The sequence below is a fragment of the Melanerpes formicivorus genome, unplaced genomic scaffold (genome assembly GCF_026170545.1).
Source record: "Melanerpes formicivorus ecotype bairdi unplaced genomic scaffold, bMelFor1.0.p_v2 SCAF_6, whole genome shotgun sequence".
Lineage (NCBI taxonomy): Eukaryota > Metazoa > Chordata > Aves > Piciformes > Picidae > Melanerpes > Melanerpes formicivorus.
Window position 1 is genome coordinate 20,482,292 of NW_027142358.1, and position 1,074,484 is coordinate 21,556,775.

A 1,074,484-nucleotide genomic window follows, 5' to 3' on the forward strand; every position below is an offset into this window, starting at 1 on the left:
TGCTAGCTGCCTGGGAGAAGAGACCAACCCCCACCTGTCTACAACCTCCCTTCAGGTAGTTGTATAGTAGATTTACAGGACAATTGTGAAGCTTCTCTAGAACATTTGGGAGTTGTAGCCTTTCACATAAATCCACTTTCAGACTGTTTTGAAAGATATGAATACTAACAGTGATCCAACATGATATGGTTCTGATGTATCAGAAGCTTAATGTGAAAGCAGGTAGTATTGCTGGGGATTACTTCTCAAGCTGGCCTCCTGGAGGAGTTTTCTTTCGCTGTCAGCAGATTGAGTCTCTCAGAGCAGAAGACTGGACAGTGGTCACAAAGGTATAAAGCTTCATTCTTCCCCCTGAGCCATGCATCTTGGCCAAGCATGCACCCAGAATAGTGCAGTTTTGCTAGAGAACTAGCCACTTCTGGGTGGACAAGAAGATAGTGGGAATTCTCTGAACAATTTTAGGATGTTACCTCTTTTTATCTTTTCCTGGAACAGAAGGTTCAAATGGAAGTTCTTGTTTCAGCTGTGTTTTCAGTCTCGGGTACCTCGCTGAACTGATAAAGATGTTTTTGCTGTCAGGTGCACTGGCAGATATTCTGTCTTCTCTCATTTTTCCTTTTTGGATATCAGTAATTCCTCCCCTGAGTAAGCAGAAGTCAAAGCATACTTGGTTAGCTGGGGCTATTACCAGGCAAACCTGTGTGGCTTTCAGTGAAGTTTTAGTGTCTATTTTTTCTCATTAATGTGGTACTTACTCTTGTTTGAAGGGCATAGAAAACAAATGCTCAAAATGTAGAGAGGATTTAAGTGGCTGCTGTTCTGCATCAAGCCCTTCTTTATAGGATGGCTCATTAATTGAGTGAAGATAATGAGATGGGAATTTGCCCTGAATCCTGCTAACCAAGTGTTTTCCAAACCAGACCAATGTAATTCTTGACCCTGCTTCTTGTCCTCTTTTGTGTAATATGTTAATTTGGTTTTGGGTGAAGGATACCAGTGGACTCTTTTAGTTTCTTGTAACAGAAGACATTCATACATATTCTTTTTTACCTGCCTTAAAGTCCCCCTCTGTAAGAGACTTTAATTTGTTAAGATGTTTGCAGCATCAGTAGGTGCAGGTAGTCTCACTGTAAATTAAAGTGAAACCATTATAAATAATGCAGCGGCTTGAACTCCTTATCAGGGGTAGATTAACTTACTAATGCCACAAGGATCTTTATTCCAACTGTGAATATTGAACTTAATTTACACCTCTAGGTTAAGCCTTGGGTTGCCATGCTCTGTCTGTAACAACAAGCATCTGTGCTGATGCAGAGAGTAAGAAGCCTTGGAAAAAGCAGTCCTCATTGGAACGGAAGTAAACTACACTGGAGAATTCCCGTCTTCCCAACTGTCTCCCAACCCCAAACTTTTGGCATTATCTGGTACTCCAGGACTAAAGGCCAGCAGTACCTATGGCATAGACTCAAATTTCTAATCAGTCTTTGGTGCCCCAAAGTTATTTAGAGGAAGGTTTATTGATGGGTAAATATTACTGGAAGAGAAGTAAAATTTGCAGAGTAAAATTAGGTGATATGGAAATGAGGACTCTTCAGAGTAAAGGAAAGAATTGCAGGAATTTTATCCCACCTGTAAAGCTGACCCTGTGACTATGTCGTGTTCAGTGTTGGTCAGCTGAGGGAGTAGCAGTAGTTTGTGTGTTGCTCTTTTCCCTGAACCTCTCCAGCTGTGTCAGTTTACCCTCTTTAAGAGGATTAGAAGTGTTCTCACCACTGAAAATAAGGAATGAAGACACTCAAAAGAGGATGCTCTATCAGGAGAAAGTTCAGTCAAAGGTGCCCCAAAGAGTTTGTTTAATTGTGGAGATGAGTATTCACCATCTGGATAAATATTTCTGTTAAAGACCCAAACTAGTTGTCTTCTGCAGGTTCTTAACTCACATTGTTTTCTCTGAATTCACTGATGTTTAATCAGTAGAAGCCAAGACTTGAGAAAAGTTGCAAGGGCCACAATTCAAAGAAAGCTTTTAAATCCTGCAAATACTAGAAATAATTTTGCTTTTTTTTTTTTTCCCCCAGACAGTGACCAATGAAAATTTATTTAGGTGTCCTGTTTGATGGCATAAGGACTTGTGAATGTGGCTGTGATGGTATGTCCTGGTGACAGCTGCTGCTCTTTGGTTTTCTTCTGCAGTAGTGTTCTACTTGGTGGAAAGCAGATCCTGGTCAAAACAATGTGGGTATGTCTATGTGCACACAGAGGTGATTTTTCTCTGCTGTTACCAGTACCTAATGCATGGAAATCGAGGTAAAAGGCATTACTGCACAAGTTTGAATGAGAAAAGTAAGGAAGGAGTTACTTTTGCATCAAAGGAGACCATTCAGGAGCTATGCACACACTTTATTGCCTTTGGAAATTGTACTAAAGACGTGAACCTGAGTTTTTTCATGGATGTGCTGCTTGCCTCTTATTCTTATGCATTTCTGGGGCAAAGGGTTTTAAAATACCCAGTCTATGTTGTTTTCTGGTCTGCTATTTAATTTGTAGGCTCTGTTTGACTGGAATTTAAGTACAAACAATATGTGTGCAGTGATATAATTCTGCCTTACAGAAAGAGTCCAGCACAGAGCCACAAAGATGGAGTGGAACATCTACCTTATAAGGAAAGGCTGAGGGAGCTGGGTCTCTTTAGGTTGGAGAAAAAGAGACTTTGGGGTGATCTCATTCATGTTCATAAAGATGTGATGACCAAGTGTCAGGAGGATGGATCCAGGCTCTTCTCAGTGATGTCCAATGACAGGAGAATGGACAGTGAGTGTAAGCTGGAGGATAGGCAGTTCCACATGAACATAAGGAAAAACTTTATCACTGTGAAGGTGACAGAGCCCTGGAACGGGCTGCCCAGAGAGGTTGTGGAGTATCCTTCCCTGGAGATGGTCAAAACCTTCCTCCATGCATTCCTGTGTGACCTGCTCTGGGTGCTCTAAGCTCTGGCAGGGGGTCTTTCAAGGTCCCTTCCAAGGAATATTCTGTGATACAACTTTTCTCAGAGGCATAGGTTCAAAAGGTTGATATTCAGGTTACTGAGCCTCAAAAAGTAGTTCAGTAATGTGTTATATAAACTGCTATGTAACATCTGCTGTCATTTTGCTGGCTTGTAATTTGAACTTTTGCCACCATTAAACATGGAATTTTAAGGCAAAGGTAGCTTATCCAAATTAAAAATGCCATTGTTTGTCTTGGTTCAAGTGCTATAATGAAATTACACTTTAGCAGCAGAAATGGAGCACTGTAAATTCAAGAGAAGTGGTGCAGTTGTTTGTACTCTCCTTTGCCCTCGCTATTTTTAAAACCTGACAGTAAATTTTTAAGAAGAAAAATTTCATCTTCCTAATGGAAAAATCTAATTGGAATTTGCATGCTGAGTACATTTATGCATAACATGAAGTTTAAAATGGAGTTCTCATCTTGAAAAACACTTTTTACTTTGTGATACCTTAGATTACAATGAGAGTCTTAATGAGAATTTTGCAAGAATAGATTTGTAGATACTTGTAAAAATTCCTCCTTCCTTCCTTCATATAGGTTATAATGGTTCTTCAAGTATCATTTCAAATGTGAGACACAAACAAGCATCATGTAGGACTTCCAAATGTCATTTATATATTTCTACAGAATATCAGCTAAAATTGCTGGGACAAACCAGTACTCTAGAATGAGAAGATCATGGAACAGATCCTCCCACAAGGTATACTGAAACACAGGACAGAGAGATGATTTGAAACAGCCAGCAGGTCCTGCCTGACTGACCCAGAGGCTTTCTATGATGCTGTAACTACATCAGCGGGCAAGGGGAGACCAAGAAGTCATCTCTCTGGACTTTTGTAAAGCCTGTGATGCAGTCCCCCACAAAATCCTTCTAAGCTGGACCGATATGGGTTTGATGGGTGGACTGTCCAGTGGATAAGGAATTGGCTGGATGATTGCATCCAGAGGGTAGTGGTCAATGGCTCCATGTCTAGATGGAGAGAGGTGATGGAGTGTCCCTCAAGGATCTGTACTGGGACCAGTACAGTCAGTCTAACAGGATTTAGGTACAGAGTGAGGGCTTCCTCAGTGAGTTTGTAGATAATAGCAAGCTGAGTGGTGTGGTTGCTACATCTGAAGGGTGGGATGCCATCCAGAGGGACCTGGACAGGCTGGAGAAGTGAGCGGAGGAGAATCTGATGAGCTTCAATAAGGCAGTGTCCTGCACCTAGGTCAGGGCATGCCTTGGCATCAGTACAGGCTTGGGGATGATGAGAACAGCCCTGCAGAAAAGGACTTTGGGGTGCTAGTGGATGAGAGCTGGACATGAGCCAACAGAAAGCAAATCCCATCCTAGGCTCACCAAAATAAACATGGCCAGCAGATCCAGAGAGGTGATTCTGCCACTGTGCCTTGGTGAGACTTCAGCTGGAGTACCGTGTCCAGCTCTGAAGTCCTCATCACAGAAAGGACATGGACCTGATGCAGCAGGTCCAGAAGAGGACCACAAAAATGATCAAGGGCCTGGCACACCTCTCCTATGAGGACAGGCTCAGGGAGCTGGAGTTGTTTGCTGTGGAGAAGATGCGGGGGAGACCTAATAGCAGCCTCCACTACCTGAAGGGGGCCTGCAAGGCTGCAGGGGGCCTGTTTCCGAAGGCCAGAATGGATTCTAGTCTTTTCTAGCAGGAGGGGAAATGTCATCCTGATCTACTGAAGAGACTCTTTAAAGAGCCAGTGTTTCAGGATGCTGAGATTGTGCCCCTAGGTCCGGGGTCCTTCACAGTACTTGGTTTATGGCCCTTCTTTCATGGAATTACAGAATGTTAGGGGTTGGAAGGCACCTTGAAAGATCATCTAGCCCAGTCCCCCCTGCCAGAGCCTAGAGCACCTAGAGCAGGTCCCACAGGCACACACCTAGGAAGGTTTTAACTCACTAGGAATGGGAATTCTACAACCCCTGTGGGCAGCCTGTTCCAGTGCTCTGTCACCCTCACTGTGAAAGTTTTCCCCCCTCGCGGGAGCGGGGAATGGGTGGTGTGGAGTAGTGCGAAGCAGGCTAGAGAGCAGAGAACGGCTCAGTGCAGGCCCCGCCGACTGCCGCCGTCGGGCGCGCTGCTCACGCGGTCGCGCTGAAGCTGCCATTTCCTGATCACCACCTGCGGGGCAGGGGCGGTGGCTCCACAGCTGTGCAGAGTGCGGGGCGCGCACCGGCCCCTCCGCGGCGCTGTTGCCTCCAAAGCAGGGAGGGCGCGAGTTCCCGCTGCCGCCGCAATAACGGCTTTTGAGGCACGCGGCAGGCCCCGTCACAGCCTGTCTGAGACAACAAAGCAGTTGGTATCTCTCATCGTGCTAGTTCCACAGAAATACAGAGCAGACGTGAAGCTCTCAACCCTGAACTGTCGTACAATAGTAAGGACCAGCACTAAATGCTTCACAGAGTACCACACAGTAGCGGTAGAAAATAGGATGTGGTTTCCACAGAAGGGAACTCGCCAGCTGCGATGTCCAATTGTAAGGATACGAGAGCACAACTCCAGTTGTTTGAGGTGCTGTGGAAAGTGTGAAACTCTCATCTCTTGCTGTCAGTGTTTTAGAATAACCGTCATTATAAGCACTAAACTGCAAAGGAACAAACAGAAGAGTACAGCCCGTTTGTTCTTTATACTTGTAAGCAGAGAACCAGGAGGCTCAGCTCTGAATACAGCTTACCAAAACAAGCTCCTCAGGATCCCGAGCTTAATGCTGACAAGCATTCCTCTTGCAGGCTTCGTGTTGGCTTCTTTATCTTTGTGGAAAAACAGTAAGTAATTGTTGGAGTCCTGTTGTGACACTGCCTTCTCTGATCCCCCCTGCAGCCAGCAATAACCCTGAGAAATTCTCTTGCTGAGTTTCTGTGGCTCTCTGAAGCACCTGATGGGTTGTTGAAATACATCTGAAGTCCTGTCTCTGTCTTGCTCTGCCCTATGGCAGTGGGGTAGATCTGCCCTGCTATGCATGTATAAGCAAAGGAGGTAAGTGTGTAGGTGCACCTGGCTCCAGAGTTCCTCATTTCTGAAAGGAGCCTTGCATGGGGGAAGCAGCAGAGAGCACAGAGAAGCCCATTGCTACTGGTTTATGTTATCCTAGTCACACTGGCCGGGAGGTGCTCACATTGTCTCATAACAGATACTGCTCTCTAGTCAGACTGCGGAAGTGTTCAAAAGAGATCTGAGCATACAGATTGTTGTTAATAATGTGAGATTTGGAGCAATATGAGGTTTTATGAAAGACAACTTGTAACCTGCGTAGTGTTAGATGGATTATGAAATATGAGAAAAGCTACCACACCTGCCAGAGGTCACAGATGACTCATGAAAGAGATCATGCGTGAATGTAGGATCCTTGCAGCACTTCTAAACATAAGATTAATTAGCAAAAACACATCACCACAAGTGTTCTGGCAGACAATGGTCTAGTTTCTGTCGCTATTTGTTTGAAGAGGGAGAACATACCGATTAAAATTAGAGTTCTTGGAAACCTGGTGGAGGAAAAAGTGTCAAGGAGATGTCAGTGTTGAGCATGAACTGTATAGGTATGAAAAAAGCTGGTTATCAATGACTCGGGCCCAACTGGTATGGCCCAAGAGATCCTTAAAGCAACTTGACAATTGGCTATGGTTTCTAACATGTCACAGTGGCAAGTAGAGGAAAGACTGACCACAAGTTTCAAAAAACTTCAGAAACAGTCCTAGTAACCACAAGGCAGCAAGTTTAGCTTCATTCCAAAAGAAATTTCTAGAATTTATATGCCATAATAAAACAGGCCAAATACGGGGGGGAACCCGTTGCTGTATTATTAAGAGGAACTGTAAGTAAGGATTGCTCTTAAAACTCCAAAGGAGCTTAAAAATAAGCAGACAGGTGTGACACAGAAACTACAACCACACAAGTGTTCATTGTAAGGAATTTAGATTATCTAGCTCAGACTTGTGCTCAAAGTGAGGGGGGTGAACAAGCTAGTTCAGGTCAGCCATTGACTTGAAAATCTCTAGGGTTGGAGATTCACAGCCTCTGTAAATAACACACACCAGTCCTATACTATGGTGGAAAAAAATGTGTCAAAAACATTTTCCTAAATCAAAATTTTCACTAAAGCCTTCTAGAGATCCTAAGCTATGCACAGAGAGAAACGTCCTCTGTAAGACTGATAACCTTCAGTCCAAGGGCTTAAAAGCTGAACAGAAATAACAGTCCCATCTGTGTGGGAAAGGAGGATGCTGCTGAGTTACCAAGATATGTGGGCTGAGTACTGCACTGTTGCATGGGTTCATGATTGACTTGACAAGGGGAGTGTGGTGGGTGGGAAGGGTGATGGACTGCAGGTGCTTTGTCAGTGTGTATTTATTTATTCATGATAGTCAAACACAAAGTTGAATGCAAAAAGCTGTAGAAGCTGTACTGAATTGGGCATAGTGAAAAGCCAATTAAACTCAACCCTGATAAATGTAAAGTAATGCACACGAGGAAAAACAACTCTGTACCTAAATCGAGTTAGACTCCAAATTAACTGTTGCCACTAGGAGAAACAAACAAACAAAAGAAACCAAACAAAACCACAAAAAAGCCAACAAAGTTTGACTTGAATTTCAGCAGAGGGCAGAAAGATAACTGTAATATTAGGTGCTATTAACAAAACAAATAGAAGAAGAAAGCAGGAACTATCTTCATATCACAGGGTGCATCCATGCTGCTATTTAGAATGTGGCGTGGATTTTAGGAGATGGCTAGGCAGAGGCAGACATAAAACCCAGCCTCTTCCTTTCTTCTGTTCTGCACTGAATTACCAGCAATATGAAATATCTGGAAGAGGTTAAATAGCCCAGAATTCTTCAACTTGAAGAAGAAACAATGACTGGAGGTATATGATTGGGATCAAATAACTCAAATATGATGTGGAAAATGTAAATAAGAAATTACTGTTTCTCCCAGAGCTCTTCTTCATTCTTGTAAGAGAGAACCCAGTGTAATTCATAGTTTCATAGTTTCATTCAGGGTTGGAAGGGACCACAAGGATCATCTAGTTCCAACCCCCCTGCCACGGGCAGGGACACCCCACACTAGATCAGGCTGGACAGAGCCTCATCCAGCCTGCTCTTAAACACCCCCAGGGATGGGGCCTCGACCACCTCCCTGGACAATCCATTCCAGGGTTTCACCACTCTCATGGTGAAGAACCTCCTCCTCACATCTAGCCTGAATCTCCCCACCTCCAGCTTCATTCCATTCCCCCTAGTCCTATCACTACCTGAGATCTTGAGAAGTCCTTCCCCAGCCTTCCTGTAGGCCCCCTTCAGATACTGGAAGGCCACAATGAGGTCACCTCGGAGCCTTCTCTTCTGCAGACTGAACAGCCCCAACTCCTTCAGTCTGTCCTCAGAGGAGAGGTGCTCCAGCCCTCTAATCTTCCTTGTGGCCCTTCTCTGGACACGTTCCAGCACCTCCACATCCCTCTAGAACTGGACACAGTACTCCAGGTGGGGTCTCACCAGGGCTGAGTAGAGGGGGAGGATCACCTCCCTCGACCTGCTAGCCACACTTCTCCTGATGCAGCCCAGGATCTGAATGGCCTTGCGGGCTGCAAGTGCACATTGAGAACTCATGTTGAGCTTTTTGTCCACCAGGTTACACAATTTAAAATAGCAAAAGAAAGTATATTTTAGCACAGCATTATTTTTTTTTTTTTTAGCACATATTGCCCTGCAATACTGGGAACTGTTCACTCTGATCATTTTGCTACTAAGCATTAGCCCTTGCATACCAGGCAGCTAAAATTCTCAGCAACGCATGAGGGTATAGTGGCAGTTCTCTCCCCCACTCCTTACTGTACTGTTCATTTGTGCCAGCACATATGCTCTTCAGTGCATACATGCAGCAGGAGCTGCTTTACTTGGACTCTAATTCCTCTGTTACCTGGCAGTGCCCCAGACACTGCTATGCTTCAGGATTAGCTGGGCTTAAAGAGTCATGTCCCTGATTGACAATCCTAGACTGGCAGACTGGCCAGCCCCTGGCTCCTTTGTTGAGCAGGGAGAGGGTTTCCACCCCCATCACCAAGCACTCTCCTTCCTATGCAAGCATTTCCTAGTAGCTGCTTGCATGCTAGCAAAGCTCTGGGGAGGCCTTATAGCAGCATTTCAATATCCAAAGGGTACCTACAGGAAGGTTGGAGAACTGTTTAGAAGGGCTTGTAGTGATAGAACATGGGGCAATGGTTTTTGAAACAGAGCAGGATAGATTTGGTTGGACATACAGAGGAAGCTCTTCAAAATGAGGGTAGTGATGTACTGGAAGAGGTTGCCCAGAGACGTAGTTGAAGCCCCATATCTGGAGATGAAGGTCAAACTTGATGGGACCCTCGGCAACCTGCTCTAGTCAGAGATGTTCCTGCCCACTGCAGGGGGATTGGACAAGATAACCTTTGAGGGTCCCTATCAACCCAATGCATTCCGTGATTCCATGGCTCTATTTCCATTTCTTTCATACTTTTGATATGTATTTTTCCAGAGCTCACTGTATAGCCATTCATCCCCTTCTTGCTTTTCTTCTAGCTCTGATTTCCCTTCATCTCTTTGTTTTCTCCCAGCCTCTACCTGCCTAACAACCCCTGTACAAATAATTTGTATTCTTCTCAAAAGTAGTTTGAGTCCCTTCTGCTACACTCAGACTGCATTTCCAAAATTACTGAGAAAATGCCACAGATAGGGCATGGCAGCAGCTGTAGCTTGCATCTTGACCCTGTGTTGAGTTCCATCTTCTGATGGCTGGAGATGGTTTCAGTTCAGGTGTCATACTTATCCCCTTGAGTTGTTCAGGTCATATGAAACCAGGCTGGCTAGAAACCTCCTTAGCTAGCCTTTCTACTGCTTGGCACATTGCACATGCCTTTCATGAGAGCTCAGCTCTTCCTCTACTGCTGTTCTCCCTGTGGCTTCCTCAGAATGACAGAGCCATGAAATGGATGACCAGCCACTGAGATCAGTAAGGGGACAGCCAGAGCTGTGGGCACACTTCCATGTACCCTACAAAATGCTGGCCTCCAAGCAGTCTATATGCTGAGAACAGCAGTTCATATCCCCAGAAAGCAGCAACCCTGAGTTCAGTCCCCTGCACACTGCTTATTATGAGCCATCCAAGGATGGGTGAGGGCTTTAGCATAGTTAGGAAAGTCAGCCTTTAAACAGGACTCCCTACACTTAATTGCATGTGGAAGTGACTGGGCTTCAGAGAAGAGTCTGCAGAAATGTATACTGCTTTGGTGTCAGTCCAGCTCTGTGTTAATTATTAAGGAGTGGTATTTTTAGTCAGCATTTGCAATGGATTCCACACATCTGAAACCTTGTTCCCATGAAAGTTCATCACATTGTCAAGTATTTAATTAATTTTAATCTTTATTTTAATGGTACTACTGCAATTAGTAGACACATTTGTAGAAACCTCTTTGATTTCCTGTGCCCTCCCTAGTGGGAAGGCCAAACAATAGTGTGAGTTTTAACATGTGATGCTTTCTACCATCACAGAGCGGCAAGTTTGCCCAGGCTCTACATATAAATCCATAGAAGCAGCAAGGCAGGAGAGTTGGTTTACAGGAATATTAGGAAGAAAGTTTTGACACTGAGGGTGGTGAGACACTGGAACAGGTTGCCCAGGGAGGTTGTGAATGGCCCCTGCCTGGAGGTATTAAAGGCTGGGTTCGATGAGACCGTAATAAGAAAGCTGGTCTAGTGGAAGGTGCCCTTGCCCATGGCAAGGGGGTGGGAACTAGGTGATCTTTAAGGTTCCTTCCAATTAAACAATTCTATGAATCTATGAATATGGACATTCTTTCAAAGACATGTATAAATGTCTTAAATCCAACAAATAATCTGCTATTCTGTCAATAATAAATGTATACTTTTTAAAGCAAGCAAATTTTGTAAAAAATAAATTGCCACACTTGCAATCTTCCTACTAAAGAAATAAATCCTTAAACAGTTGGCAGCTCATAGAATCATTTGCCTAAATGAACAGACTAATTTATACATAAGAATATATTACCATGACAACTTTAAAATCTTGTTAAATTCTCTCCTTACTTCTTTATTTTTTTTTTCCCTGTGTTTTCTGCAAGAAAAGTGATCTGTAGTCTGGAACCTCCCCCACACACAAGGATCTTCATCCTGCTTCTCTAACTCTGAAGGTGCTTTGAGTAAAACTCTTGAGAATGTAAAGTAGGCTTAAAGCATGTTACCCTCAAAATCTTGTTTATGAAGATGGATCAAATCATACCTAGAAAACCAAGAATTTATTGGTAGTATAACTGAAATTTTAAGGCTAATCTAATTATTAGTCCAGATCTAATTATTGGAGAAAAAGGAAAAATGTCTATACAGAAATAATAATGATGATAATAAAACTGCTATACTCACATTTCTTAGCTTCTTCCCCCTTTCCCAGTGTTATGTTCACTCAGCCATTGTTTCTTGGGGTCGTCAGATTGGTGGCTTCAGCCCAGTGGTAGGGGTGCTAAGGCTGGTCACCAGCACATGGAATCATTTGCTGGGAACAATGTGATGTTGATGCCTGCATCTTTCTCACTCCAGGATCCGGTTAGGGTCTTTTTCATGTTTGCCAACAAGCTTTTGCGCATTGCTGATTAATCACTGGTTTGCAATTCCACATGATCTCCAAATTTACCATATGTGATGTGTCTTGCTATGCTAGAAACTGAACTCTTTTATCCATGAAAAGGTGGTTTTGTTTAACTCTAGGTCCATATTTCTTTTTAATGGAAAACAGTTGCTGATTTGTTTATAGCTGTGGAGTTTCCTGTGGCAAGACTCTGCCTCATCTTTTGTCATCTTGTGCCTGTACTTCACCCCGCTACATCCTGTGTCTTCATCTCTCAAGGCCTCTGCTATCATCCCAGGCCTGTATTTCCCCACACTACGTCACTACATTGGTTTTAAGTATCATGTTCTGCACAGAACAACTACTTGTTACTCCTGTCTGCACACAATACAGTGGTACCATACAAGGATAATCAAAAGTAGAAACAAATCAACTAGTGGTCAGAAGAAAAAAATTATGTTACAACAAAATGCTGTCAAGCCAAGTTGAAAAACAACTTGCAGGCAGGTCAGCAAATGTTCAGCTGAAACAAGCCTGGCGTGACTCAGGGAGGTGGTGGAGTCACCATCCCTGGAGGTGTTCAAGAGGAGATTGGACGTGGCACTTGGTGCCATGGTCTAGTCTGAGGTTTGTGTTGATAGGCTGGACTCGATGATCCTTGAGGTCTCTTCCAACCTTAGTTATACTGTGTGATACTGTGATACTGTGACTCAGTGCTCAGGCCTTGCAAACAGTGCAAACCATGTGGCCTGTTACTAGCAGTGGCAGTATCTGATACAGGGTTACAGGTTACGTGCAGGCAACTGTCACATCAGCTGAATGCAGCAAGCAATGCAGCAAGTAATTGATGCTGCTGCCTTACATTCCAGCTGCAATTACAGCAGTGCCTGCCCTGCTGACAACAATAAGGCTGTACAGGTGCAGAACAGCAACATTAATTACTGCCCTTACAATAAAAGAACCCAGCCTGGCATTATGTTCTCACTCCAAGTTGGCTGGGCAGATGCTTGAGAGGAAAAATAGCTTACTGGTGAGATCAGCTTGTTCAATGCAGGGAAGTGAGAAGAGCAGCTTGTTATTAAAATAGAAGGCAAAATGAGGCAATTCCTTTGCCTGTCAAATAACTGGGTAAATCTCAGAGTCTTTGCCCCACGTGCTTTGTTCAGTTTGGTTGTCTCTGTCCTATGAGAGTAAAAAATTGCTGGCAGAGGAAATGCTTCTTTCACAAGTACCAAGTGCCAAATTTTGAAAAATTAAAACTGTGTAGAAAGCATACTTTGTTTTCATGAAAAGTTTGTTGAAACAGCCCAAGTTTTTAAATAATACTTTGCATATTTTCAGGAACAATGGCTAGTTTTAACTGGAAGCACAGCGAGGCCAGTTATCTCTGAGTAGCTGCAGGTGAGCTTTTTCTCTGTAAAGGGGGAAGGGGAGCAGTAGCCTCTAGAGTGCATCCAGCCAGCAGGGTTCAAGGCAAGTGGGAGATAAGCACCTTTTTTGTGCTTGGCCAGAGGCTTCTCAAGTGACTTCAACCAGATGCCTTTGGAAGTTCCTTACCCTGGGGCATTCCAGAAAGTTCTGTTCATCCCAGTTAATGAAAGGTAGGCTGCATCGGTTAAAACTTCATTAAACCTGCAGAATGGATGCTAAGCCAATGCTTTACTTTAATTCACAAATGGGATTCGGTAAAGCATTTACCATCTCTCCCTGACCCAAATCCCCCTAGGCTCACTGCGTTTACTAATGAGTTGGAGCTTAAATGTCTCTGCAAGAATGCTTCTGAGCAAGGCTGGGAAATGAGGACGCGTACAGGGACAGGGCCTGTACGGGAGGCAAGAGGCGTTCCGGCGGCAGCCCGCCTTCCATCGCTGTCAGCCGGACAGCCTTCGAGACAGCCACCTCGCACCTGAGCCCTGGCACCGCCGTAGGGTCAGCGGGTCCTTGCCTTCCAGCAGCAAAGCGCAGCCGACCTGCGAAAAGACGGCCGGCAGCCAGTGCCCCGGCCGGCACGCACTTTCCTCAGCACGGTGGCCATCTGCCGGCTCTGCCGGCGCTTTTCCCCGCCCTGATTTTCATGGTGTGTGTGCAAGGCAAATGATGGGCTACTAAAAATCCCGATTAGTAAATAGCTTTGGCTAGCTATCAGCATGCTTATATCATTAAAAATATTTGCATAAACTAGAAAATGGCCTAACTTAATGCCACAGGAACTAAGCAAGTGATGGCTGGCGCTTAAGCAATTAATAAACATGAGATAAAGATACTACTTGAGAAGGAAATCAAGTGGCTGCTGAAGTGCGTATCAAGTGAAGGTGTGACTTCAATACTTTGTTACTGAGCTGCATTTTGGCAAAATACTGCTGTGTTGCAGGGTTAAGAATCTGGTGGAACGTATACTAACAGAAAGGGACCACTCTTGCAACTGTACTCCTTACTCATTTTTGGAAGATTATGAGGTTTTTGACTTGTTAAAGAATTTCACTGACAAAAAAAACCACTTTCTAATTTCTATGGTTAGATAACTTAGATGGAATGCGTACCTTGTTTTGTGGACTTTTCTTTTTTTCTGATTCTGTGCACTCCACAGGGAGTTAAAAGGGTTGTAAGCAGTTCCTTGCTAAAATCCAGTCACATAGTTTCTATTTTAAAACTCAAGTTTTAATGTTTTCATGCTACAGGCAGTACTGCTGACTTTGCTCTACCTATACATAGTTTTTTACCCTCTGTCCAAGACATTTTTAACTTCACTGATCAGTTTTAAAGAAAACTGAGTTAGAGAAGAAGCATTCTTCCAATTCAGTCTTTTTTTAACCTCAGTGAAGATGGAAATTGAAGTTGCTCTTGAGGGAAGAGCAGTAGCTGGACCAGAATTACATAATGTCAGAACCATAATTCATGCTGCTCACATCTTACCATAGAAGTGCAAATTGTGCTGCTCTTGCAATGTTAGTGTTGTGGGGTTTCCTCCATTTAAAACAGACATTCAGTCTCTTCATTTTGGAAAAGAACTTAATGTCTTCATTGCCTTCACAGTACAAAATATTCAAATACAACCTGACTTGTGTAAGGCCTATGAAGTAAATATTCACTCAATAGCAATAATTAAAAACAGGTTGGTGGGTTGTTTTTTTTTGGTGGTGTTTTTTGTTTGCTTGTTTGGTTTGGTTTGTGTTGGGTTTTTTTTGTGTAGTTCATTTGTTTGTTTGTTTTTTCTGGTTCATTTTTCCTATTCCCTAGGCTTCCAGGTGCTAAAATAGTTATTAACTTCTCATGTGTACTTATAGGAAGGCTTGTGAGTAGGCCACATTTGAGTTGCAATTGAGCCAAGTTCCTAAACATATGTATTTAATTGTTGTGATCCTGGGCACATCCCAGTTGCTGTGAATTTCAAATAGACCCTACCCAGTGGCATATCTTCCATTACCTAGTGAAGTTAGTAGGAGTTTCCCTTCTAGTGAAAATTACAAAAGTGAAAAAAAGAGGAAATTGTCCTCTCGTGGATCCATGTGTGCCAATTGTACTGCTTCCAATTGTTTATCATTGGTCCCTGGCTACACTTTCTTGCCTTCACAGGTTATTATTATTGACAGCCAACTGATCTGTCTCTGTACAGCTCTAGTTCTGCTTCAGAAAGAAAGGTCAGTTTCACTGTGACCTGAACAAAACCAACAGCTGATTTAATCACCTCTGCCCATCATAGATAAGATGCTGGAGCTGCACTCTACTCCCTGTTTTTAACTAACATAATTATGCTGTCAAAATATTGTCATGTAAACCAAGATGCAGTTTATTTGTAATGTTAGTGCTATAATGGCTAGTCTAACACCTCCTTCTAATTGCAGTTTGCATATTGGAATTACTTAAGCTGAAGAGAATTGGTAGGGTGAGCAGACTTGTTCCTGATCTTGGAGCTTCACCTTCCACCCAGATTCAGAGCTGTCTCAGAGGCTTTATTCATGGTAGAAGAGCATATGAGAGCCTTGTTAGGATAGTGGTTGTCAGTCTGGATGGATGTGTGTGTGGCTAGGAGGAGTATGATGGCAGTGGAGTCTGTGGTTGGCAGAACAGACACTATGTGAACCTCTGTGATAGAAAAAGCATAGTTTCTTAGCTACTTTCTTACGTGGCTGAAATGATTTCCCCCAAACACTAAAATGTCCTCTGGAGTAGATTGTATTAATGACTGCATTCTGAGATCTGTACTTCAGCACTTCCTGTACAATATACAAGGCAAATACTTCATTGTGCCTTTTGTGGTCATCAAAGACCTTCCTTGGAAGAGGTAAATACTGCTCAGACAAGCTTTACCATTTCTTTTGTGACGTGTTGTTTAGCAGCTTTGTCAGCAACACAGTGGGATTGAAGTATTCAGCAAGTTTGCAGATGACAACAAGCTGTGTGGTCTGGCTGATACACTGGAGGGAAGGGATGCCATCCAGAGGGAATTGGACAGGTTTGAGAGGTGGGCCTAAGCCATTCTCATGAACTTCAACAAGGCCAAGTGCAAGGTCCTGCACCTGGGTTGGGGCAATCCCAAAAACAAATAAAAGTAGGCTGGGCAAGGAGTGGCTTGAGAGCAGTCTTGAAGAGACTAATGTGGGGGTGTCATTTGATGAAAAACTCAACATGAGCCACCAATGTGTGCTTGCAGCCCAGAAGGCAACCGTGTACTGGGCTGCATCAAAAAAAGTGTGATCAGCAGGACAAGGGAGGTGATTTTCCCCCTCTACTCTGCTCTTGTGAGACCCCACCTGTAGTATTGCATTCAGTTCTGGTGCCCCCAGCATAAGAAGGACATTGAATTGCTGGAGCAGGTGCAGAGGAGGGCCACAAAGATGATCAGAGGGCTGGAGAACCTTCCCTATGGGGACAGGCTGTGAGAGTTGAGGCTGTTCATCTTGAAAACACAGCCAATAAAAGGCAGTACTATCTAACCACTGTAGTGAGCTTTTAAGCTATGTCTTTATAACGGGAATGTTGCTATGCATAGGTGTTGTTTAGGAGAGGTGTAACTCAAGTAATTTTTCACTTTGATGACCCAAACTCTTGTGCCTTCTGACAAAGATGATGTCCTTTCTTGAGGGAAAAGTCCTTCTTCAGAGCAAAGTTGCTGAGAAGGATCTGCAAACGCATATCTCCTTTAGCATAAATACAATGTAGCTTAAAGTTCAAATACAATGTAGCTTAAAGTTCATAGAGCAGTGGTAGCAGCATGCACGTGTGTTGTAGAGTTGGACAGCTCCTTGCTCTCTTCCTTTGCTTCTCATCGCTGTACAGACCTGCTCTTGTGGAACTCAGGCATATGTTCTGTCATGAGATCTATTGGAACAAGAATAGAGGTGGTACAGATACATTTTTGTGTGTCTCTCTCTCCTACCTTTCACCTTTTGTCTCCAAATTGCCATCTCCAGAGCATAAAAATAAAGTGCTTTTGTTTTGTAGAGAAAACATGATACAGAAATGATGCTAAATGGACAGATTCATTGGTAACCTGTTTATTTGGAGCGGATATTGCAAGACTAATTGGCAAAGGAGTGTGAAGCAGAACTGGCTGGCAGGGAGCCCTGTGATGCCCTGCACCATGACCCTTTCTGCCTTGCTTGGAAAAAAGCATAGTAACTCATATCCACAGCCTTGAAAATAATCCTATTAGACACTCTTCTGAAAAAAACCCAAGAGGCCTATATAGAGCTTTCCACTTTGATTAATCTGATACAAATCTATTGTGAAGACACCCCCTCCCTTTTGTGCCTCACATTTCCACATGCTCTTGAATAGAAACAAGCTCAAAACTCTTGGAAGTTTCAACTGCTTTAGAATTCTAGGAAGAGGTAGTGACAGCTGGGTCTGCCTCATTCAATGAAGAGACTATCCAAGGAATGAAGAGTTATGAGAGATCAAAAAAGAAGCTGTCACTGTCCCATTGAGTTTCAGATTTTCAGAATAACAAACTGCTCCCAGGATGAGGGTAAGACCCTTCTCCATAACTGAAAACACTCCAGCTACCATTTGTCCAGGCCTGTCCTCCTCTTCCTCAGACCCATACTAAGGCATCTGGATATTCATGGGGATCTCTTCTAAGGTACAGATGTGTTGTTACCACCCCTCAGGATGGACATGTCTTGCAGTGATTTAGTTTTCTTCTCTGCATTGAAAGAGAAAAACAAGGGATGAAGTGAAAAACTTTCATGCCGCTCAATGGACTGGGAAGGAGTGGAGCTTTTCTAGTGAATTTCCTGGTATTAATGGTTTTAGCTTGAGGAAATTATGTGCATGCTATTGCACTGCCTATCTGCTCAGTTATTCTCTAATACTGCACAAACCCATTTATTGTGAATTGTCTCAAAGACAGAGATTCTGTAAATTCTGTGAAAGATGGTGGTTGAATAAAAGAGGAAAACCCCAGCGTGTGCTCCCTCAGAGGGCAATGCTGACAGATTTCAAGTTGTCTGTTCTCTTTGGTGTCAGCCAACTGTGCAGGCAGCACAGACCTAATCCAGAAGTGACTGGCCCTTCCTGTGGAGTTATCACCAAACAAAGATGGAGCTGCTACTGCTGCTAGGAATGAGGATAATGGTGGTGGTCCTAAACCCATTGAAAACAATTGTTTATTTCACTATTTTTGTTGTTTCTAACAGAGCAATAACCTATTCTGAGCTACTTGATTTGAGAACTGAGAGTACGTTTAAATCAACCATGCTAACAACTTGTGTTTTCACAGTCTAACTCTCCAACACTTTGTTTTGGAAATTTTAGTTTGTGGGTTTTGTTGTTTGTTTGTTTTGTTGTTTGGATTTTTGTTTGTTTTCCTTTATTTTCTGGAATTGATTGTTTTGTCTGTTGCCTGAGGCTATTGTGCAAATAAGTCTTTAGGGTTTTCAATTTAAAAAATAATACAAAAACCCCATGAGAGAAGCCCCTTTGAAACACATCTCCTACATCAGAGAAACCCGTACAATATGAAAAAATACTAAAGAGTAGAAGGAAAATAATCAGCTTAGGCTAGTCAATGTTGCTTCAGTATTACTGTACTGACTGTTAGTAGTGGGAACTGCAGAACCTCTGTTTGTTTTTAAAGACAATTATGGCAATCTCAAAGACAAATTTCACATTTGCTTCAAACTGAGAGGTAATTATATCAGCTGAAGGAAAAGGATCACAAACTCTGCTATATCTGGGAGGTTTTCTGGAAGCAGAAAAATGGAGATTGTTTTTCTCTGTGTATTCAGCTGAAGTGATAAGAAGTGGATGTGTCTGCTGTATTTCAATCCATCCTCATTAGCTCTGCTCCCATTACAGTGCCAGATATATAGGGCTTTGAAGGAGGCAGTATTTGTGTTTCCTGTTGCCCTCTACAGACTCAGAAGTAAAACACCAGCTTAAAAATATGGAAATATGTTGCATTAAACATTCAGTAACGGCAATTTGCACACTGTGAGGAAGAAAACTGAAAAGATGTTAACAAACAACATTTACCTCTGAACTATACACTACTGCCTTTCTATGGCTAAGCTGGAAAACTGCATATGTAAGTAACTTATTGCTTAAACCACCTTTTAAATAACCACAATACTCCACAGTGATCCTACTTCCTGTTACCACTCGATGCATTGCCAAGCCTGTTTAGTGAGTCTGGAACAGGCTCAGATTGCTAACCATTCCCTCTCTTCCCTGGCCTGGTAATAGAGCTCTCATTTTTCCAACATTGCCACTTTAATCTACACATTTTTTTTTGGGGGGGTAGAAATCGACATATTCCTATCTGTCCAACAGTGCTTTTTGGTATGAATTTGACTCCACTTTTGAAGAGCTAATAACATTTGAATGCACTCCAATTTCCATTGTAATTCATGCTTAGAAATACAGCAGGCTGGAAATCTGCAGAATAGCTTGAGTTACATGAAAACAAACATTACAGCCCTGAACAGGAATGCAGTCCCTTGAAATCAAGAGGAGACTTTTTGTATTCACTTTTATGGATCCTGTTATTTGCCCTCTTTGGACAAAAGGTGTGTGATGGTTTAACTCACCCGCATCAACAAAAGCTTGGCTGAACTCAGTCTGGGAAGCAAATGAAAGGGGCTGTATTATACAAGCAATAATGGCATGCAATGAATATGCACAAAAATATACAGTATTTACAATATTGTACAAGTTTTTACAAAAAGCAAACAGCACAGAAGTCCTCCTTGGGCAGGAGGACGCTGCCCCACTCCCCTCCAAAACACGAAAGCATCATTAGAAAGCTAGTAATGCTTATCTCAAGGTTGTTAGCTGATAAGGGGTCTCTTTCCCAAAACAGCCAGCATGCAAGCAGAAAGACAGAATGAGAGAAGAATGTAAGACTGTAAAACTACATCTGACACATCTGACCAATTAAATTAATTTAGAATTATCTTTCTTGTTTTCTTTTTTTGCACTCAACTGTTCAGCTAGAGAATTTGCAGCTATCTTTCTTAAAGGCACAGCCTGAAACTATCACAAGGTGTCAAGCAGCTACTTGCACATTCACATTTCTGTAATGTTCAGTATGTCCCTGCTGGGCAGTTAGAAAGATAGGATAGGCTGGATCTTCTTCCCACAGTAAGTAGGGCTGGTATTACTTGGTATTACTTAACACCAATGTCTGTTACAATAGTATTTGTTAAGTAGTTTATAGCTCAAATAATTGGTCTGAAATTTTTCATGCCAGTGATAGCAACATATACAGAAATGTTTGGGATTTTGTTTTGGGTTTGTTTTTGGTTTTTTTTTAGTAATACTTTATTTTGTAACAGAGTCTTACTATACAGTAGAAATTCTGCTTCATATCAGGGAAAACTTTTTAACTCTGTACCTGACTTTGAATGAATTTTGAATTATCTAAACACTGTAATTATACATATTTCAGCAAAGACTAGCCAGAGCTTAACAGCTAAGATTTCTACCCACATCAAGACTTAGTTTGTACAGTACCTTGTGAGAAAGTAACAATAAATTCACACTCTCTAGTAATGTCCTGTGTAATCAAGCCCTCAAACTACTATAAATCATGTTGCTCATGAAGACAGAGGTTAGAAAATAAAAGTGTGCTAGGAAAATATAAATGAGAAGCTCTAAGCAGTATGATGAACTATGATATGTCTGTTGGCACAGGGTATTTTATCGCTAGACACTGCAGTAACATCAGAAGACCATTGAAAATCAACAATGAACTCTTTTATCTTTTGGACTTGAATAGTATCTGGCAATTTTCAAAAGGAAAATTATTTGATTGGTGCTTTTCTGAAGGCAGCATTTTCTTTTTCTCACATAGATGATTACATTTGTATGTGCTTATTTTTTAAACCTTTCTCAGCAACTTTGTAGTAACTTTTTGTGTTTTGACAAAAGCTGCATAGGGGCAAAAGGAAATAGTACCCATCAAAATAACTACCTATCATGTTGTATCATTATTAGAACAGGCTAGTAACAAGTGTCATAGACCTGTCAGTTATGTAGATAAGTTGCTGTTGACTTTCTTTCAGCAAATGTGCAGGTGCAGTATTTCTTTCAAGAAAGATTTATGGTCACATAAACAAGGCGCAGGGAAACTGTGGCAGTCTGTTTCTATTTATTCCCTGGCCAGTTTCAATCCTTAGGCCATTCTCTATTGGCTTCCTTATACCTGTTATTGCGAGGTATTGATCATAGGATTTGTTTTTCCATTGCAGTCCTCCTTACACTGTGAAAATGAGATAATTTTACTACCTTAATGCTTTCAGAACATGCACATTTAGAACTTGCAAGTATATATTTCAGAAGAGCAATTCAATTTCCAATTGTACTTTGGAAGAGAAGATCCTTATGTATCTTCTTTTTGTACTACAGTAGGTAAATCTGGGATACAAATCTTCATTTCCATGTCATGGCTGTATTGAGAGTGATATTGGAGTCACTATTTAAATCAGAAACAGATTTCAATTGATAGATATCAGCTATGATGTCAGGCTCCTACCATTACTTTGACTATACTGTGATGAATTAACCTATAGGGTGAAATCCTGTATTTACCCCTATTTTATTTTATTTATTTTATTTCTTAAAATATTTTTAATGATGGAACTGTCTATAGCTGCTAAACCATTATTTTTATGGGACAAATGTCTGCAAGTTATGTTAGATTTTGTTCCTTTTATTGACAGAATAGTTGTTGAACTTAGCAGATAGTGAGAGCCACTCTTTGCTTCTGCCCTCATTTGTAATCAAGAATATAAGGTACCTTTAAACTCTTTTCTTATCCTTCTTACACTGTGGAAGTGGATCAATAGAGAATTCTCTAGCCAGCTGAGCTTGTAGTCATAATCGCTACTAGTTGAGTCAGGTGAAATGAGTTCAGTCCAATTGCTTATCTGTTGTGCTTATTTTTTAAGAATTCTGCTTCAAAAATGTCTCTTCACATGAATATGTTTTAAAGAAGGTATCACAAAAATTTTGCAGCATAAAATGAGATTCTTTGACGTATGGGTGACAGCTGAATGCCGAATGCCAGATGGGGAAACACTTGTGGTCTCATTGGGATCAATTACAAGGTTCGAGTCATTTGCAGATGAGTAGCTGACTAAGCAGTTAATTGGGCAAATACACTAATAATAGGAAACTTCTGTCTCTTGTAGGAGGCTGAGGGCATGTAGTGGGCCTTGTCCCACTTGAATAGTTCTTATCAGTAAGACTTCTCTAAGCTTGCTTTCTCTTACATCAACGTCCATTGTGTTTCCTGGTGTCTTACAACTGATCTGTTTTTTCTTTGATTGTGGTTAGTTGTCCAGGGGTGGTGATGGTGGGGGGGGTGTCAGTGTTCTATGTCAGTGTTCACCTACTTGTTGGGTTATTATTAGAATAAACTTTATTAGAATAAACCAAACCAGGTTGGAAGAGACCTTCAAGATCATCGTGTCCAACCCATTAACCAATCCAACCCACCCAAACAGCTAACCCATGGCACCAAGTACCCCATCAAGTCTCCTCCTGAACACCTTCAATGATGGTGACTCCACCACCTCCCTGGGGAGCCCATTCCAATGGGCAATCACTCTTTCTGTATAGAACTTCTTCCTAACATCCAACCTGAACCTCCCCTGGTGCAGCCTGAGACTGTGTCCTCTTGTTCTGGTACTGGCTGCCTGGGAGAAGAGACCATCATCCGCCTGTCCACAACCTCCCTTCAGGTAGTTGTAGAGAGTGATAAGGTCACCCCTGAGTCTCCTCTTCTCCAGGCTGAGCAACCCCAGCTCCCTCAGTCTTCCCTCATACGGCTTGTGTTCCAAGCCCCTCACCAACTTTGTTGCTCTTCTCTGGACTCGTTCCAGCAAGTCAACATCCTTCCTAAACTGAGGGGCCCAGAACTGGACACAGTACTCGAGGTGTGGCCTAACCAGTGCAGTATTGTTTTGCTGATAATTGCCTCAGTTTCATTGTTACTAATTTCCATGGATTAATTGTAAATTAGGAGATTAGAAACAGAGCTGAATGTCAAATCTTTGCCAGCAATTAGGAGGAAGATGGAAAAAAAAGAAAAATCAAGATGAGTTCATACAAGTTGTAAAAAGCAAGATATAAACTGTGACCCTAAAGTAAGAACTTATTTTAATTTTTTAAAAGCTTGCTGCCACAAGTTGCCATTTCAGGCTTGGTATTAATTTTGAGGCTGCTAGATTAATTTGTTTTCCACTCTACTCAGAGATGCTGAATTAGTTCTGTTCAACCTACAGAAAATTTAGACTTTAAGAGAAATTTACTAATCTTATCACTCAGTTATTCACTCCAAAAGGTAGGCAGTGATTGTAATGGGTTGGGGCAGCCCCCCCTCCCCACCACGCGCAGAAATAACGACTCAGACAAACGGATTGCAAAAGTGATGGAAAGTTTAAATAGAACAGTGAGTGCGTGCAGAGAGCTAGAAACACAGTGACAAGAAAGAGACCCAAAACAGACCCAAAGAGAGATCCCATTCCCACCTGAGAGTGCACCCAAACCCCCAGGGTTCCTCCTTCCCCCCCCCCACTGCTAGGCTAGTCTCAGCTGGCCCGATCTGAGACTGCCCATCCCCCCGTGGCCTTGGGCCTAACCAGGCCCATGGCCGGGAGATCTCTCCCCAGTTACCGGGTGGCGAGGAGGAAGGAAAGAGGAAGTGCCAGACCCCGCCGTAAAACTTATAGTGGTGCAAGGGATCATGGTAGGAAATAACCTAATTTCCTGTGTCCACCCACTGGGCTGGACTTCTGGACACAGGAAACACCCCTGTAGCAGAGGGCACCCAGCCCAAACTATGACAGTGATGTAGGTATTTCAGTGTGTATTCATGGTGATTCACTTTGTCATTATAACCTCTTTAGGCTGAAGTACTGGAATATTTTTTACCTTTTGTCATCTTTGCTTCTTTCACCTACTCTGCACACAATTATAACTGACATAGAACATAATTGCTGAATTAAAAAAAATAGAAATAGAATAGAATTTAAAAAATGTAGAAATTAAAGTCTTTCTCTCACAAACAAACTTTAAGTTTCTATATTGTTCTATTGGCTAAAATATAGGAGAGAGTTAGTGGGGGTTGTTTGCAACAGCTGATTACCCTGCTGAGTTGTGATTTTTTTAGGCTTGAATGACTGTTGCTTCAGCAGGTATATTTCTGTAATGCATTTTTTATTTTAAACCTACTGAATTTAATTAAAACTTTGAACTGATCATTCAATGCTTTTTAAGTATGTGGCTTTTCAAACATCCACAAATGTACAGACTGTGCTAGAGGATTTTTTGCAGAAAAACACATCTATGTCTCAAGAAGCAGAAAAATTTTAATTCTTATAGACCTAGTCATGTGCCTGTGTTGTAGTTTGGGCTGGGTGCCCTCTGCTATGGGGGTGTTTCCTGTGTCCAGAAGTCCAACCCAGTGGGTGGACACAGGAAATTAGGTATTTCTACCATAATCTCTTGCACCACTATAAATTTTACGGTGGGGTTTGGCACTTCCTCTTTTCCTTCCTGTCCGACACCCAGTAACTGGGGGAGAGATCCCCTGGCCATGGGCCTGGTTAGGCCCAAGGCAATGGGGGGATGGGCAGTCTCAGATCTGGCCAGCTGAGACTAGCCTAGCAGTGGGGGGGAGGGGGGAAGGAGGAACCCTGGGGGTTTTGGGTGCACCCTCAGGTGGGAATGGGATCTTTCTGAGTCTGTTTTGGGGTTCTTCTTGTCACTGTTTCTAGCTTTCTGCACGCACTCACTGTTCTCTATTTAAACTTTCCATCACTTTTGCAATCTGTTTGTTTGAGTCATTATTTCTGCGCGTGGTGGGGAGGGGGTTTGCCCCAACCCATTACAGCCTGGGTATGCCAATCTAACTGTTCAGTGACTGTAGGCTTAACTCTGTCAATCTATTTAATTTTAAACTTGAAACACAAAGAAACAAAAGACTGTTTCATGTTCCACACTGGGCAGCTGTGCGAATTACCCCATTTGAGATCATACAGGTTTTCAACCCCACCACACCTGGTTATCATTTAGCCTTGTGCACTGATGCCACAGCCTTTCTTGGTGGGCACTGAAAGGCAAGTACCATGATTTGGCCGTTTCTGATTTTCTATGGTTCACCTCACCTGCCTTCTCTGTATTACTGTTGTGAAACACTCAGTAGAGCAGAGGAATTAATTGTGTTCAGTAGGGTAAAACTGATCCAAAATGCTGCCCCACTGTGTATCAGGGAATAAATTCAGTGTGGCTAATATTCTATTCCAAACAATTCAGTTTCCTCTCATGTATGAGTGGAGATTTAAAACTGTCCAATAAAACACTTCTCCCTCTCACTCTTGGCTTTTGCTGATCCTTCAGAGTGTTTTCTGAATTCTAACTCACCTGCTTGTGAGCTGGAACAGCATAAGATGCATAAACATTCTGTGAGTGCTTATATTTACAGAATAAAATTAATTTTATTTATATTCTGCAGACTTCCTTAAAATGTGCTTGCCTGTAAGCCAATTCAGTAGAACAATTGTGACATAAAACCACAATAGAACAGAAAAAGTAGACTTATTGTAAGACTGGGGTTTTGAAAAGCATGTAGAGAATTTTGGAAAACAAATCTCATTGTGAGAGTCAAAGAGGTTTTTATGGTTAAATTCTTCAGCAATTTTGGAAAAATTTCTTCTAAATTAGTAAATGTAGGGAAACTGTACCACAAATCAGTGTAGTGACTCTCAAAGGAAGAAAGCAAGTTCAGGAAATACCCAGATGCCATGTGAAAGCAGGCAAAGCAACCTGAAAAATTACAGATGGTGGAATTAAAACCAGACTCCTGTTCTCTATGAAAAGATGTCTCCTTACATCAAAGAGCTCATTTCACTCTGAGTAAGTGAATGAGGGACCAGAGAGGAGGGCATGATGGTCTGATCTGAGCAATTGGTTATAGACTTTTAGAAAGTGAAGAGACAACAGGAACAGAAATAGTCAGTTGGGAAAAGATAGCTTATGGTTTGAAGTCCATGAGCTTGCCTTGTGGTTGGGAGAAAAAGCACAGTAGGGTCTGTCCTAACTCAGAAGAGGTGGAATTTGTTGTTTGGGAAAAATGAAAACTGGTCCATAATTAAAGCCACAGGACTGAGCCACTTGACTGTCACAGAATTACTTCTGTATGTGCTCCACAATTTTCTTTCTATCTGAATTTTCCCTATGCAAAAGAAAAAAAAAAATCTGCTATCTCTCACTTTCCTACACTGAGACACTCATCAAGAGCAAGGAGACCAAAAGAAATAATTCATTTTGATATTACTGGGGAAAGATATGGTTAAGGAGCAAAATTCTTCATGTGGCTGCCTAACTGACCTTAGCACAACTTTAAAAGACAGCTTTTCACTGAGGAGATGGAAAAATTTTAATCTGTGAGAGGGAAAGATTTAAAAATGTGTTCTGGACAGTTTACTTCGTGGCACTGTATCTTGAAATGAGCTGCTTATCCATGTGATAGAGACTGCAGAGGCATTAGCAGTACAAACTATCCCACCTGCATCTACCAGTATGCCCTGGCATTACTGTAGGAAGTGAAAACCTCTCTGGAGGCATGGGAACAGCAAGTCTTCAGCACACTCTGACTTTCACAGCTTGTCTGAGATTGCCAGAAAGATACTAACTAGTGCCAGTCCTGAGAGGCTCTTCATATCGGGCACCCTACAACCAAGGTAAGGGAAGTACTTCATTTTTATTTTCATAGTAGTACTTCTAAATATATTCTCCTTCATGCAGAGGGGATAAAACTCCATCAATTATGCCAAGAGAAAAGGTTCAAGGAGTTAATATAAAAGTCAAGGGGAAGATGATCTGAATTACCATCAGATGATAGAGGCACACAGAATTAAAGGCAAAGGTACATGTCTGTGTACATCAGATCTTTGACTTTCTAATCCTGCCTATTTGCTGCAGTCAGGATCACAGAGATTATTTTTGCGAGCTATTGTTCAGCGAAAGCAAAACAGATCAACCATAGTTTGTGGAATTAGATCAGCCCTGTCCCAAGGCATCAAGTACAAAATACAAAGCTTCTGGCAAAAATAGAGAGAAATATAACCAGCTTGTCTTCCTTAAATCTAAGTGAGGAAAGTGCATCTGGTGTAGCCATAAAATAAGAACTGACTTGTTTTAAAAGGAAGAAAAGCATTAATTTGTCATTCTGGAACTATGCTTTGTGCAGTGCAAAATTGCTGTAGGGATCACAGTCAGGGATAGAGAAAGACTATAATTGAGTCCATTCCCCTACACTCATGGACATAATTCCCTGATGCAAATACATGGTTTATTAAGGTTGCAGTGTACTAGCTATGGGAATCAGACCTCTAATAACATCATCGCTCATGCTCTGGAGGAATAATGCTTCTTCCCTTTAGAAGTGTGCTGTAGGTGGATGAATGGCTGTCCACCGATGCCATACACTGGTAAAACTGACCACAGAACAGTAAGAAAGGCCATTTGAAATAAACCGCGAATGTTCAGGTTATCTACAAGTGTTAAATGCTTTTCAGATAGGTAAGTATTTGATTAAAAAAAATGAGATAAGTTGTCTTGAGACACGTATAAATTCTCCCAAAATATCCTGAATTTCAGGTCCTTTCAAAGTACACTTCAGCCTAAAGGGGAGAGCTGTGTTGGATGCCACAGAAAGACTGAAGGACAAGTGAAAAAGAAGATACAAATTTCTGGTTCTAATTAAATCTCCATCAAATAGCTAAATAGAAGACTGAGAGAATAGTTCTAGAAGCCCAGACTGAATGCCAGACAGAGACTTCTAGAGCTGGGTGGCTTTATTGTATATATTATGGAACATAATTCAGTACAGACTTTTGCCAAGTTTTCTGTCCTCTCTGTGGGATGTGGCTTTTGGTCTACAGCTTAGCTGCTAACAGCAGAATTGGAAACACAGCGTTGTTGTACGCACTTCTGACACTGTATTTGGCCCAAAATTTCTTTCCTCCTCCCCCCCATTCCAGTCTTCTGCAGCTGCTGTGGCTGCCTCATCTATACTAGTAGTCACAGTGGTAGGAGTTTGAGCTGCTGTGTTCTTATATGGCAGTGCATGTTGAGGGCCTAAGCTCTGAAACTTGGAGGTATAACAATTGCATCTGGGTAGCATCACAGGAGTGAGCTTGTGATACATGGCTCTTTTTAAATTGAGCTGATGTTTTTCAACACTAGAGATTCACTTAATTACTATAAACCCCTTGAATTACCTGCCCTATCCTCAGGGCTGCTTCACTTTTTCTGCTATTGTGGGAGAAGATGTCTTCACAAAGGCACATGCAATACAGCTGGGAATAGTACTTTTGTTTACTACCTGTGGTTTTACAAGTACAGTGTAGCATAGGACTATTTGGCTTCCTAGGATTTTGATTAAGGTTTCTGGAAATTGTAACTCCCCCTGGGTTTCAGCTTTACTTACTACCAAGGTCCATAAGCCAGGAAGGAAAGCCCTGATGCTCAGAAAAGAGTTCCTGGTGAGGATATTACATTTGCCATTCAAAAATCAAGGCACTTCATCACTAATGATTTGTTTGAAATATCAGTCTTTGCTTTAAAGCCTGCTTCTAATTGCTCACCCATTCATGTACACACTGTGTTGGAAATTTAGGATCACTTTAAAGCTTTGAGTTCATCTTTTAGAAAGTTAGTTACAGTCATTTTTCCCCTTCATAATAGAAATGTGAGAGGAAGCATCAAATTAGTCATAGATACAAAGGCTGCCTGTAGCAGGGTAGCTCATTAAGCGATTTTTTCCCAAGCTCTGTGTTTCTTTGAGAATTTTAATCTCTGTAGTATTTGGGTTTTGTTTTGTTTTTAGTTGGAGTGTGTGTATTATTCTGCAACAATAAAATGCTTTGCTAGGTCATTTATCATCCTTTGCCTTGAGGAAAGTCTATACAGTTATCTTTGGGCTTGTGTTACACTCTAAAGTTTTATAATCCAGGTGTCTGCAGGCTTCTGGAACTTGTGCAGTGGAAGATGCACATTAGAGAAAAAGCATGACTGCTTCTGAAAGCCCATCCTTGGAAGTCACATAGCTGTATTCCCTTAGACAAAGTAAACTCTTTATTTTCTCTCTGCTGTTATCTGGCTTATAGCACCACCTACAAGTTACTTTCAAATTGCAGATGGAGCCTGATCATCTTTGCATGTTAGTGTACTCACTTCCATGGAATAATAGAACAGTTTGAGTTGGAAAGGACCTCCAAGGGTCACCTAGTCCAATCCCCCTTCATGAAGCAGGGATATTCTCCATTAGATCAGGTTGCCCAGAGCCTTGTTGAGCCTGACCGTGAATATCTCCAATATGTCAGCTACCTCCTTGAGCAACCTGTTCTACCCTCATGGTAAAGAACTTCCTCCTGGCATCCAACCTAAATCTACTCTTCTCTAATTTGAAACCATTGCCCCTTGTTTTATAACTACAGGCCTTTGTAAACATGATGTAGCTGTGTCTGCCTCTTCTCCCACACCTTCATGAGGGCAGCAATGATTTCAGCCATAGCAATTTGCTGCTAAGGATATTTTGGCTCAGTGATTTTGTTTGTTTCTCAGGAATGACTGAACTCCATCCAATTCTGAAGGTGAATACAAGTCCCTGCATTTCATTTATTCCTCACATTTCAATTTTAATTAATGAGGGAGACTTTGGCATTAGGGATGGTCCAAATGCCAAAACATGGTAATCTAGTGTAAAAGGCTTCATCTTCTGCTGGATGGAAGGTCAAGTCCAAAGATAGTCACCATGGGCAAACAAACGCAGCCTTATTGTTCCTTATTGTTGTTCAGGTGGAGCTTCATGCTAAACCACATTTTTTTTTGTTTTGGGTGGGGTTTTTTTGTTTGTTTGGTTGGGTTTTTTTATGAAAATGAAAGGCACACACCAATACGAAGGCACTCTACAGCTATCAGAACAACTCATGCACGAATATTGCCACTGCAATATGAAACCTGAGCACGTACAGGTTATGATTCTTGCAGTTGTTAAGTAAAAGAGGCAGAAGATTATTTAATTCTATTTGAGGAAAATATTGTTTAATTAAATGCCTCCTCCTTGATGGTGTTCAAGGCCAGGTTCGATGAGGCTCGATGGAGGTTGTAGACAGGCGGATGATGGTCTCTTCTCCCAGGCAGCCAGTACCAGAACAAGAGGACACAGTCTCAGGCTGCACCAGGGGAGGTTCAGGTTGGATGTTAGGAAGAAGTTCTATACAGAAAGAGTGATTGCGCTATGGAATGGGCTGCCCGGGGAGGTGGTGGAGTCGCCGTCATTGGAGGTGTTCAGGAGGAGACTTGATGGGGTACTTGGTGCCATGGGTTAGCTGTTTGGGTGGGTTGGATTGGTTGATGGGTTGGACGCGATGATCTTGAAGGTCTCTTCCAACCTGGTTTGGTTTATTCTAAAGGTTTATTGTAATAAAGGTTGAACAGCTGAGTCTAGTTGAGAGGCATCCCTGCCATAGGGAAGTTTGAGTAGATGATCTCTAAAGTCCTTTCCAGCCTAGGCCATTCTATGTTTTTATGATAACCTCTTAATGTAAAAGGAACTATTAATTTCCCAATTGTATTGTTATTAGCAGTGGGTAGCTTATCAAATGACTCCTCTCTCTGGGTGCCTACTTCACCTTGTGGCAGTTACTGAATCCTGCTGGTAAAATCTGAAAAGTTTGTTGTGGAGCTGCAAGTCTACAGATACTTTTATTTTATTTCTCCTTCCTTCAATAATTTTTCTTTTTTTTTTTTTTTTTTTCTATGTCAGACACTTTTGCATGGGGACAGGATTTGGTATTTGAGAACTTACAGGCTCCTGCTGCGTCTTCCTTGACTGAAGTTATAATCAGCTTGTGATATCAAAGATGGGTATTGTAGAGTGGTTATGTCATCAAAATGTGGTTTCAGATGTGGAGAATAAATAGCAGGAGCAGAAGAAACATGAAGTAATTACAGAAGTTTCCTGTTAGCTACCATAGTAATACAATGAAAAAAACACACCTTGTCTCAGCAAAGAGGCAAATTGTTTCTAACCAGAGAATAGCTCAAAAGTTTTGATTGTCATGTCAGGTACGCTTGGATTCTGTTAATCTGACAACTGGATTAACAACTGGCAGCCAAAAAAAAAAATGTTTTAACAGTGTGTATTAGGGATTTTATTGATCTTTTTATTATGTGTTACATGTAAGAGAGAGGTAGATTTTTGCAACATAGTAAAAGATGACAACTCTAGTACAATAATTTTAACAATATCTGTTGCTCGAGAACAGTGCTTTATATGTCTGTGGGAACAGATGTAGTAATTACTTAATTCTTTTAGCAGGATACCTTGGTGTCTTGTAGAAAAGAGGAAAGGCCAAATGATAGCAGAACACCAGATGTGGAAGCTTTAATTACAAAGAAATCAAATGAAGGCTTTAATTTGGGAGTTTAAGATGATGGCAAAGCTTTCTGCAAACCTCTGCTGAGTCAGTCACTTCAGGAGAAAGTCTTGTGCTGTCCGTGCAAAAAAGACAGTTTCCTTGAACAGAATGTGAGTTTCTGCCAAGATCCCTTCTTTCCTCCTCCCTCTTCTTATTGCCAATAGAAGTAGTACTCTGAGGCATCAGCATCTTATCTTGTTCAATTAGCAAATATCACCTATTCTAAGAATTAATGTGACCATCATAGTTCTTTAACTAGCTCCAACGTATTGACTCCATCTCAAACAGTATTAATCTCCAGTTATCAGGGAGTAAATGATGGAAATGCTAATGAGAACCATTTGTTTGCATTCTTTTCCAGCTGCTCTCTAAATGAGGGCTCGGTGTTGCAGCTATTGTCCCACCTGGTCACATTTTATTGCTAGTATTGATCTATTCATATTGCTTAAACTGAATTACTGCTTGTGCACCTTGCATAGACATTGTGTTCACGCTGGAGCTTTTGAGTTGGTTCCTCAGCCTGAGTTTGGGTACACAGACCTGATCATAGCACCTGGGAACCATTTTTTTGCAGGTTATTTAAGTCCAATTAACCTGGATCCTAACTCAGCCACTAAGCACCCCTTGAGGGACTAGATGTGCTCTGCTTTGCGTCTCCATTTTCCCTCTTTAAAATTAGACTAGAATAAATTCATTTGTAAGATGAGGAATGCAAAGACAGCAGATAGGAATACCATCCACTGAATTCTCCCTCTTTCATTCTCTGGGAAGAGTTAAGCTTGCAAGGAAGGTGGATTTCTGAATATTTTATAACTATTTTTTTTTTTTTTAGGGTTAGTCTAGTAAAGTTTTAACCCACTGGGAACTGCAACTTTATCACCTAATACCATGGTTGGGATCAGACCACTGATCCTAATTTAGCAATCCCCTTAATTATATTATGAGGAACAGCATGTAACTTTAGTGTTGAGTCCGTCACAGAATGTCATGTTCACCTGCTGTCAGTTTAGTGATCCCACCTGCAGTACAAGGTTATATTGCTTTTATTTCTACCATTTTTTCTCTTTGGATACTGTCATTAAAAATGGGATTGTCTTCCCTACCTAACCATAGTGATAGTAATCTCATAAGATTCTTGCAGTTAAGATTTGCTTTTCTGCTAGAACAAATAAAAGGTCTTGGGTATTGTGAGCAAGGGAAGTTGTACCATAACTTTATTTTATTCCTTAATAAGTAGAGGGTGAAATAGGATGATCTCAGATGAGCTTTCCAACTAAATCCAGGCATTGTTTAATTTATTTATTTTTCAAGTATTCAGTATCTTTATATTGTATTTCAGGAAATAGTTTTTACTGTGTATTTCTAGTGTATGCAAGCCATGTAAAAGATGTGAATAAATTATCAATTTCAGAATCACCTGAATCACAGACTCACACAGAATCACAGAAAAGAGACTTCAGAGTCATCCAGTCCAACCCTTGACCCAGCACTGAACAGTGAATATTAAACAATGTCCCAAAATGCTGCATGCATCTTTTACGTCCCTGGAATTATGGGCTTTTGGAGTTATTTTTGTCACCTTTTTTTCTCTGTACTCACAGTTGCTATAATTTCTGAACATTGCTTGATAGTGACATCTTAGTCTGTCTGAATGTGTTACCCTTTGATGGTGAGAAGCTGGGAAAAAAATCCGAATAAGGTACAGATAAAAAAACCTCCTGGTTTCAAATATACTTTAACAAAAAAAAACAAACCAAAACCCCAACCCAAACCAAAAAACCAACCCCCACAAACAAACAAAAACCAAAATAAACCCCCATGCTTCTAAAGTCTTGGATTGCTTGCTTTCCTGCAGAGAGCAATGTGGCTTGAAAACTAATATATACTTCCCTATTTCCACTCTGCAGACCATGTGTGGGATGCAGGCAAAATCTGAGAATCTCTGAACATATTCATAGCTCTCTGTGCATGCAAAATGTGCAATCAAATTGATGATCATCACACCATCAGGTTCTGTGCTATGGCCATGGCTGACTCAAATGTATAGTAAATGCTAGCTTAGCATCTGACTTCTCAATCACCAAAATACTGCTGTCCTTGCATCTAGCTGTTCTCATATCATACAGGCTCCCTTCTCCCAGAACTCAATTTTGCTGTCACTGAACCAGTGATAAAACCTGAGCACTGACAGCATGAACAATTGGCATTCTTAAAGGTAAACATGAAGCCTTATCACTTGGTGGCTGCTGCTGCAGATTGCAGTAGGGAGATGAGTGCTGGATAGTGACACTTCAAGATGAGAGATTGCCACAAAGGGAGAAAGAAAAGTCTCTGTACTTAATAGTTCTGATTTATATATAACTTTGAGCAAGTTACCCCTCAGTCAAATGGTCACAGCTAAATACATTGCTAAACTGTCCAAACAACATATGACCTAACAGCATTTTTCATTTTCACCTTATATTAGCTTGGATATTTTTTGTAATGGTGTAAATGAGATGAATTTTTCAAGAATGTGGTGGGAAGGAATTCTGAATGGTACTGTATGAAGGGAGTGTGTTGAACTCTTCCAGCTGACTCCTTTGCTTAGCAGGCTACAAGTGCTAAAACTTGAGTACTTGAGTGCAAGGTACCTTGCTTTCTAATGAGACTCACCTGCCCTTTGGCCCTGGATTCTTGTTCATAGTTTCTCCAGCCCTAGAGAATATATAATACCAGATCTGAGGGACACTGTCAGTGCTATCTATGCTATTAGGTATTTTTGTTGTTGTTGTGCACCATGTTTTAATCTGCACAGGCTTTTTATACTCTCCATAGAGCTAATTATCTGAAGTGCAAATTCACTATTGGTGCAATTCTGTTTATACTTTCACATTTGGCCAGTAGGGCTCCTCATCTCTCTCCACTACAAAATCGATGCTCAGCTGCTGCTTATATTTCAGACCCATTTGCATCTCTGAGCTGTGCCACATATGAACTGCCTTAGAACTCAAACCAGGATTCTTTGCTTCTCCTACCTGAACTCCTCTGGGGTCTTCCCTCTATCCAGTTCATTTGAGACGTTCAGACGTGTGGTATGAGTCAAAATGGTGGTGAGGAGCATGGACATTCCCTTAGTTCTGTAGGTGAGTGATATTTTAGCCATTTGGGATGACAGAGTTATTCCCACTCTCTGGTCTATGGAATATTTGAATACTTTTATGGAGTGGAGCAGCTTTTACATAGAATAGAATAGAATAGCATAGCATAGCATAGAATAGACCAGACCAGACCAGACCAGACCAGAAGAGACCTTCAAGATCATCGTGTCCAACCCATCATCCAACACCATCTAATCAAATAAACCATGGCACCAAGCACCCCATCAAGTCTCCTCCTATACACCTCCAGTGATGGTGACTTCACCACCTCCCTAGGCAGCCCATTCCAATGGGCAATCACTTTTTCTATGAAGAGCTTCTTCCTAACATCCAGCCTAAACCTCCCCTGGCACAGCTTGAGACTGTGTCCCCTTGTTTTGGTGCTGGTTGCCTGGGAGAAGAGACCAGCCCCTGCCTGTCTACAACCTCCCTTCAGGTAGTTGTAGACATCAATAAGGTCTCCCCTGAGCCTCCTCTTCTCCAGGCTAAGCTAACCCCAGCTCCCTCAGCCTCTCCTCATAGGGCTTGTGCTCCAAACCCCTCAGCAGCTTTGTTGCCCTACCCGGGACATGTTCCAGCAAGTCGGCATCTTTCCTAAACTGAGGGGCTCAGAACTGGACACAGGACTCAAGGTGTGGCCTAACCAGTGCAGGGTACAGGGGCAGAATGACTTCCCTGCTCCTGCTGGCCACACTGTTCCTGATGCGGGCCAGGATGCCATTGGCCTTCTTGGCCACCTGGGCACACTGCTAGCTCATGTTCAGCCTACTATCAACCAGCATACCCAGGTCCCTTTCTGCCTGGCTGCTCTCCAGCCACTCTGACCCCAGCCTATAGCACTGCATGGGGTTGTTGTGGCCAATGTGTAGAACCTGGCACTTGGATGTGTTAAATCTCATACCACTGGACTCTGCCCATCTGTCCAGCCTGCCAAGGTCCCTTTGCAGAGCTCTCCTACCCTTTAACAGATCAAAACCTGCCCCCCAGCTTGGTGTCATCCGCAAATTTATTGATGATGGACTCCATCCCCTCCTCCAGATAATCAATAAAGATATTAAAGAGCATGGGGCCCAGCACTGATCCCTGGGGGACATCACTAGTGACTGGCTGCCAGGTGGATGTGGCACCTTTCACCACCACTCTCTGGGCTTGGCCCTCCAGCCAGTTTCTAACCCAGCACAGAGTGCTGCTGTCCAAGCCATGAGCTGCCAGCTTGGCCAGGAGTTTACTAGTACACCAGGAGTTTATAATCTAATTAGCTGGCCATGTGCCCTCAAATTCTTACTGGTACAATCTTAAATATCCTGCCCAGTGAGCGAGGAAGGGGATCACAGCTTCATTCTAAGAGGTATGCCACTCCCTGAGACCTGCAGTGGGTCAAAGAGGGTATTTCAGATTTCCACTGTGTCTTCTGGATTTTTACATTAGGAATCTCTTTATCATTAAGACCTTTTATCTCTGAGCCCAGCAAGGGTCAGGTGGATAAATGATTTGACAGATTCTGCATATCCAGAACTTAAAGAACATTTCTGTGAAATTTGAAAAAGACAGAGGGAAAGGATAATGTTAATTGCATTTACATTCATCACATCAGGAGCCTGAGTTGTTGATAAGGTGTTGATAGCTGCCATGTAGCATCCTATTTCTACTTACTGCTTTGCTTCCTAAAGCATTTGTACAGATTTCTTTCTTGACCTGCTGCTTGTTTGTATGAAAAAGGTAAGGGCTTAAAGCTATTTCCTCCACTTCACTAAAACATCAAGTTTCTGCCAACATTACATTATTTATGTGTATTTCTAGAAAAAACAACTCTTGCACATATACTGAATTATAATACAAGATATGATGATTTGTCTAACTAGTTCCTTGAACTTAAGGAATTCAGTTCTAGACTTTTGAAAATCCTCCGTGATGTCATCCTCATGCAGAATTCTGGTTTGTTTCCATATATAGAATCATGGAATCAATAAGGTTGGAAAAGACCTCAGAGATCATCAAGTCCAACCTATCACCCAACATCTCATGACTACTAAACCTTCAAGTGCCATGTCCAATCCCTTTTTGAACAACTCCAGGCACAGCGACTCCACCACCTCCTTGGGCAGCCCATTCCAAAGGCCAACAAATCTCTCTGTGAAGAACTTTCTCCTCACCTTGAGCCTAAAATTCCCCTGGCACAGCTTGAGACTGTGTCCTCTTGTTCTGTTGCTACAGAGCTCACATGAACCAAAGTAAGGTTCACAAACTTTTATATTAGAGTTTGGGATTTTTTTTGTAGTATGACTACACAGTCTACTTTTGTTAGTGATGAGATTATATGTTATAGATTATAGGCACACAGGCCTCTTCTGATAGTTCAGGGCCATAAGATGCCACTAGATGTCCAGTAAGGATGTTGGAAATACTCCTGTGGCTCAAGGCTTCTCACCAGGATCAAGCAATTGGTCTTTTTGGAGACATTTGCTGTTTCCTATCTTGTCTTGCCTCATGTGAGACAGAGTAGCCTGTAGGTCTTGGATTTGGTGTATAGCTCCTACTTGGTTTACTTAGTATTTAATTTTATAGCCAGGATAATTTGCAAATTAATTACATTCTTAAGTATTTTAAAATGATGGTCATCATCTTTTATTGCAGTTGTAATAAGAGCAACTTACTAGTGTCAGATATTACAAACCTTGCTTTGATGGATTGTTTTATTGCCTGTGGGTATAAATTAAATGTTAAAGTTATGTTAAATGCACATATGTAGAAATCACATGCACATTTAGAGGTGATTTCTGGGTGCCGTATTCACACAAACAGAGCTGGATCCCACAGCAGTGGTCACAAGCCCAAAAGAAATCAAAGGATACATTTCATATCACAGTATCACAGTATAACTAAGGTTGGAAATAACCTCGAGGATCATTGAGTCCAACCAATCAACACAGACCCCATGACTAGACCATGGCACCAAGTGCCACGTCCAGTCCCCTCTTGAACGCCTCCAGGGACGGTGACTCAACCACCTCCCTGGGCAGCACATTCCAATGACGAATGACTCGCTCGGTGAAGAACTTTATCCTCACCTCCAGTCTAATCCTCCCCTGGTGCAGCTTGAGACTGTGTCCCCTTGTTCTGGTGCTGGTTGCCTGGGAGAAGAGACCAACCCCTTCCCAGCTACAACCACCCTTCCGGTAGTTGTAGAGGGCAATGAGGTCACCCCGAGCCTCCTCTTCTCCAGGCTAAACAATCCCAGCTCCCTCAGCCTCTCCTCATAGGGCTTGTGTTCAAGGCCTCTCCCCAGCCTTGTTGCCCTTCTCTGGACACGTTCAAGTGTTTTGATGTCCTTCTTAAACTGAGGGGCCCAGAACATATTCACATCTGGCTAAATGTTGTTTTAAACTGATATCCTTTAGTATGCAGTTTGCACAGTCCAGTGTCTCCTGCTAGCTGGTGTCCTTTCAGGAAGGCAGTTAGGATAAGAATACAGGTTGCCTCACTTTTCTTCCAAAGATGGTACACCCTCTTTTTTTCCCTTAGTTCCTTTAGAAGCTCAATGCCCATCCAGGGTGGCCGTCTGCCCCAGCGGCTCATCTTCTGGCACATTGGCACAGCCTGTTCCTGTGCTTTCAAGAGTTCTTTCTTGAAGTAGGTCCAGCTGTCCTGGACCCCTTTGTCTTTAAGGGCTGTTTCCCAAGAAACCTTCTGAGTTAGTTCCTTGAGTAACCTGAAGTCTGCCCTCCGGAAGTCCAGAGTAGAGGTTTTCTTGCTGCCCCTCTTTGCTTGACTGCATACTGAGAATTCAATTATTTCATGGTTGCTGGACCCTAGACAATTTCCAACCACCACATCACCCATGTATGGTTCTGTTCACTTTTCTATGAGTGGTTTGTTGCTCCAGGTCCGAGTCCCTTGCATGATAGGGATGTGTTGGAGTGTCTAAGATCGGTTGTGAAGCTAAAGTGAGAAATTTATGCAAAGATGAGACCACCTTTTCCAAACAGACTGTTGAGGTAGACAGGTAAATTTAGTCAAGCAGAATCTGTAAAACAACCTTCTGTACCATCTAGTTAATTTTGTAAATAACATTTAGTGGCAGAGACATATTCCCACCTTTCTTGCCCAGGGCTCATGATCGGAATTGTATTATCTGTTCTGTGGCCATCACAGGAGCCAGTTCAGGAGGGCCATTGGGTTGTTTGGCCTATATTTTTGCCCTTGAGGCTGATATTCATCAGGGTACAGTAAGGCAGGAGAGATTTGGGCTGAGGTCATGGAAGTTTATTGGGCCACGCAGCTGCCAGCTCCAACACTGACCACAAGGGCTGCCATCAACAGCCACAACCAACTTCGTGTTGTTGTTGTGCTAATCCTTCTGCTAATCCCAGGCACAAATACAGGCTGGATGCAGAGTGGGTTGAGAGTAGCTCTCAAGAAAGAGATTTGGGGGTGCTGATTGAAGAGAAGCTCAACATGAGCCAGCAGGGTTCTCATGCAGTCTAGAAGGCAAATTGTAACCTAGGCTGCATCAAGAGGAGTGTGGCCAGCAGGTCAAGAGAGGTGATTCTGCCTCTTCACTCTGCTCTTGTGAGACCTCACCTCAAATGCTGCATCCAGTTCTGGTGTCCCCATCATAAGAAGGACACAGAGCTGTTGGCATGAGTCCAGAGGAGGGCCACAAAAGTGATCCAAGGATTGAAACACCTGAGGATAGAATAGAATAGAATAGAATAGAATAGAATAGAATAGAATAGAATAGAATAGAGCAGAGCAGGTTGGAAGAGACCTTCAAGATCATAGCGTCCAACCTATCATCTAACACCACCTAATCAACTAACCCATGCAACCAAGCACCCTGTCAAGTCTCCTCCTGAACACCTCCAGTGATGGCGATTGCACCACCTCCCCGGGCAGCCCTGAGAGAGCTGGGGTTGTTCAGCCTAGAGAAGAGAATACTCCAGAGGGACCTTAGAGCTGCCTTCCAATACCTGAAAGGAACCTACAGGAAGGCTGGAAAAGGACTTTTCATAAAGGTGTCTAGTGATGGGACAAGGGAGAATGCTGTTAAGCTGAAGAGGAGTAGGGACCTTAGGAAGAAGTGTTTCAGTACGAGGATGGCGAGACACTGGAACAGGTTGCCCAGAGTGGTTGCAGATGCATCCTCCATGGGGGTGTTCAAGGCCAGATTGGGTGAAGCCTTGAGCAACCAAGACTAGTTTTAGGTGTCCCTGCCCATGACAGGGAGCTTGGAGTAGATGATGTTTCAGGTCCTTTCCAGCCTAAGCCATTCTGTGATTCTGATCCACCACCACCTTCTTCTCCTGGTCCCTCAGAGCCCTAATAGTTTATTAATAGTTGCAGTTATACTGTTTAGATGTTGTTAACAGTTTAAAACAGTTGTATTAGTTATTATGATTGTGTTAGTTAGACATTGCTAATAGTTTAAAATTATTGTTATGTTTGTCCTGTTATTGTTAATCTCTTGTCAAAACCTTTCCACTCTATTACTCTGTTGTTAATATCATCACCATGGGGAAAGATGATGAACAGTGATTGCCATCAGAGGCAGGGGGAACATAGGATTCTGAGGCCAGGCAGCTGGTGAAGATCAGTTAGGTCTGGGGATCGTGGTCCTTACCAAGAATCTTTGTTGCAGGCTGGTCTTGGTCTGCTATCCCAGGATCCATTGAGGCTCAAAAATGTCATCTCATCTGGGTGCCTAATTTGTTCCTGAATACAGCAAAGAAACTCACCAAGACCAATGCTGGTATTAGAAAGCAGCATTCCTTTTAATTCATCGCTAGGCACACAGGGGGATTGTTCCATTCAAGTGTGTGTTGAACAAGTGTTGTACAGAGAATATATGCCAACACTCTGTGCACATTCACTACTTTTACAAGAACTAATTAACACATTCATACCTTTTCCTGGAACTCATTAATATGTGTAACTGACACCTTGCACATGTTCATTAGGTTGTTTGGTGTGATTCTCATACCTCATCAGCCTCAAGGTCAGCCTTGACCAATTTGCTTCCCCATATCTTCCTGTTCTTACATTTTTAGTAGCACAGGCTCCCTTCTGGGCCACCCTTATCTTCCTTCTCCACACACTTGATTACACAAGTTTATTTTATCTTGTCAAGCTCAGCAGTCCTTATCTCTTCAACTAGCAAGCATCCTTAGTTACATATTTCTTTAAGAATTCTTTGTGTTTTTCTACACAGTATCACCAAGGGCAATAGCACCATTAGCATGTGCTACATTCTAGACTTGCTTGACCATTGCATGGGATGTCTGATGCCAGGATGTGCTCCAAGTAGGATCTGTTAGAGCAGAGTTGCTGTGTTTGAGCCCCTCATAAGGTATACCCAAAGACTTCAATCTTCTTTTGAAACATCTCAGTATTTTCTTTATTGCGAGTGGCTCCTGCTGCTGTTAATTAATGTGGACTAAGCTCGCTGTTGCCAAGCAGAGACAGCAGTGTGATGAAGCCTTGCTGTAAGAATTACTAGGTAATCCACATCTGTTTTATAGTTGCTGTTTGAGGGGAGAGGGAGTTTTGGCCTTTTCTGCTAAGAAAAGAAACAGTGTGCTAAGCTTGAAATTGCAAAGGTTTATGTAGTGTTCACCTTTGACCTATGTCAGCCTCTGGCATAGAGGGACCTGGTTCTTTCTCTGAGGAATGTTTTACCTTGTAAAGAATGACCAACATTGACCAAAACTTCTGATGGATTTCAATTATGATCTTGTTAATTGTACTCAATCTAGGAGGATAGGCAGATTGGGATTGCTCTCCACAGGGTTGAAAATCAAAAGGACAATTTCTTAAACTGTTTTGGGGAAAACCTGTAATGTCTCCTTGTCTTTGAATAGGACCCAGTAAATGTAGGAACTCTGTGCTGCCTTAATTTCTCGAAAGACTAGTTTACATTGATAAAGATATTTTTTTAGGTAATAGCTGGCCAACTTGTATCTGGGGCATCTATTTTCTCTCTCATTCCATTTTTTATGTCTCTTGTATTAAAAAAGCATTATGTTATACCAATGTGAAATCAGCTTTTCACTGCATGGATTGCAAGGTACTAAAGAGTGAATGCATTGTCCTGTTCTGCCCTTTTGAATGTTCTTTATGGTAGTCTTCAGATTCATAATTAAGTTATATTAAATAACTTTTTTCGCATGTTTAAAAGAATTATGCTTTCATCTACAGACCATGGCAGCAGAAGAGACAATGAAAATAATAGTCTTTTGCTCATGATCAGCTCTCTTTCATGGTGTATTTGTGTGCAAGCTTAATAATGCCTTAACCTAGTTTTTTTGCATTCACTATGAAATAAGGTTCAGAGAGGCTCATAACAACCTCTGCTTTGCATCATAGGAGGAAGGGAAAACATGCCTTGAAAATAGTGGTTTAGACAATCAAATGCTAGATTTTCTTCCCTGTGTGCATGACTATTTCAGAAAATGTAAGCATATAAAATAATCACTGACTATTTGAGACACTCAGCAGATTAAAGTAACTTTCAACTTGCATTATCACATTATAAGCACAGTTGAAATATTACCTGAGTGTGGCAAGGAGAAGAGACCTGGAATATAAACTCAATTAAAAATTATTTGGTGATAAGTATTTCTTTACCTCAGGAACAAGAGGTCTACTTTCGAATGTTAGCCATACAGTGTGGGAGGACCCTGAAGAAGGTAAAAATGTAGCACCTTCATAGCTGGCAGGCCTGTTTTTGTGAGAGATTATAAATATGGATTTCCCAATTCTGTTATACAGACAGCAAAAATAAATATTTGCTGGAGAGCAAGAAAGAGTCTATCATCTCTCTGCACAATCCAGAAGCTCTTTACCAGAAGCCCTGTTTCCAAAGAATTGCTCGGAGAACTGGTATGCACATTAATGAACTGCAGGAAACCAAATCTGTAGATTATCAATTGTAATGAAGGAGTATAGTTTCAAGTTTGAGTCCTTAAATTGGATTTGCAGGACCAGATGTTCTACTGAGGCACTTTTCAGAGCACAACACCACTTCATGTTTACCCCTAGAGCTCTCAGATGAGATAATTTTCCATAAGACTGCAGAAACAAGACCAGAAATTGACCCGTTCGAAAGCAGTAGTCAAATTTTTGTCCAGTTCTAGGCTCCCCAGTTAAAGAGAGACAGATCTGGTGGAGGTCTGTGAAGATGGTGAGGGGACTGAAGCATCTCTGTTATGAGGAAAGGCTAAGAGATCTGAGGCTTTTTAGCCTGAAGGAGAGAAGGCTGAGAGGGCATATTATCAATGCTTATGTATATACCTTTAGATATTTAAATCTAAAGAGTGGGTGTCAGAAGAATGGGACCAGACTCTTTCCAATGATAGGACAAGGGACAACAGGCACAAACTGGAACACTGGAAGTCCCATCTGAAGAGGAGGAAAAAATCTCTTTGAGGGTGACAGAGCACTGGAGCAGGCTGTTCAGAGAGGTTGTGGAGTTTCCTTCTGTGTAGATATCAAAAACCTGCCTGGACATGATCTTGGGAAACCTGCTTTAGATGAACTTGCTTTGGCAGGGAATTGGACTAGATGATCATTAAAGGTCCCTTCTGACTCCTACCATTCTGTGAATTCAACTTAAGCAGTGGGATTTATTGAATATATCTCTTGTATTGTTTTGTCATAGATCAGTTCTGTCAGAGTGGTAATGTGACACTTGGACCGTTTGAAAACTCCTGCCAACAGAAAGCAACTCATTCTGAGCCTCATTTGGCTACTGGTTGAATTAATATCGTAGGTGAATAATAACATACCCAAACCTCTGAGATTAATAAAATGTCTCCTAAAACTATAATTATTCTCCTTCACTCTCCATGCAGATTATTAGGATATAATTAGTAGCTGCTCTTCACATGAACAACTATATCCATGTAACTTTTTTACCTTTACTCCTGAATGGGGATGACGATCATGATGAAAACCCCTTCTGAACAGCTCACATGTACAGAGAACGTGTTGCTGAGTTAAGTCTTCAAATGAGACCCAAATATGCCATGAATGTCTAAATCATTCTGTTGATTTCATGGCTTTTCTTGTCAAAGTCTCACTGGAAAAGTGCATCTCTGGAGTATGAAATTTGGGACAGCTTAGAAAAATACAGATCTGTAATAGTTGATGGCCCTTTCCTTCCTCCCATCATTAAAAAGAGCTGCTGCTTAGAAAAAGTAATTTTACATGGAATATTAATAAATGTTACGTAGAGAGTTATTTGCCAGGCACTAAACTTAAAATGTGTGGGAGACAGCCAGAAGGATACTGTGCTGAATGCTCATGCAGACCTAGTCTCTCAGGAGGTTAATTTAATAAATGCTTTAAACCAGCATTTTTTTAAATAAGGTTGAGATAATTGCTAATCAGGCTTTAAAATGTGCAGCAATAAAAAGTAAACTAGATCTGTTTTCCTTTCTCCTTCTTTTTCCTTGCAGGAGGAAAGAAATCTTCCTTATTTCAAAAGCTTTTAAAAACACCAAATCAGGATTTTTACCTGTGCACTCTGGGAAGTGCATGTGAATTGTTACATTTTCATCTTCTTAAAGGTTGATTGAGAGTAATTTTCTCAGCTTCTGAGCATAGGTTGTAACAGAAAACAGATTGGGCAGATATTACGCAGTATTTTGTTTAGATATTTTCAGTTCCAAGGCCCAAAGCACTGCTGAAAATGTCTTGAAGAAATGTACTATCCTGAAACAAGTGTTCTACACAGGCCAAATGCCATCCCATTTAAGATGGCTATCTTAGTCACACAATTACCTGGATTTGAGGTATTCCTTGGCGTGAGAACATGAATCACTTTTGATTATTTGTGTGGGTTTTTTGTTAGAATTATGAGGGATTGAGGTATAGGATCTGATGAAAGAACAGTGGATTTTTGCATGTATGTGAAGAACAACTATTTCACCTCCTAGCTCTGAAGAGGAGTTTGGTGAAATACACTGATAGTGCTACAAAATCCCATCACTGTTATGAATATTTACAGGAGAGCACACATAGGCACCTACAAAGTCATGCTTGAAGTCCACTGTTACAATTTCCCACCTTCCAGCTGGAAAAAATGCACTTATTTTTTCTGGATCCCACTTTTAGCTGAGACATGATGTTTTGTGTTCTTTCTAATGAAAACCAGAAGATGATTTATCATTATGAATTACTATCAGCAAAATGTTTTTGATTGTTTAAATGAAACTGAATATTCTCTATGATTTCTTTCCAAGTTCACAAGTATTTTAAGGGTTGGTGGGAGATGTGGTGGTCAGAGGCTGTCTGGGGTCCACCAACCATGAAATAATTAAATTTTCAATATGCAGTGAAGTTAAGAGGGGCAGCAAGAAAACCTCTACTCTGGACTTCTGGAGGGCAGACTTCAGGTTACTCAAGGAACTAACTCAGAAGGTTCCTTGGGAAACAGCCCTTAAAGACAAAGGGGTCCAGGAGGGCTGGACATACTTCAAGAAAGAACTCTTGAAGGCACAGGAACAGACTGTGCCAATGTGCCAGAAGATGAGCCACCGGGGTAGACATCCCGTCTCTTCTCCCAGGTAACCAGCACCGGAACAAGAGGACACAGTCTCAAGCTGTGCCAGGGGAGGTTTAGGCTGGATGTTAGGAAGAAGTTCTTCATAGAAGAAGCCACTGGAATGGGCTGCCCGGGGAGGTGGTGGAGTCACCATCACTGGAGGTGTTTAGGAAGACACTAGATGGGGTGCTTGGTGCCATGATTTAGTTGATTAGATAGGTTTGGATGATAGGTTGGACTCGATGATCTCAAAGGTCTTTTCCAACCTGGTCTGGTCTATTCCTATTCTATTCTATTCTATTCTATTCTATTCTATTCTATTCTATTCTATTCTATTCTATTCTATTCTATTCTATTCTATTCTATTCTATTCTATTCTATTCTATTCTATTCTATTCCATTCCATTCCATTCCATTCCATTCCATTCCATTCCATTCCATTCCATTCCATTCCATTCCATTCGCTTTTCCTCTTATTTTTTCTTTCTTTTTCCTTCCTCTACAATCTTTAACATTTCCTGCACTTAATTTCAGTTTATCTCCTTGCTGAGATTATGAGCAACACTGGTTGTGAAACTGATTGGAGAGCATGTGAATATGGTGTCAGTAAGGAGGTTTCTCTGCCCTTCTGTTGAGAGCAGAGCCTTTTGGTGATTGGAGACCACAGTAGTGCTTCTGTCTTTGGCTCAGATTGGTGTTCATCATGGTACCACCATTTTTTCAGGGAAGTGAGCTCTACATTACTGAAGTGCTGACTACTAGTTGTGAGATGTGCTCAAGTGAGGCTCTCTACAACTACCTGAAGGGAGGTTGTAGACGGGCGGATGATGGTCTCTTCTCCCAGGCACCCAGTACCAGAACAAGAGGACACAGTCTCAGGCTGCGCCAGGGGAGGTTCAGGTTGGATATTAGGAAGAAGTTCTACACAGAGAGAGTGATTGCCCATTGGAATGGGCTGCCCAAGGAGGTGGTGGAGTCACCGTCATTGGAGGTGTTCAGGAGGAGACTTGATGGGGTGCTTGGTGCCATGGGTTAGCTGTTTAGGTGGGTTGGGTTGGTTGATGGGTTGGACACGATGATCTTGAAGGTCTCTTCCAACCTGGTTTGGTTTATTCTAAATAAAGGTTTATTCTATTCTATTTATCCACTGTAAAGATGGGCACCAGATTTCAGTCTTCTAGCAAGTATTTCCTACTTCTTCTGTCATTTAAGATGTGTTCTCTTCTGGGATGTTTCAGTGCAATAATTAAAATGAAACTGGGAGAACTGAGGTATATATATGGGCCCTAAGTGGCATTACCTGTGAATGGCTAGTCATCATGGGAAATATTGCCAGATGACACACAAGTGATGGTGTGCCAGGTAGCATAGAACAGCTCTAGTTCTCCTGGCTACTTCTAAACCAGCTTTGTCAGCTTCATTTTCCACTTTTGGAAAATGAGAGAATGAAAGCGAGCAGGGTTTTCCTTGCTTATATGAATTTGAGGTTTTTTTTTTTGTGAGATATTCTTTGGTTGGTGTTTTTTGTTTGGTTGGTTTGTTTTGGTTGGGGTTTTGTTTGTTTCTTTGTTGGCTTACTCCCCTCCTCCCCACCGCCTCCGCCCCGCAATGTCCTTCTGTATCCATACCCTGAATAACAGTGAAAGTTAAGTAAAAACAGCTACTTCAGCTGCTTGATCTGCTCTTATGAACAGAAGTGTTTGAAAGCATTTCCTGTCTATGCATGAGACTTGTAATCCACTTACATTTTTTTTTTGTCCCAAACAAGGATAAAGTTAAATTTTAAAAAGAAACTTTTCTCTTCTGCTAAATGGCAATTCAGTTTTTGCAGTCATTGTCTAGTTAGATAAGACCTTAGGAAATTATGCCATTTTCACTAATGGATTGTTTATTTTGAATAATTCTGAGAGGCACTCTGGCATCATTGGATAGAAATGTTATGCGTGATGGTACATTTTTGTGTGAAATACTTGACATTTAAAAATTTGCTTGAAAAGGTAAGTGGATTAAAATGTTAATTTGTTACAATGAGTTTCCATGATGAAAAATTCAAAAGGTCTCCTGCTCACATTTTCAGGTCAGGAGAGAGCTTGACTTTTACCAGTCAAAATAAATGAGATTTCTACATAACATATGAATGATGTATCTTCAAAGGGAGCTTTCCTGGAGCAGAATTTCGCTCTCTCTTTGCCTAACTTCTCTTTACTGCAGGGGGTAGGAAATAAGGGAATAGGTCCTCTGTCTTGCTTGAAGGTTTAGTAAAATAGAATAGAGAATTTAACTTCCCAAGTACATTATCAGTTTATATCCGGCAGAACTCATCACTACTGAACATGGGTCTTTTGGTGATTCCTAGTGCTCTTTAGCAAGAGGAGGATGATCACAGAATCACACAGGAGTCACAGAATATATCTGTTTGGAGACCTCAAAGATCATCCAGTCCAGCCTTCAACCCAGCACTGAAGGATCAACATTAATCTGCGTCCCCAAGTGCCAAATCCATACAGTGCTTGAACACCTCCAGGGATGTTGACTCCACCAGTGCCCTGGGCAGATCATTCCAATGTTTGATCACCCTTTCAGTGAAGAAATATTTACTAATATCAAGCCCAAACCTCCCCTGGCACAGCTTGTAACTATTTCCTCTAGTCCTGTCACTTGTCATCAAGAAGAGGCTGGCTCCCTCCTTGGTCCAACCTCCTTCCAGATAGTTGTAGGGAGCTGCAGTGAACATCAGCTTGAGGTTGAGACTCCATTTTAAAATCAGTTAGACTGCCCCTTTGTTTCTGTTGGAAAGCTGCCATAGGTTTCTGTAGTGTCCTTCTTTCCAGTCTGCTCTGGGTTGACTTTCCTGCTCTAGACATAGAAGCATAATTTTCCTGCAGGGCAGACCTGGGATCAATGAACAATAGTTTGCTATAGTATGTTTGAATAGAGGAGTCCAGCATCAGTAGCAGATGTTGTGGTCAGTGAAACATATCAGATGGACTGTTGGCCCTGTGTGCATAAAAATAATCTGTACATGGTTCCAATATCTGAGGTCGTTTCTACTTTAGGAAATTGAGGGGGTAAATGCATTCTTGCTTATTTGGTTTGTTTTTAAAATGTGATGCCTCTGTAATAGGTGTAACCATGTAATTAGTTTTGTGGTGCTTGACCTCTCTTTAAATGTAGAATTGGAATCTAGACAGGTCTCAAAAAACCAAAACAAAGAAAATCATTAAGAAATGAGGAACCATTTAAAAATTATTTGCTGAATATTAAATTTTAGTTTTCTGCTTTGACAGTTCCTGTGTCAGTGATCATTCCAACCCTTTTTAAAAGAAATTTGGTTGTAAAGAATAGTTGCAAGATAGCTTCACGTTTCCCAGGGTTGGGCATCATGCGTGTAATTTTTCAGACTAATGACAAGACTTGGATAGAGTGTGTGAGTACTCAGAACAACAGTGTATTGTAAAAAGCCCCGTGTTTAGACAGTTTGCAGCAACAGGAGATTAAATTGCTGGATTGGCCTTTTCTGTAGCCTGATTGATGAGAAAACTGTGCTGCAGTATTCATTGTTTATCAAATGCCACTTGGCCACTAGCAAAACCAAATATTTATTGGATGCAAGATTAAGAAAAACATACTGCAGGAATGTATGAGCAGTTTCAGTAAAGATCTCTAAATCTGTAGGGGCAAAAAGTTAAGTTGTGCTGAAACAGTAATGAGAGGTACTGTGCAGTGTAACCACGGAAACACCAGACACTACCTTCCTTTTAGAAAAGAGGTTTCTGCTTGTGAAGGACATTGCAGGAATAACCTGCATGTGTTTATGAAAACAACTGCTTTCTCCAATTGTCTTCTTTCTGTCCTCTACTCCTTTCTGAAATAAACAACCCCAAACCTTGGTGGATGCAGCTTTCTCTGGGATGGGTTATACCTATACAATTCATACCCATCCAGCTGTTGCACTTTTACCCACAAGTGGGAATGGAAGTTTATTCATATGATTGTTTGGTGTAGGTATCATATATGTTGTTTTGATTAGTGTGGTGCTGTGGGCTACGTTATCAGAATGAGTGAGAACCTGAAAGGTAGATTGTCACAATGTTAACCATTTAACAAAAAAATAGTTCTATGGTGACAAGTACCTTGTGGACATGTTTGCATAACTGGCTTTCCCCCCAGTCCGTAGAACTGAATTTAGCAAATGTTGACTTTATAGAAATGTTGTGTGTGAACTAAGAAAGAACTTGGAATCCCATTTCCTCTATAACTGCACACCATGAATAAAACCCAGGGATTACCTACTCATTGGCAGGGGATCCTCCATGTCTTTGTTTTCTAGTTATGTTTTTTTTTTTTTAACATGTTTATCTAAATATAGTGTTGGTAAAAATGAATCTCATATTAGCTGTAGGTTAGTGTAATGTGAAAGACATGCTGGGCAAACATTCTCCAGCCAGTCTGTCTTGCAGCAGCTGTGATCTTTGAAAAGTTATCTTGGCTAGTTTGCATCATTCCTGGGTGAGTCAGTTTTTTTGAAGTCTGGGTTTTTTTTTGTTTGTTGGTTTGGTTTTTGTTTGGTTTTGTTTATTTGGAAGGTAATTCTTAATATATTTGTATTAATGAGGCAATGGACAGTAGGTATTTAACACCTGCTATCTATAAACTTTGTCAGTAAATCACCTTCTTCTAGTGGGATTTGTAGTTACTTCATGTTTCAAAGGTGAAAAATTCAAATCGTGTTTAGTTTGCTATGCTGTGAGCAGAGTTATGGTATGTGCCTTCTTTCTTTTTATTCTGATTTTAAACTAATACTGCTTCTTTTGTTCCAAAATGGAGAAAGGCTAAAACTCAGAGGGGTTTAGCAATTGTTTCATCCCATCAAGGTCAGAGGGGTTTAGCAATTGTTTCATCCCATCAAGGTCTTTGTCCTGTCTAAACCAGAAAAATGTGGGAGTGTGGGGAAGTAAACTAGGGGAAAATTAACTCTGGTTTCACCTTATTTACAGTGAATATTTTGTAGGCTTCTTTAGTCTCTGCATTGTGTTCTATTGATATTTTTGAAGATGAAGTGTCTACATTGGTGTGAGGCAAAAATGAGGTCTAAAGCTGTAATCACCAGAGGTAAGGTCATCATAGTTCACATTTGTGTCTGCCTAGCTCCTGCTGGGAGGTGTGACTTAAGGTCCTTTGTATACATCTTCAGCCCTGTTACAACTTCCAGTTCTAGTTTCATTCAAAAAGTATAAAGAAAGTATAAAATGGGAGACAAGAAATTTTAAGAGATACTGGTTTATCTCTTAGACCTGTCATTTGAAGTAAGGAAATGCAGCTTTTGTAACTTTTGTTGTTGGTTTGGTTTGTTTGTTTTGGTTTAGTACTTAGTCTGTAGAAAGAAAGTATAAGCTACATCCTCCTGCAGAAGTCCTGTGTTACATCCTGTCGTTTCAACAGTGGTTGCTCCAATGTTAATCAATAGGAATAAGTGAAACTCCATTACATTATTTCAAAATGACAAAATTGCTTTTTGGGTGAGAAAGTAATCAGCATAATCTGATACACAGTAGATTACTGCCTTCTCATGGTAAAACTATGCATAGAAATATTCACCTGGCTAATGGAATATTCTGCTATCTTGGCCCACATGATCAACAACCTGTTGTTGACTTCAGTCTATTCCTTAACAGGTTAAGAGTACTCAATATTAAGATGAATTTTAACTCTTACAGAGAAGGGAAAAATGTTTGGAGTGGAGGGGTTTAGCAGCTTTCTTTTCCCTCTTCCCCAGGAGACTGTTTATTTACAGTGCTTATTAGATTTTCAAAGCTGTGTAGACAGAATACTAGAAAAGCTAACCCTCCCTCTTCTGCTGGACAGAGGAAGCTTTCTTTATGCTCTTTTTATCATTTAGAGTAAAAGTAGCATTTACAGTCTTACTCTAGGTTTCTATCCACATTTTCAGTCTGTGGCTGAGCTGAGCTGAAGAACGGGAAGTCACTGTATGGTCCCACTTCCAGGGACATGTTTTAGACACAAGTGGCAGAGAGTATGCCAAACAAAAACTTAAAAGAGCTGTACCAGAAACATTTTGAGAAGGCAGAGAAAGGATGCTTTTTTAGATCAGGCTTGTAGTTAAGAAAGTGGGAGTTTAAAAAAGAGCATGCTCAGTGAGAGAGAGGTTTAGTAGCTGCCTAATGAAGAGCAGCCATGCACAGTGCCTGGGACAAATTCTGACCATATAGAAAGATTGCTGTATTGAGATGTTTCACACAGAAGCTGTAGATAAACTTGGAGACTGGGGAGAATAGCTGCTTCTGCAGGAGGAAGTCTGTAGCCTCACAGAAGCAGGAGGACAGAACATCTGAGGTGGCTGCACTGAGCTATGGATGGCAGGTCTGGTGGAAGAGTCTAAGAGACCTCATGGACCTCTAGCTCACACAAGTCATGCAGTCAGCACAGGAATACACTAGAAAAACTCATTTTGGGTGGTGGAGTACTGCATCCTTTTGAACTGTGAAACTTTGGTAACATGGCCATGTCAGGAAACTAGAGTTAGTTCTGTCCAGATGAAGGCTCTCCCACAAACAGAAAGGACATAGGTTTAGGGCCATGCCACCTCTGCAGTGCACTAAAACACACCTCCAAAAGGCAAAAAGCAAACTAACAGGCAGCTCCAGAGAAAACAGATTCTTGGATGATATATAAAATAGACCTCCAACCCTGCTTTACCCTTACAGCCCCAAATACAGTTTATGGCTGGTTAAATAGGAGCTTTCTATTACCATCTGTTGAATCTTGCAGTTTCTCTTCCCTCCTGCTCTAGCATCTGTGAATCTCAATAGCAGAGTCGTTGCCTGGAAACTCAATTGTCTTTTTGCATTTACTGTTAGGAATGAGTGCTCAATTTCGGTAACTTGATCATCACGACTTTTGCATAGATCTAAAAGTCCTTAGCAAAGGCAGTTTCTTAAGTGACAGGATAAATGCTGCAGATATACAAGAAGTGTTAAACAGTGTTTTCAGCAGGGGTGGAGTTGTTCTGATGTGAACATTTGTTGGTATCATAACTGAGGCATAAAATAATTTGCATGGCAACAAACCTATTGTGTATGTGTCAGTCTGTACTAATGTGCCATTTCTGATTTGGTGTGGTTTTCGTTTGCCCTTTTTTTTTTTTTGTTTGTGTGTTTTGTTTTGGTGTGTGTTTGTTTTTTCCCTAGGGAGTAGAAAACCGCCTGTGAGTATTCAGATTGCCATCATCTGACTGTGGGTAAATTTGGGTTGGTTTGTTTTTCTTAAATGAAACCTTAGTTCTGCAGTGTACCCTGACAACTTATTTTGTGTCCTCTGGAGAATTCAAACTTCTAATACTTATCAACTTGTGGTAAAGATTCAGTCACCACATGTTGGTGTTAGAAGACAATATGACAGTGTATGGAATCTTTTGTACAGACAGGTGGTTTGGAATTAAGTTTGAAAGAAAACAGTAAGTATGCTCTGTGACTCATTGTATCTAATCTCTTGATTCACATGGCTTAAGAAACAGACACTTCCTCTATTCCACGAGATTCATATTCCTAAATAAAAAAACTTGATGTCAGAAGGCTCACTCTATACCAGATTCACAAACAGTATATTTGATTTGACAACTGCTTTCACCCTCCATGCTCATTTAAGTAGGTGTGTGCCATGCTTGAGTGTTTGTCGGAAAGGATTCCAATGTCACAGGAGGGATTTTGAGTTGAGGAGAGTTTAGGAAGCAGTCATAATAGCACCACCCCTTTTTAATTTTCAAATTTATCACTCTGACTTTATCTGTTATATTTTGGGGAACAGGTAAAGAGGAGAGATTCTGAATTCCATCCTAACACTGTCAGTCAATTCAATATTCCACCTTCTGTTTGAATCCATTCTTTCTCCAAGGTCCTTTTTGTTCTATTCCCCCTTGAATTTCAGGAGCTTATTTGAGGAGTGTATTTTGGATAGGCATTCACAGCTTGAAAGAAGATTTTGGTGGGGATTTTTTGTTTGACAGAACACTTCTTAGCTTGATTTATTTGGGACTAATTTTTTTGAGGGATTGATTTGAAAGGAGGGAGAAGGAAACAGTGACAATTGCCTTGTATTCTGGGTTGTTTGGTTCTCTTCCGTCCCTGTTGCCTGTAGTTACATGATTTTCACAAACCCTGCAGAATCAATACTTACTACATACTAATGTGTTTTGGAGAAATACAGAGAAGATAGGTGAATGGAGAACATGAAGTGTCTTTGTTCGTAGTGTGGTTTGAGAGAAAAATAACAGAGCTGCAGTTGCCGTCTGGAGTTATGCTCAGGAATATTAGCATCTTCAAAGTGTCTCTACCAACACAATGAAAGCTTAAAGAGGGCTTCTGCTTTTATTGCTACATGAGTTTAAATATCAGATCCTATGTTGTGTGCTCTATAGTTCACTCAACTTCCAGGACTTATCCAGGACTTCATACTGAGCTAGATGCCTGAGTAGGCTATATGAAGTGTTCCATCAATACTTCAAATTGGCACATGTACAGACAGCTTTGAAAATGATGCACACGTGAGCATGATTGATAATTGCATTGAGAGCCTCTTAAGAAGCTTGGGGATTAATTTTGTTTAAAACGGAAGGAAAACAGTATCTGTGCAACACTATGTATTGCACTTTATGGTGAGTGTTACAAATGAAGGCTTCAAGGAGTATCTAAGTACTTTATGCTGTTCATTATCCTCAAAGAGTAACATGAAAATCAGAATTCTAGGTTACAGAGCTTGTGGGATGTGTTTTCTCTTAGGATGAAGAAGGACGACAGCCTTTGTGGTTTGGATAATGCCTAGATTTTATTTCATTTTTTAAAATGGCCATGGGGGAGAAGGGATTTTAATTAGCAATTGTATGTGTCTGGACTTAAGATATATCTATTTAACATGACATGAGCATAGGAATTCATACATTTGTGATGTGCACTTCTTGTAAGGGCTGGGTATGCACCAGCAAGTGTCACCACTTGTTCAGTATTTCCACATTACACCTCTTGCAAAGTTTGACTTTGACTTCGTTCTGCTGACCCATACAGGTGTGCAAAAGTATGAGATGCTACCAAGATACTTAATTACCCTTGTTATTCCACTGTAGTCAAAATCCTAGGCTGTTTGCAATCCTGAGAAAGTGATTTGGCAGTGAATTGGGACTGTAAAGAATTAAAGGAGAACCGTGTCCTGCTTGAGTACTTTGTCATCATGGGCTACTCTTTCTTCTCACAGATTTTCACCACTGAAACAGACTTACAGCTCTGCAGGTAGGGACAGCCCCTAGTTGAGGTCTAGGTTATTATGTTCCATTTGCAGCTTGGATGTTTTCAGCCAAGAGGAGAGCAACCTCCTTTTTTATTTTCAGGATTTGGGGATCTTCAATATTGCACCCTTAGGCTCTTTCACTACCACCGAAGGTTATTTATTGTAGGGTAGGAGTTAGAACAATCTTTGCTCCTGAAGAAGGCTCTTGTTAGACTTTGTTCTTAAAATTGATTTGCTACAAAACATTTTTGTAATGGACATGTTCCCAAGAACAGTTTATTATTGTTCTAACTTCCCATTGATCAGTTGAAGTTAATTCTTATAATTTAGTGTTGTGTTTGGTGATAGTTATTTTGTTCTTAAAAAAAAAAAAGTCACTGAAATAGTGGGCTGAAGATTTGCTTCGGTGTAACATGAAAGTGAAGATGATCTACCGTTTTCTGAAGCAGTTATTGATGCATTAGTTCAGGTGTGATTTTAATCATAGACTCATATAATGGCTTAGGTTGGAAAGGACATTAGATCATCTACTCCAACCTCCCCACCATGGGCAGGGACACCTGGCTGCTCAAGGTCTCATCCAACCTGGCCTTGAACACCCTCACAGAGGAGGCATCCACAACCTCCCTGGGCAGCCTGTTCCAAAATCCCATCACCCTTGCACTGAAGAACTTCTTCCTAAGATCCAGTCCAAACCTACTCTCCCTCAGCTTAAAGCCATTCCCTTTTGTCCTACTGCTAGACACCCTTATGAGTGCCTCTCCAGCCTTCCTGCAGGATCCCTTCGGCTATTGGAAGGGACCTCTAAGGTCTTCCTGGAGTCTTCTCTAGGCTGAATAACTCCTGCTCCCTCAGCCTATCCTTAGAGAAGAGGTGTTCCAGCCCTTGGATCATTTTTGTGGCCCTCCTCTGGACTTACTCTAACAGATCTGTGTACTTCTTGTGATGGGACACTAGAACAGGATGGAGTATTTAACTTCACCTCTTATTTGGATCTGCTTAGCAGACTGACTTCTTTATGTCTGAGTATGCAGCTATGTTGAAACCAGCCTACAAGAGAGCTGCTGTTGGCATGAAAGAGGCTGTGAGGAGGTGAGTGAGCAGAGGCTTAAAGCAAAACCATGACTTGCTGAGAAGTGCAAGCAGCAAACTGTGAAGTACATTAATTAAATGCTAGTAGTGAGCAGGTAGAGAGACTGCATGTAACAAAACAGGGAATTATGTAGGATTTTAAAGAGTCTAAACAAACCCTAGGAAATAAATAAGTTGTTTTTCTCTTTTCTTAACTGCAATAAAATTTGAAATTTACAAAAATACCTTTGCCTCCAGTCCAGAGGGCTTTTAGGACCTTTTAGGGCTTTTAGTTTCCTAAATCAGAAGCAGCCCCACACTTCTGTTGATATAAGATGGGGAGTGACAGTACCACTGGCCAAGGAAAAAAGATCATGCTTAGAAATGTGGCTGAGGGAGTGTAAGCACCAATGTAACACTATGCTGGTAACAGAGTTTTTTGCAAACAGGATGTTTTTCAGAATCTGTAAATAATGCCATCTGAGGCAAACAGACACCACACTTGAAAAGTTGTGGTGTTATGGGTTAACAAAACACTGTGGATGCTGGGTGGGGAGGATTGCATTTATTTTGTTGTTGTTGTTGTTGTTTTTTTCCCTAGCTTTTTATACTGCACATACATATCTAGACAATGTGCAGTGAAATACTTAACCTTTCATTTAAAGCCTTGAGAGATCCTGTGGCACTTTATATAGAAGTAATACGTCCACAGTGAGGGAGTGGGTGCATTTGCTAATTGAATTGGTTTATTCTGTGATGCACTTCTAAAAATTCTTTTACAAACTTCCTGGTATCGGAGAACAGACATATTTTTCTTTTAATGCTGGTAGATTCTGGGGTAAAAACTCTTTCTATCTTCTGGAACAGGATCTATGGCTGCTAGCGTAAGTATTTAAAAAATAGAACATAGAGAGAGACATGCTACACTCATAGGATATTTTACTCTTCCTTCTTGCTGGCTTTATCCTGAAACCTTTAGAAAGGGAAGTTCTCTGGCATCAAGATTGTTTTAGCTTTCAAGGAAATCATATGATTTGAGAACTGGATTAAGGTAGACCTTGTTATACCCAGTGCAGAAAGAACAGTATTCTACCCATAATCAACTAAGCGTGGGAATGAATTACCCATATAAAATTCATATGAATGTTTCTTTAGGAAATACTTTTCTTCATTTTTCAAATGGCAACAATTAATGTATAACAAGGGATCTGCAGGAAGAGGTTCTCTGTTTTACCTTTCTCTGCTGAAGCATTTCTCCAGTTGGCAAAGGTGATGGAAATCTTTAGGGTTTGGAGCTGGTTTCCTGTAGTGGCATCATGTACATTGCATTAACCATGGAAGAATGGAAGATTCCAAAGAATTTCCATGATCCTGGATCCAAATGTCACTTTTGTGTCATTCCTAATTTTTTTAGGTTCTCTTTCTAAGGAGTAGAAAGGAAATCTGCTGCTTTGGAAAAAGTTATTTTCAAAGTACCCTAACTGGAGAGAGATAAAGGCCTTTCATGCCTTTGACAGTTTCTAAGATAAAGAAAAAAATTAGGCACACCAGCATCCACAAAACTGAGATAAGAAAACTGTAGTTCACGTATGCCTCAGCTTTGTACTTCATTCAGTGAAGATGATAATCAGGCTGCTTGTGGTCATAATTAAAAATAGTATAGAATACAATAGAACTAACCAGGTTGGAAAAGACCTTTGAGATCATCGAGTCCAACCTATCATCCAACGCTATCTAATCAACTAAACCATGGCACCAAGCACCCCATCAAGTCTCTTCCTAAACACCTCCAGTGATGGTGACTTCACCACCTCCCTAGGCAGCCCATTCCAATGGCCAATCACTTTTTCTATGAAGAACTTCTTCCTAACATCCAGCCTAAGCCTCCCCTTGTGCAGCTTGAGACTGTGTCCTCTTGTTCTGGTGCTGGTTGCCTGGGAGAAGAGACCAACCCCTGCCTGGCTACAACCTCCCTTCAGGTAGTTGTAGACATCAATAAGGTCTCCCCTGAGCCTCCTCTTCTCCAGGCTAAGCAACCCCAGCTCCCTCAGCCTCTCTTCATAAGGCTTCTGTTCCAAACCCCTCGGCACCCTTGTTGCCCTTCTCTGGACACGTTCCAGCAAGTCAACATCTTTCCTAAACAGAGGGGCCCAGAATTGGACACAGTACTCAAGGTGTGGCCTAACCAGTGCTGAGTACAGGGGCAGAATGACTTCCCTGCTCCTGCTGGCCACGCTGTTCCTGATACAGGCCAGGATGCCATTGGCCTTCTTGGCCACCTGGGCACACTGCTGGCTCATGTTCAGCCTACTATCAACCAGCATACTCGAGTCCCTTTCTGCCTGGCTGTTCTCCAGCCACTCTGACCCCAGCCTATAGCACTGCATGGGGTTGTTGTGGCCAATGTGTAGAACCTGGATGTGTTAATCTCATACCACTGGACTCTGCCCATCTGTCCAGCCTGCCAAGGTCCCTCTGCAGAGCTCTCCTACCCTCCAACAGATCAACACCTGCCCCCCAGCTTGGTGTCATCTGCAAATTTACTGATGATGGACTCCATCCCCTCATCCAGATAATCAATAAAGATATTAAAGAGCATGGGGTCCAGCACTGATCCCTGGGGGACACCACTAGTGACTGGCTGCCAACTGGATGTGGCACCATTCACCACCACTCTCTGGGCTTGGCCCTCCAGCCAGTTCCTAACCCAGCACAGAGTGCTGCTGTCCAAGCCATGAGCTGCCAGCTTGGCCAGGAGTTTGCTGTGGGGTATGGTGTCAAAGGCCTTTCTGAAGTCCAGGTAGACTACATCCACAGCCTTCCCCACATCCACCAGGCAGGTCATCTGATCACAGAAGGTCAGGTTGGTCAGGCAGGATCTGCCCTTCCTGAATCCATGTTGGCTGGGCCTGATCCCTTGGCCATCCTGTAAGTGCTGTGTTGATGCCGAATTTTGCCCCAAAAGGCAAGAATAACTGCCTAAGAGACTCAGTTTAAGTCAGATAGACAGGAGGTATTTTATTAGCAACGCGTTGGAGAAATCACTAAATGGATTTCTGCCTTTCCCGTAACAAAAGCATGTCTTTTATACAGTTTTGGATGTGGTATTGCATCAGATCACATACATAATCATATCTCTGCATACATATTCATAAGAGGCGTGGTGTAGGCGGAGCGTGGGCAGGGACATCTCTTTTGAGGATCTTCTTGGTGGTCAATTCCCGGTGTGCCTGGCTTAGTTTTACTGACTGGACAAGGCTGTTAGGGTCAGTTTGACCTTTCTGGTTCTGAATCATGCTTTCTCCGTCAGTCCTTATCACTTATCTCCTTTTTCTGTCACAGTGTCCCAGGCCTTAGCGATTTATTGCTCTATGTGGTTTGTGCTTCCTTCAATTGCTTCACATTCTCGAAAGCTATCTGTTTTGGGGCTTCAGTGTGATTGCACTCAAGATGACCTGTTCCATAATCTTGCCTGGCACTGAGGTGGGCTGGCAGGTCTGTAATTCCCTGGCTCATCCACCAGGCCCTTCTTGTGGATGGGCATCACGTTGGCCAGCTTTCAGTCATCTGGGGCCTCTTCAGTGAGCCAGGACTGTTGAAAGATGACGGAGAGTGGCTTGGCCAGCTCATATGCCAGTTCTCTCAGAGCCCTAGGATGAATCCCATCCAGTCCTGTGGACTTGTGGGGATCCAAGTGGCTAAGGAGGTCTCAAACTACTTCCTCCTGGATCACAGGGAAACTATACTGCTCTCTGAATCCAGCTCAGGAGGCTAGTTGTCCAGAAGACAACCTATCCTGCTATTAAAATTTGAGGCAAAGAAGGTGTTAAGTACCTCTGCCTTTTCCTCATCTTACTATGTTCCCTTCCATGTCCACCAGGGAGTGGAGGTTGTCCTTGCCCCTCCTCTTGCCATTAATATATTTATAGAAGGATCTTTTGTTGTCCTTCACAGCAGTGGCCAGTCTAAGCTCTAAATGGGCTTTTGCCTCTCTAATTTTTTTCCTACATGAACTAGCAACATCCTTAAATATTCCATGGGCTACCACTCCTTTCTTCCAAAGATGATACACCCTCTTTTTTTCCCTTAATTTGCTCAGAAGTTCATCGCCCAGCCACGCTGGCTGTCTACCCCAGCGGCTCATCTTCCAGCACATTGGCATAGCCTGTTCCTGCACCTTCAAGAATTCTTTCTTGAAGTAGGTCCAGCCCTCCTGGACCCCTTTGTTTCTAAGGGCTGTTTCTCGAGGTACCTTCTGAGTTAGTTCCTTGAGTAACCTGAAGTCTGTCCTCCGGAAGTCCAGAATGGAGGTTTTGTTGCTGCCCCTCTTAGCTTGAGTGCATACTGTAAAGACTTATCCCATATCTCAAGAAGTGGTCCCTCTTCTGTGTAATAACTACCAAATAGTTATATCCTACAAAGGAACTCCACATGAAGAGAGCCTCAGAACTAACCAGGTAATTCTGTTTACCTGGTGGAAAGAGTTTGCTGTTTCTTGGTTCCAGGACATAATTTGGGTTCCATCATGTTCCTCAGCTTTATCCTGTAGCTATGGCTGCCTAAGTAAATTTTCTGTATGTTAGAGGCAAAATCCATGTATTTTCTTAGTTTAAATTACAAAAGGCCTCCTATAAATTCAGTATAGAAGTAGGGCTGCCCCTGTATGACATGAGGAATTCTTTCTCAGGAAATTTTGGAGAAGTACTAAGACTTTCTTGTAGCACAATCATGCTCTAAGAGTACATCTGAGAGAGGGAGCTTAACAAGACAGTATGTCTTCAAAAAGTGGATGTAATTTCTGTAGTAAAGTGAGCTTTTTTCACAGTACCAACTGATGACACCCATAGTGGTATCTCCTCATTAAACTGTGATTGATAAACATGCCTCTTTTGTATAAATGGCTATAAGTTACTCAATTTGTCTGTAGTTCTCTTCCTCATGAATGACTGGTCATCAGTTTTTGTTTATTTTGGATAGGCTGATCTTAAGTTCTTTCTGGTGTGAGACTTTCTACAAAGCCACTTGCTATTGTGAGTGTTTATAGCAATTAAAACTACTTGTTAGTTAAAGATAGTTAACTCCAGGTGGCTGTAAAACGTTTCATGAGGAAGAGATTGTATCAGCCTTCAGAAAAGGCAGAGATGACCAGTTATCTCTGAAGTTAACTACTGTGTGCTAACTGGTAACTCATTTACACTAGAGGTTAAATTTTGTTTTGGTTAGTCCCATCCATTTGTCTCCTTCCTAGGCCCTTGGTCTTTTTTTGTGGAATAGCTGTAGCTGCTAATTTTGCTTATAATAACCTGTTCACAACAAAGTGGAAGCTGACTTGTTTAGTGCAAGCTCCAATATGGCTATCAGGTCCTTCTAATATAGATAGGGTTTCAATAAAATGTTTGAGGCTTATGAAAATAAGAAATAAAATACTTCAGGCAATGTGTCTCATTTTTATTATGTTGCTCATTGAGTCGCTTTATGAGCTTTGAGCTAACACCAGCTGCAGATTGAAACTGGAACATTAATAGCAAGTTGAACCTGACATGCTGTCTGGTTATTTAGAAGATCATTTTACTACAAGGGTCCCTAAGCACAAAGACGAAAACTGAGGTTTCTTGGAAGTATTATAAGTACAGCGGTAAATGAAGAGTAAGTGTTTGTGGGTTTTCTACTTTTCCTGGTATACTTTTCTTTTGCACTGAATAAACATGAAAAGGACGTGTACATCCCAGCTTGGCAGGGATGATTAAGCTCCAGAGAAGTCCGATCAGTGATACCCACAAGGAGGGGCAGTGTGAGTGTAGATAAGCCAAGGGAGAAGCAGGTCACTGACATTTTATTTGTTCCTAATGAAGCAAGGGGATTAAAGGGCAGCTGCATAACTGCAAAATCTGCAGTTACATTGTAGCAACTTCCCAAGAGACTAATTGAAAGAGGCAAAACTATGAACTGCAGTTTATTTAAAAGCCTGTAGTTCCCTGTACTTGTTCAGTGGAAGTGACCATAATAAAGGTGTTGTGAAAACACACAGCAGTCTGGCAACCGCTTTAAAGATGGTTTTGAATTCTGCTGATTGTTACAGGGTAATCAGTGGAAATGGCCTCTGAGATCTCACAATCCCTTCAAGCAGTCCTGTGGTAGCTGCTTTTAGAGAATCTATAGTATGTGAGAGACTTCCCTCTGTTAAGAAGGCAGGGCTGCTCTTGGCTTGTAGGACTGATTTAGTAATACTCTGGAAGAAGAGAAGATTGGAGGAAGTCAGGCAAATGGCTCTGGCTTTACTTGCATTTAAATGGGATGTTTAGGAAAATGAGTACTAATAGTGCAATGTACAGGTTTTGTGGCATGGCTGCTATCAGGGGGAATTTTTTTCCTACCTGCAAACATGGATATCAGCATAAGAGTTGAGGGTTTTGTTTGGTTTTGTTTTTAATCTTTAGAGAAGGAGACTTGCAAATGGCACTGAAGAGATTCTTAACACTAGCAAAGAATGATCAGCTTGAATTTCTACTGCAAGTTGCATGGAATTGGTAACTGCATGACTGATTTAATGGTCTGTGTGTTGCTTGATTTCAGTTTCTTCTTGTTCTTGCCCTTATACTACAGAAAGGATCAAACATGTCCTGTCTGTGCCCTTGACCCATGGAAGCCCTTCTGGGAATCCTGTAAATGAAAAATACTAATTAGCTTTGCAACAGCATCCAAAATTCTGGTGAGAAATACCTTTGGCCAGACCTTTGACTGCTTACTCATAGGGTTTTTTTAGGACTCCTGGTTTGTGTTGTAATACTGCATTCTAATTAATTTCTTAAAATGTGTATGCTGAGTAGTGGGGTGTTATAGCTGGTACAGTGCTTGGACAGGCATTTAATAAGTGTTCCTTGCTTACAGTAGAAACAAGAGTGGACATGAAAAGCAGTAGTATAGATGAAAGGATTTTCTTCAGGGATGTCTACAGGAGTGTGGGAATTTCCTCCTTTCTGCTCACTATGGAAAGATGCAAACTGCGTTCCCTCCCCCAGACAGCAGGCAGAATAATATCCTGAACAGTGAGTTTAAATGTAAAATTTGTGGAATCTCGTGCAGTTTATTTTGACACAAAGTTGATGGTGCTAGCGAGAAAGAAACTTCTTTCAGAACTTAATTTGTACAGTGAAATTTGCCAGCAGTTTTGCCACAATGTACTGCACATGGCACTCACATTACCGCTCTCTGGTAGCCTTCCATCTAGGTACAGCAGGCACTGGTTGAACATTTTAGTCCTCGGCTTTTCTGAGAGCGAAACAATGACATTTGCAAACAGGGGATGGCACTATTGCACTGCAGCTCCTCAGCCTTCCATCCAAAATGTCTCTATTTATAAAAAAGGGCTCGGTATTTACCAGGGAGGGAGCAGATGAACCAAATGCATTATTGCAAGATTTTTTGGAAACAGTTCTGCATAAAATATCAAATTTGATTTACCAGGAATTTTATATTTTCATAAAAAAAACCCAAACAAACTGAATATGATGTGTTAGCATGCATCTAAATTGGATGTTAGCAGTAGGCATAGTTTAAAGCACTGGTATTTATTTTAAATTTAAAATCAAACACCTGCATGAAGTGCTGAGAAATCATTAATAATACAATAAACTCTCAGCACCATGGCAGTTATCATTTCAGTAAGAATTCAACCAGGAATCACCTAAAGAAGCTTCTTTCTACCTTTCGTTTATTCTGGAAAATGGAAACTTCCTTGCTCTGAAGCCTTAATATATTATTGTCTTCTGCAGTTCATCCATGAATTCCTTAGGGCAAGAGGCCAGCCCTATAGGATGCCCACTCCACATGGGTGGGTACACATGTGGTGGATATGGAAGCAGCATTCAGCTTCCTTGTTTTGGCACATTGCAGTCATGGAAACATGGCAGATAGAACATACATTTATTTATTTAGGATGGGGTTTTGCTGTATAAGGCAGTATAGATCTTGATCAGCACCTTCAATTTTAGCTGCTAGTTGAGTGCAGTCAGCGCCCTGATTTGAGCACTGACATCAGCACATGGCAGTGAGGTATCTAACTGCTGCAGTGATTTGATGATTTTCAGATGAGGTCCCATCTGGAATGTTCTGTTAACAAACTCTTGAGGTGAGGAAAGTGTAGGTAATGATGGAAAAGTATGCATTTCAAATACAGAAGGTAGAAAAATGTGATGAGGCTATTGGTGAAATATTCTGGCAGAAATTAACTAATGGATTCAGTTCATTTTTCTTGAAGGAGTTCAGCTACCTCTGTCTTCAACCAGTCCACTGTGACTCCCTTAATTTTACCTGAAAATGGGGCTGCCCCATTTTCACCTGCATCTTTATTTCAGCAAGGCATAGACACTAGTCTCAGCTAAATGATGCAAGCTGGGTGAGGTAAAGCTGACATGAGTCAATACACAAAACATCCTGGCATGTGTACTTCCTGTTTAGACCCCTTGTCACTGATCAGTCACTTCAAACTGGTGATGTAAAACCTCTAGTGCAGACAAAAAAGGCCATGTCTATGACTATGAGCAGAAACAGATGAAGAGAAAAGAATGAAACCACTCAAAATAAAGTCAGACTACAACAAACTCTTTACAAAGTCTTTACCTTTCTCTTTTTGACCCCCACATATTTCCCTTCCACTGCAAATATAGGACTGAGTCAATAGAAACAATGTGTGTGATGACTTCATATAATTCTCTTGGAAGGGTGAGGCAGGAAAAGATATAGATAATTTTGGTGAGACTTTCATTTGGCTCTGTACTTTTTAAAAAAAAATATTGTTTCAACGCAATGTTTGTAGTTTTAAAAGTAAACACAAAATATCCACCATACTTAGTTGAAGTCAACTCTCCCCATCTCCATCTGTCCTGCCAGCTGTGGGAAGAATTGAAAGTGAACAGCTTTACTGGAGCTCGATTTCTCACTTGAAGGGCAGGCCTCTTGAAGACCTGCCTGCTGAGGTGTGTAGGTGACTCAACTTTGGGGCTTTCCTACACTAAGGAAGTCAATTTAATTTTTGGACAAGATAAATTAGATTAGAGATAACCTATATGCTTCTGTGACAGTACCAAAGGCAGCCAATCAAGCTAATAATAGCAGCATTATTACAAAGTGTCTGATTCCCATCCATCACTAGAAAGAGATAATTAACTAAGAAGTCCTTTGGCTTACTCATAAATCCATACCTAGATTACAAGGGTAAAGTGAAAGGAAGGCCTGTATATGGTAAGAGCAATCTCACTGTCTGCCTTAGAAACAGCTGAAATGTTGGTTTGTTATTTTGTGATTCTCTAGCTAAAAGAGTGCTAATTAAAAAAAAAAAAAAAAGGTTATTTGTGTTTTCCCCTGTCAATCCTTGCATTTCAGGGAGCCAGTAAGCAGCTAAAACAGGCTAAGGGGTAGCAGAGTAGCCAGGGAGCTGTCTCAGATGATCTCAGAAGATTCATTGTCTAACTACTGGCCCTGAAGCGCTACCATGGTCATGTAGATGTGGTAGCCTGGGAAGAGCATGAATAGCAATACACTAAAAAATGTCCCAGCTTTGTTTCATTGGTGGGCTCGCATAGTAAAGGTAATATTTTTTCAGCTGCTGTTTGGACAGAGTTCTCTTCATTCTGCCTATTGTTTTGGCTTGTTTATAGAACTTAGAAGGATGTTCCTCAAAAAATACATTTGAGCAAATGGGATTTTCTGCCTTTATCTTCACCTGATCACACTATATGTGTTTGTATGGGCAGTTAGGTGGAGACTCCTTCCTGGGAGTTAGGATTGGTAAAAAAGAACCTTTAAAAATAGGAGTGCTAGTTGAAAGTTACTTCACTTGAGGTAAATGGTTGGTCACCAATGATGATGATTTAACTTGAAATAGCTAAAACTAGACTAGAAAAAAGATAATACTGTAAATTTAATAACACTGCAGTAATATAGGAATAAAGTGGAAGAATTTAAAGGATGAGATTGTTATCTATATTTGTAAAATGAAACACTTTAAAATTATCATTAACATGATTAAAGATAGATGTATCATTATTCCCATTTCAGCAAGGGAAATGAATGCACAGATGCTGAATGACTTGTTTAAATTTATTCACTGCATTCCTGTCAAGAGCAGGCCTCCTAATAGTAATATTAGATCATAACATTAGCTCCAGGAGTTAAAGAAGAGCTAAACTTTCTTATTTATCTTCACCAAGAAATACAACTGACCATACATATCAGAAAGCATTCTGTGGAATCTCATGCAAAACTCAGTGTTCTGCATTAAGAGCAAATCAAGGTAGATACGTGTTCTTTTCCTGACAACAGTGAAATGTTCCTGCAACATCCTATCTGAACCTCAGACGTCTTCAGCAAAGTTCAGCCTGTCATTCATGGTAAGGAATGTCCATGTGAAACTGATACAGGATATGTGGCACTTACGAATTTAGTGCTGCTGAAACTGGGCTGTGAGTGAAAATGTTGATGACCTACCATGCACTGAAATGAGGCTGATGATGTGTAAAGTGGTGAAATGTTTATTTCAATACTTAGATGATGATGCACTATTTATTTTAAGACTATTGAACTGTGTAGTTGTAATAAGGTTTTGAAAAGCAGTTAGGAAATGTTCTGATAGTATTTCTGCCAGAGCTAAAGATGAATCTGAACTTTGGAGGCAAACACTGCTGGATTTCAATTGTTCAATATCTAAACTTGGTTCTGAATTGTTATAACTTAGGACATATACTTCATTACCTACAGGTATGTATCTAATTATGTAGAATATTCCATTACAAAACATCATGGTTTGGACTTCAAGATTTAAACTCTTTCAAAACTCTGTTTGGATAAATATTTTGGACATAAACCTCATAAAGCCACTGTTGGATGGTTATCTCTGACTTTTTTATTCCTTTGCAGAGGGAGTATGCACACCCATAAGATTAGGTTGTGGATTTATGGATAAGTATTTAGAATTTTCCTTCCCAACAGTCTTGTGTTTGTGTTGCATCATCCATTTAAACTACAGACCTGAAATCTGAATATTTTTTTCCTCCTCTGAAGGTAAATTCCTTTAAATTCCATAGCATTTCTAAGCAGGATAACAAACTAAAGGACACTTTCTTGGAAAATGTTTGGTTATAAAACTCTAGGTCTGTGACTGTGAAATCTACCTTTTCATGGTTTCTCTAGGATGCTACAGATCCCCTAGTAGAAAACTGATGTTTCCCTAGGGAATGCGAGGCTTCCCTGGAGAGGTCCATTCTGGCTTTCTGCCTAGTAGGTAGTCTAGCACATGGGGTGAGTAAAGTCCAGCCTTTCTTTAGAATTGTGTGTCTGCTACACGCATCAGAATTCTGAGAGATTTTTAAAGTTATGTTAATTGAATAACAGAGTTTAAACTGTACTTGCTAAGGAGTTTTCAGAAGGGCAGATGAAAATATATTTGCACAGAGGGTGTAAGGAACAGAGCTGGTTTTGGATATGCTTTATGACTAGGAATAGTTACTTGAGAATATAACATACTTCTACTACTAGGAAACAACCTATCAGTTGCCTACTTTGGGGTTTTTTTTGTTGTTTGGTTTTTTTTTTTTCAGTTAGGAAAGTTTTTGCTTTATATTCTGCAGATCTGTGTGTGAGAACTAATACATTGGAGCATGAATTTAGAAATTTTCTGATGTGCTTTGTGAACTGTTTCACAGTGGAACCTCGTGTGGCCAAACGCTGGTGGACCATAAGCCCACTTTCTGCATCTAGATCCAAGCACCGTGTAAAAGATTCTGTTTCCTAGGATCTGTTTTCTTATGACTGTTAAGGAGATTGTGCTTTGTAACCTGTTAAAGAAATTGTGCTGATGCCTGGAGTACCTAACAGCATAAGGTATTTCACTTGTTAAACTGTATTGTAAATGAGAGATCTATGTCAAGAAACTGGTTGAGTGATCTCGTTTCCTTCTCTTGTTTGATGACTTGGTATGTCACATTGTCTGAAGGTATCAACAGAAACAAATGTCTTCCTATGCAACTGTGATGTCAACTTGTGAAAATGTGAGTGATGGCCAAATTAGTGATGGTTTTCAGGAAGACTTTTTAAGTAATACAGTTACAACTTGCAAATAAATAGGGGCTTTCTTTAAGCTGCTTTTGAAAATAAGATGTGCATTTTTCACTTCTTAGGATTGGAAGTAAGTGCTTTAATTATCTTTTCATTCACCTTACAGTGTTTGTTCCACAGTTAATACTGCTTATACTAAAATAAAAGAAGGATTTGACTTGTGTATCAAAGGGCATTGACTTATAGAGGCCCATAATGAAACTGTCTTTGGGGGTGATTAAAGATGCCAGGCAATAGTGGCTGTCAGCACTGTTTGGACTGCTAGATTTCTGCATCCTTTCTGTTTAGAGCAACTCATCAAAGGGAAAATTTACAGCAAAGTCACGTTTTTCAAGCTGAGAGGTCTAAGGGATGGCAGGTTCCAAAGTGTAACGTGCAGGGGCTGAGAAAAGGATGTGTGGGAAGGAAGTGTGTTAACCAGATGGCTCTGCTTTACTGTTTTTGGGAGCCCTTGAAAGAAGTGAGGGAGAGATCAAGGCAGCAAGTTTCTCCCTGAGCAGAGTTTCAGCCAAAGGGAGCTCTTCACCTAGTTGTTGAACTTGACAAGGCTCAAGGTATACCCTGTAAATAAACTGCCTTGTACTTTACTTTTCATCTTTCCAAGCATGCTACTGTTGAGTTGGACACTGTATAGTACTAGTGGGGGTCCTCTTTCTTGAAGTGTACAAGTGCCTGTTTGATTTTCTATTCAAGTGAATTGAAAAAAAAAAAAAAAATCAAATCCATTTTTTTGTGTCTGATTGCAGGGAACCTGTTTATTAGAAGTTGCAGAACCATTCAGTATTTGGCTCATTGATGTTTGTGTGCCCTGGATGGCCTTTAGAACAACTTAATTAAAATTACTCAAAATACCTCTAGTGACTTGTCAAGCTAAGTATGGATAGTAGAGTCCTCTAGGGCTCCTTTTAGGGAACTCTGTGTCTTTTTAAAGATAAAGTGTATGAGGACTCTAGGCTACTGCAAAAGCACAAAGCAAAATAGAGGAATAAAAAAATGTTGCATAACCTGTAACATTGCTTTAACAAACATACCACTAGTTATTACTGAAATACTCAGTATGAAAGCAGACTTAAATCTAACAAACAAGAGGAGAGGAAAAACAAGAGATATTATTAGCAAGCATAATCTGAATCATAACATTCTTCAAAGAGGTGAAAACAACATCTATTTGTGTTTCCACTTAAGGCAGATTTCAACGTGAGTGTACATTGATTATTTGTTTGCTGCACCTAGAAATAATCACCATTCATTTAAATCAGTTTGAACAAACTTTAAAGAGTAACATTTAAGTAAATTACAGGCAATGTTTTTAAATTTTCATTTTAGAATTTTGTGCCATCTGAAGGCATTTTTGTTCCTCATCTCAGCTCTTCTTGATATTATTCATTGTCCCTTCACTCGTTACTGCGTCAGATTTCACAAACTGAAGTTGCTGCGGTTTGTGTCAATATGGTTTACTGAATTGCTCTGATCTCCTGCTGGATTTGTCTGCCATTAGCTTAAGAGTTTCTGAGGTTTGTAAGGATACCTCATTGACAGTGGATTGCCTAGACAAACAACATAGTTTCCTTCATAAGGCATTTGTGGGACACAGATAGGAACTTCTCTGTACCCACTCCAAAAGTCCATTTGCACTTAGTCTTAATCTTCTGGCCAAATTCCAGTTTTTCCTGTAAACTCTGCCTCTGAGATAAAAGAGAACACCAGTTTGCTTTTTAGGTATATCACTGAAACGATCAGTATTGGAAGTTGTTTGGGTGCCCTTTCATGAAACATCTATTTTATTAATTTATATGTTTATTTGTTCTTGATGACCTTTCTTAGACTGAAACCAGACTATAAGCAGCAGATGCTGCTCTTTGTGTATCAAAAATGAAAATGCAAAGTTATTGTCAAAACTTTTCAGTTTCCCTCAAATATTTATGTCAACCTCACAACACTGAGAGATGCATTAAGCTTAACACAGCGACCTCATTTTTGACAGAAAAGCAGTGATTTCTACCATTTATCTAACATCCAAGAGGAAGGCAAATCCTGTATTCAGTGATGGAAGGCATTATAATCCTGTTGGTTCAAACATGAGACTGCTTTGTCGTAGTGCTGTAAAGAAATAGCAAAGATGATGACAGCTCCTGTGCTGGGCAGCTGGTGCTTCCAGTTATCTGACAGGCTATGATAGGGAAATACAATGAAGAACTGTGGCAAGGCAGGGGTGGAAGGCTGAGGCAACAGCAGGGATTGCAGTCAAGGTGAAAACAATTGAAAGTGGAAACAGAAATTGTATGTTGATACCCCAAAGAAACTGCCAAAATACAAATTGTCCCTGACAGTGCTTAGCTATTTCTTCCTGTGTTTGCTTGCCCTGTGAACAGTTTGGTGTTTATGGTTCCTGTTGGAATCTGTTGGGTCCTAGTTAGACTTCCAGCCAGTGACAGAACTCTCTCCAACTTTATGCTAATATGAATACACAGTGGCTTGTTTAATAAAAAATAAATAAATCACAGTTTCATTAAATGCATAGTAACCAGCTGCTTATGCACAAATGGGAACTAAGCTTTGGCTATTGCAACATTTGATGACTTAATTAGATATAGAAGTCAATGACAGTTGAACTTGCTACAGCAGACACACTCCAATATTGTTTCATTATGACTGCTCTGTGTTCATGGTTAATATGTATGAAAAACTCATGTTTTATGTACTGACAAATTTAATGCAGCTATATTCAATTCTACCTCTCAGTGCCTTCAGAAAGATTTATTTATTTTTAAAATTTATTTAATGCCTGTTGTTTTATTTTGCCTTTTGGAGAAAAAGGGTAGTTGTCATTTTGCCCATAATAGTTTCAAATCTCTGTAAACTTCTCACATGTCACCTTCTCTTGTGGAGATCAAAGAAAAATATTTCTTCTCTTCCATTTGTGGATCATTGCAATATATAATTTTGTGTCTGTTATGCTATTTGAATGACTGATCAAAATCAGTTACCTGAAAGTGTAGATTGCTTTTTAAGTTAGAAAAAGAAGATAGGAGATGCACTATTCAGGATGTCATTCAACAAGTCCAAGTGCTGAGTGTTGCACTTTGGCTACGGCAATCCCATGCAGAGCTACAGGCTGGGGTCGGAGTGGCTGGAGAGCTCCCAAACAGAGAGGGACCCGGGGGTGTTGATTGACAGCCACCTGAATATGAGCCAACAGTGTGCCCAGGTGGCCAGGAGGGCCAATAGCATCCTGGCCTGCATTAGGAATAGTGTGGCCAGCAGGAGCAGGGAGGTCATAGTGCCCCTGTACTCTGCTTTGGTTAGGCCGCACCTTGAGTACTGTGTCCAGTTCTGGTCCCCTCAGTTTAAGAAGGACATTGAAACACTTGAATGTGTCCAGAGAAGGGCAACAAGGCTGGGGAGAGGCCTTGAGCACAAGCCCTATGAGGAGAGGCTGAGGGAGCTGGGATTGTTTAGCCTGGCGAAGAGGAGGCTCAGGGGTGACCTCATTGCCCTCTACAACTACCTGAAAGGTGGTTGTAGCCAGGAAGGGGTTGGCCTCTTCTCCCAGGCAGCCAGCACCAGAACAAGGGGACACAGTCTCAAGCTGTGCCAGGGGAGGTTTAGACTCGAGGTGAGGAGGAAGTTCTTCACCGAGCAAGTCATTCGTCATTGGAACGGGTTGCCCAGGGAGGTGGTTGAGTCATCGACCCTGGAGGCGTTCAAGGGGAGATTGGACGTGGCACTTAGTGCCATGGTCTAGTCATGGGGTCTGTGTTGATTGGTTGGACTCGATGATCCTCGAGGTCCTTTCCAACCTAAGTGATACTGTGATACTGTGATACTGTGATATATCCAACCTGCTTCTTGATGTTTAATGGCTCATGTTCTCATAACCAAAGGCTTTAGTATTACATGTTGTAATACTATCAATACTGCTGAACTCTTCAAGTCAGAAATCCTATACATTGTAAAAGAAACCAACAGATGGCATTTTGTAAACCCCATGTTTCATTGTCCTATAAATAGAGATTATCAAATGCAAGAATAATATTCCTTCTGTGTTACCTACTTTATTAATCTTAAGCAAGCAACTAATTCCTTTTTTGCCTATTGCTGGTAATTCTGTTTGTAATATACATGGCATTATTACCATAAAGCTACCTTCATCTGTGAGCTAATATTTAAAGTTAGACAGCAAGGACACAGGCATCACCCACTTTTTTTTTTTTTCCTTCTGCTAATCATATTGTGCATATGCTGGCATTATGATTGTATTGTAGTTTACAATAAGGATGGATTTCAAATGGCTGGAAATCAGATTTTCTTTTTCTAGAAGGGAGAGTGGTAACCGGCAATTAACTTTAACATGAGTCTTTATTGAAAGAAGGTGAAAGAAATTGCTTTTAAAATAATAATAATAATGCCAGGTAGACAGAGATTGCTCATGGATGGTGTAACCAGCTGTGCAGGAGAAATGTCAAAAGATGGTTATGGGAGCATTTGGAATGTAGAAAAATCAGTCTAAAAGGGTATTACAGAAAAACCATACATTTTGTTCTGATGTTGCCTTAAGACTATTATCCTGTATCCTGTCATTATGAGATTCTTTCTGTTGTAAAATTACTGTACCCTCTCTCGTGTAGCTCCTTTAATGTTATAGATCGTCTTTTGTAGAAAGAAAGCAATGTGCTGCTTTTAGTCGTGTAAGAAGTAATGAACTAAACCATATTGTTAAAAAAAAATAGATCAGCAAATCAAAACTGTGCTTTGGAACAGAGAAGGTACTACAAAGAATCCTTATTATTTGTTACAACTCCTTTCTTTGTACATTTGAAGTCCTGTCAGCTTACTTAAGGCCTTGTTGATGCTTCATCTACGTAAAGGTTTTGGTTTTGCATGAGCAGTTCCTAGTGATTCCTTGGCAAGGAGTTATCTCTCCTCAGATAAGGGCTCATCTGAGATTTCCTCAGCTCTCAAGAAGACAGGTGGTTCCTACCAGCAGTTATTTTGGTTTGTGGCATTCTGGGGTTGATTTTTAGACATAGAGAGTGCTATTTATATTGGATGTTGCTGTATTTTTATTTGAGAATTTTTTTTTTCCGAAGGAAAATTTCTTGCAAACATACAAAGGGAAGCTTTGCTCTTTTGTGCATTGCATTGCATTGCACCATTTGTCAACAAATAATGTCATGAAAGGAATAGAACTGCCTCTTTGTGTTAATGAGGAGTGAGACCAGTAGCCTGATAATAGTTTCATTAATAGCTATGAGTTTATTAGTAAAAATACATAAAGAATTATTACAGAACTGGGATTTGGAACTGTGCCCATGGATGGCTACTTATGGGGAACTTGAGCTTCCACTACAGATTTTGTAGTGCAGACACTCTGCTGCAATAGATTGGCCCTTATATCTGTATTGGATCCTTCCTTGGAGCCAGAGGTTGTGCTGTGACTGTGAAGGAGGACTGTATTAATTCAACCAGGACTGTTGTGGGAGGAAAAAGAATCCAAAACCTGGGCTTGAAGATATCCCTGAGATGACCCCACAGACAGACTACCTGTGCAGTCAACCGCTTTCTTGCCCTTGTCTATGAAGGTGATCATTCCATCATAAACAAGGGATTGATTTTTATGTTCCTGTTGTCTTTTTAGACCAATGAAGAGATATAAAAGACTGGATTCTGTTCTAACTTAAAGTTACTAAAGACAGCCACACTTCTTTCATGCATATTCTTGATAAACTTTTCAGTGGTGGGAAAATGAAAAGAAATGGAGAGGTAAAATTATGAGTTACTGCTAAGAAGTTAGCCTGGAGAAATTCATGCATTTCAAACTAGCCAAGATTTTCTGGCTACTATGTGAGATAGACACCATGAAATAAGGTATTAGAAAGGTGAGCTTGTAATTTTTGTCTCTTGTTTTTCTATATTTTACTTTTTACAAAACTAGACAGACAAGTAAGAAAGGCTGGAGTGATTGCAGTGTATTTGTATAGTTCAGTCACTTTCCCACATCATCATCAATTTGAAGAATTTGAAATATTAAAAGAACAGCAAACAACAAAACAACCCAAACCCTAAATTCCATTACAGTGGAAATGCAGGCAGAGAAAGAGGCCAAAATGAATAATCCTGCTGAGAAAAAGTTACACTCTAAGTGTATAAATCAGTCTTGCAATGTTCTGTTGTGTACAGAACCATGTGTCACTAGCGGGTGTATGGACAGACCACCTCAAAATTTAGTTAGAGGAAATGTAAACACTTCAGTGAATTAGTAGATTGTTGAGGAGTAAACAATAAAGCTGAAAAGCTACTGTTGCAAGTCATCTTTTAGTTACTGTAAAAGAAGAATGAACACTGTGTCGTTATACATAACAATAATGAAGGATAAGTGGAAAGTGATACTGCTGGGAAGTCCAGCTTCATTGGTCAAGGACCTGGGGATACCACCCCAGTGTCAGGAAACTTCTCTTGGCTTGAATTTGAAGTCAGACTTGCTCTTTCATTTTGCTTCCTCACCTATATTTTATTGTCTCTTGATATCTGAAACAGTTGCCTGTGCTCCTCACCAGCATGGTATATGAGCTACATACAAGCTAGTGCTGGCTGTGGCCTTGTGTTGAAAGGGAGCTGGCTCTTCTTCTGAATCCTCTCTGTACAGCATAAATCCAGAGCAATTAATTCTTTTTGCTCTCATGAGCTGATTTGGTTATCTTTTGCTGTATTCATTTACTGATCTGATCCTGTGAACCTGTTGATTTAATTGTAACTGTTCACTCAGTTTTGTCCACTGCATTATTCTGTCTTTAATAGTTTAGTAAAACTGTATAGTGAATCAGTTTGGTACAACTCTGGTTATTTAAATGTTGGGGGTGTGGTTATGTTTTGTCATGGGGTTTAGTTGTTTTGGGTTTGTGGGGTTTTGGTTGGTTGGTTGGTTGGTTGTTGGGTTTTTTGGGGTTTTTTGTCTGCCTTGAAATGAACGCCATAAATGCACAGAACAGATTTATTCCACTACATTGCAGTAAGATGAGCTCAAGGTTACAGAAACTGACAGATGAGAAATTTACTTGCTCTTGGTATTGTTTCCTCACCAGTGTTCAAGAGTCACTTTTAGTCACAGACAGTATCTTGAATCTGTTTCCCCTCTATAAGCAATATGAAGTTTCATTGTGTGCTAATGGAAAAATCGTTTGAGGCAGCGTGTTGCCACCTTCATCAACAGAAGTGTGTTTTCATCCTGTGCACGGAATATCACAAGATTCACTCCTAGCTGCAAACAGTGAGAACTTCTGCTCTGGCATTTAGAAGTCTAAATAGATGGAATAGTTCACTGTGTTTTTAAAATACATCTTCCTAGTCTATAATGGCCAAAGCACAATACAATGCAGCCACTGAAGGAATTGAGGTGGCAGGCTGCTGCCACTGAAAGTGAGAGAAGCTGTGGATTTGTGCCTGTGTACCTGTTATGAAGGAACCACTCACATAACGTCTGCAGAGAGCAGAGCAGCTTTCACTTTCTTACTCTTTAATGCTGCTGGGCAAATTTCTAGGGTTGTTCTCTACTGAGAATTGGTTGGCCCTGTGGTTGGCCTAGACATCATGGTATGTATCCAGATAATCAAAACTCCTGATATAGTTATGAAAACACAACTAGTAAAAGTTATGTAAATATGAGTCTCTGACTTTGAAATACCTAATAGATTTTATTTCTGCTCATGGGGTTTTGTAGTCAGGCGATGATGTGGGTAGACAAAAAGAAAAGAAAAGGAATGTCGTCACTGATAGAGGGCTTCAGCTTCTGGGACTAAAAATAGGGTTGATGTAAACAATACTGCATGCAGATTATTGCACAAAATCCATGCATCCATATTCACTTGCACTTTGAGCAAAGAAGATAAAAATGTTTGTTGCTAACATATATCAAGTATTGCCAAACATTTTCTCAACTGGGCATCTTGGGGTAAAGACAAAAACTCTTGCAGGAAAAGATGTCTGTCTGTTAAATCAGGTACTGCACTACATATGCTTGTCATGTTTTCAGAAAACAGTTATAAGGTTTGTTTTCTGAAATGAATGTGAGGATATAACTGTGAATTGATTAAGTGTACCAAGAAGCATGATTTTGCAGGAATACGCACCAGACTATAGCAGCATTTCTCTTCAATGTGGAAGGAAAGGGAGGCAGAAATTCACTCAAAGGTGTTTCTAATGTATTCATTAAGAGTCTTCTTTTCTGTGAACCATGCAAAGGTGGTTGGTAACTAGTTTGCATTAAGAGGAACTTCTGAGATTCTAAAGCAAATCCAAGTAGGTGGCAACACAGTAGCAGAATGAGATCCAGTGGCTGAAGCAATACTGTCCAGGGGTTTTCTCAATGTAATTGTACTGAGACAACTGCATTCCTCTGGCTGTGATAAGGCTCTGAACAAATCCCACAGTGAAATGAGGAACCTGTGGAGAAATGACAGTTTAACTGTGGTGTTCCTAGGCCAACCTGATTTTCTTCTCTTATTGTATAGAAATTATGGTTTTGTCCCATGCTGAGAGGAGGGCAAGTCATTCTGTTGTGTGGACTATTCCTAAATCAAATGCAGAAGGTTTTCAGAAGGACTATGGCATTTACTGCTAGTCCTCCTGTGCCTCTTCTCTGAAAGCCCTGTTAATTTGGTTGATGTAAATGAATGTGGTAGAGCAGCTGTGGCTTTCATTAATTTCTTAGGACTGATTTGCCCTTAATTAAGGGGAAATTCATAAATGCATGTTGGAAAGAGAGGCTTGGAGTAAACAGTAGCATTGAAGAGTGGCAAATGCTGTTATATCACCTTTATTTCCTAGCTTGGTAAATTATGGGAACTATATGGAGTGATGAAACAGTAGATATATCTTCAGTTAGTGTTTCTCCTGGATTTCTTTGGACCCTGACCATATATCTGCCCCTTGAGGTGGAACCTGTCTAACTTGCTAAGCCTGAGTCAGGTGATGGAGTCAAAGTTCTCTGAACAAACCACTGAAGAAAGTAAAATATAATTTATCCTTAATGGTAAATCCATCAAATGTGTAAAAGCCTAACAACAATTTAGAGATAGTGCTCCAAACAAGGCTCAGAAATAGAATCTTGCTTTATTGTGGCATATGACATATAGGTCATATTGTATTGCGTATTTTATATTTTATAAGTCCTGAGAGTGAAACAAGGAATTTATGGTAAGAAGGATGGAGGCTGACTATTGGGTTTTGCTGCCTACTGTGTGAGGAAAAGAGTGTTTCTTTTTGGGTAACAGGTTATGTGGATCTGCAGGTAGACTAGCCCAGGTGAAGGTGCTCAATGGTCTTCCTGGCAGGAAGAAGCCAGAAGTGGGGAAGTATGATCCTTGTGTGTTATTGCAAGGAACCCACTTTGCAAATTGGGATTAAGCTGGCAGTAAGTAAGACTTTTACCAACTTGGAAACTATTGAGGATATGAGAACAAAAGCATAACAAGTCCAGAGAAGGGCAATGAAGTTGGTGAGGGGTTTGGAACACAAGCCCTATGAGGAAAGACTGAGGGAGATGGGATTGCTTAGCCTGGAGAAGAGGAGACTCGGGTGACCTTATCACTCTCTACAACTACCTAGAAGGAGGTTGTAGACAGGCGGATGATGGTCTCTTCTCCCAGGCAGCCAGTACCAGAACAAGAGGACACAGTCTCAGGCTGTGCCAGGGGAGGTTTAGGTTGGATGTTAGGAAGAAGTTTTATACAGAGAGAGTGATTGCCCATTGGAATGGGCTGCCTGGGGAGGTGGTGGAGTCACCGTCATTGGAGGTTTTCAGGAGGAGACTTGATGGGGTGCTTGGTGCCATGGGTTAGTTGTTTAGGTGGGTTGGATTGGTTGAAGGGTTGGACACGATGATCTTGAAGGTCTCTTCCAACCTGGTCTGGTCTATTCTATTCTATTCTATTCTATTCTATTCTATTCTATTCTATTCTATTCTATTCTATTCTATTCAGGTGATAAAGATTTTTTTGAATAAACAGCACTCCATTGAAGCTGGTCAGGTAGTGATATGGTTGTGATAAATCTGGAGAACTGCTTAAGAGCATGAAATCTCTGTATTGACTTTATACCCTCAAATATGTAACTTAAAATGCAGGTACAAGGAAATGCTGTGGGTTCAAGACTGACCTTCCCCCCCACACTTCCTGTGTATACTTTATCTGAAGTGTTCTTCCAAGAGTGGTTTGGTTTGCTTACTTGCTTGTACACTCTTGCATGACTCAGAATGATATGTGAAGAATCTGCCTGTGTTTCCAGGGAGCAAAAATCCTTACCTAAGTATGCTCTGAAAGGTCAAATTCAATTTAATAAATTTGTATCGCAGGAAAACAGGCATCTTTCTTAGCTGAGAGGGGTGGGGAGAGAGTAGGGGAGAGGGAAGGTTTTGTGCTTTAAAAAAAACCCTAAAGCACATTAAAGTTGTGTAAATGTGAACTGCTAAAAGCTCATATTACTGAAACCTTGCTAGTGTAAATCCTTGATACGTGCTGAAGTCAGTAGCATTACTCGTAATTCTATTATATAGTCTCTGTAAAGAAAGGAGAGCTGCTGGGAAATGCAATTCAAATTTAGTCTTAAAGTACTTATCTAAGGGCTGTATCCTGCCAGCATTTCTAAAACAGGAGTTGTAATCAATGCCATTGCTTAAAAATCAATGTTGCCTAGTATAGTCATGTGTGATAATACAGCACTGCAGCAAACAAAGCTATTTCAGCTGCAGACCTGCTTTTAGCTGGATAGTATATAGCCGTAGTATAATATACTGCTCTGTAGTGCAGTGCAGTTTGGATTGGAAGCATGATAGAGTGCATTTAATGATATTCTGCAGTTATTAGAGAATATGGGAGCTTTAAAATCTGTTGGTCAGTGAAGTTTCACAAGGATGGTGTGACAGGGACTGTGACTCATGGAGTACTGTATGCTTAAAGTGGTGCCTGTATTTTCTTCTCCCTGACCTTTGCATAAACCTTTTACTGCAAAATATCTCTGAGCTGTCAGAAAACCAGAAAAAAAATATTTGGGCCTCTTTATATTTGTCTCAGAACTTGTGAGTCAGATGTGTAGAGTAATAATTTTAAGTTTGTTTCTAGTAGTAATCAATAAAAAGAGGTAATTGTTTCCAGTACTTTCAGGTGTTGTGTTGCAGGAACTGAAGAGTTTTTGAGCTCCTAAATGAATTTGTATTTTTTCTGTGGCTTAAAAATCTATACTGTGGCAAAACCACCTGAATGATACAAATCCATGTAGTCCTGGGTTGCCTGTTATCCCTGGCCACACTATAAAGACTACTGAAAACTTATCTATGATGTAGACTTAAGTTTCCAGCTGAGGCTGTGTAAATGGCAATGGATAAGTGGTGAAGGGATAAGTATCACTAAGTTGTGGCTTATGTGACTTAAACTGTTGTGATGAATGCCTGGGTGTGTTCATAGGCAAGAATGCTCATGGAAATAGCTACTTTTCAGCAAACAGCATAAAATACCCACAGAAAAAAATCGTCCTGACATGAACAAGCTTCTTGACACAGAGAAACCCAAGTTCCTAGTCTGTTCATACATGCAAACTTCCTCTTCTGCCTAGAATTGGGAAGGAAGCAATCTGCTTTTTCTTTTCTTTTCTTTCCCCCTTTCTTACCAGTCGAAATGGAAATATTTCAAGGTGGTGTTTGGTTTTTTTTCTCTCTTTCTCAAGAGACGTGTATATTCTTCCTCTGCTCCTTCCCTGACAACTATTCATCAGGACTCTCCTTTCTTAGGTGGGAGACCTATTTCAGGTGCCTCAACAATTCAGCAGAATTGAAGAAGTGACTTGATTGTAACTAAGAAGTGATTATAACCAGCTTATAATTTTGGATGGACCTGTTTGTAGTGCTTTTCCTATCCATCTCAATATAAGATGTTGTTCTCTGCACCCTCTCACCAGGAAAAAAAAAAAAAAAAAATTAGAATTATTAGACCTCTGAAGAACTTTCCCTAAAGTCAGCAATGGACCTTGCATATGTAATGTTTGCATCCAGTCTCATCTATGTGGAATGGACTGGTCCCAAGGACCACAAAAAACATTTTCTGTTTAAAATAATTTGAAATATGAAAAAACTTTGTCTAGTCCCTGTATGATTTGCAGACTTTAAATCACTTAAAATTACATGTTTGACTAGCCAAAAATAAACCTACCATGTTTTTCCTACACCTCCTGGAGAGGTAGGACAGCTGACTGACTGCAGTAACTGAGGAAAGGAACTTAATGTTCTTGTTCACCCTTAAATTGAGAACTGAATACAATGTTCATGCAACAGTCCACTCAATTAGCCATGAAATGAATCGGTGACTGTGGTGGGAATGGAGCCCAGGAATCATGGCCCCTCTGCTCCAGTGGCTGGACTGCACTGCCTGTGAAAAAAAGATCCCCTTTTCTGAGTAGGACATTTAAGAAATACCATGAGAGTTTGTTATGGTGATGAGCTTGATTTTTTTGTAGCAAAGGCTTTGCTAAGATGCATTTTGAAGTCAGGCATATCATGAGATTCAAGCTGATGTTCCTGTTATAAAATCCTCATTTCATCTTTTCCTGAAAACATGACTATGAATTATGAACTTCATGACTGGCAGCCTTTTCCTAAAGAGAACACAGATTCCTGGGAGAATATATTTTCTTCTGCTTTGTGTGTGACTCCAGTAATGCTAGTGGAGTCCCTGAAAAGGCATATATGCCCTTGTTTGTACAAACGGCTGCAAAGTAGATGTTTCAAAAACATGCTGGAAAAAAAGCCTGAAACTCCAAGATGCAGCACTGCAAATCAAAAGAGAGACCTTACCAGCTGAGAGAAGTGGCCCATTGTGAGACAGTCATTACATGTGGTATTTTTAAAAACAGACTGTTGATAATGATCAGGTTTTATTAAATGTAAAATTACTTTTCACTAGAGTGAATTCCATTGGAGGGCTTTTAAAGGACTCTGTTCACTCAGACTGTATCAGTATTTAGAGGTGGCAAAGGACTGAGTTAGTGTGATTGAAAAGGTCTCTATTCTTTCCCTGAGATGCAAAGGGCAGCGCTGAAGTGCCTGGCTTGTAGCAAAATCTTTCTGCTTACATCACTTCTCATTGGAGTTTGCAGTGAAATAGGAACAAAACCAAGATCAGTTACTGTCTTGACTGGAGGGAAGAACTTTTGAAGTGACTTTTCTGGCTGTCTGCCTCACCATGCAGCAGCATCTACTTCACTGAGTTTTGGGTAAATTGAGAAGTAGCAAGAATATGACTTTTTAGGAGTCTTCAGCTAACTGAAGCAAACTGCAGGATAACTTCTAGTTAATTACTTTTTCCTCTGGCTGACATAGGTACCCTACAGTTTCCATCAGTTCTAACAAAGCAAGAATATATTTTTATGGTCAGGTGCTGACAAGTTCTATGATAGTGGGAGTATGTGGAAATGTATTCACAATGAAGTATCTATACAACATAGATGTCATTCTTGTCCTAGTATTATCTGAGAAAGCATGAGATCAGTCAGTGTGTGTATATATGGTAGCTACATAGTTCATGAGATCTGGGCTTGGGTTTTTTTTTAATTTTTCCTTTTTGGATTTGCTTGTCTCTTGGTGTTGCAAAAGTCTCCTGGCAAAGTCTCATCCGTAGAAGGCAGCCCATTGAACAGCTCATGAGACCGAACAGGGTGTGTAATGTGGATGAATCAATAACAGACATGCAAGATGCATTTCAGTAACTTGTAACCAGTTGGACAATGGATGCAGTATCACTTCCCAGGAGCAGGAGTTCCCCTTGAGAGGATTTAATCTGTTTGGTGGGGAATCTTCTTAATGCCTTTTCCTCCTCAAATGAGTACCAGGGAAGTTAGTTCAGGATTATCTTGAGATGGCTACCATTAAATTATTAATTAACAACCAATTTTACTTAGGGAGCTCAGATCCTTATGCATCTTTACTGTAACAAAGATGACAACCCTACCTACTTTTGCCCTCTCTTTTTTATTCTCTTTTTTTTTTTTTCTCTTTTTTTTCCTCTTCCCCCCCCCCCCCCCCCCCCCCTTTTTTTTTTTAATTATTTCTTCCTGCTCAGGAGAACAAGATGACAGAGTTTAGCCTTTTTCAGTCAGTGTCCAGAGGATATAAAGAAAAAGGGCTTGATTATCAGTGAAGGAGAAGAGGGTCTTTTCCCCTATAACTGAGTTACACTTGCATCCCAAATGGTAATGATTAATGATTCTTTGGCCACTTGTGTGTTAGAGCTCTCCATAAAATATATATTGGTAGTATTAAAATGTTGTGAACAAACAGATTACTTTTAAGTTTCTTTTGAATCAAAGTGTTTATTAAATACAAATGCCAAAGATGATACAGTTTGCCTTGGACTACATTAAGAGTATATTTATACAACTACAAAAATGTGGGAGAATGGGAAAGCCTATATAGGCCCTCACCTGTTGTAAAGAAAACACCCGTTAAAATAAAATAGGGTGTGAAGAAACACAGTTGGAAGACTGGAGTAGGGAAGTAAATATGAATCTTATCAATATGCAACAGATATTTAACTGATGGAATTAAGCAAACATAAGTATGAATTAAATCAAATCTAGGCTGTGTGTACTCTGCTGAATTAAATCATGTAAAACTCTGAAAATAATAGTGCTTTGCCACCTTCATGGCATCTTAAAGGGCATATCAATCCAAATAAAATGTTGACTGTAGCAAAGTTTCAGATTGTGCGTAGGCACACAACAAATTAATCAGGAATGTCAACTGTCCCACAAAGAACTCTATAACTCAGCAGTCTCTTCTTGCAGAAAACTTCTAGTCCATTTACTCCTGGAAGATTATCATACTGTACTATCAACCATAAAAAGAAAAGAGAAGATTTCAACAAACCGAATGAAACTTTGTAAAGTAACTTAAACTTTTGGCTGTCACCAAAGAAGAATGACAATCTAGTGAGTTTTTATGTATAAACACCCTCCAGAGTTAGGAATGTGTAGTAGATCTGAGGTTTAGCATTACTATTTCAAATCACTATTTCTGAAGAGAATCACAGAATCACCATGATTGGAAAAGACCTTTAAAATCTCAAATCCAACTGTTATCTAACTCTACTAGGGCTACTATTACATCATATCCTTGAGCAGCATAGGTAGAGGGCTTTTGAATACTTCCAGGCATGGAGATTCAACCACTTGCCTGGGTAGCCTGTTCCAGACTTTAGTAACCCTTTCAAGTGCAGAATTTTTCCCTAATGACTAACCTAACCCCCCCGCCCCTGGCATAACTTGATGTCATTTCCTCTTGTCCCATCAGTTGTGACCTATGAGAAGAGACCAACACTTAACCTCTCTACAACCTCCTTTCAGGTACTTGTAGCGAGCGATAAAGTCTCTCCTCAGCCTCCTTTTCTTCAGACTAAACAACTGCAGCTCCCTCAGCTGCTCCTCATACAACTTATTCTCCAGACCCTTCACCACCTTTATTGCCCTTTTCTGGACCCACTCCAGCACCTTGATGTCTCTTACTGGAGTGCCCAAAGCTGAACACAGTACTCCAGATGCGGCCTCACCAGTGCTGACTACAGGAAGCAGAGTTGTTAAATTTCTCCTTCTAAAACATAATGAAATGTGGTACCTTTTTTTTATTCTCCCCCTTCCCTCCTCCCCCCGTATGTGTATGTTAACTGTTACTGTGTTGTGTATTAGAATAGTTTTGATTTATTTTTTTGTTGCTGTTTGCATTCTTTCAACTACATAGACTGAGCAGCTAGCAACTGGAGATATTTGCTGCATCTTTCTATCTATCTGATAGAGAAGACCTCCTTTCACTTTCAGAGGGAATAATCATGTACAGACACAGATATATACACATATTTTATGGCCTAACTCTTACTTTAGCTAGATGGAAATGGATGGACCATTATGGATTTGTGCTGTTGGGGGAACTAGAGAATCACCACCAGCCCCCCTGTCCTGCTAAAGACTCTTGAGAAAATACTAGGGTTAGCCTTGGTGAAGATTATTTTCCCTGTCTATACTACCCAGACCAAGTCTTTTTAAACTTCTTTCCCTTCCCAGACAAGAACCATAATTTACTTACAATGCTTCTCACACTGTATCAAATGGTGTTGTCCTAATCTTTGTGTGGGGAAGCCTTTAGCTCAGCTATAGTGAATGTGTGGAAGTTAGGAGAGATATGAGAAATGCTAAACCTTAAAGTATTCCATTTATTCTGAGCATAGGTTATGATATCATAAAAGTCACAATGTTCTGGGTTTGAAGAGCTCCTGCTAATGAAGCAGCTTTGTAAATGCTCAATAAACACGAGGAGCTTTCCAGATACAGGCATATACTCTAGCCATAGTTCTGGTAATGTCTTTCAATCTGTACCTTGTTCTTGTTGGGGCAGCACAGTGGGGCAGAGCCCTGTGCACAAGGTGCTAAATGCGTCACTGCACAAGCATTCAAAGTTGCCTTTCTAGGATACTCTGTTTCTAATTGCAATGCAGTTTTTGGAGCCTTACTCAAGCCATTCCCTTGTGGTAGCAAAACCCCTTCCCTACAGGTTTCATACTACATTTGTTCTGACAGCAGAAACAAGCACAGCAATAGCTCATGATAGCTTAGCTTAATGTCACCACTAGTTTCTAAAGGTAATAGAGCTCTTAGAGATGTACACAGAATTGCATCTTGGAACTTTGAATAGTGTCTGCCATTGAGGGGTATTACCTTGAATATGTCTAATGAGATGTCATTCTTCCATTGGTGCAGTATATCCAGTGGTACCTTATATAATAGTCTGTTATGAGTTGTCCCCTACACAATGATAATGGAATATCATGGTGACTTATAATGTTCTTAATACATAAGATGTTGGGAAATGGATTAGCCTTTTAGTGACTAAACAACATGCACCCACCACAAAATGGCAGCCCACTTATGATTGCAAACAATGAATGGCAGACCTGAAATGAGGTCTCATTTGTATTTGACTTAGAAATGCAACATTGATAGCTTCTTTGGAAGGAGGAAAATAATAAGGAAAGCGGTAAGCATCATGAAAAACATATTTAAAGCCAAAGTTTGAAAATAAATAAAAAGGCAGAAGGGGAAGAGAAAGAAGAAAATGGAAAAGGTAATGAGGTAATGCAGCCTGACAAATCAAGTTTAAAACCAGACACAATGAAGTCTTGATGTTGCACCTCTCCATTTTGTAGATGATGCTGTGGCTGCAGTTCTTCGATATAGTGGGTCCATTTAGATCTGGTACTCTGCATGTAACAAAGCAGTTTTAATGGCATTTGAGACATCTTCTAAGCATTTTTCTTGTTTGTCATTGTCCTCTGGCTGTGACAAATAGCCTCCTGCCTTTTAGGGGTCTATGGGGGTCTGTGTGGTGTGTCTGTTTCAGTTGGTCTGTTACAGTATTCTGGGCTCTCCTGTCCTTCCCCGTCCTTCCATTCCATACCCTCCCCACCCCCACATAGCCATAGCTACCTGGCTGGGACTGGATTCTTTTCCACGTGCAGAGAGTTTGCTCATGGATTTCACAGGATATTTTGTAACTTCTCCAATTCACAGGGTTTAGATATCTAATATTCTATATTACCGTTTCACTATTTATTAAAATAGCTGCCAGATGCATCCTAGCTGAGGTCAAGACCTCACTGTACAAACTGAAGCAAGAGGCAAGCCTGCTTCTGAGTGCTTGGAGTGTAACTGACCAGCTATTCAGATGTCTGCATAAATTGCAAGGTTAATAGCAGCATATTTCTACAGGTTTCAGGCCCAGATCTCACAGCACTTTGGAGGGACAAATAAATTTAACCTCATTTCCTCTGTGGAAGTAAGATTGGTTTTGTAGTAACACATCCCCCCTCTCTAATTCCCACACATGTTCTTGTTACTGCAGTATCTTTACAGTGAGAGTGACAGAGCACTGGAACAGGCTGCCCAGAGAGGTTGTGGAGTCTCCTTCTCTGGAGATTTTCAAAACCCACCTGGATGCATTCCTGTTTTGACTACCCTAAGTAATCCTGCTTTGGCAGAGGGGTTGGACTTGATCTCTTGAAGTCCCTTCCAACCTCTAATGTACTGTGATACTGTGATATACATGACTATGGTCAATATAGGTGCTTAACTTTTTAAAGAGCATGTATAAGTCACTAAGTGCATATTGATTTGAAGCAAATGTAAATTAGAATTAATTTTAACTTGCTAACGTAGTCAAATAAGGAACATTTCTATTGATCTTTGTCCCAGAAGCCAATTATCTGGATTAAGTGTTTTTATTACATGAAATACAGAGTATAGTATTACATTCATTCTGCATTGATCAGTGTGAAATTGCATATTTGAGACAAGGGCTTTAAGTAAGAGTAGTTAACAAGTGATTTATTATTCAAAAGTGTATCTTGTCATATTTACCCCCCTGCTTTTCCCTGTTCAAAAGCTATGCTTGTAACTAGCACTGAATAGGAGGCTACTGAAGTATGGGCATCAACAGGGATTCTCATTCATATCATTTCCATGTCATCTTCCTTCCCTGTTGCTCTGTTCCATCTCTTCTGTGTTCCCTCCCCCTTCTCTCTCCCCAGCCCCTCTAAAGCTTGTCTATACTTCCTATGCCTTGGCATTAAGCAGTTCTAGCTATACTGTGCTCTGTATGAACAAATATTTTCTGGGTTAAACAAATACACAGCACTTCTTGCTTGCATGAGAGACGTTGCAAAGTACCTGGAGAATTCAGTAGGGCACGTACGGATGACAGTATAAAAAGCGTGCTCAATTTACATGACCGTGCTGGTGCAACGATGGGGGAAACGATCCGACCGCACCTCTGTGGCCGACTCCCGGCGGTATGCAGGCGGGGACCTGCTGCTTCTTCTGCCGAGTCTCCGAGTTCCAGCGTTACCTTCCCAGGAGCAGGATGCGTCCACACCGCTCGCTTACTCGACTTGCGCTTACAAGACGGCAACCTCCGGGAATCGTTTCTACCTCCCGTTATCCGAACGCTGACATTATCTATACGTATCACTGTAGCGCTCCGTGCCTCAGCCCCACAGCGCCTTCATAATCTTGGTGACATCCTGCTCCCAACTCATTTTCTTGGCAGTAGTTTTAATTACGTTTCGGGTTCCTGAATGAATTTGTTTTCTCTGGATCCTTGGCATATTGAGACGCTTGTCACGTTTGGGTGCCTGCAATCACTGATGCGTTTGTTTTAGGGAATGAATTAGTCTTCTGAGCCCGAGCATGTCCAATTTATGAATTAGATTTCATTGAAAGCTAGTACAAAACAAAACAAGAAACGGTTTTGCTGTACCATTTTTCTCGGCTACCTCCTAGCCCCCAAGGCGGTGGTAAAAAAAATTCTCTCATTTCCCTTTCGCTCACTAAACGCGGATCATGTCCCGGGCCCGGGAGGGTGGAATCAGGAAAGGGCAGCATCCCGCTCCCACCTCAGGGCCGTGCCGCCGCGCCGCTCCTGGTCGCGGAGTTCGGTGAGCGGCACTGGGCGCAGCCCCGCGCCCTTACCTCCGGGGGCGTCCCGCCGAGCCGTGTCATGCCGAGCCGGGCTGGACCGGACCGGGCAGGGGCTGCGGGAGGCCGCGTAATGCAAGACGCCGGTCGCCCTCCGGACGGGGGCTGCGGCCCCAAGGAAGAGCCTGCGCCCGGCTACAGCTTCTGCTCGCCCCCTCCTCCGCTCCCTGCGTTCGGAGCATCGGTCCCCTTCCTCTTTTCCCCGGGAGATATACATACATTGTGTATCTATCTATATAACGGAGATACTTGTATATCCTGGGTGTATCCAATTTATGTAATCGCAATTAATTTCCCTGTTCTCGCACAGCCCTCCCGCTTCCTGGCGGAGCCGCAAACTCCCCTCCTCGCCGGGCTGCCGCTGCCCGCGCCCCGCCGCCGCGCCGTGCCCCGGCGGCACCGAGCGCCGAGGCTCCGCAGTCACGTGGCGCGGGGGGCGGGCGGCGGCGGCGGGGGGGCCGCTCCGCAGTTCGCGGTCTGCCGGCGCCCCGGCACACACCGAGCGCTGGAGGCTCCGCCGCGCTGCCTGTCAACCCGGGATCTACCTCCGTGCGGGTTTAGCTCCGGCTCTTTTTTTTTTTTTTTTTTTTTTTTTTTTCCCCTTCTCCCGTCTCCCCGTTGCCCGTTTTCCTCAATTTTGGAAAATTTTTGGGGTTCCGGGGGATTTTGGGATTTTTTTTCTAAGGGGGGGGGGTGGTGGTGTGTCTGAGCATCTCTCCCCGCGCCTGCTGCCTTGCTTCAGCTGCCCTTGCGCCTTTTTTCTTCCTTTCCCCTTGTCTGTCTCTCCACCAAACCCGAGCTGATGTGCTGTGTGAGAGGCTGGAAATGGAAGTGTTGATTCTCTGGCTTTTCCCCTGGATATTTCAGTGCGTTTCGGTGCGGGCGGACTCCATCATCCACATTGGTAAGAGAGGGAGTGGGGAGGTTGGAAAGGGACGTGGTAGATAAATGAATGAAGAGAGCGTCTCGTTTAACCGCGGTGATGGCACAGGCAGCGGCTTAAGAAAGAAAGGCAGCTGAAGCCCACCCCCCGTTCTAAAGTTAGGGGCGAAATGCCGGCTGTGCGCTGGGCCGGGCCAAGGCTGCGGGGCCGGGAGCGGGCGCGGGGCGGGTGACCCGCCGGGGCCGCCGTTGCGGTCTCCCATGTGGCTGGGAAGCCTGTGCTTGGACTTGTTTGCGTGGAAAGGCTTTCTTCTCCCCCCGACTGCCCCCCCTTCCCTCCCCCCCTTCCTTTCCGCCGAAAACAAACAACCGCCCCCAACACCCGGGCAGGAGAGAGGCATAATCTGAACATGCTCGTAGGGAAAAGTTTAGGGGCGATAATCCCCTGGTTTCCATCCCCTGTCGTAGCAGGTGTCAGCGAGCTGGAATGCGGGAGAAGAACTTGGCTGGGAAAGGGTTAGAGAGGCGAGATTTGCAGCGGCTCTGTGTGTGTGGCAATGCGCGCAAGTGTTGTGGTTTGAATAAGATCTCATTAAAACCCCTGGGCAGCAAGAAGGCTGGGTCAGCAGCGGGAGGAAAGGAGGGATGAATAGGAGGCAAAGGAAAGGCTGATGTGAACTTTTATGGCTTCTGGGAGCATGGCATGTTGATGTCCGCGGGAAGCCTGGCAAGCAAAAGCGAGGCTCTGCAGTCACCTTTTGGCTGGTGTTGAAAGGTACCAGCAGGAAGGAAAACGAGGATGTTTAGGGGCGGAGAGGGGGGAGAGAATCACTTGTGGAGGAGGAGACGGGAGTACGGCCGGGAAATGAAAAGCCGTAATTCCCACCAGCCTTTTGGGGAGGATGGGAGATTTAAAAAAAAAAAAAAAAAAAAAAAAAAAAAAAGAGGCCGGGACGACAGCGATCCTGGCGAGAGGAGGCTCCACGGAAACGGGAGGGAAGTCCCGGGTGGACTCGGGGCGGGTAAAGGGAGAGATGGCCTGGCCCTATAACAAGTTTCCCGGCAGGAGCGGGTCCGGGGCTGGTGGAAGAAGCTCGGGAGCCCAGGGGCACAGCCAAAGCAGACAGCAATGCGGAGCCATTAAGAAGATGGGGTCAGCCCTGACCGCAGCTGGGACTCCGGTCCAGGGGCGCTCCCCACAGCAGGGCAGACCTCGGCGGCACTGGAGCCAGCCCCAAGGGAGACAGCGGGGCTGTTGGGCCGTCTGCGGGGAGTGCCCTGGCCGGGGGGAGACGTGGGGTGAGGCAGCCTCGGCTGCTGATCCTCTCGGCCCCGCTTCTCCCGCGGGTGGATGGTGTCACCTCGGCTTCTCCTCGCACGAGCTTCATCCCGAGTGGTGTTTGAGAAATAACTCTTCGCAGAAATAGCTGTCCGATGGCAGGAGAGGAGGGCTTGCTGCTGGCAGAGGTGTGATTTCACACGGGCGGTGCGCGGAGGCTCCAGCCACAGGCACGCACAGGGTGAATCAGCAGGACTTTTCCAGGCTGGGCGATAATGGGTTTTCGCTTGTTTTGTTGCCAGCACTGGAGATCTCCCACCGTTGCGTAGAGCAGGGCAGTAAGCCTGGCGTGGGCACACACACTCGGTAGAGACGGGATCTTATGTAACACACATCGCCAGATGTTTTCACGTTAACTGCATAAACAGGACAGTGAAATTAAAGCTCCCAGGTTACTGGACACAAACCCGAGCTTCATGTTCGCGTGTGCGTGTGTGCGTGTGAGCCCTAATAACACTACTGCCCGACAGGCAGCATTCTATGGAGCGGCGAAGCAGTGAGCAAAAAGTTGGTCCAATTCCCAAGCCTGCTACCTTTTCTGTCACTGACGGAGTGCCCCCCTCACCGCCGCGTGGCTCTGGCAGGGCTTCACAAGTGCCTGAGGAGCAGAAGTGGCCGGAGGAGGGTTGTGCTTCCTCATGCTCGGAACAAGGCCGCCCACGTGTGGGTCCTTGGCCCCACAGGTGTCCGGGGTGCAACCCTGCCTGGCACCGTGCAAGCCGAGTCGAGCGCTTCACGGCCTGGGGAGGAGCCCGGTTTCTGGGGTGGTGAGCGGGTGGGCCTAACCAGTGAGAAGCGGAGCTGAGCCCTCTTCACCTCCTGCCGCCTTCCTTTTTTCAGGTGCCATTTTCGAAGGCAATGCTGCCAAGGACGACGAAGTGTTCAAGCAGGCGGTGTCGGATCTGAATCTCAATGACGACATCCTCCAGAGCGAGAAAATCACTTACTCCATCAAACTCATAGAGGCCAACAACCCCTTCCACGCTGTGCAGGAAGGTGAGCGCCCCGGGGCGGCAGCCACGGCGCGGGCGGGCTGAGCGCCGGGCCGGAGTTGAGAGGGTCGACTACAGCTCGGCCCGTTGGCGAGGAGGCGGTTTCCGTGCCGGTGACGGCTCGGACTTGTCCTGGAGCTCGGTTGGAAACTTTTCTTTGGTCGGGGGTTGGCGCTGTCTTATAAGGAAAGGGGAGGGACGGCGCGGTGCGGCGGCTGCTGCGCCGTGCTGGTCCCCGCCGTGCCCAGCTATGCCAGGGGCGGCAGCCGCAGGAGAGGAAAGCCAGAAGGGTCAGGGGACTCCGGGCCGCTCTTGGATCAGCAAAGTCCCCTCTCTCCACCTCTGCGAAGGGAAGGCTAAGCCCCAGGTGCCACCGCTGCCCCTATCCCCCCACGCGTGGACATGGTGGGGCACGGCAGCCTAGAGGGGAGGGTTCGTGATGCGCCGAGGGGCCGGGCGGAAGGACTCCACACCTGTGGGAAGAGTTGCGGAGGGTAGCCAGTCATCTCTCCCCATGCATCTGCTCCCGCACCCCCACGGAGAAGCAGAGCTGGGGCGGCTGGCGGTGACAGTGAGCTCTTTCCCGAGTGGCTGGGGACAGGGTGAGATAGCCCAGTCGCCATCTGAAAACATTCCCAGACAAGGTCTGACAAGTAACTACATAGGTAAATAATTTCAATTAGATTTTTGCAACGGGAAACATTTAAATTAATCAGTTTGCCTTTACAAATAAGACTTAAAAAAGATATTGTGATTTAATGAAGCCAAGGTTAATTAGGGCCTAGGTTATTTCAGAAGCTGTATTTTTCAGTAGTAATTATTCTGGAAACAGAGAGCTATTTATATACCCAGACTAGAATATTAAAAAAAAATGATTCATCACCAGCCTTGCCCTTAGTTTTACAGAGCAGAGTGAATCTTCCCCTGTATGAGAATTTGCATGAATCCATATGCATTTATGTCTGAGTTGTGTAAATGCAAATTGTGGCCACAAAAGTACACCAAATGTTCATTTTCATGAACTCTGAACAATATCTTCTCTATTTTCTTCCTTGGAGTGTATGCTAGTTAATATCATTCACCTCTAGGAGCAACAGCAATATATACTTTTTCAATAGCCTCATACTATTGACAATAGGACTCCTCCTGCTGCTCTGAAAGCTTAGCAAGGTAGTACGAAAAAAGTCTTTATAAAACTGGGAAGAAGGAGACTTTGAAACAAAACTTCACCCACATAGTCAGCTACCAGTGGAAAAAAAATCTCTACATAATGGTGGGTTGATTTATTGGCAAAGATTAACTCTGAACTATTGGATCTTACATTTGCAAAAGCTCAGTGTCCTATATTGGAGCTTATTCATATTCATGGAAGTGACAGTAGTTGGCTGGCTGAACAATTGCTTCCAACAATGTCTCTTCTCAGAAGTAAAACTTTATGAAAATATTCTGAATGCACTGGGATTTGAGCTGACAGTCTTGTAGACCGAGTTCCTTTCCTTAGTTTTACTGAAAGCAGAAAAGCATGACCAAGTAGAGATTTCTTCTTGATCTACTAGTTTTTATTTTCTTGTTTGTTTGTTTTTTAAAATTGATTTATTTGCTAACATACCTTGAAGATTAGTTTTGCATTTATGAATACTACTAGAAAAATGAAATGTCTCTGTTGAAAATCTGCACTGAAATCACTGGTCAGACATTTAACTTTTTTATATGATGTCTTTGTGCTAGCTGAATATATAAATATGAAGATGTTTCTTCCTGCCCCTTTCAAGATACTCTTTCAGGGCTCATGCAGTTAGAATTGCTCTTTGATGAACTGATCCCATGCTGGAGAATTAAGGAAGCGGCTGGTGAATGTTCATAATTCCAAACAGAACCTTTTCTCTGTCATTGCTTCATTAAGGTACATGAATGTGTCTGCTTTTGGGAGGACTACAAAATGATCCTATCTGAGAGTAGAACCTTGACAGAGTAGGAGAGATAAGAGGAATGTATCAGGCTTTGCTCAGTTTCCTGGCTTGCTTTGTTGATTCAGGTCAGGTCTTTTTTGTTTTGTTTTGTTTGTTTGTTTTTGTTTTGTTTTGTTTTTAAAGCTTAAGTTCCTACTTTTGAAATTGTTGCACAATGCACTAACAGAATGATCCATGGAATGTACAAGTTGCTGGGCTGCTCTTACTGAGCAGCTTCTCTCTGCCCAGTGTTGCTTACTGTCATTCTGACTATTGAAAAACTCCCTCTACCACACTGTATGCATGTCCTGCTCATTTTTCGTAGAATATTGCCTATAGTAGTCAAAATAACCTGAAGCAAATCTGCTGCCCAGATTCTTCGCAGAATCTTGCTGCTGCTACATAAAATGCCCTGACATTCACATTATTCTTCTGCAGTGTCTTTCTAAGCAGTGCCATGGAAATCAATGTTGCAAGCATTCGTTTCACAGCCATGAAACTTTTTGTGATAAAAACCTACCTGGAGGACAAACAGACTATTTTGATACTACTGCTGGAATAGTTCACACAATCAAACCAATCAGAAATACCATTTTTATTTGAAGTGTCTTTTGTATAGTCTTGTGAAATGACATTGTAAATTATTTCTCAAGTCCTTCTAAAAGAGTGCTGCAACCAAAGACCTTCATTTCAATGATACTGTTCTGGTAAAACTATGGAAAGTCATCCCTCTGTGTAACAAGGTCTATCAGACTTTGGAGCAAGATGTTAATTACCAGTGGACATAGCTTGTGGCATGCTTTGACCTAGCATTATTGTGTAAGTGGAGAACTTTGGCATGGGTAAGAAGCAGAGAAGATAGTAACTGTAGGGCTTTGTCAGAAGGAGCAGTGCCTTTGCAGTACTGAAGGCCAAACAGAAGATACCTTGCCAGTTTTCAGTACTTGGAGGTGCTGAGATCATAAGATTTTGAAGAGAAAGCTTTAGGCTCTTCAGAGAGAAGGGCACTATAGTGATAGTTTCTAGTGAGTGAAATGGATAAATAAAATTCAGAAAGCATGATGAAGACGCTTGTGGACACTCACGTTAATAGTTTTGTTGAGTGCCAGAGAGCAGTAATTAACAAAAGGTGTAAAATGTGTTCTGTCTTTGTTTTTCTTTTTAATATCTGTTGCAGAAACAAGATCCTGTTGTGCTGATAAGTAAAGACATTGTTTTGGCTCCATGAAGCTCATACTCTATAACAGAGTGTGGCAAGTGGGTGGAAGGAACTCCAGTGGCAAGGGATATAACAGTAAAGAATAAACAGACTCTAGTGTATGGATAAAATAGGACATTGTCATTTGTCATCACATTTTGTATAATATTACTTTTATGTGGAAATTACTTGAGGGAAAAATTGTTTTTTTCACTAAGTGTCATGGGAGAATATACACACATATGGAATTACTGTACTTTTCATATCATTTTAAGAAAATGAGCTCAAATCACAAACACGATGTTAAATTATATCCTTGCTTCCAAAAGAGCTACGTGCTCGCTTTCTGTTAAGATGTGAGATAAGCGCTTCTTTGTGTGTGGTGTGTATTTAAGCTACTATCATGGTCACCTTTTTGTGATTCAAGGTTCCAAATAAGCTCAAAAGTACGAGAAACATTTCAACACTTTCATTTCAAATTGATGTTTTTTTAACCTGCCGGTGGTGTTGCAAAGGGACTGTGTATACGACACAAGTAAGGTTTTAAAATGCTGCTCTTGGTGGGGGAATAGTCATCTGTAAGTTAACACTGGGGTGCAGGAAACCTAATACTTAACTTTGTAGTGCTCTTTGGAGAAGTGATCTGGTGGAGACACTGAAACTGTGGAACTTTAAAACCTTGTTTTTCAACAGATGATGCTTTCACATCTATGGAGCTTTCACTGAGCTGAAGCCTGCTGTTCTCTCTGCATAGCAATTTTAAATGCATTGTTTCTAATTTGAGCAGCTTTGTATGTGTGCTTGTTGGTGTTAAAATGCTGTGAGCTTCAGAAACCAGAACAAATTTGGAAAATCAGAATGTGATTTGAGAGCAAGAATGGTGTTCCATAAATGAGTTTATTGTCAGACCCATGTGTGCTGCTGTGGTTTCAGAGCAACTCAGAGTTTCTGGGTTTCTTTTTGTGTCTATGTTGTGTACCATTGAATGAATCTGATCTCTTACAATAATCTATAGGAGTTGGTAATGATGTGTACTTGGCATGAAATAGAAGAAACAGAATAGACTATTTCAGTTGGAATTGACCTACAGTGGTCATCTAGTCCAATGGCCTGACCAGTTCAGAGCTGACCAAAAGTTAAAATATGTCATTAAGGGCATTGTCCTTATGCCTCTTAAATGCTGACAGGCTTGGGGCGTTCGCCACCTCTCTAGGAAACCTGTTCCAGTGTTTGACCACTCTCTTGGTAAGTAAGTGCTTCCTAACATCCAGTCTAAACCTCCCTTTGTGCGGCTTTCATAGAATGGTTTGCATTGGGACGGATGTTAAATGTCATCTAAGTTCCAATCCCCTACCACAGGCAAGGACACTTTCCACTAAATAACATGTCCTTGAAGAACGGGGACATCCACACCTTCTTTGGACAGCTTGTTTCAGTGCCTCATGAGCCACCTTCATGGTGAAGAACTTCTTCCTCACACCTAAATCAACCCTCTTTCAGGTTAAGGCAATCACCCCTTGTCCTATCACTGCATGTCCCTCTAAAGCTTTGTGCCAGCTTTGAACCATTACCACACTTCTTATCACTGGATACCAGGGAGAAGAGGTCAGCGCATAGTTGTGGACTATCTTGGCTGAGCCCATGTATTTCAAGTTGCTGCTGCTGCTGCTTTCTAATGGTTTAACTTGTTGAAACATGTGTAAGCTTATCAGTGTGTAAGTAACTAAGAAAAAATACAGAACTAGAGAAAAGGGCCTTGAAGCTCCATTGCTGCTGCTCTTACAGTCATTTGGTTAAAATCCCAAGCAGAACTATGCTTGTCACACATGCATTGCCCAGTGTTAGACAACTGTGGGGGAGCAGAGTGACTGCATGTTCAAAAGTGTGCATGTGACTTGGGATATTTGCACATAGAGTCCCATGTTTGCAGAAAGAGCGGTCTCAAGGTAGCACAAGTGCTGCCAGCTAGAAACCCACAGGTGGGCCAGAAGCTGTGTCCTGATTTTGGCAAAATACAGATGGCAGGCTTCAGTTAAAGGACTGTTTTCTCTGGGGGAATTTAAATTTAGGTGGCTATTAAATATAGAAGGGAAGACCTAACAACAACCATGAAAAGATACCTTTGCCATTGGGTAAACCCAGATACAGCACCATATAAAAGCTACATTGGACAGGTGTTTTTGGTAAATGAAGAGTGAGAAGTTCTGTTGAGTTGTAGTTTCATGTTTCACATGCCCCAGAAGTGAAGGCTGTAGTGTTTAGAGTTAGGATGTTTTAATGTCAGAGTGGAGGAGTAGAGAGAAAGCAAAAAGAAGCATAACAAATGGAAACAAAAATAAGGTGAAAGTTCCTAAAGCATTGCACATGTAAATTATTAGGTTTCAAAACCAAAACAAAATCCACAAAAAAACCCCAAACCTGAACCACCAACCCCCCCCCCCCCCCAAGCTTTACTTATTTGACTGCTAGAAATCATAGGCTGTACCTAGAGTTTTAACATAAAAGGAAAATAAAAATTATATTCTGATAGAATTGCAAAGAATTGGTTTATATCAATATACTGTGGATTAACTTTTCTCAAACTTTTCTTCTGAGTCTTTCATTGTCACATCTGGAAGTTTTTGACAGGTGGACTATAAGCTCTCCAGAAAGAAGAGTCTGATGCATTTTTTCCTAGGTTTAATCTGAGCTTTCAACACTCTTTAAAACCCAACCAGAAAGAGTGTGGGTAGGGATTCCCTCCCATGGTCAGAGAGACCTCGCTGTGCAGCTTCACTTTTTTACTACTAGTTAGCTACAGTTAAAAGCTGTTGCTCAGTAGGGTGAATGCACTTAACTATTTTACTTTTTTGTGCCCTTTGAGAACAAACCACAACTTGTTAAGGACTGCTACAGTGAAGACATCTGTGACACTGTCATCTCATTGCACTTGTGGTTTTATGCTCTATACTTACATGGCTTAGTGTATTATAAAACAGAGGCTTTTTGCGGAGCTACGTAAAACAGCAAATTAAAACATTGAGCTCTTGTGTTCTCGTGGTTTTGTTATACTCAGAGCAAGGACCTGCAGATGTCTTCACCAGGAGGAAAGGAGACAATAGTCCAAAAGGAGTCTTTTTGGTGCTGAAGATAAAGGCAGGCTGCAGACTGTGGGTGAACATCCAAATACACCTTTGTTTTGTTGCTTCATTCTGCTTGCGATGTATTACTATCCAGGTTCTGGTTACAGTTTAACTTGCAAGGGCAAAATACTACTTTTGGGAGGCCATCCCCCTGAAGCACATCCCTACCTGGGCTTTTTTCTTTATCATAGGATGCACTGGGCATAGTTTCTCTGATTTTGCAGAGGCTCTCACCATTCCATGCTGGGGCTGATCTTCCTGGGGAGCAGCTCAAGACAGTGGCAAGCATTGGGGTGCAGCAGGCAGTGAGGAGTCAGGGGAAGGAGGAGCTGCTGCCAGGGGCTCACAGCCTAGCATCCTGAGATAATAATGGCTTTCTTTTTTGGGAAAATCAACAGTGTGGATTAAATCTGTTCAGACCATGTAGTCCTGCCCCAGCTCAATGGAGGTTGGTGATAGAGTGGTAGCGTGCCCAGGAATCACTTGTTATTTTCACACTTTGCAGTTAAGTTTTAAATTTTGTTTGAAAGATTCCTCTCCTCTCCTCTCCTCTCCTCTCCTCTCCTCTCCTCTCCTCTCCTCTCCTCTCCTCTCCTCTCCTCTCCTCTCCTCTCCTCTCCTCTCCTCTCCTCTCCTCTCCTCTCCTCTCCTCTCCTCTCCTCTCCTCTCCTCTCCTCTCCTCTCCTCTCCTCTCCTCTCCTCTCCTCTCCTCTCCTCTCCTCTCCTCTCCTCTCCTCTCCTCTCCTCTCCTCTCCTCTCCTCTCCTCTCCTCTCCTCTCCTCTCCTCTCCTCTCCTCTCCTCTCCTCTCCTCTCCTCTCCTCTCCTCTCCTCTCCTCTCCTCTCCTCTCCTCTCCTCTCCTCTCCTCTCCTCTCCTCTCCTCTCCTCTCCTCTCCTCTCCTCTCCTCTCCTCTCCTCTCCTCTCCTCTCCTCTCCTCTCCTCTCCTCTCCTCTCCTCTCCTCTCCTCTCCTCTCCTCTCCTCTCCTCTCCTCTCCTCTCCTCTCCTCTCCTCTCCTCTCCTCTCCTCTCCTCTCCTCTCCTCTCCTCTCCTCTCCTCTCCTCTCCTCTCCTCTCCTCTCCTCTCCTCTCCTCTCCTCTCCTCTCCTCTCCTCTCCTCTCCTCCTCCTCTCCTCTCCTCTCCTCTCCTCTCCTCTCCTCTCCTCTCCTCTCCTCTCCTCTCCTCTCCTCTCCTCTCCTCTCCTCTCCTCTCCTCTCCTCTCCTCTCCTCTCCTCTCCTCTCCTCTCCTCTCCTCTCCTCTCCTCTCCTCTCCTCTCCTCTCCTCTCCTCTCCTCTCCTCTCCTCTCCTCTCCTCTCCTCTCCTCTCCTCTCCTCTCCTCTCCTCTCCTCTCCTCTCCTCTCCTCTCCTCTCCTCTCCTCTCCTCTCCTCTCCTCTCCTCTCCTCTCCTCTCCTCTCCTCTCCTCTCCTCTCCTCTCCTCTCCTCTCCTCTCCTCTCCTCTCCTCTCCTCTCCTCTCCTCTCCTCTCCTCTCCTCTCACTGGTTAATGACTTTTTTTCCATGCTGGTTTTGAATCACCTCTCTGTTTTAAAAGTCTCATACACAAGAGCAGCTGCAGGTTGGACTACTATTCTTTTTCAGTACCTAATGGTCTTTCCCACTGATTCTACTGCTGATCCTGCTCATTCATCAAGGAGCCGCAATTGGGTTTCTTATTCTAGGACTTTATTACAGAAAATCTGCTACCTCATTAACTACCATGATAGAAATTACTCCCAAAGAAATATCAGAAATAAGCAGCATTCATTAAAAATGTGGATTCAAGGTTAAAGATTTCCTTTTTATTTCTCTTTCTTGACTTTTTTCTTTCTTGAGGAACGTATTCCTCTGGGTGCTTTGTTTCTCTGTGACAGCTTTTATCCCAATTGTTACTATGGAGGAGGATCTGTAAATGTGAAATGAGTGCACAAAACCACCTCAGCCTCAGCTAGTTAAAATAATGGCTAAAGAAAATGATCTTGTATTGTGGAATACAGTCTGTATACATGCATATATATGTACACATGTCTGTATACCCCACACAAATAATTTAATTGCTAGGCTTAGTGTAATGTGTTCAGCAGGAAATATGTCATGAGCTTTTCTGTGTTCAGAGTCTCCCAGCCACAGATGATTAGAGGATTGCCTATCTAAGTATTACATTTTAAATAGCATCTTTATACTTGCAGAATGAGAGGAATTGAACATTTTGATGTGATTTATCACGCTATGGTTGAGCCATACCATGAAAGGACACAATCTTTGAACAGAGGGGATAGTATCATGTTTGTTAAGGCTGTTGATGGCACATTTGGTGGAAGGAAAACAAACCAAAGCCTCCAAGCCTAGCTACACAACTACAATAGTGCCTGATCATAATACTACAGCACACTAAGACTATGACTGAAATAGTTACTTTGGACTTAACTTTTTTTGTCATTTTAGGGGAACTATATTCAAACTCTTCTTATATTTTACATAAAGATCAAAATGTTTTTTTATAGTGTTACTAATAATAAATTCCCTCTTAGGGGAATTCCTGCTGTGTCTTTATTTGTCTTTGCTGTCTTATGCTTAGAGGTATTTTTTTCTATTTATCCCTCAGAGAAAAAATAATTACTTAGAATGTATTGTTGGAATCATGCTTCTTTGTGAGTCTTATAATTCTATGAAATTAAACTTTTTTTTTTTTTTTTTTGTCTTAAGCAGATGTCTGTTTATCTTAAAATGCCCTGCTGGGATCAAAATGGCCCACACAGCTCTTGATTTTCTGGCAAGAGATGTTTCTGTAACTTACAGATATTTCAGTTGATGATTTTGCAAAATGGCTTATGTGGTCAGTTTTGTATTTGACAAAGTTAAGCAGACTGCCTTACACAAAAATGTCTTGGCTCTAAAGTTGAAATCTTGGTGGTATTCTGAGAGTCCTTCCGTTGCACTGTTCACTGAGGAACGGGATGGGCTAATGCCCATCCTCATGTAGCTCTTCGGTTATTAGGATTCGTGTCCATGAAAAAAACAAAGTGAGGTTGTTAAACAGCGTGCAACATTTTGAGAACATAATTTCTTAAATATAATGTGTAGATCTATAATAATTTCAAAGGCAGATAATAATGATATGCTAATATGCCAAGATTTCTTTAATTTGCATAACTTTAAGGCAATAAATATCTGAAATGAGGAGTGTGTTAAAAGAGTTTCTTTTATGTCTTTCCTAATAGCTTGCATTTAGTTATAATTTGGGGACCTGATTGCTGTGCTTGATACTGTTCAGGTTTGTGGATTGGGAAGCCTGAACGGTTTAGAGGTTTGTCTTCAGAAAGAGGCTGTCTATACCAGGTCCATACTTGCTTCACTTTTGTGAAGTTCTGTTCTTTTGATCCTGTTCTGGCATCTTAATGACTGTCCTTTCCCCGCCCCTCCCCCCCCCCCCCTTTTTTTTTTTTTTTCCCCTTTTACTTCCTTTTGCCTATTATATTATCTATTCAGATATGCAGTAAGAATCAATATTGGAAGGCACTAACAGCCAGTGCTTAAAGGTAACAAGAACCAAGAAGCATTAATTTCAAGTGGTGTTTGGCTTCATTAAAACACACAGCAGGGTTTCTACTGCTTGACCTTACTGAGAACCATTCTCTTAGCAACCTTTCATTGAGGGAGTAAATGGACAGTAAGAAAACAATTTTCCCTTCTATATTCAATAGAATAATATCTAAGAAATTACTTTCTCTCTTAAGAAATAAACCAAGCTCAAGCAAAAGAACCTTCCATTGGGTCTGAGCTCTCATTATGTCTCCTGTTTCTCAGTCCAGTCATTTAGTCCTTTGCATTTTAATTTACTTCTCTGAGTCTTTGAGATTTCAGCTAGTAGCATTGCTGATGGAATGCTATCAATATACTCACAATCTGGTTTGTTCTTATTTAGAAAGTAAATAAAAGGATTTTCCATAGAAATGAATGTTTGTAAAGTTAATGAGCACTGTCTTTGTCAGCAGGTAAATGATTCTGTTTTATACCATCACTTGATATTTAGGAAATGCCAGTTATTTGCTGCTTGGTAATACTTCCAGTGGTGAAAATGTGTAATGATCTAGAGCAACGTTTCCATAGCCCTTTGTTTTCTTAACCTTTCTGCTTCTGGATAAAGGAAGAACTTTGAATGGTGGAATGAGAAGTTGGTGTACAGCAGTCAGAGCCTCTCAATGTAATTTCTGTGTGTTTTCAACTTAATTTTACATGTATTAAAAAAATATTTAGAACTCCAAGGGAAAAATCTGGTATAAACTAAGCATTGTCTTCTGTGGAATACTAGCTGCATCTTAACCTAAAGGACTAATACTTTTACTATTTTCTATCCTACTTGAGGATTTTTTTTTAAATTTATTGTTTTTTTGGCATGAGAACAATTGCCTGAGAGGCTCAGAGGGGTCAAAACACAGAGGGCTAGGATGTTTGAAGTGCACAAAGAATTAAAGGTAGCAACCCAATTACCTGCTTTAAGTTTATTTTTACTGAAACTTTATTTTTCATTCAGCTTACTTTTGTCCTGAAGTACTTCAGTTAGTTTGGAAGTAAAAGTGGTTTGGATGCAGGTAGAACTTAGTGACCTGAACAGAAATGAAACTTGTGCTTCCTCTGGTCTGAGTGAGATGTTTGCACAGTATGGTCTGGATTTTTAAAGAGGTTTGTGGTAGTGTGAAGGTTTAGTCCTCCCACCACATAAAGCACAGCTAAACTCAGTTGGAGAAGCAAATGAAAAGCTGTATTTTACAAGCAGAATGCAATGCAATGAATATATACAAAATATACAGTATTTACAGCATTTTATAGAAATACACAGGAAAGAACGTAACAGAGAAACACCCTCCCAAGGAGAATCCCCCCCCTGCGCCTTCACCCAGAACCCCTTTTCCCCCTTCCTCCCCTCTCCCCTAGTAGTTAACTGGGTGAAAAAGAATTAAAAAGAGAAATGGGTATTAAGGGAAAAAATGGTTAGTTCAAAGTAGTTGTTAGAGAAGTTAGTTTTCTTATCTCGTCAGTCCAAGGTCAGCGGCATGTACTCTGGCCAAGAACAGAAAGAGAAAAGCAGAACAGACTGAACTCAGACTGTAAGTTCTTAAAGTTACATTCTACTGATCTGCCAATAAAATTCGTTTAGAATTATCTGTTTTTCCTTTTTTACACCAAAACATTCAGCTGGAGTATTCTGTAGCTGTCCTTTTCTTAAAGGCACAGCCTAAAACTGTCACAAGGTTGGAGAAGGGCAGGGATGCCCCAGTAGGGCAGGGATGCCCCAGTAAGTAATCAGTCTGCAAATAATTGGCCCATGGCAGACATTTCCTTTCCTGAAAGAAGAAAAAGGCATTTCCAAATTGTGCTCACAGGACAAGATGGGGAAAGATACGGGCTAGCAGAAGTTGAGGTTGACTGAACCTCTGCTTATAGAAAGTCACTTGTTCAGGGCAGCTTGAAATAAGAGTGCCTGTATCTGGATTAAAAGTAATTTCATGTTTCAGCACTACCAAGGCTTTTTTTAAAAAAAACCCCAAAACACAAACCACCAAAACTCCAGCAATTTGTAATGGAGCTGATGAACTCTGTGGTAACTCTTAGGGAAGGTCTTGCAGCAAGGTTTCTGGACAAGCTGTGTCCTTAGCCATGAGTTAGTGTACCCATTAAACGTGTTACAGTGCCTCAGCAGGCAGTGGAGTCTTGCCTTGCCTCTGGATGGGTACTCATAAAGCCAGCTGCACAGGCAAGCAGCAGCACTGTTGTCAAGTGTGATTAGGGATAACCTTCTTAAAGCAGGTGGCTGGAGTAATGTCTCCCTCTCTTCTCTGCCCCTGGCAGTGGCACTGGTGTGGCAAGACTGGTTAACAAATGGATTTTTAAAGGCTTCATGCCCTGTCATGTGTTGGAAACAGTTTATGTTTCTGTGATCTTAGTGTGTCCTCTTTGCTCTTACACTGTTGCTTAAAAATAAAAACATGTCAGCTAAAACTCCAGAGTCATCTGAGCAATACAGTGACTAGGGATGCCTGATAGTTTTGGAATCAGATCTGTGATCCTAGTTCTCAAAAGACATTTTGCTGTGTTTCATTAGGTTTGGTTGGGGTATTTTTGTTTGTTTGTTTGTTGTTTGTTTGTTTTTCCCCTTTCCCCAGTAACCTAATCATTATCTCAGGAAGGTCTTCCTTCTGTTACCCATTTGTTCTTACAGTCTTACTGCCAAGTCAGGGACTGTACAGTTGTAGCTGATATATTTATGCCTGGGGTTCTTCACCAAAACTTCAGTTTTCAAAGGCATCCAGCTGGTGAGATACCTTCCTTCCTGCCTGTGATTTTCCTTTTCTGAGCAACCTATTCACTTCCAGCCATGTCGCATTTTATATGGACAGCAAATGCTTCATTCTACGTCATAGTGAAGTTTGTAAATAGAAATTATTTCTTTGAAGTCTGATTTTTTTTTTTTTGCCTGTCTTTTGTTTGCCACTGCTCAATGCAATAGATTTTATGAACATGCTTTTTATTTTGATTTGCTGGATTATTCTTATTTCCACTACATTTTAATCATCATGATGACAACATCTGTTGGCAGCAGTACACAGATGTTATTTCAGAGCATATCCTAAGGTTTGCAAATGGTTACTATATCTACATGAGAAAACAAAGGTTTTGTCTTTTCTGTTTACATTATAAGAAGTGGAGCTGCATTATGGAAATGAAATGTGTGTCTCTGGGAGAGTCTCCACCTTTCAGTAATTGCCAGGAGAAACCTTTAAGTTTCACACGGCTTCCTCTGTGTTACCTGCTGCAGTGATTTTGGAGTTTGTATTATGGAATTAAGTCTCTCATCCTGCTTTCACTGATATGGCAGCTAATCTTCTCTCTTTTTTATCTTTTTTTTTTTCTTTTCCAAACTTTTAGAATTTAACCTTTAAAGCTGTGTATCTCTGACATTATAAGGAAATGGAGAACAAACATGGACAAGAAGCCAGAAGTGCTCCTTGAGAGCATCACAGTAGCCCTAAGGAATAGCAAAATACCAGGAATGTCAAAAAGAAAGTGGTTAGTTCTATTTGCTGTTGGGCATTCTGGAAGTTAAATGCATTCAGACTGAAATGATAATTTGGTGAAAAAAAGCTTTATAAAATGTCCATTTTCATAATTTTAATGCCTTTTTATTTTCTTTCTGATGGTAATTATCTTCAAATAGATGTGTTCCTTTAGGCAGCTCAGCATGCAGAAAAGCACCTGATGGGTATGAAAGAGGTAACATTTGTTGATCAAAGATGGGAGCTCATGTCTTGCATTCACAGTCACAGTGAGGCTCTGAACAGGATGTTGGTGGCAATCCTGCTAACCGGTCTTTTATTGTTGGTGCCCTGTAGAGAGACGTAAACTTGTCTCTTGCCCTGGGGAAGTTATGGGTGGTTGTGTGAAATCAGTGGAAGTGGCATAACTCCTGAAAGATGCTGTAAGAGGAAGGCTTGGAGCAGGATGTTATTGTGTAAGATCCCAATCTGTCTGTCTCAGAACCCCCAGACTCTTACAGAAACCACTGTTTGGCAGAATTAACAGGACTTGCACAGGCAGAGGCTCAGAAACTTAAAACAATTGACAGGTTTAATTTATTAAAGCACCCAACACAACAGATTCAGGATTGCTGGTGATAAATGCACTATCTGCAGGTGATTGAGATCAAGTTAATAAATCCTGTGTAACATCCAACAAAGTTGAAGACACAAATCTTTGCAATAGCTCTAACATGTAAAAAGGGTCATCCTAGCAAAAGTTAAGTTGTATTCTGAATGTACAATTCTTAACAAGAAGGCTTCTCTGTTTTGGGTAGAGGAAAAGGAGCATAGCCTGTTGACTGTCCTTGTCTCTGTATTCCTCTCATAGCTTTTTTGTATCCTAACCCCAGCTGTCTCTGCCTTCTAGGTGACATTTACCATGATATATGTGATGAGTTGAGTAACATATTCATACATGTTTAGCATGTACTTAATTTAAAGGAAGAGTCTCAACTTTATTATTAAAATTAAAGTTAATTAGGCAAAGGTCTGCTTGGGCACTGTAACCTTCGAAATCTGTGTGTTACTGTTTAGCATTTGTTCATTAATTTCAGTCAAAAGATGGCCATCTTATCTTCACATGGCTTCCTCCTTCAGCTGTTTGGCAGGTCAACTTTATGGATCTGCATTCTCAGAGATAACATAAACATCTCTTGGTTGTAAGCATCTTGCCCTTTCTGCCATAGTGTCCTAAATGAACTTGTATTCCTATCCCATGGTAAGCTGGGCAGTTATCCCACAGATATGTGTGATGTTTTGGCTCTGAAATCTATTTTCTCTGAAAAAAAGTAGATAAATAAGATACTAGGTGTGGTAAGTAGTAGGGAAATAAATTGTTCTGGATCACTTGTGTTTGTAAAAAGAGAAAATGTAGTTTAAAATATTAATGTGCTTTTGGGCTTGCAGGGTAGAAAAGCTTGCTGTTTGTAATTGCGACAGACTTATAATATATAAAGTTTTGTTTATTCTACATTTTTTTTCAGAAGCAGCACTGCTAGTTGCCCAAGGGTGTAGTTTACCTCTGTACAAAACCTGTGCATAAAGTGTAAGTTAGCTGTAAAATTCATACACTGTAATATGCAGTGCATGAGACCAGAGAATGACTATTGTACAAGGCCCAAGAGAAAATTCTGTATCATACATACACATGACACTTTACCTGGTTAAATTCAAGTTAAACTCAGTCACAAGATGATCAAGGGCAGGAGAAGATGTGAGCCTGTATCACTCAGTTCACTTCCTAGGAGAATTCAGTGAACCAGTATGGGAAGATTGTTCCCTCTGAGGCTGAAGAAATAGAAGTTTCTTTGAATGTAGACAGCTGGAAAGGCTCTGTTGGCTTCAGTGCCTCTGGAAAGTGCCTTAAGGCAAAATGAAGGCTTGTGTCAGTTTGCCATTTAATCTGCTCCAAACTTTGTTGATGAAGTGTATTTGGCTTAGGAAATACAAATAGATATATGAATTTAGAGACTTCTGCATTTCAAAAATACATCTCCATCTTTTCAGGCTTACTCTGAATGTATGATTTGCTAATAGCTTCTCAGATTATCAGATTAGCTTGGAATCAGTCATAGGTCCTGGGACTTTTGAAAAATGTACTTTGAGAATTTTAAGTAGGATAGTCAAGATTTAGCCTGTTATTGAAATGTTAATAAATAGCCTGAGAATTGATCGGAAAGCTTACAATACCATTGATAAAATGCAAACCAGCAGAGGAAGCTGGTTTAAAGCTCAGATAAAGATGCATGAAGGAAAAGGAAGTTGTTCATAAACATAAGTGAACTTTTCAATTAATTTTTAAAAAATATCTCTGGTGATGTTATTTTGATGCTTAAAAAACTCATGCCCAAACAAACATCAATTCATTTTAACTTTTGCCCAGAAGGTTTTCTGACAGATATAACAAAATCATTATCTTCATTAAATCACAGAGACAGAGAAATGCAGATGTACTTTGGTCTTAGTCTTATCAATCTAATTTTTAAAAAGTCCTTTGAATTTCTTCATGAGAGGTTGTTAGTATGCAGTGTGTCTGTGTCCTTTCCAAAAGATTACCAGTTACATTTTCTTCTTGGGTATCCATATTTGCATGTAATGGTTCACATGGGAAAAGTGTGGCCATCAATGTAATAGAGTTCTTTACAAAATTGTGCCTGCCATGCATTCATCTGGAATAATACTAAGATATAAGATGAAGATGGGAAATATTTGCTGACAGGACTGGCCTCAAGGCATTCTTTTTCTTTTCTAAATGCTGATAAAATTGCTTGAAATGGTTTAAAGTATATTGAAGGTTGCCTCAAGATTGGCTGAAAAAGGATTATTCCATTCTCTCCATAATTATCTTTTTTGATCAGATTCTATAGGAAATTTACTTTATCTCTTTTTCCATAGAAAAATATTAATATAAGAAGTAAAATTGTTGAGTGTATTAGTTATCTTGATACAGAAAAAGGTCGATTGATTTTCTGGATGCTGGTCCCAGATTAAATTTTACATTGTGGACGTTTGACTCTAACTCTGGTTGCTGGTGAAGGAGACTTTCCGTACAGTGTGGGTTATGATCTATTTCTCAGGATTTTCTGAACTTTGCGATGGTTGTAGGTCAGTTATTTTCAATCTATTTAGATTTCTGTATCTCTGGAAAAGTTTCTGAGAGGGGTGATAATTTGAATCTACTGACAACAGGCTTGATAATTTTATTATTTTTTTTAAAATTTATTTTTATTATTACCTGGATTGAGCTCTGTACCACAGATTCAAACCTGTGGTAGAAGATCTAGGAAATAATCCTTGAAGGTCACAGGACTGATGTGCTCTTGAACCCCTGATTTTGTTTTCCTGTGAGTGCAGAGACTTTGAGACTTGGAGTCAGTGACCCAGCTGATCCCTCCTGCTTTTTCTTATTTTTTTTTCCCCACCCAGACGTGGAGCATAAGTATGGAATCATAGAATCATTTAGGTTGAAAAAGATTCTTTAAGATCATCAAGTCCAACCATAAAATGACAGTATGTTCACTGTCATTAACCTTATGATCATGTTTATTTTCCTTAAAATGGTCTGTTAAATCTTTATTTGATGTACTGAGGGTTTGTCTTATCATTAGTCAACCTTGAAGACTAGAAAAATTGACTCAATGACAAGCCATCAACTAATTGCTGACAAGCAGATGAACAAACCCCTTGAATTTTCTAGTCTCAGTTATTTTCTTTTAAGATTAAGAATCCTGGATATTTAGAGGTATAAGCCTCAGAGATATAAAATGAATGTGGGAATTCAGGGCATCTTGACAGCTATAAACTCAAATATTGTCCTGTTTGCCAAGCATGACTGTGCCACTGTCATAATGCAGACTAGAAATCTTTAATAGCTCTACTTCAGGGCTTGTAAACTAGTGAGTGATTATTTCATCTTCTGTTTATACCATTCATCAAAGCAGCTAGGGCTGACAAGGCCTGGAAAATTCTCAAGGGTTTTGCTGCTGCTAATGCAGCGTGCTACAATGGGTTCTCTCTGGTACAACAATGTCACTGAATACTTCCAGTATCATGGTCTATACTGGCACTAACTCACTGAATCATAGGAATTGCATATTCTCCCCCATCTGCCTCATTTGAACTGATTGTGCAAATTCCTTGGAAGTTCTTCCTTCTGTATATTGAATTAGAATTTTTGAAGTCCATTGTGCATGTTGCCAGTAATAGCACACAGTAGCTATTGGATGATTTTATCAAATCTCAGACAATTTACTTAAAACTATAAAGGATTCTTTTTGTGAGGATTTTGAAGAATTTAACATTCCCCCCCCCCCACCCCCCAAAATATCAGTAAATCTCTCCAAGAAACCACCGAATGTTGTAATGTTTTATTGCTCTAATGTATTAAATATGTTACATTCTTCTGCAGCTTCCTTTGATTCACAGAGGGTAGGAACCACAACCTGCTCACTTTCTACTCCTAGAGATCTGAAAACGTAACCTTGTAACCATCAATAACTCACAAATTTTTGGCTGGCTTGATCCTCCGACACATCACAGCAGAGGTTCTAGATCACATGTAATCCCTTGGCAGCTCTGATTTTAAACACTGCAAATCGTAGTTTTATTTTACAAGCAGGCTGAGAGTTTCTGCGTATAAAAGCTTTCCAGGCCCCAGGCATTTAGAGTAGACCTGTCACCGATACAGTGTAAGTACTGTGCAAATGAACCAGATGCAGTGCTAGGGGTACCCATAGGTAATGGTGCAAGCTTTATCTACCCTACCATGTGTAGTAGCCTTGTCATACACATAAGAATCTGCTATAGGATGCATTTTTCTTCTTTCCTTTCAAGTTATCTTAGCTCTTCAACCTCAGCAAGTGAACAATTAAATTGGTGTATTGCTTATTCTTATGGCAGTTCTCTGAAATCCTCCGCAGGTATTTCTCAAATGTGATACTTGGTACTTCCATAGGCAGATCTTGCACATGGAAGAAACTTCTTACATGCCTGAGCTTAAAGGCAGAATGGGTCAAGACACATGCAAAGCAGGCAGCTCCGGGTAAGTGTAGTGTCTTTAGGTCCAGTGATGAGTTTGGCTGCTCTGTGAGGCTTGCCAGCATTGCTGCTGCCCTAAGAGAAGGGTAGGGATTTGGAAGGCAGTTGTTGCTGGCAACCTTCTTTCTCAGCTAATATCAGGAATAGAATAGAATAGAACAGAACAGAACAGAATAAACCAGGTTGGAAGAGACCTTCAAGATCATCGCGTCCAACGTATCACCCAACACCACCTAATCAACTAACCCATGTAACCAAGCACCCTGTCAAGTCTCCTCCTGAACACCTCCAGTGATGGCGACTCCACCACCTCCCCGGGCAGTCCATTCCAATGGGCAATCACTCTCTCTGTGTAAAACTTCCTCCTGACCTCCAGCCTGAACTTCCCCTGGCGCAGCCTGAGACTGTGTCCTCTTGTTCTGGTGCTGGCTGCCTGGGAGAAGAGACCAACCTCTGTCTGTTTACAACCCCCCTTCAGGTAGTTGTAGAGAGCAATAAGGTCACCCCTGAGTATCCTCTCCAGGCTAAGCAGCCCCAGCTCCCTCAGACTCTCCTCATAGGGCTTGTGTTCCAAGCCCCTCACTAACTTCGTTGCCCTTCTCTGGACTCGTTCCAGCAAGTCAACATCCTTCCTAAACTGAGGGGCCCAGAACTGGACACAGTACTCGAGGTGTGGCCTAACCAGTGCAGTGTACAGGGGCAGAATGACCTCCCTGCTCCTGCTGGCCACACTGTTCTTAATGCAGGCCAGGATGCCATTGGCCCTCCTGGCCACCTGGGCACACTGCAGGCTCATGTTCATCCTACCATCAACCAGCACCCCCAGGTCCCTCTCTGCCTGGCTGCTCTCCAGCCACTCTGACCCCAGCCTGTAGCACTGCATGGGGTTCTTGTGGCCAATGTGCAGAACCCAGCACTTGGATGTGTTAAATCTCATGCCGTTGGACTCTGCCCATCTGTCCAGCCTCTCGAGGTCTCTCTGCAAAGCCTCTCAACCCTCTAACAGATCAACTCCTGTCCCCAGCTTGGTGTCATCAGCAAATTTACTGATGAGAAGGATAGGCTCACCTGAGTGCACCACCGGAACTTCACCTGCAGTTTGTGCCTTCATACTTATTTCCTAAGGCAGAAGCAGCCCAAACTTATCCCTGTGGCATCAAAATTCAAATTCTGCCCAAACTGAGATGATGTGACCTGTCTCTACCTAACAGTCCATATGATACGTTGTCTGCTTTGCCTGTGTGGGAACTGAGTCTGTGCTTCCAAAAGAGACATCCAGTAGAAAAATAATTTCAAAAATAGAGCTGCACCATGAACAAAGTCAAAAGAATACTGAGTGTTTTCAAAGTTACACCCCTTTAGCTCCAACACAGGTGATGGTATACCCAGCTGGCTAGATAAAGACTACCAGGACTATATCCCTAGAATGATTGCTTCCAGCTGAGTTGTGAGCCTCAGCAAACTTGACTGATCTGTAAAGACTTGAAGTAGTTCATTTCCAAGAGAGAGAACTGCAGTCTGATATATGGCATTCAATACAGGGACAAATAAAGACTGTATAGGAGAAAGCTATTTGTTGAAAATTATTCAGTCGCCTCTAGAAGAAATAGGCAATAAATCTGCTTGACTGTCTTCATTAAACCCAAAATCATCTGTTACAACACTTGTTATGGTAACTGAACTAGGTATTAAGTCGGACTGTAAAAGTTATAGAAAGCATAGCTTTAAAAATTCATTGCCTGTTTTACTGGTGATTGGCAAATAACATCTAAGAAGGGTCTTTAAAGTGTGTGGTCTGTGAAGTTCAGAGTTCTCAAAGTCTTGATTTTGTGTTTGAGACTCTCTTTCAAGGCGTCTGTTTGCAGCTCAGTATGAGATGTTGTACTAAATTCATAGCTGACTGTGACACACAAGTGAGCAGGAGCTAGTCAAATATGGACAAACTGAGAATGAAAACAGCGAATTCCCTGCAAGGTTCTTCCAGCCATGCATATGGAGATTGGAGCTTGTTCCTTCTTAGGAATATCCTGAAACTGTAACAAGAGAGACAGTCTACTTATGCCAAAATGCCACACTGTATTTACTAATTTACTGTAGCTTCAAAAAGTGAATCTAGAAAAAGCTATGAGGAGATACATGGCAGAGCTGTCGCTGCTGTTACTGGATAGTACAAAATACATGGAAGATAACAGTCCTGACAAAATAGACAAAATAGACAAAAATGGCTACATGTAGCACAGAATGTATTCTGTAGTTAATCAGAGATTCACCATTAGCTTTTAAGCACTCTCAGCAGCAACATGTGAGAACAGTCCTTTGAAAAGGCATGTGAGCATCTTTGCTCATCACCCTCCTGAGAAAATGTACATCAGAAAATGCAAACAAAATTAGCCTTTTTTTTTTTTTTTTTTTAATTCCATTGGATTTGAAAGAGCAGTTGGAAAAAGTCCTTTTTTCTTTTTTCTTTTTTTTTGAAAGCTGACCAGAATGCATTTTTTTCCTGGCACATATTTCTTCTTTAAATAAATATACCTGCCTCAGAATGTGCAGTTTGTGGTGGCAGTGGTGTTTTGCGTGATCTCTACTGACTCTTTCAAATGAAATCCAAGGAAACCCTTGCTGTCTGTGCAATGGCTTCTTTTTGTGGTAAGGGAAAGTTTAAAATTAATTAGCTGGGGCAGTGGAGGTCCATAGACAGAACCACGGCATTTGCTTTACCCTCTCTCACTCCCTTTGTTTCATGTCTTGAAAATACTTGGGAAAACCCCCTAACTGTAATAATCTCCAGAGAATTTTTTTGATGCATAGCTGGGTGTTTGACAACAAAGCTTCCTCTTCTTTTAGAAGACTTAATAACAATTGGAAAATATGTGACTTTTGCCTAAAAGCTTTAGTGGGCTTTGCAGACTACAGACTGTAGTTGCTGGATCCAGTGCTGGGCGAGGATACATTTAGAGCTGTCCCACTGGTGCAGAACTGCTTTACACCTGGCTGGGGGCTGCTGAGGCTTGCCAGCAGGCAGTCTTCAGACATCTCTGGTTCTGGTTCTGTGGGCCAGTCACAAAGAATATTCAACCAACTGTCCTTGGGACTTTTGTGTCTAATGAAGGAATGGGATATTTTGGGTTGCTTACAACTGATCACTGATTCTCTTTCTTGGGAATTGTTACTGAAATCTGTGTATGTGGGCAAAATTGCCTTCTAACTTTAGCAAGTAAAACAAAGAGTAAGGCAAGAAAAGTCCTGAAAGCTGGAAAATCAGCCCAATCAGTTGGGCTGTATTTATCCTACTTTTGTGAAATTCATATACACGTACACAAATTCTGAGTGAATATCTATTTTTTAAAATGGCTATTCACCATTAAATGAATGACCTACATATTAGGGAATGCTTCCTTTTCTTTTTGTGAATTTCCAGCTGTAGAAACTCAATACAGAGAGAAGGATGTTATTTTGTTATGATAGTCACTGTTCTTAGCACTAGTCTTTATTTTCTGCTGTCTTTCATGACATTTGTTTTCATGAAATTGTCTCCGTGTTTTCAGTAAGCGTTTCCTAGAAGATGTGTCTTGTTTTATGCTAAAATAATTGTTCATAGGAATTTATTAACAAAATCCTGGAAGTTAGGACAGGCTGATCACAGCCCCTGAAGAACATTGGACAGTAGTTTCTTCACCACTATGGTAGCTCTGCTGCAGGCCCAGCCTCTTCCATGCTATTCTTGGGCTCTAGATGACCCAGCCATCAGCTCTTGAGACACCAGGTCTCTGCAACACTTGCTGATGTGTAACCTTGTGTTTGCATTTGCACTGGAACTCTTCAATCAGGTATTTAAATGACCATCTCAGTGTTCTTATTTCTCACAGAATATTGAACCCTCTACTTAATATTTCCTTTCACAACAAAGGACTCTACACAGGCATTAGCGCTACTTGAATGCCATTAAGAACTGCTGTGATGCCTAACAATGTGTGTCTTGTATCTTGCCATAAAGACAGTTCCTGATGATTTGGTGCAACATAAAGAAGGCACATTTCCATTGCAAGTACTTTTCTTCTTGTCATTTCATCGCTCTGGTGCTTGAGTTTAACTTCATATGCCGGTGTTTTTTGATACTGAACATTTCCTGTTCAGAAATCACTAATTATCTAGAGGCCTAGGATAAAAGAAAGAGGTGTCAAATATGGTAAGAAAATCTAGGGAGGTTTCTGTGTACCTGCACTGTGTGTTTGATTAGAGAACACTTTCAAAGCATGGGAAACAGAGAGACTGTCATTTCTACCTCTAATGGGGGGTCTCAGAAACTGAGCTGTTAACTGCTGTACAGATGGTGCTGTGGATTTCCCTTTCAAAATAGTCTTGAGAGGTAGTGCCTCTTCCCCAGATCCCTGGCAACATGAAGGGCTCAGGAGTACGTGTTTGACTTGCAACCCTTCAAAGCCCTCTTATCTAGGGGAAATCTTCCCAAGAGTCTCCATAAAGATACTTCAACAGGAGATCACTTCTTGCATGGGGCCATAAGATCTCATAAAAAGGAAAAGCTTTGCAGAGTAGGGGATTTTTCTTTTTCTTCATACACGCCCTAATGATGGAAATTGGTAACTCTCCTCCCAGCCCACCACCCCAAACTGTAGCTTATCAGGCAGTAAAACAGGAGGATTTCACTGAAACAAAGTTTTTAGCTTCATATAAACCTCTGTGTTTTGTATGATAGCTGTGTGTCACTGTGAAGGACTCTGAAACAGATTTTATTAAGAAGGACTTAGATGAGTACTTGAAAGGCAAGGTGATGCAAGTACTGACTTGTTTCACATGTAGTCTTTGTTGTTTTAGCAATGTCAAAAGTTTCTTAGAGCCTGGATGTCTCAAAGCAGCAGACAGGTACATGTAAATGCATTGATTGCTCAGGATGCTTCTAAGTTTTAGGCTTAGTCAGGCAGAGTTTAAAAATCTTGGTCTGTGTTCAAAGCAGGAAGAAAAGACAGTCACTTTCCAAGAAATCTGTGTTTTCTTAAGCAGTTATATTTTTTGGATCATTTTTACTTGAAATAAATCTTGTCTTTCATATTAACTATCCTTGGTCTTACCGTTTTCCCCCCTTGCTTTTCTCTGGTTCTCTGTGATTAGCTACAGTGTTTAGAAGGTCTTTCCTCATTGGAAATTTTATTAATTCCCAGAAGAGACAGGGTCTTGCATGGAAGGAATTTATATGACAGTGATAGAAGTCTGTAATTTTGTAAATCTTGAGAGTGACAGTACCCTATCATTTGATGAAATCTCCCTAGCCAAGTCCATTAAGCCTTTCAATTCTTTTCTATCACCTTTCCCAGTCCTTTGGCTGGAAAATGCTTTGCGTTTTTCTTGAGAAAGATATGTAAAGGCATGGTTTGGCCCTTGATATCTGTCTGTAGTTCTCTAAAGGAAAATAAATGAAGACTGCACCATTTCTGTTTACCTTTTAGACTGATCTCCATTTGCTACATATCTTTGATAGCTGCCAGAATGCATTTCCAGGAGTTTATCTCCCTTCAGATCTCATTATGTTCTGCAGCTTCTTTGCCCTAGGAACCACATATGTGTGTATATATATATATATATATATATATATATATATATGTATGTATAATTAAAAAAAAAACCCAAACATTCATTTACACACAACATCTCTTCTATTTTCTCTCTTTTTGGAATGTGTGGAAAACAGCAGTTTTGCCAAACACTTGTTTTGTATTCTGTAAATCACTGCACCACAAGCAAGCTCCCTTTTTGAACGTATTGTTGTCTCTTTGGCACCTCTTAGTGTTGTCATCACATGTTCCTACATCGCAACTTTCTTTCTTCAGTCTCATCTATTTCCTTCCCTACCACTCCAGACTAGCTTTGTTTGTTTGTTTTTTTCTCATCTGTCCCTTTCCTTTTCCATGTCTGCCTTTACTCTTGGACTTCCCTTCTATTTCTTCTGTCAGTGCAGTGACAGTCATCAAATGTTTGTTGTGCAAGATGTCTGTTGCCTTAATTCTTTCAGAAAGCTCATGTGAAAAGAAAAAGGAGGCAAAACTGCACGTCACTTAGAGGTGAGAGTCCAAAGAGTCCTTGTGCCAGAAGAAAACCCTTGTGCTTGTCACTCAGGAGAAATCTCAGGACTTCACCAGAATGGAAATACTTCCCCCACAACTTTCTACTCTACTGCTCATGTTCCTCTCAGACTGTGTACACATATATGTGGCAAGATAAAGCATTAGCCATCTAAACTGACTCAGGTGGTCCAGGTGTCAAAAGCATTGCATCTATAACAATCATGCTTTCAGTCTTTATACAACTTGGAACATTGATATATTTTTTCCTTTCTATTTAGGCTATATTTCCTATTTACAGTGGAAGGACTGATGCATTTCATCCTTTAAGACTTTTTTTTTTCTCCTCTGTGCATCAGCACAGCTGGAGCTCTAAAGGATACACTTCAAATGAGCACTGCATTCTTGTATTGTTTGCAGCAACAAACACTACTCTCAAAAAATACTTCCATTATAGTCCCTAGCTTGACTCTTGCCTTCTACCAGCACCATAGATTTGCCTTTCATTTCTACTATTCATCCTTAAACAGCATATGTTATTTGATATACAATGGAGAGACGAGTTCTTCAGAGATTTATGTTGTAATAATGTAATCTGCATGCTATACAGCATGGGGTGGTGAGTATTCTGGAATCTGTCCTTCTGTAGGAATATGGTGGTATTTAAAATCAACTCTCTTTTGGAGAAGGAAGGCAGGGTAGAGCCCTGTTTTCCAAAAGAGTAAAGGAAATCTTCATGTTAACTAACTTGCTGGATTTTTATAAGTAAACATGGAATGCTCAGTTATTCTTGTGGACTGAAATAACTTAAATCTACTGTGTTTGATCGGAAAGAATGCTGTTTGTTTTTATCTAGGTCATCTAGTGGTGTATATCAAACCAGTAGTGCTGTATGTTCAAAATGTCAATCTCCAGTTTACTCACAAACACGTATCTTGAGCAAGATAGGGAGATACGGGATTTTGGTCTTCCTGAGATGAGTTCCTCTCTCACAGCAAGTGTGGGGATTCCACACACTATGGAAAGTACATTTAGGGCACACGAAAGGAAACTTCTTTGGATGGGTAGGGAAAGGAGAAAAACTTTAGTTTCACTTTTTGTTTCCTCCATTTGTCTGTGCACAATTTATTATATAGGATGAGTTTCCTTAGGTGGGAGGGCAAAGTAAATATAAATGCTCTCTTCTTGTGTACTTAATAGTTGCTTGTTGGTAAATTAACTGTCTGAAAATTGACAGTAGGCTGTGGTTCAGCTGTATGTATTCCTCTGTTCCTCAGTTCTCTGTATGTATGTATGTTTTATGTATTCCAGTAGCTTCAAGACAGATAATTCAGAGTCTGTTAGTCAAAAAAAATGTTTAAAGGAATTGTGCATCTGCAGACTAATGTTACCAGTTTGATTGAGGCTCTGGAGCCTGTGTTTAGTGCCATTAAACGAGCGTGGTGTGCAAGGTCTGGAAAATAACAAGTTCAGGCCCATGTTGCATTATGATATGTAAAATTTTGTAATGTGCTTTTCAGTTTTCTGAGGATTTGTAATGTTTCTGCAGGGAACACCTTATAACATCCAGTAGATATAAAGGCCTGTGGGAAATTAAAGTCATTGGGAAAATACTTCCCCCCCATCCCTACTTTGAGTCCCCTTTGCTTTCTCTCTGAGAGGGAAAAAAAGTGTCTTTTTTCCAGAAAAAAGGATTTGCTCTTACACTTTTTGATGAAGGCAGGGGTAGGATGAACATGGTGAAAGTTTGTTTTAAAGTTGCTGATCTGCAACTGCAGCGCACCAAGGCATCACCAGGGCAGCACACCATGTGGAGCAGCATGTCCCCCTCATTCCCCTGAGCCGGCTTTTCACTCCCGAGAGGCTGGCGCAGCACGGGCAGAGACTGCTGCAGGCGCAGTGCTTTCACCAGAGGGAGGGAGGTGCTGAGTCACCTGGGCTCATTCCTGAAGTGTTCTCCAGTTAGGCCATGTGGCTAGGGATAGGGATAGTGGTAACTTGCCATAAAGCTGTTTTCAAAAGATCTGTGTAGACCCAGATGGAGGTCGAACTTAAGCAGGCAGGTGTCCAGACAACTGGCTGCAGAAAGTGGTGGAGCCTGGCACTTGAAATGGAGGGCAATGGAGATAACACCTGCATTAGGTGTGAGCAGCTCGGTTATCTTCTTAATCTAGTGGCTGAACTGAAGGAAGAAGTCACTAGATTTAGGACTGTAAGGGATTATGAAAGGGAGTTAGATTTGAGGAACCAGGCTCTGCAGACTCCCCTAGCAGATGGAGGTGACCCAAGAAGCAGCAGGGAATGGATACAGATCCCTGTTAGGAGAGGCAAGGCAAAACCCTCATGGCTCCCTTCACCTTCCCAGCTGCCCTTGCAAAATGAGTATGGGGTACTGGAAGTTGAGGTTGAGGTGAATGAGAAGACAGAAGACACACCATCCTTGACATACAGCTGTTGGAGCAAGTCCAGAGGAGGGACACAAAGATGATCCAAGGGCTGAAACACCTCTGTTGAGGGAGCAGGGGTTGTTCAGTCTAGAGAAAAGGAGACTCCAGGGGGACCTTACAGCTGCCTTCCAGTACCTGAAGGGATCCTACAGGAGGGCTGGAGAGGGCTTTTCATAAGTGTGTCTAGCAATAAGACAAGGGAGAGTGGTTTTAAGCTGAGGGAAAGAAGGTTTATGCTGAATCTTAGGAAGAAGTTCTTCAATGCAAGGGTAGTGGGACTCTGAAATAGGTTGACTAGGCAGGTTGTGGATGCCTCCTCCTTGGGGATTTTCAAGGCCTGGGTGGATGAGGCCTTGAGATGGTGAGTCTAGCTGAGAGGCATCCCTCTCCCATGGCAGGGAGGTTGGAGTAGATGATCTCTGAGGTCCCTTCCGACCTAAGCCATTATATGATTCTGTAACATCTTGCTTTTAGAAATGTTGTAGTTCAGGATGAACCCTAGTAGTTGTATATGTAAAGGTGTGATTGGGAAGTTTCTATACATTTTGCCAACTTTCTTTCACCTTTAGGTATTGCCAAGCAATCTGTTCCATTTTTCATTTGCTCTAAAATTTCCCTAAATTAAAAAGGGAAATTGTATTTTTCTTTTTAGGAATAAGCCCAGCAAAATACAACTTGCATTAAACATTAGGTCTTTAAGGAAAAAAAAATCCTGCTTCTAAAAAACATTCTTTTCTTCCCAGTGTTTCAGTCCTGTAGCAGATTTTTGTGCTTTGTTTTGTTTTGTTAAACTTGGCTCCAGCTATAATTCTAAAAGCTGTAACTGGTAAATAATCATGGGTAAATGAAATATCTCAGCGTATTTCTGTACGTGCAGACAGCTTTGCATTCTAATATTCCCTTCGGGGAGGGAATACATTGTGAGAAATCAAGTCTGCAAATTATCTGCCATAAAAATGCATTATTTCTGGCAAAGCTACAAATGGGGTGCCTGTGTTGATGCATGCCCACAGTGTCATTAACCATGTTCCTTAATAACTATTAATTAGTTTCACTGGAGTTCTGGTAGTCCAGATTAATTGCAGTGGGAGAGCTGAGGGGAGCGAAAACTCTCCTTTATTTCCCTGCTGCTGAGAGCTGACTGTATTTATTAATAAAAGGCTGTCTTTAGTCATTCTGCAACTGTAGGAGTGATAGTTTCCTTGGATCTTTTTATCTCTCATTAACAGTATTAACAGCATCCAAAATTAGGATTGGAAAGAAGAGTAGTCTTTTTTAACTTTGCATGCCAGTATGTGGCTTCCAGGACTGCACACAGATAGCATGCAGGTAGCATTATGAGATTTTCCTTCAACCAACTAGTTTTCCAACCAGTGCCCTTTTTTGCAAACTTTGCAAACAAAATGAGGACAGAAACCCCACGTGGTATTGGGCAACGCCCTGAAGAACAAACCAGGAATTGCAACAAGACAAGTGGTAAGAATCTTTTCTTTTGCTCTTTGCACAAGTTTATCCCCCCATGAACCATACAGGGCCTCCCATTATACATCACTCTGCTTAGGGACTACTCTTAAGGCATAGAATTGGATCTTTTTTGTTTAACAGTTTTAAGAACTAGAAACCTCTGTGGTTGGTTGGTTTGTTTGTATCACTTGGGTCAGTTCTGCAGACCCAAAGAAACACACCAGATGGATTAGCCATAATTATTGTTCAAATGCATCTTAGGTTGGGGAATTTCAGTATTTCTCAAAGTATATCTATTTTCAGTTATTACCAAGCACTCTCTCCCTACAGAAATCAGCCACATTAAAAGTTAAGACATATTTTGCCTTTTTCCCCCCCTGAATAACAGTACTCTTCCCCCCTCCCCTATAATTTCAGAGTATCTAGCTCTTTGTATCCATTTCTGGATGAGTATTTGTCGTATTTTTGTTCTCCAAATTTCTTCAAGTGCAGGAGGCTTACCTGTTGTTATGTAGTCACTGATATCTCTGATGTAAATATTGTGTGTGGTTTGAAGAGATTATCACAGCATTTCAGCACTTGCAAAAGACTTGCCTATGACTCCTTTCTTGTCTATTGTATTTTCCAAATGCATTTTTCTATTTTATATTGTAGTTGAACTTTGGATAAAATACAGTTTAGACTCTTCTAGTTCCACTCTGTATGAACATCTCTCATCCTTTCTCTGAACAAGCATTTGCATGACCAATGGCTCTCTGTCAAACACTCCCCTGTTGATACACTGATGTGCTTTAAATGAACATTAATTACTGTGTTATTTTTAATCTGGTTGTTTGATAGAGTAGCATTAATTTGTTAAAGACACAACTGTCACAGCTTCTTTCTTGAGAAAAGTGGCTATGTTTATTAATTTTGCAATATTAAAGTTTTAATTCTAACTTCCACATCACTGTCAAGGTATTGGAAAAGTATTGTAATGTTTGATGGTTTGTGTTGCTTATGAGTTTGTGTGATGGGTTTTTTTTTTAATTAATTTTAATCTGGAATGGATAGAGAACTGGTTGATATGGTCATCTTGTAATTTATACAGTTGTAAAGGAACTGAGCTACAAATATAGGTCCAGAACTGCTTTAAATAAATAGGTTTAAATAGGTCTACCTTGGTTTAAATAAAGAAGTTACAGTTTAATCTTAGATTGCTTCATATAAAAAGAAAACACTGTTTCATTCAGGTTGCTTTCTAATGAGGCAGCAGGTTGGTTGGACTTATAGTTATTTGCAGGCTTCCAGTGCTCAAGTAAAGTGCTCCAAAACTTTTAATCTGGGGGTTTCTAAACAAGATTTTTATGCCACTTAGAATCCTTTTACTTGAAGAATTTTCAGAGGAAATAGTAACTCCAGAATTGCAACAAGTCTTTTTTTGATGGCATTTGCTGGTTGGCTTTAGAAATTCTTGCTATTTTCTGTGGTGTTTTGTTCTCTACAGATACTGTGCATTGACTGATCTTTTCAGAGGCAACCTGCTGAGAAGTGGAAGACTGCCAATTCTTTTTTATGTAGTGAATGAAATGTTTAGAGGTGGTTCAGAGTGAAAGTGGAGGAGGGAAGGGGATGTGAAGTGTGTTTAATAAAATCAACTGCACTCATATTTGGTCAGAGTATGTTCTCCCTATACAAGAAGAATTAAAGGATACCAGCTGTCTGTGACAGACTGATATGTTACTTCACAAAATAGTCGGCTTGAGCTTATTCACTGTGTCTTGAGATACTGATACTACTGATAGTTGAAGTAAATGTGAGGTCTTCTATATAGGCAGCTGGAAAATTGTCAGCTGTGGTCATTAGAAAGTTGATTGTCCTTGGCAGAAGCACACTAGCATTTGTAGTGTTTCTGTATTTAATTTGATGCATGCTGAGCTTGTTTCCTTCTGGTGTCTTTTACTATTTCTTGTCACATAATAAAGCAAATAATACCATAGTCTTATAATTTGGGTAAAAAACCCCCAAAAGTCTTCTCTCCAACTGGATTACTTTTATGAGCAATAGAGTTCGCCTTGTACTGTGAGAATTAGGTTGCAACCTTCATTTATGTGTGACATGCTTTTTCTAGACTTTATTTAATGATAGACTGAAATTTCAGCCCAATATGCCATAGAACTGGGTGTTGATGTTTTGGTTTTATTATAATAATTCTGGTCTTGTTTTTCATGTTTACTTTTAATTTATTTCTTCTCTGGTGTCTGAAAGAGTGGCCTAGCTGTTCTAATATCAACCTGTACCTGCAATGAATGCAGGATTGATCCGCTGCAGCTGGATTTCATAAGCCAATAAGGAGTGAATGGTCTTCATTGGGACTGCACCCTGTCTATCTGTGTGGGTGTGAAGCCAACTTAAAAATGATGTTATTGCCATAGCTGCTCTTCGTGATTTAAAAAATCAGAGTCGAAAACATTTCTTTGGGGAAGAAGAGACAAAGCTGTCTGTTCATGTGTTTGCATAGTCTAATGCTGATATGAAGTTAAATAAACAAAAAAGAAAAGCTCAAGCCTAAATTCTCCATTATTTCTAAGGAAGAAATATCTCAGGGTCTTAATAGCAGATTCATGTAAGGTTCAGAACTGCACCTTTCTGCACTCCATTCTACTGCACCTTTTAACTCAGATATGAGAAGACCTATTTTGTTCTCGATAGATTTATAATCCCGGAATTCTTTTCAGCACAGGTTGCTTAATGGAGCGAAATTATACCTTCATTAGATAATGTAGTAGATTTTTATCAAATTGAAGATGCAAGGATGACCAAACATGAGTATATATCACTCAGGGCTTTTAAAATTATCAATTAACTCTTGGCTGCAGCAATATAAAATGGATATTACAATGCAGTTTAGTGATTAATCATTGAGGTTTTCTCTGTTCATATATGAGATGTTTTTGGTAAAGTTGTAAACCTAATTCTTAGTACAAAACCATCATACATCTGTTGCTCAGAGTAGACAGGATGTTGAAGTTCCAAATAGGTAACATTCTTCAGCCTTACAATAAGCATAAAAATGTTTATTTGTTATAAAGTATCAGTATTACCTGGTATGAATATTTACTTATGAGAAAATCACACTATTGCAATTTTTCTTTAAGTACTGATCAACACTTGGAAACTGGAGAGGTGAACCCAACTTTCATAGTATCATAGTATCATTCAGGGTTGGAAGGGACCACAAGGATCATCTAGTTCCAACCCCCCTGCCATGGGCAGGGACACCCCACACTAGATCAGGCTGGCCAGAGCCTCATCCAGCCTGCTCCTAAACACCTCCAGGGACGGGGCCTCGACCACCTCCCTGGACAACACATTCCAGGGTTTCACCACTCTCATGGTGAAGAACCTCCTCCTCACATCTAGCCTGAATCTCCCCACCTCCAGCTTCATTCCATTCCCCCTAGTCCTATCACTACCTGAGATCCTGAGAAGTCCTTCCCCAGCCTTCCTGTAGGCCCCCTTCAGATACTGGAAGGCCACAATTACCAGGATGTTTTAGGGGGCAGCTTCCTACTCGCAGAATTGTGGTTCTCAATTTGTGTCTGTGTTACAGTGACACATTGTAGCATGTTAATGTGGAAGAGACCTACTTTTTGCTCCAATGGCATGTAATGTCTCTAGGATGTCATTTAATCCCAGCTGTTCCCAATCTGTAATTCTGTTGTGGTCATGACTAGCGGAGAAAAAGCTTGACATACGGTGGTCTTACTGGGCAGCAAAAATATACAACCTATTGAAAGAACAGTTTGCAGCTAAATTACTTCATGTAAAAAACACACACAAAAAAACCCAAAAAAACAACAAAAAAAAAACACCACACAGAAATAATGTCTATTTAGGCTATGCTTCAGTGTGGTGTAGGAAACTTACTTTGTCGCTTTGTGGCTGAGTCTCTGTGAGTGAACAGATGAAATTCAGTATGTGCTGGCTTTTAACCAAAGGAGTTGTAATTTTAACATTTTGTTACACTTAATGTTGTAGGAAAACTTGATCTTTGTGGTTTTACTAGTTCATTGATGCGTGTTGCAAAGCTGATGTTAACTTTACCTTGACACATACCAGTGAAATCTACAGAGGTCCTAATGAAAATGTAACCTCATCTTCAAAGCAATGTGTAGCCTAATGCTTAAAACTCATGTTGAAGTACTGTTTGGGGTGGGGTTTTTTTTTTAGCTTTGGTGTTTGTTGTTTTCTTTCTTTCTTCTTTTTTTTTTTTTTTTTTTTTTTTAATATTTTTTATTCTAGGAAGTGAGGTTTTTATTTTATCTAAGACATCACTGGGAGATGCAATATGGATTTGAGGATGAGATTCATTAATAACTTGCATTTAATTAAGAAGTGCCATAACCTGCATATGGTTCTCATCAACTCCATGCAATGTCACAGGCTTAGGGAAGACTGACTGGAAAGCTGCCTGGTGGAAAAGAGTCAGGGGTTGATTGACAGAGAACTGAATGAGCCACCAGTGTGCTTAGGTGGCCAAGAAGACCAACAGCAACCTGACTCGTATCACTTTTGCAGTTTCCTCCACACTAGGATCTTGGTGCTGCATACAGACTGTAGATCATCTTGTTGAGGGAAAGTGGTTTTCAAAGAAGAGTTTGCCTTTTCTCCAGAATTATATGTATGTAGTTATTTTCAAAACGGGGAACTGTTCTGGTTTGAGTCAGAACAGAACTAATTCTGTTCAATGACTTTATTTTCATTGGCACTTGCTGAAATTAATGGCATATTTTCATGGTTGGGGTGTCCTTTCAGCAGTGATAGTGCTTGACGTTTCTAGTTAGTGCCAAGGATTAGTGTGCAGACCAAGGTCACTGCTGAATCTTGTCTGCTATGTTAAGGTTGCAGAGTAAAGGCTGCCACACCTGTGGGGAGAAGCAGACAGGACAGGTGACCTTAAGTTGACCAGTGAGGTGTTCCATTCTGTATATGTCATATTTGGTATAAAACTGAGGGATCATGAGGGTCAAGCTCTCTCTTCTTCGATGACCAATGTCTGAGGAGGTTTCTGCCTATTGTTCCTTTTATCCTGTCCCATGAGTTCCTGAATCTGATTCCCATCTGCTGCTGAGTTCAGCCTGGGACTTCTGCCACAGCATCAGTAGTGACAGTGACATAATTGTCATTGAGAGATTGGGTTTGAGATTGGTTGTGTATATACTTGAAGATGTTTAACTTTATTATTATTATCATTAAAGTAATTTTGCTTTTCAGAAGTCTCTGTCATTCCCTTTTCCCTTTTTCAGAAGGGAGAGCTGCACCAGGGGAAGTTTAGGCTCGAGGTGAGGAGAAAGTTCCTCACAGAGAGAGTTGTTAGCCATTAGAATGAGCTGCCCAGGTAGGTGGTGGGGTCACTGTCCCTGGAGGTTTTCAAGAGGAGATTGGACATGGCACTTGAGGCCATGGTTTAGTAGTCATGATGTCTTGGGTAACAGGTTGGACTTGATGATCTTTGAGATCTTTTCCAACCTTATTGATTCTATGATTCTATGAGAGGGGTTAATAAGAGCATCTGGCAGTTATATAGATGCTGGCCTAGCCCTAATACTTGACAAAAACAAAGTCTTGGGATCTTTCCCATTCTATAATCTTTGTGTGAAGTATTTTGCATCTTCCTTGCATTCTTTGCATTGGGGAAAACCTGTGTCACAGCTGAAGGGGATGCAGGCAGCTAAGGAGTGAGAGTTGCTGGCAATGTTCTGATTCTTGGAGATCTGTGGTATCACTCTTTTTAGGCTCATCATAGGTCAAACTGTTTTCTCTGGCACTGTTTAGATATGTCCGAATCACTTTTCAGTATACAATATCTGGAGAATATTTAACCTTTGTTCTTTTATACTATTTACAGCAGTAAGCATGCTGGAAGATCTCACATGAATGTAATGTAAAGCTTTATGACTGTAGCTCCACTGTGATTACCTTTGTAAAAGAGGAATTATAAGCCTCTAAGTTCTACTGAATTCTCTTGTTAACAACCCCAATATAGTACAAAGCTTATTATACCTAAGGGAAAACTAATACATATGATACTGTAGTATGCCATTAACAGGAGAGTGGCAATTTTACTTGCACTATTAGTTTCAGGTTAAAATCTTGTAGAGCAAAATATTTCATATGCACTTGACTATAATTAACCCCTTCTATCTTTCCACTGTAGTCACGTTATTTAACAAAGCTCCATTTGCAGTGGCTCAGTAAAGCAGCATGTGCTTCTACACATGCAAAGACCATGTCAGTGATTCCCTTCCATTAGAAGAATGTTATACCATAAAGCAATATCCAGGATTAATTAGTCACTGAGTTCCTTAATGCTGTTGCACAATTTTAGACACTAAGACAGTAGGAAATTGTGCATTCCCAGAGACTGTTATGACATTTTGCTTTGAATTCTGTTGTTGTGTAAAAGATTATTGCTGGTTACTCGGTTTGTTCAGTATAAGGTTATCACATATAGGACAGTAAATGCTGTTTTTCAGGAGAAAGGAGAGTGCTGGCAAAGCTGGATGAAATTGAACATTAGTCATGTTGTAATTGGCATAGAGTTTGTATGCTGTCTATAAATTAAATGCACAGCACTTAGCTGTAGCCCCAATCTGTCCTTTGATGCTCTGACATTGAGGAGGGTATGACCCTTCGTCATTTGGTATACTTGAGCACTTCACCCCTTGTACTGGTGAACTGGATATGTAGTACACATTAATTAATGGAACAGCAGACTGCAAGAACAACACAACAATCACAATGCTGTTTTGAGAAATTTGTTTCTGTATTGTTTTCCAGTGTTGAACTGGAAAGTTTCTGTTTTTTTCCATTTGAATTGGAAATTCAAAATATTACTGCATGGTTGGATCACAAAATAAGGAAGGAAGGAACAGAACATTGAAAGACTAATTCCAATTATTTCTATTTAGGATTTTTTTTTGTTGTTTAATGTTTAAGAAACTGTATCTACTATGAACACAAGTAGCCTCTACATTATCTTCTCCTATTAACCTTAGTAATAGTTTGGAGCAAATTCTAGTTCATTGTGAAATTCAGGAAAGTAGCCAGCCCCCCAGATAATCACTAATTGAGTCCATCATCCGTAAATTTGCAGATGACACCAAGCTGGGGGCAGGTGTTGATCTGCTAGAGGGTTGAGAGGCTTTGCAGAGGGACCTTGACAGGCTGTACAGATGGGCAGAATCCAATGGTATGAGACTTAACACATTCAAGTGCCGGGTTCTGCACATTGGCCACAGCAACCCCATGCAGTGCTACAGGCTGGGGTCAGAGTGGCTGGAGAGCTGCCAGGCAGAGAGGGACCTGGGGGCACTGGTTGATGGTAGGCTGAACATGAGCCTGCAGTGTGCCCAGGCAGCCAAGAGGGCCAATGACATCCTGGCCCGCATCAGGAACAGTGTGGCCAGCAGGAGCAGGGAAGTCATTCTGCCCCTGTACCCTGCACTGGTTAGGCCACACCTTGAGTCCTATGTCCAGTTCTGGGCCCCTCAGTTTAGGAAAGATGTTGACTTGCTGGAACGTGTCCAGAGAAGGGCAACAAAGGTGCTGAGGGGTTTGGAACACAAACCCTATGAGGAGAGTCTGAGGGAGCTGGGGTTGCTTAGCCTGGAGAAGAGGAGGCTCAGGGGAGACCTTATTGCTGTCTACAACTACCTGAAGGGAGGTTGTAGACAGGTGAATGTTGGTCTCTTCTCCCAGGCAAGCAGCACCAGAACAAGAGGACGCAGTCTCAACCTGTGCCAGGGGAGGTTTAGAGTGGAAGTTAGGAAGAAGTTCCACACAGAGAGAGTGATTGCCCATTGGAATGGGCTGCCCGAGGAGGTGGTGGAGTCACCATCATTGAAGGTGTTCAGGGGGAGACTTGACAGGGTGCTTGGTGCCATGGTTTAGTTGATTAAGTGGGTTGGATAACAGGTTGGACGTGATGATCTTGAAGGTCTCTTCCAACCTGGTTTATTCTATTCTATTCTAATCAGAGGTATCACTGAGGGAGTTAATAAAGTAATGCTGTACACTGGAACCATATTAGTTGTCAGCTGTTCAGATTCCTCTGATCATCAGGTCCTAGACAAAATCCAGAACTATTTTGTGACTAGCCTGTCTAGACCAAATAAAATACTAACCCTCCCTTGTTCAGCAGCAGTACTAATATAAATATGCATGGGATATTCTAGGACTTGCAATCTTTTTTTTTTTTTCTTTTTTTTTTTTTTTTTTTCAGTCTAAAAGATTAAATCTTGTGTGGGGAATAGTGTACTTTATTTAAAAAGCAATTACAACAGCCTCTGCCTTCCACTTTAGTCAAAAGGAATAACTGATTCCTTTACTCCTCATGCGACTCTAGCTATCCAGAATGGTATTTTTTGAATTTTCATAATACAATTTCTAAAGTGCTTTATCATTAAGCTTAAAGGATGCTAGCTGCACCTCAGCTGCATAAGAAAAGTCACAGAAACTTGGATCATGAATTTATTTTCATTTCTCTTCCTCAGTCATTTTACAAAACCATACCCTACTCAACACAGCACTTTAGAAGGCTACAACAGGCATCTTCGTAGCAATGAGTTTTGAAATTCAGGTTTTCAGTCCTCTCCACCCTGAGTGATTACACCTCAAGAACACCTAAGACTTGTAAACACTATGTACCAATGACTTATACAGCTCTTGTATGTGAAAAGCCTGATATTTTCTTGTTTGTGCAGTACTTATGCATGAGAATACTTTTCTCTCTTGACAAAAAAAAGCTGATGCCATATGAACTCTGAATTAGAATGAATATTTAAAAGCATGTAAACAAAATCAGGGCAAACCAAACTTGTAAAGCAGGTGTTCTTTCCTCATATGGGAGGTGTTCCACTCCCTTCATCACCTTTGTGGCTCTGCACTGAACTCTTTCAACCAGTTCCTTGGGGTCCTTCTTGAACTGAGGGGCCCAGAACTGGACACAATATTCCAGATGTGTCCTCACTCGGGCATAGTAGGTGGGGATAAGGACCTCTTGACTTGCTAACCACACCCCTTATAATATACTCCAGAGGTGCAGAAGAGTTTATGACAGAAGCAGATTCCTGTTAAGTTTGGATTAACATTTCAGCACAATTTCAATTCCACAACTACTTTTTTCTTCTACAATATTTATATTTAATTTTTCTTTAATAAAGTTTAATAAAGTTATCATTAACAAAATTTCCCATCTGCCACTTGTGTACATTTCTAATGATTCTGCAGACTTCTAATATACTTTCTGTATTTTTTCTAAAGAGCAGCAGATATTTTTGTGGTTCTACTGCTAGCATCAGTCTGTAAAACTCAACCGTAAGTACTTTGAATTATCTGCCCTGAAAAAGGTGGTATCTTTAAAATTGGGAAATCAAATTTGGCTCCTAAAGTGTTCACATGAATCACAAGCCTGGTGATGATTCTGGTGCTCCCTGGGTTTCTCAGAGTGAAGTGAGAAATTCTTCTACTGCTGCCACTTAACTGACTTTGCAGTCTCTGCGTCTGCTTCTGTTGCCACAGTGAGAGAAATGTTTCAGGTAAAGCCTTGGCTAAGCAAACCTGTGTGAGGAGGTGGATGTTCCTGTTCAAGTGAGCTTCTCTTTTTGTTGTGTTCTGCTAAGTTATAGGATATCAGTTTACCTTCAAACAGTTCCATAATGTGTATTGGCACATTAGTAAAAAGCCACAAATTCTGCAACATAGTCAAAACTCCCGACTTTGATGAAGTGTGTTGACCACTTTGAAGACAATAAGCATTTATTGCAAAGTACAGGATACATGTCTTACTAGGTGAAGTTTTTTTCTAAACTCAGCTGGAAATCTAAAATATATATAGACTAAACAGCTTAAAACCCATACACCATAACCATGACTTCCATTAAGTGAGATGTTCAGTTTATTCAAGACTACTTTCTGCTCTGGAGGGTCTGAAAACACGAAAAAAAACCTGGTAGGATTCTGATGTTTACTGACACTGGGGTGGAAAGAGACCTAAATAAACTCAAAGTTCTTTGAAACAACACATTGTTAACGATCAAAACTATGTAAGCTTAAGCCTGCAAAAGATTGGTTTTATGTAATAAAAAGGTGTCAAGCTGCTGAGCTGGAGCTAAGAGAATTAAATTAATTAAAGGCAGAGAAATCAAGTCTCCAGTGAGTGTAAGCATCAACTAATCAATATAACATGTTAGAAAGTACTGGGGAAGGATCTTGATCTGTTCAGAATGCTAATGGAATGCAACTGAAACAACAACCGCTAGTTGTAGAGCTGCTTCCTCACGCTTCTGCATGTGCCCAATGCATTTCATGGCTACAGAGCCAAGAGTCTGAGCCTCTTTTGACTGCTACTAAACTGTGGAGGGAACAGCAGAATGGTGGCTATAATATGTAGGTTGTTAGTCCTGAGTTTATTTTTGCAGTAGGGCTCTTTTCCAAGTGGAAAAGTGTCTTTGTTTAAATGAGGCTTGGAGAAATTTTTCTGTATGACCTCAGTCAATTGCCTTGAGTGGTCAGATACTGCTGTCAGCCCAAGGAACCAAGGTTTATACCAGAACTTCTATATTTGTACATTTGATTTATAAAAGCTTTCAGGAATAATTTACTAAAGAACCATTCTTGACAGCTTAGTCTAAGACTACCTGAAGCCTGATAATCTGTGTGTGATAGGGAGATATGTGTGACAGCTAAATTATGCAGCTGGAAAGCTTCTGCTCTTTTCTTAAAGTGCATTAGAATCTGATTATTAAACTGATTATTCAGAATGCTGCTACCACTGAGCAGCCCCTTGCATTGACAACTATGGAAGTAATACCACAATTTATAAAGTGAATCAGAACTCTTGAAAGGGACATGGAGTAAACTGAGGTAATGATCTTTAGGAAGTTCTTGCCTGACAAAAATCTGTCATTGCCATAAGCCTTACACCAAGCCTGTCAGCCATAATACAGAAGTCTAAAGTCAGAGAGAACAATGTTAACAGTGAAAGTTAGAGACAATAAGAGTTATGCAAGTTTTATTGGCTATGTAGTGAGTAGGCATAGAATTAGCTGCTCAGTTATAACAATTTTAATAAATTAACAAATAAGATGACGACGGAAGTGACAATACACCTGAATGTTCCCTCAGAGATTAACAACAGGAGGGTTTTGTGTCTGACATTTTACTTTTGGGGTAACTGGCAAGTTGGTTGTTATTTTTGCCCAGTGTAGGTGGGAGGGGGCATGAGAGGTTTTGTGCTTGGGTGATGAGGGCTCTGGTTCCTAGAGAGGCTGAGGTTCACATCGGAGCATGCAGATTCAATTATTCTGAACAAATATGAATTAAAAACTTATCATCACTTTATTGCTTTTGTATCTAGAGATGGGTATAATAGTCTCTCTTACCTTTAGTATCTCTTAGATGAATCAACTGCACAAAATGTTGCTTGTTTTAAATTGCTCAAGTTCAGGGCCCCTTCAGACATGTAGGTAGCTGCTCTCAAAACATTTCAACATTTCTCAATGTGTACATGCATGAGAAACAGTTTTTAAAGAACTTGCCAGTGTCTTTCAGGGCGCAGTAAGAAAAATACTAGTGAAGAATTGCAAGAAGTACTATTTAAATGCATGTCTTGGAGGCAGAAACTTGTGACATTTAATCCCAGTACTAAAACTAATCCTTCCTTAGCATTTACTTATCCTAGGATTCTCCTAATCTTATTACTACAAAATTATTTTCATTACTAACTGTCAGGCACCTATCTTTAGGCTTTAGCAGTTAATCCCTACAGCTCATTGGACCCATTGTGCAGACAGAGGTGCTACCTTGCTACATTCTACCATAAACAAATTGTGGTTATGACTTGGATTCAAGGAATGCCCTAAAGTCTTTGGTCCATGATGTTTATGACTTGAGCTATACACATGCACACATTAACCGTATTCATGTTTGTCCAGGATAATGATTATTTGTGAGGCAAATGAAAAAGGCTCAATCCAATTTACTCTAGTGCCACTCAAATGCTAGTTCTAATGTATCCTCACAGTAATCAACAAAAAGTTACCACATTTATTCTTTTAAAACTATCTATGAGGTTAAATGACCAGTTGGTTCAAGAGACTACTTCTTTAGGAATGGAGTGTTGAGGTTCAAATGCAGTTAATTAAATACAAAGCCTTTTCTTAATTGTGCAGGAACAGCCTTGCTACTGATCCCCCTCCTAATCTTGCTATAACACTCTCCTGATAGGTCTCATTAGATATTCTTGTTAGCTGATACAGAGTCTATTTTGCAGCACAACAGACAGGAAAGTTAATCTTAAGTCAGTTGTAATGTGTTTCAACTGCTAAAGAGTTTATACTTTATGCACTTTTGTTTACTCTTATCATCTAGTTCTTTTGTTCTGTTGCTCAAAACAATAGATATATATGAAACCAGTAATTTATTTACTTTGTTTAGTTTTTATTTAATCTGTCATGACTTATACAATTTAATTACTTTTAAATCATTAACTTAAACCAAACAACATGAGGGGGGAGAGAAAAGCCCTGAGTGTCTTGTAGAGTGTGAATAGGACATGCCGTGAGCTAGTCCCTGATTTGCCACACTGCAGGGACTTCTTCAAACACAGAGTTGTAATCAAAGATACTCTCTATTTTGTCAAGAGAATTTGTGGAAATACTGTTAATTGATTTCCCCCCTGTTTTTAGGTCTTTTATTATTGAAAAGGAGGCTTTATTGCAAATCCTGACCTTCACTTTTTTGTGAAGGGTGTCTGGTGTTTTGTCTGCCTATTGTCCCACTAAAGTCCCAAGAGTGTGAGTTTTGACTTCACAGAATGATTCCATCACCCTTTAGATGATAAGAACCTCACATTCTTCTGTTTCCCAAAAATCATGGTAGTGAAGGTATCTTCCACTGCTGAGCTCTTTTCTCTTTGGTATCCTCTGCTTTTCCTCCTTCCAATGTATCCCTTGGCTTTGGAGTCTTAACTTGCACAGAAATTCTGAGGAGTCAGAGTCTGGGGATTTCCCTTGTCCTCAGAACTCTTTTGAAGAAATAAATGTATCCTATGAAACTCGTATGTCAAGCTAAATCGATCTCCACAAAAGACAGATACCCATGTGCAGTGCAGCATCAGATGTACAACCCATCTGTTCTGGCTACCAAATCTCCTTCCTTTTACAAATGTAATTTTACTCTCCTGTCTTTCATGCCCCATATTATATCTATGACAAATCCCCAGCTAGAACTGTCTCTCTGAGGAAGAATATAGGTGGAAAAAAATGATGGTATTCTTTAGGCAATGATACATGTTCACATTTATTATTCATTCTTGCATGGACACAGTTTTCTTGCGTTTGGACCTCCTGCTCTAAGCTTTCTACTACAGCATTTGTAAATACACAAGTGATACTGGCTCACTGTTCAAAGAGGGAGGAATGAGAGTATCCTTGGAGAACAGGGTTGGGAATCTTTGCCAAGTAGCTGTATGTTTTAAGGAGCAAAGAAGAAGGAGCTTGGCAGATGAAAAGTGGGTGGGCTGATTCAAGTGTGGGTGCTGGCATGAAAGAAGAAATAAAACTGAGAATAAGTACAGGAAACAAATGTGCAGGTAGGAGGGATGAGGGAACTGTTTACTCAGCAACCTAATAACCTTTTCAACTCCAGCATAAGCAAATAAAAATGATCTTGGTGATTTTGTCTTAACTGGCCAACAGCCACAAATTTATGGGCCAAGTGCTTTTAAAATTCAAAAAGTGTATGGGTTTACATGAAACTCATGGCATGTTAAAAGCCATATCTCACCATACTGGAGCAGGCTGTGGCTTCTAGTATGAAATATGATGTTTTATTTAGTTTGGATTAAGAGTGTTCACACAATTTGTTTTGTGGGTATGACTAAGTGATCAACTGTTCTTAGCTCTGTTCAGTCAGAGTTCAGACCTGGCCTAAAGATCAGGTGGCATCTAGAACGTGGTTAGGTTTCGATCTTCTAACACCGTGTTGCTTTTAATTTTTTTAACTTTGATTAACTTTTTTTTTTTTTTTTTCTGGATAAAGCTTTTTTTTAATGTTTTGTTTTTGTTCAAGCTTTGTGCATGGGTAAAAGTAATGGCAAATTCTTCCTTGGGACAAGTAGGTGGTCTCTTCTTAGTATATTCAGTTTTCAGAGACTGCAATTCAGCAATATATTGTACAAAAAAGCACCTGAGGAAATGTGCTTAAATAATGAAAAGAGAGCTGCCAAAGCTGCTTCTTGTATGTAGTGTAATAAGAACAAAATGCATGACTGATTACCTTTTTTCTGTCCTGAGAGTCTAGGGTTCTTCAAAGACATCAGGATATATTTACACAGCAGCCATCCCAGGTTCTGCCGTGTGTAATATGGGGGTGGTATGGACTTGCAGAATGAAAATGGCTCCCATTTCCTTGGTGAGCAGAGCCCTGTGGATATTCTGGCTATGAGCATATGATGGATTATTCTCTGGGGACAAAACAAATGTTTTCCTCAAGTCCATGCTGGATTTTTAACATGCATCTGCTACTTTACCAACAGCTTCCCACATGGTGCCACAAAATTACAACTTGCACATTTTGGTCTTGGAAGCAAATGTTTGCTATAGGCCTTGACATCTACCTAAGAGTCCCCAAGGGTGGTTATACAATGTTTGCATAATTAGTTTTTTTAATGGAATACAACTTTTGTTTAAATGATTTATTTAAATGTTACTGAATGTAATAATACCCAGGTGTCTTAAACTCCTTCTAATGGTAACAGCAGAGAATTCACAATAGTCCAGAAAAGACTGTCACTTGCAGGAATAGTGTGAGCAGCTCCTGCTTCTGCTGAAAATGCTTACATGAAGGCTGAACACTGATCACCTGTGGTTTCTGAGAGCCTGAGAGTGTTCAGCATCTCTTGTAGACACAGATAAGATAAAGTCCTTCATCTCACCTTGCAAAAGTTCAGTCATTAAATCAAGAGGCACTTCTGCTGTTAGATAAGCCCCCCAACAAAATGTGAGTGGCTAAGCATTTAAAAAACAGTTCTTTCAGTGTCCATAATCTGTAGGTTAAAAAAATAAAGGAGCCCCGAAATTAGGAGCTGATAGGTACCCCGTATTTTAAAGAAGAAACACTGGAAAATATATCCCCCCATTTGCTTGCCTTATTAAGTGCTGAGTTCTGCACCTCACACTGTCTTTATAACTGAAAATGTCAGTAATTAAAAAAGAGATAAAAACTGTTTATGCTTTCCAGTCATGGCCAAAAAGATATAAAAGAGCAACCTCAAATTTCTTTTGCAAATTATTATCACTCTGGTAAAGTACTAAAAGATGCAATGCAGAGGTAGCTCATTTCAGTGATTTCTAGACTAGATGCTCATGCCTGAGCCTGACCTAACTCCATCTGAATACAGTGGAGAGACTCACAATATCAAATTTTGTGGGAATTTTTGGTAAGATTTATCTCAGAAGTACTATTGCCAATTACAGGAGGAGTAGTGTTAAGCTTTCAGTGTCTTCTGTGAAGCCAGACAGCTCCATTGGCTTCCATAGTTATCTGGAACATAAATGATTGTAGCAATGATAGGAGTCTGGCTGTACAATCTACAGTGCAGTAAAAGAGGTTAAAGTGTAACAGCTAAGAAGAAATGTGTTGGCTCCTCAGCCAACACATGAAATCCAGGGACTGTTACTGCCTGGTTAATAAAAGCGCTTCCACTTGGGGAAGGAGAGGGATTCTTGTTCTAAATGGTTTTAATGTAGAGGCTGATAAATTGTCTGATCTGGCCCTGTTATTGCAAGTATTTTAAACAGTAAGATATAACCATATGCTAAATAACACAAAATTTCAAAGAGATGTAGGAAGGAGGTATTTACATTAATGGGCATTACATTATCAGTTTGTGGTTTTGTGTTTGTGGTTTTGTGTTGTTTTTATCTTTTTTAATTTTTTTTTTTTCATTTATTACCCCACGGATCTGTTTGGATTTGTGTGTGTGTGACTTTTGTTTTCTTTGTTGTTTTCCGGTATATTTGAATTCACATAATGAGTATAATTCTATCTAATTACATGTCATCTCCTCATTGAAACTTGTAATTATAGAATGGTGATGTATAATGACAACCATGGTAAATTTACTGGGGGAAATACAAAGGAAGACCATAGCAAATTGACATTAATAATGAAATTATAATGTAACACACACCCTCCAAAGTACTTGAATTTAACCAGTTGAATCTTTACTGCAATCTTGTTTAGAAAGTATTCACTCTTATTTATTAATTATTCCCCTCCCTGCCAGGAAAATTTTGTTCAGCTTCTTTTTCAGATAGTGTTTTACTTTCTCCAACTCAGAGGTTAAATTTCATAGTATCATAGTATCAGTCAGTCAGGGTTGGAAGGGACCACAAGGATCCAACCCCCCCTGCCACGGGCAGGGACATCTCACACTAGATCAGGCTGGCCAGAGCCTCATCCAGCCTGCTCTTAAACACCTCCAGGGACAGGGCCTCAACCACCTCCCTGGACAACCCATTCCAGTGCTTCACCACTCATGGTGAAGAACTTCCTCCTCACATCCAGCCTGAATCTCCCCACCTCCAGCTTCATTCCATTCCCCCTAGACCTGATATCCTGAGAAGTCCCTCCCCAGCCTTCCTGTAGGCCCCCTTCAGATACTGGAAGGCCACAATTAGGTCACCTTGGAGCCTTTGAGGTTTTTCCCTGGCCAATTGTTATGCATTATTTTGTCTAAGCATTTCACTTTTAATGTAAAACTAGGATATACCAGGGAGTTTAAAAGCTGCAAACTGTGCAAGAAATGCATAAATAGATACAGATTAAAGGAAAAGGTCTTTTGTATCTTAAAATCTTCTTCATCTTAAGGAAACATAGGTCTTCATCAGTAGTAAATATTTAATCAACAAACTTCTCTTAAGAACCAGAAATTCTTGCCTTCATTACCCAATTGGAAGGAATCTGTAGTCAAAGGCAAAACAGCAATTTTAGTGTTGCAAATGCATCATTAATTTCATCGCTGGGAACCCACTAAAGGATTAAAAAAAATTCTAGTCCTGCTCTAAATGGAATAGCAGCTAGCTCTATAGACATGTAGCAGCTGTGGGCCTTGGCAAAGATGTTTGAGCATACTTCTTTGCTTCTAGGCACTGTGTGGTCATCATCTCAAGAAGGTGAAGAACAGAGCTCAGTGACTCACTTAGCAGCTTTGTGTTGAAGGCTGAATGTCTGGATGTAATGAACATTGCTTAGTGGATTCATAAACTCTCAGGCATCCTGTGGGATTCTGAAGTACTTGTTTAGCTGCAGAGGCCTTTGGGAGAGCCACCATACAAAACTTTTCACTTGTCCATCTTTAGGGAATCTAGAACATATCTTGCTGGACATCAGATAAACTTAGTAAGGAAACTCTGGAAATTCTAGTTGGCAGTCTATGAAGAGGAATGAGATAACATTTTTCAGTTCAGCTTGGACATTCTCTGAATACTTAATGGAATATCTCTTAATTATTCTGGTGCGTCATATTTATGTTGTTCTAATTGATTGATGCTTGGTATGAATGAGAAGGGTACAGGGAAAATCCTGACATTTGGCACGTGAGGGTGAAACCCCCAAAAGGTTCTAACTGTCCTGTGTTGGTAGCTAATCCTTTCAGAAAGCGATGACAGTTACTTGCCGTCTTCTAAAGGAAGCTGATCTGGCCCAATTCCACCTTCAAACAACTCCTCTTCTATTGCCTCCTGAGAGCCTCTTTTGCCTCATCAGTGCAAGGTCAAAGTGTGACCTTGCAGTGAGTTATCTTGTGACAGATAATTCTGTTCACAGTGCATTCTTTCTGCAGCATGGCCTTGTCAATAGCCTCCTCTCTGAAAAAAATGCTTCCCGGGACTCATTTTGCAATCACCGCGCCATTTATAAATGGGCTTTTTCAGGCAGATGATGGCTGAGCTGAATTCTACCACAGTCAAATTGCATTGCTTGAAACATGAAAGGAATGTTCCTTGGTAGGGCTGAATTTCTGGACTTGTGTATTAAAACACAAGAATTAAATGCTGTGCTTCTCTTCCCCTTAGAATTTCTTTATGCCCTTCCCCTCTTTTCCATTTCTGTCATTCACAGCAGCAGACTCCTTTACATAACTGCCAGCAGCACACATTTTCCAACTGCACAAATGAAATGAAACCACTGAGCATGAGGCATGATTAAATACATTAAAAACTACCAAGAATAGGAGGAACATACCATGAAGGCATCGTCTATCACAATGTTTGTGGGGGTAAAGAATCTGTCATCTTATTCTATGTTAGTGCCACGATAAATTGGTACTTACACATGTGCATGTTTAGTCTCAATTTCTTTGTAAATAGTTGGGAACAGCTAAATGCCTGTGAAGACCTATTAAGCTAGTGCTCTGAAGGTAGCAAATTCTTGGCTCAACGTAGCTTTCTTGCAAATGAACTCTGAAAGCTGTTTATGTTTGACTGAAATACCATAATGGAGAACAAATGAATGACACATTTAATTACATCTGTGGAATTAAATAAAGCACAATGCTAGCACATATGTGTAAGGGTTGCAGCAGAGAGTTTTATTTTCTGAGAAATTAATTGGTTTATTTATTATTCATAAACTAAAATACACAGAATGGTATTTGATGTGTCTGGGCTCTTTGTCTTTAGCATATTTTAATTTTCCCTGAAACAAGATTTGTTGAAGGAGCTTTTGTCTATTGATGTTTTCAGGAGATACGTTCTGAGCAGCCCTTAGATATTTAATAGCAGCTCATAGTTCTCCACTTCTCAAGGTATTTTTTAATAAATGAGTGCATGTGTCTGCTATTTTGCAAAAAGTTACTTCATAAAATGAGCAAAATATTCATGCAAGAAATGGAAAAATTGATTATAGCTGGCTGTAACTGATATGTGATCTCACTGAGTAGTAGTAAGTAGGCATCTACGACTGAACACGTGTGAAGTTCAATTTTCTGCTTTGGTGTGGCTTTGTTGGTGATTGCCATGAAAATATAGTGTAGCCAATCCAGCCAGTCCCACCACGGTGAGCTGGAATACAAGCTGACAGACCAGTTTGCGAAGAGATCAGATGTCTTCAACTTGCTGACCAGACGGCTACTTATTGGTAGGTTTGTATTCCCACTACCTGCCAAACTTCAAACCCATTGTTTTGTCTTACTCTAACAGATGTTTTTTTTTCCCCAACTGCTTTCCTATCTACTTCAGCAATACAGCATTTCGTTATCTCCACACTTCTATCATTTCTCACGTGGTTCCAAGGTACAAGACATCCCATCACTTACCACCCTCTCTGCTCCCGCATAGACATGATGGCCAGCTAAATATTCTGTTAAATACTCCCTTGGGTTTCCACACTTTAGAGTATCCCTGTGTTTGTCCATTGCAAGCGTAGGATCTGGGATTGGTTTCCTTACCTCCACCTCAAAGCACTGAGTGGGAGATGACAGGAAAGCTAAAGTAGCAAAACTAATTTGTTGTTTGTGATACTTTGTCTGAGGAGTGCCTCCTGCAGCAGCCCTTGGTCAGAGCAGTTGAGTTTGCCCAGGTTCACTAAGAAGCAAGTGGGTTGAGGGGTAGAGGATGATATCCCTCTCCTACATGATGTTTTAGATTTCCTCTTGCTAGCTGTTAGTTTCTGTGCAATACATTCTTTCCCAGAACTGACTGTCTCTACTGTTTCAATGCAGATGACTTTTGTCTACTCACCCAGGTGTTAGGCAACAGATAGAACTACTCTGTTTATATATTCAGTGATGTGTATGTGGACGTTAGGCTATAATGTGGATATATGTTACTTGAATCTATGTGGACTGTTAACTGAGAAACAATAAATCAAACATAGAGAAGTTCTAGTCAGAAAAGAGCTAAAGGTAATCCTGGGCAAAAAGCAGGAAGAAAGGCATACATCACTGCTTCTGTGAATACAGGGAAGGAAAGAAGGAAATTCCCTTTGGAAGAAGAGAAAAAAAGGATGAATTTTTACCCAGATGTGTTACTTGTCAAAGCTAGCTGCATGAAGAGATCAAGTTGTGGCTGAGAGTCACTGAGAAGCAAGCAGACCTGAAAAGAACTGAGAGATGTAGTGGAGCAGAGCAAAAGCCTTAAGGCAATTGTAAAATACTGTGCTGCCATTCTCACTGAACCCTGGTCTCTCTGAGATGATGCAGTGTGGACCTTCTGGTTCCGTATTACAGTTGGAGTAGGAACTGTGATCTTGGAAAGTCACAAGGAAGGATCAGTGTTGACTGTAGGAATACGAATCATGTTTTCTGGCTTTTGTTTGGTGGTTTTGTTGTGTTGGTTTGGTGCTGTGTGGATGTGTACTGGTTGGTTGTTATGTTGTTGTTTGTGTTGTGGAGGTGGTGGGGTTTTTGTGTGGGTGTTTTTTGTTTGGTGTTTTTTTTTTTTTTTTTTTTTTTTTTTTTTTTTTTTTTTTTTTTAATTCCAGAGCTGCATATCTGAGGAGGGAAGAAGTGGAGGTGAAAAATACCAAAGCTGATTCCTTTCTCCTGCCTTTTATTCCACTCTCTTCCTGTAATCCACTGTATCTTGGTAGCCAGGCTGGCAGGTGAAACAAGTAAAAGCACAGGTCCGGAGGGAGCATTAAGATAAGGCCATTTACATAGCAGGGATATGTTCTGGGTTAGTAAAGCTAGTTATGTGGTGGAAACAGTATCAGTAGATATGTTGTTAATGATTTGATGTTAGCCACCACTGCCAATGGTTGAACTGGTCCATATTGCCTGTTTTAGGACAAAGCATTGCAGCCGTAGCCTAGAAAGGTAAAAGCAAAGAATTATTTTGAACCAATATTATAATTTCCCTTATGAGCTCCCAAATAATGTTAATAAAGTTCAGTCTTCTATACACGTCATTATTCAAGCTGACATTGCCATATTTTTTGACATATATTTTTCATTTTTTTTTTTTTAAGAGAACCAAGCTTTTTTGTAAGTGCTTAACATGGTGAAGTTCATGGTGAAGTTTTTCTCCTCAGACAGCTACAAGAAATATTTGACATGTCGGGCTCATCATGATGCTGATGAAGTCTGGGAGATAATCCAAAGTACACTGAAGTTGGTGGAGTTTTCAGTATGCTTACTGACAGGACCCTGACAAATACATTTTCTTTGGCTGATTTTCAGAAATAGTTAATTAATAATTAATACAATTTGATGTTACCTATGTTGCCTTCAAATGAAACCTGATGTAAAACGTGACACAAGTGAAATACTAGCAGTTAATAATAGAAAGACCAGGAACCAATAAAATCAGAATGTCCAGTACGCAACTCATGTGGCTGATCAAAAGGAAAACATGAAACTGAAAATGCAAGTTGAAATAGCAAAGATGGACAGAAAATCAGTGAGACTAAGTGGAATTTTTTTCATGCATCTCCATGAATCTAAATTAGAGATAAAAACCTTTAGAATAAAATTTTGTTTCTCCAACACTTGCAAAAAAAATAAAGATTGACAATGTAAATGTTAGGTCTAGGGCAAGGGAATTTTTTCTTCATACCTATCCACTACATAACCTTAGTTACCTGTTTCATATTTTTTTTATGCCAGTTTTCTGCAAAAAGGGTAACTTATTCCTTTTTTGGGCATTTCGTCAGAGAATAAGAGAATAATTATTTATGTGGAGACCAACCAGTTCAATTTTTAAGGTAAAAGTCACTAAGTACATGTGATCCACTTTCAAAATCAATATTCTTTCATTCAAGTTTTCTTGTATTCTAGACAATTGCTCTGGTTTTGTTACAGTGGCTCACAGTGACTTAAGGCTAACAAATCTTTCAATATGACAGGGTGCACTTGGTGCTCTGAAGACATAGAATGGGTTCTGTCTATCAGGGTCTTTAGGGAATTATATATATGGTGGAAGTTGTGTCAGGATTTGTCTTGGTCAAAGCTAATATTAAATTCACTGATAGTTTCCAAGCACCTCTACTTCATTTGAAAGTGTTGCAATTGGTTAACATAGTCATGTTTATTGATGTCAAATTTGATGGATTGTGTGAGTAAACCAAGGAAGAAAAATATTTAATATGTGTTGTGCCAGAGGTCTACATTTCAGTGAACTATGAAGAAATACCTGTGTCAAGTGTGTTATCTCATCAAGTGTTGGTAGTCACTGCACTGTATGTGAAATACAAATGTACTTTTGGTGCACTGTAATACTTGCAATGAATTTCCCTGGAGGGAAAAAAAAAGTGTATAGCCATAAACCAGAAAATAGTTTTCTTGTTTGACAGAGGTATCAAGTTCCATCCAGTAATGAAGACAAGATTGGAGGTGCATAGCCAACTTTCCTGATCCATGCATGTCCCAGCATAAATTTGATGTAGCCACAGTTTTCAGAGAAGTAACCTCATGTGTCGCCTTATTTAACCTGTGTAACTGAAGTAGATTCAATTACAGAAGAAATATGTTTTCAGCAGTACCTGAAGCCCATTTTATAAAATGTGTATAGGAGTAGGATGTTGCTGTTTGATTTCAACATAGAAGGTAACTAAAGGCACATTAATGTAGCAAGAATATGTTTTCACTGTGAAAAGTTTTCATTGCATTCATCTACACTGACTTGATAGAGGTGTCCTTGTAGCATTTGTTGTGACTACTGGATGCTGAACTGTTACAGTTTTTGACAAATAGGAGTCTTTGAAACTCTGTACCTAACAGAGCTGGGAATGGCACAGTGAATCCTCTGCATCCAATTTAAAAACAGAGAATAGCCTTCATTGTGATGAGGAGTGGAAAGCAGGTTGTACTGATGAAGTACTACAATATCTGGTCACAACACAGAAGCGCAGATCCAAATCTAAGCATAGTCATGCTTCTGAAAATTTTTGATATATAGTAAGCAACACAGTTTTGAAGACTTTCTTCTACATTGAGAACAGTTTTGAACAAAATTGGCAGAGTGACAGACATGTGAATAGCAGCATTGTATGTGGAAAGGATATGGGATGTTTCTGATACTATTTGCTGTACTGAAGTTAAGTGCTTGTGTAAGTGAAGGACATGAATTCAAGTACTGCATGAGCTGGTTTTACTCCTTTTCCCTGGCATGTCCCCAGAAGCCCAATCCTAAATGCAGAAGCTTCATCTTTGTTCAAACAGAAATAGGGGGCTTATTACCGTCTACTTTTACAGATTTTTCCCTCTTTATTTACACCTTTATTGGGAAAATGAGTGAGAGTCTCAGAAAAGCCCACCAGAAATGATCCTATCCAAACTTATAATGCAAGAAAGCCCTCTCTAGTCATTTGTAATCCTACATAGTTTTCTGCAAAAAATCTTGTGCTCATGATAGTTTTCTATCTACTTTTTGAAGAGAGATTTTGTCATTTACAGAGAACAGAATTAGAACTTAAAATGCATTAACTTTAAACTAATGTAAAGAAGCCTATTTGTTCTTTAAGGGTCATTTTAATATATCTTTTCATACTACTTTTTTATTTGACTGTCTTTAAGATGTCTTTAATGTTTTAATGGTTCTACCATGAAAGCCATCATAATCCAATTTGTGTAATGAATTAATTGCTAATTGCTAGTAATTGTTAATAAATAAATAAAGTCTAGCAATTACCCTGTGGTAAGAACTCTCTGCATAAGAGCAGAATTCCCACTCTTGTTTAGCTCCACTTGTGCATCTTGGAAACAATGGCCCTCTCTTTCATGGATAAAGTCTCCTCTTTTTGTGGGAAGGTATGCCAACATGATCTGTCATGAAGAGAGACATGTTCCAGATGACTATGTGCCTCTGGAGGGAGTTCTGTGGTTTTACTGCTTTCTAAATGTAAGTTCTCAAATGTGGAAATGTGTATTAGATTAGTGTGAAATTGATCTGATCTTAGAATAGGTGTGTGTGGGGGGGTGGGAGTAGTGGGGGGGAAGAGCACAGAAATATAATATCAGTTAACTTAGCAGTCTTAATTGGTAAACAATAGAACCTGTAACTACTTTATTTTGATTATATACACTAACAGAATAATTATAATTTTAATTGATATATATGAACAGGTACTTACACTGAAAGCAGTTTCAAACTAGGATGTGTTATGCTTGAAAACTAGCCTGGTTGATTATTCTCATTAGCCAAACAGATGGCTGGATGTTTGTTTGCCATTTTATGGAGAGAGAATTATAATCTGACAATATTTTACATAGTGTGAAGTATTTGTAAATCAATAAAAGATGGAATTTATGCTCAGTATTAGTGTCGAGTAAATGCAACTCACATGCTGGGGAATGGCACCTCCATGATAAATATCAAGCTACTGTTCCAATTAACGCTGTTAGAGAGTTTACTTTCAAGTGCAATGAGGCTAGAGCATTGACATGTTTAGGACCCTGTAGAAGGAGACCTTATGTTAAATGATGGATTTTAGCACCCTTCTCTGGACAGCATACATCTATCTGTTTCATTCCTGTCTACTGTCTGTTTTTGCAAACTTCAGGACTTCTTAGGAGGAGCTTTTTTTGCATCTCTGAACGTTAACTGGGCACACTAAATGTTGGCTTGCATATTTTAGCCTTGTTGAAAACATGGTTGTGTGGGGATTCCCAAATTTGTATTCTCATTTTTTTATTTGTTTTTTAGATTGGAGAGCCCTCTTCCGTTGTCCTCTGTAGAGTGTAGGGTAGTTCTTTGTAATCTGTGGAATAGCTGTGATGGCTGTATTGTCCTCCCTTGTCTGGATAGCAATATGGTTTTGATAGTGTTTGCTCCAGTATAATTTGAACTTCCTCTTAACTTGTTACTGTATTTGGCTGTGCAAAGATGCCTGATCTTGAAGAATTCTATTTTATTTCAAAATGAGTGTTTGCATATACCTTTTGCTCTAAAAATGGAGAGAGATATATGCTGTAAACAACAAGTGAAGGCAATCACCTCTAATTTTGTGGCACCAGAACAGAAATGTTTGCATTCTCTATCTATCTTCCCATGAGTTATAAGATACTGGGCTAATAAATATTTGTTGTATACCTTTTCTAGTCTTGATTCTAGATCCAAAAATCCTTTGCCAGTGATACTCTCTGAACTGTACAATGTCTCCTGAGATATCTGGCTTCCAGTCAAAACCAATCAACACCTAAAATACTAAACCCCAGAAAACCATATCAGAGATTCTTAACAGAGTTTGCTTGGGACTTATTATTTTTGAAGTTACAAAGGATTTTTGGTACAGCTGGTTTGGTGTTGGCCCAGCACCTGTTAAGGCTTTTAGGTATCATCCCCTGCTATGAAATTCTGTACCAGAATGAATTTCTTTACTTGGCACTGTTATACTTTCCAGAATGTTGACTGCAGTATCTGAAAAAGAAACAGATGACCAGCTTGAGGGATCAGCAATAGCTCTTCACACACTTAAGAGTTCTTAATGACTGCATTGTTTTAATATAATGTTCCTACTAATAAACATCAAAGAAAAAAAGAATTATGGTACGGTAGCATGAATAGAAAACTTAGAAAAACTAAATATTCCAAAATGCTGGTAACAATTTATTTTTTTCCCATTCAAATGCCATAAAAGCTCTCATATTAACTTTCCAGTTATGACTTCAAACCTGGAAAAAAGATATTAGGCATGTAGTAGGGCTTTTGCTTACCACTGGCACCAAAACAAAGCTGTAGCTGTCTGCCCTTTTTACCTCTTCCTTTTTATTTCATGTTTCCATAGCCATAGGATGAGCCTTTTTATTTCAGCCTTTATTTCAGCCTTGGGATCCAGTTGACCCTGCCAGGTATACAAAAAGCCATGTTGGCACAAAGATTTAGAGTGACATGGACTTCTCTTGGTAACACAAATAGGTTTTGCTGCCTTGAAATGCTTTTGCTGCCTTGAAAATACCTAATCTTCTAATGTACCTAGAGTTCTTTAAGCAGCAGCTACTGCCTCATTAGGGGACACACTACTTGATGAAAGGAACTGCAGCATTCTGTCCCTGTTGCACCAGGTGTTGCTCTGTTAAATAAGCAGCTGTGAATGTTAGATGCTATTGAGTTGAAGAAAAATGATTTTTAGCACTTCCTTGTTCTCCCTCCTGTATGGGTTGATGTCCCAAGTGTGCAGCTTCCAGTGATTATCCATAGCTGTACTGGTAGAGACTATATTTTGCCTGAGCGTTTGAAGCTAAGATGCAGAATTTTTTGCTTCAGACAGACTATAATGCTCAATGTATCTAAAATAAGTTGTCTCCTCATTGGTCCTGTGGGGCCAAGTGATCAGACATTTCATGCAAATCACTGAAGACACTTCTGGTGCTGAACAGCATTCTTCTTCATTTGTTAGTGCCATGGGCTTCAAAACAGTAAATAACATCAACAGATTTTCTCATGTTTTAGCCATATTGTTCTCCTGTCCAAAGACAAGGAAAAAGACAAAGCTAAAAAAGAGTTGTTTCAGTCAGAATATGATGAACAGCACACTTTTCTGAGACTCAGTTACAAATCATTCTGTCAACAAACTGAAGTCACTTGTCCTTCCAAAGAGGTGGTCACTATGGTAACAAAATATACCGGATAATTAATTTCCCCAAAAAACTTTATTCGTGTCATAAATGGAGTGGAATATCTATCCTTTTACTTAGGGAACATAAGAGATATATTCATCAGTGCTTGTTACCCACTGAAAGACCCTTACAAACTTGCACATTGCTGGGAAATGTTTGCTAGGGCAGGTATCCCTGCATAATGTCTATATGTGCAGAGAGACTCACTTGAGTGTGAGTTGAGACTCAACTCAGTAAAGCATTGAAATAGTCCATAATGACTAATTAATTGCCACAGGAGGTGAGAGGAGGAGAGAGGGGGAAGGGAATATTTGGTACTACTCATATATGAGTCCTGGAAGATAAAACCAAACTTTCTCCAAAGCTTGTTATCTTTATTTCCCATGGTGAATTTATCACATTTCAGTGGCCCAGAGCTCATAAAAACACACCTGGCTCTTGAATTGTAATTTGTGTATTGAATCCTGTTATTGTGAGGCTGCTGTTCTGGAATAGGCAAAGTTGTTTTACTGTTATTGTGGATGGAGTTATTTTTTTTGTTTTCTTTTTTTCTTTATTTAATCTGGAGCAGAATGTTTTTGTATATATATATTTATTTTTTTACCTTTATCGGCTCCTCACTGAATAGTAGTCCTTCACTTCATATTCCAATTATCCTAGGTAATACATGGATACAGAATGAGTCAGTTCAAACTGAAAATGGAACTTGAGCAAAGTTTCACATCCAAAAATATACCTGAGGGAAGAAAAAAAAAAACCAACAACAAAACAACAGGTTTGAGCACTGATTTTGCTTGAAATACTTCCACAAAATCTGTCACTGGAGTAAAGCAGAACACTGGAGAAAACATTGATAAAAATTGATAAATATTATGAGGAGCAACTAAGGGAGCTGGGTCTGTTTAGTTTGGAAAAGAGGAGGTTGAGGGGAGACCTCATTGCGCTGTACAACTACCTAAAAGGATGTAGAGAGGCTGGAGCTGGTCTCTTCTCACAGGTGATTAGTGATGGAACAAGAGGGAATGGCCTCAGACTTCGATTGGTTAGGTTTAGACTGGACATTAGGAAAAAAAATATTCATGGAAAGAGTGGTCAGGCATTGGAATGTGCTGCCCAGGGAAGTGGGTGAGTCACCAACCTTGGATGTGTTTAAAGGTGGTTTGGATGTGGTTCTTGGGGACATGGTTTTGGGTGGACTTTGTAGAGTAGGGTTATAGGTTGGTCTTGATGATCCTGAGGGTCTTTTCCAACCTGAATGTTTCTGTGGTTCTGTAGATACATAACCACCTGTAAATTGGCTTCTCTTTTAAGAAGAGAAACTATTCTAACCTAGAGAAATTGTCATCAATCTGAAGGAAAATGTTAGCATAGTAAACTTGATCACTTAAAAGGGAAGTTCACATAATTCCATTTCAATATTCAGCTGAACCACAAAATCCAAAACTTTGGAATTTATTAGCAGAAGAGGTGTCCCAGCTCTTGTCTATCATTCCTGTGCTTTGTCCACCCTGGTAGTAGATCGCTGCTATCTGTTGAGAAGTTGCTTGTGTGAGATGCTGTTAAGGGCATTTGGGATGCTTTCAATCCTATGTTTGAGTCCTGTAATCTGTTTTTCATAATCAACAAATGGACCTGGGTGGCAATATTCAGTATTATAAAAAACCACTCATTGCTGCCCATATGAATCAGTGAGAATGATAACAATGTTCATATTCATCATTTTTAAACTTTCAAGAGTGCTCTGAAATGATTCCTGCATGTGTGCAAGTATGCACATCTAGTCAAGGCAATGTTTAGGACTATCTGTTGGATTAATTTCACTTTCCTTTGTGTATCAATACAGATACAGAATCCTCAGACTGGTTCATTATTGGAGTAGTCAAGTAAGGTTCCTGATGAACATTGTTGTTTTCTTCTTGCATTCTGGAATTGTGCTGTCATTGATTGTTTTAATTTGAAAATGAGCTTCCATCTAATGAGATAATATTTCTAGTGGAATTGTTGTTTTAATTTACTAAGATCACAAATATTTGCTTTATTCTTCATATCATTCTAGTTAAAAGTGGGCTGTACAAAATTTACTTGGGAAAACATACAGTGAAATGTGAATGTGTTTTAAAAGGTTTAGATAAATATTTTCCTATATCTGTCATTGCTAGAAGGGGATAGAATTTAATGTATATGACAGAAAGACTGATGTGTAGCACAATGTAGTGTTGTTCACACAACACAAAGTAGTATAGCAGAACTTGAAACACTGTAGTGCAACTGTTATCATTATGTTATAATTTCCCCCTCCCTTCACATAATATGCATTAAGGGTTTTGACTCAAGCTGGGAAAAGAATAGATCCAGTATCATCTCAGACTATAATGTCTGGTTGTGTACAATAAGTTTTTGAAAGGTGTAGTTCCTGAAGGCTAGAAATAATTGAAAGAAACCTTAATTTGCATAAAAGACATTTTTAATACCTGTAAAATTACTGTCCAAATAAACTGGTTAGGTCTATGGGTGTCAAAAAATGGCACATTTGGTATCAATCACTTGATTAAAGAGCTTCCAGTGGGGGATGCATACTGCATGATAATAATATCTATCAGCAGGAAAATTTTGTCTTTTTAAACACAGGTACATTTAGCAACTGGGCAAGGATGATATTGGATCTTTCCTGACTGGTTTAGGGAAATAGCTTTAAGCAAAGATCAAAGGAGAATGTGAGCAGAATACCATCAATCTGGACAAGTGAATAGAGATGAAAAGCCATGATCTGACAGTGCAAAGATAATTTTCATAATTTACAAAAGATACTGAAATCAGGAAGCTGGTGAGATGCTTTTTAATGAATGATTTTATAATGGCACAGAATACAAGATTTGACAGACTGTAAAGTTGAAGTAAGGAGGCATTATGGGAAGTAAAACATTGGTGGATGTTCAGCAAAGTCTTGGAATTCATGAAGTCAGCCGGCTGACAAATAATTGCTTGTTGATTTATTGTTGATAGGGACAGTACAAAAATGAAAGATATTCAAAGAGCCTTCAATGTGGTCTAGGAAAATCCAATGCTGAGGATGTTAGGTTGGGTAAGAACTGTTAGAGGGACAGAGAAAAAGATATTTTAAGCTGTCAGACATAAACCATTACGATCTCCTGGGGGACAATGCGAAGAAAGCAGAAAGTAAGATGGCCTCCATTCAAATAAATGACATTAACAGCATAATTCAAAACTATCCACGTGTGGAAGAAGGATAACAAAGGAAGATTAAAGACTAATTTGGCTAGCTCTTTAACTCCCTACTGGCTTGACTTGGAAAATTAGTTCATTTACTAAGAACAACCATAACAGGCTAACACTGATTTATAGAGGGGCACTTAGTAAACCAAGGCTTACAACTAGATGCGTGTAGCAAGAAACATTATGGATGACAACAAATACTTCTAGAAGTGCTTTAGCATCAAAAGTAAAAGCTTTGGTTCTCTTTGTCAACAGAACAGATATTTCTCAGCAGATGGTTTTACGAAGACCAGTGTTCTTATTGTCTTTTGAAAGACATAAAATATAGAATAGAATAGAATAGGATAGAATAGAATAGAATAGAATAGACCAAACCAGGTTGGAAGAGACCTTCAAGATCATCGCGTCCAACCTATCATCCAACACCACCTAATCAACTAACCCATGCAACCAAGCACCCTGTCAAGTCTCCTCCTGAACACCTCCAGTGATGGCAATTCCACCACCTCCCTGAGCAGCCCATTCCAATGGGCAATCACTCTCTGTGTAAAACTTCCTCCTGACCTCCAGCCTGAACCTCCCCTGGCGCAGCCTGAGACTGTGTCCTCTTGTTCTGGTGCTGGCTGCCTGGGAGAAGAGATCAACCTCTGCCTGTCTACAACCTCCCTTCAGGTAGTTGTAGAGAGTGATAAGGTCACCCCTGAGTCTCCTCTTCTCCAGGCTAAGAGGGTACATAAGAGGGTAGGAAAATTAACTCTAACAATAAAACAATAAAATAAAATATCTCTCAGTTTAGGAAAGAATTTGCATTTAGCACTTTGACAGTTAAAATGTTTTCACATCAGCCCAGTATACCTTCAAGACATAATATTTAAAATATCCTTGAATAAGTACCAAAACCAGCAGTGGCTTTTGTTGGAAGTTTGTGGAGGGTGGCTGAGGTTGAAAGAAGACAGAGGTTTGTCTGTCTTCAAAAGAGGCCAAGGAGGAGAAGGAGAAAAGTGTTAATTTGGTCAGTTTGATTCCTACATACATTTCTGAAACATACAAGCTATTTGTAAACACTTGAGATTTGAGGAGAAGGTAAATAGCTGCCAGTCAGGTCAAATAAGCTTGATTTTGTTCTATGCTAGAAATATAAGGTATTGTATGCAGTGGAGAAGGAGTGGATACACTCAGTCTTGGATTAAAACTTTGACCACAGTCTTATCTTGCCCATTCACTTGTAAGCTAGAGAAATGGCCTTGAGAGAGCTCCAAAGGGGTGACTGTAGAGAACATAAAATTAAAATGAAGAATTAGTCATAGAATTATAGAACAGCTTAGGCTGGAAGTGACCTTAGAGATCATCTACTCAGACCTCCTTGCCATGGGCAGGGATGCCTGCCTGTCCAATAGACTTGGCTGCATAAGGTCTCATCCAACCTGGCCTTGAACATCTGCCAGTGACAAGGCATGCACAACCTCCACAGACAGCTTATTGCAGAGTTTCACCACCTTCATACTGAAGAGCCTCTTCCTAAGGGCCAGTCTAAACCTACTCTTCCTCATCTTAAAACCTTTCCGCCTTGCCCTCTTGCTATGTGCCTTATGAAAAGTCCCTCTCCAGCCTTCCTGTAAGATTCCTTCAGATGCTGGAAGGCAGTGAATACAGTATATGCACATTGGTTAATTTATCATGTCTTTAAATTTAGTATTTTTCTTGAAGAAGGAAACCAACTCAAACCTATTTGTATACATTTTTGGTAACAGTACTTGCCATGTCCCTCCCTCTGACTTTCATCTTTGTGGTTGTGGAATATGAGTGGAACACTTGTAGAGTCATAAAGTTACACTGCATCCCTGACATACTTCTGATTTCAGGTTTCAGGTTTCTGGTCAAAGTGCTGGAGTGAGAACCAGAGTGGTGTTCTAGAGAAAATCTGGGTTCTGCATGAACAAGCAGAGCTACTATAACTTAGATATTTATGACATGCAAGCTTCATTGGTAACTTAAAAGTTTACCTTTTGCATTCCAGAATTTTGACTTGTTAGATTTATAATCACTTGCATTCTAGCCACTTGAAGGTAACATTTTTATGTTACAGTTATTTCTTATATTTATTTCTTATATTTAAAACAGAACTTGAGCATATTTCTTTATGTTGGAAAAAGTTGTGGGTTGATTGCTTACTTGGATAAATGGTGTTTCTCATCCAAATATTTTTGAACAATTATTATGGTAAAGTTAGTGGTAAAAAAACCAACTCCACACAGCAAATTAAATTTAAATATTAAATATTAATTTTAACTATGTGAAATAAACAGGCTTACTGCAAATCAGAATGAAAAGAGAAAATTGACTTTGCACAGTGAAATGGTACCTCTGGTAGAGTTGCTTATTCAGTAGTGGTGTATGTATGAGATAAATGCATACATGGGATCTTAGGAAGAAGTTCTTCAGTACCAGGGTGGTGAGACTCTGGAATAGAAGAGTTGTTCCAAAAGCATCTTCTCTGCTCCCTTTCTTGAGGTCTAGTGGTGCCTTATGATGTGGAAGGCTCATGTGTGTTTTGTGGCTGAAATACAGGTGTCTTGCCTTTTGAGACCAAATTTTGTCTCAAGGTGGGTAAACTTACTGTCATGTGTTGGACACTAGGTAAAGATGAATGGGAGGCCCAGGTGATCCTCAATGAATGGGGAAGACATTACCATATAAAATATGAGTTATTTTAGACTCAGTTATGCTTAAACCTGGCTGAGGCTGCTGGTACATAATCTAGAGTTCATCCTCTAGAGGCTTCTGCCAGCTGATCCTGCATTTCAGGGTATGCAAGCCTAGATGACAGATTCTTTTTGGGAAAATGAGAAAACAATTGTATGGAACAAAACCTGCTATCTTTCTTATATGCCATTTTTTATGGTAAAATCCATCAGTCAGAACTAAAACATTGACAGTTTAATGGTTTGGAGATGTTTATTTAGATGCTTGTACCAGGTTATTTTGTCAAACTTTTAAACTACACAATAGCATCTTAATTTTTCCATAGGGCTTGTATTCCTTTCTGTGCACAATGGGCTGTGTGGAAGGTTTGTTGACAGCAGCAGCTGAACTTAGTTACTTTAAGAAACAGAAAAATAAAGCACTAACTTCTAGTCAATGTTAAATTTTTTAAAATAATGACAGTACATACAGTAGAGTTAGACAGCATGAAATTAAACTGCATAAATGTATAGAACTAGGTATTTAGTGTGAATTTTATAGCAATCACTTGCAAAATAAATCAGGAATATATATATATTACAGATATATATTATGGATATCTATTAACCATTGCATGGGAACTAAATGTCTTATAACTGTTCAATGTGTTTTAATAGTCATATATCATTAGCATAGTGATTAACATACTATTAAATCTTAAAAGTTAAGAAATTTAATCAGTTCAGCTGTACTCCTTTTCCTCCCCTTCATCACTGCAGCCCTCCACTGTAGTTAGCATTCATATTTTTATACAATAAATATTGCTGGCCTTTTCCCTTATGTGGTATCTCTGCTGTTTCCCTCCACGTGACCTTGTTTTTCACTCCATGTACATGCTTAGGCTGAAAAAGCAGTGTTGCAAATGTCTGGTAAGTATTGTGTGCATGTGCAGACCGTTACTTGCTATTACTAAATGTATACACTGCATGTACACAGTTTTATATTGGACTTCCCAGTAAATTAGCACTATTGACTTCACAGTTTGGAGCAGGATTGCTAATTGGGATATATCCCTTTACAGACTGAGTAGTTGAAGGTACAGTTGGGGATAAAAAGGAGAAAGAAAGGTGGAGATAAACCAATAAGGCTGCATTTTATCTTATTAAGAGAATCTCAGAGAATTTTTACTCTCACAAGAAGTAAGAACCTGCTGGCAGAAGGTAACTGGCTTTTTCTCATTTCAGTAAAAGGTAACATACCCTGTCCCTACAGACTCAGGAGCTGAATGAAAGCTGGGACCTCAAAGTGACTTCCTGGACTGGCTCTGTCAGGCTGAGGCACAGCTATATGAGTGCTGTGACCTTGCTGAAGTGACAGGTACAGCAGGAGACATGCTCATTGTGTCTTCTTTGACACCTCCAGGTCAGCATGGGAGCTCACCAAGATTTGCTGTGCTTCTCCCTTCTGCTACCCACTAATACACTGCAAGTGGCAGTGGCAGATAAGCGAGGCACCTTTGAGAGCAGTGATGGCAATCACTGTGGCCCTGAGGAAGAGGTCATATGCTTTGCTGGTGGGAGGCTGTTCCTGCTACCCGCAGGTTACTACCTGCCTTACAGGGCTATGAAAGTGCCTGGCTTACATTGTGATAATGTACATGAAAATATAGACCATCAGTGTGGTGAGAGCTTTCCCCCATGTGATGTGGCCACTTCACTCTGAGGACAGTGGCTTTTTTGTCATACTCCAGGGGAGAAAAAGGTGTCATTAGGAGGATGGGAAAACAATGATGACTGATGACTGAACAAATTGCCTACTCCAGATAGCACTCTGGGAGCCAAGCAGAACTGTAGAGATGAAGCCTCCACGTTGAAGGAAACTATAGAGAGAGTGAGGAGATTAGTGAGAGCTTCCTCCCAGGAAGAGCAGGAGTTGTGGATAGTTGTTTGCAGGTGCCTGTGGCTATTTTGGTTTTTGTTGTCGTTAAGGTGATGTTTCTAACCCATTTTTTCTAATTGAAGAAATGGTGACATCATACCAACTAATATTTAAAAAATTATTAAATAAGGCATGACCTTTTAGGGTGAAATGTAAACTTTGAGCTGTGGCTAAAGGAGAATCAAGCATCTAATTTTCAAGCATCTAATTTTTTAGTTTAATTTTACCCACAAGAATGTTTTTATGTTCTTTTAAAACAGAGCACTCTGGCATGAAAAACAAACTACACAAACAGGCTCAACATAGGGTTGCCTTTGCTCTTGTCTCTGATTTCTGTTATTGTTGGCCAGTTTGTCTTATCTTAGGACATATTTTTCTGATTAGTGGAAGTGAATGTTCTCATTGTCTCTCATGAAACTGGGAGGCTTAGCTGAAACATCTGATGGCTGTGTCGCTGTTCAGCGGGACATGGACAGACTGGAGAGCTGGTCAAAGAGGAACCTAATGAGGTTCAGCAAGTGCAGAGGCCTGCATCTGGGAAGAAATAATAAACTGCACCAGTACAGGCTGGGAGGTGATCTGCTGGAGAGCAGCCCTGTGGAGAAGGGCCTGGGAGTCCTGGTTATCCATGGGTCATCAATGTGCCCTTGTGGCCAAGAAGGCAAATGGTATCCTGGAGTGCATTAAGAGGAGTGTGTCCAGCAGATCGAGGGAGGTTCTCCTCCCCCTTTACTCTGCCCTAGTGAGACCTCACCTGGAATATTGCATCCAGTTTTGGACTCCTCAGTTCGGGAAGGACAGGGATTTACTTGAGAGAGTCTAACGAAGGACTACGAGGATGATTAAGGGGCTGGAGCATGTATCCTATGGGGAGAGGCTGAGAGACCTGGGGCTTTTTAGCCCAGAGAAGAGAAGACTGAGAGGGGATTTGTGCTGGGTTGAGGCAGCCCCCTTCCCCACCCCTGGCAACAATAAGCACTCAGACAAACGGATTGCAAAAATGATGGAAAGTTTAAATAGAAAGCAGTGAACTTTTACAGAAAAGCAAAAGCACAGTGATAAAGAAAAATCCCAAAGCAGACCCAGAGAGATCCCATCCCCACCTGAGGGTACACCTGAGATCCCCAGGGCTCCTTCTTCCCCCTCCCACTGCTAGGCTAGTCTCAGCTGGCCAGATCTGAGACTGCCCATCCCCCTGTGGCCTTGGGCCTAGCCAGGCCCAAAGCCAGGAGACATCTCCCCCAGTTACCGGCTGACAGAGGAGGAAGAAAAAAGAGAGAGTGCTAGACTCCACACTGGATCTTATAGTGGTGCAAAGGATTGTGGTATGAAATACTACATAATTTCCTGTGTCCACCCCTCTGGGCTGGACTTCTGCACACAGGAAGTAAACATTGCAGGGGGGCACCCAGCTCAAACTGCAACAGGATTTTATAAACGTTTATAAATATCTGAGGGCTGGGTGTCAAGAGGGAGGAGACAGGCTCTTCTAAGTTGCACCCTGTGATAGGACAAGGGGCAATGGATATAAACAACAGCACAGGAGGTTCCACCTCAACATGAGGAGGAACTTCTTTACTGTAAGGGTCATGGAGCACTGAAACATGCTCCCCTGACATGCTGTGGAGACTTCTCTGGAGGTTTTCAAGACCCATCTGGATGCATTCCTGTGTGACCTGCACTAGATTAGATGGTTATATGGTCCTGCTTTGGCAGGATGGTCTAGTATGAGGCCTAGTATGAAGTTGATAGGTTGGACTCGATGATCCTCGAGGTCTCTTCCAACCTTAGTTATACTGTGTGATACTGTGATACTGTGACTTGACGATCTCCAGAGATCTCCCTTCTAACCCCTAACATCCTGTGATCCTGTGATAATCAGAACGTTGTGTACGTCAGACTGCTGCTGCCAACAGAATTGATGTGGTTAAGACATGGAACTTACTTTTCATTTCTTTGGGGAGAAAGATACAGATTCAGCATGTTTTGTAGTATATTGGGAGTTTTCTAGTAAAATAATAACAGATGAACTGCAACCAGAAATGGCGTATGGCTTTATGAATAAAGTTGACTCAAATCTAACTTATGTTCTTGACAGAATCTTAGGTTATTCCCTTTAGTAGATAGGTGAGAGCAACATTAGGAGAGGCAAAGGAGTGACATCTGTTATACAGAAGATGGAATAAGTATGGCACAGAGGATTAAGACAGTCTTTGCCCAAGGTCATGAAATAATTTAGTCAAGCAAGTTGTGAGTAAATATGATATATACTACTCATGTGTTGAAATTTGACAAACCATTCCCTGTTTTTTTCACATTCATTATTGTTAGGCCTTTCTCCTGTCACTTGAAAGCATTTTTCCATCCCAAAGCTTTTTTGTCCTTTAGGCTATTTCTCTTATGACAGTTTTATGTCCACTTTATTCCATACACATTTATTACTGTGGTATCTGAACATCAGATACATAGATAAGTACAGTTGGTCCAGGAAAGCACAAAGAGCAAAACAAGTCCATCTTTTTGAGATTCTTAAAGTTTAATGAGGTTAATTAATTTTGAAAAGAAAATAAATTATTAATATTCTTTAAGAAAACAAAAATATAGTCTCAAAACTCTTTGCTGTCACTTAAAAAAAAAGGTAAGTTAAAATATTAAAATTAACTTTCCTATTTAGAAATTAGAAATTGGTTCTCCCGTAAAACCTTCAGATTTCAAGGGCTCAGCAGTCTCAGATGAAAAAAAAATGCTGCAGTAGTTAGGCTATCATTCTCCTTCCTTCTACCTTCAGGTTGCATTGCCATATTAATTTATAGCAATAGTGCCAAAGCATGGACAAAAGAAACCTGTCCTTCAGGAGGTTAGAGGTTGTTGAACTCTTGATATAAAACCAGTAGTGACAGGTTCCTGTAAAGTGGGCTGCTGTTCCTGCTGTATCATATTCTTGAATAAATCATGATCTTTGACAGCCCAAGAGAAATAATTTTCTCTTGTTATGTGCTCTGTTACAATGTGTTTTGTTTTACTGATTTCTCCTTTGTTGTACTGGCTGCATCAATGATCCAAGTTTTGCTTTGTAACTTGTCTCTACCTGTATTTTATTATTCTTGATGGTATTTTTGAGAAGTTGGTTGAAGCCTTTGTATTTGTCCTTGTACTGGGATAATTTTCTGGGACAACATATCTAATTTTTGCTCACCAGCATCACCTGATGGCATGGTCATGCCGACACTGTGTTGAGTTTTATGCTTCACTATGGCTGTACTTTTACATTTTTTTTGTTTTGATTTTCAAGTTAGATTTGCAATGCAGAAAATCAAAATATTGGTTAGTACAGAAGTGCTAAGCAACTGTCTTCTTTTTCTGTAATGAAAAGTTGAAGCTTTATTTTTCTAATGTTGATACCAGATTTGTGCTATTTTATCCATGTGGGAAAAAAAAATCTTTCAGACTTGGAAATATTTTTTTTTTTATTTAACAAATAAGGTACAAACTAGAGTAGAATTAAAGAGTTTAATTCTCTCAGGAATACTCTCAAAATTGAAGTTCACATGTTTTCATTCAAAACAGTATACATATTGAGCCTCATCCAACCTGGTCTTGAACACCCCCAGGGAAGAGGCATCTCCAGCCTTCTTTGGCAGCCTATTCCAGAGTTTCAGCACCCTTGTACTGAAGAACTTCTTCCTAAGATCTAGTCTAAGCCTACCTTCCCTCATATTAAAACCATTCCCCCTTGTTGTATTGTTAGACACCCTTATGAAAAGTCCTTCAGCCTTCCTCTAGGATCCCTTCAGGCTATTGAGGGCAGTTTTCGCACTGCATGTCTGTACTGCATTTTGTCATGTCTCAAATGTCTGTAATATCTTCCAGATGAGATGATCCTTGTTATGCCTCTTACACAGGGGAAAGGGTTTTTGGGGGATTTTGTTTGTTTGTTTATTTTGATTTGGTGGTTTTGTTTTGTTTCTTCTGCAGTATTTAATTCCAATCAATGTAACAATTTGCTCTGGAAAAAACAACTAAAACTCTGCTGCAGAGGATATGGTGTGTGTACCTAAAGAGGTCAAAGCACTGCTGATACACTGAGGAGCACTCTGCTTACCAGTGCTTTCCTTTGGAGATTTACAAGCTAAAAAGAAATTAATAGGAAGGAAGGGATGTTGCTGAAAGGTACTGATTAGTAGATAGTCCCTTAAGAAACTGCAACATCATGGCTATATGGGTCTAATTTTCCCCTTTCTGCACACACAAAACTCCATTTCCATTAACGAGAATTACATAGAAGTGTCAAGGGAAGAACAAAAACTGTCTGTAAACCAAGCCTCCTTATTTCTATGCAGAAGTGACGAGGGTAAGACTGTGCTTTACTGGGGATAGTTTCACTAAACTAAAATTCACTCTTGGCAGTGCATAATTTTGTAGCAAAATGTCCCAAGCTCTTACACATGTTTAGGCCTGTCCTTGCTATCAAATTCATAGCCAAATGTCAGGGAACAAACTGTCTCCCAGATCTTGGAAAAGGAGGATACTTTTGTTTCCAAGGCTTTTTTCATAATTCCTTAGTCAGGGCAGTGACCACATATTACAGCTATTACCTTCTAGCTCCTCCTGTGTGGGCAGTAAGTTGAATGGCACTTCTATGCTGAAATACTAACGTACTCATCAGCTCTGTTGTACCATTAGAACAGCAGTGAGACAGTGACAAAAATCATACAGCCTGTGCTGGAAACCCACGTAATCAAAGGAGACCAAATACTCTGAGTACTTTCCACCCAAATGCTTTACATTCTCTGTGCACTATATGGACAATTCTAGTGATTTTGTGGTGATAAAAAAACTATGAGCTTGTAACTGAAAGCAGGAATTCAGCCAGGTTATAATGTTGCTTGTTGTACTGGTGTCTGGTGACACTGAGTAGCTCTGAAGTAACTACTAAGCAATGGGAGGAGTCTGCATTTTGACTGAGGGTGCCTATCATATTTGGTTGTTTCGTTTTGTTTTAAAAGACTAGACTAGACTAGACTAGAATTAACCAGGTTGGAAAAGACCTTTGAGATCATCGAGTCCAACCTATCATCCAACGCTATCTAATCAACTAAACCATGGCACCAATTGCCCCATCCAGTCTCTTCCTAAACACCTCCAGTGATGGTGACTCCACCACCTCCCTAGCCAGCCCATTCCAATGGCCAATCACTTTTTCTATGAAGAACTTCTTCCTAACATCCAGCCTAAGCCTCCCCTTGTGCAGCTTGAGACTGTGTCCTCTTGTTCTGGTGCTGGTTGCCTGGGAGAAGAGACCAACCCCCACCTGGCTACAACCTCCCTTCAGGCAGTTGTGCACAGAAATAAGGTCTCCCCTGAGCCTCCTCCAGGCTAAGCAACCCCAGCTCCCTCAGCCTCTCCTTATAAGGCTTGTGTTCCAAACCCCTCAGCACCTTTGTTGCCCTTCTCGGGACATATTCCAGCAAGTCAACATCTTTCCTAAACTGAGTGGCCCAGAACTGGACACAGTACTCAAGGTGTGGCCTAACCAGTGCTGAGTACAGGAGCAGAATGATTTCCCTGCTCCTGCTGGCCACACTGTTCCTGATACAGGCCAGGATGCCATTGGCCTTCTTGGCCACCTGGGCACACTGCAGGCTCATGTTCAGCCTACTATCAACCAGCACCCCTACGTCCCTTTCTGCCTGGCCGCTCTCCAGCCACTCTGACCCCAGCCTGTAGCACTGCATGGGTTATTGTGGCCAGTGTGTAGAACCCAGCATTTAGGTGTGTTGAATCTCATGCCATTGGACTCTGCCCATCTGTCCAGCCTCTCAAGGTCCCTCTGCAGAGCTCTCCTTTCCTCTAACACCTGCCCCCAGCTTGGTGTCATCTGCAAATTTACTGATGATGGACTCCATCCCCTCATCCAGATAATCAGTAAAGACATTGAATAGGACTGGGCCCAGCACTGATCCCTGGGGGATACCACTAGTGACTGGCTTCCAGCTGGATGTGGCACCATTCACCACCACTCTCTGGGCTTGGCCCTTCAGCTAGTTCCTAACCCAAGGCAGAGTGCTGCTGTCCAAGTCATGAGCTGCCAGCTTGGCCAGGAGTTTGCTGTGGGGGATGGTGTCAAAGACCTTGCTGAAGTCCAGGTAGACTACATCCACAGCCTTCCCCACATCCACCAGGTGGGTCACCTGATCATAGAAGGAGACCAAGTTGGTCAGGCAGGATCTGCCCTTCCTGAATCCATGTTGGCTGGGCCTGATCCCTTGGCCATCCTGTAAGTGCTGTGCACTTGCACTCAAGAGGACTTGTTCCAGAATCTTGCCTGGCACTGAGGTCAGGCTTGACAGGTCTGTAATTCTGTGGCTCATCCAACTGGCCCTTCTTGTGGATGGGCATCACGTTGGCCAGCTTCCAGTCATCTGGGACCTCTTCAGTGAGCCAGGACTGTTGAAAAATGATGGAGAGTGGCTTGGCCAGCTCATCTGCCAGCTCTCTCAGCACCCTAGGATGGATCCCATCTGGTCCCATGGACTTGTGGGGATCCAAGTGGCTAAGGAGATCTCTAACTACTTCCTGCTGGATTGCAGGGGAACTATACTGCTCCCTGCCCCCATCTGCCAGCTCAGGAGGCCAGTTGTCCAGAAGACAACCTATCCTGCTATTAAAAATTGAGGCAAAGAAGGTATTAAGTACCTCTGCCTGGTTTGGTGGGAAGTGTTCCTGCCCATGGCAGGGGGGTTGGAACCACATGATCTTGGAGGTCCTATCCAACTCAAGCCATTCTATCATTCTATAATTCTATGATTAATTCTATAATCTGCTTCACACAGCAGAGTCCCACTGCCCATGATGCTGACAGGTTTGCCCACAGTCATTTAATAGCACTGGAGGGATGCAGATGTGCAACTAGCATGGGTAAGCCTAGAGTCAGAGGTCCTGTTGCAGGCACAGTGTGCCCCAGAGCAGTCACGACCCAAGTAGCCCATTCCAAGGGCTGCCTCCCCTGCACAAAGGGCAGTTCAGCTAAATGGGCTGTCCAGCAAATTAAACTTACAGGACATGGTTGCCATTGTGGTACAGTGTGACCTCAGGACTCCAGAGTAGATGCCACACATAGAATTATAGAATCAACCAGGTTGGAAAAGACCTCAGAGATCATCAAGTCCAACCTATTACCTAATACCTAACACCTGCTGACAACTATACCATGGCTTCAAGTGCCACGTTCAATCCCGTCTTGAACGTCTCCAGGGATGGTGACTCCACCAGCTCCCTGGGCAGCACAGCGCAATGACCAAGTACTCTTTCAATGCCTGTGCTTTGCCTCTGTGTCAAGCACAGAGTTCCTTCACTACATGGCATGGGTGAATCTCTCCCATTTGATAGGTTCTACATATAACAGCTGGGGCATAGGAGAGGAGCTCACCAGCCAGCACAGCAAACTCATTGTTGTCAGCATATCACTACTGGTTTTCTCCACATATCTGGCCCTTAAGGGAGGTGTCTGTGTCTAGAACCAAACCTGCATGGTACTTGAGGTAATCTTCTAAGGTGATAGAGTCATTGGGTGAACACAAATAGTGCCGTCATGCTGTTACTCTTGGGCTTGTCCACAGGCACTGGTAGTGAGCATATATGGACGTATATGCATATATGATTAGATAGTGTTGGATGATAGGTTGGACTCGATGATCTCAGAGGTCATTTCCAACCTGGTTAATTCTATTCTATTCTATTCTATTCTATTCTATTCTATTCTATTCTATTCTATTCTATTCTATTCTATTCTATTCTATTCTACTCTACTCTACTCTACTCTACTCTACTCTACTCTACTCTACTCTATTCTATTCCTCTTGTTTGTTACCCATCCTGCATGCATTAGTGTGCATGCACTTTAGCTGGGCTGCTGATTTACTGTTTTGTTTTTAAGTAGATAAGAGGTGAAATACAATGGAGGAAAAAATATTTTGGTTGTATATGCTGAGAGATCCAAATGATTAGCAACCTAATGATGCTGATCTCTTATTTGCGGTTCCTGTGGCAATAGGAACTTATAGCAAAAGAAACAGCAAAAGTGCCTGTTTGCTGCTTTATTGATTAGAGGTAAGATTCAATAGCACTGCTGTGTTGCAGCTGAGTAAGTTGCATTCTAGTGTGCTGCTTTTGGTTAATGAATGTGTATATGCTCTGAAAAGTAATTTAAGGATTATAAGAGATTCAAAGATTGGGTGGCAGCATACTTTTTGGTTCTTTTAATACTTTTTCAGAGAGAATTACTTTTTCCATCTTCAGTAAAGTTTCCTTGGAGTTAGAAGCTCTCAAAGTTGTATATGTATTTGCAGCCCAAAATACCAGAAGGCATAGTAGAGCCTTGAATAAATGTGTCTACAACTACTAATTTGAGAATGGTTCATATTGAAGGTGCAAACTTTTCCCTTTTATTCCCTTGTGCACTTGAAATCTTGCTTGGCAGTAATAGTCTCTAAAGAGAATAGCCCTATTTTTCTATAAAATACCTGAAGAGCCAAACAATACCAAGAATAGCACATCTCTTTCCCCATTCTCAGTTGTTTTTCGTTGGCTTAAATTACAGGGATTTGTTTAACACTGTACTTCAAATTGTATTTATAATAGAAAACAGGAGTTTGTAAACTAAAAGGCTGTGTAGTGCATTTCTTCCAGTTTTCTTTCTCTGTGACTTTCTTGCCATGTCAAGTAGATTTAAGCTTTGAACTATGATGGTGGAAAAATGTTGTACAAAGACATTTTGCCCCGTAATATACTGCCTATCTTTGAAGTTAACATAAAAACTCTCCATGGAATGACATGAAAATTCTTGTGTTGACTGATTGCTTTTTGACATACAGTACATTTATGTAACTTAGAAAATAATGATGTGGGGATAATAGTTGCAGAGACTGACAGGACTGCTATTCTGTGTTTCACTCGTGAGAGATGTATTACTAGAAGTTGTTTATGGTATAATTGTGTTGTATGATATCTGCCACAATCACAGAATCACTATGTTCTTCCAAAAATTGAGGTGTTTAATTTTCAATATGAGATAGTTTTCAATTTACTGAATCAATAAATACTCAGGCAAACATAACAAGTGATGTGCCTTTGACAAAACATTAGTTACCAGGTTATAGTTTCTAGCTCTTGCTGCTGCTCATTAAGCACAGTATTTTGTCAAGTGAAACTGTGCTGTGCAAGTTGTGTTCTGGGACAATGTTCTGGACATTTAGGGACATATCTTTGTGCTAGATGGGAATCTAATGATTACACACCACTACTTGGACTTGTGTTGTTACAGATCTTTAACTTTTCTCTGCTGGTGCTCTTTTCTGGGAAGTAAAGAAAACAGATGCTACAGCTACTTTATGGTGTTAGAGTTCTCAGCACTGGCTCTTGCCACTTACTTTCAGTAAGTTTCTGCATTTGCAAGGCTATTTCATCACCTCTCAGTATTTTCATTATAAGGCATGTGCTAGGGTACAATTATCTGAGTTTGTTTTAATTATTATGATAGGCCTCCTCATTTCCTGTCCTCCTGCAATTAAATAGCTTCTCTGCATCTCAGAGCTGAATGAAAATGAGAGACTACTAATGTGATTGTCAATCTTTACATGCGAGTAGTGTGACAACATTTTGAGGTGCTGGTGCCCTTGTATTCTGCACAGTTAAGTAGAGGTGCTGTGTATTTTTTGTGCTACAGAGAAAAATATTACATCCAGCTAAGAAAACGGAATTTATTAAATTTTCTGCTCTTATAATTTTCCTATTGGCCTGAGAGTTTTGAAGGTCACAAGCTTATTCTTCATGTATATTGCAACATGGATTTATATGCAGCTGGCTGTATTTCAGCTACTTTTGACTAAAAATCCACAGAGAAAAGAATAGAATAAAGTAATTGTTCTGTCAAGGCTAATGATCTTCATTAAAATTTGATCTATTTAGTGGCTATTTATTAGATTTTTTAAAGGCTCTTAGAAATCAGATTATCAATAGTGTGTTGTACAATTCTTTTATTAATGCTGTCAGTTCATCATTTCATAGAAAACTACCTAGCAGTCTGGCTGTTTCTCTGTCCTTTTACTGACTAGTGCTATTCTTCAGTAGAAAGGCAAACAGTTTACAGAAATTACAGTTCCATGCATTGCCTTGAAATAACTGTTTTTAGGCTGATCATTTGAATTTCTTTATTTGGTCTGATTAATATGTGGTTTGATGGTAAGAATTTCGAAATGCTTTGTTACCATAGCTTTGATTTATTTATTCTGAAAGAAGAAACCATGCAGTCAACCTTGAGACAATATAAGATAAAATCTATATTACATTCATCCCAGACAAACTAATCTTCAGAAGCATTCATGTGTTTCCTTGTCACACTTGAACCTCCTCAATGTTCATACATCGAAAGTCACAGAGAGAAAGTCTTAATAAAGCAGAATAGAAACAAATGGAATGGAATGGAATGGAATGGAAAGGAAAGGAAAGGAAAGGAGAAAGGAATCATAGAATCATAGAATCGATAAGGTTGGAAAAGACCTCAAAAAAGAGAAAGGAGAAAAGAAAGGAAAAGAGAAAGGAGAAAAGAAAGGAGAAAAGGAGAAAAGAGGAGCAAAAGAATAGAGGAGAAAAAAGAAAAGAGAAAAGATAGGAGAAAAGAGGAGAAAAGAAAAAAAAAGAAAGGAGAAAAGAGGAGAAAAGAGGAGAAAAAGAATAGAGGAGAAAAAAGAAAAGAGAAAAGAAAAGAAAAAAAAGAAAAGAAAAAAAGAAAAAAGTAAAGAAAAGAAAAAGAAAAAGAAAAGAAAAGAAAAAAGAAAAGAAAAGAAAAGAAAAGAAAAGAAAAGAAAAGAAAAGAAAAGAAAAGAAAAGAAAAGAAAAGAAAAGAAAAGAAAAGAAAAAAGAAAAGAAAAGAAAAGAAAAGAAAAGAAAAGAAAAGAAAAGAAAAGAAAAGAAAAGAAAAGAAAAAAGAAAAGAAAAGAAAAAGAAAAGAAAAAGAAAAGAAACAGCACTTTTCACAGGGTGTTCCAGGGGAAGTTCCCATTCCACTTTACTTTGTAGGAGAAGGGCTGTTTTTGGATAGCTTTAGAACATCTATGTTTTGCCCTTGAGTTAGGAATGCACACCTTATCAGTAATTGAGAGAAAGAAAGAGGGAAATGTAGGGGAAGATTTGCCCTTGCTTGAGTTAGAGAAGGCCATGTTTAATCTTTGACTTAGAAAAGAATGTAAGCATCTTGTAACTGAGGAGAAAGACTTGGCAGAATTTGGTTGGATGTGTTGAAATACTATTTTGCTATTTTAACCTATTGTATGGCTTAATTACATGCATGCCCATAGAAAACTAGACGTGACACATATGCATTCTAAAAGAGTGTATCACTTTGCTGTGTAATGTAATAAACATCTTCACCTGGTAACATCTTGGCCTGGAAGCTGTGCTTGTAGTGACTCTAGGGTGATGGAACACCAAAACCGCAGTACTACATTACTTTTTCTTAAGATTATGATAAAAGTTGAAAAAAGAGATTTGTTTTGGAGAAAGATACAGATATGATTAAATAGGTATTTTGTATGAACATGAATTTTCTGCTTTAAATTTGAATAAAAGTGGGATTTCAGTCTTTAAAAATGTTTTGGATTATCCAGTTATTTTTAACTTATTCCATTTTGTAAATATAGAACTCAGAATATATTTTGGTCAAAGAGATAGGCATGCTGTGCAGAGATTTTGTAAGGGAATGGCAGTGCAAGGCTGCACAGATGCTTGATTAACATTTAGCATCCTTTCTGCTATGTGTTTTTTCAACAATTGAGTGGTTTATCACCATGTCTGCAGTTCTCTGTGTTTATCAAACTCTCCTCATATTCCTTCTCAGTTCCTCCCTCCCCCACTCTGTTCCAGCTGTGGCCTCTTTCCTGACATACTCTTTCCCTTTCTCAATATACTGCTCTTCAAACCCATATCTATATCTGTTTCCAGCGTGCAGCTCCCACTGTCCAGAATAAGGCTATCTTATGTGCTTCTGTAATTGCATTCAGTGTGGCATCTTCCACCAATGATATTTCCTACACCTGACAACTATGGAAAGTGAATGTTTGACCTTATCTCGTCATGCAGGAATCAGAAGTGTTTAGATATATTCACTGGTTCTATGGCTACCTGTAAAAGATATCTGTTCAGTTAGATATAATTAATGTACTTTTGACCTATTAAGGCATCAAGAGCTGCAGAACTAATTAACGAGGAAATTATTTTTGTATGCATACAGGTGCACTCATTTAAATGTCACTGACTTAATTTAATAACACACTGTGGGTCTGAACAAACTGCCAATTTGATAGTTGTTTGTTCTTTAATTTATTCTTAGTGAGATTTTTTTGTTTAATCTCTGAAGATTTCTGATGATAAGTAATTTTTTTTCTCTTCTGAAAAAAAAGTGTGGGGGGTGTTTGGTTGTTTTTTTTTTTTTAAGTTGGTGAGCAGATTTATTTTTTTAAAGTAACAGTTATTTAGAAAAAAGTTAAAAAAAATGAAACTATTTCAATATTTGGACAACAAGAAGAGAAAAAGAACTACATCTTTCTCAGGACCAGTACTTTATGGAGAAATTTCTTTACAGTGAGGGTGATGGAGCACTGGAACAGGCTGTCCAGAGTGATTGTGGAGTCCCCTTCTCTGGACACATTCAAAACCCATCTGGATGCATTCCTGTGCAGATTACCCTAGGTGATCCTGCTTTGGTAGGGGGGTTGGACCCGATGATCTCTGGAGGTCCCTTCCAACCTTTAATGTACTGTGATACTGTGATAGAGAAAAATACTTGCTTTTAAGAGTGTCTCAGTAAAGCCTGAAGAGGTGTTGGTAGGTGTTGGTAGGTACATTCCATGAAAGTATCTATATAGTTACTCCTCTATGTGTTTTAAAGGAGGTTTTTTTCTCCTATTTTTGTGAGGGAAACCATTAATTGTGCTGATGGGAAAATAACATTTAAGTGTGTTACATATCTATGCAAGTCACCTAGAACCTGATCTTGAGGCAAAGTATTCCCTGCCATTCATTCCCAGTCCCAACACAATTCCCCAGGCCAGGCTTAGTCAGAACAAATGCCTGACAAACTGTACAAAATAATGATGACTGGAATGAATCCCATCAGGTATGCTGCAGGGCTCAAAGACCCAGAGGCTGTGTTTTATTCCTGTCCTGAAGAAATCAACCCTTACTCACTGCAAAGAAAAAAAAATGACTTCTTCTGTGTACATAATTGCAAAGTTTGTGTGACATTGCAAAGTCTGAAACAGTTCTGAGATGAAATGCTAAGACAAAAATATACTTGGTATTCTTCATGTATGAATTTTGTTGATTTTTTTGGTACTGTTGGTAGCTTTCTTAGAAGTAAGTTCCGGATGGGTTAGGGCTTTTAAATTGTTCAGAGGATTAATACAATGCTCTTAACATCTGGCCTAAGCACAGTTTACTTAAGCCATTAATTTCCACAGAAAGATAAAGTGCTTCTCCTTCCAATGAAATTGCATTGAGCTGAATTTCTACTTGTCTTTCTCAGCAAAAGATTTTATTGCCTACCGTCTTCACAGAGCACAAACTCTGTTGCACCACAATCTTTACTGCGTTAAGTTTCAAAGCTTACATACTGTAAGAAGTATCAGCCAGTGCAATGACACTTATTCATGTGAGGGGACAGTCCTTGACATTATCAGGGAAGATAATCTGGGGTGCAGAGGGAAGAAAATCTTCACAAAGACCTTTCTTACACTGACAGAAATCTGAACTTCTTCAAATAATATGACAATACTCAGCAAGAATCAAAGCAGCCTTTTTTCCCCCTCATCTTGAAAGGTATTTAAAGTGCAAATCAGGATAAAATAGGTTCGGTTTTGTAGTTCTGATATACTATCCTTACAATGTCTTCCTGAAAGAAACTCCCTCAATTTCTTTGGTGTCTTCTTGTTCAAATCTGTATCTGAGTTATCTACTGAAAATAGGTAGAACCCATTCAATTAAGGCACAAATCCTGTCTCTAGTACAGAGCATGTGTGGTGGTTTGAGTTGTAACTGGAGTTTAAGAGCTCAGATGGTGGCAAGAAACTGAGAAAAATTCTCTCCCCACCCCCAAAGAGACTGGAGGTAAATCTACCAAAAAATAATCTAGAGTTGGTTTGGAAGTAGGAGAAATATTTTTTATATATATATATATAATATATATGTATATATATAATCAATAACAGGATTTACAGGGGTAAGCAATAAGGATAAATACGAAAATATACCAAACCAGATTTGGATGGCCTTGTATCTCCCTTGATGTATGTGGATTTCAGTCCTTTAGAGAAACATGGATGTGGCAGTGAGATCAGGCCTGACCACATGGCAGGACCAAGAGGCCAGCAGCAGTTGTAGCTCCTTTCAAACAGTTGAGGCAGGAGCAAAAAGAAGAGATGGCTGCCATGCCCTCCCCTTTATAGTCTTGCTGAACAGGAAGGGGGAGCAGAACAGACCAACTTAGACCTGGGGGACCCCTCCTCCCAGGAGGGAGAAACCACATCCACCTGGACCAGATTTCTTTTGTCCCCTGCAGGAAGCAGGGGTCTTGCAACCCTCCCCCACCCCGGATTGGTGTAAAAGCCAGCACAGCATGGGTGTCCAAGAGGTGCTAATGAAATTCTGTAATGGGTCTGGCAGGCAGCTACACTGGAAGAATTCTGCCTTGCTCTGGACTGAAAAATATCAGTACAGCTCTTCCCTTGATAATACTTTTGGATTCACACCTTCAATTTCTTCAACAGCACCAATATTCATCCTTCTAACCATCAGGGATGAGTAACCTACCATCCTTAGGCTCTCTTAGCATAGATATTTTTTCAAGTTTCTCCTTTCCCCTACTCAAGTTGGGAATTGTTTTCCTGTTTCAGTGTTTTTGTCCCAGATGTCATTTTTTTCCCCTACTTATTTCATCTCTCCCTCTTTGTTTTCTCTAAAAAAGTAATTTCCTACCTCCTTCTCCTCTTTATTGCCATTTACCAATGAACATCCTTACCAACTTTTTTCATCCAGTCCAGTCTTATATCAGATGTTAAATGATGAGATATAAACCAAGATCTTATATTATCCCACATCCTTTTCTCCTTATGATTACTTAATTTGAAATGTATTTTCAAAGATATTTCCATCAATATTTATTATCAGTTTTGAACACAAGTGAGAAACCACAAAAACGCTAAGAAGATATCTAAATAAGTGGGTAACTAAGACTACATTCTGTAAAAACTTGGCATGTATTCAATTTATAAACACTAATATTTTCCAAGAACATCTTATCAACTCTTCATCAGTGATTTTTTTTTTTTATATATCAGATAATGGAAAGTTATAAAATTACATATAAGTTATTTACTATGAAATTTCACACAGTTTAGTGTGATTAAGCTCTGATCAACTTAAGGAATGAAAAATGAGCTTGTAGAATATTTGATTAAGTGACTTCATAGCTGATGATTATTATAATTTCATATTCATAGTAAGAGAAAATAGCATCCATGAAACTTTTGCTTTCATACTGATTAATGTTTTAAAATTGCATGTAATGCTGAGTCATCTTTATTTTTTTTTCCTTTCAACAGTGACTTTGCACTGTTGAAATAAGCAGGAATTTCATCTGTGAAAACAGGTAGGACTTTAATGGGCCCACCTCCTGTCAACCTCATGTTTTGATAGCTTGTTTCAGTCTAGTCTTCATGTTGCTGCTAGGGCATGGGGTCCAATGTGTCCTTGTCTACTTTGGTAGATTTTTCAGTATTGTCCAAGAGGCTATTAGGTTGAACTGTGAATTTTGTAATGAGGCATGCTGCTGCTGTTCTCAGATGAGGGAACAAAAAGGGTTGATTTGGTTAAGTACTCCTAATGGAGTTTTCCTTTGAGAGGTTTCCGTTTTTCATCATCCTGCATTCTCACAGTAAATAGGAATAATTTCTTCAATTCTCAAATGACCAGGAATGACTTAAGAATGTTTAAGCATTGCGGAAAAGTTTACTGTGTGTAGTCTCAGAGCTTGTTTCATGTTAGCATATGAAAATATACACGGCATTTGAGGACAGAAACTGTCAAAATTAAATTAAAAAAACCAACAAACACCACCACACCCCCCCCCCCCCCCCCCCCCCAAACCCCAAACACCTCCCCACAAACAAAACCAAACCCACCAAAAAACCCCAAACAACCAAACCCAAGCAACCAAGTGTGAGAATTTTGCATAGCTGAATAATCTTCCAATAGTGCTAACAGCCCAATTGGTTCTATTTTAGAATTGGAGAGACCACAACTGTCAAGTTTGTTCCACAAACTGTCTTACACTGGCTTTGTAATAGATTGCCCATTCTGAAACATGTTTTCAGTCAGCTGCAATATTTAATGTCTTTTTAAATAAGGATGTGACTCATTTAAGATGATAAGTACTTAATAAATCTAACCTAATAAATGTTTCTGTGGTGGCTGGTAGTCAGACTTTGTGCTTTATAGTTCTATTATGTTAGACAGAGGGCAAAGTATTAACAAAAATTTTGGTGGGGAAATAAGTGATGCATAGTTGCTAAAAATTAATCTAGTCTAAATTACTTACTTTTGGAATATCTTGACTAATGTAATAAATAGAAGTCTGTTGCTGAGCACTGGAGAATGTGAGGTTATATTTTTGCCCATATCTCTCATGGAGTATTAAGGATTTTGGAGGAGAGTCCCTCAGTTCTTTTGATCTAAAGATTATTCCAGAAAAGTGACATGAAAATTACCTTCATACGAGTTATAAGTTAAAGCTCAAAAATCATCTCTTGGTATGCTTAAACTTACACTGCCCTATCACAAATGTTTCCCTTCACTGCTATATTTTTTGTTAACTCTAAGGCTGCTCTCATATGATGCTACCTAGAGTCCTCAGATTTCCTTTACCCTTTTCAGGCTGTCATAAGCCCATGTTTTTCTTGATTTCTTCTGATTGGTGGACTGATGCCAGGTGCTTATATTGATTACTTAAACCTTGTAGCAATCTGCAATCTGCTTGAGGATTCAGGAGCATTTGGATGTTTTTCTGACCTTGTGTGGATATTTGGGTTCATGTGTAAGTATCTCCATTCTGTTACTTTATCAAGGAAGAATTCTTAAGTATGGAATTAGGCAGATTTATTGTACACAGGATGCTTTTTGGTCTCAAAGTGCCACAGTCATAGGCCATTGCTATTTTTGCTTAGATGCATTTGTGTTTGAGGTCGCTAGGGGCAATGATGGTATAGTGTGGACTGAATTGCCATAAGGAAGTAGATATGTGCTTCTCCTCACTCTCCCCATGTCATGAAACTTGAAAAGACAGTTTGTCATCCAGTGTGTGCTACAGTTTTTACCTAGGCGCCTAGCCAGAGTTTTACAGTAAAGGAATAAATGTGATTGGTGCAGTGTACTTCAAGAACTTTGAAGAGTTTAAAGCTAAACTATTTCCTGTAGTAGTAGTTCTAAGGTAGTGGATGACCGTGTTGCATTTTGTGTGAGAACGTTTGGTCAGAAATTAGGTGCATAAGTAGCTTTTTAAAGTGACATTATTTCGAAACATTGTGATGCTGACTTCAGTATTTGAAAGTAAAGGTCTGTTTATCAAGACCTATGCTTTGCTGATGGTCACCCTTAACAAGACACAATGGAACACAATTTTTTTCCTTTATGTCAGGAATGTAGTACTACAGGAAAGTAACTGAGTTGGCTTAGTCAAAGCTCACTTTCTATAATGCATCAGTGTCTGAATTCCCACCAATGGCCACTTGAGCTACTTGATGACAGTTACTGAAAGAGCACTGGGGCAATAAGTGCTTGTTCAGTGACTTCTGAAAAGCTTCAGGGCTGTGGTTAGATTTCTTCCCTGGTGTGCTTCTTATAACATGCCTTCATAATGATGTCTCCCTAAAGGAAAGGTTATGTAACCCTTTAAACATTGTAACCATTGGGTAGTCTGATAGCCACTTACTTTTCTGCAGAAATCCATTACTGAATTTGTTGCCTAGGTACCAGCAATACTAGCTAGGTGCAGTTGCTGTATGCACAACTTTCAGATGCTACTGTGTACAAGCTTACTCAAAATTCTTTGTCTCAGGCTTGCCTGCAATACTGGCAGCTATTCTGCATGAAACCAAGTCTTCAGCAGAAACTACGAATGGTGTCACATCAGGCGATGGTGTTGTGAAGTGCCATCCCTTCATTCAGGCATTTCACAATGTGAATTTGTTCCCCAGGGAGTGAAAAGTCCTCTGTATTCCACTGCACCAACAGAGACAGTAAATAAGTCCATGTAGTTGTACAGTAAAACTCTATTAGTCTGTTTTTCAGAAGATACATGTAGTTTACTGAAAGCCTCACCTCTGGCTAGGCTCCCATTCTCTTTTGGAGCATTTAAAACAAATCAGAAATAACTTCAAATGGGTAAATGGTAATAATGAGTCCCTTTAGTGCAATAGCCTCTGCTGTCAGAAAATTACCTAAGTGGATTAGCTGTTTGCGTAGGCAGGGTGGTTTCACTGTCAGTCATGAGTTTGTATCTGAAGGCAAGCTCTGTGAACTTAGAGAGATTTCATAGACATTTCATGCCTACCCACAACTCATTTAACTTATCTTGTTTTAAAGAAGTAGTTTAGCTTACAATGAATGCCATACCATGTGTGAATACTAATGTTTTATAATTTAGTTCTTAAAATGTAGTAGAGAATACAGATAATGCAGATAAGACATTGAAATGAGGGCGTGAGAGCACAATTCCTGTTCTAAAATAACTTTAGCTTCTTTTCTGTTCTCTGCTTTTCCTTATCCCCTTCTCCTGCTTCCCCCCCAAAAAGCCAACCAAAACTCAAAAGAAATTCTCCCCCCAAAACAGCAAACAACCAAAAACCCAAACAGCTTGAGACTGTGTCCTCTTGTTCTGGCGCTGGTTGTCTGGGAGAAGAGAGCAAATCTCCTCCTGGCTACAGCCACCTTTCAGGTAGTTGTAGACAGCAATAAGGTCTCCCGTGAGCCTCCTCTTCTTCAGCTAAACAGTCCCAGCTTCCTCAGCCTCTCCTCATAGGGCTTGTGCCTCTCACCAGCCTCGTTGCCCTTCTCTGGACACGTTCAAGAATCTCAATGTCCTTCTTAAATTGAGTGGACCAGAAGTGGACACAGTACTCAGGGTGAGGCCTGACCAGTGCTGAGTACAGGGGCACAATGATTTCCGTGCTCCTGCTGGCCACACTATTCCTGATACAGGCCAGGACGCCATTGGTCTTCTTGGCCACCTGGGCACACCGCTGCCTCTTGTTCAGCCAGCTGTCAACCAGTACCCCCACGTCCCTTTCTGTTTGGCAGCTCCCAATCCACTTCAGCCCCAGTGTGTAGCACTGCATGGGGTTGTTGTGACCAAAGTCCAGCACCCAGCACTTGGACTTGTTAAATGCCATCATGTTTGACTCTGTCCATCTGTCCAGCCTCTCAAGGTCCCTCTGCAGAGCCCTTCTACCCTCTAACTGATCAACACCTGCTCCCAACTTGGTGTCATCTGCAAATTTACTGATGACTGTCCCCTCATCCAGATCATCAATAAAGATGTTAAACAGGATGGGGCCCAGCACCAATCCCTGGGGGACACCACTAGTAACTGGCTGCCAGCTGGATGTGGAACCATTCACCACCACTCTCTGGGCATGGCCCTCCAGCCGGTTCCTAACCCAGCACAGAGTGCTGCTGTCCAAGCCACAGACTGACAGCTTGGCCAGCAGTTTGCTGTGGGGGATGGTGTCAAAGGCCTTGCTGAAGTCACAGTGTCACAGTATCACAGTATAACTAAGGTTGGAAAGGACCTCAAGGATCATCGAGTCCAACCTATCAACGCAGACCCCATGACTAGACCATGGCACCAAGTGCCATGTCCAATCCCCTCTTGAGCGCCTCCAGGGACAGTGACTCAACTACCTCCCTAGGCAACCCGTTCCAATGATGAATTACTCGCTCGGTGAAGAACTTCCTCCTCACCTCGAGTCTAAATCTCCCCTGGCGTGGCTTGAGACTGTGTCCCCTTGTTCCAGGCAGACTACATCCACAGGCCTCCCCACATCCACCAGGTGGGTCACCTGATCATAGAAGGAGATCAGGCTGGAGAGGAAGGATCTGCCCTTCCTAAATCCATGTTGGCTGGGCCTGATCCCTTGGCCATCCTTCAGGTGTGCAGTGATTGCCCCTAAGATGATCTGCTCCATAATTTTCCCTGGCACTAAGGTCAGGCTGACAGGCCTGTAGTTTCCAGGTTCCTCCATCCAACCCTTCTTGTGGATGGACATCACATTGGCCAGTTTCCAGTCATCTGGGACCTCTTTGGTGAGCCAGGACTGGAGGAAAATGATGGAGAGAGGCTTGGCAAGCTCATCTGCCAGCTCTCTCAGCACCCATGGACCCATCTGGTCCCATGGATTTGTGAATATCCAAGTGGCTCAGCAAGTCCTGAACTAATTTATTTGCAAGAGAAGCAATTTCTTAAGCTGCCATAGAATGGAAAGAGATTCTTTACAAAGTCTGCAGGAGATACTGGCCAGTGTTATTACCTTATTGTTTTATTATGAATAACAACAGTATGATATTGCAAAAGCTACATACCAATATACAGATATGTTATTAGCATGCAGTAAACTGTAGAGCTGACCAGATTCTCTGATGTGTTTGCTTCATTGAAGAGGCGTTTCATTGTGTGGAGCATTTTTATTTTATTTATTTAAAAGAAATCCTAACCACTAATTATTGTAAGCCATTTAATATATACCATGTGTTTAACACAGGCTGTGACTCTCCTCTAGCTTCTGCGAGTTCCGTGCTAATGTAATGCTATTTGTAACTCGAGTTGACATGCAGTTCTATAAATGGAGATAATTTGTTTTGCCTATTGAGACACTAAGCTGTCTGAGTTAGGACCATCTCCTACTATAAACAGTATTTAAAATGAGGTGAGTGTAACCTCAGCAAGTGTTTCTGGCTACTGTTGCATACTAATGCATGTAATATACATCAGTTGCCAAAAATGAAGGATTTTCTTTTGCTTTAAGGTCCTTTGCTGTCTAGTTTTCTCTCCTCTGTCTTTGCATATTCCCAAGACATTTTTGATCTCACCTCCTTTCTTCACATGATTTTGAATGTTCAGACCTAGTATATTCAGTAGGAAAAAGCTGAAGGCACCAGGGTTGCGAAGGTAATCAAATATTCATGCTCATTTCAAATATTTATTTGTACAGAATAAATTAGAAGACAGGAATGTGACCTTTTCCTCCTTGTGAATGTGGGCAGCTATCTGACATAGCAATGCTTCCAGTATGTCTTAAAAGTGCAATTGCATTTATCTCACACTTAATTGTCTGTTATTAATTTCTTTCTCCGTGGCCATTCTAGTAGAGAGCTCTGAGATTTTCAAACAATCAGGGTTCCTTTTATGTGTGAGGCCTTTGATAATGTGAGTTCTGAGTGAGCTAATTTTTTTGACAATGAAGTATGACTTTTAAATTGCAAGAGTTACATTTTTATATTTCCATGTGTATTTTCATCTCAAATCTTGTCAAAAGATACTTTTTCATGCTCAGATCTTTACTGTTAACAAGCTGCTGTTACATACTTGATTTATGAAGGCAGAGATTGATTTGATAATTTAGGGTTAATTTAGGATTGTAAAAGGAAATCATAAATCCTAAAATCATAGAATCATACAATGGTTTAGGTAAACCAGTGCAAAAAACCACTTAGAATCTCCCTAGTTATCCAAAGATTTCGTGGCATAAGCAGTTTCCAATACTTCTGAGCTTAATGGAAAGTGGTTGCAGAAATTAACTTAATTCCTGGATTGAGATTGTTTGCTTATTTCTTCAACAAGAAAAGTTGAAATTTGAATTGGATTATTCTGGGACCTGCGGCTCTGCACACAAATATCTTCCTTGGGATATAGTGTGGACCTTCATTTGTTTCCAAATTATTGTTTTGTATTTCATCAAGTGCTTAAGTTTAATGGGATTTTACTGGGTATTCTGGAAACTACAGAACTATGCTAGAATGTGTTCAGTGATCTTTCAAGTGTTTTTCTACGCCTATTAAGTTTATACAGACATAAATAGTAAGAGTTTTAACAACTCATTTGTTATTTAGATGCCAAGTCTAAAAGAACTACACTCATCCAAAAAGTTTGAGATATTTAGATTTTTTTAGAAGGACAAAATTGGAGCTATACGTGTATTGAGTTCTGTTATCAGAACCTCCAGGTGCATTCCATTCCCCCTAGTCCTATCACTACCTGAGATCCTGAGAAATCCCTCCCCAGCCTTCCTGTAGGCCCCCTTCAGATACTGGAAGGCCACAAATAGGTCACCTCGGAGCCTTCTCTTCTGCAGACTGAACAGCCCCAACTCCTTCAGTCTGTCTTCATAGGAGAGGTGCTCCAGCCCTCTGCTCATCCTTGTGGCCCTTCTCTGGACCCGTTCCAGCACATCCATACCCCTCTTGTAATAGGGGCTCCAGAACTGTTCTCAATTTTTTATTTTTTCTTCAAAACTGAAGTAGAGGCGTACAAAGGGCAGAAAGTGGAATATACAGGCAATATTTCCTTCCTTCTTCCTCTTCTCTATTGATTTTGGGGAGAAATTGATCAGCTGTCAAGCTTTTGTTGTATGTTCTCAAATTTTGCAGAGGTGGTTTAGATGTTCCAGCACCCTGGAGTGCCAAATATGTAAGTGGAAACTGATTAGTGTTCTTCCACCAAAAGTTGTGGTGGCATTGTTAGTTTCTTGTAAAAGATTCTGATTAATTTTATTTAGCTTTTTTCTCAGTAAAAATTTTTCAGTTTTGTTAGTTTCCTCTTCTTATCTCTTCACTTGCCTGCTTTGTTTTCTGAGTACCAGTGTATTAGGCAAGTGTGTTTTCAAAGCAGCTTTTCACAATTGACTTACGCTTTTGTTTTTCATTTGAATACCCCTTAGTACCACTGAAACTTCAGGGTTATGTCAAGGCTTGTTCAGCAGTACAGCAGTGTTGGTGAACAAACCTTGGGGCAGCCCTGCCAAACATGATTTGCACTGCTGTAGTGCCTGTACGTTCACAAAGTATTATTATTTTGACAGTGTCTTAGAGGATATGTTTTTGCCATAAAGATGATGACCAGGTAGCCCCAATTTGCCTCCAGATGGTCATGTAGATATAGCCCTTCATATCAACTTCTTTATTGACAACATTTTTCTATATGCCTTCAGGTAAAGGACAAACTTTGGTGTAACAGAAGCAAAGTCTAACTTGTCAAAGAAACTATTTGTAGAGGAATATGCAACTCAGAGTAAGGTCATCAACACGATTTAAAAAAATATTTGGAATATATTCAACACTTTATCAAATGTGTCTAACAAAGAATTTGCCTTTGGAATGTTGACAGTGTATGCATGCTCTTTGAACATAAATAAAAATCTTGGGATAGTTGGTTTTTTTTTCAGGCATCCTTGAAAAAGATATACTATAGCTGGATAGGAAAAAAATCTTGAGCACGTGGGGGATTTAACCTGTTTGAATGGGTTGAGATTTTTTTTGCACGTGGGGTGCTTTTTTGTGTGTTTGTTTAACTGTATTTTATTGTTTCATAACAATACTACGCCTTCTTTTCTCCCTTCATTCAAGCGTGTCATTGGTAGCTTAGAAAATGAAGCATTGTTTGCATGCTAGAAAAATGCAAATTTATGCAGAGTCACACTGCTTTAAAACCCCAAACTAACAGTAGCTTTTCCTGGCTAGAGAGAATTCCCCATTCCTTCTGGATTGCTCAGGGATGCCATTTTTCCATGTCATGGCAAAAAAAAATCAGACTTGCTAAATGGTGAAACCTTAGTAACAAAAAAAACCTTGATGTAGCAGTGAAGCTCTCCTTCCTGTATGTGATCTATTAGCTGTTTCACAGGTTGTTACTTCTCATTTGTTCCTTATCCTATTTTGTGAACACTGCTTTTAAAAAACAACATAAATAAAAGAAGAGATAACACCTTCAATGAGAGATGGGCTTTCATGTGGTTTCTGAACATTTATTCTCCTGATTGAAACAGGCATGTGCTCTCTGTCTATGCTGTTTTCCTGGAAAATTGCTAAGATTTTAGCACAACTTCAGTGGTAGTGCTGTTCTTCAACTTGGGCTGCAAACCCCAGCCTCGTCCCCAGAGGCAAAGTGACCAGCAATGCATGTCCAGAGTCCTGCTTTTGGACAGAGAGAGCCTGCTGTCTGAACACAGCAGTAGGTCTGTTGTCATTTTGCATACTTTCATACCTAAAGTAGTAGCTGACCTACTTTCTGGCCTTGATTTAAATCTATTCCTTTTTCCAACAACTCTTTTTCTTTTATCAGTGGTTATTATAAGTTCATCTAGCAAATCACCGTAGATATAATCCCAACTCTGTGTCTTTCTTTGGATTGCATCTATATTGTACTGAATCTGGTCATTTGCACCTGCAAAATTATTTGCTCCTGCAAAATTATTGATAGGAAGCAAAGAGAACTAAAATTAATAGAATGTATCAGAAAACAGTAAAGCATTTGGAAAGAGTAACTCTATTTAAAATTTATAGTGTTGAAGTCTCATCCTTATTTTTGTCTAGAACATGCTAAGATTATAAAACAGTTTTAGAGAAAATGTAAGGGTCTGCAGGAAAATGAATGTTCCAGTTTGAAGATGGTAGTTCAATCCTTTATTTGTTTGATCTCAATTATTTTTTGTTTTACAGACAAGCCCACCCCTGAACATACTGGGCCTCAGAAATGAGGTACAAACTTGGGACATGGAAGATTTGGATGAGAATATGAAGCTGATTTGTGTGTGTGTGTGTGTGAATGTGTCTCAAGAAGGTGGAGGAGGATGTTGAGCTTCCTATGACCCAGAAAAAAGTGCTATAATCATTACGTTTTTTAGAGAAAAGGCATCTCTGTTTCTAGATGTATCATAAACCTTCCAAACCACCAAAATATTTTCATGCTGAAGGTATTGGATAAGTTTTCCAATTTCCTTTTCCTACCATACTGCCCCCCCCTTCAAGGTTATTCTAGGAAAAAAACCATGAAAACAGGGAAAATAGCTCTTCCAACCTCCTAAATTTATTGCATGCCTTTCACAGACATGTACATATAAAATTATGAGAATTATAAATTCTGGTGAACACACTGTAGCCACTAAATTGCAAAGGTCTGACTTCCTAATATTGCTGGGTTTGAACAGGGAAGACTTTGTCATTGTTATACTTGTTACTAGATTTTTTGAGCAGGATGTACAAACAACATGGTAGAAATTCTGTTTTGGCATAGAAAGGAAACACAGTCCCTCTTTGTATATCTACTTGATTCAAATACCAAATCTGAGGATCTTAAACTTGAGTTTTATGCAAATTGACCAAAATAATAATAATAATATATATATATATTCAGTATCTTGTCAGCACTGAGCAAACTGCTCTGAGCAATATCACTGCCATTTTATTTTCCTTAATGCTAATGTACTGAAAAGGTATTAGTTATAGTAGTAGCAGAAGCTTTGCTACACTCAGTCTGTGCTTCTCTGGAGAGTTTTAAAACCCACCTGGATGCGTTCCTGTGCAGCCCGCCCTAGGTGATCCCGCTCTGGTGGAGGGGGTCGGACTTGATCTCTGGAGGTCCCTTCTGCCTCTAACATTCTGTGGTTCTGTGAGCCTGTGCTTATTTATTGTTGACAAATTGATTGGATGAGGATGGTAATAAGAAAAGAAATTGATATAAGACTGACAAATTAGCCTGGGTCATGTTTCTACTCTTTGTTAAAAAAGAGGCAGCTAACGCTTCTGTTTTGGAACAAAACTTGAAGTGATGTGCTTTCTTGTGTGCATGGCTCCTTTAGACTAAGCCCATTCCCATGCTTTCATATCAGCTGCAGTGCAGTGATCTTGTCTAGCACCACAGAATACACTGTGCAAGGCTTAACTATCACATCCATAGAGGTGGAAGAGAGTACTGAAATGTTGTGAATTGCAGACAGTGAAAAGACTTTGATTTATAGTCTTGTTCTTTCATCAGAGACATGAATGCTTCATTTGACAGAGTTCTATTTCAGATTCTGTGAATTGTGAGGGAGATGAGTGGCTTAAGAAACAAGACATTGAAGTTTTTAATCTCCAGGTCTCCATTTCAGATTCAGCATGAGTCAGTGATTGTAAAGCCTTGATACCAGATTGCTGTTTGGCCCACAATCTAGGGTCCTGTGTGCTTCTTATCCATGCTACTGGCTTGTATCTAATAATTACTGTGCAGATTAGCAATCTGAGCAATGACAAAAGCCAGTGTAAATACACAATCTACTTTTGCAAACATAAGGATACCTTTCTAAGTTAATAGCAGTGCAAAACCGGCACTGCAGGAAGCTTGTGCTTACGCTGTCTTCTGAGCACACAGGTTTATTATCCAGAGTTGTTAGGTTGGAATCTTTTATCAATTTCTTGAGAGAAAGAGTTAGTGATGTTTTGACTATGAGAAATTAGATGTATTTATGTTAAAGTGTGTTATTTTCTAGCTTAGAACCATTTGTCTTGACCCACTGTATTGCTTAGTGTTACATATCTGTATTCTCATTCTCATAGCTGAAGAATATGTGAATTGATTTGCAGCAAAGCCTACATGAAAAATCTCTTTCATAATGAGAATGGGCCAACTGAATGCTCTGGCTCCCTCTGAAGTTACCATGTTTGGTTTTGTGTATAGAAAAGATTAAAAGAAAGATGTTTCAGAGAGTGAGATGCTTTCTTGCTAAAGATGTCACTTCAGAAGTTTCAGTCATGGTAATGTGAGGTGTGGAGACTCAGCAAGTCTGGGCTGTACCAGATGGAATGCTTTGCTAATTGGTGAATTTTGCTTTAGTGCCTGGCCACCACTTGGCACCATGGCACAGAGAATTTTACATAGATCCAGCGGGGAAGCTTCTGCTTTTTATTATTCTGAAATAAGAAAAGAGCTTTGATGAAACAAACCTTTTCAGTGAGATTTTTCTTAAATTTATGATGTTCTAAGATCTGCCTCTTTAACCCTGCATATCTACAATCTATTTGAAGTTGAAACTAAAACTGAGTCTTTGCTTTTTTCAGGAGGATCTAGTAGTCTTAAGATCATGGCTGGTGATTCTGAAAGTGTAAAACAGCATTTCAGTAGTAGTGCTAATAATAGGTTTTATTTATTGCCTGTCATAACTACTGACTAATGGATCTGTGGACAGGCTGAGTGCACTTGGTTCTACTAATTCAATAAAGCAAGTACATTTCTGGGTACTGGGACAAATTTATCCTTGGAATTACTCCATACACTTAAATGCACTGTACTGGTTTAACATAGTCTGCTTTCACAAGCAAGCCCCACACACAAAGATGGGGAGGGAAAGTAACACAAAAAACCCTGGGTTGAGATAAGGAGTTTAAAGGAAATGTACAATTACCTTAGCCTGTTTGCAGAAAAGCACAGCAAAAGCAGAAGCAGCAGTGGAAGCCAGTGATAAAATGACTCCCTGACCCCTCAAGCCTGCAGCCAGCTCAGCGGAAAAGACCAGCAACCTGAAACCAGAAGTAGCAACCAGAGTGGGAAGCCTCTCATGTTACAGTCTGAGCTTCAAGCCCCACGATGCTTTGCTCCAGCCAGCACTGTCATTTTGAAGCTGGTGTGAGATCACCATGATATTGAATACTCATCAGCAGATTCAACTCAAACCACAATGTGCCCTTACGTCTGAGATGAATTTGCACCCTAAGGTCCTGTTTGGAGACGAATATTCATATTTGTTCAGTTATGATCACAAAGTAAGAGACATCTTTTAATTTTTATTCTTGTATTTAAAGACACCAAGAAGGTCACAGTATCATCAGAATTCCCAGCTCTGCAAATCCTACAGTGGGGACTTGATGGTGAGAAAAAAGGGAGCATCCATTTTCTGCAGATGCAAACTTGCAGGACACAATTTATAACAAAGATGAGTTACTGAACTAGTTCTTTCCTTAACTTGGCCATTCCTTCTGAGCTTTGGGAATGTATGTTTTCATTATTTAAAATGAAGCCACAGGTTTCCCAAAGGCTTTATTATGAATTACTTGAGGCTGAGAATGAACAATTGTACAAGGAAAATGTCTTGTGTAGTAGTGCACTTTTCAGCTACTCAGTATGCTCATGAGTATAAGCTGTGGGTTATATTATGCTCGCTTGCTGCCGTGAGCTCGGATTGATGAGGAATTAATCAATTACAAGTACCACAGGTGCCGATAGGTACGGTTTTATTTAATATAAGTCGTATGAGGCTGCGCCGTAGTGAATCCCAAAGCAAGGCCCAGCCTTGTGAGGTACCCATGAAACCCAAAAGTAGAGCCTGATCCCCAGCTAAGTGCAGCTAACTTACCCTAAGCACCCGACAGATACACAGCGGTACCGAAGATTGCAAAGTGGTGGAGCTGACCATCAACCATCCAGGCAGGCATCCCTGCGAGACTAAGTCTTATCTTGTTGGATCGGAGAAATTGTGGCCCCACAGTAGCGATCATCAGGTTTCTTTAAGGGCCCCATGGCCTATGACGCCAGGCCAGGGCATCACAGGAGGCTGGGACTTGGAGCGAAAGCCCCACCTGTATTTCACAATAGTGTTATGTAACTCCTCACCCTACTGCGCATAGCCTGCTCAGGGGGTCGCACGCCCCCTGCCCAGCAATAGCGTCCCTCATCTTCTTCTCCCTCAAGTCTGTTAGCAGTCAAGCAAGAGCTTGAAAGTCTTTCACAGTCATCCCAGGATGTCAACACATTCCTATCCCCCCTCAGTTTCATAAACAAAGGGGCCTACAGACAAATGTTATCCCTTACCCTTATCATGCACCTGGAAGCTTCTGGGCTCCCACTAAGTGTTCCCAGACACCACTGGGCAGCTGGGCACAAACACCAATTATTCCCAGGTAGCCCTTGGTGTCTGGCTATTTCTAATAAAACTCCAATTAATTTTCCCCTGGTACATTGCTATATTGCTAGAAAATAAAAATCATTAGAGACTTGAAAATGGAAGTGTATAGGAACAGAGGCCATGTTATCTTTGCCTATAACATGGAGCTTGGGTTTTAGATGGGATAAATCCTTCTATTTCAGTGCCATTTGCTACACTTCATTCAACAATTACAACATTCGGTTTGGAAGGAACATTTGAAGGTCATCTAGTCCAACTTTTCTGTAATGCGCAGGGACATCTTCAACTAGATCAGGTTGTTTAAGGCCCCGTCTAACCTGACCTGGAATGTTTCCTGGGATAGGGCATCTACTACCTCTCTAGGCAACCCATTCCTGTGTTTTACTGCACTCGTAAAAAATGTCTGCCTAATATCTAGTCTCAATCTCCTCTCATACAGGAGATTCAAAACTATCTGTAGTTTTAAATATATATATATATAAATATGTATATAAATATATGTATTTTTATATATAAACAATATAGATATACATTTTAAACTATATTGTCAAACCATCATCCCTTGTCCTGTTGCAATAGGCTATGCTAAAAAGCCTTTCTTTTTGTAATAAGCCCTCTTTCAGTACTAAAAATCTACAGTAGCGTCTCCTCCAGGCTGAACAACCCCAATTCTTTTAGCCTTTTTCATAGGAGAGTTGTTCCAGCCCCCTAATAGTTTTTGAGGCCCTCCTCTGAACCAACTCCGTGTCTTTCTTGTGCTGAGGACTCCAGAGCTGGACATCTCACTGCAGATGAGGTGTCCCCAGGGTGGATTAGAGAGGCAGAATAACCTCCCTTGATCTGCTGACCATGCTTCTTTCTATGCAGCCAGAGATACAGTTGGTGTTCTGGGCTGTGGTTGCATATTGGTGGCTCATTTCCAACTTGTCAACCACCAGTATCCTGTAATAATTTTATCATCTATATTTTAGTGATGACCAAAGAGAGATGTTGCAGAGCTCTCTCTTCAGTGAGATTTTTTGAGAAGAGCTAAAGAAGGCTTAAAAATAGCCCCAGAGAACCTCTAATATGCCCAAGTATGTAGTATGTATGCAATATTTTTAAAAGGAATACCATCAAACATCAAATATTCATGCACATTTTGTAGACAAACATGCATTACGGTTCACATTAGGTGTTTTTTTTTCCTCTCAGGCATGTCAGTAATCGTACTAGTAGATGATTCCACCTACAGTGTATTTACATTTTCTAAAGGCATTTCCAGTCTCAGTTTCTTGCAAATATTTTTCTGTTTTGATGGTAGTGGCAGGAAACAAAGAACCTCTACTCTGTGGTGAAGTCAGTTTAGAGATTTAAATAGCAAATTCAGATCAGAAATGAGACACTCTAAAGCCAACCTTTCAACAAGAATTACTTTCTGCAGGAAGATATATTTGTGTTTGTGTAGGCATGTACATGCACACATTTATATCTGGAAGCATAAAAAAATCCAACCATGAATTAACTATTAAGAGGAAGCTTTGGCTCATATGCCAGGACCTTATTGCTCTCTACAACTACCTGAAGGGAGGTTGTAGACAGGCAGAGGTTGGTCTCTTCTGCCAGGAAACCAGTATCAGAACAAGAGGACACAGTCTCAGGCTGCACCAGGGGACGTTTACGTTGGATGTTAGGAAGAAGTTCTATACAGAGAAAGTGATTGCCCATTGGAATGGGCTGCCCAGGGAGGTGGTGGAGTCACCATCATTGGAGGTGTTAAGGAGACTTGATGGGGTGCTTGGTTGCATGGTTTAGTTGTTCAGGTGGGTTGGATTGGTTGATGGGTTGGATTGGTTGACAGGTTGGATGCGATGATCTTGAAGGTCTCTTCCAACCTGGTTTATTCTATTCTATATCATCATATTAGCCTAATCAAACACTCTCTCTGCATATCTGCCTCATCACTGACTCTCTGCCTTAATCATTCTCTGGCATCTGGGAATCCTCTTTGGGAATCTTCTTGCCAAAGTGGGCAGTCATGACAGTAACTTTGTGGAGACCATAGAGCTAACCGGAAATAGGTCATCAGGTATTTATTAAGATAGGATTCCTGATGCTTTTGCCTAATACAAGCTGAGTTCTAATCAGCTATCTAGTAGGTAAACAGAGTTCATTTTCCCATCCCAGTCTGACCATTTATTTGTGGTTTTCTTTTTTTTGTGGTGTGTTGGGTTTTTTGTGTGTGTGTTTGGTTGTTTTTAACGGACAGTTGTAGTTATGTTCTCTAGAAACATTTTATTTGTAATTCATGATGTTTTGTCAGGAGGTGAAATAGAATGACATCTTGTTTTCTCTCTTTGACACTAGCGCTATGTGATTCCATTTAAGTCAGTTTAGAGAAGCCTTCTCAGTTTACAGAAGAGACAGCTGCAGCAGAATCTGATGGAAATCTAGAAAATCTGACTGACAGGGAGAGGAATCAGCTGCTCACTGTTTTTTCTAACAAAAGAACTAGGGCTCACCAGGTGACACTAGTAGGTGGTAAGTTTGAAATACATGGAAGACCATGGCTATTCTTGCTACAGATTGGGGCAGAGGAAAAATTTTGCATTGGAACAGGGAAATCTGTACAAAGTGATTAAAGAGAAATGCACTGAGAGTAATTAAATGCATCTGAAGTATATCCAGGTCCCTAGTCTGAAAAGTGTTGGCTTCCTGAGCTGTGAGTTAGGATGAAGTAAGGAATAAGTTAACTCTGTTCTTATTCTCTTCTGTGGGAATCCCTTCATACGACTCCGGCTGTGGAGAAAATGCAGCTAGTTGAGTGGGTGAGGGTATGGGTAGGAGAAAACATATCCTTTCTACCTGGAGAGATGATCAGCTTTTTCATGGCCAAACTGGTGACAAAAAAAACAGATATATCGACCCTTTGATTTGGAGGATATGTATAAATATTGGCTAGTCAAAATTTTTAAATGTTTCTGAGATAATAGTGAAATCAAAAGAAAGAAGTTGGTTATCTGTAACTTGTCAAAACCCACAAGATACAAAACATGGTTTTGCAAATCAGTAATTAAATGCTTTGGTACCTATACCTTCTTTATCTGTTACTGTTGGAAAAAGCAATGGTGGATTGAATTAGCTGATAAGTGCTACAAAGTCAATGATGCTCTAAACTGTTGAAGCCAAACTATTGTCAGACTGGAGGAGGATTATGGTTTAGTAGTGTTGATGAGATGGTGGACATTTTTGTGTTTCAGAAGAGAGCTTTAGAATAAATTGAGTACTCAAAAATGAATTAGGATGAGTATTTGGTTAATCCTTTGGAATTATAATCAGATATCTCAATAGATGAAATGTGTAACAGTGCTTGGGAAAAGTGTAGTAGAGACCATGCTTCTGCTTAGTTTTGGATTATATCTTGATTTTAAATATTGTTTCAATGTGAAGGAAAGAACAAATACATACAAAGAGTTTACACTCATGTTTCTTCCAATCCCAGTAAATAGAGCTAAGATTCTAGTGCAGCACTTGGAAGCCTCCCTGAATGATGTCCTGACAGAGTCTGCCATACATACAGCTGCTTCTGCTTATATTGCTGCCTAATTTGCAGAAATACTTGATTCAGAAAACCACAGAATAGTAGTGGTTGGAAGGGACCTCTGGAGATCATGTCGTCCAAACTGCATTCACATTTCAATTTGTTCTTCCCTTTGTAACTTCAGTAATCTTAGGAGACACCTGGAGGTCTTTCCCATGATCAAGAACGAATGAGGAAGAACTTAAATTTCTGGTACAGAAAGTAATTGCACACCACAAGGTGCTGTACAGAGCCTGACAAAGTAGTACAAAACAAACATGCCCTGAATAGGACCCTGTCAAAGTGCTTGTGAAAGATTTCAAATACCAGAGGGAAGGAAGCTTTGGAGTAGCTGCTTATCACACACACTTCTCCTTGCTCCTATTTAGAGATGCTTGCAGCTACTTTCCATTCAAGCCTTACAAGATGCATATTGCTTACAGGCTAGTAATATAATGCTTTTTTTTTCAGCACTGAGAGCATTGTATTAGCTCCTTTTTAATGCTGTGCATGTCTGTACCTTGCCCAGCTAATATTGACAACATGTTTTTTCCTGGAGAGCTTTAAGCAATACGAAGAGCCACTTTGGGAAAGCTTGTGAAATTCAGTCAATTTCTCACAATGTTTTGTAGTTTTATCACCTTAGTCAGTGGAGACAGAGTGCCACATACCAAAACAAAAAGTAACAAGCTGGAATCATCCTGGCTTTTACATGTTCTAAATAGTCCCAAACATGCAAACATCTTGTTAAAGGGCTGCCTGGAATTGACTGTGGTAGGAAATTCCAAAGACTACATGGCAGATAGGCCACCTAGACAGCACAACGTATCTCCAGGAGATTGTTCTTGTTTAAACTTTGTTTTGATAACTAAGATGATTATTGCTTAGGTGAGTTTTTTTAGCTTCTTTTAAAGGGAATCAAAATAAGTAAAACAAAACTGGGATGGATTCCTTTAAATAAATGCACAAATAAGGTGAGATAATGTAGCACTCAGCGAATTACTTGTGATAGCTTTTAGAAGTAAAACAAATAGCATGAGAATTTGGTAAATTGGTGCCTTTTGTTCTAAGGTTGTTTGGTAGACAGGCTCCTGTAGCTAAGAAGGATGTGGAATATGTAATTGCTGATTAAAAGGGTTTCTAGGATTTTTTTTTTTTGATGAATGTAGTTTCTGTGTGTTCGTATTTAGAATAAACTTTATTTAGAATAAACCAAACCAGGTTGGAAGAGACCTTCAAGATCATCGCATCCAACCCATCAACCAATCCAACCCACCTGAACAGCTAACCCATGGCACCAAGCACCCCATCAAGTCTCCTCCTGAACACCTCCAATGATGGTGACTCCACCACCTCCCTGGGCAGCCCATTCCAATGGGCAATCACTCTCTCTGTATAGAATTTCTTCCTAATATCCAACCTGATCCTCCCCTGGCGCAGCCTGAGACTGTGTCCTCTTGTTCTGGTACTGGCTGCCTGGGAGAACAGACCATCATCAGCCTGTCTACAACCTCCCTTCAGGTAGTTGTAGAGAGTGATAAGGTCACCCCTGAGTCTCCTCTTCTCCAGGCTGAGCAACCCCAGCTCCCTCAGTCTTGCTTCATAGGGCTTGTGTTCCAAACCCCTCACCAACTTTGTTGCTCTTCTCTGGACTCATTCCAGCAAGTCAACATCCTTCCTAAACTGAGGGGCCCAGAACTGGACACTTTGAAAGCCTCACATAAAGCTACAGACATGAACAAAGTACTATAGTGATTCTAAGCTAAAAGAAGCAGTATTGAGGGGACATTGTCTGGCTGGTTTTTTTCCTGTTCTCTTTCCACATTTTCAAATTGCATTTTGTTTTGTTTGAGTCTTAAATGGGCTGGCCTTCCTCATGCTCCACAGGACCCTAGTGGGAACCATCTCTTACTGAAATTCATGAAGATGAAAAGGAAGGTGTTATTTGTGACTTGATTTGGATGAAACCGCAAGATGAAGCAATGCCCATGGGGAACTTTTGCTTGTGTGGTAGAGTGATCCAAGGATACACCTCAAAACTCAGCATCTTATTTTTTAAAAAGCCTTTTATCCTTTGTCTTAGCTGTTCAGAAAACACCTCAAACAAATTTCTATTGTTTCCCCCCAGTAATACTAATCTTAATGTAATATATGACATCAGGCTTTCACTGTTTGTTGTACTCAAATTTTGCTGCTTTTGTGCAGCAGTTAGTCTGTGACAGCTATCTTCCTGACATCCTCTTGCTGTACTTGTCCCAGCAGATCTGAGTTTTCACTTCTGTCTTTCTTTCTTTATTTGCATACCGACAACTGTTTGAAGATATTCTGCAAAAGAGGAATGTCCAGACCTTCCTTGACCTTGACACAGTGCCATGCCAGTTTTGGTGTTCAGGCAGAGCTTAGGCTGCTCTTGCTCTGCAGCTGGTATTCATTCCCTTGCTGTTACGGCACTGAGTCCTCTCCACTCTCTTTATTTCAGTCAGAAAGCAACAGCTCTATTTTCACCATTCTTTAATCCTTTGCAGTTTCACTTGGAACTGAAACTCTATTTCAAGGCATGGAATATCTGCATAAACAGTAAAGCAATGTTTACAGGGGTTCATGGCCACAGAGCTGTCTGTTCCCCGGTCAGCTGCTCTCTGAGGGCATGCCACAGGAGCTGTATGAAATATGCTTGTCAATCAGTAATTGATTTACTGATCACTGTTTTTACAAGTGATAGTACATTACAGTTTTGTTAATAACATTAACTAGAAGTCAAAGTGGCATTCAGCAAAGAACAAGAAATCCCAAAGGTGGCGAAGAATGAAGCAACTAAAGAAATTTAAAATGCACTGCAGGTCTGCTTCACTTCAAATATTGCTTGTACTGTATTCTGAATTTATTGTCTGTTAGTAATTGTCATGGAGAGAAGAAAACAGAATGGAGGAATAATAGTTATCAGGTTTTTTTTTCTCCTATGTGAATATTGGTGGGCTTTACAGCATAAAAATTAACAGCTCTAAAGAGAAATAATTGATAGGCACTGTCCTTGTAGTGTTATTATTGCAATCTTGGAGTAGAATGAGTATGACTTGAAAAGAATACGGAATTAGAAAGGGATGTGCCAATGGGAGGAAAAAAATTGTAACTGAGTGTGATTTCCTGAGGTAGATATTTGTTAGCACTATATTCCACATGCAGAATAAAAATGGAAGGATACCAAATCTGAACACTTGCCACCTTTCAGCATATTTGAACTATAATGATTACTGTAGTTATTTAGCATAATGACTAAAATATCTGCACAAAGTACTTTATTTATAGCAACATTTGTACTTAGATACTTGCACATTTGTTATTTCAGACAGGAATGTCCTGTAGAGCTAACCTGTGTAGAATGAATTCTCCAATTAGTGAATTTACATATTGTGCTTGTTTCTATTAAAAGCAAAAAGAATTTTTCTTGGCAATTTTCATTACTATTAATTTTGCTTTTAAGGAAACAGTTTATCCTAACTCTCCTTTGCCATAATTAATTCCTAAACACAGTGACTGTATCCTCAGTGAACAAATATCACAGTTATTTTCCATCTGGGTCTCTCCAAATACTGTTATTTCATGGGGACTATTTGACATACTTATGGTCATGAAAGTGCTTATTTTAGCTCCTCTACTATTTGTTCTTCCTCCCTCCAAAAGAAGAAAATCTCTGCAATATCTATCGTAAAAAAACAGAGTTTTCTCTGTCTTTTTGCAATGTCAAATTAATGTCAATTAGCAAATAATAAATTGTTTTTCCTGACACACAAGGAATAGTATGATGAAGACTATTCAAGTGCAGCAGTCTAGAGACTGGTAAAGGTGTGCAGCTGAAAATAAAACTTTGTGTGAAATCTTGATTCAAGGTTGAACAAAACTCCTTTACTACCATTTAAAGTACCAAAGATAGGAAGCAAATTTAATGTTTAGATAGCATAAAGATTCTCAAGTGCTCTGCTGAAGCAGTTTCTAACTTCACTGAAGGGATGAAGTTTTCTTATGCAGATTCCTCTCAGTCCAAATTTCTGCCGCTGTTCATGCATAGGCTATTGTCTTGAAAGATGAAAAACCTGTGGTCAGATACTAGTTCCTCTGCTGATATCACCTTTCCTGGTTCCCAAGGGGCTATTGTGATCATTGATATGTTCAGTTTCAAGGGATCATTTCTGGCCTCTTCCTTTGTTAACATTTGACCATCTGAGATACTCTGTAGGTTTGATTCATACTTGTACTCTCTACAAGGCCCATAGACTTTGTAATTTGCATTCGTGGGTACTCAAGCTCCTCTTACTTGCACAAGTTGAGGAGTATAAGTGTTGATTGAAGAGCTCTGGGTGTCTGTGACATGTGGGGGAAATATCATCATATTAATAGGAAGGCTTGGTGAGATAAATACCTGATTTGAAAACTGTACACTGTCTTGCTGTGCAGTGTCTTGTTGATCTAAATATAGTTTACTACTTCGTTCAGATGTGAGTGACTGCCAAGGAAGAACAACACTATTTCAAGTTTTCCTTTCAAGCTCCAAAACACATCAGGAGAAATAGAGGAGGTGTGAAACTTAGAACAAGCAGTATCACCTAAGCTCCCATTTCCAAGTCATTTAATCAAAAGTGAAGGGATGGAGAATTTGCCATGTGGGAGATAAGAAGTAACAGTGATTCTGGGATCTGATCTTTTGGACTGGCTGCCTATTGGTAGTGTTCTACTTTTGAATAGGCTTAGTAGAATAGTAGATTTTGGGTAATAATGCTAACAATATATCAGTGTCCTTTATAGCAGTTTGTGTGCCTTTACTTAGGGGTGGTAGTGTCCCAGGTCAAATTAACAAGACCCCAACTCAAATACTGTGTCCAGTTCTGGTGTCCCTATCAGAAGGACACAGAGCTGTTGGAGTGAGTCCAAAGGAGGGCCACAAAGATGTTCCAAGGGCTGAAGGACCTCTGCTATGAGGATAGGCTGAGGCTTGTTCAGTCTAGGGAACAGAAGACTTCAGGGGGACCTTAGGGCTGCCTTCTAGTACCTGAAGGGATCCTACAGGAAGGCTGGAGAGGGACTTTTCATAGGGGTGTCCAGTGATAGGACAAGAAGGAATGTTTTTAAACTAAGGGAGAGTAGGTTTAGATTGGATCTTAGGAAGAAGTTCTTCAGTGCCAAGGTGGTGAGACTCTGAAATAGTCTGGCCAGGGAGGTTGTGGATACCTCCCCTGTGGAGATGTTTAATGCCAGGCTGGATAGAGCCTTGTGCAGATGAGTCTAGTTCTGAGGTGTCTCTGTCTGTGGTGGGGAGGTTGGAGTAGATGATCTCTAAGGTCCCTTCCAGCCTAAGCCATTCTGTGATTATTTTCTGAAGAAGCAGAAGAGATGGCTTTGCACTGCATTTCACACATGGCTGCAAAGCAGGAAAACAGAGGCTGTTCAAGTCCTGTACATCTTATGCTCAATCAGCTGAAGTGTTTCTTTAACCCTTAAAAACATAAGTAAGAAAAATGCATTTAAGCAGAAAATAACAATTTGTTGGAAAGGTGCCATTGCGAATAGACACCCAGGCCCGTAACAGAGTTTATTGAGAAGGAGACTGGTTCTAATTTCACACAAATTATAGCATGATAGTTGTGTCTAACCATCTAAGGAATTTAGAACTAGTTTGTTTGCTATTTTACTGGACATAGAATTTGATGTCAGGCTGTTTTTGGTTTCCTGTTTAACTATTTGGCATTGAACAGTTGCACAAAAGCTTGGCAACCCTTGGGCAAGAACTTGCTGGAATAGGAAACCTTTGTGTTATAAATTGGTCAAACTAAAGCTAATATGTAGACAGTATTTGAATGCTGTGGTTACCAGAGAAGTGATTGATCTCTGTGTTGTTGCTGATGAAGGTTTTCACCCCAAAGTGCATGATTCCAAAAATATTTTGAATATAGGGCATAGGTTTTTTACCTTACTTTATTAATGTGTGAAAGGCTAAAGGCCTACAGATGCTTTTTCATGACAATCTTGCATCTTTTGTATTTGGATCTTTCAATGACTCACAAAAAGCAGTGTTATGGTAAGGGAAATAAGGAAAATATTTTTGCCTAGCCTATATGTGCTCCTATTTGTTAAGTCCAGGATGTGATCATTTGCTCAGAAGACTACATTTTTTAGGCTTTATCTTGACAGCCAATTTCAAAGGCTGCGTTTTGGAGAGGCAACACAATATCTACAATGTAATGTTTTAGTAGCCATTTAAAAAGTAATGTGTGAACTCTGTGAAATATTCTTTCAGCTTACAGAATGAATGAATAAAAAACCCAATAATATTTCAAACCCATTCCCTTTTATTTTCCATGCTTTTCCTCTGAGCTTTCTAATGTGCTTGAGTGTTGATGCAGAACATTATGGTTTCCAAGAAAAGACATTGTATTAAAAATTATTGCACATTTCTAAGCAGTGTCATTTTCTTTTAGAATTCAGCTTATCTCACAGCATGATTGCTTTTGAAACATTGTACCACAACACAAATGTGATGCAAGGTAAGATGACTAATTCAACACAATTTGATGTGTAATTAATGTAATACTTCACAATATAAATGCTCTTTATAAGAAAGAAAAAATGCAAGTACAGATTGGAAGATAATTAACAAGTAAAATAACCTGAGGTGTATGCCATTTGGCTGTTTTTCTAGAGCAAACTATGGCCATTCAAGACTTGGTAATGTATATCTTATATACTTGGTAACTATGCAGGTGGTGCTATGCATAAGGGTAATGGAGGAATTGATGGAAAAACTGGGAAAAAATGGTAAATGTCTTTAATTTGGAGAAGACAACTGAATGTTTTTTGAAGATAGCAAAATAAAAGAAGATTTACTGGAATTTGTTATGAATAGCTAAGCATCTCCAGCATGCTGAGATTTATTTGGATTGTCAGGTAAATAGAAAAACATTTATGCTTTTTCCCAGTCCTTGGGATTTGGCACATAATTTTGAAACCTCTCTTGTAAAAAGTGAAAAAAAAAATGAGCAACCAAACTTGAAATCAAAGTTTTATACATGAGAAAAAACCAAATCTGTGTTCAGAATACAGTGTCTCATTACTTATATGTTGTTAATTACATGCAGTCTTCTGGTAAAAGGGATTATGTAGCTTCTCAACAATAGCAAATTTAACATTTCACTTAAAAAGGACCCAAACCTAAAATAATCCTCTGAATTTCAACTTCCCCAAAGATGAAGGTCAAAGCACCTCAGGAAAAATGCTGTAAGTGGTGAGGAGATGTTGGGGAAAGGCGGTATGTGCAGTTTCTGGAAATGACAAAAACCCTGCTCAGGTTGGATAGTCTTTACTTCTACAACCTATATGTTATATATGATGTGAAACATGGATGGGACTTGGAAAGGCCTCTGGAAGCAAAAATGCATGGAGAAAGCTGTCCAGGTCCTTGCAGCATTACTGATCTAATGAATTCTGTGTCTGCGGGATTTCTGTGGGAAGTAAAGAATCAGGACTGAGCACTGTACTAACACAGTACACTTCAGGCTTGAGAGGTGGTTTTGGTTTTATCCTAAATCTTGACATGAAAATGTTAGTTCTCACTCATTGTCTAGTATCAAAAAGACATTTATTCTTGTGGATTACTTGAAGAGTTCTCTTCTTCAAACACTGGTGAACATCAGTATCACATGCAGATTTGAATAGCTGATATGTTACATTGCAGATTAAACACTGTGTTTAGAATCATAGAATCATGGACTTGTTAGGGTTGGAAGGAACCTCAAGGATCATCTAGTTCCAAACCCCCTGCCATGGGCAGGGACACTTCACACTAGATCAGGTTGCTCAGAGCCACATCCAGCCTGGTCTTCAAAAGCTTCAGGGATGGGGCTTCCACCACCTCCCTGGGCAACCTGTTCCAGTGTCTCACCACCCTCATGGTGAAGAACTTCTTCCTAACATCCAATCTGAATCTACCCATTTCTAGTTTTGTTCTATTCGCCCTAGTCCTATCACTCCCTGACAACCTAAAACGTTCCTCTTTCTTGTAGGTCCCCTTAAGATTCTGGAAGGCCAGTTAGGTCTGCTTGGAGCCTTCTCTTCTCCAGACTGAATAGCCCCAACTCCCTCAGTCTGTCCTCATAGGAGAGGTGCTCCAGCCCTCTGATCATCCTTGTGGCCCTCCTCTGGAATTGCTCCAGCATCTCCAGATCCTTCTTGTCATAGGGGTTCCAGAACTGGATGCAGTACTCCAGGTGAGGTCTCACCAGAACAGAGTAGAGGGGGAGAATCAGCTGCCTTGACCTGCTGGCTATGCTTCTCTTGATGTAGCCCAGGATGTGATTGGCTTTCTGGGCTGCAAGTGTACACTGGTGGCTCATATCGAGCTTCTCATCCACCAGCACCCCCAAGTCCTTTTCTTCAGGGCTACTCTCAAGCCAGTCATTGCTCAGCCTATATTGGTGCTTGGGATTGCCCTGACCCAGATGCAGGACCTGCACTTGGTCTTGTTGAAGCTCATGAGGTTGTCATAGGCCCACCTCTCCAGCCTGCCAAGGTCCCTCTGGATGGCCTTCCTTCTCTCTAGCATGTCTGCCACACCACACCGCTTAAGAATGCCTTCCAAGTAAAGGTAACTTCTGTGCATCTAGCAGACTAAAAATACACTTAAATGAGACTTGCTTTCTATTACTGTCAGGAGACTTTTTTTAAGTGCTCAAGAGAATTCACAGAAAAGGTTGTCTTCTCTATTATAAACTCAAGCTGTTTCAGAGAAAGCATCCCAAGTGTGTGAGGACACTGGACAATTGTTAGAACTGTAGAAACTTTAAGATATGTAAAAATTGCACCTATCATGCTAATATAGTAAAACAGGGTCTGTGATGGGAAGCTGGCTATGATTGTCTCACAGATTACTATTTAGTGGTTACTTATGCACTTATACACTAAAAAATGCTGGCTCTGGAACCAACATAGCATTACAGTAAGATGGTTGAGAAAAAAATGCTGATATGTTTCTGCATTTATTTGTGTGTATGTCCCTCAACATGTGCTGGGAAGCAGAGATTCTTCTCCCTTTCCCAAGGACTTCTGTCTTGTTTCTGTTTGTTAGTCAAACATCTACAGACATTTGCAAACAAATTTCTCCTCTGCAACAGGCCTTAGATTAATAAAGCCCAGAGTCTTGCTGAAATTAGTAAGGCTTGGAGATACAACTACGTGAAATGTTGCCCTAAGTGTTTTGTGTTGTAGTCCTCTGCAGTGTCCATATGCCACATTCGTGATTTATATGCTACACACACTGATATCTTCTGTTTCTTCCTCTGTGTGTACCTGTGTCACTGCAGGGGTCCTGCTGCACTGCCCTTGCTCATGTTGCCCTACTGCATGGGAGAATGGGGCTCAAAATATAGTGCCAAATTGTACCAACTCTGCAGTTGGTTGAGTACATAGGTGTGCAAGGCCATGTAATAGCACTTGGCTGGGCAGCAACTACATAAAAAATAGCATAAAAGAAGGATTCATATTCTGAAGCTTTTACAGGCTGTGTGGTTCTGCATCTCACCAAAGCTGTTTCTTGCCATTCAGCCCTAGCAGCTTTCCAGATGAAGAAATCCATATGGTTGTAGTCTGCTTTTGTTCTGTGAATAAATTAACAATCACAATTACTTATATACTTGTCCTGGTATCTTCTATGCATGAACATGCAGGGTGAGGTTTTGTGAGTGTGTATGCAGCCAGAAGAAAATTTGCTCTAAAGTGAGAGAGATGTTATTTAGTGAAACATCTCTCTCTCTGTATTAGCATTCATACCGAAGAGCACACCTTAGCAAATCAATTAACTACCTTTAACTCTATATTTTCATAGTTAGCGAAGGATGCAACTTCTGATTTTTGCTTTATACCATTCATCCCTCCTGTGTCTTGTGCAGAATTTAAATGCATCTCATTCTGTTCTGTTATTTTCTAGAATATCTTAATTTAATTCCCATCCGTTGTCCCCTGTGGCCTCCAAAGAAAAGAAAATAGGTGGCGCAGACAAATTGGAAAGCAGGAAAATAGTTTGTGTCAGCTCTTCTGACTGTGTCAGGTGTACCACAGAAAAAAACACAATCTACTTCATTATCTCCTTGTTCAAGTGGAATACTAATCAATATCAAGGACTGAAAGAACAGCTTTTGACAAATACAGGATGCCACTTTTTAAAGTGATAATTTTTTAGTAGCAAAGTCGTGGTTAACAACGATTTCCTATGTCTTTTAAGTGGTTAAGGCTTTAGAAGCATCAGGTTGCTACTTATGCCCTTGAACAGGAGACATTACTGAACTGTCTTTTTGCCTTTTTGTATTTCCCCTCATCCACCCACCCCTCCCAACTTTTAAAATATATTTTCAGGATCAAACAGAGCAAGAAAAGTCTTTCTCATGTAAATATTCATTTAGAGAACAATCATAAGAAGTTCTCTTATTCTAACAGCTCTTCTTTTTTATGCTGTATTTTCCTTTCTGGACCAAGTTTTTCATATGTTTGTAATTATTAGTATATGGTATGTAGGGAATGCAGAAGTGTTAAAACAAGTTACATAGGATGGATTAGACAACCTCAGAAACAAATGACAGTGCATATGTCATCAGGGATATTATCTATTTTTTTATCATATGCAGGACATTTACTGTGGCCTAAAATCAGCAGAAATCTCCTCCTCTAGAAAACGTAATGTATACCACCTTGCTTATTTTTTATATGTTCTGAGCTAAATGTGAACTCAAATGCTCTCTTTCCCATTTATCTCTTCTTCATCAAGAATCCTTGGTTGGATTGAGGGATTTGGACAAGTGACAATGCACCTTCTTAGGCACATTCTAACTGTAAATTCAGCCTTGTGTTTTCAGTACCCAGTAGTGCAGATTTTTGACAACTCACTTTCCCCTTTAGGGAACATTACTGAGCAGCAATGTTTTCAGAGAGTTTAGTGCCCAGTGTCTGATGCTGTAACAACTGAGGTCAGATAATTGGCTTCTGGGCTTTTGTTTTCTGAAAACCTGCCTTCTTTATCCAGTACTGGGAGGGAGGACTTGAATCTAGTTCTGAAAATGCTGATCACACTGTTTCTGTAACATGGTACCATGTGGCAGTTAAATGGAACACCTGTGGCACTGAGCATAGTATTTTTGTGTGATAGACAGTGACTTTCTCTAGATGATTTCTCTAGCCAGTAAACAGTACAAAAGCCATTCAAAAAGCTACTTAATATTAGACATCAACTTGAAGTTCAAAATTAAGTCCTGTGTCTTTTTGGGTGGAGGTTTACATTCCATCCCTGCTGGTACACCTATGATGGCTGTCAAGAGGTGGTTGTACTGTTTGGTCTTCCTGTTCCTTTATGGGTGTCTGTGCTTACTTTCCACTTAAGAGTGGTCAGGCAGCTGTTGATGCCCCAGCACAGGATCCTTTATTAAGGAGTCTTTGGGAACATGCAGCCTCAGCTCCAGAGCCCATGTGCCACAGGGATCAAGCTGGAGTTGCTGCTTCTTGTTTGTGGATGGGAGTTAAGACAGAGCCCCATGTTTCTCTGCTGAAGGTACCAGCTGGTTCAGGAAAATATGAAATAGTGCTTTTAGTCTTTAATGTGCCTGATGACTGATTTTTTGTTGGATTTTTTTTTTTTTTGAAGGAGGAAGAGAAGAGAAAGAGAAGAGGCTGAAGCTCTTTTCCTGTTTTAGCTGTTCAGTTACACTTTACATTGCTTTGTGTTCTTCACCAGAAATGAATTATTAAAAAGCAGTCAATGGAGGGTCAGTGTGGCCCATTTAACACATATATAATAGAAAGGAACATAAAATCCATATTTTAATCTAGTGCTTATTGCCCTATAGATGATGATGATGATTATGATGTAAGTTAATTTATGTAATGTCCATGTGTATGGGCTGAGATCTCATTCTACCCATTCTTTAAAAATTGCTTAAGACTTATATCCTTCTGTATTCCATCTAGTACAAGTTGCAGCCATGAAGGTGAAACTCTTCAGGTCTCTTCCTGAACTCTCTATGTAGGATCATTCTTGAAAAAAAACAAACATTTCTTTCTTAGGAAATATTCTTCCCTGTATCTGCCTAGAATAAAAGATGTCTGCCTCCTCTACTCAAAATATGAGTTATTTAGTTTCTCTACTGTAATACCAGCTTCACATGGCTTAATCATTAATAATGACTGCAGCTTGACTCATGGTTCCACCTATGTCTGTTACCTAAAAAACCCACAATCAAACAAAAAATAGCTGGGAAGAATATTGGAAATCTACCCAGAAAAACCCTCTTTAAGGTTTCTGGCAGAGAGCCTGGAAAGGAAGAGAGAACACAGAATCAAAATAAATTACAAGATTCAGAAATGCATTAAATTTGCCCTAAGAAATTGCTTTCTCTTTGTGTTAGTGACTGGTGATAATTTGAAACACTTCACCCCCATCACTTTGTTGTTGTTTTAAAAGAAATAGAAATACAGATGCAAGAGCAAAAGGCATGACTAATGGGTCCAGTGATTGCATTCCAAAGTGGTAGCAGATCAAAATATTTTGATTAAGCAAAGAGTTAATTTGAAAAGGAGTAAGAAGAATCATGGGCCAATTTGGGTTTGAAGGATGTTCTAGAAGTCCTCTTGTCAATCCTTGTCTTCAGGGCTTGGCCAGTGGAGAGAAGGTTGCTTTGAGTATTTCTAAAACTGCAGATTCCACAACCCGTGTGTTTAGAGGGTGAGGTGCGCATTTCTCTGCATAGATCAGAGTTTTGAACCCTGGCTTGCTTTCACTCCTTATAGGTGCCTTTCTCACAGGTTTTTATGATGGGAGTGCACTTTGTCTTGATCTTGTTTTTGTATTTCCCCGGCTAATAAATAACATAGGTCTGTCTCTACAAAGACAGAGAAGTTGAAACTGCAGATGTTCTTTGTTTAAATCAATATTGTTTGGCCACTGTTCAAATGGTCTACTCTAAAGATTAGGAATCTCCCCGAAGACATTATGCAGGTTCAATATAAAGCAAGCATTAATAGTCAGTGTGTGTGAACTGACTCAACCATGCAAATCTGATCAGGTTATTTGGCTGCTGTGGTCATCAACTTTAAAATAATTATAGCTAGCAGTTTGAAGCTTGCCTAGTACAAACATGCAGATCTGTTACAGAGCTCTCCTGGTTGCAAAGTCTTTCCACTAGGTTACACTGGAGATTGATTTATTTATTTATCTTCCATAAAGTTGACTGTATCTATAAAGTAGGAAAAATATTTCAGAGAGAGCAAAAATTGCTGTAGTTTTCTCCATGACATAGTGGGAAAAAGATAGTGTTAACAAATATCATTTCTGGAGTATGCAGCGCAAGGAAGATACCCTCATTTCCTGTAGGTGAAGGTAATCCTTTATCTGTTGTGTAAATGTATAATCCCAGTGGTAAGGATTCGCTGCTGAAAGTAAAATATTCACTGCAGAGCAATAACTGAAATGATTGTCACTCCTCACAGATTTTATACAATTATTAACCATGGATTCATTGATAGCTACCAGAATCAACTTTCTGTTGTGCTTTGCTTGTCAGAAAATCCTTAAAGATATAACATTTCTAAGAATGTGCCATAAAGGCTTCATCAAGGTAATATTAAAGCTTTTATTCCATTGGAACCTCATAAAGTCCAAGGGGACTGTTTTGGAAAGGACATTCTTTGGTTCTTGTCTGCCATCCTGAGTATCTGAATTATTAGTTTTTTATTGACTGGTTGATCGATTGTGCCCTATACATGTTTCACTGGCTGCGACTATCAGAGGTGCCCTTCAGGCTTTGTTTTCCAGTATCTGTCTCTCTGTCTTCCTTGATGGTTTTATTGTAAGAGTAAGAAGATGCAGTCTATTTTCCATGCTTTCTCTGGATCAGCCTCCTATTGTCTTAGAAGCTGGAGATGCATCATGTAATGAGTGCAGTGACACAGTGGAAGAGACAGAAGAGCAGAGGTTATTTTCTTTTTGAGCAGAAAGGAATAGTGTAGACATGCCTGTTAGCACTAGGAGAGAAAAGAGTCTCCAGTGAGTAATTCAAAGAAAGTCTTTGGGAAAGCAAGGTGGCACATTCCATTCTATAGTTCATGGGAAGTAAAAAGAGCATAATCAGAGCATGACTCTGACAGCGGAGAGGGTGGGTAAATGACAAGACCCTACTTCAAGAAGGTCAGCGGCTAAGGCATTCCTAGTTGTTTATCAAGGAAATCACTGTGGTGCAACTCTGAATTAAAATGCATGTAGTCGTTCTACCCTATAGGTTTGGTTGTTTGTAATGCATACTATAGTTTATTTTGTTTTGCTTTTTGGGGGTTGCTTTATATTGAATGTTGCTGGCAATTTCTGCAGCTTGCAGCTTGTAGTTAAGATGTGTTAGCATATATCAATGTAACCTACAAATAAGTAACTTGAGGGAAGAAAGCATTTAAAATTTTTATATGTGAAAAATAAATGAGAGATTATTTGCAAAGAGAGCTCCAACGTAAGTTTAATTGAATATATTTACATTTAGAATGCAAGAGATTTATAACTGTAAAGGTAAGATTGTAGTGTGCAGTGGTAAGCTGTTTTTCAATGAGAATAATGTTTTGGAGAGATTTCTGGAAAAAGAAAGTCTACAAGTATGTTTTGCGGTATTTCTCTGGAATGACCACAATGCTTCCCAGGTTTTTGCAATCTTTTGTTACAGTTTGTCTCAGAACAAACTTCTGAGGAAGAAAAGATGCTATCCTTAGCAGAAAAGTGCTATCTTTATTTTAAAGCTGTGAAATTGAATCATGAGATGGTCTATGGCTTTCCTAAAGTGCTGGAAGATGTGTGATGCAGAGCAGGAAGTGGCAACTCGGTTTTCCATGTCCCAAGTTGGAATGCTAACTCCAAAACACATCTGCCTTTGAGATGCCAGTAGAATCTGGATAGCTGTTTTAGACACTGGCAGTGGTTTCTTTGGCAGAACAAATTGCAGTGCAGTCCAGATTACTCTGCCTATTATGTCTGTAGGTTATAGCCACAAATACTGAGCTTTAGGAAAACTCAGTTTTATATTCCTAGTCTAGCTAAAGTAAAGGCAAGTTTAGGGTCTGCCCACTACACTGAAGTGTGTTGTAGGATCAGACCCTATTGTATAAATGTATTGAATATTGTGGAGTGAGAAAGTGTGTTTTTGTAGTTTGTTACTGAGTGCAAGTCCAGGGACTTAATAGTTTAACTAGAGTCTCTTAGTTCTGCCACAGTTACATGGATGTGGAATGCTAGTAAGAATCCTTATTCATTGTACTCTGCAGTTCTCCTTCTGAAGGTGTTTTGATTGGGAATAAATTAAATTATAAAAATATAGTTATCTTTATTTTCCCAAAAACACTGCCCCAAAATTAGGTACAAAACTGGTTAAATTTTAGTTACAGGTTCTATTTGGTGGTGAATTCTACAAGGATGATTATGGGCAACTTTAGTACAATTTAGAGAATTCAGAAAATGGAAAAGCCACAAAATAGCTTTACCCCACTTAAAAAATCAGAGGCATGCCAGGACCCTAGGGAAAGCTGGTAAGTTGGATTTTACTCATGAGGACGGAGTAAGAATTTGGAGATGGTCCCTGGACCCTTGGCGGCAGCTTCCAGAATTGCAAGCTTTATAATCCAATTTGTGGATCATGTGGCATAAATCCAAAGAAAAAGGCCCCACCAAAGTTAGAGTGTCCTTAGACCCGGCTCCCACGAGGCAAATCTCGTGGAGCAGCACTGCCTTAGCAGTGCGAGAGAAGCTGCCCTGCGTGAGTGTTCCCAGCAAACAGCCACAGTTTATGGCAGGCAGGATTACTCCATTATGGGACAGAGAGCAGGACCCCAGGGTCGGCAGGTCTGGGGAGAAGCCAGGTCCAGGTGCTGCAGGTTAAACTTTCCAATTTTGCCCTGAGTGTAGTAAGTCTGAGCCCAAAGTGAGTCCAACATCAGTTCCAGAACCAGTCCAAAAATTATCCCCAGACCACTTTCTGGTCAATCTGTTTAAGATTTCACTAGACAGTGTGTCCAGTGCCAATATATACTGGGCATGAAGAACCCAGCCAATCACAACTCTTGATCCCAGCGTGGGCTTTCCCATGAGTGAATACACGTGAGGGACTTCAGCCACCAACAGAAAGAAAGGCACCTTTTATACCTTTCCCTGCTCAATCCCCCAGTGGGAAGGGAAAGGAAACCTCTCTCTAGCAACCAGCACCAGAACAAGAGGACACAGTCTCAAGCTGCATCAGGGGAAGTTTAGGCTCAAGGTGAGGAGAAAGTTCTTCACCGAGAGAGTCATTTGTCATTGGAATGGGCTGCCCGGGGAAGTGGTGGAGTCACCATCCCTGGAGGTGTTCAAGAGGGGATTGGAAATGGCACTTGGTGCCATGGTCTAGTCATGAGGTCTGTGGTGACAGGTTGGACTCTATGATCCGTGAGGTCTCTTCCAACCTTGGTGATACTGTGAAATTCCTGTCTTTGTTTTCCCTCATTCAAGCCTCCACAGATGGAGGTGGGGGAATGTGGGTTTGGAGCACCCTACCACAGAAGGCAAGTTTCCTTGCCTCTGGACAATGCCACAAGAATAAATTCATGTCTGTTAAATGCCAGGAGCCAGTGGGAAGACAATCACAAAACCACACATCTAAGTGCCTTAGACCATTGAGGCTTTTAGCTCTGTAGCAGACCAGAATGCTTTATTGCTGTTAAATACAAAACAAATATCGTACAACATCTGCATCCTGTCAATATCTAGAAATCATAGGATCATAGTAGTATCATAGTATCAGTCAGGGTTGGAAGGGACCACAAGGATCATCTAGTTCCAACCCCTCTGCCAGGGGCAGGGACACCCCACACTAGATGCAGTTCTGGTAGAGAGTAGAGAAGGATGAAAGTCAGATAGTTCTTAGTTTTTGAAATAGAATAATAAATTTGTTGTTATTGATCTGAAAGTAATCTCAGTTATTGAATTCTATGTGCTGTATGCCTGTCGCTGATTTTTACAGGGCTTAAGAACAGTATTATCAAATTTCCTACCTTTCATTAAATCCTCATCATTATACATTATTGCCTAAAATTCTGTTGTTTTCTGCTGCCCTAAAAGGACCCACAGAAGTTTTGTATGAGTGTAATGCCATATTCATGTAATTACCTGCATGTGGGTTGGCCAGAAGGCTGTATGCATGCATGGACACACATACACACCAAGAGACAGATATGTCCAAGGAACAGAGTTTTATCTGAGGAATGCTCTGCAGCCAGGAGTTAAGGTTACGTAACATTTAGTTAGTTGCTCTAGAGAGCTGCCAAACAGAAAGGGACCTGGGGGGACTGATTGAGAGCCAGCTGAACATGAGCCAACAGTGTGCCCAGGTGGCTGAGAAGGCCAATGGCATCCTGGCCTGTATCAGGAATAGTGTGGCCAGCAGGAACAGGGAAGTCATTGTGCCTCTGTTCTCAGCACTGGTTAGGCTGCACCTTGAGTACTGAGTCCAGTTCTGGGCCCCTCAATTTAAGAAGGATATTGAGACACTTGAACATGTCCAGAGAAGGGCAGCAAAGCTGGTGAGAGGCTTCGCGCACAAGCCCTATGAGGAGAGGCTGAGGGAGCTGGGATTGTTTAGCCTGGAGAAGAGGAGGCTCAGGGAAGACATTATTGCTGTCTACAACTACCTGAAGGGAGGTTGTAGCCAGGAGGGGTTTGCTCTCTTCTCCCAGGCAACCAGCCCCAGAACAAGAGGACAAAGTCTCAAGCTGTGCCAGAGGAAGGTTAGGCTCAAGGTGAGGAGAAAGTTCTTCACAGGAGAGTTGTTAGCCATTGGAATGTGCTGCCCAGGGGGGTGGTGGAGTCACCGTCCCTGGAGGTATTCAAGAAGGGATTGGACGTGGCACTTGGTGCCATGGTTTAGTAATCACGAGGTCTGTGGTGACAAGTTGGACTTGATGATCTTTGAGGTCTTTTCCAACGTTATCGATTCTATGATTCTATGTCTTTGAATAACTTCTCCCTAACTCAGCTAGCTAAAGGCTCTAGGAAGCATGATTTGCAGACCACCTTGTTTTAGAACAGAGTAAACAATCAATTAAAAAAAACTAAAGAATGGACAGATTTTCTTCTCCTTAAATGTTGTTATGGATAATCTTTCTGTAGTCCAAAAAAACTCTATAGAAGTGATGGGAAAAATGATCTGTGACTGGATGGCCATAATGATTGATAACAGTAATAGGATATTTCATATTTCTGTCATGTTTTAATCCGGAGCTGGTAAAAGAGTTACACCCTGACAGCTGCTGAACAGTCTGCAAAATAAAGCAGTGCATGTTTTCCAAAATCTAAAACCTTTGTGAAAAACATAGATAATGTGTTAGAATTACTTAGTAATACAAATATTTACTGTAACATGAGTGAGTGAGGGGAATTCTTACAGCCAGAATTTTAGAATTAAAAACATATTATTCCGAAATCAGAAAGGAGCCACTAGTATGCCTTATGAAAAATACACAATTTCGAACAGCAAAGATGTCATGAAATAAGAACTTGAAGAAGAATTAAACATAAGATTAAAATTCCATTGTTGTATGAGGAAATATTTTCTTGCTCTCTCAGGAGACTGAGTTATTTCATTGAGCGAGTTTTTTCATGCTTCATCAACAGATCTGTGACACTCATTTTGTTATCAGTGCTGTGTTTTTCTGAGCTCCACTGAGAAGGAGTGTGTTACATCTGAAACCTCATCATCTTTCATGACAATTTTTGTGCGTTATCCTGTATGTAAGACATTCATTAACACACAATGAAAGATGCAAATTAATCTAATCAACTAGGACAAAAATGACAGATCTCTGTCTTATGTGCCTAGTATTTGTAAGTGTGCCAGCATAGGCACTCAGCTCAGGCTTCTGTGCTGAGAGTTGTCATGAATTTCCAAGTAATTGTATAATTAAGTGGAGTCAGCAGTAAAGTTTTGATTCTGATTTGTTTGCTTTATTTTATTTTTTTTTTCCCCATTAATTACTAAGGTCAGAGTAAAAACCTCTGAGTAGGTGTGATATATTTTGCCCTAGAGGTATTCTTTGAAATTGTCCACTGTTTGCCTTTTCCATGTTTCTTTCCTGAGCAAGACTACTATAGAGGAGCAGCTCAGAAATTCACCCTGCAGTGATTTGTTTTTTTTTTCCTCTTTGACTGATATTGAGGAACTTCAAATCTTGGAATCTTACTGACTGATGAAAGCATAGTTTGCATTTCTACATCTCTTTTCTTGGTGTCAATGTTTGAAAGCAAGAAAGAACTCTATTAGTTTAATAGGTTTGAAAATGAAAAATGCCCCAAAACAGATATCTGAACAGGAGTTGAAAGCCTTCTAATTACCCAGGCAAGAGCAGAAATTATGCTTCATGAATCATTCAGAACAAGCATGCTTATAATCTGCTTCCTGATTATACTTTTCAGTTGATATGCTGGAAACACCCTCTTTCCTCAGCTCATTTTGTTGGCAATGAGTCTCTTTCTGCCACAACCAGAGCTGAGCTGCACCTTCCTTCGTGGTTCTGAAAGATTCATCTTTATTGGTTTGATTCTTTAATCATGGCAAATCTGCAGGTTTTTAATGGAAAGGAAACATGCCATCTTACATGGTAAAGGGATGCACAATTATGTCTCTACTGATTTTCAGTGAGCAAAACCTTTAATCTAACATACTTTTATGAAGTGAATTTGAACTTTTGCTGGCTTAATTTGGTGGTGACCTAATTACACAGTTTAATATAATGTAATAAGATGCAAGCTGAAGTGCAGGACAGTAGAAGAGTTTTCTTTGTGATTTAGCTGGCAGAAAACACTAATCTTTGTGGTTATCTGAGAAAGACATCTGAATCTACAGCAGTATTTGTCTTTTCTGGAATTCAATTCCTGTCTCTCTGTGTGTCAGAGTTTTGTTTATCATTTCCAGTTGTGCTGGGCTCCTAGCATTCATCTTATTTCTGTGTTGTGTTTTTGGTTTTTTTTTCTCCCCTCTGTGACTCACAACAGTAACTTATTTTCCTCTTAGGTTGGTAAACAACATACTGATATGTATTTGAATCTGTTGTAGAACATTTCTGTTAGATCAGAAGCAGTGACTGAGCTTTCTTTAGACATCAGGTGGCCAGTTGTTGAGTTACTTTGGCAGATGTCTGTTTTATGGTGAATATTGATGAATCTGATGCTGTTTAAAGAAAGCTTAAATAAAATGACATAGAATTTTGTACATAGAATAAACCAGGTTGGAAGAGACCTTCAAGATCATCGTGTCCAACCTATCATCCAACACCACCCAACCAACAAAACCATGCAACCAAGCACCCTGTCAAGTCTCCTCCTGAACACCTCCAGCGATGGTGACTCCACTACCTCCCCAGGCAGCCCATTCCAATGGGCAATTACTTTTTATTTTGAATGTTTTAAAGGCTGATACAGACACAACTGGAGGGAGAAAAAGTAAACTTAAAGAGTGACCTCAATCATTTGAAAGAGCACATTCTATGGTATAGAAAAATTTGTTTGTTACTCTATTATGAGAAGGTACCTAATGTAATGAATTCATCCTTATCATAGCTGATGAATATGTAAATCAGTAATACAATCAGCTTGCTTCATTTTATTACTGTATTTCATCTATTTATATAAAAAGTTAAGCACAAATTCCTCACTTGTTTTGGGTGTGTGCATCTTTTCTTGATTCTTGTTATAGAATGCTGGTTTAGACTGCATAAAATCAGCTTTTCCTAATAAGCCTGGACTGCTAATTAATGTAATATGATCTCCCCCTACTCTTCCATTTTTCTTTCTTAAGTGACTGAAAAGTGATGAATCTGAATCATCATTCATCACTAGCATAAACCTGTTATGGTAGCATTTTGTATTTCTTTTCTGGTTTTGCTGATATGCCTTGTATGAAGGCTTTAATGACAACAGAAATTAAAATAAGGGAAATCACAGTGACTTCTAGAGACAGATGGTGTTAATTGATTTCATTTTTCTCCTCCACTTCCTTTCTTAAACAGGAAGACAATAATCCTTCCTTACCAGAACAGACTTTTTCTTGTCACTCATATTTAGAGGGCATAATCTTAAAGGCTTGTGTGTTTTAAGATTGTAAGTAAGATAATACTGTCAGTGCACAACCTTAATATATGAAGACTGGCACAACCTATCATATAAGTAAGAATGTCCTTTCTATGAATTTGGAATTTCCACTTGCTTTTCTGTTTGCATGTTTGTGTTTTTTTTAAAGTGATTTAATTATGTTTAATCAGATTTTGTGGTAAAGGTAGCCTTCTAGGCATGGCCAACAAATGGAAACAGAAGAAGGTATATTTTTCCATAATAAATTAGGTTTTAATTTTACACAGGAATCAGATGTTATGTCTGGATTAACGATATGAGAACTTGTAGTGTCAAAGTAACTGAACTAAGGCAAAGTTGTGTTATGATCCTGATGTTTTCCTGATTATTTTTCCTTTAGTAAAGGGAAAATGTAAATTTATACTTGGATATGTTTCTAAATCTGTGGCTAGTTTTTTTCCTCCCCTATATCATGTATTTGATCTTTCATTCCTTGCAAATGAGTATTGTTGGAAAGGAAGTGTTATCTAATGTATATTATATCTGATATGCAGCAGTCTTTGCTGGCATTTGTCACCTTTGGAAAAACTTTTAGTATAAAGGGAAGAAGGTAATCTGATGTCATCCTTTAGACAATGTGTTGAAAAACATTTTAGGCTTGGTATATCACACCATTTATAAAGTCTTGTACTCTTTCTGAATTACTGTTAATTCCTGAAAGATATGCAGAACATATCAGCTTTTTGCCATTTCCACTTCAAATGTATTAACCTTCTGGCTAACTTAGCATCTGTTTCCTTAGTTTTCCTACCTCTACAATGACGTCTCCACTAGGCAACAGAAAATGAATTAAGAAGTGGAAAAAAGTAAATAAAAAACAATGAAAGTGGTGAAGCACATCTGTCTGAGTAAGTGCAGCAAGGATCACCTAATAAACTACAAAATAGCTACAGAGCAATGAAAGTGTCAAGGAGCATCTTTTGATGTCCTTATCTAAAGTAGGCATCTAAGGCATCCCAACAACATCTGTCGTAGGGCATAAGAAGTATTCTGTTGCAGTGAGATATTATGAGGTAAACCCAATAGTGGTCTGATGAACTTCAGAACTCACCAGTCTTTAGATTTAGATTGTTAGAACTGCCTATAACTTTTCTAGCTACATATTTTACTTATTTTTAATCTCATAAAGTGAATGTATATGTAAAACAAGCCCAACATTTCTTGACTGAGAGGTAGTGAATATATATATTTTGGGGAAGTTAAAAAGCAGTGAGCAATTTTGGTTTAAATAGTTATTTGGATAGTCTACAATTTACTTACTGATTTTCTTCCACCTTTCTGTTTGTCTCAAACAGTTGTTTCATCTTCTGTTTCTTGCATTTCACTGGCTGTTACACCTTGCCAGGAACTGACATATATTTTCTGTTTCTACAGGCCCTAGCACAAAAGGACCCAACCATGTCAAATTTCTGGTTCCAAAGAGTACTATTAATAATTAAAAATTACATGGGAAAATAGGATTGAGACTGGAGCTTGTGTGAAACATAATACTGAATATAATAAAAGAGAGTGTTTAATATATACATGGGTATGAGAAGATACAGAGTAATTAAGTTCACCTGTATGGTTTTTGTACTGTTCATGTCATGTTTCCCAAGATGCTTTACAGCACAATAATCATGATTAACTTTGTATTTAATCAGTGAACTAGTGAGATAATCCACAAAGTGGGACAAGGAGTCAGAAGAGTCTAATGTTGGTATAGGCCTTAGTGACCATGTTATAATTCATGAAGAGATGTCTGTGAAACCCATAAAGTCTGTGTGTGGCAGAGAGTACACGGGTAATCTATTCCATACTTCAGAAAAACAATTGGAACAAAAGTCAACAAATATTTCTTTAATAAGATAATAATCTGTGGATGGGAGATCAGGGTATGTGCTTTGTTTTAGGTTGTTACTGACAAATCATAAGGGGAATTTATACCACTTTCTCTTATATGCTTCAGTCTTGCTTTCATAAATGCTTATAAGTGCAAATATCTCTCAAATGTGAACTCTGTAAATTGCAAGTACTGGTTTCTTGGCAACCACATCAGGACTTTGCTATTTGCAGGTAGAAATGAGAGTGTATTTTCAAACAGACTGCAAATTTAGAGGTTATGATAGCATTGATGGAATGGAGGTTTATGGATTGTGTTTTAATTCTTTTTTAATCTTGCATTCTCAGTCCTCAGACACCTAAGTGCAAAACACCATTAACGTGGTGGATACCAAAGTAATCTGAAATTACCTTGGTAGTGGTAGTGAAAAACTGGTTATTAGAAGATAATTTCTGAAATACAAACCTTCCTTTTAAGGCTGTTTCATCACCAAGTGTATTAAATAAACTACCTGGATAGCGTGTTTCAAATGGCTAATGATAGGGACTAACTCTCCATGTTAGTGTCCAGTTCTGGGCCCCTCAGTGTAAGAAGGACATCAAAACACTTGAACATGTCCAGAGAAGGGCAACAAGGCTGGTGAGAGGCCTTGAACACAAGCCCTATGAGGAGAGGCTGAGGGAGCTGGGATTGTTTAGCCTGGAGAAGAGGAGGCTCAGGGGTGACCTCATTGCCCTCTACAACTACCTGAGGGGTGGTTGTGGCCAGGCAGGGGTTGGTCTCTTCTCCCAGGCAACCAGCACCAGAACAAGGGGACATAGTCTCAAGCTGCACCAGGGGAGGTTTAGACTCGAGGTGAGGAGAAAGTTCTTCACCGAGCGAGTCGTTCGTCATTGGAATGGGCTGCCCAGGGTGGTGGTGGAGTCACCATCCCTGCAGGCGTTCAAGAGGAGATTGGACGTGGCACTTGGTGCCATGGTCTAGTCATAGGGTCTGTGTTGATAGGTTGGACTCGATGATCCTTGAGGTCCTTTCCAACCTTGGTGATACTGTGATACTCTGAGACTGTGACAGTAGGAGCTGAGGAGAAAATGTACCTGCATACATGCCTTGGGACTAGGGAAAGAGGCTGTTCAGATATGGAAGGGAAGAGCCTAGGAGGGGTTAAGGTTATTTCACAGAGTTGTAGGACACAATGAATTTCAACTATAGTTTTCCTCTTCTTTCTACTTCCCTTCTTCATCTCACTGCCTCAAATCTGGGGAAGGTGTTCACTATCTCTGTAGATCAAGGAGAAACGTGGAGTGTAGGTAATAATCCGGTTGATAGATTTCAGGTATGTGATATGCAAGCAGTACAATTTCAAATCTTAAATATATTTTCCACTGTTGTTCTGTATGGCTTGCATAACTTGGCATTAAAAAGTAATAAAGTGGATGGAAAATTCCTTTGAAGTCTTTTATTATGGTGAACAATTAGAATGATTTGTATTGATTGTATTGCTTTCTGAGCAAATGAAATCTATGGTTATGAAAATCAGTTCTGATTTTGTAAGATACTGATTCTACTGCACTTCAGATGAAGAAAAGAGAAAGAGAAAGGAGAAAAATGAGGTATTTACTTTTTTTTTTTTTTTTCAATGGATGTTGGCACAGTCTTTAGGCTGTATGTTCTAAATCTGTGTTTGATTATGGTTCTAAACTGTGGGCTTGTAAGAGAGTTATGGAGAGAGTCAGGGAGAGGTTTTAGATTATACCATGAGGGATTTATGCACTATAGATTCATGTTGCCTAGCATTAATGAAACAGCAAAACTGTCATATCTGCATCAAAGATTATTATGAAGTTTCTCTTTTTGTGGCTTTGTCATCTAAATGCCCCAGTACATTTAACAAACGTAAATGAATTGACCTTTCCCATACCTTCAGAGACAAGATAATTTTCCTGTAAATAAGGAGCTCACAATAGAAGTGCCTAAACGAGTTTCCAGTCTTATTGTCGAGACATAGCTAGGAAGCAGATTTCATTCTTCATTGTCCTGACCAGTCTTTCTCCAGTCTACCCATATTTGTTATCATTTAGCTCTTTCTTTGGAGTTAGGCCCCTTCAAAGCATATCTATTACTTTGATGGCAGTGGTTGGTTCTTTGGTCTCTGTCTTTTCCCCCCAAAATCTCAACACATTTTTTTTCATCTGCGCTTATATACACTTCAGGGGGTTTAATAGTGTTGGCTGGTTCAAAGATGCAGAACTTACTGAGACAGGGAACACAAGGATTTATATATCCACACATGGAAGAAGAAATTAATACCTCCTTTGTACCTGGAACTTCTAATGTCCCCATGGACTACTGATGGATGCAGCCAATGCATCATGTCTTTCTCTAGCTCACTGTACATGAAGTCCACATCTACCTATGTATTTATTATTTATTAAATGAAATATTTATTATTTTACTTGCTATTATTTTCACAATCTCTTGATCCAATTAATGAATTATGTATATGACGAGTATGTTAGTTTGTGCAGAGGTAAAGACAGTACAGTATAGATTTCAATTTAGAGTTAAGTAAAATATGAAGAACAGCATACCCAGATGAAGTATCTATTGTGCTAAAGCAAATGGCGTTACCTGCTAATACTTCTCCCTGGAAAAGGATCGTATTTGGGAGATGAAATCCAGCATCACGAATGAATTTTTTATATTACTTGTATATAGCAAGATTCATTTTCTCCATTATCTAATGGACCATGTTTATTCAATCTGACAAACTTGAGAAACTGAGCTTTTAGATGTGGAGGGCGAGCAACTGCTTGCATTTGTTTGGCTTCATCAATTTATCAAGACTTTCATCTTGTGTAGACAATTACAGGTTGAGTTTCCATCCCTTCATGAAAAATTCCATTTTAAAAATCTCTAAAAACTAGCTTTAAGGAAAAAAAACCCCACCTTTTTACAAAACCCACCAGAAATACTGGATGGTGTAGAGTAAATGAGTTGTTATTGCATTTCTGTTCATTATTTTAATTCAGTGGAGGAGAGTATGACTTGAAGGAAAAATAGTCTTGATCCTGCTTTTAGCAATCTAAATAGCAAGCCTTCTGCAGTTCTGCCTCTCTTAAGGATATAGACACAGCTGTGCAGGCTAGAGCAAGATTATTTTCTTTGTCTGCGAAGAGGTTTTTGCATCTGTAGCAGTTCTTCTGCTTGAACTGTGTCTGGTAGTGAAAAGACCGATTGCTCCTGTTACTGTGGGACAGAAACCTGTCTCTTTCCTCCTGACACTCTCCTTTCTGAACACTCTGGAATATTGCAGCTCCCCAGCTGGAAAATTGACCTTACTGCCTTGAAAAACCCAGTCTACTGGAAGGTGTCCCTGCTCACGGCAGCAGAGTTGGAACTAGATGATCTTTAAGGTCTCTTCCAACCCAAACCATTCTATGATTCTATGAAATCAGTGAGGAGAGTTACTGCTGACTTCAGCTGTAGCAGAATCAAGCCCAGAGTTACACAGTCCTTTCCACAGATACTTTGAATTTACCACTGTTTCGTTATATGGTTTCTGTCTGCTTTACATGTGTCCTGGATATGCAGGGCAGTTATGGAGTGCATTTAGGAAGCAGCAGATGTCTCTTGGTGGAGAGTAGAGTGGAGAGCAGGTGTGGGCTTGATTAGCAGCAGAGAGGTACCTATTAAGGGGCACTTGGAAGGGAATTTGCAGCACCTGTGTGGAGGTGGAAAGCTGACAGGAAAATGGAGGTGCTCCAGTGAGGTCATGGTGAGCTGAAAGTCTGCGTTGGAACAACAGTATTCAGGTAGGATTTCTGCAGTTTAGCAGTTAAGGATATAGCTATTCTATACAAACAACAAGTAAGCTCCACCTCCATGCCTGGAAAGGTGATGGAGCAGCTTATTCTGGAGGTCATCTCCAGGCACATAGAAGAAAATGAGGTCATCAGGAGCAGACAACATGGATTTTCTAAGGGGAATCCATGTTTGACTAATCTGATATCCTTCTACAACAACGTGACTGAATGGGTGGATGCAGGGAGAACAGGGAATGTTGTCTTCCTTGACTTGGGTAAGACTTTGGGTAAGACTGTCTTCTAGAATATTCTCATTGGAAAGCTATTGTAGTACGCTGCTGTTGTGTCTTAATAGGCACTTAATTTTTCTTTTGCCTCTCTTGGATACCTTCTCCCTCCAAATCACAGGAGTTTGAAATGAAGTAAGGTGTACACTTGGGGACCTCAATTGCTGTTACCAAACAGGAGTTTTTGCATTAACTTATTGCAAAGGCTGCTGAGTAACTGTGCTGTGGTAAAGTTTGCTCTTTTCTGGTGGGACTATTTAAGCTTTTGAGAATGCTACTGACCCATTTTGAGTTACAAGAATTTATTTCAGAAACTGCAAAAACTGAGACATCTTTCAGCTGGGAAGGAGCTCAGTGTTCTATCAGTGTGTAAATGAACTCTAAATTGTGTTCTCTGAGCATTGTGAAATGCTGTAGCGTGCACATTTCCAGCTGTGAAGGATTATTGTTGATTCCACTAGCTCATCTAGGGAGAGGTTTTTATTTTAGCTCACACTTCGAATGACTGATTCATGTCTTGATGGTTTACATGCATAAATGTAACTCACTGATTACTTTAGTTCCTACTGGTCATTGGCACTGCTTATATGCTGCTTTATCATCCATAAACTTCCACCACAGAAAGCTCTTACGTGGAGTGCTGCTAATAATATGAAAGATTAATCCATTGTTAACTGTCTGTGGTGTGGTAGCATGGGTTGGTTTACCTTTCAAAAAGCCATCTGTCCTGGAGAGTGGATGGAGTGATGCATGCAATTGTCAGTAACAGCTACTCTAGTTACCTGGTACGAAGTTGTTGTGTTTGTGGTTGGTTCCCCCCCCCCCCCCCCCCCCATCCTGAGATGTATTTCTTGCCTTTGAAATCCATCACTAAGTAGCTCTGGGAGGGGAAAAAGTGCCCTTAGAACTCCAGCCAAGCCTTCAGCTCCTAATCAAGTAAACTTATTTCCACTTCAAACTCAGAACCTAAATTGAGGTAGCTCCTCTAGCCTGTGTTGGGACAGGTTAACATGGTATGTATTAGAATGAGTTAATTGGGAAATGGCCTGTTGTTCGCCCACAAATGTTTTAGACTGTGTAGGTATAACACACTACTCTGAAATAACGAGCTGGCAGGAGGGAGTCTTGAAGGCAAGGCTGATTAGGAGAGCATACAAGGACAACTGGGAAAACAACAGCTGGAACTTTAGTAGCCCTGCCGGTACCTGTGAACCCCCACACCTAGTAGATGGGCATGCACAGGAACCTTCACTCTTCTGTATGTGGAGGTAGGGTTTGGCACCTCTCCTTGTATGATCTAACCAAACATGCAGGGAGAGGGGCTGAACCACCATACAATAAAAGGGGAGACTTCACCCCAGGAGCTCAGGCAGCTGTGATAGAGTGACATCTTGCTCCCATGAGGACACCTATGAACAATTGTGCCTACTGGCCTTTGACCAAGCACAGCTGCAATGGCAAAAAGCGGTAGCACCTGGACCCTCACTTCTGTGGTTACATTTGGGTCAGTATGTACTTGGGAATCAACAAAGGGACATGCTGTATGCTTTGCTTATATGAGTGTGTGTGTGTGAATGCCTTTGTTAACAAGTCTGGGAGGGTCAGATGCACTTCAGAATCTAACTAGAACATAGTGCAAAATGAGGAGAAACAAACCTGATTAGCTGAAAACTAGTCTTGACTCTGTGGTTTCTTCTTATTGCCTCAAGTAAAAATGTAGAAAGGATGCATTCATTCAACTATTATAAAGTATGTTAAAGATTTACGCTCTCTCTCTTCACTCTTCAAATCTATGACTTGCATCTTCACGGGCAGATACATGCAAAATTTTAGGGCAAAGCATCAGGTATTACTAAGGGATACCACAGTCCATCTAGGTCAATATATGGGCAGTGAATTATTGGATATACTCCAGCACAAGAGGTTAGAGCTACCCGAAGTAGTGTCTTGTCCAGAATTTGTGGCAAGGCCTACTTAGATGCTGATTTTGTTTTTTCTACATGCTAGATGTCAAAATTAAATATGTTCTTAAAATTGAACATGAAATCACATTTTGATGTAAATTCTGAGAGTGATCAAGTCAGTCAAAAGTTGGAGTCATTGATGAGCTGTATTATGAACTGACAGGTACCTAAAAAGATATGATTGATTTCAACCATGGAACTACAATTTCTCAAGGTTTTCTTGTAACTACATTGTGTCTTAGAAAAATAAAGCCAGTGCCACCTCACAATATTCCAAAGAATGTAGAAATACATTCTGAAATACAAATGTTTTAACTGGGAAGAAAAATATATATATCATACATATAAGACCTTGTTGGGTTTTTGTTGCTTTTTTTTTTGAAGATGTATGGGTCTTAGCACATATAACTATACTTAGTAATTTTAGTTTTAGTGCACTTACACCTTCCTCTAACCTTTTTGTAAATTCCAGTTCAGGCTGGTTGGTGACTCTTCATCGCAAACTGTGAAGCAAAGGCCTACACGTGGAAGTTAATGTTAGCAAGGCAAAAATTGTTAGCAGTTTGTCTCATAAGAAATTTAAGCTCTTGACTTAATAGCTTCTTGCAAGTTACTCTGGAAGTGATTTTTATGCTTTAGAAAGTGAGAAAAACATCATGCAGTAAAAATCCAGGCACAGTGTGTGTAGGGGTTATAAAAGCAGCACCTGTGTTTTACCTGCCTTTGGACCATCTGGGATTGAGCCACTCCTTTGTATTTCTCAGCACAGGCGAGAGCTGTGAGAGTATTTAAGTTCATGTATGAATGAAGATGGAGGTATGAGGCACATTTTCTTGAATCACTTTCACACAAAAAGTAGAAATCATAACTGGGACTTAAGTGTGTGAATGTGTGTATGTGATTTTGAATCACTAGGTTAATTTTGAAACAGGTTCCTGCCCCAGTTAACACCTCTTGGTTTGTGTTGTGAAGCAATTTCAGACTGCACAAACTGGGCCTTTTCAGATTAAATAAAGCTGGAAGATGCTCTCTTTAGGGGTGCATGTGAAGCTGCTAAGGGGCAGTTAGCCCACAGCACTGGATCAGTGCTAGTCGTCATCCTAATATGTGAATTCTTGGTAATCAGTACCAACTGGTTCACTGCTTGCAGTGTGGGAACATCTCCTCACCTTGTATTAAATTACTTGCCAATATTGATAAAGCAGGGTAATAAGTATGTTTTTTGTGCAGTTGAAAAAGACAGGTGTTGCAGCCACAGTTCTGAGGACAGCTGCTTAGGCATGTGTAGAGTGCATAGTTCCTTAGCTGACCAATTCCTTAGCATGCTGCCTAGAGCAAAACAATAACATTCCATGTGTCCCAAGAACAACATCCTTGTGCTGGCACCCTTGGATTGGAACATGCTGCAGAAGCCACCTCTTATTGGGAAAAGGTTTTAGCTTATATACATGGTTTGGATTTTACTGGTTAAGGGATTGATAACAAAGAGTATAAAAAACAGCCACTCTGAGCAATAGCGATCTTCAGTTAGGGGCTTTGGTTAGGGACTTCTGCTTCTCTTAGTTAGCTACTTCTGGCTAGGACCTCTGTGTGGGGATGCTGCAAGGGATATGCTTGGGGTTTCTGCTAGCTGCTTCATCTGTTAAGGGCTTCTGAGACCTCTTCTGTAAGCGGGACTCAGACTCTGTAATGCAAGGGATTCTACAATGCAATAGTAAAGGACTTCAGAGAAGATTTCTGAGACTCTGCTCTCTGAATTTCTGGAATTTTGTTGCTATATGGCAACAGGGTTTGTGCCTTCATTCATCACCCAATGGCCCTTGAATTGGGAGAAGAACAGACAGGGTCATGTGAGACTGATGTTGAGGACTGGAGAAGTGTAATCTATTGATGTGAACGGATATAATTGGAATAGTAGTGCTTCTTATTGGAGTAAAACTTTGATGTACTTAATTTTTTATTATTTTAATGGGAATAACTGAAAAACCTACCTGTCTCACTGTTCACAAAGGCCAGGGGATGATTGTGACAGCATAGCTCCAACAGGCAGTAGTTAGTGAAACATGTTGAATGCTTTCCTGTTATATGGGAGAAACCTCTTTTAATCTCTCTTTTGATGAGACTTAGGCATCCCTCAACTCTTCCAGGAGCATGGTAAATGTCAGCTTTGTAAGTGATTGCAAGAGGGTTTCAGTATTTCCCATGGAAGAGTTCCACTTTGCATACAGTATGTTTGCTACATTAAGAAAGTCAGGGATAATGTCTTGAGACCTTAGTGCCCAGGTCCCAGTCCTTGCTCCAGTGTGAAATGGGGTAGCATTAGCAATTTGTGTTGCATGGATCTTGCTTTTAATAATGAAGATTAATCTAATTGAGTGATATATTCAGGACTGTGTTTATTTAAAAAAATCATGTAAAGAAAATGATCATTTTAATTTCACAGGATTAAGCAAATGCAGATGGCAAGAAAGGGTGAGGCAAGGCCAGACACAAACTCAGTAATTAAGGTTGGGTGAATATGCACTGCTTTAATCTTCCCTCCTAGTATTCCTATTTTACAGATTCTTTTTAATCTGCCTCCTGAGTGCTGTGGTTTTTTTTCCTGAGTTTGTTGTCCTATTATGACTGTGGAGGATAATGGACATGATTTATTTTATTTTTAACTCCAGCATTTCCCCATTAAACCTGACTGTTTTCTCCTTAGGTTATGTTAGTGGCTTTAGTTTTGCTCAGAAAGTGCTTTTGAGATGTTTTTTCCAATTGCTCCCATCCACTCTGCTTTAATTCATCTTGTGGGCTGGTTTGAGCCCAGGACTGCGCATCCTTGTAATGGAGGAAGTACATATGTAGTAGTGATTCCTGGGCAAGGTAATTAAATGTCAGTTCCATCCCCTTCTTTTAAAAGGTTCCTTTGTGTGTGTATATGTATATTTTCTGATTAGCATTTTTACTTGCCTGAGACAACTGAAAGTGTTTTTAGGCTTATGATTTTTCAGAGGTGAAATAATTCTGAACAGACAAAAGGGGGAGGTGTACACTTCATTTTGCCTTTTATATGTGAATATGATCTGAGACATTTGTGTTTAAATATAAATGTGAAGTTTAGCACAATTTTAATGAGGTCTTATAGCATATGCAGCATAGTATATATTTCTGTTTTATAATTACACTGTGTTCTATGCTAATTGCATACTAAGAGAAGCCTTGCATATTGCATTTACCATTTAATCTTGTTTTCCAAAGGCAGTTTGGGCTTATGTGTGTATTTCCTCTTCCCTTGTTTCTAGTTGTGTTTAATTTTAGCTGAACATAGCAGGAGGGCAAAATGTAAGAGGCTGGCTGGTTTGACAAGGTCCTATCAGCCTTTCTTGCTGGGAAGAAGCCTCTGAAATTCCAGGCAGGTGGACAGGTTTGTATGTTTCCTGGCTGTGAAAGACATTGTTTGCTGAAACAGATCATGCTTTAAATTCTGAAGTCAGCTTGACACAAAGCCATGGAAAACAACACTTGACTAGTTTTGCTGCTTAAAGAACTACTTGTTATACTTCCCTCTGGCCCCCTCTTGAAGCTTCCATAGAACACCAGAAACTTGCATTTGCTTTCAGAAAAGTAAATTACAAAATTGTGTTCTCTTAAAACAAGAAGTGGACTGATTTTTACAGACAGCATATCTTTAGTTAATTAAGCTTTTTGATCATCTTTTATCTTTTAAATTTTTTTTCTAAATTTCAGAACAATTGGACTATGTTACTTGAAGCAGTACAAGCAAATGTGTTAAATCTTGCTCTTCAAAAGTTTTTGCTAGGATATTTCAAAGTTGTGCATTGTTGACATGAACTTTTTACAGTTATTCTTTATTCGAACTGTGTGACAGTTTATCATGAAACCAGATGGAGCTGGTAGAAGCCTTTTGTGGTGTTTGATATTGAATGACATTAGTTAAACTATAAACAAAATGGCTTTTCTTTGGAAGGGAAATGTTATCTGGAGAAATAGTCTACAGTTATAATAAAGATGATGTATTACTATTTTGTAGTGGTCAGGGTTGAAAAGAAGGAAAGTTTTAATGTTCTGGAAACCACCCAAGGAATAAGCATTTCTGTGGTACTGATGGATTATTCAAGCCTGAGAAAAGCTAACCTTCTCATAAAGCAGTAGGAGAGATACTGAGCTGCTTATCATTTCATGGGACAATGTGTGAGGCAGATTACAAATTTTTCAGAGTGATAGAGAGTCTTGGATGTCAAACTGTTTGATAAAGTACGCTTGAGTTTAACTGACCCTTGAATATAAAACATCCAGCTGTTATATGCTGTGAACTGGTATGTTCTAAGTACCTACAAGTTGTATTTAGAATCAGTGCTTCATGAGGAACATATTAGGTCTTGGGTACAACACTGTACAGTGATTTGTAATATTCTGCTAAACTCCTGTGCTCTTGGCAAGTAAATATGGAGAGACGTAGTTACAGTTTTTCAACTGTGATAAGTCTCTAACAGTAATCATGGACAGAAGCCAACCAAAGATTAATATTTCCTATTCGATCTGATCTGAAAGGATTTTTTAGTATACAACCAGAATTTTGCATTTCTGTTGTCCCACAGCATGCTCCATGAAAGATCCTGGCTTTACAGAGCTAAGCATTTACACCACAATTCTGGAAACTGTTTTTTGTTCTTCAGAGAGGTACACTGATATCTGAGCCTGCCATTATATATGGTTATGTTACTATCTTTTGGTGAGGCAGTGAATAACCTGTAGTATGTTGCTGTCATTTTTGTTCATGGAACATAAGTAATGCAAATTTAATTTGGCCTTTTGGGTAATGAATTTGAAGGTTTATGTGCTTAAAACTTACTCATTTAGTTTCAAGAACAGAAATAAGTTTTTTTGTGGATTGAAGACTTCATGTAAATGCCCTCCAGAAAAGACTATACTGTATTTGTCCAGGCAGTGACCAGAGATGCAAGTCTTCACATTGTGTGAAGTCAGCTGGAGCCTCACATCTGAGCTTAATGTTTGGTTAGGTATTTTGAAGCTTTCCCGAGGAAAGGAGCCACAAGTGGAAAGATGATAAAAGAGCAGATGGGGAAATGAGCAAGTACTACTGAGGTTTTGCATGCAAAAATGCAATTCTGTACTTTGCTCCAAAACAGTTAGACCTCTTCTAGCTTTTCTCTCTTGTGTTTATTGCTAGAAAAGAACTCAGTCTATGTTTGCCCGTATGAAAGTTGGTTGAGCTTCAGTCTCTTGCAATTGTCTCAAAACTCCATTTATGTGAGTGGTACTGACTTACATTTTTGGTGTAAAGAATGCAATTCTATTTTCAAACATACCATGGTTGCAGGTTTGGTGTGTGGTGGTGGTTTTTTTTTTTAATGCAAAGTCTATTTTTTAATTGGAATAATCCATCCTTTAAAATTACTGTGCTTGATTGGGGATGTGTGACATTCAACTATTCAATTTAGTTTGAAAATACAGCTTCAGAGAATTGTCTACAACTTACTAAGAAATGGTTCTCAAATTCTCTGTTTGAAAGATAAATATAAGCATGATTAACTACTGGTTTTTGAGGTTTTTTTCCAAAGGTAGTAATTGCAGTAAGACATTTAAAAGCAAGATGGTTTTAGTGTCTTTACACTTGTTGAACTGTTCTTTTAAAAGATAGAGATGAATGCTGTGAAAGATAATGGTGAATGCTGCCTCAGTGAAATAAAGTAGTGAAGATTTTAAAACCAAGGAAGCTAATACAATAAAACAATTTTCATCTGCAAAGGCTTATTCTTCAAGATAAAGTATCTTAAACTAATCTGGAGACTAAATCTTGTTAATAGCAAAATATTTACTTAAAATTTGTGAAGCCCTCTGAGAAAAATAGATTAGGATAATTGAATTAATCATATATCAGTGTAGTTTAGAGGTAGTTTGGTCAAAGTGGGAACTCAGTAATGGTACTTTGTGCTTATTTAGCTGTATGAGGCATATTTATTTGCAGCACTGTACCCCATTAATATTTGTCCTCCCTCCCCTTCACCACTTAGGCCAAGCATTTTAAATAAAAAAGCAAAGGAATAAGAAATCATTCTAAAGATTCACAAATTCACAGATTTTATTGTGTTGTAAGGGATACTCAGAGGTCATCTTGTCCAACCCCCTTGCAGTGAGCAGGGACACCTCCATCTAGATCAGGCTGCCCAGGGTGACATTAAGTCTGATCTTGAATGTCCAGTATTTTATCGTTCTCATTGTAAAGAACTTCCTCCTTATTGCCAACCTAATCCATTGCCCCTTATCCTACCCCTACAAGCCCTTCTAAACAGTCTTTCCCCAGGTTGGGGGGAAAAAAATACATGGGATTTGTGTGTGTGTTTTTTGGTTTGTGGTTTGGGTTTTTGTTTTGTTGTTTTTATGGCTTTTTATTATTATTTATTACTAAGTATGAATTTGTGTGACAGGAATAATGTTTAGAACTTCATGTTATTAAAAAGTGTAAAGCTTATCTGTAATGTTAGGGGTTCAACTCTTTTGTTACACTTATAATTCTCCAGAAAGTTTTGCTTATCTGTTCAAACCCATTTGTTAAACAAAATATTCTATAGTTGTTTCTAGTTTGAACTACATACTTGGAATGAATGTTGATGTTTGGTGTCATATCATATAATGTAGGCTTTATATGGCTTCAGAAATGTCCAAAGGTATCTTGAATGTTTAAATACTGTGCCATACCACACTGTGATTTATTCCCTATAAGTATCCTCTTCTATGGAATCAAGGAGTTGAAAAACTCTACAGTGGTATTTTTCTGTTTGTTTTTAATCTGGTAACTTTCTTGTTTTGTGTTATTAATGAAGAGTGGCTTTATGTGTAACTGGACCACAAGGGAGGGGAAAATGAAAACCTACAAATTTTAAAACATCTCATGAAAGCAATCTCAACCTGTCTCATGGTCTATAAAAATGTTGCAGATTGTAAGTTATGCATACAGGGAACTTTCAGAGCTGAATGCAATTATTGCTGCTTATTGGACAGTTCCCATTTCTAATTGCATGGGGGTTTGTGATGCTAAAGCTGTAACCTGTAATTGGAGTAAGACTGAATGGGATCTTTTTGGAGCTGAGAGCAGTAGTTAGTTATTTTCAAATGTGGGGTTGAAACAATGCACAAGAATTAAAAATCCATGAAACTTTTCAGGGAATAGGAATGTGAGAGACGTTAGTATGAGTATTGCCTCCTTTGGATGGTATATAATAAGTGTTATGAAATGTAAACACGCTTAAGTGCTTAACTACATCAGACAGGATTCTTGCCCATTGTCTTCCTCTTGGTTTGATGGGAACTCCTGCTCCCACTTCAAACAGTAGGATCAGATGTTGTCTTTGCAATTATTAGGTCCACTACCCGTATTTATTTTTGCTTATATAATGTTACTTGTTAATTTTTTGCTTTATTAGTTTTTATTGCATTAACTTTTGCCGCCTTCAAAAAGGACTTGATTAACTAAAGGGAAAATCACAGCCTATGAAGCAAATATAGATTTAATCTCAGTTTTGTCAATGAGCTGCCTCAGTCCTTGGGGAATCACTTCAGAAGAGATTAAGTCACGTATTTGCTGGAGTCTTTGGGGAGCTGAATATAAAGGTGATGGATACAATGAGAGTACTTTACTATAGGTTTGTGCTCAGAGCAGTTAAATGCAATCACCCATCCCTTCAAAACATGTCAGAACAGCCTCCAGAGATAGAAGCTGTTGTGAATCTGCTGTCAGAGGTTGCAATCATTTAGCACCTCACAAGATCAGGTATCAGATTATTGCAACCTTTGTGCAATGTCAACATGGACAAAATGTAAATTAGTGACCTATAGGTCACTTTGCTGCTTTTTTGCCTTTTTTTTTTTTTTTTTTTTTTTTTTTTTTTCTTCTTTGTGGAATTTGTACTGCTGGGGTTTTCTCTTTGAAGCTTGGCAATCCTGGCGTCACTGTTTGTTTTTGCACTGCAGGCACAGCATCAATCTTCCCCTTGTATGTGTAAAGCAGGAAAAGACCAAGGCATGCAAGATCAGTGGCTGTGCTGCCCAGGACAACATCGGTCTGTTTTTGGATGGGAAAACTAAATCTTGAGATGATTGAGATTCAATCAGTCAAGTCTTTGATAGTTTTAAGATGTTGTATTTTTCAGAAGTCTTTGTGTAAATTTGTAGGGATTCTTGATCATTAATCAGTGGAGATGATATGGTGATGGGGAATAAACTTTCATTTGAGAAGCATTCATATGACAAATTGCAGAAGGTTGTCACTCTGTGAGGGTGGTGAGGGAGAATGGGTGGGAGTCAAAGAGGAAGAAGTCTGACCCTACGTGAAATTATATGGTTCTCACCACTGGGTGCACTTGCAATGTCATTGTTACCTAAGATGATAAGGGCGTTAAAGACAAAAGAACACTTCTGTTGTGCACTCTGAAAAATACTCATAGAAGTTCTAGTTCCCTCTCAGTTCAGTAGGAATGGGGCTTAAGATAATTCAGATAAGTGAATGTCAAAGAATTGTTTTGGTTGGAGAAGACCTCTAAGATCATCAAGTCCAACTATTGACCTACCACCACCATGGCCATTAAACCACATCCTGAAGTCAGTCAGCACTCCCAGATCCATTTCAGCTAGCAACTTTCAAGCCACTCTGTCCCAGACCTGCAGTGCTGCATGGGGTGGCTGTGGTCTGTGTTGCAGGACCAGACACTTGGCTTTGTTAAACCTCATACAATTGACCCTGGCCTGGATGATCTCTTTGCAGTCTTTCACTTCAGTTAGAAGATTTTTAGAATTTACTTGTTGGGAGACATTAGGACCATGTGGAATTCATATGTCTGTCTTTGACTTTCTTTTTTCCAAGAAGGAGAAAGTTTCTGTGCTATAAGTTCTTGGGTGTAACTCATTAACACTAATTATCTCAGCCAGGTGTGCTGTCCCTCTCCTTTGGCTGAACATCTGAGGAATCATCCACCCAGCTGTAGATAAACCTTCCCAACCCATGTGCTGAAGATGACACTGATGCGAAGTGACTAGCTCAGAAATTCTTTCACTGTTTGTAGTGGTTTTTTCCACCTAGAACTGGGGATGCATAATGGATTGTACTCTTGGCACATGGCTGTGACACAAGACAAGTTTATTGCCTTTTTTTGTTAAAGCAAGTACTGGCCATATATAAGTAATTTCTATTGAAATGAGTCTTCTGTTTACATCCTGGGAAAATGAAATGCAAGGCTAATCATCTAAAGAACTATACAGTGGAGTTGTATCTTGATATAATGCTCAGAAAAATGCAGAATTTGGGGGCTTTCCTCCTGCTATGATTTAAACAATTGTAGTCTCTCTTGGTTTTCATTGCAAGCCTGCTCCTGAATCTTCATCAGATTCCCTCCCAAAAATCCTTTTGGCTTTTGGTGATCTGATCTGTTCCTGCAGTGAATCAGACAGATATGAGTGATCTAGATTAAAAAATTCAAGGGTCTGGTTGGATATAACAGTGATATATACGTCTAAATGTATTGTTACTTCATATAGAGAACATTAGTTCAAAACTCATTAAAAGCACTATGCTTATCATTGATACCCACTTGTAGCAGTTGCTGAAATGTGACAGAAAACAACCAACCGACCTCTTCCTGTAATAAAGAATTGGGGTTTTTTAATAATTTTGCCTTTGGAAAGAGACTCTCTATTCTCACATCTATGGTGGTGGTGGTTCAGAGCAGCAGTATGCTTTATTGTCATCTCAGAGAGAACACTGAGGAATAACTGAGATGATGAAAGTACCAGTACCTGTATCAGTTATTTTTTTCATTAATATAACAAAGCTGCATGCCCAGTTGCAAGCACAGGGAGACAGACAAGCCAAAAGGTTAATTAGTTCTCATTTTCTTACCCTTATGTTTATTTCAAATGTTCATCTCTTTCAGTGCCTGGAGGTGGCCAATTAGTCTTATGTACCTTTGTTTCTACCAAAAGAATGGTTGTGGTGTGTCTTGCTGTTTTTCATAGAGGTGTGAAAAGTTCCTCACTGAGGAAGAATACCAAAAAGAATAGAAAATCACTTTGCTTTCAGAAGCCTTTTTGAGGACCTGTTTAAAGCCAAAACCTGTAATGCACTTGGCATGAAAGTTCTTCTATCAGGAAGACTTAGGGTTTTGCCTGAAGAGAACCATGGTGTTTACCTTTTTTTCAAAGCAGAGTAATTTAATTTGGCTGTATGAAGCAGGTGATGAAGCTTTACCTGATATTGCACTATTTATTTTCATAGTTCTATAAACCCAGGATATATTTGTGAGAGGTTCTCCTGCGGTGCCCTTAAATCTAAAGAAAGCCACATATTTGGGTTTCTTTTATGCTTATTGCCCTCTCCTGTATTTTCTGTCATTGCAAAATCTTTTCTTTGGGAAGCTATGTGGATGCAAAAAATTGTCTGGCAGTGATTCTTCCTGGCTTCTGCAGTAATTGTTAACTATTATTTCATATCCACTTAATTTAAACTGAAAGCAACTTAGTTAAAACAAATGTAAGAAAATATTTTCTCTTTTTAAAATTCCACATCTATTATAAAGAAATGTTTGGAAAATGGAAGTTTTGTAAGGATCTGAGTGGTTCTAGTGAACCTTCCCTGGATTCCTAGACCTATTTCTAAATCTCATTTTTACATTGTGTGCTTTACTTTCTCAAAGGGAAGGAATGGTTTCAGGTGAGGGAATGCTGAATTTGACGAACAAGCAAGTACCTGAGAAAATTGGTGTACTCTTCTTTGGATAAGGTGGAAGGCTGTATCCTCATCATTGAGAAACGTACTGTATGACTGCTTGCCTTGCAACATAGGGGATATGCTTTGTAGTTTATTCTGGAGGAAGGATATGGTGATAGCATGACTCTGGCACAGATGGCTTTCAGTTCTCAGATGGGCAGTGTGCTGATAGCTGAGGGACACTGGAAAGATTTTTGTGAAATATGTATGGTGTAAATAGCTATTTTCCAGCAGGATATGGCCTGGAGGGGGGTGGGGATGGGGGGAAAAGGCAGACAAATCAGTTTTGCTAGGCTTTGCTCCTTGCCTCGTTTTTGGAAAGCATTTAATAAGAAAGTATTTTTACAGTATTTGGTTGGATGTGTATTTACCCTTTGTTACTGCATTCTGATAGTTTAATTTGTTAAAGCTTTCTGTTAATAAATACCATTTACTGGAGTTACAATATTATGGTAATGAGAAGCATTTGGGGTAGTTTAGCAAGTAGAATACATGTACTCAGGAGATCTCTTCAGCTCTGTTTCTGCTTCTTTCACTCTCCAGGGCATGTCCAGTTTGCTTCTCCATCACTCTTTTTCTTCCTCTTCAGAGCAGCATTCTTAATGGGCTGTTCAGCCTAGAGAGTAGAAGACTTCGGGGGGGGGGAGTGGAACCTTGTAGCTTATATAATGATTATCATATTCAGTTTTAATTGAATGGAAAATCATGCATATTGGAAGCATGACCTGCACATTTTTGATAGTGTGATGATTACAAAGTTATTTTTCTGAACACTTCAAGTGTTAATTATTAAAGTAAAAATAAGTATAAATGTTCTGGGTTTTATGAGAACTGATTGTAGTCTAGCTTTCTTGACCCATCACTCCTCCATCTTTCCTATCATAAAGTAGGCTTTTAAGTCTGAATAAACAAGATGGATTTTTTTCAAGTTCTGCTTTTCTGAAGCACTGCCAGCCTGCACTTGGTAATCCCAGAAGAATTAATAGAAAAGGGGATGGACTGTGTCACATTCATTCACATCATCTCAGCTTGTCGTTGGGTCACAGGCTAAAGGGAACAATTGTATAACGCCTAAGGAAAAGAGACAGGCACCATCATTAAAGAGCTGTGACTCAAACAGGCTGCTCAAGTACATATGTGTACAGCTCTTGGGACGATGCAAATTGCTCAGATGTCTCTCTTTTGAAGGTTTTAAGTTGTGGAATCTCTGCATTCTGAAGTCACTGTGATGACACTACCCCCCCTTCCAATTTTTACTTTAATGGAATCAGAAGGGAAATCCTTGAATACAAACATTGCTGAGAAATGTGTCAACATCACTCTATAGGTTGAAAGTGTGCACTGCAGTGAGGAAGCAGTGCTTCTTATCTTGGAAAACCTCTTATCATATTTCCTTTACTACATGAGGCATGACCCCAACCATATACACTCTTACCTGCTTAGCTACTGTACACTTCACAAGATCTGAGCCTGAATCCTCATCTAGAAAAGCATAGCTTGGTCTTGCCCATTTTGGGGTTTCATGTACCTTCTGGCTGTGATGACGCGCAGATGAGAAGCCATTTGATGCAATTCTGGAAGCTCTGTGCTCAAGATGGATTAGCTGTCATCTTGTAATGTGGTAGCAGGAGGGATGGACTGGGAACTCTAGGAACAAAAATGCCCCACAGATCTGAGATTGCTTGTTGTCAGGGTTGGTCACGCTTGTTCCATTCATTCAGAAGCTTTCAGGTGTCTAACTGAATTAGAAGAAACAAAGCTGGGGAGACCTCCTGGGTGAAAGGGAAGGGATGCTCGTTGCAACTCTAAACTCTAATTATTTGCATCCATGTTACCGTGACCTTCCAGATGGCATGTTGCTCTGCTTTTTTTCCAGTGCACTGCACCCTTTGGGGAATTTTTCTGGGGAAGAAAACATATTTGGATCTACATTCCATCCTAGTACCCTGTGAATGCCTTGTAAGCAAGACTCTCTTGTCTGGCAAAAAGCCTCTGTGAATTAAGAGCAACTTGGGTCAGGAGTCTGCATGCCAAATTGACTTAGTTTCATTCAGTAGCCCCAACAGATTTTATTTAGCAGGCAGTCTGCTCTGCATTTGGATGATCTTCTGACATCATGTGCTGCTTTCTTCTAAACCATCCAGGATGAAACTGGGAGTTTATCATGCATTGAAAACATAAATACATTTACTCTTTTGAACCTACTAATGCAAGATGACACTCACCTCTTGTAGCTAAACAATGTCCCTGCTGACTGTGCGAAGGTCCTTTGGAGGTCCTTTCTGGCCTGGACTATTCTAGAATTCTATATTCATAACCAATCATCATAAATACTGGAGTCCAAGACATAGGATGTATATCAGCATTCATATTTGGAAATCTTCAGACTCTTATTGCAAAGTGTTTTGTATTGTGATTTGCTTGTTTAAATACAATTTCCACCACCCTTCTTCTTTTATTTCTTTTAAGCTTTCTAGTACTTCCCTGAAAGAGTTGTTGGCCATTGGAATGGGCTGCCCAGGGAGGTGGTGGAGTCACTGTCCTGGAAGTGTTCAAGAGGGGATTGGACGTGGCACTTGGTGTCATGGTTTAGTAGTCATGAGGTGTTGGGTGACAGGTTGGACTTGATGAACTTCGAGGTCTTTTCCAACCATATTGATTCTATGATGAGTGGAGACAGGCAAAGAGTAAATAGTTGCTTTTTGTGCTTGTTTCCCCATGTAAAGTGATAATCAGCTCTGCATGATATCACAACCTGTGATCTTAGAATTAGGAGATTTTGAATTATTTTTTTCTTTAATGGAAATGTACCAACTAGAACAAAATGTTTAGTAATGAATAGCCTGCTTTGCTCTGTCATATATTAGAATAAAATAGAAAAGTATTAGAAATGGTGGCAGCTCTTACATATAGGCATATTTCCACTGATAACTTTTTGGTTTATGATTTGAAACCAGTGGGCTTCCTGAAGAGTTTTTATCCAAAGAAAAAAGTACACGCTACATCTACACTTTGTAAGCAAAACTATTAATATCTATGTATGGCTGGTTGCTGGAGTTGGTTCCCCAGCCATAAAGCATTTTTGTTCTAACAGAGGCAGTTAAAATTGGTATAGTGGTGTTGTCTCTAGCTTTCCCTGCGTTCTCCTGCCTGCTTGCAACAGCAGCAGTGATACTTGACAGTATAATTTATTTCATGTCAATGGAATTTTTATTTTCCTTTACTAGATTTGGCTCCCTACTTTAAAAGGGCCCAAAGACCAGTATGTTTGTTTCATAACAGTACGTGAGGAGGAGAGTTCACCTTTTTCTGAGAGAGGATTTCCTACCCATGTAGTGCCTGGGCAATGGAATTACAAAATTGGAATTATTGCCTGACTATCAAAGGGATAAGTCCAATTTAAAATAGGGGATTTGTGCTCGTCCAGCTGTGCATCTACTTTAGGACTACCAGTTATTCTCTCAAGTAGCAGGCTTCTTAATGATTTGGGAAAGATGCTTTCATAGGAGGAATTGCACTGTAGCTGTCCTGTTTGCCAATTAATACAAACAACTTACCGTTTATCTTTCTTTCTACAATGCAGATAATGTCCATATAAAAGCAAGAAAAACTCCATCACTTTTCAATGTAACATCTGTCATGAAGGAAAAAAGTGTGCAGTTACATTGAATGATACTGGAATAGAACAGTAGGAGTATAAGAATTCTTGGTTTTACTCCCAATCCCCTGAGTTTTGACTAACATACAGTGGCCCTGAAGATCAGCCCCAGTAGTTTAGGACCCCCTCTTGAGTGGTTTAGCTCCTTAGAACAAAATCTGAGGCTCTCATGTTGCTTGAATCATGTACACTACTATGCTGTGATTATAGGGGAGAGGTTGAAGTTAAGTTTTATTTTCACTTGGCACCAGATAAAAATTCTGGAAGACTTTCTTCTTTCCTGTGCTGGGAAAGAGCAGAAAAATACTCTGAGCAGCAGGTTTGCATGTGAAACATCCTTATTACTGTTGAGGTGGACATAGTCTCCCATAGTGGGGATGTATAATAAAATTCCTGTACGTAGGATGCAATGGGTACACAAAGATTCATTTTTTTTCTTTAAAGTATCTGCTGAGAAATGTGGAAGCAGGAAAAAAGACCAAACTGTTCTATCTTGCCTTACATTGTTTTGTGCAGGAAGGTTGAACAACTGTACCTTTGGGAAAGGGCTAATATTTCCTCAAGTCAATCTTTCACCTACTGGGTCAGCTTGTGGTGCACTGAGGATGTTGCTTTCTGTATTTACCACGCTGGTGTTTGTCCTCTAGTCCTGATCTCCCCTCAGTAAGGGCAAAGAAAGTCCTCCTAGCTCAGGAAGCTGAAACTGTGATAGGTGTTGCTTTGTACATAGGAGTAGAGCAGAAGTGGACAGATAAATACTTTGTACTTATTTCCAATATTCTGCTCTCCCTTTCTCTCTCTCTTTCCTGCCTTTTTTTTGTATGAGGGGAAAAAACATAAATAGTTTGTGATGGTTTTAGGCTATGCCTTTGAAATTTAGTTACAGATCTCAAGTAGAAAACTATAAATAAATCACTTGGGTGCAAAAAGGAAAACAAATGATTATTCTAAACAAATTCATTGGATAAATATCTGGAATAAGAGGAGCTGTACCATAACAATTCATCCCTTTTCTCTTCTGATCTCGTCTGTTTTTGCTTCACTTGGGAAAGATAACGTGGGGTGGAACAACTTCCCTGCTCTCCTGACCAGGGCGGGGTTTGTGTTGTTTGCTAATTGTAAATATCTATATAATATTGTAAATGCTGTGTGTTTTGTACATATTTATTGCATTCCATCGTAGAGTGTAGATTTTGCTTGTAAATACAGCTTAATTTGCTTCTAACTGAGCTGGTCTGGCAAAAGTTAATGTTGGGGGGGACACTTCAACCCACCACATTACATAGTTGAACTCTAGCCTTGTGCCAGTGGGTACTGATGTGTTGCTCTGTGTGAATTTTATTGATGTCTTTGCATGGGATCTGGTTAAATGATATAGTCTACTTTATGCATTTTTGTCTGTGGATTTTGTGATCAACTGCTGAACATTAATGGAAATCTTCTAACCAGCAATATAATCTATGTACATTTTTTAAAGTGTTAATTGAAATGGAGGATGAATGATTAGAAGCTACCAGACAGTGTTTTATTAGGGCTTTTTATGCACTAAGCTGTGGTAGAAGTAGAAGAAGCTGGAAGACTTCACCAGCCTCATTTGATCAATAGTAGTAAGATACAACATTGAGTGCTTCCAGGTGTGGCCAGCTATTTTCTTCAATCCTAGCTAGATGCAGCAGCAGTTCACATTCTCACTGGTGGAATTAGGAGCAATGAAAGTTTCTCCCTTGATTGTCAGTGGTCATGTCAATGTACTGTAAAAATGACCTTTTAAAACTTTTTTTAACCTTTTTTTCCTCTGTGTACCTTTTACACAAAATTGTGTGGCGCTCTGTTGGGGATGAATATTTCTGGTTTTGAGACATTTTGGACTAAGTAAACCATGTAGTTTTCATTTTATACAGATCACAGAAGCCAGACTTGCAGGTGCATTTCCAGACATGAGAAATAAGACGGCAGGTATGCTACAATGGCTGCATTTTATAGACTCTCTGCTCTGTCTGTGAAGCACCAAGGGCACCTGTGGTATTGCATGCAGAACAAATTTGGCATAGAAAATACTTTGTAAATGAAATTACATGCCTCTTCCATTTTATTGTACTGAGAATTTAGGATAGCTAACTAGGACAGGAAAATTGTTCCTAGTTTGATTTGTATGCCATCCAAAGCGGGGTTCTCCATATGAACAAGTGTTAGGGCATAATTACCGGACAAAATGCATGAATTCTTTGAAAACACATCATGAGATTCTTTATTGTGTCAAAGTACTAGCATTTTTATTTTATTTTATTTTTAATAAACATTTTTTTGCTGTCTTTTCTGCGAAATGCTTTAATTCTGGTAAAGTTTTATGCGTCGTCCATGGAAGAAATCTGCCTAAAACCTGCCGGCAATTAGCACTGCTCATTCATTTTATTTTGGCTGTGGTGACTTGACGTTTTTGCATACTTGCCTATGCAGTGCTTAAGTAAAGGCCATAGTTCTTAATCAAGATTCTAAGTCTTATCTCAATGTACGCAATTTGGTAATTATTAAAATTATTTCCTTCCTGCCTGTTACTGTAATTCACGCTTAATAATTTGAGAGGTTGAGAGCTCTTGGCAGAAAGTCAGTGTGTACATGTATTAATTTACTGGTTTATTATTGGTGTTCTGTGAATCCGTGTAGTCAGTTCTGCTTCTTCTGTCACGAATTTTCAATCAAGATATAAAAATTAATACCTGATTACAGACATAGACATTCAAGAAGTTGATGACAATGCAACATAAACTCTAATATTAGGATATCAACCACCTGACTTAAATTCATCTGAAATAAAGAAATATGGGAGAGGCTGTTGCATTAGTAAGGCAAGTCCTTAGAAATAATCCTACTTTGTCTTTTTCTCTGCTTGTGTGGGAAGACCGTTGGCCTTCTGGAGTATGCTGTAAAGTACTGGGCTGGGCGAGGGGTGCAAATGTTTCCCAATTTATGTCTCGGAAGATACTATTTTCCAAGCGGTAAGGGGAAGAATACTCCTCTCTGTTTTAGCAGCCATCACATAGCAAAGGGCTTGTTATGACACTTGAAGTCTTAGCTCTTGGAAAAATATGAAGTAAATGAAAACCACAAAGGTGTATAGCTGCTTCATGGAAATGACCTGCAGGAGGGCGATGTGATGACGAAGTTCAATGTACAAGACAGTTCTTCAAGCTATAAAACGCATGCTTGTATTTGTTTGTGATGATGGTAGCTTGAAAATGCTACCTGCCACTGTGTTAAAATTTCTCAGCATTTCAGTTGTATTCTCATGAGCCAGCTAAAGGTTAGAGAGAAGAAACTAATTTATATCCCATTAATTAGCAGCACAAGAATAACAGCTAACATTTCTTTGAGGTCTAAGGTGCAGAATTAGTCAAAACTCAGGAGAATATCCTCTGAGACATAATATACCCCTGGGATTGCCTTAAATATATGGCTTAGGGTTAGCTGCTCAAATTATTGTGACTTGTTGACATTTGATTGTGGGACTGTTTCTGGAGAGTGTGCAAGGACATAGTGATACTTATACTGTAAAGTTTCTTTGTTTAAATAATGCAAAATAAAGCTCTTTTGTCTACCTTTTCAAAATATGACTTCAAAATTGCATTTTGAGTATTTATATCTTAAAATGAGTCTCTTTTTTTTGGGGGGGGGGAGGGGATGGGGGGGAGAAAAAGAGTAGTTTACTCACCATAGAGATCTAGTCTATTATCCTCCATTTGCTCTATACCCTGAGGTGTGTAGAATTTAACTGGGCTACTTCTGCTAAGCAAGAGGTTTCAGTTCACTTTGTGTACGTTGCCCTTAGAACGCAGCAGCAATCCCATTGTTTTGAGATGGAACATTAATTTTTCCCTTGCTCACTTCATGCCCAAGGACTGTTTCTTTCCCAAAGAAAACTCCCTGCTCATGTTAAAGAAATAAGGTGGTCTGTCAACTGTGGCAATATACAAAGACATGAGAATGCAGAAATGGGACCTAGTGTTGAAATATGAGCCAATGCAGTATGGAGGTTTGTTTGGCTTTTATAAGCAAGACATAGTAAGGCGAGAATCATGGAGTTTTGGCTGGAAAATACCTCTAAGATCATCAGGCATAATACAATGAAAATTTATGACTTGTGTTGCCTCCTGTTGTCATGCTGTTTGGCAAACACTGCCTTAGCTAGCAGCAATTTTAAGATTAGCTCTGGGAAATGTATTTGTTTGCCTGAAGACGACCATATGCATTTGTTGTTTGCTATGGAGAATAATAATTTTCTGCTTTAGGGCTGTGACTTGGTGAGAACATTATTGCTTGCTTTTTAAGTATGGAATAAGAAACTGGTTTCCATGTATTGAGGGTTGAGGGGAAGGCCAGGCCTTCTCCCCCCTCTGTAAAGTGAAGGGAAAGAAAAATGAAAGAAAGGGAAAAAAACCACAGCCGGATTAGCAAGGGGATTGTGCACTGTATTTACAAGCGGGGCTGCAGGATATATATATATGTACACAATTTACAGTATTTACAATATATACACAGAAATATACAACAAAGTAACACAAGAATGAGATTCCCCTCCCCCACCAGGAGAAAGGGTTTCCCCCTGTACCCCCTTCTCTCCCCTTTTTCCCCAAAGAGGGTTAGAAAGAGAGAAAAAGAGGAATTGTTAATTAAAGCAAAATATGTTTAGAGCAAATGTGTTAGTAGAGGCCTTATCTGTTCCAAGGTCAGTCTGGCTGAAAGCCCAGAAGCTGTGAGCTGTGGGAAGGAGGGGGGAAGAGTGCAAGACTGAGACTAGTCTCACTGGGAATCAAAACTCAGGCTCTCAGGGTTCGTGCACCATAGATTCCTCGTTGATTCTTCCTTTGGACGCAATGTAGCTGTACAACAGTTTGAAATTAAACTCTTTCAGCTAAAGTTAATGTCTTTGAATTCTCATGCTCTGGAAGAATTAATCCAAACCTCTATGAAGTAAATGCAAATACCCAAATGATTCCTCAAGATTTTGTATCATGCTGTGGAGCTGAGGAGCTTACATGCTTTTCTACTGACAGTCCTCCATGAGACAGTGAGTGAGGACTTATTTCCTGTCTTGGTTCCACAATTGCTCTTTGCACTGTTCAGGAAACCAAACTAATAACAAAACTCACTTCATCAGGAAAACTTCAGGGAATGCGTTCTCTGGCTATGCCCATTTGTACACTAATCAGTGGGGTTTAATAATGCAAGAAGAACACAGATTCATCTCGTTCTGCTGTTGATGATAGATGCGGAAGAGTGCATTGGAGAAAAGCCTAAGAAAATTTGGCATGGTATAACCCTTATCTGGAAAGGTCTAAAATATCTATTCTGAGTGGTTTCTCTTGGACTTCTCTTGAATAGACCTGTTGCAAGCCCATCAGTATTTGTTCCAAAAAATATTCACAGGAGTTAGCAAAAAAAAAAGTGTGTTTTTTTTTTTTTTTTAATAGTTTGATTTAATTGTCACTCTATAGTTCATTCTAATTTCAGGTTAATTGCGTTCAATTTTATGACAATGTACTGCTGTGTCTAGCAAATGCTCCCAAGTCTTCAGGCAGCATTGATCTTAATGAAAATGCCATTTGGATGGAGGAATGTGGTTTAAAAACAGAGGTCAATTTTGGCAGCTAATGAGTTGTTGTAAATGAACAGAAACGTCTTGCTGAGGGACGTTTGGTTTTAGGATAAGAAAACATTATTTTTTTTTTTTCTTCCCTCAGTCAGCCCTTGCTGTGACTTAAGGCAAGATGCTGTGACTTAAGGCAAGATCTTGTGACAATTTTTTAGCAAGTATTCTTCTGGCAAGGTTTCACGAGCATGCTCTATTTCTCTTGCAGATGAGAAATGCCCATTTTCTTATAAGCAACTGTTTTGTTGGCCAGAGACGTACATATAAGAGGGAGGGGGATGAAAGCAGCAGAGTATGCAGAATGGAAGCTCATATTAGTGCTCTGAGTAATCCATTGGGACTGAGTAATTATGTATAACTTCTAATGAGATGAAGTTGTTGATGTAGGTAATAGGATTTTTCTGAAGCAAGAAGAAAACCGATGTTCATCACACTATGAAAATGTAATGTGAAACTGTAGTTCAGTGCTAGGGTTTTGTAGAAGTCTACTAAGTGAAAAATGTGGAAGACTTCTGCACATGTCAAGTTAAAATAGTGTCAACTGAAAGGGTAGTGATTTCAGAGTTGTCTGTGGGAAATGACCTTGTTCCTAAAACAGGGATTTGTGTGTGTGGAAATCAGTCCCTTCTATTTTACATGGTCCTTCACCCTGTGCTTTTCATTTGACATTGGCCAGGACCCAAACAGGAATTGATCACTGTCTTATCTTGGACACAGGAACAACTTTTTTTCTGAAGTTAGAAACGGTTGTTTCTTAACTACCCACATGGAGGGGAAAAGTTTGTATCTCAATCCTCAAAGACTAAAGCACCATAAAGTGTAATCGCTTCCCAACGTGTGTCTATAGTATATTAAGCACATATGGATGAATTCAAATGAATGGATTATAAAATGTAACCAATTGAAGTCTTGGGGCATATCTAAAAAGTGCTTGTTTTACATTTGAGAAACAAATATAAAATAAAATCCAATGAAAATGGATTTGTACAATTAATCTTTTGCCCTCTCAGATGAACATAATTCCTTCTTTTGAAGAAAGTCTTGTAGCATAAGTAGCATATGCAGTCTATACCAATGATGTTTAATAGGTAGACCTGTTCATGAAGAGATTTTTCCTCCCGTTTTTTGGTGAGAAATTCTCTTGTAAGAATATTTAGTCTTATGCTTTTTATTTTTTTTTTCTTTCTAGATGAAACTGGGGGGGTTAGCTAGCATCAAAATATAGATTTTCCTGACAAAGAACCTTTGTCAAATGATTGAGCTGTGACTAGGGATTTTTCAAATGCTAAATGGGACTTAGGTGCCAGTTCTCACTGACTTTCAGTGTGCAACTGCCATTTGTTCTTTTGTTAATTTCTCTTTCTGATTCAAAACAATTGGCTTCTGCCTCTGTATCTTTATCTCTTTCTGTGAGGCATGTGTGAGGAGGAATTTTGGACTGCTCATCTAAAAGAGCATCATCCCTGTGTTGGCACTTAGCTGAACAAGACAGCATGCTGAATGTGGATTGTAGACCTGTAGTGTGGTAAAGAGTGAGAGCAGGATTCATCTGCTGGCCTTCTTATACTAAATATGTAGTAGGTAGAGGCTGGATTCAGTGGATTCACTGCAAGCTACATATTGAGTGCCAAGGCATGGCTGCTCCAGCTGATAACCTCATGTGGGGACTGGAACTAGTAATTTCTAAGTTCCCTTTAAGAGATAAGACAAAACAAAGAAGAGTTCTATTTTGAGGCCTGAAACTGTGGGATAAAACCTTTCTGGTATCTGTCTAAAAGGAGCAACTAGCCAAGATACTCTTGACTTTGTAAGATAAGTGGAAAGGAATGTATGCTTGTTTATTTTAGTGTAGCTGCAAGACTTGTTATCTTTACCCATCTATTATGCCAATTATGTTAGAATGAGCTAATTGGTACATCTCTGTAACAGAACGAGAGGATGCAGTCTCAAGCTGCACCAGGGGAGGTTTAGGCTGGATGTTAGGAAGAAATTCTTCACAGAAAGAGTGATTGGCCTTTGGAATGGGCTGCCCAGGAGGTGGTGGAGTCACCATCACTGCAAGTGTTTAAAAAGAAACTGGATGAAGCACTTAGTGTCATGGTCTAGTTGATTAGATGGTGTTGGGTGATAGGTTGTACTCGATCTCAAAGTTCTTTTCCAACTTGGTTAATTCTGTATTCTGTACATATTACGTCACCCATCTTTGGGCACATATAAAAGGACCCTCAGATGCTGTAATAAGAGTCTTCAATTATCATATTGAAGTCCATGATGAGTCTGCCATGACAACCTCAGATGCTGTGCCTCTCCTGGTATCAGCAAGCTTCTTGACTTACATCTGAGAAAAGAGATATCAATTTTGTTGGTCTTTCAAAACTTGAAACAGGTCTTCACTGCTTTGGAATGCGGGGGGGAAACCCCAACAATCCTCCCAAAAAAATCTAAGCCACAAAAATCTCTCAAACTTGAAGCTTGAATGGGGAAATGTTGGTGCAGTTATTTGAAGTGAGAATTTTTTGTGTTGAAGTTTCAAGTAAGTGAAAAGCCTTTTTAGTGCATTTGTTACAAGATTACAGTGCAATGCTAAGGATATGTCTTCACTCAGACTTTCTACATGTTGCTAATTCTAACTGGGTTGTCGTGATGTCTTAGCTGATTTGCAATTTATTTTTAACATTTGTCAGAAATATGGCTGGAAATTGAGCTGGGCTATGCAATAGATAATACTGAGGACCTGTGTCAGGGCTGATTTTATTGGTCTTGAACTGAACATTATTTTCTATATACACCATCCTGTGTATAGAAAAGGTGCAATAAGAGTGAAATATTTTTCTAGCATTTGATAATAAAATTAACACTATGCAAAACCTTGTAGGAAGCGAATGTGTGTTTGAAGGTAAAACTATAAAAGATAGGTTTTCAGTCTGCTCATTGAGTTCCACTTTTTTCAGCACCTTGGATGACATGGGAAGGCTTATGGGGGTGAAGTAGGATCATATAATTAACAATTGTATAGCAGTACTAACACAGCTGAAACAGTTCTGGTTATGCAATCTGTGCTGTGTAAATAACTTTTTCTTGTAGGGATGTTTGCAGAGGTGCATGCAGTTCTATTGCAAAGCGACTAACACTGGGTAATTTACAAATGTTAATTAAGCCATGTGTTTTTATAAGTGAATATTGTTCAATAAGTAAGAACTGTGTGGTGGGTTTGAGAGAAAGGCCCAGCCTTCTCCCCCCGCAAAGAGAAAAAAAAAACAAAACAAACCACCACCACAGCTAGCCAGCTGGAGGAGCAAAAGGGAAATGCTATATTTACAAGCAATTTTTAGGGAATGCAGGATATATACACAATTTACAGTATTTACAATTTATACACAAATATACAGCAAGGTAAAAAAAACAAACAAACAATACAGGAACGAAATTCCACCCCCCCTCTGGTGGAGGGTTCCCCCCCTGTACCCCCTTCTCTCCCCTTTTTCCCCAAAAAGGATTAGAAAGAGAGAAAAAGAGCAATTGTTAATAAAACAGAATATGTTAGTAGGCCTTAGTTTGCTTATCTGTCCAAGGTCAATCTGGCAGGGAGCCCAGAAACGGACAAGCTGGAAAGGAGAAAGGAAAGGAGCGAACTGAGGAAAGTCCCAGCTGCACCTAAGCTTAAAACTACCTTTTTACCAATCCACCAATGAAATTAGTTTAGAATATCTGGTTGTTTTCATTAACATTCCAAAACATTCAGCCATAGTGTCCCAGTACTGTCCTTTTCTTAAAGGCACAGCCTCAAACCGTCACAAACTGACATGTTGGTTGTGGTGTTTGAGGGTTTTTTGTGTTTCTGTTTGGGGCTTTTGGAGGTTTTTCATTGTTGGTGGTGGGTTTTGGGGGGATTGTTTTGTGCTTTTTTATTTTATTTTCTCAAAGAGCATTCAGTGACCCAAGATAAGTCAGTGCATAGGGAAATTCTCTCAGCTCTTAACTCATATCCATAACTTTGAGACAATGCTTCTAAATAGTAACTAAGTAACTTCTAATTTTTAAGCTGTCAACATTGTGCTGTTTCTCTATATTTCCTAGGTAATGTTTGAGTTGTACATGATAGAATTGTATAATCTGATTAATAAAATATATAGAAAGATATTTAAGTACATGCATTAAACTGGAGGAGTTGTACAATAATTTGTACAATTTTAAATTCTAGATAAGCTTTAAATTCTGGGATGGGTTACCTGTAGTCCTATGGGAATACTGCAATATGATAAATGAATCTATCTACTGTCTGATTCTGTCATATGGGATTCTTACTTCTTTTAAGAACAGTTAAACACTATGGGAAATATTTGTGTTTTGTTTAAAATAAGCAAACAAAACAATCAAACCTGCACACCCTCCCCCTCCCCTCCCCCTCCCCCCCCGCAAAACCAAGTGAAAATACCCCCAACAGTCAACCATGTAGTGCTTTAGGTCTACACTGGGCTTTTAGAAATGTGAAAATTCTGTGTAGACAGGTGGATGATGGTCTCTTCTCCCAGGCAGCCAGTACCAGAACAAGAGGACACGGTTTTGGGCTGCGCCAGGGGAGGTTTAGGTTGGATGTTAGGAAGAAGTTCTATACAGAAAGAGTGATTGCCCATTGGAATGGGCTGCCTGGGGAGGTGGTGGAGTCACCGTCATTGGAGATTTTCAGGATGACACTTGATGGGGTGCTTGGTGCCATGGTTTAGTTGTTCAGGTGGGTTGGATTGGTTGATGGGTTGGACGCGATGATCTTGAAAGTCTCTTCCAACCTGGTTTGGTTTATTCTATTCTAAATAAATAAAAATACTGACTTAAAGGATGTAGAGTTGTTACATTATTAGCTAAATTTAGCCATTCTGAAAATTGAAGAAATCATTTTGTATTGCCAAGACACAAAACTACTTATTTAGTGATTTGAAACATCAGAAAAAGTACTTGGGGTTGAATTAAACATTTTGTTTGACCCAGCTCGTAGTTTCATTATATTGATGTATTAGATTTGTCAGCAGATAAAATACATTGTAAATGAAGCTTTAATTGCTTTAAAATAAGTGAGATTCAAAGCTAAAAATGTGAAGGGATAAAAATCAATGAAAAATGGCAATGTTTTGCTAGGAAGAATTAACAAAACTTTGTGTTAAAGATGTGTAGGCAATTTGATTTGATGAAGGCAAATATGTTAAAGTCTTTCAGCATCATGTTGCCAAATCTTGGTGTTGCTTATATGTTCTTTTGGTTTTCCCAGTTGAGGAAAGCTTGTACTGAATGATGTGACCAGCCTCACCTTTGTATCCTCTTGATATAAGCATCTATTGTGGGAGGAAAAAAAATAGAAAAAAGCTATTCTGGCAAGTTCCAGATAATTTATTTTTGTCTTTGTTAAACTGGTCTCAGGATTGATAGGTCCTTCGAAGCTACCTAAGGGTGCATGCCAGCCTTTCCCATTTAGCTGCTTGTACTCTATATTACTGTTTTGAAAGAAACTGTGTTTTGAGATTGATCATACTCTGCTCTGCAGTTCTAGCCACTCCTTGCCTCGATTGTTTGCTGTAGCTTTAGACTGAGACTGAGGTAACAGAAGGATAATCAGGTTAACTTTGACCTGCAGCATGGGGGGGCTCTATGGGAAAGTGGCTCAGAACCAGTTCAGGAGCTTGGCACAAAATCCTCTGCTATTTCCTCTGGTTTGGAATTGTTGCTTGGCTTTATTCTTCAGAAAAGCAAAACCTTCTATAAATACTGATCTTGTAAGATACTCTGCAGTCTAACAAGTAACATACTGTGCCCAAGAAATAACTGGCTCAAAGTATATGTGAGTGTCTGGAGGCATTGAAAAACTGACAGGTTAAAATGTCTGACATTGACACCAGGACAGCTATGATACAGGGAAAAGGTAAAACCATACACCAGACCTATAGTACTTGCCTCATTGCACAAGAGATACTTTCAAGCCTCTAAGTGCCTCATCTCAAGGCTTTGTTTGGTATCTGATGTGCCGTAATGGCTGAATATCAACTCCTACAAAAGTGATATACTGTCTGAATAATGCTCCTTTTGCTAAAATCTGGGACAAGAAGCTCCTGCTGTGCAAAAGTCACATTAAGAAAGTGTGTTGCTGGTGATGAGAAAGCTGAGCAGGAACCCACTTAACTCAGATTGAGGAATCCTGTTCTGTTTGTATCTATAAACTACTTGAAAGTTCTTAAATTTCTAAAAGGCAAAGCCTACTTGGTGTGGGCTTGGCACTGGGAATAGAATATACTTCTCTCGGACTTTCAGACCATTCCTGTAGCATCAATGTAACCTGTTCTGATGAGTCTTTTTTTGTTGTTGTTGTGATTTAATGCTTTCTTGCCCCACAGTTGTCTGTTGCTCCCTCTAAGGACCTTCATCTCTGAGGCAAACACAAAAGGCTTGTGAAGGGCTTTAAGTGTTATGAAAGTTTAGCTAGAAAGAAGCATAAGGACAGAGAACTGCTTTGAGGTTCTAATCCTTTGTAGATGATCTTCAGTTTCAAACCTTCAGTTAATCAGTATTTTGTAGGAGAAAAAGAAAAAAGGAAGAGACTTTCTTGGTAGGGGAAACCATTTAGAACTGGGAGTGAATGGCTATAAAAGCTCAAGAACTCTTCTAAGCTCTTTGAGGGCTATGCAATTTAGGGTGCTGATCCTAAAGCCACTTATTCCAGTGAGTAATACTTGCTCTGATTTGGGAGCAGATAGGTAAAGTTCACACAAGTAAAGGTTTTCAAGTCTGGATCCATACTGTGGCCCATGCCAGCTCAAAAACTTCCCTTAAAACTACTTGCATGTTTTATTGGAACAGAAATTGGTAAAGTAGAAATCCTAAGTGGGAGCTCAGTGACCAAACTTTGTATTAATATTTTTCTCTATTACTTCCAGAAATTATTTGCCCTTAGGACAGTGTAATGAGACATTCCTGCATTTCTCATTGCTATGCCATTCTGCTGAACAGACCAGGATAGTGTCTGCATGCTCTAAAGCCTGACTTGGCTCTTCTCCTGGGCTTCTGCTGCCAGTTCAGTCAGCTGTGCCTGGCACTGCTGATGTATTATTTGCTTATGGCTAAGAGTGACTCTGTGGTCAGTATCCCAAGGTCCCTGCCCTAATCTGAGCCTTATAATATCATATTAACAGATAAATATTACTCCTGACCTATTTATTTTCAGAACCATTTGGGAAGCACTGTTGGTTGCGTGATGTACAAATCTAAGATTTAGAGGATTAGTAGAGAACATTAAATTGTGGCTGGATCACATTCAGTCTAAGAATAAAGACTTTTTTCCCTGGAAGTTGATACATCATTTAATTTTATTCTTAGTTATCATAGTCTTCCTGGCATTCATGGTTGCTTTGGTTTTTGGTTAGTTGGTTTGTTTGTTGTTTGGATGGTGGTTGTGCTCGTTTGGGTTTTTTTTTGCTGGTGTTATTTCTTTGTTTTATTTAATTTGGCTTCTTTTCAGAAGTCAGTAAATTCCTGATGATTTCTGTCAACTTGAGAATCACAATGATCCAAGGGTTCATGAAAATAATTCCTACTAAAAGGCAAAAACTTATGCTCCTTGTGTGGTGAGTGTTATCGGATCCTGTCTCACTGGAATTAAGACATCCATGGGAATAGCTTCCTAATGTGACACAGTTCCTTCCACTATGCTTTCAGCAGGCCACTATTACATGAATGCAAGTAGCAGCTGGAGGCCTAGTTATGCTGGGACTTGAACTCTGAGTAACTATTGATCTTAAACATGTTGGCAAAGTAAACGCTTCTCCACTATAGATGGCATCTGTGCCTTTAAAGTGTGTTAAGTTTAATTCATAGTGGGTAGGAAAGCTATACAAGTAATGCTTCCTTTTCTAGCCCAATACTTTAAAGGAAAGTGCAGTTCTGCTCCAAAAGGTAATCTCTACAAAGAGTCTGTTGGGCTCCGTATTACGTGAGTGTCATGTTTTCACTTAGGTGCTGTAGCATAACATATGACATTGTATCTGCAAAGTGTGCTCTTCCCTCAGAGTTATCACTCTAATTTTAGACATTTGAAAACAGATACAACAAAAGTAAAGATGAGGAGAAAAGGTGGGAACTGGATATATTAGATTAGTAAATATTCCTAATTTGTTCAGTAACACTGGAACACACAGAAAGAAGAGAATAGAAAAGAAGGAATCATCTTGGTTAGCTCTTGCTTAGTTGTCAGCATGAGAGGGGATCTGGAGGAGATGTTAAAAAGAAGAGCAGATGGGTATGCTGAGGGTATGCTGTACCTGAAGAATGAAAATTGGAACAAGAAGTGGAGTTTTTTGTGGGAGAAATGAGTGCTTTGTGGAGCTGGATGTGTCAGACCTGAAGTCCCTGAATACTGAATATTTGATTATGTTTAACTATGGATCTGGATGAAAGAGAGAATATGTACTTAAATACATAGAGAAGCCAAGAAGGTTAAGGCTAAAAAACAAACTTTATCTTCTGTGAAGAAAAGAGAATTTTTTAGAAGGACTTAACGTTGGCAAAAATCAAGTCAAGAAAATGTGGCGCTTAGCAGCTATATTTTTTTGGGAGCATGTCCTTGTCTTGAGCGTACAAAATGAGAAGGTTTTGCTAGTCAAATCTGTTTGATGAGGGCCTGGATGAGAGTTTTAACTGTCAGAGCTGAAAGAAAAGGTCACTTCCTAGACACTGTGGTCTTTGTCCTTTTAGTTTTGCTGTTAGTGAAAGCTCTAAATGAGGTAGTACAGGATGAATATGTGGCTCATGAAGGGTTTACAGTAGAGAACAAACTATTAAATTGAAATATGCATAAAAACAAAATTAGACTAGCTTATAAAGTGAAGTTGAAGCCAATTATGGAAATTAAGCATGATGTAATAGTTAATGAAACCAGTGTAGCAAGCATAGCGAAGCTATGCTGATTGCCAAGAACATCTTGCTTTTGCAGTACTTATGTAACCATCAGGAAAGACCTCAGAGTATTTTTAATAACAATAAGCCTTTTTAATAACATTTATTTTCAATTTTTTTCTTTTTTTTTTTTTTCACTGTGACATTTTGTGCTGCTGGTGGGGCAAAAAAGTTTATTTGTAATTTTCCCAAGCAGTATTCCAGGTTGTGCATGTATTTTTATTGCCATTGTGAGCTTCTCTGACTTGCATGAGTGTACTTCATTAAGGAGGAAAATTCTGGCTCCTGAGGACACTTATTGCCCTTAGAGTCTGAGTGGAAGGTTGTTGTGGCTGTCTGCCTTGATTTTCTTCTGTTTTCAGCAGTCCAAATTTAATTTCATTAGAGGAAAGGAATACTCAACAAAAATACAGAGCAATGTAATATTGTGTGTGTTCTCTTCTCCAAACCTTTACACTGAAAAAAAAAGGCGTAACATGGATATGATCATTACACAAGAGCTTGATTTGTCACTTCTCAGAATTTTTCAGCCTTATTCCCTCAACACAAAAAAAATATTTCACTTCAGAAACCCTTGTCTGACCAGTCACAAGAAAATATGCCTGATGGACAGAAATCTCTGTTTCAAAATAGAGATATGTTCTAGTATAGGCTGATATTGGAAGTTTACCTGCTACAGAGCACCTTTTATTCAGCATCCAGTGCACTTTAATTCCCCCCCCCCCCCCGTGATTTATGGATTTATAGTAAAATTCAAATTAACATGCTAGACTGGAATCTGGAAGATCATCTCTTCGTGACCTTCATGTAAGATCTTGGGTAATTTAGGCTGTATATAACTCGATTTCCTATGTACAAGATACATGTTAAAACCCAAGAGGTTAGATGGTTTAAAATGTATTCTGAATTGTCAAAGCCAACTCCTTGTAGAAATAGCAGCATTTGTCAACACTTCACACAAAAAGAGCAACAGTGGAGTAGAATGTGTACTTGGGTATGGGTAACTAAGGTGCTGGACTTTGCTCAGCCTAAACCTTATTACTGGCATCAGAAGGCGTCCTTGATATGCTTTTGAATCACAATTAAGTGATAGAGTGTGATGCTTATTTTTCAGAATACCCAAAGCATTCATGCTTTTTCATGTTCAGCTTTTTAAGCTTGTAACGATGATCTGCTGTTTGCTTTTGTCATCTGGAGCTTGTTATTGTGGTTATCCCTTTTGCTTTCTTTCTGCTTCCCTGATTTCAGAAAGCTAATGGAGAGCTTATTCTTTCTTGCATCATGTTGTCTTCTGGCTTCTCCTCTCACATCCAGATATCTGCTTCTTTGTGTATTTTACTGAATTAGCCCAATTTTGATGTTTGTTATTGGCTGGAAAACAGATCTGCAGATCTAAACTACTGAATGGAGCAAGGGACTTTGCAAAGAGCAAAGGGAGTATATTTAAATAGCCAAGCAATAATGTTTGTTTGCTTTAACATGGCACCATATACCGTGTTAGTCCCATGACAGAATCTCTTCATATCATCTGTGGATTAGAGACTGTTAGCCGAAGCTCCTTTAAGTGAATTCTTAGTGAATTCCTGAGAAATAGGAGGTGGATTAAGTAACTAAATAAATAAATGCCTGTCTCACTCTAGTTTGCTTACAAACATAATTTCTTAGTCGCCTGAAATGTTGAAAAATAATAGAAGGAAAACATGGCCTTTAGAGTTGGTTGTCTTGGCATCCTGTCTCCTGGGTATCTCTACTTACTCAGTACTTCAGGCTGTAGAGGAGAATGACGAAGTGCTTTGCATTGTTTTAACAGGCTCTAATAAATTTGTGTTAATATTGCACAATAAAGAGAAACTATTACTATGTACTTAAGTTCACCTGAGTTATACACATGGTAGCTGGATACACCAACTAACTAGTATTTTTATTATTCCAAGACAAATATATATCAATAGAATCAAACCTTGGTTTTGGTGTTTGAGTGAAACATTATTAGGTACAAAACAATCAAAGCCAGAAAAGTGCTGGATAAGGCTATGCTGCAAAGATGTCCAAGCTTTTAAAACTGAAGTCCTACTAAATTAAAGCTTTGGTGTTCTTTCTGGAATGATATTGACAGGGTTTTGATAATGGTACTCTTTGTGAACTTAGACTAGTTTCAATTTTTATTTTCTTTTTAAAAATTAATTAGATAATTTTCTTTCTTCCCCTCTCTCCTCCTGCTTAGGATTTGCCAAAGCATGTTAGAAATTATTTGCAAAATAATTCAGAGCTTGAGAGCACTGACTCTATTACACATAACTATCGGAAACAATGCAACACCTCATTGCATTGTATGTGTATTTTTTTCCTTGTCATCTGTTCTACCTCATAAATCAAAAAATCTCAAACAAAGGATAAAATAAGGGAAGGCATAAAATGAAAGGAGAATAAACAAGAACAGTAAAGGAAGAATATGGATTCATTCTTTTCTTGCAGAAAAAAGTGATTGTAAATGAGACCTAAACAGGTTTCTAAACACTGAATAGTGCTTTCTTTCCTATATTGACCAAACACAATAGCATTTTTGTATCTGCACAGAATCATCACATACAAAAAACTTGAGGCTACTGGTTTCTATAGTTACAATAAATATAATTACCAAGGAGTATCTCTTGCAGATTCCATTGTAACTTCAGGTAGCTAACAACATTTACCTTTTTTGTTTGTTTATAAAAAAAAGCAAACAAAACAAACAAAAAACCCCAAACACCAAAAACAACTGTCTGGGGCAAAATATTCATTTTGAATTTAACACAAGTAATACCCTTTTCCATCTGAGTTAAGTACTTTTTCATAAGACTTATATGTGCAGAGCTTGGAGTTCTGTCTGTAAGAATATTACAACTATTATTGCTTCTTATTTCTGGAAGGAAGGAAGAGTACTGTGCATGTCCAGAGAAGCTTCTCTTCCATTTCTGCTGTTTGCTACATACACTGCCAATTTAGCATGAAATCGCTGCAGAGATAATTTATACTATTCTCCAACATCCTGCATTAAAGCAGAGACCTCACAGAGATGCTAACATTATCTCTGGGAACACAAACTATGTAAATATAGACTTGGGACACTGGGTTGTGTTAGACCATGTAATTTTCTTAACAAAAGAAGATGAAACCAGGTAAAGGATGTTTATTTTTCTTTTGTCTATGTGAACTAACTTCCTAATTATTGTATGGGAAGAAGGAGACTTTTTTCTTTGTTTTAGGATAAGTTTTTGATGAAAAATGATAAATTCAGTGAAGCACAATTCAGGCTAAACAAAATTCTAAACTGTAGAATAGGTGGCATTGAAAAGATATGCATATGGGAGGAGTTTGTTCTGAACCCATGATGGACATAATAGCATAAAATAGATATCTGAATTTATCTCAAATGTGAAAATTACGCTGGAAGATTATATAATCTTAGTTATTTGCTCATAAGAACTAGTTTCCTCTCATAAGAATGTACTCTAGTATTTTCACACTATGCTAAAATTAAGGAATTAACTATTAGCCTCTGCTTGTGACTGGAGACAGGCTCAGACTATCATCAGGTCAGATTTTCCAGTTTGTAAGACTGGAGGATGTGATAGCATCCAGAGGGACCTGGACAGGCTGAAGCGGTGAGCTGAGGAGTATCTCGTGATGTTCAGTAAGGTCCTTCAGTATTACAAAACACTGATAGTACATAGAAAGCTTTTTGGGAGACCAGAAGTCTATATGGCCTGCTAACCAGCTAACTTCAGTGACCACCTTTCTTGTGCATGAAATGCACCTCCAAATGCATATGAATATATATATAGGTGTATATATGGAAAAAACCCCAATCTTTTGTACATAGCTATGTATGTATATACACTTGGAGGTGAGACTCCAACTCAAATACTGTGTCCAGTTATAGTGTCCACATCATAAGATGAACACAGAGTTGTTGGAGTGAGTCCAGAGGAGGGCTACAGAGATGATCCAAGGGCTGCAACACCTATGCCATGAGCATAGGCTGAAGGAGCTTGGTTTGGTCAGCTTAGAGAAGAGAACACTCCACAAGGACTTTAGGGCTGCCTTTCAACACCTGCAGGGGTCCTACAGGAAGACTGGAGAGGGACTTTCCGTAATGCTGTCTAGCAATAGGACAAGGGGGAATAGTTTTAAGATGAGGGAGAAAAGGTTTAGACTGGATCTTAGGAAGAAGTTCTTTCCCCACAAGGGTGGTGAGCCTATGGGATAGGGTGCCCAGGGAGGTTGTGGATGCCTCCTCTCTGGGTTTTTTTAAGGCCAGGTTGGATGAGGCCTCAAGCAGTGGAGTCTCACTGAGAAGCATGTGTCCATGGCAGGGAGGTTGGAGTAGATGATCTCTAAGGTCCCTTCCAACCTAAGCCATCCTATGATATATTTAATATTCATGCATTCAATTAGAAGAAAGTGTATTCTAGTACAGATAAATCCTTTTTGGGTATCTCAAATGAACTTACTGGCCTTGATTTTCAGTAAGTTGGCTAATGGTGTTTCTTCTGAGAAATTAAACTGCTTACAAACCCCCTAAGTTTATTGGATTAGTAGCTGAAATTTTATTCCACTACCATCTATGTCCGTGACAGTGTTTATTCCTGTCAGATATTTTCTGGTTTTGTTCTGTTTGTCATTTGGCTGGTTTTGAGAATTTGTGTGAAATTAGTGAGTGTAACTGGGACAGTATGGAGAATGGTCTGAACTACTTGGAATCAATGGACTGACAATGGCAGTGAATTTCATGGCCAGACTATGGCCAGATTTCCTAGCCATGTGCCAAACTGTATTGTGGCATGCATTCGTAAGACCTTGTAAAACTGGAAGACAGGAGTGCTCCAGGAGAGTTTTTAAAAAGCAGAATCTGATAGTGGTTCTTCTAGACTTTCAAGATGGAGTTGTAGAGTTTCAAGGTGGAGTTGTAGCACTTCCCTGTTGCTTTGCTGTGAAAGCTGACTAACACAAAAGTGGCTATGCCAGGAAAGTCCTGATGTTGATTCTGTGATTTGCTCTGGCATAAATAAGGGCTAGTTGTTGACCATCTTCTTCACTGCATGGTGAGAACAAACAAGGAAATTGCATGGCTGAAGCATTCAGTGGGCAGGGGCTGCTTGCATTTTGCCTACAGTTCTCTGGGCATCAAAAGGCATAGAACCAAGATGACAGATTGTTAATTCCTTTTTCTTACACATAGCACCTGTTATAAAAATAGAAAAGGAAGGGGGAGATTTGGACTTATTCCAGGCAGGATCCCAGCTCTCTCCGTTTGTTAGAGGGGTGATGCTTTCTCTTCTGGCACTCTGGGCTTATTTGAGAGGAAAATAGACTTGCCTACACGTGTGCATATGCACATAAAAATGTACGTCTTCTGTATGAATGCTTGGTGTGGACAAGAACGGGCGTGTTCCTTTTTACAGCGTGACAGTTGGGTATGATAGAAACATGGCATCTTGCCCCATGCTCAGCCTTCCTCCAGCACCCCTTTAACGTGTGGTGTTCACTCTGCCAGCTTGTTTGCTGGGTTGAGCAGCAAAGTGGATGCAGCCAACACAGTGGCTGGCAGAGGGGACTTAAGAGCCAGAAAAGGATGAAGTTACTCTTCAGAGCTGGTAATTCTTACTTCTTCCAGTAGGTACTTGGTGTTTGGGAAACTGAAAGCCCATTGAGGGCACATAAAAGGAAGACAAAGCCCAGTGGGCAACTGTGTCTCACCACGGCTCGCTCAGCTGTGCCTGTGCATTTATTTTGCATGCTGGCCATAGTGATCTGTGTACGCATGGCATCTATATAATGTGAGATGCAGTAGCTGCATCAGGTGTGGGTTTATTGTTGATTACAATGTAGATAGATCAGAAAAGCACTTTGAAATGCAGAACAGCAAACTGAAAATATTTTGATATTAATCGTATGCTTAAACAGTTCTTTCAGTAAGTTCATCAAGACAGTCAATATTGCCCTTACATGCTGATGAAGATCTGTCTTCAGGTTCTATTGAATACTTGAACTGTATTATTCAAGTCTTTTATATTGTTGTAATGACAGTTCTTGTAAATGAAACATCATGTGGAGAGAGAGAGGCTGGAATTATCTTGTATTCACATGTATCTTGTATTCTGATCTTATGATGATCAGAGGGCTGGAGCACCTCTCCTATGAGGACAGACTGAAGGAGTTGGGGCTGTTCAGTCTGCAGAAGAGAAGGCTCCGAGGTGACCTCATTGTGGCCTTCCAGTATCTGAAGGGGGCCTACAGGAAGGCTGGGGAGAGACTTTTCAAGATCTCAGGTAGTGATAGGACTAGGGGGAATGGAATGAAGCTGGAGGTGGGGAGATTCAGGCTAGATGTGAGGAGGAGGTTCTTCACCATGAGAGTGGTGAAGCCCTTGAATGTGTTGTCCAGGGAGGTGGTCGAGGCCCTGTCCCTGGAGGTGTTTAAGAGCAGGCTGGATGAGGCTCTGGCCAGCCTGATCTAGTGTAGGGTGTCCCTGCCCATGGCAGGGGGGTTGGAACTAGATGATCCTTGTGGTCCCTTCCAACCCTGACTGATACTATGGTACTGTGATTGCTTAGTTTGTGTTTGTTTCGTCGCAACAAATACCACAAAAGCAATCAGAGCTCAGATTTTCAAGTGCAATATCAAGATGTAATGCAAGAATAGAAGTGAGTATGGCATAAGAATTGTAATTGAGACAAGTCTTTTTTAAAGCCTGCAAAAAGCATAACCGGTTGTAAAATCACCTGTGCTGCTGTTTTAAACTCAACTGGTTGTCCTGTGTAATCATCCTGTTGTGTTATGTGACTTGTAGACTTAATGAAAGAAAGGAAAAGTGTTACAATATTCTATGACAGCTTCTTCAGCGATTTTAAATTAATCAGGTTAGCACTTCCACTTGCCTTTTTCTCAATTCACATTACCTTTTTTTTTCTTTTAAATTGAACTAATGAGCAATGTAAAAGGTAGACTGACAGCTGAAATGACAATTGTATAAAACTTTTTTCCCCCCTTCTCAGTCCAGTGAGAGCCAGCACTGGTCATAATTTTGCATTAGAGAAGTGTGGCAACCAGGTAAAGTGAAAGTAGTGGAGTTTTTATCAGCAACAGGGAAGCGGAGAACGTAGTTGTAAATCTTTCTGGGTCCTCCTGTTTCCAGGGAATGAACATGCCACCTTTTACAATTTGTATTCTGCTTCAACAGAGCTGGACCAGACACACTTGTTCATTCTTATATCCCACTGTTTTTCTTCCCATTGTTAACTTTGTTGCCAGACACACGTTTCCTGCCTGCTGTGTGCTTTCCTTACCTCTCTCTTCCTGATTTATTTCTACATCTTTGTCTTTCTGTCTTACAGACGCTAATTAGCAGTCTTCTGGAAGTTATATTGACAGAGATCCCTAAAACTGATCTCTGTTGATTGTGCAGCCAACAGACAATGGCAGAGCCTGGTCTGTTTGCAAGCCTTGATGTCAGCGTTCCTTGGCAATGTTACAGCAGCCAAGAACTGTCTGGTGGAATAGTTTTCAGTTTTGCAGAAATTAAACATATTTCTGAGCAACCCAAAAAAGCCTGGGTTTGATATTTTTAATTTGTTGTTGTTGTTTGGGATTTTTTTTTGGCAGTTGTTTTCTTTTGTTGTGTCTTTTAATAAAGTTGAATGTACTTAGATTGCAATTACAGGATCTGGTTTAACTTCTGGAAAATAACATTTCACCTGACAAAGAACCTTATTTGTCTCCATCAAATAGAAGGACAAAGCTTGGACAAATGCATCGTTGCAAAGTTCTTTCAGATTTCTGAGACAGGCAAAAGACTGTTTCATAGAAATTAATGTCTTCTATCTTGGAGGGACAACAAATGACAACCAGGGATTAGGAAATGCTTTTGTAAAGCTATTAGAGACATTTAAGTTAGAGAAATAGTTCAGAAAATGCTGGTGTAAACTGAAAGTATATTTTTAGAAGGGATGCCAGAATATTTTTTGCCACTGATAACACATCTAGTGTTGAGGATTCATTTGAAATGCAGAGTATAAGATAGGTCAAGTAAACTGGCCATAGTGTATTTGGGAGAAAAAAAAAGTGTAGCTTATTATGAAATGTAAAAATATAAAAGAATTTGATATCAAGATATAACTCTTAGCTCACATATTTCTCTGACTGCAATGAGTGTTGGGCACTGTCGTGGAGGCAGTTTGGTCCAGCTGAATAAAACTGGCTTCCAAATCATAGCCATTTCCTGAGCTGGCTGCTCAATAATGCTCCCACCAAGCTGTGCTCCCTGTTATTGCTGGCCCTTCTCCTGGGAGCTGCATTTCCTGTATTTAATTAGAGGAGAAAAAGGATGAGCTGTTCCTCTCTTTCTCCCTTCAGGCTCATGTTTGGAGGGTCTTGATTTCAGTGCTCACTAGCACTTCTCACTGACTTGGCTGTTAACCTGAGAGCCCACTTTCAGTGAGATCTGTTTTACCTTCTCAAGAAGAGAGTAAATTCCATCTAAAATTGTTCATCCATTAGTATGAAATCCAATGTGACTGGTTTGGAGGAAGAGTAGTGGGATGTTCCCAATATCTTTACCTTTTTCAGTACATTCACAGCTTTGATTTAAAATCTTTCATTTCTACTCAGTTACATCAACAGATCGGAAAAAATAACATCTCTAACAGTGAAATGAGCCCTGGCACCATTGGTCATTCACCAACAAGACCCAGAAATGGTTCACATTGGCCACAACAACCCCACGCAGTGCTACAGGCTGGGGTCAGAGTGGCTGGAGAGCGGCCAGGTAGAGAGGGACCTGGGGGTACTGGTTGATGGTAGGCTGAACATGAGCCTGCAGTGTGCCCAGGCAGCCAAGAGGGCCAATGGCATCCTGGCCTGCATCAGGAACAGTGTGGCCAGCAGGAGCAGGGAGGTCATCCTGCCCCTGTACACTGCACTGGTTAGGCCACACCTCAAGTACTGTGTCCAGTTCTGGGCCCCTCAGTTTAGGAAGGATGTTGACTTGCTGGAACGAGTCCAGAGAAGGGCAACAAAGTTGGGGAGGGGTTTGGAACACAAGCCCTATGAGGAGAGGCTGAGGGAGGGGGGGTTGCTTAGCCTGGAGAGGAGGAGACTCAGGGGTGACCTTATCACTCTCTACAACTACCTGAAGGGAGGTTGTAGACAGGCGGATGTTGGTCTCTTCTCCCAGGCAGCCAGTACCAGAACAAGAGGACACAGTCTCGGGCTGTGCCAGGGGAGGTTCAGTCTGGATGTTAGGAAGAAGTTCTATACAGAGAGAGTGATTGCCCATTGGAATGGGCTTCCTGGGGAGGTGGTGGAGTCACCATCATTGGAGGTGTTCAGGAGGAGACTTGATGGGGTGCTTGGTGCCATGGGTTAGTTGCTTAGGTGGGTTGGATTGGTTGATGGGTTGGACACGATGATCTTGAAGGTCTCTTCCAACCTGGTTTATTCTATTAAATTCTATTCTATTAAATGTTCCAACATCAGGCTACACGAAGCTTGTCTGGAAAGCCAGTTCTAGAATGAGCTAAGGTGGATCAGCCAAGTTCTTGGTTTCTCTGATATGCAAAGGTCACTAATTAGTACCATCTCAGCAGGCCTACATTTGAGAAACTTCGGTTAATCACCTGTGATGATACTTTGTAGTAAATTTTGTGCCAGTCTTGTCAATAAGGATTAAGGTTCAAAGACAGAGGTTGTAAAAAGGTTGATATTAAATGGGTCAGCTGCATTCAGTGCCTTCCACCCCACAGCTGAGGAGTGAGAGAAAACTAAATTGTACACTTGCCACGGTTACTGTTTCTCTCTAAGATGAGGTCTTCGCTGTGTCTGCTGCAAGTGTTCACCTTTGTGGTGGGTTGAAATTTCCTTCCCAGCATTAACTTTTAGCCACAACCCTGTTCTTAGAATGAAATACTAGTAACTGCAATAGATTCAGGAGAAAGAGGGGATAGCAAAAGCAAAGTTGAAGGGAGTGAAAGTATGTGTGCTATTTTCCCTGCTACTGTGAGTGATCCCACACTTTTTGAGAGCCATAGGACACCTCCTTCCCTGCACTGACCACATCGTGGGAGCCCTAAGGTTACACTCTTTCTACCCACTCCCATCTCTCCTTCCACTAATCCACCTTCACTACGATCTCTGTGTAGTTCTGCCATTTTTATATTTGTCCTGGGTTAACACAGCCTGCAATTGGGAGATAAGTGGGTAGGTAATTGAGAAGTGTTACTTCTCAGACTTTGTTATTAGGAAGGGAGTTTTTCAGAATCATAAAGGGGAGTTAGGTATCTGTATCCTACCCTAATCCCTTAGGAAAACCCTTGTCCAGTGCCTTGACTTGACTTGGATATAGCAAACTGGGTAAGACTGACAGGAAATTAACTTCAGAGATAACTGCTGCCAACTGTAGGCCAGCTGGAAATCATCGCCTCCTGGTGTTCTCAAAACTACCAGTTGTAAGATAATTCCTAATTCCTCATACCTTTAGAGAATTGGAGCACTGATCTAGTCCAAAACTCGTCTTCATTGCAGACCACTGTATTGAACATGAACTAACATTAAGAACAACATTGTGCCTACATTGCAATAAGTATTTGTAGCAAAGTTTACAGCATGCAGTTGTAAAGAAAGGATGTAAGTGCTCATTTTAGTTCATAATAAGATTCACTGTCTCTTGCCTTTATTTCATTTGATGCTAACTTCCAGTAAACACATCAGTGTTGATGTTTAATTCAGTAGTGTATTTGCTTAATACTTGCATGCTGAAGCATAAGAAAGATCATGGAGAATTTCTTTCTTAGCACCTGCCTTTGCTTAGCACATGCCACTTGTCAGATCTGTCTATTTGAATGGTTTTGGTGTTGTGGACATTTAAAAAAAGCATTAGAAAAAGATAAAGATAGCTCATAGTTCATTACAGGAGGGCAGTTCTGAACATAATTGAAAAAGCCAACAAAAACGTTGCCAAATGTTTGCTGCTGTGTGTCTAACTATGGTACTTACAGGAAACCATCACCATGGTAACTAAATCTCTGCTAAATAATTGCCAATAGACGACTTCTTTTCCTTTCTCCCTCCTCTTTTTCTAACTTAAGTTTAAGTCTAGACTTAACTATAATTTTAAATATGAGAATTCTGTGAACACCGATGTTTGCACAAGCCAAAGAACTCACTGTATAAGATCTGAGTTATTGCAGAAGTGGCTTATGGATTCTATGTGTCTGTTCTCTCAAATGAAATAACAGAGCAGAGCAATTTTAATAAAGGCAGTTTTGTTGTTGCAGGAAGATGTAGCTGTCGTTGACAGCCAGACATCAGGGGGAAAAAAAAACCTGCCACAACTACAAAACCCCCACGTTTTCCACAAAGCCCAAGCAGTTTCTTGAAAGACATTAGGTTTCTCTTTAATAATCAGCTACTTCAAGTAGTGGAACAGAAGTCTCTTCTTTGGCTGTTCCTCCCACTCCATCAGCAGCACTTGGGCAGTGTCTCGCTCAGCAGCAGATCAGTGCTGCTGCATATCGCCTGCTATGTTTTGGTTTCTTTTGCTCACTGCATAGTGCAAAACAAATATACAAACTTGGTTCAGAGGATTTACTGTCTTGCGGGCTATAATCTGCGTGATGAATGAGCAAAGAAGCCAGGTGTAGACCAATGTGTTTCTGCATCTTTATTCACTTTTTTCAGATGCTGGTGACCTTTTCTCTGAACAGTTCATGCTGAGTAATCTCCATATCTGCTTCAGAAGCACTCTGGAATACTGGAGTATTTTACAATATTTGTGCCATCTTATGGGAGAAGTGGCCTGCTTCTCCAGAAATTCTGTTCTGTGGCTGTATTTTGTTTGTAATCTTGTTCTTTGGGAGGAATCTGCTAGTGATTTGTTCTACTCTTAGTAGTGAGATGAAACACTTCTCAGGGTTTTCTCTGCAGAATAGTCTTAGTTCTTAAAATGTGCTCAACCCAAACAGTTTGAAGAGATCTAATGCGGTACATGGTCTTGCAAACCATTGCGTTTGGGTTGAATAACGATGTGGTGAAATTTTTGTGCTTCCAGCTGAGCTCAGTTTCATCTTGTTGGGAGATCAAATGGTTTATTTTTTCTAGCAGCTAACACAGCTTGGTGCTTTAAAGAGCTGTCAATGACATGATCTCTCACTTCTAGGTGTTATTTTTTTTTAAAGAGAGTTGTTCCTTATCTTAAACAGGCCATGAACCATTTAGGACCAGTTTTCTGAAGCTAGTAAAATCATTTTTGTGAAATTCTGGCGTGAGTAGGTGTAGAGCCCATTACTGTAGAGATCAGGTGATGTGTTTGATGTGCTTGTGGTTGGCTGGTTGTTGGTTGGTTTGTTTGTTTGGTGGTTTTTTATTTCTTTGTTCATTTTTCATACTACTGTGCTGTTTGAGCTAGTCCAGAGCACATTAAATATTTATCTGTTGGAGGTACAGGCATGAGGTCTCTAAAGATGCAGGCTGTGCTATGTGGTCTCGAGCAGAGAATATGGGTTACCCTAGAAACAGTAACAGTAGCTAGACTGGTAGGTACCTGTAGGTAGACTGGTGTTTTAAAAGTTACAGGGTTAACCTTGGAACTCTATTACAGGCACCTTTCAACACCATAAAAGGCATTTATTGCAGTAAAATGTATATATAAAATTGTATTTTTCTAACTATACTCTTTGTTGTACTTATACCACTGTTAAAACATATGTATGGAATAAGTTAGGAGAACAAAGAGTTATTTCAGAGCAGTTTTCCTGCTTCTGTGAATGTTATAGGAGCCAATGAAATGGACCTAAGTAAACTTATTGTATTCCAAGGAATCAAATTTGCATTTGTTGGCACTACCACTCCTTTGAAACCTATGAAGTTAAATATTCTCCTGAACTGCAGGTGGAACATCTCTGCAAATGAGAAAGTAGATGCACTGAATGACTTATGAGTTTTGCTACGCTTTCGTTCAGCAGGGTGTAAAATGTACATACATATTTTCAGTCGCTCAACCCATGTAACTAATAGCTGTGATAAGTACTCAGTTATGTAACAATCTTCTTAAAGGCAGTACGTCCAAATTCCAAATATTGTTATAATAGATGAGAAGAGCTTTTTCACTTCTGCAAATGATTCACTTTAGGAAATGCCCTTGAAAAAGTCTCCTTGCATTCTAGCAAAGAACGTGCCTATTAAGTTTAATTTGCAGTTTTTAATTCTGCTGTAGATGAAGATTTATGATCAATGTTAGACTAAACCATGGCAATATTCTCTTGGTTAGTATAACAGCAAAGTATCTCAGTGAGTTTTAAGCTACAGAAAGCACAATTGCTTGTTCATAGTATCTATCCCATTTAATTAGTATTGGCGAAGTCATGGATACAATGTGTCAGTCATTACAGTTCTTAACAGACAATTACTCTTCTACTGACTCATATTCTGTGACACACACAACTTGTTGATCTTCAAGCCACTTCCAGACTCTTAAATAGCCACAAAATGACATTTGAAGTAAGTGTGTGGACCTTCAGTTGTAGCTTGTATTTGAGTTTGACTTTTTATGTCAGTGTCTCCGATTACTTATTTTGGCTTGCATATCCTAGTTTTTTTTCCTTTTGTGTCTGCCATTGATTCCTTAAAAACATGAATGAATTTGTTTATTATTGATCCAAATTGATTTAGATTATATGATTACTACAATAAACACTTTTCTATTGCATGCTGAGAAAATATTGGACAATATTTTCAAGAATTAAATCTCACCCAACAACAGTTCTGAATGTCATGTGTTGCTAAATAGCAGTAAGTAGTTTGATGAAAGAATTTTTCCAGTTTCATCTTAAATATTTTAATATATTTGATCATTGGATTGTATGTAATAACATTTGAATATGTGGGAACTTGCATGAAATTATTAGCTATAATCCTGTCTATCATAATTCATATGATATATGCTTCACAATTTCAGGCTTCAAGATCATTTCCATTTATGTTCCACCAAAAGAGAAAAAAATACATGCAAAGTCTAGATTTGTTTCAACTTATTCTCTGACCTCCGTGCAGTGTGATTAGGAAAACCTAATCTGTCTGGATTTTGGCAATAGATTGTGTAACAATCGGTTGAAGTGATCAGCTATTGAGAAATGTGCTTTAAATACAAATATTTAGTGTTTATATTGCATAGTATCTGACAAGGAAAGCCTAAGAGTTTACCTGGGGGTTAAGGCAGCAACATTTTCATAATTTCAGGCACTTTATCATGAACTATGATTTCATGGGCAAGTGCAGAATTCTGTGGAAATGTTGTTCTGCTCTAATGTTCCTGAGCATCATTGCTTTCACAGATCCTTCCTGTTTTTTTTTCCCTAATTATGAGGATCTTTGCACAGGAAAAATTGAAGTGGTTTTGCGATTGGACATTGAGTGCCATATCAGCCATTTAATTGATATTTTTTTGATTAACAGCCCTTTATTGTGTCAGTCTTTTAAATATCATAATAAATCAGTCAACACTTGAAAAAATTGGGCCTTTGTGAGTTTATGGTAGATTTTGAAGTTTCCCCTTGTTCCCATGAAAATAATAGGATTCATTATATCTGAAATTTTCTAACTTATTGCCTGACAAAAATATGCATCTCTCTTCCAGGGTGATCTATGTGCCTGTTCTCTAGCAGCTAGTCACTGCAAAACCACTAAAATATATCTTGGTTTAAATTACAGGAAAGGTAAACGTCATGACTAAGTACAGCATGCTACATTTGTTGCAGACTGGAGCTGATTCTAAATCCAAATTTCTGACTTCCTTGATATGCTTATTAAAACTATAAAATTCAGTCATTTACCTGAACCTCTTATTCCGATCATTCATTTATTTCTTCTCCTCCTCCTTGTTTTGTGTGAATGCTCTGTATACAGTGAGAGCTTTCCCATTCTGTATTATTGTTATTTTCAAGTGGTACAGGAAAAACATCATGTTTCCTCTTGCTGAAATAGATAACATGAAAAAGATTCATAAACTAGTGTCATGGGTATTTCCAAGGGCATAACAGTGCTAATGTAACAAAGAACAAATAATAAAATCCACCACAGAGGGATTTCAAGTCTATAAAACAAACAACTTGTATGAATATGATAATAGACCAATTGGGTACAGAAGTGATTTGCATTGGTACAGCTACAGGTCTTTTTTGAAAAATGTAGCTGAATATTGGTGTGAATATTTTCATGATCTGAAAACATCACTGTCAACTTCTTTCTGTTCAGAAATTCTTGTGCAGGAATTGCAAGAAAGCTGTGCTCATACAGATAGGTTAGAAATAAAGACTGTAAAAAAGACTGCATATATGAATACAAACTTCTGAAGGATGAAAAGTAAATCACTATTTTTCGCTTCACTATTGGGAAATTTTAGCAGGAGAGCTGAAACTTGACGCAGAGATACGCCAAAAGATAGGCCTTTCATTAAAGACTGTGTTGGGCCTTGAACAATTTCTACTTTAGTAAAAGGAAGTTGGATGCCAAACATGAATACTTCAAACTGTTAGCTTTTACTGTGCTGTTGCCTGAACTGGATGAAGCAACAGCCTGCAGGGTGCTGGTAATTCAGAGCTTTAGGATGGCTTCATGTGTACTGGGATGAAATATGCTTATGCTTGGCCCCTTTCTTGGCCACAGTCTCCCTTTTCTGTAAGTGGCCATGCATGAGGTTAGGTATCTCTGTGAGATACTCTCTGAGAGAGTGAGATGTCCTTGCTACTGCAGCAAGGCTTCCTGGTTATTTGACCTCTGATCTCCTGTAGGTTGGAGGCCAGAAGCATAAGTTGCCCTAATCAGTGATGAAATACAGGACAGAAAGCTTCAAGTATTGCAAGAGTCTGTGTGTGTGTTGTTATTGTTATATATGTATTTTTTTAAAGTGTCATTTTTGCCACTGAGATGGTTCCTGATTTGTGCCTCTGTAAATGAGAGCAGATTATGGCCTCCTTTCTATTTGTGTGCCTGTGGCTAGATGAGGTTATGTGCCCATCATGTACATCCATGCAGCCGGGCCCTATATCTGCATGTGCAGTCACTTAGTAAAGTCAAATGATGAATGTGTATGTATACAATTTGTAAAACGAGATTTCAGCCTGATTAAAGTGGGCACAAAACAATTGAACTTGTTTTTCAGGTACTAATTCAATCCATAATACAACAAATCAAACAAAACTAATAGAAAAATGTTAATAAGAATAATCTTCCAAAGGGAAAAAACCAAAACAATAAAAGCTTTGAAGTCAGCCTGAATCATGGTTGCTGTAACACAAGTAATTAAAGAAAATAACTATTCAGTTTTAATTAATTTTGCAGCTTGAAAGCAAGCCTGTATCCTAAAGATAGGGGTTCAAATTTTGGTTGCACTACTGAAGTCTTAAGCTAGTTATTTACTCTATATTTTACAGTTCCTAGTCAGTAAAGTACTTTGACAGGATGTCAAAAATTTATTGTGCTTGTCTGCAGAACTCCCACCACTGGCTTGACCTTGTTTGGTTTGTTTAGGTACAGCTGCTTTTCAGTCTACTACTTCAAACATATTCCAGGCTAGCTCAGTTCTTTCTTCACAAAAATTAGCTCATTATGAAACTCAATTACTTCAACTTACTTTCTGCAATTCAGAACAATTGAACAATAGAATTAACACCTCATTCACAGCTCCAAGAATTTAAATGCTGACTTAAGGAATTTAAGTATTGAATTTGAATGTAGTCTTCTAGCGTTATGTAACCAAAAGATCACTTTAATAGAATTATAGCTCCTCAGATGATAAGATTTGTTCGATGTGACATACCTGTACAAACCCACAAAGGACAAACACAGCCAGAAAAAAATGCTTTGAGGAACTAGATTGGCTATATAACGCACAATTATGAGCAAAATCAAATGCAAAATGTCACTGTGAAAGTCAAGTATTACATCATTTTAGGAATATACCAATGCAAATTATCTGGAAGTTAATGAATGTTATGAGTGTTCAGTGTATGTGTGATTTGGCTGGTCTTTTCTGTGTGGATTCAGGGAGCTTCTGGGGGGTAAAAAAAAATCTGTCTAAAAACAGTGGCAAGTATGTACTGTAGTGTCGCTTTACTGACACAAGTGTATTTTTACAGTTCTTTTGCCTTTGGTGCTACAACTGTATTTGATGTTCAAGGTTTTACAGGTCTTTGGGGGGTGTGGGGAAACAGTGTGGTAAACTTGAATCTCAGAATTTAGAAGACAGTGTTATACAGAATTAGTAGTGACTGATACAATTCTTGGGGGGGGTCACATGTAGGGGTTAGTGTGTCTAACCCAATCCAAGCATGAGACAAATCTGCAGGGCATGCCATGATGATGATGTTTTCTTTGCAAGAGCTATTTGATACAGGTTCTCTCTGCTGGTTTCAACTGCTGCTATGTAGTGCCCTATAAATCTAAAACCTCTTTGCCTTGTTAAGAGTCATAGTTGGCTGCAGACCAGTGATCAAATCCCTGAGCAGACAAGGAGTACAAGCTGCTAGTGAAGAAAGAAGATATTATTGTCTGTGGCTGTGGAGGCCTAAGAGTGGCTAAGAGAGCTTGGAGATTGAGATTGTGGTTGATGAATATAAAGTAAACCTGGTTCCCCCAGGGCAGTCTTGCAGCAGGGTATAGGATAGGAATGATAAGTGGGGAAAACAGCTCCTGTTTTAAGAAAACTGATTGAGAAACTGAACCTTTTTAAACCATCATTGTCAGCTCAGATACTTAGCGGGCTGAGGGAAATTTGATTTAGCTTCATGAACATTCATAGTGGCAAGGGAAAATATTTAAACTGCTTCTTTTCCAGGCTATCATAAAGAAAATCCCAGAAGATTGCTTCCTCCAATGTAATCATCTGATCAGGCCCATGCAAAGAGAGTGAATTCCATAAATATACTCCTTGTTTTTGTGAGAATTATGTATATTGAGATTCCTGTTAGGTGAATCAGCTGTTTAACTCCAGCTCTAACATAGCAAATGACACAAGATAGTGTCTATCACAGAAACATTAGGTACATTACATGTACTTACCCCTAACAGTGGTAATGTTCCCAGGACTTACTCAGAAGGACTGACAAAATATCAGCTCCCATATAGTGAGTTTATTTGCCTCTAGGTGTGAGCAGCAAAGTGTTACTGGTGTGCTGGGGAGCAGGGTAATATGAACTACCCCATGGAATGCAGCATTAAGGATGGAGAAACTATGAATGCAATTATCTGTCAAGTAGCCACAGGTATCAGCCTGGCTCATGTGGCACTCACTGCCATGCTCAGCATTTTCTCTTTCCAGGTTACAGGTGCTAACCTAGTAAGCACTACATGGGACAGTGGTGGGATTGGTTGCATATGATTTTCAAATTCCCAAAGTGTTCTCAAAATCTGTCCAAAAAGAAAATCTTACTCTCAGTGTATTGGGCATGGCAAATTCCAGCAACTGCTAGATGGTTTGCAACAGCTAAAGCTATGTGTGGTGGTATGACTTTGAGAGAGGCTGTGTGGTCAGTACATATCAATTAATTCCCTCTACACATTTTGAAAAGAATCTTAGGGTCCATAATTGCTCTTTAAAAGCCCCTAGAGATCAGCAAAAGAGACCTTGTTTTAAGTACTTACCGGTAAGCCAGTACTTCTATCAGCAGTGCAACTTCTCCATGCTGTGTAGTGCACCAGCAGGAGTGCTTTAAGTGCAATTTGTTTTTTTATTTTTTGGGGAGGATTTCCACGTATGATTCCCTTCTAGTTCAGCCAGGCTGCTGACACCTCTCAGCTGATGTTGATGATGAAGTACTTAATACATTCTCTGTCTGCACTGCTGGTGCTGCTGGATTCCTAATCTTGAAGTGTGGGTAAAAGGAAACTGGCTTGAAAGATGCAATTTCTTTGACAAACTTCTTTGTAGCATACATTGTATTTTTGGAATAACAATACTCACAGGCTTCATTTACAGTTCATTCTGCCAGTTCAGTGCTCTGGATACGATACCGAAAGAATGTTCACTCTGCAGTGGCAACAGTAAAAATGCACAAATCTTTGTGAGATAAATGATAGGGTAGTGTGCGGTTGTAATCCTGGTTGGTTTTGCACGGAGAAATGACAGCATAGTGTGGGGTATTACACCCTATTGCTTTTGCACAAAGGAAAATGAAGACCGAGATTGCTGTGTGTATTCAGAATACAAAGGATTGAATACACTCTGACCAGATTGTGTTTTTGGAAAATGGTACATCTGATGAGGGGGTGTGTGCCCACCTGCATGCATATGCTTGTTAGGTATTTACTTAGGACTTTTAAGAAGGTTGTGGCTTTGGGGGAGAGGGTTGAGACACCTACATCAGAAAAGCTGTGTTTTGTATTCAAGACACTTTGCTAGGAATGTGGCATGGCCCTGGTAATGACTGGGTTATTCCTGAAAGCAAAGACTGGGAACAATTGGGCAGAGTGATTTTTGAATGGCACATCATTAAGGAATTCCCATGGTTTGGCACTATTATTAATGATTACTACCTTCCTAGGCCTTCACCATGAAAACATTCTCGTTGTTCCCGATGGTTAAACAGGCAATTTTTGAAGAAAATGGCTTGAGATTCAGTTACTATTGATTATCTCCTTTGTTTTTTGAAAAGAAAAAAAAAAAAAGGTTGTGTGTGTGTAAGTGTGTTACTCAGAGTAGATAATGTGCAGCTTAAAGAGACCCTGAAGACTTAGGTCAGTGTTAATATGAAAATTATTTTTCTTCAGGCAGCAGTGTCAGACTGATTTTTAGGTGCAAATGCTGGAAGGAAGATGCATCACTGAAAGGTGATTGTTTACTCAAATATTACAGGCTTATGTTCTGAAAATGCATGTTAGAATTCTGAAGCTCTGGTCTACTTAGGAGATGTGCTTTTCATCTGGGTCAGTGTATTCAGAGATATAGTGCCTATGTGCTTTTTCATTTTACAAGAAGAAACTCTCTTAATGAAAATCCTCTTAGTAACAGATATATAGCAAATAACAGCTGTTCACATTTGCTATTAAACTCTGTCTATGAAAGACAACTTTCAATCCAGTGGCAGTAACAACAGAGCTACTTTACTTCAGTAAGAAAACAAAGCTTCTGACCTACTGATGCTCTTTGCTTTGCACTCAGTGGGTACTTATCTCAGTAGTGTCTGAAATTTATGGTAAAGGTAGCCTACTTTTCTTTCTTGTGAGCTATGTGGTTTGTGAGCTCTACTGTGTGCTTTACTTTCATGCAGCAGAACTCTGTGAATAAATGGGACCTCACTATGGCTCACTTGGCAGCTTAAAGTGGCCTTGAACGAGTCACTTATAATACAGTCAAAACAGGAAATGTTTCTGTAAAGTGACAAATAGCCTTAGTTGTCAATAGGACATAGGGTACTGTCTTTGTAGTAGCCAGAGCCTATGTCATATGTCTTATCAATGTGTCAACTTGATTTGGAAGAGGAATTAGATGGTGAATTTGCAGATATTTTTCACATATTTTTCAGATCTTTTTTTTTAGCTGAAAATGAATTTGTTCTCCTTTTGAGAAAAGATGTGGTAAGGGAGTGGGAGGGATACAGGTTTTGAACTGTTTTTGAGCCTAATGGTAGAGGCCAAGCTATGAGCTCAGCATTATTACTTGCAGAGATGAGTAATGCTTCTTAATGTGATGTGAAGAAAAAGAGTTTCATTTTATGTTGGTTTCATGTTCTTAGACTTGTTGCTTTGTCATTGCTAATACATTCGTAGCAGCCAGAGACTTAAGTTTTCAGTTGAGGGGGGGAAAGCAAATGGAGGATTTGTGAGAACATGCACCAGCATGGGTGGTTGTTGTGACTTTTAAGGCAAATTTTAGACTCTGCTACCCTTCTGCGTGTGCAAAAGGCAGAGCCCATTTCCTTTCTTCATTTAACAGTGCATTTTCTAAAGAATTACTAAACCAAATGGTGAGGTTTTACTATAACCTAGTTCTAGTGGATGTCTGAGGCAAGTCCTTGTGGATGGCTTTTGAATCTAGGAGGATAGTTTTTACTTTCAAGATGAAGTAATATGAACTTCCTGGAGCAAGGGGAGCTGTGCTGCGGTGTTCTCAACTTCACAGTATCACAGTATAACTAAGGTTGGAAGAGACCTCGAGGTCTCTTCACAGACCCCATGACTAGACCATGGCACCAAGTGCAATTTCTAATCCCCTCTTGAACGCCTCCAGGGACGGTGACTCAACCACCTCCCTGGGCAGCACATTCCAATGATGAACGACTCACTCGGTGAAGAACTTCCTCCTCACCTCAAGTCTAAACCTCCCCTGGTGCAGCTTGAGACTGTGTCCCCTTGTTCTGGTGCTGGTTGCTGGGGAGAAGAGACCAACCCCTTCCTGGCTACAACCACCCTTCAGGTAGTTGTAGAGGGCAATGAGGTCACCCCTGAGCCTCCTCTTCTCCGGGCTAAACAATCCCAGCTCCTTCTGTAGGTCTGAAAGCATAGCAATGAGATAATTTTAAAGGCAATATTAGTAGTGGAGACAAGAAATTAGAGTACATACAGCTTCTTGCAGGGAACGAGGCAGAGACTATTGTCTTCACTTCTGCTACTCCAGTAGCAAGAGCTACTTACACTCAGCATTCCAAGCTCATGACCCTAGACTTTAGGCATGCAGATTTTGATCGCTTCAGGGATCTGCTAGCCAAAGTGTCATGGGACAAAGCCCTGGAGGGAAGAGGGACCCAGGACAGCTGGTCAGTATTCAAGGACCACCTCCTCTGTGTCCAGGAGCTCTGTGTACCAACAAAGAGAAAAGCAGGTAAGAATGCTAGGAGGCCTGCCTGGATGGGCAAGGAGCTACTGGACACACTATTACTTAAAAGGAAACTCTACAGGAAGTGGAGGGAAGGACAGGTAGAACAGGGGGAATACAAGGAAGCTGCCCGAGCAGCAAGAGTCCTGGTCAGGAAAGCCAAAGCAGAGTTTGAGTTGAATCTAGCCAGGGAGATTAAAGGGAATACTAAGAACTTTTACAGGTATATTAATGGGAAGAAGAAGACTAGGGAAGGTGTGGGCCCCCTCAGAAAAGAAAATGGTGACATGGTCACCTGTGATGAGGAAAAGGCTGAGGTACTTAATAACTTCTTTACCTCAGTCTTCACTGCAAGGGCCTCTAGCCACACTCCTGATGTTATGGAAGTCAAAGCCAGGGACAGGGAGGAAGAACTGCCCATTGTAAGTGCAGATCAGGTTCGTGATCATCTGAAGAACCTGAAAGTGTTCAAGTCCATGGGACCCGACGGGTTACACCCACGGGTACTGAGAGAACTGGCAGATGAGGTTGCTAAACCCCTCTCTATTATATTTCAAAAGTCCTGGCAGTCTGGTGAAGTCCCCACGGACTGGAAAAGGGGAAACATTGCCCCCATCTTCAAAAAGGGCAAGAAGGAGGAACCAGGGAACTACAGGCCAGTCAGTCTCACCTCTGTGCCTGGAAAGATCATGGAACAGATCCTCCTGGAGTCACTACTCGCTCAAAAGAATAGTGAAGAGGTGATTGGGAACAGTCAGCATGGCTTTGCCAAGGGCAAATCCTGCCTGACCAACCTGGTGGCCTTCTATGAGCAGGTGACAAAATTAATAGATGAGGGGCGAGCAACTGATGTCGTTTACCTGGACCTGAGCAAAGCCTTCGACACTGTCCCGCACCACATCCTGGTCTCCAAACTGGTGACACATGGGTTTGATAGGTGGACCACTAGATGGATAAGGAACTGGCTTGATGGCCGCACCCAAAGAGTGGCTGTCAATGGCTCCATGTCCCAGTGGAGGCCAGTGACAAGTGGAGTCCCTCAGGGATCAGTCCTGGGACCTATCTTATTCAACATCTTTGTGGGTGACATGGACAGTGGCATTGAGCGCACCCTCAGCAAGTTTGCTGATGACACCAAGCTGTGTGGTGCAGCAGACACGCTGGAGGGAAGGGAGGCCATCCAGAGGGACCTTGACAGGCTGGAGAGGTGGGCACAGGCCAACCTCATGAAGTTCAATAAGAGCAAGTGCAGGGTCCTGCATCTGGGTCGAGGCAATCCCAGGCACAAATACAGGCTAGGCAGTGACTGGCTGGAGGATAGCCCTGAGGAGAGAGACTTGGGGGTGCTGGTGGACAAAAAGCTCAACATGAGCTCTCAGTGTGCACTTGCAGCCCGCAAAGCCAATCAGATCCTGGGCTGCATCAGGAGAAGTGTGGCTAGCAGGTCGAGGGAGGTGATCCTCCCCCTCTACTCAGCCCTGGTGAGACCCCACCTGGAGTACTGTGTCCAGTTCTGGAGCCCCTATTACAAGAGGGATGTGGAGGTGCTGGAACGTGTCCAGAGAAGGGCCACGAGGATGATCAGAGGGCTGGAGCACCTCTCCTATGAGGACAGACTGAAAGAGTTGGGGCTGTACAGTCTGCAGAAGAGAAGGCTCCGAGGTGACCTAATTGTCGCCTTCCAGTATCTGAAGGGGGCCTACAGGAAGGCAGGGGAAGGACTTCTCAGGATATCAGGTAGTGATAGGACTAGGGGGAATGGAATGAAGCTGGAGGTGGGGAGATTCAGGCTGGATGTGAGGAGGAGGTTCTTCACCATGAGAGTGGTGAAACCCTGGAATGGGTTGTCCAGGGAGGTGGTCGAGGCCCCGTCCCTGGGGGTGTTTAAGACCAGTCTGGATGAGGCTCTGTCCAGCCTGATCTAGTGTGGGGTGTCCCTGCCCATGGCAGGGGGGTTGGAACTAGATGATCCTTGTGGTCCCTTCCAACCCTGAATGAAACTATGAAACTATGAAACTATGAAATTTAGTGATTACGGACCTTTTTCAATAAGCATTTCCTTGTGCTTAGAAAAGGCAAATAGTTGCTTCTTGATGTGGTATCTCTGACAGATCTGGTGAAGTGGCAGGGAGGCTGCATGTGGGTGATGCATCCACTGGCCAAGGGAACAATGGGCCTGTGACTGTTCTCTCAAGCTTGCATTTCTCCTGCCTAGAATGGTGTGAAGGCTCACCACACTGTTGCATACTGCTGCTTTGCCAAGAATGGTCTAGTAAAAACCTGTCTGTGGAGTCTAATGAGGTTGGAGTGTTGTGCAGTGGGGGAATACAGGTAATAAAAGGTCATGTTCCCGGGCCTCCACTGTGCTTTTTTCAAAGGATGCTTTAAAAGTTGTCATTAATCTGTCAGGCACCATGATGAGATATGGAGTAAACAAGAGTCTCTTTGATTACTTCACTGGTAAGGTTATCTGTATGCATGCCTGTCTTGTTTTTCTGTCCTTAGCCTTGGGCTTTATATACATATTGATTATTTATTTTATCCCCCCTGCTTGTTACAAGCTTTATGCTTATTCGGAGAAAGATGTTTTCCTAAAACAACCTCGCAGCTCATTGAGAATGTGATGTGTTCCTATGTGTTAATAATGACTGCTTGAATTCCAGCAAACAGAATTCCTTACAAACAGCAGGTTAGATATTCACAGCTAGTTCCGTGGTCCATCACAACAGTTCCTTTTCTTCACTGCACCTAAGATTAGCATTCAAAAGCTGAAAGCATGCTGGCAGAAAGCTACCTAAATATTTATGGACTATTGCTAGGGTCAGAGTAAGAAAGGCAGCCAATGAAATTAAAGTTTTACATCACAAACCAAACTGGCTTATCAAACACTCTTTTCCAAGTTCCTTCTGCTGCTCAAAGAAGAAGTTTGAATAGGTTTTTCTAAGAAGATTAAAAAAACCCCAAAACATTTGTCATGAAATTTTGATCTGTAGTTTCACTTCAATGGCTGCATCATTTCTTTCAACAAGTTGAGTGGGCGGAGATGTTGCACAACAGACAAAGCTATCTGCTACACAGCTTGATTTCTTAAGAACAGTACTCCACATCTTTTATCTGGGTATATCAAAGTCTTTACCAAACTTTAGGGTCATAAATACTGTGTGAGGAATGTAATATGAGGGGACAAACTGAGATGTAGCAACCTCTGTATAAAACTGATATAAAACAATGCCCTATGACTTAGCATGAATGATTTTTCTAGTTTTCTCTCAAAGTAGTGTTAAGTATTTATGCAGAATGAAGTGGGGTATTTTAGTAGTATATTGACAAACTTTTTTGTAACATTACATTTATGTGAACAGTGTATATATGTATTCAGGATATCCTTTGGTTTAGCTAGGAAAATTATAAGGTAGATCTGAATCTGCAAGAACAAGTGCATCTTCCAGTTCATTATTGAAATGGCTTATTTGCTCCAAGCAGTACGTATGTGTATCACAGCATCACCAAGGTTGGAAGAGACCTCAAAGATCATTGAGTCCAACCTGTCACCACAGGCCTCATGACTAGACCATGGCACCAAGTGCCATGTCCAGTCCCCTCTTGAACACCTCCAGGGATATTGAATCCACCACCTTCCTGGGCAGCCCATTCCAATGATGAATGACTCTCTCGGTGAAGAACTTCCTCCTCACCTCGAGCCTAAACTTCCCCTGGCGCAGCTTGAGACTGTGTCCCCTTGTTCTGGTGCTGGTTGCTAGAGAGGAGAGACCAACCCCTGCCTGGCTACAACCACCTTTCAGGTAGTTGTGGAGGGCAATGAGGTCACCCCTGAGCCTCCTCTTCTCCAGGCTAAACAATCCCAGCTCCCTCAGTCTCTCCTCATAGGGCTTGTGTTCAAGGCCTCTCCCCAACCTCGTTGCCCTTCTCTGTACACGTTCAAGTGTCTCGATGTCCTTCCTAAACTGAAGGGCCCAGAACTGGACACAGTTCTCAAGGTGTACCAATGTGTACCAAACCCATGTTAGTATGTGCAGTCGTGTTATTGGAGTAAGGATTTGCATTTTGCAAATGAAACAGATCTCTTTTGATGATTCACTTAAGCAGAGTTGCGCTGATAATCACCCAAAAGGGGATTTTGGATACATGTGGAGAAGATACATGCTCATGGCTACTAGTGGAGTGCTTCAGTGTTAGTATTTGCAAATATTGTTGTTTGCTGCTAATTTGTAGTTCTTTTGCTCTCCAGGGAAATAAGACCTAAAGAAGGTGAGACAAACAGAAACCTGAGAAAGGCATGGAGTATTTTTTCTCATAGTTATTCTATAAGGCCAAAAGATTCACAGAGAGGATCTGAAATTTATTGTTTCTAGATGAAGTTGCTGCTGTTGCTGCTGTTGCGTTCTGCCTCTCACCCTTTGCCCTGAGGAGCAAAATATCTGCAGTTTAGCTGAAATCTGCAACAGCTTTAGTCTCAATGTTGCTGAAAAAATTGCATCAGTGTTGAGAGCTTTAATTCAGAAAAGTAACACTGGGTACTTTTCAGTATTAAGTACATTGTGATTTAAAGTGTAATATTTTGCTTAGTATCACAGCAGTTCAGAGCCTGGATGTATATGTTATGGTACATCAACTGGGCAGCAAAACAAAGACATTCATGTCTTCAGAAATTCAATTTTTGCTGATGCTTAGTCTGAAAATAATTTTGACCAGAATATTTCTACTCCCTAGTCATTAAAGAAAGCCCTGACATACAGGTGCTCCAGTCTCCTTATTCTGGCTTATTGATATTGGTGTGCCATTATGTATGCTGGTGTGGAAATTCCAAGAACTTCAGTAGGTTCAGAGAATCCTCCCCTTGTTTAGCATTCATAGTCATGCCTGTGTAAACATAAGAGTCTTTCTTCTGTATTTTGCTTAAACTGTATCATCTTTTCCCCAGTGAAGAGGAAGGCTTACACAGCCACAGACGCCTGAATGACATATTCCTCTTGCTGCCCTGTGAAAAAATTCTGAAAAGTCCCTATCATTTCAGATTTTTAGGTGAAGATAATTGACACTAAGGATCATTAATAATAAATGTTCATGACTTTTTTATTAAAGATTGAGTTGGTTTCCTCAACTTTTGAACTCTGTACAATATCTTATTGGAAATCTTTTTTTCTCCTTGCCAAGATGAAGGGCATGTGACATTTCACTGCTATTTATTTTGGTTGGAAGAATTAGTTTAATCTTACATATGAAATAGATACTTCCTCCAGAGCTTATCTTTCCCTCACTCTCCATTTACCAGCTACAGTAAAGCATGTCTCTTTTAGTCTAGGAGGTGCTGACAGCATCAGTGTAATGTTTCAGTGCAAAGAACAAGTTGTACAGCAGCTTTAACTAGGTCTGAAGAATAGCTGCAGGGAATTATATGCTCGATTACCTTGTGGCACTGACCACCCTGAGTGATGTAAATACATGTTGCCAAAGGATGAAGTTTTATGCATTCAGGTACTTCATGCAGGACCCTAAATACAGAATCTTAGTTTGAAAAGGAATTAGGTGAAAAAAAAGTAATTGCTAGTGATGACAGTGGAGTTAGGCATGTTGTAGCTTTACAGCATAGAATACTAATACTGAGCAGCAACAGACTGTTTGAAAAGATGCGTGTGTATGTGGAATGGATTTCCTTGCTTCACTTTGTAGTAAAAAGAGTAAATGCACCCTAGAATACAGCACTGCAGATATTTTTAACTGTTTGTATAGCTTCTGTTTGCAAATTCTCCACCGTGCAGGCTGTAGTATGAGCTGTACCTTTAACATATGTCTTTTTTGGTATGAAAGTCTCCTGGGAACTCCTCCTGAGGGCTTTTCTTACTGTTGTGCTGTGTTCCTAGGTCTCAGGACTCATTTTTTAAGTTGAAATGGATTCTTCAACAGTGAGCTCCCAGTACTATGGGTAGTGTACTATACATTTAAACTCTGATTTTTGACTTAGCTGTTGTGAGATACTTTCCTAAGACACACATAACAAATCTTGCCTATGTGGAAGCTGTATCTGTATATAATGGGATTTTTAAGCAGACTTGGAAAAATTCTAGCAATTCCTGTGTATGATAAACCAAATACAATTTTGGTTCAATTCCCATCCACAGGTTTCACTTATTATGAAAACATATTTGACTTGCCTGAGCTTGTAGATTTGAGGGGGAGAGAAAATGAAGATACATTGAATATCTTGATATAACACTTGGAAGTGCACAATCTTTCTCTGCCAGCCTGATTTTTAGTTTCCATATCGTGTCTATATTTTTCTTAGTTTCCCAATATTGAGGCATCCAACAAGATGTTTTTACATGGAATTGCAGTTCTAACATGATGATGTCTACTAAAGGGAGTTTTAAACATTAGATGAACAAAGTGTTGTTTTCTGTTTGCCCAATGTAGGATAGCTCTATAGTTTCCTGAGATTAGTGGGAGCTTTCCTGTGGGGAACTGCAGCATGGACAAGAGTACAGGCAATTAAATATGTGTTAAGACATCCAGCTAATCAAGCTGTCCCATGTTTGTTCGCAAATGCAGCCTCACAGTAAGGAAGACAACAGCAGAGAGGGATGGCTTCTTGTCTGCCAGCAGGGAGTCTTGCTGTAAGCAGTGTCTCTAGTAACTCTTCAGGAGTTGCTCCTCAGAGTGGCATTTGGAAATCTCAGCCCCTTGAGGTGCCCAGTTGCCTTGGTCTTTGTGCTACATTACTGCAGTGGTTGATTGCCATCCTGGCTCACTGAAAGAGAAACAACTAGAGGCATCATCTCCTGGGGATGTGATTTGCATTTTGTGTTTAATTAAAGCATAACAGTTTATGCTAGAGGATGTTAAAATGTGAATTAGACTGCTCTATGCCAAATATTGGGATTTTATAGAGACTTGGAAACTCATTGGTAGAGAATTTTATTTATAAGTGTGCAGCCTATTTTGCAGGGCCAATTGAACTTGGCCTTGTTTTCTTTCAGGTTTGTCCCCCACTGAGTTGTTATTTCAGCCTAACATAATGTTGATAGAAATAACCTGCTCAGTGATAAAGCTATCTGAGAAACAGGGCAATAAGCAAAAAACATCTCTGCTAAGGAGCTGCTCCAGAGAACAGTTAAGGAGATGGATATCCTCTTCTACCCTAGGTTATAGGTTTCAGTTTGATCACATCAGTCAAACTTTAACCACCTGATAAGCTGTTAGGTGACCTGTAAGAAATGTGGGTAGGTACTGTACACTGCTTGTTTTGTTTTGAGTCTTTGGTTGTCTGGGTTTTTTTACAGGATACCTGGTGTACAAACCTTGTGTCCCTGACAACTTGATTTGTACTTTCAGAAGAGAAGTCAAGTATTAAGTGGGAACAATCATGTGGATAACTGCGTAAATACTTTGTACAATGGGTCAGCAATTAATAACAAGGCACAAACATTTATCACCTCCTTTTGTGAACTGGGACACAAACATTTCACTTTGGAATCAGCTATTAATGAATTGAGGTGAGGGGCAATGGCTTTAAGCTTGAGAAGGCTAGATAGATTTATACTGGATATTAGGGTGAAATTCTTTACAGTGAGTGTGGTGAGATACTAAACCAGGTTGCCTGCCCTTGAGGGGGAAGGTTTGGAACTAGATGAGCTTTAAGATCCCTTCCAACCCAAACCATTCTATGAATCTATGAATTTACTCAAAGGATCTTTCAGTTTTCGTTAAGTATGAAAAGTACTATTTTAATGAATGCTTAAATTGTCAGGGTACCTGAAATTTAAATATCTTTGGGGGTTTGTACAGAGGTTTACCAAGAGTCTGATAGAATTTACCCTTCTCTTATTTGTGAGGTGTGGTCACCATGATGTGAGTAATTTTGCCCATTTTCCTGATTGTGTTGTAAGAAATAGCCATAATTTAGTGTACTGCAGAGCTTCTCTTTGGAGACAAGCATAATTGGTCCATCAACCCTGTCTATGAGTTATTAATATGTAGGTTTAGACTTGTTAGAATTATTCAAAATTCTATTCTTTCATCAAAAATTGAGCTGTAAAACATGGGAAGAAGTGACAGTTTCATGCACATGAATTTAAAAGTCCTTTATGTTGTCAGATAACTTGTGCAAAGTCAGAGCAGAAGGCTACTGAATTTGCTATTGGGGGTGTGGGAGCTTACGTTGAGGATCAGAGACTGGGAAGCTATTAGTGAAGTGTTTGTGTGATGGGCTTCTCTTGTGATTCATGGCAGATACTCGAAAGACTGCTTGGTTTGCAAAGGGTTGATTTTTATTTTTATTTTTTTTTTTGAAGGTAAGCCTGAGTTGTGTGTGTAGTCATGCTAATTCTGTTCTCTATTGCATACCAAATGATGCTGAAGGGTTTTTGCTGTGGAATAAGAGAGTGGGAACAAATACCCACTCTGCAGGCTATTTGTATTAGACTAATTTATGTTAGAGTCCTTGCAATCCTAGGTGAGACATGAAATGCTAGAAGTTAGAGTAGCCTGGACCCTATCGAACTCCTGTTTAGGTTTCAGATTATTAGCAATGGATTCCAGTAAGGGATTCATCCTTGAGTTGTTAAACCAAGGAAGTATGAGTCAACCTCTGGTATGTTGTGTGGTCTTGCTTTACTTTGTGAGTATTTACTGTTTATAATCTTCAGTCTCTTTCTATTTCATGTTAAATTGTACCTATTTGATGTAGCTTGCTTGGCTGCACAACGGATAAGATTTCCTAGAAGGTGTCCCTCAAGGTGATATTTTCTTGGAGTGCTGGGAGAGGCTAGATTGAACATACTCATAGAACAAAGGGGAAGCCCAGAGAGAGGAAGCCTGCTAAGGTTTGTTTGTTCTCTACTTTTTCAGTTGTGGCATGTCTCCTGGTATTTCAGTAACACATCCTTTCAGTTCTAAGTGTCAGCTGTGGTAGTCATCATCTAGAAAAAGACAGTGGGTTTGTACTTCATGAATGTTGTCCCAGTTGGAGGCAGATCCTCTCTTGCCTCCCACAGGGGGCAGAAAAATGAGGCTCAGACAAACGGATTGCAGAAGTGATGGAAAGTTTAAATGGAAAAGCAGTGAGTGTTTTACAGAAAACCACAAGCGCAGTGACAAAAGATCCCAAAGCATACCCAGAAGCCTCCCAGCACACCCCCTCTCCTCACCTGAGGGTACACCCAAAACCCCCAGGGCTCTTTCTTTCCCCCCTCTACTGTTAGACTAATCTCAGCTGGCCAGATCTGAGATTGCCCTTCCTTCCTTGATATAACTCCCCCTCCATTACCAGATAGGGAGCATCTCCCATGGTAGCAGTGAAGGAAGAAAGATGAAGTGTGAGACTTTGCTGATAGATTTATAGGGAGTAGGACATCATGGGAGTGAAATACGCAGCTTCTTGTGTCCACCCTCTGGGCTGGACCCTGGGGGCACCGAAGGTGTATATTATGTGGTGGCAGCAGCAGGAGGCACCCAGCCCAAACTGCCACGGATGTTTACAGCTCTGGTCTTCAGAAAACTTCTTCTATATATGTAAATTCTATTGGAGACTGTGATTTCAGAAGGCCTTGGGAAGTAACAGTAACAACAATGAACTAGGTTTTTCTTTGCTATTACTCCTTGTAGTGAAGGCTCTCTCTTTTCTTGTCCTTTTGATTCATGGACAGTCTCCTCTTAAGTCTCAGCAGACCACAGGCAAAGCCCATGGTCTGATCCTTCTGGCTATGCTGCTGCCTGGTAGCTTCCCTTCATCAGCCAGAACAGTTGTTGGGAGTTCTCCAAACTGAAGCAGGGACTGCAAAAGCCTGTAGTAAACCCCCTGATTTGGAGTGATTTGTCATGAGGTCTGTGGTGACGGGTTGGACTTTGTGATCTTTGAGGTCTCTTCCAAACTTGGTGATTTTGTGAAAGAGCCACAATAGCAATGATAGATGCTTCAACATAAAGTTGAGATACCTCATCATGGACATGTTTACTCCTAAATGCAGATGCTTTATGCTAAGTTGGACTTTGAATTGTTTATTTTTTTTACTTAAGGCCTGAAATGGAGAGAGTTACGGTTGTACCTGCTATAACTAGTAAATATTAATGATTTAAAGTTATTTTTAGATTGTACCAAGGTAATTTCCTTTGTAATTAATAACACTGCTACAGATGATTACTTTTGTTCTTGCACTAGAATTGTCATGCAGTGAATCTCATGCCAGACTGTGATTTTCTGTTGATTTGAAATATTGTAATGTAATGGCCTACTATGCCTCTTCATGGATGTCCAGAAATAAGTAAATCAAAGGCAACAGTCTGTTAAAATGCCGTTTCAGCATAATTACAAACACTTCATATGAATTACTCTTTGTGCTACTTCTTGTAATCAAAGGATATGAAAGATGAGGATTTTAATCGGTTTCTGTGGGAGAGGCTTATTAAAAAGATCTTCAGGGATTAAAGAAGCAGAGCAGAAGAGATTATAGCTGCGTTAGTGAAGCAGCTTTTAAAAAAATGTCTTCATATTTTTATCAGACATATAGTGTAATCTGTGGGCACATGATGACTGCCAAACAGCATCCAGGGAATATCCTTTGAGTGCTGTTATACCTATAAGAGCTTATTTTTTTTTCTGTCTTGCATCTGGCTATATTACATATTGCTACGTTATATCACAGTCTATTACGTAACCTAAAGCCCCAACAATGAGTAAGGGGGTGGGGGATTGAGCAGAAGTATCTGTAATCTGACACAAGTATGGCTGAAAATTCAGCAGCTCAGATATTTTTGTGTGTAACTACAAATGGTTGAAACCCAGGCAGATTTAGCAGCCTTTGCAGCTGCAGTGCTAGAAATTTTCAATGATGGAGCAGAATTGCAAATGAGATATTTAGAAAATTGTTGTATGGGCTTTTTAATAGACAATAGTCATAGCATGTATTCAACCAAATTAGAATATAGAAAATAAAATTAGACTCAGATTATGGTTAATAGTTTTTCCAAAATTACATTTGGAAATCATGGGCACTGTACTACAGGGTTTTATTTTTTGTTGGTTTAGTTTAGTTTTCTGCTTGTTTATTTTCCCTCTTCTCTCTAGATATGGTGGAACTTCTTTAGCAGTATCAGTTGTTCTAAATTGCCTTTTAAGCACTGCAGTCTTGTACTTATGGCTCATAATGTAAGATCTCTGTGTCTTTATACAGTTAGGTAAGTATGCGTCAAGTAATTCTCACTAAAGTTATTCTGGGGTCTGATCCTGTAGATGTGAACTGCCAACACAGATGTTCTGTATCTTCTTTGAATAAGCACTGCTGCCATAAGCCATGCTGGTGGAATCAGAACTTTGACCTGGCCAAGGACAGCTGGATATTCCAAAGACTGGTGTATGTGGTTATAGGACATGTACTTACTACTTACTGTGCCATTGAGGTGACTGTAGTTCAGTGTGAATTAATACTAAACATTTTGTATTACTAGCAGTATTAAAAGGTGGTGTTTGTGCGTCTTCAAATCTGCAAGAGACGTTCAATTCTATTGATAGTACCTAAAAAGGTCAAACCCATATACCGGTGTGCTACAGAGACTTACTGTGTGACTTGAGGTCCAGAGCAATCTAATTAAAATACCGTGAGCCAGAGAGGCTCAGAAAATCTTTTAGGCTTCTCTAACTGGAAATCCACGTGGCTGTTTTGTTGTTATATAGATAGATATAGATATATATATATATGTATATAGATATAGATAGATAGTGAGTTTGGTCATTTTCTCTGTGGTCTCATATGCTTCAATCTGAAAGAAACCAGGCGGCTTCTGTGAGTCATGAAGGAACTTCTATTACCTGATAGCTTGTTCTGATTCTAGCTCAAAGGTAATTTTTTACCCAAACTGTAGATTTTCCTGTTTAAAAGAACATAATTGAAGTACACAGAGAGAGCGTCTGCATGCTTGAGAGTGTTTGGGGGAACAGGCAGGAAGCCTTTACCTGACTTTTTTGGTTATTTGGTGCACTCATTCTGATGGATCTCTGTCTCAAAAATATGGTGGATATGGTCTTGAGTGAATAAAATCTCTGAAGGAAACTTAAAATGCAGGAAGGATATTGAGGTGTTGGACTGTGTCCAGAGAAGGCCACTGATGCACATGGCCTATGAGGAGCATCTGACAGAACTGTCATTGTTCTGTCTGGAGGAGGCTGAGATGAGACCTTATTGCTCTCTACAAGTACCTGAAGGGAGGTTGGAGTGAGGAAGGGACCATTCTCTTCTCCTTGATCACAAGAGACAGGACTAGAAGAAAAGGTTATAAGCTGCACCAGAGGAGGTTCAGGGTGGGTATTAGGAAATACTTCTTCACTGAAACAGTTATCAAACACTGGAATGGTCTGCCCAGAGCAGTGGAGTCATCATCATCCATGAGGGTATTTAAGTGCCTTGTGGATCTGGCACTTAGGCATGTGGTTTAGTGTTGACTCTTCAATGCTGGGTTAAGGGTTGGACTGGATGATCTTTGAGGTTTCTTCCAAACAGATATATTCTGTGATTTACATTAAGCTATAGACAGAAAGTTGCATGGAAGTTGAATTCTGCAATGAAGTAATAGAATTAAGAGTTTCTTTTCACATAAATGCCCATTGAAAAGTAATTAATTTTTACTTCAGACATGGAAAAAATCATGTCCACAAACTTCCAACATACCTTGTCATTCAAATAAGCAGCCAGGAAATATGAGATACAGGTGGGAAGCTGTGGATTCAGACTTCCTGCTACGGAATAGATGTAAATATTATGCTCAGCGCCTTAAATGGGGAAGGTTAAAACATAAGCATAGAAACAAAAATTAGTGTATGTGCAGAGCTCTGTTAGCTTAGGTGGTTAGGACATGATAAAGTCAAATCTGGCCAAGGTGTAGGGCGCTTTTCTTAAATGTGTTATGGGTGGATTAGTATCATTCAGGGTTGGAAGGGACCACAAGGATCATCTAGTTCCAACCCCCCTGCCATGGGCAGGGACACCCTACACTAGATCAGGCTGGACAGAGCCTCATCCAGCCTGGTCTTAAATACCCCCAGGGACGGGGCCTTGACCACCTCCCTGGACAACACATTCCAGAGTTTCACCACTCTCACGGTGAAGAACCTCCTCCTCACATCTAGCCTGAATCTCCCCACCTCCAGCTTCATTCCATTCCCCCTAGTCCTATCACTACCTGAGATCCTGAGAAGTCCTTCCCCAGCCTTCCTGTAGGCCCCCTTCAGATACTAGAAGGCCACAATTAGGTCACCTCGGAGCCTTCTCTTCTGCAGACTGTACAGCCCCAACTCCCTCAGTCTGTCCTCACAGGAGAGGTGCTCCAGCCCTCTGATCATCCTTGTGGCCCTTCTCTGGACACGTTCCAGCACCTCCACATCCCTCTTGTAATAGGGGCTCCAGAACTGGACACAGTACTCCAGGTGGGGTCTCACCAGGGCTGAGTAGAGGGGGAGGATCACCTCCCTCGACCTGCTAGCCACACTTCTCCTGATGCAGCCCAGGATCTGATTGGCTTTGCGGGCTGCAAGTGCACATTGAGAGCTCATGTTGAGCTTCTTGTCCACCAGCACCCCCAAGTCTCTCTCCTCAGGCTGCTTTCCAAATACCTTGACGTTTCTCCAAACTGTATAGTGCCTTTCTGCCTGCAAGACAGTGGCAGAAGATAAATACAGCATTAGTAAAAATCCATTGTGGGAATATTTGTAGTTTTTATGAAAAAGTGTTTTCATTTTTGTTCAGGTAATAGTTAATTCTTTTGATTAATGTTAGTGCTTTGTTTATGTTCGTTACAGCATGTAGGTTTTTAGAAACTAATTTAGCTAACATTTCATGTTTGAGGTTTTGATTTACTGTTTTACACTACCATTGTGTAGTGCTATGAAATGAATATGACTTAGCATCCTTAGAGTTTGTCTTTTATTCTGATGTAGAAAAAATGATATGAAATGTGAGGATTTCCTACAGAATGAAAAATGTATTTCCAGTCCTATTATTTGCTTGTAATTGCAAAACAGAGGAGGATCTTTTAACATAAGTTGGAGGAGGAATAGAATTCCAGTGAAAGACTTGAATTTTTCAAAGGCTTAGTCTGAACTCTTACAGAAGTCTTGGGCGATTCATAATTGTTTAAGCTGTATTTTTCTGAGAAAAAGCAAAGTTTCAGATTAATCCATGTGAAGGTGAGACAGAATAACTTCTATTTTTGTGTGTGTAGAATTAAAAACTGAGGATCTGGCCAACTTGAACAGGTTAGGGAGCAAATATTGAAAGAGAGAGGGCATTGAAAAAAGGTGGTCAAAAGTACAGGTTGCAGAGGCAAGAGAAAAGGATGATGGGGAAGAGGAGTGGGATGGAATGGGAAAGGAAGATGAGTGGGTAAGCTTTTGGTGGGAAAGTTTGCCCTGTACGAGATGGAAGGAGCCAGTGCTTAGTTTTTAACTTTTTTGTCATGGGTTGTCTGGCTGGACACCAAGAGCCTACCAAATCTCCTCTATTACCCCCTTTTTCAGCCAGACAAGGGAGAAAAAATATAAAGAAAGGTGCATGGGTTGAGGTAAGGACAGGAACAGGTGACTCCACAATTAACATCATGGGCAGAACAGGCTCAACTTGGGGAAAATTAGTTTATTACCAATACAATCAGAAATGGATAATGAGAAGTCAAATCAAGTCTTAAACCCCACCTTCTCACCAGCCCTCCTATCTTTGTAGGCTTAATTTTACCTTCTTTCTACCCTGAGTGGCACAGGCAGATGGGGAAGAGGGAGGACTCCTCCCACTCTGCCTCCACTGTGGGGTTTCTCTCACAGGAGACAGTGGAGACAGTTCTCCACAAACATCTCTAAATGTAGGCCCCGCCTGTGGGCTAAAGCTCTTCCCTGACTGTTCCTGCATGGATCTCTTCCATGGGGTGTAGTCTTTTAGAAACAGACTGCACTAGCATGTCCCCCCAATGGTGCCACAAGTCCTGCCAGCAAATATGTTCCAATGTGGGGGTTCTCTCTCCGAGGGTCCACATGACCTGCACCAGTGCAGTCCTCTCATGGGGTACCAGCCTCCATCAGGCAGCCACCTACTGCTCCGACATGAGGTCCTCTGTGACCTGTAGGTTGGTATCTGCTCCACTATTAATCTCCTTGGGCTGCAGGGAGACAGCCTGTCTCCTCATGCTCTTCACCACAGGCTGCTGGGAAATCTCTACTCCAATGCCTGAAGCATCTTCTCCCCTCCTTTTTCACTGACCTTGGTGTTTGCAGAATTGTTTCAGATTCTCATTCCTCTCTCTGTTGGCCATTGCTCCTGTGTAATACTTTTGTCCTTCTTAAACATTATCACAGAGGTGCTAGCAGTGGTGTCTTGGCCTTGGCTAGTAATGAGTTCATGTTGGAGCTGTCTGGCATTGCCTCCGTTGGACACACAGGAAACTTCTAGCACCTTCTTATGGAAGCTAGCACTGCAGCCCCTGCTCCAACTGAAATATTGCCATGCAAACCCAATACACCTTACCAAAAAATCACAGAATTGTTTTGGTTGGAAAATAGCTTTAAGATCCTTGAGTCCAACTGTTATCTAACTCTACCAAGTCTGGTGCTAAACCATGTCTCTTAGCACTACATCTCAGTGTCTTGTAAACGCCCACAGGGATGAGTTTTCAACCAACTCCCTTGGGAGCATAATGTGATGTTTGAGAACCCTTTCAGTGAAGAAATTTCTTCTAATATCCAACCTAGACCTCCCCTGGTGCTACTTCAGGCTGACAGCAGCATGGTATTGAGTACCAGCAGCAGATTCAACTCAACCAGTGACACCCCTTATCCTATCACTTTTTACTAGGGAGAAGAGACCAACATCCACCTTGCTGAGCAGTGCCTTTCACTAAGGGGGGTACAGAAGTGGCAGTGCTGAATGCATCAGTTAGAATTGTTGGGAGGGTGTTGGAAGCATGTCCCAGGTTGGAAGGTCCCATGGCATGGACAGGGTGCTGTGAGGCTGTACCTGTGATGGAGAGGCCTGAGACATAGCAACTGAGGAACTCTGATGTGGGCAGCTAGGTGTGATAATTGAGAAGTCTGAACAAGGTCTGCACCATTGCAGTCAGTATGAAAGCTAGCATTAAGACACAACTGATTTTGTCATTTCTGGAATACAATATATGCCAGCTTCTTAATTTCTTACTGTTCATTGCCTCATTAATTTTTGTCTTAGGGCTGTGTAGTATTTTATTACCTGCTTTTGCCAATACTTGTTATAAACACCTACGGAATCTTCATATTAACATAGTCTTGCTGTTGGCATTCCACACTAGACTTCTGAATTTAGACTTGCCATAAAATGCAGTTTGTGAGATAATTATATTAGAGAGAACTGCACTCTGCAAAATGCTGCAAAAGCTGAAGTATAATTAATTATTAAGTGACCTCATAAAGAGAGTAGATTTATTTCTTTAGCATGAATTAATTTCCTGATAGAGATTTTGGATTGCCATCAAAACAGAATTGAATCCATCAGTGTCTGTGTCACTGCTACCACATCTACCAACCAACCTGGATGTGCTCCTGTGTGACCTACCCTAGGTCCTGCTTTTGGCAGGGGGTTTGGACTTGATCTCTGAAGTTTTCCTCCAACCTCTAACATTCTATGATCTAGCAGTATTTACCAACTTTGAAGTGATAGAAACTGTTCCATGGGAGACAGACCTGCCTGAAGGGCAGAGCAACCCTTAATTTCCTTTCTGAGTATCACAGTGGGGCTGATATTGATGTCTCTACTATAATTTATCAGAAACAGTAATGAGATTAACAGGTCCATTCATAGAAGTGGCCATGTGTCAGTGAGGAGGTATCAGCTGGTTCAGTCCTATTTGTACCAAACTTTAAGACTGAGATGACAGAGGTTTATATTTCTTTGCTACTGTGCTGCTTGGGACCATAGAAGTCATAGATTCGTAGAATGGTTTGGGTTAGAAGCGACCTCAAAGATCATTTAATTCCAACCGCCTGCCATGGACAGGAACACCTTCCACTAGACCAGGTTGTTCAAGGCCCCGTTCATCCTGGCCTTGAACACTTCCAGGGAGGGGACATCCATTAACTCCCCAGGCAACTTGATCCAGTGCCTCACCACCCTCACTGTAAAGAATGTCTTCCTAATATTCAGTCTAAATCTACCTTTGTCCTTTCGCTACAAGGCCTTGTGAAGAAGTCCCTCCCCAACACTCCTGTAGCCCCCTTCAGGTACTGAAAGGCTGTCCTAAGATTTCTTTGGAGCCTTCTCCAGCATAGCATTGAGTTTTTTACTATCTGTGTTGTATATGTGCAGGAAATGCAAGTCCTTCCATGGGTAAGTCTTGCTTTTGTCTGTTTCTTAAAGATACAGCTTCTGTATGTAAACTAGCTAGACTGTGGTTCTCAATTCTCCGCTAGCTGCTGATGTCTCCCACTTAAGCTATATTCAGGTGGTGCCCTGTTAAGTCTTACTGAACCATTCAAAAATGCTTGGCAATAGCCAGCTGAGATGGATTATCCTGGGCAGAGGCTGAGGCTGCTTATACTGATGGGTTAGACAATCTGATCTGAGGCTAAAACAGGTCTTTAATTCATGGGTGTGGCAGATGACTGCGGCCAGAATATAGTTGGGGAGTGGAGGGAAGAGGGGAAACATCTCACTGGAATTGAACCTCTTTGGAAATGTATAAAACAACTGTAGGAGATTTAACAGGCACTTCATCTGAAGCAATAGGTGAGCTGCACACCAAGATGGAGGAGGAATGGCTTTAATGAGTAGGAGCAGGTGTTGAAGTTTCCTGATTTAGTGGTTTTAGGTTAATTGAGGCAAGGAAAGCTAATGAGCAAAACCTGTTAGGAAAATCTGGAAACAAAAATATAAGAATTAAAGGCAATAGCTGGTTTAAAAATTTGAATTCTGAGATTCTATAACAATACATCCTCAAGAAGAAACTGGGGTTGTGGTTCAAATGTGCAACTTTATAGTACAGGGTTTGTTGGAAACCTAGAATTAATGCCTGATAATGTGTTAAAATTCAGCCAGCCAGAAGCAGCTGCCCAATCCAGAATGAAGGATGAGTAGCATGCTGATCCCAGGGACAGAATAAAAAACTGTAAACACTCCAGAGAATCATAGAATCAATAATGTTGGAAAACCCCTCAAAGATCAGCAAGTCCAACCTGTCACCCAAGACCTCATGACTACAAAACCATGGCACCAAGTGCCATGGCAAATGCCCTCTTGAACATCTTCAGGGACGGTGACTCCACCACCTCCCTGGGCAGCCTATTCCAATGGCCAACAACTCTCTCTGTGAAGAACTTTCTCCTCACCTCGAGCCTAAACTTCCCCTGGTGCAGCTTGATTCTCTGTCCTCTTGTTCTGGTGCTGGTTGTTAATATGGTTCAAGTAACCTTGAAGTGGAAAGGCGTTTAGAGCAGAGAGACATCAGGTCAGATGTCAGCTTTGCATATAGAAAAAGAGGAGAAACTGTGGTGTGTATCATGAATTTGCAAGGACAAATAAATATGTCCATATGACCAGGTAGAGATCTTGAAAGTACTTCCTTTAGAAGCAAAGGATGAAAAGATAGAAAAGAAAGAGTAGGATATTTATGAATTAAATGGGGTTTCTTCTGACTGTAGGGTAAATGTTAGTGCAGTACCAGGAAAAACAATATTATCTAAAGAGAAAAAGCATGTTGATGAAAATGAGGTAGAAGTCAAGACAGTGTCTAAATAAGAAATAAGAATTTTTGTGGTCATAATTGGCTTGAATTCAATCCTCATTAACGGGAAGGCAAAAAGCAAGTATGGGGGGAAATAATAAGACACATCCTAGGATGAGTGAATTTGGGACTGATCATGGAGCTATAGTCATTAAGCATCAGTGGTCACCCTCTGCTCACTTGTTCAGTGGAATAAATGAAAGTGAGAACACTTCCCACAATGTGGAAACTAATGACAGAGACTGAATTACAGACTTCCAAGGAGACAGAGAAGAAAGGTAAAAGCCACTTCAGCATTTTACGGTCTCAAGTACTGCTACTACTTAGGAAAGTGAGTGGCGTTTTTTTCCCAGACTAGAAACAAGGTTTGGAAACTGCCAAATTATCACAAACGTAACTGCATGGCCAGGTGTCATTTCAGTATTGGGCAGCAGTGAGGTTACACCATGTGGAGCATTGCTTAAAACAAACTGAAACAAAAGCCAGTAATTGAAAGAGTTCCAAAACTTTGCATTTGTCTGGGTCCACCTTGTGCTGTAGACTCCACTCATTTCTTCTGTCATCTGTGAGCAATTGTTTCTTGTGCCATTTTTTGCTGTGCTTGTGATGATAACTTGTGACATTGTACATCAGGCATGTGGGCATCTGTTTGTGTGAGAACACACACTGAAGGAAAACAAATCCATCCACTGAGGCTGGCACAGAGATGTCCTAGTTCTCATTTTGTGGTTTGGTCACCACGTGCTTCTGCTTTTTTGCCATCTATCAGCGCTGCATGTATTTTGTTTGCTCTTTCTCTTCATGTTTACATCACTATTTCAATTCATATGCACTCAATTAGGTGTTACTGTATGGTCTTTCTATACCTGGGGAATTGTTTTTACAGAAGTGTAGTAAATTTTGAAGTTATTCCTGTGGATAACACCTTTCTGTTAGCTTCATCACCCTGGGTGCCGTCTGCATAATCCAAACATTATGCTGTAAAGAGATGTTACGGAGTGGAACAGGAAAGATAAGATTAAGTGTTAAATTCAGAAGTGATGCTGTTGGTATAAGCCCTATATTGACGCCAAAGCTGAGCTGACAAATGAAAATATTCAAGTGACATTGTTTGCAATGCAATGCAGAGATACAGAACTTTAAGAAGGGATTGGGGGAACAGCAGTGATGACTTGATAGCTACTCAGTAGCTATACTAAATTGGGGAGCTGTCTTCTAAGAGGGGATTTTCTTGCAGTCTTTTTACCAAGATTTTGGTACCAATGAAATCAAGGATTAGGGTTGTGTGGATTGGTTGATTTCTTTTTCTTCTTCCCCTCCTCCCCCTTAGAAGGTCAGTAATTCTAGTGCCTCCTATGGCATGTGGAATAGGATTTGCTCACTAGAATTTACTCCTTTCGTTAGGTTAATCTGTTGAGTAATAGTGTTTTAATAGCCTATAACATACTGAGTGAGTGACTGCAAGTGAAATCTCATTAGAATTCAAATATCTGGTACTAAAATGGCTTGATGTAGTAGTAGTAAGGGCTAGGAAGCTGTTTGGAGTAAGATGCCTCCAGGAATGAGGACTGGGTAGCAGAGGGCTTTCAAAGGACATTGGTAGGTAATACAAGAGTATTTATGAAGCACTTAGCTCATATGACTTTGTGCATATCTATCCTTCAGCTTCTGTACACATAAAATAAATGTCTAGAGAGCACCTCTATTTACTGACTGGTCTTAATTTGTAAGGATGCTTTATTTCTGTGCTGATCATGTTTGCTACAAGTTGTGGTTTGTCTGAACAAGAGATGTAAACTAAAATCTTAACTAGTTTTCTGTTCTTTATTTTCTAGTGATTTGAGGATTAAAGAAGGTATCTCAAAAATTAAAATTAGATTTTCTTTTTTTTCTTGGCAGTAGAGAGCTAAAGCCTTTTAAAAATAATAATTGTTTTGAAATTGCATGTAATAGATATTCTCATCATGATTTAAACAGTATCCATGTCCCTTAATTGTAATATTATTAATCCTTCTGAATACAGCCAGTGCATCATTTGTAAATGCTTTTTTTAAAGCACTGTCAGTATGTTCTGCTCCTAGGTTTACCTCTCTAGTCAATCCTGGTATCACTGCCAAGTATATGGAATACACTTCATTGGTTTTTTTTCTTAATTTTTAGTGCTTCAACAACTTTAAGGTATTGTCTGTGAAGGTTTTAAAAGCATAAAAAATGGGAATTATATCACTGCAACAAATTGAAGTGTTTCTAGTTTGAAAACTGATTTTGTATGTTTGTTTTGGTGTGGTCAGTCAAAACTCCTTTCGAATGCCAAGAACAAGCTATCTTCTGCTGCACCCTGGCATGTGAGCAGCACAGAGGGTAATGTGTGCAGTGTGGGCACTACCAGAGAAATTGCTAGCAGTGATGTCAAATTTAGGCTGTCACTGTAAGGGCTAAGGAAGCCTGACATCATGATTTGGAGCATACCACTTGTGCTCAAGAGGAATAGTATCTGATTGCACAAATGCTTGCCCTGAGTGATGTGTGCTGTCTGGGAAGCTGTAATCGGCACAAGATGTTGCAGCAGAGCAGTGCTGTGTGGGGCTGTCTGTCCCAACCACTCAGCCCAGTGGTTCACCTCTTTCTATGTCAGTGGGGTTAGTGACTCTTCAGAGAGGGCAAATGACTCCTGCTTACCTGTGTTTCAGGAGAAATTGTCACTAAAGGACTCGCAGCAGTAAAAGCAAAAGAATGTAGCCAATGTGTGTTTGTTCTTTAAAAGACACATTTATTGTGGAGAATTAACAGAATTCAGAGTCAAGTGGATACTGAAGCTGATGGCATACAGCCCTGTGATTTGATTTTTGATCTATATGCAATTGTACAGATTGCCTCAAAGGCAGCTTAATCACCCTAGGTTTACTTGTATGTATGCTGAATCATAATGGGAGGCCAGTTATGTGGGAGATGAGATTTAAATGAGTTCAGCATGTGTTCACACAGTGAATTTTGCTGCACCTCTGGAACCACAAAACTATTTCTTTTCAGCTTTGCATGAACAGTAGTTCTACAGTTTGCAAGTCCAGTGTGATGAATATGTTTTGGCTAGAGAATGTGAAAGTTAAAAGTATGGCATTAAGGGCATATCAAGCTTGATTACCTTACTGCTAGAATTACAGATCTGGAGAATGAAGGGAATGCAGTAAATGTAATGTTATCTATTCTCCAGTAAGGCGTTTGATACTCTGTTTCATGGAATTTTACTTGAAACATTGATTCAAACTGACTGTGATGGAGGTGCTGCCATATGGTCTAAGAGTTGGCAGGGCAACTGTAAACAAGGAATAATGCTTAATGGAGAAGGCTGGAGCTTTGGGAAAAGCCTAAGCAGGGGATAATGCTATATGTGTTGTAATGTTTAATATCTTTGTTAATAGCACAGAAAATGAAGCACATAAACTAAATTCTGTTGAGGTACTGAACCATGATAGCTTCAATACAGAGAAAAGTAGTTAAATGACACAAAAGAGCATTGAGAGTTATTCAAAATGTGGTGAAGTATAGGAAGAGAAGATGCATGTTGAAAGGCATACTCTGAATCAAGACTGAAGGGAATAATGCATAATAGAAAATTCTGAACCAGCTCACAGTGAAACTCTACATGTTTTAGAATTCCTTCCCCCACACTTTCTAATTAAATGAAATTAATTAAAAATTGATTTCTTTTTTGTTCTTTGGGTCCTCTCTGTGTTAAGCACAAAGACAGGCTCTTTAAAAACACTAAACCAGAAAACCCAAACTGCATCTAACAATGAATAAAATAAATGAAAAACCCCAATAAAACAAACACCCCCCCAATAAAACTAACAAAAATTAAAACCAAACAAAAAACAAACCACAACAAAAAAACCTAAAGCAGCAGCAGCAAATCCCCACACCCCACTAAACCCAAAAAGATGCATAGTCCCGCCCTCAAGACCCCAGTAAAAGACTAAATCAACCTTTTCCTCCTCAGTTTACCAGTTGGAATTGAAATGTACTCATTGCATGTACTGAACTGGGAAGTGGATAAACTGATGGACAACTGAAAGCTCAGGTCCATGTTCTTGCGGCTGGGCCTGAAAGTGAGCCATTTATCCAGATGTTAATCCTTGCTGAATGTTTGGATTTTGTTGAATGCATGGTCATTTCGCTGCAAGCCACATTCAGGTAGACAATTGCCAACCAGCCCCCAAACCCTACATAAACAAGACCTTTTAAAAAAAGCTGTAAAGAAAATAAGTCATAACCTCCTTAATGGTCCTATTAGTGCTGCCTTGTGATTTTAGAATATAGACTAAACCAGGTTGGAAGAGACCTTCAAGATCATCGCGTCCAACCCTTCAACCAATCCAACCCACTGAAACAGCTAAACCATGGCACCAAGCACCCCATTGTCTCCTCCTGAAAACCTCCAATGACGGTGACTCCACCACCTCCCCAGGCAGCCCATTGCAATGGGCAATCACTCTCTATGTATAGAACTTCTTCCTAACATCCAACCTCAACCTCCCCTGGCACAGCCCGAGACTGTGTCCTCTTGTTCTGGTACTGGCTGCCTGGGAGAAGAGACCATCATCCGCCTGTCTACAACCTCCCTTCAGGTAGTTGTAGAGAGTGATAAGGTCACCCCTGAGTCTCCTCTTCTCCAGGCTAAGCAGCCCCATCTCCCTCAGTCTTTCCTCATAGGGCTTGTGTTCCAAGCCCCTCCCCAACTTTGTTGCTCTTCTCTGGACTTGTTCCAGCAAGTCAACATCCTTCCTAAACTGAGGGGCCCAGAACTGGACACAGTACTCGAGGTGTGGCCTAACCAGTGCAGTGTACAGGGGCAGAATGACCTCCCTGCTCCTGCTGGCCACACTGTTCTTGATGCAGGCCAGGATGCCATTGGCCCTCTTGGCTGCCTGGGCACACTGACAATATATCCAAATCTCCAGTTGTCTTATTTTTTTCAAGAATGTCAGAAGCATCTTGATATTTCTGCTGAGCAAATAGAAAAGGACATTTTTTGAAATCATCCTTTTGTATTTTCTCTTCTGTTATTAATGACTTGGTTTTTCAGTATGAGAAAAGCTGCATTGGAATGTTATGCATTTCAGTACTGCAATTGTTATCAGTGAACATATCTTTTGCAGGAAAATGCTCCCACTCTTAATGGTACTCCCATTTGAAAAGAAATTGGCAGTCAACACTGCCGAAATACAATGCCTAGGACAGGTGTAGGAGAGGCAAAGTCACCAAAGGTTTTGTCTAAGATTTTTTAAAGAGATTTATCACTTAGCAGACCACCTTTGGAAGACCCGTCCCCATTACAGGGTGGCTTCAAAACCTAAAATGCTATTTGAAAACTTATTTTTCAACCCCCCTAAAACAGACTGTCACTTTGAAGCCTATCAGTGAAAAAATAAATGTGGAAAATGTTAATAAAACCCACCAAACAAACAAACAAAAACCCAAATCCCAAAACACCCAAACACCACACCAATAAACAGAACTCCTCGACACTCCCAAAGGAAGAGAGGATTTGATTCAGCCCCCTAGTCTGATTATTAATATATGTTTTGATGTTCCCATTTAATAAAGAGGACTTTCAATACAGGACAGCCAGTTATCTGTGGGACACCAATGTGCCCTTGTGGATAAGATGGCTGGCCAGCAGCAGGAGGGAAGCCATTCTGCCCCTGTACTCAGCACTGGTTAGGCCACACCTTGAGTCCTGTGTCCAGTTCTGGGCCCCTCAGTTTAGGAAAGATGTTGAGTTGCTGGAACATGTCCAGAGAAGGGCAACAAAGCTGGTGAGGGGTTTGAAGCACAAATCCTGTGAAGAGAGGCTGAGGGAGCTGGGGTTGCTTAGCCTGGAGAAGAGGAGGCTTGGGAGAGATTATTGCTGTCTACAACTACCTGAAAGGAGGTTGTAGCCAGGTGGGGGTTGGTCTCTTCTCCCAGGCAACCAGCACTCGAACAAGAGGACACAGTCTCAAGCTGCACTTGGGGGAGTTTAGGCTCGAGGTGAGGAGAAAGTTCTCCACAGAAAGAGTGACTGGCCATTGGAATGGGCTGCTCAGGAAGGTGGTGGAGTCACCATCACTGGAGGTGTTTAGGAAGTGACTGGATGGAGCGCTTGGTGCCATGGTTTAGTTGATTAGATGGTGTTGGCTGTTAGGTTGGATTCAATGATCTCGAAGGTCTCTTCCAACCTGGCTTATTCTGTTCTATTAAGACAAGTGTAGTCCAGCAGGTCTAGGGAGGTTCTTTACTCCCTCTACCCTGCCCTGGTGAGCCCACACCTGGAATACCATGTCTCTTATGAAGAGACTGAGACCTGGGGCTGCTTAGTCTGGAGAAGAGAAGGCTGAGAGGGGATCTTATCAATATCTATAAACTGAGGAGTGGGTGTCAAGATGAAAGTGTCACACTCTTTGGTGATAGAACAAGGAACAAGAGGTACATGCAAGAACCCAGGAGGTTCCACCTCAACACAAGGTTACACTTTATGGTGAGGGTGATGGAGCACTGGAACAGGCTGCTCAGAGAGGTTGTGGAGTTTCCTTCTGTGGAGACTTTCAAAACCTGCCTGGATGTGTTCGTGTGCCTCCTGCCCCAGGTGATCCGGCTGTGGCAGGGGGGTTGGATTCAATGATCTCTGGAGGTCTTTTCCAACCCCTAACATTATGTAATTCTGTGATACCACTATGCTACTGTAAATAGTCTTAAAATAGAGTGTAGCTCAGGTCTGTAGGCTTTGTAAAGGATGTCTTCAGTATCAGGACAGTCAGGATGAATGTCTTCAATAAAGGTCTCCAAGGCTGATTTGAGATCCGCTTATCTATTTTAAGAAATTAAACCAGGTTTGCTTAGCTCAGAAAAGAAGTTTGACAATTTAATGACTTTGACACAATATTTCTGGTAGTGAGTAACTCTATAGTCTTGTAGAAAAAACCTTTATGAAATGGAAACTTGAAATTAGGAAAAACTGAGGCTGGAATAAAAGAGACTTTCTGAAACAGTAAGAGTGATAAAAAGTTGTATCAGTGAACCTTGCCAGGTGGTGAATTGTAGAAGCTACAGAACTTGATAACATTTCATAGCAATATGATGGAGCAGCTCCAACTAGGTGGCTATAATTATATCCTTCTGGCCTTAAAAAACATAAGAAATTGTATATAGATTGTAGTTATTTCTATTTAGTGAAGTGAAGTAGTCTGGTTTTTAAAGGGGGATGTATCATTATTACTGGTTTTATCCCTGGAGGCGTTCAAAGGGAGATAGGACGTGGCACTTGGTGCCATGGTCTAGTCATGGGGTCTGTGTTGATAGGTTGGACTCGATGATCCTCGAGGTCCTTTCCAACCTAAGTTATACTGTGATACTGTGATTTATTGAGTGATCAGTGCCAGCTGCATGTTGATGTGATGGTAAGTTTAATGTAGCTTGTTTGAGGGATATATAAATGTTACCGAGTTCAAGATTCCTACTATGGGGCCTGGGAAGGAATACTACGATAAAAGTGTTGCAATCTCCTCTGACCACCTACATATGACAGCCAGAGACTCATGCCCCAAACTCAAGTATAATATTGTAATACTTTTTTGTCAGATATTTGATATTGTGAAGACTGAGAATAGTGGCACATGTCCTTTCCGTAGTCGGGGGAAAACCCCCAGTCTGCTCAAAATGCTGCTATTATCACAGCTAAAAGTTGCATCTTCTGTTTTAAAGGTACAGAGAGCTGTGCCATTGCTGTGGAGACCACAGGAAGCAGGGATGTTATTGTGCCACTCCTATACAGAGAACTGGCCCTGACTGGCCCTTGGGTTGTACGTGGTGGTTCATGGTAATTGCATCTGTTTAGAGAATTCCTCTGGGGATATTTACAAGCTGCAGTGACCTGGGAATTTCTCCAGAGGCTTTTAGTGCACCTGCTCTTAAAACTGTCGCTTCCAGACTGTGCGGAAAAAAATCTTATCTTATTTTAAAAATGTGCATATGACCTCCTGCCTGAACATCAGTGCCTTTTTATGGTGCCTCGAATTGCACTTCTAAAGCTACAAGTTTCTGAAGTGGAGGTGTTGCTCTAAATGTTGAATTGCACAGGTATGAATTTATGGATTTTGCTGCTTTAGCTTTGATAACTAGATGATTTCTGCTCTGCTATAGGCAGTGGAGTGCACTTGAAATGACTCAGAATCAAGAAGCAGTGATTCTGTGACATGTTATACATCCTCAATTTACTATTTTATTTTTTTTTTTGGTGGTTTACAGTATGCTGATGTGCCCAGAAGCAAAAGGATAATGCATTTTGGGGATGGGTGAAAACATCAAAAATCCCAACCATCCAAAGCCTTTCCCCCTGCCAACTTTATCATAAATATTTTGAAGCTAATTTTTAAAGGATATAGTTTAGAAGTGCTCTTAAATTTGTTCATGATGCATAATCATAAAAAGCATATTAAAAATGTATTTAAAATATTATTCATGCCAGATTTAGTCCAAATATTACAGGCTTTTGAATGCAACAACGAGAGATTTTTTTCCAGGCAAAATTAGTTTCATCTGGTTTAAAATATTTATTTTTTTATTGTTTTTTTGGAATTCCATTCTAATTTATTCCCTCTCTGCTCTTGTTCATGGAAGGCTGCATTACAGTGTACTCATCTTACAATTGTTGCTGTCACTTCCATATTATTTCCCTGAACCAGATAAAACTTGAACCACTAATTTTTTAGTCAACTGTCCACAGGCTCTTAGGGGGCCCTGGGTGACTGCTGAGCTTTTCAGAAAAGTGCTCTTTGTGAAATTTCCAGTATCCCATCCCTCCACTGGGAAACCTTCTTGCAGTGTTGGAAAAACACTGGTTAGGATTAACATGACCAAGACTTAAAAATGAATAAGCCTTCCAAATGTCGATGACGCTGATTGAATGCTAAACATGCAATTTCTTTTAAAATGGCACTGTGTTAGTTTTCTGGAAAGAGGCACCACATAGCTGTGAATGACTGTGATTTACGGCATGACATCTAGAGCCTGTGTTGATCCCTGTGCCTTTTGGGCATCACTTGTACAGTCTTCATCCCTCCCTGGGTTGGAGCTGTCATTCTGCCTGTGTCTACTTGTCTCCTGATCTTCCAGGTAATGCTTTTTCATGTAATTGCATCTGTAACCCTGTAGGCAGGCATTGCAGTGGAGTTACAAAGCCCGACTAACTTTTCATAGAATCATAGAATCTAAAAGGTTGGAAAAGACCTCAGAGATAATCAAGTCCAACCTATTAAATATGTAATGCCTCATGACTAACTAAACCATGGCTTCAAGTGCCATGTCCAGTCCCTTTTTGAATACCTCCAGGGATGGTGACTCCACCACCTCCCGGGGCAGCCCATTCCAATGGCCAATCACTCTTTCTGTGAAGAACTTTCTCCTTACCTTGAGCCTAAACTCCCCCTGGTGTAGCTTGAGACTGTGTCCTCTTGTTCAGGTGCTGGTTGCCTGGGAGAAGAGACCAACCCCCACCTAGCTACAACCTCTTTTCAGGTAGTTGTAGACAGCAATAAGGTCTCTCCCGAGCCTCCTCTTCTCCAGGCTAAGCAACCCCAGCTCCCTCAGCCTCTCCTCACAGGGCTTGTGCTCGAGACCTCTCACCAGGTTTGTTGCCCTTCTTGCTGACAGGCCTATAGTTTCCAGGTTCCTCTATCCAACCCTTCTTGTAGATGGGCATCACGTTGACCAGTTTTCAGTCATCTGGGAACCTCTCTGGTGAGCTAGGACAGGTGGTAAATGATGGAGAGTGGCTTGGCCAGCTCATCTGCCAGCTCTCTCAGTAGCCTAGGATGGATCCCATCTTGTCACGTGGACTTGTGAGTATCCAAGTGGCTCAGCAAGTCTCTAACTGCTTCCTCATGGATTTCCGTGGTCCTATACTGCTCCCTGCCCCCCATCTACCAGTTCAGGAGGCCAGTCATCCTGAAGTCCTCCTTCCTTACTGTTGAAAATGGAGGAAAAGAAGGTATTTAGCACCTCAGCCTTTTCCTCATCTTTAGTTACAGTAATCCCCTCCAGGTCCAATAAAGAGCGGAGGTTCTTCTTGCCCCTCTTTTTAGCATTAATATCTTTATAAAAATGCTTGTTATTGTCTTTCACAGAAGTGGCTGTTTTCTCTCTACTTAGTATCTTTTCCTTTTAAAGTTGCACTGAAGTAAGCACAGGCATAGTATCAGTTATGTGCTGTGAATTGTGATGGGCAACACATGAGCTGAAGCAGGTACTCTTGAGATGCCATTTTGAGAAGGAAAATCATAGCATCATTAAGGTTGGAAAAGACCTTTAAGATCATTGAGTCCTACTGTAACCCAACTACCATGACCACTAAACTATATCCTGAAGCACCACATCTACAGCTTCTTGAACACCTTCAGGGATGGCAACTCCACCACTTTAACTTTACCACTCTCTTGGTAAAGTTATTCCTAATGTCTGATCTACACCTCCACTAAAAGCAACCGTACATAGATATCACATTGCTCAGAGAGATAATTTAGCTTTCTTGAACTTTCAGTGTGGAACAGTTCGGGTTTCTGAAACAAATGAATATGTGTTTCAGAAAGTATTTAAACCCCTTGAAACAGGGGCAATATATGGCTAAGGCTAAAAGGTTGTCTGGAGATTTAAAAAAAGATAAAAGTCTGCCAGGCTTTTGGCTATGTCTAAGTGTGAAACTTTGTGTTGCTTAGAAAAGCACACAAGATGCACCAAACAGATGTAGGGAAGTGCAATAAATTGATGTAGAAAAAAACCCAAACAAACTGAAAATTAAAGTTACTGAATCTGAAACTCCTCTTCCGTTACCCATTTACAGCACGAGACAGGCTGCTTCTGATAGTGTCTACGTTGAGGATTAAATTAACTTTTTAATTAGGGAGCATACAGAGGCCATTTAATAGGAATGTTTCAACTGATGAGTAGAAATTGAAGAAAACAAGACTACATATAGCCTATTCTTTACATCCTGCTAGGATTGTGCATCTTTCTTGTGTTAAAAACAAGCTCTGTAGTTGTTTGCTGCTGCAGTGTAGTCATTCACTTGCGACAACATGAAGTCCCACTATTCCTTTCTCGCCTTCAAATTAACTGTAGATAACGGAGAATTTATGCTGAAGGTATAGATTGTAAAATAGATTCAGGAAATATTTTTGCAAGGTGGTTAGGACTAAGATAAGCTTTCTTGGTTTCCTTTGCTTTGCAAAGCGACAGTTACTTTTGCCACTGTGTAGTTCTCCTTGAGCACTCAAGTTTATTAGTTGCTGGTTGTGGCTATGCCGCTGTTTTCCACTGCTTGCCCCAGCATTGTCGAGTGCGTTGCTGGAGCAAGTCTTGAGGAGAGGAGAGCTAATGCAAAGAGAAATCACTCTCCATTTGTGCAAATAATTTGCAGTGGCAAGTTTGTAAAATTGAATAAAGTAGCAAAGCAGGATGATAGATGCTAGGAGATGGAATCACCGACTGGAAAACAAAAAAGTTATTGCAGCAGATGAGCAGGTCAGTACAAAAGAACTTGTGATATAGCCATGCTCAACTGGGTGCAAATGGAAAAAAAAACCCTAATCAGAAAAGAGAAAACCTGGAAAGGAAATAACTTTTGGTGCCTCATAATGTGCTGTTTGGGTTCATTTAGATGGGTCAAGATGTTCCCATATTTTCTGAAAAACAGGAATTGAAAGGTAGTGCAGAAAGGTTTGTTGGTTTTGTGTGGTGTTTGGGTTTTTTAAAGGAATGCAGTCATGTTGGCTTGCAGTTAACAGAATTTGAAAGAATTCTATCATCATCCACAGAACATACTTCATTTCCCCAAGTTCCTAATAACTATGTTCATGCCTTCTCTCACTGGTGTATCCATCAAGGGTTTGTTAATAGGAGTGTTCATCCCTGCTGTCCTGTTCACTATTGTTATTTTTCTGGGTTTAGATGGGTGTATTAAAGATACACATGAAGATAAAAACAATTCTGCAGCCTGGAGGCAGGAGCCTTCAGTCAGAGCATGGATGCATGCACAACCACATGTTGATAGGCAGTGTGCTGGTCAGGAGGTCTGTAAGACAACCTTCACCCAGCTTTTATAATGCCCTCAAAATCTCATGCTACCTGCAGTGACTTACAGTGATCTTGGAGTGCTCTGGATCAGGCTGTAAATTAGTCTGGCAGTGCCTGAACCCTCTAATGTTAGCTGACAAAGCCACTTATTTGCCAGTTTGGGCTGAGGTGCTCTTTCTGTCTGAGCAGTTTGAGAGCAGTGACAAACTCCTGTCTACATGAACAACTATCTGCAACTTGAGTTGTATGGTGGGAAAAGCATTTGATGATGACCTGCTTATTAGCTGGTGAGGAAATACCTGTGTTTGACTTTTGGATGCTGGCCAAACACCAAATGTGTGTCCTTTTTGTTGACTCATGAAAACAGGGAAGGAGTTCTTTCTGTGGCCTTCTATGTATAATCATCATTTTCTGAGGAATGGACATAAGAATGGTAAGATGCATGTAGTTCAGTTGTTATTTTCATCTGGTATGACAGATTGTTTGTTTGTTTTTCCTGGGCATTTTGTTTTCTTAGCGTTGTGGGGTTGTCAAGAAGCATTTCCTCCTGCAGTATGCTTTGTGTGTGTTTCCACTTAGAGTACATAAGCGTTCCTGTATGCAGTAGGAAGTTCTAAAACTGTTATTACCACTTAGCAAAGAGATCTTGCATCTATTGTGTGTATTTTTCGGAAAACACTAGTTGAATTCTTGGTGACAGTAACAAAAGACAAGTAAATCTTAGAGATTCTTAGCAAGGGAACGAAGAACAAAACAACCTCATTTTTCAAGTGTGCTTCTGCATCTCACGTTCTGTGTGAAGATCTGATGATCTTGTCTCTCAAAAGTCCCAGTAAAACTGATAAAATCTAGAAAGACAAGAAGAATGCTTAAAGGTGTGGTGCTGCCTGTAAGGAAGGAGAAACATGAAAGATTAGGATTGCTGCATGAAAGGAAATGGTAATAACATAATAGTAATATACAAAATACAGATGGTACAGAACCACGAGTAGGGAATGAGATTTACCTGCATTTTGTGACATGGGAAATAAAGGGTGTCCAAAGGGTGGGAAAAAAAAAGCAGCGATAATTTGAAATTAATAAAAGGAAGTACTTTTTCATGGAAAACACAATTAAATTGCAGAGCTCATTACCACACAGTATTAAAGTCAAATTATAAAGACTAGCTCTTTTGTAGGAGACTTTAAAAGTGCATTTGAAGCTAACTCAAGTTAATTCTGTTAATCTGCTGGAACCACTGACAGTATACAGACAGGAGGGTCACACATTTCATGCTCTGCTTCATAGAGGCTTTCTGCCAGTATCAGCTGCTGAATATGGTTTATTTTCAAGGTGCAGGGGAAGGGAAAAGAAAAGGAAATTTTGGCCAGGTGGCTCCTTATTCCCTTTTAGGATATTAATTTCTCTGTTCAATGAATGTGGCTCCTTTGTGGTGGATGACTTTTAGTCTTTAATCATCACAATACCTAAAGGTATGGGTATTATTTTAGTTTTCTACTTTAAAATATAGTGTAAAAATGGTGCCACTTAGACATCACTTTCTAAACTACTGTCCAATATGTACATCTTTGCCATTTCAGGCTAGGAGGGAAGAAGGTTTCCTATGGGGTTTGTTCATGTTTTCTGTACCTCTGCTCAGAAACAGAGTTTTCAAAGCAATGGTAGGATACCTAGTGAACAGAAAAGCAACTGTCCCCACCAAAAAAACCCAATAAATAAAAGAAATCACTGGATAGATTAAATATTCTACCTAGTGATACCAACGAAGCTGTATATGAGGCATATGTGCTGTGAATGGTATGCTAGGTCTGATTCCCCACTTCTGCATTACATCCAGATATTTTAAATATAATATCTAAGATTAGGTGGTGTTAGCTGTTGCTACTGTTTCAAGAAAGCATCTTGGGACAGTGGTGTTTTGTTTTTTTTTTTCTATTATGTATTTATTTTTCTTGGATTTCCTTTTTTTGGTTTTAACCAAAACTGAATGTAATCAATTGCATCTCAATATTTGCTTCAGGTATAAGAAAAATTCAGAAGGTTGAGCAGAGGATGAATTTTATTTTATTGCCATGAATTTTATTATGCTGAGTTTAAATGCTTTTCTGAATAATGGTAAGCATTTTTATAACTTGTATTTTTATTCAAGCTCTTCTGTAATAATAAGAAAGAACTTCATATTAAAATATTTAACATCATCTGAAGTGATCCAAATTGTTAAGCCATAAACAAGTGGGTGCCTTCATTAACCTTGGAGGAAGGTAGACATCACAGTATCACAGTATAACCAAGGTTGGAAGAGACCTCGAGGATCATCGAGTCCAACCAATCAACACAGACCCCATGACTAGACCATGGCACCAAGTGCCACGTCCAATCTCCTCTTGAACATCTCCAGGGACGGTGACTCCACCACCTCCCTGGACAGCACATTCCAATGATGAATGACTCGCTTGGTGAAGAACTTTCTCCTCACCTCGAGTCTAAACCTCCCCTGGTGCAGCTTGAGACTGTGTCCTCTTGTTCTTGTGCTGATTGCCTGGGAGAAGAGACCAACCCCTTCCTGGCTACAACCACCTTTCAGGTAGTCGTAGTGGGCAATGAGGTCACCCCTGAGCCTCCTCTTCTCCAGGCTAAACAATCCCAGCTCCCTCAGCCTCTCCTCATAGGGCTTGTGTTGAAGGCCTCTCCCCAGCCTTGTTGCCCTTCTCTGGACACGTTCAAGTGTTTTGATGTCCTTCCTAAACTGAGGGGAATCAAGGATTATTATTTTTTTTTCCACCTTTCCTTTTAAAAGGAAACTTTCAGCCATCATTTACCTGCATAGGAAATAAAATGTAAAAATACAATTTGAAGGGTGACAATTCTTTCTGACCTCAAACAACATCATTTTCCTCAATGATTACAGGAGCATTCATTTGAATTTCAGATTTAATGTTCTCAAATTTTGGAGCAGGGTCTTCCACTGACCACCAGAAGCTAAAGCAGCCAGCAGTAGTTATTTGGACATACTCATAAAAAAACAACCAAATAAACAACTAGGTAGTAATAAAAAGCTGCAGTTTACTGAAGAGTATGAGGTATAATTGTGTCCTCTAAATTTCTCTTAAACCACAGGTCTGCCTTAAGCAAGGACTACAGAGACTGTTGGCCCAATTGCTGCTTGCTGTGTGTGCGTTAACCGATATTTCCTCTGTGTCAAAAATGGCATTAGCAGGGTGCTTTGCAGCTCGTTTAATTTCTTTGTCTGTGATTGCTTGACAGTGCCACTTCTCATGGAAGTTCTAGCTGGAGTGTGGCTGAGTGCATAGCCCACAAACAGCCAGCAAATCACTAAAGGTTACAGAAAAAAAAATTACGCAAGTCAATTGAATTAAAAATGTATACGTACACATACATATATATTTAAAAAAACCCAAAACCCTACGTTAATATAAGATCCTGGGTTCATTCCAATACAATGCCTTATTCCAGCTCTGACTGGTAAGTCTGTCTCAACTGCTGTAAGGTAAATTAGGTCTGAATTTTTGGTCTATATTCTCAGAATTTCTGACATGGAGAGGGCATTATGACAGTCTAACAAAGATAATGCAAACAGAAGAGTGTTTTGTTAGGAGTGAATGAATGCTTTTGTGCAAGATAGAATTGGTAGATCAAACAGAGTAAAATCAGCACTGCAAACTCTGAGTTGCTCCTCTTCAAAGGCAGGAACACTTGATGCTGTGGCAAGCCTCTGTTTTCCATTACTCATTGCACTATCTGATAGCATACATAAGCCCAGTGCTTTCAATTGATGGTTACGGAGGCAGTAAAATGAAAACTCTGACCTTGATTCTGCTCTTTGGTTCAGAAGAACAGCTTTGAGTTTTGTTTTTAATCTTTTCAAAGTTCATTCTTAAATGTACAGATTAAGTAGTTAATGTTCTTCAGTAATATATTGGGGTAAAAAAGAGTCAAGTATGTGATTTTTATTTTTTTTCTTTATCTCCATACATTTTACTGAATTAAAACAAATATTCTGAATAGAAAATTTGGCACTGTCATTAGCCAAGTAAAATATAAAACTTCCTCTAAGACCTGTAAAAAGGAGCACTGGAAAAGTTCATGATGGTATAATATATCATTCAGCATGTTAAAAAGATTGCATGTCCTGAAACTGCATTTTCATTTGAAGTGCCTTACAAGGCCAAAAGAAAGATTCTGGTCCTACCAACCAGCAGTACATGGTAATTTCTTGCATCTCACCCATGAGAAGAAGCCTTCATTTCCAGTTGGAAGTGGTAAATCCAATGTGAGACATGCTGTGGCCGGTTGACGTTGTGCCCTTAAGAAAGGGAATATGGTGGACGGAAGTTGGTAAACGGAAGGAATAGTCTAAACTAATTTCATTGGACGAGTGGGAGGAAGCACTTTATGAGCTGGGACTATACTGAGTTTCTCCAGCACCTTATCTTCAGTCTTGCTTCCGCCTCTTCTTCAGGCAACAGCTTTCTGTCCTGGGCTTTCTGCCAAGGCTTCGGCCTTGAGGCCGATAAGATACCAGGCCTGTATATTAACTCCTTTCCAATTAACACGAACTGCTTCTAACTTTTTTTTCCTCTCTTTCCTTTCTCTTTCTATCCCATTCTGGGGAAAGGGGGGGAGAGAGGGGAGAGCGGAGGTGGGGGACCCCTCTCTGCCGAGAGGGATTACTCTCATTTCTGTGTTACTCTGTTGTATATCTTTGTATATATTGTAGATATTGTAAATTTGTAAATAATCCCCTGCAAACCCTACATCGCTTTGTAAATATAGCTCCACTGCTTTGCTAATTCAGCTTGCGAGTTTTTTTTTCCTTTCCCTTCAATTTTTTTTTCCCCTTTTACTTTACAAGGGGAAAGGGAGGAGGCTTCTCGGCCTTGCCCTTCCACCCACCACATTTTTTTTATTGGCGCCCAACGTGGGGCAGATAATTAGTTTAATTTATTATTTGATTGATTTAGTGTTTTCTAGCTGAATTAGCAAACATGAAGTTATTGTGGTTTGTGGAGCGATTATTCTTTTCAATTTTTGGGGCTCTGGTTTACAGGTATTGTTTGGGTTTGATTTTGGATTACCTGGGTAAATATTTGGTGCGGACAATTTATATGTGGGTTATGTATAGAGTTAAATTATGGTATGGAAAATGTATTAATTTGTTATGGCCAGTGAGATACAGGAATGTTACCTCCACCACTCTCCCAATTGAGATAAAGGGTTTTAAGATTCCGCCTGAGGAGACAGTAACTTTAGGTGATGCCTGGGATCCAAAGGTGATTTATCTCATGTCTATAATTCTGCTGCTGGTGATAATTATCGCGCATCTCCTGATTTCTCTGCGGCGAGAGAGAAAGGTGTCCAGAGCTTGTTTTGTTATTAAAACTAGATCAAAAAGAAAACGCCGTGGCTCTCGATCAGTCCCAGAGTCATCTAGTGACGAGGACTGTGCAGAACCCATGTCAGTTAAAAAGAAGGCTAAAAAGTTAATTGGTAAAGCAGCTCTAAATGACTTTGCTGATTCTGGCAAGCAGCCAAGGGCATCGGCTGGTATCAACATGGCACCTACTCCTTCTCCCACTCCTTCTCCTTCTTCTTCTCCGTCGGCCATTAATGGAGCAACGTCACTTCCACCCACTCCCTCAGTGGGACCGGAAGTCACTGCCCCAGCAGCTGATTTATCTCAGGACCTGTCAGCTTCCATTAAGGTGGCTGTAAATGCAAACACAGCTCCAGTCAAGATGGCTCCTTTAAAGACTAGAAGTGGAAAGGCCCAAGATGGAGAAGAAGAGGTGGAGACTGATCCTGGTGAGGGGCCCTCTACTCTAAAAGATCCTGCTCAGGAGGAAGAGAAGGTTTGTTTTAAAGATCTAGCTAACCTAGTGAGATCAAAGCAGGATAGAGATGAAGCTAGGAAGGCAGCTGGCAAAGGTGGTTCTCAGCTTAAAGAGATCCTTAGGAGGATGACAGCAGGATTTTATGGGCAAAGAATTCAGGGAGATGAAGATCAAGATGATATTACAGACTGTTCGTCACCACGGGAGGAATTGCGTAATGTCCGTAAAGATTTCACCAGGGCAGATAAGGAACCAGTTCTAGCTTGGCTTAGTAGGTGTTATGATACAGGTGCTTCAGCTCTAACAGTTGGAGACAAGTCAGCAGCTCAGTTAGGAACTCTCTCAAGGGACAATGGAATAGATAGACATCTAGGCGAAGCTCTCGGTAAGGTTAATCTGTGGATACGCCTTTTAATAGCGGTTGCCCTGAGATACCCTTCCCGAGATGATCTTCCCTGGAATCCTAAACCCTGGACTACCATAGATGAGGGAATTAAGCGCTTGAGAGAATTTGCTGTTAGAGAGCTACTCTATGGTGAACATGAAACTCTGAATCCTGATGACATTCCTGTGGGTATTGGTCTTGCTAAGAAGATCATCAAACTTGCTCCTTCTAATTATGCAAACATTCTGGCAAGCAGAATTGTGTCAAGAAGTTATGGTGGAGCTTCTCCCACGGTTGGCCAATTCAGTGATCAAATGAGACAATTGGAGGATAGCATGACACGTGGTTCTTTGGTTTCGGCCATTAAAACGATGTCTGGTGATATTCAGAATTGCATAAGAGAGTTAAAAGATGAATTTAGAAATTCCATATCCCAATTGGCACAAAGGGATAATTTCAATTCTTCCTCCAGGTGGGTACAAGTCTCATCTGTGAGGAATACACGTCCTCCAAGGAGGTCATTCCAAAACAGGACATTCCAAAACAGGTCATTCCAAAACAGACCACCAAGGCAATCACGTAGAACTATTTGGATAACTCTGCGTGATCAGTTTGGTGAGAACATGAACCGCTGGGATGGCCAACCAACTGCTAATCTTTTCAGGAGACTGAGGGAATTGCAAAGTGGCAGAACCCAAGGTAGTAATACCAGAAGGGTAGCTGTTACTTCCACAGTTCCCCATAACGACTCGTATGGCTCCAACAGTGGCTCCAGTCATAACATGCAAAGTTATAACCCTGCACAATATGTGCAATGCACATGTGCGCATGTTCCCCATAACTAGGGGTGCCCTGCCTCCCGCCAGGGGGAGGAGAGGGATAACAGAGATAATAGAATCTATTGGGATGTGTACATCCAGTGGCCTGGCACTTCACAATTTCGGAAGTACAGGGCCTTGGTTGACACAGGAGCTCAGTGCACCATAATACCATCAAATTATCAGGGATCAGAGTCTATAACTATTCTGGGAGTCACTGGTGGATCTCAAGAGTTAAGTAAGGTAGAGGTTAATATAAGTTTAACTGGTAAACAATGGAGGAAGCATACAGTTGTGACCGGACCTGACGCACCTTGTATTTTGGGAATTGATTTTCTGAGAGAAGGGCGTTTCAAAGACCCTAGAGGTTACAAATGGGCTTTTGGAGTAGCTTCAATAGAAATTGATGGACAAAAATTGAAGCTATCTGCCAGACCTGAACTTTCTGATGAATCTGCAGTTGTGGGACAACATAAGATACAGGACATTAAATTGCCGGTTGCTTCTCAGACTGTGCATCACAGACAATACAGAACCAACCGTGACTCTTTGTTGCCCATTCAGAATCTGATTCGTCAGTTGGAAAGTCAGAAAGTCGTCAGCAAAACTCATTCACCTTTCAACAGTCCAGTGTGGCCTGTGCGGAAGCAGAATGGAGACTGGCGTCTGACAGTAGACTACCGAGCCCTAAATGAAGTGACACCACCTATGAGTGCAGCAGTACCAGACATGATGGAGCTACAGTATGAGCTGGAATCCAAAGAGGCCAAATGGTATGCTACCATAGACATTGCTAATGCATTTTTCTCTATTCCCATAGCAGAGGAATGCAGGCCTCAGTTTGCTTTCACCTGGAGAGGAATCCAGTACACTTTCAACAGGCTGCCAATGGGCTGGATCCACAGCTCAAGCATCTGTCATGCAGTGATCCACGATGCTCTGGAGAAAGGCGGTGCTCCAGAACACATCCAGTTCATCGATGATATCATCGTCTGGGATAAAACTGCTGAGGAAGTCTTCAAGAAAGGTAACAAAATCATTGACATTCTTCTGAATGCAGGTTTTGCCATCAAGCGAGACAAGGTGAAAGGACCTACCACAGAGATTCAGTTTCTGGGAGTGAAGTGGCAGGATGGACGCCGACACATTCCAGTGGATGTGGTAAATAGAGTCTCTACCATGGCAAGTCCCACAAACAAGCAAGAGACCCTACGTTTCTTGGGGATAGTGGGATTTTGGAGACTGCACATTCCTGGATACAGTCAGATTGTGAAACCTCTGTATGATGTGACTCGAAAGAGAAACCATTTCCACTGGGGACCTGAACAACAAGCAGCCTTTGACCAGATAAAGCAAGAGGTGATTCAAGCAATGGGTCTGGGACCTGTCCGAGATGGTCCAGACATTAAGAACATTTTGTACACGGCTGCAAGTGACAATGGTCCAACCTGGTGCTTGTGGCAAAAAGCTCCAGGTGAGACACGTGGACGACCTCTTGGTTTCTGGAGTCGAGGTTACAGAGGTTCAGAGGCTAATTATACTCCAACAGAGAAAGAAATCTTAGCTGCCTATGAAGGAGTAAAAGCATCTTCTGAAGTGATTGGAACTGAATCACAACTTCTCTTAGCTCCCAGATTACCAGTTTTGAATTGGATGTTCAAAGGCAAAGGATCCACACCACATCATGCCACAGACTCAACCTGGTCTAAGTGGATGGCTCTGATAACACAGAGAGCTCGAATGGGAAATCTTGAAAGACCTGGTCTAGTGGAGGTGATCTCAAGTTGGCCTGAAGGTATCAACTGTGCTAAACCTCCAGAGGAGAAAGTAACTCGTGCTGAGGAAGCTCCTCCTTACAATGACCTTTCTGATGATGAAAAGAAATATACTTTGTTCACAGACGGTTCCTGTCGTCTTGTTGGAAACAAGCGAAGGTGGAAGTCTGCAGTGTGGAGTCCAACACGCCGAGTTGCAGAGGCGAAAGATGGAGAAGGAGAATCCAGTCAGTTTGCAGAGGTAAAAGCTGTCCAGCTAGCTCTTGACGTGGCTGAACGTGAGAGATGGCCAAAGCTTTATCTCTACACCGACTCATGGATGGTAGCCAATGCTCTATGGGGTTGGCTAAAGAACTGGAAGAAGAGTGGTTGGCAGAGGAAAGGAAAACCCATTTGGGCAGCCAACCTATGGCAGGACATTGCTGATCGAATCGAGAGAATTCCAGTGAAAGTGAGACACATCGATGCTCACATTCCTAAGAGCAAAGCTACTGAGGAACAGCAACACAACCATCAGGCAGATCTAGCTGCAAGAGTTTCTCAAGTAGACATAGACTCTAATCTTGATCTCGACTGGAAACACCGAGGTGAGATATTCTTAGCTCGGTGGGCTCACGATTCGTCAGGACATCAAGGCAGAGATGCAACATACCAATGGGCTCGTGACAGATCCATAGACATTTCCATGGATGCTATCACGCAAGTCATCCATGACTGTGACATTTGTGCTGCTATTAAGCAGGCAAAACGACTTAAGCCCTTGTGGTATGGTGACAGATGGTCCAAGTACAAGTATGGTGAAGCTTGGCAGATTGACTATATCACTCTACCACGTTCTCGTTCTGGTAAGCAGTACGTGCTTACTATGGTAGAGGCAAACACTGGATGGTTGGAAACTTATCCAGTTCCACATGCAACTGCACGCAACACCATTCTTGGTCTGGAGAGACAAATCCTGTGGAGACACGGAACTCCAGAGAGGATTGAGTCAGACAACGGAACTCATTTCAAGAACAACCTTGTAAAGAGCTGGGCAAAAGAGCACGGTATTGAGTGGATATTCCACATTCCCTACTATGCACCAGCTTCAGGGAAGATTGAACGCTACAACGGTTTGTTGAAGACCACTCTCAAAGCCATGGGAGGTGGATCTTTGAAAAACTGGGAAAAACATTTAGCACAAGCAACCTGGCTGGTAAATAGTAGAGGTTCAGTGAACCAAGCTGGACCTGCACATTCAGATTTGCTACGGAAAGTAGAAGGTGATAGAGTTCCTGTTGTTAGAGAAAAGAATCTGTTAGGTAAAACTGTTTGGGTATTTTCACCCTCAGGAGAGGCTAAACCTGTCCGAGGGGTGGTTTCAGCTGAAGGTCCGGGTCACACTTATTGGGTAATGCAAGAGAATGGTGAAATTCAGTGTATTCCACAAAGAAATTTAACTTTAGCTGAAAGAGGTTAATTTTGAACTGCTGTACAGCTACATCGCGTCCAGAGGAAGAATCAACAAGGAATCTACGGTGCACGAACCCTGAGATCCCTGAGAGCCCTGAGTCAACTAAGAGACCCTGAGAATCCCTGTTTCCCTTTTCTTCGCTTCATCAGTGAAGAAATGAACTGTTTTCCATTTTTCTCATTTTCTGATTTTCTTGGACTTTTGAATCATCTACATCTGAGCATAGCCGGAATGGACTATGAGCAGCCAATGAAATTGTTTAGAAGGGGTGGACTGTGGCCGGTTGACGTTGTGCCCTTAAGAAAGGGAATATGGTGGACGGAAGTTGGTAAACGGAAGGAATAGTCTAAACTAATTTCATTGGACGAGTGGGAGGAAGCACTTTATGAGCTGGGACTATACTGAGTTTCTCCAGCACCTTATCTTCAGTCTTGCTTCCGCCTCTTCTTCAGGCAACAGCTTTCTGTCCTGGGCTTTCTGCCAAGGCTTCGGCCTTGAGGCCGATAAGATACCAGGCCTGTATATTAACTCCTTTCCAATTAACACGAACTGCTTCTAACTTTTTTTTCCTCTCTTTCCTTTCTCTTTCTATCCCATTCTGGGGAAAGGGGGGGAGAGAGGGGAGAGCGGAGGTGGGGGACCCCTCTCTGCCGAGAGGGATTACTCTCATTTCTGTGTTACTCTGTTGTATATCTTTGTATATATTGTAGATATTGTAAATTTGTAAATAATCCCCTGCAAACCCTACATCGCTTTGTAAATATAGCTCCACTGCTTTGCTAATTCAGCTTGCGAGTTTTTTTTTCCTTTCCCTTCAATTTTTTTTTTCCCTTTTACTTTACAAGGGGAAAGGGAGGAGGCTTCTCGGCCTTGCCCTTCCACCCACCACACATGCATAAAGAAAGATTTGTTCTGGGGGGGAATAACATCCTCTTCCATCTCAGCTGAAAGGTGGGGTAAAAACCTTGTTGAAGTTATGTAGGGAATTGTGAAGTATTTCTAAGGCATTTTTACTCCCTGCCTTCAGCCCATGAATTCCAGAGCAAGGGCAACAGCAAACTAGATCCACCTCAGTGCTGATTTTTTTTTTTTTCTTTTAATTTTTTTTTGGGGTGATATTTCCCTAGGAAATTATGTGGGCTTCCAGGGTGGTTTCTGTGCCTCTGAATCTTGCATTCCATCATGTTTTGCCATATTTGTTGGAGGAACCAATGCGGTATAACTACCTCACTGACTCTGCGTCAGAAATACATGAGACTTTAGCCAGAATGTCAGACCTCCTGCCCTACTTTGCATTTGTGAAATATGTGCCACTTAGGAGCTTGCCTGCACTGCTCAGTGCAGTGCATCACAGAGAAACCCAAGTGACTTCAGAATGATCTAGCTCACATAGCAGAAGCTGATGCAGCTGTAAGCTGTGTGTTGTAGACAAAGTGTAAAAGCCCTTCAACAGGTATCAGTTCTGCTTTTCTCATCTTTCCAAAAATGGCAGGCTTAGGTAGTACTAAATCTTTAAAACAGCAGAAACAGCTTTATAAGCTGCTCAGTATTCTTTGGAGTTTATTTGTCATCTTTTCAAGGAACTGGAATGAGATGCTCTACTGCAATGCCACAAATGCTATTTTGTTACAATACATCTGCTGCAATGCCTTTCAGGTCTTATGGAAGAGCTTTGTAGCTTTTGCTGAAGCCACAACACAGTTTCCCAAAGCAATACCCAATTAAACACAAGGTTGTAAAACAATGTGAACTTCACCAAAGGGAGAATCATCGGCTCAAAGGTATTTTCAGAATGTTCAGACAATCCTATTAGAGGTAAATGGGTTTCTATGTGGAAAATCCATAGCTGGACAAATGTTCTAACAAGCGCTAACAGAAAATCTAAGCTGTTCTATGGAAAGGGACAGTGGAGGTGAGAAGCCATCATAACTGGAGAGCTGTCTGTAAAAGTGTGAGATCAGCACCACAAAACCCTAATGCTAAGATTCCCACATGTTCTGTGTGGCAAACACTGTTCAATATTTTCATCTCTACTCTGGAACTGGCAAGAACTATTCTGTGTGGGTGACATATATTTAGACTAGAGAAGGCAGTAACTTCAGTGACTTCTGACCAGATTAGGGTAGCATGACGGTGAGTGAAACTCAGTGCTGAGACTTGTTGAGTTGTGTTCATGGAGAAACAATTAATTTAACAGCTTTATTGCAGTTTGTGAAGAGGGGAGGAAAAAAAAAAAAAGAAAAGGTCCAAGCATCACTGGAGAGAGGTCAATGTAAGCATGCTACAAACATTATGGTTTTCCTCTTTCCTTTCTAGTGATCATGTTCTGTGAGGATATGTGACATAGGCTTAAGTGTTTAGAAGGCATTGAAAGCTGATTAAAGATGTAGAAAAAAAGCAGTGTCTTGAAGCTCTTAGGAATATGAAAAAAGAAAGAAAAGAAAAAGGGGGCGGGGGGCGGGGGGGGGGGAAGAGAGAGGATTTGTAATTCAAGGAGGGATAATTGTGACAGAGAAACCAGGTGAGACCTTGTTATTTTAAGTCTATAGGAAGCAGGTTCAAGGTTTAAAAACAGACATTTCTGAACTCATGAAGTTAACACAGTGAATGCTTAGGACATTACGGTTTTGAATTTTTAAAGGACTGAAGACTATACAGAGAATTAGAAAACATACAACTATATTTGATAGGATTAAGAAATTACAAATAATTTAAACCTTCATGCTTTAGCACAAAACCTTGTGAATATGGTGGTATTCTCTTTGGGGAGTTCAATTTCACGTGTGTCTGTGGAAGATGTTACGAGCTTTGGTGAGACTTGTAGTGTTGGTGACATTATGGAAAAGATACTTGTCTGCACAGCCCTAGCTAGCTAATACTATAGATTAAATATTTACCTTTAGTGATTATGTTGTTTACACAAGGAGCACAAAACTGCCCTGACAGAGGAACAACTTTGTTATCCTCATAAAACAAAAGTTTCACCTTAAAAGAAACTCCATCCACAACCAATCTTTCAGTGAAACAGTGACAGACAGCTGCTAAAATGTAAATGTCATATTTTGTGATGGAAGGTAGCAGATCCTGAACTGCAGGAGAAATACACAGACAGGTTATTTACGTTAGAAAGAATTTATAGGCATTCAGATTTCTGGTCACTTTCATTTTACAGCATCTTCCACTGTTTTGCTTTCGGTTGCCAAAACCCAACATTATATGTGATTCTACTGTGCAGGGCCTGAAATGTCATGACAAGTATAGATTTCTCATCATGCTGTATTAACCACTCAAACAGAATACAATTGCACACTTCATGTAAGTACTCCAAGAAAACACAAAGACAAATAAACAGAAATTACTTCACAGGGGAAATTAGACATTGCTGTCATTCACTTGTCTGGATACCTATGTGCAGAGATCAGAAATAGTTTCTCAGCTAAATCAAATTGATTTTGTAGGTAACAAAAATTTAGTGTGTCTTGATTTGTGTAAGGATCTTAAAGCACTGTGTTTATTGTGGCACTTACCGCACTCTAAACAAACATGGGCATTCTTGGTGAAGTAGAAAGCCTGTTGTTTTTGAGCGACAGAGACTGGGAATTGTTTGACAGATTCAGTCACCATTTTAGCTGGCACGTACCCAAGGTGTAGAAGGGAGCCAGGCAATGCTTTATGCTAGAGGCTTTGTATAACTTACCCTTGAGAACTCAGACTCTTTGTAGCGAAGAACTGAAGCAAGAGGTTGCCAGCTGATGCTCACCCCCAACAGGCCAATCAGTTGCCAAAATTTTTTAGCTTGCAGACCCTTGAGAAAAGTGTCTTGTGGGATGAAGTAGCACATGGGCTGTATGAAGAATCGGATATGGGACAGGCTACTTAACTGCAGCTGAGACCCACAGGATCTCCTGGCTGCTCCATGGTGATGTCAACATGGGTCAGTAACCAGAGGGCTCAACTTGAGTCATGAAGTGGGGAGGGAGTGATGTGAAAACATGCTGGTGATAGGAGAAGGGTCATAGTTGTTCTGGCCTGGTGAGCTCACCTATCAACTTGGCAAGGATTGTCAAACCCTGTGGCCTCTGGCTGAGATGTGAATAATCTGTACCCCACAGAGATAGTCAATCTGAATGTAAGCCCATGAGGAATATAAAACTCTCTTGTGAGATGTGCACCCATTTGGGGGTTCATAGGGTAGCTTAGTTTACTATATAGGCATGTTAAAAATTGGCCTGCTCTGAATTTACCTCTCACTGCATGAGCAAATGCTATATGCATGCATTAGATAGAAAAAATACTGTACATGCACTTATGAATTAGTGTTGACCTGAATACACCCATGAGAAATCTTGTGATTATGAGGGAGGCGTTTAGCAATGCTAGTTTGCTCTGGAAAGACAGGAAGTGTGTTGTGGATGTATACATATACAGTCATCACTGCAAATCAACATCATGGTTGCAAAAACTCTTCTCCTTGAGGGCTTTAGATAGAATGTGAACCACTGAACTACTCTGCCCATTTTTTATTTGTGCTGCTCAGTGAGGTATGGGCAGGCACTAAAGGACTTCAGCGGTAGTGTAACCCTAATTGGCTGATAATGCACTTACAGCTGGTGTGGTGTGCTTCAACTGGGTCCTGCTGATTTTCAGTTCCAGAATCAAATCAAAGTTTTTGTGTTACATTTATGTTTTCCTTTTGCAGCTATTTAGGTTGTAAATAAATAAATAAAAATAAAAAGTTGTTACCTGGAATCAAATTTCAAGGTTTAAAATGAAAATTGTTTAATCTTTGTGTTTGCTTTTTTAGGGTTTTTTTTTGTTTGAAGAAAAGATTCCTACGTTCTTCATATGAAACTTCATGTGGTTGATCTTTTTACTTTGTAGAGTTTTATATTTAAATGACATTAAGAGTCAGTGGGCAAGAAACTTGTAATTTCCAAATACTTACTCCTCTTGGATGACATTTTCTTTCCAGTACATTAGCACATTGTGGGGCCCAAAGAGACCATTTAGCTGCTTATCTCATATGGTGCTCTATGCGCATCCCAGGTGCCTGTTGTCACTAGAGTCTGTGTCTGTGTTGGCTCCACCCATATGGTGCCATCCAGCTGGTTAGATTCTGAGCATCTTGTTTCAAATGTTAAAATTTATCTTCCAATGGATGCCAAACAGACAAAGTTAGTCAAAACCATCGTCTTTCTTTGTTATCTATTTATGTATGCTATACTTTATTGTAACCATCAGGTCAAGGTGAAAAAGAAGCAGTGTGTCCTTACAGTGAATGTTTGCCTTGGTCTCTGGATTGTCCATGCTGTATCTGGTATGTGGCAGCTACCCTGCTCTGGGAGAGAACTGTGAGGGAGGAGCATCTTATATATTTCTATTACACCTAGATGTGATGTGTAAAGCATACAGGAAGGAGTTAAATTTTCCCCCAACTTTAAGCTTGCTTCAGAATGGTGCTTCCTTAGGAAACATTGTGGTCAAGGATAATATATTATACCTTGGGCTTGTACACCTAAGGGACTCTGTTATAAGTGGTTATAAAAAAAAAAAAACCCCAAGCAACCAACTGTTAACTAACAACCATTAACCCTACTCTACCAAGTACACAACTAAACGACCTTTAAACACACCCAGGGATGGTGACTCAGCCACCTGTCTGGGCAACCTGTTCCAGTGCTTGACTGCTCTTTCAGTATTTTTTTTTTTGTTTTTTTTCTGAGTCTAACATGAACACACCATGGCACAGTGTGAGGCCATTCCCTCTTGTTCTATCAGTGTTCTATCACCTGTGAAAAGAGACCATCATCTGCCTCTCTATATTGTCCTTTTTGGGTAATTTTAGAGGGCAATAAGGTCTCCCCTCAGCCTCCTCTTCCTCAAACTAAACAGTCCCAGTACTTTCTGCCACTTTTCATCAGGCTCATTCTCTAGGCCCTTTGCTAGCTTAGTTGCTCTTTTTGCACACACTCCAGGCCTTCAATATCTTTCTTGTAATGAGGTGCCCAAAACTGAACGGAGTACTTGAGGTGTGTCCTCACCAGTGCCAAGTGCAGGGGACCAATCCCTTTCCCACTCCTGCTGACCACACTTGCTGATACAAGCCAGGATGCCATTGGCTTTCTTTGCCACCTGCACACTGCTGGCTCATATTCAGCCAGTTGTTGATTAGAACCCCCAGGTCCCTTTCTGCTGGACAACTTTCCAGCCATACTTCCCCAGGCCTATATTGTTGTGTGGTATCATTGTGGCCCATGTATAAGACCCAGCACTTGGCTTTGTAGAATCCTTTCTATTTGTTTCAGAGTCTCCATTTTCCTCTTCACTTTCTGGTGTGCTCTCCTTACTAATTTTGATATTCTCCTTTTCTCTGTGTCCTTCTTGTAGAGACACTTTCTGCTTCTCCTGCTCCTACCCTTGCCCTGCATGCTAGGGCCCATGGAATTTCTGACTAGTAGATGTACAAGGTCACTGTTTGCTAGACAGATGGTCTCAGGTTGTAGATATGGACTATATCAAAGTACTCTTTTCATGTAAAGATGGAGAACCTTTCTGTCAAAAAACCCATGAGAAATCAGCTGATGTGTTTTGCCGAAGGTAGTTTTCCTGGTTGCACAAAACAGTTTCAGGCTGGTGAGGGAATAAATTCCATTTGATTTCAAGTAGGTTGCTTATTCAGATGAATTTGCTCCAAAATGAAAATTGTTCATAGTACTGTACATGTAATAAATACAGTAGAAAATGTGCAAGATCTCTGTAGATCTCACTTTAGGGGATGTGAGAAGGCTGAATATGTGATCTCTAAAGTGTGGTTTTGCACAACTGTGCACTTGACTTGCTGAAGAACCTGACTCTCTATCAAGACTTAAAGAACTTTCCAAGACAAGGCACCAGACAGACCTAGCTTTGTCTGGTCCTACCTTTAAAATATAATTTGAGAAAAAGTAAGTGGGTTGTGACAAAGGTTGAAAGGGACAACAATAACAGAAGGAATTTAGATAGGCTCGTAATGTGTGTGCCTAACTCTGTGATTCATGACAAGAGCCTGAAACTACCATTTCTGGTACCACAGAGAGAGAAAGAATTTTCTGACTACATAAACCAATGTAAACATACCTGATAGAAGAAAAGAGAAAGGGGGAAACCAAAGCATAGCAAACGAGGGAGTTCTCTAATGATGAATGATGTACCTCAGGGGGAAAATGCATCTGCTGTGCTATTGAGTTCATATGAAAAATGTTGTGTGATGTGTGAAGAAGTTTAAGAAGGACATCGAAACACTTGAAAGTGTCCAGAGAAGGGCAGCAAGGCTGGGGAGAGGCCTTCAACACAAGCCCTATCAGGAGAGGCTGAGGGAGCTGGGATTGTTTAGCCTGGAGAAGAGGAGGCTCAGGGGTGACCTCATTGCCCTCTACAACTACCTGAAAGGTGGTTGTGGCTGGGAAGGGGTTGGTCTCTTCTCCCAGGCAACCAGCACCAGAACAAGAGGACACAGTCTCAAGCTGCATCGGGGGGGTTTAGACTCGAGGTGAGGAGGAAGTTCTTCACCAAATGAGTCGTTCATCATTGGAATGGGCTGCCCAGGGAGGTGGTGGAGTCACCGTCCCTGGAGATGTTCAAGAGGAGATTGGACATGGCATTTGGTTCCATGGTCTAGTCGTGGGGTCTGTGTTTATAGGCTGGACTCGATGATCCTCGAGGTCTCTTCCCACCTTAGTTATACTGTGATACTACTGCGAATCCTGTTATTTTGAAACTTCTTTCAGACCTGGCTTATTTATAATGTGTGATTTCTTTTCCAAATTGCAAACTCTGTATGAAGACATACAGCCACTGAAAACCCACTTTAAAATGGATATTCTGTTTTCCTTTTTTGTGTGATTTATGGTAGACTAATTTTTTTTTTAATAGACTTTTTCTGTGATTTTTTGATAGACTTTTTTTTTTTTTTTTTTTTTTTGGTGATCATACAAAAGTAGCAATGGAAAGATCTACAAACCACCTACGATTGTGGAAGGCCCTTGAAGCAATGGTTGGTTAGTCCTTCAGAAAAATTCCTAAAGACTCAGGACGCTAAGTCCTTAGTGGAGATTTCAGTCAGCTGAGGACCAAAGGGTTCTTCAAAAAGCTGACTATATTAGAAAAATGTTAGAAAATATTATAAAAAACAAGGTCTTTCACCGCTAGTTGTAAGGAAGGAGACATAAAAGGTTACATGTAGAAAAGGACTTTCTAACATTTGGCTAACGAATTTATTTACTTGGCTTGTGACTTAAGCATGAGATGTAGCGGAAACTTTCAGCGAGACACTGGTTACCTATGAATAAATAGACAAAAATCCTCATTTATAGTGGTGCTTCCAATAAGAAATTTACTCCTCTAATAAGTAATTTATTATTTTATAAGTGGTAACAAGAGAATTGGTATTTGAAATCAAGACCATTCTCTGACCTACCTTTTATGCTTCTGCGTTTGAGGTGCATCTTTACCTTTCCTTACAGTGATGCCTCTGAGTGCCCAGGCTAGAATTTGGCACTAGCTGCTTTGGTATTAGCTTTGTCTTGTGATTATAAGCACATTCCTTCCATCTCTGTTTAACTCCACACAAGCATAGTTTACTGGTGCTACAATGTCCTGTAGAAACGGATTCAGGAAGATACAGTATTGGAATTCCTTACTGAACATTACATGTCCTGTCAGGTATGATAATGTCTTGTAACTTTTTGTTCTTTAGGATTGGCTTCTCCGACCATAGATAGTACGCTAGTAGCTCTCTTGGTCTTCTGTAGTATTGATTCAAATCCTGTGGTAGAAGAATAGGATCAATATTATTTTGGGTTTTGTCTCTGGCTAAGAAAGTTACCTGGAGGTCTTATATAACGAAATTTTGTGGACACAAACATAACAGCCAGTTAAGTTTTACTAATAAAATTGCTTGAATAGCACCAAGTAATGTGTTTGTGTATAGATAATGTCATGGGGCTCAAGTCATCCTCTTATCCACTCTGGCCATGTGGAAGAATGTACCAATGTGTAGCCCTTGTGTGCTGGAGAAATGTGTGCAATAGAAGGAGAGAGAGGGAGACATTCAGAAAAATCTGTATTTCTGTTTGATGGGAATGTGAAAAGAATATCCAGCAAAGAGAGAGGCTTCCCCACCATTACACCACTCTCCGTTTGCCTTTTGCTGTGACTTTTCTTTGAATTTTCCCATCTTCACAGTAGGTGCAGATGAAAAGGCTACTTATAAAAGCCTGACCACCACTCCAGGGTAATTTTTAAACAATTTTGAATAATAGGAGACTTAAGAAATAACCTACATCTGTGCAAGTATGAGATGAACCTGGTTATCCACACTCTAATACTTGTTCATCTTCAGAGATGGAGATGGTGTTTAAAAAGTAAAAATAAACCACTTGAACAAAACCATGCAGTCAAAAATGGAAACAACTCACAGGATGTCAAGCCTCATTGAGGCATCTGATGTTCTGTTGTTTTACCTAGCTGCTTGTGAAAAGGTGCATAAAAAAATTGAAAATCTGTGCTAAGGTTCACTGTGGGAACTATGAAGTGTTAAACGTGTTTGAACAACTGGCAGATTTCATGTATTCATACAAGAACTTGTGAAATTTGGTGGGTTTGATGTTTTTCCCTGATTTGATTCACATGGAGATGAAGAGGAGAGAGTAATTTGGATACTTCAATAATTTAGTATAGCTTTATCAGGTGTTTAAAAAGTCGTGTGATGTCTGCAGCAACTGCTAACAGGAAAGCCGGAGAATGCACATTTGCAGTGTTTTAATGACGGCTGTTTTGTAGCACTGGGTGGTCATGGGGATTGGAGGTCCCCAAGCAAAGTGAGTTTTAGGTACTGTTGCTGAGTGAGGACAGGATCTTTTTCTTAGTATTGAGCAAAAATAATTTTGGAATTCATTGTGTGTTTCATGGATGAAGAAAGAAGAAAGTGTTCTTTTTAAAGTTGATTCTAGAAAATGAAATAGCAACTTTAGACTGTTGCTAGGCTTGGGAGATCTGCATAATCCTTGAATGCAATTCTAAGTATGTGATATGTTGCAGAGATCTTTCAATAGATCAACCCCTAAAACTTGTCAATAAAATAGGTTATAAATATGTACTGAGTCACAGCTAGCTTCATAAACACTAGAAGTCTTCCAGCAGTTGGCATAAATAAATAAATGTTTGGATAAGTTGGCTCCTTCACTATGGGCATGCTTCCCTGGATAAGTGAATTCAATTTCTGCTGTTTCCTCTGCTTTACATGATATTGCTGTCCTCATTGCTGGTAGAAGTAACAGTTATTGGAGGGAGAAGTCATAGGCAGGAGCATAGGGGTAAGTTTTAAGGTTGTGCATTTTTTCTGTGGTGGTCATTGGGTTATGGAAAGTGCTCTCTTTGCATGAGGCAACAGTAACTGTAGTGAATTTACCTTGAGCCTTGTAACATTTAGATTCTCATAAAGCAAGTAGCTTTCATAGTATTATGTATATCCCAGAGGCTCCCTTCTAACTCTCCTGCTTAAAGTTTAGGTCAGAGGATGTGAAATGGTGTTTGCAGTAGTTTGATGTTGTTGTTTTCAAGCAGGTGTTTTACTGATGCACAATGGCAGATTGTGGAGAAGAGACCATGCATCACGGTTTTGGTTTGCTTAAAACTTCAAAGTGAGTAGGAGTGTCCAGATAGTGGCATGTGCTCCTGACGTGCTTGAGAGACACCAGAAGAGAGAATTCTTTTGTAGTTAATTCAGAAGCACTGTTGGGATGCTTAGAGTGATGTTCATCTTTCCTGCCTTCAGTATAAGGCATGATAAAAAGGAGAACCTTTGGAAGGGGAGCCCCTCCCCCAGACTGAAATTTCTATTGGTACTTTTCATGCATCCATGTTATTGCTCCTGATTAGACAGGCAAGCAGGGCTAATTGGTTCCTTGCTTGTTGATGCTACTCAGAATCCAAATGCATTTCTTAATACTAAAGTAGTAGGAGGTTTTATCTGCTTGTCTAGAGCTGCAATGTTTGACTGCTTTCTGTAAAGAGCAGGAGAGTATTTTCCTTTTGTGCATGTTGGAACTGAGGCTGAGCCTTGCTGACATTAAAATAATACTCAGCATGTACATAGAAAACAGTCCCAAAGGGGGTGGCAGAGTCAAGCATCCCTGCAGAAAGCTAATGAAGGTGTGAAAAAAACACTTTCATATAGTGATTTGTAATGAAAGACAGGTGAAAGAAGCACAGGGTGAGAAAGTGCAGTTTATTCTCTGTTGAAGGGTAAAAGAAAAAAATAATTATTGAAGAACTTGTTAGGAACAGAAATCAAATATACAGTATTCAGAAAACCAGTTATGTCCCTTGAATAATTGAGATGGTTTGCAATTAATTCTCGGCCAGAACTGAGGGCGGAGGGAATTAAAAAGGCAAAGCTGATATTCAGGTCCACTTAATGCTTTACAAAACTATTGATTGTGATTAATGTGTAGCTGTGTAAAACCATACTCTGTTCAAAATTACCATTTTTATAAACATAAAATCATAGAATTGTCAGAGTTTGAAGGGACCTCAAGGATCATCTAGTTCCAACCCCCCTGCCATGGGCAGGGACACCTAGATCAGGTTGCCCAGAGCCACATCTAGCCTGGTTTTATAAACCTCCAGGGATGGGGCTTCTACCACCACCCCGGGCAACCTGTTCCAGTGTCTCACCACCCTCATGGTGAATAAAACTTCTTCCTAACATCCAATCTGAACCTACTCATTTATATTTTTTTTCCATTCCCCCTAGTCCTATCATTACCTGACACCCTAAAAAGTCCCTCCCCAGCTTTCTTGTAGGCCCCCTTAAGATACTAGAAGGCCACAGTAAGGTCTCTTCAGAGCCTTCTCTTCTCCAAACTGAACACCCCCAACTCTCTCAGTCTGCCTTCATAGAAGAGGTGCTCTAGCCATTCTATGGACATGCTCTAGCACCTCTAGATCCTTCCTGTAATAGTGGCTCCAGAACTGGATCCAGTACTCCAGGTGGGGTCTCACCAGCACGGGGTAGAGGGGGTGACTCAGTTCCCTCAACCTGGTGGCTATGCTTCTCTCAGTGCAGCCCAGAAAGCAAATCACATCCTGAGCTGTGATGTGCACACTGGTGGCTCATGTTGAGCTTCTCATCCACCAGCACCCCCAAGTTCTTTTCTTCAGTGCTGCCTCCAAGCTAGTCCCTACCCAGCCTATATAGGTGCTTAGGATTGCCCTGACCCAGATGCAGGACCTTACACTTGGTCTTGTTGAACCTCATGAGATTGTCATGGGCCCACCACTCCATCCTGTCAAGGTCCCTCTGGATGGCCTTCCTTCCCTCCAGCACACCACACAGCTTGGTGTCATCATCAAACCTGCCAAGGGTGCACTCAATGCCACTGTCCATGTCACCAACAAAGATGTTAAACAAGACTTGTTCTGTACTGATCCCTGAGGGACTCCACTTGTTACTGGCCTCCACTTGGACATGGACCCATTGACAGCCACCTTTTGGGTGTGGCCATCAAGCCAGTTCTCTACCCACTGAATGGTCCATCCATCAAACTCATACTGTACCAGCTTGGAGACCAGAATGTGATGTGGGACAGTGTTGAAGGCTTTGCTCAGGTCCAAGTAAATGATGTCAGTTACTTGGCCTGCATCTATTAGTGTTGTGACCCTGTCATAGAAGGCCACCAGGTTTGTCAGGCAGGATTTGCCCTTGGTGAAGCCATGCCCATTTTGTCCAAACACCTCTTCGTTATTCTTCTGCTTCAGCAGTTCCTCCAGGAGGATCTGCTCCATGATCCTACCGGACACAGAGGTGAGACTGATTGCCCTATAGTCCCCTGGGTCATCCCTCTTTCTCTTTTTTTGAAAACGGGAGTTATGTTCCCCTTTTCCAGTCAGTGGGGACTTCCCTGCACTGCCATGACTTTTGGAATATGATTGAAAGTGGTTTAGCAACCTCATCTGCCAGTATCCTCAGTACCCATGGGTGTATCCCATCAGGTCCCATGGACTTGAACACTTTTGGGTTCTTCAGATAGTCATGAACCTGATCTTCACTCACAATGAGCAGTTCCTTCTTCCAGTCCCTGCCATTATCTTCCATTATTCTGGGAGTGTGGCTGGAGCCATTGCCAGTGAAGACTGAGGTAAAAAGTCATTGAGAACCTCAGCCTTCCCCATGTCACTTGTCATCGGTTCACCCTTTTCCTTTCTGAAGGGGCCCACATCTTCCCAAGTCTTCTTTTTACCATTAATATACCTGTAGACATTTTTACACTTCCCCTTGATCTCCCTGGCTAGATTTAATTCCAACTGAGCTTTAGCTTTTCTAACCAGGTCTCTTGCTGCTCAGGCAGCTTCCTTATATGATCCCCATTCTAGTTGTCCTTTCTTCCTCTCCTTGTAGAGATTTTTTTGTGTGACTGTATGTCCAGGAGCAACTTACTCATCCAGGTAGTTCTCCTAGCATTCTCTCCTGATTTCCTCTTTGTGCGTATACTTTGTTCCTGTGCATGGAGAAGGTGATCAGTGAATACTGACAAGCTGTCCTGGGCCTCTTTTCCCTCAAGGGCTTTGTCCCATGATACTTTGGCCAGCAGATCCCTGAAGTGATCAAGGCCTTCATGCCTGAAATCCAGGGTTGTAGCTGCTTTAAGGTTTTGTTCCATGATATTCCACATTTTTTACCAATCACGTAGCTAAATTGTTGTCTGAAGTTTACTTTAAAATACATACCTTGTTTAGTGTTTCCTGGCTCTGCCTTCCAGATCCACCCAACTGCAAAAATCTCAGCTGTAAAGCAGATGGTTTGCTACAGTGCTGTTTCTGCTCTTTACTTTTCTCCTTCTTTGGAGGAGCTAGAGAGCAGTATCAGATCTGTCTTTTATTAAAAAAAAAGGCCATCTCTTATCTGTGACTAGTGCTTTCAATTAATGCACTTTTATCAGTGGAGTGTGCCTTGTACCAATTTCACGGTGATAACTTATCCATGCAAAATGTAGCGTGTTCAATGAAGATAAACCCAAGAAGCTTACTTGGAAAATAATTGGTGCGTTTGTTGACCACTTGATGGCATCACTCAGTTGTGGAGAGCTTAACTGCTTTGCCAGTAGAGCAGTTTTACTTGTGTGCTTGGTGTAAGAGGACATTATGTTTTGTTTCAGGCAGTTAAAGACTGAAGAGAGCTACTAATATGCTCCCATTGATGAAATAAAACCCACAGAGCTACTGTTGATAATTACTTTTGTGGTATATTACTTACTATTTTGAAGTAATTTCTTTACATGTATAAACACCAATGGAACAGTGGTCTAGATTGTTTCTCTTCCTGCTCCTGGTCACCTTTTTAAGGATGGTTTAGTGGGTTGATACAAGCACAAGGAATTTTGTCATCCACTGAAATGTCTTTTTAGTTTGATTTGTTTCCAGGGAAATTACTTTAAACAGCCAATTGTTGCCTTGAATATGCATTCTGGGAAAAGGATTTATGCAATTTCGTGTGTTATCTATAGCTCCTATAAAATAAAAGCCCTTTGCAGTCTACATACCAAAAGTAGGTGATCTGTGTATGTGCAAGCCAGCAAGGACAGTTCACTGAAAATGATGAACACCAGGGAAAAATAGGCGAAACAAGACACGGTGTATTATTTAGAGGTAAAGGACAGTTCTGGTAATGGCAAGGGAGCTTTGAGAATTTATAGATGCTAAGAAGTGATGCACAAGACATCAGGTAGTAAAACATATAGTTGAAAGCAACTTGGAAGATCTAAATACTGTGTCTTCTACACATCCAGTGCCAGTGAACAATAATGAAGTGCTCCAAGGGATGACACTAAGCAGGTAGATCCAGCTTCTAACACCAGAAGAGGTAAATGGGCACTGTGGACAAAGCAGAACAAGGAAGGAAATACCACCAGTGTGCCTCTGTTTTGTGAGAAATGGTCAGCATATTTCTGAAGGAAAAAAATAAATATTTATTTTAATTCCTCCTATTTTCCCTCCTTGTTCAGCTCAGCTTGTTCAGCTGCTTGAATACTGGGGTGGGGGGATGGTGGTGGGGGAAGAAAAGGAATTGTGGGTAGGATCTGTAAGAAAAAAATTTGCTGAATGTTTCCAAATATTTTTCTTTCCTTAGCTTTTGAGGTATGTTTTTAGAATCTCCTTCGTGAGGGATATTTGAATATCCAGGTTACATGTACACTTAAATATACACATTAATATGTATTCATACTGGTTTTCTTGTATGTGTGTGTTTGTTTTCTGGCATCTTTCCATCATAATTGATGCCTTACTGAAATTATAGTTGTTATCCTACAAACCATAAGCAATTATGCATATCTAATTTTTGGATCTCAAAGTGTTTTGAGCTGGCCTGCTGCTGAGAATTTCACCTAGATGGGAGACTGAAATGTCCAGTTAAAGGACTTGTACAATTTATGATAGGTTTTCCTAAAAGAAAAGATGATACTCTGCCTATCAACTGACTTGCCTTGTTTTATTTCATTTGATAAGAAAAGCTACCCTAAGATTTCCTAATTTCTTGTTTAAAAAAAAAAAAAAATAGATGAAGGATGGAGAAAGAATTCAATTACAGACTGAATGGTAATTGATTTTTTTTTTTCTATATATTATCTAGTATAATGGGTTTGGTAGTTCTTAGGACACTAAGTTGCAAAAAAAAAAAGAACCCAAACAACTCCCATAGAGAGCTTACAGTGGCAGATGTTACTCTGTCCATTTCTGGTGTACTGCATCCATTTCTGGGGTCCTCATCATAAGGACACAAAGCTGCTGGAGCAAGTCCAGGAGAGGACCACAAAGATGATTCAAGGGCTGAAACACTTCTGCTATGAGGATAGGCTGAAGGAGCTGTGGTTGTTCAGCCTAGAGAAGAGATGATTTCAGAGGGGCCTTAGAGCTGCCTTCCAATACCTGAAGGGATCCTACAGGAAGGCTGGAGAGGGACTTTTCACAAGGGTGTCTAGCAATAGGACAAGGGGGAATGGTTTTAAGATGAGGGAGAATAGGTTTAGACCTTCAGTATGAGGGTGGTGAGACTCTGGAATAGGCTGCCCAGGGAGGCTGTGGATGTCTCCTCTGTGGGGATGTTTAAGGCTGGGTTGGGTGAGGCCTTGAGCAGCCAAGTTTGGTTGAGAGGTATCCCTGCCCATGGCAGGGAGTTTGGAGTTGATGATATCTAAGGTCCCTTCCAACCTAAGCTATTCTGTGATTCCATTGCTGGCAAATGCTTTCTTCCATGTTTCCCCTAAAAGGAAAAATTTGCACTTGCCATAGGTCAGTAATGAGCTTCTCTAATTTTCATGGAGTCAGTGGTAGTCAGTGTCTTGCTGGCAGTGTCTAATCCGTGCATAGATGCTAACGGTTCTCCAGTTAGGTTTATACCTTTTTTTAGCTTTGGCATTATAAATCTCTGAATTTTAGGGGACCCTGCCCCCAGGTTTTATTTGTTTAAATGAAAATGAGGAAATATTTATTGTTCTCAAATATTATATCCAAGAAAAGTACACATCTAAGTTGGAGTAGTTAGTGTTCCAGTTGATTTGATTTTTATACCAAGCCACAGTGGATTAATTGCAAATTTCCTTTCTTATTCTGAGATAGTTTGCTTTGATTGAAGTTCTGTGTAATGGAGTAAGAAATACTCACCTTCACTTCATCTAAGGTGTTATGGCAATAAACATGCTGTATAAAAGATTTTTGCTTTCTACATTTGTTATCTTTTGTCTCTATTAACAGTTACACTGTGACAGGCAACTATAGTCTTGTTGTAGAGTTTTAGTCATAAAAAGAACAAATTCATATCTATTTGAAGGAACATAGTTCAAGTATAGAACATAAAAATATGCAAAAGCTTGCATAAGTGGAAGAGAGTGTATTTATTGATGAGTATCCAAAGCAAGGACAACTGTGTGGCACAGCATTATGTGACAATGATACAAATTAATTATTAACTGCCTTTCTCAGTTAATAAAAGAAGCTGAGCAGTAAGCAAGCTTCATGAAATGTAAAGCAAGGAAAAAATATTCTTCAGGAAACCCCATGTAATGGTGTATCAGGCTACATGAGTGCTTAGATGTCTAATTTTGACGTTATCCTTAATTCAACAACAGTAGGATTGAATCTTTATGTAGATCAGTATTTTTAATAGAAGCATTTTTAGTGATATAAAAAAAGAGAAATCTATAATTTTTGTCTACCTGATGGATTAGTTTTACATAAAAACATTTAAATTTTAAAGGCCTTTTGAAACCTAAAGGGGATTAAAATGTAGATAGGTAGATATTTTTCTGTGTGACTGATTTATCTGGGAGTTTGTGACCCAGCTTCACAAAATTTTCTCATGTACTGCAGCAAAAAGGTTTGCCTTTTGTGAATTTGCAATTCTCCTCTTCGTGATAGAATTGTATCATTCTTTAGATTTTGAAATATTGCTTGGTCAACAGCAGTCTTCCCCCCACTGGTTGTCATCCTTTCTCCTTTGACACTCAGGACAAACTTCCCAGAAGGACTTTTTCCATTTAATTTAAGGATACCTCTATGGATATGTTTTTCACAGACCATACATCTTGATTAAAGATACAGCTTATCAGTTTTCTGAACTGCTATCTTTATCTCCTAACTATCTGCTATTCTAGTATTTCTCCCAAAACTTATGTGTATCGGTTCATATATAAATTGGCTAATGAACCGAATTTCTGGTGAACTTTTGTACACACATTTAGTAATGCATGTAGCTGTTTGTTTATTTGTGGATAGCACATGATACTCTGCATCTGCTTGCTCAGACATTTGGTAGATTTGCTAGCTATGAGCTAGTTAGGATAAATTACAGGCCTTGATAATCTAGCCAGAATTTGTTTTGTTCTCTGGAATTTAATGTTTTAAGGATTAAATGATTCTTTTCCCCCTTCTACTAGTTTTCAAAGATAATGTATTAAAAAAAAAAGTTTCTTGCCAGATCGAGTGAGACATGAGTTCTAAGGCAAACATGAAGTTGCTCAGCTCAGCAGGATGGTAGCTTTGAAGCCTAGTCACAAACACTGAAGTGCCAACTTCATTTGTTATTTCTTTGCAGAGTACTACACCAGAAATATAAGGTATATGCAGTCTGGCTCAATTTCCATTTTATTTCCATACCTGAAGTTCTTTATATTCATTTGAAAAGCTTTCCAAGCAAGAAGGCAGTGATCTGTCAATTTTCAAACAGTGATATTTTTAAGATGCAACTAGTTTGTAGTTAGGATGGTTCTCCCTTTGCAGTGCAGTCAAGAGCTCTCCCTTTGCAGTGCAGTCAAGAGCTCTCCCTTTGCAGTGCAGTCAAGAGCTCTCCCTTTGCAGTGCAGTCAAGAGCTCTCCCTTTGCAGTGCAGTCAAGAGCTCTCCCTTTGCAGTGCAGTCAAGAGCTCTCCCTTTGCAGTGCAGTCAAGAGCTCTCCCTTTGCAGTGCAGTCAAGAGCTCTCCCTTTGCAGTGCAGTCAAGAGCTCTCAAGAGCTAGTCAAACTGAAAAAGAAGGACAAATTTCAAATAAAAATAAAATTTAGTTTGGAGATGATTTACCAAGTATGATCAGATGGTGTCCAGAGTGGTAGGACCAGCTATAGAGATACACAGAAGTGAGAGACAGAAAGGCATTGAAGTTTGAAGAGGCTGTGTGGATGCCAGTAGGTGGATATTGTTAGATCTGAAATTAGTGGCAGCTGGTCCATGGATAATTATGGAAACAAAGGAGTAAGTTTCTACTCTTCGTGGAAAAACAGGAAACCAATGAAAGGGAGACTGAAAGATGGTGGTACTGTCATGTTGCCAGGAGCAAGATAGCAGTTTTTCCTTGGAGTATTTCTTGGAGTATTTTGATTCTCTGCAGTTTGGAGAGAGAGGAATTTAATTACGAAGAGATCTGAGCTAAAGCTCTTAATGCAAATATCCCTATGAGGATGGTACAAAACAGGATTTTGCCATCTGCACCTGCCTTTAGAAATATGATGGAATACATGAGGCAATGGTAGAAAACCAAGATCTTAAACATGATTGTAGCAGAGCAGAATTCTTGCATCATCTCATGCACAATGAGATGATTAGAAAGGTTGTATGGGTAAGGTGCAGCCTGAAAAACAATAGTTGCCCTTCCTGGCTTAAGTGTGGCCTTAATGGGATATGACCAGATTTAGAATTGTGGGTCACACAATGAGAGAAAAGTTTAGTATGTATTGTTAGTCAAATATGTGTTGAAAGATGCTCTAAGTATATTCACCTTTGTTACTTCTGCCAGCATCTTGACAGAGATGACACAAAGAAGCTAAAGACAAAAAACAGGGCAATAGATTGAGAAGAGATCAGGTGGTGTCTTGTGAAACTCTGTAGAGGAAAGAACAGTTCAAGATGTAAAATATCCAGCAGGATAAATCAGTAATTTCAGAAATTTGAATGACTTTACGGAAATCCAAGTATAAGCTTGAGAGACAGGCTGTTGATGGAGGCCAAAATTAATGAACAACTACCATGAAATAATTTAATCTGCTCAAATACATGAAAGCAGATCTATTTTTTAGGTATGGCGATACTCATGTTTTCATCACATTAACACATACGTTTCCTACTGTATTGTTTGTAGGCTTTTGGTATCCTCTTAGAATGAAGTCTGATGGTGATAAAGGTTTTTAGTACAGTAAGCTAGTAACTATTGCTCTTCATGTAGCAATGAAGTCTGGAAGCAGGATTGTTTAAATGTTACAAATACTTAAAAATATGATTTCTTTACATTTATGTAAATATATCTATAATATAAATATGAAAGCATCCTATTTATATCAAGATATAATTGCTACAAGTGCAATTTTAGTAATTAAAGTTCACTAAAGATCTCAAGGCCTTCTGATTCCCATTTGCCTTATGGTAATAGGTTGACCTGAACCAAGGCACTTCAAATCTCTGTGTTTCAACATTCAGGAAATCAAGATGAAGGTTATGAAATTCATGTGCCATACAGAATTAGTGATTTTTGGAGTCACATAGTCAGGGATACTTGATTGTTGCTGAAAATCCATAGCTAGTATGAAGCAAACCAGAAAATTATAGACATCTTTTTTTCATGTCAAAGTTGTGCATTAAAAAAAATGACAACAACAAAAAAAGCCTGTGAAGAGAAATCATAAAAATCTTGCCACCAGACTTTTCTTCTGTGATTGTATCATCCTTGAACATTCCCTTGCAAAGGAATTTCAAATTGTCTTAAGAGTTGATGAGTTTTTCCATGAATTGGAATCTATGTAGTTGCTCCTTACTGTGTCACTCGGTTATAAAGAATACTTTTCTTCTTTATGTGCTAACAGCTTATTCTCGCCTGTCTGTGTCAGATGCGCATAGAGGTTGAACCTCTTGGAATCCATTGTATTGGTATATAGTGAAAGTCTTCTCTTAGAAATATGGCGTGTTCTGTAATTTGGCAAAGGAAAGCAATTCAGAAAGCATTAAAACTTTTTTTCTGTAGTCATTCTAGTTTTTTATTGCCTGCTATACTATCTCAAAACAGAGAGGCAAGTGGAGATAGCATTTACTGTGTAGCATATGCTTTCAGGCAGAACACAATCAATTGGTAAAATATCAGAATGTAGAAGTGTATTGACTAATTCTTCATTTTAATCCACTGAGACAAGCTACAAAACACTGGGAAAATGCCTCAACCACAACGGTCTTTGCTGAGCTACTTCAGCTGTGTTTGGTGGGCTGTGCTGAGAGATAAGGGGACCCATTTGCTGTGGTCTGCTATATCTCGGGTCTTTTTGATGCTAATATTGAGCAGCTTTTGATTAGTGTCAAACGCTGAATTAAGTTATCTCTTGTTGTACAACTCATGATCAGCTCTATATTCCACAAATAAATGTATCTCTGAATGCAGCCTCCCATCAGAAAGGGCTTTGTTTTATTTCTCTCATCCGCTCTGTAAGTAATTGTTCCTACTGCAGACCCATGTGGCTTGCTTCCTTTGCCTTCAGTGACAGCAAAGCTCACTGGCTGGTGATCTCTGCAGGGGTTTACAGCTCAGCTCTGCTGTTCTCTCCCTCTGTTCCCACTTCTCTCTTCCCTCCCCTACTGTGACTAAATAAATTACCTGTATGACATGTTCGGTTTTCTTTGGCAAGAAGCCTGGGAAATCAAATCTGTTCCCAAACCTGGGTCTCCCATTTGGCAAATGTAATGTCTCCCTGCTGTTAAATCAGGTCATCTCTTAGGAAAAACGAAGAACAATTTCATATAGCTATAATCAACACAGAGTAAATTTAGATAATCTGGCTGACATATGCTTATTGAAAAGGAATATTATTGTATCAAGGAAATAATTGTGAAAGCACTTTGTCTTTCTCTGTTGCATTTCAGGGTATATGTTGAAAGTTCTGTGCATAGACAAGATCAAAGGTTCTGTTATCCCATATCAAAGTGAAATATATTTATTTTCTGTCTGGTCTAAGAAGATGTTTTCTGACATCATTCATTGGTTGCATCCGAAAAAGTTTTATATGTTCAATTACTGTGGTTTCATGTAATTTATTTATAATTAACTGTTCATTACTATTAATTATTCATAACTTTGACTTTTTGGCCTACTTAGAAGTGTTTAGAGGAAGAAAAATAAATCCTTTTATTATGCTGTGTTCATATTTCTACCTTTCCCCTCAGTGCATGTACAGTGGAGGTGAGAGGCAGTGGGTCAGTGATAGGCAGGGCCAGTAGGTCTCTCTTGTGTATGCCTGGTAGTCCCACAGCACGCGTTGTGGGTAGCCTGTGCTGTCACCTGTGAGGCTGTCACCTTCTGCGGGGGAGGAGAGAAGCACCAGCAAGGGCTGACTCCCTTTGCCAGATGGAAAATGAATTGCTTGCTTAGCTACTCACCCTGGAGGGGTTCTGAATGACACTCCAGAGGCTCTCTTGTTTATCTGCTGTTAGCAAGGTCCTGTAGACTGCAATAGGACTGTGGAGCATCTCCAGTCACCTCCTGTCTGTCTTTATTATGCTGTGCCCCTGTCCTGGTGAAGCCAAGTAGTTGGCTTCCTCTGGGCAGGTTGTGTTTATGCTGGTGGTTGCCTAGGGACTGAAATAGCTGGTGAAACCCTGAACTGGCCCCTAGCCCTCTTCAAAGAAAGACAGGAGTAGAAACTGCCAAATGCCCTTGGGGAACCCTCAGGGCCAGTGTGACACTGATCTACAAGCCCCTGGTGATGAGTTCCCATGGGTCAACAGTGCTGCTGATCATTCAAGAGGTTTAGTAAAAATGGGCATCAACAGCTGCCATACAGTCTTACCACCACCACTAACTAAATAGCTGCTGAGCTGGGGTCATTGGCTGGAAACATTTTCCAACCTCAGCTAAGTATCAGGTTGTTTTACCTGGAGAGAGTCCTGGGAAAAGCTAAGTTGCAATCTGTCCTGAACAGCAGAGCAAGGCTGACCAGGGCCCTGCCCAGGGCTCTGCCCAGGGCTGCCCAACCTTCATGGTCTCTCAAACTCACATAAGGCTTCATTCTCAAGAGCAGATGGGCTCAAATGTATTTGCTGTGTTTTTAAATGGTACATGCTTTTCCAGAGCTTTTTAAAGATAGCTACAATATTATTAACAATTGTTTAGTCATTCATAAGTTGCCTTTGTTCTAACAAGTGCCTTTGTTTTTTCCTTGTTGCTCTGAGGCATGCAGTGAATGATTTTTTTTTTCTTCAGTTTAAAAATCCTTCAAAATGCTGTTGTGTAAGACAAATCCTTGAAACTGAAATTGCTCTTTATTGTCTGAAGTTTCATCTAATGTGCATAACAAATATTAAGAGGTAAAAGCAGTCAGTTGGAAAGTTCAGTTCCTGCTTCCACTGAGAATGACCTGAAAGAAGGGCTGTAATCTCCATCTGCATCAGCTTCTGTCTGAAGAAATGGTGGTTGTAATGTTATCTGTCTTCAACTTTGCCTTATCAGTACAGATTGCAGATATTGTCTCCTGCGGTACAGATACAGGACCTAAGTGAAAGGCTTCAGCTGATGCCTGATGTAATAGAATTAATTTCAGCCCTGTGTTAATGGCAAGACTGAAGCCTGTCTTGTTCCCTTCGCATCTAGGTTGGACAAAGGAATTGTTGAGCTTGTTCTAACCCTGCTTTATTTCCTGTTTTTATTTAGCCTGCGACCTGATGACCCTGGGGATCTTAGCCTTAGTGACATCCACTGGTTGTGCCTCAGCCAATGCTCTGCAGTCCCTGACAGATGCCATGCACATCCCGCACCTTTTTGTACAGCGCAACACGGGGGGCTCCCCACGCACAGCCTGCCACCTGAACCCCAGTTTGGAGGAGGAGGAGTACACTCTGGCTGCCCGACCACCTGTCCGCCTCAATGATGTTATGCTGAAACTGGTCACAGAGCTGCGGTGGCAGAAATTCATAGTATTTTATGACAGTGATTATGGTAAGTGAAGTGGATGATTTCAGATGCTATTGCATTAATTCCTTTTTAACTGGGAAGTGGACAGGAACCTATGGCAGGAGAGATGGAATATGAGTTCCTGGGTTTTTTCATTGACAAAGAGGCCAATGTTTTGAGTGGATGAAGGTCTTTGGTTTGAAACAAAGGTTGCTATGAAAGCTAGTTCTCAGACAAGCAGCCAAGTTGCTTAGCAACACCTACTAAGGCATCCAAAGTTTGAATCATCTCACACTTTATTGGTAAAATATTAATAAAGTGTTGACATTGATTGGCAGGGGTCACATAGCTGTGCAAGGAAGTTCAGCCTGGCCTCTTTGCATTCCCAGAAAACAATTTCTATCAAAGCTAAGTACTGTTCTCTTTAAAAATTAATTTTCACAGTAACTGTTATAGTTTCTTTTTTTCCACATGTTTTGTTACTCTATTCTCCATTTGGACTATTTCACAGTGATATACTTCCTGGCATAAAACCAAAAGGTAGAGTTAACATTTTCACAACATCTGATGCATTTCTGATACTTTGGGCTGAAACTTGCTGAAAAGGATACTCTGCCCAAGGAAATTTAGTACAGAATTCTGTAACCATCTTATATTACTTCCACAAGAAGGACTTCCATCATAAAAGACAGCTGAACCTTGCCAGCTCTGGGCAAGCATCAGTAAACAGGGGATAAATAACTTAGTTCCCACATTAAGCTCAAGTATAGCATCCTGGCTCCCAGAGCAAGCCCATTGCCCTCATTAATTAGCTTCAGCAGAGCTGTGCTTATGCATCTCTAGCAACAGTTCCCTGCTCAGTGTGCAGGAGTTGACTGCTGGCCATGAAGAGGCAAAGTCACTTGAAGATCATGTTTATGATTACAGAGAATTTCCAGCACTGAGCCTTTGTGGTTTACTGTAATAAAGGGTCCTTTTCTACGTGCTCTTTAGAAGTTCTACCATTCCGTTAAGTACCATTTTCATCCATTTGCTGATCTCTAAAAACCAGCTGATCCTTTGGTGTTCTCCTTCTGGAAGCCTTCAAGTATTCTAAAGGCAAAAGAAGCATTGTGCCGTAGCAATGCTGTGCTACACAAGGACTGAAACCTATTTGCTTCATTAATTACTTGTCTCTTATCAGGCATACATTTTGGATTACTATTTCTGCTCTGGCTAAGGATAAGCAACAGGCCTGGCAATTAGAAATACTGAGTTGTCATGCCCAACAGACCTCTTAACATTGTTGTTCTCATGATAAAATATGTTTTGTTTCACAGTGAAGCTACAGATACAAGTCTGTATATACAAGTTCAGTGAAGGAATGTGGGCTTTTCCAGTGAAATGCCTTAAATACTGTAACAAGAAAAGGAGAGGTTTCACTGGAAACATGCAAAAGTTTTAAAGAAAAAGAGAATGCTAAATGGAAATGGTAGAAGCAGGGTAACAAATGCAAAACTAGGTTCAGATTTTGTCATTTATGGTGGAGAAATGGATAATAACAAGAAAAAGCTTGGTTCTGGAGAAGTTGTTGAGAAGATGTCTTGAGAAAGACATCAGACCTGACAGTTACAGCATTCAAACTCTTATTGATGATGTACTACTCTGTTGAACAGTCCCCATGGGGGGAAAGGTCAGTGGATGTGTATCTATACAATTCTCCTGTATGTGCATATGAAAAGATAAGGGTTCATGCAGACACTGCATCTTCAGGACTGGGCCCTTGTTTTTCCACTTCTCTTATTTATGGTTTGTACATATTTTCAGAAGATGCACAGAAATCTACCCCTTATTGATTACAATGGGAGCTTTATGCTTATGAGCTAGCTGCCTGCTAAGAAAATGATGGGCTGGGCACTTCATGTAAGTTTTAGCTAAGATGGGACCAGTCTCGTGCTGACGTGTTGTTGAGCTGTTGGAGGTGAAGGCCAGAATGAGAACACTTTCTCTGTCCCCACTATTCTTTGCCTTGTCATCTCGAGGTGGCTGTAACCCCCTCTATGCTTCCCTTTCCCATCTGTGAAATGGAAAGAAAAACCTTAGAGCAAGTGCAGGGTCCTGCATCTGGGTCAAATAAGAGCAAGTGCAGGGTCCTGCATCTGGGTCGAATAAGAGCAAGTGCAGGGTCCTGCATCTGGGTCGAGGCAATCCCAGGCACAAATACAGGCTGGGCAGTGATTGGCTGGAAAGTAGCCCTGAGGAGAGAGACTTGGGGGTGCTGGTGGACAAAAAGCTCAACATGAGCTCTCAATGTGCACTTGCAGCCCGCAAAGCCAATCAGATCCTGGGCTGCATCAGAAGTGTGGCCAGCAGGTCGAGGGAGGTGATCCTCCCCCTCTACTCAGCCCTGGTGAGACCCCACCTGGAGTACTGTGTCCAGTTCTGGAGCCCCTATTACAAGAGGGATGTGGAGGTGCTGGAACGTGTCCAGAGAAGGGCATCAAGGATGATCAGAGGGCTGGAGCACCTCTCCTATGAGGACAGACTGAAGGAGTTGGGGCTGTTCAGTCTGGAGAAGAGAAGGCTCCCAGGTGACCTAATTGTGGCCTTCCAGTATCTGAAGGGGGCCTACAGGAAGGCTGGGGAAGGACTTCTCAGGATCTCAGGTAGTGATAGGACTAGGGGGAATGGAATGAAGCTGGAGGTGGGGAGATTCAGGCTAGATGTGAGGAGGAGGTTCTTCACCATGAGAGTGGTGAAACCCTGGAATGTGTTGTCCAGGGAGGTGGTTGAGGCCCCGTCCCTGGGGGTGTTTAAGAGCAGGCTGGATGAGGCTCTGGCCAGCCTGATCTAGTGTGGGGTGTCCTTGCCCGTGGCAGGGAGGTTTGAACTAGATGATCCTTGTGGTCCCTTCCAACCCTGAATGAAACTATGAAACTATGAAACCTTCCTCCTAGTGTGACTGAGCTGATATTTTTGAAGTTTCTTTAGAAATTATTTAGGCAGCAGAATTAAGTGGCAAATTCCAGTAAGACATCAAGAGACCAGGGTCATGTTACATTCACTATTCTACTTAAAATGTCTATGAAAATCATGGTATTTAATGTTAATTTTCTGGGGAAAAAAGTATTGACCTTAAGTTTGTCAATGATAGTCAGATGGTGTTCTGTGGTACTGTGTCTATCCACCTGTGAAAGAACCTCAAACAGAAATCAGATCTGTTTTGTCATTCTAAAAATATTCATCCGCACTGATGTGTTTTGAAGTCCTGTTTCCTCTACAGGATCCTCTATTGTGCCTCTACATACATGTGTGTAAACACGTGCTGGGAAGTTAAACATTTAAACATTTAATTTTCATGAGTTTCTGGATGTAGAAACATCACTGATCAAATTTGCTTAAGATACCCAAACCAAACCAAAACCTCCAGAAAACAAACAAACAAGGCCCAAAACCTTTTAGTGTTGCAAGTTTTATTCTGGTTGGTATAACAGAAGTTTTCTTCTGCTTTTTGCATCATTATTTCTGCTCTCAGACCCCCCACTTCACTAGGCCTGCCATATTTCTCTACAGATTTTTGAGTGAGCATGCCCATGTTTAATACAAATACAAGGAATCTCGAACCAGCTCCCGGTGTGTTGATATATGCCTGGTCAGCAAATCTGACAATGCCGGAATGTGTCAGAGTATTTCTGCATGTGCTGTGTTTGAGATTGCATATGCTATTAAAAATACATTTATTTATTTTTTTCAGTTGGTTGGAGCATACCAGCTGGAACTTTTGCAGAGAAGCAACAGGTTTTTTTGTGTTTGAATATTAAAATGGATAGCATTTTAGCAGGTGGCTGCAGAACAACATAACTTCTTTAAATAGTCATGCATCTGCACAACGACTTAGGGAAGGAATCCTTGGACGTCTGTTACAGCTGCTGTAGATTATAAAAGGAGGAAGTGACTAGGCCTAAGCACCTTTTCTTCCATCAAGAAGAATTTATTCTATGCAAATTCTGCACCACCTAGTTATTTATGACTAACCAGGGATGCTGAATGTCTGGACTCCAGATAATACAAAGTCTTAAATTTCTACCTGGGTAAAATGAAGGCTTCTCTGTGAAGAGAGAATCACTGATAATTTAGAACTATCATTGTTGCTGTGGAGAATGCCAGGAAAGAAAGAATTTGTCCAAGTTTTTCAAGTCCCACAGGGAGTTTGTGATGCAGTGGGGTAGAAAAAAGAAAGCAAATTGACCTTTTGACTTTTACATTGAATTTGATCTGGAAGCTATTGAAAAAATGGCAGTGTGTGTTCCCATATTTATCCTTGAATCACTAGTTTGACTGTAGCAGCACTTAAAGTAATTGTCCAATTTAAATTAAGCATGGATTTTTGTCATTTTTGATAGTGTTGTGGTTTTTTTTTTTTAAGTAATGCATCACAGTGTATAACACTAAAGGTAATTAAAGAAAGTCAACTTCATTTCAAATTGTTACTTATAAATTAATTTTAGTACTTTGACTTTTAACGTAGCTGAGTAAGTGTGCTAATTTAAGACTTATCCTTCTACAACCCCCTCATAATTCCTAGCAGGGCATGGGAGCAGTGGACAGAAGTTGTTTCCCATAAAAGCTATTCAGTAAATACTTCCAGGGCAATGCCTGATATCATATAAAAATGAGCTTAAAGTTATGGCACAGCCTTTGTTCTGAATGAACACTATCATACCATACCTGGAAGTTTAATGGTAGCAGAAGCCAGGCAGAAAACTTTGGTCAGTTTGGAGAGTTTCAGGCAACTTGCTCATAAATTTGAGGGAGGTTAAGGACATTATTTTGACCATTTTTATAGTTTGAAAAATGTTTTGCAAAGAGAGGATGCAATTTCTTTTGAAAAACTCAGTGCTGTGGAGTGTCTCTTTCAAAATGGAATGCTTGAGCTCTTTATTCAAAAGTTATTTCAAAGGACTTCAGAAGTGTATATGTGATGGTTTCTCCTGGAAAACTAAAATAAAGACTGTATTAGAAGCAGTTTTTCAACAGGTTGTCTGGTCAAAAGGAATCTATTCCTGAAAGCACTCACTGTGCATTTTTTACCATCTCTTTTGAAACTCACCAAGGTTGGAAGAGCCCTCAAAGATCATTGAGTCCAACCTGTCACCACAGACTTCATGACCAGATCATGGCACCAAGTGCCATGTCCAATCCCCTCTTGAACACCTCCCCGGACAGCCCATTCCAATGACGAATGACTCGCTCAGTGAAGAACTTTCTCCTCACCTCTAGCCTAAACTTCCCCTGGTGCAGCTTGAGACTGGGTCCCCTTGTTCTGGTGCTGGTTGTCTGGGAGAAAAGACCAACCCCTGCCTGGCTACAACCACCTTTCAGGTAGTTGTAGAGGGCAATGAGGTCACCCCTGAGCCTCCTCTTCTCCAGGCTAAACAATCCCAGCTCCCTCAGCCTCTCCTCATAGGGCTTGAGCTCAAGCCCCTCCCCACACTTGTTGCCCTTCTCTGGACATGTTCAAGTGTCTCGATGTCCTTCCTAAACTGAGTGGCCCAGAAGTGGACACAGTACTCAAGGTGCAGCCTAACCAATGCAGAGTACAGGGGCACAATGACTTCCCTGCTCCTGCTGGCCACACTATTCCTAATGCAGGCCAGGATGCCATTGGCCTTCTTTGCCACCTGGGCACACTGCTGGCTCATGTTTAGGCAGCTGTCAATCAGTACCCCCAGGTCCCTTTCTGTTTGGGAGCCCTCCAGCCACTCTGATCCCAGCCTGCAGCACTGCATGGGGTTGCCATGGCCACAGTGCAGCACCCGGCACTTGGATGTGTTGAATGCCATTCTGTTGGACTCTGAAACTCATTTTAACATTTTGGTGAACAGTCTCCAGGGTCAGTTTTGTAGAATCTAGTAGCTTTTGGTAACTCTGTTTTTTCCCTTTTTATACTCTGAAAGAGAGAAATGTTCCATAATGCAGCACACACTGTTGAAAGGAAGTGCAAAGCTCACCAGTCTGGAACTGAAGGGTGCAAATTAATTCATTTTGACCAGAGAAGTCTTTGAAAATTGTGTGTGTCATCGGAAGAAGGTCCTGAGTTCTTGGACTTTCTTTCCCTGACTGACTGTATTAGGAATCTTGACTTTTCACGCCATGGCATAAGGCTAAGCTGTTTGTCCTGGCATGTGAAAATGATGAAGTGAAATGTGAGGATGATTTGATGTACTTGAGCAGAGAATCTCAGGAAAGAATTCCAGAAGGGAGTCTCTTTAGTTCACATTTGTTAGAGAGAGAAGGGTTTTACATTCATTTAGAAATTGTTCAATAAGTGCATAGCTGGAAATTGAAGACCAGAACTGAACAGTTTGTCCTGGAGGATATAGATAGGGCTGCAGGCAGTAACAACATCCTTCTGAGAAAACAGTTAAATACCTCAGTATGTAATGAACTTGGATGAATGGGTTCCCAGTCTCTATTGTCTTTCATGACAAGTGGTAGGGAAGAGATACAGAATTCATATGTATGCGTGGGTGTCTATATACACATACATTTATGTGTGGATTTCAGGGAAAGTGCTAAAGAAGTGTGTCTATATTTCTGTATATGCTTGTGTGTAAATGTGTACAGCTATTCATATATGGAATCAAGGAAGCATATTTTCTCTTCTCCCTTCTTGCCTTTACCCAGTCCCTCTTAGTAGTCTTTCTGGTATAACTTTGGAGTTCCATCCTTCCTGGATGGAAATGGGTTTTATTTTGTTTTACCCAATTAAGAACTGATGTGGCTTCCCATCACTGCTTTACATCTTCCTTATTGAGAGAGAAATCCTATTCCTTCTCCTTCACATAGGGTGTTTTTTATTGTTTTTTGTTTGTTTGGTTTTTTTAATGGTTAAGTGGTTTTTTTGGTGGCTTTCATGGTTTTCTTCAGCATCCTTTCCACAGACTGGGGCTAATGCTTTGCCTGTGACTGTTCCTTTTCTCTGTTGATTAGTGATAAACAGTGAATGAATGTACTTAGAAAGATTCTGTTTCTCTTGTTAAGCATGGTGACTGAATATATTAGGGAAGATATAACATTATTAGTCATTGTTTTCATAGCAGGGATTAATCTTGAGGACCACAATGAATGTAAAACTCCTGAAATCATCTTAAAGTATGGTAGGGAATGTAATTTTTATAGAACCCTGAGGGTCCAAATGACTTTCGACATATTGTGTGGTTACCAATAAATATGTGCTATTACCATTCCTGCACAGTATTCAATATCCTTGTGATATATTCATATGTTTGCAAATTGGACTGCTGTATTTTTGTATATATAGTGTAGCAAAATTATTAGACAAAACCAGCCTTTTGTTCCACATCTGGGAACTTGAAAAGTCTGATCCATGCAATCCAAGATTACATTTAAAGTCACAATTTTTTCATTTTATTTTTCTGGGTGGGGGAGTGTCTCAAAAGACAAGTTAAGACTGTAAATAGACTGTACCACAGTGATCTTTCTGGAATATGAAATAGGTATCATTCATTCTGTGGAATGAAACAAATGCTGGGGCCATTCTCCTAGCCCTCATTGAAATGCAAGGTAATCTTTTGCTTTGTAACAGCAAGCAGGAAAGCAAGATACTTTTCCCTAATTAAAAAAGAAGGAGCAATAATCAAGAAGGGTAAGCGAAGCTTGCTTGGTTTTTGGGTGGAGGTGAATGCAAGCAGAGGTAAGGAAAAGGTAGTAATGGAAGAAATGTGAATTCTTGCCAGTGAAACGTTCTTGTGATTCATGAATTAGCTGATGTGAAACTACAGAGAATTCCTCAACCATGCAGATCTCAAGGCACTTGGAGTTACTCGGGCTCAGAGCAGAACCCCAAGTATCAGTATACTTAGTACTGGAGCCATCTGTGTTATACAATACCTTTATGACTTTAAACTATCCATTCAGTGAGGTTCTTTTATTGTAGCACCTGAACAAATCAGAATTTAGTGCATCATCCTACAAGATGAAGTAGCTGTACTTATTCCATTGTATAAAAATAGCAGAGAAATGGGAAGTGTTGGACCACTGAGATATTTGTGTGGCTATAAACTTATGTGATTATAAACAAGGCACCTTACTTTGATTTCAGTACGCTGCTGAAACTTGTCAATGTCTAGCTAGCTATTTACAGCTATGCAAGGATTCCTTCCTGGCCAAAGTCATGTAAGGGTGGCAGAGTTTTTCACTTCCTTGAGTTGTGCTGGGCAGGCCTTTTGTACCTTCTGCAGTAACTTTGAAGTGTATTTAATGTTTGGATCTATTGCTTTGGAAGTTATTTTAAGAATTTCTGCAATAATTTTAGAAGCAAATGCATCATTAGACTGAAGAATTAAGAAATGGGGGGGGAAAAAAAAACTTCATAGTTTGCACTATTCAGAGTCAGAGCCCATTAGGAATGTCTAAGTTCCATTGAAGAGTGATTTAATATTCCTCATGCCATTATAACATTTGTTTAAAAGGAAATCATTATTTTTTGTGTACAAGTTGAATAAATAGGATTAGTCTCATTACTGGAAAGCATTGAGTCCTATGGACTGGATATTTTGTTTTTGTATGTCTTGCTTTAGTAATCAAGAAACAAATAGCCCATTTGTAACAAAAGCATATTGGAGGATTGTGGGAAAGCTTAAAGAAAGAGACAAAAAATAGATTTGGAATATCCTTCAATAATTTAATTGATCATTCCTTGTGATGTGAGGGCTCTGAAATAAAAAAACACAGCTACTCTAACACTATTTGGAGGCAGTAGTTACTTCATCGATTTGGAAGGGCTTATAGGGTCAGGAACTATTTGACAGTCCTCATTTCCCATCCATCTCTCTCATCTGTCAGTATGAATTGAACCTTTGGCTGGATAAACCTTCAGCTGTTACATAGCATAAGAGGAAAGGAACTTGGGATAGGAATTCAGTTCTAGCGTATATTATGGCTGGCATGAATTTCATTTCCAAGGTGATTATTATTGCCTCTGGTCTGCCTCTGGCCAACATTTGCTTATATCATCAGCAAAATATCTTTCTGGCAAGGCACCCATGTGGAGTGAGGAAAACAGCCTATGCCATGAAAGAATGGTCATTATGTTTATGCCAAAAGACCAAGAAATATTCAGTCCCTGAAATACAATATAAATGCCTTCCTTGCATAACAGACCATAACCCAGAGATCTCATTCATTCTAATGTAACTCCTCAGTGCTTTTGAAAATAATTTTGTTTTGACTCAATGGTATTAACATTTGACAGTGCCATTAACAGGAATTAAGATACATCTTGTCTTACAGAAGTCATATTATAACAAGAGGGGAACTTTATTAAGAAAGGAAAAATCCATTAACTAGAATCAACACTTCTCTGTAATCACCCTTTTCCCTCCAAATATCAGAATCTTTACAGGAAGGAACCATCTTTCTTCCATTTACTTTTGTCAGTAGGAATGGGTCCCCCCTGCTATGGAAAAATAATTAAAGGTCAAAATCTGGTATTGTATTCATAAGTAAGCACAGCCTGAGCACCAACACCTAACTGGATACCCCACCAGGCACTTGTGGTGTAATAGAAAACCTGTTGACTGAAGTAACTGCAGTGTGGTTTAATTTTAAGTGAAGATCTTCCCTGTTGTTCTGCATTAAGGATGCTGTGTTATGATTACCTTGTATGGAAGTATATATGAGCTCATCAAATTTTGTTTAAAAAAAAATAAATTAGTTTGGGCTGCAGGTATTTGACTCCAAATGACAGTTCTGCTGCCCAAAGTGCTCTCTCCCTTTAGCAAGCAATATGTGGTGATATATTCTTTCTGCTGTGCAAGGTAGTGTCTGCGGGAGCGTTTGTGGTGGTTTCTGTCTTTTATTCTCTCCCATCTTCTGTAGCCACATAAGTCTGGAGAAGCTTTATTTAAGCGAAAATATATATTATGGTAATAAAACAGGAATAACAAGGGCAGCCATGGTGGAAGGGTGGGAGGCAAAAAGAGGAATATCTGAAATGTTGGATTATTGGCCAATTAGTGGGGTTGACTGAATACAATGACAAATGTATTTCAATTTTGTTTCTTTCAACTTCTACTTAAGCTATTGGGAAGGAACAAAATTCTAAGTCAGATTAGCAGAAGTGATTGGAACCTCAGAGACAAGTGAGTTTAGTGAGTGCAGCCACCCTCTCAGTAACCACAGACTGGCTGCAGAGAGATGTTACATTGGTGTGATGGCAATAATATCACTAGGGGTTGGAAGTGGTTTTTGGAGAATCTCAGACCATCTTCTTGTTTGGATTGCTATAATGTAGCCAGCAATCTTAACTTATTTTCTTTACTGCTACACAGTAAATTAGCCATTTTAGGAACTCTTAAATGCTTTTTGTTGTTGTTAAGTCAGAAATCAGTAAGCCAGCTAGAACCTCTTCAAACGGGTGAATCATTTGGTGGTGGATAACACAATCTGACTGAAAAAACTGCTGTTAGACTGAAGTGACAAAAGAGAAAACTAGTAAGTTAGTAGTAAGATTTGCCTGCTTCCCTTTATGGGCTTAGCTCATGTAGTGAAGGTGATGAAGAGCTTTGTTTCATGAGCTCAGCAACTTCATTGCAGTATATTATTATTTTTTTTAAAATACAGTGTAAAATTCAACTAAAAACAAATTTAAGGAGAGAAGATGGTATTTCCTGTAAACGGGTTTATGTTCATGTTTAAAAATCTGGATTGAGTTGGTATAAATAAAGAGGAGAACTTTATTACTACCCTCTTTCTCCCTCTAATTATGCAAGAATTGATGTACCAATGTAACTTGAAATGAGTAAAAAGTTGTCTTGAAAGCTAGATATCAGTAAGTAATCACAGGAAGGGAATCAGAGAATTTATAGCATACGTAAAACATTCAAACTGACTCCTGAGTTTGAATCCTGCTGCAGAAAAGTCTTCCTGATGTGATGAAACATCTGCATGAGGCACTTCTAAGCGACATGCCAGGAGATCCATGAAACAGTATTGTCTGCTCTCCTGCAAAATGCATGCATGTGCCAATTGTTCTGTCTGTCGGCTGAAGAGAAGGACTGTAAAGGCTAAATATAACCTCAAATTGAAACAGACATAACTGTGTACATAGTGAACTGTCTACATGGATACATGGACTAACTTGTTCAGTTTGTGTTGAATTTTGCTTGGCTCCTGAAAAGTACGGTATTTCTGATTACACACTCTAAGTGTGAGATAATCTGTCAGTCTGCTTGTGTTATGAATAATGTTGATCTTGTTAACCAATTTTAACTCAACCCAATATGACAGAAGCCTCAAGGCTTTTCTATACACTTGGAAAAAAATAGATGATCAATATAAGGGAGTGCTCCAAATTCTGGCTGTGCAAAAGGTTCACTGTGAACTCAATTGCAAGCTCTTGGACAGCAAAGTATCAACCCAGCAACAGCAAGCCCTTCATCGGGTTTGACATCAAGAAGTTCCAAAAAAAAAAAAAAAAAAAAAAAGGGTCTTATAAAATATTCAAGGGTGCTAAAAGCTTAATAAGACATTGATGAACGTGAGGTAATCCACACATACGACACATAAGTTGCAGGACTCATCGCTGCCATTGCTCAGGAAAGGATTTGTTTCTAATGTTCCAGTTTTTTTATCCCTTTTGCGTGTTAATTAACCTTCTGTGGTTTGTTTTCCTCAGCTAATGTCAGGAAGACTCATTTTTATTTTATATAATGGATTGGGATGAGTAAAGTTCTAAATCTCTCAGTCTACAGTAGTCATTCTGTTGTGTTAGGATCCATTAAAAAAATAAATACTTGGATCTTGTATTAACAAGGATTTAATACAACTTTCTCTTGTTCACTTTCAAAAATTCCTCTGAAGGTGGCCTTTTCCTTTGCTTGGGAGTTCATAAAACTTACTCTGACCACTGCGGCCATTAATCATTTTACAGACCTGGGACTGTTTAGCTTGGAGAAGTGGAGGGGATATTCTTAATGTTTACAAGTATGTGAAGGGTGGGTGTCAAGAAGAAGGGGCCAATCTCTTTTCACTCATGCCCTGTGATATGACAAGGGGCAACAGACACAAAATGGAATATGGAAAGTTCCTTCTTAACGTGTGGAAAACCCTTTCCACTGTAAGGGTGGCCAAGCCTGGAACAGGCTGCCCACAGAGGCTGTGGAGTCTCCTTCTCAGGGGACTCAAAATCTATCTGGACCTGTTCCTGTGTGCCTTGACCTGGATGATTCTGCTCTGAGAGGGGGTTGTACTTGATGATCCCTAGAGGTGCCTTCCAACCCCTACCACTCTATGATTCTATAGTAAAACCAGACAAATTTGAGACCCTGCTGCTGCACAAGGGCTGGCAGTGCCACCCCAGGAAAAGGAAAATCCTTACGGAACTAATAATCAGCTGGGGATGGGGGAGTATTTGAGAAGCTCTGACCCTTTGCAGAAGAGTGCATTTTCGTTGCAGGTAGGAGGAAAGAATACCCTTACTATCCAGCAAAGCAATAGCTAACTAGACCTTCGTTTCTTAATAACCATGAAACACTTAAGTGTTAGAACATCAGGAGAACCATCGAGGGATTCTGAATGGTTGTTTAGAAAATAAAAAGCCTTCTTGGATTGCCCCTCATTTGTGTCACTGTTGTTTTCAAGTATTGCTCCAGCAGAATCTATAAGGATCATTCTTGTTTTGTCACGCATTGATTAGAAAATTAGAATGTATGACTACCTATGAGTTTTGTATGCTAATGTGAGTGATTTTGGACACGTTTAGATCAATACATTCCTAAATGTTCTTATTTACCTACCTAAGTGGGGAGAAAAAAAACCAAAACACAACATCCCGTGGTTAAAGTGCTGCTGTGAGGAGTTGATATTGATTTTTTTTCTTTAGCAAAACATGGTAACAAAAATCAGCAGCCAAATATGTTGGGTTTGGGATTTTTTTTGTGTTTTTGTTTTTCATTACTAATGGTTTAAAGACTGGATATTGGCAAGCAAAAGGAGACTTATGGGAATATATACAAATAAATTTGTTTTCCCATTAGTCATGGGTGGGAGGATGGCTGCTCTTTTTAGTTCTTTGTGCTGAGGAGGTGTTTTGTTAGAGGAAAATTTCTTCTTCTTCTTTTTGTAAATGAAAATGGAAAGACTCTGATGATAATGACCTGAAAGAATGATTTTAAACATGCAGTGTTCATTGCTGTTCACTATTGTGGTAATCACATGGCAATGTGTGATGTTAATTCCTAGTTTATTTGCAACATGGAAGCACGTCCACAAGCAAACTTTTCATTTGAAAATCCTGTGTAGAACATAGCTGTTTTGTCAGAAACCAGAATCTCCCTACAGCCTGTTTTATTTTGGAGTGTCTCTTGCAGAACTTGACTTGTTGATATGAAATTTTTCATGTTTAAAGCAAAATGAAGCGAAAATAGCCCTTAAACTTAAAAGACCACAAAATCTGGTAAGATGCTTCATCTCTATGATTTGAACTTTATTTAATTTCCAGAGAGAAGTTTTTGGAGGTCCAAATCAGGGAGATGACCAAGTTTCATTGGCCTAAAAATGTCATCAAAATGCTTGGTACAGTGAATATTCTGCCTTTTGAATATGTTTTTATTAAGACCTTTTTCAAAAATGTGGCAAGACTTAATTTACTACAATTTGAGGGAATCTTCTGTATTTCAGTTCAGATCCTCAGGGAAAAGAATTTATATATACTCCTACTAACCATGTTTCAGGGTACATGTCCTCATCAGTCATGTTAATCCTGTCCCCAATTATTCATTAAAGTGCCTTGCTGTTATTAGTCATAGTATTTTTCACTTGGCCTTCATTAACCAGGTTTACATGCATGACCCATAACCTTCTGGTTATCACATGGATTGCAGCAGCCCTAAATCTAATACCAAGACCAAACAACATTCACATCTTTCTATGAATTTTCCACATCTTTTCTGTATCTCTCAAATGATCAAAATGTTCAGATCTCAGGTAGTGTATGATCTTTCAGATCTGTTTGGTTTTTAAAACCGGTATTTATCACAATGGCTATGGTTGATTAAGTCCAGGAATCCTATGAAAACAGCAGGAGCAGAATTCAACCTAAATCAAGACATTCATACACTTCAAGGAAACCTCTTGTGAATTCTTACTTTTAAAGAAACGGTGGTATGACCCTACTTTATCCATTTTTTGAAAGAAGCTCTGATTATTACTTCATAATAAGAGTTGTATTTGTTAGTATTCCTGTTGGAGAAGGCTCTTCCTTCTCTCTTTGACATTTTGACCCCAAGAGCTTAATAAGGCAAGGGATTATTGAACATTTTTTGTTTAATTATTGTTTTTTCAAAATAGAAGTTTCAAGAGGGGCTTCACTGGCAGTTTTGTTCTCCTTTAAGGGTGAGGAAGTTAGATCAGCATGTATTTACTTTAATGTGGCTTCCATGTTTGTGCCATGCTATGGGCTGGGGTCAGAGTGGCTGGAGTGCGGCCAGGCAGAAAGGGACCTGGGGGTACTGGTTGACAGCCGGATGAACATGAGCCAGCAGTGTGCCCAGGACACCAAGAAGGCCAATGGCATCCTGGCCTGTATCAGGAACAGTGTGGCCAGCAGGAGCAGGGAGATCATTCTGCCCCTGTACTCAGCACTGATTAGGCCACACCTTGAGTCCTGTGTCCAGTTCTCGGCCCCTCAGTTTAGGAAAGATGTTGAGTTGCTGGAACGCATCCAGAGAAGGGCAACAAAGCTGGGGAGGGGTCTGGAGCACAAGCCCTATGAGGAGAGGCTGAGGGAGCTGGGATTGCTTAGCCTGGAGAAGAGGAGACTCAGGGGAGACCTTATTGCTGTCTACAACTTCCTGAAGGGAGGTTGTAGACAGGTGAATGTTGGGCTCTTCTCCCAGGCAACCAGCACCAGGACAAGAGTACACAGTCTCAAGCTGCACCAGGGGAAGTTTAGGCAGGATTAACATCTTCTCAGAAAGAGTGATTGCCCATTGGAATGGGCTGCCCAGGCAGGTGATGGAGTCACTGGAGGTGTTTAGGAAGGGACTGGATGGGGTGCTTGGTGCCATGGTTTAGTTGGTTTGATAGTGTTGGATGATAGGTTGGACTTGATGATTTCGAAGGCCTTTTCTAACCTGCTTATTTCTATTCTATTAATCTGACAGTGATGCACTCTGCAGTTCGTGTGTCTATTTAAGGTACAATCTTTGTGCTTGCTTCATCCTGCAGTGGGGTAATGGAGCCACGCCTATTACTAGTAATGGTTAAGAAGCCATGACTACTGTCACACTGTACAATGAGGCTTATATCTCACTTTAGTTGCTGAGGCTGCATGTCAGAGACTTTGAAATGTCTTTCTCCTTTTGTGACCACACATTTCTTCAGAGGCTTCACTGGAACGTAAATCTTGTGGACTGTGTTACATTTCTGTCCTCCCACTTGTGAGCTTTCCTTCCTGACATGAAAAGCTATAGAGTCATTTAGGTAGCATTAATCGGGGGCTAATCAGGCACCAGTTGTCTTCCTTTCCCTGCAGTCTCCACAATTAGGGGCAAACCTCTTTGATAGTGGCTGTTTGTACTGTGACACAGCAGTTAGCAAAGCAGAGCTAGCTCTTTGAGGAAGTGCTGTTTGTTTAGCATGCCTGTCCTTGTGGCTCGCCACCTGTTGCTGAGACTAATTGGTAATATTTGAGGATCCATGAAAACACAGGAGATAAACCGATATGCCTACAACACCCATGAACATAAGTGCTTAGACTACTTCAAAGGGTGCATTTTAGTGTTTGTATTCATGTTCTTATATTGTAGAAGTGTGTAGTATCTTTATACATATATGCACACATATACAGAGCAATACACATACAATTGTGTATGCACCTGTGTAAACAAAGAGTATAGGCAGTTTGTGCTTACAGTGATGAATGGCAATTACTTGGAGTCTGTAATTAGAAATTAAGCTTTAAATACAGAAGTAGCATAGAGAGAGTCTCCAGGTAGCCCTGGTCGCTTTCTTTGCTGTTTTGCTTTTCTCATTAAATTTGCTGTGTTTGGTCTGTCCTGGTCAGTAAATTTTTTTGGCGAGGTCATGTGATGATTCATGAACATGAAGTGTCTGGCAAACCTAGAGAAGTTTGTGGTTTTAAGTACCGTGAGCTGACCTACTTCCTAGGATTTCCTTCTGTCCTTGCTTTTTCCCTTCTCTCTCTGGTATATCAAATGGAACATCTATGATTTCCATCATACAACACAGTGTGTGGCAAGCACTTGGTTATCAGGAGCTCACCAAGGTATGATAGCCGTGATGATGTCTTCTATACCATATAGTCAAAGTAAGGAGTTTCGTATGTCAGGCAACACTCTGTTATTAATGCATGATATAAAATGGGTCCTGCAAAGAAGCCCATGTTGCCTTAGTTAGCACTCAGACTTTGCTGAGAGCTTCTGAGACTTTAATCTGATAGATGGGGTATTTGAAGTTATCTCCATTTTTATTATAATTAAAGTCAGACCAGCTGATAAATATTGGAAACGGTTGGCTGTAAATCCTGATGATAGTCAAGGTAAAATATGTTGTAACCTGCATGATACTAGAAGTAAAATTAACTGAAGGACTTGTGTCAAGGTCAAACTAAACTTCTTTTCAGAGATTAACATATGTCCTGTGTTAAATTGAAAGATAAAAGTTAACTGTGATGGTAAGAAAAAGTTGTCAGGTAGTAGAATATGTTAGTGTATATTTAATGACTCTTTGAAGGACTTTTACCCTCAATGTCTGTATGCTGAATGAGTGCTTGGGAGACTATGAAGAAATACTGCTTTGCTGTGCTGGTCTTCCCTTTTAAACAGTCCTGTTTACTGTTGGGAATTTAAAAAAAAAAAAAAAGATAATGCCCCTCACAATTTTCTTTTTGTAGTGTCACTATTAAGGCAGTTGACAAAAGGTATACAGGCCACCAGACATGGGTGTCATACGGCAGAATGAAGATGGCTAAGCTAGTTCCAGCTCTCCAAGACATTTTGATAATTGACAACTTGTTTCTGCTACCCAATGCACATTAAAAAGGGCAATAATTACAGAATCTCAGTCCTGTGATGCTGTGTTAATTTTGAGTTCCTACTGTATCACTTTCTTTCATTGTACTCAGACACTTCTATGGCAAGCATTATGACTGAAGGCAATTCTGCTTCAGATAAAGCCCTTGTTCTCTAATGTCCTTGTATGCTGATGATTGAACGTTTAATATGTTTACACAGAGAGGTTTCCTGCACAAAAGTGATTGTATTTTCTTTTCAGAGTAGATTTGTTTAGATAGCAAATGTTTAATTAACGTTCCTATTTTATTCTTGTGATTGAAGATATTTTAATGAAATGCACCTATTAGTGAAAGGGGGAAAGAAGGACAGCAGGGTTGTTTGGTTGTGGGGTTTTTAGTATTATTATTTTGTTATGTTATAAAGAGGGTATCAGGGTATCAGCTGCGCCAGGGGAGGTTTAGACTCGAGGTGAGGAGGAAGTTCTTCACCGAGCAAGTCATTTGTCATTGGAACAAGTTGCCCAGGGAGATGGTTGAGTCACCATCCCTGGAGGCGTTCAAGAGGAGATTGGATGTGGCACTTGGTGCCATCGTCTAATCATGGGGTCTGTGTTGATAGGTTGGACTCGATGATCCTCAAGGTCCTTTCCAACCTAAGTTATACTGTGATACTGTGTAGGAAGTGGTTCATAATGCTCTGAAGGGTCATTTATTTATTGGAATATTGAACAACATTATTCCTGTGCAATGGGGGATGTGCCTGTCCCTTGGGAGTGCAAGGGCAGTGGCACTGCTGACAATGTTCTGCTTCATGCTGCCATGCTGGAGAAAGGCTTGGGTACCAGGGGGTTTGGTGTTCTGCCATATTGGTGGGCTCCAGGAGAAGTGCTGTCAAACCCAAACGGTAAAGACCACTCATATCTGTAGTGACAGGATGAGAGGGAATGGATCGAAGCTTGAGGAGGGCAAGTTTAGACTGGCTATTAGGAAAAAGCTATTTACAGTGAGGGTGGTTGGTGAGAACTGAAATAGGTTGTCCAGGGAGGTCACGAATGCCCCCACCCTGCAGGAGTTCAAGGCTAGGCTGGATGAGTCCTTGAGAAACCTGGTCTTGTGGAAGATGTTCCTGCCTATGGCAGGGTAGTGGGAACTAGATGATCTGTGAAGTCCTTTCCAATCCAAACCATTCTGTGAATCTACGAATCTATGAAAAATTACTCTAGGTCATGGAAAAAAAGGCATTTTTCCTAGAGCTCTCTTGTCCATCACAGGTCATTAGGAATGATGGATTGCATGCAAGTTGACCACACAAATGGACAGAGTCTGTTTCCAGTTTCACAGTGGCAGCCATGAAGAAGGCTGCAGATTTTGGTATTTGCATGGGAGTGTTCCTTGGATCCACTAATGGTTTCCTGGAAGTGAGGGCTGATGAAAAAACAGCTACAATATATTTCATAATAATTGAGACCTCCGTTATTTCTACAGTACACAATGCTCTCAAATCTTAGTAGTTTTCTTTTATCAAAGTGAGAAATAGTTTTTGTTAGAAATTCCTGTTCATCAGAAATACAGAGTCATTAGGATCTTTAGGCATAAGCAAGAAGCTGAAATTCCAGAAGTGGTGTTCTTTTTTCTTTTTTCCCTATTGTTTTTTCATTGTGACAATGCAGACCTGCTGCCAATAACCACTTGGGTTGGTTAAGTCTGTTGTCTTGATGGGGAAAAAACCCCCAAACTAGTATGTTGTTTGTGAGTTCAAAATATAAAACTTTTTCTTTTAACTTTTTTTTTTTTTTTTTTTTCCTTTTGGGAGCTTTTGAATTAATGTTGTCAGTTAGTACAATAAAGTGCTTCAATTTCTTTCCTTTTCTCCAACCCCCCCCCCCCCCCCCCCCAGTATATATTTGTTTCATCCTTAGAGAGAAATGTTATTCCTCTTGCATACATGCCTTTCTGAAAAACATTTAGGAGAAGAGGGCTAAATTAATTTTTAAATGCAGATGCTTATTAGGAGGTTGACTTCCCAGAAGAGCAATAATAACCAGTGATGTTTTGAATGCAGTCATCTCACTTCATCTCCAGAGCTCTTCTGTATTTTTAAATACTTCATATAAATTGAAAAGTGAATAGAAAATGTGGGGAGGGGGGTTTGCCCCAGCCCATTGCATTAGCTCTGGAATTATTTATTTTTTCTGTTTGTCTGTTTGTTGACAGGTAGGTACTTATAATTTCATTGCTGCACAGCTCCAGTCAGTACTTGATCTCTGTATTAAACAAGTACTTAGTACAAACTTTTCCAACATTTGACATAATTTTCCTTGTCTTAGTTCATCTAGACTAGAAGAACAAGTGCTTATTGCTGGCTTACTCCATTTTTTTAAACTGTAAATTGCTCCTCAAAGTGTTATACAGAAGTATAGCATGTCTGATTGACAGACGCCTAAACATGAGAGGGACCTGGGGGTGCTGATTGACAGCTGCCTAAACATGAGCCAGCAGTGTGCCCAGGTGGCAAAGAAGGCCAATGGCATCCTGGCCTGCATTAGGAATAGTGTGGCCAGCAGGCGCAGGGAAGCCATTGTGCCCCTGTACTCTGCATTGGTTAGGCTGCACCTTGAGTACTGTGTCCAGTTCTGGGCCCCTCAGTTTAGGAAGGACATCGAGACACTTGAACGTGTCCAGAGAAGGGTAACAAGGCTGGTGAGGGGCCTTGAGCTCAAGCCCTATGAGGAGAGGCTGAGGGAGCTGGGATTGTTTAGCCTGGAGAAGAGGAGGCTCAGGGGTGACCTCATTGCCCTCCACAACTACCTGAAAGGTGGTTGTAGCCGGGAAGGTGTTGGTCTCTTCTCTCTAGCAACCAGCCCCAGAACAAGGGGACCCAGTCTCAAGCTGCACCAGGGGAGGTTTAGGCTAGAGGTGAGGAGAAAGTTCTTTACTGAGAGAGTCATTCATCATTGGAATGGGCTGCCCGGGTAGGTGGTGGAGTCACCATCCCTGGAGGTGTTCAAGAGGGGATTGGACGTGGCACTTGGTGCCATGGTCTAGTCATGAGGTCTGTGTTGACAGGTTAGACTCGATGATCCTCGACGTCTCCTCCAACCTTAGTGATACTGTGATACTGTATTAATGAAAGCTAACATTAAACCTAAGCACTTCTCCTTTTATACAGATTTGTCAATGCATTTCTGCCCAGTTTGCAATATTTGCCATTTAAAAATAATAAATTGTGCAAAAGTATTTCCTTTGCCTGATTTAAAATTTTACCTCCAGTTTGGACATTCAAATTTGAGTTGTATGAATCAGTAATTTCCAATTAATTGTAAATCCTATTGAAGTTAGGTATCTACATAAATGTCTTACAAAAGCCATGTTTGAGGAATTCTTGGTTATTTATTTATACATGTATATGTATATGAAAGTATTCTGGGCAGGTTAAATGGATAGGCTGAGGTGAACACAATGAGGTTTAACAAGACTATGTACTGGGTCCTGCACCTTGGTCACAACAACCCTAAGCAATGCTAAAGGCCTGGGGCAGAGTAGCTGTAAAGCAGCCTAGTGGAAAAGGATCTGGGGATGCAGGCAGCCAGATGGCTGAACATGAGCCAGCAGCGTGCCCAGGTGGCCAAGAAGGCCAATGGCATCCTGGCCTGTTTCAAAACCACTATGTCCAGCAGGAGTGGGAAAGTGATTGTGCCCCTGTACTCAGCCCTGGTGAGGCCAAAGCCTGAGTACCATGTTCATTTCTAGGTGCCACATGATAAGAAAGACATTGAAGTTTTGGAGGGTGTCCAGAGAAGAGCAATGAGGTGTTTGGAGAGCATCATATGAGGAGTGGATGAGGGAGCTGGTGTTGTTTGGAGAAGAGAAAGCTCAGGGGAGATCTTGCTGCCCTCTACAACTACCTGAAAGGACGTTGTAAAAAGGCAGGTCTCTTCGCACAGGTAGTTAGTGATAGAACAAGATGGAATGGCCTCAAACTACGACTGGGTAGGTTTAGACTGGAGATTTGGAAATTTTTTTTCACAGAAAGAGTGGTCAGGCATTGGAATGGGCTGCCCAGGAAGGTGGTTGAGTCACCAACCCTGGATGTGTTTAAAGGTCATTTGGACATGGTACCTGGGGATATGGTTTAGGGTGAACTTTATAGAGTAGGCTTATCAGTTGGGCTTAGTGATCCTGAAGGTCTTTTCCAGCCTGAATGTTTCTGTGATTCTGTGATAATATATTGCCAGAGAAACAAAGAAAGAACACCTAGTATTTTCCTTCTAAAGGGTCAGTATGTTGCTGCATTTGCTTTTGAAACCAATGTGTGTTCCTGTATATCACCTGCCACATCATTTCAGGTCAGATTTGCAGGGCTATTTTTCACCATGTCAGGTTACACCATGTTCTGTTTCAAGCTGACAGTATGTGGCATTATGGGACTTAACCTGACATAACAGCAATTCAAATTCAGTTAGAGATACCATACTATTGTCTTGATGGGACAATTCAACAGGGCAATGAGCTATTGGTTTCATAGGCTGTTGTGCTCACAAAGTACTCTGTAAGTTGGGCAGGAAAACATATACTCTTGTTTCTAGTTGTATCTTCTACCAAGATAAGAAAATACAGTTCTGTTAGTGTCAGGTACCTGTTGGATTTGAAAATGGTTTGAATGTCTCCACTTGCCTCTGCAAAAGTTATCAGGTACAGGTAGCAAAGACTCAGTACTAGTATATTAAACTGCAGTAATGCCTAATCCTTTTAGTATGTTTACCCTAATATTAAAACAACACAAAACCTAGCAAAATAGAGTAAACAGAGAAAATAATAAAGTATGTATGGCAGGGTGTTGAAAGAGTGGGCCACAGTTGCCTGTTGATGTTGCCTGTGCTGTAAGATATTATGTCAATAGGGCTACATACTTAAAAGCCTTTAGTTCCTTACAGTTGTTTAGAACTGAATTCTGTGCTAAATTGCTACTTAACAGAAGGAAACATTTGATTAAAAAAAAACCAAAACAACCCAACACATTAGAACTTAATTTGTAGAATATAACATTGTAAGGATCCATATGAAAGGACTGTTTCTTGGCTGTGCTACCTGTTGTGTCATTTTCTACGAGCTGCCTATTCTACCTAACTACTTCTGAGCATTGACATTTGTCTTTTAAACAAGTCACCAGTACCATGAAAACTGAATCAAACAAGACTGAGATTTCTCAAACTGATGCAGGACAAATAATTCTAATGACTCTGTAGAGCTTCCATGCATTTTGTAATTTCCACAGTGAGGCATTGAGATGCTTTATGAGCCATGTGATCTGAGAGGAGCCACGAGAAATCCCAAGCTTTCACTCTATCTACAGATCTTCGAGTGAGACTCTGGACCTGAGTGCTGAGATGACATGCTGAAGTGATATTGTTTTGAAGTGATATGACACCAATAGCATCCTTTAATTTTCATGCATAAGTATCAGTAAACTTCAAGAGAAAGGAAAAGTTAAAGTTCTGAAATAAATGGCCTTTTTCTTTTTTTCCCTGAAGGGTATTTTGGCTGGTTTTCCCATAAAAAGTTGTTTGTTGTTTCTTTTTGTATACAATCTGAGGGAGTATGGAATCACTGAAACATCTTGGCCTCTCAGAGAAGAGTCCAAAGTGAGAGGCAGAAAAGGGGAAAGCCCCTCTAATTAGTGTAAAGATATAAGGAAAGAAACTATAAAAATTAAACTTGCCCTTTGTGTCCACTCATTTGTTAGGGTGCAGGAGAAAATGAGATTTTGTACAAAGTTATTTTTGGAGAGCCCCTAGTCAAGAATTATTTAGTTGAAAAATGTGTTTTTTAACACGGTAATTACTAGTCACTTGCTGAGACTGATTATGCTGTAAAGGAGCAGTCTGAAGGCCCAAGGTGAAATATAGGAATCAGAAGGAAAAAGTTGTCGGCCACCCATGCAGTCACCAGAAAGAGAACATTTTTACATGTATGTGGCAGTTTAGGCTGGGTGCCTTCTAAACTGAAGCCACAGAGTTACATCTCCACTGTCCATAGCGTCAAGCCCAGTGGGTGGTCACAAGAAATAGTATGTTTCTACCCATAAATCCTGCACCCTTATAAATCTGGTTGCAAAGTCATTCTCATTCTTTTTCTTCCCTCTCTGCTCCTGTGGGAGGTGCTTTCATATCGGGTAATGGTAGGGGAGTATCTCAGGCCTAAAACAAACTCATTGATGCTCAAACTATGTTAATTTTTTTTAAATATTTTTTTAAAGGGCTACTGGAAGAACCAGTTTGAATTAGTAAGTTAGTTGTAATATATGTTTTTTGAATGCTTGGGAAAGGCTTGATGTTTCTAGAAATCCAGTTTAGAGCAGGATTTGGTTGTACCACATCTTTTGAAGGCATGTATGGAGTTTTTATACAATTAGTTCAGATCCCAAGAATAACAAAAAACTGATTAGATCTAAGTGCTCTGTTTCTCAAGTGCAGTTGTCTTATGCTGATCTGCCTGAGTTGCAGCATTATCAATATTTGAATTGATCATTTCAAAGCTGGTTTCCATATATCTATGAAAGCTGCAGCCCTACATTTAACTCAAGTGCAGGCAATATAAGATATAACCATTATGGATCCAGCTGCTTGCTGTTGGTCAGTATCACATTCCTTCCCATAAGGGGAATGGGCTAATTTCCAGCTGCCAGAATTGCGTTCTGACAATTTAGGTCATCTTGGCAGCTTTAATTATGTGAGGAAGAAACTTTTCAAAACTATTCTCACTAGCTCACTCAAACCAAATCCAGGAATACTTGAAATATGAGTGCTAAGTTGGTCCTGTGTGTGACTTGAATATTTATTTATTTATGATAACAAGGTACAAGCACAGATGCTTCTCCAGGCTGCTATGTTAGATGTAAGGTGATCTTTAATGGAGAAGTTTGGGAAAAGACAGTTAAGCAGTAGCATGATCATCTCCTCAAGGAATGAACTTCAGCTCACCATGACTTATAAATTAAAGAATGAAGCTTTTAAGGTTTCAATGGGAAACATTATTCCTGAAGTCAATGTGTGGGAAGTTTTTCTCAACGCTTGATAGATGAGTTTTGTTCTATCAGCATCATTAGTTGAGCAAAATAAGCCATTTACTTCAATTCCAATTCAGAATTAGAATTAAATAAATATTTTCCTGTGAGATAGTGTCAATCTCTTTTTGTGTTTGTATGGGCTCTAGGAGTAGATGAATTCTTACTCAGGCCTAATCTGTATGTGATGAGAGCCCCTTGCTACGCTGTTAGGCACTACTAAGCCTTTAGCCAAAGATGGAGAAGTTTGTTAGTCCTTCAAGCCTTGAGTTTAGTCCCACAGGATGTGAAGGAAGCAACCATCTACCTAAATAACTTCAAAAATGATAGAATGAAAAAGGCTCAATATATATCCATGGTTAGATATATATGTAAATCAAAAAAGAAGCCTTGAGGTTGAGTGCTGTAGTTTTGACTAGCCATCAGCTGAGAAATGCAACTAATTAAATTCCACTGTCGTACATGTTAGATGAAATTAATTCTAAACAGCAGCAAAAGTGCCAGGATACAATGTAACTCTCTTATTTTTTTCAGAGCTCTTATTGCTCAATTTTTTAACTTTCTGAAACTTGGCAGGTTGCGGAAATAACTTATGTTGCAGGGAGCTTCAGGCATCAAAACAGTCAGGGATTTACAGATGTTGTGTCACTAGTAAGGAAGAAACATCATCTACTTTCTGTGACTACAAGGGTAAGATATACTACAGCACATCAGTAGTCCAGTCTTGGAACACACATTCTTGTGTGTGTGGAATGTGTGCGCTTACAAATACTTTCAAAGACAAAGGAGTGGGAAGGCTAGAAGAATCAAATGTTAGGGGAAAGGTGATTCAAGCATGCACCACCAATGTGGAAACTAAAGCTCAGGAAAGAACACTGTCACATTTCTTATTGTTTTTAAGTCTCTTTGCACTCTCTATTGACCTGAAAAAATAGAAAGTTACTGGCTTTTGTTTTGGTCTCTCTGTGAGGAACTGTGAGTAGGAAAAAGAAGATAACGTGCCTTGCTCATCAGCCTGTATCAGTGGTGTAGTTCTTTGTTTCAGTTTGGTTGGCTGTTAACTTTGCATCCGACATTTTCTGGGTGATCCTTCATACTGGGCATATTGTATGTGCATAAACTCTCACTGGTCTTTGTGCAAGAGCACAGAAACACTTATCAGAAGAAAAAAAGTTGATCCTAGACCACTGGTTGCCAAACTGATTTGAAGAATGTAGAAAGTGTGAATCAGAACATTGGGAGGTTGTTTTTGTACAATGCAAGGATGACAGCTCATTTTAGTATAACAGATGTTTGGCTGGTGATGACTTGAAGCATTGAAGTGCTGTAATGTTTTCTAGGTTTACTTTTTTGAAAAACTGACTGAAATACAGGCTTAACTATATCCTCTCCAGCAAACCTGGACATGTCTTAAGCCCCGTGTATGTTTGGTTGTGAAAACCTCAAAGTCTGATTTTCTACATCACCTGCGTTCCGTGTTTTCCTTCTAACTGTCACATTAAAAACATTATTGGCAACTCTTGTTGCACACTTCTGTCCACCAAAGCTCAGATCTGTATTTTCAACTTCAAAGGTTAAGTGCCAGATTTTACAGTTGGGACAACTTGGACAGAATACTAATCAACAGCTCTAGGAGCTCTGTAAAGGGCTTGTTATAGTCCACTTGAGGACTTCTCATTGTGAATAGCTGTTTCATGAATAGATAATTACCAGAGAGACATTTTCTAGTTTGTTACACTTTCCACTTAGTGATACTACAGAGAATTTCAAAGCTATGTTCTTTATGGCACATGTCATGGAAATATGGACACTGAATTAGGCTTCCAAATGAGATATCCACAACCTGGAGTGAATTATAATCTGATAGCTGTAAAAGTTCTTGGTATTTAAAGGAGTCCTTCCAGGCAAAAGTCTCACAGCTGTTCATATGCATGGATTAACATGGCTGTGACTTTCACTCCTGCAGGTGTGAGCCTTGCCCAAACAGAAAAACAGTAGTGTAACTGCTTTTGGAGCATCATAATTCCCACCATATTCATTTCTCCTTGTAACTCTTCCTCCTCTTTGTTTTCCAAAGTCTTTTTAGATGAAGCTTGTGTTAATTGCCTGTTTCGGTTCATATGCCATGTGAATCTGCTGCTTTATTTGTCCACTCTCTTCATGCAGAGTGAATATCTTTCTATATTCAGCCAGATGAATGTGACAATTGTAACTTTTGTGAGGATGGAAACACCTAGTGCTGACCTACATGGCTTTTTCCTTAAATCATGAAGTCAGTTTCCTGATCTTGTCAGCCATGGTAAATCTATTTTCTTTCAGATCTTTCTCTCCATTCATACAATATTTCTCTCTCCAGCTATGGAGTATTTTTCTTAAAAACAACGAACCAACAACAACAAAAATCCCAAACACACCAAAATCATCCAACTTTAAGATCAACCCTTTCTGGCAATCTTCTGTTCTTTAAAAATGTTAAGACTCAGTGCTGTAATAATTCCCAGTATAATTATTGATAATGCTTGAAGCTACTGGTGGTCTAATCCAGACCCATTAAGAAAGTCAAATCATTAAGAGATTGGACAACACACAAAGTAACTTTCAGTGCATTGTGACATAAGGAAGATTGATTGTAATGCATCTGCTAAAAGCTATGGAGAGTTCTTAATATAACTAGGACAAACATACATGTCCCCATTGCTTCCACCAAACGTTTCCTTGACTTCAATAAAACTGTGTGACCATTAACCACTTTGAGAAGCAGTTTTCCATTTTATTTGTTTGAAAAATGACTGGTGGACATTATGGATAAATACTGAAATGTCCTTGAGAAGATGAACATTGACTTTCCATTGAATGGATAATTGTCCTACAGTATCACATCTGAATTCATATAGATGGGTGGGCTTTTAGGTGTGTGTTACAAAGAGCTATTGCAATAGTTTCAGGTGGAATGCTTTGAAATTGAATGCAAGCAAGTTCAAATGTACTGCAGAACATTAATATATGTCTAACTTCTCGGCTGCCTCTCCTGGGTAATGAGTTGGAAATTAGGAGAGATCAGTCTTGAAAAGTCATTTGCTAAGGAAATGGTTTATTGAGAACTTTGTTTCAGCTGTTGCTTGTTTTGCTGTTGTTGAGGGTTTGGCTTTCTATGCTTTTTTTTTTGTTTGTAGGATGGAGACATGTAAGCTTCTGATAGTGGCTTCTTTCTCGTTCTTATTTCTTTCCCTGTCTTTTAATACTTTCATTTGTTTAATTTAAATGTGGCTTGTTATTTGGTTGTAGGGATAAGATTCTTAGATAAGTATTTACAACATTTATAGGTATTTACAATTAATAAAAAGCACAAGGACCCCACTGGCCAAAGACTGGGGAGCTGCAACAGCTTTTCCCTTCCCTGCTCCTCTTCCTGCGCCCCTGTGCACAAAGGGATAAGAGACCAGGTGGAGCAAAGTTGTTAATACCAGTCAGAACAAAGCAGTGCAGCTAAGGTCAGTAAAGCCAGGAGAAGCATCAGCCAGAGCTGAAGAAGTGAAGAGAGAAAGATTGTTTTGCAAACAAATCTTGTGGTAGATATCTTTCCAATGGGATTGTTTAGATCTATCAATATTTTCCTGTTTACACCCAATAGTGATTTATTTGCATTCTACCACTTTCTGTTCAAGATTTGTGGAAAATATTACAGGTATAGCCTAAAACTACCACAGGGCACCACTGAAAAAAAGATGGGTCTCATCTATCCTTTTAGGTATATATAAGCATTGATAAGATTCTCCCCTCAGTCTCTTCTTCTCCTGACTAAAAAGCCACAACTCCCTCAGCCTTTCTTTGTAAGGTAAATGTTCTACTCCCTTAATCATCTTTGTATCCTTTTACTGTATCCTCTCATGCAGTTCTGTGCCCTTCCTGAACTGGGGGATCCAAAACTGGACACAGTATTCCAGATGAGGCCTCAACAGAGCAGACCTGCTTACCTTTCAGAAGCTTTTACCATGAATTTCAATTATTTTTTAGTTTTTAACCTTAGCTTGGCTAAATAACTCTCTGCTGTCTTTTACCCATATACAAGAAGATTGTCTTAGAATCATAGAATCAATAAGGTTGGAAGAGACCTCAAAGATCAAGTCCAACCTGTTACCCAAGACCTCATGACTACTAAACCATGGCACCAAATGCCACGTCCAGTCCCCTCTTGAACACCTCCAGGGATGGTGACTTCACCACCTCCCTGGGCAACCCATTCCTGAGAAAGAGATAAAACAATAGTATCTATTTTTAAGGCTTATCGCGTTAAGATAGCCTTACTCCAGTTAAAAATTATTAGTTTAATAACTCCTAGTCTTTGAGTGAGAACAGAACTACTGTCTCAAAATCCCGTAAAGCATTCCAAACAGAATATATGTAGCCCTGTAAGATTTGGGGAATAAAAAAAAGTCCTTTGCTATTATTTAAATATAAAGACCAAATTGAAGAAGTAATATTGGAAAGCAAATTGAACAGCACAGCAGAGGTGTTATGCAAAGAAAGAAAGGTCTTGTCAATAAAGGACTGTGCAGTGAACAAATCTTTGCTTTCTCTTTGCTGCGTAGTTCAGGAAGTCCAAAGAAGCATGATAGAGAAATTTGCAAATCTATACTAAGATCAGCTTCCATGGCAATGGGATTGACCTTTAAGAATACATTACATTCAAGTTGTTAAAAACAAATAAGAAAAATAAAAACCAAATAAACAAAAATAAAACAACACCAAAGGTTTTATTTCTAACATAAAATGAAGTAGTAATTCCGTCGTACCAGAAGATAACCTATTTATTTCTTCTGTTTGCAGTGTTTAGCTTGGAAATGAACTTTGAATTTAGTATGCTATTTCAGTAGTTAAAAATTCTACTTAATTTTTAGGGATATGGGTGGTAAATGTCTATTGTCCCTGAGTTTCAGGTGGTCAGTATGAACAAATAATTATCTTCCTTTTTCACAGGAGTTACCTTACTATCTGCTTCTAAGGTACAAACAGCTCTACACAGTTGCTGCCATTAGGCATGTTTGCTTTCTGTGGTTTTTTTTTTTTTAATTAGGTGTGGCTTACATTTTTATTAAGTAGGTAGAGTAGCTGAAGAAGAGAGTCTTCCTGCATATAAAGACAGCTTATGATTATTGTTTTTTGCTTCCCTCTGGTTTGTCTAAAGCCTAGTGGGATGGTAACCAGGGTGCAAAATGAACAGAAAGCTCCCGGTTAAGTAATTAGAGCAGGAAGCAATGTCTGGGGTTATCAGTGGCTGCTTTAAAAAATTGTTTGACAGCCACAGATTCAGAGCCAAAAGACAGTAGTTTGCACTGCCTCACAAATAGAAAATTAGACCTGAATGTCATTGACGTAACAGTGATACAATTACAGTGATAAATTACAGACATGCAAAATCACTGGAGAGTGCCAAGGAGTTTTAGTTATCTATTTTTATATGCCTGTAATTCTTTTTTTCTTTTAGCCAGAGTAATTACTAACATTAGATTACAGTATAATATAATTTAGAGGCTGTTGTATGTTTGCACAGTGTTTTAACAATTCCAGTCCAGTGTTTATGGAAGGTAGGCTCTAGTGGTTGAACTTGAAGTGCTTTTTTTTTCCTCCAGTAAGTTAGCACCAGCCTGTCTCATATTTTAGGCTTAGGATTCTTTGATGATCAACAAGCAGAATACTTTTCTTACACAGGGCAGATGAAACCCACCCTGTTCCTTCCTACTTCTGACAGAAATTAGAATTAGCAATAATTTCTTTGAGGATGATTGCTGTTTTGAGCTACTAAAGCAGGCTCATCTGGAGTACTGCTTTCAAGCAGAGACTGAATCAGCCCCTGAGTCACTGAACTTTCTGTAGTAGCAGGGTTTTTTTCCCCTTACAGATGTTGGGGAAACTAAATCATGTGCCATAATCTCATGTTTTAATTATTTTGAATATAAGTTGGTAATATTGAACAGGTAGGTAATACTAAATACGGGTGGTGGCCAGCCAGGAGATAGAAATGCATTTTCTATGCATAGTTGTTTCCAGGAATTAGCATAAGTTGACTAGACATTCCTTTCTCTCTCTGGTTTTAGCTGTCATGAAGGCTTTTTCCTTCACCCTTTTCAACACTTTCTCCCTCCTTTATGAATTCTGCTTTGAAACAATATTTTATCACAAACCTCAAAGGGTTTGTACAAGTGGGTATAACATACTTTCATGGATGGATTTGCAGAACTGGGGCTGAAAATATTGTAGAGCTTCTCTCCATTTCTTCCTCCACTGTGATTAGCCACAATTAAAAAGAAAAATAAAAATTGTTCCTCTCAATTATTTCTTTTTCATAAGTAAAGAAACTAGAATTGATGTTTTGCAAGGCTGTGTTGATAACACGTGAAAAACTGTCCAAAAATATTTGGGTGGCCAGGAAGTAAAAGTAATTTAATAAAGCAATGTTTTGGGTTTTTATTTTGGGTCCTTTACTGGCCTCTTGCTGACCTTTCTCTGTGTTTTTCTGCTTTAGCTTGCTAAAGTTTGGGAAGTATCCTGAGTACTCCTTGAGCTTGGTGTCAGTATGGGGGAAATAAAAATCTTTCATAATCAGTTAATCTGCATTCCGTATTCGGCATCTCCATTATTTTAATGTTTATTAAAAAGGAAAATTAATGAATATGCAAACTAAAAAAAGATCAAGTGCTTCAATACCCAGGAAAAAAGAGAATAAAAGGGTAGAAAAATCGGGGGGGAATTGACTTTCTTGTCGTCTTCATCTGAAAGATTTTAAATTTTTCAGCATATATGTTTTGCTTTGTGGGAGTGATCACATTGGTTTCTTTCAATGCACATGATTTAGATACCTGGACTTTAGTGGCAGTAGCAGCTTGAAATCCGGATCATTTGGCAGCTATATTGTGATTGATTACAGTAGTCTCTTACACCACCAAGACTGAATTCTTGTTCAGAATGCACAATTCATTTATGTATGTAGAACTGCAGATGAATCATGTATAAGATAAAATAAAATGAAGGCAAAAAGAAAAATCAACCTCTTCTCCAACTCTTCTCCTCAAATATTATCCTAAAACTAGTATTTTTCTGTCTGTCAGGAAAGAGGTTGAGTAAACATATTTGGGATTTCTTCAGGCTGAACTGTCATCATCAGATCACAAAATCAACCAGGTTGGAAGAGACCTCCAAGATCATCAAGTCTAACTGATCACCCAACCTTAACTAATCAACTAGACCATGGCAACTAAGTACCTCATTCAGTCTTTTCATAAACATCTCCAGGGATGGTGACTCCACCACCTCCCTGGGCAGCCCATTCCAATGGCCAATCACTCTTTCTGTGAAGAACTTCTTTCTAAGATCAAGCCTAAATGTCCCCCTGCACAGCTTGTGTCCTCTTGTTCTGGTGCTGGTTGCCTGGGAGAAGAGACCAATCTCCACCTGGCCACAACCTCCCTTCAGGTAGTTGTAGTTGGCAATAAGGTCTCTCCTGAGCCTCCTCTTCTCTAGGCTAAACAACTCCAGCTCCCTCAGCTGTTCCTCATAGGGCTTATGCTCCAGACCCCCCACCAGCTTTGTTGCCCTTCTCTGCACACGTTCCAGCAACTCAACATCTTTCCTAAACTGAGGGGCCCAGAACTGGACATAGTACTCAAGGTGTGGCCTAACCAGTGCTGAGTACAGGGGCAGAATGACTTCCCTGCTCCTGCCGGTCACAGTGTTTGTCACCCAGGCCAGGATGCCATATTCCAGATTGTATAGATAAAATAGAAGTTTGCTTTCTAATTTATCATAAATTTCACAGGTGTAGAAGAATCTATCAATTTGAACATAGTAGATCAAGTGATGTTTCTTCTAAATAAAATTGGAAATATTTCTGGAATGATTCAAAAACGTTTGACCTTCTCCTAGTTCTCAGTGTCGATGATGGGTCGAGGATGGGCTTTTAAATATAATAGTGTTTATTTCATGTCCAGTGAATTGTGTTCTGATGAAAGATGAAAGATTTAAAGAGGAGGAATATGGCCATTCTTCTTTTTGTTTGTTTGGTTGGTTTTGTGGTTTGGATTATTTTTTAATTTATTTTTTTTTTTGTGTGCAAAAGCAGCACACTTCCTTCAAGGGCTAAGACTAAAACCTTAGGATAAAGTTGCCACTTTACTAATCACACTTGTTGGATGTTTAATCATTTTGTCATTATTTATTATTTATAAGTCTGCTTTGCTCCATTTCCTCAAATTGCTTCATGCATATTTACTTACCATCTTTTTTTTTTTTCTCTGTCTTGAAGTAAATAATTTTCTCTTGTAATGTGATAAGAATGATCAATACTGATTGATTTCCAGCAGAACTAGGAAAGTGATTCTGTCCCACTGTGCTTGGCCCTGGTGAGTCCATAGCTTGAGTATATTGTTCAGTTCTGTGCACCACAGTCTAAGACAGACTTTGAGGTCCTGGAGGGTGTCTAGAGAAGAGCAATGAAGCTGGTGAGGGGTTTGGAGGGTATTTTGCATGAAGAGCAGATAAGGCAACTGGTTTGTGGGTTTTTTTGTTTGTTTTTTTTCCCCAATCTGGAGAAGAGAAGGCTGAGGGGAGATCTTATTGCTCTCTACAACCTTGAAGGAGGTTGTAGTGAGGCTGGTGTTGGTCTCTTCTCTCAAGTAATCAGTGATAGGACAATAGGAAATGGTCTTAAGTTGTGCTGGGGAGGTCTAGAATGGACAAAAGGAAAAACATCTTTCCTGAGACAGTGGTGAGGTGTTGGAACAGGCCGCCCAGGGAGGTGGTGGAGTTGCCATCCCTGGAGATGCTCAAGAAGCTGTAGATGTGGCACTTCAGGACATGGTTCAATGGTCATGGTAGTTCGGTTACAGTTGGACTTGATACTCTTAAGGTCTTTTTCCAGCCTTAATGATTTTGTGATTCTATGATTTAGTGGAGTATCTTAGCAGTGAGAAGAGGAGGCAAAAGAACAGGATGCTCAGCTGCAACTATGTACTCTGTGGGGAGTGGCTTAAACATCTTAGCATTGAATCAGCATCAGGTTTGATTGTAACTTTAATCCAATTATGCAAATGAAATCCACCATTTCCTTCAGCTTGGTCAATGCAGCAGAGAGCAGACTTACCCTAAACACAGCACAAAGTGCCCTGAGCTTTAATCTTTTTGCTTCAAGACAAAATCTGGCATGGTGATTGTCTTATCTGCTCAGCTGCTGACTGATCTGGAAAGTTTTTTACCAAATACTTTTCAGCTTCTGTTTTTAACTCATGTTGTGGCTACTGCAATGACATGACTTTTTTTCAGAGCACTCATTTGCATAATTAGTCTTTCCAATGATGAGGTGTTCATATGTGGAGTAACAGAATTTATTATTTAGTTGAGTGTGTGGAAATACAAGAAGATATCTGTAAATGTTCTTTCTAAGATCCTTTGTATTTTCATAGTATCATAGTATCATTCAGGGTTGGAAGCGACCACAAGGATCATCTAGTTCCAACCCCCCTGCCATGGGCAGGGACACCCCACACTAGATCAGGCTGCCCAGAGCCTCATCCAGCCTGGGCTTAAACACCTCCAGGGACGGGACCTCAACCACCTCCCTGGACAACCCATTCCAGGGTTTCACCACTCTCATGGTGAAGAACCTCCTCCTCACATCTAGCCTGAATCTCCCCACTTCCAGCTTCATTCCATTTCCCCTAGTCCTACCACTACCTGAGATCCTGAGAAGTCCTTCCCCAGCCTTCCTGTAGGCCCCCTTCAGATACTGGAAGGCCACAATTAGGTCACCTCGGAGCCTTCTCTTCTGCAGACTGAACAGCCCCAACTCCTTCAGTCTGTCCTCATAGGAGAGGTGCTCCAGCCCTCTGATCATCCTTGTGGCCCTTCTCTGGACATGCTCCAGCACCTCCACATCCCTCTTGTAATAGGGGCTCCAGAACTGGACACAGTACTCCAGGTGGGGTCTCACCAGGGCTGAATAGAGGGGGAGGATCACCTCCCTCGACCTGCTGGCCACACTTCTCCTGATGCAGCCCAGGATCTGATTGGCTTTGCGGGCTGCAAGTGCACACTGAGAGCTCATGTTGAGCTTTTTGTCCACCAGCACCCCCAAGTCTCTCTCCTCAGGGCTGCTTTCCAGCCAGTTACTGCCCAGCCTGTATTTGTGCCTGGGATTGCCTCGACCCAGATGCAGGACCCTGCACTTGCTCTTATTGAACTTCATGAGGTTGGCTTGTGCCCGCCTCTCCAGCCTGTCAAGGTCCCTCTGGATGGCCTCCCTTCCTTCCAGCGTGTCTGCTGCACCACACAGCTTGGTGTCATCAGCAAACTTGCTGAGGGTGCACTCAATGCCACTGTCCATGTCACCCACAAAGATGTTGAACAAGACAGGTCCCAGGACTGATCCCTGAGGGACTCCGCTTGTCACTGACCTCCACGGGGACATGGACCCATTGACAGCCACTCTTTGGGTGCGGCCATCAAGCCAGTTCCTTATCCATCTAGTGGTCCACCCATCAAACCCATGTGTCACCAGTTTGGAGACCAGGATGTGGTGCGGGACTTTTCTGCTCCCACTAACCCTCATGGAAAAGTCTGGCTTCCGACTTGACTAGTTGGTATTATTTTGGACTGCCTGGGTTTTTGCTTTGCTGGACATACTTTGCTAGACTCCAGATAATATTTTCCTTAAATTCTTTTGCTATGTCTTTCAGCAACTTAAGCATTGATTAAACCCCCCCAAACTTCTATCACACTGTTGCCATATTACTCAATGCAGAAAAGTCCATTATACAAATAAGGAGACTTGAACATTAAAATGTTGTTTTGTTGCTTAGTGCCTGTGTTTCAACATGCTGATGTTGGGCTGAGGAGCTCTGAATATAAACAGAAATGGTAATGTGGAATAACAACACCCATGGCTGTCTAGGGATTTCTGTGTATTGAAATGGACTCAAATGGTGCAGCTGTCTATTTAAAATGTAACAATATTACTGTGTGCTAACCACTTCATTCTAAGTCTTTGTCCTTTTCCTTATATCTGAGTAACTGGTTGTTTTACATTTAAATGTGCAATTCTTCAAATCCCAGTTGCATATTCAGTGTTTGTATATTCCTATATTCCTGGCAGTATATCTTTTTTCTAGATTTGTTTTGTCTCCTTACTTTAATAAAGGAATCATCATGCAAGGCATCTCGGTGTCAAAAAGGGAGAAAAATTAACATTATGGTTCCTACAGTAGCTGCGGTGTAACTTCAGAAGGGATATAAATTCAGGCATAAATTTAAGTTCATAGAAACTCTGCAACACAAAATGTTGTGGGGCAACACAATGCCAGTAGTAATCATTTTACTGCTATTTTGTGTGCTTGAAATCTCTGCCACTGAGTTCTGTCTTTGTATCTTAAATACATTTTTTTTCTGTCATAAAAACTGTCTTGTATGCAATGGACTTTTAAACAACATAGCTGTGCAATTTTGAAATTGGACTGGAAAAATCCAGTGCCATAGGGGTTCCTGTGGATTTTGAGAATGCAAAAGATCTGAATTTTTCTTCAGGGAACTTGAGTTTGATTGGATTTGTTGGTGCTCTCTACAGACAGCATATTCTTGAAGTTCAGGAAGTGATTAAATGTAAATAGGAAATACTTGGAAGGTTTATGCCACATCCTGTTTTTGAAACCTGCTAGATACTGTTTAATTAACTATGGAATATCTTTCAGTGGTGCAAATTGTCATAGAAAGTTATAGGTTTTATTTTACTTTAGACAATAGACATAATGGTATTTATTCAGGTTCCTGGAAATAAAATAATATTGCAGAGTACATATTGATAGGAAAATGAGAATTATGAAGTTAAAATTCTTAAAGTGGTTATATGTTTGTGTTGAAGCCCTTGCTGCCCTGTAACTTCTGCTCTCTTCCTTCTCTACAAGTGCCTTTTACAAATTCATATATTTTAAGGCCAGAAGAGGATTATTTTATTTGATCTTATGCAGAGAAATGAATGAATTATAGAATATTTCTTGGAAAGGATCTTACCCTGAATAAAAGATCTGATTTGAAGAGGAGTCACCCATTTGCCTCAAGTAGATGGTTCTCATGGTGCAACTAGTTCATCCGCTCTTCGTCCATCTTGCCTTTTTATGCTCTGCACTTGGTCTTCTCTTCAGAAGAAAAGCAAAACCAAACAAAAAAGTTTTTTCTCACCTATTCTTTTCTGTCAGTCTTTCTGTTACCCTTCTGCACTTTATCATTACTTGGTGATGAATACCTCTTTTGGCTTACTTGTTCCGATAAGGGGGAAGAATTGATAGATATTCTTTCTTGAACATTTGCTTTCTGATCTACTATTGTTCTTTGATGTTTGGGTCCATGTGTGTTGGCCAAGGAAGGGCAGCTGCATGTCTTTTAATGTTTCCATGAAGCAATGTTGAAAACAGTGTTTTCATTGAATCATTTCTGTGTTCATCTGTTTTGATCTGAATCCAGGAGCACTGCACAAGGAGAAATAGGTTGCTGTATGGCAGGATCTTATAGCTAAAATCAAATGATAGTGATGTTGGCAGGAACATTACTGTAATATTCATCACAGTGTGGCAGGCTTCAAAAAATGAGTTTGGAATGTTCTACAGGAACCACTAATGGTGGTTCTTGTAATGCATACAAAAGCAAATGGATTGTGCAAAGGTCACAGAAGAACATTTTTGGTTCTTAGGCTTATTGCCGAAACTATTGCTGAAAATCCAGACTTGTCTTCATCTTGGTCTTTGAAATTTCTGTGCTATTGTAAATCATTCTGTTTGGATGCCCTTGTGTTGTATAATGTGCTCTGACTTTCATGGTGCTTCTGTGATGACAGAAATTCTTTTATGAAACTCATGAGAAGTCCTTTGCCACGTTGCACAAGCTATACTGTGAGATGATCACATGCACAAAGATTTATTAGTAGGGACTGTAGCTGATGTCATGCCTTGATTTTAATGTTGACAATTACTTTGGGTGAAAAATAAGAATAAAAGCAATGTGACAGGCAAGGGTGTTGGTTGGCTTAATTAATGTCTGTAAACATTCAGGAATCTTCTCCAAAAGGTGCACTAGAAGTGACTAAATTATAAGATCTATAAGAGACACATGTAAATACTGCATGGGAAAAAAATCTGATGAGATATTTCTCCTGTCCTTTATTTTATGCCCTGTATCATTTTTATTTCTCCTTGCTGTCTGCGCTCTTTCTGTTACTGGTTTTTTTGGGTGGTGGCATTTTTTTGGTTTGTTATCCTATACTAACTTCGCTTATCTCTTTTCCTGCATCAAGTCAAACTTAGCAGCTGCTAAGGAATTCCAGCAGAAGTGACGGTTGTGTACACAAGTGCTGTATTGTATGGATTGCGCTAGCTAGTTTGCAGCTGATTTATGTAAGATGCTTTTCCTCACTAGTGCTACGTACACTGTTATTCCCACTTACAACAGTCCAAAGCACTACAAGTGGAAAGAGGGTCATTAAGACGTCGGGTGGTTGTATGTGTGTGATCTTTTGAGAAAAAGCTGCAGCTTTGCTGCTTGAGAGCAAAAATACCATAGAGGATAACAGTTTCCAAATTTGTCAGAGGTAATGAAGTTACTTTGTTCACAATACACACAATTATTTTTATTTTTTCTTTCCAAGGTATCTTGCTGTAGAGAGACCTGTAAAATGTACACTGCTATGCCACTATTATTTTCTAGCTGACTGCTGTGTTGGATCTGCTGTATTAAGAGTTTTCCTGTGAGAGCGTTCCACTTTGTAGCAGTAATGCTCCTAGTATTGGGCAAATGGTGTATTTATGTCCTGATGTCTCCTACAAATTATTTAGTTTCAACTTTAAAAGTCTTCCTGACTTGCTAAAAGGGGTAGTAGTAAAAAAACAAACTATAATGTTCCAGCCTGCATGCTGGAAAATATGAGCAGATTTGAAAATGCGTGGGCTAAATTGTGAGCACCTCTATGAAATATGATTGTTGTGTAGACACCTGATAACTGTCGGTGTTGATCTCCTAGGCTGCTGATGTACTAATTTAGCAGAGATGAAGGTAAGTGTTGTGCTCATAAGTTATGTTGCTGTGCAATGAACTGCACAGAATGGAGGAACTATGCTTTTGAAAGGATAAATGACTATTACTTTTCTCTAAATATCTCATCATTTATGTCTGCACAAGGTAAAGTATAAGTCAAGTTTGGTTGGATGTTGAGCATCCTACTGCCATGTCTGCATACTGCTTTTTAGAAGGTGTTTGCTTCAGTTATGAAAAGGAGTTAATAAGGACTAGACTATGGTGTTTCACTTGGAACTTCAGACCATGCACTTATGCGTTGTACCAGGATGCTCTTGATACTTTTGTAATTAATTAGTTCAGAGTAATGTCATACCTCAGGGCAGCAGAAAAAGATAATTGAACACTGATTTAGAAGCAAATACAGTAGAAGCATTGAATTTATTTGGGATGGGGGAGGTTTTTACTCTTCTGCTTTAACACCCCACTCCCATTTGTCAATTGACATTTTCAGTGAACACCCAGAAACACCCAGCTCACACTTTTCTGTTAAGAGTCAGAGAAACAGTATGATTTTTTTTCTTTTTTAAAAAAACCTAGGTTAACAAATAGCATGAACAGAATGTGTAGAAGTTTTGTTTTGAGAGTATTTTACTGCTAAGCATAGTATATAGCAGGAGGTAACATCCTGAATTCTTCTCAAGAATAAAGACAGTGCGTTGAAGTGTTTCCATCCCTTCTAATGTGCATTTGCATATAATTGAAGCATCAAAGGAAGAAATGCAGCACTAGCTTTCACTGTATTTTGATTCAACACAAAAATCTTGTGTGAAGCAACAGGGAAGGCATCACTGCCCAAAGATTACTGGAAGGAAACTGAAGCCTGAGGTCCCTGTCAAAATGTAGAAATTGAGGTGGGTCTTGTGCTGAGCATCACTGCTCAGCCTATTGCATTAATTGTGTTAGTCCCTTTATGTGATCTGCTAGTGGACAGAATCACAGAAGCCAGCTGCACCTTCCCTAGAATAGCATCACTATTTCTGGAATGGCCAGCTGAAACCCAGGGCACAAATTTAACTGGCGATTGGCCTTGAGCCCAGAGCTTACACAATGTGTTACAATCACCAATCTCCTGAAGTTTTCTCTGATCCTCACATTTTCTTGCTTTAAAGGAAGACAAACCCTTATCCTCCTGTCTGCATTTTTTTACTTTTTCTTTTCTGCATTGAGATCAAGAGGATAGAGCATTTGGATCTCTGAGGTCCACCCAAACTGAGTGAAGTTAGCAGTTTAAAACACGTGGGAAATTTTATCTCAAGAAAGGTGACTTTACTGAACAGACCTAATGGACCAACAAAATACTAGTCCAGATTTTTTGATGATGATGGTGAATATATTACAAAGAAAGAAGCTTCTACAGCAAAAGAATAAATTGCATTTAGATTAAATCTAAAGACAAAAAATTATCTGTTTGAAGTTCCTTATTTTAAAAGGTGAAATTCTGAGAAAGTAATACTGATAACTGTCAAATATTGCTGAACTGAACAGCTCAAGAAGTTGAACGTGGAGTAAGCATGACAGCTCTCTAAAACAACACACACACTCTCCCGTTAACCTAGTTAAATGATCACCTCAAAGAGCACTGGGAACAAACAAAGGAGGAGAAGATTATGAGTGATGTTACATCTTAGAGGCCAAACATTTTAGAGCTAAATGAGAATTGGGAAATTCAAACTGATTCAATTCTTATAAATAACAGGATTCTCTAGCCAAATAAAAAGAAAACAATGAGAAATATGAAAAGAAAAAGATATTATCTATCTGGGCTTGCAAAGCTCAGTCAACATTTGTATTTGGATTTTAGAGAGATTGATGAATATTGATCACTCTGACAAAACTAAAATTCTATTCAAAGGGAGTGTAAGGCATTGGACAGCAGCAAAGGTAAATGCAGTGTGTACAACAGAGAGCTGCAAACCTCTCAGCTGGAGTTTGTAATGACCTGGCTTACAATAACACAGAAATACATTTCTAATCATTGTACACACTATTGGTATTGCTATGTGATTGATGAGTAACAACCATAACAGTGTATTTAAGAATTGTACTTTAGAAGTTTGTGTAGTGGAAGGGCAGAAGGGACAGAGAAATAGTAATCCAGAAAATAATAGCCTTTGTAGGTATGCCTTGAATAGGGAGAACAAATTTAGAGGAGGAGAGGGTTTATTTAATTATTGATGGGTAAAGATATGTACATGAAAATGAGATAAAACCAGGTGATGTTTCTAAAGTCAATGTATGCTAACATTACTGTGATATTGTCGAATCATAGAATTGTTAGGGTTGGACAGGACCTCAAGGATCATCTAGTTCCTGCCCCCCTGCCGTGGACAGGGACACCTCACACTAGATCAGGTTGCTCAGAGCCACATCCAGACTGGCCTTAAAATATTGTTTCCTTGATAAGCTCATTAATTGTTTAGGGAAAAATAAATTCAATTTTTCTTACATATCTTGGCTTTAGCAAATTTTTCATCCAAAGACCTGTGGAAAATTGTTGGTTTCAGTGAAGGCTGATAAAAAAAATGACAGCAATGACTGAAGAGGCTGAGGTAACCTGTTGTGCTGAAAGTGGTATGAATAGGCCAGAGTGATATTACGAACTAAGGATTCATTTTGGATCCAGTATTATTTTCATTACTGGCTTTGTTCTGAGAGGTAGCATAATGTGCTTTTACAAATGCAGAATTACATGGCATAGCAGGGATCTGAACAGGCTCTAAATGCTTCAGACTGCCTGTTTAACAGGGGGAGTCTTTATGCTTTTCCTGGTGTTCACATGTTCTGCCACTGTGACAGCTCACAACGTGGCAAAGTGTCATGCCAATGTGCTGCCAGTGAGCTAAGTCTCTTGACCTCACTTTGCAATACCTACTCCTCCTGCCTCCAAAACCAGATTGAGGCACCTGCCCAGCCCCTCAGAGGCAGCTTGCCTCCTTTCAGGGGCTTCTGAGCTTCCTCCCTGTCTGAGTCACTTGCTATTTACTGTGATCTTTGCTATTGTTCTCTACAGAAGAGCTGAATGGGGGCCAGGATGGTGAATGGAGAACTGACATTTCTAATAAAAGTGCATGGGAGCATCATAATGAACTTTGCTTCGGCACCTGTTTGTTGTCTAGAAATAGGCTTTCAGTTGTTCCCTGTGTGAGGATGTATGTGTTATAGAATGAGGAAGTACTTAATGTTAGGAAGTGCTGTTAATGCTTAATCTTCCTTAAAGGAATATGTAACAGCAGGTATGCTGATGACAATGGAAAGATAAAAATAACCTAGGCTTCACTGGGGAAAAAAAAATCGCACAGGATCACAGAATGTTAGGGGTTGGAAGGGATCTTGGAAGATCATCTAGTCCAATCCCCACCCCCCCCACCTAGGATCACTGATACCAGCCAGATCACACAAAAATGTATCCAGGCAGGTTTTGAGTATCTCCAGAGACTGACTTTTTCTTCAGGGGTTGTATCTAACATGTAAGCTTTTCTCTTCCACATGGGAGGATTGTTGCAGGTACTGCTTGCACAAAACTTGACAGCTGTTATTAGTGTAAAAGAGTGGTTTTATGTGATAGAGTTCATAAAGGATGTAGATGGATGACATCTTTCGCTCACAAAGTTCATAATCAAAAGTGTAATCCCAACCCACAGGATTTTTCCTTCTCTATACTGCTGGTAAACTCCCATCTTGAAGATCTTACCATGGGAGCATGGGAGATTTAAATGACTGCTCTGTGCTTTATAAGTAGAGGGATGGGCAGCAAGGCATTGCAATGAATTTTGACACATTTATAAAAGTGATATTTGGAATGAAGTGTTGAGGATTCAGCAAAATTCTGATCGTTATCCTCAATGGGATTGAATTTATTTATTTTTTTTTTTAAGTCCCCTGTCTTGTCAGCAGTGTATTGTTAAGTTCTATGAATTCATCAAAAGTATTGTGCTATTTGGTTTCTTCTATTCCCAGCCGAGCTCCAGGAGTTATGACAGAATGTGCTTATTTGTGATGCTTATGTGCTTATTTCTTTATTTGAGCATTTCCTCTGCCTGATTTTAGGGAGAGGAAAAAAGTTAATGCTGAGAAATCTAAATGTGATATTAAAAGAGGTTAAAAATAATCTTGCATATCTTTTCTAGCATTTTGCATTTTTAAAGTAAGCATTACTGGTTTTGGAGTCCCTATTTTTCTTTTCCTTTGGAGAAGTTCTGTCACATGAGTTTTGTTGCATGAAAAATGCATGCATAGATGTGTGGAAAAGAGGATGAACAGATGGCAGGGTTTGCATAGTCTTTACATGGACCATAGTTTAGTCTAGTCGTAGTAACTCCTACTTTCTAGATGAATATAATCCCCCTGGTATTTCCTTTGAGTTAGTGGTGCTGCTAATTTGTGTATGGGTCAAGGTAGCCCAGCCTGTAGACAGGAACCTGTAGGGAATGCCTGACGATGCATCTTGCTGCTACATGGGTATTCACACTTTGGATAACCAAGCACAGATTGCAGCCCAGACTCCTTACAGCAGGTATCAAAATAAATTAGAGCTGAGCTGATGACTATCAAGGGCAAGGGGCAACAAAATTCCATGATCACTGTATACCTTTGCAGATTCCTTCAAGAAGGATAGCTGCACTGGAAACTTCTGCTAGTTAAGGCTGTTGATGTGTATTTAATTTGTGATAATCAGGGGAAATGCACATGGTTAACCCATCCTTCCCTGCTGATTTCTTAAGGAGAGGTTCAACAGGGATTACTCACCATTACATCAAAGGGGTTTTATTTATTCTATGGTTGCTCAGCTATTAATGTTGATTTTATAGTTCTGTTCATAATCTGCACCAATTGATTCCATTGACTGGCACTGAAACTGAGTCACTCCAATATGAGATGTGGAATAGACTTAGAATATCTGAAATGATTCAGGCAGCAGTCAGCTCAGAGGGGTGAATATGATTGTGTATAGACAGTTTTGAAGTGGGGAAACTTGGGATAAATTGTTGTCAAAACAGTCTGAATCGTGGCTACCTCAATGAGCATCTTTAAAGTAGATCTTAAAAACTTGAAACAAGTGATATATTTATTTCCTCTGGGACTACTTCCCCTTCCCCCCCAGATTTTACAATACAGAAATTGTAGCAATTGTGTTAGTGAATGAAGATTATACAGGTGGAGATGATTCAGATGTTAATTCATATAGAAAAAAAAGCTGTTGCAATGTGATTTAAGTCTGCAAAGCACAAAAAATTTTTGAAAGCCACAGAGAGGCTTTTTATTTCCTCTCTGTAAAGAGCAAAATAATCTACTGTAGGATGCTCTTTTACGTTGAAGGAAAGGTCATGGCAAAGATGGTGTACTGTAGTTGTAAGTGTTTTTCTACATCACTTCACATAAGACACCACCATTTTTTAAAATTCTCTTTGCTTTGTTATGACTCTCTTTTCTGCATGGGAGACTAATGCTGTAGAATTGATCTCTGTGGAATAGATGTAATGTAGCTAGCTAGAGTTGACTTTAAGCTTCGAGGGACTCAGGTAGTAAAATCTGAGCACACTGTCAGTATAAGCCTGAGCAGTTTGTGGGAACAAACCATAATCTCCACCTGTGTCCACATGTTGCAGCCCATGCTGAAGAGCAGCCGGGCAGAAAGTGACCTGGGAGTAGTGGTTGACAGCTGGCTGAACATGAGCCAGCAGTGTGCCCAGGTGGCCAAGAAGGCCAATGGCATCCTGGCCTGCATCAGAAATAGTGTGGCCATCAGGAGTGGCATTGGTAAGGCCACACCTTGAGTAGTGTGTCCACTTCTGGGCTCCTCAATTTAAGAAGGACATTGAGATACTTGAATGTGTCCAGAGAAGGTCAATGAGGCTGGTAAGAGGTCTCCAGCACAAGCCCTATGAGGAGAGGCTGAGGGAGTTGGGGTTGTTCAGCCTGGAGAAGAGAAGGCTCAGGGGAGACCTTCTTGCTGTCTACAACTACCTGAAGGCAGGTTGTAGCCAGGTGGGGGGGGTTGGTCTCTTCTCCCAGGCAACCAGCACCAGAATAAGAGGACACAGTCTCTGGCTGCGCCAGGGGAAGTTTAGGCTGGAGGTGAGGAGAAAGTTCTTCACAGAGTGATTTGCCATTGCAATGTGCTGCCCAGGGAAGTGGTGGAGTCACCGTCCCTGGAGGTGTTCATAAAAGGATTGGACGTGGCACTTGAAGCCATGGTTTAGTTAGTCATGAGGTGTTGGGTATTAAGTAATAGGTTGGACTGGATGATCTCTGAGGTCTTTTCCAACCTTGTTGATTCTATGATTCTGTGCTAATATCCCAAAAAGCACATCTAAGCCACCATGACAGAGGAGGAAATTTGTGTCACCTGTAGTACCACATTAGATGGGCTTGTGATCAAAAGATAATATTTAAGCCTGCACTGGTGCAGTCTCAAGCAGGCTTTTCAAGTGATAGCAGGGTTGTGAGTGCCCAGCAGCAGATGAGAGCCTACTTATACATACTGCAATCATTTGTTTTCTTGGTTGTCTGGGCTCTGAGGGTCTGCAGGCATTTCATAAAGTAGTAGTAAATCTGCAGAATTCATTAAGAATGAGAAGAGAATTCTTGTGTGTCAATGAAATTGAATTAAGAAAAGTGCACTTTAAAAGTGATAATAGATTTTAACAGTCCCACAATCTGGTAGGAGGCACAGAGCATGACACTATTGCACAGCAAGACCACTGACATTCTTGTTGCATGTTCAGATAATTTCTGTACTTCCTGTAATTGGGTTTCCTTCATGCTTCATTTCCTTTAAAGAACTATATATTTTTTGGAAGTGAACTGCTGTTCTGAAATTTCATGCAGGAGATATTGCTGATTATAGTGGACTATGGACTGCTTTCCCTTTCTTGAATATTGTTCTTCTAATATGCTCCACTGCACCCATAGTTTTTCTTTAGAAAGCCAACCTAATACAAAGGAGGTAGGTAGGTATATTTTTATTGCAAGCTGGTTTGCTTTCTTGTTTTTTTTAATTGCCTGGCTAAAACCTCTAGCTAGCCAGTTTCTGTATATTGTGTATTCTCCCTGTTTGGTTAATTAAGTATCTCTTGATTGAAAGAGCAGCTGCTCCAACTGAACATGCTGTACAACCTCTCTGTCTTCTCCAGGAGGGACTGACATCATGAACAAAGCTCTAGTTAGGCTCATAACAGAGCCTATAATGAATCAGATAAATAAGGTTCCAGCCTTAGCTTGCAGTGTTTTTTTGATTATTGTTAAAGGCTGAATACAAACCTCTTGAGAGGATGAAGTTAACGTGGCATAATAGTTGCTGTATCAGAAATACACAGCTGAAAACTTTTGCAGCATTTTTCCAGGCACAGAATGTTCCTCCCCTGCTCATAGGTGGGAGTGTACCTGTCTTCACAGAACAGGGTATCTTGGGCCCATGTCAACTTATTTTTGTTTTGGGATGCAAACCCAAAGCTTTCTGAAAGGAATAGCCTTGCCATCACCTTGCCCACAGTGCCAGCCAGTGCTGTGATTTCGGGCACGGCAGTGTTCTCCATCACCCAAAGGAAGGGGTCATACCTGTGAATGTGGGCTTCTGGCTTGTGTCCTGCCCTGGAAATGGGGAAACTGGAGGGTTTTTGTGCTTGTAACCACTCATCCCCTTTCTCAAAAGAGAGCTTTTCCTCCTAATGGGTTAAAATTGCTATTTGTGTTCTGTCTCTTTGGATCAATGTATCTTGCCTACTTTTCAGTATGTTGGAACAGCTGTGGCAGAAGGGACTGACCTAAAGCAGTAAAAATGCAAGCAGACTGCGAAGGCTGCTAGTTGCTTGCCCCCATGCTGAGATGTGTAGATGTCTCAGTAACTGTACAGTGAAGCAGACAAATTTATTATTGCTGTAAAGTATTGGTCACTGCCCTTTGCAGAAACAATATGAAAAATAAGACTTGTGCTAAGATCTAATTATTCTAATACCTGTTGAGGAGAATAAGAAGTTTCCAGGTAAATACGATGGACAGTGTTTGGCACTCAGCAGTGTACACTGGCTCTATGCTGACTGGCAGCCAAGGGAGAAGGAACATGCAGCTTCATCATGTGTGCTAATGAGGTGGTTGATAAGAATGGGTCTAGGGAGGTATTACATTGAGACGCACACAACAAATGATACAGCTTTTAGATTGTCTGACTAATGGTAATGTAGACTTCAATTTCTTCCATTGTATCTGTAGAAACTACATAGTTGTGTGCTACCTCTGCCAGAGCATGGCAGAGCCCTACGAGTTGGGAAGTGTCATGTCTGAGCTGCTGCGGGTACCCTCCTTTACAATCTGTGCACTGGATGGAAATGAAGTTTGGTGCATGTGGTTACCTGCTCACCAAAGAGACAACACGCTTTACCATCTAAATAAATTATTATTTCCATGACAACTAGCAGCCAGTATCACTCTGAGAATACCCCCTGAGTATAAACTATGTGACTTTGTATACCACCTGAATCAGACTAAGAAACTTGTCTGTTTAAAAATACAGTCAGCTTCTTATTAGACTGTTATACATCATGTTGAAATCACTGGAAAATTTTCTCCAGTTTGTTCCTAGATTGCTGGGTTCAATTATTTTATCTGACAATGGCATTTATACTGCAAAGGTCAGCAAAAATAGAAATCAATGTATTATAAAGGACAAAAAAAAACCCAAACCCAACAGTGGTAAAAAAGCCCCACTGAACTGAAAATCAGGCTTTAAGAAGCAGGCATTGTTATTAGTGCTGAGAAGTTTCTACCAGTTTAAGGGCAGAGTTCTTAGAAAGAAATTTCTGTAGTAAAACACATGGAGAGAAAATTCAGTTACATTGATTTGAAGACAAATGGATGGAGCAGGGTTGTGAATTTTAAACATGGCAAGATATGCTGCCTTTATTAATAACATTTTAGACTGCGTAATTTAACTTGTGATAATCTGGTTATATTCAGAATGTATACATTTCTATTACGAATCAGGAAGCATTTGTTAATAACATGGATTTTTCTTTATGTACTCACTTTTTTCCATGCTAAACTGTGGTGGTAGCAATTAAACTGTGTTGCTGGCATTCTGAAGGGTTATGGATGGACTAGCCACTAGATGAGTGACAGACGCCACCTATTAATCCCTCTCCCTTCCCCAAGTGGAAGGGAGAGTGAATGAGAGAGAGGGGAAGACCTAAGGGTTGGCAAAGAAAACTAAAGCAACTTTAATGAAAATAATAACAATAAAATACATACTTGTCTAAGATCTAGAAAATGCAAGTTGACATGAACTAGCACACTGCTTTTAAAGTAGTAGGGTGACATGCCTTCTACATCCATTAATACGTTGTGTTAAAATCTGCATAGTGGCTAATACCTTCCAAGTTGTGGTTTAGAGAAATCAGTATATGACATTAGAGGAAACTAGTCTTTTGTTGCAGAAACAAGTTTATCTGAAAAAAAATCAAATGTCTTGATATTTTTGCCTGTAGTTGCCCTGCCAGTGTCCCCTGCAGGTCTTTTGTAAAACATTGACACCCCTGTGAATTGAGCATCTTTCATCTACCCCAAATTTGATTAAAATTAGTCACAATTTTTCATGACATTCACTCCAAGAGAACTAGAATCCTGGTACACTGGAATTTTATGAGGTCAGAACTAGAGTATATTTGCAGTATTAGAATCATTGAATAATTTAGGTTTGAAAAGATCTGTAAGATCATTGAGTTCAACCATGAGGAGTATCTCTTTTCAATATGCTGCCCTTTAGACAATTCTAACACTGCCTGTGCTGGTTACACCACCCTGGAGGGGAGGGTTGCATGAGCCCTGCTTCCCCCAGAGGACAGAAGAAACCTGATCCATGTGGATGTGGTTTCTCCCTCCTGGGAGGAGGGGTCCCCCGAGTCTAAGTTGCTCCCCTTTCTGTCCAGTAAGACTATGGGGGGTAGGGGGGAGGGACCATGGCAGCCATTCTTGCTCTTTGCTCCTGCCTGACCTGTTCGAAAGGACCCACGGCTGCAGCCAGCCTACTGGTTCTGTCACGTGGTCAGGCCTGATCTTCTCCCTGCAGCATCCATGCTTCCCTAAAGGACTGAAATCCATCCAAATTTGGTTTTGTATATTCTCCTATTCATCCTTATTCCTTACCCTTGTAAATCCCCCCCTGTTACTGCTATATATATTTCGTGAAAAAATTTACTTCTACTTCCAAACAGACTCCAGATTATTTTTTGGTAAATTAAAACTCCAGTTAAGGCTTAAACCACCACACTGCCACACAGGACAACTCTGAGTTTAGTTGGGCAGCAATTCATCCTATATTATCCACAGATTTTCCGAGCTGACATGTGACTTGTCTTGTGGAATGAATATTGGGAATTATGTATTTCTTGTTCTGAAAATGATTCCAGAAGACAAAGTTTAGCTGAATAGATTAGAAAAATGACCCATCTAAAAATAGTAAAACATGAATCATTCAAAATTCTCAGCCTATTTGAATTACGCTAAGACTGTCTGCTCAGATTATCAAAAAGCTTGCAGGAGAAGTATTTCTTTCTTTGTGTCTATGATCTGACTAGCAGGATTAAACCACCAGGCTCCGGGCTAGACGTGGTTATTATTTTTATATATGTACTGCCATCATTTTGTGCAGCTATACAGATGAAACTGTTAGTTACCTTCCTGTCAGAAATGAGCGCTACAGAAGGAAGTAAGCAGAACAACAGTTGTTCTTTCCAGGTCAGATATGAATCCTTAAGAAACTAGTCATCAAAGTGTGCAGAAGAGAAGTGACTCTTCTGGGGGAAAAAAAACACAAAAGGATTTTTTGGTTCCAAAACACATTTTCACTAAAACAAATTAAAAAAAGAAACAAACAATACCAACACCCCTCAAAAAAAAAAAAATAGCAAAGGAAGATAGCTCATCATGGATTCAGTTTTAAATGTTCAGACTCTGGGGCTTTGTGTAGTTTCAGTAAAATTTAGCATTTCATTTTCTGCCCCTTAGCTTGCTCGTTGTCCAGTGTGGAATATATTCCTTTCTTCTCCTTCACTGAACAAGATGATATTTCTCCATGTCATGGGTTAAGTTGAATATTTGCTGCTGTTATTTGAAACCATCCTGCCTCCTGCCATCTTCAATATGAAATTGATGGCTGAAGCAAAGTATTTTGGGGCTCGAGAGGTTTCCTGTTCCAGTTGCTGCTTTTGTATTCCAGGTTTTGGGGTGTTGGCTCCTCTGTTGAGAGGGTAGCAGGGCAGGGAGGGGTGGGGGAGTACCTGCTGGCTTGGTCTTTTAGCTTGCTTGCTGCTCTTTCTGCTGTGCTTTTTCTGCAAATAGGCTAAGGTAATTGTGCATATTATTATTATCTCATTTATTCAGTAAACTCTTATCTCAACACAGAGTTTTTTCGTATGTTTCTTTCCCCTCACTTTGGTGTTGTAGGGAAAAGGCTGGTTAACCTGATCAGGTTCACTATAACCTGTTACATTCCATTAGGAAGAAATACGCCTTAAGGTCTAGGTTGTGTAGTGAGAAAACGGGATCCTGAAATTCTGAACACTTGAAAAATTTGATCTTCCCTGGTGAGGGAGTAAGTGGAGAATGGGTTCTTTGTAAGCTGCACATTTTACATACAGCTGGTTCTTTTTGAGAAAGAAAAGAAAAAGTAATTTTCTATTTTGCCTATAATTTATTATCATTTATTTTCTGAGTATGCTTCAAAAATATTCTATTATTCTGAAGATAATTGAAGAGCACTAATTATACCTTACTTTCCATTATTAATTGACAGTATGTTTTCACCATCACTGTCTTAATACTGATTTCCATCTAGCCTTTAATTAGAGAGCACTTCAAGTCCATGATTAATACTGCTGTTTAATCAAACTGTGATGTGCAGAGTGGAGTTTTGCTATTTGTGGCTCTGTGAGCTGACGTTCTGTTGAACTCAGAATTATTAATTTGTTTTGACATTTGACCATAATGTGTCTTGAACTGGAGGTATGATCTATAAGTATCAGTTTGGTTATGTTTTGGGGTTTTTTTTTTATTTTTCAGGGTGTGTTCCCTGTAATTAATTTTTTATTAAGTCACTATCTCCCTTTGTGCAAGTGATTGTAGTTCCTAAAGAATGGTTTTGGCAGGAGAGCACTTAAAAGTGTTCACAATATGAAGGCAAGTTCACAACTGCAAAAAAATGCTGGTCCCGCTTCATGTTACTGAAACTTTGTGAAATACTGGGTAAGAAGTTGCACTTTGAATAGTGATTCCCATTTCTACACACATCAAAGCGTGCAAGCAATTCACAATTTCTTTTCCACCTGTCCCATATGAAAAATATTTTTTATGCTATTACAAAACCTCTTGTGTGCTACTCTTCTCTGGAGGGCTCAGAGTTAGGATACCTTTACAGTCTTTATACTTCTACTCACTTGAATTACAAATATCTTCCTGGTGCTTATGAAGCTTATCAGTATTTTTGAATTTCTAATAATAAATTTTGGTATGAATTTCCAAATACATTAAAGGTTTGCAGTAGCTTCATTTGATTATTTAAGTCTTCAAATGCTTGTATCCAGTAAAGAGTAAAGATTCCCTGGTGTGACTGTAGCAAAAGCGTCTTCCAAGCTTGAATGGGTGGTTGTGGGAAATATGTCATATGTTACATCTGAAAAACTTAGCCTCTGAGAAATTGTTTTGTGACAATTCTTAGTCCTCATGCTCATGTAATCACATTGATGTTATTTTTCCTGACTTTAGATGATGTCAAGGGTATTATGAGTGCATGGCATTACTATTTTAACACTCTCTGGCTATGGGCAAAGAGAAGTAAGCAAAGTGAACTCTTTTGTTGCATACATGTAAATCCATTTAACGTTAACAGGAAGTGCATGTACTTTGGCAGAAAGGAATAATATATGATTATGAAACTATGAAAACATGCAGGTAGTGACTGTGCCTAAAAATAGCTCTTGGTGCTGTTGTAGGTGCCTGGGATATCTACAATATCTCTATTATCTTCTATTAGGTCACTGTATAACAAGGGGTCACTTGCAGGCCCTGTGCTGTATCTCAAATGTCATGAGACATCTATTTACAAATGTCTGAAGTGCTCGTAATATGTCTTGATAACCAAAAGCTTCAGTTAAAGACGAGTAACAGATGGGGATATTTAATTAGATTTTTGAAATTTTTTGGGGGTGGACATTAATTTTAAAGACTGCAGAAAATGCTAAATGAGATGCACACAATAAAAAGACCAAGTAATAAACCTGTTTAGTTCTTAAATGGGATATAAATGTATTTCCTTGTTCTCTGAGGTGCTGAAAGGTGTGGTGAGAAGGGATAATCCTGACAGAATTTGATTTAACAGGAAAGACTAATGAACACAGTCGTTACTGCACATAGTAAGTTATGTGTGCAGTTACTGATACTTTTGTTTTCACTTCAAAGACTAATGACAGTGTTTCCTGTAGGCTCCATGTTCTGCATCAAAACCATGGTATAGATATTATTGCATGATTTGAGAGGACAGAATGTAGGGTATACTGAGTTTTGTTGTTGTCATTTCATTTGTGGTAACATCACGTAGAAAATTAGCATGAAAGAATTGCCCTAAATATTGACATATTCTAGCTTAGGTAGCAAGATAGAAAGTACTGTACTCTTTAAAAGGTTTACAAAGGCTTTTGGAGGTGTTTCTTTGCTGCATGTGTTAGAGGAAGGCTTAGTGCTGCGTTGACCACAATAAGAAGCTGGTGCCTGAGTATCATGTACGCTTTTTGCAGTGCAACTCAGTCTTCACTCAAAACCCCGGGTCCTCCTCTACAGGGCAGCTTTCTAACACTTCATCCCAAGTCTGTATTGATAGTGAGGACTGAAATAACCAAAGAACCACTTAAAAATCAGCATCAGCAGCTGTATATATTTACAAGCCCTCGGGTATTTTTTTGTTTGTTTGTTTCAATTGTTCACATTTAACTTTTTTAATAGATAGTGACTATTTTACTGTACTATGAAAACCTTGGATTAAGCATTCCCTATCTTGGACTCATACAAATAGTGTATAGGAATTTTGTGATAATTAGGCATGTCTAGAACAGTGTATACAACTGATTAGAACAGGTTTTTACGCTAAGGTGGTTTGCTGAGTTTGCTAGTTCTGACTCCTGGTGTGCAACAGAAAAATCTGTAGTCTTCAAATGTCCAAGTATCTAGTTTGAGTACTTATACAACTTTTAGATACAGGCTTTTATGTGTAGGAATGCTTTTCAAATTTTCATTTGTAGCACTAGGCATATTGTTATGTATTGGCAAGCTTTTTGTCCTTATGTGGCATTGATTAATGGTAATTTTCAAAGTACATGACACAGGTTTAATTATACACAAAGGACTTTTTCTTTTAGTAAAAATATTTATACTGGAAATTAACCTGTAACTAAGTATATGCTTGCCTTTTATGTATATGTATATACACATTTATACACACACCCTAATAAATTAACTTCGTACCTACCTATGAAATGATCCCTGTGGGTCAAATTTGAGGCATGAAAAACTGCACAATAGCAGCTGATGTTGGAGCATTTTGTGCTATGTTAATTCAAGGAGTAAGTAGAAAGCTTTAATCTTAAAATGCTGTTATCTTGGTTTTTTTCCTAGCTGAGATTGAGGAGCACTGACTGAAGGAATGACTTTTCTAAAAGTCACTTGAAGCTCAATAGTTTCCTCTGATCCTGGACTGCAGTTAGCACAATTGGACACAGTACCTTGACACAGTGGGTTAACGTGAAAGATCAAGACTAAATGTGTTGCAGCATTACAATGGATTGAAATGTGAAAGAAAATATTTTTGTAACCCTTCCAAAGCTTCACAAAGATATAACAAGAGGCTGCTCTTCTGTATTCCTCACGTGGAGTTATTGATGTCACTTAGTGGTGTTGTTGGTTAGAGCTAAAATAACGACTGTCAAATTACAGGAGTGTAAATACAGAGGAGGGATTCAGCAGCAGCAGTAGATTGCAGCTTGCTTCTTAAACCAGATAAAATTGTGCAAATGTCCTTTGCAGTGCTAATAGTTTAAGAGCCACACTGTGGTTAAATGCTTGGGGAGTGTTAGAACTTTTAAATATCATTTTAGGCTAAATTGTTTGTTATTTATGTTTCCCTTGACCTGTCAGTTGTGTCTAATATAAGTATGCTGATTTGTATCCCAACCTGCCAAGCAAGAAAGATGTTCTGATAAACTCAATGAGGCTTTGGTCCTTGGAACTGGAGAAGAACATTGTGTAATGGAGTTGATGGGATTTGTCTTCCAAGGGGAGAATTTTGGCTGCTTCACACTGCAGCCCTTCAGACTAGACAGTCAAATTTCATTTCCTGTTAAACACTCAGTTAATAACAACCTTCCCATCCTCCATGCTGGAGACCTCTGTTGATAACAGACTCCCATTTTGTACAGTGCAAAAAGTATATTTCAATTTTTGTTTTAGTTCAAGTGCCCACTGGAAACCTGCTTCATTGTGTGCTCAGGAAAGTGAAGGACTCATGTAACCTTTATAGACAAGATACTTTACATAGAGTTGTTTAAGACTTCTTATACAAGACAACAAATACCTATGATATTGTCAAAACACAGGAGCTTTTCATCTGATTGAAGTGTATTCTGTAGGGGGTTGTATGTTAACTTCAAAAGAGAATTGGCACACTTGCATATAAAGAGATCAGGGCAGAGCTTACAAACCTGTATTCATTTGTAGCTGTCAAAAGCTACATGCTTGTCTCCTCCTCCTCTTTGAAGCCAGTATTGTTCTTATGTCTTGCACTGTCCAAAATGTAATGCTCTCGAACAATTGCAAATTTGATCTAAAATTTATATAGATGAAATTAAATATCAATGGGCTACCTACTAAACCTGCAAAATTAACTATGGCTTAGCACTGTGGAAGTCTGGAGCTAGACATATCTGCTTTTCATATGATCTGTTATGCTGATCCTGCTAACACAAATGATTTTTTTTTTTAACTTGAGAAGCAAGTTCAGCTTTAGACTAACAGTACACGTTCTGCTTCTTTGTTTCGGTTTGGGTTGGAATGTGAGTGAGAGTGGGAATACAAACCAGAGTGGTACAGGAATCCTGGGGGAGTGGGAGGGGGGCAGCGCAGAGGTCAAGGCAAAGACAGGGCTGACTAAAGAGAGCAGAGGCTGTGCTGGGAGGGGCTAGAGGTAGCTTCATAAACTGAAGTCCACAAGGTAAACCAGTGTTTGTCTTCACAGCTCAGTTGTTATCCAGAGATTTCTCTGCTGATTTGTAACCACTGAAGAACACCTTGACCTTTGTTTTTGTGGCACTACCCTGTGCCTCTGGACAGGAACATATGAACACTTTGAGATAACAAAAAAATTGCAAGTACATTGTTTTGGTGCTCTGATGAACCTGTCTGCTGCCTCTGCCTGAGAGATACTCAGCAGGGTTCTCTATCCACATTTTTGTCTGTCTTACCTTGTTCAGAGGTTGACCCTGAAGCCTCTGACCTAAACTGATGTGAAGGACTTCTTCACTTCACCCTTTCCCAGTCTGGGAAAGAGTTGATGGAAAATAAAATTCTTCACCCCCACCCCCTCACTTTCACAGCATATTTTTCTAGTTTCTTTCTGCTGTTAGTTCTTCATGCTACAAGTCCCATTGCATGTTATTGAGGCTAGCACTTCCCCACAGGCATATTTAATTTTCATATAATACACCATCAGAATAGATAGTTGTACTTAAGCAAGCTAGGAAACTGGAAAAATTGTTTTGTATCTGGAGCCAAGCTCCTCAAATCAAATTTATTTCCAAAAGCAAATACTATGGAGATACTCTATTTTTCATTTTTTTTTTCTTAAGATCTGTAGCTCTTCCCTTACCCAGAACAGATCCTCAGCTGCAAGGTTGCATTATAAACTTCTCTGTTTCCTTCTCTGCCGTTGCATTTAGAGAAGAATGCTCTGGAAGCAAGTGTTGGACAAAGTTTAGAAGTAGAGGACACATTGACCTTTCTCTGTGTCTCAGAGCTAGCCTTGCTCCAATGTGCTGTTAGAGCAGTAATTGAATGGATCTCACAGTGAATAATAGGAAATGAATCATGTTTGTTTAATTTATTTATTTTTTTTTTTTTAACTCTGCACCAGCCTAAAAAGAAATTAATCTGGCAGAAGTTGCATGTATTGCCTTTTTTTTCCTTTCTCCTGGGCTTCTGTCTTTCCTGATTACCAGACAGGGCATAAAAATAATAAAGATCAAAGAACACTTCTGAGCTCTGGCTCTGCACGCTGTGCATCAGAAGCATGGCAGTCCTGCACAGGGAAGCGGAGTGCATCGAGTCAGGAGTTTGGGCGTGCAGTCATGCATGTAGGTGTACAGGGACAGGTGACTATATAACATGATGTCCCTGTTCTTGAAATTACATTGCCCATTCCAAAGGCACTGCAAAGTAATTTGGTACCATAAGTAGTGCAAACCAGGCATTTTTCTACTAGGTCTGACCTGGTTTTAGAGAAAGAGATGGGGAGAAAGAGAAGATTGATTTAGTCTCTGTGTGTCTGCCATATGCTGAGGGAGCATTAGTCTGCACTGGCAAGGTAGCAGAGTTTGAAGGTTGTGAAGCCTGGTGAAATAATGGGGATAAAAGGATGGCAGTTGTGAAACAATTCCTTTAGGAAGTCCGTGCAATGTGTGATGTATGATAAAATAGAACTTTATCTGTGTTGTTTATTGAATCCTTTAGGATGGTCATGCCTTCCTTTATTACCACTTATTTCAAAGTGAATATTTGTAGAATTATTGAGAAGTTATTATATGCTTAAACACTGTTTTGCAGCCATCAGTAAGAGCTGGTGCAGTCAGACAGGTGACATTAATCCCAAATTTTCAGACTTTTGCCTATGTTTTATAGTGTGCAAGCTTCATTAGAATCAATGGAAATCTTCAATACTACCATGGCATTTATGGCTAATCTTTTAGCCAGCAAAAGGAGTTTGCCTCATGAATGCTGGGCCAGCATGCTTGAAATAAGCAAAGCAGAAAGGAATCATCAAATATAGTTTGTGCTGAATACCATGGTGACAAAGACAGCATAAATGCTTCAGTTCAAATCATTAGCTAGTTGCAGAGTTGCTAGACTTTGCAAAGGGTTGTTTTTTTTTTCAAATATATTTAAAGCTTTTAAGGAGAAATAGTTTTAAAAAACAACTAGTAAGAGGACTTATTAAAAAAGCTCACATCAGGGATGAACTCTGAATATTAACCCATACCTTTGTTCTTAAATGATTAGATGCATAAAAGAAACATGGAGCCAAGTGTGTCAGTAGCAAACCTTGCTGGACTAGGATTGCTAATAGATGGTATTTGATTCTGCAAGAAGGGAGCTTGTTACTTGGTGAGGTTGAGGTAATTTTGGACTGTGGCTGCCTACAGAGCAGCTCAATGTTAGTTATATCTATATCGATTATACTGCTGTTAGGTGAAAGATTTCCTTCCAGTGATTTGTTGTCATAGGGCCATTTTCAGGAACAATCCTCTAGAAATTGCATGCTGAGCGGAAGTCAGTAAGGTAAAATGCAGGCAATAGTTAGGTCTTTCAAGTGGTCATTTACCCTTTATTTTTTTCTGTTCCGTCTGAAATAGGGAAGACATTGAATGAATGATGCCATTTGACTGAATAGAGTTTAAAAGTCTCGAGCTGTTGGGTGTTTTTTATCTTAGCAGAGAGATATCTTTTTGATAATGTACAGCATAGCTTTAAATATGAGGACTTCATTTTTCATATTGCTGTGTTATTTTTTAAAGTAGATAGATGTAATTTTGTAAAATATAGGATCTCACAGAATCACTTCATCTGGTGGCCTTAAGGCATCAAGCACAATGATAGGCTGGGCAAGGAATGGCTCGAGAGCAGTCTTGATAAGAAGGACTTGGGGCTGTCAGTTGATGATAAACTCAACATGAGCCAGCAATGTGCACTTGCAACCCAGAAGGCTACTGTGTGCTGGGCTACATCAAAAGAGGTGTGGCCAGCAGGACAAGGGAGGTGATTCTGCCTCTCTGCTCTCATGACCTGATGTACTGTGTCCAGTTCTGGTGCCCCCAGCATAAAATAGAGGTCGAACTGCTGGGGTGGGTCCAGAGGATGTTCACTAAGTTAATCAAAGGGCTGGAGAACTTCACCTATGGGGACAAGCTGTGAGAATTTGGGCTGTTCAGCCCGAAGGGAAAAAAGCTCTGGAGAGATCTTATAGCAGCCTTCCAGTACCTGAAGTTGGCCTACAAGAAAGCTTGTAGTGATAGGGTGAGAGGGAATGATTTGAAGCTTGAGGAGGGCAGATCTAGACTGGATATTAGGATGAAATTCCTTACAGTGAGGGCAGTGAGACCCTGGAACAGGTTACCCAGGGAGGTTGGGGATGTCCCCTCCCTGAAGGCGTTCAAGGCCAAACTGGTCTCAAGCAACCTGGTCTAGTGGAAAGTGTCTCTGCTCCTGGTGGGAGGATTGCAACTATATGATTTTTAATCATAGAATCAGTCAGGGTTGGAAGGGACCACAAGGATCATCTAGTTCCAACAGGGACAGGGCAGGGACACCTCACACTAGATCAGGCTGGCCAGAGTCTCATTCAGCCTGGTCTTAAACACCTCCAGGGATGGGTCCTCAACCACCTCCCTGGACAACCCATTCCAGGGCTTCACCACTCTCATGGTGAAGAACTTCTTCCTCATGTCCTTTTCAACCCAAAACATTCTATGAATGTTGATAAGTCAAGGTTTGTGGCTTCACACAGACTTCACTGAATCTTACAATTTGGTGCATTCTGGAGCGCATAATTATTTCCAACCTTATTGATTCTATAATTATTGATTTCACACCTTACTGAGAGCACCATCCCAAGTAAGGAGGTCCAAGTAAGGTAGTTAAGATGGTCTAAGGTAGTTCCAGTATCTTTCACGGAATTGTCACCAAAATTGGGAATCAAGCTCCTTAAAACGTTAAAGAGCAGCATTTCTTTATTGCAGTGCGCAGGGTGCATGGGGATTGCTGCACAAAGCGTGTCCACTAGCAAAGGATTCTTGTAGTTAGTTATACTTGAATTTTGCTTATTTAATGAAATAATTCCTCCTATCTGTTACATATTCAAGAAGAATAATTCAGCAAAACACTTGTATGTTTGTGCTTGGGGGAGTCATCTGGGCTCACCCCCTTCTCACATTATCCTTCTGTGATCCCAAGGACACTTTGATGCTATCCAGCTTGGCTAGTTTCTTCTACAAGATAATGATATTACCTAAGCAATCGTAGCTTCTTTCTTGTCTATCATTGATATACATGTCTCAAGCACACAGATGATCTTTGAGTTGATTAGCTGCCTGGCTGACCTCTCATATTTGCAGATAAGGATGTTCCTAAAACAATGTGAGACAAATGTTAAAAAAGCCTTATGCCAAGAACAAGGAAACTACGTAGTTACATATTGTTTCAGTCAAAAAAACCCAAACCAACTAAACAACAACAAAGCTTTGTACTTTGAAATTCAGGCGTAAGGTACAATTTCCTCCCTTTTGAGAATTCTCCACAGAATGATAGGTCTTGGAAGGGACCTGGAGATCATCTAGTCCCACCCTCTGCCAAGGTAGGCTGCACAGGAAGACGTGCAGGAGGATTTTGAAAGTCTCCAGACAAGGAGACTCCACAACCTCTCTGGGCAGCCCATTCCAGTGCTCTGTCATCCTCACAGTAGTTTTTCCTCACGTTGTGTGGAACTCTGATGATGCTGGTGCTCCAGTCTGCATGCATCACATTTGCTAACATTTACCTGACTTCCTTTTCAACTTTTTGAAGTAACATATGTAGCTATAAATAAATAAAGTGCATAAGAAGTCAGAAGTGTCATGTTCTGATAGCATAAAATTTTACCTGAAGTTCTTGAAAGTGCAGGAGAAGGTATGGGTGTATGGATATTAGAAACTTAAAAGCTGATGAATAAAATCAAATGTTTTTGATGAAGCAGTCACAGGGTAATGTAATCTGTAAAAGAATGGAGTGGAAAATGATGAGGGAACAGCATGAAGAAGGTCACTGCTCTAAACTTGAACTAATGGACTATCAGTTATACTGCTGGAAACTTTCTCACAAGGGTGGTAAAGTCTGAAAAATCTGGTGGGAAGATAACCAGAATTTTGTGTGAACTGGGAATAGTGTGGTAGCTCTTAAGAAAATTCCAGAGAGTACATATTCAATGTCAAAAAGAAGAGCTTATGTCACAGTGGTGACAGGAGGCAAGGAAACAGCAGACAGTGAAAATGTTACAAAGGAAGGAGCAACAACTTCTTGAATGACCTACTGTATAGGTCTGAAAGAATTTGGGAAACAGAAAGTAATTGCTCTTCTGCAGTTCAGTCAAAGAGCTAATGACCAGTAAAGATACTGGAGGACAGGCTAGCATTAGGGCAGGTCAGAAATATTAAGGCTTCTTTGCAGTAAAATGTCTTATTAGAATATGTCAATTTGCTTAAAGTAATTTTATGAACATGTTTTGCTGTAGATAATAAATTTTCCTGAAGTCATACGCTGGTCAAAATGACAAGCACAGTATTTCCCAGGTAGCCCTTTCCAAGATGATAGGAAGTCCAGGCTCAAGTTACTACATTGAGTTATCCAAATTCTTATGAATTCTTATTTTGTGACTAATTTGAGACAGTCTTGAAACGGTATTTAACTTTCTCATTGTGTTTAACTGTGTATTTTGATTGTGCTCAAATGTCCCACTTTGCATCAGAAAAGGAAGGAGTTAAAATGACCTTTACACAGGGACTTGGAATTTGAAGAAAGAGAATGTAGAATAACTACACTGGCACCACAATTATCACTGGCCTATAGTTCATGAAGGAGAGCAGCATTGCTGAAATTGAATTTTAGAACTCTTTTAAGGGCTTTGACACCTTACTTTGCCTGGTGAGTTACTGCCAAATAAATACACAATTGAATCTCTTTTATTCTAGGTGATGGGATTTGAAATCAAATAATCATATTTCACTCCTAACTGAATTTCAGTGCTACTTCAGGAGGAAAGGATTAATTTTAAATGCTTTCCTCGATACTAATTTCCTTTAAAATGGAAATTGCTATAATCAAAATGAAAACTCTTGATAGTGAATTTAAGTGTTCGTCTTCTGTTTCTCACTATAACTTTAATGGACATCCACAGTTTACTGGAGAAAAGCCATTCTAATTCCTTACAGGAAATGAAAGCAGTTTCTGTATTAAACTTTCAACCTGTGTGGTGAATGAAGGCTAGACTAACTACTTTGCTCTGAAATGGTGCTTCATGATTTGTTTCTTGCAATTTGTTTCATGTAAGTACAAGACTTCAAATAGACTGCATGAACTGTATGAGTAGACTGTGAAGAAGATTTATTCTAATTATCCAATTTAGATTTGTTTTTTTGAAAAATATGTAAGTATAAAAATCATCCATCCTGGTAAAGTCTTTCCATGAGGTATTTGACTAAAGCTCCTTGTCTTTGGCAGCCATCTAATAAGTAAAAGGTTGGTGATTCCAGACAGTGACCTACTGTCAGAATGCTTATGGTGTCAAGATATGTGGTAAACTACACAAATACTTTGTCTGGAATGGCTTAGCAAATTATGTAATGTGACATTACACACTCTTGAATTTCCTGGTCATCTGTACTGAAATTTTATTTTGGGAAAGGCTTTTCTTAGACTAAAACTTCATTATAGACCTGATGTGGATCAACTCTCTAACTGAATTCCTGTTTGTAAGTATGAGTACCCTGCAGTGGTTCTTTCTTATAACTAAAAAATGGGCAGATATATTTTGTTCCTTTATAAATTCTGACCCCAGAACCTGTGCTTTTTAAGGCTCCTGTAAAACAGTTCCCAGTTATATTCTGGTAATATGTCATTTTTTAATACCAGAATAACATGTTCAGAGCTTGAACTTCTTCCATGGTCATTTGCTTTCTCAATGCTTTTGTTTAAGTTTTTAATTTCCAATGTGGAAATACTTACCCTCATGCATGCATCTTAGGTGCCTGAGGGTAATTAGCTGACTCTCTGTGCTACTTTTCTATATATTTTTTTGGTTCACTTACTTTAATTAGTTATTGTATGAAGCTTTATTAGTCCTGTGCTTTCACTCTCACCTTCTTGTTTGCCACTTACTAATGTATAATCTGACATATATGTACTGAACATAACAGTACCATTCCCCCCATTTGCTCTGACTGTAACCATTGAATCATTTTCATGTTTCATTCTAAGTCTCAGCAGTGATTGGGGATGATGGATCCTGATGGTCATGATATTTCAGAAGTAAAGTTCAAATTATATTTTAGAAGAACTTTCCCCTCCTTTGAAGCAACACATTTGTAATCTTTCCGTAGAGTTTATGGCAGCAAATGATTATAGTGATTGATTCTTCCAGGATCTTATTAGACTGGCTTTATTTCACAAGTATAGCTTTCCAATTAGTGTGTGTTTTTTGGTTTCTTTTTTTTTTAATTATCAGCAAGTATTGATTTTTAGAAAAGAATCACTACTAATAGTTTTAATAAGTCACTTGCAACAGATATTAAATTCCTTCATGCTGGCAGTAAACAATGTAAGGGAATAGATTATTTTTTTTTGTCTCAAGAGTGCAAGTGGTTTTAATCTATCTATTCCTGCATATTAGAGATTTTGATATTGTTTGGTTTTAACTTAATAACTGAAATCTAGATGGTGTCTTGGTTTAAAACTATTTTGATTATCTTTTAGTACTGTGGGGTTGAAAAATCATCCTTTGGTAAAATTCTGGGACTGTTCTAAGAGGAGCAAACTTTGCCGGAAGGAAAATGCAGCAGACAACTTACTTGTGCAGCTCTGTGTGTGTGTCTGGGATGGAGTTTGATTTCTTCATAGTAGCCCAGTGCATTACAGCAGCTTATGGCAACACTTGAAGAGAATTAACCAGGTTGGAGAAGACCTTTGAGATCGAGTCCAACCCATCACCCAACACCATCTAATCAACTAAACCATGGCACCAAGCACCCCATCCAGTCTCTTCCTAAACACCTCCAGTGATGGTGACTCCACCACCTCCCTGGGCAGCCCATTCCAATGGCCAATCACTCTTTCTGTGAAGAACTTCTTCCTAACATCCAGCCTAAACCTCCTCTGGCACAGCTTGAGACTGTGTCCTCTTGTTCTCGTGCTGGTTGCCTGGGAGAAGAGGCCAACCCCCCACCTGGCTACAGCCTCCCTTCAGGTAGTTGTAGACAGCAATAAGGTCTCCTCTGAGCCTCCTCTTCTCTAGGCTAAGCAACCCCAACTCCCTCAGCCTCTCCTCATAGGGCCTGTGCTCCAAACCCCTCCCCAGCTTTGTTGCCCTTCTATGGACACGTTCCAGCAAGTCAACATCCTCCTTAACTGAGGGACCCAGAGCTGGACAAAGGACACAAGGTGTGGCCTAACCAGTGCTGAGTACAGGGGCAGAATGACTTCCCTGCTCCTGCTGGCCCCACTGTTCCTGATACAGGCCAGGATGCTGTTGACCTTCTTGGCCACCTGGGCACACTGCTGGCTCATGGTGAGCCTACTATCGACCAGTACTCCCAGGTCCCTTTCTGCCTGGCTGCTCTCCAGCCACTCTGACCCCAGCCTGTAGCCCTGCATGGCATTGTTGTGGCCAATGCGTAGAACCTGGTACTTAGATGTGTTAAATCTCATGCCCTTGGATTCTGCCCATCTGTCCAGCCTGTCAAGGTCCCTCTGCAGAGTTCTCCTACCCTCCAACAGATCAACACCTGCCCCCAGCTTGGTGTCACCTGCAAACTTACTGGTGATGGACTCCATCCCCTCATCAAGATCATCAATAAAGATATTGAACAGGATTGGGACAACACTGATCCCTGGTGTTGCACATTATTTCTGAAATAAGAAGCTTTCTGTAAGGAAAAAAAAAATACCTTTTTTTCACTCAAGTTTTAAGCATCTCTGAGTACAGCAGAGAACATTACCCTAGCCCAAGAAATACATAGCCCAAGTATAAATACAGCTGAAATGTTTTGCAAAACGAAACTTCATATAACAGGAGGAGCATATCAAACGTTTATATGCACTGTATGGAGATACAGTTGGTAGACAAAGCAAAGACAAAACTGTGTTTGTGTATGTCTTTTCCCTTTTGTGGTTGCCTTTGGTTATAGAAAACTGTATCGATATCCTAAAACATACTGAGATTTTTGCTCTTTTGTGCTTCCTCTCTTCTGAATCCCCAAAAAAAGAGGGTCAATGTACAACCGTCCTAAGAGCTACTTAAATAGACTTGAAGTACTCCTTTTGATACCTAAAAGTGAATATCCTTGTAACATCTCTTTCACATCTTTAATGGTATTGAGTACGTTGCTTGTTTCAGGTCTGACTACTAAGCATCATCTCAAGTCTTCATCCAGTATCTGGCAAAATAAAACCAAAATGTTTAGGTCATGTCTGCTAATGACACTTCCTCACTTCTAAATGAAGAGCAAAGCAAGTTTGTAAAAACTTGCAGTTTGTGCTCCTCCTCCTCCCTCTTAGGTCTTGTCCACTAAACAGCAACTTTCAGTGATCCTGTTGACGCATACTAACGTACCTTCTGGTCTGGGGTTGGCAAGAGAGCAGGAGTGACAAACAAACATGCCAAAGTTTTATCTGTTGCTTGGATTAAGTAGGACTGAGTTGTTTGAATCTGAAAGTTAAAATGCAGAGAGTTTCTGAGCTTTTAGATGTTTCTTAATTATCTGGTTAAAGTAAGAGAATATTGCTTCTGTTAACACAGAATAAAAATTTAGGATAATTTCAAGAATTTTGGATTTGCAAGACCCATGTGAAAAAAAATGCTTTGGATTTTTTTTTCTCCGTTCCTCACTTATCCTATCTGTTTGGATTTGTAATTCCTCTAAAAGGCAGTCCTCTCTCATGAAGTGCTGACAGGACCTGTTACTAGTTGGAGGACAGGTAAGCTAGGCCCTCTGTGTGCCTAATGAACAACAAAATAAATGCAAGATCATTTGATAGCAAAAAAAACACCTTGACAAGATGCTTATTCAAATGTGCCTTGGGTGTTAAGAAATTTTAGAGAAAACTGTGTGTTAGGCTGTTGAAAAGATTATTTTTTCCTCCAGTAACAGTTTGGAATTGCATAGCTAAAATCATACTTAGAGATATTACTTAGTATTATTTAGGCATTTTTAAATGTCAAACTGGAGTCTGGATGTCGTCGTGTTTTCTGACTCATATCCTTCAGGACTTACGGCTGTTGGGTTTTTTTCTGAGTACAATAATCACATACTCGCTTACACTGGTAATAAAGATAGGGAATTTAACATTCTAGTGCTACAGTTATTAACATGAATTGAAATTAATCTCTGGCAGTGGTATAAATCACAGTTAATACAGGTTATATTCTTGCATTGCCAGGAATGCTGTGGCTGGTGGCTAAGATATTAAACTCTCTACCTGTACCCTATCTGTATGTGATGGACAGACTCCATGTTCTTACAATTTAAATCAATTCATTTGAGTAGCCCAGTACTTTCAAAGTTTCTGCCTAGAATTATTAATCTCTTTCACCATGGCCCAGGCACTTGGTAAAGCCTAATATCAGAACTTAAATATTTATATGCATGATAATACAATTCCTTAGATGAATAATAAAAATGTGTGTATTTATCCAGAGTGTTGGATTTAATAAGCAGTACAAAAAGACTCCTTGCCAGTGCTTTCTTTATAGTAGTTCCTTTCCAAAACTGCTGCATGATGTTTGCTGAAATGACCACCTACAGAGAAGGGCATGCCATCATGATATTCACAGATTGATGAACACAGTTGGCTACAGAAGATTCAAGACCAAGGCAGCAGGGAACTATGGGGAGGGGGGAGAAATGAAAACATCTTATCTCTAGTCAAACGGATGGGTTTTGCCCGTTTCTTTCTCTGTCTGGAAACACTAGACCAAACTGTCTTTCCTGATCTTAGTCTTCGTCAGGCAAAGGGAGGGAAAGGGAAGGGGAATGTAGTGATCAGAGCCGGCACATACGGAGCCTTGGAGTCCACATGAGAGGTAGAGGGTATCATGCCGTTCGAATGTGATGTTATGGAATGTCACCTTCCTAAACCTGCAGCAGTATATATAAAGAAAACATAGTATTAAAAATAAAAATTAAAAACAAATAAACACACACACCCCTCAAACACAACCCTCTTTGGAAATTAATTCCTTCTCTATCACACCATCCCCTGCTGCAGGGGGATCTGAGCGTGTAGGTGTAGAGTTTATAGGAACTGGAGAGACATCTTTGGAGATTGAGGAAAGAATCCTGGCACTGCTGTTAAAACATTTGCTACAGTGTCACCTGTAGGAAGGGATCTTTTTGAGTAAACTGATCTGCAATAGTTAGAATGTACAAATTAGGAAGAGCTTTTGGGACTCTCTAGCTCCCTACTTGGCCTAGTCCTTTATCAGGCAGTTCCCACCTTTGCTGTCTTGCAGTGTTTGAGAGCTCTCCCTTCTTTTTTACTATACTCCTAAGGAGACCACACTGCTTTGGAGACACTTTAATGTGGAGGGCAGATTCATTTTTGGGGAAGGGCAGAAGGTGGTAGACTATTAATGATGACATTGGGGGAATGACTGCATGGTGAATATGGGGTGATAGCAAGGGTGGTCTGGTGTAGAAGTGGATAGACTGGGACAATCAAGTCCAGAGAATTTCACAAAAGAAAGAAGTGATGTTAAAATTTGGTAGCGGTTATTATGAAGAATACTAAATTCTAATGTTGTTATGTTTCCATTAATTATATGGGGGTATTGGAAGCAAAAGTACAAAGTTACTATTTTCAGTGTAGTGTAATCTGTAAAACTCAGAAAAGTTTAACAAACCTGCAAGATTTGGTAGTTTAAATTTTCAGTCTAACATAACTTTCAGCTACATTTAGTAGAGGCTAAAAAGAAGTTGGGCAACTTTAAAAAGAGCTTAACTATTTTGTTTGTAACAGTAATCAGATTATATGAAATCAATTAGAGAACTAGTAATAAAACATTCAAATTAGTTGAAGCACAAGCTACAATAGAAATAGGCACTGGATGTCTATTGAGTCTGAGGTGTCAGGCATCTGAATGTATATATTGACTTTTGGAAAGCCTTTAAGGAGAAATTGGTAGCATCTGTCTAAAGAGAGTGACATCAACCTTGGTTTTTAAATCTACATAGTATAACTTGTTCTTTTAAGTTTCCAGTCCTATTATTTATGTAGAAAACAGTCATAAACAGCTTCTTATATCTTTAAAGCCTGTGTCTGCAGCTTAGTTTTTCTTTCCACTACAATGTCACACTAAAATTGTAAACACAATTATAAGTAGAAGAAAAAGAAAGTTCAAATCCTTATTGTAAGTACTAAATATGAAGTTACTTTATTTGTGTGTGTGTATATATATGTATATATATTTATATGTGTGTGTACATATATAATCCTGTTCTGTTGGCTGAGGGGAATTCTAAATCAAAGTGACTATTTATTGCAATGGGAATAAGGAAAGAAAAGAAACTGAGATATGAAACATCAAAGATAGTGTCAGATAAAACAAACAAAAAAAGAGTTTGCAGTAGTGATTTATAAAATGAGAAACAAGGAGGAGTTTCTGATCAGTTGCTCTGTAAACTTTTCATCATGATATGTGTAAAATGGAAATTTTGGAAGTTGTTTTTTGGTATGGTTTATGTAATTCAAGTCATGTAATACAGTTTTTCCAGCACCCTGTCTGAATACCAACATAGATATTTTGTAAAAATGTTTTTGTCCTGGAGTTTTCAGGATATTAGAGTTTTTCTACTGCTTGTTTGGACCTATGTTTTATTTTAAATATTAGAAAAGGCAGATTTCCAAGTGAAGGAGGAATTAAGGCAATGGATATATGCAGCTCAGTTTTCTTTCTTTGGGATAGATCCTCTCTGGAGTTGTGACATTGTCTAATCATACAGACTGTGATACAGAGGCAACTGATGGTTCTGATGTCTGTGGTCAAGCTGTATGAACCCCTCATACAGATTAGATGAAAATTTCCATGAAACCTTCTGTGTACTTCCCCACTTTCACATGGGCACCTCTCCACAATGAGCACTATTGAGAATGTAGTTGGTTTTCTGAATGGGTTTATTTTCAGCTTTATCCTATTGCTTCGCTATCTTTGCAAATATTTTCCAAGCTTCACAAACTCTCATTAAATTCAAAATGTCAAAGGTTTCAGGTCATAATATTTTGACTCATGTTACACAAGCCATAGAATATCACATTTTAATTTTCAAATTAAGCTTATGAGCTCTTGCAGCTATTGCATATCTTCTAGAAAACTCTCAAGGGGAGCAGAGTAAACATCTAATCTGAACTACCATATCCAAAGGGAAATGATTCTAATAAGTTTAGTTGTTTTCACTAGTTAAAGAAATATTTTTTATTTGTTTTGTGATTGTTTCAGTTTAGATTCTAGCTAGCAAACCTCCCACTGCTGCTTTTCTGCTCACTGTAAGAGTTGTTTATCAGAAGCATTAACCTTGTTTAAATTTTCATTAGACTTAACCTTCTTTTCTGTAGACAAAGCGGATTGAAGCTCTTAATTCTCTCCCTATAAAGCACCCTTCCTAGATGCAGTAATTTCTGCAGATATTTCTTTGGCTTTTAACATTTGATATGAAGAGTGGACACTGGGTCTGCATGGTAGTACTTGAAGTAGCTGTTTTCCTTGTGCCAGTGGCTGAAGTGATGCCACATCTCTGAGCCTGCTTGATATTTCCTGCATACACATCCACCAAAGAAATCAACTCTTTGGGAGTGAAGAAACCTTTTCCTCCATTAGAACTAATATAAATTGGTAAAGATTGGCCAAAATAGCAAGAGTTTGTTGAGGGTTATGGTTTTGGTTTTGCTTTCTTTTTTTCCAGTTGGTCTTTTTGAAGACTAGGAAAACAGGATATCTAAGCTTAAAAAACCCAGTGTCGTTCAGAGTGGATGAGAGTTGTGTGCTATCCAGTTCTTTGAGACTGTGCACCTGATCCACAGGTATAGCAAGGACAGGTATGGTGGGAGGGGACCTCTGGTCTTATGCATATGAGAGAGAAGAGAAAAGAGGGGCAGGTGACATCCCTGTGAAAGCTGGGAGAAGGTAGCATGGAGGGCAGAATTTTCTGAAAGTGTAATTTAACAGGTTAAGGATAAGATCATCCACATTGGATGTTTGACCAGGATGACTGCACATTGAAATCTTGCACAGTGTAACTGATGGTTCATTTCTGAGTAAGTGTTCAAAATATCTTTTTTACCTCTGAGAGAGGGAATCCAATTGCTTGGATACAGAACAGATGTTATCACGGAGGGGTTGTCTCCCTCACATTCTTTGGTTGTTTGGTTTTTGGTGATGGTTTAGTTGGTTTTTTTCCCTTCTTCACAACCAGGTCAAAAATGTAAATGAAGCAACAGGCTTAAGGATACACTTCAGATTGTGTTGGCTTTTTACTTTCTATTCGTTAGTAATTGCTAAAAGAATTTGCCTCGGTATTCCCATGACACTCTTCAGTGTCCAGTTCTTTCATTTTCACAGTCAACTCTGCTATCTCTCTTCACATCTCTTTAGCCCCTGGGACTATGCACTTCACTAAATCCACTGCAAATTTCAGATGATTCATTCTCTTCTCCTCTAAGTAGGTTTTTTACTCACTGTCTCTTCAAATTGTCATCAGCATACTGCAAAGTTCAAGGTGCCTTTTTCTTAGTATGCTTGTTCTCAATTAACTAGTCTATAGTCATTCTAATATTCCTTCTTTGGCATCTGTGCTTAAATTGTGCCGTGGTTGCTCAAGGGAAATATTTTTATTGCTTTTTTTGCTATTGGTATGGCAATAGAGTCCTCTTAACTCTCCTTACCTCTCCTAATGAAGAGATTTAAAGAGATACTCATGGTTTTGAGAGGACTTTCCATTAGTGGGGCTGGGAAAGATGCACAGGTAATCCTCTCAACAGTATGGAATCAGTAAATCAGTCACTTCAGTTGGAAGTCAATGTGTGCTCTGTAAGAAGAGAGACTTACTCCAGTCTTTAAAAGTAAGTTTAAAGTGCACATTTTCATCAATGAAATATAAACCAGGAAATTTAAGATAACATAAATTCAAATGATTCTATTGTACTTGCATGATATAAAAGACGGGGGAGGTACTGTATTGGAAAGGACTGTGAGTACATGAGCAGAGGGAACAGGAAAATGTAATTATTTTTTTTTCTAACTTGGAAGACTTGGTAGTAGGGAGCGAAAGAAAGCATAAATCAGGATACTATTATAATAAGAAACTGATATTTTTAGTATTAGATTATGCATAAATAATGAGGAAAAGTAGATCCTGTTGTATAAAGAATATAAATCAGTGATCTGCTAATTTGCAAGAGCCTAACTTCCAGTTCTCTCTTTCTGGTGTTAAAGCACATTTTGCTGGTCATTCATTCATTCCACTCTTCTGAGCAAAAGATTTGTGTTCAGTGAGTGCTTCTTTCCAGGGGAAAAGAAAAATGATTCTTTTTCATGCAAACTGTAGATAGTGTAACGGAGCCTTGGAGAGCGTTGGGATGTGAGGTTTCAAATACTGTCACTAGATACACACAGCAGTGGTTCTGGGGACGCGTCAAATGAAATGAAGTGTGAAACTGTATCTGCAACCTCTTGCCAGAAGGTTTTGAAATAAGGGTGTTTCCAGCAGTTTACATGTCTCATTCCCTGAAGTTTACAGCTGTATTGTCTGCACCACTGGAGAAGTCATTGTAGTTATGTGTCAGGAGATGCATCTAAATAAAGAGTAAGGCTGAGAAAGGAAGAAGGTGCAGGTGAAATCTGTTAATATACTCAGTGACCAAGAGAAACCTCATGAGAGGGGAGAGGAATGATTATATGAGTGAATGAAGAGATTTGAAGACATACCTGAACTGGAAGTAACCTAATTTTTGCTAAAATAACAAAATCTGAGCTGAAGAAAATCACTCAGTCATATTTTGCCTTCCAGCTGCCATTCTTTGAGTGGCTGTTAGAAATCTTGGTCATAATTTTCTGACAGTTTTCTCACCCTATACCCTTCCAATATTAACTAGATATATTCAATATAATATATAATTATATTATATTTCAGAGACAGAGTGCCTGAATGTATTGTATATCATCAAAGCATTATTATTGTCATAATGATCAAACTCGAACATGAAGACAACTAAAAGAGGCGTTAGCTATACCTGTTGCATGAATGAGATAGTTGAATGAGCAAAGTTCGTCTTTATGATTAGCTTTAAAGAAGCAGTGCTTGATGTGTGGTGTGTCAGGAATAAAATCCTGAGACTGATTCTTTCTGGACTGAGAATGAGAATAAAAGATAAAAACAAAAGCAAAACCTCCGTATGTTAATTTGAAACCCTGGAGCTGGTTCATCTAGGGTTCAGATAGACTTTCCATGCCTTTATATTAAACCATCACATGATTAAATTGTTCTCGTGACCTCATGTTGTTTTGGTTGCTGGGTTTTTTTTTGTTGTTTTGTTTTGTTCTTTCAGGTACTGGAATATGTAAAAGCAAAGTGAATTTACTAGTTACATTTTAAAGCTTTTATATTTCCCTTCCGCTGCATTGCAGTGATGTAATCTTTTCTTAGGAGAGGGTTCTGGTTTTCTCTCTCCGGCAATTCTACAAGAACAGAAAAAGAAGTCAGCAATTACATTTATATCTTGTCTTTACCTGATTGATGGATTTTCAGATGCTTGGCAGTAACATATTATCCTATCCTTTCTGGCACAACATCTTGTCCTCTTTCAGGCCGTTGCTTTATTTAGAGTGACTGAAAGTAACACAGTGTCTGCCTCTGAACTAAATTGAGGTGGTCAGAACTGCCAGCACCCACCAAAGTTACCTGTACCTGTGTGTTGCTGCTCAGCCAGAGGTGTTCTTCACAGCCTTTTCTAATGATAATTTTTTTTTGTGGTGACATTCGGAATTACTTAATTCCTTTCCAGTAAGTTATAAAGCATTAACTAAGGAATTAAGTAAATTAGAGGAAGAGAAAAAAAGAAGACATCTTCATTCAAATGTTAACCTTAGGGTATATTGAACTTCTTAACTGGCCTTCATATTAATGGCTCTAATCAGGACCTAAAAGCTAGTCAGATTTGAGGGGTTTGGAACACAAGCCCTATGAGGAAAGACTGAGGGAGCTGGGATTGCTTAGCCTGGAGAAGAGGAGGCTCAGGGGAGACCTTATTGCAGTCTACAACTACCTGAAGGGAGGTTGTAGACAGGTGGATGATGGTCTCTTCTCCCAGGCAGCCAGTACCAGAACAAGAGGACACAGTCTCAGGCTGTGCCAGGGGAGGTTTAGGTTGGATGTTAGGAAGAAGTTCTATACAGAGAGAGTGATTGCCCATTGGAATGGGCTGCCTGGAGGGGTGGTGGAGTCGCCATCATTGGAGGTGTTTAGGAGGAGACTTGATGGAGTGCTTGGTGTCATGGTTTAGTTGTTTAGGTGGATTGGATTGGTTGATGGGTTGGACACGATGATCTTGAAGGTCTCTTCCAACCTGGTTTGGTTTATTCTACTGTTTATTCTATTTAGAGGGTATTGCACTGAAGCTTTGTCTCTGAGTCCCACAATCAAATTTCAGTTTGCTTTTACTTCAGTATATAGCTCTCTTGTTTCATTTACTCATGGATTTACGTAAAAGATGTGCTACAGTAGCCCCCATTTTTGTGTATGTGCATATAAACCTTCCTAGTGTCATCGAGGTAAACTGAGAACCCTGAATAATTCTCTTTTGAATGTGAGGTTTGTTTCCCTTGTCCAAACACTTAGATTTCTCTGAGTGTGGATTTCAAAATAACTTTTCTAGTTGGTCGTGACAAGAATTTTTTTTTTTTTTAGATTTGCTCTGCTGCCAAACTAGGGATGTTTTTTACTAGCAAACAAAGGACTTTCTTGCTGTACTCAACTGCTTTGATTCAAATAAAGATATGAGTTACACTTGTGCAGGGCATACCAATGGAGCCAGAAAAGTGTATGTAGCATTGCGCTTGCATTTTCCCATTTGCTTGCATTTTGTGTTTGCCTTTCCTATAGCTGAGTTTTTAATGAGACACTCTTTTCCTGGGGTTTTAAATACTTCTCTTTGCTGTTACTCTTTAGAGATATAGCGAAGAGAAGAAAATCTATTCTTAGAGATGCTTGTTAGTTTTCACATGGAGCTCTTCAGTGAAACCTGGCTATTTGCTCTTGCATCTAGGCACATATGAAACAAGTCGTGAGCATGCTTGTTGAGAGCAGGTTTGTTGTGCCTGCAGAAAGGCCACATATTTGGTCATGAACGCAAGCTGTTAAAATATCAGGTTGAAGTTTGGAGAGAAGGGTTGCACAGGAGGATTTGTTAGAAAGGTGGGAAACTTTTTGCTTGGGGTTTTTTATTGCTATTTTAAGAAAGGAGGGATTCACATGTGGAAAATTGGAAGTGCATTCTGCGCTTTGCATCCCTATGCATTTTTGTGCAGAATGTTATGGAGTTTCCATTGAGAAAGTGGGCTTAAAAAATAGGAAATTAAAGAAGGCTAGATATTTTTTTCTAATTTTTCAAATTCAGTGTCTACATGAAAAGCAACTTAATGAGTCAATCAGCTAGCCAAGGAAATTAAACTTCTGATACCATCATTCTCATTACAGCCTGATGGGCATCATTTCAGTAAAATAATGATTAACCCAAGTGTCTGTGGTCTTAAATTCCAAACTAAAAAGATAAATAGCATTGTTCTTAGCTTGGCATCTGGTAAGCAAATATTGACTGAGTAGCTCAGGATGGACTTGCCAGGACAGGTGAGCTCTGTGCAGCTCAGTGCCACACACAGTCTCAAAGTGAGATGGCATTCATATGTTGTGTGTGGAATGGTGATGCAGAGCCTGAGTGATAATTGCAGCCTGGTACTGACTTGGTCAGAGAGCACTGTATTAATGATGGTAAGACTCAAGGCAAGGGAGGAGGTTCAGTACCCTGTACCACTTTGTACTGAATGCTCTGAAAAGCGAGCAATGGAGTGAAACTGTGGCATCTGCTGAAGTGACATCTAGATTTCTCAGAGGAGAAGATGGAAGATAGTGTAAAAATATCAGTAAGGACTCAATTGTCCGAAATCTGAAGCTGGGTGAGAAATAGTAACCTTAAAGAGAATTTCTGTTTTCTCAGTGAAGACACCATCCCTAGATGGTGCCAACAACATAAGAGCTGGCAGCTGTGACAGTCTCTGTGCTACTTGTCTGCCTGACATTTACTTGAACCTACAGAACTGCTACAGTGAGAAAGTTTCTTCAGTAGAGAGCTGAATTATTATTTGCTGGCATGTAGTTAAGCAGGTATAACAGCAGCTCTCTTCTGTAATGTGTATTTGTAGCATATACTTACACTGTACCAGTGTTTAGAAAGAACATTGAGATCCACAGTCAAAAGCTGTTGCATAAATGCAAGCAGTAATTATTGTTAACATATGTGAAAGAATAAGGTCTTCCGGTTAGTAGCCTTTCCTCAACGGGGAATTTAATTTCTTTTTCTGCAGTAATTTTATTGTACTCTCTTAAGATCAGAATGTGCAGTATTTAAGGTAATTTTCATCAAGAAGGTGACTTACTTTACAATCCATTAAAACTGGAGCGATGTGCTTCTGTCTTTGCTGGATGCTTAGCACATGCAGAATGAATTCTTGTGTACATTTCTAATAGCCCAATTTATTTTTTCCTGAAATCTCTTATTTCTTGCTTTTCTCTCACCTCTTTGAGAAGGAGCTATGCAACTTCAAGATCTGAATGGCATTATCTAGTGCCTGGCTCATCAGACAGTGCAGATTACTGCTGCATTGCTTTGTGTTTGACAGCTATTAGTACAACTATCCAGAAAAGAAAGATGTAAAAATTAAAAAGAGGATAATTGAGTGAGATCCTGAAATTCACTCCCAGGTAATGTGCTGTAGGTGAAATGATCTGGATGCTCACAGTTTACATGGATTTAGAGGGAGACTGTGCTTTTCTATGGAGACAAAAGCCATTGGGGGTTTCAAGGCAGAAATACACTTGTGTGGTGCGTATAAATATATAGAAAACATACTTGCCTGAGGAACACTCTGCGCTGCAAAATATGAGGATGGGAGGATGTTGCCATGGGTTAGCTGTTTGGGTGGGTTGGATTGGTTGATGGGTTGGATGTGATGATCTCGAAGGTCTCTTCCAACCTGGTCTGGTTTATTCTAAATAAATAAAGTTTATTCTAAAGGAGTCTATCACTCCACAATTGCTCATGTTTAACACTATCAGAGACAAGTTATGAAGCTTGTCTTCCAGTACAGCTCTTATAAGATGAATAACAAACTAATTCCAATTTGATTAATTGGTTTATTGTACTTGCAGATATATGTACTTGCTATAATAACTATTGTCTAGTTATTGTCTTATTAGTTTCTTTAAAAAAAAAATAGGATGGACTGTAATTGCAGAGGCCTTTCTGTGCACTCAGGTGTATCTAAGAATATGAAAGAAGGAGAAGGTGTTTTAGTGGAAAGTTTTTGAAGTGGAACTTCATTAGAAGTGAGGTGACTAAATCATGGACACTACTTCAACATTGTGAATCCTAATGTTTGCAGAAAAAATGTCTGGCTAATAGAAGCACAGATTGTAGGAATACAGCATGCAGAGACACAGGAGATGTGCAAGTGAAGAAAGATGTTACATGCTTGGGGAGAGGTTGTAAGAACAGACTAAAAGTTGTAAAAATAGAAAATATACCTTACTAATAGAATTTCCCATTTCCACTGGGATCCAATAAACATTTACATTCTAATATTAATGTACTCAGACCTATTGTAACAGACTTTGTCATTTTTCCTGCTCTGATCACTCTATTTGAACAGTCAAAATCATGTTGTGAGTATTTTATGTTGAAAATTCTAGTGCTTGCTCCAAGTCTAATTCTTCCAGATGATTTCAACAGTCATACTTCTCTTTTCAAAGCATAAATACTAATCTTCCCCCTATTGATTGAGGAAGAAAATTTTGTTATTTATTAACTTAAGAATAAAAGCTGTTTCTGAAGTATGTCCGCTTTCAGTTTTCTAAAATACTGGAGTATATTCAAGTCCTTCAAGTAGGTTATTATCTGTAGCAAGGACCCAAAGATGGTATTCAAAATCATCCATTCAGAAAGCTTACAATGCAGCAGGAGTCTAATCATCAGTAAGTGCATTTCTGTTTCTTACAGCAGTCTTATTGTCCCTTGTTGTGTATGCTAACAATTTGCTGTTGAATAATGAGGGACAACAGCCACTGTAAAATAAAACGAATGAAAGTTATGAAACAGAAGTTGTTTAGGAAACCTGCTGTGGAGGGCTTATGTTTTACCATGTAAAGCAGTGAATCCTAGGTGGTTTTTATTCTGTCACAAGAAATTAAATAGTAAGTGGGAAGTATTCTGTCCCATTTGCAGTCAAGAGAGACAAACCTACATTAAAGCAAGGTGTCTTTGTATTAATGGTAACAAATAGCCGTTTTATTTATTCTCTTGGTGCTTAATTGTAAGGAAAAGTGCCATGTTAGTATTCCTAAAATGCCAGAAAATATATTTGTCATAAATGTATAAATACTAAGCTAATGAAACTATCTAAGTCTCCTTGACACTTTCCTCACTAGATATGTCTCCAAAACAATACTCAAGTAAAATTAAGACTGGTGGGGGGGAGGATGCGATGATCTTGAAGGTCTCTTCCAACTTGGTCTGGTCTGGTCTGGTCTAGTCTATTCATTCCCTATTCTATTCATTCCCTATTCTATTCATTCCCTATTCTATTCATTCCCTATTCTATTCATTCCCTATTCTATTCATTCCCTATTCGTTGAGCCTACAATCAGCAAATGAGAAATTTGAAAAGCTCAGCATTTCCTACCCAATCTCATTGTTTTTCACATTTACTTTTCCCCCTTACAAACATACAAGTGAAAGGATTGGTGTAGGTCATTTGAAAATAGAACTTGGCGGTAATACTTCAGTCCTCCCAGAATGTACTTGGTGATGGGTAGGAATGAAAAGGTGTGAAATTATTTCTTGATGCTTCTTTAGCTTTGCCTTCAGCTCCAGCTTGGTACTTAAATCTGCTTCCAGCTGTTTTCAACCCAAAGTAAAATGTTTCTTGGCCATGTGCTGCTTCTATTTCTGTCAAGTGGGGTTAGGAACTGGTGTTGAAAACACAATGTAAGGTTCTCTACCTTTTGAAAATTCCTTTCTACAATAAACCATCCTTAAAAGCTTAATAATAGCTTAAAGCTGCTTGTGTCAAGGCTGAGAATCAAATCCTGTAAATTTATGGAAGATGAATACTATATTAAGGTCTGCAAACTTTTTTTTTTTTTTTTTAATATATATAGGCAATACTATAGATAATACAATAAAAATTAATTACTTTGTAGATGACAATAAGCTTCACATGTAGGCAACTAATACCACATTTAGTATTATTATTTTGTGTTTGTTTTCCTGTCAGCCAGCATGGTGACCAACCTAACCTCCAGCAGGAAGTGATACATTGCATTATTTCTTATAGTAAAATAAACCCCTTATTTATGGCAAACGTAAGTTTTGTAGTCCGGCTGACATGATTCATCTCTTATCAGTGCATCGTCTTTCCTCCTCTCCGTGTAATAGTTATCCCTGAAATTGTCTCGTTCTTCTGTTGTCAGACCTGAACATATGGTATATCTGTCAGAGTTAGGGAGAGGACTCTCGGCCACAGTGATTATCTCTTCAGACAGATGTAGCAGAAGAGACACAAAGGTCATAAGAAGTTTCCTTTCTTATGAAGCTCTAGTGACTTACTTCCAGTTTCAACCTGCTAATTTCACATGATTGCAGTTGTAAACATGTCCAATTATTATATGGTTTTACAGGTTACTTTTATGAGAAAGACTGACCTAACTAAGTTATGTATAGTGTCTTTCTCCTTCTGGAGTGCAGATGTTGCCTCATCTTCAAGAGATGCATGTTCTCTACAGGAAAGGTTTCAAGTACTGTTTCTGAAATTATACATCTTGGGCACGCACAAATCAGGTGTGATTGTTACTGCTGAATATAGGTTACACCCTGAGCAAAAGTAAACATTTTGAAAACTGAAGGCAGAGATTCATACAATGCTTTAGGTTGGAAGGGGTGTTAAAGAGCATCAAATTCCAACCCCCCTACCATGCACAGGAATACATTCCACCAGGTTGCTTGAGGCCAGTTTGGCCTTGAACACCTCCATGAAGGGGGCATTCACAACCTCCCTAAGCAACCTGTTCCAGTCAGTGTCTCACCACCCTCACTGTAAAGAAACTCTTTCTAATATCTGGTCTAAATCTATCCTTCTCAAGCTTAAAGCTCTTCTCTCTTGTGCAGTGACTGTATCTTGTGTACTTAGAGTGGACTAGTCCTTCATGTGTCAGATGTTCTAGACAAGTGTTTTGAGTTTGGATTGCTATACATTTCCTACAGAGTATGAAATAAGTGGGCACGAGGAAGTACTTTATTAGTAATAGTTCACAATAACTCTGTAAAGTTAGAACCTGAAATTTCTATGTAAAAAAGTGAATGTTACAACTCTATGAGATATACATTTTAACAGACAAAATAATTTAGAGAATCCTTTATTTTTTATTAAATTCTATATGAGTTTTCTAAGACTCATTTTAGCAGTAAAGAAAATGAAGGCTTAACTGTCGTAAATTATGAGAAGTGGAGAGAAACTCTGAACTGTACCTGTGAATATTTCTGTTTGAACTGCCATGGAACAAAGCTCATTATTTTCTTTTATGTTACATGGATTTGTGATCTACTAAATGGAAGGGAAAATGAGGGCATCGAACTTGATTTTTTTAATGTGGTATGTCAGAGAAAATAAAACTGAGCCTAGTTCTTTATGGTAAATAAACAGATGCTCCTACATCCCATTTCTATATTCATATACTGATACAGTTTAATTATTGCACTCTTCAAAATGATTGCAATTAATTATTTGTGGGGGAAAAAAATTGATCCCCTTATGTAAACACCTAAAATTTTTAGTCATCTCTGAAAACCATGATCTTCAGTTCCTAATTCCATCTCTGAATTCCCACTAAGCCTTCTCCTCCTCCCTAGTGTCATGTAGGAACAGGCATGTCAGGAAGAAAGGGTCATGCAGTTCTTTCTAATTGCCAACACTGAATAAATTCACATTAACTTAATTTTGTGAAAAACTGACAGATTGTGCTTGTGTATTTGAGCCTGGACAGTCTCTTCCATCCCAAGTTTTGGTGTGTTGTGGTTTTTTGTTTTGGTTTAGTTTTTTTCAAGTTGGAAAACATCTGACTATTTTCCATTTTCTTAGACTAGGAAATAGCCTGTTTTCCTTGGGGGGGAAAAATGTAAGGGAATACAAAATGCTCCAAATAGCCTTACCATGTGAATCCAGTATTTTGTACTGGTCTACAACAACATTTCTAACCAGTAGTTCAGGAGGTCAGCTGAAAACATAAGGCAAAAAGCCCCAGAGCAATATCAGCACAGTTAATCTTTTGTAAACAGCTTTCCTTTTGTGCAGTGATAACTCTGCAAGCCTACACAAAAAGACAAGTCGTTACTGAACTCTGAAAAAGGGGGATTTTCTCACTGCTTGTCAAACACCACAGTAGTTTTGAAGGACTAAACATCATTCAAAGAAAAATTTTAGTGTTTCAAGTATAACGGATCCATAAAGTCAGTATAGGTATAGTAATGAGTGCTAGCTTTCTGAATTTAAATTAGCAAAATCCAAACTTAGGATGACAACTCTACTAAAATACTTAAACCTGTAAATAACAGTTGTTTGTCGCTGTCATTATGTCAGCACACTTGCAATATTTTGCAGTTATACAGGTTTTCTGGCTTTTTCTTGGAATGCCTGCAAGGAGTAATCCCTTTCCTTTCCTCAGTGACTCCAGTTTTTAGACAGTAAGTCAGTCTAGCAATTATTTGGCAGTATGATAAAACTCCTGCAGACTTGCCTAAGTCACTAGCAAAGCCCTCCTGAGCTTATCTTTCATGATGGAGGACACGGCTCAACTAAAGGCAAGATTAAAAAGGCAGTGAAGAGTCCCCTGGAGTTGACACATCCTTAGCTTAATTTATGTTATTTTCTGAAGTTTCTCTGTAATTGGGCTAGTTTTTTTGAAGCTGAATTAATCATGTTAATAAGCATTTCCGTGTTTGGACAGAAGTACAAAGCTTCTCAAGGTAACTTTTTTTGCTTTTCTTTTGGACCTGATGTTTGCCGGTTACCTTGTTAATCAGTATTGCACTTGTAGATGAGCTAAATTCTTTAACTGGTGTATCCTTGCAAGATGTTAGTTCTATCATGTTTCATACAACATTTTTTTAGGGGGAGAAAACAAGTAACACCAAGACTAGTGGTGCTCTAAGAACTCACTCACAGCAGCAAACAATGATATTGAGTCGAATCAGATTGGTTTTCACTCCTCTGACTTTAGCAGTGACTGTGGTTGTGGTGGGTTGGAAGGGTAAGGCCAAGAAGCCTCCTCCCTTCCCCCTTGTAAGGTAAAGGGAAAGAAAATTGAAGGGAAAGGGAAAAAAAAAAAAACTCACAAGCTGAATTAGCAAAGCAGTGGAGCTTTATATTTACAAAGCAATGTAGGATATGCAGGGGAATATATACAAATTTACAATATTTACAATATATACAAAGATATACAACAGAGTAACACAGAAATGAGAGTTCCCCCCCTTGCTGTGGGGGTTCCCCACCTCTGCTTTCCCCCTCTCTCCCTCTCTTCCCCAGAGCAGGTTAGAAAAGAGAGAGAAAGAGGAAAAAAAGTTAGAAGCAGTTTGTGTTAATTGGAAAGGAGTTAATACAGGCCTTATCAGGTTTGTCAGTTTGAAGGCCGAAGCCTTGGCAGAAAGCCCAGCACAGAGAGAGCTGCTGCCCAAAGAGGAGGCGGAAGCAAGACTAAAGATAAAAGTGCCGGAGTGCCCAGGATACCCCCTGCACTCCCAGTTCAGAAGGTGCTTCCTCCCACTTCACCAATGAAATAGTTTAGATTATTCTTTCCGTTTACCAACTTCTGTCCACCATATTCCCTTTCTTAAGGGGACAACGTCAACCGGCCACAGTGGTATTGATACTTAGGATTTCAGTAGAAGTTATCTCCAGGATTTAAAAAACCTGCATCTGATCCCACAATCTACTTTAAAAGACTATTAGAGTTGTAAGTAACATTTTCTGAAGAGCTCTTTTTTTTATTAGGGGAACAAGAAATATACTCTAATTTGTATCATTCGACTTCACCTGTGAGCTGAAATTTGATGATGCAAGTTTGAGAAATGAATGTGAGAAAAGATGGCTAAACGCTTTCATATTCAAGACAAGTTATACATGTTTCATGCAATATTAAAGACTCTTAATGAGATGGTACAAGTGTGATCAGGTCACTGCTAATTTTGAGAGCAACCTGGTTCAGTACAAGTGTTGACCTTTTTAATTGATCTGAACTTCATTACAAAATAAAACCTCAGACAGTTACTAAAGAAAATGCTGAGTCCTGGAGGCAGGGTACAGTTTCAATGAGCAGATTCCATATGATGTTCCCGCTGAAATGTGTGTTCCTTTATGTTAATGTCCTAACAAAAGTGTTTAGGAAAAGATGTGTTTACTTTTAAATTCAGCCTGAAACTCTAGGACAGAGCTCCCAGGAACAGGTTTTTATTCACTGAAATCCAAATTTTTACGCTGTAAAATATTCTGATGATTTGGCGCTGTACAATATTTTCACGCAAAAAGCAGGCATGATCTAATGCAAGTTCCATTGTGGTAGATGGGAAGAGGTATAGGGGCAAGTGATTTGTTTACTTTCTGATTCATCTGTTCCCAGATTTCTGCGTTTGAACTGTGATATTGTTGGGGTAGGACTGTCTTTTTATTTGTGAGGTGTCAAGCCCTGTAGCCTTGACCATCTGGAGAAGTATGCACAGCCATCCAAATACATGACCTGACTCTGCTTAAGAGTCATTCAGAGACCACTGGGGAAAGGTGGATGGATTTTTCCCTGTTGGCATTGGCTATGAAAGGGAGCTGTGGAAGATGACTGTGTACAATACTCTTCTGACAGCACTGCAAGACAAAACGTGATATGTGGTTTTCCACCTAATTAGTAACGCTTGCCTGATTGGCAAAGGTTGATGCAGTTTTTTTTTTCTCTCTTTTTTTTTTTTTTTGTTTTGTTTTGGTTTTTTTCTTGCTCTCTCTCACACCCTTTCCCCCCCTCCCCCCCCCTTTCTTCTTCATCCTGTGTTACAGATATTCGTGGTCTGCAGGGATTTCTCGATCAGGCCTCAAGACTGGGACTTGATGTATCACTACAAAAAGTGGATAGGAACATCAGCAGAGTCTTTGCCAACCTTTTCACTACCATGAAAACAGAGGAGCTGAACCGCTACCGGGACACGTTACGAAGGGCTATCTTACTTCTAAGTCCACGGGGAGCCCAGACTTTTATTAATGAGGTCAGTGTGCAGTTGTTTTTATCATCAATCTTTCAGGAATATACTCAATGACTTATGATATCTTGCCATGTTCTCTGTAGTGGTAGGTTTTAGCAATGCTGGTAGATAAATTTCAAATAAGATCATTAGATTCTAGTGCCAGAGAACTGAAATATTGGGTACTCCATGTAATGCATGTGTTGTGGTTAATGCGAATGGGAGAGCACAAGCCAGGTGAGCACTTGCAATATAACATACAGCTCTGTAGGGATTTTGTTTGTCTGTTTCTAGCTGTCTTCTGTACCAATACTTTTGACCTGGATTTCAACCACTGTTGACAAGTGTGGCAGTTTAGGCTGGGTGATTCCTGGACTGCCATATCAGTTACACCTCTGGTGTCCAACCCAGTAAGGTGGACACAGGAAACAGCGTATTTCATACCCATAGATCCTGCGCCCTATAAATCCATCTGCAAAGTCATTCTCTTCCTCTTTCTTCCCTCTCTGCTCCTGTGGGAGATGCTCCCTATTGGGTAATGGTGGGGGAGTATCTCAAGGCCTCTTGAGACTGCCGCCCACCTTCTTCTCCTCGCATTAGTCTCAGGCCTGACCAGTCTGAGACTAGCCTAGCAGTCGGGGGGGGGGGGAAGAGCCCTGGGGGTCTTGGGTATACCTTCAGGTGGAGAGAAGGGAAGTGCTGGGAGGTCTTTGGGTGTGCTGGAAGGGACTCTGTACGCTTTGGGGTATCTTTGCCACTATAGTTTGTAGCTTTGGTAAAACACTTACTGCTTTTCCTTTTAAACTTTGCATCACTTTTGCAGTCCATTTGTGTGAGTGTCATTATTTCGCCCCTCTCAGGGGCAAGAGAGGATCTGTCTGGCCTCAAACCAGGACAACAAGTGGCCAGAAAATCTACTATAGTCTATTAGAAATGGTCTTCTTTACTATGGAAATCTCCAAATTAATGTGAGAAGGGCACATTATTGATGTTTAAAAGCTGAATCAGGTTTTGTTGAGTATGAAGTAGAATTGTTTGTATATTTTATTTTTTTTCTTAATGGTTTCTTGAAATCAGGCAGGCTAATTAGGACAGGGAGGTAACTGTTGGGAAAACTTGTAATTAATGTTGTGCTGTGGGCTAATTTTTGGCATTAATGAGTTTTACCTAGCTTTTTAAAAAATAAATAATTAATTATTTTACAGTGCTTTATATGTCAGAGTTGAAAAGGAGAGTTGTATCCTCAGTATAAGTTCACGTATTTTCATTAGCTAAGGATTTTGCAATAAAGTAGGATTTTATTCTTTTAACAAACCAGGGATAAGACTGAACCAAGAAACTACATGTGGATGAGACCTGCTTCCAGTTCTCAGTTTTGCTGTGCCAAAGCCTGCTAAATTAAAAAAACAAACAAACCACCACCCCCAAACTTAAATTAGATAATGAAGTTTTTGATGATACTGTTAGAAGTAAATTCTCTATATTTAAATTTATAATTGATTTTTAAATTAATAGGATAAATTTTATCATATATAAATGAGACAAATGGGTAGCTTGGGAAGGACTAAGCACAGGAACAAATTCTGCTCATGTTTCTGCATATACAGGATTTTTCAGTAGAGAATAAGGGAGTATCTGCCCTCAAACTGCAGTGAACTCAGTCAGTGGTTGCATTTCCTTCATAAAAGACCTACAGAAAAAATCCCCGTTGCTTAGTTTTCCAATGAGTTGTAATAAAGTATCTACAGCATATGTTAAAAAGTAATCAACACATATATTTTATCCAGGCTCACACTGATTAGGAAGTCTGAACTCAGCCTAGAAGGCATATCATGTCCTAGGCTGCATCAAAAGAAATGTGACCAGCAGGATGAGTGAGGTGATTCTCCCCCTTTACTCTCCTCCTGTTTCACTACTCACTTCACCTTAAAGCAGTATGTGTTATAGGCATTAAGGCTAATGATCTTGATATATTTCCAGATTCCTGCAGGAGTTTAACTGTGGCCAGAAATGAAAAGTAATTCATTTGGCAATCCTCCTATACTGAATCGTGATTGATTCAGAAAAGCTTTATAAAGGAAAATTTAAATCTTAGAAAGGAGCTCTCTAAAGGCTTGAGGTGTGAGGTGAAGGACATAGGGAAGAATCCATTGCTAGGAAAGGCTGTGCTTATCTTTCATGGAAAGTAATGACTGTGACTTGGATATGTTATTGATATGATCATGATGATATAGGTGACTTCAATATCTCAGTCAGGAAGTGCAACTAGTTAACTGCAACACAATTTCAGACAGTCTAGAATAACAATTTTCAACTTTGATGACGTTTGAGGATCACTTCCACCCCAATACAATCTGGTAATCTGAATTTACATAAAATAGGTATTCTGACATAATTTACATAAATACATCATTCACATTGTGCAGCAGTAAGTGTCATAATCTTTCATCTTTCCACAGTTAGTAAATACTTCATTCTGTAGGTACTATACTGTATATTGTATACTGACCAGTGTTGTTACCAGTATCTGTATCTTGGAAGTTGTTTCAGATTTTAGAATAGAATAGAATTAACCAGGTTGGAAAAGACCTTTGAGATCATTGAGTCCAACCTATCATCCAACACTATCTAATCAACTAAACTATGGCACCAAGTGCCCCATCCAGTCTCTTCCTAAACACCTCCAGTGATGGTGACTCCACCACCTCCCTGGGCAGCCCATTCCAATGGCCAATCCCTCTTTCTTTAAAGAAGTTCTTCTTAACATCCAGCTTAATTTTGAAAAATTTGGCTTTTCAGTTTTGGGTAAAAACAGTCTAACCTGAGAAGAACAGGCAAAGATTTTTTTTTTTAATATTTGTCTTCATAATTTCTATTTTAGCTGAAGTTACAAATAAGAATAAAAAGAAGAAATGGGATTTAAAGCTTAATTTCCATAAATTTCTGGAAATGTAACATTTCATGTGAAAAAGATATTCCTTACCATGATTTTCATTTTCATTTTTGCAGGGGGAAAAAATGGTTAATAATAGATCATAAAAATCAGGTTTTAAGCACAAACCCTCCTGTGGAATGAAGAATTAAATGAAGAGACTTTCTTGAGCCCTGATTATGAATAGTTTAAGCAAACTTTTTTTTTTTACACAATTCATAGACATCAACTGTTGGAATCTTGTACAAGATATATTTTGCTTGTTTTGATATGGCAAGTAATACATATTTCTTGCTGACATTATGGATTCTGATTTCAGCCTTGCTTATCATTACTTAGGTGAGCCAGAGAGATCTTATCTGACTTTGGATATACAGAGTTAGGGGACTTGAACATCTCATACATCAAAAACTTTCTAAATCCTAGAACAACTCAATTGTAAGATAATTTCTTTAGTTTTTGTTTAGGCATCATTTTTACTTTGCTGGCTTTGCAACCTCAATGCCTGATTCCATCACATTTCAAACTTACTGCAGCAGAAATTACTTGCATTTCAGAAGTTTTCCGGGTTTATTATTCTGTTATAAAACTGCTTCGACCGTAAGAATAGAGAGAGGGAAAGAAGAAATAAAAATCTTTTCAGTGGCATAGGTATAAACATGGAATCAGACCTTACTCAGGAAACAGAAGGAAAATGTATTTATAAAATGTTAGCTTTGCTAGGTATACTGCAGTAAGAGGTCACTTTGGGATTAAAGTAAAGCTAATCTAAAGAAAGCATGTCCCTCCTGAATAATGTTGAGAAAAATCTTACCTTCCCCACCTGCAAAAATCCCTGGTATGTTTGGCCTGGTGGCATTTAGCTTATATGCAAAAGCAGACTCAGTTGTAACAGGTATGCACATAATAGAAAACATTGTTTTATACTTTGAAGACTATTTGATCTCCTTGCAAGACAATATACAGAAAGAGAAAAAAAACTATCAATTCAGAAAATGGAAGGAGATTTATTGCTTTCAGCTATTTTTTGGTCTCTTTGGCCTACATGCAGGATCAGAGACTCCAAATGTTCCCTTTTTGCAACAACCATGTTTCACCTGCCACTTACATTTACCAATAGATGTATTCTTTTGGGTGCAAGTAGAGATATATTTGTATTGAGTGCTTTTATCATTAAGGGCTCTACGCTATATAGTGACATGAATACATGTAAAATGGTCCGAAGAGAGGTGACAAAAATGATAAAAGGGTAGGGGAACATGACCTATGAAGACAAGTCCCAGGAACATGCTATATACAGCCTGCCTAAGGGAATATAACTGACAAATACTTGAAAAGAAACAGGAGTGGAGGAGGAGGAATTATTTAAGGTCATCCTGGGTGGTCTAACAGGAACTAATGACCTGAAGCTAAACAAGGAATGCTTTCTAGCAGGGAGGTCAGTCTGATAATGTGAGCACTTGGCAAGAGAGGTCAGTGAAGCATCATTCTTTAGGGCATCCAAGAGTTCGCTGGATAAAACACTCTGGTAACTTAGTCTAGCAGTTTTTCCTGAGCTAGATTGAAGGATGTTCTAGATGACCCAGGACTCCTTCTGAAGACACATCAGGAAACATTTGTTGGGTGAATAATTCAAACTTTGTACATGTATTTGAAGAGGAGGAAGAGATACTCTGTTTAGTTTTTTCTCATTTCTTATTGCAGATGTGTAGTAACTCAAATGTGGGGATTTGGGGTGTTTTCTTCACAGAACACGTGGTTTGTTTGAGATATATATTTTAATAAGATTTTTCTTCAAAACTATGTTATATGAATTGTTTCATAGACTTCAGTCATCCTACTTTTCAGTATCTTTCCAGTACCTTTGCTTTTGAAAACTAGTAAAATGGAGGCTGCAGCACAGTAGTATGTGGGTATTGATTGAAAACAAGAAGGAATTATTTGCTTTACAAACCTTTTACTAGGTGTTACTTGGTTTTTGCACCTTCACTGAAGTGCAGAATGTTTCTGTTTAGGTGAATCATTGAAAATGGTATCATTATTTGCGAGTCTGTCTTGCCTGTAAGCTCATAAGCTTACTGCAATAAGGTTGTCAGTATATATGCATATCACTGCAGCATACCAGCTGAAAACAGAACTCTCTGCATCTCTGGTATAGTAAACAAGTAGGAAAAAATTAAGAATAAAAGAGAGCAGATTAATTGCATTAAAAATTAATGCTAAAATCCCTGCATCATTGCAGCAGGGTTATCTGAATCACTGCAATTCCAATTTGAGCTGAAGCTCTATATTTCCAGAGTAACGTCAAGTTTGTTAAGCAGCTGTAATTTATCTCTGCCCTGTTTGTGTAGTGACTTCTTTGTCCTCACTGGAAAGCAAAGATTGCTCTCTCTTTCTCAAATATTTTGACTGCTTCTTTAAAATAATACAGGTATTCTCCTTTTGGTTTAAGCTTTTGGGATCATGTCACACTGATTTGTGGCCTTCCTTTATTCCTGGTCATTGAGGATGCTCATTGGCACTTGCATGTGAACCACACTCCAGACTTCTCTTTTGCCCTTCTGCAGCTGGTAACGTGCTATTACTTGACTGGAGCTGTAGGAATTATGTGTGGCATTTGAACAGTTTGCACCCACAAGCAGTTCTATAAAATGTTTTTTTCACATGATATAGAGACCTCTGCTTTTCAGAATTTAACAGTAAATAGATGAATGCTATTTAACAGGAAAAGTTTAATATTAATTTTCTGGCACTTGGCATTCGATGTTGGCATACATCTCTCTCTTATTTATGCTGCAAATTTTCAACATATTAGTACATATCTCTGTTTTATATACAATATATAAATATCTTGAAATATTGGTGAATAGCTTTAGTAAATATATATATACACACACACACATACCCCTCTTCAATTTTTAGAAGGCAATTTCTTTAAAGAGCTGGTGGTGATAACAGAACTGTAGAAAGAGTATATTCTTCTTTCAGTAGTTCAAGTTAAATTATACCTGCCTTATTTTTCCTAAATATTCCTCTGGTTTTCTCTTTCTTCCTCTAAGCTAAAATTGTGTCTGCTATCATTGACATTTGCAATACACTAAGATTCTTCATGCTTAAAGAGATAATCATTATAATTAAAAGCCAAGCAAACCTCATTAAACTGCTAAAACCAAAGTGAAAACAAAGCCTCTCATTTTGGGGTAAATTGGCTTAGAAGCTTGTTTCTTTCCACTGGGCAAATAAAAAATATAATTCAGAACACAAACCCTCCCACATTTTGTTTCACTATGATTAATCCAAGATGTAGGATTACTGTGAGTATATGGTTGGAACAGTTATTTACCTATGTTGCTACAGATTTGTAGGGACTGTAGAGGGGGGAAAAAAGTCATGAGCAAATCACTTCAGGAACTGCTTTACTTCTGCAGGCATGTTTAAGTGACATAGTGTCAAAGTGACTTTTTCTAACTCCAATACTAATATTGGATTAGAATTTGAACCTTAATATTGAAATAATGATTGTGACAGTTTTAGACTATGCCTTTAAGAAGACGCAGTTACTGGAGCACTCTGGCTGAATGTTTTGGTGTGAAAAGGAAAACAAAAGATAGTTCTATACGAATTTCATTGGTAGATCAGTGAGAATGCAACTTCAAATTTTAGTTTTATTTCAGTTTGTCTGTCAGTCTGTCTGTTTCAGTCTGCCTGGACAACTGCTTCTCTGTCTGAGCTGAGCTGACCTTGAGCTAATGGGATAAGAAACTTATTCTTTTCTTCCCTTAGCATATGCTTTGAGCTATCAGAATTTCCTCTTTAATAATTACTTCTCTGTCTCTAACCCTTTTTGGGAAAAAAAGGAGGAAGAGGAAGAAGGGGGCTTTGGGGGGTGGCCCTCATTGCTGGAGGAAGACAGGTTTTCTGTGTTACGTTCTTTTCTGTGTATTTTTGTATATATTATGTATATATTCATCTGCATTTCATCCTGCTTGTAAAATATAGCTCTTTTCCATTTTTGCTTCTCTGAGTTAGCCGTGGCTTTTGTGTGCGGGGGAGAACTGAACCTTCTTTCACCACCACAATGAGAAACATGAGGCTTGTATCCAATTTTGTACATCTCTAGCAATACCTGATAACTGACTTTGTGGGTCAACTGCAGAAAAAAAAGAAAATGGAAGCTGAATACATTGACAAGAGCTACACAAAGTCCTTATGAGTCTAGAAACTGCTTTACTAGTGGTCTTACTAAGTCCCTCAATGTCAGTAAAACTAACCTCCACCTGCTCTTTCAGGCTGCTTTTTTTTTTTCTTAATTATTTTGCTTCAGGCTTGTAGTGCCTTGAGCCCTAACTGGGAATCAACAGCCCAAATGGGGAAAAGGCTGAGTATCTCTTCCCCACTCCCCCCCCCCCCCAAACAGAGAGGGGAAGAAAAAGGGTAAGGAGCAAATCCACTAAACAACAATCTGGAGTCAGCTTGGAAGTAGAGAGGCGAAGAATTTTTCTTTAAACTATATATACGACAATAACAGGAAAAGTTCATGAGGGCAAGGAACAAGAATGGATGGGAGGGGGAACAGAAAAGAATAATACAAAACCAGTCTTTCTCTGAGGAGGCACAGAGGCAGCAGGGAAAAGGATCAGGTCCGGCCACGTGGCTGAGCAGGAGGGCAGCTGCAGTAGCTCTCATCCAGCAGAGGCAGGAGCCAAATGGAGATCCAACGGCTATGATGTCCTGCTTTTTTATACCCTAGCTGGGCAGGGAGGGGGGAGTGGAACAGACTCAGCTTTCCCAGGGGGAAACACCGTGCAGGAAGGGTAAAGTACCCGCAAGCCCTCCACCCTGCTTTGTTTAATTTTCAGAAAAGGGTGTTAACCCACCACAAGGCTGTTCAATGGAATCCTGGAATAGGGTGCAATGTAAAGATAAAGATTATATAAATGTATGTATTTGTAATGTAGTGGAAAGTTAAATTAAATACTCTGACATATCTATGGTCATTATAACACCTAAATACATGTAAAATGTTTCTCAAAAATACTGAAAATCTGTGGATGGCGTTATCATTGCCAGCAAGGATAATTTTCTGTGCTATTTAGTCACAATTTAGCGGAAAGCAGAAATTACTGATTACTTGTGGATGATTAATTTTGTAATATGCTCCTGAATTTGAATTTCATCATTATACCACTGTTTGCCTATTGTTAGACAGTAGCAGAAGAAATATAAGGTACATGTGAAAATGTGTTTGCCCTGTAAAAGTCAGAAAAAAGTAAAGGCCCTACAAAAGCTATTTGTCCCCTCCCAGTTTTACTTTTTCATATAATACCAATTAATTGTTCAGTTTACAGTGCTAAGGCAGATGGACTTTGAACACTATAAAAATGCATGCTGCAATTATTATGTACTGGATTGGTGAGCCTTCAACATCATAGCCACAGGTGGCCTTGTCCCATGGATGTCTTGGCGTACAGGGCTCTCACAATCAATCAACTTTCCCCTAAACTATGCTTTTAGACTTGGTGTTCTGGATTAAGACAATCACTGGCTCATTTCATTGGTTGCTTCAGAGGTTATAGAAAGCAGCCATTTATCCTTAGCATGGATCAGTAATAATTGCTAATAATAATTTGCACCTGCTTTGCATGTTTTCACAGGAGATTTTTAATCACACTTAGTAGGTGAAATAAAATTGTATTTACCCAAAACTTATTTTTAGTTTCACATTAATTTGGAAAATTATTTAAACCTTCACTAATTGCTTATAGAATACGGTATAGTGCTGTCTGTGTGTGAGAGAAAAGCTTGGGCAAGATATACCTCAGTTTGAGAAGACTGATCTGTGGCTATACATCCTGGAACTGATACTCTGGTTCTTTTAACATTACTGCTATGTGGGGCAGGCAGCACACAGCCTAGGTATGAGGGTTAATGTTGTTTAAGCAATACTAGCCAGTACGTAGGAGACAACACTGAATGTTAGGCCCTTTTCTTCACAGTTCAAAGTGTAGAGCTCTTAAAAAAAAAAATCTAAAATAGAAGCTTATGAGAACTCTTTGAAAATGTGAGGGAAGAAATATTTGGAACCTTGTTCATCAAGGACAAGCAGTTAGATTTGATTAAATTAAGCTTACAACTTGAGACAGTGCGGTAACTATGCAATAAGACCGTCTTTTTCCTCAGGCAAAGAGTGTTCTGTGTCAAATGAATAGAACAGTATATCATCAGCATAAAGCATGATGTGTCAGTTCCTTCATTTACCTTTGTACCTTGGAGGGTGGCAAACACCTTAAAAATTGGCAAAAGTTTAAGAGTTGTTTTGAAAAGAAAGTATAAACCTATGCTGATAATTTTTTCCTGCTTGTACTGTTAGTACTGCTGGTGCCATTATAACCAGTATGCTGTTTGCACTTGAGTGCCTTATCTGGAGTTGGGATGTTATTTTACTGCGTGCTGTATAAATATGTGTTAAAAACCCACTATATTTATAACATGCAAGAGGTGACAGATAGACATGTCTAGGGAGCAAAAGGGATTGAGGATGACTTGTTCAATAACATAATTAGCATCTTTATTACAAAATCTTTGGGGAAAAAAGATATTTTAAGATATTTGTGGATTTTTTTAAATTATAAATAGGTGGAGGTGAAGACAGTTCACACCAAGACCAAAATCTTGATGATAAATTAGAAATAACCTGGAAGAATGTAATAAAAAATACATGCTGTTGGAAGTTAAAGCTAGTTAGCATATCTTTGATGTGACAGATAACAAAGGAGCTATTGAAGCAGTGTGAAGAGATGAGTGAAAAGATCAAAGCAAGGAGTTAGAGATTGTCTTTGCAACAGAAATTTCAGTGAGATATGAGAGGAGCTTCCAGTTCTTAAGGTCAGAAAGATGAACTTTGTAGTAATCAATATGTAATGTCATCAGAGCTGAGAAAGGAGTTTTAGCATTACAGATGGGTAAAAAGAACTGTTTATTAGAAAGGTTATGTTTAATGAATCTGCAAGACTTTGGTCTTATGCTGGATGAGAGGCTTTGAAAGAATTAAGAGTCAAAGATGACACTTATATTGTAGCCCAAAGTGGCAGATCTGAAGTTCTGTCTGTCCATTTTGTCTGGGAAAAAGGATTTAATTTTCATGAAGAGAGAGGGTTGAGAAATCTCATTATCCATATAAAGCTTACAGTGTATTTAGAAAGCAGGCTTACAATTTAGACTGAACACAATATGAAAAATTGTCACAGAGAAGTAGATCAAGACTTGTCAGCATGTGCATGGCAGTGGATTTTTCACTAGTTTGCTTGCTGGATGTAGTATAAAGAGAGATTACAGAGTGAATGGGTGTGGGGCACCCCTTGGCAATTAAAAGAGTGGTACAGAAGGAAACCCAAGAAGGAAGTGCTGGGAAGAGGAGTTTTGTCAATCAGAAATATCATCAGCTGTATTACAAATATCTGGCAAATCAAAGAGAAGAGAGTAAAAATTTTAGAGTTTTGCTAAGAAAAAGTGAGTCAGTAGCAACAGTTTCAGTTAAGTGCAAAAAGTATAAACTAGACTGAAGAGAAATTAAACCAAGACCAGAAGAGAAGTTTTAAGGCAGTGTGTGTGCACCATGTCTTAAAGAGTCTTCAGGCAGAAGGGGGAGGAAGGATGGAGTGAATAGATGTAGAGCCTTGAAGACTGTGAAAAGGAGGGGTCTAAAATAGATTCTGGCCTCAGTGAAGAGAAACAGGGTAAGAAGAAACTCCTTTAAAGATATATAATGAGGTCTTCTAATTCCTGTGATGACAACTATGTGGAAGATGTCTTCAAAGGTACCAGAGACTGGAAGGCATGGCGCATATGGAGTGGAGAGACAGGCTGGCAGTGGCAGCCCTTTGTTGTGGGCTGGGTTTACATCATCTTTTTGAAAGGGCAGTGTGTGCTGTCCAGAGTGTCAAATTAGGAGCTGGCACTTTTTCCAGTTCCTATCAGATATGCATTTTGCTTGCTGTGCTGTCCTTCAACCATTGGAAAATTGCATATTACTAGGCAGTAGAGATTTTACTCCCTGTTTTTGTTGTTCCTTGTTTGTTATAATAAAGCAAACATCATAATTCCTTCAGATTCATCTTACTGAAAAAGGAGACGCTTTTCCAGGTTTTTGGATCATTGCCTTTGCAGTGTTGAGTGCTAAAGGAATAAAAGCAGTTCTGACAGCATCATCTGTGGGGAAGAACAAAAGCTCTGTGTCACAAGGACAATTTTTCATTGAGTTTTAGATTTTTGTAATGTCTATTTATTGAAAGAGAATTCATGCTGCAGTTTTCATAGAAGGAAATAAAATCAGGTTTCTGTAGATAGATTTTCTGGGTTTGCCATTGTTTTTGTTCAGGGTTTCGTTAAGGGATAACTTCTTAACTTTTTTTTCCAAGGATCACTTTCCAAGGGTGCTCTCTTTCTGTTTTTGGAGGCATCTAATGATTATCCCTACAGCACATAAAATGTGAAGGTGAAGGATTATTAATCTGTTTTTTTCCAACTTGGGCATGGGGGTACAGAGAAAGTAGGCAGTTTACTTTAGTTCACCTGAAAAGGGACCTGAACTTCTAAATGTCAAACCAATAACTTGCCCAAAACATCATCCTTTCATTTGATACTGCCATGTATGTCTGTGCCACCACTGACCCCTAGATGTTTCATTTGACAGAACTGATATTCCTGTCCCTCCAGTGATCCTTTAGTCAGGCATACAGCCTTTAACCCATACACACTGTGTCAGATATTAAAACTTTCTTATATAGTGCATGTCGGCTTTAGTTTCGGATAAATAATGCAACTTGCACATACAGTCCTGCAGAGCATTTAAAGAGCTGCTCAGGTAACTTCAAAAATCTATATTTTATTTATTGAATTGAACTCTTTCATTGTAATGGAGTTATAGTTTTCTATAGACCATGCTCTGTGAATGAAATCAATTTGTTTGCTGCTGACCCATCCATTCAACTTGAAGCAATCAGATTTAAAAGCTTTGTTCTTTATTAATGTGTGTGCAAACAGCAATTGGATTCCAAGGACACTCTTTAGGAAAGCACCTTAAGTGATTGTCTTGATATATAATTCACATTTTGCTTCCAACTTCCCAAAGGAAAAAAAACAACAAAGTTACAATTATTTTTAGATAACATTGAAAAGGAAAACAAAACAAAATAAAACCAAAAACCCCAACCCCCCCAAACCTTGAAGTATGGCAATGGCTATGTATTTGGTGAAAGTGTATTGACTCAAAAATATTGCAAGATATTCCCAAGCACATAAATATCCAAATCCAAATCCTTAACACCATAGCGTTCATTTTCTGAACTACCAACATTCAAGATATTTCAGGAATCTATGTCAGTTATGAATGCATCTTGATTTAAAGTCAAAACAATCTAGTAAATACAGCACTTCAGCCTGGGCACAGTTATGAATACTTAATTAATGTATACTGTATGTATACTGAATGAATTCTACTCCTGTACACTGCACTGGTTAGGCCACACCTCGAGTACTGTGTCCAGTTCTGGGGCCCTCAGTTTAGGAAGGATGTTGACTTGCTGGAGCGTGTCCAGAGAAGGGCAATAAAGTTGGTGAGGGGCTTGGAACACAAGCCCTATGAGGAGAGGCTGAGGGAGCTGGGGTTGTTTAGCCTGGAGAAGAGGAGACTCAGGGGTGACTTTATTGCTCTCTACAACTACCTGAAGGGGGGTTGTAGACAGACAGAGGTTGGTCTCTTCTCCCAGGCAGCCAGCGCCCGAACAAGAGGACACAGTCTCAGGCTGCACCAGGGGAGGTTCAGGCTGGAGGTCAGGAGGAAGTTTTACACAGAAAGAGTGATTGCCCATTGGAATGGGCTGCCCAGGGAGGTGGTGAAGTCGCCATTGCTGGAGGTGTTCAGGAGGAGACTTGACAGGGTGCTTGGTTGCATGGTTTAGTTGGTTGGGTGGTGTTGGATGATAGGTTGGACACGATGATCTTGAAGGTCTGGTCTGGTCTGGTCTGGTCTGGTCTGGTCTGGTCTGGTCTGCTCTGCTCTGCTCTGCTCTGCTCTGCTCTGCTCTGCTCTGCTCTGCTCTGCTCTGCTCTGCTCTGCTCTGCTCTGCTCTGCTCTGCTCTGCTCTGCTCTGCTCTGCTCTGCTCTGCTCTACTCTACTCTACTCTACTCTACTCTACTCTCAAATCAGACTCATCCCTGATAGCACAGATAACTAAGAGGGACCCTAACATGGGACATGCTGCTGTGTAAATAAGATGGCTACATCATCCAACCAAAGAAAAGGTGGAAATGTCCCATTTGGGAAATGGGTGGCATGCAGGAGTGATAAAAAGAAGAAAAAATATCAAAGTGAAAAAATTGTGGTAAAAGGAGGACTTTAGAGTCTTGATGCCAAGACCTCTCAAGTCACTGGGAATGTATGGCTGGGATTCTCTCTGTCTGCTTTCTTCAGTAAGAGACCAAAGTCAGAAACATGGCAGTGAATACAACTGAGCTCCAGGTAACTGTCATGTGCATAAGATTCTATGTGTCTTCCATCTTGCTTTGGGAAAACAATTAGGTAATACGTGAATCTATATGCAACAGAGTTTGCTCTTTATTTTGGTATTTCTTTAAAGAACTTAATGAAAGAGATTGCATGGGATTTGTCAGAAGGGTTCACACAGTCCAAACTGTTGGATGTTCAAGTGGCTATTAGGTTCCTGGTTTGGATACTGATAACTTCAGTTTATATTTAGATCTTCTCTCACTATATTTGGATATATTTGTCAAGTGTATCTGGAATTCAACAATGATACTATTTTCTGTGGTTAGGGATTACAAAGTTTTAAAATAATACTATCCATACATTAAAAAAAAACCACACACCTGTCCAAGCATCATCTAATTTTCACCCAAGTAAATTTTATTATATATTTACATGTCTCTCTATATATACATTATATATCTCCACTAGTGAGGAATAACACCAGGCATCAGTACAGACTAGGGACAGGCTGGCTGGAAAGCACCTCAATGTAGGAAGACCTTGGAGTCCTAGTGGACAGCAAGTTATCCATGGGACAACAATAGGCCCTTGTGGCTAAGAGGGTCTATGGCACTCTGGGGTGCATTAAGAAAAGTGTGTCCAGCAGGTCTAGGGAGGTTCTCCTCCTCCTCTGTTGTGCCCTAGTGAGGCCACACCTGAAATACCGTGTCCAGTTTTAGGCTTCCCAATTCAATAGAGACAGGGATCTGCTGGAGAAAGTCCAATGGAGAGCTAGAGGATGATTCTCTTCCATGAAGAAAGACTTGAGAGACCTGGGGCTGTTTAGCATGGAGAATTGAAGGCTGAGAGGGGATTTTATCAACATCTTTAAATACCTGAGGGGTGGGTATCAAGATGAAGGTGCCAATTTCTTCTCAGTGGGGCCAGTGATAGGGCAAGGAACAGCAGGTATAAGCTAGAACACAGAACGTTCCATCTCACACAGACACACTTCTGTATGGTGAGAATGACAGAGCACTGGAACAGGCTGCCCAGAGAGGTTGTGAAGTCTTCTCTAGAGAGTTTCAAAATCCTCCTGGATGAATTCTTGTGTGGCCTGTCCTAGGTGATCCTGCTTTGGCATCGGGGCTGGACTCTGCTCTATGGAGGTCTCTTTCAACCCTTAACATTTTGTGATTATGTGATTAAAGTAATTGTTAATTATTTAATACACCTAATTATGAATAATTATATTTAAAGCCACATATGTCTGAGTAAAATATGTACTTATGCAATATATGTAATACACAAAAATATGTATGCATTGTATGTAATATACATACACAGAGACACAACTTGCATACCCAGATCAGGTAGGTAAGAAGGAATTTACATGTTCTGAAATATGGAAGAACAGGGTAAATGTTTGTTTTGTGCAGCTGGAAAAGGAAAATAAAGATACTGGAGCAGAAATGAACCAAGAAGTGCAAGTTCATCCATTGTTTTGTTTCAGCTCATTGAGAACATTCTCATTTCTGATGTACTTCACTGAAATTTTTAGTGTCAACATCTTTCAGCGTAAACTAAGTGGAGAACTATATTTTGAAAGCCTGTTGGAATAGGTTTTTATTTCATGCAGGGGACTTGCAACACTGACCAAATGGAACAGAGGCAGTGTAGAAAATCCACTTCCCTAAGACTCATTGGCATTGAATTTTCTGTGGTTGATCAAGAAACAAAGAGTAAAATGAGAAAAGGTCAAAGCCTAACCACAAGACTGAGCAGGGGAAAGCTTCCCCAGAGCTGACATTCTCTCAAAGTGCAAAGACCACGTGGGGAATGTGAGGAGTGCTTTAGTGCTGTGTGGTGGTCAAATTTCAGTCCCAAAATACTCCAAAGTTTAATGGTAATTTGTGCAGAAGCTGCTATTTGTGATTTCTAAATGAAATTGGTGGAGTGCTGCAATCCCAGATGAAAAGGAAAAAAAATGTGAATGAAATGGCCAAGTGGGAGTATCAAAGCATCAACAAATTTGTGAATAACCTGAGGCTGAAGTCAGTTTTGTCATTTTGAGGCTTGTCCTCCTGGTGTCTGCAGAAGACCCTGTTGGCTGCTTGTGTTTAGTGGTTAATAAGAATGTGAATGTCTTAAGCTCTGTAGTCAGGAGTGTGTTTATATCAACCCAGCTATATTGGACAGCTGGCATTGCTGCTGGCGGCTGCCTTTATATGTCAGGAGAGTAGCAGTCACACTGATGTTCCCACAACATGGTCTACATAATCTTTCTCTCTGTTGTGGCTTTTACTACTTTGAAAAATGAAAACCAGCTTTTCTGAGCAGAGAATTTGTCATTGTCTTGTTCTCCTTATTTCATTCCCCTTTCAAATGCTTCTCTTTGTAATAAATCGAACTCACTACTACTAAGAAATAAATAGTTTAAGAGATTCTAACAGTAAATAATAGTATCACTAAAGTTAAAATGAGCTGCACAGGCACTTAATGAGATATGGTTGTGCTATCACAATTGCTAATCTAAAATTAGAACTAAGGATACATATAAATCTTTGCAGGAAGGTAATGACCCAGTTAAACAATTGTGGTATCAAGGTGCTTTGTGTATCTATAAAGCTGACGACAATTTTTTTCAGCTTCATCCAAATTTATAGAAAAGCCCACAGCAAAATAAACAAACAAAAACCTCCACAAACTACTGAAACTTTCATGTTGACTGCTGTAATTAAAATTGAATAATTTTGTCCCATCTGTTTTATCACATCACTGGAGCTCTGAACGCTGTCAGTGGCTGTGAGTGAACAGTTAAGTCAGGAGGTTAGTGGGATGCTCTGGAGGATAAAGGCAGCTCCCAGTTTCCTGCTCAGCTCATTGATACTGATTTGCAAATTAATCTGCTTGTTTGTTTATTGGAACCTCTATTGCTTCAGCAAAGTGTTCCAGCCAGGATGCAGCATCTTTTCAAAGGCTCTAGATTTCATTGTTAACACTGTCACTTGCTTTGAAAAGAATCAGGGAAACTAGCAGTAGGGACTTGTATTAACAAAAAGAATTCCAACAGACTAAACAAACAGAGTTAGAAAAAGTACTTTGATACTGGAGTTTTAAAAACAAGTAGATGTTCCTTAAAGAATTAGAGTGCAGCAATATTTCAGTTGTGTTTTAATAAAGACAGGGCAGTGTGGGAAATTATCACATGTATGTCATTGCTTTCCATAATGCTCTTTATTTACTTGTTAATGTAAGGAGTTCTGTCTTCAGGATCAAGACTAGAGAGATGGAGACTCTATTTTCAATATATATAAGTGTATGGATATTTCAAGGATAATTCCTTGCTATCACAGCAAAAATGTAAGGATGTAATCCAGTAATGCTCAGAAGATATCAGACAGCAAAGTAAAGAGAACAAGACGAGCTAAGTGGATGAATAATTTAGATGACTGGGCAACTCAGATTTGTTGAGTCATGTCAGTGCCTTGGCTTTGAACTATACATGTAATGAGTGTTTGAGAATACTTTGAAAGCACTTTTTTATTGATCAACAATTTGTTTAGTTATCAAGAATGACCACTTATCAAACAGTGTGTTAATGTAAGGAGGAGAATTGATGATTCAGAAGCCCTGCCCTTCTCCTGAACCCACCTATTTGGTGTTGTGCACATTTTTTTTTCTGTCTTGCACAATTTCTCTTGGTCCTGTGCAAGAATGAAGAAAAGGGAACAGTTTGTCTTTTTTAATGCTGGGCAAACTAAAATCTATATGTGAGATGAGAGAGATAATGAAATAGTGGAATGCTGCATTTATCTTGCCCTCATTCCAGTAGTGACATTTCTGCTCATCAGCCGGATCTTTTAAAGAATGTCAAAATGTTATTGAAGAAAAACCCATGCAAAATCCCTCTAGCTCTTTGTTGCTTTTGACAAGAGTACATGAAGTCCTTTTATGTGCCAAAGAACTATATCAAAATGGCTTATTTTGTGCATTTCCTGTTGCTGTTTATTGGCATTATGGCTTCTGAAAAGGTTAAAGTAAAGTCTATTCATCCAGAGTTCTGGCAGCAAAGGTAGCCAGAGATTTGGTGCCAGTCACCTCCTTTGAGCTTGACCTTGCTTTACTCTTGGTGCTTCATGCATACACTGCCTCTGTAAAACTCTGCTGTTCCAACACTAGAAATCTTTTTGGTGAGAATCCTGGGTTTAACTGAGTTTGTAGGGGAGCTCAGCGATCTCTGCAATTCTGTGCTTAACCTTTTTGAGATTATATATATGCTGGAAAATACTTTTGTTTTCTTCCCTGGTGGTAAGGTCCTGTTACAGACCAGTTTTTATTTTCAAATGCATTTAGTTTTCAGGTTATTTATAGAATAATCTCTTGAACTTTCTTGACTACAAGCAATGACTAGTTCCTGAGAAAGTTTAAATGTTTCCACTTTGGAATCAATCTCAAAAGCAGTTTACTGTGAACATACAACAGAGTAACACAAAATATCATTGTTTCACGATAACTAAGAGGAAAAAACAGTTGCAGTTTTTCTATGAAAATGTGGAAAATCTCAAAGTCTCTCTCTGATTTTTGAGTCATGTCATACTGTCATAAACACAAACATCTGTTGAAATGAAATTTAAATAAGGACATTTTTCCACTTTTGGCGCAGTGTTACTTAATCTTTTGGTTTGAGACAATGCGAAATATTTGATTCCCTCCTTCCCTCCATGTATTGTAACTATGAAATATATAGTAAAATCCTTCCATATAGTGTCATTTCATTTTAAATGATCCCAGACTTAGATCCATTTTGTATACAAAATTCTTTTAAACATCAGAGTGGGTCAGCTGATTTACCACTGAGTACAGTTTTTCCACTGTATGCTGTAATATTCTTTGCCTTCATTTAAGAAACTCTTGCAAAAGGTATTAAATCTTGGTTTTGCTTGATTGCTTGAAATAATTGCTTCCATGGCTGATCCTTGAGTAGCTTGTTATTGACCAATACATGCACAAGGCTCCAACACAGTGATGATGGTGGAAATGGCTTTTGAATAGAAAGTTTTGGTTAATAAGTTGGGTGGTTCATTCTCATAGAACCCTGTTGTGCTATTTCCATCTTTTGTGTTGCAGTAGTGGTATATATGTGTGTGTGTGTATAAAAGGAAATAAATACAAACACTCAATCTTGAGTGACAATGGTGATGGGGTGGTGGCTGGATAACAGACAGTTGCTTCTACTGCCCATTGCTGAATTGCCAGCCATTTTCTCCACAGGTATTTTAAGCCCCTGAGGTACCTGTGCCCTCTGTTCATTCCCTAGGTTCCTATGTTAGTCTTCAGACTAACTTCAATTCTCCTGTTCAGCACCACTGCTTGAATGTAGAAGCCCACAGGATACCTGTCCCCAAGTTCAGTCTCCAGGTTCATAATGCAGTGTAAACTATTCCCATCCCTAATCCCCCCAAAAAGTGATTTTTTCAATTTTATGGTTAATTTTTTTTTAAAGGCATGGCTCAATGGATGCAAATGAATATGAGTACCTGTTTAAAACCAAATGCAAACAAAAAAAATCACCTCTCTTCCCTTTTTAAAATAAGCATCATTAGAGGCTTCCAAACCTTGTGATAAAATCTGTACTTTCCTCTAGCTTTGTATCCCTTCTCAGATTCTCTGTCAGTACATGGATGTTCAGAAAAGCAGGCTCCACCACAGGCTTCAGGCTCCTGATATAAAGTGCCCCGTTTATTCTAGGCAAGCTGTAGAATGGCTATGAATTTCTCAGCATATCTAGAGAGAGTGGAAATTGCCACTTTTCCTGACGGTCTTTTTTAGGCTTTTGTGCTCACATTGCTCTTTTTCATGAGTGTATCACTGTTACTGGATGGCAAAACAAGATCTCTTATAGACTGGAGTACAGGTGAGAGCTGTCTTCTTCCTCTCCTTTTCAATTTAGGAAAGTCTCTAATCAAAGGGAACTTTTAGGCATCTACTTAAAGTGCCTTCCAGTTGTGTATTTATTGCATTTCTCTTCAAAACAAGAGTGGCTTTTTTTTCTGAGAGCAAGAAAGGAGTTGTTTTTCCTCTTACTCTCCTGATGCATTTCCCAATCATTTGGGAGCAAATACTTGAAAAAATCTGAATGTACATCAAAGATAAAATCAGACCCCATGGGACAGCAGCAGAAGAGAAAGTATAAAGTAAAGGTGATAATTCTGAGTGTGCTCCTGAGGGTGCTTGGTAGTGCCTAAAGAAAAAGATGAAAGCAGACTAAGGATCATGTACGAATGCTGCAGGATCACAGGATTTTGTTAGAACTACGGGAAATGCTTTTTGGGATCAAGAAACACTGTCTGCAGATTTATAAAGCTAATATTGAGGACACCAGAAGGATTAAATGGGAGGCTAACTGCTTAAACAAGAATGAATTTCACCATCAAGATAATAGAACTCAATAGGAGTCCTAAAATGTTGAGACTGGAAGTTTAGTGATGCTTGTTTTATGTAGAAGAGTGTGACACTAGTGTACAGATAAAAGAGTATTTGTTAAGATACCAAATATCATACTAAAAATGTGTCATAGAGGGAGAGTGTTCAGCAGCCATATTGCATTTTCCTAGCCTCTGTTTGTCCCACATATTTGCATGTTGCTTGCACTATTGTTCTGCTATTTTTTATGTTTATGTATTCATTTATTAATCTAAAGCATTTAGAAGGCATAGTTGTGATAAAAAAGTGCTTGGTTTGAGAGCGTGCAGGGACTTGCATTTGCTTTCTGACAGTATTTTGTCATGCCTTGCAAGAATACAGTTTGCTTTTAATTTAAATATTTATGAACAAATAATGAATTTTAAAATGGAATTTAGTGAGGAAGGTTTGAATTAGCTGCTAGTTCTACCAGTAAATAGTAAATTCCCTTTAAGGTTACTAAATGAAGTATGATTTAAGCTATTAAAAATACAACTGATAGAAATCTAGCTCATTAGCATATGTTGCTAAGGCTACAAATGAGTTTCCTCAGATTTGTAACCAAGTTCTATACATGTGTATATGCAACTGAACATCTATTTTTGTGTATTGGCTCTAACTGGATATAATGGATGTAATGTATATTTACTCTATTGTAGTTAAACAGTATGAGTATAGGTATATAGTATGAATTTGTAAGCACAAACCATAATGAACTGTAATATTTATAGATTTTTAACATATTTCAATAACTGTGCTCATAAATTGGGTATTGGACATATAGCTACGTTGCATTTAGACAGGTTATCAGTGTGGTTAGAAAGTTGTGCTCACAGCTATTTATTTTTTTATATATAATGCAAACAAAAAAAAAAAATAAAAAGGAAGGAAAATTGCATATTAAATGGAAAAAGTATAAACCCACCCCAATATTTGCCAGAGTCCAGGATTACAAAGGATAAGATGCAAGAGGAGAGTACCCATTGAGAAAGATGATTATTGCATGGTTTACCTGGGTATATGTCTGTTCTTAGATGCGTGTGGTGGTTCTGTATCTCCTTGGTCTTCAATGAGGGACCTCAAGATTTGTTTTCTTGTTTGTTTGGGTTTTTTGTTTTGTTTTGTTTGGATTTTTTGTTTGTTTTTATTTTGTATTATCTAACCTGGAGACTTCCCAAGCTCATCTTTCCCTGTTTGCACTTAGTATACGTTGATTTTTCTATGCCACTGCATAGTTTTAAGAAAATCTTTTACTCTAGAGTTGCTTTGGAATAATACATTGGTGGAGTCTAACAGAGATTTCTCTGTTTTCTTTGCTTGATGGCATCCCAGAATTGGTTGGATGATCCTTACTTATAGGATCAAGAATGGTTTTAGCCATGTAAATGCTAATTTTGAGATAAGTAGGCAGTTGAAAAATGTTAGGAGCTCTATTTAATGGCATGTCTCTCAAAGCAAATTGATAATAAGCATTTAGGTTGATACTAATTTATCATTGGGTTAAGTCATACTTAGGATCATTAGATGTCAAACATGTAGTTGTCATATCTCTATTGAGTCACCTACAGAGTGTATGCAGAGAGTGCTAGACATATTTGAAAGATTTTATTTTACTGCTTTACTTTAGTGGTTTATCACAAAGTGTTTTTTCTTAATGAGAAAGTTGACAGATTAAATTGATTTTACTGCTTTGCTTTAGTGTTTTATCATGAAGTGTTTTTTCCTTAATGAGAAAGTTGATAGCTAGATTTTACTAGCCTAACTAATCTCTGATTTACCCTTATGGCTTGTTATTTCAGCTTCTTCCATGACTCATTAGTTGTCCTGCCTGCCCTTAGTCGCTTAGCTAGGTCTCAAGGAAAGTAGATCAATAAAAAAAATATATAGATGTACAGTCATTTGTGGATACAGCTCTCTCACATGTGGGCAATTTTGAACCTTAGAGTCTATCTTTACTATCACTTGCTTGATTTGTAGCAGTGCTATCATTATTTCACATTCTTTTAATGGCAAAGTGCAATTCAGATGTTTTATCTATTTGCCAATGAATGCCACAGGCTTTGAACTGATTGTACCGTTGCTTTGGAGAAATGGACTGTTGACTTAAGTCAAGAGGACTCTGGTTTACAACTAGCATCCCTGCTGGAGTTACTGACCAGCAAAAGGTATCTTTTGTAATGCAAAGATGTATGGTTATTGTGGAAGATAATTTAGATGAAATGGGGCCCTGTATTAATCAGAAGACTATAATTCAGTTACTTTAGTTTACCTTACAGCATTGAATTGTTTTTCAGTGCTTTCTAGCAAACGCCTTTGTCATATTATGTTAGCAAATTGGTTAGAGCTGACTCTGTGGCATTTAAAATCAACTTATTTGTCTATCAGAGATAAATGCCATTGGAATGAAATTTAAAGAAATATTAGAGGAGGGGAATTTCAGCCATAGGATGACATTCAGATCTTGTATACCAAGACTTTCTTCCTGCCACATGTAGAAAAGGAGTAATGGTTAAAGGAGTGTGTATAGATGGACTCCTAGCACTTACCCTGGAGTGGCATATGTTCTTAAGTAACGCTACTGATTTGTGTGATAAACAAAACTTTTCCTGCTCAGATACCAATGCATCCAGGACTGTGGATTCTAGAAATGTATTCCCAGAAAGGACTTGGGGGAATTCCCAGTGCCGTATTACTCTTTCAGTCTGACTGCAGGCTCAGGGGAGTGCTATATCATCTCACACGCTTGGTTCATGTACTGAAAGCTTGGATTTCATCACAACTGGTAGAGCTCATTATTTTACTTCAGCTGTAACACAGAGAAGGATTCCCTTTGGCCTCCAGGCCCTGGACACTTCAAAACTTAGCAGTTTCTGCCTCTATCAGGCTGTAGGAAATTCTGACCCTTCAATCTCAGATCTATATTTTCACATCTACATCAACTCAGGTCTAAGACTCTGCACCTTTTGCTGTGTCATTTGTTTCCCAGGGCTTAGTTTTCATTCCTATAAAATGAGATCATACTGAAGCCGTGGAAGTCCTCCTTTTAACTCTTTCCTTCTCATGATTACTCCCAGGCTTCCTGGCTGGGGTGGGGTGTCTCAATTCCCTCAGAAATCAAATTCCCATCATCATTGTGGCAGGGCCAGTCTTCCTTCTGTAACAGTGAACAAACAAGGTAATTACTTCTTAGCAGTGTGCTGGTTTTAGGCAAACACTTGCTAGACTGCTGCAAATAAGTTGCTATTGACCAAAAGTAATTACCTCCTGAGAGATATCTAGTGTGGCAGAATGCTCGTATATCTGAAATCACCCTGATGTTCCCTGCAGAGCATACAACAATTGCTAAGACCCAGGAAATTAATCATTATGATCTCACCCACCCATTTCTGATGGCCTCAGATGTCCTGGAATGGGTGAATTGATACTTTTGGCTCTGAATCCATTGCAGCGTGGCAGTGATCTAGCCATGCCAAATGAAAGCTCTGGCACAGGTAAACCTACATGCCACTCTTTGAGAGTGGACCCATAGCAAAGTTTGCAATTGGCTCAAAAATACTAATTACTGCTCATTTTCTCAATTCTACATATATTCTATGTCCATTTTAGTGCCAGTTTTAGAGCTTGCTGAATTCTTGATCCCAGTGATTTCTGTAATAAAGTTTTAATTTACTTATGTCACATGACAAAAATGTTCCTTTACTGTGCTATGAGACAATAATGTCACAAAGGTGCTTTCTGTAGATCATTGGTTCAGTTTGTTTTTATTACATTCCCTTTTATCCATCATTTTGGTAAATACATTGAGTCATTTAAATTCTTCTTATTACTAATTTTCCCTGGATTTTAAGAATTCTTATAATTTTGAAGTCTTCAAGTTTTACCTAATATAGAAGTACTGTGGCTTTCTGTCTATGCTGTCCTGCAAACTGACACAATTTCTGACCTCTAGGAAAGTTATTTACTTTTTAAATATACCAATAAATTGAATAAAGGAAGCATAAAGTGTGTGTGTAACTTACCTAATCACAAAGTGATGAAGCAAGGTGGTCAACGGTACAAAAGAATCACTGGATTCAAATTATCTGATGGAAAATGGTGTAGCACAGAAATTAGCTCAGCTCAACTTTCTTAAGCTGTTGTCTGGTTTGAACTGGGAAGAGAATCCATTAACCAATCAAAGACAAATACAAGCTTTTATTAAATACTGTGACTTTGTTTTAAATAACTCAGTAAAGACTGATGGATTCATTCAGATGTACTATTTGTCTTTGTGGCTTCTATCAATGAATCAATGTCCTTTATTTGACTGGCTGACACATTTAATTTGGTGTAATATATGATACATGGAAAATGCCTTTCAGTTTGGAACATTAATGACTGATAAGCTACCATCATTCAAGTCCTGCCTGTAACAATTCAGGGTTTTTTCTCTGCTCATCAAGTTTACTAATAATGATTAAAGATTTTCTTAGTTGCATTGTCTTTGACAGCCCTGATGATTGAAGACACAGGCAACTTGTGGTATGGAACAGTACACTTCTGTCCACCATTGATCTTCCTTTCCATATTATCTGCCAGTTACACCTAAGGAGGAGCAAGGTTATTCAGCACATTTGAGTGAGTTATTGACAAGTAGACATTGGTTAACCTAATAAAATATATGTTTTAAAAGTGGTAATCAAAGTAATCATATCTCATGCTTATGAGAAGATTTGCATTACATTAGAAATTAGATACAATTAAGAAAAATAATGTATTACATTAATAATATATAATACAGTGACAATATCTAGGTTTCAAATTATTTAAACTTTCACTTTACAGTATCACAGTATCGCTAAGGTTGGAAGAGACCTCGAGGATCATCGAGTCCAACCTGTCACCACAGACCTCATGACTAGACCGTGGCACCAAGTGCCACGTCCGATCTCCTCTTGGACACCTAAAAAAAATATTATTTTTTCCTTCCATCTCTTCAGTCTTATTGCAGCTTGTAAGGTTACTCATTTTTTCTGAGGCAAGTCAGAAGTGGGAGAAAAACCTGCATTTAGGGGAGATGAGGCTTGAAAAACAGAGCCCGAGTCCTGCTCATTTGGGCAGTTTCAGGGTTTGGAGACTCACAGCACAAGCCTCAGACTTATTCCTGTGCTTTGGGGCTTCAGATTGGGCCCACATTGCTGTTCCTGGGCTTAGCAGCAGACCCCCTGTCTCATGTCTCTGGGCTCAGCCCAGCAGTCCCTCGAATATTGCCCAGCTGAATGTCCCACTGGGAACAACCCAGGGCCAAAAGGTGCTTTGAGAGACCAGACGAATCCTCCCCATCCTGGGTCGGTACCCTGGTTCGCCAGCCCCAAGCCATGGTGCAGATCAGGTTTTTATTTGCAGTTTAAAACTTTGTGGTGAATTGTCTATCTTGTTACATAGAAATCCTACCTTTTTAGGTTTTGTTTGATTGGGTTTTGGGGTTTTTTTTGTTTGTCTGGGTTTTGTTGCTGTTTTTTGTTTTGTTTTCCTTTGTGTTTTCGGGAGGAGGGAAGAAATGCTACTCTTCTTTAACTATAAGGCATAGAAAATAAATTCCATAAATAAACAAAAAGCCAAAATATTGAACATGATACACAAAACTAGTCTGGAGTTTTCTTTCAGCAATGCATGCCCTTGGTGTTTCCTGGCTCAGATGATAAGCGCGTGGCTAGACTGAGCTTGGTTTCAATTCCTCACTTGCTAGCTGACCTTGGCAAGCCGTCACTGTGACACGTGCCTTAGTTTCCAACAGTGAGAGTGATCTCCTCCATAACATGCATTGAAGATCAAACACATTCTTCTGAACAAGCATAAGCAAATGGTTGCTCTTTGCACCTCTGTTTAAACAAAGACTCTACCTATTCACACTCATACAAGAAGAGTCTTCTGGTTGGTCGCTGATACAGAAATTAGTGCTTTCTGTTCCAGGCTGTCACAGAAGGTTTTAACTTCAGGAAATTACTTTGTCTTGCTTCTGTTTTTCCTATTCCCATCTGTCAAATAGGGATCCTCACCTTTGCTTTAAAGTAGATTTCAACCTATAAGAACAAAATGCTATACAAAGCTACTATGTACTAGTGCTATGTTTTGGATTTTGTGCCCTAAATGACTTAGGTATATCAATATCTGGGAGGTTTCCATAAGTTTTTCAGTTGTAAAGGAGTAATTGGATGCAAATATTGCTTCTTAATGTTTAGATGAAGTTCTGTCATGCACCATTTTTTCCCCTGTGGTTTGGTTTGGTTCCTCCCCCCCCCCCCACTTTACAATACTAAGCTTCAAAACCTTCCTATCTTCCTTCTAATCCACCATTAATACTTCTGATTCAGTAGTTTCAGACTGAGAAATGTAGCTTTCTGGTTAATGATTTCTGTCTGGTTTCACATCTTAGAAACCTATCTTATTTTTGTAAATACGCTTTCTGGCAGAGTTGAATACTAAATATGATAAGTTTCAGAATTATTTATCTTAATTAATAATCAGCCTAATGCATTCAGAGATGATATTTCATATTTTCATGTTTTCTTACAGATATTGGAACACTATTTTTGTGTGTGAGTGAAGATTTTATATATGTGTGTGTATATATGAAAAATATATTATGTTAAATGTAGCATTTTCATATTAAATATAAACAATGCACATATTACACATTCAATAGGGTATAATATATTTAATCAGTGTATATTTTTCCATATATTTACTTAATTCTATTAAAAAAATATATATATTTAAGAGAGCTGTAACAATGCAAATTTTAGAATCTTGCGGTGGAAATAGGTAAAAAATCAGCAAGTACACCTCTGTGTTACTACTTTAGATGTGCCTTTATGGTAATTATTCAGCAAGCTTTGTTTCCTGTGTTTAAATTGCCTAATTTAACAGCATGGGCACCTGTGTCATAGTACAAAGATGTTGGTGCATTCTGTGAGTCTCTGTGTTTGTCAGACGAGCACATCTTCTGATTGTGGATGTAGAAATACTCTCTACCTCAAGTGGATCTTCATGCTACAATTCAGCAATTCACTCCATCCTCTTCCTAGGAATTGACCAGATCATCCTAATTAATAAAGTAGAATATATGATTATGTCTTTATTTTCTATAATTGTTACCTGGTTCCTTGATCTTGTGTGTCTCTCATGTAAGGTTGAATATGAACCAGTCTGTTTTCAGAGTATTTATCTCTTTGGTGGCTAAGTGCCAGGCTACTCCTTGCATTACTGCTGACTTTCATGCTTCACCTGCAGTTCTGACCATGATTATGTAATATTTCATATGATGTGTAGATATTTCAGCTGTATTTTTATATCCATGGAATCATGCCAGGTTTAATACTTGCTCCTTGCAATATGATTGCTGTAGTACATTTAGAAATGTGTTAGTTGCTAATATTCTAGAATACATGAAAAACTACAAGTCCTGAGTTAACACAGCCTGCTCTTACAAGCCCCCACTGCTTCCCACAGAGACAGAATGGAAAGTAACATAAAAAAACCCCTCTGGGTCGAGCTAAAGAGTTTTATCAGAAATATTTTACTGGAAACCATAGAATGCTCAATTACCTTAGCATATTTGCAGAAAAGCACAGCAAAATGCAGCATCAGAAGCCAGCAACCTTCCCCTAACCCACAGCCTGTGCAATGGAAAATTGGAAAATGTTGCCTCTGTAAGCTTCTGTGGAAACTATTTCTAGTTCATGGCCCAAGATGTAAAGTTTCTATGGGCAAGAAAGGGCATGTTAGAACATATGGGTATATGACCTTACCTGTCTGATCCTGTTATGAAGAAAGCTAGCTTTTAAATGTGTGTGTCTAACTCAAGATGATGAAAGATAGACTGATCGGTAAAGAAAGGATTTGGCTTTTGGAATTTTGTTACCTGTAGGAAGATTTTGAAATGTGACCTTTTTAGAAGAATGGAGCTGCAAATTATCATCCCTAAGGTAATTAACAAAACTCTTGGAGAAAACAATGCCCCCAACCCTTGGCCATTGATTATGTGATCAATCTGAAAACAACTCTTCTGTTGATTTGGAGGAAGAATCTGCTTAATTTTCACCAATCTTTGTATGTTGATTTAGAGTACAGTTTTTAGGGAGAATGTCACAGCATGCAGTATCACAGTATAACTAAGGTTGGAAGAGACCTCGAGGATCATCGAGTCCAACCTCCTGTTGTGTAGCAAAAGTAAATAATTCTTATTGTACAGCTCAGCTTCCTGCCATGGGTAAACTGTGGGACATTCCTACTTTAATCCTTGATTTTTCTTTACTAACCTTTTGATGGTGGTCTTTCTGTGGTGTTTAATTCTTTGTTATATTTTATTTTACTTGTTGACACTTCTGAGGCATGAAATATTTTGTAAAGTGGGATGATGCATGTCAGCTAATTAGCCTTGCAATACTCTTGTGAAGAGAAAGGAACAAAGAGCGTGTAGCTGGAGACTCTTTTCCTTTGCTATTAAAAAGCTTTGAGAAAAACATGTTCATTTGCTGGTCTGCAAAGAAAAAATACAAATATTTTGAATTCAGCTTTGTTGTGGGAGAAACGCTTGGCCAAATTATTATAAAGTGATAAAGGAGGCATTTATCTTCTGAAACGAAGGCAATAATTTCATTATATACAAGTGCATCTCCCTACATTAGTAAGGCATTTAGGCAATTTGTTCTTATTATCATGTCTTCTTACACCCAGTGCCTAGAATTAAGAAATTTGGATTTTTTAATTTTTTTTTTTTTTTAAGTCAGTTTCCTTTCCATTTTCTCTTCAGCAAACTCTTGAAATAAGAACAATGAGTAAGAACATCAGTTGCTGACGACCTTCTCAGTTTTTGCAGATAAACACATTTCAGGACTGGGACCTTACTACTCTCACCTGTGTTTCAGCTATAACTCCATGTTTAACTCACTGATCTGTAAAGTACCTGCCTTAAGTAGGAAAGACTGTACTGGAAAAAAAAATAAAAAAGGGAACTGCCATCTGTCTGTCCTCTGTCTAAAGAACGGACAAAATATTTGCTCTATAGGGCTATTTCTAAGTGCTAAGATGAGGTACGGGGATCTGATTATACGCTGTAGTAATTAAATGGAGTTAAGTGCTTGCTTCTGTTCCTCTTGTGACTTTTGTGTAAAATTCTTCTGAAAATACCAAGTGCCTCATATCCAGTGCAGACCATTCAGAGCCCTTCCTCATTCCAAATGTACAAGCTTATTCATCATTTTACCTTTTGTACAATAAATGCAGTTTTAAAGGAACTGGTCATTCACCGAAGTAGTGGGATGGATTAGTTTAGTGTAAGGACACAGTAATGGGTTTCTCCACCAATAAGGGACATTACATGGAGTTTATCTACAGCAGCAATGAAACAAAAAGGCACATATTTTTCAGGCCATAAACCTCCTTATTGCTGTTTCTACATTTCAGCTGCAGGCTCTGCATCAAACATTGTGAGAAGGACTGCTTGGGCTTTTTTTTTTTTTACTTTTTTTTGAGTCCCAAGTCTCATGAAGAATTGTAAGTCTTTTTGTCCAGCTACAGGGGAGAATTCAGTACTCAGAATGCAGTTGTGTGCTCTTGTCAAGGCATTTCAAATACAAATGTGTAGCACTGATGCAAAGAACTGACCAAACAACTGGCATGGGTTCAGTTTGGTGGACTATAAATGAACTGTCTGAAGTGCAGGTAGTTGCCCAGTTTTTAGCACTGGTTTCAGCTGGGCCTGTAAAATTCTGTGAAGTGCTAGGTGTCGGCTCTGTATTTAAAAAACAAAAGAAAGTACAGCAGAGTATCATGTATGTATATAAAAACATTTATGTTAAGTATTTAATGTGATAATGATCAATACTTCTCCTTTGGTTAGCATTTCTTTTGGAGGAATGGATGATGTCAGCAACCTCACAATGAACATGTTCTTGTTTTCCAAAAATGGTTTGTTTCATTTTTTTGTTTGTTTGTTTTCTTTGGTGGTATGTTTCTGCTCCAGAATGAAAGTTTTAGTTTGTCTGGAAGGATGTGAGGATAAATACTGTTCTAAAAGCCACAGGAACTCATAAGCTTGTTTCTGAAACTGTCATTATTAGCTTTATTCCTTCTGTTCCAGAAAGTTTAGAGAAGATTGCAGTGAGTTGCCCAAGGCCGTTTGCTTGATTAGTGGAAGAGTGAAAGAACCAGCTCTCAGCTGTTTCATCACAGTCCAATGCAGTAACTGCTAGATTGCCTTGCCTTGTCACAGAAACCCTTGCTAATTATATTAGAGCTCTTGGCAGACTTCAAGGATTTGACAGCAAGGATTTGTTGACTCCTTCCTAGAAGGGGTTACCATGGCGTTCAGTGAGTTTGTTTCTTTTCCTGACAGGTCATGAAAGCTGCTAGTAAGATACTATTCTGTGGGTACCAGTGTGTGTTCTTTTAAGTCTTATTGGTGCTGGTAACTGAATAATCATCTCTGTTATAAGTACCCTCTGGAAAAACTACGCTGTTCCCAGGAGACTCTTGTCAATTGTATGTTACGTTTTCCTGCTGGAAAATAAACAAAGCATAGAGGCGAGATTGAAAGATACAGAAATCCAGAAAACATTAAATAACTCAGTCATTTTAGATCATGTAAGGCTGAAACTTATGCACTGGGAAAAACTCTGCTAGTTAAATACTGTGTTCTCCTGCAGACTCTGCACAGGCATTGGAACTTCTATGGTGTTTAACTGTGACAGGACCCTGTCTTACTGTGCACTGTATGTGTGGGTGTTTTCGTTATGGACTCACTTGTTTGTTAGTTTTTGGCTTTGCAAGGTTTAAGGTTTCATGGAGTTTGCTCAAAGACTGAAGTGAAAAAATGGGGAAAATAGTAAACGTAGTTCAGGTTTTGCAATGCAGAATTGCCACAGGGATTCAGCTGAATGACCTTTACTCCTGTGAAATATAATGTGTGGGTCCTTGCTTTTAACATCAATTATTTGTTTGATGCACACTGAGCTTTTGAGAGACTGCCTTTGATGTTCAGTGGTAGCTGTGTCTAGTGTGACCCTTAATGTTTCTTCATGGCTGAAGGAAAAATTGGTTCTGAAAATGTGGACAAAATCCTATTTAAGCTCATATGTTTCTATTGAATTTTTTGTTGTCCTTCTGCATATGGTCGTTTGTCTTACAAGAACAATCACACAAGAAAGCTGAACATACTTGCATTTCTTTTTCTTTTGTGAACTCTTGACTCTTTCGACTTGGTGTAGTCTCCTCTTCACACTCAGCTACCCAGCAGCAGCTTTATGAGGCTTCATCAACTGATATTAATAAACTTCCTTTAAAGTTTTGAGAACATCACAGATTTTAGGAATTGATGTTGTATTACTGAAGTAAACTTGCATTTTATGTTGATCTCAGAAGATGTATATTCCTAGCTGAAGACAGCAATGTTTGCAACATGGCATAAAGGCTTGAATGAGGAAATGGAAACTAGTTTTCATCCATTTGCCATGCTATTAGATTAATAATTTTAAATGAAGCTGTAAATCAAACATTTACCAGTATTAATGTTTTCTGGATAATAAATCTATGCTGAAGCATGTTGAGCAATTCTGGCACTGGTGCCATATGCTGTACAAACACAGCATTACAAATAGTTGCAGTTTCAGCCTTGTAATGAGGTAGCCACAGGCAACAAAACCCATCCCTACTCTCACATCAGTATGCATTCCATTTCAATATGTCCTTGTAAAAATTATTTTCTCATGATAAAGAACAAAATGAAAATTTCCAAAGCTCAGTGTCAGTGGATATCCCTTTGATTCCAAAGTGTGCATCATTTAAGTGAAGATACATGTTAATGGCTCTCATCCTTTCAGGCAATAGTGATGGAAATAAAATTAGCTACAAATAAGACATCCAGAGAAGCTGAACTGAAAAAAAACCAAAAAATAAGATGACTGACAATTATTTTGTGTCATGGATTTGTATCAGAAAACCAGAAACCAGCCTGGTAGAAAACAGGGTATTCTTTCCCTTTTCGATTGAAAGTTTTGACAGCCTTATCTCACAACATTCACAAGCTGTATGTTGGCATGTTGAAAGTGGAAAATAAAGTTCATAACTTTAGATCTGGACATCTTTAGGAGCTTGGAGAGTACCTGGATGAGCTTATCAGGAGCAAGACATTGGATGAACAGCTGTTGAGTTCACTTACAAGTTCTTTGCACTTTCTCTGACTTTGTGTTTTAGTTGAGTTTACTTTTGTTTATAAGCTTTTATGTGTGATGTCTTTTACTGCAAAGGTTGGGTTACAGCAGAGTTCAGGTGAACATATCTATTTAATGGGCAATTTATTATCATCAGGCTTGAAATTGTATATTCTTTTAAATGTGCACATTCCATCATTACAGATTATTTTCTTCCTTCTAGTTGGAATTGAGGTTGTAGTGATGTAGTAAAATTGTTTTTATGCCTCAGCTGCATCAGTCACAATCACAAGCAGTGATATGGAATGTGACTGGCTCCATTGCTCAGAGTGTACTTTAGTAAGGAATTAGTCTGAACCCCACCTTGCAGGCTGCAAATTTGGTGTTTATTTGAAGGAGACTTCAACAGGGAGAAACCAGGCACTGATAGGTTAGCCACGTTTGACTGATGTCAGTGGGACTGAAAAGAGACCTGCTGCACTGATGTCTGATATATTACGTGAGAATTTTCCATGTGGCTTTTCCTACAAACATTAAGACTTCAGACAGATATGTTGGCAAAGTTCCAGTAAGTAATCCTTCAGCCCTAGTACTATTCCTTCTAGTGTTAATTTGTGTTTGTTTTTATCTTCAGCAGTTGTTCATTTGTATGAAAGTCTCCTGGAACACAAAAGCTCCAGGGAATGTGAGTTTCTATGTCACAGGAATGAGTTGTTAAAGTTATCTTTGTAAATACTCCTGTCCCAGAGAGGAGGTTGTCACAGAGCCCTTCAGTGCTGCAGCAGCCAGTTACACCTAGGCTGGCTCATGCATTCATCAATGAAGACTAGAGCAAGGTATGTACAAGAGACTGAATATTGTATGGCATGCTGAGACACTCAAAAGGTCAATATGAACTATACATCCTCAAAAGGAGGATTTCATATCCAAGGAAAAGCTCTCGCTTCTATGTCCTCAACATTTTTAATCTGACATTTGAAAAAAAATGGTGCTAGGGTCCTTGCAATCCCATCAGCAAGGAAGCTCAGGGCTCAGTGAGGTCTGGGAGCAGGTGCAGAACAAACAGCATGCCCTTTAGGGAATAATTAAGACCTCCAAGGGAATGTTTTTTCCTAGATTGTCTTGACTTGTTTTCATCTTCTCTCGTGAGATACAGGAATATGCAAGTTCTGGATAGAATAGCAGATTGCGTGTGGTTTATACAGATTACATTTTTATCTTGAGAAATAGAAGTAGAGATATGTGACTAGTGGCTGAAAGCAATTTCCAGTACAGTCTGAACAGCGAACTGAAACAAACATCCCCTGCACAACAAATAGAAAATGAATGGAGGATGCATAATAAACTCGGTAAAAATTTAGAGGAAGGTGAAGTCACGTGTAAAATACCATCCCAAGAGACAGAGAAGGGGCCCGTTTTAACTGTCTGAGCCATGTTCAGGGCACAAATGTAAAGTGAACCTACTATATGAAGCTCAACATAGCATTTGAAAATATGAAGGATTTAAAGACACCCTTGTTACTTTTCCATGTTTGAGTCAGTTAGTTCTGACATCTTTACTCAGGTGCAGAGAATATCTTCAGTGAGGATATACTTGGATGCCCTCCAGTGTACCCATAATCAGTTCTGTAAAAGAATTATGTCTATGTACAATAAATATCTTCATATGCATTTTAAGGTTTTCCATTCTCAGTGTGGGAACCAGGAGCAGAATTAGAACTCTCACCAGAAGACTGATTTTTAATGAGAAAAAAACCCAAAAAAGTACATGCATTGATAAGACAGTAAATACTTTCAGAGCAGTACATTCTTATGCACGCTGGGGATGCAATCAAATAGAGGTAAGTACAGAACTTAGTAATCAACTGTTGGCATTTGCTGAAAGTGAGTCTCTTTGATAAATGTTTTCCTATTGCTCTTTCTGAACAGCTTGTTTATTGTTTATTATACACCATGTTTATTATAATCATAGTGGGGTGAAAAGGTTACTTGCATTCAGTTACACAAATCATTTTGCATACCTTGAGTATGTGAAAATGCTTGTGTTTATATTTGAAGCTTATCTAGGACAAAACCTTTGTGCAAAACAAAACATTCCTAACATTGTATTTGTTTCTCCTTATTAACTGGAAAGAAACTTGTGTATAATATGAACCCAGATGCTTGTTACTATCACAAATCACAGCAGAGCACAGAAACAAATACAGGTGTAATTAAGGAAATAATGGAGCTAGAAGTTTGGTTGAGTAAATTTTCAGGTAAATGAATCTCAACATGAACTGTATGAACATAGAATGACACCTTATTTGTCAGAAAGCTGGTACCTATTGAGGAGGACAAACTGCTTCATTGCTTTGTTTTACTTTGCTTTCTCTTTCTGGCTTTCTCTTGTGCTCCTCCTCACCCAAAACACACATCTTATAGTAAACAGTCAAATTCTGAACACCCGAATGACAGGTATGAAAGACTCAGGAACTTGGTGAAATAAATACTGATGAAGAAAGAAATTCAGACCCTAATAGCCTTGCAAATACACTGCTTCTAAGTGTTGAAGAGGATAACATGGCCAAAACATAATACTTTCATTTCCTTGATCAAAGAGTTCTCATCCAGCCTGCTCTTAAACACCTCCAGGGATGGGGCCCCAACCACCTCCCTGGACAACACATTCCAGGGTTTCACCACTCTCATGGTGAAGAACTTCCTCCTCACATCCAGCCTGAATCTCCCCACCTCCAGCTTCATTCCATTCCCCCTAGTCCTATCACTACCTGAGATCCTGAGAAGTCCTTCCCCAGCCTTCCTGTAGGCCCCCTTCAGATACTGGAAGGCCACAATGAGGTCACCTCGGAGCCTTCTCTTCTGCAGACTGAACAGCCCCAACTCCTTCAGTCTGTATTCATAGGAGCTAGAACTGACCATTCACTTCCAGTTCAAGGCAGAACAAATATATAACTGAAATTATTTGACTTTTAGAAAAAATGAACAAATTATTCTAGCGATGAGCCTATGAAAACATAATGCACACTCAATAAAGCACTGAATAAGATTAATCAAAACTTCATCTTGGATGAATCAAATTATATTGGCTTCAAAATGTAAATTGTTCATTTATGACAACCTCCTGCTTTCCGGAAATTCAGTCTCTGGGAATAACATCAACATGTCAGTTAAGCTGCTCAAAAACAGACTTATTTGAGTATTAAGTGACTTCCTGTTATTTACCTCTTATATAAGTTATTATATACATATAAAAAGGTTATTTTTAATATACTCATATTGGTGCATGCACACACCACATGAAATCCATGTTCTTCAGTTTCCCTGAACACTGTTTTCAATGTGTGCTGTGAAAGGCTGTTAGTACTTGTAAGACTATGGCAGGTTTTTTTCATTGTGTTATGATGTGGCTTCTTAGTATGTAGTTTCCTGGTGTTCTTTTTCAGTTGGTTTCTTTCCAACAAAGCAAAGGTTGCCCATGTCGAATTCCTAATTGTGTATATTGGTGTTACTCTTCTTGTAAACAGCAATCAAAGTTTCCTATGATTTCCCTAATAATGGAATAAATGTGTCTGTATGTACATGCTTTTGCAAGGAGAAAAATGTGGATTTTAAATAAAAGAGGCTGGGATGAGTATTTAGAACTAGGGGTCCAAATATTTTGTAGTGAAAAAGGATATATACCCTATTTCTCACTTTCTCCAAACCTCACTGGGGCAAGTCTTAGGAAAAAAGTGGCAGGCATAAATGTAGTGGAGCAGGAATGGTGTGTGGAGAGAGGGGAATAGTGCCAGTTCTTCTGGGGATTGACAAGAATAGGAGATTTTTTCAAAACAAAAGATTGTAATTCTGGGTAATAAGTGTATAATGGAATATTTCGTATTATATGATGCCCATTACTGGAAATAATGTTTCCAGTTTTTCTTTTTAACCTCCACCTCAGTTTAAGAAGAACATCGAGACACTTGAACATGTCCAGAGAAGGGCAACAAGGCTGGTGAGAGGCCTTGAACACAAGCCCTATGAGGAGAGGCTGAGGGAGCTGGGACTGTTTAGCCTGGAGAAGAGGAGGCTCAGGGGTGACCTCATTGCCCTCTACAACTACCTGAAGGGTGGTTGTAGCCGGGAAGGGGTTGGCCTCTTCTCCCAGGCAACCAGCACCAGAACAAGGGGACACAGTCTCAAGCTGCGCCAGGGTAGGTTTAGACTCGAGGTGAGGAGGAAATTCTTCACCGAGCGAGTCATTCGGCATTGGAACGGGTTGCCCAGGGAGGTGGTGGAGTCATCGTCCCTGGAGGCATTCAAGAGGAGATTGGACGTGGCACTTGGTGCCATGGTCTAGTCATGGGGTCTGTGTTGATAGGTTGGACTCGATGATCCTCGAGGTCCTTTCCAACCTAAGTTATACTGTGATACTGTGATTTGTTAAGATCAAATGGCAGTGTTAAACATCTACTAGAACAAGGTGATGCATACAGTTGCATTTAGAGCGTGTTTATTACCTGTTAAGTAAATATAATATCGATAGTAAGATATTCTAAATTGCTAATGTTACAAGTCATAATGTAGGTGTAACTTCTTTTAATAACCTGTAGACAGTTGTCTCTGGGAAGAATGAAAAGAAGTAGTGACAAAATCTCAGAGCATTAATAGAAATAACAAGCTAAGTATTTAAGATCACTCCTTAGAAAAACATATTAAAAAAAATTAAAAAATCAAACCACGATCCAGGGGAGAATCAGAACTGGGGAAAGAACAAACATTTTCAGACTGATATTGTTAATTAGTAGGATTTGGAACTCTAGTAGAATGAGGGTAGGAAGGAGAATGTACTTCAGAAAAAAAAAAAGAGATAAGCTGTTGCAAAAGAAAAAAAAAATATTTGGTATGAATGCACCTGGGTATCAAAATATTTTGAAACTTAAAAGGATTTCTTTTCTTTTGAGGTTACTCAAACCAGTTTCCAGTGCATTATAAAACCACATTGCTAATTGTTTCTCCCACAATGCATGACAGTCAAATAGACTTTTAAATATGCTTTCCAATTACTGCCACAAACCCCTTTATATTCTGTCAGTACAATGAAAGAGTTTTTATTGCCACTTGTTATGATGTAGCAAATAATGTATACTGTATTTTCTACTTTACGGTATTCCACCATTGAGAGACCCTAGGTCATTCACTGAAACAATATTTCATATAAGCTGACAGCCTGCCTTCAGATAAGTTGGTGACTTTTGGAGGGTTAGTCCTGCAGTGGCTGTAGGATGTACCAGTGAAGCCAATACAGCAGTGATCACAGGATCAGCACAACTTTACTCTCTTTCTGTTCTCCCCTTATGTGAAGGCAGGAGTATTTCAGGCAAAATGTGGATCTGACTGGGGGCCATTTCAGCTGCTGTCTGAGTTAGCTTTCTCTGAAGTAGTGCTTTCCCATTATAAATGTTTTGGGCAATTAATGGCCTGGCATTCTCAGGGAAACATCCTGCTGTGTGTTGGGTTTGTGCTACCGGGAGCAATGAGGGAGCAGAGACCCAAAGGATCAAGCACAGTCAAAAGATGTAACCCATGTTTCAGATCATTTTTAATTTAGTGTTGTGTCAATGTGATGAGGATGCAAAAATGGAACAAAGAAATGAATGGCAGTGCGGTAGAATAGTTAAACCTCATTTCATCATGTATTCCCAGAGAGACCATGAGGTTACAGGTCAGCAGTGACATTGAATCATTGCTTTGTTCAAATATAGAGAAATCTAATATTTTCTTTGTCCTCTGCTGAGTTCAGGACAGCCCAAGAATTGGTGTTCATGAAGGATATTGATTAGATTTTGATTTAGCTTCCATTTTACTCTTATGATTAGGAAGGGCAAGAGCAGCTGTCAGTTCAAACTTCCTATCTGATTTTTATCACTGGTTCATTGCAAAGGCATCTGACACTTAACACATGGAGTTCTTTTACAGGTTTTATTGTATACTGCAAGAAATATTTCAAATAAAGAATTATATGAGATAGACCACTTTAGAGTGAGCACTTGGAGTATTAGGGAGGCTTGTGAATTGGTGTATAAAACAACTGGAGTCACTTCTGTGGTTGCCAAGAACATCAAGAGGGAAAATAGACCATCCCAAGACTAGTATGGCATGTGATAATAGAAAATATGGAATGCCCAATATCATAAATCCCATGATGGAGGATGCTCTATAGTTCTAAAAGCATCTGAAGCTGGTTCCTTGTACATAGAGACTCTCATCTTTCATATTATATTAAGAAATTTTTATCTGATACAAATACAATGCAATGGAATAATGTACAAGATGTCATGCAAGAGATATGTGTTGTTGCCTAGTACATGCTAACATCTGTTTATCCCATATGGAAAGCTTTAAAGCAGTCTATATAGAAACAATTCTGCTAACTGAACATACTTTGTTTCTCCTGACTCATTATTTATTTTAAGAATGTCTGTTGGTATAGTGACTCCTCCTTTCTTGAGAGCTTCTTCCCTCATTGTAATTAATATTTGTCTATATTTTGTTTTAATTTGTGAGCTATTCTTTTCCACAACAGTTATTGCATTCTCTACCTGTAGTGTGCTGGAGAATGGGATCTTTAGATGAGTAGCTGACAGTGGAAATAATTGAGCTTCTGATCATGACTGGCTAATGGCATGAGGCCATTCCAAGAGCTGTTTTGGAGGCAGGCTGCGCAGAGAATGCAAGAGCTGTTTTGGAAACCAAGATTTCACTGTATATCACCTATCACAGCACCACGCTGGGTTGTGATGGCAATAAGCTTGTTATAAAACTTGGTTATGACCTTGCTTATGAAAAAAAAATCGTCCATAACAAGGTCTTATACTTAAAATAGTGGATTAATAGAAGGATAATAGCATGGAGATGATTTCATTCCAAGCTTGACAGTGTTTGGTGTTAGACATTAATCCCTATAGGGAGTATATATAGACTAAAAAGCCTGTGAAAAATGCTGGGGAAAACAGGAGAGGAGTCCCCAGCAGGTGCCTGACCTGTGTTGCTCTGTTCAGGTACATTACACTCTTATTTGTTGTATCTCAAACCATCTGCCCTGGTTGGTCATGTGCCTGCTGCAAGCTGCAGTTGAGAGCCCTGCTGCCAACACCAGCAACTACTTATTCTGCAAGAGTAGGGGTGTATAAGGCCAAAGTTCCTTGCAGGCTGGGTCAACTGTGGTCAAGGTGCTTCAGGTGTTGTGGGGTTATGTAGGTGAGGACCCTGCTCTTGTTGTCACTCCTGTGCTGCTGGCTAATGTTTATGGACAGGTATTTTCCTCTGTCATTCACTCCCACGTTTTGTATCTCCAAATCAACACATGATGCTCCTTAGCCCACCTGTAGTAATTTTCCATGCACTCATCCAGCTGAATGTTCATCTTTAGAATTTCTCTTTTGCAGGGTCCTTTTCTGTACATTTTCATGCAGAAGCAAACTCTGTAACAAGAAATTCTGTGACTCCATTGAATGCCTTATCCCTTAATTTAAGAAAAAATAATAATAGACAAATATCTTTTGCTTTGGAAAGCTAACATTTGTCAGCCATTGCTTCTCAGTTATAGCATGCAGCTTCTACTTACGTATAGGTTATCCTCTTGTAATCTCTGATCATTTTGCATAAGCACTAGAAAATGCTGACCTTGAAGTGGTGACTGTTGTATTTATGAATGGATAAAAGATTGCTCAATAAACCCACCCCACTGACTCTCCATAAAAATGCAAACACTGTTCTTTTATGCCTTGCTAATGAAAAGAAAAAAAAAAGAATTTTCATGGTTCAAAAAACCATAACTGGAACAAAATATGGAAAGTGTAAAACATTCTAGGTCAAAGTTAGTGGTTTCATAAAGAAGAGTCAATTGAAACTCTTTTACCAGTTTAGTTTCATGTGTATATATTTTAATGAAGTTGCTCCCTAATAGAATAGCCTTTTTTGTAAGACTAAATTAAGATGTAGCCAACTATATCTCAAACCTTTAGCTGAGTAATTATGTACATTTTAATTTTAGCTCTGGTGAAGTTTTAGAACTGCCCTTTGACAAATACTTTTTTTCCTAGTTGTCTGTCTGGAAACATCATTGTGTCAATGACAAAACAATAGAAGACAAAGGCAAACAAGAAATGCTAGCCCTTTTTCAAAAGAGTAGGAAGATACTGCAAAGAATTAACAGAAGAGCTTCATTTTTGTGTGACCTGTGTAGAGGAATGAACTTGAGGACATTTGTAGTGGAGGTGCACACTAGAGGGTGCTAGTATTTAGCCTCATTACTATAATTTTTATGCTTCCACTATAAGGCAATAATCGTGGGGTTCTAAAGAGTTTCTTACATGATGTGCAACAACTTTGAAATTCCTACCCAGAGTTTGCTGTTTTGTTCTTGCAGTATGTTTTCATTTTGGAATTCAGTCGAGTATTTTGAGTTGTGTTCATTAAATATTTGTGGCATGACTTGTTCAAGGCCTTTCCCTTTCTTGGAGAGACTTTGCTTGAATTTCAGTAAAATTTTAATTTAGTAGATTGCATATTTTTAATAGTCACTCCAACTTCCTCCACTTTGATTTAGTAAGGCGTGTGCCTTCTGGCTTTAATGCCTACCCTACGAAAAGCATCATTAAGAAAACCAGGGTAAAAAAGTCTTTGTCTCAGTATTAAGAGTATGGAGGTAATGGCACAGGATTTCCTTTGTTTACTGCCCGTCTCTGCATTTACTCTTTCTTTTCTGATTCTTTTTGCTTATAATTTAATCCGTGATCTTGCTTGCCTAGTCTGACACTTTACCTCAGGACCTAATTTATCTGTCTTTAACTGCTACCTTTGAAGGTTACACTGATCAATTCTACAATACCATTAGCACCTCTGGCCAGAAATGTTTTGCTTTGGTGAAATGTCAGAATCTCAGACCAGGGAAAACTGGTAACCTACCTTGTAGCAGATTTAGAACACATTTGCATTTGCCTGTAGATCAAAGTCTGGGTTTTTTTTTTGGTGGGTGTTTTTTATTTTTTTTTGGTTTGGTTTGGTTTGGTTTTGTGGCAACAAAATGTCCTTAACCTTAATAGTAGTTCTGCTTTAGTTCATGCCATAGGTGGAAGATAGAAGAACACATGCTCATATGTACATCTGCCTTTGGGGGATTTGACTGGTACTGGTCTGGCCTGGGGGACAGAGTCCATCATGATCAGGACATGCCCTACCTACTGGATATTGTGTGGGAGTGTCTGAAGTGTGGAAGGGGGTGCACAGAGCCCTTGTAGAAAAGATGAGATCATTCTCATGGGCAAGGTTTGGGAAGGAGGGAAGGGGGTGGCACAAAGATGGTCATACTTACAGAAACCTCTTGAGGAATAGTTAGGCATCCTTAGGTGATGGGGGAAGGGAAGACAAGCTCACATAGGAATGTATGGAATTGAGAGGAAAGGGATAAAGCAAGCGCTGCTGAGGTATATTTAAAGAAACTTTGGGTTTGAAAGAAGGTTGGCTGTTAGTGGTGGGAATTGACAGGTCAGTGTAGGACCTGTGATTATAAGGAGCATGAAAAAAGAAAAACAGTGATTAGAGTCCGGATACTATGGGATGTTGGAGGGCACTCCTGTCAGAAAAGGGGCAAGTAGATACTACAAGAGACCCTAGAGTGAGATGTGTGATGCATGACAGATCTGGTCTGTAAAACAGAGCATGGCCTCATTTGTTCTTTTTGTTCTGCCTTTGTCTTGCTTCACTCCTCTCTCCATATTTAACAGAATCACAGAAATATTCAGGTTGGAAAAGACCCCCAGCATCACCAAGTCCAACCAATAACCCTACTCTACAAGGTTCAACCCAGAACCATATCCCCAAGCACCACATCTGAACGACCTTTAAATACATCCAGGGTTGGTTCCTGATACTTGCTCTGTCCTGCAAGGCTCACCTTGCACATTCTACCGCTGGTGGGTTGCCAGCCTCTGCTGTCTCTAGAGGTACCTTTGCAGTCGTACTGCTTTGTAAATCACATGAACCCATCACAGGACAGCACAGCAGAAACTGGCCTAGAAGCTTAGTGCTAAACGATCTCTCTGACAAAGCTTCAGGTGAGTGAGGTAGCTGCAATTTTTTTATTCTTTGCATTTGGCCTCAGTCACTTGCTGTGTAATTACTGAGCACCTTGTGTAGTGAACCGTACAACTGCCCTTTTCAGTCATCCTGTAATTCAGTTACTGAATCACAGTATCACAGTATCCTTTTCCTGATGTATTTATGAGCTAGCTATGTTGTGCCTGAGATAGCAAAAGTTAGAACTTGTATTTCAAAGCTTATGAGAAATTTCAATTCTCAATTATTTTCTTGTGTCTTCTCCAAAAATAAGGCTCATTTGTGATTCAGTTTTCTTCTACTTTATCATGATAGTTTTGTATATGAATTGTTTGTCTCCTCTTTTAAGGGAGAGATGAACTTTTAAAGGTGCTGTGTATGTGAAGAAATGAGAAGATGGATTGTACAGGGAAGTGGTACAACAAAGCAGCGCCTGTCAGCATTTAGCTTGCAGGTGTAGGTGTCAACTTTGAGTGTTAAGTGCCACACATTGTAAGATCTGCAAGTTCAGCAGTGTAAATGCTAAATCCAGAAGTGCCAGTTATACCACTTGGTTTCAGAACAATGCTTAATTTAGTCAGGGTATTGCCTAAATATGTGACATCTCCTCATTGTGGGTGCTACTTATAAATGTGTATCTCCTGTGCATCAAACCTTGAGATTGTTCATTCTCAAATCCCCTACTTGGTCTCAGTGTCTGTCACTAATGGATATCCTGAACAACTGAAAAGCTCTGTCTCTTCCATCTAATTACAAGGACAAATAATAAAGGGCTTTAAAAATCCATCTCTGTTACTCAACCCAGCAGCCAGAAAGTTAGAGCTTGTCTCATTGAAGAACATTTAGACTGTACTTAAAGCAACATTTATGCTGTTCTCAGTCACCTATTACTAATGACCTTCAGCTTCTAATGAGAGCAGACTCTTTTAGGGTATTGCCAAATTTGATTATTTTTTTTTTTCTCCTGCAAAAACTTGCTTCCCTCTATAACCATTGTAAATATATTTCTAGTCTGCTTCTTGGTTTTGCCCTTTTAGAAGGTAAAGTGCAATTTCGTGCTGCAGTGTCTAAAAACATCCACTTAAAACATAAGTTTTTAATTACATGGAAGCAAAGACTTGAGAGCTTTCTGGTGAGTTGTGGAAATCACAGGTATTCCTGTGTTTCAGAAGATCTCACAAAATAGGCATATTTGGAGTGAGGGCGAGGGAGGAATCCTCTGAAACCAGAAGACTGCTTCAATTACCTTAACTATTTTGTCACTTCAAAATCCTACCCTTGGAAAAATGTTAACAAATGTGTAGTAAATAACTTGAAGTTCAAAATGCTCCCCTGCTTTATTAATTCATGATTCTTGTTTTCCTTCTAACAACAGATTTCCCCACCATTTGTATTTCATCCTTCAGATGCATTATTAGCTTGAGCTTTGACAACCAAAAATATTCTGTCACCAGAGAATTCAGCAGTATAAGTTTGGGTGTTTCATTATTTTATATCTAGTAGATGGTCACAAAGTGTTGAGGTTTTGTTTGTTTGTAAGAAAATGGCAGAAGTTTAAAATATGTTGAAGTGAATGTACTCAAAAAATGAAGTGTATACCGTTATTGTCTTAAAGGCATTTGCTCTGCATTTGACATCATTGGAGAAGAATGAGAGGAAGTTGTTTACAATTCCACATCAGATGATGCTCTCTAAACTTTTATCACAGGATTCATCCTTTTTCTCATAGACTTCTGCTATTCCTACCTACACAGTGTTTTTGCTTTTGGAAGACAGGCACAGTAGTCTGTTTTGGCCTGGAAGACACATGGCACTGATGAGTTTTTAGTTTGTTAGGGTTGCATGTACTTACTGCTCCTAAGCAATGACATGATTTTCATTAGCTGCCTTAAGAATCTCTACATGGCATCTTTCTCTGTGCAAGGACATCCTCTAAGAATGATCTTGAGCAATGATTCTTTTCACTTCCTGATTTTAATGTGTTCTCTTTCTTCTCCTGTTGACTACAAGGCTTTCTCTGACAGGTTTTCAGACACTTTGGAATATACGTTCTGTGCTCTTGTCCACACTGCAACCACAACTGTTACCACAGGCTGGGGAGTGTCTGTTATAGGAAGGGTTTGTGTTAGCTGTAAACTGTAACTCTTGTGAGCATGCTTCTTGTAGCTTGGAATGATAATTCAAGATCCAAAACTCTCAAGGTAATTCAAGAATGTCTTTAGGGCAAGCGGTCAAATTATCTGCCACTGGCATTAAAGTCCTAAAGCACAAATTAGTTTGACTTTTCTATGAGCAGAGAGGTGTGGTAATAGTAGCTATTTGCCCTTTTGATTTCTAGACATAAAAGCAGGAACCAACACATTACCAACTCTTTCAGTGCATTTCCAGGCTGCTGGTGATTTCAAAAGTTTGATGTGACTGTCAGAAGGGAGCTGCAAACTATGCTGGGAATGCAGGTTCAGTTAGGTAGTTGCTAGAAGTTAAGTGCTGTAACAGCTACCACTTGTACTGTGGTTTGAAGGCTGGTGAAAATGTACTTTGAAGGAAACTGTATCCAAAGAAAGCAATATGGAGGTCTTCATGGTCCTCTTAGTCTTTCAGTTTTTTTATTTTCTTCATTCTTGTACCTCTTGACAATTTTTTAGGGCAGAATTGAAGGGTTTTCTGTCTCAGGCTCTACTGTGATCCTGTGGAGTTTGATCCTTATAAAAACATCTGGGAGGCAGATGTTTGTCAGTTGCATGCTCTTGTAGCAACATTTGAAGAGCAGAGGAAATAGTGAAGTGTGGGTCATGGTTCACTTGAGGTCATGAAAATGGCTATGCTAGAGCACACCAGAGACTTAACATGATGGGCTGCCCTCTGGCTGCTGGCAGCGAAAGGGAAAAATAACCTCATAGCAGGTGAGGTGTTAGTCCCTGAACATGCAAACTCAAATTTTGGATTGTATGAAGAGATTTGTGAGCTTGGAGTGTCCATAATCATCATACCTGAAGGTTTCAATAGTTCACTCTCTGGATCTGATAAAGTGTAGCAAAAGAAATGTTGTGCTCTAGCATTAGACTTAGAGAATACTGTGAGCAATGCTGGATATGACCTGCTGGCTCTCCAGTTTTTTTTACTAATAGATACACATGAAGAATTCTTTATAAATTGCTATGAAAAAAAAATAGAACGTTTTGAAGTCTTCAAATATATTTTATTTCCAAGGCACATACTATGAATCACTCTTCATTTACCCCCTATATTACGTTCTATACTAATTTGTTGTTTTGTTTTTTTTGTGGGTGGTGTTTGTTTGTTGAGGTTTTTTGGTGGGTGTTTTTTTAATTTTGTTTGATTTATTGTTTGGGGTTTTCTTTTAAGATATGTGGTATCTGATCCTGGTGTAGTGGTTTGGAAAAAAAAAAGGCTAATATATCAGAAATCATAAATTTACAACGTTTTATGATGGTAGGGTATTACCATCCTGGATAGGGGATTCTGGGTCTCTCTCGCTTTCTGGGCCCTAAGTGTGCAGGTGCATTTTTCTCTTGTGTTCTGGATGGTGTTTCCCCTTTCTCTTTCTTTCTGTTTCATATATATATTGATATAATCAGATACCTTTTAGTGGAGGAGTAAAACATTCTGTGTAAGTCAAATGGAAAAACTCTCCCTGCCTTTCCTCCCTGTCTTATCTCTTAGTAAGAGGGGAGGGAAGAGGCAGAAGGAAGAAAGGGAGGGGGCGTACTAAACCCATAACACCTGGTTATCTTCTTTTAGGGCTGTCTTCTTTTAGGGCTAAAAGAGGATAATAAAGTTGTGATGCAGGATAGCAGAAGTGATTAATTTCTCGCAGTCACCAGGTTCTGTGTATTGCAATGAATATCGTAGATTAATGCAATAAATTAAGTGAGCCAAAAGGTTTGAAATTCTTCACTTTTCATTTAATCATAACAACTGCAATATTTGTAGTTTATTTAAGACTTTTCATTAAAATTGAGATTTTTTCCCCATTAAGGCATAGTGAACTGTTCAGAAATGAACCTCTAAAAATACCTCTTAAGTGATCAATTAATAATGTTCACACTTTAAGCCTTTTAAAATCAGTCATTCCTCAAACTACTTCTGGGAGATGTGTGGGTAAATATATTAAGTCTATGTAATTATTATGAAATGCCATTAATCAGTGCTGAATGAATGAAAAAAAAAAAAAAGAAAAAGTTTAATTTTTTCAGTGTTTTAATTTTTTAATTTGTAAAAACCGAGGTTTAAAACTGCACTTTGTGTCAACAAACAGACAGAAAAATATACTCATGAAAACATTTCCTGCGATCCAAATGAGGCTTTTCAAACTGAATTTTAAGCTAACTTTTCAAATTTGTTTTCCTGCAATTGTGATTTCATTACTATTGAGGTGAAATAACAGATCACCAGTCCCCAGTCAAGCGACAATAGTTCTGATTCAAGTGGGCATGCTGGTATAGAAGCATATTAAGATATTCTACTTATAGACCTACCTATTCACCTGAATATATTTTCTGTCTTATTCTTGTGAATTTGATTATTTTTTTAATGGTGTTTTGTATAAATTGTAAAAAGTTTTTATGATCTCCCTGAATAATTAATGGAGGTTTGTCAAAAATAATTTTCATCTGTTAAAATCCCTTATGTGAGTAAACAGCCAAGAAAATGAAAAGGGAGGCTCATTATTCGCAGAAAGATTTCCTGCTGTAACACATGAAATGTTACATGGAATACTTATGTTTGATCTAGTTTATATCAAACTGTCAGCACAAACTCTCTTGACTAATGCAGACAAGACACTGAGAGCTATTTGCTTGGCAAATTAAAATGTCTTGACTTTGACTTCTGAAAGAAGATTCAAATTAATATCTAATTGTTATAATCCATGCATGTTTTTCTGTATGATTCATAATTTAATTTGAAATCCATGAACCTAGGATTTATCTTCTCAGTTGTACATGTACCGAATATTTTCCTGATTGTCATCTTTCTACCTATAGATTTTCTCCTTTTCTTTAAACTGGATAACCTGCTTAACCAAATCTTCCTCAGAAGATTGTAATAGCCTGCATGTCATGACTGTCATGCATGAGGCTGGTGAAAGGCCTCAAGCACAAGCCCTGTAAGGAGAAGCTGAAGGAGCCGGGATTGTTTAGCCTGGAGAAGAGGAGGCTCAGGGGAGACCTTATTGCTGTCTACAACTACCTGAAGGGAGGTTGTAGCCAGGCGGGGGCTGGTCTCTTCTCCCAGGCAACCAGCACCAGAACAAGAGGACACAGTCTCAAGCTGCACCAGGGGAAGTTTAGGCTCAAGGAGAGGATAAAGTTCTTCAAAGAGAGAGTCGTTAGCCATTGGAATGTGCTGCCCAGGGAGGTGGTGGAGTTGCTGTCCCTGGAGGTGTTCAAGAGGGGATTGGACATGGCACTTGGTGCCATGGTTTGATAGTCATGAGGTGTTGGGTGACAGGTTGGACTTGATGATCTTTGAGGTCTTTTCCAATCTTGCTGATTCTATGATTCATGGTACAAGAAATGCCTGGCTTCTTGCTTTGTATTGCTCTTGGGGTTGGGAGGTGTGTGTGTGGTTTCTTTTTGTCTTTTTCTTTTTTTTTTTAAAGAGCAACAGCTGAGAAGAAAGGAGAATTGTTGCAGGATGTAGAGAGGAGCTAAACTGTAGTTAATGAGAGGAACCTAGGGAGCTGTCCAGGATCGTGGCTGCGACATAGGAGAACCCTTTCCCTCAGCAGAAGGCACTGCCCTACTCCAAAATTCATACAAATGGGAGTAAGGCTTTTTGTTGCTTTCTTAATCACTGGTTTCAAGAAAGACCTCCTTTAAAAAAAAAAAAATCAGTATTGAAGAAAAGAATCTTTATGGAATGAGAGTTGTAGTTTATCTTTGAGAGGGGGCAGGCAGCAGGTACAGTTGTTTTCCATAGTGTCAAGATAGCTGTCATATATTTGAAGTCAGATTACTTTTTCCCTTTGCCCATTCTAATGTGTATATTTTCACATATTGCTGACCAGGTGACTTTAAGCAGGAAACAGACTTTTTAATCTTTCTCTAGAGAAAGGAAATGTGAGCCCCTACAAAAACTGGTTTTATAGAAGATTTTTGGATACAGTTAAGTGTACAAAGACAGAATGGATTTTTAATAAAATACAGTGCACTTTAATAAAATAGAGCACTTGGAGTGGAATATTCCAGGTTACCTCTCCTCTCACTTAGACAACTGGCCTCTAAGAGTCTGCATATAACTGCTATTAAATCAGATGGTGCACCTCACTTTGCTTCTTGTGGATGAGTCCCTTGAATAGAATAGAATAGGTTGGAAGAGACCTTCAAGATCATCGCATCCAACCTGTCATCCAACACCACCTAATCAACTAAACCATGCAACCAAGCACCCTGTCAAGTCTCCTCCTGAACACCTCCAGCGATGGCGACTCCACCACCTCCCTGGGCAGCCCATTCCAATGGGCAATCACTCTCTCTGTGTAAAACTTCCTCCTCTCCTCCAGGCTAAGCAGCCCCAGCTCCCTCAGCCTCTCCCCATAGGGCTTGTGTTCCAAGCCCCTCACCAACTTTGTTGCCCTTCTCTGGACACGCTCCAGCAAGTCAACATCCTTCCTAAACTGAGGGGCCCAGAACTGGACACAGTACTTGAGGTTTGGCCTAACCAGTGCAGTGTACAGGGGCAGAATGACCTCCCTGCTGCTGGCCACACTGTTCCTGATGCAGGCCAGGATGCCATTGGCCCACCTGGCTGCCTGGGCACACTGCAGGCTCATGTTCAGCCTACCATCAATCTCCATCTTTAGTATGGAGAAATATTCTTTCTCAATGATAGGTTCAACAGAAAGCCCAAGTGACGAATTGTCAGTTGTGTTGAATTATCTTTGCTCTGAGAAGAGGCTGGGTTTTATCATTGTGGAATAATATTGAGAGGGAAGTAAAAAAGAAAGATAAAAAAGTGGTAGGAGATATGTTTTGTTTGTGCTATCATTGGTACTATAAAATTACTGATGGTGTTAAGGGTTCTTTCCTTCATACTACCTTTACAAATACTAAATTCACTTTGAAGTGGTGTGAGTGTTCCCTCACTGAGCCTTTATATGCTGAGTTTCTGCCCAGAGTAGATCTTTGATTGTTTTAAGTCCTTAACAAAAAAGTTTCTGCAAGAACTGCTGCCAGAGATTTAACTGGAACATCATGAATAAAGTTGCAAAGGAAAGTATGTTGAACAGAAAATCAATGTTGTGAAGCTTGTATTGTGAGGAATAGTTTCCCCAATGTTCCTACAGTAATAAAAAAGAAATGAAAATCAGTGCCTTATTTTTAAAAGAAAAAAAAAGACAAGATGTGGTCTGAAAGACAAAGGTGTGTTGATATGTCTTCTTCCTAGCACCCATAATCCATATTGCTGATAAGATTTGGCAACAACCACATCTTGCTTAGGATTCAGTTCACGTTCATCTGCCACATTCCGCAGCCATTGCATTAGTTGCGGAGGCAGGAGTGACTACAAATAGTATCAGAATGGAGCAGTCCAGTGATTGACCTGGGAGATGACAGCTGCTTCCTGAAATTATTCAAAGAAAAAGTTGCTTGTCCCTACCTCACCACCTCCACAAGAATCTCCTCCCAAATACACATATTTGGCAGGTTTCTATCCCCTTCTATAGGAAATCATCCTTGATGGTACATAAAGGAAACTGTGGGGCGATGTTACATCATCTGTATTTCTGTTACACTCTTTGGGATGAAGGATGTGTAAATGTGGTCCTTATGTTCCAAAAGTGTACCAAGTAATGATTTGCTATACAGGCATAACATAAAAGGGTGCTTTATTCAGATTCATTCATATAAAAGCAATTGACAGTTGCTAGCTCTTTTTCATGATTGAGTCAGAATCACTAGTGTTGCAGTTATTAATGCTCTGTCTGATTTGCTGAGCTCCACTTTATTTATTTTATTTTGATTGGAGTAAGACTGACTGCTACTTTGGAAAACAAAGTTGTCCTTGAATGACACTATTTAAGTATTACATTCCTCTAAAGTGTCATTAAGCATCATGCCTTAATTAAATTTAAGTGTTACCAGTAAGTATCAGAGGTCCTGAAACAGAAGAAACAGAAATCAGACTTTTCCTTCTAATTAGAAAAAGTCTAAATTGCTGTGAAGAAAGAAGCCAGTGAGGGTTTTGAGGTTTTTGAGAGGTCAGATACATTAAAATATGACATTTTCCCACCTATATATTCCTCTTCAATTGTTAATGAAAAACTCTTTAGAGGGAAAGTTTGTTTTATGAGTGCATACATGTCTGTTGCTTTCCTGTTCTTCCATGATTCTGTGAAAGCTAATGAACTTGGGGTGAAATGAGGAAGCCAGTCTGACAGGCTTCTGTTCTAGATTCATAAGGTTTAGACTCTGTTTCTACTACTTACCTGCTGCATGATGTTGGACAAATAATTTCTGTTCTTGTATTTCCTCTCCTGCCTGTTCTGCTGCTGCCTTGGTTTCTTTTTAATGAGAACTTTGCTGAGTTTGATTGAGTTTATATATTGTTTTCTTCCTTACTCTATGTACAGTACATTGTGTTTGTTTTGTGTGACATCTCAAATTAACTTCTCTAATGGTTTTGGCATGTCCCACATACCTCTGTCAATCACCACATTGCTACTTCTCACTCATCAGCGAAGATTCACTTCTCTTCACTCTGTCACACTGCTGTCATCCAATATTCAGCTCATGTGAAGAAAGAGCTAAAAATATCTCCTTTTTCTGTGTAGAGCTCTTTATCTGTAGATCTAGAGCTGTTAAACATTTCACACTTCTGCTTCCCAGTGTCATTACAGCAGTACAAAGAAACACCGACTGACTTCCCAGGTCACATAGCCAAGTTAAGAGCAGAATAAAATGCTGGAAGCAATCACATGGCTTGTCCTGCTGGCAAAAAACTCTGTGCAGAGGCAGGTACTTGATGTGTTCCATAGCTCCTGTTCCCTAGGATGAATAAGACTATCCATTAACAATGCATTTACTTCTGTCTGCACATATATCATAATTTGAAAGCATTTTACTAATATTTTCTGCCTGTGCTTACTTAGGAAATTATTTATTCTACAGCAAAATAGCTGCTGTTGAGTCAGCAGTTTCTTAACGTGATGTAATAATAGAGAATGTAAGAGATTCTGGCAATAATAATTTGCTCAGTGTGTACTGTTTTATGATTAGAGATGGCACCTGGACTTTCAGGTAAAGTGCTTAAGGAATTTAGATAATAAAATACTATGTTTTGTGGAATTTTGTCTCCTTAAAAGTGACGTGTGTTAGAAATACAGTAGAGATCTTAAACAACTACTACTACTACAACTGCTTTGGTCCAGCGAAGTCTGGAAAAAATACAGAGAATTCTATCTGTTGCCCTTTTTTAACTTACTGTTGCTCACTCAGGTGAGCAGACTCAAACGTTACACTTTTGGCATTTTAATTTACCAACATTGCTAAGACAGCCATAATCAGAATTTGCTAAGATTTTCCAACCCCTTATCAGGGCTTTGGAAGGCTCAGCACATTTACACTCTTTTTAGCATTATCACATTTTGAGAAATTTGAAAACAGCCTGAGCTAAGGTGCTCTCCATGACTCATTAACTCCTCAAAGCTTTGACAGAGTGGCATTGGTCCGATAAATCAACGACATATACTAGTTTTTCATTATATGACTGCATTCATGGATGAATGCAAAAGCAGTTGCTGCAGAGGCAATCCATGTTTATAGAATTATTACTGGGTAATGGCAATTACTGTGTGGAAGCTTTTCCAGTGAAGTCAAGTTATGAAGAAATAAAATACCATGATGGTGTAACTTAAAACAGTAATGGTTGTAACTGGTAAAATGCCATGTAATTTGTGACAATCACATGAAGAATTCTGGTACACACAGAAAATAGAAAAGACCAGATGAGTTCAGGCCACGAGATAGCTTTGTCTTACAGTGTCCTCCTGGACAATGCTTAGATGAGTGTGTTTCTAACAGAATTACCAACACCCGGTGAAGTGAGCATGGCCTTTGGATGATACCACAGGCTGTGAATTTTTACCTGCTTCATTTGAGGTGAGTGAGAAGAGTGGATTTGGATCTTTTGCAAATGTTCTAATGTTTTGTTTTCAGATTAAATCCCAACTCAGGCAGCCTTCTGTCTCATGCTGACATACCTTCATTTCTGAGAAATTTGACTTCTCTATTGCCTTGAAGTAATTTTGGACATTTCACCAACTCAACCCCTCCACCTTGACCTGGCAGCCAGCAATCATGTGGAGTGATTCTATAGATGGCCCCAAGTGGGTGTTGAGACAGTTCTGTACTGGAAGCATGACTTCCCAGGTCAGATTGTGCTCATGTTACTGGGCCAGGATCTCTGACTGCACTAGCCTGGAGCTCTCCACATGGCTGTGTTGTGCACCATGGGCTTGCCCTTGATTCCCTTTCTGCAAGGTAGGATTCTCACTCAGTATTGCAACACTTTACAGAAAATTCTCAATTATTTTGATCTTTTATAAAAATAAATTCAATGAATTTTTCCTAATACAAGGGTTTCTTGTTTTAATTGTTCCTTCTAATGCCTGCCCTTATATAGCAGTCACTGACCAGAGCTGCCAGCAGTCTTAGTCTGGCAGAGTGCTCCCTGTTCCACTCAGCCATAACTGGTTGTTCTGCAATTAAGTTCATCTTTCTTAGGAAAATGAAGCAGTCAATAATGCCCAGAAACCATGACTAGTCCAATGCTGGTTTTGTCATGCAGGGTTCATTATTCAGGGCACTAGGGTATTGTTCTGGATACTGTGGCTAGATGGTGCCTAATGCTGTCCAAACCCAAGGAAACCAACTTGCAAATTCTTAAATTTCTACTATTTTGTAGCATGTATCAGTACAAATGCAGCCCGCAAAGCCAATCAGATCCTGGGCTGCATCAGGAGAAGTGTGGCTAGCAGGTCGAGGGAGGTGATCCTCCCCCTCTACTCAGCCCTGGTGAGACCCCACCTGGAGTACTGTGTCCAGTTCTGGAGCCCCTATTACAAGAGGGATGTGGAGGTGCTGGAATGTGTCCAGAGAAGGGCCACAAGGATGATCAGAGGGCTGGAGCACCTCTCCTATGAGGACAGACTGAAGGAGTTGGGGCTGTTCAGTCTGCAGAAGAGAAGGCTCCGAGGTGACCTAATTGTGGCCTTCCAGTATCTGAAGGGGGCCTACAGGAAGGCTGGGGAAGGACTTCTCAAGATCTCAGGTAGTGATAGGACTAGGGGGAATGGAATGAAGCTGGAGGTGGGGAGATTCAGGCTAGATGTGAGGAGGAAGTTCTTCACCATGAGAGTGGTGAAACCCTGGAATGTGTTGTCCAGGGAGGTGGTCGAGGCCCCGTCCCTGGGGGCGTTTAAGACCAGGCGGGATGAGGCTCTGGGCAGCCTGATCTAGTGTGGGGCGTCCCTGCCCGTGGCAGGGTGGTTGGAACTAGGTGATCCTTGTGGTCCCTTCCAACCCTGAATGAAACTATGAAACTATGAAATTAGCCATTCTTCAGGTGCTTTTTATCTGGGTAATTTCTTCTCTATGTCCTGAGCACAAATAGACAGAGCTGTTTCATTCATGCTGCCGTTGAATGACATTGTTCCATTTGAACATCCTCTCCACAGGTGTGGGGGTTTTGTTGGTTTTCCCCCCATGTATATATATTAGCCTTCTATGGAATACAGACATTAAACTTTTAATTTTGTCATCTAGCTCTCATCTTTCACATGTTGAAACTGCTCTAAACTTCTGCTATACCATTACATTAAATATTTTTTGGTCTGCTTTAGGTTATTCCCTATGCCCTTCTAGCATCATCCCATTTTCATTCCTGTATCATTCTCTAAGAGTCTACTTTTCCTTCATAGCAGAGAAAACCTGAACATTTGGTTGCATAATTTACATGGTATGTATTTTCAGGTCTCTATAGAGTGTTTTTCTATATGCATTTATAATACAATTTTACTTCATCACTCCAAAGCAGATACTGGGTCTATGTTCCTTGTAATACCTCAATTTTAACCTCTGACATTACCTAGATTCTGTAAGAACTACCACTGAGAGCTTTTGGAGGTTTGACAATAGCTTCAGCTATGTATTAAACCTGAAACTATGAACAGTCATTTAATTGAGTTGAATGCATCACTAATAGCTCAGCATGTCTGTGCACAGACTTCAGAGAGGAATATAAATGATTTTGTATTACCAAACCAGTGGTCAGAGATCGAGTCAGTAACACTGAAACATTGATATTAACTGCGATCATTGATAGTCAAACCACAATTGCCCTCTGTCTTCCAGTCTTGTAGGTTTTTATGTCACAATATGATAGCTTTCCAAAATCATGTTTTAAGAGTAAAGTGAAACTTGGCATTAAATTTAATAAACTGATTTGACTTTGCAGGAGCAAATGTAGTCCAGCCTAAGTAGGTTTGCCCCTCTCCATGGCTTGCCCTGTGCTGGGTAATGCAGAACACATTTGATGCTTCATGGAGGACCTGGTAGAGAAAGAAGAGTCAGACCAGAAGCAGACACCCTTGTCCACATCTTAAACTATAGCAGATTTAATTTTTTTTTCAGATGTGTTTTTCCACATCTGAATCTGTATCCTTTCTAATTAGTTAAACATAATTCCATGTATGGATTTTCCTTGTATCTCCTGGCCCTTTATTACCACATTAAGAATCTCTTGATCTTCTTTGGTCTGCTTATAATGATAATATTGACTGTTCAGCCTGTTGTCCATCTTAATTCTGAGGTCTGTAGGTATATTAATGGTCAAAAGAAGATTAGGGAAAGTGTGGGCTCCCTCAGAAAGGAAACAGGTGAACCAATGACAAGTGACATGGGGAAGGCTGAGGTTCTGAATGACTTCTTTACTTCAGTCTTTACTCATAAGGGCTCCAGCCACACTCCCAAAATAATGGAAGATAATGGCAGGGACTGGAAGAAGGAACTGCCCATTGTGAGTGAAGATCAGGTTTGTGACCATCTCAAGAACCCAAAAGTGTCTAGTCCATGAGACCTGATGGGATACACCCATGGGTACTGAGGGTACTGGCAGATGAGGTTGCTAAACCACTTTCAATCATATTCCAAAAGTCATGGCAGTGCAGGGAGGTCCCCACTGACTGGAAAAGGGGAACATAACTCCCGTTTTCAAAAAAAGAGAAAGAGGGATGACCCAGAGGACTATAGGGCAATCAGTCTCACCTCTGTGCCCGGTAACATGATGGAGCAGATCCTCCTGGAGGGACTTCTGAGGCAAAATAATAACAAAGAGGTATTTGGGCACAATCAGCATGGCTTCACCAAGGGCAAATCCTGCTTGACAAATGTGGTGGCCTTTTATGACAAGGTCACAACATTAACAGATGAAGGCTGAGCAACTGACGTCATTTACCTGGACCTGAGCAAAGCCTTTGACACTGTCCCACACCACATTCTGGTCTCCAAGCTGGTGCAGTATGAGTTTGATGGATGGACTATTCAGTGGATAAAGAAACTGGCTTGACAGCTGCACCCAAAGGGTGGCTGTCAATGGGTCCATCTCCAAGTGGAGGCTAGTGACAAGCAGAGTCCCTTAGCGATTAGTACTGGGACCAGTCTTGTTTAATATCTTTGTTGGCGACATCGACAGTGGCATTGAGTGCACCCTCAGCAAGTTTGCTGATGACACCAAGCAGTGTGGTGTGGCAGATGTGCTGGAGGGAAGGGAGGTCATCCAGAGGGACCTTGGCAGGCTGGAGTGCTGAGCCCCTGACAACTTCATGAGGTTTAACAAGACCGAGTGCAAGGTCCTGCAGCTGGGTCGGGGCAATCCTGAGCACCAATATAGGCTGGGCAGGAACTTGGCTTGAGAGCAGCCCTGAAGAAAAGGACCTGGGGGTGCTGGTGGGTGAGAAGCTCAACATGAGCTAATAGTGTGCATTTGCAGTCCAGAAAGCAAATCATATCCTGGGCTGCATCAAGAGAAGCATAGCCAGCAGGTCAAGGGAGGTGATTGTCCCTTTCTACTCTGCTCTGGTGAGACCTCACCTGGAGTACTTCATCCAGTTCTGGAGCCCCTATTACAGGAAGGATCTGGATGTACTGGAACCTGTCCAGGGAAAGGACATGAGGATGATCAGAGGTCTGAAGCACCTCTCCTATGATGACAGACTCAGAGAGTTGGGGCTATTCAGTCTGGAGAAGAGAAGGCTCTGAGGAGACCTAATTGTGGCCTTCCAGTATCTTAAGGGAACCTACAAGAAAGCTGGTGAGGGATTTTTTAGGGTGTCAGGGAGTGATAGGACTAGGGTGAATAGGAAAAAAAAGTAGAAATTCAGACTGGATATTAGAAGTTCTTCCCCATGAGGGTGGTGAGACACTGAAACAGGTTGCCCAGGGAGGTGGTGGAAGCCCCATCCCTGGAGGTTTTTAGGGCCAGGCTGGATGTGGCTCTGAGCAACCTGATCTAGCGTGAAGTGTCCCTGCCCATGGCAGGGAGTTTGGAACTAAATGATCCTTGAGGTCCCTTCCAAACCTAACAATTCTATGAATTTGAAAAACATCTCTTCCTGTTAGTTTTAGATGATTAGTCTGAATTGTATCAGAAAGTGTTAGGCAAGGGAAGCTGCTAGGTTTTAACTGTCATTAAAGTTGAAACATTTCACTACAGTAGCATCTTCTAATGGAAAATAATTTTATCAAGGACAGACCACTTTGAAATATGTTTAAGCTAGCACAACTAAATGTGTGTGTTTTCCTACATGAGTTAGTACTTGTAGTCTTGTTTTATGCAAAGGATTGCAGAATTTCATACTTTGAAAAAAAAGTTGAACTCTTTTCAAAATGTTCTCTCAATCAGAAAATGTTGTTAGCTGAAATGATTGCTGAAGAAAAATCTACATGAGTTCTTCAGCACTAGAGAAATCTGAACTGAATAAATTTCATCCCAACTTCTGTTGTTTAAATTGAATTTTACTAATCGGAACTCCAATATAACATACAGAGTGTGGATAAGAACTTCCAAATGGGTGACATTTCTAGAAGGCTTCAAGGATATTTGACAGGCTTGACTGAAAAGTAAATCAACAAGATAAATTAATTTATTAATAATTTATGAAATGGAACAACTTATTTTGGAATTCAGTAGCAATGGAATGCCTTCCACTTGTGGAAAATATTTCTGTGTGAGTCCTGGAGGACGCTGGCTTTTTTGAGTGGCTCTTGATGAACTCTCACTAGATCTGGTGTGAAGCTTCAGCATTGTGTCAGAGGCAAGACACAACCTTGACTCTGCCCCCAAATACTCTAAAATTTCTGTCCATTCCATCATCCTTCTGTAGTATAATGAAGCTAATTCCAAATGGACTGGGCAGTTGAGGATATGACCTTTCTCATTATGGGTGACTTTGAGCCTGGCATGATAATCTTTTTATCACCTTTTGACAATTGATAGGTTTAGGTATTTGGTGTATTTTCTTTCCTAGTCTCTCATTATTCTTAAATTAATGAGAAACAATTCTGACAAGAAAAGAATGGAAGAACATGAATCTGTTGTTCCATTCCCTCTTCTCTTCTTACCTGAAGTAAAATCAAACTGTTCTTGCTTTGAATGTTTTAAGAGGCCAAATAGATTTTCTGAAACCTTTTGAAATAAATTTTACCTGTCAGCAACCCAAATAACCAAGCAAAAAGATATACAGCATAAATTCTATCTGGGGACTACAATAAGCTTTCAGACATGGGCTTTTCTGATGAAAATTATTTTCCAACTATTTGTCTAATGCGGTGATTAGCTTTGAGGATATCAGTAAAATTAGAAGGCTTTGGCTCTGCTTTAGCTTTTGTTTAACATGGTTGCTTAACACTTTGATCTTTAAAATATCCTTTTGCTTATTGCTGCTTTTAAATATTTATGTTTTACAAAAAAAGAAGAAAAGAAAAGACCGTTTAACTTGCTAATAATACAAACTCAGTTGTTCATCATTTAACACCATTCAGAAAATGTAAAACGGATGTCATCCTGTGAAGATAGCCAAGAAAAATACAGGGGCGGGAATAGTCTGTGGTGTTCTCAGCTTTGAGTGCTCTTCTCTGCCTTCTCCCATACTGAGCCTAAATGTTCTCAAAGACACGCTTCTCTGCTGTGCTTTTGTCCATTTCTGCATGGTCTTTAAAGATACTGGGACAGTGGTTGACTGTAGTGCTGCCTTTCACGAACAACAATTGATTCAAGTTTCTGTTTTGTAACTCTAAATGGGGATATTATGTAATATGTTAGCTATTATTTCTGTAAAACTATGATGACAAAGGCTAAATCAGCATATACCAAGTTAATAGTTAATGAGACTGTCTGCATAAAGCACTAGTGGTTATTAAAAAGTAAATATTTTGTATGTGAAATAGTTCTGCATTAATATAGAAAACATCCCTTTTCCTGGGAGTTTACACTGGGCTTGTAAAACTATCTGTATTCACTTGTATGTGCTGCAGACAGTTGAATTTGAAATGCAATTTAGATTTTTTTGACCTGAGACTTAGCACAGCATATGTGTCTGATAGATAGAAGAAAAGGTGATAGGGAGAACTTTTGAAGAGTGAGAGCTAGAGGGTTATTAGAAAAAAAGAATGACGTTTACTAGGCTGAAAAATAAATTATGTCTGGAATACCTCTGCTATGAGGATAGGCTGAGGGAACTGGGGTTGTTCAACATAGGGAAGACTTGGGGGGGACCTTATAGCTACCTTCCAGTGCCTGAAGGGATCTTTCAGGAAGGCTGGAGAGGAACTTTTCATAAGAGTCTCTAGCAATAGGACAAAGGGGAATGGTTTGAAGCTGAGGGAGAATAGGTTTAGGCTGGATCTTGGGAAGAAGTTCTTCAGTATGAGGCTGATGGGATACTGGAGTACGTTGTCCAGGGAGATTGTGAATGCCTTCTCCCTGGGGATGTTCAAGGCCAGGCTGGACGAGACCTTGAGCAGCTGAGGTAAGTAGAAAGGCATCCCTGCCTGTGGTGTGGAGGTTGAAGCAGATGAGGTCCCTTCCAACCTAAGCCATTCTAGGATGCTATGACACCAGCAGGACTTGAAAAACATATAGTCACTGGCAAAGGGAGAATTAAGAAACCTTCACACCTTATTTTCTGTCTAATTTTCATAATTTTGTTAAGTTTTCAGTATTTGAAGATTGCAAATGTTGATTTGAGGTGGTTAGAAAAACTTCTTGAATGACAATTTTTAATAAATGTGGGTGATTCACTTTACTAATTGCAATTTACATTGTAACAATGGAACTGTTGGAAAGCTGATGAGACTAAGAGGAGTTTTTAGAAATGTAATGAAACTGTTCCTTAAGAGTCTTAATTAGCCTCCAGACTGTATGCACTGCCCTTTTTGCAGCAAGTCTTTTTAACTTCATTCTTCAAAAGAAGCAATTGCTTATTTTTCACAGTTGTTATACTGTAGCAAAGGGCCAAAATCATTAATCATCATAATGCAGCATAAGTGATTCCAAGCTTGTGTTTTTACGATGTGTGTTCAGCTCATTGAATATGAGCCTTCCACTTCACTTATTTCTGTATGTTTGTATATGAACATATCTGCATGTTGATTTAGATTTGTGTCTAGGTACCATGATGGCAGAGCTCTCTACATTACAAGGTGTTTATCTGCACCCAGGAAGTTCTTTATTTGATAAATAAATTTTGCGTGTTACTTCTCCAACAGAAAATACGCGTGTGTATTCCACAGACAAGTTGTGGTTGAGACTAAGTAGCTGCTGTCAATCACTTGTTCTGAAGCTGAAAGTTTGGGATTCCAAATCTGAGTTTACATGTCTGCAGCTATCCAAAGAGTGGCTGAGAGCTCTAATAGCTCTAATATGTGGTCCAAATTTAGGAACATTTGTTACTAATTTGTTTTCAGGCAAGTATTAGTGTTGTTTATTCCAGAAACAGAAAATGAAGCTCCAAACACCCATAAAGAACCTTTTGTAAGGACAGCATACTTTTAAACAGTAACTTGTTTATAATTATGCATATATTAAAAGTATATTAAAAACAAACAAACAAGGCAGCCTGTTGGATTTTGAATCGAAGCTCATGGGGAAATGCAATTTGAATGCTGCACAGATTCTCTCCCTGCAGTGTGAATATGTAATTCTGAGGTGCAGTTCAAGTGTGTTTTCACCATTATGGCTTTCTCTGATGTCTTTTCTTTCTTCACATCTGCTGCTCAACTTTCAATATTGATTAAATGGCAACACTGTCTTTGCTGTAATAAAATTATTCAGTAAGTCCTGCTAAAATTAATTTAAAATAATTTAAAAAGCTAAACTGGTTTTGTTATGAAAATGATTAAATGAATAGTCAAATAGATCATGGCATGGTTTTGTGTGAGCACAATATTGATCAGTGCAGGAGAGTGGAACAGAACTTACAAAATCGCAGTCCAGTATTTTAATTGTATTCATAAATAAGTGTGAATATTATATGCAACTCCTAAAAGAAATGCAGAGATTATTTCTTTGTGTATATATATATATATATATATATTTATATTTGTTATTTCTCATGGATAGCTAATGAATTTAAGCAGTAGTAATCTCTGGTTAGGGGAATGCATTATTTCTCTTTTATAGAAGGGAACTGAAATGGAAGTGAAATATTTTTTCTTGTTTTATACAGATTCTGTGGTACTGGTTGAATTGAGTAAATTCATTACTGTCTTTAGATGTGAAAAATGGATTTATCTCTTCAAGTCTAAATATAAAAGCATTTTTCTCTCTGTATATTTGAACTACATCTGTGCTGGTGATTTGATCTTTGATAGTGCAGCTTATTTATTGTTTTATCTTTTTTTCCCCCCCACCTAGCTTTGTTCTATTACCTCATTTTATTGAATATTCAAACTCATTTTGTGCCAGGATCTTAATGTAGTGTTTAAATGTAAGCACATGTAGAGCTATGTTGAGGTCAGGGAGCTATTCCCGTATGATGAAAACAAGCAAGAGAGAAATTAAACCGTATGGCAAAAACCTTTGTGGCAGAGATATATTAGGTTGCAGAAAGTAATTTTAGGGAAATATTAGAAACCCATTCACTTGAGACTTTCATAACTAGAATTGACAAAACAGTGGAAAATGGTCCGTAGAGTGAAAGTTGTGCAGCACAGAGAGCTAGATGAAATAGGATAATGGAGCTTTTCAATCTTGGAATTCAATGATTTTGGATAGTGAGACCAATCACACATCTGTGGCATATACTTCACTTTTCCATGTGTTATCATCACCTATCTAAAAATTGACCCATTTAGACACCAAATATCTAACTTGCTTTTCTTGTTCTCCCTTGATAGATAGCTCGAAGTAGTTTACAACACATGATGGTGTGTTAAGGAAAGATTTGTGAAGAAAAGCATCCTTGTATTGATAGACTTTGGGATTTTGTTGTTTGTTTGTAATTTCCATTTTTACCTTTTACTGTGTTTCTAAACTGCTTATTGCAGCCCTATTTCCCTTAAAAGTTCAAGTTACGCCATTAGATGGTTCACATTACTTTGTCAACAGAATTATCTATAGGTCTATAGACATTTAATCTATAGAAAAACATAAGATCAAGACCATTGGTAAAAAAGAAAAGCTTACTCACTGCAGTGACTTCTAAAAAATATTCACATTATTTCTGTGGTGTTTTGGTTTGGTAATTTTGGGGGGCTTGTCCTGTTTTGTCTTGGTTTAGGTTTTGGTTGGGTTGTTTGTCTGTTTGTTTTGGGGGGGGGGGGTGTTTGTTTTGTTTACTTCACTTTTTTTTTTGGTGTGGGGTTTTTGTTATTTTAAAATGGAAGAAAATGGGATTTTTCGGGAACTCTCAATTTCATTACTCTTAAGAGCCACTGCAGCAGTGATTAAAACTCATTGCTATCATGAATTTGATGGGTTTGCTGCAAAAGTTACACAAAGCTTTTAGGAAACAATTCTAGAAGTTGTGAAGTCTAAGGCTTCAAGCTAAGACTTGAGATATAAATGCCGTTAAGGCATTTAAAGCAAAATTGGCGTACAGTATAAATGTTACTTGCCTGTAAAAGCCTTTCAAATAAGTGTTCTGAAAGAAAGTCTGTTTAGTTGTGCTTTAGATTTTAAGGTTACTTTAATGAAAACCTAATTTAGAGCATTGCTGTGCTGGTGGTATTTTAGTACAAAAGCCATGGAATTTTGCCTTAAGTTAAAAACTGCAAAGAAATAGGACTCATTTGACTATTTGCTCTACTTATATTTTCTTTTGATCCCTGCAGACCTTTCTCGTGCTGAACTTTCATTTGCTGCATATGATTTTTATCTAGCTGAGATATGGGGTCAAGTTCTGATACTATAAATCCATAAATAAAAGGAAAGTGCAGGCCAGGGTTATTCTGCTGATACTTGGGTAACTTTGCAAACTCAGCACCTGGAGTGCTTCTCAGATTAAAATGGATGGTATTCCACCTGGCTAAATCAGAAGCAGAGGGATTGTGGTTAAATTCCCAATGTTACTGTGAAACCTATATCTTCATATTGGAAAAGCAAATTATTTTCAGTATTAGACATATTTTATTTGTTGGATTAGAAACTACATTGGACTAAAGTCTGGATTTACATTTCTGCCTGGTGGTAGGAATCTCCCAACTTCCTACAACAGAATTCAGCCAAAAGTTTTTGAAGAGGCTTAATAATGAAATTTTTCAACATTGGAAGGGAAAACTCTTGGTAGCTGAACTGTTATTTACTGTTTCTTGTCACTATTACATCTGTATTTTGTATAAATTAGCATGAGCTGTTGCTATTTCTTTATCCCTTTTTGTGTGTGTACTTAAAACTTTCCTTAATATTCTGCAGTAATTCTCTGTCTGCTTCAGGAAATATGTCTAAAGTGATTTTGGGATAACAACAACCACAAAATCCTGAATTGTACTGTACATCATGTCTGCATTGTTTACATTAGGAGTGCTTGTCATAGAAAAGCAAACCATTGTAGTTGATGATTCTCAAATGGCACTGCAAAATATTGAGTTAGTTCTTCAACTAGTGACTAACTGTAAAATGTAATTTGTTACATTCATTTGGGTAGAAAAGAGTATGTATGTATATTATTTCATTTCCTGAATGCTGGTTTGAATGTATCGTGCCTTCTGAACATCAGGGTTAGTACATTTGTAAAAGGACCACACCGCTGTTGTCAGAACAATTGTTTATGTGTAGGTGTGCATGTGTGCACATACAGGTAGTGACAGTATTGATCTTTTCACCATGTGAGACTCTAAATCTTACTGTTATAATGCAGAATTGATAGGTTTGAAAGTTAGGCTGCCAGTTATATATGTTTCATGCGTTGCCCTTGTTTAAATCATTCCCAGAGCACTCCACTCTTCCAGAAATCTTTCTTCTGCAGAAGAATTTGAACTTGTAAGTTTTTCTACTGCTATAAATCGTTGTACAGTTCCAATGTAGTTAAGATTGAGTCAATTCTACCAAGTTAATGTATTCCTGTATAGTTCATTGTCTTCACTATTTGTGTTAAAGCACATTGATGAATAATACAGTTGATATTAAACTGGCAGAGGCTGAAAACTGAGAGTTATTTGGCGTTATGTAATCTGTCAGATATCATGTACCTTTTAAGAATGAGCACCCTGTAGATAAAAATGATTACTTGTAGATTTGAATGGCAGAACTAATACTACACTGGCATCATTTTGCATCTGTTCACAACTTTTGAAAGCAGCAGTTTGAAATGTGCCATCTGTAATCACCAACTGCTTAAAGAGGATAATGAACTGTTTGCTATAAGCTGTTAACCTGGATCAAGACATTTAAAAGATCTTGTGAGCCAAGCTGTGTGACATTTCGTCATGTAATATTCAACTCCTTTTGACCAGGAGTGAGCTGTAGGTACAGTATCACCAGTTCCATGTCTCAAATCCTTTCTCTCCTACAGCTTAAGTACAATAGCATAGGATTTTTTTGTTTGTTTTGAATTATTTGAGGCCCTACTGGATTAATTAATGCTTATTTTCCCAATTTTTTGTCACCTCCTCCTGTGATTCTTGCTGAGATGCTTATGCTCCTAATGGTGTTACCCAGTGCAGTTGTGTGTTCTCCGCCTACTTGACATCTGGTTTGGTTGCTGGTTAGCAGCTCTGTCTTTGAACATCTGCTTCTGGTGGCATTAAATTGCTGTCTTAGTTGCACAGTTGAAAAGCAGGTCAAAACAATTTCTCCATCATAGAAAATAAGGCTAATAAAGTGAAAAAAAACATGGTCCATAGACATAGTTTTCTTCAGAGGCTTAAATTTCCTTCTGTAATCAAGAAAGGTCTTCTGAGTTTTCTGGTGACAGAGGTTTGTGAAATTGAGTTTTGCTACACATCAGAGCTCAGCAGCTAAAGCTGCATTTAGGTCTCCAGGTGTGACCGTTTGAGGTGGTGCCTTTAACAAAGGGACACCGAATGTTTTATAAACAAGACAACTCTAAACTAATTTCGTTGGTGGAGAAGCAGAGCACTGCCTTAAGTTTTGATTCCCAGTGGGACTAGTCTCAGTCTTGCACTTTCTCCTTTCGCAGCTTGCGGCTTCTGGGCTTTTGGCCAGACTGACCTTGAGCAGATAAGGCCTCTTCTAACACATAACTGCTTTTAATTAACAATTGCTCTTTTTTCTCTCTTTCTAACCCTCTTTGGGGAAAAAGGGGAGAAGGGGAGAGAAGGGGGTACAGGGGGAAACCCTTCCTCCTGATGGGGGAAGGGAATCTCATTCTGTGTTACTTTGTTGTATATTTCTGTATATATTGTAAATACTGTAAATTGTGTACACATATATATATCCTGCAGCCCCGCTTGTAAATACAGCACATTCCCTTGCTAATCTGGCTGTGGTTTTTTTCCCTTCTTTCATTTTTCTTTCCCTTCATTTTATGGGGGGGAGAAGGCACCAGGTCAGCTTTGTGATTTTAACACTAATTTTTTTAAATTTTTTTTTTTTTTACATCATAAACAAATGTTAAAAATCCCACTGGGGTATACAGCAGTATTCTCTAATCAACTCTTTCTGTTAAATGATTGGTGCAGTTACAGCAGTCCTGGGAAATGATCATTTTGACCTAATAGATGCAGAATACCTTTTTAATTCTATTGACATATATTAGACTTTGTCTTCCAAAAAGTCACTTTACATGCAAATATTTTGGAATGTGGGGCATACATAGCCTCTCCGTGGCAAAATAGATGTGAATCTCATTGCTAGTATGGATATTTTTTTTTTTTAACTTTAATTGCTACAGGAATTCATAGTATGTTGGGAAAAAAAAATAAAACTAAAACCTGGACAAGTGCATAACAGGCAGGTTAAAAAGGAAAGAATTCATTAGAATGTCTTTCAGGAGATCAGTATTTGCAAAGTCTTTGTTATAAATCTACAAAAATCACTTCCATACAGGAGAATTGTACTTCCACGTGGAGATTTATGTCACAGAACTAGGAGGGCTTAAAAACAAATTCATAAAATTTGGTTTTGTTAGGAGGTCATGTTTGCAGGTATTTGGCTGATGCATGATTGTACAGTGTAGGGAAGTATCGTACACTTTTCTCTAGATTAATGCCAATCATATAAAACACATTAGTGTATCTAAATAAACTGCCTCAGTTGATCTTGCAAGTGCAGCACAGTAATGCCTGCAGCATGGCAGTCAGTAATAGATACAGGGCATGTACGTAAGTAAAAATGGATTTATACACCTATAAGCAAAAGGGAGAAGTTATGCTATAAAGAAATCAGGGAAATTTTAAAGATAATTGTGAAAGGAACCCCAGAGTAATGATATGAAGCTTTTAAATTACTAGGAGCAGCCTGGAAAAGCAATTCTGAGAGCCAGTAAAATTCATCGACTTGTCAGTGAGAATGTGAGCAGCATATTGCAGTGCTGTGATTCCCTGTCTATTCATTTTAAAACCAGTTTGGGGGGGCAGGACGGGGAGTGGGGCAGTTTGGTTTAGGGTGGGTTGTTTGTGGTGGTGTTTTTTGTTTGGTTGGTTTTTGGGTGTGATGTTTTGGGGTTTTGGGTGTTTTTTTTTGGTGGATTGGGGAATATTAATAACAAGAAAAGTCCTGGAGAAAACATTGTTGTAAATATCTTGTGGAGGGTGGTTTGCAGTGACTGCTGAGGAAACATGCATCAGATGAGAAATTATACATTAAAAATCTGTCATCTTCCACCTGGCTATTTTTAACACACTGCTGAAAATGTGACTGATTCTCCTATCTGCTCACACTTCTCTTTGAGCTCTAAGTGCCATAATCCTGTCACATGTACCACATTTTTCATAGGTTGTCTCTTTTTTCCCCCTGTGTCTCCTCTTATTACTCCATTATGATGATCATAAATATATGAAATTGTTCTCAAAATAGAACTACCCAGTCCTATTAACTTTGCTGACTACAAGTAGTATCTAAAGCTTTTCACTTTCATGTTGTTATTTTGAGTTTGATTCCATTGTAGTTGGGTTTGGGATTTATTTTATTTGAGGTTGTGTTTTCTTGTTTCCTAGTTCTGACTAGTTCTTTCACTTTCTCAAAGAATATTGACAAGCACAGAAATAAACTTGGTTTTGCCCTTTTATTATGGAAAATATGTTTTTGTTTTCTAAACTAACCCCGAGATGCAGTCCTTAGCCAAGAGATGATGTTTTGGTTTGTGGTGCAGGACTGTTTTAGTAAATCATGTATGCAACAGACATTTAGAAAAGTAGCAGCTGTTGTTATAAACAAGTTATGTGGGTTCTGTTTATTATTGGTTGTGGAAAACTGAAAATATTTGCTTATGAATAGTAAGTTCAAGTGCCCATTAGATAGCTGCCTGTGTTTAGAAAGAAACACTTTTACTAACTTTATTTATCATCATATGTGGGACAACAATATCTGTGCTTTTTCAATTCCATCTCAATGTGTTGGGTTTTTTCCACAGCTGGTTTCAATTTTCCATTTGTTTGTTTGGTGGTTTTGGGGTTTTGTGTGTGTTTTTTGGTTGTTTTGTGATTTTGTTGTTTGTTTGTGTTTTGTTTTGTTTTTTAATAAATGGTATCAAGATAGGAACTACTTCTCCTTAGGTAATCTCGACTCTTTTCACTACACTAATTAGCTGTTATTGATTAGTACAGCATGCTGAAAATATATAGTATATCAAAATCTGAGCAAGTCCCATTTATCTATACAAGCACTGCTATTTCTGTAATTTTCATCAAGATTCAGTTTCACTTGAGAAACACTATTACCTGGCTCTAGCTACGTTACTCTCTATCTGCAAATATTTTTAAAGCATGCGATAGGAACTTATTAATATCAATGGAATGGTCTTTTCCATTGTCTTTGACAAGATTTAGTTTAGGTACAGAATATACTGATAATACTGAAAAAAATAAATATTATACCAAGATACTGAACTAGATTGTGACCTGACTCTGTTTTGAAAATATGAAATTGCCACTCCATGTGGAACAAAGAACTGTGGCAGCAGAGATGCTAATTCCAAGTCAAAGACCATCTTCTTATCTAAGAGGACAGAGCTTTGGTTAGAGAAGGGCAGTGGCTGCATGCCAGCCTGTGTCAGACAGAGTAGCACCTTTATGGCTATTAATATACAGACCACTTAGAGCTAATCCTAGAATTAGAATTTTTAAAGTAGATTTTATATTTGAATTTGTAGTAATACCATACTACTACTGCTACAACTACTGTCTTCATTTGTCCTCCATTATTTTCCATCATTCACTAGTGGAGAGTTAACACCTTTGTTCACTAAAAAAGCACTTCTTTGTATTGGGTGACTGTTCTACAGTCAAAAGGACTTTGAAGTAGCAGCGTTCAGAGTTGATTACTAAACATTGCTATCTGGGGGGAAGGCAAATTCCAAGAAAATAACCTGTAAAATGCCTGTGCACTTACAAAATATTTTTAAATAAGCATTATCTACAAACCAATGCAGAGCATGAGAATTATTTTGTCAGCAATTCCTTAAAATTCTTTGAAGGTAAAATATTATACATCCACCAGCTGAAGTAAGCAGGGACTCCTGTTAATTTAATGTGTATCAGCAACTCTGAAATATTTATTAATTTTAGCAAATCTGACTTGAAACCAGTCATATTTTGTCAGGTACTGTTTCTTGACTCAGAGTAAGGTATCATGCACTTTTACTTCCTTTAAAATCAAATTCAATTAGACAATGATGCTTTGAAGCAATCAAGATTAAAGTAATCATCCAGTGGAATTAGTATGGTCACCATTAAGAGAAATCACTGTTTTGGTTTCAGATCTATCGTAGGCTGCAAATGGGAACTGCAAGACAAAAAAAAACATTCATGGTGAAGTCAAAGAGGGAATGCTGTCAATAATGGGACCTCTGAGAGAAGCCCAAATGGGGATTGTGATGGCTGGCTCTGACTGGATTTTGAAGTGTATAGGGAAAGGAGAATCTTTCCTTCTGTGGCCTGATTTGCTCCCAGGTCAATAAGGCTGTGATTGCAGTGCTTGTGTTCAGGAGGTAGTGATTTAAGGAAACAAGAAAACCAAAATGAAAACAATCATACTGAGGTGTGTCACCATTGGCCCTCACCCATGTAATACTTTTTGTAGCAGTAACTCCTGCCTACACACAGATGCCATTGGAAGGATCCTCTTTATCTTGTGAGGAGCAGGTTTCTGCTGTACTTTCTGTGAACTCACTTTCTTTAGGCATGATAGAGCTGACGGTTGAGGTTTCTAAAGTTAACTATAACACTTCAACATATCTTTCATTTTGATGGCATTTTGTTTGAATTACTTGGACAATGTTGACATCCTTGGCTATAAAGTTCCAAATATTGAGCCCTCTGTTCTTCCAGCTTTTCCCCATTTAAAACCCAGATGGCATACACCCCCTTAGTACTAACAAGAGAAATGTCTTATCTCTGGTTCCAGATATTTGCTGTCCTGGTATTCAAACATGTACCAGTGGTGTAATTCAGACTGACTTGGGCTATCTTTTATTGGTTCTCATGAGTGGACAGCACATACATCCTCTTCCTTCCCCATCCATCCACAGTCATGCCCTACTCAGCTTTCATATTTGGGTGATAGCAGGGATTTTTGAGGAGCTGGATGAGGCAGAGTGAGAAAGCTGATCACAGGGTTTAAGCTTTTAATGTGTCCTCACTTCACCATCACTGTGGTGTGCCAGAAGTAAGGCCACGTGTGCCCTACCTTGAAAAGCCTTTGCAAGAGGGACAAAATGAGGAAGTGGTGGGATCTGCCATGTCAATGGCAGTAGAACTTGTTTGGCCTTCTTGGGAGAAGTCTAATAGAGTAGTTTGTATGTGGCTGAGGAGGCTGAGATGATCATAACTTTCCCCTATTTATTTCCCCCTACAGATGTAAAGCTTAAAAACATTCTATAAAATGGCAAATTATTATGATAGTCTGGAGGTTCTTAAGATAACAGGGAGTCTTAAAACACATTTTTTTTCCTGGATCTGCATATTTCTTACAAGCAGCCTGCTGATTGGAGAGACATCACACATTTGTGTCAGAACCTGAAAGTATCTTTTGGCAAAATTATAAATGGAAGCAAGAATAAAATGATTATATTCTAGACATGCAAAACAAAAAAGTCTTTCATTTTGATATGGGTAGCAGGTAGAAAATGTTTATATCTCTAACACAGGTACTCATCAGAAATAATTGTCTTTTTAGTTGTTCAGTTCTTGCTGTAAATTATAGACTCAGATCCTGTGATATATTTCAACAACTGCTTTAGTTATGTATAGGCTTACACATTGTGCAATGTCTTATTGTTGAATGACTGTTGTTTTAAACTCTTGAATGATTCACATTACTCTTTAATTTAAAATAATTAGTATTTTATAACATTTTCATGTTTTTGGAAATAACTAAGTTCAACACAACTCCAATCTAGCTAATTATTGCAAGGTGTAGAAAAGGGGAATGTGATCAAGAGACTTATGAAGATATGGATCTAGGGTGTATATCTCTATATTAAGCAGAAAGCCATGAAGACATCTTGTTTCTGTGAGTGTATTTCATGAGAGGATCATCAGTTGAGATAGAACATGGTTTTACAATAGAAAGGATTGTGTGGGGGAAAGTGCTGGGATATCTGATAAGGAGACAGGAGTTGAGAAAACTGGGTTTGATAATTCAGGGGTAAAAAAAAAAAATAAAAGACCATGGTGTAAGAATTTGGGATTACTTCTATGACACTGATATAAATATAAGATGTCTTTCTTTTTTGAATTGTTTCTTCATATTTCTCTGAAATGCTGCCATCAACACCATCTCTTTATTGCTGAAGTTCATCTGTTGAATAAAATTCCATTATTTAACAGCTCTGTTCTAGGCATTTTTTATTAGGGATTCTTAAATGATGTTCAGCTTTAGAGAGGGAGACTGATTTATGCTTTTTCTTTACAAATCCTACTGTTTGATGGTGGTCTTAACTTTTCATTGTGCTTTGTTTTTTTGTTTTTTTTTTTTGTCCTGGTACTTTATTCTTGGCTGTAGGAGTTTGAATGCATAAATAAAAATCCGCTGTTCCTCTGCTGTTCTGCTGCCATTTAAGTCCCTATTCATCTCACTTTAGGATGCCAGAGAGGAAATTTAATGTTGAGTATTGGTTCAATAAATGCCAGGGAGGGCAGGTAGTTTATATTATCTTTTGCAATAAATATTTAGTTCTGACAAAGGAAGCATCAGAATATTGGGAGGGAAAAGCTGGTCTAGTGGCCTCTGCTTCTTTTAGCAGCTGAAAATATGCAGTGATTATGATGATGGTGCGCAAAAGCTGAACCTTCAGCACTGTCAGGGATTCAAATGCTTTTCTGATAAAAGTAAGAAATTCTTGTTTAGGAAGTTGAACTATACGAGACTTGGTCTTGACAAATGTCAGTGCAATTTTCTGCTCAGCTGTAAATATTGTGTAGGTTTAAACATTTAGTGAATGTAGTATTGTTGCATGTATTACTTTGTGTATACTTTGTTTGCACTGCAATAGAAGACTATAACATGTCTTATCCTTCAGGTTAGTAAAAGGCATGAGAGCTATTGGATAAACTTGCTTGTACTTAGTCCAGTGTGCATGTTACTTAGGAAGAGATGGAAGTCCAGACTTGGACTCTAACGTCATGCAAGTTATCTAAGCATTCTTACTATCTTAGGTGAGTTAAGGTGACAAGTTTAGAACTTGCTATGCAATTATTTATTTTATACATACATCTTTTACAGTGTACAGTGAAGAAATTAAGGCACATATGGAAATGAAGGCATTTTTGCTAAAACAAAGTGTTCATTAGTTGCAAGTACTGAAGTTAAATCTCTTGGGTATGAGGTAATTGCCACATCTATCAAAATGTTCCCTTCTGCATTCATCAGGAGACTTCAGAGTGACTAAGCCTCATTTCCAAAGGAGCTTCACTAAGGTGATGAGGTGGTGCCATTAACAGACATAAAGACAACTGGACAAAGCTATATTAGGATTTAAAAATTACCCCATATGCCTACAGACCTTCTGTGGTGCACTGGACAAGTGCAAAATGTGTCACCGTTTGCAAAGTCTTACAGCATTAAATATGTCATATATTGGAAAAAAAAGCAAGTTCTGTGATAGTTGGAAAAATGTAATAGCAACACATTTATGATATTTTTAGATCAACTCTTAAATCACATCCATAATAAATGCAAAATATATAGTGATATATAATATGCATTGTATGTACATTTTGTGTACATTACATATCCTATTTCCATACCGATAACAGAGATACCAATAGGGTTTTTTTTTAATACATATAATTAAAAATTATGCTGTCTTCAAATCTAATATTTCTCATCTTCACATATCCTTATGACTGGTGTTTTTTAATAATCCATTTCTTTCTGATCTTTTCTTATGACTTTTCTGCTTGTACTTATATTTTAAAAGCAGGCAAAACCCCCCTCAAAAATTAACCCTGGAAATTGAATAAATAGTCTCTCTCTGAAGTGTATTTCTAATTCTTTTATCTGTAAGTGTAGAGAGTTTTGTGCTAAAGCTTCTCTGTTTTAAGGCATGTTTCAGCTACTCATTAATTAAATGAAAACTGAATTATCCAAGGAAGAATTTTAGTCCTTTTGTCCTTGATAAACTGCACAATTGTAAGCAGATGGTTAATATGTCTAAAAATACCTGGCTAAACAGCACTTTCAGCCTAGAAGAAGAGGAACAAAGAATTAGCAAAACCTGTCTCTTTAAACTTCTCCAAGGTGCTTCAAAGTGGATGAAATCCCAGAATATCAGTTTATTTTTTTTCACCTTGGCAAATACTAAAGCACTGGAGAGCCGATTGGTGTATGTAGAGCTGATTCGTCTCAACCCACCTGTGCCTGTATTTAAAAAGATAAAATACCCCCATATTGAAACCAAGTTGCTAGACAGGTAGCTGTCAATGGGAAGGAATCTAATGCACATGCTGTGTCACAAGCTGCAACATGCAGTCACTAGAGCAGAAGATGATAGGCTGAGAGTTATGGACAGTATCTCATGATGAGCAGTATCTCATGTAAGACTTGGAGAGCAACTCCTCTGTGCTGCTCAGCACTGGTGACACCTCAGCTAGGGCACTGCAGTACCCCACTGCTTGGGAATGACCCTGAGGGGAGCAGAAAGAGTGGGCTCATCTGGAGCACACTAGCCTTGAAGGAAAAATTGATTATGTAGGATTTATCAGACTTTACATAGGAAGTCTGGAGAAGGAGGAGGACTATGGTATAGTGTTTAAGCATGTTGAATGCCTCTTGCAGAGAAAAAGGAGAGGAATGGTGTGACCATGCATTGACACAAAGTCAGGTACGGCCATCATGCTGTCTCAGAAGTCCCTGTTGGGCTGGGTTAAGTAGTGAGAACCTGTCAGATTTATGCAGATAAAGAGCTGCTTTCTGGACCTGGATTTAGGTGAAGTAGGAATGGCAGATCAAAAATGCCCTCAACAGATGCAGAATTTTGAAGCACAGGGAAACACGAAGGCTGTGGAATGTGGCTGCTGAGTACCCTGGGCCACCTCATGGTCAGTGTCAGGACTGTGCCTGCAGAGTGTAGTAATGTCTGTCTTCTGTCTCTGCAGTGCTCTGTATTTATTGATTTTTCTTGGACCTAGCCCTAAGCTTTCAGCCAACAACAGCCATATACTAAATGTAATGATCCTGTTAAGTAACTATCGTGCAAGCATGTCATTCAGGCTGTCAAGAACACGGAGGCCAAGCATGATCATTTTTTCTCCTCTTCCTCTTGTTACATCTTTTTGATAGTTTAATCATTGAAAGTTGTGGTGATGAATTTTGACAATATGCAAATCAGGGATGCCATCTGTTGATTAATGCTGCAAACTCCCCAAGCTCAGCACAGTGGTAAGTTAGGTGTAATTGCTTTACTTCCCTTGCATATGTGAGTAATGACAGAGGGAATCTGATTCATAAACTTGGAATGTGATGTCCTCTCTTCACCCTCACAATGAGTTTATTTCAAGGAGCATCTTACAGATACCTATTCCAGGACAACCAGGTGATCAGGCACAATCAGCATGTGTTTCTGAAAGGTGGGTCCTGCTTGACTAAACTGGTTTCACAGAATCACCAAGGTTGGAAGAGACCTCAAAGATCATCAAGTCCAACCTGTCACCACTGACCTCATGACTAAACCATGGCACCAAGTGCCACATCCAATCCCCTCTTGAACGCCTTCAGGGATGGTGACTCCATCACCTCCCCGGGCAGCACATTGCAATGGCTAATGACTCTCTCAGTGAAGAACTTTCTCCTCAGCTCTAGCATAAACTTCCCCTGGTGCAGCTTGAGACTGTGTCCTCTTGTTCCTTCTATGACAAACTAACCCACTTAATGGATAAAGGAAAGGCTGTGGATGTTATCTGTCTAGGCTTTAGTAAAGCCTTTGAGGCTGTCTCCCACAACACTATCCTAGAGAAACTGGCTGCTCGAGGCCTGGATTGGCACATGCTTTGCTGGGTAAAAATCTGGCAGGATGGCTGGGCCCAACAGGTGGTAGTAAATGGAGTTAAATCCATTTGGTAGCTTATCACAAGTGGTACTCCCCAGGGCTCAGTATTTAGGCCATTTCTGTTTGATATCTTGATCATTGGTCTGGATGAGGGGATTGAGTGCACCCTCAGAAAGTTTACAAATGACACCAAGTTGATCTGCTTGAGGGTTGGAAGGCTCTGCAGAGGGATCTGGACAGGCTGGATCAATGGGCCAAAGTCAGCTGTAGGAGTTTTAACAAGGCGGAGTTCTGGGTACTGCATTTGGGTCATAACAACCCCATGCAGTGCTACAGACTTGTGAAAGAGTAGCTGAAAAATTTGCCCTGGAACAGGACCTGGGGATGCTGGTTAACATCCAGCTGAACCAGCAGTGTGCTGAGGTGACTGAGAAGTCCAACATCATCCTGGCCTGTATTAGGAATAGTGTGGCCAGCAGGAGTAGGGAAGTGATCATACCCCTGTACTAGGCACTGGTGAGGCTGCACCTTGAATATTCGGTTCACAAGAAGGACACTGAGGTCATGCAGAGTGTCCAGAGAAGGGCAAGGATGCTGGTAATGGGTCTAGAGAAGTCTTATGAGAAGTGGCTGAGGAAACTGGAATTGTTTAGCATGGAGAAAAGGAGGCTGAGGGGAGACCTTCTCACTCTCTGCAATTACCTGAAAGGAGGTTTGTAGTGATTTGGGGGGGGGTTGTCTCTTCTCCCAGGTAACAAGGAACTGAAGAGGAAATGGCATTAAGTTGTGCCAGGGGAGTTTTAGATTGGTTATTGAAACAAATGTCTTCGCTGAAAGGGTTGTCAAGCACTGGAGCAGGCTGCCCAGGGAAGCATTTGAGTCACCATCACAGGAAATATTTCAAATATGTGGTGCTGAAGGACATGGTTTATTGGTGGACTTGGCAGTGTTAGGTTTATGGTTGAACTTGATCTTAAAGGTCTTTTCAAACCTAAATAGTTCTATGACTCTGTGATCTTACCGTAGCCTTAAGAAAAATGTAGCTGTGAAATTACTGTCTTCTCTTCACTCCTGTAACTAATTCAGCTGAAAGTTCTCTCTTTGAGTGTGCAGACAGGGCTCTGCTAAGATCTGCTAAGCTGTTTCTCCTGGCCCAGCACAGAGCTATCCTTGCAAAGGGAGGCAAGCACCCTAATTAGAAATTTAACATCTGCTATTATGAGTTGGAGCAGTGGCATATCTAGGCCTCTGTGTGAAAGCAGCCTGTAATAGATGCCTGAGAGCAAAGGCAGTAGGCACGTGAAAATGTGCTCTCTGGGCACCTCGTATTTTGAAGTTTCAATACTCCTGGAGCCAGGAGTTTCATGAGAGTTGGAGGTAACCTTTGAGAATGCGTCTCCTTTCTTGAAAGCAGCTCTGCTTTTGATTTCTGCTTTTTCTTTGGAGGTCAGTTACATACTTTAATGTGCTTTGTGTGGAGAAGTGCTGCTTTTTTCTTTTTTTTTTTTTTTTTTCTTTTTCCTTAAAAACTACAATCTGATATCAATTTGCTCTGTCTAGGTCTTGATTTGTGAATAATCATTTCCTATTCACCTTTTCCAGGCTATTTAAAATTTTAGAGCTGCTATTCTACATCCTCTCAGTCATACCTTTTTCCAGCTGAAAAGCTGTATCCTATTCAGTCTCTTCTCAGGTAAAGGAGTCATATCACTGACATGGCCAACTGATTTTAACTTTCCTCACTGAAAAGCCATTGTACTAGAATCATTTTAGGTCATTAAGGAAAGAAGTAACAAAATTGCCTAAAATATTGTACTATGCAACAAAAAATGTTTCAAAAATGGTATAAAATCCTGAAGTGCTGCTTTTCCCCAGCATCACCCCCCCCTCCCCAAAGAAAAAAGACCCTTGTACAGTAATTCAAAAGGAAGTCTTACATACAGTAATTCTCTGTGAGGATATCTGTTCCATCAGGGCTGTTCCCACCAAGACTGATGCCTATAGCTTCTGTTGACATTTAGCAGAAATTGTTGCTGCAGGTTGAAGCAGAATAGAACACCCAAATTTAATACTAGTTGTTTATGGCTAAAATCAAGGTGTATTTTTATTTGTGTTTCTGATTTTGATGTTTAAAAAAGAAGTGTTTGGGGTTCTTTTGCATGAATAATAATATTTTTACAGTCTGTGTTTACTTTCAAGTGCATTTATATACATTAGTGCTCAAAGGGGCAACTTCTGATTTAACTCTTGTTTAAAAAAAAAAATATATATTAATGTTCAATATTTTAATACTTTGATTCATCACCACCAGTAGTTTCTACTTAGTTCAAACCAAGTCACATGTCTGAGTGTATAGAGACAATCAGGAGTCTACACTGTACCGTCTACATTGAGGAGAATTTTTCCCTAACTTGAAATCTAGTAACCTCTATACTTTGGTTTTCTGCATTGATTTCTGGTGTTCAAGGGAAGTAAAGAAAACCCAGCTGTACTGTTTGTCCTGAGACCAGCCTCAAAGTTCCTGCTATGCTCTGCTAGAGCTAATCATCACTGCAGAAGCTGGTTCCTTGTGTCTACAGCAGAATTTATTTTGAAGCCGTGCAGACTAGCACACATTTTTGGTTTAGTGTGTCCTCTTTCATGACCTCCTTGACAATTTGTTTCTCTTGTGCATGCTTGAGGCTGGTGAGATACCTTGTTAAATAGTTCTTTGACTGCACTGAGGACTGGGCAGAAGGAATGTAGTGTATTAACTAGCACTTTTTGGGTTTTTAGAAGCTGGCTATGCACAGTACTCCACATTTACAATGGCTGATAGAAGACCTGAAGTACAAATTCTCCTGCTGAAACATGGAGGATTTATTCTGTGAGGACTGACTTGACCTTTGCTATTGTTTTTTAGTTAAAAGAAATGCAGTTCTTTTACAGTGTAGAGTATGGCAAACTGTTATATACTTTAAATTGCTCATTTAAAAACCACTAAATTGAACATGGTTTCTGATTAACTATTTTATTTTTTTTTTGGTGATATGGTCTTACACAGCTTCTAAATTTTTTTGTTAAATAGGATTTCTATGGAGAATGACTGTTTTTCATGTTCTTTAGGAGCTGAATTTGTACTAGTATTAAATGTACCTGATTAATAATGGCTTATAAAGATGACAGAACCCTGGTATCCAAAGGACCAGCTGTGTTTGAAACACATACTAAATGCTACTTATGAGCATATATAACCTACAGGATTTATTTTTTCTCTTATTTTGAAAACATTTGCTTTGCTTTTCTTTAGATTATATATAAATTTAGACAAGGGAGTTCATTAAATTCATTAATTTAAAAGCAGTTATTTTTAAAAGAATTAAGTTTTTTAACATAAGTCACTTACAAAGCAACAGATGCAAATGCAAAGCAGCAGAGATTCTAGTGTGTGTTTGGGGGGTTAATAAGGAATGGGATAATGAATGTCTATAAGATATGTCCAAACTGATCAGACAGATGTTACAGCTATTTTGCCCTGAACACTGATACCAGACAAATTATTTCCTCCTCATCATACAAGAATGAAACAGTAAATTCAGCATGCTCTTTGTTGGCTATTTATCCAGATCTCCTTGATTAGTCTTTCTTGGAAGAATGCTGGTATTTTCCTTTGACTAAAATGGTTGTAAATCCATTATTCTGCTATTGTGCTGCTTTCAGCCTTCTGCCATGGCTTATTTACCCTAAATTTCCAAAGGTAGTTTTATTCTGACTCTTATGGATCACATCTTACCTTTTATCAATTGACTTATTCACTCCTAATTTGTACTGTGAAAGGTAGAGTGATAGCATACTTCTTCTACTGCACTGAGAGTTCATTGGTCAGTATTTAAGTCTGTATAATACAAAATAGTCAGATAAACTTTGTGAAGTACTTGCACAGTGTGTTTAGCTAATCACAGTACCTGCTGCTTGAAGGCATTCTTTTTAATGACATGGAGGTAAGACACAGCCTTGCTACTATTACGGTGCTAAAGTGTAAATAGGCTTCAATTCCGTTCCTTCAGTACGGTAATATTCTCCAGACAGTAGTGTATTAGGATATCCTTTTTTGCTAATAAAATGAGAAAATCATACCTAATAATGTGTCAACATGGTATATGCTTTGGACAGCTCAAACTTTTTGAGAAAAACAAAGATGAATAGAAATTGTGTGTGCTTCCTTCCCACCCCCACCCTCCCCCGGATTTTAAATTGAAACAGTTTGTTTTAAAGCAAATCAATATCCCTGAATTTGTTGCAACCCAGCACAACATTAGAGAAAACCAAACAGAGCATAAATATGCCTGTTATTCATTTTCTTTGGCAGATACAAGAGCAAGACACAAGGTAAACTAGCAGTAGTTCGTAGAATGGCATTTATTTCTTCGCGGTGTGACTTTTAGGCGTTGCTATTCTCCTAAATTCAGAAGAAATCAAACTTACTTACTCCTTTTCCTTTTCCTTTTCCTTTTCCTTTTCCTTTTCCTTTTCCTTTTCCTTTTCCTTTCCCTTTCCCTTTCCCTTTCCCTTTCCCTTTCCCTTTCCCTTTCCCTTTCCCTTTCCCTTTCCCTTTCCCTTTCCCTTTCCCTTTCCCTTTCCCTTTCCCTTTCCCTTTCCCTTTCCCTTTCCCTTTCCCTTTCCCTTTCCCTTTCCCTTTCCCTTTCCCTTTTTTTTCATTAGACTGTGGGAATTTACAGCTTGTTCAGTCTCTTGGTCAATTCCTCAGTCTCTGAATCACATTAGAGCTGTTCAGATTGTATAACATTCCAGGCAGACACTGTTGTCTCTGCATGCCACATACAATGTATTTTCAGTATTTTTCCTTATCCTTGCTGTAATTACCAGAAAAATTTCCATGAAATGGGCTTTTATTTTATAAGAATTTACCCACTTGTGGTTTTAAATCATTATAGTGAGAGCATGAATGGACATTGTCAAGGGGATAAGCAGCAGGAAGAAACGAAATCTTACGATAAAAGCATTCTATTTAAAATGAACCTGAATATATGCCCAATGTATTTTTAAATTCCCTGCACAGGTGAATATTGTACCCTTACTCAGTTTTCTTCAGGGATCTTCACAACAAGATGGTTTTGTTCTCTTTTATTAGCACAGAGAAAATAGTTATTGCAGCATTAGAAAGAACCCATTAATTCTTATCTTTATTTGTTCAGCATGTAATTTCAAAAGAAAATTATTTCATTAAAATTGATATGAGCTCCAAGAGTGGATTTCTCCCTCACCTTACTTCTGGTTTGCAAGTCATCATGCTATTGTGACTGTAGAATAAAAAGATGGGGAAAAAAGGAAATTCAATACCTGATTAATGTGAAAAATGTGTGAACTGTTTATGTCCTTTTATGATTTGCATCTTTGTCTTTTAGCACTTTAAATCCCACCTTTCACATCTGTTCTTCTCTACCGGGTTACTACTGTGAGGATGTTCTTGTGCCAGTACAATGCTGACAACTTTGGCTCATTGCAGAATGGCTATGGAGTCAGTGGATAAGAACAGTTTATATAGTGTCTCAGAATGTCTGTAGCTACTTTTCCAGAAAACTCACTGCTGTCAGCATTGGAGAGAAAAATGACATTTCAATGTTAGAGGTTGGAAGGGACCTCCAGAGACCACTGAGACCAACCTTGCTGCCAAAGCAGGGTCATTTAGGTCAGGCTGCACAGCAATGCATCCAGGCCACACAGGAACACATCATTTGAAAGTCTCCACAAAATCTCTGGGCAGCCTGCTCCAGTGCTCCATTACCCTCACTTTAAAGAAATGTCTTCTTGTGTTGAGGTGGAACTTCCTGTGTTCTAACTTGTATCCATTGTTCCTGGTCCTATTACTGGTCACCACCCAAGATTAGCATCTGCTTAGTCTTTGGTTATGGTGCAAAATTTAAAAGCGACCTAAATGGTGATAGGGTATGCTCTTGTTCACGTAAAAAACTTTCAACTTGTTAGAAATCAACAGTTGAGACTATTTTACTGAGCTAGTGCATTGCTACCAAGTATTGTTTCTATTTATTACATTTAGCAATGTATTCTGGTTTTCCCTTCCTCATTTTTATCTTTGTAAATCTTCCTTTTAAGGGTTGAAAAACGTTTGGAAGTTTTTGCTTACAGCTATAAACAGTAGAGAGAAGTAAATCTGAGGTCAAAGATTTTACTCTTTGATATGTTGGCTATCTTATAATTAAGGTTGGCTGCTCCAATTAATTACAGTGTTCCAATTAAGATCACTTGTTGCTATGGTTAGCTCATTGTTCCAATCTGTTGGCATCCACTGTGTTGCTTCTTGAAGGCTGTCAGCTGCCTTGCTGTGAACTAACTTCACACTGCTCAAAGTGACTGAGAAGTTGTCCCAGAGTGCTGTTTTGCAATATTCTCAGTAACTTAAACAGCACAGGGGAAAGTATTCTTTATACCTTTAAAACAGGAGATTTTGCACAGTGGGAGAGGCGGAAAGAAACAGCATATCATGTATCACCGATGCTCTGTATTATCCGCTTAAAGTATCTGTTCATTAAAATAATTCTGTACACACCCCTTGCCACAGGGTTCCTCACAAATTTTTATGTTCTTAACTTCAGTGCCTGACAGAGATTACTGCCTCTTCAATGAGGCAGCAGGGACAGAGACAGCAAAAAGGCAATAAGAATCACATAGAGTACATCTGTAGTTTACTAATTTGAGCTGCCTTTTAAGTCCCAGACCAGCATTTCTTACCAGCACAAAGAGGCTTGTGGTCACTATAGACAGGATTTTCACAGGACTGCCGTATGCTAAAGAGTTCTTCCTGTACTAAAGTGCTCAGCATCTTCAGAACTGAGTACATTTTTAAAATCATTAATACATTCAGAGACTGTTATCATCCTGCTTATGTTCCATTAGAGAAATGGTGGAAAGAAAAATTGCTGTTTCTATTTTTAGAGTGTTTTCAGTGAGCTTAGACTGAAAAGTTTGCCTGTATATTCCTGTAGTGCCTTGTGCCAGGGGATAGGGTCTCTAGGCCCTACCAAAAAAAATGAATAGTATTTCCTAATTATAACCGAAACTAAGGATTGTTGGATGTGGAGTACGAGGCTCCAAAGTAAAGTAGATACTATTTAACATCTACTTTGCAGTAGCACTTAGAAACATTAAGATTGGACTGCTCACTAGACTAGACAATTTGCAGAATCTGAGTGAATTACTGTCTTATTTCACTTTAATAAACTCAATGAAAAAAAAATAAAATCAGAGCAGTCGATGCCCTCTGCACAATATAGGTCTATTGCATTTACATTTATTGAGGGCATATTTGCAATCTCTGTGCAGTCATTTCCTGAATGTGTTTTAATAACATCAGAATGTTTTTCACTGGTAGCTGTGATGATATGTGCTACAGCTGACTTGTTTGTCCATGTTTCAGATGCTGTGCTAGCAGCTCTTTTCTCACATGTAGCTGCAGTATTAGCAGATACTGTTTGAAGAATGATTCCTATTCTAGAAGGAACTAACCTCTTACAGAAAATCGTCTGGGTTGGAAAGGACCTCAGAAAATCCTTTCATTCCAAACTCCCTGCCACGGGCAGTGTCATAAATTGACCGGTGAAGGGAGGGTTCGCAGGAGGTTCTTTAGTGATATGTGAAGGGTGAAGTGAGGCAGACACTGAAATGATTGGAATACCTGTAGATTTATTGATTACACATTCGTGCAAGTGCTCTGAAGGCAGATGAGGCGATTACCTATTGCATGACAGAGAGAAAGAGAGAGAGAGAAAAGAGTGAAGAGAGTAAGAGGAGAAAAGTATCACCACTGAATTCCAGCAGCATCCTGCATGATTGATGTCATCTTGGTGATGTGTATACATCTGACAGTTTGTGGTGCTGCCTTTTTTCTGTTAAGCTCCTCTTTGTTTCATACCCAAGGGAGGCAGTTGGTAGACATGTTTCCATAGAGAGCTGGGTCATGCACGTCTTGTGTGATGATACAGGTGCATTAGGGCTTCCATTTAGCTGAGTCATTCTTGGGGTGCCTACACGTGGCCTTGTGGTGGTCACAAGATGGAGAGTGTTCCCACTGTTCTGGATGATGGCTGCTTCACCTTTGTTGTGCAGGATCAATTTTAATGGAAGGTGGCAGCAGCCACCCTGAACTCGCACAGGCACCCAGCCAATGTAAGAACCACAATGACCTGTTCCAGGAGCAGAACAAAGGACTGTAGTGTTTGAATATAAAGAAAATGGAGAAGAGAAGCAGTCTGAGACAGACATCTATGGCAATGAAGCTTCCACAGCCAGGGACACTTTCCATTAGACCAGGTTGCTCAGAGTCTCATCCAACCTGGCCTTGAGCACTTCTAGAGATGGGACATCCACAGCTTCTCTGGGTAACCTGTTCCTGTGCCTCACCATCCTCCTCTTCTCTGATTTAGTCTTAAAACCACCTGATCCCTGCAGTATCATTTTTTTCTTTGTGTTTTTTCATTTGCTAAGTTTATCCTTGTTGTTTGTATTTGTAACATGATTGTGTTCACTTTGGCCTCATAACTCACTATCCTGAAATTACTCTGAATTGTTTAATCATCTCAGATTAGTTTAGGGGTGGGGAAATAATTAATAGGTGGTGGCATTGCTTTTATTCTCCAGACATACAATTTGTACCAGTTTGTTGCATGATACTGTTTCCAACACTGGATTTCTCAGCATCTCAATTTAAATGAAATTAAAGAGTCAAGTCTAAAAGTGTCTTTTTTCAGATACACTTTTGTTTTGTGCCTTACTCTCTTTGCATTCTGGAAAGGTTTGTCTAACTAGAAGCATTCCAGACTTCATGTACACTTATGGATGACGTGCAGGTAAAACAATCTACTTTCAAAAGTAGATTTTTTGATTATTTTTTTTATCCTGAGTTAAAGTGAGCTCAGGACATGGTCTGTCACTTTTGTTTGGTGACACTTCTTTCTCAGAGTGATGGGCAAGAAATGAAACCTCTTCTGACAGGAAAGGAAATGCTTCTTTATCATCAGCTTTATCACTACTGATAATGCAATGCTCTAATCTCTCCAGATTGTGAAAGAATATGTATTCTTTTTTTTTTTTTTTTTCCCATTTTTTTCCCTTTTTTCTTGTGGGACAATGAAGCTCTAGCCCTCTGTGATCAGTGTAAGTGGTGCCTTCAATGTGTACTTAAACTGTATTGCTTCCATTTGAATGAAAGCAGCAACAGAACAAAATGACTCTCACCTTTTTAAGTGTGACTGCTTTTGTACACAAAGCATGATCTATTCAGGCTGTGACCTCTATGAATATTTGGTTGGAGTAAGAAGTCATCTTCCAGGCAAGTGATATGAAGCAAATTCTGGTACTTAAAGACTTTTCCTTGCAAAAGGCTATTGCTCTGCATAACCTCACAAGGAATGGTTTTTGGCTGTTCAGAACTCACATAAAGTGCTTTCATAGAATTTGGAGGACACTAGGCTACTTGGACTTGATGATCTTGGAGGTCTCTTCCAACCTTGGTGATTCTGTGATACTTGAGCATCTACTTGTTTTATCACAAATAGGGCTTTACAGGTCTGTATGCATCTTCTACTTGGTATGTGTAGATGTATACCTTGGGGAAGAATGGCTTCTCTAATCTTCAGTCCTGTGTCTGCATTTGCTCATCTCATACTGTGTGCAAAATAATGTACTTTGGAATGTACACAGAGGTTTCCAACAAAACATCTGAAATCTTTGAATCTTAAAGCATTAAAAAACTTTCAAACTGGGAATTAGCAGAGCTGTTTGCCATGCTGGAGAAAGAGGACAATATTCAGATTTCAGCTTTTTCACCAAGCTGCATCATTGAAGCTGAAAGTCAGGGTTTTCGGAATACAGATTCACAAATTGCATTGTGTTGGAAGGGACCCTCAAAAGTCATTATGTCCAACCCCCACGAACTCAGCAGTGCCACCTCCAACTAGATCAGGTTACACAGGGCCACATTGAGTTTGATTCTGAATGTCTTCAGAGACAGGGCCTCAACCATATCCCTGGTCAACCTGTTCCATTGTTTGATCACTCTCATTGTGAAATGCTTCATCCTTAGGTCTAACCTAAATCTACCCTGCTCCAGCTTAAAACCATTTCCCTTTGTCCTACCACTACAAGCCCTTTTAAACAGTCCTTCCTCAGCCTTCCTGTAGGTCCCCTTCAGATACTGAAATGTAGCTATTAGATCACCCCAGAGTCTTCTCTTCTCCAGGCTGAACAGCCACAGTTCTTTCAGTTTGCATTCATAAGAGAGGTGCTTCAGCCCCCTGATCATCTTGTTGACCTCTTCTGGACATGTTCCAGCAGGTCCATGTCTTTCATGTGTTGGGGGCTCCAGAGCTGGAGTACTCTAGGTAAGATCTCACCAGAGCAGAGTGGCAGAATAATTTCTCTCAGTCTGCTGGTCATGCTTCTTTTGATGAAGCCCAGAATATGATAGTCCCAGCAAAAGTGTATAGCTTCCTCTTTTTCTGATGTTCCAGTAGCCCTCTTATAAGAAAACTATCATTCATTTATTTGGCTGTATGTATTTGAGAAATAGCTAGTTCTTATGTATATATGTTCCTATGTTTGGAACATATATTTTGTAAAGATTATGTATATACAAAAATAGATAACTACACATTATAGAATATGTTCTTTATAGTTTGGTTTTTTTTTAATCATTTTCTGATCTGGAAGTTAAACAGAACGAAAAGCTAGGTACAAATTCATAGTATCATAGTATCATTCAGGGTTGGAAGGGACCACAAGGATCATCTAGTTCCAACCCCCCTGCCATGGGTAGGGACACCCCACACTAGATCAGGTTGGCCAGAGCCTCATCCAGCCTGGGCTTAAACACCCCCAGGGATGGGGCCTCGACCACTTCCCTGGACAACCCATTCCAGGGTCTCACCACTCTCATGGTGAAGAACCTCCTCCTCACATCTAGCCTGAATCTCCCCACCTCCAGCTTAATTCCATTCCCCCTAGTCCTATCACTACCTGAGATCCTGAGAAGTCCTTCCCCAGCCTTCCTGCAGGCCCCCTTCAGATACTGGAAGGCCACAATTAGGTCACCTCGGAGCCTTCTCTTCTGCAGACTGAACAGCCCCAACTCCTTCAGTCTGTCCTCATAGGAGAGGTGCTCCAGCCCTCTGATCATCCTTGTGGCCCTTCTCTGGACATGCTCCAGCACCTCCACATCCCTCTTGTAATAGGGGCTCCAGAACTGGACACAGTACTCCAGGGCTGAGTAGAGGGGGAGGATCACCTCCCTCGACCTGCTAGCCACATTGCAGAGTTTGATGCATGTGATGCACAGTAAAAAACCCTCCTAGCACACCTTCTTAAAAATTTGCTTGATAAATAATGCCAGACCTCTTGAGTAATTTTATATTTACTGCAATAAACTAGTAAAGCATTAAGATGTATCACTCAACTATGTGAAGGATAATTTAGGATAAATAAAACTTTTTGAACTTTCAGTGAAAAATATGAGTAATAAAATTTTACTGTTGGTTATATATCAGTAGGAAACTTTGCCTGCGAGTATTTGGTAGTGATCTTGACAGTCGATAGAGAGCCTCCAGCAGTAAAACCAGTAATTTTGAATTCCCAGCATAGTGAAGTTTTGTGTTAAGTTAGAACACATCTCTTTCTGCTGTGTCCTGCATGACCTATATAGGACCAGTTGTCCTTTAAAATTATGCCTAATATTTATAGACATAGAGGAGAATCCTCAGACCTGATATAGTGGAAAGAATCTTTTATTGCCTCTTTTCTGATATACTTATGTTTTTCTTCTACTTGCTTTCTCTTACTTTTGACAGCTGTTTTCTGTTCAGCAAAGAACTCTGGAATACATTCAGGGACCTCCTAAGTGCTACTGCTCATTGTTTGTGTGCGAAGTGGGTGCTTCACATACAGGCATATGAACATATGAAACATAGCTCTGCCTGTTCTGAGAGTAGAAAAGCCTGGGCAGGAGAGAAAGACCTCCAATGTTGTGTGTGTTTGTTTCCTGTACTGTAAGAATGATGATCACCTGAGGGAAAAGACAATATCAAAGTAAACACTTTACACATAATTATGTATCTACAAGTCATAGCTTCAGCTGTAGTCATGAAGCTTTGTAAGTTTTTTTTGTTCCACATTTCAGATGCTACAAATGTGCTAAATATTATTTTTAATTCTGTATGTGTTAACAGAAACCACAGAATCCTCCTCTGTCACTGGTGAACAAGGGTTTTAGGCTATAGATAGAAAGAATGCAGTATTTTCTTTTTAGAAGGTTTACAGTTGAAAAGGTTTAGTTTTGTTCATTACATGCTTGAGGCAGTATGTGTAGTAACTCTAGGGAAAGAAAATATTTCACAGCAGTTTAAAGCCTCATATGAATTAAAAAAAAAAACCACAAAAAACCAAGAGCGAGGTACGGTCATTTTTGTAGTGTAAATGTTCTTTAAGTCCTCGGGTTAGAAATATGGTACTATTACACAGAATTGCAGAATGGTAGGACTTGGAAGGGACCTTAAAAGATCATTTAGTCCAACCCCCTTCCTAGAGCAGGGCCACCTAGAGCAGGTCACACAGGAACACATCCAGGTGGGTTTTGAATGTCTCCAACAAAGGAGACTCCACAACATCTCTGCACAGCCTGTTCCAGTGTTCTGTCACCCTCACAGTGGAAAAGTTTTTCCTTATGATTTTTGGAATCTCCTACACTCCAGCTTGTACCCATTGCCCCTTGTCATATCATTGGACATCACTGAGAAGAACCTGGCTCTGTTCTCCCAACACACTCACCCTTCACATCTTTATAACCATGAATGAGGTAACCTCTCAGTCTCCTCCTCTCCAGCTCCCTCAGCCTTTCCTTGTAAAGGACATGCTCCACTCCCTTAATCATCTTTGTGGCTGCTATTGGGTAAGGATATTTGATACTTGGAAATGATTAAAGCATGAGCTAGTGGAATATAAGGCAAAACAGTCAAAAAGGAAATATTTGCTTGCTATTAGTTTTTTAGTTTTTTTAATTAGACCCAGCAGGTGAGAACATCTTACATGTAGTTTAAAAAGTGTGCATTATATTATATATTCATTAAGGAGTTGTATAGGAGTAAAGATCTATAGCAGTAATAAGGAGAAAGTTCTGGTAAGCTTTTCTCCAAAAGAATCATTGACTTTTTACCTCAGAGCCAACAGTAGTGAAACTTATTCTTTCCATTCTTCAGAATCATTTATGATATATTGCAGTTTGTAGTTGTAAATATAGGTCCCCCCAAAAAGTACTTCTTTATCTTGCAATTTATTTTTCCTTCTTGATGTTCTTACTGCATAATAACATATCAGCACTGGAAATTCATGCCTGAAAGAGATCCTAAATAAACAAACACATAAACAACAAAGATAAGATGACAAAGAGGACATTTAAAATAGCTGAATTTTGGCTTAGCTCTTTAGAGGCATTTTAAAAGATCCTTTTCATAAAGAAAATAAATTAACAGTAATTTTTTACTTAAGTGAATGACTGGAGTGTGGAGTGCCAGTGCAAAAAGAACAAGGACATAGGGGTGAAATCCTGATCTTGTTCAAGATTTTTATGGCGGATTTACTGTCCCTCTTTAGCCTATTGTGGCCTGGACAGACTTTGCCATCTAGTTCTTATCTCTTCGGTTAACATATCTTTAGCTTTCAGCCTCTTGAATCTCTGTGATTACATAGTTTGTTAAGTCCACAAGTTTTGCTACAGAAGATTTCTAACAATTATCACCTACTCCAGAGACTCAAGGGTGGAATGATATATGTGAAACTCAATACAAAACGGGTTTTGAATGCTCTTCTTACAGTATCTAGTGAAATGTATTAAGCCTTGAAATATTCACCTTGCTGCAGCATCACATCTAACTCACTCAGCCTTCTGAATTCCTCCTAGGGAAGCTCTTTGTGCATTGGCAGAGTGATGCTCTGCACTCTATCAGAGTTTCTCAGCTGTGGCTAAAGAAGGAAACAACCACTCGTTCTTCTCAGGCTAAAAGGTTGTGCCAAAAATCTGCTAAGTTCATTGACTGAATTTCAACAGAAGCCTCTTGGGTGTCACCACAAGCTGCTCCTGTGCACTACAACGAGCACATATAAAATATTATGATACCTTTTTCCTGGTGCAGTTAGTACTCCAATATTATACTGTGGCTAAGCTCAGCACAGATATGAGGAAAGGAATGGAAGGGGTTTATCTACTTTCTAAAGTCTGGTTGTAAACTGCTTGGTGGACTTTTATAGTGTTTTTAATTTTTGAATTAGTTGTAGCTGAGCTAAGGACAGACCTGTACCAAAGCACTGTCTCCAGCCATTTTTGCCTTATTTACAAGAATATTATTTATTCATTTTTCTCTAAACTTGATTTTGTTTTATATCTGTGTAATTGTTTTAAGTCTGCAAGTATAGGGCCTTTGAATTATACAATCATAGAATCATAGAATTGTTCCAGTTGGAAAAGACCTCTAGGATCATCAAGTCCAACTGTCAACCTAAGCTCACCCTGGCCATTAGACAATGTCCTGGAGTGTCATGTCCACACATTCCTTGTACGCTCTCCAGGAATGCTGACTCCATCACCTTCCTGGGCAGCACATTCCAATGACTGACCACTCTTTCAGCAATTTTTCCTAATATCCAATCTAAACCTGCCCTGGCATCCTGTTTTTTTAATTGAGTAACTTGAATGTTTGCTATTAAGAATTAAAAGCTCTCCTCTGTGTTTTTATGGGACAAGCACATCTCACTGCCCACAAACCCATGAGACTTTTTCCTCTCCAGGCTTCACCTGAGGCTTGCACCATCCCTGTGGGGCCAGGAGCCCTCTAATCAGGTGAGGCAGACACCCCTGGCTTCTGTGTCATATGATATTTTTAAATTCAAGTCAGTATCTAATAAGCCATTTCTATTTGAAAATGTTTATAATTAATTTTTCCAAATTCTATGTATTTTTTTCCTTTCTCTGCTGTACTAACATGTAAATACAAAAGATCAGGAATTTCAATCAAAATCCAAATTGTAGTTTGGTAACAGTACCTAAGTGTATAATTAGCTGAAAATAAACAGAGACGTGGTTTCAGAAACAAGACTGGGAGATAACTAACTAATGATTAATTAAGAACTTTGCTGGATCATGGGCAGAGCTGGCAGTTCCGGTGTGCTTCAAGCAGGCAGGAATAAATTTCTTCAGTATGCTTTATCATGTAGACAGTCACAATAAATGATCTGCACTGAGAGTTCCATTGTATGACTCATACCGCAGTTGGATTTTTTTGCTAGTGTGATTCACACCCATGAAAGCACTGTGTAAGGCAAAGGTATCCTCTGTGAAATCACAAAATGGACAGCTTTTCCGTGTTTGTTGGGTTTTTATTTTTCTTTTTTAATTGTATCTTCACTTCAATAATCAGCTCTCTCACTGTTTGAAGATTTTTCAGCTGTGTATTACAGAAGTACACAAGTATCTGTTCCAAATGGTCTTCATATTTTGTTGCTAGTTTTAAGAGACCATTTGGTCCCTTCATTACAAGTCCCTCTAGAAAGTCTCTGGCTTTTGACTTCTGTTAACAGTATTCCCCTGGAACTCATTGGATCTGTAACCTAGAGGCTGGGATGCCGAATCAGAAGTCCTGCCATTAAAAGTGGAAGAGCCATAATGTAAAGACTTTCAGAGAACGACGCTTATTGCTTTTACTGCCATCAGAATAGCTGCAAGAGATACTGTCAGCTCATGTTTCCATGGCAGCATATTCCCTCCAAGTCCTCTATCACCCCTTCATGTATACAGTGACTATGAAAGGTAAATTTGACATAAGCAGAGCAGGCTTTATCATCACTGCTGCTTTGCTGCTGTGAGTAGTGTGTTTTCTGCACCAGTCATGGCTGAGGAGCTGAACTCCTTGCGCTGCTCCACCAGGTAGTCGTTGGACTAGTCATGGCTTGCTGACTTACCAATCTTGGTTGGAGCACCTCAGAGTTACAATAAACAAGGACTGGACAAACAAGGAAAAATCTATAGTAGTGTGGCCTTCTCTAAGCTTCTAATCTACATTTCTTCTCTAATCAAAGAAAGATACCTTCAAAGGGTGATTCATTAAACCTATCTTGAATAGGATAAATTATTTCAGAGGTGTATATCTATTGACTTTGCCTTCTAGTGACCTGCTTGGATTAGGCAGCTGATTTTATATACCTAAAGTTAGCTGAGGTAAATCTCATAGAAATGCACAAGAAGGAAAGACTTCTGTGTTCCTAATGCTGGAAAAAATTGTTATTGAAAACAAGATGTTGCTTGTTACCACATTTAGCTTTATTACCTAAATGAAAAATCATTAAGTGACACTGAGTGCAGTACAAATCCCTACAAGGGTCTGTGACTTAGCCACTTAATGGCATGGGATATTCAGCCTGACAGTAATGATAATTTTGTGAAAATTGCTTATAAAAAACGAAGTATTGGAATCATAGCATCTTAGATACTAAACAAGGCTGCCTCAAGTACACTAAAAAGCTAGTTCCACTTCAAGAAAATATCCTTGACTTTATAAGAAGGTTAATATTATGAGTCACCACCACTGGAGGTGTTTAAGAGGAGACTGGATGAGGCACTTGGTGCCATGGTTTATTGATAGTATTGGCTGATAGGTTGGACTTGATGATCTCCAATGTCTTTTCCAACCTGGTTAATTCTACTCTATTAGTGATAATTTTCTGAGTAGTCTTTTTAAAAGTTCCTGAGTGCTGTTTGAGTGAAAGGACATTATTTTCTGTGAACTAAAGGACTAGCCAGTTAAGACTAAAAAGCATTTACATGGTCATTCAGACTAAATGCAATTTACTTTTTAAAGCAAATGTTTGTGGGTCAGAAATTGGCACTTTGAAATAATTATTTTTAGGACCTTTTTGGTGGAGTGGTCAACAATTTAAGGAAATAAGAATGTGTTTTGTTGTTGTTTTGTTTTTTAAAGACAAAAGAAACTTAAGCCCCCTCAACCACTCCATTAGTAGATCTATTGTTCTTTATATGTCCCACACTGATTGTCTCTGACCTTGGAAACATACACCATGTGCCTTGGTTTTGAATGTGTCCTTTGCTCTACTGTTACTGCTCTGAACTTCCATAACACATTGCAGAAGTGTAGAATGATTTGCCCACAAAGGTCTATATTTCTATCAAGAAACTGGTGATCTCACTCCATTAAGGGACAATACAGGAATCTGGATGCCGTGTAACCCAAGAGCATAAACTTCTGTCCTGTCTCAAAGACTTGAACGTGTTTTCCAAAATGCTCTGCCATCAACAGCAGAGTTTAGTATTCCTCATACTATGACATTAATGAGCACAGACATCCAACAACACTATGCAATGGAGCTAGAAGGTTATTCAGTTTTGAACATTGCCTTTTACTTTCTCAACATTGACTGGACAGATTGAAATAACTTGGGAGAGATAATGTTAGAAACTGTTTGAATGAACATTGTTCTTTTTGGATTGAGTGAATTTGGTCCCTCTGTATTTATAAGCTGATGTGATCCCAAGTACCAGAGTACTGAGATACAGTGTTGGAGGTTCACAGAAAATGTTAGACAAAGATTATAGACTGGATTCTGTAGAAGAGATAATCCAGAGGTCCCATCTAGTCCTGTCAAGAAGCATTCATACCCAAATACTACTTGGCTGTTCCTTGTATATGACTTACAAATGTGTTAAAATGTAGCCATTTATCTTCAGAATATAACTTTATATGATTTCAGCCAGCCAAGATCTCATCATTACCAGCTGTATGATAAATGCTTAGTATTGACCTAGACTGAATTTGATCCTGAGTTGGATGTGAGGAAGTCTCCATAGAGTACAGAAATTTTATAATGCTATTTTACTAAGTCGATTTTCATAAGTGATATGAAGTCACATTTTGTCAAAATATTAAAGACATAAAGTATATTCATGTAATTTATTTGTTCTTCCTTTTTTATCCAAAGGAAAATTGCATTCTGTGAGGCACATTATTTTCTTAGAAGGATTTTCTGCCAAAACTCCTGCCAGAGGATTTCTTTGTTAATGATACATAGAATGATTTGAAGAGCAAAGGCTCACACTGAGAATAAATGTTTATTATAAAATCTTAATGTTATACTACAAAGAATCACTTTATGATATAGTAAAATAATAAATGCTTGCTTTCTATGGTTTATGGGATAATATTGACAATTTCAGTTTTCTCGTGTCAAACTCAAGAGATTATTTTATTTATTTATTCCCTGCCCATTTTCTCTGATAACATGAGTGACATGCAGATATATCCCTCAGAACTTAACACCATTTTTCTTATCTCTCTAAATGAGGTAAGAGTCTGTGCTGCAGAAACAGCTTTTCATTTTGAGGTTTGTTTTTGTTTATCTTTCCCTACACCTTATAAAGAGAGAGAAGAAAGTTTTCTCTTGCCACACCAGTTAAGAGAAAGTAATAGAGCTCTGAAATGTTAAACAGAGTGCTTTATATACAACACTATTCAAAACAGAAACACTAGTGTTGCTGTTCACTCCTGCAGCTGTACAGGCTTCCAAATATTACCCCACAGTGTGTAGGTGTTTAGTTGGCAGTTTGTTACAGTGATATAAAGGGAGTAAAACCCAAAATTAGGGATATTCAAATAACAGAGGAATTGAAGAATCTGTAGATAATACTGAAAAAAAAAAATACTTAATAGTATTAGAATGTAATTTAGGACATATTTTTCTCTCTTGAAGGCACAGTGTTCAGTGTAATTCTGTGTTGCTCTCTACTAAAGCTTTCAGAGAGTGAGAAAATGCATATGTGCACAAACACATTAACATATGTAAACAGAAAATATCTGTATTTGTTCCAGAGTTCTGAGCAATCAAGCACCAAGTTTTCCACAGTCTTGAAACGGCAATAATGCATCAGTGTCAGAGTAGCAAGCATACAGGTGGTAAATATTAAAACTTTTGCAAGGTATAAACATTCATAGACCTATTCAAATGGTGCTCAGCCACAGTCCACAACACCTGAGTGCTTGCTTGACAAAGAAGGAGTCATGTAATATTCGTCCACTTCCAGATGATGCATGCAAACAGAAAAACTTTATCAGCACTGTCTTCTCTCTGGCTTTTCTTTTCCTCCCTCAGACATTTTTTCAAAATTAAACTGCTAGTGATCCTAATGACTTCTGCCATTGTGTACTGTATCAAATCTTCCTATCCATCCTGTCACTTTTAAGTATTCGACATTTCCTTTCGTACATATTGGTTCTGGAATACTAATTTTTTCTTTTAAGAACATTGGCAAGTGCTGGAGGGATTGTGGCCTTTGGATCAGCTCTGGAGTCAGTCAAGTGTGAGTTGGCTATGATCCATGCTGCCAAGTCTGCAGGGGAATCCAAAAGGTTCATTTTAATTTCCTGTCATGAGTAAATTCTCCAGGGATTTGTGCATTCCTATTGGCAGAGATTGACTTGTTCAGATGATATTTTAGTATGTATCAATTCACATCCAGAAGCTTCTTCATGTGTGATTTTTCTATAAAGTCTTTTTTTTTTCCCCAGTAATCCTTATGAGGAACATTTTCCTGAGAATGATAATTTAGCTGTTAAATGAGGTACTTACATTTCAAACGTGTTAGACTTCTGAAAGACCTTCCATTACTCATGTCAGCTTTCATCCATTTGAAAACCTTTTTTCACGTATGTAGCTTTAAATGAATGCTCTTAAAGGAGCTGCTGTTGGAACATCCAGATCAGAAAGCGTCCAAGTCTCACTGGAAAAATATTCCAAATTCATTTCTTAATACAAACTTTTTAGCTGGGGAAGCTCACAAGAGCTTCTGAAAGTCTGTTCCAGAATTTAAGCTTCTTCCAAAATGAAGTATAGCAGTTGGATGAATGTTGGGTAGAATTTTGGAAGGGGGGAAGAAAAGGGTTTAAGAAAAAAAAAAAAATCCTTCCAGCCCTTAATGGGCTTTTTCACCTTTCATTACTGATTGTTGCAAATGTGATGGGTTGAGTTGGTTGCTCTGTTAAAACTGATATATTTTGTGAAACATAACTGGTTTGACCAAGCTGTCTTTAGGAATGTGCTTTAGGTGCAGGATGAAAATTCTAATTCAAGAAAGGTAGAGCGACCACCTCTTTCAGGTCAAAGCTAGTAGTTCTCAGATCTACAGTGAAAAATTGAGTTATCTATCTGTTCATTATTCTGAAGCTCTGGAGATACATCCTTCACGAAAACAAGTGAGAGACATTTAATTTTCTGTCATGTGAAATTGAAATAAATGTGTCACCCAGGGTGTCAGAGACATGGGTTGTTCTGGTGAGCAAACTTCATGTTTCTCAGTGCAAACAGAAAGAAGTATCTTAGCAAATTCTGCTTCAAGAGTATACTGCAAGTGGTCTGAATCCATTAACACTCTTATGCTGGACAGGCTAATGCTAAAGGTTGCATTGGTTGACGTGTTTCTGAGTTTACCTCAACAGTTTATAATTTCACAACATGTAATACGAAGAGCTACCAAAAGTAATCTAGCCTTTTTGGTTATTGCAGGCTGTCTAACTTATTCCACATTGATCAGAATTTGCATAATGATAGGGCAAGGGGAGTTAAACATTCTCTAATCCATCCACTGTTTGTTGTCCTAAATCCACATAAAAACCTCTATTAAAAGATCAAACATTGGATAGTACTAAGTTAGATTAGTCACTAACTTGAGTTACTTGAAGAGTTTATACCAGTGATTTTCTGCATCTTACCAGGACAGAAGTGGGGAAGAGATGCTAAAGCAAAATTTAGGAAACAATTATTTTTCCTACAGGAACGGAGATAACGTGAGGGATTTGAGTTTCAATTTCAACCTTTTGTAGAATTTTGTAGATAAACAATATATTTGGAGGAAAATAAGAGAAGCATTTTGCCCTTTAAGAGAAAACCGTATTTATTTCAATTCTAATGCACGCTGATACACATAGGATGACTAAGCAAAATAAATGTCAACCTCACTGTTACTACTTTTCTATTGACAGTTTGTCAAGGGCATAATGACAGAAGCCTTTGAATGGATTTGAAGGACGATGAGATCTTGGTTTTACCTTCACAAAATACAAAATGTATTTTACATTTGTATGCAAATGAGAACATTCTGCTGTATGACGAAAGGAGAAAATTGTGTCAGTGCTTTCTGTTTCAAAGAGGTGTTTAATGATTTATCACATTTACTGCAGTATATTGTTTTGGCAAGCACTCTGCCTACTTAAAAAGGTATAAAATCCTTTCAAATTTCTTTACAATGCTTGTGGTCAGTCTTGCATGAAAAGGCCATTTGTTCTCCAATATTAAAGCTTGTGCTTTCATGTAGTTCTGAGAATTTTCTATTACTGTAAATTAATTTCACTTCATTAAGTGGTTGGGTCACAGGCAAAGGAATAATAGCAGCCAGAGACACAGGAGATCACTAGTTTGAATAATTGTAAATTGGCACCCGCTTGTTTTCTCTCTAATATTGGGAAGAAGCTTCTGGCTGTCAAAGCTATTTCATTAATCAAAAAAGCCTATGAATGTGAACTTTAAAGTTAGACAAGATAAAATTATTATCTACATGAACAATATTTTACAGTGTGGAACAATGTATTCTAGTCCCTATGGGAGACAATGTGACACAATGGTAGAGATTCAGTTTTAAGTGTTACATTGCTGTTATTTCAGGTCACTTGAGATTATTCAAAGTCATCCACTCAGCAGTAGAACATTATGCATATAGGGCTCAGTTGTGACGAGATGACTCCAGAGCACAGAAAGTTTATCATTTAGGTATTAATTTGTCCTCTCATGTAAATTGTTTCGTCTGCCAAGATATTCATTAAGGCTGTTGTGATAGTTTTCTCCCAGAGGAAAAAATGATAAGGTCTAATGAAAATGTTTTAATGAAAACAGATAATTACTGTTCATTTCATATTCTTCCTTCTACATCTTGCCCAATGCTTATTTAAAATGACTGGAGAGTCCTACTAATTTCAGTATATTTCTGATCAAAGCACTGATGTCTCAAGAAAGCTGAAGAGAGTCATCTATCCAGGATCCACCTCCCTGTATACTGAATAAAACAAATGAAGCAGCATAAAAGACCCTGAAACCCACCTCCAGTGAAGAGGTTTCTTCAGAGGACTGTAATACTACTCTTTGAGGAGTGAACTGGAAACTACATGGTCAGAGAGTCTGTGTATAGGATATTGCAGCTGCAGGGAGCTGCAAACAAATTAGCCAGGTATGAAGAGCTGTTTGAATTGTGATGGACAGCCATGTAGCATTTTCTCTGAAACCTTACATGAGGCATAACGGTGGTGTGGAGGGGCCTTCCTGTCATGAGTTTTAAATCCTATTTACTTAAGAAGTATGGTAATAAAAATTTACACACATTTTTTTGAGTTGCTATTACTTACTTAAAACTTTGACAGAACTTTGATTTTTGCATCAAATAGATGTTTCTTGCTTTTTTTTCCCAAGGTTTCTCATTTTCTGTGGTAGCACTTCAAACAGTGATAAGAACAAGACATATAATTTCAGTTATTACCACAATTATTCATCTGAGACAGGCTTTGAGCCATCCCTGGCAATAGGATGGAATAGTAAAGCCTGGAATTGTATATATTGGTTTCCCAAGCTGCACAGGCATGTAACCTAAGAGCAGGACTTTAAAAGCAATCAGTATATTGAGCAATTCATCATCAGATATTAAATTTAAAAGAAAGTTCCAGCTTGGTAAATTAATAATGCTCAGTAGTCACAGAGAAGAATACAGGCCCCTGTGAAGCTTGGGAAAGCTCTGTGATATCCAAGTTGGGTTTAAATTATATATATGTTTAAAATCCATGATGGGATTATGCTTTTTTGGTTGTTGCTCTTAAACCATCAGGTTCTTTTCTCCCTATACTCTGCCCCAGTGAGACCACAGCTGGAATACTGTGTCCAGTTATTCAAGAGAGACCGGGATCTGCTGGAGAGAGTGCAATGGAGGGCTACAAGGGTGATTAGGGGACTTGAGCATCTCCCCTGTGAAGAGAGACTGAGAGACCTGGGACTCTTTAGTCTTGAGAAGACTGAGAGGGGAATCTGATCAATGTGTATAAATATCTGAGGGGTGAGTGTCAAGTGAAGGGGGACAATCTCTTTGGTGATGCACAGTAATAAGACAAGGTACAGTGGATACAAACTTGAACATAGAGGAGAAACTTCTTTACAGTGAGGTTGATGGAGCACTCAAACAGGCTGCCCAGAGAGGTTGCGGAGTCTCCTTTTCTGGAGACTTTCAAAACCTGCTGGGTTGCATTCCTGTGTGGACTACCCTAAGTGACCCTGCTTTGGTGGGGGTGGGGGAAAGGTGTTGGATTCGATCTCTGGAGGTCCTTCTAGCCTCTAACATTCTGTGATTCTGTGATCATGAGTTGTAGTAGTGGAATTTCAAATGAGAACAGTGTAAGATTCCAGGATGCCAATGTTTTAGTTGTTCTTTTGTTGTTATTATGTTGGCATTTTGAGCAAGAAGAAATTTTAAGATGAATTTATGGCATGTGGCTTCAATGGCAGCTGTACCCTGTGACAGAAGGTACATGGAAGCATATGTATACACACTTGCATAGCTCTTGCACAAGTAAGACTATGTATCTGCAGTTATGCTAAATGAAAATCAAGAATTGCAGTGGCTATTTACTCCTGTTTACTAAGGCAAAGAAAAAATGCCCTCCCCATTTTATAATTATTTAGGCAGATAAAATATTTTTTATTGGCTTTTCTTAGTTTCTCACAGCATAATTTCCAGTGGTGCAAGGTCACATCCCCAAAGAACAGAAAGGGTGAGAGCAGGTGAATCCTGCGATTGGCTCCACCCCAGTATAGATGAAGAACTACTTAAGCATGAAAGCTCAAGAATGATGAGAAAAGGTGTTGGAGTAATAAAAACTAGGTTAAAAAAAAAGGCTTGGGTTGGAAATTAAAGTATTTTTGACTATATCTTAACAACTCTAATATACCTTATCTATTCAACCCCCAGAAAACAAGGGAGACACACAGCTCAAAATACCAGGTTCTGTCTTCCATTTGAAAAAGACCAGGGTATCTATGTGTAGGGCTTTTGCACAGCTGTTGTAGACTCTTCAGTCTGCCCAGTGAGGCAAGTGGAAAAAGATGGTATAAAAAGAGTTTTGTGTTTGTAGAATTTTATCTACAGACGAGGGCAAACAGCTCATGTGTCTTTGGCTTTGGAACAGAGGAAGTAACTGGTGAGGGTTTCTAAATAAGGACTGGTGGGGTATTTGTAATTATTTGGGAAACAAATCTTTCTCTGAAATAGGGAGCATGGAGTAGCATGGAAAGAGAAATAATAGTATAGGAGTGTGCTGCAGTCTGCTCACTTTTTCTGTTTCAGCTGTGCAGCATAGATAGGTGAATAATGTCATGTGCTTGTTGAAAGAGGCAGGAAGAGGACAACTAGCTGTAAGAGACACAGTCAAGACAGAGTATTGGAGAGAATTGCTGAGTAGACTTAATGAAAAGAAATAGGAACAATGAGAGGTTAGGGAAGGGGATGTTTGAACATGGTACGTAGGCTGCTGTGAAAAGCAATTTGCACAGAGCTCAGCCACGTGGTATCTCATCTGACACAGACAGCTGAAGTGGTGAGATGTGCTCTCACAGGCAAGGCAATACTAAATCTAGTGGGGCAAATGACTTCTTGCCATGTGTTCCAGAAATGTTGCCCTGGGTGGGCAAAGCACTTCTGCACATCAAATGACGACAGAAGTATATATATATTGAAACTATTTCGATAGGACTGCACTCCCCTGTTTTCATATTCATAAAGGTGTAGAAAGGAGGACATACATGGAATCATAGAATTGTTTGGGTTGGAAAATACCTCTGAAATTGAGTCTAACCATTGACCTAACACCATCGTTGCCATTAAACCATGTCCCAAAGTGCCAAATGACGTATAGGTAGAAGAGACACATGCTTTTATATGTTATTTACCAATTGCCAGGTAAATGTTTAATTTGACCAATAAATCCTATTTAGATACAGGCAAATGTGATAATCATTTGCCAACACATATGCCAACAATTTTTACTTGTTAGAACTAATACAATGCTGTTGTTCTAGATGATGCAGGTCCCGAAGACAGGTTTGCTAAAGAGTGGTTTGCCTACCTGTGTCAGTTTAGGATTTACAACATTTTATGTGTGTGTGTATATGTGTATATCTATCTTAAATGCAAAGTTAGTTATTCCTGTACATCAAATTTGGGAAAAAACCCACTCATATTTCTCCAAGAATTTTATGATAATTCCAGGAACAATTTTTTTGAGTCCTTATTCAGTGCAATGAGTAGAAAACTTTGTCTAAAATACCATTTACACTTGGAGCTGGATGGCTTGGATGTTACTTCTGGCCTGATTTTTTTCCCTCCATTTTTCTTTTTCTGTTTGTTTCACGTGCCTGTCCCTAGACATCTGTATGAGTGTATGTATGTGCGGGAACATATCCACAAAAATTTGCGCATAAAGACATGGGTATATCTACTTGGGGAAAGGCAGGGTGATTCTGGGTAGTGGCTGGACAATTCTGGTTATAAGCTTCAGATTAATTAAGAAAAAATACTTCTGCCACCCTCTGGCATTCAACTGAAAACAATCAAAGCACAATCAAGAAAGCAGAGCCTAAGATTTCACTTATGTTTGGTGTGTATTTGTTTGTAATAGATAGTCTAAGTAAGAAATTGTTAACTGAGTTACTTTACTAAATCATATGGACTAACTGGTTTTAATATAAACTTTAAAACTCATCCATTTTGGAGGATTTGAGTCACAGGACTCCAAAGAACGACATCCCATATTACATTAATAATTCTTGGGTTTTATGGTTTCCATGGAAAACCATCTTATTCTTTTTTTTTTTTTTACCCAAGTACTTTTGGCTGAATTAATCAGTCTTCTTTTTTCAGTCCCAAAGTCAGAACATAGCAATTCAGCTACCTAAATAGGCTTTGAAAAATTAGTTCCCTTTGTCTGACAGCCAAGCTTTAGTAAATAATAAATATGGTAGACAATCCTTATCACAATGGTAAAGGATTACTGCTTTTGTATTTATTGCTTTAAAAAATTAGAATACTTTAGTCTTTTAAAAACTATTTGAGTTTGGAAAGGCAAGTTCCAGGAGATGCAATTTGGAATGTCTGAGATATTAAGTCTTGAATGCCTGAGTTCCTAATAGAAACAGGAATCCAATGTTACTAACTTGTAACAACTCTGCTGTAGTCTATAGTGTATAAAGTGCATATTTTTATGTCTTTCTCATAAACCCCAGGGGGCTATTGCTGGATTTCTGTACTGTCTCAGGGGTATAAGATGAAAAATAAACTCATGGCTTACTTGCTCCTCTCTCCTGTGAACAGAGGACACCATAACACATAGATATATCTTCCATAATCACTTCCATAAACTGGTCATGTGCTCTCTTGATATCCAACTGTGTGTATTTTGGCCTGCCACTACCATTGTGAAAATAATTCTGAATCTTACTATAATACTTAGAAATCTTTGCATTCTCAGTCAGAATGTATCTGTAAATCTACTTTTATCCACATGTCTTTGTGCTACCACAGCCATGTGAGTTCAGCACTTGGGATGTATTTTTTATGTTCCTGAGGCACTGAAAATACTACTCGAAATACATTGGGCACATTATCTTATCGTCCCACTACTAAATTATCTGAATACAGATTCTACTCTCAACCTGCTATTGAACTGGTGACTACAGGAGTCTCTCTCTATTGGTGTTCATACTTCCTTAGTCTATAGGCAACATTTCAGCTAATATGCATTTGGGTCTAATTGGGTGAACAAATTACTATATCATAGACAACAAACCTCTGGTAAGCCTCTGGTGGTTTTCAATCTGATGAAGTTTCAAAGAAAATATCTTTTTTACTATTATTATTTGTGTGTGTGTGTGCTATGTTCTCTGACTCCATGACCTTTTTTTTCATAGTAGCTAATTTCACCATAATGGTATCTGGTTTCAGAAGTCATCATCTTCATAAATGCTTTCTAAATACCTCTGTATTTATTATACTTCCTAGTTTACTATCATAGATAATTCCTTTAATAGTATTTGTCAGGATCATTGCTGATAATATCTAATAACCAACTAAAGTTCTCAAGTTCAGCAGGAGTAACTGCTGAGAAAATAGGATAACTAAAAACCCCTCAAAACCTAAGGATAGCAGAGAAAATTTGGATTTGTTCAAGGTCCTCTGTTATGAAGCTAGGAACCTTGTCTATACCTGCCTTCATGCAATTCATGATTGCTCCATCCAACAAGATCTATTTATTATTTATTTGTTCACCTCTGGCACTAAGATTTTAAAATTTATTAAAAGCACACCACCCCTTCAGAACTTTTTTTATAGGTGAGTGTTTTTTTTCTGTATTTCAACTTTGAATGTAGGGCCACTATTTCATGAATTCTTTCTTTCCTTTATTATGCTTCCCTGACATTACACAAATTCAGCCTGTTTTACCATGATGCCCCTATTTATTTCTTTGATGTCTGTTATCTTCCTATAAGTGTAATTCCATTTCTGAATATAATGCCATGATTTTGTATTCTTCACATTGCTGACATCTTGCAGTGCTCTGTTTGGACATGGCTGTTGGTATATCCTCATTACCATGTTTTTAAATTTTCACAATTTCAAAGTAGTTTTAGAGACTGTGAGCACAATCTGTTCTTTAATGTTTAATTTTCTCCCAGTAGTTTCCAACATTGTCCCTCAAGGCCATCACTGAAAGTCTTAACTGAAAGAATCACCTAAGAAAAGTAGCTTTTAACAAGAGTACTTTTCAGTGATTGCATGTACTGTTCCTTTTTACCAAAAGTCTTTTTCTGTCTGTTCTGCTTCATTAGCTGCATCCTGTTTTAATGTGTACTGTACATCCATTTCATCTATGTATAAATATTACTTTATCCACCAGTAACTTTCTAATGACACACAGCCTAAGTGAAGAAAGATTGTTTTTTCTTTCTTTCTTTCTTCTTTTCTGCCTCAAGGCCATGTTTTTTGCCCTAGCTTGATGACCTTTTCCTTCTGTGCTCTCTGATGTCAGGCCAGTCAATTTGTCCCTCGTTCAATTTAACAGTTCCAGGGATAGTGTGAGTTTCAAACCTTCTCAATTTTACTTTTTCTTCATCTGGTTTGTGGTTGCTTCCTCCCTCCCCTGTCCATTTCCCCCTCTCCATTTATATTCCTTAAACTTCTGTATGTAGTTCTCATCATCCATAGGTCTCAGACCTTGGATTTTATCTTCCTCTGTGCTCCTGGGGTTCCTCTCCTTTTTTGCTTGTTTGCTTTATGCAAGCATTTCTCTTTCTCTATGCTATCTTGCTCTGTTTTCATTTTCTTGCTGTATTTGAACACTCCTCTGTCTTTGTGCTCATATGCTCCTGGCCTTTGTCTGTAGGTACTTACAACTCACATTATGACAAATGAATATTTTATCTATTCTGTGTGATCCTTTCAAAACACTTCTGAATTTCTTCCATGTCTCCAGATGCACTTCTAGTCCTTCATTCATTCCTTCCATTCTCTCTCTCAGGTGATAGCGTTATGTTCCCATCTGTCACGGTCCGGAGACATTAGATGTCTTGGTCCAGAGACACAGTTCTTTTAAATATTCCCGTGTTGTGAAATTAAAGGCACAAACAAGGCCAAAGTATCAACAGCTAGACTATTTATTACGTAAATAAAGTGGACATAAGAAAGGAAGAGGGAGAAAATAGAGAAAGTGGACATAAGAAGGGAAAGGGAGAAAAGAGAGAGAGAGAGAGGGACGAGAGATAGAAGAGGAAAGGAATTATATTACCACACCCCTCATCCCCCCCAAGATAAAGTCTGTGGAGGAAAGGTGCTGCAGGAGATGTTGGGTTTGTAGAGACACCGTGGTGAGGCTTTTGCTGGAGAACAGCTGTGGTCCTCTGGGGAGATGTTGGGTTGATACAGGAACGGTGCTGAGGATTCGGCTGGAGCTGTGGTCCTCCGGGCAGCTTCTTTTCTCCGGAGCAGCATCGTCCCGGCTTTCTCTTCTCAGCGGCCTGGCCCGTCTCCTGTGTTTTCCTTCATCTCCGTTTTTCTCCCCGTTTTTCTTCTCTGTTTCTCTCCTCTGTTTCTCTCTTGTGTTTCTCTCTACAAACCAGTAGTTGCTCAAGTCTTTTATACAGTTTTTTAGTCCTTAGGTATGTAGTCAAAATATTGTCCCTCAGGAATTCCAGTGGCAGGAAATCTGTGTGTTTGGGCAAGACCCTGGCTGGAGGAGGGGGGAATCTCCGTCTACCCTGTCTCCATCCAGACAAAGCTCAGGAAACAGGTGGTGATTATCTTGCCCTAAAGGTGTGATGGCTGGGTCCTTGGGTCCGTTGTTGTAGTCCCGTGTTATCACGATGCAATCACAAGCTGATTTGCATCCAGGATTGGTGGACAGGATTCTTTCCACCTTCTTTGCAGTGGCTCTGCTATCACTTTATCTTTGTTGACTCACATAGAGAGAGACAAACTTATTAGACCCTCACACCATCAAGGAACTACTTAAGGATGTGTCTTTATTCATATTTTCAGCTAGTAATGTTTATTGAAATGTTCTTTTCAGTCTCCTGTAAAAACAGATATAACCTTGATAGAAAAAGACAGTTCATTCTGATCTCCTGTTTTTTACCTCCTCTCTTTATCATTACATTTAATAATGTTTCACAGACTTCTCCTTTTGACACTTTCTGCTTACTGACTTTCCAAGACATGGTCTTTTGAAAATTTTCCCTGGATAAAATATTTTTTTTTTCTCTTCTTTTTTTCCAAGTTTTGAAATGAAACTTGCTCACTAGCCAAAGCTGAAGAGAGCTACAATATGCACTCAGATACATGGTGTTTGTCTTGCTCAGTAGTTTGGTGTGTCTAAGTAGATTCTGCAAACTGGGAAGCTTGATCGTACCGCAGACTTTATGAGCAAAGCTATCACCTTGCCATACTCTTCTGAATAACTGCATGCAAGCATTCAGGAAAAGTAAACATGTTTTCCAGTCAAATCTTCTTATGCCCCATTTCTGTAATATATCTGTTTAATATTATTCTTGCTGCCAAAGCTGTAGCTGATAAAGACTCTCAGTAATGAAATAACCACAGGGGCTCTAGTCCATGTCTGCAAGCTTTGAGAATGCACAGGTGCAAAACATCGTGGGTTTAACCCAAATGGTAAATATTTGAACACCTGCTTGGAAGAAAAATCTGTGAACAAAAAGTAAACTTGTTTATGCTTGCATCCCATTGGGGTGTATTGCCTATGTACACTGTGCTAGGTGTCTGCTGCCTTTGCTTAGCTTTGTTGAGCCTGCAAGGCTTTGCATAAAGTCATTAAGATTGTGGACTTAAAAAGGAAGAGGTAGCCCTTCTATTACCACCCTTACTGCTCCCAAAGGGTATCTTTCTCCCTAAAGCAGCCTGAAAGAATTATCGCTTGGCAAGTACACGGAAGTATCCTGATGGGTTACAAAGAAAAACAAATATTCTTTCCTTTTGGCAAAGATGATGAGGAAGAGCCTTCTGGTTTGATGTGGGTAAGGTGATCTTTAAGGTGGTGCCTAGTGCTCACACAGCCTGTGGCACTGTTTGTGCATGTAAAATGCACTATGACTGACAAGAAGGTTCTCAAACCTGTAAGGATTTTGCTTTATTTATGTACTTATTTTGCAATTTAAAATAAGCTTGCTGCAGGCAGAAGAGGACTGGATTGGAAGTGATTATTTTTGAGGCTTGAAAGTGATTATTTTTGAGGCTAAGACTAGTGTCATCCTCTTTCCATTAAAACCAGACAGGATTTTAAAGGATTTAAGAAATTCCATGAGTGTGACCAGATTAAAGATGGACAATGGGTAGGGTAAACTTTGATATAGATATACCTTTCCAAGTTCACAACATTTAAGAATCCATAGCCTATGTAAAACAGCAGCCTTTTTGCGTGGTAGGCAGCTTTGTGCCAGAGGCAATGAATCAATATTAAACCCATAAATTCATGAAAATCAAAGTGGTTCCTTCACCCAGTAGCTGATTCTTTCAGTTCAGAGTTTATGAGCTCTTGTGCTGTCAACCTGGACAGACTGGAGAGTTGGGCAGGGTGAAATTTAATGAAATACAAGGACAAGTGTAGGGTCTTGCATCTGGGAAAGAACAACCCCAAGGACCAATATGGGTTGGGGAGCAGCACAGAAGAAAGGGACATGGGAATCCTGGTGGACAACAGGATGACCATGAGACAGCTATGTGCCCTTGTGGCCAAGAAGGCCAATGGCATCCTGGGGTGCATGAGAAGGGGTATGGCTAGTCGGTCCCGCAACATTCTCCTCCTCTTTTACTCTTCCATGGTGAGGTCACACTTGGAATATTGTGTCCAGTTCTGGGCTCTTCAGTTCAAGAAAGGACCTCAGGTCAGGCCTTGAGAGTCCAGTGCAGAGCTGCAAAGATTATGAAGGGAGTGGAGTATCTCCCTTATGAGGAAAGGCTGAGGAAGCTGTGTCTCTTTAGCTATGATGAGACAGAGAAGTGATTTCATGTTTATAAATATGGGAAGAGTGAACATCAAGAGGAGAGAGCCAGTCTCTTCTCAGTGATGGGCCATGGGTGCAAGCTGGAACATAGGAGGTTCCATGTGAGCATAGGAGAAACTTTTTCACTGTGAGGGTGACAGAGCACTGGAGCACAGAAAAGTTGTAGTCTCCTTCCCTGGAGATTTTCAAAACCCACCTGGATGTGACCTGCTCCCGATGGTCCTGATCTAACAGGGAAGTTGAACTACATGGTCTTTCAAGGTCACTTCCAACCCCTAACGTTCTGTGATTCTGTGAAATCAGGAATATTTAAATTGTGTTTTGATTGTTTGGTGCTGTGTGCATGTTAGAAAGCTAAGGCATTTGGATCTTTCTTTAATGACCTAGTGGCCATATGCTCTTTATACCTACAAAAATAAAAGTCTGGAAAATGCCATGCAGACTCTGTGAAGTTATATTGAACTTCCAGTGCAAGATAAAGTTTGTGCTTAAGTTGTTTCTGAATAGAGCTGAAATATCAGAGTGTGTAATATTGGTGGTGTGCATTGAAATGTATTATACCCTGACTATGGAATGACTACTCATTATGAGCATAGAAACCAATTGTACATGCTGAAAATAAGTTTGTTTATCTAGGGCCTATGCCTAAAAGACTTTTTCAACATTCATGTTTATGTTTATTCAACCCAATGTAGGCATTTCAAACAAAACAGGGAACTTGAACTGCTAAATTGTTGCAGTGGCAATTTCTTCTCTGAATGGGAAGCAGGGGAATCAAAGCAAACCAACCAATGAAACCCAGGCTCCAAATGCTGGCCAGTTTTAATTTGTTCTCTGAAGTTTGGCTCTTTCAATAGTACAATTCTTAACAAAGCATTACAGAATTAGGAAGGCATTCCAGAAAGGTCTGGACAGGATAAATCAATGGGCTGAGGTTAATGGAATGAGATTTAGTAAGACCAAGTGCTTAGTCCTGCACTTTGGTCTCAAAAACCCCAAGCCATGCTACAGGCTTGGGGAAGAGTGGCTGGAAAGCAGCCACCTGGTGGAAAAGGATCTGGGGGTGATGGTGGATGGATGGCTGAAAGTGAGCCAGCAGTGTATCAAAAACAGTGTGTCTAGCAGGAGTAGGGAAATGATTGTGCTCTTGGTGAGGGGTCACCTCAGCCTTGGTGAGGCCGCAGCTTGAGTACTGTGTTCACTTCTGGGTGCCACAGTGTAGGAAAGATATCGAAGTTCTGGAGGGTGTGCAGAGAAGAGCTATGAGGGTGACATGGGATTTGGAGGGCATGGCATATGAAGAATGCCTGATGGAACTGGGGTTATTTAGTCTGGAGAACAGAAGACTAAGGGGAGAGCTTACTGCTCTCTACAACTACCTCAAAAGAGGTTGTATTGAGACTGGTGTTGGCCTCTTCTAAGTAGTTAGTGATAAGATGAGAGGAAATGGTTATAGTTTGTACAGGAGAAGTTTAGATTAGACATTAGGAAAAACTTCTTTACTGAGAGAGTGGTGAGGTGCTGGAACAGGCTGCCCAGAGAGGTGGTGGAGCTGCCATCCCTGAAGGTGTTCAGGAAGTTGTAGATGTGTCACTTCAGGAGTTGATTTAGTGGTCATGGTAGTTATGGTTGGACTTGATGATCTTAAAGGCCTTTTCCAGGGTAAATGATTCTATGAAAATTGTCTCTGAAAATCTGAGATGTTATAATAGGATATAGACGTACAAGCCTGTTATCTCCACAAAGCAATTCCCTGAGAAATTTGGTTAATCTTTTAAAATATTTCATTGTTTCTTCAAAGTCATTTCAGCATGTGGCTTTGGTAGAATTTTAAGCACAGGATTTATGAGACATTATGTTCTTTAGTTAACATTAGATTTATGTCTTTACGGAAATGTTGCTTTCTGACAGCTGGGCAATTATTTGGTGTCACCACTGTGCTGCGTGGTTAAACGGTCAACAGTTATCACGTTTATAAATAGTATGTGACAGGTGAGCTTTGAAAAGTAAATTCTTACTGAATGCATTTGGAAGAGTTCCATATACTGTACTTTACTTTCATGCATCATGCCATGCGTTAAACAGAAAGGCAACAGAAACTGACTATAATAAGCATTACCTAATAAATGGAATAAGATTAAATCGAAATCCCAAAGCATTACCTTGAAATGATTAAGGCTAAAACAGTAGGCAGTGTCATATGTATTAAAGTAATTATTCAAGAATATGACAGCCATGTAGATAGGAGGATTTCCAGTGTATATGTCGTCTTCTCGTCTTCTCCCATTTTTTTCTTCTTATTTTCTTAATCTTCAATAATTCTTTTGATTCACATTTAACTTTTATGTAGGTTTTCTTCAGTGTATATATATATATATATATATATATATATAAAAAATTATTTTTTTCTGATCATTTATGACCTAAGTAACTGGCAACATTAGTGCAATACAAGGTTTAGAATTTACTAATGGTATATTTCCTTTTGGATTATTCTTAAAACACATTGTGCAAAATGTCGTATACACCTGCTGGTTAGCATTCATCAGCTGCAGTGGTGTGTGCTAAAAGCTGATGAAGATTTGGGTCATATTTACTCCTGGTTCTGTGAAATGTGTTATTAGCAACTGAAAATAGAACTCAGTTGTGGATGGTGTTTGGGACTTTGCTCTGATTTGTTGTTTGTTTGGGTTTTTTTTCCCTTGGAAAAACATCCCCACTGAGTCAGGTTTTTAGTAATATGTTGTGATAAGCTATACCCATCCTGGAAGCAGGGGGGGAGGGCTTGTGAGAGCTTTTGAGCTTTTGCCCTCCCTGGAGGGTGTTTTCCCCCTGGGAAACTAAATTAGTCTGTTCCCCTCCCCCCCCCCCCCCAACCAGCGAGGCTATAAGAAGAAGGATACTGCAACCATTAGCTCTCTTGGGCCCTGCCTTTGCTTGGATGAGGACTGCTGGTGGCTCCCTGCTTCTCTGCCACGTGGTTGGGCCTGATCCTTCTCCCTGCTGCCTCTTCAGAGAGACTGGTTTTGTATTCTTTTTTTTTTTTTTCCTCCCTCCCATCCATCCTTGTTCCTTGCCCTTGAGAACCTTAGCTGTTATTGCTACATATATATATATTGTTTAAAGTAAATTCTTTATCTCTCTACTTCCAAGCTGACTCCAAATTATTTCTTGGTGGATTTGCTCATTCCCTTTCTTTTTTTTTTTTTTTCTTTCCTCTCTATTGGGAAGGAGGAGGGGGGAGCTGGAGAGGGATTCTTAGCCTTCCCCCCATCTGAGCTCTTAAGTCCCAGTTAAGGCTCAAACCACCACATATGTTCATAAAGCGTAGACCAAGGATGAAGTAATAGGCGGAATGAATTATCAAGAAATGTGGATGTTAAAATCACAGTATGCTTGTGGTTCATTAATCACTCTTATGCAGCTAATATGTACCCATATTCAGAACTGACAGCTTGTGTTGTAAGTGTAGGGAAATTAACTGTATCATTGATGTGAAATAGTAATCACTGAAACATAGGGACTCAGCGAGCCTGCTAAGTGGCTTTCTTTAAGTGTGTACATGTCTTTAGTTTCCCACTTTACCATTTAGAGAAAGAAGGATTTAATATTTTTACTTTCAAATGATATTTAGAAATTTTAATTAACATATATTAAATGAGAAAAGTAAACTTACAGTCCTGATTCAGTTTACTGCAACTAAGCTTTTCCTCTTCTAATACCTGAAGGGATCCTACAGGAAGGCTGGAGCGTGACTTTTCATAAGGGTGTCTAGCAATAGGTCAAAGGGGAATGGTTTGAAGCTGAGGGAAAGTAGGTTTAGACTGGATCTTAGGAAGAAGATCTTCAGTACAAAGCTGGTGAGACTCTGGAATAGGTTGCCCAGGGAAGTTGTGGATGCATCTAGCTGAATCTAGTTGAGAGGCATCCATGCCCATGGTGGGAAGGTTGCAGTAGATGGTCTCTAAGGTTCCTTCCAACCTAGGCCATTCTGTGATTCATCTGGCGTTGGGATGTTGTATTGTGGCTTGGAACATTTCAGTTTAATTCCTGTATTAATTGTATCATTACTTATTAAGCTTTAGAACCGATACCAATTTGGGGTATTCTTTAGTACAGTATAGATATTGTAAAGAGATATTTTTTTTAAACTTATAAATAGTTTATTGTAATGCTAATTTATTTAATTTTAATCTGTTAAACATTATAGGATTTTGCTCCCCTGGACATACTGGGCCAAGAAGTATTTGTTTTTAAAAGTCAATGGAAAGAAAGGTTCTAATGAAGTGCAAGAATCTCAGTAACTACTACAGAGAACATATTTTTCTATGACTTCCTATTACCCATCTGCTCTACCAGAGCCGACTCTTTCCAATCTGCTGTCTTAACTTATTTACATTCAAGACATACACAAAGGTTCTCAAATAAACAAGTGCACTTTGATACTATCCCAATTAATTACTGTCAGATATATAGTGCTGGAAACTTAGTTGGTATCTCTTTTTTTTTTTTGCATCTAAAACAGTACACTGATTCCTAGGATGTTTTCCTGGACATTTAAATAAAGGACGAAGCATATTAAAAAGGTAAAAGTTCATCTCCTGCAATGAAAGTCAGGAGCTGGAGGTAGTTGGGCTTCAGCTTACAAAATGCTATAAAAATGATAGAGACATTCTTTCCCCCCCCCCCCCCCCCCCCCCCCCCGTTGTCTTTTTACTGTAGTAGATGGTTCTGAATATTTTTTCCTTATATTTTGTGGGGAGTTTTGAGTAGTTGAGTAAATTTTTCACAGATGTGAAGGAAACAACAACCACCACCAAAAGCTACCTTTGTAATCAGGTCACTGACTACAAATTTCCCTGGGATAATAAAATCTGGAAACTTTTCCTTTTGAAGCATCTTCACTGGCAAATATTAAGAGATGAGGTAATGAATTGTAAAGGCTGAGACTGATTCCTTATGAAAGATTTGCAAAAATCTGAGATTTAGGCCCTCTTTACTTATACCTTCATTATGAATAAAAAAAAAAAAATAGAAGAAAAAAAATATATTTATCTGTCATTATCATACCACTTGATTTAGAAATATCAAGGGGAAGATGACAAATGACCCCAAAGAATGAGAGATTTGTGATATATGACTGTGATAAAGGTGTATCTGTTTCTTTATTTTCCTTTATTTTGTAGTAATAAATCTGACCTTGAGTATTTCTTAACCTTACCCCCGATTGTCTTGCTCTCTAAAAAGAGCTTGGGTCTCCTACAAGCTCTTTCTTCAGAAGCAGCTCACAAGTTGCTGTGTGCTTGCTTTTTTGCTGTAAGAGTCCTGGGGCGCTGGCTGTTGCAGTCTGGCTGGCAGGGGTCTGTAGCAGGTTGCAAGGTGTAAGACAGCTGCGTAGGAGGAGCTTTGTAACAGGGCCTGGTTCCTGGGGCTGTGGTCTTGAGATGGTCAGGTGTATCTGCCAATGTGTCTACAGAACACTCATCATGTTGCAGGTGTATCTGCTCTCTATTGCCAGCCATAATTAGTCATTGGTTGGCAACAGCTTTGGGTTTGTGCTCTTTATGTATCTCTTGGGGAACTCTTTCCAAATTATTTTGTAATTGTGAACTCCCTAGTTACAAACCACCTCCTCTTTCACCCCCCCCCTTCTAGAAAGCTATTATGCTCTTTATCATTATCTGTATTAAGGTAAAGGATGAGCTTTACTACTTTGATCTCCCTTCTAGCCAAACACTATATATGCTCTGTCATAGATTTTAGGGAGGCAGCTCTTGTTTCCAAAAATGTAGACACAACAGGACCATCTGTGTTTGCCATCTGCAAGACATTTCCTTCTAGGGTCCTAGGGTTTGTTATGGGGTTTCCAGACATTTCTACTGCCCCTGGGAACACAGTAAGGAAACAGGTTTGTAAATTTAACATAGAGGCATGTAAGCCTAAACTCTTCTGCACACCATGCTGTTACTGGAACACAATCTGCCTGTCTCTGAACACCCACCAGCACCTCTAAGTTATGTCGAGCCACTCATTCCTACAATTCCTTTCTACACGCTCTGCTTTTTCCTGTTCTTACCAAGGCTGGAAAAGCAGCCAGGTATTGTAGGAAGGAGATTTTCCTGTTATTTGCCAGCTATTACACACTTAAAAATGCTTCTACTTGAGACTTTTTGAGAAGGTCAAGAAAGGATTGTCTGTGTTGGTTTTGGTGTTTTTTCTTCTCTGCAGAACTGCTTTATTTCTGACCGTAGCAGTATTTATTGCTAACTTTATTAACTTGTTTTAATCCTGTAACTACCATTAGACAAAATAATGAACAAATTACTTATTCATAGAGGCAATGTAAGAACTGGGTCTCAAATGTATTTTAATAAAATAATGTTGTCATGGATTATTGGCAGTAAATTATTTTAAGTTATAAAACTTTAGTTAGAGGTATAGGCTGGGGTCGGAGTGGCTGGAGAGCTCCCAGACAGAGAGGGACCTGGGTGTGCTGATCGACAGCCACCTGAATATGAGCCAGCAGTGTGCTCAGGTGGCCAGGAGGGCCAATAGCATTCTGGCCTGCATTAGGAATAGTGTGGCCAGCAGGAGCAGGGAGGTCATAGTGCCCTGTACTCTGCTCTGGTTAGGCCGCACCTTGAGTACTGTGTCCAGTTCTGGGCCCCTCAGTTTAAGAAGGACATTGAGACACTTGAGCGTGTCCAGAGAAGGGCAACAAGGCTGGTGAGAGGCCTTGAACACAAGCCCTATGAGGAGAGGCTGAGGGAGCTGGGATTGTTTAGCCTGGAGAAGAGGAGGCTCAGGGGTGACCTTATTGCCCTCTACAACTACCTGAAGGGTGGTTGTAGCCAGGAGGGAGTTGGCCTCTTCTCCCAGGCAACCAGCACCAGAACAAGGGGACACAGTCTCAAGCTGCGCCAGGGGAGGTTCAGACTCGAGGTGAGGAGGAAGTTCTTCACCGAGCGAGTCATTCGGCATTGGAATGGGTTGCCCAGGGAGGTGGTTGAGTCATCGACCCTGGAGGCGTTCAAGGGGAGATTGGACGTGGCACTTGGTGCCATGGTCTAGTCATGGGGTCTGCGGTGTCAGGTTGGACTCGATGATCCTCGAGGTCCTTTCCAACCTAAGTGATACTGTGATACTGTGATAAATTTAAACATAAACAAAGCCATATATATGAAAATATTTGCAACCATTTTTCATGAAGCATCTTATTTTCTTTATCATTATTGGGATGAGATGTTGAAAATCTTAATGCTCATATGTTGATTTTCAGTGTCTCCTTAACTCATTTCTATTGCAAATGCATTCTACTAAGAGCTTATAAACACTTTTCCCTGTTTAGTGCTTCCTTTCCCCTCTTCCCAGACTGACAGTTCTGCTAATATCATTTATATGCTGTCATTAATAGTGGTCCACTGAGTTAATTAATGTTCTCTTAATTTTGTCCTGCAATTTAACATTTGGCCATTGAAATATATTTGGAAAGGAAGAAGGGCATGCAGCCTCAAAAAACTCCTCTCTTTTTCCAGTGTTGCAGAAGCTGTTTGCCAGCCTAAGAGAAAATACAGGGAAGATGGATGTTCTTTAATTTCTAGTGTGCTCTTTATCTCAGAAGAGGATTTTCTGTTTGATAGAAGTGTTGTGAGTCATTACTCCCAAGTTATCAACTAGATTCTATGTACATATATATTATATAAAGAGCTAGGGTATTTTGCACCCATAACAATCATTTTCTACAACGAAACTCGTAACATATGACTTCTGCCCCAATAAATGGCAAAGGTTTTCCTCAGCCACAGCAATCACACACATTCCTAGGGTACTTACTTCAATACAGGGTGCATTTATGAAATAGATTACATAGATTTTATTTGGTTTTCTTTTTTAATGGATGAAGACATAAGTTAATACAAATGGCAAGATCTTGAGGGCTTGAATAATTAACAACTAATTAAAAGCAGGTGACCATCATTTTCCATGTGCTGATACTTTTTCCTCTTTATACAGAAAGAAACTCCAAAACTCCTTATGCTATGAATGTGTCATTTCTTACTTACTCTGAGAATTCTAAATCAATTGTTTGATGATATCACAGATCTCCAGGACCTTGCTCTAAACAGCTCTTAACTACCAATAGCCTCCAGCAATTCACCTCTGATACACTAGTGCTATCAGGAGGTTGAAACCTCCAAGATATATCTTTCAATGGTTAATTTTCTTTAGGATTCTTTAGGACAGCAAGTCTGTAAATATGGTGCAAAATCTGAAGCACAAAATGCAAGAAGTTTCTGCTTCCTCTCAGCATGAGTGGGGTTTGAATAGTGCTTCATCCTATGTGTTGCAGCTGTAAACGTATCTAAGTATCTGTAGATATTTAAACTTGCCTACTTACTGTGAAGTACATTTCAGGCTTTTAGAGTGCAGCTTTGTCTTTGGTAGGAGGTGCTGGATGGTCTAGCATGCTGAGGATTCTTAGCAACATCGGTTTAGGCACCTCATGTTAAAAGCTTTGGCTCAGATATGTGAACCCAGAAGAATGAGTTGCAATAATTCATTTCAAATTCCCTGGCTTTTGCAGCTGCCCAGACATAGCATTTATTCATACAAATTGCTCACTCTTGCAGATAAATCACAAAATTTAGCCAATGCAATAACTCTGCACCTGAGCATTATTTAGTTCTGCTTTGCTAATGTTGGCAGCACTTTACTTTTTCTCTACATGTTACAGCACCTGGCTATTTTGGCTTTGTCTAAACATGTTAGAGGGGTGAATAGGGAGAAAATCTACAAGTTTCTGCCCTTATTTTCATTACTGCTAGCTTTCTGAATAGCTGCAATTCCTCACTTAGGTGGTTAGATTAATTCTCCTGCCAGTTTAAAAGTAATGCAAGGGATACAATTACCCAGGGAGACAATTTTTCACTGCACGCTTAGGAGACAATTACCTTGTCAGAAGTATTGTTACTATTGGTTCTCATCAGCTGTGACACCAGTGATAGTTAATTTTCCATAATTCTCTTTGTGTTGCTGGTTATGATACTGTGCCATCTCTGTGTTGTTTTTTAACTTCTTTGTGATTACTCTTTTGGGCTGTTTGTCTCTCTAAATGAAGTACTTGACCTTGTGGACAAAAGAAATAGATTGAAGGATGTGTTTTGCCCACAGTTTTCTCTTAGCTTTGTGTAGGTTGCACAAATAAGTTTTAAAACACACTTAGGCAAGTAACTTAAAATTTGGGTGGTTGGTTTTTTGTTTGTTTTTGGGTTTTTTTTAACACTGTATAAACTAGAAGTACTGTTCAAAATGTTGGTGTCAGTTACTTAGCCAATTTTTGGTGTTGGTTTGTTTTTTGGGGTGTTTTTTTTTGGTTGGTTTGGGTTTGTTTTGGTTTGGTTTTCTTTTTATTGGCTAGGATCAGGTAACAGTACTCCCTTTACCTACATTAAGGATTGATATCGTCATCTTTCACTGCTGCATTATATGTTGTGGGTGTTTATTCTAAGACAGTCATCTGTAAACAGTGTCATGAGAGAAAGTGATTCATCCCATCTGACAGTAAATACCTGAGAGTTTTATTATGCAGTGTGTTCTGCAGAGGAAAGTGGTTGATGATGTTCCTACCCAGTCCAGCGCTGCAGTCTACAGAGACTGTCTGTACTGGTGCAATTTTATTTGAGGCCATACAGCACAACAGAGTATCTGTGTAATAAACGGGGTCATATTAGCACAGAAGAATGCGGTGGTAGAAGGCAGGGACTTTCAAAACTTGACATACATGTGTGCACTGGGACTGTCCTGTTTTACTAGGTGTGATGAATCCACAATAACTGTTAATTTTTTAAGCAGGATATTAAGAATATCATTATTTCTAGTATAATGTATACCTCTTAGTGCTTGATACTGCTTAATTAAAATATATTTATCTGTTCTGACCAAAGAGTGCAGTTAGAAACTTCTGTGCATATTGCTAAATCCTTACTGTGAGGTCCACAGTACTAGTTGGGCTGTTTGTTCTAGCAAACTCCCCCAGTTTCAGCATCTTAGTGAACCATGAGGGTTATATGTGCATGGATCAATATGCTGTCTGATGAGATGGACTGTCTCTTTCTAAAATGTAGTGATTGCCCAGGTCAACACCAGGAAGCCAGAAAAAGTGTTCACGCAAATCCCAACTTTCTCCTGTGTCTTATGCAAATATAAAGAGAGGATGATTCCTATGAACTTTACCTGCATGTCTCAGTGTGGTTTTTTTCATTAAGTAGGTTAGCTGACAGTTAAACTGAGTTCTAATGAGGCAGAGGAAGTATATTTTGGGAGGCATACTGAAACAAAACCCAGCTTTCTAGCGTGCATTAGATATATATTATACGCAAGTCAAAGCTGAAGAACTGCCTTTTCCACTGAACATAGGATCATAGGATCTGTTATCATGTTGATGTACGCCCTACTTCAGTATGCTGCTGTGGTACATCTAGGGACTATCTTCATGGTACAGTGTACTTTGGTTTAGATACTAAAGCCAGAAAAATGTGACTACCACCAATAAGATGCTGTTCCATGAACCAGCAGTGGAAGAAGTGAAAAGAACTATACTGAAACAATGCCAACAGTGTTTTTTAAATGTAAGGTCTTCCAGGAATGTTTCACTTGTTTTATTTATTTTTATTATTATATTTCTTTTTATTTTTGTAGGCTGTGGAAACCAACCTTGCATCAAAGGATAGTCATTGGGTCTATGTAAATGAGGTAAGAAAGTCAAAAGGGACAACATAGCTTGATACGTTCACTCATCACTGTCTTTTGTTTCATGTGTTTTGACACACCAAACTGAGCATACACTTAGCATTTTTGCTTTTCAAATGGTACAAGATGCAAACTGTGATGCCATTGCTTGTCAGTCTCAGTTTAATTGGCACAGGTTGAATACACAAAGGTCAAAATAAATCTCCCAATATACCTCACAGAAGCAGGGAGACTTTATTTTTACCATCGTGTTGACCTTACCTCACTAGCTATTTAGGAAGCAGAGAACACAGCAAAAGAAATCTCATGTAGATGCCTGTATATCTGCCAGAATCTCACCCTTTGCTGCTGTGAAAGCCTGCACTCATATATCAGGACAGGAAAGATCACTGGAACTGGCTGCAGGCTTAACATGTTTGAATATGCATTTACACAACATATGGGTTGCAGTACTTTGTTGATGTTTTGACCAAGGTCCAGGATAGCATAGATTTTAAATGTGATATTTCCCCTCTTCAGCAAATCCTGTCCTGCTACTATGATAATTTATTGTACCTTAGTACCCTGATGCCCCATTGGGAATCAGTGCAGAGTCATATTTAAAAAGCAATGGACAGCTTGAAGTGTTGTACCATATATAATACTTTATAAATCACTGATTGTTCAGGATAAATTGAACTATTTTATGTATTTCTGGGTTTAACAGTGGTTCATTAAGAGATAGCAAAATATCTAAGTTTAAAAGAACTGTGTTCGCTGTTTTATTTTTAAATTATAAATGCAGAACTTCTAATTTAGTAACCCTCCCTTTGTTAATTTCTCATTCCTTTCTTTGCATCTAGCTAATAATTTGGATAGGCTACTTTTAATAGCATCTATAAATTGTATTGTGTGACACCAGAAAGGCTCTGTAATTAAATAGAGATTAACAAAAGTGAGTGAAATTTCTGCTTATAAAGGCTTTAAAAGTTATTTCTATTCCTTGTTACATTTAAGTACCTCCTGATTTGCCAATTGCAGTAATGACCCACTCCAAAATATGAGCAAGATGCCCAAAAAGCCACTGTTTATATTTGTGAATTTGTTATTGCTGCTGTTCAGATATTAAGCCCCTTTTCGTGAAGCCTGAGTCTGTAACATCACGAATAAAACCGTCCAGCACTTGTACACAAACTTGTGCATATATATACATGTGTAGACACTTCACACAGGATGTCAATTCTGGTTTTATTCTTGGAACTTTTTTTTTTTTTAACTCATTTATGGCTAGAGACTGGATAGGGAAGATATGATAACAAAATGTAAACCTAAAGTGTAGCTTTTTAGTGAAAAACATTAGTATGCATAATCCTAAATACCTCAAAATATTGAAATTATAGAAGGAAATGAAACATTAGAGAACACTTTGACAAAAACAGAAGGAAATGTCTTCATTATTCTCTTCTTAATGGAAAAGTGTTGAACTTTTTGTGCTTAAAGGTACTGTGGAAAGATATGTTAAGTATGTTAAGTATCCACATGGATGTATCTGTAGAAAGATGGAGGTTCCTTATGGCTTGCTTCTTATTTATAATTATGCATATCCCTATGCTAGCAAGAGAACAGACTGATCATGCTTTCCATGTACATGTTTCTGCTTGGTATCAGTGAGAACTGCATGGATACTTAATGGAAAATGTATTATTATTTGACTGGCTTTTGATTAGTGCTGAGATTTGCAGAATAGAATTAACTTTCATTCCTAACAGTCACATCAGCTCTCTTTGATATAATTGCACACAGAATCACACAGAACATTAGGGGCTGGAAGGGACCTTGAAAGATCCTCTAGTCCAACCTCCCTGTCAGAGCAGGATCACCTAGAGTAGGTCACATGGAAGACAACCAGGAGGGTTTTTCGTGTCTTCAGAGAAGGAGACTCCACAACTTCCCTGGGCAGCCTGTTCCAGTGTTTTGTCACCCTTACAGTGAAAAAGTTGTTCCTTATATTCATCCTATGCTCCAGCTTGCACCCATTGCTCCTTGTCCTATCACTGGCTCTGTCCTCCTGACACATGCTCCACTTGTATTTGTAAACATTGCTGAGGTCACCTCTCAGTCTCCTCTTCTCGAAGCTAAAGAGACCCAGCTCCCTCAGCCTTTCCTCGTAAGGGAGATGTTCCATTCCCTCCATTATCCTTGTGGCTTTGTGCTGGACTCTTTCAAGCAGTTCCCTGTGGTCCTTCTTGAACTGAGGGGCCCAGAACTGCACACAATATTCCAGATGCAGACTCACCATGGCAGAGTGGAGTAATTCCACATAAGTAGCAAGCCAAAAGTAGTCCATTCTATAACTGAATCAAACACTTCGACCAAATACTTAGCCAGATTTCTTTTCTTCCCAGGCAGAGTGAAAATCCTACACTTTTCTCTTCACCTTATGGTCTGTGTAACTTTATCCCATTGCAAGGACAGAGGCACAGTGGCCTCAAAGAGCAACAGATGAAAAGGACACAGTGACAACTATTTTCATTGAGATTTATCATATGAAGAGCATTGGATTATAAACAAGGCCTTTAGGCCTTTCTAATTTCAGGGAACCATTTAAGGGCCTGGTACAGGTTAGAGTGCTGGTCTTGATCACTTTATTGCAATCTGCACTGTCTCCCACCTCTCATCAAGCCAATGACGATCTGAATCTTGGACTTACCTTGTTATAGACTGTACTATATAGTACAGTCACATTTCAAGAAAAGATTTTATTGTTGTCTTACTTGAATTAAATCTACTCTCTTTGGTTGTCAAAATATTTTCCTTGTGTGTCTGTCACCTACATATTTTGTTAGGTAAGAAAAACCACCAAGTTTCTGATGAGTTAACTTTAAACTGTATGGCTGGTAAGTTTATTAAACAGGAAATGAACCTATGTGAAATACAAGAGTTGGCCTTAAATTCCAAGCTGTAATGTTAAGATTCTGCGTTTTCTAAATTCCAAGTATCTAAGTCTTTGTGCTGAGTTATCTGCTCAGCTTGGATGCTATTGCTGATGCAAAAGGACTTAGTTCTACCTTTAGAAAAAAAGGTGGTGAACTGGGAGTTGAAGTCACTGTGTGGAGTTAGAGGGCTGAAGCATTACATGGCCAATCTTTCAGGATAAGATAATACAATGGGATGGGTCTTTGCAGGCAATATCATACCCTCATATGTCCTCTTTGAAGCCAAAGTCATAAAAACCTTACTGCTGTAAAAATATATATTTTTAAGTATTTCTACTTTTCTCATTTCAGACATTTTATGTTTCAGAATTGCATACCTGTCAAAAGTAGTGGAGATTTGAGGGGGAAAAAAGAAGTATTTCTAACCACTCTTTCCCTTTAAAAGTATATTTCATCATCTTCACTTTTATTCATCTATAAATACTAAATCATTCTTAAATTCATTTAAGAGTCTACCTGAATGCCATAGATATTCAGAAGCAAGAATATTCGTGACTTCTATATAAATCCTTGCAAAAGGAAACAAGTATTCAGAATAATGACTATTCCGTGCTTAGCTTTGTCTCTAGAATAATCTGAAACCTTTTATTACCATTGGGAGTTGCCAATGACCAGCAATTTTGACCCTAAAGAAGATTTGTTAGAGGATCTCTGGTGTTCTGCTGTTTATGCCTTTAGGAGTTGATGAAGTAACCTACCAGCTTTGCTAGTATATGCTATTTCTTCTTGTGGCATGACTGGCAGCATTGTAGAAGCTCTCCCTTCTGGGGTGTTTATTTTTTGCCTTTTTCTCCTTTTGATTTTGTGGGGTGGTTTCTTTTGCTGGGTTGTTTTTTTTACTTTATTTTTATTTTTCTCTAACATTTCTTTCTCTTTGTTGCCTGACATCAAGCATCTCTGTTGGTTTCTCCTGATATTTTTCATTCTCCCCTTTTCTTTTTCTGCCTGTTTGGTGAAAATGCTGTGCATTGCCCAAGGCATATGTCTGTGGGAGAGGCACATGAGAAATACTTGAAAGTGAATTTGTATGTGGTTGTACTAGGAACAACAGTTTAGGATTCTGTGGTTGCTTTTTCATTAAGAGCAGCAGTGGGTCTGGGGGTATAAATAGTACTAGAAACTGTATGTCCCTTTCTGTGGGATATTTTGTGGGTTCAAAATGCTCCAAGCAGAGAGAAAAGGTAAAGGAATTGTTCAGGAAAATTGGAATTCAGACAAAAAAAAAAAAATTAAATTAAACACAGTATTTTATTTCCTGGGTATTAATCTATTTAATTCTAATCCCAAATTTATAAAGATCATTATTTTCACATGTGAATTAGTAAATTGCACAAAGCAATCAACTACTCTTCATGGAAATGGAGTGGGTACTGAATTTGACTGATAATTCAGATGAGTTGTTTCACTGTTTTCATTTCTTTACTTTCTTTTGCAACAAAATTTGATGACTATTCACAAGCTTCACTCAAAGTTTTATGACTTGGTATGACAAAGCCCAAGGCTACTGGTGAACTTAGATAATATTTTATGGAGAACATACAAGGATGAAGAGAGGATTGTGTAGCACTGCATGTGCAAACCATACCCACTTCCTCTGAAGCTAAGGAATGGTGAGGGTCAAACTTGTTGAATGGAAATACACAGAAGACAAATATCGAGGAAGACTATTTTTAGGAAATGCATTTTTCATAGAAATTCCCCAAAGACCAGAAACTGAGATAATGGAGGATTTTAATTGCCCTGGCAGTTGAAAAGATAATGTTGGGACACAGAGAAGGCTTCACAATTTCCTATGACTAACAACATTATCCATACATGTTTAAAAAGTTAAGGCATCCATCAGTTCAGATTGCATAATGGATAAGGAAGAGCAGGCTAAGGAAGTCAGAAGATAATTGGTGCAAAAGTGATTGTGAGAGGCTAGCCTGAACTGGTGAATAAGATGAAGGGAAATAAAGAGAATAAGGATAATGAACATAAATAAAAAGATTGTCCAGTTCTACAAGTTTAGAGAACTAGTAGTGCTTTTGGAAAGATGTATAAGTAAAGGATAGCAAAAGAGCTGTGGAGTTCTATCAACTTGAAATCAGAGAGGAATTCTTAAGAAAAAGTGATGAAAAAAAATAATGGCTGGGGAGGAGTGTAAAAATGTAACACAATAATCATGAAATGAGGGTGAAGTGCATAGTGACATACAAGGGTTCATAAAAAGGAACAGGAAAAGTTTAGATTATAGGAGAAGATAAAGGAAAGTTTAAGGTGATAATGGAGAAGTCAGGTTTAAATGCTTTTACTGACTTAGTTGATTCTAGCTTTGTAGAAACAATTAATTGTAACCATATTGCTAAAAACATAATTTAGTAGCTCCAGTTTATTTAGATAAATCTGAGGCACAGCACCAGATAAGATTCAATATAGAGAAGTGCTAAGTACTTCAGATATGTCTACAAAATGAGGTATAGATGGTCAAGGTCTGCAGGAGCAACTTAGAATCCTTGTGGATCAAACCCACTATCAATCAACATTATTGTGATCTTGCAAAACAAGCAAATTTACTCCTCAGCTATGTTGTTGGAAATAAACTCTGTAAGATAAGAGAAGCAATTATTTTGCTTCGTTTGACATCAACTTGGCATTAGTGGAACAGTTTTTGTTATTGGTGAAGATCTAATTTCAGTAACAAATCTCAAAATCATGAAGCTGTAGAAAATAAAGTATTCAGTGGTTGGAAGACAGTTAAAATTCTTGTAAGCTTTAATTGAAATATAAAACTAAACTCTAAGATACATAAAATGATGCTTTTGAACATTTTCTCATTTCAATCCACAGCGAAGATCCTGATTTGGAGAAGTTGGAGACAGTAAGCACAGAGAAACTACTATAGCAATTGAGGCTGTAAAGTATTTGGTTAAATTCTAACCAACTGTGAAGATACCTGTGAGAAGCTCTTAGAGCTAAGGAGAAGGGAGAAGTGAAGCAGGAAGGAAAGGTCTTGTCATTTCTGTAGAAGGAATGGATAAAAGATTTGGAAATTGGCAAAAATACACATTAAATCAGTATCAAGGAGCCTTAGACAGAAAGCAGAGTGCTAAGGGACTTGGGGATCTCTGAGCTACGTTATGATATCCAGGTCACTTGAATGCAAGTCAAATATTTAAGACAGCAGTTGACCTTATTCCTTTTTGGACAGATGATGCTTTCCACATGATGCTGGTATTGCTGCCAGCAGATGAATTTCTAGATATTCTGTAAATAATAAAACTTTCCCAAACTGAACCTAGCTAATCAGTCAGAACAAAGTGCAGAAAAAGATTATTGATGGTTTGTTTTGGGTTTTTTGGGTATGTGTGTGTGTTTTGTTTGTTTGTTTGTTTTTGTTACTTTTTTTCCTTCTTTTTTTTTCATTTTCCCTTTCAGAGCATTCAGTCAAAACATATTTCCGCTACTCCCTTTCTGGACACTAGCTCAGTTATCTTTTCTGCTGTTTTCATCGGTCTCTCTACAACCCTTTTTCACTGTCTGCAGGATAAGAATGTGTCCCATTATCTCTCCCCTGGTGTGACGTATTTCTTAGTTTCCATGTCTATCCTGCAGCTCAATTGCTTCTGCCAATAGTTGTTTTCTGTCCTTTCACCTTGTCAGACATGCCCAGCATATCCATAGTTACCCAATCTCTTGATTTGATAATCAGAGGGCTTCTCAGCTATCATCATCAAATAGTTTCTTATTTTCCTCTACAAAATCTTTTTTAAAGGTTGAGGAAAATGAACAGAAAGTAGATTAGTGATTGCCAGATAAAATCTATCTCAGCAACCTACTTTTCCCCCAAGGGTAGAATGCAGGAAAGTGTTAGGTAATGCATGATGAACAGTGTTTTTAGCACAGGACTTGTAAAATAATCTTGGGGAAACACGAATTTGGATCCTCTTATGAATTCAGAGTTTGTTCTTCACTTTTGTTTAAACTTCCCTTTCCCCTTTCCCCTTTCCCCTTTCCCCTTTCCCCTTTCCCCTTTCCCCTTTCCCCTTTCCCCTTTCCCCTTTCCCCTTTCCCCTTTCCCCTTTCCCCTTTCCCCTTTCCCCTTTCCCCTTTCCCCTTTCCCCTTTCCCCTTTCCCCTTTCCCCTTTCCCCTTTCCCCTTCTCCCCCTTCCCCTTCTCCCCCTTCCCCTTCTCCCCCTTCCCCTTCTCCCCCTTCCCCTTCCCCTTTCGTTTTCCCTTTCCCTTTCTTTTTCCTTTTCCCCCTAGAAATTCCTATTTTTATATGTGCATCGTCTGATGAACACTTAGACCCATCAGCATGGACAATGTTTCATGGTTTCATTTTCACTTGAGTAGAACCAAGACTTCTGCTCAATCTTTCTCTACATATGGAATTTCCAATAGGGTTGTTTTGTTGGTTTTTTTTTTAAACAAAAATGTAATACATTTGCTATTCTTTCTTTTTTATTTTTACATTTCCCTGCACCACCTTTTTTTGTCTTGAAAAAAAAACCTGGACTTTGTAATGATAGTGCACAAATGCAATTAGAGCAAGGATTCCAAAGTCTTTTCAAATGACACAAAAATGCAGACTAGAAAAAAAGAAATCAATAGAAATACAAGGAAACAACTGCACGGAACACACTGTGGAAAAATTCTTACGATTTAACAAGTGACTTATTTCAATGCAAAAATTAACAGTGTACAATTACAATATCAGTTTTAGTCCAGGAACTCTATATTTACTGCTTGTCAAAAAAAAACCCAAACAACTTACTACTTTTCTGTGGGCTGTTTTTTTGACAGTGCAGAATTGTATTTTATTCATTTATTTTCACAAAACTGCATAATTTTCTTATATATGCCTGAAAGGTATGCATATACAGGAAACTGTACTGCATCTGTAGCTGCATCCTGCACAAAGAAATTCACAGGCTTCAGAATTGGCATAATTCTAATGCTGCTAAACTGCAAAAAAAAATAGCCTTAGTCAGCTAGTAGCAAGGTGAGATGAGCTTTAATGAGTTGTTTTATGAGGGAAGTCCACATTAAAATCAATGGAGACTATTTTGTTTTGTCCAGCTTTTGATAATGAAAACATTTGTTGTTTCTTTTTTTCTTTGTGAGATAACTCCTCTTTCATATTGAACAATATTTAGTTAAATCAGAGGATCTTTTACTGTATAAGCACTCACTACAATCTGAGACAGAATTCTGGGCACCCTGTGCAGTCCTTATACACAGAATTAGAGATAATTCAATAAAATTATAAATACATTCCTGAAGAGATTTTTAGGAACATCAGGTTAAAGGAAGAGAAGTGAGGTAGTGTTAGATATATGGGAGCACAATGAGAGTGGGAGTTGGGTGCTTGCTTGTATTAGAATGTATTTTCTGTGCCCTGCTGAGGCCACACCTGGAATACTGTGCCCAGTTTTGGGCTCTCCAGTTCAAGAGAGACAGGGACCTGCTAAAGTCCAACAGAGAGCTACCAGGGTGATCGCAGGACTTAAACATCTTCCCTGTGAAGAGAGACTGAGAGACCTGGGGTTGTTTAGTCTTGAGAAGAGAAGGCTGAGAGGGGATCTTATCAACATCTATAAATATCTGAGGGATGGCTGTCAAGATGAAGGTGCCAGTCACTTTTCAGTGGTTACCAGTGATAGGATAAGGAACAATGAATACGTGCTAGAATACCGGAGGTTCCATGTCACACAAGGAGATTTTTTTTTATGGTGAGACTGCCCAGAGAGGTTGTGGAGTCTCCTTCTCTGGAGACTTTCAAAACACACCTGCTTGCATTCCTGTGTGGCCTGTCCTAAGTGATCATGCTTTGGCAGTGAGGTTGGACTTGATGATCTCTGAAGGCCTCTTCCAACCTCTAACATCCTGTGATTCTGTGATTGTGCCGTGGCTTTAAAGAGTTAATGTTTATGTATATGCATGTGTATGTCTGTTCATGTGGGATGCAGAGGAGCCAGCATAATATCAAAGTTGACTAAATCTGTGCACAGGGTAAGTTGTCATGATCATTTTTAAAAAGGATGTTTTCTGGATTTTCAACAAATGAACAAATATCTTTTTATAGATGTACATATTGCACTGAGGGGAATTATAATGACCCAACAAACACTATCCATCCTTATTCAAAAGGTCCTCCTGAATCTGTAGCTTGTCTCCGTGAGCATCCTTGTCCTTGTTGCCATTCAGTTTAATCCTCCAGTTTTCTCAGAGATGTGCTTTCTGGAAATCTGTTTTGGTTCTTTAAATTATTAATGTCATTAAAATTTATAATTTGCTGTCATTACCTCTAGGAAAATAGAGATTGTAATGCAAAACATAATTGTCTCATTTTGCAATTTGTGTTATGATACTCGAGCAAAACTAGAGCATGTTTAAATGTTCCCCTGAGCAATATGGCTAGGTACTGCAAACTAACTGAAGTTCTTTGTGTGCAGATAAATAAATAGATAAATGAATTCCCCAAATAAATAGATGAATGAACACCACAAATTCTTCCAGTGTTAAGGCAGGAGGTGAGAACTACTAGGAGCCTGGGTGAATAGTTAGTCTTACACTTATGTTTGCCAACCAAAACTTCTAAGTGCTCCCTGAAGTATTTCAAATAGCCAAACTCCTTTCCTCAGTAAAGGAAAAATCCAGGATAAGGGCACTTAGATGAGAGAACCTATTTTATCCCTGGGGAAACTGCTCTCTTCCCATCCTCATTCAAGAAAACTCAGTATTTTCAAGCCTGAGCACAAAATATTAAAGTTGCCAAAGAGTTAAACTCTTTAGCCTTCCTTAAAGCACATCCTTGAAATGAGCAGGAGCAGGAGTCTATATTAAGATGATGCAGTAGCAACATCATGGGATTGTGAAATCCAAAAAAAGTGGGCATGTGATATGGAATTTTGTAAGGAGCTAAACTGCCTGGCTGAACCAGCTGATAGCCTCTGCTTAGAATACAGCATTCATGCATGGTGTGAATGGTAATCATTGTGTGTTGTCTTGTGCTGTGTAATGATCCAAGAACAAGATTGTAAATTTAGTCTACATTTCTTTAAAGGAAAAACAACAACAAACTCTCAGAACAAATTCATCCATCTGCATAGTTGTCAGTTTCAGAGTGTAAAGAAAATTTTCATTTCGTGTGTGAGAAAGAAAATGTGTTGCTTTTAATCAAATAAGTAGATTAACAGACTTTAATTGTAAGGATGGTGTGAAGTGGTTTTCCCCCTGTGACTCCAATGCATAGAACTATTTTTTTAACATATAACTGTAATCCTGATGGCTGTAAGAGCCAAATTCAGATATCCTTTGTTTTGCTTTTTTGCCTTTTTGATATTTTTTTTTTTCTCCTGTATTTCTCACAGTCAGAACATGGGTGACCTTTCTGCATGTGACATTTAAAGTTTCACTTGATGCTATGCCAGGGCCATGAGCATTCTGGAAATGCATCTGTGGGCCTGTCTGTGCCAGGCAAGAGAAAGGGGTGCAGTCTTCCGGCCAGGGAAGCTTCAGTCAAGCTGCTCTGTTGTGCAATGGTAGTGACCTGCTCTCCCCTGCAGTTGAGGCACCTGGCCACGCTTTTGTGCTCCTGAACCTGCTGGAGGTGCCCTGTGCTGCTGTACCACCCTATGAACTGGCATGGAAGAGCCCTTTAGCTTTTAGAGCACCAGCTCAAAAATGTAGAACCTTTTGTTCCCAGCTCTTCCAACAGTCTTTTTTTTTTAATATGTATTTACTTTTCTAAAAAGCAGCCTGATTTCTAAAAGGAATAGATTATTTTAATGGTATCAATGTCCAGCAGCAGAAAAAATACAGGAGCTTTGTTCCTTTTGGTGTTGTATACTGAACTGAGGCATTAAAGGGTTTGCCTACTGTCATATGTCCCCACAGAAACAGGTGGCATTTTCACAGCCAAATTTAGCCCAACTTAGATTCTAAATTTCCCTCCAGAGGCTCCCATTTTTCTTCTTCGTCTGTAGAGTATCTATGCTTTTATGTTCAGGACTCACTTGGTGCCCATAGCTAAGTGGGAAGAACCTGGGATAATGTGTGTAAAACTTTAATCTCCACTACCTTACTTCAGGAAATCCCATGAAAGAAGCAATTCTGGTCTGTTACACAGAGGTTTGTGTGTCTCAGTTCAAGCATTGACAAAGGTTATGAGATGGCTTTGAAAGGCAGTGCATCATTTGGGGAGTCTGTGATGTGAGTTGAACTGAAAACTGGGATGATTTGTGACTTCTTTTTCCTTCTATTTCTATCCACTCAGCCTGAGCTTGCCTGCCAAGGGATGCAGCCTAGGGGGTTATGAGTTAAGGCTATCCCATAAAATTACACCTCCCTTAGACCACAGTGCAGACACACTGTGTGACTTTAACAACCCTCAGACACACAAAAAAGAAGTCTAAGGATGCAGTCTGGTAGGATCTCTAGAACGTGTGTATTTCCTACAGTGTGTCCCTGGAAGGCTATGAGTATTATCCAGCATTTTCTATTAAGCCTCAAAATCTTTGGCTTCTATAAGAGTATATTTATTTTCTGATATTCTGTTTTCATGCTACACCAGTTGGTCTGCTGTTAATGCAATGAATTTCACTTTCTGCAAAGTTAAAAATTCATGTTCCTAAAGAATGATGGGAAATCATCAAAGAATAACTAAATTGAGCCAAAGCTACAGTACTAGTGAACTGTAACAAGTAATTATAATAACCCCATGGTCATTTCACTCACAGCTTGATAGAGTAAATGGCAAGAAAACAATTTATTTTTTTAATTGAATGTTAAAATTATGGGGCCAAGTTCACTACTGTTGATGAGACACACTGCAAGGTGTCAGCCCTGTTGAGCAAGTAAGTATAGCAAGTAACACAAATTATTTGCAGCCCCCTAACCTGCAAGGAGCTGAGAGCAGCCCTGTACAGGCTGATCAATGAGTTGGCCCAGCTGTGCAGCCAGTGTGTGTGCTGTGGATGGGCAATATGGCTTGCAGATGCTACTGGTGGCCATGGTGAGGAGCTGAGATGTTAAGCTGCTCCCCACAGCGGAGGCATGTGGGGTAGTGAACGCACATGGGGTAGTGAACAGAGTCGTCTGTGCTGCTACCTGACTGCCTGTCTTTCCTTGCAGTGAACTCCTGGTTAGAAATAGGCACCACAAGCTATACTGCTGTTATGATTTCAGGATCAGTCAAGCTTGTACTTTTCAAACTGTTTATTCTGGGGTAAAAAACCAAAGCAAACCAACAAGCAAAAACAACCAAAAGGAAGAGCATTTGGTTCTGTGAATTTTGTACAACACAAAACTCAAATAGCATGTATTTGAGTTGACTTCAGTTGCACTAGAAGAGTAGTAGACAAAGGCTGTGTCCCAGGATGTATTAGGAGGCTGGAACAAGAAAAGGTCCGTGAAAGAAGCTTTAGGTAGTGCAAAGCCTGGAAAGAAGAGCAGCTTGTCCTTGACATCTCATTGTATCTAATCCCAAATTATTCTATGTGCACAAACTTGCATTCCTAAATGTTTCAGCCCCTTCCATGAAGTTTCTCCTATTTTTTATACCCAAATACAGACAACCTCAAAAGACTTCCTTGAAACGTTATTAGGATTAGTCAGCAGAAGTTATCTACTGTTCTTAAGGGAAAAGTACTTTCTTGTGACATTATTCTTAGGTGTAAGGGCCATATTTCCTAAAGATGGTTACATCATCCATATGTTATTTTGTTCTGGGGATGTAGTGAAGTTCTATTAAACTAAAATTCTTTCTGCATATATTTGGATTGAAGGCTCTTGTTTTATGCTTAGAAACTTATTGAGAACATCTCAGTGCTTTTCTGTAAAGAACCACCTCTTCAGTATCTTAGTATTGCTGAGATAGATGATGCTATGTTAAGCTGGTTTATTTTCTTTCAGATGATGTGCAGAAAAAAGTCAGTGTTGCTTTGAATACAAAATAAGAACATTTGGCATAGACTAATCATGTGCATCTGTAACTTTTTCTTCTATATAGGTTTTTTTTTTTGGTTGGTTGGTTTGGTTTTTGTTTGTTCTGTTTTATTTAAATATCCAACAGTGAGAGGAAACTATAAAATGTTTGGACAAATGCATGTTTTTAAAAGGCTGTGTCTCCATTCTCAGGAAATCACTGATAATGAAATATTAGAGTTGGTGCATAGTGCGCTGGGGAGGATGACAGTTATCCGGCAAATTTTCCCTCTCTTAAGAGACAACAACCAGAGATGCATGAGGAACAATCACCGAATATCATCGCTGCTTTGTGATCCACAAGAGGGTTATCTTCAGATGCTGCAGGTCAGTAGCTGTGCTTAGTAGGAAAGTCCATATTAGGTATTTGACATAAGATAGATTTCTGTGATGCTATTACCTTTGAGGAAGAATAAAGTAAGCACAGATAAATCTGAGCATGTAACCTTTGATAACTTTTCTTGACTTCTTTATTTCGCAGGACTGAGTGCTTTACATGTTATGTCTATGAAGCACCAGCAGCTGGTTGCACTGAGAGCTGATTTTTCATGTTTCATTCTCTTAGGAACTTTCTGTTTGAAAAAAGTCGTGCTAACATAGTCTTGTGGTGTTACTGCTTGTTTATGCTTATTAGACATCTGTTGTGAAAGAGTTAACCTGGGAGGATAACAGAACTCTGGTAGGTATTGGGCTGTGGAGCATTTCACACTTAGTTAAATGGACTGAATCCAGCTGATGTTTTCAATCTGTCCTGTTCCAATAGTCTCAGAAGTCTCTAGCAACAGATAATTGTCTGAGCATATGAAATACGCTCTACTAGTTCATGTTCCAGATTTTGGAAACAGATTTGGCTCTGGTATAAGCAACATCTCAAGAATTCTTGGCAATTTATCCCAGATAGCATTTTTTCTTGCAGTAATTTAAGTATAATTTTAAGTGCTATCTCCAAGGATAATGCAGTAATTTAAAAACACAGGTCTTGGACTGTTGGTGGGATTCCATGTGCTTCTGGTTTACTTTGGACACAGTTAAGAATCTCATTTGTAACTGTAGAAGCTGTTGGATGAAACTGAAAACTTTACTGAAACTGAGAATATAAGACTGATTAAAATCTTTTGATTGCACATTTAATCCTGAGATAGAATAGAATAGAATAGACCAGACCAGACCAGACCAGGTTGGAAGAGACCTTCAAGATCATTGCGTCCAACTCATCATCCAACACCACCTAATCAACTAACCCATGGCAACAAGCACCCCATCAAGTCTCCTCCTAAACACCTCCAATGATGGCAACTCCACCACCTCCCCAGGCAGTCCATTCCAATGGGCAATCACTCTCTCTATGAAGAATTTCTTCCTACCATCCAGCCTAAACTTCCCCTGGTGCAGCTTGACACTGTGTCCTCTTGTTCTGGTGTTGGCTGCCTGGGAGAAGAGACCCCTACTGGCTACAGCCTCCCTTCAGGTAGTTGCAGAGAGCAATAAGGTCTCCACTGAGCCTTCTCTTCTCCAGGCTAAGCAACCCCAGCTCCCTCAGTCTCTCCTCATAAGGCTTGTGTTCCAAACCCCTCCCCAGCTTTGTTCCCTTCTCTGGACACATTCCAGCAAGTCAACATCTTTCCTAAACTGAGGAGCCTAGAAATGGACAGAGTACTCAAGGTGTGCCCTAACCAGTGCAGTATACAGGGGCAGAATGACCTCCCTGCTCCTGCTGGCCACACTGTTCCTGATACAGGCCAGGATACCATTATCCCTCTTGGCTGCCTGGGCACACTGCAGGCTCATGTTCAGCCTATCATCAACCAGTACCTCCAGGTCCCTCTCTGCCTGGCTGCTGTCCAGCCACTCTGACCCCAGCCTGTAGCACTGCACGGAGTTGTTGTGGCCAATGTGTAGAACCTGGTGCTTAGATGTGTAAAATCTCCTGTACTTGGACTCTGCCCATCTGTCCAGCCTGTCAAGGTCCCTCTGCAGAGCTCTCCTACCCTCTAACACATCAACTCCTGCCCCCAGCTTGGTGTCATCCACAAATTTACTGATGATGGACTCAATGTCCTCATCCAGATCATCAGTAAAGATATTGAAGAGCGTGGGGCCCAGCACTGATCCGTGGGGGACACCACTAGTGCCTGGCTGCCAGCTGGATGTGGCACCATTCACCATCACTCTCTGGGCTCGGCCCTCCAGCCTAGCTCCTAAGCCAGCACAGAGTGCTGCTGTCCAAGCCATGAGCTGACAGCTTGGTAAGGAGTTTGCTGTGGGGTACAGTGCCAAAGGTCTTGCTGAAGTCCAGGTAGACTACATCCACAGGCCTCCCCACATCCACCAGGCGGGTCACCTGATCATAGAAGGAGATCAGGTTGATTGGGCAGGACCTGCCCTTCCTAAATCCCTGCAGACTGAGCCTGATCCCTTGGCCATCCTGTAAGTGCTGTGTGATTGCCTTCAAGATGACCTGTTCCATGATCTTGCCTGGCACTGAGGTCAGGCTGACAGGCTTGGAATTCCCTGGTTCATCCAACTGGCCCTTCTTATGGATGGGCATCACGTTGGCCAGATTCCAGTCATCTGGGACCTCTCCAGTGAGCCAGGACTGTTGAAAAATGGTGGAGAGCGGCTTGGCCAGCTCATCTGCCAGCTCTTTCAGTACCCTAGGATGGATCCCATCCAGTCCCATGGACTTGTGGGGTGAACTATAGTGCTCCCTGCCCCCATCTGCCAGCTCAGGAGGCCAGTTGTCCAGAAGACAACGTATCCTGCTATTAAAATTTGAGGCAAAGGTGTTAAGTACCTCTGCCTTTTCCTCATCTGTTGTTACTATGTTCCTCTCCATGTCCACCAAGGACTGGAGATTGTCCTTGCCTGTCTTCTTGCTTTTAATATATTTATAGAAGCATTTTTTGTTGTCCTTCACAGAATTAGCCAGTCTAAGCTCTAAATAGGCTTTTGTCTCTCTATTTTTATTCCTCCATGCCCTAGCAACATCCTTAAACATTTCATGGTTTACCTCTCCTTCCTTCCAAAGATGATACACCCTCTTTTTTTCACTTAATTCACCCAGAAGTCCATTGTCCATCCAGGCTGGATGTCTGCCCCAGTGGCTCATCTTCCGGCACATTGGTACAGCCTGTTCCTGCACCTTCAAGATTTCTTTCTTGAAGTAGGTCCAGCCCTTCTGGACTCCTTTATTTTAAAGAGCTGTTTCCCAAGGAACCTTCTGAGTTAGTTGCTTGAGTAACCTGAAGTCTGCCCTCCGGAAGTCCAGAATAGAGGTTTTGTTGCTGCCCCTCTTAGCTTGACTCCATATTGAAAACTCGATTATTTTGTGGTTGCTGGACCCCAGACAGCCTCCAACCACCACATCTCCCACCAGCCCTTCCCTATTTGTAAAAAGAAGGTCAAGCAAAGCCTTACCCCTGGTAGGCTCACACAGCACCTGGGATAAGAAGCTATTCTCCGTACACTCAATCTCCTAGACTGCCTCCTCTCTGCTGTGTTGAGTTCCCAGCAGATATCAGGCAGGTTGAAATCGCCCATGAGAACAAGGTCTCTTGAGACAGCCTCTAGCTGCCTATAGAATCAACTTCTTCATCCTGGTTGGGTGGTCTATAACAGACTCCAACCAGGATGTCTTCCCTCTAATTTTCACCCACAGGCACTCAATCCACTCATCCCTGATCTCTAGTTCTATGGCATCTAGTGCCTCCGTGATGTACAGGGCCACAGGAGAGATGGATTGAGTGAAGTCACAGTGGATGAGCCTGTGAGTTGGCAAGTGTGGGTATTGTGTGTTAAGAGTGAGTCCAGAAAGGGTTTGGTGAGGCTGTGAGGAGGAGGCCGTTGCCTGTCTGGGAGGGAGATTCTCAAGCAGAGAATTGAGTAGATCAAGACTTTCCAAGGAATATGGATGGGGATATTTGTATTACTTATTAGTGCCCTATTAAAAAGTTGTAATTGCAGAGACTGAAATCCTCTGAGGAAAGGTTATTGGATGCTTCCTCCTTGAAGATCAGGGAAGTTTGGAAAATGCTAATCACATTCACTGTTGTTCAGAGCACTGGCATATTCTTTTTGGACCAGGGCAAGTCATTGCTAACTGAGGACTTTTTTGACTTTTTTTATCTGTTAGTAACTGTGAGGTATACTGTAATGAGAACAAAGGCCACTCATTTCAGAGGATCAAATCAATTTCCAGTATGTTGAAAAAAATAGCCATTCTGCACCAACAAATCACTCATTGGGGAACAGTCTTATACTACAGCAGGATTGCTTGTCTGTGCTGGTTTATGCACAGTCATGATTCAGAGGCTCATCTGAAGGGCTCTCTGAGCAAGTTTTTATTTGCTGAAACAATAACTGATTTACTAACAATAACAGCCTCCTGCCCTATTACTGAATTTTACTAACAAGGACTCTTTAGGAAGGGACATATAAAGTAATGGGAAGGTATAAAGCTCTCCTTTTAGAAGTCATGTCCAGTCATGCTAGAATGAAGTATCATGAAAGGTGAAGAACATAATATGAGAGCTCTCAAATTAGCTGCTCCCAGTATATTTTGTGTTATCTTTAAGTTTCTACAGGTTGCATATAAGATGTTTCTGGCATGTGGAGTTTTATCTGAAGCATTCCATAGCATCAGCTTTTTCACAGGCTTTGCCAAAGCATCTGACGTAACAGAGGGCATACATTTTATATCAGTTTCCAGGTAGGACTTGCATATTATTAATGGTCCTTCAATTCAGGTACTTCAAATCTCCTGTTTCCTTTTTCCTGCTGAAAAAGAATAGTTTTGACCTTTTGCTGTACAGAAGTACATCATTAAATTACCTCTATTGCCAAAGGCTGCAGTAGCTCCTAGCACCATGTCAGGCTGCACAAATCCACCACAGGCAGTTACTGCTTTCTAGCACCAAGCCCTTTTGTTGCTTTGAAGCAGTTTGATTAACACTACAGTATGGAAATCCCTGGCTCTTTCTCCCTTGATCAATCTTGTATTAATAATTATTTGTTGTCAAGGTAACCTACTAGCAATGTTTTTTGTTATTTGTTTAATGACTTCAAAGAAGAATAAGGTAATCTCTGTCAGCCTCTAGCTGTAAGGTTTTATAGGGGAGAATTTAGCATTTTAACAAGCCAGTAAAGAAAGAAACATTTACATCATGGATTGTTAACTTTGTTCTAGCTAAATTAATGAAAATCGTTTGGAATTATTTTCTTCTCTGTGTCTTTAGTACCATATCCTGGAAAGTTGTTTTTCAGTGAGTGATCATCCCAGTTTGGCATTCTGACAAGGCTTTTAAAGATCAGGCTGTTCTGCAAGCTCATCCAAAAACTCATCTGTTTGGAATGCTTTGTGGAAATTCAATCTTACTCCATCAACCAACTTGTCAAAATTTTGCACGTGCCCTTATTTCTTGCACATATAATGCACACAGCTGGGTTTCTGCTTCAAATGGAGAAAAAGCCTTATAAAGTCTCCTGTCTCAACCATTTCACTTGACATCAGAGGACTACATTTGCCTCTTTCTTATTTTTCGTATATGATTTTCATATATGATATCTCTCTTACCTTTATGTAAGTGGCGAAAAGACAGTTTAGAACTTGCTGCCTTCCATTGGTGATGGGTTTCCTGTGGTTTGGGCTATGAGCATTGTCAGAATTGACTTGTCTGGAAAGAGAATACCTGAGGCACTTCAGGATTTCTAGGTAAATCTAGTTAGTCCTAGATAGGCCTACTATGTACCTCTGCATGGCATTTGAAAAGTATTTAGTGGAATTATTGCTATTAAACTGTTTAGATAATTTCAGATATAGTCTTACAGGATCAGTTTGAAAAAATTTCAATGCATAACTTGCTGCTTTTCAAAATCTTCCTCTTTCAATTTTAGTTTTGAAGCCCATCTACAAATCTGAATTTCAAACCTGAGGTGAAGATCTTTTTTCTTTCATCAGGTTATTCACAATGTGTTAATAAACTCAAAATCAGCTTTTTTTTTTTTCCTCCTTCTGTTTATATTTTTTTAAGATTTCTCTTTAGAAATGCAGTTGCCATTGCAGATTGTTTATTCCCATATTTACCATATAGACAGTTAATAAAATCAATCTATGTGAGATTCTACTTATACTAAACCACAGCACAGGGGCATGTATCTGAAAACATTTAACATGGTACAAAATATATAGTAAGAATAAAAGCACAAAAACCAAACCAAAACAAAGCCCAAACCAACCAAACAAAACCAAAACAACAACAAAAAACACCCCAACCAGAAAATTAATGAGGTTATTCCTCACAGGATTCAGAGTCCAACCTTTCTACTGAAGAAGTATTCCAGGAACTTCTTTGACTTACTTGAAGATGTGGAGAAGTGTGGGAAGGTATTCATCGAAACAGCTACTCTTCTCCTTGTGTAAAAATTCCATTCTTCAAAGACTTGGCCTTCCAATATCTTTATAGATGTCACTTAGCTGTTGCTCCCGCAAAGCTGCATTTGTATTTATGAACTGTCTTCTCTTTGGGAATGACTGCAATTTAACTGCTGTAAGTGGAGTTATTTTTTGGAGATGTATTTGACTGCCTAAACTTAAGGGCCTGATCCCACAGTTTTGTCCAAATAAATACCCTTACCCTCATTTGACCTATTTACACTGCTGTTCTTCCACAGATGTTAAGTGCTCCTGGGGGCAGTAAATATTGATTAATCCCCATTAAAGCATTTACTTTCTCCCAAAAAGGATCAATGAGTCACACTCTTCCTTTAATTTCAAAGCAATATTTGCATGTGTCTTTAGCAAAGTATGATTTGGACTTTTAGCCAGATATTCCGTCATGGTGAAACTATTTCCAAGTATTAGCACAAATGAAAAATATCCTTGAACTGACTTTACTGACTGTTTCACAACAAAATCTCTCCCTGAAACCCAATGGAATATGTTTTCTACAAGATGTGTTAGCAGAAGAATTGATTAAACCCCCCAACAACTCTGGGTGTCTTCTGGCAATGTGGGATTTTGTGAATACTCTGGAGACTAGAACCCTGAGAACCCTGAGGTATGTCCTGGAATAAACTTTTCCTTTCTGCTTAGATTACCTCTTTTCACTGCTGGAGGTCTCTATTAGCATAATTCATTGAATTTTTGTTCAGTCCTCTATCAGGGAGAGGACAGCAGTGACTAGAATAAAAGGGTCACTACTTCAATTTTTTCATTTATTATTGTGTCTGAAACCTAATTTGCACCCATGTTTTTTTTATAAATGAGGTAGTGTAAAATCACTGTCCTCCTCCTCTTGTCCTACCTGATTTTTAGTTGTGTTCAGTTTTCTTTATTAAATGTCTCCTGCTAGACTTTCCTTGGACAGCAAGCGTTAGCTGTGCCAAATTCTTGAGATGTTTAGTGAGTGAAGCCAATACCTGTAGCTAATGAGCTTGAGCATTACAGGGTAATCCAGGCCTTGTATTATTGCTAACATGTTGTTAAAAACCATACTGAGGAAGAAAACCCTCATAATTATGATAAATACTCACAATAAATAGCTGAGGGGTGAGAATAGGCACTATAGGTAGGGAAAAGTGGTGTGAAGTATGAACCTCAGTAAAAATGGGGGGAAAATAATAAGGAAAGAACAGCTGCTTATCAATAATAAAAAAACCCAAGATTGTGAGAGTGCAGTATTGCAAAGAAAACTTTGGAAGCCCCATTTTTTTGAGATATTTTGAACTAGAATGGGCAAAGCACCAAATAATACACAAGTTAGATTCCTTACTCTCAGAAGATTTGAATAAATGTACAACTGAGGTCTGCTTTTCTGTGGTTTTAGGAAACTTTTATTCAGGCTTTCATTTGCCTCAGTGACAATAAATAGACCTTTGGAAGTCTGAAGCTGACATTTGAGTCTTTAATGAAGGTTTGGGCTTTTTATTCTGTTTTTTTGTTATTGTTGTTGTTTGTTCGTGGTTGGTTTTTTGTTTGTTTGTTTTTAATGAATGACAGACTTCTGGCTGTGATTTTGTTCCCCATGAGCAGTGAAGCATGTATTTAAAACACAGGCATTCAGGCAAAGTCTCACAATGGTCTCTGCAAACTAATTTAAGAAAGTGAAATAGGTCAGATTTTCAGTCTCTTCACTCTAACAATATCCTTGTAAGCATACCCTTATACCATAAGTAAGCCACTGATCTTCACTGCTCCTAGTAAGACATCCTGTCATTAGAGACACAAGTGCATAACTGCATGTGGCAGTACTTGAAATTTGGAAGTTGAAACACAGTTTAAGGGCATGCTGGTGTGTGCATACGCAAGCACAATGATCTCACTCCCCAGGCAGCAAGCGCTTCTGCTGTTGGCATCCTGTCCTCAGTCTGAGTTCCTCTTCCATCTGCTTCATCCTTGGAGCTGAGTGCTGTGGCCACTCACAGGACGATTTTGGCATCAGCAGGCTACAGATGCCCAGCTTGGGTTTTGAAGCACTGGCGTGTGGGTGTCATCTTGTCTTCCCAGTTGGTCTCTTTGGTGGTCCTGTCTGACTAGAGTTCTGGCTCAGTTGACAAGTCAGAAATTGGGGTCAGTCTTTGTGGCTTGCTGGCCTCCCCAGAATAGCACTTGTCTATAATTAGTGCCTCTGAAGAAACTAAAAGCTATTTTTGTATATAACTTTAAAAGTGAAATAACTATGGAAAATCTCATTAAATCCACATAAAACCCCCTATATAATTACATTTAATAATGTGATATGGAGAGATTTCTGTTGTCATTGAAAATTTCTGAAATGCTTTACTAGTGGATGGTGGATTTTTCCAACATTGGAGGGTAAAAAGTCAAAGTCTAGAATGATTTTCAGAGGATGTACTGGAACATGCCTAAAATTACTCACATACAGGGCATATTCTTTACTGTATTGGTCAATCAGTCACCATAGTCCATACAGCGGATTATAATACTCACAATACCTGCAGGTTTTACAGCTCTCAGCAATGAAGTGAAAGAGAAACTGAAAATTACTCTTTTCTTTCTCCAAACAGGACAGAAATTAAACACTTTGTTTTAATCTAAAAATGTTAGTTATATGAAGGAGAATCCCTGTGGGCAGATGTATGTTCTTACTTCCTCTGCTTCCCTCTGTGAATGTATGAATAAGAGTAATAAAAAATTCTCCAGAGCTTGCAAAACCCAAAGTAGCCAGATACATTGCCTTGGTTTTGCTTCTGACTTTACCACCAATCCTTAATGCTACTTGAAGACTAATTTTAAAATGTACTATTTTCTCATTCATCTGACAGCCCTGGTGGAAACAGAATGTTCCTGATGCCTGGAGTATTCCACAATTCCCTTTCAGTCTTTGTACTCAGAGGGTGTTTGATAGCTGAAAATTAAAATATGTGAGCAGTTGCAGCAGAGAGTGTACACAGGCATTGTTGGCCGAATCCTTTCTGTTTTCACAGCGCTGTTATTCTGGAGATTACAGCAAATTCATATTGCAAATGAAATCCAGTGCACATATAGTGATTTTGCTGTATTAAAATGAATATATTAGAAAAAATAGGAAGAGTTTACTGTGAGATCAGGTCAGAGTTTCTGTGTCTTGAGTGACTTTTTCTCTACAAGAAAATACAGGTAAAGTTTTACTTTGTGGTGGATATCACTGTATGACAAAGATCAGCTCATCTATTGCTGTCTGTATCTTGGTATGCAAAATGAAACACATAGTTGAGAATTACTAGGGTGTTGTTTTCACTATAGCCTTTGCGGTCAAATATTGTCTTACATAAATTAAAGATAAGGGAGGCTAAAATACATAACTATAGAGAAAGTAGTAACCAGTCTCAAGTATATCTGACGGAGAGAGATGATCAAATCACAATAGTACTGTCACTTCTCCTTCGTCTGTTCTACACTGTTGCATTAGTGTTACATTTTGCTGCCAGAAATTACCAAAGAGGTTGCTCAAATGAACAAAGAGGAACTTAATGCCTTTCTATCTTTTTCTCCTTGCTGAAAGGACTGACAAAGCAGCAATCCTTGCCTTTCTTTGACAGACAGCTGTACTCACTCTACAGCTTGAACTTGTATTTGAACTGCTGTTTCTTATGCCATTACAGCTCTGCAATGCAGGGTGCAATGCAAGTGTGCCAGAGTCCCTTGGACAGAAGGGCCCAGGAAAGAAGGTGGAGTGAGCACTAGTATTTGAAATAAGGTGCCTTGGCTGTTGCTTAAGGCAAACACTCCCAGCTTTTAGTATTTATTTGTATCTTCCTGAAGTTTTTGTTTGCTGGTTTTTACAATTTGTTCCAAAGGATGCTCAAATAAACAAAGAGGCTCATTTTTATTATTGTTTGCAGGTTTCCAACCTGTACCTGTATGACAGTGTGCTCATGCTGGCCAATGCTTTCCACAGAAAACTGGAGGACAGGAAATGGCACAGCATGGCAAGTTTGAACTGCATGAGGAAATCCACCAAACCCTGGAATGGAGGACGATCCATGTTAGAGACTATTAAGAAGGTGAGAACAGACAAACCACTGTGCTATAAGCAGTTGAAAGGGTTAGTTCATTTCTCCTTGAGATTAGCTTTTGAAGAGGATTTTGACCTCTATTCAACTTTTCTTTGACATATTGCAAGTGATTTACAGCCACCAGGAGTAATCTACAGCTATTAAACAAGCAAGTGATTTATTACAAACAAATTGCATCCACTGCAGTGGTGTTCCAGTGGTGTGTGTTCTGCTTCTGTTGTTCTCATAGCTACCTGCTGTGGAGGTAGTGTGATTAGAAATAGTCATAGAAATTGAAGTGTGTATGCATCATCATAATTGCCCCAAGAGAAGAACATAAGGAACTCAAGGTGGATAGCCAGCTATAGGTGTTGACTTACATTCTATTTACTAAAGCTCAACTAGTTTTGTAAGTTAGCTGAGCATTAGTAAGTACATACTTACTCTAGACTAGAGCAAAAGGGATTTGATTTATCCAAGTTATCACCAGCTGTTGCCCTGTCCTTTCACATGTTGAATTGCTCAAACAGGGACAGTATGGTGGGTTTGCAGATGCATGGTAGATTCTTCCATGAAAGCTATTTGATCACATATACCATTGTAAAAAATTGTGGTGGGTTGATGTTTCCCCCCAGCATTAACTTTTAGCCAGACCAACTCAGTTAGAAGCAGATGAAGCTGTATGTACAAGCAAAAACGACACTCTACAATGGAATGCAATGAATATGTACAAAATATACAGTATTTACAATACTATAGAGATATCTACAGTTAGCAAACAACACAAAAAATCTCCTGGTTAAAAGAGCCGGGAAGCCACTCCACTGCCCCCCTAAACCTCCCTGTCCCAAGACAGAGAAAGGAGGTGAGAGAAAGCAGTGGATTAGACTTATCCCAAGGCCAGCCATATGCATGTTATCTTCTCCCAAGAGAAACAAAACAGCCACGATCAGAAGAGAAGAGAAAAGGAAATGGGAATGGGAAATGTGAAGAATTGTTATGGTACAGCTTCTTTTATCCCAGACATTTATCCAATGAATTTATTTAGAATAACCTTTTGTTTTCCTTTTGACACCCAATGATGATATATTTTTCTACTTTTCTGCTCAAAATCTGCAGCTAAATTTTAAAGGCATAGCCTAAAACTACCACAAAAATATTCATATTTTACTATAAAAACGTTACCAATTTTTTTTTGGGGGGTGGGAGGGAACCACACATTTCCCTACAAATATATTGATGAAATGGTTTTCCTGTAGTAACATGATTATGTATTTTGTTGCAGTGTGACCACTCCTAATGAAATAATCTCTTGTTGCTATATTAATTCAAACTGCAGTGTCATTTCAGGCTTCTTGGCTGCAAACCCCAAATATTCCATATTCTGTGATACTTTCACCAAGAAGCTTTAATAGTACTTAATTTATTAATTTTTCTTTGCCTCTCTTGGGAGCACAACAGGCATATTCTTACCTTTGGACCTGGAGTTCATGCCTTGGTATTTAACCACAGCTAATGTACTGCCCTCAGTTACACTGATAGGGCTGCTGTCTCATGATCTACCAAGGTCCTTCTCTTTTGTTTCTGTGACTGCTGAGGACTTGATGCTTTTTCCTCACAATACATAGTGAATATGTTAGTGGTAATTTTCTCCTGAAAAAATCCCAAAGCAAACCAAAAAGTCTGTTGTCTGAGCTAGGGAACATCATGTAATTGCAACATTTGTGTTCACCGTGACCACTTTCAAATCAAATTTTGCATAACTTTAATGAAGAAGGGTGTTTATAAAGGCAAATTTGTTCCATTATAAAATTTATGAAACTTCCTTCCTTAGGGCCATATAACTGGGCTTACTGGTGTTATGGAGTTCAGAGAAGATGGAGCCAACCCCTATGTTCAGTTTGAAATACTTGGCACCAGCTACAGTGAAACATTTGGCAAAGATGTGCGGAGGGTAAAGATATGCTGCCTTTTTCTCTCTTTTGTTTTCCTCTAAATTATATACATTCCATTTCACAGGATAAAATGTTATTCATAAAGAATGAATTAGTGCTAAACTGCAGAAGAAATATGCCATAAGAAAAATATTTGCTAGTATCTTATGTACTTAAACCTGGAAAACTAATTTTAAATTGCTAGACAGGAGTGCTGCCAGTTGTTTCAACACGTGCAGTAATGATGCAGTGCCATAATTCTGTGAACATAATAGTGAAGACTGCTCAATTCTGCTAATATATTTTAATGTTAGTTAAGATATAATTGATATTATTGGCATTGTCTTGCTAAGAAAGCTTAGAACATAAAATACCTAAATACATGAAGATGCTTTGAAGTATAACAACTGCAAAAATTTGAGATAAAAATATCAAGAGAACATAATTTCTAAAATGGATGATGCTGTATTGTGTAAAGGCAGGGATGACCTACCAGTGGTAGCTGGTGGAACAAGGACTGATGGGAATGAGAGAGCAGTTAGGGTGATTCTATGGGGCTGCTGTGGTGGCTTAAGAAGGCTGCCTTACATGTTCGTATGGAGTGGGTGCTCAAAAAATATCTGAAACTTTCAAGGAACAGCAAGATTGGAAACCAAGCTGCAAATGTTCCTCAAGTGGTCAACTGGTTGGAACTGTATGGATGTATTAATCAGAGCTGAACAAAGAGGATTCCATGAGGAGTTAAAATTTCTATTTTCTCTTTCCATTTTACCTTTGGTTTCTGTCTTTTGTTGTCATTCACCTGAATTACGTGACTCTAAATGGAAAAACAAGCAAAGAATTTGTGCTTACATTATCAACTTAAATAGCTAATCTTGAGATTCTTTCAGAGTCCAATTTGGCACAAGGATTCTGGATGTGGAGCCAAAAGCTTTTACAGTGTCTATTAGAAATTCAGTAGAAAGAAGAGAAGTATTTGAAATGCATAAATGTCCAGGAGATATAATTAAAAAAATTCTCTTGCCAAAAAAATGTCTCTAAAGAGTTGAGCTTGGCTAGGCAAGCCTCCTGTGTTGCAATGACCAGAAAAGGCTATTTCTCAGTCCTCTTTCATTTCTAGAGGGTTTGTGCTGCAAACGAAGAAGTGTAAGTTCCAAGCACTACCTGAATGATGAAAAATTATCTTCAGTTTGGAAACAGCATTGCTTATTTAATAAAACAAAGTTTCCTAGGAGATACAGGAAGCAATTCTGGTTCGTAAACAGAAGTATGCACCTTACTCTATGCACAAGTATGCAAACAAGAAGCATCCAGTGCCATGTGAGATGCCGTGGACTATTGTACTGTATTTACAACTGCCACTACAGAAAAGAATGAGTGTACTGTCAGTCCCTAGCAAATTGATGCCATGAAGTGTTTGAGTTTGATTTAGTTTTGTTACAGAATTCCCAAGTGACTTTGAGTAAGTCACATAATTGCTTTATGCTTCAATTTACTTTTCAGTAAAATTGGCATGATTGCCACTCAGAACAGATTTGAGGCCTTAAAGGGAAATTATGATGTGTGAGTATACATTATTACTTATTTCCGTTGTACATTTCAAATATGGTAACACATATACAAAAGCTCTCACTTCAGTACGTGTGGCTTACTGACCAAATTGAGACGCAATCCAGATGTGTGAAGTGGAGGTAGCTAAAATATCATTCAAAAGAGACCACAAGGCAAAGAAATAGGTAAAATGACTAAAATAGCTGAATTGATATACTCACATTAGGGATCACTTTTGATCCCTAATGTGCTGCTTTTGGATTAAATGGTTATTATAGGAAGACTTAACTTTTTGGATGTCAAATACAGGACACTATACAGTTTCCAAATGAAGGGGAGTAAAATTCTAAATTCCACAGCTACTGGCTGTGGAATACTACTCTGTGCTGAAATGAAGTTCTGAAATTGATCCTTTTAGCCTAATATATATACAGAGTAAAAAGTCAGCAGTATGCTAGAGAAGTATATAGAAGAACTTGGAAGAGATAATATTTTTTAGAACAACATTACCATAAAGCTATTGGTATTCAATTATTTAGACAGTGACTTTTTATTATTGCAGCAAAAATATGTTACAGCTTCGAAGTGCTTTTAAAAGCTCAGAAAGTCATGCTTGTCCCATTTATATTGCTTAAGTGAAAGATCAATTCTGATTTATTGTCAATTGTTTCCATATCAGCCTTTTCTCAGATTTAGCTGTGGAAGAGCATAGATTTGATGAAAAACAGAGTGTTCTTTCTGCATGGTTTTATTTTCCCTGTATCTATTCATTCCTGCCCCAACCCTACAAAAACCTTTGCACTGAGGACCTGTAACAAGGTAAAGCAAAAGAGTATAACACTGTGTTGAGCCTTAAAAGGAGTCTAGTCAAAAGCTAGTGTCCTTATAGTACTCAGCATACCTTAGAAAGTTTCTCAGGGATCATTTCCATCAGAAAGACTTCTAGGAGAATGTTCAAGATAATAACACAAATTTGGAAGTAATTTTCAGGGCCTTTCTGAAGAGGCATCTTGACTTTTCCCAGTTGTCCTGAAATCTAGTCTTTCTACAAACACTTGTTCCTTCCACTACCCGTAATCCAGTTATGAAAGCGAGTAAACATATTTATTTGTTTCCTTATTATGCCTCCCCTTTCATTCCACAAGTCCATAATTTGTGGTTAAGTTTGACGGTAGTTTTTTCATATTTTGTGTATGTGTCGTCTTCTCCTGTTGTTTGGACATAATTTAATGTAAAGGAAACCTCAGAAAATGCTCTAATTTCTTGGACTTAAACATAAAAGAACAGAATATGTCCCTTAAGTTATGCCACCCCACCTTGTTTTACAAAAGGCTCGGGTGATTGCCTTCTATTCACTGTGTGCATGTGGAGGTTGAGGAAGCATGGTGTTTGATGCTTGAAAAAGAATTCTATATTGTTACTTATCAGGGCATTTGAAAGTTGCAGGACAAGATTGTCAGAGAAACTGAAAAGGCTTAAATGCCTAGTGCTTGATGATTGCCAGGATGGTTTATGTTCCTAAAGTCTGTAACCCCTTTAAAAATAGCAACCTGAGTATTTGTGGTGGTGTGTTTTGGTTTTGGGGGGAGGGGTTTGGGGGTGTTTTTTGTTTTGGTTTGGGGTTTTTTTTTTGGGGGGGTGTTTGTTTAGTTTTTGGTTTTCTTTTTTAAGAAAAAGAATTGGATATAAACAGAAAAGGGAATTGGAAAAGGTATGAAATATAACAGAATCAACCAAACAAAAAAGTAAGAAACTTTAATGCCTGATGCCACACTAATATTTTAAATTGAATTTAATTGAATTGGATTGAAACAAAGAATTAAAGAGAAATTCTAACTTGGAAAAGCAACAAAAAGTGGCATAAAGTGTTCAGGTGAAGTGCATGGAGCAGAAGTAATGAAACTAGTAGCCTGTCATGTTCAAAAGCTTTTGAAACTTTTGAGATTTGCATTTGTAACAATAAAAATTTCTTTCTTCTCATTTCACCCTTCGTGTCCACCTCCCATGCTATTGGGTATACTCATCAAATTTAGTACCAGCCTTAATTCCTGCAGTTGCTGGGTCTTCCACTGAATTTATTTACCAATATGCTGCTTCTTTTTCTCTTTTATATTCTTATTTATTAATCCTTTGTGAATTTATTTTATTACCTATATGGATGTGTAAAACCTCTCTTCTGTGTTTATGTTTTTATGTCTTCTACCTGAAGCTTTCCAAGCGTTCCATTTATTCCCAGCAGTGGAAGTGTCTGGAGTGATTGATACATCCTTGTGCTTCATTGGCTCACTCTCCCCACCTGTAGCATGGATTTGAGGCTACTTGCCTGATTTGTACAAAGTTCTAAAGTCTGATAGAAAAAAATATTCTAGCAAAAACATTTAGCTGTTAACATTAAGAAGTGGAGTGAATTATAGTGCTAAAAATTTGATTCTAACTATATGAGACCATGCTTTCAGAGATTGTCGGGAAATGTCAATAGAGAACTGTGTCCCACTTCCACGGTAAAAGGGACATCAAAGGAAAGGAGGTCAAGGGTACATTAATTTCTTAATACATTATCAAGCATCTATATTTTTAGTTCTTATTAATGGGCACCTTGCTGTAATTTCCAGAACACCTGATCTGATTCATGTATCATATTTCTGCAGCTGTATGGATTCCACACAATATCATGCAGCCGTCAGAGTGAAAATGAGAGAGTCAGGACTCCAGGATTATATTCCTAGCAGCTCACTAACTCACAGTGAGCTCTCAAAGTGTAAATCCAATTGCTCTTGTTTGACCATGTGTACAAAGAATACCATAACAGCTTACTGCTCTTGCAAGGATGTGATTAGCCTTAGTTAGATAATATCTGTTTATCTTCATCCTTGGCAGGAAGATCTTCCGTAAGTGTGAAATGATGTTGTTGTTTGGGTTATTTTATGACAGGGATCATATTTTTTATAAAGTGATCTGCATTTCTTTCCCAAGTTGGCTATAATGAAGGCAGAATTAATGGTTTACACACATGCTGTATTTCATAAGAAACATTCTGTTCAAAATGATAATGTTTACCATTGGTTATTCATTTCTGTCAGTTGGTGTGTTTTAATTTTTTTTAAATTAGATTTTCTTGAAACATCATCTGCTTCAGAAACATACTTGTTTCCTTCTTCACTTTTGAAGCAGATTGCTGAAGTCACTGTAAGCAGTTTTGAGATATGCCTGAAGTCTGATGCAGTATTTTAATTGGAAGTATTACTTTTAGACAGAATCTCATCCTTACTGTGATGAGCAATCCTATGCTTCTTATTCATTGGAAAAAGGAAGTGTATTTTCAGGGGTCTGCAGTATTAAATGCTTTCATCTGCAAGAATGTAGCATAATGACTTCATATGCTGCTAAAAGATAATAGAATCATAGAATGGTTTGGATTGGAAGGATCCTCCAAAGGTCATCTAGTCCTACCCGACTGCAGTGAGAAGGGACATCCTCCACAAGATCAGGTTGTCCAGAGCCCTGTTGAGCCTCACCTTGAGTATCTCCAGGGATGGGGCCTCTGCTACTTCCCTTGGCAAACCTGTTCCAGTGTTCCACCACCCTCACAGTAAAGAACTTATTCCTAATATCCAGTCTAAATCTACTCTTCTCTAAATTAAAACTGTTGCCCCTCGTCCTATCACTACAGGTCTTTGTAAACAGTCCCTTTCCTTCTTGCAGACCTCCTTCAGGGACTGGAAGGTCGCTATTAGGTCTTCATGATGCCTTCTCTTCTATAGACTGTGCAGCCCCAGCTTCCTCAGCCTGTCCTTGTGGCAGAGGTATTCTAGCCTTCTGATCATTTTTGTGGTCCACCTCTGGATCCGCTCCGTTAGGCCCATGTCCTTCTTGTGTTGAGGGCTCCACAGCAGGATGCAGTGTTGCAGGTGTGGTCTTACCAGAGCAAAGTGGCAGAATCAACTCTCTCAATCTGTGTGCCATGCTTCTTTTCACATAGCCTAGGATTCAGTTGTTGTGGCAAGCCCAGGTGTGAAGACAATTAACCTAGGAGCTTACTACTCTACTTGAATCAGTTTTACTTATATGGAAAAATACATAATTGCCTGAGTTTGGCTGTAAACCACATGCCTAGCTCCCCTTTGAGCACTTCATAAAGGGACACTTGGGCATAATAATTTGGTTTAATCTGTGTTGCTAAGGTAGCTTTCAGCTGAAATGTAGGACTGATGTCTTGGCTACTTGTGATCACTAAAGATCCCATGTTACCTTGCAAAGGGAAGGGCTAATAGTCTTCTCATACTGGGTAAAATACAGGTCACACTGGGTCTAACTTTCTGCTTATGTCGATTGAGTGTCATGGTACAACAATTTATAAAAAGTGTATTGTGGACATGGTTGTTGGGATACTGTTGAACTCGATGACCTTGAAGGTATTTTCCAAACTTAATGATTCTGTACCTGACACCACCAATCCTTGGCATCAAAGCAAAAAATAAACAAACCTTCTTTTTTTTAAATTTTGATTTTATATAGAAGATGGATGTGAGGAGTAACAGTAACTATATTCTTGAAAATTTATAAATTGAAATATTCATGGTGAAAAATATAGCTGAATGTATAGGAAATTACTATGATCATTTTTTGAACTAAAGAGTACTAGAGAAGAAACATGAACCTGAGAATTTTTATCTCAAATGAGATGAGGATCCCTGTTTGCCCTAAGTCTGGTGTTTTGGTGATTGTTTGTTGGGTGGTTTGTTTTGGTTTGTTGGGTTTTTTTGTTTGTTTGTTTTGTGATTGAAAAGTTTTATGTTCCATATGCATTCATTGTAAAATTATAGCTGAATTATTACAAATAGAATAGAATAGAATAGACCAGACCAGGCTGGAAGAGGTCTTCAAGATCATCATGTACAACCCATCATCCAACATCACCTAATCAACTAAACCATGCAACCAAGCACCCCATCAAGTCTCCTCCTAAACACCTCCACTGATGGTGACTCCACAATCTCCCTGGGCAGCCCATTCCACTCTGACCCCAACCTGTAGCACTGCATGGGGTTGGTGTGGCCAGTGTGCAGAACCCGCACTTGGATGTGTTAAATCTCATGCCTTTGGACTCTGCCCATCTGTCCAGCCTGTCAAGGTCCCTCTGCAGAGCTCTCTTACCCTCTAACAGATCAACTCCTGCCCCGAGCTTGGTGTCATCTCCAAATTTACTGATAATGGACTCAATCCATCCTTTTCCTCATCTTTTGTTAATGTGTTCCCCTGTGTGTCCACCAAGGAGTGGAGGTTGTCCTTGCCCCTCCTCTTCTATTAATATATTTATAGAAGGATTTTTTATTGTCCTTCACAGCAGAGGCCTAACTGAAAGTAGAAAGCAGGTTTGGAAATGCAGGTTTGGTTGCAAATATGTGATACATAGTTCTTGTAAAGTTTATTTTATTTTATGTTTTTGGAAAACATTGATATTGGGACCCATGCTTTTGAGTAAACTGTTACTTATATTTGCAAACACCAAATGCTGTATATATTTGCAAATTATACCAGTGTCAACCCTAAGTAAAAGGGATGTCTTGCAAATTTCATTTGGAATTCCTCCAAGCTTAAGATCATGCTGGTCTTCTCCTTTAGAAGACTGTTCATCTGTTTATTTGACATTTTCACAGCATGAAGCTCGAGGCTGGATTTTAAAAAGCAGCAATATCTGAGTTATAAGTGGTTCCAGGATACCTACAGAAATTAGGACACTGCTGAAGTTCCCACAGCCCACATGCACCGCTGCCTGTATAGTTAGAAATTCCATTTAATTCATGTCACATACTACATCATACTTACCAGATTATAATGAATCTTGTGCATAACATTCTCCTTTTTAACATGTATGCAGTATTGCATAAAATTGGGATGTTAGGAGTGTTAAAATGAGTCTTCTTAAAACAGTCACATCTTTAATTATGGAGTTTTCATCAAAGCTCTTATAATTTATTGATTAATCATAGGAGAGTATTCAGAATGGAATGAAGAGAAAGCCCATTTCTGTAGCTCAGCTCACAAGGAATTCTGTGCTCAATTGTGCACACTATGAAGAAAAATATATTTCCATAGGGAAACTGGTCAAGATTTTCTGATCTAAACACCAAAGAAACTAGAAAATGTTTGGGAAAAAAAATCTTCTCTTTTACCTCTTTGGAAATCTAAATACAGAGATTATTTGCTATTCTCTTTTGCCCAGAATCAATCTTGAACAAAGGCAGTAAGCCTGCTGCTCCAGAAAAGGGGGACAGTCTTGTTGTAATTTCTTTCCCCATGAAATAACTTTGAATCATGAATGTTGTTTAAAAATCACACCAAAACCAGAAGAACTTTCTGTTGAGTATTAGAACAGCTTTTTAGCAAAATCACTGTCAAAGATAATGCCAAAATACAAGCTCTGTTGTTTTAATAACAAATCAAATAGGTGTCTTCTTGGCTTTCCTAAGTGCATAAACTAAGAAGTTCTAACATCTCTTCATTTTTAGAATGATTTCAGTGTTGAGAAGAGTTACAAGGACTTTGTGTTGAGGGACACCAAGAATAATTTAATTTCTGTAGTGTTTGAAATATACTGAATTCTTTTAATGTAGTAAAACAACTCCAGCCTACTGACATCTACTTCACTCACTACTACCTTTCCATAGAAAGGTAAGTTGCAAAGTCCCGCAGAGTTTATTGATGAGGTCTAAAAAACTTGCATGTATTGGTCTTTGGTGGAAAGTGGATGTAATGAAGAGTGAAAAAAATGTATAATGCAGGGGCTCTGTATTATAGTGGAAGAGTTAAGGAGAAGTATGCTACTGCTCACGATTGACTAGAGCAGGTAGCTATATTCAGGCTTTCTTTTAGGAAAAGAAACAGCATGAAAATTGTTAAATCTGACATCAGTTATTTGTTTTAAAATTGTTTATCAAGGTCAGTTTCCCGGAATATGACAACTATAGTGAGGAAGGAGAGCCTTTGTGTTTGTAGTGGTAAATTCCCCTCAATTAGAATATGTGGTAGGTTGAAATTCCTCCCTCCCACACACTCCCCCCTCACCTCCCACCCCCCCATCAAACCATTAACTTTGCCAGACCAGCTCAGTTGGAAGCAAATGAAAGCTGCCACAGATTACCACTAAAAGGTCCCTTCCTAATGCTTTACTCAGGACAGCACTTGTTCCTGCTCTGCCTAAAGCTTCTGTGCCCTCTTGGTGGCCTCACTGTTTCTCCCATCATACAAAACTTAGGATTTGCCTCCTCACTTGTTTCCCCTTTCTTATGCATATGCTGTTTTCTGGTGTAACACGTCCATGGTGAAAGTGGGGATGACTTTTTTTGTATTAAGTGGTGATTTTACCAGCCCATTAAGTGAATCATTAATTTCAGAGGGCTAACCTCTGTATCTCCCTGCATTGTTCATGGTAAAGTCTCACATTCTTAGATCATTAGGTTTTTTTTTGTTTTTTTCCATTGATAAAAATTGGTCACAATGATATGAGAGAAGTGGGTATGTTTTAAAATAGTTGTGAAGGTATCATCTTGGGATGCTACCTGGCTGATACCAGTTCTTGGGCATTTGTTTTGTTTGTAAGTAAGGACTGTTATCTAAATATACACAAGGTTGTCAAAGTTCAAAAATAGGTATTCTTTTACAAAGACAGCTAAAGCTTTCCAAATACAGTGTTTAGGCAGATAAGTGACTAAAGGTATGGAAGCACTTGGAGCCTTACCAGAAAATAGTCATGGACAACTGCAGGAATTGACAATTGCTTACATGAAAAAGCTAGTATTCAGTAATTAGGAATGTGAGTGATATTTAATAATATGAGAACATTTTACTTTGAGCAGTTCTAGTACCATCCATAATTTTCTTAAAGCTTTATGTGTGATTTGTTCTGCCATAAGATTAATAAAACAATAAGGCATAAGTTAGTAGAGGTTCACATGACTAGTACCTTCAGGCTCTGCTTTTGTCACATCAAAGAGTTGCCCAGGTTGTTAACTATATTAGTATCATGTAATACATAAACCATGTGGTTGCGTGTTCAGAAACCTGCTATTGCAGTTTTGCCATCTTGACAGAAAAACACTGTGGAAATCTAAGTTTTGAGAACATGCGGTTTTGAGATTTCTCCAGGGTGTTTGCTAAGCAAGAGATGAATAGTTTTGTTGGATCCAGGTGTAAAATATGTTTTTCAGCCTAGGTGTAGCAGAAACTGCTTCTCATGTTTTAGACCCTAGGGAGCAGCCCACTTCTGGGGTTGAATCTGAAGCTTTGTCTGTGTTTTCTTTCTTTTTTTCCTCTCCTAAGTTTCAAAACGAATAACTGGAAGTGAAGTATTTCTTGATAGGTTTTCTGAGCTTGCTCAGTGATATTGCAAGGCAATTTCAGTATAAATTTTAAAGAGAAATAAGCGTTGTTTCTCCATGTTGTTATTAGGATAAGTGAGGGCAAATGAAAGCACAAAATATGTCCTTTATGAGCATGAGGGAAGTGCACTGAGATTTTGTTGTTATTTTTCATTAAGTCTGATTGGTTTCTGAGTGTTCAAAGGGGGACTTTCCCTTGATAGACTCACTGAAAAGACATAAAGCATCTATAACTCCTTTCTTTCTTTTTTTTTTTTTTTTGTTCATTTGAATACAAATAGGAACATAGTAATCAGTGCAGCAGAAAACACAGGTTTGCTGCCTGATCTAACTTAAAATGAAAGACTGAATTTGAATCTAGGGTACAGCCCACAGAGTCTGCTACTCTAGTGTTGTTGTCATTATGGAACTCATTATAGTGTCTTTCTTAATTTAAATGAAATGTTAAATCTTCTCAATCAATCAAGATGAATGTCTTATGTCAGGGGCTTGCTTTCTCAGTTTGCTTATTTTCCTCTCATGCAACCCTAGTTCCATTGCTAGGTAGATGGTCCTGCACCCTGGAAGCTTTTCTCTGTCAAGGATGGCCATTTGCTTCCACAGACGCCACTATTTTCCCTATGTCTGCAACCAGTTCAGTGTGACCTTACATGGAGTCTGGCTTTGAAACATTGGTGCTTTCCTCTGTGCTGTCTGAGAACAACATTTTAGTATAGCACAACTTATATTCACACAGTGAACTGAGAGATTAAATAGATGTCATCCATTCCACAAATCAATATGATGGAGTAGAATTCAAATCAATACTGGTTTCTTCTCTCTTTCTATTTTGAATCCTGATGGAGGGTTTGGGAAAAGAGAGATGAATTGTTCCATGATCTATAACTAAGTTATTTTAACTGTGGTTTGATGTAATAAAGTAGTAAGGAAAAATATGTAAAGAAATGTTGAGTGTTAAATCTCAGAAGGAAGGAAGTAGTTTTCATATTTGTTTTCATTATTTATATAATGTATGTCTGTATATGGGTGGTATTACAAGATTTTTTATGCTTCTACTATGCTAGCCATGACTTAGCATCATGATAACACTTTATTATCCATTATGAGGGCTGCTTAATCTTTTTAATTATCTGTATACCATGACCTTGCTCTATTTCTTCCATTCCTGGGATGCAATGAAAAATAGTCATTATTTTTGGAGCCAGTAAAGATCAACAAACGGAAGATGTGGACTGGATTTCCTTTCATTAATGTATGCAGCTTTTGGAAAGAGTGAGATTGTGTAAGGAATGGAATCCAGATTAGGCAACTAATTAAAATGTTAAGGCATTTTAAGTAGTCTTGGCTTTGGAATAGTGTAGAAATTGTATTAATTTTTCAGCATAATTTATTATGATTTTTCACATTCACAACAAAAAACTTACTGCAGTCCTAGTGCTGTGTTTTAACAAGCACACTCCAAGCAAAGCAATGTCCTTTGTGCTTCTTGACAATGTATTACTGAACCAGCCATGAGGGCAGAGACACTCAACATCCTGGCAAATCATGCAGTTTCACCATTGCTGACTTGGTGTGATCACTCAGGTAAATTTTTTGAGTAAAATATGGTTCAATATTGGACAATTTGATGAGGATATGAGAATATTGATTATCTGATGGCTAAGACATCTGTGAAAGGTCAGAGCCACCATCATTAAGACCTCTATGTCTGCCACAGAGGGACTCTGTTTTGGAAAATAAATAACCTTCATCTTAAAGGAAGCTTTCTAGTTGGAAAGGGTCAATATTGGTGGAAAGAACATGGCTGGAAATTCCGCTCTCCATCTCTGTCGTATGTAGGAAGCACTTTAAGCTGAAGTCTGCTGACACTGTGTAGCATAAAGCAGCAATCTTCTATTTATTATTTGCATTAACTGCATGCTTGTAATGCTTAATTGCTTTTTGTCTCATTCAAGGAACAATGCATTGCCTGCAAATTTTGTTTATTCTATATGTTCTTTGTAGCACAGGTTGGTTATGAAATGCCATACAAATCTGTTGCATTTATAGGTTGACCTATACGTGCCTTAATTCTAACAAAACCAGAAAACGAATTTCCTTGCTTAAAATGCATCAGATGCCCTTACTTTTCATATTCTCTGGCTTTCACTGAGAAGAACATGTACAGCCTGTTTCCTGACCATTTACAACTCTTCAGAGAAGATGCTTACTGCTCCTGCCTCTTGCCAGATTATCTTTCTCTGGTCTCACAGATTTTGAGCAAAGCGTACTTTAAGAACCTGGCTTTGCTGGTGTCTCTGTTCAAGAGGATTTATGATAGGTGTTTTGAGTATTGATACTGGATTTTGAAAAGAAATTGCTCTGTTTTCTCACCCTTCATGAAGCAAAGAAAAAGCACTAGTAGAATCTCCTGGAATGACAAGAGGAATTGGAGCAGCAAGGATCTGTTCAGCTCCCTTCCCTCCTGTGTATCCCAATGCAGCCTGCCCGTATTAATATACTGATTGCTGCATGGTAGTTAGTCAAGATGCAGCAAAAAGCATTCTTTCCTGTGACTGAAATAACTTTCCAGATACAGGTGGTATAAAATAGGTACATCAATGTACCTACCATCTGTTCCGAATTTGTACTGCAAGCATTTCCAAGACTTTCCAATTGAAATGATGTATTCTGATTTTGACTTACCACTAAGATCTCTCACTTCTCTAGTTCTGGCTTGCTTGTAGGTGTTGTATGATCCAGTTCAGAAAGAGAGTATATAGATTATTGTTGCACCAGATCAATGAGTAAAGGATGTGATTGTTTTCTTTTCTTCTTCTCCACTAGGAATAGACACACCTTAAACCCAAAGCCATTTGTGTACAGCCCATTGTCACTGCTTCAAATTCTGTGGTGTTCCTTGTGCTTCCAGGATAGAAACTGTGATGTCTGTTAGCTTGCTCTTAGTTACAGAATTCCTTTAGTTTCTCAAAATGCTGGATGCTAAATGGAGCACGGGCCCAGGAAGCAGAGCAGTGCTCTGTGGGGCCTACACAAAGAGCACAGGCAGTTCGTCTGAGTAATCCCAGAAACCCAGGCATGAAATGATGAGAAAGAGAAGCACCTCTAGTCAGCTTGCTTAAGTTACAGGCTGGCAAAATCTGTTAAATTAAATGCTAGTTTGACTGACAGCAACTCCACTGAGTTGCTACATGAGAGCTAGTTCTATTGCCTTCCTGATGAATATTTATTCTGAAGTATGCCTGTTCTTGAGTATCTCAGACATTTTATGTCTCAGTATGCTCAGCTGCAAATCTAGATGTTCTCCTTTTGTTTGTTGCTGTATATTGTTTACATAAAAATACTGAGTCTTTAAATTGTGAGAAAGACTATAAAATATGCAAGCCCCTATATATGCACGCAGGCACATATGGACTTCACTTTGTCTTAATTTCCTCTGTGGCATAACAGAATCTACTTTTCTTGTCAGTTACTTAAATAACAAACAAAAAAAAAAACCCAAGAGTTTTTCTAGGGGCCTTCTGAGGGCTTTACATGGACACATTTAAAGATTTTTTCCATAATAAAGCAGTGAGATTTAATTTGGTGTCCTGAGTAATGCTACCAAAAAAGCAGGTGTTGAGAAACAAAATAAACCCATTGGAAATGAAGAGACGTGAAAAAACGCTGAAAGAATGTATGAATAATAATCATCAATAAATCTGACAAGACAACATAAGTACTTCCTTTAGCTGATTGCAAGCTAGAAATACAATTATGCTTTGCAGACTGTACATTAGGACTTAATATTGCTGTGAGGAAGAGTCTTTCCTAATTTTCTCTACATATTATTTTGAAGATAATCATGCAATCTCCTTTCTAGTGCTGTGGGTGAGCCCCAGCTGCCTGGTCTGAGCTCTGGCAGTGCTCAGCCTGCCCTTCCTCTCAGCAGTGAACTGAGCTCATCACCCATCAAGATAGCACGCCTGGGTGACACCTGGTCTGGTCACCACACAGGGATAACAGCCTCATGTCTGCTCAAAGGTTGGACTGACACATTGAAAAATACTATAAACTTGGTGACACCTGGAATACTTCAGTTACAACTATGAGAAATTGGAAGTGGCTGCATCACATACCAACTGGTCAGCATTTGATAGATATTTCTGGGCAATGCCAAACAATTGGTAACCAGTTTTCTGATAACAGCTCAGAATAAGATATAGAGAGCAAATATAAAGAAAATACAAGCTAGTTTAGTGTATGAAGAAATATTTCTTATTTAGATTGAATGTAATTTTATTTTCAAAATGGTAGAGGTTTTTTTGTTGGTATTTTTTTAACACCCGGGGGTGTTCAAGGCCAGGATGGATGAGGCCTTGAGCAGCCAACTCTACTTGCAAGGCATCCCTGCCCATGGCGGGGAAGTTGGAGTAGATGATCTCTAAGGTCCCTTCCAACCTAAGCCATTCTATGATTCTAATAGTTACATTCTAGGTTAACCTTTTACTCCATTTTTCAGAAAGTTAATAGTTCTGCTATCAGTCTCAACATTTTGATTTTCTGTTTCATACATTAATTATGTCTATAGATACCCTCTAAGGTATGGTGGTCTTTCTGCACTTTCTCTTTCCTATCATAGCCTGTTTCCTTTACAGGTATATTGACCATAATCTTTTGCTTAACTTACTCCCTTATATTACACTGCAGATTAGCTCATTTGTGCCAGATTAGTTTCTTCTTGACATTTATTTTCAGCTTTATTGTTTTGCTGTGTTTGAGGCACATTCTTAGCTTTGTTAGCTAACGCATGACATGAATTGACTTCTGCTGCTTCTACTGAGATAAATATAAGCTGCTAGTATCCACCCCCCTGAAAACTACCTTTACTTTCTCCCCTTCTCCAACTGTTGTGCAGTTTGAAATAATTTACCTGGCATGTCTTAAGCTGTTGACATTATGAAAGAGTTGTTACATTTCACCACAGTAATGATTGAACACGTGTGCAAAAAGATTAAGGGCCCTTTAGGATGAAAATCACTATACCACAATGATTATTCTGAATGATGAAATTCTAAACTGCATGTGGTTCTATTTTTTCTTCTGAATAAGAAGAAATAAACCCCATTGAGGCATTCAGACATTATAAACTTCATACGTGGTTATTTTATTGTTTGTTGGTTTTGCTTTTCTGCCATTTCCCCCCCCCCCCCCCCCCAATAAAGGAGCAGACATCTACCTCAATTAGGTTTTAAACAAACTTTCAGCCTCAGGACTTTGTAACATTATGCCCTCAGGAACCTATTTTTATTATAATTATATTCCAGAGCAAATATTCTTGAACAGAAACACTTTTCTATGGTAATAGCTTAGTAAACATTATACTGAATTGAGGATTGTTGAAAAGTTTTTTACCAGTATGAGGTAGAATGGTCCAACATCTTTGGAACACGATACTAACTTTGGATTGAATCAAGAACTGTAATAAGGGACAAATATGTTCTCAGGAAAATTGGTAGGTTGAGGATGAAAAGACTGAAATTATTAATAAAAGTTTTTCTTTCATTGCACAAGAATGTGCTGTTGGAAGTTCTGCGGTTAAAATGAAAGGATTTGTGTTCTCTCATTGCTGTTCTTCTGTTGTCTGTTACTCTGATAGTGGAAGGCTGCTGCTGGGTTCAGTTTCAGTAAATGCAAAGGGTTTTATTAACGTCTAACAGGAAGGCTGGGGAAGGACTTCTCAGGATCTCAGGTAGTGATAGGACTAGGGGGAATGGAATGAAGCTGGAGGTGGGGAGATTCAGACTAGATGTGAGGAGGAGGTTCTTCACCATGAGAGTGGTGAAACCCTGGAATGGGTTGTCCAGGGAGGTGGTCGAGGCCCCATCCCTGGAGGTGTTTAAGAGCAGGCTGGATGAGGCTCTGGCCAGCCTGATCTAGTGTGGGGTGTCCCTGCCCATGGCAGGGGGGTTGGAACTAGATGATCCTTGTGGTCCCTTCCAACCCTGAATGATACTATGATACTAAAGTAGTTTGACAATTATCAACACCACAGCCATAACAATTATTCTGTATTCTAGAATTTATATTGGAGTCCAGAAGAGTGGCGCTTCCAAATTTGGGAAGATAAGATAACATGACTCATGTGATTAGTTACTGCTGTATGTGACTGTTCTGGACTTAGGTATTGTCTGTGCACTTGTAGTCTTCTCTCTGATCTAGACAAGAGTCAAGTCAGCAGAAAGTATATTCCATGCCATTAAGCTAGATTTGAGGGACAGCATTTGTGTCTTTCTTTTGTTTTATTGTCTCTATACTTCCTTTTTGGGCAAGAAACTAGGGTAAAAACCAGACAGAAATTAAGGGGGGTTGCATATTTTTTAGCAAATACTTAAAAAACTTGCAGAACGTTCTCATCTTATTTACTGTGTAGACTGATTGTAAAAGTCATGTGGATTATTCTGTTAGTGTTTAATCTGTTTAGTATCCTGTTTGATATTAGATGTGTCTCCTTTGGGGGTTTTGTGTATTTCTGACTAAAATGAGGTAAATCCCAAAAAACAAATTGATAAACCCCAAATCTCTTCTGAATTGTGCTTGCTTTCTTGGGGAATTTTTGGGTGTATGTGTGTTTGTTATTCTTATACTTTTAGAAAGGAGTAAAGTGTATGAGTCTTCTCATCGTATTCTCAGCATGAGTATAAGTAACAATTTAATATTTTTTAATAGATATGAAATACCTATGAGTTAATTTTTGAGCTTAAGTTAAATGTCTAATAACCTGCTGTCATTTTAATAGAAGCTACAGGTCTAATTGTTTATTTTCAATCCTTGTAGTACAGGAATCCAAAGTGGGGTAGTCATAGTGATCTCTTCTGTTCTTACAATCAAGTCTAATTGCTCCAAAATCAGGTAATGGAACTGGCTTTCACCATTGATCTCTGTCATGAGGAAAACCCAATGTTTTGGATTTCAGTTACCTCTGATTTACCTTTCTTGATGTTCATCTGAGAGTCAGGTTCAGACTTGTGAATATGACCATTAATGTCCAAATGCATTTATTTATCACATATTTTTCACATTACTTGTTTCAAAATTAGGCATTCTCTGTCTGAGTGTGTAAGACTGAAGGAGTACTTGTCTCAAAAATACTCATGGAGCTTGGGTTTAGTAAAGGTGGTGTTGACTTTTTTTTAAATCAGAATTTGGGAACCATTTACTTCACTTGTTTTCATTTTCACTGTGACAGAACAACCTGAAACAAAATTCTGACAGTGCCTAATATCTGTATATTGATAGTGAAAACTAAATGTGAGTTTGTCAAGACTTCTTATGCTTCAGACTTGGTATAGGTTTTTAATCCCGTGGTTTTGAATATTTATGTACTGTTGAAATGTAAGAAGTGAAAATCTGGTACTAACTTCAGTGGTGTTTTATATCCTCTTTCAAAATTTTGCATTGTTTTGTATATTTTCAGCTACAGCCATTTTTCTGTGTGCTGTATCTGCCATGAATATCTTGTTTTCTAAGAATATTTACAGACGTCACATGCCTGGTGATGTGTGATTTATATGTAACTGTTCAAAAAGTAAACTTAATTGACCACAGGAGTACAATAGGAGTTGTATTTAAATATGGAGTAAATAGCCTGATAAATAAACTTGAGTAATAAGGAGAGAGCAGTATATAGGAAGATACAAAAATGACTGTAAAGGGAAGAATAGAGCTGGGAATAACTTGAAGTTAGAAAACAAAGGGTAAGTGGCAAATACTTGTATTTTCATATCAGAATGTGGTCATTGTTTATAACTATTATGATAGGTAATTGAACCAGTGGCTGAAAGAATAATAAACCTGAAGAAGGTGAAAAAAAGAAAGATGCCAGCCATAGCTGTAATAATTACTGGAATAGCATTTTGATAGACAGATCTAAAATTACTGTTGGTCTCATTTATTTAGGTAGTAATAGAATGTTTGTCCCATGTCTATTACAAGAGATTAGGAGACATTATTGACTGTCTGTCCACACAAAAAACCAAACACCCTGATAGCAACAATTGCCTGCAAGGGAAAGTTAGACTCCTTTAAACCAGATGACTAAACTTGTCATATTCTGCTGGTACAGTGGATAACCCTGTGAGATGTTTTTGAAATTCTTTCTGTATTAACATATTTCAATTAATGAAGAGGAAGGAGATCATTCTAGAATGGAAAGGAAAACCGCCACTAACTTCTTCTTATATTCTTGTGAGCCTACAGTATGTCTTGAACAACAGTCACAACCTAGTAAATCACAGAATCACAGAATAAATATTACATTTAAGATCATATTTGTCAAAATTATTTTTTCATTTATTAGCCTGTGGAAATCTTGTAGTTTTTTGAAGGTAAACATAGATTTATTTTGTACTATAGTTTGAATTGTAGTTTTCCTGTGCTCTTACTCAAAAGGAGAGACTGTATCTGTTGAATTATTCCCTCTGATATTCTTGAATAAGGTTTTCAGGATAAAAATTTTTACCTGATGTATCCAGGTGTAAAAGATGACTAACAATTTATTGAATAATGGATGATTTTGTGGCCTGTCTTGAAGGGGATATTTTGGAAATATTTCTGTTTCCTTGAGCTTTATACCACTATTTGCATACAATAAAGTCAACCTCAAGAGGGTTCACCTGGAGGTGAGGGAAACTGCAGGTGCACCTGTACAGCTATGTAATGGAATGGTGGGAATTCATCTCTTACACCATCTGTGGTAAATTCAAGACTACAGGGACTTTGAATACTAGAAGGTTCTGGTCTAGCATCATTTTAGGTCTCTTGTGTTCATATTTTACCTTAATCATGATCACCATTAGAAGGCATAAAGATCAGTGGCATACCAAATTCAAAGTGGGCTTTGGTCGTTGTTTTGGCTTTTTTTGTTGTTTGTCTTTTTTGGTGGTGTTGGTTTGTTTTTGGTGGGTTTTTTTAAATACATTTATATCATTCACAAGATTCTGACTATGCAAACCCAGCTTTATTCTGCATTGTTTCTTCATGTTGGATTTCTCTGGATGCCAGAGGAATTGTCTAGACAGCTCATGAGAAAGACTAATAATAACAATACTTATTTGTTGTGATGCTTTAAATTTCAAGAAAGGGATCCTAATGCATTGTAGCCTTTAGCCTGAGGCTAATCCAATACTGAGAGTGACTGTTGACATGCTTAAATTCTTTGCTGAACTGAGGCTGAAACTTTACCCATTGCTAATATATAAAGTCCTTGTTGGCTGCAGTGTCCTCATGCTTGTGTCCAAGGCAGGCTGGCTGGCAATACATAAATTCCAGCCTATAGAATTGAATGTGATGACTGTCTCAATGTACAATGTTGTGATTATCTTGCAAGCTTCATTTATCACACATTGGCATCTCTTGAAATGAAAATATAATACTATTTGTGTATGAACATGAGAGAATTTGCCACACTTGTTTATTGTATCATGGGTTAAATTATGTCAGTGCTAATGTTGTAGTTAATAAGCATGGCTTGTTCAAAACTGTACAACATCTCCAAATCCTAAGAAATCAAGAAAAGACAGAAAATGAACAGAAGTAGCATAACCATAACACATCTACTGTTTTCCTTTATATATTTATTTTGCAATAGTATACTGAGGTTGTATAATGTAAAACATTAGCATACTTGCAGATATTATTGCTTGATATTTTATCATTTGGAGTTCTGCTTACTCTGCTATAGATAAATGTTTATGTTGCAATAATCTTTGTCAAGTAATTGGAGGTTAGTCATATTATGGGATCTGCAGAATGGTGTGAAGGAGACTTGAAAGGGTCTTTACGAGACAGCTCATCAGAGATGCAACTAATAATATTTTTCCGTGACATTAAAGGATGTTCTGGGAGGATAAAAATCTCTCTTTCTAAAAGGTGCTTTTTTGCCTAATATGCTGATCAGCCTGAGAGGTGCTTTACCAATAAGTGATGCTTCTGGTGACTGCAATCAAGGAGAACAAGCTGCACATCCCTGCTTGCCTGCCATCACTCCTGCACCATGGCATTCTTTCTATTCAGTCCTTAGTGCCTTTCCTTTTCTCTCCCTCTGTGCATCTTCCTCCCACCTTTTGGCCTACTTGCTCATGTTTTTTCCTGGGCATTCCATTCTCCTCAACCCTCTGTACACCTGCTCTTTGAGATTTAAACTGTGTCCATACAAACATGCATATTCTCTCTTTTATGTCCATCATCTATGTAGTATCATCAGGTGTATTAAGTCCATGCAGACTTCCTGTCACCTTTCTTTTTTGAATGTTTCTATTTTAAAAGCTGTTATTTTCCATTGTTACATCTGTAGTAAACTGGTATCAAGACCGTCAGTGAGAACAGAATTTGGTTTTTTGTTTGTTTGGTTGGGTTTTTTCTTCTTTTTTATTGTTTTTATAATTTTTTTTTTTAATTTTACTCCACACCTGTAAGTTTGTCTTATAGCTAGTTTGGTTTTCATCATGAAGAATGTTTGATACCCACTTCTGGGAAGTGACCTAAGTCTACAGATATGTACGGTCTCAGGAGACTGCCTCTATGGTGTTGGTTTATAGATGAAAATACAGTTGAAAATTTACAGAGTGATTGATTTTAACTATATTCAAAGTTAATATTTTAACATGAGACTTTCAAATTATTCATGGAAAGTTGACAGAGAAGCTGCAAGATGACATACAGTGTGCAACTGAGATCTAACCCAAAGAGAAGATGGCTTTTGAGCCATCTGAAGTTTAAAATTTTTTCTTCACCGTATTTAGTCTGTATTTAGCTTTTTCTAATGTATGAGTTGTTGTGGCCAGATCTTTATTGGGGTGAAAGCTGATAAAACAGATAGTATTATTGTTTACATTCAGCCAGAAATCATACCCCACAGATTAGGAAACTAAGTTAGCTACTATTAGGCACTTCTGTTTCCCCCTCTAACTTTGCTCATTTTCTTTTCTTCATTATCATACACATTACCTTAGAGTAGAGGGTAAGCTGAACTTTGAACAGAAATCTTGTTTACCAGGTCATTACTTAAAACTTTCTTTCTCTCTCAGCAAATGGGTTTGATACTTCTTTGTTTACCAGCAAATATTTCCCTTTATAGCTTTATGCAGAAAGGACATGAAAATCATTTTTTATCAACTTGATTGCTTTAAGCAAAATTATAAGGGCTTTTTAATTTGCCCAGGTGTGGCTTCATTTCTCTTCAACACGGTCAGTCTCTTTCTTTAGCTATGAAGGCTAGAGAGTTCTTCTTTAATATCAGAGCTATGATGGCCTTATAATCGTATGCCTCCAGCATCTGGAGACTTCACAGCTTTTAATCAGACTTGCTGGCAACATTGCAGTTAATGTTCACAAACTAATTCATAAACTAGCTAACCTTATACATGATGCATGAGCAGACTTACTGCCAGTGCTTGGCACCAAGTCTATAGTCTTATGGTTCATTTCAATAAATTATTTTGGACAATAAAAGATAATTTATACACTTTCTGAGCAAGTTCATGTTCTACCTACTAGATATCAGACATGAAATATGCAGATTTTCTCACACTTTGCCCAAATAACTTCTGACCCATTTTCAGTACTGCATATTACAGAGTTTCCTTGAACTCTCACCTCTAGAAGCTCAGTAGCCAGCATCCTCAGTTGCACAGATGACCCATGCTGACATTAAAAAGTATTGAGCTTTGATAGTTCAAACAACCCATTTAATCATGTAGACTGAATGAAGCTGTTTTACATAGTACATAGATCATGCCAATAAAAACAAGCTGGTAGTTATAGCTTGCTTGCAGTTTTTCATTGGAATGATCTGCTGGTGGTTAAATTTGCATGGTAAGCATTTGTGTTGGTAAAAACCTCTTACATTGAAATTTACAATTTTTTTAACTGGCCTTAAGGATTTACTTTTAACAAGATACTAAACAACCCTCTCAGTATTGAACTGATTTAATATCTTTTGGGTTGTGTTGTGGGTCAGGTTCTCTTGCATATTTCTGGTTCATGGTAGTCCTGAGGGACTGGAAAACATTTCAGGAATTTATTCATTGGGATATATAATATGTTTTAGCAACTGTCTGACAGGATGAAATTGAGAACTAGGATTCCTAAATTGAGGGGAATGCATTTTAATAGTGGAATGGATGAGATCTGCAAAGGATTTTTCCAAAGATTCCACTGCGTTAAAATATTTTACTTGAATTCAAAATGTCTAAATAAAATGTTTTGGCACTGCCAATCTTAGATTTCACTCTGGAAAAGTTCAGCTCTACACCCCATTTCAGGAGGAAATCAAACTGCCTGATTTCTCTTATGATAATAGTTTTGGTCTTAATTCTTAAGTCTAGTTGCCATGCCTCCTTCAAATGTATACATAAATTAATGTAATGTTTCAGACAAGCTTGGGCTGCTTCTGGAAAGGCCAGCACTCTGCCAGAGGAAGGATGATACATAAATAGTGGAATGGCTTCTGAAAGTGTTGTGTAGAATCCATGTTTTGGGAACAAAGCAAAAGTAGAAGGCATCAAAGTGGATTTTGTTAGATTCCTGCTGTGTTTCTTTCCCATTTCAGTAGTCCCATGCAGCATAGGTTGACTGTTACACCAGGGGTGTCTAATTCAGGAGCATTTTACTAGTGAATTACTGTTAACAAAGGAAGGCTGTATTAAAGTGTGCATTTGGGACTTTGGTTATTATAAATTACATTCTTTGAAATCTCATTTAGAACCAGGAACTAAAATTATGTTGGAAGGCTCAGAGGATTAATTCTTCCTGAACAATAGACTGTCACTGATCACTCTGTAAAGTAATTATGCCAAATTTAATTATAATACAAGCACATTGTACGATAGTCATGGTGTGCTCAAAAGAGTTTGAGAAGGTGCCTCACAAGCATATGGACTAGCTCTGGGAGCACACTGGCAAATTACACATGTTGTAATTGAATACAACTTAATATCAGGCTTTCTCAATTAAAGGTTTGGTGTTGTGTGGGGTGGATTCTGGCTGGCACACTTTCCTTTTCAATATCATCCTCATCATGGAACAAAAGAACTCTTACCTGCCCATTTTACAGATTCTGCCAAAAGCCTTTAAAATTTCCAGTAGCATTAATGTATTTCAATCACTTCCAGTGTCACCATAGTGGTGAGCCCAGGAGTGACCAAATTGTTACGGGAATGGAAAAATGACTGTCCCTTTTTCTGTTACTTCAGGTGCAGGATTTGCACTATCATATCTTGCTGACCTTACAATATAGGCCCTCATTTCACTGTTTAAGTCTTCTCAGTTTTATATCCATCTCATGTGGGATTTGAGCTAATTATGAAAATACCATTGACCCTTTAGCTATAGAAATGAGCATTTTACAGTTAGGTTCCCATGACAGGCTGGAGCCTAAGGCATTCACTAAACTGAGGGAGACACTAGGGTCACAGCCTTAACAGTCCAAATTTAGAATAGCATTAAGGTGCTGCCCAGAACCTTTTCTTGCAAAAAGCAAAAGTTGAGCGAGTCATACACAAGTAAATTAAATGACTGCTAGTGCTTGAGAAAACAGTTCCACAGCTGGAATGATATGGTACAATAAGCCTGAGATGAACTTTCCCTTATGGTAGGGCAAGTATCCTGAAGAAAGCTAAGGAGACCTAGAGTAGGGATGTCCAAAGTAATGAAGCAGAAATTCTGACAGCAAGAGGTAGATGCCTTTGATGTGTATTGCAACATAGGATGTTTACTATAAAGCAATCAAAATGGTTAGGACTACAGGTCAGGACTAGCAAAATTAATGCAGATCTGCTGATTTTCTTGGGTTTGTATTTGCAGCAGGCTTCAATTTGGTTTCACATCTCAATGGAAAAAAGCTAAAATTGGAAAATATATGAAGTACAGGAAAGCCAGTCTAACCTAATATGCCTTTCCCCCACCCCCACCCACCTCCTTCTTTGACCTTGTTTCTCTCATATGCAGCCACTTCACTGCATATGAAATTTGGTCAAGATACATGTCTGGTGTTAGCCTTTCCATGTCTAGCCCAGATAGGACTGTCACCCATATAGCATAACTGCTACTTATGCAGGATGGTGCCAGCACATGCTCTGGACTTTTCTTCTCCTATTCCTCCCTGACCCAGAGCTAGTGAAACTATTAAAACAAAAAGAAGTAGGAAAATGGGGTTTCTCTGTTTTGCTGTTATTGTGTTTTTCAAGTCTTCTTTTATATTTTTAGAGTAAATGCAGAAGAAAATATGTTTAAAAAAAAAAAAAAAAAGGGAAGAAGATCAAACCCCCTATGTGCATTTTGGTTATTTTGCTTAACAATGTGATATAAATATTCACTGGAAAATATTAATAACCAGACTTCTGCAGCAATTTATGCAATCATTGAAATGTTTCTCAGGTGCTAAGCCATATCTGCTACTGGAGGGAAGAGTGTCAGTTTGTTTTATTAAAGAATATTGAATGTGAAATCTTGCAGGAGCTGTAATGTCAGCAGTTTTCACAACGTCCACTAGGTGACAATTAAGGTGCCTGTGAAGAAATCTGTTGTGGTGGGCTGTCGTGAGGCTAGGAATGACGTGCTGGTGGCTACCATTGTTTTATGAAATTGCTGCTCTTAGGAGTTTTTGACACACTCATACGCAATCCATTTTACAAATAAGCCTTAGTTCTCTGTAACGTTACCAGTCTAATGTAGACTGAAGTCCTGATGAAAGTCACTGACATCAGATTTATCCATACAAATAGCAAATTCCTGCTTCTTAAGAGGTCCGATATTCTTTCCTGTACCTGAAAGAGTACAATTTCAAAAACAGGAGTCTTGGTATAAGCGGATTTAAGTGTCCCAGAACAAGTAGCTAGGTTATAAAACTATGAAAACGGTTTAAGATTTTTTTTTTTTCTTTCTAAGTGTTTTTTTTTACATTGTAGCTCTCTGTAGTGACCGTGGCATTTAGTAATGAAAGGCAGTTTAAACATAGCCACATTCTTATGAGAGAGAACCGCACAGGCTTCTTCATGCATATATATATAGATACACACACATATGTCTGCAAATATGTATATGATTATATATATTCATGTGTATATATATATATTTATTAATGCTAGCTGCACTAAAGTAAAGATGAAGGAAAAGCATTTTTATGACATCTATAGGTGGATACAATGAGGGATATATTTTTCAAGAACACTTTAGCTAGTTTAGTTATAGTCTTAGATTATTGAGTTTATGTTACTCAGCAGGGCGAAGGCAAAAGCCTTCACTGAGGAGTTGTCTCTAGTCGGGATCTGCCTTTCAAAGGAACATCTGAAGAGTTACATTTTGTCATTCTTGGGATGCAGCACTTGTGTAATCAATCCATCAGTCTATTCAGGCTTTTCAATATGTTTTGGATGAGAAACAGTCAAATCTTTTCCCCTTCCTGTACTCTAAAAGTAAGTGAGTTCTTGTGCTTGTAACAGACTGACAGCCCTCATTGTAGGAGCTCTCCTTTTGCCTCCAAGCAATCAACAGATGTAGCTTTCGTGGTCTGAGCAGCCAGTTCTGGAAGGACATTAGCCATCAGAGTTTCTTCTCCATTCTTGACTATGTCTGTTCTGTGTGCGCATCTGAGCACAGGTTGTCAACTAACTGTGACCTTGGAATTGCTAACTAGCAACATTTTAGTAGCATCCCCTGGGCTGATAGGATATTTGTCAGCTGTTCATTCATCTGTCCCTGTAGTTGCTGTAGTTACATATTTGTCATGAAGCTAATTAATCTCCCTCCTACTCCAGTAAGGACCAAGTTTTCACTCAGTTATCATGAGCTACTAAGCTGATAGACAGCCAGCAGATTATAGAGCCTTTCAACCACTAGTTCTTGTCCTAAGACTGCTCCAAAGCAGCTAGGAATATTGTACCATGGAGATGTGGCCAACAACCCATAATTATTAACTCACTGTTAATTTTGATTCTTTGAATTAATTTTATTTGTGAGCACAATCTGTGGCCTTCAGACATTCTGAGACCTGCAAGACAGTTTTGTGAATTACAAAAAGAATCTGTGTTGGCTGAAATGTTTATAGAGCCTGATATGCTTTATGCAGACAGAAAAACAGTCTACAGAAACACTGAAAGTTCATCAATTGCTGCAAATTCCTCTTAGCTTTATGAAGAGTTGCAGGCTGCCAAATACCAACAAACAATTCATTATACTCTGAGCCTAATGAGAGAAGAGATTATTGCTAGCTCATAGCTTTCTGTTTTATGTATGCCACTTCTTACTTTTGTAAGGAAAAAGTTTTAGGAAGAGTTCCCAACTAATACAATGGAGGCTGTCATAATTTGTTTTTCTGCTGAATGGAAATGTATTTTTCTAAGAAACATTAAGTAATTCTGTATCTTACTGTGCATATAGTAGGTAAGCATTTATTTTCTAAGTGTATCTAAATGTATTCAATTTCTGTTGGCAAGTGACATTTGTTTTCCACTTCCCTTATTCAGCTGTGCCTGTATTTTAATGGTGAAATGCAATGGGTTTTTTTAATGCTGAAATGCAGACTTTTAAGGCAACTCTTCTAAGAACATTTTAAAATAAAGGCTTAATTCTGTATCAGAAAGTTACCTTTCCAAAGCAAGGCCAGTCTGTATTATTTGTTTTAGGTTTGATGTCTGTTTGTTTGCTGTGTGTGTGAAATTTCTGGAAGAACCAGAAATGATACAGAGGAGGAAAAAGGTGATTGAAGATATCAATTGCTACTATATGAACAGCCTATAGAGACCATAACTCTTTAGCTCAGAAGGCAGACAAAAGTGGGTAGGTGTTTATGAAACAAAGAGATGAAAAGATGAAATGGCAACAATTATTCATTTTTTCTCATATCAGAAACCTAGAGGATACTTAATAAAATGAAGAGGTAACCAGCTTACAACTAATAAAAGAAAGTACTTTTTCAGAGACTGTATGCTTGTATTTTGGAATTCATTGCCACAGAATGTGGGGAAGAGAGAAGTTTAAATGGACTCAGAAGACCTTAGGAAGATGAATGCCTGATGGATCCACTGAGGAAATTGACTTTATATTGCTTTAAGGAGATATTTCTCATACTTAGAATTTCATAAGGTGGAATACTGATTTTTTCTTTTAATATATAAATGGCTGGATAATAATTACCATGGCAACAAAAAGAATATCAGGTTAAAACAATAAGGAAGGGACTTAATGAATGTAATGTGTGGGGTTTTTCCCATCTCAAATATGTTTATGGTAAGTCTTTGCCATACTTTCACATTCATATTTTGACCAATTTGTTGCATACAGTGACCAAAAATAATTTATACTGTAGGAATAACTCTTGTAAGGTTTTAAACTGAGTGATCTGCAAATAAGATCTGACTGGTGGGTCATTCCCCAGAGAGCTGCTGCTTTACACCAGTGCAGGTGCTCTGACTTGTCTGTGGCCTGCTGTGAGCTCAAAGAGTTTGTCTTCTCCCTTTGAGAAGTTTGGACCCAGATAAATCACAAATCATGTCTTGTCTTCTAATTTGATTAGGTTTGACCTGTCTCAAAGCTTTTAGCAACACTTTGGGAACATCAAAGCATCAGCTATAATATTAAATGAGCTTTGCAGTAATTACATAAACTTACTAATTACTAAATCCTTCCAAACACAATGTAGGGCTCTCATGAAGCTTCTTGGAGATCAGTGTTTATTTTTAAAGCTACAGTAAAGAGTCTGAAGGTGAGCCTCTAAGCATTGCACATAGTACAAACTGTCTTTTGTTACCTGCCTTCATTTCTTATCTTTGACTAGTTTGCTGAAATGACCACATCCTTTCTAGTGATGGAGTTGTACTGGTAGATGTTAGTTTGTAGAGCTGGGGAAAAGTATTTATTACTGTAATCTTTCTTATATATCCTATGTACACTATCTGTCACTGTCCTCAGAAGCTAAAAATTCTCCCCAGTGTTCATTTGAAGTGGGGAAAAACATAGGAGGGAAAACACTTCTTCAGCAAATGTTTGTCAACAGTAACATCCGTAAGCATTTTCCATGCCTACCATGGTTTCTTTATGGAGAATAATCAAAGATTGGCTAAGCATATTGTTACATTCCTTGTGCATGCTTAACACCTGGTATATAGTTTATATAATGATAATATCTATGGATATAATGTTTGTATGTTCTCTGCTAAATGACTTTGTAAGCAAGCTGATTTTATTTGCCTTTACAAAACCTGCTCTACATACATAACAAAGCCAGAGGGATAAATGTATTTTTTAAAACTGTCTCAATATAGCTTGTTGTTAATTAAACCCATTAAATGTGTATCATTGCACAGAGGAAAATACATATTTTCCTTAATACTATCTAGAGTTCTTCTGTTTCTTGGAAAGGTAATTATCCCTTACCAAGCACCAAATTATGGGTTTTTTTTCCTCAGCTGTTTTCTTTATTGTAGAGAAGAAAAATGACTGCAGATTGTTGAAGCCGGTTTGTGTCACATTCCATGTGACAGGGATAAGGATGAAGTCATGTTGTAAAGATCAAAATAAGGGAAAGTTCATTTAAAACTAAATTATTATTAAATTTAAAACTACATTTATTCCAGGAATTTTCACTAGTCCATAGATAGAGGTCTACATTTTGGTGCTAATAACTAGAGCTGGTCAAACTTCACTTAAAACCGTCATCAGGGAAACTTGGCATTTAGGGTTGTTATTTAGAATGAACCTTTATTTATTTAGAATAAAGCAAACCAGGTTGGAAGAGACCTTCAAGATCATCATGTCCAACCCATCAACCAATCCAACCCACCCAAACAGCTAACCCATGGCACCAAGTACCCCATCAAGTCTCCTCCTGAACACCTCCAATGACGGCGACTCCACCACCTCCCTGGGCAGCACATTCCAATGGCAAATCATTCTTTCTGTGAAGAACTTCTTCCTAACATCCAGCCTAAACCTCCCCTGGTGCAGCCTGAGACTGTGTCCTCTTGTTCTGGTACTGGGTGCCTGGGAGAAGAGACCATCATCCACCTGTCTACAACCTCCCTTCAGGTAGTTGTAGACAGCAGTAAGGTCACCCCTGAGTCTCCTCTTCTCCAGGCTGAGCAACCCCAGCTCCCTCAGTCTTTCCTCATAGGGCTTGTGTTCCAAACCCCTCACCAACTTTGTTGCTCTTCTCTGGACTCGTTCCAGCAAGTCAACATCCTTCCTAAACTGAGGGGCCCAGAACTGGACACAGTACTCAAGGTTTGGCCTAACCAGTGCAGTATACAGGGGCAGAATGACCTCCCTGCTCCTGCTGGCCACACTGTTCCTGATGCAGGCCAGGATGCCATTGGCCCTCTTGGCTGCCTGGGCACACTGCAGGCTCATGTTCAGCCTACCATCAACCAGCACCCCCAGGTCCCTCTCTGCCTGGCTGCTCTCCAGCCACTCTGACCCCAGCCTGTAGCACTGCATGGGGTTGTTGTGGCCAATGTGCAGAACCCAGCACTTGGATGTGTTATCTATATCACCAAAGAATTTTAACTTCTAACACCAATTATGATTAAATATTGTTTTTTTTAAATGTTCATTTTAAAGCATCAATATTTAAGTCTTTGACCTCTTTGTGTAAAGTTTTTAATTTCTTATGCAAATTGCATTCATAAATCCATACCTTTTGGATTAAAACATGAATTGGGTATCTGTTGTCTTTTTTGTTATATCAAGGCTGACACCAAAATAAGTGACACAAATAGATAATAGCAATGGGAGGACAATGAAATAAAATAACAAATGTATACAAATTTCTTGAAAACAGTAGGAAGCCACTGAGTCTCAAAGCTTTGCAAATAATAAAAAAAAATAGTAAGAATTTTATTTTCAAATAACTTTCTACAGAATGTACTCTTGACGTTGTGGAGCTTTTCAAAACTATTTAGTGTTTAAGAAGAGCGTTTTTCAGCACAGGATTGAGAGCTAGCTCGACAGGTGATACCAAAGAGTGGGCTGAACTTCACTTTCATTCTGAGATGGCTCACTATCAGAAAGTGAATTCATGATGGCCAAGCTTCAGAAGGTTTGCAGCTGCTGAAATTATACAATGATCTCATTCTCACGTGATCCCAGAACAGGCCAGACTATGCAAAGTTCACTTGGTACATCTGCAGATATGCATACAGATTTCTTGAAGGCATAGTGAGAAGTCAGAAGCATTCAGCTTAGATAATATTCAAGAATTCAAGCAACAACCTGTAGAAAAAGAATAAATGTTTTGACATAGCCAATTGTAGTGTGCAGATTCATTTGTAAGTGCAGAGCTCTTGTGTACAATGATTGGAAAAGATACCAGGCCCTGAGAGTTGTCCAGCTGTATAATTCTGGTTTTCTTTCTTTGACTGCTAAAATTGTCTGAACACCATTACAGGGAGGAATTTGGTTACTTCACTGCACAAAACAGGGGGAGAACCTTTAAAAAACAACATGAATTTGGATTTGTTGTCAGACACATTTCAATGATTTATTGTTCACAAAACAGTCTGCTGAGTTCAGTATTGCATAGATAACAAGGGGAGTTCTGCTGTCAAAAGCTAGTAACTTCCCACCAAAAAGCATTTGGAAGCTCTGAAAAGAATCTTTTCTCTGCATGAAATGGATTTGTTTGTTTTACCTACACATAATTAGTAATGGCAGAGGGAACTGGTTCAGTGGCTGCTCTTACACTACCTGGCTTTCAGTATTTAACAGCAGCATTCAGAATACCCTTGGAATCCAGCACCCACCATCTCTCACCTGGTAGCAGATTTGTTTGCTTTTAAAACTTCAGAAGAAAGATGCGGAGCTTGTTTGTCTTCCAAACAGGTGACCTAGTAGGAAGAGGCTTATGCTGTTGGGTTTTTGAGCCAGTCACTTGTAACATCTGTTGTGAACTTTATATTTGGTCTGACTTTTATGATTACTTATCAGTTTTAGTTTTATGCTTGGAGGCCTGGTTGTTCATAAGAACTGGTAATTTACAATGTCCCTAGGAAGTGCCTGGTTCAGCAGTATCTCGGGTACTCACAGTTAGTTTATTCAACCCTTAGAGGAATTGTGATACTGCATGTACATCTTTTGCTATAGCAACACTGCCGTCTGATTCAACAACAATATTGCTATGTTACAGCATGTTGTTTATATCTTAAAGCCTTGAAATGTGGAAAAACTGTAGATGGGCCAGATGCCACAAGGCAGAGGTGGAGGTTATCTGCCTGCTTTACAAGACAAAAGCCTATGAGATCCTAGAAGAAAATATCTCAACTTTATTATTAACACCATTTTTGCCACATTTTGATTTTGTGTTAGGGAAATTAAATGCAAAAATTTGAAGAGAGTAAAGTGCCTGCATTTTATAGAGAAGCTATCAGAGGATAATGCTCTTGTTCATATTGTTTTCATTGCTCTTATGATTGCTTCATTTAATACTACATCTTTTCCAGTGCCTGTGTTGCTGTACTAATAACATCAGCATGTTGCAGTAACTGCTTCTTCAAAGACTAGTATTAATTGAAGCAATTTATTCTACCAGAGCTGAGGATGGCCTATTTATACTTCTATGTAATGAATACCAACAGGTTACATTTATCTTGCCATGTCTTGTCAGCTCCTTTTTCTGCTTCATGCAGATTTACTGCCCTGTCCACACTTTGCTCAGGCTCAGCACAGTAGAATATTGGTGTTTCCCTGTTCTTCCCCATGAGGGTGGTGAGACACTGGAATAGATTGCCCAGGGAGATGATAGAAGCCCCATCTCTGGAGGTTTTTAAAGCCAGGCAGGATGTGGCTCTGGGCAACCTGACCTAGTGTGAGGTGTCCCTGCCTATAGCAGGGGGGTTGGAACTAGATGATCCTTGAGGTCCCTTCCAGCCCTGACTATTTTGTTTCTATGATTCTGTATTATTAAATGTGATATGTATTCAATGTGAAACATAAAGTATATGGTTCTGATCCATTCCCAAGAAGTATGCAAAGTTTTACACCATCAATAAAAGCTGTAGGACTACAGAAAACTACTGCTTAAATTCTTCTTGAAGCTTCTCAGAGTACTGCAGAAAGCTCCTGTCTACACAAATGCATGTTCAGGAATGTCTTAGCTTATTAGTAGTAATGTGTCAAATCTTCATTTCTGTGGTAGAGCTCTACTATCTGTAAAATAGTTTGCTTTTAATAATATAACCATTGCATTTAATTGAAGTAATTTCTGACTAATGAAACATATAAAGGAAATCACTTCCTCTCACTTCAAAATATTTGATAATGTGTGCAGTGAAGAGTCATAAATATAGTAGAGAGAGATATTGCTGAGTTCTGCTAGGTAAGGTCAAAATAGTTCATTGCAGTGAACAGTAGAATTTGTAGAGCAAGAGCTGAATAAATGCACAGGCTTCCAGAGAATGAACTATACTAATGCTGAAATACCTCTACCAAAGCCTCTCTTTGTAGTCCTCTGTTCTCCTAAACTACCCCTGCAGTTCTGGACTAGGTGTTAACAGATATTTCCCCTCTAGGCTTTTCCTATCCATTATATAGAAATTATTGTAAATGACAACGGGAGAAAGATTCTGTATTCCAGACTTTAATTATTCTCTGGCTGATAGTTGATTTAATACTTAATTGATCTTATGTGGCAAAAACACTTTTCTGATACTAATTTGCATTTTGTTTTAATGTAATATTTCATTGAGTTTGAGCTCTTTGAATTATCTTGAAATTTTCATTCTAATTTGTATAAATTTCTGCTTGTTACTATGCAGCTTCTTGCTAAAGTACATTTTGTTTGCAAAATAATAAGAATTCACAGGACTACTTATACAATAGTGGCTCAGTTAATTCTCCTTTTTTCTCTTAATTTTGAGATTCCTTACATGGTTTGAAGGGCATAATGCTACTTGAAGGGCAGTCTTCATGTGGCATCTTAATTCTAGACTGTTGCTATTTATCTTGCTGGCTTCTCAGAAGAGCAGTGATGTATATCTGTTTCCTTACATGTGCCAGTTCAGGTCAATTGTTCTTTCCTACTCAAATCTCTCATTCTGTGTTCTTGAACATTCTTAATTTTCTATTCTAGACCTATGCTCAATTAACTTTATACAAATGTAACTCTCAGGATTCAATGCTATTATGTAGGTTTGCTAAGTTAAATCACAATTAGTGGTGATAGCCTGGGACCTTAGATTGTTCCTGTGAGCTTTCTAAATAGTTTCTCCCTGCTTGAGTTCTAGGAATGGCTTCACTTCAGCAGTAGGGAATGGATTTTTCTACTGGAGATTAAAATATCTGAAGTTTTCAAGTATATGGGAAATATGCCATTCATCATGCAGGCTAAGCCAATACCTTTGACCTTTGTGAATGACAACATGCCTCCATAACTAGTCTTAGATATGGTGATTAAACTATTTACCTGAGATATGGGAAACTGATGAGATCACAGGCTATGATTTGCCTCCTGAAACCTGAATGAAGTTGTCCCACATATGAGAAGGTCCTAGTAGATAGCAGTACTGTTTAGAACAAAGTCCCATACTGCAGGTTCAAGAGGCATACTTTAGATTGCATGCTTGATCAGTTGATGTTCCTAGGTGGTCTAGCCATGTAATTGGTTTTGCTTGTGTGCTGAACGTGTGTGTTTGGAATATACATTGCTTGTGGAGGTTGAAAACAATGTTAAAATTGTGACTTTTTCTCTCTATGCTTAAAAGGCTTCTCTCTCTATGACTAAAATGTAGTAAGTGTTGATAAATATCCAAATCATGTCTTGAGACAGAATTTTCCACCAAATTACCTTTTTGTCTGGATTTCACATTTGTTTCCTCCGGTTTGTCTTTATTGGATGATTTAGCTTCTGATGTCTTGAACTATAGGATTCCCAGCAATATGGCTTGTTCAGAAAAAGAAGCTAGGAAGTAGGTTTAAGTTGAAAAGCTTTAATAAAATAGCTGTTTTCAAAAGTGACCTCCCAAGGAACTGGAGAATAAATCAAAAAAAAATAAAATTAAAAACCAAATCCAAGCACCCACCCATTAAATGTGTGTTTGGGAGACCACTGGTTTTGGAAATACATTCTGTCAGTGCTGATTCTGCAAGCAGTTGGTTGTCATAATCAGATCTAAAAGACTTTTATCTCCTATCAGCTGGTGGCTGTGCTATAAACTTTGGCTTCAGACTTCTGGTAGGAACATGGTACATATTTCTACAAAGAATGAAACTCTAACAGCCTTATCAAATAAAAGCAGTACTCATTGTGTTTAACAGTGCTGGAAATTAGTTTCTTAGGCACTGATCTTGACAGGTCAGCTGTCATAAATTGATAGACTTATCTGTAAATATATCAGTCCTATAAACACAATTCTGTCTGCAAAAAGTGGAACTTAAATTGGCACACTTGTGAACAAATTAAATGTTCTGAAGCACAAGGATACACAGGACAAATTCCTTCTGGAAATCATTTTCCTTATGTTCCATTGATCAAAGTTTGTTTCTCCATAGAAAATATTATGGAGTTCTGTGTTCAAATGAAATATGCTCCTTCTCCTTCCACTTACCCCTACTGCACAAAAGAGAAATCTTTGTCTTGCTCCTTTTCAAAAAAAGAAATTAATGTATGATTTTGCACTGACCTGACTCAGTTCCTCTTTGGAATTCTCAGTGTCAATGCAGAATGTGAAATATAGAGTCTAAGGCCTTTTTATGAAATCAGAGTTTTTGAAAGGAAAAGGAGTCAAAGGAAAAGGAGTCAAAGGAGTTGAATCCATGATGTAATCAATTGATGTGTTATGTTTCCCTTTTTTGAATAAATATTTAATCAGCATCTGTAGATTGTGCAAACCATTTTTGCCAAAACCCTCCATGTATCATTATAATATACTTGCTTCATAGGGCAGATGGAGAAGACTTATACAGTGAACTTTCTTTACAGAGACACAATATATACTGCACACACATTTACTAGTCTTTGAAGTCTGTTGAACCACATTGATTTATATTAGATGACAAATTTGTCAGTTTTCTTTGGCAGCAGCAAAACCTAAGAAACATCAGAACGTATTTCCTTAGCAAGCGTCTGCTTTCAAACTGAAAAGATCCCATGGCTATAGTTATCAGCTGCAGACCCATTTGTGTGCAGAAACTCACCTGTCATTCTAAGGTGGCATCATGGGGAGAGTTTCCAATCTGAGATACTTTTGCTTTCGGGATTGTCATTAGAAAGCTGAGTATTTTTCAGTCGTTCCTTTCCACTGTCCTCCAGATCTGGATAAAAGGAGATGCAGCTTAGTTGTTTGCTCTCTTGTGTCTCAGCTTTGAAAATTTATTGACTGTAGAATTCTAATCTGTTGGGATAGTTATGGTGGTTGAACATTCACTGTCTGTCCCACTCTTTTGTAGTTCCCTGTTGATCAATTTAGTGCAATGAAACAAAAATAAAACTATACAGATATCTCCCATCACATTTCATTTGTTGGTTTGCTTTTGAGGCTTTAGGATAAAACTGAAGTCATAGAAATAAATCATGTAGGACAACTAGCCATAGGCATTTTCAGTGAAATAAGTTCTTTCCAAGAAGGTTTTGACTTGTTACATGAAAATTAGCTTCTGGCAGGAAGAAGCCACATTTCACAGATCTTGGACTATGTTTAATTTCTACAGGGCATGCCTTCAGCTAACAACACTGCTCCCATGTATGTGAGCATAGGATTGGTGTTTGAGTAAAGCTGGGGAAAAAAAAATAAGGAAGCAGTTTCTACTTGATACTGTTTATGACACTTCTGAACAAAATGACACCATGGATTCTGTTTGAAGGCAAAAGGAGTTTTTGACTGCTGCTGAAGAGCACATTTAGTTTGAATAATCCAAAGGTCACTTAAGATTGACTTTTTTATTGAACTTTTTTTATTGGATTTTACTACATTTCTCTTCAGAAAATGCAATAAAATTGATTTTTAAAGCAGTACATTTAACTGAAAAAATAAAATATTTAGATGTAATGTCCAGAGAGATGTCCTGAAAACGTTTATTCAGGTAATTCTAGCAGATGCATGACAGACTGTTAGATATGGGGTATCTGTTCTTCAGAAGCCTGGGAACTTGAGAAGCTGTCATTGTTTTACTGATGAAGTAGAAGTAGGGCAAGAACAAAGAAAATTTTACTTTAGATAGGATCTGAGGAAAGTCCAAGAGACAAGAGGAAACAGTTTGACACCACAGAATCTGTGTCAAGCATTTATGACTATCAGTGAGCAAGAAAGTTGTGCAGCAGGAATAAAGGTTGGTCTTTGATAAAGCAGTAGGGAGTAATTTGGGAAGTAGGAGAGGATCTCAGCAAAGAGGGAAATATAGAGTAGTGAGACCACAGATAATTCTGAGGACTCTCAGGCAATATAAACTTATTGAAGAGAAATGTCAAATCAGAGTGATCTAAGTGAAGTAACATGACAAATACTACAAATAATAGAGCAGTTATATTGCAGGCATAAATGAAAATACATTCTGGCAAAATACTTGTTTATGTCTGTCCACTGAATCTCACTAATTCTGATGCTGCATTAAAAAAGAGGCCACAAATATCTCATCCTGTCTATATTAGTTCTGGATTTGGTCTGGATTTGGTCAAGCTGCAGTTAAATCTTTATGTAAATGCCAGAAGATTTCTGCCTAACAGTCCTTCAGATTTACTGTACTTTCTGTTCTAGCTGGCAACGTGGGACTCTGAGAAAGGACTGAATGGTAGCCTACAAGAACGGCGTCTGGGCAATGACTTACAAGGATTGACACTCAAAGTGGTGACTGTCTTGGTATGATCCTATTTGAGTTCAGGAGACAAAATGCTCAAAATAAAAAAGGGATCTTACTGAGTATTTTGGGCACTTCCCGCAGTATTTTTCCCTATCACTTTCAGTTCTGTATTTTTGGATGATCAGTTATATAAGCAAAGAAGATAGATCATGACCTTTTATTATTTTATATGAAGCTGTATGCTGACAGAGATACTGAGCATTTGTTTGTTTGCTTATGCTGGTTTTCTGCATTGCAATTTCTACTGGGCATGGAACCAGCACAGAGCTGGAGTGCACAGGGGTGCATTCCAGATACTATGCCTTAGCTCAAATATCCAATTTCCAGCATTTCATGGATTTTAAGATCAGATGGGCCAATTATGATAATCTAATCTTGGCTTCTGTACACCGCAGGCTGTAAAATTTAATCAAGTGTTTCCTCCATCAAGTTCTTAAATGCCCATTGAGATAAACTATATCTTTTAGAAAGGCATAGTCTTTCCAAAAAATCATTAGGCTTTTGGGACTACTATGTGTTTGTATCCAGAGTAGCGGCAGAGATCCTGTTTGGTAAGTGCTAAACTGTGGGCAAATTATGGCATGCATGCATTCTGGCCTAAAATATGGTAGCTTGCAGAGTGCAGTGTGGTGCCTTTTTGTGTTGTTTTGGGGGGTTTGTTTAGCCTTTTTTTTTTGGGGGGGGGGTGGTTATTCCTCTTCTTCTGAATCAGGGTGCAATTAGGAAGTGCTGCATAGGGCATTCCCCCAAGTCTCCAGTTTTCTTTCCTCTTTCTGGTGACAGGCAATGTTATGCTGCAGCTTATGTTGGAGCTAGCAGATACCTTCAACAAGATTGTCAGCACGGGCTTGTAAAGATGGTGAACTGCAGTTGTTATGCCACTGATAGGCCTGGTGTTCTCCTTCACAAGAGCAGGACTCCCATGCCTGACAGAAAACATACCATCAAATGCTACATTTACTTTGTCCCTAACCATACTTTGATTTAACATACTCCAGAAACCAATACCCATGAATGCTGTTCTTTGAATTTCTTTTTTAGATTTTAACTATTCACAAAATTCAGCACTTGTTTTAGTACGTCTCCTGGATAAAAGATTAATCATTGTCTGTAAAAGATGGCTTTCTAACCCTAATGATCTGAGATAGATGGACAGTAATAATTTTCCTAAGACTTGTGCTCAATTTAATATCTATGTTCTAGACAGCTAGTTAGGATGCTAAGGTACGTGTCTGTGCCCTCTTCATAGTCAATGACAAAAGGCAGGTACTTCACAGAGCACCAGGAAGCTGCTGTATGAGATTGAATTCTCTTCTTAGTGTCCTTCTATTCTCGAGAACTGAAGAACACCTAAGGTCATGGATAGGACTCAGGTGCTGAGGCAGTAGTATCTGGTTGGGATGCCTCATAGTATTCTACATGGCCTACAGTTTTTGCCCCAGAAGGTCATGTCTCAATATTTGTGCTGTGCTATCCAGAATTAACTCATGAAACATCCTTTCGCTAGGAGAAGCAAACTAAACAACTTGTTTCAAATATCATTTAAGATACTATTTTGTTCTCAGGAAGAACCTTTTGTGATGGTGGCAGAGAACATACTTGGACAACCAAAACGATATAAAGGATTTTCCATTGATGTCCTGGATGCACTTGCCAAGAATCTGGGCTTCAAGTATGAAATATATCAAGCTCCTGATGGAAAATATGGACAGCAGCTCCAAAACAGCTCCTGGAATGGCATGATTGGAGAACTCATTAACAAGGTATACAGAGAAGAAAGAAAACCAAAACAAAAATGAGACAAAAGCAGCTATTATTTGGAGTAGAGTGTCAAAGATTTGTAAGGAAATTGTTTTCATTCTCATTTTCCTCAATTCCAAGCTTCAAGAGAATGAATTCAGGATGAAAGCACCAGTGCAGAATGCTTCTTACCTATGGGTGGTGTGATTATCGTGTAAACTATGCAACTTAGGACCCTATATATAGGATAGGAACTATAAAACGTCTGTTGTTTTATTTACTCCTAACTGTTCTGTTCGTGATTTATGTTAGTGTAAATCTGTGTGTTTAGGTAGCTTTAAGAAGAATAAGAGAGGACATGTATGAGATTGAATGACCATAGGAAATAGAGGAAAAAAACAGTATATCCTTTTTAAAAAATTAATTCCTGTTATTTTAAATCTTGTCATTATGTCCTTGCTACTTGTTTCTAGGTGTGGGTTTTATTTAGGTCACTTTGTGACAGTGTGTTTGACAATGATCCACTGTTTGACTTCAAAACAGAAAAAGCGTCCCTAGTAATATACATAAGGAAGTGTTTTAAGGGACCAGAACTTGAACTAATCTCAAGGTTATTAATTCACTTAAAACAGAGAGGAACAAATTTTTTTTTGTATTTTTTTTTTTTTAATTACAGTCTTGCAAATTAGGAGTAAGTTAATTGAACTCCATTGAAATAAATGGGGATAGTTCATAGTTTAGAATCTTCCAGAGAATTAAATTAGAGTGTGTTTTGTTCATCTTCACACTATCTGACATGGGACAAGTGTTAATCAAGAAGGAGAATCAAAGGAATTAATATTCCATGTTGCTGCCCTTTGCAGAGAAGGTTACTCTTCTGCAGTGAAGCTATTACTGAAAGTTAAAGCTTGCTCATTATCTAGTAAGCAGGCAGCTCAGTATCTGCTAAGCAGATATTTAGGAAGAAATAGACACGATGAAAGCAATAGCAAATGTGTGTAGGATAATGGGATATTATTGGTTGGTGCTAGGAAAATAAAAGAAATTTTTACTTACTTTGCACCAACATAAGCTGAATTTCATTGATTTGAAAATGCAGTAAGAAGTTACTTGGAAATTGCTTCCTCTGAAGAAACAGAGTCTATTATGATATTTTATAATGGTATTTCTGCTACTAGCTTTTCCACTGGCTCCAAAGGATTTCAAAACCAACCTCCCTCACCCAGCATGTGCTTTACCTTCTCAATAAAACACAGTGTTGAGAAACAAAAAGTAATTTTTTTAAATTTTTTTTTTTTAGAACTGCATTTATCAAAATGGAAAAATATTCAAAATTTAATTGCAGCTCTTCAAAAGTTTTGGGAATCTTATTTATCCACTCCTGCTTCATCTTCCATTGAGTTTACATACTCTTTAAGGACCTTCTGTGTGTAAAACCTACTTGTTTTAAATGTTAAGGTCGAATCAGTTTCAGGAGCTACGTTACCTTTGATGCACTCTTTACAGTTACTAGTTTTTGCAATTGTTTTATTCATTGTAAAAACCAAACAAAGTCTTCCCCCCAGTTGTCATATGTCTATGTCATAAATATGGGAAGTTGGCAACCCTGCAGGGAGAAAAACAAATATTATCTTTTTGCACCCTGCAATGAAATACAGAAGATAAGTAAATGGTGTTTCTTTTTGATTGCAGTGTACCAGGTTAATATGGTTTGGAGTTTTGAGCATCCTATGGTAAACAAGTGAGAGATGAAGGTTAAATAAGTTCCATTCATTTTAGAGAGAAGTCAGAGTGACAATTTTTGTTCTAGAGCACCCGACACTGCTTTAGACTGTGCAATTAACTAAATTTTGGATAATGAAACTGATTTTATCTTTTTATATTATATTTTTAGACAATTTATTTAAATTTGTCTAAATATATTCAGTTATAGAAATAAATATATGGAGTCAATTGGCTCTTAAAAAGTTTCTCCTTGAGCAATTCTTGGTGAAAGGAAGAGATCTGATCTGTTGCATTTGTGTTGCAGAGAGCTGATCTAGCCATCTCAGCCATCACTATAACACCAGAACGAGAGAGTGTTGTGGACTTCAGCAAGCGGTACATGGACTACTCTGTGGGAATCTTAATCAAAAAGCCCGAAGAGAAAATCAACATCTTCTCTCTCTTTGCTCCTTTTGACTTTGCGGTGTGGGCCTGCATTGCCGCAGCCATCCCTATAGTTGGTGTCTTGATATTTGTCTTGAACCGGATTCAGGCAGTCAGAGCGCAGAACACTTCCCAGCCCAGCCCTTCTGCTTCCTCCACACTCCACAGTGCCATCTGGGTGGTGTATGGCGCCTTTGTTCAGCAAGGTATTACTCTATTATACACACCACTAATGGATGTTCAGAAATGGTCTGTCTTGAATAAAGCAGGTCAGGACATGTTAGTCTTGGCCAGAATGATTTAAAGATGGAGGAGAAAGCTTGTGTGGAGAGGCAGTGTGTTTTCACATTGTTTGTAATGTTATGAAGAGTAACAAGGAATGACAGTCTTAGCAGATTTGAATACAACACAGACAGTACAAAAGTCATCGGAGAGTTTTGTGGGGTTTCCCCAAATCTAAAATGGTCATTATATCCTAAACGCTTTCATGGTTTAATTCATACATATTAGTTGTGCTTCACCACAAAACTTTCTTATTTATAGTATTTATCCTGTTCTGTAGATTCAATCTTCAACAATTCTCAAGGGAAGTATTTTGGAAGATGATTTTCTAGAACAGTATCCAGGGCAAGAGACGAACTGGAGAATCTTGTGTGTAAATAATCAGTTTTAACAGAAGCAGTACTTTTCTCACAGTGAAAGGGCAATCTGGAGGGGAAGAAGAAATGCAGAGAGGTAGCTCCAGCAAAGTCATTCATACCAGGGTGCACAGAGGGTGGTTGTTGATGGAAGCTGCTGAGAGACCCTCATTTTCTCTGTTGGTTTGTAGGAGGTGAATCTACTGTTAATTCTGTGGCTATGCGCATTGTAATGGGAAGCTGGTGGCTCTTCACCCTTATCGTGTGCTCTTCCTACACAGCAAATTTAGCAGCATTTCTCACAGTGTCAAGGATGGATAATCCCATAAGGTAAGAGCCTCTTCTTAACCTGAAGCTGCAAACCTGGATTTCACAGAAAGGTATTATCCATTTGAGCACTCATTATTGCAAGGAGATAACTCTCTAATAAAATACTGTGCTTATTTGCAGTGGCTGCTCCTTTCTTTCTCCCTTTCTTTCTCCCTTTCTTTCTCCCTTTCTTTCTCCCTTTCTTTCTCCCTTTCTTTCTCCCTTTCTTTCTCCCTTTCTCCCTTCCCCCCTTTCTCTCTTTCTCCCTTCCCCCCTTTCTCTCTTTCTCCCTTCCCCCCTTTCCCCCTTTCTCCCTTCCCCCTGTTTTTCTTTTCCTTCTATCTGTCTTCACCTTCACTCCAACAACCCCCAGGAAGTTTTGACAGGTGTGTGTTGGGGACAATGACACTTTAACTGTGTATTTTTTCCAGAAGAAACATCTTTTATGTTTATATGTATTTTGCTTAACTAGACCTCTCACTGATTCAGCTGTCTTTATTTCTTTGCTGAATATGAGAGGGAACTGCTACCGCTAGGGAACTATATAACATTTCACTTTTCCTTTGTGTGTGTAGATTTATGTTCTCAGTATTTTGATATATGCTGTTATTTATACTATTGTTTGCATGTAAGGTAAAAGAGGTGGTCTTTTAAAATATAAATGGCCAAAATATAAATGGCCAGATTCAATGGCATTATTTGCAGAAAAAGCTTCTTCTCAAGCAGGAAAAGATAATCAAACCTGATTCCAGGATAATAGATGTAATATAGCAGTTATTTTATTAAATTTATATATATTCTCTACAGTTGTGTTGGCAATATTGTGATGATAAATTATGGTTTCTGTAACAAACCTGATATATCTGGCACCTTTCACTTCTTTTCCCTGCTGTTTGCCTACTAATCTATACCCAATGAGGCTATTTTAATAAATCAGGCCTCTGAGCAGCTTCAGAGAGCTGCTGGTTCATTGGTGTCAATTTGTGTGTGTGTGTAATTTATCTTCCTTCAGAAAAGTTAGACTGAAGAATATTTTTTGTTTTGTTATTTTCCTCTGAAAACACAGACAACATTTCCACCTTCATAATGAAATGGAGTACTGGGAGAGGTGTTGGTCTTATACAGTCAATGCTGACAGGATTAGAGCCGAGTATCTCATGCCTGACCTGATGGCAATAGAGTAGAAAGGTGGCCAGAAGACAGGCAGTGGTATGCAGGCTCTCCTCCTAGGAAATGCTGAGCCAAGGATTTTAGGTGCTAGAGAGTGTCACAGATTCTCTGTCAGTCTCATTTAGGGTTGTACTGGGAAAACTGGACCTGTAATATTTGTGCCTGGCTCCTGAAACCGAGGCATTGACACTTACATGTGGCTGGCACTTAGAAAAGCTGCATTAAAAAATGCATTTCTCAGAAGCACAAGTTTAGCAGGACCTCCATTTCTTAACCTGCCATTGTGTACTTGCAGGTAGTGTAGTACTTTGTATGTATATAGTGTTATAATAATGAAACTAGGCCAAAAATGTAACAAGAGTTTGGTTTAAAATTAATTTTCTGTTTGGCCAAAATAGGTATTTTTTAACAGCAAAAGAAATAAGAACTTCAAGCAATTTCTGAAAATAACATGAGAGAGTAAATAGTATGAAACTACCACAAGAGTATGTGTGAGGCCTGTCCGTAACAGAAAGAATATTAAGCTCAATGAATAAATTACTCTTGAAACACAAGAGAGAAATAGCTATCTGGAGAGTCTGAATAATGATCTCCAGAATTTCTGAAAGTTCTAGTTCCTTCATGGTAGAAGAAATTGTCCATTTGATCACAGAATCACAGAATTAACCGGGTTGGAAAAGATCTTCGACATAATCAAGTCCAACCTATCACTCAACACAACTGAGTACCTCTCAAAACTTTGAGGCTGAGATGTTACAACATCTACATGGGGGTTTGATTCCCTTTCCTATTAAAATGAAAGGACATTACTAAGAATCCTGAGGACAAGAGAATTTTTTTGGCATAAAGGAACAGTTTGGTGTTGCTTCAGGACTTTAGAGACCAGACACAATTTTATTGTTAGACATGGCAGCTGAAGAATGACAATTAAATGCCTTTCTGTAGGTAATGGTTGCTGCCACTTTTGAGGTTCCTTGTACAAGGATATAGAGGATATAGTATGAAGAAGGCACTCTACTGCGACCTGCCAGCACCAGCAGATAAGTCAGGTGCCAAGTCATAAACATCTAAAGTAACTTAAATTGCCCTAAGGTTCACTGCCTCTGCTCCAGCTACTTGACTACAAGGGCAGGGGTCACTATTAGGTGTATTCCTGAGGTAATCTGAAATGGTAGCTGTCTGAAAGCTCTTGATTTGATGACTGGTTGGCATAACTGAGGCTGTTAAAGGACTTGCTTGTGTTGGCTTCTCTATGGCTATTTTACCAAGTTTGCAGAGTGAGAGAGAGATCTGGAGTAACCTCTCTCATTGAAAACTGGGGCCTTAGGAGATGGGACAAAACTAACTTTTTTGAAATTGTTGAGTCTTCATCCTTTTCTAAGTGACGATGAAGATATTTTCATGTCCCCATTCTTTAAGAGAAACATAAAATGTGCCAGATTTAGAACAAATAATTTTTCTGAATATATCATGGCCTAGTGTCTCAGTTCCCAGTACTGCTTAGAATAAACCTTTATTTAGATTAAAGCAAACCAGGTTGGAAGAGACCTTCAAGATCATCGCGTCCAACCCATCAACCAATCCAACCCACCCAAACAGCTAACCCATGGCACCAAGCACCCCATCAAGTCTCCTCCTGAACACCTCCAATGACGGCGACTCCACCACCTCCCTGGGCAGCCCAGTCCAATGGGCAATCACTCTCTCTGTATAGAACTTCTTCCTAACATCCAACCTGAACCTCCCCTGGTGCAACCTGAGTGCTTCAGCCCTGTGTGGTGTGGATTTTTACCTTTCTAAATTTGCCTCCTAGCTTCCCTGCATTTTATCATTCATGGACCCAGGAAGGAATACTTATGTCAAATCCATTTATCCCCACCCAAAAAATGCACAATGAATTATAGCTGCAAACGTGCTTACCAGCTGAGAACTACCCAATTTATCTGTGAATACTTCTGGTGTTAAGAAACCAACCCCATGTTCTCCCAGTAAATACGTGCTATTATCTCTACCTCCATAGAGAAGTCCTCTGGTATTCAGTACTGCTGCTGCTAAGTTGCCAGCAGGAGAGAAAATAGTATCGTGGTGCTGTGGTAGCTGCAACGTAGCTGAGATTTTCATTACAAGACTGACTTTCTTCCCTAGCCCACTGCAAGATGCCTAATAATAGTTGTTTCAGCATCACATTTAGCATGTGTGGTCTGTGACTAGCAGAATAGGCGCATGCTGGATTGAATAACTAGGTATCAGTCAGCATGATGATTACCTCCACAATTTCACTTCTAAACAAGGGTGTCATAGAAATCATAAATGGTATTTGTTAGAAGGGGCTTGGTGAGACATTCCCAGAAGCAAAGTTGAAGTGTCGGAAGGCAGATTTTTATAATTGGCACATCAGAAGAAAGCCTGCTGATGAGGGAATACTTTTTTACAAAAACTGATACTGGCCACTCTCACAAGGATTTTCCACCCTGCTATGAGTTTCAGGGACTCCATGTGTCTCACAGAAAGGTGAAATACCCGGAGCAGGAGGCACCTTTGATATGCTGTCTATGTTTCTGTATTTCCTGTCAGAGACTTCCTAAATCCCAAGAGGGTTCCCAAGTGCTATGCTTTCCAGGTGCCCAGTTCACATGTAAGAAATGTGTCTGTCTTGGCAAGAACAAAAATCCTTCTTAGATTTTCCCATACCCTTAAAGGCTTCATCATAAGGCTGATAATGGGGAGAGGCACTGGCTTTCTTATCTGGCATAACTGTGCATGCTGCCTTGCTCCTCACGTCTTGTGTGCCTCTTACTTATCCTAGTGGTGCAGGGTGATAGGGAGGATCAAAATACGGTGTTTGAGATCCACATCAAAATATTTGGCCCCTCAGGATACTGAGGATAGCAGAAAATAGCATGAACCTTTCTTGGGTGTCTCACATTTTCCGGTTGCTAGTGGTTGGTACATCTGCACCCCTTTGCTCTTTTAACACTGCTTGTTTGAGGCCTCTGTCCAAATTATTTCTTGTGTTCTCACCTTCTCTCTGTCCCAAACTTACAACCAGAGAATAAAGGCAATGAAGTGGTTACATCAGAATTTCTGTATTCATGTTGATTCATAGGCAGGGCAGTGAACTATCAAGCAGATTTCCTGATTGTATGCGAGCAGAGGAGCATGATGTTATCTAGTTCCAAAGGAGAAGGCATTTTTTGTGCAGATGTGTTGGTGGCAACCACATTGCAGCTCAGGCTAGGAAACTGTGATCCATGTTTTAACTTTGTAAATAAGCAAAACTTCCTTTTTGTTTTTAACTAGAAATCTAGGTAATGTTTATCACCTGCATTAATCCTTGACAAATTTATTTAAACCCAAATTATTTGCATTTACTCTTTTAATGTCTGCCTTCAGAACTGTATGCCACTGAAGAGTCTTCTAGTGGGTCAGTCTGTCAAGTAAGGGCTGAATTATTACACATGAGTTTGTTCTTTCTTTTGTCTTATTAAATTTCCAAACAGCCCTTGGATCTGCTGTCTGACCTTCCATTTGTAATTATGAGTTTAATTAGCAGTGGCTTAACTTCCAGCTTCATTTCTTGTTAACAAGCCAGCTACATGCAGTTCAGTAGTTGCACAGATATTCTGAAACTCAGGTTTAGGAGTACTTGTCTGACAAGAGGTTAAGAATCATGCAGGAAAAATAGGACATAAAAATGTAGGCTATTTGCAAATTCAAAGGAGTTTAAGATCTTATCAAATTGATCTTTAACATTTGCACATGCTATGTATGGATATTATGCATCTCTATATAGGCAATCATGAACTGCATACAAATGTTATATCTGCTTTTGAGTTCACAGCTGTTGTTTGATGATTTGGGATTTTATAATTTGCATTTTAATCCAAAATTTCACATGTTTTGGTGACAGGTGAAGATTTACTGCAGCTTAGTTGAGCACTTGGAAGACTTGGGTGCAAATTCTATTTCTACTATAAACTTTGATCCTGTCAAGCTTAGCCTCCTCTCTGACTCAGTTCCCCTTATGTATAACAAGTAACAATCATTTCGTGTCTCACATGGCATATTGTCAGTTTAGATGCTTTAAAGATGATGTCCATAAATTACTGTTTTACAATAGCTCTGCAGGTATCTAAAAAGGTAGATTTTCTGACTTGCATACAAAGCAATACCAAAATATTTTAAAATAAAATGAGTAAAGTATTTAGAAGATGTCAGCTAGAGGAAAATGGACAAAGGTTTCATCTGTTGCAGTTAAGTGGATTTGATAGGGTTGGTAGCAAGAACCTCACAGGAAGCCCTCTGTATTTGCAGTGATATTTGCCTTGAAATTCCTTGTGACTGAAAACAGCCTTTCTGTTGTTAATATTGTACATGGCTTTTTAAATATTGCATTGGATTTTCCTTTGTTATGTTTAATTTGTATTATGTTTTACAGTGCCTGTGCAGCACCTCGGGCACATTGGCAGGAGGCATGTATGAATGAGCATGATAAAAAATAATTACCATGATTATTATTTAAGGCCTTTGAGCAAAAGCTTCAATCATTAAATAACTAGATTAAGTTCATCCATAAAAATGAAGGCTAAAAATGAGTGTAAGAAAGATGCAAGTGAATGAGCAAGGGCAAATACTCTAAACCTTTTTTTTTTTCTTTCCAGAACTTTCTCTGTTTAGACCACATGGAGGAAATCTCGTGCAGAATGCTCTGCAGCCTGTGCAGCAGGATAGCACTGCTCGAGGGCAGAGCTAGCCAGCTGTTTGCCTTTGGGCATTGTTCAGGACAAGATACTGTGTTATTGTCAGCACTAGAGCCCCCATTGTCTTTTCATTTCACTTTCTTTGATGGTGTTGCCTAGTGGCTGCTTCTGGGAAACCTGGAGCTTCACAAAGTCTGAAACCTTTTAAAAAGCTTCCTGAATGTGAACATATGCCATTCAGCCATGGCTTAAAATGGATCCTAATTACTCGTAATTGAGCAAGCAGGCAAGCATAGAAAGCCAAATATTTCCCAAGAACATTTTTCTGGGAAAAATGAGAATGCACAGCTGAAAATCAAGCCTGCAATCCATCTCTCCAGTTGCCATTCTAAAAATGTGGCTTATACTGGAGATCAATGGCAAACCAAGAATTTTTGATTGCACCCCCTCTTCAACTCTACTTTAACGATGCCTATATTATAGCATCACTTCATTTATTCTTGTTACTGGGAAGTTCTGTGACTTCAGTGAGTTGAGACATTAATGTTCAGATGCACACACAATTTAGAGAAGAAAATGATTTGGATATGACATTAGCAAAATCTACCATCTGTGCAAGTAATAAAATGATTTAATTATTTCTTTTTCTTTTTATCTTTTTTTTTTTTTTTTTTTTCCCTTCTCTTTTGCTTTGGAATGGTGAAAATTTAGCAAGAGCAGCAGTTCTCATGACAGCCCATCAAAACACACAAGCTTGGTTAGAATCTGAGATTTGATATGCAGTCTCCTCAGCATAGAATGAGTCATCTTTTATGTCAGATTTTCTCGTGTTAATATAGGTTATTCACTGGCTGCCCATACAGTAGCTTTATGCTTCTTGCATACATGAAATCTCACTAGCCCCTGACTTCCACATTCTTTGTTGCCATATGTGGTTTCTTCTTATTACACGGATACTACCTGTGGTTTATTTTGTTGGGTTTTATTTTTTGACTTCTAAGGCATAAACAATACAAAATGAAGTAATAGAAGATTTTTTCCTAATAGGATATTTATATTTCTATTGTTTTTCTCTAAAGAACCTGATTTAAAGTCTTCTATGAACTGATAACAAAATCTAACATAAGAGGATATTAAAAAGGCAAAAGTAATGATTACTATAGCAATTCAAATAAAGATGGCATTAAAGCTTCAGACATTTCCTAACTGTAAAGTCTACTTCAACTCTTCATTTTTTAAGGACAAAAACAGGAATAGGAAGCAAATCTTTGGGGTAAATTTTGTTTTGGTAATGGATTGTGGGTGTGGAGAAGCCACTAAAGCAGGCTGGCCAGTTTGAGTTCAAGTGTTTGAGCATTTGAGTTTTACTCCTGCAAAAGCATTAATATTTTCTTCCACTGGATGAGGTAGATATTAATTTAATTTGCAAGTGCAAAATGACCTAATTGCTTGGCAGTGTACAATTGTATGTGTTTGCCTGTTGGCAGTATTAGCCAACATATCTTTTGGACAGACAGATACTATTGCATGCCCCTATGGTATATACCTTTGTCAGAAAAATATTTAAACAAAGAACTTCAAAGTGGGAAGCCAGGTAGAAACTGAAAATACATAAATACTTCATGACACTTGCTACTGAAACTGCTGCCTGGAATAAAAACCAAACCAACAAACCCAAAATAGTCTGTAAAGTTACTTGTATTTTATGCCATTTATCCGTGCTGATCAGAGTAATTCGTGAAACAGTAGGCCTGTTTCCTTAATTGCTGTCAGCTCAGACAGGGCATACATGAGCTTCCAACTCTGCTAATCTGTTGTGTATTTTGGGAAGCATCATCATTTGCTTCTCATCTTGCACAATTCCTCACCAATATATCCATGTGAGCAGTGGTTCTGTTATTCTTGTGCCATGGTTGTGTGGCACCAGAATTTCTCACCCACCTGGCAGCAAAATAATTTTCCCAGCTTCTGCTCATTACCATATATTCAATATCAGCAGACTGACTATGAGTATAAGGAATATGCACTGATTTTTTATATTATTCTAGAGGAAGGGAGGAGAGGGGAATAAAGGAAAGTTTCCAGCACAAGCAGAGGAAAATTGCTTGCCCAGCCATCCTCCTGGAGCAATGGTGTGGGTGACAGTGACTATAATCACCATGCTATGGCCAGCCCTGTGCTTTGCCTTAGTCTTTCACTTTTCAAGGTTTGAATTAATAGCCTGCCAGAAAACTTAAGTAATGAATGTACCTTCTATAGCCAAGAAGGTCAGTTCATACAATCAGTCTAAAAAGTGATCTTTGGGAGCAAAGTTCAGCAGCCATTCTCTCAGATTCTAAAGACTGTGTATGCCTGTGCTGTTGATTCCACAGTTAAGAGATGCATTTTTGTTGATCTTAGTGCAAAGACATTTGTTTCATGTTGTGCTAATGAAATCACACATGGATCAAGAAATCAGACTTTGTGGGGGATAGCTGAGTTTACAGCCATGTGTCTTTTTGCCACCTCTGATGTGGACACAGGAACTTCAGCAAAGGGATGACACAAACAGTTTTGTTGAGTTACATCTTAAATCATATTAGCAATATTCATTCATGTTGTGAGAAGGATTTATTTATGATTCCCTGACTTTTTTTTTCTCCTTTGCATTTGTACAAGTCCAATGTATTTTTAGTTTGTATGCACATTTAGTCAAATGAATGCATTATTCTTTTATAATCACTTAGAGAAAAAAAACCCACACTTTTGGTTTTCTGCTGGCATATAAAAGCTTCTTATAATTTCTGCTTATATTCACTCATGTTACAATAGTTTGCATCTGTGTCTTTAATACAATCTCCTTCAGGAACTGCCAGAACTTCTGTAGTCATTTATCCTTTAAATCAGCTTCTCAAGAAGCTTTCTTCTCTGGTTCCTGAAGACTGTTGAGGTCTGGTCTTTTGAAATTAATTGTTTTTATATTGTTGCTCTTGTGGTTTGTTTTGTTCCTCAGGATAATGAGCTCCATCATCTTGTAAACACTTTCAATCTTCTTACTGTTCTCTTTGACATATTAATTCAAATCTAAAATAGCCATTTCCTTCCTAAATGTCTCAATGATAGAATATCATTCGTTCTCACACCTTAAATGATACATAGGATGGTATTTTATCTTCTGAAATAAAAGTTGTTCTGATGCCTTCTAACATCTTGCCACTTAAAGAAAATTATTTTAAAATTACTCATGATGTAGAAAAAAATAAAAGAAATTAAAAGAAAGGGGAAACAGAAAAGAAAGGCAAAAAAAGAGAAAATAAATATAAGAAAATACAAAAAGAAAGAAAAAGTAAAGGGAAAGGCAAACCACACTTTCAATAAATGTAGTGTATGGGTGTTTAGCGATTCTTAGTTTTCCTGAATGCTCAGATGCTCCTGTTTGTTACCATGATTGCTTTCCTAGTAGTTTAGTTCCTGTGTTGCTAAGGATTTTCTAGAGGGAAATAAAACTATTCTGGAAGTAGTAGTGTGTTTATAAGGACAGGATTGCACATGTTCTTTACACTTCCTGGGCTCATCTGCCTTACTGAGCAATGTCCTCTTCTGCATCTGTGCCCCCATGTAATATAGGTACAGGAGTGTTTCCAGACTCATCTGGATATGATGTAGAGAATGGTGTTGTCTTAGAAAAGCAACTCTGATACAGCTGCCAGAGTTCCATTACAAGAATTGTAGTCGCATACACTAAAGTTATTTGCCTTCTAAACCATTAAAACCAGCCTAAGAGAATAAGCCACTGATTTAATGTAATTGATTTATGAATAGTTACAGCTCTCTACAAAAGAATAGAAAACCATCAGTCAGAATGGGCTGGATGTTAACTACTATGCTTCTTTCATATGGCAGTAATGCGATTCCCAAGCTCATATTTCAAGGTATGTAATTAGGCTATCCAATAAAAGAATTAATCTCAATAAAAGGAGTAGCTAGTTGTTTTTGATGCAGCACTGTCAGTTTCTCTAGTATGAAGTTTGGTGTTCAGGTGAGACTTGTGTTCAGGGAAAGGACAAAGAGGCAAAAGGGCAAAGTCTCATTTTTTGTTTACCTCATTGTATGTCAGGATGAGGTGGGAAGTACACCATATACCAAGTGCTTGCAACCTAGTCTTCTGAGAGGTAGGCAAGTGGGCCTCCAGACCTTAAAATAAGCATACATAATGTGTGCACTTTAGACATCAATAATAACTGATGAATGCTCTATGTGCTGTCAGTATTAATGAAGAGCCTATGTTTTGATTTCCCAGGAGTACCCAGCACATGATCTAGCAATCAGGATGCCTCTTCAGAGTCCTTTTATTTTCTTCTCTTCTTTCTGTCAACATTGATAGCTTGTTTTCCTCCCTGTGGTATGGGAAGAGTGTGAAGCTGTTTTTCAGCATCACTTTGTACCTCTGATACATCTGAGCTCTGAATTTTTCCAGTCCCTCCACATGGGCTATGGAACTGCTGACACTGGTGCAGACTTTCCACACAGAGGTCTTTGCTCTTGAAACCTGCAACAGCTCCTAATAAATCAAAACTTAATAAAGAGTCGTGTAGAACCTTAACACACACTGGGATTTCATGAACTTTGATGTAATAAATACTCACAGTATAATATACCAACCTAACAGCCATGATATAAAGTACCACTTACCCTGAGTAAGGGCTTTATAAGCCAGTACCAAGCTTATCCATTCCCCACTCACTTTAATTAAAAATCTACTCTTCATCACCTGAGTGCAAAACAGAACAGTGGTGCGATCAGTACTTTTAACACCAGTTGAGAAGGCAGACAGCAATTTCTCTCAATCTTAATCATTAATCTTCATTAGGATTTTCAGCTTCCAAATGTGTGTGGTGGATGACAAGAACGTAGCAAACAATTTAAAGTGCATCTGCATAAATAACAGAGGTAGTTTATAATTTTCATTATAGGTAAAAATGTGTGTCAGTTGCCAGATGTGTTTGATTCAGACAATATGATTTTCAAGCCAACTTTATGATATGTTTGATTTAGGTGAAGTGACTAAAACCTGCTGTTGGGACTGAGTTGCTGTTAAACACCAGCTGCAGCTTTAATTTTAATTAATACTTTAAGGAGTAGAATACCTTGCTTTATTTGACATTTTAACCCTTCAAGCTATTCAGAGAAAGGTTAAATGGCAAAAGGGTTTAAAGGTAAAGCAACAAAATATTCAAAGGCGGTCCAGATTTTGTACTTTTGTCCCCTAAAAATGCTACAAGCTGTTTAGATCATAGAATGGGCTAGGATGGAAGGGACTTTGGTGATCATATACTGCAACCTCTCCACCATGGGCAGGGACACCTCTCAACTAGACTCAGCTCCACAAGGCATCATCCAGCCTGGCTTTGAACACCCCCAGGGAGGAGGCATTCACAGCCTCTTGGGCAGCCTATTCTAAAGTCTCTCCACCCTTGTACTGAAGAACTTCTTTCTAAGATCCAGTCTAAATGTTCCCTCCCTCAGCTTAAAACCACTCCCCCTTAAAGTCCCTCTCCAGCCTTCCTGTAGGATCCTTTCAGGCATTGGAAGGTAGATCTAAGGTCCCTCCAGAGTCTTCTCTTCTCTAGGCTGAACAACCGCATCTTGGTCACCCTATCCTCATGGCAGAGGTGTTCCAGCCCTTGGAGCATCGTTGTGGTCCTTATCTGGACTCACTCCAACAGGTGTGTGTCCTTATGATGGGGACACCAGAAATGGATGCAGTATTCAAGCTGTGGTCTCACAGGAGCAGAGGAAAGAGGCAGAATCACCTCTCTTGCTTTGCTGGCCACACTCCTCTTGATGCAGCCTAGGATATTATTTGCTTTCTGGGCTGCATAAGATGTTTTTCCTATTTCTTCTTTGCATTTTGCTTTCTTCCTCACTGTTGAATGGAACATGTGTGAGTTAAAGACCCTGACAAACCTGAATTTTTTTAGCAGGACTGATTATTGTAGATTTGCATGATGAGCAACAACTACTCACACCTTCTCTGAATCCCTTTCCAGGCATTTAACTGAATCTGTGGACATCTTCCAGGTGTGCTGTTGTGCCAAATCTTTCCTTGATCAGTTCTGAAAATTTGCCTGGTCATGTAGCAGCTTAAATGTGGATCTGAGATTAAAAATTAAAGCTCCAGCTTTTAAAAACCTGGACATGCATCTTAAAAAAAAAACCCAACCATCCTCTAATGTGATTACTCTGAATGTTCTGTCAGTCTATTACTTTCCATTGTTGAACTGCAAAAATGGTGGCCAAAATGGCCATTATCTCAAGGATATTCATTGCATTGAATCATAGAATTGTTTTTGTTGGAAAAGACCTCTAAAATAGTGGAGTCCAACCATCAAACTAACACCACAATGGCCATTAAGCCATGTCCCAAATCCCCATGTCCACATGTTTCTTGAACACCTCCAGGGACAGTGACTCCACCACCTACTCGGGCAGCCTGTTCCAATGCCTGACCACTCTTTTTGTAAAAAAAATAATTTCCTAATATCCAATCTAAACCTCCTCTGGCACTATTTCAGGCCACTTTCTGTAGTCTTACCACTTGATACATGAGAGAAGATTCTGACCCCCACCTCACTACAACCTCCTTTCAGGTAGTTGTAGAGAGAAATGAGGTCTCCCCTTCAGCCTCCACTTCTCCAAACTAAACAATCCCAGTTCCCTCAGCCATTCCTTATAAGATTTGTTCTCTAGACCCTTCATGAGCTTTGTTGCCCATTCTCTGGACACACTCCAGGAACAAAATGTCCTTCTTGGATTGAAAGGCCCAAAACTATTTTGTGAGAAATATGGAAAAAAGGTGTGGTGAAGAGGGGTCCTGTAAATGTCCTTTGTAAATATAAAAGAAAGACTGATGGCTGCACCCAAAGAGTGGCTGTCAATGGCTCCATGTCCCAGTGGAGGCCAGTGACAAGCAGAGTCCCTCAGGGATCAGTCCTGGGACCTGTCTTGTTCAACATTTTTGTGGGTGACATGGACAGTGGCATTGAGTGCACCCTCAGCAGGTTTGCTAATGACACCAAGCTGTGTGGTGCAGCAGACAGCTGGAGGGAAGGGAGGCCATCCAGAGGGACCTTGACAGGCTGGAGAGGTGGGCACAAGCAAACCTCATGAAGTTCAACAAGAGCAAGTGCAGGGTCCTGCATCTGGGTCGAGGCAATCCCAGGCACAAATACAGGCTGGGCAATAACTGGCTGGAAAGCAGCCCTGAGGAGAGAGACTTGGGGGTGCTGGTGGACGAGAAGCTCAACATGAGCTCTCAATGTGCACTTGCAGCCCGCAAAGCCAATCAGATCCTGGGCTGCATCAGGAGAAGTGTGGCTAGCAGGTCGAGGGAGGTGATCCTCCCCCTCTACTCAGCCCTGGTGAGACCCCACCTGGAGTACTGTGTCCAGTTCTGGAGCCCCTATTACAAGAGGGATGTGGAGGTGCTGGAACGTGTCCAGAGAAGGGCCACAAGGATGATCAGAGGGCTGGAGCACCTCTCCTATGAGGACAGACTGAAGGAGTTGGGGCTGTTCAGTCTGCAGAAGAGAAGGCTCCGAGGTGACCTAATTGTGGCCTTCCAGTATCCGAAGGGGGCCTACAGGAAGGCTGGGGAAGGACTTCTCAGGATCTCAGGTAGTGATAGGACTAGGGGGAATGGAATGAAGCTGGAGGTGGGGAGATTCAGGCTAGATGTGAGGAGGAGGTTCTTCACCATGAGAGTGGTGAGACCCTGGAATGGGTTGTCCAGGGAGGTGGTCGAGGCCCCGTCCCTGGAGGTGTTTAAGAGCAGGCTGGATGAGGCTCTGTCCAGCCTGATCTAGTGTAGGGTGTCCCTTCCCATGGCTGGGGGGTTGGAACTAGATGATCCTTGTGGTCCCTTCAAACCCTGAATGATACTATGATACTATGATTCTGACTTAAGTTCCTCAATTAGCATCAGATAAACTCATATGTGGTCATAAATGCCCAGCCATGAAACAAACTTCATCCAGGCATCATAAGCTATGGGGCATTAGTGGATCCAGTTTTAAGTTGTAAATCCTCCATTGCTGCTACTATTAATGGAGTTATTTGTTGCACTACTGGTTGTTCTTAGAAACATTTGCAGTCATTCCGTCAATTCGTAACTTCAATCCAATTTTAAATCTTTTATCATAACTTCTACTGTAAGGCCCATCATGGTTCCTTTACCATATGGTAATAATGCAGAAAATACAGGACATCCAGAAAGAAAATATTTATTACAGATAATTAAAAAACATAAATAAATCAGCAATCTAAGTGACTTATGCTCTTATTGCCTGGAGGAGGTTTGGAGAAGAGGAGGGTTGGAAGTATAGTTAGAAACATCAAACTGGCAATCAAGAGATGTTTAGCTTATTTCTAGCTGTTTAACAGATTTCTTTATGTGCAGTGCTGGAACAGAGCCAGTGGCAGCTCTAGGCAAAATAAACTTCTACTATCCAGTGACAAGTCGCGTAGCACTTGCACAGATCACTGCGGATGATTGGAGTTGCCAAGGTGGTCCTAAGGGCATCGTTTAGAAATAGCAATGGATAGGAATAACCAGAGGTCTAATTTTGTTTACAGAACAACCTGTTTTACTGATGATGATGAGAATCCACTTTGATTTTTGGATCCAAATTTGAGTCTCACAGCCAGAAAAACTTTTAAGTTCTGATTTTGGTTTCTTTTTTTCTTTTAAATGGGCATGTTTCCTATACAAAAAACACTGGAAAATATTAAGTAATTCTGTGAGCAATGGGACACAGCTTTATTGTATGGATATTTGTCCTACATTCCCCACCATTTGCCTTTAGCAAAAATGCTCCAGATTGTCCAGAGATCAGAAAAGTAAAAGAGAGATCTCAGGTGACAAGTAATATAGCTTATTTCTGCTTCATCTTAGACTCTTAGAAACTACACAATGATTACAAATGTTTTGCCAATACAATGTGTGTAGCTAGCAATTAATTACTATTAAAATCATAAACATGACAGTGTACCAGCTATTTATAGCTCAGCGGTCTTTGCATTTCAGTGGGTATAAACATACTGCTTGCTCCTTTCTTTAGAAACTTAACCATGCTCTAGCTCTGCAGGAACTGAGACTCGGTGAAATCCCATCTGCAGTGACATTGTTACTGTAGGGAGAATTTAGGAGATATTTTAGTTTAGGTTTTTTTGCCTTTCTCTTTTCATGTGGGAACTGAAGCTGGTGGAAGTTGTTTCATAGAAATGAAATCATTGTGGAGGCTGTACAAGTTCTGTGCTTCTAGTACTTTGTGTGTATATTATTTGGCTATTTTGTTTTGCCGTTTTCTTACTGTCCATATTTCTGTCTCCTAACTAAGAACACATAAGTGTGCTCTCAGCAGTACTGGCCTACCTTTTTGCTGTTCTAGGTACCCTAAAAAAGGAACTTCTTTAGGACAGCAGGAGAGAGACTGTCCTGATCTTACTCTGGAAGCAACAGAACTGTTGCTATCACATGTGGTACAGGGAGTATGTAGCAAACCCCCTCCTCCTGTGGCAGAAATAAAGCTGGCATTAGCTTTCTTCCCCCAATGAATCCATAACTGAATATTGTATTTTGGTTGCACCTAATAGAGGGCAATGAGTCCCAGTCCACACAAAGGCTCACAGATGTCACCACACTGACAGCAGTTGACCATTATTGTCATGAAAACATCTGCTGCAGTGCCCTTACCTGCTGAGGAGTTCAATCACTGTTTGTTTTAAATATACTAAAAGTATGTAGTTGGCATGGCAACGTGTTCTGTGACATATGCCAATTGATTATTTTTTCCACTGGAGGAAAGTCCCTGCTTCTTTGAAATCACATATAGCAGCTGTTCCTGCTCCACTGATGGCAAGCACATATATAGCCTTAACTGCACTGTTTGTCTCCTTCTGTGAGTTGGAAATGTTTAGTCCTGGTGTGAACGGTTGCAACTGCATTGATTCAGTGTAGTTTAATCTGTCAGTGCTTATGGCTTCCCTTGTAGAAACTCGCATGAGGCTTTTTCTGTTAAGGCTTTTGTTTAAAGCAAATGCTATTTTTTGTGGACAGCCAATGAAATGAGTTTTATATGAACTACAGGATGATATATTTACTGGTGAAGGGCTTGATCCTGCAAAGAGTATACTTAGCATGCAAGAATTGCTACTAATATCAGCCGGATACCTCCATCAATAAAGTTAAGATTTTGCTCAGTGTATTTGCACATCGCTGCTTTGCACATTCACTGCATTGAGACAGAATTAAGATCGTTAAAGTGACTTGATTTGCAGTGCAATGGAACAATGCAGAATTTGATCATGTCACTATAGAGAAGCTGGCAATTTGATGATTGATTTAAGAGCTCAGCTTTATTATCCATAATTTCAATGTAAGTCAAAGAGATGTGCAAATTAAAACCAAGAATCTAATTTTTCTGAAATCTGAGATTATTAGATGTGGAGATAAACTTGCTTTCATTTTAATGTCCTCTGTTCCAAGGCTACTGCCATTCTAGCAGTACTTTGAACAATTTTATTGAACTCACTAAGAATAATATTTAAATTGGACAGTGTTTCCACAGAATCACAGAATGTTAAGAGCTGGAAGGGACCTCGAGAGATCATCCAGTCCAACCCCCCTGCCAGAGCAGGATCACCTATACCAGGTCACACAGGAACTCATCCAGGCAGGTCTTGAATATCTCCAGAGAGGGAGACTCCACAACCCCGCTGAGCAGCCTGTTCCAGTGTTCTGTCACCCTCACAGTGAAATAATTCTTCCTCCTGTTTTCATGGGACTTCCCATGCCTCAACTTCCACCCATTGTCCCTTGTCTTGTCATTGGGCATCGCCAAGAAGAGCCTGGCTCCATCCTTTTGGCACTCACCCTTTTTATGTATTTATAAACATGAGGTCACCCCTTAGAGTCCTCTTCTTCAAGATGAGAAGCCCCGCCTCCCTCAATCTCTCCTTGTGAGGAAGATGTTCCACTCCCTTAATAATTTTCGTGGCTCTGCACTAGACTGTTTCAAGCAGTTCCCTGTCCTTGTTGAACTGAGGGGCCCAGAACTAATTGAAATATTCCAGATGTGGCCTCACCAGTAGAGAGGGAGGAGAACCTCTCTCAACCTACTGACCACACCCCTTCTAATACAACCCAGGATACCACTGGCCTTCTTGGCCATATGATTGCATTGCTGGGTCATGGTCAACCTTGCATCTACTACGACTCCCCAGCTCCTTTTCCCTTTCATTGCTCTCCAGCAGGTCAGTCCCCATCCTATACTGGTGCATGGGGTTGTTCTTTCCCAGGTGCAAGACTCTACACTTGCCCTTGTTGAACCTCATCAAATTCCTCCCTGCCCAACTCTCCGGCCTGCCTGAGTCTTGCTGAATGGCAGCACAACTTTCAGGTGTATCAGCCACTCCACCCAACTTGGTGTCATCAGCAAACTTGGTGAGTATCAGGTCCAGTAACACTCCTCTCCTAGTTGGTTCCTCCACCATTTGCATCAAGAAATTATCATCAATGCACTGGATGAACCTCCTGAACTGTGGGTGGCTGGCTGTGTAGGTCTTCCAGCAAATATTTGAGTAAGTAGTTCAAGTCCTCCACGACAACCAGGGCCTGCGATTGTGAGGCTGCTGTCAGCTGTCAATAGAAGACCTCATAGACTTCATCATCCTCATCAGGTGGTCTGTAATAAACACCTACAACAGTGTCACCCATGCTAGCCTGCCCCTTAATATGTACCCACAAAATCTCAACTTGCCTCTTACCCCTTAATACGTACCCACAAACTCTCAACTTGCCCCTTATCCACCACCTCGCTTTTTTGACCTGTCTTTCCTGAAAAGTACATAGCCATCCATGACCACGTTCCAGTCATGTGAGCTGTCCCACCATGGTTCTGTAACCCCTTGACTGCACAAGGATCTCTAACTCTTCCTATTTATTGTCCATGCTGTGTTTGTTGTTGTACAGACAGTGCAGAGAGGGAGCTGAGCACACCGATTCTACCCTGGGGGGTAGGAGTCCTTCTGGTCCACATTAATACTAGAACACTGCCCCACTGGTGCAAGCCCAGAAACAGCCCCATCCCCCTTCGCCTCTAGTTTAAAGCTCTGTAAATGAGCCCTGCTAGTTCTTGTCCTACAATCCTTTCCACCCTGTAAGATAAGCCTCTCCCACATACCAATTTCCATCCTGGTGTCCCACAAAACCAGTCATTATCAAAGAACCCAAAGCCCTGCCTGTAGCACCAGTCTTGGAGCCAGGTATTTACAGACTGGATTCTTCTACTCCCATGTTGTGGCTGAGTACTGGAAGTAGTTTATGCATCTTACATCCAGCTTACTACACAGTAGTACCATTCCTGGAAGGGCATGGAACAAATGTTGCAAATGTATAGAAATACGTTGTAATACTTTTGTGGGGTGAGGGTTATGTTTTGTTTTGCTTTGTTTTGGTTTTGGTTTGTGTGTTTGTGGTTTTGTTGTTGTTGGTTGCTTTTTTAGGGTTGTTTTTTGGGGGTTGGGTTTTTTTTGTCTGTTCATTGGTTTGTGGGGGGTTTTTTGTTTGTTTTTTTGGTTGGTTTGTGTGTTTTTTTTATTGGATGGGTGTTTACTTTTTAGGCTGCAGATGCTAAGGAGAGGTCAAATCTAATGTTATCTCACTATTTACTTTGCTCTTTCCAGTATGACTGAAGGTTTATTAAGTATTGGTAATGTTTAGGGACATTGGCTAGTATTCTTTCTTCCATTTTTAAATGGAATTGTGCTTTTGTAACTTGGATTCAGTAAGACAGCAAAACTTCTCTCTGGTTTCCAAGTCAATGAGACTATCATCCCCTAGTGGTAATTTATATCCATAACAGCTGGATTTTATTTTTTTTTTTTTTTTTTTTTTTTTCTTGGTCTTCAAGCAGTTAAATTATTCAGTTTGGGTAGACTAGTCTAAAAAAAATATTTTTATATGGACTTTGAACTCAGTTTCCAATGTCTTAAGCCATGCTCTACTTCACATAGAACTGAATATCTGATTGTTCATCTGTGAATACCAGACTAAGGCTCAAATCCTTTGCTGCTTCACAAATGGATATAAGAAGCAAGCAGGACTCAGGTGAGGATTCAGATTCTACACAGAAGGCTCTTTTGCTCATGAGGAAATTATTCCTACAAGCACAATACCACACACAACACTGATTTGGCTTTGCAAACATTGTGTATTAGGAAAAATTTCCTTGCTGTGAGAGTGGTCATAGGAACAAACTGCCCAGGAAAGTGGTGGAATCACCATCCCTGCAGGTCTTCAAGAAATGTGTAGACTTGGCACATCAGGACATAGCTTAGTGGTCATGGTAGTGTTGGGTTGATGGTTGGACTTCATGATCTTAGAAGTCTTTTCCAACCTTAATGATTCCATGATTCTATGATCTAGGCAGAGCAGTTTAAAAAGTCTTATAATCTCTGAGACACTTTATCTTGAGAGCAGCCATCACTTAAAATATTATGCTGCATTAAGCAAAAATTTCTTAGTACTGGTTTCTTTGGGTAAAAGAAGAACATAGCTTTCTCTGCCAAATATGGAAAAAGCAATCTGTATGTTACTTAGGAATTAATATTCATTAGGACACTTAATTAATTTTAGTTGAAAGGAATTTTTTATATTGTATCATTTGACAAAATGCACAGTGCTGTGAAGGGAGAGGTTACTCTGAAGTGTACTCACAATGTGTAAGAACAAAGGTAGAGCGCTGATCACTACTTGTATATCTGACCTTAAGCTTTATTATTCCTAATGGTATCCACACAGATTAAAAACCAGGAGCTAAGCATGAAACATCTTGCATGATTTAGAACTGATACTGTGAATTCTGTATTACTGAAATATTATTTTTCTGTAAGTAATAATGGACTGGAAAATCTCCAGTTTTACAGTGTCAGAACATGGGTACCTGTGAAAAATAAGGAGAAACTATCTCTAAATCAAAGAGTTGTCAGGATTTCCCCATTATGGTTTTTCTCATGTTAAGGCCAAGATAAAAACCTACATTAATTGTTATGGTGTAAAAGATCATGGTGCTGAAAAGACTATTGGCCTCTTTACATAGTATCATAGTATTAGTCAGGGTTGGAAGGGACCACAAGGATCATCTAGTTCCACCCCCTGTGCCATGGGTAGGGACACCCCACACTAGATCAGGCTGGCCAGAGTCTCATCCAGCCTGGTCTTACACACCTTCAGGGACAGGGCCTCAACCACCTCCCTGGACAACCCATTCCAGGGCTTCACCACTTTCATGGTGAAGAACTTCCTCCTCATATCCAGCCTGAATCTCCCCACCTCCAGCTTCATTCCATTCCCCCTAAACCTATCACTACCTGATAGCCTGAGAAGTCCCTCCCCAGCCTTCTTGTAGGCCCCCTTCAGATACTGGAAGGCCACAATTAGGTCACCTCGGAGCCTTCTCTTCTCCAGACTGAACGTAACACACAGCAGTTCAGATGTGAAGTTTGCTACACATTTTTTTAAAAAATGAACAATAAGGATGAGGAAAAACTCCATCAGACAGCATTTTCAGCCTTTTTTAATTCTCATTTTGTTTAAAAGATCATCTTTTAATTAACAAAAAACTTGCTATTAAAAAAAAAATCAGAAAAATCCTCCCTGTATTTTTTTAATTATTATTTTAGAAATAACAGGACTCTATTTGTTGGTTTTTTTGTTTTTTTTTTTAATTCATATTATTTCTCAGAAAGTCTTGGTTTTAGAGCAGGTCCAGTGTAAAATAAACCTATACTGGCAGTATATTTTTAGTTTCTATATCTACAGTTACATGAGTCTTGCACTAGTAAGAAAGCATTTTCAAAAAGTGTAGCTTAACTAATACTGCTATTCTGGCAACTATTTCTAATGGTCTAATTATGAATGCTGGTACAGTTACTGTCTGACTGCTTATTCTGCAGTATATGGGCTATGTCCTTATGTTTCTAAAAAAAAAAACAAGCAGAGAGTCCAGTTTTCAGGTGATGCTACATGAAGTAATTGCAACTCCACTGAAAATTATGTATCAGTTGTTGCATTTATCTAGCAGGCATAACTAAATGCATTAAATATTTTGGCTGGTAATACAGTTTAAAAAGAAAGCATTTTTGTTTAGATTGGCCACAGACACATTTACTTAAATTGATTAGTTTACATGCACTTTTCTATTATAGCAGTTAGAGTGGATGTATTTATCTACAAATTGAAGTTCAGCTCCTACAGCAGTAATTGAAGAACACTGGCTGTTTCTGCTTTACTAGCTTTATCTTTAATCACACTTATGGGGAGCCCTTAATGAGTTGTGAGATCAAATAACTGAGGATATAAGGTTAATGAGGCATCTTGTTATGCTATATATTTTTATTGCAAATAACTTTATTAAATGCGTTAAATATTTAGCATAGGAAAGTGAGACAAGAATTTCAAGGGTTAAAGAAAGTGGGCGTGGATAATGGCTTGCAAAAAGAAAGCTTAAGAATGATGAGAGCAGCTGCCTTTAAAGAATGACAAAATGGCAAGATACAACCAGCAGGCAAAATGTAGCAGTGAATGATTGTGTCTAGCAATGGCATATCTGAAGGACATCAAAGAACAATGTTTTAAAACTGCACATGGGATTACCTTCATTCACCCACTAAAACCCTGGAGGTACTAATCTCCATTCAGTATCTTTTATATATATGACTGTATCTGCCATGCCCAGATCTTTTGACCACCTCTCTGTCCATGGAGATACTGAGCATTGCCTCACGTTTCAGTGCAGAAATACCATACAAACATTTTTTATATATATATACAAAGTAAGAACTGTGATCTAGGCCACTCCTTGTCAAGATAATTTCTGAGATGAGTGTTTGATTAAGCAGTCCATTTGGTAAAGCTGTAAGTTTATATTCTCACTTCAACACCATCTATCCAAATTTATGCTACAGGGACTGCTCACAAAGTTGGTTACCTACTGTGCCACTCACTGAATCCTTTGACAACCATCTCCCTTCTCAGAGGATATTTCCAAAGGTGGTGCATAGATAATTTCCTGTGGCAGTAGCTGTTCCTGTGATTTATCAAACAGGGCACTGCAAGAAAAGCACGTGTAATCCTTAGGACACACAATACTACACCTTATCTCTCCCAAAGAAATTCTGCCAGCTGAAGAGGCAGCAGTTGCCTTACTCACCACACCCAGGCAAAAGCTGTGCTTCCCTCCCTGCCACCAGTACTGATTATCTGTTTATTGCAAAACACTTGATTCAAACCCTGAATTTGCTCTCTGTGCCCTTGGAAAGCAACATGCACTGTGCTTTTGTACAGTACTGATTGTCAATAAAATGTAATTTAGCTAAAGCAAAATTAATGATTGCCAATAAAGTGCAATTTAGCTAAAACAAAAAAGCATATTTCTAACAAAAAGCTTCCACAGCAGCAGGGGCAATAGAATTGGTCCAGAAAATACTGACTGTATTAAATCTGCAGGTTTAATTACTTTGATTTTAATTACCAAATTCTTGTGTTCCAACTTTCAGGTGGAATGGCAGCAAGAGCAGTAAGCATTGGTAAAGATACCACCTGAAAGCTATGTTAAAGAGCATTAGCTAAACATGTTTCTACTTCTGTGTTTATACCAAGCATACAGTCTAAACACACCAAATCCTAGTGTAAATAGGGTTGCCACAGAAACCCTCCTGTGTGTATTGAGTACCATTCTTTGTCATTTGTACGTAGAAAAGATAGAAATGTGTCTTTTAAGAGCCAGATAATCCATCTCCAGGATATAAACAATTCTGTGAGATATGGTGAATGCTGTTTCAAAAAAGGAAGTCAGAACCAAATGTAGCATGTAATCATCTAGATCAAGACTGGAGGAAAAATAGTTCTGTTCAATGAAATGTACAGGAAGCATTTAGGAGAACACAACTTTGGGGATTATTAAACCAAGGGGGGTGGGGGGGAATGACATGAATTCTTTACTTTTTCATTAGAATTTGAAATTTCTAGCAACCTTCAGGGTGTTTATTTTGTATTTTACCAAAGTGCCATATATAGAGCTAGGGAAATAATGAAAGGTTTGGAGTTTGATGAAACTCCCTGAGTTAGTCCGAATCCACAAGTGTGCAATGTACATAGAGAGAAATCGTTCACACAGTCTTGCTTCAAGCTGCTTAACAGCTTAAAATGATAAAAAGTCCTTAACACAATTTAAGAACTTAAACCACTTAAACTGTCTGAAGCAGCTTGTGAGTTTTAAGAGTTTTGGCAGGCATGGAAGAGGCATCCCTGCTGAGCTACAGCGCTAGGGACAGAGTGGGCAGGATTACCACATGGTGTGTCCTGGCAAAGGGGCTGCCTCGGAGCCAATCTTGGGAGGCCTGGAGGTGACATGATAGAGAAGATGGAAGAGTTTTTATATATATATATATATTTATATAGCATTGTGTATATACTCAGAGTGCTTTGTTTTAAAATTCTGCCGGGAATCTTACAGGGATGTGAGGTGTAAGCAGTGGCACCCACCAGTGAAACAGGGAAGAGGATGGTAGAAAAATGTTGTCTATGACAAGTCTTTAGCTGTGGAAAACAATTTCAGCTCATGGGCCAAGGGAAGACTCTTCAGGAGCATTGTGAAGAATTTTTTTGTGAGAGCTGCAAGACTAAATGTTTTGCTTTTGTGGCTCCAGGAGCTGGAGGCAGGTGGGAGGTGATGTGTGTAGGCCTTTCAGATGATTTGAGGAGAATTATTGTTTCTTTTTTTCTGAAAGGTTGTTTTTTGGGGAAAAAATGAGTAGGGATGGGGGAGGCAGGGAGAGTTGGTTTAGTTTGACCAGACTCGAACATCTTTATTCAGTTGGTCCTATCAGAAGCATGTCTTTGTTATTATGGGAAGTTACATATTCAGAGAATATAAAATAAACCACTATTTATGACTAGTTTGGTCCCTGCTGCCACATATGGTGGTCAATGGTTGAATGGTAAAATTTTCTTATGGCAGTGATGCCACCTAGGTGTTTAGAAACTTGTCCTGGTTTTCATTGGTGCAGGCAGTGATTTACACGTTTCTGTGCAGCAGAGGCTGTAAAACAGGAGTGAATTACATTCTGTACAATTTGAAAATAAATGGTGCATTCACAGCCACTCCTGTTGAGGCCCATTTACACTTCCAGGGTGGTATGATGAGTAAATGAAAGTTCTGCCTGTGTGTGAATGAAAAATGCCTGTTCTACCAGAGGCTGTGAAAAGAAAGAGAGTGAGAGAGACTTGGTGGAAATTGGAAGCAAGACTTTTATTTACTTGTTTAAAACAGTCTTATTGATTTGGAGACACAGGGAGCGTTGGTATAACTGCAAACTAATACCACTGAATTCTGCAAGGTGTTTCTGGAGATGCTGATGAGGCTGTAAGTTTACATTTATAATCTGAGTTTTTCTTGTGCTTGGTCTTTGTTGCATGATGTTTTGGGGCAAACTTGGCATCATAATATGTTACAGGAATGATATCCAAAAGTATTCTTTACCGGAGTGAAAAAGAGCTTGAGTATAGTTAAGTTCATATGACCTCAATACAATCAATTTATTCCTTGATTTTCTCTTATGATGAGGAGTAAGATCCTGCAAATATTATTTGGTGAAGGTAAGTGATTTCTGACATACATAGGAAGGAACCATTTAATGAATGAAATCTTGGTAATGTACTGTGTAATACTAATATCTCAATATCACTTGAATTTCAGAACATTTCAGGATCTGTCCAAACAAATGGATATATCTTACGGTACAGTCAGGGATTCAGCAGTGTATGAATACTTTAAAGCAAAAGGGACCAACCCGTTGGAGCAGGATAACACATTTGCTGAACTGTGGAGGACTATCAGTAAAAACAACGGGGCAGATAATTGTGTATCGAACCCTTCTGAAGGTATCAGGAAGGTAAGACTGGGTCACAAGGATTTTAATTTCATTTTTGTTCTGTATCAATGTTGTTTGCATGTAGTTTATAATGTTAAGTCACAGGAAAGCAGCTATATAGTCACTTTAAAAAAATAAAATCCATATCTGAAGTTCCTTTTTTATTAACTCAGTGGCAGATAAGACTCACTATTTTGGAGTTATGGTTTTGAATTTAAGTATCTTAGCTCTCCCTAAGTCTTCAGCACAAAAATCCTTCTTCGGCTTTGGCCATAAGGTTTCTCAGTTTATTTACCATTTTGAATATCATTCTTTACATTATTCAGCTACTGACTCTTGTCCTTTGCTTTTCTGAGTGGGTTATTTTCTGAGTTGGTGAATTGAGCTTATTGGAAACATGCATAAGAATCAAGGGATTGACTGAACATATACTTATTTGTCTTAGAAATGAAAATTTAATGCAAGATTTTCTTTTGTTTATTCCAAACTCTTTGCATGTCATTGTTCTTTCACCTAACTTTTCTTTCCCTCAGGTATGAGTACACTTTTGTGTGTGTGTGAAACTGACCATTGATGTGGGATTCAAGGACTGATCTATAAACAGTTGAGATCCTACATCATTGTGCTAAGCCCTGGTTCAGATCATGCACATACAAGTGTCCACACTTTCTGACTCTAAGTTTTGCCTCTCTCCTCTGCTTCCCGTCTTGTGGCACAGCAAGACCAAATAGTAAATAACACCAAAATGTGTGTCCAGGAGTACATTATGGCAGAAGATCTGCAGACACGGTGAAAGCTTAGTATACTGCTCCTTCAGTGAAAAAAAACCACCCAACTCTTTATTTGTCAATTGATATTTTTTCCATAAAGTAAGCTAACAGCTGCTATTAATATAGTGATTGTTTGGTCAGAGTTACTCTGCTGTCAGTGAAACACTGATTCTGAATAGATATATGACTAGTTCTTTATGCTTTTGTAAGTGGGAAATAATACAATTGTTGAGGCCTGAGTTTCTGAGTTGTTTGAATTTTTGAAACCTTCTCTGAAGAGTTAAAGGGAAAAACATCCAAAATTTACTGGTTTTTACAGTTTTTACAGGGGGTAAACACAGTAACACAGGCCGCCCCATTTCCCAAGTCAAAGTCCTGTAAAATAACTTCCCCAAGTGTTTGTGTGACTTTTGGGCAAAATCCTTTTCCAAACACTCTTGTGTCATTTCAGCACAGGAGTATTTAGTCAATAGCTTTGGTTCACCCTGCTTTTTCCTCAGTCTCCTAGATGAGCTTTCTTAAAGCCCTCAGCTCTCAGCTCAAATAGCCTTTCCGCCTTGGTACAAGATAGAGCTCTGGCAATGGCAAAGTCTGTGGTGTATTGTAAATACTCTTATTCTGTAAGCCTACTGCATGATATGCCTAAGTCAGAAATGTATATTGACAGGCTATTTAGAATACCAGTTATACTGCCTGTATGGAGCTAGCAGCTCCATCCTATTGACAGTAACTTTTCATATCTAGTTTGATTTCAGTGTTGCAGGGTAATTTTTATGTAACTTGATCAGCTTGTTCAGATAACATAAACAATAACCAAATTAATTTCAACCCCAAAGCTGACCAGGGCTACTATTTGATTAGACCCCTACACGGATTTGGCTTAATGTTTAATAACATTGTCAACTAAACTGTTGTGTTTGCAGTTTTAATGTCACTCTTCTTAGCTCATTGAGTTCTCTGAATAAACAGACAAGTTTTCCATATGAAGTGTTACATCTAGAAAGTCTGTTTTTTCTAAAGGAGAATTGATGTCAGCTAAGGAAATGGGACTTTCCATCCATAAACACATACTGCTGCATGAAAGAGATGTAAATGTCCCTTAAAAATGTATCTTACAGGAAATGGGAAATCTAAATATCTCTAGTATAAAAAGATCTTGAAGATATTGTTCTGAATAAGGACTTGGCCAACACAATGCAAAAAAATATCACTACTACCCTTCCTTCCCTCCCAACATCATAGTTCAGTTGCAAACAGATCAATATTGCTTCAATGCAAAACAGGAGAGTGATGCTTATTTATGGTACAGCCAGGTATTTCAAATGTTTGCTTCTATTCTATTAACCTCACCTGCAGATTTTACTACTCCCTACCTGAAAACAAAAGGACAGTAATGGAAGAAAGTCCTGAAAACTTCTGTGGCATTTAGTTGCCATGGCAGATGTGCCTTTTCAGATACAAGATAGTCCCTGTGGCCACAGTGACCATCTCCCATTGTCAGTGCACAGCTTTTGCAACACTGGAAGAGTCACCTAGAGGGCCTTAATGCACTGCAAAGTCACGTCAGTGGCAGAAGGATGTTTCAGAGCCAGAGTGAGGAAGTTCCTTTTGCCCTGCACACAAAGCAGTTGAAAGTGATCACTGCAGACTGAAAAATCCTCCTATTTATCTTCCTATTCCTACTCCACCTTGAATACCGTGTCCAGTTCTGGTGTCTTCATCATACAAAGGACACAGAGCTGTTGGAGCAAGTCCAGAGGAGGGCCACAAAGATGATCCAAGAGCTGGAATACCTATACTATGAGGATAGACTGAGGAAGCTGGGGTTATTCAGCCTAGAGAAGAGAAGTCTCTGTAAGGACCTTGTAGGTGTCTTCCAGTACCTGAAGGGAATCTATAGGACGGCTGGAGAGGGACTTTTCATAAGGGTGTCTAGCAATAGAACAAGGTTTAGACTAAATCTTAGGAAGAAGTTCTTTAGTACAAGGGTGGTGGGACTCTGGACAGGCTGACTGGGGAGATTGTGGTTGCCTCCTCCCTAGGCGTGTGCAAGGCCAGGCTGGATGAGGCCTTGAGCAGTTGAGTCTAGTTGAGAAGTGTCCCAGCCTGTGGCATGGAGGTTGGAGTAGATGATCTCTAAGGCCCCTTCCAACCTAGGATATCCTATGATTCTGAGATTCATAAATACCTCTGGAGAGCACAACAGGTTACCAGACAAATTACCAGTACGGTACAAAATGTGAATGCATCGTCGATTTAGGCAATGGCTCATTCCTCCCCTTTTGTGCTCTCTTCAAAAAGTTTTCTACCTTAATGAACACTAAACATTAAAACAGAGTGTTTCTTGCCAGTCACCTCTCTTCACTTTTGTTTTGAGAGTAAAATTAATGGAAAAGTTCAATGAATAGGGTTTTTAAAAGTTTTTTTTTTAAATATACTGTTATTTCCAATAATTTATGACTTTTAACTGTAGTCACTCACCCATATTTTTTCATGGGTCCTTAATAAATTTTGTCATTTCTTGACCCATCAGCCTTTGGAGTAAAATCAAATGTTTCTTTAATGTCTGGATATGTTAAAACCATAATAATATTGATTATATCATTACTGCATCCTTAATTATATTAATTTTTAAATAATTTGAACAGGATTGAAAGACATATTGTCTTTTTATTGCAACTGTGTTGTTTCGCTTCAAGCACTATTTGTACATAATCAATGTTACCAAAGGATGTTTTTGAGCTACTCCATTAATGCCAATGTAAAGGTTAGTTTTTGGTATTTCTATGGTAGCAGCCGTATAATGGGATCAGCTACCATGACACTCTGTTCTGACAGTAAATTAATGATGAATGTTGCATTATTCTGGCACTTCAGCATGGTAGCTTCTTCATATGAGTGACATTATGAGGTTGCTTACTGCTTTTCTGAAGTATTACTATTCTTGTTCTTATATCTAGGAAAAAAATCTTCCTTGTCCTTTTATTTTTTCATGATTGTGAAGTAGAAATATTTTTAATATAATTTTTACCTATTTTTTTTCTCTTAAATGTATCGTCTTAAACCTGTTCATCTGGTGTCTTAGTTATAAACCACCGGAGTTGCTCTCAGAGTTGGAATTAATTAGTGCTGTTTTGCTTGCATTTCTGTTAAAGTGGTTTTTCAAAGTTTTATCAGGGCATTTTTGCTGTGTTCTGCAATATACTTACATGCTGAGAGTTGCAATAAGGCCATAGGGAAGGAGAAAAATGTGAAAGTAAATTAAAAATTAGAAGTATAAATTTGAGCTTATTATTCCTGTGTTTAATTTCATTCTTTATTCAAGATATCTTACCCTAATGGCTGTTATATGCCACATTCCCTCTCACCATCTCTGTATGTTATCTTTGCAATGATATCTGATCACTAGAACATTTTTATTTTCTTTTGGGACCAAAAACACAATGTAGGCTTTAGATGGCTGTGCTGTGACTGCAAGAGCAGGAGAATATGGATATTTGCTGTCTTGTGATCAAGACATCTGTGTTACATGCAGCTAGGGAGGGATCCTTGATATGTTTCCTGCTCATATATCCCTGTGTCAGTGCCCGGTGTTTGCTGCAATTTTTAGTCTTCCTACTTCCACTACCCCTCTGGTCTGGAAGCTTAGGAGTATGCATGCATGCACAAATACATTCTTTCATGTGACAAATATGGAAAGTTTAAACTAGACTTGAAATTTTGGGGTTGATTTTTGGTTCAAAACAAGAATCAGTTTGATTTAATTTGGCTTTTACTGCTTGCCTAGTGAAGAAAATAAAAAGTAAACATATCTTCCTTGTGAAGGATGCTGAATTTAGACAGCAACTAAACATTTGGTCATGAGGAAACTTTTCATGAAATGAACATGATACTGGATAGAATGATTTATGTGATAAGAAGTATTAAATTAATATGAAGAGGCCTGGGTAGACTTTGTTTTCTGACTGCTTACCTTTTTAGGACATTACTTAGGACAGCAACATTGCAAATGCAAGAAAATAGACTTTTCCATGGCTCTTCTGTCCAAAATTGAAAGACCATGTAAAGAGCTCTTCTATATAAAATAACATACAGAAAACTGAGGTTTGAGCAGTATATTCGATAATGTGATTGGTCTGTTGACATTGCCTTATAATTGAAATCAAATATTTGATTAAGACTGTTCTTCAAGTGTTACTAAGTAAAAAATGAGGAATGTGTGACAGGATGCCAGTGGGGTTTTTGCCTCTCTTTTTTTTTTTTTTTTCTTTTTTTCTAAAATGTAAATTTGAACCATCCCTGGGGGTGTTCAAGAGGGGATTGGATGTGGCACTTGGTGCCATGGTCTAGTCATGAGGTCTGTGGTGACAGGTTGGACTCGATGATCTTTGAGGTCTCTTCTGACCTTAGTAATACTGTGATACTGTAAAAGATGATTTACAGATCAGTAACAACAAAAACCTATGAAAAGCACGTTAGCCTTCCAAGAATCACAGAATCATAGAATTCTTTGGGTTGAAAGGGACCTCCAAAGGTCATCTAGTCCAACCCTCCTGCAGTCTGCAGGGACATCCTCCACTAGATCAGGTTGCTCAAAACCTTGTCAAGCCTGACCTTTAATTATCCCCAGGGATGGGGCGTCAACTACCTCCCTGGGCAGCCTGTTCCAGTGTTCCACTAGCATCATGGTAAAGAACTTGCTCCTAACATCCAATCTCAATCAGCTCATCTTTAATTTCAAACCATTGCTCCTCATCCTATTGCTACAGGCCATTGTACACAGTCCCTCTCCAGCCTTCTTGTAGCCCCCCTTCAGGTACTGAAAGCCCACTATTAGGTCTTCCCAGTGTCTTCTCTTCTCCAGTCTGGAAAGCCCCAGGACAGGGGCTCACAGGAGAGGTGCTCCAGCCCCCAGATCATTTTCACAGCCCTCCTCTGGACCCACTGTGTCGGGTTCTTGTCCTTCTAACGCTAAGGACTCCAGAGCTGGATGCAGTACTTCAGGATGTAAGAAAATAGGCACCTGGCTGAATGTAGGCTAGATGCCTTAAGGAATCATTCCTTTCCCATCTTTACCTTTTGCTCATCCTTATGCTGACAAGTTATGAAACCTTTTTTGGCTGTTGCATGTAGTCAAGAGTGACTTGTTTATTCTTTACTCCTTTGTTCTAACCCTTGGCACTTTAGGTAGACAGCCAGGTAATATAATGCAGACTTCTCTCATCTGGTTTCACACAGTGATATTGAAGTGAGAGACATTTTTATGAACATGCCAGTTTAATAAGTTGTATCAGCTATGAATGAGTTTAACAGTAGAGTCCTGTGGCTCCTATTTGAATAAATCCTATAAGGCCCATACTGTAGTTTAGTGTTTAATGATGTTTTGTACTAGTACAGCAATAGTTGTCTGAGGCGATATGCATTAATTACTGCTACTCCAAACTGTCAAAGGAGATGGCAAAGGAAAAAGTGGGGACAGTTCACAATGGTAGCATGCCCCTAACAAAAAATTATTTTAAAAGTGGTCAGTACAAGCTCATTTAAATGTTACCAAAGAGGAAAGATACAGCATTGTTAGTCTGGTTTAACTCAGAAGCAAATGAATTTGGAGATCTTCGATTGCCTTGATGAAAATAAAAGGGAAGGGGGAGGGAAAGTGGGGGATTGTGGCAAGTAGCTTACAGAAAATCCAAACAACATAGTTTTAATCTTTGTTTCCCTGGATTCTGGCCATTAAAGGATAACCACCCATTTGATTTAATGTTGTATTTAAACAACTGTCAGGGACATCAAAAAGCTGGGATTCATATCAAAGCACAGTAAAGTAAAAATTGCTTAATTGTTCAACTGAGGAATCCAATATAATAAAGTAATGAAGGGACACTTATGGGCTTAAAGGTGAATTCAAAACTGAGCATACACAAAGATGGAAAATATGCAAAAAGATGAGATAATTCCATGTCAGAGCGGGAGCCACTTGCTGGGGAGGAGCTTGGTGATTTCATTCCTGTGAAAAAATATACTCAGGACTTCAGTTCCCTGCTGTGTTTTATTCTGACCTAAAGAAAGATCTGAAGTCACTCAAAATTTAACTAAAAAGACTTGGAAGTCTACATCCGTGACTAGTCATTTATTCGCATTAGATGTTCCAGCCCATCTGTTCCACTGTGCTCTGTATGTTCACTAGAGACTTAAAAAGCATACTACTTAAATATATTAGGAGACCTATGATTACTTTAACCAAACAAAATAATGATTTTTTTTTCTTTATTGAATCTCTATCCAGAGACTCCTGCATCTTATGTTAAGTGATTTATATTCATCGCATGCACTGTGTTCAAGCATTGGTTTGAATCCAAAGGTATTTAAGGACATCTGCATAGGTGCATTCTAAAACAAATATTTTTCCCAAAATCTGAAGTAATACTGAAGTAACAGGAGATGCTGGTGACTCTTCTTTCCTTTGAGGGGAAAAGAAAATAAAAAAGAGGACTCTTTAAATTCCAAGCATGCCTTTTGTTACAGGGCTATCAGAACTCTCAGTAAGGACTTTGTTTATTTACATGTGTATATGAGAAAAACTGCAAAGTTATCATTTTGGTGACTGTGGTGACTAGGAAGCACTATCCAGTGCTCTCACAGTACCCCTCTGGTTACATGAACATATGGAACAGGTCATATTCCATGTTTCCTAGAAAACATACATCAAAGTTCATCAACTAAGGCAATAACTTTAATTAATAATCTGTTATGTAAGCCTTTGACTATGCTTACAGTTGGCTATGTCATCCTATTAAAATGGAAGACATTTTATCAAGGTTCAAAATAGATCACATACTACTGGGAGCAAAGAGTGTTAGAAATGTATTAAGATGTTGGAGGTCTGCAAATAAACTGTAACCTAATGAAATACCATCTTGGAGTAGTGAGACACTCAGAGATTGTCTGTTTGCTTGGGGATTGTCTTACCTAAAAATGTAGCATACTTTAGATTGTGTTGTGTTTATGTTGTATTTACAGGCAAAGAAAGGAAACTATGCTTTCTTGTGGGATGTGACAGTGGTGGAATATGCTGCTCTGACAGATGATGAATGCTCTGTGACAGTCATTGGAAACAGCATCAGCAGTAAAGGATATGGCATAGCACTCCAACATGGAAGCCCCTACAGGGATCTTTTCTCCCAGAGGTAAACTGAAACAAAACTTATTTTATGGGATTCCATTCTACAACCACATTAATTTTGGCAATTGTTGAGTGAAGGACAGTGAATAAGCAACAGCTGAGTGGTTAGGAGTTCAGGCTTAAACAAATCTGCTACTTCTGCTCCAGGTACATCTGATTAGGGAGAAGGGGACTGGAGGTGTTACACGGCCTCTCACCTCCAGGCAGAAGAAAGACTGATGACCTCAGAGCTTCATATGAGCAACATGGAAAATTGAAGAGAGATCTTTGAATCATGACTAAGAAGCAATCTGTAGCTTCATATAGTAATCAAGTAATAATTCCCTGATTAATCCTTTAGGGTAGAGAAACATGTTGAAGACTCACAGTGGTACAGGGAAACAAGAATTTCTGAGTATTGTGTGGGATTGCCAAAATTTTGAGACTACAAGACTATGCATTTAGTGATCTCTGAGCCATCAGATAGAAATGTCTTTTTTTATATGAATGTGTACACTAAAGTGAAGTCATGTGATTGTGCAGACGTGTGTGGCCTTAGCAGAAGGTGAGCGGGTGCTTTGCTCCAGATATGGAGCTGAAGCAAGATTGTCTCATCTTGCCCTTCTTTATGAAAAGGAGCAAAACTCCAGCTGCCTAACCAGACAAAGCTGCCTCAAGAAAAATATTGTTAGTAAACAGTTATCAAGCTAAATCCAAAATGAATCTTTCATGGAGAGAAGGGGCACTTCACAAGAGACAAAACAATGATTAATTAGCAACTGTTAACACAGGAATTCAAGCATGAAGTAACAGCAGTGAAGTAAAATCTTTTTGAATAATCTACGTTTGCTGAAGTAAATGAGATGGTTGCTTAAACAGATTTGTAGTAAGTGGCACACAAATAGTAGCATGTTTAGTCTCCCATGATTTTGAAATTATTGTGGGAGAACAGCAGTGGAGTGGGTTGACGATTTTGCTAGAGGGACCAGCTGTTACAGCTGAATGTAGCAAGGCCAGCCATGACTAAGCAATATGGTGAGTTTCCTTGTAAACACTTCTTGCATTGCAATGGAATTTTTGACAGCCTTCTTCTTTTTCAAAAGTTACTCAATGGATTTTACCTGCTACTGTGAGTAGAAAGAAATCTTGGCATAATGGAGTTTCAGGTGAAGAATACTACACTGTGGTGGTAGGATGGAGTTTTGAATTGTGGAATGGCCGATTTTAGAGTACCGTGACATAAAAGACAAAAAAAAAGTGAAAAGATATCATTTAAAAAAAATAATACTTGTCTTTTGAAATTTGTACAGGATCCTAGAGTTGCAAGAAAGTGGAGATTTGGATGTTCTTAAACAGAAATGGTGGCCACGGATGGGACGCTGTGACCTGAACAGTCATACCAATGCACAGACAGATGGGAAGGCGCTCAAGCTTCACAGTTTTGCAGGCGTTTTCTGCATTTTAGCAATAGGCCTTCTTCTTGCTTGCTTGGTAGCAGCACTGGAGTTGTGGTGGAACAGCAACCGTTGTCATCAAGAGACACCGAAAGAGGTCCATAACTTTTATTCTTATCACAATTAAAAGTAGAAAACACAAACAAAAGAGAGAGCGAGTGGAAGTTGTGGGATTTTAGGTGCTCTCATTTGACTTATTTTGATTTGACATACTAAGCTTTGCATATAACTTTTTGGGTGGTTGTTTCTGAACAAATAAATAATAAAAAAAGGTGTCTTTTGTGCACATGGAAGGTGCCAAACTGACAGCCCTGGAGACTAAAGTCCTCTATTTATTTATAGAGCAGATACAGCATGGGCAGCAGCAGTGCAAACTTCCCCACATTGCCCCACCAATGTGCCTCAACCCTGACCTGGAGAGACCACCTTTAGGGGTAAGAGAGTAGTTCAGAAACATGCCCTCAGTCTCTCTGCTGTGAGTGACGAGGAGGCCAGTTACAGGCACCCACTTGTGCCATCTGTGCTAATGTTTTCTCTGATATGAGACCCCATCCATCAGCTGTGACAACCATGTCCATCCTGCACAGGCTGTGCAGCTGCCAGCCAGTTGGTAGCTGTTTTCCTTCATGGCTGACCTAGACTGAGTTTGAAGAGGTACATGATCAGTTTAAAATAAAAGATCTAGTTATTGAATGAATAAGCCATATTGCCATGACATTGTTTAAATGCTTCCTTTCTTTCGAAATCAGTTTTATTTCTCAAAGTAGGAGCTTCTGAGTAAACTGACCTTCACATGACCTATTTTAATTAGGAAAATACACATGAAAATTTCTTGGGTTTGAAGTTTTCATGAACAGCACTGAGTAGTAGTTAACAATGCTGTGATAGAATAATAGTCCATACTGAGATCTGTCTTACTTAAAGCCTGTATTTGTTTACATAGATTAAATGTTTAACAAACTAACCTCTTGTAGTTTTGGAGACACTGAGGTATTTGTAGGTGCTTTCATCTTGGAACAGATGTTTGTTACAAGGAAATAATAGCAGTGAGCTGCACTACAGCTGGAGATAGTACATAGCCCATCAATTCCAATCTATGTTCCTCAAGTTGCCAGGAGTACTACACTAATTGACAGACCTGTCACCTGTAAGCAGTTCTGGCAAGTGGGACCTGGAAAGATGTGCTGCGTTCTGTAATGTTGTGAAATATTTATCAGGAAGATTGAGTTCTTCTCAATTCTTGCTTCTCTCATTTAAAGTCATCCACCAAGTGCTTGGTGATAAACACCTGTATCATGTTTATGGGACAAAGCTGCAAATTCACTTTCCTGTTGCTCCACAATGTACAATAGCAAAAGAGAAATTTTGGTAAAATGAAGTAGGTCTCCACTTTGCACAATGCAGCATTCCAAAAGCAAGCACAGGGAGAGCATGAGTAGGTACTCCTGCTTGTAAAGAAACTTTCATATGAATAGAAGTGCACATGTAATTGCTTTTTGGTTAAATACCGTAGCATTTTGTCCTGCTGCCTTGTAGAAGTAACTCTTACTGTAACCCCAAAGACCCCTACTCCTTTGCATTGCCAAGGCCTAAACCCTACCAGTAGACAGTTCACCGCCTTGTGTGAAAGCCTGACAAAGTCAGGAACAGTGATGGTGTCTGAAGCATCCTCATGCTGCATGTGTACAAGAACTCATCTTGCCGTACCCTGCAGTGTGTTCCAGTCTCTATGCTCAGGGACTCACACTTATGCATCTTTGTAGCAATGAGAATCTGCCTTAGAGGCACTTTCATATCGGTAAGATGAAATAATTCACCCTTTTATTGCTCACTTTAAAATATTTAGTTTCCATCTTTTAAAAAGGATCTGTCTTCCAGAGTTGAAATATTTTCTTTTTGCTTATCCCCTTTTCTTTTTATATTTGGAAGAATAATTATTACAGATCCCTGCCTATCCCATTCCATCTTTTCTCCCCTTCCCATCCCTCTCCCTCTCCTTCCCCTTCCCTCCAGTGAATTCTTGTTTAGGGTTGCTCTGTACATCCTCTTTCATAGTTTCCATGACAAACAATAGTATATGTTTAAGCTTTTTTTTTTTGCCTTTTTTTTTTTAACCGTACTAAAACTACCTATACAGTAAAGATGTACTTGTGAAGATCACCTGCGTGCATGGCTGAGTCTGCCCTTAGAGCTTAACCAGTAGGTGTTGGGGGAAGCATATTAGGCTGAGGCACAGTGCACACAACAGGCTCAGAAAAAGGTCAGTGATATGGGTGCTGCCAAGAGAGAGGCTACAGAGTCAGTGTGAGCCCTGGCACAAGTAGGTGTTAAGGCTGAATGAGAAAGTGAATGTTTCTGGGGAAAAGGCATAAGGATGAGGGCTCACAGGCTGAGCTGTCCTGGAGGAGAAGGTAAGGCCGGTGGGACGTAACATAATGAGGGGTCCCTGAAAAGGACAGCTGTGTGCAAGGAAGGGCTAGAAACACTTTTGGATCAGGTCAGAGCAACCTGGAGAAAAGAACTGCCACACAGAGTCATGACTGGGTTGGGTCTCCAGGGATCCCAGTCTAGAGTATGACACATCCACATTGTTGTTACTACCTGAACTCTTTCCCCACGGGTCCCTTGCTGACATGTTAACCATGGCCTGAGCTGCAAGCAGCACACTGAATGCCACCCCGGACCCAGAGACTGTTACCCAGGCCTGGGACTCCCTCTGGGGGCCCTGGACCCTCCTTCTGGGCTGGAGAGCAGGCAGCAGCAGGTGGGGTGTGTAGCAGCTGTACAGGATGGGACACTGGGAGTGGGAGGAGGGCCTCCGATCCCAAAGATCACTACATCCGCTCAGATAAATTAGCAAAAGAACGTAGCAGATGTTTCTCAGAAGATTAAAGTGCAGATATATTTCTTTGTACACTACTAGTGAGGAGGAAGGATTGGAATGGAATTGCTGATGGCTGCTGTAATAAAGGTAGGAAACTGTTTCAGGAGAGATGGTGTAGATTGTCTAAAGACTTTCAATATATTTTAGGAGAACCAAGTTTCAAAACTTTGGGAAGAACAGGATCCAGGGATGCAGGGAGCTCCTGGGGACTCCTCTGAGTCAGGAGCAGTGGATGAACACTTCTTAAGGAGCCACAAGCAGAAAGAGAATTTGATCTGAGGTTCAGTGTATTCAGGATATTTCTGTCACTACGTACTATCTAGCATTTCTATAGCAATAGCCATAATAACAGAGCTACAGCTGCACAGCATATACAGAAATGTCTCTTAGCTCCATCTGGTAGCCAAATTATTAGGTCAGTAACAGCTGCAAACTTCAGACATGCTGCTGATTTTCTACTTTTGGAAAAACTTTTCCAAAACACAAGTGTAGTGGTATCAGTGAAAAAAATTGTGGCAACTCTATAGTCTCTCACCCAATTTCTTATGTGAAGTGTAGAGCTTGTGGAGGATTATAGAAGGGGCTGAGCTTCTTGCAGCCTGAAGGCAACACTTGGTGTTGCCTCGTGCATCATGAGGTGATGGACAAGGAGGCATTGTTTGGCTTCTGTTACCCTTACCCTGTTAGGACCTTTATAAATACATTGTAGAAAATTATAGTGGATTCAGGATTGAATGATGAATTGTCATAATTTGTGGAGCTTTGTCTTGACCCACTTGGTAGGTTGTATCATGCCAATAATTGCCAATTTAAAAACAAAGAGGTGTTGGGAAGATGGATGCACAATTGTTCTGGCTGCAACTGCAGCTTGCTGGAGAGAGAGAGAGAGAAAGGGTTTTTTTTTTTGGAGAATCCCATTTTGTATGTTGAGGTTCTGTGAAGTCTGTAGCTGGAAGAACGTGTACAGCCTTTATAAGCGTGGGAAAGTGTTTTCAGCTGATACTAAGATGTGGGTATTTACCAGTTGTTGTCCTTTTCCACTTGGTATTCCTTTGGCTTTTATGCAGGTTAGCCTGAGCAAATACACTGAGATTTTCAAGGACTAAAGATGTCTGTGTGGTATGAATCACAACCCTTAATTAAAATGAGTGTGAAAAATATAGTGTTAAGTATGTTACTAGGAGGAACAGGAGGCTTGTCTTGTGAAATCTGATAGCATAACTTGGACTTTGGCATTAATCTGATCTACAGTTGAAGAGCCTTTTATAGGAAGAGATTTGTCAGATGGAGACATCTTCCAATTGGAATATTTTTTTATTATTCATTTGCAAAGAATCTCTGCCCCGCTCAAAAAAGATGGTGTTATTTATATCCATTCAGATAAACCTATAGAAAAGACAGACTTTATTGTCCCAAAATGAGAGCTGCCATTGGTTCACAATTGTACCATGCAAGGAATAGTGAAATTTCTTACTAGTAGAGTGAAGGCCAGGTTGTTTTTCAGGATGTTGACATAAGATATTTTAATTGTATTTGAAGCAGATTTATAAAAACAATTCTAATGAGTTCTACTGTAAAAATCTTAATGTTACCATTTTAATTGTTCAGTTAATCCTTATCAGATTAAGAAAATAAAGATTAGCTCCAACATCAGGAAAAAAATATATAGCTGCAACAACATGCCACATTCCTCTGTTAGGAGGCTCAAGTTTGTAATCTCTTTAAATTAGAAAAACAGATAATAATGTTTAAATGTCCTTACTATTTTCTAAATCAGAAATGTTGAAATTTGGTCATCATTTTCATCATCCTCTCCTAAGTGCTGTTAATACTCATCTATCCTATACCCACAGTGAAATCTAGGCAGCTCATACATCTAGTGTGCGTGAAAAATCTTGAATTACATAGCTTCTACTCAGACTGCAATACTGATACCTAATCTTGAGCTTCAGAAATTTGGAGAGTTGTGAAATAAGAAATTAATATTTGTTCTGGAATCTCTGCCCAGTCACTCAGTGTCCCTTTTGAATAAGTGAGCAATCAGATAAAGTTATTGAAATCTGGTGCTGTAGAAATTATGATATACTGTTCCCCTTGATAATTACTTCTGAGATCTCTTCAGAACTATTAAGAGAGCACTCATAGTTCATCCACATACTTTACTCCTAACCAATGAAAACTTAGAATAATAGATAAAATATCATATTATTTATGGAGACAAAATTGAATTCCCTTATTTTTCAGTGTGCATATGATGTATTCCCTGAGAATGAATTAATGGGCAGCCTCATATCAAAGAAAATTAGTCAGTTATACAGGATGATTTTCTACTGGGGACTGATAACTTTTGCATTTTCCATAAAATGTCCTCTAGATGGTTTTTATTGTTAACATAACTCTTCAAAGACACTGTTAGGGTTGTCTATCAAAAGAAATCTTTGATTTGATTATTTTTTAACTCAGCTAATCTCTATTATAAATCAGAAATGTTGTTTTCTTCAAACTGGCTGTGCTACTCCTAACAATGTGAGTGTTTCAGAAATTGTACTCGGTGTGTTTGCAGTTTTGTAGTGCATGTGGATTTTGATTAAGGAATAGCATAATTTTCCACTCTCCAAGTTGCTCTTAGTCTGTGCCTCATAACTTGTGTCAAATCTATAATTCATTAACAATCACAGTCTTCACAGCTTGGTTTGTGATTTCCTAACTTTCTCATGCCTCTGCAGAATCACTTTATTCAACACTTTTCACTTTTCTGTTCTCACTTTTTACTTTTAAATTATCAAAAAAGGGGCAGCAGTTCAGATGCTGTCCGGAGTGGGAACAGACTTGTGTTCTAGTGACAGTATCTTCTCATCCCTGTTTCCTACTACTCCCAGTTTAATAATGTTTTAAATGTTACTGAATCTCCCAAAACCTAGATTCTGCAGTACTTTCTAGCTCTATCGAATAGTGTGAGGTAGCGAAATTACTCTAAAAGTTATTGCAAATATATTGGCAGTATTCATGAAAAAAGAAAGGAAAACTGAATTTCTGGCCAGGGCATCTTTGATCTGCCTTAAGTTCCCTTGTTTCCATGTTCAGTGATATGTAAATTTTAGCCTACCTCGAAAATTCCAGCTTTAGCAGTCATGAAAGTTACCCACTAGGATTGTCCTCTAGTATTAGAAGACTCTGGAACTCAATGTACCTTAGATGTGGAAACATGAGCTAGCAGATATAAGCCCAAGGATCAAAATTTGTCACTGCTAAGAATTGTGGTTTGCACCGTATGCATCTCACTTTAGTTCTCCAGACACTTTTTCCATGGTAATCCAGGCTTCTGTACCTTCAGCATGATGTCAGCAGTGTTGGTTTTGATTATTAAAGAGTCTTATGCTTCCACCGTTATTTTCACTTTTCTCGTCTTTTTCTTTGTCACTTCATTTACCTTGTCTTTTTATCTGACAATTTGATTTCCCCTGGGATGGTTCCTTTTGACAGTGAAAGGAAACATGACATCATCCAACTGATATTTTATTTTCTCTTCATTGCATGTTCTCTATATTTTATCTTGGTTTTATTTTAAATTATTTTTCTGTATTTTTGTCACATGTCCAAAATCTTTGTACATTTTTTTTTGCTCAGTTGCATATAAATGATCATTTGTTTGTACCACTGTATTGTATTCTACTTTTCTAAGAATAAATAAAGTCTTTTGGGGAAAATAAATCATGCAAATGCTGGCAAAATAATGCATTTTGATGCCATCTAAAAATCAGTTTCAAACTATCTTTGGATATAATAAGCTGAAAAACTTCATTTAACTAGCATTTTTAAATCAGCAAAGTGCTGTTAGGAGTCAATCATCCCAGAATGCCAAGTTTAATGTTTAGTGATGAATATAAACTGGAAGAATCAGTAACAGAAGGGGAAAAAAGGGGTGGTGGGGGTAGAAGAGTGGGAGATATACTTTATAAATTTCCTTGTATAAGAACTTACCATAGCTGGAAAAACATCTTAACTAACTCAGTGTTGTCTACATGACTGAAGAAACAGAATTTTCTCTTTAGAGGTCCCTAGCAGTGAAGCAGATATTCTGTGGTATGTGGTCACAGGCAGCATGCTCATCCAGAATCCAGTGAAATCAGCCAACTCTTGCTATTGATTGCCATAGATTTAGGTCAGGGCTATAATGGATTTAAAAGTGACACGTCATCCCCATGATTAATGACACTGGGCCCAGGCTTCTGCTACCAAAAACTGTTGAAGCATTCAGATTTGGTTCCAGCATATTTCTCTAGCTGCAAGGAGGGGATTTTTTGTGTTTGATTTAATTTTTCTTTTAGTGATATAAGAAAAACCTGCTAATGGGATTCTGAGGGATATACACTGAATTTACTCAGCATGAATCTTAAGAGGGAGGGACAAAACTGAACAGAAATGAGCTTAAAATGAATGTTGGTGCGCAGAGAAGTCAGAAAGAAACAGCCTGTTCCAGTTTGGTAATGAATTTAAGTACTTGCTTAAGTTGTATTACATCATCTATCCCAGAGAACTTCTGTGGTTACTCATGTGCTTAGCATGAGCTTATGCATTGTACTGAATTGGAGCTTTAATGTATTAGATTCTTCACACAATATTTACAGAGCTAATGTTTGTGTATTTTATCCCAGTCTAAAGTGGTATTTTGAAGTTGACTTTTTGGGAGAGGAACTGAGTGTTTGCTAATAACTAAATCAGAACAAGATTAAAATAATAAAAGAAACCCAAAAAACAAACAAAACCAAAACTCAACACATAAAATGTGACTGTTTTCTCCATATTTTTTGTACATTTTTGTGATTTGTAAGTTGCTTTGGGCCTTGATACAGCTAAGCATTTAAACATACACACGAAATTAGAGTTTGATCCTGATCTCACCCAAATCACCAAAACACTTCCATTAATTTCAGTGGTGTAGGATCAGACTTGATCTGCTTTGAAACCGACATGAATAGAGCATAAAATAGAAGTTATATGTGCATCAAAGTGATCTGCTGAAGTTTGAACTTACCACACAGTAATAGTAACAAGCAGTTTATAAATCTACTTATCCTTTGAATCTAAATAATTTTATAATACCTGAAATAACCTGTGGTCAACATTAGCAAAATATTAAGGAATCAGAGGTATCAGTATGGTGGCATTTCTTTTTTTTCTTTTAAACCAAATATCAAATTGATGGTTTAGTTGTGATGTTTCCATAAGTTCAGAATCATATTTATAAGCAGATATAGAGAAAAGACCTACTCAGGCTTACCTTAACAAGAACTGTTTTTTCAGGAGTGTTCAGTATCCAAAAGTTCTCTTTTGGGAAACTGCTGACCAGATTTTCATTATGCTGAGCTATTATTTGGCTGGCCATGGTTTTTCTCATGTTGAAATAGGAGTGTGGGCAGTTTACAAAATACAGCCTTGAATAAGGGTGCACAAACCTTTTCAAACTTCATTTTTTAATTAAAACATTTATGACTAAGTCAGGAGTAAATGTTTTCTAAGACTTTCACATATCTGGAGTGGAGAGGCTTTCTTTGCAAGGCAAGTATTGCTGGGAAGTTGTAGAAGCAAGTTGTGTCTCCTGTGCCAACTTTTTGTTTTACTCTTCGCATGATAGTAAAAAGTGGGAACTTTGGCATTTTGGTTTTAACCTGTAATGGCAAAGAAGGATGATGATAGAACAATCTGTCATGCCTGATGCTCCAGCAGAGTAAATCAAACCATTAAAGGGTTGCATTGCTTTGCTTTGGGCTCAGTAGAGTGAAAAATTACATCCCTTATGGATTAGATAATAATTTAGGATTTAAATGTAAAAGATCCATTAATTTTTAGGGAGTTTTGGTACAGAACATTTGTGAATTTAATCTTTATTTCATAAAAGAATCATCTGTCACCTCTCAGGGTCATTTTAGATGTAGTTCAATTCTGAAAACACCACCCTTTTCAGGGTCATTCTCTGCTTGCAGTAGCTAGAATTTGCTATTTCAAACAACCTGGCCAACATGGCCTAGTGGAAGACGTCCCTGCCCATGGCAGGATGGCCGTATGTAGATGATCTTTGAAGTCTTTTCCAACACAAAGCATTCTATGGTTCTGTAAACCAGAAGTATGAGAAGTAATACGTATATATTTGCTAAAAAGATTGACATTAATTACATTATTCACCTCACTATCTTGATCCTTTTTTCTCTTCCCACATCTTTCTTTCCCTTTCTATCTGGAGATGGCCACCGGTGTGAGGTTGGGCCTCAGAAGCATGGTGAGAATTGATAATAAACATATAGATAACTGGTTTGTTCTTGAAAATGCTTGCACAGATGAATCCTTGCTAGTTTCTCCTCATACTTACCTCTTCCTGGAACTCCCCTTGAACCTAACCTTTGTGTTTTTGGAAATGCCTGTAAATACAATATATGCTGTACATACAATGTGTGCACAGTAAAAGTTTCTCCATGTGCAAGTTCTCCTTACTTCTAAAAGAGATCCTAAGCAGAGACATTGGCATGCTCATCAACCAGCACTCACTCATTACTGCATTTTGCTGCTTGTGTTAAATATTGTTTCCTTGCATTCTCTTACTGTCCTGTTGATTTTTAACCTCATGAAAACTGCAGGAACATCTGTATAATGTCAACCAGTCATTTTCTTTGTAGTTGAGCTCCAACTTCTAATGGTTGTGAAACAAGGTTGGTAAGGACTTTAAAGGCTGAATACCTCAGCACCAGGCTGAACATCCCCTTTTGTCTTGAGTAACAAATGAGGATGCTTTTTCAACCTCTTATCTTGGGGATTTGAGTCTGCTGGTGGTTTTGAAGACTAGCCAGTGTTTCTCTATGATTGCACTTAGTTAATGGATTTTGATGAGTGTTGGAGTGGATCACTGCAAGAGACTGTAGGTCTGCCTGTTGTCACCTCATGTGGTACGCTTGTCCCATTGGTGCTGTTTCTTGCATATCTTACTTGAAGAGAAAAAAACAATATAGATGTTTAGCTGGTTTAAATTGGTGTGCATAATCAGCTTCAATGGCCTGGTGGGGAGCTCAATGTCTAATACATTTCTGGACAATGCTCACAGGCACAAACCATTGGACAGTTGCAGCCATGTTAATAATTAAATCTTTGGCTAGCTGTGGTTTCAGATTAGATAAATCCAACCTGGATAAGGGTTCCCACGTTAGTGTGGGAAGATAGAAGCTGCTTCATCAAGCTTCTTGCTACTTCTAGAAATTCTGCAGCAAGTCACTGTTACTTGATTGCTTTCTAGTTTTTTGGTTTCTTACATTCACCAATTCCAGATATTTTTGGGACACGGGGTAGGTAGGAATAAACTTTGGTAGTCTGTTTCAAACAATTTTCTATCACATTAACATGATCATTGCAGTATTCTGTTATTTCTCACTTTTTTTCTTCCAGGTTTACTTAGAAGGGAAAAGAATATTACTGTCTCTTCAAAAAGGAATTTCTGCTCTCTGGTGAACGAGAGCATCTCCTAGTGAATAAGGTGGCCTCTTGTACATATTTTTAAATGAAGCTTTATTTCTTTGAAGATTGGATGAAATTAACATGTTGCAAAACTTTTATCCAGTCTTCAACTGGACCTCAGTTTATGTCAGAATGCATTCTTATAGCAGATATTTTATGGATGATAGCTTAGTTAACTGTTAATTTAAAACACATTACAAGTTTCCTCTTACAAGAGCAGTAGCTTGATTGCAAAGCTAGGCCTATTTATAAAAGTATTTTTTCAAGTGGACTCCTGAGGTGCATCTATACTTCATTCTAATAAGGCACTGTTATGGTCAAACCGGCACCTAGCAGAGTACACTCAGAAACCACTCAACAAATTTTATGTAACATTAAGTGCTGTTTGACTAGGTCAGTTGCCTGTGTTAAATTAATGACAGCAAACATACATCATCTCTGCATCTGTTTACACGTCTCTCTGCATTTCACTGCATTGTCAACTGCGGAATCTCTAGAATAATGAGTGTGGCAAACTGAGTTTTATTAAAAAGGGGTTATTTGTATTAATATAACACCATACTCTATTGTCATTCTTTTGCAGCACATGCATTACATACATCATCGCTGTCTTTTCCTCTCAGGCAAGCCAGATATGCCTGGTTTTGCCACTCTGTCAGAATCTTCTGGAATAAATTAAAATTACAGATTTATGTATGCAGTAGCTGTAGCTGAGAGTAATGATAAATATGCTTAAACAAATGTACATGTGCAGAACTGCAGCTTCTTCATTTCTCCTTAACAAGCTAAATGGTTCAGTCTGTGAACTCCAGCTGGTAGCTGGGTGGAGCTGTGGGGTTTGATGCTGAGCTAAGAGGAGACTACTTTCTGGGTACCTGAGCATGGAAATGCCATTGTTTCAGTTTTATTTCTCTGCTTTGTTTTTCAGTTATGCAGTGTGTCTGTCTGTGCATGAAAATGCCTCAGAGACTTCCTTTCTGCCCAGGTGGATATATGTGTGCCTTCCATCCTCTGTGCCTCATCACTGCTGATATTTGCATGTTGTAACATATGTGTGTAGCTTTATACGGATGGTAGAAAGACTGGCATGTAATTGAATCACAGTCAGAACATGAAATGCCTGTCTGAGGGTGGGGCTTGACTCAAATTTTGAACCCCTGTCCTAATCACAAAATTGCCTTGTTTTTAAAAGTAGTTCTTTCCCAGAATGGAAATGCATCATTGACTTACATGTCTCCCATCAAAAGATAATGCTTCATTCATATCTTCACCCAAGACAGAAACAAACCAACCAACCACAAATGTGGCATGCTTGATTATTAATACTATATTACTTTAAAAACATTGTTTTCTATGTATCTCCTAAGACTTCTTAAGAACTGCGTTAGAAGGATTTTAATACATGGCACAGTAAATCAGCATCTGACCAGGAGGTATTAACACATCCAAGATAGTCCCTCACTGTAGGTGCCTGTCTGCTCTTATTGGCTACGTTTCTGAATTTTCACTCCTTGATATTTTGTGTCAGAACCAGTAGACTTTCTCTTCTGTAGTGTGCTGTGGTTTTGTTTGCACATGTGATGCAGATGTTAACTTATCTAAGTTTTGGCATAGTTTTAGCATCGAATTTCTGCAGATGCTCAGCTTTGCTTTTGGGGCATTTCTCTCCCTTTTTGGCCATTTCTCTCCCTTTTTGGCCTTTCTGAAACTGCTTCATCATCTTGTAACATTTTTATCTCTTTGATTGTCTTACCTTGAAGCCAATTTTTGATTGGGATTTTTTGATAAGATCAGAGAAATCACAAGTAAGAACAAGAGACTACATTACTCTCTTTAATAAAAATATTTTTTCTCAAAGACCTTTCCTTTGGAAAAACCCAACTGTTGCGAGCCTGACAGCTGAACAGTTTTACCTTTTAATTAACTGTGTTTAGAGTGTTGTTGGCAATTTCTTCAAAACAGCACTCAGTATTTCCTTTCCAAACAAAGATGTCTCTCAAACTTGATAATGTTAACTGACTCCAAACCTTCTGAACAGTTTCATATTTTTTCAATCTGATTATCCATGTGCTTTTTATTGTTGCCAATTGTCAAACATCACAGAAAATAAGCTGGGGGGAGGGGTGTGGGTGTGTGTGTGAATATTACTTTGCAAATAATTCCTTCTGCATTTATATCTTGCCATAATTTCTCTTCACACAAGGCCAAATTTGCTCAGTCCTGAAAGGGATTTGCACCTTCTTGCCGGTGTGATTGTGCAGGTTTAGTGGTTCCTAGATAATTCTCCTAAGTATCCTTCAAATCCACACCAACGGTTGCGGCGATGTGTTTCTGCTGTCAGTCACAGGCCATTGAACCTGTCACTCATGATAAAGTCCTTGGGACATATCAGAAACATGCCCTTCATTCATTCTTTCAGAACTCAGATTCACTGGGGAAGAATGACATTTAAAATGGTATTTATGAATGAGAGAATTTCCTGACTAGAAGCAATGTTTGGTTAGTTAGCTGTTTCCATTAAGCTTGAGTAGGATAAGCCAGTATTTATAATTAATTTTCCTTACACATTATTTTTATTTTTCTCTTCACTGATTAATTTTTTTCGAGGGATCTGTTTAGAGTACAACAGTAACATGGAAAATAGAATTATGAAGGTAGCAAAGGAAAAACATTTGATCTCCTTCTGGCAACACAACTGTATGTCATTTGTCCAATGTAACTGTATGTGAAAAGAAAAGTTGAATTGGCATGAAACATCACATCAGAACTGTGATATTTATAATATTAACTAAGTTTTCCATATTAAACACAAAAAAAGAAAAAGAAGAAACCTGTGTCTGTCACAGATACTGGAGTATTAAGATTGGAGCTCATTCATTCAGCTCTTAAAGATATTTACCTGGAGCTAAATGAAGCTGAAACTAGAACCCTTTGTGGAGAGAAGCAGTAAAGCATCCCCCAGCAGGCTGTCCTTTGGGTAAGGAAAGTCTCAGCTTCTATGGCTTCTGGTTTTTCCATCTAGCTGCCAAGTCTGGTGCTTCTGTCACTCTCTATCTTCAATCCTCAATTTATTATTTTCTAGTAATTTATTAATTCAATAGTTTTGTCATAAAGATGCAAACAAATAGATAACAGTTACAGCATCAGAAAGCCTTAAAATTTGTAAAATACTACAATAACACTTCACAACTACAGCAGCAAAGCCTCAGGAAATGGGAAGAAGTGCAACCTAAGGAAGTGCTTAAAAATTATAACAACTAACAGGTATTGGTTGAGAATTGTAGAACAAAAATAGAGGGGAACACTGAGCCAACAAGGGAGGAAAATATCTTTAAACTCTGAAGAGAGGAAAATATCTTTAAACTCTAAAGAGTTTAAACTCTTAAGAGTTTAAAGAGTTGTTTTTCTGACATTATTACTGTTTAACCCCTTTTCCATTCGCCTTTTCAGTACTAAATAGTTTGTTACTGAATTTTCCAGGAGCTCATTAAAAGAAAATAAATATGAGTTTATAGAATTCACAAATTCTGAAAGCTCGGCTTGTCAAATAAAGGTATCCCAAAGAATTAAATTCTGACGTCTAGGGCTTCAAGGCAGTTTTATCGTATGTAACAAGAAACTAATCTTTTCAAGGCTGTCTGATTTTTATCTTTTCTTTCTTTTTTTTTTTCTTTTTTGAAACATTTGAAATATCATTTGTTCAGCATTAAGATAGTTTCATACAAAGCTTGACATTTAGTTATTTAGCTCCTCTTTGTCTAATAAGACAAAGGATAGGGAAGAACCTTTAAAAGTATGGTGTTATTATTCCTCAGAGACAGAGTTGTTTTCTTTAACCTTTACAAACATTTTATTTTAACAACAAAAAGAAGGAATGATGTGAACTTCTGGGCTCTGGAAGCCGTTAGAAAGCTTTCTTTGACCTTAATAAGCTCAGAAAGGTGTCTTTAATGATGAAAAAAGAATTAGAAGTAGGCAAAGGAAATTCACACCCCTGCCTCTTAAAAAAGCCCAAAACCTCGAACATTTACTTCTCTACTTACTTCATAAAGTGTTATGTTGTAGATAAAATGTGATGTCTGTGTGCAGGAAATTATAATGAAAATTTTAGCACAATGAAACACAATCAGATCCACCATTTTGTGACTAATGCTGGCCCAGCCTGTGCATAGTAAAAAAGATATAGAAAGTGGGCAGTTCTGCTAAGCCAGTAGTAGGGATTTAGCAAGAATATAGATTTCAGATAACTAGCATGCCAACCTTGGCGTCTAAATCAAAGTAATCAGCATTTCTGAGAAAAGAAATAGTACAGGGTATCTAAAGGCACGTTATATAACAAGCTTCTGGAAGTCAGCTTCCTTAGATATCACCATATGTGTTGGTAGCTGAAGTTTGTGGGTAAGCAGAACTCCGCATCAATCTTTCACTGGGCGGCAGGTGAAGAAAACACAGCTGGATGTCTGTGTGAAAGAAAGCCCATAGAGACTCAGTCCTTATTCCCAGCAGGGGATAATAGAAGAACACTTCTCACATTTGACAACAGTCCACAATTTTGCTTCAAAAAATCAAAATAAATAAATCTGCTAATTAAGTCTATATCATTCTCTGGCTGTTATACCACAAATCTTTAATTTACTTACCTACAGACTTTGTGACAGAGGCTCTGAGTTCTCATCAGCTCAGTGGACAGTCTGTTTCTTGAAGTAAGAGCCCAAAAGGTCAGGTATGACTGTTGGCAAGAAGGACTTAATGCAGCTAAAGGGGTTAGCTGGTCAAGTATTATGTGGTTCCTTTCTGCCACAAAAGTTTCTTTTTTATTTAATGTCCATTGATATTTTTTCTAACTCAAAATGCTTTGTTTAGAAGACTTGGATGAAAAAACAACCTTTTTTTTTGGAAAAAATAATTGTTTATTTAGTGAGGAAGATGATATCTCCTGGGTTTCTGGGAGCTTGATTGAGGTTTTAGTGAATTTGTGATGTAAATTAAATAGGAATTAAATTTCTACTGATTAGCAAAGGAGGGACAACTTGCAGCTCAGCCCTGTAATTGCTGAACAGTTTGTACTCCAGTTGGAATCAATATGGATTTAGCCTAAGCTAAGGACACTGATTTGGGTCCATCATCATGTAACACTAATTCATTTCCAGATCCACTCAGAAATCAGCAAATCCAATGGTTGTTGAGTAATGTAGAAGTGTTGTTAAAACACTCAAATCTGTTGTTGACATTGACTGGAATTAAGGAATTTGGAGTTGGCTTGTCCATTTACAGGTGAAAGCAAAGTTGTATAGCAGTGGATACTGCTGGAATTCTGTGCTCCACATCAACACCAGTTCTAAAGATCATGAGGAGTGTGTGGCAATAGTGACTGATACTTCTCAGTTCACATAACCTAGTTTTTGGTATGAATCAGAGAAGCTGTAAGACTGCTGGTGTTGGGTTTAACCAACATTTAAACACACATTGGTCTGCAGGCAGTGAAGTATTACTGGAACACCAAAGTTTTCAGGCTGGACTCTTGCTAGTTGCTGAATGTAATTACAGAATTCTGTCAGATCAGGAAATTTCTCCAGTTCCTGGGTTGTTGGGCTTTTATAGATACTTTGCTGCTAGTCTGATTGTATATTACACTTGCATTAAAAAAACTACAACTGCAGGTCATAGCTGTTCCTTATGAAATATAGATAAATGAGGTAATAGAATATCTTTTTATTGCTAATACAATGCTACCTATTAAAATTCCAACATACAGTGTCCTAGATGATTGACTCTATTCTGCCAGTTTTGTAGCTTTCCAATTTGAGCATCCTGAATGCTGCACCAAGATGATAAACAGCCCATTGCAGGTCTCTGCTGCTCCAGGTTTTAAAGACGACTTCTTTTGCAGTGTTTCCTTATGGAAGCTAAAACCTGTTGAGTAAGTGGTCCCAAAAGTCCTTTGAAAACACCACTCTGGGACCCTTAGGCATCACGTTCTCAGAAGATAGTGATGTATTAGCATTATTTTCCAAAGCTCTGGCTGCAGCCAGTCTTTTACCTGATAACATGTCAAGATGATAAACAGCTTATAGTTGGTCACACAACTGTTCAAAACACAAATGAGCAGTCCTCTCCCCAGGGCTCCCAGAGCCCGTCTGTCTTAGTGATGTTCCAGTAGGTCTATAGCCTGTGCCACATAGGCAGCCCAGAGTTCCTTCTGGGAAGGGAAGATGTCACCTTCACAACCCCCAGCTAGTAGATTTTGTCACATGGAGCAACTACCCTGGAGTCAGCTAGGTTGTGCACAATGTTTTAGTGACACATTCCTTGGAAAATGCACTCAACTAGATGAGATGGTGGTGCACTGTCTTGTGGTTACAAGGTTGTGAGCTGTGAGCTGCTCACCAGCTTGCTTGTTTGCCTGCCATATGATTTGCTCTGGGCGTGTGCAAGGTGAGCTGAGAGTTTGTGGGAAGTGCTGCTCCCTTGTGCCAGCTCCTGTTAGACGAACCAGAGTCTTCAGCTTACCTCCAATGAGGATGGGATTAACAACATCAGGGGATTTTACAAGCTGAAATTCAGCTGCTAGTTTTCTTCAGCGTGTATTTTTCAGCTGAACATGTTTGGCAGACCTCAAGGTTTTGCATAGGCACAGATGAAATCAGTGTGATGTAATGAGTGAACATCAGCTCCTGTCACACAGAGGAAGTGGAGCAGGGTGCAGATAGGATTGGAGATGTGTTTAGACTGATTGTTCTGGTTTCTTCCTCACTAGGACAAAGAAGTGAACCTGGAGCAGGTCCATAGACGCATGAACAGTTTAATCGATGAGGACATAGCCCACAAGCAAATCTCTCCAGCGTCCATTGAAATCTCAGCCTTGGAGATCGGTGGCATGCAGCCAGCTCAGACCCTGGAGCCAGTACGCGAATACCAGAACACACAACTTTCTGTCACCACCTTTTTACCAGAACAGACAACTCATGGTGCCAGCAGGACACTCACAGCTGCCTCTGGCAGCAACCTGCCGCTGCCCTTGAGCAGCTCAGCCACCATGCCCTCCATACAGTGTAAACACAGGTCACCAAATGGAGGACTATTTCGTCAGAGTCCCGTGAAAACCCCAATCCCAATGTCTTTTCAGTCTGTGCCGGGGGGAGTGATTCCAGAAGCAATGGAGCCATCGCATGGAACATCCATATGATAAAAACAAACAGTAAAACAACCAGCAAAGCTTTTTAATACAAAATTTAAAAGGAAAAAAAAAAATACAGAACAGACTCTTACATTTTTTCTTGTATATACCTGTAAATAATGAAAGAATGAAGTGGGGTAAAAGTGTATTTTGAATATTCCCAATTTTCAAAATCAGTAAAAAAAAAACAAAACAAAAAAACAAACAAAAATGTATGAATGACTTTGTAAATTTTGTTCTATATGAATAAAAAGGCAAACTACTTGTGATCGTTCTCAAGTGCCAAAGAAGATCAGTTACTGGGACTGAGGGCCGTACTTATTTTTTCCCATGGATTTCAACACTTACTCCTTTACTGTTCTTTTGTTTTTGTTTTGTTTTTATAAGAGAAAAAAAAAAAATCTGTTTCTTGCTAGAAAAGTTCAGAATGCTCAGATCTCTCCCCAGAACCGCATTTTATAGTCAAGGTGGCAATTCGCTCAGAGAATTTAACAGCCGGTACTAGCATTGCAGTAGCAAATGTTTCAAATGTAAAGTATAACTAAAATCCAACAAAAAATAAACAGAAAAGAAAAAAAAATCCCTACTTTTTCCTTCTAACAAGGATTTAAATTTCCACACAGTTTCTAAGTTTAAGCACAGGGTTATTGAGTTGTGTTTCTATATGTCTGCTGCACTGTGTTGTGCTTTTTATTTAGGCCTTCTGTGTGTTGTTATATATATAATAGATATTTTATATCTACTATATATATGACGTATGTATTACACATATAAATGCTTTGAGACACAACAGGCTCTAGGTTAAGGAGAAAGCTTTTACGAACAACAGATCAGCATTTTTTTGTGTGTGTGTCTTGTGTACATGAGTGAAAATAGGGGGGAACCAATGGCTGAAAGGAGTGAGAAAAGGGAGAGCTTTAACAGGCAGGAGATAATGGCATTGCAGTGTCTGTGCCCTCTGGTGCCGTATCTTTCTTTAAGATTTCAAGGAATTTGCTGCATAATGGATGCACCATTCTCTGTTGAAATTATATCCCTGAATGACAAGGCTAAGCTCATGACTATAAGCACAGTTCTGCTTTTTTTCCCATTGATTTTGTAAAGAGAAACATTTTAATGGCCGTGTTTATAATCTTAGTAGAAATGGTTGAATGGTTGTAAAATGCGCATTTTTTTTTTGTCTGTGAGACACAATCTGACAACAAAGACAGAGCAACACATATAGCAAACTTAATGTCTTGTTCTGCAGTTATTACCAGTGCAATTTCACATGACAAAAAAAAAAAGGCAAAAGAAAACCAAACCAAACCACATTGTTTCCTTCCCAAACAGCATGTCCAATATGATTGATCCTTGTCTGCCTTGCCTGCAGTTGCTAATGGACCATCACTACCTTTCAGAACTGGGATAATTTGGTGTCTTCTCCAATGTATCCCTGTAGCTAGGCTGTAATTTCCTTTTGTATCCAGATTTCTTCCCTTTATTAGAACACTGCTATTTGGAAATGCTGTAGATCTCGGTGCAGCAAAATCACTGCCTACACTAAGGTGAGAAATTGTGTTTGAAGAGAGGGGAAAATATATTCACATCCCAGGAAAAGTCAGCAGGCAATCTGAGTCGGATTTTTGGATAAATAAACATTCCATTGACAGCATCTAATTTGATTTGCATAATTATGCCACAGGTATCTTTTTGGGATGACAAAAGTCTCTGAATGTTTATATTTCTGGTTTAAGCTGTAGGGAAGAGAAGTCAAACTGTGATACAAACCCAGCCTAATGGAAGAGCATACTCAGCATCCTACTTTTTTAAATGAGGAAAACTGATGGTGCACTTACAGAAGGAGTGCTCTTGCAGGGATTAATTTGTCTCTGTTGTCAAGCTGGTTCCTCATGAAGACAGCGTGATTTTGCAGCTTGGCACAAATGGCACTATTTGCTTCAAACTAATTAAAAATGAATAATGCTCTAGTCAGCTGACTAGATTTATCCTATTTAGAGACTTGGCCCATACAATTCTGGGAGTTTTTTCTTTCTTCTTTTGTCATACTTATTGTTATCTTAACAAATCTATGGTCATAGGAAAAAAAAAAGACATTTTGTGCCTGATTTGTTCCCACCTTCCACAAAGACACTAATTAGTTATTGCAGACATAGCTGTGCAAAAGGACTGTGCACATCTAGGTACCTGTAAAGACACTTAGAACAAAGTGTGCAACTATTTGCTTTGGAAATATCCATAATTTTTATTAGCAGTTCAAGATTTTGGTAGCAACAGAGGAACATGCTCCAGAAGAGGGGGAAGAAGATGCTCGCGTAGCTACAAGGTTACAATCTGCAAGCTAAAGCTTGGCTGGAGTGAATATTCCCTCTTCAGTGCAACCAGAGCAAGGAGGGCACTGCCCCTTGTCCTGAGCATCCTCCAGAGATCCACCAGAGCACAGGTGGGTGGGCAGCTCACTTGGCCACCTTGATTGCAAAGAGAATTGCCCAGCCGCAGCCTTCTGGAAGGTCAAAAGCCACGGTAAGCTGTGGCTCTGCACCAATACTGTAACAAAGATGGTCTGAGCTGCTCCCTGCTGTTTCCCCACTAAGCATGCTATTTATTTGCAAATCTCAAGGCAGGGGATTGCAAGCATCCTTTACTGAGGCATCATTGCTTTCATAAAACATATTAGATCTTTTTCATATGATAGTCTAAACTACTGTACTAAATAAACCAAACTGCATTTGTGGACTAAACCGTGAATACAGTTTATTTTTACACTTAACTTTGAAATTCTCCATATTCATTGTTCTTCAGGCTTAGTCTTGCCACATGCTGGTATGTTTGGAAGTGTGGTTTAACTTAACAAACTCTGTAGGTCCTCACTGATTCTTATGCATAGAATGTGACTCACCTGTTTGAATACTCTGCAGGATTACATCTAGAATGACCGGAATCTTGAAGAATGAAACAACACAGTCCTCTTTCAGAAAAATATTTAATCGTGTGTAAGCCTTATAGAAAGCAGCTGCTTTATGCACAGGTTAAGTGCTTTGCTGATTAGTGATGGAGTTAAAATTCACCTCTCATTAAATATATGGCTAATTTTAAGCAGGTGAGCGAGCTCATCAAAATCTCTGGGACTATTCAGTCACCTAAAGTTAACCATCTTGAGTGCTTTGCTGCACCAGGGCCTATGCTGTGAACGTAGGAACCTGCAATGGATCTGTCACTGTCTAGCAATTACTTGTTTATATAAAAATTAGCAATTCATAGCTTGAGCTTGTCAATCGTGAGAGGAAGCTGTTAAATGTTTCATGTGATGGTGGTTTGGTTTTAGGTTATTTAATCAAATCGCCAGGTTCTCCTCTAACATAATCGATGTTTCTTTCCCCATAACTTTCAGTTTTCAAAGTAAATGCAGAATGTATGATTTCCATATTCTGTCTCCTGTTTTGTATTTATATCTTCATTTTGACAGATCAAAGCATTCACTTTCTATATAATGTGTATTCACCAGACACTCATGCATATATATATCCTCATACATGCGCAGTTACTCACAGAAGAAGTGAGAAATATCATTTCCATGTGATGTAAATGAGCATAAGCTCAAAACTGTCACAGAGCTGTGCTTGTTTACACCATCTGCAATTTTGACCCTTCACTTTTAATGCCTGGCAAGTCAAAGTAGAAAAAACTACAGAAATTCCTGAAAACTTTGAAGACCAAATTGTGCCCTTGATTTTCAAATGGAACTTGCCCCTGAGTGTGTTTAAAAAACGGAATAATGTATGATCTCAAATATTCCAGCTCCTCCAGGAAGTTTGCGCTGCAAAGGTGGCGGTACATGGAATGGAATTTGAGTGCCTATACTTTCCTTTTATTGTGCTCCTTTGCTGATGAACTTTCGCGAGTGGCACAGCACCTGTTGTGTGTCTTGTTCTATTGATCCATTAGTTTTAGAAGTTACTTTTTTTTTCATCAAAAATGTAAATCTGTTTCTTCTATTTGCTTGCAATCCACGGGCAATCTGCTTACATTCTGAAGAATGCATTGCTCTTATTTCTTAATATGTCATGTTTCCTATTGCAATGGAGAGAAAGAAAACGTAATTGTGCTTTTTAATTTCAGAGTCTAAACTTGATACATCTTTATGCTGAGTTACAATTACATGTGTGCAATATTTGTCTTGCATAGTAAAATTCCCAGTATCTGCCTTGCTTTGATAATCATTTCTGCACTGTGGATGAAGTCTCAGCAAAGCAACTCACTTTCTCTTAATCTGCTGATAAAATAAAACACTTAAACCTGGGTTCTCACCTGTGTAAATCAGCATCCCTCCAGAGTGAAAGGGTGAAGCCTACTGAGTAGGTGAAGATTCGGCTCTTAATGTCAGACTTGAGAGCATTGTTTCCCAGAAAATTGTAATCAGCAATAGCTCTGAAAAGGAAAATCTTTTGAGAGTCTCAAAAATGAACCTGAAAGAGGAACATTTATTACAATTTTGAACACTTAACATGGACCTGAGTTAAAACTATATCCTGAAATAGCTTAGAGAAGAAATTTCTTCTTAAAATGTATTCAAATTTAGGTATGCCTCTCCTGTTGGGTTGGTGGCAAGTGGAGCATTCCTTTCAGAAGAAATCATGTCACTGGAGCAGTACAGCAACCACAGTGCTCAGACCTTTTAATTTTAATTCATTTTGCTTTACTTCCTCAAACTCACATTGTGAGCAGCTAAAGAATGACACAGATCTACATAGATTTAGGGGACTTTGTGTGAAATTTTCCAAAGAATCCACATCCTTTGGTGACACTGGGGAAATAAAAAAATTAAAAAGGAGAAAGTTAGAAGAAAACTCTGAAGAGAAGCAAAATTAAAGGCAAAAATGAACATGTAGTGAAGGTGGAGGGAGGAAGGGGTGGTTACATTTCATGTGTCTGGCAGAGCTGTGTTACTTGTATGAGAAGCCTAGATTCCATCGTACAAGCAGTTGACTTGGTTACTTATTATTTGTCTTAATTTTAGGAAACAAATAAAACCAGCTTTTGTTCTACCAGAAACAGTTGTTACATTATTGAAGAATTAGAATTGTTTGGTGATGCCAGGGTTTTTTTGCTTCATTCTCACTCAGCTGGGGAAAATGAACTTTGATTGGTGATGTGCACTTAGGCCAGCTGTGGGCTATTTGCTGAGTGACCCTCCCAGATCTGCAGCTGAGGAGTATCAGCCTCACTCCACTGCTTATAAACCTCTAACCTCTCTGGGTAAGAGGCATGCTTCAGCAGTGTCAGACATATACGTATTTGGATTCCTGGGAAAATATGCTACTTGGGTAGCATGTTGAAGAGAAGCAGCATAGAGATTGGACTTCTTCAGACTTGCAAGGTACCCTCAGTCTCTTACTGAGTTTTATTTTCTCAAAATTTTGTTGTTAGGCCTATTAGAGGAACACTTTCATGTATTTTTTTAACTGTACACATAGCAGGATGCTACTTCAATTACTTTCTTCATTCTGCTCCCCCCCCTTAAACGGACTTTAGATAAGCTGCTTAGAAATCAATTTATGCTGGTAGTAACTTCATGCCGTGTTGTAATGGAGCACCACCAGAAGAATGTTGTGTTGTCTTTTATGTTTTCTTTCCCTTTTTGGTAAGGTTCATTGGAGGTTGTCTCATTTCAGTAATTGTTCAGTTCTTTGGTTACAGTTGTAATGCTCTGTAATTTTTCAGCTATCAAGGTTTCTTTCTGTTTTGGTTCCCATAAAACATAAGGTGGGGGGTGCAGCAGAGGTGTGGGGTAGAACAAAACCACAAAACCCACAAAGAAAACAACAAAAAAACCACTTTAAAAGTGTTTGCATGTTTTGCCAAAACTTGAACCCTTTGAGTGCCTGAGTGAGACAGAAACTGATTTCTGGATAATATGTTACCTGTGCCTATACTGTTGGATTGGTCTCATCCAGTTAGTTTTCAGAAGCAAAATGTCCCAGCCTGCTGAAGTGCATATTTGCAAATAAAATTAGTATCACCTGATGCTAAATGTGGAAACTTGGGTCAGACTGATCCTGCCATGTGGAGAGAACAAACAGTGATCGTATTGGGCTGTGAAAGGCTTAAGTCCACATGGTTTGATTCTCCTCTTGTGCTTGCTCATCTCTTCTGGCCTAAGATGAGTAGTACAGCATTTACCCAGTGCTTTGACAGCGGGAATGTGGTTTTACAACACACGAATGGTTTCCTCTTGAGCATTTGCATTCCTGGCTTTGTCTTGTCCTTCATGTCAAAATGTCAAACAGAGAAACATGCTTTCAAATGGAGTTTCTGCAAAACATTTGGATCGATAAAGACTGTCTGTCTGCATATTTGTAACATCTGCCACGGAGGAATATGAAGATCTATCAATTCAGGGACTTAGTAAACCATGTTTTACTCCAAACTGTAGCTCGTTTACGTTCAGTGACGGGGGGAAAAAAATCAGGGTCTGGACACTGGTCTACTGTAAAGTAAGTTCAGCTTTTTGGAAAGTAAAATGTGTCATCTTTTGCATGGAGCAAATGCCTGCCATCCTGACAGGCCATGATATTGATCCATAGATGTGTCACTCTGAAATCCTGACAGCTCAATGCAGCTGCTGGGAAGGCTGTAACTGATTGTTCTGTGACAGTACCTAAAAAAAAAAAGGAAGAGAACCACCTGGCTGTGGACAGCAAGAAGGGTTTGGTGTGTGTGGACAGGAGTGTCTGGGCACAGCCCATGGGTGCAGTGAAGGTGTAGATTTCCCTGCACTTTGCCTAGTGGGGTTTGGAGGATGAAGTGCACCTCTAAGGGCTGAAATATCATAGCCAGATGATGGTGGTAGAACGAAGTAGGAGAGAGAGCTCAAAAATAAGGAGAGATGGTATTGGATCATCAGGCAGGTTAACAGCTGGCTTGGCCCCAGAACAAAACTTCTGAAGTGATGTGGGTAAGTTGCTGTGAGAAACCATGATGTGGCAAAAGAACAACCTTATGGTGCCAGCTTGGGTCTTAAGCAGTTGGGCAAGTCTCAGACCTTCTTTTATAAAGCTGCAGTATTAAATGTTGTAAAAAGTGTATTAAATCTTTTATTAAGAATTCAAGCAGCAGACAATGAAAGCACACAAAAAGTGTTCAATTAGACTGTCAATATGATTATTCTTTACTATTTAATCCCTTTACCTGTGTGCCTGGTTAAAGACAGATCCTCCATTTGAGGAGGAAGAGTGGAAGGCAGCAGCAGCCCTCAGGGAGGGAGGAAGAGGAACCAGGGAATGCAAGGTTGGAGGCAACTTCTGTTTGCAAGAGACAGAGCTGAGCTTCAGCTGGATTAATAAATGACCAGAGAGAGAGGGGAGCTGACAATGAGGGAGGAGTAAAAACTTGTTCTGCAGTGCACTGTTGCTGGCTTTCCAATTCAATGTGAGCAGAGCAAGGGCCAAGGCAGGGTGCTAGGAGACAGAAATTTCACAGCTCTTGAAATGAGACTTAGTGGTTTGGTTTTACCTGAACATTAGGAATGGAAAGTAGTTTTACAACATGCAGGATGTGTTGGCAGCATCTGCTGGGGTCCACTTGTGCCGTGAGTGGTGCTGCTAGCCAGTTTGGGGCTGGCAGTGAGTTAACTTCAGTGGTTGGGACTTTGTTTTTCTACTTGACCTTAAACTGTTATAAACAAGCATTAAGATAAGAAGAAAGATTTAATAATACTTTCAATAAAGCCTAAGCGAAAATTCTACGGTTTTTTTTTCCCTCACCAATAATGTGCTAATTTTCTGAAAGATAAAAATCTTCTGTATATGTGGGATTTGATGAGCAGATAAGTATGTATTAAGAAGAAGGGAGTGGGGGGTGGAAGTCCTGCTCTGACATTTCTGATGCTTCTGGAGGGTGTTTGTTGGTTTGGTTTGTTTTTTCATTTGAAAATATTGTTCAAAGTTTTCTTGAGTTGAACATACATTGGAACCGAAGGTCTCTAATTCATCTCGTTGGGAAATACAAAGGATTATACATAGAATTTCACATTTAAATTAGCTGGTCTGTACTACACAAATGCCGTCAAAGTCAAAATGACTGCCTGGTGAGTTGCAAACTAAGTGTCTACAGTTAAAGAAACACTGACATTTCATTTTGCTTTTACTTTTAAAAGTAGTAATTGGAAATAATTAGCATGAAATTACTCACCTGGCTTCAATTCTGGTGTGTTCATTAAGTTATTATTGAGAGATTGAATGGTGGCGCATGTTGATTGTTTAGACGTCAATTGTCTTGGGTTTCGTCAAGCACTAGAAAGAAATAGTTCAACTCTTCTGACAGCAAAGAAATAGTAAAATGGTGCTACAATTGAGTCTAAATCATTAAAAATCTCCAAACTATTACATTTCAGTAGGACTCACAAGCTTAAATCCACAGAACCCCTCTGACAGTCCCTGATCAAAGTAGAAATCAGCTCACCATTATTTTGTGCATGTCATGTCCCATGCATAGATTGAGATTTCAAAGCTGGTTCACTGTCTTGGATGATTAATTCAAACCCATACCCTAATATTTGTGGAAGGTTTTGTTTTTTTACTTTGATCAGTTTTGAAACTTTCATTATTTTGAATGTGCTTCCATCTTAACTGAAAAAAAGTCAAACAAGATTTGCTTTCTTCTTTTTGGACAGAAGAACAGTGACAAGGGGACTTTAACCCCAACCAAGACACACAAAGCACCTGCCATTTATTTAGTGTGGAGTCTCTGATCATCTTCTGGGATCTTGTCTGTTATGGTCTTACAGATAATATAGAAAGAGGTGTGCATTTACAACATTCCGACAGTGTGAAAGTTTCAGATTCATCAGATCTTCAAATCCTTAAGGTTTATTTTATTGATCTTCCATTAGATACTCTGAGTAACCCACCTTTGTGGATCACACAGACTAAGTCCCATGAAAAATAAACCACAATACAGTTCAGCACTGTAAATAGATGTTTCTTCAGTTATAATGTTGTTTACAGAGAAGACTATGAATGCAGAGGGCATTAAAGAAGCTGCTAGCCAATGCTGCTTATACTCTGTTAATGCTAACGTAATTTGTATCTTCCAGTCTGCTTTGGTTAATTTACTTCAATAATTCATGCAGCATTATGCTATTATATATATATATATATATTGTTTTGAAAGATTGTATTTCTTAGCATGCACAAAGGCAATGTTATCTCTTACGCTGGGAGTAGGGTGATTATTTTTATCCACATTTGCTGTGTTACAGCTCTCATATTCAAATTGCAATAACTTTAAAAGCACAAAGAATTATCTTGTGTTAGTGAATCAGTCTGAGAAACTGAAAGCATTTTTGAGGAATTGGGCACAAAACAGGGTCCTTCTGCCTGCCTGGAAACCTTGAGATCAAAATGTTTTATTATTCTCAACAACAACAAAAAACCTGGTTGGAAGTTGAGAAAAGCAGTGGAAAAGAGAAGCATTCAATTCATCCTAATGCAATGGTGCAGTGTATTTCTAGCATATCAGTTGTGATGCCTTACTGAGGCTGCAGGTGACTGACATATTTGTAAGCCAGGCTTGCTAGAGCTGAAGGTCTGTCTTGGTGCCCCAGCAAGATGGGATTTTTGACTGGTATTTTTCCTTATCCTTCCTTCAACAGTCCTGACCACAGATACCAAGGAGAACTTATCAGTGCTTTATAATTGCTCTTTGCTTCTCTTTTTGGGACTTGCCTGCATGAAACCCCTTTTCCATACTGAAGGAGTGGTCCATTCTGTATTTGATGTGACTCCTGTAAATGATATTTCCTCTCCTGGGCTCACATTTTTTTGTGGAGTAACTTGGTAATAGCTATCTTCTTGCTGGCTGACATACATTTGTGTATCTGAGGGAGATGAAAAATGAGAGGCTTGGGGGAAATCAGCAGACAATGAAAAGTAAAATCCACTGCTGGATGAATTGATAAGCCAAGTAAATTGTCAGACTTCAAGGCACAGCAACTGCTGCTTTACTATTCTGGGGCTTCCCCCTCCAGTAATTTTTCTTCTCAGCCATTGCTTATTGCTCTCTACTTTGCACGGCACCATTGGCAACTCGTGGCCAGGACTGGAAACATGGGTGTGTCTGAGCAAAGGCTCAGCCCTAGCTGAAGCTTGGCCAGACTGGCTTGTGTTTAGGGGCTACTGTCCACTTGCCTCCCTGCCCTGCAGTGAGAAATACTCGTGGTCTGATTTCTGCTAAGCTTCTATGTTTCTCGTTCCTCACAGCCTCTCTCATTTAGGCACGATGAACCTGTCTTTGTGCCTGCAGATACCACAGAGTACAAATGCATTGGGGCATCCAGAAATGATCCCACCTAGGAATGCTTTAGTACTCAGGCTGTTACAGAGAATCACAGAATGTTAGGTGCTGGAAGGGACTTTGAAAGATCATCCAGTCGAACCACCCTTGCCAGAGCAGGATCACCTAGAACAGGCCACACAGGAACACATCCAGATGGGTCTTGAATATTGCTAGAGAGGGAGACTCCACAACCCCCCTGAGCAGAGGATGGGCAATCAGCCCCTGTCAAGTTTTGAGGAGACAGGGGAAGATTCAAACCATCTCTGCCATCCACAATTTAACTTCTTTAATCATGGCATATAATTTTTCTTGCTTTTATGTTCTATTGTTAGCAATTATAAGACACAAATGAAGTCACAGACCAGGAACAGGTCTGTGTGTTAACAAGAATCTATGCAGTGTAACTCAGTCTTGTTTTGCACACTGGGCAGCACAACTTGCTGGTGTGAAATGCCCAACTTCTAGTCGTGTGACCTCTTTTAATTATCTGGCTTTTGCATGTAAATTGGTTCTGTGTCAGCCAAATACTACCTTAATTGGAAAACAAAATGTGCAGCCTGGCACCTAATGTTTCCATTAGCTTGTTCAAATAGTCTGCAGATTTGGAGTTGGGCCAGCTTGTTTATTCAGAGTGTGGTTTTAATTGGATTATTGATATGTAATAATTGATATATCACTGATCCGTTATGAAAACATAGATGTCTGAAAGTGTTCTGACACATCCCAGTGGAGTTTAATTGAAGCATTTACTCCTATAGAGCAGTGCAGGCTTGTCAACTTGCAATACTAAATAATAAAACCCAAGTGGTTTGATGGTATATTTAATATATACCACTCCTTGTCAAAAATTCTTCTTCTTCTTCCTCAGAATAGAAATGTATCTCTTAAACTTTTTTTTTTTTTTTTTGTGTAAAGAAAGCTGTTGTTTTCCTCTAAATCTTCCTGAGGTTGTTTTGTTTTAGTAGGAAATTGAAGTAAGGACTTTTTGTGATCAGCTAACTGGGATTTTTTTTTTTTCCCTTGGAGAGTGCATTTCTTTGAAAGCTAGCCAGTTGTTTATGCTTTCGGTTATTGTCTTTTAGTCGGGTGTGAAGAGATGTTACTGAAAGATAGATCCATTCTTTATCAGAGGGAAGATCTCTTGCTAACACTTAACAACTGAGCTGCACCAAGAAGTGCTTTTGAGGAACGGCTTCAAGTGACTTATTTTTAAATACACTTTTATTATGTCAAATAGGCCATCCTTTGTGACCTTTTCTAAAGGAAAATAGGCTTAAGCAGCGTGCTTTTACCTTCAGGAAAAACACTGTGGTTAATGTGAGGTTTTTTTGGTCTGCCCTTCCCACCCAGCACCATCCCAGGGCACACATGATGTTCTGTAAAGCATGGGCTGTACCTGGTAATTTGGCAGGAGGAGACTAGAAAGTGAGCAAGACCTGAAGCATGCCCTTCGCAGCTATGGTTACCCTGGCAGTTTGCAGCCGGGCTGCCGTCTCTGAGACCCTTCAGATGCTTGCAGAGCTGAGCAGCTGAGAGCCTACAAAGGGTCTGAGATGTTGTCTCTGCTCCTGCCCTTGCAAAGCCCAATCCTGTGGGATCTGGATCAGCTTGTCTTCACCTCTGTCGTGATGTGTGCTCCGGGACATGCCTCTCTCTGTTTAGCTCAGTAATGTATAATTCAGACTTGAAGTCCATGCAGAAAGCTACTGGTGAAAGATAAAGAACTAAAACTATTGGGCAGGCTCAATCCAGCTGTACGTAATTGAGAGTCCATTGCTTTACTCTCAACCTTTTTCTGGCTGTAGATAACTCCCACCCCATAAGGCTTTTGTTGTCCTTTGAACCAATTGTGTCAGTGGGTGCCTTGGAGGTTTCTGGTCCCAAGGACTTGCTATCTCAGACCTGAGCCAGTCTTTGAGAGACGGATTCTTTCTCAAATCTTTGTTCTCTATTTTTTAACTGCAAGGATATAATCATGCCTTGTCACTCAGAGCTGCTCTGTATTTTGAAGAGAGTGATGACATTTCACCACACTTCTCTTCATGAGTGATGTGCTGAATTCTTTTTTTTCAGTACATTTTATGAGAAAGCTAAAACTGTTTTAAACAGTCATTGGTTTCCAGTAACTGTTATTTGCCCAGTTGGAATCGGATGTATTTTGATGTCAGTGTCCTTTGGAAGCAGCTGTATTAAAATGTCCACCTAGTTAAAACCCTTACAGCAGATTTTGGTAGTTTTTTTCCCGATGAAATGAATCTGTGCTAAGGACTGGACTTGTGGGAACAGCAGTGTTGTATGCTGTCCCTAGGGCTTTGTTGAAAGCCCAACCCAAAATCTAAAAGTCTGTGCTGTGCATCCTTGAGCTGAAGTTCAGCCTGAATAACTGGAGAGAAAATGGATTTGCTTTGTGTAGCGTCAGCTGTTATGCTGATGCTTATCTGTATGCCTTAAAAGAAAATTTCCCTCTGGCATCCAAGCCACACCACAATTTGCATTGCTAAGTCCAGAGTGACCTAAGGTACCCATGCAGAGAAAGTGGCATGCAGCCCATCTGACACTTGCTGGTCATCTTATAGAATGAATTTTGGAAAATTTTACAAGGCTACAAAGTGGTTTTGTTGTCCTCCTAGGCTGCTTGTATTTGAAGCTTCTACCCCTTCCTACCTTGTGTGCCTTGCAATCTTTTTAGAGGTTTACACCAACTGCGTCAAGATTCTTTCACAGTTTTCTTTAGCTCACAAATATTTTAAGATTTTAAATTAGGGTAAACCCTTTGTTTCCAGTTCCAATTTTGGTCGAATACAAGAAGTCCATTCCACAATATCAGAAGTTATCCTCTCTTGCAAAGTCACCAGATTCTTCTAATTTGAGGCACGTTTAAAACACCTACCCTGCTGTAAAGGTCAGTTATGAAGGAGTTGCAGCTTAGGGTCATTTCCTGCTTGGAGTCAAAAAACCAAAATCCTACCTCTGTTGCTGGTTAACTCCCTGTCCTGGCCAGGATAAAGTCATCTTATTTGCCACTTGTTTGACTCAGGTTTCCACTGGCTAGAAATAGTTCATAGTTGTTGCCTTTTCTATCCTAATGCAGCTCTCTCAAAATCTGAGGATGTCTGTACACTGAGCACCCATAGGCACAAGCTACTTGGTTGTGTCTTAAAGCAAGAGACCTTTTCCCTGTCTGAGATTACAGGTCAATCAATGTCACTGTGGTTCTTGCAATTGCAATAATCCTTATGGATGTCACAACTGAAATATGGCAAAGGTGACCCTTCTGGTTGCTACTAAGTCACTGTGGAAGCTGACTGTATATTTAAAATAAAATAGAAAACTCGGAGAGATCTTCCTGAATGTGTTTCTCTGTTAGCTGTGAAATCTGGGCTTTTATATGACTAACAGCCACAATCAGAGTACTTCCATAGGGTGGGAACTGTAAGAAAACACAAGCATCCCTAGCATACAAATAGCCAGTACAGTGTTATGTTATTGTGATTCTTAAGCATGAAAAACAAAACCAAACCACCCAAACAAACAAACCCCAACAAACAACCAATTTCAGTGTAGATGGAGCAGAAATGCCCTGGAGGATTTTACAAATAGAGGTTTTGGCTCTTACCTCAAGAAAGTGAAAGAATGAAAGCATACCTGAGGCAGTGCTTTTCACATGTGGAGTGGATTAACTTATTTTACCTGTAGTATTGCCAATAGTCAGTTTGAATTCTAGGTCACTTAAAGGTAGGCAAAGGATCAGCTTGGGATTTCTAGGAGGAACTGTCTTTTTGCAAGAAACTTGTTTCCTGAAGAAGTGAGCAATTGATGTCTAATACTCTATTTATATTCCCAGATACTAGTGTTCTTGCTATAATGTTCCAGGAGCAATTTATCCTCATGTAATTTAGTATTTATTTTCTTTATTTTTCAGTTCCCATGCAGAAGAGGAGGTATAGTTAGCAAGCATAGCAAATAAGCCTTGTTTTTAAAATGAAGGGGCAGAAGATAGGAAGGTTTTATTTCCTGGAGAAAAATTTACCAACTCTGCCTTTACCAGTCACATATTTCCTCCTACAGGAAAAAAGACCTCCTAATAATATCTCTGAAAGCCCCTGTGTCTGTTCTTCAGCCAGGATTTACAGCCCCTGGTAGATTCTCAGCACCAGTGTGCTATTTCTTAAATGAATCTTAAAGGGCTCATTTCCTTAGTTATATTCCCATTCTATTTAATTACACTTTCTGAAGAGAAGCCATTCCATTTTATGTTTAACACTGCTGTCTTCATGAAAAGTGAGAGGTAGAGAGAACTGATAAAACTCTGTTGGAATTAAGCTTTTCTTGACAGTACTGAAACTGTGATAGTATCACCATGATAGCTGGAAAATGCAACTCGATTCTTTGAAGACTTCCAGTAGAGCATTTTATAAAAAGAATATTTATCTTTAAATTTCTTTTGGAGAGTAATGCTGCTTTTTTTTTTTTTTTAATGGTTTTGTTAGTTGCAAAATTTCCTGAATCTTGCTCCTTTGTCTGAAAAGCTTGAGATGACTTTAGTGTTGCTGAAATAAATTGTTCTGCGAATCCAAAAGTGAAAAAAGTGTTTGCTCCAAGGGAGACAGTTTTTAACCTTTTACTTCAAGAAAGCAAGCTGATTAAAGGGAAGATGAGTGATCTTTGAGATGCCTCAACTCCAGGTCCCCCTGTCTGAATAGGAATTCAGTGTGGGAGGAAGGGTGAGGGAAAGCAGAAAATTTCATTGCAATTTCTGAAATGCCTCTTTGACTCTTACAAGTGTTTGGTGTCACTTTTTCTAAGGTGGTACTGTAGCCCTCTTTGTTCAACTTGGGAGTATTATTTCTCCTTCCTTCTTTCTTCCCCCTCCCCCTCCCACCCCCCAGTCTCAGCTTGTATAATACAAACAACCTTAGTGCAGTAAACCTATTGTGCTTTCATACTTTCATTTTTTTAGCCAGTTCAAAGGACTGATGTATGGGACACCACTCTGGTACTGCTGTTGTAGGTACAGGTGGTTGAAAAGAAGTAAAGACATAAAGAAGTAAAAGCATGAAAATGGGTTGCTTGGTTGTAGCAGTCATCAATGACAAAACAAATGACAAAAATGTGGTCTTTTACCAGTTTGTTAGCTTTTCTATAGCCTTCCCACCACTGCATACTCTTGTTTAATCTCAGCCCTAAGAGATATTGATCAACAAAATTACTTTTCAAGGTCACTGTTCTGGACAGAGCCTTGCACCAGAGATAAGAAGCACCTGCTTTGCAGGCTGAGTGATGCCCAAGATAGTTGCTGGAGGAGCAGATCTCTCAGACTAAAGAGGCTGTGACTTTCCTTGACAATGCTGAAGGCTTCTGCGGGTTGTTTGGGTTGCCAAAACGCTTTCTGAGAGGAATGGAAGCTTGTGGCTTTGTTAATTTGAGCTGCATGGAGTAACCAAAGCTTTACCTGAATTTAAAGACACCATTTGGACTTTTTTTGTGATTTTTTTTTTTTTTTTTTTTTTTGCCTGTGTTTAATGTGAGATTCTGAGGGTGTGTTTTGAGCTTTGTGTTGGGGTTTTTGTTTGGTTTACTGTACCTGAACTACTTGATCTTTTACAGTCAGAGTATTTTCTGTTTAAAGTTCTACAAGTTTCATGAAGAATCTTATAAACAAATGGTGCCTATGCAAAGTTTGTTTAGAGGTAAGCTGAGTGAGTTTAGTCACTACTGGGAATTGCTTTCTAATTACATTAGTGGAGTGAATTTAATTTGTAATGAATACAAAGTACTGGAAAAATTATATTGCTACCAATGGGACTGGGGGAAGAAAGAAACAAAAAACCCCCACCAAAACACCCAACGACTTTCAAGTATTTTCTGTTTGGTAAATATCACTTAGTTTCAAATGAGGAAAAACTCTTCAACACCAAGGACAGCTGAACTACATGGGAAGAGATGCTGGAATGATTTTTGTCTACAAAAGACTGAGAAGCTGCTTTTTAGTCAATAACAGATACTTGATATTGGTAGCAAAGATCTTAGAATTTTGCTCAGTTGCTAAAGGTTTGGGAGTTACCCAAGCGTGCTGTTTTGGTACCTTTAGAATCCAAACTACTTTGTTCTTCCTTTGGAAAAATCACAGTGATGCTATCTCCTTTGCACCAAAAATATTCTGAAATTAGTCCAAGCTATTTGAGTTTTCTTCTTTTGGGTGAGCTGGATGTATAATAAAAGTCCTAGGTTAATTGTCAAAACCAAAAAGGACTAGGCAATCACTTGATGAGCAGTGTCTTTTTGTAAACTCCGATTGTTTAGTTTTGCAGTGAGGGACCAACTGCTCAATAAATGGCAGGCTACAAAGCAAAGGTGAAAAAATGAAGCTGTACTGAGCTCAACCTCTCTCTGAAGCTGTCTCATTCTACTTTTGGGTTGGATTTAGGCTTAATATGTAAGCAGCGTGTGAACCCAGAACCCATTTGACAGGTTTGTATCTGGACAAATTCTGTTTTCTGGGGCAAGCTGGTGCATCTTGTGGTTAACAAGTCTGAAGGATGGGATGCCATTCTCTGAATAGGCTGGAGAAGTGGGCTGAGGAGGATCTCATGTGATTCAATAAGGCTAAGTGTAAGGTCCTGCACCTAGGTTGGGGTAATCCTAGATACCAATACAGGCTGAGGGATGATGAAATTGAGAGCAGTCCTGCAGAAATGGACTTGGGAGTGCTGGTGGATGAGAAGCTGGACATGAGCCAACAGTGCAGCTCTGGGAAGACCTAGTAGTAGCCCTCCAATACCTGAAGGGCACCCACAAGAAGACTGGAGAGAGAGACTGTTTGCAAATGCCTGTAGCAATAGGATGAAGGGCAGTGGTTTGAAATTAGAGAAGGGCAGATTTAGACTGGATGTTAGGAACAAGTTCTTTACCATGAGGGTGGTGGGAAAACTGGACCAGGTTGCCCAAGCATGTATCTCAGGCCTCACCCTTGAAGATCCTCCAGCTCAGGCTCAGCAGGGTTCTGAGTGAACTGCTCTAGTGGAGGATATGCCTGCTTACTGCAGGGGTGTTGAAATATATGATGAAGGTCCCTTCCAACCCAAACTATTCTATGATTTTATCTTCAGTGATGCTGTAATTTCTGTTTATCTATACTGGATGTTCATGTTTGCAACAGCTAATGGAGTTTTTTGGGACCTCCCCTGCATCCCCAAGGCAGATATTTTCCTTTTATATGCCTGCCCTGTGAACATCAGGGTTAGAGTTGGCAGCCTTGAGTAAACTTTATAAGTACACTTCCACTTATGTGTGACAGAAAAATCAGCTGATGCATAATCAATTTATTTCTCTGGTGCAAAGAAATAATAGGTTGCAACTGGTTACCATTTTCTAATGATCTCTGTGCACTGAAAGAGTCATCAGCTTTGTTCCGTATAATTGCATTCTTTAAATGTGGCTATTTCTGGTAGATTATAGCTTGCAACTACAAATACATTTGAGCAGACAGTAGATGAAGTCCATTGGTTCTCCTTTTAGCCTTATTCAAGCACATTCCTTTGAGAGTCATGTCTGAGGTATGCTTCAATTCCATAAAAAATATCCACTTGTCTTGCCTCAATTCCTCTATTTCTTGAGTGATATATCAATATAACTGCAGAACCTTCAGTTTCCACTGCTGTGAAATGCTCCTTAGAAAACTGCAGAATTAGCAAGGAACTCAATGAAAAATATTCAGCATCTTTTCATTATGCACTGCATATTTTATACAGCATCTAAAATAAAACATATATTGAAAACAAACAAATAAGAGAACCCCAGACAAACTCTTGTACTAGTGTAGATTTGTTGGATCATTTGAAAGTCAATGCTGATCCCTTTCTCACTGAATCAGTTAACTTCTGAACCCAAGGAGCAGGAGTTGCCATTTTTAACCTTTAGTTCTGATGTAGCAATATAGGTTAGCTATTTTTTTCCCAATTTATAATAAGACTTGGGTGGTAATTCAGTCTTCATGCTAGCTTAAGCTTCAGCTCTGAGATTGCCAATTACAAACAGAAACACACTGACTCTGCTTTAGCAATTAGAAATGAGAAGTCACTGCTTTTGTTTCAAGGTGCCCAGGCCTGAGACATGCAGGAGTCTCTTACAAACATTGATCTTACCTCACTGAAAGAGCCATAACCTTCAAACTTTCCCAGAGTCTTAATGACCATCCATCTCTTCTTCTCTGCCTCTCCAATACTTGCTTCATCTTTATTTTCACATTGAATCCTTTTGGTGTAGTAGAACTCTCATCTGTGTGTCAGAGAATGTGCTGAGTAGATGCCTGTGTATGGCAAATGTGAGGCTGTCTCATACTGAGCTCATGGTGAACCTCTCCCATGAAAGTAACCAGCACACTCTGTCTTCTTGCCTGTAAATGTGGCTATGTGTACATACACACAGTGTATTTAGAACATGGTTATTCTCTACATAAATAAAAGTTTTCTTCACTATGATGGAGCTTTTTCATCAAAAACAGACAACATAGCTCACATGTGCAAGTGATGGGTCAGGGGATGCTTCCCATGTGGAGTGATGATAACTAGCAGTTATATTTTCTGCCTTAGTAGTGGTGTTGGATAAATGTGATCTCCAGAACATGTTCAGATACTGGAACAGGCTGCCCAGGGAGGTGGTTGACTTGCCATCCCTGGATGTGTTTAAAAGCCATATTGTAAATCTGGTGCTTGGGGACATACTGTGGTTACGGACTTAGTGGAGTGGGTGAAGTGGCTGGTTTTGATGATCTTGGAGGTCCTTTCCAGCCTGGATGATTCTATATTCACACCTGCATTCCTGCACAGCAGTAATCAGTTGATACACATTATTTGAAACTGTCTTGCATACAGGAAAGTGGAATTGAGTATCTATCGCCTCTCATAGGCTAAAGGTCCTCTCTTCTCACTGAAAAGTAGAGAGGATGACAAGTAATGTCCCCTTTTACTTATTTTCAAATACTGTGGGGTGTTGCTTGCTCTCAGGGAGTCATCTCTTCACACAGGCTGTCTCACTCTCTATTTAGTGATGACCTTGGCTCATAATCAGGAGACTTGTGTTTACTCAGAAAGGGAGGCTAATTTTTTACAGCCCTAAAGTAGTGCTCCACTGAAAATCATCCCTAATTTTTGTGCAGAACTAGTATCTCTGAAAGGCAAGTTACTGGAGACCCAGAGGAAACAGTAATAGTGTCACTAAAAAGGGGAAACTCAAGGGTTGTGCTTAAGGAACTCTGAAATGTCAGGTTCTTTCAGGGGCACAAAAAGAAAGGTAAAAGAATATGCTCCTCTGAGGCCATGGTCAGCAATGCATTATGCACGATCCTAGCACTCATGAACCACACATCCTGTCTCTTGAAGCTGCAAGCCTTAGCTTCATTTCTTCCCTTCAGTTTGCTACTGATGTATACACACATAGCTAGCAAATGCAGCTTGTTTTTTATACAATCCTGCTAATAGGATATATGGAAGAAGATACCACTTTCAGCACGTACAGTCAATTTAGGACCTTTTACAGTGAAACATCATTAGCAGATGGCAGAGGAATATTATGAGCTGCATGAAATCCAGAGGCAGTAGCTAAGCAACTGCCTTGTATGCTTCTTGCCCTTTGGAGAAAGAACTCATGCAGAGGGGAGAACAAGAATCCATGTTCTAGTCAGAGTTGATTTGGCTGACTTCCCCATCCAGCTCCTACTCTTACTCTGTTGCAGATACCTCCATGTTCAAGGGCTGCTTTGGGGTGCGCCATGTGGTGCTGCTAGAGCTGTGCAGCCATGTAGTGGGTAGGACTAGATGATTCGAGGTCCCTTCCAGCCCCTAATATTCTGTGACATAGGCAGGTGGCTGTGGTGCTCAGGGAAGTTCCCTGTCCACCCGCTTCTCCTTGTATAGTAACATTTGTGCTTGTGCAAGAGAACTTGTATTAATGGTTCCAGCTCTTTAAAATTTGGTCTGTTCTAGTTGAAGTTTTAGTGAGGAAAAGCCAGTTAAATAACTTCTGTTTCTGCCTCTTGATTTCCTACTCCTCTAATGCCCTGTGCACTGAAGTGACTGAATTTGTATTGCATGTTTGATCAGAAGAATACAGATGTTCTTCAGCGTTATGACTTTAGTCCATTGTTAATAGTCCTCTAGGTGACATGGGAGGAATCTCTGGGTCCTGTGTATGTGCTCAGACTGCTGTCACAGGTGCTGCTATGGTAATTTTTGGGAGGCAGACATTAGCCTCAGGGGAACAAATTAAATTCTTGCAGGTCAACCAAAAGAGAGATTTCAATACTGTCCATCCGATGTGTTTGAAAGAAGGCAGAGAAGCAGGGAATGAGATAACAGTGCTGTGGGAAAACATATTTGCAGACTTTCTTAAGTTATTCCAGTGCTGCCACTGCTGCTTGTCTCTGTCCTGGCAGTGCTCCTCAGGGTGCTGTGCCCATGTCCTTGTCACTTCTTTCATTCCTGGGCAAGTGGCTGGCTTTTAAGGTATTTGGAAAGTCTCCTTTGTTCGTGCAGCTTCCAGTGCTTGTGTGTGAATTATCCTCTTCAGTCACAGGTCCCTTTCAGGATAGGTTGCTCACTCACCCCTTTGCCTACAGTCTTCAGCAACTTGGAGGAGGGTGGCAGGTATAAGGAGGGACTTCAGGAGTTTAGAGCAAATGTGCCAGTGAGAGCAGCACTCAGAAAATGGGAGGAAAATGGAAGGGAAAAGGGGAACACCTATGCAGAAGGAAGGTGCCCTAGGCTTGGAGGTGGCACCGCTGCCTGCAGGATGAGCAGGCAGCAAAGGGACAGAAGGTGTCACCTCAGCGTGCTGTGAGGCCAACTAATTTGCTGCTGTAACATTAGTAGAAAGTTCTGTTATTTGGCCTTTCTTTGTCAGAAAAGAAGGGTTTTGAACAATTGTAATAAATTAAAAGTGAATGCAGAAGTGACAGAGGGAGTGGTTACCTGCAGCAGCTGGGAAGAGGGGGAGGAAACAGGTGCTGTCTGAAATGGCTTGTATCCTCAAAGTCTCATTGTTACCTGGTCTCTCATCCTCTATTTTTCCTTCTCTGTGGTTTCCATTGGGCTTTGCTCCTTTTGTTGAAAGTAGGCTGTCTGATCATTAACAAATCCTTAACATTAGATTTCATGGGATCAGTTGCATAGCTGGTGTGCTGGACAGCACCTGCTACAAGGAGCAGAAGAAGAAACTGCTGAAAACACCATGAATATGGTGTCATCTAATGGCTTTGAAGGTGGTACTGTGTCAGAAGCTTTGTGTATAACTACAAAAGTATTCCTTTTGGGATGCTCAGAGTGATCACAGAGTGGCAGGGGTTGAAAGAGACTTCTGGAGTTCACCTAGTCCAATCCCCCTGATAATGCAGGTTCAATTAGATCAGGTTGCACAGGAACGCATACAGGTGGGTTTTGAAAGTGGGCAGAGAATGAAACTCCACAAGTTCTCCATGCAGTGCTCTGCTCAAAGCAAAGTCAGAATGTTATTCAGCTGTAGCTGTGCAGTAGTGAAGTATGCCAGAGATTTGCTGATCTATAAACTACGGCAAGTTTTAAAATTCCTCTAAACTTTGTAGAAAAAACATGCAAACAACTTCTCACAGGTTTGCTGAGAAACCAAATTGCATGTGAACAGCCAGCATCTTGGAAAATCTACTGCAAACCTTGCAGAGGAAATTCACAGATGACTTTTATCTTAAAATACCCTTGATGTCTGATAGGTAGTTATCAAATTTGGCACCACTTCTCTTTAGTAAGTAGGTAAAGGAATAGAATTAACTTAGTCTGAAAAATCAGACTTCACGGGGGGGGGGGGGGGGGGGGGCATGTGTAGAGTTTCTCAAAACACTGCACCAAAAAGGTACATACTACAGAAGTACACTTGACAAATGAAGTCATCTGCTTTCATGGAAGCTGTAATTTTACAATGCTAAACCCTTGGTGAAATGCTTATATTCATCCTTAGTGCAGGAAAGGAAGATCAGAGACATTTCTAGTCAGTGTTAAGCACTGCTATTTCTTGATGCTGTTAAATGCTGACCATAAATACTGCATATTGCTTCTAATTATTCATGTCAGCTTCAAAATCAGTGAAACTGTTCCTATATATAATTAAGGAAGTAATGCTATAGTGTCCCAGGAAGATACCTCCCAGAGTTACTGTCTACCTTTTCTAGCACATGCATGAAGCAGGTCACAGCCCTTGACAGACAGGAGCCTATCAAGATAGATTACCAAACACAAAATAGATCAAGCAGAACAAGAACACTGTTTGAGAAATGTTATATGAATGCTTCACCAAACAGACCTCATTACTGTAGAATACTAATAAATGAGGATTTTTTTTTTTAATTAAATAAAGGGTAGGTGGCTGTGGATGAGTGTCTATATCTAGATATATATACTACAGAAGAGTGTTTATTTTATATCCCTTTATGGAAGATAAACCCCTGTAGCATTTGAAACAGAGGACTCTCTCTAAATAGCTACAATCATCTGCTACAGTGGTGCCCAAAGTCCCCTCAAATACTATGCAAGATATCTAAGTAGATTATATAGTAATATTGTAAGGAATTGGAATGGAGTTATCACATTCTCCAGGTTGAAGAAAAAATTAATTGCCCAGCAATAACACAGGACTTTCCAACTCAGTGTTTGCCAGATAGCTGTAACTAGATGGAGATGACTTCAGTAAGTCTCTCTTAAGTGACCTGGCCTGCAGTGTTTGAGAGCGCTAGGAAGAATACCTTAGCATGTTCAAGGCTTCACTTGAAAGAGATTCACAGACTGAAAGCAGTTTGGCTGCACTACTAAGCTGGGCCCAGCAGTGGCTGACCTTATGATACTATTCACAGACACACAGTGTCCAGTGTTTTCCTTTTGGAAAGGAAGATGAAGGAGCAGATATCAAAACATATTTTTTGCTATGCATTTCTTATATTCACAGTGAGTCCATTTGGTCACCAATTGTATGTGATTTATAGGTACCGTGCATCCGTGATGTGCTTGCTCCTGCTCTGTAAGAGTGATTCTGTGACATTGGCAGCAGCATAGAAGGCTGTGGGTAATCCTGGTAATCATTATGACTCGTTTATGCTGTACATATTTTTCTGTTGTAAGTGTGTGTTGTATAGGTCAGGAGTTCAACAGAGGTGAATTTGTGTCTAGCCTTGTAATGCCATAACTGCTACCAAATTAGTTCTGGGGAGCAGAGATCTCTGCAACCTTAAATGCTGCTGGGAGTACTGCTTATTAAGCCCTACTAACATTGCAGTAGCCTTCTCCATGCAAACAAATGTTCCTTACTCAACATCGGATAGATCATTTGTGATTGCGTGTTGGCAGTAAATCTTAGGAGGTGATGTACATCTTGAGATGGTGGCTTAGTGTTATATCCAGCTGCAGCTCAGCCTATGTCCCTGGCTGGCAGAAGACTGTTATCTAAGTTGTCTCAGGCCACCTGCACACCTATTTCAGAGATCTACAGCAAACTTGTGTTCCACAGAACTGAGAAGGGGTTTATTAAAGACACTTGAGTTCCTGTTAGCCACAATAAGGGTGTTATTGCTCATAATCCCATTATCATCAGATGAATTACTAACGTGTTATTCAGCAGCAAGCAGCACGTGCCTATTGCTGTGAACAGTGCAGAGCTGGCTGGTGGCATTTGGAAGCCTCTACAGGAGGCAGTTAAATGGCAGATATTTAGAGATGAACTTGTCTTTTGGCTCAGTGGAAGTTTGTTTCTGAGACACATGAAGGCTCTTCAATGCTTGTTTGTTTGACTTCACTGGAATGAAAACTAGGCATGTAAATATTCAGAGGCCTGGGGGAAGTCTCTAGAAACAGCATAGGAATTTAGAGCATCCCAGGGATAGGGATGTTGTGTTACTAGCAGGTGGCTTTACGTCAAGCAATTTGGGGTTTTAGTTGTTTCCACTCAGTTACATCTGTGGGTTCTTTTCAGTGGGGTAGGCACTGGTCTTCCTTTAGAAATGCTGTCCAAGTAGTGTTTTCAATAAATCCTGTTTGAACAGGGAAGAAACAGCAACTTTTTTTTTTTTTTGTTAATGGAAACTTTCTGACCCCCTTGATTTAAGAGGACTTGCTACTGTGAAGGCCTGGATGCTATAGAAGTAAAGTTCCTGCTATTACTTCTCATTAGAGATCCTAAAGCCTTTAGCACTTGAGAGATGAATCAAAGCTCATCTCCAGTGAGTCCGAGGCTTTGGCTGCTGTGTGATGTGATGTTTCAGAAGCACCTCACTGTACATAGGGAAGCCATGGGTAAGCTGTGATTGCTGGAATTAAAGGCCTGTTTCAAAGCTGAGTAACTTCAATGAGTCTCCAATTAGCCCTTGTGGTGTGCTTGTCTCTTGATGGGGAATTGGCAAAAGGATCATAAATAAAACAGCTTGGGGAGCTGCTTTGGATTTAGTTCATGTGTGGGTGAGTGCTTTCACTCTTCCAGCAGGCTTTTCCCCTCTCATGATAGAATATCCAAAATCTACGTGCCACATTTAGGAAAAGGCAACTTGTGGCCAAGTTGATAAGTCAAGCCCCATGGCTCATTTGTTTGGTGAGCTGCAGATCCTTTTATTTGCTATCTACAGCCCCATGGGAGAGTTTATTTGGAAGCTGCAATGAAATTAAAGCTGGAGAAACAAGTTGGCTAAAAAGACTGCACATGGGATGGTCACCAAACTTCGAGGAGGCAGAAGGGTTGCAGCATAACCAGCTGCTCTCTGTACAGTGGTGTTACTTGTTAAGGGATTAAGCACATTTTGTTAGGTTGATGTAGAAACATGATGAGCATCTGACATCTCCTGTGGGGCTGGAGTTGCGCAGAACCTCCTGGCTTTAGTTGCAGTGGGTGCTTAGTTGATGGGCACGATCAGTGCCTGTCGGACTCTGCTGCTGTGTTACTCAATTGGAAGGTGCAGTAATGCAACATAATCTGTCAAGCTCACTGATTTCACTCTCACAGGAGGCATAGCAAAGCTGTAATTTGCATGTGCACTGAGTTGCTATCTGTAAAAAAACACCTGCTGAAATAGAAGCATCAGAAAGCTATATGGCTTTTGGTTAACTCTTTGGTAGTGTTCAGCAATAGCTAAAAGACGATCCTTTGAGGTTGGGGTAGGTGTGTGTTTTCTTTACCAGAGGGAGAGAAATGAAAAAAATCCTGCTGCTTTGGTAGCTGATTCAGGTGAGGAAACAGTCAACGTTGCACTAATTTGCCACTGGAGCAGAAATGTCAGAAATGATTGTGAAAATGCACTGAAGATAGCAATTATATTGATAACCTACTATTGTCAGAAGCAGAGAAATCAATCTTGCACTGACAGTACTCTGACAAATTTCTATGAAAATCAGAAAAGCATCAATATTCATTGTGTGATAGGACTTCCATGGTTTTGTTTGTTTGCTTGCTGGCTTGTTTTTTTCCCTAAACAGTACCTTGGTTGAAAACACTGTAAATAAAAAGAGACACACTTTAAGTGTCATTAGATATGTGAGTGGCTGCCTGCCTAACGTGGCTTTCTTTAAGCGTAGCGATATGTAATATTTGTAATAGATTTGACATTTAGCAAGAGTGCTAAGTCCCTTGCTCTGGGATGAGGAGTAGGGGATGCAGTTACATTACTGATGTTGAGTCTTATACTTTTTCCTTTTCCCTGACCGCTCTGCATCAGAGCATTAGAAATAATTACCTTTTGTCCTGCCCTTCATTGCTCTCTTAAAGGGACATACTTCTAAGACTTCATTTCCTTGACTGATTCTTTACTTACAGCTATGTGCCTTCTACAACTACCTGAAAGGTGGTTGTAGCCAGGAAGGGGTTGGTCTCTTCTCCCAGGCAACCAGCACCAGAACAAGGGGACATAGTCTCAAGCTGCACCAGGGGAGGTTTAGACTCGAGGTGAGGAGGAAGTTCTTCACCGAGCGAGTCATTCGTCATTGGAACAGGCTGCCCAGGGAGGTGGTTGAGTCACCGTCCCTGGAGGCGTTCAAGGGGAGATTGGACATGGCACTTGGTGCCATGGTCTAGTCATGGGGTCTGTGTTGATAGGTTGGACTCAATGATCCTCGAGGTCCTTTCCAACCTAAGTTATACTGTGATGCTGTGATATTAATTTTATTTGGCCTTGATGAAAAGCCTTGATAAAACCTTGATGTTCCACAAACTTGTCTGACCGTCACTATTTTTTTTTCCAGTAGCACTACAAAAACTTATCCCAGTTCATGATGTTGGTCTCTTCTCCCAGGCAGCCAGTACCAGAATGAGAGGACACAGTCTCAGGCTGCACCAGGGGAGGTTTAGGCTGGATGTTAGGAAGAAGCTCTATACAGAGAGAGTGATTGCCCATTGGAATGGGCTGCCTGGGAAGGTGGTGGAGTCACCATCATTGGAGGTGTTCAGGAGGAGACTTGATGGGGTGCTTGGTGCCATGGGTTAGCTGTTTGGATGGGTTGGATTGGTTGATGGGTTGGATGCGATGATCTTGAAGGTCTTTTCCAACCTGGTTTATTCTATTCAATGATCCTCTCAAACTGTGGTTTCCAGCCATTCTTTGTGTCACCAGCCATGCACTGCATTTTATTATGGTTTTCAAACTGTACTGGCTTTTGTTTTAATTGTAACCCATTCAGAAAGGGAGCATGTGAACCTCAAGAGAGCTTTCCAATTTTGAAATAAGTGAATTTGTGATTGGGAAACTGAAATAAACCCAAAGTTTTTTGAATGCACTGAATTTCTACTACACCCCCACCCCCCTTCAGATGCTCAGTTTACTCCTTTGAGATGTTTCTTTTTTTAACCCAGCTTGGAGTGGAGAGAACTGCAGAAATGTTTTGACACCTGTGAGCTGAAATAGGTAATGCAAATATACAGTGATGCTAACCATACAATCATAGAATGCACTGGGTTGGAAGGGACCTCATCAGGTCATCTAGCCCAATCCCTGCTGCAGTAAGCAGATCAGCTTGCTTAGTGCCACATCAAGCCTGCCCTCGAATGTCTTCAGGGACGGGGCCTCCACCACCTCCCTGGGTGATCTGGTCTAGTGTTCCACCATCTTTGTAGTAAAGAACTTCCTAATGTCCAATCTGAATCTACTGTTCTTCAGTTTAAGACCATTGCCTCTTGTCCTAGTGTTACATGGCTTTGTAAATAGTCCCTCCCTGGATTTCTTGTAGGTCCCCTTCAAATAACAGAATAATGTTGACTGTCCCATCTACATTCTGCCTTGTTACTTGCTCTGCTGAGAACAAAATAATGAAATGTAATATTTATAGGGGGGAGGAAAAAAGAAGTAAAGCCAGTGTGAAACCATCTGAATCCTACCAGATTAGAAAGGACTGCAAAAGATATGAAGGAGATGGTTAAAAGTCCATGAGCTGAAACCAAATTGCATACCATTAATTGAGAATCTGCACCTTTCAGCAGTATGTGCAAGAAAATCGGAGTCTTTGGAATATATTAGATTGGGAGCATTAAGTTTTACTAGAAATTGCTAAATTAAATGTTTAATAAAATCTCAGTAAGAAAAGAAAGGACACTTTGCCCCTTGAAGCCATATCTCTTAGGAAATGTATATGAACCAAATATCTGGGTAGAGCATTGACCGTGCATTGCAGATTTGTGTCATGGAGATGGGTAATGTGAATCTGAGCTGATAGAGAGCCAAACCTGCAAAGGTTCAGAAAGGACCAATTTGATCTTGCTCTGAAAAATAACCAGGCCAAAATCTCACACTGTGCAGAATGCCACATTTCCACAAAAAGTGGCAAAAGGACAAGCAGAGAGCTTGCTTGGTCATTTTCATACTAAGTAAACATTATAAATGTAATCATGAAGTTCTACAAAGGTGTTTGAGGAAGAACACCTACCTGATGCTACTTGCCTTCTCTCTTGCTGTGTTCTGTGAGAAGGGCAGTGAAAGGCCCAGACTGAGCTCTTGCAGGCATATCTCAAGCCTGCAAAGCCAAGGACCCGGAAATGTTCTTGGGCTGGGGCTGGTGAGGGGAATGTGGGCAGGATGAAAGTGCATCCTGGGTACATCCGTGGTTTGCAGGGTGCCTATAACGGATACAGTAGCTTGACATACAGTGCCAAGATTGTGTTTTCCAGGAGCAAGATGATAACCTTGATATCCAGTATCTGCTACCCTCTCTAATTCTTTCTCCTTTGCCATTCTAACAGTTGAAAGTTTTAAATAAACGTGGGGAAGCGATATCATGATGCTGTGGATGTAGTGCCAAGAGGGGTGGATAGCAAATCCCCCTTTGTTCTGCAGTAAATACATTTAAGGGACATGTACTTGCAATAATTAGAATACTGTAACAGTCTTTGCAAGTCTTAATTAGCACCAACAGATTAGCAATTCAAAGAAAACTGTAATGCCAGCACTTAACAAGCTGCCCCAGTCAGAGGAAACTGATCTTGAATTACTCCTAAAGGACATGCACACTATGAGCATAGAGCAGGGGAAAGGACTCTAAAAAATGACTGGGGAAAAAAACCCAAACAACAACACACAAAAGAAATGCCTCAAATGCAAAACCAATTATTCCATTGGAACTGGGATGAAATGAATCTAGTTTGCCAAGGAAAAGCTTGTACATCAGAATTCCTCTTCAGATTCACAGGCTGGCCTGCCTCTGAAAAGTTTTGAATAGAACTGTTCCCACTGAAATGTGAATCCTATGATGCAAAGAGCATTATTGAAATGAGAAGATTTTTGTTCTGGACTTTGAACTAACATGAGCAGCCTGGTTTAGAAATTTTGTTAAGTCTAAAATACCCATCAGTCACCTAAATCAAGGTCACTTACAGATTTCAGTATTCATTTTCTTTAACTCTAAATTAACCTATCTTCTGAAACAACCACAAGAAATACATTCTCTGTCAAAAGAAATTGTGTTTAGCAGTGTCAAAACACCCCACTCTCTCAATTTTGATATTTTCTGAAAGAGAACTTGCAAATGACTGACTGTCTATGAGTAGCTGAGCTTTAGCAAAGTGTAATTTTCTGGTGGAGAAATCTTTGTAAAACTCTCAACAGATTTCACAGCAAATAATGTTCCATAGGAAGTAATGTGTTGTGGTTTGGCATCCCAGTGAATTTTTTTTTGTTTTTTATGCTTTCAGTGAAGCAATATATGTGTCGAGCCAGTCATGCTTGGAATATTCCATGTCATGTGAATGTTCCTGTTGTGCAAAACAATAACTTATGTGTTGATGAGAGACATTGTTTGGGTTTGAGGCTGAGGATAAGGCATATGTTATCTTTTTTTTTTTGTTGTTTGGTTACAAATGATGTTTGGCTTTAGTTAACTTTGCATCACAGGGAATGTTTTGTTTCATGCTGACAGCTTTGTCCTGTTACTGATGCACTATTTTAGCACTCTGCAGACAGCATTTGGGCTCTAGTAAACCCAAAAAAAAAAAAGGGAAAATTCAGAATGTGCAGTCTAATCCAACCTCCTGCACATTCAAATCTGAGTAACAATCTTGAATTATGCTGAAATTTCTCCATGTGTTTGTGTTAGACCTTGACCACCCCCTTAAATGAAGAACACTCTTCTAGTTTTTCTAGAGCATCTCCAGTTATTTTTAAGAGCACAGGTATGAAAGCCACTTGATAAATCCTTCTCTGTCTGTTGACACTGACCATCTCTGTGCTTGTGAGGTATGGGTAGAATAGTAGCACCCTTTGAGGAATCACTGCATATGGTCTCAAGTATTAATCCTGAAGCAGACATGGAGCAATTCTTCACACTTTATACAGCTTTGTGTAGCTTTATGACGAAATCTTTCTGCCCAGGTTTGAACTAAAAGTTCTTAAATATCTCTTGTTTCTGTTTCAAGAAATGGTGATATACTTTCTTTTTGGAATGGCTTTCTGAGTAGTCAACCATATGCCTCATTGCTTACAAGAATAATAAATATCTCTGGGCTTTGGCAAATCCTTACCTAAATGACCCCAGGGTCAATTTTCTCTAATAGACTTCAGTCACTTGATGCATGCTAATTTTTGAAGGAAAAAGAACAAAGTTGGTGTATATTGAAGAGAGACTTTATAGCGACTTTCACAGGAGTAGAACATTTCATTGGGGGGGGGCTCGGATCCCTGTTTGATCTGCCTTCACCTGACCCTTCTTAAAAGAAGTTCTTAGAAGTGTGGCAGTGATGGTGAGTTAAATGCAAGTGTCCACTAACTGGCTTGCTCCCTGTCAGTGTAAAGGACCCAGGTGTACGCCAGAGGCTGTTACCAATTCTGTCTTTTGTTTGTCACTGTGTTTTGGGCTTTTTTTTAAGCCTGGGTGTTCAGACAAATCAGACCAAGCTCATCATGGGTGCCTCACCATTACCTAAGAGCAGGATCTGAGCTTAGTGTTACCCTTCCCTGTCCCCATTCTGCCTCGGGAGGTCTTTGAGCCTTGCACTTGCCCTTTGGACAAGGAAAACAAGCTTGTGTTTCAGCTGTCTGTGTCTTTGTTACTTCTGCTTTTCTTGACTTGATTAACCCTCGCTTTTACTTACTCTTGCAACTTCTCTTTGTAAGGAAAGAACAAAAGCAAAATGCTTGCTGGCTTGGCTGATGAGCTGATCATAAGGAGAGCAGTGACAAGTGACTGCATTTACTGGGAAAAATGTGATACTTTGCATTTGATGGTGGTGTCAGAGGTTTTGTCAAGAACAACCTGAAGTTTCAAAGATGCTTATGGTGGTCAGAGATTGTCAAATATAATGTATTTTCAGTGAGCAAGCCACAGCTTCAAAGTGGTCTTTCTCAGGCACAGAGAGATGATACTCAGTTGAGGTGGTCCAGATGTCCTTTGGTTGTAATCTTGTAAGATAATTAGTGATAAAAGATTCAGAATTTTTCCTTTGTGTTCAAACTTTTCTCTGTCTAAAGGATACTTTTATTGGACAGAAACCTGAAACAGGCAGAAGTATTGGGGCTTGAAGGACAGTTTCTGAATGTCTATGCAGGAACTGGAAACATTCTCTTGATTTTTCTTTCTGAAGCAGCACTCCAGGGGGGAACAGCTCCCTCAGAGGTCAGTGACAGTGGGTCAGTGCTTTCAATGTCTGAGTGTCCTTAGACCTAGTCCAAAATCCCTCTGTGCAATAGGACTATGCCTGTGCATGCAGATTCAGCGGGATATAATTTTCCCAGGGATATTATTTTGATTGATGAGAGGCTGACAGACTCCTCTATAGCCTCTTGCCAGTTTGCTTTTCTGTGTGAAAGCCCAAAATAACAGAAAGAACTCCACAGAGGCATCAGCTCCAAGATTTCCCAGTTAGCTGTCTGTCTGGGAGTGAGAGGCTCACTTCATTGCTGGGTTAAGGGGGAGGCACAAGTTCAGAAATTCTGAAAAAATGTCTGGGGCCTTGGGGTCCTGGACCATGATGGTTTATGACATTTCCAGACTGGAATAATGCATAATACTGAAACTCCCCAACTCTCTGGGAATTATCATTCTCTGCACAGCTCCCAGATATATTTAGAAAAATAATTTCAGGCTCTTCTGGTTTCAGATTTTTCCTCCTCTTTAAAAGGCCCCAGAGCTGAGTTAACTTCTAGGATCTTCAGTGTGAATTCAGCCCCTACCACCACTATAATCACCAGATTGAGCACCGTGTGAAATGAACCCTTGGTCTCACATGGGTCTTCTCATAACAATAGTCATTGTCTCACCCGATGCATATTTTCGGCTGGAGTCTCATTAGAGAGCTATGAATAACAAATGAGTCTGGGAGCTGAATCGTCCTTTCCTTCCCATTACAGGATAGGGCTGGGTAGGAACTGAATGTCTTCAACAGGACATCAAGACCTGCTCTCTAGGTAAATAAATTATTCCAGCTTTGAGAGCTGCAGGTGTAAAGTAAGCAGAGTGGGTAACGGTGCGGAGCAGTGCTGAAAGAACAAGGAAGCTTGCAAGCTCTCATGCTGTGGTTTGTGTGCAAAGTGTTTCTTTCTCCTTCCCTTCCTCCCATCTCTGACCTGGGTTTGACAGTGTGATATCTCATAATGATATTGTAAAGGAGGACTTGCTCCATCATGGAATGGTATGGGAGAATTCTGAAGCAAATATAACAAATTATAACATCAGATATAATATCTGGGAAATTGATTGTTTTAATAAAGGACAGTATCTTATTTCCCTAATGAATTTCCCTGGTGTTTCTGAACTGACCTGTGGTAGAACCAGTTACATTAGAAAGAAGAGCTATGTTCTACTTCTGCTTTCCAGTAACATGTCATATATGTGAAGAACATTTTCTTGAGAGCATTTGGAAAGGAAGACACCAACGTGATGGCTTTAGATGGCATCAGGGAATAGGTGGGTTTTGTCAGCACAGAACTGTGGTTCCATGAAGGTGCCCTGCATAGTCTCTAAGTTACTTATACACCTTCACTGGCTATACAGGAAATTTAGGTACTGAGTGAGTTTTGAAACTACAGGCACAGGACATTGCCTCTGGCACAGTGAAGGCACTCTGACCTTCACTATAGCATTATGGGTGTGATAGATGACATGATGATTTTTGATCATTCTCTTTTCTGTTAAGGTACAGCTGTCATAGAGGAGTAGAAAATGGATTTGTGGTAATTTCCTATTATTAAAGATAACTCATGTGCAACCTCATTTATACCCCAACCACCCCTCGATGTGGATGGGCAGAAGCAAAGATTTAGCAGTATCTGGGGAAAGGCATCAGAAGATGTTATTTTGGTAAATCTCCTGCTCAGGTCAACAGGGGGAACTTTTCCCTCCCTCTCTCTTCCCCCCTGCCTTGTGAAGTAAGGAAAAGGAGAAAAACCTGACAGCAATTACCTGATCTGTATAGAAATACCTCAAATCTAAATAAAATAATAACAATGGCAATAATATTTCTTCAGATGTTCTAAAAAATATGTAGAGAAAACAGGATAAGATAAGGGTTGAAGCTAGACTAGAAGGGTTCCTCAAAGAAGGTTGAGCCTTTTGTTAAGTCAAGAAAAACTCTATGCTCAAAAGACATGCTCACAAAAGAATTCACTGAAAACCAAGGCATACCTTACAAAATAAACACTAAAGCACCACTGACTAGAATAATAATTGAAGCAGTGTGGTTCAAAGGAAGCAAAAAGCTATGAAAACCAAAGTTCTGCTAAAATAAAGGGGGGGGGTGGGGGGGGTGGAGGGGAGGAGAAGCCAGTTTATAGGAAAGCAGAGGGCAAAATAAGGAAGTTTGCATTTGTTAGACTTTTTAGTAATTGGTGCAGAGCCCTGGGTCTGCTCCTGGTGAGATGGCATGCCAGGGCAAAGCAGAGTCCCTCTGCATGGACTGCATCAAACACAGACATGTCTCAATAACTTGTGAATGCTCTAAAGGATAAATAGGAGTATTCCTGTGAGAATGACAACTGGGGAGTTTCATCCCAGGGTAGATAGAGTTTGCTGATTGCAGGCAATGTGGAGAACCCCCCAAGTGACTTAGGAAACAAGTTGAGTTGGGTGTGACCCAGTACTTGCCACATTGACTGAGGTAGGATTGATCAGAGTTCACACTCATTCAGGATCTGTGCAAATAAATATTTGCCTTGAGAGCCCTCCCTTCCTGACACTGCTTTAAACTTAATACAGGGCAAATGGCTCCAGATGTTGCTCTGCTGGAAGGAACTTCTGTGTTCCTTTATCTGTTTTGGGAAATAAGGCATCATGTTGACAGGTATTATCAACAGTCAAGCTTCTCAGCCTCTTAGGCTACATCTTGTGGAGGATGTTGCTCATGTCTTTGGCTAATAGATAAGAGTTTCTCAGACATCGTAATGCTGGGGGGCACTTGTGCAGAGGAGCAAATTTTTTCCTCATTATTGTGCATATGCTAAGGCACAGAGCGTGTGGCCTTGCAGGTGTAAAGGGAGATATATTTAGTTCTTGCTTGCTTGAACAGGCTGCTCTTTCCTGATTGCATTTAATTTTTGTAAGGTTTGGAAACTAATTGTGGACTGTATTTCTTTCTTCTTGACAAGAAGCCCCAGGCTATGTTATTCCTTGTGATACATATTTTGCTCACCAAGACCATGACAGTGCTTTGATCACCTGCTTTGCTCAAGTTATGCCATGCTGCCTTACAGAAATGACAGGGTCAGCTGGGTTGTGGAGAAGAGGAAGCTCAGGGGAGACCTTATTGCTGTCTACAACTACCTGAAGGGTGATTGTAGCTAGTAAGGGGTTGGCCTCTTCTCTCAGGCAGCCAGCACCAGAACAAGAGGACAGAGATTCAAGCTGTGCCAGGGGAAGTTTAGGCTCAAGGTGAGGAGAGAGTTCTTTATTGAGAGAGTTGTTAGCTATTGGAATGGGCTGCCCAGGGATGTGGTGGAGTTGCCATCCCTGGAGGTGTTCAAGAGGGGATTGGATGTGGCACTTGGTGCCATGGTCTAGTAGTCATGAGGTGTATGGTGACAGGTTGGACTTGATGATTTTTGAGGTCTTTTCCAACCTTGCTGATTCTATGATTCTATGGGGGGACTGCTTTTAACCCAGGGTGCCCAAGCATCTGCAGGACCTGTATGGAAGAAGAAAATGAAAGACCACAGGGATGGAAGACGTATGATGCAGAGCAGGGTGGTTTATCTTTTACTGCAGATTGTTGCAATGAGGAGGAAAGAGCAGCAAGGACATTGGTTTCAGAGGTGACAGCAGGACTTTATTTGGGTCCAAAGTGCACTGTGCTTTCTAGTAATTCAGAAAGTTATCAAACAAATAAAACCAAGTAATCTGCCTAAAAGGACAAAGCAGGGGGGAGGAGATCTGGTCAACTTTCTGGTTTGGTTTTGTTTTTAGCTTTCATTTTAGCTTTTTTTCATGAAGCTCAGCAAAAGATATTTGTAATCATATCCATCTCTCACTTTCAGCCAATTCAGGGCCATGGTAAATACACAGACTGCTCAAAGCAGTAACTCTTTCCAAATGCCCCAAAAGTTTATTTGAAAATAACTGTCATGTTATATGTAGCTAAGACAATGCTTAATAGTGCTTGTCTGCTAGAGATGCAGAATAAACTGGGAATGAGAAGTGAAAAGAGGAACATGCTAAGCAGAACAATGTTTAAAGAAATCAGTATTTCCCACTTGTGCAGTTTCCACATAGGGAAGGAATGTTAGTGATTTTTCTCAGTTATTGTGAAAAGCAAAAAAGATAATAGTTGCTGCAATGAGGCAAGCATTTGAAAGAACTCATGGGGAAATTCAGAACAAGGCAGGCTCTTGGTTGCTCATTTCAGCTCTATAGGTGGTCCGTAGCTAGAATACATGCTCATCTTACAGGTCCCTCACTTGGTCCTCAACTGAGTCAAGGTTCATTTCTTTCTTCTTATTACATGATTTCAAAGTGTGACCCATTTAACAGGTTTAATGTTGTGATGAGAGAACATTTGCCACTACAGAGATCAGGTACACTGTGTGACCAGTGAATTTCAAGGGTATTAGTAAAAAGTCTTACAACAGTTAAGAATGAAGGAGGTTTTGGACTTCCATAAATTATAGGTATTTTCTTCTGGATTTCAACTGTAAGTTAGAAATTCTTAACCGTAGGGATTTCATATTGTACTAAGGAAGCACTATGCACAAAAGTATTCTCTTAAAAAGAATAATGCAGCAGCCTTATAGAAATCACTGGCAGAGCCTCAGTACAGTGGGTAGTCACAGGCATTAGCAGATAAGCCGCAATCAGAAGATGGCAAATGATCCAGTGATTGTTGCAAGTGAGTACATCTTGAAATATACATATGAAACAGACAGTAATATGCTTTTCCAGCATGCCTGGCTTAGGTCCTTCACATTATGGAAAGCTGAAAGGAATATGAGTGCTTAGCAGACCAGATCACCTTTTCAAATCTCTGCTTTTGTTAAAATGCAGCAGGAGGGTAAGTAATCAGAATAAGTCATCTCATTCATAGCTTGTTGATCACAAAGAGAAAATATTTGCTGATAGTTGTATGATTTCAGCCTAGGGACAGAAAAAGAATTGCTCAAAGGAAATGCAGCAAGAACAAAAATTAAACTTCCCATAGCTTGTTCTGTTTTACATTTCTGTCTGAGACACATGCAAATTAAAAAAAAAAAAAAACACTTGAAATTTGTCCAGTTGAACTTTTCTTTACTCCAAATCCAGAAATTCTGGATTAGGTTATGTAATTTGGGAGATAAAAATATGCCTAAGTCTGGATTCCTTAGTTTGCTCAGGGAAGGAAGAAAAGGAGGACATGAGAACTGTCTAAAGCATTTTGTCCCTGTAATGCTGCTTTTGGCTTTTACAGATTCACAAATATGTGGGAACCATCTGCATAGACTGCAAAAAGTAGTTTGCCTTTTTTGCAGAATAAATTATTTCTTGTTAGATTAGAAATCAGTTCTCCAAAATCCTGCCTTGGGTACCTTTGCAACATGAAAGACGTTACCAAGGTTTTTACTTTCTCAGAAGAATTGTACACAAACTATTCAGGCAGAACTTAGAGTTTATAAATAAATAATTGAAAGCACATGTAATGGAAATTAGTTTATTTTTTAACTCTGTTCCAGGAAGGGCAGTCTGAAAAGTACAGCAGTCTTGCATTAAAATTCTTGGGTAAAGAAATCAGGCTATTTCCAGAGCTATTGCTGAAGTAATAGTTTGCATGAGTGAACAACTCTTCTCAGCCTCCCAGAATTTTTTAATTTATTTTTTTAAGTGTTTGGCTTCAGTCACATAAGACTTTACTTCTTTTATGTCAAATGAGAGTGAGGGGAAAAGGCTGCTCTAAGCAGAAGAAGGGAAAGAAGAAAGGCTGTTGCACTTAATGAGAGCTCTCTGCCTACCTGGCTGTGCAGCCATCCAATGAGATATGGACAGGCTAGAAAGCTGTGTGCAGGCAAACCTCATGAAGTTCGATAAGGACAAGTGTAGGGTCCTGCATCTGGGGAGGAATAACAATATGCACCACTATAGGTCAGGGCCTGCCCTGCTGGAAAGCAGCTCTGCAGAGAAAGACCTTGAAGTCCTACTAGACAGCAAGTTTGCCATAGGAAAACACGCCCTTGTGGCCAAGAGAGTCAATGGTCTCCTGGGGTGCATCAAGAAAAGTGTGTTCAGCAGGGCTAGAGAGGTGGCTCTTGCCCTCTACTCTGCCCTGGTGAGACTACAGCTGCAATACTGTGTCCAGTTTTGGGCTCTCCAGTTCAGGAGAGAATCCAACAAATGCCATGAGGATGATTAGTGGACTTGAGCACCTCCCCTATGAAGAGAAACTGAGAGCCGTGGGGCTGTTCAGTCGTGACAAGACTGAGAGAGGATCTCATCAATGTCTATAAATATGTGAGGGATGGGTGTCAAGTGGAGGGGGACAATCTCTTTTTGGTGGTATGCAATAATAAGACAAGAAATAAGGGGTTCAAGCTTGAACACAGAAGATTTCACCTCAACATGAATAGAAACTTCTTTACAGTGAGGGTGACTGAGCTCTGGAACAGGCTGCCCAGAGAGGTTGTGCAGTCTCCTCCTGTGGACGCATTCCAAACCCATCTGGATGCATTCCTATGCAGACTACCCTAGGTGATCCTGCTTTGGCAGGGAGGTTGGACCTGATCATCTCTGGAGGTCCCTTCTGACCTCTAATGTACTGTGATACCCTACAGGTGTCTCTAGTCATGTGCTTCCAAAGACCCTGGGTACAAGGAGAGCTACTGTGATCTGCTCTTAAAGTAACCACAGAGCTACAAAAACGCAATGGTGCTCTTAAGCTCTGGCCCAAGGCTATGCACAGTGACAGGCTCCAATAGTCCTAGTGTTGGGCTAATTTCTGCTAAAATGAAGGCCATTTGATCTGCATGCACACATTGATGCTAAATTAGGTCCACTGTGGTTTTCTGCATCTATCCAGAGTTAATAGTGCCTTTGATTTTCTTTTTTTTTTTTTTTTTAACCATGTATCAATATCAAATTTCTGGAAGGGAGCTGTTAGTGTAAAAACAGCCACATTCATGTAATTGCACAAGATTCACAGGTTACCTGTGCATGCCCCAGAGTAATAAATAGGATAATTTAGAAGGGCAACCACAGAAAGAAGCTGTAGGGAAGAATTTGTTCCTGCCATGTCTCCAAGGCTTGGGAGGGCTTTGGCTGGCTGCCATTTCTCTTCCTCTGTTGTTCAGTTAAATGCTAACAACACTGGAGAGGGTGTTTGTGTTTTGTCTGTGAAAAGTGGGCTCCTAATAAATGGGAAAGCGGTCATGCTGAGACCACATGATCTGTGGAGAGGAAGTGCTCATGGTGAGAGTTTCTGGTGGATGTCCCCTTGCCCATGTTTGGCCTTTCTGCTCTCAACACTACAGTGTCAGGCTTGTGTTATTATGACATCACTTAGACATTAAAGGTGAATTCTGCCAAGACTTGCAAAAATGTGATGAGAAACAGGCTCTTGAAGGACTTAAATCTTGACAAGAAAAACTGTTGACGAGCATGAAAGGACATGGAGATACAAAGCCTTACACTCACAAAAGGTCTCACAGAAGGGTCAATGGCAGAGGTGGCAATTAGAGTTGGTCAGAAAAGTCAATTTCTTTCCCAGCAAATGTTCTCCTTGAAGGTAAAAGGTGAAATTACAAGAGATTTCAAGGAGCTTGCTGGAAGCTAAACAGCCTGACTTTTTGCCTTCTCAGTTCTCTGTGGTCTCTTGGCTATTAGGAAGGTATCCAAACCTTGATTGGGAACAAACCATCCCAGCCTATTGCGTAAAATTGTACCAAATAGCATATGGCAGGAACACTTAGAGTATTGCTGTTTGTCAGGTAAATCTCTTTGCAGATGCCAAGAGTAGTCACTGAATACTTAGCATCTTGACCACTGGTCAGTCAGCTATGCTGTCTGGGTACATGCATGGTTTTTTGTAGGTGAGGAAGTATTTTTTTGTCATCTTACTGGAAACCATCTGGTTGTACAAGGTGAGTGAGATACCTTTTCTAGAGGGTTCTATTGAAGATTATCAACACAACTGAGCTAGCACTGCCCAGAAACTTAAGGAATAAGCTAAAAACATACACTAATAGCAGAGCCAATGAATTCTCTGCTTGAAATTCATTAATTGAAGAGTGAGAAGAAGAAAAGCACTGAAGAGTGACAGAGGAAGGGAGCATAGCAACATCTGGAAAATGTGCCTTCATATTAGGTAAGCAGACTTCACCTTGTTGAGCTACATCTGTCTAGAACTTTTGGCCTGGGACTCTTACCACATCTGGGGGTGCCTGAGGACCTTGTTAATTATGCTTAATTCCCAAGGATGGGAGAATCCAGATTAGACTACAATTATTCTTCAAACAGTGCATTATTTCCTGTTTTCCTGCCACCTTACCCCAGGTGAATGTAGCCTCAATGAAATCATCTGATGTGCAGGAAGGCTTGTGTGTGAGTTCTGGCCTTAGCTCTTCCCTTTTGGCAGTTGCTTCATCACAGCAGACCTTGTCCAACTTCCCACCCTACTTGTAGCTGATCCACAGGAGCCAGCATGTTTTGCCTGTGTACGGCTGCCTGTTCTTGATGTGCAGCTCACAAAAGAACCTCCTGCAACCCTCCTTGTGTTCAGATGGTTTACAAATCAGCCTAAATCCCCACTACAAACATAAGGTGCTCCTGGATGGAATTTGCAACTTTTTTCTCAGTTTCACAAAGCTGCTGCAACAGAGGATGTTGACTTCTGTGCAAGGACTCTGTCCTTCAAAATTTCTGGGAGGCACTGCGCTCTGCTCTCTTGCCTAAAGACATTAACTGTGAGTTCCCCAGGCTGTCTAAGGCTAAGATCTGCCTCTGCTGAACAATGATTTAACTTTATATTTTGCTCAGGCATAAAGAAGTATAATCCTGTTTAAAAGGGGGGGGGGAAAAAGTGCAGTACTTCTGTTGAAGGCACATATCAGGTTTTCCTTGTCGCCTTTTATCTTTCTTTTTGTTTTCTGGGAAGGTCATTAAAAATCAATAGCTGTGTTTTAAATTTAAGCTTTTAAAAGTGCCCACTTTTGTTGATACAGTGTTTCTGCTAAGGAAGTCAGTGAAAATATTCTTCAGGGTGACAGGGTGATGTTTTGGGCACATCTTTCAAGTATTATATTGCACCTTATGCTAGACTAGAAAATATTTTTTAGCTGAATCTATTCTGAGTGGCAAAAAGAGTTGTGATGTGGGGGAGGAGGGGTTTGTGATGCATGTGTGTGTGGGGTTTTGGGTTTCTTTTTTGCTTGCCTTTTCTCTTGAACATACTTTGCAAAGTCTGTTTACTCTGACAACTCCATAAAACCGTATGAACAATTTTCAAGAAGTTTGTAATGGTTTCTAGTGGAAAGCAGAACTTGCTTTCTGTCTTTAGTTTTTGGAAGACAGACCAAGCAGTAACTTACCTCTTCAGTGAGGAAGAGTCCCTGGGAATTTTTATTTTCCTTCTGGTGTTCATTCTTGTTTCTCAGCGTGTTTCATGGGCAGCTGTTCTTGACCATCTGTTGTACAGTCTGGGGTGCTGCTTGTGCACATCAAGATTAAGATGTGGTAGTTGGGATTTGGTGGTTTGAATGTGAGTATGATGCTGAGCTCATAAGACCTGAAACTTAAGTGCATGGCTGGTGTTTGAGAGCTGGGGGTGGAAGATCAATAGATGAAGCTTTGGATGAAGCAGTTCTGTGTCTGGTTTCCACAATCTATTGAAGATAATGTACTTGTTGGGAATAACTCAACAATTTTTTCTAAACTTGAGACAAATGCTTGATTTCACTGAGCTTTCTACCACATGTACATATACATTCTCTGCCTGTGGTAGCATGACTAGAGTGGTGCTAGGCCTGGATTTCTAGGCAGAGATTTCCATTTGGAGGAATAAATAAACTGCCCCAGATTTAGAGCAGTGACAAGCAGAGGCTGGTTGCTTGTCTCAAGAAATACCAAGCTGCTGCCTACCATGCCTGTCACAGCCAGCAACCTCTGCCCCAGGGCCTGAAAAAACCTTCCTGTGGTCTATATCTGCTGCTCTAGATAGGGAATGTGTTTTCAGGACTTACCTCCCTTTCAGTTTCCTGTAAGAGTGATTTCCATTTGCCTGAGCTGCTTAATCTTTTGCAAAGGTTGTGGGGATCTCTGAAGAAGGACTGTCTTTCTTAAAACAATGCCACTGCTTACAGCTGACCACAGACTGACCATAAAATGTCTCAGATTAATCTGGCTGAGTTCTTCTCAATATATTTCCTTAATGGCAAGGATGTGGTTCTCCTTTCTCATTAGATTTCTTATTTTTGTTATTTAAGCTATTGTAGCTTGGTAGCTTGCCCTGACAAGCAAATCAGTGGCTGCCACTGCTGATAGACAGGCAGGAGTTTCTTAGATTTTTAGAAAAGTTCAGGGAGGTGCTAGAGCTATAAAGAATTATTTTAAAACCAATGAGTGAGGCAGAATAATTGGCATAAATACAGTCAATGTTTACAGCCACATTTATATGCAGACGTTATTTGGGGTCACTGTGGAGTAAATAACAATGGCATAACTAAAACGTTAACGTTCTCTCTGTTTCCCTCAACTTATTCTCAACCTTGATGGCTGTGCTTCAAATCAGGGCAAATAAAACAGGGAAAAACAGACAACAGATTTGAAGACTGAAAAATACAATGAAAATGTCTGGGGTGCAGACTATAATGTAGTTTATCTTTGAACTCCAGACTTGGTGGCTTGATTACTGTCCAGAGTTTGTTAGGTAAGGCAGGCTGGGCATTTCTAAAGTACGCTGCAGGTAGGACAGCTCTCTTTGCTGCCCTTCCACATCTGAACTGGAACACAGCTAGCAGCAGGAAGTGGATGGGGCTACAGTACAAAGAATTGCATGTTCTTCCAGTTACTTACTATGTGCACCCCTGTTTGAATAACATAGGTTCGGCCTTGGGAACTTGAATATGTCATGTGGACAGGATAGTTATCATACATTGTGAGTTATAATGGAAAGGTGTGAGAATCAAGCCCCTGCTCCAAGCATGCTCCAGGACTTCATTAGTCAGTTTACAGTGAGAGCAGAAGTTACTGGACAAGCTGTGTTTTATTTTAACTGTTGAAGAGGCTGTTAAAACTAGACAGATACAAAAAGGCCTATTCAGCTTGGCTTCTGCAGGTAATTTAGGGGTTTAGACCTAGGGGTAAATGGAAGCTATGTAGATGCTATATAGGCATTAGAGCAGCCTCAGACTGCCTGGTGCAGTCAGCTCTGTCCCACTGCTGCCAGGAACCACTGAAGCACAGTAGTGTCTGGCCTCTGCTCAGTGCTGGTTCAAGCCTAATTTCTCTCTACTCTTAGAGAGTGGGGTTTTTTTTCTTTTCATTTGTGTTATTTAAGGGATTGGAATCAGGACCTAGATAGCAGGACACTGTTGCAAATACCAAAAGGTTTTGGAGATAATGCCTAATATTTATCATGTCTGTATATTCCTCAAGCTACATCATGTTGTTCCTGTAGGACCTACATTTTCAGGTTTAGTTTGTGGTGTGTTTTGGTTTTATTAATTTTAATGTTTTTATTTATGTTGGTAGTGTGCACTTAAAAATAAACAGCCTACAACCTTTTCTGATTGTTTCCAAGTTCAACTCCCTACTGTTCTCCACTTCCCACTAACAATTTTTCTGCCTCCTGATTTAAGTTCTGTTAAAACCCTGCAGCCCAGACATGATTCATGTTGCTTTCCCTCCCCCTCTTTCCCAAAGAGTTTATGCAAGTATCTAAACTGTACACGATGAGAGCTTGCTGTGACTGATGCTTGAAGGAAGCCTCTTCTCAGGTATTTCCAGATTTTGCAGACCAGCACCATCAGCATTCTGAGCTGTTCTCTTGTTATACAGGTGACTGTTGCTTCACTTCAGGCAGAAAGTCTTAAAAAAAATGTATTCCTAAAAATATAATTTCTGAGACAGTCAGCAACTTGTTCATGAGGTGGAGTTTGGCCAGTGATGTAGATCAAGAGGGAAAGCATGAGGTAAAGACGGCAGATTGGAAGAAAACACCCAGAATCAGGGATTCTGTTTTCATAAGAGCCTGGGGGAATAGTCATTATGAAAACAATGGAAATTGCTTCATGTGCTCATGGTTTGGATGCTGTGTCTCCCTGTTGTTAATCCTGAACGACTTCCTATTGCTAACATGAAAGATACATATAGGATTTAAATGATGGTCAGCTAAGATTCATCAAAATCTATAAGTGATTGATTAGCAGGGCTCAGTCCATGCCAATATGGCAGAGATTACAGCCAGATTAGTTCATAGCAAACTAGATCCTACTGTACCTGCTGCCCAGTGCTATGAACTAAACATTTTCTGCTCTGTATCAAAGGAAGATGTTATCAGCTGTCTCTGTAGCCAGCAGCACAGTTTTTGTAGAGCTTAATTACCTTGCCTGCCTGGCCAGGCTGTCCAGCTGTCAACCTGGGCAGAGGGGAGTGCTTTACCAGGTCTTTTATTTATTTAGCTGTTGGATACATCGTGCTCTTCTTTTATTACCTGTCGCTTTCTGCCCCTTCTTGCTTTAAGAGGAGACTGTTCCACAGCAGGACCCTGGTCTGTCTGGCAGGAAGATGGAGGTTTCACTCCTCACAGTAGTCAGAAGAACGGTAGGAGCATGGTGCAAGTTTGGCATTTCTTTCTTTACCCCTACTGGATGCATATATTATATCTTGAAAATCAGTGGTCAAGACCACAAGAGTCCAGTTAAGCATCTCAGTGATAAGACAAAAAAACAACTACTGATGGCTTCAGTAAATTATGCCTGTAAACTTCCTGAGAAAGTATTGCTCTGGGGACACAGAATTAACAACCAGCAAGGAGTGCCAGAGCCTACAGCTTTTTGATTTGTGGGTATTCTGACAACAGTGGCAAATCTCCTCAGAAATCAACATGGGTGAGCAAAGGACATTTCAGCATTGAAACTCATTTTTGAAAAAAATAAAAATCCCTAGGAAATATTTTTCTGTATCTATCAGGTACATCAAATTGCAGTCCAAACTGCAGAGCCAGCATCAGCAGAAGCCATGTCGTTGACTGGAGTGCTACTTTCACCAGAAAGAAAATTATGGGCAAATTAACTGCTGACACGTACTGTGCAGAGTCACTGACCTAGCAGAGGCTGAATTGAAAACATTGCCAAGTTAAAAAAGTGTCTGAGGACTATTTTTACATGTGTATAAGTGGCTGTGTGTGGATGAAACCAGTGGAGAAGCTGGCAGTCAGCATTAGGCTCTGGGCTGGATTCATCTCTTCCAATCTGCAAATGCTTGAAGGGCAAGTTGAAAAGCTGTTGAGAGGTTCTGCGGCTGTGGGAAAGATCACTTCCAGAGCTCAAACTGCTTACTTCAAACTAGTCTGCTTTGGGCAGGGATTAAATTATTTTCTTTCTTCAGCAGGGAATAAAGGTGTGTAGAGAACCCATGCAAGTATATAAACTTATATTTAGACAAAGGAATGGCACCCAGTGTGCCTGCAGCTCCCCTGAAAACAGTGCAAATTACCAGCTCCTGGGTGTTTGAGCCTGTGTTTCAGGGAGGAAAAATACCTGCAAGAGTTCAACCCTGAGAGGGGTGCTGGGAAAAGTCTTTTATCAAGAAATATCCTCACTATCACAGTTTTGATAAGTAAAATTAAACTCTTCTGTAATGGATTTTATTATTATTATTATTTAAATAAGTGTCCCCACTCATTCTCTTTAACCTCCTTCCCCCACTTGTGGAGTAAATTAAAATTGAAAAGGGATCAATAACTTCCTCATTAACACTCATGAATCAGCCTCTCTAGGTTTACCTAGAATGACAGAATCATAGAATGTTATGGTTTGGAAGAGACCTCTGGAGATCAAGTCCAAGCCCCTGCCAAAGCAGGATCACCTAGAGAAGATGACACAGCAACACATCCAGATGGGTCTTGAAAGTCTCCAGAGAGAGAAACTCCACATCCTCTCTGTGCAATCTGTTCCAGTGCTCTGTCACCCTTACAGTAAAGTTTTTCCTCAGGTTGAGGTGTTCCAGCTTGTATCCATTTCCCCTTGACCTATCATAGGATACCACTGAAGAGAGACTAGCACCTTCTTTAAGGTGCTTCTCAAAGGCTGTTTTTTGAAGGTTTGGGGGTGAGGTGGTGGTGGTATGTTTTTTTGGTGGTGTTTTATTTTTTTTTTTTTTTAAGTATTTTCAGATACTTTGGCTTAAACATAACATATCCTTTTTCTTCTGTCACTTTCCGTCCTTTAGACAACTGTAATGACTAATGTTCAGAATAGATCATATCTGATCCTAGATTAACAATAAGCTTATTGAGGCTCAGGGGTGACCTCATGGCCCTCTACAACTACCTGAAGGGTGGTTGTAGCCAGGAAGGGGTTGGTCTCTTCTCCCAGGCAACCAGCACCAGAACAAGGGGACACAGTCTCAAGCTGCACCAGGGGAGGTTTAGACTCGAGGTGAGGAGGAAGTTCTTCACCGAGCGAGTCATTCGTCATTGGAACGGGTTGCCCAGGGAGGTGGTTGAGTCATTGTCCCTGGAGGCGTTCAAGAGGAGATTGGATGTGGCACTTGGTGCCATGGTCTAGTCATGGGGTCTGTGTTGATAGGTTGGACTCGATGATCCTCGAGGTCCTTTCCAAGCTAAATTATACTGTGATACTTATGATGTACATGGTCATCTCGAATTGTACCTAAAAAATTATTCATCTTTGGGAAAGGGGAAGCTAGAGACAACAGTTTCTTCAATCTTTTTGGGTCATGAGTTCTGAGAAAGTAAAAGGTACAGGAGTAAGTTTGAGAGATACTTGGTTTTATATGCTTCTGAGCCCAGTACAGTGTGGCTTATTTTAATTAAAGTCTAGTTTGCTGTGGGGAGAATAGAAGAAATGGCCCCCATAAAACTTTTTAAGATTCTCTAAAAAGTGTCTTATTTGGCATTTTTCCCTTCCTGTGAAATAAGTTGCATATGCAGAATATATGACAATCTCATATAAAAAGGTTTTATTGGTACTTGTTGTAATGATTTTTTGTAACTTATTCATGAGTTCACTGCTCAGGAGTAATTTGGTCATCCACAATACAGGCCAATAAAACTTTTATCTCATACCATACTGTCAAGTCTTCTACACTTTGAGTGGGTAGATAAGTGAAGATGCACCAGAAATGTAGATCTTTTAAGATAATTAAAATAGAATACAAGTTCAGCCAGCAGGAAAGATGAGTGATTAGATGAAGAAAACCACCAAGACTAAAGCAAGTATATTTCGGTTTTGACCTGTTAAAATTGATTATAGCTTCTTTTAAGTGTCTAGGGCTATGTGTACTTATGGATCAGAAGCTGGTGCTTGTGATGTTTGTTGCTTGTTCTTCCATATTATTCTTCTTTCTCTTCAATGTTTACATCTTTCTGCCTTTTTCTATTAATTAATTATTTTTTTTCCTTGTTGAGAGTGGCAGTGGGACACTTCTTGTATAACTAGAGCTGTAATACACTAGACTTTTTTTATGGTCCTCTCGAGGTGTGTTTGGGAGGGAACACTTTAATGCAGTTGGTGCATAGATCAGATGTAAATCTAAAGTCAAGTTGTCTGCACACAGAGAAAGCAATTGCCTATAAATCTAGTTTGACACAGCTCCCTATTTTTAGTTCTGTATTACAGTATCTCATGACTAAGTGCCCCCGGGGTATCCACTGCTCCCAGAAAAGGCGACTCCCATCTCTGCAAGGCAGGCTCATGCTTATTATGCTACTCAAGAAATATAATGAACTCCTGACTAACATTCCATTTTATAAACAGGAAAGCTTTCACATACCTGAACTTGGAGATAACATACTGATTACCACTTACTTAATTTCCCTACTACTTAAAATTTAATCATCTTTTTCTGTCAGAATGCTTATGCTTTATATGTCTCTTTCTTGCAGTATAACAAGAAATATGCTCATAAACTTATCTTTTTCCTTTTTTGTTTTTTACAAACAAAAAGAGAAGAGAGAATACACACACCCCCATCCCTCAAACTCCCCTCCAAAAAATACCCACAAACCATATACTGTCCATATTTCCTAACCAGAGCAGGGTGGATGCTTCCTTTGCCTTCCTACCCATGTCTTAGGCAGAGGATGTCCCTTCTGATGTGGGGAGCACAGCTGTATGCCTGGTACATTTGCAATAAGAATATTGACACTTTAGCAGCTTAGCACAGAGCTGTACCTTTTCCGTAAAAACAGTGTATAGGGAAGCATCATGCCTCTTGACCTCCACATATAAAGCTGGTAAAGGTGCAAAGGGGAAGGGTCTGCTATGCATAAGTCCCATAGATGACTGGTTGCAGAGACACTTTACAAGGTGGGAATATTTTTCCATCCTGGTTAAACAAGCTGATTTACACTCCCTCTTATTTCCTATTGAGCAAAACCCCATCTGAAACTATTCTCTCGGAGGTGACTGGTATTCACTATCCTGAGTACACTGGAAACAAGACCAGCCTGCACAGGAAATAGGCTGGGGTGAGAGAGTGGAAACATTTAATGGTAAGGACCTAATGCAGTAAGAAAGACTGGTTGACAGATCTTCTGATAATTAAGAAAATGATACAACTTTAGGGTCACCTAACCCCATAAGACCTCAGTTCTTGATTGAAGACAAGCCTTGTGATGAATATTCACTCAATTGACAAAAATATTAAGGATATTTGTCAACTCAAATACTTTAATGATACTTTACCAACCCAGGACAATCACAGAAAATGCCTGGCTTAACAAAGCAGGAGCCTAAACCTTTGTGTAAGGTTCTCTCAGTCTTCAGACTGGCAATTCCAGTTCATGCAGTGTTGTCCATTGAGTCCCAAATGCATATGTGGTAGTTGGAGAGATTTGTAACTTAGGAATTTTTAATGAATATTCTAGCTAGTGAAAATGCTGCCTAGTATTGCCAGTGCTGTTACATTGGGCTCATTTTATTCAAACAATTTTTCAGCAAAGGAGACATTGTCATCTATGGCTCCTTGAATTATTGCACAAATATGCACAGACATATACTGCTTCCAGTCCCTTTTTTTTCCTTCCCACAGATCTATCATTAACCTTTGTCCCTTACAGTGGTTCTAGCAGAAACTGTGTCGTGTCCCAGTTTTACTGCAGTCTGAAACATGAGATAGAATTGTATGCTAGCCAGTTTGAGTGTGTATACACACCACCACAGCCTGTGAGTTAAAAGCAGAGGGACACAGGTATTCATGTTAACTATTCTTATGCAAGGTTTTAAGCATGTACTGTTTAATTTATGTTATTTACTGTTGATTCAGCTAAGGAAATGTGTGTCTCTTATGCCTGCATTTAGTTACAGCTAGTGCCACTGCACTTAACAAGGTTGGAGGTCCCATCATTTATATTTTTCAATGCATCCGCATGAATGCTACAGTACTCAGACTTTTACACCCCACTGCTAGCATGGGAAGTTGATTGAGACTTGTACAGTTGTAGAACTTACATTTGCAGGTTAAAATTACTATAAATTAATTATGTCTTTCTGGAAGATGGGGAGAGTGGATAAATTAATTTCCACCTTCTTGCCTTTCCTCCCTACATTTTCTTAAGGTCAGTAATGAGGGGCAAACTGGCTATCCTGTTCCTTTGTTGCATAAGTACAAATATACTTTTTCTTTGTTTGTTTCCCTGTGACTCTCTGGGAATGAAGAATGGGGAAGGTGTGTGGAGTGCTAGGCACAAGGCATATGCAGGTTTACCCCAAAGCAAACATCATCCTTCATTTCCCACTGCTTTTGGACTCTGTACTGGTAACAAAACACTTCTCTAAATAATACTAAGATTAGATCTACAAGGAGAAAATACCTTGCTTAATGGCTTCTCTAGGTGAAAAAGCCCAACATATAAATGAACCATAACCTGTTTTTCTCCACCTAGCTCTAGACTATAAATTGTTCTGGTGTCCATGATTTTTTATAGCAAAACTCCCATGTTATTTACAATTTTGTAAGAGGTTAGCTGTGACTACAAGACTGACAGCAGATGCACAAGCAGAGCCTCTCTGCTGTAAATACAGCTGCATTCAAAGCAGCAGTAGGGTGCGCAAATAGTGTGGTTTATTTAATTATAACATATACAGGTTCTTTAGGATTCATAGATTCATACAATGGTTTAGATTGGAAGGCACCTTGAAGACCATCTAGTTCCAAACCTCTGTTCATGGAAAGGGACACCTTCCACTAGAACAGGTTGCTCAAGGTCTCATCCAGCCTGGCCTTGAACACCTCCAGAGAGGGGGCATCCACAGCCTCCCTGGACAACCTGTTCCAGTGTTTCACCACCTTCATGGTAAAGAATTTCTTGCTCATGTCTGGTCTAAATTTATCTTCCTCCAGCTTCAATCCATTCCCTCTCATTCAAACATCACAAACCCTTGTATAAAGTCCTTTCCCAGCTTTTTTTTGTGGGCCACTTTCAGGTACTGGAAGGACACTGTAAGATCTCCCTGGAGCCTTGTTTTCTCCAGGCTGAACAGCCCCAACTCCTGTAGCCTGTCCCTACAGAGTGGGTGTTCCAGCCTTTTGATCATCTTCACAGTCCTCCTCTGGACCTGCTCCAGCAGTTCCATATTCCTCTTATGCTGGGGCACCAGAACTGGACACAGTGTTCCAGGTGGGGTCCCCAGAGAGCAGAGCAGAGGGGCAGAATTACTTCCCCCATACAGGTCAGGACACGGTTGCCTTCTGGGCTGCAAGTGCACTTTACCAGCTTATATTTATATTGAGGTTTTCAGCAGCTGAGACCACTCAAGGTCTTCTTGAGACTGTCAAACTATTCTTCACCCAGCCCATATTTGTGCTGGGTTTGCCCTGACGCAGATGTAGGACCTCACACTTGGCCTTGTTGGTCTTCATGAGGCTGGTTTGGGCCCAATTTTCAATCCTCTCCAAGTCCCTCTGGATGGTATCTCTTCCTTCCAGTGTGTCAACCAGTACAGGTCCCTATTGATGGTGATAAATGTGCTAAACCTCGGAGTAGCTTTGTAGCTCTAAATTGAGGTTACAATCACAAATTTGATCTCCTGGGGAAGCACTCAACTTAGCTGATGGTACAAATCTTACCAAAAGGTGTCCCTTTTGGAGAGGGTGAGGAGGACAAACCTATAAATCTGTCCCTGGCATTTGGCATTAAACTCTCATCCCTGCAGTTAGGTATAAAATCGAGGTAATACTTATATCTCTACTATTGTGCAGTGTGTGCGTGGGACTGCGGTCAAGCCATTGTTCTTTTATTAGTTGAACAAACCCTGGTCTTGCTGTCTTGTGGGTGGGAGTGGAACTACCCAGTCCTTGCCTTCAGCCCCTGTTCCTCCCTGGTGCCATGGGAACACAGGGCACTGCATCTTCAACCAGCCTCTCTTTGCTCACTGTGTGTTTATCCATACTGTTTTGTGCTTCTGACACCCACACAAGCCATGTCAGAGCTCTATAGAGCCTCCTTTGTTAAAGGCAATCTGGGCTGCTTCTTCCTCACCCATGTGTAAACTCTCTTATGATTCAGCTCTGTAAAAATCTGCACCAAGCCCTTTCCAAATTTGTCTTTTGAAGATGTCTTTTCGTGTGTGTGTGATGGTAGTGATTATTACATAAATTTTGGCATGTTAAAGTGGGAACATTACCACATAAAGTAGCATCTTTATCAGGGCATTCGGCGAGTAGCTCCACTGCAGATAGATATATGTAGTTGGACATTTCTTCATCCATAGACACTAGATATTTGGTGAAATTCAATGTTGCTAAATTGCTTTTCCAAGAATAGCCCCATTTGGTGTGGAATGCCTAGTGCTTTCTGAAAATGAGATCTAGCTCACAACTTCAGTTGTTGCTGAGTAAGGAGTACTTGTTATTTTAAAGCACAACTTCATGAAAATGATTCACTGAGGCATATTAAGATACGGGGAAAAATCCCTAGATAATTTATATTGTCACTCCCTCAGTAAGTTGCTAAACGTATTTCAGTGGTTTAAGGAGATTAGTTCTTTCACTTTTTCATACAAACCATCTCACATTTATGATCAATCACATTTGTCAAGAGTTTCTTCCTCCTTTAGAGACGTGGTTATGTTTGCTTGTAGCTTGCACACTGCAAATAATGGATGTGGTAGTAATAAAGTTTATTATCAACAGCTCATGGAATTGAACCTTCTCTTCCAGAAATACTGCAAGTTTCTGCATATTCTTCAGCTGTTACAAATGCTTCTCAGCTGGTGCATAAATGATAAAAGTGACAACTGGGAAATATGGGACTTTCTGTAAACATTTTTAGCTGGAAATATGTTTTTTGTTTGTTTTCATCTTCATACCTGACATATTCCAGTTGCAAATACAAAAATGTTTTATTTCTGAATTATCACTGTTTCCTCTGGGAAGGTGATTTAGTTGTCGCGTGTGTGTGTGTCTGTGCTGTTCTCAGGTTCTAGCTGCAATGGTGCATCATGTTTTTTTCTCTTGTGATGGAACTTAGTGCAGTGTGGTACTTGATGTGTGAATATAATTTAATGGCAGACAAAGGGAGAAAAGACACATTCATTTTTCACAAAGCATTGATGAGTTTTATTTTCAGATTGAGATATTTTGCCATGTTCTTTTGATAAAAAAGTGAACTTGACAAGGGTGCTGCCTGCTTTGGTAATTTACATAAATAAATATACAAACAAATACTTAATCTCAGTTTAAAACTCAATATTGAACAATGTTGACTTATCACAGCAAACAAGAACACTGAGCTGTAAAACCACTGTCAGTATGCAGAGCACATCTTTTGGTCATAATACATATGTATGAGAAAATTAGCCTGTGAGAGAGAGGTATATAGTGAAGAGATCTTGATTGCTTTCTGGTGTCACTTATGTATTTAAATTAGATAGAATTAGAAAATGTAGTATATGCAGAAAACAAAAGGGATATTTAGAATATACTAAAACATTATGATAATACCATTATTACTAATGATTACTCTGTTGAAAATCTGATTCACTTAATTCATACAAGTATGAAAAAGATGAGAAACAAGACATCATGGGGTTTATTCTTTTTTTTAATTTATTTATTTTTTTTTTACACCTTTGATACAAAGCAGATACCATCTCTTAAATGTAATTGGCTAGCATGGAAGTGTTACAGCAGGCTCAGAAGGAGAGAGGGGAAAAAAAGGATGTCTCACGGTCAATCTGTATTGTTGGCTCCAACATGTTGAAAGAAGTCATTCAGTGCTGACTACCTTTTCAAGTAATGGAAAGAAAACCTGAGTGCAATGGGTGTTAAACAAATACAAAATGGGCCCTGTGTCTCCAGGCTGAGAGTCCTCTGAAACACAAGTTGTGAAAACCAGAGGGAAATGGAGAGGTGGTCTGCTTTGCCAGGCTCTGGAAGGAAATTCTTTATTATCCCTATTTATTATAGAATGGTAGCTAAGATGATATGTTCTTATTTTTTTCAGTCTGTATTTGATATTGCTGTTTGTTTAACTATTTCTTATGCTGCACTTTCTCCTCCCACTGACATCAATTTAGTCATTTCAGGAGAGGGGTTTTGGGAAGCTTTAATCAAGTGAATTGATTTATATGTAGCACTTGTAATCACATTGAAGCAGATGCAAGAAGGGTTCAGAAAGGACTTTCAAAGTGCCAGTTAATTGTAGGATATAGATACTGGATGATGACTTATGCATTGCTGAATAAATCAAACTGCAGCACTATAAAAATCAATTTTGCTTCATGTCGTTCATAAAACAATATTAACAATCTGAACTGAAAACTATAAAATCAATTTTGGATCATGTTGTTTAATATGAACAATTTGGCTGCAAACACCTGCTGTCATATAAGCCACTGGATCATTAGCCTTAAAAACACCAACAAGCCTCTGGCTATTTAAATTGAATTGCCAGGTGAGGTAGCACAAGAGAATAAGGGTTTAGGTATTAGCATTTTTATAGGCTAATGAAAGCATGTGGCAAAAATGATGGTCAGGATCAAAGTGAGCTTCATTGCCTGTGCTCTACCTGCCCCTGCTGAATTTGGGTTGGACCACTCTGTGCTGGGTAATGTCTCTGCTGCACTGCAGGCATCCCCATGTCTTCCACAGTACAGCCACTATCGCTCAAGAGTCTCTGCCTTGGGCTTTGTAGATTGAAGCCCTTCCTGGAGATTTAGCTTGTAATTTCTGTTTTTTGTACAACCTAGACACTGTTCAAATAATTTAATTCAGGCTGTGTTAGCAGGTGTAGTACTTGAGGAAAAAAAAATTCCTTTTATCTGAGAGTTAAATGGGTAGAAGTCAGGGGAAGGAGTTCAGAAGAATTTGTGGGTGCAGAATAGAAATGCTCACAGAAGGCAAAGGCAATGGTAAACAAAAAGAATGAAACATTTAATCTCAGATCTAATTTTGCCTTTCTGAACTACAGCAGTGACCCATTAAAGTCACTTTCAGTAGGAGGGTAACATGTAGGATATACAGTCTGTAAATAGAAAATCCAAGGAGGCAGAGGGCTGAGTGAAAGTTTTTGCAAGGAACTTTGCAGCAAAAGATGAAAACTTGATGACAGTGAAATGTTTTGTTAATATATGTCGACTTCAGTAATTTCTATTTTCAATTTCTGGAAGATTTAAAATTCTAGTTTCAACATGCCTTTAAAGAACATACTGGCATAAGGTTATATATAATTCATATTAGAAAATATTTTAATATTTTGAAATATGTGAATAATAGAATGGCTTAGGTTGGAAGGCACCTTAGAGACCATCTACTCCAACCTTCCTGCCATGGGTAGGGATGTCTCCCAATTAGATTCAGCTGCTCAAGGCCCCAGTCAACCTGGCCTGAAGGAAAAGAGTTATAGAATAACAAAAACATCACATGATGTGATAATTTGGGGTTGTTTTGGCAACAGAAATTTGGCACAGATATAAAAAAATTATATCACTTTCATCTAGTTTGTAATTTCTGGTATGTAACTCTTAAATTTTGTTGTTGTTGCTGCTTTGTTTTATTTAGTACTCTAGGAACCAAGCAATCATTAGTCAAACAAAAATAAAAAGAAAGTTTCCATGGAAAATGCTGAAAGGAGAACAGTACCATGCCTGATCTTGTACAGTGCTTGTTCATACCATGTCTTAAAAATCTCCTTGAGAGTAAAACTTGTCAGTATGTGAATGTATCTCCTAATTGCAGTACTTAAGGGCTGCAGATGTCACCACCGGTTCTGCTGATCAGCAGAGGAGTGGGGATGGCACAGGATGGCAGGAGCGGTTAGAAAGTGTTTTGGCTGCTAACTTTGCCCAGAGCAATTCCGTTAATGTTGGATTTCTAAGCATTTCTCATGGTGTCAGTAAGTCTGTGCTTGCTGCCTTGCGGCTGATCAGGGGGACCCCGGAGCCTCCATCTATTTAACAGATTCTTCGTCCTCTTGTTTCCCCACAGAGACTGGGGGTGGGGGCAGGCAATAAAGCAGATCTCTCACTGAAGGAGTGGGACATACTCCAAAGGCTTTTTGGGCACGATGACAGATGTGGCAATGTGTCCTCACATCCCCTGGAAAATCCTTAGCTACTGCCACGGGCTTGCCAAGGTTGCTTGTGGTACTTCTGGATGAAGGCAAAGGGAGACTGTCAGCTGGAAAAACTTCCCCATCTGGAGGGTGTTTTTGTCAGGCAAGGCTGATACAACTGGTGGGTCAGTACCACTCTTGCCATAGGACTGGACATTAAAGAACTGAAGCGAAAGTTGTGTACTTAGCTTTCAAGAAACCTGTGCCCAAGTGTGGGTGTAGGCAGAGTGCACTGTTTCAGGAGTTTGGGAGAGAAGTGAGGAGAGCTGGCAGTATGGCTGATGGTGCCAGTGGGTGGGGGTTCAGTACAGGGTCCCAGAAAGCTGGGGAGCCCTGTTCTGCACAAACCCTATTACTGCAGAAAAGTCTGAAGAGGAAGATTTATTTTGTGGTGATGCAGGTCAGTGGGTTAGCTGATTGTTACTGTAGGCTAGATTTGCTGCCTTCTTGTATTCAGGGAAATATATATGTATCTACTTATGTTAGCTCATCCACATCTGATTTGGGGATTCATAGCATGATCTCTCATTGAGAGCTGCTCTGGGTATATTTATAGTGCAAATTTCTCAGTTAAATATAAATTAATTATCATTTATATTACAATGTTATCCTTGGGCCCCCAAAGCTGCTAGTTCTGCACAATTTATACTGTAAAAATGCTTCATTCTCAAAGAGGCTACTGTTATTATACATAAATCTGTAAGACAAATAATGTCTAAAGAGAGATTATAATCTATTTTTTCCCTCATCCTTTTTGCAGATAGGAAACCTGAAATAGGTTATTTATTTTTTTTCCCATGAACCTTAGAGAATTTCATAGGGGCCTGGGAATTTGGCCAAAAATTTCTCAGACTTCAGAATATGTCTGTAAACAGTTTACCAACAATCCACATAGGTATTCACTTTGAGTGTATGTAAATAAGTATAAATAATAATAAAGCCATGCAGTAACTGATTCTGGAGCAAAGAGATGATAGTGGTTTAACCTGCAAGTCTAGAATCTAAAAAGTGCTTTCTCTACCATTTTACAGTTATTAAAGTTGAAGTCAAAAGTTCAGGTTCTATGTCCTGGGTGGAGATCTAAATTAATGAATATATGCTACCTGAAGCTGAACCCTGAGCTTTGCAGAAATAGAATGTATCCCTAAATATAGCAGTCTCTTTCAAACTGATGATGTATGTGCATGCTATATAGACTCACCTGAAAGCATTTGCAATTATGTCGATTGCTGATGTTAAAACCTTTGTTTTTGGATGTTACTGTTACTTCAAGTAACTTTTACTAAATGCATTGGAGATTGGGTTTGGTTCAGGTTGGCTTTGGGGTCGTCTGGTGTTCTGATGAGGGACTGTGATCCTGCTGCAGGGAAAGCAGTTCCTTGTCCTGTGGTATTTTACCCTACACGATAGGGCTCCCAGTCTGGTCTTCACTGTAGAGCCCTGCTCTCTCCAGTGGCGTTTGGGCTGTGTATCCCTGAGGATCAATGGGAGGCACTCTTGGGTCATGACTGGCTCTCAAGGCTGCACAGGACAGGAATGGGAAGCTCCAGTTATCTGAGGATCTTCAGTTAAAGATAAATATTTTTTTTCTACCTGCTTTCAGTAGCCATGGGAAATCTTACAAGTCCTAAGTTTCAGTCTAACTTGAATAATATCTATGAAGAATGGGAACAGCCTATACTAAACTTTGGATCTCTGTGGTTTTTAAGCCACAGTCAGTGTCTTGTTTATAACTGTGCTAATTGTACTTTACCTATCAATTTTAACAGATCCTCAGGAAAATCTGAACTGAAATCAGCATGAGTAATCTATGTCAGGTACAACTCAGGTGGAGATATGTGTGTTTCTGTGGGAAAAGGACAGAAGATTTCTAGCTTAAAAAATTTGCTTGAAAGAATATTGAATTCAGTCTGTTTATTTTGTTGGAAGGGAAAGGCTGATCACTGAAACCTGGAACAGGTCTGCAATGAGTACCTGCATGAAGGGAACCCTGGCATGATGCAAAATGAGTGATGCAGTATGGCCCTCTGTTGTGGTTTCTCTCATACTGGCATCACAACCTCAAATTACGCAACCTATTTCACTTGTACACAGCAGTTACCTTTTTACTTTGGGCTTTTCCCTGAGCAACATATGAAGGAAATTATTATTACTATTGAGGTCTCCATCAACAGAAGTACAGTTAAGATTTGCAGAGAAATAAACTATGGTAATCAGTTTTCACATTCCTCTCAAGTCCTTAACACCAGACAGAATATAGCTGAGGTTAGGTATCCTGCAGACCTGCCAAAAAGAAACACTTATTTTTGGCTGATTTTCCAAATAAAGCTTTAAATCTGGAAGGTTTAAACATAATCTGTCTGAGTAATGGTTATCTTTCTTTGAAAAATTTTTAATGAGGAAAAGGGGAACATCAGGAGGGCAAAAGGCAGCGTCAAAAGTTGCACTTACCGAAAACTGAGCATATGAAGCACTGGAAATCTTCCTAATTCTAACCTACTGGTGTTGATGAACTCCTAACTTGAGTATCCTTCTGAGCATTGAAATTCAAATATAGCTCTGTGCTGGATTGTAGCTGACCACCAGCTGCTTAAATGGAGGGTTCTTGCACTGCTTTCCAGTCCTTCAGAGAGAACTGCTATCCTCAGTGTTATTGAAGGAGATTCTATTTATGAGGAGGACAGTGCATCTGACTTCATGTAAATGAAGTTCACAATAGTACTCCATGCAGGCTATGCAAAATATGCTCTTTTCTCTGCAATCTGCACACAAATAGTTATGCTGTTCTTGGAAAGTATAACCTGCAGATTTTAAAAGATGGAAGTTAATTAATTATATTAAGTTGACCCCAGGATAACTGATAATGAACTTGTAATGTAAACTAAATGAAATTTGACCCAGTCCATGGTTACTTTGCCTAACATGCACACATGGCTTTGATCAGCATAGGGTGCACTGAAACTCTATATTCCCATTGCATCTGTCAGCTGAGTCTGGAGATGGACAGGGAAGTCTGAAAACACCTACCAGCAAACCACAATGTACTCAAGGGACAAAGAGAAGTCAAAGTATGAGGGGTTTTTTCCTTTGCACCTATCACAGAGTTACTGTCACTTGGCATTGGAACACAAGCCCTATGAGGAGAGACTGAGGGAGCTGGGGTTGCTTAGCCTGGAGAGGAGGATACTCAGGGGTGACCTTATTGCTCTCTACAGCTACCTGAAGGGAGGTTGTAGACAGGCAGATGTTGGTCTCTTCTCCCAGGCAGCCAGCACCAGAACAAGAGGACACAGTCTCAGGCTGCACCGGGGGAGGTTTAGGTTGGATGTTAGGAAGAAGTTCTATACAGAGAGAGTGATTGCCTATTGGAATGGGCTGCCCAGGGAGGTGGTGGAGTCACCATCATTGGAAGTGTTCAGGAGGAGACTTGATGGGGTGCTTGGTGCCATGGGTTAGTTGTTTAGGTGGGTTGGATTGGTTGATGGGTTGGGCACGATGATCTTGAAGGTGTCTTCCAACCTGGTTTATTCTATGTATTGTAGTGAACTATCTTTAATGAGACTAGTGTATGCTTTCTGGCAGGATGATGCTTTCTCATGTCTAGCCTTGGACACCTGTTGGATCTAAAGGCACTAAGCAAAGTCTGTTCACAGAAAAGCAAGTGCCTGAATTTCTGCATTTCATCACATACATAACTGCCTGAAAGTTCATCTATGTGGTTGTATGCAGTGGCAGAGATCTCTTGGCAGTGAACCAGATGCTTTCTGGGGCAGGTCAGCACAACATGCTTGCTTCACACAAAGCAGCCCTAAGCTGCTCTCCTTTCACTTAATATCTCAGCCCTTAAGGGACTTCTGGAGTTTGCAAAGGTGTTCTGAATGTCATCTCTCTCTTACCCAGAGCTGTGTTTTCAGCTAAAACATAGTAATAAACTTTTAGCTGGGAAGAGCTCTTAATTCCTGTATGCTTATTAATGACACACATCTTCTCTAAAGAAAGTTTTTGTTTTTATGAAGTGAGCTCCTCCTCACCTCAGCATACATCTCTATTATAAAACACAAAGAACATGGAGCATGCCTCAGTCCTCAGCATCACATCTTGTAATGAGGAAGGTAGAAGTAATGTTCTCTTCATTGGAGGGCTCCTGGGGAGAGCAGCAGGCTTTCTGCTGCCCTGTACCACTGGAGATGAGATTGCTTAGGCTGGTGGGAATTAACTAAATGTTAAGGCAACTATCTCTGCTTCCTCCTTCCTTAAGAAACCTGAATGATGGCTCCCTTGCTGAGGTGTGCTAAAGACAGTTGCTGTAGCTAACTTTGTACCTTGAGAGCTCATCTGCAGACTTTATTAGAGCAATTACTAAGGATCATTTGACTGTAAATGCTGGCACTCTCTTGCTATGAATCAATCAGTCATTAACCTTCGCAGTATTGACATATTCTCACTATGCATTTCAAGCAGATTAATAAACAAGAGTAGAGTTAAGAGCCTGTTCTGCATGCTGTGATGTACTCCTGTGTTACTGGATCTGGATAAACACAGTGGCACTTCATTGTACTGGAGAGATTTATGAAGGGACTACAGTGTGGAAGAGAAGAGGAAAAGAGAGGCTCATGCTGAGATGTGCCAATAAAGGAAGGAAGCCAGACAGAGAAATGGGAACAATGTGCATACACATGTGCATCTGAAAAGCAGGCATCTGACAATAAGCTGACATCTGCTAGGCAGGAATGGCTTTCCATTTCATCTGCTGTGTCATTGTGATTCTTGATGACTTTGACTTGTTCTGAGAATAATCAACATCAGTATGCTTAAGGAAAAAGGGGGAAAGAAACAAAGAAAACCAAAAAGCATATTCATGCAGGTAGCTCTTTTGATGTGTCTTTTTTTCAGGTGATCAAGCACACCAAAGGTGTGCTTGTAACATGCCAAAATATAATCCTATGTATTATGAGGTACTTGACTATTTTAAGACCATCTTTAGTAATAATTAAAGCCCCCCAAAATAGAACAAAAAACAGTCATTCAGAAATCCAGTTTATGATGACACATAAAAAAAAAAATAGTCTTGAACATTTTCATTTTCCCCCTGCCAATTCTGGGTCAGCAGTCCCCAAGCAGAATGTGATGCCCATGGGCCTCTTAGATATTTGCTGGAACAGTGTTCCTGAGAACTGTCCAAGTTGAAGAAATATGACGTTATGTGCAAAGCTGTCATTGCTGAGGATTTCTGCTTGCAACAAGAAACTGTTGGGGATCTCTGCTTCAGGGCAGCCCAGCTGGCAGGTGCAGTGAGGATCATGTGCGGTCCCTGGGAGCAGGAGCAGAACTGGCCATTGCAGATTAGTGCGAGTGGCACTGTCAGCAATGCTGGTATCTCATCAGGCAGCAGGATCCTGTGGTGGCAGCCAGAAATTTAGCAGGGCTGTGAGCAGTCTGCTTTTCATTACCTGACAACTCCTGGGTAAATAAAGAAACGGAAGTGGCAAGTACAGCAGCTGACTCTGGGGCCCTTCACTCTGGGTTTTGCAGCTGGCTGCAGGAGCAGCCAAGCTTTCCAGCTTCAGTCATCAGAGAACAGTCACCAGCTTTGTAACTACCTCAAACAGGAGGTCTCGAAAATAATGTCCTTCCTAGGAAACATAAAGCGCTTCACCAAACCTCCTGCCTAAGGACCTGAGTCTGCAAGTCATCAACCTGGAGCAGCCTTTGTGAGTAAACTGCCTCCACAGAGTAACCGCAGAGATAGGTGCCCAGCTGGCATCTAGAAAATCTGCCTATTTCATTGCCCATGCACCAGGCATCCTGCAGCTTGACAAGTCACCAGAGGGCTCGGCAGCTTCATTTTTCATAATTCCTAACATATGTAGAACTTCAGCTATGACACAATTAATTCAAGCTATTAGTGAGAGCTGGATCTGGGCTTTTGCAGAGCCAAATGGCCTATGTTTTGTGGTTTAGAAATTAAACAAGGGTAATAAAGGGATAATATACCTTTAGATGTATTTCCTCAGCCAACTTTAAGGTCTGCTGCTAGGTGAGGTACCCTACATCCTCTGCATATGGTTCTTGGAGAGATTCTGTAGCCCACATAGGAGTTAACAACTTGCAGGCACAACCCCTCTGGAGAATTTCAGAGAGGGAGCTATTTATAGTCAGACTAACTAAGTCTTGCTGTTGTCACCTTTATTCATCTTTTTAAGCATGTTTCTTCAGGTCTCAGCTAAGACCTTATTAATGATCTCTTGTTAGCTTCTCCTTCATGAATATGGATAACTTAGTGCAAAGTTTTGCACATTCAGTTTCATAAAAACATGGCCTTTAAAATCAGCAACTGTGGTCTGGAAGCTTTAAACAGTTTTCATGTGTACTAAGGAATTTCAGCTTACTTGAAAAGTTCCTAAGTAATACTTTTTACTTTCTGAATGAATACTTTTTTTCTGATGTGTCTTCCTGAGTTTTAGACTTTTTAACCAGTTTTATTTTACTGTCTCAGACTATATAAAAGCATATATGTTAGATGTATTTCTAGAATAGCTAGCTATTACAGCTGAGCATTTGGAGCACAAGCCCCCTGTGAGGAGAGGCTGGGGTTGCTTAGCCTGGAGAAGAGGAGGCTCAGGGGAGACCTTATTGCTGTCTACAACTGCCTGAAGGAAGGTTGTAGACAGGTGGGGGTTGGTCTCTTCTCCTAGGCAGCCACCAACAGAATAAGAGAACAGTCTCAAGCTGCACCAGGGGAGGTTTAGGCTGGATGTTAGGAAGAAGTTCTTCACAGAAAGAATGATTTGCCATTGGAATGTGCTGCCCAGGGAGGTGGTGGAGTCACCATCACTGGAGGTGTTTAAGAGGAGACTGGATGAGGCACTTAGTGCCATGGTTTAGTTGACTAGATGGTGTTGGATGATAGGTTGGACTCAATGATCTCAAAGGTCTTTTCCAACCTGGTTAATTATATTAAATAAAAAAAGTTATACACTTTTTCTACTTTAATTAAAAAACAGAGCTTTCTTTATTCATGCATTACTTTTATGTAGCTATACAGGTTGATTTGGAGGAAAAAAAAAAAAGAGAGAAAAAAAATCCCTCTGTGAATATCTCAGTGTTTAATCCATCTATACTGATTAGTTGTGTTTGGTCAGATGTGTAATGTGACATTGTTCTGCTGCTGCGAGTAGATGAATGCACAGATTACCATGATATGAATCATTACATTTCCAAAATCTATTTTCTACCTATGCATTTCCCATGAGCACTTTTTATAAAGATGAATTACTGAAAGGGAAGACTTTTTTTTAATATGTTGGCCATTTTTAGGTGTCTCCCTGGAACAGCTTTAGAAGTTATTTGCACTTGATTTTAAAGAAGGTGAAGGAGCTAGGGCTCTGACTAGGATCCCACAGGTGTGACTTCTCCAAGTCTTTGTAAAAGAAGGTGATTGAGTTGAGGGGAGGCCAACCTGGCCTGCCCTATCCAGTCCCAAAGCACGAGGACTGACCTGCTCTGGAAAGGTTCCTCAAAATGCATGTGGGAGGGTAAGGGTCTGCAACCTGCCTCAGTGCTGAGCAGCAGGTCCAGAGAAGCACTACTCCCATGTGGCTCCCAAGAGACAGCACTTCTAGCAGGTCACACCTTGGTGCAATGTATGGCTAATGGGGCATCTACAGGGGCACTTCAAAAGTGCTCTCCTGGTGTGAACTAAAACACTTGTGCAGCCGTAGTTTTGTACCAAATGTTTGTGCTTCTGTAAGTGAAGACAGTTTAATGAATGGTTTCCTGCTGGCTTCCTTACAGAGGGCAATGCTGGGAGTGAATATTCCTATTTCATCAGTGTTTTCTGCCTGAACTCTCTTCACTTCAGAGACTTTTTCTCATATGTTTTTTGGGGATCTATTTTCCCCTGTAAGTTTATTTTGCCAAATATCCAAGCTCATAGCCTGTGCAGGTTTCCACATGGATGAGAAGATGAAGGAATCGGAATTGCTGTAGCTAACCAGGATCAAGCCCATTTCAGATGCTGTCTCTGGTTTCTTGTATTGAGCTGGACATGCTGGGAATTGGTGCTTCTCTCAACCCACCCACTCTGTCTGTCTAGGTTGTCAGATGTGCACAGTAACAGGAACTGTTTAGGTAGAGCATCTGCTGCAACAAGGTATTATTAGACACGACTGTTATAGTCAAAATGACAAAAGCAAAGTACCAGAGCAGAGAATAAGGCACACATAGAATTACAGTGGTGGTAGCCTTGCAAGCAAAGAGAAATTCTAGCTCTTGTTTTATTTGCAGTGCTGATAATGTCTTAAGTATGTCTTAAAGAAACAAAACAAAAAGATGAGAATTTCCTAGATGTCATTGAAATTTTTCCCAATAATTGAAGAAAATGGATGAGGAAGTGTTTGGCTGTGAGTATACACAGAGGTGAATGCATCACCTGTTGGTACATCCTGAAGAACAACATCAGGAAACCAAGTACTTGAATTAATACTACAGAAGTGGGATAAGGCTTTCAAAGATCTTTTAGGCAGTTAAATGCCTTATCCTGCTGTGGATTTAACCTGAAGTATTTATGGATTTATAAAAGATCTTGTTCTGACTAGGGAGGCAGAGCAACATCACCCAGTGGGAGCTCTCCCCGTGGTGGCCCAGACATGTGCTCTGCAGAAACCAAACTGAGCACACTGGGAGAGCTCCTCTGGATTGAGAAAGTCCTGGCAGAGGACAGACACATGGAGATTAAAACACTAATTAGAATGTTCTTATCCTATCTTGCATGGAGAACAGCAAAAGGAAAAAAATAATTTTAAATCCTGAAGAATGAGATAAAGTAAATTAAATTAGTGTATGAAAAGAATGATGTCTGGTAGAAGTGTGAAGTGTTGATCTTATGTATTTTTTGCACATTGTAGAGATCCTTAAAGGCTGTCAGCATTTTAATTAAATATGACAGCTTGACAAAAGGAGCAGCTAGGTGTGAAATGCATATACTGCTGGAGGGAGGCTTTCTGCACAACAGTGACCTGAAATCAGGGAGCTGCTGACTGTGACCTTCACTGTGCTTTGCAGAGCAGCCAGAGCTGCAGGCGGGGTTGTCAACTGTGCAGTCCCCAAAACTGACACACCACATTCATTACTGCGTGACTTGGGCACAGAGAGAGCACTGCAACCGTTGCTTGCTGCTACTCATGCTTCCCATGAGTGAGTAGAAATAAGAGCTGACCCTTCCCCTTCATATGAAAGCTTGGTTTCTTGTTGCTACAATGGACCTCATCTGAAAAACTGCCGAGAAACTGCATTTTCCCCAACCTTCTTTCTGTTGGGGGGGGGGGGGGGGGGGCGGGGAGAGAGAATAAATCTTAGTTGTAGGATTCTGACACCTAATCTTCTTCTTATGAGAGATCAGCTGTGACTGTAGCCTGTAACTCGGCGCTCTCTAGCAATAGATGGCTTTTCCATTAAATACTTTTGCTATAAGGCTTCCTAGCTCAGTAATACTTCACTGCATTTTAGGTGTCTCTATTATCAATTAATTTGCTATTTACTGTAATAAACCTGTCACAATTAATTTATTTAGTAGTGTTCATGTATTATGTCTTCTGGCTGTATTTTCTTAACTGTTCCTGTTGTGGGATTTCCCTGCTGTGTCAGATCCTGACCTGCACTCTGTCAACAGCAGCTGGCTGGAAGATGATTGAAACACACTCCATAAATGGAACTGAAAATGCTTTAAAATTTTCAGTCCAATTTGAGATTTTGAAAGGTTTGGGTATTTCAGAATTTTTCAAGATGAGAATCAAGTCTGTCTCTTTTTCTTTGAGGATTGGGATTCTGTATTGAGAGCAGTCCTGCACAGAAGGACTTGGAAGTACTAGTGGATGGAAAGATTCTATGATTCTATCATGACCAGCGAGCTGAGGGAGGTGATTTTGCCTCTGTACTCTGCTCTGGTGAGACACCACCTACAGTACTGTGTCCTGCTCTGGAGTCCTCATTGCAGAAAAAAGACACAGACCTGTTTGAGTGGGCCCAGAGGAGGGCCATAAAACGGGTCAGAAGGTTGCATAAACATATGGAGTTGTTCAGCCTGGAGAAGTCTCCAGGGAGACCTTACTATGGCCTTTCAGTACTTAAAGGTGCTTTATAAGAAAGATGTGGACAGATCATAGAATCATAGAATTGTAAGGGTTGGGAGGGAACTCAAGGATCATCTACTTCCAACACCCATGCCATGGGCAGGGACACTTCACACTAGATCAGGTTAGAGGTTTTAGAAGATCTGGTTTTGATAGGGTAATGGTTTTAAATTAAAAGAGGATAGATTCAGGCTAGTTATACAAAAGCTAGTTTTTATAATGAGGGTAGTGAAACACTAAAACAGGTTGCCCAGAAAGCTGTTAGATGCCCTGTGCCAGAGCCATTCATGGTCATTTTGAACAGAGCTCTGAACAACATAATCTTATTAAAGATGTCCCTGTTTGCTACAGGGCAGTAGGACTACGTAACATTGAAAGGTCCCTTCCACCCCAAACTACTTTGATTCTACGGATTTTGTGTCTCTTGGGAAGTTGCAAAAATCACAGTCAGACATAGCTTGGCAGTTAGGTGTACTCTGGCTCATGAATCTCTCATATTATTCTGAACTCAGATCCTAAGATCCACTGATATAACTTTCATGAGGATGCCTGCTGACAATATTTCTACATTGTAATATATTATGGAGGAAGATTTATTTTCTTCCTTGTAATATGTGAAGTAAAACTGGGTTTAGATTGAGAAAATACCTAGATCACTCTAGAGTGGTAGGTTGCCCATTAGCGTATTGCGCGTCTTGATTATAGTGAACGTTATTTTAGGTAGGGGGATGTATTCAGAAGAAGAGTGTATGTTTATTATCATCCTGAAAAGGAACAGGAGGAGAATTCTGTACAAGATAACTTTGTAGTTGTGCTTAGGTGAATAAAATGGAAGTGTATTTCCATGGTGCAGAAATAAACTTGTGCCTTGAAGTAGTTGAAGAGTTCAACTAATTCCTTAAAACCACATAATATTTTATCGTTAGTTATTATCCCAGTGGATTTCTAGCAGTCATTCTGCCATAATTTGTCTCACTCGTATCCTGAAGCATAAACAGTCATTGATGTACAAAGACTTGAAAGAAACATCCTTTGAAAAGAGAGAATTAAACATTATTCAGTGATGCTTGTTACGGAACAGTAAGTACATTGTTTAATTCCCAGCATCAGCATATAAACAACGTGATTAATGACAAAATCAGATGTTCCCATTCTATTGATACGCTAATAATCATACCTCGAGCATGACTTGTTACTAAGGCTCAGAAAAATGGTGTGCAGCAGAGACAAGTCCAGCTGTGATGTTGGTGTTGTGCAGATGAGATGGACAGAGTTGGGAAATGCAGTGGGAGCTTTGTCAAAGATCTGTCAGTTGTGTTAGATATAGAGCCCCCTTGGGGCTGGGCCAGTACTGCCAAAACCAGCAGAATTACTTAGTACTTGGAGGCTGTCTGGCCCACACATCCCTGTAGCCATTTCAGAAACTTGTATAGAAAATTGAACAGCACTATATAACCTGGCATGGGCTAAATCAAAATGCGTGTTCAGCAGGATGATCAATAAATGTATTGCAGTGGGGCTTGATAACCTAGCTGGTCATTTTCGACCTTCCTACTGGAGAAAGAATGTTTTTAGGGGAAAATGCCCCAAACAACAGAAATATCATTTCCCTGATCCTTTTCTAAACCTGTAAGTAGATTGAGCTTGACAGTAAAAAAACACAAAAAAACAAACAAAAAAACCCACCAAAAAACCAAGGAAACCCAAACACTTCAACTGTGTCAGCTTTCACACAACCTTAGATTGTGAATTTACCAGGTGCATTTCATTTGTCAAAATTGTTGTTACTCATTTTTGTAGAATTATTTATAGAATGACAGACTGTATCATTGTGCTCTCTCCTATCATCAGGAAGATGGCCCCTTATTGGGGCTCCTCTCATCCATCTACTCCCACACTGGTACATTTAAAGCCAGGAATTTTTCATAGTACGTTATTGGTTGTGATGTATGTTAAGTGCTAAAGCAGTTGGGTATTTAGAAATCATAAGGTACGTAAAACAAATACTAATTCTATCTCTTCAGCTCTTATCCTGAGTACAAGTGCATATTTTGAGTTGTGATTACAGGCTGTCATTAGCTGCATGTGAACTTCAAAGTCAATAAATTCATGGTTTAGATTGCTCCCCTCCCCATCTTTTATTTTACTCTTCTGCATTCTTCACACAAAGAATGTGAGGTTAAACACACTTAACCATGCTACCTGGGGTGATTTCCTCCCAGTGGCTCTGTGGGTTAAGCAGAATATCGGTAATGATCTTCTCTATGTATGGACCTAATCCATTTTTTCTGGTTTAGGGAACAGGGCTCAGTAGTCATGAAGGTCATGCAGATGTTTTTGGTTGGTTGTTTTTATGTTTGTTTTTCCCCTCGGTTTTGTGTGCCTGACTGCATTGGTCTAGTGTACTAAAGAGGAAATAGCTGCTGTCACAGGCAGCTGGTGAAAACAGTCTGTTGTGGCAGGACTCGGGTGAGAGCTCAAGTACCTCAATTCTACCTCATTCTTCTGGCTGCAGAGGAGTGTGCCTGTGAGTCCTACAGTTCCTGCACACCTAGTTAGCTGCTATGTTTCTCATCTTACAGTATGATCCAGTTCTAGAAGAACTAGATTATACTTTGTATCCCATCTTTAAGCACTGGAGGTTTGCTCAGACTGAAACTTGACACTTTGAACTTCTGGAGGTCATTTCTTTTCATACCTGCTGGTAAAACACAGTTGAACCTCTTAGGAAAATGTTAGCATTTATACTATTAGAATAACATTATTGGAACAATAATATTAGAAATCAAAGCATGTAGAAAGCCTAATATATAGATATCTGAAAATACTATTTTTCTGTCTTCTGCTGTCTTGTTAGATAGTGTTGAGTGCTTTCAAGGAGCTCAGTACAATGTTTAGGAAAGCAGAAGCCTTGTATTTGTTCCGATGTATTTAAAAGCTGCCAAGGAGGTGTTTGTTGAGTGGTGGTTCTGCTGCTGAACAACATGGATAAAAAGAAAGGGGGAGGTGCAATGCTTATCACAGTCTTTACTCCAGAATTTTTTACAGTAACCCATTCTTCTTACCCTCCAAATGTCTCCCATCTAGGTTTTCTTGAAGTGGAAAGACTACAAAATCTAGTTCTAGATGAACCTTAGCAGTAAAGGTTAGACTGGAAAGAAGGCTGGCCACCTTTTTCAGTTTAGATGGGTATTTTAAAGTAATGGCTGAGCCAGAATTTGCATCAATTGATCCATACTTCTCAAGATGGTAATACTTTGTATCTAATTGTACCATTTTCTGCCAATAAAGAAGTTGTGTGTGTTTTTGTTTGGCTTTGTTTTGTTTTCTCCCAAGAGTCCAAAAGCCTATAGGAATGTATTGAATTCATGAAAGATTTAAGGAAAAAGGATTCTGTTTCTTTCATTTCAGTGAGCTTAAACTGGCTTGTACCATCTCTTCAGTTGTCTAATTAATTCCGGGGGTTTTGATACCCGTAGCATATTTCCTTCCTTTTCTATGGCTTCCTGAGCCACAGTTTATCTTCCCAAACTACCCCATCTTCCATTGCTGTGAAAAGAAATCATTAAATAAAGATCATAAAGAATAAAAGTACTTCCCTTAAGAGTATCTTCTAGTTTCACCAAATCACTTGTGGTGTGTGGAGCAAGGTAGCTACAGCTCGCTCTGTCCCCAAGCCCTGAGGAAGGAAACTCATGTCTTGCATCTCCACACAAGCACTTTTTGGGCCTTCACCTTGTAGCTCTGCAAGAAGGATGGATGTGTATGTGAAAAATAGTGTCATGTAGTTAGAAGCAGCCCAAGAGTGATGATTTCTGTCCCCTGCATAGCAAGTCTTCAGCAAGCACAGCAGCAACTTTTTACTTGTTGCTGCTGCTCTGAGCCCTGGAAGACAGCCAGAAAAATATCATCTTGAAGTGATTTGCAAACCCTGTTAGAGTGCTACCTAGAGAAAAATTGTTGGCTGAAATTCTGATCTTGCATGAAGTCTCTGCATTTAGCTTAGTACAAACAAGATATTTTCAGGAGGCTGAGCAGACTCGGATTAATTTTCAAGGCCAAGGAGGGAAAAATAACAGATCTCTATGTTCTTAATGGGTGAACTTAACTTTGTGTGATTGGAATTTTAGTTCTTTCTTGGCAAGGCTGAAAGAGATTCTGCAGAAACTCTCTGGGAAAAGATGGGTCTCAGACCCCACCTCCATTCTTGACTCCTGAACTCTGGGGAATATATGTGTGTCAAAGCATACTTTTTCCTAATCTTGACTGCAAGCCTTGAGCACCCTTCTTTAGGGACATCACAGCTAGGGAGAGTTTCTGTTTTGTCTCTAGAGTGATAAACTTATATGAAAGCTGAAACCGCTTTGAGGAATACCAGAGAGGAACTCAGAGGCCTGATCCATCACCTTTCTTCCCATCTTCTGGTTTCTGTAAGATGAGGGATTTGGGTAGTTCTGCACCTTTTTGCTTCTAACTTCAATTTATCTAAAGCCATGTAATTCATACTGGACTGGAAGGAAATATTTTTGTAAAATATTGAGCTATCCAGGGAGCGAGAATTTTACTTATACTGGCAGAAACATTTTCTGAAGTTAACTTGCAATGATTGAGGGTTTGGGGCTTTTTTTAATCATAGTTAATAGATATATGGCAGTGGACCTGTTGCAACACACATTTATCTGAACAGAGCCCTCCCAAATATTCAAGCAAAACTGGACAGTTTAAAACAATAATATTTAGAAGAAAAAGCCTCATCTACTGGAGGGAAACATTTTTTTTCCCAGCACTGGAGTCTAGTCCTGCTCTGGGTGCCTTGCGCCTTTCACCTTTGTACCTCATCCCACCCTAGCTGTGCTCTTGCAAATGTTTTCCCCAAGCAGAAGGACCTGCTGTTATTTGCTCTGAGTGAGCAAATAACAGAGTCCTCTCTATGCACAAAGGTAGGTTGCAAGATTTGTCTGCGTGGCTTCTCCAGGTACCATTGTTCTTCCCATGTACAGCAAAATAACTGCACCCTGGCACAAAAACACCACAAACAAACAAACCCCTATAACCAGAGCTTTTGTCCTGATCTCTTCCTAACTCTGTTTTCTTCCTGTTCAGTTGTGTTTGAAACAGAATTTTCCCTTAAACATTAAAAAAAAATCTCCCCATCTCCTTCCCTCATCTTCAATATTTTTGTTAAACAAAACCCCTTATTTTTAAAAAAATCTCCACAAAATGATTTTCTTTCCCCAGAAACACACTTCCAGATATGACAGAGGGGTCTATTTTGAAGAAAGGGGAAAGAAAAACACAAACCCCACAACCAGTGAACCCTCAGGTGTTTGAAGTTTCAGATCTGATTTTGGTGTCTTAAGTGCTCTCCCAAGAGTCAAGACAACATCTATCCCTGAGGTAACAATTACAGATGGAAACTTTAAGTGGAATTAAACAGTTCCTAGTGAAAGTCTGACTCTTCTTTAACTAATTCTCCATGTTATTGGACAAGTCATTTAGCAATCCCCATTACTCTGGATTGTTTTTTAGACTGATTGTATGGCTTTTTGCTACGTTCATCACCGTATTGCTCATTCAACATTCATTAGGACTTTTTGTCTCACTAGGAAATATTCCTCCCTCTCTGTCAAGCATCTAGTCATTGCAGTGAGTAATTGAAAAATTTACTTTTTTTACTAAGTCTTGTGCAAAGCAGTATGCAGGCTCCTCTCCAAAAAATCACCTTCCCAGCAGATGATCTGAAAACGCTTCTGTTGGTCTACCTCTGTCCCTTTTTAAATAAGAAAATAAGCATCAATTACTAACTCAGAAGAAACATGGGATCTTGAGGTTCATGACAGTCTCTCTGTGTGTATAACAAAATTGAGAAGGTTCTGGAGGAGGTGGCACTAAATGAGGGATAGATGTAAGTTGATTTGTGTGACATAAAGCATATTTTTTGTGTTGTACTTGGGTAACTTACCTCTCGGTAACCTGGTAGTAATATACGTGTTAAGGTATACCAGAAAAATATGGTAGATTTTGCTGCAATTAGCCTATCTCCAGTCATCAAACGTTGTGCACTGTATACCACAAAGCAAAGGCAGCCCATATCCAACATGTATTTTGGTTAATTACCAAAAATGCCCCAAAGTGTTTGAGATTTAAAGTCCGCAGTTGTCAGAGGAGGAAAAAAAGAGAAATAAAAAGCAGCCCCTTACAATAGATGGTAAAGTCCTGAAGACTTTGTGTGATAACATTAGATAAGTACACATAGATTCATAGAATGGTTGAGGTTAGAAGGGACCTTAAGGATCATCTAGTTCCAACTGCCTTGCCATTTGTAGGGACACTTTCCACTAGACCAGGCTGCTCAAGGCCTCATTCAACCTGGCTTTGAACACCTGCAGAAGGGGGCATCCGTGACCTCCCTGGATGGCTTGTTGCAGTGTCTCACCACCCTCAATGCAAAGACTTTCTTTCTAATGTCCAGTCTGGATCTACCCTTCTCAAGCTTCAATCCATTCCCTCCCATCCTGTCACTACAAGCCCTTGTAAAAAGTCCCTTCCCAGCTTTCTTGTAGGCTGCTTTCAGGTACTGGAAGGACACTCTAAGGTCTCCCTGGAGCCTTATTTTCTCCAGGTTGAATGGCCCCAACTTCTGTAGCCTGTCCCCATAGTGGAGATGCTTGAGCAATGGGTGCAAGCTGGAGCACAGGAAGTTCCATGTGAACATAAGGAAAAAAGTTTTTCATGGTGAGGGTGACCAAGCTCTGGAGCAGGCTGCCCAGAGAGAATTCTGAGTCCTCTTCACTGGAGACATTCAAAACCCTCCTGGATTCATTCTTGTGTGACCTGCTCTAGGTGATCCTGCTCTGGCAGGCGGGATAGACTAGATCACCTTTTGAGGTCCCTTTCAACCTCTAACATTCTATGCATGCATAGGGGAGCGTGGGCTGTTGGGAATATGATACTGATCCTAGTGTCTGCACTGCTATTAATGGTTTATGCATGGATTCAGACATCTCCCTTTTATTTCAGCCATTATCCAGGCAATGGTATAGTTTGTAATACTGATTCCCACCTGTGCCTCCTAGACTTCAGAATAATTTTCAAAGTCTTTCAATCTATTTCTGGTCTATTGTTTCTCCTCACCTCTTAAAGTATTCCTTCTTTAGGCTTAGTTTAAAATGCCAAAGACAGAGCTTTTATTAAGAGCACTGCAGCTTTGAGCTTTGTTTTGTTGCTTTTCATAACTGCACTTCTTTAAAGCATATATGCATTAAGCAGAAATGTCATGTTCCAGTAGACTTCAAGGAGAGAGAAATTTTTAGTGCAGTATGCTTAGGCTTGCTTTCACTTGAGTGGGTTAAATAAAAAGTAATCAGCATTTATATCTGACTGGTGCTCCAAACACAGAGCAAACCTTTCAGGGTTTTCAGAATTGTTTGGTAAGAGCTGAGAGGCATTCTATGTTTTCTGGTTCTGTGAGTGTCTCAATTTTCTGAAAGGGAAGTATTTAAAAAAAAAAAAAACAACCAAAAACATGTCTCTCCTTACAGGAACTCTGACCTGTCCAAAAACCAGCAGCCTCAGGTTCGATTCCTGGACAAGTTTTTCATACAATCTGTATCCATATGCAGAGCCTTATGCTCTCCAGAGAAGAGTGGGCTGGTGAGCTGATAGCTAACCAGAGTTTTAGGTGTTTATCCTGAAGGAAGTCTTTGAAATTAATTTGGGACTCCTGCACTGTAAAATATGATGCCACACATCATGGAAAATCATATGGCAGAAATTTAGAAACTCCAAGAGGGGAAAAAAGAAACCTGAGTGGAAGTACCTGTTACATCTTTAATTGCATCCCCTGCAAGGATCTATTCCTACAAGAAGGCATAGGATAATTAGCATAGAGAGGCAAAGTACAAGTGAGAAGTCAGTGTAGCTGTGTATAAAGAGGGATATGTTTCCTTTATACTTGGTCGGAAAGCCCTTTTTTGAAGCATTTATTGCAAAATTTTAAAGACCCATACAACAAAGAAATTTTGCTATTAAAATAATGACTTTATAGTGTATTGTTTGTCTTTTGTCATGGTAAAAATGCTCACTGTGTTTTGGGGGCCGTGCATATTTCTCTGTCTTTCTACTCAGGACATGTCAATAATCCTTAGAACTAGATGAAAATGTCAGCAGTGCTGTCCTTAGCAAGGATTACATATTTCAAGAAGTCATGATTTTTGGTATCTCATTGCAGAGACAAACAGGTATCTGAAGCCTGCAAGCAATCTGAGGCAGGGTTTTACAGTCACCAATGCCAAAATTCACATCCCCCCCGCCGCCGCTACTTTCCCAGCTTTGGACCACTAATTATAATTGAAGTGTCTTTTCCTTTTTTTCCAAACAGATGGGAAAAATCAAAAAGCTAAGTAGTTTCATTTTCACCACACGGCACTTTCCAATGCTTTAAACTTCTGCATGGCAGCCAGCTTGTCAGCTGGGCTTTTCTCCTTGTGTTTAATCCCTACAGCTCTAATGGCATGAGAAGAGAGTTCCATGCAACTCCCTTAAGCACACCTTCCTTGCTTTCTCTGCTGCTCAGTTAGCAAACTTTACTTAAAGTAGGTTAATGTTTCTGATGCACAGCAGGCTCCAAAACCAAAGCTTGATTTTAACCTTTTTTTTTTTTTTTTTTTTTTTAAAGCTGTCAACACTCATTCGTTGAGGGAATTATTCTATTTCTCCACAACAGACATTCTAAAATTAAAGCCCCAAAGACCTAGTCATTATTTTTAGAAGACAGAGCGGTTCCTTTAAAGACAATCAGGCATTTTGGTTTTCTGCAGTGACAATTGTGATTTATCTTATGCCTAAATATGGCTGTACTTATGACAATTTGCACGGGGAGTCATCCAAGAAAAACAGGAGGCAGTGGGACTTGTATCAGGAAGCAGGTGTATTTTCGGGTAGTCCTTGTTTAGCATCTCCCCCATACCATTAGGCTTGCCTAAACTTTTCAGACTCTGACAACTTTGGACCTGGGCTTCTGATCAAGACTCTACTGTAATGGGGATGGAGGCAGATGTGTGGTTCTTTGGGTCGAAGAGAAAGGGGATGCAGCATGGAGGAGGCAGTCAGTGCATGTATCCACAGCATAGCATTTTCTTCTTTCTTTTGAAGTCACAGGTATTGATTGTCCCCTTTCCTTTCCCTATGTAAAAGTGGCTCAGGCAGGTTTGCTGGTACGACAGTGCCAAGGGATATGTTTTCTGTAAATTTCTGTATGTTTTGTGGCATGTGCTTTCTGTTAATTGCCAGACTTGTATGTGTTTATGGTACCTATATGTGTCCTAAGCAAGTGTTTATAGTGTTTAGGATTCTTCAGGCAGTGCATATTGAAACTAAGAGCTGGATTTTGAGAGTAAAGGACTCTCTCAGACTAAGAGGTGTACTAATTTAATATGTGAAAAAAACAACCAAACAAAAACAACAAACAAAGTGCTTGCTGCAGTATGTCAGGAGATAGAAACTGGGAACTATTGATGCAAGCACGTGGCCTGGAAGATACATTGAATGATCTCCTAACTGACAACTTTAAGGGAGTTTCTATTGCTTATGTTATTTGTAGTTATGTGTCTGACATTGATGGCAGGTGTTTCTCTCTCTGTTACTGTAGTGGAAAATCACAAGGAAGTTTCTTCATTCTGGGACAGGAAGAGACTTGATTCTTCACATTTTAATATGAAATATGTTACAACTGGGGTGCTTCTCCTGAGAAGGCCTAGAAGCAGCAGAGTGGTTTTAAAGGTGGGAAGAGAGTTATAAGTGTCAGTGTTAAAAAATGTAATCTGTGTAATCTGTTTTACAACTGAAGTTATGCCAGGCTGTATCTTACCTTGACCTCATGCCCCAAATTGCACGTCTATAAAGCACTGCAACCCTTTCCTTGACACATTTTATAGTAAACTTCTGCTCTGAGGGGAATGACCTAGTTGCAAAAATTCTTCTGTGAGTCCTATGGTCTGCCTTGTCAACCTATGGACAAGTGGACCTATGAGACTGTCTCGTATGTAGGATGAGAAGTTTTGGGGGCTTACATGCTTGATAGCATTCATAGTGAGGGGTGGGTGTCAAGACAAAGGTGCCAGTCTCTTCTTAGTAGTGCCCAATGCTAGGACAAGGAAGAATGGGCACAAGTAGAACACAGGAAGTTCCACCTCAACATGAGGAGGCACTTTACTGAGGATGATGGAGGACTGGAACAGACTTCCCAGAGAGGTTGTGGAGTTTCCTTCTCTGGAGACTTTCAAAACCCACCTGGATGTGCTCCTGTGTAGCCTGCCCTAGGTAGCCTGCCCTGGCAGTGGGGTTGGACTCAGTGATCTCTGGAAGTCCCTTCCAACCCCTGATATTCTGTGATTCTGTGAGGTGCGCTTACTATTCCCAGTTATGATAATGTGTAGCTGTACAGTAAGCATTTATTCCCCACTATCTTGTGATGTAGTTATCCAGGCTATAGTGTGTCACTGATGGTGCATAGCCTTGTGAAGTTGCAATGTCTGGTGCATAGACTAATCAAAATTAGAAATATTTCTATCATAACAGCAGCATCTTCAGCTTAGAGAAGGTGCTTGCAAAAGATGAGTTGTTAGCTTCTAGACAGGTAAAGCTAGGGCTGAAATCATAATTCATGTGAATAACAACACATAATTGATCTTCCACATGCTGTGGCATTTGTGGCATCTTAATTTTGAGTTCCTACATCAGAACTCCTTCAATGGTTTTATGCATCTGTAATTTGTATGCATACAAAACCCTTCCAGTAGAATCCACCTGGTGCAGAACCCTGAAGCTTCCCTGCAGAGCACAACTGTCTGCAAACATTCCCCTAAAATGCCCTTCAGATGCATTTCCCTGCTCACTGTCCTCAGTGATCTGCATGAGAACCTCCCACAGCACGTCTGCACTTTTACGTCTGATCCCAGGTGGATCCTGAGTCACACAAGGAAGAGGGAAAATGGAAAGCTAATGAGTAGAGGATCTCAAAAGCAAACTGCATGATCTCTATGAAAGGCTTGATCCTCATTGCACTGACATATTTCTTGCAGTGCAAGGGAGGAACTGATGTGTGAATTAGAGTAATTTATGCACATTTGAAGAACATTATGATTCTGTAATTAGATGGGCATCTCTACAGAAAGTACTGTCAGCAGCCTAAATGAAAGAGATGGGAAAATTGATGTATTCTATGTTGTCCTCTCTCTTTTTATAGAACCACTACACAATCCAGCTAAATGTTTCTCTAGATTTTCTTTCCCTATGAGGCTCTTACTACAACAGTATCCTATTAAAAGGGACTTTTTATTATTATTTTGAGATGCTTGTGTGCACTGGGATAATGCTGTTCTATAAATAGAATACTTTTTACTTTGTTTTAAATATAGTTTTCTGCTTTTAATAAAATAGTTTTAAAATAGTTTCTTGCTTTCAGAAGAGCAAAATACAGCTGTTACTGGCATCTGATTAATGCTTTCTGTTTCATGATAACTGCAATTAAATTCAGTTAATTCTCCACTGCAATATTTATGGAAAATGAGGACCAGAAGCTGTAGTTTGATATTTATGCTGAAGAGTATCAAAGTACAGGAAATAACTATGAAAAGTTGTAGGGCAGGGACCTGGGGTGGCCCAGAGAGAGCCCCATGGCTTTCTCCTTTCATTGTATTGAGTAATGTGGAGCCAGTTAATGCCCAGTTATGCCCATCCTCCCTCAGAATGTTGTCGTCTTGCCTTTGTGTTTTGTTTTTTGTTTTGTTTTTTTCTTTTTATGAGGGATGCAGCAGTACAGAAAAACAGTCTTAGGGCTGTGTTACAGAAAGGATTTCTTCAAACTCTGCCTCAGCCTTCCCTGCTGTGGAGATGCCCCTCTGACTGGGCAGCCACCAAGGGGGTTAACAGCCACCTTTGTCTGCCTTCAGTTTAAGATTTAAGGAAAGAACAGAGAAATAACATCTCCCTGGAGACTCCTCTTTGGTAAAAGCTTCTGAAATACCCAAGCTCTGACAAACGTATGTGGTGGTAGTTCATGGGTATATTAGTGGTTACAGAAGTGCCACTGCTCTAGCCTCATCACATGGACATAAAGCAATGACATCCAAATGATGACATAACTCCTGCTCTTTCGCTCCTCAGTAGGCAACTGTTGTGTTACAATCAAGATGTCACTGTAAGTGTTCCCAGGATGGTGGTGATTTGCACAATGACAGGCAGGAATCCTCCACAGCTAACATAGCCTGGGAGAGTCTGATGGCAGGGAAATGGAGAAAAGCGTTTGTACACCACAACTAATGCTCCTTGGGTTTGCTAACCTTTCCTGGAATTAACACCAAGAACATGTACCAACGCAGCATATCTCGAGCATGAAGACAGAGTCTGTTGCTCAGAGAACAAACAATTGCAATATATTATTGGGACAGAAAAATGGAGCATTAACCTTGCAAACACCCATGGGGTAAATTTAAATGATAATCTCATCATCTGCTGTGCTTAAACACTGATGATAAATTTCCCAAGCTCAGACCTCCAGAGTGTGATTTGTGAGCAAGCCTTTGAGCTGGTCTCACCCAGAATACGAGCTTTTTCTTTTGTACAAATGATGGATGCACGTGAAAGCTTGAAATATGCCTCAAAATGTATGTGCCCTCCTGTGCCAGAGTGTGTCTATAAGTGTACAGAGGAAAACACGTCATTCTGGTTACATACTAAGTGAGTATCTTTTTACACAACAGGAGAGATGCCAAGGTATGGGGTGCCTGAGTGTTTCCATAAGAGATGACAGAGGCCGCATGGTCTAAAAAGGCTGCTCAAGTAATGATCTTCCAGCTATCAACCCTTTGTCAATGGTTTGCAAATTCAAATGTAACTATAGGCTTGCAACATTGTGCCTAGGTTTCAGCCTTGCAATAGAATTGTGGATACCAGTTACCCAAGTGTAATATGGGGATTAAAGTAAATCTGTTTAAAAAGTTTCACTAGGCTATTTACTCATCCAGATAAAAACATCCTTTCCAAAGTGAAAAACAAAAAAACCCAAACCACTACCACCAAAACCCAACACCATCAGCAAATATTTTTTGATAAGTCTGGCAGGTTTAGAAGAGAATATTTCAATTTTTAGTTTTGGTTTGGTGGGGTTTTTGTTTTGTTTTGTTTCCAGTGCCCTACTTTCTCAGACTTTCTTATAATGTTATTGTGTGCATCTAGGAGAGAAAAAGCTTGCTTGTCTTCCTCAAGTTTATTTAGAGCTTTTCATTGACTAATGCCTTTTGTCACTAGTGACAGTGAAGGACCTGTTCCGTAATAGAGATCAATGGAGATGAAGGTGACATTTCAGAGCAGCATTTTAAAACTACTGCATTGCTATTTGTCTCAGCACAACACCTAGGAACACTGGCTCACAATCTAAGAGCATCATGACCCTGTACTTTCTTTCCCTGCTCTCCCCTTCCTAAAATGCACATTTTGTTTTTCTGTCATTCTTCTCCAACTCAGTACTTTTCAAATTTTTTCTTACCTATTCTAGAAGACTCTTTTTCAGTCTCTGGCCTTATGAATTAGTTATCAACAAATTTCTCACACAATCAACATGGTTTAGTTCCTGTTAGCAGAAGTGGGGCTTTATCAGGAACAGATCAGTGACTTGCTTCCCCTGGGCTGCAGTTGCACCCTTTGATTTTACAGGGACACCACCTTTGGTGGTGGAGAGGTCCAAGGGCTTGAAGGGTGTCACTTCCTTTTATTGCCACAGAGAAAAATGTGGAGTTGGCACTGAGTAAATTAAGGAAGTGTGATTTCATGCTCCAGCTCTCTACAAATTTGAATGCACTAAAAGGTGCTTGTGAAAAGTGCTGAAGTGATAGACAGTGAAGAACACAAGGCCTCTTTTTGCTTGGAGAAGTACAGCAGAAGCTAATTGTCATCCTGTATTACATACGGAGGCAATCAGCTTTGAGTATACAGTATAGTTCAATTCCTAAACATATTTAGGATTTAATCCATACTTTCTTTGTTAAGAAATGCAGGAAGGGTGGCAGTTTTCAACTCTACAGTGGTCGGAGACCACCATATTTTGAAATAAGATTCAAAGCAGCTGCCATATTAAAGTGCTGCTAGTTATGACCGGATTTGAGTAAACATTTACTACTTTGAAACCAACTACTCCAATCTCTCTACAGATAAGCTTACCGTCTGTGTTCAGAAGTACTGGCTTCTGTCATCTGCTTGTCCTCCACTGCACTTAATTCTAGAAGGAGGAGGAGATAATGCATGATGTAATTACATATAAAGCACAATCTCAGTAACTCTGTATGTAAATTTAATGAAAACATATTGATAGCCTACCATGCATTCTACCTGATTGTCTCACACTTTGTCATAGCAGGGCATTTACTACAGAATAAACAAAAGAAAGATTGGTTTCCCAGAATTCACTCAGTTAATGGATAAAAATCCACCTCTGTGTAGGCTAGCTCCAGCAGTTTCTCAGAAATATTAATATCTCAAGCTCTTATGTCTTTAATAAAATAAATGATAATGTATTTCAGTAGAAAACAAATTCTTCATTTCTCTCCTAGCATTTGTTGCAGCTGAGAGCTGTGGTAGTCGTTTCAAGCAGAGCATGCTGAGCTAATTATATTTCTTCTAAACACCGTTGATTTCCTGATTGCTAATGTGGTATTTGAGAGTCAGTGGTTCTTAAATGTCAGCTTAAGAATCCATCTTTACCAGGCTGAATCCCCTAAATGCAGGTCTAGTTTACCAATATTCCCAGTAAAGAATTATTCTCTCTGCTGCTTGTCTGGCCAGTGAGACAAATAACAATTTCCAAAGGCTGTATTTTTTCTGCAGCATATTTAATTGGTGGGAACATGAAGACATAGAAACATTTTCATTAATGCTTCATTATTAATCAGTAAAAGATGGATGCAGCACTTGAGGGAACCTCAGACTGCTGAATTCCCTAAACAATTTACTGTAGCTTTCTCCAAAGAAGCAGCTCTTTGAAAAAGATGGACAGCCCTATTAGTGTACATGTTGCAAACATGTAAGTTTCCAATTCTTTATTCCTGGTGTAATACTTTATCTGTTGTAATACTTTATCTGTTATTTCTTTTTTTACATGTTATGGTGTTGTAAACTGATAATAAATAAGCATGAGTTTGTTTAGCTGCAGCCATCTCTAGGTGTCCTGCAATGAGTGTCTACCATCTGAATCCCCCATACACAGAAGAAAGCCTCACTGACTCTGTTCAGAAAAATAGTAGCTCTTGTCCCTAAACTTCCTGTAAGCATGCAGCTGAGCAATGTGCGAGGTCTCAAGCAACAATAGCACGGACTGTGAGGTGCAAAGCCACATTTGTATGGGAAAAGAGGGAGGAATAAAAATGGGTCCTTGACTGCTGGCATGAAAATACAATACAAATTAGTGAAAAAAAATCCAGATTGTTTTCCAGTCCTTGCTATAAATTTGCATATTTGGAAGTCAAGTTACAACATGGGAGAAATATTCCATTATCCTATTGCTCAATGAAGCATAGAATGGTTTAGGCTAGAATGGAGCACCAAAGGTCATCCAGTCCAACCCTCCTACAGTGAGCAGGCCCATTCTCCCCTAGATCAAGTTGCTCAAAGCCTTGTCAAGTCTGACCTTGGTATTATATACCAACATCTGTAGGTTTGTAACCATTTTTACCCCTTTGGATGAAATAATTTAGGAGTGGAGAAACTGAGGAATGCAGGCAAATTGAAAATATGGCACAGTAAATATTCATCCAATATGGAAGAGCACTGACTGAGTTAAAAGAAAACAACATTTCTTTTTGTCTAGTTTTCTCTGTCACAGGATTTACTTTATCAGCAATGCAAATCAAATCAGATACATCCACTAGACAATTTTCTTCTTTCAGTTCAAATTGGAGAGGCAGCAGGTAAGAACTGGTATATTTATTTTTTGTTTAACAAACTTGAGACCTATCATGATTGACATAGCAAGTCGTTAGATAATTGCATGGAAACTCCTCTTACTGAAACATCTGTGTTAAAATGTGCATGCTAAACGGAATTTGAATAGGCTATGAGTATAACTCCCTAAGCTTTAATTTGATAGCAGAAGAACTTCAAGCATTTTCAGCATTATTTCAGCACTTTAAAGAGATCCCATTACAGGTCAAGAACTTTTTGAGAGCGCCATTATTTTGCTTTGGCAGCAAAGCAAATGTTTGATAAAGAGCTGCTTATGACATAAAGAATGTGTACAGTTTCAAGTTATAATGTCTCATGAGTTCAGTTTCAGCCTTCCTTTCCAGTTCCATCTTCACCTTTCTGCCGGATTTTCAAGTGTTTCTCTCTAGTTTCTATGTTTTGTTATCTTCTACTGGCTGGAGAACAATCAAGCCTCTGCATTATTTATATGCTTCTGCAGTCATTACCCTTACAGGTTTCTTAGCAAAATCCCAGCCTACAGATGTTTGGTCTTCTCCCATTCCTGCATTCCAAAAAGTCCACGTCTTTTGGGCTGTGCTGACATTGGCAAATGTGTGCCACTTAAAGGAACAGAGTGGCAGAGCTTGGTGGTTGCTGTGCAGCTGATGGTTGACATCACACCGTACAAATTTCAGGTGATTTTGCTTTAGGCAAGTTTTTGGCTGGTTCTGTGGTGACCAGCTGGAGGATGCACTTCACTTTAATTTCAACCATAAGGAGCCCAATTTGGATGCCCTGAGACTGCTCACTGAAGGAACCCAAAGCATAGGGACTTTCAGAGTTTGAAGGGCAGTCTGAATTAAAAGTCTAACACAGATGTCCCACTCCCTCTTCTCTAGTTTTGCATTTCAGTGTCTGTCCTTTCTGTTATCCCTTTGTCTGGTCAAGGGTTTGGTGCTTTTTGTTTTGTTTTCTTTTATTATTTTTTTCCCCTCTTTTCTATCTCTTAGGTCCTGTTTCATTGTGCTTAGTAAGTATATCTCTTCCTGAAATGAACCTTGCTGGATTACCGTTCTCACTTCTTGATGCATGAAATCCCACAGGAAGAGGAGGAGATGCTCTTCCAATGTAGCACTTACCATATAACAAGTCCCATAGGCAAAATCCTGGCACACTTGACAACATACAGATAATCTCTTCCCATTAGGAGTCTAGGTGTAGGACTGCATTTATATCCCTCCTTCAAAATCATGAAGGATATAAAATCTCTCCATAAAGTAGTTATTAAAACAAGAGTTGTGTCTTTCCTTAATGTTCCATTTAGTCTGATTTAGTACTTTTTAAAAATTTAGCCTAAATCAGGAAAAATTCTTCTTGACCCTTAGCAGTTCAGTCATAGTATGAGCCCTGAATGTACAAATCTCTGACAGGAATTAGCAGACACCCTTAAACATCACTTTTTTTTTTTCCTTGTTTTTGATACTGCACCTTAGGAATTCTCCACATGACACAGATCTAGAGCTGAAGCTGATCGTACTTTTGTTTATGTTTATACAGCAATATAAATGTGTTAGGTTTCGGTATTTTTCAATCAAGTCAACACACACAGCCTCCTCTGTTGTAAACCTGTCAAAAGTCCTCAAGAGACTTTGACTCACAAGGCTCCAAGTCTGAGGTGCTCGCAGTAAAAGCTTCTTCATGAAAATAAATTGAATTACCAACTCTCCTGCTGCCTGTATACAAAGATTAATAGAATGGTTTCATACATTGGTAATTGATGTTGGTATCTGCATGAAGTGCCTTTATCTGTTAACTTCCCTTTCTCGTTTTCTTTTCTCTTTCTCTCTGTTTCCTCCCACCTAAAGGAATACACAAATTTTTCCAAGGCTATAAATCTAGGAATTTTTTGTCATCTCTGACATAAACACATGATGAAATGTTGCCTCCACTGCTGTCTGCTGTTTACCCACTAGAGTAAACTCTCCCATGAGGACATTCTTCTAGCCAAGATCCGAACAGCTCTTTTACAAGTATAAACTCTCAAGTACCCTATGATAGCTGCTTCTTTTTCTTTTTTTTCTTTCATATAAAATGTAAACACAACACATGGAGAGTGTAATAGCTACATGAAAATAGGGGGGAAGTTATAAAACGTTCCCATGTGTCAAGAAGAGTCCAGGATCTTTGGAAATTGTGTCTTGTGTGAAAATGACAGCATCAAAATTCTTTCTGGGTAACAGTCATATTTAGTTATTTTGCTTTTCAGTGCAACTGTTGAAATCTTTTGACACATGCCATATAACAATTTTCTTCGTATTTCTTAGACTAATTTCCTTGTATCTTTGTGAAACAAAGCTCTTAAACCTTGCAAAGAAATTCCTTCTTTTTTGATTCTACTTGCGGGAATGTAAGATTTATATACATTGAAGAAACATAGTTAAATAAAATTCACAAAATGGCATCACTGTTCAAAACCTTTGAGCATAGCATTTACTGAACTAGCCAATATTAAAAGAAAATGAAGGGACAAATAATAAGCAAACATTTTTTAGATGGAATCCATTTCTTAATAATAATAATTATAATAACAACAATAATAACAATAAATAAACCAGGTTGGAAGAGACCTTCAAGATCATCGCGTCCAACCCATCAACCAATCTAACCCACCTAAACAACTAAACCATGGTACCAAGCACCCCATCAAGTCTCCTCCTGAACACCTCCAATGATGGTGACTCCACCACCTCTTCAGGCAGCCCATTCCAATGAAGAAGAATCACCTGAATAATTGCTTTCATACAGAGACGAAACCATAAGGCAGTGGTACAAACCCCGAAGGTAAAATAGCCACCAGCTCTCTGTGCATAACAGAAAGCAATTAGAAATATTAACATTTATCAGGCCTTTATTAGCCATGAGACAATGACAATCAAGATAGTCACAGCCAAGAAAAATCAAACACCATCTGATTAATAACATTTTCTTGCAAGCTGTATTGATTTTTCTGTTGCTACATTATTTTCTTCATGGCCAAACAGGCAATGAGAAACAGAAAGACAAGCCTGATCCTTGTATCAAGGACTCTCCAATTGAAGGTGCTGGATCTTACAGTGGCTTATACACAGAACTAAAACATCAGGGTGAATTGCTTGCTGTGTAAATGAGTTCTTCCTTCCCAGGTGAAATCTCTGGATCAGGATGGATGCATTAGATGCACCTAGCAGGGGACACACAGCCCAGCCATGCAGCTGCTCCCCTGCCCACGGCCCCTACCCCAGAGTAAGAGAGAGGAAAGTGTGTCGTATGCCATCTCCCCCACTGCAGAGGAACTTGCCTGCTTTACCCCATTTTCATGCTACGCAGACTGAGTTACTTTTTCCAGTCCCCCTCCCTTGCTATCACATTGTCAGTTTCATCATCTCAGACATTATATCATCTGTAGAAGGTAAGCCCCCAGCCTGGGCCACTGCTGCCTTGTGGAAACATTTGATTTTATCTTGTCTGGTGGTAAAGGCCATGCTTGCTGTAGCTGGCTTAATCTGAAACCAAATTCTTTTAGTTACCTGATTCATAGAATATCAAATTGAAAGGGACCTCAAAGGTCATGTAGTCCAACCTTTCAGGGTAACAATATAGTTTAAATGAGATGGCCCAGCACATTTTCAAGCTGAGCCTTGAAACTGTCTAATGTAGGGGAATCCACCACCTCCCTTGGGATTTTATTCCAATGTTTAATAGTTCAATTGGTGAATTAATTTTTTTTCTGGCATCTGGTCTAAATCTCCCCATTAGCAACTTGTACCCGTTACCCCTTGTCTTTACTGTGGGCCTCTTTTCAAAAGGCTTTGTTGAACCAACCAACAGCACTGAGGTGACTCCCAATTTGCAAAGTCCACTTGTTTATAGTTCTAGAGAACAATCCATTATGAATGTTGTCCCTTAGTAGATTCTGGGACAAAAATCAGTTGTGCAATATACTCTGGAGAAGTTTTCATTGAAAACTATTAAGAGTATGTGAAATGAGTATGAAACGATGCGGTGGTCCAGGCTGCTCATTCCCTGTACATCCCTGTTGATTCCGGGCTGATCATCTGCTGAGGCAGATGTTTTCCTCTGCATGTTCATACGGTGCAAAATCAAACAGGATTCAGGTCTAAAGCACTTTCATTAGTGCTAAATTGGATTATTTAAATTGTTAGCCTAACATACTTAATTTGGCATTTGTGTTTTCCTAAGAGGCTGGGGTTTGTTTAATTTGTTTCCTTTCATCCTGTACCCAGCTGTCTGTAATTTTAATATCAATTTCTATACTTTTATGGTGACTTAGATAAATACTACTAAATTATGGAGAACTTATAAAAGCGAAACAGGTAATGCCATTAACCCTCAGCCAGTCAGTAATAATCCTATTAATTATCAAATTGCCACATGACCACTATGCAGGCAAGCTCACAAAAATTAACTGTTTCACTACAAAGCAGCAAATCATAGACTGAATATTTTTTGCCATTCATTGTTATAATAACATGTTACCACAGAGCTAGAAGTGGGTAGTGAAATAAATATCTTCTGGTCTGAGGCCCACCTTGAGGACATAGGTGGATTTTGACACCAGCAACCACCTGCATAAATACGCAATGATATTTGTACTTCTTGGCTCTGGCCATGGGAATGGCTTCTGCAAAGACCTCAAAGGTCAGTTACATATGAATTGAATTTTTTCTCCTGTTTTTCTACTGAAAAATATAAGACTTAGATTAATCAAGCTATACCTGCTCAAGACTCAAGTAAAGCTATTGGATTAGGAGGTTGAATCAGTACAAAATATTTCTGTATGGAGGTTTGTATTAATAGCTTTACATTTTTATTACAGTGGGATACCTCTTGAAGCCTCAGAAATATTGATGAGCTGAAGAACCGAAAGAGAAGTTGGTTGGTTGGCAATTTCTGCTTTGTAGGGATTTTCTACGGGCTTGCTTCATTCTCCGAGTTCTGGCTGATTAATCCTGCATCATGGGGGCTGCATTGTATGATGAATGAATCTAACTGGTGCCTGTCAGAGTCTCTGAATGATTTGGACCCCTACAAATCTGGTGAGTTTGGTTTCTTTCAGGTTTTCTTATGGCTTAATGTTTCTTTTTGTAAATGGGAGGAATCACAGCTGATACCCATAATGTAGTAATTGTCACTCCAAGCCCCCAAATCCCTGGATGATAGATCAATACATCAAGTGACCTTGATCTCTGTATGAACATTGTAAAACAATTAGCCTGAAGAAAGATATGTCTGAAAAATGTTCAAAATGCTCCAAACTCCCAACCTGGATAACTAGTGCCTTTTTCTGCCGGGAACATACTCCTGGTTAGTTCACAGTTTTTATCTATGAAAAGCTGTTAGATGTAGGTCTAGACTTCTGTGTGGGCATCTCACATCCTTACCTAACTCTCCTCCCCACCCGAGTGTCTAGCCAAGCAGCAGCTGGTCATGTGCAGGTGGGTGGAGGCTGAGATTTCAGTCAGGGAGCTGTTCCTGTTCTCTTCAGTTTGTTTTCTCTCTGTACCTAACAACAGGCAGTTCAGGCTTGAATTTTATCAGGGCTGTCCCCATCTCCATCATCTCTGAGGAAACACAGGAGGAGGGAAAATACCTGTCAAAATAAATATACTGGTGAAGGGAACAAGAGAATTCCCAGCAAGAAAATAAATGTTCAAGAGATGCAATGGAGGAAGGGGAACAAAAGACTGGAAGAAGATAAAAAAAGACAAATATAAGGGGGCGTGTAGCGTATGAGTGTGAGAAAGGTGGGTGGAACAAAACCAGACAAAAGGAGACATGGACACACGTACTGAGGTGGGGTATGAGCCACCCAGGATTTTTTTATTACACTACTAAGGGAATTTAGCAGAGACAAAACCCATAGGAAATACTAATTCTTCCCTCTAGTTAATTATGACATGGGTTATCAATGCCCAGATTATTTCATACAATCTTTTCTAGCAATAATAAATTTTGCTTTATTCAGTATTATACCTGTGGTTTATGTCTTCTGTTCTTGTGGTAAGTACTATTAGGTGAAGCAAATGCTGGGTTTTCATTATGAATGTAATTTTTGTCTCCTGATTTCTGTTAGCTGTGACAAAATGTAGCTACCCTTACTAGTGGAGAAATTGCATCAGTAAAGGAGCAAAATCTGCTTGAGAGTTGTGCATGCAGAATGAACACACAAGGCCTCTAAAATATCTCTTTAGGATGGGAGTTACAAGGAATAAAGAATAGTACAGTACTTAGCACGGTACTTTCAAGGTATAATACCATCCATTTAAAGTTTAGCAACCAGCCTGTTAAATAAATCCTTTCTTTCAGTACACAGAGTTAAATGTTCGAAGCACTGCAAACCCCCTTTCGTTTTCACAACCTATAAATCATGTGCAATATCTCTGCATTATATAGCTTCCATCATGCCCACAATCATGTTGTTGAAGCCTAGCCTCAGTGCAATCATTACCCAGCATCCGTCTTATCTTTCACCGTGATGGAAAAAAACCCACATACTGAAATTCAGAAATGATTTTATCCATAGAGAAATGAGCAGCTCCAAGTAGTGTCACTGTTCCCAGCCATTCTTCTTGCATTTAACCTACACTGTTGTTCTTTTTCTGAGGGGTATAAAACACATGTTTTCCTTACAGCAGGTCTGAATCAAAAATAAATCTAAATGTGCTTGGTTAGTTAGCTGAGAAAGCTTTGGCTCTCAGGGTAGACTACTCCTACTGACTGAGGTTACCTTTATCTCCATCCTCTGCTGATTAATTTTGGAGATGCCATAACACCACAGCTGATCCCACACCTACACCTGGTGGGCAGGTGTGCCTGCCTGCTGAGGTGAGAGGCCTCGAGCACAAGCCCTACAAGGAGAGGCTAAGGGAGCTTGGCTTGTTTAGCCTGGAGAAGAGGAGGCTCAGGAGAGACCTTATTGCTGTCTACAACTACCTGAAGGGAGGTTATAGCCAGGACGGGGTTGGTCTCTTCTCCCAGGCAACCCGCACCAGAACAAGAAGACACAGTCTCAAGCTGTGCCAGGGGATGTTTAGGCTCAAAATGAGGAGAAAGTTCTTCACAGAAAGAGTTGTTAGCCATTGAAATGGACTGTCCAGGGAGGTGGTGGAGTGACTGTCCCTGAAGGTGATCAAAAGGGGACTGGACATGGCACTTGAAGCCATCCATGGTTTAGTAGTCATGAGGTCTTGGGTGGCAGGTTGGATCATCAATCCTTGAGGTCTTTTCCAACTTTATTGATTCTATGATTCTCTTCTGGGCTGCTCAGCATTGGCACAACCTGCTGACAGGATCCCCTTAGAGTATTTTCCCAGAGGTGTTCCCTCAGACTGTGTCATTCCAGTCAGCTGGTCATATGGGAATCCACATTCCCATCTGACAAAGAGGTCCAATGTTGTCTGTCTTTTACTGAATTTATTTTCCTGTTGCTTTCCCTCTCTAATTCTGTATGGTGGCCCTAAACTGAATTTCAAGTTTTCCTTCCTCTTTTTCTCTGTAGGCCATGCCATCTTTCCAAAAAATCACTGTTATTCCAATCCCATGTATTTCCACTTGGGATGACCTATATTTTGCATATGGGGATGCATATGTCAAATGTGATACTCAATTATCTGGGCCATAGACATTTATACTCTGTTAAGCCCTTGCAAAAATTTCCAAGATGCATAAGCATTGTCAGATAAGGAATCAATGGACCACCATAACTGAGAGATAGAGAGAAAGCCAGTGGAATCCTGGGAAGCATTAAGAGGACCATGACAGCTCAAAAGATGTTCTCCTCTTCCTCTGCTCTGCCCTAGTGGGGCCACACCTGGAGTACTAGGTCAAATACTGGGCTCCCTAGTTCAGAGAGATAAAGAACTACTGGAGGACTTATGAATATGCTAAAGGGACTGGAGCATCTCTCTTACAAGACAAGGCTGAGAAGCTTGGAGCTGGAGAAGACCATGAGGTGATCTTATCAAAGCTTGTAAATATCTAGAGGGCAGGGCTCCAAGGGGAAGGGGCCAGACTCTGTTCAGTGGTGCCCAGTGACATGACAAAGGGCAGTGGGAACAAACTGGAAAAGTTTTTCTTTACTTTGAGGGTGACAGAGCACTGGAACTGGCTTGCCCATAGAGGTTGTGGAGTTTATTCTCCAGAGATACTAAAAACCTAACTGGACATTATGCTGTGCAATTTGCATTAAAAGGATGGTTAGACTAAATGACTTCTGGATGTCCCTTCCAAACCCTGCCAGTCTGTGATTCTGTGATTTGTTCAGAACATGCAAAGATGGTGGAAGGAAGACTCAAACAGGTTCTTAACGTACTAAACTGTCAAATGGCAAAGGGATAACATAGCACTATCTCTCACTGGAGCTAGGACTGAGATCATGTATTGCCTGATTTATGTAGTGTTTGTTTTGCTTTTGCTTTTCTGGGTCCCTGCCTGATTTCAGGATTCTCTCTGCACCAAGCTCCAAGCATACCTCCAGGCATGTGTGCTTAATCTAAGGAGACAAGATAGGGAAGAATTGCTGTTACACTTGAGATGGAAATACAAGGCAAGGGTAGGTAAATCTGTGGTTTAAAGCATTATTTGGCTCTTAGTTTAACCTGAGGTGATATATGAAGTCTAGGACAGAGAAGGAAGATGAACCTTAACCTTCCCTTCAAGTGCATTTAAGCATAAAACTGTCATTTGTCATAGCATGCACGATGAATGCACAAATACCACTGCTTTCTACATTGCTCCTCATGGAAGATTTTGCAGTCATGACACTGTACAGGGATCAACTGGCTTGATTTAGTTCCCTACATCTGTTGTACAGCCTCCTCAACACTGTGAGGAACCAGCCCTCAAGGCTGACATGCCTCTTCTGAGACATTGCAAAAATGCACATATATGTGTTTTGAAAGCTTTGTGGTGGGAGGATGCTGGGGCCAATGAATTAGATAAATATTTTTAAACCACTTTGTGAAAATCTTTCTTTAGAGTATTCAAAAGCTCTCTTAAGAAGTTAGACAACCAACACTGTCTGCAATCAAGAAGTCAAATTAAACCATATGCAATATTAAAAAGTCAGCACACCAAATCAGAACAGTTGCCTAAAGGAGTTGTGCCTCTGAGCTTTGTGTCTTTCAGACTGGATACAACTCGAGCCAAATGTCTCAAAATAGCTGCAGCCTCAAGGGCTCAGTAGACTTTAGTGAATAGCTATTATCATATTATTCTTTTAACTTACATCTTTCTGGCCTTTAGCCTGAAACCAATGTGACATTCTGAGCTTCCTGGAGTCAGTTAAAAATTTCCCTTAACTTCAGTGGGCCAATAGCTGGGTTTCTAGTGCATGCCCTCACTTGTCTTACATATCTTAGAAGGAGGGTGCTGCACAGTGGGCTCCTTCCAAGACCTTGTATGTGCCATGCTTTATTTACCCCATAAACATAGACCTGGTTATCCAAAGGGTCGCTGGTGATTGCTGCTTTTAGGTCTGTGAGTGATGTGATATATGCAATGCTAACACTTTTGCAGCATCACAAATAAGGGTACTCTTCACTTGAAACTGGGCATTTTGGTTTGAATTGTGTCAGTCCATTTAGTTCCAGTGACCTGTTTTGTACATGGTTAATGGCATTTTCTTCCAAAAGCTATAGTTTAGCACCTTACAGTAACTCCTATTACATGGTATTCAAAGCTTTTTACATTGTCCTATTATCACATCCAAAAAGGCAAATTATTCAAAGATTCTATTCACTGTAGCCTTGGGTTGAAAGCAAATATTTGTCCTCACCTTTTTAAAAACCATAAGGCATCAGCCTTCATGCAGCTCAACACATTTCCTCACGTGGTGACATAACATGTCCAATGCTGCAGAATGAACTTGATATGCATTTCTATTCGATGCACTCAGCATATTGAGTGTTATTCAATTTTCTAATGCTGTATGATTGAACACACTGCTCATGGAATCAGAATGCTTATTCAGCTTTGCATACTTCCAGTTTCCTTTGCTCTCTCTTGGATGTTTTTGGTGGGGATTTTTTTCACATTATTTTCCATCCCACATCAGAGGACTGAGTACTCCCTTCCCATGTGCTAGAATTTAATTCCCAGGCCAGGATTGCACAACCCTGCCTTCCAAACAGCTCAGCAAACATCTCATCCCATGCAGCAGCCCTTTCCCTCTGCACCTTAGACACATATATATGTATGGATAGAAAAGCAGAAAAAAGGATAGCTTTAACCCATCTGAGATTTCCAGTATGGGCTATCCCCAAGGGACTTCTCTGGCCATAGCATGAGGGATGACAGGATCACAGGATGTTAGGGGTTGGAGGGGACCTCTGGAGACTATCACGTCCAACCCCCTTGCCAAAGCAAGACCACATAGCCATATAATCAAGTGCAGGTCATACAAGAACTTATCTAGACAGGTCTTGAAAGTCTCCAGAAAAGGAGACCCCACAACCTCTCTGTGGGGCCTTTTCCAGTGCTTCATGACCCTTACAGTAAAGTTCCTCCTCATGTTGAGATGGAACCTCCTGTGCTGTAGTTTATATCCATTGCCCCTTGTCCTATCACAGGGTGCAACAATGAAGAGCCTGTCACTGTCCTTCTGTCCCACACTTCCTGAGCTTGCTCACAAAGATGTTATGGGAAACCGTGTCAAAAGCCTTTCTAAGGTCAAGGCAGACTACATCCCCTGGTCTCCCTACATCTACCCATTCAGTTGTGACATCATAGAATGCTATCAGATTAATCAAGTATGCTTTCCCCTTGGTAAATCCATGCTGACTACTCCTGATCATCATCTTCTCTTCCAAGTGGCTAGACATGACCTCCAGAATGAGACATGCCATTTTTCCAGGGATGGAGGTGAGGATCACTGGTCTGTAGTTTCCTTATACTTGTCTTTGAATCTTTAATAACAATGTCATTGTTGTCTCTTTTTACTTTCAATATATGTCTCTAAAATAAATGTTTTCACATATATCTTAGGGTAAAATTATTATGGAGAGTAACCTTTGCACTGTTCCTTATATTCACCTGAGTCTGAAATTATTACAGTTTGATTACTGTAGATTATGTTTTTTTTAACCTGAAAAATGGCTAAATACCAGGATATTAAACAATGTTCAAAAGGAATAATTTCTATTTGGCCTGTTTAGACAGTTATGCTTCTGGATGGATTATTGGCATGGGTAGATGGTTTAGCGAGGTGTAATTCACTGCCCAAGTAGCATGGATTTTGATCTTCTAATTCTTGGTGTGCTCCAAAAGTTAATGTGTCTAATCAGAGGAATTAACTCAGTGTACAGCAGTTTCAGAGTGTGATGGGTTAATGCCCATCCTGAATCAAGGTGGGGGGAGGGCTTGGGGATGCTTTTCCCTCTCTGCAGGGTGTTTTCTCCCTGGGAAACTGAGTCTGTTCCACTCCGCCTCCCTGCCCAGCTAGGGTATATAAAACCTGGTAGGGTTCACAAGGGTAAGGGATAAGGATGTGAGGGGAAGGAAATACAAACCCAGTCCTTTGGAGTCCTTGTGGATGTAGCAGGGAGAAGGATCAGGCCTGACCACATGACAGAGAAGCAGGAAGGCAGCTGCAGTAGCTCTTGTCCAGGAAAGGCAGGAGCCAAAAAGAGAGCTAATGGCTGCAGTGTCCTCCCATTTATACCCTAGCTGGGCAGGGAGGGGAAGTGGAACAGATGCAGTTTCCCAGGGGAAACCTCCCTGCAGGGAGGGCAAAGCACTTGCAAGTCCTCCGCCACCTGCTTCCAGGATGGGCGTTAACCCATCACACAGGGTTAATGAAACATATTCACCTTATAAAGGTCCTAAATAAAATAAACCAGAGCAATTCATATTTCCACAGTTAGAGCAAAGGACTCTTACAGTCTTTTCACAAGTGGTTGTGTTTAGTTCTGGTATAGCCCTGGTTGTTGTCTTGCAAAGATCTTCTCCTGGTGGTGCGTTTCACATTTCAACTTTCTTTGTGAAAGGTCCTAGTTCCACAAACCCTGCAATTACTTTGGGATTCTGCTTTTCCACAAGATCCAGCATGCACTTTTCCCCATGTACTAGTACTGGCTACAGAAACAGAGCAATAGGTGCAGCTGGCTTAGAGCTCCTCACTCACACAAACAGCCCCTTCCAGCTTCCTCAGACTGACATTGAAGTTAGCTAAACAAGATCAAAATCCCATAGATCCAATTCAAGACCTGAATCAAATCCAATTTACTCTGTTATTGATCTATACTGAGTATACTTATCTTTAAAAGTCAGGTCCCTATTTTGGATATAAAAACCTCATCCTTCATAGTTTTTCCATCTATGCTTCTTCTTTTCTATTGCCATTTGTCTTTATTAGTTTCTGTGGCATTATGTCCAGAACAGGAGCACATCCAGTCTGTAGTGAGGGAGTGAAAATGATCACGCAGGGATGCATAAATTAAGGAATGTACAAAACAATTTGTTTGCTTTTGGCATTTCTCACCTCTGGTGTAGTATTTTTGAAGATATTCTCTTAAATCTTCATTCTAGCCTTCAGAAACATAGTGTTTTCTCTCATAAGGTGACTGTAACTTCTAGCTTTATACAACACGAAGTACAAGATCCATTCCACATTCACTGCAGTGATTTTTGTTGGTTTGTTTGGCTGCCTTTTTCTTTTTCTTTTTTTTTTTTTTTTAATGCAAACTATATTAGATATCAAAATGATCACCAGAATGAGAAGAATTATACTGCACACAGAGAGTGTTATAATTCTACAAGCAGCATGTTTGTTTGCACTGCCCTTTTGTCATTGACATTATGGTGTGCTTTAAGCACTGAGAACTAGGATTTCTAATTGTGATGAGACCTTCATAAAACAATAGGTGAACAGCAAATATTACAGGAAAAAAACAATTGAAGAAAAGTTACACTGCACTTGAAGTCTCCTAAAGTGACAGGCTATTATTATTTTTTAGCATATTGTTTAGTTCTCATTATATATTCAGCCATCTATTTTCTTTTTTCTCAAATGAAAGAAAACTACCTCCTTCAAAATATGAAGAAAATACTTCCTAAGGCACCATGAATGTGTAAATACAAGAGAGAGAAAAGATTCAGCATGGGTGAGTGAACACAGGTCTATTTTCTTGAATAAATGGAATAGTATAAACAGATTAGTTTGAGACTATGTAAGAAATAAATTATTCCCCATTAAATCTTTGTGCAGACTACTTGGCATAGGGTTCATTGCAGTTAGCATACAAGGGAAGGCGTGGATGCACTTTCAGTGTGTTGGACCAGAGCGTGAGAAGAGAATTTGGAGGAATACATCAAAGCTATGGTGCTACTTAACTACCCATTCAGTATAACTGGGAAACTTTAAATGTAGCACTCATAAAACATGTAGGAAACCACTGACTGCTGTGGTAAATCAGGACCAGGATTGTGAATGCAAGGGATCTGCAGACTTACTTTTATGTATCTCTATATTGTTCCTGTCCTAGTGCAGCCCTGTACCAAAGGCTGGGGCTCACCCAGTTTAGGCTGATGAGGAGGTTATAGTAAGACCCATGAAAGAAGTAACAAATTAGGAGGTTAATCTGCAGTTCTTGAATGAAGACTGTCTTCTGTGTTTGGTATTGGAGTACGGCAAAGATCTTGTTAGAAATTCTTGATTTTGAATTGTTTCTCTTTTTTTTCACTCAGGAGATTTATTTATTTATTTATTTATTTTAAATGGAGTGACATTTTCCTCAGTGCGTTGGGATCTTGCATTAATTGTGAGCACAGTCAGCAGCAGAACTGGAGGTATGCTGCATTCCCTATTTAATCCAGACTATCTACTGAACAAATTTGCACTTAACATCATGACCAAGAAACACAGTTTAACAGAAACATATGCATGATGATTTTAAATAGAAAACCAGTTAGTCGAACAAAATTGGAACTGAACTTTAGGATATTCAGAAATCAGATTCCTGATTTTGTGCTATTAATAGATCTATCAAACTTTCAAGCATTCGCATGAAACACCAGTGCTAATTGGTATCTGCATGCTATAAGAATAAGAATTTATTCCAGCTCTTCAGCAAAATCAGTATCTTTGTCAGAAGCATAAGTTTCATTTTTAAGGGCAGGATTGTGAAGGAAGATGGTTTGTGAGAAGAATCTTGTGAAGGGCTGATGGTAAAATGGGCCAAGGGTTCAAGCAAGAAGCTCAGGGACACATCAGACTGGTGCTTGGGAATGAAGACTAAGGAAGAAGCAGGAGATGGGGTTATAACAGTGAATAGCTGTGTTAACTACTAGGGTAAGCAATAGGCTTGATGCCAGGGCTAAGAGGGAAGAGTTACACACACCACTTGGGCTAAAGCAGCATTGCTACTTTACTACAGTGCATGACGCCAGATCTCAAGCTGGTACACAAACCCGCCGGCACAGAGCAACCATGTCGTTTACATCTGTGCTCACTCGTTACGCTTGCAACTTCTAATCAACAACCAAAAGTCCCAAAAGACAAATAGCACCACTATAATGGACATCAGCTAGCAGATTCCCTGAATAACTGCAGCTGAGAAGAGGGGAGAATGGATTTCATGAGTATTTATTGGACATGTTCATGAATTCTTCTCTTGGGGTAGTGATAGGTTTAGAGAAATTCAGCAGATTATATTTACACACTGAAAGGTGAATATTAAGTGAAAGTAAAATATTAAAGAAACAGAAAGTTTTGTTACGACTATGCAACTCAGATGTTTCTGCTCTCTCAATACTAACTAAATCACATATGAAAAAACAAACAGCAGTCAGAATTAATTACCTCCTGCATTCACTGAGGCAATAGAATAGAATAAACCAGGTTGGAAGAGACCTTCAAGATCATCACATCCAACCCATCATCCAACACCACCTAATCAACTAAACCAAGCACCCCATCAAGTCTCCTCCTAAACACCTCCAATGATGGTGACTCCACCACCTCACGGGGCAGCACATTCCAATGGGCAATCACTCTCTCTGTGTAGAATTTCATCCTAACATCCAGTCTGAACCTCCCCTGGTTGAGCTTGAGACTGTGTCCTCAAATACTTGCCACACATGCTACAGTGCTGTGAAAGTATTATTTGTCATTTTGGGGAAATTAATCACACAATCACAAAATGTTAGGGGCTAGAAGGTACCTTGAAATATCATCTAGTCCAACTCCCTGCCAGAGCAGGATCACTTATACCAGATCACACAGGAACACATCCAGGTGAGTTTTGAATATCTCCAGTGAGGGAGACTCCACAACTCCCTGGGGCAGCCTGTTCCGGTGTTCTGTCACCCTCACAGGGAAAAAAATTTTTCTTCGTGTCTGCATGGAACTTCCTATGTCTCAACTTTCACCCATTGCCCCTTGTCCTGTCATCAGGCAGCACCAAGAAGAGCCTGGCTCCATCCTCTTGGCACTCACCCTTTACATAAACATGAATGAGGTCACCCCTTAGTCTCAACTTCTTTAACCTAAAGAGTCCCAGCTCTCTCAGTCTCTCCTTGTATGGAAGACGTTACACTCCCTTAATCATTTTTGTGGCTCTGCGCTGGACTCTTGTAAGCAGTTCTCTGAGCTCCTTCTTGAACTGAGGGGCCCAGAACTGAGCACAACATTCCAGATGCAGCATCACCAAGGCAGAGCAGAGAGGGAGAAGAACCTCTCTTGACTTACTAACCATACCCCTTCTCTTGAGTCTCAAGAGCAGAGGCTCAAAGCTCATCTTGTGTTGGTACCTGCTTGCTGGAGGACATCAAGAAATAAGGAGAAAAAAAAAATCCTTTTAGTCTAGGAAACTGAAAAAGTCTAGTGCCCATGGAGTCACTGGGACATTTTCTGTTGAGCTGCAGTTAGGCCCTGCATGACTTAGATAACAAATTACTCCACTACTGCCCAGAATCAATTCTTGCACTGGTTCTTCCCCTTCACTGTCAGGGTGAAGGGGTGGTTAGTTTCTAGCTGAACTGTGTGCTCTGAACCATCACTGGAAGCCCTACTCCCCTTAGTTTGCTGCCATGTGCTGTAGATTATCTACAATATTAACTATTGCAGCCTTCATGTTTCACATTGCTGATGGTGCTCTACTAGTTTAATCACTGATATATATTTTACTGAAAATTGATGAAAGTACCACATCACTGAGGTTTCATTTTAGCCTTGGCTGTGGATGATTTAATGTAGAAAGAAATCAGGTTAGAGAAAGCTCTGAATATGTATTTTCTAGGGGAAACAAAAAAAAAAGAGAAGAAAAGTTTTCTCTCGCCTCCTCTCACTGCTGCTCAGTCATTGAGAGAGAGAGAAATGATGAAAATGACACATGAGCTGCCTCAAAGGCTAAAATAAGACAGCTTTTATTTTATATTTGGAAAGGGACATTAGTTTGCTCTGTGGCTATTTTTCTTATCTTTAAACAAGGTGGCATTTAAAGTAGACATTCACTACACCAAAAAAAAAAGAAAGCAAACAAATTTCCTGCATATTATTTCTGAGGAGATGGACAATGGAAAAAGAAAAAAACTGGAAGAGAGGGAGAAAAGGAGGGCACTGTCAGGAACATGCCTTTGTGGGGGGTGGGTTTAGTAGTTTAAGACAGTGAAGCAGTTAATCAAATTTCTGCACATTTACAGGCAGAAATGAAGAACAGCCTTCCTTTTAAAAGGAATTACTTATGAGCCATTCTTGGTGCTAGTATTAGGTAGGCAGGACTGAGGACACTGCTGGCAGGAGACTAAATGTTGGAGCATTAATTGTCACCAGACCAAATGTGTAACCTTCCAGTTCAGCAAAAGTAAAGGTCCTGAGGTTAAAAAAAGATGATAACTGAATGGTAACGGATTTGGGTTATTTTTTAGACTACGTCTATAAAATTGGTCCTGCACCTTACAAAGAGTTTTGACATTGGTCTCAATAACAAACTGCAGAAATAAAAAGAAAAAAGAGCCACCAAGTTCATGCTTTGAAGTTCACTAGGCTTAGCCACACAAGAGCAAATTCCAGGAAGAGAAGGTAATCAAAATGCAGGCAAGCAATTAGATCTGCATATTAAGTATGAAAATACACAGTGCTGGGTTGCATATTAAGCTAGTGCAGTAACCTTGTGCTTCCGGAGCTGCTCAGTGAGGTTACTGTGCCTTATGCACCTCCTGAGGGGCAAACTGCTTTTCCTTAGCTATAATCATCAATATGTTGCTGTAAATGTACTTTGCTTGAGCACAGTTAGCAACTGGGCTGTTGACAACAGGCAGCAGCAAGCTGTGCCTGGGCTGTGGAAAGCTCAGGCTGGTGTAATGGGCAACAGTGGGGCAGGGCTGCAGGAGCCCTGTTTGTGGAAGATATTTGTGTAATGGGGTGCAGGGAGGTTTGTGGGGCATCTGCCTACACTGTGCTTGTCTCATGGCTCTGCTCTGAGTCTCTCACTTTACAAATCATTACATTCACTTCAGAAAAAGAAAAGCAGCCTAGGGATTTTATATTTTTTTACTATTGCTATTACTGTGGTGGGATTTTATTGCAGTAGAAGAAGCCTATTTTAATTTTGGAAGCCAATGCTGCTGGAACAAACTACATTCTATCTGTAATTATTATTATATTTTTTTCCCTTCTCTCTGAGGATAGGGATTTTCACAAACTCGTGTAGCTTTGTTGTGCTCTCCCTGAGCTCTGATGTTCCTCACTGGCAGTGATCACCCAACTGGCAAAAGGTCTGGTCATCCAGGCACCCAGCCAGGCCTCTTGTTTTTCATCATTATCAGCACAATTCATGACTTTCTAAGGTTAGAGTTACCTTACTTGTGGAGTTTTATCATAGAGCTGCTACCCTGTGCCCATCTCCTGTCCTTAATCATCTGTGCATACCCAGTAAATACCAAATGTTAACTCATAGACACATTTTCTTACCCAGAATACAAAATTAGTCTGATAGTTAGGACCCAAGAAAAAAAAGTGAAAAAAAGTTGAAAAAAAAAAAAGTGCTAATTGCCCATCTCATTTTGAGAATGGCTTGAGTGGCCAGTGGATCCAAATGGCACCCAGGAACTCCCAGCCTGTTGGTCATTTAATTGCTTTCTAAAGTCCATTGGCCAACTTCACATGGAGCATAACTAGGTGCTTCCAAAGGAGATTTACCCTCATCCCACAAGAAACACTGTCGGCTTTTAGCGAGAAGTACAATCACAATGCAAGTCTGAGATTGTGCAACAGTTTATGTGACATGGCACACAGAAAAAAAACAAAAAGTCACTCTGTCTTCCTACCCAAGTCCTTAATTTCTCTGTGTACCTCTAATCATTCCACTTGTAAAAACTGCTTAAAGATGAGGCACTCACTCCTCCAAAGATTTTTTGGGGTTTTTTTAAAGAACTTGGTGTTGTGGGAGGGAAAGGAAATAATAAAATAGGGTAGGAAGAATGACCACCTCTTAGGCAAGCAGCTTACTGGCTCAGAAACCAGGAATAATCACTTTGGATGAACATCAAACATGAACCACAGCCAAAATAGTTTATTATTTTTTCTTATTTCCTCTTTAAAATAGCACCTTTGACAAAGCTGTCCCTTTAAATCTACTCTTTTAAGTTTCTCACTTCCCCAAGTTTGAATTTGTTATATTTCTCAGCCCTGTGTTCTTATGTGGGTGTCAGAAAGAGGCAGGTGATGCCATTTTGCATTCCCTAACCCAGGGTTTAATTGACAACGTCATTCCACACTCCTCTCACCCTTCTTCCACCTCTTTGGTTTAAACCTTTTTCTCCCAGGTCTTTTGGGTCAACACATTGCAAAAATGTGTTGCCTCCATAATTTAAAGTTTTCTCTAAGGAATGGAAGCTTCATGACGCCTTTTCATTTTCACATCATGTTTGATATAAATAGGAAAAATATGGCCAATATAAGTTTTACTTTAATAACCCTATCCAGTGATAACTTCTTTGGCATGCAAAATGAAGAGATGGCACAATATTGGTGCTGGACAGCAGAAAGCCCATAAATGCACTTTGAATTGTGAAGATTTGTTTCCATAATTGTACTATATTTTGAAATTCAGCAAACCAAATCTTTTGTAAATTATCCCTTCTGTATAAAATTTTATGTTTGAATATATATATATATATTTTCTTTTTAATATAGCTATATTAGATAAATCATGGCAATAAGCCCTTGGGGAAGGTATTTTTGTCATACCTTTAATTTTCTCAACAAAGATTCTCTGGTAAAGAGTAAAAGTTTTACCTGGGACATTTTTGTCTTTTTTACCTCCTAGTGGGATATGTCATTACTAGAGCAAATGCAAGTTTAGAAAAAAGGTTGAATGAGGCCTTGAGCCTATGTGTTCTTCTGCACAAGACAAGTCGTCTCCAAAGGAAAAACAATTCTCTTTCAAATGTGATTTGACTAATGTTTGAAACTACTGCTGCTTTACAGCCATGGTTTTTTGAGTAACAGGTTCAAAGAAACACGACACCTAACTCCAAAGTTCATCAGGAGTTGGAGAGAGGAAAGTCTCAGTTGGAAATTGCTTTTCACTACTTTTTTCCTTACCAGGAAAAGCTGATTTCCCATGGACTCCACACTTCACTCTGCAAGGACTCTGGTTTTACTGAAAATTCAATTTCTTTACTATCATAGAAGCCCAGCTGAGTTGCCATCCATAGCAGCACTCAACTCACCCAATGCAAATACTCTGTGATTCACCCATTATTATCAAATGGTTTTTCACTTCTATACTTTGGGGGGAAAAAAAAAAGAAGAAGAAGAAGAAAATAGGAAGAAAAAATAAGAAGGAAAAAAAAAAAAGAAGGAAAAAAAAGAAGGAAAAAAAAAGAAGGAAAAAAAAGAAGGAAAAAAAAGAAGGAAAAAAAAGAAGGAAAAAAAAGAAGGAAAAAAAAGAAGGAAAAAAAGAAGGAAAAAAAGAAGGAAAAAAAGAAGGAAAAAAAAGAAGGAAAAAAAAGAAGGAAAAAAAAGAAGGAAAAAAAAAAGAAGGAAAAAAAAAGAAGGAAAAAAAAAAAGAAGAAAAAAAAAGGAAGGAAAAGAAAAGAAGAAAAAAAAAAAGAAAAGAAAGAAGGAAAAAAAAAAATAGAAAGCGATTAAACTCCCTGTAAGGGCAGATGATCAGATTCAATTGTAATGATGAGAAAGAGGAATAATTACAACTCTAAGTTGGACTGAGAAACAGCTGCGACTATTCTGCTTTCTTTTTCAGTATTACTTAGACTTCTGTAATTTTGTTTACAGCACATGTCAAAATAAGTTGCCATATGGCTGTAGATGAGTGGGTGCTAATGAAAGCACATATGAGACCGTTGTGTCTCTGGGTACTGCTTTCCCAGTTACTCCAGGAGCACATGAAGTTGAGGCTTCAGCCTAGAGAAAACTGAATTTGTTGTAGACTTTTCCTGGTACCAGCTCAGGTATTTGGGTGACCATCTGGCACATGAATAAATTTAAGAATATTAAGACTACTCCAAGCCTACGTCTTTCAGGAAGGTGTATTATCAGGTTGCTTTGTGATACTGTTAAGTACTACAGAGGATTTGGAGGTTTTTAAATCTCAGATCATCACTGCAAGATGATAGTGCAGGTCTAACTTCTCATCCACACTTCAGCCACACAGCCAAATCATGGCAATGAGACCGGGAGCTGCCCCTGGAAAGCCAACTGATTACTCTGTCCCCATCCCTCCTTGCAGTTCAGGAGCAGCTGGGCTGTGACAGCCAGCATTGGCATTTACTTTTGTTTTATTTCCCAGTTTTTCTTGGGCATCTTGCTTATCAGGTGATCCTGACACCTCAGTCAGGGACTGTGTTAAAGGCACAGTCTTCTTTTTCTTTAAACTATTCCTCAGACCCTCCCAGGTATACTGCCCATGTATCACACATGTGCATCTGAGACATTGCACATATCAGCCTGAGACAGAAAATCTCTCTGGCCTCTGCTGTTGTTATAACTAGAAAGCACCATTTAGTAATGCTGATCCAGATGGAAGCTTTACTAGGTATATTACACACATGCACACACACACATTTCATCATTTTCAAAGACATAAGACTCTAAAATGAAGATAAATCAACATTCAATGGAATGGATATTGATTCCTTGTCTTTGGAACAAATACTTTCTCCTCAGTAACCAGCTACAGAGAGGAAGCCATTGTTCATCTCAAACAAACAATGCTTAGTAAATCTTAATTGTTCTAAAACATAATTCTGAAAGGATGCCAGAGGTATGAGCATTCAGTACCTCTGCAACCAAACTGATAGTGCATTCCTCTTTTACTGTTAGGTTTGGGCTATATGTGTATTGTTGAATTGTTTAAATATGGGGCTATATTCTCATTTTAATAGAAAGACTGTTTTCATACTCTTCCATTTCATCTACTTATTCAGGAGAATTCCACATTTCTTTCATTGAATGGCTGACTTCAATCCATTGCAACACCTAACTTATATCATTCTTGTCAAGGCTGACACCAATTGTAAAAGCTTCCAGCAGAATATCTCCATGAGGCTGGATCAGAGGTCCATATGGTCTGCTACACTTGCAAACTTCAAAGTACAGAACAAGCATATGGGTACCCATTTGCAATAGTCTCCCTTCTTCTGGGCATTTTCAGGTCAGAAGATTGCCTGATTCAGATCATGCATGCAGAAACACTCAAAAGATTTCCCTTCTGTTAGCCCTATCTTATATCTGACCCTTGCAAACTTCTTGAGATTGCTGAGAGCAGATTCAAGCCATTTAAGAGTCTAACTTGCTATTAAATGCAAACCAAGGTTTTCAAACATCCCAACCAACCAACCAAATGAAAAAACAAGGACAATGGAAAGTATATTTAAAATGTTATGGTAGGTTGATCTCATGAAACACAGACAAAAGAAAAACAAAGCCAGATGAAGCACAGAATGGTTTGTCTTTGTGCTTACCTGACTTCCCGTGGGCTGCTTTTCTATCTCTGCTGAGGTGAGAAGACAGCTGTCAGGTATAGCTGCACATCCATGGCTTCAATCAGTGAAAGCCGCCAAAGCCTGGACAGCACAGAGAGCCCCAGTGCCAGTGTGCTGAAAGAGGAGGCATCAGGGTCCACAAAAATGCAGTTGCTACAACTTTATAGGAGGCACTATTACCAGTGAGTCTCCATTGCTGGTGTTCTGTGACCCTGCAAAGAAATGGTGGAATATATCAATAGATCATCTACACAGACATTGAAACAACAATCACACTTCCAAGTTTCATCTCAGCCCCAGTGACCTGATTTCTCAGATGTATTCGTGTATCCGGGCTGCTGAAGACCTAGGCTTGTCTCAGGAATTTGTGGATCTGTAATCTGACTGCAACCATATGTTTAAAGCTGAAGAAATGTGGCAGTAAATTCCAGACTTGGGCCCCTATTCTAAGTTCATGCTAACAATATTTCTTATGAATATTTTACAGCCCTTTGAAAATGTATTCATTTTGCACAAATACCTTTTGTATTTGCTTCTCATGAATATTTATTCAGCTGGCTTTTACTATGAAAAATCTGTATGGAAAGATGTTTTAGAGCACTCTCTGGGCTGCTCACACTGGCACTACCTTCACACACACTTCCCATCAGTGAGCAGAAAGTCTTTTGGGATCGGCTGCTGCTCACTGCTGGGAGCTGTCTCAGGTAGCAGTGGCTTCCTCTCAAATGCGCATTAAGTCTGATAATCCTTCCATGTTCCCAGGCAAATAGCATCTGTGTCTGCCTTTCCAGCTAGTGAATCAGCTGATAAAAAAAGGCAAGAAATGGCATTCAAAACAATTGCACTTGGATGATCCTCGAGGTCATTTCCAGCCTTAGTTATACTGTGATACTGTGTGACTTCCCCCTCCCCCCCACCTCTCCGCTGTGGTTGGGGGTGTTAGGAGCTGCCTGAAAAAGGCTCTTATTCAAAGCTTTCTTTTGGACCTGCCTTAAGACATTTGCAATGTCAGAGCATTTCAATTGTATACCAGAATGACACAAAGATAATCTGTGCCCAGTAATCCACAGCAATTTTTGCCTGCTGTTATTCAGTCTTTATTATTCTGGCAATATACTTCCTTGAAGCCAATTATGGAATGACCTGTGCATGGAAGAGCTTACTTTTTATCCATGATAATTATCAATTAATATACCAAATAGAACACAATGGCCTCTCTCTTCTTCTGTACACATCTTTTGTATGTGTGTGTGTATAAATGTATCTGATTTGTATATTTTATAAATATCTCAGAATAATTAATAATATGCTCTGTTCATTTAAATATTTAGAAATATACCTCAAAGATATATAGACTCACATAATTGAGAATTGTATCAAGACTACATAATTATATTTTATGTATCTAGGGATTTCTCCTCCTTCTCTACTCCACCCTGATGAGACCCCACCTGGAATACTGTGCCAGTTCAAGAGAGACAGGGAGACTCCAACGGAAAGCTACAAGGATGATTGTGAGACTTGAACACCTGTCTTATGAAGAGAGACTGAAAAACCTGGGGCTTAGTCTGGAGAAGAGGCTGAGAGGGGATCTTATCAATGTAAGTAAGTGGTCCCTGACTGGTCTTGCTTAGTATGAAGCACTGAATATCCACTTGGCCAATAGACTGGGGCTGACTTTTTTAATTTTCTTTTTTCTGTGTTCACTTCAGTCTGCTTAAGTGGAGACTGATTTGAAATGAGATTTAAAAAAAATTATTATTTTTAATCTGCATTTTTTTTCCAGGCTTACTGTTTTCTAACTTGATCAAGCAGCAACATCTTTTAATATAAGACTTCTGTCTCTGTCTTTCTGTGTGCTCCCTATCAGGTTTTGCAAGAGCTGCTCTTTCATGCTGCAGGACCAGCATGTTCCTCCATAACAAGGAAGTGATGAGACTGCCACAGCTTCTTATGCAAGAGAGAAAGACCTTGCATGTCTCTGACACCAAGGCACTGAGATGTTTCTCTCAGAAGCTCTCAGGCAGATGACGATGATGAATTTCTTGTTAATGGCACACAGAAAACCAAGTAAGCAAAGACAATTGCTCCAAAGCTGTATTTGATAACCAGAACAGCAAAATGAAAGAAATGCTTCTTAGTGAAGTTAATGTTGCAACGACCTGTCACATACCACATTGCTTCCAGAAACAGACTTCAGGGTTCCCCCTCTGAAATGGATGACACAATATACCTCTGTTCAGCAGTGCCACAGACAGCCTTTACCCATACAATTTCTGCTCATAAACTGATGGACTGACATAGTGTTTTCATAAAGAAAAGCTGCTTGCAAGGTTAAGTTGTTCACTTTAGCCTCACAACATCTCACTTTGGCTGTGTGATTTGAAGAGGCATCCCTCTATCTTCAGAGGGATATAAGGAAGAAGTTCTTCACCATAAGGGTGGTAAGACACTGGAACAGGTTGCCCAAAGAGGTGGTGAAAGACCCATCCCTGGAAGTTTTAAGGCCAGACTGGATGTGGCTCTAGGCAACCTGGGAAGTGTCCTTGCCCATGGTGGTGGGACTGGAACTAGATGTCCCTTGAGCTCCCTTCCAACCCTGGTAATTCTATTATTTTATATTTTTCTGCAAATGGGTTGTTATGTATACTAAGTCTATAGTCTGTAAAGGGAAAAGAAATTCAAGTAATGGTTAAAAAAGAAGAAAATATGTAAAGAAAAAAAAAAAAAACAACAATCAAGTGCCTTTTTAGACTCCTTTACCTACCAGAAATGCATGGCAGGAAGGTTGTGTGTGGTTTGAATCTAAAAGCTCTTGCAAAAAGTAGCAAACACACTGTAGGGCCTGTATTCCGCCATGGCTTTGGTTTCAATGACTTTCACACAGACAAAATGTTTTGACGTTTGTTGCTGAACAGAAACTAAGCTACACTTTCAAATCAGGGTAAGTATGCTAAATGACCCATTTCCTCCTTTTACAGAGCAGCCCTAGGTATAGGTCTCCTGTAGGGAACACTTGCAACATTTTCTGTGCTACAGGATTGCAGCCTTTTTGATGTTCTTCATTTTAGAGAAGTGGGTTTTTGTGGGTTTGGGTTTGTGTGTGTGAATATGGTTTTTGTTTTGTTTTCCTTTTTGCAGAGTGCACATTAGTGTCAGCTGGGATACTAATGGACATCAACATAAACATCATCTCCAGGGCTATTCAATGAAACTATCTGAGGCTGATTGTCTTGAAATTAGCTTGACTCATATCTGAAAATTGCTAGTGAATAGCTGATTATGATTTGAATTGAACTCAGATTGCTACAAAAAGTCATCCTCAGATTTATACTAGTAAATGATGCCTCAAATACCCCGGTTGCTGCCAGCACTTGCATTAGGGATGAAGGTCTATTACCACATCACACTGACGGCAGTCATTTTAAAATATATATTCTGCCTGGGGAGAGTTTGCCTCCTGGGTAGAATTCTGTCTTTTTACTTTTTAACCTACTCACTAGATGAAGGAAAAGAAAAAGAAGAAAAAAAAAAAAAGACAGACATCCAAACAACAGAACAAATTGAAATATTCTTTCTATGAAAGAAACTCCTTTCCCTACAGTAAATACAATTAATACAAATCAAGAGTGGTCCAATCCTTGTGTCTCACTAGAAATCATCCCTTCTATACTGGTGGTACGTGACATTTAAAGTAATTTTAAATACATTTAAGGACCAGTGCTAAAAATGTTGAGAGATGTCAGGTCTATTAAAAGAAAGACAAAACAAAACAAAATAAAATGTTATTTTGTCATAAAGTTCTGTGATTGTTTTTGGTTTGATTAATTCCAGTGGTTTTGAAGACTTTGATACAGGGATAGAAGACCTTATCAATTTTCCTGTCCAAATCTGCACAGACATACATTTGTCACACGTTGTCAATTTCTTAGAGTCACAATAAATACAGTTGAGCTTAATGAAAATAATAAGCAAATCCCTTGCTTCAAAACTAGTCACTCCTGAGCAATGTCTCTGCGTGGCTGACAGTCTGCTCTGCTCTCAAGTGCCTAATTTTGTTTTCCACCCCAGAGAAAAGTCCCTTATAGTCTTCAAATGTGAAAATGTATTTGAGCTCCAGCCCTTCATGAATTACCAAATATATTGCAAAGGTATATATTCAAACAGCATCTGCAAGTCAAGAGTCATACTTCATTCACATAAACATGGGTGACAGGATACTGTCAGTGCATTTCTTGCAGGTATTTGGTTTAGAATATGCGCAATTATTGCGCATATCTTTTTGTGTTACATATTGCCTTCCCGCAACAAAAACTTTGTTCCTTGGTATCTTGGGTGATGTGAGAAGATGCTTATGAGAGTCCTGTGCTGGAACTACTCATTTGAGACAAAGTTTCGTGTAGGGATTAGGGAATGATAAAGACACTGTTAGGCAAAGTTAGTGGCAGAAACCATCATGCAACAAAGAGATGAACGTTAATTACCAGGACCAGGTGGTAGGCCTGTAAGACATCTCAGTTGGGAAAGGACCCTAGAAGGCTGCCCTGCTCCAAACCCAACTCTGTGCCAGCCAGCAATGATGACAAATCAAATTGTTCTGTGGTTGTCACCCATTGCAGGAACTCAAGGATGGGATGTCCGTACACCTGACAGACATGGCTTAACACTGTCCTGGAAGTAGAAACTAGAAAATTAATTTTTACTATTTCCTGGCATAACCCTGAAGAACTGGGTGTGGTATGACATGTGTCAACTTTTACTGTAGAGATAAGAGCTACAGAGAGTTTTCAGGAATCAGTGCATGTGATGCATCACACGTGATGAGTGACTGGAAGCTTGGACATGAAGCTAAAATGTGAGCTACTTGCCGGTCAGAAGGCAACTTTTCATTCACTCATTTGAAATACTAATTTTTAGATTCAATTGCAACATGAAACAGCTGTGGATTGCAAGTGTCCAACCAGGAATTAATGACAAGCTAGCTAAAAGCTAGTGAAACACCAAAGAGGAGTCCTAAAATGCCAGTAGTGAAGCAGGCTGCTGCATGGTAATATGCCACTCTATTCACATCACCTACAACTGCTAGCCCATTTATGCACAAAGACCAGCTTAGCTACTGCCATTGCATCCTGCTGACTTTCCCAGATATTGCTGGAAAGACCACAGCAAGCAAGCCCTGGTCTATTGAGTCACTGACCTTCTGGGTGCCACCTTTGCTATTCATAGGAGACAACTGAGGGTTCTCTTCTGTTGCAGCTTCATAGCACCTGAAGATGTTGCTGTCTCAGTGGCCACCTTCACTTATCTGCAATACTTGCTAACCTCTCAGTGTATTCTGCAGGAATGGCCCTTTAATTGCTATAAATGAATGATGAGTTAGTAGAAAATTTCATGCTGACACACAGTGGGTAAGGCCAAGCATGAGACGTTCAGCTGTTCATGTTGCAGAGACAGCGTATTTCATCCAGGCCAGGAGGTAGATTATACCCTTGTTAGGTGTCACAACAAAGTCCACCAGTGAGGCAAAGACCTAACCTCCACCACTAAGTTGTCTAACACATAAAGAGAGATAATGGACTTTTAATAAAATCCTGCATTAAATACAACATGCTTATGTAAGCTGAAATCTATATGCTAAATATATTAATTTTCAATAGTCAAAACAGTGTTTGCAGTCCTACTGCTTACCTCATTTGCATCTGTTTGATTAGGAAAATAGACCTCCAGCATCTCTACTGTTTTTTGTATTTCTCATCTTCATGTCATAATGCCTGAACTCACAGACAGCCTCTCTGGGGCTTCACATTCCTCTTAGATGTCTATGAAGGCATGGCAGCTTTAATGCCTGCTGGAGGTTGTCAGGAAAACTTGTCAACTCAGTGCACCTCCTTGTATCATGACTCCTCTCAAAGCCCTTGTACTCCCTTTTCCATACAGTACAATCTGATTTTCTGCTCCTGGACAGATACAGCCTGTAAGTCAATGGGACACTGAAGGAGACTGCTTATTTCCCTGCTGCTATTTACTGCTTGAAAATACCATACCTTGGGCAGCAGCCCTGTCCCCAGACACTTGCCAAGTCATTTTACGATTATTTCTGTTCTTTTCCCATTAGAGAAAAAAACAACAACAACAACAAAAAAAAAAAACCCCAAACACACACACACACACACAAAAACCCACAAGAAAACCCCAAACAAAAAATAACAAACCCCAAAACAAACAAACAAAAAGCCCCAAACACCAAAAAACCACACCAAACTTTATCCTATCAACCGGGATTTTTTATCCAGGTTATTATCAACTGGATTTTTTTACTTTATGTTCAATTATGTTCCCAGAGAAAGAACAAATTATGAAAGTGCCTTTTGGACTACCATCAAATGTATTTCTTGATGAATTTTAATCTGGTAAACTACTTGGAAGCTTTTGAAACCTAAAGCCTATTAAGCCTTTCAATACAATAATGCTGTAATGTACTGGGGTTTTCTTCCTCCAAGGATGACAAATAGTGTAATGTCTGCTACTGACTGGACCTTGTCAGTGTTTGGATGTTTGTTTCCAGCCCTATTTTTCACAGGATCTCAAAAACCCCAAAAAAATAATGGTGGACCATTACTGTGACAAATCCTACCCAAGCAGCCCCCATGAGCCACAAGAGTAGCATCTACTCTGCCATTGAAGGGGTGATCAGGCCTTGGTTTTTAACACAGCTCACTAAATCTGCAGTCCACAACTAAGTAACTAATCGAAAACACTTACCTCCTTAAACTGAGGAAATGCACCCATTTTCTGGGATCCTTCAGACAAGGACACTTATCCTGCAGAACAGTCCTTCATGTGTGTCAGCTCACATCTTTCAGAACCCAGCCACACCTCTGTCTTAAACCCTGTTGAAGATTCTGAACAAGAAATACCTGTTAAAGTTAAAATATTGTCTGCTACTTGCCCTAAGTATAGATGTTTAAGTTCTAGTTTGGCTGGAGTATGTGACCTTATAGCAAGACTAAATGACTATCAAAAATTATGAGCAATTTCCTGCAGTAGATGGAGAAATTAAACTTTGCCTGTTTTCAGTTTCTGTTGTAAACACAACTTTAATATTAACCCTAACATAGAGGGAAACCAGGCAAGGGACTATAACCTCAGCTCTAAAAATTTTTCCCTAATGTGTAACAGAGAATGCCCTCAAACTTAAGAAGGTATTTGCAGACCCTTAGAAGATTTTTTTTTCAGGGCAGCTACAAAATTAACTCAACCCTAATTCTGGCTTCTCCAGCAGGAATAAAAACATGGAAACATCACTTTTAACATACCGTGCAGAGCCTGTGGCTTCCCCAGAAGATGTTGCAATGGCTAGAGAGGGACTACAAAATGGGCAACGTTGTCCAACTAATTGCAACATATGGTTGAAACATTTCCTAAACCTGTGTAAGAACACAGAAATATATTTGAACTTTATTTTCTTATTTACTATGGGTTGGGATGGGGTGGTTGGTTTTGTTGTTGTTGGTGGTGGTTGTTGGTTTTTTTAAAAGTGCATTGAATTAAAATTGCATTGACACAAACTGATAAACCCTTCTTAGAAGTAGTATTATCCACTGAGTTGTAGAGTTGTAAGAGGCTAAATTTTGTCTTTCTTGATACGAATAAACAAAGATAAAATCACCTTTGCTCCTCACCCAGTTAACAGCTGCCCAGGAGGGGATGGTGAAAAGACCCTCCGGAATGTCCAACAAAAGACAAGATTGTTATTATTGACCTGTCTGATGGGATAGCTCTGGCTACTGATAGCACACCTGGCAGTCACATTGGGCCAAGGGAGCTGTGATTAACTGAATAAAAGACACTGAGTCTTAGCAGCTCAGACAGAGAAAAACCATCACCATGAACATTCAGCCTGGAAGCAGTCCAGGAACCCATCCAGGAACTCTCTCTCTACCACCACCAGCAAAGCCATGCCCTAAGTTTTGCCTGCTGTAAGAAGAAAAGAACTGGAAAAGAGAAAAGACATCTTACTGAAGATACCACATGTTGGAGGCTGCTCAGAGAAGGACTTGGACTTTAGTATCTCTCCCTTCCCTCCTCCAGGGTGGACAGCACAAGCCAACAAGGATGCAGCAGCACCCTTCCTTGGACACAAATCATCTTGGGACTGGCGGAGGAGGGGGTGATATAATTCCTTTCCTGCTCTCTCTCTCCTTCTGTTAATAAATTGCCTCACTTTTGATATTTTGGCCTCATTTGTGCCTTTAATTTCACAACATGGGAATGTTCAAAGAGAACCAAGTCTCTCCCTCTCCCTCATGACCGAAACAAGAGTTCGCCTGTGTTTCCCATGGACCGTGTAAATGAGGTCAGCTCTGCATGTCGGAGAAACTAAGATCAAGACAAAGTTCAGTTACAACCTTTTCTCCCAGACTTGACTACTTTCAGGATTGAGTGCCACAGATTAATCCCTCCAAATAGCATTCCCATTTTCACCAGACGTATGGCTGGACTAATGAATTTTGGGCAATGATGAGCTGGGTAAAGTACAGTTCAAGTACATCACTAAAAATGCTATTTTTTCAAGGTGGGCTTTCCAAGCAACATATGCACGAGGCTTAAAACCAATAGTAATAGTCATCTTTATGCTTAGGAAGCTAAATTAGGTGATTGTTGTTCAGTGAATCAAAACTATCTTCTGAACAGGTTAAATCCTTTGAGATTTACATTTGAAATGCACTGTCTGCCCTCAGTGCACTGTGGCTCAAAACTCCAATGGCCATAAGCATCATGCAGATAGAGTTATAGGCCTCTGAAGGAGTTCTCTCAGCAGGTGATTATACAAAGGAAAATAATCAACTCTATCAGCAGATTGCTATGCAAAGGAAAATAATCAATTATATAAATATGGGTACACCTCAAACAACAAAAGATAAAAGGTCATAACAAAACAAAACAATTCAACGATGATCCCCATGAGAATAATGGTCTGAAAATGGTCAACATTAATGTCATCTAACAGCATTTTCATTTTTATTCTACTTGCATACTCTAACAGTCAAGTAAAGAAGGTAGAAAATCAAAGTGTGCTTAAAATTGCTGGGGTTTGTTGTGTGCATATAATCATTTTTTTCTTCTCAAAGTACTGTGCCACTTTGACCAAGAACTAGAGAAAATACACACATCTATCTATAGATCCTAAGAGGAATCAAAACCTTAAATCAATAAAAGACTGCTTGTGGCTGAGTTGTGATCACCTGGAGAATCTAGGCAGATGATGTTTGTTGTGTGGTTGGTTTTGGGTTTTGTTTTGTTTGCCAGGACAAGCTCACTAAGAACTCTTGAAAACAATTTCAGTTTACACCAATAAAACGTGAAGATTCCAAATAATCAAAGATGTTAAGTGAAGCTTTAGAGGAGGTCACCACAAACATTTTTGATGAAGAGAAAAGAAAGGGGAAGGAGTATTCTTTTAAAGTGTACTAGGAAATGAAAGTACAAATACAGACAAAATTTATTTGCATAATCTTTCTACTCATCAATCTTTCAAATGATGCCCTGGATTGCCTGCAGAGCTTTACAGAAATTCTTAATCAATTGTAAAGCACTATTAAACACAAAAAGGGGAATATCCTTGAAAAGATGCAACTCTTAAACGGTAGCCACTTTTTCATCTGCTTTCCATTTACTTAGTTTTTTTCAAAAGAAGATTTTTACAAAGGTACTTCTTGGTGAACTTCAACTGTTTACTGAAACCTCAAGGCAACAAAGAGGCAGCACAAATAAGCTGAAGAGAACTTCCTACTTAACATGTAAGAAGCAGAAATCAATAGAGATGGGTTAGACAGTAATAACTATTTCAATAGGTGGGGAAGAAAAGCCTTTCTGACTGCACTTCTGCATTTAGGTCATTGCATTACCAGATTTTTGGTTCCATTAATAAAAAAAATGGCATTTAACCCTGCATACAGTGTGGGAGACAGGAAAGAAGGAAGTAAGTGGCAGATCAAGTAGCATCTCAGAAGTTTATGGAAATGAATAGAACACTACCATACCAAATACCAAAGACTATTTCCTTGTTGCAGTACATGTCATTATTTATAATTACTTTTTTTTTTTTTTCTGCCTTGTTCACTGATGTTGATTCTCTGCTCTCTCATGCACTAGGATTTCTCCTGGTTTCAACATCAAATGAAGAAACATCTGGGTAAACCCCGACCAATCAGTTTAAGCTAGCATCTAAAACAGAGCTCCAGTTGGTTTAGCATAGTCAGACCAAAGATTTGCTTGAAGACTTGCTCATGGGGTCTGTGCATATTATGCTTATTGTGAATTTAGGGTTGGAAGGGACCTCAAGGATCCTCTATTTCCAACCCCCCTGCCATGGGCAGGGACACCTCACACTAGATCAGGTTGCTCAGAGCCACATCCAGCCTGGCCTTAAAAACCTCCAGGAATGGGGCTTCTACCATGTTGAAGCTTAAATCAATATGAGCAACAAAAAGGCCTTAATATCATGTACTAAAAGCGTGATGTGAAAACTTTATGCATGAATCTCACATCAGCTGTTAATTATCAGTTCTATCAACACAGACGTGAAATTCTCTTAGTTATGTTTAAGACAAGCAGTGTGTGAAATTCTACAACTCATCCCCCCATCCTCTCCTTCCCCCCAAGTACTAGTGGCCAGCTTGTTTTAGTGTAAGAGTATACCACAGATTACATTTTTTAAAGAGATTGTGTAGAAAACCAAATCATTCTTTATAAAAGACATTCTGTTTTCCTTGTTTTATCTGGTCCCTCCAGATCAACTTCAGCTTTTCAAAGAGGAAGAGAGGATACAGTGGTCTCTCTGGAGCCACAGAATGTGCTAGTGCTCCAGGAGCCCCCTGTAAAGCGAGTGATCCCACCTGCAGAATGCACAAAAGGAGGAGAGGAGATTGTCACCATGGAGACTACACTTAGAGCCAGGTGCAGAAAACCAGAAACTTTTCTGAAGTCACTGACAAGTCCCCAAATGTGATAGATACAGAAATACAGGCAATTAAAATCTTCACATGGTGGTCAGGATAGGACTGGTTTTCTGGCAATTCAGTTCATCTCAGCCATCAACCCAAACTACAGAGTGGGTTTATTCCAATTTGTTCTACTATCTTACTAAACCCAGAGGATCAGAAAGCACTGAGAGAAGGACCCATCACAGTCCTAGTCTTTAACTGAGTTTGAATTTCTGTACTGTGAAACTCCGACAGTTATAAATTATTTTGTAGGAACTGATCATTAAAAGAGAACACAGAAAAAACAATTTATTCTAGAGGTTAAAGTGTGACTAGTTGTTTTAATTTGATTAGTAGTCTTCAAAGAAGCAACATGTTAATATAAGGGTCAACTTGTTCTGAAAGGCTAACCAATCATGTAATCTAGATAAGTCTCAGTCTAAATAGGATATAGATTGTCATGCATAATTAAAGTATTCAAAGGCACCTTTCTCAGTTCATTGCAAGCTTTTGGGATGTCGTGAACCATGTTAAAGGAGCATTCATTGAAGCAAATAGTTTTAAGAAATCTATCATATTAGTATGGGTAGTGAATCCTATTTTATACTAGGAACTAATTTTAGTATAATCATCCCTACGTGATGAGAATTTGTAAAAGAAAAAAAAAGGTTTGATTGCCTCTACTTGAGAAAAAAAGTGTTCCACGTTTCATTCACAAGTTTAACTCTATCAGTTTCTCACAATTCTGCTTTTACTTCCCATAGCTCCTCCTCTGCTAATGTCACTTGATAAAGCATAAAAGTTGCCATAGTTCTGCATTTAACTGAACATCAAGAAATCTAGTAAATTAATGAAGAATGGATTAGATGTTATTTTTTATTTGCTTTGGTACTTTCCAGTACCTTTTTTGTTAGGTGCTTAGCTTGCACATAAGCACCTTACTGTAATGCAACTTTCATGTCATTTTTTCTTTTTTTTAATATTTCTCAAAAGCAAGAATTGTCCTGAAGGAAAAAATAAATAAATTATAACCCTGCATTTTGAAGGGGGAAAAATAGAGAATTTAAGCTATTGTTAACTTCAGACCTATCAACTATACCTAAGGGATCACATACTTTGTCTGCCCCTCCATCTTTAATTAATTTTTGAGTCTGCTGACCAGTTTACTTCATTTGTACAGAAAGTGAGGCAACAACAGTTTCTTTCCTATTTCATCCTGACTATTTAGTCGGAAGTGGAAAACCAAACACATATAGTGAACACTTGTTGGCAGCACAATATAGCAAGTTGAATCAGACCTTTGATCAATTAATCTGAGTCCCAGAGCCTCAAAAACTAACCCCAAATCTACCTTTCTCTCATGAACACATTGGTAAAGGAGGATTTATCCAGTCCTGGAATAAATGGCTGGTGTAATATATAGACCAAGCACAGTCTCATGCCGTGAAGGGAAGCTGGTGATGTAAGAGGGAAGAGGATGGTTTATTTTCAAGTAGTAAAACAGAAGATAATACCAGAATGTAGTCACAGCTGGCATGGCAGTAACCTAGAGATTATTAGTAATTTCTTGCTTTTTCTTTACAGGCAAAGAGGAGAAGGATAATCTTTACAGCAGGCATAAGCTATGCTTGTGATTAACTGTAGTCAGCCCATTTTGGAAGCTTGGTAAGTTACCAATACTCTGCCCTTGATCCCCCATTGTTGTTCTCAGACTTCCTCCATGAAAACAGAAAACTGTCAGTTCTCTAATGAGGCAGCTTTCCATAAACCAGAATAATGTTCTGTACTTGCACATAATGCTGACAAAACCCCAGAACCAGACACACTTAAATTTAAACTAAACACTGACTACCTTAGTTCTTTGCTAACTACTTTCTGGTGCTATGTCTTCAGAAGAATGAGAAGTCGTGTTACACTTAAATATGACCAACATAAGACACAAATGTCTTATGGGTAACTAATGGATTTAATTTGTGTGAATATGACCTTAAATGGGAGCCAGATTCATGTGTGGAGGTGGTATCTCTCTTTAGGCCAATTCATATAACTCAAAAGCACAGAAAATGTTACACTGGTCCTTCTTCAGGTCTGAAAGCTCTTTTCAAGGTGAGTTGAGGCTGAAACCATGCTCTGTCTCCAAATTCACTGTGTTTTATATAGGTGCCTGCCAATGTTGTGATTTGATGGTGAGCCTAATTATGATAGATATGTTCCCTTGTATATTTAAGATACCAAACAAATTAAATACTGTAATAATGTTGACTCCTTTCCCCAGTGGTCAATTTTGGGAATTCCACACTCAGCATACAATTGACAGAACAAAATCTGTTATAGCAAAGGGTTTATATTAATAATTAAGGCCATTGATAAAAGCATAACTACAGTTGTATAACCAAGCTCTTTATGCTACTAAAATTTATAGTGAGAAATATTAATTTTAACAGCTATTTTATCTAAAGCAAAGTCCATGAAATAGGATGACCTTTTATCTATTACCGGTTGGGTTTACAGCATCTATGACTTTCAGACTGATGAATTTCAGACTCAGGTCAATTTCATTCCATGTTCTATTTATAACACACTTCCTTTATTCCGGGATGCTTGTTTTCTTGGTAAAACAAAACTAATTGAACAAAAACAAACAAACGAAACCCAAATCAACAAATAAAACCCCACAAAGAAAAACCCAAACCCAATCCAAACCAAAACAATTGGTACTACAGTCATATATCAATCCAACTAAGAGATGCATAGACATGAATCACAACTAATGAGAAAGGGTTACTTTAAAATATGATGTGTGGTGGCTTCTAGAGCACATAGAGAATCTATAACCACTTTGCTATGTTCTCGTCTCAGAATACTGCTGGAGTATTTTCAAACGTGCTCTCACAACACATCTGAAAGTCCAAATGAATTATAGAATACATTGGTCATCCTGTGTTGGAAGAGTTTTAAATAAAATTGACTGCTAGAATGATCTACTCTTTCTCCTAAATTATCTTTATTTCCTCTCTGATATCTGCAAATTATGCCTCCCCCTACTTTACTCTCTCAGGTTTTCTATTGAAGTACCAAAACTTTAATTGGAATATTAAGTGATCCTTTATAGTCCCAAAGTTAACTACTGATCATTGGCCTCTTAAAGTGCTTCAAATGATAGAAGCATTGCTAGATATCTCCATTACATCTTGAGACTAGCAGCCAGCTCAGAAAACTGAGGCCTTTTGTATTTTTTGTAGATTGAGGACTTCATGGTTTCTGTAGGAGAAGATTTATCAGCCCAAATGCCTCTGCAGGTTGAGGAGTAGCCTCATGATAAGTCAACTAAAATTTATTTGCCTTCTTCACAACATTCTGTCAAATAATGAAAAATTAAGAAGAAACAAACCAACCAACCACAAACAAACAAAAAAACCCACCCAAACCCCCACCCAATAAGATAAACCAAAGAAAAGGCCCCAAAGGAAAATAAACCACAATAATTCTAGAGAGCTAGGGCAGAATAAATACTGTGGCACCTATTTCCCTCAAAACAAGGCCTGAAATGGACATTGTGCCAGCTCTGACAGAGGGAGCACAACTGCAGATCAACTTATGTCTATCAGAACCAATCTTCTGTCATAGTTGTACTGTATGTTTGACATGATAAATTAGTAAGCTCATCCTGTCTGTATCAAAGAAAGGTTCAAGAAGCAAATCTATAATAGGACAGAATAAAGACAGACCTGAACAGTGAAAGGTGCTACCTGTGTTAATCACTAATAACTGTAGGAAGAACATGTGTTTTATAAATCCAAATAAACTATAACAAAAAGAAAAAGGGGAAAAAAAAAAAAAGGTGGGGGAAATAAAAAAAGAACTAAACCTTTTAAATTGCAGCAACATAAAGCACAATGTGAAATGGTATAGGCATGCTTAAGCACACATCTTCAGCAGGTGTAGAACTCCCACACAGTGTTTCACACAATGAGAGAAGTCCTGAATTCACTGCTAGATTAGCTTTATGTCAAGCCCTGCTGAAGATACTGGGTGATAGCTAAACGGTGTTGAGCACCCTGATCTAGCCAGGGATGTCCCTGCTTACAGCAGGGGAGTAGGACTAGATAAGCTCTAGAGGTCCCTCCCAATGCAGTGCATTCTATGGTTTTATAATTAGGGCCACAGTTTATTGATCAGGTTGAAAGATTAGGGTCACAGCCTACTGACCTGCTGAGAAGGTTGAAAGTTTTGCAGACAAGATCATTGATTTATGTCAGTGAAAAGAGCAGTCATTTTTTCTTGGGTGCTTGGTAATGGTTACGATCCAATGTAGGCAACTAGCAATATTAGTCAAAAAAGAAATTACGGAATTTTTATATCATCCTTATTATGTTACCTCTTCTGAATTAAAAAACCCAACCCAAACCAAACCAACAAAAACTCTTTACACAGTTTAACTTCCTTAAAAAAACCAACCAAATGAAAAAACCCTGTCAAGTGAACTGTTAATCATATACTATACAACAGGTAATTCTAACCTGGAAGATTAACATTAATATTGTTCCTGGGTACAACACCCCAGTATGGATAAAGCCTAATGGTTCACACATACCTGTAGTCTATTATGACATTATTTAAGTGTTTAAATAAATGGTTTCACATTAAAAAGCTCTGAATACCTAACAGTAGCTCATGCTGGCTTCTGACTTGCTTTTAATATTCCTAGGGCCTTCATTTCCACAATATTTTGAAGCAGAACATGCTAATTTTTACCATCCACACCAGTGGTTATGATTTTACATACTGATGATAGCCTGCTTTGTTTTAAACCATCCCACTACTCCCTTACGTATAAAACCATAAAGCTTTTTTGGATTACAGATTACTTCTCCTAAAGGGCAGTGTAGCATAATTCCTAGGAGAAAGGTAGAATCTGCATAATATATATTTCATAGTTTCATAGTTTCATAGTTTCATTCAGGGTTGGAAGGGACCACAAGGATCATCTAGTTCCAACCCCCCTGCCATGGGCAGGGACACCCCACACTAGATCAGGCTGGACAGAGCCTCATCCAGCCTGCTCTTAAACACCCCCAGGGACGGGGCCTCGACCACCTCCCTGGACAACCCATTCCAGGGTTTCACCACTCTCATGGTGAAGAACCTCCTCCTCACATCCAGCCTGAATCTCCCCACCTCCAGCTTCATTCCATTCCCCCTAGTCCTATCACTACCTGATATCCTGAGAAGTCCTTCCCCTGAAGGATTTCATGACAATACAGTTGCTCACATTCTGAAATACTAGTGTTATACTCAAGTGTCAGCAATGGCAGTGCAGAGCTTGCTGGTTATTTAACAAACTTGAATTAATTTGTAGCTGTCAATCATGTTTGCCAGATTTGCTTAGATTCTGAAATTTATTGACAAGCTATAATAACTGACATTTAAGTTGTCTGTTCTTGTAGAAGCAAACATGAAGCATGGACCTAAAATATGACATTTAGTTCTAATCCCTGTTGCAAATGGAGAAGAGATATCATTTGCTGCTTCTGCAGTTCTTCTATTTAAAAGGGATATGCTCACATAGTCCAGCACCCTTTTAAAGTACAATTGGAAGATCTTAAATATATATCTTCCTGAAAGATTTATATCTATTTCTCCATTTTCTTGACTGCAGTTGATTTTATTCCAGCAGACAAGTGCAAAAGAGTACATGCATCCCTTTCTGTACCTGTACTACTGGCTCATTCAAATCATAATTAGCAGGCAGTTTGATGGTAAAGGGATTGAGGGGTCCTGGCTGTGTGATGTTTGCTTCTACCACATAGGAATGTGATGTTCAGTTTCTTGTGTGACACTTTTTTTCCATGCATGACTGCCCTGATGCTCATACGTTCACAGTGATGGGGAAGGAGGCGGCAAAAAAATCCATCTTCCTCCACTCCTGCAGCAAGGTGTTTGAGGGCAGAGAGCACGTCTGAAGACAGCTTTGTGCCATGGTACAGTCTATCATAATGTGGCCCTGATGATGTCTCAGAGGTACCTGTGTAATTAAATAGTGACAACAATGCTTTTGGCACACTATGCAGCAAGCATTAAACAGAAAAACAAACAAACAAACCCCCACAAGTTGTAAAACTTTTTTGTTCTTCCTGATGCCAAATTCTCCCTATAAGAGGAACAGCTTGATGAGCTGGCCATTTTCTCGTGTGCAAACTTCAGATCCTTGCCTGACTTCAGAAACAATCAAAACCAGAAAGAAACATTATGATCCTTTGCTATTTTAAAATAAATACTGCACTGTAAACCATACCAATATTCCACATTAGAAGTCTGTCCTTCTGTATAATCTATATAAATCATCAAACTTGAATATTTATCATAGATAGCATTACCAGTCCAAAGGGTTTGGCATAGAGGTTTAGGTCAAACACAGACTTGGAAGCTCATTAGTTCAACTGAACTTGAACACCTAAGCAACATAGTGCCTCATGGCTGTGAAAGCAAATGGAAACAAAATCACAGGAATTGAATGTTCTTCCTGGATTTTGGACATTTGGTTTTTATCAGAATCTCAGACTATGCACACAAAACAAAGGGAGAGTCAGATTAAATTGTCCAAGAAAAAAGTAATCTGAAATTAGAACTGGGAGATGAGGAGAAGGATGATGTCTGACCTGCTCCACCTTCCTGGATAGCTTTTTTGATGGCTTGCTGTTTGAATTGCTCTGATTGTAAGGTCCATCATGTAAAAGCAGACCTTTGTGTAGATCGAATTTAGGTGATTATTGTGAAGAGACCCCACTTCAAACAAGGGGCTAAATCCTCTTTCCATTACATGAGAATGGTTTCCTTTAAGGGTTTTGATTGGCCTGGTGCTCACATATTCACTCTGTGGAGAAGGACTGGGGCAATGATTGCAAAAATCACACCCAGCTCAGCTCCTTTAAGTGTACTATTGTGTCAGAACACAGAGAACAAAACCAGCCTCTGGTTGCCTAGAAGTAATATTTTTCTTTTTTTTTTTTTTAAATAGTGGATACATTTTTTAAAAGCAACAACATCTGATGCTTTAAGTCTGTCACTGGTCCCCTAATGATGACCGACCAGAACATTAAAGCATCCTTGGCTTCCCTTCAGGCCTTCTAACTACTCCAGCTGGTCACTAACTGCTCTGTAAAAAGACCTCTATATGACAGATTTGTACACAATATGGATCCTGCAGGTTCTTTATCCCCATAGCACTAGTTAGGCAAGTCTTCCCTTCATATATTGCCCTACCTTTCAGGAAAGTAGATACCCTTTTTTTTTGCCAGCTTCTCTGACTTCTATTTTTAATATTCAGTTAACTTTCTAGAAAGTAATTATATTCTGCTCATTCTACACCAGCTGGTATTTACTTCATCCTCCATCAGGCATCAACAGAGCATGGGACTGCAAGACAGAAATATTACTCTGGCAAGCATAAATATTTCATTTTTCACACCACAAATGCGTTGATGATTTATTAATTAGCCTAAAGGCCTGCTGCTTCTGCATAGCTGAGCAGCAAAACAACTCAACTACGATGACAGAGAAAGTCTACGGCTCACATCCCACTGGAAAGCTTTGACCAGCAGCATGTCTGAAGACTAAAAACATTTCCAATGGGCCAAGATCAAAATTACCAAGATAAATCTTGGCCATTATAACCTTTGGACTGGCTTTGGAGAAACATCTTGTCAAATTTCAAGCAGTAGCAGCTCAGATGTCGGCCTTGTGCCGGTTCTGCAGAGGGAACCTGTCTGGCTGCTGTCAAACACATTCTCAGCAAAACTGATACTCTACAGAAGCCATAACACTCAAGGCAAGCCAATAAAAGCAGAAAACTGAGCAACAGCATTTTATTGTTCCTTGGTGTTCACAATTTCAGATCCAGACTGGCAGCAATATTTGGCTTTTTACTTTAACACAAAAATATTTTCTGAAACTCTTTATTAAAAATTCAAAGGATCATTCTTATGTCTTAGTATTACTGTCCTGTCCTGCTCTCAAAGTGTCTGCTTAATTTTGTTTTTTAAATGCAATAATCTTGAAGTTGATTCTAACAATTTCTTAATTTTAAAAGCAGAAAATGAAAGGTTAATATATCAGAATAACCTATACCAGTTTTAAAGTATGATGAAGAACCATTTCAGTTCTGGAAAATATGCCTACTGTCTTACTTTGATTCTGTTTGCGTTAAATTTTAATTACATTAAAATAGAAGTCACATGATCATAATACAATCAATAGAACAGAATAGAACAGAACAAACCAGGTTGGAAGAGACCTTCAAGATCATCGCGTCTAGTTATGGATGAAAATCTGAACGGGACTGCTGGGTTTGAGTGGGCAGTGATTCAAACCAGTAGCCAGTTATAAGTGGCATCTTCAGAAGTCAGACATGGTGCTGACATATCTCCATCATGGCCCAAAAGAACTAGAAAAAAGGCTCCCTCCACAAATTTGCAGCTATACTACGATTTAGTGTGGTGTAGCAGGCTGTAAGGATAAGATCCAAGAGAGTCTCAAGAAGCTCAGCAAAAGCAAACGCAAACCCTGCATTCTCATCCTGGGCAGCTTTGCAAGACGGAAGCCAGCAAGTTAAGAATTAATTTCTTCCCTCTACTAGGCAACTGCAAGGCCACATTTCATGTGTGATGTCGCAGACACTGTCCCTCCCTTGGACAGAGACACTGCTACTCCATGGAGGAGGTTGGAGCACACAACATATAGGAGGGCCTGAGGGATCTGGTCTTGCTCAGCCCTAAGACAAGAAGGAAAGAGAGTGAACTGCTACTGTTCTCAGTTTTCTAGAGGGCGGTCCAGAGAACAGCGATTCAGATCCTTCTCAGAGGTGGTTAGTGACAGGATAAAGAAACATTCATATGCCACAGAATGAGGAATTAGAGCTGGATACAAGGTAAGAGGGGAAAAAAAAAAAAAATCCAAGCAAAACACCATGAAAAGCTTAAGCCTTGCAAGAGTTGTCCAAAGAGGATAGGGACTCTCCCTCATTGGAGGTGTTCAGTGCTCTAGATGAACTGCTGAGTGAGCTGATTGCTCTTTGAAGCTAGCCCTGTTTTGAACAGTAGGTTGGACTATTTAGCCCTCCCAGCGGTCCCTTCTAACATAAATTATTCAATGATTTCATGATTGAAAGAACTTAGAAGTAATTGCTATTTATACAGACTACTTAATAATGGATGCTATTTGATGTTTATATCATCATGTTTTGACCCTATTACAAAAATATATCCTTTCCCTGCAAGGACATACCTATTACACTCTGGCAAATGGTCTGACATGACCAAAATGGCAGCAGTTCCAAATACATTAGAGAAGAATTTTAGAGTAATGCTCTCAAAACATAGCCTTTTGTCCCATTTGGATTGAAAACACCTTTTAAAGTATCAGAAGTTTCCATGGAGTTAAATTCTGCCTGTCAGTTGCACTGCGTGCACAAGTATCACTTCAACTTTTGCTAAAATACAGCCTGTGCTTTTGGCTATCTTACTCTCTTGCCTCTTATCAAGACATTTTATCAACATGTTTTGGGAAGGGGGAAAAAAACAAATATTCATGTCATGAAAATTTTCTCCTTAGTTTTCCCTTTTGCATCTAACTAGAGCTCCCAGTCAGGACCTGTTAGGTGGTTTAAAAGTGTCTAGCAAAGAGCAATCATTGCCCAAGAGAGGTGGTGTATGACATGCTAGGTACATGGTGGAAGGGTTAAAGGGTTTAGGAGAGGTACCAAAAGCATCAGAGCTGGGAATTCAGTCTCTGTCTCTGGGTCTCAGTACAGTGCTATCTGGTAGAAAAAGATGGCAGGGGGGAAAAAATACCATTAAAAAGTCTCTTGCTGACAACAGTCTGCCTGAGGTTAAAGATAGAACAAAGGCAGTGTTCTTCCCAAGAGTAATTTTTAAGGTTAGTCTTGCTTGCTAGACAAACATCACCAGCTGATAGGACAGGAAAAATCAGACAGACACTGCTGTCTGCTTCATTCATATGATGGTGGCAGGAGACAGTTGGCAGCTAGGATAGTGGGAAGAAACAGTGTTTTAACCTCTGGCAGGTGACAATGTTTACCACCTGTCTGGCTTCCCTGCTAGTGGGGGGTACCTATGGCTGTGAACATGATCTGGCAAATGATTGGGCTGATGGAGCTGGGAAGCAAATCAATGCCAGCACCAGATAGGTGGAAAAGGGATGGGCATTTAAACTGCAAAAAACAGTGGTGATGGGATTTAGAAAAGGTGAGAAGGAAAAACTCCTTTTAGAGGATTTTCTAAGTGGTTTATGCCTTGTGCGGCAGAGAATTCAAGGTTTACTAAGACTTCCCTGAACATATTTTCTCTATAACGTTCATAACAGACTTAGCCAGTGCTGATCATTTTGTTACCAGTAATTTTGGGCATGCTTCATTAAAGAGCTTGCCCAACTGAGCATCTGGGGAGCTGAGGGCCAGTATTTCAATTTCATTATTTTTTTGAGAATATTATCTTTAAGACCATGCTTATTCTTCACTTTTATATGCCGTATTTTGAGCCTAAAAACCAAAAAAGCACCCAAAAAAACCCAAAACAACCAAACAGTTTTGGCCAACCTAAACATATTTTGTTCCAGCAGGGAATTAGAACTAAGGTTTGTCTAGAAGAGCTTCTGACAGCTGTGGTTTAATGTAGGAAGAACTGAGTTACCCTTGACACTTTCTAGCAGCTCCTGTCAAATGCTGCTTGAGGTATTTGTATTATTTCATTTTATTGCGCTTTAATAATGTGTGTGTTATCAACATTGTGAATAAATGTAGCTTTACTAATTTTTTAGTTTGTATTACAATGAATGTACATGTAAATGTACCTGTGATTGAAAGGGCTTTTTAGATGGACATCTGTACATCAGTTTCTTAAACAAGTGATACCACCACCTCCTTAACTTATATAAGATGACAGTGAAGGTTGAACTCCCGAGAAAACATTTTTGGGTAGTTTTTGCTTGGTTTTGTTTGGTTTGGGTGTTGTGATTTGAATTTTTTTAAATTGATGCTGTTGATTTTGTTTGTTCCAAACTTTTCATTTCAAGTTGCTGCACAGAAATGTCTGAGATCTCACATATTTAAGACATCATCATGTTTTCTGCCAGTTTTACACTTATGAGCCAGAAGGAAACTAGCATAAGACATAGGTTTGTTTGTTTATTTTTAACTAAAAACATCAATAAAATATGATAACTTATATCTGAGAAATCTGTCTCTCTGCTGCACACATGCAATATTTTACATGATTCTTCTAGTCAAATTGCTTGTTCTGTGATTAATTTTCTAATGGTAGGTGATATGGTAATTATCTCATGAGCACCTTTGCCATTCCTATCAACACTGGTTGCCTTATTCCTTAGAAAACACTTTGCTTATGTCAGGAATTTGGAATTATTAATTGTCAGTGTGCTGACATTTTGGGCTGCCTTGAGCATATGTCACTTATTACAATGTATAATGCATTGTAGCTGTGAAACGGAGCACTGTAGCAGCAAGGGCATGTAGAAGAGGGCTATTAAAACAGAGAAGTAGGTGTGACAGAAGGCCTGGGGTTTTTCAGTATTTCACACTTCATGGGAAGAGGAAATTGATAAAAGGCATTTAAAAAGGGGTAAATTATTTCTGTGATCACATAATACATCCTTCATGAAGATGTAAACCAACACTTCTAATAAAAGGTAAAGGACACAGAGTTCAGCAGTTGATCACTTCAGTTTCTATTTCCTTGATGTTCCACAGAAATCAAAATGAAATACTGTCCTTGAGGGCAAGATGCAATAAGTAGCTTCTCAGAGAAAGAACGGAAAACAGGCAACATGATAGGGATAAAAGCATTCAGTGCTCTTGGTCTGACTACGACATACTATTGTAGTGCTCTCTTGTAACTCAGACAAGTGCTTGGCCTCACAGAAGCCAGGCTGAAGGACACATGACAGGGATGGAAAATATTGGAAGGGCATCAGTGACTGACAAAACAGTTCTGAATTGTTTAACTCTATAGTGATACTAGAAATCCATCAGAAAGATCAGGCTGTATATCAACAAAGCCAAAACTGGACACCATATATGGTTGGTGTGTATATACAGGTCTTCAATACCAAAGCAGACATTACTTCCCTGAAAAGTATAATTTAAGGGACATAACAGTGACATGATTAATTTTTTATCATAGCAGTTGTCTGTTCATAGTATTTCATTAACACACTGTTAAAAACTGCATGAATGTGTTCTTTTCCCCAACTACAACCTGGTCTGGGAAAACACCTTTATAAAAATGTTGGGTTTGGTGGATTTTTTTCTCTGTTGTTAACAAAGAAAAACGTATTTCTAAACTGGTGTAACACAAGGTATACCACCCAGAATTTATAATGGATGAACATCAAAGAAATGTATCTTTCCCACATACCGCACATACAGAAGTAATAGTCACAGCGCCAGCAAACAGGATATCCCCAGTGATAGCTACAAAAGAAAGAATGTGATAATTGTGTCCTGCCAGTTGCAGTCAACAGTGACTGCAGCCTTTGCCTCTGACATGGCATGACCTCAGCCACGTTGCTCCACAATTGGATGAAGAATGAAAAAAAAAATGCTTTTATGGGAGGTAGAGAGGCCTTGATACACATTCCTTGTGTTTCACTTGCTTGTTGAAGTTATAGTAAGTATGGATGATGCTTTTCACCCAGTGAGAGAAAAATTTCCAAGTTGGGACAAACCTGTTGTTTTGACATGTGTGTATTGCTCATCCGATTCCATGGGACTAAAAGCACCTCATATCATGCCAGCATGGCTGAAAGATTGGCAGTCTTGTAGGAATTAATTATTCATGAGGAGTGCTGCTGGAAATAATGGAAATATTTAGGTGGATGAATACTATCATTGGAAGAAGACAGCCTAGTATAACAGCAAATAAAAAATAGTCAGAAATTTTTTTAAAAAGTGAAAACCACGGAAAAATTAATAGATAAGTGCCAGGAGACCTGTGTAGTCACAACAATGTGATAAAAACTCCTCTTAGGGACACCAGATTCACATATCTTCATTGGAAATGTAAACACAAAGTCGAGGCAAAGAAAAAACATAAGAAAATGAAGCAAACACTGAATTAAGAGGCTGTGGGGAAATTCCTTTGTTAAAAACACATTTCCAACCTTATTTAGAGAAATGTAGTTATCCACCAAAATCTTTAAGTTTTTTCTGAAGTGATATTGCCAGTGGAAGCCTTCAGAAGATGTTGAAAAACCCCTTTAAGACAGGGAATAGAAAAGTCAACCTAAAATTAGATTATTTGCTTGAGTGTATCCAAATGAGATTATGGTGTGAAAACCTACATATGTTCATTTTTCAATGCATCACTAACTAAAACATGCAAGACTTGCAACATGAAACTAAGGTGAACAACTGCTGTAAAACAAAAGATTCTCCCTCAAATGTATCTCTATAGCTGGAAATAGATTTTGCTTTGTTATTTGTTCTGCTTTAAAATCTTAGGTACATCCTCTGAATTTTACTATTGGTAAAACCCTAAACTTCTATAATAAACTAGTATTAAAAAAAAATACTCTACTGTTTTAATACAGAATAAAATTCTTTGAGGTCTGTATCATAATCTGCATGGTCAAATATCTCAGATCTCTTTAATCTCCTATCTGACACTGGAGCAAACCATGTATGACAAGTGAAGGCCCACCCTGAAATTGGATGGAATATTTTTTTATCCTCAGTTTATGTGAAATATCTGGCAAGATAACCTTTGCCCTCCAAAATTAATAGTCACAAAAGCTTCTAGAAAGCATCTGTTGAAGCATTATATTACTTTAAGTTATTAAGGATTTCAGCAAGCTGAGAAATAGTCAATTTAAGGTCTATCATAGACAAGGCCATGTTTCTTTTACAAAGAGCTGACCTGCTGAAGGCCATAGAGGTGCAGATAGGGACTTTGCACAGGTTGCCTGAAATTGTGTTTGAGAAATAGCTCCTGGTACTCAGAAGACTCAAGGTTACACCCAGTTGCAAATTCTTATGGGATTACTGAACCCATTTTCTTGCTATGTATGTAGAAGTAGGGAAAGAAGCAAAGAGGTTTGATGTTAGAACCACATAATGATGCTACATCACCACTTTTATCTTAGATCAAATTTAGTGACTGAACATGCCCATATTTCCTAGCTCTCAAAAGTCAGGAATTTCCTAGGAATGTTATAGAAAGAAGCATAGAGGAGGAAAGATGGCAGTTTACAAAATTCTGATGATGTTCAATGTTTTTATCTATTTTCTGCAGCTGAATATTGCCAAATATTCAGTGATGGGAAATGGGGGAAGGCTTCAGGGAAAAAGGCAAAGAAATTTTTTTGGTATTTGTGGAGTTTGCAAAAATCTCCATCTATAACCAAGTTTAAAAATTAATTGACCCAGGTGACCCAAGTCCAGAAAAAAAGTAGTTTCCTTAGTTGTACTTGTTTGGTAGCTCCCTTTGAGAGCAAGCAAGGTTTGCGCTGCAATTACATGTAGTCTGGACCAGCATGAAGGTGAATGGATAGTGCATTAGCCTGAGGCACCATTAAGCTTGTGTAAGCACACTGAAGGACGTAGCTTTAGCATAGAAAAGCTTTGTAGGGCTTGCTTTTAAAGTTTTGCATGATGTTACATTTAGATAAACATTCCTTTTGCATTTGCTGAGTCTGAACAATGTACATCTCTCTTCCTTTGATCCCATGTCCTAGTCCCCTTTCCAGCATCCACAAAGACTGCCCGGAAGTGTATCTGTAAATGATTTCTTCAAAATTGGTCAAATGCATTTTCACAGAAGATAATCCTATGCAATTTCATTGTTATGCAACCTTAAAGATATGGTAGCAAAACCCCCAAGTGGAAAAGATTTATATTGATAACACTGAGATTGGTACTAATAGCACTGCAATAAGAAAGTTAACAAGTTCATGACCAGCTAGCTCTCTCAGACAGATGGGCACAAGCCAGCCTTACCAGGCTGCGTCTGAAAGTCATGCAGACTTTCAGAAGTAACATGTTAAACTGCTTGTATGTTGCCAAAAAGCTAACTGCTGTCTCAAGTATCTTATTATTGTCTTGCTTTGTTCTTCTTAATGGCAAATGTGCTTTTATTTTCCCTAACACAATGGCCAAAAAGTTCTACTGGCAAGAGTTTTGAGAAAGCATAAAGTGGCAGGCGCTCCTTAGAGGAGTAATCCATATTTCATTCTTGGCTTTTTATTGATTTTAAAGTTGCAGAAAATTATGTTGAAAGACTTTCATTTAGAATCAAGAGAGCTTATTATATTATGTTCTGACAGAATGGAAGTTTAGAGTACAATTGTCTCATCCTTTGTTGTTTCTATTTCAAACTAAACATATTTTCTTCTATTTCTCTTTCTGTATGCATTTTTTTTTACATAGTATTTCACACTCAGTGAGACTGTTAACTTACTAGCTATTAATTGCCTCCCTTTTATTCATTATTCATGCACAAGTTTACATTTAGATTATATAGTTTTTGCTTTTTTGTTGAACCAATTTGCAGTGAAAGCACACTTGATATAATGCTTACATCCAAATATAAATAAGCATCAATAACTACTCATGATTTTCCCAAGCCCTACAACGACAACAAAATGTTCTGCATTGTGTCACCTCGGTAGGATTATAATCAGAAGCAGACTGAGCCAGATGTCTGAATCTGTAAGATGGGGTAGTAGGTTTAACTAAAACCAACCTATAATGAGCTTTGCTTCATTCCATAGTACCACCTTGCCTTTGGAAAAGCTAAATATTCCTTAGCAGTCTTGCTGTTTCCTGCAAAGGCAAATATCTCCAGTTTCACCATAAACATAATCCTTCCTTGTCACAAATAGTCAGAGTTCTTAGGAGAGCTAAAATACTGTCCATTAAGGTGAGCTGCAGACAGTGTCTTAGACCTTCAACCACTGAATGACTCTGCAAACAAAACATTTCTTATCTAGCAAGCCAAGAGAAATTATGTGTATGCTAGCTAAAAAGCCTGGTTCTGGAAAATGGGAAACCAAGTCTCCTGGTTGTTTCCAATTCTTAGTAACCTTTGATCTCAAACTATATTTGTGCCACCTATTGAATATGAGCAGAGTGTAATAATTTCCAGAAGCAGCAATTAGCAAATAAGCCAAAACTCTGCCTGAACATCATTGTGTTATCCACTGAATTACTGAAACTGTTTCCTTGTTAGCATCCAAATGATGGTGCTGTTCAAGTTACATCTTTCACAGAAACAAATGCTTGGTTTTCCAATAGTTTTTCATACACACCTGGTCCCCATCCTCCTGGAAAATTCCACAGGAGAGTTTTAAAAAACTTAAACCCTAAAATTTTCACTGAATGCAATAGAATCATTGAAACTTTTTTTTGGTGGTTGTTGCTGCTTTGTTTAATCTCTCTTTTAAATACCTCTAGCAACCTCAGTTTTGAAAAAGGACAACTGCAACGTGGTAAATTTCCCAAAGTTGAAAAGCTTTCTTCACCCAAGTTTCATTTTTGCAACAGAAATGGAGAAGGGTTAGAAAAACTGCAGAGTAGAAACAGAGGAGGAAAATGGGCAAGAAGATAAAAATAACCAATAAGGAGGAATAGATATCACTTACTGCACACCATGTCACAATAGAAAATGTGTGTGTTTGTGCCTATGTCATTCTCAGGGTTTGCTGAAAATTAAATCCCAAAGCACCACAAGATATAACTTATTTCAAATGTTGAGTTGATAAAGCCACACACACACACATGAAAGTAGGATATAATAAAAACAGAGGAAATTAATAATAACTTGACATAAGGTAATAAACTCTTTTCACAGAGTTTGTCTGCAGCGGATTATAATTTTCAAATGTAAAAGCCGTTCACTGAGAAAAGAAATCAAATAGAAGCATACTGAAGAATATATTCCCTGATCTTTTCTCAGGAGAAGGAAAGAAAGTATATTAGAGCCAGCTGAACAAATTGTAATGAATAATGGAGCTGAAGAATTCTACCTTTGCTGTTTGTGTGTACTGTCAGTGAACAGTGGGTTTCTCAGATGTTTGCTCATTATTCGGAAAACATTTGTCAAACAATTCATGTGCACAATCAGTTCTCAAACAAAATATGTTTTTAATACGACTATGCACTTACAATATAGAAAAAAATACTTGGGCACTGCAGGTACTTTTCATGGTGTGCACAAGTTGCTCAAAGTAAAACTTGCACGTCCCTCAAGCAGTCACTCAGTGTCTAGGGTGGCTGAGACCTGCCTGCTGAAGAGGGCAAATGAAGCAGTACAGCTTGAAGTGAGCTTTGTGCCAACCAGGTCCTGTGCTCTCAGGCTGCAAGCTACTGCTCACTAATGCAAGGAGACCTCTCATGGCTCTGCAGTTAAGCCCAAAAGTTTAAAAAAAAAAGTCACCACAAAACCAGCCAACTGGCTTGAACTCAACATAGCCACAACTCCGCAGGGATTTTCTCTAATGACATAAAGTACATCTTATAGCCACTACTCTGCTGTTTTTCATTATTTACTTCCCCTTTCTGACCTTCAGTGAGGAAATGCTAGTTACTTCTCTCCCTACTATTTCATTTCAAGTCTAAGCATGTTACAGACACTTCCTGAGCTAGAACCTCTTTCTTATATTGAGCAAACAACTTACAGGCCACAAAACATTAGTGCTCAGGCACTAATGCATTGGGCAATAGTCCCCATTCCTACAGTCAGCAAAGATGGGACAAGGGTTAGGTGCAAGGGTGTCTGTTTTGAGGATATAAGGATGTAACTGCAGTGTAACGAGATATATCCCAAATAGGCTGTATTTCCTGTGTGGGTAATCCTGCCACCTTCTCCAAGAAACTGTGATCTAGCTTCCAACCACCAAACTTCTATTAGTTTGTTCAGTCATTTGGACCAACTCTACAACTTACTGTTGTTTTATACTACCTCTGAAACATGACCTAAGGCTCTATTTGTGCCATGAATTAAAAAAGATTAACTAGAATGGACAGTAAAAAACTGTGGAAGCAACCCCCAAATTTCAGATTTTTTTTCAGTCTACTGTTAAATCTGAAGAGAGGACAAATCCAGCCTATAGAAGCAGCACATCAACCATTTTCTTTTGCTTTCATCATGGGGAATGGTTAGAGGAAAAACAGACCTGGCATCACCCTCCATTAGCAGATTTACCACTAGCTGGAATAGATGGGAGTACCACAAACTGATTGTGTTAGAATGGAATAATTTTCTCTTTTAAGAAACACCATGGGCTTCAGAGATAAATCTAATATTATGAAGAGCAGCACTATGTTTTCAGAACCCCATTGGTTGGAAAGGTCAAGAACAGCAAATAAGGGTATAGTATTCCTGGTTTTATTACTAATATTTTGGAATGCAAACTCTTAATCCTGTTGCTGAACTCATCAAGAAAGCACTTGAAGGGTAGCACAAAGGTACTAGAACAGTAAAGGACAGGTTCATTTCGTCCTTGACTCATATCTGCAACAAGCTTTGAGGATGCATAATAAACTGCTTTTCATAGTATCATAGTATCATTCAGGGTTGGAAGGGACCACAAGGATCATCTAGTTCCAACCCCCCTGCCATGGGCAGGGACACCCCACACTACATCAGGCTGGACAGAGCCTCATCCAGCCTGGTCTTAAACACCTCCAGGGATGGGGCCTCGACCACCTCCCTGGACAACCCATTCCAGGGTTTCACCACTCTCACCTTTTGTGCTAGACCAAAATGATTTGAAGAGAAAATTCAAGTTGAGTAACTTATTTCAGTTTGCAAAAAATAAACAGATGATTGTGCATTTAGAACATCAATCTTTGTTGAGTGAATGTAGAGGTAGATCCCAATGCCAAGCTGTTTTAGTAAAGCTGCTCTGATGAGAAAATTGACTCAAATGCACATTTCATTCAGTCATTGATCTGTTGCTGTTGGTCTTCATTACTAGTCTTCATGTCTTCTGCAACTCAAAACTGAGTAGCAGTAATGTTTAACAAGAGTTGTTCCACTCTCAAGACCTGGGCATTACCTTAAGTAAATTCCCCCCTTCCACCCCCCTTACCCCCCTTCTTTCTCTTGTCTTTCCCTCTTCTGGCCTTCTTTGCTCATACAGCAAATAGGAAATTTCCCAGTTGAAAAATATGCTGAGAGTAAACTGGAACTTGCTGGGTCCTATTTCACCAAGTAGCTATTGTGCCACTTTATATTATAAGTGACAGGCATGAAGCCTCTAAGAAGCCCATAGTTGCCTTGGCCTTGAATTTTGTTTGCCTGCTCTTGAAGCATCTTGCCCCAAAAAGTTCTTCATAGAAAGACTGATTGGCCATTGGAATGTGCTGCCCAGAGAGGTGGTGGAGTCACCATCACTGAAGGTGTTTAGGAAGAGACTGGATGGTGTGCCTGGTGCCATGGTTTAGTTGATTAGATGGTGTTGGATGATAGGTTGGACTCAATGATCTCAAAGGTCTTTTCCAACCTGGTTAACTCTATTCTATTCTAAGGTCCAACTATTATTCAAGAAGCTTTTTACGTTAACTCTGCCTTCTCTGGGTTGTGGAAGCATGACATTTTCTTTGTGAAATGGTAGCACCTTGCTTATTTGATACAGTAAGAATACACAAGTCATCATTAGTATTAAGCTGTGGTGACCTTTCAAGGAACACACAGAAGTACAGTAAAGTTCGATAAGAATTTGATACAAAGCTCTCAAAACCCACTCCAGAGACATTAAATATCTCAGAGCTTTTTGCATTTGAAAATTTTTGTCAGGGACATAATCTGTCAAGCAATTTGCAAACTAGAGCCACACCTACATGCCTTCAGCATTTATATGCAACTTCTAGCTAAAGGTTTATGGTGGCCAAACAGACCAAAGTTGGATCTGAAACAGTATTGTTGCCAGTTGTTAGACTTCATTTTACTATCTTCTCACTCACACCTTCACATGTAAATGCCACCTGTGCCCTGATGATTGAAATTCATACTTAATTTCTATAAATTCCTTCCAGCTTTATGACAGGTCTGTAGGTTTTACTCAGCTAAGCCACTTTTGTGTCCAATTAGTTTTGTACATGCTTACAGGAATTGCAGCCACATTTCCCAGTTTCCATTTGTCCAAACCTGGCTCAGCTTGAGCCACCTCCCTGTATAGCATGTTAAAAGTGGATTTCCTATACCCTAGGGTTAGTTTTGTCAAAGTTCACACTTTCAGCTTGACTTTCTGAGGCTATAACATGTTAGAGACTGATGACCCTAGCCTACATTTGTTTCAGCAGAGCAACACACAGAGAAGATACAAAGGTTGTTTTTAGGCATCTACTTTATATTCTAAACTTGATTTACCCTGAATGTTCCTTTATAAGCCATTTTTGTTTCAAATTTAAAAATACAACAGTGCCAAATTCTTCTGTCATCTAAGCATGTCAGAAATGGAAATTAGATTGTTTTTTGTATGTCTTTTAACATACCAGCTCAACTCAATGCCACACACGAAAGCTCAGTCACTGCTTTCTTCTAGCCAGAGGCATTTAATCCTCTTACTGGGTGATTCACAGATATTATGTAGTCTGGTCAGATAGGAAATCATTTGTGTAGCCAAAGAATTACAAGTATGCAACAACACCACATGAAACTACCTCAAGTATTTCCACATGAATCTTGCCTTCTACAAAAGCCTCCTACCTCATAAGTCCAGGGGATTCAGATAACATATTAACGAACCCTGATGTTTTTACTCTTTTCCCCTCTTCATTAAACAAGACAGATACCCAATTTAAAGTTACTAGTTAAAAGCTAAAAGCAACTTTTATAGGTTTTATAGCATGTAGGAGTGACAAAAACACCTCTTCCATCACTTCCTGTAGGTCAATAAAATATAACATGATGAACCATCTGCTGCTTGTGTAATGGGTAAAGGAAGGAATAACACATCAAAACTAACCTAGTCTTTTCAGGGTTGTCTTGATGATTTTTAAATGTAACCCTCCCACTTGCTTCATGGAAGAGCTTCTGACTTCACTCTGGGGTAGCTGAAGGCACTCTCTGCACTAACAATCTTCTCTGCTTCCATTCTTACTACAACCAGCTTGCCAGGCAGTAAAAATACTAATTAAATTAGCTAAAGCACAGTTACATATTTCTTACAAGTCCCCAGAATAGACTTGTAGTTTAACAACACAGGCAAAGAGGTAAAACCTGAAGATTTATTAAGGGTCAAAACATGCATTTGGGATATTCACATCTGGGAGAAAATTTGAGAATAGCAAGTCATGGTGCTTCTGTATTACGCTGAGCCAGATGGGAGGTGGATGGTGTGTTTCGCAAGCAACAATAGGGCTGTAGGAAGCTGTCTGGCTTTGACAGGGATGCATGTGGCAAGGTGCATGTTGTGAACAGGTAAAGGACATCCTAGCCTCCTGTTTGGCTCCAGGAGCACTGAGGTCCAGGTGTTTCAGCTGCACACAATAGATAATACAGTAGCTAGCACTCATCCCAGACATGCACTTCAGCGAGTCAATCAGGAAAAAGCACAGCACCTTGCTGTGAAAACAGCCACCTTTTTAGAACCTGTCCTGGCCCATGTCAGTGAAAACTCCCACAAGCTGCTATATATGATTATTCCTTACCTGTCCTGGTGTCATAAGACTCTGCAGGGAATACATGGTCTATAGGGAAGACTAATAGGATTTTCCATGATGCTTTGTAACACTGCTGCATGCCTTTTATTTGGTGCAAAAGTAGAAACATTGCAGAGATTAAACTCCTGCTGTTTTTTATCTTCTGAAGAATAAGGGAGGGGGTTTTCAAAATAAAGAGCTGCAATGTAAAAGGATTTTACTTAGTTGTCCTAGCTTGCTCAGCTGTTAAAATTACATTTCATTAAGAAAACAATAATCATCTTGAAGAAACATTAACTTTAAATTAATAAAATCCATGAAATATCTTCAGTTTAACTTCCAAATACTATTAATTAATGTATATCTTCTGATACCAATTTAAGCAGAAAATGTAGTCTCTTGAGGCATGCTGGACAAAGGCTCAAACATGAGCATCAGTATCTCCTTATTTCCACAATTATCTTCATTAATACTTGTCGGTAATCAGAATCACATATATTACTTTATCCAGGTCTTAGCTTTCTTTGACTTTCTCACTTCAGATCAAATTTAAGTGACAAAGTGAAACCCATGATGTTCAACTAAACCAAGTGCAGTGTCCTGCACCTGCACCAGAACAATCCGCATTACCAGTACAGGCTGGGGGATGAGGTGATAGAAAGCAGCACTGAAGAAAAGGACTTGGGAATTCTGGCAGATGAGAAGCTAGACATGAACCAACAATGTGCACTTGGAGCCCAGAAGGACAATGGTATCCTATGCTGCATCAAAAGAATTGTGACCAGTAGGTTGAGAGAGGTGATTCTGCCAATTTGTTCTACGCTGATAAGATCTCACCTGGAGTACTGTGTGCAGTTCTGGCACCCTTAATACAAGAAGGACATGGACCTGATGGAGCAGGTCCAGAGGAGGGCCACAAAAATGATCAGGGGGCTGTAACACCCCTCTTATGAGGACAGGCTGAGGGAGCTGGGGTTGTTCAGACTGGAGAAGAGAAGGATCCAGGGAGATCTAATAGCAGCCTTCCAGTATCTGAAAAGTGCTTACAAGAAGGCTGGGAAGGGACTGTTTAAAAGGCCTGTAACAATAGGATGAGGAGCAATGATTTGAAATGAGAGAACAGTAGATTATGGTTGGACATAAGGAACAAGTTCTTTACCTTGAGGGTAGAGAAACACTGGAACAGATTGCCAGGGGAGGTAGTTCAGGTCCTGTGTTTGGAGGTATTTAAGGTCAGGCTTGATAAGGCTTTGGGCAGCCTGATCTAGCAGACAATGCTCATATTCACTGCAGGGAGTTTGGACTAGATGACCTTTGGAGGTCCCTTCCAACACAAGCCATTCTATGATTTTATAGTTAATCCAACAAGACACATAAAAACAACATGGCTTCTCCCCTCAAGAACTGTAAAACTACCAAACCAACTTCACTGAAAAGAAAGGGGAATCTCTGCAAACGTGTGTGTTGTAAGTCACAGGGGTTTTGGTTTCTCACTTTATTTCATCCCATGTACAGGAAAGGCTCACATTAGCTGAAGGCAACCTGTTTAACGTACAGTTAAACTGCGGCTTGCTAGAAGGACAGATACTCAAACTCTTTCAGAGACATTTCTTATGAGTTATTTTCTCCCTCATGTGGATATAAACCTAAGTTTTAAAAACATTATGTGCTTGTATTTTTGAATGTAAAATAGGACTACTAAATGTCTCACCATTTTCATTAGATCTTACTGTCCAATGACTTCAAGGGCTGCTTGGGACTGAAACTGGGGAGAATGCTTAGATTAGAACTTTACAGATAATAAAAAATCTTAACTGATTGATGTAGATTTTTTAACTCTTCATCTCCCACAACCCTAGTCTCAAAGAAAACAGAAACCAATGCATGGATTTAAGAACAGGAAGGTGTGTGCAATAAATTGTAGCCCAGACTGACAAACAGCAAGTCATTCAAACCTCATCTGGAACAATCTTCAAAACACTAACATCAGTAAAACACAGATCAGTTTCTGAATGAAGTTTACCTAAACTCAGATGGGGTAATCTCATGCACATGAATGAAACTGTGGCAGTGACACACCCTTCCAAGGCAGAGTCCTAAAAGAGCTTTCCACCTCTAAACATGAAGTGCCACATGCACCTAGCAAAAGTCTCATTTCAGGGAAGAAAGAAGTTTCACATTAGCATAAAACTATGTCCCTTACAAAAAGCATACCTGATCTACTAAGAATCAAGATGATGGTAAAAATCCAAAACAATGGCAACCCAGTGTCACTGTATCACCTGTCTTTAGTGAGTTGGCTATTCTTACCATAGCTGACAGAAGCTTTGGGCTTAGAGCATGCTCTGAACGTGACTGTGACTTAAGGACTATTTTCTGTATTCCAAGCCAAGGGTGTGTTCTCTGCTTTGTTTTTTTCTTCATATATAACCTTAATGTTAAACTCTGTCTTTAACCCATTTAATCTACCCAGCTAAGGCACATGGATCTTGTGTCTCACACTGACCTCCACATTTTGGAATAAAGTGCAACTTGATATAGTCACTGCTCACCTGCAATTATGTATGCCCTAGTACATTGCATTTTAGGGTGTCCTTCTATCTTGTGCTGGACTGTCATACACTTCTTCCCACTCTACTATGCCCTATGTTATTACTCCATCTTTCCATCCCAGCAGGGCTGCAGGGTGTCAGGAAGGCTCTGTTCTCAGAGCAGGCATATTTTTTTCAGAGAGCAGAGTAACAGAAGCTACTGCTTCTTCTGTGCAGAGACCACTGTGGATGGAGAGCACCCTGCCAGGGATAAAGTAATACCTGTCAGTTGCTGAGATCCAGATTCTGGGCAGTATTCTTTACAAAATGTGGTCGGTTGGGTTTTTTTTGGTGGTTTTTGTTTGTTTGTTTTCCTAGACAGGTTTGTCCCTCTCAGAGACTTTCTCTCAGATGAATTCAGGCAATCCCATAATGTTGACTAGTCTTAGGAGAGAACCAGTATTTAAACTGACAAAATATTGGCTATCATAGTATCAGTCATGGTTGGAAGGGACCACAAGGATCTAGTTCCACCCCCCCTGCCATGGGCAGGGACACTCCACACTAGATCAGGCTGGCCAGAGCCTCATCCAGCCTGGTCTTAAACACCTCCAGGGATGGGGCATCAACCATCTCCCTGGACAACCCATTCCAGGGCTTCACCACCCCTAGAGGAGACCATAACACTGCTGAGAGGGTCTTGTGTCATACTCCAGTAAAAACAAAAATTGATTAATTTTAAATTTACTTGTAAACTTCCCCCCACCCCAGGAAAGACCTCTTCCTTTTCAGGACTTTCATCCTACCGAATGAAACATGGGTGAAGGCCCTTTCTCCTCCCCAGGAGAAATCTCTTTCCAGACTAAAGAATTGGACTGCTGCACTCCAGACAGAAGGTTTAGGTGGTAGGGTCCTGGAATGGCCACCCTTGTGTGCTCTGCATGGAAGCTGAGCTGACATACATTATTCTTGTGGCTAAAACCATTTTGTTGCTTTTCAGAGGTGTGATATGTTGTCCACAAATAATTGAATGCTTTTCTTAGGAGTATGTGGAAAGAGCAGTTCAAAGACCAAAGCATTTTAGCTAACTACCCACACTAAAATTAGAAGCTTATTCCCAAATCATAGTTTGGTCTTTAGACAGGTTTTCTGAACATTTAGTAGTAAGGGATATTATGTACTCACATAATGGAGATATTCTGCATCAATCGAGGACAATGTGTAATCCAGAGATTTTTGAAGCTGAAGGGAAAAGGCAAGGAGATTAACATCTCAGGACATCGCAGACCTTGCACATGTATCAGCACCGCACTGGTAGGAGTCCCAGACCAACAAACAGGAGAGCCCACTACCTGAGATGATTATATACCTCCTACCCCATCATTGGTTTTCCTAATTAGGGATGATTAGTGCTTTTGCAGCTGAATCTAGTTAGATTTAGGCCCAGTTCTGAGGGCAACTGCTGTGCTCTCCGTCTCCCATTCCCTTGCAGCTGTTGTCATGCTGGTGAAGAGTGCGATGGGAAATTCAATGTGCTTCTGTGTTTGATACTAAGCTATGAGCATGTCTGTTTCAGAGCAGGGAAAGCAGTGCTATGCTTTATGCTCATTTTGAGCTTAACCTGCCATCCTTCTCTTACACATAGGTATATAAGGCATACTGAAAAAGAGACAGAAACAAAAATAGATCACTTGTAGATCTGATATAGAACTCTTACAGAAATATGAAATTATACTCATGCCTTGGCTTGTGAATTCTGAAGAAATGCAGTTGATTTTCCTGGGGGGGGATAACTGGATCTCTTTAAAAATTAATGTCTTTTTCATGTACTTTTTTTTTTCTTTCCCCATAATTAGTAATTATTTAAACATGGTTCTGTTCAGAATCTGACACTCTTGTGAAGTTGATGAGTCTGTGTTGAAAACACCAAGGTAAAAGCAAGAAGAAAGAAAAATGAAGACATTTCATATTACTTTATTTCCTCACCTACAGAGCTGTGTGCCTGCTAATCCATTGATATTTTACTTGTTTTTATTTAATATGCACCTTCTACATCTTAGATAATACCAAAAAGATTGGAAATTTATTTTGGTGTGGGGGTTAATACCTGCTTCTGAGTGTTTTAACTAGGAGTGTGGCTTACATATCAAGAGTGGAAAATGCCTCAGCATTAAAACCACAATAAGAACAATTTTAAAGCTGATTATTTCCATAAAATATTTATATACATTTCAAAACTACATTAACTGCTGATGAAAGAGCTGTTTTTACTGTTATGTGGTAGCAGAGTACTCCTTATTCAACCATGACTCTCACTGAAATGTAGGAAAAAAATTTCTGAGTCAAAACAGCAGGATTCAGACCCAGGGATTTTTCTGTAAAGCCCTAGAGCCAAATACTTGATTTAAATCAGGCCAGAAAAACTGAAGTCAATAAAATGCCAGCGACTTAAGTTAGCTCTTATTTATTGCTATAGCACCCATGCTTACTTCTATGCCCCCATTGTAATCACTCTCCACCATTCATTAGGTGCATACAGAAAAACTGTCACAAAGCACTAGCTCACCGCTCTTTGTAAAACTCTGAATATCAGATTTCCCTCATTCACAAAACAGGATCATGGTCTGACTGATAAGGGTGGAAATAAGGATTCCTACCACTCAGCCCCATGCTGCTCCATTGGGATGAAAGAGACAAAAATCAAGACTGAAACCAGAGATGATTTCGGCTCCTCTGTGCATTACCTGTTTTGTTGCTTTGAGGTGCAAAATGCAGGGAATTTTAAGGTGTAACTTTGGTTCTATTTAATAACGTGAAACCTCCTAGTGTCATTTCTAGGCAGATTCTGTGACATTCCCTCCTGAGTTGCTTTAACTTTTTGCTTTCATTGTTGTTCCACTCAAAACTTATTTACATCAAAATTTCCTGCACATTATTTATGCAAAGCAACAAATTACTTCAAAGATAGAATGAGGGTAATGCCTATGCTGTGTCCAAACGAGTGGTGTGCTGCAGACTGATGGTGCAGCTGTGAAGTGGATCCCCTGACTGCCCTTTGATTCAGTTCTCAGTCTGGTTTGGTGCCCCCAGAGCAGATTAATTTTGGAAGGAACTCAAGTGATTGTTCTATGCCACAAGCCATGCAGTCCAACAAGCTCCACTGCCCCGATATGGCTCTCAGTACTTGCCTAGTAGTCCTTCCTTCCATAAAGCTCTGAAGCACAGATCCTAGAGGCATTTATACCCCAGGACAAGATTATATCTCATTTGGAGTAAAACCTCCCAAGCCATATATGACATACATATATAGCAATACTGCATGAATTATTTCAGTCAGCTGACCCACACAAACTGGATTTCTGGTAATACAGAAGAAACCACTATCACATGAGTTTTCAGGTTCCTTCTCCAGAACCTCCAGTGAAACTCAAATTTAATTCATAATGGCCCTGCTAAATTCATAAAGCAATAACAAAAAAGTTCCTCCTGACTTACACTCCGTGTAGGAATTTCTACCCAGGTAGGCTGCTGTCGTCTTTAATTTTGTCTAAGTGCTTTCTAATAGTACCAAGATCTAAATTTAATAAATTGATCATTTATCCTTTACTCTGACTTCTGCTAATTTTGAAGGAACAAGAAATAGTAAAAAATATAGAGTTATGATTATAATCTTCCTTATCTTTTTTGTTTTCTACCCCCTGGAGACACACTACCAAAGATCTTTTCTTGTATCCCACTGCAGCACAAAGAATTACTCTCAACTATGCAGCACGTGACATTTAATTTCTTAGGTATTTACTACTTTAAATAAAGAGACCACAGCTCCAAAAGAAAATCTAGAACACTTTCAACCTGAAAATAGTCTTACTTAACTGATAGAGTCATCTATGACATGGGCTGAAGTACAAAACCTTTGGTCTAAGTCCATGAAGTAATGCTCTCTTTCTCAAAAGTGCTTTTTGTTCGATGCTAGCCTGTTTTTTCATGAACACATCACACTGAAAGATGGACAGATTGATTGTAAATAAATGAGTCACTATGTAAGAAAGATGATTATTCTAGTAATTAAGTGCTATAAACCAGGGGGAGGACAATGGAAGCCTCAACTTAAAAAGGTTCTCCCCCTTTTCAGTCCATCTAGTTATAGCTGAATCAAAACTACAATCCTCTAGGTGTGTTTCAGTGTGTTGGGCTTGATGCTGTGTCATCTGCTCTAGGTGATCCTGCTCTCTTGGGGGGTTGGACTAGATGACATTTCAAGGTCCCTTCCAACCACTATCATTCTGTGAATCTGTGCTTTTGTTATTCTGATTAAGTCAGCATAAGGATGACATAATCCAGCATTTTGTCCAGCACCAATGTTTTGGATGTGGTATAAATTCCACTGACGTGAACTTGTTTTCATTGCCTTTATCATTGTTTTCCATGTGATTTGAATCAAAGCATTTCTTACTGCCTTGAGATATTATTGAGCCAAGATGCTATATAGATACTTTAAAAGTCAAGACACTTAAAAGAATATCTTCTGAGCACAACAGAGCTGGGTTGCTCTTTTTTCTTATTCAGATACATATCTAACTATTATTTTTTTTTTTAATTTCACTGGCAGTTCACTTGTTTAACGTTTGAGTCAAGGAATGTAATGTATTAAGATAGATTGATTCAAATTTGTTGATTTCATGGAATATCAATATTTGTAATGTGCAAGGGTAAAGATACACACCTAAAGATATGTTCTCTCCAACATATGTATTAAATTGTCTTTTTTTATTATTCTGTATCCCTTGTAAATGTGAAAACTTTACAGCTGTCAACTTAGCTGTAGACACTTCTAGCTGAAATTTTGTATTTACTACTTTTTATTGAAATTGAATGACATGTAACTTAATTTAAAGATCAAATCCCTGTGCTCCCTCTCCCAGTGACTTTTTGTACTGTGAGATTGCTTCTACTAATGCTTTCCCCAGAAATGGCCTAGATAAAGAAAATAAGATCAAGATGTGGAAGCTTAAATGAAGCCACTCATCCAACTGTCTAAACAGGCTTCATATTTTCAATCACAGTCAATTCATATTTACCAACCTTTATTTCCTAAGACACTTCATATGCATAGTTCTCACTAAAGCAAACAGAACATGTTGCACATCATCTAAGAGACAGTGTCAAACAAATTTCTCTGTACAAGTTCCTCTATTAATCTAGTAATCATTCCTCAAGGCTAGAAGTTAGAAGCTCTGCTGCCATATGTTTATCTGCAGGGAGGAACCTTGAAGCTGAATTTGGTAGTCAGTACTTGATTCATTCACAGGAGAAGGCTTCACAGAAACACATAAGGATATGTAGTTAATACTCATGAAGGAACTGCTATGTTTCTCCTACTGCACAGAGCTGTCACCTTTGCTGAATCACTCACTATGATTGGACTCCCTTCATTAAACAAACCAGGTACCTATCACTCATTTCATTGCAGTTTGGGTTGCATTTTTATTCTTCTGAAATGACTTCTATAATCACCTTAGCTCTGTTAGATCTTTCTTGAATTCCTTAAAATATTTCTTAGAATCCATAAAGCGAATCGATGTGTATGGCAAGGAAATGGCTGAAATCCTCTTGTTCTTGCTACGCATGGCAGAGAACATGTTTGTCATTCTAAACAGCCTGTGTAATCTTGAATACAGTCGTGAAAAGACATGTGGATAATGGCTTGCACCTGAACAGAAGGCATTAAGAGAACTAATGCTATCGCAGAAAGGAGTCAGTCCATGGAAGAACAGACAGACGTGTCAAAGGCAGGCTCCAATACATCAATGTATTTATAAGCATTTGTCTGCAATGAGGAAAGCCAGCTGTGGAAAAAGGGACTGCTCCAGAAGATGCACGACAGGTGGGCTGCCTATACAGATCAAATTCACTGAAAACAGGGTGGAAAAAGTCACTGGATGTCACTTCTTTGCAGAAATCCAGCTGAGGGAGCAGTGTTCCATCTGGTGCAAAAGTACTCAAATCTGCAGAAGAGGAAATGTGACTGTTCACTTGGGAGAAGCTGAGACACACATCTAAATATGAAAAGCCTTTCACGAGAAAAGTAAAATTTAATTTCTTGCTTAATTTTCCCATTTTGTTTCTTTCTTTTTCTCATGGGTGTGATTTTCTTCATTATCACTGGCTATTCTGAAAACCATGAAATATCTAGAGCCTTCCAATTTTACCCCTAAGGGTCATGCCATCTCAAAAGGCATTTTATTATCATCATATGTAATTTCATTTTATCATTTGCTTGGCTCTAATTGTGATATGCATCTTATTCATTTTATTAATCCTCTCTTGTTCAATTTTCTTGTATATACTTGAAGTGACCTAAACACTTCCTGTTTGTCATTTCTTTATTCTACTCTGCAGCAGAATAAGAATTAGAGAATGTGACATCTTTTCTAACATGATGTGTTCTCTTTTCTTTGTCATATGCAGTGCTTTCCTGCAGCAATATGTAACAACTGTGACTGATTTCATAGCTTCATAGGATAGTTTAGGTTGGAAGGGACCTTAAAGATCACTTAGTTCCAACCCCCATGCCATGGCCAGGGACACTTTTGCTTTAAACTGCAGCCTAAATCTTCTTTAGTTGTCCAGCTGCCACCACCCTTTAGTTTCTGTATCTTGACATTTTCTCCAGGAACTTGCTAAACGATTCTCAAGAATCCACATTTTGAAAATTCTTCCCAATGTATCTTTACTATACTGTACTTTATTGATATGCAATAATAAAATATTGAGTCAGTAAATAAAAACAACTCTGAATTATCCATAACCATTAAATAAATTAAAATATTTCTTCCTTGCATATTGCTAGAGACTAATGAACTTAAGAAGCACATACTTGGCTTCAACCAAAATAATACTAAGTATCTCATGTCTTCATCTTGCCTTAAAAGAACCGTAGGGAACATGGAGACATAACCACCAAAATTTATGGTGGCACTGAGAGCATGTTACAGCTATATAATACCTTATTATATTCAAGATACTGTCATCAGCATGATACTTAAATCAGTTTCCTAAGCATCTATAATCATGGAATTTTTATGCCTTTAGCTATTAGCAGGTGAGACCAGTAGATGTGCCATTCAGCTGAGAGAAGATATGAAAAATACTATCTCATCAAGACCTATTGCTTCTGATTTTGTTCAGAAAGTTAAATCCTGGAAGGCTTAACAGCTTCCATTTGTATGCCAATTTATTGTAGAAGGCCAGTATCAGAGAAAACCAGAAACAAAAACTGTTAGCCAAGACAGTTATGTGTCCAGTGAGCGTCATGTTTCATTGATGAACACAAAGGAGAAGCATATGTGAATTTTTCCTTATTACTCTATTTCAGGCAGGACAAAGCAGCCAGTGTATCCAGCTTTTGCAGCAGCAAGGATGTTAGTCTTAGAAACCACTGTGATATCACATGAAAGATAGGAAGCAGTTTAGAAGCTGATGGCAAAGGAAAGAAGTCACACGACTTTCTCATTTGCAACTTCTGTGCCTGATAAGAACAATCTCAGGGCAATTCGTACTGATGGATGAAGTGTGAGTGATCCCACAGCCATGAAAATGGTTTCTCTCTCTCTTTCTGCCTCTCTTTTTTTATTTTTTTATTTTTTTAATAAAAAGGAGAATGTCATAAAATTGAAATGGGAAGATTCATCTCATGATAAAATCTTAATCCTCTTTCTGAACCATTTTGCTGCAGTTTATTATTTGCATTTTGTGATATTTAACTCAAAATGAGATATTGATTTATTTTAATCCCCAACTGAAAAGGGGCAAGCAGAGGGAATGGGGGAAAAGAAAATAAATTAATTATGTAAGATAACCCAACCATGCTTTGCAAATGAATAATGCTAAGCACAATGCTCAGGTGCTGGTGACCCTTAATACATTGGATTATAAAATTGCAGAGTTCAATGAAGGTTTTGGATTAGACTAACAGAGGAAGTGTTAGTTTTTGCTCGTAGTAATAGACTAAGGGAGAAGAATCTCTCAAGAATCTCTCTGAAGCTGAAAGAATGAGTCCCAGAAGAGATATTAAAATGGAGTATTGCTTGACCAAAGAAATACAACTGGTACTTTGCCCAGTGCTCAGTTTGACTGAAACCTAGGTGGGTGCATTTAACCAGGAGAGAACTCTTAAGTATGAGGTTAAGACTTCTAAAAACAGAGGGAGGGTGTTAACTGCAATTGGCAGGAGTATCTGGTGCATGGATAAATCAATATGCTTTCTTGTCTCTCTCTAAGAGCAGATGGATGAATCAGTAGAAGACCTGAAAAATTGGTTTCTTATTGACTAGGATTTCCAGGCCTTTAATACTAATTTTTGCCTTTGGTGTTATTCAATATGCTCTATTTCAAAATTAATTGTCAGTGAAATGAAATCCTTTGGGCAGTTTGATTTCAAAGCAAAAAATGCTTATTTAAAACAAACATTTGCACGTTCACTTTCCAGCAATTAGTTGAATATAAACATGTACAAAATCAACATTCACAAAGTAACCTGAAACTTTCATTGTGTGTTCACACAGGAGGAAGTCCTCACTCGAGACACTATTATTTATTTAAGCAAGACAAAGAGTAGAGTAAAAGACTGTGATTTCTGTCACAGTGGTAAAAACAGGTAAGCCTGGAGAATTAGACACATTGTTAATTGTTGCAAAGGGAATATCTGAAAAAGCTAAGAAATTTTCAGTGCTAGCCTAGTTGTTTTACCTGAGGAATAAATTTCCCCTTCAGCCTTGGATGTTTTTTTTTTCAGTCTGTGCCACTGAAGTCAGCCTAAGACTAAATGAGAAAAAAAAATTTTTAATTATACAAAAATTTATCTATTATTATTATTATTATTATTAATCTTTGAGCCAGGTGGATTATCTGAGGTAGTCAAGCCTCAGAAATAATTCAGTTAAAATTTTGTTTAAATTCCAAGTATAGAGGAGAGTTATTCTTTGTTTTACTCAAATTATTTCATTTAGCAAGCCAGGTGAGGTGAAGGATGAGTGACATCTATACTGTCCTGATACTACCCTGACACTGGTCAGAAATGCTACATACGGTTTCCACGTGCCTCATTGATCTGCAAATGCCTATCCCAGCTTATCGTACCAACCTATTATGTTGCCTTGCTGCAACATAGGTGAGAAGGAACCTGCATGGAAAAATCCTTCTGGAAGAGGTAAGGAGAAAGAGAACAATTGTATCTGTATTCTCACGTAATCCCACATATCTTGTGGAGATCAATAAAAGCCTTATTGCAACTGCTTAGAGTCATAATAGCAATTACAAGAATGTCGTTGAAGAGAAAATTTCCATCATCATCATGATTACAGTTCTTAAACTCAGTTTCAAACTGAATTTGTACTTCATTTCAAAAAATGTCCATTTGAAGGCATCTGTATTTGAATAATAATGCCAAATTCTCAATCCATTAAACCATTTACACCTTAAATAGTGGGATTTAGACGAAACTGCTTACACAAAACCTCCAGGTTATACTTGTGCCTTTTTTAAGAGCAAGAAAAACAGAATTCAGAGAGATCAAATAATTTGCTCAGGGAAACAAAACTAGTCCACTGCTGAGCTGTGAAGAAACTTATTTTGCCTAGTGGCCACAAACCAAGATGATTCTGTTAGCTTTATACAAACAAACTACCTTAGAACACAGTGCTTCATAAATAATTTTGTAAATGCAGACAACAGCATCATCAATAGGAATATATAAGGAACAGTAGACATAAAGGCTGACAGCAAATGGCTGTGGTTTGTGGGGGTGGGGGAGAGGGTGCTTCATGTCAAAATTTACAATTTTCTAAAACAAAATGGAAAGGTAATATTCATTTCTTACACCTCTCTGTCTATAACATTACCTTATCTGGGGTATAATTTCTATTTATAAAAGATATGACATTAAATAAGGTGATAAAAATCTGTCTGTATAATGAAGAATCAGTTACTCAAGTGTAGATCCCAATCATAATACAGGTATGAAACCAGCGCTTGATCTGATCTGTTTGCCAACACCTAAGTAAACATGTAGCCATAGCACTGTATTGACATCTTCTCTTGGATGATAAGGAAAAAACCCAACTATCCAAAAAATAAACCAAACCAACCAAACAAAAAACACAAACAAACAGAACAAACCCCCCAAACCAGAAAAGCTGATTTGGTTGTTGATGGTTTGTTTATAGAAATAAGGCAAAGTAAAGAATTAACAAATAATTTTCTAGACTGCTCTTTCCTTGATATTTGTGCGGGGCAAACTCATGACCAGACTAGGAAAAATAAAATCTCTGAAACACTTTTTCCCCATAAAAATCTGGGAAATTAAAACACATGTGTCTATAGATGGCTGGATTTTGGTTTCCTAGCTATGTAAAAGGCTTCTGGCTCTGTGTTATGAAATCAGAAGTCTAGTTAAAGCATGGAATACTTTTATTAGAATGTTTTGGCTTTGAACATACCATCTGATGGAAAAACAATAATTCTTCCAAATTCTGAGAATCTCTTCCACAAAATATTTCTGTCTTATTGTTCAAAGGAAGAAGTTACACAGATCCTTCTCTCTCCTATCTGCTTGTGAGCAGCAGCAGGGAAGAAGGAAAATAAGACCACTGCACCTTTCTCCACGCCATGCTACTCCAGTCCTAAAAAGAGGAACGTGCTCTCTGCTGATAAAACAGCCTGTTCCTTTCTCTCCTCAGAAGGCCAAAAGATAATAGACTTTTCTTGAGAGGAAAAAGATACAAATTCTGCTAGGGGAAGGTGCAAAAGAAAAGTCCTAAATATCAATTCTTAGGTAAAGCATAGAATTCAAATTAGGATCTTTAATCATGGGGACCATTGGTTAAACCTGGATTTAAAGCATTCAGGGGTCTCCAGGTGACTCTGTCAAGAGAGCTATTAATAAATGATGGGTTTCTCAGATACAGTACACAGAAACACGAAGCTGCCTGCTGCTCATCTCCACACTGCTGAGAGCAAAGCATATTTACACAGACGGTTTTTGGCACTTCAGAAGGGAAAAACCTAGGGTTTGTTCTGAAAAGTGAAATGTTTTGTTTCCAAATCAGCTGCTGATATCACTCTGTTCCTAGCAGTAAGAAAATGAGGTTTTAAATATTGACAATAATTCTTACATTCTGCATGAGCAGTAAGTGGACACACTCCTTTCTCTCCCCTTATCCTTTTCTGCATTAGCTTTTGCTTTTCATAATGATGTTTGTTTCCATTTAAAGAGCAGAAAAGATTAATATTTTCTCAGTCAAAGCAATATTTATATTGAATACCTCCTCTAGTTTGCTTCACAGTTTCAAATTGTCTATTTAGATTTATCTCCTTGCCTTCCTAATTCTCCATTTTGTTTAACCTGCAATACACAGGAGGCTAGTAGGATTTCAGAGGAAAAAAAATGAGCTGCCTAATGTAACCTGAGGAGGGTGTGGCAAAAGGGTACTTTTTGGCAAATTGATCCAAAAGGGATTATTTTTAAATCACCTTTTCAAAAACTCAATGGAATTATCCAGATGTCTGATATGTATCTGGTTTCACCCAACCTTTTAAAGACCCTTGCTTGCCTATGATATCTTTGTTTTGTAAAGGATACTGCAGCTTTGATATTTGTTTTATTTCAGGGTAAATTCCATACAAAGTTAAAGGTATTTTAAAGCTGTGGAAAAGATGTCCAGAAATCAGAAAATATTGACATTGTGGCTTTATAAATATCCTCTTCCATTATTGTTTTCTTTATTATTTATCTTTGCAGCCTACAGATGGAATATCTAAGAAAGTAAAACGCTTTCCCTTACATATGAGATTGGCCACTTCATGAAAATCGTATGTGTTCCTTTGAAGTCTACAATAACCATAGAATCATAGAATGGTTTGGGTTGGAAAGGATCCCCAAGGTTCATCTAGGCCAAACTCCCTGCCATTAGCAGGAGCATCCTTTGCAAGATCAGGCTGTTCAGAGCCTTGTTGAGCCTGACCTTGAAGAGCTCCAAGGATGGGGCCTCATCTACCTTGCTGGGACACCTGGTCCATTGTTCTACCACCCTTGTGGGAAAGAATTTTTTTCCTAATATCCAACCTTAATCGACTCTTCTCTAATTTCAAATCATTGCTCCTCATCTCATCACTACAGGCCTTTGTAAACAGTCCCTCTCCAGCCTTTTTGTAGGCCCCCTTCAGGGAAGGCTGCTGCTAGGTTTCCTGGGACTCTTCTTTAGGCTCAATAGCCCCAGTTCCCTCAGCCTGAACTCATAGGAGAGGTGCTACAGCCCTCCAATTAGTAAATCCTTCACATTTAATAAATATTCATGAATATTTGATTCTACTATCGGTGTGTCAGAAGGTGTGTCAATTAGATGTTAATCACATTTTAATAAGCATAGTTTGCACAAAGTTCATCTATAGTTAGCCTATAAGCACTAAACCCACTTATTTTGCCAAATATATTTGGTCTGTTTAACAAGACAGACATACCTCCTCTTTCAAGGATTTTCTTGTCTCCTTGTTCTTCAAGACCTATGTCCTTCAGCAATCGTTCATTCATTCCTACCCTTGACCATGGAGGCAAAACTATGATCCATTGAGTTTTCATCTTCCTAAATATTTAATAATTTCACCACTAATCTTATTCATACATTTTCTTCTCAAGATTCTTTGTGCAGCATATATTTTATACTGTTTAGCTAAACAATATGATAGTTGTGGGGACAGAACAAGGAGAAGTATTTCATAGAGAATGATAAGATTATTATGTAAAAAGCAGAGGCAAAATAAGTCTATTTATTTAAATTTTACAGTGTCCCACTTTTTTGCAGGAGTCTGAGCTAAAGAGGCTAAACCAGTGGCCATTCCCAGAACAATGGCCTTAGTTTACTTCACAAATGAGATGCAAGAGCCCCGGAGGCAGGGAAAAAACATGAGATAGGCCAAGGGGAGGTTTCAGTGTAATTAGTTCTGCTTACTGTGCTTTCAAATTTAGTGTGGGGTTCAACTCTTCCAGTTCACCTTAGAAAGGTAGCAGGGTCCTTCCTAAGCTGCCAAAAAAGATTTGGCTCAGGTACTAAGGGGCCTCCTGTGCAAGTTTACACATATCATTAGAAAAGCCATTTCCTTTTGCGTATGAGTCTAATGAAAGCGCAATTAATTTGCAGTTTGGTATAATTATAGATCTTGATGAGACAGATGAATGTGAATTCAGTATCAACTAGTGAGTTCATCATTCCTTGTATCATCCATTTCTCAATTATCTCTAATGGTTGTCTTCAAGAGATTTATATCTTGCCATTTTTCTGCTCACCTGTGGAACTGCACCACTAATTTGTCCTAAGGAGACCAGTTTTAGTGTCCCACACTGTGTTTCTGAAGATTAGGCTTCTAAACACTTCCACATTACCTTCAGATATTTCCACTTTAGATAAGATTTCCTTCCAACTCATCATACTCTCTTTTGCTTTCCTGGAAGCAGTGCCCCAATACTTGGCACTGGTGAGGCTGCACCTCAAATACTGTCTTTAGTTTGGGGCCTTTCACTATGAGAAGGACATTGAGGTGATGAAGCACATCCACCTTCTGTGGTGGCAACAAAGCTGGTGAATGGCATAGAGAACAAATCTTATGAGAAAGAGCTGAGGGAACCGGGATTATTTAGGCTGGAGGAGAGGAGCCTGAGAGGAAACCTCATTGTTCTCTGCAACTACCTCAGAGGAGGTGGTAGTGAGGTGGGGGTTGGTCTCTTCTCTTTAGTAACAGGTGATAGGAGGAGTGGAAATGGCCTTAAATTGTGCCAGGGAAGGGTTAGGTTGGATATTAGAAAAAATTTCTTTAGTGAAAGAATGGTCAGACACTGGAACAGGCTGCCCAAGGAGGTGGTGGTGTTCAAGAAATGTGTGGACATGGCAGATTAGGATGTGATTTAGTGGCCATGGTGATGATAGATCGATGATTGGACTTGATGACCTTAGAGGTCTTTTCCAACCCAAACCTTTCTCTGATTCTATAAGAGAACAGGCAGGCATTCCAGCACTGATATCTTCTCACTGCAAATTTTCATCCCCTTCCTATGAAATCTTACTCAGATACACATTAGACCTTAACCGTACAGCCAGTGATTTCTAAATACACTTCTCTTTTTTAATATTTATTACCATTTCCTAAATTTTCATTGGCATTTTATAGTTCTCTGATTTCTTTTTTTCATCTTATGGCCTCATACATAGTTCAACGGCAAAGTGACCTCCACTTTGTTTTTTGGGCTGTATATCACAGGCACCTTCTGGTTCTCTCATTGCTCCTTTTGATCATACTAATCTTTTCCTTACAGTTATGTTCTTCTGTGTTTTTTTCCCCACCAATCTCTCATTAGGAAAGAGATAACCTGAATCACTCAGCTACAAATAAAAAAATATTCCCAAGTTTCTAATCTCTCCTTCACTCTTCTTGTGGTCATCCCCAGATATTCAGGGCAAGGAGACATTCCACTTTAAAATGTGGAAGAAGTAAGCTCACATAATATGGTGGGTTTTCTGTGCTCATTCATCTTGCTGACTTTCATCTTGAAAGCTTTCAGGATTAACTGGGAACACTTTTATTTTTTTTTCATACTAAGGTAATGGAGGAAGCAGCCTTAGTAGAAACAAATCCTTTTCCATCAGAAGGAGAAGTGTTCATAATGGAGCTCTGTTTATCATCCTACAAAATAAGAAATATTGCAGGTGCTCTGTCAGCCACGTTGAAATGTTCAGAACCATTTATGCTTTGTCATTGCAACACCTACCATTATTTTCTGGACCAGGAAAGTATTTCAGTGCTCTCATGATAACTATTTGGTTATGAGCATTGTTAATTTTGCAGTGTTTGACATAACTGAGTTCTGTTAACCACCATAAATTGTGAGGCACTCCAGGTATCAATCAGCATCCTATCCAACTGGGAAAATGTTTTTAGGTATATATTTCCCCCCCAAATTCCATAAATATAATTTTATGAAATGCAATGTTTAGAGATAGGCAGTTTTGAACAGGCTGAAAAGGCATTAAATATATAAGGCAGATTGCATCTTCCAGTGCAAGAAAAGATACAGGTTTCTTTTCATCATCTGCTGATCAACTCTTATTGTATTGCAAATGCTGAGGTAACTTCATTCAGTTTTATTAGCAATAAGATGCATGCTCAAAACTACAGAAGACTGGGTAAAGATAAGGAGAGAGCAGTGCCTTTTCCGGAACAGAACTACTTGATAGGGCTGGCATTGCCCTGTCTTTCTTAGACAAACTCTGATTGATTTAAGAATAACCCTAGACCAGAAGCCACAGTATCACTCTACTCTTCCAGCAGCTGCTAGGAAAGAACATTTCCTATTCCACTTAGGAATGAGGCAGAAACAATAGCTTACAGGCTCATAGGATAATGAGATTACCCAGGGGCTCTCATAACATCCTTATTGCTAAGTGAGGGTAGCCCTTGAATGATATTTAGAGTAAAGGCTTATATGAAGAAATTCTGAACCCTAAAGTGCCTGACTACAGCACACCTACTTGGGTGAGATCTTACCCTTCTCAATGAATATGGACTGGCAAGTGGGTAAAGGCCACATGTCATCATGTTCTCACCTATCACAGCAGCTTGGCTTAGACAATTTCTGTCCTCAGATTTCTTAATTTAAAAAATGCTGTAGTAGTACAAACACAGAAATGAAGCATAATTCAGTGAGATATAAGTGATAACAAAAAAAGTATTGCTTAAGAAGAAAAATGTGCAGTTACATTAATGAAGAATTATGAGAAGAAAAATAATTACATGGAAAAAGTATGAATTTTGATGAAGTTTTTAATCGCAAGGTAGAATACAGATTTCAATGTAGTTTTTGCAAAAAATGTGTTTACGGCACTCTAGTTTAGTTTGGTGGCAATTCTTGGATATGTCTGGCAGAAAATTGACCTCAGAAAACATTTTTAAAGAGAAAAACTTGGGGTTAGGTCTTTGGCTACAGCAGTTTCACAATTCTAATTAGGACAACTGAGTCTAACTCACTCCCTCCAGCACAGGACCAGTTTCTCTGCTCTGTTACAATCCTGATAACCAAATAGAAACAGAGATAGAAAAAAAAAATCTCAAAGAATCTCAGAAAGAAGTGGTATAATTCTTGGGAATTGCTCAAGCAACAACAGTAGCACACAAAACTAGATTTGCGAATTGTATAAACATCCAACTTCTAAGCGATGCTTTACTTCTGCAGTAAAAGTGCTGCATATTTGAAGAAACATGTAATGAGAAGTGATTTTTCTTAAACTGAGAGAAGTACTGCTCAAGGTATAAGAAGATCAGCAGAACAAAGAGATTCCATGAATCACAATTTCCTCTGGTTTCATCTTTTCCTTTTTCCATTTATAGAATGAAAATATCAAGCATGCAGATAGCTTACTCATATGATGTTTCATTTCATATGTTTTTGAGAGAAGGCAACAGAGGAAAAATATAACAATCACATTTTGCCTGTCATATCACATATTATAAGCTGGAAGATTTAGAAAGGTGAGTAAAAACCTGATATGTTTAGAACATTGTAGCACATGGATGTGTATGCACAAAAGAAATCATTGACTAAGAAGTGATGTTTCTCAGTTTTATTTGCTAAAATGTAGTGCAGACAAGGGGATTTCTATGTAAAGAAGAAGCAATAATCTCTCTCCTCCCAACTGCTACAAGGTTTTACAGCCATTTCCACAGTAGGAATTTCTTCTGGATTTGCTGACCTCTCCTCAGAGCTCATCATACAAATTTCAGTAATTTTACATAGCTTTGTTTTAGCTTATGTACTGTGCTCTCAGCAGTATTGGCACACAGTAGCAGCTTATATTATAATAAGGTGTTAATTTTTGCTTGTTTCCATGTCTGCTGCAGTCTTTAGTATGGATAATTACTATATTCCTTTCTCTCTCTCCCTTGCTTTTTTAAGCCTGTTGTTCCAGCTTCTGGCAATGGAGGAAATGCTCAGCATGCCAGGGTTGCCTTCATTTTACTGTTGTACTGCTCTGACTCTGTTTCCATGAACTGCTTATTTCATCTCCCTGCTGCCCAGGGAAGATGTCCAGGACTAAAGGGAGGGATGGTGGAACAATGGTAAATAGCCCTGGAAAGAAGGAAATTTGTTAGATCATTTGGCCCCATTTTGTGGGCAAGACTTCACAGTTTCCAGTGATTTTAGTTTCATGCCCTCCTGTAATTTTACATCTCAAACTTTACCTTGCTCAGGTGAAGGTTGGAAAGATCATCTGAGCTACCCTTAACTTCATTTCTTTAATTAAGGATTTAGGGAGGAAGAGAAAACCACCACTTGCTTGCATCAGCAGACCCAGTTAATGAATCCCATTTTGACATGCTATACACATCTTTACCTTGGAACACACTCCTATTTCTTATTCTTTTTTCTTCCTTATTGACTTAGTGCCTGGGTTTTTCTCTTTTGGTAGACTGATAGAAAGAAAAAAGAAATATTTCAAAAACACAGTATTAAAATGATCGACTACAAAAGTCATGCCTGGCATGAGATATGACATCATCACTGTCCTGAAACTAACTTAAATCCATCTTTCTCTTGAAACAATGGGCTCTGGAGAAAGCCCTCCAGCTCCATATTGCTTTTAACTTTTTTAATCCCCACTTGCTTTAGCACTGATCTGACAAACTGTTCTTCTAGTGCTGAACTCACATTTAGTGAATGATTGATTGACAGACCTTCTCCCTTTTGAGATAGCGTGGCTGCTGCTAAGCCTGTGCTCCTTCGGCTAAAAAAGGACTGATGACTTCAGAGATACTTTGCTTTCCAAAGAACCTCTTTATTATCCTCCATCTCTTCTGACACTTTAGAAATACAAAGTCACTTTTCCCCTCTGCCTTTTCCCCATTTGAAACTATTGTTTTGTTGCCTTCTGGCTGCACACAATATTGTAATTCAAAAGTAGTACTAACTCTGTTAAATGAAAGATAGTTTTTAATCTTCATCCTTTGGCATTAGTGTACCAGAATATGAAATTTCACCAAGTGGTGAAGATTAGAATGGGAGTGGGAGCGTAGCTGGGCTGAAGATAGATCTTTTACACCTCAAATTCTCAATGAAACCTTGACAGTGGAACAAAAGCAAGGTGTTGGTTTAACCCAACTAGAAAGAAAGCTTTCATTTACAATAACTGGATCAGGATTCATTTTTGTTGTGGGCTTGGGGTAAAACTTCAAACTTCTTTAATCTTTTTTTCCTCCACATTATTATTGGAATAAATTATAAGGGCCCCAAAGACATTAGATAGTGAAACACTACTGATATGGATGCTTGAGATTACTGAATCCATAGACACTTGCTTTAAGTCCACTTCCATAAATGGACTTAAACAAACTTCTCCCCTCACCCCCAAAATCACAGTTGCTCTATTCATGCCAGGATGTTTAATAGATTTAGCAGTGATGCATATATGAAGAGACAGCACCTGAGCTTTTCTGAATTCAGTCTAATGCAGACTGTTCTTTATATATGAGCACATTTAGCCCCCATGTACCCCCTCCAGAAGAAAAGTATGTTAAAAGAAGTTCTTAAGTGATCAGAATAATGTTTTAGGACTAGTAACTTTCATTTCAGCAGCTATCAGCTACTATTTAAACAAACTTTAAATGTGACACTCATATGTATTCAAATTTTACTAACACAGAGCTACTGTCCCAGTTCATCCATTATTTACATTAATAACAATAATAAATATTTTGTCCTCATCTTCAGCATAGTCTATATTGAAATACTTTGAAAAGTTTGACAAATATTAACAGTTGTACATCTCTGTAAGTCTGCTAGATGTTATCATCCTCCCTGTGAAGGATACGAATGCCCAATATATAAGTGATTTCTTCCAAAGTTTCTCTTTGAGATATCTGATCCCTTCTAGCTTATTGTCCATTCTCTTAACAACTGTATTTTATTGATTTGCGAGTGGCACCTTAAAACTCAAGGTAGAAAATAAAACCCAAGTCTGTTTATGACATAATAAAAAGGAAAGTGAGTTGGTGCTCTTCTGCTCCATGGCAATGCTGCTATTTTCAAATGTCTTTATCAGATAAGCACTGAGAAACAACACAGTGTGTGTAGGCAGACTAATTAATTTGTTAGTAAGGTTAACCACTGCATCAGTATGGTATCCTAGCCTCCTGCTTTTACCTACCCAGGAAAACTGGCAACTTCACTTAGATGTGGATTTTATTTTATATTAGGCTACAGCTCTTGCCTTTTACCTTACACATGAGAAGTCAGATTTTAGAAATATATTTTAGATTGATGGAGAAATGAAAAGAATATACTATGTTGATTTATGTGTTTAGTACTGTTAGTGGCATTTTCTGGAACCAAGAAGAGAGATCAGAACTGAAAGAACATTTCAAAAAATGGTTTATGCTGCCATGGATTTGACAACTGAAAAACTCCCACCATTTTTCTTTCAAGTTTTCCTTTGAAACAATGTGGCTGGATATCTCCTTCTGCACTAACTTCAACAGCAATTTATTGTTCTCTGTTCAATTTCTGATTATATTTTTTTTTTTCCTTGTTACAACTTGTCAAACGAGGTGTTTTCTGCTTCTTTTCTCACATTTAATGGAAATACACAACTCTCTTCTGTTTTATTCTCCCCTGGCTCCCTCTGCCATCTTTGCAGAGTTACTTTGTCCCCTGACTCCTTGAGCAGACCTATGACAGGCTGAATGAATTGCAGTCCCCTCTAGTGAAGACCATCAGTGTTATAAGATGGTAAATCTAATTTATGATTGTAAAAATATTTTTCATGAGATTGCCTGGATTTCTACTTCACCCATTTCACCACTGAGCTTTGAGGTCCTACACTTCTTTACAATCTACTGAGAAAAAAGCACACACACCTAAGAAACATGACTAAAATATTCAACCACACTAAGATTTGGATACAAATACTAGAAAAAGACCAAAGCTAAAAGACTGAAGGAAAATAGTGTAGAGCAGAAATGCCATAACTTTGAAACTATTTTTCATGAAATAATACTATGTTTGAAATTTGTGTTTGAACACCAAGGTACTTTGATAAATGGAGGATGCAATTCTGTTTCACTTGCGGGAAGGGGAAACAAATTCTTAGTGATGCATTTTATTAAAATGCTGATTTTGACTTTTTGCCTATGACAGGGCAATCTGTAAGAGAAAGTCATAAGCCGGTGAAGCTTTACATTTTAATATCTCTCTTCCTCCTCTTTCTTTTCTTTTCTCCCATCCCGTAGGATTGGATGACTATGACTCAAGCATGTATGAAATGAAAAGGTTTGTAGAAAATGAAAAAGCTTACCCTTGTGCATTTACTCATTTATCTGCATAGCTATAAACATGAAAAAATCAATAATCCTAAGAAGAGGTTATCTGAGAGTACCAATAGTGTGGTTATATGACTCTTTTCCAGAAAACTGACTTAAGTTGATACTCTTAGGTCATTCTATAGGAAATCCAATCACCTTCAAGTTAAACTCCTGTCACTTGGTGCAATTTCCTGATGTCTGTTTCTTCTTAGTGTCTCATGCTTTATATTACAGGTCTAACGTCTCGCAGAAGTGTTATCTAGTGGATTTAGAACAAAAATGAATGAAGAAATATCTCCCACACTGTGTATTCATCAGGTTTTTTAAACTGAAAGAATGGATTTTTTTTCCAGTCAAGTGTTGCACTAAAAGCAGATATTGAAAGACAGCTGGTGTGAAAAGAACAGCCAAACAAACCAATAAAAAACCCAACCAGGAAGACTCTAGGCAGAAAAGACTGTGTTGCTATTAATAACGTTCCATTTTAAGATTACTGTACTAGGACTTCAGCACAGGAATGTAGTATTTTTTTAGAAGTAAACAAAGCAAAAGCTTGTGAAAGAGGAGTATCCTAGGACCTCACAGTCGTGCCTTAGCCAAAAAGTTGATGCGAGACCTTGGATAAATCCCTTGTCTGATTACATCTTGGGAAATCAGCTGGAAAGCAAGTATAAAGCCTGGCCTCCCTGACAAGATGTTTTGAACAAACTGAAGTGTGCTCCTGTGACATTCCTTATTGACATTCACTTCTTTAGAGAGAGTATTATCTAATGGGTACATTAAGAGGGAAAGAGAAGAATAACTAAACATGACAGATACAAAATGTACCTATGTTCATTTACTGCACAAAAGGTCACAGTTCTTACCCATTTAAAGTTAACAGCCGTACAGAGGATAAGATAGCAGAAGGCTGGTAGCAAAGTTGATGTTTGTCATACATATTTGCTTTAAAATATTAAAAACAAAACCAAAACCAAACAATCTAATAAAACAACCAGACCAACCAACAATACCAAAAACAAAACAACAACCCACCCCCCCAAAAAAAAACCACCCACAGCTGAGTAGTTGACAAAAGCTTCACAACTCAATTGAATTTTATCTCAAATTGTTCCTCCATGTCAAATGTTACAGCTTGTATATGTGGATCAAAACATATCTCATATGGACACAACTAGTGAATATGAACATTCTGGCAGATGAAGCCTTGCCCACTGTTTTACCCAGTGCACACACATCACTGACCCTGCAGTGATTCATCACTCTTCGTATGAATGAAATACTGATTTTTTGAAAAGAGCTGGGAAACTGGAGAAGAGGAACAGATAAAACGGATGCTGTGCCTGACTAGCTGCTAAAAGATGTTTCAGGAAACTTGAAAGGGGAAAATATACCTTTTATGCAGGTAAGTATATTTAAGCATTAAAAAATACACCATACACACTATGTTCCTTGTGACTCCTTAACATTGGTGCTTTACTTTGTTCAGCTCTGCTTCTAGGAGCAAGGGTACATATGCAACTCGGCAGTTGCTAAGGTAACAAACATTTAGGAGAAAAAGAAGAGTAAAATAGACTTACAAAACCTACATAACATTAACATTAAATGACAATGGCTTCCCTAGCCTTCAGATTTCCCTAGGTGTTCATGAATATGCACATCTAACGCAAAGTTTCACAGGACTTACCTGTGTTTCTGTTTTGAAGGCAGTGGCACTTATAATTATTCAATAAAGAAAAATATGGATTAATAAAGGAAATATACTTTTGTCTAAACCCATCACCATTTAGTGCTGTAACACAAGAAATATTCACACACATCCTCTGCCTGTGTTTCTTCCTTAAAGGGACATTCCTCAGCACAGCTTCAGGGGCTGCTGTGGAACCTGTCACCTACTTTTCTCACCCTTCAGCCTACCCATGCTCTGAGGCACAAGAAGCATTAAGCCGTGACAATCATTTCTTCCTCCCCTGGCTCTTTTCATCATACCCACGCATAAAACTGTCATGATGAGCTTGGATTTTCTTATGCTGTCTTCTTTCTGTAATCCCACATGTTTCCCTAGCAGTGTGAACTCCAGACAATTTGAGTGTAACTGGATACTAGAACCCATGATATTTGAAATAGGGCACAAGAACTCATACTGCCTTCTCCATTGCCTTCCAAACTTTAGCTTAATGAAAAAAATATATAGGCTGGTTAAACTACTGAAGATCTTTGGAGGCTGCTTTAGTCAGTAATAGGCTGTATAAGGATGCTCCTTTTAAAGTAAAATTTAGAATTGAAAACTGAAGAAAGTCATACATGTGACTTTATTGTTTATAAGCTTGTCATATTCTCTCTGGGAGCCATATGACTCATCCTGTAGATCTTATATCAAGTCCTACCAGCCTTAAAGGATGCTTCACTGTTGTCAGGAAATCATTCATCCAGGAAATCTTTTCTTTACATAAAACATCTGCATAATTTTTTGGTGTGCATGAGACATGCAATATTCTTAGACAATGATGATTTAGATCACACTTCTATTGTATTTGTCAGTAAACTAGCAAATACTAAAAGAAAATAAAAGGAAAAGGGATTCTTCTGTTAAGGAGTTGCAAACACTTTCTAACAGGAAACAACTCATCACAGTCAAAGTGTTTGGGGTGAATATTCAACACTGGTTACTTAAAGGCTCACTCATCATTTTCTCATAGGAAAGCAAAAAACAAGGTTGATCTCAGCCACATAACAACTCTAAATCAGATAGAAGCAGAGATGTTGACTGTGTACAAAACAAGAAAACAACCATGCACCTAAATACTGAACAAAACTCTCCATCCTTTAAAATAACTATATACAAGGGCTTGTACTCCTCTAACAAGAGACACTTAGGCATTCCGGTTTGTGTCAATAATCAAAGAAAAGACAGGAATAAAAAGCAGAGTGATTCCTCTAGCAAAGACCCACCCTCTAGAGAAGGAATCCAAGGAATTCAGGGTGCTAAGACAACTCAAAAAGCACAATAAATTCAAGTCATGATGTTCACTGAGAGCTCTCAGCAGCTCTTTGGACTTTAAGCTTAAATCTAGTAATTTTTTCACAGATGAAAGATCAGTTGCATTGATGTACATATTTCATTATTGGGAAAACCAGGAAAAATGCAAGTCTTCAAACTATATCCTTCCCAGATGTAAGACCGTACTTGCTTTTAATAATGACTCCATTAGGACAGACATATTTTTTAAATGCTTTTGAACCTGTTTGTCTACCTGCAGGGTAGCCCAAACAAACAAAACCACCACCACCACCACCAAAACCCACAAACAAAAACACCAACCCACAAACAAAAAAACAACCAACAAAAACCAGGGCAACTTTCAGCATAGAAAGATGGCCAACAGCTGAATAAAGCCTCTCTGAATCTAGCTTGTACCTTCAATATCCCCAGGGAATCAAATTGTGTCGAGTGTTGTCGATCTTGATTCCCTGAGTGCCTGTCTGTGACTCTCAAATAGTGATTTCTAAAATGTTAGCCCCACCGGCAGGCTCTGACAAAGGCTCCCAGGGAGCAGAACAAGCAGTTCTACTCCATTTTCAGGAAAGAGCTGTGCCCTCTGGCATACGCCCAGTGCACAGGAGAAGATCACAGAGGGGAGGGAAAGCAGGCGCTCACGCTGTCCGAAGAATGAGCCTTTCTTTAGTGTTTCCTCCCTCTGGCAACCAGAGCAGCAGCGATGTGTTTTCTGGAGAAAGAGGCATTAACAGTCCCAGTTAGCAGGCACCCAGCAGGATGCTAGAGAGAAGAGGTAGTTTGGAGATGCAGCTGGGAAAGATTCCTCCTGCCTTTTTTTTTTTTTTTTTTTTTTTTTTTGTCCAAATTCATAGCTTTTTACCTCCACAGACTTGAAAAGTTTGGCTTTTTCATGTGTTGACATGTGCAGAAGAGGCACTTGCCTCACGAAAACATGAGGACCATCAGCACAAGAAAAACTTTTTTCTTAAACTGGCATTTCCTCCACTGAGAACAATTTTTTCTCTTTACTAGCTAGTGTGCTCAGTGTCCTCTGCAAGGCTTTGCCTAATAAGGAGAGAAAGTCCAGAGTACTGCATAAAACACTGGATTTCACACCTCACAGCAGCTCTCTCTCTCTGGGATTTTACAGCTGCTCTTCAAGACAGGCACAAAGCAAAAAAAATAAGTACATGTTTGTGCATGGGGCAAAATATTCCACTCTGTGATACGCTGATGAGTTTGTAACTGGGCATTAAATCTCAGAGCAGACAAAAGATGCCACTCATTACTTCTGTTTTTCCTATAATTTCCTTCATTGCATTTTAATATCATACCTGTCTATGAAAAAATAAAATAAAAAAAAGAAATTATGGGGACAATTCAAGTACTTTCTTACCGCTAGCAGGAAGGGAAACCTAGGATGCAAGGCAGTGCTCCAGAAGGATTTCAGTGTATAAATTAACATGTGCAAAAAAACCCAAACAAAACACCCAACTAAAAGCCATGCTAAACAAAAGTCAGATGACACCAAAATCTGCAAAACAGATCAGAGTTACAAGAGCAAAAAGCATCGTAGCAAGCCTGGGACAAAAAGTCCTCATGAATCTTTCCTGTTTCAGTCCAGGATAGGCCCAGGAAGTTTTTCACCCTCTTAATGATCTCTGAGTCACCATAATCAAATCCAAGTATTTCATTAAAGCATTACTTGGAAAAGGCCAGTGAGTCCAAAACTGTCTTCAGATGTGAATTTTAACAAAACTAGAGCTACTCTTTTGGAATATCTTGGACACAGCAATGAACAGTGAAAATATTATTCTTATGGCAAAACAGCGGTTTTCATTGTAATCAAACCATGTGTCAAATTTTATTCTTAGGACAAATAGGGGACTAACAAGAGGAAAAAATCACACAGCACAACAGTAATTTACTATAATTTCCATAACTGACAAAGCTTTTCTTGAGGTCTAACAGAGACATCTTACAAAAGATATCTACTAGGTGCATTATGACTTGCTTGGAATCTTTCTGTGGACTTAAATGTAATTTTTCTTCCATGAGACAAGCACAAATGGGTGTCTTTCTGAAGGAAAAGTAACATTTGTCTCTTAGCCAGGAACAATGCTTGCAGTGAATACTTGCACATCTACAGGGTTAAGGGAAGCAAATAGGCAACTGTACTGCAGGTCCTCAGGGTTGCTCAGGATCCATTCAGAAGAATTGACCTTTACAGCAAGAGTTGGTATCTTGTCCTGTAGTTGAAGGTGGGAAAATCGACCTGTGTAATACTTCTAGCAGGATCATCAGGTATGTAAAGAAGCAGACTCTGCTAAATCAGTTGTGAACCTCTGGCACGCAAGTCTGTCCCTCCTGAAATTATTAAATTCACTAATGGGATCCTTCTCTGTGAGGAAGGTGATAAATATCCAGACCATTTATCACAATCAGATTATTAAATATTTTAGAAGTGACATTAAAGGGGATGATACTCAGCCTAATGCATGTACCAGAACTGGCAGTCCAAAATAGTATTAGCAGTCCAAATTGCTAAACCCTGAATCTAATGTGCTGGGCTGGAAGTCTGGTGAAAATGAACAGCATTTGCCGGAGGCCTTGGTGCTGCAGTTTGACTATTCAACACTACAGTAAAAGCAGTCAAACAGAAAAATCAAACCAATATTCAGGAGAGCTCTATGAAAAACCTCAGATCCTTGACACAATCACTTTGTTGTGGTATCATCTGCATTTTTTAGCATAGCTCACAGAAGAGGTTTTTCTTTTTGTATCAGCCTGATGACAGTTAATTAAATAAACATTTACCTGGATCCTGATACATATTTTATGTGATGAACTCGTTCAAAGAAGAAATGGGTTTGAACTCTGATGGTAGATGGATGTGGGGAGTGGAAGCCTTTACATAAATAATCACATCATTTTATGAATCATCACTTAGTGATCTCACCTCCTTCTGGTATTTGTTGTCTAGAAGTCCATTCTGTTTGCTTTGTTAAATTGACATAGGAACAAATCAATCTGTCTGCTGCTCTGTGAAGCTAAGCCCTATGCATCTGTTTTCCTTAAAGCTGAGTTACAAATGAAGAGAGGAGAAATTCCTTCTGGAGTGCATGAAGAAGATTTGCTCCTTCCTCCCCACCCCGAAATTCAGTTAAACTGTAAAGGACCATTTATTAGGTTGTGATGCTGGATTTTGGAACAAAAAGGCTACTAATTGGAAGCACTAAATACCATAGGATCACTTAAGTGCCTTGACCTCAAAAGGAAAATCAAACAACTCTTTAAAAATAAATACAAGGCAATAAATGTACTGCACCTCTGAGAATAACCACCCACAGAAACTGTGGAACTCTGCTGGGTAATTTAAAGGAGGCTAAAGAATCACTGGACTCTTACTCATCTTTTCATGACCTGAACTCTAAAGAAGGGAATGAATGTGACAGTCTGTGAGGCAGGAACAATCAGGAACTTGTTCTTTGTAATTGTCTTCCCATTGTTTATTTTCTTGAAAGACCAAAACAGCTCCTACCTGATTAAGTTTAACTTTGTGGCTATGTAAAAACCAAACCAAACCAAAAAGGCAGGAAAGAAAGCGTTATTCCAAGTAACAAGCCAATCACAATGATGTCACTTCTGGACTACATTCCAGAGAAACATCTATTTTTACATTTTATGTGGCTGGTCACAGAGAACACATCAGGGGTTTCCTGACTAGGACAGCAGCTGGTGAAAGGGGATTACCCTTCCCCGGCCACCAATGACTTTTCTCTTGTGCTGAAAACTTTGATTCCTGTTATATCATTATAAATATATTTTTAATATATATAAATTATCAACACCGTGGTAAATAGAAGGGGAAAATTTGTGTAATAAAGATGGCAAAAATGCAACGGATTTAAATGATGAGGCAAATTATTCTGTCAAAGAAAGAGGAGGATAAGCCTCAGATGGTTTCTTCTGTAAAATTTAGGCCCGCAAACTTCACAGAGACTTCTGTGATGAGCCTAATAACTTAAACTAAAGCATCTGCTTTAGAGAAAGCCAAATCTTGCAGCTAAGAGAAAATTTACTGCATCACTTTTGCAATTACAATTATCCCCATTACAAAAGTGTGTTCCTCCTCATTATTTTAGGTGCTGTTGTTGAAAGCTTAATTGTTCACAATCATTTATATGGAAAAAAATAAACAGTTTGTTATAAAGTATGGAACTATGGTATAATGCTCAAAAAAATTAGTTCAATTTTAATGAGACTGCAGAAAAAGTTATGTTTTCATTTTATTCTGGCTAGGAGCTGAAATCCAGCTGTAAAGGCTGTTCCAACCTAAGCAAACAGGCTTAGCTGAATTCTCCCACAAAATGCTGCCCTCTAAGGAGGCAATGATCAAATTTTCATTAAGAACTTTGAATCATTTTGTTGAAGTCCTTTAGACTATAGAAAGATCCAAACCAACCTACTTTTAAACTGTGGTATTTAACCTTGAGGGGCTTATTAGATATGAAACAGCACTGCTTTTCATATTTAAAGTTGGTCTAAAACTATGTATTTGAAAAAGAGCTTAGGCCCCTACGTTCATGTACAGAAGACCTTGGAAATGAAAATACAGCTCCATATTCTTTTCCTACAGGTGGGAAAAGTTGATCACATTCAGGACAGCCCCTAAATTTTAACATTCAGTTTTCACATGAGTCTTTGTAAATTGCCAATATTTACCTGAAGGTAACAGCTTTCCATAATGTCACAAATGAAAATGGAACTGTACAACTGAAACAAAACAAATTTGTTTTCATGACACGGGATTTTAAAAAATGAAAAAACGCTAAGCTAACATTTTGTTTCAGTGCTTCATTTCACATAAATCTGTGCCAGAGGAATGATAGCTTAGCATCACAGGAAGCTGAACAGATGTTCATTTCTTTATATTTCTCAGCCCATCTCTGTGGTACCTAGTTTCCTAAAAATTCCTCCTTTCCACTTGGAATTGCACTACACTCTCTGCCTTGACATTCATGACCCCCATATATTACTGTAAAAATGAAAAAACCAAAGCATATTGTTTTTTCTTACAATGAAAGAGAAGAAGAGAGGCTCTTAAAAGATTAAATCTCCTTTTGTCTGTGCTTCTACAGGTACATAAAACACATGCAGGCCAGTACTCATAGATTTTCTGGTATCCCACAGCTTCACTCTAAGCCACACCAGCTCAGAGAAGAAACAGGCATACTCCCATTGCATGTGTGAGTTGCTAATCACATAATCCATCTAAACAACAAAATGGAAAGATGTAACAAGTTCTAGCCGTACCTATGCTAGTCCCCTAGGGAGAAGCCTTTCTTCAATTATACTACCCACTTCTCAAGGCTGCTTTGTAGTTTCAGTGAAGTTTCTTTCATTAATAAGTGAATAAATGTACTCTTCCAGTTTCCTCAGATTGTAAGTAATTGCTGCTTTGTGATCTATACTTCCAACTGAGATTTTCAAAGGAACAATTTAACTTCAGCATCATTTCCCCTCTGTTCTAAGTTGTTGAAATAACCATCTACTCAAGATCTGCAGTATAAAGAAAACGTCACGAACACTTTGGAGCTCTTGCTGAAGCAGGGCACTGGCTAATAGATGTATTTCTGTGTTCCTGGATTTTTTCTGTCTCTTGTAGTCTTGGGAAGAAAAGTGGGACAGGTATTTAAGAATAGCATAGAATGTGCAAATCACACTATTTGTGCTTCTAAAACTAGTGTCATATGGCTAAGATTTATTCTGAATTCTTGCAGCTGACCTTGGGTACCTTTTCTTTACCAGTCTCCCATAACACAAGATACTGATCAAGAGTCAACATTTACTCAACTTTCACACCAAAAAGGACAAAGAGTCTTGGGGGCACATAGCAGTGAAACCCTAACTAAAATAAATCCCACCAATGTAAACCCAGAAATGTTTGTATCCATTTACACAGGTATAATTCCTCATTTTCATTTGCCACAAATAAACCAAAACCACAAATAAACAAAAGAACAATGACAAAAGCACCTAAAAAAAATAAAACCAAAACAAAAAACACCCCACAGAAAATCAAGCACTGCTCTTTTACTAAATTGTGCTCAGTCATCAGAAAACATGAATGTCATTTACAGCTTTTCTTCTTTCCTGTGCTGGAACATGCAGGGATTCCTCCCAGCATTACCTTTTTCCCCAAAATGCTGAATAAAATCATATTTAAGATTAATTTTTCATAGGCAGAGGTGAAAACCATACGCTTTGAAAAAGAAATGTAGTGCATATATTCATCATATAAAATAAACAAGCAGGTTCAGTTTGAATTTTTTTCTTATAGTGGAAACTGAGGCTGAATTTAATGGTTCTACTACGTTATACAAGGGTAAGTGTTGGGGTTATTTCTGCTGTATTTTGTCAAAAATCAAGTTCTGCATAGAATAGTGTTCCTAATTTGAAGACAAAAATTTACTTGCATAATAATCTTTAGGTTCTGAATATTTTCTTAAAGCACTTGATGTAAGGTATACCTCAGCAAAGGTCAGCTCTTGCTTTAAGACTCAAGTTGAGAAGGTTAATTTGATCAGATGAATTCGGACTTCACTCTGAAACTCAGTTGACATTTTAGATGAAAAGTGAATGATGGTAGTAAGGGGGAAAAAAATCAGTCTAAGTTGCTTCCGTTCAGTCACCAAGGAAATCAGGAAGAGGGTCAACATTAAAACTCTATATTTCTCAGTTATTATCTCTATATGGGAGTTCTGGAGCTCAACAATTTGAAAGAATTTTTTCTTCACACTGTAACAATAGTAATTCATACATTTCTGCTACGGCCGTAGTCTTGGCACCTGAGAACAAATAATTGTTGATGTTATGCTCCCCATCCTTGTATAAATTCAGCAGCCAGTTAGGAGCAAGAGAGATGGATATTATAGGGTAAGTGTGTCTTTCCAGAATAAGGCAGGAGCCCAGCAAACTGCAGAATGGACTTGCTGGGCTCAAAGCACTGACAGTTACAAACAAAGAGCAGAGAAGAAAGATCTATACTATAAGAACTACAATTAGAGTGTGTGGTGGGAAATAATCAATATTTGGAGGAAACAAGAGGCATATGTGTCTCTGCATACACATGCACTCATGTGTGCATATATATACAAAAGTAATACATATAAACACATACCCACTCATGCATACATGTAAAGGAACTCATCCAAAAATTCCTGAGAAATGCTTGCTGTTTTATAAGACAATTATGAATAGTTAAGTTTTCACCTACAGCTCACAGTTCACATTTGTAGCACTGTGCAATTTTTAAGCAGGCACATTGCCACATTAGCAGATGGATAAGCATGAAGCCATGGTAGAGAACCAGCCTGTCCCTGAAGTTTGAGACTCCCTGGCCAGCTCCCCAGCCCAAAATGCTTGAGCAGCATTCATTGTTTCACTTCTGTGGCTAGCTGGGATGTGTCACTGGCTGAATTTGGAGCATGGATTAACTTTTAAAAATCTCCTATCAGCAAAATAAAATATTTATCCTGTGAAGTAAATCCACCAGAGTTTTTTGCGAGAGTAAAACAAGAGAATAAGCTACATGCAGTGTTATGTGCTACCCCACAGAATATATCTGGTTGGAAGAGGCCTCAAAGATCATCTAGTCCAACCCTTGACCCAGCACTGAAGGGTCAACATGAAACCATGTCCCTAAGTGCCAGGTCTAACTCATGGCTTGAACATTCCCAGGGATGGCACCTCCTTTCAGTGAAGAAGTGTTTCTTCATTTCCAGGCTAAACCTCTCCTGGCACAGCTTGTATCCATTTCTTCTAGTCCTGTCACTTGTAATCAAGGAGAAGAGGCTGGGCTCCAACCTGCCAGGAGGGGTCATGCCTTCATTAGGAAGCAGCAAGGGTTTTGGTGTTAGAGAGAAGGGCACAGCATGACACTGGCACAACTGCTGTTTCTCCAGCCACCTTCAGGGCTTGAGCAAGGTGGCACAAAGCCTCTGGAATATCACTCATGGTTTGGCAACCTCCAGAGTGTCAGGGTGGTAGCAGAAGTTTGCTACCCCTGACCTCGTCACGGCAGGACTCTGCTCTGCTAGCATGATCTCAATTGGTGGGTCTGTGGTAGCAGACATCTACCCATAGGAAGCACCTGAAGATTTTCTTGGCTTTTTCTACAGAGAAGCAGTAAGGCTTTTCACTATGTATTTTTTTCCCAGCACTGCCTTACTATGAGAGAGACAGAATTTACATAAGTTCTTTAAAATCATGTGAAAATGTGATAGAAAACATGTATTTAAATTCATTATTACTTAATTCTTTGTAAATAGCCAGAAGCAGTACCAGTAGCTGCAGGTGCAAAAATTGAAATTCCAGAGATCATGCAACTGCAAGAGGGTTTTTTAGTCTTTGTGATCAAAGCATATTAGTTAAAAAAAAAAAAAAAAAGATGTGTTATAAATTACTCCCACTGATTTCACTTTGATTTAGGGCATGGTTTTCTATTGAGCAAATCCTCGCCTGAAAGAGAGGAAGAAAGCCACAGGTAAGCTGTTTGAGCTGAAAACCATTTGTCTTTTCTAAAGTGCTGATGAATGTACCTTTGGAAGTGTTTACCTTAATGAGAAAGAAAATAAAATAGTCAGAATGCTTCATGTACTCTACAAATACAGCAATTTAATTAGCATTGATTTAACACTGAACTTCCTCTGCAAAATACAACCATTTAGCACTTTTTTACTGCCAAAGATGCATATGCTGCAAAATGTTTATACAAGTGTACACATACATGGACATTCAAAAATACATTTTTTTTTTTTATATATATATATACAGATACAATTTTAGCCTGACTTTACTATGCTAATAAATGTAGAAACATGGCTCATATCTGGATATGTCATAATTTACCTATAAATGGGCTAGCTGGACAGAAGCAGCTAAACATTTTCCTTCAATCACGGCTGTAATTAAGCAGGAAGAAAAGTGAAACAGCTGAAAGTTCATGCTAGAAGACTGACATGACATCAGGTTTCATAAGTAGTAAGATGTGGAAAATGTCAAATTATTGCTGAGGGAGAAAAATGTCAAGGATGTACTTAAAATTAGACTTGTAAGAGTCCCAGTAAACGAGAGGATGCAGAAGAAAGATTATGATCAGTGTCCAGATGCTGGCCCTAACAGGACTCATGTCTCAGACTCAGGCACACAGATCTCTTTCATTTCTTCATTTGCACTCAGGAAATGTTTGAATTACATCTCCTTTCCTAGCTGTTTCCACCAAGAACTCAAATTCTTTATCAGAGTCAAACCTGGGGAATGCCTTCTTTGAAATACATTCTGTCAGCTTTTCAGCTGTCTTTTTTTGACCTGACTTGGCATGGCTTCGATGGAGTCATTGGAACCACAGCCTTTAACTCTGGCTGAGGATTTGTCCCCTTTTTTTGTGTGTTTTTCACTTTGTTTCTTTCTGGTGTTTAAAAACAAACAAACAAAAAAACATTCAGAAGAACTTTTGAATATGAAAATGCTGCATTTCCTAAGATAACATATTCTGAAATTATATGTCATGCCAAGAAACACTTAATGGCTCACAGGAGTGGCATGCCCCAGTTTTGGAGTCTTCAGTAAGGAAGGGCATATTGCAGTCAATCCCCTCAACCCTCTCTGATCAAACTACTTGAAAGTGAGTGGATAGCTTTTATCAGTAAATGCTTGGTTTTAAACCATAACAGCTATTCAGGTTTCTTTGTCCTTGTTTGCAAATTGCCTGCTTCTCCCCCTCAAATGTTCCAGATATCTACCAAGGGAAAAACTTTAAAACTTTGTGGTGCATCTGAGTGGATAATCAATCAATCCTTGAACTTATACCTTGAGATCTACACAGCCACAGAAGATAGCTGTCAGAAAGCATTAAATCTGTGCAGCTACCTATCATTCAGTACATATTTCTCCTCTTCCCAGTCACCATTAGAACTTCTGTAGCCATTTTTTTAGTTTATTATTGTGTTTTAGAGCCATATTATCTATTGGAAACTCTTTTTAAAACACCTGTGGGTGCTTGTGTCCAAAATTGGGATTTTTCACATTTCTTAGAACGCTCTGTCTAGATGAATTTCTGAAGTGGAAGCCACAGCTTTCTGACAGAAGGCTAATATCAGTAAATGGGATCAGGTTTGTCCTGAGCTGCAAAGGGACAATAAATGCATTTTTTTCACTCTGCCTTGTCAAGTTCATATTACAATTTTGTAACAGTTACTGCACATATTTTCTGTAGTCTTAGAGGAAGGACAGGAAAGTGCCCATGAGGGCCAAGAGGGGCAACAGCATCCTGGGGTTCATTAGGAAAAGTGTGTTCAGCATGTTCAGGGATCTTCTCCTCCACCTATACTCTGACCCACCTACTCACACCTGGAATCCTGTGTTGAATTTTGGGCACCTCAATTCAAGAGAAACTAGAATCTGATGGAGAGAGTCCAATGGAGCGCTATGAGGATGGGACTTCAACATCTGAGAGATGAGAGACCTGGAGTGTTTAGTGTGGAAAAGAGAAGAAAAGAAGAAGAAAAAAGAAGGCTGAGAGGGGATCTTATCAATGTCTATAAATATCTGAGGGATGGGTGTCAAGATGAAGGCCCCAGCCTCTTGTCAGTGATGCCCAGTGACAGGACAAGGAACAATGGGTACAAGCAAGAACACAAGAGGTTCCACCACAATACAAGGACAGATTTCTTTACAGTAAGGGTGACTGAGCACTTCTAGAAAACTCTGCACATGCACTGTTTGTTCACTGAATTTCAAGAACCACAATCAATCTGTCTTAAAATTACACTCAACTACTTAAGTCTGCAATGCTTGAATATCTTAACACTAGACATATTCTCACTGTTATTTGAACATAAGTAGTGACACGTAACACTGATTCCTCTCTGAATGCTGAGTAATTTGGACTCATATATTGGAAGGCTCTGTAACAGAAAGAATAACTGGTTCAGAGAAAGTGCTGTATAATGGAGAGTAAGATACTCCTAAATATTTTGTTGCAAAAACACATGTCATTTTTACAGCTGAATATTCAGTGTGTTTAAGGAGAGTGAAAAAAATCAGAATGCTCATGTAATCGCAAAATATTTCATTTTAGACAGTATTAACATCATCTGGAAATTAAATATGACTATATATGCATTGAAATAGCTGGTGTTTAAAACAAAAATCCATGTTTTATTATGATTTAAATATTTTGTAGCAACTTTCTTAATGTAGCTTTCAGTGTTCCATAATTTAATGTATCCTCATCTGTTCTTCATTAGGGACAAAATAATTTATACCTTCTTCTTTCCTTCCTAATATAATTTGAAAAATACATTCATCAGTAGTTAAAAATATTGTTTCATTTTTACATCAACTCAACACTGAATTATATGTGGATTTTTAATATTTTATTTTTTTTTTTGGTAGTGAAAGCAGGTGTACTGCTGTGATATTGAGTAGGGGTTAATTTGCTTGTTATTACTAGAATGCCTGGCTATCAGAAGGTCACTTTTACTTTTAAGTGTATTTTATTACTTAGTTGACTTTCTAAAAGTATAGAAAAAGTAACAGAACCCCACGACCCAACCAAACAAAAAAACAAGACAAAACCACCAACCAACAAAGCTCTACCTGGTAACACGGTAAAAACTCTCTCTCCACCTATGTGTGCATATATGTATATATATGTGTCATGAAATTAATCTTTTTTTCATCCCTAGCATAAAAACAGAAAATCCAAAACAAGAACCCGTAAAAAAACAAACCCTCATGATAGATCTTTGGGTGAAGCCTCTTTTTTCAGAGCAGCAATTCAGCTCTTACTTACCTTTAGCAGTGGGTAAAATCTCACTGCAGTTAGCATTAAATACTTGTTAGTTAGATGCTTTCCTGTATTAAAATGGGTTTAATGTAGTGCTCAACTGGTCCATAAAGCTCTGACCAGCCAAGTGTCCTCCTATAAACCTTCATGGAAGCAAGCTGTGTATTGCTATATCAAATCATCAATAAGCATATGCAAGGAGCTGCTGCATGATGGAAAGCATGAAGAAGGGCATCAGGGAGCAGAGGGACTAGTACAGCATTAGAAGGATATAAACCATTCATACCATAAACCTGCAAGTTTCAAATGGAACCATTTTACCAAGAGAGGTCAGAGGACAGTTGCCCCACACCTTTGATATAATTACCATAAGTAAGAACAGTCTTGCTGCCGCTGTTGCCTGGGAAATACACCTTCTATATATGCAATTGAATATTCTCTGACCTATTTTTAGGTCTTTAGATAACAAGCTGAGCAAGTAAAGCTTTCCAGCCTATGCTCTTCATTTTCTGATCAGATAATTTTCATTAGATCAGACTAAGAACATAATTTTACTGCAATCTTCAATTTACATCATCCAAAAATATCACATCATCTGAAGTACATATTACATATATACAAAAATTGAATGAAATATAGGTTCATCACAAGAAGTAATGATCTGAGTGATGTTTAACTGGACGTCTCTGTCTCACTGGTTAAACAGTATATTATTATGTGCTGTGATCTCTCTTATCTTGTTTTAACATTTGTCTACAAGCCAGATGTTCTGAGAGAGTCAGTCCAATGAGTTTGGTCTGACAAAACAGGAAAACTATTTTATATTTCCAAGAATTCTGAATTATACTTAATTTTCACTAGTTTGGACCAAAAAGCTTTAAGCTGTGCAAGACAATTTGAGCCCAAATCTTTTAATCTTTATTTAAGCTGTATGACTGCATTCTATTTGTAACTTTTGAGTTATTAACCTTCTATTTTCTTTTTATCATAACACAGTCACTTCTTTGATGCTTTGGAATGTGTCTGTATATGGAATATACAGGTCTGTGAGGTTTTTTCTTTTCCCTGGATTATTTGCTTTGTTCATCCCTACCATGTCCACTCTCCTCTTATGAAGTGTAACATTAAGAGATTGTAGTAACTGAAAAAGGAGACCAAGAAAAAAACAACTTTTCTCTCTTCTACTGCTGGGCTGGTTATAATTTGTTGATTGTCTTTGGATTGTCAGGAATTGTTACTGTTTTCCTTTTAGATTCTTGTGGCTTTGATGGACCTAATCTGTGTTAAGATGTTGAGACATTAAGCCAAGAAGATACACCAAATGCCAATGAACAGCTTTGGCTTTTTGACATTCGTACCATCTTGCATACCACTTATTTCCTTATTTCACCACACTTTCTTTATTAACAGTCTCCTTTACTCTCCATGATTGGTATGCTCATTGCACTGTGGATTTTAAAGAAATCACAGGGTCTCATGATTTACTGATTAAATTATTGACAAGGATAGGATGCTAGCCAAACTAGTGAAGAGGACACTACTCAATGTCTAGTCAACCATGATAGAATAAAATAGAATAGAATAGAAATGAATAGAATAGACCAGACCAGGTTGGAAGAGACGTTCAAGATCATCGTGTCCAACCCATCAACCAATCCAACCCACCTAAGCAACTAACTCATGGCACCAAGCACCCCATCAAGTCTCCTCCTGAACACCTCCAATGATGGTGACCCCACCACCTCCCTGGGCAGCCCATTCCAATGGGCAGTCACTCTCTCTGTATAGAACTTCTTCCTAACACCCAGCCTAAGCCTCCCCTGGTGCAGCCTGAGACTGTGTCCTCTTGTTCTGGTACTGGCTGCCTGGGAGAAGAGACCAACATCCACTTCCCTTCTAGTAGTTGACAAGAGGATGCAAGGAAAATAGAGGTTGTGAACAGAGATTTACTAGATTGCCTTGCAGGGATTAATCTCACTAGAAAAAATTTAAAGTAGCTGTTACCATTGCTTTGTAACAACAATTCTTTTTTGCTGCATGATTTGGTGATATGATTTCTTTCCTCACTCAGCTGAAAATATTCCAGAAAGTTTTCCTTGGGCTGTATGTAAGCCTATGCAACTCACTTGTCTTGGGTACTAAGCTAAGTAGCCGCCTCCCTTTTGCAGCTGACTACATGAATAGCTGTGGCACAGAGTGACATCTGCTTTTTTTTAAATTTTATTTTTTTTACATGAGGTCACTTAAGGGCTGGACTTTCATGCAGCTAAATGTGGACATGCACTTCCCCACTGCTGATCACCACTGGTACATGTATTATCTGGTAATAGTACCCAGCATGAGTAGTTTTGGTGTTTATCTGCAATATAGATAACTAACATTTGAAATTAACATATATGGTCAATCACAGTAGTGATTCTGCTTACAGTAGAGGTGACCAGTGCACAGTGCCACCATGGAAAATAGACCACGAAACTTCAAGATTGCTCATACAGGCAGAGATTGGGATTACTCTCTGATCCTTCTACTGCCCTTTTACTGGCCAGCACACTTTTCTGGGCTCTCTATGGAAATTTATTATCAAAGATTTATTTTTTTTTCCTTTTTTTCTCTCTCCTAAATGTTCCAGTCACCAAGAGCAGGGTACAGAACATGAGCTGCGGTGCTGCTGATCAAAGCAAGCCAAAATACCTTAGATCAGAATTTGATCCATAACTGTATGTAGGTAAGGTATGGAGCGGTGTCAGCAGTTTAAAAAGAATGATAATTAGAAGGTGTTTGAAATTCCAGATAGCAATGATATGTGTTTACTTATTTATTTTCAGCATGGTACTCTTGTCTAACAAAAAGAAAGATTTACAAGGCCCAGTATGCAGAGAGAAAAGTCATGCTGTCAAGGTAAGAAAAAAAGAGAAGCAGAGACCTTTTGAAAAAGTGTATCTAAAGAAACTGTTTTAGTTTCAGCTTTTCACAGTATTTTATCAGCATTACAGAAATAGCACTCATGGAGATTTAAAGCCCTGAAATTATACATCCATCTTTACAGCATAGTGTTGTCTGAGATTCACTCAGGCTTTCCTCAAGACATTATATTAATCTCCAGTGTTCCCTGATTGATGTGCATCTTTGAAGTCCATCTCTTTTCAAACAGCTTCCCAGTAATTGTATCCTTCTGATTTGCTACAGATAGTTCCACGCCAGCTGCTCCTGCTCAAACTCTTCATGGATCTGTTGCAGGAAGAGGGAATTGTTGTGCATGCTAATCTTGCATTACTGTCAACAACAAATCCATCATAAACTGATCTGGCAGAATTTTATTCAGAAAATATGTTCCTCGATTAATTTCTCTATTTTGTATTTCACCAGTACAAATTGGCTTCTGTTGTACTTGACAGAACAGCTCTTAAATAGATCCAAGACTGGACCAAACCTTAGCTTTTCATCTCATTGAGATTTCAATGAAGTTAAATTATTTTGAACTCACTTTGAATAAAGTTCACTTGTCAGTGAATATTTATTAAACAGAGCTTGAATGCAGGAGTGAAATTCAGCAAGCAATAAAACAGCTGTAAAAATATTTTTTTTTCTGATAAGAAGGTAGTTCATATATCAAAATGTCCCACTTAGTGCAAGAAACACTTTGAGAGACACTAGAGATTTATTCTGTTCTCTGTGAGACATGAATGTTTTTCTACATCCTCAGACATGGAAACAATATAAATGTGACCTGCACATCAATGCCAATCAATATGAATTGTCTACTAGGAGTGAAAAACACTCATCACTCAAAATTTCCTAAAATTTTCTTCCACCATGTGGAATCTGCATCCCATTGTGGTATTTATTTTTAATACAGGCAAAATCTCATGCAAATAGAACTATTTATTTCTAGGTTATGCACACTGGTCCACTGTTTCTTACCTTATACCTTGAACTTCAGTAAAGCCCCAATTTACAGTGGAATCTTGAGAAAAATGAGCAGCATTTCCAGAGACAGAGTGCTAAATGATATCTGTTTTTCCCCACAGAAAAATGGTTTTCATCCAGAAATAATTTTGTTTGTCTTGCCACCTTTCTATTCAGCTTTAGTCCCTGGATCCCACAGATCCAGTCACATGAAAAAATAAATAAAAAATTCAGATGTATTGATTTTTCTTTCTGATGGCTATCATCAGACAGGTGTGGGAATCTCCTACAGAGCAAATGATTGACTTTGCTGACTAATTCAAGCTGCAGTTTCGGTTTTATTTTATTTTCTTACAAGCCATGCCAGTTTAACCTGAAGATAAGCAGGAAAGGTAGTGAATTGTAAAATACGAAAGCAATTAATTTGGCCTCTGACCAGGCACACAACACTTGCTGTCTGTATGCCAAGTTTGTGAGATTGTGTTGTATTACCTTCTTGTGCCTTCCAGTCCCTGAAACCCTCCTGATATTAAAAGGACCACAAGTAGAAGAAAAAATACTCTCCATCTTGAGAAAAAAAGAGAACAATCTGTCCTTACAGGTGAAAAGACTTACTGAGAGCATTGGGTTGTTATTCCACCTGCATCATTTTGAAGGAAGTAGAAAGGCAATTACACATTCAACATGCATCTAACTCTGGGACAGAGTGCCAGTAGCTTTTCTAAAAAGTGTTACTGCTCAAATAAAGCTGATCTATGAGCCTCACAGCTTGGAGTTTTACAATGCAGTCAGCACTTTCTTCTTTGTAGTCTGGATTGAACAGTCATAGATTTAAAACTGAGAGATTTAACCAGACAGCATAGGAAGGAATACAAGGCGCAGGATTTAGGTATCCAGAGCAGAGCCATACATCCCATTACAAATCATGGAAGTCAAAAGACAAAAAGATTCAGGGTCACATCCTGTGTAAGCTATAGGTTTGTGGGAGAAGGAAGTAATGACTGCAATGAGTAGTCTCAGCCAAAGGGGCTGGGTACCGCAATAAAACCTAACCCACCGATGCCAAGGGCATCCTGACAGTCACTGAGCTAGGAGGCAGACGTGCTACTTCCCTTGCCACAGCCAGGGAGTGATAACGCATGTGAAAAACTGACATGAATCAACCACAGCGCCAAATGGATCGATCTAATGCTGTTGTTAATCAGATGTGACTTGAGGTGGAGCAAATTTGTGGCACTGATGCTAAAGGTTGGTTTAAAGTGGTAATTCCACTCAGTGGAATTCCACTCTGGTGCTCAGAAACCCGAGTTCTGAAATAGATGCTAACCATAAACCAGCAATTTCTTTTTGTCTTAATAGAAATTAATGTAATTTGAAGTACCTATCGTTGTAGTCTCTGCATAAAACTGGCAGATTAGAATGGGTTGCAATCAGCCAGGAAAGTTCTTTTTAATTCATAACAAGATAGACACAGTTATCTGCATTTAAAAATAAAAATCAATCTGAACATTTTCTTGGAAGAGAAAAACCATTCTGAATACTGAAATATTAGACTGGCAGCTTTTAACTGCCACTTTGTGAGATATAAATTGAATATTCAACTCAAGTCAGAAGCGAAAATGAGTGCAGGGGCTTTAATCACTATGCATTCTCCTCACTAGAGCTGTGATCCACAGAAGGGATCGGTGCTTTATATCATCACTGAAGTGTCCTGGTGGACACCTGGGGAGCCAGAAGTGAGAAGTTCAAGCCAGGGTGATCATACATCAACAGCAAATGTCAAAGGTACTGCCACAATGCTATCTCCAATGCTAGGCTATTAAAATTTCTCCCTTTATTTATTTATTTTTTATACATGTCTACTTCTGTGTTTTTATTGTTTGGTTATTTGTTATATATATTTTTATTTTTTTTTTTAGCTATCTTTCATTGTGATAAGAAGAAAAAAAAAAAAAAAAGGCAGCCCTGTGAAGATATTAGAGACTCCTCCTCCCACTCAGATCAATAGGGAAAGCTAACTTTTGCCTTTTTTTTTTTGTTTTTTTTTATCAGTGTCTATTTATCTACTTGAAAGCTGTCATATGCCAACAGTCTCTCTGTATGACATACTGTGTATGCCCTCTCTCTGCCACATTGCTCATAAACCCATCCCTGCCTCTTTCTGCTCCAGGAAGACATTAGATGCCAGACACATGAAGTGCAGATCATTGGCGGCTTCCTAGATAAATACAAATCAAAACACGCTCCTGTGCCTTAACAGCTGAATGCCTTTCTGTGTCTAGCATCTGGAAATATGTGACAGCTGGGGACAAATTCCTGCCCAGCAGAACAATGCTGCTGAAGTGATGCCCAGCCCAAAAGCTCTGTGTATCAGAGGATTGTTCTGCATCTTCCTGTAGAGACATGGCTTTGATGTCATGTTTGTTTCATCACAGTACCTTCCTGAGGTAGAATTTGAAGGAAGATTTATAATGGTTTTGCTGTGTAATGCCTAGCCTAGAAAGCTGATACAATCCTGTTACTCCTGGCAGATGGATTCTCACCAAGGCTTACGAGTTTAGGCTCAAAAGCTGCAATTATTTTCCCATGTTTATGGTGGTCTATAACTGTGAGGAATGCTGTGGTCTTAGTATCCCATCTTCTTTTGGACAGAATGGAAAAAACAAAACCTTTAGAAGGTATGTCTGGATCTTTTTTAAATAAAGTGTGTGGCTTAAAATGGACCATATTACGTTCTCTACATCTATGCAAAAGATGAACGTGATGTGATAAGCTCCCTGAGTACACTGATCACAGCAGAAGAATCTGTTGTCCTGGAAAGGTGGCAGGAAACATGGGTCCTTGCCATCAAAGATGAAAACTGTGAGATGGAAGCCAGATGCAGAAGATCTGATATATGTTGAACAGAGTCAAGGGGCATAGATTGACTACAAATGCCAGAAATCATGAATCAGGTTTTGCTGCTCATGAAGCAGATCTCTTTTGCTATGAGGAAACAGGGATTTTACTAGTGAAGAAACTGATATTCTTATCATTAAACTAATTAGTCACAATGCTCCTTCCACATCCTCTGTTTTCCATGGAAGTCTCCTGCTTGAGGACTGTGATATCTGGTGAGATCTATGGGTTAATACAAAGAGCAATAGGCACTAAGCTGTGTCTTCAATTAATTCAGGATCCTGGGGCTGAAAAAATATTTATACAACAATTGGGATTCTTGGAACACAACTTCTTCCCCTCACTGTGCAGAAAATCTCAGAGATATCAACTACTAAGAAATCGTTGTGCATACAAATGTTTACCACAGAGCTGTTACCTCTTTTGTAACAACATAAAAAATAAAATAAATAAATCTGTCAAAGTTTGAGACATACTGTGATCTTTATTAGCTAGCTAAGGCAGTAACCTTAGCAGGGTAAGAAACAGTTCTCCTACAGGAAAAGGCTAAGCAGATTATCCTTACTCCAAATTGGAAAGTTAAGTGAGGAAGACATGATACAGGTCTGTAATATCAAGAGAGCAACTGAAAAGTACACAGAAGACAGTTATTAATTTTTTCTTCTAATGCAAGGATTAAGGGGAATTAAATGAACATACAAAAGGTTTTAGAAAGCATAAGAAAAACACCCTAAACTTCACCTAAAATGTAATAAAAACTGTGGATCTTATTACTATATGATGGTGGAGATGTGACAAGTTTATGTGAGTGCAAAATGTAACTTCAAAGCATCCTGGAAGAAAAATCCATTAAGGTTTCTCTCCATGCAGCTACTGTATGTGTCTCAAGATTTAAGCTTCAATTCACAGGAGATTCAGAGAACACACCTTGGAAATATTATTCTACCTTAGATATCCACTGTTTTCTACTGTAAGAAGTAAGATATATTGTCTTGTATAGTTTCAGGATAGCCTGTTGCCATAATCTTCTGTCATTATTAATAGGTTTGCAGACACAGAAAGCTGAAACAAGACCATGGATACTTAGCTATAATGGAAGATACCATGACTATTGTTGTCTCCGTGAATAAAGCTTGCACAGGAGCATCTCTCACTACTAAACACCATGCTTCTAGGAAAGAGCCACAACAACATTCTGGTTATCAGCTTGGACATCTCCCATTTTCCCTGTATGTAAATAACTGAAAGAATTGATTTGATTTTAGATTTTATAATTCTCCAATAAAATGACTTGAAGATGGAAAATTAACTTAAGTGACTTGAATGGTAGAAAATGAGGTAGAAGATGGTATAAGATATTGCCCAGCAGAAACCTGATAGATAATTATACTCTAATACAGACAACCTGAGCAGATACAGACTTTAACAAGGAAAAGAACATGCTTAATGTGATTTGATTGCACAACAAATTGCACTGGGATGGAGAAGTTTATGCCCTATTCAGCTTGCGTTACTGCAGCTTCCAAGGTTATCAGGTTGTCTCCCTTTGGTGTACATTTCGATGAAGAACTTTAAAGATTAGGAAATTAGAACCAGAACCAGCTTAAATTTAATACATCAGAAATTCTCACCTTCCAGTAACATTGTCCTTGAATCAGAAATACAGCTATTACAATATATCAAAACAATCTGAGTCTTCCTAACACTCATTTTTCTCTTTGTCTACTTTTTTTACTCCTGATTTACATGAGTGAGGCTGAAAAGATAATGAAGTGTGTTTTTAGGATAGATAATTCACAAGGCAAGGGTTGCAGAGAGAGTGTTTATAATTGTGATGTGCAAAGTGGCTGCAGCAGCATGTACAATAGCCCAAGAATTTTTCTGCCGCCTCTGTTAGACGGAAGTCTGTTGCTGTACTTAACTAGATGTATTCAGTGCCTTTTAACATGGAGAAAAAGACATTTAGGTGCTTATTATGGGAAGTCCATGCTAAAAGATTCATAGCAGCAATTTTAGCCATCAGTGTGGTCTCCTAGTAAACATCCAGCAATCAATTTAAAATAAAAAGGGTGATGGGGAATGGATCAGAACCTGGGTTATTAATAAGTAATTAAATAAAGATTAAAGATGTATTAACCCAGAGTCCAGTCATGGATATTTAGCTGTCAGATGTTGAAGCTGTCCGTGCTGAGGCAATCTGATGAATGCAAACTCATGGGAAGCTGTCACAATGATGAAACAAGCCCAGTCTGGGTTTATAGATTTATCTATTTCTACCTGGCAGATTTTAATAGGATCTGGAGTCATCCTGCTGATCAGTGGGTATTCTGTGGAAAGCTCATCACATAAAGAGTTATCGTTATGATCAAAAGGAAATATTTTTTGGAGCTAGATACCCAGAGACATCATCACTTGAAGGAAAGCAGAGAGGGAAGACTGCATGTTGGGGTAAAACTTGTAACAGATTGTCAAACCAAACCATCTGTGAAGTAGCAGCTAAAATAGCTGATGTGCTGCTGTTGCCTGTTCATGAAGAATTCCCATAGGAGCTTCCTTCTCTTCCCATTTCCCGGGGGAGCTAACAGTGCTGTAAATCTAGAGCTGCATATTTTTGTCTGAATGTGTAGACATTTTGAGAAGCTGAAATAATCAGTAGTTCTAAAAATTCCAGCTGAAATGCTGGAGGAGTCAGTCGACTTCTAATTTTCTAAAGGCAGGTACTAACAGAGCTCACTTGAAAAGCTGGAACCAGTGTCACTAAACAGTTGACTCCAATAAGAGACAGGATGACAGCACATGTAATGTCTCTATTATGTCTGTGTGAAACTAAGACCTCTTTTGACAACTTTGTGCTGGAGCTTAGGGTCCTTCCTAAATGAAAAGATAAATCAGTTCAGAGGACAGACCATATTTATATGAGATGTCTGTCAAAATCACACTGTTCAAATCTTGGTAGAAGTTGCCAAAGCCATTACATTTTGATTTATTTTTCATAATTTGATGACTTCTTTGGATCCTCCCCTCATCAGTTTTGAATAATCCCTTGCATGACAGTAGCAACCATCAGCACCAGAACAATAAGTAGCATAGCTGAAAATCCATGAGTGTCTACTATGATGGATAGATGGAAGCTGCTTAAATACTATTAAAAGACAAACAACACATCAAACCCCAAACGAACAAAGGAATAAATAAAAATAATCAAAGGTTCACTCTAAAGTCAGTATTTTCAAATGGACTTTGCATGTGTGGAAGGGAAAAAGTCTGACAGAAAGATCAGTTCCACTAAAACTGCTATAGTTCAAAAAATGAATGACCATGACACTGTTAGAAAAATGGCACCAGAAAAAGCAATTCCCCCTTCCAAGATATTTTAACATAAATAAGCACAACACAGAGTACAATAACATTATTCCTATTTTTCAAACCTATTTTTCAAACTGAAGTAATGCTAAACTGTTGTGTACATAAAACACCAAAGAAGTCTAGAACAAATCAGATTTTATGTGAAATATGTATGAAGTTTTTTGTCTTGCTATAGTATATTTACAGTCATGCTGTCCAGTTAAGAAATAAAATTTGTGAACAATAATTGAAGGATTTCAATTAAGATATCAACGACAATAAAGATCAAAAGCAGGATTTTCAGAAGCTGCAATGTAAAGAAAATTGGTATTTTGATAGGAAAAGAATGTGCAAGTCATTTGGAAACTCTGATTTCTTTTCAGTGGCAAATATTACTATTGTATTACTATTATAACACAGTGTTGTAATCCACAAGCCTTTCACTCAGTGACAAAAGATAAGAGGCTCTGTAAAACTGGATCACTCAAATTGTGACATATAGATGTTCATCTGCTGCCCTGAGTGGAAAAGTATGTTTGGAAAACAGAGGCAAAAGCAAATTAGAATTGTGGTGTCAAGGAAGAACTCCTCATTCAATTGTTCTCTGTCAATAAGGGTCTGCAAAGACCGTGAGGCTACAGATACTTCCATGAGCACTTCAGACAAGCACTTGGACTGAAGACCAGCTTCTTCACCTCAGATTTGCTTCTCAGTGTGAAATGCCAGTGGATCTATTAAGTGGGCAAACAATACACAGTTTTAGAGGCAACACCGTATTTCCCTATGTCTTCTCTGAGTGTAAAATGACACATTCTTCCTCATGCTTTTCAGTACCTGCAATACACCTTTTGTTGGTAAAGTGGCTTGTACTGAACAAGATAGTTAAATCTCATTTATCCCTGGGCTCGTGTCCTTCAGAGTAAAAACTTAGGATTTTACTGCTCATGTGGGATCTGAGTCAAAACTCCTTACTAAATTCTGTTGGTGTTGGACCAAGAGGCTCTAAAATGTAATAGAGATAAACAGAATCTCCTGGCTACATTCTCATTGAAAAAAAAAAATAAAAAATCATATGTTTTGTCATTTTAAATACACCCCTCTGGCTTTGGACCAAACCCTAGCTAGTGTAAATGAGCCTCACACCACCCTGTATATGTAGTGGAGCTACACAAGCTAATAGCAAGTTTGAAATTGCCCAACTGCAAATTTGCTTCTTTGTGTACCACACTACTAGTTCCTGTTATTGCTTTGTAAAGTGTTTTGGGAAACTAAAGGAGTAGTAAGAGATACCCCAAATTAAATTTGGGTCATACAATCTGGCCTTGATTTCACAGTAAAAAGACTTCTAGATTCCAAATGCTGAACAGTAAGTTTTAGTAAAGTATTCAAAGTTAGATGCTTCAGAGGCTCTGTACTATACTGTTCAGAATCATATGGGAAAATCTATTGCTGGCATATTGTTTCTCTCTCCTAATTACCATTAATGTTAATTAATAAGTTTGTGTCAGCTCTATCTCATTGTTACTCCATAATGTGTACTTAAAAATTATGATAATGAATTCCAACTTCATCCAAATGCAATAAAATGGTGATTAATGTCCCCCAGGGCTAGGATGGAATATGATTCAGGGTAATCCAAAATAGTTGTAAATGAAAAGTTTTATATCTATCAATTACTGAAGCTGACACAGTGAATGTAAGGCGTGATTAACAATGTGGTAATCAAGCAGGTCACCACCCACAGATCATAAGTACCATGGCCACCATGACTTGGTCAGAATTATTTTGCTGAGTATGGAAATGTAGTATCCTCATTTTCCCTTTGTGTCTCTCTTACTCTTGAAATCTGCCAACTTCTGTATGGAATGAAAAAAGTAAACCTCTCACACTGTTAAACAGAAATTATGTTTCATGGGCCTAGATAGGATGTACCGTTATCACAATAGAACAGAAACTGAATCATGCTTAGAGACATCCAATATCTTTTTCAGTATGCTTACAGTTAAAAATGTCAGGCCCTATCTCAGATACAAGTGTCTGTCATAAACGTTACTCTCTCATCATAGTATCCCAGAAAAAATTCATATGCAATAAAATATGAATGGACTTGTGAAATTATATTAATGAAGAATCAGCAGGGAGGTGTCCATGTGAAGATACAACAGCCACTGGTTCTGAAAAACTGCAACAGATGGGCCAAAACCACATCACTAAGCCCTCTTCTAGTGTCAGGTTTTCCAGATCAAATATGAAGATTGCTTGCCAGAGGATGAGTAACAGATTGAACACTCATGAATATAAATGCTGTTATAAAAATACATACTTTCTGTTATGCCTCCAGTATTGCCAAGATGATATTATCTGTAGGAACTGCTGGAGCAAGTCCAGAAGAGGGCAACAAAGATTATTAGGATAAAATAGAATACTACGTTAAATATAATAAGCAGAAAACTTGAAAGAATAGAATAGAATTAACGAGGTTGGAAAAGACCCTCGAGACCATCAGGTCCAACCCAACACCCAACACCATTTAATCAAGTAAACCTTCCTTATAAGGACAGGTTGAGAGAGTTGGAGTTGTTCAGGCTGGAAAAAAAGAAGGTTCCAGGGAGACTTTATAGCATCTTTACGGTGTCTGAAAAGAGGAATGCTGGGAAGCATCGGGGGGGGGTGCATGCGCAGGTGTGGTTGTTGGGACTAGACCTTCGTCAAGATCTCTTCCAACCCAAACTATTCTATGAATCTATGAACAGAGGAGGTACAAAAGCAGGAGCTGAAAACAATAAGAATTTATATCCTAATATTATCACTTCACATGATCCAATTTACACAAACATGTTACTCTATTCAAATGCTGCTTTGCCTGCTGCAAAGGAGTTATACTGGTGGAGAATGGGTAGAAACCCACAATGGATCCCATCCGAAATAGTTATGCTCTCAAACTACATTTTACGCCTCCATCTACCTTCAGATTCCGTAAACAGAGAAATTTTAGGTTGACAGAAGAAATGAACAGAAATCCACAGTTCCTTGCAATATTAGCTTTATAGACGCAGCTAGATCTTTAAAATGAAAATGTACATGGATTCATCTCTCTGTTTCAAATGCAGAAAAAGGAACTTCTAATTTAAAAACCACCAAACCCAACATGCACCCTCAAAACCATGAAATGACCTTAAACCCACAGTACATGAAGACATGGTAACAGGATTGCCTTAATACTATAAAAGGATATTTGACTGTTTTTCAATCTTTCTATCCCTCATTTTCCCTGAGTATAAAATGAGAAAATCTCTTTAACAACAGCTTTAATGTAGCATAAAATATGTTATAAGTGCTCAGATGACATGGGGTTGTATGATGGAAAACTGAAAGGCATGAAGTATCTACAGTGTGTCTGTGAAGAAGTGTCACAAAAACATTACCCTGTGTACTTTTGTTTCTTTGTTAAACAAAATTTCCCTCTCTTTCTCTCTCCATACCTGTATGCACAGAATGGATGATGAGGAGTTAGAGTGCACCATCAGTAAATTTGCAGATGACACCAAGTTAGGTGGGAGTGTTGATCTCCTTGAGGGTAGGGAGGCTCTATAGAGAGATTCATATTGGATCAATGGGCTGAGATCAATGCAATGTGCTTATAAAAGGCCAAGTGCTGAATCTTGCACTTGGACCACAACAATTCCACACAACACTACCAGCTTGGGGAGATGTGGCTAGAAAATTGTGCAGCAGAAAGGGGGGTTCTAACCAACAAGCAGCTGAATATGAGCCAGCAGTGTGCCCAGCTGGCAAAGAAAGCTGTGGCATCCTGGCCTGTATCACCAACAGTGTGACCAGCAGGAGTAGGGAAGTGATTGTCCCCCTGTACTTGGCACTAGTCATTCGTCATTGGAACAGGTTGCCCAGGGAGGTGGTTGAGTCACCATCCCTGGAGGCGTTCAAGAGGAGATTGGATGTGGCACTTGGTGCCATGGTTTAGTCATGGGGTCTGTGTTGATAGGTTGGACTCGATGATCCTCGAGGTCCTTTCCAACCTAAGTTATACTGTGATACTAGTGAAACCACACCTTGAGTACTATGGTCAGTTTTGGGCACCTCAGCGCAATAAGGCCATTGAGGTGCTGGAGCCAGTGCAAAGAGCAACTAAGCTAGCAAAGGTCCTAGAGAATGAATCTGATGAAGAGCAGCTGAGGGAACTGGGACTGTTTAGTTTGAGGAAGAGGACAATATAGAGAGGCAGGTGCTGGTTCCCTCTCAGAGGTAATTAGTGACAGAACAAGAGGGAATGCCATAAGATGCATCAGGGTAGGTTTACATGAGACATTAGGAAAAAAACTTTCACTGAAAATTCTTTGGAGCAGGCAGCCAAGGGAGGTGGTTGAGTAAACATCTCTGGATGCATTTAAAGGTTATTTAGATGTGGTACTTAGCAATATGGTTTAATGGTGAACTTGGTAGAGTAGGGTTATGGCTGCACCTGATGATCTCTAGGGTCTTTCCCAATCTGAATGATTCTGTGAAGAAAGTTACAGTTGTCTTGCATCCCCTAACGGTACTGCACATCCATATAATAGAGGTGAATTTACCAAGGGGAAAAGCACTCTTGTCACATGTCACCTTTGTTTTACAGCACTCCCTGCACCAGCTGCAGAAAGGCAGTGCAGATTTCATCCACTGTCCTACCACAACCTAGAGAGAAATTGGAGAAGCAAATACAAAGCCCCACTCAAAGATGGCATTCCACCTATCTGTCATCTTCCCCCCACCTCCCCTGGGCCCTGAGCATCAGGGAGGTATAATAACATTCAAAACTCTCTTTCATGGAAATCTCTTCTTAGAAGAGAATAGATTGAAGTAAACCAGGGCAATGGATTTTTGGTGTTTTGCTGTTTAAGATCTTATTATCTAAATCTGAAAAAACCTAAAAGGGAAAGCAAGAACTTGGCCTGATACAGTGCTCTGAAGAAAAAATTCCTGTTAGAATGTGAGGTGATGAGGTGATGTTTTGTGGATGAACAACAAGGTGAAAAATATTTAGGAATTATACCAAGGCTGTTACAGAGGCCAAAGAGGAAAAAAAGAAAACAACAAAAACATAAAACCCACAACTTCACTGCTAGAGGAGAAATAGAAGATTTACATGCTTTTAAATAAGGGTGCAGCAAACATCACCGTATTTCATCATCATTTTATGCAGCTACATATTACACCATGCTTTCCCCATCAAACAGAGCTATAGTCACATCATAGGTTTTGCTATAGTTCTCCTGTGCAAGGTCAGTCACTGGCCCCAAATGATTTGCCACAAACAACTGCATTAATTTTTTATCTCCAAGTAAAAGAAATTTGCAAGTATGGTATTTATCTTCTCAATTGAGTATATTAACAAGAAAAATAAATACTTTTTTATTCTACTGAATATCTCATTCCAGCTGAGCTTAATACAATGCAAATCAATAGCCAGTGCTAAAGAAAAGCAATCAGAAAAAAAAAAATCCAGAAATAATATCTACAGTACATCCTCCAGCTAATGGCACATATTTGAGCTAAGTGAGAACAACTACAAGACTGCTCAACAGGTTAGAAGACATTTCAACAATAAATATTTTCAGTCACTTACTACATCTTTCTGAAACATCTAGTAACAAAGTCAGAACAAGTTTATCTCATGATCTTGCCTGACCTTGATTTCTTGACAATACAACTTACTGAAAGATAGAATCCAGGAGCATTTCTGGATGCCCTTACCCTCAGACAGCCCACAGGATCAGACTAGACATAATTTGAACTGCAGCTTCATAAGATGCCAATTTTGTTGACACCAGATCTTCAGCACCTACTATTTTGCATTATGAATCTGCTCATATTTGTCCACTCTACTTGCCAATGTAGACATACTTGGAAAGACACAAAACTATCTGTGCACATCTACCCCACAAAGATCTCTGCTTTTTTTGGGTTAGAGAAAGTTAGAAGTTACTCTTAAAGTAACTGGGAAGAGATTTTGCAAGAGAAAGCTCCAAAGTTTCTGCTTCAGTTTTGCTAACACTGGATGTTCTGGCGCTGGAAATTTAATTTGACCATATAAGTTCACTGTCATATATTAATTATGTTTATATGTCAATGACTTAGTAGCCTACTCAAAAAAGATTTACTTCCTGCCTACAAGGCTCAATTCATAATAACATAAATAGAAAAAAGCTGAGGTGCACTTCACATGATTATTTTGACTTGCACTTCAGTGTGGGAGAAGATTTTAACCAAGCAGCTGCTGGTGTAGTAAATAGTGAAAACAAAAGGGAAAAGTTAATTGTGGCTTGGCAATTAAATAAATACCCTATAAAAAAAGAAAACGGGAAAGCAAGTAAAGGCTGTCAAGAGGCAAGAGTTATCTTTCAAACACACAAAATAAACTAGAAGATAGAAGTCTGTAACAGAATACAGGTCCAAATTCTTAAAGTTTACCCTGGTCTGAAAGGAATGACTTTTTATACATGAACTCAGTGCTGCTTAATACAATATGCTCTTTCGAACATAATGCCTGTTCATTAGTTTTATAGAATAGAATAGAATAGAATAAACCAGGTTGGAAGAGACCTTCAAGATCATCACGTCCAACCTATCACCCAACACCAGACTTAGGCTTTAGAAAATGTATTTATTTAATTGCTACACGTTACTGGTTACAAATGATAAATTAATGCACTACAGAATATAATAAGATAAGATATCTGGTCAAATCCTTTAAATAAACAATAGAACTTGAGATACCAAGAACAAAAAGAAAATCACTAGGTACTGAAATGATCTAAACTAATAAAGAAGCAATTTTAGTAACCTTGTAAATTACTTTGGATGTTGTGGAAAGCATAGAAATAATATTATTTTTTTCCCCAAAATATCTTTCAATAAAGTGCCAGTTAAATGTGTGATAGATAGCCTAGGGGAAAAAACACAACAATACAAAGCAAAACCAACAACAAAACCAAACAAACTAAAACCCAAAACCACCGAATAAAAGAAAAAGCAGAACTTCAATGGAGTTCAACAGATCTCACTCATTACATCTTCAGCAGAAGACAATGAAGAAAAGGACCAGCTTCATAGAACTTTCTGCTGTTATTTCAGATAACAGAACTTCTACTGTGGGGAAGGGAACGATTTTGGTTACATCGCTAAAATATCTACAGATTTCACGTGCATTGAAGCTAAGTGCACATGAGATTACAGCTGTCGAGGGAGAACACATCCTGACTTACTGACGTGCCCTGAGTTGCAGCCAACAATTTCTATCTGATTTTCCAACAGAAGATGAGCTGACAGGCAGTGTTCACTAGGCACATATCTTCCTTTGGAGACTTTGTCCACACAGAAATGAAGGGCACTGTGTGCTGCTCAGGTACCCAAGCCACATGCCAGTATTCACCTCCTATTCCTCATCAGCATTTTGAGCAGACTCCCAGATGCCAGATGGCTGACAAGCAAGGAAAGAAGGAGCACATACATCAATATTTCAAAGCTCTACCTTCTCAGAGAAGACAGCACACAAACAGGCAACTACAGAGTGTTGTTACCTTTCAGGCAACACATTGATAAGTGAATGGTGTGCCTAAGCTAAAGTACTCTGTCAATAATTATTTAAGATAGCAGTATGGCAGCATTGCTGGTTTGTGTTTATAAACGCTGTAGCCTGAATGAGTATTACCAGTCCTCTAGAATCAATGGAAAACCAGAAGTGCTTCCATTGTACAGCTCAGAAGAACCACTGAACACTTAAGCAAGAGTAAACCAACTTGCCTGGTTTGGTTGGGGGTGTTGGTGTTTTTTGGTTCTGATGGGGTTTTTTTGTTGTTGGTTTTTTTGGGGGGTTGTGTTTGTTTTTAAACAAAGAATGCTTTTGCTACTACCTGTGTTCCACTTAGTGTTATTTTTCAATAATAATGGAAGGGGGGTTTAAAACCGTAAAGCTATTACTTCAGAGTAAGACTAGGACACTGCTCCAGCACAAGTAGATGCCACAGAAAAAGCAATACACATTAAGATACAAACAAAGTCTCTTTTGAGCATAGACAGCATGTACAAATTAATTCTATTTAAAAAGCCTTAATTTGTTTCTTTGTGAAGGTGAACCTCACAATCCTCTCACAGGATGCCCTCTCTAAACTGCATTCCCCTCTGCTCTACCAAGACATAAAAATTCATTATTCCAGTTACATATGGAATAAAGTATAAATATTGCAGGAGAGAAAGCAAAGCTTATGATTGTTACATACGTGTTGCTTTATGCTAATAATCATTGGAATTACTGAACATTTCATGAAGCTGTAGTTCTGAGAGAGCTGATGGTAAAGGGTGGTTGGTGTGGCATTTTCCCAGTGGAGTTACTGAGGTGAGGGCTCTGGGGGCTGTGTGGTGTCCCTCATTGTCACTTAGTCTTTGGTAGTGCAAGAAGCCTCCTAATTTTGCAAACTGTTAAAAATCCAGTCATGATTTCCAGCAATAGGGACAAGTCAAAAACAAAACTGTTGTAAACCCTCTAATTCATACAAAAAGAAACACTGAAGTCACAAAGGACAATATGGTGTTTGTTACATAACAAGTTTGGATTAAGCTGAAACTCTACAGACTGTGGTTTAAAGCTTTGAATGAAGAATCGAGATAGCATTTTCACGATTGCTAAAGAGAATAGCATAAACTGAGAAAAAGGAGTTAAATGCCCTCTTTCTGCAGGCCATACACATAAAGCAAAAGATTTGCCCACGTCACATGTGCGGTACTTCACACACTTGCAGTTCTCCGTCTTCTGTGCCCTACATCTGCTCCCAGGAGTGTACACAAGTAATTTTTGAAGCTACTAATTTTGGCTTTTAACCTTGTCTGTTCCAAAATTTTTCATATTTATGTCTTTCAGTGTAGATGAAATGCAGGAAAGAAGGATGACAGCCAACAGACATCTACAGGCACAGACCACAAGTGTGCAGGGCATTGAAGGGAGCTGCTTCAAAAGAAGCTATAGATGTCCTAAGACAGAAAGGGGTCTGATGTTTGGGGCAGCAAATCAAAAGTTATTGTTTGCTGCTTCTGTATGTGTTTTTTGCAACCACCTCACTTCAAGGTGTGCACACAGAGGAGATACAAGAGCATATGAGACAAATGACTGAAGTGAAACAAAACACTCCTTATAGCATGGGTTAGCGGAAACTCAAGAGGCATAGAGGTACATCAGCCATGGCTCCAAGAAAGTTGAGATGTTTTCCATATGGTTGTTATGAAACTGTGAAGAAATGAAGACTGCAAATGTTCATGGTGATGCTGCTTTTTAGATGCACAGACAGCTCTAGAAAATGAAAGATAGAAGAACTTCTTATGCGACATTTGAATGACTTCTGTTTAAAAACAAATTCCTGGGGAAATACAGAGGCTGTTCCTGTGCTTAAAAAAGGTGAAAAGAGTTAATCAAAACTCCTACCAGGAAATAGGTGGATGTAAGGTAACACTGTTGGGTAGACAGTGACATCTCATGCTCTGTGCCAGGCCAACAGGGCTTAGAATGGGAAGGGGGGGTGGGGGTGCGGGGGCTACACCACAGACTTGATGCAGCAGTTTGACAGATTCCCAGAAAGATAATCAGGAAAAGGTTCTTTGATAAGCAAGTGTCTTTAGTTAATCTAGTTAGCTAAATGTATCCCTGTCTTGTTGGTCATAATCCTAACACCACAGCAGAGGCAAGATGTCAAAGATACTGCACACGTCTTCTGGGCAAACACATTACAGTATCTGGAGCTATGCGTTTGAGCACTGTGGGCAAAATTCTGGAGGGCACCTGGGCTCTGGTCAGACAGTAAATATTCATGGTCTTCTCTCCTTATTGGCAGGAGGAGCATTCCCTGGCTTTGAAACCCCAACACTGTTTGAGCAAAATTTTCCTTATTTTACAGTGAAGCTTCAGCAGCAAGCATCCTTTTACAGATAAAGGGGTTACAGAGCTGAGATTAGACTGGATCACAGTGTCCTGGAAGCTAACCCATCTAAGACATAGCAGAATTTCCTCCTTCGGTGAGATGAGTAGTTTTTAAATCAGCCAAAGCTTATCTTCCAGTTGTCTTCAGAAACGTTTAAATGAGAGGCATGCCTGCTTCACTGTGCACTCACTTCCAAGGCAAATCCCTTTTCACTTGAAGTTACTTGTAAGTTGAATTGATTCAGTTTACAGACCCTGAAGCTGAATTACTATTTCAACAACCTAATGTACGTTAGTCAGTTTAAAATGCAACTTGTATTCCTGCTGAGGGTTCAAAATGTCAGGAAATAAGTCCTTGTCACTGACCATCTGGAATTTCCATTGTTGCAAACTAAGTCCTGAAGAAATTTCCACAATATGTAAAACTAAGCCTTTAACCAAGCTGCTTCACTTCTCAGTCCTGTGTTGGTGGAGTGCTTGGTGTCCTATGGGAAATACAGGGAAACAATTACCTAATTCTCCTCATAAGGTCTTGTAATCAGAAAGAGTGTAGCTCAGATGCTAAACATATTTATTTAGATAAACTTAGTCATGAGGTCTGTGGTGACAGGTTGGACTCGATGATCTTTGAGGTCTCTTCCAACTTTGGTGATGCTGTGATACCACAAGTGTGTGGTAAACTAATTATTTTTCTCTGCTCTCCCACAAAAGCCTACCTAGACAGTAAGGCCTACAATGGCAGTTTCACAGAAATTTGAAAAGCTTTCCTAGTAATTTGATTGTTTTGTTAGTTTTTTTTTCCCCAAATGTTTTTGTTGGTTTTATGGTATTGTTATTGGTTATTCTCTAAGTACCTAATCCTATAAAAATAATCAAACTCTACTCCACAATATTTGTTACATCTGTGAGCTTGTTATCAAGGTGCTAGGATACCCTAGGCAACTGTAGTTTTAGAATTAACTGAGACAATATTTATCATGTCATCTGGAAATGAATGCTAAATCCTCTTCAGCTTTCAAGAAAATAAGCACTTCTTTCAAGGTGTGCTCTCCATCCTTTCACCCTTATCTTCCTAAGTACCATAAACTGACTCTTGGCAGGACTGGGGTATACTGATGTACTGAAGTTATGTTTCTGAATATCTTCTGTGCTTGAAAGAGTCCAGTGCAAGGCTACAAAGATGATAAAGTGAGTGGAACATCTCCCTTATGAGGGGAGGCTGAGGGGTGACCTGACTACTGTCTGCAAAGGTGTCCAATAACAGGATAAGGGGCAATGGGTGCAAGCTGGAGCATAGGAGGTTCTGCCTAAGTGTAAGGAAACGCTTTTTCACCGTGAAGGTGAAAGATCACTGGAGATCACTCTCTGGCTCAGAGAAGTTGTCAAGTCTCCTGTACAGACATTCAAAACCCTCCTGGTGTATTCCAGTGTGACCTACACTTGGTGATCCTGCTCTGACAGGAGGGTTGGACTGGATGATCTTTTGAGGTCCCTACCAACCCCTAATGTTCTGTGATTCTGTGAAGCACAGATGCTGTCTCTTTAGCGTGGAGATCCATGTCATAACGGCTATAAAACAAGTTTTCGTTACATTTTTCCTTCTCAGACTTCATTGCCAGATTTCACCACAGTTCCAGAGATGGCCATTTTTTTTTGATTGAGAACAGGTTTCTAAGATGTTTTTAATCATCCAAAGTCTAGATAATTTTAAAGAAATTTCTTAGGATTTGAAATCTCTTAAAGTTTATAGTCATAGAAGGCTGGGTTTGAATGTGATTGTCAGAAACTTATCTATTTTATTACTTCCAAGAGGATTGTCAGCTTTCTACTGAAACATTGTACAGCAATTGCATAGTGAATATAAATGAGAAGGTAACCTTTTATTAGCACTAAATGATCAAATTGATTGACATTAGGGATTCTCCTTATATACTTTCATTGACAAAAGCATATGCTGGAAGGTGTCTTTATTTTTCCAATAGCAAATTTCTATACCTAATAAAACAAGTCAGTAAGCTAACACAGTATTAAGCTGTCATGTTACCAATCATGAAGGAATATGGCTCTAATCTAATTCCTCCTACCAGCCACATAAAAAGTGTGTTAACTCATTTTCTCTTTTTTTTTCTCTGAAAAAATACTTAAACCAAAATAGTCCAGAGGTCACAGAGCTTGCCACAGATTCACAGGTTGCATTGCATGGAACCTTCAAAAGTCATCTTGTGCAACCCTTCTGCAGTGAGCAGGGACAGGTTCAATTACCAGGCTGCCCAGGGCCACAGCAAGTCTGATCTTATTAAAAAGAAACAAGTAACAGGCAATTAACCAACCTCCAAAACCCTCAAATAAAATAACCCAACAAAACAAAGAAAAACTCCCACAAACAAGCAAAAACCACATAACCCCCAAAAAACCCAAACATCAAACCCCTCAAAACTCAAAGAAACAAAACATACAGAAAACCCCCAAACCAACAAATAAACACACTAACAGTACCATTGGCCTAATGTCTGCACTTTCTGCAAATTAATTTCCAAAGTGTGTCTTTCAATTTAATAGATTTAGCTTTCAGGATAAAAATAAAACTTTGATTGAAGAATAGCTTTTGCTTCCCTCAATGCTTTTATTATTTTAGTTTAAAAGCAGCATTTAAGAATGCATAGAAATCCCAGAACCTATTTCAAATCTCTGAAGAAATAAAGTCATGTGAAGTGCAATTGTGATTCATCTAATTGGGTTGTATAAAGAATGCAATAGTTTCATGAAGATTACTCTAAAAACCATCACATTTAATTTTTTTATAAAATGGGTGGGAGTTGAATACGAACATTGCTATTGCATTAAAGCCTCTCTCTGGGATTTCTCTGACGGCGTTGCTTTTGAACAGAACAGCCCCATAGCTCAGGCAGTAAAAATACAGGAGCAGCTAGCTAGTTGCAGAAATGCTAGCACTCATGGCAGGCAGCCTTCCCAAAGCCAAGTTTAGACTAAGGTTTTCATTCAGAAGAAAAACTGTCATCCTTCTTACCTCCTATTTAAATGCAACGCAGTTCCAAGGGAGTGGGGGGAAGGAGGGGGTTACGTTAACACCTAGGGTTCTTTGCATTTTTGTAAAGTGGATATGTGAAATCAAAATACTACAACACATCTCAAAGTCTTTCAAGTAGTTCTCATTTGCTACAGGGTTACCTGTTCCAAGTCTTCCCCCTTTCTTAGCTACTGAGCCTCTCAAATATCCAGAGCTGAAACTGCAACCTCAGATCACGCTGCCTGCAAGCACCGTGATAAGTCTGGAAATGAGGAGCAAACTCCTCATTCTGTATCTCCTGGCAACATTTCAGTGAGCCTTTTGGGTTAAGAAATAATAATAAAAAAATCTGAACAGGAGACTGATTCTTTGCTCTACAGAGAGTTACCTGACAGAGTTGTGATTTACAGTGGAAAACAAAAGTGTTTTTAGTTGAATCATGACTTTTTAAAATTGAATATATCAGATATGGTGTTTTCAACACCGTGGCTTTATTTTATCCTTTGCTCCAAAACCTGAATTGTAGTTGTATGTTCTGCATAATGACAGGACTGGTGCTGGGACACATTTATGTAAGAAGTCCATACCTCAAAGAAATAGTCGAAATACAATAATGAAAAATCTCAGAGATAGATGCCCAGTAGCTAAGTAAATAAATAGGCATTATTAAAGCAATTGTTGTGAAATGAGGAGAGCAAGATAAAACTGGTAGAAGTGTCATAACAATTGTTTATAGTAGCTCATGGGATGATATTTCCCTATTTCACTCATAAAAACCAAGAGAGAAAAAGATACTAGAAGAGAACAGGAGATTTGAAAGCAAGAAAACTAAGAATAAAGGTAAGAGAGGAGAAAGCAAGTGTTTGTAATCCAGGAGGGATAAAAATTCTTCCTAAGATAATTTGTTGATACTCTTGTGGGGAAAGAAATGGACCTGAACTTAGTTAAACTTTATGGAAGGTTTACTCACTGGCATAGAACAATGGTAGTCATAAGAGCAATAGTTAGAGATACAAGACAGATTTATTAAAAGTTAATAAAAGTATTTCAGGAGAATGATAAAATTTTGCCCTTTCTCCCTAATGATCACTGTAAGAATTATCAGACTTTTTACACAAAAGAAACCTCAATCTGCAAGTACTCACAGAAGCAAAACCCAGCTCTAAAAGACCAGAAAGGACAAACAACTAATGGACTCCAATCATAAGTTTGAGTTTCTTACCATGACGGCAAATTGCTTTGTTGTGTGCAAAATCTCCTCTATGAGGAAAGGTTGAGGGAGCTGGGTCACTTTAGTTTGGTGAAGAGGAGATTGAGAGGGGACCTCACTTGTGTTTGTAAAGATACGAAGGGCAAGTGTCAGAAGGATGGAGCCAGGCTCTTCTCAGTGACGTCCAGTGATAGGACAAGAAGCAATGGGTGCAAGCTGGAGCATAGGAGGTTCCATACAAACACAAGGATACACTTTTTCACTGTGAGAGTAACAGAGCACTGAAATAGGTTGCCCACAGAGGTTATGGAGTCTCCTTCTGTGGAGACATTAAAAATCCACCTGGATGTGTTCCTGCATGACCTGATCCTACTCTGGCAGGAGGCTTAGACTGGATGATCTTTTGAGGTCCCTTCCACCCCCTAACATTTTGTGATTCTGTGTTAATTCCCCTGTCCTGTGAGAGCCCAAACTGATCCATTATTCCTCTCTCTTACATAGCAAATGCATCATTCTTACTCATGCACTAATGAATATGTTATAAGTTGTGACTAAATGTAATTATGTAAATGATAGTCATTTGTTTGCTATACAGATTAATGTTCTGCTTCACTGGGGTCCCAATATGGAGCAGAGAAAGTTTGAGCTTTGCAGCTGTGTCTCTGTGTGGTGCTCCCTCTCATCTAAAAATTAAAATGAAGATGAAATTTGTCTTTTACTTAGCCTGAAAAAAACCCAAAACCACACCATCAGTGCGTTACTTAATATGTTATCTATTATTTTTTACAGGTAGCAGAATCAATCACCTTTCCCAGTGGTCAGACTCCTGGGGAATAATTCCATACACCTACAGCTCTATAATACAACATCAAAGTGTTAATTACAATTCCTATAATGGTTTTGCTTTTTGTAGTGATGCTTTATAAAGCTAATTTTCCTTTGTCAAACTGGGACCTGCCAAGAGGAATGAAAAATAAAGTGCTGTTACACTAAGAAGATTCGGCTAATAAAGATTTATGGAAAACGCATTTCCCATATCTTGCACATTTTTCTTTCTTCAATTAACAGATTTTCCCATTTTGCATCAGGATTAATTTGAGAGCTACGGGTGGGAGGACTGTCCAACAAAGAAAACCTCTCCTACAAAGTAAGTACTTAGACAATTACTATACTTGCATGCACATATGCTTCCCTTTAAGATAAATCATACTAGAAATTCTCTGTGTTGATGGCTATTTCTCCTCTCTCTTGCCCTCTCTCTCTAGAAATTGAGCTGGAAAGGTTTTTCAGAACGAAGTTACAACACTGCTGTTAGGCTGACAGACTATGTAGGAAGATCCCAGACCAGACTAGTTTCCAAAAGTTAGTCTTTGTCTTGTTTAAACCAGTAACATAGTATGCAAACTAAACACAGCTTCATTTATAGTAACAGTTTCAGTGCTTGTAATACAGTTATCCCAAAGTGTTTATATATAATTCAAAAGACATGATTAAAAAATTGAATATGTTTCTACCTAATATAGAAGATGCAATTTAAGTAGCTCTAGGGAAGAAAGGAGACGGAAAAAAACACCACACACACAAAAAACCAAAACACAAAACTGCCAGATCTAAAGATATTTATAGCAGCTACTTTATAAAGAGTGAGTTCAAAAGATATGCAATTCTCTTGCAAAAATTCCTTTAAATGGCATCAGTTCTAAGAATTGGTGTATAATCAGTACAGCACAGCAGCAGATGCAGGAATAGACTGCCCACACACTCTAACAATTTATTGGTAAGAATCTAGTATTCAGAAAAATGAATATTTTCTCACAGGGATCTGGCATCTAGCAGCAATGAAAAAAAAAAATCACTGTTCTGCACTTCAGATTCATGGCATCACTCAAACCTCATTTGACAGAATTTTAATTCTTAGCTACTTAATCAGTTTTCTGTTATTTACACATAGAAGAAAATTCCAAATATTTTTCTACTACTGTTTAAACTTCATGCAACAATTCTTCAACCATGGTTGAAGGAGGAATGGTTAATTTTGGGATCTCAGACCTCTGGCAGTGCCTGGGAAGCACTTGGTGATGCAGACTTGAGCACAAAATGAATTTAGATCCCCTCTTGAATTCTCCTGGGTCATGAAGCTGCATCTTCTGCTCCTTCAGAGTAACTTCAGCACAACCCTCACTGTCTTGGTGTTGTTAAGAAATTGCATAGGAGCTCCAATACAGCAACCCATGCATATCCCTGAACTGGACACTGTTGTCTTATACTGACTTTCTCAGGTCATCTACCTCCCATTCTAAAAACAAATTTCTGTCTACACATTTGAAAAATCAAGACACAATTATCTACATCATAGAATCATAGAATTGTTAGGATTGGAAGGGACATCAAGGATCATCTAGTTCCACTTCCCCTGCCATGGGCCAGGACACCACACTAGATCAGGCTGCTCAGAGCCACGTCATGGTGAACAGTTGTCACGGTCCGGAGACATTAACTGCCTTGGTCCGGAGACACAGTTCTTTTAAATATTCCCGTGTTGTGAAATTAAAGGCACAAACGAGGCCAAAGTATCAACAGCTAGACTATTTATTAGATAAATAAGAAAGGGAGAGGGAGAAAATAGAGAAAGTAGACATAAGAAGGGAAAGGGAGAAAAGAGAGAGAGAGACGAGAGATAGAAGAGGAAAGGAATTATATTACCACACCCCTCATCCCCCCCAGGACAGTTAAAGTCTGTGGAGGAAAGGTGCTGCAGGAGATGTTTGGTTTGTTGAGAAACCGTGGTGAGGCTTTTGCTGGAGAACAGCTGTGGTCCTCTGGGGGGATGTTGGGTTGATACAGGAACGGTGCTGAGGATTTGGCTGGAGCTGTGGTCCTCCGGGCAGCTTCTGTTCTCCGGAGCAGCATTGTCCCGGCTTCTCAGCGGCCTGGCCCGTCTCCTGTGTTTTTCTTCATCTCCATTTTTCTCCCCGTTTTTCTCCTCTGTTTCTCTCCTTTGTTTCTCTCTACAAACCAGTAGTTGCCAAGTCTTTTATACAGTTTTTTAGTCCTTAGGTATGTAGTCAAATATTGTCCCTCAGGAATTCCAGTGGCAGGAAATCTGTGTGTTTGGGCAAGACCCTGGCTGGAGGAGGGGGGAATCTCCGTCTACCCTGTCTCCATCCAGACAAAGCTCAGGAAACAGGTGGTGATTATCTTGCCCTAAAGGTGTGATGGCTGGGTCCTTGGGTCCATTGTTGTAGTCCCGTGTTATCACGATGCAATCACAAGCTGATTTGCATCCAGGATTGGTGGACAGGATTCTTTCCACCTTCTTTGCAGTGGCTCTGCTATCACTTTATCTTTGTTGACTCACATAGAGAGAGACAAACTTATTAGACCCTCACAACAGTGTGCCTTACTAACACTTGTTTAGCTATAGATGATGTAGCAATACTTTCGTATCTCAGAAATAGTCCTGCTTGTAAATTACTCTTAGGTGAAGGAGGACTTTAACCCAGAACGTAGTATTTATTTTAATAGTATATTGAGGTCACAGCTACTATCCTTTCAAGATTTATCCCTTTGAAGACGTACGGCCAGGGCACATGGAATATTTTTAGCATTTCCTGACTGGTTCACAAAGATTAGAATGCACTATTTCATTACATACACACAGAGTGAAAGTTGCAGGACAATAATTAATTTTATAATTAATCAGAAAACATTATAGTTTCATAGTTTCATTCAGGGTTGGAAGGGACCACAAGGATCATCTAGTTCCAACCCCCCTGCCATGGGCAGGGACACCCCACACCAGATCAGGCTGGACAGAGCCTCATCCAGCCTGGTCTTAAACACCCCCAGGGACGGGGCCTCGACCACCTCCCTGGACAACACATTCCGGGGTTTCACCACTCTCATGGTGAAGAACCTCCTCCTCACATCTAGCCTGAATCTCCCCACCTCCAGTTTCATTCCATTCCCCCTAGTCCTATCACTACCTGAGATCCTGAGAAGTCCTTCCCCAGCCTTCCTGTAGGCCCCCTTCAGATACTGGAAGGCCACAATTAGGTCACCTCGGAGCCTTCTCTTCTGCAGACTGAACAGCCCCAACTCCTTCAGTGTGCCCTCATAGGAGAGGTGCTCCAGCCCTCTGATCATCCTTGTGGCCCTTCTCTGGACATGTTCCAGCACCTCCACATCCCTCTTGTTAATAGGGGCTCCAGAACTGGACACAGTACTCCAGGTGGGGTCTCACTATTATCCTCATTTTATTCTTCCCCTACTTCTATGCACAGAATAATTAGTGTACAGTAAAAATCTGCCTTCAGCCACCTCAGAACCATCTCTCACAGTACTTGCACATCACAGAGAAACAACTGTATAGCAAGAGTGACAGCGACAGCATATCTGACCCACTATGATGCACCATGAGTGCAACCAACTGAAATATTCATAAAGCAAGCGTGGCAAGCACTTGTCTCCCATCAGGATTTTCCCTTTGACTGGATGTAGATTCCAACCATGATATGCCTTCCTGCAACACAACTGTAAGCACAGTTCAGGAGATGGAAATAGGAAGAGTGATCAATGCTACGACTTTCTATATTTAGGAAATATTTTCTGAAGTTATTCAGTCACACTTTTATGTTTAATAATATTTTGTGAAACAGCAATATAAATCTCTAATCTCAGTTTTTGTGGAATTATGCTGCTAAAAATATTTCGTTGTTAATATTATTCTTTGTTTCTTTGTAAAACTCTTTGCCATTTAACAATGTTTAAGTTGTTACACAATAATGCAATTTTTTTATATGTCACTCCTCATTTCATTACAAAGAAAAAGTGCATTTCTACCAGTGTGAAAGAAAATAGTGACAAGTGCACTAACTAAAAGTTGTTCTGGCAATAAAAACTTTTTTTGTCAGAAGAATACAGTTAAAACTCCATTTCAAAACAATTGCATTCTAAGGGGTGTGCTGAGGTCACTGGTTCCAGGTTATAGATTAAGGAAGGTGTAATAGATATTGAAGACTAGCATGACCAGCTAGTGTTCAGACTACAAATCCAAATTCATAAATCAGCAACAACCCTTTAAAATGAAAAGGAAAAAAAAATAATAAATGTAAATAGCAGTATTTGGCACTGTGACAGAATGCTAAAGTGGTCATACACTAGAAACATTACACAAGCCAAGCTATAAAACTGCAAGCCAGGCCTCTGCATACTGTCTTGCCAATATGTCTCAACACTTCTCTGGAAACCAAATCATATTGATGTTAATTCAGTCCTTGGCTATTAGCTGATTCCTCCTGCTATCATAAAGCAAATTCTTGTCGGTACTTTGGATCTATGAGGTCTGAGACATTTTCTCAAGACCAAAAGTCAATGGTGCATCTAGAAGTGGCACATAAGTATTTCTGGTGACCTGGTATGTAATTGCCTGCTTTTGGTTCAAGACAGGCTTGGGATCCTGGTTCTCAGAAACTCAGGACTCAGTTTGGAGAATAAGGGCTTCCTTGCAGGGAGGGAAAAGTGTCCTTTTTAATTCTGCAGGGCTGACTTTAAGTTGCAAGTATAAATATATTTGTGATGGTGATACTGGCTCATTTAGTAACAGAGGTGAATCAATGCCAATGTGAAGATGCTGCAGAGAAATAGTAGGCTGAGAAATTACTTTAGGTCACCCATAAAGTGACAACTCTGAATGGTCACTCACTGGAGGGCTGATAAGCTTCCCCAGAGTCTGTTAGCAATTTAGCTGTCCAAGTAATATTGCTGCCTCCCTCTATAAAGTCTCCCTGTTCCCCTAATTCCCTTGAGGCTTGGCTTTGTCTCTTTAGCAAACTCACCATGCCAGCAGTGTGGAACTGTGCTTTAAATGACTCTGGCAAAAGGCAGCTGGAAATGGCTATTTTCCTGTAGAGAGGTTCATGTTATGCATTACTGATCAGACACTGAATGAAGCAGACCTCTGTTAGGCACTTTGGCTCTATGAATGGGAAAGTAGCAAAGGAAAGCATTCCAAATGGAAACAAACTCAGAACAGTAACCAGCTATGCCAAAACTAAGGGGGGAGGTGGGGTGGGGCGGAAACAAACTCTTCAACAAGACCAGTGACTAGGGAAGGTTAAAGACTTCTAACAGGGTCTGAAGAGCAGTCTTTGTGGCAGTAAAAAGGAACATGCACATTACAGGATTTAACTTGTTATAGTGTTTAGAAGCCTAAGGTACATTGCACTGGCATATTTTGAGGACTAATGACTCTGTGAAGATAAAGAAGACAAGTTTGGTTTTTTGTTTTTTTTGTTTTTTTTTTTTGCTTTGTCTGTTCATGTGAATTAGTGAAGGGTAAAAAAACAAAAAACAAACCCACACCAAAAACACACACAAAAAACCCCAACAATAAAAACACCACCAAAACAAAACAGGGAAGAATTTCTGAAGTTCAGAACCCCGTCTTATGAATTCGGGAGCCTAAACAATTCCATAATAAGAAACTTGGCTGAAAACAATGTGCTGTCTCAGTCTAAAAGTACAGTCATGAGCACAGGATTCATAATTAAGTTTTTATGAGGACATCACAGTTTTTCAGCAAGTCACCTACAAAGTTCAAAGTCAGGATCTACAGAAATGGGAGTAGCCTCTTTTGTAAATAACACCATCAGCCAAGAGACTTAATGAATGGAAAAAATGCTGTGGGGGATTCTAAGGGGAAATAATGTTTGAGGGCACTTGTGACAGAGTTCCACCACTGCTACCTCACACATCTCAGAAACAAGGCACATGCAGGGGATGAACTGAAAGTTAGAAAAAACCCTGGAGAGGAAGAAAAAAAAATAAATAATAAAACCCCCACAAAACTAAGATAAGTGAGCCCTGAGAAAGGACAGATATTAAACCAACGGAATAATCTTTTGACAATAATATCATTGTTGTCTAAAAGTTCACCTCTCCTGGATCTCAGAACACAGGCACTGTTCTTAATAAGGCGCTTATTGATATTTGGAATAGCAGGTACTACCTTCTGGGTGGCTGCCACTAATATTATGCTTACCTTGGAAAGAAAATACTTAAAAGTTACCTAAAGCAGTTCTCATTTGCTGTGTTGTGCAGTGGCTCAGATGCACAACATGGACTGGCTGGAGGCAAACACTGCAAGAGGCAAATTTCTGTGCCTTTGAGTAATTACAGTGCTATAACTGAGACAACAACTTATTTTCTAACAGGACAATGGAGAAATTGAAGACAATATGGGTATGAAGTATGTATGTTAGGTATAAGGGAAAGAAAAAACTTCCCTGTAACACCCTTAGCCAAAGTCAGAATTGCTGTCCACTCCTGTGCATGGTATAAGTTCCTTTCATTTCCATGCCCATATTAACTAGATGATTACAGAGCAACAGTCTGGAAAAATGTTGTAGGCACTAACTTGAAAATAGCAACTTCTGTGTTCATCAATGTTTTAGTAGGTGATAATCCCTTTCTTCAAAGTCTGGGCAAGGAAAAAGACAGTGAGAGTCTGATATGTCACAGCAGGTTCCCATTATGAACAAAAATGAAAGCAGGCGAACACAGTAGAGAAATATTCTAAGTCTACTGGTTAAACACGCTTCAACAGTTGGGGTCTTCTCTCTCCGCTGGGTCTGGCTGCCACTCCAGACTCTCTGCTTGTTTGACAATGGCACTTGCAGCACATGCAGCCTCTGTTAGCCACTTCCCCACTAACTTCTCAACATATCCCTTTTCCTTTAAACCTTCGTTTTCAACCTCTCAGCTTGAGCTGGCCAAGCACAAGGGAAGTAGCACTCAGTTCTCTCCCTGCAGCTAGCCTCAGAGAAGAGGACTTGGGTCTTTAAGAGATTGCCTTTACACTCAGCTACTTCTGGCAACACCCCATTCACTGCCGCTGCTTATGTGGAAAGTTATACTTGTTTATTTTAGTTGTGTAAAAGAAGTTGATTTCAGTATGTGTAAATGAAAGCTTACAAGACAGAAAGAGGCAGCAGATCTTTCAAGTTAAATTTGCCCATGATGCAGCTATTAAAATTTAATTTTCTCTATCAATAAATATTCATAAGCCCATTAAATGAAGACCTAAAGTCTTATATTTAATATTCTTGCTTACTCCTCATCCCCTACCTCTTAAGACTATCCCTAATGACTGTATTTGCTCTCCTAGACATCACAAATATATTGCATTCCCCCAAAGTATCAGACAAACATTGATGTGTGCAGACACTCTTTGAACAAAATTTCTTCTTTAGAAAAAAGAAAAAGGTGTTTTCTTATTCTTTCCAACACTAGCATCTTCTCTATTCTGATTACTATGGTCTCTTCATTTTTATTAGTTTACTTTCCTTGTTACCAAATTTGCCCTGCAAACCTACAGTGATTTGAAATAATCAAATAAATGCTTTCCAGGAGTTTACAAATGACTAGGAAATACCGCTGATGTACAAAGGCTTCCAGCAAAGTGCAGAGGTTGTAGTCGTTCCCTGGGCCATGATATCTCCCTCCCATGGACGCCAACATTGCTGTAAGTGGGTGAGGATTAGCTTCTTCTTAAAAAATAGCTAGGTGGGAACTCACAGGATTCTTAAGCACAGTTAGTGAGCTGATGCCAGACTACTGAACGTAAAGTGGCCAATCTAAAGCAGAGACAGAAAAACAAGGGCCTGATTAAATGAATTTGAAGTTATCACAGTGGGCCTAAGTATAGGCTATCCACTCTTGGAACACAAGCAGGTAGGAGATGTCATTACTAATGAAGCTGTGTATTAATCTTATGTAGAAGCATTGCAAGGTTTTCACTCTTTGGGCCAGACTGCAGGGAGTGCAGCTGCTTGTGTCTGAGCACATGACCATCAGTTGCATCTAAGGCCCATAGTGGCAGTTTTAACTGCATAGTCTTCTCTCTGCTTAGAGGGTGATTTGTAACAGTTTCTTGGGATCACAGTAAGGGCTCTTTTCTCAGCTGTTTCAGCACCTCAGGCCAGTATTTTCATCATCAAGTGAGGCTGCACTAATAGGAACAATCATAAGGTGTCTGACATTACTTAAATAGATGCTTCCTCAACTTCACATGAATTCACCTTCTTGGTTACTAAACTCCAGCTACATCAGCTTCTTAGCTCTACTATGAAGTTTCTTAAAGATTTCAGAGTTAGGCCATTTTATTATAAACTGTATCTTTATTATCTTCCTCGATCCAACTAGCTCTTATTTTGGCATAATTGGTAATGGTGGTAATCAGGATTGATGCTTGCAGACACTATTGATTTCAACATCATGCTCATGATGTCAATAAGCATAGGTGAAATTCTGACTACACAGGTGAGGCGTCAATGCTGTGCAAAAGCTAGGGAAGGATTTGAACTTCATCTCCAGCCTCGTTCAGGACATACTTTGCCAAGCCTTGCCTTTAGCCTTCTGCTAGCCCGTGGAAGGATGAAATGATTGCTGCTGAAATAATTCAAGGATACATGCATATAGACTAGCCATAACAAAAATGGTACTGCATCTGGTGAATATTACTTGGCATGAACTCAGAAGAAATCTTGCCTCAATTGCTTCTTTCAGGGTAATTATATAAATATCTTATCCATTTCTTTTGCTATTTCTGAAAGCATCTTTACACAGAATTATTATTGTATCTCATTCATGTGTTCCTTTGGGTCTTCCATGCTTTATCTTTTGTTCTTGTTTGTTTTGTTTCTCTCTTTGAAACAGTGCAGGAACTGATCTGCTCCTGGAAATTCTTTTCAGGACAATATTGCACCTCAGGCTTCCCCTTTGTAGCATCAAGATCAAACACAGGAATCTCAGCAAAAAAACTCCTGTTGCTATGTTGAGAGTATTTTTGTGAGGTTTGTGATAAATTTTAGCTTTACAACCACACAATATACTCACCCTGCAGACACCTGACATTTCTGACATCCAGCGACAAGAGCTAAGGACAGCAGAGTTGACATTTGTACTCATGAGTCAGGTCTCACCAGAGAGTTTTCTTGCAAGAATAATTCTCCAGCTACTGCTTCTGAAGCATTTATTTTTAGCATATCTAACCAAGCCTTGTATAAATAATTGTTTTAGTACTTTTATAAAGAGCTTCCAATTGTTTGGATAAGTTCTGTCATTTCAGTATCTTCACTTTTGAGGGTTTTCACAGGTCTGGGGATCACATCTTCATTCTTTCTTACTTTAGCTACACATTATCTCAAAACTTCCTTCATTTTGTTATCCTGCTTGTTAAACCTTACGAATAAGAAAGAGTCTCTTTTGTACTTGGAGCTTCAGCAATGGCTGACTACCCCAAACATACGCACACATAGAAAAGTCACATCTCCTACTCCCCACCACCCCACACAGCCCCACTGCCTTTTTTGTGATGCATGTGCCACATAACACCTAGCTGGTAACATTTTCTCTTGTGCTTATCAGTGCAGTTCCCTGACATGCAGAGAAAACAGTTTCCTTACCACATCTCAATGAAGATGCGACAAGATGAACTTTCTTATCTTTCATATCTTGGACTGAGTTTACCTTTGTCTTGACATCAATCAAGACCTTTATAGATCAGAAAACCAATTTTTTTGTCTGTTTGTTTGTTTTCTTACCCATTCATTTCAGTCTTTAGTCAAAACCAACTCTCCACAGCTACTTAAGCTAGCCTGGATAACCTGCTTTTCCTGTTCCCCTAGGAGCAGTGGTTTGCACTGAAGTCTGGTTACCAACTTGCAGGTCACATCTGCCTGTGCCACAGGTCATGCCTGCTGTGCACTGATGACTAGGTCCTTCCCAGAAGCTTTGTGCAGGTCATGGTCAACTCCAGATGCATACATGCAATTTCTGGATGTACTTCAGGTTTATCAGATACATCCAGACTGATTCTAACAAGAATTTATTTATATCTATTCTGTTCCACTCCTCATTCTTCAGCTACTCTGATGACTTGTTCCTAATGTTAAATTGTCCATTAAGATCCCATCCCTCAGTGTACCAGTCCTACCCACAAAATACATTCTTCATAACTATACACTTTCCACCTCCTTCAGACCTTCCCTGACTGCCTCCTGTAGAAAATTTATTTTCTATGAAGCTGCTACTCTTGGGTAAAAGTAAGCTTAAGTAATCAGCAACCTATCTAGATTTCTCCTGTCTATTGACATAAGGCTGTCACAAAACGCTCATGTTCTGGAGTGTAAGTTTTTGAAAGTATGCAGATTTCTTTGAGAGCCTACCCACCTGCCTCAGGATATGGCCACTTACTGCCCTTCTTTGTAGTTCTCCTCAGTGCTTTTGGTTAAAGTCCATAGGATACACTTCTTTGTCTTATTTACACAAATGTTCCAGTCTGGTTTTCCTCCTTATATCACACTATTTTGATATCTTCCAGTAGCAGAGATAAACAAAAAATGGGATGATCTAAGATGGCTCGTATTACAACCTCCCTAAACAATTCTAGTTTCACCTGTGCTGCTCACTGCACATCTAGGGAGTGACCAAGCTGTTAAAGGTTTATGTCTCTTCAAGAAGCAATATACCTGTACAGAGACTAACACACACCTGAATAATGTGCTATTGACTTTATGTTGTTGCGATGGTTTTTTAGGTCACCTACAGCCACTACCCTTGGGCATCTTCTAATGTGAGTTTCTGAATAGAAAGCAAGATGGGGATGCAGTGATGAGTTTTATGTTTCGCAGGGGGCTACTGCTAAATTACAGGTGAAGCACTTCTGTATTTAAATAGTGTCCTTACACATGCAAATAAAAGATGTGAACACTGATTCTATTGCTGGTACAGAATAACTGGCTTACACTACTAGAGGGATGACAGTAGGTGAATATTCTCATATATACAGATAACTCAGTGTTTAATGGAAGCACAAAGTCAAAGAACACAATGTTCTGGATAAAATATTAAGGGGTTAAATAGTGAAAATATTTGGATGTGTCATTCAGAAGGAATTTGAATTTATGGGAAACAGTTACTCAAAATATTACTAAAGAGCAATACCTTAAAATTGACAAGCACCTGCTGGGATATTGCTATGACAAAATAAATCACTTTTAAAAAGTATCCTCTATAAAAATCACCCAAACATTTTATTGATCAAAATATCAAGGAACACCTGCTGATCTATTGCTGTTTGCCCTAGGTACCTTAATACCAGCCTAGACTGCCTTATCAGAGATGTTTGCCAAGTGGTGATTCTGAACACCTCAGATAAAAGCTGAGTCTTTTTTCACTGACTAACCAGAAAGTCTTTGAGCTACACTCTGCAAATATCTATCTTTAAACAACTTAAGGACTGATACTACTAAAATACCAGTGGATTCCTCACTGACATCTAACAACCCATTTCTTATCGCCCCCACCAAGAGAGCACTCCTCTGTATAAAAATCTCAGTTAAAACTAATTGCATAAAGATATTTTGGGTTGAACCTCTTTCTCATAAAATGCTATCTAACATTAAGGCTCTGAACTGTAATATGAACAGGTTGATTTCAGTGATGTTTGAGCTGGTGTGGCTTATGGAGGCAGGAAGAGGGAACTGGCTGAGACAATCCTCCTTCACATCAGGTAACATATTTCATTTTGTTCAGCATTTTTTAGGTTTTTACTGCAAATCTGAGCAACTAATAGTTAACAGAGGAAAACTGGGACTCACAGGGAGAGCTATCAGAGCTTAGTTAGGAAAAACAGCTGTCACAAAGACCTGTCCTGGCTTTCAGAGTGGCTAACGCAGTCCTCAGCCCATTAGGCAAGAAAATTCTGCAAAGTCTGCAGTCAGACATTGGAGAAAACCATGGCAGAAGCAGCAATGTGTGCATTAAAAATTGGTCAGACCCCCAGTTCTGAACAAGCAATTGAGATGCGCCCTACTTTATAGTCGATCTCATTTTGGAGAGGAAGGCAAAACTGAGGTAGCAGAAATTTACCCATGTATCACCTTTCCTTCCCAAGACGGCTTTCTCCTTGTCACCCAGGAGTGCTGGGAGGTAACTGGTATATATGTTCCTAAGAGCCATTACAAAGAGACAACAGGTCATGCAGGATGGATCCAAAGTTTGTATTTCCAGATCCAAGCAGTTACCTAGTAGTGTTTTATTATCTGGCAATACCAACTTCATAGCAACAGAGCAAGCTGACAAATAAAATTCCCCATTACAGTTGACTTGAAGCTTTTTCAGTAAAATTACAGGTTTGGTAAAGATCAAGTTAGTATGATGTGCTAAATTAAGACACAATGTATTGCTGGCTGCTGCCTGGACTTGCTTATTTGCAGAAAACAGGAGTGTGGTTGCACTGGGCTTTGAGTGCCCCTGGTGCACAGTTGTCTTTTTCCCAATGTCATCCTGCACCAGTCAGGCATACACTTCCACTAGTCCTCTTTGCAGGTGATGTGAAAGCATTTTGTGCTGTACAAGTGTTTTACATCAAGGTACTCTGTGTGTTGGTTGGATTTCCATTAGCCTCATCCTCCCAATAGCCCAGCATCTCAGTTGCATTATAGCTGTCTGCCACATAAGACCTCTACTCAGCCAATGGAATTCAGAAAATGCTGATACAACACTTCAAATACTAAAGAGATATTGCCTAACTAGAAACAGAGAAGAGAGGAGGTGATGTGAGCTGCCAGATGCAGCTATACTGAGATGTGCTATACTGAGTACGCACAAAACCCAAAGCACATCTAGGAGAAGGTATAGGTGAAGCATTTTCAACTTTTACATCAAAATACAGCTTAGCATCTTTAGAACTTATTAAAAAAACCCACACCCAAAAATCTCAAGAAAAACTACAAATAATCCCACAAAAAAAGAAAAGAAGCCAAAACAAAGCTGATTTTTCCCACAAGCTTTCACTGACATCAATGGCTGCATACTTACATACATGTATTTGCATATTGGCATCATTCAGCCCCATTACAGCACACAATTCTCTCAAAGCCTGTGCACTAAACATTAGCAACCAACCCTTACACCAAAATATGCAACACAGACCGTGCTTATTTCTATATTTTTATAGCAATCTTTCTTCTTTTAAACCTATTTCACTTGAAATACTGAATTTTATGACAAGTAGCTGAGGGAGCCTGGGTTATTTAGTCTAAGAAGGAGGTTGAGGGGAGACCTTATCACTCCCAATAGCTGCTTGAAAGGAGATTGTAGTGAAGTGGGTGTTGGTCTCTTCTCACAAGTCACAGCTGATGGGACAAGAGGCACTGTCATCAAGTTACCCAGAGGAGGTTTATGCTAGACATTAGGAAAAGCTTCTGTACTGAAATTGTAACAGGCTGCACAGGGAAGTGGTCAAATTACCATTTAAAAGCTGTCTAGATATGGTGCTCAAGGATATGGTGTAGCAGTGGCTGTGGTAGAATTAGATAATGGTTGGACTTAATGATCTTAAAGGTCATTTCCAACCACAGTGATTCTATGATCAACAGGGTGTACTTAACCTTTATGCAACTGATCACACTAAACAAAAAAAAAACCAACCAACAACTAACCCCACCCCCCCAAAAAAATACCCAAAATCCCACCCAACACAAGAAAAAACCCACAAAAAAAAAATCAGCAGTGTAGTCTATTGTATTTCTTGGATTCTACTTAATAATGGCCAGCTGCCAGAACAGGAGAATATTATAATTGAGAAAGTCAAAGAACTTTCACTTGTAGACAGCTATTTAATTATGCCCTAACTGGTAATATGTAGCATGTAATTATTGTCATACGTAAAATGCTGCATTAAACATTAATCTGTCTTTGCAGATTTTGTGAATAATCATCTCTGTGCTTTGAAAGAGGACACAAAACCCCCACAGTTAACTACCTTGTTTTTGAGAAATGAGTAAAAGTCAAGATGATGTAGTCCACATGAATTACTGCATCACTAGCAGCCAGAAAAGCCAGGGGCAGAACCAGATTGAATTTGTTTAATTAGGTCAAGACCCAGTGAAATATATACATCTCTAAGCCAGTGAGGGAGTCCATGGACAGCTAATAGAATAACTATGGTAAAAGAGAGCATAAAACTAAATATGGCATGAGTTTCAGCTTTGACATGCAAATTCTCATATGCTTGGGATTATTTGCATCTTGCACAGACATTGCCTTGTCTCTTGTCAATGAATTGCCTGGTAAAGTCCTATAAAATGTTCTTGAAGCTGATTAACACCTCATTTGCTTCCTTCTCATTCATCAGTCGGTTTTATAAAAGCAAGTATCCCAGTAAACAAAGAAAGCAGCTCTCAGGGCTGCAGACTGATGGAAACAACATCTATGAAATTATGAATTTAGAAACATCTAGAATCTCAAAGTATCCCTATTATAGTTGAAAAACACCAGGCAAGGAAAAGTAAAACTCTTTGCTAATAGACAAAGCAGAAACAACAAATGTTATCAACTTGTTGGTGACATGGGGTTAGAGCTATTTCCTACCTGCAGAGCAAGACATTCCCATTTTGGTATTTTCTTGAGATAAGACATACATCTGTCAGATTATAGAAGTGAAGGAAAATATTTTCCAGTACCAATTATTTGACATACTGTAAAGAAATTCTTGACCAGAAAGAATTCCCCAGATATAGCAAACCAGGATATAGCTCTGCTAAGGGCCAAAGCCTATAATAGACATTATGCTAAGCTGCAAAGAAAGTCACTCAAGACAGTTCAAGTTATACAGAAGGACAAAACCACAAAAACATGAAAGAAGCAAGAGTTCACAGGCCAGACACCCATATTGATTTAGACAGGTGACAGAAATTATGCTTGACCTACAACAAAATAATCATTAACTTCCAATTTCCTTGCTATCCGAAAAACCACACTTCTACATAAAAGAAATATTTCATCTACATTGACTTCAAGAGATTCCAATAATGTGATTCAAGAATTAAGTCTAGAGATTTCAGAGCAAAAAGGTGAGATTACAGGATAAGCAGTATAAATAAAGAGCAACATAATCCAAGATATTTGTCAAAACTTTAAGATAAAAAGTTTATATTTTCAGATATACCTACACTTTGAGGCCCTCCTGAGCCTAGAAACACAAGAAAAAGGAAAAAACGTTGCTCCTGGCAGTCAGGAGTCTGAGGACATCATTCATTTAGACAAATCATGTTAACCACAGAGACTGAGGGGAAACAGCCAGCTGAATTTTTATCCTTTTGAAGTTTGCAACTGTTTTGAATCACAGTGTGCTTTAATAGACATCTAATAATTTTCTGGTTTGCTGGCCTTGAGGAATAAACAGATTCTAGCTGATAAAGGCTGAGTATCCCTGATCCAAATAATACCTCTTGATAAAATTATGGACGCACAAAAGACAACATTTTATTCCAGATATTTGCTCAGTTACTTCAGTTTTCTTAAAAAGGTGAATGTGTCTTTAAAAACTAAGTGAATATATCGAGCCAGCTTATGCTGCAGTAGCTATGACAACAGACTTTGAAACAAGCATGGATAAAAAATGGACCTGAATCTTAATTTAATTATTTGTTCAGTCTACCCTTCACATTCACTACTTTACATTTTACTCTGAAATTCTACAGAAATTTATTTAACACCAGATGTATAGCATCTTATGTAGCAGGTTCTGTAGAGGTTATTTACCTCTGAAAAGAAAATGCTCAGCGAATTAGTAAGTATCTCCTCATGTCTTCAGATGAATGCCAGACTGCTTTCTGGGGAGCATGCCGGACTTAGTGCAGATGGGTATTTGCAAGAGATCTGATTTCATGGAGGAATTATCATCTAGTAGTACACCGTATCATGTTGTCTATTAGAGGTGATTTTTTTCAAAAACCAAAAGAAAGGAGAAAAGGTACATGTGTCAGATTTTCAGTTCATTCAATAACTGGGCTAAAGTGAGAAAAAGAGTTCCAATCTACCATGTCTTTCTTTTTTTCCCCTCTCAGTTCTTCCCATCTCCATCAGGCCAATCTTTTATAGATGATACCCACAATGATGGGTGCTATCGGTGTCACTGAACAGATGATCTGGGTCCTTGTTCACGTTTCCCTTCCCATTCCTCAATATCTTTTCTAGCAGAAGGCGCAGAGAGCAATTCCTCCTCCATCAACCACAGCAATTTATAGATCAAACCCACACTTTTCTCAAAAAAAAAAAAAACAAACCCACAACAAACCACCTCAGACCACTACTACCAACATCTTACTCTATAAATGTTTCATCTGCCCTCTCTATTTCTTTTGAACAAGTCCAAGGCTTCACAGGAAGGCCAAACCACTTTACAGCCACAACTATATAGAAGAGGAGTAATCTTATCCTCTTGATAAGTGTATTGGTTTAAGCTGACTTCTGTCACTAGAAAGAGTGGGGCTACCACCCCCATCTCCTCCAGTGGCACAGTGCAAGCTGAGTCATATGTTCTACAGCATGTTATAATCATGCTCACTGCATGACAGCAAGGAGTTGCTCAGGGCTCATGGGACTTCAGATATATTCTATAGTTTATAAAGTTTCCTGTTCTGAATATTTGGTGGTGGTGGGAGGGCTTGTGAGAGAAGGCTGTGTTTACCTAAGACAAGTGACTCACATCATCTGTGCTCCCAAAGCAACTTGTTGAACTACAGCCACCCGTAGGCTGACAGAGCTGACCAAAGACATTTTCCAGCACTTTCCCTCTGTCCCAGCTCAGCATGGTGGGTTGTAGAGCACCATTGCAGGCATCATGATGAATGCAAGGATAAAACACAGAAACAGATGATCATCATGCTACTAATTACTTATTAATTCCGTTAGGAACCAATTGCTGAGTAATTCATCCTCATAACCTTCCCAGAAATAATGAAAAAAAAAGGTTACCTGACTGTTCCAAAAAAATTGTACTAGTACAGATATATTCATAAGTGAAGGCTCAGCCCTTGTTCACCAGGCATCTCCATCCATTCAGGAGCATGGCCTGCCCCACATTCAAATACACAACTCCCTTTGTGCTCTAGACAATTTTGAGATACTTACAGATTTGATCTGCAGCTGAAGGCTACTATCACACCAATTCCTCAGTCAAAAGAGGAGATTCAGGCTTTACTGTCTGCCATAAAGGAAGTAGATATTTGTGTAAGTATTAAGAAAGAAGAGGCTCGAAGGATTGCAGGAAACAAAAGCCTCTAACCAAGCATAGCCCCATAGGCACCATTTCCACTTCATATGAAGACTCTCTAGAAAATCTTCTTTAAAGAAGGTCTACTCCCTGCCACAGCTGCCACCTTTTATACTAATTTCTCACCCTGGGAGTGGAGAAACGGCATTAACCCTTCAGCACCTGGTTCAGCAAAGGTAGGGCAGGGTGTAGTGCTCAGAGTATTTCTTGTTTGTGAGATCTTGCCATCTCACCTGGAAACTTTTTCCAAAATATACTCAACTTTTGCTCTCCTTGCTTCCATAAAGAATAAAGAGGAAAGAGTCTTGCTATACATTTTGTTCCAAATATGTATTGCAAATAGCATTTACTAAAAGCATCTTTGTTTCTGCATCTACTACACTCAGCACATAAAGCATTCATTTTCTTTCTGATGATGAGTCTTGTGAAGTGTATGAACAGTTAATCTCAAATTCTTTTCATTTAAAGCAGATACAATGATTTAAAACCCTTTTCCATTGACTCCACTGGGCACTGAATGCTAGGGATGTGAAAGAGAGGACATCTGTTACTGGAGTTGGTATACTCTTTCCATTTTTCCTCTCTCCTACTGTGCAACACTATTGAGAACCCTGTTTCCGTCTCCTGTGTCAAATTTGAAAGTTTTTGTGGTGTTGGTTTTGTGTTTGTGTTGGCTTTCTTGGGTTGGTTTGTCTCTTTGTTTTGGTTTTGGGGTTTTGTTTTTTGGTTTCTTTGGGTTGTGTTCTTGTTTGGTCGGTTTTTAGTTTTTTGTTTGTTTTGATTTTTTTTTTAATCATGGAATGAGCCATGGGCACTTGAAGTCCAATAAATTCCCAGAGTCAGGCAGTTTGGTTTATTTTCAGCTCTGATGACCCACAGAGGGATATTTTTTTTTTTACTTTTTAGCCATGGGAATATGAGGATTTATTCCTCATTATATGTAAATAATCCCCCTAACATAGGAGAGAAGAAAAGTTCATATCAAAAGAGAATGTTTACTAAAATATCAGCTTCTCCCTGCTACAGGAAGATTATTAACATCACTGAATTCCTTCTCTGCTCAAACAATCTATTGAGAGATTTACTAGAAAAGCCCTTTTGTGATTGTTGCTCCTTGATAGCAAATGTCTGGCCAGTTTATCCTTTATGAGAGGACAAAGTTATCTGCGTATTTTCTCAACAGGTACTTTGGACAATCCCAGATGTCCTTTCTTTGAATCTTTGCCTTCCTTGAATACTGTGCACAACCAGTTTGTGATACTACAGAAGGCCTCACATAAGGATCTGTATTTCCTCTACACCATTTTTGTTTAGTCAGTTTTGGTTTTAATGTTTGGGTTTTTTTTCATTGAGTTTTCTGGCCATTGTCAATGTGTCATTTTGATTCTCTGTGCCTTAGCTGCTTAGAAGAGATGTTGTAAAACCTTATGTATAGAGTGCAACTTACAGGGATATCCTTTTATTTTACTCAATATTTGTACAGCACATAGTATGAATGTTTTATTGGTTTACTACTTTTGGCTGTATACTCAATAAGTTGTGAAATGTGAAATAATATTGAAGTTCTGAAAGAAGTTGTGGTTTATACAAATGTACTTCAGACCCACTTGTGCTCTCCTCTAAAAGAAAAGACCTAACATAAGAGAGCTGAAATTTTCTTATCTCAGAGCTGTTCTATTTTCTGACAACCAACACATTGACTGTTCAAAATGACCATAGAAAGCACCAACAGCCTTGTCTTACACTTTTCAGAGTTCTGTAAATACAAATTTTAGGTAATTTATAATGAATTAAGAGGCTGTGTATGCAAGGTGGGGGAAAGAATGATGGCTTTGAGAACACCCAGCTGCTTTGTGCTGGCTTTATGCTGCATCTGACATTCGATGGGTACTAAACATAACAGAAAATTTCTCAGTCTTGGCAGAAAAACATGCTATGTCTTCCTAAGAACAGTTGGGCCATTAGTGGTCATTCAGTCAGACAGACCGAGGCTGTCTCAAAGCTATTAGGTAGATGGAGATGTTGGTTGTGACAAAATGTTTTACTGGAGGATCACACTGAGCAATTACTTGGCTCAGCTGTGTGCAGAAACACAGCCCCTGCTGCAGGGCTGGTAGACTGGTGGAAGCCAAAAGGGAAATCAGCACTTCATAAAAGTTAATGACCAAGGATATACCACTTATGAGTCCTGATGATAGCAGGATTCAAATGCAAAGCACAAAACTATTTCCTCTTCTATTGCTCCCTCCCTTTACAACCAGTTTCCCAATCTCTCTATATTTTTAAATTTTTTTTTGTTACTGTTTTTAATATAAGCATTTGTGAGAAAGCCCTGAATAAGACAACCTCCCTCGTTTTCTTCCACTTCACTATCAGATATGACTCATATCTGCTAAGCCATCCTTTTAATTTTCTGTTTTCCCAGAGGTATTATCTCAAGCAAGGTTAAATGTGCTCTTCCAGATGGCCCGTTCTTGGTAAGAAAGTTCACGCATGAAGCCCAGCATTGGTAAATCTTAAATCAGCATCTTTCACAGGGGGGAGTACTGGCATTCTCAATGGTAAGCATTTTGACTACTACTATCATGTTGTCTCTACTGACATTTATTCAAATCAAAGATAATTCTCATGAATGCTAAGCGCTGTGTGATCATGTAATCATGATTTATTTCCTTTTCTATTCTCCTGTATATATCTTTCACACCTGACATATTTTAATGCTTTCCTATTCTGTAACCAGCTCGGCAGGTGATACTCACAGTTAAGCCCTGTAAGTCAGCAAGGCAACTGAGATGAGTTACTGTGTTTATTATCAAACCCAGGGTCAGAAAGAAAGATTGTGCCTTAGAGAGGAGGGCTTAACATTGATAATTTTGCACCCTGCAGGAAGTGCCCATGTCACCTTCACAACTAAAGCACAGTGTTTGGGTCTGCACAACATAGCCCTGAAGTCACCAAGTCTGGTTAACAAATTTAGGGTTTTATTCCAGACTCTGTGATCCAAAACATTTCCTCTCTAGTTTTCCGTTTTCCCAGTTGTTAAGCATGCATAAAGATGCTTCTCATTTGTAAGACATTTTGAGACTTATGGGGGGAAAAAAAAACCCTGAAAAATTAATATCCCATTTTGATTATTAGGATGAGTAGTGTAGGGCAGGAAGAAACCTAAGGAAAAATTTGCTTGTAAGTATGGTCCTATAAGCAGGCTCTGGAATATGTAAGAAAGAGATAAATCTAAAAACAGGATAATACCAATAGAGCTTGTAAGATAAAGAATAAATATGAATATACTTGATGTATTCTGCCTTCTCAAAGCTGCATTTATGTTGGAATAAAAAAAATTATTGTATTGCTAAAGGAACAGTTATAACTGTGAGGAAAAAAATGTTGAATTATTATGGCAGACCACACAGCAACAGTGCATTTATGGCTCTGCTCATGGCAGAATGCTCAGTCAGGATTTTTCTCACAGGTATTATCAAATAGACCTTGTATGTACATGCAGTTTTGCAGAGTTCAGGTGATGAGAGGGCAAGAGGGGGGTAATTCTTCTTATTGCTATGGAAACCTATTTGTCATCCAAGTCTAGAATTACTGTCTTTTTACTCTAGTTAGAAGTTTTAACTAACCTCCACCTAAGGTTTTCTTTGCCACAGCTTCTGCAGTAGTAGAACAAATTTCAGTCTTGAGCAAGAAAGTGAAAGCAATAAATAACATTTGCTGAGATCCTGAGCTGCTACTCTGCCTTTGGATTTATGTTTTCCCATGCTAATAGCACGGGAAAACACAGTATTAATGCTGCAAAAATCTAGCTTGAAGGCAGGTTTTAAAATATCAGTAAGATTTTTGTGGGTGCAGATGATATTGAACATATGGTGTTTGAAAGCATGGCCAATATTACAAAAGCCTTTGGAATCATCTGATGTTTTATTTTGTGTTTGCCCACCCTCAGTTTTTAAGTCTGTCATATTTTCCTAGTAGCGACAGAGTGACCCATTTATGCCAACAACTGCACATACAACTCGTTACTAGTGATGTTAGTTTTCATAGTGAAAAGGAAAGATTCAAGAATGCAAATATGAGCCTAAATGTGAGAAAAAAAAATAATATATGCAGTGTTTATGCTTAATTGTGTGGTCTGGATTATCTTTCCATAAAATGCAAAGATTACTTGGTAGGCAGAAGTTGACTATGCATGTTCACGGCTCATATGCAGCTCAAGCAGAAGTCCTTTCTTGTCTGTGAGTACAGTGTTCTAGATATTGCAGGAAGAGAGCACAATATTTTCTATCACTGATGTGAAATGTCAATCTGAACTGGGAAGTGCCATGGAGTGAGGAATCCCCATCATTTTGCCAGGCTCAATAATGCACGGTGGCTTCATCTTATGCTATTTTAACTTGTGCCTGTGTTATTAATTTGCTTAAGAAATATCTTAAAGTAAAACTTAAAAAAAAATAACACTGGCCTGTTTCCTTCCTTTTAAATTTTATGCAGGTTTTCTCAACTTTATATTTAAGTGAATACTATTCTTTCTCAACTCATGCATTATACTGCTCCTAACTCTCTCCATGCATCATCTGCCTGTCACGGTCCGGAGACATTAGATGTCTCGGTCCAGAGACACAGTTCTTTTAAATATTCCCGTGTTGTGAAATTAAAGGCACAAACGAGGCCAAAGTATCAACAGCTAGACTATTTATTAGATAAATAAGAAAGGGAGAGGGAGAAAATAGAGAAAGTGGACATAAGAAGGGAGGGAGAAAAGAGAGAGAGAGAGAGAGAAGAGGAAAGGAAAGGAATTATATTACCACACCCCTCATCCCCCCCAGGACAGTTAAAGTCTGTGGAGGAAAGGTGCTGCAGGAGATGTTGGGTTTGTAGAAACACCGTGGTGAGGCTTTTGCTGGAGAACAGCTGTGGTCCTCTGGGGAGATGTTGGGTTGATACAGGAACGGTGCTGAGGATTTGGCTGGAGCTGTGGTCCTCCGGGCAGCTTCTGTTCTCCGGAGCAGCATTGTCCCGGCTTCTCAGCGGCCTGGCCCGTCTCCTGTGTTTTCCTTCATCTCCGTTTTTCTCCCCGTTTTTCTCCTCTGTTTCTCTCCTCTGTTTCTCTCCTGTGTTTCTCTCTACAAACCAGTAGTTGCTCAAGTCTTTTATACAGTTTTTTAGTCCTTAGGTATGTAGTCAAATATTGTCCCTCAGGAATTCCAGTGGCAGGAAATCTGTGTGTTTGGGCAAGACCCTGGCTGGAGGAGGGGGGAATCTCCGTCTACCCTGTCTCCATCCAGACAAAGCTCAGGAAACAGGTGGCGATTATCTTGCCCTAAAGGTGTGATGGCTGGGTCCTTGGGTCCATTGTTGTAGTCCCGTGTTATCACGATGCAATCACAAGCTGATTTGCATCCAGGATTGGTGGACAGGATTCTTTCCACCTTCTTTCCAGTGGCTCTGCTATCACTTTTATCTTTGTTGACTCACATAGAGAGAGACAAACTTATTAGACTGTCACACCACCCCGTCAATCAAAGATAAAAGGAAGAAAGAAAGGAAAGAAAGGAAAGAAGTGGAAAAGGAAGGAAAGAAGTTTTAAACAATTTTTGCAATAGACGTAAGTTTTGATTGGCTAACAGCACAAATCTGTTGTACACCATCATTAGACACAAACTGCATGTTGGACACTACATGTTGAATCACTGTATACAACAGGGATTTATACAAGATTGACAATGCTAAGAAAATATAACAAAATTAAACCAGGTAATTACACAAGGTGAAAGCATCCTTGTTCCTCCTGGAAGCCAGGAGAACAAACAAACCCATACCCCCCCACCCCGTCAGTCCTTCAGTTTGGAATTGAAGTGAGAGCTTCAGTCCAGATCTGAATGTCTGCGGGGTTATGGAAAGTACAGTCCTTGAAGAGATGTCTTCTGTGATGCAAAACTTGAGAAGTCTTCCATATTGTAGCAAGACAAGTCCTTCTGACAATACATCAGGTAGTCTTCAGCATTAGAACTTAAATTTAGCATTAGAACTTAAATAAGAAACACAAATAAGAAACACAACCTTGAAACATACAAAACTGGTATTTCCAGGTTACCATTCAGAGCCACCCTCTCAGGTGATAATTACTTTGAATGGGCCTGTAAGTATCGTTGATTGTTTCAGGTTCTCTCAAAGCCAAGCTAAACACAAACAAAAGCCTTTTTCCAAACCAAGTACAATTTTTTGGTGATCTCCTGACTCATGCTTCACCCCCCAATTCACCGCTGGGAAGTGAAGCCCTTAGTTGCCCTGGGGGCCATATCCCTCCCCTCATCAAATGGTCCCACCAAGAGGGGAGCAGTGACCTCAGCCCTCTTTTTAGGCTCGGGCCAACATTGCACAATGATTCGTAATTGTCTCGTGGCTACCCCATCAACCACTTCTTTTGGAATACCTTTCTCCCGACCCACCCCCCACCAATATTGCCGGGTATTCAAGTGTTCCCTGCCCCCAGCCAGGTGCCTACTAGGAATACGGCGCATCTGGCCCTGGGGGCTTGGTGGGTGAGTCATTTTCACATGTCTCAAGCCTCTAGTTTGAGGTTTTTTCATTTCCTCAGGTACACTATACTGCCTAGCATAATCTAATAATTCCCTCCCCACATCTTGCCATGTCCTGGAAGAAAGTGGGGTATTAGCTATTTCTTTTTGAAGCTGGATACCTCTTATTTTAAGCAAGTCATTGAGACCCCTGATCAAAGGAGTCATTCTGTTTGCATCCACCAGGACAGAAAGAGGGGATTCAAAATGATGTTTTAGTTCCCTTTCATATATCATCTGCAGGCATGCAGCTTTTTGCACATTCTCCATTATCTGATTCATCCCTCCCCGCAGAATTAGGGGTTCACCCCTCTCCTTTGGATCAAACCCCCCTGCCCAATAGGCAGCTCTTTGCGTAAGGCTCCAGGGTCCACTTCTGTTTTTTGTAGTTAGAAAAACATTATCACCCCAATAGCCCATGGCTTCAGCTTCTGTTAACAGAATCTGATCACCTCCAGTTTTTGAAACTCGCCAGACATATTCCACCTCAGATTCCCCAGCAGAGCGTGCAAATTCTTTACGAATTTTGGCCAATTCAGTTGAGGAGAAAGGTGTTTCTTTGGTTGTGATAGTGGGGGTAACCTCCCCATCCTCATATAAAACTTCAGTTTTAATGAGAGGTCTGATATGCGCAGCAGCTTCCTTAGCCGCTGTCAATTCTGCCCGAGGATATATGGGGGCAGGCTCCAAGTAATTCACACCCTCTTTTGAGTCCAAATACGAATTTTGCCTCCTCTCCTTTTCCAATTGAATTTTAAGATCTGCCACTACGTCTTTCAAAGTGGCAACATGGCTTTGTAGTGACGAAACTAAGTCCTGCAAAGAGGAAATAGTTATATTTTCCTGTTCATGCCATTCATCTTTCTCTCTCACTGCAGCTGCTAAACAGGCGCCTAACACTGCACAAATAAAAGCTTTCCCTTTTCCGGTTTTTGCCTTGGCTTCCTTTTGCAGAGCCAAAATACGATCAGCCACACTCTGGAAATTATTCCAGTTTTCATAAGCCCAATCAAGACCTTGTATAGATGGGCGGGCCCCGTGAATTTCTAAAAGGTTAAAAAGCCTCTCACACCGGGCCATCTCTTTTGTTTCACAAAGCATTTCTTAATGGGGCACTAAGTTTCACAGCGGATTCAGATAAAAACACTGTTTGTACCAGCAAAATCTTCTCCAGGAAAAAATGCACAATAGATTTCCCAGGAGAGGTCACACACAAGAAAAAACAACAACAACTTGGGCTTCTCAAGGAAGTCACACTATTTCCCTGAGTGAACCCACACTTGCAAAAGCTTCTTAGCTTTTGTACCTCAAATTTTTTTTTTGTTACACTAGGATAACAATCTTGTGATTCTTAGGGAAGAGTTACTCTGTTTCCCTGAGCGAACACACACCGGCAGAAGTTTCTTAACTTTTGCTGCAATACTGGGCTTCTCGGGAAAGCCACACTTTACAAATATCACCAACACTGGGTTTCCTAAAAGAGGGTACTGAGAATTCTCGGGGAGGTCACACTATAAAGTCAACAGTTGTACCCCAGATAATCTTCCCCGGGAATGCACACACAAATTTAAAGCAGGGTACAGAGGATTCTCGAGGAGGTCACACTATAAAACCAACAGTTGTACCCCGGATAATCTTCCCCGAGAAAGCACACACATTTAAAGCTTTTGAGAACTCCCACACAGTCTCTCTGAAAATTTCGCTTCGTCCTTCTCCGGCCACTTCCCTCGCGGGCGAGTGGAAACGCGAATCTGGACTCCACTCTCGCTTCGTACTAAAAGTACGTCTCAGGCACACACACACATTTCGGGGTTCTCAGAAATGCAATAATTTTGCTGTGATACTTTTCACTGCACGGGAATCCTGCCGACTACGCCATTTAAATGTCACGGTCCGGAGACATTAGATGTCTCGGTCCAGAGACACAGTTCTTTTAAATATTCCCGTGTTGTGAAATTAAAGGCACAAACGAGGCCAAAGTATCAACAGCTAGACTATTTATTAGATAAATAAGAAAGGGAGAGGGAGAAAATAGAGAAAGTGGACATAAGAAGGGAGGGAGAAAAGAGAGAGAGAGAGAGAGAAGAGGAAAGGAAAGGAATTATATTACCACACCCCTCATCCCCCCCAGGACAGTTAAAGTCTGTGGAGGAAAGGTGCTGCAGGAGATGTTGGGTTTGTAGAAACACCGTGGTGAGGCTTTTGCTGGAGAACAGCTGTGGTCCTCTGGGGAGATGTTGGGTTGATACAGGAACGGTGCTGAGGATTTGGCTGGAGCTGTGGTCCTCCGGGCAGCTTCTGTTCTCCGGAGCAGCATTGTCCCGGCTTCTCAGCGGCCTGGCCCGTCTCCTGTGTTTTCCTTCATCTCCGTTTTTCTCCCCGTTTTTCTCCTCTGTTTCTCTCCTCTGTTTCTCTCCTGTGTTTCTCTCTACAAACCAGTAGTTGCTCAAGTCTTTTATACAGTTTTTTAGTCCTTAGGTATGTAGTCAAATATTGTCCCTCAGGAATTCCAGTGGCAGGAAATCTGTGTGTTTGGGCAAGACCCTGGCTGGAGGAGGGGGGAATCTCCGTCTACCCTGTCTCCATCCAGACAAAGCTCAGGAAACAGGTGGCGATTATCTTGCCCTAAAGGTGTGATGGCTGGGTCCTTGGGTCCATTGTTGTAGTCCCGTGTTATCACGATGCAATCACAAGCTGATTTGCATCCAGGATTGGTGGACAGGATTCTTTCCACCTTCTTTCCAGTGGCTCTGCTATCACTTTTATCTTTGTTGACTCACATAGAGAGAGACAAACTTATTAGACTGTCACACTGCCTCACACTGAGGGACTGTAGTTGAGACAATTGCATCATACCACAAATTTGATTTTCTATTTATTCAATGGAAAACAAACAAACAAACAAACAAAAACAACACCCAAAAACCAACAACCAGCAACAAAAACAAGCAAACACAAAAACTACTCTGGAATAGTTTAATTCCCTGGTATTATCTGAGTATCTTGCTATTCATGAATTCAGGCTTCCCAAACCTGTCTGTATAAAAAAAGAACATGCTGATCCCAAGGTGCTAAAATTCAGGTTTGAAAAGTCTATAAAATTTAGCTTTGAGCTGTACTGAAAACCTGAACATAGTACTTGGGGCATCAAATTCTCAGTGTTGACCTTGCATGTCATGAGACACTATTACATTTTAAAGTCAAGGGTGGAGGGGAAAAAAAAAAAAAAAAAGAAAGAAAAAGAAATAATAGGATTATTGCAGCTTCTGAAAAGCACTTTCCCCTGCAACTCTTTTGCAGCCAAAATTATACTAAAGGGATTGAAGCAACCTTAACATTGCTCCATAGCAACACCAATCTTCTGTCTTCCTTTCTTCCAGCCAGGCAGTGAGATTGTCTCGGGTATTGTCTCACCTATTCAATAACACAGCCAGGGAATGAAGAGGGTGAGGAAAAACTGCAGAATGCAGAGTACAAAAGATGAAAATTTTACCAGTAGAAACAGAATATAGGGAAAGCAAGCAAAGAGAGACTAACGTTGCAGTATGCATATCTTTAGTCATGACAGCCTCACAAAAGTGAGCAATGCTGCCCTTTTTTTCCTGTGTTAGCCAGTGATGGAAGTTATATCAATATCTGTTTGATGTCCAAGCCACCCTTTACATGTTCTGTGGACTTTCCTACAATTTATTCCATTTCCCATATAATTTTATTCAAGTTACAGTTCAATAGTGTAGTTAGTTGCAGTGTAACAGCTTTTGAGCTGAGATAAAATGTGGCAAAAGATGACATAAGATATGTGAAATTGAACAGAGGGGATATGTTTGTAAACAAGGGGGGGATCATCAAATCCTTCTCTTGGAATTCCCATGAAAACTTCAGCTAGAAAGCAGAGATCTACGTTTCTACAACATGGAGGTACTTGTGTTGCTGCAAAGCAACAGAATAACACCACAAAAGAAACAAAAACCCAACCCACAAATCCACAAAAGAACATTTCATCTCTTCACTTTATGCATCTAAAACTATTCCTTTGTGGAAAACGCAGTTTGCCTTCATTGTATTACTGAAATAAACCCAAGATCTCGTGTGACATTTCAAATAACAAGTACAATATATTTCTCCATTACTTTACTTACTTTAAGCACATGTGTTTTGTAGTTAATGTAGTTCCTGGTGTTATGAGAGAGCAACAAAAATAAAATCTATGCTTAATGCACTGAACTTTGACAAGAGCAGCTGCAACTCAAAATTAAAATCCACTTCTTTGCTTTGCTCTAAGGGTCTGAACCAGCTTTAGGAAACTGCTGCAGTGCACTGTGAATGAGGATATCTGAAATGAAAAATGCCTGTGTGTCTGCCCAAAAGACAGATCAAATGACCAAAAGCAAACAGTGATGTGCTAGGTTGTTTGCTGAATACTCAGGAGGAGTCAGACAAAACCTCTAAGCCTTGGAAATTTCAAGACAAAAGAGAGATACTGAATTTTTGTCATCTACTGCAAGGCTCTAATCATTGAGATAAAAGTTGTGTTTATACTGCATAACTTGACCCAAAAGACAGGGGAAGCAATGAGCACAGTGAGGTTTCTGCCATTGGTGTCAGAGTACTTTAGACCTGGCCAGAAGACATACCTACTTCAGTTTTAGACTGAGTTGTTTTTTTGGGGGGTTGGCTTTTTCATTGGTTTGTTTTTAAAAACAGTTTGTTTGTTTTGTACTGTTTTGGTACTGACGTGTTGGTTTTTCTTTTTCAGACAATAGCAATGAACTGAGCAGTAGTTATTTTTTCCGTGACCTTGTGATATCTTCTAGATATTTAGCTGCATTTATAATGACTCAATATGTTCAGGTTTTGTTTATTTATTTTCTTTTTCTCCATATCATAAAAAACCTGCTTTGGATTTCTGGTTGATGTAGGAATTATGCAAAATCTACTCTGACTCTGAAGGGAGGATTCATTAAAGTTGCCTTTGCTGGGTGCCTGGCAGGCTTGGGTCTCAGCTGCCACTCTGGCTGAGCAAGGTAAAATCCTCTCCAGGGGTTTTCTTCAAGTATCTAATGACGGGACAGTGGGATAAAAATCCAAGGGAAGAAGGCTACCCAGATATTATAATCTTTAAGATTATGAATGAGGACTGGCAGAAAGAATGAGCTGCTGGTGCCACACTTGCCTGCTCACAGAGGATGGCACCCATGCAAGACAGGACTCACAGCTTGAATGTGGATTCTTTCTACCTGAAAGGTGGTTGTAGCCGGGAAGGGGTTGGTCTCTTCTCCCAGGCAACCAGCACCAGAACAAGGGGTCACAGTCTCAAGCTGTGCCAGGGGAGGTTTAGACTGGATGTTAGGAAGTTCTTCCCAGCAAGAGGGATTGGTCATTGGAATGTGCTGCCCAGGGAGGTGGTGGAGTCACTGTCCCTGGAGGCGTTCAAGAGGAGATTGGACATGGCACTTGGTGCCATGGTCTAGTCATGGGGTCTGTGTTTATAGGTTGGACTCGATGATCCTCGAGGTCTCTTCCAACCTTAGTTATACTGTGATACTGTGATACTGTCTGTCCTCCACAGAATAAGCAGGGGTTTATCATAGAGCGGAGAGTTCATGGCATGAAGTCACTCCTATAGGGATAAATGGCAGCTAGGGAAATAATGAGACTCCACTGAGGCTGGAAATTGACATGTAAAGTTAGTCACTTAAAATGAAAGAAAGTAGCAGGGTTTACAGCTGAATTATGTTTCTATGATGTAAAACATTAATGATTCAGTTAAATAATAAAGTCACATAACTGAATGTGTTTCTTATATGTTAATCACAGCAACATAAATATCTTGCAGATCTTTGTGTGCCATCCACCATTCATTTTCAATGCAGAATAGAAGTAGCAGGAGTCAGTAAGTCTGACTCTGCAAGCTTTCGTTCTTCTTGCATTTAACTTCCCATGTATTGAAATGCTCTGAATACAGATTGAGTTGCTTTGTTCGATATTTATTATTGTTCCATCTGTGTCAAAATGGGAACAGCAATGGCTTTGATAAATAGATTCAAAGGCAGTCAAAATTCATTGTGCCTTTTAAAAAATGCTTTTGTGTCCTCTGCTGGAGTTCTTTTTGATAACCTGTTCCAGCAAGACACCTCTTGAAATCTAAACAGATATATTTCTTGCTTCTATAGAACACCAGTGAAAAAACTTTCATTAATTCAGATTGTCCTGTGTCATATATATGCCCAAATTTTTTGCTTTTGTTCCAAGAGCCAAAGTCTGTTCCTTTTTCTCATGTTCACAACAATGGTACAACTTCTTAAATCACGTACATGATAACCAATAGATAATTTAAAATAAAGGTGTCAGAATCTGGCAGTATGACTTCATTAACCTTCCAAAGCATACCTAAAAATATTCATTATCACAGTGTGAAGTATCATAAATAATTAGCACTAAACCCACACATGCCAAGTGAATGATCAGTATGACTTCATATTGTGATTGGCTTGGCTGTTTGTTTTATTACTCTGTTCATTTGCATGCTCAATATTTTGCCAAATTCTGCCATTCACACTAGTTCTCTCAGAATTTGTGTGAAGAAAGAAAAAGCCACCAAGATTGCCTTTCTGTTTTCCTAACTCAGGACACCAATGAACTGTCAATATTTCACTGTGCAACAATAGCACAATCTTTAACTCATCAGCAAGTCACTTCACCCACCAAGAATATATACCTCCTTTTTTTAACTTTGTTTGTGATAGCAGAATGAGTTACAGTTGTAAATTAAGACAATACTAATCATAACATTGATACAACCCTTCCTAAAAGGAAAGAAGCTGAGATTAAAGATGTATATTGCATGTATAAAGTCCTTTGAGAATTCACGTTTGTGCCTGTTCTGTCTTCCTTTTATTCATGTACTGAATAAGGCCTTTTTTCTCCCAAGAGGAGAACAGCATGCACAGAAAAAGAACACCAAACTGACTTAGACACACATATACAGAATTTTTATGTAAATATGCCTTTAAATTAGTTTCCAAGATCATCTTTATCAGTAGCACATGATGTACCTTACTGAATAATGAAAGTGTGGCAGCATTAGTTTAAAGAGATTGTTGTGTTTGTTCCATTATTAAGTTTTGATGTGTGGTGCTACACGGTAACGCAACATGACACGGCTAAGTGGTGAAAAGAGCAGTATGAAAATTTAAGCTGAAAACAACAGAGCATGAAGGATCTAAAGCATTTGAAAAGTAAACCAATGAGCAAAATAGTACCTTCATCCTATTACACCTACTTTCGTTTCTTTCACCACAGTACTCATATACCTTTGTCTGAAATACACCTTCTGCTTTCACCTTCACTTCAGATTTAGTCTAAATATGTCTCTTGGACTATCCTATTTATTAAAAGCTTGTTGGTGAATTTATCATTACTGACAGTTCAACTAACTGGAGCCCCTTGATATATCCAAAAGACAGGAAAACAGTTGTTTCATCTGCTGGTGAAGCCTCCCCCAGAATATGCAGGGAGATGCTGACAGCAAGAAATTTGGGGAAGCAGCTGGCTCTTGCATTGCACTCAGGCCTCCCCCAAGTCTGTGTTTGAACCATGAAGTCCTAGTCTGCCTGAGCATCAGCCTAGCATTTGGGACTGCAGCACCTCATGCTTAGAGAAATCATGGTTACACCTCTGAAAGCCAGGTGCTTTGAAGCAGTCAGAAGTATTCCTTGTGGAGTTTCCAAATCAGCTAATACAATTCTTCTCCAGATTCCACAGAAAACTAAATAACAGTTTCAGCTTGTTTTTTGTAAGACAAAATATATTAGAGAGTCTAGGAAGATGTCATTTTTTTAACTTCACAATGTCCTCAAGCCGGCCCCTCAATACTTCAGCTGGCCTGGACAGTTCCCCTTGGCTCCCTCTCTACCATCTCCTTGGGGAGATATATCGTAGAGAGAAATCAAATCAGAATTTATTGCAAGATGAAAGGCACTGGAGATCAGAGTGAGCTGTAAGGAACAACTGTGCATTAGATTAATACTCAGAACAATGCTGCTTTGAATTCCACTCTAGCTTCACAGATTATCAGAGAACAATAGTAAAGTTGAAACAAAGCCATTTCCTCTTAGAAGCCATCACACTTGGCTGGAACCTTTTCAGTCAGTCTGCACTAATCAATCACTTCACAGTTTGCCTGGCACCCTCTGTAGCTGCCCCTCACGCATAGCCCTTTCTTCCTATCACATGTCACCTTCTTCCTAAATTCTCAGGCTGGTAGGAAAGAGCATAGAGGACCATGTAACTAGACATGGAGCAGAAAGTTAGGAAACAAAAGGCTATGCTTGAGCACAATGTAAAATTTATTTTATGGACTCATTAGGCTGTCAATCTACTTTGCTTCTCAAGGTAGATATCTCTATGCCTTTGCATCAACAACCTTCAGCTCTGCTTGCTTCCTTTAATTTCTCTTCCTGTTGTACAACAAAAAAGGGCTTACTCAAGGCCAGTGATAAGAGAGAGCAGAGTCTTTTAACTATTGCACATCTTGCACAGCATTTTGCTGACTCCTTTGCTAACAGCTTGTAGGAAGGAGAAAGAGACAGGGAAGGCCATTCTCTCCTGGTTCCTTTTGTTTTTCACTACTTTGAGAGTTCTGAATATTTTCACATGACTACAGAGTGAACAAAAAAGGCAAACAAAATACATTTTGAAATGTGAAAATTCAATATAAGAAATGTGATAACAAAACACAAATGTTTGAAAAGGTTTGCTGAACAGGAAACATAGGGCTGTTGCATAGTTACTGCACAAGAAGAATGAAGAAAGCAGAAGGGGTAGGCTGTGGGGAAACAGAGCAGCAGATAGTTTGAGATCTTTTTAACTGAAAATTGAATCCAGCTTAATTCGTTATATATTTTTTTATGAACCTTTGGAATGATAAAGAGAAGATTTCAATGAAACAGGGGGCTTTCAGCTTGCCCAAGAATATCACAAAAGCCCTTATTCAGTTTCATTGAATCCAAGAGAAGCAAGTCTTTTCTGGTTCAATTTTCAGCTCTTTTAAACAGAAATTCACTCTTTTATGTGTCCCTACCATGCCTGTTGTAATAGGCTTCCTGTCTCAGCAGGGGCTTCTAAGTGCTATTGTAATAAAGTTAATTAATCATAATTTTTAATGAACTCAATATTTTCAGTATCATCCTTGAGAAAAAGAAAAGTGTATGCAAGCTGAAAAGCATGAAAGTTTAATTTAGAAAATGATAAAGAGAACTTTTTCCTATAAGAAAATCTAATTCAAAAGCTGGCAAAAAAAAACCTGTTCATACTAAGCAGATGCAGATGCAGTGTAACAAAACACAAATCTAGACTTTATATCTATTCACAGAATAAAAATGAAGTGTAAGATGTGTGAGACATGCACTTGCATTTAGGGATGCTATTTATGACTTTAAGAAGACAGAAATGTACTATTATCTAGCTCCATCTGCATGGAAATGAAGGGCCACTCGGAGGCCGATGTGTAAATCTTCCTGATGTGATTCCTCCCTACTCTTTTGCAAAGTAGCACTTAAAGTTGACTTCTGTACTCCTAACATGTGACCTCTGAGTTAGCCATTGAAAAGAAAGGGCCAGCTCAAGTCTCTCACTGGCATTGGTTCAGGTTGCAAATGTGTGCAGACGCCGCTGCATCACTCTGCACTTCAGTAAATATTTTTAAGGCTTATTTTTCACAGCATGAGCAGAAATGAAAAACAAGATTCAATTGTACATGTTGACAGCCTGGGAGAAATGCCAGTATGTCATAACCCCATGTACGAGCCCAACCTCTTTACTTTGTAAAGTACAATTATCGTAAATTGGTTCACTGCCTTGCAAACATATCAGAGGCATATGTATGCCACTCTGTAAATATACATAGATAGTATGCATAAATGATGCAGTTTTCATATTTATTCTGGTAAAAAGAAGTTAAAAGCTTCTATATGAAGTACTCTTTTGCCTCAGCTAGGGCAGATTTCTATCTGAGGTAGTTTCTGTAGGCTCTTTTTAAAATTGATGAAAAATACAATCATGGCAGAAGTGACTCATCTTCCTTTGCAGGAGACATGAGGCTTGAGCACTTACCATTGAGTAACTCCATATCAAAGAGCAATAGAATAGAACAGAACAGAACAGAGTAGAATAGAATAGAATAGAATAGAATAGAATAGAATAGAATAGAATAGAATAGAATAGAATAGAATAGAATAGAATAGAATAGAATCCAGGTTGGAAGCTACCTTTGTGATCATCGAGTCCAGCCCATCATCCAACACCATCTAATCAACTAAACCATGGCACCAAGCACCCCATCAAATCTCTTCCTAAACACCTCCAGGGATGGTGACTCCACCACCCCCCTGGGCAGCCCATTCCAATGGCAAATAACTCTTTCTATGAAGAACTTCTTCCTAACATCCAGCCTAAACCTCCCCTGGCACAGCTTGAGACTGTGTCCTCTTGTTCTGGCTGCCTGGGAGAAGAGACCAGCCCCCACCGGGCTACAACCTCCATTCAGGTAGTTGTACACAGCAATAAGGTCTCCTCTGAGCCTCCTCTTCTCCAGGCTAACCAACCCCAGCTCCCTCAGCCTCTCCTCATAGGGCTTGTGCTCCAAACACCTCATCAGCTTTGTTGCCCTTCTCTGGACATGTTCCAGCAAGTCAACATCTTTCCTAAACTGAGGGGTCCAGAAATGGACACAGGACTCAAGATGTGGCCTAAACAGTGCAGTGTACAGGGGCAGAATGACCTCCCTGCTCCTGCTGGCCACACTGTTCCTGATACAGGCCAGGGTGCCACTGGCCTTCTTGGTCACCTGGGCACACTGCTGGCTCATGTTCAGTTTACTATCAACCAGTACCCCCAGGTCCCTTTCTGCCTGGCCACTCTCCAACCACTCTGTCCCCATCCTGTAGCACTGCATGGGGTTGTTGTGGCCAATGTGCAAAACCTGGCACTTAGATGTGTGGGTTAGACTCTGCCCATCTGTCCAGCCTGTTAAAGTCCCTCTGCAGAGCTCTCCTACCCTCTAACAGATCAACACCTGCCCCCAGCTTGGTGCCACCTGCAAAGTTACTGATGATGGACTCAATGCCCTCATCCAGATCATCAGTAAAGATATTAGAGAGCATGGGGCCTGTCACTGATCCCTGGAGGATACCACTAGTGACTGGCTGCCAACTGCATGTGGCACCATTCACCAACACTCTCTGGGCTCGGCCCTCCAGCCAGTTCCTAAGCCAACACAGAATGCTGCTGTCCTAGCCACAGGCTGACAGCTTGGCCAGGAGTTTCCTGTGGGGGACACTGTCAAAGGCCTTGCTGAAGTCCAGGTAGACTACATCCACAGCCTTCCCCACATCTGCCCATCCGTCAGGTGGGTCACCTAATCATAGAAGGTCAGGTTGGTCAGGCAGGACCTGCCCTTCCTAAATCCATGCTGGCTGGGCCTGATCCCTTGGCCATCCTGTAAGTGCTCTGTGATTACACTCAAGATGACCTCTTCCATAATCTTGCCTGGCACCGAGGTCAGGCTGACAGGCCTATAATTCCCTGGGTCATCCAACCGGCCCTTCTTGTGGAAGGGCATCACGTTGGCCAACTTCCAGTCTTCTGGGACCTCTTCAGTGAGCCAGGACTGTTGAAAAATGATGGAGAGTGGCTTGGCCAGCTCATCTGCCAGCTCTCTCAGCACCCTAGGATGGATCCCCTCCAGTCCCATGGACTTGTGGGGATCCAAGCGGCTAAGGAGGTCTCTAACTACTTCCTCCTGGATCACAGGGAAACTATACTGCCCCCTGACTCCATCTGCCAGCTCAGGAGGCCAGTTGTCCAGAAGACAACCTGTCCTGCTATTAAAATTTGAGGCAAAGAAGGTGTTAAGTACCTCTCCCTTTTCCTCATCTTTTGTTACTATGTTCCCCTCCATGTCCACCAAGGAGTGGAGGATATAAATCTATTTAAAATAGCTTTGGTTTATATAGAGAGAACTGCCAATTTTGAAGTCTGCTGTCTGTGGTAATTTGCATCCAGAAGTACTAGATTCACTGAACAATACAAATACTTGCCTTTTGTGATTAACAGTTATAAAACACAACAAATGGTATAGCATAGAAACAAATAAGCTTTTAAACCAGAACTTAACTGTCTGTATGCAAGACGTTGAACAAAAAAACATGTGATAGAATACCAGGTTGGAAAGAGACCTCATCTGGTCTTGGAAAAAGTGTGGTCTAGACCCTGTCCAGACAGATCTTAAATATGTCCAGTGTTGGGAAATCCACCACTTCTCTGGGGGGATTATTCCAATGACTGGTTGTTCTCACTGTGAAAAAGTTATTGTATCTAGTCAGAATCTCCCTAGGGGTAATTAATACCCATTACCCCTCATCTTTTCTATGTGATTCCTTGTAAAATGGAAGTCTCCATCTTCTTTATAGCCATTTTTTAAATACTGGAACCTGGTGATAAAGTCTTCTCTAAGCCTTCTTTTGTGAAGGCTGAGCAGCCCAGTTCTCTCAGCCTTTCCTCATCACCTTCAATCATCTTTGTGGTCCTTCTCTGGACCCTCTCCAGCCTGTTCACATATTTTTTTGTACAGCAGGGACCAGAACTGAACACAGTATTCCAAGTGTGGCCCAACATGTGAAGAGTAGAGCAGGATAATGACTTTATCTCTGGGGGTGATGCCTTTGTTGATGCAATGCAGCATCTTGTCATCTTTCTTTGCATCTGCAGCTCACTCCACACTCACACTGAACTTCTTGCCCACCAGAAACCCAGGTCCCTTGCCACAGAGCTGTTTCCCAGCCAGGTAGGTCCCAGTCTGTTTTCCCGGGTACAAGACCTTACATTTGTCTATACTGAACTTCATCAGGTTCTTGTTAGCCTACTCTTCCAGCCTATTCAGGTCATGCTGCAGTGTGGTGCTCCTTTTCCAAGTGACTGCTTTCCCACTCAGTTTGGTGTCATTGGCAAACTTCATCGAGGTACACTTGATCCCACCATCCAGATAATTTATGAAAACATCGAATGCCCATCAAGCCTAATATCAATCCCTGGGGGACCCCAATATGAAGAGGAACTATTACCCACCACCCTCTGAGTTCAGCCTGTCTGTCAGTTCCACATCTGCCACACAGGCTGCTTGTATAGACCATAATACATAATTTTTTCTAGGAGAAGGCTGTAGGAAACCATGTCACAAACTTTTGTTAAATGCAGGTAGACAACATAGAATCATAGAATTGTTAGGGTTGGAAGGGACCTCAAGAATCACCTAGTTCCAACCCCTCTGCTAGTTCCAATCCCCCTGCTAGTTCCAACCCCCCTGTCATGGGCACGGACACCTGACAATAGATCAGGTTGCCCAGAGCCACATCCAGCCTGGCCTTAAAAACCTCCATGGATGGGGCTTCTATCACCGCCCTGGGCAACCTGTTCCAGTGTCTCACCACCCTCACGGGGAAGATCTTCTTCCTAACATCCAATCTGAATCTACCCATTTTTAGTTTTGTCTATTCCCCCAAGTCCTATCATTACCTGACACCCTAAAAAGTCCCTCACCGCCTTTCTTGTAGGCACCCTTCAGATGCTGGAAGGCCACAATAAGATCTCCTCGGAGCCTTCTCTTTTCCAGACTGAATAGTCCCAACTCTCTGTCTGTCCTCATAGGAGAGGTGCTCCAGCCCTCTGATCATCCTCATGGCCCTTCTCTGGACCTGCTCCAGCATGTCCAGATCCTTCTTGTAATAGGGGCTCCAGAACTGGATGCAATACTCCAGGTGCCCAGCCTATATTGGTGCTTGGGGGTGCCCCAACTCAGATGCAGGACCTTGCATTTGGTCTTGTTGAACCTCATGAGGTTGTCATGGGCCCACCTCTCCAGTCTTTCAAGGTCCCTCTGGATGGCAGAGAGACCTTCCCTCCACCATGTCTGCCGCACCACACAGTCTGGACATCTACCACTTGGCCCACATAAGCTGGAGGTAATCAGGTCTGTAAAGCATGATTTGTCTCTCATGAACGCATGATGGTTTTCCCAGTCATGTGCTTTATCTGACTTGTGATAGCACCCAAAAAAGATTCATTCCATGCATTTTCCAGGGACTGAAGTATGACTGTCAGGCCCATAATTTCCTGAATCAGTCTTTAAGCCCTTCTTACAGATGAGGGTGACATTCCAGTCTTCTGGGATGTCCCTCAATTTCCGCAACTTCTCAAAGACTGGAGCCTTGCAATACTGCCAGCCAGCTCTCTTTACAGCCTCAAGTGGATACTGTCAGGGCTCACCATCTTGTAGGGGTCAAGCTCCTGTAATAGTTCACAAAACTTTCCCTGTCTTTCCCTGATGGTGGGTATGTTTACATTGACCTGGATCTTGGTAAAGACAGAGTTGAAGAAAGCTTTGAGACATTCATCTTTTCAAAATTTCTGGTGACTAATTCACTCCTCCTGTTTAACAGTGGGTCAGTATTTTCCTTCTGTTTGTGCTTGTTGTTTATGTACCTGAAGAAGCATTTCTTGTAGTTTTTGACATCTCTAGCCAATTTCAATTCAAGCTGGGCTTTTTCTTTCCTAATTGTGTCTCTGTATGCTCTGGCAAAGCCCTTTCAGTTTTCAATGGGTATTCACTCTGCTTTTCCATCTCTGGTATGCTTCTCTTTTGGTTTCAAACAGATTGAGAAGTTTGCAGTTCAAATATATCACTGAGCAGAAAAGCTCATATATGGACACATAAAAGGAAGCATTTTTTCTTCCTGAAAACTGTTTCTCAAAAAACATCAGCAGTGTGGTAAAGCTGTGGGATTAAATTAATTTAGTGTGCATCTATAATTGTCTTATCACATGCCCCCTCTCTCAGGACTAACGCTAGTGTTCCAAACCTCTAAACATCTTCAAATGGCAGGTTTTTTCAAGTCCCAGATTTATTTTCTTAGCTTTGACACATAAATACATTTTGTATCTACTACATACAGGTGCTGCATTTATGGAGAGACCGCAAGAGTGCATAGCTACCACCACAACCTTACAGTAAAACCACTTTAAAAAGTAGGTGATTGTTTCTTATTAATGCTAAGTGCCCCTGAGAAGTTAAGACATAACTCAGATATATAGATGTGTACTGTTTCTATGCCATAGTTAAATGAAAAGATTTTAAACAAGGAGACATTACTGGATCAGTGCTTTGACTGCACTTAATCAAGTTATTCTTGTAGCTAGCCCAGTACTTCATGTTTAGTTTGGTAATATCTGCCCCAAACAGTCCAGTTCTTTATTTGACTATTTTAACATGAATTTACATTTTTATAGTTGCCTGTACCACTCACATTTCTTATACAAAGCACAGGTGTCTTTTTAACCATGAATATTTCTTATCAGGAACCCCTCACCCCTTGGTGAGGGGATTGGAACACAAGCCCTATGAGGAAAGACTGAGGGAGTTGGGATTGCTTAGCCTGGAGAAGAGGAGACTCAGGGGTGACCTTATCACTCTCTACAACTACCTGAAGGGAGGTTGTAGACAAGTGGATAATGGTCTCCTCTCCCAGGCAGCCAGTACCAGAACAAGAGGACACAGTCTCAGGCAGTGCCAGGGGAGGTTTAGGTTGGATGTTAGGAAGAAATTCTATACAGAACACACTAATTTACTTCCACTATGTTCATACTTTTTGTGTATATTTCTAAGTAGGTGAATAAAATGCATCATTCAGAAAGTGGTAAGATTATTGCCTCTGTTCTCACTATATGCAGTGCTTTACAACACATATCCATCCTATTGCATTAGTATTGAATCACAATAGAACCACGCTTCATCCCTCCGAGCATATAATATGGGCTTATCAAAAAGAGACAAAGTGGCAAACGATGTAAATGCATGCATGTGTAAAAGTAATCCTCTTGAAGCTCATGACAACTGAACACGGAAGAAATACTTTGCCACTTTGAAATCCACCTGGATGAAACTCTTGAAACTGTAGTCATTTATGTTGGAAAAGGCGTTGTTTTCAAGCCTTACCGATAGACAATTTGTTTATAACCTAACCAATCAGTTCAACTTATGCATATGTATTTTTTCTAGAATTATTGGTTGTGATTTCAACTTTATATACCAATAAACATCCACGATGATTTATCTTTTCATTACATGTTATATTATGAGCTACAACCTACACACATCAGAATGAATCTAACTATAATCAAACAACTCCTCCATCACCCTAATTAAATCAATCTTCTACAACAAACATGAGGAACTGGATGAAGCCCTCTCATCACAGTCCATCATGACGGTGAAGAAATACATCAAGTATTAGGAAGAGTCAGGAAGCACAAAGAACACCAATGGAGGAAAGTCCTATTTGGAGGAAAGTCCTATTTGGAGGGAAGTCCTCTTTGGATGGTTTTAACTTTTATCTGGATTTAGTAGAAAGATCATTCTGAAGAGTTTAATTGGACAAAGAGCAGACTGTTACCTGGCCTGTTTGAATGTAACAAATACAAAAAATCCTAAGTAAAAAAATTGTTTAAGGAAACTAGTCAACATATAGTTAAAATAACTACATTACATTCACGATAATTTCAATCTTGTTATAGATGACCGGCAACAAAAAGAAGATAAATTATAAACTGAATTAAAAAAAAATGTTCCTGACAAGATATTTTTTTTTTTTTTCTCACAAGAATCATAGAATCATAGAATCAACAAAGTTGGAAAAGACCTCAAAGATCATCAAGTCTAACCTGTCACCCAAGACCTCATGACTGCTAGACCATGGCACCAAGTGCCACGCACAATCCCCTGTTGAACAACTCCAGGGATGGCGACTCCACCAACTCCCTGGCAGCACATTCCAATGGCTAACAACTTTCTCAGTGAAGAACTTTCTCCTCACCTCAAGCCTAAACTTCCACTGGTGAAGCTTGAGATTGTGTGAGAAATGTGTACCATGACTTTACTTAAAATACAGGTCTTGGGTAATTTCTGATCTCATGACTAAGCACAGCAAGTGATCAGCAAGCTCTCACTGAAAATGAACCCATGAGCTTGCTCAAAACCATAAGTCATATGAAAGCCCAGCAGTTCTAGGCATGTAGGCCAGGAAACAACAGTAACTGCATTTATTATTTAAGGAAAGGGGTGGTGAAGCACATCTTGCAGAAGGTATCTGAGTCTTTTGGGAGGAAGCAACATGTCCTAGAGCCCTCTGGCACCAAGTCTTTTTACTTCAGCAAATGTGCCACTTTGTTTCACCAACATATGTGAGCAGTCTGGAAAAAGTCTGCTGGGGGAACAGTTGCTGCAAGTCATCATGTTTTACTGGGATCGTAAATATTTTATTTTAATCCCTAACTAAAATATATGCGTGATGAGCAAGACAAAGCAAACTCTTTAAAAACTTGTCTCTTATTTTTTGACAAGCAAGCGCTGACTTACAACACATGGCAGAAGAAAATCAGCACTTTCCAAGATGGCCCTTCTTTAAAATGACATCTTGCTAACATAATTTTTATTCTGGTTTCCAGCAAAACCAAGGCTTGCACTGTCTATCTACATGTGTCCGTTCCAATCTCTTCACAACTCAACAGAGGTAACTTTCAAATATACCCAGTTCCTCAAAACATTAGCTAGCAACTGTATCAAATAGACAAAATTACTTACTTTCTTGAAGAAAGTCAGTTGCAATTCACTGTAGATTTATCCTTGCCAAAGCCAGGAAGCAGACAAGAACTTTCATAGTATTCACTCAGCAGCTGAGGGGCATGTTAGCTACAAGAAGCAAGGGGAGAGGACAAATAAGTATTAGAAAAGCATTCAGTATGAGCCCATAGAAAATCATATTCCATTAGATTATAGAACATTTCATTTTTAAGGACTGATCTTTTTTAAATTTCTTGTGCAATTCTTCTCATAAATTCTTTAAATGCATTTTTAATTGTTATATATTGCTTTTTTTTTTTTTTTTTTTCCCTTTTTCTTTCCCCCTGCTTCTGGACTCCTACAAAAGTACCAGCTTAAAATGACTGAATTACCCCTTCATGCTTTAACTGTATCAGCACCTTGACTTCTCAGAGCTCTTCTCCAGTCAGACAGAGATGTAAGTAAGGACCCACAATGTGAATGAGAATTTGTCTTATTTCTTCTTTCTATTTCTAAACTAATTTTTGTTTGTGTGATTCTCACTTTTCCTCAGGCTATTTAAGATGACAGCAGCCTCTGTGCTGCAGAACAGAAACTATTTTCAGAAGCAGTAGACTTAAGGAATAAGAAATAACATCTATAAAACTTGTCCAGTTGGTTTACTTGATCTGTGTAATACTTCAAGACATCTATTATTAAAGACTTACTGGACTTCCTCAGTCCCCTTGAACACTGCATACTTGCTATCCTCCCCTCCCCCGCCTCTTCTTTATCATGATAAGAAAACCAACACTATAACCCCAGCAGCATTTTTCTGTGTATCTTTATAGATTGTACTCTGTGATCCTCTCAATCCAGAAGTGTTGCCTGAGTAAATGTTATTGAATCTTGCAGCTGTAATGCTACTTCCCCACCATATGTATTTTCTCTACAAATCATGGCCCTTTTCTCACTTCTTGCACAAAAACTTGCCGAGAATGAATGTGTGGAAGGGCCATGACATCTCTCTTATTGCTTATAGTATTCTCTTTCCTTTAGCCCATGGAAGTCTGCAACAACCACAGCTGGTAAAGGCAGAAAGAAAACATGTTACAGAATAAAGTAACAATGCAACAAATACACTCAGGTGAGAGAAAGGATGTGTTATTGCAGGAAGGCAATAGCTTTGTGTGGTGCCTGAGGTCAGACTATGTGACAGGTTAAGGCCCATCCTAGAAGATGCTTGTAAGAGCATTGTCGTCCCTGCAGGGCATTTTTCCCTGGGAAACAGTTAATCTGTTCCACTTCCCCTCCCTGTCCAGCAAGGGTATAAAGTGGAGGACACTGCAGCCGTTAGTTATCTTGGGCCCTGCAGTTGCTTGGATGAGGACTGACACTGGTTCCCCTGCTTCTCTGCCATGTGGTCCTCTCTGCTGTGCCCACGCCTTTGCAATGGACTGGTTTTGTATTTTGTATTTCTTTTTTTCCTATCCATCCTTGTTCCTTCCCTTGTGTGTTTAAAGAAAAATTCTTTATCTCTACTTCCAAGCTGAATTCAAATTATTTCTTGGTGGATTTGCTCCTTCCCTTTCTTTTTTCCTCTCTATTGGAAAGGAGGAGGAGGGAGTGGGGGGAAAGGATTCTTAGCCTTGCCCCCATCTGAGCTCTTAAGTCCCAGTTGTGAGGGACTAATAAGTTTGTCTCTCTTGGTGTGAGTCAACAAAGATAAACTGATAGCAGATCCACTGGAAAGAAGGTGGGAAGAATCCTGTCTACCAATCCTGGATGCAAATCAGCTTGTGATTGCATCGTGATAACACAGGACTACAACAATGGACCCAAGGACCCAGCCATCATGCCTTTAGGGCAAGATAATCTCCACCCATCAAGTACCCTGGGCAGGGTGACACAATGGTTTTTACCACCTGTTTCCTGATGTGTAAGGAATGTGGGGGGGCTTGTCGGGATGGAGACGGGGGAGATGGAGATTCCCCCCCTCCATCCAAAATCTTGCCCAAACACACAGCAATACACAGAAAGATTTCTGGGGAAACGATACCTGGATATTTACCTAAGGATTATTTCCTGCCCCTGGAATTCCTGAGGGACAATATTTAAATACATACCTAAGAACTAAAAACTGTATAAAAGACTTGAGCAACTACTGGTTTGTAGAGAGAGAAACAGAGGAGAAAAACGGGGAGAAAAACGGAGATGAAGGAAAACACAGGAGACGGACCATGCCCCTGAGAAGGGAAAGCCGGGACAATGCTGCTCTGGAGAAAAGAGGCTGCCCAGAGGACCACAGCTCTTCTCCAGCCAAAGCCTCAGCACCCTTTCTCTACAGACCCAGGCTGCCCAGATGACCACAGCTATTCTCCAGCCAGAGCCTCAGCACCATTCCTTCACCAACCCAACATCTCCCCAGAGGACCACAGCTCTTCTCCAGCAAAAGCCTCAGCATCATTTCTCTACAGACCCAACATCTCCTGCAGCACCTTTCCTCCACAGACTTTAACTGTCTTGGGGGGGGATGAGGGGTGTGGTAATATAATTCCTTTCCTCTTCTCTCTCTCTTCTCTCTCTCCCTCTCTATTTTCTCCCTCTCCCCTTCTTATGTCCACTTTATTTATGTAATAAATAGTCTAGCTGTTGATACTTTGGCCTCGTTTGTGCCTCTAATTTCACAACACGGGAATGTTCTAAAAGAACTTGAGTCTCTTTCCCTCTCTGGACCGAGACACCAGTTAAGGCTCAAACCACCACAGAATGTATGGTCATAAAGGCAATTCCTGGCTTTCTGACCCACCTACCAGAGACTCTGCAGAGGAAATCAGAAGCAGAGGAGAACCTCACTGTGGCTGGTCTCAGGGCATCAGTACATTGATGTAGAGAAACTGAGACAGAAGGGTTACAGGGGGGTACCCAGTCTACCACACTTCTATGAATCCCATCAGAAGAATCCAGAACTTTAAAAGCCAGAATATGTATAGCTTTTGAATTACTGAACAGAAAATAAATCCTGGAAGCATGAGAAGGGTCTAGGGAATCAGGACAGGAAATGGAAAAGAAAACAACATCTGACAACAAAGATTCAGCTTCTTGTACCATTGCAAGATTTGCATAACTTGTCAAGATAGCAAATAACCTGATCAAAATGTGCCAACAACCAGCATGGCAAAACCAATAAAACTTAGAGACCATCTCTTGGGTTGTTATTGCAATCTATGTAGTGGAGAAGGTATGCAGCATTTGGTCAGCTGATTTGAGCTTTCTTTTTACTTAAAATTCTCTCTTCTTTATTAGTAAAACTTGCAAATTTGAGATTAACACACTTCTACTTATCAGCGATATAAAACTGGACAAAGAAAAGGCATTAGCAGCATTTATAGAGGCTACTTTTCTGCCAGTTTCTCAAGGGATGATTCCTTTGAGTCATCCAGTAGGATTGAGTCAACATCACAGCTTTCCCAATAAGAGGGCATGAATGTATCTGTGTACATTGACAGTAACAGAGTTGTGTGAGGTCTGTCCTGCTGTCAGGCTAATCAGGTTAAATGCTGAGAGGCAAAGGCATGGACTTCAGGCATAACTAGAGATGGTAGATTTCTTTAGTATATCATCATAAGACTAGTTTATTAATGATATAAAACCATTTTTTCCTAAATCATTTTGGCCATTTAAGCAGGGTGCCTCCTAAATTGAAGCCTCACTGTTACACTTCCAATGTTCAGAGTGTCCAGACCAGTGGATGGACATAAGAAATAACATATTTCTACCCATAAAACCTGCACCTTTATAAATCTGGTCGTGAAACCATTTTCTTTCTTTTTCATCCCTCTCTGCCCTGTGGGAGATGCTTTCTCATAGGGTAAGAGTGGGGAAGTATCTCAGGCCTGTTTAGGCCTAAAGCCAGGATACCAAGGGGGGGCAGGGCGATGGTGTGGGGTTTAGTTTCAGGCCTGGCCGGCCTGAGATCATGCGGGCAATGTGGGGGAAGAAAGAGCCCTGGGGGTCTTAGGTGCACCGTAGGTGGGGAGAAGGGAAGCGCTGGGCTTTTTGGTGTGGTGTAAAGGAACTCTGTATGCTTTGGACGTGCTCACTACTAATGCTTTGTAGTTTTGTGGTATGTTAATTGCTTTTGCATTTAAACTTTCAATGACTATGCAATCCATTTGTGTGAGAGTCATTCTTTTGCCCCTTTTGGGACAATAGAGCATCTGACCCGCTCTAAACTAGGACACTCCTATCTGTTACTTAGGGCTAACCTGATAAATTGTCACGACTTTCAAATACAGTTCTCTCTGCCACTATGAGATTGATGAGTCTTTTAATGCAAATTCTTCTCATTATCGGATTGATTCCTCAACATCTGATGGCCTTTCCTTCTAGCTAATTAGATGGTTGAAAATATTCTGATTAATCTGTGTTTAATCAGCCAAAAGCATTTAATTAGAAAACGACCCTTCCATGAAGTTTCACCAGATATAACTTTTTTTTTTCCCCTGATGGGAATTTGTCTGATTATTGACAAAATTCCATCTCGTCTCCTACTCTCCCTCCCCCATCTGCATATTCTGAGTGGTTCAGGTCCTGAAGTGCAGGGTAACTTAGTGGAAAGCTATAGGGAGCAGCATTTCTGAGACACAAATACAGGACAATACTACAGGACAATACTCCAGGACCAAGAAACAGATTCTAATGAGTCTGCAGTGAGCAAACTGCTCTGAGGAAGCCAGTCCAGGGCCTTCTGTAGCTCATCAGTGACATCATAATTTTCAGTTATGGTGACCCTGCAAAAGACTCTCATATGTGCATTGCATATCTTTCACACTTGCCAGGGCAAAATGTTTAAAGTAGTTAGATGAATCCTAAGCTATTGAAAAGTGACTCTTGGTTTAGGTGGCCTTCAGTTTGGAGTTCCCATTTCTCAGAAAGTAACTTTGCTTTCAGGTATCAGGCTTTCATATATATAGAATAAACCAGGTTGGAAGAGACCTTCAAGATCATCGTGTCCAACCTATCACCCAACACCACCTAATCAACTAACCCATGTAACCAAGCACCCTGTCAAGTCTCCTCCTGAACACCTCCAGTGACGGTGACTCCACCACCTCCCCGGGCAGTCCATTCCAATGGGCAATCACTCTCTCCGTGTAAAACTTCCTCCTGACCTCCAGCCTGAACTTCCCCTGGTGCAGCCTCAGACTGTGTCCTCTTGTTCTGGTACTGGCTGCCTGGGAGAAGAGACCAACCTCTGCCTGTTTACAACCCCCCTTCAGGTAGTTGTAGAGAGTGATAAGGTCACCCCTGAGTCTCCTCTTCTCCAGGCTAAGCAGCCCCAGCTCCCTCAGTCTCTCCTCATAGGGCTTGTGTTCCAAGCCCCTCACTAACTTCGTTGCCCTTCTCTGGACTCGTTCCAGCAAGTCAACATCCTTCCTAAACTGAGGGGCCCAGAACTGGACACAGTACTCGAGGTGTGGCCTAACCAGTGCTGTGTACAGGGGCAGAATGACCTTCCTGCTCCTGCTGGCCACACTGTTCTTGATGCAGGCCAGGATGCCATTGGCCCTCTTGGCTGCCTGGGCACACTGCAGGCTCATGTTCAGCCTACCATCAACCAGCACCCCCAGGTCCCTCTCTGCCTGGCTGCTCTCCAGCCACTCTGACCCCAGCCTGTAGCACTGCATGGGGTTGTTGTGGCCAATGTGCAGAACCCGGCACTTGGATGCGTTAAATCTCATGCCGTTGGACTCTGCCCATCTGTCCAGCCTGTCGAGGTCTCTCTGCAAAGCCTCTCTACCCTCTAGCAGATCAACTCCTGTCCCCAGCTTGGTGTCATCAGCAAATTTACTGATGATAGACTCAATGCCCTCATCCAGATCATCAATAAAGATGTTAAAGTGGATGGGGCCCAGCACTGATCCCTGGGGGACTCCGCTACTGACTGGCTGCCAGCTGGATGTGACACCATTCACCACCACTCTCTGGGTTCGACCATCCAGCCAGTTCCTAACCCAGCTCAGAGTGCTGCTGTCCAAGCCATGGGCTGACAGCTTGGCCAGGAGTTTGCTATGGGGGACGGTGTCAAAGGCCTTGCTGAGGTCCAGGTAAACTACATCCACAGGCCTCCCCACATCGACCAGGTGGGTCACCTGATCATAGAAGGAGATCAGGTTGGTCAGGCAGGACCAACCTAAATCCTTCCTAATCCATGTTGGCTGAGCCTGATCCCTTGGCCATCCTCTAAGTGCTGTGTTAATGCACTCAGGATGACCTGTTCCATGATGTAGATAGATATATATATATATAATGTAGTTTTCAGATCCTGAAAATTTTAAGCAGCTGTTCTGTGAAAATCAAAACTCCCAGGAGTCTCTAGTGTCAGAAGCCCAAAGTGGAAGTAACCAGAAAACTCATGCTGCTTTGTAGCAGCAGTTTGTTCAGCTTCATGGTTTCAGCAGTTAGATAATTGAAAGTGGCTCACGATTTCCTGAGGGATTAAGGAGAATGAGTAGGAATTCTCATCATTCTCAGTTAAAAAAATTCTTTTTTTTTTTTTTTTTTTTTTTTTATGCTTTCCTAGAAGAGAGAAAACTTCAGTTTATTGGGAAAAATCAGAACCATTTTAGTAATTAGATATTCTGGTATTTGAAATATTAAGAAGCAACAGCGATTACTAAAAAAAACACAAAAGCATTATAAAAACTATAGAAATAGGGATCTATATACTTTGTACAACATAGAATGGAAAAAAACCCAAGCCAGCACATTATGATCTCATAAGAGTTAATATACTTTTTATTCTCTTGCTTTTAGACTAATTGTACCTGATTTAGAATCATATGATCATAGAATCAAAGAATCATAGAATGGTTTGTGTTGGAAGGGACTTCCAAAGGTCATCTAATCTAACTCCCCTGCAGTAAGCGTCCTCCACTCAATCATGTTGCTCAGAGCATTGTAGAGCCTGACCTTGAATATCTCCAAGGATGGAGCCTCAACTAGCTCTCTGGGCAACCTCTTCCAGGGTTCCACCCCCACTATGATGTTTCTGACATCCAATCCAAATCTATTCTTCTCTAATCTTAAACCCTTGTCCCTCATCCTATCACTACAGGTCTTTGCAAACAGTCCCTTTTCAGCCTTCTTGTAGGTCCCCTTCAGGTATTGCAAGGAAGTTACTAGATATCCCTGGAGACTTCTCTTCTTTACCCTGAACAACCACAGCTCCCTTGGCCTGTCCTTGTAGCAAAGATGTGTTATAGCCCCCTGATCATCTTTGTGTCCCTCCTCTGGACCAGTTCTATTAGGTTCATGTCCTTTCTGTGTTGAGGGCTCCAGAGCTGGACTATACAAGATTATAACCTGGTTCATAAGTTACTTCCCAGTTCTTTCCAAGATATTTTTGGGCAGAGGACTAGTGACTCATTTACCAAAGAAAACAAACAAACAAACAAACAAACAAAAAAGGGGGTTCTAGTCTTGCATTGTCTGTGTGAGAATTCATAAACAAAATTATTTTCAAAGCAAGACATCACAACACTAAAAACTAATTGTAGTTTGTGTTCTTTTAATTGCTTAGTGTATTAGTTGGTGAGAAGTTATAATTGGTTTTCAAATTTTTCTTGCTTGAAAAGGAAATGAAAGCCAGAGATTCTGGGCAAATTCTGGACTTACAGAGAATACCACATATGGAAAACTCACAAGAAAATTACAGGTCATGCCAATGCTGCCCTTTTGTATTGCCTGGTGATATGAGGAAAAATTGAATTATCTTTGAATACACTGTGGTTTATTCATTATTTCTGTTAGTACTGTACAAGTAAAAAATTATATAACTTCCTTAAATATCTTTAAGTTGATACAGTTATTGTTTACAGCAATAGCAGTTATTGCTACAGTACCGGGAAAAGAATAAAGAGAAAAATATGTTGATTCATTTTGCACCAACCATCAAACACCATTCAGCTGTCTGTACTCCTTTACAAAGCCAGAAGAAATGCAAGTAGAGTCTAGTGATGCTCAGCGTGTTTAGGTGATCATTAGAGATCTTGCTGAGATTGACAGCATAAAAACATGAGTTTCTTTCAAAGAGGAACTTTGACTTTAAATTGTTCTGGTAATCACAAAATGTTGTATATGATGAAGTAGAAGCAATTTTAAACATGTTTCAGCTGTTCAGTAGTTCTGTTTGTTAGTATGTAGCTGCTACAGAATGGAAAAGAAAGAAATCTGGTTTAATTAGCACCATCAAATAGGTATTAATATTAACTTGGCAGGAGGGATAAAGTTAACAAATCTTAGCCTTTTGTCTCTCCATATGATCAACACTCATATACCAAAGTTATTTGACCTGTTAAAAGATGCATATAACTACACCACCAGCCCTCCTTTATTGTAGCTTATAGTCTTGAACACCACAGGAAGAAAGACAAAACAGCAGTAATGTGGTTTAATTAGGCCAGATCTTGATTAACTTTGTGCATTGGGGATCTCTTCCAAAATTCACTCATCTAGTACAGAGATTGCTCATTGGTACCATCTGGTGGAAGGCTGCCTACTGCCCTGCTGTCCTCTGAGCACTTAACCTAGCTTGGCCTCACTGCAGGGAACTGGCTACCTTCAGTTCACACAGGAGCTGAGGGATGAGAGGGAGAGTTAGGATCTGTGCCCTATCAGTCAGAGAAACTCTGTAACCTTTCTACCTGCTGCATTTATACCTCTCTAATATTACTTTAAAGTCCTGCTCACCATGAAATCCAACTCTTGATTGACAGTTGCCTCAGTGGATAAATATTCAACTGCAGAAATATGAATATAACCTGATCTGTATTACTTTCCATCATCCTAGTTGAATGAGATTGGAAGAAAACAACTCTTCATCCCATTTAAAACCACTATAAAATATCTTTGTAGATTAGAATAGTGACATCACTTCCAGAAACAATGAAATAAATATCAGTTTCTTGTTAAAAGTAATTAAAAACACAGGGTTTTTTGTTGGGTTTGGTTGGGGTTTTGTTGTTGTTTTGAATTTTTTGTTTGTGATTTGGTTTTGGTTTCTTGTTTGTTTCCTTTTTAATTTTGGTTTGGATTGTTTGTTTCATTTTTTTTTCTATTTGAAGACATGGCATCTCCTTCTCTTCTAAAATCAGGCCAGATATGAGGGTGTTTCCCAAAGAAGGGAGGGAATGTATGCATTTCTTCCAAACATTCCATTTTTATTTTCCTTTTGCTATTCCCTCTTTCTTTACCTGGCATAAAGATTTTATTTTTATCAGATCAAAAATGGTACTTAAGTGTTGTATTTTCTAACACTGAACTGTATTTTTTTTTTTCTTCACAGGAATGTGGCCTTTTTACTCAAAGAAATTCTAAGTCAACTTGCAGTCATGCAATATTTCATATAATTGGAAAGTCTTTTTCCATCTACATACCTGAGAACAGTAATGCTTAGTATGTTCAAAGTATACTTGTTCAGTGTTAGAGGTCTTTTCCAACCTGGTTAATTCTGTATTCTGCATTCTGTATGATATAAATCTTGTAATAATAAATAAATAAATAAATAAATAAATAAATAAATAAATAAATAAATAAATAGATAAATAAATAAATAAATAAATAAATAAATAAAAGCTTGTCTTTTCCATCTACTTTTTTCTTCAAGCAAGAAAGATGTACTTAGACTACTACATATAATTTATCCTGAGCAAAATACAGCATGTTCTATGGTGTGAGCATTGATTTGTTTTTCTTTGCCCATCTATTACCTCAATCAGAATATCTGGAGAAGGTACAAGAGTAAATCAAGCTGTAGAAATGATCCTTGAATTAAGCTGAGAGAGAAGAGGATTCATAGCATTGTCATCTGGGCACATATAAGAAACTGAGTTATTATGCTAACCTTCTCTATTAAGCCAGTGTACTAGAAAGGTCTGATTTCTTATAAGTCATTTCACAAATACATTATTATCTATCAACAGGTAAAAAAATCCCATGACTGTCCATATTATCCACACTTCAGCTAGATTCTGGAGGGCAATGCAAAAGGAGAATGGATAAGCTGACAGACATGATACATCAAAGGAATTAAAAGAAGCACATGGCAGTGAATGTGTATTTTACAGCGGCTTTCCGGTCTGCTCCAGACAGTGAGTGAAATCACAGTGTAAGGAAAACTCCAGATTTTGCAACCTACTTTGTGATGGGAATATGGTTGCTTTTGTAGTCAGTATCTGTCTGCTATTGCCTGTCAGCTACATCATTGCAGTTTTGTGCACTTCCCTTAGTTATGCCTACCAAATGCAAATCACCTCATTTTTTTGAGGAGGAATAAAAAAGTTTCCACTTAGCTCTTGTATAAGGCTATGGAGGCACTGGATTCTTACATTGTATCTCTGATGCATACAATTCAAAACACTGAATTTTTCAGCTCTTCACCGTATGCAATTTATGTGTTCTCAGGCACACAAACTCAAGCTTAAGTTAATTTGACTAGAAAATCCATTTAAATTGTTCACAGAGTAAAAGATTATTTCAGAACAAGGTGTCCAGACAGCACTTCAATTTAACTTCTGGAGTTATCATTCTAACCCTGCTTCCAGTGCTTGTCCAGGGGATTTTCATCACAAGTTTTGCTGCATGAAAGACTGTGGCTACATCAGGGTTTTATTCTGATTTTTGATGACAGAGACCCTTGTAGCTTCACTAATCCAAGCCCTGCTGTTTACACTGCTTGAGATTGCTCTGAACTGGCAGTGGGTGAGTGACATAGGAGCAATGAGCAGCTCTGTGTGTCTATGTGGTGCAGTCCCTGCAATCACAATGCTGACCAGTGCTGGTCAGTGAACAGTAAAGAGAGGAAAAATATACATCTCTAACATTTCTTCATATTGATGATAAACACTGTGATCATTTCTAAGGTGCAAGGAGGTCCTACTTTTGTAGTTCTTTCACAGAAATAATTGGGAATTAAAGCTGCTTGATGTCAGTGCTGTGCACTGAGCACTTTCACAGTTGCCAGTAAACACCTCAGTTGTAAAGTCATCAGAAGGCTATGAGGCTCTGACTTTACATTCTTAGTCAGGGGGCAAACTGATAAACAGAGGACCGTTCTACCCAGTGTTACTCTCCCAAGATCTCCGTTACTCCAAGCACTTGTCTCTTTGAAAACAAATGCACTGTGCCCTGTGCATAAAAATCCTACCGATTGCATTTGCAGAGCTGGGTCCCAGGTGCCTGCTGAGGGGAAAAATATAGGATTTCACTCTCACAGGGTGTTTCCAGGAACTGAATTTAAGCAGGAAAACTCATTAGCATATATGCACAAGTGTGTTTTCCAGATGACACATAAGAATACTGTAGCAGTAAGGAACTCAAGAAAGCTTTCTTTCCTCCAGTTTGTAAATCTGTCAAGGTGTCACAGAGGAACTGAAAGTATTGCTTTGGTGATCATTTGGGGGTATTGTAATTATGATACAAAACCATCTGCTTTTTGGGAAGTCTCTAATTACTATCTGTCAAAATGAGGTTAAACATCAATTTCCTTCCATCCCATTCCACCCTTATTAAAAATTGCTATCTGATATCCAAATCATTAAAGAGAAGCAGTAGACAGTCTTATAAGAAGTAAGTTTCTTCATTTGTACTCAACTCTACCATCCTTTTTTAAATGAGTGGCCATTCCTCAGAATTTATCACGGAGTCATCCCTACTTAACTACCATGTTCCTCCTGCTTTGGAAATAGCTTCTCAGAGCTTGTGGCACTGTTGGCATTTCTCTGACAGGATAGGAAAGCTCCATTTCACTGTTAGGGTGTCAGGGAATGCTTGGGCACTTTCCATGAAAAAAAGTCCTTCAAGGATAAATTTAAAAAATTAAACCTGTTCATTAAGCCTGTAGTTGCCTAAATTTGTTAAAGGTTAGGCTTCAGGTAAATCTTGCTTTTTGACACACTTCCCTGACAGCCTTGCTGCACATTAAGAAATTGCTTCTATCTGTCAAGGAGAAATACAGTGTAGTGAATTTCCCCACACTCATAGCTGATCGCTTTCAGTACACTGCAAAGTTTTGTAATGAAACGGGCTACTACAATGTACAAATGACTGAGAGGAAATAAAAGTTCATTAAATTCCCTACCATTCTTCTTGCCTCCTTCCTTTCCTTTTTGTCTCCATTGCCTCTTTTTTTGTTTTCTTTTCTTTTTTTTTTTTTTTTTTTTAACTGCTTTGCATTTCATTTCTTCTTCCACTACTACAAATAACATAAATTATTTGGTTGTTCCTTTGCTACGTCTATGCATAACCAATTGGTTTCTCAAAATAAGAATACTGAATGGTTAAGAAAAAATTGCTTACTTTTAAGTAGAATCTGATGGATAAAATTTCTGTTTGCCTTAATGGGGAAGGGGATATGTGTATCTTAAAAAGTAAGCATTTATTTTCTTTCAGGCTGATCAGAAATACAACCTATATTATGGTTTAACCTGTACTAATAACTGAGCACCACACAGCCACTCACTCACTCCTCCCCACTCTTAGTGGGATAAGGAGGAGAATCAGAAAACATCTCCTGGGTAGGAGATGAAAAAGGTTTAAAACCAAACTAAAATATAACAACAATAATAATATGAATATAGAAAAAAGAGAGAAATAAAACCCAAGCACATAGTAAGTGACGCACAAAGCAACGGATCACCACCCACTGACCAATGCCCAAGCAAGGAGCTAGTCCTTGCAGCCAGTTCCCCCCAGTTTAACTCATGAACGTGACAATCTGCGCTATGGAAAATCCCTTTGGCTAGCTGGGGTCAGCTGTCCTGGCCATGCTCCCTCCCAGCTTCTTGTGTGCCTGCTTGGTGGAAGAGCATGGGAACTGGAACAATCCTTAACTGAAGATAAACACTACTTAGCCACAACTAAACCAGGAACATGTGACCAACATTGTGCTCACACTAAAATCCAAAGCACAACACCCAGGCACCTACTAGAGAGAAAAATTAATTCCATCCCAGACAAAACTAGGACAACCAAACAAACCCTTCATGCCACTTTCAGGGTTCAGGTTGCCCAGGGTGGCAAATTCAGCATAGCTTAACCATTAGTAGATTTAATCTTCAATGAAAGTATGTGACAGGCATACATTTTAAATTTGCAATTTGACCTTGCATGTGAACAAAGGTTAGAGAGGTAAAAATGTATTAATATAAGAGAGTTTTTTTTCTTAAGGACTGTATGATCTCTCATAAACCTGTTTGTACTAATAGGATTCATATATCACTCCCAGTGCAATGCAGGGGACAGAATTATCTGTAATTCTTCCTTTTTCTTTTAAACAAGAATTATGTTTTCAAAAGACAACAGATACACAGCAGTAGGAAGATATAACCTCTCTTTTTCCACACATAAGAATTTACGAAGCTCACGGTCTGTTTTTCATTATATTTCATTGGGATCCTTCAGCTTTGACCTGTAAGAAATGGTTCTAATGGTGAAAGGTTAGGGTTTTCTCCACATCTGTTATTTGTAAAAGTGAACTAGTAAGAAGATGCAGTAAAGATGCTAACTGTGTAAGAAACACAACTCAAAGGAAAGGGACTGATTTTCATATGCAGTAACTAGTCCACGCATGAGTCGAATGAGGCTACCAATGTATTGAAAAATCTTTATAAGAGAGTTTGCCCTCAAAATTACCTTGAAATGTCACGGTCTTCAGTACAGGCACATAAGGAGATAAAAAAAATCCTTATTCTTAATTGCTTTGGCAACTATAAATATGTTACTTTTCTCTGTGGTTTGCTTTAGCTGCTGCTGAGATGAATTTACAGGCATGATACAGTGGGAAAGTATGTTTGCAATGGAGAATAATCACATATTTTTATTTTATTTTACCTTTTTTTCCACTCTAGAGTAATTATTTCTAACTAGTTAAACATATATTAACATGCAATATTCATGTTGTGGTATAGAATGTATTCTGCTTTTATGAAAACAAATAAAATGTATCTGAAAGATTTTTTCACAGTTTATCCTACAGATTATGCTGTTTAAATCTGCAGTATGCTGCTCCCCAGAGCCTTAGGAAAATGCATCTTACTTTTATTACTTTCCTTACACACAGAATTCTGTATAAAAGAGCACATTCACACAACTACACTTCCCTCATAACGAAAACATCAAAATCATTATACTTCTTCTATTACTAGAGCAATTTCCATTTTGGACCCTACTGTTAAATGGAAGACAAGGTTATGACTTCTGAGAAGAAACGAGTTGAGTCTAAAGTAATAGGACCTAACTGTGCGTCTGCTAAAGAGAGCATGAATGTACACACACTGAAAACTCACATTCATACCTGTGCTCCACAACAACCACACAGAGCTAGCTGTTTCACCCAATTACCCTTTGTTTTGTTTGGCTTTGTATGTGATTGTGTGTATGCAGCTAACATGTTTCCAGAATATTAATAATGATAATGGCATCTCCCCAAAATAGAGATGGACTTGTATTGTGGAACCAGGGGCAGCTATCAGTACAGAATGCAAGAACTCATAAAACAATTCAAGGACACCCATATTGTGCTTAAGGTGAGGAACTCTGCCTAGGATGGCCATGCTGTACTCTGCCATATGGTGGATGCAGATGTCAGCACCAGCTACTGCATGTTCCCAGGAAAAGAGCACATTGGCTGCAGCTAGCTACCCTCCATTAACATTTACACAAGGATGACTATGCTGTCCCTGTTAATCTCTTGATGCTGCTTCCTAGGACACTCTGTGTGTCTGAGCTGTTGCACAGTAACTGCAGAGCTCTGTGTGTTGGTGATCACACAGGCTTAAAAAGAGGACAGCAACATTTGCATATTCACGTCACTGTTGTCATAAATACAGGCTGTGGTAAGAGTCTGCCAGTGTCTCCTTTGACTCAGAATGCAAGTGCTGTGGGACTGTGCAAAGTCAAAAGTCTGCAGAAGTGTTAAGAGAATTTATGAGCTGTAAATGGAATTCAATCAATGTGAAATTGCATAGCTGATCATTTCCATGCTACTTAATATCCTGTTGGTTTTGTTTGGTTGTGGGTTTTTTTTTTTGTTTGCTTGTTGTCTTTTTTAAACTACCCTATTTTTACACAAAGTTTGGTTATTCACCATGTAGAACTATTTCCCCCCATATTATAATGTATTTGTATTATGTATATATATTATATATATCAGAAGTCCATCAGAAATGCACATTGACCCATAGAATTTTTGTAAAGTGACTTCTGATATCACAGTGTTTTAAAATTATGTGGGTGTATTGAATTTTCAAACAGCATTCCCTGTCAAGGCTCTGAGATGATGCTGTGGAACCACTGTGGCAGCCTAGTAATGATGCACAAGGTAAAGAAACCTCTGCCCCATGCTGAGAGCAAATGAAAGCATGAGGACAGAGCAAGACAGTCCAGATGCACAAAAGATTTGTTCAGAGGACTGGCAAGCAGTTAATGTAGATGAAGTACTGGGCTTATGATTTGGATTGTGAGCGGCTGTTATTCATAGCAATATGCAGGTGATCATCACAATAAATTGGTAAGGTTTTTTACTTCAGTAGATGACAGCAGCATGGTTCTATTGATTCAGACAATTGGTCACATTTGATTACCTTAACTACTTTAAATCAGAAATAAGAATTCAGAACAACCATTTATAACACCATGATCTGAAAGGGGAAATTTTTTCAGGATGGCCTCCCTTCTTCCTGCCCCAGCATATCTCCACATCATCCCTGCTGAGGACAATCTCTCTCTCTTTTTTGACTCATTCTTTTCATGCTGGGGATGTTCTCTGCCTCTCAAGCTTTGCTTTTTTCACCTCTGCAGGTACTCAATGACAACTTCAGTCCCCTGAATCCCTCCCTAGACCTTCACAGTACAAATCTCTTGCTTTTGTCTAGATTAAGTCCCTGGGGCTTTTCTCAGAAGCAAGGCAAAGTTGTAGCATATAAGCAGTTCTACTGCTAAACACAAAATTCAGAAAGCATACAGAAAAAGAAGTAGTCAAGAACACGAAGGAAACAACAGTTTTTCTGCTGCTTACTTTGCAATCTCATCAAAGCAGGATGTGAATACTGGTCAGAGCCTGAGTGACTTGCTTTTTTTCACAGCAATTTATTTTAAATTGGCATAGTGAGCCAATTCTGTGCCTTTATGAATGCACACAGCTATAGCAATCTGCTTGAGCAGCACAGAGTTGTAAGAAGGCTTGCTGGAGACGGACGCTGCACAGGAGGCATCCCTCCTCAGGTGGGTCAGAAAAACACTGTCAATGACTATAATGTGATGTGAACATTTATCTACTTTTCAATGAAGTCATCAAGCTCCCAGCCCCAAGAGTGTCTTTACCTGGAACCCACAATACATTCAGACTGAATACAAATTCCTGTTTGAAAACAGACACATTTCAAAACATTGGCGTTATGAGTATAGTCTCAAGGCTGCAAACAGAGGCAATGTTAATGTCAAGTGATAATTTTCAACAGACAAAAAGTTCCTGAGAGTGGTGTTGGGTTTTGTTATGCTCTGAGAACCCTTTACTCTCTCTGAAAGCAATGTGAATTTGGGATATTCAAACCACAGAGATCCTGACCTTTCCCTGACACAGAAGTGTTTCCACACATATCTCAAATCAGGGCTGGCTGCAGGACTTCTTTAAAAGGCTTGTTTTCAACTGACTTAAGGACACAGATGAACAGCAAACATTTAGAGGTATTATACTTACACAATGGTCTGAATGGAAAAAAAGACAAAAAAAAAACCAAAAGAAAGAGATGTGTAACTGGAAGAAATTCTCAAATTTTTTTGAAAGATATATTATTCTCATCACTTCTTTCAAGATAAATTTTCTTCAGAAAAATTCATCCTAATTTATTCTGGAGTCTATTCATAAATTTGAATTATTAGCAAGTCGTCCTACATTACTTTCAGTGGTTCATCATCTCTCTCCCCAGCAATATAGTGAAGCTGTTTAAAAAAATATATAAAAATGAAAGAAAAGCCAGAATTTGGCAGTGGGAGAGGATTTGGTTAGATTCCCCTTTATCTATTTTTCATATTCACATTGTTTTTCTTTCCAAACATTAAGAATACTTCTCTGTTAGCTTTCTTTCATTTTGATAGGAGGAAGTGTTGAGAAAGAGAGAAGCCAAAACCCCCGTTACAAAAATACATGCAATGCATTATCCTGCAAAGGATAACACATAGGAGAGACCTCAGGCTTCCTTTTTCTTTTAGCCACTGCTCAGAAACCTCACAGCTCCCACATCCTCACAGGGAAGTCTGCTACCACAAATGTTAGACAGATGGTGGTGAGTGTCTTTCCAGCTGACCCTGTTTCTAAATTCTGGTGTCCAACAAGCCCTCCTGGTGTGCTTTGCAGATCTCTGGCCTTTACTTAGGTAGGCTGATGAAGACAGTAAGATTCTGGCCTTAGCTAATAAGCTTTTGAAAAGATTTCATAGGTCATCAGAGGGAAAGAGAAATTAGAGAACACAATTTGTTAGATTTGCTGCTCCATGTTACCAAGTTATCCTGTCACAGATATTTGACCTCAGAGGAAAGTTCTGCAGTCTTATTTTCACCAGTCATTGTACCAATCATGACTTAGTAGATTAACATTTAATAAGAAACAGTGTATAAAACAAATAAAGAAGAAAAAGCCTGAATAATGGAGCAAATGGAGCAAAAGACTGAACTGAGATATGATGTTGTCAACCACAAGGAACACTGAATGAGCAAAGGCCAGCGATCAAACATGCTACTCTGCAGAGGTGGCAAACTGAAATGGGGACAGCAGGGGAAGTCATCAGACCTGAGCTTTGTTGCCTAGTTCTGAGGATTCAAACCAAGATATCCTTTTCAGATGTGCTCATCTATGATCCACATATATCTTTTGATGAACTGGAGTTTCTATAAAGAAACATCCTCCTCTGCTCCCAGCAAACAAGGTGTTCTTGGGTGTGCGAGCTCTATGCTGTGTATCTGGATGATGATGACAGAGCCGCTCCTACTAGAAAAGCCTCAACACATGGAAGTTGGAAGGGGCTACCAGAAATCTTGAGATAAAAAAACTTCATACCATAAAAGTCAGCTAAAGATTTCCATGGGAACAGTAAAACATGGTAAAGTCTATATCTGTAACAGATATTTACTTGCTCTTTCCCTCATTTTTTTTACACATTTCCTTTTGTTGTACCTCTCTCTGCTTCAAACACCACTAATGCTTTTGCTTTTTTTTGTTTGGTTTTTTTTTCTGGCAGATGATAAATTAAATCAGCAACTCTTCAGTAATTTGTCAGAAATTACCAAAATAAAGACAATTTTGCTGTGGTTCTGATGGACATTTTCCCCACTAACCTTCTCTCTTGCCTCTGGGAGTACATGGCTCTTGATGCTTTAATACAATCTTAAGTCCATGTAACTCATATGACCACTGTTGTACTGACTATTGGGTGGGTTGGGAAGAGGAGGGGTGGCATTTCAGTGTGGAATCCGTGGGCATCAGGCTGCATGCTGAAGTGTTGGATTTGATTGCCCTCATTATAGTGGTTGGTGTTGCTCCCTCTGATTACAGCCATAACATCACAAAGACCTTTGCAAAACCCAGAGTTTGCTCCTATGATCTCCTGTGGTGGTAAATTATAGTATGAATACACAATGTGGCAGAAAGTAATAATCTTGAGTAATGTAGCTGATTTTATTGCTCTTTAATTTCATTAAGTGTATTCTTGTCAGGCAAGGGACAGGCATTTAGCTCCTACGAGCAGATGCTCACGTCCTAAAGCTGGACCTGAAATACTCATCATGAAGACAGAGGCCATTTGCACAGTCTGGACCCAAATGAGGAATGTTGCTGCCATTTTTTGGATTTAGAATAATTACTGTCCTGGAATAAATGCATGAAAGAAGACAAGTTTATGGTCTGTGCATTTCTTACAGACCAACATCTCTTCCCACTCTGTTTGTACAAATCCTTGGCAAGTAGTGCCCAGCAGGGCACACCTGGCAGAGGTGAGCAAGGCCTTATCAACAGGAATGATTTTGCAGTCAGCTGCCCAGGAAGAGGACACTTGGAGATAAGCCTTTCTGTGTGCGTCTGTACTTCAACTCCTGTCAACGGCAGGCTGATCCCACAATGTCACCAAAGAAGAAAGTGAAACCACTGCAGAGAAATGTGTGTTTGCACTGAAATGACACATGTGACACTGAAGAGACTCAGAGAGACTCTTATTGCTGACTGCCCTGTAAAACATCTGGGAAAACAATGAAACAAGAAGTATTATTTCTTAAACCAATGAAATAAGGTTTCTCAAAGCTCATCTGTAGGCATATAGCTCCATCATATTATTGATAAGCACCTAGATTCTCTCTCTCACTCACTCAGAGATAGAAGCAGCCCATAAGAATTTTACAGGAAAACAATACACTGGAATGAAGAGAATACTCTCTTCATAAAGAGAACAAAGAGTTTTGCTTTCAAACATCTCCTTGTTTATATTGGTTACTGTATAAGGAATGTATTTTTTCATTCTCAGGGCATGTAGAAAAGGTTACTGCAGGTTATCCAGTGAAGTGTATCCCAATGATGAATAGACTTACTTTGCTTTCCATGTGACTTTTTTTCCAATTCATGTACTAAGGAGTCTGATAAACTCTGTAAGTCCTTTCCCATACAACCCTCTCCTTAAGTCTGTCTTCCAAGATGACTATAAAACCTCTAGAAGTCTTTTGGAAGTTGAATCAAAGGTTCTTTATGAAATTACAGAGAAGAGAAGCACCTTTACAGATTATTTTAAAAGATGTATTTTTTTCTCTTTCAGAGCAAAGTGTGCATTTCACTGTGAGGCACAAAGATCACATGAGATGAGTTCCAATAGCTCAAGATGAGACTTCAACTCCAACCTGCCTGAAAGCCACTTAAGATCTTGCCCAATGGGACTATGACACCCTGTGGAGTTGGAGTTATATCGGGCTTTAACTGCTGGTTCCCTACCAGATGAAGAGAGAGATCCTGTGCCCACGGTTCAGTGCAGGACTCAGGTTTTGTTTATTCTTCCAGTGGAATAAAAGGGTCTCAACCTGTGCTTAAGGCATCTTTCCTTGCTGCCTTGCCTTGTCCTGGAGGGCAAAGGCAAGACTTTTGTATGTCTTGATGAATGTGAAAATTGGTAAAGCAGCTGTGTGGCATAAGATGGGACAACAGGTACTGAGGATTGTTCAAACAGTGTTCATTGTAAAGAATACGTGGGTATATTCAACGTGTGTCTAGTGTTCTTTTCTATCACCATCTTCAGAGACTTTAGCATTTATTGGATAAATTATTAAAGTTTGATCATCCATTCTTTACTTAGAAGACATTAAAATCTGTGATATGGTCAGGTATTAAGGTAATAAGCTATTTTACTTCAGAAAATGAGTAATCTTGTACTTTTTTATCTATCACATAAATATTACATCAGGAAAAAAATGGACTAGATTTGAAAGAGGAGATGGAAAAAAAAAAAAAGTTGAAGGAGATCCTGAAGTTATAATACATCTAAGCACACTCATTCACTTTTGTGCCCCCAGTGTTGTAATCAGATTGAATTCTGAAAATAATATTAGTTTACACAAAAAGACCGTATATAAAGTCACCATAGAAGCAGAAAGCTTTATTCTGCTAGCTCATTAAAAGACTTTTTCCATAGCTCTTTAATCTAATTTTTACGTGTTTCATTAATGGGTTCTTAAGGAATAAAGCATTTTAAATATATAATACCAAATAAATTTGCTTCAGGTTTGACAAACCGTTGACTATACACAAGATGAAAAGTATTGAGAAGAATGGGAACACCAGCAAAGTCTAAACTCCATTGTGTATAGCTTAGTTATTACAGTAATACTGGAGAAGGAAAGCAATAATTTTAGTGGATAATTCCCCTAAGAATAATTGAGTGTAGGAAAGTAATTTCTCATGCGTGTGCAATATTGCTCTCTACTGGCTGCTGAATGGATAAGAAAAAGCAGAGTTAAGCATAGAGGCTTCATGTGGTCTATCAAATCCTAAATCTATCTTTAAGCTGACAAACTAATTCCTAAGAGGACTGATCACCCAGCAGTATCAGCCTGACTTTCAAGAGAGCTGCTGGATAGCTAGCTCCTTTATTACAAATATTCAATAGAGATTCAAGAGTGAAAAATGTAGGTGATGCAGTCTTTGAAAATCTTTCCAGTGGCTAGCAATCTAAGAGGAGATGATATGACATTACAGTCATAAGAATAATACTCATTGTGAAATAGAAATGAACTGTATTATTGATATTAGTGAAAGGAAACCTCTTTTCCCTCACATGGGAATTCAAATTCTGTAATAAATACAGTACAGTTCTAATCGCTGGTCCCCAGGTACAAATGTATAATTTACCTGAGAACTATGTCTGCCATCTAAAGCTTTGACATCAGTTCAACATTCTGAAAAAGCCATAAAAATATTACTGAGTGGAAAAGAGCTTTGAAGGAAACAGATGAGGTGGTGTAAATCCCACTTCTGTCTTCACAGAATTTCCCAGTGATTTCTTAACCTCAGAGTTATCTAAATGTTATGCTGCTGGAGATCAATGAAATACTTGCCCCTCTGATGGACGTCTGGAACATTAACACAAATTTTTAAGAAATGTGCAGGTGCTGATAGGTACAAGGTGTAAAACAGAGGTATTTCCACTGTTTTTCTTCCAGAACCCCAGCCACATTCTGACCCAAAATGCTAAATGAATAGCAATGTGTGCTCTCAAAAATCCAGATGAAATCTAACAACAGTGATTGCCCTCAGAGAAGCCAAGAAGCTTACAAACCCGTTATTGACTATCATGATGAAAATAGGTAGTGAAAGCACAAAGAATTTGTAAAGATATACATAATGAAGGAATGCTTCTAGGATACTTGCTGGACTGCATAGATAAGCTTGGCTAGATAAGAGGAACTTGTGCAAACAAGGATGCAGGGGAGAGTAATAAAGGGGAGGGGGGGTGCGGAGGGGCAGGGGAGGGGCAAAGGAAGCCTGTGCCATCAAGAAAGTAAGGATAGGAAGATAAAGAAGAAACAGAATGGTCAAGGCTGGCTTTGGTGCAAATAAGGTATATGAATCATGCCAGACAACTCTTGAGGAATGCTCAAGGGGCTAGTTCAAGGACATAGTGAGGAAGAGTATGGAATCTGTCAAATGCCCACTGTGGGACTCCCAGATATCACCCCAGAATTCAAGAATGCATGAGTGAGGGTATTTGCATATGTTTGCATATGAATTCCAGCAAAAAGTATAAATATATTAATAAATCCCCTGAAAGATAGTGAATATACATAGAATGCTGACATATATTCTCTGTAAGAGGCTCATTTGGGTACACACTTGGGTGGTATGGTCCCCCTGTGTGTCTGGCTGTCAATACAGGAATGTCTGCTCTCTAAAACTGGCATTGGTCTTAGGGAGTTTACTTGACATATTTGAAAACAATAGAACCACACAATAGTTATGGTTGAAAAAAACCTCTAAGATCATCATGCCCAATCATCAATCTAACATCACCATTACCATTAAACCACGGCCTGAAGTGCCATATTTACAAATATTTCTGACACCTCCATGGATGTTGACTCCACCACCTTACTGGGCAGCCTATTCTAATACCTGAACAAATAAAATCCTCCTACAAAAGCAAGGAAAAGAATTAATCATATTCTTGGGCACAGAGGATGGTTTAGGATAGTTTTTCCATTTGAATAACTTTCCTGAAAGTGTGGTAGAAATAGGAAAACTGTATGGAAAAATCCATATCTTTTCGATTTTCACACTATTCTTTTTGAAACAGAGACCAGAACATCATGCATGCATACAGTGCTCAAGTTACAAGGTTATCTGGATAGTATTTTGAAACATAAAGATATTCTCCATTTTTCTTTCTAATGAAATCCTCATCATTCCCAATACTTTTTGCTGGTTTTATTGTTTTCTTTTAAAATATTTTTAAAATACTTTAAAAATAGATAAATTCTTTTTAACTACTGTGGAGCATTGATTAGACTTTTTCATAGAACTACCATTTCTCCAAGCTCCCATTCACAAACAGTAGTGCTCAGGTCAGACCTATTTTTACATGCAAGACCTTACAATTATTTATACTGAATTTTACTTGCTAATTTAATAACTGCTTATGTAAGGGTTTCACAGCAAAGCACCATCTTTTCACCCTCCTCAATTTACCAGGATGAGCAGATTTTGCCATTTTAGAAGTAGTTCTTTTCATAAATCATTTATAAGTGTATTGAACAGAACAGATCCCAGCACTTGTCTGAATGTGTTTCCCAACTTTTAGTCATTATTTCAAATCCATAAATTACCCTCCCTTTTATTCTGTAGCACCTTTGTTTCCATAAGAGCTTTTAAGAGCTTTTGCTGATAAACCTAGTTGAAAGCCTTCTAGAGTATGTTCTATACCAGCCGGGCTTTGCAGTATTTGCACATAAAACCATTACAGAGCGAGGTAGAGTAACAACATACAACCTGGGCTGTTGCCCTACATCTTGACGACCTCCTCAGTGCAGCCAGCCTCCCATAAGGAGGACAATGAAGATGCTTGACTGATAGCCTAGAGCGGCAGTAAAAAAAAACAAACCAAAACCAAAACATCTTTGCTGAGTTTTAAAAGATCATCAGTTTCAGTATTTCCTTCTCAAGGGAAATAGTTTCAGGACCAGTCAAAATACGACCCTTAAGGTTCACCTAACCTTATCCAGAAGACTGACAGAGCTCATCCATTCACACAACCTTACTTCAGATTTTGCAGAGATGTGTGGGAGTATAGTAAAAGGAGTTGGCAAGGTCAGGGGACATTTTAGAACATTCTCTTGGGTATTTAGAGGATTTAAATATCAAAACTGAAATGAATGATGATAGCAGTGGTCACAGCCAAAGTTCACACTTCTTTCTTATTTTTTTATCAACCAAAAAATTCAGTTGATAAAAGCCATTTCTTTCCCACTAAATTCATGCATCAGCAGTATAAATCATTCTTCCAGGAGCTAAACCTGCTACAAAAAAACCCCAAACCCACAAACAAATACACAACCCCCCAAAAAAAATCCCAAAACCAAACAACAACAACATAAAAAAAAGACTTAAAATACCAAAACCGCAGAAATTCTAGGAAAAAAATTACTTGAAATACTAAAAAAGCAGAAATTCTAGAAAAAAAATTCTCACTGAACATCTCAGAGGGTCTTGGTTTTGACTGAGGTGGTCATTGAGGTCACTGTTTTTGCTGTTTGATTTACTACTGTGTACCTCTAAAGCTTAGTCTAGAAGGAAATCAAGTAGCCTTCTGCAAATAACAGGTGACTGAGATGGCCTTTCTGAAAACTAAGAAGTTGCATGTGAAGAAAGAAGACAGGGACAAGATCAAAAGTGAATGCCTTGTCTCAGGAGACATAAAAAAATATGGCTCTTTGAAATGGTAGAGACAGTTTAAGAAAGGACACATCAGACAAACAGATACTGTTGGCTGTCTGAGGAGCTTGCACCTTACTGTCTTGAAATGCTGGACTGATTTGAAGTATGATGTGGCTATGACTTATGAGAACTGAGTAAATGGAGGGGCTGGTAGGGATGAAGGTAACTTTACAAGAGAAAAATCAATCATTACAGGGGAAAGAATGATAGCATCTTTTGGTCCAAAAGTCTACAAACCATCCTGGAAGACACAAACCTTGTTTACTTCCGGTAAGAAGGTCAGGTGACAGTCAAGGAAAATGTCACAATCCAAAAATGTGATACATTTTTAATTTTTAAAAGTAACTTAATTCTGTCCATCTTGTATAAAGCCAGTTATCCAAATATTCACGATGTACTGATTGGAAAAGCTGGATTAGAAACCACTACTTAAAATTATTTCCTTCTTTGCAGGTCTCTTCAGGTAAGTCAAAAGAAATCTGCAAAACTCTAAGCTTTGCTAAAATACATTTGAGCTCTGGAGAATATACTCTGAATATAGAAAGAATATACAATATTATCTGCATTCATCTTGAGACTGGACTGGTTCTGGTAGGGTATCTTTCAGCATACTCAAAGTGAGTTACAGAAAAGTGCAAGATGGACAGCCCTAACAGCCAGCTCTCTCCTTTTTCTTTCCTATCTCAGAACAACATTATCCCAATGCACTTGTCCAAAGCTGCTGCTTTAGGAATACAAGGCTTTAGTATTCTTAAAGATAATGAAATCATTATAATTTTGTCCCTTAAAGCATCACCCATTAAAAATTCAACTAAAGAGGGAGGTGTTAATTACTGCCAAAGTGAAAATGGATGATAAAATTTTTATTATGCATTTCTGTGCTGGATTACACCCATGCTGGGGGAAGGGCTGCAAGACTCCTGCTTCCCCCAGGGGACAAAAGAAACCTGATCCAGGTGAACAGAGAGGGACTTGGTTTCCTCCTCCCAGGAGGAGGGGTCCCCTGGGTCAAAGGTGGTCTATTCCATTCTCCCTTCCTGTCCAGCAAGCCTATAAAAAGGGGGACACTGCTGCCATTTGCTCTCTTACTTCTGCCTCGCCTGCTTGAGAGGACCAACAACTGCAGCCAGTCTCCTGATTATTCCACGTGGCCTGGTCTCTCCCTACTGCATCCATGCTTCTCTAAAGGACTGAAATCCTTGCACATCCAGGGAAATACAAGACCATCCAGGCTTGGTTTTGTATATTTTCCTATTTATCCTTGTTCCTTACCCTTGTAAACCATCCCTGTTTGTTAAAAAATTTACTTCTCCTACTTCTACCAAAAATAATCTGGAGTCATTTGGATTTACTTCCTTCCCTTTTCCCCTACCCATTTTTTCCCTTTCTCTCCTTATCAGGAAAAAGGAGAGGGCAGGGGAGGAATTCTTGGTGTACTACCATCTGAGCTGTTAAACTCCAGTTTAGGCTCAAACCACTACAATGTCTCAGTTTTTAATTTTAAAATTTGGACTAGCCCTAAAAGCTGGATGAAAAAAAATCAGGGCAGCCTGGTTCTATGCACAGGTGTACACTGGGGTGGCTCCTTGTCCCTTCTATGGGCAGGCAGAAGTGTGTACTACTGCTCAAAGGAGAGAAGACTGGATGGAGACCCAAGCACTCCTGTTCTGGGAATGCAGAGCCAAGGGGAAGCAATAGGGAGTCTGAAGAGTCTGGTTGCCTCTCCATGAGTGGTGCAGCGATCCCTTCCTTCCCATCCCAACTTTTCCCAACAAGCTGAGGCCCGGCTGCACCACATCACTTCCATATCCCTGCTGTCCATGGTTTAATAACCCCCAGAAGGAATATGACAATGTCAAAAGCAGACACAGAGGAAGCAATTAAGGTTAGTACGATGGCATTTGCCTCTGCACTACTAGTCTCTGGTGAGCATAAACTAAGACTTTTAACATAATTTTTTCCACACAAGTTTTGCATTTAATTATAGAGTAAGGGCACTGTGTGTTTCAAGAGCAATCATCTTAGTGACATGTTATTCTGAAGCCAGCCTTCATTCAGCACGACACATGCTGGTTATGCACTACCAAATAGAGCTATAATGAAGTGAAGCTGAGGAAAAATACATTGGAATCTGAAGTAATGCCAGCTAAGAAAGCTTATCTCTACTTCATTATTATTATTATATTTAATAAACAATTTTTCATGCCTGTAGAATAAAGAAACAAATGAGATCTTTCTAGGGCAGACATAAAAGCCTTGCATAAAAAATGTGTTTACTGAGTTGTAAGTTGCTCTGGAAAAAAAAAAAAGTAGGCTGACACAAATGGAAAAGTTTATAATTACAATGTGAAGAGCAACAAAGCCCTCTTAAGGTAGAATAACATGTTCCAGGACCTGACTTATGAGCATCTTTGGTCAGGATCCAGCATTCTGTAAGAAACTGGTTATAATATTTATAATATTTGGCTTTCACAAGGGGTATTACTGGGGACTGTGGGGCTCGATCGTTGGGCTGATTGGTTGGTTATGGTCTGTATTGTGTAGGGTATTGGGGGAGAAAGGTGAGGCGCCAACAGGTCTAAAGACTGGCCAGGTCAAAAATGCAGGTTTTGTCTCAGTCCTGATGGAGAGGGGTGGGAGCGTGCTGGGGAATATATGAATATGTACGTTTTAATATATTGACATGTATGTTTGCCGTCTATATAAGTTCACCTGGTGTTGTTAGGGTGTGCCTCTAGCAAACTCTCTATACGCCCAGCACTGTGTTGCCTTCATTTTATAATAAACTGGTTATAAATTTTCAGCAGTGAGTTTGTTTCTCACAATTCCAAATCAAGTGCTTCATGAGCTCTTCTATTTAATTGCAGGTCCAATTTAAAGATCTATTGAAGAACCTGGCAAGACTTTATAAAATACCTAAATGTTGTGTCTGAGTAGCTTCAATGGTGTGTTTCTTTTTGACATGTTCAACAAATAAACCTTCTTAAAAAGATGTTTTAGTCACTAGCTATGAAAATAAGGCTGCAGGGTAGTAAGAATCCTCATTCTTTGCTAGGTCAGCTCAGTGAGTTGAAATGATACAGCTGGTGCTTGTTAAGCAACTTGTGAGTTGTGACTGCATTTTTCACTGAAATCTCTCCATTTTACTTCATAGAATCATAGAATCAACAAGGTTGGAAAAGACCTCAAGGATCATCAAGTCCAACCTGTCACCCAAGACCTCATGCCTACTAGACCATGGCAGCAAGTGCCATGTCCAATCCCCTCTTGAACACCTCCAGGGACGGTGACCCAACCACCTACTTGGGCAGCCCATTCCAATGGCTAACAACTCTCTCTGTGAAGAACTTTCTCCTCACCTCAAGCCTAAACTTTCCCTGGTGTAGCTTGAGACTGTGTCCTTTAATATTTTGCAAGAATTAAATATTTTTATTGCACTTCATCCCAATATGTTTCTAGATAGATTCTATCTGCCTAATTGTTGTCCTTAAATTCTTTTCAGATTCTTCTAGTCACCCTTTCTGTTGTGTTGATGCCTTTCTAATGCATATGTGATAAGGCCTATGCCTCTGTATGTGGACTCAATCCAGTCTAATTCTGACACTTGTACTGTCCCCTAACAGCCACTACAAAGTATATCCCTGTTGCCTAACAGTTGCATCCTGGCTTGCTGTGGGGCTTTGTTGAGTAGTACAAAGTGCGTTATCACCACAACTTTCTCAATCACAACTGAAGCTTAAGCCCTGTTACAGTATAAGGCTTTTATTTTTTTCCTAAAGTACAGTAATTGCTGCATTTTTTTTTCCTTCAGATATGGTAATAGAAGCTCTAAAGATTTCAGTTGATTGTTGTTCTCTCTAGATTTTGAGTGTCCTTCAAAATTTCCATGACAAAATTTGTCATGGAAAAATGTATTGCTCTTCTAGTATAAATAAATAGGCAGAAACCTTGGTGGTTTTTGTTTGTTTGTTTGTTTTCAATTCATAAATTGTGTAACACTGATCTTGAAATGGAAAAGATCTCATCCATATTTCCTAAACATAGGTTTTGCTCATCACTCTGACTCACTGTGGGTAAATACCCAGCTACCGACACATTAAGAGCTCTTGAGTATGTCTGTAAGTCTCTTTTTCCTCTTTTCTCCTTGTGCCCACCTAGCGTGAGTGCATTCATTCTATTGGTAAATCCATTTGTGACTAATTTAGGTTGTTGCACAGCGAACTTAGGGCAGGTTAAAGTTTTATGAGAGCTCTACAATGTACTTTTTTTGTTCACAAATCTACTTTTTATGGTTCTTAGTATAAAAAGACAATCCATAGATTATTTTGAATGTTCTAGCTACACTCAGAGATGTATTCTTTATTAATTTCCATAATACACTTCACATCTGGAGGATATTTTTTGCATAGCAACAATTTCTGCCAAGAGTAGCATCCTGTATGAAACTCCAAAAATATTAACTCACAGTAGAATTTTATAGCAAGCTCAATGTGACTGCTACTCAAAAATAAAATAACTTCCTTAGCAAGCATGCTGACTTTTGAGCGGTGCCTGGAAACACAGCTTCTTGGAGCAGGAACAATCTGTTTGGAAGCCGACTGTGTTCCTGTGAGGACACATAACTCACTGCCAAACTGGTTGTACCCTTAATTAATTTGCAGTCTGTATAGGCCTGCCCAACAGTTGAATAATGTAGACAACTCCTTTTTGCTTTGTCCAAACGGCATCAGCTCCCTACATTTCAGTAATACACAGCCCCAGTGTCAGATCTGGGGAATACTTAACAGCCCTACAGACTCTCATCTTGGACTCCCATCTCTTGATGAGAGCTGATCCAGACTACATTTGATCCTTTTACCAAACTTGATTCAAGTTATTAGGGACCTACTTCAGCAAAAGAATGAGACAATTATAATATTTCTTTATTATTAAAAAAAAAAAACAAAACAAATCAGCAAAACCAGTTTTGTGTTATGGTTTTGACACAAATTCTTCTTTAATATTCACATGTCCTGGCACAGCAAGAAAGTCTTCTGACAAAAATATTGCCATGAGGAAAGCTTTAAACTTTGTTTATCTTATTATAAAACAAAAATAAAAATATATAAACCCCTCCCCAAAACTCATGGCAGCAATCTGAACAAATCAAAAAACAGGGATTTTTTTTGTCCTTTTCTAATCTAACAGTCATTATAATCTTTTGAGTTATGGAGTAGCCTTAGCAGGTTAAACTATAACCTCTCATAAAATAAATTCCTATGTCCAAGTGCTCCTTACTTGCATTTCTACAGGAAATTTTCTTGAAGACACCGAAGTTCTCAAAGAAGTTGACACTCCAATGTTTGCTAGGGAATGTAATAGCAAAAAGAAAGATGCCTGAAATACCTTCACTAAAATTCTAGAGATGGATCTCATTACATTTAAGTTTGCACATTAAAACAAATCCAGTATTTTGTGACTTTGTTTTAGTAGGAATAGGCAGACCATGTTGTTAAAAACAAACAAACAAACAAAAAACCAACAAGACCAATGGTTTAGTTAGAAATTATATCTGTGGGAAATAAGCAGAAAACTTCTCACTGTCATGAGGAGACTTTTCCCTAACTAACCATTTCAGAACTCCAGAAAAATCCTGGAAAACACTTGCTGATATCCTGTTTGCTATAAATTTGCCATGGTATTAGGCTTCACTGCTGCTTTCCTTTTCCTAAATGAAAGTGAAACAGATCCTCTGTATGTGCTGTGTTCATTAAGCTGGCCAAAGATGTTGATAATTTTCCAACAAATTGTTGTAGAATCTTACAGAATAAGAAGCAAAATTAAGAAATGTTCTGTAACCACAAATCCAAATAATTAAACCTGATTAGTGACTGCATCATATATGCATATACATACTATATTTATGTATATATATTTTTTGAAAGATGTTCAGTATTATTCTCCTACAAGGACAGGCTGGGCTTGTTCATCCTGGAGAACAGAAGGCTCCAGGGAGACCTAATAGGGGCCTTCCAGTACTCAAAGGAGGCCTGCATGAGGACTGGAGAGGGATTGTTTACAAAGGCCTGTAGGGACAGGACAAAGGACAGTAGTTACAGAAGAGTGTATTTAGATTGATTGTGAAGAATGAGTTCTTCAGCATGAGAACACTGAAACAGGTTGGCCAAGGAGATAGCTGAGGCCCTATCCCTGCATATACTTGAAGTCAGGTTCAATGGGGCTCTGTGCAACCTAGTGGAGGATGTCCCTGCTCACTGCATTGGGCTGGACTAGATGAACTTTCAAGGTCCCTTCCAACTCAAGCCATTCTATGATTCTGCAATAATCAAAATGATTCTTGCATACAAATATCAGTATTTCTATATGTACAACCATTGTAGATTATAATAGTATAATATTCAGGGGTGCTTATGACAGAGATGATTAAAGGCAGGGAGATAAGGAAAGATTAAAGTTTGAGGCCATGTTCACAGTGGTATGGATTCACATATCTGCTGTCCAAGTCATACTTGGCTTTCCTGGCCTAGCTTTCCCTTCATACAAAGTATCTTTACCCTCATCAGCCTAACTTTATTTTTAGAATTTTAGAATAAACCAAACCAGGTTGGAAGAGACCTTCAAGATCATCGCGTCCAACCCATCAACCAATCCAACCCACCTAAACAGCTAACCCATGGCACCAAGTAGCCCACCAAATCTCCTCCTGAACACCTCCAATGACGGCGACTCCACCATCTCCCTGGGTAGCCCATTCCAATGGGCAATCACTCTTTCTGTATAGAACTTCTTCCTAATATCCAACCTGAACCTCCCCTGGCGCAGCCTGAGACTGTGTCCTCTTGTTCTGGTACTGGCTGCCTGGGAGAAGAGACCATCATCTGCCTGTCTACAACCTCCCTTCAGGTAGTTGTAGAGAGTGACAAAGTCACCCCTGAGTCTCCTCTTCTCCAGGCTGAGCAACCCCAGCTCCCTCAGTCTTTCCTCATAGGGCTTGTGTTCCAAACCCCTCACCAACTTTGTTGCTCTTCTCTGGACTCGTTCCAGCAAGTCAACAACCTTCCTAAACTGAGGGGCCCAGAACTGGACACAGTACTCGAGGTGTGGCCTAACCAGTGCAGTGTACAGGGGCAGAATGACCTCCCTGTTCCTGCTGGCCACACTGTTCCTAACTCAACCCACCAGTCAAAGATTTTTTCAGACTCGATTTTATACCGCTGGCAAGCAGTATTTTTGGGTTCATTAGTAGTACCTCTGGCAATCCTATTACCTTTTTCATGCTAATCAAGGCTTTAATATCCACAGGTACAGACTCCAGGAGCTACTGGCTCACAGTACATCCCCAATTCTAGCTCCATTTAGCTGCATGGCCTGCCGTAGAACACTTTTATATTTCAGCAAGCTGTTGCATATCCCAAGACTGCTTGAGTTCAGACTGTTCAATCTAATCAAATTTGTGGATATAATTACTGAAACCTGTTGTAAGAGGGAAAGTGATAAACTTGGCTACACAGCTTGTAGTTGTTATGTGCTTATTGTCATAACAAATGATAATGTGAACTCAGTTTTTTCCTATTTTTCATCCAGAGCTTCAAAGCTGTTCAAGGCACTGTCACCTGCTGTGGAGCTCTGTGGAATACATGCTGCTGCTACTAACAGACTAATTAATCCTTCTCTTTTGATGGAAATAACATTTTGATATCAGAGTGTCAGTGTCTGATTAATCCCTACAGCAGTGGTAAGAATAGCAACTGACATCGGAAGAAAAGCAAGAACTGGTCACGTAGTATGGTCCAGTTAAGCAAATCTCTTTTCTGTGTATCTTAACCACTCAGCACTATGCAACCACAATCTTGTTTTCTTGGCTTGCTTGCTTGGTTAAACATGACTGGCAGTTGCAAATTGAGTTGCTGCTAATTGGTACATCTGAAGAAATAAACTAAAGCATTTTTACTAATTTCAGTGACTCAGATGCTTCTACATGAGAGAAAAGAGACATAACAAAAGAAAATTCTTCTATCGGCAGCCAAATTGCATAGCCTTGATAGTTTCCAGAATAGAGATATCTTCACAACACCACAAACAAAACAAACAAAAAATGTCTTTGTTGGAAATGGAATGCTCATATGGTCTGAATTCATTAAGTTCTCCATGGTAAATTGAGATAAACTTCTATTTCATTGTTGCAGATAAAGAAAAGGCAAAACCCCTTCCCAGACAAAACAATATACATCAACCCCCCTCTGTCACTTTACAATACATCATAATCAAGCTTTGCAAAAGAAACATGACTTTTCTTTCCTAAAAAGTTTTTAGTTTTTAGTTTTATGTAAACACTTCAGCTCTAATTCATGTTGTATTCCTTTCTTCCTTTCACCAAATGTCAGTTGCCTCAAATATTCTCAATTCTATTGTGGAAAAGATTATTTTGTCTTCCATATTATACAGAAATGACTAGCATCTATGAGAATAACAAGAAAATGCAATTGTTTCAACTGCAACAGCCACATAAATTGCTTTCTACCTACCCAAAGCTTTTGAAAAACCCCCTCCCCCACATTAAATTTCCCAGACCAGCTCAGATGGAAGCAAATGAAAGCTGTATTTACGAGCAAAACTACAATCTACAATGGAATGCAACGAATACGTACAAAATATTTACTATATTTACAGGCATTTGCAATTGATAAACAGCACAAGGATCCCCCTAGCCCAAAGACCTGGTTGAAGCTGATAGCTTCTCCCTGCCTGCTCCCATCCTTACCCCCTGTATATAAAAGGGAAAAGAGGAAGGAGCAGAGAGACATTAGACTTACCCAAAACAGTGCAGCCATGGTCAAGCAGAATTGAGTTAGTACCTCTCCCAGAGAGCAGAAGTGAAATAAGAAAATAAAACTGTTTACATTACTACCCTAAGTCCATTATCTTTCCAATGGGATTTTTAGAACTGTCATTATTTTCCTTTTTATGCCCCATAGTGATTTATTTACATTTTACTATTTTCTGTTCAAAGTCTGTGAAAAATTTTTGAAGTCATAGCCTAAATCTACCACACCCCTGATATATGCAAAGATTCCTAATGGGACATTTCTCCATATGAAGGAAAAAATAGCTAATGCAGAATAAGTGGTGGAAGTTTGTGTATGTGATTAGAGAGGAGGCCTTTCGTGAAAGTTTCTTGCTAGGGTAGTGAGAAAAGTTCAATTCTCCCCCAACACACAAACCACAGCTAACTCAGTTGGAGAAGCAAAATGGAAAAGAGCTATATTTTACAAGCATAATGGGATGCAGTGAATAGATACATAATATACACTATTTAGAAAGAATAGAATAGAATAGAATAGAATAGAATAGAATAGAATAGAATAGAATAGAATAGAATAGGCCAGACCAGGTTGGAAAGGACCTTCATGATCATCATGTCCAACCTATCATCCAACACCACCCAACCAACTAAACCATGCAACCAAGCGCCCTGTCAAGTCTCCTCCTGAACACCTCCAGTGATGGCGACTCCACCACCTCCCTGGGCAGCCCATTCCAATGGGCAATCACTCTCTCTGTGTAAAACTTCCTCCTGACCTCCAGCCTGAACCTCCCCTGGTGCAGCCTGAGACTGTGTCTTCTTGTTCTGGTGCTGGCTGCCTGGGAGAAGAGACCAACATCTGCCTGTCTACAAACTCCCTTCAGGTAGTTGTAGAGAGCAATAAGGTCACCCCTGAGTCTCCTCTTCTCCAGGCTAAGCAGCCCCAGCTCCCTCAGCCTCTCCTCATAGGGCTTGTGTTCCAAGACCCTCACCAACTTTGTTGCCCTTCTCTGGACACGCTCCAGCAAGTCAACATCCTTCCTAAACTGAGGGGCCCAGAACTGGACACAGTACTCGAGGTGTGGCCTAACCAGCGCAGTGTACAGGGGCAGAATGACCTCCCTGCTCCTGCTGGCCACACTGTTCCTGATGCAGGCCAGGATGCCATTGGCCCTTCTGGCTGTATATACAAAAATATACAGGAAAGAACATACCACAGAAAACTCTCCCCCATCAATAGAGGAGGGCTCCCCCCCAAAACCTCTTTTCCCCCTTCCTCCTTTTTTCCAAAAAGGGTTAGAGAGAAAAGTAATTATTAGAGGAAATTCTGTTAGTTCAAAGCATATGTTAAGGGAAGAAAAGAATTAGTTTCTTATCTCATTAGTCCAGCAAGCACAGAAGAAAAACAGCTGTCCAGACTCAGACTGCACAGACTGATCTAAAACTAAAGATCCTTAAAGTTACATTGCTACCAATCTACCAATGAAACTCATTTAGAATTATCTTTGTTTTCCTTTTTACACCAAAACATTCAGCTAGAGTGTTCCAGTAACTGTCCCTTTCCTTAAAGGCACGGCCTAAAACTGTCACACTTGCATTTCTAGGAAGGCAAGAATGTTAAATTATTTCGATCATTATCATTATCACATCATCGTCATCATCATCTTGAGGCATTTATAGATATTTCCATTTCCCCCCTCACTCCTTTTGAAAACTTCCTTAGACACAATACTGTCCAGAAAAAATCACACATAGATAAATCCCTTCATTATCAGTTACTGGTGGTAAATACTGATTACCTCTAAAATATAGCCTATGAAGTGGCCAAGCTTTGGTTAACCCCAAAATATAGAAAAGTAGGGTTGGCAACGTCCTTCATAAATTACCCACTTTAACATCCCAGTTTCCAAAGATATATCCATTATTCCCTTCCTAAAAGGTTTTTTTTTCAACCTGCCCCAAAATATCTGCAGTTTTGGAGTTCCATCTCCTTCACATACTTTTACAAGATAAAAGCCTGCTCACCATATTTATGTATTTACTTTTCTCCATTATTTGAGACCTCAGCAAACGTGAGAAATTTCATCTGGGAGACGGGAGGCCTGGTGGTGAGCTAGTTGAAAACAGGGGTATTTACAACCTTCTGGACCTGACCCATTTCACAATTCAGTTTGGATTATGGACTTTGCTATTATTAGTTTTCTTAGGAATATTTTTCAGTTGAAGACAAGTAATTATTTGCAACTTCCTACTGCAGGAATCCTTAATGGTACCTCCTACTGTGACCAGCTGGCCATCTTTTGATTTTTCTCCTAGAGACTACCTTTATTTGAGGAAAATTAGCATTTGCAGATAGAAGTTTACAAATAATGACAGGAGCAAGCAGTTGCATAATTCTTCCCTCTTCAACATCACAGGAAAATCTATCTTCCTAACATTTCTCACTCAGTGGGGAGCAAGAAAAATGAGAGATCTCGTAAGAGTAGCTGAGATCAAGATCTTCAGATCATTACATATTTGAAAAGACCATCTTATCTGTAGAGTGGCAGTAGACACTTTTTAGTTTTTCTCATCCATAAATTCAAACACCTGTTTGCAAAAATTCACTGCCACACATTCTGCTAACACAATTATTCAGATAAGAGGAAGAGATTTGATACATTTTTTCTTGACATCTAAATCCCAATTAAGAAGACAACTTTCTACAGGACCCCATCAGCTTCCTTGTTTTCTTCTTTGGCTAACCCTAATTTAGCCAAGGTTTCCTTTAGATGAACTTTGTAGCATTTCAGGGAAGGAATTTCCATTCATACTCTTAACAATTTTGGGGATTATATTCAGATTCTCCATGTGTCTCAGAGCATGGACTGCATCTGGCTGGTATGTCTTCTGCCTTCTGATAAATCCAGTACTGCTCCAGCGTCAGCTCTTAGTAGCAAATGCCCTGACTTGCTTGGTCACCAGTCTACCAGATCTGACACAGACAGAGGTGCTTCCTCTAGGTGGATTGCAATATATGGTACCACACAAATACACACACACACATAACCCACTTATGACACGTTTCAGAACCAATTATTTATCTCCTTCTAACTTTTTGAGCTAGATTTAGCTGAGGAACAAAATGATGTACTGGTTGAACAGTCCGGAAAGTCTCACAATAAAAATTGCTGTGTTAGAATTACCATCCAATTAAAATTCAGTGCTGATCTCTTCATTAATTATCATCTCTAGCCTTACAAGTCATGTTTTGTAGATCATGTACCTATCCTCCCCCTGCCTCGATGTTGAGAAAACCATGGCTAAATTGTGTACTCCAACAACAGACACTGGAGCACGTAAAGGCCCTGGTTTACACTCTCAGCCTGTTAATAACCCCTTATTGTGACTTACAAATGCTCAAAACTCTCCACTGAATTCAAGCAAAGTTCTGTGGACAGCAATATAAATGGAGGCCCTGGTATCAGCCCTGAAGAAAAGGACCAGGATGTGGCTCAGTTGGTAGCACATCAGACCCTTAATGGGAAGGTTGTGAGTTCAAGCCTGCAGTGGGCAGTAGTGTCCTCTCTAGTCATGAGGTCTGTGGTGACAGGTTGGACTCGTTGATCTTTGAGGTCTCTTCCAACCTTAGTAATACTGAATACTGACTTGAGAGTGCTGGTGGATGAGAAGTTCAACATGAGCCACCTGCAGCGCAGAAAGCCCCTCAAATCCTGGGCTGCATCAAGAGAAGCATGGCCAGGGTGATTCTCCCCCTCTGCTCCACTCTGGTGAGAACCCACCTAGAGTACTGCATCCAGTTCTGGAGCCCCTGTTACAGGAAAGATATGGACATGCTGGAGCATGAGTCCAGAGAAGGGCCATGAGAATAATCAGAGGACTGGAGCACCTCTCCTATGAGGACAGTCTGAAAGAGTAGGGGCTGCTCAGTCTGGAGAAAAGAAGTCTCCAAGGAGACCTTATTGTGGCCTTCCAGCATCTGAAAGGAGCCTACAAGAAAGCTGGTGAGGGACTTTTTAGGGTGTCAGGTAATGGATAGGTCTAAAGGGAATGAAGCAAAACTAGAAATGGGTAGATTCAGATCGGATGTTAGGAAGAAGTTCTTCCCCTTGAGAGTGGTGAGACACTGGAACAGATTGCCCAGGGAGGTGGTAGAAGACCCATCCCTGGAAGTTCTTAAGGCCAGGCTTGGTGGGGCCCTGGGCAACCTAATCTAGTGTGAGCTGTCCCTGCCCATGGAAGCGGGGTTGGAGCTGGATGATCCAACCCTGACAATTCTGTGATTCTGTGACAACTCTGTATCAGGATTCACAAAAGCTGTTATTAAAGACGTCTAAGCCTACAGCTGAAATCTCAAGGCTGTACAGTCATATTCTGATGCTGCATGAACTCATCCTGCTGCTTCTAAAACTGAAAGATTTTGCTGAGTTTGCTCCGTACCAGTATGCTTTATGTCATCTCTACCACAGGGCACACTACTTTAACCTCAATTTTGGAGGAGGTTTCTCCTGTCCAAGGACCTGTGGCAGGATTGTGGTGGCATGTGATGATTAGTGCTCATGTCCACCCTGAAGGGTCAGGAAATTGTGACTTCAGGCTGTGTTTACTAACTCAGGAAGTCACTGCAATTTAACAATTTACCGATTGCTAAATTCCCAAGGCAGACAAAACTATAATTTACCTTATATTATCAGACACACCTGGTATTTCACAGAGAATAGCTTGCTTCAAATTCTTTAGTGTTGGGGTTATTAATGCCAAGGTCTGCCTGAGCACCATGCTTTGAATTAGCAGGGATCAGACCAACACATGTATATTATTCAACTGTGGTTGCTCTAATGCTTCACTGTACAGAGCAAGTACTTCCACAGGTTGTTGCCTAGTGTCACACATGATTTTTGCCTTATCAGAGCTTAATCATCCTTACTCGCACCAACAAAAATATGGTCACAAACTGAGCAAAAAACCCCATTTCCCTTATATCCTCCTCATTCCACAACTAACTAAAATGTCTCATCATTCACACTGATCAACTGTTGTATTACAACTTTTTTTTTGGAGCAGCTGAAGTAGCTGATTTACTGATTCAGCATTAACTGATTTTATTTGGTCTAATGCATTATTCCATCTCTAAACAGCTGGGTAAAATAATAACACATTAGCTCTGTAATATCTTTCTTTCTCCCTATTTTGTTTAAAGTAAAAAAACATAGAAGCAAAAAGGATTATTTTTTTTTCACCATTGAGGAACAACATGGATCTAACCTCAACTGACATATTTTCCAGCAGCTTGACTATTATTCTAAACTAGTAATAGTTTAGACTAGATGTTGAAGACCCAAAAGAATTCAATCATCATTAAAATAAATACATAACCTGTAATAAGAGAACAATGTGTTGCAAAAGGGACTACAGGAAGAGAATGAATAAACAGAAATCTTTCTGCCTTAATAACACCTGTCAATTCTTCTCTTGTATTTAGAAGCTAAAGATTAAAGTATCTGTCACTTGGACAGGTTGGTAATGGGGATTGCAAAAACTGCAGGCTCACATGGAAGTGTGGGAAAACCATACTACTTACTTCCACACCACAGACCCAAGGGAAGAAGGCTATAAGTATGGTTTTAGACCGCATCACAGTTCCCTCAGGGATTCCCATAAGCTTCCTCCCTTTCTTCATGCTGGGCAATATTCCAGTCATATCTCAGAATGTTATTGAATGTGAGGACACAGATGTGTACCCAAATGCTGAGCACATTATTTTTATTCCTTTTTATTGCTGCCTGATTTTATCTGCTGCTCTGTACCTGTGATTTAAAGGTGGTTTCTGTTCATCAAAGGGCTAAGATTTACTCTGAATTAAACATGATTCCCAGGGATTGGCAGAGCTTTCTTCTCTAATATGTATATACAAAACAAAAATAAAGTTTAAAGGAAAAGTCAGGGCTAATTAGACAAAACAGTGTCATAGATACTGGCAAAAACAGACCCATCAGGTAGCATATATAAAATGAGATTCCTAGCCATCAAAGCGCTCCTTTCTAGTCACAAACTGATTTTCATTTCTTCCTCTCTGGCACCGAAGCAGCAGGATTTGGAATCTTGCTGCTTTTTCTTTTAACTTTACATTGGTTATAATTTTGGACAACATAAAGGTTGATTTTACATTTCTTTCAGCATACGGCCAGCCAGCAAAATCAGCATGTCTTCCAAAACCAGAGTTAGCTTTCTCTCTTTCCTCAGAGGGGCTGTAAAGTGTAATTAATGTTTGCAAAGTGCTAGAATATTCTTGCACAAAAAACTCTAACTTACTGCCAAGTGTTTAACACAGTGCTGGTTCTGTCAAAGTTCCCAAATGTGACTCAAGAGACAGATCCAAAAAGGAATACTGACACACACGAAAACCAGCTGTGGACTTCAAATGCACAGACTAAGAGCCCCCAAAACATCTACTCCAAGGCTACTCAACTCTGTAAGTACAAAACTCACCAAGCACTCTTCATCTGACCTCAGAGCTCTCTAGGCTGTTTCTGAATTTACTCTGAGCTGTATAGTCCTGGCCTGAAGAGCTACACATCTAGCTCCTAGACACACATGAAGCAGACAGGCACCTGAAGGAATTTAGTTTTCACTTACTATGTTCAAGACAATTGTAAAAAGAAATATCTCTGAGAGAAGGCAGTGGTATTCTTTGAACAGTTGAGGAAGGCGGTTCTGTATTTCTATGTCATTTACAGCAATTATTTCAAGTAATATGAAGAAGTGGTCTTCAGCAGAGATTTGGCTTCCTTTAAAATACCACCCCCAGATATGAGGATAAGACTAGCATTGTCCTCCATTTACAGATTTGCTTGTACAACAACAAGAAGAAGTTCTATACAGAAAGAGTGATTGCCCATTGGAATGGGCTGCCTGGGGAGGTGGTGGAGTCGTCGTCATTGGAGGTTTTCAAGAGGAGACTTGATGGGGTGCTTGGTGCCATGGGTTAGTTGTTTAGGTGGGTTGGATTGGTTGATGGGTTGGACACGATGATCTTGAAGGTCTCTTCCAACTTGGTTTGGTTTATTCTAAGTCTGGTTTATAAGTCAGAAAAAAGCCTTCCATTCCATCTGGCCTGTCCCAGTGGATCATGAACTCTGAAGTCCAAGAGACTCAATACAAAATTACCATACCACATAGTGCAGGCTGCAAGAGTTAAACATGACTACTGGTTGTATGCTGAAACTGTCATTCTGTGCAGTTCTGTTTCCAGTTGCTGTTTGAATTAAAGATAACACATAACATGAGAAATATTAACTGTTTAAAAAAAAAAAAAATCATATTAACCATACACACTCTCAGATCCTGAACAAACCAAGTTTCATTTGGTTTCTGTAGCAGAAATAGTTTCACAGTGAAGTTTCATGGTTGTCGTGAGTCACAGATTAGCAGGTGGCATGTCTTGGGAAGATAAGCCATTTAGGTGCAGTATATGATCTTTGCAATAAGTGAGGGAAGCATGATAAAAATAGTACAGGCTATTTACTAGAGGTCAAATTTTTAACACAAAATATTGAAGGCATCTGCCCTACAGCTATTAATCCTTTCAACCAAACCAAAATGCACTCAAAAAAAAAAAAGGGGGGGGGGGGGGGGGCAGTAAATTAAAAAAAATAAACACTCCCACTAAAGATTTGATCTCTTTGGATGTCTTAAAAACAACAGCAGAGAATAATGAAAAGACAGAGAACTGAATTTGTTGGCAGACTGTCAGCATTTTTATCAGCCTGGGGGCAGTAAGTTTGTTGGAAAGATGCAGGTCTTTGTAAACCTTCATTAGAAGCTGACGTTAAAAGAATGGGATTATAACAATTGCTGTACTGATCTAAGTCAGAGGCCATCTAGTTAAATGGTTGCATCAGCTTTGTCAGAAGAAAAGCCAACAGCATATCCTATGCTCATCAAATTATTGTATTTGACCTTGGTCAAAAGGAAAGCAGAGAGGCAAATCGTAGGTGAGAGAGGTCTGTTTTGTTTATAGAGGGAGGTGCTCCGCAGTTCAACGGTAGTGTCAAGGAAGCTAATCGCTCTAGGCTTTGTATGTTGCCAATAAAGAGACAGAGCTGCTTGGAAATGCACCCTGGAGGAGCTTAAGCTCAGAGCACAGGATCTATTCTCTTTTGTCTGGTTTTATCATTGGATCTTGCAGTGGTTAGTGCCCAGGCTCTGGATTGGGGTGCTTTTTGGTGCCTCTGCTTGATTCCTACAGCCAGAGTGAGCTCCATATAATAGACAGCAACAGTGCCCTCAATATGCACAGTCACTGTTTCTGAAGTGTGTAATAGTCACTGTGTATAATACAACCTCACTGCAACAAGAAATATGTGGCAGGGTAAGATCTTTAATTCCTGGGAGCTAAGCTCTGGAAACTGTTTATTTCCATCCAGGATTTGCAATGAGACCTGAATAGAGATGTTGCCATTGTTCTCAAGATTCTACAAATTTAACTGACATACACTGCAGAGTGTGATCCTACCCCAGAGACTGAGAAATCCTTCCTGAAGAAAGATCAAGGACAGTGTTTATGCACACTCATGCTTGAAGCATAGATGTGTAAATGAAGTTACATTTCAATTTAGATTAGAGGAAATCCAAGGCAGAGAGAACCATAAGTATTTTGAGGGACACCAATAGATTTAGATACAAAGCAGTATATTAATATTTTAATTGTCCTTTAGAAATGCGTAAAAATATTTAAATTTTTTCTCTGTTCAACTAATACTTGATTTTCTAAGAATTCTTGTTACATATTCTATAAGGCATGAATGGAAACTGACATCTGTTTATTGAGATGCCTGTTTATTGACAGCCACCTAAACATGAGCCAGCAGTGTGCCCAGGTGGCCAAGAAGGCCAATGGCATCCTGGCCTGCATTAGGAATAGTGTGTCCAGCAGGAGCAGGGAAGTCATTGTGCCCCTGTGCCCTGCATTGGCTAGGCCACACCTTGAGTACTGTGTTCAGTTCTGGGCCCCTCAGTTTAGGAAGGACATGGAAACACTTGAACGTGTCCAGAGAAGGGCAACAAGACTGGTGAGAGGCCTTGAACACAAGCCCCATGAGGAGAGGCTGAGGGAGCTGGGATTGTTTAGCCTGGAGAAGAGGAGGCTCAGGGGTGACCTCATTGCTCTCTACAACTACCTGATACTTTCTATGATACCTGAATATTTTTCAAAAATTCATGACATTTATAATTTGTTTTAATATATATATTTGTGCATATATAAAGTGTAAGGCATTCTTATTGTATGTCATTGTGAAAGAAATTATAATTTGAAAAATGTTAGCATTTATAGAGAATTTGGTTTTGGCCAGAAGACTGCTCCATTTGCCTTGTAATGAGATCCCTGAGTCTGAAACAGAGCATTAAAAACAATGACCCATTAAGGAAACCAGCTGCATTTTATCACAAGTCATTTATGCCCTCAGACTTGCCCAGGTGAAAAACTTCAATGATGTGGTCTCTTGTATAGGAACAAGTCTACATTCTTCCATAATATAAACCAGAAGCAAAATAGTGTTTTGAAAATTGGAAACTGGAAGCAAGCTGATGCTCTAATTCAGTGCTTTGAAATATGTGTAATACATGAAATGTTTGAGTAGCAAGGAGATCATCAGGGATTGGAACTAGATGACCCTTGTGGCCCCTTCCAACCCGACTGATTCTCTGATTCTATGGATCTGTTTGTCTCTGCCTAGAAAACATATGCTTGGGGCAGACGCACTGTATTTGCTGGCACACAGATCAGGATATTTTGTAAATGTCATTTGAGTTGGAAGATAGAAATGTTTGTCAAATATTTCAACACTTCAGCTACGTCCATTGGATCAAACATCATTCTTTTGTCACATTTAAACTCAGTGAATCAAGATCACTGTGCTAAGGCAGCATTTGTTTTTGAAAGAGCAGTGTGACTAGCTAAGACAGTTGATTTTAAGGAGCAGGTGTAAAAAATAAAGTAAAATGTGGTATTCATTATGAAAAACCTTGGATATGTTCAGTATTATATTCATATACTTTGGTTTGACTATGTACATTTCATGCCAAGCTGTCTGGGGTTTGCGACTTTCTTGGCAGAAAACAAGATTAATTGGAGGGGGTGGCTACTAACATGCTAATACAAAATCCCGGTGAAGTGAAGGCGGCAGGTGAAGCAGCATCTCAGAGATTTGGAAGGAGTACCTTAATGTTCCAGTAAACCCTAGGGGTGAAATGACAGTTATCACATAGTTAACTGAAAATGAAGAAATCCAGGTTATAAGAAATATAGTATGTCTGTGTGCTTTGCTGTTTTGTTGGGTTATTTAGAGCCTGGCTTGTTGAGTTTGTCAAAGACAAATCTCAACCAGATTTCCAGCCACTTTTGCTCATGTATTGTAGTGGGAAACTGAGCATGTACAAGACAGGTTTTGATACATTAACAGCTAGACCACAAAGACTGAAGAAAAATTGCTCATTGTAGCCATATTTCTTACCAAGGAAGAAACTAGGTGCTCTGAACATGAAGAGAAATGGTATCTAGTCTTACAGTTGTCATGGACTAGACTACCTTGCAATTAAAATGTTTGAAATCTGTTTAAGATTATGGCACATGAAATGGATTACTTCCTAGTATGTCAAAGATGCAAAAAAGTTTTAAGCGATGTTACAGAACATTGATTGTAAATAATTTGCTAAAGCCATTTTGCCCAAGTGCACATGAAAGCCAAATGAAGATGAGATTTTTCTTTCCAAACCACAGAAATTTTCAGTTAAAGAAGGAAAATGCAATGTTTAAAATCATATATTGATATTTCATAGCAGTAAAACACTATTGCACTTAATCTCTTTGTTTCTAAGAGTCCTGTAGCACTTTGCTGGATGTAGTTACAGATGAAGCAAGTATTCTAGAATGAAAAGTACTGACCCATAGGACAGTACAAATACTTATTCATTTAACCCCCCCTAGATTAAAGACAAAGCAAACAAATAACACCCTCTTCCTTTCAGTTAGCACTGGCGGACATAAAGAGGCAAAAACATATCCTAAATACTAAGATGGAAAAAAGAAACTCGAATCTTAATGGGAGGAAACATGGATTAAAGGGAAATGTCACAGGATGTGTACATGTGCCTCATACAGCTTTGGAGGAATACTTCATATGTGAACATAATTTTACTTCTCCTATGTTTGCACTCCATCTACACTGTGTCTCCAGGAAACACGGACGAATGCTACCTGCATGATTACGCCTACCTGCAATTTCCAAAATTGTTGGGAGAAATATTTTGAGAAAGTCAGTTGTATATGAAGTATCAAGCATTAAAAAACAATAATTAAAAAGCCCCACTAGAACAGCAACAAAAACAAACAGACAGACATACCCAACAACAACAAACTAAAAAAAACCAAAACCCTGAAGTTTTGCTTTTGAGAATGTGTGGGTGAGCAGTTATATAACATCTAATATCATCAGTTTGTTTATTTCTTTATTCCTTTCTAAATATCCAGCAGCTTCAACAAATACAGCAACACTAATGAAGATGTACTGGAGTACTAGTAGATTTACAACAATATTAGCATGTATAGTGATTATGGCTGCTTCAGAGCAATAAAAACAATGATATTTGACACTGCTTGTGTCTGAAAAGAATGCTTTTACTAAGCCTCATGCTGAATTCTTGGCCAAGAGGTCATTAAAGGAATCAAAATCTAATGAATCGAGGACACCAATATTCCAGCTGCAATATTGCTAGAATTGAGTGTTTTGGATGTGGGATGTGGATAGGATTGAAAGGGAAATATTTAATGAGATTCTATTTTGTTTGTTTATCAATTTTCTCTTAAAAAGCTCCAGTAGTTAATAGTCTTCCTGGTTATGCAAGCTACGTGTCCTCAATGACTTCTTTATAATGAGGCCAAAGGAAATGAAAATATATGGTGAAAAGAAGTGTCTAGTGAATTTTAATAACAAGAAAATTATGTGTATGCATGCTGTATGATAAGCATTAATGTAAGAACCTAACTCAATCAGAGAGCAATCTGCAGATGGACACTACACTCAATTCAAAGACAAGGAGGCTATATTAATCAAATCCATTATCTAATGAAAAAATGTACTCAATTCCAATAATTCTTACGTCTTCACACTGGTCATGCAGCTACTGGCTCAGGAACAACCTAGCAGAGTATGCTAAAGTGAATGATTTTAGGGGAAGTTTTCAAGTCAGTAGGACCATACACAAGAAAAACTCACCCTGAATACATCTTAAGTACCCTCAACTCCCAGCCAACTCAGCTGAAGCATGAGGTCGGCAGGGGGTAAGGGTGGGGGTGTTAGGATTAGGGTTACCCTATGAAATGGGCATGTTTATATAATTTCTGCCCTTCTAAGACCAACAGCATATTTCATAACTTCAGCAAAGCTGACTTGCTTACCTCCAGTCACCAAAAGAGAGAAAGCAATACCCTGACAGTCCAGTAGGCTAAAGTGGGCTGAGTTCAGTTGCCAACCTGTCTTTCCATCTTACTCTTTCTGTGGCAAGGGGTAGCAATAACCCATTTACAAGAAGAGAGCAAACTCATGAGCTCTTAGCTCCAAATGAGAGCGTCAGCCTTCATATCAAATTTCATTTCCACTATAATGGCATTACTAGGCTGTTCCATTCTTTCCATTTGTTTGTCCATCTTACAATTTTGTGTTACAGAAGATCACTCTTTTGTTAAAGTTGCACTAACAGTGGAGCATTGGAAAAGCCTATTGTATTAGTGGTCTTGTCTAGGAAACCTAATGCTCAACTCAAAATTGCATCTCAGAAGTCTTCAGGCTCAGGCAGTTGGTTTTCATAGTTCCTGGTTTATATTTTCAAGCCTTTCTTCACAATTGCAAAAAAAGCAAACCCACCCAAAGAGTTCCCAACAGTTACTGCATTTCAAAACTTAGTTTGTAAGCAAGGAAAACTCTGCCAGCTGGGTTGGACTTTATCTACAGACTGAAGGGGTAGAATTGTTCATTCCTGACTCCCTGGCCTAAGTCTATGTAAAAATCTTGGAAGAGACTTTAAGGATTTTACAGTGTTTGAGGGACAACTGTATTTTTCATGACATCAGATTTATTTCAAGATTGTTCTCTGGCCAGAAGGAAAAAAAACAAACTGTTTTCTACTTCTGTACCCCTTACACAACTGAAGAAAAATGCCTATGATCTTTCCATAAAAAGTATAGTGGCTTGTATAGAAGATGAATTCATACTGCAATAAACACTGTAGCATTTATTCTAATGGTATTTCAGCTTCCCCAAAGTTAATTTTTGCCAAACCCAAACTGAACATAACAATCTATACAATGTCTTCTTTCCTCAACTGCATAAATCAAGCAGTTCTTCAAAAAAACTCTGATAAAAGAAGACTCAGCAGAGCCTTATAGCAGCCTTCTAGTACCAGAAAGGGGCCTACAAGAAAGTCAGGGAAGGGGCTTTTTACAAGGGCTTGAGAGGGAACAGATTTTAGCTTAATGAATGCTCATTTAGACTAGACCTTAGAAAGAAATTCTTTACAGTAAGCGTGGTAAGAACTGGAACAGGTTGCCCAGGGAGGCTGTGGTTGCCCCCTCCCTGGAGGTGTTCAGGGCCAGGCTGGATGAGGTCTTGAGCAACCTGGTCTAGTGGAAGTTGTCTCTACCCATGGCAAGGGAATTGGAACTAGATGATCTTTAAGGTCCCTTCCAACTCAAACCATTCTATGAATCTATGACATTAAGTTCAATGTGACATCGTATTAGGACTTATTATATGACTAAAACATTCTGTGAAACAAGATTTTTTAAACAATTCATGGCTTGCCTTTTTCTTATCCTAAGGCTGAGGGCAACTAACATCCTTAATTTATGTAGGGTAGGGTTCAAAGTAGGTATGCAACTGTAAAGGTGGATGCATGCTGCTGAGATAAGATGCCTACTGCTGAGCAAAGACTGTGTCATAAGAGCAGATGTCAAAGCTGTTTAGGATGGGCTACTTTATACTTTAGAAGTGTTTATTTTCAATGTATATAAACAGAAGCCTAGATGGGTAGCTAAGATATGCAGTAGGTGTCTGGAGGTACAGTAATAAATAACAATACAGTGACTACAGCTTCCTGCAGACATTGTGTCTGGGAACTATTGAATATTCAAAGGAAAAACAAATACAAACAATAAATACAAGCAAAAATTCATGTTCAGGCAAAGAAATTGAGAACAGTTTTCCAGCAGCAGCTGTAAATGGAGACACATTCCACTGGCTTTGCAAACCATTAACAGTAGATTTCCTTATTGTGTAAGTTTTCTGAGATCCATTTATACTGCTAATGCAAACTCGTGCTCTGCTCTTAAACAGTATTGTCCAAATGGTTTTCTTGATGGGTCTAGTTCCAGAGGCAGAGGAACAACACTGTTGAGTGGAGCTCAGAAATAATATAGACTACCTCACTGGTGGGAGAATATGCAAACTTATTTCTGTTCAGATAAGGGCCAGGCAGGAGAAATAATCTCTGAGAACAACTGAAAATCTGTGGTAGTCAAAATGAGTTACAGCATCATGCTTATAATATGGGAAGTTCACAGCCTTCTTACCTTAAATAAGATTTCCTGTTTCAATTCTTTATTAGATGACATGAACTGCCCTCAGCAAAACAATTTCTTATGGATAGCTGCTATAGGGAAATGTCTGGGAAAATTAAACAGTTCACTGTACTATGGTAGCCTTAGATCAGGCACTGCTGGGGGCTGCAACATTGTGCCTTTAGGGACAAAAAAGGGGAAGACGACAAGAAGAGAAGTTCAAAGAATAAAAATGGTACAGAAAAGACAAACAATACAACAATCAAATAGAGTGCAGCTGGGGACACAGAAGGAGGTCTTAAAGCATTATATTGGGAACATAGTAAAGTGTAAGTCATTGGTGCAGAGATGCTTGGCCAACTGCAAATTCAATGGATTCTGTAAAGCTGTCTGGTTTCTACAAACTCTGACATAAGCAAGCTTCTGCATGGCAACTTGAACTGTGGTTTAATTTACCTTTCTTATGGGATAAGAGACAGTCCTTGCCATGTTTAATTGGCTCAAAATTCTCCCATATTATTTAAAACAAACAAACAAAAAGAAAAGACATTTTGAACTACCTTCTTATTTAGCTCTGTTGTTTGTAGAGGAGAAGATGGACGTGTTGGGTAAAGTTCTTGCAATATTTTCTCTTTATATTTGATGTCAAGTAATTAAGAGCTTAAGAGAAAGTTTTTACTAAGTTCAGTGTCTTTGAAAAAAGCCTGTTGCTCAGTTGCTTACAATAGTCTGGAAACTTCACACTTTGTAAGCCTTTGTAAACAAACTGGCATGGTCTGAAACTGTCTTGTTCCTGGTTCAAGGAAGGTATTGGGTAGGATTACTTTCTGAAATCTTTTTCAATCTGAATTACTCTATGATTCCATCATCCATTGGATTGCTTCATTTGCTGACATTTAACAATCATCCTCTTTAACTTTGGAATGTAAACCTTCACAGAATCAGAAAATCATAGTATAGGTTTGGATGGACCTTTGAGGTCACCAAGTCCAACTTTTAACCCAGCACTGACAAGTCCATTACTAAGTTGTGTCCCTAAATGCCCCACCTCCATGTTTTTAAAATCCCTTCAGGGATGGTGACTCCACCACTTGTCTGGGAAACTTGTTCCAATGCTTGGTAATCCTTTCAGTGAAAATAATTGTCCTAATGTCCAATCTAAACCTCACTTGACACAACTTGAGGACATTTCCTCTTGTCCTATCACTTGTTACTCAAGAGAAAAACAGTACAGAAGAACCGTGGCTGTGTACAAAGAGGGTAATATCATCTTTGCACTGCTTAGCTGGGTAATTAGACTCCAGGTCTTCTCAGAGTTTTTGTTTTATTGGCAGTTCCTGGAGTAGAAAGACTCAGCTGCCAAGACTTTGATGATTCAGGAGAAAATTAGCTTACTTGGCAAATTTCAGCAATCAAGCACAGCTGGTCGTAAACATGGGCAGAAACATTGTATCCACCATACTACTTAGTGACAACACTCTCAGAACATGCTTGAAAAGCAAAGCATCACCAGACCTTATTGCTTTTCCAGAAAGAGACACATAGAAGAACTGTACATAATACCCTTCCCTCCTCTTTGCTTACATTTCTGGTAGCTCATCCAGCTCTGTACTTCTTTACATTAAAGGTTTTTCCAACACTTAAATGTGTTGGAGACTTCTAATAATTCCACCCAAGGACAGTTACTCTCTTAATTTCAGAAGATATTGCCTGGTGTTTAATTTGACTAACAACATTATTTTACTCATTTTTCCTACCTTTTCATATACATCCTTTTCCAGTGTGTCTTCATCTTTCTGACATAAATTTAAATTTTCATCCCTTAGCCTGTCATTGTCCACATGTAATTCTACTATGTGGACTTATGTCAGCCTTTTATTTGTAGGCCTGTCTTAGCCATATGCTTCTTCTTGTCTGCTCTCTTTAGGATTGTTTAGTTGGGGTTTTTTTAGTTGTTTGTTTGTTTGTTTTTTTCCTTTGCAGGTGTTTGCATATTCCATTGTGAGAACACAGTGAATTAGTTTAGGTATTTCACTCTTAGAGCTAAAGAAAGAGGAGTAAGTATGTCATAGCTGTGTGTTGAGAAAGCTACATTTGAAACATAAAATCCCATTGTGTTTTTTCCCCAGCATATCATCCTACAAAATCAGATCTATTTTACTGCTGGCTATTTCTAGCTCTCGTTTTCAGCATTACTGATTTCCATGTTCCTCCTTCCCATTGAAGAGCAATGCTTCAAATTGTATCCGTTCAAGTTAGCAACACTTCCTGTAGGAATAAGAGTTACTGGTTACCACCAGCTGGCCAGCAAGGAACATAGCCCTGAACAGTGCTTGCTACCTTTCATGTAGAACTCTGTGAACACAACTGTCTTAATTTAACAGATATATTCAGACCTTCTGACAAGTTCTTGAGATGAAACTGAAAAATCTATAGAATCAAGTTCTCAGATGTAGATAAAATGAAATTTTAAGGATGTTCAAACAGCTGCTGTGTGAACTTCATCAGATACCACTGGCACATAGCACAGTAAGACCTACACACAGGAAAACAAAATCTCAAAATGTCTGAAAACTGCTGTTCCTCATGTAACTGGAGAAGTTGTGGGATGCTGGAGTGACTTCTCAGTGTGCAGGAATAATGCATGACTTTCTTGGTTATGCAGAGAAAATGCCTTGTTAAAGGGTTATGTCTTTTCTTAGTATCATAGTATCAGTCAGGGTTGGAAGGGACCACAAGGATCATCTAGTTCCAACCCCGCTGCCACGGGCAGGGACACCCCACACTAGATCAGCCTGGCCAGAGCCTCGTCCAGCCTGGTCTTAAACACCTCCAGGACCTCCAGGGATGAGGCCTCAACCACCTCACTGGACAACCCATTCCAGGGTTTCACCACTCTCATGGTGAAGAACCTCCTCCCTACATCCAGCTTTGTTCCATTCCCCCGAGTCCTGTCACTACCTGAGATCCTGAGAAGTCCTTCCCCAGCCTTCCTGCAGGCCTCCTTCAGATACTGGGAGGAGTCCAGTGAGTGAGTGAACTAGATTTTTTTGTGAGACAGAGAGTATGTTTCATGCACTATGCAGATCAAAGTCTCTGCCCAGTACAAAAGCATAGGTGGAAGGGAGAGATGAGACAAGCAGCTACTGCAGAGTGACTTAGAAAGAGATGATAACAGAAGAGAAGACGTAGCTGAAAGGTGAGATGTAGCTAGCGTGAACACTAGAAGCATGAATCTGGGGAATAAAAACGGGGAAAGAAAACCCAAAGCACAAATAAACCAAGATGGGATGTTCAATTGTAAGCACTGAAAAGGCACGAAACTCTAAGAAAAGGTTCCTGTCATTTCATGACTTTGTATACTGCTCAGTGCTGAACAGCTCTGTGCAGGAGCCATTCCTATTCAGGATTTACATTGCCCTTCTGACATTGCCGAGATGGTCATTGACATCCTAGGTGGTGGTTTCTCCTGCAATTTTCTGATTTTCATGCCTGACATGCATGCAAACAGAGAATAAATGTTAATTTAGAAAAGACCAGTATTTAGTATTCAACAATATTGTTTTAGTGCCTGCACTAGAATAATTTTTCCTGATAAAACTAGAGCTAGCAGATGATGTGACAGAATTTCTAGGAGGATGTTACATCCATTTCTGTGTAATGTCTTTCAAGGTCTTCAGAGAAAAAGCAGTTAAATGCTTGTTGGTGTTGTTCGTTCCAACGGTACTTACTGGGATAGCATGTAATTTTCACAATAATGTCAGTGATTTTATTGAAACTGACCAAGCTGTATTCCTACTGACTGCTCTATGCATCAACAATGGTATGAACTTTGTGGCTTTTTCATTGTTTAAGATTTTCATCTATGACTCATGAATGACTTCACTGGGGTATAGAAACACTTCCAGAGAAGAATGGTTTCTTTTTTCTTGTTTTTAATTGATAGCATATTAGTAGAAAAGCAGCACATGCCTGGGTAAACTCATTGAAGGATGAGATTCCCCAGTCTCTGTTCTGTTATTTTATCCAAATTTCCCATGGTTTTTGCAAATTAAAGTTTCTGAGAAAATGTTCATCATCATACAGATATTTAACATATAGAAGAATTAACTGATCACTCTGGAGACAATTTAAACTGTGTGAGATTAAATTAGAGCTATTAACATGTGTGCAGTTGCTTAGATTGAGTGGAAACCTTGACATCCACAAATCAGTTGCTGCACAACACCTAGATGTCTTTGCTTGCCATGGAAGATATAGCCTGGTACTCCAGAACAAGTTACAAGATCTCATGCTCTCATGGTGCCCTCTTAGAGGTGTCTCCACCCACACCTGAGTTCCAAAGTGCCTTCTTTGAGCTTTCCCTGCTAGGCAGCATGGCTGCATGGTAGTTATCCTCCCCTTAAGATGAGATATTATTTGTTAGCTTAAATAAAATAGTTTGAATGAATTCACTTTAATAACTAAGATTTAAACAGAATGAATCAGAGTTACAGTGCTGTGTGATTTAGTATACTGTTTGCTCAGTTTTACTTAGCATAAGTAGCTTGACTTGCTGAAGCCTTTTGCCACAAGCTGTAAAATTTCATCTAGATTTACTAAATGTGTAACTACTTAAGGGTCTGCAGAGAGAGTACAGACCAGAAGATAAGGAGACTGCAGTCATCAACAGCAACTGCAACTGCACAAGAGAATAACCCATCCAAAGACAGTAAAGGAATCCAATAATGAGTCAGAAGATCTTAGACCAAGTGCATTGAAGAAGTGGAAGAGAGTGTGAAGAGTGTGTAGAGTGTTTGGGGGCAAGTGAATGGTCTGGGTATAATTGCCCAGGGATGTTTAGTGTCCCTGTCTGGAGACACCCAGCTCAAGCTGTTTCTGCTGCTGTACCAATCCAGAAAATTATTTGTTTTTATAGGATTTGATGCTTGAGACTCTTCTTTGGGAAACCTAGGATTCAAACCTCAGAGTAAATTAACACTGGACAGCCAGAGAGGAGGGATGCTTCTTTAACAATGAGGTTTGAGATTCCTTACCTGAGACTATGAGATGTTTCCTTACCTAAGGCAGACTCCTTATATTTGCAACAGTTCCTGGATAAGTGAATGCTGGATGAATGTTATGAAATCAAATTAGTTAATTCCATTAGCAATAAGCCATTGACCAACTCTGGAACTAGGTCTGGACCCAGCCACAGCTAGACTCTTCCATGATGAGGAATTTAGAAAGCAAGATGGTCCATTCTGAACCTCATGACTCAATAGAAGGTTTTCTTTGTCCTTTGTATCTTTTCCATTAGACATAAAGTATTGACCAAGTCAGACTAAGATTGTATTCATCAGCCCCTAAGTTCCATTGAGAGTTTGTGAAGCAAGGGGATCCACTACTAACCTCATAGCTGAAAGGGATGGTCTCCCTTACATTTTTGGATCTCTAATCTCTGCATAAATCATTCCAAATTGTTTTTCCTTTGCATATTTCTTCCATGTAATAACCAGCAGAGTGAACCTTGCCATCGAAATCTGTTAAGTCACACTTTTTAAAAGTCACATTAAAATCACTCTTGCTATTACCTTTGATGAGGATTTTTTAAGTGGTCTAAAATGCTTGCCCACATCACAGTAGTGTAGTCTGCAGGATGCTAAATCAGGGTCCAAGACAAGAGGAGCTGTTCAGATATTCTGTTCAATTTCTTCATTTCCTCTCTTGTTATTGTATTCCTGTATTCAATTTCATATTCATAAATTAACAACCTCCCCATCACACTAGGGTATAGAGCAATAATTGCTATCCAGAGTTTACTTCACTTTTTACTGTTTTCAATGTGGAAAAAAAAAAAAAAAGAAAAAAAATGTTTAAAAAAAGGAGTAATTCCGTCTGTGCTAAGGTTTGAGCACCTCACTGGGCAGTTAATGAAACTGCACCCTTGGAATAAGCCTATTAATCAGAGTTTTCATCCTAAGTACTCATTTGGTTGTGGATGCCTCCTCCATGGGGGGGCTCAAGGCCAGGCTGGATGAGGCCCCTTGAGCAGCTGAGTGTGGTTAAGAAGCATACCTGCCCAGGTTGGAGTAGATGATCTCCAAGGCCCTTTCCCACCTAAGCCATTTTATGATTCCTGCATTAATGAAATGACATTGATGTTCTCAACTCTGCTTCATTCATAATACCACATAAGCTTTTCATATGTCCATGCATGGTTCCTAGATATGGATGCCTATCCACAGCACTTTATAGTGAAGCCACTGTAAATCATTTTGGCTCTGCCTATTCTATGAGAAAGCTTTTCCATGACACTTTGTGATCTTCTCCCTTTAAATTTGAGTAGAAACTCCACCTGTCAGAATAGGAAGATATTTTTTCTATATCTCTGTGTCTTTGGACCAGAAAATAAGCTTTAAAATCCTTACCAAACTGATGTGAACAGTTTGTAATCTGGTGAAAAGTTTCTGTTTGAGGGAAGAGGGTCCCTATTGTAGTTAACTTTCTTCGCTCTACTTTTGAGACTACATGTCTACTTCTCTTCTTACATGTCTCTTTTCCCAGATCTTCTTCTGTGACTAGGTTAGGTCTCTACAAAGGTATCATAAAATTATGATTTTATTCAAGTTTTCTGAGCTGTACAAGGACCAAAAAGGCAGGATAGGGATATAAAAGAAGAGAATAAAATAACACCCTTCAGATTTTTTTTCCCCAGAAATTGTGAATAATATCATCACTCTGCTTTCAGAAACAGAATGAGTGAGCGTGTGAGTATGTCAGATTTGTGTTATTCTTTGTGTGTACAGAGGAGACTTAATCAAGGGGGAAAAAGGGAAGAGTGAATAGCGTGCACCAAGGGAATTCTGCTTTTCTCTCCTCTCTCTTCCCAATATGACTGAGACCAGAATATCATTTCTCATCAAGACAGCCTTCCTTCTTGATATTCTTTGTATACTATGTCTAGCACAAGAAAATACTAATCCCAACAGGTTCCTTCATGGATGGCTGTAATAAAGGCATGTTGTCCTATACTTCCTCATGCGGATACCAGCTTTTCCCCCCCTTAACGTTCATGTAAATTACAGTCCTGTTTATCTCATTATATTAAAATATAGCAGCTAGAAGAACTGTCAAAAACAATTCCTGTTTTCTTGTACTAGAGTTTCAGCATGTGATTTTCAGCATGTGATTTTCAGCATGTGATTTAAGGTTAAATTTCATTAAAACCTGTAAAATATAACATGCAATGTCACTGGGAGATAATGAACTGAATGCTACCCTAACATTGCAGACTTAGAAAATGAGATATCAAGCATAGGGAAGTACACTTATTATTGCTTTAGTGAGAGAGACAGCTGGAGCTGATCCCTGCTGTTTCTCCATAAACAACCTGAATAGAAAGATACGTCTCAGGCTCTCCTGAACCTCCAAAGGGTTAAATATCACTTCAGCTGGTGTAAAGATCTCCCACTGATTTACTTTACTTATTAATTTCTTTGCAGCTCAACCTTTCTTAACCACTTTGCAGCTAAAATAAAACATGCAAGCATCCTTAGAGTACCACTTTTGAAAAATTAATTCCAACAGATACTCCTCCAATTTTCTGAACTACTTTTATACATGTGTATAGCAAGTCCAGAAAATATGCACAACGCATATCAGATCAATCTGTGGTTATCTTAATAAGAAAGTTCTAAAAACAGTGGGATGGAAGGGGATTAAGATACTAAAGTCCCCTTGATAAATGCATGCCTTGGTCTCCACTATGTTGTCAGCACACAGCTTTTCCATTAATAGAATTTTACTTCATCAATTATGGTATTTTCTCCCTCTTTTTTACAGGAAAAGTTACTCTATTTCTAAAAGAAAGAAAGAAACAACCAATAAAAGTGCATTGTCAAACTCACTCATGAGAAGTTAAACAGCAGAAGTTAACGGCAACACTGACCTTTCACAAAAGTACTTCAAAGAGATAGTATTAAACTTCATTCAGAAAGTGGCAGGTGTCAGTTTTTTATAAAATCCTTAAGTATGTTCATCTAATTAACAGTCTTCATGGTCTGTGTGTTTACCATGGTAAATGGACTCCATTGCCTGAGTAACAAGTCCCCATATCATTAATGGAACAGTTCAACCTTTATATCCTACCAGGATTAGAAACATTTTACAGATTAACAAAGACTGTTTACTTTAGACTCTTCAGCTTTGGAGATCCCTTTTTCTTATTTGTCATCTTAAGTTTGGACTTGCACATTTCCAGTGGTTTATTTTGTCCAGCTACACTTACATTTATCCTACATTTTCTTTCCCCTGTCTGAAGAGCACAATTTGTTAGAAATTCTTTATTAGTAACTGAAATATACTAGAGTACAGAAGCAGCCTAAACACTTTATGATGTGTATGAAGAAGGCAAGTGTCTTGCTAGCCCCATGTTGGTGAAATCCATCAACTAATTATCCCTATATGGGTCAGTTTTCACACAAAAATTTCTTCAAAGGAAACTTGGAGATCATCATAGAACTTTTGATGCAGGCTGTGAAACTGTGCAGAAATCAGACTCTTGGCTTTTGAAATTTTGTCACTGGAAGAGCTTCCAGAGCTTTCCACCTACAAGTTACCACCTCTTGGTACTGTCTTACATTAGCTCCCCACAGAATCCATTCTCAATGTGCTATTTACCTCAAGTAGATTTTTTTTGAGACGGTGGTAATATATTTTTCTCATTTAATTGAATCAGTCTATTTCTTTTTGCACTGCCAGTAGGATCAGCAAACACTTCTCAAAACCCCCTTCTAAAAGCTAAATGAAGCACAAGAACACAGTAGCAGGGCTACTCACGTGCATTCTGCTCATTCTCCATATGGAATGATAATCCCCAAATGCCTAACATTTGGAAAAGTTTCATATCTTTGAATCACTTTTGTTTAGGCAGGTGATTTTTGGATTGCTCTCCAGGCTGAAAGAGGGCTTAACACATGGCTAAAAACTAAACTCATAGCTCTGGAATTAATCTTTTTGGATAACTAGTCTCCAAGTGCCAAGTTTTTGCAACCACAGAATTGAGCAGGTTAGTGAAGACAGTGAGACAGCTATCCTACCCAACAGTAATCCCAAGGCAGCTACTTTAGAATGTCTAGGCACATTTTTACTTCATAATGAATGTGCTCATATTCTCTGATATCAAAGCCCATGCATGAGGTTAGTCAGTTTCAATCAAGAGCTGCTTTTAAGGATAAATGCTCAATTGAAAAGAGGTGAGGGCAGAAGAGAGTAGAAACAAAGCTCCAAAAAATCACAATTGTCCTCCACACTTCTGAGTCAGGATCACACCTGGTAAGGGCTGGTACCTCCACTGCCTCTGTAAAAGTAGATATTCAACCTACCGGTTCTGAGTAAAACAAAGTATCTGAATATGGGTGAGGATGCAGCAGACAAAGAAAACTTGCCCATTTCACACCCGCTGATACAGGACATTCCCACTTCTTTCACTTCTGTGTAAATAACAAGGTTTCCTTCAAATATTTTAGTGGAGTGACTTCAGTCTCACATCTAAGGCTTCAGCTGTCATCTTTTCTCTTTTACTGAGAATAAACAATCTATTATCTTTATTTGTAGGTAGGGGGTGGTGGTGAGAAAAGTTCATTTCTCCCCCCTCACCCCAAACCACAGCTAACTCACTCAGTGAAGCAAAATGGGAAAGGGCTGTATTTACAAGCAGAATGAACTGCAATGAATATATACAAAATATACAGTATTTACAGTATATACAAAAATATGCAGGAAAGAATGTAACACAGAAAACTCCCCCCTTGACAGAGGAAGGTTGCCCCCAAACCCCCTTTTCCCCACTTCCTCCTTTTTTCCCAAAAAGGATTAGAGAGAAAATGGATATTAAGGGGAATTTTGTTAGTTCAAAGCCGTTGTTAAGGGAAGAAAAGGATTAGTTTGTTATCTCATTAGTCCAAGGTCAGAACTGCCAGGAACAGAAGAAAAACAGCATCTGTCCAGACTGAGACTGAAACAGACAGAACTCAGAGTAAAACCTTAAAGTTACATTCCCACTGATCTACCAATGAAATTCATTTAGAATTATCTTTATTTTCCTTTTTACAGCAAAACATTCAGCTAGAGTGTTCTATAGCTGTCTTTTCTCAAAGGCACAGCCTAAAACTGTCACATAGGGGCATTTACCTATGTAGTTTTCTGGTATTTTTAGTTTTCCTATCACACCTCTTATCCTCTCTTCTTAAGTCTTTCCTTACATTTATGACAAAGAATAGAAATACCACAACCTTTTTTTTTACTTTAATAGAGAACATTAAGTAATTCTTCTAAATTGCATTTTCCTCTGCAGTATCAGAGGTTTCTATCTACCTTTCAGAATGCAAGAAAAGGTAATTTGGTTTGCAATTAAAAAATAGCCTAAAGAAGAAAGCTTTGAATCTTTTCTCCATTTTGATATCAGCCACAAAACCACTCCATTAAAAATCAGCTTCCAGGCAAACTGATGTTTTCTTGACATATGTTCCTCAAAGCTGTGCCAGCTGTAGTGCTCTCTAAAGCCAATCACTGTGTTAATTGAGGTAAGCAATGAAAACATAAACACCTAAGTTACAGCAGCTTCTAAGATATTTAAAGCTGACTTGGATAAGCTATGTTAAACTATTGAAATGGTGTCTTGTGTCCTTTTGTATTTAAAGTAATGAAAGTACTGCTGGTGGCTTTGTTTTCTTGTTACAGCTTGTGGCTCGCAGGAATTAGAGAGACATCAAATGCTCCAAATGGCTTTAGCAGTGCTCACTCTAAGACCCAACCTGATATATGAAGTATTTGAATCTTTATCATCATCTTCTTTGGTCCAAAGTGATTTTGCCATTAGTAATTTCAAATTAAATAGGCATTAACAAAAATAATGCAATCTTTCCTAAATTTAAGAAACTTGTCAGGTTTATGAAGGACCACTTTCCTCTCCAGCATTCAAGGGTTTGATGGGATTTAACGCATTGAAAGATATTCTGTCCCATCATCCCATGTAGTGGATCAGATATTGACCTACTTTATGCATGTGGGCCCGAGGGAGGATATGATACTACAAAAAAACCCCTGAAATTAAAAACCAAAAAATCCTTGTTTCCTGTGTTATGAATTTCAGAAATGAGCCAATAACCTGGAAGAGAACTACCTAATTCTGCTGAGAGTGATAAACCAAGAATCCTCTTCTAAACAACCTTGAAATGCAAGAAAGCTAAACAGCGTATGCCCAACCTGTGAGGACATTTTCATCAGTGAGGTGGTGAAACACAACCATGTCTGTAGCTTTGAACAGCTGTTACGAGAGAAAGCCCAAGAGTAAAAGTAAAATACACAGTGACAGACTGGCTTACCTTGAGAGCCCTAGACCACCATTTCAGCTTACAGAGAGAAGCCAGTCTCATAGGAAACAGCACTAAGGAAGCTGGGAGAGCTGAGAGAGGCTCAGTCCAGTCAGGGTATATATGCAACTGGGTTTTAGGTGGTCTTTAAGTAAAAGCTTCAATTCTGCGTAAGCCCTCATCTTTTTTTTTCCGGTGAAGAACTAACCCTCAGTTGTTAGCAGTATGTAAATCTATATAAATGGGGGTCTTTGCCCTCCTGACATTTTTTGTGTTAATATTTCACTGTGTCACTTGTTCCTAGATGACTAGCCCAAAGATAGGCTGTGTTTTTACATAAAGTAAAAGCTGATTAAAACAAAAGATAACTTACATGCAAAATATTTTCCTGGAAAAGAACAAACCTTTTTTTTTTCACATTATTTTTAAACATATTTTTCAAGAACACATGGAAATCCTAAAAACCCAAAGAACTTTTCTTCTGTACCCTTTTAAAGGTAAATGATTGTATGACAAGGCGTAGCCCATTATTTTGTAACTAGTCATTTAAATCCTTATTGGCTGCGATCTCTGAGATGCCATGTCACTTTGAACTACAAACCCAAGTTATTAACATGAGAAGCAAATGAACACAAACTACTTTCTCCTAGTCTGGGTTTCTGTGGTGTTTTGGGGGATTTTTTTTTTTCCTGGGGGGTGTATGAGGGGTGTGTGTGTTGTGTTTTTGGATTACAGCCTCTACAGTTCCTGAAAAATATGGTTTTAAACCAGGGTCTTTTGACAGCAAAAGCAGGCCACGTTTTGTAACTCCCAGAGCTGTATATAAGCATAAACCCAGACGGTTTCTGTCTTAATGTGCTCCGGGACACAGCTGGCCCAGTTCTCAGTCATATTACAACCCCTGTTGTGCCATTTCTCTTGTGCAAAGAGGCTGTAAAGCCATCTTCTGCAGAAGTCCCTTCAGCAACGGGTCAAATGCTGAACAGCACAAAGCCAACATAACTTTCATCACCCCATCCTCTGTGGTCCAGAGCCTTAGGAGTTGCAGAGCTTTGCTATAATGTTACTTGTCTGCTCTCTCCAGAATAGCTCATCTACATGCCACGAAACTGGGTTACTACAGTTTTTGAGGTATTCTGACTTTTATGAGGAGAAACAGCCTCATCTAGCAGATACAAATTATTCTTTTCATAAAAAAACCCCAAACAACAACAAAACCCAAACCCCCAAACAAACAAACAAACAAATTCACATTGTATTCTCTTAGGGAGCTGTCCCTGTGCCAGAAAATCTCCTAACACAAAAGCTTGACACAGTGTTTTCTTCCCTAGGCCACTGCAGTCATTTGTTACTAATTAAAAGGTAAAGGTGTTTTTTTATTTTTTTTTTCATTTCTCCCTTAGTGGATTATATATTCCACAATCATATGCTCAACCTAGACTAAAAACTAAACAGAAATATTACCTTCCAGGCATGTTATTTCTCCTAGACTGCAGAGAAATCACTCCATAAATATTCACTGTCACTTTTTAGCTTAAACAGGGCAGGAATTAAGTCTGAGTCATTCTTGATTTTGGATGGACACTGTTGGAGCAACTTTTCAGGGAACATGCAGGTGGCCTGGTGATTACTGAACATCACTTGAAAAACTGGAATTTTTGGTAAAGAATGCTGACAACAGAAAATAACTGTTATATATTTTTCCCCCCCATAGATTTTCCAAGAGGAATAGAATAGACCAGACCAGGTTGGAAGAGACCTTCAAGATCATTGCGTCCAACCCATCAACCAATCCAACCCACCTAAACAACTAAACCATGGCACCAAGCACCCCATCAAGTCCCCTCCTGAACACCTCCAATGATGGTGACTCCACCACCTCCCCGGGCAGCCCATTCCAATGGGCAATCACTCTCTCTGTATAGAACTTCTTCCTAACATCCAACCTAAACCTCCCCTGGTGCAGCCTGAGACTGTCTCCTCTTGTTCTGGTGCTGCCTGCCTGGGAGAAGAGACCATCATCCGCCTGTCTACAACCTGCCTTCAGGTAGTTTCAGGAAGTCCCTTCAGGAATGTCTGAAAACAAATATTTAACCTGAAACATTAATTATGTCAGCTTTTTAATTTTTAATTCAGAGGGGGAAAAACTGGGAAGGAGATCCTTCTTATGAGGCTTGAAAAACAAAACAAACAAACAACAACAACAAAACCCAACCAAAACAAACAAACCCATAAAACCCCAACAACCAAAACCCAAACCAAAACAAAACCAAACACAAACAAACAAACAAAAATCCAACAAAACCCTCAACCTCCCCCTCCCAAAGAAACCCCAACCCAACACCATACATAGAAACCCAAATTTTTCAGCACAAGGCAGTTTCAATATAAAATTTCTGAGGACATTTCTCCAGCTCAGCTGCAAGTTCTTCCTTGGATTTTTTAACATCCCTGGTGAAGTTACTTAATTTCTCTATCTCAATGGGATATTTGAAAGTGACTAAGATAATACTTTTTCATCCATCTTTCTTTGCGTCTTGGCTTTGAGGATGGGTATTATCTAGTTATTTTCTGTAGGACACTGAATCGCACAATAACTTATCACCTGTCATTCAGATTTTCTAGGGATAGCCTTAATAGCAATGATAAATTAGAGTAATCAATTTTAACTGAATGTTTTCCCCCAGGTTTACTTGTGATTTTCTAAAACTATCAGTACATAATTGTAGAAGCAGAGCTGTATGAGGATTAGTTGCTTGCTCTTTAAATTAAATCAGCCTGTTTCCATAGTATCCTTGAATATGTTCTGATACTTGTGTTTGAAAGTTTACAAGCTGAATAAATGAATAAATTGTATTGCAAAGTATATAAGACTCAATAACTTGAAATTTTAAACAACAGTCAGCCTTCAGGGATAAAAATAATTCATTTTTTAGTTATATCACAGTGGTTTTGTGCCTTATATAAAAACGTATTTGTTCAGCTTGCTTGCTGCCAGATGAACTCCAAGATGATAGTTTATCATGGTTGACTGAACATAGGAGACCTGTGCATATGCTTAAAAGATAACCCTTCCCATGGCATCTTTGATTTTTGTAAAGGTTAATCATAGTTTAATATTGCTTATCATCATGAAACAGGATATATTTCTTGTTCTACATCTGTGAAATCAGCATGGTTAGTAACGTGGCCCATGAAATAAACTTCCATGAGTGTCAGATTTCTGGCAAAGATATTGTCCTCTGTATTACACTGCAATTTAAGAATGGCCTAAGATGCCTTGTGCTTCTTTGGGTGAAAAGGAAAGGATCCCTATGTTCACAGCACAAGAGCAGCAGTGTACTCTGAGTCCTTTGGACATGCCCTAAGGCAATCTAGAACTTTGAGTACCAAGCTGGACTTAAAACTAACGCAAACCATAATGCAAACCAAAATCCATTCTCTTAAAGTATCCTATCAGAAGTTATTCAAAATCCTTTCTTTCTCATCAGCACATTCTAGGAGAGCCTTAGTAAACTGAGGTTTGGCACAGGGAGCTCCTGGTTAACATAGAATCATAGAATCAACAAAGTTGGAAAAGACCTCAGAGATCATCAAGTCCAACCTGTTACCTAATACCTAATACCTCATGACTAACTAAATCATGGCTTCAAGTGCCACATCCAACACCTCCAGGGACGGTGACTCCACCACCTCCCTAACATGGTGGATGACTCTGGAGTTTAAGCACTTCACTATCATACAGAGAAGACATACATCTGCTGTGTATGAGGTGAGGGAAGATATTTTACCCTGGTGAGTGCTAAAGGGGCTGCAGGAATGACATTTGACTGTCATGCCAGATACACACAAAATAAAGGACAAAAAAAAATAATCTCACTGAGGCATTATCAATTCTCACTGAAAGACAGGCTGCCAGACTGCTCACTCTTCCATCTCAGATGTAATATACAGATTGTGAGAAATAAAGCAGATGCCTTGGAATCTTACACAACTGGAGCTGCACATAAACAGTTTGTGTAGAAAATGGGGAACAGTATAACAGATGCTTGATACAGATGAAAAGCTGAAAAGTGTTTCTTAAGTGTAAAAGAAAGAGTATGCTGTGTTTCTTGAGAGCTGGGCATAGTAGAGTATAAACAAAGAAATCTGAGTCCAGGGGACTTCAGTAGAGGGATAACATAATGCTTACATTGCCCAACTGCACTCATGCAAAGTCAGTGGTAGAACTCATGACCTTATGCTCCACAAACACAGACCACTAATAAAGTGGTGACACTGCCTCATCTGGCAGAGAGAACCAACACAAGCAAGCGGCCTTGTGCCCTTTCCTCTCTGGAGAACAATATGTTGGGAGTCAGTATATGACAAAGGCTTATCTCCCAGACTTGCTGTCTTCACTTCTGAATGTTGCTGTCAGTTCAGTGCAGCAGTGGGACAGGATCACTGTATGGAGCAACTGGAAAATCTAGAGGAAAGACAGCCACATGGAGATTTCTGTGTCTGGCTTTTAAAAGTTCCTTAGCCTAAACCTCCTAGTTTAGGCTGCCAGCAGCACAAGCAATTGCAAGCACAAAGCACTGCAAACACAAATGATACATTGGGGATAATGTTGCTGTAGTCAAGATGGTCTAAGAACATTGGTGATAGAAGGTTTATAAGTACAGGCAATGTCTGGCATAATGAAGATTTACAAATGCCTACACTGTCAACAAATTGCAATAAGAAGAATTGAAAAAGGGTCTACAGGCTATCCAGAAAGCTTTTCCTTAGCCAGAATCTCTTTGAGGGTGGAAGTCCATTACATGCTGCAGTGAGAAAAGAGTGGATGTTGCACTCTTGGCAGGGGTGCTTTTACTCACTAATGTAAGCTCAGCAGTCTGGAGAGGTGAGCTCTGCCCTTCAGCCTCCTCCTTCCTCAGCAGCTGCAGGCACAGTCCCCTCAATTTTCCCTGAATGCAACCCAAATAGGTTTGTCAAAAGACAGCTTCTGTGTCATCCTTTCAGCTCAGATTTAAAACTAGATTTGGAGCAATTATGTGTCACATAAGAATAAACCTGCATGTTGGTGCATCTTTCCTGTCACCACAAAATAACAGCACTACACTCTCTCATTTCAGTCTTTTTTTTTTCTTTTCCTCTTTCCTTTCTGCAAAGATCAACAACTTCTGCAGCAAAAGGACACAGTATAATCAGGAGATCATCAGCTTAAAATAAGTAAAGAACTTGCAAAAATTATTCATTCTGTAGAGAAAACTGATGCTTTTTTTAACATCCGGGCACACAAAGTACAAGGTCAATTTCATCTACAAAATAAGTCAATCCAAGCCTCTCCATATCACCAGAGCTGCACTTAGTGATGAGGAATACACACACACACATACACACACACACATGTATATGTATTCTTTCCCTTAAACCACTTATTTTTAATATTGCTGATGATACAACATAGCTGGGGCTGCTTTTGTGGCTACTTTGTTTCACAGTATTTATAGAAGCTTTGCTGAGCCTGGTTCCAGGCATCTGCATCAATAGCTAAGCTTCTGAGATGTTCTGCCTTTCCTGTGTTTTGGCCAACTATTTAATATTTCTAAGCTGAGGAATTATCATTTGTACGGAAATGACCATCTCACGCACAACAAGTGGTCACACTGCATAAGGACAAAGCTCGTTCACAATTTTCCCATCCATCGACGTGCTAAGAAAAAAGCTGTTGCAATTCCTTTTCATGTCTTGAGATAATTGTTGTTATTTTATTTTATTTTATTTTTAAATAAGGAGCAATGCCTGTCACTCATTCCTTAAAATAATATTCTGCTTTTCCTCTCCCAGAAAAGTAATTTGTCATTTTCTTTAGCTAACTTGGATTGTTTCAGGGTTTGCTCAACATGTTTTCTTATTTTGAAACTGGAAGACCTTCATATGCAATTAGGTTTATATTCCGGCTTCATGATACAAGAAAATATTTGAGCTGCCTGCTGATGGAAGTTCATAGTGACCCAAGGAACCATGTGTGAGAGACTAAATATTGTTTCTCTTGATGTGACTCAACAAAGATAAAATCACCTTTGCTGCTTGCCCAGACAATAGCTGATGTGTATTGGGCAGTTGCCACTGGATAATGACTCTCTGGAAGGTGCATAGATAAAGATGGCTCACCAGACTGCAGCTGCCCTGGAAATAATGGGCAGAGGCCACTGCTATCAATACTCTCTGGAATATACATACCTAAGAAAACTATATAAAATATCTGAGCAACTACTAGCTTGGGAGAAGAAAAACACGAGACAAGGAAAAGACCAGGGCAATGCTGCTCTGGAGAAAAATGTTGAGAATAACAGGAGAGAAAAATGATAGAGACATCACCATGTAGCCTGGAAGAAGCAGACCAAGGGGAACCCTCCTCTACGTCCTAAGTTCTGCCTGCTACAAGTCATGGAGCTGAAGAGGCTGCTCAGAGGACAGCACAGACAACAAGGACATCTCCTCCACGCCAAAGCTGCAGCACTCTTCCTCCACAGACCCAAACTGTCCTGGGGGGTGAGGGGATTGGTAATGTAATTCCTTTCCTCTTCTCTCTCCCTCTTCTCTCTCCCACTCTCTATTTTCTCTCTCTCCCCTTCTAATCCATCCACTTTATTCTGTTAATAAATAGCCTTGCTGTTGATATTTTGGCCTTGTTTGTGCCTCTAGTTTCATAACACAGGAATATTCAAAAGAACTGAGTCTCTTTCCCTCTCTGGACCGAGACACCACGCATTGTTACCATCCTGCATGAACCAATACATCTGTTTCTATAAAGGAATATTTTGGTAAAGAAAGTTGTCAAGAAACTCCAATCCTAGCTTTAAACAACTTTGTTGTGGCAGCAAGTAACTTTGCAGAGTATTTCACAGTACCCCACAAAGCTGTGTTTTAAGTTGATGAGATTTCTGTGTTACTGACACATATAATGACCACTGAATGTGAACTGTTGTCTGGTCTGCCCAGAGAAGAAAGTTTCTGGAAGATACTTTCACGTGGATCACTATGCATGGTAAAAACCTCAGCTCATCTCTGGGTGAAGAAGTCAAAAAGGGAGGAACTTGAAATGCCAAAGGTACGTAGAAGGGCAGCAGTACAAAACTTCAGTGTCAGTGAAACAGATATTATTAATATGAAGGCAATTTGGCAGGAGTTATGTCATACCTTAGCGGGATCTTATCCTGGCTTCCTTTAGAGTGGTAAGTCCAATAACACTGCAGGAGGAGCAGGAGCGGTCAAAAGAAAGCAACGGCAAGGAAAAAACCCTTCTGGTGTTTAAGCTCAAGAGCTTTTTTTTCCTACTGAATTATTATATGTCTAGTTTTTCTAAACCTTGGAACTCTAAAAAGAATAAACACTCTTTCATTTATAAATACAATTAATAGATAAAGTTACTCCAGCCTGTATGATCTCAGTTTATGTGCTTACCATGGCTGAGCATTGCTTGAACAGAGTGGGTGGTGGTGTTTTTAATGGTAAAAAGACCAAAAATATTCACAGAGGGGTGCAAGATGATGTGCAATTACAAAGATTTCCTGCTGAGTACATTAGGTCTGCAGGTTCATAATGCCTTTTAGATTATGTATTTTAATTACTGGTCTTGAAATAGCCTGAAAAAAAAATCCCCATATGTCCAAAGTCAAGAGCAGAATGTTGTTTTCTTGAACAGGAGAGATGATTCTGTGACCTTGCCTTTCTTAAAGATAAAACTATTGCCTGTACTTGTGCATTGGTACTGGTCATAGCCTGACAACAGAAGACCTCAGGTAGACAGATGCATCAGCAGTTTTATAAGGCCAGATACTCAACTGGTATAGATCAGTGACCTTACATTGACTTCAAGTGTTACCATGTGGCATAAGAGCTGCTTTTACCAGTTGGCTGGCCTCAAGCTACTGTTTTGTAAACTTATGCCACTACAAAGGAATCATCTACAGAACAGCAGGGAATTTCTCACTGATTTCCTCAAACACTGATGGAGCAGAAGAAAAAGGGAAGGAAAGGGAATTGTAACTGTCCAGAGCAGTCAGAACAGAAACAATATATCCCATCTCTGCAACACCTGGAAGAGTTAATTATAACTACAGATGCCAACTGCAGTGACAATAACACAAAAACATGGATAGTTCTTTAAAACAACAAAAAATGAGCTGAAGTAGTGCTATTGATCAGTATGATTAGCAGAGTGGGTCAGCATAATTTAAACCCTTTCATTAAGGAGCAAAAATGGGTTTTCAAGATAGGGCATCCATGCAATTATCGAGCTGACTAGGAGGTAGAAATGTAATTATGTAAACTAACTAAATTAAGAGGATTGCACAGTTCATTAGAGTACATTTTTTTGGTCAGCATTTTGGTTCACCAGATGCCATAGAATTTCATTTCCATTAAAAAGCATTCATTGCATCTCTTCTGTGAAAGCAGAGCAGTTGTGCCATTGTGAGCAGCTCCATCCTTGCTATTCTAATGCAGGTGTGGAAATGGCCTTCTGCTCCCCGCTAAAGCTCAAGACAGCCCATACTCCCTCACTGAGCCTCTGAAGGGACAAAATACTCCTGCCAAGTATGCCTACAATCATGATAGTTAGTAGGAACTTGTATAGTTGATATCATTGAGGATTTAATGTGATTTAGTCAGGAAATATGATTGAAGAGAGCATCCGAGTTTGCTAAGTCGTATTTAAACACAGAGTGGGGTCCTTCCCAAAGGAGATCTCTGTGGCCAGAAAGAAGAGAGTGGGGAAGCTTAGTCACCATATGTTACACATACTGAGCTGAGATGGAGAGCTTATTTTAGTCTGGGACTTTCAAACAAGCCTGAGAGAGTTGTGCATGCTATCCCAAAAGTTAATTGCAGTCAGGCATCAGTCACCTGTTTTCCAGAGACTGAAAAATCCAGCCAAGAATAATTCCCTGGAGTATAGTTCAGAAATGTGGTCTCTATCACATATCCATGCCATTGTCACCTTGGTCTAACACTCCACTGAAGTAATAAATGAGTCCCTCCTGCTAGATGAAGATTATGAGAGCAACCTGGAAATCTATAGGCCAGCCTACATACAGAGATTTTTATTTCACACTTTTCTTGTCTCTGTTGTTACTATATCAGAGTGTTACTTTGGGGTGATGATACTAAGGTATGTCCTGCCAAATAAATGCAAGCCACACCTTTGGCCCTCAGCACAAGAGGAAAAGGAAAACTAAAAATCTTAATTCAAAACTGGAGACTTTGTTACTTGTTGGCTATACAGTAGTTAGTTATGTTCTCCTGACCGCACAAGGAGATCTCTTTGTCATCAGTCAGTCACGAGCTGCTCTTCTGTCTCCAGACAGGGTATTCAGACTACAACAGGGAAATCTTGTTCCACTTCATACCTGCCAGACTGTTTCTTGAACTTCTGTTGAGTTTAGGGTCTTCTATTGTTTTGAGATTTTCCCTAAAGACCAGGGATGCTTTTAATGTATTGCTTTAATACACTTTGCCTCACAGACTGGTCACTCAAGCTCTTTATATATGATGGTTAACACTGAAGAACTTCATACAGACAAATCTCTGGTATGTATAGAGAGTGTAAAGGGATACAGCATGGTCAAGAGGGTGACCAAACTGAATTTATTTACTGGAGAGTAGGTTAAAACCTCCCTAGTACTGCTCTTCTGCAAGGAAACCACTAGGTACAGAGACAGATGTTTAAAAGGACAAGCACAGAAGTTGTTTACATAATATTTTTCTGTATGCAAGGCTGTAAAGAGGCTTTGGATATACTTGTAAAAAGATGGATGCTTGTGCTGTGTGAGTCTGCTGTATTTTATACATATTTTATTTTTGTATCGACTAGATTCTGAACAGTCTTTACTTGCAGCTTCAGACTCTACTTGTTCTTTATAAAGGAGCATCCTGCAGCTGACTATCAAAAGGAACCTGTGGAAACCTCCTCTTACAGCACAGAAATCATCATTGCAACATTTGCTTTCCCTTTGCTGACTGTATTAATGTGTTCCTTCCCTAGACAAATTAGGGATTCAAGAGCAACACATTCAGCAGGCCTTGGTCCAACCACCTACACATGCCTTGCTGTGGCACAAAGAGCAGTGGGTGTGCAAAGCGGAGTTTACTATGATGATTCATATGTGAAATATGGATGTGGTCACACAGAAGCCATTGGGGTGCATTTACAGCATTCAGACCATCAACACCATACCTACAGATTCAACTTTGGTATGCCAAGGAAATTCATAAGGTCTTGATAGAGCACTGCTGTCCTAGACTTGGCAGGTAGTACACATCTGACACTTTTACTCAGACCAAGTATCTCACCTCTATAACCCTACCATTTCCACAAGATTTCTTAAGATTTCACAGGAATTGAGCTGGACTGCATTTTTGTTTTCAAAAGCAGGAGCTAAGTATGGCTAGAGAATGGCAGCAGAAGACAGGAGGGGTGAACTACTATCTCTCAGAAAGAAAAAGCCTGCCAATTACACTCTTGTCTCTGTGCCAGGCAGAGGCTTGTGGGCCCCAGGGTCAGAGCAGCAAAGAAGGATCATGCATTAAGGTGCTGCTCAAAAGCCACAGCAGCGAAGCCAGATTTAGGAGCTAGAAGCCATACACCATATTCTGCACATGAAGTATTAGGTACCTCACCCTGGAGCAGCAGTAGCATCACAAAATCTGGCTTGTAAGTGCAACAACCTCAGCTACACAAAAAGATCAAATTAAGAGAGAAGTTGTAAAAGAAGAGGCTGAAGATGTCCCAAAAAGAAGCTGTTCCAAAAAGCTTAACATAGATCTGTCTCTAGGTGAAAGCTTTCTACTAGTTACCGGAATGGCTCATTCACCATAGAATGTCATATCAGGATGTATCAATACTGTAAGATTCTCGTATTTAAAAACAAACAAATCAAACCAAACCAACCAAAGAAAATAAAAATACATGGGGAGAAGAGAGACAGAAAAATACAATCATGTAAACAAGAGAAAAACTATAAAATAACAAGGTAATACTAAAGAAAAAGAAAACATTTTCAATACAAACCAGAGAATTAAAATAAGCCCTCAGTCTCTCTTGTTTCCCTGGCTCAATGATAAAAATTCCCTGGGAAAGTGTATATGGCTAAGTTTTAGAGGAACTATTGAACAATAGTTCTGTAATTACTTATCCCTTTAGCTTTTTCTGTCCAAATAATGATTTCTTCAGTTTATCTACCTAGAAGATATATAGCTTCCCAAATGACTGATGCTAATGCAATTGGCAAAAGGTTTGAAAATATTTGATTTTCCCTTTCCTTTTCATTTGTCCAGATCCATAGTCTTATACATTCTGGCTCTATATCTTCATCTCCAATGGTACAATAATCAACAGATACCTCTTCTCTAGCAGTAGAAATCCACAGTACAGCTAATTCATCCATTTATAGGACTAGTGTTAAACAAATTATTCATGCAGATTGTGGCCATTTCTTTACAGCTTTCCCTGGTTTAGAATCAAGAGGAGAAAGCAGGCTGCCCTAGTAGTATTTATTGATATTTTACTTAAACTTAGTATGTTGGGTATATGTAATTCCAAAAAGAGGGAGTGAAGGTACTTCCAGGATTTTTAATTCACAAGATCAGTCTTGACTGCTCCCATACATACACGGATTTGTAATAGCCAGATAGTTCTTTCACTCCAAAAAATCACAGCTAGATTCTCAGACCCAGGTAACTACACTGTTGTTACTTGCATCCTAACTTTGACTAATACAAATTTGATGCTATGTTTTTGACTTAATTCCCCACGTTGCTTGATCTATAAAACAACAATTATTTTTCTTCATAACCTGAAGCGATTTCTTCATAATCAGACCAGAACCAAATGTCAAAGCAGTAATCTTAACTGAATCAATATTACTCCATTCCCAACTCCATTCTAGTTTAGAAATATAGAAAATTGATATGAAAAGAAGGAAGAAGATAAAATTTTTTTCCTTGTTTGAAATAAATCCAAATTATATTTTTAGTTCAAGGGACAAGTTCGTATTCCTTTTCCATAAGATTAATACTAAGCATTTCAAGGCCCGTTGCTCCTATATCTACAGAGGTCAGAAACAATCAAAAGCTTTTATACTGATTATCCTTTCTCATTTTTTTGTTTACCAACAGCACAAAATTTAAATTTCCTGAACATCTTTGATTACATCTTTTCATCTCATGTGAAAAAGACAGACTTTAACAAGTCTGGCATTATTACCAAACAACTGTGGCATTGCTTTTGAAAAGACCTTTTCTCTGCTGCATTATACTGTGCCATCAGGACTTGATTGAAAGTGTCAAATCATACAGTTCTGCAGGAACAGTATGAACACACAATAGTACAATCCACAGTTCTGTCATATTTATGTCTTGGAACTAGGCAATAAATTAATAATATGTTCTACTGGTAAATTTCACTTTGAAGCATTTCTGAGAAGCTGGCATCACTTAAGTGGGAAGTAAGCCTATCACAGTTAAGTAAAATGAACTGCCAGGGCTGGAGGCGTCATTCAGAACAGATGCACCCTTTCTAGCAGAACCACAAAACAGCACATGTGTGCAGCAGGTAGTTCAGCATTATGATCATTATTGCTAGTCATGCAGCTCTGGCTCCCCAAATCCATGTACAGGGACAGAAGGAAAGAGTTCTGGATGAGGAACTGAACAGAAGTGTGTTTATCACTGGTAGAGAAGTGTGTAGCATCTGGACTGCTTTCTTTCAGAGTATTCTGTGGGTAGGTATGGAACATGCAGTACACCGTTAGAATAGAATAGAATAAACCAGGTTGGAAGAGACCTTCAAGATCATCATGTCCAACCTATTATCCAACCCACCTAATCCTAGTGCTGCATTACTGGCTTTCTTCAAAGCAATATAGATGAGCTGTGGCACATGGAAGCTACACAGTGAACAAACTTGCTGTATTTCTTATACCATGTGTTCATATGAAACGAAGTGACCAGCCTGCCACAGGATAACATAACCCTCTAAGGTGTGCCTTATATAGTTTCTTTTCTGAATCTCTGACAACATCAAGAAGCTGCAATTCCTCTTCTCAGTTCTTCATTGCACAGATACTAAAATAAAACTTGTGATTTGCTTCCATATAATTTTTTGTTTGTTTGTTATATAAAAAGGTCACGTTTGGAGGGCAAGTTTCAGACTCATATAGCCAAGACTGGTGAACTCAGAAATAATCAAGATAATCTAGTCTTTGCATGCTTGACTGACAGATGCTCTCAGCCTTCAGAATTGCTGCAGAAAAGAAGCCCTCAAAACTGCCTTTGAAAGTCATGGTCATAACATGAACAGCACATAAACCCCCCATGTATTAAACTTTACATTAGCTTAAATTCCCAGGGAAAATGAAACTATGAAATGTATTACATACTGATATTATTCCTTGCTTGTACTATGTTCTAATTACTAGATATGCCTCAGTACCTTTAATTGTTTTAGAAGTCAAAATGACATGGGACATGTAAGAACAAGATGAAACATCAACTCCAATAATAAAAAATAAAGCCCAAACTAGAACCTTGAAAAAAATTACACTGGAATTGGGACTTAAAATTTAGCTACTGATGCTTTTCTCAGTTCTTTCTTCAACTTTATCTGACAGAAAATCTGCTGCAGAATGGCTTCCTTTTTGTCCTGTTACTTCAGCATTTTAGGGTGAGGAAGGAACCATCATAGAAAAACACAAGACTTCAGCAGGACAGAGAAAAGATCTCTCAAGTCTGTTGTCCTATATTCAGTAGTGGGTTATGAAAGGTACTAAGGGAACTAATAAACTAAAACTCACAACAAGTTGCACACATCCAAAGAAAAAAATAACTAAACTGTGGAATATTTTGGCCAAAATTTTACAATTCTGCTTCAGAATTCTGCTTCAGAATTCTGCTTCAGAATTCTGCTTCTCATCAGGGAAAAGCCCCTCAAGAGGTGTTTATCTCACACCAGTGGCATGTGGTGTCCATCTACCTAAGGAATTCTGCAAGAGACTACTACTAATTCTGTGGAAAATCATCTGTTGCACATATGCAGTGTGAAGTTCTCAAACACTTTGCAATATCTGAGACTTTTTTTTTTTAAGTGAGTCAAAGCCACTTTTCCTCTACTGAGAAGCAAGCTCATGGCAAGACAGATGTTCTAAAATAATCTGAGTTATTCAAGTCAATGTATACACCCTGAAGGGCTTTTAAAGGATTTTTAACAAACCCTTCTTAAAATAATTAGAGAGAATGTATGTTTTGAATCAAACTGGACAAACAGATTTTCATAAAATGTAGCAAAAAGCAAAAATTAAACAAAGATTTTTAATTTTCTTTTATTATTAGGGTTTTTTTTTAAAAGAAAAAATAGTAGAGTTGAGATAAAGTACTTTAGAAATTGTTAGTGGGCTACCAAACTAATGTTTTTAAAAGAAAAGTTCTGACTCAAACTCCAGTAGTAGAAATTACTGCAGGATTTCCACTTTTTAGTAAAAAGCCTGGGTTTTGGCATAAAGTTATCAGCAATGAATATTCTCCATTGATCAAGACTCAGGACTTGTCTAAGGGGTAAAGGAGCTCAGATCCAAGGGCCACCTTTATATCGTGACACTGTCTGCATATTTTTTCTAAACCTGGTATCTGAGGCTGCACCATAGAACAGCAGTAAATATCCAGGCACATGCTATCCGTGCTTAGGCATAGCATAGTTACAGTGACAAAGGCAGCTGAAGCAATACAGTCATTAAGAAAGTATTATTGGAACATAAGCCCTATGAGGAGAGGCTGAGGGAGCTGGGGCTGCTTAGCCTGGAGAGGAGGAGACTCAGGGGTGACCTTATTGCTCTCTACAACTACCTGAAGGGGGGTTGTAGACAGGCAGATGTTGGTCTCTTCTCCCAGGCAGCCAGCACCAGAACAAGAGGACACAGTCTCAGGCTGCGCCAGGGGAAGTTCAGGCTGGAGGTCAGGAGGAAGTTTTACACAGAGAGAGTGATTGCCCATTGGAATGGGCTGCCTGGGGAGGTGGTGGAGTCGCCGTCACTGGAGGTGTTCAGGAGGGGACTTGACAGGGTGCTTGGTTACATGGGTTAGTTGATTGGGTGGTGTTGGGTGATAGGTTGGACATGATGATCTTGAAGGTCTCTTCCAACCTGGTTTATTCTATTCTATCCTATTCTATTCTATTTATTCTATTCTATTATTTGGTGGCAGTGTTATCACTGAAAGTTGTTTGTTTGTTTGTGTTTCCTTGTTCACATAATATTTGCAATAGCTTGGAAATAAAACAAAATGATAGAAATAAATCCTTATTCCAGATACGTAACAAAACTCTCAACTAGAAAGTCTCTAACTCCTCTGGGGCATGGTTTGCCTAGTTGGTTTTGTCAAGACACATCCCCAAAAATTATTTGGAATTATTTTGAGAATTATTTGGAATTATTAACATTTGCATAACAGCAGCAAGCCTGCTGTAACAAGGGTAATACCTTGCACTTCCCTGGCTATCTGGAACCCCAAATCCAGTGTATATCTTCTTGTGGTTTAGAAGTGAAGACCATGGATTTCAGTTGTGCCCTAACAATGAAACATGACAGAATATCATTATCTGAATATTGAACCAGATTTTTTGGGAAGCTGCCTGGCTAAAATATTGCACTTTTATTAAATTTGACACTACATGTAGAGATAAATACAGTCATACAATTATACAATGGCTTGGGTTGCAAGGGACCTCAAAAAGTCATCTAGTCCAACCCCCCTGCAGTGAGCAGGGACATCCTCCACTAGATCAGGTTGCTCAGAGCCTTTTCAAGCCTGACCTTGAATATTTCAGGGATGGGACCTCGAATATCTTCAGGGATGGGACCTCAGCTTCCTCCCTGGGCAGCCTGTTTCAGTTTTCCACCACCCTCATAACAAAGAAATTGTTCTTAACATTCAGTCTAAATCTACTCTTTAATTTCAAACCATTGCCCCTTGTCCTGGCCCTACAAGCCCTTAAAAACAGTCCCTCTCCAGCCTTCTTATAGGCTGCATAAAGAGTCTCCCTAGTCAGTGACTACCTTTTGTTATTATGGTTAAAAAAGATTGCTTTAATATGAAGCTCCTGAATTGTCTAAAGGTCCAGGCGGTGCTAACAGGATATATAATTTATATTGCTCTGTTCCTTGGATAAGGTTGCTGGAATGAATGCATGGGGGCAAAGAGATACCACTCAGCATAGGTTCTAATAGCTCAGTCAAAGAATTATTCAACAAACTAAAGTGTTATTTGGAGTGAACAAAAGAAACAGTTTAGTCTTAGAGTAGTATAGAAGTAGTACAGTAATCTGGCCCACAAGTCAGGTTAGGGATGAGGTATGTTGGTGGTATTTGTGTCACATATTCTATGGTATTTATCCATAAGGGTAGATAGTTATGCACCAGTTCTCAGCAATACATTTATTGAATGAATTCTAGTTTACTGCTCCTACTAGATATAAGATACATGGACAGCTTGCATATTTCACAAAATGCAAGGTACTTCAATTTCTATAGTGTCAGTAACAAAGTTCTAATAATCCTCTCCTTGACTGAAGAGCTAGTTCAGGTGGTTATTTATTTCCAGCATTTTTGTCAGCAGAAAGTTTCCAGGCATTATTAAATTCCTACTCTCTAACAACTAGTCCCCTATTATTAACATGCATTGGCAGCCCACTTGCTACCTGTAAATGTACAATGTATTTGGCACCAATCAAGCTCTGTTTGCTGCCTGAAAATATGGATTTAGTTTGATAGACACTATGAAAAACAAGCCACAGAACTGCTTGGGGCCAGGTAATGCAGATAAGCCAGTGCAAACTGAAATTTCATCTAACAGCAGGAGAAGTGAACTGGACATCATCACACAGTGCTGCACAGTATAAGAAGGTAGAAGCAATTGACTGCATTTCTAGCAAATTACACTGTATTTTCCAGGCTCCCAGAGATTTTCCACTCCATTATCAAACAAAGAAAAAAAAATTATTGTGAAAATTGAGGAACATATCTGTATTGTTTGTATGAATATTACAAATACATTTGTTAAGCTGCTTATTGATGCACTGATAATTAATGCATTGGAGCATTAAACTGAGAGGTCTTTCCAGGTAGCCAAGCATATATACATCAGTTTGCTTATCTAACCATCAGATCTCAAAGTAGACCCATTTGACAGTCCCCCTCATGGCCCACTGGGATAGTTGTGCTCCAGGGTGGGGCTGGGGAGAGTTGCCCTAGTTTGCAACGTAAGGGACCTTCCTCTGCCTTTCCAGGAACTGAAGTTTTGAACACATAAAAGATTAAGTCATGAGAAGTAAAAAGGCAGAAAAAAATTTTTGTGAAGAAGTCTATCAGGTTAGTCATCAACCAGCTAGGTCTAACCCAGAGATGAGCTGAGTATACCTAAATTCTGAGGAAAACACATAGCTTATAAAATCTGTATCATATTAATAATTTTCCCTCTTCTAGCTGGAGTCTATACAGTACCATCTTTCAGATAATGATCCCTCTCTTATTCAGTTCCCATAATATTTCCTATCCACGAAGGGAGTTTATATCAGGGAGTAAAGTTGGCTAAAATGGTGAGGTAGAAAACTAATGAACAGGAGGCAGACTGAGCAGGAAATATGATCTACACACTCAGGAAACTGTCAAGTTCCTTGGCCAAGAGAAGTATAGGTAGTAAATCTTGCACTTAAAAAAAAAAGGTTGGGTTTGTAGGTGCTGTTTTGGAAAGGATGTACTGAGAGATAAAACGTTGGTACTGGGGTTACTATGAAAATAATATAAGGAACAGCTGTGAATGGAGAACTGAAAGCCTCTTGAGAAAAATATATTATTCTTTATTTTTTATTTTGTTTGCAGAATGCAGAAGAGGTGTCCTAACTTTTCAGCCATGGAAAAAGCCCACAATGTTTGCTCTTCATAGAATTTCCAGCAATGCAAACAATCAGTAAGTGACCAATTTTAATGAGACCTCCAAGAGTCATTAGAAAGCTAATGGCTTTTCAGATGATATCATTTTGTCAGTTGATTGCCTTGTTTCACATTGGGAGTACATGTGATTAGTGACTTGCAGGGATCAGCATCAGTACCTCTCTTAAACCACAGCAAGTAGTGGAATGTCTGACTCATGCTCCCTACTTTCCCTGGGCTTTGCCCTCAGCTAATTCCCAGGCACCCAGAAGAGCTGATGTTCACCTTGGCTCTGCTCCTTCCATTTCAGGGCCAGCAGCTGTTTCATACTCATCCTGTCTTACTGTTCAACTAAAGTAGTAAGTGCATTGGGTGGCTGCTGTGGTTGGCTCAGAGAGATCTTATTTCACGTAACACTTGAGCCTCAAGAGGAGAATAAACATGCTAGGAAAATTGAATTTATGTATTTTGTGTGTATTGATCACCATTTTCTGTGGTGCTTAGCCCATACAACACAGCACTAGTATGTACCCAGTATGACAGTTACTTATTTGGAGTATGTATGTGGCAGTTTGGGCTGGGTGCCTCCTGTTCTTGCCACATCAGTTACACCTCTGGTGTTCTGAGTGTCCAACCCAGTATGGCGGACACAGGAAATAGCATATTTCATACCCATAATATCCTGCACCCTATAAATCCATCTGCACTTCCTCTTTCTTCCCTCTTGGGTAATGGTAGGGGAGTATCTCAAGGCCTCTTAGTCCTCGCTATGCCTAATGCCAGGAGGAGAAGGGTGGGGAGGGGGGGCCAGGGGACAGTCTCAGACCTGGGCAGCCTGAGACCAGCCGAGCAGTGGGAGGGGAAGAAAGCCCTGGGGGTTTTGGGGAAAAGGGAAGTGTTGGGAGGCTTTTGGGTGTGGTACAGGGGACTCTGTGTGCTTTGGGACTCTTTTGTCACTATGCTTTGTAGCTTCTGTAAAACACTTGCTGCTTTTCCATTTAAACTTTCCATCACTTTTGCAATCCATTTGTGTGAGTGTCATTCTTTTGCCTCTTTCAGGAGCAAGAGAGGATCTGCTTGGCCTCAACCAGGACAGTATACAACAAATTTTTCTCAATATAATCCCAAAAGAAAGAAGAAAAAAACCCAACCAACCAACAAAAAAACCAACAACAAACAAACAAAAACCAAAAACATAAACAAAACCCCCACAACTTTGCAAGTCACACTGCTACCATTTCTAAGGGAGGATCCTTGTACGTGTGATGTGTGCAGTATGTAGTCCTTAGGCAGTACCATTCTTTGTTCAAAAGCTGAAGACAGACCTTTGACAAAAGCAAATCAAGGAGATTCTGAACATGTTTATAGTCCAGTTATTGAAAATAATAGTATTGTCCTCAAGGCTTTGTAAATTAAACATTTTACATTTATGAGAACAAATGTAGAATGCCATGAATATATGTTTGCAGATCTTAGCTAATAGCTAAAAACTGAATCAGTTCTATTATTGCCAGCAACTGTTTCTCCCTAAAGATGTGTAAATAACTGCAGCCAACATAGCTGACAGAGAGGGAAGAGAAACAAACCAAAAAAAGAAAAGTGCCTCTGGGATGTTTTCTGGCCTGCTGATAATAAATTTCAAAAATTGCTGCATTCTAATGGCAGGTGCTTAGACCTTGGACTAAGAATACAGTACTGTATTATAGATGTTTCTTTTTCCTTTGTATTTATACTGCAAGAGGTTTGTGTTGCTAGTGTTTCCAATACCAGGGAAGTTTGGTTATCCGTATGATTATTCATAAGAACTGTAATGATGTCATATTAAAAAGTATGAATTTGAAGACATTTATAAAGAGGAGATCTGATGAACAGAATTATCTTTCCAATCACTTGTGCTGAGAAGTTAAGGAGAGATAATTTGAAGCCCTGAGTTAAGGGCTGTACTACTCTGGATTTGAAATGATCCCAGTAAAGCCTCCTCTGAATGCCATGTATTTTGTACATTTGGAACACCACAGCTGGCTTTTTTTCACAAAGAATAATTTAAATATAGCAGTAAACATGTTCTTCACTCAGACCTATCTTTGTGCATTATGAGTAGAGTAGTGACAATAAAAAAGAAAGCTCAGTCAAGTGAAAGAAAGTGGATTAGTTATTTCACTTATTATATTTATTACAGTCATGCCCAAGGACATGACAAGTCTAGAGCCCTGTTATGCAAAAAATCACTGTGAAACACAGGGTAAGAGCTGGTGTGAGTTCTGAAAAGCTTGAAGTCAAATAGACAAGACAAAAGCTGCTGCAAAAAGCAAGCACACGAAAGGACTGAACACAGTAGTCCTAACAAATGCCTTCTCAGCATCATAGGAATTATCTTGTTATTTTCTTAACTTCTTGTTTCATTGTGGATTGGGTGAAGGCACAAACTTCTAGTGGGAAGGACTAGCAAAGTGGAAAACAAAAGGGACAGACAATGAGGAGAGAAAGGAAGAGGAAGATAACAGTAGCAGAAGGAACAATGGAAGACAAGACACTGATCCACAAAGAATCTTTCAAGGTAGCTCTTGACCTATGGACTGGGGATAGATACAGGTATGAAGACAGATGTCAAAATATTTATAAAAATTGTAGAAGAACAAATGTCATATTTAGGATACTGCTGTTTGTGTGAATATCATTCACTGATTAAAATTCTGAACACCAATTCTACAGCAGAACTAGATACTGACAAATCACATGGCTGAATTGCTCTCATTTTGCTATTTGTGAGATTTTCCTGTTCATTAAAACATCTCAGCTCTAGTTTTGCAATTTTGTTCCCAGTGTGTTGTAGTATAGCACACAGACAGGTACTTCTTGTAAGAGGAAACACCATAAGGGCTTACAGATGAGCTACAAAATTAGTCTTGCCAACCAAGTGCTTTCTAGTAGTCTATTGTTATCATTGATTCAGACACTTGTGAGAAAATATTACTAAAAAGCCATCCAACAACATTAAATATCCTCATTAAACACTGCCATGCTGATAGCATTAAGTTACAAAAATTGATCAAATGTGTTTGACAGAAACGTAGGAGCAGCAGAACTCTTCCAAGACATTGCATGCTAAAGATGGAGCATCTACAGCACTGTGATTTTCTCAGGCCCCAAACTTTAGCAGGGATAATATATTGTAACTGTTTAAATGGATTTTAGAGCTGTTTTGGAACTGTGCATGGGAAGAATTCTGAGACAACTGGAAATAAATTGGTGAGCTTATAATTGCTCAGATCTCAAAGGAAACAAGAATCAGTTTTGCACACAAGTTTCTACTAACTTTCCAATACTTAGAGACCAGTTACAATAGCCTAGCAATATGATAGTTTATGCTAAAAACTAAAAGCAGAAAAAAAGATAGTTGTGCAGAAAATAATCTCCACTGCCATCCTCAAACCCCAACTTAAGCAGTTTCTGTTGAAGATACAGCCCTGCAGTGTTAACAAGGAGTGTATTTGAGTATTTTCTTCCCTAGATCACACAAGACTGATGCCAAGTCCTGATGTCTTTGGTCACTCACATCTCTTCTGGGCTCCACTGCTATCAGGACAGCTGCCCACAATCTCAGAAGCACTGCTACGACCAGTGCAACCATCACCCTCATTTTAATGTGGCACCAGCTTGAGAGCTGAAAACAGCAGTCTGGTTTCCAAAAATGTTTTAATGATATTCATCTTTCATTTTTTTTCATATTTGAAGATTTGCTTATGGTTTCTCATTTCTAGGGATCTGGCCTTGATAACAGTTAAAAGTTCTGAGGGAGAAGCTGGGAGCTGAAAAAAGGGACAATATATGATTAAAAGTTTGGGAATTTCACAGTATCACAGTATAACTAATGTTGGAAAGGACCTCAAGGATCATCGAGTCCAACCTATCGACACAGACCCCATGACTAGACCATGGCACCAAGTGCCACATCCTGTCTCCTCTTGAACGCCTCCAAGGACAGTGATTCAACCACCTCCCTGGGCAGCCCGTTCCAATGATGATTGACTCGCTTGGTGAAGAACTTCCTCCTCACCTCGAGCCTAAACCTCCCCTGGCACAGCTTAAGACTGTGTCCCCTTGTTCTGGTGCTGGTTGCCTGGGAGAAGAGACCAACCCCCTCCCGGCCGCAACCACCCCTGAGGTAGTTGTAGAGGGCAATAAGGTCACCCCTGAGCCTCCTCCTCTCCAGGCTAAACAATCCCAGCTCCCTCAGCCTCTCCTCATAGGGCTTGTGCTCAAGGCCTCTCACCAGCCTTGTTGCCCTTCTCTGGACAAGTTCAAGTGTTTCGATGTCCTTCTTAAACTGAGGAGCCCAGAACTGGACAACTACTGTTGAACAAATTACAGAAATAGATCATATTCTTAAATATATTTTTCTTTTCCAATAAAGGTAACTAAAAGGTTGTGGGAAAATAAAATAAATTAGAAAAGAGAAAATTCAGTTGCTTCCTTTCCTCTCAAAGTACTGATGAAGGGAATCAAAGCAGAAGTCAGTGTCCTGCATCATCTAGCAAAAGGCGGCTTCATTTTTCAGCCATTAATCTTACTATCAGTTTCCCTGGAGGTTTCATCATTCTTCTCTTTACTCAGAAATATTTACCTTAGTTTTCAAACTATTTGAATTTAGGAGGAAAAGAGCTCTTCATTTTGCCTGTAATTTCAGCTGAAAATAATTCCAAAAAGCTTTGGTGATAGATACTTAAAATTCAACTTGTTTAGTGCAGCAAAACCTGTTAAATTACTGCTCAGGAGACTGACAGAAATTGGTTGCTCAGTGAAGGCTGTCTGTCAGTTGGAGTGAAACAGACCTAGACTCAGCAAGACACTTTGGGGAATACCAAGAGAGGGACTTGGTAGCGTGGAGAAGTTCATTATGGTGGTCTCATACAAGTTCCAGTACTTACACAATAAAAATTTTCCTTTGTCCCTATGTAGGCCACAAGAATGAATAGGTTTTGCTATATATTACCAGAAAAGATCTTATGATATTAATTATTTCCAAATGGCATAGAAATTCTACTTAAGAATACCTTTATGCTGGAGATAGCTGACAAACTGGCCACCGCTTTCCCCATCAGGCAAAAATATGAATAAAATATACCTAAACCAACAAAGGATGGGCAACCTTGCCTCTCAGACATGCAGTTCAAAAAGAAATTCATATCAATACAGGCTGAGGGAGCTGGGCTTGTTCAGCCTGGAGAAGACTCCAGGGAACACCAAATAGCAGCCTTCCAGCACCTGAAGGGACCCTACAAGAAGGCTGGTAAGGGATGGTTTACAAATATGTACAGCAACAGGATGAGGAGAAATGATTTTAAATTAGAGAGAAATAGATTTAGTTTGGAGGTTAGGAATAAGTTCTTTACTGTGAGGGTAGTAGAACACTGGAACAGGTTGCCCAGGGACTGTTGAGGACCCATCCTTGAAGATATTCAATATCAGGTTTGCCAGGGCTCTGGACAGCCTGGTCTAGTGGAGGATGACCCTGATCACTGCAGGGAGGTTGAACTAGATGTCTTTTCCAGGTCTCTCTCAACCCAACCCATTCTATGATTCTGTGTTTGCTTTTGCTGGCCTACCCTGCAGCTTGAAAGAGGCAATGGTAGCTCAGATACCTCTCTAGCTACTTACACAACAGGTAAAACAGTATTGACACAGTAAGAGGAACAGAAGTCCCCAGGGAAGAAGCTTCAACACTAACATCAAAAATGACACTTGTTCACAGAACTACTGAAAAACCCCAAATATGAAGTGTCTGGATGAGGCCCAGGCAGCCATCAACCAAATGCACAGAGGTGAAGTCATTCCCCTGGTGGTACACCTGGCTGCTAACATTACTTGTTTGTCTACAGAACTCAGGCATTGATTAGCCCTGCAGGCAACAGCCAGAGTTTAGACCAGAAAGCACAGAGAGGCAAGGAGGGATTATAAGGCAGTACATAGTGGAAAGGACCTTGTTGATGATGTTCTTGACTTGCACAGGAAAGCTGTGTTCACTACAGTGAAACTACACACCAGCCTTGATGAGAGCACAGATTTCCAGAAGAAGTGGAAGATGCTGTGAGAAGAACAACCCAAATGTCAGGGACTTCCATTTTTGCCAGAAGGACCCATGTCAGCATGGAGACCAGAAGATGACGTGCATTTGCCAACACATCTGGACAGCCCATAGCACCAGACTCTTAGCTTGACCCGGCCTGCCTCCACTCTTTGACCTGCTTGTCTTCCTGTTCTGTCTTCCCATGGCACACAAACCACTTCTGAGGTACTCCATGGTGCTAATCTGAAGGAGAAAATGTCATTTAAGATGGTCTAGTTAAGTGGGGTGCACTGCATACGTCATCTCAGTGCTGTGTGGGCTGCTCAGGAGTTGGACTCTGCATTGAGCTCATGTTCTTACACAGAGAGCATACGTGCTCACTTCTCCCTTTTGTTACTGACAGTGAATATTAATCACTATTACTTGATTTTCAAGCAACTGTCTGCTTCATGAATTAGCCAGAATATGGTTGCAATTCAAAACACACCACTGAAAAACAGTGCAACATGGCCTCAATGGTCTCCCTTTAATTTATTTCTTTCAAGCTAAAATATGTCTCATTTCAGTTTCCTGAAGTTGCAGTAATAAGAGCAACATCCCCTCCACAGCTGGTAACTATGGTGACCAACACTAGTGTGATGAACCCACCTTCTGTTCCAACAAAAGCCCAGAAGCACTGAGGTCAAAAAAACGACATAAAACTAAGGTTGAAAAGAAAACCAACATACTACACTGGCAAAACTTTGTCTAGGTTTTAAATTCAACACTATGGAATACATTATTCATTAATGCCTGTATACTTCCATCTCTTACAGTATTGTGTCCCTTCACCATTTAAAAATGCCAGATTGAACCAGCAAAGTATATTTCTTTGTATTTAGATGGAAAGAACAGAATAGACTTATTGCCGCTGCTGATACACATGCAAGCACCTGTGAACACACTTCAGCTAGCAGCCAGTTCCTTCCTTGCAGAATATTATTACAAGTTCCAGATTTAGTAATTTCTGCTATGTGGCACAAATGCAAGAATAAGCAGATGCAGACCTGGAGGACTTAACAAATCTGTTCTAAAGCTGTGCATGCAATATCCTGATATGCAGTAGGCATGTTGTGCTGGAGAAGGAAAGGCAAGATTTGCATAGTGGACAATTTGCAACCCAGCCTCCCCCAGTAAGTATGTGTTCAGCTGCTTCCTGCCTGCTAAGAGCTCATGAGCTTCCCTTTGAAACAAAAGCAATGACTTAGAGCAGAAGCATGATGGTTCATGAGACTGCTTAATATCACACAGGAGAGGTGTTGCCCATGGTTATACACATCCACACTGTATTTGTGTGCACAGCATGCAGAGCCCTAAGCTTTCTCTTAATGCTAAAATCAAGCATGGCTTGGAGGTGACTTTTCTATCTGGGAGAAAGAAGCGTGTTGGGACTTTCTTTCCATCTGAATTCTGTCTCAGGGTACTCCAGATTGACACTGAAGACTAAGCTGAAATGAAATGATTTACCAAAAGCCTGCATAATAAAGAACTTTGCCAGAATTAGAAGCTATATTTTTTTTTCATCTCCAGTTAAGCAATGAGCTGTCATACATAATTCAAAAGCTTCTTCAGAATATTTCATACATTAATTAGTAGTAGTACTATGAATATTCTTCTCATTGTATCACTGACAGATTTTGCTGCTTCCCAACTGTACAAGAACTTTAATCTCCGGAACTTACACAATACGTACATGGTGTATCTCTATTTTCCTCTTCCACTTTTTAAAATGTGCTTCTATTTATCCTAGAGTTTGTCTGAAAGAAATTTTCTACATAGCTGGCACCTGGTTTGGTGTAACATGGCATTTCACTAGTCGTATTCTAGCCAGGCATAGAGTCAGAGCGCAGAGTGGGAAATAATCAGACTGATTAGAGTGATGTTTTTAAGAACAACTTGCTGGTTTATTCCCAGTGAACATGTGGAAAGCAAGAGCTACGAGTTAAATGTACAAGAGGAGAGGTAAACAAAGAGGAGATAATCATTTATATCAATATCTCTCCTCACAGTCAGCAAGTTTCAGGGTGCTTGCATGTCCAAACTAATGAAATGCTAGTTTCTGTGTGACTGTCTCTCATCTCCACTCGAGACCCCTCAGAGCTATTTTCACCTTGCTGAAAGTATTCAGACACAAAGCCTAGAAAACTTCAGCCATGCATGTATTTTTGTTGGTGAGGAGATAGAACAAACACCAGTGAACATTTTGTGCTTCTTTTCATGTATTATCTCAAGGCCTCCCCTGTCCCTCATCCACAATGCAGTCCCTTCTGATGAAACATACAAACAATAATCCTCCTTTGCCCTCTTAAAAAAGAAAAACCACAGCAACTTTGCCTGAGCACATTACTTCTAAATACTCAGCTCTGCCAACACTTGTTTCCCCCTGTCTGCAGTTAAAATTGAAATGCCCTAGAATACTGAGAGACCTTGTCTAAGTTTTTTAGGGAGCAGACGGATACTATTTATGCCTCCCAGAGGAGTAAAAGAAAATGCTCCACACAGGATTGGAAAGAATTTGAAATTTAAATGGAACTATTCACAAGTATATACCACAGTACAAAAGCATACACAATACACAAATTCATATTCAACCTCAGCCTACTTCCCTCATCTGAGCTTACCGCAGAACCTCATTAACCCAAAGCTTTCCAAAGCCTCTGCCCAAACCAGACCAAAACCCAGGTCTCAAAGCCTCGCCCTGTCTCCCCCACACACACCAGGCTGAATGGCGCAGCTGAAAATTAGCCTTGCCAAGGCCAAGCCAGGCAGCAGACCTCCCCTGCAATGAGATAAGAGGCCAGCGCTGCTGAGAAGGAAGCAGAGAAAGGGAAAAAGGGCAGGAATGACTCTGCAGTCAGTTTATATAGGGGGGATGCAGGCATTATGGGATGAAATAACAAAAGATTACATTTTTCCAGTGTCCACCTCCCTGCAACTCTCTGGTGCTTGGGGGACTCATCAATGGTTAAACCCTAAACCCACAACAGACCTTCTACCTGTTTTTAGACAAAGTCAAAGAGCTTTTGCTTGTCTTTCTCCAAAAAATACAGGGAACAAAGCACTTGTTATTTTTAGATCACACAGTTCCAATCCTGCTTGACTCAGCACAGAAGAATCTCTTTCCTGGAAAGATAAGGATTCTCATATGCAGATTGAAAAATATTTATTGCACTGCTGACTTAATCATTTATTTTCAGAGTGCTATGTTCAAAACCTGCTAATGGAAGTATCCAACAGCTAATTGAAATTCCTGCTTGTCCAAGCACCTAAAGCTGAAAGCCTTCTCTATCTGCTGCATAAAACTCTTCTTGTCCTTATAATCCCATTATTTCCAGCCTCAGAATTTCCCTCTCTGTACCCTGGATTCTTCTGACACCCCAAAACACACTGAAGTTCCTTGAGGGTTAAACTTTACCCTCTCTGTAATTTCTAAAGGATCCCACTTCAGAACTAAGCAGTTCTCCACAGTTCTCACTCCTGCATATGCTCTGTGAAGGTATTTTCCACATCTGTGTTACCATGTAGCAGTGATCACATCTAATGCCACTTCCTAGGAAAGGCAAGCTATTGGATTGCAATCAGCAACAAATAAAAGGTGGCTTTAAAAACACAAGGTCCCTGGCAAATTTAGCTCCTTAAGAGATGGCTAAGGAACACAGAAAAGGAGTGAGATGCAGGATAAAAATCTGAAGGGTGGAGAGGAATGGCAGAGTTCAGCATTTTTCAGAAGAGGAGACTGGAAAACACTCTGGTGGAGCTAAATCTATGTCACACTGTATTTGAGCACTAAGGACCAACTAGGGCTGCTTAGGGGATAGTGATGCTCACAAGACCACATAACCTGCCAGTGTGTATCTATTCTCCCTGCCATTGTCTTTGGAAGCAAGGGAGACATCTTAAAAATAAACCAAGTAAGCAACCAAAACTACTTTCAGAAATTTACTAGTTAGGCACAGGATTGCAGAAAAAGAATCTAATTAGCAGCTTCTGGATGATATTTTTAGAAAAGATCCTAAACTAAGAAATAAGAGAAGTATTTGTGGCCTTCCAAGTATCTGAAGGGGGCCTACAAGAAAGCTGGTAAGGGACTTTTTAGGATGTCAGGTAGTAATAGGACTAGGGATAACAGAGTAAAAATTATAGGTAGATGCAGATTGGATGTTAGGAAGAAGTTCTTCACCCTGAGGGTGGTGAGACACCAGAACAGGTTGCCCAGGGAGGTGGTGGAATCCCCATCTCTGGAAGTTTGTAAGGCCAGACTGGATGGGACTCTGGTCAACCCCATCTGGTGTGACATGTCCCTGCCCATGGCAGGGGCGGGGTTTGAACTAGATGATCCTTGAGGTCCCTTCCAGCCTTGACAGTTCTATGATTCTGCAATTCTACTGGATAATGATTATGGTTATGACTAGAGGTACTGATGTCAAGGGAATGAACTGTGGGCTGGAAGATATGATTACATATGACTGAATTATTGGATCAAAATCATCATCTCTGCAATATGGTGCCTCTTTTAAAATATCATCAGCACATTAACTCCTTGTATAAGTATTCTACAGTTGGAGCCAATTAGACTGTACATATGGGACCATACAAATGACATGACATTTTTCAAGACTGCACATCAGATCAGAGACATGAAATTACATTATTCAAGTAATTAAGATTTATATTTTCACAAATCTTCACCTTTTTCCAGAAAATTGCATATGCCTTGACTCCAGAAAATGTGATCTTTTTAAAAATAATATAGCTTCCTTATAGCCCAAATACTTTTAATCACTAGTACATACAGCTTTTAGCTATAAAACAATTTGTAAACTTCAGAAAAGTATATCTTTCTCTACCATTACTTCTCCCTCCTTAGGTAATCAGCATTAGTAGTAATTTAACTATTTAAGCAAGAAACCCTCAGCACTCTCCTACAATAGCTACTAAAGCACATAGTTATCTGTGGTTAGTACACAGATTTTTAACAAGTTACTTAAAAAATGATCCCTCTGAAAAATTATCTATACTCTGTTGTACTACAAGCAGAATGAAATCACTCTCTTAGGGTATATTTCCACATTAGCATTTTCAAAGGCCAACAAAATTGAGATACATAAAAAAGGAACTTTCCTTAATCACTCTTTGAGATATCAAAACATTCTTAGCTTGAGTTGTGAGCACATACTGGAGGCAAAGTATGGCCTATTCAGAATGGCTTCCATGTTCCAAAAGTAATAAGCTTTATTCTTTTGATACTAACACGAATTTAAGGAGGAACCACATCAAAGTAATGAACTAATGCCAGTATGGCACGAGAATAGAACCCAGTAACATTTTAAAAGAGGTTTTCTCTGCAGTTGTAATTTGAGGGGTAAATAGAAGAAAAAACAGCAGCAAAAAAATATTAGCAATCTCAACTCCTGCATGAAAATTTCTGTCACGTTTGAAACTCAGACTGATTTTACTAAGAAATGAACACCAGCATTTGGGGATGCTACATAGCAGCTTTGTCAGGATGGCTAAGGAAGAGGCTTGGAACATCCTCACTTGACTCGATGTGTTGTCACAGCAATTTGGACCGATGGCAGTTTTGAAACCTGAACAAAACTTTGTACCTTGACACTATCTGGAAAGTCAAGATGTAGTCAGAACAGCTTCATCCAATGCTCACAACTGCTCAGATTAAATTAATTTCCATCCACTACCTTCTATCCTCTAGGTCTAACATTATGTTAAAAAAATAAGGTCAGTGGTGAAGTGGGGTATTAAAGAAAGCTGATGTCCTGGAACAACTCTTAAAAAGCACTATTGAGGTAGTGTTAGTGATCTAGAACAGTTACACAGAATGCTGGTGCATCCATTAACCTCATGGCCTGAATGTAGTAGAGTTTAAGATCTTTCTGATCCATTTCCTTTCTTTCTTCTGTGTGTCTCTCCTTTTTTAAGTGTTTTTGTTTGTTTGTTTTGTTGTGGCTTTGTTTTTTTCTTTTTGGGGGGGGGGGTTTGGTTGGTTTCTATATATCTTCAGGTGCTGACATTGAACATACGCTTAGAAAAAAAAGAAATTACAAAAAGTCTCAATCAAGAACCAGAAGATTTTGCCTTTGGTAAAGGATTGAAAAATCTACATAAGAATCGCTGATTCTTAAAGATTTCATTCTGTTCCTAAATTTTACATAGAACGTTATTCCAAAGCACTGGGCTACACAAAAAAAACCTTAGGCTTGATGAACTCTGATGGAGCTCACAAGTTAACAACTCATTCTTTACGACAAGCCTGAGAAAATCCACTCTCTTTTTTCAAGGGGGAGAAGAGGAGGAAGCAGTGTTACATTTAAATATACCAGGCTAGCCACTGTATCCAACAGAAACGAAGTTATGATTAAATTCATTTTTCAAATCCCCATTGCACAAGAAATACTACACAGAAAAAAGAAGAAAATGTCATTTCCTAACAGCTGAAACAGCCATTACAATAAAGAGCTCCCTGAATGTAAGGAACTGCATCACTCAGTAATGACAGCGTAATTTCTAATGGCAGAGGGAAGATGCATCTGAGGACAGTTGGGCATGGCTCTTTTGGCATGACACATAGCCTTTTTTAGAAGAGTGTAGACACACAATTGGACAATCATCTCTTTCAGACAAGGGTTGCATTAACTCCCAGTGCTGAGACACCATCACGACTCCTTTTTCCCCCCTCTATTAATTTCAGTTGTTCTGTCCTGCAGCCTGTTCATTGTAGTCTATGGAAGGTTTTTTCCTCTATGGGAACCAATTCATTGCCCTTTATCTCCTGCCTGCTGGGTTTGGAAGAGAGTAATCCAGTTCTCCACAGTACGTACTCAAGTGATGTGACGCACACACACTTATAGAAGGCTACTTGTTTGCAGCCATGACTGCTCATTACAAATGTGCACAGCTTCACTTTCATGAAGTAATTGCAGCTTCCAGGACCTAAAATCATAGTGAGTATTTTTGTTTTGTCTTATCTGTTGCTCTGCATATCTACAACTACCCATGAAATTCTGACATCTGCTTCTAGCAGCCCAGACAACTTTGTTTTCAGTTTTCTGTTGAATAAGACGTCAGCAGATGACAACCCATACTCCACTGATGTCATTCTGTAATAAATATGGGTCAGAGTTTGACATCCATCAGTTTTTTAGTAGACACTTTATTATTTTGTTTTCCATCAACCAGTTCGACTAGTGATAATGGGAATGTGCTGTGCCATAATTCATTGCAACAGTTTAAACATATGCTCATGAAATGGCAGCTTGTTGTCAGACATAATTATGTCAGGCTTATCACAGTTAATAAAAGCAGATTTAGTGCAAACAATCAGCTGCTGAACTCTACAATCTTCTAATACAAATAGTCTAAGAGGCATAGTCATATATTAGCTGAGAAGATGCTGAGGTTTGCTCCCCATGATATCTGCACGAATCAGCCTGTATTATTTTGTCCACTAGACCAGGGTTTTCCTCCTGTAAAAGCAGCAATAATAGGTCTATGACTTGGCAATTTCATCTTTTTTACTGGCATATATGGTAAATCTTAATCTCTTCCTGAAAGTCACTCTTCAAGGGGGATCATAACAAAATTCATATGGTTCTTCTGAAAATCCCCAGTTATTAATTGATCTACCTGCCTACTACATAGAGACACTTGCTAGTAAAACCTTCAGAGCAACCACCCTCATGTCAGAATAGAGGTTCCTGCAGAACAGGTAAAAGGGACTATAAATGCTCTAAGGCCCAACTTCCCACAGCTATTTTGAGAATTGCTACTGAAAAACAGGATTACTTTCCCCTTTTTTAAATAGATGAATGTTTATGGTAACTCAATAATGCAGCAAGCAAAATGGTTAAAAGAGTAAAAGATAGAATACTAGTTATGGTGCATAGCTATTTGTATGATTTATGGCAGAAAGCAAACCTCACTATTCTCACCTCATCCTGAGGTTTTGATTGATTCTAATGATAAAAGGCATCTGCTATGTCCACAGTATCCTTTCTCTGGCTTTTGATATCGGGCCCTTATTCAGGCAAAAAAATAAAATAAAAGTCTTGGTGACCCTGTGAAAATCCCTGAAATATCCTGGAAGAATCTTGGAGCCCAGTTCATCTCACAGATTCAAATTGGGACGCCTTGATGCCTAACATCTTAGTGAGTTTGAAAGGAAAAGCAAGCACCTGCTGGTGCAAACTCTTAGCTGGGATGATAACAAGAGGCAGCCTCAGGCTCTACACTGCAGCAATTGAAGTAATCAGATAAAAGATTGCTCTCCCAGAAATACAGAAATTCAGGACTAGTGAGGAAGATCTATGTCTGTCCACAGTTTCATTCCCACTTGGCTTCAGAAGAAGTCTGTGGAGAACTTGAGATGTGTGGGAATCTAAAGTAGGAGAAAGAGAAGCAAAAGAATGGCTAGACCTTCAGAAAACCCCATGTGGACTGCAGCTGCCATACACTTACTAGTAAATAAATACGTAGCATGTACTCTACAAAGTTTGGCAGACATATGATCACAATCACACACCCATGTCTGCTCAGGTACCTCTCAGAAACCCAGCAAAGCACAGATGGGGTGTCAGTTCATCATGAATGATAGCTTCACTTCATTCTGTATTTCTTCTGTGTATTTCCTCTCCTTTAATCTCTTCTTTTGTAGTGGGTGTCCTAGTAATTTAACTTTTTTCTTCTACCCCTTCAGCTCCATGACATGGAAATAATCTGGCATTTACTGTCACCAGTTTTCTCCTTTCTCTTGCCAACACTGTGATCTACTGTTTCCTCTGCTGTAGCTCTTTTCTCCCTTCCAGTGGTGAACTGCTCTGTGCAGCAGCCCTCTGACCAACCTGTGCTCAGATGGCGGCACCAAAATAATAGTAGGAATTTACTGTGCACAAACACAACCACAGCAATATTAATAATTATTTACCTGTGATATATAAACAGCAAATACCTAACTGCCCATCTTAGATTTTGTAAGATAGATATACCCACATTTGCAGAAGGCTGTGGAAAAACTTTAGTTTAAAGCATAAAAGACAGTGAGATATGACAATGTGGAATGCTTTCAGCAGCAAGTGGGAACTGATGCCTTCCTTTACCCATTGTGCTAGAGCTGTTTGGGTGTGCTGGGTTTCACATGCCAATGACAGAATCAGATACCATTGCAGAAGTTGCCATGCTGCTGTTATGCCCATAATCTGATCTCATTTCATGTCTTACGTCCTCTGAATTAAAAGTTGAGTGGTGTTTGAGGCATTACCCTTTAAGGAGCCTTTCTGCAGTCTCCGAGGTATCCTCCTTAGCTGAGCGCTTCAGAGGCTGTGAATACAGCCATTAATTTCTCTGATAAATAAAATAAGGACACAGGAAGAGAGATGGAATTGGCACCACTGTGCCAGTTATATTACTTAATTAAATGATCCTTTTACTTTTCAGAACACAGATTTGCATCCTCAACCTTGCAGGTTTAATTTGCAGCCTCCCTTTCTGTGCTGTGACTCAGGCCTAAAACTACCAAATGACTAACATACAAGAAGTTTGGAAAGAGAAGTGGGTTTGTTTGGGGGTTTTGTTAGTTTGTGGGTTGGGGTTGGTTTTTTTGTTTGGTTTGTTTTGTTTCTCCCTTTCTGACTGCTGCTTTGGAGGAGAAGTATGTTATGAGTTTTCCCTTTACTGTCACTATCCCTAATGTTGTTTGAGATCCTGTATTGAATGGTTCACATGCAAAAGTAAAGAGCTGTAAATAGATGGCAGGGGGGTACGAGCTAGATGAGCCTTGTGGTCCCTTCCAACCCTGACTGATACTATGTATCTTCGCCCTTAACTCAGATGTATGTCTACAGAAACACTCCCTGATGTTTTATTTCCCCTTCAACTCATTTGTAACTTCCATTTCTCTCCATTAGTACTCTCTGCTTTTCAAGCATCAGAAGCATTTTTTCCTCTGGTTTTATGCATTTAGAACACAAATTTGTATTTTCAGTGAAAATTGATGTGAACCTTTTTTTTTTATCTGATACCACCTTCAATACACATATCCTTTTGTTGAAAACCTATTTATTTTTATGCCCAAAGAAATGACACTGGCACCAAAGTGGCAAGACTTTGTTTGTTCTTAGCACTTGAGGAGTTCTTTAGGGCAACTGCTCTACAGTCTTTAAAAATAGTTCTGGAAGTCTCTCAGTGTGTTTGTTATTGCACAAAATCAGTGAGAAATGTTTTCTCCTGCTCTTGGAGAAACTTCTTTATTTTTTTTACAATACTCAAAAAATACTCCTTTTACTGTTTCAGTTATTATAAAATCTTTCCTCTTTCAGTATAACATAACCTAGGAGATAACCCAGAGCATCCCATTAAAGTCTACCAGGGTTTCTTTAATCTACTGCCACACAAATCACATAAGAGGCAGCACATTTTCCCACCACCCTTGGAAAAGTTTTGTAGAATAGAACATATTTAAGTTTTAGTTCTTAAACATAATTTGCACTAATGACTGGATCACCTAGGGTGAATTACTGAATGCTGGAAACTAACAAAGAGAAGATATCAAATAATTTTGAAGGCATAATGGATTAAAAATGCACTACTTATGTACTTTAAGGATGTTATTTTGTTTCAATTATTTATAACCACAGTGTAGTAGCAAAGTATAGCTAGACATATCTGTACAGGTAATGAGGCTAAAACCAAGCCCCTGTAACCAGGTCTATGCTGATGATCTTAGTGTAGTGAAGTATGGGACAAGGAGGGTCATCTGGAGTGTCATCAGCCATGGTAGCAAGTGAGCAAAAGTCCGAAAAAGTAGGCTTCCATTTCATGAGAGGACAGTGGAAAGGGACTCAAAGCTGCTGCCTAGGAAATGCTTTCACTGCAGAAAAAGAAATTGCAGCAGTTTTCAGAGCTCTCATTGAAGCTCTTTTGCTATTGCTAAGAGTGGTTTAGGATTTAGACCCTCTGTGTCACAGAAGTGTGCTAATATTCTACAACACACTCGCAAAGGACTCAGTAATACCTCCAAGATGATAGCTCATCTTCTCAGCTCCCAGAGCTCCTGGTACCACAGCATGCTGAAAGAATTTTATCAGAAGGAGGCAGTGTTCTCTTCAGTAGGAGTAACTCCTGCTGTAAGCCATTTGTGTCCTCATGTAGCCTCAAGGCTGTGGCACACAGACTTTTCCTACTGACAGATAATGGCTCTGTGCCCTTGATAAAGAAGGAAACAACTCTACAACCATTAAAGATGATCCCCCCCTCCCCTCCCCTCCCCCCCGATATGCCTCTAATACTTCATAAAGTAACATCAACCCACTCTCAGCACTTTGGTGCCATTAACTGCCAGAGCTGTCACAGGGCACCCCTACATGGAATGTCAGAGCTGGATGGAAAGGGTGAAGATGCACATATGAGTTGACATGAATGAATCTTTGAAGTCATATTTATTAAAAAATAATGTTTAGGAAAGACAAATGCAACACTACCCTAAAGTCTGCTTACTGAAACTGCATATCCTGCTGCTGAGCCTTCCACCTCTGCAGCAACTCTTTAGACCCCTTTAAACACTTGCTACTTTTGCAGTTGTGCTTGAGCTCCTTTAATGTCACACTAGCTTTCAACTTCACTGTGGCTAGCCCTCCTCATTTTCAATGAAGTCAAACACCAACACCTTTAATGCATTTCCAGCTGTGTTTGAGTGTGTTGCTAAAACGACACTAGTTTCCCAAATTACTCCTGTTAAAGTAAAAATTGTCATTTTTTTCTCCTTTGGTGAGCATTGCATCTTATTGTGAAAATAACTGGGTTTACTAGCAAGGAAGAAAAGCCTGACATTATTTGGCCCAAGCATCATTAATAGCTCTGAGTCTGTTTCAGATCAGACATGGCTATCTGCAGCAGCTGGGAAGCATAAATTGTCTCTTTACAGAACATGAGGGTAGAGCTGAAACCTCACCAGGAAGACATCTGCTGGCTTCAGGTTCTCAGCTATGCTGAGAGAAACTTAAGGTTTCCTAACAACTTCTACAACACTGTGTAAAAGCCCTGTATTTTGCACAAACAAGGGATTGCAGTTTTGTAGAATCATAGAATGGTTTGGATGGGAAGGGATCTCCAAAGGTCATCTAGTCCAACTCCTCATGCCTGCATGTTTCAGAAATCATGTTGATCTCCCTTGAAATGCTTCAACCTATTCAGTCTGAGGGCTGGTCTGCATACTTGCATTTTTTATTAACCCATTTTGTTGCTGGCTAAGTCCCTTGGCTGTCAGTTTAAATCAGAAATAGGTGTTACTGAAGATCTCCCCACAGTTTAATTGAGAATATCTGGAAAATGGATCCTAGCTGGTTGGGCTTGGACTCGATCTCTGGAGGTCCCTTCCAACCTCTAATGTTGTGTAAAACAAACAAACAAAAACAAAACAAACCACAACAACAAAACAAATAAACAAACAGGACAACAACAAAAAATCAACCAAACAACCAAAAAACCTTAAACAAACTAGTGCAGGCTTCTCAACATGTTATTCCTCTGGTGTGCACAAATGTGCTAAATTATTTGTCCTTGCTTTTACTTTTTTTTCCCAATTAAGATCTATAATTTTCCCAATTATCTTTTATCCTGGCTTCCTAAAGAGACAATGTTTGTACAAATCAGTTGGCAGACACCCAGCTCTCAGTCTGGAAAACAAGTTTAATAATGTTTGCAAGAAAAGCAGAACTCTCAAACACACCACTGGTTCTGTGAAGAATAGTGTTTGGCTGGAGGAGAGGGACCAAGGCAGGGAGAACTCAGCTGCTACAGATATCCTGCTCAGTAGTAGTAGGCTCAAGGTGAGGAGAAAGTTCTTCACAGATAGTTATTGGTCATTGGAATGTGCTGCCCAGGGAGGTGGTGGAGTCACCGTCCCTGGAAGTGTTCAAAAAAGGATTGGACATGGCACTTGAAGCCATGGTTTCGTTAGTCATGGGGTGTAGGGTGATAGGTTGGACTTGATCTCTGAGGTCTTTTCCAACCTTGCTGATTCTATGATTCTAAGGTCTTTCCTCACAGTCTGATGAAAATCCTCATGTCCTGCCCCAACAAAACTACAGATTCTTTATCTCAGTCCTTCCCTGCTCTGAGCTGCCTGATGTTCCTTCACTGAGATCTATTCTGTGAGGATGTCAGCCCTTTGTCAGGTTTATATCCTAGTAAATAATTCCAGGTCTCAGCCTTTCTGGTTTCACTTCAGCATGTTCATGCCAATCATCCTTAGTCCTGTGTCTTATTTACACTTGATTATTTTTTACCTGGTTTATGCTTCTGCTTAGTTGTTTGTCTTCTCAAAACACCTGATGGAGCCATACTATTTACTACAAATATTCTGTTTCTCCTTCCTTTGCATTAGTTACTGTTTTCCTTCCAGTCTAATCCTTCTGAGTAACTGCTGGGATTTTTTTTGTACACTTCAATCTACCCTCCCCATGCTCCTTCTTCACCCACCCACCCCAAAAAAACCCAAGGGCAGTAAACTCAATTTAATAGCTGCTTGGGTTTTGGTTTGGTGTGGGTGTGTGGTTTTTTATTGTTTGGTTTTGGGGTTTTTGTTGTTGTTCTTGGTTGGTTGGGTTTTCTTTAATTTGTTTCTGTGTTTTTAGAGTTTTGTTTAGAGGAACCTTTACATTTAATTTGCTGTTCTCGTTCCTTCCTTTCTTACTAAGTCATTTTGTAATCACAGTCACCAAAGTGATTTCTCACCATTGAAACTAATCAGATAGTCACTTTCTAGTGATGAGGGGGAAACCTAAATGAGTTACTGGTCTGGAATCCCTCTGCCTGGCAGGGAAAGTCATCTGACACAATACAAGAAGAACATGGTAAGCCATCAGTATCCTGTCATGTGCTATTTCTAATTTCTACCCAGTTAATTAACCTCATTACTGGGGTAAATTAACCCCAGAATCCCATTAGCATTGTATTCTTCCTCTGAGAGTCTTTTATCAACTGCTCAGAAACCCCCACCTTCATCTGAGGCAGTATCATGTCAGAAGTATCACTTAGCAAAAGTGTTAAGTTACATGGCACATGTCACAAACTGCAGCAGAGCCACTTCTACAGGTTTGTTGTGATCCTACTTGGGAGGGCCACATGAGAAATGTAAAAGCTTTTATTTAGGAATAGGGTATCACTGCTTGGCAATTGGAGAGTGCAGGTCATTGATGGGGGAAGACAGAAGGGATAAAGCAAGGGAGGGGAAACTAGTAAGAGAGCAAGCTAACTTACTCCTTCCAATGATCTATTTGTGCTGAAGGGCAGTTAGAGACTATCTCCACTTGCTTCCCACCCACTTCTCCCCACTTTCACTTCTGAAGAAAATGCAAGCCTGAAGAATCTCAAATCTTAGCAAATATACAAAGCAGTGATAAACAAAATGTGCAGATGATTTTATTTATTTAAAGAGAGTGATGTCTTGTATCAAGATCTCATTTTTTACAATCCTTTCCTTTAATATGTGCAAAATGTTTGGCTTTTTTTTGCTTGTTTTTGATATAGATATATATATAATGTCAACTTTGTTCTCATCTATGGTATGGGTTCTGTAGAGATTGCCAAGTGGAATTTACCTGTGCAACTGAAGAATTTTAGCCAGAATGGCAAACAGGGTATCAAAACACTTCAATGCTGATCCTTGAGGCTGAGCAAAACCTCAAGGCAGTTTTGACACAGTGAACTGGAAATATTTCTATATACCTTTTCTCCACAACTGCCAACTTAACACTGGGAATGAAATTATTTTTGGTTAAGTTTGAAATGCTAAGAAATTAAATATCTCCATATGACTTAATTTTTAATAAATTTTTAAAGTCAAATGTAATCTTTCTTTATGCTTTGGAAGATGTTCTGACATGCTGGCATTTTTTATAGGAAATCTGACTGCTCTCACAACACTGGTCCTCCCCTCCTGCTTCTAACCCATTTTCTCTTGCTCTTAATAACTATATGTTCCTTGGGGCAAGGACCCGACTGATCATTATTCTCTCTCCACCTGAGGCAGTACACAAACCTTCCAAACTTTCTATAATGTCTGCATTAACAGCATCTGCCAGAGATTTTGTGCAGTGATGTTAATGGAAGCTTTGAGTTGACTTCACCTGACACTACGGCAACTTCTACATGAGGCCAGATCTCAGTAACAATAGTTTAATGCTAGACATAATGCTGTGCTTTTTCACTATAATTAATGAGCTGGTACCAGCTCAGAGACAATGTAAAAACAGAAGATAAACTAAATCTATTGTGGTTCTATTATGCTATTAGATAATTATGCCTATTAGTACATTCATACTACAATCTTTTCATCCATAATAAAATTACAGTTTACTGGTGGGAGAAGAAATTTTCACATGCATTAGATTAAGACAGTAAGTGAATAATATTATCCATCTTGAGGGTTCAAAATTTACTTATCTGAAAGACCACAAAAGACTACAAGAATTTCTGTCCTGCAAATATTATGATACATTTAACAATAATCATGCTAGACTTGTTTTCCAGTGTGTATGAAAGATGTTACTGCCACAGCAGAGAAGCTTCACTTCATTCAGAGGTCTTAGCTCAGTTACACAGTGGTAAAGCTAAGCTTTTGCACTGGACACTGTGCTGCTTCATTGTTTCATGAAGAACAATGAAATTACTTGAAGAATTTCAATTTTAGTGAAATCAGAATTTATCAGTGGCCAGCTGATAACCCTTTTTGACAGAATGTATTCCTGTGTAAGAACTGTGTTCATGATTAGCCTGTGCTCTCAGTCCCAGATCATACTCCAAGAAGACACAAGGAAAAAATCAGAAGATAGCAGACTTCATGAAATTTTGAAAATATCCTGATATAAGAGTAGATCATTGGTTGAATTGCAGAAAGTGAATTATCTTCCATTACGCTGAAGAATGGACCGGAGTTTCTACCACATAACTTCACCTAATTCTTAAAAAAAACATATTGTGATGTAATCTCCTGCCCATAAATTATTCTGTATGCTGTTATGAACATTGTTATTCTGAAAGTCTATCAGATCTTCCATGACTTTTGCAAATGGTGATGGTTTATTCCCAGACAACTGACAAGCAAAAAACTGAACCACTATTCCTGATAGTTGCCTTGATAATCAAACACTCAGATACACTCAGAAATGCCATGCATGCAGGGTTTCTTTTTTTCAACAATAGTTTCTTCCCACATTTGATTCTAGTTATTTCATTGCAGGAAGATCTTTACAGGATAGACAAAATTTTTACAATAGAGACCAAAGAAAACAAATTATCAGTTTTCCCCTAATGTTATGGGTAGATTATAGACCATTCCATTTAATTTTGTGGAGCTACCAGAGTATGAAATTATATCTGGTATCAGTGAACTACCATTATATATTTAGTAAAGGACTGTTTTCACTGATAATTCAAAACCAGCATTTGCACATACGCACACAAAAAAGGGCTTGCTTTCAAACACTTACCAGTTTTTTCTTAACAATAAATGACATTTTCAACACTGAGTTCATACTGCATTATTTGCTGAGGAAATGTTGTATATATTTAAGTATAACTGTACATCTAAATGCATATTTGGTACATGCTATATGAAGACACGGATGTACCTCCCAAATAACTTTTCCAGATTGTGCACTTAACCTTGAAATGACAACAGTTTCTGGATCAATGGGCTCAGCATCTGATAACAGGTTAGATCTGAGCTGCCAAAATGCTCTTTCCAGCTGCCTCTGAGAAGCACCTCTTTCACTTACACCAGCTGCTGAGTTGATGTCAGTACCACAGAAACTGGTTTCAAATGCAGAGGACAGAGCAGAGCCTACAAGAAGCTGAGGTGTGAGTAAATAGTATTCTGAGCTGCAATGAAGTCCCTTAAGGGCTGATTTTCCAAGCTCTTTAATTTTTTTCTGCCATGAAAAAATGTTTCTAAGACCAAGTACAGTCTCTGCCTCACCATTAGCCAATCACCCCCCAGTACTATCCAGCATTTTAAAGCTTTGTGATTTCTTGGAGCTCTTCCTGCGCTAGATCCAAAGACCACAGAATTTAATGGTCACTGCTTCTGTACCTCACATCAGACACATAGCTACAGCAAAAATAGTCTTGCCTGAAAAACTAAATAAATCAATAAATATTGAGGTAAATTGCCTTCAGCTATACATATTGAACCTAAGTGTAATCATGAATAACTCAGTGCAATATCTTGCATTATACAATTACCACCCAGGCTTTTGCAGACTGGATGATATCTCGCTGGATACTCACCCCATCTTATGCACTATGTTCTTTCTGAATAGGTACCTGGGGGTTGAAATTCATGATGCAAAGGGCAGGTCCTTGCAATTTTTCAGTAGGGTCCAGGTACCAAACACTTCCCTTGAATAACTGCACTTTCAGTACATGCAGACTATTCCCCTCAGCATACCAGGAGAATTTTAAGGAAAAATGTGATATATCAATTTTTCTTTGCACTTCCAACATATTGAGGGAACGTGCTTAGTTTTGAACCACATGCCTTGGAGTAGAAGGGCATGTATTCATATTACTATGAAAAAAAGACAAGACAGCAAGACACCAAAAATAAAACTCTCGAGTTCTCAATTGTGTCCCAACTAAACTACATCTGAGATGGACAACCAAGGGCCTGTGATTTCATCTGTTGTGTGCCCCTAGAAATGCTCTGTTTTGGCTCATCATTCTTTCACCCATGCTACTCAGAAAGCCACACAGTTATGTGCTGTAAACAATTACCCCAGAATGAGTTACACAAATTTGTGGCACAGCAGACAATACTAGGATGGCAATTTTTTTTGCTTGCTATTACAGCCAAGAGATGCAAGTCCTGAACTCTTCACAACTTCTAAGGTTTCTAACAATTTTTTTTTTACCACAGCAGCTTGGAGCAGACTAGATATTAATAAAGGAAACACCACTTAAAAGTTTATCCTCTGTGGCTTAGTCAGTCACAAGAAAATTGATCAGACCTCAAGAGTCTGGGTTCATGTTCATTCATTAAGTGTAAATATCAAGCAAGAAATTTAAACAGAAATACACAAATTCTAGCAAAGGGAAGAATCACCACATTCTCTGAAATGTCAAAGTTCTTACAGATTAATTATGCAACTATAAAAAACAGTAAAACTTTGTTTGCTTGAACTAAAGAATAGCTACTTAAATGCCAGAAATAATAAAGGTGGCAGATACAACTGTTTACAGATTATTATTTTTTTTTTTGGCATTTCCAAAGCTTTACCAATAAAGGAATTTTAAATTACTTGATTTTATCCCTTGTAAAGATTACTGGTTTTCTATGAAATAAGGAAATTCGTATACTAGGGTAACCTAAACTCTGATCTGAACCCAGAAGAATGAACGTTTCCTGCTCTAAATGTGTGAAAGTTGGGTTAATATTAGGCAAACAGAAATCCACCTAGTTTCATTAGTAGACCATGCTGCATCATTACATGAATTCCTTGAGTTTTTATTCTTGTTTGCCTTGCTTGGAGACCTGTTTGTGTACCTGTTTACTCGGTGATAAAAGGAAAGTAATTTCCATTCATTGCTAGGATATGCACTAGTAAATGAGAACCTGGAATATTAGATGGCTCTTATACACCTGAGAAGAGCTAATGTCTGTCCCCATTGAACTATGCCAGCTCTTGTGTTTTATAGAGCAAGAACAAGCTTATGTCATCCTGACATTCTGCCATACATTCACAAGGCTTTATTATGGTTTTTATGCAAAATAAACACTATCTTTAATACAAAGATTATGTCTTCTTACTCACAGCTAATTCTTCCATCAAGTAAGAGCTACTATTTCAGGAACAAGGATTAACTCAGGGTGATCTCACCTTTCCTTGCAAGTTAACCTACTTTTGGCATAAATTCTGATGTACAACTGCTGACTGTTTGCACTGTCACACAGCCCAAGGGTGTAGAGTGTGGAATATTCCACATTCTGACAGTAAGTATGCCCAGAGCATGTTTTGCATTTGACCTGAACCAGATCTCACTGTCAGAAGCACTGTATCCATTTATGTTTGGATGGTGTTGGGTGATAAGTTGGACTTGATGATCTCAAAGGTCTCTTCCAAACTGGTTAATTCCATTCCATTCCATTCCATTCCATTCCATTCCATTCCATTCCATTCCATTCCATTCCATTCCATTCCATTCCATTCCATTCCATTCCATTCCATTCCATTCCATTCCATTCCCCTTTGGATTAGTACAAAGGAATATAAAGCCCTTGTCCAGACCACAGACATTGCATTTTCTCAGTTCTAACCTATGAGATTGGTTTCTACCAGCTGACTCAAAGGAAAGTTAAGATTTGTTAGATTCGTAGGTCAACATGAGATAAGCATGTTGAATAAAAAGCTTTGAACTATTGGTTACCAGTAGAAATATAATCAAAGATACTGAATCTGAGAGCCATAAAGGGGATAGGCATGGGGACCATCTGGTCCAAGGGAAATATCCAAGCTCAGGAGAAGACCTTGGAAATCAGCTGAGAGAGACAGATGAGTAATGCACAAAGGTTGGAGAGAAAAGTGCAGTAAAATGAAAGGCTAGAGACAAATAGGAGCAAAGCTGTATGAAATCTTTGAAGAGAGCATCTCTCCCTACATGTCTAGCGAAGTGATCATGCCCCTGCATTTTACACTGGTGAGGCTGCACATCAAATACTGTGTTCAGTTTTGGGCTCCCTACTACAAGAAGGGTGCTGAAGCCTGTCCAAAGAAGAGCCACAAAGGTCATGAAGGGTCTAGAGCAACCACTGAGGGAACCATAGTTGAAATGGAGCTTCAGACCTCATTGCTCTCTACAGCAGCCTGAAAGGAGATTGTAGCAAGGTGGGCATCAGTCTGTTCTACTGAGTAAAACATGATAGGATGAAAGGGAAAGGCATCAGGTCACATCAGGGGAGATTTAGGTTGGATATTAGGAAAAAATATTCACTGAAATGTTTATCAAGCATTAGAACAGTCTGTCCAGGAAAGTGGTGAAATCACCATCCCTGAAGATACTTAAAACATGTGATGCTTAGGGACATAGTTTAGTGGTGAACCTGCAGTGCTAGGTTAACAGTTGGATTTGATGATCTCAATGGTCTTTTCAAACCAAAATGATTCTATGTGTTTTTTTAAGCATCAGCTATATAGGTATTTAACTTCCAGAAGGATTATATAAAGAATAAAATGTTGAATTACAAAGCAGACTGGAAACCAGTACAAGTATTTAAAGATGGGGGATTACATCTTTGAGGCAGCAAGTAAAATGGATGATTTTATCTCTGTCGTAGATTTCAGGAGATTCTTGTTGGCATCAAATGAGTCAAAAATAGGGAAGATTATAGTTTTCCAGGCACTGAAAGCACAAACTTTTTGTTGAAAATGAAAGGGACAAATTCTGCCTTCTATCACACTGATTTATACCTGGAGCAACTCAGCTGAAGTCAGTTTTGTCAATGGAAATTAAGCCAGGGATGAGAGACCAAAATTTAGCTCACAACCTGTGCAACTAGCATTGAATGGACAGCAGACTTTCTGGAAATTGGAACTCAAACAATGAAAACACCTCAGGGCAAGTACTTAATGAGAATTTGTCACAGAGAACTGTAGTTCTGTGAGGATGATAGATCCCCAAACATACTCAAAACCTTTCTGAAACCTAATACTCTAACAGCTCAGTGTATCTGGGAAGCATGCTCTGTGCAGTGGTGACTGAGGCTGCAATTACACCCAGTCAAAAAACCAGTAAGTCATTTTCAGAAACAAGAAGAAAAAGTATAATGCAAGCCAGCAGCCTGTCAGAGAGAACAGCACTGTATACTCAGCAATGAATTTGGAAGTAACCAAACTATTCAATGTTTTTCTGATTTTCTTTATATTCTAGCAGTTACTCACATGCCAGGAATGTCTGAAAAGCAACATTTCAGCACTCCAGTTCAGGCAGAAGTAGGAGCTCCAGCAGACAGGCATAAAGCAAGGGCAATAATTCAAGGAACAAGACATACCTCATGTGCATACTTCAAAAGCAGGGTTTCAAAGAACTATAATAGATGCAGGATGTGCCACCATACAGCATCTAAAATGAACTTAGGGAGGGGGTTACAGTGGTTTCCGTTCACTCCTAAGCCCTTTATGGCAGTAATCACAACAGTCACTAGTGTTCTGCTAACAAGAACTCTTGCCTGAGCCTGAAACAAAAAAAGACCCCTGCTAAATCCTTATCCAAGATACAACTAGTCTGCAGTGACACATCTTATGCCCTGAGGACCTCTGAAAAAAAGTTGCAGTCAGGGCTGACCACTGCTGCACTGCTTGTCTGCTCATCCTGAAACAAATGATATCTACTGTTTCTGTCCTGGCAATGCAGATGCTCGGTGTTGTCTTTGCAGCAACATTGGATTCCCAGAAAATTCAAGCACTGATGAAGATGGGAAACGGGGACTTTTTGAGACTAAATAAATGAAAAACAAAACCACAACAACCACAAAACAAGCAAGCAAGCAAACAAAACAAATAAAAAAACCCCACACAACCAAACACACCAAAGCACAAACACATCTTACGGTTGGTCAAAGCCAGTAGTTTGCACAAAAGAGAACAGAGTGGATGATACTTTTTCCTCCATCAAGAATTTGAATATTTCAGCAAAAGCAAAACATATTTGACATAATGATGATGTGTGGACACAAACACAAATTTAATGTGTATTTGTCATGTGTGACCAGTTAGTATCTTAATCCTGTACCACATTAAAAACTTGAGGCATCCAACTGTCCCCTGGGGTGAAAAGCACACAATGAGAAAAGATCAGTTGAAGATTATAATATCAGTAATCAGGCAACTAGGCCACAAATGGTACCACGCTGCTATATATGCCAGTCCCAATTTATTTACTGAACATTTGGATTTTTTTTTAATAATCTCTTAAAAGTGTTTGTGGAGATCATAGAATCATAGAATCATTTTGGTTGGAAAAGACCTCTAAGATCTTCAAGTCTAACCATTAACCCAGATAGGTCACCACTAAATCATGTCCCTCAGTACCACATCTGCACTGGTTAGGCCACAGCTCGAGTACTGTGTCTAGTTCTGGGCCCCTCAGTTTAGGAAGGATGTTGAATTGCTGGAAAGAGTCCAGAGAAGGGCAACGAAATTGGTGAGGGGTTTGGAACACAAGCCTTATGAGGAAAGACTGAGGGAACTGGGATTGCTTAGCCTGGAGAAGAGGAGACTCAGGGATGACCTTATTGCTCTCTACAACTACCTGAAGGGAGGTTGTAGACAGATGAATGTCGGTCTCTTCTGCCAGGCAGCCTGTACCAGAACAAGAGGACACAGTGTTAGGCTGCACCAGGGGAGGTTTAGGTTGGATGTTAGGAAGAAGTTCTATACAGAGAGAGTGATTGCCCATTGGAATGGGCTGCCCAAGGAGGTGGTGGAGTCACCATCATTGGAGGTGTTCAGGAGGAGACTTGATGGGGTGCTTGGTGCCATGGGTTAGTTGTTTAGGTGGGTTGGATTGGTTGATGGGTTGGATGCAATGATCTTGAAGGTCTCTTCCAACCTGGTTTGTTCTATGTAATTCTATTCTACGCAATCTACCAGGCTTTAAAACTTCTCCAAGGATGGGGACTCCATCACTTCCCTGGTAAGCCTGTTCTAGGCCCATATCCAGTGCCTGAGGTCATGCCAGTGGTTGATAGCACTCCATTTATTTACTTGTGTAAGCCTAATGCTTGTACCATTTCCCAAGAGCCTTTGGTTCCTGGTACATCAGGCTGATGATGTCACAAGGAACTGGGCTGGCTCTTGCCAGGCCTGAAACAACTGCAGAAAGTTGGAAGAGGTGAGAGGTTCACCCACTCCAGGAGCCAGAGGAGCTAGTGTCTATGCCTTCAGCATCTCCTGTGGCACTGTCAGCACAGCAGCATTATCTCCAAATGGCCTCCATGGGGAAGGGCAGTGAAACAGCCTGCCCAAGCATATCTAGCGGGAGGAGCATGAGTAGGAGAGGATCCTGCTGCTACCTTAATAGTACCTTCACAGAGAACTATTGTTTAAGTATTGCATATCTATCATGACAATAATCCTCAGGTTTTAACAGTAAAGACAAAGACCATTACTGGAAAGACAAATTATATGAGCTCTTGATTTTCCTGTTTGAGGACAGGCAATCCAAAATTCCCCAATTCTGTTAAACATTCTGAACATACCACATTCAGTGGCACCTTTGCAATGAATTTACTGTCAAAAACAGAGAAGAGGCACCCCAGTTACCATTGGACAGTACTTACTTCAGTATTTGTTATCTCCTCATCACCTATGCTGAATGAATTACACAGACAAAACCAGCAGAGATTATCCTATTTCATGCTCTGTTTCAGTTTTCTAACAGCCACATTTTCTGAAATCCAACCAAAATGCTAAGATCTTTACCTCTTTTATGAAAACAGGCTGAAAGAGCTGTGATTGTTCAGCCTGGAAAAGAGAAGGCTCTGAGGAAATCTTCCAGAACCTGAAGGGGCCTACAAGAAAATTGGGGTGGGAGTATCTACAAAGGCATGTAGTACTAGGAAAAGGGGAAATGGTTTTAAACTAGAGAAGGGTAGATTTAGGCTGGACATTAGGAACAAGTTCTTTGCTATGAGGGTGGTAGAATACTAGAACAGGTTCCCCAGGAAGGTGGTCAATGCCCCATCCCTGGAGACACTGATGAAGGCCACACTTGATGGGGCTCTGAACCATGTGATCTAGTTGAAGATGCCCCTGCTTACTGCAGGGAGGCTGGAATAGATGACCCCTAAAGGTCCCTTATAACCCAGTGCATTCTAAGATTCTATGGCCCAATGATCTTCCAAACATCTGGGTATTTGCTTTAAATGGCAGCTATGGTGTTAATGCTCTCCATGCAATTAATGTACATTGTGAAATAGCTGATAGTTATTAATAAATTTCTAAATAGAATCAGAAATTCTTTTTGTTAATGCACTGCTATTTTCTGTATATGATCAGACACTGCACATATATTTTTAGCTGAAATTATAAATAGCATTATAAACATGGTACATGTAGTCATACCTTAGTCTACATTCTTTTATTTGGCTGTTATATCCTTTCTTTTAATCTGTTTCCAAAACTCTAGGCCTTTATCATCAGTTCTAGAATCATCAGCGTTGGCACAGTGAAAACATTTCATAACTATTCCATAACTCTTTCATATTTAGAGAACAAATGAAGGTTGTATTAGCTGCAGGACTAAACCTCAGTGACCCTTTTTATCACTCATATTGCACATTTTCAATTACAAGTGCTTCCTGTTTTCCCAAAGAATATTACAGTAACAGAGGCATTTCCCATGTGCCTACTGCTTTCAATGCATCCAAATTAATATTGAAGGCAAACATTTCTTATACTGTGCTGAGGGGATAAACCAAGACAGGCACAGAATGCCTCTACTGTTCATTGGACTGCATGCAAATCCAGCTTCCTTCGGTGAACAGCGTTGAATCATAGAATAATTAATGTTGGAACAGACCTTCAAGATCATCAAGCCCAGCCATTAACTCAGAACTGCCAAAGCCACTGCTACACAATGTCCCTCAGTGCCACATCCACACATCTTCTAAATACCTCCAAGGATGGAGACTTAACCAGATCCTCCTGTTTCAATACTTAATAAACCTTTCAGTGAAGAATTTTTTCCTAATATCCAGCAGAAGTCCTCAGATTGGCCAACTCCACTTCCGAGGATTTTCCTCTTCCTTTTTTTCTAGGTTTTCCTGGTTTAGCCTTCTTTCCGCCCCCCTCCCCCCCCCCCTTTTAGTTTAAATTCTCCCTGTATTTTTCAGCCTAGAACAACTTGTCTTTATTTTCATAAACATCCTTATGTTAACTATGTGTCTTATAAACCCTTAATCTACTAACATTGCCCTGGTTCTGCAGTAAGTAAGAATAAAGTCCAGAGAAACCCACTCATGTAGTCCAGGACAAAAATGTCACTCTTTTCTATATTTGTTTTCCATTAAAAGTGTCCTGGTTGTGCTAATAAGAGAACTCAGATTTCAAGCTAAGCATCCAGAATTATTGTACCTCATTTTTTTAAATGGCATTTGAAATGTCCTTGATTCATCAATAATCAGCATCCTTGCCATATTTTTATTTCAGGCAGAAACACTCTAAAGTTTGCACTGAGTGAAGGAGGGTGGAAGAGTTGAGAAAACCTGAAAGAAGAGTGTAAATTATATAAACAGACAATATTTTCTTTTTCCATCAGAATGTGTGTATTTTTTGTGATTCTCTGCATCAGAGATCATCTTATAGCTATAGATCTCCATTTAAATCAAGAATCACTTGTTAAATAAAAAGGCAGAACTATAGACAACTAAACAAACTCCCATATATATTGAGTTCTACCACTGTGTTTCATCTTTGGCATGGTGAAATGTGTAAGTTCATTTCATTAGTACAGCTAGCTTGAAATAACTTTTATTTCACCTTTGGACCTTATTTATTCTGCACTTCCTTTTATCAAACCTATGCAGCATACTAGCAGTCAAGTCTGTTACACAGTGGACGTTAACAACTTGATCATTCATTTGCATGCTTATTCAAAAATAGATCATTCTAATGGACACAATCTAAATATGCATCAGGCCTGTTAACATATACATTCATCAATTTGGCTCAGACCTCACTGGTCCATGCCTAAACAGCGCATCTAAGCATTGCCAGGCCATTTGTTTCTCCAGCTGTTCAGTGTGCCCACACTTACAAAATTTAGTTCTGAAAAAACAAGGCTGTTACTAATTGTCACTGTACTAATGCAGACCCGAAGTCCCAAGACCCCTCTCATAGGCCATCACGCATTCAATGTACCTTTCCAGCCTTCATCACAACTGCTAGAAGAGAAAAATAGAGAAAACTGAAAAAAATGCTTACTGAAAAGCAAAGCAGAACAGCTAAATCTTCAGTGATCTGTCCACTTTTCCACATAAACTCCTGCTTATGTAAAAAGTACTTAAAGTAGCAGGCCTCAGGTTCACGCAGCCTTATCTCTGACTGTATCCCCTTGTCCCCAAATCACCCAGGGCATCCAGACAGACACAAATTCCAACTGACTGGGTGAAGACAACTATTCACCCAGCTCTTGGAAGAGCGAACCACATTTTTGACACTCTAGTGAAATAAGAAAGCTATTTTCCAGAATGAAAAGGGAAAAAAAATAAATGTTGGAATTCAGACTTGAAAGTTCCTGAATTATATAGCGTATGTAAAATTGCTGATCGTCTGGCAGCAATAACTTTCTTCTCAACCAACCTCCCCCACCTTTCCTTCTTCCTAACAGCCTGTGTAGGAGCCCTCAATCCAAGCAGAAACCATAGGTGCTGCCACTGCAAGGTCAAACAAGCAATACACAACTGTGCAGAAAGCAATTCCGCTGCACAAATTCATATTTTACGTCACATCCGGTAAACAAAAAAGAACAAAAAAAGGAAAGGAGAGGACTGCAGTCTGGGCCATCAATGGTTCATGAAACCTCTCACATCCTCCCTAAAAATGAGAGGATAAAAAAGATCCAGTTATTAAAATTCAAATAAGTGGGCACTGCCTTGGTGTTCTCTGAATTAAAATTCTGAACTAAGCTATTGGTTTGCAAAAAAATGCCTCTCTCAAAATTCTCTTGCATCAGTGTCTTAAGAAGGATCTAATACTTCAGTTACTCCAGGATCAGTAACAAGTGCCTATATAGCTCATACAGGACTCTTTGCTGCCTTATGGGGAAAGACTTTGTTCTGATACAGTGCCACAAGCCCACATCACTCGTACAGTCCCTGTAGAGTGAGGTGTACATGTAATTGCAAAGTCTTATTTACTTTTTTGTTTAGCAAGTATAGTAAACACTGAAGTCGGAGGAAAAAGCGTGAAGTGTTTGCAGGTGAAGCTTTCCTCTACCTTTGTACACTTTAGGAGCCATTTGCAGAGGAAGAGTTTAAGAATTCCAAAAATGATTGATACTTCCACTGTGTGATTTTGCAGTAGTGTTACTAAAGCGATAAAAAGGGCAATGTAGATAAAAATCAGGCCTTCTTAGCAGAACTTCAAACTTGTGAAGCTTTAACTTAGTCTTGCTTTTATGAAATGGCTTTGTTTTTACACTATTAAGAAGGCTAAATGCTTTCTCACCATATTAAGCTTTACATAGTGTTCATATTTAGAAGGAAAAAAGATCATGAACCAAGAAAAACTTTTGCAAAACTGTATCTGGTGAAAATGATTTTCAGATTTTGTTGAAAGTTGGAAAACACTAAGCTTTCCATCCCTGGTTTTTTGGAGATTTTAATTTTGTAACCATTTCCTGCTTTAAACACAAGATTTTGGTAGAATACAATAAACCAGAAAAATGATAAATTACCTATTTACATTTAACTGGAGCCTATAATTTACTCCACAGAGGTACAGCCTAGGCTGATTCATCACCAACGCACCAACACCACAAGACCCAGGCCCAGCATACATGGCAGAAATGATTTTTCTAGTCAAGCATGAGCACTAATGAAGAAAGGAAAATTTATTCCATCAAAAATCAAGTGCATTTCATAAGAAGATACAGAAGGAAATAAAAGGGAGAAAATGCAGATTTTTTAGACGTTGGTCTTCCTTTAGAAAAAATATGATTATTTGTTAGACTTTGTTGTATCTATTTTAGATATTGGATAGGTATACAGCCAGTCACTAGTGGTGTCCCCCAGGGATCAGAGCTGGGCCCCACCCTGTTCAATATATTGATGATCTGGACATCATAAGAAATTTGCAGATGACACCAAGCTGCGGGATGGTGTTGATCTGTTAGAGGGTAGAGGGGCTTTGCAGAGGGACCTTGACAGGCTGGACAGATGGACAGAATCCAACGGCATGAGATTTAACACATCCAAGTGCTGGGTTCTACACATTGGCCACAACAACCCCATGCAGTGCTACAGGCTGGGGTCAGAGTGGCAGGAGAGAGGCCAAATAGAAAAGGGACCTGGGGGTGCTGATTGATAGTAGGCTGAACATGAGCCAGTCTCATGTGTGCCCAGGTGGCCAAGGAGACCAATGGCATCCTGGCCTGTATCAGTAACAGTGTGGCCAGCAGGAGCAAGGAGGTCATTCTGCCTCTGTACTCAGCACTGGTTAGGCCACACCTTGAGTACTGTGTCCAGCTCTGGGCCCCTTAGTTTAGGGAAGATGTTGACTTGCTGGAACCTGTCCAGAGAAGGGCAACGAGGCTGCTAAGGGGTTTCGAGCACAAGCTCTATGAGGAGAGGCTGAGGGAGCTGGGGTTGCTTAGCTTGGAGAAGAGGAGGCTCAGAGGAGACCTTATTGCTGTCTACAATTACCTGAAGGGAAGTTGTAGCCAGGTGGGAGATGATCTCTTCTCCCAGGCAACCAGCACCAGAACAAGAGGACACAGTCTCAAGCTGCACCAGGGGAAGTTTAGGATCAAGGTGAGGAGAAAGTTCTTCACAGAACCAGTGATTGGCATTTGAAATGGGCTGCCCAGGGAGGTGGTGGAGTCACCATCACTGGAAGTGTTTAAGAAGAGACTGGATGGGGTGCTTGGTGCCATGGTTTAGTTGATTAGATAATGTTGGGTGATAGGTTGGACTTGATGATCTCGAAGATATTTTCCAGCCTGGTTAATTCTATTCTATCCTTTCTTGACATTGGATAGGTATAATCTTTTCTTGGAGAGATACTAAAAGGAAAAGATCTTAAACTGGGTTCCTTGTGCAACTACGTATTTTGTCAGCACAGAATTGCACTGGCAACCTTCTGTGATCACTGGCTGTAAGAGAAATCCATGGGAACTGAATGTGCACCTCTAAGTTTTTGGTGTGTTTTAGTATATTACCTGTGATATATTGGTAACTGAAACAATATAGCATGTTTGTAGAGCATGTAATAAATCACGTAAAGACTGCCTAAAGTAACAACAAAGGCAAACAATTTACATGACTTATGATTTTCTTCTAGTGATTAACATGACACATCTCACTGGTTCACAAAGCTTATGAAAATTAATAACAATGTCCTGCTGCACTAAATTCAAATAAGAGCGATCAGAAAGATCTCTCCGTGCAAGATATTCACCACTACCAAAAAAAACCCACTTCACAGTCTTCTGTCCAGCCCTGATCTAGAGGATTTTCCTCCTTTAAGTGAATAGGAAACTGGCTCTCACTGCCTATCCAGAGACTGCATGGTGGGAGTTTATTTTGTCCTATTAAATATGGTGCAATCTAACACTTGGATCATCCTGAAAGAAGCTGGAATTATAAACAGGGCCTCAGGTTCACGAAAGCCAGTATACTACTGTGCAAACACTTCATGTCTGATTTAAGGTTCAGTGTGAAGTGCAGATTTTTCTTTATATACCTTCCCCTCCATTTAAATGTTTAGATGAGACCTGAGTAGCAAAGAAACTTACATTCTGTTAAATTAATTTTTCCCTGAAAAGTGCACTTGAAAATACTTTCAAGTGTGTCTCTGAATATCTGAGAGTCATTCTTCACAGGCAAAATACCCAACAATTTCCCCTTACACTAGGCATGTTATGCAATTTATGCTATTGAAAAGGGAGCTATAGCTAAAGTTTGGTAGCATTTTAAATGATTGAATTACGGAGAATGAAAAGCCTATTATTATAAAAATGCAAATTATTTGCTTTTTAAGATCCTAAGCACACATTGAAAACAAACTGAAGGACTCTTGTCTACAGTAATTTGACAACTCTCCCGGCTTTCTAGCCACGCTCAGATAACAGTTTGCATTTGTGGCAGGTCAGTATCATTTTAGAAAACCTCAGACTTTGTGAGATTACCAAAATTTCTCCTGGTTTTGCAATATTCCTATGTTAAGTGGGTGACAGAGGTATTATGAGCTATGTAAGATACATAAACAGGCACAAACATGCAGAGTCTTCCAACTTTCAAGACTGCATCGATCTTCTGGATTTTTTGTCAAATTGCAGCTCACCTATTTTTGCAAATACAATTCTCCAATAAAAAACAATAGAGTTTGCTACTATGAGCCTATAAAGAGTAGAAACTAAAAATACTAGGTTTGAAAATTCCAGCAACTTGAAAACTGACCTATATTAAAATGGCAAATGTAAGACCACTCATGGAGAGCAGAGATAGAATTATCAGTATCTCCCTGAAGTTCTATAGAAATAATAGATATTTAGGGGGGGCAATATAAAATTAAATTTGGAATAAAAATAAAACAAACAAAAAACAAACAATTTTGTTGCTTTTTCATATTAAAACCTCAGAATATTTGAAGGAAAATCTTTGTATTACTCTCCTCACTTTTTTGGGGGGAGGGTTGTCTCTTTGGTTTTTTTTCCTTGTTGGTTCCCTCCACACACATGAGAGAAGAGGCCTGGGACATGAAGAAAATGCTTGGTCCCAGAGATAACCTGGCAGCAGTCTGCAGATGTCATGGTATTTTTATACCTGCTCCTTGAGCACAGTGATATTATTTGGTATTTTTAGCAGGACTTGCAAGAGCTCATGACATACTAACACCCAGCAAGAGGTTGAGGCAACTGCTATTCAAAACAGCATTTTTTTTCAGTGAACAGAAATTAATAAATCAATATATTCTACTTTCTCTCTTTTTTTTTTTTAAAATCTTTGACAGAAACAACATGTACCCTGAAAAAAATGAAACAACTTTGCCTATATGCCTGTACAGCTGACACTGAAGTAACGTTTGTCTAATAAAAATAAATTTCTCCCTGACCATAGGCAAGATCTTGCTCAGTTCAGCCCATGAAATATGCTCCCAGGGAAAGACTTGAGACTATGCAAACTATATTTTCGAAAGTCAGAAAAATTCTTCCTGCTTCACATTTTTTTCAAATTAAAATGTCACCAGAGACTATCACAGATGTCTTGTGGGCAACAGGCTAGGATCAGCATAATAATGCATATACTAAAAAGGTGTTTGCTGACTTTTCTCCTTCTGTAACCATATTGTAGGAGAGACAGCTCCGTTAAAAGCGCTCCCACTATACCTACCACACTTTCCATTACTTACTCGTAGCAAAGAATAAAAATCCCTAAATATCTGCACAGTTTATGCCCTTTTTATTTGTCTGAAAGAAGGTCACACAATTGTTGATTACAACAGGCACTGAGGAACATAGATAGTGCTCCTGAAAGTGGCTGTTTGTAGATGTATAGAGCACTCTTACAGAACAGAGACATCTCCTCATACGCTGTGAAATTACGAGGGGTTTGCCTGTCGGCTGTCCTCTGCGAAGTTTTCTGGTGAAGTGCTTCCTTTTTTAATTTTTTTTTTTTTTTTTTATGTAGTCCTCAGCTTTGGTAAAACATTTCCTGAGACCTGCCACTAGGCTTGGGCAGGAAGCAGATGTGTCAGTATATTCATGGAATAGGCATATCTCACCCTGAGCCGCAGTTCTTACTGGATTTCAACTGCTGACGCTACGGAGTGAAGGAAACGCAAAGGAGTTCCACCTCCAGCACTGGTATAACTACTCATTTTTCTTGTATCTGAATTCAAAAGGGCAACAAGTGGTGACATTTAAATGCCATTCTGCCTGTTTACAGTATCATTTCCTTACAAACAAGATGGAAGAAAAGATAAATGTGGATAGGCAGGAATTGATAGTGTGTTTGAATGAAGGATTAAATAGTCTCCTAAGTCCTTAAATCCCTAACTCTCTTCACTGCTGCTTTCAGACACTCTAGCTTGCTTTTCCAGTGATGTAACCTTAGTAGTTTTGCTCCCCTGTGCCAGTCTACTCGAAGTGGCATTACACACAGAGAACTGGTCCACAGAAGTGAGTCAGGCAGCCAAGTACAACTCTCAATTTTAGCTAAAGTATCATTTGATCTTTTAGTACCTCAGATATGTAGCAGTGTGTGTTTACTTCTGAGACCCCCTAATCAACTCTCCCCAGTAACCCAGCAGTCTGAAAGAGATTTATCTTCCTGTCTCAGGTCCCTGTATGCCAACCCTAAAGTGCAGCCTGTCCATCTGTGACTCTCAGTATTAGCTCATTCACACAGCCACTTTGTTCGGAAACATGCATCAAGATACCAGATAGGGAAAAAGAAATGTATCTTAAAGCAAACAAAATAACCAAATAATGCATAAATATGACTGAAGTCAACAGCAGGGTAATTAATAATGCAAGCATCAGGTGCCTTTCCCCAGAAAACCAGGAAGCAAAAAAAAAGTGTAATCTATTATAACAAATTAGGAGAGGCCATTTTTCATCTGCATGCACCTAATACCCTTGCCTTCTTTAGTACAGGGAGCAATACATCATTATCTTTCACAAGGAAACAAAGAAATAAGGACCAGCTATTTATTCTTTCTCTGGAGTTTGAAGTACCTATGTTCTTACACCAACTAAACATCTACAACAATCAGTTTTGTACCAGTGAAGCTACATTTCAAATTAAGTGTGAAGGGTAACACGTTCACCACAATCAATTACTAAAATATTCATCTGTGTTATATGCTTGCTTAGACAGCAATCAGGAACTTCAGTCAGAAGGGTGTTGCACCAAGTCTGTTTGGGATATGGAGAAGGTCTTTCAATCTAGTTTGCACAGTCCATAATTAACAATGCTTTTATATTTTAGTTATTATTGTTAAGTGGATTAGTAAAATGATGGTGTGTGTTCATGGAACATAACTGCTAGCCTCAGAGCTACACGGTAAAATTTAATCACCCAGTCCCCGTGCACTTCCTCTCCAGTCTTTCAATTCTGGACTTATCCCCCTAAAATTGCTTTTCCTGAGAATTTTACAGCTAGCTAATTGACTCTCTATTCCTTCTCTTGCATAAATAAGGTCTTTTCACAGTTCTGCTAGCATCTTTTTAATAATATTGCATTGTATTCATAAAGCAGACAGATGGAAAGAAGGTTTTCAAAAAGCACAGTCATATTTAGAAAAGGAATAATCATTGAAGAGATACTGAGCATTATATAAACTTTACTAGATCACATTTTTTTTCCTACCACTGATCTCAGAATTACATAAAAAACAAAATTTTGCATGGCATTTGAGCATTTTTCCATCTTGAATTCATTCAGAACAAGAAATTGGACCTGCATATGATAGAAAGGTGACCAACTGAGGAAATGCTTTCCTGCTTCCCCAAGGAGGTTTCTACTGCACAGCTCAGACTGTCTTGTAACTCTGAAGGAATGGCCAAGCTAGATCTTCCTGAGCTTTTGGGCATTCAAGATGAGGTCTAACACATAAAAGTGCATGGATGTGCACATGTATGAAATTGCAGGCATCTGAAATGAAGATTTAGCCCAGAGTATTCAGTGTGTGTGAGCTCATTTAAACTCACGGCTAGAAACTGATGAAGAATAAAGCTCTTTAAAGAGAGCTTTAAAAGCAGATACGAGAATTCAGGAAGTTGGGGGTTTAGAGCTGTTACTACTTTCCATGTTTATGTTCAGTGTGGTGGCCCCTTCCTCCTCCAGCCCCCGTAAGAGCTGTTTTGTCCTTCTGCTATCATTGCAGATGTTGAAGGACCTGTTCTTGGACTGTTAAACAATTCAATTCCAAGTTCAATTCACAACCAGTCTATGCAGACTGGTTCTAAAGAAAGAGTACTAGAAGAGGAGTACTAGAAAAGCTGTGGATAGAAGGAAAGCAAACAGACCAAGAAAGCCTCAGATGCCCAGATCCATACCAAATTAAAAATGCCAGAGAAGTACCTTTACTACCATATTCTGTATTTCTTCACAATTATATGCTAAATTAATTATTTCAGTTAATATATTGTCCCTTGTGTTTATGCAAAGTACCAAGCTTTCTGTTCTTCCAAGAATGCTAAGAAGAAACTTCTAAATGTAAACCCAACAGAACACATACAAAAAATCCCTTGCATTTTGTATCATCTATTCTCTTTCCTTGTCCACATATACATAAAGCCAATTTCTTTATCTTCCCCCATCTTAGTCACTTGGTGTGAGCATGAGATACCAGACTAGAGCAGAATGTCTCAGAAGATTTTAATGGGATCTGCTTTAGGACCAGCCCAGATGGGAAAAGAATGCAAATTTTTTCCACCACACTGGATTTTTGGCAGCCTGTGAAAAATGACTAAGCAGTTGCTATTCACTTCCTAGAAAGGCTATTGCTTACATTTTCTGCTCCTGTGTAATGGAGCAACCCTGAGATGTACTCAAGTTTTCTTTTGACGTTCAAGATTAACATTCATTGTGAGAAAGCCAGCTTAACATCAAAGAGAAAAAAACAGGGGTAATAGTTCAGCTTTTTTTGATGGCTGTTTTAAATGTAGGTTTGAAACATGAGTCATAGTTTCATAGTTTCATAGTTTCATTCAGGGTTGGAAGGGACCACAAGGGTCATCTAGTTCCAACCCCCCTGCCATGGGCAGGGACACCCCACACTAGAGCAGGCTGGACAGAGCCTCATCCAGCCTGCTCTTAAACACCCCCAGGGACGGGGCCTCGACCACCTCCTTGGACAACCCATTCCAGGGTTTCACCACTCTCATGGTGAAGAACCTCCTCCTCACATCTAGCCTGAATCTCCCCACCTCCAGCTTCATTCCATTCCCCCTAGTCCTATCACTACCTGAGATCCTGAGGAGTCAGATCAGGCCATGCTTCCTAGCGGGACAGAGTGCCAGCATTGCTGATCAAGTGGTGTCATGTTAAATATTATAATTTGCTCAAACCAATGCCCTAATAACAACACTCTTTCTCCAGTCAGCATCTGATCAGGCATATTTGCACAGCATAGAACATGTGTGACAATTTGGGTTAGACAATAAAATGAAATAGTAGATAAAACTCATATTTGTGATATTTACTTGTTTGAACATTTTGAATTCAACAGTAGCTAAACTTTCCAAGTTGCAAGCTATTTTGTCTTTCTTGCAATCTCACCAGAGTCTAAGAGCTGAGAAAGCACAGGAGATGGTTTAATGTCTTTTCTTCCAAACTGATCTCTTCAGATTTATGATGAGTAGAAATGCTGAACCGTTGTGAGGACACTTTCACTACCACCACTCAATGTTTTATGTGATGTTATGTTGGGAGCTAGAAGATCTCAGGGTCTCTTCCTTACAGTGAGGCATTTTTCACCAAAAAATGAGGAAGAGAATAGAAGTCATGGACAATAAAATCAATTCACACTGAAAAGACAGATGAAGCATTTCATGACACTGCACAAGTACCTTCATCAGATTTGGTTCACCTCAAAGACAAGAGCTACAAAGATAGCTTTTTTATTTGATAGCTCACCAGCCAGGAGGTACCAAATGGCCAAATTAATGATATATATAATTCAAAAACACAGTTATTGGAGCATGCATGGAGAGGTAACATCACGACTACAATGTGCAGCCTGAAATTTTTAAAGTCTCCAGAATAAAAACAAATGACAAAGTTTATCAGGAAGAAAAGAAGGTCAAGAACGTGCTGATGTGTTGTGTGAAGGCAGTAAGATAGAGCACATCAGAAATATGGCACGAACAAGAGCTGATGGAATGACACAGGAAGCTATTGAGATAGTGTCACTCCCTAAGGAGCCCAGGTGTTTCTAATGTGATGTTATAAAAAGAAAAAAAACAAAAACAAAACAAAACCAGACACCCACCACCTTCTATGTGGTGGGTATTGTCGAAATATTTCATGTTAACTCTAGCTCTAGTATTTAGTATTGGAAATATATGCAATTCCTGCAGATGAGAACAATAGTCAAGGACTATGAGAACAATACAAGGACGTACATAGTTCTTCAGAAGCCAAACAACATAAAGACAGAGAAAGCAAACAGGAAAGAAAAATGTTATCTGCTTTGTTTTTATCTGTGTAACGACTTAAAAATCCCTAGTCGTACTGCCAGTTATACCTATGAAATTAATTAAAGCAGTGCAGAAGAGCTGGCACTCCTTTACTTGCCTTTTTCTCCCTCACATTCTAAATATTAGATTATTTTTTGTAAGTTAAAAGATGTTCTGTACTTGACTAGAATCCAATGATTCATGCATCATGAAAACACGGGTTAGGGATTTGGAATTTCACTCAGTATGAATAGTGTAGTAGAGAACTTGTGAACTTGTTAGGGGAAATCACAGCTGCTGGTCTTCATTGCTTGTGTAGACAAAAGGAAAAATAAATATGTCTTAGCATGCACTTGATGTCAACTAGAGGCTTCAGAACAGGTACTGAAATATGGAATTCACATGCCATGTTAATTCTTTGAGCATATGTTAAATAACCCTGTGTCCCCATTCCTGCCCCCACTAATCTCTTCATCTATCCTTTGTGGAAATTTCTACTAGTATCATAGTATCAGTATTTTCTTCCTAGAATTTCTGCTCCAGAAAAATGAAAACACAACATGAAACAACAGTAACCATTGTAGAAAACAAGCCATTTTGACAATGAAATCCAAATCCCATGTACCAGAAATACTTGTCCATTATCACACACTGCATTTGTTTTGCTTGCTTAGCCTTGCTGTGGCACTACTTGCCACAGGCTTACAGCCGGACTCCCTATTGCTGATCACAACTGTGAACTCTTGTTGAGCTGGTTGAAATTGATCAGCATTCCCTCTGTTGAGGCCACTGGCCTCTTTTCATCTTCATTTCTGCTGTCTGAAACAGTCAAGCTCATCAGCTTGCTAAAGAAAGGAATTTAAATAACATGGGGCTACTGTCTCTCAAAGATCCTACAAGTAAAGGGTTGAAGGTACCAGGTGAATTCCCATACTGCAGTTTCTTCCCTGCATTCTGAATGTCTTCAGCGGTTTAGTTCTCATCCTAATAGAGGAGGAATTCGACCTGCAGTTCTTAGCTACACTTAAATATGAACTTAAGGATAAGGAAAAAAAGTGTGCTGAAGAAAAGTGGTTGAAATTTCAAGAGCTGCAAAAGGTGTATGAAGATGCTTTCATTTCTGTCCTATCACTTTTGTGTCAATTACAGAGGGAACATGCCAAATAAAATCAAGTACAGTCAGCTAAGACTTAGGGAATATGTCAGCAATGTGTCATCACCAGGTGGGACCAGCAATTCTCTCTTGACTCAACCCTGAGTCATTTTTCATTGGGCTTTGACTGACATTGACTTTACATCATATTCATCTGAATGAGGAGCCTCTGCCCTTTCAGCTAATCACTAAAGTTACAGAGACAGAAAAAACAGAGGAAGAAAGAGAAAGGTGAAACTAATCTAGCTAAAATTTGTCTTGTAACAGAGTACTACTAAGCTTCTGATGGGGCACATTTCCTTACTTCATGGAGGATTTTGTTGGTGTATTTTAAGAACAATAAATAAATGGGCTGCAAGAAAGAATGCCTAAAGCATTGCTTTTCTCCTGCTTAGTTTGCTAATGATGACATTTTTTCATTAATTAAGAACTTAAAGACCTTAAAATCATCTTTGAATCAGTTGTTTTAACTGCAGGAATTCTCAGAACTGCTCCAATGTCAGCTTAGCCTCACTTTGCAGTGAATATACTCAGAAAGGGCAGGATTTCTGTGTCTGACTGTAAATACCTTCCCTAGCAATATGCCTTCAGGAGTCACCAATCCTCCATCTATGAGTTTTTGCTAAGAATGACTTGGGCATTTCAATTTCCACAAGGAACACTGCTTGTAGCACATAAAAATGTAAGAAAGTCTCACTAGTCAGATTTCCAGCTACCAGTCAGCATGGCTTATTTCTAGGTTTCATTTTATGAGTATTTGAAGCAATGAGATTGAGAAGTTATCTAAAGAAGCTATACAGGCACAGCAAATTAGTTTATCTGTGCAAATCCCTAATGAAAAAAAAAACTGCCCCATGCCATTACAGTAAATATTTAAAACCACCTCCCCATGATATATTTGCATCAGCTTCAATGTATGGCATGTCATTACTGAGACTTTGTCAGCAAAATCCAACAAAATGCTTTGCACTTTCTCATCTATTCATAGCCTTCTTGTTTGTTTATTCTTACACATACAAAGATGTCTACAAATCTGAACTCACCCTGTCAACCAGGCTTGTATCTACAGGATACACGAGAAGCTAACTTCAGAGTGAATTTTTAATCATTTCTTTTTAAAGCTGAGATCAGAATGGATCAAACATTGAATATGCTGTAATTTTCCGAGTTCCTCTTGTAGGTTTTTTGACTTCTAAGTGAAAGAATAACATATTTCTCAGTCCCTAGTTTTTCATCTTCAGAAATATGAAATTCTCCTTGAGTTGAAAGTTGTTTTGCTACTGGGACTCAAGAAAACAAATCAAAAAACCCTCAACAATCCAGGATAAGTTATTTTCTCTTTTCACAAATACGATACACCATAATTGTAATTTTTATCTCTTCTTTAAAGTCACACATGGGTCGTCATTTTCATTTCAATAATGAAGTAAAGAGACAATCCACTTCCTTCTTATTTAATATACATACTTCCTTTAGAACACATGAAGATCACCAGAAAACATAGTCTACACTCCTGATGACTTCCTGAACCTCTTAAACACCATGTATGAGGAAGCGGTTACTCTGCTTTAGATGAGGCTATAGATAATAATGTAAAAAAAGTAAGTATCTCCTGGCAATTCTCTTCCCTTCCAGTCTGGATCATGGCATGGTGTGCAAGCAAGACTGGGCAAGCAACATGGTTGTCAAGTGAAGCATAATAGTTGGATTATAAGAATATTAACTAATAATAAATTATTTTTCATCTCCTTAGAAATATCTCTGAAAATACACACCCTGTGTCAACCAGTTATGAATTTTTAAGTGGAACTTTACCTTACTCATTTATTTTCTATTTTAACATTAAATAATGTGCATAAAAATCCATAACATAGTATAATTTTATAGTATATATAATATACTATAGTATGCCTTTCTAACATATATATAATTTAGCCTTTGTTTTGATTTACTTTGGTATATATAATATATCATAACTTTAAAATATATCTTCCAAAGTAAATCAAAACAAAGCCTAAATTATTTTTATGATAAGATTATTTCATCCTACTTCCCTCCAATTTACTCAAGCTCCCTTGTTTATATAAATCTCACTCTTTATTTTCAATGTATATATATTTTTGGGGGGTATAGGATTGACCATTAAACAAATTGTACTGAGTTTCAGGGGGCTTAATTCCACCTTTTATGTGAAAAAACACAGACACACAAAACCCAAACCAAACCACCCAAACAAAGAAGAAAAAAAAACCCCAAAAAACACAACAAAAGGAATAAGAAAAATGTGGACTTTTTTTCAGCTTACTGAGATATCTGATACGTTATTTCATGTGTGAGTTTTCCTCTTTAACTAATACAGAGGAATGCAGAACAATATCCTACAGAGAAAAATTGACTGAACTGGCCAGCCACTGGTGGTAAAAATGAGTCTAGCAACAGGAAATTGGCGAATCTGAGAATGAGTGATTAAGATGTTAGTAATTATTATTTCAAGTAAAAGAAACAAAGAGCAATTTCCTAGTGCCTTGGAACCCGCAAGAAAAAGATTGAGATAATATGAATTCAAATTCTATTCTATTCCATTTTATTCTAAAGGAAGCAGACTCAGTGGTGAGATAGAAGACAGAATGGAACACTTTGGGCTAACATACGTAAAAGTGAACGTGTTTGAGATTTGTTCTTAAAGATTAGCCAGAAATGTGAGTAATAGAACAGACTAGAACAAACCAGGTTGGAAGAGACCTTTGAGATCATTAAGTCCAACCTATCATCCAACACTAATCAACTAAACCATGGCACCAAGCACCCCATCAATTCTCTTCCGAAACACCTCCATTGTGTAGTATTCCAGTGATCCTGCAGAAGTGTGTTCCTTTATGGAATGCAATCATTTTGGAAATACAGACACTTACTCAGAATTGGAGCCATGAAAGGATATATAAATAGTAAAGTGAGAACAATATCTCTATGCAAATTCAGATGTCCACAGTCTTTAACCTTAGAATTTCCTTTTCCAACAATCCACGATGGGAAGTAATTATTAGTAGTGGAATTTACTAAAGGGAACTGAAGCCCAGAGAAGTCAGAGTGAGGGGAACTATACAAAGTAGCTAGTATTTAAGTGTTCTAGACACCCATTTAGGGGTGGTCCATCATTCTCCTCAAGGTAGAAAAGAGTGCATGAGTTCCACAGTACTGCTCTATACCCACTGCAGCAACTTTCTATGATAGCACTTATTTGATGCTAGTAGGACAATCTGTAAGGACTGGTATTTTATAACTTTGGTACTATATCCCAAACTTTTGCTGTGATAAAAGTCAATTGGGTCATTGCCTGGTGGTGAACCAAGTTGTGCTTCCCTTTCAGAAATGCTTCACAATCTTCATAGGTCCAGTCCCAGAACAGTCATCAAACTGAGCAGTAAGCTTTCCCTTTCTAACACAGCTGAACTCTTTACTTAAATACTTGGAACTCCCATCCTCACAACTATCTCAGAGTGGGATTGATGACCTCTACAAGATTTCTAACCTTAAGAGAATTTGTAGGAACTTTCCTGAGCTCCCACATTTACTGATGCCCATGGCAATGTTCCCCTGATGAGGAATCTTTGAGATGGGACTCGCACTGCTGAGCTCTCACCATTCCTGTAGGGAATCCTTTTGTTCCTATTGCTGACATTGACAGCACAGCTCTAAGAAATTAATAAATTTGGGATTACAGAGGAGAATAGCTACAAGGGAAGCAGCAGATTGGTACGCTCCTTATACTCCTTATTGGCAACCAGTCACCCAGTCAGTGCCCAACCTCTACAGCAAAGCAATGATCCAACCTGAATTAGTTAAACCCTTACCACTCAGTGGTATTTACAGAGGGTAAGGCATTTCCCACTGGAATGTCTCTCATCACTCAGGAGTCATAAAAGTAGCATGAGAAATTCCTGGAAATAGGAATCTGGTACTAAAGAAAAATACAAAAATGTTATTCTGGATTATTTGCTAACTATTTGGTGGTAAAGATCCTTACTTTCTGAGCATGACTTTCCACAGTATTTGGCTGTAAACAAGCCTGTAATGTGAAGGTACTAGACTATACTGAAGATACTGAATCATGTATTCACTGTATATACTTTTTCACATCGAGCTGAACTCTGAACAATGCACCAGTGAGAGAATATTTATTTCAAGGAGTGTGAAAGAACATAAGAAAATAGCAGGGTTTTTTATTTTATTACTGACATGTGAAGAAAATACCTCAAGCTCCTCTTCTCTCCTGTTAATGTAGTACTGCTCAGTGGTCTGGAATAATATATATGTATCACCCAAGTAAGAACTGAAGTTTGGAGAGATTTGACAACACTGTTGATAAGCCAAGATTCATGTTCTCCTGCATTTGCCTGACATGCTGAATCCAAGAACCCTCTTTCACCTGCAATAACTGTTATTGTCCAAGGGAAAAAAGAGGATATGAGACAAAAACAATGGTTATAGAGAGATTTCAGACAAGAATACAAGGAGGAAGAGGATGTGACAAAATAGAAGGCTGTTGCTACTCTAGTTATTTATTTATGTTGAGAAATGGCTGACCCAGCATGGTATGGCAAAAGGAACCAAGTAAATATAGTTTATTTGTATGTGAAAAGCTCAATTTTCCTAAAGCTTGCACATTCACTTATACAAACATGCAATAAAGCCAGAGATATGGGTTTACTGAGCTAGTCCTTCCAAAACAACTGTTTTGCCTTATTTGTCTTTATCTTTGATTCAAAACTGAGTATTTTTTTATAGATGGGACACTGAAATCCTGATATTCTGACTCTATAATGAATCTTGTAAGCTATAATAATTTCTGTGGAACTAGGATTGATTTTGTTGTTTATCCAAACCCAAAAGGATTATAGCAAGAGCATTGACAGATATGATTGCCTCATGGGAAGAAGGAACAATTAGGATTTGTTTTCTGTAGGTTAACTCCCTGACCTCTCCTGGAAAGCAGAAGAAAAAGGAGTGGCCCTGGTGTACTGTTGATAACCTCCAAACCACCTGCATGCATTCATACAAACTCCTTTGTCCGCTCTACAGCAGCAGTTTCTTTATTCCATGTGATCTGAAAGGCTTAGGAGCATGGCTAGAATACATTTTCAACAGATGTTTGTGAATGCTTGCCATGACAACTCAAAGTTTGTACACTGTCTGGTATGAGGAATTCTGTGCATCTCTCTTTCCAGGGGAGATACACATATGCATTTGCTCTTTGCCTAGCATCCTTATCTTGGTGTGAAACGCAGTGAAAACATCCTGGTACTGGTCTCAGAATTAAACAGCCACAGATCACACAGAAAGTAATATTGATGGGATATATATAGGAAATACAATCATGAGTCTCCTCACAGTCGTTTCTCTGAGTCTGAACTCCAAGGACACAATTTAGAATGAAGTGATTTGCAAAATACTGACCACTTGTCAAGGCTAATCAGAAATTCAGCTAAAAAAGTTACCTGGAACATATGAAAAATAATGGTCACCTCCTAACTAAAATAGGAGGTGCAGGCAAGACATAAATTGTGTAACTCCAAGATCAGAGTCAGAATTTGTGATCCATAGCTTGTTGAATAAACTAGGAAGGAAAAAAAGTCTAGCTGTCCTGTTATCTACAATGCTTTTTAGAGCCGTCACAAACTAAATATCTGTATTTACTTCCATTATTGCTTCCCTCTGACCAGACCTCTGAGAAATGCTGTATTTATTTCATTGTGGATTCATCAGTGGCAAAACACAGATCTGCCCAGGCTAAAGTTGGGAACCCCACAGGCTGGGGTTCTGACATAAAGAATTAGAGACTGAGAGTTGATACAGAGACCGCTGAAGCTAAGCAGGAGTTCAAGAGCATGTGGTTCTACCAGATACCCTGTTTAGGTCCCACTGTAATGGCTGAAGTAAAACAATGCCTGAAATTATGTGATTCAGACAGAAGCAAAAAAAAAAAAAAAAGTTTATAAAGGACCACATCCAAGTGTTTCATAAAATACTTATCTCAAAAAGACACTAAATACTCAATTTTCATAGAGTTGACACCATGAAGATAAATACACTTTCTTCTACCTAATTACAAATAACCTCCAAATGGGATACTGGCCAAAGAACTCCCATTTTGTTTCATTTTGACCAACACCAGCCACAGAGGATGCAGTGCATCCTGGTGTCTTAAGCTTATCAGGAGTCCAGAGACAATAACACTGAATGGTTTCCTACACTGATTTCTCCTAAAAACAAGGAACAACAGATTCCACTCTTCTCAAAGCTCTCCCTGAGGCCAAGAAGTAGAAGGTACATTCTCTAAAGTACCAGTATTACCCTCTGCTTTAAATGCTCACTGAGAAACCAAAGGACAAAGAACCCAAATGACTTCAAGAAGCCTATAACAAGCATACATCTAGTGTCCAAGAGACAAAAAGGTGACAGAACACAGTGAGAAAGGCAGACAAGAAAAGCCCTTCCAGAACTAATTATAATACTCCAGAGAATTAAAAACATAAAAAAATAAAGACCACTTGGTTAATACAAGTAATAACAATCCCTCTGCTTTTATGTAAGCAATAACTATCTGATGTGGAATGAACTTTTCTGGTACATCTTCATCAGCTGTGGATTATTCATAAGGTCAAGCATTTGCAAAAGAAGTTATTTTGAAACGTTGGATTATTCCAGAAAGTTAGCCTTATCTAAATTAGTTCTGCCCACACTCTCAGACAATAAATTTCTGTACTTGTTTCCATATTGATTTTTCCCCATCTTTTATTTATTTCAGCTTCCCGAGGGGTGAAAAGAAAAAGTCTATTAAGCAGCTAACAGGAAGTATGGGTTCAGAAAGGACTTTTTTTTGGCTACAAAATGTCTCTGGCTGGATTATCTTCAAAATGCAAATTAAAAGATTTAAATTTAGTGACCCAGTGTAGAATTGTAATTTGACTTAGACAACACATTTTCTCATCCAAAACACAATACATTGCTTTTCTAAGACCTTGCTTATCTGGATCACAACCCATTAGCTCTTATCATTCTTCTGGTCAGAAAAGGATTGTCTAAAGGATATTTAGTCTGGTTTTCTCGTCCATCCATTTTGCTTCCCTTATTCTGAAATAAATGAAGCAATGAAACATATATTTATCAGCTCCAAGGCCCTCAACAAGTGTGAGAGTCAAGGCAATAATCAACAGCAGTTATCTTATGAGATTTTACAGATGGATAATTAAATAGCCTATGAATGCTTCATTTCCCCTACACACATCTCTCTGGTTTAAAATGTCCTTTGGATAAATTCATAGTCCTGTGACACTCACTGGCCAGGGCACTTAACCTTTAATAGCACTATGAAGCTACTGCTTCTTGATGCTTCTCAGGTGCTAACAAATTATCTCTACTGATTTAACCTTGACCATTAGATCTTGTGTAAAGGTATGACTTTTCCAGGAGGTCAACAGCATCATAGAACGGAATAAATACCTAGATAATAATAAACTGGTCACGTATCAGCTCATTTAAAACACTGTGAATAAGTTTAAATAGTTTTTATTTCTGATGGAGCTGTTGTCTCACAAAAGTTTTCAGTGCAAAAAGAATTACAACATTTACTGTTTCTTGGAGACACAGTTGTTCTGAACCAGCTTTGGAGAATCAGCTGGCAGATCTGAGTCTGCATACAAGTTGAGGCAGGCAATTCTTAGCTAGGGATCAATGCATGCTGGACAAGCTTCTGTTTAGAAGCATAGAATCATACAATTGTTTTGGTTGGAAAAGATCTCTAAGATCATTGAGTCAAACTATTGATGTAACACCACCATAGCCATTAAACCAAGAAGCAAGAGAAGTGCTAAAAGACTAATGTGTGTAACAGGACCGTAGCTTATTCCTCTGGTTGCTAAGAAAATGCAACCCCCTTTGTCATAGCCATCTACACTGTACTGCTGTAGTCCTACTTCTGAGAACAAGAATTTAGGTGTATTTTTCCAGTGCTAGTACAGTATTATTCATATCTGAGACAGAGTAACTTTAGTAGATAAGTATATAAAACCCCATCAAATTCAAAAATATATTTGTGGATAAATAAACAAACAAAAGCCAAAGCTTATTTAGTACTAGACACCTTCCTGAGATAATAAACCATGCCAGAGATACTATCAAAAAACCCTTATCCCCCTACAAATCTCACATACTGTCTGGCCTGCAGTACAAGTATTTCTCCCTGACCAAAATACTCTTTGAGGATTCCCTCTTACCATAAGTGGTTGTCAGAGGTGGGAGATAGAGAAATAAGTTAGTATAGAGACCTGTACTCAATTTCACCCATTGCTACACTGTTAAGGTTCTAAGACAAGTTATGTGGTTTTGTGTTCTCACATACAATAAACATTTTCAACAGCATATGAAGTTTTATGACCCTGAAGATGGCTGCCACTGCAATAACCGTAAGTGTTCTAAGACAGATGTATGAGAAATTCTTCCAGTTCTCTTCCACTACCTTGTGTGGAACTTTATAGCTTGCAGGAAGTTAGAACATTTCCTGAAAGTGACTTTACATCGCACCGCTGATTGCCAGGCTCTGGCTAACAACTTCTGCCATAATTCACTGACTTATAAGGCTCTTTGCTTGTCATAGAGCTCTGAAGTGCTGCTTCAAGGTCTGTTCAGGGTAGAGCTTTCATTTTAGACAGGACAGGATCAAGGTTCAAGAAATTTAGGTCAAAACATTTAAAATACTGAACAGTAAGGACAGAGCAGGAACATCTTCCACCTGCACTGCGTATCATTAACAGCTACAATGGAGAAAGAGTCCTGCGTAGAACCTGCAGAGCAGAGTTCCCTGTTGCATTAGGCAATTGTATCATATATGCCTTTTAGGTTGACTGAACTATCTAGCAGCAAGATTATTGCTTTTGGTTTTGTTCCCACTGCTTCAGCGGGAAACAGCATACTTCTGCTCTGAGGGTTGAGATTTCACTGTGCTTTGAGACAACAGCTTTCACTTCAAACCAGAGCAGGCTACAGATACACACCCAGCCTCCGGAGTCACCCCAGCAGACATTCTGTAACTCAGTTGAATATCTGAGTTTAATGCTCTCTTTCAGAGCTTGCTCTAACACAGGACCAAGTTATTACAGTAATTCCCTGCCTTCTGTCTTGTGAATCGTGCCAGGTTTTTTTCTACCTTGAACATGTCTCCACCTCATTAGCTATCCCATTTTGTTCTCTCCCTTGCTGAAGATGAGAATTTTAATTTGGGGCCATGAGTAACACCTGCAGCAACCCCCCCCCCCCCCCTCCCCAGTTATATCACCAACAACGTTTTTACTGTTCTTTTTCCATGTTGGTGTCCAGTTCAATATGTTGAAGTAATTCTCACTTTATCCTGACTTTCTGTGATACAGCTTAATTTCCTGGTCAGGTTCTTCTGTACTACTTTAATTCATAACTCCTGATTTCTATTTCAGTAATTTCATAACCCTTTTGAACACACAGCCCTTAGCCTTGAAGGCTTTTTCTGTTGTTCCCAAAATAAACTCCAGATGGCTTTTCTACCTGTAATTTGAGGACACTGCTAGTATTTAAATGCATTAGAGTAGCTGACTTTTTTTTTTTTTAAAAAAAAAAGCCTTTTTGAACTTAAGTAAATTAATACAGGCTCTTCCCCAAGTCTTTTAATCATTCCTCTCTTCCCCAACAGTGATATCCCAGATCCCCAGCTGCTTAGCCTTGTAATAACAGAGAAATTCCAAACATCTTTCTTAATCTTCTTAATTTCTTCTTAACCCATGACTAAGAGAGGCACTAGGTTTTGTCCAGCCACAGCCACCACCACACAAACCAAGATGTTTGTGAAACATGCAGTTCTCCACTTACCTTCTGGGAAATTTCTCTGTCATTTCAATGCTATCTTCCGAGCTCATCCACTCTCTCTGCTGCCTGCCAACCAACCAACTCTCTTCTCAGTCCTCTCTTCCCAGACAGCTATTGCATCGGCCCTGATATTGTTATTCTCTTGTCCTAAAATATATTGTTCCTGTCTCTGAGCAGCCAGCTTACTGCTTTCCCCTCTTCCACAGCCCTTCCTGCTCCCAGCCATCCCTGTTTCAGTGCACCCCTTGGGTGGGGGAGAGCAGGTCACATCCTGTTTCACAGCTTCCCTTAAAGGGCTTTTTCTGAGTTCCCTAGTTCAGGATTTTTGATTCAGTCATACATAGTGATGGAATTGTTTTTATTCTTCCATTTGATTATGTTCAATTAACTTGTATATTTCATATAACAATTTTAGTATAACTTGTATATGAGAACTACTTCACCCTCATCTCCCTAAGCAATATGATTTCAGAAGTGCCTGTTTCACTGTACTTTGACATTTTGTTTCCATTCCATTAAAAGCACCAAATGCTTTTTGAACATCATTTTCTGATTCTCCTGATTTGCACAGGTTCTTCAATATTAACAACACAATTAAAACCTTTATTCCACCGTGGTTTTGTTATTTTACATTTCCATTTTCAGGTTGTGCTTGTAAGCTCCCTGTTCTCCACTTCTGACTATGTAAATTTCATTAACAAGAATGGCACTGCTGTACTTGCTCATTAATCACATTTTGTTTTCAATGTTTGGTACCACACTTTTACTAGCTGAATCACTTACATTTTTACTGTTCTTACTAGCTTTGTTACCTCATTTTTCCTTGTTGTCTACCATCCTATATTTCCTATTCTTGTATATTGAAAAAAGCTGGAATGCACTTGGGTTCAGGCCCAACTAACACAGAAAACACTTCTTACATTGCCTGTCCTGATTCTTGTACTCAGTAGGTTAAATATGGGGTTCAGATGATAATAAAATTAATATGATTCAAGAAAACACTTCTTACATTGCCTGTCCTGATTCTTGTACTCGGTAGGTTAAATATGGGGTTCAGATGATAATAAAACTAATATGATTCAAGAAATCCAGCAGTGCTTTTATCACTACTTTTTTTAATATATATATAAGAAGTTGTATTTTTGGCAGTAATAGTAAAACTATGTTACATTATTTCTGTGACTCATTTTAAATATACATTTTACAGCCACTGCCAGGGCTGGTGTTAATTGTTCCTGCACTATATCACACTTGAACACTCCTTGAAGTGGCAGAAGTTTTTAAGGAGGATAGATTTTCTTTTTAACTGCTCTTCTGGCTTCAAGAAAATTTAATAAGATCACCTGAAAGAGACAAACCTCTGTGTGAACTTTATTCTCTTATTGAAAGAGATGATTTAATTTCCTTTGCTTCTTGCTATCTTCCACCACAAAAATATATGAAGTATTGTATCTTATTTCTAACTTGTTTCTTAAATAGGAGCTGTCAAGTGTCTACACTAAAGCATGAGTAACATGGGATAGGCACACAGGCCAGAGCCCAGTGATTTGCAGCTCAAATAATGGACAATTCAGCTGTGCACAACTGTGCCCATTTTCTATAAAACTGGTGTCTCTGGGGACTGAGGAGAGATATAAACTATAATTTCAAAAATTATGGAATGTTAAGACCTTAAACAAAAACTGTTATGGAAATTATGCATACAGCAGAGCTTCCTGATTTTTTTTTGTAAAAAAAAAAAAAACCAACAATGTCTGCAGGAATGAAGAAAGTAAAAGAATTCTCCTTCCAGTCTCACAACTAGGAAGACCTACAATAACACAGTTACTTCACTTCATATATACCCAAGCAAGCTGACCAAAATTCATTTATGTAGTAGTGAATCTGCTTTGGTCCTACAATGTTTTCCCAAAAGACATTTAAATATAAAAAGGAACACATCTGATACATTCTCTGATGGGCGGGGGGAAAAAGTAAAAGGAAAAAGAGACAGGTCTAACCAAGTCTATGCCCTATGAAACAACAGCACCAATGAATTAGTGATTATTAGTACATAACGAGATTTCACCACATCAGAACTTTCTAGAGTTCTGAGCAAATATATATAATAATATATTAACTCATGTGTGAGAAATAGCCATGTCTTCCCTCACCCTTTCCTGGCTCTTCCTTTAATGCTTTATACAACTGAATCACAGTTCAGCTCTAGACAGTCAGTATGAGTTCATGCTGCAGCAAGGTTTCTTTGCCAGAACTGCTTCAGCCACAATACTTTCTTCCCTAAAGAACTCATATCTGTGAGTGCAAATTGGATAGATAAACTCTTTACCATGGCTGTGGCCAAACTTATAAATGCCTAACAAGGACAGATTCTCTGTCATGACATAAACGAATTCCACACAGTCACAGCTGCTTTGTTACTTGTCAAGCATTTGGTATAGGAAATAATTTACGTCTTATGCTTCCTGAGGAAAGATAGACCTGCTATGAAAAAAAAAAAATGGTTTATTTACAACACAAAATATCCTGCAAATTACAACAAGAGTGAAGTAGCTTTCATTGGGCAGGGTGGAAACCAGCCACAGGTTGCTTAACATCATCAAGAGAAGTCATTTGGAAGGAAATGCAAGTGAACTCAGATGCTTTGGTGGAGAATATAATTCCATTCAAGATGTATGGATTATCTATTTACATGGTAGCATGTATTTCATAAACCAGCTTGTTACTTTGCGGCCGGTTACCCTGGGCTTTTTGCTAGTGCTCTTTTATAAGTACTGCAGGAGGGAAATATTTTAGAATTAAACTATACCCATCTCTATCAGGAAACATTTCTATTTAGAAAAAGATCTTAGTCTTTTCCACAGAGATGAGTTATAAGCCCCAAATATTTTGTGTAGCTACTTAAGTGGGGATCAATAAAACTTAGTTTTGTAGCCATTGTGTTGATGCAGCAACAATTGCTGAATTTGCCTCTCTCTGCAGTCCTGAAAATTTAATTCAGAAAAACTCCAGCTGTTGGAAACTATAATGCTGCAAGATAGGGATTTAAGTGAGCATAGAGAGTACATTGAACATAACCTAACACAGAAAAATATACATAGAAAGCTGATTCATTTGATGTAAACAGTCAAAGCTGAAATCAGAATACTACAGAAGAATTTTTTTCTTTTAAATCATAGAATCATAGACTAGTTTGGGTAGGCAGGGGCATTCAAAGGTCATCTAGTCCAAAACCCTTGCAATGAGCAGAGACATGCTCCATTAGGTCAGGTTGCCCAGAACCCTGTTGAGCCTGAACTTGAATATTCTCAGGGATGGGTCTTCTACTACCTCTACCTGTTCCAGTGTTCCACTACTGTCATGGTGAAGAACTTCCTTCTAAACTGCAACCTAAATCTACTCTTCTCTAATTTCAAACCATCGTCCCTTGTCCTATAACTACAGGCCTTTGTAAAGAGTCCCTTTCCAGCCTGCTTGTAGACCCTCCTCACGTACTGGAAGGCTGAATGCTCTATTTAGGTAGGGCATATAACTTCTCAAATTACTTTGCTTCATGCTGGCCTCATCATTAGTGACTATTCCAAATCATTCCACAAAACAAAACAAATTCCTGTTGTCCAAGCTGTATTTAATTTAATTTGTTCAACCCTGGTTTTCAAAAGTAATTAATCAGTTTCAAAGCAGAATGGGAAGTGGTGTCAGGGTCAGCTAAAGAGCAGACTTCAGAAGCAGCTGGACACAGTGCTGTCTCTGCAAGATCTGAGGAGTATTTCTCAAGCTCCTGGAAATGCTTATCTCTGGTTTTCACAGTGTGAGAACTACTTTAGGATCAAAATCAAAATCTGTGAATTTTAAACCTTTCATAAATGAACATCCAGCTAGGCACAAAATACAGCTCACAGAACTCAGAAACATCAGAGCTAAGTCTGCTCAAAGTCCATACTGCCCTTTTGTGAGGTCCATTAGTAGTTAATGAATGTGGTCACTTGATGCTCATACTTCCACAGGATACCAAGACTTTAGCAGTCCAGCATGAAGAAAGGGGATGTTCAGTGGACTTCTACCATCCTTTTTCAATATATTCAGCCCCATCTCACCTCCTGCAGCTGCTCACCCACTCTTGCAGCCTCCTGCTCACAAGTGACACAGACACAGGCCAGGCCAAGGGAGCATCCCTGCCTTGTGTACCTGCACCCCTGAAGTCACAGTCACTGTCCTCAAACTGAATGAGACACTCTCAACCATGTGACTTCAGAAAAAAACCCACAGGTGTTTCTTTACTGGGGATAATACTGAGGTGCTATCTCTTTAACCAGGAGACAGAAAAAAATAGATGTAAAACTGGAAAATTGTGACTTTTTGAATGCTTTGGTTTTATTTTATGACTATCGATGTTTTGTGGGAGCTTACTTCTTCCTAAAACCAGGAGGAAAATAAATAAATAATGCAAATAAAATAAACTCTGGCAAAATATAAAAACTTGCTCATGTGGAACTATTTGCTTAATACCACAGAGAAATCTAGGCCACTTCATCTCTACTTCTTCCTCCTCAAAGAGCTACACCTGTGTCCTACCCCCAGGGAAGTTAAAGGGAAACACAGCAATGCCATTAGAAATCAGCACCCCACTGTAACTGAAGAAAATGATTTTAAAAATCACATCCAGAATGGAAACCTGTAGGTTACCTTACCTATAGTTCTTACCACACACACCATTACTGTTTTGTTTAAAGAGAAGAAAAGTAAACTCTTGGAAAAATGAAGTAGATGTTGCAGCCAGGGTATTGTAAATTTTATTTAGGTAGTAAAGGTGAGTAATATTTTTTTTTTTTTTAATGTACCAATAACAGCATCAGCAAAAGTAAAACCAGTGTAAAAACCCCTGCAGCATCTCAACTTTTCTGTAAACGGCTGTGCTAATAAAGGATGGTCAGAGAAGGAAATAAGAGGAAGCAGAATATTCAAGGTAGAAACATTTCTAAATAGTCACTATAGTTTTAAAAGTTTCCAGAAGATGCCAGTAGCTGTTGAAGCAGGGCAAATCTATTTGCATGTTTCTAATGCAGAGACGGTCATGTTCATGGCAGATGTTCGTCACTCACACTTTAGGTGCCCCAAAATAGACACACTGCCCAATTAAACAAAAATGTGCTTAGGGCATCTCTCCGGTCACATCTGGTTAACTAACAGTAGCTATGGTAGAACAAAGGTAGGCAAGTTGCTTTGTTATGTAAAAAGCATCAATGTCTCCTGAAACATTAAGACAGAAAATTTGTTAAATTAATTGTGGTTTGGTTTCCTCTCTCCTCTCCTGGAAAATACGTGAATTCATTTATCAAGCAAGAATTGTTTTCAGGTTAGGTTGTGGGTTTTTTTCCTTCCTGATTTAGCTGAATGTAAGTGGCTGGATTTTGAAAGAAAAATGTCTACTTCAGCTACCTACAATGGTGACATAGGAAGAAAAAAACAACAAAAGTATGAAGCTAAAAATGGGACAAAGATGGGATAACCAGGTTAAAAATGAGTTTGATCATTACATTTCCTAAAAAGTAGAGAAAATAAACTATTACTTAGCTGTTATTAAAATGGAAAGTCATAGTCTGATATTTACAGACTGGGCCTCTTGGGTACTACACACCTCAAACCTTGATTTGTGTGGGGTATGAACAAGGAGCTCTGCAGTAGGGAACATCAGGACAAGCAAGGGATGCTTGATTTGTCATGGGATTCATTTTACTATTCATAATGAAGAGCTCATCCCAGATAGGGTATAACAGTATTACAAAATACAAAGTCAAGACAATGTTGACTGCCTAGACTAAAACAAATTCTTCACCTCTGACAATATCTACCATTCCTCCTTTCTAAGGTTTGCATACAAAAATTCTTAGACAAGAGAAAGAGGCTGTATTTTTTTTCATATCCCAATGGTCTGTTAGAAGTTTAAGAATTTGTTATTCTTTCCATTCCATTTGTTATGGTGTCCCTCTCTAGTATAAATTAGATGTAAGATAGGTAATACCTCCAGGTATTCTGAAGATTTAGAAATAAGTGTAAAAAACTCAATTTATCAAGCTAGAAATCAGATGAAGGGGTCTGAAGGCTGGTCAGAGAGTGCCTCAAGGATTCCTTTAGTTGACAGATGTGTTCAGTTAAGAAAATGCAGTCAGATTTCACCAATACCCCAGTAAATAGCTACTTAAATAGAAGTGGAAGACATCAAATAAACTTCTTAGTATGTTAGATAAACACCCACAGCCTCTTCATCTACCATGTTTAAAAGTTTAGGAATTCAAAGGCAAATCATAAAACTAATGGAGAAAACTAGGACAGAGAACTGAAATCATAAAGTACAACTGAAACCAAATGTACAACTTTTCTGTGCAAGAGCTGCTCTGGACTGTAGCCAGAAAAAAGAAAGTAGTGTTGTCTAACAGAAGGATTCAGTCAGGCTTTTCAAAGAGACCACAAAATGCCTCCTTTCCTCCTTAAGTTTGCTATTATCTGCTTCCATCCTGCTACACTCATGTGGAAATCTCATCCCCTTAGTACAAAGAAAAGAATAGAAATTTAAAGACTGCATTCTGGTTTTGGCTGGAATGAGTTAAAAAAAAAAACAAAACCAACAAACACTTTATAGAAGAAATCCTTATTTTTTAATCACTATCATTTGCATTTGTTATGGTCACATACTAAAGCAGCCCTAAACATCCAAATGAAAGAGGAATGATTTGAAAAAAAAGTCTTTTAGGCAGATGCCACCAGCATAGCAGGTCAATGGAATCAGCTAGTAATTAAAGTTTCCTAAAGAACTCATTCTTTCTGATTTCTTTTCAGTAACTTGAAAAGACAACACAGAGGGGGTCCATCCTTTAAATGCAGTGATATTCATCAAATCTATTTGTAAATATTAGCTCAGTTAAAACAACACATAAGATATCAAGTGTAATTAAGTTCTGTATAGATTTCACTTTCACGGGAGACTAAGAACAGCAAGGCAGAAATGATGTTATTCTGTTTCTAGAGCTCATTGGAACTACTAATGGTTTCAAAAGCCCACGACTCATCAGCTGCAATTAAAATAATAGCAGTGGCAGTGACCCCTCTAGAAGAAAAAAATAAAAAAGGCAGCAAGCAATACAGAGAGATGAAGCTGGAATACAGATATCACTGATTTGTTGGATGTCAAAGTGTAATTCTTCTACTACTGTATGTCTGTGTACCTCTTGACAAGCAAGTAGTGATGGCTGGCTAGAAAACAGCAATTCCGTTTCATTGCACAGCTCCAACTTAGAGGATTTAACTTCCACTTTGGGAAAAGATGCTTACAGATTGCTCCTGGAGGCGAAATAAAACATAACCCAGAAGTACAGATTTTGGCCAGCAGCTGAAATATGTGGTAGACTTCTCAGATTTATTAATTTATTTAATTTGAATGGAAGAGGACATTCCAGCATCCCAGCTTCATCAAAACAAACAAAATAGCTTACATGAGAAATCAAAACAGTTTCCTACAATTAACTATAATGGACATCTGCTGTGTTGCTATTTTGATTGGCTGGGAAGATGAGCAAAATTTTCAATATTAAAGAAAAACAAATAAACAAGCAAAAACCCAAACAAATGAACCAAACCAATAACCAAAAAAACTTAACACAAACCAAACCAAGCAAACCAAAGAAGCACTAACCTTTGATTTGTTTTTTTCTTTATAAGTCTATATTTTGATATCTGATCATTATTCTCAGCAGAACCTCCGTTCCCACTTTTCCCTCTCAAAATCTTTGCTTTCAGTGTCATCGTATTGTGTAGATTCACTGTCCTGACTTCACATGCTGACTAATCATAGCACAGACTTTGATACTAATTAAGCACTGGTGGGACAGGTTTTCTGCACTTACATCATTCTTGTGGTAGGTTGAGAGAAGGCCTAGCTCTCCCTCCCCCACAACAGAAAGAAACCCCAGCTAGCCCAGTTGGAGAAGCAAAGGGTAGAGCTGTATTCACAAGCAATATGGAATGCAAGTTATATATACACACAATATGCAGTATTTACAATATATACAGAAATGTACAGCAAAGAAAATAATACAGAACAAGACTCCCTCCTTCGGACAGAGGAGGGTTCCCCCTTGGTATCCCCTCTCTCCCCCTACCTCCCTTTTTTCCCAAAAAGAGCTATATAGAGAGAAAAGGTAGTTATTAAGGAGGAAAATTCCTATTAGGCTTCAAAGTGCATGCAAGGATTAGTTTTGCTTATCTGGCATTCAAGGTCAAACTCCAGCTAGTTGCTCAGAAGCAGACAGGCTGGAAAGGCAGAACAGGTTGGACCTGAGAAGAATTCCAGCTGAACTAAAACTTAAAGTTGCATTCTACCAATCTACCAATTAAATTCGTTTAGACCTATCTTTGTTTTTCAAAATATTCAGCCAGAGTGCCCCAGCACTGTCCCTTTCTTAAAGGCACAGCCTCAAACGGTCACAATTCTTCTTCCTCTAGTCTCATATTTGTAGCTTTTCAGAGACCGGACAGCATCAGTGCTGTCCTCTCTAGTAGGATGATTAGATCACATAAGATTTTCTCTTTTCCAGCTGGGCTTGCAGTTACAATGATTGCTCTTAATACACCAATCACAGAAACAGCCGCAAGAGCCATAAAAGATGGCTACATCAAATTCAGGGTGTTTTGTTGTTTTTTTTTTAATCACCCTGTTAAATAGCTTTGCACACAAAAAAGTTTGGGGAAAAAAAAATACAAACCAACCAACCAACCAAATCCAAACAAATAAACCCTCCAAACTACCTTCTGAATGCCACTGTTCCCTGTATCTGGCTGCTAAGCTGCCAATGTAACCATCCCCTCAATAATTTCAATGAAAATGAGCCATGTTTACAAACCCCTACTGTTTCAGCAAACTGGACTTATCCATCCAAAACAAGTCAGCTGGCAGGGCTAGCCCTCCTTTGGGATGAAATATTGGGCAGCTCATAGCTCAGAGATGACCTATGATTGCTCTCTCAGATTCTTTCCTTTGTCCTTCAGCAGTTTGAAATGAGCCCAGCTGAGTCCACCGGTTTGCAGGTAGAAATTACTTCATTAAAACATTCTCTTCATTTTGTGTCTCACCTCCTACTTACTTTCCATGTTTTGGGAAGGGCCAACATGCATCAATTTTTCTTAAACACGTTTAAAGACAAAAAAAAATAAGAGGGAATTTATAAAGCTCAAAATTTTGTTTTCTTTCCATGTTAAATTTAATACTTGTCTTCCTAACTTACCCTGAAGATTTTTTACTGCTGGTGGTAACCAGTGAAGGGAAAGGACTTTTTTTATTTTTAAGATTTGAGGCTGGAAATTATGAAATAAATAAAATCCAGTAGTCATACAGGACAAACATCTCATGTGAAAAATCACAAGACACCTTTCTTTTTTTTTTTTCTGGGCACAGAAGTAGACAATAAATCATGAATAATACAATGACTTAACAACAAGAAATTCTGGGAAAGAAACAATGTATTTCTCCCCGTTGTTTCCTGTGATTTGGACCATTGTTAGAATGTTGGTCTCAAAATCTCAGACACTGTTATAAACACTACAGTGAAAGCTGCTCAGGAGATGAATCTGCTTGTTAGCTCATGAAAGGTTTCTTCTCTAACACCTTTCTCAGTAAACTAACAACTGGATGTCTAAATGCATATTTTCGTAGTATCATAGTATCATTCAGGGTTGGAAGGGACCACAAGGATCATCTAGTTCCAACCCCCCTGCCATGGGCAGGGACACCCCACACTAGATCAGGCTGGACAGAGCCTCATCCAGCCTGCTCTTAAACACCCCCAGGGACGGGGCCTCGACCACCTCCCTGGACAACCCATTCCAGGGTCTCACCACTCTCATGGTGAAGAACCTCCTCCTCACATCTAGCCTGAATCTCCCCACCTCCAGCTTCATTCCATTCCCCCTAGTCCTATCACTACCTGAGATCCTGAGAAGTCCTTCCCCAGCCTTCCTGTAGGCCCCCTTCAGATACTGGAAGGCCACAATTAGGTCACCTCGGAGCCTTCTCTTCTGCAGACTGAACAGCCCCAACTCCTTCAGTCTGTCCTCATAGGAGAGGTGCTCCAGCCCTCTGATCATCCTTGTGGCCCTTCTCTGGACACGCTCCAGCATAAATAGACACTTCTTAATTCCGTAGTCTCTAACACTTTTAAAATCTCAGACTAGACCTGCAGAATTGAAAGCTTTTCCTGGGACTAAGAAACAATATTTTTCATCCAGGCCAAACTTTCTGAAGTAAACACAAAACAGAAAAAAAAGAGAAAAAAACCCCAAAAGCCCATGAGTCAAGAACTCATGAAGTCTGCTAAGGGCTTTGTTCTCCTAGTCTCTTTTATATGGTACACATACAGATACTGCAGCAATGGGTAGCAAAATAAAACCCAAAAATAGGTAGTCCCACAGTTCCTCTGTACCTCAAGGCAATTATGGAAAGAAACAACTAAGATCCACCTCCATAAATTCTTTTTTGTTTCCAGATGATAACTGTAGTCTATCAGTAGGAAGAGAATCTCATCTTCAAAGCTGTGCTGGATCTATCAGCATGCAGCAAAGAAAAAAAAAAAATATAAATCTTACAGCTGTTTTTGTCTTTACAAACCTGGGTCTCCATTTGGGAGACATATGCCAGTTCCTAACCATATGGCTGATGCTCTGGTGAGAGTTGAGAGGGGAACAGAGGAAACGAAAAAGGGGATTAAACAAGAAGAAGGAGGATATAATTATGTCCATCCTCTGCCAGATGCTATGCCAAGTAGTATAAATTATGCCAGAATCTGGCACTCTGCTATTCAAACGTAAAATTCTCTCTTCTTGGTGTTTAATGGCACATCCCAGATATTCAGCATAGAAAAATATGAAAAAATTCTGTTAGATTACAATGGTTACAAGGAAGAAGAAGGAAAAATTGTTGGAAACATAGCAGAAAGGCCACTGTCTCTTTACTTGGTTCTGTTGAAGAGAAAACAAACAAACAAAAAACCCCAAACTACTAAACAAAACCAAAGCAGAAAGCCTCAGCTGCTTTGAAGCTGGCCATTTTGTTAGCTTTTGACCTGACTCTATTTGTATTTCCTAATTGGGAATGACAACAGAATTTTTAGATAGTATTTATGCACTAGGCTTCAGGAAAAGTTATTTGTATAATGAAAGAGAGGTGTCTTTTAAGTCAAATTAGATAAATTTATCCTGTGTATGAACGGACATTCTAAATGCACAGTAAAAACAAAAGGGCTGATTTTGGTGGGCCTATATTAAGCCACAAAGTTACTAAAGAAGAGAAAACTGGAACAAAATTCCTAGCTAGAAAGAAATTATGTGCGATACAGTCTTTGAAGAGCTGTGCTCAGTGTATGCAAGGAAAGGAGGCGCAGGATGGGTGAAATACCCTGGCCTCTCTCTCTTCAGCAAGGTGGGCTACACAGCTTCTTCCAGTGGCAGGACAGACTGGCTGTGTGCAGCCTTTCCTGTCACGCACCCAACCCACATGCCATCCCCGGGTGTTGACCCAAAGGGAGCAGGTTTACTACATAGATATACAGCAACTCTTTTCAGCTTCTGCATCCACATGTATTTCCCATGTGCCTGTTACTTTGCCAGCCTGGGAGTTTCTGAGGAAGCCCATGTTCCTTGGCCCATAGGACTGTCACTCTCTGCAATAGCTGATGTGTTTCTACAATGGTGCAAAACTTCCCTGCTTTGCTGTGACCCCAGTGCAGGACTGAGGGTGAAATCACCTGTCTTGTTCAGACTCTCCTTAGTCAAGACCTGCTTGTCTGTATTGACCTAAAATTCTTCCTTGGCCTAACAAATATCATTTTACGGCTGACACTGAAGTGGGTCAAATGAATTGTCTCTGAAGGGAAATTTGGGCTACCTGCACAGCAGATGACTAAGTTTCTAGCACGAGGTGAGGTCATTCTCCCATTCTAGTCCCCAGCTTCATATTCACACCCCTCATTTTGACTATGGCAATTATGCTGTGCAGCACAAGCACAGTCATATATTTTTGCTGCAGATACCACCTCCCTTTCTGTGAGAAGATGCAGCAGTCCCCAAATGTTCCAATGACCTGCAGTGCATTGGCCACATCTTCACAAAGACAGCATTTAAAATTCATCACAGTTTGCCCTGCCCTAGCAGTACTTCCAGTTTGAACTGAACCTGCTGTGTTCAAACCATCTATAAGCTCGGCACCGCATTAAAGAGGGGAAAAAAAATCTTCCTCCTCATATACCAGGTAGAAAGCAGATAAAGGGAAAGAACAGTAGTGGTGAGCACAGCACTAGCATATTAAAACTCACTGGAAACCGCAGAGCCAGATGCTCTTACTGTAAAGGTGCTGTTGCTACAGGATCCTTTTGGTTTTCCCAAGGCAGACATGAAAGAAATGATAAGGAGTATTGGCTTTTCTATTTGACTGCAAAACAGCAAGAAATATATCCTGAATACAAGCCAGCTGCCTGGCATGACAGAAGAGCTGGATAAATTCTTTTGGTCTACATAGCTTTTACATTAAAGATTCTGTTTCAGTTTAGGAAAATATCCTAAAAGCAAAGTTTGTATACCACTAACATTTTCAGGGCTCATTTCACTTCTGTGCTCTGGTTAATGTTAGTGTGATGTTGGCATTAGCCACACAGGAAACATATAAGGCAGATCTGGGGCCCTGCTGGTGCTCCTTCATGCATTTTGGCAGTGAAATGATGCTGCCAGACAAGCTCCAGCATCACTGGCCATGGGTCAGCAGTGGGGCGTTACACTGAATAGGCTTATCCAGCAAAATACTTGAGCACAGCTCTCTTTTAAAGCATGAGAGTAACTCTGCCAAGCTGCACCTCCTCAGATGCCCTAAGCAGAGCTCAGCACCATAGGAGCAGCCTGCCCCAGCCAGGGTAACCAAAAGGTGCACATCTATTTCCCGTTGATGTCCAGGGCAGGGTGCGTCTGCAGAGACACTACCTCCCCATTAGAAGATATAAGACTTAATATAAATTTAATGATCATATGAGACTTTGGTTAGGGATAGCACCTTTTCTTCTGCAGCACTGACAGATTGTCACCTAGTGTGATAGAGGCTATGCCTTGCATACTTTGTGTCACTAACTTGGCATCTCAAATCCTCTTTTCAATGACTATTCTGAGTTCTGTAGCATCTTTTGTAATTGAAAATGTCACAAACATTGCCTCATTAAGCTGCACAGCTCTCATATCATGTAAATATAATTATCCCCATGTTAGAGCCCAAGAGCATAAGATGCAAAGAGATTAATTAGGCCAGACAGAGCACAAAACTGATAGTCTTCACTTAATCCCAATGCTCACACTGACAGCTATTGATATACAATAGCCTGAGCTCACATGGTGCCCTTCATGGGGTCCCCTGGTTTTAACTCACAAAAGCTCTGCTCTGGAATCACTGAGGGGGGACATGACATGCACTCATCGGTGTTTCATGTCCAGGAATAAAAGTAACCTTTGAGAAATGAGTAAATGTTGCATTTTCACTGACTCAGAGAGTCAAACTTACACGGTCAATTTAATTCCTGTTTGGCAAATTAAATGAAAGTTTACATTCCCCTAAACTGCCCATCCAACGAGACCACCACCCCCTCCAACAGTCCTGTAATGAATTCATCCTATGATCTTGGATAGTATCAGAGATAAAAAAAGTTCTTTTGGAATCCTACAACTTGCTCAATAGAGTTTAAATTCTACCCACTCAGCTGTAGCTTTGTCTGTACACATAACCCTATACTCATTTTATACACGCACTTTTTCCCACTGGCAGCAATTCTAATCAGTGTAAAAAAGTACCCAGAACATAACAAGCCATAAAAGTGCCCATTGAATACTTTTAAAATTTGCTATTAATTTATATAGTCATCACTATTATTTCAATTGCTTCTGCCAAAAAAGTTTCATGGTAGTTTAAAAGAAATATGAGAAAAAGTCATATTGTTGTTATTATTATTAATTCACAATGAAGTTGTGATGACCTGGAAGTTTTCACCCAAGGAATAAAAAAGAAAAATGTAAAAAGAAGAAAAAATCTTAGTTGCAATTACAGAATTTCAAAATGTTGGCTTTCTCAGCACTTTAGTTAAAAGCAGGATTTTTATGTTTCTTAATGAAGCATTACCTTCAGAATGATTTTTTTAACAGCACTATACTTATTATACCAAGAGAATTTGAAAATACTTTAATAGAAAAATGTATGATTTAGCTGATGCAAGACATTTTTCATTCTGCTGTTTCATATTTAGACAATTCAATAAAATAATCATAGAATAACAGAATGGTTTGGGTTAGGAGGGACTTCCAAAGGTCATCTAGTCCAACACCCCTGCAGTGTGCGGGGATATCCTTCACTGTATCAGGTTGCTCAGAGCCTTGTTGAGTCTGACTTTGAATATCTCCACGAATGGGGCCTCAACCACCTCCCTGGGCACACTGTTCCAGTGTTCCACCACCTTCACAGTAAAGGACTTGTTCCTAACATCCAACTCAAATCTGCTGTAATTTCAAACCATTGCCCCTCAACCTATCACTACAGACCTTTGTAAACAGTCCCTTTCCAGCCTTGTTGGAGGCCTCCAGAACTCAGCAAGTGATATTTAAGCCAATCTTAAGCAAGCTTGAAAATAGGTGAAGAGGTGACATGGGTGGGAAATATTCCCTAGAATGGACTTAGTGAAAGGCAGCGTTGAATTAGGGGTTAAATTCCTAGTATTTCCCATTATATCTTATTAGTTTTGAGAAAATGTGCATAACTTCCCTGATGGGTAGTAAAACCTTTCCAGGATCTTTATTGCTCTGGCTGGTGACTAATGAAATCTGGCTGAAATTCCCTGCTCAGTATATCCTCTGCCTTTTTTCCCATTCTGAGACAACTAACTCCTCATGCCCCATATATCAAAAGAAGATACCTTGCACAGGCTTGAGGTTGCTAAGTCACTCACCTAATTACTATGTGCCACAATAAATAACTGAGTGGACTTGGCCTCAAGGCACCAGTTCCACTGTTAGTATGAAGCTAAGAGATAAGGAAAGCAAAACAAAATATAACCTGAGTTCAGGTTCAATCCCCAGGCTGAAATTTGATGGAACACAATGTTTACTCAAGCAGCTAGAATGGCAAACACATGCATAAAAGGCAGCATTGCCATTTATTGTAGCCGTTATTTCACACCAAAATGTGAAATAGCACTGAAATAGCACAGTCTCAAACAGGGACTAATGTGTAAGTCTTTCAAATTAAGTTGGCTTCAAATCCTAGTTTCCATATATGATATAGGAAGTGTGCACTGCCTCAAACATCTGACACATTTGCTTAAAAGGATTGACCTAGACCAAGAAATACATTCAGTGGAAATTGTTTCTTCTTTTACACTGGGCTCAATCCTTTGTCCATTTGTCTGCTAAACTCCACTCTTCTTCTCAGCAGCTTCATTTTTCATGCTTTTGAGAAAAGCATAGTGAGAAAGGTTTTCCTTTTTCTTTCTGGGAAGCTTTTAGGAGAGTCTGCTACTCAAGTGTTAAGAACTCTGTCCTGTGGTGTGTTTATTGTAGGAGGTCTGAAGTCTGAAATGAATTCTAAGCAAGAGCTACAGTGTTGCACTCATTACCCATTCATGAGTTCAGATAGCTGATTTAATAATGTGAGTTTCCCTTTCTATAAAGTAGATAAAGGCCATAAGGGCTATTGCTACAGATATAGTCTCAGACACAACTATTACTCAAACTTTTGCTTGGCACATCTGCTAGCTGAGCACTACCTGGGCACAGCAGCCCAGGTTAAGCAGAGTACCATCTGATCTGGAAAGGAAAGGAGTCAGTGCAGAATATTTAGAAGGAACCAAAGAAGGAAACCATAAAAAGAGGAAAGCTCTCCCTTGTCTCTGTGCTTCATGGCAGACCTTCCTTCCCAGACAAAGAAAAGCTGGGATCTTTTGCCCCCACTGCTACTGATAGGGTTGGAAGGGGCTTCTGCCCCCACTGTTCTACAAAAGCTGGTATGGAGTCTGCCTTGGAAATGTGCTTTACTTTATCACCTCTCAATAGCCACCTCCTTCAGCAAAATGAAGTATTTCTATATAACACCTACTAATGAGCTTTCTTCATTTACTTTCCATACTCCAAGTACTAAACAAACAAACTTCCATAATTTACACCACCACCCTCTTTTCTTCCCATTTAATTCTCTGTTGGTATTTTGCATTGTTGCCTTTAAACCATTTGTCCATGGTGTATTTTTAAACATCACAAGCAAGAACAGCTTTTAAAAGCAAGAGAGATATACAGTTAGAAAGCTGAAGTGCAGTTGGCATGCCAATAAATGCCTTCATATCAACTTCAGTACGACTTCAGTGATGTGGTTTGTTTTCAGAGTTTCTCTCTCTCCATCTCCCACCTTTTCAAAAATCTTGAGCCTAGCAGAGAGGATGAACTAGGAGTGGCCCCCAGTGTTGAAAAAGGAGCTGGTTAAAAGGGCAGAAACTATGCAAGTAGGTGCCAATCACTGATTTTGGAGATACCCAGCCAGGTACTCTGAGCTGCGTCTTCTTCCAAGGTATTATCCCCACAGACTGCTTTCCTTTTTTGTTAGATCAGAGGAATAGCATCAGAAAAGAAAAAGCAAAGCTGTCTCATCACTTTGTGGTGAATGTAGAAGGGAAGGGTTATGTCCACACTTCCAAAAACTGTGGTTTTATTATAAGAGGACAGATATCTCTGTGAAATATCCTCATTTCACAGACATGTGAGCCTGCAACTCTGCCAGTTCAGCTCCTGGTTTTCCTGCTCTTAGCCAAGACAAGAGAGAAGCCATTCTGGCAATCTACAGGCCATCCTAGGGATAAGATGTTCTCCACAGTGTTGCTTTCGCAGTTACTGGGAGCACAGAAAGTTATTTTTCTGTAAATCTTATAAAAATTAAAAGCTGTTCCTGCAACTCATGACCAGACTTCCACACCATGTTAGCAGCTTGTCCCCTGTCATGCTCAGCCCAGTTTCTCAAAAGAATCACACCTGCTTTGTGACTGGGGATGCTCTAACAGAATGACCCCTCTGCACAGACACACAATTAGTGAAAAAATAATTAAATCATCACTTGTTTGTTTAGGGGTTTGTTTGTTTGTTTGTTTGTTTGTTAATTTTCTTCATAGTTTATCCTGGCACAATGTGTCTTTGAAACATAATGGTAATGATAAATACATGAACTCTACCCAAACATTTTTAGGGAGAGAAAACTAGAGGGAAAAGGATAATCCCTTTCTCTGGTTACTTTTCCCCTTGCAAGTAGAGAGTCAAGTCTAAATGTATGGACATAGATGCCCATCCTTCACTCTAGCCCAAACCATAAATTACTGGTCACAGAAAATTTCTGTTGTCTATCATTATAAAATCAGCCAACAGAGCAGATACAAGGACATAGGACATCCTCTGAGATGATAGTAGGTGTAGAGAAGACTTGCACAGAGCTAGAAAATTTGTAGTGGTGTTTTTGACTAACATTGTCTACACAGAAATGAGGGAAGATTTATTCTGCTAAAGGAAGGGGGAAATAAAACAAAATAGTGAAAATTACACTTTTCTTAAAAAACAAAAAACCAAACACAAACCAACCAACAAAAATACCAAAACCAAACCAAAACCCCGCAAATAATAAAAATAAGACTCTTCTAGTGATTGTGTTTGCTTTATCTAAGTTTTGGAAAAGAAGGGTTTAAACAGACCTGCAAATTTCCTCTGGTGTGACTTGAGGTTTTAAATTCAATGTTCCCACTTCACTTTAAAAAGCAGCACTTCAGTAAAACAAATCTTCAAGACAGACCTTGAAATCATAGTCAATTTGATCAACCCCATAAGGATAAAACCTAGGGCTTGGCTCTTGAGCTCTGGTAAAACTAGCTGAAGCACTTAAAGATGTTCCTGTACCCTGCTGACCTCCCTACTCCTTTGCTGGCCGCCCGCATGCCTGAAGAAAAGCAACAGAAGCAAATATCTCAGTCATTCCCACTCACAGACTCTTTTACCAGTGTAGTCTCACCTCTCTGCCCTAATTAGTCTGAATAGTCAATGACAACTTGTTTGCAATTATGCAGGAGCTACTGTACTTACAGCTGAGAGGCTGCATATGTTCCTTTCTACTAAGCCAGCTACAGGCATGGTAAATTGTTGCCAATGGTAAGGGAGAGCATGGGGTAAACTGCTTCAGCCAGATTTGGCAGACCACTTGAGTCCCTGGTCCCAGTCTTACAGACTGGTCTCAGCTAGATGCATGCATGACAGATTACAACATCAAGGGAAGAGGAAGGGTACAATTTTCATTTGGGGAGGAGCAGTTATATTTTGCAGAACACATGTCATCCATCTTCTCACAGATCTGCTGAGCTTGACAACCATCTAAATTAGAGAAGTGCACCCATCTCTGATTTTTACTTGCCATAAACAACTAGAATCCTAGCTATGACTGGAGCACTCTTTCATCAGTATATCACCCCAGATAGGAGGAAACACGTGCATGTGAATGCAGAGTATCTCCTGACAGTATAAGCATCACTACATAAAGGCAGCTTTTGCGCGCAGACAAATCTTCATTCTCTACCAACAGCAAATTACATCCTGACCCAGTACACATTTCTCTACTCTCCCTTCTGGAGCTGTTCTGCTCATACATTCACCAAGGCAGAAAGCAAATGAGAACATCTCTGCAGCCAGTAGTTAGGGCTCAGCTGGGAGATTGCAGCTAAAGAGAAAACTGTGATGTTCTGTAAAGCAGAAAGCCAGCCTAACTCCATGAAATTGGGCAGAGGAGGCTCAAAGGTACTGCCCTGGGTAGTTTTACTAGCTCTTGTAGAAGAAAATTTATGTAACTTGTGCAGCTGACTGTCTCAAGTATCAGACATGTCACTCTAATGACATACTGATTGCTTGGCAAAGGTCTAAAGCCCCTAGCTTTTCTCAGAAGCACTGAAGCCTGTCTGGATGCAGCAGTGAAGTGTACACCTTGATGTTAGGAGACTGCTGGCCAGATGCAGTAAATAGAACTCTTCTTTTTACGGTTTATCAGCACAGAAAATGTTTCCTCTATTTTATATCAAGGGGTGACTTTGGTTTCCTTGAAGGTTTAATACCTCTGTTGGTATTAGATCAATCCTTTTTCTTTACAATAGACTTCTCAACAGTAACTATATCTTCCTTAAGTTAGGGCTCAGAAAAATTGACAGATCCACAGATACTGTGTGATTGAGTGGTGAAACCAAAATGGGAAAGAGCAGAAAATCTGTGCCTGCATCCAGAAGTAATTAGATCTGGGGGAATAATGGATTTATTTTTTTTTTTTCACTTCAGTAAATGAGCATATATATTAAAAAAAAAAGGTTAGAGCAAATCCAAACCACACTATGTATTTCAGTTTGTTGTGAGCTTTAATTTAAAAAGACCTAAATCTCACTGCAGTAGGATTTTTGTGCTATTCAATTGTATGAGTTTTATTATTATTATTATTTGTTAATTAGACCAGCTTCTAAACAAAATTAAAACACCTTATTGAAATCTGAAGCCCAGTGTGAAAATGCAGAAGTGAGGATTTCCAGTGTTTCTGGAATATGAGGCTATTCTTTGGAATTGGCAAGCTAAATTTTAAAGGTGCTTTTGCTTTTCCTTGCTCAATTTGGCCTAAATTTCTGAAGTGTTGTCAAGCATCAGGTTTTCTTTGCCGAGCCGTAGCAGTAGGTTAGTTTCTCACATTTTGCAGAGCTTTGAGCATGCCTTAAAGTAGTTCAAGGCCCATATTCTAACCCTGTCACAACCCTGACAAATCCTACTCTGTCCAAAATCAGTGGCTTTGGTCCACTTCAAAATGAACTGCTCATCCCATGCTTTTTCTGCCCCATTACCTATAATCGTCATCCTGTGGAGGAGACACCATAAAAATACAACCTCTTATTTTCCAAGCTTTTCATTTTCTTGCTAGTTTCTTATTTTTTATGTTCTTTTTTGCTTCTGACAGATGCTTTCCCTGAGTTTTCTGGGTCCCTGATGATGATCAGGGGTTACATCTCCCAGGTTTTGGCCCTTTATTGCTTTGTTCTAGTGTAACTCATATTTGCATTATGTTCAAGCCACACTCCCTCTGTCGCATCTCATGTTTTCACTCTTGATGCTATTTCAGGCATATTCTGCTTCACCCTTCATTTTCTCAAATTAAAAGCAATACTTAAAAAGTTACAGGGGGAAACATGACACACACTATTCTTTACACAAACAAGGCAGTGATTGAACACGGCATGAATCATGACACAGGATTTGTAAAACCTGTTTTCCATCAACCACTTTCCCTGGCTGGGCAGTGTTATCCAGATCCAAACTGAAGAGGAGGTGACAAGAGAAAATTTCCCCAGAATTAAAATTCCCAGGGAAGCTCCATTGCTACAGTGGGGCTCTTTATAGGCTGCTAGAAGGGTTTCCCAAAGTAATCACACATAACTGGATTAATATGGAAGGGATTCATCTCAGTAAACCTTTCTCATTGGCTGGTTAGGGACTATCAATTGCTTCTGCTTTTCAAAAGAGATTTATCCTTTTTTTTTTTTTTTTTTTAATCATGTGAACTATTTCATATGCAATCTGTAGTATTAATCAGGTTCTGGGTAAATCAAAGCCTGAAGTCAGCCTAACAATCTGATTTCACTAAAACAAGAGTACATCATCATCCCTTATACAAGATAAGGCCTCCATGCCATGTCTTACTATTTCAGAATTTCAGCTTCCAGCAATATAGATATTCATCAGGCACATAAGTATTCCGTGTTCTCTGCTCTGCTTCATTCAGTGTTCCAAGGGAGCAGCAGTTTGTTCCTTTTTTACAAAAACAAAAAATAAATCCTCCTGAAGAAGTGTTAAGGGGCCTGAAATCCCCAGAAAGGGAAAAAGGGAAGGAAGAATGACTTTTTTTTTTTTCCTTCAAAGCATTTAGCAATCACAAAACTATCTGCTTTTATCAAAACTAACATGGCCTGAGGAGGCTTGGGTTAAGGCCCAGAGGTCTCTTTGGAGGTCTGTGTATCAAAAGAGACAAATACTAGCCTGACACCAAAAGAGGGGAGAGAAAAGTGAAAGAATGTTGGGACTTTGGAAAGCCAAATTGCAAATCGTCACACTCCACCAAGACACCACAGGTGTTCAAATCTCTTCCTCCAGGCTGCTATTAAAAAAGAAATCTCAAGCCCAAAAAGCTCCCTCCTAATTCAGAGACCTAATTCTTTATACACTAAGACATAAAGAAAAGAAAGTAAACAAAAAACCAAACCAAGATCAAAAAAAAAAGGGCAGGGAACAGATTTTTTTTTTTTTTTTTATATTGGTTGAAAAGAAAATTAATTTCCAAGAAAGACAGGGTCAGAAAGAAAACTCTCCATGGAAAAAATGCAGTCTAAAATTATTTACCTTATTTCTTTCATATTTTAGGGAATTCAGTATTCAGTGACAGGAATTGCTGAGACTGTTGAGCTAGAAATTAAACATAAGTCTGATTATGGTTCATGAGTACCTACATGCACATCATAGGCTCATAGGCACATTTAGGCTCTAGGTGAGGAGAAAGTTCTTCACAGAGAGAGTTGTTAGCCATTTGGGCTGCCCAGGGAGGTGGTGGAGTCACTTTTCCTGGACATGTTCAAAAAGAGATTGGACATGGCACTAGTTGCCATGGTTTAGTAGTCATGAGGTGTTGAGTGACAGGTTGGACTTGATGATCTTTGAGGTCTTTTCCAACCTTATTGATTCTATGATCATAGCATCATTTTGCTTTCTACACAGCCTGTCTTCTGGGGAAAATACACAAGGTAGACACCCTTGGTTCCTGAGAAAAATGAGGAATGAAGTAGCTATGTATGCTGACAGGTTACCATGGGTAAAATAAAACCTAAATGATCTCCAGGAAGCCACCCAAAAAGAAGAAAGTATCCCAAAGCTTTTACTGGAATCATTTTGTTTGTGAATAGGAGGAATTGTCATGATAATAGGAAAACTTTGGATCAAATAAATCTTGACTATGGCTTGCACGAATCCCTCAAATGTGCTGAGGTGGCTTTTCAAGCTGCAAGTGCTGTTTTTCTGGATGATTTTATTCGCTTTGTAGCATTTGGTGTGAAACTTCATGCCACAGAATATTTTTCTAAACAGCATTATTGTCATTCTAGGTCTGACAACTATGAAGTTTCCCTTTAAAAAAGAGAATGAGAAAAGCATATCATATAATGCTAAAATAAATAGAGTACTTCTACTTAAAGCTGTGTGCAAATCAGTGACTGGGTGGGATATTAAAAAAATATTCTGTCAGTTTTCTGCAACCTCTAGATGGAACAAGCCTCATATCAGCTTATTTCAAGTTTACATCCAGCCTCTCTGTCGACAAACTACAGACATACTCATTGCTGAGCATCTCTGCTCAGAACACCAGCAGTAGATCAGACTACAGATGTTCACACAGGCCACTGCAATTTTACCCAATAATTTATAGTTCTTTCCTCTAATTTCAGTAAGTTTCAGATCCACTGAACCCTCACTGAAATGTATCTCAATCACTGTAATCACTTCTTTGCACTGTAGACCTGAATATTGACCTGAAATGATTTACCCAAGAGTGTCTTTATCCTTGGACAAATTGGAATAATTTGAAATCTGCCACAGAATCTGAAAAACCTGTGTGGTTTTGGCCTAGCCTCAATAGAGCTAGAAATAAAAGTTACAGATGCACATTCATCAGCAATTTACATAGCAGAAATACTTCTATTAATGCAATGTTAATTATAGACTGCACATGAAGTCAGGTTTAGAATGGCTGTACTTAGACAAATCTCCCACAGGCATTGCTGCTAAGGTGACACTGAGATTAAGAGAGCTTTAATGACTTTTAAAAGCTTCTTAAGGTCTTTATTGGGAGGCAATTTTGACAACCTCAGGCTGACCACTCCCAGCAGGGCTATTGTTTTCAGTGGGACTATGAAAAAAAGTAGGCATTCACTGGCATGAGCAATATTGCCATTGTTGATATAATCTGGCCCTAGGTTATCCGGGCAATTACAGTGGAGAGTTCTTGAACACAGTACTTTTAATTTTTCATAATCTCTCTTTGGGCATTATTAACCTTTATGTTCCAAGAAGAATTAGTTTTCAGTATCCCATTTTAAACAGGGCATTTATAAGTGCATTGATATTGCAAAATTCTGTTGCCAAGAAAAGAGAAGAGCTTGTTCTCTTTGTCTGCATGGCATTACACCTGCATTACTTGTTATGTTAGAATACTGAAAACCTGAAATGTGTCTTTGCTGGAGATAAATATGTGCATGTAAATCAGTGAGGATGCACAATGTGGATAATTTGTCACCCGTTGTTCAGGGAAGAACAACCTGCTGATAGCATCATGAATCTGTGTCCCACAGTCATTAATACTGATCTCAGAACTACTGTATCACCTGGCAGGACAAACATGGTGCCAATCAGGCAGAAACCCACAGCTACATTTCTTTAGAACCAGACTTAGATATGGAAGGGCATGAAGCTGATAACATCATATATAGCACAGAAGGAAAAGCAAGCCCTGAAAGGTGTGTGTAATTTTACAACCAGATTCCACTGAGCAAAGGGAGATTGATCCCATTCAGGACCAAGACATCTTTTCAGAGCCTTGAATTCTTAAGAGTTGCAGCCTGGAGAAAATAAATAAATAAATTTATCAAAGTAGATTTTGTTGTTTGTTTGTTGGGGGCGGGGGGGAGGGGGGTGTTGTTTGTTTTATGTTTCCGGAGTGTCTGTGAAAATCCAAGTGAGGAAAAATGGGGAAACTGAAGGGATAAAGCAATTTTGCAAGCCTGTGTGACAAAGATTTAATCTGAAAACCAACCATTCTGCAAACTGCATCTTCCCAAAAATGCAAAAGATGACAGCAGATTTTGTACGTCCCCTGCTAGGTATAAGGTGTATGAAATCATCATGAAGCAGAATGTGTTTTTTTAATGTCTGTCTCCAAATCTACAGTCTTTTGTGATCATCTCTCCTTGAACAACAATACAATCTGATGGTAATTAGAACATCAATGAAGTAATTACACCCGTTCACACCGAAAGGTTGCTGGATAGCATAGCAAACCAAAGTACATTAATACAGAAGGAAGAGAAACAGAGATCCATTCATCTTTCTGTCAGATAAATGTATTGCATAAAGCTATCTCTATACAATTTGGATGTGTTCTTATGGGTACATTAGCACTTCTCAGTTTTTTCTGCCTGGATTTATAGATGCTAATGACGAAGCACAGGACACATACTTCAGTTCAGCATTCTTAAATGAGGCTGCCTAAGGTAATCCTTTTTTCCTCTTATACTTCCACATGATTAGAAGATTCCTTGCATTTCTCTCTGAGGTGAAAGCAATATGCAATTTCTGCATTTAAGTGAGGTTAAAGAGGATCTTTTAGCTGGCATGACTGAAGGGAACAACATTACTATGTCTAGTTCTGGTCCCTCAGTTTAAGAAGGACATTGAGATACTTGAATGTGTCCAGAGAAGGTCAATGAGGCTGGTGAGAGCTCTCGAGCACAAGCCCTATGAGGAGAGGCTGAGGGAGCTGGGATTGTTTAGCCTGGAGAAGAGGAGGCTCAGGGTAGACCTTATTGCTCCCTACAACTACCTGAAAGAAGGTTGTAGCCAGGTGGGAGTTGGTCTCGTTTCCCAGGCAACCAGCATCAGAACAAGAGGACACAGTTTCAAGCTGCACCAGGGGAAGTTTAGGATCAAGGTGAGGAGAAAGTTCTTCACAGAAAGAGAAATTTGCCTTTGGAATGGGCTGCCCAAGGAGGTGGTGGAGTCACTGACCCCCGGAGGTGTTCAGAAAAGGAGTGGGTGTGGCACTTGCAGCCATGGTTTAATTAGTCATGAGGTGTTAAGTATTAGGTAATAGGTTGGACTTGATGATCTCTGAGGTCTTTTCTAACCTTGCTGATTCTATAATTCTATGATTATCTCAAGTCACCCTGTTTGAGTTACCTTTTTCCTTTCTCCTAGATTATGTTGCCATATTATGATTCTCCAAACCCAGGTCATCCTTAACCAACATGTAAATAGAAAGTCTTAAAATATTGGCATTGAGTGCATCCTCAGTAAGTTTGCTGATGACACCAAGCTCTGTGATGTGGTGAACTCACCTGTGGGAAGGGATAGCATCTAGAAGGCTCTTGACAGGCTTAAGAAGTGGGCCAGGGCTGATTGCATGAGGTTCAACAAGTAGAAGTACAAGGTCTTGCATCTGGGTCAGGCCAATCCCTCAAATACAGGCTGGATGCAGAGTGGGTTTATACTAGTTCTGAAGAAAGAGACTTGACTGTATTGATTGATGAGAAGCTCAACATGACCTGGCAGTGCACTCATGCAGCCCAGAAGGCAAACCATATCCTGGGCTGCATCAAGACGAGTGTGGCTAGCAGGGCAAGAGAGGTGACTCTGCCCCTTTACTCTGCTCATGTGAGACCCTGCTTTGAATACTGCATCCAGTTCTGGTGCCACCATCATAAGAAGGACACAGAGCAAGTCCACAGGAGAGACACAAAGATGATCCAAGGACTGCTATGAGAATAGGCTGAAGGAGCTGGCATTGTTCAGCCTAGAGAAGAGAAGACTCCAGGGGCACCTTAGAGTTGCCTTCTAATACCTGAAGGGTGCCTACAGGGAGGCTGGAGAGGGACTTTTTGTAAGGGTGTCTAGCAATAGGACAAGGGGGAATGGGTTTAAGCTGAGGGAGAGTAGGTTTAGATTGGATGTTCGGAAGAAGTTCTTCAGTACAAGAGTGGTGGGAATAGGTTGCCTAGGGATGCTGTGGATGCCTCCTCCCTGGGGGTGTTCAAGGCCAGGTTGGATGAGGCTTTTGAGCAGCTGAATTTAGTTGAGAGGCGTCCCTGTCCATGGCAGGGAGGTTGGAGTAGATGATCTCTAATGTCCTTTCCAATCTAAGCCATTCTATGAATATTGTGAAGAATATTTTCTAGCTCAGGTGCAAAATCTATTCATCCATCTCCACTATCACAATGAAGCAAAGTAATGATATTTAATTCCTCTACTTGCAGTGTGATACTTTGGCTGAGTAGGCTGGTAATATTTTACCAAGCTGTTATAACAGTCACAGTATCTATGTGTTTGCATCTGCTATAGGGGCTCCTACATTATGAAGGCTTCACACTTGGTATGCTCACCACACACACACACACACAAAAATCCAAACAAATCTCAGTGCTCTAAAAGCTCATGATTTAAAGAGAAACACTTTAAGTTCATAAAATGAGAGAAAAAGGAGAAATGATGAGTGCCCTGGTCAATTTCATGTATTATCTTTGCGAGTTTTCATGTATCAGTTTTGGCAGAAACAGGATCAAATGTTCCTGTCACTTGCAATGGTAAGAAAGTGTTTAGTTAATGCCTGATTAGGTTTTCATGTTCAAAACAGAATTGCCTGGTTATGCTGATGGCTATATCCTATCATAACACAGATCTAATAGAAAAAGAAGCAAGCCATATAGCAGTAAAGCAAGTTTTATCATGCCATCAGTTTGTCACTGAACCAGTGCTTTTTACAGAAATATCAAAGCAGAGTCAGGCACTTATTCTGCAACATTCAGTAACTGCTGGCTTGCATGGTCCCATAGATAAAAGTGCTTAAACAAGTCTGGTCTTGGGCCAAAAAATGTGTCACTATTATCTGCTTTGATTTTTTTTCCAATTTTCACCAACAAAATGAAACACTATCTATGTGAGATACCACCAAAATCAAATTTTAGCAGTGTTCAGAAGTTATTTATGTCCTTTCTTGGATTTACTTTGTCTTGGATGAAACTGGTAGCTCTGTGTGAAGCATTGCCTCAAATTTTGCACAAAGGCACAGAAACACAGCAGCTTCTGTTACCTTCAGTTCAGAATTTGCAAGCAGTTTCAAAACTTACAACACTGAGGGACGTTTTTAAACAGAGTTCAGATCTGGGGAGAAGATATGACTTAAAGAAATGCATGTCGTTATGTCCAGTCATTACAGATGAGCTCTGTCCCTGCCCTTCTACTATGGGCTAGCATTGCCCAACTGTGCTTCCTGTTTCCCAATGACATACCATATTCTATCTTCATGGGCAACAGCCTGAAAAGTGCCAATTATTTAAAAAAAATCAATTTAAAGAGGTATAAACTGAAAATGGTGGCCCAGCTCTGGAATTTAAGCACTCCTGAGCTCCTCTGTGCCACTGGGTTTAGCTTCAGTCTTAAAAGAGATGAGAAGCCTCTTGGAACTGTGTCCCCCAAGCAGAACCCAAGTGCAGATGTACAAGTCTCAGAGTGGTGCTCAGTTCCAGCTTTAGCTCCAGGCCACAACTGTACTAACATTGTATTAATGAAGGAAGACTTTCTGAAGGAGATTAGCACACACTTGATCTTCCTTAATAAAATATGTTCTAAAATTATTAATCTGGCAGATAATAAAATATCTAGTTTCTTCTAATTATTTTTGAAACCCCAATACCTGACAATGAGCTCATACTTTGTGATTTCTCTCTCTTTTCTGTAACCTATACTGTGTCTGAATATATCTGAACTGGAAAGGGAAAGCATGGTTTGACCCTTTATTATGTAGCTTCTAAATTTACTGAGTTACACACAGTGCATAAGGAAGACTAAGAGAAATCCTAAAGAGATAGTCACCTCTGAGAGAAGTTTAAATAAAAGAGGACAAATATATGAGTGAGTGAATAGACTAATTTGTACCAGCTTGCTTAATTTCTATAATTAGGCCTAGACATCCCTGGACTGTTCCATTTTCTCATGGTTCCGTTATTATCATACTCGAGTGGTATAGAAACACACAGGCAAACAGCAAATGTTTCCTTTGCACATAGAGTCACTCCTGTTAAAAGCACAGTTCCAGTGTGCTAAGGCACATTTTCTAAATACAATTTGATTGTTCACTATCAGACTCTTCTCAAAGAGACAGAAAAGTGTAAAAACATCAATAACAAACCTGAGCTCTCGGAGGTGTCTCTTTAGCTATTATCAGCCTCAGAACTCACAAATCAGACTTTCTTTAGCAGTCACCCAGAAGACAATGCTTTCTGTCTCTTGCTTTGTCTCATCATTATTTGACATTTCTCCCCTACTCTATCAAGAATTATTGCTGTTTAGTGCTAGAATACATGATAATAAATGTAGGACCTTCAAAATAAAACACATTCCTTTCCTTAACTGCCAATTAGTCACAGGCTGAGTGGGAAGTAATGGGTCTGCCCAGACACGTGGCATATGCTTTAATGAAAAACAGGAGCTGTATTGCCCATTTTCTGCAGGCACACTCAGCCTTTTACCTCCAACCGTAGCCTATAACTAAGGGCATGCACTTGCCTGCCTTCCTCTGCTCCACTCAGAAGTGACTACCCATCACACAGACCATTTTATGACCACCTGTGCTTTGCTTTGTAGTGGGAGACTTTTACCAGTGTGACAATTTAAGTGGTTGCAGAAAAATCTGATTACTATTCCTTCATGTTTGGTGCTACACTGACATCTTGTGGCCCCTAATCCTGGTGAGACAGTATAAAAGGCCAAAAGATTTCCAAATGATTAAGCAAGATGCTGTAAAACTGAGTTTGAGAAAGCAGCACTGATTTTCTTTTTACTTCCTATCTGTCTGAATTCACGTTCCAGTGCTTACAGAATTACAGAATCACCCAGGTTGAAAGAGACCTCCAAGATCATCAAGTCCAACCAATCTTCATGTGCTTCATGTGCCCCATATTGGTAACAAACTTCCTTGTTAAATATCTACAATTAAACAAGAACCAAGTCAAATGTAGCAACAGCTTGTGAAGATAAACTAGAAGTGCAGCAGGTGAAGTCCTTATGCAGACATAAACTACTACTCAATTTGAGGAGAAAGCAGAAACTACAGACATCTGTTGCCTTCATACTTTACTAGCAGGTTCTGCATTTGATTTTATGAAGTTTAAATTGCTGTAACAATACCTACACATTACTTCAGCTGTTAGTCAAGAATATTTCCAAGAAGAACAAAAACATGGATAACGTGGTACTCTTTAACCACCATAACTATTGATTAACAATAAGAACAGAAGCAAAAAACTCCAAACAAATAGTATCTAGAAACAAATCCAGTACTGCTATCCATAGATTAAAATTATGTGAGATGAAATCACATGCCCATGAAGAGATAAGTCAGTCACACAAAAGAAAGAAACTTTCTCTGGTGCCTCCATTGTAAGAATGGAGAAGAACCAGACACCATGGTGATGGTGATGGGTATAACTTCTTAACCATAAGATTTTAATACAGCTACAAATGAAGTATGGTAAGACCTGAAGATGAAAAGCAGTACAGGTACTATAGGAAATGAAAGAGATTTTAGCACTGGAAAACATGAGAGCTACATTCACTCCTCTAAACATTTAGCCACCTCAGCTAAAGTAGGATTTCTGAAGCATGTTGTGCAGGTCAGTGCAGAAACAAATTGCCCTGGAGGATCACTAAAATTTTTCCTTGGATGCACTGAGCTTTGGAGGCATGGATTTTTCTCATCAGTGATTACTGTGTTGTCTAATTAGCTCAATAAAAAGCTGCAACCTAAACCAGTTTGGGTTTGAGTCATATGTCCCAAAAAGAGTAAGCCAGAAAGAGATTACTTTCTAATACTATCTCCTGGATTGAAAACTGGTTAAGAAGTCAGAAATACAGGTAGTGACAAACTGCCATGCTAGGAGTGTCATGGACTTCCTTCACAAAGTTATTCACATTTGTATATTAATTTTACAGCAGAAATGGTGGGAGATTCACTTGATTATTTTTTTTTTAATATGCAAACAAGATAGATAAAGATTGATTAAAATTAAAAGGTGACTTGTGGGAGAAATCTTTCACCGGTAGGCATACAAAATTGGTCAGACACCTTTGACGTCTATGATGTTTAGCCAGAAATATGGGAAAGATAATAAACATCAGAAGATGAGAGTATTTTCACAAGTGTAGTTGGAGCTACTTCCACACTAGTAGCACTAGGAAGGTTACTTTGTCTTGCTTCTCTTCCCTTGTTCATTCTATAAGGTCAGCAGTCTTTTGCAAAGCTAAAATACAAATGAATTTACTAAGCAACTGAGCATGCAACGAAGCTGGCAAGCAGAATGTGATTTTGGATACACTGACAAATTCACTGTCACACTCTGCTCCTTTTATACTACTCAGCAAACTGGGGGTAAAACCTTAACACAGATGGGTTTCAAGCAGGTGCTTGAAAGCTGCCCTCTTCGATGACACTCAAGCATAGAGGATGCACTAGGAGGATGTAAGCCCACTACTTATCCCAGTTTGGAAGCCCTTGAAAAGCTAAGATCAGTGGATATGAATTAGAACAAGACTGCTTCTTGTTAGATGGTAGTTATAAAGAAAACAAAGAATCTGAGGAGTGGAGCTCTCTCTCAGAGCCATGCACATCTCTTTTGTGCTCCAGAAAAAAAACACACCAGCAAATCTGGTACAGAATGCATAAAAATGGCCCTAGTACTAGACTAATTAAAGAGGTCATACTGGAGGACAAAAAGATTGGTGGTGAATGCTACAGAGAGAAAAGAGTTGAGCCTGGTCCTCAAATGTCATATATGTAGGGATGTAACAGTAATTCTGTTGTTTAAAAACCTGCAGGACTGACATATGTAGAGATGCTGTTACGTGACACCCACCAACTCAACACAGCATAATTTGAAGTGAAGCACTTCCATTTACTTCACCCTGCCCTTCACCAAGCCTGACCCAGCAGAGGTGAGCAATGTGAAAAGCAAGCAGCTCTGCTTCTTGTTCAGCTATAACTTGGCCACCCTCTGAGACGCCAATGATGACAGGAAGACTTCTGAAAATGTGAACCCTTGTCTTTGAGCCCAGATACTGGTAAAGAAAAACACTTCATTGTTCCTCATTGTGTGAAGGGGAGATGTAAAAAGTGGCACAAAAACAAGACCAAAGAGTAGATCCCAGGCTTTGAAGAAAAACAACAGTGGAACTGCAGCCATTAGAATTGCATAAGCAAAAACAAGCACTTCATTAGGAGGCCCTAACTCGCAACAGGGGCCACAGTCAGAAGGAGATGAGTTGAAATCAGATTCTGGGGCTTGGATGCTTTGCAGCTTTGTGATTGTCAAAACAGAAAAAAAGTCAGAATAGAAAAGCCACAGTATGTGAATATTTCAAGACACAGGGATGCTAGCACTATTAGAAATACCACCATTTATGAACTTACCCTCAGTGGCCTGTTAGGAATAATGAACAAAAGCATTATGGAATTACCTTATTTGTTATGTAGGTTCAAATATATCTCCCTAGTATTTAGAGGGACTGAAAACTGTTTTGGTGAGCACTGTGCCTCTTCAGAATCAATTTAACACAGAGGGAATCAAATTATTCCAAATTGCTGTTGTAATTGGAGTAGGATGCTTCAGAGAAGCAATCTGTATGGTTTAGCACCACCCCCACACCAAAAAAAACCTTGTATCAGTATATCATAAAACTGATCCTAGAATGGTAACCAGTAGCATTTCTAACTTTCAGAAATCTTAGGCTAGTACAGTCACATCCCAACAGCAGCTGCAATTAGCCACAAGTTACAACTGGTAAGATAACATAACAAAGATGAATGCTTTCTGCCAGCATCATATCTTGGGCAACTTCCAGCCAGTGATACACCACACATTGTGCTCTGGGAAATACAATGTAAAGCAGGAAGCTGAATGGCATTCAAGGGACCACAGCTATATTCCATCAGAGAAAAACTTTTATGCATTGTATTTTACATGGGGAAAGCACTTGAGAGGCTTTTTCTGAAGTGCTCTGCTCCAGCCACAGGAGCTGTTTGGAACGACCCACTTCACTTGTGTCCTACGGGCACCACTCAGGGCACACCAGTGTGCTCTCCTTTCCTTCTAAGCAGCACAAAGAAAACTTTCAATACACTTGGGCAAGGTGATCATGTAATTTCTTTTGCTTCCATTTATTTCTAATACATGCTGGAACAAGGCTGACTCCATGCCTTTTGGCTGCTGCTCTTTTATCCTCTTGAATTCAAAACTGTCACATGCTGGGTGGACCCAGACAAGCCTCTATTCTTTACTGCCACAATGTCATACAATGTCTAAAAATCCTAGTTATCTTCATTTAATACAGATTCATTATTTTTGCCTATTAATATTCCTGACATATTCCCCCACTAGTTCTAATTGCTCCTAAGCTCCCCTAAAGATTTAAAGGTTGGCTGAGCTGGGCAAGAAAATACTTCTCCCTTTATCACTATGACTGTATCTGCCTGTAGGCAAGGTGGAAACTTGTGGGCAGGGCAGCAGAAATGAGACACCACTGTGTACACTGTCTCTGCCATGTGCATTCAAATGCTACCCCTGTAGCTACCCTGTAGCAGCTTCTGGTACTCCTGAACAAAGTAGGACCAGCTAAAATAACACTACACAACTTTTCACTCAGTCCATCATTAACCTGATTCAATTTACTGCAGTTGAGTTTAATTCTCATGTTTCCAGTCTACTTTCGGTGCATTGGTTTCGCTATTATTTTTTTTTTCATTTTTTTTCTCATTTCCACCTCATTGTGGCAACTCTGCTACTGAAAATTATTATTTCAGCCATTCTGCCTGAAACTGACCCATAGTAAGTTAATTTTTAATCTTTCTCGAAGTTCAAGCAGAAGGAGAAAACTGGGGAGAGGATATATGTCATTGCAGAGGCAGTGAAGGATTTATTAGATCAACAATATTGATTTCTACTACAGTTGTTTTCAAATCAGCAAATAGGACAGGGGACATTCTGAGCACTCTACATAGCTCTCACACTTTTAAAAGGATATTCCTTAATCTGTAGTAAGAGAACTAAAGGTTTTGGGTTTTGGTTTTTGTTTCTGTTTTCTTGTATTTTTCTAAAGGGTGACCACTGCCCTAATCCACTGAATCTTACATTCCAAAGGCCAGGGGGTTTAGCAAACCAGGAAACTTTACCCTGTTTTCATAAAAATACAAATGTTTCCACTTTGACCTTTAAGTTTTGTTTTTTTCCAGAGTCAGACTCTCTTCAGCCTACGAAACTTCCTAATGATCATGCTAGACGTGATTCAGCCAGAGTGACAAGAATTCAGCTCACAAGGTTCAGACAACTGTTATGTAGATGTCTAAATCTGTGCTAATGACCAGAAACTACGTGGGAGTTAGTAGAAGGAAAGAGATGTTTTAGAATAGAATTCATCTAACTTTTATACAATTACTTTAGGAGAGAGGGCTCATGCCATGGAAGTGTCTACTTGTTTCTGGTGACTCTTAAGTCAGACATTGATGTCTGTGTTCAGTCACCTAAATCGTGACCCTATAGTGCTAATCAAAAGCATGGACTGCAGTGAAGGAAGAGGAGTTGGTGAATGCCAGAGGAGATCTGAAGACCACAAGACAAATCCTAGTCTCAAAATAACTCTAATAGATGAGAAAATAATGTTTAGCTTTCACAGAAGCTTCAATATTGCCTGAATTCCATGTAGTACTTCCCTCTGTTTTCCAATTCAAAGTGTAGTGACTCAATGCTAAAATGAATTTTCCTGGCACTATTTTAGGATTAATCACCTTCACTTTCATATGATGTCAATGTTCTGTAATAAAATATGTATAAAGTGGGCAGCTTGCTTCTTCTAGAAGTAGTTTCTTTGGCTCAGAAATTCTTAAGCAGAGAACTAATTTTATTTCAAAAAAAAAGAAAAAGCAAAATGCTGGAGAGGAAGAAATCTTATTTTGAAAGTCGGATAAGGTTATTCAAGAACTTGATAGATTTTGACCTAGACCTGTTTCTAGAAGGTGCACAAATAAAAGCAACCTCTAACAATCCATTTAATTTTTTTTTTCTTTTGATCTCATCAATTTAATGATGGTTATGACACAAAAATAAATGGTTCAAGTAAGAATTACTTCTTACCTGACTGTACCCCTACCAATTAAAAGTTCAATAAACTTTTGACATCTGTCTCTTCTTCTTGCAACTTTGAGTCAATGAACCAATGCATGGCAACTTTACAGCTGCTGTCTCTTCAGCCCTGAGTATGTGACCCCTGCAGTACATTACCTTATGCTGGTTTAGAGACAAACCAAACCCACGACTTTCCTTTGAGTGACCATCTTGACAGCCAGGTAAAAAATTAAGAATGTCCATAAATATTTAAATATATCAATGCATTTATCTCTCTCTTTTTTTTTTCTTCAGTACTGGATTGCAGCCATCACCTTCCAAAGCTAAATATAGTGTCTGTGTAGAGCTCAGCTAGATGGAAACCACTCTGTTCAGCTTTATTTAATGTCTCCTAAGTGAGGAACAATTCACTCTTCTGTTATTTTACAGAAATGAGTGGAATTATACCAGCAGCTGTCTGGTAAGAACCAAAGAAAATTGCAATGGATTAAGTATATTTAGCTTGAAAAACCCCACTTGATTGACTTGACCTCCAGTGTTCCTTACTCCTGAAATTCTGAAGATGTAAAAAAAAAAATAATCCAAGTCACTGACCACAAAACCTTTAGTGTTATAATTCAGTATAACGTACATTTCCCCACATAAACAGTGTTTCCTGTAAAAAATCTGTGTTTGATTACATCCAAGGTCAGAAGCCTAAAAACTGTCAGCATACTTTCTAATAAAACTCCCTAACTTTGCTTTTTCCTTTCTGATCACCAAAGGCTCATCTCCACATCCAGTCAACAAGATAATTGAATAACATGGGTGACAGAACACAGCCCTGCCAAGCTCTTGGACTGACCTTGAACTCTTTGGCCACCACATATAAAGCCTCTTTCTACAAGTCTCTAAAGAATAAACTCTGAGTAAGCAGATCAGTTTCCATCCATCCTTCTCATGTGTTGCATACAAACATTCAACAATCTGAGTTAAATGTTGCAGTAAAATTGGTCCAAACCAATAAAAGTTTGAAATCAATATTGCTGTCAAACTTGTTGACTCTAAAGCACATCATCACCTGATGCCTGAACCTGTGGTGTACTAAGTACATATGAACTATTTGAATATGCTACAACAGATCTATACCTCAGGCAATATATTTTTCTGCAACCCATTTCCCAGATATGCTTTATATTGCTATAACAGTGAGTTATCTAGAGATAACTCTCTCTAGAGAGAGAGGTCTAGAGAATGAATATCATTACTAACATATATATACATATCTATTATATACTCATTTATTAAGCAAGATTACACACAAGGTGTCTCATCACCCAGGAAGAAATTAGTAGCCAGTTGCTTTCACAATGTTCTGCATAATGATGAATCTTTAACTGTGTGTTGTACACATTTAAAACTGAGGTAGGCTGAGGCACTTCATAATACCTGTTTTGCAGCTGGAGCAGGAGTGCTTGAGACATCCTCTGCAAGGGTTAACTTCAAGAACCAAAGGGTTAGTTTTCTTTAGAGAAAATAAAGCAAACAACATAGTCTCGGTATTATTAGTAATATTGTTTTGTTTTGTTTTTTAGTGAGAAATTCCATTATTTCCCACTGTCAGCCAGCTCAGACAATGTAAGATTGTCTGTTGTTATTTGCTTCTGTTTGGGTTCTTCCCAGGACAGGGTGAAAGCAAGGACTGGTAATCATGAGAGCAGAAGCCTTACTATTTTTCGAAGCATAACAGTCAGAGTTCAAAAGGCAAGAGCTGCTTTTAAGATATCTAGTCATAATCTGTGTGCTCTTCTTGAAAGTAAAATTTGTAATTAAAGTTGGCATTTCTGAGCAGCCTGCTAGTGCTGGCCATCTTGATAATAAGCAAAGAGGACATACGTTGTGACACTGACGTACAATCAATGGGGAAGAGGTGGTGCCTCTCATGTCAGAAGCAGGCAGAATAGATGTGTGTATCTGCCTAGAGGGAACATAACTGAAAGATGTCCAGGTGCAGGGAAGTCATTGTGCCCCTGTACTCAGCACTGGTTAGGCCATACCTTGAGTACTGTGTCCAGTTCTGGGCCCCTCAATTCAAGAAGGACATTGAGACTCTTGAACGTGTCCAGAGAAGGGCATCGAGGCTAGTGAAGAGGTCTCAAGCACAAGCTCTGCAAGGAGAGGCTGAGGGAGCTGGGATTGTTTAGCCTGGAGAGGAGGAGGCTCAGGGGAGACCTTATTGCTGTCTACAACTAACTGAAGGGAGGTTGTAGCCAGGAGGGGGTTGGTCTCTTCTCCCAGGCAACCAGCACCAGGACAAGAGGACAGAGTCTCAAGCTGCACCAGGGGAAGTTTAGGCTGGAGGTGAGGAGAAAGTTCTTCACAGAAAGAGTTATTGGTCATTGGAATGGGCTGCCCAGGGAGGTGGTGGAGTCACTGTCCCTGGACATGTTCAAAAAGAGATTGGACATGGCACTAGTTGCCATGGTTTAGTAGTCATGAGGTCTGTGGTGACAGGTTGGACTCGATGATCTTTGAGGTCTTTTCCAACCATACTAATTCTATGATTCTGTGAAGAAAAAAACAATTAAAAATGGCCATGTAGCCACAGCAAACATAAATACAAGATGAAGCAAGGGCTTTAAGATCACTGCTTTGCTTTACCACAAGCCTTTCCTGTCATTTCACCCTCCTTCAATAATATTTGTTTTAATATATTTTGAAAGTGGGAGGTGGTGGAGTCACCATCACTGGAGGTGTTTAGGAGGAGACTTGATGGTGTGCTTGGTGCCATGGTTTAGTTGATTAGATGGTGTTAGATGATAGGTTGGACTCGATGAATTAGGGCTCTTCCAACCTGGTTTATTCTATTCTATTCTAATTACAGTATCACAGTATCACAGTATCACTTAGGTTGGAAAGGACCTCGAGAATCATCGAGTCCAACCTGACACCGCAGACCCCATGACTAGACCATGGCACCAAGTGCCACGTCCAATCTCCCCTTGAATTAGAAAAGTAAAATAACAAAAGTGACAGACTAATATTCAGAGTGAGCCACATTATAGAGCATTAAGAAGTAGAATGCATCTGATATTTAGGTAGGTCACTTTTTCAGATTGAAGGGTGGAGCAAAATCCAATCACCTTTTTAAAAAATTAAGTTTTAAGCAGCATGGATAGTAAAGTTTTGGTGATCACTTAGTCATATTTTCATTACTCACAGTGGGATACGTACAAAAGTATTTTATGTAGTTCAGTCACATAAATAATTTCATGTTTTATAAAGAAGTTCAGCTTCACCAGGAACAGAACTTAAAACAGTAAAAAGGTAGATACCACACAGAATCAAATTCCTATATGGTTAATTCCTTTGAAGGAGGAAGAAAAGTTGAACCCATTGAGATTCAAAACTGTGTTGCCAGGAAGCATGTTAATGTGTTCTGCTTGGCTTCTCAACATGTAAAGGCAAATCAGTGCTCTCAATTCCAATCCTCTCAGAGACATTTTTTAGAAGAAATTATAGCACTTTGGTTTCAAGCAGTCTTTTGCAAACAAGCAAGAGGAGAGCAACACTGCAGTTAGCAGGGTTCAGGAGGATCAAAGACAGAGACTGAAAAGTGGGAATATCTCTACTATATGTAATAATTTCTAGAGTATTCTGATGGAGGTTTGTAACATGCTGAGACAGACTCACATCCATCTATCAATTCTCACCTTCAAATGGGAATGGAATAAAGATAGGGTAGGGTGATGAGAAAGTTATTCTGTATTTGAAAGAGAGAATTCTGCTTAACATCTCATACCCAGGCCACATAACTAATTTATGTTAAAGTATGGATAGTAAGGCAAAATAGAGAGAAGACACTTTGGAGTATAGAACATCAGTTTATAGAGACTCAGTAAAGAGAAGCACCAGATTCTCTCTCTCCCATCTACACACCTGATTCCCTGGGAAGAAAAGCAAGTCAGACTGGGTGATGGGTAGAGCAACACCCTCCAGCCAAGGTCCTTGGGAAGACATCACTGGACCTAGTATCATGGGGCAAACCTCAGCATGAGATTCAGTGCTGGCTGCCATAAGGGACAGAGCCAATCAATTGCAAGTTGTTATTCTGAGCAAGGCTGAGCATGATTATGCACTCAGTTCTCATGTTGTCAGAGGGTTGCTGCTTTATGTGCAACTCGCTTTTCTTGCTTTTCATATTTATTATAATTTCCCTAGAACACCACAACCCTGAGGTACGAACCCATGTGTGAAGTAATACCGTATCGGAGCATCAAACCCCAAAGATGTCTACAGTACTACGTATCATGTTCTTTCACACAAAGGACTGCTCTTTCTTGCTGAGTTCCAACTTTGTTTTTAAAACCTCACCTAATGTTGTCTCCTCTTGCTACTTCAATGTTTATTTCACCATTTATTATGCCTTTCAAAAAGTTTTCCTAGCACATCATCTTCCTGCTCTCTGTGATAAATCTTGTTATACTAATTTATCTTCCCTAGTGATGTTTACTCCCTCAAATATTTGCAGAACATTGTCAAGTCACCTTGCAATCACTGCTTGGAGCGTCTCTATTTCATTTGCAGCCTTTCTGCATGCAGCAAGTCAGCTGTTCCAACCACCTTTATCATTTGTCTTGTTCATCTTGCCAATTAGTTTCTCTGACCTCTCTTTTCACTTTGTTTTATTAATTTTCCAACACACCCTTGTGAGGTAAAGTAGAGATTAGCAGCCTCCCTCCCTCCATACTGTGCAATCAACATGGGACCGGTACGTACTCACTTGGTCACATGCAACCTGCAGTAATATGGCCTGTGCAATGCAGCTGCTTCAAAACTTATCTAAATGGTACATTATGACATTCAGTAGTCCTTTACACAAGACACCTGTAGTCACATTCAGGTCACTCTTTGTGCAATTTCAGAGTCTGAGTGACCATCATGAGCATGGAGAAATAGATTACCTCCCAAAACTCTGCTTTCCAATGTGAGTTCAGTGCAAACACACTCCCAGCTGCTTCCCCAGTGCAAAGACGTTGGCCAGGACTGCATATTTCATTGCATTTCTTGTTTTCTTTCCTATGTTCCTTTTGCTAGGTTGAGAGATGGTATTCCTACTGTAAGGGAAGATCAAGTTCATGACCACCTGAGGAGCATGAACATACATAAATGTATGAGACATGATGATGTGCTTCCCAGAGTTCTGAAGGAATTGGCTGATGTAGTGGCCAAGCCACTCTCCACAATAGAAGAGAGAGACTTGGGGGTGCTGGTGGACAAAAAGCTCAACATGAGCTCTCAGTGTGCACTTGCAGCCCGCAAAGCCAATCAGATCCTGGGCTGCATCAGGAGAAGTGTGGCTAGCAGGTCGAGGGAGGTGATCCTCCCCCTCTACTCAGCCCTGGTGAGACCCCACCTGGAGTATTGTGTCCAGTTCTGGAGCCCCTATTACAAGAGGGATGTGGAGGTGCTGGAACGTGTCCAGAGAAGGGCCACAAGGATGATCAGAGGGCTGGAGCACCTCTCCTATGAGGACAGACTGAAGGAGTTGGGGCTGTTCAGTCTGCAGAAGAGAAGGCTCCGAGGTGACCTAATTGTCACCTTCCAGTATCTGAAGGGGGCCTACAGGAAGGCTGGGGAAGGACTTCTCAGGATATCAGATAGTGATAGGACTAGGGGGAATGGAATGAAGCTGGAGGTGGGGAGATTCAGGCTAGATGTGAGGAGGAGGTTCTTCACCATGAGAGTGGTGAAGCCCTGGAATGTGTTGTCCAGGGAGGTGGTCGAGGCCCCGTCCCTGGGGGTGTTTAAGCCCAGGCTGGATGAGGCTCTGTCCAGCCTGATCTAGTGTGGGGTGTCCCTGCCCATGGCAGGGGGGTTGGAACTAGATGATCCTTGTGGTCCCTTCCAACCCTGAATGAAACTATGAAACTATAATATTTGATAAGTCCTGGCAGCCAGGTGAAGTCAATGGAGACTGGAATAAGGGAAACATTGCATCTATTTTAATATAGGTAAAAAGGAGGACCCTGGAAATCACTGACCTGTCAGCCTCACCTCTGTGCCTGGGAAGATCATGGAACAGATTCTACTAGAATTACAAAATATTAGGGGTTGGAAAGGACCTTGAGAGATCATCCAGTCCAACCCCCATGCCAGGGCAGGATCACACAGGAAGTCATCCAGGCGGGTCTTGAATATCTCCAGAGAGGGAGACTCCACAACTCCCCTGGGCAGCCTGTTCCAGTCTTCTGTCATCCTCACAGTGAAATAATACTTCCTCCTGTTTACATGGAACTTCCTATGCCTCAGCTTCCACCCATTGCCCCTTGTCCTGTCATTGGGAAGAAACTATACTAGAACAACATGGATGACAGGGAGGAGATTTGAGACAGCCAGCATGGCTTCACTAAGGGCAAGTCCTGCCTCACCGAACTAGTGGCCTTCTACAATGGTGTAACTACATCAGTTGACAAGAGAAGACCAACTGATGTCATCTATCTGGACTTCTGTAAAGCCTTTGGCACAGTCCCCCACAACATCCTTCTCTCTAAACTGGAGAGATACGGATTTGATGGATGTACTCTTCAGTGGGTGAGGTTGGATGGTTGCATCCAATGAGGAGTGGTCAACCTCTCGATGTCCAGATGGAGACAGGTGACAAGTGATGTCCCTAAAGGGCCCATACTGGGACCAATGTTGTTCAACATCTTCATCGACAATATTGATAGTGAGCTTGAATGCACCCTCAGTAAGTTTGCAGGTGATACCAAGCAGAGTGGTGTGGCTGATAAGACTGAGGGACAGGATGCCATCCAGAGGGACCTGGACAGGCTGGAAAGGTGGGATGAGAAGAATCTTATGAGGTTCAATAAGGTAAAGTTCAAGGTCCTGCACCTGGATAGAGGCAATTCTCAGTCCCAATACAAACTGGAGAATGATGAGACTGAGAGCAGCCCTAAAGAAAAGAACTCAGGGGTACTGGTTCAGAAAAACTGAACACGAGCTAACAATGTGTGCATTTGCCAATGACATCCTGGGCTGCATCAAAGGAGGTTGAGAGAAGTGATTATGCCACTCTGCTCTGCTGAGATCTCACCTGGAATACCATGTTCAGCTCTGGGACCCCCAGTACAAGAGGGATATTGCTGTGCTGGAATGGGTCCAGAAGTGCCACCAAGATGATCAGAGAGCTGGAACACCTCCTATGACAACAGGTTGAAAGAACTGGGGCTGTTGAGCCTGGAGAGGAGAAGGCTCCAGGGAGATCTTTGAGCTGTATTTCAATATGTGAAGGGGACCTATAGGAAGGCTGAGGAAAGACTGCTTAGATGGGCTTGTAGCAATAGAATGAGGGGCAATGCTTTGATACCAGAGCAGGGTAGATTCAGGTTGCACATAAGAAGGAAGTTCTTCACAATGAGAGTGAGTGGTAAAATACTGGAACAGCTTGCCCAGGGAGGTGGTTGAGGTGCCATCCCTAGAGGTATTCAAGATCAGACTTGATGTGGCCCTGGGCAGCCTGATCTAGTTGGACATGTCCCTGCTGACTACAATGGAGTTTGACAAGATGTTCTCTGAGAGTCCCTTGCAGCCCAAAGCAATCTGTGACTCTGTGTTGCACAGCTTCCCCTACTTTTTCTGAACAAAGGTATTATTTTTGGTTGTCTGGAAGACAGGCAATCAAAAATCAAAAAGGACTTCAAGGCTGTGGGAGAACTGGTTGAGGGGTCAGGGGTACAGGTAATTTTTTCATCAGTACCCTTAGTAGCAGGAAGGAATACCAAAAGGAACAGGAAAGCAGGTGTAATTAACAAGTGGCTCAGAGGCTGGTTCTACCGAGGGAGTTTCGTGTTTTTTTATCTTGGGGAACTTTCTATGGCACCAGGTCAGCTAGTAACAGATGGAGTACATCTGTCCCAGAGGGGAAGAAAGATCTTAGTGCATGAGAATAGCCTATCCCCCAAAGGGAAAAGGGTTCTAGGAAGGGACTTGTCAGGTCTCATTGACAGGGCTTTAAACTAGATTCAAAGGGGGAAGGGTCTGAAACCAGTCCCCCCAGACAGGAGTCTGAGGGTGGTAAGCTGGAGTCAGGGGTAAAACCAGCAGCCCAGCTGAAGTGCATGTACACTAATGCACGAAGCATGGGTAACAAACAAGAGGAGCTGGAAGCCTTAGTACAGCAGGAAAGTTATGATGTAGTTGGCATCACAGAAATGTGGTGGGATGACTCACATTTCTGGAGTGCTGTTATTGATGGCTACAGGCTCTTCAGGAGAGACAGGCGAGGGAGAAGGGATGGAGGGCTGGCCCTGTACATCAGGGAAGCTCTAGATGCCATGGAACTACAGATGAAGGAAGATCAAGTTGAGTGCCTGTGGGTGAAAATTAGAGGGAAGGCCAAGAAGGCTGACATCCTGGTTGGAGTCTATTATAGACCACCCCACCAGGAGGAAGAGGTTGATGAATTATTCTATAGGCAGCTAGTCTCAAGATCTCTCGACCTTATTCTTATGGGTGATTTTAACCTGCCTGATACCTGCTGGGAACTTAATACAGCAGAGAGGAAACAGTCTAGAAGGTTCTTTGAGTGTATGGAGGACAGCTTCTTATCCCAGATGCTGTGTGAGCCTACCAGGGGTAAGGCTTTGCTCGACCTTCTTTTTACAAACAGATAAGGGTGGGAGATGTGGTGGTTGGAGGCTATCTGGGGTCCAGTGACCATGAAATAATTGAGTTTTCAATATGCAGTCAAGCTAAGAGGGGCAGCAACATAACCTTCACTCTGGACTTCCGGAGGGCAGACTTCAGGTTACTCAAGGAACTAACTCAGAAGGTACCTTGGGCAACAGCCCTTAAAAACAAAGGGGTCCAGGAGGGCTGGACCTACTTCAAGAAAGAAATCTTGAAGGCGCAGGAACAGGCTGTGCCAATGTGCTGGAAGATGAGCCTTATAGAACTATAGAATAAACCAGGTTGGAAGAGACCTTCAAGATCATCTCATCCAACCCATGAACCTATCCAACCCACCTAAACAACTAAACCATGACACCAAGCACCCCATCGAGTCTCCTCCTGAACACCTCCAATGATGGTGACTCCACCACCTCCCCGGGCAGTCCATTCCAATGGCCAATCACTCTCTCTGTATAGAACTTCTTCCTAACATACAACCTAAACCTCCCCAGGTGCAGCTTGAGACTGTGTCCTCTTGTTCTGGTACTGGGTGCCTGGGAGAAGAGACCAACATCCGCCTGTCTACAACCTCCCTTCAGGTAGTTGTAGAGAGCAATAAGGTCACCCCTGAGTCTGCTCCTCTCCAGGCTAAGCAGCCCCAGCTCCCTCAGTCTCTCCTCTCAGGGGTTGTGCTCTAAATCTCTCACCAACTTCGTTGCCCTTCCCTGGACTCGTTCCAGCAAGTCAACATCCTCCCTAAACTGAGGAGCCCAGAACTGGACACAGTACTCGAGGTGTGGCCTAACCAGTGCAGTGTACAGGGGCAGAATGACCTCCCTGCTCCTGCTGGCCACACTGTTCTTGATGCAGGCCAGGATGCCATTGGCCCTCTTGGCTGCCTGGGCACACTGCAGGCTCATGTTCAGCCTACCATCGACCAGTACCCCCAGGTCCCTCTCTACCTGGCTGCCCTCCATCCACTCTGACCCCAGCCTGTAGCACTGCATGGGGTTGCTGTGGCCAATGTGCAGAACCTGGCACTTGGATGTGTTAAATCTCATACCTTTGGAAGCCGCCAGGGTAGATGTCTGGCCTGGATGGGCAATGAGCTTCTGGGTGAATTAAGGGAAAAAAAGAGGGTGTATTGTCTTTGGAAGGAAGGAGAGGTGATCCATGAAATGTTTAAGGATGTTGCTAGGTCATGTAGGAAAAAAATTAGAGAGGCAAAAGCCTATTTAGAGCCACTGCTGTGAAGGACAACAAAAAATGCTTTTATGAATACATTAATGGCAAAAGGAGGGGCAAGGACAATCTCTACTCCTTAGTGGACATGGAGGGGAACATTGTAACAAAAGATGAGGCAAAGGCAGAGGTAATTAACACCTTCTTTGCCTCAAATTTTAATAGCAGGATAGGTTGTCTTCCAGACAACTGGCATCCTTAGCTGGCAAATGGAGTCAGAGAGCAGTATAGTTCCCCTGTGATCCAGGAAGAAGTAGTTAGAGACCTCCTTAGCCACTTGGATCCCCACAAGTCCATTGGACCAGATGGGATCCATCCTAGGGTGCTGAGAGAGCTGGCAGATGAGCTGACCAAGCCGTTCTCCATCATTTTTCAACAGTCCTGGCTCACTGGAGAGGTCCCAGATGACTGGAAGCTGGCCAACGTGATGACCAACCACAAGAAGGGCTGGTTGGATGAGCCAGGGAATTACAGACCTGTCAGCCTGCTCTCAGTGCCAGGCAAGATTATGGAACAGGTCATCTTGAGTGCAAGCACACAGCACTTAAAGGATGGCCAAGGGATCAGGCCCAGCCAGCATGGATTCGGGAAGAGCAGGTCCTGCCTGACCAACCTGATCTCCTTCTATGATCAGGTGACTGCCTGGTGGATGTGGGGAAGGCTGTGGATGTGGTCTACCTGGACCACAACAAACTCCTGGCCAAGCGGTCAGCCCGTGGCTTGGACAGGAGTACTCTGTGCTGGGTTAGGAACTGGCTGGAGGGCCGAGCCTCAAGAGTGGTGGTGAATGGTGCCACATCCAGCTGATGGCCAGTCAGTAGTGGTGTGCCCCAAGGATCAGTGCTGGGCCCCATTCTCTTTAATACCTTTACTGATGATCTGGATGAGGGCATTGAGTCCATCATCAGTAAATTTGCAGGTGACACCAAACTGGGGGCATGTGTTGATCTACTAGAGAGTTGAGGGGTTTTGCAGAGGGACCTCAACAGGCTAGACAGAAGGGCAGAATCCAACAGTATGAGATTTAACACATCCAAGTGCCAAGTTCTGCACATTGGCCACAACAACCCCATGCAGTGCTACAGGCTGGGGTCAGAGTGGATGGAGGGCAGCCAGGTAGAGAGGGACCTGGGGGTACTGGTCGATGGTAGGCTGAACATGAGCCTGCAGTGTGCCCAGGCAGCCAAGAGATCTGATGGAATCCTGGCCTGTATCAGGAATAGTGTGTCCAGTAGGAGCAGGGAGGTCATTCTGCCCCTATACTCAGTACTGGTTAGGCCACACCTTGAGTACTGTGTCTAGTTCTGGGCCTCTCAGTTTAGGAAAGATGTTGACTTGCTGGAACATGTCCAGAGAAGGGCAACAAAATTGGTGAGGGATTTGGAGCATAAGCCCTGAGAGGAGAGGCTGAGGGAGCTGGGGTTAGCTTAGCTTGGAGAAGAGGAGGCTCAGGGGTGACCTTATTGTTGTCTACAACTACCTGAAGAGAAGTTGTAGCCAGGTGGGGGTTGGTCTCTTCTCCTGGGTGGCCAGCACCAGAACAAGAGGACAGTCTCAAGCTGCACCAGGGGAGGTTTAGGCTGGATGTTAGGAAGAAATTCTTCATAGAAAGAGTGATTGGCCACTGGAATGGGCTGTCCAGGGAGGTGGTGGAGTCACCATCACTGGAATTGTTTAGGAAGAGACTGGATGGGGTACTTGGTGCCATGGTTTAGTTGATTAGATGGTGTTGGATGATAGGTTGGACTTGATGATCTCAAACGTCTTTTCCAACCTGGTTAATTCTATTCTATTCTGGAGCTTTCTGTCTGTGCGTGTATGGCATAATCACTGCTGCAGTGATTTTCCATTTCATTCATATGCTCCTTCCTAGTCCTGCAGGTAAACAAAACACATCTGTATTGATAGATGCAGATATATCTAGATTATGGAACTATTTGTACGTCTGGCATTCGTAAGAGTACATTCATCCCAGTTTATCACAGTAGTAGGTTACACATCTGTAGTAAAGAACTCCATTATCCTGGCTTTAATTTACTCTCAAGAGGTTCATCTTTCACCAAATCTATACCAGAGCCCCATTCCTAATTTATTTTACAAAAGAGGGGAGAGGTCTCTGTCTGATCTGATAATGGAGCTATTTGGCTCAGTCTAACCATTAATCCATCTGACAGCTTTCCTACGAAAAAGCAGAATTTCCATCCTCCACTCCAATTTATTTCATCATCTGCACTTCCCTCCTCCCATCCCTGGCTGGCAGTGATAATGAAAACTGAAAAATATAGAAAAAAAAATAGAAATATAGCACATCCATATAAATATAGGTGAAGTATGTGATGTGCGTTCGACAAGAAGGGAATTCTGCCTTACAAGAATTTTTACCTCAGAAATTTAATTGCCTTGTGAAAACTTCAATCACTCATCACCCTTTTGAAAGTAACCCAAGACAAAAATCCCTTTTTTGCAGTTAAACAAGCTCTATGTTTTGTTGGTGGGGAAGGGGTTCTTTATTTGGTTTGGGTTTATATCACTCTCTATCACAACAGTTCTCAGATATTAATGAAAAATACTGTATTGTTATTCCAAAGGGAGATTTATTCATTGTGGTGATACTTGTAGTATCATAAAGCAAATCTGGAGAAGAGACAAGTGCACAATAAGGGTGTTGAGCTCTCCTGTCTGACCTCCTCACTTTAGTTTATTCATGTTACATTTTCCAATTTTTTCTGGGCTAAGTTTTGAGACCTCTTTTTCTGTTTCATGCAGTTCTGTAATAAAAAAATCTACCATGGATTGTTTTCCTTCTCTTTTTTTAATGATCCTCAACCTCAACATCAAAATCTGTCTGCTTACTACCACTCTTAGCTGTCTGAGCTGACAGTATCTGAAGTCCTGCTGTGACTGAGCTGCCCTGAAACTCTACAAAACAGGTTATGCTGGTTCCTAAGCAGAACCTGACAGCTTTACACATCTTGATATGAGGATGGACTTGCACTTTACACCAATGTATCAGCAGTTTCAGAAAGGAAAACATTAAAGAAGATTATGAAAAATAAATATATATTTTCAATTATGTTTCCTGGGCCCAGGAAACAATCATAGCAAATTCCAGTATCTTCCAGGTCCATCTGTCCATGTCTATCTTGTGTAGAATGTTCCCCCAGTACTCCTTAATTTGCAAAAACAAGAATAATTGATGATGTGCAGAAAGAGAGCTATTTGGGTTTTTATTTCTACAAATACACAGCTTAAGTGCATTTCAATCTGAAGGCAGCCCACAGAAACCTTTGGTGGTATAAAAATGGAAATAAAAGGATTTACATACCTTGGATAAATTTTAAAGTATTTTACACATTTCCCTGAAGTAAATTATCTTCTTTCCATTGGGCAGCATTTAAAGATGGAGGTAAGGAAAAACAATTTAATTAAGTGTTCCAAGGAGTTTTCAGGATGAATTCTTAACTAGCTCTGAGATTTCCTACTTGTAACCCAATGCTGATTCTTTGGGTAAACATATTAACTTTTATGTAAAATCTGTTTAAACCAAATTATGACAATTTGCCTTAGCAATTCTTTTGCAGGATGAAATACTTTTTGCGATACCTGAATGTTTCTCCTCTGCTTTGACAGTTTGTTCTCTGTAAGACCTGAGCCTTGAATATTCTGCTTCCCAGAATGGGTGATTGGTAGCACCACTGGACCAGGTGAAATGGAGACTTCTGAGAAAGCTTCTAGCTGTGCCTGATGCAGTCAGAAAGATGATCATTGTGTTCTTTATTTTGATATGAAACTTAAATTATTGATGTCTGCTCCTACATTGAAAGCTGAGAACAAGTAGAGTATCTGACTGCTTAAATCTTCTACCCAACTTGACACCTCCAAATACAGGCTGGGCGAGGAGTGACACAAATTCAGGCTGGGCAAGGTGTGGATCAAGAGTGGCTCAAGGAAAAGGACTTGGGGGTGTCAGTTGATGAAAAAGTCAATGTGAGCCAGCAACATGTGGTTGCAGCCCAGAAGGTCTGGATCAAAAGAAGTGTGACTAGCAGAATGAGGGTGGTGATTCTCCCCCTCTACTTTACTACTGTGAGACCTCACCTGGAATACTGTGTCTTATTCTGGTGTTCCCAGCATAAGAGGGACATCAAACTGTTGGAGCAGGTCCAGAGAAGGGTCACGAATATGATCAGAGGGCTGGAACACCTCTGCTACGTGGATGGGCTGCATGAGTTGGAGTTGCTCAGCCTGGAGAAAAGAAAGTTCCAGGAAGACACAATAGCGTCCTTCCAGAACCTGAAGGGGGCCTACAAGAAAGATAGAAAGGGGCTTTTTACAAGGGTTTGTAGTGATAGGATAAGAAGGAATGGAATGAAGCTTGAGAAGTATAGATTTACACTGGAGATTAGGAAGAAATTCTTTACAGTGAGGGTGGTGAGACACTGGAATAGGCTGCCCAAGGAGGTTGTGGATGCCCCCTCTCTGGAGATGTTCAAAGGCAGGTAGAAAGATGCCATGAGCAACCTGGACTAGTGGAGAGTATCACTGTCCTTGGCAAACATGTTGAAATTAAGGCCCCTTCCAACCCAAACCACTCTATAAATCTATGAAATGACTCTGGGTTTTAAAAAAATCTCTTTAGAGCTTTGGTTTATGAAAATTCATGACAATACTTTCAGTTTGATTTGGGCAGAGAACAGGTCCATTCTTGTTAGTGTTCAAGCTATTTCCTGATCAAGTTAATTGTTAACATACAGATGGAAACCCCTACTTCTTAAAACCCAGAGCTCCTCAATGTTCTTACCATGATAATGTGAACTTGTATTACCTGTGATGATTTGCACACATGACATAAGCAACATATCTGCTTTCCTATACACTCCACTAAATGTGCTTTCTTCCCAGTCTTTTAAAAGCCAAACAACCCAGAAAAACAATGATAAATATGACTTGTAGCATAAACCATCTTATAAGTAAGGCTGCACCCAGTGAAAGTTTTATCCCATTTTTGGTTTTAATCCTCAGAACATGCAGCTACCCTGACCTCTGTCACGTAAAGACAGCGGGTCTTAAAAGAGACACTGACTCATTTAAGTTTTTAAGTGTTAATGTTATGACTTCATAGTGGACAGAGCAGCTCACTGTCATTTCCCGATGTTCAGAGAAGACAATCTGGCAATGGTATCATTGACTGGGAGCTTCTGGTCAGCCTGCCCTTTCCAACAGCAAAACCCAAATAATCATCAAGAACAGGCAGTACTCATTTCTTCCAATCAGAAGGATATTAGCAAGGCAACCACTAACCAGGAATGAATCAAAGTTTTGCAATACACAGACAGGGCAGACCAGAGTTGTGACATCCTTTGGAACCTGAGTTGAAAGAGCCAACAAATGCCTGTTCAGAGAGCAAAACAAACAAACTGAAAAACAAAACAAGGAGGAAGGATTAAATCAGCTATCTACCACATAGAGAGGAGATGCACAAAGTGCAGGGATAAATGCTCTGCTTGCATCAAACATTTACAGGTTTGAACTGAAAACTATCATCTATCCATATGTGGCCGGTTGACGTTGCCCCCTTAAGAAAGGGAACATGGTGGACGGAAGTTGGTAAACGGAAGGAATAGTCTAAACTAATTTCATTGGACGAGTGGGAGGAAGCACTTCTGAGCTGGGACTATACTGGACATTTCCAGCACTTCTCAGTCAGTCTTGCTTCCGCCTTTGCATGGTGCAGCGGCTCTGCAGCTAACTCTGTGCTGGGCTTTCTGCCAAGGCCCCGGCCTTGAAAACAAGATACCAGGCCTGTATATTAACTCTTTTCCAATTAACACAAAACTGCTTTTAACTTCTTTCTTTCGCTTTCTCTCTCTTCTAACCTGATCTGGGGAAAGGGGGGGAAGAGAGGGGAGAGCGGAGGTGGGGGACCTCTCTGCCGAGAGGGGTTCACTCTCATTTCTGTGTTACTCTGTTGTATATCTTTGTATATATTGTAGATATTGTAAATTTGTAAATATCTCCCTGCAAACCCTACATCGCTTTGTAAATATAGCTCCACTGCTTTGCTAATTCAGCTTGCGAGTTTTTTTTCTTTTCCCTTCAATTTTTTTTTCCCTTTTACTTTACAAGGGGGAAGGGAGGAGGCTTCTCAGCCTTACCCCTTCCATCCCACCACATTTTTTTTTATTGGCGCCCAACGTGGGGCAGATAATTAGTTCAATTTATTATTTGATTGATTTAGTGTTTTCTAGCTGAATTAGCAAACATGAAGGTATTGTGGTTTGTGGAGCGATTATTCTTTTCAATTTTTGGGGCACTGGTTTACAGATATTGTTTGGGTTTGATTTTGGATTACCTGGGTAAATATTTGGTGCGGACAATTTATATGTGGGTTATGTATAGAGTTAAATTATGGTATGGAAAATGTATTAATTTATTATGGCCAGTGAGATACAGGAATGTTACCTCCACCACTCTCCCAATTGAGATAAAGGGTTTTAAGATTCCGCCTGAGGAGACAGTAACTTTAGGTGATGCCTGGGATCCAAAGGTGATTTGTGTGATGTGTATAATTCTGCTGCTGGTGATAACTAATGTGTTTTCTCTGTATTCCTTGTGGCGAGAGAAAAAGGTGTCCAGAGCTTGTTTTGTTATTAAAACTAGATCAAAAAGAAAACGCCGTGGCTCTCGATCAGTCCCAGAGTCATCTAGTGACGAGGACTGTGGAGAACCCGTGTCAGTTAAAAAGAAGGCTAAAAAGTTAATTGGTAAGGCAGCTCTAAATGACTTTGCTGATTCTAGCAAGCAGCCAAGGGCATCGGCTGGTATCAACATGGCACCTACTCCTTCTCCTTCTTCTTCTTCTCCGTCGGCCATTAACGGAGCAACGTCACTTCCACCCACTCCCTCAGTGGGACCGGAAGTCACTGCCCCAGCAGCTGATTTATCTCAGGACCTGTCAGCTTCCATTAAGGTGGCTGTAAATTCAAACACAGCTCCAGTTAAGGTGGCTCCTTTAAAGACTAGAGCTGGAAAGGGCAAAGATGGAGAAGAAGAGGAGGAGACTGATCCTGGTGAGGGGCCCTCTACTCAAAAAGATCCTGCTCAGGAGGAAGAGAAGGTTTGTTTTAAAGATCTAGCTAACCTAGTGAGATCAAAGCAGGATAGAGATGAAGCTAGGAAAGCAGCTGGCAAAGGTGGTTCTCAGCTTAAAGAGATCCTTAGGAGAATGACAGCAGGATTTTATGGGCAAAGAATTCAGGGAGATGAAGATGAAGATGATATTACGGACTGTTCGTCACCACGGGAGGAATTGCGTAATGTCCGTAAAGATTTCACCAGGGCAGATAAGGAGCCAGTTCTAGCTTGGCTTAGTAGGTGTTATGATACAGGTGCTTCAGCTCTAACGGTTGGAGACAAGTCAGCAGCTCAGTTAGGAACTCTCTCAAGGGACAATGGAATAGATAGACATCTAGGCGAAACTCTCGGTAAGGTTAATCTGTGGATACGCCTCTTAATAGCGGTTGCCCTGAGATATCCTTCCCGAGATGATCTTCCCTGGAATCCTAAACCCTGGACTACCATAGATGAGGGAATTAAGCGCTTGAGAGAATTTGCTGTTAGAGAGCTACTCTATGGTGAACATGAAACTCTGAATCCTGATGACATTCCTGTGGGTATCGGTCTTGCTAAAAAGATTATCAAACTTGCTCCTTCTAATTATGCAAACATTCTGGCAAGCAGAATTGTGTCAAGAAGTTATGGTGGAGCTTCTCCTACGGTTGGCCAATTCAGTGATCAAATGAGACAATTGGAGGATAGCATGACACGTGGTTCTTTGGTGTCGGCCATTAAAACTATGTCTGGTGATATTCAGAATTGCATAAGAGAGTTGAAAGATTCCATATACCAATTGGTACAGAAGGATAATTTCAATTCTTCCTCCAGATGGGTACAAGTTTCATCTGTGAGGAATACACGTCCTCCAAGGAGGTCATTCCAAAACAGGTCATTCCAAAACAGGTCATTCCAAAACAGACCACCAAGGCAATCACGTAGGACTATTTGGATAACTCTGCGTGATCAGTTTGGTGAGAACATGAACCGCTGGGATGGCCAACCAACTGCTAATCTTTTCAGGAGACTGAGGGAATTGCAAAGTGGCAGAACCCGAGGTAGCAATACCAGAAGGGTAGCTGTTACTTCCACAGTTCCCCAGAACGACTCTTATGGCTCCAACAGTGGCTCCAGTTATAACATGCAAAGTTATAACCCTGCAAACTATGTGCAATGCACATGTGCGCATGTTCCCCATAACTAGGGGTGCCCTGCCTCCCACCAGGGGGAGGAGAGGGATAACAGAGATAATAGAATCTACTGGGATGTGTACATCCAGTGGCCTGGCACTTCACAATTTCGGAAGTACAGGGCCTTGGTTGACACAGGAGCTCAGTGCACCATAATACCATCAAATTATCAGGGATCAGAGTCTATAACTATTCTGGGAGTCACTGGTGGATCTCAAGAGTTAAGTAAGGTAGAGGTTAATATAAGTTTAACTGGTAAACAATGGAGGAAGCATACAGTTGTGACCGGACCTGACGCACCTTGTATTTTGGGAATTGATTTTCTGAGAGAAGGGCGTTTCAAAGACCCTAGAGGTTACAAATGGGCTTTTGGAGTAGCTTCTATAGAAATTGATGGACAAAAATTGAAGCTATCTGCCAGACCTGAGCTTTCTGATGAATCTGCAGTTGTGGGACAACATAAGATACAGGACATTAAATTGCCGGTTGCTTCTCAGACTGTGCATCACAGACAATACAGAACCAACCGTGACTCTTTGTTGCCCATTCAGAATCTGATTCGTCAGTTGGAAAGTCAGAAAGTCGTCAGCAAAACTCATTCACCTTTCAACAGTCCAGTGTGGCCTGTGCGGAAGCAGAATGGAGACTGGCGTCTGACGGTAGACTACCGAGCCCTAAATGAAGTGACACCACCTATGAGTGCAGCAGTACCAGACATGATGGAACTACAGTATGAGCTGGAATCCAAAGAGGCCAAATGGTATGCTACCATAGACATTGCTAATGCATTTTTCTCTATTCCCATAGCAGAGGAATGCAGGCCTCAGTTTGCTTTCACCTGGAGAGGAATCCAGTACACTTTCAACAGACTGCCAATGGGCTGGATCCACAGCTCAAGCATCTGTCATGCAGTGATCCACGATGCTCTGGAGAAAGGAGGTGCTCCAGAACACATCCAGTTCATCGATGATATCATCGTCTGGGGTAAAACTGCTGAGGAAGTCTTCGAGAAAGGTAACAAAATCATTGACATTCTTCTGGATGCAGGTTTTGCCATCAAGCGAGACAAGGTGAAAGGACCTACCACAGAGATTCAGTTTCTGGGAGTGCGGTGGCAGGATGGACGCCGACACATTCCAGTGGATGTGGTAAATAGAGTCTCTACCATGGCAAGTCCCACCAACAAGCAAGAGACCCTACGTTTCTTGGGGATAGTGGGATTTTGGAGACTGCACATTCCTGGATACAGTCAGATTGTGAAACCTCTGTATGATGTGACTCGAAAGAGAAACCATTTCCACTGGGGACCTGAACAACAAGCAGCCTTTGACCAGATAAAGCAAGAGGTAATTCAAGCAATGGGTCTGGGACCTGTCCGAGATGGTCCAGACATTGAGAACATTTTATACACGGCTGCAAGTGACAATGGTCCAACCTGGTGCTTGTGGCAAAAAGCTCCAGGTGAGACACGTGGACGACCTCTTGGTTTCTGGAGTCGAGGTTACAGAGGTTCAGAGGCTAATTATACTCCAACAGAGAAAGAAATTTTAGCTGCCTATGAAGGAGTGAAAGTATCTTCTGAAGTGATTGGAACTGAATCACAACTTCTCTTAGCTCCCAGATTACCAGTTTTGAATTGGATGTTCAAAGGCAAAGGATCCACACCACATCATGCTACAGACTCAACCTGGTCTAAGTGGATGGCTCTGATAACACAGAGAGCTCGAATGGGAAATCTTGAAAGACCTGGTCTAGTGGAGGTGATCTCAAGTTGGCCTGAAGGCATCAACTGTGCTAAACCTCCAGAGGAGAAAGTAACTCGTGCTGAGGAAGCTCCTCCTTACAATGACCTTTCTGATGATGAAAAGAAATATGCTCTGTTCACAGACGGTTCTTGTCGTCTTGTTGGGAACAAGCGAAGGTGGAAGTCTGCTGTGTGGAGTCCAACACGCCGAGTTGCAGAGGCGAAAGATGGAGAAGGAGAATCCAGTCAGTTCGCAGAGGTAAAAGCTGTCCAGCTAGCTCTCGACGTAGCTGAACGTGAGAGATGGCCAAAGCTTTATCTCTACACCGACTCATGGATGGTAGCCAATGCTCTATGGGGTTGGCTAAAGAACTGGAAGAAGAGTGGTTGGCAGAGGAAAGGAAAACCCATTTGGGCAGCCAACCTATGGCAGGACATTGCTGATCGAATCGAGAGAATTCCAGTGAAAGTGAGACACATCGATGCTCACATTCCTAAGAGCAAAGCTACTGAGGAACAACAACACAACCATCAGGCAGATCTAGCTGCAAGAGTTTCTCAAGTAGACATGGACTCTAATCTTGATCTCGACTGGAAACACCGAGGTGAGATATTCTTAGCTCGGTGGGCTCACGATTCGTCAGGACATCAAGGCAGAGATGCAACATACCAATGGGCTCGTGACAGATCCATAGACATTTCCATGGATGCTATCACACAAGTCATCCATGACTGTGACATTTGTGCTGCTATTAAGCAGGCAAAACGACTTAAGCCCTTGTGGTATGGTGACAGATGGTCCAAGTACAAGTATGGTGAAGCTTGGCAGATTGACTACATCACTCTACCACGTTCTCGTTCTGGTAAGCAGTACGTGCTTACTATGGTAGAGGCAAACACTGGATGGTTGGAAACTTATCCAGTTCCACATGCAACTGCACGCAACACCATTCTCGGTCTGGAGAGACAAATCCTGTGGAGACACGGAACTCCAGAGAGGATTGAGTCAGACAACGGAACTCATTTCAAGAACAACCTTGTAAAGAGCTGGGCAAAAGAGCACGGTATTGAGTGGATATTCCACATTCCCTACTATGCACCAGCTTCAGGAAAGATTGAACGCTACAACGGTTTGTTGAAGACCACTCTCAAAGCCATGGGAGGTGGATCTTTGAAAAACTGGGAAAAACATTTAGCACAAGCAACCTGGCTGGTAAATAGTAGAGGTTCAGTGAACCGAGCTGGACCTGCACATTCAGATTTGCTACGGAAAGTAGAAGGTGATAGAGTTCCTGTTGTTAGAGAAAAGAATCTGTTAGGTAAAACTGTTTGGGTATTTTCACCCTCAGGAGAGGCTAAACCTGTCCGAGGGGTGGTTTCAGCTGAAGGTCCGGGTCACACTTATTGGGTGATGCAAGAGAATGGTGAAATTCAGTGTATTCCACAAAGAAATTTAACTTTAGCTGAAAGAGGTTAATTTCAAACTGCTGTACAGCTACATCGCGCCCAGAGGAAGAATCAACGAGGAGTCTACGGTGCACGAACCCTGAGATCCCTGAGAGCCCTGAGTCAACTAAGAGACCCTGAGATTTCCCTGTTTCCCTTTTCTTCGCTTCGTCGGCGAAGAAATGAACTGTTTTCCATTTTTCTCATTTTCTGATTTTCTTGGACTTTTGAATCATCTACATCTGAGCATAGCCGGAATGGACTATGAACTTTACTCACGAACTGTAAATATCATTTTGGATTGGATGGACAGTATGAACAGCCAATGAAATTGTTTAGAAGGGGTGGATTGTGGCCGGTTGACGTTGCCCCCTTAAGAAAGGGAACATGGTGGACGGAAGTTGGTAAACGGAAGGAATAGTCTAAACTAATTTCATTGGACGAGTGGGAGGAAGCACTTCTGAGCTGGGACTATACTGGACATTTCCAGCACTTCTCAGTCAGTCTTGCTTCCGCCTTTGCATGGTGCAGCGGCTCTGCAGCTAACTCTGTGCTGGGCTTTCTGCCAAGGCCCCGGCCTTGAAAA

At 39.6% G+C, this 1,074,484-nt stretch overlaps 1 protein-coding gene and 3 long non-coding RNA genes across 6 annotated transcripts in view; 1 reads left to right on the forward strand and 3 right to left on the reverse strand.

Moving 5' to 3' along the window:
- Positions 1–87,952: 87,952 nt before the first annotated feature.
- Positions 87,953–652,798, forward strand: GRID1 (glutamate ionotropic receptor delta type subunit 1). Of its 2 annotated transcripts, XM_068140036.1 has the most exons (17): positions 87,953–88,235; positions 90,393–90,548; positions 330,255–330,539; positions 412,170–412,375; positions 529,070–529,123; positions 542,218–542,391; positions 552,406–552,567; positions 554,393–554,512; positions 591,139–591,240; positions 592,807–593,004; positions 595,011–595,335; positions 595,959–596,097; positions 620,744–620,939; positions 628,709–628,875; positions 630,161–630,401; positions 639,430–639,465; positions 647,446–652,798. In XM_068140036.1, exons 1-17 carry the CDS (start codon positions 88,157–88,159, stop codon positions 647,872–647,874), a joined length of 3,069 nt encoding a protein of 1,022 aa, XP_067996137.1. In that variant the 5' UTR covers positions 87,953–88,156; the 3' UTR covers positions 647,875–652,798. The 2 variants fall into 2 exon arrangements, with proteins under 2 accessions (XP_067996137.1, XP_067996138.1); XM_068140037.1 differs by lacking the exon at positions 639,430–639,465.
- A 63,219-nt stretch (positions 652,799–716,017) lies between these two features.
- Positions 716,018–731,652, reverse strand: LOC137441975 (uncharacterized). 2 transcript variants are annotated; one of them, XR_010987549.1, is made up of 3 exons: positions 731,613–731,652; positions 727,206–727,263; positions 716,018–716,732 (listed from the first exon to the last, which is right to left on the reverse strand). It is a non-coding gene; the product is annotated as an uncharacterized lncRNA (long non-coding RNA). The 2 variants fall into 2 exon arrangements; XR_010987550.1 differs by lacking the exon at positions 731,613–731,652 and adding an exon at positions 727,362–727,411.
- Positions 731,653–734,391: 2,739 nt separating this feature from the next.
- Positions 734,392–757,862, reverse strand: LOC137441976 (uncharacterized). The gene is made up of 3 exons (XR_010987551.1): positions 757,710–757,862; positions 750,927–751,159; positions 734,392–734,592 (listed from the first exon to the last, which is right to left on the reverse strand). It is a non-coding gene; the product is annotated as an uncharacterized lncRNA (long non-coding RNA).
- Positions 757,863–787,341: 29,479 nt separating this feature from the next.
- LOC137441977 (uncharacterized) overlaps positions 787,342–1,074,484 on the reverse strand; it is a 319,127-nt gene continuing 31,984 nt past the window's right edge. The window contains exons 2-3 of the long non-coding RNA XR_010987552.1: positions 888,140–888,247; positions 787,342–787,381 (exon numbers count right to left, since the gene is read on the reverse strand). This is a non-coding gene — a long non-coding RNA (uncharacterized lncRNA). The remainder of the gene's footprint in view (positions 787,382–888,139; positions 888,248–1,074,484) is intronic.

What these genes read in the sequence shown, in the direction of transcription:
- GRID1 (XM_068140036.1), top strand. Translation starts at nt 88,157, where the DNA reads ATGGAAGTGTTGATTCTCTGGCTTTTCCCCTGGATATTTCAGTGCGTT. An exon ending in CCCAGACTTTTATTAATGAG is followed by an intron (nt 412,376 to 529,069) that starts GTCAGTGTGCAG and finishes TTATTTTTGTAG; the next exon opens with GCTGTGGAAACCAACCTTGC. An exon ending in AGGGATCTTTTCTCCCAGAG is followed by an intron (nt 628,876 to 630,160) that starts GTAAACTGAAAC and finishes AAATTTGTACAG; the next exon opens with GATCCTAGAGTTGCAAGAAA.